Source organism: Chlorocebus sabaeus, chromosome 24, assembly GCF_047675955.1.
Source record: "Chlorocebus sabaeus isolate Y175 chromosome 24, mChlSab1.0.hap1, whole genome shotgun sequence".
Lineage (NCBI taxonomy): Eukaryota > Metazoa > Chordata > Mammalia > Primates > Cercopithecidae > Chlorocebus > Chlorocebus sabaeus.
In genome coordinates, this window is record NC_132927.1 from 56,503,598 (window position 1) to 57,571,163 (window position 1,067,566).

At 37.5% G+C, this 1,067,566-nt stretch overlaps 4 protein-coding genes, 1 long non-coding RNA gene, 1 other non-coding gene and 3 pseudogenes across 21 annotated transcripts; 5 read left to right on the forward strand and 4 right to left on the reverse strand.

The window, feature by feature from the left end:
- Positions 1–30,834: 30,834 nt before the first annotated feature.
- On the reverse strand, positions 30,835–217,197 carry DIO2 (iodothyronine deiodinase 2). Of its 6 annotated transcripts, none has more exons than XM_037984328.2 (5): positions 217,070–217,197; positions 50,059–50,120; positions 44,536–44,810; positions 39,485–39,592; positions 30,835–36,567 (listed from the first exon to the last, which is right to left on the reverse strand). In XM_037984328.2, the coding sequence occupies exons 3-5, from the start codon at positions 44,755–44,757 to the stop codon at positions 35,968–35,970; spliced, it is 930 nt and encodes a 309-aa protein (XP_037840256.2). In that variant the 5' UTR covers positions 44,758–44,810; positions 50,059–50,120; positions 217,070–217,197; the 3' UTR covers positions 30,835–35,967. The 6 variants fall into 6 exon arrangements, with proteins under 6 accessions (XP_037840256.2, XP_007985657.3, XP_072867325.1 ...); XM_007987466.3 differs by lacking the exon at positions 217,070–217,197 and adding an exon at positions 147,693–147,806; XM_073011224.1 differs by lacking the exon at positions 217,070–217,197 and adding an exon at positions 140,225–140,243.
- Positions 217,198–322,416: 105,219 nt separating this feature from the next.
- On the reverse strand, positions 322,417–765,107 carry CEP128 (centrosomal protein 128). 10 transcript variants are annotated; one of them, XM_037984336.2, is made up of 28 exons: positions 764,944–765,088; positions 764,612–764,740; positions 762,640–762,795; positions 743,004–743,147; positions 739,635–739,796; positions 737,529–737,615; positions 729,183–729,309; positions 728,028–728,149; positions 723,466–723,557; positions 718,927–718,999; positions 685,419–685,535; positions 664,413–664,499; positions 661,914–661,988; positions 659,916–660,048; positions 654,552–654,703; positions 620,719–621,069; positions 612,819–613,469; positions 605,754–605,918; positions 588,735–588,911; positions 584,174–584,233; positions 568,549–568,741; positions 409,121–409,170; positions 397,619–397,708; positions 387,829–387,852; positions 358,374–358,448; positions 354,406–354,519; positions 332,497–332,605; positions 322,417–325,163 (listed from the first exon to the last, which is right to left on the reverse strand). In XM_037984336.2, the coding sequence occupies exons 5-28, from the start codon at positions 739,779–739,781 to the stop codon at positions 325,060–325,062; spliced, it is 3,375 nt and encodes a 1,124-aa protein (XP_037840264.2). In that variant the 5' UTR covers positions 739,782–739,796; positions 743,004–743,147; positions 762,640–762,795; positions 764,612–764,740; positions 764,944–765,088; the 3' UTR covers positions 322,417–325,059. The 10 variants fall into 10 exon arrangements, with proteins under 10 accessions (XP_037840264.2, XP_072867326.1, XP_037840266.2 ...); XM_073011225.1 differs by lacking the exon at positions 764,612–764,740 and having other exon boundaries at positions 765,041–765,107; XM_037984338.2 differs by lacking the exon at positions 764,612–764,740 and having other exon boundaries at positions 743,022–743,147.
- Positions 325,079–326,252, forward strand: LOC140710117 (uncharacterized). Its single transcript, XR_012091022.1, has 2 exons — positions 325,079–325,171; positions 326,191–326,252. It is a non-coding gene; the product is annotated as an uncharacterized lncRNA (long non-coding RNA).
- On the forward strand, positions 645,468–646,580 carry LOC103229439 (non-histone chromosomal protein HMG-17 pseudogene; annotated as a pseudogene).
- An 11-nt stretch (positions 765,108–765,118) lies between the features above and the next one.
- Positions 765,119–957,071, forward strand: TSHR (thyroid stimulating hormone receptor). 2 transcript variants are annotated; one of them, XM_037984341.2, is made up of 13 exons: positions 765,119–765,443; positions 770,760–770,950; positions 777,999–778,390; positions 778,707–779,032; positions 881,720–881,791; positions 887,836–887,910; positions 907,338–907,412; positions 910,473–910,547; positions 911,939–912,016; positions 916,363–916,431; positions 925,596–925,673; positions 950,228–950,416; positions 953,539–957,071. In XM_037984341.2, the coding sequence occupies exons 4-13, from the start codon at positions 778,863–778,865 to the stop codon at positions 954,950–954,952; spliced, it is 2,295 nt and encodes a 764-aa protein (XP_037840269.2). In that variant the 5' UTR covers positions 765,119–765,443; positions 770,760–770,950; positions 777,999–778,390; positions 778,707–778,862; the 3' UTR covers positions 954,953–957,071. The 2 variants fall into 2 exon arrangements, with proteins under 2 accessions (XP_037840269.2, XP_072867330.1); XM_073011229.1 differs by lacking the exon at positions 907,338–907,412.
- Positions 805,845–807,765, forward strand: LOC103229436 (G protein-coupled receptor associated sorting protein 3-like; annotated as a pseudogene).
- Positions 859,150–860,645, forward strand: LOC119619101 (nicotinamide/nicotinic acid mononucleotide adenylyltransferase 1 pseudogene; annotated as a pseudogene).
- A 41,227-nt stretch (positions 957,072–998,298) lies between the features above and the next one.
- GTF2A1 (general transcription factor IIA subunit 1) lies at positions 998,299–1,043,007 on the reverse strand. The gene is made up of 9 exons (XM_007987487.3): positions 1,042,536–1,043,007; positions 1,038,294–1,038,395; positions 1,025,869–1,026,073; positions 1,023,586–1,023,650; positions 1,019,421–1,019,496; positions 1,018,129–1,018,262; positions 1,014,515–1,014,835; positions 1,008,431–1,008,520; positions 998,299–1,003,185 (listed from the first exon to the last, which is right to left on the reverse strand). The coding sequence occupies exons 1-9, from the start codon at positions 1,042,563–1,042,565 to the stop codon at positions 1,003,078–1,003,080; spliced, it is 1,131 nt and encodes a 376-aa protein (XP_007985678.1). The 5' UTR covers positions 1,042,566–1,043,007; the 3' UTR covers positions 998,299–1,003,077.
- Positions 1,024,665–1,024,808, reverse strand: LOC119619179 (small nucleolar RNA SNORA79). Its single transcript, XR_005235611.1, has one exon. It is a non-coding gene; the product is annotated as a small nucleolar RNA SNORA79 (small nucleolar RNA).
- Positions 1,043,008–1,067,566: the final 24,559 nt, after the last annotated feature.

The following is a 1,067,566-nucleotide window of genomic DNA, read 5'->3' on the forward strand; positions in this document are numbered from 1 at the left end:
ATCTATTGACAAGATCAGGTTTTTGGAATCTTTCATTAAGGTGCTACCAATTAATAAATTGAGTGACACTGGAGGGTGGCAGAGACGATTAAAACAAAGTTACTTGGTGAACTATTTATCTGTCATATGGGCTGATTTATACGCCTTCTACAAGAAGTAATTTAATGGCTCTTTAATAGAAGGAGGCTTGATAAAATACTAGCAGATGATATTATGGGTAATGACCCAGGCAATAATGATTTTAGTAATGGCTTGTCTTATTTATTTACCTGCACTCAAAGACAACTTGCATAGATGCACGCGCGCACACACACACACACACACACACAAAGAGAGAGAGACATTGTCTTCTGGTGGACTAGGTTGCCTAAAAGCCTTTAAGCATAAAAACATTCTCCTTGATTAAATAATCAAAATATATAAAACTCAAGAAACAAACAAAAAGTGGCGATTATAATGATAATAGTGATGATGATGATAGTGATAATGATGATGATGATGGTGATGACAATAAAATCAAAACAGAAATTATTTGGCACATCCATTCTGACTTGCCTTGGCTTTCCATCAAAAAGTACATGCCATCTTCCTGGAGAGTGTATCTGTGTTTTAATCATTTCCAGTAAGTTTCACAGAGATCTCGAGTTATGCACTGCCAAAAACGATGAAGATAAATGGCTTACTCCTTCAAATAACCCTTTGGTACCCATGCACAACACAGGCAATGTTCAAAAGCAGTAAGGGCTAGCACAGGACTCAGACCGAATAGCATTTCCTTTACTGAGTGATTTCTCTTGATCTCTATTGTCTCAGTCACCTATCCAGCAGCTACAGCCAAGTGTTGGGTAGATCTTACTTTGTGGGAGTAAAACTGTGAAAGGGAGTTTTCCTTAAAAGAAAATGACCAGGTCAAGTGCAGTGACATTCTACCTACTGCTTTATTTTAAGTATTGGTGGAGCATGAGGCCCAGAAGTCTGGGTAGAACCCAGGGAGTCAGTGAGGAGCAGGAGGCCGAGACACAGGAGGGGAAGTCCACAATGACTGACTTCCTTGGACATTCTGGACCATGAGATTAAGGAATTTCAAAAACCCCATTCTCTCTTATGCCCCGGGCAGAGCTGAGTCAGTTTTAGGCACCATCTATGACAGATCTTTCACAGTGGAAATATCAGCGCATTATTTCAGGAAAGTTGAGCTCGCCTCTGACCTCTGCTCCTGGTGTCCCAGACAGTACTGCTTGCCTCTGGCCATGATGAGAAGGTCTATGAGCTCATTTCTGGGCAACGTTTCTATGGAATAGAGACAGGGTCCACTGGGGCTAATATGTGAGGGAAACTTCAGGGCCTTGTTTCCTAAGAGAGCTGGGAAAGACATTATTAGGTGTTGAGAAGAGTAGCCTGTGGGCTTTTTAAATAAAATAATTTTTAAAAAGCAAAATAAGAATTTTCCCAGGAAAACTTGACTTGGACATACTTTCTGTGGGTGGAACAGCAGACACCAGCACTGACCTTGCTGGCCAGCTTTGGTTAAGCAAAACTCATCATCTAGGCCCTTAGTAAGCACAGTCAGTCCCTGTCCTGCCCCTGGCCTGCCTCTGGCCTCCCCTGCATACCAATTCTAGGTTTTCCCTCCCACAGGGTATCCTAGCCTGTCCCCATTCCCACTACCCTAAAATAACAAGCTGGTTTTCGAAGCTTTCCAATCCGGTAGCCACTAGCCACATGTGCCTATTGAGCACCTGGAATGTTGCTAGCCTGAAGTGGAATGTGCTGTAAATGTAAAATAGGTAAGATTTCAAAGATTCGGTACAAGAATGTAAAATATCACACCAAAATGTTTTTATACTGATTACATGTTGAAATGAAAATATTTTTGATATATTAGGTTAAATAAAATATATTATTAAAATTAATTTCAACTGTTTTTCTGTCCTTTTTTTAAAAATGTGGTTCCTATAAATTTTAAAATTGTATTTGTGGCTTGCATTTGGGGCTCACATTATATTTCTATTGGACTACACTGTTCTCTGTTCTCAGGACTCTTATTTCCAATGTATCAATTTACCCTTGACAATGACAAGGGTGAACGTTCTCAAATGACATATTTGTTTTTAACAGGAGTTAGTGGAAAAAGGTATGCGAGAGAACAGGTAATTCCCTTACTATCAGAATATGCTTCCTTCTTGTTCATTCTGGCAAACTCTTATTCATCCATCAAGACCCAGATCATATGTCTCCTCTACCAGGAAGCGTTCCCTAACTCCCTCAGGTGGAGATAGTTACTGCCTCTTATATTGTTTTGCCACTACAAATTTCTACCAGAGCACTCTAAATTAAACCATCAGGTTCCTTTAATTTACATGTCTCCCCTTCTAAACTGTGAACTCCTCCAAAGTAAGAACTGAGTCTTATGAATTTTAATAATAATAATGCTGTAATTATCATATGAAAATGTCTTCTCATGCCTTTATTTATTCCTTTATAAGTTTCTACATTCATCCTTACATAAAGCTTTCTAAGCCACCTAATCAGCACAGGAATCTCTCCACACCCCTCATTCTTATTCTTCAGATAGTCCATGATGATGAAGCTTGGAGTGTGATTTCACCTGATGAACTGCCAACCCATCTATTGCCAATGTATTCATCTAGAAATAACTATATCAATGACAATTGAAGACAACGTTTTAACTATGTCCTTCATTCTCCTGCCTAAGTGCTCTGGGTTTACCTCTCCTTGTGCGTGTTACCTGTCCTTCTATCTGGGTCAGCTTTGTCTCCCATTCTGGCAGTGTTCCCCAAATTTCTTTCTTTCCAGTGATGTTCCCAGGATTCTGTTGTAAAGTATCTCCTCATCCCACCCCTGAGAATACTTTCCTGCTTTGAAATGCAATGTTTATTACAATGTTTGGGTGTTGACTCTCCTCAAAGCCAATAGAATATGGGATTCATTAGGAAGTTGATGAAACTGTGCTCCTAAGACTTAATTATTTCACGAGGATTATATGCCCTTTCCTGTTTCCTGATAACTGCCAACCTAAAAACTAACAAGTCAAGTGAACCTTCTAACACATCCAAACAAGGGTGTCCTTTGGATCCTGCCTGCAGTTTTGTTGTTCTCTGTCATGTCTAGAGATGTACTGTGTGTAGAAAAAGTCAGGACTTGCTTAGATAGCTGGAGGCTTTTGCCTTCTGCGTTAACACCCCGTGAGATATCAGGAACAGCCCTTGCTCCAGCATTCAGCATCCCCCTTTCTAAGGGGTGCTGTGTGAACAACCTGTACCATTTGGCTTTTTATAAAGTAGGTTCCAGCTTTTGTAAGCAGTGACCTCAAAAGAGGTGACAGCCTCAGGGTTCTTGTGAAAGGGACATAGTTAAGACTCCATCTTCAATTATCATTGAGATTATAAAAACAAACCAGGTTGCCAAACAATCATCACTAAGTTAGTGAAAACAAACAAAAATCCATTTTGAAAAGTATCAGACTTTCTTTGGTCTTGAGAAGGTAATGACAAGACATTCAATATAATTTCTAAAGAAAAAATGGAAGTCTAATTATTGCAATCCTCATCTTTTAAATATGAGATTGCACAATTGTGGAACTTTAATCCTTAGCTTCCTTGTCTCATTCCTATTTTTCAGATCCATTGGAATAGTTTAAAGATAAAAATTTAGTCTGCATGGAATACTCCCAGACCTCCCACTTTGCTTGAATAACATCTATCACTTCTTCGCTTCTCAGCTTGGACACCACTCCTATTGGGAAGCATTCTCTGATCTCCCAAGATGGATAAAGAAGTTCACTTCTGTGTCCCTGGTTTTCAGCATAATATCCGATCCACATAGGTAGTCAAGAAATGTTTGCTGAGTGAATGAATGAAGGAATGAATGGTAGCAAAAATACTAGACTTGGAGATCAGGTTCTAGCTCTGCCATTTGTCAAAGCCATTGACCTGAGTCTTCTGTGCTCAACTATAAAATGAAGATCACTGTGTCTACTTCATAGAGCTTTCTGAGGGCAAGTAAAGTTATGGGTGGGAAAGTATTTTGCCAACTGAACTGCGGCATAAAACTTGAAGCAACAGATTGAGTTCCTTTCTTTCACCTACATAGATGCTATGAGGGCTTAAATATTTAATATAATGCAACATCTGGGCACATGAGCCAAAATGATATGGGAAGCAGATTGGAGTCAGCCTGCCAACCATGTACTGTGCTAAGTACAATTCCACAGTGAACTACATGGAATCCACGGCTGATATGCAGAGAATTTCTCCTGGGCAATTCAGGTAGCCCGGCTTAGAGGTCCCTAGATATCAGAGCCACAGAGGTGCAAGCACTGGATAAAAGAGAGAGCTTCATGCCTCTCATCTCCTGTGACTATTTCCACAGAGAAGAACAACTTGAATTTTGAGACCGTAGGTCAGTGGGACAGCTGTGATGCACTGTTTAAATGTTTCAATAGTTTTTTTCAAATTACTGGGTTGAATATAATGTAAATGTTATTATCTTACCTTCCCATGAAGCTGTTCGAGTGATGTGTAATCAGAAGAGTTGAAAGGATGCATACAGAATCTTGTTCACTGTCCTCTGAATTCAGCATAGGATCTACAATGAGCTAGAAGGACTGACTGTAAAACAAAGGAGAGAAAAAATTAGTTAACTGGGAAAATTTGAATTTGAACCTTGTACCGAGGGATTTATGGATATGTTTGATAAGTTATTGTTGATCTTATTTATCAGTATTTAGGAGGTAGGCACTGACTTGTTGAACAGAGCTTAGTATGAGGATAGCTGCTAAAAGAAAACCAAGCCAACGTTCCTCACCCAAATCTGCCATATGTTGTCTGAGTGGCCTTGGCAATCTGTATAAACTCTCATGAGAGAGGAAAGGTCAACATGATGCAAATCTAGTAGTCAATCATTGAATCTTAAAGATAAAAGATTAAGTTCTCCCACGTGTAACCTGACCCGAGTGTCTTTGTGATTGTTACAAGGAATAGAGACCTAAAAAGCTTATGCAAAATATTTATACTATAAGAAAGCAAAGAAAATTTCACTGGCAGTTGAGAGAAGACAAAGAAGAGACGAGCCACACAAGGACGAGAATGGGAACTGGGAAGTCCAGGAGTAGGGCAATCTTTTTGTTTCTCTTGGGCACCATGGCCGTGTGCATCTTTGCCTCTCCCACCACCTTTGTATCTTGATTGACCTCCTTTGACCACATATGGTCCCATATGGCATTTTAGACAATGCACCGTCACTACTCTCTAGTGAAAGCTGGTCTAATCCATGGCCTGTGAGCCACATGCAGCCCAGGATGACTTTGAATGAAGCCAGACACAAATTTATAAACTTTCTTAAAAGTTTTTTTTTTTTTTTTGGCAATTTTTTTTGGCTCATTGCTATTGTTAGTGTTAATATATTTTATGTGTGGCCCAAGACAATTCTTCTTATTCCAACATAGCCCACAGAAGCCAAAAGATTGGACACCCCTGCTTTAGTGCCTGGAAACATTGTTGCATGTACCTCCCCTTTGATCCAATCAGCTATAGCCATTATATATAGGGTCACATGATAAAAGAAGGAAGAGGGCTCTGTGCAGAGGCAGAGGTACAAAAGTCACCTAACTGGTTAAATCTACCCTTTGAGAGCCATTCTGGGCCTATGAGTGGTGCCAAGGGTGTAGAAAAAGCATGGTTTAAGAGGAGCTGGAGGACAGTGGTCTTCTTCATTTAAGAACCACACCAATAAAGCAGAAAACCAGGGAATGCCAAAGTGTGATGCATCTCCTCCCTTTTCTTGGTGTTTCCCATCACAGGCTACTAAAGGAAATGGTGATTAGAGTCTACTGTGAGTCACAAAGGGATAGGAAGATTCCTCAAATGGGCCTCTAATTGTGGTTTGGGAGAAAGCCTTGTTAAAAATCTGTGCCTAATTTTTCCCTTACCCACCAGTATGTTCAGCATACTAGGACCAGTAACCAAAATATTAAGATATTCCTCGATTTTAATTCACCTTTAATTGCTCTGCTTGTTGCCTCAGCTTGCTCTCTACACAGGGTTGAATGGCCCCTGTGGACTGCATGATTCATGGCCAGAGTATAAAGAAAACTTCAAATTGTGGTCCACCCATCTTCTTTTCCCACACTGTCATCTTTCACCACAAAGAGCCTTAGGCCAATGAAGTGGACACTGAAACCTATCTAAACCCATATTTCTCCTCCCAAACAGTCACCTCTTAACCATCACTTGGGTCAAGAAAAACACAGCAACAGCACAGCCCACTCCTGGGAGGACCAATTGGGGAAGAGGGCTGAGCAAGCCTTGAGAACTGGCTTCAGCATCTCAGGTTCCTAGAGCCCTGTAGAAGTGGGGCAGTTCTAGGAGAGGGGAGCTCTGCAAACTCCTTACACCCTATGGGAAAGGCCAACCCTCTAAAGTTCCAAGTCCAGAGAAGGGAACTTAGTTGCTAAGGTCTAAAAGCAGTTCTGGCTGGAAATGTCAGAAATCACCTAGGGACTCTTGGACCTGGGTGGGATCTTTGGCACTGGAATTAGAGCTATGCTTCCAATCTCTTGGCAGGGAAGGAAGCAAGCATGGTGTGGGTCACTGGCCATAGAGAACTGGGCACTCTCTGTTTTGTTTGCCCATGTGCTGTCAAGGAAGGGAAGGATGATTCAATGAGACCATTACAGGTCCTCAAGCAGACTTTCTAGATGCAGTTTATTAAAACATAAGATATGATTTGCACCCATTATCTCGTAAAAATCCCAAAAATGTGATATCTCTTCAGCATCAGAAATATATTTAAAATCAAATGCATCATCCTTATTTCTAAACTTTCCCCTCTTCTTGCTTCCGTTCACTATCCACCCCTGCTATGAGTACCAATTTACCTCGATAACTTTGATTGCATATACTTTGGCTTCTCTCTTTCCTGTACTCTTTGTCATTGAATACTGCCACCAAGTCCCTTTGATTGTTCCGTTCTCTGATCAAATGTCTCTTCTCTTTCCTATCCCTTCTGCAAAATGTAGTTCTGGCCCTTATTACTTCCTGTCTAGACAATTACAATAAATTCCAGTCAATTTTCCACTTGAGCCCAACCTAAACAATAACAATACTTCTGTCTTAATCTTAAAAGCTTCAGTGGCTCCCCATTGACTAAAGAATGTACCCAAAACCCTTACCCTGGTATTCAAGTCCTTCACCACTGCAGCCCCAGCCAAACCCTCTCTATGACATTTTTTGTTTGACTGGTTTTTTTTATTGTTATTGTTATTTTTTAAACAACCCCAGGTAATTATAGGAAATTTCTGCAGAAAATTATGACAAATGATAAAAATCTCATCCCTATTTTCTCCATTCAGAGATATTTTGTTCTATGTACATGTGTCCTTATTTGCAAAAGTGGAAATATCATGGTTTCTTTCATTTGATAGTATATCATAGTAGCATTTTTCTGTATTTAAAAATAAGTTTTGCTTGTTCTGTATCATTTGCCACGCTGACTCAAAAATAAATTATCTGTTTTTATTATCTAATGATCTGTATTTATTGTACAAACAAGACTACATAGGTAAAAAAGTCAACGTATTTCACACTTAGATAACATAGAATTCACCATTGTTGACATTTTAATATATAAAATTACTTCTAATTTTAATACTATATCATAGGATTTATCTGAGGTTATCATTTCTCTCTTTTTTTCTCTAGTGATTTGGAAGACTTACATAATGTTTTCTTTCTAGCAATGATGAACTAATTAACTTCTATCTTAAAAAAGATACTAGAAACTAGTTTCTCTAGTTATTAGAATCGAGAATGAAAAGTATCCACTTATGCCCCCACTGTATTACATGACATGATTTTATTTTATCACTCTTTCATTTCTTCATCAATTTCCCAGTTTTTATGATATAATCTCAGTTCAGTTTTTAAAGCCAATTACTATCACTTTTAGAATGTAACTTCTATTTTAAAGATTATTTTTATATGCAAAATGTTTTATCACCCTCAAATTGTTGCTAGTTTTATAGCTCAACACTTTTTTTTTTTTTTTTTTTTTTTTTTTTTTTTTTTTTTTTTTTTGAGACAAGGTCTCAATCAGATACCCAGGCTGGAGTGTAGAGGTGTGATCACAGCTCACTGCAACCATGACTTCCTGGGGTCAGGTGATTCTCCCACCTCAGTCTCCCAAGTAGGTGGGCCTATAGGTGCACAACACCATACGTGGTTAATTTTTGTATTTTTGTAGAGAGAGGGTCTCATTATGTTGCCCAGGCTGGTCTCAAACTCCTGGGCTCAAGTGATCTGCCTGCCTTGGCCTCCCTTCCAGCACTCTTACTTTTGAGTTTATGATTTTGTCTTAATTTTCAGTTGCCTTCTCAGAATGTATATGCAAGTGATTTTTTCAGGAAGTATACACTTATAAGAGATATATATATATATTGTGTTGTGTAACAATTCTTTAAAATTCAAAACACTTTTGCTCATTCTCCCTCCTCTTATATTTAGTATTTTGGAGAAATGCAATGCCAGTCTCATCTTAGGGATTTTTTAAACCTAATTAGCTTCTGTGCTTTTAAGTTTACTTCATCTTTGATTTATAAAAATTCGACAAGGCAGTATTCAATGACAAACAAGCTATAAATAGGTGTTGGTATATTTCCGTTAAAATTATCTGAATAATTGGTGAATCCTCTCAAAGACTTGAGTTGTCAGTTCAGAATTTCTATTCTGTTACTCTGCATTTTATGTGTGCATTATTTGTTCTAAATTTGCACTCACAAGTGGATTTTTTTCTAAATTTGTATTTAATTTTTACTTTTTTGTCTCTCAAGAATTCCAATTTTTTAATTTCCTTGGTTCTTGCAGAAATGTTCAGTTTCAAACATCTGAAACAGTTTTTAGAGTATTCAATCAACTTTCCATGGCCTCCTTTTAAATATTCATTCTTGAAAATTCTTATAAAATCTTTCTTGATTTCAGAATATTCATTTTTCACAACTGATGCTCAATTTTTATACCTTTGACAACTTCCTGAAGCATGTCAATAATTGAAACGAGAATACTTCTAATTTTCTTCCATCCAAGAAAAGATAGCACCACCCTTTTGAATTGCAGCATTATTTTTTGTGTGTGTGATGATATGTTCCTATTTAAATGTCCTCATAGCTCAAGAAAGAAAGTCAATCATACTAGGCCTCTGCTAGAACAGTAGAAGCCAAAGGAGATAGGACTTCCTCCATATCCCTAAGATAAAAACTTTTGATCTTCTAATTATTTTCCCTTCCTGTAACTTCTCACCTAAGTTGGCCCTTCCTCTAAATTACAGTCCCATCAATATGTTCTACCAAGACCTCCTTCAGTCTCTACCTCTTCAAGGACAGAGTACCTGTTCTTCATAGGAGGCGAAATTTTAGGTCATTCTTCTATCCTTTATTTCATTTGCCTTTTGTTGAACTTTATCTGAAATTTCGTGATGTTTTTAGAAGGTAGATCTCACAATTTATACTTTTACCACATTCTTACATGACCTTGACCTATTGAAATCCATTGATGGGGAAGTTGTATACCTCTGTGAATGCCACCATCATTTTAAAACCTTGCCTTCCAATCTTTTATCTCTTCCATAATTTTCTATCAATATCTTTACTATATGCCCTACGCTTTCTGGGAAATATGCATTTCCTCAGGCTGTGTTTTGCTCCAGGAAAATCATTCCTAATATTTCTTCTCAACCTGGCTCTTCCTATGGAAATAACCAAACCTCAATTTTCAACTAGATGGTTAACAAAAGTGTTCATGAATGAGGTAATACAGAACTCTCTCTATGTGTGCTCTCATGCTGTTGGTTCATGTATATTAAAGTCTGTCATGACTGATAGCCATATATGGTTATATTTTATTTCCCCAATTACAGAATTTGGTCCTTGAGAATAAGAATAATGCTTTGTTCATGTTTATTTCCTCTATAAAGGCACAACAGAAACTTTTACACAGCAAGGGCTCCAAAAAGAAGTGTAAGTTTAGGGTAAGTTTGGCTATCATCTATTATACACTCCATATCAGTATATATGGTATTTCTAGTCCATTCAACAAATCTCAGAGTAAAGTATTATTTCTTTTTGTAAATGAGGTATCTGAGGCACAGACAAGATTAATAACTTTCAAGTCATCCAGTTAGTGACTGAAATGGGACTCACACCCAAGTCTGATTCCAAGGTCCATGTGATTTTCTGCCACACCATTCTGATTCAATTAAATGTTAATTAAGTTGGGATGACCTCACCAGGCAGAAAACTTGTAGAAGAAATAGAATTGGATTAGATATGAAACAACATTCCTCCCTCACTGAGTCTACTTTATAGGTTCTCTCATTGATTCAAAATGGGAAATAGATCCCAAGGTTTCTACTGAATTGCTTGGTGTACTACTTCTGACACCCTTCCTAGATATCTCTTTTTTTCTCCTAAATAATTTGACAATTCTCTGATTATAAGCATATAAAATAACTTAGCCATATTATGCCTTGAGAATCTGAAGTCAAATTTGCTCAAGAATATCATTTTCCTCATGTCACAACTACAATGTCATCCTAGAACACTCAACCTGCACATACCGTGACCCAACTCTGTTAGGCTTGATCTGTCTTTTATAAAGGCAGCAGAAAAATATTGTACAGCAACTGTTGTTCGCTGACCAGAAAAGTAGAAATTGAAGATGATAAGGGCAGAAAAATCATTTTAAAGCATAAACTGACAGCCCATGGGCCAAGCCCAACTTGCTGTTATGTTTTGTTTGGATTGAACAGTATTTTAAAGCTATTTGACTTCATAGCCAATATTTAAAAGTTTAAAATTCACATAAAAATCAGATTTCTGGCTTCTTTTTTAAAAATAATATGAAGATCTGATCTCACTGGACTTGCATTCCTGCATGAAAACTATCTACTGGTTATATTTTATTTCCCCAATTTAAGTTGAGTAGCAGCAGGGATAGTCCCTCCAACTGTGGGCCAGTGAGTTTGGGGCATACAACATATGTGAAGTAAATACCAAATACAGAGAATTAAAGCTGGAAGAGATCTTAGCAAAATTAACTCAGACTTTTTAGAGGATACGATATAACCCAGGGTCACATAGGTGGTAAACAGCAGAACTACAACAAAATCTAGATATTCTAACCACTCAGGCCATCATTCTGTTTATTGACAAACTTTATAACGAAACAAGGTTCTCTCATGAAATTGCATTCTTTAGTAATTTAAAAATGTGAAGTGTGTTATAAAATATCTGCCTGCTGTTCTCATGTTTCTTCGGCCTCTCATTTTTCTCTATTTGCGTTAGTGCATTACCTTATCGAACAAGAAAGAAATCCTTTGCAATAGCGATGCCAATTTACTTGTGTGACTATATATCAATATCATTCTGAAAATGGTATATTGTACAAGATTCAGCTTGTATAAACATAAGTGTTGGTCCTTAATATATATACACATTAATTTGTTCACTTATTCAACAAATATTTATTGAGAACCTATCATGTTCAGGGAACTATATTGGAAACTCACTAAGGATAAAAAGAATGAACAAGACAAATAAGATCTCTGCCTCCATAGTCATACATTAGCAGTACCATTGTCATAGAATTGCCAACAGTGAGTAACCTAAACATGTGTTTCTCCAGATCTAAAGCAGAATTTCTTTATAGTTTATAGAGGACAGTAAATATAACACACATAATTCATGATTTTTTAAAAAGTCAGTATTACTAGTGGCAAATTAGAATCAAGGACTCAAAGTCTGTAAATTAATGAATCCAATGATAGAACAAATTCTCTGGAACTGAGTTAAAATGCTTTTAATAATCTACATTTGTAGCCAGTAATTAGTTTCTCTGTTTGAAGGTTAATTTTAAAGTATACCTCTGATGCAAGAATATTAATATTTGAAAAAAATTCTCGGCCACCCATAAAGTCTCAAATAAATTGTCTTCTAAATATGCATGATGAATCAGACTTCACTGTAGTTGGTGGCAGCTGTAGGAGGAATGAAGTGGTTTTTGTTTTTGTTTTAGTTTTTATTTCCCAGGGAACAGTCCTTTCTCCACAAAATTTACTCTAATAAACATGTATTAAGCATTATTAATCAGTCACTGTGTTTATCACTGGAAGAATAGAAAGACGACTACAAAACATTTACTTTCCTATATTAAATGTTCATTAAGGACAGGAATTAAGACAGATAGAAAATAGTTCATGCTTAGCTACATGTTGTATTTTTGTTCTAAAAAAAAATCCCTAGAAAATAAATGTAATAGATACCTGAAAATGGAAGAAAACAGTGATAGAAGTCAAGGTGGGCTTCAAGGGGGCAATGAGCATTGAGGAACCAATAGTAACTACAGAGGAAGGGGCGAACATCTCAGAGCACTTTAAGATTAAAACCTCACCAGACATAGAGACATAAGTTTTTTTATTATTGAAATTAAATCCCAATTATACCCCCAAAAGGGAAAGAAAGATGGCTAGAATAAAATAGCCAATTTGTTTGAAAAATGTAAAAAATGAAGTTAGCCAGAAGAAACTAAAGAAAAATAAAGAAAAGGAAGAGGGGAATTCAGTGGCTTGGTTAGCTAGATTTAGGTACTGAGATAATATCATCAGAAAACCCTCTCGCTCAGCTCCCAGCTCTGCTTTTTTTGTGTGTTGTCTTTCATTTCATTCCTTAAATTCAGTCAACAATGGAATCTTTCTTTCCCCCATTCATACATTTGTTACCTGACCCATATATTTAGGCAATTGATTATATTTAGTTAATACTTAATTAAATAATAATAATAGATTTAGTAGATATCTTTTATTTTGAGATGGAGTATTGCTCTGTTGCCCAGGCTGGAGTGCAATGACACTATCTCAGCTCACTGCAACCTCTGCCTCTCAGGTTCAAGCAGTTCTTCTGCCTCAGCCTCCCAAGTAGCTGGGGTTATAGGTGTCCACTACCATGCCAGGCCAGTTTTTGTATTTTTAGCAGAGACCGGGTTTTACCATGTTGGGCAGGCTGGTCTCAACTCCTGACCTCAAGTGATCCATACGCTTTGGCCTCCCAAAGTGCTGAGATTACAAGCGTGAGCCACTGTGCCCAGCAATATCATATTTTTGTTATTCCTGTGAAACTAAGAACCTTATGGAAATGACCAAATAATATATGTCTTTTGTATAATCTGTAGCAGCTTGCATATTACCTTTCACAAAGCAGATGATCGATATCTACTAGTTGCATTAAAATTATATGGAATTAATCTCAATTGAGGTAGTTAGGACCTTGTATTCTGGGTGGGAATTAGAAATGATCATTTATAATACAGGCATTGGGACAAAGAAGAGTCAGTGACAGATTGCATGAAATATATTAAAGTTCAGTAATCATTTCTAGTATTTTCAAGGTTTACATTTGAAAAAACTAGGAATAATGTTGACATGTTATAATAACAAAATAGCAATATTTGATGGGAGAATCAATTTGTAGAAGAAGATAAATTTTATTTTGGACACCTTGTGAGCTTTAACAGCTAATAAAATATTGAAGTTGCCAGTTCATATTTCCAAATGTCTTAGGAAGTAGAAAGTAGATGAGAGTTGAAGTCTGAAGGTATGGAGTAAGATTCACTGTCATGAGCATAGAATTGATGATGCTCACCAGTAGGAACTGATGACGCTCATCATTAGGAATTGATGATGCTCATCATTAGGAATGGATACCATTTCCAAAGGAACGAAAACCAGCATTTGACAATATGATTGGCTACATACTCTGGGAAAAACCTACCATAAACCCTAAGAAATTCTGGATAAAATAAAATAAATAGACTTTAAAATGCATTAATGAGCAGCAAAGAAAGTAGAAGAAACTCACAGGTTCAAAAAGGCTAAAAAGAGCCTGAAACTTAATGTGAGCAAATGCTAAACTCACAGACTGTGCAAGAGCATCTCCTGAGAGCAGGAATATAGATGCTTGGGTTTTTTAATGTTTACAACCAGGGAAAGTGAGAAAGCCTTCAGTCTGGCTCAAGGTAATAAGTCAAATCTGAGCCTTCTGGAGAAAGTTGGGTTGCTTGAAGCGACATTCCCTCAATACAAAAAAAGGTAAGCCAGAAAAGATTTCATCTGCTGGGAAAGGGAGGAACAGAGGAATCAGTTTGCCTTAGGTTGTGGTAGAAAGAAAAAATAAGCCTCCCTTAAAAATTCATAATGAGATTGGGCATAGTGGTGCACTCCTGTAATCCCGGCTACTCAGTAGGCTGAGGCAGGAGAATCACTTGAATCCTGGAGGCGGAGGTTGCAGTGAGCCGAGATCATGCCATTACATTCCAGGATGGGCAAAAAGAACAAAACTCCATCTCAGAAAAAGCAATGCAAACAAACAAACAAAAAAACATAATGATAATCCTGCCCTCACATGAGTTGGAGATTTGAACATTTATTATCTTTGCATTCTAGTAGACCACAAGCAAAATTAATGTTTAAGGGTTTCCAGGCTGTTAGTGGCCCAGGACACCTGGCAGAAGGAAACACAGATCCTGTGTGGAGATACATTTGCTTAACCTAGGTTCCACAGGATCTCTACAAATTAATATCAGCCAAAGGAAAGCATACAATAGAAAATTACCAAAAACCCAATTAAATAATGTACTAAAAATAAGAGTCAGTAGAAAAATAATCCATGGTCTTCAGATATTGAAGAATCAGGTACAAATTATTTTAAAGTATGCTTTAAATTTTTTTGGGGGGAAAAGATAATTAAAAATAAGAACAACAGAACAATGTGCTTTCAAGAATTAACCAGGCACATCTGAAAAAGAATTCAAAATAACTTGTATAAATGAACAATGTAAATTTTGAACTTCAAAACTCAGCAGTTTGGTTAAACAATGGATTAGACACAGCTGAAGGGAGAATTGAAGAACTTGTAGGAAAAATCTGAAGAAACTAAAAACAATGCAACATCTTTGAAGTTAAAAAAGGTGTAAGAGACTTTGAGAACAGAATGATCAGGACACACTTACATCTATTTGGAATTTACAAAGAAAAATAAAACAGAGAAATGGAGAAGAGTTGACATTCAAAGAAATAATGGCTTTGATGCTGGGTGTGGTGGCTCATGCCTATAATCCCAGCACTTTGTTAAACTGAGGCATGCAAATCACTTGAGCCTAGGCATACGAGACTAGTCTGGGCAACATGGTGAGACTCTGTCTCTATAAAAAGCAAACAAACAATAATTAGCCAGGCACAATGGCACATACCTGTAGTCCCAGCTACTTGGTAGGCTGAGGCAGGAGGTCACGTGAGCCTGGAAGGCAGAGGTTCCAGTGAGCTGAGATGGCACCACTGCACTCCAGCCTCGGGAAAAGAACCATGGCCAGGCTGTGCTTCACACCTGATTACAGTGGCTCACACCTGTAATCCCAGCACTTTGGGAGGCTGAGACGGACAGATCACCTGAGGTCAGGAGTTCAAGACCAGTCTGTCCAACATGGTGAAATCCCGTCTCTACTAAAAATACAAAATTAGCCAGGCATGGTGGCCTGCGCCTGTAGTCCCAGCTACATAGGAGGCTGAGGCAGGAGAATCGCTGGAAGTCAGGAGGCAGAGGTTGCAGTGAGCCGAGATCACACCACTGCACTCCAGCCTGGGTGACAGAGCAAGACTCTGTCTCAAAAAAAAAAAAAAAAAAAAAAAAAAAAAGAAGAAGAAAAAAAGAAAAAAAGAAAAGAAAGAGCACCCCCATCTTAAAAAAAAGAAATAAATATGTAATAGCTTCGAATTTTTCAGTCTCTGTGACATGTATCTTCAATTCAGAAAGCACAACAAACACTAATAAAAGTAAGTAAAAGGAAATCCATCCTTCATTTATTTATATATTTTTAGTTTTTGAGACAGACTCTTGTCCTGTCACCCAGGCTGGAGTGCAGTGGGGCAATCTCAGCTCACTGCAACCTCCGCCTCCCAGGCTCAAGTGATTCTCCTGCCTCAGCCTCCTGAGTAGCTGAGATTCACAGGCATGTGCCACCACACCCAGCTAATTTGGGGGCACGTTTTGCCCCAAAATTAGTAGAGATGGTGTTTCACCATGTTGACCAGGCTGGTCTGGAACTCCTGACCTCAGGTGATCCATGCCCTTGGGCCTCCCAAAGTGCTGGGAATAAAGGTGTGAGCCACCATGCTCGGCCCTACACTTTAATACATGGTAGGGAGTGAAATTTCAAAATGCCAGTGACAATGTGGAAACCTAAAATGCAGCTGGTGAGAAATATATGTGTGTGTCTATACATATATACATATAGACACATACACAAATGAGTAACAGACTGTCAGCAGATTCTCAACAGCAATATTGGAAACACCAGTAGAGTAACATTTCCAAAGGGTTCAAGGAAGATAATGTGCAATCTAACATAGATTGATATCATATATATAGATATTATACAGTTATAGATAGATACAACCTATATCTTTGCCTAAACTTTTATTCAAGAACAAGAGTAAAATAAAGATATTTGTAGACAAAAAAAATAAAATAGGAAAACTTTAGTAGCAACACTTTCTCACCAAAGGAAGACTTGAAGAATGTTCTTCAAGAAGAAAAAAGGTCAGTTCACGAAGTAGGATTGGTATTTGAGAAGAAATGGTAAGCAAATAAATTGAGTAATATGTAGGTGAATACAAATAATGACAGGATGTAAAATAATTATAGTAATGTGAGTAAGATAGGATTAAAATATTACACCAAGATATGTTAGAAGATGTGGAAGATATTTATTGAGCAAATTATAAAATTTAATTGAAAAATATCAAAGAATACCTAAATAAATGTAAATGTATACCATGTTCACAGATAGGAAGATGGAATACCAAACAGATGTCCATTATCTCACAAAATTATGTATAAATTCAACAAAATTCAAGTTAAAATGCTAAAAGTATTCTTTTTTTGGAACAGGGAAAGCCAATTCTAAAGTATATCTAAAAAGGTATGGTGCCAATAATAATCAATATACTCCTTAGGAAGAAAGTGTCCATGAGAAAAGTTAGGGAAGTAATTGGCTATAACAAAGCTTATTATAAAACTGTAGCATTAATTTTGAATCACATGAAACTGAGTTTTTATGGGTCCAAAACAAATATTGGCCATTTCTCATGATTTAAGCTCACAATAAAGATGTCATATGGTACTGGTATAGGAACGACAATAGATGAGGAAAATCCAGAATAGAGCATATAGGGACAGATCCGTGCATATTTGGGAACACTGTCAGAAAGGCCATTATAGGTCATTGGGAGAAAATTAATAAAGGGCACTCCAATAATTAATTACCTGATAGGAAAGTAAAGTCAAATTAGGTTTATTACCTAATACAATAAACAAAACTAGCTGTACATGTGTAAAACACATACTTATAAAGAGCAAATGTGAAAACTGGTCAAAGAAAATATAGGAGAAAGTCTTTACAAATATCTATTTTCCTCTCCTATAGTAATACAATTTTCATATGGGCATATGGCTATCCAGAATAAAGACTACATTTCCTGACCTTTTTTGCAGGTAAGCAGGATCACCGGATGACAAAGTACTGCCAATGAGATAGAAGTGGACATATCCATAAAGCAGCTCCCAAGGACCTCCTTAAAAGACAGATGGTACACACACACTTCGCCCTTATTTTTCTGTTCCTTTGTCTACCTTTCTGCCTAGACTATGAGTACATAAGGGGCAATAAGGTATCATAAGATGAGAGCAGAGAGCTTGAGAGAGCCTAGATCTCTGAGGACTGTATGGAGCAGAACTCCCATACCACTCCAGATGGCCTGGCTTGAGACTTTCACATGAGAGAAAGTCACTATTTTTTTTTTCTTGTTTAAGTCACTATTATTTTAGGTCTCTATTCCTCACAGTCAACCCGAATGCTAACTGCAATCTGCAATGACATTTCTTCTCTCCTTATTTCATTTTCTTTTTTTAAAACCTGGAGTTCCAATTTCTAATCTCCTTACTTCAAAATAACTGCAAGAGAGAAAAGCAGAATACATAGAAATAATTTCATAGAAACATTCATTTTTAATACACTAGATGAGAAGAGAGAACAATAAAAGAGAAAAAGCTGTAAGAGAAATGCCGAATGCTACTGAAATGTGAAGAGTGAGGACTAGAAAAAGAAATAATAACTCCTGCATTTGTCTGGATTGCAAAGATGTCACGTGGTGATTTAGAGAGCTGTTTCCAAATAGTGACCAGGAAGCCAATGAAGCAACACAGCACTCATGGGATTACTGGCACGTGCACATTATTTGGAGACCATCCAGCTCAACACAAAATGAGGAGACATACATGTGTAGTGTTTCTGAACTACAGGTGTAACTAAGCATACAGGAATCATCAAAACACAGAAATAGCTTTACCCTCGATAAATTTTTGATGTCTTTTCCATCATCATGGTACACACCTAATAGGAGCATGCCTGGTCTACTCTATCTGGTCACTAGAATGGCAACTGCCAATTCAATTGGAATTCTGTCTATCTCTCTCTGCTTAACTATATGAAGGAATCCTTTTTTTCTCTCTCTCTCTCTCTCTCTAGGCTTTAGAAGGCAACCATTGCATACCATGGAATGAACTGTAAAGACTATTATTGGCAATATATTTATGTATGTATATATAAGTGTTTATGTGTAATGGAAAGTGACAAATGTCCTAAAGGTATAACAAGAATATGAGCCATATCTCGTTCACCAATCTCTGTACAGAGGCCCTGAGCACCAGAACAAGGGAAACAGAAGTGAATGCAGGCCACAGTGCTGAACTTTGCAAATTATGAGTACATATTCTTTGACGTACCCAAGGGAGTTGCTTTTGAAAATGTGTGCATGAACTAAAAACACATATACCAGAAGAAAACTTTTCTTAAGAAGTACTGATAAAGAATAAATTTAGGGGATTTCAGTCATTGCAACATACAATAGCCTATATTCATATATCCTTAAAGTATAATTAGAAGGATACTTAGCTGGGCGTGGTGGCTCATGCCCTTAATCCCAGCACTTTGGGAGGCCAAGGCGGGTGGATCACCGGAGGTCGAGAGAGCAAGACTAGCTTGGCCAACATGGTGAAACTCTGTCTCTACTAAAAATATGAAAATTAGTCAGGAGTGGTGGCAGGCACCTGTAATCCCAGCTACTCCAGAGGCTGAGGCGGGAGAATCACTTGAACCCGGGAGGAGGAGGTTGCGGTGAGCCAAGATTGTGCCACTGCACTCCTGCCTGGGTGACAAGAGTGAAACTTCGTCTCAAAAAAAAAAAAAAAAAAAAAGAAAAGAAAAAAGAAATATTAATTTAAAATACCTTTTAAAAAGAAGCATACTTAATTTGGTAGATTTAGTGATTTAGTAGTAGCGTTGACCAAAAAAATTAGTGTTGGGTTTGATGACGAGTGTAGTTATTACAAAAGCGAGGGAGGTTTGTCTCCATAAGACGATCTGACTGGAAATAGAGGACTAGCTTCCCCTATTGTCATCAGATGGCAGGAATTTTTTAAATTCCCCTTAGAATTTACTTCACTTTACAGAAACTCTACTACGTCAAACGTTTACAATGCATTCCTCCTTCCCGTAGAATGAGTACAGCACTTAAACCTCAAACAGTAAAGGTAACAAAGGTAACCTATGAGGTATTAAAACAGAAACAGAAACACAAAAGACACTAACACCTGCCTGGTGGCTGAAGCAGAAATGCCTGATGAGTAACTTTCCTGCCACATGAGGTGAGGAGGCTGCCTCCTACCGCAGTGAAGACCTATGAGGTGGACACCTATGAGGACACGTAGATACAGGGTCTGCACAGGTGTAAACAAATCGCCTAAATTGCCTCACACGTTTCTTTTCTTTTTTCGTTTTTTTTTTTTTTTTTTTTTTTTTTTTTTTTTTTTGAAACGGAGTTTTGCTCTTGTCCCCCAGGCTGGAGTGCAATGGCGCGATCTTGGCTCACCGCAACCTCCGCCTCCTGGGTTCAAGCGATTCTCCTGCCTCAGCCTCCCGAGTAGCTGGGATTACAGACATGCGCCACCACGCCAGGCTAATTTTGCTTTTTTAGTAGAGACAGGGTTTCACCATGTTCGTTAGGCTGCTCTCAAACTCCCACACTCAGGTGATCCGCCCGCCTCGGCCTCCCAAAGTGCTGAGATTACAGGTGTGAGCCACCAGGCCCAGCCACCTCACACATTTCTAAAGTGGATAAATCACGATTTTTACCTGATTACATAAATTATATTAACTATACAGTGCACTCCATGCCATACTATCTCTATGCTCCTTGAAAAAAAAGTTGCCTTTTTTGAAGGGAAAGGAAAAATATGTAGTACGGGAGGTCGAAGCCAGGAGAGAAAACAGAAGTCAAATTCCCTTTTCTGCAGCAGGAATGGAAGAGGATGGGATCATGCTGTCACAGAATCCTCTCGGCCAAATCTCCCTGGTTTGGATCAGTTAATGTAACCATAATTTATCAAGAGGTACCTGGAATCTCTGCCACTACTCTGGAAGACCTAGGCAGCTTCACGACCCAGAATTGTTCCTCCTGAATATTTGAACTACAAAATGCAAATGTCAGCATGCAGGAATCAAATTTGTCTCCTACAGGTAGACCCCTTGACCCAGTGGCTAGATGTGCAGGCTCACCCAGGACATCTCATTAACCTTACAATCCTTGCGTGCATTTTCCCAGTTGAAAGTTTTCAACTTTTTGGACTAGTGTATGGTGGGGATTTATTCTATGCCTCTGACTCTAGCTTATTTTCCTTTTGGATCTTGCACAAATCAAGGCCATTACAGTTGACTAAAATGATTAAGCCACAGTGAATCCTCACCCATGTAAATCCAGAAAAGAATGGTGAATACCTTTAGAGGAAGTCCCGATAGAATGCCTTACTCTAGGCAATTTCATTATACAACTTCCTGAAATATTTATTTCAAGGGCTGAATGCTAGCTAGAAGACTCCCTTATTTTATAAATTCCTTTTTTTTTCTGTTTCTCCTCCAATTCTTTTCTCACAGTCCTTGGAGATAGAGTTAAAGAGTAAACCTTCAAGATTTTAAGGCTCAGTACATTTGAAGGTATGTCAGGAACATTAGATATCTTTATGTTTGGATTTCTTATTTATCAACTACACAAAACTCTTATATTGTAAGAAACCATATTTTATATTATTTGTGTATACACACTATATTGTAGTGCCTTACAATAACTAGTGGCTTATCTGTGAACTAATGGGTGCTCAAAACATTCATCGTTGTTGTATTTTAGTTATTTCGATGTCTGTTCATTCAAGAGGGAGAAATAAAACAAAATAAAACATAGCTCATATCCTCGGTTCTTTTACTGAATTGAATTCTCCCTGGTAAGGATGATTGACATAGTTTAGTGCCTTTGCATTTTGACTGATTTGTCCTCTTTAGTCACAAAAACGGATATTTAGTAAATAATTGACTCTCTAAATGAAAAACCACCCATCTTCTCTATCTAAAGCTTGCCCATCCTTCTAGGTCAATCCAAGTCCCTTTAAACTCCACAACGTCACCTCTGAGAGCTCTATCCATAGGGCCCTTCCTTCCTCTGGGCCTGTCCTTATCAACTCTATATACTAATACTAATCAAGGTATTCTTATATTCTTATTTAATGATTCTTATTAAGGAAGTTAAAAATAAGACTTCTGGATTTTAGTAACTCCTCTTAGATTGATAAGGTTAAGACATAGGACAAAACACTGTTCCTAAGATTAGAGAGATAGGCAAATACAGGAAGTCAAGCTTACCAGGAATCTTACAAGTGGAAATCACTGCAGGAACCATAGCCTGAGTTGAAAAAAAAAAAACTGAACTGTAATTAACAAATTGCTAGAGGCTCTGTGTGAGCAAGTCTGAGAGTTAAAAAATTCCAGAAGGACCTAGACGTGGGAGGTTCTCGTATTTTTGTGAGTTTTGCCTCCAGGAGCTTGACCAGATTCTTCTTAGAGTAAGTACTTGAGAAAAATTCCATCCAGCTTCCTGCAGGGAGAGGAGAAAAAAGAAATTGAAATATACTAGAGCACGCTGTTCTTTTAACAAGGCCTATCCTCAGGAGAAACTAGTTAACCAGAATGCAACCTGCTGGGATATGATCAGAGCCTAAATGACCTGAGAGAAGAGAAATACCCAACCCCAGCCAGCTCTAGCGTTCCACATGGGAGAAGGGAAATATTCAACTCTATCCAATTGTAGCCATCCTGTCCTATCTAAGAAAGAAGAAAAATATTGAGAAATACTTGAGAAATGTATAACCCAGAGGCCTGGGGTCACTGAAAGACCTAATCTTAAGACTATAGAACACTTTTTCTCCCCTTACACATTACCATCACATTACTAAAGGTCTAGTTACAACAATTCCATATATCTGGTAAGTTATGTCCAGCTATCAAAAAAAAAAAATTACCAAGCATACTAAAAGGCAAAAAACACAACTTGAAAAGACAGAACAAGCATCAGAAGCAAATATGCCAGGGATCTTGGAATTATCAGACCAGGATTTAAAACAAGTGTGGTTAATAGTTTAAAGGCCTTAATGGATACAGTAAACAGCATGCAAAAACACATGGACAATGTAAGCACACAGACAGAAATCCTAAGAAAGAACTAAAAATAAATTCCAGAGATCAAAAACACTATAGCACAAATTAAGAATGTTCTTAACAGGCTTATTAGTAGACTGAATACAGCTGAGAAAAGAATCTCTGAGCTTGAGGATATACCAATAGAAACCTCCAAAACAGAAAAGCAAAAAAAAAAAAAAAAAAAAAAAAAAGACTGAAAAAAACCAAATCAGAACCAAATATCCAAGGACTGTGGGACAACTGCAAAAATATCTAACATATGTGTAATAGAAATACCAAAAGGAACAGAAAAAGATAAAGGAAAGAAAAAGTATTTTAGACTAATAACTGAGAATTTCTCCAAACTAATGTCAGAAACCAAGTCAAAAATTCAGGTAGCTCAGAGAATACCAAACAGGATAAATGTCAAAATAAAAAAAAAAAAAGGAAACCCAACTAGCCAACCAACAAACAAAAATCAATTACACCTGGACATATTATTGCCAAATTATAAAAAATCAAAAAGAAAGAAAAAGTCCTGAAAGAAATTAGAGGGAGGAAAAAAAAACAAACTATAGAGTACCAATAGAATAACATCCTTCTTCTCAGAAACCTGGAAAGCAAAAAGGGAATAAAGTGAAATACTTAAAGTGTTGAGAGAAAGGAGCCACTAATCTGAATTCTGTAGCCTGTGAAATTATCCCTCAAAAGTGAAGAATAAATACTTTCTCAGAAACACAAAAATTGAGGAAATTTGTTGTCAGTAGACCTGCCTTGCAAGAAATGTTAAAAGAAGCTATTTAGAAAGAAGTAACATAATATAGGTCAGAAACTGAGATCTGCATAAAGGAAGAACAATGAAGAAAGAATAAGTGGAGATAAAATAAAAACTTTTATTTTTCCTCTACTTAACTGATCTAACAGATAACAATTTGTCCAAAATAATAATAGCAACCATGTATTTAACTATGTATGCCTATGTAGACACCTTATTATATATAGGCTTAGGAGGGATAGGAGGGAGAAATAAGAATTATTTTGTTATTATAAGGTACCCACACTATCTGTGAAGTAGTATAGCGTTGTTTGACAGTAAACTTAGATTAGTTGTGATTATATATTGCAAACACTTCAGCAACCACTTCAAAAAGTACAAAAAAAGTATTACTGTTATGCTAAGAAAGGGGAGAAAGTGGAATAATATAAAATGTACGGTTTAAAACCACAAAAGGGGCCGGGTGTGGTGGCTCACGCCTGTAATCTCAGCACTTTGGGAGGCCGAGGCGAGCGGATCATGCGGTCAGGAGATCAAGACCATCCTGCCTAACACAGCGAAACTCTGTCTCTACTAAAAATATACAAAAAAAATTAGCCGGATGTGGTAGCAGGCGCCTGTAGTCCCAACTACTCGGGAGACTGAGACAGGAGAATGGCGTGAACCCAGGAAGCGGAGCTTGCAGTGAGCAGAGATTGTGCCACTGCACTCCAGCCTGGGTGACAGAGCAAGACTCCAACTCAAAAAAAAAAAAAAAAAGAAAACCACAAAATGAAAAAAGAGAGTAAAAGACAAAAATAGGAACAAACAGCAAGGTCAACAAATATAAAACAGTAACAATTATGGTCGATATTAATCCAACTATATCTTTAATCATTTTGAAAATCAGTGGTCTAAATATACCAGTTGAAAGACACACATTGTTAGAGTAGATCAAAGACAAGACCCAACTGGATGTATTATTTTAATTATAAAAAGAAATTTACTTTAAATATTAAGGCACTGTTAGAAAAAAGTAAACAAATGAAGAACAATATATATGTAATGCTAAGGTTAATCAAAAGAAAGCAGAACTAGCTAAGTTAATTTCAAACAGAGCAGACTTCAAAGGAAGGAAAGTTATCAGAGACAAAGAAGGATATTATGTTAATGATAAAGGGGCCAGTTCTCCAAGAAAACAGTCTTTAATGTATATGTGGCTAACAATAGTGTCAAAATGCGTGAGGCAAAAACTGATAGAACTGCAAGGAGAGGCCAGGCACGGTGGCTCACACCTGTAATCCCAGCACTTTGGGAGGCCGAGTTGGGTGGATCATTTGAGGTCAGGAGTTCCAGACCAGCCTGGCCAACATGGTAAAACCCCGTCTCTACTAAAAATACAGAAATTAGCTGGGTATGGTGACAGGCGCCTGTAATCCCAGATACTTGGGAGGCTGAAGCAGGATAATCGCTTGAACCCGGGAGGCAGAGGTTACAGTGAGCTGAGATAGTGCCATTGCACTCCAGCCTGGGTGACAAGAGTGAAACTCTGTCTCAAACAAACAAAAAACAAAACAAAACAACTGCAAGGAGAAATAGTTGAATCTAGTAACATAGCTGAACACTTCAACCCCCCGTTTATCGTAAGTGGACAGATTCAGCAGACAGAAAACCAGTTGGGCATAAGTGAATTCAGGAACACCATCATTCAACTGGTATAATTGACATCTACAGATTCCTTCATCAAACAACAGCAAAATATAGATTCTTCTCGAGCTCCAAGAAATATTTACCAAATAGACCACATTTGGGGTCAGAAAATACACCTTAACATTAAAAAAAAAAAAAAAATAGAAATCGTATAATGTCTGCTCTCAGACCACAAGGGAATCAAAGTCGAAATAAATAACAGAAAGACGACTAGAAAGTGCCAAAATATGTGGTGATTAAGCTCACTTCTAAACAACGTGAGTCAAATAAAAAACCCCAGTAGAAATTTTAAAATATTTTGAACTAAATGAAAGTGAAAACACATCTTATCAAAATTTGTGGGATGTGAAACCAATGCTTAGAGAGAAATTTATAGCATTGAATACATATTTTAGAAAAGAACAAAGATCTTAAATCAATAAATTTTCACCTCACAAAACTAGAAAAAGAAGAGTAAATTAAATCTAGCGTAAGGAGAGGAAAAGAAGTAAGAAGAAATCAAAAAAACTGAAAACAGGAAATCAAGAGAAAATTAATAAAATGAAAAGCTGGTTTTTTAAAAAGATCAATAAAATCGATAAGCCTCTAGCCAGGCTAACCAAGAAAAAAAGAGAGAGGACACAAATTATAAATAATCAGAAATGAGATGGAGCATCACTACAGATCCCATGAACATTAACAGGATAATAAAGGAATAGTATAAATAACTATATGCCCACAAATTTGACAACCTAGATGGCATGGGCCAATTTCCTGAAAGACACCATCTGCCAAAACTCAAGGAAAAATAGACTGTGTGAATGGTCCTACATCTATCAAAGAAATTGAATCAACAATTAAATAATCTTCAGAAAAAGACAGCACCAGTTACAGATGGGTTTGCTGGTGAACTATACCAAATATTTAAAGAAGAAATTATGCCAATTCTCTATAATCTCTTACAGAAGATAGAAGTACAGGGAATACTTTGTAACTCATTTTCTGATGCCAACATTACCCTACCAAACTAAAGGCATCAGAGGAAAAAGAAACTACACACCCATATCTCTCATAAACTCAGATGCAAAAATCCTCTACAAAATATTAGCAAATTGAATTCCACGTGTATAAGCAGAATTATACACCATTCTGAGTGGAGTTTATCCCATGTATGCAATGCTAAAATCTAGTCCAAAATTCAAAAATTAATTCATGTAATTCATCACATCAAGGAGCTAAAAAAACAAAAATCACATGATCAAATCAATAAATACAGAAAAGGCATTTGACAAAATCCAATACCACATCATGATAAAAACACTTAGTATGCTAGGAGTGAAGGTAACTTTGTCAATCTGTTAAAGAGCATCTACAAAAATACTACAGCTAATGTCATGCTTGATGAGAAACTCAAAGCTTTCCTATTATTATTAGAAACAATGCAAAAATGTCCCCTCTCACCACTTCTTTTTAACAGTGTACTAGAAGTCCTAGCTAATACAATAAGACAAAAAAGAATATAAAAGGTATACAGATTTGGAAGGAAAAAATAAAGCTGTCTTTGGATGTATATTACATGATTTGTCTTTGTAGAAAATACGAAATAATACTTTTTTTTGAAAAAAACCTTCTAGGACTAACTAGCAACTATATTAATAGAAAGGTTGCAGGAAAGAAGGTTATAAAAAGTCAATTGTTTCCCTATATACCATAAACAAATAAGGGGAATTTGAAATTGAAAACAAAATGCATCAAATTAGGTCCCTCAAAAATGAAATACTTACATATAAATGTAACAAAATATATATATATTTTTTATATACATATATAAGTTCTATATGTAGAAAATGATAAAACTTTGACAAAATATATCAAAGAATAACTAAATAAATGGAGTTATTCGGTGTTTATGGATAGGAATACTCAATTTTGTCAAGGTATCAGTTCTTCCCAATGTGCTCTATAGATTCAATGCAATGCAAATAAAAACGCCAGCAAGTTATTTTGTGGATATCAACAAACTCATTCTAAAGTTATAAGAAGGCAAAAGACACACAACAGCCAACACAATACTAAGGGAGAAGTACAGACTGAGAGAATTGACACTACCTAACCTCAAGACTTAACCATAAAGCTACAGTAGTCAAGACAGTCTGATATTGATGAATGAATAGACAAAAAGATAATGGAACAGAATAGAGAGCCTAAAAATAGTTCCACAAAAATGTAGTCTAGTAGCGTTTGACAATGGAGCAAAGGCAATACGATCTTTTCAACAAATCACTCTGTAATACAGACCTTACAGCCTTTATAAAAATTAACTCAAAGTAGATCATAGATCTAAACGTAAAATACAAACCCGTAAAGCTTTTAGAAGATAACATAAGAGAAAACCTAGATGATCTTGGGTATGGTGATAACTTTTCAGATATGTTACCAAAGTCTTCATCCATGAAGGAAATAATTGAAAAGCTAGATTTCATTAAAATGAAAAACTTCTCCTCTGTGAAAGACAATGTCAAAAAAATAAGAAGACAAGCCACAGATTGGGAGAAAATATTTTCAAAAGACACATATAATAAGGGATTGTTATCCAAAATATACAGCAAACTCTTTAAAATTCAACAGAAGATGAGATAACAAACAACCAGGTTCAAAAATGAGCCAAAAACCTTCACAGACACCTCACCAGAGAAGACATACAAGTGGAAAATAACATGAAAAGATGCTCCATATCATATGTTATCAAGGAAATGCAAATTAATTGTAATATGGTATCCTGGAGTGGATTCTGGAACAGAAAAATCACAGTAGAACGTAGAGTATGGACTTTAGTTCATAATAATACCATATCATTATTGGCTCTTTAGCTATAATAAGTGTATAAATTAACACAATAGGTTAATTGTAGGGGAAAGCTGGTATGGAGCTTATAAGAACTCTCTGTACTATCTTCTTAATTTCTCTGTAAGTCTCAAATTGTTCTAAAACAAAAATTTTATCTTTTTTAAAAAAGTAAAAATCATTTCAGACATGAAGACTAAACCTAACAGAATATAAGAACAAACACAGACAAGGAATGGACTGTGAAATAATTTTTAAAAAATAAGATACCACCTCATACCTATTGGAGTGTCCAAAATCCAGAACATTGACAACACCAAGGGTTAGTGAGGATGCGGAGCATCAGGAATTCTGATCTATTGCCGGTGGGAATACAAAATGGTACAGCCACTTTGGAAGACAGTTTGGCAATGTCTAACAAAACTTTAAAATGCTCTTACCATGCAATTAAGTAACCATGCTCTTCAATATTTACCCAAAGGAGTTGAAAACCTATTCTATACAGAAACCTGAACACAGATGTTAATAGCAGTTTTATTCATAATGGCCAAAACTTGGAAGCAACCAAGATGTCTTTCAGTAGGTAAATGGATAAATAAAATCTGGTATAGCCAGATAATGGAATATTATTCAGCACTAAAAGGAAATGAGCTATCAAGCCATGAAAAGGCACGGAGAATCCTTAAATGCATATTACTAAGTGAAAGAAGTCAATCTGAAAGGCTAGGTACTGTACAATTCCTATATGACATTCTGGAAAGATAAAACTGTAGAGACAATAGAAAGATCAGTGGTTGCCAGGGGTTGGGAGTGGCATGAGATGAATAGGCAGAGCACAGAGGGTTTTTAGGGCAATGAAAATAAAAATACCTTGTTCCGTTTTATAATGATGGATAACACGTCATTATACATTTGTCCTAACCCATAGGATGTATAAAACATCCTATGTATAAACATAGCTCCCTAATGTAAGCTATGGACTTTGGGTGATAATGATGTGTCAATGTAGGTTCATCAACTCTAATAAATAGATCACTCTGGTGAGAGATGTTGATAATAGGGGAGGGTTATTCCTCTGCGGAGCAGGAAGTATATGGAAAATCTCCGTACCTTCTTCTGAAAGTTGCTGGGAACATAAAACTGCTCTTAAAAAATAAAAAGTCTCTTTCTAACAACAACAACAAAAAGCCACTGAGTTAACGTCTGACACCTCTATATATTCAGAGCTCCTCTTGCTCTCCTTTTTTCTAGTAACGGATCCTACCCCCATTCAACGGAGTGGGCATGTTACCCAAATTGGTCCAATCCAATTTCTTCCCTGGAAATAAGGTCAAACTCCTTCTGAAACACTTTATAGTGAAATTGTAAGTCAGAGGCTTCCCCTAGCCAGATCACCCAACATCCAGAGAAGCTGGTCTGGGTGAAAAAGCTGGCACCCAAAAAAGAGTGAAGACAAAAGATCTGGCAAGCACTGAAGGCTTCTATGTTCCTGAATCCAGTTGTTACTAAGGCAAGTTTTATCCCAATCCTTTGCAGAGTTTGGTTATTTCAGCCAATAAGTTCCACTTTTTAATTTTTTTTTTTAGATTGACTTGGTCACTTGCAGGGTCTTAATGACTCCACAACAGGCTCCTTAAGGGAGTGTCTTAGTTTATTTTCTGTTGCTATAACAGAATACCACAGACTGGGTAATTTTTAAACAATAGAAATTTGTTTGGCTTACATTTCTGGAAGCTGGGAAGTCTAAGATCTCAGGGCCACATCTGGTGAGAGCCTCTTGCTGTGTCATAACATAGCAGAAGGCATCACATGGTGAGAGAGAGGGCGAGAGTGCACAAAACAGAGAAACAGGGGCTGAACCTCATCCTTTTATTAGAAGCCCACTCTCGCATTAACTAACCCACTCCCTCCATAATGGAATAATCTATTCAAGAAGGGAGAACCCTCATAACCTGATCACCTCTTAAAGGCCCCACTTCCCTGTACTGTTATATCGGCAATTAAATTTCAGCATGAGTTTTAGAGGGGGCATTCAAACCATGGCATGAAGTGATGTTTTCATGAGTTTGGTTATATTGTTTTTACACACTGCATTGTACCTAGCACAGGGCCCTGCAAAGAATAGAAACTCAACAAATAGTTGTCAAAGTAATGATTTTTTAAATTTCCTTTTGAAATTCTGGAATAGTATGTAAGATGTTAATATTAATAAAATTATTATGTGTAGGAAATCATGAGCAAGTTCAGAGTCTCAAGAGATACTCCTACTTAAGTTGCCTGTTTTCCAAAAAATGCACATATTTAAACATGTTACGAACATATTCCTTTTCATTAACAGTCCATTGCCTCCATATAACATATCCTTTATACCTCGTCATAGTGAAAAGTGCTTGATATAAATGTATTCAAATTTATCACATATTAATACACTGCCAATCATATAACAAATAATGTAGATGTGTGTGCTTATAGTACATGTGTGCGTGTGTGTGTGTGTGTCAGTTTAACCAACTTCTTAGAAGATATATTAATTGCACTTAGAAAACCTGAGATGTAAATCTAACAAAGTAAAAGCTGGCTCCACAGTCTCTTAAACAGGCCCCTTTCTATGAATTCTGTGTGTAGCTTGTTCATAAATATGGAAAGTATCTGAAGATTTTCTTTTTACGTGTCTTGATTTCCTTGAAGACTCTGGCACACAGCATGAGATTAAAATAATCTGGCATTGCTGGCTCCTTTGCCCACAAATACCAAGGAATAAATATTAGAATGATGGATTCTCTTTCCCTTGTCAACCAAGAATATGTTCCAGCCTGGGGCAAGTTCTAGGGAGAAATGTTAAAATAAACAAATAGAACCAAAGAGTAGCTTTATTCTTTTATTCAAAGTTTATTAAAATACAAGAACAAATTGTATAAGCACACATACCACTCAGCACCCATATGATAACACTCTTTCTACTGATAATCTCCAAAGCAGTTCATTTTCTGCAACTGAGAAGCACATATGAGTAGCATATGCACGCATGCATTCTCACCACATTTACCCAGGACTCTTAGCATCATGTCCCGAATATTCTCCTTGCCAGGGAGACAAAGATGGGGAGAGGCAAACTAATGTGACTACATCCAACCACTAACTGAGTCGATGACTCTTTCGTCAGTAGTTATCATCCGCACACTGGTCAACTCTGCACATCTCTGTCTCTCTCTTCGGGTGCCCGATTACTTGGGCTAGTGAGTCTGGTGACAATGTGATGCAAAACTAAACAAAACTGGCCAACATTCCCTACCCAATATCATTTCATTGCTTTGGTTATAAAATACTGGATACTTATTTCTTCACATCCCCCAATCCTAACACACATAAAACCCACAATGACCAGTGACATGGGCCTGGAGAAGTCTTGAGAGAATTTTCTTTATTTCCCATCCCCTTCTGTGGGTTTCTTTCATTCATGTGTTTACCTGTTTGCTTTTTCAGGGGAGGGGGAGAAATGGAGGGTTTGAGCCAAAATAGTGACTTCATTAAACATCTGCTGGGTCTTCGAAGTCTCAGTAAATATTGAATAAGCTCCCTGGAGCTCTGCTGTTGCTGCCTAAGACGGGCAGTCAGCCCTGACTTGCATGAGCAGTCTTGTTTGGATATCTGCACATGTTTGCCTTCTATTGGTTCAGACTCACCTTGGAACAGAGCTGGGTCTGTTAAATCTGAGACCTTGCTTCTGGTACTATACACATAGGGCATTAGGAAGTGGCCCGATGTTTTGCTCATCCTAAAGTCACTCAATGACTTGCAGCAGCCTTCAGCCTTCCTTCAGTTGTGAGAAGTTTGCTTTCAAATCTTCCCAGATTTATAGACCAAGCCCTCAGGGCCTTGTTCTTCCCAGTTAGCAACTTTCTAGCTCTCCTACCCTAGATCCCCTCTTTTCTTAGAGAACCTTTTCAAGATTGTGCCAATTGCAAAGCAGACATTGGTACTCAAGCCCCATTCCGGAAGTATATATGAAGAGTGGGTTTGGATTCTATTTTTAGAGTGAAGGAGGAAGTTGGAATCTAACTATATATATTTTAACTCTGATTTTTGGCAATACCATTAAGGGGGGGGGAAAAGGGCTCCTAAAATTAAAAGCCTTACTGTCAGTCTCCACTGCTGAGACACATGACATTGGGGATGTTCTGAAAAGCTCTAAATGCTAGCAAAGGTTTTCATTAATCCTTCAGTGGGACAGAAGTCAGTGTCTACATTTTTCCTTTTTCAATGGTCATATGACTCTAATTAAACTTATTTTCCAAACCATCAGTCAGAGGTCGGGTGGAACAAATGTCCAGATTCATCCATCCTCTTATGATTGACATAAAGGGACATCCTGTAAATCAGTCAATCCCTCTTGCTTTGCACATAGCCCACAGGGCATGCTGAGAACACCTTATAATCCACCTTTGATTTTTCCCAAAGGCGTATATATTGTCTCTAACCTGCCCTCTAGAATTTTATGCAGCAAGGCAGCACCAACATGTGACCTCACCATATTTCATAATTTTTATTTAAGAGCCCAAATAGTAAAATACACTCAGGCAAAATGAAAGACAATAGGCTATTCTTCCCACCTTGATGAAAGAATAAGCACTTCCTGGTTAATGGGAGAAAAAATTAATTAAACAAACCCCTGGGAAGTTGATATTACCAAAAATCAAGGAGACGTTCTATAAATGAGGCAAAGACACAGGACCAGAGACCCAATGTGAAAAAAGAAAGTCATGTAAGTTAAGTGGCTGTCACTTAGCTATACAAAGCAGGAATAGTTACTAATCTGCCTCTAAGGAGGTCAGTTACATTTTAATAGCTGTATGAAACACTTCTACATTACTATGCAGGCATCTCCATTCATGCCCGTTCAAGAAAATCATTGTTGATCCCACTAGTATTTTCACTAAGCAATAAATAAAGTCAGTTTTTGATAGTTCCAAGACATAAGTCTTTCAAACAATAAGTGTTTGAGTAAACCCAGATGCTATGATAATATCTAAAATTTCTTGGAAACTATTTCAATAATAGACAAGCTAATGCAGCTTAAAAGGCCTAACTGATAGCTCCATGTAAACACAGCTTATGGGAGAAACATGATTAGGGAATAAGAAAGAGAACTCAGACTTTTATATATGATATAAATATATCATAGATTTATACTATGATATATAAATAGATATACTTTTCCCTGTGAGACTAAGAACTACAATTCTTCAAAGGAACCTACCTTATAAAACACATGATAGGTAGGTGAGTATTGGCAAACTAATAATTTCTCAGGATATCAGCTAAAGCATTGATTTGCCTCTACCTCAAAATAATGAGTTCTTGTTAATTTCATAAAAGAATACACCACAAGAAATAAAAATTCATGTTGCGATAAATAGGTTACATAATTACAGACTTAACCCTGATAACACCAAGGCATTCTACATAGTGTAGGATTCCTGAGCTTTGTCCATTCATTTTCTCCATTGGCCCTTCCACAGCCTTTCTTCCAGAAAATTCTTACATGTTCTATTGAACATCTTTCTCCCTGGTAGCCTATGTCTTTCTACGTTTCCTTCCTCTGCTTCATTTCTCCATTGGGCTATCCTCAGGGAGAATTGTCTGCACACACATAAACGACCTCCTTCTTTAAAAATATAGCACAACTGGGTGATTTTTCCATCATCCTTTTCCCCAGTTGACTAGCACTGCCTCAGCCAAATCTCATCCCCCCACCGGCTTATCTGACATACTGTTACATTATCGTACATATAGAACAAAGGGGAAGCTTAAGGACAACAGTGTGAATGTGCTGCAACCAGGTTCTTTATGTTACTGCTTTAGCGTCCCACATAAATCTCAACACCATTTTGAGGTTAAAAATCAGTGGGGGCCGAGATAAGCCTTGAATGTAGAGGTTAACAACTGAGGAATCGGAAATGATTATTCTCAGTATGATTTTCCGGCAACTCATTAGATAACATCACATTTTTGAAATTTGTTTTGTTTCTTTGTGGGTGGTTTTTATAGAATTTAAAACATTAGAAAGCTGATGTTGCCATGAAAAATCAGTCACAACAGAGCTTTAATATTTACACAATATACCAGCTAGTGACGTGATTGATATGTTGCTCCCATTTAAAAAATAAAATAAAATACTTTTGATTCTTGCACACCTAGTTCTCATGCTTTTCTCGTTTCAGACAACTAGTTTAAGAATGTATTTTCAACTTTAATTTTTATCTATCCATTTTATTTTTTTATTCAGCTATTAATGGAATGGACAAAAGATCCTTTGACTGTACCATCAAATACAATCATATACTATGATTTCATAATAGTCTCACATTTACAAAAGAAATTATGATACGAAATTGGTTGGTCTATTCTTTTGGGGGCTATAATCTTAAATATTACTTACAGGTAAAACTATAGTGTCTATTTTAAAAAGAAAAATATATATATATTAAAATAGCATTATAATCATATACTATAGGGACTTTAGATACTGAGGGACTAAACCTCAGCTAATGGGACCAAAGGAAGATCCAAGTCCAAATTCAAAGGTCAACAGAAATTCCATGATACCGGGGGTTGCCTCATAACAAAGCCTCCAAAATGGTTGATCGGAATTATCTCTAACTTCCTCTTCTTCTATTTTGCAATGGAAGTAAGCTTGTTTGTTTGCACCTATTCTTCATTATAGCTCACCTACTGTGGGAGGAAATCAAGGCTGTGCTGAATGGCCATGGTACCTACCTGCCACAGCAGCTGAGAATATATATATATATTTGTATGTATGTATGTATGTACGTATAATTTCTTTAGCACAGCATTCAGAGAGAACACTGCTATAGAGACTGAGATTAGGAATGACTTGGGCCATATAGTGATTGTAGGAATGGAGAGGAAAACACCAGCACCACCAGACCCACTGGTTTTCCTTTAATAGGTATCATGGGGTATAATTAACCCACTGAAAATATACATACCACATACATGGTTCAAAAGTAATTATTTCCAAAAGAAACCCCTCACAATTAAAAATATTTAAGTATTTCTTTTCTTTCCATCTCCCCTTTCTCCTCTCTAGGAGCATATGACAAATATATTGTTTTTATATGTGTATTCTCTGTGCCACTTTTAGTTGAGCTCCTTCTTCTTTTTCTGGCCTTGTGTATATTTCTATGTTTCTGTGGTTAACAAATGAGTCCCACTCTCTACAGCTTAAGGTTAGAAACTGTGAATTTTCCAAATCTTTCTGCCTCCTCCTCCCTAGCTTGTCAATTTCATTTCTTTTTTAGCACTCTCTCCACCTGCCTAGAAATTAACCCTCAGATTACAGATGATCATTCTAACCTCCCAGATTGAGGGATCATTCTTGGTATCTAAAATATACCAATAAATTCTGGGATTTGAAGATTGAGAGCACTACATGGCTAGAAACTGGAACATCAGAAATGACTCTAACATAAGGTCTAACCTTAACACCAACGTCTAATCACAACACCAATGTCTAACCACATGGCCTGGGCTCAAGGACTTGTAACATTTGAGAATTTTCCAACTGGGCTCCATCCACGCCAAATAGAGCCAAGGCAATACCCTTTATCCTAACGTAGACAGTAGCTTCCCTAATGTAGTAATTATTCAGGTAAGTCTTTTCTTCTGCTCTCAAAGCATGCATCAGCTGTATCAGTTCCTTCTCAATGCAGAATGAACACACGCTGAATCAGGGTTTCTTCCTCTCCGTCTTGGGATCTTTTCACATAGGGCTTTTTACTAAGAAGAGAGGTGATACTTAGCCCAATGCCATTTGAGTAGTGAAAGAAGTATGGAGCTGTTAGAGATTCATGTTCTTCCGATAAACTTCTGTCTTTCAGTAAGCCAATAGGGCTCTGTTGAAATAGGGATTCAGTTCTTAATGTCCTTGCCTTTATATAACTTTATAAAACAATGAGCTCTCTTATAATCATACCTTTAACCAGCTAATCTAGTTTTCTTTCATCTCTTGCTGAAATTCTTCTCCAGCCAATGCCGGACTTCTTGAAGGTTGTAGGAGAAGGGGCCCTTTCCTCCCAGATAAGCGATTTTCTGTCTCTGCACAATGCACACACGTTCAAAGGCTACCCCGTAAGCTATGTTGGCATTATTGTCCATGCGGTCAGCCACAACTCGGCACTGGGGCGGCAAGGAGAAACGCTCCAGAAGCTGCTGGGCTGCTGCACATCGATCTTCCTGGTTCTGGTGCTTCTTCACCTCAAAAGACAAAGAGGAGTCCCCAGGTATCGCCCAGCCATCTGATGGATGAGCCTCATCAATGTAGACCAGCAGGAAGTCGGCCACTGAGGAGAACTCTTCCACCAGTTTGCGGAAGGCTGGCAGCTGGCTCGTGAAAGGAGGTCAAGTGGCTGAACCAAAGTTGACCACTAGTGGGCGCTCAGGGCTAGCAAAGTCAAGGAGGTGGCATGCGGCGCCCTCAGCTATCTTCTCCTGGGTACCGTGGCCACTGTTGTCACCTCCTTCTGCACTGGAGACATGCACCACACTGGAATTGGGGGCATCCTCACCCAATTTCACCTGAGAGTAAAACAAACAAAAAAAAGAAGGTGAGAACATCACATTAAACACATTGCCACTTCAATTCACATTGAATAGTTACAATTGGCTCTAACACAGTGTGGTATTTCCTTCAGAGCATGTGGTAAACATGTATCAATTTGAGTAAAGAGGCTTCATGGCAGGTAATGTAAAGAATGGCCCAAAAGAGAATAAAAGTCTTTTTTATTCTGTATAGTCACTGAAGGTAATTATTTTCATCACTGAAGGCACTGGAGTTAACTCTTTTTATAATTAAGCCAAGGCTGGTATTCTTTACTATCTTTATTTTGCTGTCAATTCTTAACATGCATTCGATAACAAATGATTAATTGACTTCATTTTAAAAGTTAGAAGCAAATGGTCTACTTTAAGACAAATTATCAGGGTCTTGGGACATGGTACCTCCTTCTGAATTCTGAAACACCAGGCAGGACCTTTATTTTCTTGCACGATACTAAGTCATTTAATCTCAACCAATGGCCAATGATACCAGTGGGCTCTATTCTTGGCCAGACCTAGAAAACCTGAGGTCTACCATTTATAAGAAGGGTTACTTCCACTTAACCTCTTTAGTGATTCAGTTTTCCCACCCGTAAAATGGAAATAATAATGCCTGTCTTCCACATATGGCAACTGGAGGGCAACAAGAGAAAAAGAGCTCTTTGTGCACTGTAATTATATGGGTGTGTGTTGCCCTTATCAGATGCTACCCCACCATGTGAAATAAAACATCATCATTCTTGAGCAATTTTGTGTTTAAAATATATATCTATCCTGAGCAAAGCTTTGAACTCTCCTCAATATGGCATCCTCCCTGGAGGCTTCTACTGCCACTGCTTACAAAGTGGTTCTTACCACTCCAAACTTACAATTTCCATTTTAAAAAAAAAAGACAAAAAGAAACAAAAATGGTTACTCCAGAGTTCTATATTAATTTCTCATTTTCCAAGTGTGCTTGTTTCCCTCTCTTTATCTAGGCAGTCACACCAAAAAGTACTTTTCTACCCCACAATTTGTTAACAAGCTCCTCTGAATTATAAAATATTGGGGCAGAAGAGGTAGAGATAAAAATTGTTTCATGTGCTCCCTTTGCACATGGTTTAAATAGTTGAAAACAGAATGAAGGAAAGTTTGCAGCCTTTGAATCTTTAAATTGATAATAAAAAGCAGGCAACAGTAAAAGAGCCAATTACTTCAGTTTGCATTAATACAATTGGATCTTCCTTGGAATGGTTTAATCAAAGCCAATAACATTAGGGACAACTTACGACAGTACGATTGATTTTTATATACTATCCTTAATATTATAATATACTTCCAACTGGATCGACTTATTTCCCTCATATACATATAGCCACACATAATGCTACTGTTAATTGAAGTCACTTAGAAGTGAATTGTTAAAGATGTAACAATCCAAACTGATATAACACACTCAAGGGCTTTTAGTCAGAAGCTTCTATCTAATGTTAATGCATAACTCATTTTAACTGTAGAGAAAGAATTGAAGTTCTTTCTCTCCCTTCTAAAAAATCCTAGCAGGGCATGTTTGAAATAAGCATTATTAGTGTTCTAAGAGAAATCTTATGGTAATCATCTTCCTTCTTAGAAAGGAAGCTGCTGGTGTGATTTAAGTAAGTACATTTTGTTTTTTAGTCACCGCCACAGAGAAAATTATTTTACTTATACTAACTTTCTTGGTTAATTTGCAAGTGACACTAGATGCAGAAATCTAATAAGCACATTTAGCTGGATTCTTTCATATGAACTACACTAGTCTTTAAGGCATGAAAATATACATCAAATTTAAAGATATACATGTTGAAGGTATCATAAACATTTTAATCCATGGGTTATTTTTGTACTTCCTTTTTTATAGATCTAGGTAGTGGGTAGCAGCCTCTTCTCTTTAGATCTTTCCCATTTGAAATAATAGTAATGATTCTAGAAGGGATGCTTTAACAATATCATGTTTACTGTGTACCTCAACATACCGTGATAAGAAGACCTAAATGCATTCAGATTACTCTGTTATAGTGACTTCCTGTTAAGTAAGCAACCTGTACGCTTGTAGGTTCTTGATAGGTAAAAACATGCATCTGCATTTTGGAATCATTTTTGAAACCTATGAACAATTATGTGGCCTTGATAAATAGGCCTCTAACCCCCGACTCATCCAAGCAGACCTGTTGATCCTTTCATTATGTCTGATTATTCAACTGAATAATCTAATCTGATGCTTTTGTCACAGGAGGCTCTCTTGTTACCTGCAGTAAATTTTCTTGGGAAGTTAATGCACCCTCTCTTTCTTAGAGACAATGTATAGTTCAGCTGCAGAATTCTTTCCAAAACACAGACTCATTTGCCTTGGGAAATTTAGAGTAAGTACAACACTGTCATTCTAAAATAAAAAATTAGGAAAGTTACCAAAGTCATAATGCTCTTTATGTGGGGGATTTAGCACTTTGTTAGGATTAGGGTTAGACTGGGCAGTATTTATTTTATTGAATGAATGCTAGTTGTTATAATCCTAGGTCAGTGAAGAATTTTACACATAATCATCACCCTGATCTGCAATGAACATAATCATATCTGGGTGATGGATAAGCTCACTGAGGCAGATAAATTTAGAAATATGAATCCTGGAGCTGTCTCGTAGAGTACTACCATAATCACCACTCAGTGTCATTGATCCGTCCTTGATTGTCGCATCTGGTCAGTGCACAAAACAAATGTGGCCTATTCTTTTTATTTTTTTTGAGCAGCCAGGGTCCCTTACTGAATCTTATAATGTCATAAATGGATATTCTTATTCATGAAGGTGCCTAGACAAGAGAAAATGCATAGATAAAATTAATATTATTAATAAAACTAAGAAGGAAAAACACACACCCACCATCCATAAATCCAAATGTGAGTAGACCAGTAGTCTGCTTTTATAAGCTTCATATACTAGTCATAAAATGTGTCCATCTTTGCTAAAACCTGATGGAGGACAATTTAGCTAAAATAAAGAAAAAAACACTTTTTTTAGATATGGAAGTTTCCTTTAAACTAAAAGAAAATATTCTAAAAGGATATTACTGTTCATTCTCATATCCCCATTTGGTCACCATAAAAATTAAATTCCTAACAGACCAGAGTTTCAAATGGAGAACTTCTTGGTTTGCTGGGTTATGCGCCCTGCTGAGACAGGCTGGGAGAATCACCATTGTCTTCGATGATGGAAGATTGTTTGCTCTCCCCAGGAGCAAAGCATTCCTTGACACAGAGCCAAAATGATGAAGAAAATAAAGTCGGTCCCATAATAACATTTAGGCTGCAGGAAAGAAGCTCAACAAAAACAAGTTATCCCTTGGTACTCCCAAACTTTGTTTTAATTTCCCACAGTGGCACAGAAAGTCTGGCCACAAGTTACCTATCATCTTAATTTCTCCTTCTTAGAGGGTTTGTGTTTGGTTTTTGTCCTTAATGAGACATATTTGCCAAAGAGGCATTCAAAAGGCATTTTTTACTCTTGCGGAAGAGTAATTAGGTCGGTACCTCTTTCCCTGCCAGCATTAGCTGCTCTAAAGAGAACCCTGCCCAGTATTTAATGCCCAAACACAAGCATCATTTCCACTAATTGGTCTTGAAGTTCCGATGTTCCCAAAGGGTCCCTTTATTCTGCAAGGATCAGAAAGGACATACGTAAAATGTGATATTGTCATCGCTGACTTTTATCTCTCTCATCTGCACTATTACAGTGGTCCTTTCTTACGATTTTGCAAGCAACATCAACACAACACCAACAAAGGAGGTAAATAAAGGATTTGCATTTTTACAACAGAAGACATCTCTGGGCCAAGTTCAGATGTTGCAATGGACATCTTTATAAGTATGAACATGAACATAAACAGATAGCATATATAAAAATTTGATTCCCTTGATGATGTTCAGTGTTCAGTGCATGAGGAAAAAGGAAATGCTGCTTTAGCATGTGGACTGTGAAATGCAGGGCAAGGGAGAGAAAAGAACCATTCATCAAGTAGAAGCAGAAAATACAGCATATACTACTAACCTTGTTTTTTGTTTTGGAGTTTTATTTCTTTTTCTTTTCCACAGCCTGAGAAAGGCTTGTGGACAATATATCACATAATCTCATAATAGAATATAAAGCAAATCATAAAAATGAAGGGTGAGTGTGTGGCAGCAGAATTTTCACACATACTTCTTGCTGTCCAAAGCCCTGAAAATGGCTTTATTAACTATCAGGAAGTTTCAAATTCTTTGACATAATGACCAGGCTACATCAATGTCCTTAGAAACATGGCCAAACTATCATTAAGCAGAGATTTAACCATTTATATTCAGATTGGCCAAATAAATCAGAGTTGAAGAATAGGCTACGTACTCCTTCCTCTGAGCTCAATTCCCTTTTAGCTATTCTCTTTTTAATTTGTACCTTGAAAATGTAGCTCTAAGCTCTATCATTCCCCAATGTTTTATCCAAGTGATGGACAAGCTGTGGCTGTGGCCTGCTTTGTGTTCTTTGGGGACTGTTACTCTCTTAAAAGGGCCATTTTCCATTGTGGAAGCTAGTGTCAAAGGCTTGAGGTGAATGAAGAGGAGGAGGAGAATGTTAAAGAGACCCTTTCAAAACCAAAATTATATGTTCAAATGAATATGTTTTCTGTACCTCTGCAATATTAACCGTGCAGAAGCTAAACTGCCTGTCAGCATCTATACCGTGTGTTTACTTTTACACTTCATTTAGGTAAGAGCCAGGCTCCCAGACAGAGCAGTTTGCTTATTGGTTGCATGTTTTTAGTCTCTGAGCACCAACACAAGGATATACTATTCAGATGCAATGACACTGACTGCAGAAACTTAAATAACAAACACCTTTTATTCACCTCAGGGTCTCTCACCAGTGTCTATAGACTTTTCTTTCAATCAAAATTATACACAGAATCCATCTGTTACTAAACTCACATTATCTTTAAAGGCTTCTCCATAAAGTTAATTCAAATCCTTTTCAACCTTTTAAGAAAGGGTTTATTTAAAAAAAAAAAGAAAAGAAAAATTTATTTTGTTCTTTCTTTATTTCTATGTTGCCCCTTGTGGAGGCAAAGCATAGGGATAATACTTTTACTCCACTTTCTCTATGTATCTTTCCGGGCATCTGACATGCAGCAACAAGGAGAATTAATAACGGCAAATCACATGTCTAGTTTTATCACATGGGCACACACCCCTCTCATCCTGGAAAACTTCACTTCTAGGGATGGGCAGCCTTGAAATAATGCAAATCAGGATTATGAAATAGTGTGATGCCATCTCAAACAGAACCTCCTACAATGTCTCTAGAAATGACTACACCCAAAGACAGTGGCACAGATGACAACAGCATTCAGAGAAGTGATTCAACCTGGTTGGGAGGTTCTGAGTGACCCTCAAATGCCACCAGAGAAACCACTACCCTTGCCATACTTGAAGACAGAAAGAGACCATCATTCAGTTCCAGCTGTGTTCATACTGTTTCCATTTATCACACACCCACTCCAGTCTTGTCTTTGGACATGTGGGTCCTGAGGTTGCTTCTACACATGGTAGCTATTACATAAATCATCAAAAGCAAACGTAATAACATCAGTCATGAACTTGGTCACTAATCAAATCAGTAGGCAGGGACAAAAAAATACAGAAGAGGAATATACAAACCATATGCAAAAAGAAAAAACAAATCACTCATCCTTCCCAATTTCCTGGAATAGGAATAACAACATATTGCAATACAATGGAACACTATACATTAGTGAAAAAAACAATAAACTTTATTAAAGAGGTATTTGTTTGGTTTTCCATTTTATGTTCAATAAGCTGCTTAATAGGAGAAATAACCTACTTAATATTTGTGGGTAACATTACAGCCCCCATTGTTTATGTGAGAGATGACTTTTTTCATGTTTTTCTTAATGAAACATGACATTTATATAAGAAATCTATGTATATAAGTAAAATTCTTCCAATAAGTGCTTTGTTTTTGTTTTCTTTTTTTCTTTTTTTTTTTTTTTACTTTATAGACAAAAGGCAATTGTCCTTCCAAAAAGTAAGAGTTTAATATACTGAGATCAAACCACTGATATTTACATGGTGTCTGCTAACACATATAAAATAGGATGTTGAACAGGGAACTTCCTAATTAATGTCTGATATACTTGTGTACTCCTCCACCTGCCTCCAAATTGCCTTCCCCTAAAACAAACCATAAAAACTTCCCATTCAATGTATACTTTTGTGGAAATGAAATGATGAATTCAATATCTACTTCTCTAGATCTCCCATCCTCTCTGACATGCACAATATAAATGAGTTTTTACTGTTAGAACCTTGAGCACCAATTCATATTCTCATAAAAGAATTTCCATCTACTAAAAAGAGCTCTTGCTATTCACATTTTTAACAACAATAAACACAAACTCTCTTTAGGTTACTATCAGTAATAAAGACATGTATTGTGGTAAAATTTTCCCAGTTCACAACAGATATTTTCTTCTCGAACATCTGATTTTCAGAAGAACAATCCTGTCCTGAATTCTTTGTAATTTTACAAGTTACTTCTTCTCTTTTCCTGGTGCATGGTTTTATTTTTCTAGTGTTTATTTATGGAGGACGCATTCCCTTGTGCCTCTACTATTTCAAGTTCCCTGTCTCTGGTTCTAAGGTGCTGCCTGCCTGAAGCACACCACTTCACTGAACACCTGGCTTCTATATTCCTCTAAAATACAGATGTACAGTTCCTTTTTCTGGCATCTTGGGCAAGGTCCCACTACACTTTTAGGGAAACCAAGATTGTCTATTTTGATAACTACTTTTGCCAAAATAGTTCATTCTTCTCAAGCCTGGTTGAGGGGGTGGAGGGGAACTTTAGAAGTTATATGGGCATAGCAGGTAGCAGAAAACTGACAAAAGACCAGGGCCAAAATCTTCCTCTGTGCCCCTGAAGATCTTAGCTGAAAATGCTCTACCAACATCTCTAACCAGCAAAAAGCCTGGAACACAGTATTTTGCATTTAGAAACTAAGATCACCACCTCTGATTTTGAGAGAGCAGCCCCTGGACGCTACCCGACCAGGTAAGGGAGACCACTGCCCTAATGCTCATAACAGCTCTGAGATTTAATGAAGCATAGACCCATCATCTCTCTCTAGGGCAACGTATTTTATTTTTGAGAAACAAAGTAAAGGAGGCTCCCCCTTGCAAATGCTGGATTTCTGACAGCTAGTTTTCAGATTTTTCTTTTGCAAGTTGATATCTAGTAACTCAGGACTCACTGCCTGAAAATCGCTTCCAAAGGGTTCAAATTTGAATCAATGTAGAGGAGGTGGTACACCGCTGCTTGCTTTCATTAACTCTTACCTCGACCAGAAACCAAGCAGCTATGATGCCCAATCACACTTTCTATGACCATTTTCTTATTTTGTCAGCTGTCTGAGAGTTTTGAGTAGCATTTCCCATTTCTTGCTTTTCAGTACCCACCCCTCGAGCATACTTCCTCAGTGTACCTCACTTGATAGCCTCACATCAAGCAAAAAATCAAAATTCCAGTTTATGGCAAGAGCAGAATAAATGCAGCAGTCTCTTCTTCCCGATCATTTTCTAACTTTTCCCACGTCATTGTACCAGCACAAATGCCTTCTACTCCCAAATCACAGCAAGATATGAACAACCCTTAGTAGAAAGACTCCTTATTAGGTCACACAGAGGTATTATGGCTTAATAGCTGTCACCCTCCCAAACTAACCTGTGCAACAGGTGTAGAAAGTAAACTTAGAGGCTCACTTGGCAGCCCCACAAATAGGGCTTCACAGCTCTCACCCCCGTGCTCCCAATGGCCTCTGGTCCCCAGCACGTGAGCCCCTGCCCCTGTAGACCTAAGAAGAAGCCCTTCTCAGCTCAGCTCACCTGTTTGTAGGCATCGAGGAGGAAGCTCTTCCAGACGCAGCGCAGTCCCTCTGAGGTCAGCATGCGCCGCCACTCTCCGCGAGTGGACTTGGAGCGGCTCAACAGCAGCACCACGTGCTTGAGCAGAATGACCGAGTCATAGAGCGCCAGGAAGAGGCAGTTGGAGAAAAAAACTGGCAGAATTTGCAGTGTGATCAGCAAGTCTACGCTGAGGATGCCCATCTTCTCTGCCTCCTGAGTCAGTTCCCTTGTGCGCTCTGGTTCCCCTTCACCCTCTTATTTAAAAGGGGGGTGGTGATAAAGGGGGTGGGGGAGGTAAGGGGGAAGGTTGGGGGTTGGGGGAGAAGGGGGAAAAAAAACTAAATTAAAAGGAAGCCCAAGTTGTCTCCTCTTTCAAAGAAGCAGAAATGGCAAGACTAAGTCCAGTCTCCAGCCCGGCAGTTGGAGTGTGCCCATCAATTCATTCAATTCGGAGCTGCTGCTTTTTTTTTTTTTTTTTTTTTTTTTCAGGATTTAAGATGTTAAAAAAAAAAAAAAAAAAAAAAAACTGGCGTACTCGTCCCTAATCCAGTTACCCCTGTCAGAGTCCGTTAAAGACAGGCAGTTCTACTTTCATTTCCAAGCACCTATGAGACTGTGGCAGAGATTTTAAAAATTTTTTTAGCCTTTCATTGTCTCTATGATCTTTAAACGTAGCCTGTTTCTTTCTTGAATTGCCAGAGTTTTTTGTTTTTTGTTTTAATGCGCTTTAAGGGTAGTTGTTTTGTTTTGGTTTTTTTCTTTCTTTACTCCGTTTTACACACACTTTCTGTGCTTCTCTTTCTCCCAGTCTCACTCACTTCCCCAGGAGCGACTGACTCCTCTTTTTTCTCACTCTCTGTCTTTCCCTTCTTGCTAGCTGTCTGTGGTGCAAAGTGCCTCTCTCTGCAGCCCTGAGAGTCTCCCTGACGCCTTTTATACATTCCCTGGCTAATTGCTGCAATAGAGAAATGAAAGCCTAATCTTGGTAAAGATCTTGACGTCATTGAGAAAGAGGGCTTTACTTTGGCCAGGACTGCAGTGAATAGAAAAGCAAAACTCGACAACTTTTTTTTTTTTTTTTTTTTTAGAAGGGGTGGGGGAGAGACAGTGGAATTTTGCTTTGTGATTTAAAGAGAGAGAAGAAAACTAATACCCTTGACAGCTTTCAGGAAATGCTTCCAAACTTTGGGAAAAGTAATTTAATATAATGTGCAGATTGATTTGGCCGACACTCTCTCTTCCGATTATCATCATCATTAATTTATGAGGGATTTTGGAAAGAAAGGATCCTGGAAGGCAGGTAGAAAAGAGGAAGAGTTATCACAGGTGGTCTTTGCTCTGTTTCTTGGAAAATATGAATGTTTATACACAATCTTTACATCTTTATACCATGACTCCAATTCTTCGTAAGATCTGTGACCTAGGTCCTTTAAATTTTTTTGAGTCATTATCTTATTTAAGAAAATGCAAAGTGAGTTGTAGGTGGAAAACTTGTAAACTATTTCAGTACCATCACAGCATTTCTTTAAAGCTTCTTGCAGAAACTTGAATACAGGTTTCTTTTTAGTTTTACCCAAGCTTCTAATGAAAAAAAAAAAAAAAAAAAAAAAAAATCCAAATTCCTCCAGACAGGGAAGGAACTAGGTGACATTCTTTTAGCTTCATTTTGCAGATAAAATTAAAACTTTCCATTGACTAGCAATAAGAAGCCAAAAGGCTGAGAAATTAATTATTTATGAAAGCTCTTCAAATTTGGTGTTTCACCTGCTTCTGTTAGCATAACCCCTAAGAGACCTGATACTTTAAGGAATCTTCCTTTTTGTTTGAAAAAAAATTTAATTAAATGTATAGGAGGTTAAGAGCAGACTGAATTGGCTCAAGGTGCCACACTAACCATTGTTCAATGGCTTGCCGCTCCCATGAGTCTTTAGGATAGATATTTAGGCAGACAATGCTTTGGCAGAATGGCATGACCCCCATTTTATTCTACTTTTTCATCCTGTGTTACCTAACAGATCACCTCTAGGAATTATGTTTTCTTGGAAGAAGGTAAGGCAAGTACAGACTTCAGGATGGGGTGTAAAATTGTAATTGAAAATTAATTAGCTGAGTTTTCTCTGTAGCCAGAGCTCTCATTAGGCATAAGCTAAGCAGTAGGTGCAAGCTTGTGGTTAGTGTATTGTGTATTTTTTCCATGTGGCTAAAACCTTCATGATCACAGAAATAATTCAGAAGTCTAGACAAGAGTCATTAATTTGTGGTCCTGTGAGCTGAATTCTGCATATTGATGCATTTTGTTTGGTTGGCAGGTTGCTTTTTGCCTTTAAAAAATAATAATCAAAAGAGAATGCCTTTAGGTTCTGTGAGATCAGGGATTCTTGCCCACTTTGTTCACTGCTACCTCCCCAACACCTAGAACCATGCTTGGCACACAGCTCAATGTGGATGTTCTGAATGAATGAATGAACAGGGCATGTAGAGGGCCTCTGCATTGCTCTACACTAGGGGGCACCATTCACATACAATAGGACGTGAATGGGGGGTGCCCTGGAATTGTAAAACGTGGTGGCCTTGTGCAATGCCCTCTCTTGTGACACAATTCTCAGCATTCCCTACAAATTATTTCATTTTTTTCCTTAGTTTGGCTCCTGATGAGTTTTGAATTTGTATCTCATGGACAAAATTGTTAAATACTTCAAAGCTTAGAAAAATACTATAAACCATATAGAAAAATTATATTTTCCCTATGACTAGCGTACAATGTTAGCAAAAGAATATTACTAATATATACAATGTACATTTACTGCATGTATCTTCTCCAACTACTCAATGTCCTTATGGGAAAAAAGAAAGAACAAAGGCAGGGAGTTGACAACACGGTATTTTAACTGGTGGAGATACGAAAGCTATATTGCCATAGTTCCCACCAACAATGGCAGAATGCGTTGTAGACTCAGGAAATGCTGCTTCCACTCACTGCCCAAGCCTTAAAATCTATCCCCTTCTCAGACCTTCATTCTACTTTGATTGAATTAAACCAGTGCTCCCCTGCAGTGGAGACTTCAGCAGCTTTAAACCAATTGTCTCTCACTCGCTTTAGCTCTGAAGGAGAAAAGTACATTTGTGAATTGCAAGCTAAGGAGAGGGATTGATAGAAAATCAGAAAAACCTTTCTTTTAAATGCAAAGTTCAAAGCATATCCAGACTTTAAATGGTTATAAATTAGAATTAGGACTCTGTTGGGGGCTTTTGTTTCTTTTTATTTATTTATTTATCGAGGTTAGACGTGTTTGAAGGGAATTTTTTAAAAAATACGAGAACAAAAAGATACACAGCCAATCTGATTATGTCATTTCTCAGATTTCTTCTGTCATTTTTCTAAATGAATGAATAAACAAATCACAAAACTGAGGGCCATTCCTCTAGCAGGTAGACAATCTGTCCATCCAAGAAATTACATTTCTCTAAAGCTATTTCTTTTTTTATGCATGGTCCACAATTGCTTGTTCCAGTTCTTAAGAATATTTATCATATTGATTTTCAAGTAGTTTTATACTCATTAAGTAACAAAATAATACTAAGGTGACAGAGTATGATTTTTCCCATCATATGGATGAGAGAAAGCAGATTACCAAAATTAGGGAGTCCCAGCTGGTGTTGGGATATTTTCCCTAACTCTAAATAAGCTTCACTTTTTTTCTTTAATGTCTGTTATAGGTCCTGGTCATTACTCTGAGAACTAAAACCCTTGTCGATAGTGGTTTGCTAGTAATTTAGTCTTCAAAATGGCAAAGGCTGTGAGGACTTCACATCTGTTTAAGACTGTCCCGACTGAGGCTCCTTGTTTAGATTTCATGTGTCCTTTCAAAGGGCTTGGATAGCTTCTTGGTCATGTATGTGTTCTTAGCAGCTTGGATATCTTCTTGGTCATGTATGTGTTCTTAGCAATCAACATGTAATGAGTTAAATGCAAACAAATAAGTGGCATGTCGGTTGCATTTCCCCATATGATGTTGTACACGGGGTTTAAATTCCAAAGAGAAGCAGCCTCGGGCAAAATGCTTTGGGCTTTTTATGAAAAACCCTTTGCAAAATTGTTTTAACTTTTTTATATTCCCATAGTAAAAGAGCATCATGTCCTACTGTTGCCTCTTTCTGGTTGGAAAATAACAAGTATATGAGTCACTAGCCTTCTTTAGTCCTCTTCTTGACTCTAAAATTGAGATTGAGAAAATAAAGTTGGTAATCTGAAAGCAGACTTGGAAATTTTAAGCACAACAGTTGCCACTACTATTTCCTTATTATATTTGAAGGAGCAGAAGAGTATCCAGACAGTTCTGTGATTTTAACAGTTCATACCATGAACTTTCAAGCTGTCTTTGTTTTGTGGAATTTTATTCTTTCTAAATCAAGTGATTTGTCAAATGCATAATTAAAAAATGGCATTTCATTTTTACTTTATTAAAAACTTGTCAAATAAATACATTATAAATCCAAAAATGTCTGGAAACAGCAGGTATGCTGATTTTGGATTTGAGATTAAGGTTGCCATACACAACCCCTAAAACAGCGCTGCTCTTATCAGGGCAGGGAATCACAAACTGTAGAACCTTCTGCCTCTAGTGACTGTGCCTGACAGGGAGTTATGATGAAGGGCTTACACCACAACTACTGAATCACTCAAAATTCCCCGTGGGCCCATCCATTCTATAAACACAGCCGTGTTCTCTGCCTTGTGATGAAAGGAGAAGCTCAATGGATAAAATACACAGTCCCACAGTAAACTCTGACACACCTTGAGCAAAGCAACTTGGGGGCAGGAGGGCAGGCTGATGCCTTGGGAGGTCTGAGCATTGTCTCCCAGCAGCCCTCTCCGTAGGTTCCTCTGCAGTGCTGGCAGACAGCACCCATCTGAGGTGTTAATGCATTCTTCCCTCAGGAACTGTGGCTTCACTTTTATTTTCCAGGCTACCTACTGGTAAGACAGAGGGGGGAAAAGAAGACAAAGGAAATAAAAAGGAGAGGGAAAGCAAAAATGAAGAGAAAAAGGCAGATAAAGACAGTAGGAGAAAGGCAGGGAAAGAAAAGTTTCAATGAATTGCCAGTGGAGGCCACCAACAGAGAGCCAATTAATGCCAATTGTGGCAATGCTTTTTGTGAGGCAACAGCTGCCCAGTATCTGGATGAAAGCCACCACCGCATTTCACAGAGGCCACAGAACAGCTGTTAGGAGACAACAGTAGCCTTCACTGGCGATTGGCCTGTCTAGATCCACGTGGATAGCCAATCCCCTTCCCTTGCTGCCCAAACCTCTCCAGGTGCCTTGACTGTTACTTGGTTTTGAGAACAGTTTATCAACCTCTAGAGACACTCAGAGTTGGGGATGGTGTGGGAAGAGGGGTGGTAGGGGAATCAAGAAGGCTCTGTAAAGTTATACATGATGAATTCATTCATGACCAAAAAAAAGGAAAGAAAAACTCAAAATGAGGAAATTGAACTCACCCTTTCTTTTCTGAAACTATGACTCAATCTCTTCTTTCTTCCTAAATCCTTGACCCAATGCACTAGACCAAAAGAAACAAAGGAAAATGGTCAAAAATAGCCATCATCTCTGGAACAACATTTCCTTTACTTTGTTTCATTCCTCGGCCCATAGGAAACCACCGGATGATATTAAGTTTTAAAATAAAATAGGTCATTCTTTATAAAAGGCTTTACAGCAGCTTTTTTTAAAAGTCACTTATCCATCACCTCCCTCATATGCTGAATATGTGAACACCAAGCATGGCAAAATATATTAAGAAACATGCTGGCTCATGCCATTTCAGAGGTAATGGTATAGTTTGTTCCCACTGAGAGCAAAGGATGCCACACCTCCTCTCTCAAGAATCAGTACACTAAGTAAGGCTCAAAGGAAATAAACTAGATATTCTATTCTAACATTAGTGGAAATGAGGAAGCTAATAGAATTAACTGTAGCATGAAAAATTCCTGTTTGGTAAGAGGATAAAATACCTGCAATAAGGATGATTGTATAAAGAGTGTGTTACCAAGGGAGGTTATGAAAATGTTATCAGTGGATTCACTCTCAAGGCAGGCTAATAAAATTCTCTCTCAAAACCTTTTTAAGCTCGTGGTACTCTTAAAATAATGGTTTAGAATAAGTTACTACATAACATTACATAAACAACACAACTGAGCAACTGGCGGAACACAATAATTTATAAATTATTGTTCTGTTTCCATTTCAATTTTAAAGACTAATTTTTTTTGTCAGATTAAGTGAATCCTTATGCTTTTCTAAGAGGTGGTAGACAGGAAAGCATTAGTGTGTCTTCCAAGGACAAAATATAAGGCATGAAATTCGAATCTATTTTTTCATCCAGTCTCATTTATTAAATGGACACTGGGAGTCTTTTATCAAGATGTGACCACTTAGCTAAATGATTGTTTTCAAAACAGATGTAAAAACAAATTTCCAAATAGTCATACTTTACTATGTCAGGGAAATTTTCTGTTATGTTTTAAAGATTCTATAGCTACCTTCCCAAAATAAAACCAAGACATTTTATGATTTTTATGTCAGTAATGAGCTAAATGATACACCAATCTAAGACCTCAAACTCCTCAAAGCAAATATCTCTATTGCTTTCTGATAAATGTTAAATAATACCAACTCACTCAGCAATTTGGCATTTACCTTTTATCAAGAGATGTCACATTCTGGTGAACTTCATAAGTCACAGAATCTATTTCTGGGGCCATAGAGGCCCATATGACCAGAAACAAATCTCTGATTTTATTTTTCTACCAGCAAAATGGAGGTTAAAATGTTTTCTCATATTTATACCATGTTCATGGGTAATATATTCAAGTTTATAAGAAACTTAGCTTTATTCTAAAAACATGCAATATAAAAAAAAAATCTTGACAAGTTTTTTCGGACCTGCCTAAGTCAATAGATTCCTTCTAATAAAACCTTCTTTGTAAAAACAAACAAATAACAACAACAACAAAAGAAAGAACGAAACAAAGAAAAAGAAACACACACACACACACAAGCACACAAACAACAAAAAAACAGATCCTGACAGGCAGGCCACATATTATTTTTAGTTTGAATTACCAACCTGTTCTACCTAACTTGATGGAGATTTTGGATGTAGTAGAAAATAGAAAAAATTATCTGTAACTAGGAACTCTACGGGTGGGTTCTTTGCCTAAAGAATAATAATAATCAACCTGAATCTTAAACTCAACCCTAAACTGAACCTGATGCAGAGCCCTCGGGAGAGGTATGTTCCTTACCTCTAAATTACCACGTAACATTCCCTTTATTTTCCAAGATTCAAGGGAAAGTATAAATAAAAGCTGGCCAAATATTCTTGACCCTGGAAAGCAAATGCTCTCTAAGTTTCCTGGACCAGAAAGGAGTAGAAAAACTTTTAAAACATAGGAGAAAAATCACTGACATTTTAATGGACAATGTGCTTATCAAAGTAAAGCCTCAAGAAAATGCAATGTTTGGGCCCGGCGCAGTGGCTCATGCCTCTAATCCCAGCACTTTGGGAGGCCAAGATGGGTGGATCACTTGAGGCCAGGAGTTCGAGCCCAGCCTGGCCAACATGATAAAACCCCACCTGTACTTAATATACAAAAATTAGCATGGTGTGGTGGTGCAGGCCTGTAACCTCAGCTACTCGGGAGGCTGAGGCACGAGAATCGCTTGAATCCAGGAGGCAGAGGTTGCAGTGAGCCGAGATTGGGCCACTGCACTCCAACCTGGGCCACTGAGGGAGACTCTGTCTCAGAAAGAAAAAAGAAAAAAATGCAATGTCTGCCAATACTTTGGGTACTACTTTGCATGCTCTTTAAGAGATCACTTAAATCATCCTACTCAGAAATGTTTCCCTACTGTCCTGGGACCTGAAAACTATGGATCTCAAAAGATTGTCTTTTTATACAACAGACTCACTCTTCTAGAAGGAGTTAGAGGGTACCAGTGGTTGGAAAAGGCAAATGGCAAAGCAGAAAGATGGAAGGTAGGGCTGGATTTAGATGAATGGATGTCACAAGGAATTTAAGGGCAGTGTAATAATAAATAGTATTTGATCGCCTTGATCACAATAGATACTAAATATTAGAAAAGTAGAGAAATATAAAGAATGGAGAGGTTAGTTCAATGGCAGGATATGAAATTGAAAGTCAATAGGCAAAATATTTCCCTTTCTATCTGTAGCCCCAGTGTAAAGACATGGGATATGTGAGAAAAGGAATAGGAAAAAGCCAAGAGACATCGACTTACATTAGAAAATCTACTCAAAATCACTCAAAGGATTGACAACTATAAGTCATTTTTATTATTATTATTATTATTTTGGTTGAGTTAGCCATTCACTTACAACAAACACTTGTCGAAAGCTACAAAGTTAGTCATTGTGCTGGGCATTGAAAATAATCCTGGGTCTCAAAAAAATTTAGAGACTAGAAGGAGGAGACAGACATACAAACTAAAGAAGGCAACACGATGCTTCTTTACGTGCTATAATATGTGTTATAATAGAACTGAATCGTACCATAGAGTATAGCGAAAGAATTACCCAAATCTGTGTGAAGCCAGAGTCAAGAAAGGGCTAATGAAGAAAATGCACAGGCCCAGCTAAATGGAATATTGCAAAATGAAATTCATTCATGTGGTATCTGATCATGGAACAAGTTTAAAATGATTGTTTTGTATACATCATGTTTGTAACATTTTATTATAAATCACTATGAGAGGAACTTACGTGGTATTTGACCTTAGAACATAATTAGGAATGGATAACCCTCTCTCAATAAGCATAAAGTTGACAGAGATCGACAAAAGGAAAGAAGTTCGTTACAATCTTTGTGTGTGTGTGTGTGTGTGTGTGTGTTTATTATTGTTGTTTCGTTTTTGTTTTTGTTTTTGTTTTATGAGACAGAGTCTTGCTCTGTTGCCCAGGCTGGAGTGCAGTGGCATGATCTTGGCTCACTGCAAGCTCAGCCTCCCGTGTTCACGCCATTCACCTGCCTCAGTCTCCCGAGTAGCTGGGACTACAGGCGCCCACCACCACGCAATCTTTGTTTTTGACAGACCCTATCAGTATCAGCAAGGAACAGGGACCTGGGTACATCCTTTGTCTCCTTTTCAATTAACAGAAAGTTAGTACATACAAGCTTAATGAGTCTTAGCGTCTAGATGATGTTACAGAGCATGGAAACTAGGAAGCAGTTCTTGGCAATGCTGTTCATTTATAGTTAAAGAATACATTAGTGGTGAAGATAGCAGCAACCAATTAAGTTTTAGTTCTCCATAGCCACACTTGTATAATTTGGAGCCATTCCTTTCATTTTGGGGTTGGCCAGGTACCTCACCAAGACATTTTTATAAAACATGTTGACATTCCAAATTAGTGACTAGATAATATTAGAGCCTTTGGAATTAGTATGAATATTAGTGCTAATATAATAACTAATATTAATGCTGCTTGTGGGGGGAATGGGCTTATAACTAAAAATGATTTTAATCTACATTTCCATTCTTCCAATTCTCCTCAGTCTAAACCTCAGGAAATTTCTCTTGCTTCTTTATTTGTGGTGCTTCTTACCTCTGTCCTCTCATGGCAAGTTACCTGAACAGTGCATAGGAGGCACGGCTAGAGACTTTGAGGATGTTTACTGGTAGTAGAATTGTATAGGCCATCTCAAGAAAGAAGTAGAGATCAAGATTTCATGAAAATAGGAAGTATTTATGAAATACAGAGTCTCTTGTATATGTGTACAATGAACATTCTTATTTCCATATTCAGAGTATAATTTGCTGCTGGGAAACAGTTAAATCCTGAGATTTTTTTAAAAAACTTTTTATCATGGAAAAATTTCAAACATGCAAAAGTAGAATGATGTGTATAAGGAACTACTCAGCATAAGTTCCTAACCAATCTTGTGTCCATCTTTATAATCCCTAGTGACTTCTTGCTTCTTATGTAATTTGAAGGAAGTTCTAGTGAAGTTTTTGGTTTTCCCAGAATATCTACAACAGTATTATTGTCTACAGAAAGCATTATATAAATTAGCTGGCTACTTGATTTTTTTTTAAATTTATTTATTTATTATTATTATACTTTAAGTTGTAGGGTACATGTGCACAACGTGCAGGTTTGTTACATATGTATACTTGTGCCATGTTGGTGTGCTGCACCCATCAACTCGTCATTTACATCAGGTATAACTCCCAATGCAATCCCTCCCCCCTCCCCCCTCCCCATGATAGGCCCCGGTGTGTGATGTTCCCCTTCCCGAGTCCAAGTGATCTCATTGTTCAGTTCCCACCTATGAGTGAGAACATGCGGTGTTTGGTTTTCTGTTCTTGTGATAGTTTGCTGACAATGATGGTTTCCAGCTGCATCCATGTCCCTACAAAGGACACAAACTCATTCTTTTTTATGACTGCATAGTATTCCATGGTGTATATGTGCCACATTTTCTTAATCCAATCTGTCACTGATGGACATTTGGGTTGATTCCAAGTCTTTGCTATTGTGAATAGTGCCGCAATAAACATACGTGTGCATGTGTCTTTATAGCAGCATAATTTATAATCCTTTGGGTATATACCCAGTAATGGGATGGCTGGGTCATATGGTACATCTAGTTCTAGATCCATGAGGAATCGCCATACTGTTTTCCATAATGGTTGAACTAGTTTACAGTCCCACCAACAGTGTCAAAGTGTTCCTATTTCTCCAAATCCTCTCCAGCACCTGTTGTTTCCTGACTTTTTAATGATCGCCATTCTAACTGGTGTGAGATGGTATCTCATTGTGGTTTTGATTTGCATTTCTCTGATGGCCAGTGATGATGAGCATTTTTTCATGTGTCTGTTGGCTGTATGAATGTCTTCTTTTGAGAAATGTCTGTTCATATCCTTTGCCCACTTTTTGATGGGGTTGTTTGTTTTTTTCTTGTAAATTTGTTTGAGTTTTTTGTAGGTTCTGGATATTAGCCCTTTGTCAGATGAGTAGATTGCAAAAATTTTCTCCCATTCTGTAGGTTGCCTGTTCACTCTGATGGTAGTTTCTTTTGCTGTGCAGAAGCTCTTTAGTTTAATGAGATCCCATTTGTCAATTTTGGCTTTTGCTGCCATTGCTTTTGGTGTTTTAGACATGAAGTCTTTGCCCATGCCTATGTCCTGAATGGTACTACCTAGGTTTTCCTCTAGGATTTTTATGGTATTAGGTCTAACATTTAAGTCTCTAATCCATCTTGAATTAATTTTCATATAAGGAGTAAGGCAAAGAAGGCCATTACATAATGGTAAAGGGATCAATTCAACAGGAAGAGCTAACTATCCTAAATATATATGCACCCAATACAGGAGCACCCAGATTCATAAAGTAAGTCCTTAGAGACTTACAAAGAGACTTAGACTCCCATACAATAATAATGGGAGACTTCAACACTCCACTGTCAACATTAGACAGATCAACGAGACAGAAAGTTAACAAGGATATCCAGGAATTGAACTCATCTCTGCAGCAAGCAGACCTAATAGACATCTATAGAACTCTCCACCCCAAATCAACAGAATATACATTCTTCTCAGCACCACATCGTACTTACTCCAAAATTGACCACGTAATTGGAAGTAAAGCACTCCTCAGCAAATGTACAAGAACAGAAATTATAACAAACTGTCTCTCAGACCACAGTGCAATCAAACTAGAACTCAGGACTAAGAAACTCAATCAAAACCGCTCAACTACATGGAAACTGAACAACCTGCTCCTGAATGACTACTGGACACATAACGAAATGAAGGCAGAAATAAAGATGTTCTTTGAAACCAATGAGAACAAAGATACAACATACCAGAATCTCTGGGACACATTTAAAGCAGTGTGTAGAGGGAAATTTATAGCACTAAATGCCCACAAGAGAAAGCAGGAAAGATCTAAAATTGACACTCTAACATCGCAATTAAAAGAACTAGAGAAGCAAGAGCAAACACATTCGAAAGCTAGCAGAAGGCAAGAAATAACTAAGATCAGAGCAGAACTGAAGGAGATAGAGACACAAAAAACCCTCCAAAAAATCAATGAATCCAGGAGTTGGTTTTTTGAAAAGATCAACAAAATTGACAGACCACTAGCAAGACTAATAAAGAAGAAAAGAGAGAAGAATCAAATCGACGCAATTAAAAATGATAAAGGGGATATCACCACCAACCCCACAGAAATACAAACTACCATCAGAGAATACTATAAACACCTCTACACAAATAAACTGGAAAATCTAGAAGAAATGGATAATTTCCTGGACACTTGCACTCTTCCAAGACTAAACCAGGAAGAAGTTGAATCCCTGAATAGACCAATAGTAGGCTCTGAAATTGAGGCAATAATTAATAGCCTACCAACCAAAAAAAGTCCAGGACCAGATGGATTCACAGCTGAATTCTACCAGAGGTACAAGGAGGAGTTGGTACCATTCCTTCTGAAACTATTCCAATCAATAGAAAAAGAGGGAATCCTCCCTAACTCATTTTATGAGGCCAACATCATCCTGATACCAAAGCCTGGCAGAGACACAACAAAAAAAGAGAATTTTAGACCAATATCCCTGATGAACATCGATGCAAAAATCCTCAATAAAATACTGGCAAACCGGATTCAGCAACACATCAAAAAGCTTATCCACCATGATCAAGTGGGCTTCATCCCTGGGATGCAAGGCTGGTTCAACATTCGCAAATCAATAAACATAATCCAGCATATAAACAGAACCGAAGACAAGAACCACATCATTATCTCAATAGATGCAGAAAAGGCTTTTGACAAAATTCAACAGCCCTTCATGCTAAAAACGCTCAATAAATTCGGTATTGATGGAACGTACCTCAAAATAATAAGAGCTATTTATGACAAACCCACAGCCAATATCATACTGAATGGGCAAAAACTGGAAAAATTCCCTTTGAAAACTGGCACAAGACAGGGATGCCCTCTCTCACCACTCCTATTCAACATAGTGTTGGAAGTTCTGGCTAGGGCAATCAGGCAAGAGAAAGAAATCAAGGGGATTCAGTTAGGAAAAGAAGAAGTCAAATTGTCCCTGTTTGCAGATGACATGATTGTATATTTAGAAAACCCCATTGTCTCAGCCCAAAATCTCCTTAAGCTGATAAGCAACTTCAGCAAAGTCTCAGGATACAAAATTAATGTGCAAAAATCACAAGCATTCTTATACACCAGTAACAGACAAACAGAGAGCCAAATCAGGAATGGACTTCCATTCACAATTGCTTCAAAGAGAATAAAATACCTAGGAATCCAACTTACAAGGGATGTAAAGGACCTTTTCAAGGAGAACTACAAACCACTGCTCAGTGAAATAAAAGAGGACACAAACAAATGGAAGAACATACCATGCTCATGGATAGGAAGAATCAACATCGTGAAAATGGCCATACTGCCCAAGGTAATTTATAGATTCAATGCCATCCCCATCAAGCTACCAATGAGCTTCTTCACAGAATTGGAAAAAACTGCTTTAAAGTTCATATGGAACCAAAAAAGAGCCCGCATCTCCAAGACAATCCTAAGTCAAAAGAACAAAGCTGGAGGCATCACGCTACCTGACTTCAAACTATACTACAAGGCTACAGTAACCAAAACAGCATGGTACTGGTACCAAAACAGAGATATAGACCAATGGAACAGAACAGAGTCCTCAGAAATAATACCACACATCTACAGTCATCTGATCTTTGACAAACCTGAGAGAAACAAGAAATGGGGAAAGGATTCCCTATTTAATAAATGGTGCTGGGAAAATTGGCTAGCCATAAGTAGAAAGCTGAAACTGGATTTTTTTTCTTTTATATCTACCTTTTTGCTCACTCTTTGACAATCATCTGTCAAGCTACTAAGAAATATATGGGAAATAGAAATTTTTTTCCATCATTTCTGAGCTAGAAACCAATGTTTTCTCTGAGTACCTATATGCTACAGTGATAGGTGTTTTTAAAAAGGCAGAGACAGATAATAATAAAACCGTAACATTTTCATAAATTATTGAACCACAGTCATTTCCTTTTTTTTTTCCCCCATTCATTTTTAATGGTATGCAGTACACATGCTGACTCAGAGTAAGATTGCTTTTAAAATTATGAGGTGGTCTCAGTTTATTCATTTACATCTATCCCAAAATGCAATGTCCTACAAGGTATGACAAGAAATTGTCATCCAGGTCATAAGAATCTGACAACTGTGATAAAACAGAAGCAGATGATAAGAATTCATGGAAGTAATCAATACCAAACTAATGTGTTTCCTAATGAGAAGCTTCTCATAATGAAACTTCATTGATACAAAAAACAAGCAATTTACCATAAAACAAATACTGTATGACTACAAACTTCTTAGTGCAGCTCATAATAGGTCTGTGCACCTTACTCTCTAAAGCCATTCCCCTTCCTAAGTCACTGACCTTGTCCTACAAGTAATAATCTCTTTCATCAGTGATCTGTCATCTTCTCAACTACTTACCATTCTAGAATAACCCCAAGCCCAGAAAGTGATGAATGGATGTTTGGGAGGTTTTCATGGAAAATGTAATACCCTTCCCCAATTTTTGATAATCTGTTATAGCAGCCACAGGAAACTAATACAGGCTGCAATTTGAAGAATATTTAAACTGTTGAACACAAGCTAAATGTTCCTGTTTTGTAAAACTAAAGAGGAGACTTTAGATTTCTTCCTTCAGCAATGTACTATGTATTACTCAGGGTACCCTCGAGTGACAGAACTAATAGGATAGATATATATAATGGGGAGTTTATTAAGTATTAACTTACATGGTCACAAGATCCCACAACAGGCTGTCTACAAGCTTGAGGAGCAAAAAGAGCCAGTCTGAGTCTCAAAACTGAAGAACTTGGAGTCCGATATTTGAGGGCAGGAAGCATGCAGCATGGGAGAAAGATGTAGTCTGGGAGGCTAGGCCAGTCTCACCTTTTCAAGTTTTTCTGCCTGCTTTATATTTGCTGGCAGCTGATTAGATTGTGCCCACCAGATTAAGGGTGGGTCTGCCTTCCCCAGCCAACTGACTCAAATGTTAATCTCTGTTGGCAACACCCTCACAGATACACCCAGGAACAACACTTTGCATCCTTCAGTCCAATCAGGTTGACACTCAGTATTAACCATCACAAATCCACCCCTTGCCAACTTGTACCCATACACATCACCTGAGATCATACATAGTCTTCAAATAAAGACAATAGTAAGGTCATAATTACGCCTAACATAATGTAACTCTCCTTCCTACAACCAGACATGCACCAATCCCAAACCAAATACTATTACATGAAGTTAACAATACTTAAATGCTGACATGAGGTCAATAAATCTTATGCTACATGATAAAGGAAAAAGAAATAAAATGAAGATATTATCTTAGTACAAGTGTATACATTCACAAACGTTTTTAACAAAAGGAGGAAACACTCATGACATTTACAGTCCTCGTTTCTGCAGCTGGTCATGTGGTCATAGCTGGTATTGATGATTACCTTCTTCTACTGCGCATTCTGTATTTCTTTTGTCTTCAGCAAACATCTCAGCAGGTCATGTTTTTTGTTTTTGTTTTTGTTTTTGTTTTTTCCTGGTGGAATGACTCAAACCTTCATTCCTGAGGGGTCTGGACCATTTGTAGTCCTGCCTGGATTGGGCTGTTATAGTTTCCCATTGACCTTAATCACAGGGCATGGTAATACTAAGAGACACCTTAATGGAGAAGTAGACTGATTTCATCTTGATAGTCGGGGTCAATCACCACAGCCATCACTGTAACTCCCTTCTTAGCCTGTTGACTTAAAGGTAGGAGGAGCCCAAAGTGTCCAGGTGGCAATCTTAACTTCCAGTTTAATGGAATCATTGTTGTGTTTCCTGATGGTAGCATTCCTCCCACTGGAACTAATACCTCTAAATCAGTACAATGTAGTGTCACAGGAACAGGAAGCAAAAATTTTGCTAGTAGATCACTAGGGGTGATGGTGAGTGGTGCCACTTCCACTTCCACCCCTTGATTCCTAGACCCACGAATCTTGGCTATGAGAGAAACAGTACTATATATTGGATGCTGGTTCAGAGCATACACAGCCTTCTGGAGAACCTTGCCCCAGCCCTGCAAAGTATTGTCACCTAGTTGGTGTTGTAATTGTGACTTCAAAAGGCCATTCCACCATTCTATCAATCCAGCTGCTTCAGGATGATAGAGAAACATGGTAAGAACAGTGAATTTCTTGAGTGTGAGCCCACTGCCACACTTATTTAGCTGTAAAGTGAATGCCGGTCAGGGGCAATGCTGTATGGAATATCATGATGGTGGATAAGGCATTCTGTGATGGTAGTCTTGGCAGAAGCATTGCATGCAGGCTAGGCAAACTTGTATCTGAACTAAGTGTCTATTTCAGTGGGGACAAACCTCTGCCCTTCCCATGATGGAACAGGTCTAATACAATACCAGGTAGCTGGCTGATCACCCCAAGGAATGGTGCCATATCAAGAACTCAGTGTTGGTCTCTGCTGCTGGTAAATTGGGCACTCAGCAATGGCTATAGCCAGGTCAGCCTTGGTGAATGGAAGTCCATGTTGCTGAATTTATGCATAACCTCCATCCCTGCCACCATGGCCACTTTGTTCATGGGCCCATTGGGCAATGACAGGGGTGGCTGGGGAAATAGGCTGTGTGGTGTCCACAGAAAAGGTCATCCTATCCACTTGATTATTAAAATCCTCTTCTGCTGAGATCACCCATTGGTCAGCACTCACATGGGATACAAATATCTTCACAGTTTTTAACCACTCAGAGAGGTCCACCACATACCTCTTCCCCAAATTTCTTTGTCACCAATTTTCCAATCATGCTTCTTCCAAGTCCCTGACCATCCAGCCAAATGATTGACTACAGCCCATGAATCAGTATATAATCACACATCTGGCCATTTCTCCTTCCATGAAAAGTGCACAACCAGGTGCACTGCTCAAATTTCTAGCTACTGGGAATATTTCCTTTCACTGTTGTCCTTTGGCAATGTCCTAGAAAGGGGTTGCAGTGCTGTAGCTGCCCACTCTCAGGTCATGCCTGTGAACCAGGCCCTAGTCTTCTCTTCCTCTGTTAACTGATCATAGGGAATTCCCCATGATGCCACCGGTGTAGGCTGGGGGAGAGAAGGCAGGGTGGCAGGAGTGGAGACCATGGGCATTTAAGCCACTTTCTCATGTAACTTACTTATGCCTTCAGGACCTGCTCAAACCCAATCATGCATATACCACTTCCATTTGATGAAGGAATGCTGCTGTGCATGACCTACTTTATGGCTAGATGGGTCAGAAAACATCCAGTTCACGACAGGCAATTCAGGTCACATGGTGACCTGATGACCCATAGTCAGACGTTCAGTTTCCACCAAGGCCCAGTAATAGGCCAAGAGCTGTCTCTCAAAAGGAGAGTAGTTATCTGCAGAAGATGGCAGGGCCATGCTCCAAAATCCTAGAGGCCTCCACTGTGATTCACCCATGGGGGCCTGCTGAAGTCTCCAAACAGCATCTCTATCTGCCACTGACACCTCAAGCACCATTGGATCTGTTGGGTTATCTGGCCCAAGTGGCAGAACAGCTTGCACAGCAGCCTGGACCTGTTGCAGAGCCTTCTCCTGTTCTGGATTCTACTAAAAAATGGCAACCTTTCAAGTCACTAGATAAATGGGCTGGAGTAGCACACCCAAATGAGGAATGTGTTGCCTCCAAAATCCAAATAGACCCACTAGGCATTGTGCCTCTTTCTTGGTTGTAGGAGGGACCAAATGCAGCAGCTTATCCTTCACCTTAGAAGGAATATCTCTACAGGCCCCACACCACTGGAATCCTAGAAATTTTACTAAGGTAGAAGGTCCCTAAATTTTAGTCAGACTTATTTCCCATCCTCTGACACACAAATGTCTCACCAATAAGTCCAGTGTGTTTGCTACTTCTTGCTCACTGGATCCAATCAGCATAATGTCATCAATGCAATGGACCAGTGTGATATCTTGCAGAAGCAAAAAGCAATCAAGTTTGCTCCAAATAAGATTATGACACAAAGCCAGAGAGTTGATATACCCCTGAGGTATGACAGTAAAGGTATATTGCTGGTCTTGCCAGCTGAAAGCAAATTGCTTCTGGTGTGCCTTATGGATAGGAATGGAGAAAAAGGCATTTGCCAAGTCAGTGGCTGCATACCAGGTACCAGGAGATGTGTTAATTTGCTCAAGCAATGAAACCACATCTGGTACCGTAGCTGCATTTGGAGTCACCACTTGGTTAAGCTTATGCTAATCCACTGTCATTCTTCAAGATCCATCTGTCTTCTACACAGACCAAATGGAAGAGTTGAACAGGGATGTGTTGGGAATCACCACCCCTGCGTCTTTCAAGTCCTTGATGGTGGCACTAATCTCTGCAGTCCCTCCAGGGATGTGATATTGGTTTTGATTTACATTTTTCTAGGTAGAGGCAGCTCTAATGGATTCCATTTGGCCTTTCCCACCATAATAGCCCTCACCCTACCAGGCATGGAGCCAATGTGGGGGTTCTGCCAGATGTTAAGTATGTCTATACTAATTATGCATTCTGGTACTGGGGAAATGACCACAAGATGAGTCTGGGGACCCACTGGATGCACTATAAGTTGGACCTGAGATAAAACTCGATTAATTACCTGACCTTGATAAGCCCCTACTTTAACTGAAGGACCATAATGACATTTTGGGTCCCCTGGAATCAACATCAGCTCAGAGCCAGTGTCCAGTAGTCCCTCAAATGTCTGATTATTTCCCTTTCCCCAATGTACAGCTACCCTGGTAAAAGGCTGGAGGTCTCCTTGGGGAAGGATGGGAGAAAGATTCACTGCATAAACTGTCTGTAACGTAATGGGGATACAGCCTCCCCTTCATTCAAGGGGTACTGGGTCTGTAAACTGACTCAAGTCTGGAAATTGATTGAGGGGCCATGATTCTCTGTTTTTATAATTCAAATTAGTCTTTTGTCCATTCGACCTAGAAGTTTTCTGCTTGTATAAATTAAGTAGGAATGCAGTAGGCTTCCTACCAATTTCACTTATAGGAACACCATGATTAATTAGCCAATGCCAGAGCTCTACACAAGTCAGACTATCCTGATTGCTGCTTTGTCTCTACTGTCCATGATAATAGCTACGTCCACCTTGCCTTTGAGGTTGAGTGCTGCAACTTGGCTCCTGCCACCTTGGGATCCAATTATTCCCATTGTACTTAAATTTTGTAGTTTAGTGACTGTGGTTCTCATTGTTAGATCTGACATAAAAGAAGACCAATTATGGGGCTCTTCAAAGATGCAGGTGCTGCCCTCACACATCTATTTTGCAAGACATTGGTCAAGGGTATATCTTCTGGACCTTCCCAGCTGGGATGAGTAGGTCTGAAGAAACTAATCCATTCCACCATCCCATCTCCCTAAGCCTTTGGATCCCTTCCTCTACATTAAACCAGGGAAGATCAGGCATTTCCAGCTTGCTCACAGTAGGACATCTTTTAATCTGTATTTCAGCTAACCAAGCAAATAAACTATTAGAAAATTTTTTTTAACTCCCTAAGCTGCAACATTAAATGCAGAGTTCCTACTTAGTGGGCCCAAATCAATAAATTCAGCCTGATCCAACTCTATGTTCCTTCCACCATTATCTCATACTATTAATATCCATTACCATGCCTGTTCTCCAGATTGCTATTTATATAAATTAGAAAACTCAAACAGTTCTTTTTGAATGTAGTGCACCTCCTCATGGGTCACACTCCCAATCTCACCTCTAGGGGTCCACCAGGACTTTAGTTATAGGTCTAGAAGTAAACAGGGGTGTTGCAGGTGGCGCCTGAGGAGAATCAACATTATTTTTTCTGGCAATTGCCTCAGGGGATGCCTTCGCTGTTGCCTCAGGCAGCACAGGGTTTATCTCCTCAGACAAAGGTGGAAAGACTAATGGCAGCATGGGTCAAGGAGGTGATGTTGCCACTTCTGAGGATGGGGAGACTGTTCCTTCTGGCAAAGAAGTTTCATCAGAGTTTATGAACTCAGTGTCCCCAGCTTCATCAGGGTCCTCCCACATGTCCCCATGCCAAGTTGCAGGGTCCCATTCTTTTCCAGTCAATGCTCTCACTTTAACAGTAGATACCTGGTGAGGCTGTGCATGCACCTTTCATTGCAGGTCAGCAGCTCATATAATAAGAGCTTGTCTGTTTTTCCACAACTTCAGCTCTTTCTCTATAGGAGATAAGACTCTCACTCAGGGAAATCTTAGCAGATTTGAGGCCTAGTATCTGCTTCTAAGGCCAGGAGACAGAATCCCTGAATTCATCATTTTCTTTCATCACTTTGCCCACTGAACTTAGGAGGAACCAATCAGCTTCATTATGTTCCTTGACGCTCCACATATGGTCAAAGGTATGATGTAGATTCACTAAACTCCTTGCCTCTCATGAGCTGTGAATCAGGAGTGGTAAATGCATTAATTTTGCATAACTCTCTAAACAGTTAATGTCAAGGACTATCAGTGTTCTCTATACTATGAGAAGTAGAGTCCTTAGCATTTTTGGTTCTAATCATATTAAGCAGCCGACTCTAGAAATCCCAAAACCAACAAAAGAACTTCATCTTTAATATTCTGTTCCTCTAGAATCACTCCTGATACCAAAATATGTATTAGGCAGGGTTCCCCAGAGGGACAGAACTAATGGGGTGTATATAAAGGGGAGGTTTATTAGGTATTATCTTACATGATCACAAGGTCCTACAATAGGTTGTCTGCAAGCTTGAGGAAAAAGGAGAGCCAGTCTGAGTCTCAAAACTGAAGAACTTGGAATCCTATGTTTGAGGGCAGGAAGCATCCAGCACAGGAGAATGGTGTAGGCTGGGAGGCTAGGCCAGTCTCACCTCTTCACGTTTTTCTGCCCGCCTTATATTTGCTGGCAGCTGATTAGATTGTGCCCAACAGATTAAGGGTCTGCCTTACCCAGACCACTGACTCGAATGTTAATCTCCTTTGGTAACACCTTCACAGACACACCCAGGAACAATATTTTGCATCCTTCAATCCAATCAGGTTGACACTCAGTATTAACCATCACATACTACATTTGACCACCTCACTCTCGAAAAATATTCTTTGTAATTAATACATCATCCATGTCCTTTTGCCTGCCTTCTTTAGAAGTAGATATTAGCTTTGTTTTTGCGCTTTCCAGTAGGCCTCCATATTCTAAGTGACTTCATATCACTGTTACATTCCATAGGCTGAATTATGCTCCTTCATTTGGTCTCTTTCTTACAAGACTAATTTCTGGCATTATAATCATGTTTCTAGTATTCCTCTAATATCCCAGTGTAGTTGTGAAACCGAAGAATGGTCCCAAGATTTGAATTAACTGATTTTTTCAAAACATGAGTATAACAGAGAGACTAAGATACATATTGAATGAGGTAGATGTGTTGTATGATTTAAGATTAATATTGGATCTTTAACTTAAAAAAAATTAGGTTAATTTCATCAAAATCCTTCTATTACAAGTGGATATTGATTCTTTAACTTAAAAAAAAAATTAGGTTAATTTCATCAAATTCCTTCTATTACAAGTGGTTATATATTCCAGATGCATTCCTAGCAAGCCCATGAAGTTGCTTTTAGTCATCCAGACTCTCAAGAAATTATTAAATATCATCTGTGACTTCTATATTTAGAATTTAATCTATAAGGTTATATAACAAATTGAAACAACAAATGTTTCCTAAGTGAGAGTAAATAAGACTTTTGCATAACAACAAATGCAGGAGACATCATGATCTCTAGCCTATTTACAAAAGTTATAAAAATGACAGATACTTTCACATGCCCTAAGGTCTGGCAGATTTTATACCAACTGACTAATTGCTCTAAAACAGCAACTGCATTACTCCATCCTAGGATAGCCAATAGAGGTGAGGCTGTCCATCCAAACCCATTTCTCTTTCTTAAGTAAAAATAAAAATAGGATTCCAAAATCAGAACCTGTTTTACTCAAGCTAATTGATGTAGCCATAACTAACAATGACACAAGAGACCTGGGAGCTCATGGTAGAAAGGATGCATTTTCAATTGCCTATAAAACGTTTTCAACATATCATCATCAAAAGGATTTCACTCTTTCTACTTTATGTATGGTATTTTTGGCCAGGTTTCTCTAACTAAGCACTATGGACATATTGGGCTGGATAATTCGAGGCTATCTTGTATATTGTGGAATGTCTAGCAACATCCCTTGTCTCTCTTCACTAGATGCTAGTAGCACCACCCCATCCCCAACCCAGTTAAGACAATCAAAAATGTCTTCAATATTGTCAGATGTCCCCTGACGAACAAAATTATCCCCATCATTTAGAACACATATTAATACTAATCAGCACAACAAATTGACTGAAAAGGGATAAGTTAAGAAAAAAAAGAAGAGGACTAAACTCTCTTTTTCATTGGTCTTGCTTTAAAAAAATAAGAAAGTTGTAAAGCAGGCCAACAAGGACCCCCATTCACATGAAAGACAGGCTTTTTAAAAAGAATAATTGGGAGTTTATTTTCAATCAGCCAATTTTGTGGCCAAAGGATAGCCTGTTCATGTTTTACATCTCTTCAGCCGTTCTCACTGTGGGTTTCTGGTGATGAGAATTTTAAAGCCAATCTATGATTTACATGGATTACCGTGGTGCCCAGGACAGGGAGGCATCCACAGAAGTGCTATTCATATATGTATCTAGAGCACACAGAGGCAATGTTTCTGTATTAGACATGAGCAATTTCATTAATTTAAGTGGCCAACAAGCAGAGTTTTAATTCCCTGGGTGATCTAGGAGTGGAGGTAAGGAGAAAAGGACTTAGAAAGAGGCCAGCTGAGATCCCTTTCCCCTTCACCCCAAAAGAGAAATCTCTGTTTTTTTCTACAGTGATGAAACTTAGTGATATTGGTCATAGAGCTCCCCATTGCAATAAGATATCATAACCATTAAGAGAAATAGAAACTTGGGAAGCAGATTTTCAGGCCTTTATTTTCAAAATAATTTTTAAAACTATATAAGTACCCCAATTTAAAAAAAAATTATCAGTAGCATAAACTTTTGTGAATCTTCGTAGAAATGATAACCATCCTAGTGGCTGGGACTCTATGAAGTGTCTACTTGCACTGTGATTTCTCTTCAAATCATGTAAATGCTTGATATTTTTAATAATATCAGGGGTTACATGATACTCTCTAGGTGCGTATTCCATTTATTTTAGGGTCAAAAAATTACAACCCTGCCTTCAGATCTAAATAATTCTCATAACTCCCAGAAACAGCCCATTATAGTCTTTCCTCCTGTTACCAAGTGAGGGCAAAGCTTACTGGCTGCCTTTCATTTCTCATACACTCAGCCAGCAATTCATGTCTGCCCATCCCACAAAGATAATGCATGTGCAAAAAAAAAAAAAAAAAAGGAGCATGTGTTCATGATTATTCTTTTTAATCAGACATCATCATACAGGCAATATTGTAACCTTCCTGTTCCTGGCATCACAACCACTCCCTTCCAAGGCAAAGGACGTGAACCCTGCCTCAACTCCTGTACCAGCAAGTCAAGGGCTTCTACTGAGAATCTTTTTCAGAGTCATGCAAAAATGAGTTCAAGAAGTGTAGACTGAAAGTAGACGGGTCCAGTTGTTTTTGCCAGAGATAGGCACTCCTGCCCCTCCTTCCGATTAAGGGTTTTGTTCTGTTGATGGAGGGAGTTTCAGTGGATGAGGAAGGCTACCCTTGAATTATCATCTCTTAAGTGGAAGCTGACAGTGCTAATAGTTCAAGCACAGGTTGATTGATGAGACTGTCCCAGCCTTAGAGGCAGGCAATCTTTGTCGTTGCAAGGTTCAGGCAAGCAGTTTCACTTGCCGCAATGCTAGTATCGCTCCTCCTCTTCCCGTCTTGCTCAAAAGTAAGTTAGGAGCACTGCTCTTACTGAGCATAGAAATCTCAGGTACTCTGAGGTTTGTTGACTTTGCAGATCTGAGGACTTTGGTTGACATGTTAGGATTTCTCTAACAATGATTCTTAGTGAATACGGTAGGATATGGAAGAACATGGGGAAAATCCAGGTTTTCTGAGGCCTGAAGCTTCTATAATTTGGGGGCCCTCTTTAAGGAAAAAGGTATTACACATTTATAAATACAAAAATTAGGTACAAAGTCCATAGTTATTCAGAATGTGAAAAAAAACTTGCAACAAATTAGAAACTTTAAACTCCTGAGAAGTACCACAAACATCACAAAGCCCAGAAAAAATTGCATAGTATTTTAAAATTAATTACCTATACATTTCTTACATTTTGTGACTGCATTTTCTTCAGTCACCTCTTCATAATACAATAATATTGTCATGTAATCTTCTACAGAAAAAGCAAAAGGATAATAGTCTTTTCTGTAAATCTGCAAACAGGAATAATGTTCCTTCTTATTGGCTGTTTAGAATATTTTATTTCAACTTTATAACCCATTAAAGGCAATGTAAAATTTTATTATGGATGTTACATTTTCTTTCATATGAGAGCTGTAAGTCTGGATTTTCAAGTATGAGCTTTGGCTTTAATACATTTTTAACCTTATTTTTCCTCCACAACCACATTTCTTAGTCCTCTTGCTCTGTACCTTGCTGTCACAATACCAGGCAATCTCTCACAGAATACAGTATGCAGAGAAGGATCCCCATGCTCGAACAGATAGCAACATATTAGCTATGACTGCAAATCACACATATACCATTAAATCTAAACTAAATGTATTTCCACTAAAATTGCTGCTCTTCAACTCCACCGAACACAAAAAGTATGAAGGAGCAAAAGTCAGGATGTAAAAAGACAGTTATTTCACTCAATTATGGTTAAAATGCCTCACTTTTCTAAATTTTGCAAAAATATATGACTACGTAAATACATTGAAAGTGAAGGCCGGGCGCGGTGGCTCACGCCTGTAATCCCAGCACTTTGGGAGGCCGAGGCGGGCGGATCACGAGGTCAGGAGATCGAGACCGTGGTGAAACCCTGTCTCTACTAAAAATAGAAAAAATTAGCCGGGCGCGGTGGCGGGCGCCTGTAGTCCCAGCTACTCGGGAGGCTGAGGCAGGAGAATGGCGTGAACCCGGGAGGTGGAGCTTGCAGTGAGCCGAGATTGCGCCACTGCACTCCAGCCTGGGCGACAGAGCGAGACTCCGTCTCAAAAAAAAAAAAAAAAAAAAAAGTGAAGGGCTTGAAGATTAGCTTCATTAGCATCAGCACAAATCTGCTATAGGGAAAACAGAAAAGGCTGTGCACCCTGTTTAACACTCTCATCTCTCTCTAATTGTCCCCAAACTTCCCAACTTGTTTTACCACAAAGTGACTGGCAAGAAAGTTAGTTATGTAGACTCTGCCAGGAAAATTTTTAACATGAGAATGACTATATTAATTGTCAAAGGAAGACACCATGAGGATTTAGGCACACACTCAACAAATACATAGGATCTTGGGAAAATCAATGACACAGATACAGAACATTTGGAGAAATAAATACACGAAGACAGCTTAATTCTGTACACATTCATGTCAATATACGTATTACATATTTGTTAGACCAAGCATTGTGTATTAGTCCTTTTCATGCTGCAGATAAAGACATACCCAAGACTGGGTAATTTATAAAGAAAAAGAGGTTTCATGGACTCACAGTTCCACATGGCTGGGGAGGCCTCATAATCATGGTGGAAGGTGAAAGGCACATCTTACATGGAGGGAGGCAAGAGAGAATGAGAGCCAAGTGAAACAGTAAATGCTTTTGATAGGTTTGGCTATGTCCCCACCCAAATCTCATCTTGAATTCCCATGTGTTGTGGGAGGCAACCAGTGGGGGGTAACTGCATCATGGGACAAGTCTTTCCCATGCTGTTCTCATGACAGTAAATAAGTCTCATGACATCTAATGATTTTAAAAAGAGGAGTTCCCCTGCACAAGTTCTCTCTTTTTGCCTACTGCCATTCATGTAAGATATGACTTGCTCCTCCTTGACTTTCGCCATAATCATGAGGTCTTCCTAGGCATGGTGAACTGTAAGTCCAATAAACTTCTTTTTTTGTAAATTGCCTAGTCGTGGGTATGTCTTTATCAGGAGTGTGAGAACAGATGAATACACTCTTACAAAACCATCAGATCTCATGAGACTTATTCACTACCACAAGAACAAGATGCGGGAAACTGCCCCCATGATTCAATTATCTCCCACCAGGTCCCTCCCATGACACATGGGGATTATGGGAGCTACAATTTAAGATGAGATTTGGGTGGGGACAAAGCCAAACCATATCATTCCACCCCAGCCCCTCACAAATCTCATGTCCTCACATTTCAAAACCAATCATGCCCTCCCAACAGTACCCCAAAGTCTTAACTCATTTCAGCATGACCTAAAATGTCCACATTCTAAAATCTCATCTGAGACAAGGCAAGTCCCTTCTGCCTATCGGTCTGTAAAATCAAAAGCAAGTTAGTTACTTCCTAGATACAATGGGGGTGTAGGCATTGGATAAAAACACCCATTCCAAATGGGAGAAATTGGCCAAAATGAAGGGATTAAAGGCCCCACACAAGTCTGAAATCCAGCAAGGCAGTCAAATATTAAAGCTCCAAAATGTTCTCCTTTGACTCCATGTCTCACATCCGGGTCACACTGATGCCAGAGGTGGGTTCCCACAGAGCAGCTCCGCTCTGTGGCTTTGAAGGGTATAGCCTTTCTCCTGGCTGTTTCCATGGGCTGGCATTGAATGTCTGCAGTTTTTCCAGGTGCACCATGCAAGCTGTCAGTGGATCTACCATTCTGGGGTCTGGAGGATAGTGGCCCTCTTCTCACAGCTCCACTAGTCAGTTCCCCAGTGGGGACACTATGTGGGAGCTTCAACCCCACATTTCCCTCAGGTTCTCCCTGAGGACTCTGCCCCTGCAGTAGACTTCTGCCTGGACATACATCCTCTGAAATATAGGCAGGGGTTCTCAAACCTCAATTCTTTTTATTTCCTTTTTTTTTTTTTTTTTTTTTTTTTTTTTTGAGATGGAGTTTCACTCTTGTTGCCCAGGCTGGAGTGCAATGACGCAATCTTAGCTCACTGCAACCTCCGCCTCCCAGGTTCAAGCAATTCTCCTACCTCAGCCTCCCAAGTAGCTGGGAGTACAGGCATGCACCACCACGCCTGGCTAATTTTTTGTATTTTTAGTGGAGACAGGGTTTCTCCATGTTGGTCAGGCTGGTCTCAAGCTCCTGACATCAGGTGATCCACCCACCTGTCTCCCAAAGTGCTGGGATTACAGGTGTGACCCACTATGCCTGGCCTTCCCAAACCTCAATTCTTGACTTCTGTGTAACTGCAGGTTCAACACCACATGAAAGCTGCCAAGGCTTGGGGCTTGCATCCTCTGAAGCCACAGCATGAGCTATACCTTAGTCCCTTTGAGCCATGACTAGAGTGGCTGGGATGCAGGGCACCAAGTCCATATGCTGCACACAGCATGAGAATCCTGGGCCCAGCACATGAAACCATTTTTCCCTCCTAGGCCTCTGGGCCCGTGATGGGAGGGGCTACCGTGAAGACCTCTGACATGTCCCAGAGACATTTTCCCCATTTTCTTGGCAATTAACACTTGGCTCCTTGTTACTTATGCAACTTTCTGTAGCTGGCTTGAATTTCTCCTCAGAATATGGGTTTTTCTTTTCTATCATATCATCAGGCTGCAAATTTTCCAAACTTTTATGCTCTGTTTCCCTTTTAAAACTGAAAGCTTTTATTAGCACCCAAGTCACCTCTTGAATGCTTTGCTACTTAGAAATCTCTTCTGCCAGATACCCTAAATCATCTTCCTCACATTCAAAATTCCACAAATTTCTAGGGAAGGAGCAAAATGCAGTCAGCCTCTTTGTTCAAACATAGCAAGAGCCACTTTTACTCCAGTTCCCAACAAGTTCCTTATCTCCATCTGAGACCACCTCAGCCTGGATTTCATTGTCCATTTTATTATCAGCATTTTAATCAAAACCCATCATCAACTCTCTAGGAAGTTCCAAAATGTCCCACATTTTCCTGTCTTCTTCTAAGCCCTCTAAACTGTTCCAATCTCTGCCTGTTACCCAGTTCCAATGTCGCTACCACATTTTCAGGTATCTTTACAACAGTGCCCCACTCTATCGGTACCAGTTTATTGTATTAGTTTGTTTTCATGCTGTTGATAAAGGCATGCTCAAGACTGGGTAATTTGTTTTTTTATAAAAAGGTTTAATGGACTCACAGCTCCATGTAGTTCGGGAGGCCTCACAATCATGTCAGAAGGTGAAACGCATGTCTTACATGGTGGCAGCCAAGAGAGAATGAGAGCCAAGTGAAAGGGGAAACCCCTTATAAAACCGTCAGATCTTGTGAGACTTATTTACTACCACTAAAACAGTATGAGGGAAACCACCACCCAATGATTCAATTATCTCCCATTCGGTCCCTACCACAACACATGGGATTATGAGAGCTACAATTCAAGATATGATTTGGGTGGGGACACAGCCAAACCATATCACATTGTACTTGGTGTTAGAGATATACACACTGGACTTTGACCTCTGTGGAGTCCTCATCTTAAGGATAATCTGTGAACTCAAATTCACACATGAGAAAGAAATATGTTCTTACTTAAAAATGCATGAAATCATGAAAAAAAAAAAAGCCTCCAAGAAAAGACAGGGAAATATTTAACTGATCTGTTTTGGAGGAAAGATGATTATAGCATATAACAGAAGAAACCACAAAGGAAAATCTATAGATTTAAGTATATTACAATTAAGCTCAACTCTACACACAAACTATTATCAACTAAATTGGAAACCAAAAAGTGAGCAGGGGCAAATTTCCAACACATTTACTGCAGATGGAGGGTAAATACAATTTCCATATAAAGAGTTACTTGAATTAGCAAAGAAAAGATCTAGTAATCCAATAGAAAAGTAGATAAGAGACAGGAATAGATAATTCACCAAAGAAAGATATTACCAAAACATATGAACACACATTTTTAAATATAAATTCAATCAGTGAGATTATTTTTCGCCTACAAAATTACAAAAATTAATTGTTTTAAAGGCAGAGTTTAGTCCTGGTGAAATCATGTTAAGAGCAATTCCACCATATTGTTAGTGGGAGTTTCAATTGGTATAAATATTGCAGTATGTTAAATAACAACCCCCAAAGATGTCCAGGTCAAAAGTGTTAATATCTATGAACAAATACTTTTACTTTTAAAATTATCCTAAGAAACTATTAGAGATATAAAAAAGTATAGGGGAAATGTTGTTTATATTACCATACTTGTAGTGGCAAAATAGTGGATGCAAACTACATGTCCAACAACAAAAGATAATATAGTAAATTATAGTCTACACATATAAATAAATAAATTGCAGTCATAGATTTTTTAATAATGTTCAACGTCATAAAACCATGCCTAAGGTATAATATAAAGATATTTTAAAGTAGGACATAAGAACATTTACATATGGACAATCTTACATAATCAAGTTCCTCTCAGTGTGCTTATGTTAATGAAAATGTTAGGAAAAAACATGAATGTGCAAAAATAAATAAATTCTATAACATCACATGACTGCATACTAGGAAGCTATACCAGGGATTACCAGTTACTTGTCTGATATCTATTCTACCTTACCCTTAGCAACATAACCCCAATTCTATTTGAAGCTACTTCCCAGAAAACAGTATATTTCCCTGCTTCCTTTAATAGCTAGATGATTATGAGACATTCTGGTTAACAGAAAAAAAGCAAAATTTACTGAGTGGAACTTCAGAGAACACCCCTCTAAAAGACAGAAAACTGGTAAATTTTCTTTTTCTCATTCTTTTACTTGTGCTTCAAAAGTAGATAGAGTTCTAACAGGCATTTCAGACCCTATGACAACTTGAGAATGGAAACCACATGCTAAGCCTGGTAGAACAGAAGCATAAAAATGTCCTGGGTCCATAATGACCATAGAAATGCTAAGCATGCATTGAATGGGTTATTTCTAGACTTCTTTAATGTGAAAGAAATACAAGTCTCTCTTACTTTAGTATCTGATTTGAGTTTTCTGTTACAAGCATCCAAATTTCAATTTAACACAATAGTTATTTTTAAAATCTGCTCAGCAATATTTGCAAAATAGGTAATTCAAGCAAATCCTCCCACTAAAAACAAATAGAAAAGTTAGACAAAATAATTTTTACAAGATAACTTGAAGCTATGAGAAATAAGGAAGCTGTTAAAAAATTATAAACCAAAAATGTAGCAGAAAAAGGCAGAGAGAGACAAACCTAGCATTTGGGGCAACTTCAAATGTAAGAGGGTGCATAGATTCTGGAAGAGTAGCTAAGCGGCTCAGAACCTAAGAAGAGTTTTTAAACAACGTAAGGTAGAAAGACAAAACTTGAAATCCAAGATTCCAGTGCTTTATATTTGGAACCCCAAAAGCTGTACCTTAAGAACAAAGATAACTCAGTATTATACCAACCCTCAAGAAAATGAAGAAAGTTCAATAATCTCAAGCCCTGAAATTAGATTAAGGTTATCCCAATTGTTTGTGTTCCCAGCCACTTACCAGATGCAAAAGTAAAGCTTTGCTGAAGAAAAAGAACATTATCTTAGTTTATTATTTCCAGAATTGTTTATATACAATATCTTGTGCTCAACCAAAAATAAGTAGACACAAAACAGAGACAAAAATTGCGACAAGACAGACAGCAAGAGAGAGAGAGAGAGGAGAGAGAGAGGGAAAGGGAAGAGGAGAGAAAGAGAAAGAGAGAAATTAGTTAATAGAAACAAAGCAATCAAATATCAAGATAATAACGTTATCAAAACTAAATGTTGAATCAGCTAACTAGATAGTGGACTTATTGAAAACTATGCCAAATATGTGCAAGGAAATAAATCAAGATTGGAAATATTTTCCTAAAAAACTCTCAGAAATCACAAAAGAAGTGAATCAGATCAAAATTCCAAAATCAAAAATGCAATAATTAAAATTAAGAATCCAATGGATAAATTTAAGAATAAATTTATATTAATCTAAATACTATATTCAGATTAAGTTACAACGGTGAAATAAAAAAAAAAAAAATACATAATGGTCTCCGTCCGAAGTACTCGGCACAGAGTTCTTAAAACTCTTATAATGTCCTAAGCAATAGGGGTGCTAGAATTATTTCTTCTAATGTGTGGTCTCTGTTCTGGTTCCTGAGACATAACTCCTGATAACCTTGTAGACGAGGGTGCTGGGAGAATCTTCTGTTCTAACATTTGGCCTTTGCCCCCTGGTTCCCAACATAGAGCTCCTTTCCAATCCCTTGGAATATCTTGGGTGATAGGATAATATTTTCTTCTCATGAAGCAATTCTTAGTGGGCTTCTGGGTAGCCTCAGGATAAGGGCTGGTTGCCAGGGGCAACTCACTATGTGATTAAAAGATTGGAACATTCACATCCACCCCCTAACCTCTGGAGAGGAAAAAGGGGCTAAAGGTTGAGTTTATCACTAATGCCCAGTGAAGAAATCAACCATCCATATGTAATGAAGCCTTCATCACAACCTAAAGTAACTTGCTTCAGATGAGCTTTGAAACAGTGGAACACATGGAAGTTCCTGGGGTATGGGTACTCAGAGAGGGTATAGAAACTCCACACCCCTTCTCACATGACTTGCCCTATGCATCTCTTCTATCTGGATGTTCATCTTTGTAATATCCTTTATAATAAACTGGTAAATGTAAATAAAGTGTTTCCCAGAGAAGGAGGTCATGGGAACCCCCAAATTATAGCTGGTCATCAGACGCCCAGGTTACAACCTACTACTTGCAACTAGCACCTGCAGTGGGGGAGGTCTTGTGGGACTGAGTCCTCAGCCTATGGGATCTGATGCTATCTACAGGTAGATAGTGTAACAATTGAGTTGAGTAAGAGGATAGCAGTTATTGTCTGCTGAAGAGTCTACTACAGAACCAATTGGTTGCTGGTAGGGAGAAATCCCCACACATTCTGGTGACCAGAGGCCACACAAGTTTTCTAAATACTTTTTTTCTTTATTTCTCAATGATTTTTTCCCCTATATCTCAGAGCAGCTGAAGAGAGAATTAGTGATTTGGAATACAAGTAGATGGGGAGAGTGTTCAGGATAAGCGTATATTAAAAGCATGAAAAATACAAAAAAGTAAAATAACAAAACACTTAAAAGACGCATTAAGAAGGTCTGACACAGCTGGACTCTTAGAATAAGGGGACAAATAATCATCTAAGAACACTCTAAACCTGATGAAAATGTCATAGCTTATGAGCTTAAGAAGTATATATGAAGAGGAAACAATAACAACTTCTGTTTCTACCCAAGATACAGAAATAGGAACCAGATTTACCATTGTACCATAAACAAATGGAAAGCAAAAATGTATATATGAAAATTGATTTTCAGACCCTGAGTAACAGGAAATGTAGGGCTATAATCCTAGATAAAAAGAAAACAAATATACAAGGTAAACCTTATGCTTTAACCAGTTTGTGTTTAGAGGCAATTTTAAAGCTGTAATACAGAAAGGGGAACCAAAATAAAGCCTAATGGTCTCACTAAGTGAAGGGAACAGAATGTGATTTAAAAATTGTTTCTAATTTTTTCCCTTATGTTTCATTTAGGATTTTCTCAATGTCTGATTTTCGTAATTTTTCTTTATATTTATCTTGCTTGGAGTTTGCTGAACCTCTCACATCTCTTGCCCATTATCTCTTCAATTATTGCTTAAGTCTCATTCTCTTTCTCCTTTCTTTCTGGGACTTTACTGATATATACCGTCAGGCATCACATAACAAATGGAATATATGTTTTGAAAATTTCATTATTAGGTAATTTCATCATTGTGTAAACATCATAGAGTATATTTGTGCAAACCTAAATGGAAAGTGTACAATAGCCTATTGCGCACTTACACTATATGGTATAGCCTATTGCTCCTAGGCTACAAACCTGTATAGCATTGTACTGTGCTGAGTACTGCAGGCCATTGTAATACAATGGTATTTTTGTATCTAAACATAGAAAAGATAGAGTGATAGTGCTATATTATAATCTTCTCAGACTGCCATCATATATCTAGTTTATTGAATTCTTCATTCATTCCTATTTTTCTATGTTTCAGTAATTTATATTGACTTGCCTTTGAGTTCCTCAATGTTATCTCGTATATACACTCTAAAGTTAAACCATTCCAATGAGTTCTTAATTTAGTTATAGCTTTTCTTTTCAGATCCATAATATTCACTTGGAAAATTTTTTATAGGTTGTATTTATCTGTTGAAATTGCCATCTTTTTATCAATATTGTCCTTTTTCTGCTTTCCTTAATAACAAATTTTATAGCCACTTTATAGTCTTTGCTGCTAATTCCAGCATTTGAATCATCTGGGGATTGGCCTATATATTTATCTTTAATTACGGGTCACATTTTTCACCTTTTTCATATGTCTTATCATTGTTTTATTTATGCCAGAAAGAACAATAGAGACTGGAATAAATGTTATGTTCCTTCATAAAGAGCATTCCTTGTCCTTTATTAAGCAGGCAGGGTAAATGGCGGGCTGTTTTTGAACTAATTATTAATTGAGCTGGCTGATAGTTTGGTTGCTACTTTAGTTTGACTCAGTCAAAATTTAATAAAATGTATGAGAAGTAGCAAGGAAGAAATATAGACTGATAGAATTCACACAGAGCAAATCAAAAAGAAGTTACAGATTGGATGCAGGGTAAATACGCAAAAATCAATAGTTTTTTTACACATTGACAAACAAAAAGTGAAATTTTAAATGATATCATCTACAATAATACCCAAATATATTACATTTCTAGAAACTAATCTAAGAAAAGATATAAAGCGTCTCTATTCAGAATAATATAAAACACTATGGAAAGAAATAATCATCCAAATCAGGGTCCAGCCAACTTTTTCTGTAAGGATCAGGTAATAAATATTTTAGCCTTTGCAGCTAGCTGGTCTGTATCATAACTGCCCAATTCTGCATTATAATGCCAACACAGAAATAGACAATGTGTAAACCAATAGGTGCGACTGTTCCCATAAAACATTTTTTTTTCAAAAACAGGCAGGGGATACATATTTATCCTACAGACTGTAGTTTGTTGACCATTGATCTAAATAATCACAGAAATAAAATATATTAACATGTCATAAATATACAATAACTATATCCATTCTCCCCAAATTGATTTTTTAATTCAAATCCTTCACAGTCAAATTCATATGTTTGTGGGGTTCTTTATTTTTGTTCGTTTGTTTTTTGTTTTGGTAAACATTGACAATCTAATTCCAAAATGCAATAAAAATTAAATGGGCAAAAATTTGACAATGCATCGCTGAAGAAAAACAGAATTAAAAAACTTTACAGATGTCAAGACTTATTCTAACACTCCAGTAATTAACAAAGGATGGTATTGCCAACAGAATATATGCCTAGACAAACAGGACCTACGAGGCAATCCAGTAACATCTTTGTATGTACAAACATTTGATTCATAACAAAGATATCACTGCAAGGCAGTGGAGAAGGGATGGTCATTCCAATAACCCATCTAGATGGGTCATCTAGATAGGAATAATATAAAAGAACATATTCCTCATATAATGCACAAAATTAATTATATGCATATGATAGATCTAAATGTGAAAATAAAACAATGAGGCTTCCAAAAGAAACTATAGAGGAATATTTTCAGAACTTTGAGGTAGGCAAAAATTTCTTAACCAATATATATAAAAGACTAGTAGCATAAGAGAAGACATTAAAAAGAAACACATGTAATTATCAAAGACATTTTGAGTGTAAAGGGAAGCCATGGGCTGACAGAAGATGTTTTCAAGGACTTAGATAGATATTACATAAAAGAAGATCTCCAGGCAAAAAGATGCCAAAGATTATAATACATCAGGAAAAATGTAAATCAAAATCACAAAAAGATATCGACAAGAGTTGGAGTGGCTAAAATTGCAAGACTGATAATATTGAATGTTGGTGAAAATGTGGGATGCCTAAAATTCTCATACACTGCTGGTGGGCCATAAGTTGGAAGAACTACATTATATGCTAAAGTTGAATATACACATTTTAAGAACTACATTGTATGCTAAAGTTAAATATACACATTTCCTATTAACAATTCCATTTTTAGGTATAGTTCAAAAATAAATACATGTACATATACACAACAATGTTCACAGCGGCACTATTCATAATAATCCAATGAATTTGTGTTGTTTCCCAGTTTTATGGAAAAACTTTTCCCATAAAAGGGAAACTTTCCAATAAAAGGGAAAAGTTTTATGGGAAAGTTTTCCCATAAAACTGGGAAACAACACAAATTCTTGCCATCAGTAGAATGGATAAATCATTTGTAGAATATTAATTCAATATACTATTACACAATAATGAAAATAAACTACTCTCCCACATATAATATGGTTATACCTCAGAAATATAATGCAGAGTAAAATAATTTGCCAGATATGGAAAACATGTATTATATTATTTCATTTAATTTTTTAAATAAGCAAAACAAAACTCTAATATCCTAAGTCATGATAGAAGTGTCTCGAGAGGCAAGAGAAGATAGTTATAGAGAGAGTATACCAGGGTTACCTGGGTGTTTGCAATAATCAATTTCTTGACAAGGGTGATGATTACATAGATGTTTGGTTTTATGATTATTCTTTTAGCTCTACACATCCACATTAATGTTAAAAACTTTTGCTCATTCAGATAAGCAGACAGTAACTGGGTTTCTTTCTCTAGGGCACAGAAGAGTGACTGGAAGAATAAATAACTTAAAAAATAATCACTTCCAGTTGTTGAGGTTAGGGGTTATTTATTTTTGTTTTAACTTTTATCTTTATACTTTTACTTTTTCTCTGTTAAAAAATAACAGTTGTCTGCATTCCTCTGTACTAAGAAGCAATATGACTTTTTAAATTAAAGAAGAGCTACTTCAAATTTGTAAAGACTGGAAGTCTGAGATGATGTTAAAGCCATGAATCAGTATGGATAACAATAAAGGGCAAAGGGTACATTTTGACAAAAATAAAATCCCTCATATAGCTTAGCTTTGTGGAGATCAAGGTTGCAAAACAGAGGAGTCAATCAGAAATGAAAAGTCAGTCAAGGTTGAAGGTATATACTTAGCTATCGCAAACTTATCAAAGATTAACAGTTTACTCCAAGTGGGGAAAAATTTAAAGGAAAATGTTGAGGAAATATGGAATGTAAATGTATCTGCCAATTTATATCAAACTTCAAATTTCTTTGATTATGAGTACATTGACTATTTGGAAAAAAATCTTAACTTTTAGATCTCTCCATTTTAATATTTTTACTATTGAGGTGAACACACATTACCTAATATACCCCTTTATACATGGTAGTTTTGAAATTTTTGTTTAGTCAAATAAATGCAAATTTGCTGCTGATACAAATCTAGGAAGAAAAGTCAATATATCAGATGTCAGAATCAGGACTGAAAATATCTCAACAGGCTAAAACCTTATAGCCAAATTCCAAGATAAAACATTAGGAGTAAATGTAATGTCCCAAACACAGTTCAGAAAAATTAGCCTCACAAGTCTATGATGAGATATACCTTTGTGTGAAAAAGACTTAAAGGATTGAAATTATGAGGAGCTCAACATAAATTAATGCGGTGTACAAGGCTACAAAAACTTAGGTCAATTTTAGGCTATATCAATAATGCAATGTCTTGAACAGGAAAGTTAATAGTCCCATCAGACATTTCACTGGCCAGAACAAACTGGAATGTTGAGCTTGGTTCTGGCTGCAGGTCCAGGGGAAGGCTGCCAAAATGGTGAGGTGTCTGGAAACCATGATTTAAGGATGGTTGATTCTTGGAAATGAAGAAACCTAAAGGGAGACAAGACAACTGTCTTTGAGTACTTAAAAGGCTCTCATGTGTAAAAGGGATTAGATTTTCTATGAAACTTTATAGTACCAATAAAGAAGTACTGAATATTTCACCATAACATGAAGAAACAGATTATAAGGTAGATACATCCAAAGTTACAATGGGTGATGCATGAGAACTTCCTGTTGCTGAAACTCTTTCACTGTTAGGTTGAAATTTAATAAATTGGTAGATTAAACATAACTCAATAGTTTAAACAACATTAATAAAGTCTCATGCACTTAGCACTAAAGTTAAGAAATAAAGGATTAGTAGTATTTTAGAAGCTCCTATGAGATAGAAATATCTTGAATTCATATTAGTCATATCTTTGTTTTTCTTACAGTTTTACCCCCATGTGGGTTTCCCTAAATAATATATTGTTTAGTATTAAACTGTATGAGTTAATCATGCTGTGTATGTTATTCTGGCTTATGTTTATTTTCTCAATGTGAAGTTTTGTGTTTATCCATGATGATGCATGGTGGAATGGGTCTGATATGGTTTGGCTGTGTCCCCATCCAAATCTCATCCTGAACTGTAGTTCCTGTAATTCCCACTTGTTGTGGGTGGGACTTGGTTGGAGATAACTGAATCATGTGGGTGGTTACCTCCCATGCTGCTTTCATGGTAGTGAGTGAGTTCTCATGAGAGCTGATGTTTTCTTAAGATTTCTCCACTTTGCTCAGCACTTTTCTCTCCTGCCACCATGGGAAACAGGACGTGTTTGCTTCCCCTTCCACCATGATTGTAAGTTTCCTGATGCCTCACCAGCCATGTGGAACTGTGAGTCAATTAAACCTCTTTCCTTTATAAATTACCCAGTCTTGGGTATTTCTTCATAGCAGCCTGAAAATGGACTAATATAGGCTCATTTATTTTCACTACTATACAGTACTCTATTTGTATGGGCATATCACAATGTATCAATCCACTGATGCATATTTGAGTTGTTTGCAGTTGCTGTTAAGCACAACCCCCCAAAAAAACATGCTTGTGTGTGCTTACCAGTGCACAGGGAAGGGTTTCCTGGGGTTGTAGAGCAAGTTCAACTTCACTAGGTAACACCAAACACTTCCAAAGTGGTTGTGCCAATTTACCTTCCCATCAGTTTTGGATGACGGCTTCTGGTACTTGAAGTTATTGACATCCCTTGGTGTTTTCAGACTTTCAAAGTTGCTTATCTGGTATGTGTGAAATGTACCTAACTGTGATTTTAATCTGTTAATCCCTTTATACAATGCCTTCATATGTTTAAAAACCATCTGTCTTTCATTTTCTGTGTAGATCTCTTTTTTTTTTTTTTTGTCAGTTTCTCTAATGAGTTATTATCTTTTTCTTATTGATACCTAACCCTTTTTTGGTTGCTTGTTTTGTTATTATTTTCTTCTAGAATGTGTCTTGTCTTTTTTATTCCTTATGAAATTTTTAAATATTAATTTAACCTCTTTAAATGGTAATTTAGTAGCATTTATCAACTTTTTTCCTTTATGGTTTAACTTTATGTAACTTTTTAAAGAACTCTTTTCCTATTCTGGGTTACTAATATATTCTTCTTTACTGTCTCCTAAAGTTTTCTCTAGTTTTGCATTGACATCTGCCTTTATTTCATCTAGAATTGACATTTATGGTACAAGGTGTAATATAGGGATTCAATTCACTGTATCACTTTCATATAATAATCACTGACGTAAAGGTTCACCATTGAATGAATTGTTTCCATCCACGCATGAGTTTATGTGGGGACCCTCTTTTCTGTATGTCAGTGAATCTATCCCTGCATACAGTTATACCTTGTTTTTTGCGCTTCACTTATTGTGCTCAGGGACACTGTGCATTTTACAAATTGAAGGTTTGTGGCAATCATGCTTCCAGCAAGTCTATCAGCACCATTTTTCCAACATCATGTGCTCACTTCAAGTCTCCATGTTGCATTTTGGCAATTCTCACAATACTTTAAGCTTTTCAAATTATTACAGTTTTTATTATGATCATTTGTGATCAGTGATCTTTGAAGTTTCTATTATAATTGTTTTGTTTTGAGGCACCATAAACTACACCCCCATAAGATGGGAAACTTAATTAATAACAGTTCTGTGTGTTCTGACTGCTCCACACAGCAACCATCTTTCCCACTCTCCTTCTTTCTCCCTCTTCTCTGGCCTCTCTGTTCCCTTAGACACAAGAATATTAAAAGTAGGCCAATTAATAACCCTAAAATGGCCTCTAAGTGTTCAGGTGAAAGGAAGAGTCACATATCTCTCATTTTATATCAAAAGCTGGAAAGGATTAAACTTAGTAAGAAAGGCATGTTGAAAGATGAGATAGGCCAAAAGCTGGGCCTCTTGCACCAAATAGCTGGTTGTGAAGGCAAAGGAAAAGTTCTTAAAGAAAACTACAAGTGCTGCTCCAGTGAACACACAAATGATAAGAAAGTGAAACAGCTTGATTACTGATATGGAGAAAGTTTTAGGGTTTGAATTGATGATCAAACCAGTCACAAACTTCCCTTAAGCCAAAGCCTAATCCAGAGCAAAGCCATAATTCTCTTTAATTCTATGTAGGCCGAGAGATGTAAGGAAGCTCCAGAAGAAAAGTGGGAAGGTAGTAGAGGTTGTTTCATGAGGTTTAAGGAAAAAATCCACTTCCATAATATAAAAGTGCAAAGGTAAAACAAGTGCTGATGCAGAAGCTGCAGCAGATTTCCAGAAGATCTAGCTAAGATCATTGATGAAGGTGTATGCTAAACAACAGATTTGCAATGTAGATGAAAAGCCTTATCGTAGAAGATGTTATCTCAAATTTTCCTAACTAGAGAGAAGTCAATACCTAGCTTTAAAACTTCAAAGGACAGGCTGACTCTCCTTTTAGGGGCTAATGTAGTTGATGACTTAAAATTGAAGTCAATTGCTCATTTACCAATTTACCATTCCAAAATCTTAGGGCCCTTAAGAATGACACTACTGTACTCTGCCTGTATTCTGTAAATGGAACAACGAAACCTGAATGGCAGTGTATCTGTTTCTAGTATGACTTACCAAAATATTGTAAGCCCACTGTGGAGACCTCCTATTCAGAAAAAAAGATTTCTTTCAAAAAAGTGCTGCCCATTCACAATACACCTGGTCACCCAAAAACTCTGATGGAGATGTCCAAAAAGATTAATGTGGTTTTCATGCCTGTTAACACAGCATCCATTCCATAAATCCAGAAATCAAGGAGTAACTTTGACTTTCAAGTCTTGTTATTTAAGAAACACATTTCATAAGACTGTTACTGTCATAGGTATTGATTTCTCAGATGGATCTGGACAAAGTACAAGATTAAGAACATTTGTGATTCATGGGAGAAGGTCAAAATATCAACATTTACAGGAGTTTGGAAGAAGTTGATTCTAATCCTCATGGAAGACTTTGAGGGGTTCAAGACTTCAGTGAAGGAAGTTACTGCGGATGTGATGGAAATAGTAAGAGGACTAGAGTTAGAAGTGGAGCCTGAAGATGTGACCGGATTGCTGCAATCTCATAATAACACTTGAATGGATGAGAAGTTGTTTCCGATGGATAACAAAAGAAAGCAGCTTCGTGAGATGCAATCTACTCCTGATGAAGATGCTACAAACACTGTTGAAATGTCAGCAAAAGATTGGGGATATTACATAAACTTAGTTGCTAAAACAGCAGCAGGGTTTGAGGGGATTGACTTCTATTTTGAAAGAAGTTCTACTGTGGGTGAAATGCTATCAAGCAGCATTGCATGCTATAGAGAAGTCTTTCGTGAAAGAAAGAGTCAGTCAATGTGGCAAACTTCATTAATGTCTTATTTTAAGAAATTGCCACAACTACCTCAATCTTCAGCAATCACCACCCTGATCTGTCAGCAGCCATCAATACTGAGGCAAGGCCCTCCACCAGCAAAAATATTAGGACTTGTTGAAGGCTCAAAAATGATCATTATCATTTTTTTAGCAGCAAAGTATTTTTAATTAAGGTACGTACATTGCTTTTTTAGATGTAATGCAATGCTATTGCACACTTAATAGACTGAAGTACAATGTAAATATAACTTTTGTATGCACTGGGAAACTAAAAAAAATTGAGTGACTTGCATTATTCCAATATTTGCTTTATTGTGGTGGTCTGGAACTGAATCCACAATATTTCTGAGGTATGCTGTATATATTATATTTTCTTGTTACAGTATTTTTTGGTCTTGACATCTGACAGAATAAGATGTACTCTCTCTTTCTCTCTCTCTCTCTCTCTGTCTCTCTCTCACACACACACAGACACACACACACACACACCAGCTTTTTTCTTTAGGAGTGTGGGATTTAGTTCCTAGGGCATATGCTCTGGCATATCCATTTTAGAACCAATTTATCAGGTTCCATAAAAGCAAAAGAATGCAACGCAAGAAACATCTTATGGAGATTTTGTGGAGGATTCCTTGTAATGTATAGATCAGCTCCAGGAAAACTGACAACTTTACACCATGGACCCTTCTTTCTATCCAAGAACATTATTGAGGTGTTTTTGTTTATTTAATATACTGCTTTTCGATAACCTTGACATGTTTTATCATAAACATTTAAAACACCCCTTGATTTCTTCACTCTCATTTATTTTGCTGTTGCTGTTTTAAATAGGACATTTGTATCAAATGTATCATTTGATGTATCATTTCACAAACTCTTGGCTTCAGCCCTTATTACAGCTTTGCTGTTGTGATCCTGTCTAACAAATTTGCCCAGCTTTATTCCATGCAACCTTACAGTACGGTACCTGTGTTCCTATACTATTAATTGTACTGCTTTTAAATGGCAAAAATAAAAAATAAATAAATAAAAATTAAAAAATTGGCTCTAAAATTAAATTGCACCAAACTAATATGTCATTTATTGCCTGCCCCGAGCCTCTCCGGCACCCAGTGAGAGACACCCATGGAAGCTCATCTGCACTTCTCTTTATGCAACCTAGAAGTGCAAGGGAGTTAGCACTGGGGTCCCATTCCTGAGCACCGAGCAACAAGAGCATATGGATAGATGCATCCTCCTTTTCTACCACAGGAGGATATTTCTGAGAGGCCTTCCATAGCTTTTAGGAGGCTTTGTGGCCAGATCAATAATGCAGATTTATCTTGGCTTTCTTTCCTTTCCTGCTTATCCTCCCATTCCTCACAATTATTACCTATAATCACATTCTTGAATTACCTAACTGCACAAAAGCCTTTGTTTCAGGCTCTGCCTCTGAGGGAACCCAAGCTAAGACAGTATTTTTAAATTATATTTTCTGGTTGTTGCTGATGTAGAGAGTGCAATTGACTCTTTCATATCAACAACAACTCCACTATTTGAGTTCCAAGGAATAAGTGCTTTATATATTATCAATTTTAATCCTCATAGACTTTATGATGTAGTTACATGAGTATATATAATAATAAAGTTTAATACACTGACTTCTGCATATGGCAATATTGATAATTCATATTAATTATAATAAAATGTGTATAGAATCTTTAGAATTTTCTATGTAAACAATCCTTGACTTCATCTTACATAAAAGGAAATACATCTGACATTTCACATTTAAATATAATGCTTACTGTAGGATTTTTATAGATTTAGATTAAGGAAAGTGTAGTTTATTCCCCATTAGCTACGAGTTTTTGTTTTAAATAGGTAAGAGTTTCACAAAATGCTTTTAACCTATTTATTAATTAGATATTAATTTGATTTTCTCCGTAATTAATTTCAAATTAGAAATTAATTTGATTTAATTTATTTAATTGGTATTAGATTACCATTGAAATAAACCCACTGTGGTCATGATTATCTCTTTTATGTATCACTTAATAATGTTTACTAATACTAATTTCATCTGTATTCATGTTTACTAATGAAACTTGTCTAGTATTGAGTATCAAGGTAACAGTCTCACGATGAGCTACAGAATGATATTGTTTGTCCTCTTGAAGAGTTAGCGTATGATTAGAATTATCTTTTCACTGAAAATTTAGTAAAACTTTCCATTAGAGCCATCTGAGATTAGTGCTTCCTTTGTGGAAAGATTTTTAATCTCTAATTCAAGTTTCCTAATGACTATTTTTCATCCCTTGCACTCCTCTAGGGTCACTTTTAGAAGTTGTATTTTTCTAAGAATTTATTTACTCCACCTAGATTTTAAAATATTTTGGCATAAGCTATTTATAATATCTTCTTAATTTTCCTAACTTTTGTCTCCTTTTTCATTTATAATATTGTTTACTTGCAATGGGAACCATAGTTTTCTTGATTACTCTTGTCAGAGGTTCATCTAATTGATTATTATTTTCAAAGAACCAATCTCTGGTTTCGGTGATTTTATTATCCTTCATTTTCTATGTCATTCATTTCTGTTATTATTTTCTCCCTTCTACTTTTTAAGAATTATTTTGCTGCTCTAACTTTTCAAGTTGAATGTTCAAGATGTTGGATTAATTTTGAGTGTTTCTTCTTTAAGGTTGATAATTTCCTGTAATATAACTTTAGCTGTATAACAATTTTAACAATACCATTTTCATTATCATTACATTCTAAGTATTTTTGAAATTCTATTATGGTTTACTCTTTAACCCATAAGTATATTTAATAACACATATTTTAATTTTAAGTACTTTTTTCTATTTTTTGGACGTTATTGATCTCTAATTTAATGACATTGTCACCTCAGATAATGCAGTATTTATTCTATCAATCCTTTGAAATTTGTTGTGGCTAATTCTAAGTATAGCACATAGTCAGTTTTCACAAATCTTTTATATGCTTGAAAATAATGTTTGTTATCCAATTATTAGATGTATAATAATTTTCCATATAGGTAAATTAGAACAAGTTTACTGATTTTGCTATTAACATCTTCTATACATGTAGATATAAAAGTATCTTAATTGGCTTGTGCTATCAACGACTAAGAGACACATTGTCAACCTTGACGGTGTTTAATGTATCTTTCTCTTTGCAATTCTGTCAATTTTTTATTTAAAATTTTGAGGCGATGCAAGTATGTACATAGCAATTGAGAATGTTTTAATTTCTTGATGAATCTAGCTTTTCATCCTTTTCAGTGATTCTCAAAATTACAAGCAATTCTTTTTTTGCCTTTGAGTTTCCTCTGCATAGTATTAGTACTGCTATGGCCACTTTGTCTTGGTTAGTTTTTGACTTGAATTCAAGGGAGGTTGAATGACAGGCCCAAGTTCACAAAGATAATTCCCAGAAGTTGAACTAGGAGCCAGAATTTCTGACATCTGGTCCAGTGCTCTTGCTTGCATCCTACAGAACAAGCGTGATGTGATACAGAAGAGAGTCAGAGAGACATGAATGACATATGTTAAGGAGCAATGAAGACAGCAGGACTAGCTACAGAGGAACAGTGCAGGGCAGTTAAACCCAGGCACAGAGTTTGAATTTTATGATCAGCGTGTCATGACCAAGTAAGATTTTAGGAAGCCTATAATTTCAGCCATATTCGAGAGAGAGGAGAAAATGAGACCATTTAAAAGGGTCCTTTCCCTCCAAACCCAGTATAATGTAATGAGAGTTTGACTCAAAGCCATGGGAATGAAAAGAAAAAGGCAAATTCAAGAGTCATTTTATGTAGGAAATGACACACCAAAATGACTTAATGGATTTTGGAGGTGAAGGAAATAGTAGAGTCAAAGATACTACCTCATTTATGTCTGTAGTAACCTAACAGCTTTATTATTTTTTAGGTTAGAAACCACAGAGTGGGGAACCAGTAGATGGCCTAGGGAAGAAGAGAAAATAATGGGTTTCCTCTCCATGCAGTGAGTCTGGTATTTCTAGTATGCAAAGGAAATACACAACTAAGCACAGATTGAAGTATGTAGGGATCTTTTTGTTTGTTGGTTGGCTTTGTGTCATTTTGCCCTATGAGAAAGGGGACCATTTGCACAGAAATCATAGTGGAATATTTGTTTCAGGTTCTGTGTTTCTTAACAAACACAAAGAATCATTGTTTGCCAAACATTTTAAGTTAAAAATTGCTATGATTTATTACTACTATATTTTAAAAATTGATATCAGAGATAATGACTTTATGAACAAACTTCTGGACAACCCAGAGGGCCTTGTTGGACAACCACTGTATTCTAGGTCGCGCTTGAGCATCCTTGTATAAAATAAGTAAGATTTATTGCTTCAGAGGTTTGAAATTCCTTGTGGACCTCCCCTTAAAGTATTGACAAGGCTCAACCCTATTTAATCCACAGCCATTAAGATCAAAGCATTACATGGTACATCTGCTTGTGTAATTACCAGTAATGCCAGAAAACAGCTTTGTGAATTCGGTCACGATGAACTCTGAGGGAATAAGCAGCTGGAAAGGCTCTAGGAACTCTCTTTCCAAAGTTTAAAAAACTACTCAACCCAGTGAATATTTTTTTCAGTGAGTTTGGTTTTGGTTTTTGTTTTTCCAACTGGATATAATATAAATGTCTGAGATTTTGCTACATAATACGATCTCTTTGGAAGGGTCAATCCTAATGTTTTAGGCCAGTTCAGCAGGCTTGAGTTCAACTCTGGAAATGTGTAAGTTCCAACAGGATCCTAAAAAACCACCTAAAAGAGCCAGTGTTTGCCCACAGATTATTTATGTGTGAGCCCTTCCACTGGTAAAACAGCAAAGCCCCAGGGGAATCATTGAGATGTCTGAACATCAACGGTAAGTCTATTTAGATGCTCTAAAATCACAAATACAAATCCCCAGAAGGCCTACTAAGCCCTTGCTTCAAGGTACATTCATGGAGTATAATGCTGTCTGTTATGAGACTTTTATTTTAATACAGAACACACAGAACTTCAGCTTTAAAGATCCCACATCAATTTTGGTAGCAATAGAAGTTGTCTTTGTGTTCTCAGCCAATGTCTCTGGGACTTGGCTGAAATTTTGGAGCCATTGAGAAAGTGGTTATATATATGTCATTTCAGATAAATAATAAAAGACATATTTCTTTATTTAAAATCTCAAAATGTATTGAGTATCTAGATTAAATAAAATGCTTCGAAATGTCTCCTAACAATAGAACAAGATGAACCTACATTGGCCGAGGTTTTGCCTTCAAACTTCATATACAGTCATGAGACATTTCCAAAAGCTTCAGTAAACGTAAAGTTCTCTAAAGCTTTTAGGAAGATGATTTTTACTTCTGTTTATTTTCCCCAAGTAACCTGTTACTTGTCTATGTTCATCTGGAAACATCACCTCTTAGCAATCTTAACTTTTTTCATTAGAGAACAAAAGAGACATAAATGGAACTGATCGCAATTCTCTAAAATCTCTCTCTTAATTTCTATGTGTTTTTATGTGTTGCTCCCTTTGCTTGGGTTATCCTTTCCTACACTCTTCTTAAAATAAATCCTAAAACTTCTTTTTCTTTCTTTTCTTTTTTTTTCTTTTTTTTTGTTGTTGTTTTAGACATAGGGTCTTACTCTGTCACCTAGGCTAGAGTGCAATGATGTGATCATGGCTCACTGCAGCCTCAAACTCCTGGACTCCAGAGATCCTCCTGCCTCAACCTCAGAGTAGCTGGAACTATAGACACACATGCCACCACTCCTGGCTTATTTAATTTAATTTAATTTAACTTAATTTAATTTAATTTTAGTAGAGATGAGGTTTCACTATGTTGCCCAGGCTTGTCATGAACTCCTGGTTCAAGCAATCCTCCTGCCTTGGCCTCCCAAAGTGCTGGAATTAAAAGTGTAAGCTACCATGCCTAGCCAAAATCCTAAAGATTCTTTAGCACTTAGCTGAATTGTCACTTCTAGAAAACTGCAGAAAGCCTAAATGTCTCTCTCCTACTTTAGTCTCTTCTCTTTTGACCAAACTAGGCACCTGCTCCTGACTTCCACAGTCACTTTGACCTTTTTCTGTCATAACACTTACCTGTATTTACTCCTCTCCAGCAAGAGCACCTCAAATATACACTGCCTTACTTGCATCCTAACACCTAGTTTAAGTTTAATAAATGTCTTTTAAGTGCATAATAGAGCTCTGACAAACTGCTTTCTCACTCACTTCTCAGAGGTACCAAACAAATGTGATCCTTTCTTTTAAAGTTTTTGATAAATTGCATTCATTCATTAATCCATTCAAGATATGCAGGCCAGGTGCGGTGGCTCATGCCTGTAATCCCACACTTTGGGAGGCTGAGGAGGGTAGATCACCTGAGTTCTGGAGTTGGAGACCAGCCTGACCAACATAGAGAAACCTCGTCTCTACTAAAAATACAAACTTAGTCGGGCGTGGTGACGCATGCCTGTACTCCTAGCTACTCTGGAGGCTGAGGCAGGATAATTGCTTGAACCTGGGATGTGGAGGTTGCGGTGAGCCGAGATTGCACCACTGCACTCCAGCCTGGGGACAAGCGGGATACTCCGTCTCAAAAAACAAAAATAGAAAAAGAAAAAAGTGAGAACCTGCTGCATGCCTGGCACTGTAGGCACAGAAGATAGAGCAATGAACAAGCCCTTTCCTCTTACAGCTTATATAATAGTGAGGGAGACATAACATAAAGCAAGCAAACAAAAAGTAAGTCTATAATATGATGTCAAACAGTATTAAGTGCTGTGTAAAAAAATCAGCCAGAGCCAGGGACAGAAAAAAAATGTATAAAGTGCAGTTGGGTGGTGGTGAGGGACAGGCTCTTTCTGGCCAGAATGAGGTGAGGGAATGAGACCAAGCCATGCAGGGAAGAGCATTCAGGGACGGGAATAGCAAGTGCAAAGACTACATGTCAGCACATCCAATGTGTGTGGAGAACAGCGAGGAGCCATTGGGACTAGACTGGAGAGAGTAAGGACAGAGAGGCACGGGATGGGTCTAAAGGTGGGCAGAGTTATGACCACCCAGAGGCTTGGAGGCTCCTAGGGACTTTGCATGGAATGCCTGGCTTGCAAGTGTGAAGATGGCCCATTTGAGGCTTTGGTCAGGGACACAATGTGGTCTGAGGAATGGCTTTGATCAGGGACACAGTGTGGCCTGAGGAATGTTTCAGCAGGAAGACTCTGGATGCTAGTTAGAAACTGAATGCAGGGGGACATAGAAAATTGTTAGGGAACTCAAATACTAATCCAGGCAAGGTAGTGACTTTAGCTGAGATGTAATAATTGAGGTGGTGGGAAGAAGTTCAATTTCAGATAAATTTAGAAAGCAGAGTCAATAGGATTTGGCATTTACTTTTGTGAAGTTATGTTTTAAGTTTGCTACAAAGTAAATTAGAATCAGGTGAATCCCATGACTAACCATAATACTGACAACATACACACATATATGCATAAACGCACACATACCACACACACGCATGAACACACACACACACACACACACCCCTACCACATCCAGATATAGCTAACGATACAACATACATGAATCCCTTGGTTTAATCTGATCTGGGGCGGTAGGCACTATTGCAAATGCTGTGGCAATCTGTGACTTAGGATTCACCTCATAACTGCTCTATATGAGCCACCTCTGGCTGCCTCTACCTAGTGCACAAGTCTACAACTACAGTTTGCCAACATTCCCCTCACAAATGCACTGCCCTGTCTTAGCCTGAATATAACTGTGGCCATGGGCAGTTACTTTTACCCCTCTGCCATCACAAAACCCTGGTTTTTTTTCCACTCAGAGAAGTTGGGCTGCCCCAAGCTCCACTCCAGAGATATAATGCAAAGATGAGAGGCTCGGAGTTTGAATCTCGATTTTGCTGCTTCCTGGTTGAGTAATGTCACCGACCTCTCTGAACCTTAGTTTCCTGATTTGTGAAATGCAGAAATGTTAAAAAAAAAAAAAAAAACTTGAAGAGATGCAAGAGATAATCTTTCTCATTCTGCCTCTGTGCTTCAGGATGTCATTCACAGTCTCGTCCAAAAAAATATGGCATCAAAGTAACACCAGTAAAGCCACCAACTGGGATGTCTATGACATATTCAACACTCATAGCCATGCTAAGGTCAGAATCTGCCTCTGCTCTAAAGACTTCTAATTTGGATCAATTCCTACCGGCAGTGGCATCACTGGGACCACTTGCTGTCCCTGAAACAGGGTCCCAAGATGGCTTCCAGTCTTGAGTTTTCATTAAAACCTTTGGCATTCTTGAGGATAATACTACTATCAACAGGGCAATCCACAAACAGATGATAACGATGTCTCAGAAAGAAGGCATCAAACCAAGACATTTTTCAAGATTTCGAAAGTCAGTCTTTTTACAAAGCTCCTTTAACCACTGAGGGGCTAAGGCCACTTAAATTTCATTTACTTTTAAGTCGTGTTTTAGGATAAAGGCTAAAATTGCTCCAATGGGAGGGAGAGAAAGAGAGGGCAGACAAGAGCAAAGGGTTGACAGCTGAGCAATGTGTCAATACACACAATGGAAATCATCAACAGACACTGAGGGCAAATTACTTTCATATACAGGAATTATACCCCAATAAAAGAGACTGATAGATGCTTACACAGCTGTGGTTATCAGGACAACATAATAGTGTTTGTTCAAAGCAAATAATGGAGTAGCATCAGGCTCAATATGACAGGCTTTCAGACCTTACCAACAATAGAGAAAGGACAAGAACCCAATAAGGCAATAAAATAATCAGGGAAAAAGAATAAAGATTGAGCCCCAGATTGATGTCGAGAAGTGGGAGTGAGGTGAGGAGGGTTTTAAGGAGGCTGCTTTTTGAGCCTAGAAGGTTAATTCTAAATATCTAACAGGTTAATGCACAATTTTCAGACAACTTTACAACCCATGCATAATTAGACTGATGTTTGTGAGTTACGTGCTTTGCTTCTAATTGAAATATGGAATTTGAACTATGTAATGATTGGTGTTAGGAGGGAGATGGAATATGCAAAAAGTTGGCCATTTTTCCTCTACAAGGAGACGTCTCTGTGCCCCAGTCAAAGACAAAGTAACCTAAGCTATTCCATCCTAGTAGTTTGTTATAAATTATAATTCAGGTAAAATATATCATTGGAAATGGCAGTAAATAATGGATTAAATTAAGTTTATGTTTCTTCTGTTGACATCATCTTTTAATACAGCACCTCAATCAAAACTTGGTTCTCTCTTCTTAAGAAATGATATGTTTATTTTCCCTTTCTCAGACAAATTTTACCTGAGCAATAGTATTTTGTTTTGATAAATTTAATCTTTGACTTCATAAAATAGAAGATCACCATCTTTATTTACTTCTTGTCTCACCATGAAATAGGTTCTGGAATGCTACTTCCTGAAGGTACCAACAGGAGAAATAATTTCAACCATTATGTAAAATTGAATACAGGCTGAATAATACTTATACCAAATGCCTGGCACCAGAACTGTTTCAAATTTGGGATTTTTAAAAAATTTTCAAATATTTACACATACATAATGAGATATCTTGGGAATGGGACCTAAATCTAAATACAAAATTTATTTATGTTTTATATACACATTATATGCATATCCTGAAGGTAATTTTATGTAATATTTTTAAAAATTTCTTTTCTTAAGCTTATGTGGCAAGAATGCAATATATTTAATAATTTTATGCCTGAAACAAATTTTGAATGAGTTTTGGCAGCAACCCAATTACATAAGGTCAGATGCAGAATTTTCCACCTGTGACATCATGTCGGCACTCAAGTTTCAGATTTTGGAGCATTTCAGGCTTCAGATTTTTGGATCAAGTATGCTCAGCCTGTATTGTCATATAGTGATTATTACATAGTTATTTTATAAAATTGTAGAAAGCTGAATTTATGGCTATTGTTAAAAAAATTATTGGCATTATCACCCAACCGACACTAATTCAAAGAATGCTATCACCCATTAACCATAATCCTCAGGCTATCTTTTCTGCGAACTATACTTCAGGCCTTCTGACACAATTAAAAATGTCTTCTTTCTACTGAGCCTGAAAGCTCACTGGTAATGGAGGAGTTAATTAAGAGTTTGTAAAGCTTAAAGGCTTCACAGTCCCATTTGTTTCTTTGTGTTCAACAAAAAGCAGCCTTGAGAAAGTTTGACTGACATTTATGATAATTACATTTGGAGATTAAAATAATTTAGGGTTTTGAAAGGTTTAAAATTTATACACCATATTGGGCCTCACATGATTATGGCTTCCCTCATATCATTTTCGTCTGGTGTTGAAATTCATTTGATGTGAATGTAATAGTCATTTTAATGGATATTGTTAATTCCTTGTTTTCAGCATAATAGATAAAGGGGAATTTAATTAAATTCATTGTGTGAGCACTTATCAGGGGTAAAAAGGTTCACAGAATTATTATTTTTCTGGCATGACATGTAAAGAACATTGTAAAAGACAGAGAACCTGAGCCGTATCAGAGTGTGGCTGGCATTAAAAGTCACACTAGTTTTACCTCCCCATAGATAATGTGGCAGGCTTCAAACCAACACTAAAAAGTGGTATCTTGAAACTATAATTTCCATAAGGGACCAGCATGATGTAACAACATTGCTTTCTCTCTTCTTCAAACTTGGTGAGACTCTTTAAGGTCAGAGTTCAAGTTTCCCTAAAAGTCTTAACAGAATCAAACCTTAGGTCCCCAAGATTCAGCAAGATATGGCAAGAGCTTTTGTTACAGTAGCAGCTCCACTTCTTGTGTCAGCTCACAAAACCGGAAGAACAACCTCTCCCTGGAGGTTTGGGGACACTCCTGGTTATAATCCCTGCTGACTAAAAGGGCTCCAAAAGTCACTGGCCCAGGTACAAAGAAGCTATGACCTCATTCATAGAAGGTAGCTTTCTGGGAAGGAAAGGTCCAACAAGAACCGCTGAGATGCTGAATTTATTTTGGTGAAAGAGAAAAGCCTGAATTATTTATTCTATAGAATTTTTACAATGTATCGATTGAGATCTCTCTTTGGGTCATTAAGCCCAGAAACTCTGCCCTCAGTTTGCTATTCACAAACCTTTGCCATAAATTCTTCAGAGCTGTAGACTACACTCAAACACCATAATCATTAAACGTAAAACTATACTGGTACTGGAAACTTCCACTGAGAAAAAAATGAGTTACAAAAATTTTCAACCAATTTAACAGCAAACAAACTCTACCACAAATGAAACCACTACATTACTATCCATTTAAAACTTTGAGTTACAATGCTAAAATTAAATAACATAATAGCTATATTTAGAAACACACACACATTGAAGATAGGCTAACAGTTTCTCTGAGTAATTCACATGATTTTATTTTCTTTTTCATATGACTATTGCTATGGTTTGACTGTGTCCCCACCCAAATCTCTTCTTGAATTATAGCTCCCATAATCCCCATGTGTTGTGGGAGGAACCCAGTAGAAGGGAATTAAATCATGGGGTGGATTTTTCCCATGCTGTTCTCATGAGAGTGAATAAAAGAGGTGAGTCTTGCAGGTCCTAATAAAGAGTATAAACTTTTTAAACTTCTTACCATAAACAGTGATAGTAAATAAGTCTCACGAGATCTGATGGTTTTATAAAGCGCAGTTCCCCTGCACACATGCTGTCTTGCCTGACACCATGTAACACATGCCTTTGCTCCCCTCTTCACCTTCTACCATGATTGTGAGGTCTTCCCAGCCATGTGGAACTCTGAGTCCATTAAACCTCTTTTTCTTTATAAATTACTAGTCTCAGGTATTTCTTCGTAGCAGAATGAAAATGGACTAATACAACTGTATTATAATGATAATGACTATGCATTACTTTTTAAGTGTGCAAAATGCCTTGAAACAATTGAAAAAGTACATAACTTAAATACAAAGGTCTCTCTCAGTTTCTGTCTCTCTCTTCCTCCTATGTGTATATGTGTGTATGGTGTGTGTGTTTGTGTATATCACTTTTCTCAAACCAAATCCTTTTTCTCCTACACTCAAAACTTACTCTAATACACTAAGAGTCAAAAGCAGCTGGTGTGAAAAGAAATGTGTAAAATGTAACAATATCACATCCCTTCACTTTACCAAATTCAGTGGTGGGAGTAGTTTTAATATGCATCCTTTGGGGAGAAAAAGGGACACCACTCACCTCTCTTTGACCCTTCCAATCTGAACCCCATAATATTGCTCTTCCTTTCATAATTAAAATTTTCAAGAGTGCTTCTTGCCTCAGCCACCTCACCACACATTTGTCAGTCTTTCTCATGTGGCTTCTACTTCCCACACATTAATTTTTAAAACTCTTCTCCAAAAAGTCACCATGACTTCCTGAATACTCAATTAAAATAATTCTCCCTCACTCTTTCTCTCCTTTGATCCTTCTGCTATATTTGACATTTTGGCTACTTCCTCTTTCTTTAGAAACCAAAGGCAAACTGATTTTATTACTCTGCTCTTTTGTCTTTCTCTAATTCCAATGACTACTTTTTGTTTTTATCGCCTGTTCTCATTCTTTTCCTGGATCTGCTTTCTTTTCCTATTCCCCATGTGAAAGCCATTTTCAAGCCTGTTTCCAATCTTCATGTCACTTGACTTCAGCATGTATTAAGAACTTGCTACATATTTGGCATGATGCTGGGCACTGGGCATACAAAGATGACTATGCTGTGCAGAAGTATGCAGACTAATGAAAAAATTTCAAATATTTTAAATGGGGTAAAATAGAACAATCAAGTGTTATAGATGCCAGGATAACAGTACAAACTGAAAACAGAGCGGTGTACAAAGGAGAGAGTAGCAGATTCTCCTTGAAGAGATGTCTGGAATAGCCACACCTGGGAAGAGGTGAGTCTTGCAGGTCATAATAAAGAGTATAAACATTTTAGACTTCATTCCACGGACAAAGGGAAGCTGAGAAATTTTACATGAAGAAATGAAACAGATTGCATTTTAGAAAACAATTATTGAAAGCAGTGAAAGAAATGGAAGAAAACGATATCATCTAGAGAACAGGAGACTTATTGGGACATGCTTGTTGTTGATGTTGAGGACAGTTGAGTGGCCCTGAAATAATGCAGCATCTGTGAGAATGGAAAAGAGGAGGTGAATGAAGGAGGTAGGCAAGAGTGAGGATTAAAGAGATACAAATCTATAAGATTTAATGCTGATTATGTAGGCGAGGAAAGGAGACAGAGGGGATGGCATTCAAGATGACTCCTAGGATTCAAACTTGGGCTTCTAAATGAATCATGCTGATGACATTTGCTACTGATAAGCAATGTAGAAAGAGGTATTTGTAGAAAGAGAGAGACAGTGGGTTGGATTTTAAACATGTTGAAACTGGGATCTCTCAGGAAATTCTAGGACATGTTGGCTAAGAGGATCAGAAGCTTATGTTCTGAACGGGAAATATAGATTTAACACTCATGAGTATAAAAGAGGCAGTCTAATCATATGATTGTGTAAGGAAAAGAGGTGAGTCACTCCAGGAGAATGAACAGAATAAGAAGTAAATAACATTAAGCCAGAGTCCAGGAACTATCAGCACTTAAATGGTGAGAAGAAGAAAAGTCAGCAAATGAAAAGAAATGATTACCAGTTCTATAAACCCACCTGCAATGGCGGTCAAAGTTCCTGTTTTCCTTCTTGCTACAACTAAAGAAATGTCCCGCTAGAATCTTCTGCCCTCTCAAGCAAATTTACAAATAACTCCAAAATCTGTATCACTCATTCAGCCTTTCTTCTAAACTCTTTAATAAGATCCTCTAAACTCTGGCTCAAATCTCTTTTGTCCAGACTTTTCTACTGGAACTCTCTTACACAGCCTCTGAGCTTTAGCCTGTCAAAATGGTTTTCTTGCAATTTTGCATTTACTATTCCACATCTCTGCCTTTATTCATGCTGTTCCCTCATCCTAGTATTCCCTCATCCCTCACACCCAGCCATCATTTATTATCATGACCCCTGGCTTATGAGAAGCTAAAAATAGCCCAAACTGGAGTCGCTAACATCAAAGGGAAAAGGAGGAGAAATATCACTATTTATCCAGGTTCTACTAATGTTCTAGAATTATGCTTGGCCATGGGTGTGTCTGTGTTTGTGAATACATCTCATTTAATCTTGCAGCAGCCTTAGAAGATCATTTTTATAGAGGAAGATACTAAAGCTTGTTCATTTACATAATAAATGTTTATCAAATGCCTATTATTTACCAGTCACTGTGATAGGTGCTAAACAACGGTAAACCAGAGTCCCCAGTTTGCACCTACAAAGAGCTATTAACAGCGAGAGACAAATATTAAAAATATAATTATGTAAATAAATGTATAATGGCAGGTTGAAGTAGCAGCCATGATGTGAAGTGATGGGAAGCTAATTCAGGGAAGGGAGCCTCTGTTCTTAGGCAGGGATATTCACGGGAGATCTCAAGAAGTGGCCAGGTGAATAATGTGTTAGGCCATGGAAGGAGCCTGTATGAAGTATGAAAACAAAATGAAAGGCCAATGATGCTAGAGAGGAGTGAGCAAACAGAAAAGAGGGGCTCTGTGAAGCTGAAAAAGGAGGCAGACAAGATTTTGCATGTCTTTGTAGGCCATGTTCAAGAGCATACATTTTACTCATTAAATAATTAGAAGACATTGAAGGATATTATGCAGCAGAGTTACATAAAATACTTTTAAAAATTAGAAAAAATAATTAAATAAAATTACCCACTTCATATAATGTAGAACAAAAGACTAAACATTGGGTCTGATCCTTAACTTTGCACAAAGTTTGTCATCTTGTCTCAATCCAGAACTATTAGTATAATCTAAAAGACACAGGCCACCCCTGGCAGGCTTGGGTGGTCTCAACTCAGATTCTGGTGCTCCTTCTTCAAATTCAAAAATTTACTTGAAAATCTCTTGAAGAATATAAACTTCTTTGCAGTATGAAATTCTGGAATACTAGGCTGTCTTTCAAGTATGGGAGGCCTTGTACATCAGCTTTTAGCAAAATTAAACTTGTCTGCCTTTCAACTCAATATCATCCCATAGAATAATTGTGGTTCAACAAGATGTTTGGGATGGAGCTGGTGCTACAATCAGGCCGTTTGCTATTGTAACTTACAAGAAATACATTAGCAAACAAAGACGGTAGAAGGTGGGGACCCTGATTATCTAGATTTCAATTCTGGCTCCACTCCTTATTAGCTGTATAACTCTGGGCTAGGCATTCTAAGCCTATTTCCTCATCTGCAAGATGGGGATGATAGGAAGAATAATATTTAACTGATAGGGTTGTGCAAGGATGAAATGAGCTAACACATTTAAAACTCATAGGGTTGTGTAAGGATGAAATGAGCTAATATACATAAAGCACTTACAACAGTAACTAACACAGAATAAATGCTGTGTAAGTGATATCCGTTATTGTTAATAGTTATGAAGGCATTTATAATTTGGGGAGTTTCTTAGAAAAAAAATGCATATATCCATCTGTAACCATTGTTTATAAATAGTCTGACCTTTTGGGCAAAGAGACCAACAGACATGCTCTTTCACACGCCTACTGAAATAAGTAATGCTCATGCTTGTCAAATGTTTCATTCTCATTTCTGTGCTTCTAACCCCACATGAGAGGTAGGAAAACCCAGGCAAGTGGACTATGTTTCCATCCAAAATCTGGTATTCTGGTGGAAGGTACATCCTCCTCAAAGTGTTACCTCTGAAAACATAGTGGCTGGCAGGATCTGAAAGCCACTTACATCCTAGTCTTCTAGGACTATTTCTAGGGCTTATCCAATCACAGTCATGAATAAGGAAGAGAAACGAGTCCTAGAGAAAAAGTCAGATTGAATACTTCCTTACAGTGACGACTTCACAGAGAATAAGATTCTAGACACTTTAGCTGAATATTATTACAATTAGCTTCCACACCTGAATCCTGCAAGAGTGCATGCTGTATTGATAAAGGGTGTCTCTGATTCTACTTCTATGTTGAAGAAATGAAAGGCTCCGAATCCATGAGTTATTTAAACGGAATGAGATCCTCTGGTTTATTGCTGCCATGTTTTGCCACATGTTGAGGTCCAGCCCAGGGGTCCAAGTTGACCTAAGCAGAAGAGACCTTGAAGATGTTTACAAAACTAGGAGAAAATGTATAGAATAGGAGAAAAGTGGATAAAATCAAGCTAATCTCAGTTGGAGGAGGTATGACCAGGAAGGCAGGGCAAAATATTATGAGGAGTTAAACAGAAACACACAATTGATTACAGTTGAAAAATGACTTAAAGAGCAACAGAGAGGGAAAGATGCTGAGAAGGAAGAGTCAATTCCCTTTCCCATCTGCCCCCCATTGTCTATGGGAGGCAAGGGGAAGATTAGAGACTAACGGATATGAAGTCAAGGTACGACATTCAGCTGGTACCTTGGAAATCTGACCTACAGCTCTCCAACTCCAACTTCCCATTTAGAAGGTGGGCACGGAAGACAGAGTTGCAGCTATCTTGAGATTGTATAGATACATAAATTCTAGTTGGTGTTATGTAAGTAGTCTATTGATAGGTATATATTTTTACATATTTAAAATATTTTCTAATTAAACGAACACTTTTGCTGGGACTGAAACACTATTACATAAAATGCACTCATCAGTTACATTTCACAATTCCAAGAATAGCAACGTAGGGGGAAAAAAGTCTGATATACAAACAAAAAGCTCCGTGTTTGTGGAATGCCTCAAACAGCATAACAATGACCAGAGACATACCTAGGATTTGTATGTTTTCTTAAAATTTGTTTTTATAAATTAGCATTTGGGTTTTGTTAGAGACGCATGTGTTTGGCTCATTTTCCCCTGTTGTCTTTATGTTAGGCAACTTTCTTCAAACATTTCAAAGGGATGAATGTGTTTCCTTCACGGTTTATTTGAAAATCTGATACAAGTTATGGAAAAAAACAACTGAGCTTAAAAAATCATAGGAATATGCACATTGTAATATCTAGTCCAAACTAGAAACAGGTTGGAGAAGATGAGCTGAAAAATGTCCCAAAATTCAATTCCCTTTATGATTCATTTGTTTATTTTAAGACAGAAAGCATGTTTTAAATTCACCTACCAAAATCTTAATATTTGTATTACTTATTTAGACCACACAACAATGTTTGTTTACTATATACTTTGGAAAACAATTAAGGAAAAAATTAAAATCTTCAACAATATTTCTACCTAGATAATCATAGTTAACCTTTTGACATGTGTGCTCATTATATTTTTCATAAATATATTTATGTAAACTTAAATAAAATTGGAATTATACTATGCACATTGTTATGTAAATTAACCTTCCATTTTATTGTCTTAAACACTTGTCCAAATGATTACTCTTCTAAAAGATGAACTTTAATGGCTGCATAGAACCTCGTCATAACTATACTCTAAATAATTCAATCCATAATTAATTGTTGGTCATTTAAATTGTTTGCAATTATAGTGATGTTACAATAAGCATCCTTGACATAATTTTGAGAATGTATCAGATTTTTCTTTAGACTGAGCACATAGCAGAATTATTAGATTGAAGGATATAAACATTTTTAAGATATGTAATATATATTGCTAACCTTTGCTCATTAAGGTTGAGCCAATTTGCCTTCCTGCTAACAGTACACAATAACCCTATGCTGACTAGGAAACAAAATGTAAACCCTTAGGTAATGCTACATAACAATTTCTGCTCTGACTACAACCAAATAAGGAGAGAGCAAAAAGAAAAAAGTAGTAATAAATAAATGAAGAAAGCATAGATTTTCTTAAATTAGTGAGCGTACTTAATTGGTATATTTACAAGTAGGTTCAATAGGTTTCATTCTAATACTTGTTAAACTTTTCTTTTTCTTTTTCTTTTTTTTTTACTGTAACCCTTTTTAAAAGTGGTATAGAATAGCCAGGCTTGGTGGCTCATGCCTGGAATCCCAGCACTTTGGGAGGCTGAGGCAGACGGATCACTTGAAGTCAGGAGTTTGAGATCAGCCCGGCCAACATGGTAAAACCCCATCTCTACTAAAAATACAAAAATCAGCCAGGCATGGTGGTCCCTTCCTGTAATCCCAGCTACTCAGGAGGCTGAGGCAGGAGAATCGCTTGAATCCAGGAGGTGAGGGTTGCAGTGAGCCGAGATCACGACACTGCACTGCCTTGGGGACAGAGTGAGATTCTGTCTAAAAAAAAAAAAAAAAAAAAAAAAAAAAAAAAGGCAGACGAAACCAAAATTTTTTTTTAAAAGTGGTATAGATAACTAGAATGGGCCATGGAGTGAGACAGAAGTGGGTTCAAGTCCTGGTTCTCCAATTTCAAACTGCGGGTGAATTACTTAAACCCTGTGACATTAAACTCATTCATAAAAGCACACTTCTTAAAATTTGGGGAAAACCTACCTGAGCTGATGGATGAATGCTGCATAGCACCGTGCTTGATTCTTTGCAGGTCTGCACTCCTCGCAATCTTCCATCTACCTTAAATGTGTTCTATTTATGTTGAAAAATTGGGAATATGCTAGCAAATTGTTGAAATGAATTCAAAACCCGTCGTGTCTATTCTTCTTTTGTTAGTTTTCTTTCAGCAGGAAAGATTAAGAAATGAGCCATAAATGCTGACAAAAATATTTAGGAAAAAGCTTCATTTGGCCAACGTTTTAAAAATTGACATCACCGGTTCAAACTGGGAAAAGGCAAGATCTGCTCAGCAAATACCAACTGTGTTGGCCAAACCCTTGTTCCTCTTCCTCCATTACATCTCTGTGATTACCAAGATTACATTCTTCTCAAAGGATCCATCCTCTAAAAGAGTAATTTTTAGTTTCTTTGTCCTCATTGTTTTTATATATTTTCTCAGATCTTCTCTGATGATTAATCTTTCCCATAAAGCCCATGCATCCTAATTTCTTGCCTTCTGCTCCATTTTGTGACCTAAATTCAATCAGGCAGTAGGGGTGGGGGGCCAAAAAGCTTATAATGAGATATACTGAAAGATAAAGTGGTAGAGACTTTTCTAATATGCTGATGAATAGCTAACATAATTGACTCAAACATACGAACAAAAGAAAGTCATGAGAACTAAAAATGTGTGGGCAATGAAATATGTCATAAACAGAGGGGATCAACCTAATGAGTCATAGTACCACACTGTCTGAACATTAGAATATGATGGAGAGAAGAAAATAGCTGCATTTCTACTTTTTGCTCCAAAAACTTCATTTTTTTCATTGTGGATAAATTAAGCTTTAACATTTTTAAAATCTTAATACAAAGCATGAATGTATATGTTGACTCATGCCATCTTATCAGCATGTAACGTTCACGCAAAGTTACCCTTGGGAATCAGCATCCCATTCAAGAAAGCCACAAACTGATCAAATGTTCAACTTGGCCACTGAAATGGCACAAACATGAGTGCATTTCAAGGGCTAATATTGAGTTCTTTGTCCTTCAGGTTTACATAAAGTGATTGGTGTAAAAGAAATGTATTAGGCTGTCAATATTGATGAAGCTTACCATAGTAAAACAACAAAGAAAAAAATAGGGTAAGAGATTTGTTCTGCATAATTATTAGAAAATAGGTGCTGCTAACATGTCATTTTTTCCAATAAAGTCCATTTTCAGTCTATAATACAAGTCAGATCATAACTTGCCAAACCTCAAGGGAGTTTTAAAGGTAAAGATAAAAGACACACCATATCCCTGGGCCCAATATTGTGATTTTGTGCTACCAACACACAGAGATAATCTGCAATAAAATCCGTTGGTCTCATATTTGAATGTCTATTGTTTGTTTTTCAAATATCAACCATAATTTAGTGCTAGAAGTTATTCAAAGACAACAATTTATACAAATTATGAAAGTCTAGATAATATTCACTAAGAAGGTCATCATCCCAAACATTTAAACTTGAATAGAACACACAATCTTCTATCTGTGTACAGCAGACACTATTGGTGGCCTAATAGCCATCATCATTTTTTGTGCTAAGCGAACCTTGGTTTTATTCTTATCTAGGAGAAGAAATGTTTTCGGAGAGGGCGAGAACTTCTCTAGACTGATCATTGTTCTCAATTAATCATGATCATTCCAGTTCTTTTAGCCAGTGATTATTTGGGAGTGGTCATCTGAGCTAGTTCCTAGCCAATGAGACATAAGAATTAAGCTCTGAGAGCATGCTTCTGAAAAATGTTTCCTGGCTTCATTTTAAAAAAATAAGAAAAAGGTATAAAAAGAGAAACTCCCGTTCTGCATTTGGATGCTGCCAAGGGAGAACAAATTACAAAAGCCAACTTGTAATCATAAGAAAGACGTGAGGACAAAAGTCATCAAGCCAAGTATGGTAGGATGAAAAAGCAAAACCGTAGGGTGTTAAAGACATTCTCATAATATTGAATGAATCTTGGAATTTCCCACCTTCAGATTTCTTTAGTGATATAATGCTTTGTTTGTTTGTTTGATTCTGTTGTTTAAGCTACTTTTAATTAAATATTATGTTACTTTTAGCTGAGGTAATCATAAATATCACAACTAGTTAGATATCATAGTCATTTCCAGGAAGGGACAGAGACTACACACCTACTTAGGCTTTAACTTAATCCCTTTGTCACTGTCTTTGTTCATTACGATCTTTCCATCTGGAACACCCTTTCTCTCTTTCTCCACTGAAATTATTGGCTGAGTATTTTTTCTTCTGTAATGCTGTTCTATACTTCCCTGGTAGAATGAGTTGCTGTATTATATGTGTTCCTGTATAATTTAGCCACTATCATTATTATTGCTCTTATCACAATTAAGTAAACATTGCACATGCATTGTGTGCCAGACATTGTGCTAAATGCTTTACGTGCTTTACATGAATGATGTCTTCTGGTAGATTGTATTATTTGTTCATAAATATTGATTCTTTTCTCACCAGTGCCAAGCTCCTAGGAAGATGTGTATTCTTCCCTGTCCATTGATTTTTGGGCTTGGCGGTGTGCCTTGATTTGCCCAATGAAATCCGAGTAGAGCAGATGCACCTTCTGTCTGACAGAAACTTTAAACACCCTTATATAGTCTGGCTCCATCTCTCTTAATCCTCTCTTCACCATGGGAATAGGATGCCCCAACATGATCCTTTAACATGGCTTCCAGAATGAGCAGACACATGGAACCCAGCAGAGCCTAATCAAGTTGAAGAAAACTGCAGATAATCTTCAACCTTTGTGTGATAAGAGCAAGAAACACAATCTGGCTTTAGTAAGCCACTGAGATAATGGGCATAAACTAATACAATGTCATATAATATAAATCTCATAACTATATGAAGCATTTATTATTATTATCCCATTTAACAGTGTAGGAAACCAATCATAGTTACAGGACTTAGACTTTCTTCCCAATAAAAAGATGGATATCCGTTTCTCTCCCACTACCCATAACTCCTTAAGGATAAGGACTACATGTTTTTTAGCTTTCTTTTCCCAACACATAGAACATTGTATGCTTGATGAATTATGTTGTTGGAAAGAATAGTTCCCTAGAGCACATTTATATTATTAGCACACCTTCATGACCTATATTTTACATACCCTGATACCAATAGTTTGGATAATTCACTTTTTCCTCCCCAATATCCTTTAATTTTAAATACAAAATGAATCCCTTGTATACTACTTTGTAAGCATAAATTAAATAATATATAGTGTAGTCCTATGTCTTAACTTCATGGAGTACATGCCAGAAAAAAAATCTTAAAAATTCATCTTGACAAAAAGCTAGATATTTTTAATAAAATATCTTTTTAGTCAATTGTTGGCCTACTTGTTACACAGGTTTGTGAGCAATTGAACAAAATAAGACACTTTGTGAATTGCTTTTAAAAATTAATGATATCTTTAATTCAGTAAAATCTGGTTTGAAAAGATGCCTGATAGTTTGGAAGTTGAATTCACAAAGTTTAATGATTAATTAGATATAGATGGGGAAGAGGGAATTAAAAATGTATACAGGATGTATTAGTTATGGTTTTCCAGAGAAACAAAAGAACTAAGAGAGAGAGAGAGAGAGATTATAAGACATTGGCTTATATAATTGTGATGGCTGAAAAGTCACAATGTCTGTAGTTGGCAAGCTAGAGACTCAGGAGAGCTGATGTGTAGTTCTGGTCCAAGTCCAAAGGCCTGAGAACCAGGAGAGTAGACGGTGCAAGTTTCAGTTTGAAAACCAGAAGGCTCAAGACCCAAGAAGAGCCAATGTTTCAATGTACGTCCAAAGACCGGAGAAGAGCAATGTCCCATCTGAAGCAGGTAGACAGAAGACATTTCCTCTTACTTGGTCTTTTTATTACATTCAGGTCTTCAAATGATTGGATGAGGGCCATCTACATTATAGAGGGCAATCTGTTTTATTTAGTATCAATTCAAATGTTAATCTTATGCAGATGCACCATCATAGACACACCCAGAATAATATTTGACAAATGTCTGGGCTCCCATGGCCCAGTCAGGCTGACCCATGAAATTGACCTTCACAGAGGGTTCTTTCATTTAACAAATATGCACTCAATGTGTTGAATCACTACTCTATGCTTTAAATAACTCTTTCTTTCAACATCCCTGAAGAAATTAAATTTTCATCCTTCATCAAAAAAACTTTAAATTAAAGTAATCTTAGAAATTATACTTTCCTACTGCATCATTTATACAAATGAGAAAAATAAGGCTCTAAGCAACATACTTTTATTGGTAAAAGTAGGGGTAAGACTAGAGCCAAGGTCAAGAACAAATGTTCCTTCTATTATACTGCACAGTTCCACATCTCCTTCTAAGTATTTGATTTTAAATCCCAGTCCCAGAAGGAAAAAGAAATTAATAGATACACATACATATATAAGCCTTGTGGGGTGTTTGTCTTGCTACAATTACATACACATAAGTGTTTCTGAACATAGGGAGAGATAAAAGCTTTATTATAGCTTCCAAGCAATAGTAAAACACATTTTAGACATAAAGACAAGATTCCTATAGATAAAAATGCATCCTTTCCAGTTTTCATCCATTAGAGAGAAATATAATGAAACATCCAATTTCTTTTCTTGAATGAACCATTTCAGAAGTTTAATTTTTCTTGCAAAAATCCAAGTAACCCAATGATGTTCATCTAAAAATGAGGGCAAAAGGTATTAAATTCATCAGCATATAAATGACTTTTCTAGGATGTGAAGATGGATTACAGCAAAAGACATTCACAGTTTCAAATGTTATTATCTACCAAGGAAAATAAATAAAGTTAAGTTTTTCCTACTATCATTATGGACTATTTCACTGAACTGTTCTTGATATTATCATATTCTGTTTTATAATATTCCCCCAGAGAAACTAAATATAAAATAATATACATAACTCAATATTCCTCAGAATCACATTTCTTCTCTCATTGTTTCCCTAAACAATCCTGTTAGAAACAAAATATCTTTAGTAATTGATCTACACCAATTGAACACAAGTGGCACCAGCTCAGAGTGAATTTCAAAATGGCTGCCATCTTGTTTCCATTCCACTGGAAATGCAACGCAATCATGAGATAAATCATACTAGAGTAAATGTCAGTAAATGCTTATATAATTTTATATGCTTTAATTTTAATACATAGAGAGTTCCAAACTATCATTTTATTATCTTAGGAGTTGTTAATAAAAATATGTTACCAGGCAAAATTATCTCTTATAAATTGACCATAGGTCAACTGTTTATTTATGCACTCATCTAATTATTTAACAAACATCTATTGGTAGGCTAACAAGGGTCAGATGCTGAATTTGGTACTATTAAAGCAGATATTTTAAAAGCTGAACTCACGAAACATGCTGACTAATTGGATGTGAGTAGAGAAGGAGAAATTATATGAATAAACTATGGCTCCTACCTTAAAATAGAGTACAGTATGTGGGGAGGGCTAAGCAAATAATACAGTTCACATATAATGATCTATGAAAGTAAGGTGAGAAGACAACTATCAGCCTGATGAAGATTCAGATGACTACTCAAAGATGATGACATTTGAAGCTTATCTTTATCCAGTAGTGAAGAAAGATGAGGCTATTACTGAGAGTATGAAAAAAAATTAAGGTATAGAGTTATAAAATAACATATACTTTTTATTTTAAAACTATAGGTTTAAATAGTGATGTTCAAAAAGAAAATAGTGTGTGTGGGCTGGAAAAGTAGGCTGGGACTAATCTATATGCTGTGTTGATACATTTAAATACATTTATTCAGCAATGAATAACACTGAAAGTTTTTACACTGCGGTGTGATAAAACCAATTAAGAGTCCTAAAAATCAGTAGAAGGAGGAATGAAAGAGACTTGAGGCAATGATAACAGGCAACAATTATAATAATCTAGGAGACCATAATGAGCCACTGAAGTAAACAATGGAAATGAAGGGGCAGGACCCAGAAGTACAGCTGATTCTCGTTACTTGCAAGGTCCGTATTTCTAAGTTTGCTTACCCACTAAAATTTATTTGTAACCCCCAAAATGAACACTCATGGCGACTTCTGCAGTCATTTGCAGACATGCACAGAGTAGTGAAAATTTTGAGTTGCCAAATATGTACATTCCAAGCTGAGGAGTTTGTGAGGTTCATCTTCTGTGGTTACCTGGAAGTTTTAGGTAAAATGAATGCATTTCTTTATCAATGCCATCTAGAAAACTGGATTTAACGTACTATTTAAATTCTAAAAAAAGAAATTTAATTGCTACAAATAAAGCTTAAATTGTTGTTTGTTATTCTTTCATTCAACAAATTTTGCTGGGCACATATCATGTGTAAGACATTATTCTAGACACTGGAGATACAGCAATGAAACATACAGACCGTAATTGCTACCCCCATAGTGATTACATTCTAGCATGCCATCTCTCCCAAGAAAGGGAAATGGCATTATCCAAATAAATGTAAGTGAGTATATAATACATGAAAGTTAGACAATTAACAGGATGAAATATAAAATAATGAAGGGGTCTCCCAAAACCATGGTAGGGATAAGAACAGAGTCTCCAAAAATCACAGTAAAGAATGGTGAGAATGAACTTGCTAAAACAAATGAAAGTAACATGTAAGGAACACTTCTGGAAGTTTGTGGTGGATGGAATGGTAGGGAAGGTGGGATTCTACTTGCACATTTGAAAATTATACAAATGTTCAACTGGCATATAAGCCTTTTAAAGTATCAACTATGTATTATATCCCTTTAGCAAGCCCTAATAATCCTAGAATAGAGATGAATCCATCTAATTAATTACCTCAAGGGCGTCCCTATATGCCCCTCAAGGATGGCTAAATAAGAAGATTCATAAAGCTTCTTATTTCAGAATCAGAGAGATTCAGTCATCCTAGAGTGGTATGGCCCTGGGGTTGAATTACAGTGTGAAACATGAAAATGCATCTTCAACCTTTAAACTGAGTGACAGCTGAGGATAGATACAAGACTGACAGAGCTGTTAATGAATTTTGTGACATGGTTGAGCACCTAGAAATACATTATTAATAATATAATGCTATTTGGCAGTTATTGCAATGAATAATGATGGTAACCGATTTGTAGAAATTTATAGACACATGTTATTGTGTGTGTATATATGCACACACACATATATATGTATGTGTGTATATATGTATTATTTGATACACAATTTTGTTTGAATGCATTTCATTTTAATCCTGGGAATCTAAGACGATCAAAGCATCATAAAACACTTTGTTAGTTAATTCACAATCTGTGCATCATGAACTTTCAATAGATCAGAGAAAGGCTAAACAAAAGGAGAAATGATACATTAGGCAAATGCTAATATATGTGGTACTGCAAAGTTTATGTTTAATTGACTAGAAAAAATAAATTTTCTTGATTGCCTTATTTTTATAAATCTTTAAATAATTAATGCATTATGAATTATTCTTATACATTTACTATAGCAAATTCCAAATAACCTTTACTTCACTTTACCTACCAATTTTGTAGTAAATACTTGGAAGATATAAAACTAATTTTAATAGTATTAACACTTAACACTTACATGACTATTCTTAATTAATCTGAATTAGTAAGACTTGATGTCATTTCTATTTAGCTGCTAGTTGGCAGGGTTTAATTTTTCCACACATACTCGATACTATTGGATGAATAATTAACTTTTACTAGTCAGCTTCAATAATTTTACTCATTTGAGATACCAAACTATTTTGATTTTTCTTCTCTATAAAAACAGACTATCCAAATTACTTACATCAGAAAAGTAGTTATCAAAATATTTCAAAAGCATTAAGCTAGATTTTTGACTCTGCAGAGACAGCTGTTAATTTATTCATACTAGGATATTGAAATCTCAATGCTACCATTTACCTTTTGAAGTATTTGCCAGAAAAACAAAAGTCAAACCCAGAATGAAAATCCACTATTTTATTTATGAATAAATAATGTGAAAGAAGAGTTTCTGTGTAAGTTAAAAGAAGAAGACAGGGTTTAAAAAAATATATCTGAACATCAACCTAATCAAAAGCAGAGACAGCGAGGTATTTGTGATAGAGACAAGTGAGAAGTCATTTCAAAAGTGATATCAATTAATCTGCCTAAGGCTATGGTCTGAATGTTTTTGTACCCCTACAATTCACATGTTAAAAAGCCAGTTACCAAGGTGATAGTATCACAAGGTGGGGCCTTTAGGATGTGATTAGGTCGTGAGGGCTCCACCCATGTGAATGGGATTAATGCCCTTATAGAAGAGGCATCAGAGTGGGCCCTTCCCCTTTTGCCTAGCGAGGCTCCAACATGGAGGTACCATCTATGAAGAACCGGCCCTCACCAGACAACAAGTTGGCTGGCACCTTGATCTTGGACTATCCAGATTCCAGAACCTTGAGCAATAAATTCCGTTGATTATAAAGTACCTAGTCTCTGGTATTCTGTTGTAGCAGCCTGAAAAGACTAAGATAGCTACCCACCGACCAAAATAGCTAACATGAAAAGACAGAAAAATACCAAAAGGGTAGACTAGTGAGAATGTGAATAAATATCCATTTGCAGGTTTTTGTGTGGTCATAAGTTTTCATCTCCTTTTGGTAAATACCAAGGAGTGTAGTCGGTGGGTCATATGGTAAGAATATGTCTATTTTTATAGGAAATTAGGAGTATCTTTTCATATGCTTGTTTTCCATCTTCAGATCTTCACTGGTGAAGTATTCATTAAGGTCTTTGGCCCATTTTTTAAATTGGGTTGTTTGTTATTTCATTGTTGAGTTTTAAGAGTTCTTTGTACATTGTGGATAACTGTCTCTTATGGTTATGTCCTCCACAAATATTTTCTCTCCGTCTGTAGCTTGTTTCCTCATTCCCTTGAATCTATGTACTTTTCAGTGTTTGCATTACATTATTTACTTTGTATTTAGCTATTTATCTTTTTTTATTGTGGTAAGTATCCATAATATAACATTTGCCATTTTAAAGATTTTTAAAAATTTTTAAATTATACTTTAAGTTCTGACACATATGCAGAATGTGCAGGTTTGTTACATAGGTATACATGTGCCATGGTGGTTTGCTGCACCCATCAACCAGGCATATTCATTAGGTATTTCTACTAATGCTATCCCTCTCGTAACCCCCCACTCACTGACAGGCCCCGGTATGTGATGTTCCCTGCCCTGTGTCCATGTGCTGTCATTGTTCAGCTCCCACTTATGAGTGAGAACATGCAGTATTTGGTTTTCTGTTCTTGTGTTAGTTTGCTGAGAATGATGGTTTCCAGCTTCTTCCATGTCCCTGCAAAGGACATGAACTCATCCATTTTTATGGTTGCATAGTATTCCACAGTGTATATGTGCCACATTTTCTTAATCCAGTCTGTCATTGATGGGCATTTGGGTTGGTTCCAAGTCTTTGCTATTGTGAACAGTGCTGCAATAAACATACGTGTGCATGTGTCTTTATAGTAGCATGATTTATAATCCCTTGGGTATATACCCAGTAATGGGATCACTGGATCAAATGGTATTTCTAGTTCTAGATCCTTGAGGAATCGCCACACTGTCTTCCACAATGGCTGAACTATTTTACACTCCCACTAACATGTAAAAGCATTCCTATTTCTCCACATCCTCTCCAGCATCTGTTGTTTCCTGACTTTTTAATGATCGCCACTCTAACTGGTGTGATTTTAATGATTTTTAAATGCACTGTTTGGTGACATTAAGTACTTTCCAATTGTTACACAGTCATCACCACTAACCAGCTCCAGAATGTTTTCATCATCCAAAACTGAAACACTATACTCATTTAAACAATAACTCCCCATTAACCCTTCTCCCCCAGGCCCTTGGAACCACTATTCTACTTTGTGTGTCTATGCATTTGACTATTCTACCTACCTCATATAAGTGGAGTCATATCATATTTGTTCTTTGTGTCTGACATTTTTTATTTAGCATAATGTCTTCAAGGTTTATCCATGTCGTAGCATGTGTCAGAATTTCATTCCTCTTTTAGGCTGAATAATGTTTCATTGTATGCCATCAGTTTTAAATGTCATATAAATTGCCATTACATCAAATCCATCAGGTCAGACATGCTTGACTAACTGATAACTTGTAAAATACCATAAGCGACCCAACATTCACCAACAAATGTACAAATGAAGAAAATGTGGTACATACACATCTAGACAATGGAGTACTATTCAGTCATAAAAAGAATGAAATCCATTATTTGCAACAATGTGGATGAAACTAGAGATCATTATGTTAAGTGAAATAAGCCAGGCACAGAAAGACAAACATCACATGTTCTCATTTACTTGTGGGATCTAAAAATCAACATAATTGAATTCATGGACAGAGAGGAGAAGGATGGTTACCTGAGGCTGGGAAGGATAGTGGGGCGTCAGGGGAGAGATCAGGATGGTTAATGGGAACATAAAAAAAAAAAAAAAAAATAGAAAGACTGATAAGACCCACCATTTGATAGAACAACAGAGTGACTACAGTCAATAACTTAATTGTACATTTTAAATAACTTAAAGCACGTAATTGGATTGTTTGTAACTCAAAGGATAAGTGCTTGAAAGGGTGGATACCCCATTCTCCATGATGTGCTTATATCTCATTGCATGCCCGTAATCAAAACATCTCATGTATGCCATAAATATATACACCTATATTATTTACGTAATCAGTAATTATGTACCCACAAATGATTTTAAAAGGCCAGGTGGGGTGGCTCACGCCTGTAATCCCAGCACTTTGGAAGGCTGAGGTGGGCAGATCACAAGATCAGGTGTTCGAGAACACCCTGGCCAACATGGTGAAACCCTGTCTTTACTAAAAATACAAAACTTAGCTGGGTGTGGTGGCGTGTCTGTAATCCCAGCTACTCAGGAGGCTGAGGCAGGAGAATCCCTTGAACCAGGGAGTCAGAGGTTGCAGTGAGCTGAGATGGCACCACTGCACTCCAGCCTTCGCAACAGAGGAAGACACCATCTCAAACAAAACAAAACAAAACAAAAAAATTAGAAAACACAACCAAATTGGCCTGTGTACATAATGTATACCTTCATATTATTATTCCTTGCCCTCAAGGATCTCCCTTCCTTACTTCCAACATGTAATTTATTCTATACAGACTATTTTTAAACTCAAATATTCCTGAAAAAGAGTAACTTATTTTTAAAAAGCATCTTCAGGTGGTTTACATTTACTGCTTTCCTTTATGACAAGAGAGACCTTAAGAGGAAGGGAAATAAAGCATTTCTTCTGTTTCTACTGCTTTGTGTCATGTAATGCTCAAACCAGGTTAATATTTTCCTCTTGAATATGAGGAAACAGAGACAGGTTAAGCAACTGAGACCAGATGAACAACTTGTATGTGGGAAACTGGGTTTTGCTTTCAGGAATAATGCTTTCCTACTGTACCATGCTGCCTACCAGGAAAAGACATAATTCATGAAAGAAGGAAAAGAAAGGGAATACAAAAGAACAACTAACTCTAATTTTTTCCAAAACTAGCCTAGGCTATCAGTGTAACTGATCTCTTTCACTGAAGTTGTCCTGGGGTGTGAAATGGCTGATGTAAAACATATCAAAACTAATGTAGATATTTAATCTATATTGAACTGTCCCTACCAAAAAACATATATACTTACAGAAAAAAAAAAAAAAAAAAAAAAAAGCAACTGAATCCTTTCGTAACTGTATAACTATTATGGGAAAAGTGCCTAATTGATCCATCTGAAGAAATCCTCTGCCTCTAGCCATTATGCCCGCAGCACCTCCTATGGATGGCCTCTTCCCTATGAACAAGAAGCATTTAGGAAATTCTTTCCTAACACAGAGATTTACTTTTATTTTAGTTGTAGGACTTACATTTAAGTCTGCAATCACTACTATGAGTTCACTTTTGTGTATGATATTATGTAGGACCTAACATTCATCTTTTTGCAAATGGATAACGTTTGCTTACGTTTCCTAAGTCATTTCAGTGTTTCAAATTCTTGCTGTTAGTAATGTCTTGTGCAGGTATTAAAAAAATTCATCTTGCTGGTCACTAGGAATGATTTTTAGAGTAGGCAGAGACTGACTGGCCACTATCCTTCAAATACTAGAAGATTCTCGTTGAGCTTTCTTTCCCCAGGTGAAATAATTCTTTCATCCTATCTCCTAAAATAACCAGAATTTTCTCAGTATTTAGTAAGAAATGTAAGAAAGCAACAATTCATCTGAAACTATTTAGTATCAGCTCAGATTCATAATTGTCAAATAGATTTGCCAACATCAAACATAAACATAAAATTGGTTTTATGAGCTTAGTGCAAATTAAGCTAAAATAACCCAAACTGATATTTATTAAAATAGGAGAAGATGTAGCTATGTTACTCAGATTTTAAAACATATCTTATCATAGTATTTTAATTTTCTGGACTCACTTATACAAAGAGAGATACAGATAAAGATAAAGATGGAGAGCTAGAGGAAAAATAGGAAGGTGTAGATCATAAATTCCGGCTCTTTCTGAAGAAAATATGAAACAGCTGCTAAAATTATTATAAGTAGCTATCACATAAAATATTCACATGTCACTTATTTTATTGTGTTTTGGAGGTTACCTCATTTTTAACAGCTTTACTGATACATAATTTGCATACCATATAGTTCACCTGTTTAAAGTATATAATTTAACGCATTTTAGTATATTTATAGAGTTGTGCAATCATCACCATTAGCTAATTTTAGAATGTTTTCATCACTCCATAAAGAAATTGCATGCCCTTTAGCAATCACTCTGTTTCCTCCCTTACTCCTGCATTCATCCCTAGGCGACACTGATCTGCTTTCTGTCTCTGTAGATTAGCTTATCCTGAACACTTCTTATAAACAAAATCATGCAATAGTTGGTCTTTTGTGACTGACATTTTACCTAATGCAGTTTTTGAGGTTCATTTATATTGTGGCAAATAACAGTGTATTATTCTTTTTTTTTTTTTTTTTTTTCTTTTTGAGACGGAGTCTTGCACTGTCGCCCAGGCTGGAGTGCAGCGGCGCCATCTTGGTTCACGGCACGCTGGGCTTCCCGGGTTCAGGCCATCGTCCTGCCTCAGCCTCCCGAGTAGCTGGGACTACAGGCGCCTGCCACCACGCCCAGCTAATTTTTTGTATTTTTAGTAGAGACGGGGTTTCCCCGTGTTGGCCAAGATGGTCTCGATCTTCTGACCTCGTGATTCGCCCACCTCGGCCTCCCAAAGTGCTTGGATTACAGGCGTGAGCCACTGCGCCTGGCTATTATTCTTTTTTATTGTAGAATAATATTATCTTACATGGCTACACCACATTTTATTTTTCTACTCATCAAGTAATAAGCATTTTGGTTGTTACCACTTTCTTGGCTATTACAAATAATGCTGCTATTTATGTTTGTATACAGTCTTGTGTGTGAACATAAGCTCCCATTTTTCTTGGGTAGATATCTAGGAGTGGAATTGCTGGGTCATATGGTAACTCTATGCTTAACCTTTTGAGAAACTGCTAAACCATTTTCTAAAATGGCTTCTACTTTTATAATCCCATCACAATGTATAAGAGTTCCAGTTTCTCACATTTTCACTAATAATTGTGTCTGTTTTTGTTATAGCCATTCAGCTGGTGTGAAGTGGTATCTCATTGGGGTTCTGACTTTCATTTCAGTAATGATTAATGATTTTGAGAACGACTTTGTGTGTTTATCATTTTTATATTTCTTTGGAGAACTGCCTATTCAAATGCTTTGCCCATTTTTAAATTGGTTTGTTTGTTCTATTATTGTAAGAGTTCATATATTCTAAATTCAAGTCCCTTATCGATACATGATGGGTAAATATTTTCTCTTAAAGTGTGGGTTGTCTTTTCACTTTCTTGATGGTGCTCTTTGAAGCCTAAAAGTCTTAGTTTTGATGTTCAGTTTACCAATTTTCTATTTTATCACCCATGCTTTGATTTCATTCCCAAGAAATCCCATCCTAAGACAGAGATTTACTTTTATTTTACTTGTAGGACTTACATTTAGGTCTGCAATCACTACTATGAGTTCATTTTTGTGTATGATATTATGTAGGACCTAACATTCATCTTTTTGCAAATGGATAACCAGTTGTACAAGCACCATTTCTTGAAAAGAGTATTCTTTCCCCCACTGAACTGACTCATCTCTTTGCCAAAAATCAGTTAACCAAAAATATTAATTTCTAGATTATTAATTTTATTCCACTGATCTATATATTTATCCTGTGTCAGTACCACACTGGCTTGATTATTGTGTCTTACTATAGCAGGTTTTGAAACTGAAAGTATAAGTCCTCCAAGTTCATACACCTTTTTCATGATTGTCTTGGTTAGTCTGATCCCCTTGAATTTCCATATGAATTTTAGGATCAGGTTGTCAATTTCTCCAAAAAAAACCTAGATGGGATTTTGATAGGGATTACATTGAATCTGTAAGGGGTTAACTCTTTGATATCTTTTATTAGATATACACTATAATAGTTATGATAAATGACTAATTATTTTGAATTTGATAAAAAGTTAAACAGATATGGTTGTACTTTATAAGTAGTTGGTAGCAATAACACAGCTAATTTCAAAAACATTACAACAAGGTTACATTTAGTGTTTGTGATCATTTTAACTTTAATATATTAAAAATTGCTTGAGATAAGACCTTTGAAAATCAAAAAACCCATTGCCATTAAAGGTCTTAAAATAGGTCTGGAATCAACTGTAAAGGAATCACATAAATTCTCAACTCTATAGAATGAAATAAAGCCTTGTATGTGTTTCACTGAAATGTAAACAAGTCACACGATACCTTTGCTGTGGTCTGTTACTCAACAATATAGAAGTCAAGTAATATTAGATTATACAATAGTCTAAGAAAAACCACTTCTCTCTTTGACCTAGTTTCAGAAGCATTTTCTCTTGGCTTTGAAGATGAATAAATATGCTTGCTAAAGTACTAGGTCAGGCCATCCACTCTTAGTAATGGGTTCTATTAATTATCCTTTAGTCCATGTTAAAGCAATTTTTTAATTTTAGTTGGAAAGAAGATGCTTTATTGTATAAGACTTTTAATTTCTCATTTACTTACTAAATGATTATATATTGATTGCTCAGGGGATCTTTCGTTATCTTTAGCCTTTGATTATCCTTTTTAATGTGAACGGTAACTTTACAGATATTCCCACAGCTAAACAAATATCATGCATTGAGATGCTTGAAAATAATGTTTTGTAGCCCCCCCCCCCCGGTTATTTCATAAAGTTTAAAGATGGGAATGACCATTTTCTTCAATAAAGGCTTTTCAAAAAAAAATCAGCTATTATTATTCATTACATTTTTAAAGCACCATCATATTTATTATGTTAGCCAGATATAAAAGATAAATTTTTAAATTTTTGCCTTGTAACAGCTAAATGCAAAGTGTTAGCCACGATCGTTAGTTCCATTAAGACAGAAAATATTGGCGGAGATATGGTGAATACTTTATTTTCAAATTGGTTGCATTATCCTAGCTCCAGAAGCACTGGAAATTTGAAGCTGAGTGGAGGGAATTCGTAATTTCATGTTCTTTGTCCAGAAAATGGTTCAGTGGTTGCTGAACATCTTACTACTTGAACTATATCTTAAGTTGATGGGCTAATTGAACAACAAAAATTCTAAGATAAGAATACATTTGCAAATATAGCATACCCCTACTGCTGTTTTGTAAAATGTATAACTGGTTTTAGAAATGGTTAACTTATCAGTATCTAAAATATTGTGCCTAAAGAAACTGGCAGGTTGTTTATCCTCTCAATAGCTCAGTAATGATAATTAAAATTGAACTTTATATACAAGGCAGTCGATAATGTTAGTATGAATATCCAAATCATATGTAAACTTATCAGATTATTCACAACTAAAATAAAAATACCAGAAGACTTCATTGACTATTAAAAATGACCTTCTTATGAAAGAGAGTAAATAAACATTTATCAGTATGTGCCATTCTTTTGGTATATCGTAGAACGAATGGTGTTTTACAAAATATTTAGCTTAGAGGAGTATTACTTTATTAAATTCAACAAAATATATCTTTAGCTTAAATAGTCAGTGATGATTTCTACAGTCATCTTTCAACCTGTTGCCCTCCCACTACTGTTACCTGTTTTTATGAGTCTTTCACAACCTAATAAGTAAAGGGATGAGAGAACACCTATGTTTTAGAGAAGTTATGTAAGTTAATTGAGGTCATGCTGCAAACAATGACAAATCCTTGATTCAAATTCAAATAGATCTAACTTAAAAATTACATTTTTTTATTATACCATTATACTACAATTTTCTGTACAGCCAGTAGCAATTATTGCTGCTATCACTGCCAACATCACCACAATCTTGCCTCCTCATTTCTTGAGCTATACATCTAAAGCCTCCCATCAATGTAGAGTGCATGTTCTAGGGTAATTTAAGGTAGAATTGGGGCTCCTAGGGGTCAGAGCCTAACTTGAAAGTGACTTAAGATCTGTATATAAAAAAGCAATGGATGAGAATGTCTGCTCCGTGTAATAAAAGTCTCTGAGAAACAGGAATAAGTCCAAGTAAAATGGACAGGTAAAGACGATGTGACTCAAATGTTCTCAAATGTACCAGCTTTGTGGTCCCTTTGTATCAAAGGTACCTCTGCGTCTCATAACTTTTTTCTCTTAATTTTTTTCTTATGTCTTAGTTCATTCAGGCTGCTGTAACAAAATTTCCTAGTCTTGGTGGTGTATTAAAACAGAAATTTACTTCTCACAGTTCTGAAGCCTGAAAAGTGTAAGATCAAGGCACTGGCAGATTTGGTGTCTGGTGAGGGCCTGCTTCTTGGTTCATAGATGGTGCCTTCTCACTGAGTTCTCACATGGCAAAAGGAACATGGGAACTCTCTAGGGTCTCTTTTATAGGGCCACTAATTCCATTCATGAAGGTTCTGCCCACATAACCTAATCACCTCCCAAAACCCCCACCTCCTAACACTATCACATTGGGAGTTAGCCTTCAACATATGAATTTGGGGGAGACACAAAAATACAATCTATAGCACCGAACACTCAATGCACATTTATGAGCAGTTCAGATTTTACTGAAGGTTTGGTAGAGAAGATGGAGGAAGAGACTTAAATTGTATATTGCACCAAAACCTTTAAATGCTCCCATTGACTATTTATCTTCTTCTTGAAATCACTATCAGGATTTTTCTTCTTATCCTCTTTTACCACATGCTACTCAACCTTGTCAATTCTTTTATTTTCTCTCCCTAATTCTCCCAGAATCTTTATATACCTCTCCCCTTTTAAATTGCTTAAACTTTCAGCTCTGCTTCAAGGGCCACCCCTACATTGTACCTCAAACATCATCATACTCACAACAATAAAAATCGTTTAATTTATGTTATCCAACCTCCATAAGAGGCAATGTGAGGTTATAGTATTTTTTTTTTTTTTTTTTTTTTTTGAGATGTAGTCTCACTCTGTCACCCAGGCTGGAGTGCAGTGGTGCAATCTTGGCTCACTGCAACCTCCACTTCCCAGGTTCAAGTGATTCTCCTACCTCAGCCTCCTAAGTAGCTGGGTCTACAGGCGCGTGCCACCATGCCCGGCTAATGTTTTGTATTTCTAGTAGAGGCGGGGTTTCACCATGTTAGCCAGGATGGTCTCAGTCTCCTGACCTCGTGATCCTCCCACCTCAGCCTCCCAAAGTGCTGGGATTACAGGCGTGAGCCACCGCGAATAACCTTAGCTATTCCTAATTACTGTGCGTGAACATGATGTGAACCGATATTATTCTCCATACATGCTATGCCTGTCTCCATGTTAACTTTAGCTGCTTTCACCTCCGTCTGTCTCTCCCCCTCACTTTTTAAATTCTAAACCTCAAGTCTAATTTGACCAAAACTTAGAATAGACTTTGCTTACAAAAATGTTTTTCAATAACAATCAGTAGAGCGCTATTTATTTAGCATTTCTTATGTACTGAGCAGTACAGTGAATAGTTTAGAAACAATCACATTTAAACCTCCAAACAAGTCTGTGAAATGAATATTATTTTTTACATCTGTCAATTGGCTTTTTCCTTGTCTTGAATTAAAACTCATATTGGCACTCATACCTTTTGGTGGGAAACAGACATTGTGCTCACTAAGCAGCCAGGAACATGTTGCTGAACAACAGAGGAGATGTAGGCAACAATTACTCCAGGCTGACCTTGATCTCATATCTAAATAGTTTAATGAGACAAAGAAAGTATGAGTGTGCCATTTTAAATTTAATTCACTGAGGTTTATGCAGTGCCTAGTAACTTCTGCAATGGTGTTACCTGCATAATTATTCCTAATCTTCATAGCGACTCTGTCTGAGAAGCAAATATTGTTATGACCCCATTTTCACAGACAATGAAGGGAGATGTGAAGAAACTAACCAAAAAACCTGCTAGCAAATGTCAGATGCAAGAGTGAAGTCTTTATTATATTCCTCCATGCATACTTTACACACTTTGAACAATACCATGACAATATATTTGCTGCATATGCAAACAGTACCACATGTGTATACATGTGTAATTGTGTGTGTCCCAAAGAAATGAAGGCAACTGGCGTCTGAAGCTGACTTGCTTGATACAGAGACTAATCGTAGCCTAACAGTTGCCCCTTCAAAAAGTTAAAAAATCTGGTACAGTGAATTGAGTCAGAAATTTATAATCACACAATGAAAAATCTACTTAACTTCATCATTAAAACTCATATTTTTAGATATAAACCAGCAGTATTTATTATTGGATTTTATGTTATTTCAAAAAGTACAATTTGATTTTGATTTGTATATGCGTGAGTATTGAGAGTGTGAGTACCACAGTCTTTTCAGAGGTGAGGAACTAACATTTTTAACAGAGACCTATTGACAACACCTTCAAGGTATATGGCAATGAAAAAAGAAAAATAGGGTGGTAGGTAGTTAGGGAAAAAAATGTAAGTAAAGAACAATCAGAATGGTTTGGAAAATTTATGCCAAGATGACATAGCATATATTATATAGTTACAGATACAGATGTAGAACCAAGTAAATATGAACTACAAAGCACAGATCATGTTTAAGATACAAAAGAACTTTTAATACTTGAGTATAAAACAACAACAGCTAGCTTTTTAGAAACACGTACAATACGCAAAGAACTATATATGCCTCATCTCATTTAATCCTTACATTTCTCCATAAGTTATTATTATCATCTGTGTTTTTAGGGATGAGAAACTAAGACTTAGAGAGGTTATAAGAACAGCCCAAAGTCAACTAGCTTCTAAGTGGTTTTGGCCAGATTTTCCAAAGTATGGCCACCAGTAACAGCATTCTCTCAGACAGAAGGGAAAGTTGAGGGTGCAAGAAAGATAAAACATGAAGCTGCCAATTGAGATGACTTTACAAAGCAACTACATTAGTGTAATTTCAAGCTAAAAAGCTTTAAAGGCCAGGTGCAGTGGCTCACGCCTGTAATCCCACCACTTTCAGAGGCTGAGGCGGGGGATCACCCAAGGTCAGGTGTTCGAGACCAGCCTGACCAACATTGAGAAACCCCGTTTCTACTAAAAATACAAAATTAGCCAGGCATGGTGTTGCATGCCGTAATCCCAGCTACTTGGGAGGCTGAGGCGCGAGAATCTCTTGAACCTGGGAGGTGGATGTTCTGGTGAGCCGAGATTGCACCATTGCACTCCAGCCTGGGCAACAAGAGCAAAACTCCATCTCAAAAAAAAAAAAAAAAAAAAAAAAAAAAACCATCAAGAAGTGGGCAAAGAATACGAACAGACACTTCTCAAAAGAAGACGTTCATACAGCCAACAGACACATGAAAAAATGCTCATCATCACTCGCCATCAGAGAAATGCAAATCAAAACCACAATGAGATACCATCTCACACCAGTTAGAATGGCAATCATTAAAAAATCAGGAAACAACAGGTGCTGGAGAGGATGTGGAGAAATAGGAACACTTTTACACTGTTGGTGGGACTGTAAACTAGTTCAACCATTATGCAAAACAGTGTGGCGATTCCTCAAGGATCTAGAACTAGAAATACCATTTGACCCAGCCATCCCATTACTGGGGATATACCCAAAGGATTATAAGTCATGCTGCTATAAAGACACATGCACACGTATGTTTATTGCAGCACTATTCACAACAGCAAAGACTTGGAATCAACCCAAATGTTCATCAGTGACAGACTGGATTAAGAAAATGTGGCACATATACACCACGGAATACTATGCAGTCATAAAAAAGGTTGAGTTCATGTCCTTTGTAGGGACATGGATGCAGCCGGAAACCATCATTCTCAGCAAACTATCACAAGAACAGAAAGCCAAATACCACATGTTCTCACTCATAGGTGCAAATTGAACAATGAGATCACTTGGACATAGGAAGGGGATCATCACACACCAGGTCCTATTGTGGGAGGAGGAAGGAGGGATAGCATTAGGAGATATACCTAATGTAAATGATGAGTTAATGGGTGCAGCACACCAACACGGCACATGTATACATATGTAACAAACCTCCACATTGTGCACATGTACCCTAGAACTTAAAATATAATAAAAAATAAAAGCTTTAAAAATAGAGTAACTTATGGCACTTCATACATTAAAAATTAAGACAGTTCTGTAGCAACAGAAGCAGCTCAGTACAAAGAATAAAATTATTGACTCTTTGAAGCAGATAAAATGTATAATTTAACAAATTTAACAAGTGGTTCTTGTGGAGCAAACTATGTGATGAGGATGGAAAGAGAAGGAGAGAGGAGGGGAGGTGCGGGCAAGGGAGAAAAAAACTGAAAGAAAAAGAGGCTCATCTTAAGGAAGGGGTATTGAATTGTCACTGCAAGCAATGAGGAAAAAAACAGGAAAAAGTTTAGATATCGTAAAAATCTTGAACATTTGGGACAGTATTTGAGTTAATTTATTGAGGTAAGTTTTGGAAAATAATTCACTAGCTAATCTCGTCTTAGAATGAAGAGAGGAACTTTTTGATGGGGTTGTTTTTTTCTTGTAAATTTGTTTAAGTTCTTTGTAGATTCTGGATATTAGCCCTTTGTCAGATGGGTAGATTGCAAAGATTTTCTCCCATTTTGTAGGTTGCCTGTTCACTCTGATGATAGTTTCTTTTGCTGTGCAGAAGCTCTTTATTATTAGTTTAATTAGATCCCATTTGTCTATTGTGGCTTTTGTTGACATTGCTTTTGGTATTTTAGTCATGAAATCTTTGTCTATGCCTGTGTCCTGAGTGGTATTGCCTAGGTTTTCTTCTAGGGTTTTTATGGTGTTACGTCTTACATTTAAGTCTTTAATACATCTTGAGTTAATTTTTGTATACAGTATAAGGAAGGCATCCAGTTTCAGCTTTCTATGTATGGCTAGCCAGTTTTCCCAGCACCATTTATTAAATAGGGAATCCTTTCCCCATTGCTTATTTTTGTCAGGTTTGTTAAAGATTGGAAGGTTGTAGTTGTGTGGTGTTATTTCCGAGGCCTCTGTTCTGTTCCACTGGTCTATATATCTGTTTTGGTACCAGTACCAGGCTGTTTTGGTTACCATTGCCTTGTAGTATAGTCTGAAGTCAGGTAGCATGATGCCCCCAGTTTTGTTCTTTTTGCTTAGATTGCCTTGGCTATGCAGGCTCTTTTTTGTGAAAAAGTGGGCAAAGGATATGAACAGACACTTCTCTAAAGAAGACATTTATGCAGCCAACAGACATATAAAAAAAATGCTCATCATCACTGGTCATCAGAGAAATGCAAATCAAAACCACAGTGAGATACCATCTCACACCAGTTAGAATGGCGATCGTTAAAAAGTCAGGAAACAACAGATGCTGGAGAGGATGTGGAGAAATAGGAATGCTTTTACACTGTTGGTGGGAGTGTAAATTAGTTCAACCATTGTGGAAGACAGTGTGGAGATTCTTCAAGGATCTAGAACTAGAAATACCATTTGACCCAGCCATCCCATTACTGGGTATATACCCAAAGGATTATAAGTCATGCTGCTATAAAGACACATGCACACGTATGTTTATTGCTGCACTATTCACAATAGCAAAGACTTGGAATCAACCCAAATGTCCATCAGTGACAGACTGGATTAAGAAAATGTGGCACATATACACCATGGAATACTATACAGCCATAAAAAAAAATGAGTTCATGTCCTTTGCAGGGACATGGATGAAGCTGAAAACCATCATTCTAAGCAAATTATCACAAGGACAGAAAACCAAACAGCACATGTTCGCACTCATAGGTGGGAGTTGAACAACGAGAGCATATGGACACAGGGCAGGAAACATCACACACCAGGGCCTGTCGGGGGATGGGGAACTGGGGGAGGGATAACATTAGGAGAAATACCTACTGTAAACGACGAGTTAATGGGTGCAGCAAACCAACATGGCACATATATACCTATGTAACAAACCTGCACGTTTTGCACATGTACCCTAGAACTTAAAGTATAATTAAAAAAAAAAAAGAAAAAGAAAAAGAAGTAATGACAGTCATTAAAAAAAAAAGAAAGAACAGAAGAACATTAAGCAATTTGATCACAATCATTACAAGAGACTTACAGAGACGCTTCTATCCCATTTGCTGTTTCTCAGAGCCTCACCTAAAACTCTTGTTATGGACATCACTGTTTTTGATTCTAGAGTATTGAAGCCAAGAACTATGCAATCATGAATAAATGGCAAACATGCTGTGGTGTGTTTGTTTTCCTTTACTCAGGGTTTTCTGTGGGGTGTACGTGGTAGGAGTTACACATGCCTAGCCAATTGTATTCATTTCATCAGCTGATTACAGGCATCCCTCTCAGGAAAGCTTCCATCCCCCATAGGCTCAACTTTATTACCCAACTCTAAGGCTCAATGAAAAATTCATAAGGACCGTGACAGCACAGAGGTGTGAAATGCAAAATACCAGAGATAAGATAAAATGATTTTAATTCCTTGCTGAATCACAGTGTGTCTTATAGAATACAGTGTGGCAAGCTACACACGATCCCAAACACATCTTTACGGGCTGCGGCACTTCATACTTTAGTTATCACCTCTACAGATATGCAGAGCATAATACCTCACCTAGCAGAAGGCTGCTGACAGGCAGAAGATAATCATGCCTCTGAAGAGCTAGTGCACATTCATTCCCAAAGCTCATGACTAAAACTTTCGTATTTTATTCTGTGAAAAGTTTTTTGGACCCTTACTCAGAACTTTTCTGCTGTTATTTTACATAGAATTCTACAAAATTTGTTATAGCATAAGATTAATTTAAATCAAAATCACAGGTTTTTCCATATGTTAGCTCCCACATATTAATTGGCAAGACATGTAATATTTCAAAGTGTCTATTTTATCAACTGTAAAATGGGTATAAAATAGGTTTATTTTCATAAATAATCAGCACATCTATGTAAAGTATAAACATAAAACAGGTACCCTAGAATTTAAATGTAGATATTTTTTATAGAAACTGATATCACATTGCAAGCCAACTACCTTATCTTCAACCAGAGAAACAGCAATCTTTTTCAATGCCAAAGAAAAACTGGCTGTGCTGGAATTATTAAGAGATTGTACATTGATCTCCACTGTGGAATCTTTCTAGGGAATTTTCAAGGGTAAGTCCAATTTATGAGATTGTCTTTTATTGCTAGCATTAATACCTCCCAAAGAACTAAAATGCATAGCAATATGAACCTAATCAGCAAAGATATGAACAGCCCTTCCTAACCTTATTGCACTGCATTACAGCGGAGTTCAAAACTCAACGTTCTCAAAGATGAACTGAGTCATCAAGAAAGTTTACATATACATTCCCTAATGCTCAAAGTAAATGGGAATGTTTAGAATTTCATCCAAAAAACTAAAAATTTTAAACAATATTTGTAAAGGAAACGTATAGGTATAAACACTTAGCCAGTAAAACAAAACAAAAAACGAAACAAAACAAAAACTCAGTCATCCATAACAGAACTAATTATAATGTCACTGGGTCCATATAGGACCACTCCCTACCCATTCACATATAAAGATGGCTGAATACTCTCTCTTCAGCATCTGGACTCAAGACTACTAAGGTCAGTTTTTTAGGTAGAGGGAGCTACCTAAATGTCTAGACCATTATTTACTCTATGAACTTGTTTTATACCTTCTTACTAATTTGTAAGAGCTCTTAAATAATAAGGATATTAGCCTTTGCTTATAAATTGTAAATAAATTTCCAGAGTTTACCCTTTATTTTATACTTTATTTTAACCACATAGAGGTCTTCAATTTTAGTATAATCAAAAGTAACAAATTTTTATTTTATGACCCTTGGGTTGCTATCATATGAAGAAAACCTGTTTCCAGCCCAACATCGTTAAAATATCTGTCTATACTTTCTTCTATCCCGTCTGTGGGCTTTATTCTCACATTTAAGTCATTATTCCAATTGTCATATATATTTGGACACTATGCAAAGTAAATAAATTTCCAATAAAATATTTTAATATAATTCTTATATTTTATAATCCATGTAGATAAAAGCGTGGATTTTCATACTATACCTGGGTAAAATAAATATTAATAATACATTTTCATGTTATTATAAATTATCAGTTGTTTATATCTGCTAAGACAAGTAACCATTTTGGTATTATGATGAGAAGGAAAAGCAAACTAATACTTACAGAATGCCTACAATGTGCCAAGCACTGTTCTGCGTTCATTGTACATGCCATTTCACTTAATCCTTAGGAAACCAACATTCAGTGAGGATGATAACTTACCCCCAAAGTCACGTAGCTAATAAAGTAGAACAAGGATTCAAAACGAGTTTGTTCTGACTTCAAAACTCATGTTCCTTCTGCACAGAGACACAAAAGTCTTGCCACATGTCTAAGGAAAACGTGATTATATTTAGTGGTTAATGTTATTTTTTCCAAATGCTAAGTAGCCCATTTAATGCCTTGGATAACAGTTATAATTATCATCATCAAGTTGTATCTAAGTATAGACATTTGGGGAAGATGGCAATATGAATGGCCTCCAACTCCTCGGCAAGGTGAGGGCTAGAAAATGTATTATCCTCTGTTTTTTCTAATTTTGTTTCCTGAATTTCTAAACTAGAATTTGATAAAGAGGTGATCATGAACATCCACAATAGTTCTAGGCAGTTGGGGAATTTTTTATTTCTAGTTATAGCTCCCGGTTTACATATACTCAACAGAATAATTAGGACCAAGATACAAAATGCTTTGTAAAATAAAATAATCAAAGGATAAAGCCAATTCTTTTGCTTTCAAATACAGTCCAACAGAAATATTTATCTTATTGTTACATGCACTAATTTTCCTACTATTGCTATATCAGTACGAAAAGCTTATAACACTTTATAGTATAAAAATCTTAACCACACACATTGTCCCAATGAGTTCCACAATCATTACATAAGAGGAAAGCACAGCGAGTATTATTTCCCCTGTTTTTACAGGAGTGACAGAAATTACACTCCTTACTTAGATCCTAAACCAGAGAAATGAATGAGTGAATGAGCAGAGACAACTCAGTTTCATGCATTCCTAATTTGGTTTTTCTCACCATTAGCACTCCTTTAAAAAAAAAAGAAAAGAAAAGAAAGAAAGAAAGAAAAAGAGAGAGAGAGAGAAGACAAAAAAGTCTAAGTTTAATTTTAAAATCCTATGAAAGTCTAATAAAATAAGGTTTTAAAATGATTCAGTTCATTAACATCTGATTGTAGACCTACCCTATTATAAAAAGAGAAATTATAATCTCTGATCCTAGAGCTATGTGAGAAGTTAAGAGGACAAAGATCTTTCTCTGGGGCCTGAAAAAAAAGAACAGATAGATCAGAAAGTCTTCTGGATTCCATTCTAAGCCAAAAATTAAAATTCCTAAAAGACTTATGACTACTTTCGCATCTTCTTGGAAACTGTGTAATTCCACAAAGGTTGAGTACACCTCCTAGGTGTAGGGCACTCTGAGGGGGTACTAAGAAAATACAGTGGTAAGTGGGATGCTTAAAACAAACAATATTCATTATCAATATCTCTGAGAGTGTGGGACTAAGGGAATTTGGGAGGAACATACTTATTTCCAAATTTTTATGTAATTAACATGTACCCATTTTGGAATGAGAAATAAATAAAGCAAAATGTATGAAAAAAGGCTATAGTATAATATTGTATTATTTGCTTTAGAGCAGGCCTCCCATGTTAAATGCTATGCTGCTGTGTTGAAAGAGAGGGGGAGCTCAAACTGATTAGTTATCATGTGCTGGGCATTTTGTAGATGTTTTAAAACATAACCTTATTTACTTCTCAGCATAATTTTGGGAAGAAAATATTATTATCTTCATTTTATAGACTGAGAAACAAACTCTTATTGAAGTTGTATGATTTTGCCTTTGGTCATACGGCAAAGTTTCAGACCCCACGTACAGTATTCTTTTCACATTACCACGATAGTTCCCTTTTTAATCCTGCAGACAATACACTTTCTCCTTGCTGAGAATACCAGTCTGATTGATCACTAAAATAGAAAATCATGTGAAGTCCCTGACAGCTCCACACTTTTATTTGTGGTTCTCTAATATAGCAAGTATCAATTCCTATTATATTATCTCTAGTCCCAGTAAACTATTGCACTAACTTCATCATATCCAATCAATTGGTTTGTTTGTTGACCAAGTTTTTTTATTTTTTTTCCACTGGATGAAGGGGAAAAAAAATTCTCAACCACTTGTTTTAAACTAATGTAGTTCAAATAATTGCCCTGTATTCCCTAATTTGTATTGACTACACATCTAACACAACACAGAAATTAGAGTTTTTATATCTCAGGTTAAAAGAAAACCATGGAAAAAAATGGAAATGAATCAGGTTGAACATAGAGAGTTGCACTCAATGGAAGAAGAATTGTAGAATTACAAATTAGCAAGAGGAAAGGGGTTTTTGTAAGTCAGCATTTAGTCAGGAAAAGTTCATGATGAAGAATATTGAACTTCAAGATGTTGAAGAGTCCCATATCTGCAAAAAAACCCAAAAAATCTATTTACAGAAAATATAGGTCAAGTGATCAGATATTTATTAGAAATAAAAATGACTTTTATTCATCAGGAAAATGGTTTTTCTTAGAAAGGTTTCGTGATTAGAATTAGGAACAAGAGACAGTTCTGGGATGCCAAAGAGATTCTGTTTCTTTGTGTTGGTACTAGTTACGTGGTATGTTGAATGTGTGTATTTTCTATTATTTCTAAGAAATGTTTTCTAAATTTCTAAACATTTCTAAGAAATGACTTATAACAGTGAAGACTAAAAACATCCTGAATGTTTTTTAAATGGAGGTTTTTTGTATATTTGCGCACAGACTAAAAAAAAAACAAGAGACATAATAAGAGCGCAGGTATAATGGATATATATTGTTTGGCAGAATGAAAGCTCGTTAAATCATTTTGCAAAGAAGAAAAGAAGAGAAATTTCTCTTAGTTCTGGTATTCCACAAGGATTTGACCTGGGATAAGGAGTGATCTAAAGTTCTCATACACAACAGCCCCCTAGTTAACTCTCCTTTCTCCTACACATGCACATCCAGACACCCACATTTCGAGCCATATCGACCGCTCCTGAACACAATTATTTGTCCCATAAAGAATCACTTTTGAACAAGACTCATGCACTGGCATTTCTAAAGGTTAACTGTAAGACAATTTTCATTAGCATCACAGCCAACAAGCCAAAAATGGTTTGTAAGGTTATTGCTGACCCATGACATTATTATTTTTAAAGTTGACTATTTTAATGCCTAATTCTATTTAATGCCTATCAGAAAATAATGAAAAATGGTACACTTCACTCTAACAGAAGCTAGTACTTCTCAAACTGTAGAATTCATAAAGATCATCTTGAATGTTTGTTGAAAACATAGACTTTTGAACTTTACATTGGAGAATCTGATCCAATAGACCTAGAGGGATGGCCCCAGGAATCTATGCTTTTTACAAACATGCCGGGTAATTCTGAAACAGATGATCAACAGATCGCATCTTGAGAAACAGCACCACTATTGGAACCTCAAACATAACAAGCTCCAGACAAACCCTGCGTGGATTCAAAAAGATCACAATCCACACAGTGTGCGTGGACCTGAACAACCATATGGTTTTCATCCTGGAACTCTAACAATCAATGATTTAACTCCAAGCTAGAGTACAGCAAGGAAAAAAGGCATAACAGGGACAGGTGATTTCACCATGTTCTTTAGTGAGTTTTTACATGACATACCCTGGCTGAAGTTGTAAACGTTTGTGAAATTTATTGCAAGGCTTTCACAAAGCTTGGTTTGTGAGATACAATGGCTTCTACTAAGACAGAAGGTACAATTCAGCAAACTTTTATAACACTCTGAACCATCGTTGGCTGAGACCCAACAAAGACTGACTAACTAGCAGGCAAATCCTCAATTCTTAGAAAAGCCTCCTCCATGGAGGCTGTGATTCAACCTATCACAACAAGTGCACAAAATTACATCTGGACCATCACAGGTTGTCGGTCACAGGGTGGTTTATTAATTTTTCTGAAACCGAAACATCATGCCAGGAGACGTAGCTACATTGTTTACCCTCTTTCTTAGATAATCTTTCTCTGCATTATCATTTTTATCATTAGTGTGCTTAGGCTGACAGGAGTCAAAGAAAATTCCAATGCAACCCAGAAACAACAAAAATGTGTCATCCGGGAATGGACATGTTGTCTGTCCAGCCTAGGCACTTGCTTCTCATAATGACTAATGCCAGATGTTTTAAGGAAAGATACAAGCTTCTATTACACATCTGCTTTATGCAATTGTGCAATGATATATCACAAGGGAGTTTTCTTTCTCTGACCCTGGGTTAGCCATCAATTGCAGCCTAATATTTCAAGATACCAGCCCTTGAAGTCATTACCCCAGCATCCTTTACTAAACTCTTTCATAGCACACACACACACACACACACACACACACACACACGAGTATTTGTCCAATAGGCTCCCTTATCAAGAACTCTGGACCAAAGCAATTACACTTGTCAACAACCTTTTCCAGTTTCCATTAAGGAGATGGCTGGACATTTGCTATACGGGCAATGTTTGTTGGTGGCAGTAGGAAAATGAGAACTAGCTCATATTCGCAAATACTTGGAAATAAAACTTACTATACTACTGATTATGAAAGTAGGTAGTAGAAAGCCCCCTGAGTTCTGGATAGTTAACTGAAAATATTCGAGGTAAAACTACAAGGAACTGGTAACACTTGCAAGAATTACAAACACGAACAAGTTCTCTTGAATTATACACTCCTGAAAAAGTTCAATAAGCAAGAAGCATATCCATGGTACATTTGCACTTTTGTTCAACAGATATTTATCAAATTCCTTTTCTGTGCCACTCCTTGTGTTAAGTGCTGGGGAAAGAGTCATGAGTCTTCCTCTCACACAGTCTTGGCCAATTGGTAGGGAAATAGAAAATATAATGGCAAACTGAGATAAAAGATATGAAGGAAACCAGCATGGTTATGATAGAGAAAAACTGCATGTACCTACTGCAGAGTGGTCAGGTGAATTTTCTCCAAGAAGTGATTCTTTTTTTTTTTTAATTGAGATGGAGTCTCGCTCTGTCACTCAGGCTGGAGTGCAGTGGCGCAATCTCAGCTCACTGCAAGCTCTGCCTTCCAGGTTCATGCCAGTCTCCTGCCTCAGCCTCCCAAGTAGCTGGGACTACAGGCGCCCACCGACATGCCCAGCTAAATTTTTGTATTTTTAGCAGAGACGGGGTTTCACCGTGTTAGCCAGGATGGTCTCGATCTCCTGACCCTGTGATCCACCCACCGTGGCCTCCCAAAGTGCTGGGATCACAGGTGTGAGCCCCGCCTGGCCAAGAAGTGATTCTTAAACGCAGACTAAAGGATAAGAAAACTAAAATCATCCCAAGAGTCAATGACTGTTCTGGGTAGAGAAAATAATGAGGGTAAGTTTTATGGGTAGCACCAAGTTTGGCATGTTTAAGAACTGAAAGGAAGTCAGTATGCCTGGAAGTAGGCAAAAATCAGACCTTAGAGGACTTTGTAGGTTATCATAAAAACTTGGGTCTTTATACAAGTGAGAAGGGAAGCCCTTAAAGGACTTAAAGTGTAGAAATGATACAATGGCTTATACATTTTAAAATATCATACTGGATGCAAAGAGGGGGAATGTAATGGAGGAGGAAAAGAGTGTGTGGGAGATCTGTTAGAAGAGCAATTCTCAGGGATGAAGCTCACTTGATCATGGTGGATAAGGTTTTTGATGTGCTGCTGGATTTGGTTTGCCAGTATTTTACTGCGGATTTTTGCATCGATGTTCTTCAGGGATATTGGTCTAAAATTATCTTTTTTTGTTGTATCTCTGTCAGGCTTTGGTATCAGGATGATGTTGGCCTTGTAAAATGAGTTAGGGAGGATTCCCTCTTTTTCCATTGATTGGAATAGTTTCAGAAGGAATGGTACCAACTCCTCCTTGTACCTCTGCTAGAATACGGCTGTGAATCCATCTGGTCCTGGACTTTTTTTTAGTTGGTAGGCTATTAATTATTGCCTCTATTTCAGAGTCTGCTATTGGTCTATTCAGGGATTCAACTTCTTCCTGGTTTAGTCTTGGGAGAGTTTAAGTGTCCAGGAAATTATCCATTTCTTCTAGGTTTTCTAGTTTATTTGAGTAGAGGTGTTTATAGTATTCTCTGATGGTAGTTTCTATTTCTGCGGGGTCGATGGTGATATCCCCTTTACCATTTTTTATTGCGTCTATTTGATTCTTCTCTCTTTTCTTCTTTATTAGTCTTGCTAGCGGTCTATCAATTTTGTCCCTGGGATGCAAGGCTGGTTCAACGTACGCAAATCAATAAACGTAATCCAGCATATAAACAGAATGAAAGACAAAAACCACATGATTATCTCAATAGATGCAGAAAAGGCCTTTGACAAAATTCAACAGCCCTTCCTGCTAAAAAACTCTCAATAAATTCGGGATTAATGGCACGTATCTCAAAATAATAAGAGCTATTTATGACAAACCCACAGCCAATATCATACTGAATGGGCAAAAACTGGAAGCATTCCCTTTGAAAACTGGCAAAAGACAGGGATGCCCTCTCTCATCACTCCTATTCAACATAGTGTTAGAAGTTCTGGCTAGGGCAATCAGGCAAGAGAAAGAAATAAAGCCTGTTCAGCTAGGAAAAGAAAAAGTCAAATTGTCCCTGTTTGCAGATGACATGATTGTATACTTAGAAAACCCTATTGTCTCAGCCCCAAATCTGATAAGCAACTTCAGCAAAGTCTCAGGATACAAAATCAATGTGCAAAAATCACAAGCATTCTTATACACCAGTAACAGACAGAGGGTCAAATCATGAATAAACTCCCATTCACAATTGCTTCAAAGAGAATGAAATACCTAGGAATCCAACTTCCAAGGAATGTAAAGGACCTCTTCAAGGAGAACTACAAACCACTGCTCAGTGAAATAAAAGAGGTCACAAACAAATGGAAGAACATATCATGCTCATGGACAGGAAGAATCAATATTGTGAAAATGGCCATACTGCCCAAGGTAATTTACAGATTCAATGCCATCCCCATTAAGCTACCAATGACTTTCTTCACAGAATTGGAAAAAACTGCTTTAAAGTTCACATGGAAACAAAAAAGACCCCGCATTGCCAAGACAATCCTAAGACAAAAGAACAAAGCTGGAGGCATCACGCTACCTGACTTCAAACTATACTACAAGGCTACAGTAACCAAAACAGCATGATACTGATACCAAAACAGAGATATAGACCAATGGAACAGAACAGAGTCCTCAGAAATAATACCAGACATCTACAGCCATCTGATCTTTGACAAACCTGACAAAAACAAGAAATGGGGAAAGGATTCCCTATTTAATAAATGGTGCTGGGAAAATTGGCTAGCCATAAGTAGAAAGTTGAAACTGGATCCTTTCCTTCCTCCTTATACGAAAATTAATTCAAGATGGATTAGGGACTTAAATGTTAGACCTAAAACCATTAAATCGCTAGAAGAAAACCTAGGTAATACCATTCAGGACATAGGCATGGGCAAGGACTTCATGTCTAAAACACCAAAAGCAATGGCAACAAAAGCCAAAATTGACAAATGAGATCTAATTAAACTACTTGCAATCTACTCATCTGACAAAATGCTAATATCCAGAACCTATAAAGAACTAAATCAAATTTACAAGAAAAAAACAAACAACGCCATCAAAAAGTGGGCAAAGGATATGAACAGACACTTCTCAAAAGAAGACATTCATACAGCCAACAGACACATGAAAAAATGCTCATCATCACTCGCCATCAGAGAAATGCAAATCAAAACCACAATGAGATACCATCTCACACCAGTTAGAATGGCAATCATTAAAAAATCAGGAAACAACAGGTGCTGGAGAGGATGTGGAGAAATAGGAACACTTTTACACTGTTGGTGGGACTGTAAACTAGTTCAACCATTGTGGAAAACTGTGTGGCAATTCCTCAAGTATCTAGAACTAGAAATACTACTTGACCCAGCCATCCCATTACTGGGGATATACCCAAAGGATTATAAGTCATGCTGCTATAAAGACACATGCACATGTATGTTTATTGTGGCACTATTCACAATAGCAAAGACTTGGAATCAACCCAAATGTCCATCAGTGACAGACTAGATTAAGAAAATGTGGCACATATACACCATGGAATACTATACAGCCATAAAAAAGGATGAGTTCATGTCCTTTGTAGGGACATGGATGCAGCTGGAAACCATCATTCTCAGCAAACTATCACAAGAACAGAAAACCAAATACCGCATGTTCTCACTCATAGGTGAGAATTGAACAATGAGATCACTTGGACACAGGAAGGAGAACATCACACACCAGGTCCTATTGTGGGGAGGGGGGAGGGAGGAGGGATAGCATTAGGAGATATACCTAATGTAAATGACGAGTTAATGGGTACAGCACACCAACATGGCACATGTATTCATATGTAACAAACCTGCACGTTGTGCACATGTACCCTAGAATTTAAAGTATAATAAAAATAAATAAATAAATGTAACCTTTAAAGACAAAACAAAACAAAAAAAGAAGAGCAATTCTCTAAAGTGCACATGAGCATCTGGGGGAATCTTATTAAAATGCATATGATTCTCTAGGTCCAAGGTGGAGCACGAGATTCCACATTTCTAACAAGCTCTCAGGTGATGCAGATGCTTCTGGTCCATGGACCCTGCTGAATAGCACAGCATGGGGATCCATCTAAAGGAATCCAGACTGTTCTCCTGCAAGATGGTGGCTTGGGCTAGCATGGTAGGAAAGCAATTTGACACATATATTTGAAATATATTTCAGATTAGAAGGGGCAGATTCAATCTAGCTCGCCTCTTCACATTATAATAGTATGTTATAATAGTATAATATACTATTATAATAGTATAGTTATTAATTATAATAGTATATTAAGAAGACCTCTAAAACTGGCCAGGCATGGTGGTTCATGCCTGTAATTCCAGCACTTTGGGAGGCCAAGGCAGGCGGATCACAAGGTCAGGAGCTCAAGACCAGCCTGATCAACATAGTGAAACCCTGTCTCTACTAAAAATACAAAAATTACCCGGGCAAGGTGGCACATGCCTGTAATCCCAGCTACTCAGGAGGCTGAGGCAGGAGAATTGCTTGAACCTGCGGGACAGAGGTGGCAGTGAGCCAAAATCGCGCCACTGCACTCCAGCCTGGGTGACAGAGCAAGACTCCAAAAGACCTCTAAAACCAAAATTTCTGAAAACATAAAGGAATCCTGGAAGTTATTGTCTCAACATTGGGTATAGATGGAGATAACAGTGAAAGAATTAAAGACAGAGGTCTTTAATTCCATGAGTGGGCCAGAACTCACATGGTCTCTAGGTGGGGAGAGGATCAAGGTGCTGGTGAGGGAAGTAGAGATGGTGCCCAGGACTCAGGCTGTTTGTCTGATAGTTGGGGAGTTACCAGCAGTATGTCAGTGAGAGCAGAAGTCCACAGATGGCACAGGAAAGAACCTTCAGCTTCAATGTCCAAAGCTTTAAGCCTTGAAGCCAAGTTCTGTCACATTTCAGCTGTGTGTCTCTGGTGGGGAAAAATATAACTAATCTCTTATGCCTGTTTCCTCATTTAAATGAAATATGATATAATGAGATCATGCATATAAGTACATTTAGCATGGGGCCTATTATAAGAAGGTACTGATAAATATCAATTTAAGCAAGCTTATATGTCAATAGGGGATCATTTTCTGCTTCTTCTGAAGTTGTATAAGAATATTGTCTGTTAGGTAGAGAAGGGAATGATTTTGTATCCTGAATTGCAAGGCATAATAATTTCCTTTCGGTTCACATCCTGAACTGTGTGCCCATGTAGCTTCAGATTACTTTTGCTTCTGTTAGAGATATTTCCTGACACGGAAGTTGAAAACCCTGGAAGCAATCCATAAATATCACCTTTACATTCTACAATGGTCCATACTTTTCCCAATTCTACAAAGGTAATTCCCAATTAAATATAACATGGATAAAATGTATTAATATAGGACTTAAATGACTTATTCAGTTCTTTTGCCACATCTTTTAGGGAAAAGGTACCAGACTTTCTCAGGAAAAGAAAAGTCTGGATTGCTAAGGTAGGCTTTTTCAGGTTCTCACTACAGAGACAATCAAGATTTTTTTCTTGATGATTTGGTATTAGCCTTCTGCTATTTATTCGTTTGTTATGTCACCTGTACTAAGAAAGAGGTTTACTGGCTTTTTCTTTCCTAGTTCAGTTTAAAGTCATTCCTCTTTGCCATACTCACAGAGAGCAGAAGAAAGCAGCTAGTCCTCAGACTGTGTAACTCAGGTCTGGCATGAAGTTAGGCCACCTCAATTTAGCCTCTTTTGAAATTACCATCAAATATTAGGTTGGTGCTAAAGTAATTATGGTTTTTACCATTTAAAAGTGATGGCATTCAAGCAAAGTTCCAGAAGTACCCAAAAGCTGTTTGATCTCCATGTGGATAAAACATGATTCTCCATAAACATGCTCTACATCATTGATTCATAGTGATTGCTGTCTTCCCAGTGATGCAAAAACAAACTTCAGCCTTTCAAAATTATACTTTCAAAGCAATAAGCTATGTTACTGTGTCATCTTAAAAGCCATGGACTTCATTGCTTTCCCAGGCTAGGGAAGGATTTACAGAGTACATCTTGTACAGCTCAATGAGATGGTTTACTTATTCAACGCTGTGCCTGAAATGAACCACCAGGAATCTTCTACCAAAATACACTGTATCTACTCCGGTCAAGGCACACGTTATCTCTTTCTCTCTCTCTCTTCTAGAATAATTCTCAAATTCCAAAAGAAGGTCTCCAAAATTTTCCTTGGCAATTCACTCTGGTAGAAAAGAAGTACTGTGCTGACTGTCTTGGGCAACATCTAGGACCATGTCTAAAATATTACTTGTAACTGTAATATTCCTCTGTAAGAACTTTTCACAAAATATTTCTGAGTAAGTCTACTCTTTAATGGCACAGAGTTCCTCAAACTCAGAGGGGAAGTCCAGGCACTTTCCACCACTGCAAGATACTACTGTTCTCTTTTACTCACAGCCAAGCCATACCATCAAATAACTGAATATTCTGCCACACAAATTATCCAGATCTTACAAATCATTCTTTCCCTCCACTTCATCACATGATAAATAATGTCAAGTACTTGGGTTTCAGGGATAAAAGATTCTTCAAAGGAATTAACAGTTAGGCATACATCTCTCACCTGTACTTCTACAATGGCTGCAGTCTCTCCAGTCCAATTCGCTTAAATCCATCCTACATGCTGATCTCAAAGGGAGACTTCCAAGGTACAAATGTGATTATGATACTCAGGCAATGGGAGAGCTTCAAGAATTTAACACCTCAAACCCATTGATGTTCTTGTCTGACTCCCTCACAACCTGTAAAACGTTTAAGGCAGAGAATAAATCACACTCATTCCATTAATCCTGCAATCTAACAGGAGGCATGATGCTTTGATGCTTGTTGAATGAGTGACTATTAGTTTTTCAGAGTCACAGATTCCCAAAAATGGTAATCAAGGAAGAAATCAGGGTAAACATAAATGACAAAGGTGCCAAGCTATAGACTTCCTGTTATACCCTTTTCTTGTTCCCCAGAGCAGCTGGAGTAATATCTGAAATAGTTTACATCACAGCATCCTGTTGCCTCCAAAGCTTTGGAGGTCACCATCACATCCAAAGTGATATGCAGAGAAATCATGTCTCAGACCAACACATTATTACTGAAACAAAGAGAAATCATGCTCCAGGTTTTAACTAAAATGGAATATTGCTTTCTGAACACAGTTTTACTAAAATGGATTTGAGTACATATCTTCCAGTAATGCTATCTCAACACCCACACTTGCCTCTCTATACCCACCACACACACGCACATGCATGTTTTTGATACTACAAACCTTACTCAGACATATGGGAGGTAAAGCTTACTCACTTTTAGCTGCCATTCTTCCTCAGCTCCCCCTAACTGCATTATAATCATAGTCATTACTGCCATAATGATAGTAATAATGCTTTGTGCTTCTGCAGCACTTCTCAGATGATCTCAAAGCATGACTGCATCATGACTGTAAAAGTTGAGAACATTTGTCTCCTCTACAGATAGTGTTTATAATAAGGGCGGGAGCTCACAGACTCACCTGACACCCGCAAATCAAAATTATGAGGAAACGTGCACCGATTGTTTCTTTTATGTAGCTAGGAAGGGGTGATTTTATCAATACAGGTCAAGACAAGTCTCCGGAGGAGCCTATCAAAGAAGAAGACTTATTTCTTATCCAACACTCACTGACCTTATCAAATATATTTTACACTGACAAGGGGGAAGGAAAATTGTAACGCTTCCATGGTTTAACTCTGCAAAACGCCTTTCAAGTTGTGGCAACAAATTGATGGCTTTCCCATTCAGTCTTGGTCTCCAATCTTAAGCCAAACTTGCCGTATGACTCAAATTTCTCCTCATCTCCATCTCATGTGGTGCTGCCACAGCTCCTCCATTATATCCCACCAAAAAATATATGGCATTATGAGTATTTTCCCATGATCCCAGATAATCATTTAGAGAACTCTGAAAAAACAGAAGGAACCAAATTGACCCTTCATGGGAACAGACTCATCTATAAGAAGAGTCCTAAGTCCTGAGAGGCTGAGCGATTTCTGCCCTAATCTAAAGTAGACATTTCTTTCACCCACCTTTCCAGAATAAATTTAATATCTATCAAGGCAAAGCACTGGGAACATTTGTATGCAGAGGTGTTGAGGAGCTCACTTCTTTGTAGGCCAGAGATCATGAGAGGGGATAATGGGTCTCCTTGCTGCTATACTGTGACTGCCCACAAGAAGTTTCTTCTCTATGTGGTGGCAAAAAGATGGATTTTTAAATACAGATCAGATGATATTGGTCTCCTGCTCAAAATTCTTTGAGAGCTGCTCATCACACTTAGAAGGATATCTAAATTCTGACCACGGCCTGCACAGGGCTCTCTGGTTCACTTGCTGCCTGCCTCTCCAATCTCATCTCTCTCTCTTCCCTGTGATCCTTCCACTTATTGCATACTGATTTCCTTTCTGCTTCATTAAGACCCAACTCAGGTCTTCCTCACCTCCTGTTCCATCTTCTTGCAACAGTCCCCCATACCGTCACATGACACCTCCCTCGTTTCACCCAGCTCTCTCTTCCACTATCATCTGCGCAGAGATGCCTTCCTTGGCACTTCCTCTAAAACAGTCTCCCAATCTCTGACAACTCATCTTTATCTTCTTAGCCTACTTTATATTTCTTCATCATATTTTCCCTATCTGATATTATCATACATGTTAGTCTGGTTAATTGATGGTCATTGGTCTTCACCAGAATGTAAGCTTTGTGCAGGCTGGTATTTTGTTGTGTTCATCACTGTAACACAAGCACCGAGAAAAATACTTGGCACACAGTGTCTGGTCAATAAATATTTGTTGACAAATAGTGGAGAGGCTTTCTATACCCACAGTTTGTCCAATAATACCATAGGAACTCCTATTTGCTCCCAATACCAGGGATTTTTTCAGGTCTTAAAGATCAGAAAAGCTAAGGGGATGGGGCATACCTACCAAACTCAGGCACACTGATGAGAGCTATGGGTCCAAAGATCATCCCAGGAAACTGGGAGGATCTTTTTAACCCTTATGGATGTTAAATACACTGTGCGCTGTGTGCCTGTATTTTGACTGCAACCTATTACATGCGGTTACTTTTATGTGTCCACAGTCATCTTCTGCCCATAATCCCAGTCTTTTACACATTAGGCATTATAATTATGATGTTATCACTGGAGACTGGCTATCCAGTCACCAGGACACACCCTTTGTTGATGTGTGTTGTCCCATGAACATAGGCCCAGGAACTGTATCTCTTTGTCTTGACATCTGCTCCTTCTATTTCTTTTGAGTCATGTCTTCACATAGCCCAAGAAAGTTTCCCCGTGGGAGCAATAACAGGAACTGGATTGTTTTCATAGGGTTTCATGTCTATCTTGTTAGCCTCCAGGGGTCAAATTTTTGTATCCTGCTTCCTTACAGGGGATTTCAAACTATCAAAACAAGTTAGTGCATACTCGGTTCAATATGCGAATAGTTTGTATGCCTATCTACAAACACACATAATTCTGCATGTAAAATGTACATGGATAAAAGCTCAAACCTACCAAAATGAACACAGAAAATTGTGAGATATGCTAAATTGGTGCTTTTGAAATTCTAATGGGTTCAAATAAGTCCTGGAAGGTAAAGTCTCATTCATAATTGCCCCTAATTCTGCTTGAAGCTGTCCCTCCAACAAAGATCCCTCCCTCCTTCTCACCTCATTGCCTGATAAGGACACTGGTTGCCATTGCCAGAAAGCACCACAGTGCCTACTCTATAGCATGTGAGAAGACAGGCTGATGGCATAGTCTTTATACCTCTTTTCTACTTTAACAATCATTTAACAGTTGGTGCCATCTCATCGGCTGACTATAATACTAATTCAGAAAGTGTAGCTTCCAATCACACAAGACAAGCCCTGTTCTCTCTGCAATGTTTCATGCCATCATCTGTCTTTCTGGAAAGTGAGATAAACTGCTGCATGTCTTTCCAAAATGTTTAGCAAAAGTTGTGATTTGAGTTTTCTGTTAAAACTGGCTATGCTAAGTAGGATATCAAAAACTGCTTTTCTGTTTCTGAACCTAAAAATGTCTCCAGACCCATGTAGCCACACACCCATCTGTCTGTTATCTCTCCTCTAAAACATGTTCTGAACATCTACTCCAGGGCAGATCCTGCTGGAACTGGAAATATAAGTACCGGTTGAGTATCCTTTATCCAAAATGCTTGGGACCAGAAGTGTTTCGGATTTTGGATTTTTTCTGATTTTGAAATATTTGCACTTTCAACAATATATTACAGAGCAGAGAATAAGCAAAAGCAAAAAAAAATTAACAGAAAACAAAACCCACAGTAAGTAATGCATATAGGATGTCGTGGAAAACCTGCTGTTGATTGGCGATCCAGCCTGCGCAAGTGCCATTTTATTACGCTTTGTAGGCATGCTTGCCTGGGGAATCTGGACGGGCACAGAAAAGATGTAGTGCAGCTGAAGGAACTGGGAGGTTCTTTTTAAACCTTATGGATGTTAAATACACTGTGTGCTTGCTGTGTGCCTGTGTTTTGACTGCAACCTATTACATGAGGTTAGGTGTGGAATTTTCCATTTGTGGCATCATTTCAGTGCTCAAAAGTTTTTTTTGTTTTTTGTCTTTTTGAGATGAAGACTCCCTCTGTTGCCCAGGCTGGAGTGTAGCAGCGTGATCTTGGCTCACTGCAACCTCTGCCTCCTGGGTTCAAGCAATTCTCCTGCCTCAGCCTCCCAAGTAGCTGGGACTACAGGCGCGTGCCACCACATCCAGCTAATTTCTTTGTATTTTTTAGTAGAGACGGGGTTTCACCATGTTGGCCAGGTTGGTCTCAAACTCCTGACCTCAGGTGATGCGCCCGCCTCGGCCTCCCAAAATGCTGGGATTACAGACATGAGCCACTGCACCTGGCCTGGAGCATTTTGGGTTTCAGATTTCAAGATTAAGTAGGCCCAATCTGTATTAATAAAACATGATCCTTGCCCTAAAGCAAATTATCTACTGTAAACTAGAATTATTTGTCTTCAACATCAGCAATAGCTTTCAGGTCCAAAAATGTGTAGTCTATGTAACTTACCCCTATTAATTTCTCTTTTGTGACTCTCAACCAAACCTTTAAATAATGTTACATATTGGCCATGTGGGGTTCCTGCTGTTCCCTTGATTGTTTATTCATAGTCTGTAATTTACAAAGTACTTTCACTTACAGCATTTCATTGAATCCTCACAACCACCTGTGGGGAAGATGTCCTAAACCTCATCTTATAGCAGCAGAACCTCAAGGATGCTATGTTGCTTGCCCAAAGTTACCCAAGGTCGTAAGGCCAGAAATGGACATTTCTGCCTCCATGTCACAGCACTAAACTTCTAGTAATCAAATCCAGGATCTCCTTGTAGTCCTGTGATCCATCACCCGTTTAACAAATATTTATTGAGCCTCAATTATGTGCAAAATATTTTGCTAGACAAGAATATTCAATCCTTGCCAACGTTCAAGAGAAGTTGTTCGTTTTTGTGTTCCCTGAATCTAGAAATAGTCTTCTCTATAATTTCCCAGCCAAATACTATCAAATACCATGTGGGGTCTTACTTCTCAAGTATATGCTTACCTCACTTCTGCAGAAAGGGTCACATCTTTCTTCCATACTGTATCAACTTTTAAATGCATTTCTTACTTTGCTTAGTAATTATAAGCTATATTCCCTTTCTCCCATGCCCCACCTAGAGAAATGAGTCAGAGGAGGAAGGGGTAAGTAAAGGAGTAATTCTTTGGCAGTATTTGAGAAGCACAGGTGGATAATCAGCTGGATGCCCTTGGGTTCAGTGGCAAGTGTAGATGACAGGCCATGGATATGGATGGCTTTACTAAAGCCCAGGTTACACAGCTCCTCAATATCCCAGGGAAATAATTTTGTAATTTCTGCTACTTCTTAGCCAAAGACACTCTCCTCATGACCTCCATCTCACAGTTGCTCTTTATTGAGCTACTTTAAACCCTAGTTCAGAAGGATGGTCCTTAAGATAAAAAAGATGTGAAATGAAAAGCAGATGCTTCAATGTACTGGGGTCATGTCTGGGTCTGGAAATGGAAACAGAGACAGCAGGTTTTTATATTCTCTTGAGCAAACCCCAGGACATTCTTTAAAATGAAGCAGTCAAAAATATAAATATTTCCATTAGTCAAAGGATACCAAACCAAGGTTTGTCAACTTAGTGACTGTGAGAACTTCTCCAAGTGGAAATATTTACCAGAAGACTCTGAGGCAATCATTGTTACCAAGAGCTTTTGTGAGCCATGTGCCCCCTTTTCTCTCAATTTTCAGACAGGCATATTGTGGCAAGGAAAGGTAAAGAAAACAAAAAAAGAATGAAGTGGAACAGGGGCTGAGAGGGAAAGTTTAGGAAGGGTGAAAAGGAATGAGCAGAGAGGGTGAGTGGTCTAAAAAACAGCAAGTTTCGAAGTCAGATGGGCATACATGTAAATCCTAGCTTTTGCATAATTGATCTAATTGCCCCAGGCCAAATGGTCTCACCTGTATAGTGAATATGGTTATATTTACCTTGAGGGTAAGTGTGAAGAGTAACCAAGCTGCCCGAAAGAAAGGTGCCAGCATGGTATGTGACAGAATGGACCTTCAATAAAGAGACGGTAGTGGTGACGATTTATTTAAGAGTAAAAAGATTGAAGAAAGAGACGGAAAGAAGAGACATTCTCACTGATAACACCTTATATTCAAAACAGATTTTTAAATCTCCATTTAAAGGAAATCTACATTGATATTCCAGAATCTTTTAAATTGACTATGGATTGACTATTAAATTATTAATCCTGATAATTCTATAAAGTGTAAGTAGACAGGTGAAGCTGCAAAAAATAAAAATTAAATTTTTTTTGAGTGCAGTGTGACTCTCAATCCTGGATGCTTATCAAAATCCCTTGTGAACCTTTAAAAAAGTTCAATTTCCAGGCCTCACCTGTACAAATTTGTTTTCAGTACGTCTGAGATAGGAATCAGACATTTGTGTTATATTAAAAGTTCAATATATATTCTGACGCCCCAACGAGAGAGAACTGCTGCTAGACATTACATAAGGTGGAATATAAAACATCGCTAAGGAAAGAAACATGCATTTCTCCACTTGGATGAATATAGCAACTTTCTAAATCATATTGAAACCTGTAGTTATAAGATCTTCCATTTTCTGCATCTATTTCCTCAAACTTCTTCTGTGGTTATATCAACCTATAAGACCAAGATGTGTCTCATAAGAAAGACCATGGAGACACAATAAACCCTTCCTCTAGAATGTGTTCCAGTTTCTAACCAAACCTTTGTGGGTCTATATAATATTTATAATTGAATGACTTCCATTTCAAATGTATGGAGAAGCACACCCCTAAGAATGGGGCAGTGACCACAGCATCTGATATCCTCAGGAGTGACGAGGGTAACATGTAATTTAACATTTTGCTTCAATTTATTTGACTGCCTCCATCTGTGCAAGCATTGATTGGTATAAGAAGAATGAGTTACTTCACTTCAGATGGTTCATTAGGGAATTAAAACTATTGAATGAGAATTTCTTCGTGAATCAAGGCTAAATGATTAATAATGTACCAAACCCCAAAAGAAGACACTTTGTTGTCCATGAATGCTTCTAGAATGCAATTTTCATTAAAGATTACAGCTCTGATTATTTAAAATACCCATCATTTCCACCATTCCAGAAAACAGTTACAAAACACAAATCTTTTGTTCTTATATCACAAAGTTAAACATTTTGAAAAGCTGCACTTGAAAAAAGCAAAAGAGCTTATAATGCATTTGCTTTTAGATATGCAACGGAAAATTGCTCCAAATAAATTTTAAAACGAAATGCCAGAAAGTTGGAGAAATGTACTTAGTGGGCCAAGAAAACAAAAGAGTGGATGGTGATATGAGTCTCCCTTCTCTTTCATCGGGTTTTACTTAGCTAAGGTCAGGCATGCAATTGCAGATAAACAAACAAAGGAACTTACATTTAAACATGGCAGATTCCTAACAGGACGTCTCCGCATAAGGGAGAGAGCTCATCTCAGCGCCTCCCTGTCTTCCTGGAACAACCAGCTGCTCCTCATTGCTTGGGGAGCAAGTTGTGAAGAACACTGGTTAATTATAATTAAAGTGAAGAAATTCCATTCAGATGTAATCATAAAGGGAAATGACAGAGACACAAAAGAAATGAAGAAATTTTTAAAAATTAAACCCACTAAAACCTTGAAGGCCTGAAGTAACCCCAGATTGTAAGAAAACAGATTGGTCTTCAAAAAAAAAAACTCCTTCTGATAGAAAAGTCACATCAACTAGGAAGAATTCTGAGAAAAGAAGGTCACATTGCTAAGAAAACAGCAGATAGTCATTTTAAGAGCTTAACAATGTAGAGAAGCATTTTTAAAAAAAAGAAGAGAAAGAAGAAGAAGTAAGAAGGATGGCTCTGCAATTCTCTAATGTTTTACCTTCTTTAATATACTGGGGGCTTTTATACAGGTTTTCTTTGACAGATAGTGTTAACAAATAAAAGGACAAGGTGAAATCTCTCTTTTGTTCTCTTTGTTTCTCTCTGTGTCTCTGTCTTGCTCTTTTTTTTTTAATAGAGAGGAGAGGTCCAATGTCTTTTTTACTATGTTCTTAAGACATCTAAATAGAAATATGATCTCCTGAAAGAGATTAATTGTTCATTGAAGTAGTCCTTCATAGATATTTGACCCTGAAAGGAAATTACAGAAAACAGTCCAGCCCCCACAGGCATCATGATTCAGGCAAGGATGCCATCTAAAACATTTGTGTGGGCTGTGAGTTGAATTTGAGTTGAATTGGTATAACGTGGGCGTAAGGCAAAAGAGTGGCCTGAAGTGGAAACGGAGAAAAAAAAATGAGGTATCCAAGATATTTGCACTTATATTCTTGCCAAAGTTACCAAAGCATTGGCCTTCTGTAGGCAGAAGCAGAGACATCTGGGGCCCTTCAGCTTCAGCTTTTGTATTCCCAGACCCAAGTCAGTTTCTAAATTAACATGTGTTACTGGAGGGGGTGGGGGTACTTTCTATCTTAAATAGCTAGTTCTATTGTTTGTATACTTCAGAACCTAAAACATCATATTCAACATACATAAGCTAAATAAAGATTATTAAGACTTTTTAAAACGTGATTCCACAAGTTACTTTTTCTTTCTTTCTTTTTCAGTGCCCATATAAGAAAAGATTCCAACTAGGTCTTAATAACAACATGTTCATGAGCCTTACTATTCCGAGATGGCATAAAATACGGGGAAGCGCATGAGTGTTAAAGTTAGGGAGACCCTACTCTACCACAAGCCATGTGACTTTGAAATTTTAAATACTGACATTTACTGAAAATGTACTATTTGTCAGACACTGTTCGAAGCACCTGATGTGTATTAAAATGTGTAACCTACATAATAGCTCTAGGAATTAAATATTATTATTATCACAGATGTTAAAACGAAAATACACAGAGGTCATATGGCTAATTAATGAAAAAGCCAATCTTTGAATCCAGAATAATAGCTTGTTTTTCGACTCATGCACTCAACCACTATGCTACACCATTCCTCACCATTATTTAACTTCTCTACCTAAGACTTATTTTTCCTTTTCTTGTCTTGTCTTTCTTTCTTTTATATTTCAATAGTTTTTTGGAGAACAGGTGGTGTTTGGTTACATGAATAAGCTTTTTAGTGGTGATTTCTGAGATTTTGGTGCACCCACCACCCGAGCAGTGTACACTGTACCCAATGTGTAGTCTTTCATCCCTCACCCCCACCCTTCACCTGACAGTCCCCAAAGTCTATTGTATCACTCATGCCTTTGCATCCTCAGAGCTTAGCTCCCACTTATGAGTGAGAAACATATTTTAGGCCGGGCACGGCATCTCACGCCTGTAATCCCAGCACTTTGGGAAGCTGAGGCGGGTGGATCACAAGGTCAGGAGTTCGAGACCAGCCTGGCTAATATGGGGAAACCCACTCTCTACTAAAAATACAAAAATTAGCTGGGCATGGCAGGTGCCTGTAATCCCAGCTACTCGGGAGGCTGAGGCAGGGGAATCATTTGTACACAGGAGGCAGATGCTGCAGTGAGCTGAGATCACACCATTGTACTCCAGCCTGGGCAAAATGGCGAGACTGTCTCAAAAAAAAAAAAAAAAAATTCTTGAGTTACTTCACTAAGAATAATGGTCTCTAGTTTCATCCAGTTTGCTGTAAATGCCATTATTTCGTTCCTTTTTATGGCTGAGTAGTAGTCCATGGTATAACACAATTTCTTTATCCACTCATTGATTGATGGGCATATGTGCTGGTTCCATATTTTTGCAACTGCAAATTGTTAAGCCTCAATTTTTCTCATATATGGGAATGGAATGATTGTGATAAAGATTAAGTTTTATTTATATATATATATATACAGACACACACACATCTTAATTGTTTCTATAATGCTACTCTTAAGAGGACTTCTAATTCTAGTCATGATGAAACAATGTAGACTAGATTTATCTTCCTACCTTAAGCAAGTAGAAAACGAGGAGGAAACTTGTGAAACTATGCTATCCAAATGTTTGGAACTGTTAGCACAGGCCAGGTGATCTCTGAAAGAAGTGAAACAAATAAAGTAGGCCCTCTTATTGCCCGCAGCTTACTGCCTGGAGAGTTTCCAGGATGTAGTGCAGAAGCAGAGAACCAAAATAGAGCTAGAAGATTTTCTGAATGGAGGAAACAGAGTTTGGAATTCAGGGAGGCTAAAGTAGCTAGAATTAGTGGGAGAAGAATATAGGAGAGGAGAAAGTTGCACAAAGAAAGCCCTCCAGAGATCTGAAGAGGGAGTTTCTGTGAGTTTTGGCTGAGTACTGATCTGCATATATGTAAAAGAAAACTATCTAAGGCCAGGGAATAAAAAGGCAAACAATTTCAGAAGCTCACATGGGGCTGAAGAAAGTTCGGTTCCAATTGAACTGAGTGGAAAGACTTTCTAATACCTGGAGAATTGGGTAGAATACTCAGTATTGTATTGACTTAGAAGTGGGGCTAAATTAGTTTAGACTACAGGTTGCCTTTAGATCTGCTCTAAAAAACTTAAAAGCCACTCTCAAAAGCATCAAACAAATGACAAGCAATTTATTGCAACCTAGAACAAAGCTAAACACGATTTAAAGGATAAAACAAAATTTAGCACCCAAGTATATAAGATTCATAATGTTGGCATCCAGTCAAAAATTACCAGGCATGCCAGTAAGTGAGAAACAATGACCCATATTTAAGGAAAAAAAATCTATCAATAAAAATAGACCTGGAAATGGAAAGATTATAGAATTAGTAGACAGGAATATTGTAACAGCTACTACAAATATCCTCAATACTTTTAAGAAGGTAGAGGGAAAAAATGAGCACAATGAGGAGAAAAAGGTAATATACAAAAATGACTTGAATCAAACAATTTCTGACATAAAACATGAACTGGATGAGATTAACAACAGATTTGACATTGCAGAAGAAAGGATCAGTGAATTTGAAGACATAGTAACAGAAGATATTTAAAATAAAACACACAGAGATAAAAGACAAAAACAATAATAGAGCATAAGTGACTTGTGGGATAAAATTAAGTGGTCTAACATGCAAGAAAGAGGAGGAAAAATATTTTTTAATAATGATAAAAAAATTCCACATTGCACTAATCTGTTCTCACACTGCTAATAAAGACACACCCAAGACTGGTTAATTTATAAAAGAAAGAGGTTTAATTGACTCACAATTCCACATGGCTGGGGAAGCCTCACAAACATGGTGGAAGGAGAATGATGAGCACAAGTCACTTCTTAGATGGCAGCAGGCAAAAGAGTGTGTGTAAGGGAATTCCCCTTTATAAAACCATCAGTCTCTGAGAGTTATTCACTATCACAAGAAGAGCATTGGAAAGACCAACCCTCATGATTCAATTACTTCCTACTGGGTTCCTCCCATGACATGTCAGAATTATGGGAGCTACAATTCAATATGAGATTTCAGTGGGGAGACAGCCAAACTATATCACACATTTAATGAAAACTACAAACCCCCAGATTCATGAAGCACAACACACTCCAAACAAAATAATTATAAAGTCAGTCCAAGTCACATCATATTCAAATTACTGAAAACTGGTAATAAAAATAATCATATAAAATTCCAGTGAGAAAACAAAATTACATACAGAAGACTGAAGGGAAGAATGGCAGCACACTCCCCGTGGGAACTATGGAAGGTGAGAAGACAATGAAATGGTACCCTTAACGTATGAAAACAAAAGCATTGGCCAGGCACGGTGGCTCATGCCTGTAATCCCAGCACTTTGGGAGGCCAAGGCAGGTGGATCACGAGGTCAGGAGATCGAGACCATCCTGGCTAACATGGTGAAACCCCATCTCTACCAAAAACACAAAAAATTCACCAGGCATGGTGGCAGGTGCCTGTAGTCCCAGCTACTTGGGAGGCTGAGGCAGGAGAATGGCATGAACCCGGGGGACAGAGCTTGCAGTGAGCTGAGATTGTGCCACTGCACTCCAGCCTAGGCAATAGAGTGAGACTCTGTCTCAAAAAACAAAACAAAACAAAACAAAAAAAGCATTGTCAACCAATAATTCTATATCCAGCAAAAATATATATCAAAAATGAAGGTGAATTAAAGACTTTTTCAGACAACTAAAAGTTGAAATGATGTATCCTCAGAAGTTCTTTATGCAGAAGGAAAATGATGTATATAAATTTGAATCCCCAAAACCAGAAAGAGCACCAGAAGTGGCAAAGATGTTAGTAAATATAAAAAACATTTTTTGCATTTAAAAATATTTTTGAATGATAATTGATTGTTTAGAATAAAAGTAACAACAATATAGTATAGGTTTTACAATGTATATTGAAATAAAATGCATGACAAGAATAATGTAAAAGGCAGAGGAAAGGGAGTATAGTACAGTAGGGTCTTAGTGGTATTACATTATTTGAAGACAATTATGTAAACTAAAGATGTACATTATAAGCCCTAAGAAACAATTTTTTAAAGCATAGCTAATAAGTCAATAGTAGAGTTATTATGGAATTATAAAACATATTTACTTAATCCCCAAAATGCAGGAAAAGAGAAAAAGAAGAAAGAATAGATAGAAAAGATATAAACTGTTTTCTACAGTTTCCAACAGAAATCAAATTGAAAGGTGGTAGATTTAAATCCAATTGTATCAATAATTGTATTCATCATAAGTGGTCATAGTTCTGCCCTTGGGAAAGAAAGAAGCATATCATTGACCAACAATCAGTGCTTCCATAATAAAGGCTACATGATCACATGATATTAAAATAAAAATGCATTAAGGCATGCTGTTAACACCGATTTCCCTTTGAAGCAAAGATAACCATGAGGCATTATATTTATAGACCTTCTCTCCTGCAGTTAGGACAGTGTGCAAGTAGAAACACAGCCATACAGAGGTGAAGGTTAGAGGATAAGCAAACTCTTAACTATGGTGAAATTCAGGCAGAAAGAGATCGTGGGGAGAGAAGAAAAGGAAAAAAAAAAGTGAGTGCTTGTTAAATGCAGGTTTCCAAACCTCGGCATGAATGATTGAGTCAGTAGATCTGGGATTGTACCTAGAAGTCTGCATCTTTAGCACACACCTACAGGTAATTAGGTTGAATCACATGGGAGACACTGGGGGAGGGGGGGCAGTTTGGAGAATAGGACCACAGGTCAATGATCAGGCTGCCTTGGTTTGACTCTGTTCCACCAATCACTTGCTTGTCACAAGTCACTCAATTTCAGTTTAATGATGAGTAAATAGTAGTATTTGTATTCATTAAGTTACTTTACTTAAAACTCTTAGTGTAGTGTGTAGCATACAGTCATATTCATGTTAACCATTATTGTTATTCTCATATTTCTGAATAATTTGGATTTTTATATGGATGGTGTTATTGCCAAGCCATGTTGGAGGTTGAGACAAAAGGAAAACAACAGTAATGTTGATCCTGTCTTTATTTTTTTCATCATGGACTTTTTTATTAATTTGATTTTTTAGATATTTATTTGGGGGAATTTTTTAGAGGCTTTACTCTAGTGCCTCACTTGCCTCACCCTATTCTGGCCCTGTATCACTTGTGTAATTAAAAAATAGGTGGGGAGCAGGCATATCTCTATGATTACATAATTCACTAATCAAATTGAGAGAAACAGGTGTGGTCCCACCCGCTGAAAGAATGGGAGATATTGATATCCTGACAGTGAGGATACTTTTTCACTATTCAAGTCATTTCTTTTTGTGGGTTTTTTTTTTTTTTCTGGCTTTTTTTTTTTTTTTGAGACAGAGTCATGCTCTGTTACTCAGGTTGGAGTGCAGTGGCATGATCTCGGCTCACTGCAAGCTCTACCTCCTGGGTTTACACCATTCTCCTGCCTAAGCCTCCCGAGTAGCTGGGACTACAGGTGCCCGCCACCACGCTCGGCTAATTGTTTTGTATTTTTTTAGTGGAGATGGGGTTTCACGGTGTTAGCCAGCATGGTCTCGATCTCCTGACCTCGTCATATGCCCACCTCAGCCTCCCAAAGTGCTACGATTACAGGCGTGAGCCACCATGCCCAGCCCATTCAAGTCATTTCTTATGCCTTCTTTCAAATACTTAGCTTTCCTAAGAGCATTTCTGGAAATAGTTTACTAAGAAATTATTTGCGCAACTCTTTAAAAATGTCTCACCTACAAAATGACCGCAAATAATAACAATATGGGAACTCATGGTGTACCCCGTTTGCATCAGGTATTGTTCTAAGCACTCTACATATGTTAAATGATTTAATTCTCTCAACCGTCCTACGAAATAAGTAGCATTTTTATCCCCACTTTACAGATGAAGAAACAAAGGTCCTTAGAGGTTATGTGAGTTTCCACAAATCACACAACTAAAAAGTGACAGAGTCAGGATGTAACACTAGGCTTTTTGATTTGATGCCTTACTGCCGACCACTACACTGCAAGGTCTTTCACCCACAAACTAAGGAAACAGAGACCTAGGACCACATGACTTTAGTCAGAAGCAAAAACTTCTGGGACCCCTCAACTCCTATTGTTTACATTCCTGGCACTGAATTGCTGTTTCTCTCTTGACCAGTAGCATGAGCAGGTAACCACGTTAACAGCTGGTTCCACTGCCAAAATATTTGGGAATATAAAGGGACTTCATTCAGTGATTTATAGTGAAATCGGCTGTTCATTGGCAGAAAGAGACACCCAACACACACACACATATAGCCTTCAAACGTGCATGGAAATTCATTCCACTTGTCAAGAGAGATTTATGTAGAAAGAAAGGACACTTGGATTGTTTAGGTCCACTTGGACACATGGGCCCCTTTAACACATTGTGATCTCTTTGCAGTCCCGAAGGCCTCTGACAGCATGTCAATTTGGAAAGTGGTATCTTGTTGAAAGCTTGATGAGTACATCTTATTTATAATGCTAACTAATTCTTGTTGCAGATAATCCTCTTTGAGTGATGTTTACATAAGATACAGAGAAATAACAGGATAAAAATAGTTACGATGAAATTCTCCACAGGCTATAAACAGTTTTAACTTTTGGCAAAAGGACCTTATTATTTACATACTCAGACAAATACAGGTCACACGCTCTTCAGATTATTAATATTCCTCTGCAACTAACTGACATCCAGAGTGTGTAAATATATCCACTGAACACCGTCCTGTGTCTTAATTAAATTCTAGCAATCTTGCTCTGAGTCCTGTGTATTCGGTTTATCTTATGATCATCATTTATATATATCAATAATACTGCAGTCAGAGATCTTTTTTTACCTTCTTTTTTTCTACAACAAATGCAGTCAGAAGTAATTTGTTTCTTATGAGAGACAATACCTAACTCCAAAATCTCATTTCAATCCCTCACCGTCCAAATGACCATAAACTCCAAATAACATCAACTCAAATACCACAATCCTAGTAGTGAACAAAGTGGCAGATTTTTTAACTGAAGGAGTGCACTCATTTACAAGAAAACAGTTATTTCTCTGTCAAATCCTCAGAGTAAGAACAGAATCTCAGCTCAACTTTTTTAGGTCAAATGAAGCATCGTATTTATAAATAAAGCTTTCATTCCCTTTTCTCTCTAAGTTGTAAATTCTTTGCAACCTCTGGCATTTGCAGTATGAACGTTTGTCTGATTTAGTTATAAGACAGAGACACTCTGTTATGGAACAAGAAGCAATGCTGCAGTCATCCATATCCCAAAACATTCCTAAAACGTAGGTGTCCTATGGGATTTGTGGTAAGTGGAATAATGACTCCCCAAAAATGTGCACATCCTCACTCCTGGAACCTGTGGCCATGTTACATTACACGGCAAAGGGAATTTTGCAGATGTGATTAGGGTTAAGGGCCTTCAGACGGTGAGATTATCGTAGCTTACTCAGGTGGGCCCAATTAATCACATAGGTATTTAAGATAGGAAAATTTCACCCAATGAGATTCGTCAGAGGGATATGCTAACACAGAAGATTGATCTGAAATATGCAATGTTGCTGGCTTTAAAATGGGAGGAAGGGGTAGTTTCTGGGGTCTCTAAGGAATTTGTTTCCTTTGTCTAGTTTCTTTCTAGAAACTAGAAAACTGTGAAATCACTTTCTAGAAACTAGACAAAGGAAACAAATTCCTTAGAGACCTGAAAAGAATTGCAACCTTGCAAACACCTTGATTTTAGCCCAGTGATACCTGTGTCAGACTTCAACCTACAACAGTGTAAGATTATAAATTGGTGGTGTTTTAGGCCATTGAATTTGTGGTAATTTATTCCAGCAGCAATAGGAAACTAATACAGGGTATTTTGCAGTTAATAGGCAACTCATTCAACTCCACAGGGCATATAACTCCACCTTTGCAAAAGGTATTTTTTTTAGCATTTATTTCTACTTAAGGAAATGCACTGTCTTCTCTTTATAAAAAAGCATGTATGCTATTAGAACATAAAGAGTTCATCCATATTCCATTTTCCAGGAAATAAACTCAAGGAGAATTCTAAGGTATGGAAACCAAAACCACTGAACTTCAGTCCTCAAGCTTCAATAATTTCCCATATTGCCTTAAGATAAAAGATTCTCAGAATTTTCTAACAATTAGTCATTTCTGATTTCTCTGAAATCTTGGGTTCCACCAAGTTATAAGGAAAGGAGGTGCAGTGTGGAAAGAGAGGTGAGTGACCCTAAGCCCAGCTCCCAGATTATTTCCTTAGATCCTGGAGTTTCACTCACACCTGGCAGATCACTTTATCATTTATTATTTTCTTATACAAATATTGATTTTGTGTCTATAATGTTCCGAACACTGTGCTGGAAATACAGTGGTGAACAGAACAGACAGTGCTTCCATCGCAAGAGCTGGAATTTACACAGTTCCAACAGAGCAATGAGAGTTTACAGAACCATGAGAACTTTTCAGCTAATGAGCACCTGGTAGGGACTCTTGCTCTGCTGAGAATGAAGAGCAGTGACTTAGCAACTGTTAAAGCTCACTTCAGGGCTGAGTGCAGTGGCTTATGCCTATAATGCCAACACTTTGGGAGGCTGAGGCAGGTGGATCTCTTGAGCCCGAGAGTTTGAGACCAGCCTGGGCAACATGGCAAGATCTCGTCTCTACAAAAAATTTAAAAATTAGCTGGAGCATGGTGGCAGGCGCCCATAGTCCCAGCTACCCAGAAGGCTGAGGTAGCAGGATTGCTTGAGCCCAGGAGACGGAGGCTGCAGTGAGTTGACATGGTGCTACTGCACTCCAGTCTGGGAGACAGAGGGAGACCCTGTCTCAATTAAAAAAACAAAAAAAAAAAACAAAAAAAAAACCTACAAACAAAAAACAACTCACTTCACCCTCCTGGCGACTTATAGCTTTGTCTCTGACCCTATTCCTAATGGGCTAGAATAACAGAGGTCCTACAACTTTTTTCCATTCTCTGCCCTGCAACATGCCTTCTTTGTGTGCAAGCTCAGAAAGGCCTTTTGCCTAGTTATTCTCGAATTCAGTGTGTACTAGAATAACCTGGAGTGTTTGTTTAAAATACAAGTCCCTGGACTGTCATCAAGATAGTCTGATTCCTTGAGTGTTATGTGAGATCCAGGAGTCAGAATTGTTATACAAACACTTTGGGTGAAATCTACTGAAATGGCTGCAGATTGCACCTTGACAAAAACTGATTTATGTGCTGAAGTGTTCATATGCATACAACTAAGAATATTATTACTTTAAAAAAATTTTGTTTTATTCTGAATTTTTGAAATTTTTATTTATGAGGAGAAAAAATCATGCAACCAATAAATCACCTAGCATTCGAGAGATACTTAGAGATAACCTCTGTTAACTTTTGTTCATTTTTTTTCCAGTTTATTTTTCCGGATTTGAAGTCATACTGTAAAGGCCTGGATCTTGCCAATTTCAAGAAAATATAAACAATTTCCCGTAGAACTACATTCTTCTTTAAAAATGATATAGCTTTTAATTAGTCTTCTTTTAGGTTCCTTAGTAAAGTTTATAAATTTTCTTGATGTAGATGATATACATTTCTTGATAACTTTATTCCTACATATTTTCAAAATTTGTTATTATTAATAACAATTGTTTCCTATTATGTTTTCACATTTTAAAAATACAACTATGTATTAAACTCACTAATTTGTATACACAAGTTTTAACAGGCTACTTTGTTTCATTCTCTTGGTAGTTTTAACAGCTTTTAAGTCCATTCTCTTTAGTTTGCTATATGATCTGCAAATAATGACAATTTTTTCTCCTTCATTCTAATATTTATGACTCTCTGATTTTTTCCTATCTTATTGCATCTGCTACAACTTTGAAGCAAACACTAAATAATTAATAATAATTAATGGCCTTACATTATTTCTGACTTTAAGGACATCCAGTCTTTTACCATTAAGTATCATCTTTTCTACTAATATCAGACTGATCGTTTCACTATGTTAAGGAAGTTTTCTACTATGAAGGTTATGAACACTTTTAAAATCAAGATGAAGTGTTACATCTTATCAAATAATTTTTTGCATCCACTAAGAAAAGGATTTTTTTCTTCTTGATTTTAAATATTAACCCATTTCATAATGTTAAGCTACTGCTGTTTTTCCAAAAGAGAAGTATTTACTCATTGATTAATGTTTCAGTATAGTTATAGTTTTTATTTGTTAATATTTTAATTAGAATTGCATTTATATTTATAAATGAGATTAATTCATAGTTTTGCATGTGTATGTGCAAATATCCTCTATGTTTGCAAGGTTTCTTATCAGGTTAATAAAGCAAATTGGAAAGATATTCATCTTATTCTAAGTTTTGTTCCAGAGCATTTATTTATTTATTTATTCGGAGATGTTTTTTTTAATTGCACTTAAAATACTTTGGGCTTGGTATTTCTGAGAATGTGTTTTTGTTGCCATCTATGTGAACAATAGGTTAACTGAGTGTAGAATTCTTAAATCACATCTTATTCTTCAAAATCTGAAGACTGCCTCCTAGCATTTAATATTGTGAAACAGACATAATTCTTAAATAACTTGTCTCGTCTCCCTGAATGATTGCAGGTACTTTTCCTTTTTTCTAAAGATTAAAGTATGTTGTAGGTTAAGTCTGGGATAGTGTCTTATTGTTCACTTTGCCTAATTTTATTTGATAAATATGTGTATAATAAAAATACTAGCGCCCATCTGAAGAAAATTTTCTTCTCTTTATATTTTATAATTATTTATCTGTCCTGTTTCTATGATACTCCTAGTTTGAATTGCTTGGGACTATTCTCCAGTTTTTTAAATATTTTCTCTTATAATGACTATTTAAATTTTTCAATGAGTTTTGTCTGATTTATTAAACATAGCTGAAGATAGTCATAATAGTGAGTTTCGTTTGTGTGTTTTCACATTTGTTTTCCATGTTTGTTATGACAACTGGAAGTGAACTAGGAATGTGATCTTGTTTCTTTAACTGAAGTGACTGTGGCTACAATGTTCCAGTTTCGGACGGGCCCCCACTTTAACCAGTAGGCTTTCAGAAGCAAGCACAAGGTATAAGCGCCATAGCAGTAGCTCAAGGTACACATCTCAGAGATTTTACTGGAACTGAGATCTACGTAGCACTCCTCATACTTCCTGATTACCCCATAGCTCAACTGTCCTGAGACCATAGCAGTCTGAGTGAAGGGTCAACCATCCTGTAAGTCACCATAAGCAATGAAAAGTCTGCTTGAAAAATCTCCTAATACTAACTAGCTTAATCAACTTCTTTTTTAAACCAAAATAAAAGAAAAATAATTATTTGAGGTTCATGGTATATAAGGACCCAATTTTCAGTTGTGACAAGGGTTTTTCCTTCTCATTATGGCCCTTTGTCAAATGGGAATGTGAACAGGGAATAAGTTAAGTAAATGGATTCAGACCATGTCATCGTATGAAAAGAACACCATCATTTTCATTAAAACCTCAACACAAAGACAAAAAAGAGTAGGAGGTAAAAACAGAGCATTGGAAATCTGTAGGACTATATCAGATAGTCTAACATAAGTGTTATTAAAGTCAAAGAAGGAAACAGATGGATAACAAAGTATTAAACATCTTCAAAAGCATGCATATAGCTAACAATATTCCCAAATCAATGAAAGATAGATCTAATAAATCTATCTTTAGATCATGTTTTATATTCATCCTGTGTAGAATTCTCTCAGCTTATCAGGTCTGCTGAAAAAACAACAGCTCAGAGAATTCTACACAGGATATATATGAAACATAATCTAAACATAATCTACAACAATATGAAAAGACACACTTAGACACATCATAGTCAAAGTTATGAAAACCAAAGAAAAAAAAATCCTGATACAGCCACTGACAAAAATATATAGACATATGAAGGAACAAAGGTAATATTACAGTAAATATTTTGTTAGAAATTATGCAAGCTCAAAATTATTACAGTTATAGCTTTAAGGGACTAAAAAATACAAAAGTAATAACAACAATAGCAAAAATTCTTGACCCAGAGTTTTATGCTCAGAGAAAATAGCTTTTAATAATAAAGTCTTTTTTAGACAAACCAAAGCTGAAATAATTGTAAACAGATGTGTGCTAAAAAATATTTAAAGGAAACATTTCTATCAAAAGGAGTACAATACCAGTTTGAAATGTAAATCTACGCCAAACAATTAAAAGCAGTAGAAATTTTTAAAGTGCTAATATTTTTAAATATCCTTAAAAATAATCAACTGTTTTGGGGGAAGGATATGAACAGACACTTCTCAAAAGAAGACATTTATGCAGCCAACAAACATGAACAAAAGCTCATCATCACTGGCCATTAGAGAAATGCAAATCAAAACCACAATGAGATACCATCTCACGCCAGTGAGAATGGCGATCATTAAAAAGTCAGGAAACAACAGATGCTGGAGAGGATATGGAAAAACAAGAACACTTTTACACTGTTGGTGGGAGTGTAAATTAGTTCAACCATTGTGGAAGACAGTATGGTGATTCCTCAGGGATCGAGAACCAGAAACACCATTTCACCCAGCAATCCCATTATTGCGTATATACCCAAAGGATTATAAATCATTCTACTATAAAGACACATGCACACATATGTTTATTTCCAGCACTGTTCACAATAGGAAAGACCTGGAACCAACTGAAATGAGCATCAGTGATAGACTGGATAAAGAAAATGTGGCACATATACACCATGGAATACTATGCAGGCATAATAAAGGATGAGTTCATGTCCTTTGCAGGGACATGGATGAAGCTGGAAACCATCATTCTCAGCAAACTAACACAAGAACAGAAAAGCAAACACTGCATGTTCTCACTCACAGGTGGGAGTCGAATAATGAGAACACATGGACACAGGGAGGGGAACGTCACACACTGGGCCTGTTGGAGGGTGAGGGGCTGGGGGAGGGATAGCATTAGGAGAAATACCTAATGTAGATGATGGGTTGATGGGTATAGCAAACATGTATCCCGGAACTTAAAGTATAATAAAAAATAAAAATAAAAAAGATATCAACTGTTTAAAGCAAGAATAATGCCTTACAGTGTTCATAACATGAAGAAATAAAATGTGTGAAAACAATACCATAAATTATGGAAGAGAAAATGAGGTATATTCTTTAAAGATTTTTTATACTATGTGTGAAATACTGTAATACTGTTTCTATGTGGACTATTACAAATTAAAGTTTATTCTTATCAGGTTTATATTTTAAATTCTAGAGCAATCTTGAAAGAATTTGAAAGAAGTATAAGTAATAAGGCCAAAGGGGAGATAATATTGAATAAAAACGAGGTAGAAAAAGAAGAAAGGGGAAACTAAGACTGGAGGGGCAACTGGAAGATAACTAGAAGTATAGTAGACTTAAATGCAAACATGTCAGTAATTACATTAAATATAAATGATCTAAACCCAAATTAAAAGGCAAAAATTGTTAGATTTTTTAAAAAGCAATATTTAATTATATTTTATCTATAAGACTCCACTTTACCTGGAAAGACAGATAGATAAATAACAAAAGGTTGGGAAAGGTTATACCATAAAGACATTAATCAAAAGAAAGTTGGAGTGGCTATAAATAATATCAGATAAAATATACTTTAGCACAAGGCATATCAAGACCAATATAGGGACATTTTATAATGACATAACAACTATAAATGTGATTGTACCCAACTGCAGAGCTTCAAAATACACAAAACAGAACTGAAAGTACTAAAAGAACAAGGAAAACACACAACTTTACTTGGATATGTTTATGCTCTTCTCATAGTTGCTGATAGAACAAGTAAACAGAAATTAGTAAAAATAAGATTTGAATGATACTATCAACCAACTTGATCAAATTGACATTTGTAAGATCCTCCACTCAACAACAGAATAGACATTACTTTCTAGTTACATGGAACAATTGCCTTGATAAAGTATACTTTGGGTCTTTAAACGAATCTCAAAAAATTTAAAAGAATTGAAATCATACAAAATATAGTTTTTAACCATCTGAAATTGAACTGTATCAATAACAGAAAGATATTTGTAAAATCTCCAAATATTTAAAAATTAAACAAAATTGAGTTCTTATAAGTCTCTCAAATTCTTTCTTTTCCTCCTCAAAGTTAAGTCTGTTTTGAGTTGTTATCTCAGAAGACATCACCATCTTCCCATTTGCAATGCATTAAGCTTTTCTACTCTTTTAGTTTTATAACCTCCCAATCCTATTCACTAAACACTGACTAATTCACATGATTCTACCTCTGAAAGTCTTTATTCCACAATCCTGCTACATTTCCGGTTTAGGCCCTTCGTATCTCCCACAGTGGTTATTCTATCAGCTTTCCAAATAGCCTTCATCTTTCATTCACTCCTTCAATCCAATATACTCTCTCAACAATTATTATCCTCCCAAATCAGGGTTTCCAATGAATTGTGTATAATGAAGATATACTATGCAAAATCCTTTTCTGTGGCCAAAAATATTTGGGAACCATAGCGATTAGAGCCATCTTTTTTAGCCTGACAATATGTATTGACATATTAAAGTCTATTTAGATTAGTGCAGTAAAAATCGTGTTTAACTTGGTTTAACCTAGCATGTCCCAAATTTATTTGAAATTAAGTTGGTTTTTTCCGTAAAATATTTACCAATACCCTCCAAATAAGTGTTTAAAGGAATTTCCTTTGGTGAATATTTTCCTAAATTGTTAACATGACTTCACTTTTCTCCTCCTTTAAAACTTTAATGGTTCAAAAATGGTTATGAAATGACATTCAGTCTCTATGGTCTAGATGCAAAGACTTTTACAGTCTGGCTTCAACTTCCTTCTTAAGCCTTATCTTCCATATACTCCTCCTCTCTATTCCACCAAAGTCTGCACGACTCAGCCATTCTGGATCAGTGTCCATGACACAAAAATACCAAGTACTCTCTACTTCTTTTCTTGCTTTTTCCTCTATATTCACTTAATTCCACCTACCCGTCCAAATCTAGCCCAAATACAGTGTGCCATTAATTTATTCAGCAAATATCAATTAAATATCTACTATGTGATTGGCATTGAGGTCTATTCCAAAAAGGTCCCAGTTGGAAGTAATCTCTTCCTACACAATAATCCAATAGTGAGCTTTACCTATGTTACATTTTTGTTTATATTATGTTTTATGTATTTTAAAGCACTTATCAAAAGCTGATTCTCAAATACAGCAGTCACCCTCTTGCCTAAAGCTTACATTTGCTTTACTCTGTCATGGATTACTCCTTCCACAGATATCTGTATGTTCACTTCCTTATTGCTTTCAGGTCCTGACTCAAATGGGAACTTCTCAATGAGGACTTCCCTGATCATTTTTAAAAATGATAGTTTCCTTACTCCCTTTTTAATCTTATTTTTCTCCACAATATTTACCATATGACATGATGTAAGTTTTATATAGTTTTCATAAACTTCTTCATCACAGGGATTTTAATCTATCTTGTTCATTGCTCTATCTCTAGTATCCAGAGCAAGGCCCACTACTTAGTAGATGTGATGGTTGATTTTATGTGTCACCTAGGCTAGGCCATAGTAACCAGATACTTGGTCAAACATCAGTGTACATGTTGTTATGAAGGTATTAGATGAGATTAACATTTATTACATCAATGTATTTTTAGTAAAGCAGATGACCCTCCATAATGTGAGTGGGCCTCGTTCAATCTGGTGACGGCTGTAAGAGAAAAAGACTGAGGTCCCCTAAAGAAGAGGGAATTCTGCCTTCAGACTGCTTTTAGATCCTAGCTGCATCAGCAAATCTTCCTTGGGTCTTCAGCCTGCCCTGTGGGTTTCAAACTTGCCAGCCCCACAATCTCACCCTCCATATATACATAAAGGGAAGGGCTGGGCACAGTGGCTCAAGCCTGTAATCCCAGCACTTTGGGAGGCTGAGGCGAGCAGATCACGAGGTCAGGAGATCCAGACCATCCTGGCTAATATGGTGAAACCCCGACTCTAATAAATATACAAAAATTAGCTGGGCGTGGTGTCAGGCGCCTGTAGTCCCAGCTATTCAGGAGGCTGAGACAGGAGAATGGCATGAACCCGGGAGGCAGGGTTTGCAGTGAGCCAAGATCGCACCACTGCACTCCAGCCTGGGCAACAGAGCAAGACTCCATCTCAAAAAAAAAAAAAAAAAAAAAAGAGAGGGGGGGGGAGGATCTATACAAATATATATAGAGAGAGACCACAATCTCATTTGTTGTCTTTCTCTGGACAACCATGACTAGTACAGTAGGCACTCAGGAAATACTTGAATATGAGTAAATTTGATTTATCATGAGTTATATACAGCTCCAATTCCCTTTTTAGACTTTAAGTTCCATGAAGGGGCTAAAACTTATCCATTTTTCTTTTTGTTCAGTACTTAACACTATTATTCATTCATTAAGCATGTATTTGTTGATTCTTTTCCCAGTACCAGGCACGGGACCCACGCTACACACATACCTTGTACTTTCCTATCTCTCTGCCTTTGCTCTTTCTCCTCTCCCCTCAAACATTTATTTTATCTCACTCATTCTTTAAAATCCAGCTCAAATATAATAACATCTTCTATAAATAAGAAGCCATTCATCTATTCAGAAAACATTAATTGAATGTCTATTATGGTTTATGTTTGTTGAATAAACATATGAGCTTGTATTAGTCCATTTTCATGCTGCTGATAAAGACATACCCGAGACTGGGAAGAAAAAGAGGTTTAATTGAACTTACAGTTCCACCTGGCTGGTGAGGCCTCAGAATCATGGCGGGATGCAAAAGACACTTCTTACATGGCACAGCAAAAGAAAATGAGAACGAAGCAAAAGCGGAAATCCCTGATAAACCCATCAGATCTTGTGAGACTTATTCACTATCATCAGAATAGCACAGGAAAGACCAGCCCCTATGATTTAATTACCTTCCCCTGGGTCCCTCCCACAACACATGGGAATCCTGGGAGATACAATTCGAGTTGAGATTTGAGTGAGAACACAGCCAAACCATATCATTCTACCCCTTGCCCCTCCAAATCTTAGATACTCACATTTCAAAACCAATCATGCCTTCCCAAATGTCTCCCAAAGTCTTAACTCATCTCAGCATTAACTCAAAAGTCCACAGTCCAAAGTCTTATCTGAGACAAGGCAAATCCTTTCCACCTATGAGCCTATAAAATCAAAATCAAGTTAGTTACTTCCTAGATATAATGAGGGTACGGGCACTGGGTAAATATGGCCATTACACATGGGGGAAAATTGGGCAAAACAAAGGGGCTACCAGCCCCCATGCAAGTCTGAAATCCATCAGGGCAGTCAAACCTTAAACCTCCAAAATGATCTCCCTTGATGCCATGTCTCGCATCTGGCTCATGCTAGATGATGTCTCGCATCTGGCTCATGCTGATGCAAGAGGTGGGTTCCCATGGTCTTGGGTAGCTCCACCCCTGTGGCTTTGCAGGGTACAGCTTCCTTCCTGGCTGCTTTTATGGGCTGGCATTGAGTTTCTGCAACTTCTCCAGGTGCACAGTGCAAGCTGTCAATGGATGTACCATTCTGGGATCTGGAGGACAGTGGTCCTCTTCTTACAGATCCACCAGGCAGTGCCCCGGCAGGGACTCTGTGTGGGGGCTCTGACCCCACATTTCCCTTCTACGCTGCCCTAGCAGAGGTTCTCCATGAGGGCTCTGCCTCTGCAGCAAACTTTTGCCTGGGCATCCAGGCATTTCAATACATCTTCTGAAATCTAGGCAGAGGTCCCCAAACCTCAATTCTTGACTTCTGTGCACCCACAGGCTCAACACCACACGGAAGCTGCCAAGGCTTGGGGCTTCCACCCTCTAAAGCCACAGCCTGAGCTGCATGTTGGCCCCTTTCAGCCATGGCTGGAGTGGCTGGGACACAGGGCACCAAGTTCCTAGGCTGTACACAGCGTGGGGACCTGGACCTGGCCCATGAAACCACTTTTTCCCCCTGGGCTTCTGGGCGTGTGATGATAGGAGCTGTCACGAAGGTCTCTAATATGGCCTGGTGACATTTTCCCCATGGTCTTGGGTATTAACATTAGGCTCCTTGCTACTTATGCAAATTTCTGCATCTGCTTGAATTTCTCCTCAAAAGAATTGGTTTTTCTTTTCTACTGCACCGTTAGGTTGCAAATTTTCTGAACTTTTATGCTGTTTCCGTTTTAAAACAGAATGCTTTTAACAGCACCCAAGTCACCTTTTGAATGCTTTCCTGCTTACAAATTTCTTCTGCCAGATACTCCAAATAATCTCTCTCAAGTTCAAAGTTCCACAAATCTCTAGGGCAAGGGCAAAATGTCAACTGTCTCTTTGCTAAAACATAACAAGAGTCACCTTTGCTCCAGTTCCCTACAAGTTCCTCATCTCCATCTGAGACCACCTCAATCTGGACCTTATTGTTCATAACACTAATCAGCAATTTTGTCAAAGCCATTCAACAAGTCTCTAGGAAGTTCCAAATGTTCCCACGTTTTCCTGTCTTCTTCTGAGCCCTTCAAACTGTTTCAACCTCTGCCTGTTACCCAGTTCCAAAGTCGCTTCCACACTTGCAGGTATCTCTTCAGCAACTCCCCACTCTACTGGTACCAATTTACTGTATTAATCTGTTTTCATGCTGCTGATAAAGATATACCCAAGACTGGGAAAAAAAGATGTTTAATTGAACTTACAGTTCCACATCGCTGGGGAGGACTCAGAATCATGGCGGGAGGAGAAAGGGACTTCTCACATGGCGGTGGCAAAAGAAAATGAGAAAGAAGCAAAAGCAGAAACCCCTGAGATTTCTGACAAACCCATCAGATCTTGTGAAACTTATTCATTATCAGGAGAATAGCACAGGAAAGACCAGCCCCATGATTCAATTACCTCCCCCTGGATCCCTCCCACAACATGTGGGAATTCTAGAATATACAATTCAAGTTGAGATTTGGGTGAGGACACGGCCAAACCATATCAGAGCTCCTCCACAGAAAAGGAGTTACATAAAGTTGGCATGATTCAAAGAAACAGATTCCTGAAAGTTCAACTTGTTAGGGAGTCTGTCTGTTACTAGCAACACAAACACTAAAAATACATTGATCAATTGATTGAAATTACTTTGGTCACTCTAAAGTGTACTCATGTGTCAGCCAAAGACCAGAGCATAGATTCATATGAAATCAAAAGGTCAAGTAAATGTAGGCAGTGGGAAGTGCCTCAAATTCATGTCTTATAAGTCTCTTAAATTCATTATTTTCCTCCTCAAACTTAAATCTATTCTTGGGCTGTTTATGAGTTTAAATTCACTTACGAGTACAGCAAGTTGGGGGTAGTAAAGAAAGAAAATGACAAAGGGTTTTCAGGGGAACATCATTTTCACACCTCAACTATATTTTCATCATCCATTAAAGGTGATTAGTCGGCCGGGTGCGGTGACTCACGCCTCCAATCTGAGCACTTTGGGAGGCCGTGGTGGGCGGATCGCCTGAGGTCAGGAGTTTGAGAGCAGCCTGGCCAAAATAGTAAAACCCCGTCTCCACTAAATATACAAATATTAGCCGAGTGTGGTGGTGGGAACCTATAATTCCAGCTGCTCAGGAGGCTGAGGCAGGAGAATCACTTGAACCCAGGAGGCAGAGGTTGCAGCGAGCCGAGATCACGTCATTGTACGCCAGCCCGAGTGAAAGAGCAAAACTCCATCCCAGGAAAAAAAAAAACAAAAAACAAAAAAGGGGATTAGTCCAGGTCAACTCCATCTCAAAAAGTAAAAACAACAACAACAACAACAACAACAACAACAAAAAGGTGATTAGTCCAGGTCAAGTGTCAGCACTGAAAAGCTAAATCTTCGGGTATGAGGTGAAAAGGAGTCTTCTTGCCTTGCACTGAAATGATTTATGAAGATAACAGATGGACAGACTAAAAAGGTCACTCATCAGTCCACCAAACCTCATCTTTCTTCCATGTTGTAATAAACTTCACTCGCGGATCCTGTCGGATAATACATCCATATGCCTTGGATGCTCCAGGAGCTGAAAGGTCATTCTGGACCAGAATCCCTCTGTCATGTGTGGGTGCTCCTGGTCTCTCCTCACTTGCATATCATTATATTTAAAGCCACAAACTGGTAAGTTTCCATCTCTTGTTCAACCCATCAGACTAAGTCTGAATCATAAATTATATTTTTCCATTTTACAGTCAGAAAAAATCTCCTCTTCTTCAATGATAATAAAATCGGTGGACCAGATTCTGCCCTTCACTACTAATGTACAAATCCTGCTGAAGTCAGCAGAACTTAAGGGCATGCAACTTTGGACAGAGTGTGTTCCAACTTTTTTTCCTTGCTGGATTTTTATTACCTGACATCTTTCTGATTCTTCTGGATTGCACAATAAGGGAAGGGTGGCCCAGTTTGGGTAAAATAAAAAATGACCCAAACCACTGACCTAAATCCTGCCTTTGAAATTTAAAATTACATTTACTAGGAAGGAAAACAGTTTTTTGAGTGTGGGTGGTTTTCTTTTTCAAAAACCATTTTCAAATGTTGACCTCCTGAATGTTTTCATACCAGTTTGGATTGGAAAACAGAAGGGTAGGTAAACATTTTTTTAAAGCTTGGTAGGGGGAGGTCATCCTTTTCTGAATTCATTATCTGCAAAGAAGCAGGAAATACCAAGAACTTTTTTTTTTTTTCAAAAGATTTCCTGGTCACATTACCAGATTTGACTCCAAAAGCAAATTGTCCATTTTTGTGAAATATTGAGGCTTTTTGTCCTCCTTTCCTTCTAAGGTGAACTCAGGTAGCAGAGAAGTAGAGGTAGGAAAGTTTTGCTTGGGGATGTGGGATGGAGTTGAGGACAGTTCATCTTTCGAACAAATAAAGGGGCATTTGCATTGTTGCCACATAAGGAGCAGATCACGTGGTTTGATGTAATGAATGCTCCAAGACTATCCCATCATAAACCTCACAGCTCTTCTGTTGTACCTGAGATAACTACTTAAGTCAGTTTTCAGATAAGTTGCCACCTCTTGAGGCACTCTGAAGATTATCGGGATATAGGACTCTAGGATACTGTAACCTACACCCAATTACTTATCAATTCCCTATCTGAAATCAGAGCCCTGACCAAATGGAACATGAAACAGGCAAATTTTGATAAAGACAGAGGGAAAAGGAGGAAGGAAAGATGTGAATCAAAGCTCTAGGGAATAAGAGCAGTTAGTGACTATGGGTTTGCCATACCTTTACCAATCTGTACATATATGGACACTTACCCCACTGTGTTCTCATTCTGTGTATATAGCTAGTCCCTGACCTAAACTGATCTCCTTAAAATTGGGCTCTTTGCCTCATTTATTTTTCTCTCACCACACCTAGCACAGAGCCTGCTAACATGGAAGGCAATATAACACAGTGCTTTGGCTTAAGTCCTTGGCTTGAGTTCAGATTCTTCACAAGCTATGTGACTTTGGGTGAGATATTGTATCTCATTAAGCCTAATCTGTAAAATGGGTATAATAATTCCTTCCTGCAAATTTCCTTCTGAGGATTAAGATATGCTTTAAAGTGTCTTTCACAGTATTTGGCAGGCAGTACGCACTTTATAAAAACTCATTATTAATATTATTATTATTACACACTCAAAAATTTTGGGAACGAATGAATCAGTCAATCAACTAGAAATCAGCAAGGGTTCATCAGGAGGGTCTGAGTGTTGGTCATATGAAGAATCAGGGAGGGAGTGCTTAAAGAAGACGTTAAACAATTGACCACAACTTTTGTTTTTAGCACAATTTCAAAACTCATCACATTTGGTGGGATATTTGAATACAGTAGAAGTCTCAAAACAGCACTAAAGTAGCAGTAATTTCTAAAGCAAACACTGCTCAAGAAGAGCTGTGTTCCACAATGCCAACATCATGCACTGGTCACCTTTCAGCCCCTTGTTGCTGATGAAGCAAAACTGTGTATATGCGCTCTTAAATTCCTACAGAACAGAGTTGCCCTGCATTCCAGCAAACATTTCCTACATGCTGACATAAAGTTACACTGCGCCTCTGACCTCATTCTGATCATGTCGTACCCTATGCTACATCATAAAAGCTAATATTTGTTGACAGCTTCCTATGTATTCAGCATATTTCTAAGCACTTTTACATGAATTAATTTATTTCATCCTTACAACCCTATGATGTACATACTATACATATCATTACCATCATAATGAGGAAACTGAAGACAAGGAAACAGAGGCACATGGATTCAAACAACTTGGTTAAAATCACAGCTATAGTAAGAGCTGAATCAGATATTTGAACCCAGACAGGGAGACTCCAGAGTTCTTAACCACTATGTCATGTGCACCACAAGATATACCAGCTCCACCCACCTATTATAGATATTATCATAGCAGTATCTGTATATTACATTGTAGCTAAATACACTTTACACATTGGTGAAAATCTGGCTGTATACCTTGGGAGGATCTACACACACAGTGTGAGGACTGCTGGCAGAGACAGTGTCCTACAAGCAAATTCTGCTTAATTCACAAATATGCCAACAAACCAAGCTAAGGATGTGGGACAAAAATTGATCATGTTGTCAAGCTTAAAGTCCCAAATGAAATGTGATCTCTTCAGATCTCAGCGACGATCTCTGTTTCTAGTAAGATGCTGTGGGCAGCCTCTTCAACCCATTTTCTGAATTTTCTGCCAGTGGGGAAGGCCTACAGATAGCTGCTGGGCAATTGTGAGGCGCTGCCAGAGCTCCCTAAAGCCACCAGCTAAACTTGCAAATCTTTGGCAATTCCTTTCTCCTGACAGACTTTCCTTAAAAATGAAATTGAGTTTAACAGTCAATGAAAGAAAAGGCAGTAATTATTGAGGATAGCAAGCAACATGAGGAATATAAGATCTCCCTTTCAGCTTTTGTTCTAGACCCAGGCGTGTGCACCTGTGTACCTGCAGGTCTATTCAGTGCTGTCAAACACCTATTGTCCTCAGGAATTTTACTCAAACACATTTTTATATCTCTGCATGAGCTGGTTTATAGCGCTCCCAAATTTGGTTCATTGCTATTGGATTGATTATTTCTAGATGTTAAGATTCAGCAGCAATATCTATTATCCATTTTCTGACTCTGTACAATAGCAAGATTCGGTAACTCCTATCTAACTGAAATTATAAAAACAGTTGCAATCTTACACTGTATTGCATCGAAATGAAATGTTAGTTCTCTCCTGGAATAGACAGATTCAATTATATATGTATTAACATTTGGCAAACAGGCCAAGGACTCAACTTTGTTATCTCCAGAATCTTTACTGTTGTAAGCCACCTCTCTCCTGAGCTGGAACAGTCATGCCCAGTTATGAAGTTGCACATGCTTTGAGATTCACAGGTGAAAAGATATTTAGTAGTCCTTAGAATATTTGTAATTTTGCATTGCGCCTTTCATCTCTAGGCTGTCCCTGCTGACTCATTCATCCTCTCCTCCATTTCTAAATGAGATGAGACCATGGCCCCTAAAAGTGAGGATCATCTCCACTTGCAGATGAAGAAAGTCGGAATCTTACCGGTTCTTCTTTAGTTACATCATCATATTCCAGAGAAACATGCAGCACCAGTAGGACTCATGCAAATGAAGAAAATCAGCATCTTACTGGTTCTTCTTTAGTTATAGCATCATATTCCAGAGAAACATGCAGCACTGGTAGGACTCATGCAGATGAAGAAAATCAGCATCTTGCTGGTTCTTCTTTAGTTACATCACCATATTCCAGAGAAACATGCAGCACTGGTAGGACTCATCTGATCGTTGAAAATTGCCAGTTCAAAAATATTCCTCACCCTCACTGGGCTACCCATTAAAGTAGATCTCATTAGGGTTATCAAATACACTAGGAACAGAACTTCCAGTAAAATACATACCATAAAACTCTGGAATTGTCATTAAGTTTCAACTATTCTTACTCTCATGCTGTACCCAAGGAATGGTGGCTGATCAAAAGGGATGTCCATAGACTATTGCCCCTCCTACAGCTGTATACCCTTGACAAAAACCAGTTAGAAAACTGGACCAGGTAAATAAAGACAAAGTCACCCCAAGAGAGGATAGCATTCATCCCAGTTACTGTCATCTCTTATCTGGATGTTAGTAGTAGTTTCTCAGCTGCCATTCTTGCCCACACCCAATTCTTTCTCTTCTCATAGACCATTGGTGTTTTTATGAATACTCTATCAGATCATGTCCCTCCCCTGCTTAAAGACTTTCAATGGACTCCCCATTACATAAGGGAAGAAAACGCAAATTCTTTCATATGGCACACAAGATGCTTTAGATGTAGCTTTATCGGAAGGATGTGAACAGACATTTCTCAAAAGAAGATATTTATGCAGCCAACAAACATATGAAAAAAGCTCATCATCACTGATCATTAAAGAAATGCAAATCAAAACCACAATGAGAAACCATCTCATGCCAGTTAGAATGGCAATCATTAAAAAGTCAGGAAACAACAGATGCTGGAGAGGATGTGGAGAAATAGAAACGCTTTTACACGTTGGTGGGAGTGTAAATTAGTTCAACCATTGTGGAAGACAATGTGGCGATTCCTCAAGGATCTAGAATCAGAAATACCATTTGACCCAGCAATCCCATTACTGGGTATATACCCAAAGGATTCTAGATCATTCTACTATAAAGACACATGCACACGTATGTTTATTTCCAGCACTGTTCACAATAGCAAAGACTTGGAACCAACCCAAATGCCCACCAATGATAGACTGGATAAAGAAAATGTGGCACATATACACCATGGAATACTATGCAGCCATAAAAATGGATGAGTTCATGTCCTTTGTAGGGACATGGATGAAGCTGGAAACCCTCATTCTCAGCAAACTGACACAAGAACAGAAAACCAAACACCACATGTTCTCACTCATAAGTGGGAGTTGAACAATGAGAACACATGGACATGGGGAGGGGAACATCACACACTGGGACATGTTGGGGGCTGGGGGCTGGGGGAGGAATAGTATTAGGAGAAATACCTAATGTAGATGATGGGTTGATGTGTGCAGCAAACCACCATGGCACGTGTATACCTATGTAACAAACCTGCATGTTCTGCACATATATCCCAGAACTTGAAGTATAATAAAAAAAAATTTTTTTAAAGAAGTAGCCTCATCTACCTCTCCACCTCGTTTACAGTCTTTTTCCCCTTCCTTCACATGTTCCCATCATACTCACTTCCTTTAACCTTCTGAATTATGCCCAACTCTTTCCCAGATCAGAATATATACTTCTCCCTCTTCCTAGAACACATCCCTCCCGCAACCTACCCCAGCTTTTCTCATGGAAGGTGCCTTGATTTTCAGGATTCTCTTTATTGCCTCTCCTTAGAACAGGTCTTTTTATTATTATTATTATTATTTTATTTTTATTATTATTATTATTATTAGAAAAGTTTTTGGGGTACAGGTGGTTTTTGATTACATGGATGAGTTCTACATGTTGAATTCTGAGGTTTTATTTTAGTGCACCCATGAAACAAGTCTTTTTAAATCTAAATCTTATCCACTTTTCCCTATGACAGCACTCTGTTAAATTTATTTGTTCATTCAACAAATTTATTTTGTGCACTAAGTATGTTCTAAGAGCTATTTTAAGCACCGTGCATACAACAGTAAACAAGAGTGAACATCTTAGTCAGAGAAGTAGACAATAAGCAAAATAAGTAAATTGAGTATCAAAAACATTTAGACAGTTCTAGTTTAGAGTGGCAATGGAAAGTCTCAATGAGAGGGTGGCATATGAGAAAAGACGGCAAGGAGGAAAGGGGCCAGTCATATAACTATCTAGGGAGACAGTATTCCAGGTGGAGGGAGAATCCAGTGCAAAGTCCTGAGGCAAGAGAATGCCTGGAGTGTTTGAGGAAGGCAAGGAACTACAGTGACTAAAGTGGACTGAGTTGGAGGACAATTGTAAGAGATGAGGCGGGAAAAGTGAGATTAGGGTTAGATGGAGTAGGGCTTTGGACACCATAGTAGGTCCTTACAGATTTACTCTAAGTGAAAGGGGAAACCCTTGGAAGCTTTTGTATTAAGGGCCATGTGATCTGCCTTGCATTATAGAAGGATCACTCCAGTTGCTCTTTGGGAAAACAATTTGAAGGAAAGAGTCATAGACTGAATGTTTGTGTAAATTCATATATTGAACCTTTAACCCTCACTGTGATCTCACAGGGCCTGTAAGAAGGTGATAAAGGTTAAATGAGGTCAAAATGAAGGACTGGTGGTCCTATAAGACAAGGAAGCAACATTGGAGCTCTCTCTCTCCCTGAGCAACATGCACAGAGGAAAAGTCATGTGAGGCCAGACACAACCAGAAGGCAGACCTCTGCAAACCAGGAAAAGAGCCCTCACCAGAACAACCATTGCTAACACCCTGATCTAGAACAGAACTGTAAGAAAATTCACTTTTATTGTTTAAACCATCCAGTCTATGGTATTTTGTTATGGCAGCTTGAACTGACTAAGACAGGGAATAAGAATGGAAGACCATGTTATCTTCCTAGCATTCAAGCAAATTTGTATTATACATATCTGTCATGGTGGATTTGTTTCAGATCTTATCCACTCAACTGTAAGCTCCACAAGACTAGGTTCTGGGTCCCTCTCATTCAGCTCTCTGCCTCCAGTTCCTAGTACTGTATCCAGCAGGTCATGGATGTATAATAAATATTTCCTGAATGAGTAACTTGATGAATTTTGGATTTTCTAAGATGGGCCGATCATTTAGGGCATTTACTTTTAAACGAAAAACATTTTGGTTTTTATTTAATTTGTTTGCTTATATAGAGCTTTCTATGGATTGATATTATGATACTCTATATTAATCAACTTTCCTCCTTCATTCTTTCCTTCTAAGCCAATTATTGAGTATCTGCTATAAACCTGGCATTGTGCTAGGGCTGGGATGCAAGAATGAATCCTACTTGCTTACAGGAAGGTGTTAACAGACTTTTATATTTGTATTATTTAACGTCATACCATTTAATGAGAACCCAATATGCAAAAATGGAATATATTTTATCAAATCCAAATGTCATAATTTCTGGAATATGTTTTACTGGGCTACTTAGCAACCATCTATTAGAACTCAGATGCCACCTATTCAGTATGTAACTTTTGTTGGTAATAGGCTACAGCTTTAAAATTTGCATCACTTTGATAGACTCTTACTTTAGTTTTCTAGGGATGCGGTAACAAAGTGTCACAAACTGGGCACAAATTTATTGTCTCAGTTCGGGAGCTAGAGGTTCAAGATCAAGGTGTCAGCAAAGTTGATTTCTTCTAAGCCCAATGAGAAAGAATCTGTTCCTTGCCTCTTCCCAGCTTCTGGTAGTTTGCCTGCAATCTTTGGCCTTCCTCAGCTGATAGAAGCACCACACTGATTCCTGCCTTCATCTTCAAATGGATTTCTCCCTGTGTGTGTGTCTATGTCTTCATTTCCTCTTTTTATAAAGACACCAGTCATGTTGGATTAGGGTTTTATCCTACGCTGGTATGACCTTATCTTAACTAACTACATTCGCAACAACCCTATTTCCAAAGAAGGTCACATTCTGAGGTACTGGGGTTAGGACTTCAACATATGAAGTTTTGAGGAAGGCAAAATTAAACTCATAACAACTCGTAATAAGGGAATACATAAAAAGTTCTTTTCAAACACCTCCCACCTTTCAGCTCTTCAGCTCTTAATTACTACTTATCTTTGATAAGATTTGGGGTTGAAAGTTGGAAAAAAAAGTGGAATTCTAAATTTCACAACTTTCACTATGGTGTAGCTAAGAAAACACTTTAGTAAGACTCGTAGAGCTCTGTCCTAGTCTCATGTATCTAAATGTCTAATTCAGCTATTACTAAGGATATCAGTGAGTTTCTTTATATAAAAGAGACAGGATCAGCTTTCATAATCACTAATGTCCTGACCTGTCCTAGAAGAAAAGAAAAAAGTGTTATTATTTGTGGTAGGCAGAATACTAAAATCAGCCCCATGATCTCCACTGCTGGTGTTAGTCCTATGATTATATTATGTTGCATGGCAAAGAGGAATTTGGCAGTTGCAATTAAGGTTATCAATCTGCTGACTGACTGTATTGTAGACACCTTTTCCCAGTGGGCCTAACGTAACCACATAAACTCCCTAAAGCTGAGAATTTTCTTCAATTGGTAGCTAAAAAGAAAATTAAAGACATTCGAAGTGTGAGAGGGATTATTTTCAGGGAGACGTTACTAGAATGGATTGGGCCACTCAAGCAAGCACTTGAGAATGGCCTCTAAGAACTGAGAAATGTACCCAGCCAACAGCCAGCAAGAAAACAGGGACCTCAGTCCTACAACTGCAAAGCACTCAATTCTACTAATAACCTGAATGAGTTTGGAGGTGGATTCTTCTACAGAGCCTCCAGGTAAGCACCCAGACTTCTGAAACCTAAGCAGAGAATCCAGTCAAATTCAACTACATTTCTGTCCTACAGAACTGTGAGAAAAGAAAGGGTGTTGTTTTAAGCCAGTAAGCTTATGGTAATATGTTATGTAGCGATAGAAAATTAACACACTATTACCCTGTGATGACAAAAAGAATGGTGAAACTAGGAAGAAATAAAAATGAGAACAAAATAGAGAAACAGACTAGGTGAAAACTGAGTCGAACAGAGAAAGATCAAAGGAAACAACAGGTGAGGAAAGAAAGACAGAATGAGATAAAAGTTTTCTTTTAAAGATTTCTACTTGGCCACAGCCCAAATGTGCTTGTATTTTTTGTTTGTTTGTTTTTTGTTTAGTGTCCCTGTGTTTGGGTGAAGTGGTGATACTAGATTTGATAATCAACCTCACGATACATTGTACAATTAAACTAAAATCTACATTTATGTTACCAGTGATGATCTAATAAAAAAGAATGAAACAATGTGTACATTTTGCACATGTGAGGAAAAGAGTAGAGAAAAAAATGAAGGAAAAGAAAGGAAGAGGAAAGAAAGGAAGAAGAAAGACAGGGGGAGTAAGGAAAAGGAGAGGAGAAGAGAAGGAAACTACAAAGGAAAAAAACTTTTTTAGATGAATATAAATTCCATATTGAAGATTGGACTAAGGTTGTGTGTCAGAGATGAGCACAGTGGTATCAAACTTCTCTTGATGTTCTCCAGAAGCAATAGAGAAATTGCCACTTCTGTTCTGCTTTTTCAGCCTTTTTGAGCTTAACTAGTTCCCTGGCTTCCTAAACAGCCTTTAATGCCATCAAAGGAAGCTCCACTGCCATGACATTAAAAAAAGAAAAAAGTCTTTACCTCATGTAGGTATTTCTGAATCCAATAATTATGAAAACACAAAATCACATCTGTTTGAAAGAGCTGAGTAAGCCAATAGCAATGTTAGACATTTCCAATAAAATTCAGTAATTGAAAATAAGTTTTATTAGGAAAACACCATTTCTGGACTTTCACTCAATAAGGCAGAGAAATTACTCTGACAGGGTCAAATCCCAAGAAGATTTTTTTTCCCCCTTGTGTCCTTAATGGGTTTATGGATCCTTTATAGAATGTGGGGACATTTCACCCTATGTTCAGTGTCCAGTGACACAGACCAACATCGGTTTATTGAAACAAAAACACAAAGACGAACTTAGTGTAGAATTTACAGTAAAAAGCATGCATGGCAGAGCCAAAGTGACCAGGCAATTAAATAACAGGCACAAAAATATGAACAACCTCTCTCTCTGCACAAACTTCTGCAGCTAGTTTCATGTAAGAGCTTTTAAAAAAATTGAGCTCTTAAATGCTAAGAAACAAGAGATAAATACACAGGACAAAGATCAACTAACTATACAAGTTGGTATCCAAATAATAAATAAGAAGAAAGCAGTTATTCATCTTGTAACTTCTGTTCTGGGTTCTGAAGAAATACTGATTCTATCTTCTTTGTCTATAACCAGTAATATTTTTTGTAAAGCATTCTCAACAAGTTGGTCAAATGAGATCTCTTCTCAAGCCAGAGCTGAAAGACCTCTAATCAATGTGTGCTTTCAGTAGCTCTTCTTTCTGTGCTTGGGAAATTCTAAATGATTATTGCCATTATTTCCTACATAGATGACTGTTGTATAATTGTCCATTCTCTGTCTTGTGGCTTTGGGAAGACTACTAAAGTGATAGTTGATGACCAGCCAAACCCCAAGACTGTAGAGTGGCCCCAAGAGTTGTTTATGCCAATCTTTGGGAGGAAACATACTACATAATTACAAAATAACATATTTAGATCAGGGGTCAGCAAACGTTTTCTGTAAAGGGCCATAGAGTAAATAGTTTAGGCTTTGTGAACCAGACAGTCTTCATTGCAACTATTCAACTCTGCTTGTAGTGTGAAAGTAGCTACAGACAATACCTACATGAATGAGCATGGCTGTGTTCCAAGAAAACTTATGAACAAAAATTTAAATTTCTTATAATTTTCTTTTGTCAAAAAATATTACTCTGATTTAGGTCTCTTTAAACCACACAAAAATGTAAGAGCCATTCTTAGCTCACATTCATACAAAAACAGACAGTGGGCTGAAATTGCCAGGAGGCCATAGTTGTCCGTCTCTGATTTAAACTATTTTATACATTTCCAGAATATATCACATGATTATATTTCTAGATCTAATCTCTGATATAAACATAATAAAAGTTGGTTAAAGTTATATGCAATAAATATCAACTGCACAGTATTGAATTTTGTCAAATAACAATCGAAGCTCACCTTTTCTAATATACTGTAATTTTATTTACTGATGCTCTTAAAGCTTCCAGTCCATGAAGGAAATACAGTGCAAAAAACATGAAAGACCCATATAATTTGGCTACCCATCCATTGCAATTGTTTGACACTGAAATACTGTGTACCCTCATAAAATCCTGAGGTTTTATTTTCCACCAGACAGAAATTATCTCAGAGTTATTTGGTGTTATTTATTTGGCTGAGAAATTATCTCAGAGTTATTTAGTAATCTAGTCATGTACAATAACACAATTACATGTGACCTATAGTCAATAACTGCTCTGCCCTTGGTCCTCTGATATCAGTGATAGTATTAAATAAATAAATCCAAATAATCCAGTTAAAGTTGATTCTAATTTCAGGCCCTGGGAATAGTTCAGTGGGAATTTTAATGTAGTTTTGCTATTATCCACATGCTATGATTCATGGTTCGAAGCAATACTAGCCATTCTTGATACAGCACTATATCTGTATGTGTGTAAGCTGTTCAATGTGTATGGCTGCGTATTCATCATACTAATGCAAACTAAGGTGATTACTACAGAGCTGTCAAACCCAGTTCAATCCTATACATTCATCAACAAGTATTTGCCAACTCCATAATTTATCCAAGCTTTACAAAATTCCCTTCATGTCTGCTTTCTCTTAACATATCACTACAAGTTCTCTCTTACTTACTGGTCAGTGGATCTGGCAATTACTTTTCCCAAATTATCATTGTTGTCTTACAACATTATTGATGTAAGTTTTCAGGACCTAGTTAGTCTCCAATGCCAAAAGAACATGGTTCAAGTGTTTTGTTTTGTTTTATAAGATAAATCCTAGCTCTTCAAGCCCTTCCATTCTCAACAATATGTACCTTCTTCATGGCTACACAGAACTAATGCTATCATCTTTTGTCTTTTCTCTAATTCATCTCTGATTTATTTATTCTCCCCTCCAACTCATCTTCATTGTCATTTACTGCCTTCCTATGACTTTCTTTCTTTCATATTTCCCAATCTTTCTTCCTACAAACAATGATTAGGTACCAGGCCCTTTCACTGCCACCAGATAGATAAGAATGAATAAGACACAGTTGTATGAGACAGATGGTAACATAAGATACACAAAGATATAATAAGATGTGGCATTGAGCTCAAAGTCTACTCCCTTCCCTATGCCTGGGGTCCCATGATGCTGCGTTTTCCAGAGGTCCATGATATATCCCTGTATGAGTCCGTTTGCACACTGGCAATAAAGACATACCTGAGACTGGGTAATTTATAAACAAAAGAGGTTTAATTGACTCACAGTTCAGCACGACTGGGAAGGCCTCAGGAAATTTACAATCATGATAGAAGGGGAAGCAAACACACCCTTCTTCACATCATGGCAGGAGAGAGAAGTGCAGAGCAAAAGGCAGGGAAAAGTCCCTTATAAAACCATCAGATCTTGTGAGAACTCACTCACTATCATGAGAACAGCATGGAGGTAACTGGCCCCATGATTCAACTACCTCCCACTGGGTGCCTCCTACATCATGTGAGAATTATGGGAATTACAATTCAAGATGAGATTTGGGTGGGGACACAGCCAAACCATATCAATCTCCAATCTCTCAAGAAACTTAAAATTCTCCCTTTTCCTTAGCACCTTCTAACTTCAAGTGTAGTTATGCTTCTCCAAATTAAAAAATGGGTTTTACTTTCATTTTCATGCTTTAATAAAATATATCTAATGTAAATATGGAGTCAAATAACAAGTCACTCATCACCTAAGTGAACAAATGTTATTTTATTTTATTCCGTTCAGACTTTAAAAAATAAAATAAAACATTCCAAGTGCCATTAAAGTATCTTTTGTAGTTCTCCTTGGCCCCATATTTATCTAAAATCTTTGCCAACCCTTACCCCCATCATGGAACCATTATTTTGAATCCTTTGCATTCAGTTTTTTCATACTTTTACTACATATGTATGAATCAATGTGGTTTTACTAAATGTGCATGTCTTTAAAAATACAGTGTTTCAGGAGGCCAAGGTGGGCAGATCACTTGAGGCCAGGAGTTCGAGACCAGCCTGGCCAACATGGAGAAACCCTGTCTCTACTGAAAATACAAAAAATTAGCCAGGAATGATGGTACAGGCCTGTAATCCCAGCTACTTGGGAGGCTGAGGCACAGAATTGTTTGAACCTGGGAGACAGAGGTTGCAGTGAGATCACATTGCTACACTCCAGCCTGGGTGACAGAGTGAGACTCTGTCTCAAAAAAAAAAAAAAAAGAAAACAAAAAATATAGTGTTTGCTTGAGTGATTTTAAAAGTATATAATGATATCACACTACATGTTCCGTTCTGAAACTTGTTTAAATTTGGTTTATGTACTAGTTATATATTTGAGATTTATCTATATCGATGCATATCATTTTCATTCATTCATTTTTACCTGGTGAGTATTATTCATTATATGAACAGAGCACAAATTATTTCTCTGTCTTCTATTCATGGAAATTTACACTGTTTCTAATTTTCCCTACCAAATATAATATTAAATAGACATTTCAGTATATGTTTCTTTGCAGACATGGGTAAAAGTGGAATATCTGAGCCTCAGGCTATGTGTACTTTCAACATCACTAGATGTTGTATATAGTGCCAATCGCCTCTACAGAATAGCTGTCTCAATGTACTCCCACTGTTAGTGTATGAGGCTTTCCCATAGCCTCATAGTAATTGGTACTGTCAGACTTTTCCATTTTTTATTGTCTGATGGGTTTCAAGTGTATCTTATCTCTGCTTTCCAATCTGGTTTCTATCCTCATTGAGCTATAAAAACTGTTCTTTCCATGGACATCTAATAATCACTTTCTTGCCAAATCACAAAGGCTTCACTTGTACCCATCACTCTGCTTGACCTCAATTGCATTTGGCATGCTGGTAACCACCAAGTCCAAACGTTTTTTTCCTTTTTCTACCATTTCACAGTATTCTGGGGCAGAGGTGCCATTGAGCAAAACGTTCCCTTAGAAGTTCAGATGTGAATCTCATAGATAGATCAGAAAAGTTACTCTTCAAAGAAATGTATTTCATAATAAAGCTGCAAACTTGGAATGTTAAAAAAAATAGTTAGCTTTCATAATATGAAACACAGAAAATTAATATCAAAACAATACTCCCCAGTTGTAGGGGTGTGCAAGAAACAGCATGAGAACACATTCACAATAAGCACAACATTTAACCCAACATATAACAAATATTCACAATTCTTTCTTAATTATGTTCAATATAGTTTATGTGTGTGATGCATATTATATTGATACACTTACTGGTCATCAAAATATAATAAATGTGTTATGTTTTAAAAAATAAACAAAATTTGAATCTATTATAATGTCAAAAGGGTGCTATCAGATTTCTGATGCATCTTTCCTTTCCTGTTTCATTAGCTATAGTTCCTTCTGACTGTGCAAGCTAGAACACAAATTTTAAAAATAAAAACATATAGATCTGGTCCAGAAACCTTTAAGTGGGTCTAAATGCATAGCCATATATGAAAAATTATCTAAAATATTGTGTATTAGAGCTTATGCACATCTGAAATAGCCATCTTCACTACTCATTTTCCCCCCTTGACATCACTGATGACAATAAACAAATATTCATTTAAGGAATGCATTCAACATATACTTACTGAGCACTGACTCATTGACTATACGAGGTCAGGAGATTGGGTGATGGCTAGAGAAGTCCCTTCCCTCAACCAGTGTAAATTCTAGATCTCTGGAAAAGTAATGCCAGACTCTGATTAGTACCTCCTGTTTTTATAAGTTTTTTGAGGTATGGAGTATTTTAGTTTTGGGGAAAGAGTGGAATAGCTGTCAATGATGGCAAAAATAAAACTCCAAAATGTGATCAGGCTGATATAAAGGAAAGGATCACCAACATTGTAAAAAGATGAGGTCTAGATCTCTCAGTATGGTCTAAGTTTAAAAATTCAGAGTAGTGACACCAACTAACCCTCATGAATAACATTTTAGTAAAAATGTAAAAACCAGAAAAATCTTTCTTAAAAAGACTATTCTTTGTCCCACACATGTAGTTGACAATTACTAACGTCTATAACCAAGAAACCTCAAGGGCTGTGATAATTTTATGTGAAATATCCCCTTTAACTGTAAAAAGTGAAAACCTTACTTCTTTGGTGACTCTCAGTAAAGCCTGCATTCTGAATGTTTCCAAAACTTTTATTAAATAAACACCATAGTGTTTCTGTTATAAACATTTGTGTAATTGCTGTATCAATCTTTAAACAGACAACTCAGTAGAGGCTATGATAATTCAAGTTTGGCAAAAGATCAATCATTATGTTTTATCTTATTTGGTATGACTGGTGATGATTCTACTAATGGGGGACTCTACTCAACTATTAGTTTATGTTGACTATTTAGCTAAATGCTCTATGAAACAAAAATGCTCTTTTTCACAGGCTTTGACAATTACCACAAAGGTGAAGTACCTTCATAGTTCTGTCAAAGTCACTCTAACCAAAGGAGCCGAATTGGGAATAGGGAGGATTACAACATGCTTTTGCTACTCTAGAAATACTGGGTTGGTAATCTGGATTGCTGGCAAAACAAAACAAAACAAAACAAAACACTGACCCTATGCCATTTGCCCTCCAAAAATTATTTTCCAAATGCTGCCAAGTTCTTGAAGAGTAGATTTCGGTCTCACTACCAAGGTAATCTAGTATAAGAAAAACAGTTCATGAAGAACCAGTTTTTTTCCTTTGTTTTGTGAGGATACATGTATGGATCAAAAAATGCTTGTGTTCCATGTTGAGGTTCTTTGATTCTTAAAAGGAAATATGCTTGGCTAAATTTATGAGCTGAAAGACCAAGTAGCCTATTTTTGGAACACCAGAGAAAAGACCAACTGTGTCAAACCTGAAAAATTATAACTGTCAGTGGATCTTGGCTGTTTGGCAGATATACTTTAAGCATTGAGCATACTGAATCTGAAATTTCAAGAGGAAATTTCCAACTTCATTTCTCATTATAATAGATTTTAAGCATTTCTAGCCAAAACCCAGATATGGATACAGCATCTTAATGCCAAAAACTCTAATTATTGTCTCAATTTGACTTCAAGGATGCCTTGAAAATGATTTTTAAAGAAGAAAGATTGAATGTCATCTACTCCTACTATAAGAAAAATGTAGATGGCATTTTCTTGATGATCTGGGTAAAAATTCCTTTTGGAAACTCACGAAATATTTCCCAACATCGAACTATACACAACTAGCTCTGAATAGCTATTTTAAAAATTATATTCAATTACGTTTCCAAAATTAATTTTTACATAATCATGGTTGAGTAAAATGTCACTCCAGAGAAGTAAAAAGACTTTCTTGTCACTATTCAATGTTCATCAACACGCACATGTGACACACATTTTCTTCACATTTAGCAAACAAGGAAAATATCTGTACAAGAGATTTTATACTTAAGCACACTGTTATGGTCTTCATTTTCCACATAAACTAACATAGAAAAGTTCATAGTCATCAAGTATACTCAATTCTCACATAATCAAATATTTTAAATGATTATTTCTTTATTAAGAAATCTTTTTTCTTCTAAAACTACCACTGAAAATGTTAGTTTTATCTGCCATTTTAAAACTTCAAAAACTTTTAAGTTCTGGGGTCCATGTGCAGGATGTGCAGGTTAGTTACACAGGTAAACGTGTGCCGTGGTGGATTGCCGCACCTATCAGTCCATCACCTAGGTATTAAGCCCAGCATGCGTTAGCTGTTTTTCCTGATGCTCTCCTCCCCCAACCCCCACTGACAGGCCTTAGTGTGTGTGTTCCTCTCCCTGTGTCCATGTGTTCACGTTGTTCAGTTCCCACTTATAAGTGAGAACATGCGGTGTTTGGTTTTCTGTTCCTGCATTTAAAACTTCAGAAACTTTATGAATCAAAGCTACCATCCTTCTGATCTGCATCATTTCTTTTGTGAGTTGTTTGTCTTGTTACACTTCCTTAATTAAAGGTTTTTCTAATACATGGTCATTTTATTCCTTTTTTGTGACACTCTTAGGAAACTTACCATTTCTCACAATCTTAACTATGATCTCCATGCAAAGGACTTCCAAATACATGTTGTTGACCTTTAATTAAATCTTCATCATTACATATTTCTTTCTTCAAGCCATTCACCTAACGTGTTCAGGGCACTTAGTGTACACAAGTCCCACCACAGGCGCCAGAGACACAAGACAGCACAAAGCAGTGTGTGTCCCTTCAGAGCTATGTGCCAGATGATCTCCTTCCATCCCTCTCAACACGTTGCAACATTCGTTGTTTAAAACTTATGCTTTTCCATTCCTACTAGCTCTGTTTATTCATTAGTTTTTGTCAACACTTCAATCATTCTCCTATTCATCCAGATGTACAACTGTGTAGTTAACTCAAGTATTGGGGAAAATGAGAAGAGAGGACATTTTAGTCTCTACTTCACACATATCTATTCTTTATTTCATACCTGTTCTTTCTTATCATTTGCTAATTGACCCTCCAGCATTCATGGTCTTTGCCTCCTAATCTACTCTGTATACGGTTGGCACATTAATTTTAGAATATCATCTGCATAATGTCACATCCCTGTACAAAACTCAACATAGAAAACCTTCAATGGTTCACCATCTATGGCCTAAAATCTAAACTGGCATTTTAGCATTCAAGATACCTTCCAATTGTATATTCCATGAATTCCCATGTACTTTGTGCTATAGCCAGACCACTATTCTCAAAACATTTCAATATTTCCACCTTGATATTCAGCACCTATAGAGAATGCCTCTCACCATCTTTTATAGCTGCCCAAGTTTCACTCAATGTAAGGTATACTTGTAATTCCACCTCTTTCTGGATTTTTTCCTTAACTCTTCTAACTAATACTCAACTCTCTCAGAAAGCATGAACTATTTTGTTTATCTTGGCATTCATCACGTTTTAATGATGTAGCTTTTTAAAAAAGAATATATTATCTCTGAAACTAAATTCAATTTCCTTAAGGTTAGGACCTTTATATATATATACAGTTATAGAAATAGATATATAGGACCTTTATATGTGTGTATATATATATGACCCATATATATATAGGACCTATATCTATATCTATATCTGTATATGTACATATACATATACATATATATTTAACTTATGTTCTCTTACAGTTTCCAATGTTGTGATTTTATTTGTCTAAAGGTTTACATTACAGAATGGCTTGGGCTTTTACAGGTGAAGATGTACCACAGCCTAATCACATCTCCTAAAAGCTGTACACAAGTGAAGTATTATATAAGATGTTCAGTTTTTTATGAAGAGCACACTTTTGTTGCTGATAGCAGTGTTTTAATGGGCTCTCCTGCCTGGCAGTATCCTTTCTGTTTGTATTAGATATCAAATCAAAGAATATAACTCAGTGCCTCCGTGTGTATCATTCATGATGACCTAATCAGTAGGGCTTTTATGTCAGTTGTAGAAAATTAGGCGTTATTTTCCATCTTTCAGGTTACAGGAAAATTGGCAAGAATTGCATTTTGATTTTATGTTCTCTTTGTGAACTACACTTAGACATTTGATTCTATTAACTGAATTAGTATGTGGAAAGCCTTGTGAAAGATCGGCTATTCAGACAAGTTTATAAACACCACTTGCTTCCTGCACAAAGGAGGGATGGCAAGAGTTATAGCTTAAGGAAAAAAATACCAGATGCATTTACTGTGACTAACGGCACTAACATGGCCCATTCTTGCTCCATTACTGTTTATTACTGCTTTTCAACAGTGCTTTGCATTTTCTCTGAAGATTCTGATTTAGGGATGAGCAGAGTGTTGTTCAAACAAGAACACGCTCAATCTGCAGCATGTCGATAGCAAAGTGATGATGGACATTATTCAAGAATTCTGATATGTCAGGAACTGTGCCCCTGTGGCTCATAATGGGAATGAAGCGAGGTTATTAGACTGATTTGCAAGGCCGCACTTCAGTTTTGTGTGACTGACAGTGCCAGGAAAGGCAGAGGTCCTCATCCTGTGCCTCGTAATTAATGTGTTTACAATTCCTGTCATTCTGTTAAGCAGCTTGTGCCTGAAAGTCACCGATAATTTTGTGGTCTGAGTAGCCTCATCTCCCCGCTACCCTCCATCTTTCCAAGGAAAATAGATATTCAGTCGGCCAGGAATGCTTTTGTTTTTGTTTTGCTTTGTTTTCAGATTTGCCCATTATTTTTAATCTTTTTTTTATTATTTTATTGAAAGGAATGAGACCATGTCCTTTGCAGGGACATGGGTGAAGCTGGAAGCCATTACCCTCAGCAAACTAACACAGCAACAGAAAACCAAACACTGCTCGTTCTCACTTATAAGTGGGAGTTGAACAATGAGAACACATGGACACAGGGAGGGGAACAATACTCACAGGGGCCTATCCATGGGAGGGCGTGGTGGGGAGAGCATTAGGGAAAAGAGCTAATGCATGCTGGGCTTAATACCTAGGTGATGGGTTGATAGGTGCAGCAAATTACCATGGTACAGGTTTGTCTATGTAAAGAACCTGCACATCCTGCACATATGTCCCAAAACAGGAATGCTTTTGAATGGACACCAAAGGATTTGTGAAAAGATCACAGTGTTAAGATCAGCATAATTCTTTAAAAGAAGAGAAAACTAGGCTGGATCAGAACAAAGACAGTTTCTTAAGATATGCGTTTTCATCTGTCTTTCATTAAGGAAGAACAAGAAGTTTTATTAGAAGTTCATTTTTATAGCTTTATTGAGGTATAATTTATATAGCATAAATTCACCCATTGCAAGTATACAATTGAATGATTTTTAGAAAATTTATAGAGTTACATACCCATCACTACAATACAGTTTTAGAACATTTCCATTGCCCCCGAAAGTCCCTTTGTGCACCTCATTTGTAGTTAATCCTTGTTCCCACCCTGGCCCCCAGTGTCCACTGATCTGCTTTCTGCCTCTATATCTTTGTCTTTTCTGGATATGTTATATACATGTAATTCTATAATACAGAGTCTTATGCATTAGGATTCTTTCACTGAGAAAACTGTGTTACAGCTTGTCAGTAATTCATTCCTTTATATTGTTGAGCAGTATTTAATTTTATATTTATCCATTTACCAGTTGATAGTCATTTAGATCATTTCCAGTTTTCAGCTCTGATGAAAAAATGCTGCAATGGACATTCATATATATGGCTTGTCTTTATGAAGCTTTATTTTTCACTAAAAATAAGAGTAAAGTTTACCCCAGAATATTAGTTCTTTTCCTAAATGTCACAATTCTAAACTCTACTAGAATGGTAAAAATCTACAGAAAATGGCAACACCAGCAAGATTTTAAAAGAATAGAAAGTCTGACCTGATTTATTTCAATCTCCTGAATTCTTTACTGACTTTTTTCAACTTTATTCTGTGTCCAGGTTAAGTGTATACAGAGACATGACAGAAGTTCAAGTCAAAATGCTAGAAAAGATAGCCTCTATCAAGGGTTATATATTTTTTTCTTTCCAGTTTACAGTAGTCCAAAGAACACAAAAACTTCTCTGGCATTGACTCATTCAATGCTGTGGATTTCTTGAGACAAACACAACAACAAATTCCCTATTCAGACTTGATTCCCAGTTTAAATGTTTGTCCTAAAAAGTGCTTACTCTATACATTTTAATCTCAAAACTGAAGGCTTTTACTATCAATTTATAGATATGGAAATAGTTTCATAGCAGGTAGACTATCCCTGTTATGGCATGAATATTGTGTTCCCTCCAAATTTATATGATGAAGCTCTAACCTCCACTGCAATGGTATTAGGATATGGGGCCTTTAGGAGGAAAACAGGCTTGGATGTGGTCAGGAGGGTGCAGTCCTCATGATGTGATTAGTGCCCTTGTAAGAAAAGACCAGAGAGCTGTTGCTCTCTCTCCAGCAGATGAGAATATAGCAAGAAGACAGCCATCTGCAACCCAGGAAGACAGCCTTTACCTGATAGCACCTGGCAGTACTGGCACCCTGATCCCAGACTTTCAGTCTCCAGAACTGTGAGAAATAAATGTCTGCTCTTTGTAAAGGCACCCAGTCTATGGTATTTTGTTATAGCACTCAAAACTGACTAAAGCAATCTCTTTTAATGATCTTCACCCCACTCTTTCTTTCTCAAAACCAAACAAATGAAATGGTGACAATTCAAATAAATATTATTTTGTCGTTTGTGTATAGTGTAAATTCTTATCTTGGAAGTGTATGAAATTAAGGAAGATCAAGCAGGGTATTTCACTTGATTTTGATAGTTTATAATTTTTCAGAGGCTCTTCTTTTGTAATAAACATACTACTGCAGAGTTTTTCACATTAAAGGATGATTTTAATTTACTTCAGTGCTAATATTTTTAATGAGGGCAAACATCCCAGAAATTACAATGTAAATCACTGGGGAAATGTAGTTATCTTTAAAAGATGAGTTCAGGATGATCCCTGAGAGGCAGAGCACTTGGTAAACTGGGGTGCTTCCACAATGCACGTAAGTATTCCAGTGTATGCAGCCTTAACTGAGGTCTCTGATAAATCTTTCTTATTTAATTGACAGAAGGTCCATGAGGAAGGAATACACCATGACCACATGGTTTCTGGAACACTCAGGAGCACCAACTATGCTAACCATTATAACCACAGCAATGACTTTGTCATAAACACTTGGTGTGATGAAATAGAGAAGTATATCAAAAATTCTGCACAACCAAAAAAAGCACATAGAATATTATCAACAGGATTTGTCTCTGGGACAATCAGTAAACAACCTTAGACTGTGGGAATACCTTTTGTAAAGTCGTATGGTCAGACAGAAAGGATACTAGACAGCATCAGCTATAACCCAGACAGATACATTTCCAAAAAGTGATTCTAATTAATGTCTGTCTACATTTTAAAAACGTTTATCTGAGAAACAGGGCTTTTTAAAGGAATTAAATTTTCCTTCCATTACCACCTTCTTGGTTGTCACAAGAAAATAAATGGTCGCCAGATGCAGTGGCTCATGCCTATAATCCTAGCACTTTGGGAGGCCAAGGTGGAAGGATTGCTTGAGTCCAGGAGTTTAAGACCAGCCTGGACAACACTGTGAAAGCCTGTCTCTACAAAAAATACAAAAAACATTAGCTGGGTGTAGTGGCATGTGCCTGAAGCCTCAGCTACCCAGGAGGCAGAGGAGGAAGGATTACCTGAGACCTGGAGGTTAAGACTTACATTGAGCCATGATCACACCACTGCACTCCAGCCTGGGTGTAAAGTAAGGCCTTATCTCAAAAACATAAACAAATAAAAATAAATGCATGGCATTCTTTTTATACTCTGCTGATATAGGAACAACAGTTGTTTAGGGCATATTGAATATGAGGTGCCCACGGAATGTCAACTATAAGTATGATATGGTTGGAAATACCAGTGTGGAGGCCAGAAGAAAGATTTGGCTATAGATATACAATGGTAATTCATTCCCATACAGATGCCAAATAAAGTCATGACAGTGTATAAACCAGTAAAAGGATAATTTGCAGACGGAGCAGAAAGCTAGGAGAAAACTCTCCTAAATTTGCAATATAAAAAAACTGCAGAGGAAGAGGAGTCTGTGAAGGTCGATGGGCTGTCACAGAAGCCAAAGGAAATGAGTGTATAAAGTGATTAGAGGAGGAGGGAGTGGGGCATGAGCAGTGCCAAATGCTAGAGAGAGGTCAAAAGGTATGGGAAATCCTAAAACATCTGTTTGATTTAACAGTCAAGAGGTTATTATTACTGTTTTATTTTTGGTCTACATTTAAGGGGTACAAGTGCAATTTTGTTATGTGGATATATTGCGTGGTGGTGAAGTCGGGGCTTTTAATGTATCTATCACTTGGATAATCGACATTATATTCATTAAGTAATTTCTCATCGTCTACCTCAATCCCAGCACCCGCTTTCCCAAGTCTCCTGCGTATATCAGTTCACACTCTGTTTGTATGTTACACCAAAAACATACCTGCACTCATATGTTTATTGCAGCATTATTCACAACAGCAAAAATATGGAATCAACCTAAGTGTCCGGCAACCAATTACTGGATAAAGAAAACATGGTGTGTGCATGTGTGTGTGTGTGATTTCATATATATATGATTTTTATATGTGTGTGTGTGAGATTTCATATATATATAAGATTTTTATATATGTGTGTGTGAGATTTCACATATATATGATTTGTGTGTGTGTGTGTGTGTGTCTGTTGGCCAGGCACAGTGGATCATGCCTGTAATCCCAGAACTTTGGGAAGCTGAGGTGGAAGGATTGCTTGAGTCCTGGAGTTCAAGACCAGCCTGGGCAACACAGCGAAACCCCGTCTCTACAAAAAATACAAAAAAATTAGCCAGGCATAGTGCCATGTGCCTGAAGTCTCAGCTACCTGGAAGGCTAAGAAGGAAGGATCACCTGAACCCTGGAGGTTGAGACTTGCATTGAGTCATGATCACACCAATGGAATACTTTTCAGCCATAAAAATGAAATCATGTCTTTTGCAGCAACATGGATGAAACTGGAGGCCATTATCTTAAGTGAAACAACTTAGAAACAGAAAGAAAAATATTACATGTTCTCTCTCATAAATGAGAGCTAAATAGTGTGTACATGTGGACATACAGTGTAGACTGATAGATACTGTTGGTAATCTTAACCAGACCATGGTGGACTGAGAGGTGGAGACAACAAAGAGATACAACCAGTGGGGACTATTCTTCTAAGATGTCTGGCTCTGAGAAGAGGGAAAGAGACAAGTCAATAGTGGGAAGAAGAGAAGATATGAAGTTAAAGACACATAGAGTCAGTTAGTTATTTAGGTAACTCAATATACTAAAAGAGGTTGGGGTTCTAATGAGAAAGAAGTTGAGGAGGAAACATGGAAGACATAGTTAGAAAAGGAAGTCTCATTGACAAATGTTAGATATTCGGGCCATAAGTTTAAGCACTAGTGCTCCAGTTCAACAGCTCTCTGTTTTAGATGTGAGGATCCTAGGGTTTCTAGCCAGGAGATCTAGCAGCTTTCCTTTATTGAGGCAGAGTTCTGATTTTCAAGACCCTCTCACCACAATTGTGTCTACTTCTGCTGTCACCACAATGTGTCTTGGAGCCTTGTCTCTGCCCTGACATCTGTCTTTGTCATACTCTCAGGGCAGGGTTGCCAGATAAAATGTAGGATGACAAGTTAAACTTGAGATTCCAACAAACAATAGGTTTTTATTTAGTATAAATATGTCCCATTCAATACTCAAAACAGCTCATAACCCTCTTTCCATTAACCCAAGTACCTACCAAGTGCATATGCAGAAGAGTGAGAGTTCATAGTGTTTAGTCTTTAAAAAAAATGAAAAACACATTTTGCCCCAAGTATTTTTCCCCTTCATTGAAAAGTTAAGTTGTGTATTTCAAAGATAAATCTAAGCCATGTGTCTCAGCTCTTCCCTCTAATAGCAAAATGCTCTGAAAGAACTCACTGTCATATCAAGGACTTCCAGAATGTCATTTTTTTATTCCAAATAAGAAAACTATATTTTTCCTAAACACACAAAAACAGTTAATCTCAAAAATACACACATATGGCTCTAGCTCACTTCTCATGAAATAGAACAATAATCTACTCTCACTTAACTGATTTATATTCATTCTGAAGATACCCATCATCTGATCAATGTCATCGGCAGCTTTAACATTTATTAAGAACCTATCATGGGCCAGGCACAAGACTATGTATTTTATAAACATTAGTTCTCATCTCAGTCACCCTGATGTGAACACATTATTGACCCATTTAATAGACAAAGTCATCAAAGTCCCAAGAGGTTAAGTAACACATGAAGCACATCAAACGTTAACACAAATTCTGCCTAACACAGAGGTCCACACTCTTTCCATTTTCCTAGATGGTAGCATGTTCCCCTATAGTTAAGAGAAAGCTAAACCATCCCTATTGTCTAGAGGTTGAAAGTCTTAATGAAAGACATAGACAAAAACACAATGACACAGAATTGAGTAACTCATATTTAACTCAGTGGAGAACAATGCGCTACGATGGTACATGCAAGGGTCTAAAAAAAAAAAAGCCATGTTTTACAAGAAAATAGTTTCTGCAATGTATTTTAAAATTACCTAGATTCTCTTTATTAAGATAATACTTAATGCATCCTATCTCTAGTGCTCACAGCTTTTTTGGAGGAGTGGGAGTTCCATGTGTCTTCTAATTTTTGGATTATGAGGATATAAGAAAAGAAAAAGAGCACTTTGAAAGTATGCATTACAAAGAGTCCAAAGAAAAATGAATAAAAACACAGGTTCTGAATACAGACACTTTGGGTTCCAAACCAAGTTCCGCTACTTACTTGCTGATTATTCAGTTATGGTCCCTTTACTTAACTACTGTGTACTTCAATGTCATCTACAAAATTGACATAATAATACCTATCTTATAGAAATGTCACAATAATTAAATGAGATTATATTTTGAAAATAGTTGGCCTCATTCCTGGGACATAATAAGCACCCCGTAAACAATGGTTGTGGTTGTTGCTGAACAATCAAGTAGAATACTTTGGCAGCCATCATACAGTCATGGAGGCCAACGAGGTAACATTTCAAATAATCACAGTCCATGAATAGGAAAAGAAGAAACCTAGCGAAGAACTTGGCCACACTGGGAAGAAGGGGGATGAAAGGTGACTGTTGGAATTGGCACATAAGAAGACACAAAAGCGCTTGGCAACAAACTTGCTATGTATAACAAAGAAAGACAGCTTACTTGTGTGTTGGTGTGTAATTTTCTGTCTGAATATTTCATACAGGAAAAAATAAAGCACCAAAGAAATTATTTTCATTGGATTAGGAAAAATTTTAAATTAAGAGATTCAAAATTTATGTGGCTTAGCTTTAGAAATAACTATTAGTCCATGTGCCTCTAGCCTGAAAGCAGCTATATTATTATTACTAATGGGAATCACACATTACAACTTTTTTAAAAGTGGAAAAGACAACTGATTGTCTTTTTTTGTTATTGTTTAACAATAATGGAATTCTTCCTTTGAGAAAAAAAAAAAAAAACTAGCGTATTTCTACTTTAAGTTATTTTTCTGTTTTCTTAGAATAAGAGCCAGCAAACTACATACCTTGCGACCAAATATGGCCTGCTGTCTGTTTTCATAAACAAAGTTTTTTTGGAACCTGGCCTCATTCATTTTTCTACATTCATTTTCTACATACTACATTCATTTTTATGGCTTCTTTTGTGCCAGAATCTCAGAGCTGAGCAAATGTAATAGAGGCTGTACAACCCACAAATCCTAAAATATTTAATATATGACCCTTCAGAACAAAAGTGTGCCAACCTCTTTCATACAGTTATGAGGTATTTTGTATTACTATGCTCTGGCTACCATAATAAAATACCATAGACTAGTTGTCTTAGACAACAGACACTTATTTTCTCTAGAGGCTCTCAGAAGTCTCACATGAGGGTGGCAGCATGGGCGGTTTCCGGTGAGGCCCCTGTTCCTGGCTTGTAGGCAGGGCTGGGGGAACATCTTGCCATGTTCTCATGATGTGGGAGGAGAGAGAGAGCTCTTCGGTGTGCCTTCCTATAAGGACACTAATCTTATTGTATCAGGGCCGCATCCTTTGACCTCATTTAACCTTAATTACTCCCTTATCAGCCCTATCTCTAAATACAGTTACACTGGGGGTTAGGACTTTAACATAAAGATTTGAGGAGAACGTAATTCAGTCCATAGTGCATGTCACACCTCCAAACTCTGATTTTAATCTGAAATATCCATGGCCTTTTATCCCCAATGTACCTTCTAGTGTGCTTTTCTAAATATATCTAGGAAAAAAGTTGAAAAGAGAGTACAGTGGAAACCTCTATTGACTGTGACTAAAGAGACTATCTAGAAACCTTGCCACAAATGGTATCCTACCAAAGCACTTGAACTTGGAGAAAAATAGAGATAAAATGACTTCTGGAAGGCAGGACAAATTTCTCCACTGCAAAACTGAAACACACCCATTAATCCATCCCGCAAATGGCAGTTTCCATCATATAGATGACCTTTTATTTCACTGGGCAAAAAAAAGCAGTAAAAGGCCTTCAGCACAATCTGGTCATGTGGGGTTTGAAGATTCAAATAAGCATTGATGGGTCAAAGTCAAGTTGTGGGCCTCATCATTCTTGTGCTATTTACAAAAAGGATATAACTCTATTTCTCCAACAACCACGGAGTATTTTAAGAGACACTACCCCATTCATCTTCTGAAGCAAAGTGTCCCACATTTTATTTCTGTTTTACAAATGAGAAAACTAGGGCAGAGAGCAGTTATATGCTTCTCCCCAGAGAGAATCAATCACTAGAACTAAAGATATAATAATTTTAACTCCTTTTGTTCTCTCTGAGTTCAACCACAAATTAGTATATTAAATACCTCTCCATGAGTAAAAAGGGTCTAATGCTCATTGGATAAAATATCATTCACACTATAGTCATTGTGTATATTTCCTGCCATGTCAATATGGTGGATGACACCTTCACTTTGGTGCTTTTAAGGACTCCCTTCTTAATTATAGGTAGAGAAACATGAACAACCATAAGAAATAAATTATAAGCCAAATTAGGTAATGGACAGAGCACCAAAAATGTTGGTTTGAGATCCTAGCACCATACTGTCTTATGACATAGAAACAGGCACTAGCACCATCTAGTGAGAGACCAAAGTAACTCATGGATTATTAAGAGGGTTTGTCACCCAGGGGGTTCCTCTCATGGAGATGTTTCAATTATTTCCAGATCAAAGTTTCTTTGGGCTTTATCTGACTCCTAAATAAGCAAGAATATCCTTATTAAAGTCACTGTAGGAGTGCAAGAGTTGAGCTCGGGTTGCTTATTGTACTTTATTTTCCTGTGACAGAGTAAAAATGGCAAGGGCTAGAAGAGGTTGAGACCCAAGTTTAAATCTATTCACCACCAGCTCTTGGTTTTACACAAATTACCCAATCTCTCCAATTGTCTGTTTTACCCAATCTCTCCAATTGTCTGTTTTTCATCAATATAATGAAGATAATGCCCGTTTCATGGGTACTTGTGAAGATTAACGTTATAAAAGAAATTTATGTTTCTCTATATGTTGACTCTCAACAAATACTAGTTTTCTCTTTCTCGCAAAGGATTCCTGTGATTTTTTCACATAGCACTTGGTATGCCATAACAAAGCACAAGAGACTTGGTGACTTAAAAAAAAACAACAGATATTTATCTTATCACAGTTCTGGAGGCTTGAAGTCTGAAGTCAAGGGGTCAGCAAGACTGCTTCTTTCTGAGGGCTATGAGGGAAAGATCTATTCCAGGCCTGCCTCCTTGGTTTGTAAACGGCTGTCTTCTCCCCATGTCTTTTCACATCATCTTCCCTCTGTATGTACCTGTGTCCCAATGTCTTTTTCTTATAAGCACAACAGTCAGATGGGATTAGGGCCTACTTAATGACCTCATTTAAATTAAATTACCTCTTTAATGATGCTGTCTCAAAATACAGTTACATTCTTAGGTACTGGGGGTTAGGATTTCAACACATACATTTGGGGGGATTCTGGGGGCAAACAATTTAGCTCATAAGAAGCACAGTAAGCAGACATCCATCCAGCAAGTTAATAGTAGAGGCAGGATACATCCTGGCCCTGGGCTAGGGTGACATAGCCATGCTGTCCCTGAGAGAGGTAAGCAGAAAAATAAAATTTAATGGATCACATGGAATATCCCACTTACTTTTGTTTAAGTCAAACTATGCCAACTTTTTCCTCCAGAAAAAAAAGGTTTCTGAGATTCTGTAAGTACAAAAATGTATTGTTAATTATAGCAAGTTCTTAGGTTCCCCAGGTAACTTCGAAGGTGGAATCAAAACATTTGTCCTATCCTCTAAATTGACTGAATCCACCATTCCTGAGTTATTATGCTACTCACCAGTGCTAAACCAACTTTGAGGAACTTCATTTCACTGTTTAGCTGACTCAGGAAGGGCTTTTTGTAATGTCTAGCTAATCTACAGCACAGTTCAAAATCTTCAGCTGCTTAAAAAAAAAAAAAAAAAACCAAACTGCACTCCCAGCTTTTATTCTAAAAAAAAAATGTCTGCCAGCAACTTTCAAAATGTATTTTGTGAGGTACACATATGTTAATATAAGTATAGCAAAGATTGTCCACCTCGTTGCTCTCCTATTAAGCAGACTTCCCTTTTACAATCTCCCGCATAAGCAGCCTCTGCACTTGAGGTTTAGAGAAAACAGAATTGCATTGCTTTCTCTGCCCGCTGTACCGTGACTTTAACACCGTCCTCCCCTTCCAAACTCCCCACCACAGCTATTCCCATGCCTGGCATCCAATTTTTCTCTGCCTGGGACAAAACATTAAACTCGTAATAAACACAAACAGGGGCTTCAGAATCGCTAATAATAGCACTCCCTGGTTATCATTATCATTATTACCTTCATTTATATTTTAAGTGCCTATTTGAGATGTCTTCATCCAAAGAAAAAAAAAAAAACCCCAGTGAAAAGATAGCAGAATCAAACAATACTCAGTTGTGAGAATCCAAATAAAAGCGGGTCTGAAATGTCAGGTTTGACTTTTTCTAGTTAAATTTCATACTGTATTCAATTTCAAAGATGGCTTGTGATATATTCACCCCAGTGTCTCGTCCTCAATTTAAACTGTCCGTGTTGTGCTGCCATGAACATTTAAGTACAGCGTTCCACACGGGCAACCCAGTAGTGCCGTGTTTCAGCTTCAGCTTTGGCGCCTCTTTCAATCCTCAGTTACCACCTAACCCACTCCCTTAGTTCTCTCCTCTTTCTTCCACTACACAGCTGATGCCTTCCTTTCCTTCAAGCTGACATATTCCCATTACACAAACGTTGCTGCTTTTACACCCAGCACCTGGATCTTGGTTTCTAACACCATTCTCCAACAATGGAACTGGGGCCGATTCTGTGTCTGGAATAGCGGGTATACAATATGAGCCTAGGAGCATTCTGTAGTGTCAGAAAGTAAGGAAGTGCTAAAAATATTTTAAAATAAAAATATTTTTTAAAAGGATAGTTTCTATAAAAGGAACCAACCTGAAAGAGCTACAATGGCCAAAGCTGGAACGCTTTGGACAACAAAATATAAAACATAGAATTAGATTACAGCACAAAGTATAACATAAATATACATGAGTCCATACTGATATAAATAAATGAGTGAATAAATACGTGGGTGACAAAAGACAAATCTTACATGAGGAAAAATTCTAAATAATATATGTAGATACTACATACATACCTTTCCAGCAGGGAGAATTAACCACCCCCTGCTTTAAGGGTGAGCTGCATTTGGTGACTAGCTTACCGAGTACAAAAAGGGAAAAAACATACACTTATATTGGAGAAACCCAGAAAACACTAGCTAAAGTGAGTGATCAAGATTAACATCACCAATAAGCATTTATCTTGATGTACATTTACCATGTACACACTAATATGACATGCTGAGAAAGGCACATTACCTCTGTGGTATGTGCCCCTCATACTCATCACCCCAATATAATCATGAGAAAAACATCAGACAAACCCATATTGAAAGACATTCTATAAAATAACTGCACTTCTCTCTTCAGAATTATACAGGTCACAGAAAGCAAGAAAAGAATGAGAAACTCTCACAGACCAGGGGATACTATAAAAATGTGACAACTAAATGCAACATGGTATCCTGCGTTGACTCTGGGTACTGAAAAAGGACACTCATGGAAAAATTGACACATTCTTAATAAATGTTGGAGTTTATTTAATAAGAACATACCAATATTAATTTCTTATTTTTGGTCCCATGGTTATATTAGATGCTGACATTAGAGGAAAATGGGTGAAGGAATATAGGATTTCTTTGTACTACCTTTGCAAACTTTCTGTAAATCTAAGATTACTATAAATGAAAAAGACAGTTTTTCAAGAACTTAAATGTTATTCTTGCTGCTTAAAATTTTGTTCCCCTAAGACTTTAGTTTACCACTATAGAGTCTCCCTTTATGAAAAGCATAGTGAAACGGTAGAAAAAGGAAGAACATTACTAAAATGAAGACACAACCTTGGGGAATAGAAGTATGCTCATCTCTGTATGTCTTATTATAAATTGATGTAGGTCTAGCTGATCATATACCACAACATCGATACATTTAAAGTATAACATTTATTGATAAAAACCAATGTTATACTTTTATTGTGTGTCATAAGATGATATACCATAAAATAGCATAAAATCAACATTTTTAAAGTATACAATTCATTGGTTTTTAGTATATTTACAAAGCTGTGCAACCATCACCACTATAATTCCAGAATACCTTTATCACTCCCACGCCCCACAAAAAAAAAACCCATGCCTATTAGCAGTTAATCCCATTCCCTTTCCCATGGCCTCTGACAATCACTAATCTATTTTCTGTGTCTATGGATTTACCTATTCTAAACATTTCATAAAAATGAAGTAATGTAATATGCTGCCTTTTGTGTCCAGCTTCATTCACTTAGCATGAGGTTTTTAAGAGTCATCCATCTTGTGCATGAGTCAGTATTTCATTCCTTTTAATGGCTTAGTAATATTCTATTGTATGGATATACCACACTTTGTTTATCCATTCATCAGTTGATGGGCATTTGGGTGTTTTCTACCTTTTGGCAGTTATGAATAATGTTGCAATGAACATTCTTTTACAAGTTTTTGTGTGAACATATGCTTCCCTTCTCTAGGGTATATCCCTAGGAGTAGGATTAACTACATCATATGGTAACTTTATGTTTAAGCTTTTGAGGAACCACCAAACTGTTTTTCAAAGTGCGTGTACCATTTATGTTCTCACCAGCAATGCCTTAGGCTTCCAATTTTTCCATACCATTGCTAGCACTGTCTCATCTGTCTTTTTTATTATAACTATCCTAGTGGGTATTAAGTGATATCTCATTGTGGTTTTGATTTGCACCTCCCTGATGGCCAATAATAGTGAACATCTTTTCATATGTTTATTGGCAATTTCTCCATCTTCTTTAAAGAAATATCTGTTCAAATCCTTTGCCCATTTTTTAGTTGGGTTATCTTTTTATTGCTGAGTTATAATACTTCTTTATATATTCTGGATACTAGATCTTTATGAAATATATACTTTGTGAATATCTTCTCATATTCTGTAAGTCCTCTTTTGACTTTCTAGATAGTATCCTTTGAGGCAGTAAGTTTTTAATTTCAATGAAGTTGAATTTATCTATTTGTTCTTTGATTGCTTGTACTTTTGGCATTATATTAAAGAAATTATTGCCTAATCCAAAGTCATGAAGATTTACATCTATGTTTTTTTCTTAATACTTTTATAGTTCTAGCTCTTACATTTAGGGCTCTGATCCATTTTGAATTGAATTTTGTAAATGAGGCTTCTCTACATGGAGGTTCTCTACGTCATATGTTTAGTTTTCTTTATATGATATCATGAACAATGATCAAACTTAGAATAAAAATTTCAGGGATGACATATCTGTGCCACCAGTCCTAGTGGTAAGATGCTTCCCTTTCTTTGGTTTCCATTTTCTCCCCAGTAATGGGAAGGAGCTGAATATTCTCGATGGAGCCCATTTCAGTTCTATTTGAGATTTTACAATCTCTAAAATTTGAGGGTAAATTTAAGCAAATGAATCCCTATTTCCTAAAATTAAATTCTAAAATTTGGTAGATAAGAAGAGACAATGAATTTGCTATAAAAAAAAAAAAATCAGGTGAGAGAGAGTAGTGGTATAATTAGACAAAATAGGATTGGCCATAAACGGTCAACTGCAAAGTACACATGGGTTCATTACCCCACTCTGTTTTTTAAAGTAAGTTCCCTAAACAGTTCCAATAGAAGAAACTGTTGTTCATGATTGCCAGCATTTTGGGTTGCCAAGTAAAAACTTTTTTTTAAAAAAACTACCATCTATTATCATTATTATTTTATAAAAGTTTGATCTATACCAAATAATAGGAACAATATCATCCATATATAAAGAAAATTTCCTTAATTTGGGGAAAAATAGCTTTATGCAAAACCCATTTCCCTGTTTTTATAATTTTCATTTGGTTATGAACCAGTACTGATCCCCAGTCTGATGTTTGGGAAGCACTGAATCAGATCAGATCACAACTCTGAGGCATTAGAACCACAAAGGCTCAGACATATGATTCAGTCTACATACTGATAAACATAAAGAACAATAGCAAGGGTGGGAGGAACTAGGTGTTCTTAAGTGGAATCTTGTTAAGGCCAAGCTTTCTTACAATAAGCCAGGGTGTTGGGCTGTAGGACACCAAGTAAAGCTCCACTTTTATTCACAATTTGTTAATAGCAAATTTTCATGAAGCATCCATGATTATAGACTAAATCAAAGTAACTAAGGGAGAAGGAAAGAATAAGAAGAAAAAACTGTCATATCCTTTTTTGAGCTTTTGTTAATTTTTTAAATTTGAAATTACACATGGGCTTAGATGCATTGTAGTAGGTTTTAATTCTATGTTTTTAATTGAAAATTAATAAAAATTATAGTAATAGACAAAAAATAAAGTCCATTAATGACTTTTTAATGATTCACAGTGATTAATAACTAATTTTTTTCTAATAATAGACAGAAAATAAAGCCCATATATGATCTCAGTAGAGGTCATTTATAAGATCCAATGTGCTGGAAGTGTTCATGTTAGAAACCTCCATGGTACGATAATGTTGGTCTTACAAATGTATTGAGGGAAAGGGAAAAAAATTAAAATTGTCAAATCAAACATTTAAAAAGAAATTAGATTTTTTCTTTTCTTTGACCTCCTAATGATCTCTAGCCAAAAGCAAGTTAGTGTCTCCACTGACTCAATAAATTTGAGCACTTTTTTCTAAGCAAGGTGAAAAGATTAATACATTCTATAAAAGTGAAGTTGAACATCTGCTATATAGCATTTTGTACTCAATAATGAAATGAGCATTAAATCAGAACAACTTTGAGTTAATCCTAAATTTCTTTATATCATTAGCATTTAGTATCAGTTGTTGTACATCTTCTGGGTGGTCCTCTGAACTTTCTTCTTCTTATTATTATTCTCTCCTGCATCACCTTTTTGGAATATCAGGTTCTCATAATCTTAACTCACAAAATTTGAATTTACAAAGTACTTATTTTTGAATCGTCATGCAGCGTAATCCTGCAAAGTAGATCCTTTGTAACACATACATTTTATAGCCTAGAATTCTGAAATACTGATATTTTAATGAGTTTCTTTTTTTTAACTTACTTCCTTTTTTTCTATCCCCACACAACTTTTGCAGTCGGCTCTCCCCTACTAGAGTTTGGAAGACTTTCAACCAATCAGTCATTCAGAAAATAAATATTGGATACCTACTAAGTTCAAGGTATTGTTTGTGCTGTAAGAACACCGCAATGAACAACAATAACAACAATAAATAAACAAAACCTCATCTATACTCATGGAGTTTACAGTCAAGGGGCCAAGAGAGAAAATTAAGACATAAAATGAATGTAAATATATGTTGTGAAATGTGTGAGAAGTGTTACATGCTATATATGGGAAATAAGAAAAGACTGATAATGTGGAGACTAACTGGAAGATAAATACAACTTAAGAATGGGTAGTCAAAGAAAGCCTCTTGGAGAAAAAGGTATTTGAGCCAGTACTTGAATGTCAAGAAGGAGAGAGTGTATCGGAGGTCTAGAAAAGGCAGAGGCATCTGCAAGTGCAAGGCCGTGGGACTGGGAGGAGCTCAGTATGTTTAATGAAAAGAGAAAAAGCCACCTTAGCTGAAGTAAGTGGAAGGGGCTGAGGTCAGATGGTTGTTAGGGCCAGATCACAGAGAAGTTTGCAATGGGAAGTCATGGAAGGTTTTAAGTCAGAAAAGATAACCAATTTATCTTTTTTAAAATGGAGACAGCATCTTACTGTGTTGCCCAGACTGGTCTTGAACTCCTGGGCTTATGCCTGGCTGAACCAACCAATATTTAATGGAATACAAAGAGTTCTAATGCAGTAACATAAAAATCAACAGTAATTTAGTCTTCTGATTAGCCCTACTGTGACATTTATATCCTATATTTGGTTCACAAGCTTTTATCTTGTACCCAATTCACATCTTGTACCCTGACAACTAGTTCATCAGGCATGGTCAGCGAGGAAGGATCCCATGAAGAATATTTTCCAAAATTTCCAAAAATATTGCATGAAGGACAATCTCACTCTCATTTTTTTTCATGCGACATTTTTAAATATGGAATCCTTCCTTAATTTTTTTAACCCTTTCAAAGGCTGGAGTCATACTAACTAAATCCCTATCATTCAGCTCATGTCCAATACCTATTTTCAAGATGCTGCCGTGCTGACTAATTCGACACTGACTGGCAGTGGAATTGTCATGATGTTGCACAACTACCATGTTTCCCTGCGAGGTTGGACATCTTTCTCACCTGTTTAGAGTAGTGTCAAAATACCCACCTCCCCACCCCTCTAACTATCCACCTGAGTGCGCAGGTCAAGGAGCTTGGACTTTTGAGCTGACTCCGTTTTCTTGGTGCCTAACCCTCCTGGTCTGGCTGTCAGGCTGCTCCCTGAGCTCAAAGTTTTCCTCACAAGCATAACCCACACCTACAGGTACAGGCAGATTACCCAGACAGATGACCATTCCAAACTCAGGAATCCCTGATATAAACTGAGTTCCTGATCCACTCGCCTTTTCCAAAGTTTATAACAGTATACATTTAGCATTATCTGAGTAAATGGTTATTAGAACTTTCCACTATTATGACATAGAAGTAATGACTATATTTTAATTATTTTGTTGGATTAAATTTGAACATGCCACAAAATAGTATTTTATTCAATAAATTGTACAGTATTCAAAACAGAAGTGTTCCCTAAATTTAGGAACCTAAGAGCAAATATCAGAGTAGTAATTCAATAACTGTGGCCTCATCAATCAGAGGTGGGGCTCTTTGAGGTCAAGGTTGAGATATTTTGGCAGCAAATGGTATTCAGATGGGTCCACAGATCACAACCTCCTTGACCGTGCTACAGCCAACCTGGATAAAATACTAAAAGTGTGGGGGATGGGACACATGTAATTATGATTCTAGAATGAGCTAAGCAGCCTCATTGCGGTTTGTCTTTTTGGGAGAAAGGAACAACTTACTCATCTTCTGCAACATGGTAAGATGGGAGACTTCTGCAGAATCCAAATGTCTATCAGAAAATATAAGCATCTATTTTTTAATTACCCTCCCACGTCCACCCTCCCTTCCCCATTCATACTTTTGCTGAAGCGACAAGTGTCCTTGACCCATACTAAGGCCACTAATATGGCATTGGTTACAGAAATGCGGACAAAAACTAGCAGGCTAGCAGGACCACTGTTCGTCAAAGTGTGACGAACCCCTTTAGCATCCCATTTTGTGAAGTGGTGCCCAAGTGTCATATGAGACCAACTGAGTCAATCAGAATTTCTGGACATAGATCTAGGAAGGCTATATATGGGGGAGGATAGGGTTCAGGAAATTAACCTTACAGACTCTAACAATCGTAAAGTTTGAGAAGTATTAATAGTGGACACTTTAGCAAAGACAGAGGGAGCCCCAGAGGTGAAGCTGATGTTGGTAGAAGATGGCGAACCTTGGCATAGAAAAAGAATTCAGGTGGCTGGGCATAGTGGCTCAATGCCTGTAATCCCAGCACTTTGGAAGGCCAAGGAGGGCGGATCGCCTGAGGTCAGGAATTTGAGACCAGTCTGACCAACATGGAGAAACCTCATCTCTACTAAAAATACAAAATTAGCCGGGTGTGGTGGCACATGCCTGTAATCCCACCTACTCGGGAAGCTGAGGCCAGAGAAGTGTTTAAACCCAGGAGGCAGAAGTTGTGGTGAGCCAAGGTTGTGCCATTGCACTCTAGCCTGGGCAACAAGAGCAAAACTCCATCTCAAAAAAAAAAAAAAAAAAAAAAAAAAAGAATTCCAGAAGAATTTGGTGTTTGAACTGAGAGGAAAAAATACTAGTACATATCATCTTCTGTTGTGGAAAAGGTCCTTTACTCACACATGCTTCAGAGCCTGAAGGAGTAATGTATAAGTTGCTAGAGACATGGCCCTTGACTTAGGGCCATGACTTAGAGTCACCCTGACCTTGAGGACTGGAGTTAAATTAAATTTGTACCTGCCACAAAAATAGTATTTTATTGAACAAATTATGCAATATTCAAAAGAAAAGTTTTCCCTAAATTTAGGAACCTAAAAGCAAATATCAGAGTCATAAATCAATAGCAGTTGCCTCGTCAATTACAGATGGGTTTCTCTGAGGTCAGGGTTCTCAATAGCAGGGGCCTCATCAATCAAAGATGGGTTTTTTTTTAGTTCAGGGTTCTCTGTTCCCAAGGTTAGAGTGACTGGAGGAGCACAGAAAGAAGGAAGAGAAAGAAGGGTAATCTGATAAAAATGAGATGTGCTCTTCTGTGGCCATAAAATGAATAGCTAAGGGGTGTAGGACGGGCTTACGTGACACCAATGCACAAAACTACACAGAAAGACTCCTGCCATATGATCAGCAAGCACAAAAAAAAAGATACTTTCTCCACTATGGGGAAGGTAAAAACCAGGTAGAATGACTTTGCTCAGCGTAACCATACTGACTAAAATGAAGGATCTATTTGTTTTGAAAGCAGAAACTATAGAGAGGAAATCCATGTATCTACAGCAGTGATAACGCCCATCATATAGATGAGGTGAATGAATGTGAGGATTTTAATTTTTCAGTGTGTATTAATAATTAACCTGCTCATTAGCTTTATTAGACAGAACTAATCCTGCATTGAAGCAGAGCAACTGCAAGGCAAATTATTGAAATAACTGATGAAACTTTCCTTCTTGACTTTAAAAGATGAACTTTGGCAGCTCCAGATATTTATATGTCTAGTATGAGAAAAGAATAGAGTGTTTTTGTGTTGAAGAACTGGAGAGGATGACTGCTTTGATGCATTAAAATAAAGATGGGATTATTTGAGTACGAAAGTAGGGTTTAATTTGGACACTATGAGGAAAACATATTTTAAAAATAGATACTTTATTTTGCATTGATGTAACAAGTCTTCTACCTGGAACATGAGGCCACCACATTGCTGGTCACTACTGTTTTATGCTACATTTGGTATGTGTGTATGAATATATTTATGCAAATTAACATTTTGAAAACTATATTTGACAGGGCTTTAGTCTCTTGAGGTCTTACAGATTTAATAAATTTAATAAATGAATGAATCTATCTTTCAAAAAATCAATACTTGAAATTTTACACAAGGAAATTGAGAAAGAATAAAGTTTGCCAAATATAAAAATAAGTGATATTAAAGATGATTGCATACAATATTTTATCTTACCTTTTCACTCCCACCCCAAACATATTATCAAATACTTTTAAGGCATTATGAACAATGGCCCAGCTCCTTTTCGATTCTGAGATATCTTTGCTGATTTATGCCCTGGAATATTAGAGATAAAAAAAATCAAAATCTCTCTTTGAAAAATGCCTGGCTCCATTGATTTTGTGGAGAGGCTCCTGCTTGTCTGAATTTAATTTAAATGTAGTTCTTTGTTATTGCTTCAAAAGGATGACAGTCATTTCTAACAAGCACAGATTATTCAGAGCATAACCCCAAATGCTGTATTTCAAATAGCAAAATAAAACAAGCTATCCTCTAACCTACTTCACATTTCAGGAAGAGAAGCTGTGTGAAAAGAGAGCTGCAAAAGGACAACTTGACCCAGAGAGAGTCGCCCTCACCAGGGCCCTCCTCCCGGCTTCAGTGGGTCTCTGGATGGGCCAGTTGCACAAATACAAGAAGATCAGGCCAGCATCCTGGAAGTGGGGAGGGGACTTGGTATCACCCTCCTTGGATAGGTGTTTGCCAAGTTCTAGTTAACCCAGTTACAGTAAAGCCATTGTGGACTCTTTAGTGGAGCAAGCCTCAAATCTACATGGCATTCACGATTTTTCGATGGCCCTGGCCACAGCCAGTAACTGCAATTTAGTGGCTTACACATTACCATGAAAGGGGGCGGGCAAAGGCTCAAGAGCAATGGATTTTTACGGCAATAGGAAATAGAACACATTTTGTGCAGTCGCCAACTCCTTTGCATTTCTGAGGATGAAATGCCCCCTAGATCAAAGTGACAAAGTGGTTAGGATATTCACGGGACAGAAGACAAAAGGAGTTCGTTCACTGCCAAAAAAAAAAAAAAGCTTTCTGTTAAGTATTTAGAAGTTTAATAACAGTACTTACATGAGAAGCAGAATGCAAGAGGGCAACTTGCAAGTGTGCACAGTTGCACAGTTAAACAGGAGCTAGTCATTTTCCTTCATACAGGCAGAAAGCTTACCTTCATTCATTCACTCATTCTCCAATATACATTGAGCACCTATTATATGGGACACTGCATTAGGTATTATAAGAAGTACAAATGTCCATAACAAAGCCTCTACTCTTAAGAAGATCGTGGACATTCAGGGAAGCTGATGAAGTATATGCACAAATCAAGGTGTCACACCAGCTATATAGCACTTCCATAGGAGATGGGCAAAAACTGGTTTTGCAATCTTAGCCCAACACAAACCTTAAGAGTGTAAAAGAGGTTACAGAGGCAAGGAAAGACAATTTCTTTGGAGGAATTTGCTAGAATTCTGTGCATTTCACTCTTCACTTACCCCTACTTTGCAATGGAAAAGTTGAGGGCTACTCCCTCCTTACTTCATGCCAAGTGAAAGATGCTTTAAGAGAACCACTTGTGGACCTTAGTCTGTATCTCTTTAGAGTCTGTCGTGGATATGGGTCAGATGCAAGACCTATAATTGAAAAAATCTCCAGGCAAGAAGCTGGATGAAGCTGCTCATAGTGTCCAATTTGAAAGTTGTAGAGACAGCAAACTGTGCTTCCGCTGATAATAAATAAATAAATAAAATTAAAAAAAAAAAAAAAAAAAAAGGACACATACGTGTTTCCTGAATTCTACATGTGGTCCATAGCACATGGGAAATACCTGCCCTAGAGCTGTTGAACAAATAATTTACCCAAGAGGGCTACCTACAGAGACAATAGGTTTAAAAGGAATGGAAAAGGATTAAAGGAATGGAAAATATAGAAGCCTTCTGCCTGTATTTTAAGGAGATCAGCACATTTAATTTGGTAGTTACAGTATATTAAGGTAGAAAGTCTAAATCTCATTCAGCTACATAAATATACAGTGTTATGAGGGAAAGGTTTTTTTGGAGATCACCTAAGACTTCTTAAACACTACTAATGCGTGGCTATATGAAGTCTGGGTCTAAAGAGGTCCCGTCTACAAACCTAAGAAGTCAAATGAAAAGTGCAATTTTAAGTTTTCATCCAAATATTTAGATTTCCAGACTCCAGGATTTTGGAAATTTGGAGATTTTGGAAGTTTGAGAAACTAATTTTTTATCTATATGTCTAAAATATTAAGAGATGACATGAGGAAAAAAATGCAGACTCAGACTTAATCTAAACAGATTTGGTTCTTCACCATGAAAAATCCTTAGAGTGACACCCTTAAAGAGTGATTCCTACAGGGAATTATGTAAGTCTTTTGTCCTCGGCCCGGCATGGTAACTCACACCTGTAATCCCAGCACTTTGGGAGGCAAAGGAGGGCGAATCATTTGAGGTCAGGAGTTTGAGACCAGCCTGGCTAACATGGCGAAACCCCGTCTCTACTAAGAATACAAAAATTAGCTAGGTGTGGCAGTGGCATGCGGTTGTAATCCCAGCTACTTGGGAGGCTGAGGCAGGAGAATTGCTTGAACCCAGGAGGCAGTGGTTGCAGTAAGCCAAGATCGTGACACTGCACTCCAGCCTGGGTGACAGAGCAAGATTTTTTCTCAAAAAAAAAAAAAAAAAAAAAAAAAGAAGTTTTGGTCCTCCTTCTTGGAGTTGCTGAGATGAGATAGAGGAGGGAGCAATTAGGGCACCTTCTCTAGTCTTAGTTCTCCTCCTTAGAATGGAAAGGGGAGGATGTTCAGAGAGCAAAGGCCTAACCCTAGCTCCATATCCCAGCTCTTCTTCTTCTTCACCCTTTAGGAAATTCCCCTCCCCACTGTCTTGCTTCTCTACCCCATTGACTGCTTGGCCAAACAGGCGATGGCCCCAGGAGTCCTCTCCAGGCTGACGCTAAAGTTTGCTGCAGTCCACAGGTAGATAAGGTACAATTCAGAGGTTGTATAGCCTATCCCCCTCTGTCCTGAGACCCAATGAAGTTAAGTGGCCCAAATATCTTAGCATACTGGTCAGAGACAGTGACAGGAGAGTTCTGATCTTCTGCTTCGCCAGCAGAACTCTTTGACTATACTACCTTAAATGGAAGATATATAGGAAGGACCGTGGGGTCACATGTAGCCACAAACACACACACACAGAATAGGTAAACATGGCCCTTCCTCATCCCAGATGGTAGTTTGGGGCCACTGTTTCAAGCAATTTTATTTGGTATTAGACAGTCTCCCCTGTCATCCCCCCACTACACACATAAGTAATTTGGAAGCATCAAAGAAAATTACAGAATCATTTCATATGTTATAAATCTGTACCATGTGTCATGAATCAAACTGATTAAATAAACTGGGAATGTCATGAAAGTCTCATTAACGCTCATGTCATCTCTGCCTAGAAAAAAATCAATCAGTACATTCTAGAAATAAAACATATTTTCTATAATCCCCAATCGTCTGTGATTCTTCGTGTACAAATGTATAAAATTTCTGCAATTACTTGCCCACTCAAGACAAATACATCAGGCAAAGGGCCACGAGATTTTCTGTAGAGGCTTCATCAGAGTTAATTTTGTTCCCTGTGGGGTTCCCATTGCTATGACGGTGCATGAGTCCATGTCTTTCCAGGAACCATTCCGAAATAAGTTTTAAGAGCAGCAAATTCCTTGCTTTGCAATGTTATTATAATCTCACACCAGTGCCTGCAGGCCTTTAGAGAGAGGGTCCTTGCTCTAAAAACAAAACACTGAACAGGACTGACTACTAAAGGAGTCTCCTACACTTGGGGGGTGGAGTGCACTCCTTAACCCATTTATGTCTAGTGTTCCATTATTGCAACGCTAAGCTTGTGGGAGTTACTTATATCCTACTGCTCAAGGTCATCGCCAAGGTCTGATTTTTCACACACAAAAAAATTTGCAACCTCCAGCATAAATGAGTTAATTTGATCACAGAGATTAAACCAAACAGCTCAAACAAAACACCTGGTTCTCTCTCTCTGCCAACTGTTCTTTCAATGGCAAAAAAGCAATTTTTTCCATAACATGAATAATAAAAAAATGTACTAATGAGATTTACGCAATATGGGAAAGAAGGATTATGAATAGGTAATTACACTTTTAGGAGATTTACAGATTTCAACCAGTTAAGCCCTGGGGCATGATTATCTCATTAGTCTTGCACACTGAGAATAAATATAGAATAGAATGGGTGTGACCAGTGAACACTACTTTTTGCCAAAAACTTGTAAAGAACAAGCTGTGGATTCAGAAGGGTATGTACCAAAGGTTACCTAAGTGGATTTCACGCTTATGAAAGGCAAGCGGCTCCTGGCACAGTAAGCTCCCCAGGTCAGAGCCATTTGCATTATCTGCCACGTTGCCAGGCTCCCAAACAAACCACATTGTCTCATCCCTATGCCGGGCTTCCACGTCTCAGAGTACTTCATGTTCTTTCTATTCCACACTGAATCTACTGACCTACCTTTCCCTTGGGCCACCTCTGTGGCTTGTTCCTTTAGCTGACCCTGGAAATAGATTTAATCTCATCTACTTTCACATGAGCAAAGGGATCCTTCATGGCCCCTGGAAGATTAAACCCACTATCTTGGCTTCAATTACATTCCTCCAAAAGAGAGAAAGAGCTAGAAAGAGCACAGGGCACTGCTTGGGAGGAGCACTCATTGAGCAAGAAGAGTGATAAAAGGAGCAGTTGGTCAGGAAGAAGCCTTTCATCAACAATGACTAACATTGAATGGACCCCCACTAAATGCAAGGCTCTGTTCTAAGAGCTTTACCTTTATCAGCTTGTCTAATTCTCTCATCAACCTCATGAGACAGACCCTACTAGAATCCCCATTTGATAGAGTAGGCAATAAAGTACTGAGAAATAAAGTCACTTGTTCCAGATTAGGATGTTGGAGCCAGGATTAGAATGCAGACAGTCCTGCTCAATAATCATAATAAAGCCAATTGAATACTTAATTAGTTCAATTTGTGTTAGTTATGAACCAAGCATTGTGTTATAGAATTATATGTATGATCTCATTTAATCCTTACGACAACGCCATGAAGTTGGTACTATTATGATGTCCATTGATACATTGTTTTTATTTTACCTCCAAAGTTCAAAACTGTTAAGTGATGGAGCCAGGATCCCAACTAGGGTTAGAATAAAGAAATTATTTTTTTCTCCTATTACCAGCTAGTCCCTAGAGATGGAATGAGATGCTTAAAAAGACATGGAATGCCCTACTACGGGAGATGGTCAAGGAGGCACCAGACATTTGTTCAAATGAGATACCCTTTTAAAGTTATTTCTATATTTCCATATAGCTAGGAATACATGCTTTATATTCATTTGCATTGGTTTTCATGTCTTTTCTGTTCCCTTTTCCTACCAGGTTTCTATTTACTCATCCCGAGAGTGCAAACTGCTGGGTTTTCTTTTTCCCTTTTTATTCTCTCTTCATATGTAGATGCCACGTTCAATAATTCCTTCTGCTGCTATTGCTTCTACAGCTGAGAAGTTTGAGATTATGGAAGGCCCTGAAAAACAAGTCTGAATTGTCTTCTTACAAAACAGACATTTCCTGGCTTAGTGTTTTTCTGCCCAGAGCGAGGAACATGTTGTTCAAACTTGTAATGAACTGGGTGCTCCTATAACAGCAGAACTGCCACACCCAAGCATCACATCAGGGGTGTTTTCCTGCTCTTCAGATCTGGATCTATAGGGTAATGTGAGGTTCTGGCATACTTGGAACCTTGTGTTCAGTCATAAATTAAGAAGAAATATATTCCACACTGATGAAAAGTCATTAGATTCTAAATCCATTATTATAATGAAATCAGTTTCTTTATGAGGGATGACATCATAACAAGTAGAGTGATCATTATTACCTAATATTTATTAAGCATTTACTATGTGCCACTCTACTCAGCACTTTACATTTATTTCCTTTAATCCTCACACACAAAAGAAAATCCAAGTATGTACTGAAAGCCATCACCAGGTTACAGATGAGGAAATTGAAACAGGAGGGTTAAATAACTAGTTGAGAGTAACATAGTTGTGTGTGGTGAAACCAGCACTTAGAAACAACCACTGGACTCTAACGAGCCTCTTAACCACTATCCAGCATGGCCTCCCACCATCTCAATATGATCAATTAATACAGCATTGCAAAATACGGTGTCTTAGTCCTTTTGGGCTGCTATTACAAGATACCATAAACTGGGTGCCTTATATACAAAAAATATTTGTTTCTTTTCTTTTTTTTTTTTTTTTTTTGAGACAGAGTTTTGCTCTTGTTGCCCAGGCTGGAGTACAGTGGCATGACCTAAGCTCACAGCAACCTCTGCCTCCCGGGTTCAAGCTATTCTTCTGTCTTAGCCTCCTGAGTAGCTGGGATTACAGGCGACCACCCCCATGCCTGGCTAATTTTTTGTACTTTTAGTAGAGATGGCGGTTTCACCATGTTGGCCAGACTAGTCCTGAACTCCTAACCTGGGTGATCCACCCGCCTCAGCCTCCCAAAATGCTGAGATTACAGGCATGAGCCACTGCGCCCAGCCAACAAATATTTATTTCTTATAGATCTGGAGGCTGGGGAGTCAAAGGTCAAGGCACTGACATATTTGGTGTCTGTTTCCTGGCTCATAGAAGGTGCCTTATTGCTCTGTCCTCACATGGTGGCAGGGTGAACTAGCTCTCTGTGGTGTCTTTTATAAGGGCACTAATTCCATTTAGGAGATCTCGGTCCTTATAATGGAATTACTTCCTACAGGTACTACCTCCCAATGCTATCACCTTAGGGGCCAGGATTTCAACATATGAATCCTGGGAGGACATAAACATTCAGTCCGCTGCCATCTCCAAATGCCATCTGAGGGATCTGAATCCATAGCATGTGTCTTAAAGCCCATCTTTCATAGGAACCTCTTCTCTCCTCATATGCTTGTTTAGTTACAGCTAATTATCCTTGGGAGTACAGTCTGAAGAACTGGAGGCAGGATCTTATTTAAAGTACAAGGGGTCTTGCTTTAGAACACATTGATTTTGTTGTTTTTGTTAGGAGGAGGGAGTTCAATTTTGTTTTATGTCATTGAGGCTAATCTTGTTAAGGTCTTTAGTTTCTGAAACATGGCAAAATTATTATTTTTTAAATTTTAGCCACTTTGTGCATAAAAGTTTTAGGTTTTTTTTATGATACTGACACCCAAAACCATAGAAGTAAAATAACTTTTTAAATATTATATATAAAAAGACAAGAGTATGTTAGATGAAAGTTTATCCATAAAAATTAAGACAGATCCAGCTAAATAAAGATGTATACAATCCAGATACAAGACTGACTTCAAATGAAAATACTATGGAAATACTATCCTAAAATTTCCTTAAAAATGAGTTTTCCCATTACCCTTGTTTCCACACGAAAAAAGATAAGGCCCACATTGTGGAAGTAACTTGTTTAGGATAACATTAGTAATTGGGGCTCGATTTTGTCATCCATTCTCATGCTTGTTACTTCTTCTCCTCTTGCATTTTTTGTTTCCTATTTGGTTTTCTCCCTGACCCTGTTTCCTCGTTCTCTTCACCAAATGGAATTTTTCATTAAAGAGCATGCTGGCTCATTCGGCAAAAGATCTACATTCAAGTTCCACCTCTGTCACAATCTCCCTGTGGAACAAAGCATCTGCCCTGGTGCTCTCTTGCTGTAACTTTGCTCAGCTACCTCTCTGTCTCATTGATCCCCAAACAAGGGCAATGTCTGCACTGCTGATGGATGTACCCTAGAGCACAGGCTGTATCAACAGGGACAACTGACTCTCTCTCTGAATTTCACAATTCGGGAAGCCCTTGTCTCTCAGCCAGTTACTTTTTTAAGCACCTAGAAACCACAGGCAAGTGATGTCACATGTTCTCTCGATAACAAGCCAGAGACAAGATTAAATATTGGTCTTTCTCATGAACATTCAGCCAAAAGTCAAACATTACTTTCCCCCTTTATTATGGCGAAGTAAAATATTTGTGTCATATGTCTCCAGGGCATTTCCTCACTTTAGTCCTTTCTTTACATAGGAACTCCTCAATCTGAACAGATCAATGGTGTTCATCAACCAATGTCACGATTTGAGCAGCCAATACCAGATACTACCCTAGAAACTTCTTTTGCCTTCTTCATATACTGGAGGGGCAGAGGGAACTTCTTTGCAAGTACCAGTGAGGAAGAGTTGGGGGTTTGTGCCTTCTGCAGCCATTGGAAGTCTTCTCATACTCTCTCAGGCAGTGACTGCTTCATCCACATCATGTCCCTAACTGCCACTTGGGATGGTACCTGCCAGCAGTTCTCTGAAACAGGTTCAACTAGTAAAATCAGTTAATTGCCAAGTCCAGATTGTCATGACCTTGATGCTTCCATGTGAAAAAGGTCAAAATCCTGCCACTGAAAAGAGGTGTCAGAAAACACAGGGAGGGGGTTCTGGTGCAATGATTCTGGCAGCAGACAAGTCTTTTGTTCAACAGTTATAGCTTACCTGTCCATGTTATGGATTGGACTGTGTTTGCCCAATATTTATATGTTGAAATCCTAACCCCCAGCACCTCAGAAAGTGACCTAATTTGGATGGGGTTGTTGTAGACGTAATTAGTTCAGATGAGGTCATACGGGAGTAGGATCAGCCCCAATACAATATGACTGGTGTTCTCATAAGAAGACACAGACACAGGCAAAACACCATTGCAAAAGGGAAGGCAGCGGTCAAAGTGACGTTTCTACAGGCCAAGGAATGCCAAAGAGTGCCAGGAACCACCAGAAGGTAGGAGAGAGGCATAGAAGGGATTTCTCCTTTACAGCCCACAAAAGGAACCAGCCCTGCTGACACCTTGATCTTGCACTTCCAGTCTCCAAGACTGTGAGACAATAAATTCATGTCGTTTAACCCACCCAGTCTGTGGTACTTTGTTATGGGAACCCTGGAAAACAAATATAGACCATATTTTCAAAGTTTTGAGATACTTAACATAAAGCTCTAGTGATCTGTATATTCCAGGAACACATTATTAGAATAGAAGAAGGTTTGTATAATTCATAATAGTGACTATTTCTCCTTATTGGGTGACACATTGTTTATCTATACTCAACAAATACCATCAATTGAATCTCTCAAAATAAACTTAAAAAAAAATAATAAAACCTCATTGATAAAATCCTGGGCTTTTCTGCACAATTATTTCCAAAGCAATGTATCATTTCCAAAGTTTACTTAAGACCAGCTCAGGACTTCCATGACTCAACTGGTAAACCTGAGATGCATATTCCTTCCTTCGCCCAACAAGTGTTACTGTGAATACACAGACAGGCACCAGGGATCCAATAGTGGGCAAAGGAGGTAGCCATTGTTTTCACAATGGCTTATGTTTACCAAGGAAGACAGAAAATGATTAATCACTCAAATACATAGAACTATTAACTGTGACAAGTGCAATGAAGAAGTAGCATCATACTTTGCAGACAGTTACTTCCCCTTGGAACTGTGGGCAGGCGTAGCTGGGCATACTCTGTATTCTACAGGTAAAGTTGCAGTACTGTGAGTTTTCTCCCATCAAAAGAAAACACTGAATATTAGATTCAGGCACCAAACTACCCGTCAAAAATAATCATATGAATAAAACATAGGCCCAAAAAGAAGGAGCTGAAAGGGGTAAAGAAGAGAAGCAGAGAGGCAAGTGGGACATGAAGACATAAAGAAATAGGAAACTCAGGAGAAGATGCTGACATCAGGTTTCTGCATTCAGGATTCAAGAACAAGGGAGTGAGGACATGTGCCTAGTGCTGTGGACATGGCAGTGGTGAAGGGCACGTGGTCAGGCATGAGACCCTGTGCAGTTAAAAGGCTCTTGCCCAAAATAAAAGCCTACCTTTGTTTGCAGCTCTGTCCTTTTAAACTGGAACATCACTGTTCAGCATGCTCTTTGCTCTATGCAATTGCAAGCAGTTTAGCCTGCTGCCAAATGACGTAGCTGGTCACCAGAGAAGCTGCCGAATGCCGCTGAGCAGGGAGAAGAAAATCCATTGAATTAGTCCTGAACGTTGCAAAAGAAGCTGCCTCTCTCAGCTACTGTGTTAGGTCACATTATAATTGTCTCTCGGATCACATGCGAGCTTTTTCCACAGGTGGGATAAAGCCAGGGTTCCCAGTGCCAGCATGGCCCCCCAGGCCTCTACAAACTGGTCTGCAGCTGCTGTGTCACTTGCCCTTGGCAGAATTTAACAAGATAAACTGCTTCCTTGGCATTTAGTTTTACACTTAGCATGGGTTATATTTATACTTTTTGCCTATTGGTGATGACCAACTTGGATGACCCACTTTGAGGTCACTCAAACAACCTAGGCATAACTGATTCAAAAATATCTTTAAAACAATAAATACATCACTGTATGAAAACATGAACACTTCTATTTTCTGAAACAACTATTCAGAGAACACCTTTACTGATAGCTAGAGGCTATGTGGATGAGAAAATTATACCAGTGGGGTGGAGAACTCCATCATGAAACAAAAATAAGCTTGCATCCCAAAACAGAATTCTACGACCCTTGATTCAGCCGTGTCTGCTTGAGTTTGCATGATTCAAAACGTAGATGTGGTGGTTGATTTACCTAAGGATGTCAAACCATCCTTAGATAAGTGGATGCATCACTACAATGCCCAGGTGAATAACCTGAGATGAAAGCTAGATATTTTTAATGCTTTTATGTTAAATGGGAAGGCTGAAGCATGTTTAGCACATTTAGCATCATGTGTAAAAGTGAGGAGAAGGAATATGATCTCCAAAGGGTAAAATGTGAACAGAAACAAATTATCTGTAAGAAAAGTGGAATGTCCTGGATGTGGAGGTTGGCGGCTGGTTCTCAGAGCCTGGGCCTGGGACCAGCAGCATCAGCCATACCTGGGAACTATCTAGAAAAACAAATTCTCAGGTCTCACCCCAGACCTGCTGAACCAGAAACTCTCTTGAGGGAGCTCAACAACCCATAGTTTAACAAGCTTTCTAGCGATTCTGATGCACACTCGTGTTTGAAAGCATCTGAATTAGGACACGAAGACCCAAGTACAAGAGAGAGAAAAGCAAGACAGAGCGAACCATCTTCCCCTAAGCAGGATTATGAGGGCAGAACTTCAATGTCTCCAAGGAAAGAAACCGTAATGCTGGAGTCTGTAAATTATTCGAGTCTAACAATCTAAACAATGCTGATAAAGAGATGGAAACTCATTCAAGTAAACTTAAATTGTTTTTCAACTGAATGGGTGACAGACACGTTCCCTGCCCTTGTGACATTTGCAGAATTTCTACAAATTCACTGTCAGCAGCGTTTTCATCCCCAAATTCTTAAGTGACTGAAATCAGCCTTGAGCCCAGGCAGCCTGAAGTTTCTGTGGTCTGGCAAGTGTTTGGTGTGACTCTCTTCACCTGAATCTGAGCATGTTCCCTCTGAATCGTTCACTGAGTGAGAAGAATTTAAAAAGGAGTTATTAAAATACATTCTTTGTGGTTGGAAATTATAATATCCTCTGATTATGGACTGGCTAAGTCAGTACAAGCAAATGAGATGCAGATAAGAAACACACAACGCTTCTACATTGTGTTGTCTTTCTAATTATTGTACATATCTAGAGAAACACCTAGCAGAGATCACCGGTCAAAGAGCACGTTGAAGACATTAAAAATTCAAGAAGAGAAAAACGTAGTAAATAAAATAAGCTTGAGTACAGGGTGAATGGGGTTTTGTCCAACCTAAAGCTAAGTGACAGAGAGATTTCTTCATCCTCCTTACCACCCCAAATATTACAAGCAACTCTGGGATATTAACAAGAAAGAGTTTTACGTGAATGGAAGTTTCCTTTTTCTTTTAAGTTCTTTCATTTAGCGTAGATTAAAATGGCACTGGGTGCTTACAAAAGTGACATCCATTTGCTAGTCCAGTTCCCCCAGGCTAGAAAAGTAAATGGATGTTTTGGCAAAAAGTCGTAACTAACCTTCAAAGTTGGTATACCAGTCATGCTTGAGAAACACTTTATTTAGTCAGTGTTTCCTATTTTGGAAAATGGTACAAGATTACATTTTGAAAAGACTGGGAATATTCTAATAAAATTTCTTTTTTTATATGCCTAACTGGTTTTCAAATATTATTGTGAACCTCACATCTCTCCCACAAATAGACATTTCTAAAGATCCTTCAAAAAAGACAACCAAGGCTGGGCACGGTGGCTCATGCCTGTAATCCTAGCACTTTGGGAGGCGGAGGGGGGTGAATCACGAGGTCAGGAGATCAAGACCATCCTGGCTAACACAGTGAAACCCCATCTCTACTAAAAATACAAAAAATTAGCTGGGCATGGTGGCGGGGGCCTGTAGTCCCAGCTACTCAGGAGGCTGAGGCAGGAGAATGGCGTGAACCTGGGAGGCGGAGCTTGCAGTATGCCAAGATTGCGGCACTGCACTCCAGCCTGGGCGACACAGAGACTCTGTTTTAAAAAAAAAAAAAAAAGACAACCAAAGATGTTAGCTTCAGAGCCATCAGATCAACTTAGATCCAGAATATAGAAATTATTTCACTGAAAAACTAACATTTGCTCAACCAGGCCCAAGAATCTATGAGTCCATATTCAATTTTCTCTGTACATTCTCCTTCCTTCTTCCTTTCTTTCTTCCCTCTTTCCTTCCTTCCTTCCAAGGATGGCAGCCTATGGTCATATATCTGCCAAAATTTTTGAGGGCACTGAAAAGAAATATGCAAAATTAATAATCTAATATTTTCAACCTGTGGCTATAATCCCCTTTTAGTATTGTTCTTATGCTGGCAAAACACAGATAATGCTTTAGATGAGTCTAAATTTTGTAACTTTCCCTACCATCTTATACTCACCACCAAGAACAGACAGAATTGGTTATCACTTGTTTTAAGATAATGCAATTTTACTCTGGGGTGCCATGTCATTTCCACAGATCATCAACCCAAGCTCTAGTGTAGTTCATTCCCCATGCTCTTCAAAGCTATATAATATGGTATGGAAACTAGTTCAGACTTTGCTAGCCTCATAACTGCTACTGATGAGAAGATCTCTAAGAAGCATCAGTCCAGAGGGCTGCTCAAAGGAATTCAAGAATCTGGCTGAAGCTAAATTTCCTTTGGGACTTAAAAAGTTTACCTGTTATGTGAGCTGGCACATAGCCAGCTTTGTTGTGATCTGCAGCAAGTAGCTTTGCATAGGGTTAAGAAAGTCAAATTCCTCAAACAGAGGAGGACCCAGGTACCTAGTGAGTCAAGACTATGTCACACACAAACACAGACATATACAGTCTAGAAACCCCGCATTCCTGTAGCACAGCATGTCTCCACCTCAAAAGCATGGTGCTCTTTTGTTTTGTTCTCTTTCTTTCCCTTTCAGCTAAATGGATTTTGACAGTGATGAGAGCCATGTGGGTGGTTGTCCTTCAGGTTTTGTCAGTTGTATAAAACTGACTTTCCATTGTTCATCTTCTTCTAAATTTGCACTTTTCACTATAGGCATGATGTATGTCAAACCTCATTACAATGAAAACCTTTGAAAGATAGACATTTTCGTAACTCTTAACTATGATTATGGGGTTTTTTTTATTATTTAGGCAATACACAATACAATAGGTTTTCCGTTTAACAAAATTATCTGGACAATCCTTGGGAGTTAATCTAAAAAAAATTGGTAACTATAAGTAAGCACAAATAATTTTAGAAGAAACCAAGTCTTGTCACTGACATTGCACTTATTTTCTCAATATTATCCCAGAAGTTCTGCTTATCAGTTACTGATTTACGTGGAGATACAATATATGGGAATGTTTCCATGTGAACCTCAATTTGCTTTCCTTACCATCTCCTGATTCCATCCCTTATTTAAACAAGTTATTTTACTTGGATAAACTACTTGTTATTCTTGTTTTGTTTTGTATTTACATGAAATGGATAGATTGTCTCTTAATTTCTTTGTCTAATGCGACCCAAATTGATAAAACATTCTTCTGAACTTGAAGATATCTATAGTGTCAAGGGGTTGAGACAAAATTGGCCAACTAACTCCCTGGTGTAAAATGGGGCAGTTGGCCTTTCTGTTCACTAAATTCCTTTCTATACCCTAAAATCTCTGATACTCCTCTGAGAGGATCAAATATTCACATTTTCCAACATATTTCATGAGTTTTTTCTATAAGGTCCAAACTACTCCATTTAATTCTGTTTAAACCAATTGATTTAATTGACTCATTTAACAAATACATATTGAGCATTTGTATGTTCCAGGCATTTTGTTAGATACTGCCCTTAAGAAGTTCATAGTCTATAATTTTACATATTTTATATCTGACATATATTTATGTTTTTAAAAGCTCCATATACTCTTATGTAGCAATTTCTCCATTTCGTTTATGTGTGTTAGTGTAGACATGCTCAACTAGGTCTAACACCCTTGAAACTACAGATATTTTCAAGTTCAAAAGAACGTTTTGTCAATTTTAGACCTATTAGACAAAGAGATTAAGAGACAGTTTCATATAAAAACAAATAAACTGATAATAAAAAATAATTTATCCAAGCACCTTAAGGGAATACTATAGCTATTTTTATTACATTTTTCAGGTAAGGTAGAAATCAGTAATTTAAGTGCCTGACTGTGAGTGAAGATGATTGGAATGAAATCCAAATGAGATTGGAGCAACATATTTTCCTGCAAGTTCTTTCTCACTAATTCTTAACTATATTTGCCTGGAAGTGCTATGTCACAAATCTTTAACCACTACCAATCATTACTTAAATTTGTACAGAAATCTAGTATAAAGTTAGATCAATCAGGCAAATAAATTCAGATTTTATTTCTGATTATATTTTTATCAAATTCTAATAGGCTTCAAAGCCCATTAGCTAGATTTAGAATTCTAATCCAATTCCTGTAAGACCCTATAAAGTGACCTATGAGTTACCAGTATTTCTAAGTATGCTAGACTATTATTTTACCATTGCTTTCCTTACTATATCTTAGAAAACACAAAGCTGTTCATAGGCATAGACATTTTAATTATATCAGATTTAAGAAACACTAGACACATCATCATGCCTCTGAATATCTCCCCAACTGACAGAAAACCATCTTCTGAATTTCTCTATTAAAAAGATACCTTTCTTGGGGTTCGGATGCACAGTTATCAAGAACGGCCTGATTACAATAATGATAGCTATTCTTCGGTGTCTAGGCTGTTTTAGATATTGTGATTCCCTGTATGTATCAAAAACATTCTTATAAAGTATTATCTCTTTTTTTCTAAGATAAAGGAAGTGAAATGAGGGTGGTCACCTAGATGGGATGTGGGGGACCCAGCATTTAAATCCTATGATCTTTCACTGTGGCAGCTTGGGTCACTCTATTCAGCCACCATCAGCTTTCAGTGGTCCATTGTAGAAAATTTTATTAGATTATTCTTCAAGATGTTTGAAAATAATGCCAGAACTATTTTTAATAGTAGAAAAAAAAAACCCAAGTGATACATCTGGGAAATGGGGCATTTCTCAAGATGATAATAACTGAACTTGGTTCTCTAAATAAAGTTATTAGCTAGAAAAAGACACACAAGACTGCAAGATTTGGAGAAAACAAATATAATAATAACAGCTAGCATTCACTGAAAACTTACCATGTGCATCCACTGTTCTAAATGCTACACATATCTTAACTCATTTAAGCCTTTAAAATCAGAGAAATATACCAAATTTGGAGAAATCTCAGGGAAACAAGTAGACAGGAAAATAAGAACATGCCAAACAAACTCTTCCTACTTCAGGGACATTCCTTTGCCTAGACAGATACCTTGAAAAGTGACCCTGTAACTATCTGGACACATCACACTCTTCTAACCAAGAACCAACAATCTTAAATAAAGTATATTACCTATATAAGAAGCAGAGACAAATCCAGGTTTGCTGGGCTTAACAGTTATGCAATTTGGGAATCCCCTCTCTAAGAAAAAGAGTTCAAAATTATGGATGCAAAAGTGGTTGTGAAAATACACAGTGTTTCTAACCGATTGCTAGTATTTCATGTTTTGAATTTTACAAGAACATATGATCACATCAATGCACCTCAAGAGCTCCTTTTGAGACTTGGAAGGGACCCATGCAAGTGAGGAGGCCTAAAGCTTGAGTTTCATTTACTTCACAGTATAGCTGCCTCTATCAACAAACAAGACTGACGTTAATCCATTTAGCATGATGAGGAAAATGAAGTCATCAATGAAGTTGCAAGCTTAGGATATCCTTCACGTTAACCACCAGTAGCCCAACTACTTAACTAAAGAAACTTTGTAATATCTGGACTCAGAAACTGAGATAAATGCCACAACCGATCATCCAACTGGAGACCGAGGTACATGTAATCAGGTTCAAAAGTGACTCTAAAGGTACTTGCCTGGCAGCATGACAAAGTGGCAGAAACACTCCTTATACACTTTCTGAGAAGCCACAGTCACGTCTCCCTCCTAAATGTGTCCAAACACATCAGAGCATTAGACAAACAACTCAGACATTTACCACATTTCCATTCTTGTATATTGACCCAAGGGATAGGGAGGGACAAGACTTGGTGAGACAGAGAGCATCCTGTTACACATAACCCGCCCAAAAGTACAGAATTCATTCCTTGAATTGCTATGACACTCTGGGCCCCTTTGTTTCTCAATAATAAATGGACTCATTTTTCCTTCCACCTTATAAAAATTCCCTTAGAAGGAATTTAAATGCAGTCAGAGAGCATTAAAACATGCTTTAGTGGGTCCACCCATTCATAATGCTACCCTAGAAAAGATAAAGAAAAACGAAATCTAGATATAAGAATCAAAGGGATCCAATGAACAGGATCTTAATAACTTTCATAGAGAATAATCTAATGAAATGAACTAGCATGGTTTTCCTTTCAAAAGCAATCCTGAAATGAAAGAAAAATGTCTTATGTTGGGGTAAACATACATTTTTAGATGGTAGACACAAACTGAATTATTTGCACCCTTAGAATTTTTGAAGGCCAGAGAGATCAAACATTTCCCTGCTGTTTGTTTGATTTGGTCTGAGTTGAAGCCAAGAGATGTGGTGATGGAAGTTTGGAAAAACAATTAAAAAGAAATGTATGCAGTGGTTTTTCTGGGATCCTAATTAACTGGCCCATTTCTAGGTAACATTAGGGAAGTTGTGGGCTGTGATTATTATCTCTTTAAAGTCCTAATTAAAATGTCAAACTGTAAGGTAGAATGTCTTCAAAGCTGCATGTAATTTGATTGTGTTGGCTTATTGGAAAAATGGCCTTGGAAATACAAATAAACCAGCCACTAAAGAGATCCCAGAAGTCCAGGCTTTATTCCAGAAGTATAATCTGTTGAACCAATAGCATTTTATAACTAACCACTCACCAAGTGGTAGACATCCAAATGTCAAAGCCTGTTTCATAACATGGTAACACATAACATGCTGCAGAAGAATGCCTTTCCATTGCATATTTCAGTTTGAAAAGGGTGTTTGGGGTTAGTTCACCTACAAATGCTTATGTGCTTATCACCCAGACTTAAATGTTCTCACTTGGTGAGCTTCAGAAGTTGCCGGCACCCTACCCACTTTCTAAATTAGTCTGCTAGAGTTTTGTAACTCTAAAAGAATCCCTGCATACTGTGGCAGACTTCTGTTACTCTGAAGTATCAAAATCTCAGCAGAATGAATTCCCTATCACATCTGTGCATGGCTATTAGAGAAGCTGCCCCTCACTTATAAAACTCAGGCAGATATGACACTTGGAGATGTTAGTAACAACAAAAAAAAGCCGATCAAAAACTGGCTTAAACAACAAAGACACTGGCTGTCATATAGCAAGTACAGCAGTGAATACAATATCTCAATAACATCAAATGACCTACTTTCTTTCAATTTTTCCACAATGCCATTCTCAGACAGTCAGCTGCTCCTCTCATCATCACACCGTGGTTACATCAGTTCTAGGCATCGTCTCCTCATAACCATTTTGAAAGGGAGGAAAACAGGAATGTTGCCTCCCATGCATGTCCTTTTATCCTTTCCTAGAAACCCTTCAGCACACTTGCCACCACACTTCATTCTCCATACTTGTATCACATGCCCATGCCTAAACCAAACATGTTCTTTCAATGGCAATACTGTGACTAGAGAGCTAATCAAGACTCATCTCCACTCCCACGGCTAAGGAGGGATTCAGTCTCCCCTGACGTACATGCATCCCATACTGATATTTAAAAACAAATTATAAGTGCATTTGTAAGAAAAAAACAGAAGAAACACTGGGTAGGACACCAAGAGTGCCCACTCCAGTAAGTGGTAAATCTACTGCATCACTGTCAGTAGGTTCCAAGCATGGGCAGATTTGTATTGGCACATTGATCACAGTCTCTCTTCTATCTCCACTCATGGCCACATGTTTATAAAATACCTAGTCAAGGCCTTTGGCCATGAATAAGAGAAAAAATTATTTCCACCTTGAAGTTCCTTTATTCATTCACTTGTTTATTCACAAATACAGATTGAGCAGGCCCTGTACTAGACATAACAAGAAGCAAGACATGATCTGTAATAGGAGTCAGCTTATAGTCGAGTGGAGAGAATACATAAAGACAAATGGGCAGTGTCACATTCCCTTTGATGGGGAATGTACAGTACGCTAAAGTACTTTAATAGTAAAGTATCATAAGTGCTTTGATAGCAAAAGTCCTGGGGAACAATATAGATGCACATAGATGTACTTTATCCAGTCTCCTAGATGAAGAGATCACTGAGGTAAGAAACCAAGATATAAGGGTGAGTTTTAAGTAGAAAGACTTAAAAGAAGACTAAAGGAACCCTCCAACCTTGGTGCTTCTCGAATTAACTTTGACTAATTTAGTTAACTTCTCAAGAATACCTATACTGCTAAAACAGGAATTCTTAAATCGGAGTACATGAATATAATTCAGAAGATGAGTAAACTTAAAGAATAAAAAAAAAAATCCTTGTTTTATTAACACTTAACTGAAATTTAAGATTTTTTTCAATAATAAAAATATTGGCAAATAATCAATCTGTATTCTATAGGGTCCCAGACTTAGGATTTTACTTATACCAGACTTGTGATTTTTCAAATTTACAATGGTGCGAAAGCAATTTGCATTCAGTATTAACTATACTTCAAATTTTGAATTTTGATTTTTTCCCCCAGGCTAGCAATCCGTAGTATGATACTCTGTCATGATTTTGAGCAGCAGTAGCAAGCCTCAGATTCCAGTCAGACACATGATCATAAGGGTAACCAACTGATTCTCTACAGTGTACTATGTTCCCAGATGATTTTGCCCAACTGTAGGCTAATGTAAGTATTCACAGCATGTTTAAGGTAGGCTACACTAAGCTATGGTGTTCTGTAGTCTGGCATATAAAATGCATCTTAAACTTAAGATATTCAAATTATTGGGTTTATTGGGACATAACCCCATCGTAAGTCGAGGAGCATTTGTATTATCATCACCCATGACTTTGTCAACAATAAAAATCATAGATATTTCATATTAAATTACAGTTGGTGCAGATATGTCAAAAATATTCAAACGTATTTCCCTTATAAGACTTACCACTAGATATTGTTCTTTAAACCATTAAATAACATTTTTTAAACATTTGGTTACTATATTCCAATATAATTTGTTTCATATTTTGTTTTCTATTTCTATATATTTCATTTTATTTTATGCATCTAAAGTCAGAAAAGAGGTTGATACATCTCAGCAGACTGATAGGGATGAATTTTTTCCTCACATCAGACATGAGGCATTTGGAAAAGGTATAAATTTACTTTTGTTATAATTAACCTGCCCAATTAAATTTTGTGTTTGATTTTTAGCAATGTTAGCTGATATGGTTTGGCGGTGTCCCCACCCAAATCTCATCTTGAATTGTAGCTCCCATAATTCTCCCATGTTGTAGGAGGGGCCTGGTGGGAGGTAATTGAATCCTGGGAGCAGGTCTCCCCCATAGTGTTCTCTTGATAGTGAATAAGTCTCATGAGATCTGATGGATTTATAAAGGGTAGTTCCCCTACACAAGCTCTCTTGCCTGCCACCATGTAAGACATGCCTTTGCTTCTCCTTTGCCTTCTGCCATGATTGTGAGGCCTCCCCATCCATGTGGAACTGTGAGTTCATTAAACCTCTTTCCTTTATAAATTACTCAGTCTTGGGTATGTCTTTATTAGCAGCATGAAACTGAACTAATACATTAGCCCTGTGGAAATAAAATATTCTTTTAGGGGAGGAGTAGAAGCTCTCTGAGTCTATGAGTTTGTCATTTTCTTTTTATAAGAGATTCGGTGCTATCAGAAAATCCATTCCACATCAGAGTTCTTATAATTGTTGTTACTGCCATAATGGTCATGTTCAGCAGCTTCTTAGGCAGTTGCCTTAGTAGGCACTCCATCACAATCACTAATAGTGGTAATTTGATTGAATGAGTTGCTACTACATGCCATATATTACTAGTATATAATTTCAGCATTGTGTTCAAACCCAAGAACATGAAGAAACCAATTTTCAAATCCCATTTTGGAGTGTCTGTTACCTGAGATCACTTGTGGAATCAATTTCTATATCAGTCAGGGGCCAAGCAGGAGACAGAAACTGTATCAGTTATTTGAATGGAAAGAATTTAATATTTAAAAAATTAGCTCAGTATAAACATGTTAACTAACAAGGCAAGACTAGAACACTGAGTTATTGTTCAGTAAACTTTGAAACAAAGTACTGTTAGCAAATATTTTACTGTATTACTGATAGTAACTATATTCAGCTTTGCAGTCATGTGATGTCAAGTACTGAACAAGGTCTGCAAAAATATCTCAAGCACTGATCTTAAGTTTTACAACAGTGACGTTATCCCTAGAAGCAATCTGAGGAGGTTCCGAATCTTGCAGCCTCTGGCTACCTGACTCCTAAACTGTAATTTCCAATCGTGTGGCAAATTTGTTAGTCCTGTAAAGATGATATAGTTCCCAGGCAGGAAAGGGGTTTGTTTTGGGAAAGGAGCTGCTACTGTCTTTGCTTCAAAGGTAAACTATAAACGAAGTTTCTCCCAAAATAAGTTTGACCCACCATCAATGAACAAGGACAGCATGGAGGTTAGAAGTAAGATGGAGTCAGTTAGGTCAGGTATCATTCACTGTAATATTTGACTCAGTTATAATTTTTGCAAAGGCAGTTTCAGGATAACCCAACTCTGCAAGGCTTGAAAAAACAAAAACAACAAATGACTTCAGCTGTTGTTATGGGAAGGTATTGCTGCTGCAAATGTGAAGTATTGCACAGTGGGAAGACTATGCAAAACAAACAGGAAGAAGAAAATTCCTTCTCCCTTTTCCAGTCTTGCCATCTTCCTGTAGTGTCCCCTTTTGGTAGAACCTAGCAGGGGCCAGCTGGCCATGCTGAAATGTAGTTTACAAAGTCCTAGCCTCACCATCACAACATGGAGTTTAGAAAGGTTGGCTTGGAGCTGAGAAACAACACGTTTATAACAGGCACACAAGTGGTTCAGGCGCTTCACTAAGCTACCAAAGGATACTCAGTGAATAAAAACAAGCTAAGAATGAACCTGTGCAACTTTTTCATGGCCTGTGATTACTGAATAACCCCATTAAATAGTCTTCATGAACTGTTCTCTTCAGTATAGCTCATTTTTGACACACCTATGTCCTAAAAGAGTATTGAAAGTATAGTCTCCTTTCTTACCAGTTTGAAAGAAAGCAACTATAACTAATCAGTAAAAGCAATGGTCCCTTTTGAGCCACTTTTGAAAGAGAAAAGGCCACCAAGACTGAGGCAGGTTCTTCTAGTATTATTATTACCACTTCTGGGCATACACAGATGGTTCCGTAATCTCTTCAAAGTCTCCTGGGAAATTAAAAGGAATACTAAATTAATTTAGCATTTTAAATAAAATAGTAATGTTTTTTAATGAAGTGCTTCATTGCTTTGGGTGGCAGAAATGGACTCGAGATGGAAGAGATGATAATTAGTAAGCTCTTTTATTTATGGAACCTGGTCCCTCGTCAGAAGGACCACACATTCTTTGCCCTTGGATGATTTCCACTATTAATAATTACAGGGATTCTGAGAAATAAAAGAAAATACACCACACTCCAGGTTAACATGCCATAGTTGTAGGGCTCATCAAATATTCCAGGTTCCGGTTTCCCTAGGATATTTGCACCAAACAACACAGTGGGCCACATAACATCTGGAATTTTTCTTTCCTGTTGCTGGCATTCTAAGCCTTTGAAAAACAAAGAAACAAAAACCTTTGCAAAACTATATTACCTTGTTTAGAAACTGTCTGACTAGTGCCATTCAATTCCTGATTATTTCCCTATACATTACATGGTTGTGACATTTTATCTTATTTTATCTTATTCAATATGGCTTCCTCTGTCGACAAGCATGTACTATGGGTTACTGCTTGGTGCCCAGTGGCTACCACTGTCAAAATGTTTACAATACAATTAGGAAAGCAGAATGGAAATATATGAAATACTGGATTTAACAGAATGTTAAATGAGATCAATTCTTTCTCAGAATCCTAGTTAATAGACTTATTCCTGGAATGAGAGACTAGAATATATCACTCCAAAAGATGACTATCGATGACCTAAATATGCTATCCCAAAGCAGTGCTCTCAAAATATTTTGTGTTGATTATTTTGAGAAACTTATTTTGAGAAGTTCTGAAAACAGAGTAGAAGTTTCTCTTTTGTAAAGAAAATATATATCTATAAAGGAAATCTCCATGTGTAAGGGTATCTCTCTCTCCGTACCAAGAAAAGAAGGATGACTTTAAATGACTAGAAACTAATGTCAACAGAGAAGGCACCAACAAAAATCTGTGTAACAAACCTTGCCCTTGTTCACCAAGCTTTTCCTGATCATCTCCTCCTTACAGCCTCCCTCAGTATGCTCCTTTCTTTGTTTCAGTTGAAGATGATATTTCAGCCAGAACTCAAAGCCACTTCTTTAAGACTGACTTATTTTCCCTGGGTATCACCCATGTATAAATGAGGTATACACTCTAACAACTTTCTACGGGCTTTTTCCTTGTTAATCTGTCTTTTGTTACAGGAGCTCATTCCAACTAAGAACTCAGAAGGGTAGAGAGAAAATTATTTTTGTCTTCCCCACACTAACAAAGAGAAAAAAAAAAAAATAAGCAGTCACAAGCTGAAGTATGTAGCCCAAGGTTTCCAGTTAAAAATAGAATGTATAATCTGTCCCCAGAATTTTTTAATGGTTTTTAAAATTGATTTTTTAAATATAGAATTTAGACTGGGCCCTGAATAATAAGTAGAATCTAATTCAAGGGAAGTAGGGCTAAGAAAACAGCTGACCAAAAGCACAGAAGCAAAACTAAAAATTCTGACCTAGGTGAGGCAAGGTCTAAAGATTTGATAAAAGAACGGTTAGACTGGTCGCGGTGGCTCACGCCTGTAATCCCAGCGCTTTGGGAGGCCGAGACGGGCAGATCATGAGGTCAGGAGATTGAGACCATTCTGGACAACATGGAGAAACTCCGTCTCTACTAAAAATACAAAAATTAGCTGGGCATGGTGGTGCGTGCTTTTAGTCTCAGATATTTGGGAGGCTGAGACAGGAGAACCACTTGAACAAGGGAGGCGGAGGTTGCAGTGAGCCAAGATGGCGCCACTGCACTCCAGCCTGGGTGACAGAGTGAGACTCTGTCTCGAAAAAAATAAAAATAAAATAAAATAAATAATAAAAATAAAAAAATAAAAAATAAAAGAACTGTGAGCGACAGAATGTATCTGAGACATGGCACTAAAGTATGTTACCAGCAATGAATCTGTGTGGGTCTGTGGCAACCTCAATTCTTGCCTCTTCAGAAGAAAGAATTTAACTGAGGGGCATAAGACAGAAGGAGAGACTGAGGCAAGTTTTTACAGCAGGAGTGAAAATTTATTAAAAAGCTTTCGAGCAGGAATGCAAGGAAGTGAAGTACACTTGGTAGAGGGCTCAAGCAGGTGACTGTGCAGTGCACAAACAAGTGCACTGTTTGACCTTTTAACTTGAGGTTTTATATGTTGGCATACTTCTGGGGTCTGGCATCCCTTCTCCCCTGATTCTTCCCCTGGGGTGGGCTATCTGCATGTGCAGTGGCCTGCCAGCCCTTGGGAGGTGAGCATGTGCAGTGTGTTTACTGGAGTTGTACACAGGCTCACTTGAGGTATTCTTCCCTTACCTGTCGAATGTCCCTGCAAGTTCATCTACCAGTTAAACTCCACCATGTTGCCTCTTAATGTGCATGCTTGGCCCCACTCACCCAACTCCTGAGATCTTATCAGGAAGCTACTGATCACCAGTTTCAGGTGTTTCTATTGGGAGACTGCCCTTCCCTGGCACCAACTGTTACCAGTTGTTATTTTAGCATGACACTGTGACAACCGCCTGACCATCACCTAATGGTTGCCTGAATTCCTGGTGGGGTGTGGGGAGCCCTCTCCTGCCCTGTTCATGCCTCATTAGCTACCTACTATAACAGAACTGTATGAAATAAGATTTGTAACAATTCATGAAAGAGTTTGAAGAATTATTTATCTAGGGGCGAAAAGTATTTTTCCTCCCCCTCTGAAGGTTCCAGACTGCTGAAATGAACCAACAGACAGATTAACAGGAGAAAAGGCATACACATGTATTAATATGCCAAAGCACAGAAGCCACACAAAATGAGACTCAAAAAAGGGATAGATTGTGGAGTCTTAAATACCCTCTTCACGGTGGAGAGGGAAATGTAGACAATTGTGAGGAGTATTTAATGATTTTCAGGGGAAATGAATAGGCCCCAAAAGAAGACAATAGTTTGTAAATGATTCCCTTAGGAACCTTAATGGAACCTATAAATTACAGAATGAGGAGGGACAGAACTGCATTGCAAACAAAGGTTGTCCTACCATACAGACAAAGTCTCTTGGTTAATCTCTTAGAGCTGCCTTCAGAAGAATAGATGAAAAGTCTGTCTGGGTGTGGTGATGACTAGTTAATCTTTCCTGGATTTTTAATGAGATTCTTAAGGAGGGTGTTTAAGACAATTGCATTTCTTTTGGATAAAATTTCCCCCATCAGATAAGGAAATTCCAGGGAGGAAGCCCCTCCCTGCATTAGGCAGGGAGAGGAACAAGAGATTAGAAGTCCAAGGTTCTGAGGCAGCTTCTAAGGTCTTTCAATTTCTTTTAATTCAAAGTGTCCTGCAGGCCAAAGCATCATACTTTTGGGTATCATTTGCTGAACCCCAATGTTAGTAAAGCATGAACTTGAAGTTCCACTTCAAGGAGGCAGAGTCAGCCAAAGCCGAAAGTGAGGTTTGCCAAGATTGATCGTTGATGTAAAAAGATTAATCATCAGTGGTAAGAGGGCAGGCCCTGGAAGGGTTACCACATAGGGGTCTAGTGTGGTGGCCCAAGCATGGGTAGAAAATAATCCTACTAGAATAGCAGCCACGGAAATAAAGAGGGAGACTTTGTGAATTGAACAATTGAGGTCACAATGGAAATGACACACATATAGTTGATTAATAGCATCTTTCTCAGCATCCTGGATCCCCTTGAGAGACAGGACTAGCTGGATTTCCAAGGCCGACTAAGATTTCCTAAGCCTAGCTGGGGAAGATGACTGCACTCACCTTTAAAAAGGGGGCTTATAACTCAGCTCACACCTGATCAATCATACCAATTAGGCTAAAAGCAGGAGGTAAAGAAATAGTCAATCATCTATCCCTGAGAGCACAGAAGGAGGGACAGTGATCAGGATATATAAACCCAGGCATTGGAGCCGGGAGTGGCAACCCCCTTTGGGTCCCCTCCAGCTGTATGGGAGCTCTGTTTTCACTCTATTAAATCTTGCAACTGCATGCTCTTCTGGTCCGTGTTTGTTCTGGCTCAAGCTGAGCTTTTGCTGGCCGTCCACCACTGCCGATTGCTGCCGTCGCAGATCCGCCGCTAACTCTGGATCCAGCAGGGAGTTCGCTGCTCTTCTGATCCAGCCAGGCGCCCACTGACGCTCCCGATTGGGAGACAGTCTCGCCATTGTTCCTGCACCGCTAAGCGCCCAGGTTCTGTGTTAATCGAGCTGAATGCTAGTCGCTGGGTTCCACGGTTCTCTTCTGTGACCCACAGCTTCCAATAGAGCTATAATACTCGCTGCATGGCCCAAGGTTCCATTCCTTGGAATCCGTGAGGCCAAGAACCCCACGTCAGAGAACAAAAGGCTTGCCGCCATCTTGGGAGCTCTAAGAACAAAGACCGGCCAGTAACACCGTTCTAGTTCATGGAGCTTTGGCATGTCCCTTCCCAGCCTTACATGCAGATGGTGTCAGGATCCAAACAAAGATAGCACCATGCCCCTGGAGGAGGAGGATGAACTCTTTTGAGTGTTCCACTGCTCCTGCTGATCCATAGCTTTTAGCATTTTTTTCATTATGTTCCTATACTGTAAGGATTTTTAATTTTCTGTATATTATGATGTTTTGACATCTTAAAAAAATTTTGGGTTGAGAAGAGGCTGCTTTTTTCTGGGCTACCCAACTCGAGCATGTCTTTGATATACAAACTAAGCAGTTCAGAGCCACATCTTCTCTATCTGGCCCATACTCTCTAGGAGGCAACATTCTTCTGTCTTAATCATGCCAGGGCCAGGTGCTAGGTAACTAGGGACCGCTCCTGTAGTTCAGAGCCCACCGAAATTATTCAAAGGAGTCAATCCTAAACTGTTGGCTCTGCCCTGCCCTCCCTTTCCCTTGGAAACCTAAGGCTGTGGTCTAAGGACTCCCATTGCTCCTCTTTTCTGCCTCCTTACCACCCTGGTGTTTTTCCCATGTGGCTTTATGTGGCATATCATACTACTAGTCTCTAGGACCTGTGAGCATAATAAAAAAGAATTTCCCCAGAGCTTGTCCTCTATCTCCCTGTGGCTGCACCTAACTTACCATATCACAAAATAATACAAAACCGTTCCCCTACCCGGTATATATACAGACCAAGCATCTCCTAAAATCGTCCTCTCTTTCTCTTGAACTGAGGAAATTAATATAACTCCTGCTTTATAATTTGATGGGGGAAAAGGAGGCATCTGAAATCATGTCTGACCACTTCATGCTTTCCTCTCAAGCCCGCATCTCATTCAGAATCTTTGGCTCCTTGCACAACATAACATATTCTTACTTTATCTGACTCCTCTAGTCACTGTGCCTGTAGCTCCTCGAAAACATCTCCACAGATTATATAGATATTCAATGTTTTGGTTTTGTCTTGGTCTTAAGCAGTTTGGATATATAAGGCTGCATAATAGATATTTGTACTATATCACTATAACCTTTTTTTATTATATTTTTATCTCACTACTTGAAATCTAAAATATCCAAGAACAAGGACTCCAAGCACTACATCCAACACAGTATTACCATTTTGCTTCTCAATAAAAATTAACAAATGAGCTAATCTTTTGCATGTTTATAGTCCTTGCTAGGGAGCTGGAGATACAGATATAGATGTCATGATAAACTCTGAAATCTCTGAACTTTAAAAGGCATGGACTTTGCTAACAGTTGAGTGAAATTTCATAAAAGAGGTTATCTCTTTAATATATGCTAAGAGATAAATTGTGTATATAATAAAGTCCCTGGCTTTGAAATAGCACATCTAGAAACAGCTCTAACAGATTTCCTTGAAACACAACTTTAAAGTCAGAGTCCAGTATGAGAAAGATTTCACTCTTTTTTTAAACAAAATGTCATTTGTTCTTTAGCACAGTAATACACAAATAGCAATGTATAATACAGTAAACTCTCATAGGACAAAAGCTTAGATTCTTCACATTTAATAGGCATTATCTTTTCCTGTTTGTTCCACCCGGCACAGATCTCCATGAATTTTCTTTTGAGTCCTGTCATACTTCACATGTGTCCTCCCCTGTCATTCTTTAACTGGTCTTGTTCCTGATGTCTCCCGCCTCTGCAAACTGCCTACTAAACATACCCAATTTCTCAATTTGTGTGTATGTAGCTGCAAAATTTTATTGTTACTGCCTGTGATGATTGTTTAGACAAGATGAAGATATTAACTCAGTCAGGCTATTAGTGTAAAAGCAGCTAAAATTTTTACTAACTTTATTTATTCACCAAACCCCCTCATCTTTAAAGAATGTATCCTTAAGGGCCAAGTTCCTGATATATACTTCTCTATCTTGAATAAAAAGCAGAAAGAGAAAGACGAAATATCTTTGATAAACAGACACTTTCAGAAATAATAACTATAAAATAAAATTAGATAAAGTATATCAAAAATGTTTAATTTTATCTAAAGGTGTGTGTGTGTGTGTGTGTGTGTGTGTGTCATTTTATATCATAAAAGCACAAAAAAGAACAGTTGGAATATCTTAGATATAATGAGGGATGTTTAAGAATCAATAATTTGTTGCCAAAAAAAAAAAATTCTGTCCTTTAAATATTTTCCCTAAGCACCTTCAGGTGAATGGCCCTGTGTAGGTCCTGTGGAAGATACCCAAAAGTAAAATTCAGGTTCTACCCTAAAGAAGCTGACAATTCAGTTAGAGAAACAAAATAAGCAGAATAAAAATTAAATTGAAATTGAAAATCTATCACATGGTGCATGCCTTTTGACTCAGATATGCTACTTCTCAGATATGAACCTAAGTAAAAAACCATGGCTATAACTACATGGGTTTATGGAATAATTTTTGGAGTTACCAAACTTAGAAAAACAAAGAAAATTAATTTTAAAGGGTGGTCACATACAATAGACTGGCATGTAGCCAGTGATTAAAGTGATGTAGAAAATACTGTTTAATAGCATGGAAAAATGTTTGTGGTATACTGGGGGAAAATCAGGCTAAAAATTAGTAAGCTTGGTATGATCCCTTTGGTGTCAAAAAATAGATACAAAAGGTCACATATTAAACTCACAGTTAGCATCACATTTAATAGTGAATATCAGAAAAAAAACAGAGATGTCTGCTCTTGTCATTTCTATTCAACATTGTATTAGTAATTCTAGCCAGGGAAAATAGGCAACAAAATTAAATAAAAGGCATCCACATTGAAAAGGAAGGAGTAAAGCTATTCTATTTTCAGATGACGTGATCTTATATATAGAAAATCCTCTAGGAATCTGCTAAAAACTATTAAAACTAGTCAATTAGTTCAGCAAGTTTCCAAGATACCACATAACAATGCAAATATTAATTATATTTCTATATAGTAGTAATGAACAAGCCAAAAATAAAACCAAGAAAATAATTTGACTTAAAATTCCATCAAAAAGAACAAAATACAAATAACCTTATCAAAGGAAGTGTAAAACTCATGTACTGAAAACCACAAAAATTATTGAAAAAAGTTAAAGACATAACTCAATGGAAAAACGTTTCAGGCTCATGGCTCAGAACATTTAATATTGTTACAATGGCAATAATTCCAAAATTGATCTGCAGATTCAATGCAATTCCTATAAAAATACCAGTTGACTTCTTTGCAGAAATTGAAAGCTAATTGTAAAACACATATGGAAAGGCAAGGGTTGCAGAATAGTCAAAACTCTCAAACAAAATTGGAGGACTCACACTTCCCAATTTCAAAACTTACAAAGCTACGGTAATTAAGACAGTGTAGGTCTTACCTAACATTACCAGCATAGGTGGAATAGGATTTAAAATCCTGAAATAAGTCCTTATATTTATGGCCAATTGATTTTCCAAAAATATGCCAAGGGTTGGACCCCTCCCTCACACCATACACAAAAATTAATTAAAAATGGATCCAAGAAAGACTTAAATGTAAGAGCCTAAATGATAAAGCACTTAGAGGAAATCATAGGTGTAAATCTTCATGACCTTGGATCAGACAATAATTCCATAAATATGATACCAAAAGCACATGCAACAATAACAAAATAAATTAGACATCTACTCTGATTTTTTTTGTTGTTGTTTTCTGTTGTTCTCTCTGTTTCGTTTGTCTTATCTTCCTATGGATTTTTTTAAACAGGTTTTAGAATTCCATTTTTTGGTTTTAGTTGTGCTGAGTTGAAAGAATAGGGAAAAATACAGCTCCTGCATCTTCCCAGAAGCAGAAGTTCTATATATAAGTTTTACTGGGACATCTTTAAAAAGTACCTGAGGTTTTAAAATTTTTTCTAAGCCTCTACTGTAAGCCAGAAATTCTTCCTCACCTTTGGTTGCTACTGCACATTTTTGTGCCTACTTTTGGGTAGAAAGTTTCTTCTCACTTAAAATTATCTCATAGGGGTTTGCATATTCCACCGTGTGTCTTAGAGCTGTGGTTTTCTGTCATGCTAGAAAAATGCTGTACTCCTATAGATAATAGAAGCTGTTACCACAGTGATTCTTAAAGTGTGTGTTTCTGGGTGGGGAGTAGAAAGTGTGTCCGCACCACACACTGCAAATAGTGCTTTTTATTTATTTCATTATTTTATTTTATTTTATTATTTTTTGAGACAGCATCTTGCTCGGTTACCTAGGCTGGAGTGCAGTGGCACAATTAAGGCTCACTGTAGCCTCGATCTCCCGGGCTCAAACGATCCTCCCAGCTCAGCCTCTCCAGTAACTGCGACTATAGGCATAAATCACCATGCCCAGCTTATTTTTGTATTTTTTGCAGAGACAGGATTTAGCCATATTGCTCAGGATGGTCTCGAACTCCTGAACTCAAACAATCCACCTGCCTCAGCCTCCCAAAGTGCTGGGATTACAGGTGTGAGCCACTGCACACAGCCAATAGTGATTTCTAAAATGAGCCTCTGTATAGTTGTACAAAACCTTTTGTCTGATCATAATCATCTCCTAGGATGTTGGCATAGCCCCTGATTAAGATGCACTATAAGATCTTGTCTCATGAAAGAACCTGGTGGTCCATGTGTATTATTGTGAGGTCATGCCCATCCACTTCCTTTGGCCATTGCCTTGGGTCAGGTTATATTGAAAAACCTAAAACAAAAGTTTGAATTTGGTGTGGAGAGGAAGGAGGGCTGGTGATGGCTTCATGATGGGCAAGTTGAGTCTAGACTTGGTTCGAAGGCCTTGATTAAGATTCCCAGGCCCTGAGAGTTGTGTGGGAAAGTGCAACAGCACCTGTGGACTTTTAAGGGTCATGGTCTTCTTAGCAGCAATCAGAATGAAGCCCACAACCCAGAAAAACCCACTTTGCTAAAGATTCCTTGCATGACATTTGTAATAGGGAAGGAGTCCCAATAACTACTCAGAGGGAATTTGCCACCATATCAGTGGTATTGGAACTTGGAATCAAATTTAATTTTATTTAATGAAAATAAAGCAAAATGTGTCTTGCCAACTTAGCTTTGTAAAACACAACTGAAACTCCTTATAATAGTTTTAAAAACTTTTTTAACCTAATTCTAGCAAGAGAACAGAAACTCTTGATTCCAGGACAATTATACTTATCCTTTCCCTTTTTTTTGTTCTCATTTGTTCCTTCAGTTCTAGATCACTATAGTCTTCCATGATAATGATACGCTTATCATTTTTAAAAAGACATCTAGCATAAGTCAGCTTTTCTTACAGAGGTAGTGTTATACAGTGGAACTACATTAGCCTGGGCCCCAGTGTTCAAAGAAAATTTATCAAAGGAAACATGAAATTCAAGTGTGATGTTTCCGTCACCTTGCACTGGAATGTCATCGTGACTTTAAAGGTAAAAATTTCTCCTTTTATACACTCAATTCCCTCTGTGGTTTAGGAAATACAGACAAGTTGAATCTACTTTTATAGTTTCACAAAAACAGTGAACATTATTTGCTCTACGTAAGATTTCTGGCATACCATGTATTCTTCCTAAGGCAGCATTTTCTATTGTTTTTTGCAGTGTCCTCCTGAGACCTCCTTCCTCCTCTTCCTCTTAAACTGCTTTTTAAGCTATGCTTGCTTGCATTTTCTCCAATTATTTTCTGTTTTTAATTTACAAAACTGTTGGATGCCCAGTAGGTACCATAGCTATAAATGTACTCTTGACTTTCAGATCTTTATCTCCAGGCTAAGTCTGTCTCTTTAATGTCAAACCTATATAACTTCTACTACACATGGGAATCTTCCCTAGGATGTATATGTCAGAAGTTATTAGCAAGTTCTAAAATGGTAATTCTCCAAGTGAGCCAGCAGCTTAAGCATCACCTGGTGATTTGTTAGAAATTCAAATTCTAGAGCCCCACCCCACACCTAGAGAGTCAGAAGCTCTAGGTGTGGTGGCCATCAATCTGTCTATTAACAAGATCTCCAGGTGACTCTGAGGCACACGAAAGCTTGGGAGAAACTGTTCTAAAGCCATGGTTCTCAAAACTGCTGCACATGAGAATCACCTAGGGGGGTGTGTACATCTGTGCATGTGTGTGTTGTGAATGAAATATCTGTATCTCCAAAGTAAATATGTTGAAGCATTAACCCCCAGTGCAATGGTATTTGGAGGTGGCCTCTGAGAGATTATTAGGTTTAGATGAGGTCTCAAGGGTAGAGACCTCATAACGGGATTAGTGTCCTTATCAGAAGAAAGAGACCAGAGCTCTCTGTCTCTCTCTCTCTCTTTGCATGTCATATGAGGACACAGAAAGAAGGGAGCTGTCTACAAGCCAGGAAAGGGCCCCTCACCAGGAACCGAATCTTCCCCCACCTTGATCTTGGACTTCCTGGTCCCCAGAATTGTGAGAAATTATGTATGTTTTTTAAGCCACCTAGTGTATGGCATTTTGTTATAGCAGTCTGAGCAGACTAACACACTGTGTGTGTACATATATACAGAGACACGTACATTTATCTACATGTAAATACATATATAGCAATCCTTGGTCTATCCTCAGAGATCCCGATTTAATTTGCACTGCACAAACACTGGCTTTTCTTGGCACTTGGAATGCTTGGGGCCACGTCTCAGAACTCCTAGGTTTTCTTATTGTAAGGAACAGGTCTGTGTTCTGAAACCCACAGATTTTACTGTCTCCCAGAGCACTACCTTACTGTTCATCTCTGCCCCTTATCCTTCACTTTTTTATTTTGAAGGAAGGATGCCTGGGATAAAAAGAATATGGACTTTGAAACCAGACTCCCACATCCTCCTTATATCCCTTGTGAGCTCTACCACTTGTTGGCTTTGTGAGCTTGAACAAGTCACCCAGCCTTCCTTAGCCTCAGTGGCTCATCCAATAAAAGAAAAGAAAAAGATAAAAGAAGAGATAATACCTACACTCTGGATAAGGCTATAATTAATTTTAATTAAATTAGAATGAGATATAAAATCCTAGCATGGTACATATAGTTAAGCACATGCCAGTTATCTTTTAAAATAAATAGGCATTTCTCTAAAAGATTATATTGTAGACTGAAAGGTTTCCCCAAACTTTATAATAATAACAAAACAAAACAAGGTAGCTTTTGTCATTTCTGATGTGCATATTGAAGCAACAGAACATAGGGCATTTTTTGTTTTAGAGAGTATACTCTCCTCAGTGACACAACACACAGAATATCTTCATATTCACTAACACATGATGTTAACCTTGACATCCAATGACAAAATATCAAGTGAAACAAAACCTAAGGTGATATTTTTAATAAAGAGTTTTTAATAAAGAGTCTGAGACATGTTTCAAAAACAAAACAAAAAATCATGCTTCAAGATAGTCTTGCTCCCTTGGTGAATGATCCCAAGAAATTATACCTTGTGTTTATATTTCCCCTAAGCTAAGGACAATTTTGAGTCATATTCTTGTTCATTTTGCCTTCTGACTTTGCCTCCTCAGAAAGGGACCAGAGACATGAGGCTGAGCTCTTAGTCAAAGTATAAATTACTCTCACTTTTATGAAAGACAATTGAGTTTTCTTATGTAAATTTTTAACAATCAACTTCTTTGAGGTATAATTTATGTACTATAAGATTCATACTATAGGATTCACCAGTTTTAAATGAGCAATTTGATGAGTTTGGATAAATCTCCACAGTTGTATAAATACCATACAATCTGGTCAGGTACAGTGGCTCATGTCTATAAACCCAGCATTTTGGGAGGCTAAGGCAGGAGGATCACTTGAGGCCAGGAGTTTGAGACCAGCCTGGTCAACATAGCAAGATCCCATCTTTATGAAAAATTTTAAAATTAGCTGGGTGTGGTGGTGCGTGCCTGTAGTCCCAGCTGCCTAGGAGCCTGAGGCAGGAGGATCACGGGAGCCCAGAAGTTCAAGGTTGCAGTGAGCTGAGACCGTGCCACTGTGCTCGCCTGGGCAAGAGTAAGACCCTGTCTCAAAAACAAAACAAAACAAAAAAACCACAGTCATGATAAGAATATTTCCACTACATAAAAAAAGCTTTCTTTCTCCTTCCCAGTTAAACCTCTCCCCCAAACTCCAGACCTCAAAACCCTAGATCTGTTTTCTATCACTGCATCATTGCCTTTTCTAGAATTTCATATAAATAGAATCATACAGTCTTCTTTGTTTGGCTTTTACTAGCATAATGCTTTTGAGGACATTTGGTTTGTCTTCAGGTTTTGGCTATCATGGGTGAAGTTTCTATGAATATTCCTGCACAATTTATTCTGTGGACGTACGTTTCTATTTCTTTCAACACATAGGACTGGGATTGCTGGATCATATGGTGGGTACATGTTTAACTTTATAAGAAACTGCCAAACTGCTAACCAAAGTGGCTGTTCCATTTTGATTCTCACCAGCAATGTATGAGAATTTCAGTATTCCATATCCTCACCAACACTTGGTATTATCAGTATCTTTTATTCCAGTCATTATACTGTACCTGTATAGTATCTAGTTGTAGTTTGATTTTACCTTTCTCTGATGACTAATAATTCATTCATAAGATATGATATCTCTCCCTTTATGTAGATGTTCTTTAATATTTTTCAGTTTAAAGCATATAGGACTGGCATATTTTGTAAATTCATCCCAAAGTATTTATTATTTTTAGACTATTATAAATCATACTATTTATGTGACTCAATTTCCAATTGCTTATTGCTCATAGATTGAAATACAATTTATTTCTGTGTATACACCAGATAGCTATCCTGCAACTTTGCCAAATTCATATTAGTCACTAATATTATGGATTTTTCCTTAAGGTTTTCTACATAAACCACCATATAGTCTGAAAATATAGGCAACTTTACTTCTTTCTTCTCACAGCCACACCTAAAACTCATGTGAACACTTACATAATAACTTTGTTTAGCAACTCTTGAAGTTATATCACATTTTAGACAACCTTTTATCAGATTTTTTCCCCTCAAAATTAACTCAATACACAATAAAAAGTGATATTTTGACATTATACACTCACAAATTTCTTTGACATGATAATTTCTAGTCAAGGAATGGAAATAAATTTAAATTATGTCCCTAATTTGTATGAACTCCAAATGTTTTGCTTGGATACATCCACATACATACAAATGTTTTGCATTTGCATATGCACACAAAGTGAGAGGGATGGAAAGGGAACATCTTCTACTACTCTTGTCCATACAAGTTGGGCACATGCTATTTTCACTTGTTTTTCAGTATTTAATATTTATTTTGCCCTAATAATAGTTTTCTGTGCTATAACTCTTCAAAATGTAGTTTGATTGCAAAATAAGCATGAGCACCAAAGTACTGCAAATTGTTTGCTTCCTACCTGTTCCTGTTCCTATGAGCATTCCCCTAGCAGTGCATTTATCTTGGTAACAGCAGTTACTTCCTGTAACAGAAGTTGCATCCAGATTTCAATTTTTCCAATACTTGTAGAGCTAACCTCATCACCCATCACCATCAGCTAAGCAGAGCCCCCTCATCAGAATTCTTAGTTTCAATACTACGGGTCCCTCCTTCCAGCTTCTAGGCTTTACAATTTCCAGTTTCCATGCTTTGTTCCCCCAGTCATAACAATGGTGGCTGCTTCCTGCAGCTGCTCCCTCCATGCACCTTCATGTTCTCTCTTTTTTTTTTTTTTTTTTGCCTTTTTATTTTATATAAGTAATATATTTAGACATAGTTAATAATTCCATAAGTTAAATCATTTCTCTTTAAAAAACTGATGTGCTTTTTATTTTTGATGGACTCTGATATATATTTTCATATTAGGAGATAGATGACCATCATACACAGTAATTGAGGCTTAATTTGGTCATTTCTTCAGCTTGCCTGAATGTCTAGCTACTTGCCAATGAGAAATGGATTAATCATGCACTGGCTTATGATTAATCAAGTATCACTTGGGATTGATTGTGGTGAAATGCCAACTGACGCAGATCCTGGGGAGACCGAGCAGCTGCTGCTCTTCAGCACTATGGGAACAAAGATGGCAACAAAGACTGCAGTGTGGAGAGGATTCTCTAAGTGCACTGGAACACACAGAGTGAAAATGAGGAACACTGTGAATGGATTCTAAGGGTGTTAGACCAAGCATGCTGCAAAATAATTCAGAAAAGGGTCACATGTATTGATGAAGCACTTATGAGTGTTTTTGTATTTAATATGTTAGCTGGAAATGGCTCCAACAGTTTACTTTGGTTGAACGACACTTGGACTCTTTGACAATCTATGTTTAATGAGACTAAGATGCTGTAACATCCCAAGTAAAATGTGAAAGAGCAGATCTAAAGGCTTAGGAAGGTAAGAATGATGGAGTAGATTTATCATGTGTGGCCTTCATTCCCTCCTCTCAACACTCTTCACCCAGCTACGTTCACTGAAGAGCTCAAAGGACACTCCCTTTATATTGGTAAGGACAAAACCAAAATCTTAAGAAAGCTCTCTGGTTGCTGTCCTGCGTAAGCTAGTTATGAAAGTGGGAGATCTTTGGGAGGCTGAGACGGGCGGATCACGAGGTCAGGAGATCAAGACCATCCTGGCCAACACGGTGAAACCCCGTCTCTACTAAAAAATACAAAAAACTAGCCGGGCGAGGTGGCGGGAGCCTGTAGTCCCAGCTACTCGGGAGGCTGAGGCAGGAGAATGGCATAAACCCGGGAGGCGGAGCTTGCAGTCAGCTGAGATCCGGCCACTGCACTCCAGCCCGGGTGACAGAGCGAGACTCCGTCTCAAAAAAAAAAAAAAAAAAAAAAAAGAAAGTGGGAGATGCTGTCATTAAGATGGACTTCCTGATTTCAGTTGGATCCTGCAGTTGCAGATTTGCAGAGGCCAAGACATATCAGAACTTAACTGACAAAGACCGTGTGGACATATCACCAGCTTATTCCTTCTGTCCATCATGGTAGAAGGAATGAACTGGTAATGTGTTCACATTGTCTTTGTGACCATAACAGGCAGAAAGAATCAACTGGTAACTGGTATATTTTTACTGCCATATTATATCACCTGCAGATATCTTTAGGTGATAAATTGATTACAGTGTATCTAGAAATGAAATACACAGTTTACTAAAAATGTTACTTGATCTATAATAAGAAAAAGTTCAGGTCTGCTAGAAACCAAATGTTAGTTGACACAATGTATTGTCATAGCCTCCCACCTAGTTTTCATATGTAAGCCTGGAACCCCTTGATTGAAGGGGAGGGGTTAGGTTCATTTGAGGATAGAGACTGATACATTGCCCCATATATATGCTATAAACTTTCCTTCAAGCCTTCTTCAAAAGGACTTGTAGCCATTTATTAGTTTGATTGTGCTGTGGGAAAAAAGAAAAGCCCAGATCTTTTAGGAACTATTAGGCACTGGCTTAACTTCTAGGAACCCTAAGTACCAGTTAGTCCACCAGTCAGATTAGAGGTTTAAGGCTGCCGTGTCATTGGTGAGCTACAAGTGGTGTGCTGCAGAAAGATGTAAGTTGGAGATATAAATTTGGATATATATCCTAATGGCTCTAAATACTATCCATATACTGATGGTACTTAGAGCCCTGATACTGGATGACATCACCAAAAATTGGCATAGATACAGAAAAGAAGTTCAAGCATGAAGCAAGGAGACATTTCAAATTATAGGTATGAATGATATGAGAAGGAACTATAAAAAAGAGATTGAGAGTCAGTGGCCAGAAATACAGTAGGGATAACAGGTGAAGGCGATGTCCGGGAAGCCATGGAAAGAAACATGTTTCTAAAGGGAGAATAAGCAACTGTGTGTCACATGCTGCTGATCAGGCAAGCCCAAAAAGGGCCAAGAAATGACAACTGGATTTTAGCAAAGTGGTGACCAGGAGTAAAGGCATTTCAGAACAGTGACTAGTGTAGAAGCCTGACTAGAGTAGGTTCAAAGAAATGAGGGGATACATTCAAAACAGCAAGTACAGACAACTTTTTAAAAGAGTTATGCTATAGAGGAAAAAAGAAATAAGGCAACAGCTAGGAGAAGAAGTAGGGTTGGAGAGAAGGTTGTTTGTTGTTATTGTTGTAATACGGTAGACAGAATAATATTTTTTCTATGCTAAAGGAAATATTCCAAAAACAAGGGGGGAATATGATAATGCAGAGAGAAGTACTGTTTGACAATAGTTTTGAGTAGGAGAAAGGAATAAAATTTAATGCACAAATAAAAGGGTTACACTTAGCTTGGAGCACAGAGTTTATCCACAGAAATAGGAGAGATGATAGAAAATATTAGTACAGATTTAGGATACATAAAATTTTAATAATCTCCAAACAAAATTTTTTGTTCCACTGGACACAGTGGTATGTGATTGTAATCCCAGCTACTGCAGAGGCCAAGGCAGAAAGATCACTTGAGCCCAGGAATTTAAGATCAGCCTGGGCAACAGAGAGAGAACCCATCCCCTCCCATCCTCACCTCCAAAAGTGTTGGTTCCTTGAAAACACTTACTAATAAAACACTGGCAAAGTTTACCAACTGAAGAAAAATAATGATATGATGAGCAAAATTAGGAACAAAACAGGGGACATAATTTCTTTAAAAGGCTACAGAGATTTCCAAGATAATAAAAGAATATCACAACCAACTTTCTGCCAATAAATTTTAAAATAAATTATAGAAAAATGTAACAGCAAAATTTTCTAATAAAGAAACAGAACATTAATAGTTCTATAACTTTTTTTTAAAAAGTGAATCTGCATTTTAAAATATTTCCGGAATACTAAATGCACTCACACTTAATGATGAAGTAATTAAATCAATTTCTTTCAGATAAGGAATGAGAGTAAGACAACAAACTATCACATTTCTATTTATCATTGTACTGGTGAACCTAACCAAAGCAGTAAGGCAAAAGAAAGAACCAAAAGTTATGAGAATCAGAAAGACAGTACACATAAATACTTTCAATACCCTGAGAAGCTATTATTGCCTACATGGGTAATCTAAACAGAATCAACAGAATATAAAATAATTAATAAGAGGTTACTGGATTTATAAATGAATATAGAAAAATCAATTTCAGTTTTTACAAACAATCAGCAGTTAAAATCACTAATTTTTTTAAAAAATTATTCTAATAGTAATAAAATTATAAATACTTAGAAATGTACAAGACCTCTATGGAGAAAACTGTAACATACTTGAAAGACAGTAGAGACCTAAATAAATAAAGATATACTATATTCATGGTTCAGGAGACACAATATCATAAACATATCTTTTGTTTCCAAATTCATGTACAGTTTCAGTGCAACTGATCAAAATCTCAAAGGGTTAGCATGTATATTTGAGTAGAGTGGGGGTGAATGTGCAACTATGTATATATAATTGAAACCTGATAGCTATTTCAAACATCAGTGTAGAAGTGCAAGGTATAATACCCAAAATAGTCTTAAAGAAAAGAATAATAATTGACAATAGATATTAAGGAAAAGATAATAAAAGTTACAACTTTAAAAAATCTTCGAAAGTAGTCTATGAGATTTTTAAAAACACCTTTATTGAGGTATAATTGAAGTACAATAAATAATACATATTTGAAGTGTACAATTGGCTAAATTTTGACATAAGTTTATACTTGTGAAACCACTGCCTTCCAAAAATCTTTTTGTCCCCCTTAGTAATGCTTCCTCATCCCATTTCTAGGTGCTCATTCGATCTACTTTGTGTCACTATAGATTTATTTTCATTTTTCTAGACTTTTAAATGAATGGAATTGTACATAATGTTGTGTTTCTGTCTGGATTTTTTTTTCCACTGGAGATATATAGATATTTTAATGGACTCTTGCTCTGTTGCCCAGGCTGGCGTGCAATGGCATAATCAGAGGTCACTGCAGCCTTGAACTCCCTGGCTTAAGCCATCCTCCTGTCTCAGCTTCCTAAGTAGCAAGGACTACAGATTTGTACCACCACACCCAGCTAATTTTTCAATTTTTTGCAAGACAGGGTCTCACTATGTTGCCCAGGCTGATCTTGAATTCCTGGCTTCAAGTGTGGATATAATTATTTTAAAACTATCCACATCAGAGCAGGTATCAATAGTTCTTTCCTTTTTGTTGTTGAGTAGTATTCTCACTTGAGATTTAAAATGGCAACCTCCTGAAAATACGGGAAAGCAAAGACCAGGAGGATGACCTCCCATCTTGGAAATTCTCATACCAATGGACCTTCATGAATTCTCCTACGTTGGTCCTGATTTTGCTGCCCTACTTCAGAAAGCTGTGGTTTTAATGAACCATATTGTTCTCAAAGAACCTGTTGCTAAAAACCTTTTTTCCTCTTCACAGATTTTGATTATTTAGCTGAAAAGAGTACATTGCTACAAAACTGTAGCTATGAATGTATTTTCCCTATGGGACATTTAGGCTTTGCTTTATTCTATTTTTATACATTGTGCCCCTGTGCACCAGCTAGCTGATACGAGATGTTGAAGACAATTAGGAGGTTGTGGGTAAGTCAGCTCTTGATCAAGCTACTAGAAGAAACGTAGTTCAAGGGCAAGTTGACTGATTTTCAGGAAAACAACAAAAGTAGTAAAAATTTCTAATATATATAATTTAATGTGTTCAGGAGCAGTCATGATAGTAACTAAAATTCACTTGAATGTTGTCTATGTACTCAGCACTGTTATAAGCTTTACAGGTATTGTCTCATTTAAACTTTAAATCCTAAAGAGACTGATGGTATCAATTATTCTTACTTTATACAGAGAAAACTGAGGCATGGTCAGTAAGGTCAGAGAATAAATGTCATAACAGAGCAAAGCCTAGAGACAAAATGACCAAGACATATATATCTTGGTGTGAATTCCAGCCCTGCCACTTAGTAGTGCCTGGTTTCTGTTCCAGCTAAGCAGATATCTGTAAAATAAATTTCATAAACTAACAGTACCAGCTCATATGGTTGTTGTATGGCTTAAGTGGTATAATAATGCTTGAAAAGTACTTAGCACAAAGTCAGTAATAAACAGTAGCTATAGTAATAATTATTGTTATTATTACAATGACCAAGCAATAATGCCTTCAACCATTATTACCTCGAGTCAATTACTCAAAAGTAAATTGTTTTTAAACCTAGTAATAAAAAATGAGCTTACATCACTTCTAAATATGGGACATTGTGAAAGCATGGGAATTAATATTAATTCAAATGCACTCTGATTTTCTACCAGAAGTGTTGATTTATGCTATCGCTAAGTGTGTTTCCTGACGACATATTAAGACAACTCCTAATTTTCTTCAAAACACATCCAAAGAGAAACACACCTAATATTTTAATCCAGTGACAAATGTGTTTGCCACATGGGTATTATCTGAGAGTTAGCAATTAAACTCCTTGATCAACAATCCCTGCTTTACTTTGCTTAGTTCAGCCAACTCCCATTTCTTTTATTTTCCTCAGCACATAATGTGATAAATGTTCCCAATGCAACGTGCTTCACAGGGTAGCTGCGGGGTTGCCAAGGCACACACACACAAAGTCTCACCAGGCAGAGATGAAGAGGAATGTAATATAGCAAGGCTGCCTATGACATTCTGGAATTCTTCATGGCTAGGGAATGCTTGGGGGCTTACTCTTGAATATGCAGTTAACCTCATTGTGATTTTTAGTGTGTGTCCCTCCCCATATATCTCAACACGACCAAAAAATTACAGACTCTTATCTTAGAGCATTTGGGGACCACCGACTTCCCACATGCCCTTGCATGCCACATGACAAAATTCACCTTGCCAATGCATCTCTCTCCATCCCCATGCCAGCTCAGGATTAGTGCAATGACCTTTCCTAATTAGATGGCACAAATTCCTACCGGGAGTCTTATTCTGAATTGTAGTTACCAGTCATATGACTGTAAGAAAATACTCCAGGCTGTTATCACCAGGCAGCTGGGGGAGAAAACCAAGGTAGCAATCCTCACTCTACAAAGCCGTCCTTGGCTCTTGGTAGCAGAACACAACTGGAAATACTGTCTGGCCTTGAGGGAAAATAAAGACAAGAACTTGGCTGTTACAGTTGTAGTCATCGAATCCTTCTGAAATACCTACATGGAAGATCATTTTAATGATTTTGTTCTTTTCTTGGAAACAAGCAAGAGTTGGAAGCGGCCTTAGTCTAGACTTACCACTAGTTTGCATTAGGTTCATCATCCCAGTGATTTGCATTTAGGATCCAATGCATCATTTGCCTATCTCTCCTTCAGTAATACTCTCTCCTGCACACACAAACACCGAGACCCCAATACCATCTAGCAATACTGTGAGGACCCTTTTGTTTTCCATTCATCAAAAAGAAGTGTGCTCAACTCTGTACTCCCCTTAAATCCCTAGTTTCCCCATTCCCCTACCCCTCCTCTTGCACTGAATCCTTTTCAGTTAATGACCTTATCCTTCTACTCCACACAGAAAGTTGAAGCCTTCCCAATGGATATCCTACACAGTTTGTGCATTGATGTTTATTGTATCCTTCCACAATGAGAAATAGATGGTCTCTTTATTTGAACAGATAATCCCTCCACCTGTGCTATGGATCCTCTAAAATTCCAGCTTTTTAAAGAACCTAACCTTATGATTTTCCCCGTCTCTTTATTTTGTCTTTTTGTCTTCAATCTTTTTTTTTCTCCTGTGGCCTCCTTGCCATCAACATTTAAACATGCTCAAGTTTCGCTTCCTCTAAAAAGAAAAAAATCTCCTTCAACTCTTTTTCTCCTATAAGCTACCTCTTTCTACATTTTTAATTCACTGGTACTACTTCTATTGTTGTCTTTCTCTCTGTTTCATTAGCTCCTTGCCTCACCACAAATCCCATGAAACAGCTCTTGTAATGTCACTAATGACTTCTATGTTATCAAATATAATTAGTTTAGCTCTGCTTACCTGTTCTCTATGGTATTCAACATATTCCTTCCTGCTTGCAACATGCTCTAGTCTTGATTCCAGGAAACTGGTCTCCTGATTTCTTCCTACCCCAGACATTTCCACCTCTTCTCAACTTTCCCAATTCTTTCTGCTCTATCTGACCAGTACATGATGGAATTTTCCAAAACTTAGTTCTAGGTTCTCTTTTCATGTCAAACTCTCCCTAGATGATTTCAACTGTTCTACACAACTTCACTTACCAGAAATATGCTAATAATACAAATTAACTTTTCTGCTAGCCTTCTATGAGGCCCACAACTATACTTTCAACTGCACATTCATCTTTATTCGCCTTTATTCCAAAGGCATCTTGACTCTAACTTGCCAAACCAATGAGGAAATCTCACTCTATTTTTCAAAAGTGGCTCTTCTAAGTGTTCTGCATCTGAAAGCACTAGTACCTATCTGTTTGTTTATACAAGAAACTAGGGAATTATTCTTCAGACTTTCTTCTCCCTTAACTGCCACATTCAACCAGCCATTAGGTTCTCCCTAATAGGAAGAATCCCTGTTGCCCTCTGGTTGTGCTGTCCAAAAAGGAACTTCTGGCCCTAGGAGAAAATAATATTGAAATAACACTTCTAGTTTTCATTCCACCAGTCCTCTCCGTATCCTCCTCTTTTATGGGGAAAGGGAAGGTATTATCTTACTGGGGAGTTTAGAAGGAGCCAGGCCATTATTCATTCTCTCTCTTTCTCAGTTCATTCTCCAACAGTCCTGAAAAAGTGGCTCTACAGAATGAAATCTTCCCTTAGAGGTTCATTTTGAATCCTAGGCTTGGACAAAAGGCATTAGGAAACAATTGGCCACACACTTAAGCTTCCCTGGAATGATATTGTTCATAGGTCCACTTTTTTCAATTGATTCCAAACTCAAAGGTTAGAGAAAGAAGATAAATTACTGCCTGTAGAAGCTCACAGCATTGCTTTTGTCTTCTGGACACCTCTCATGAACACCAATAGTAAAAACCATCTTTACTATCACTGTCTTCCTCCAAGCCTGCATCACAGCTCAATAAGATTATTAAAATGGCTACTTTGCATATTTTCTCTTCTCTTCTTCTAATCCATTCTCTTAGATGCAGCCAGAGTGACCTTATCAAAACGCCAAGTGACATCACGTCACTCCCCTGATTAAAACTTCACTTTGTTTCCTGTTACTGTTGGGATGAAAGTTTTAAGTGTCCTGCATACAATGCCACATGTCATGCTCCATTTGAAACATTCCTCCCCTTGTTCACTGCATCCCAGAGTGCTCAAGCACTGCTTTTTTTGCTAGTTGGTCCTCCTTTTCCCTCACTCTTGACCAGGATGATCCCAGCATAGCCCAACAATCTCAAATTAAGCCTCACTTCCCAGAGATCCAATTAAAAGCAAGCAACTTGTTAACATTAGGTACATTTTCTTTAGTGTCTTGTCCTTTTCTTTTGAGGTACTCATCACTATTTTATTTAATGTTAGTATTAATTAATATTATTCATCACTTCCAATCCCAACTGGTGCATTACCACAGCATTACCATTGCATGAGAGAAAGTAACTGAGACTCCACTGTCCCAGGCAGCCTTACTCCTACCAGAACAACTCTATGATAACTAAAAGAGAAATGCACCCTGGGAAAAGTGACACAGTTCATATGACTCCATGTTATAACATAATCTGGTATCCCCTGTCTGGTGGTGGAATTAATGGACAAAATAGGACTATGCACATACATATAAAATCAGATCAAAATAAGCTCATTAAAAATAGCCGTATTATAGAAGTTAACATTTTAATGATATATCTCATGATATAATAATAAACCATCCATTTATTTTTAATGATTAGAATCACCGAGTTGAAAGGGACTTCAAGATATTACTAATTTTTAAAAGTGATTTATATGGAAGTAATTTATATGGAAAAAATTTATAAATAAGCAGCATAGACAATGAAAGAATCTTTAAATTTGACTCCTGGCCTGGTGTGGTGGCTCACGCCTGTAATCCCAGTACTTTGGGAGGCCAGGCAAGTGGATCACCTGAGGTCAGAAGTTGGAGACCAGCATGGCTAACATGGTGAAACCCCATCTCTGCTAATAATACAAAAACTTAGCCGACATACTGCTGCATGCCTGTAATTCCAGCTACTTGGGAGGCTGAGGCAGGAGAATCACTTGAACCTGGGAGGCAGAGATTGCAGTGAACCGAGATCATGCCATTGCCTAGCCTGGGCAACAACAGTGAAACTCTGGCTCAAAAACAAAACAAAACTTTGACTCCTGACTATGCCACCTTCTAGCTGTGTGACCTTAGGTAACTTGTTTAACCTCTTTCCTCCTCTATCTCCTTATTTGTTTTAAAGTGATAATAATAACTCAATGGTTGTGAAGAGTAAGAGTAAATTATATTTGTGATGCAACCAGCACAGATGAATAGTAAACACAGTAATTTCTAGATTTGTGAATTACATGAAATATTTTTATAAGTGATACATAATGCATATTACATTAAACATATAATTTTAATTATATTCAAGCACACATATAATTGATTTTGGTTATATATATATTCAAATATGTATTCAAAGTACACATGTAATTGATTTAGGTATTCAGTGTATATTCAAGTACAATATAATTGATTTAGGTAAGACACAGGGATATGACGCTGCTTATTTTGTCAAATATTATGAGAAAATCCATAGAACACTATTACTTTAGAAAAAGAAAAGACAGGTTAACAGCAAAGAAGTAGATCTTTACATTTAAATTGAATACATTGAGCTTTATGGAGCATTTCTCCACGGAAGGATGAAAACCTGATCTCAGACTATTACGGGTTTGTGAGCTGCACTTGGAGACACACAATTAAAGTAGCTGTGTAATAAATATTACTTGAATCTAAACCTGTGCCCTGATATCAGAACATTGAGTGACTAAATCATCGAGGACCAGTTCTTTCCTGGGCTCTTTTTTTTGGGGGGGAGGGGGGTGGACTGAGTCTCACTCTGTCCCCAGCCTGGAGTGCAGTGGCACGATCTTGGCTCACTGCAACCTCCGCCTGCGAGTTCAAGCGATTCTCCCGCCTCAAGCATCCCAAGTAGCTACAGGCGCATACCACTACGCCCAGCTAATTTTTGTATTTTTAGTAGAGACGGGGTTTCACCGTGTTGGCCAGGATGGTCTCGAACTTTTGACTTCATGATCCACCCGCCTCATCCTCCCAAAGTACTGGGATTACAGGCGTGAGCCACTGCGCCTGGCCTGCCTGGGCTCTTTAAGGTCTCAAGAGAAGACTCTCCTATGCCTCATGGCACATGCAAATCCATAGGTTTAACCTTTCAAGTAAAGTTATGCTCATTTGTGTGTGTGTGTATGTGTGTTTTGTTTATTTGTTTGTTCGTTTCAGAGGGAGTTTTGCTCTTGTTGCCCAGGCTGCAGTGCAAGGGCGCAATCTCGGCTCACTGCAACCTCCGCCTCCCAGGTTCAAGCGATTCTCCTGCTTCAGCTTCCCGAGTAGCTGGCATTACAGCCACGTGCCACCACACCTGACCAATTTTGTATTTTTAGTAGAGACTGGGTTTCTTCATGTTGGTCAGGCTGGTCTTGAACTCCCGACCTCAGGCGATCTGCCCACCTCGGCCTCCCAAAGTGCTGGGATTACAGGTGTGAGCCACTGCGCCCAGGCTATTCATTGATTTTGATGGTAGAAAAGTATGATTTTCTTTTGATTTGATAAATAATAATCACTTTTTCAGTTGTTTGGGAAAATTATAGCTAGGATATTTTATTCTGCCCAACTTTAAAAAATGGTTTGAAGGACTTTTAAAACTATGTATTAAGATTCTACATAATAAAACTGTAAATCTACCTACAGAATAGTTGAATTTCAAGACATTTAAAAAAAAAACAGCCACATGCGGTGGCTCACGCCTGTAAACCCTGCACTTTGAGAGGCTGAGGCGGGCAGATCACGAGGTCAGGAGTTCAAGACCAGCCTGAGCAATATGGTGAAACCCCACCTCTACTAAAAATACAAAAATTAGCCAGGCATGGTGGCACACACCTGTAGTCCCAGTTACTCAGAAGACTGAGGCAGGAGAATCGCTTGAACCTGGGAGAAGGAGGTTGAGATTGCACCACAGCACTCCAGCCTGAGTGACAGGGCAAGACTCCATCTCAAAAGAAAAAAAAAAAAGGTTCCTCAGTGCTCTCATGGAATACAAATTGTATGACTTTTTGGAAACAAGCTGGCAATAACACAGCAAAAATCTTAAATTATTTACACTTTCCAAAGCATCCTGTCTTTTCATATTTCATATTCCATATTTCAAATATGAAATTTAAATTCCAGTGCCCATAAATTAAGTTTTATTAGAACATAGCCAAGCTTATTTATTTATGTATTTTCTACAGTTGCTTTGGTGCTGCAACTGCACAGTTAAATAGCTGTGGCAGAAATTTTGTGGCCCACAGAGCCTAAAATACAGTACTCTCTCCTTGTCCATCTTTATCCATAGTGGATATGTTCCAAGTCCCCCAATGGATACCTGAAACCATGGATAGTACCAGACCCTATATACCCTATTTTTTTCCATACATTCATACTTACAATAAAGTTTAAGTTATAAATCAGGCACAGTAAAAGATTAACAACAATAACTAATACTAAAATAGAACAGTTACAACAATATACTGTAATAAAAGTTAAGTGAATGTGGTCTCCCTCAAAATATTTTATCGTACTATACTTACCCTTCTTGTGATGATGTGAGTTGATAAAATGCCTATATGATGAGACGAACTGAGTGAATGACACATGCATTTGATATAAGTGGAAACTTCCAGAAATAATTCATAAGATTTAATTTGCCTGTTGTTCTAGGTAGGGTGATGTAATCTTGTGCCACCCCACTCTGTCCTGCTGGGATTGCCATTAGTCACGTAGTATCCCTCTAGGTTATCAGATGATTGACCATCACGGCATCCCAGTGTTTGTGTTCAAGTAACCCTTATTTTACTTAATAATGGCCCCAAAGTGCAAGAATTGTGATGTAATATTTTTGGACGTTAGTTGACTGTGGGTCACTGAAACTGCAGAAAGCCTAACTGCAGATAAGTAGCAACTACTGCATTTACTATGTGGCTTTAAAAAAAAAAAAAAAAAATTGCTGACCCCTGTCCTAGAAAATAGGGTTATTTCAGGCTGGTCTGCTCAAAAGTTCCTTGCTCCATGCCACACTGACCCTGATATGTATATGGGAAGAAGGTGAAAGGCAACACATAAAAATGTTAACAGAGGAAAACTATCTTTGAGAGAACAGCAACTAGCCCATTTACTTAATATTTTTTGAGTGAGTGAATGCATATATGACTACTAATGGATATAGAGGGACTCATGTGGAATGTTCTTAAGAAGTCCTGTGTCATCTCTCCCTTGCCATTATCTATGGTGAAGTAGCTACTCAGTGAAGAAGCCAACAATCACTTGAAGTGGCCTTTGGGTTCTTTACTGTGAGAGAATATCCTGGCTTAAGAATTTCTAGAGTCATGGAATAACAGAGAAAGAACCTTCTCCTATTGCTGTCTGGTTTCTGAGAAGGCTGTTCTGATGTTACTGTGTTAGATAAGCCAGTATGGTCATTGGAATGAACCACGCTCAGGCCAAGGGCCATGAAATAGGAACTTCTGGTATATTAACTTGTGTCTAGACTGGTGCCACTAGTCACATGTGGCTATTTAAATTTATTCAAATTAATTAAAATTATGTAAAATTAAAATGTTAATCTTCAGCCAGAACAGATATATTTCAGGTGTTCAGTAGAACAAGCAACTGGTGGCTTCTATTGTAGATGGGATAGAATACAACATTTGCATGATCATAGAAAGTCTGATTGGGCAATGCTGCTCTAGACATTGGTACAACTCTTTCACGCAACTGCTGTTATAGTGCAGGAGTTGAGTATTTTTGTCTTAAGTCATATGCGTGCTTCGTCAAATTTACTTCCTAACCCAGTATTTTACATCACAGCACATCCCTGAATTTAGAAATCATTGATAGGAGATTTGGCTTCCAAACTTTTATTTTCTAAATTTCAAAAATCTGTGTGTACCTCTTTTGCTTAGGTTTGAGATCCAAAGATTAGGTGCACCTCCATGCCTCACATTAAAAAGACAAGGGCTGATTTTTCACAGAGTAGAGTTCTTATTACGTAATTTGACATATGAAGGCCTGTGGATGTACACTGCAATCATTTCTTTCTCTACTTCTCTGTAATGTGTTTAAAGCCTTTTAGGCTATGAATCAAGTAACTGATGAATGTGTACTGGCTTGCAACTTTACTTATAAACCGTTCTCTACTCACAGGGCCTTTTATCCAAAGCTGAGAGTACTTTACATGTCCTTCCTTATTAGAACATCTCATTCTCCTGGATGGGTGACAGGGATTAAATCTGTTCACAGATGGGGAGACCAAGGGGAAAACAATTACAAGGACACTTTGTGACACTGACCATTCTAAGAACTGGATTTACTAAACCAACAATAACTGACCCAGTGCTAATAATGATGCTTTGAACTTTGAAGAACATTCCTCATCTAAACATTTTATAGGATTTTTTTTCCTGAAACTATTTTCTGAATCTGTAGAAAAGAGTAACTTTTCTTTTTCCCTTGCTTTCTTTACTTAGTAATTGTAAAAGTAGTAAATGCTAATTTGAAAACATTTAACAAGTGTAAAGAAGAAAAAATATCCAGGAAACAATTGTTTATTACTTCATTTTTTCATCCAAGTAATATTTGTTGAATGCTTACTACATGCGAAGCATCACTCTACTTGAAGACAACTTTCTCCTCTTGACCCTCTTGGTACTTATGTTTTTCCCAGTATACAAATCAGAGAGGTAGAACACAGCAGTGGAAAAGCCATGCCCATCAGCATCACATCAACCTGGGTTCAAATTCTGGCTCTGATCCTTACTTGCTGTATGACTTTGGGTAAGTTATTTAAACACCCTGAACACAGTGGTTTGGCTCATGCCTGTAATCCCAGCACTTTGGGAGGCCAAGGTGGGCAGATCACCTGAGGTCAGGAGTTCAAGACCAACCTGGCCAACGTGGTGAAACCCTGTCTCTACTACAATTACAAAATTAGCCAGGCTTGGTGGCACATGCCTGTAATCCCAGCTATTTGGGAGGCTGAGGCAGAAGAATCGCTTGAACCTGGGAGGTTGGAGGTTGCAGTGAGCTGAGATCATGCCATTGCACTCCAGCCTGAGCAACAAGAGTGAAACTCTGGCTCAATAAATAAATAAATAAATAAATAAATAAATAAATAAATAAACAAACAAACTAACTCTCTGAGCTCCACTTCCTTATATGTAATCAGTATAGTAATAGCAGATCTACAGGTTTCTTAAAAGAATTCAAATAATCTTTGCTCCATTGGGAAGTATGTAAGCTGTTTGGGACAGGAGCCCAAGAGCATGAGGTCTTTGCACAGTACCAATGTGGAGCAATACAAATCAGTAGGTTTACTTATTATTACTATTTTTTAATCATGAAAGGAAGGAAGGCAGGACCAGTGAATCAGGATATGGGCCACTGAACTTGGGGCCAAGATTTTCCAAGATCAAGAAAGGGAAGGCAGATATTTTCTTTCCCAGGCTAAGCTTGTAAATTCCCAAGTATATTACCAACTATAAAGTTCTCCATGTTAACACCATTCAGAGCAATGATTGTTAGGTTTTCAGGCAAACTTGTAGACTCAACACAGAAGAAGAGGTATGCAGGGCAAGTAGGGCTGTGTAATCTTAAATTATAGTGAGTTAAATGGGAGCCTTTGAGAAATGACTATGTTTATCCATAGTATTTGCAGGTCTCTCTTGCCAGCTTACATACTGCTGTCACAATGGGAACGAAGGAATCATGGAAGCTTCCATACAGCCTTGCCAATTCTCTTTTTTAGTAGGAAGCCGATTATTCAGTTTGGAAGTAAACCCAGATTCCTCGTTTTTCTTTCTGCCTATTTTCCTCCAGTACTTTCTGATCATGTCACTTACAGAAGCTTTGCCAGAGGATAGAAAGGAACACGCTCAGGAAGTATTTAGTCAATGTTTCATTGTTTTCTGGTAACACAGATAAAAGTTATTTGGAAGACTATATTCCAAGACTATCCCTTACTCTTGATAATGCAAATTAGAGATCAATCAAAGCTCTGGTAAGATTATCTTGTTTTCTATACCAATACACCACTCTTTAGAAGTGGACATTCAAGGACTAACCATCTCCTTTTTTCCTCATTACCATGGGCAAATTAAAATTTGGATGTAACAAAATTCTCTCAGAGGTTTTATATTTATTTTTAGCTAGATACATTGATCCCAAACTAGTTTTAAAAAATAAATTTAACTTTTGAACTGATCAGAACAATTTACAACATATTGAGCAACTTAGAGTTTTCATTGTGTAAGTCAATAATTAATATAGTTTAGTTTCCTGCCTTACTAGATTTTATAAAAAGTATAGTTGTTTGAAAATTTTTAAGAACATCATTTTCTAACCACCTTGCCACCATGCAATATTTATTGTTACTGTAGAGATTTTCTTTCCCCCTTAGCCCCAGCTTGAGATCATTTTATGCCCTAAAGCACATCATAGTATGCCCTGGAGCACATCTTGGGAATCAGAAGTGAATCTTTAAATCGCCTAATTTCACATCTCAGCAGCTTTGGTTTGGTCAATATCAGTGAAGAGTACACACTGAGGCCGAGGTTAAAAACACAAAGACAAAACTCCAAACTGAATGCAATAAATAACTTGCCTTCAAGTGGAAAAAGTCTATAATTTTGTTGATTTTGTCTTTCATAAAACCTTTCTCAAAAGAGATGGTCACTTTCCTATCCACAAAACAACACCCTCCTCCCACCAAATTATTTTTTAAATAATTAGGCACTGTCTTTTTTACATGTGATTTGTCAAATAGAAGAGATATGTCTCTGGAATCAGCTTCTAAGTGATTTATCATTTCTGTTCTTTATTTGTTCAATTTGAAGATTATTGCTTTTCATATTGCCTGTGAGCCCTTCAGAATCCTTTAAAAAGGCTCAAATAGTGTAGATGCAGCTGGAAACCATCATTCTTAGCAAACTATCACAAGAACAGAAAACCAAACACCGCATGTTCTCACTCATAGGTGGGAACTGAACAATGAGATCACTTGGACTCGGGAAGGGGAACATCACACACCGGGGCCTATCATGGGGAGGGGGGAGGGGGGAGGGATTGCATTGGGAGTTATACCTTATGTAAATGACGGGTTGATGGGTGCAGCACACCAACATGGCACAAGTATACATATGTAGCAAACCTGCACATTGTGCACATGTACCCTACAACTTGAAGTTTAATAATAATAAATTTAAAAAAAAAAAAAAAAAAAAGGCTCAAATATACAGGTCCAACTGTGGCTAAATATGTTTTCATTTTATTCTTAAAATTATAAAAGAATGTATATGACCTTTGGAGAATGACAAAAATTGCTATGTGATCTTCATTATCAGTTTAATTAGGAACAGCTTTTTCCATAAAATGGATTTACAAATACCCACTCCACAGGATAGTTGTGAAGTCTAAAGCAGTTCTCCTACGTACACTTCCCAGAATATTGCAGTTCATGTAAGAGGCACTCAAATATTCACTCTATAAGCAAAATTGAAGTTAGGTGAAGTTAGGTGCCTCTGAGGGAAAAATCTCAAGTTTTTCTGAGGTGTCCAGAAAACACTGTTTGGTTTTGGTTTTGGTTTGAGGTTCTGCTATATAGCACACATTAGGCTAGGTATTGAGTATTTAATTCTCTCTAGACTACAGCAATAGGGGCTGACTCCCAATTATCTATTCTACCCACAAATAATTGGTCCAAGCACTTAATGATAAATCCATACATCCTGTCTGTAATGGGTTCAGGAATAACTAATTCTGGGTAAAGAGGTATAGAGAAAATTTAGACAAGAGGACAACTGTTAAGAGATTGCCACATGATACAATAATTTTCCTCATAGCTCTTGGTCATTTGGGGGCAAAAAGGTTAGCAATAAAGCAACTATCTTGCTACTAGCATGAAATAAAACTCATGAATGGGAGAGGGCACATCCTGATGACACCATTTAATTGCTGAAACAACCAATCCTGGAGTATACCTGACTACTGACCTTCTTAGGTATGAAATAATAAATGTCCTTGTTTAAGTTAGCTGGTGTTATTTTTATATTACTTGGACTTAACAGCAACAAGGAGACAGAAACAAAAACACCATTCTACCTAAAAATAGTGGCTTCCAAACTATCTCCTTGCTTCTACTCTTGCTTCTCATAGTCTATTTTCAGCACAATAGCCAAAGATCCTTTACACTCTTATCTTCCCCTGACTCAAAACCATCTAGTGGCCACCAATAAACCTTAGAATATAATCCAAAATTATTATCAAAGCTTACAGCATCCAATACGATCTGATGTTTTCACTACCCCAGCATCACCTCTTTCCAGTCTGACCCTCTCTAGCTCAGCTAATGACCACAAAGGCCTTCTTTCTCCTTGAACAGCCATTTCTCATCTCAAAGACTTCATTCTTCTCTCTGCCTGAAATGTGCTTCTCTTAGTTTTACTTCATTCTATTCTCAGTTCAGTTATCTTCTCAGAGAGGCCTTTATCATCCTATCAACCAAATAGCTTGCATGCTCACCTAAACCCAGCTTTCTATTTCATTTGCTATATTATTTACTTCATAGCATATACTACTCTCTACAATTGAATTGAAAGTAATGGCAAAAAAAATCTTCCACCTAACTAATATGTATTTGCTAACTTGATTTTATCTGTTGTCCACACTAAAATGAAAACTCCATGAGGGCAGAGACCCTGCCTACTTTGTTCACCCTTGTGTCTCCAGGGCTTTGTACAGTGCCTGGTGATGTAGTTTGACTCTGTGTCTCTACCCAAATCTCATCTCAAATTGTATTTCCCATGTGTCAGGGAAGGGGCCTGGCGTGAGATAATTAGGTCATGGAGACAGATTTCCCTCTTGCCGTTCTCATAATAGCGAGTGAGTTCTCACAAAATCTGATGGTTTAAAACTGTGTGGCATTTTCATGCTCTCTCTCTTCTGCTCAGCCATGGTAAATATGTGCTTGCCTCCCCTTCACTTTCCACCATGATTGTAAGTTTCCTGAGGCCTCCCAGCCATGCTTCCTGTTAAGCCTGTGGAACTTTGAGTCAACTAAATCTCTTTTCTTTAAAAATTACCCAGTCTCAGGTAGTTCTTTATAGTAGTGTGAAATGGACTAATACACCTGGCATGTAATAAGTACTCAATCAGTATTTGTTTAATGAATGGAAGGTAGAACTACTGTAGGGATAGGAGTACCTCAAAGCCTGAGATAAATAGAAAAAGACTGTAAGAAGAAGCAAAGTAAATAGAAAAACAAGATATTCAGGGAGGCTGAGGGAGGTGGATCATGAGGTCAAGAAATCGAGATCATCGTGGCTAACATGATGAAACCCCATCTCTACTAAAAAATAGAAAAAATTAGCTGGGTGTGGTGGCGGGTGCCTGTAGTCCCAGCTACTTTGGAGGCTGAGGCAGGAGAATGGCATGAACCTGGGAGGCAGAGCTTGCAGTGAGTGCAGATTGTGCCACTGCAATCCAGCCTGGGTGACAGAGCGAGACTCTGTCTCAAAAAAAAAAAAAAAAAAAAAGAAAAGAAAAGAAAAAGAAAAACAAGATATTCAAAAGAAGCCTTGATTAAGTGATTAGAAAAATAAGATATTCAAAAGAAGCCTTGATGAAGTAATTAAAAATGGAAAAAGTACAAATAGAAACATGCAATACAAAACAAATGGCTATTAATATTGGTGACCAGAGGTCTAGGCCTGAGAAAATAAAAACTAATTGATGTTGCTTTGGTACAACAACAAATCTGAATACAAAGAGAAACATGTGACACGTAGTAAGCTCGTCTTCATCTTGGTCCAGTGAAGAAGTAAGCTCCACTGGTCCAGGAAGTCAAGAAGACCTGAAAGATCACAAATGTGAATTTAACTGTAGATAATAAAAAACTAAAATGTTTGAAATTGCATATGCCCTCACTTCTCTCTGGAAGAAAAATATGAAAGTGATATTAGCTTTGCCTCTAGTAAACTGCTGAAATCTTAGAGAAGCTTCAAAACATAGCAGGAGCACAACCTCTAAAAAGTACCTCTTTACATAGTATTAGGATGCCCTGTGTGCTTTGGTATACACATAGAAAAAAATCAACAAATCCAAAAAAATAATAGGATATACAAGGAAAGAGATATGGAGCCACATGAAATGTAAAAAGCTATCTTTTCTGTTCACATGACAATATAGCTGAAACTGAGTCTTAAAAAACTTAGAAATTAGTTGTATGGCAGTGGAAAAAAAAGTGTTAGCTGTGATAGGAAGTAGCTAAAACTTGCTTGAAGGGAGTAACAAGATGCCAGAACTTAGAAACACGTATTAAAAATATGTACAAAAAAGGTGTCAAGGAAGGGGTAAATTCAAAAACTTACAACATGGCAAGATTTCATTCAAATGAATGGCTCGCAAGAAAAAAGACAAAAGCAAAATTCTCATGGACTTCAAGCAATATGAAAACACTGAAGTTGGTTTTTTAAGTTTTCAATAATCTTTCTGAAGAGTTGGTGCTCCCAACCAGAGCCCGTGACCTGTGACTCCACAGTTACACAAAAGTTTACCATTAAATCAAGGACAGCAGTATGATTATAAACAGATCAAGGGGGGACATGTAAGAACAGTAGTCTTCAAAAACAAACAAATAAACCTTAGAAAAATGATATTTACCTGGCAGACTCAAGATGAGAAGAAAATAATAGAGCCATCTATGCTGACTGAGGGTTCCTTAACTCAATCACTTGGTGCAGAGATCCTGGTCATCCTGGTTAGCCACAAGATTGGAGAATGAATTGTGAACAAAAGATAAGGAAGGCATTCCCAAAGGTAGTGCAGTATTGAAAATTCTAATCTTTTTCTTCCAAGTAAGACACTTGAGGCTATTCTGACCAACATAATAATAATGGTTAACATTTGTTGAGGGCATACTGTCTACCAGACACTGTCTTAAGGATATTACGTAAAGCATTTTATCTAACTCTTATAATGACATTATGTTAGTCTCAATAGGATCCTTCAGAAAAACAACAAAATGACAACAGGAATAATTGCATAAAATGCACCAGAAATCTCAAGTGGCTGTAGTAATGTCTAACATGGCAGACAAGATGTAAAACACACAAGGACAGTCATTTGGGAATGTGTTGCATATACCTGAGGCATAGCTTAGAGAGACAAGAGAAATAATTCAGCCTACTAGAAAAGATGGGAATTCTATAACTGGAGATACAAATGATAGTCTTTTCAAGGTAAGTACAACATTTTTTTAAAAAGGAAAATAAAAGAAATACTAACAAACATTGTTGATCCCTGTTGTATTTACATTGAATACTGGATATTCCATGGTATATGATTCTGCTCTGAAGGAAGTATCAAAAATTAAAGTAAAGCTAAGTGTACTAAAGCATGCTTTTTCTCTTCTTTGGAAATTTGTATAAACATTAACAAGAAATGTAATCTATTTTGTGTATGCTTGTTCTGGAATAAAGGATCATTCTAATCAGGACTTTGGTCTAATGAAGCAACTTTTTGCTGCAAGAACTGACAAAACTGAAATGTAGCATTACTTCCCAATGATATACAGGAAAATAATAAACAGGGTGACACAGGCTTTCAAATTGTGCTAAAAAGGGTACAGAAGAGGCCGAGACGGGCAAGTAATAAGGTCAGGAGATCGAGACCAACCTGGCTAACATGGTGAAATCCCGTCTCTACTAAAAATACAAAAAATTAGCCAGGCAAGGCGGCGGCGCCTGTAGTCCCAGCTACTCGGGAGGCTGAGGCAGGAGAATGGCGTGAACCCGGAAGGTGGAGCTTGCAGTGAGTCGAGATCGCGCCACTGCACTCCAGCCTGGGCGACAGAGCAAGACTCCATCTCAAAAAAAAAAAAAAAAAAAAAAGGGTACAGAAGTGTAACCAGGTAGAGATTGGAGGATCGTACCTCTGAACACTTGGTAATAATGTTGACAAGACAGTTGTTAAGACCATGATAAAAAAAAATTATATGTACTAAGAAGAGCACAAAGGAGGAGGAGGTGGAGCAAAATGGCTGACTAGAACCCTCCAGTGATTGTCCCTTACTGCATGAACACCAAATTTAACAACTATCCACACAAGAAAGCACCCTCATATGAATAAAAAATCAGGTGAGTAATTACAGTACCTGGTTTTAACATCACATCAAGAAAAAGGCACTGAAGAGGGTCTTGAATTGCCTCCTCCCATATCCCCTGACATCACAGCATGACATGGAGAGAGAATCCGTGTGCTTGGGGGAGTGAAGTGATTGTGAGACTTTACATTGCAACTCAGTACTGCCCTGTCACAGTGGAAAGCAACATACGGCAGAATTCCACTAGTTCCCGGGGGGAGAGCATTTAGAGAAACCCTAGCTGGAGGGGAATTAACCATCCCAGAGGTCAAACCTGAGTTCCCACTAGCCCTACCACCATGGGCTAAAGTGCTCTGGGGTTCTAAATAAACTGGAAAGCCAATCTAGGCAAAAAGGACTGCAATTCCTGGGCAAGTCCTGGTGCTGTGCTGAGCTTAGAGCCGGTGAACTTGGGGTGCAGGTGACTCAGTGAGACACCAGCTGGGGCAGCCACAGGAGTGTTTGCATAACCCCTGTACCAACTCCAGGTAACTCAGCTTGCAGTTCCAGGAGGAGATGGAAGAGTAAAGAAGACTTTGTCTTGTAACTTGGATACCAGTTCAGCCACAATAAAATAAAATCACCAAGTAGAGTCCTGAAGACTCCATTCTAAATCATAGCTTCAGCATGACATTTCTAGACCAACCCTGGGCCAGAAGAGAACCAACTGCCCTGAAGGGAAGGACTCAGTCCTGGCAGAGTTCATCACCTGCTGACTAAGAATTCACCACCTGCTGACTAAAAAGCCTTTGGGTCTTGAATAAACATCAGTGGTAGCCAGGCAATAGTTACCATGGGCCTTGGGCAAGATCTAAAACCTTGCTGGCTTCGGATGTGACCCAGCATTTTTCCAGCTGTGGTGGCCGTAACCCCTTTTGTTTAGGGAAGGGAGAGGGAAGAATTAAAAAGACTTTATCTTGCAGTTTGAGTACCAGCTCAGCCAAAGTAAAATAAAGCACCAAGCTGATCCCCAAAGATTCCAGTTCTAGGCCTTGGCTCCTGGAGGGCATTTCTAGACCCACCTTGGGCCAGAAGGGAATGTGTTACCCTTGTAGGAAAGACCTAGGTTGGGCAAGACTCACCACCTTCCGACTAAAGACCCCTTGTGCCTTGAATAAACATCAGTGGTAACCAGGCAATACTCACCACAGACCTGGGATGGTGGTGGCCATGGAGAAAGACTTCTGCTTGAGAAAAGGACAGGGAAAAGTAAAGAGGACTCTTGTAACATGGGTACCAGTTTCACACCAGCAAAATAAAGTACTAAGCAGATTCCTAAAGTCCCCAGTCACCGACCATAGCTCCTGAATGGCATTTTTAAACTCACTTTGGGCCAGAAGGAAATCTGCTGCACTGAAAGAAAAGACTAACTTTTGGCTGAATTAATCACCTGTTGATTAAAGAGCCATTGGGCCTTGAATAAACATCAGTGATAGCCAGAAAATAGTCACCACAGGCCTTGGGTGACACTCAGTACTGTGGTGGATTCAGTTGTGACCCAGTACAGTCCTGGTGGTGGTGGCCACAAGGGTACTTGCTTCACAGCTCCCCCAAATGCAGGCAGCTCAGCATGGAGAGAGAGACTCCATTCATTTGTGAAAAAGTAAGGGAAGAGAATAAGAGACTCTGCCGCATAATCCAGGGAATTCTCACGGATCTTACCTAAGACAACCAAGGCAGTACCTCTATGAGTCTCCAAGAGTCACAGTGCTACTGGGCTTGGGGTGTCTCCTAATTCACTTATGGCAATTCCCTTTGAATAGTTGGAAAGTCTTCTCAAGAAGGATGGGTACAAACAACCCCAGACTTTCAAGACTACAATAAACACCTAACTCTTCAGTGCCCAGACACCACTGAACATCCAAAAGCATCAAGACCATCTAGGAAAATACGACATCACCAAACATACTAAATAAGGCAACAGCGACCAGTCCCAAAGTGACAGAGATATGTGATCTTTCAGAGAATTCAGAATGACTGTTTTGAGGACGCTCAATGAAATCCAAAATAACACAGGGAAGGTATTGTCCTATCAGATAAACTTCACAAAGAGATTGCAATAATTAACAAGAATCAAGCAGAAATTTAGAAGCTGAAAAATTCAACTGACAAACTAAAGAATACGTTAGAGTCACTCAACAGCAGAATGAATAAGCAAAAGGAAGAATTAGTGAGTTTGAAGACAAGCTATTTGAAAAATATACAGTCAGAGGAGTCAACAGAAAAAAGAAAAAAATAAATGAAGCTTGCCATCAAGCTTTAGAAAATAGCCTCATAGAGGCAAATATGAGTTATTTGCATTAAAAAGGAGGTAAAGAGAGAGAGATCAGGGTAGAAAGTTTATACAAAGAGATAATAATAGAGAACTTTTCAAACCTAGAGAATATCAATATTGAAGTATAAGAAGGATATGGAACACCAAGAAGATTTAACACAAATAAGACCACCTCAGGACACTTAATAATCAAACTCTTAAAGGTTAAGAATAAAGAAAGGATCCTAAAAGCAGCAGGAGAAATAAAAAAAAATAATATATAAAGGACCTCCAATATGTCTTGCAACAGATTTCACAATGGAAACCTTACAGACCATGAGAGAAGTGCCTGATGTATTTAAAGTGCTGAAGGAAAAAAACTTTTATCATAGAATAACATATCCATTGAAGATATCCTTCAAACATGAAGGAAAAATAAAGGCTTTCCCAGACAAAAGCTGAGGAATTTTGTCAACACCAGATCTGACCTACGAGAAATGCTAAAGTGAACTGTTCAATCTGAAAGCAAATAACATTAATGAGGACTAAGAAATAATCTGTAAGTACAAAATTCAATGGTAATACTAAGTACACAGACAAATACAGAATATCATAACACTTTAATTGTAGTATATAAATTACTCATATCTTGAATAGGAAGTCTAAAAGACAAACCTATCAAAAAATAATAGCTACAACAAATTATAAAGACATATTCAGTATAATAAGATACAAACATAAATAACAAAAAGTTAAAAACTGGGGAGGATGAAGTTAAACTGTAGTGCTTTCATTATTTTTCTTTTTGCTTGCTTGTTTGTTTTTGCAATTAGAGTTGCCATCCATTTAAAATAATGGGTTATAAGATGTCATTTGCAAGCCTCATGGTAACCTCAAATCAAAAAGCCTGCAACAAAAAAATTTAAAAAGCAAGAAATTAAAACATACCACCAAAAGAAACAGCTTTCATTTAAAAAAAAGACAGGAAGAAGGAAGAAAAGACCACAGAACAACAAGGAAACAAATAACAAAATGATGGGAGTCAGTCCTTACTTATCAATAATAACATTGAATATAAATGACCTAAACTCTCCAAGCAAAAACAGAGTGGCTAAATGGATAAAGAAACAAGACCCAATGAACTGTTGCCTACAAGAAACACACTTCATTTATAAAGACACATACAGATTGAAAATAAAAAGGATGAAAAAAGATATTCCATTCAAATGGAAGCCAAAAAGAGCAGGAGTTGCAATACTTATATCAAACAAAATAGACTTCAAGACAGAAACTATAAGAAAAGACAAAGAAGGTCATTATATAATGGTAAAGGGGTGAATTCAGCAAGAGGATGTTAACAATCCCAACACTGGAACACCCAGATGTATAAAGCAAATATTATTAGAGCTAAAGAAAGAGGTAGACCTCAATACAATAATAGACTTCAACACCTTGCTTTCAGCACTGGACAGGTTATCCAGACAGAAAGATCAACAAAGAAACATCGGACCTAATCTGCAGTATGGACCTAATCTGCAGTATAGACCAAATGGATCTAGTAGATATTTACAGAACATTTCATCCAATGGCTGCAGAACACAGATTCTTCTACTTAACACATGAATCATTCTGAAGGATAGAGCATATGTTAGGCCACAAAACAAGTCTTATGACATTTTTTAAAAATTGAAACCATCATATCTAAACATAATTTAGATATTTGTCACTGCCCAAATCTCATGTTGAATTGCAACTCCTAATGTTGAAGGTGGGACCTGATGGGAGGTGTTTGGATCATGGGGGCAGATCCCTCATGAATGGCTTGGGCTACCCCTTTGGTGATAAATGAGCTCTATTCTAAGTTCACATGAGATCTGGTTGTTTTAAAATGTGTGGCACTTTCCCACCTACTCTCTCTCTCTCTCTCTTGCTTCTGTTTTTGCCATATGATGGACCTGCTCCCCCTCTGCCTTCTGCCATGGTTATAAGAATCCTAAGATCCCCATCAGAAACTGAGCAGATGCTGACACCATGCTTCCTGTATACCCTGCAGAATCTTGAGTCAATTAAACCTCTTTTCTTATAAATTACCCAGTCTTGGATATTTCTTTATAGCAATGCAAGAATGGCTTAATATAATCAAGTATATTTTCTGACCACAATAAAACAAAAGTAGAAATCAGTAACAAAAGGAACTTTGGAAACAATATGAACACATGGAAATTAAACAATATACTCCAGAATGACCAGTGAGTCAATGAAAAAATTAAGAGGGAAACTTAAAAATTACTTGAAACAAATAAAAATAGAAAAACAACATACCAAAACTCATGGAATACAGTAAAAGTAGTACTAAGAGGAAAGTTTGTAGCAATAAGTACTTCCATTAAAAAACAATAAAAATTCAAATAAACAACCTAACAATGCATGTTAAATAACTTTAAGTAAAGATTCAGATCCAAGATGGCTGACTAGACATAGCCAGAAAGAATATCTCCCATCGAGAGACCAGCACATTGGGAAGACTGACATTCTAAACAGATCTTTGGAGGGAAGGCATCGAGAGTGGACAGAGGGAGGACACAGACCCTAGACTGAAGCAGGGAGGAAGCTGGAAACCCTGCACCCAGCTGCCAAGCACTGAGACTTATTCCTGGTTCCCAGCAGCTCCTGGGTGAAGGGGTAAATTAAGCAGGTAAGAAGTGGCCCACTTATGTCACAGTCCTCCAGAATTCTAGTTACAGGAAACCCCTCACCCCCAATGGACACTTGAGCTGGCAAGCAGAGCTGCTTGAAGAGGGAATACCTCAATTAGAAAGAAAAGCACATTAATGAGCAATAAGAAATGATCTGAAGGTACAAAACTCACTGGTAATAGCAAGCACACAGAAAAGCACAGAATATTATACCACTGTAATAGTAGTGTGTAAATTACTCTTATATTATAGAAAGACAAAACAATCAACTAATAAAAAATAATAACTGTAACTTTTCAAGATACAGACAACCCAAAAAGACAAGGTGAAACAACAAAAAGCTTTAAAGCAGGGTGAAAAGGTGAGAGTTGTTGTTGGTTTTCTTTTTCCTTGTTTGTTTGTTTAGGCAATCAGTGTTAAGTTATCATCAGTTTAAAATAATAGGTTATAATATGTTATTTGCAAGCCTCATGGTAACTTCAAATCAAAAAGCCTGTAATAGAAAACAATTAAAAACAAGAAATTAAAACATACCACCAGAGAAAATAGCTTTTACAAAAAGGAAGACAGGAAGGAAAGAAAGAAGGAAGAAAAGACCACAGAACAACAAGAAAACAAATAACAAAATGACAGGAGTCAGTCTTTACTTACCAATAATATCACTGAATGTAAATGGAATAAATTCTCCCATCAAAACACATAGAGTGGCTAAATGGATAAAGAAACAAAATCCAGTGATCTGTTGCCTACAAGAAACACACTTCACATACACAAATACATATGGACTAAAAATAAAAGGATGAAAAAATATATTCCATTCCAATGGAAGCCATAAATGAGCAGGGGTAGCTATACTTATAACAAACAAAATAGACTTTGAGACAAAAACTGTAAAAAGAGACAAAGTAGGTCATCATGTAGTAATAAAGGAGTCAATTCAAAAGAGGATTACTAGAGCCAATGATAAATACAGACCATCAATACAATAATAGCTGGAAGCTTCAATACCTTGCTTTCAGCATTGGACAGATTATCCAGACAGGAAATCAACAAAGAAACAATGGACTTAATATGCACTATAGAACAAATAAACCTAATAGATATTTACAGAATATTTCATCCAATGGTTATAGAATACACATTCTTCCCCTCAGCACATGGATCATTCTCAAGGATAGACCATATGTTAGGTCACAAAACAGGTCTTAAAACATTCAGAAGAGCTGAAATAATGTCAAGCATCTTCTCTGACCACAATAAATTTACAAATCAATAACAAGAGGAATTTTGAAAACTATACAATACAAACACATGGAATTTAAGCAATATGCTCCTGAACGACCAGTATGTAAAGGAAGAAATTAAGAGGGAAATACAAAAATTACTTGAAACAAATGAAATATTAAATGCAACATACCGAAACTTATGGGGTACAGCAAAAGCAGTACTAAATAGGAAATTTATAGGCATAAGTGCCTACATCTAAAAATAAGAAAAACTTCAAATAAATAACCTAATGATGGATCTAAAAGAACTATAAAAGCAAGAGGAAACCCAACCCAAACTAGTAGAAGAAAAGAAATATTTAAGATTAGAGCACAAATAAATAAAATTGAAATGAAGAAAACAATAAAAAATCAATGTAAAAGTTTATTTGAAAGGTAAATAAAATTGATAAACCTTTAGCCAGACTAACTAAGAAAAAAAGGGAGATGACCCAGATAAGTAAAATCAGAGATGAAAAAGGAGACATTACAATGGATGCCCCAGGAATTCAAAGAATCATTAGTGGCTACTATGAGAAACTATCTGCCAATAAATCGGAAAATACAGAGGAAATGAATACACTCCTAGGCACACACAAACCTACCAATATTGAACCATGAAGAATTCCATAACCTGATCAAACCAAAAACAAGTAAAGAAATCAAAGCCATAATAAAAATCCAGTAAAGAAAAGCCCCAGATGTGGCTGGGCATGGTGTATTATGCCTATAATCTTAGTACTTTGGGAGGCCAAGGTGGATGGATCATTTGAACCCAGGAATTCTCAATCATGACCAGTGTGGGCAACATGCCAAAACTCTGTCTCTCCTAAAAATACAAAAACAGCCAGGTGTGATGACATGCACCTGTAGTCCCAGCTACTTAGGAGGCTGAGGTGGAAGGATCGTCTGAGCTTGGATAATTGAGGCTGCAGTGAGCTGAGATCATGCCACTGCACTCCAGCCTGGGCAATGGTAATGAGATGATCTAAAAAAAAAAAAAAAAAGAAAAAAGAAAAGAGAAGGAATGGAACAGAAAGGAAAGGAAAGGAAAGGAAAGGAAAGGAAAGGAAAGGAAAGGAAAGGAAAGGAAAGGAAAGGAAAGGAAAGGAAAGCCCATGATGCAATGGCTTCACTTCTGAATTCTACCAAACATTTAAAGAACTAATACCAATCATACTCAAATTACTCCTAAAAATAAAGGAGAAGGGAATACTTCCAAACTCATTCTATGAGGCCAGTGTTACCCTGATACCAAAACCAGATAAACACAAAATAACAAAAGAAAACTATAGGCCAACATCTCTGATCAATATTGATGCAAAAATTTTCCACAGAATACTAGCAAACTGAATTCGGTGACACATTTTTTAAGTCATTCATCATGACCAAGTAAGATTAATCACAGAACAGAAGGATGGTTTAACATACACAGATCAATCAATGTAGTAGACCATATCAACAGAATGAAGAATAAAACCATATGATCATTTCAAGTGATGCTAAAAATCATTTGATAAAATTCACCATCCCTTCATGACAAAAAAAAAAAACCCTAAGATTAGAAGGAACATACCTCAATACCATAAAAGCCATAAACAAAAGACCCACAGGTAGTATCACACTGAATGAGGAAAATCTGAAAACCTTTCCTCTAAGATCTGGAACATGACAAGGATGTCAACTTTCACCACTGTTATTCAACATATAGTAGTGGACGTCCTATCTACAGTCATCTGAAAAAAGAAATAAAAAGCACCCCAATCGGAAAGGAAGAAGGCAAGTTATTCTTGTTTGTAGATAATATGATCTTCTATTTGGAAAAACCTAAAGACTTCACCAAAAAGCTGTTAGACTGATAAACAAATTCAGCAAATTTGCAGGATACAAATTCAACATACAAAAATCAGTAGCATTTCTATATGTCAACAGTGGACAATGTGAAAAAGAAATAAAAAAAGTAATCCCATTTACAATAACTGCAAATAAAATAAGATACATAGGAATAAACTTCATCAAAGAAGTGAAAGAGCTCTACTATGAAAACTACAAAACATTGATTCCAGAAACTGAAGAGGACACCAAAAAAAAAAAAAAAAAAAAAAAAGGAAAGGTATTTTACAGTCATGGATTGTAAGAATCCAATACTGCTAAAATGTCCATACTACCCAAAGCAATCTACGGATTCAAGGCAATCCCTATAAAAATGCCAATAACATTTTTCACATAAATAGAAAAAAATACAAAAATTTATATAGAACCACAAAAGACCCAGTATAGCCAAAGCCATCTAGTGCAAAAATAACTAAACTGGAGAAATCATACTACCTGACTTCAAATTATTCTACAGTGCTACAGTAACCAAAACAGCATGGTACTAACATAAAAACAGACACACAGATCAATGGGACAGAATAGAGAACCCAGAAATGAATCCATACTTATAAGTTTGTTTATATAATAAACAAGTTTGTTTAACTTATTTTCAACAAAGGAACCAAGAACATACACTGGAGTAAAGACAATCTCTTCAATAAACGGTGCTGGGAAAACTGAATATTCATATGCAGAAGAATGAAACTAGACCCCTGTACCACGTACAAAAATCAAATCAAAATGGATTAAAGACTTAAACCTAGGACCTCAAACTATGAAACTATTACATGAAAACTGTGAAGAAACTCTCCAGGACATTGATCTGGGCAAAGACTTCTTGAGAAATACAAGCAACAGGCAAACAAAACAAAAATGGACAAATGGCATCATATCAAATCAAAAAGATTCTGCATAGCAAAAGAGACAATCGACAATGTGAAGAGACAACCCATAGAATTAGAGAAAATTTTTTCAAACTATCCATCTGACAAGGGATTAATAACCAGAATATATAAGGTGCTCACACAAATCTATAGGAAAAAAAATCTAATAATCTGATTTAAAAATGGGCAAAAGAGATGAATAGACACTACTCAAAAGAAGACATAGAATGGCAAACACGTATATGAAAAGGTGCTCTACATCACTGATCATCAGAGAAATCCAAATCAAAACTACAATGAGATATCATCTCACCCCAGTTAAAAAGGCTTTTATCCAAAAGATAGGCAATAACAAATGCTGATAAGGATGTGGAGAAAGGGGAACTCTTGTATACTGCCGGAGGGAATGTAAAGTAGTGCAGTCACTGTGAAGCACAGTATAGATGTTTCTCAAAAAGATAAAAACAGAGCTACTATACGATCCAGCAATCCCACTGCTAGGTCTATACCCCAAAGAAAGGAAATCAGTATATCAAAGTGATACCTGTGCTTCTACATTTATTGCAGCACTATTCACAATAGCTGTGGTTTGGAAGCAACTTAAGTGACCATCAACAGATGAAAGGATAAAGAATATGTGGTACATACATACAATAGAGCACTCAGCCATAAAAACGAATGAGATCTTCTTATTTGCAACAACATGGGTGAACCTGGAGGATGTTATGTTAATTGAAAAAAGTCAGGTACAAAAAGAGAAACTTTGCATGTAAAAATTAAAACAATTGAACTCATGGAGGTAGAGAATAGAAAGATGATTACCAGAGGTTGGGAAGACTAGTAGGAAGTGGTGTGAAATGGGGATGGTTAATGGGTACAAAATTATAATTAGATAGAATGAGAAAGACCTGGAACTTGATAGCACAACAGGGTGACTACAGTCAGCTATAATTTTTTTGTACATTTCAGAATAACTGCAGGAGTACAATTGGATTGTTCATAACCAGAAAGAAATGATGAATGCTGTAGGTGACTGAAACACCATCTACCCTGATGTGATTATTACACATTATATGCCAGTGTTAAAATATCTCATGTACACCAAAAGTATATACACCTATTACGTACCCATAAAAATTTAAAATGTTAAAATTTTTAAAAAGAAAAAAAGAACAGCACAAGGACTATGAGATATATTCAGAAATTTGTCAGAGTGGCCCCTACCTCTCTATGCATAGGCTAGATCCACCTAAAATGAGCACTTAAATTAGCATTGGCTGATGGTCTGTGTGAGCTTGGACTGACTGGATGACTAGCTGTGTAACCTGGGGCAATTTATATAACCTTTCTGGAATTCAGTTTTTAGCTTATATAGATGAGAAAACTATATAAGCCAGGAATTACATTGGTTGATCAGAGATGTTGCTTCACATTCAGAAAACAATTCTGAATTGACTTCCAGCAAGAACTGGAAGAGTAACCATTGCAGGAAAGACCAGGAAATAAGCAATAGGGCAAATCTCAGTGAAAAAGTCCAACTGCTGCAAAGATAGACAATCTCAGGACAAAAATTTCTGTGCCACATGGTAGTCTTTTGCAAAAGTGACTTGTTGAATTTCAGAAATTCAGTTCAAAAACTATTATGAGATTGTATGAGTCAGGGCTCTCTAAAGGGATAGAACTAATAGGATACACATGAAGGGGAGTTTATTAGGAGAACTGACTCACATGATCACAAGGTGAAGTCCCACAATAGGCCGTCTGCAAGCTGAGGAACCAGGAAACCAGTCTGAGTCCCAAAACCTCACAAGTAGGGAAGGCAACAGTGCAGCCTTCAGTCCATGGCCTAAGGCCCAAGATCCCCTGGCAAACCACTGGTATAAGCCCGAGAGTCCAAAAGCTGAAGAACTTGTAGTCTGATGTTTGAGGGCAGGAAGCATCCAGCACGGGAGAAAGATGAAGTCTGGAAGACTCAGCAAGCCTCTCTTTCCAACTTCTCCTGTCTGCTTTATTCTAGCCACATCGGCAGCTGAAGAGATGGTACCCACCCAGATTGAGGTTGGGTCTGCCTTGCCCAGTCCACTGACTCAAATGTTAATCTCCTTTGGCAACACTCTCACAGACACACCCAGGAACAATACTTTGCATCCGTCAATCCAATCAAGTTGACACTCAATATTAACCATCACTGAGATGATGAATATCACAGTCATAGTTTTGAGTACCTGTGAATTTTATGTGCTTACCAGTTTTAAGAATTATCCCCCAAGCCCCAGGATAGTCTTCCTTTTGCCTTAGGTTACCATGATGATATAGCAGCTTGAGACACAGGTTCTTCTCACAGCAATAACAAGATCTATTTAAGCTTTAACTGTTTTCACACACGCCACTGTTTTGGCCGTTATATAGTTTGGATAATTGTCCCTCCAAATCTCATGCTGAAATTTGATCCCCATTGTTGGAGGTGGGGCCTAAAGGGAAGTATTTGGGTCATGGAAGTGAATCTTTCATGAATACTGTGGAGCCATCCTCATTGTAATGAGTGAGCTCTCACTCCATGAGTTCCTGCAAGAGTTTCCCCCTACCTTTCCGGAGAGCTGATTGTTGAAAAGAGCCTGGCACCGCCCCCCTCTCTTGCCATGTGATCTCTGCATAGTGTGGTTCCCCTTCTCCTTCTGCAATGAGTGGATGCAACCTGAAGCCCTCACAACAAGTGGATGCTGGTGCCGTGCTTCTTGTACAGTCCACAGAACCAAATAAACTTTCTTTATAAATCACCTAGCCTCAGGTATTCCATTAAGCAACACAATGGGACTAAGACGACACATGAGATAGGGTCTATCAGCTCCAATCAACTAGATGACTGAAGAGCAGCTCCAAGAAGAAGAATGCTTCCCTGGAAAGGTATTGTTTCTGTCTGCCCAACATCTTTTAATTACAGCATCGTTTATCTCTAATGGCATGAGGTCGTGAAGTGGTTTCAATGGCAGAACCCTGCTCCCTTAACTTCAGAGTCCATTTATTTTTTTTTTTCTTCTGGGAATTTGAATCTTTATTGGAAACATGCAGTTGCACGAGGCAGTTAAAAGAAGTCCTCCAATTGAGTGCCCTGGAAGGAAATACACAAACTTTCTCTTTGGTTTTCCAGCTCTTCCTTGACTCTATGAGCTACTTTGTGCCTAAACTAAACAGGGTCAGTTTCACTTGCTTCCAGACGAAGAATCGTGATGCCAAAATGCAAAAGTGGTGGTCTTTCCAATCAAGTTTCTTGAAAGGAAATGTCAAGATTGTGTTGCATTCCCTAGTCATTTGCTAAGGGGGAGAAAAGAGTGACTCAGAACTAGAACAGAAACCATCTGGCTTAACAAATTTTCCTAATGAGAAAACAATTCCAACAATAAGAGACTGATTGGAGATCACACAATTAGTAATTGATAGACCCAGATTCAAAACACCTGATGATTAAGTCCGGTGCTTTTCTCCAACTATCAACATTTTTAATGGATAATTCACAAAATGAGTAGTTATCTAATAATTGAATGCAGACTCTATTTCTAACATTTTAAAAATGTATCTCTAAATAACAGCAGTTACTTTGTTTTTCAATGTTTTAATACATTCATGCAGTTTAAAAATGTATTTTTTAAATGCAGTATAGATCTTTCTCCCACACCTGCCCCACCTGTCCTGTCCCTTTCTATACTAAGGTAACAACATTTATTTATTTCTTGTGTATGCTTCCAGGGTTTTATTATGCAAGTAAAAATATATATGTTTCCTTCTTTTTTTTTTTTTCTTCTAAGTCAGGGTCTCATTCTGTTGCCCGGGCTAGAATGCAGGGTGCAAACATGGCTCACAGCAGCCTCAACCTCCCAGGCTCAAGCAATCCTCCTGCCTCAGCCTCTTGAGTAGCTGGGACCACAGGTGTGTGCCACTACACCTGGCTACTCTCACTTTGGCCTTCTAAAGTGCTGGGATTACAGGCCTGAACCACCATGCCCGACCTGTTTCCTCCTTGCTTACACAAAAGGAGTATACCATACATACCTTTATGCACATTACTTTTTTAACAAGAACTTTTATAAATTTTCCACATCATTACATGAAGAATAGTCTTACTTTTACTGGTGCATTGCATCCCACTATATGGACATATATTTATTTAAGCCCTCCACAGTTGATGGATATTTAGGTTATTTTCAGACTTTTGCTGTTCAAACAATACCCTTGTAAATAACATCATTTCATAGCTAAGCAGTATTTCTGTGGAACAAATTTCCAGAAGTGTATTTGCTGAGTCAAAGCAGATGTATGAATTTGAAATTTTGCAGGCAAAATTTAATATCTAATTTAATTAGATATTAACTAACTGCCTGCAATTAAATTAGATATTAACTAACTGCCTGCAAAGGGTTCATGTAGGTTTGTATGCTACGCCCATGAATCATCAGACCTGTTTCCCCACAGTTTTGCGAACAGTATATTACAAAAACAGTAATTGTCCAGTTCAGCTATGTAAGGAAAAGTAACTCAGAAGAGTTAATTTTTTTAAGTAGTAAAAAAATATATATATTATTTAAAGCAGCTTACCTGTAGATTTTCTACCTTGGCCGTATAACAAAGAGAGTGTAATAAAAAGCTATCCTCTGCCATCATTCGTTGCAGTTAAGAGATTTGCTCTCAGGAAAGGAAGCAGGATGCATTAGGTTAGCTGCAGAAAGCATTTACCAAACAATAATCTCTTTTATGTTTAAGCTGACCAAGTTGAAACTGCTCAATAAAATGGACTTTTCGAATCTTGGCTCTTCCACTTCCAACTGTTGACCTTAGGCAAGTCATTTAAACTCCTTTTGCCCTATCTTCAAAATGAAGATTCCTGAGATGAAACATATAAATCACATAGAACAATGTCTGAACACATAATAAATGTTCAGTTCATATAGCTATTGTCATCATATAATTTGCATATCTCTCAGTCATCTTTAATGTGCCTGGGGATATGTGGTAATGAGAATGCCAGGGAGCATAATCTCAAATGCATTTGAAGGTATGGAAGGTGAAAAAGGAGAAGTAGATAACGTAAGGAACAGGAGGATGTATGACCTGTCCACTGCATTCAAATTCAAATTAAAAAAAAAAATCTATGTTAGGCAAACAAAACAATTCTGCATGCTAGTTCTGCCTTGGATATTGCAATATCAAAAATAATTTCAAGATCCTATTTAGCTTTACCATTCCATGGTTACTGAAATAGTCATTTTAGCCAGTAGTGCCAGCATTCAACCTGGACTTCACCACTTAGTCAGCTTTGACTCGCTTCTCCCTTGCTGCCTCTTTATGTGATCATTCTTATATTCTGTTCATGCCTCCATTCAATGAGCCCTTAGCCCTCTTTCCAACATAATTTCTGAATGCTCCATATCTCTACCCACTTCCACATCTGTATTAGTCAACTATTGCTGCAAACCTCAAGTTTTACAACAATAAAGCTATAATTTTCTTGCTCCCCAGTTTGAGGGTCAGCCAGGGAAGGATCTGCTTCAGTTTGTAGTTGGCTGGGCTTCGGGCTTTGAATCACAGTGCAATTTACATTATATGTCTCTCATTCTCCCTGTACCAGCAAAAGACAGGAGCACAAGAAGGGGGACAGAAAAATACAATGCCTCTTGGGGTCTGATATGGTTTGGATTTGCATCCTTGCCAAAATATCATGTCGAATTGTAATTCCCATTGTTGGAGAAAGGGACTGGTGGGATGCAATTAAATCCTGGGGGCAGATTGCCCCTTGCTGTTCCCATGATAGTGAGTTCTCATGAGATCTGATAGTTTAACAGTGTGTGGCACTTCCACCTTTACCGTCTCTCCTGCTGCCATTTGAAGAAGGCACTTGCTTCCCCCTCACCTTTTGCCATGATTGTAAGTTTAATGAGGCCTCCTAGTCAAGTTTCCTGTTAAGCCTGCAGAACTGTGAGTCAATTAAACCTCTTTTCCCCATAAACTACCCAGTCTCAGGTAGTTCTTTACAGCACTGTGAGAACGAACCGATACAGAAAACTGGTACCAGAAGAGTGGGGCATTGCTATAAATATACCTGAAAATGTGGACATGACTTTGGAACTGGGTAACAAGCAGAGGGGAATAGTTTTGAGGGCTCAGAAGAAGAAAGGAGAATGTGGGAAAGTTTGAAACTTCCTAGAGACCTATTGCATGATTTTGACCAAAACACTGACAGTGATATGGACAATGAAGTCCAGGCTGTGGTGGTCTCAGATGGCGATAAGAAACTCACTGGGAACTGGAGTAAAGGTGACCCTTTCTATGTTTTAGCAAAGAGACTGGTTGCATTTTGCCCCTGCCCTAGATATCTGTGGAACTTTGAACTTGAGAGAGATGATTTAGTATATCCAGCAAAAGAAATTTCTAAGCAGCAAAGCATTCAAGAAGTAACCTGGCTGTTTCTAAAATTGTACGCCCATAAGTCTGAACAAGGAGATAATCTGAAACTGAAACTTACATTCAAAGGGAAGCAGAGCATAAAATTTTGGAACGTTTGCAGTCCAGCCAAGAGGTAGAAAAGAATAACACATTTCCTTGGAAGAAATTCAAGCCTGCTGCAGAAATTTGCATAAACAAAGAGGAGCCGAATGTTAATACCCAAGATAATGGGGAAAATGTCTCCAGGGCATGTCAGAGATCCTCACAACAGACCTTTCCATCACAGCCCCAGGGCTTAGTAGGAAAAAACGATTTTGAGGGCCAGACCCAGGGCACAGCTCCTCTGTGCAACTTTGGGATATCATGCCCTGTGTCCTAACCTCTCCATCCCCAGCCATGGCTAAAAGGGACCAAGGTACAGGTTCAGAGGATGCAAGCCCCAAGCCTTGGAAGCTCCCACATGGTGCTGGACCTGCAGGTGGACAGAAAACAAGAGTTGAAGTTTAGAAATCTCTACCTAGACTTTGGAGGATGTATGGAAACACCGGGATGTCAAGGTAGAAGTTTGCTGCAGTGGTGGAGTCCTCATGGAGAACCCCTACTAGGGCAGTGTGGAGGGGAAATGTGGGGTTGGAGATCCCACACAAAGTCCCCACTGGGGCACTGCCTAGCGGAGCTGTGAGAAGAGGGCCACAATTTTTCATACCCTAGAATGGTAGATCTGACAGCTTGCACTGTGGACCTGGAAAAGCCACAGGCACTCAATGCTAGCCCATGAAAGCAGCTAAAGGGACTGTAGAGCCACAGGGTTGGAGCTGCCCAAGGCCTTGGGAGCTCACCTCTGGCATCAGCATGCCCTGGATGTGAGACATAGAGTCAAAGGAGAATATTTTGGAGCTTTAAGATTTAATAACTGCCCTGCTGGGTTTTGAACTTGCATGGGGCCTGTGGGTCCTTCGTTTTGGCCAATTTCTCAGATTTAGAATTTAAGCATCTACCCAAATGCCTGTACCCTCATTGTATCTTGGAAGTAACTAACTTGTTTTTGATTTTACAGTCTCATAGGTGGAAGGAACTTACCTTGTTTCAGATGAGACTTTGGACTATGGACTTTTGAACTAATGCTGAAATGAGTTAAGACTGGGGAGCTGTGGATAAGGGATAACTGTATTTTGCAATGTGAGAAGGACACAAGATTTGGAAGGGGCCAGGTGTAGAATGATATGGTTAGGATTTGTGTCGCCACCCAAAATCTCATGTCAAATTGTAATTCCAAATGTTGGAGGAGGGACCTGGTGGAAGGTGATTGCATCATGGGGGAAGATTTTCCCCTTGCTGTTTTCATGATAGTGAGTGAGTTCTCATGAAATCTAATGGTTTAAAAGTGTGTGGTGCTTCCTCCTTCACTCGCTCTCTCTCTCTCTCTGTCCTATTGCCATGGGAAGAAGGTGTTTGCCTCCCCTTCTGCCATTATTTTAAGTTTCCTGAGGCCTCCCTGTCATGCTTCCTGTTAAGCCTGTGGAACTGGGAGTCAATTAAACCTCTTTTCTTCATAAATTACCCAGTCTCAGGAAGTTCTTTACATCAGACTAGTTTGAGAACAAACTAATACAAGGTGTTAGCCTGAAACTGGAACACCATGACTTCTACTTATATTTCACTGGTCAAATCAAATCACATGGCCAATTCCAACATCAGTAGGTCTAGGAAACATATTCTATTTATTTTAGAGAAAGGCATTACAGAACCATATGGCAAAAGTTGCAAATATATAATTTGAATGAAAGGGGGACATAATTGTAAACAATGAATGAATCAATATGCCACAGCATATTCTCTTGATTATAATTGTTCTTGTACTTACCACATCAAAAATACAATTAGCCCTTCCCCAAGACATCAACCACAAGGATGGAGAGACGTGGATTAGACCTAAACCCAAACATAACCCAGAGTCAACCCTAACTCAGGTGACCTGCAGCCCAAAATAGTCACTTGGCTAAGCCAGCCTAAATCAGCAGATCTACAAGTGTGAAATAAGTGTTCGTTGTTATAAGACACTGAGTTTGTTACATTACCTAACTAATAAAATGCATTTTCTCGTATTTGTTTCTATAACCTTGACATGACTTTATCACTTCCTTAATTTTCTCAAATCCTTCCTATGTCTCAGATTGATCCAAATCTTCTTTCAGTGCCTGTTTCTTCTCATCTTCATTAATATATAGAGAGGCAATGCCACTCATTTTGTGCTTTCAACATTGATCCTCTATTTTTTTTTTGAAAACTTACTATTCACTCATCTTTCAACAAAGACTTTTGAACACCTACTGTGTGCCAGAAGCAGTAACAGGAACTTTAAAAACAATAACGAAAAGAGAATCCATCCTCAAGGATTCTAGAGTTTAATAGGTATAAACAAGGAACAATTAAGAAGGGACATAAATGTTCTAATTTCCACATCATTAATCTTAGCTCCTTAATTAAATCTGAAGCTAGGGTAAACAGTTACAGGAAAATTATTTTATTCTTTTTTAAAAATTTATTTTTTAATTTATGCATTATAGATGTACATAATTTCAGAAGATATGTGATAATTTAATACATTCATATAATCTGTAAAAATCAAATTAACATACTTGTGATATCTACCACATTAAATATTTGTCTTTTCTTTATGCTAAAAACATTCAAATTTTTCTCTTCTAGCTATTTGAAAATGTACAGTAGATTATTGAAAACTATGGTCACCCTACTGATCTAACATTTAGGTCCTATTTCTTCCATCAAACTGTATATTTGTACCCATTAATAAACTTCTCTTCATACACTCCTCCCCACTACCCTTCCCAGTCTCCCATCTTTTTTGATCATTTCATAGTACCAAGCACAATGACTTGTCCAGAGTAAGTGTTCAATAAAGAGTTGACTTGTTTTGTTGTTAAATGACATCACAACCCAGTGGCCTTTGTGCTACGTCTAGCAACTGAGTATTTAGTCTATTGTTCCCAATAAACATTTGCATAGTGTGCCAAGCATTGTGCAAGGCCCAGGTGTTCCTGGTTGTCAAGGAGAGCACAGTCTGGGTAAGACAGATGTATAATTATGATAGCACTTACTGCACTATATTAAGATTCACGAGAGTACACTATGGGACCAAAGAAGGGTGGCCAACTCCATTTGGGGAAGCAACTTTATAACTTCATAATTATAATTTCAACTTTAAAACACATAGAAATTTTCCAGGCAGAAAAAAAGTGGGAAAGACTACTCCAGGTCACAGGAACATCATGTACAAAAGTACAGAGTCATGAAAAAGCAGATGGGTTTGAAGATTAGCAAAGTATTAAGTATGGATAGAATTTAGGCTGGTTAGGAGTTGGGTGATGAGAGATGAAGTTGTAGCTGAGGATCCTTGTATGAGGCCTAGAGGAGCCGATGAACTGAGATATTATTCTGAGGAGATCAAAAAACGAGTGGGAGTTTTTAAGCATGGGTGAATTGTAATTGGATATTTTATTTGAGGGTGACCATCTCATGAGTGAGGAGATTAGAATAAGGAAAAATAATTTGATTATAGAAAGACCACTTAGGAAACAGTTGAAATGATTCAAGTCTAAAATGATAAAGGCCTGGCTATGATGGGCCTGGCTATGATGAGGGCTGAACTGGAAAGACGTTTTTGCAATAGAATTCATAGGACCTGCTAAGTCAGTGGATGGAAAATGTAGAGGGGACGAAGATAAAGCAAGTCTGCACTTTGCCTAAGTTGGGAGCCCAATGGGAGCAGTGACCTAGAGTAGGAGAAAAGGCAGGTTCCATCTGCAAAGGACAGGGCTCTGAACTTGAGCCTTGTCTGTTCTACCCATTGCTCTGCAATTCTGAGTGAGATACTTCACTTTTCTGAAACACAGTTACACCATCTATAAAATGGAAAAATAATATCTACCTCATGGGATTGTTTTGAGATTAAATAGAAGTAAAAGATAAAAATGTCTAGCTTACTGCCTGGCCCATAGAAGCTGTTTGATAAATATATTTTGAATAAAGCAAACAGAGAAATAGAATGAACAGCAGAGACTGGGGTTTAAATCTAGTTGGTTATATAATGTTGAGTGTGTTACCTAAACTCCTTGACATTCTGTTTCTTCATTTGTGAAATAGTGAAAATTTGAGCTGCCTCATTGGGTTGTTGGGAAGATTAAACTTGAAACCGTATGCAGAACCTGATAGGCACTCAATCAATTTGTATTGAACAAAAGTATGAACTAATTCAAATGAGCTTTAGTAATCTTGTTTAAAGAAGCAGAAAAATATATACCCCCTTTAGTAAATATTACATACACATGCATACACTCACTCATAAAAGAAGATGTTACATCTCTTTAAATGGTAAGTTTCCATTATTTGTAAAGTCAAGTTACTTTAGAAAAGGGTATTCTTCAATACTGTAAAAAAAAAAAAAAAAAAAAAAATGGCAAGCTTCACTAATCTAATTGTATTGCATGAAAAACAAAGTCAAGTACACAACGAAATCTTCCTGCAGAGTATAGTTGATCTGCATAACTTTTACCCCAAAGAAGTGGTACACAGACTGAAAAACTTGAGAACCATGATTTTTAAAGAACCCAAGTGCTACCAGCATTGATTGTCTAATTGTGTGTCTTTAATTTGTTGCTGATACTATTCCTGCTTGAATAAATGCATTTTATTTTGTATATTGTGGCTACCTTAGATACTGCTAGCTGCATGTACCACACTCCTGTCTATGCTACTCTCTTTTAGTAATCGAGTCAATCTATATCCACTCTCCATCACTCCCCCTACCTCCCCACTTTTAGGAACATGGCCTCCCAGCTACAGACTACATTTACCAGCATCCCTTGAAGCTAAGGATGTTCATGTGATGAGATTCTGGGCAATGGAGGAGGAGTGGAATTTATATGTCACTTCCTTGAAGACACCTGCCCTGAACTCTTTCTCCAGCAGCGCTGAGAAGTGCGACATTCAGCAAATGGCAATGCGGCAGTAAGGAAGGAATCTGTGCCCTTTAATGACCTAGAAGAGTAGATCTACTTCGCCACCTGGACCGGCCAGACTAATGTGAGAAATACACTTCTGTCCATGTAAGCCAATACCTTTGGGGGTTTCTTTGTAATAGCATCTCAACCTCTATTCATGGAATGCAAGGTTTTGTCTTATTTTTCAAGGAAAAAAAAAAGTCATTTCAATGGTAAACTTTGCCTTTAGGACTTCTAGGACAGATGGATTTTTAAATGACGCAGTCTGATGTATCAGGCTGAAGTTCCCAAATACCCATTATCACACCAAGGTTATAACCAAGGGCCTTTCTATCTTTTATTTGATAATGGTATTTTGATTTTGAATGGGGAGTTCTTATGTGCCAACTGGGTTGATTTTCATTATGATTGTTTTTTGTAATGAAGTAGCAGTGTTTCCATTTCTTTTACTAACCTTGCCAGTGAATGCTTGTTGAATAATACAAAGACTGTTCAAGTTGCCTTATCTCTGTTATTGGACTTGACCATAAATTAGATTTTTAAAAATGGAGGGTCTCAGAAGAGAATGTCTAAAAAATAAGAAATGGTTCATCAATTTTTAATTTTGAAATAACAGTATCAATTTTGTGTACCATATTTACCAATTTCCATCTGAAAATTTGTTTTGACTAACAGGCAGAACTGGAAATAGAATTTTATTATATTGTTTTGCCACTCTTGGCAATTGGGAGAAAAATTGGATTCAAGTTTCTAGTTCTACATACCTTTTGTAATAGGGTACTCTGCATCAGTACTTTTATTGCTAGTGTAAGAGGAGCTATGAGATTGTTTAGATGTCAAAAATAAGGTCAATAAAAGGATATGTAACATAAAAGAATGAGAACACCAGATGATGGTGGAGTATAACATAATATAGACAGAACATAGCGAAGTTACCATACATGGCCACTTACACAACTTATCTGAATCACAGATAGGACTGTCCTGGATCAACTGGCCTGGAAAATAACTACACTGGTAATATTTCAGTCACTACAATTCTCAGATTCAGAGAAGCCAAATCAGTTTCTTCCCCTGGCTTTCCCAGTAACCACTGACAGCTGCTGTGGTGGAAAGAACTCCTGGCTATGACTCAGGAAACTTTATTGCTAGTCCTGGCTTTACCACTTACTAAGCATGAATTTGGACAGGTCATGTAACCTCTGTGTAGAGTGATTATGAACTTCAGAATAAGATAATCTATGGGAAGTATTTTGGAAAATAATAAGATAATCTACAGGAAGTATTTAGGAACTAAAAAGTTTTATGCAAATATATGTGTGTGTGTGCACGTGCGCAAAATAACTCACATTGTAAATTCAAAGCCAACTATAAATTTATATTTGCTTATACATGAAAATATAGACATATGATATATATATACATATGAGCACAAATATACATATATACATATATATACATGACCACACGTGTGTGTGTAAAAACACGTTACCTAAATTAAAAACTTTTACTCCTTAGGATTTATGCCCTCGCTGCTTCTAAAATGACTCGAGGCAGCAGTTTATAGATTAACATGCTATGCAAAAGCACAATGAGAAGCTCTAAAACAAAACAGAGTCTATGTAGATGACATTTAAGGAGTAAGTACTTTTTAGTGGAGCCCTCCTGCTCTTTTTTGATGGCTAAAAACCAAGCATAAAGGGACTTCTACAGTGATAAAATAACAGTTAACTAATAACATATTTGTTTTCTGTGAATTTTCACCTTCCCCTTCCCAAATAAAAGCTAGAATCATAACAGTGACCTACGGTTTCACCCATATCCCATTCCTCTGTCTCTTGTTCCCTGGGTAATAAAGTTAATAGTCCAGTTCCACTACAGTATTCAGGAAGTACGATCTGGGTGGTAAGTTCCCGTAGTGGAATAAAAGGCACACATTACGCTTGCACCCTAAAGTCAGTAGGATTGTTACAAGTAACATTTTATTGACTTTTTTCTCAGTGATCATTAATCAAGAGATTAAGGAACAAGATGACAGTAATGAGAATAACCTGTCTTTCCTTTACTGCGGTCCCAATAATTTTCCCTCCTAAAAATAATTTTAAGCTAGTTACATTTTTAAAATACATGTAAGTAAATTAGGAATTAACTTCTTGGTGCGGTGGAGAGTAATACATATAGCTTTGATTCATTAGCTCAGACAATAGCATTCTATTCTGAAAACATCTCTCAGTTTCCTTTGCTCTTCATTTTAAAACAAACAAATGGAAAGCATTGCATTTTATGGCCTTAGTTCTCAACTTGAACACCAAATATATTAGACTATAGTTTTACTGGATAGTTTAGTATTGATAAAGTATATTAATACTAAGATAACTCTCTATTTCAAATTAAAACTTGCAATCACTAGATTTACATTTGCACTAGCAAAGAATGGCATTTAAGAGACTTGCCTCTCACCTATCTCTTTCTAAAATGATAATGTAAAATGTGTTAACAATCTCTGCACAGATAGCTTGGAAATAAAGAACAAGAGCTGATCACGGAATACCATTCGATACATTGTTCTAATGCTGTGGTTGTCCTCATCACTCAACCACAGCATCACTCCAGCAGCCCATGCATCTCCAGGCATTAGAAAATGCTCACAAGTGAGACAGGTCTTTCAGAAGCTGAAATTTATTCTTCTCCAGACCAACATTTCTGTTTTCTAAGCTTTACAAGAAAATGGTTTCTAGAGAAGACTGTATTTAATATTTGCCACCTTAGAACCATAATGTGCCTTTCTTCCAAGGGAAACCTCCAAAAGCAATCTCTCGTTTAGTATTAGATAGTATACTCACTAAATAGGCTGCGAAGAATGCCAGCCCTGTTTTACAAATGGAGGCCTAAGTGTCATGAGTCCCAGCCTCTCCCCATGCAGAAAGAGCAAGAGGAAGCAGTGGACTTGCACTCAAAGCCACACATTCCACTCATTTCTTAAATGTGCATTTGTGAGCTCACACATCAATAGCAGTCTTGTTAAGCATGTGGAAACAAATAGAATACACTGTGAACACTGGTGGTTGTGATAAGAATTTAACCTGTTTCATAAAGCAACTGCAATGGGACAAATTGTATGCAAGTAAAAACCATCTCATTGACGCCAGACTCACCTGACCCCTCTTGTCCTCTTGGAGTTGTAAATACCTTCCCAGATTGATGGAAATGTGCTAGAACAGACTGTAGAGACAGAAGCCCCAAACTCTTAGTCTTTATATGCCCCTGTTCCTCTGTTCACACATCTCTTTTCACTCTGATTGGTTTGTGGCTCTCTCTCACTGCTCCTTGCCTTTGAAATCTTCTCTGGTCAGCAGTTCTCAGGGTTAATCTCTCCAACTTCCCCAGAGCTTCTACGCACATCCTGGGCATGTATGTGTATTTCCAGTGGCCCAAAGTGACAGTCTGTGGTAGATAGCTTCTTCCAACTCCTTTTCCTCGAGACTTGCTTCTCCTTTGCATGGCTTGTCTTGGCTCTTCTAACAGGCTAAGGGAGGTAATCTATTCTCTTTACCCACAAGTTATAAATCATAATGTGGTTCTGTTTTAGAGGGGTGGTCTGCATGATTGGCATATTAACTGCCAGAAAGAAATCTCAGGTTCCACATTTGAACCTCTACCTCATCTTCTAAGTGAAGTACTACCAAAAAAATATGATTTACATTATTGCCTTTTCTCTTTGTCACCTTCCTACCCAGATTAGCAATATTTTCCTTTCTGAATCGGATTTTTTTTTTCCTTTTTTCTTTTGTGTCTTGTATAGTTTCCTTTAACATAGTTCACACTATGGGTTGTTTTCTGGAAAAAAAAAATTATTTTATTCTTCATTTCCCACACCATATCGGTTCATATTACAGAATGACCTTATATGATTTCCAAGGAGTAATAACTAGAATAATTTTGTCACTTCCACTTCACTTCTTGAGTTCACAAATGAATGCTTAGGTCAGATTCTGTCATAAAAGGAAAAGGGAGTTTCCACGTTCCTTTATTTGTGTGAAACTTTATTTATCCATTATTGGGTAACAGCAAGAGAGGAGGTTAGGAAATCTTCAGCTATGCAGAGCTTGCTGTTATGCTGTTATAGGATTGTTGAAGTGGCAGATATCCAATATGCCATTTTTGAATGTCATCATGATCATTTCTGATCACCAGAAAGTGATAGCATTATTACTTAACATGTAATTGAGTTTTATAGCCTTGGTCTATACACAGAGATGGCAAGAACATCTTCTTAAAATCATGTTTAATTGAGCTTAACAGATTTCTGCCTAACAGATAAATATCAGCTTTCCCTGAAGTCCTTCATTTTCGTGAAATTCAATTAGTGATGAGATTTAACATTTTGAACAATAAATTCATAACATCCTAAGTTTAATCTGTTGAAATCTTGAAACAGACTAACTCATGCCTCCTTCCCAATTTCTCTGGATGGAGATGTAGTGAATGTTCTCTCAGAATTCTCAAACACTGAGTTATTTTTGAGTCAGAACATTTCCACTGGTTGCCCTTGGGTAGATATGCAGTATTATCACATTACCTTTGAAATCTCTCTAGACTGTGACCCACATTCTCAGTAAGGCAACTATATATGAACACCTTGTTCTCCATCAACTTGTTTTTTTTTTTTTTTTTTAAATGACATCTCCCTTGAGTATCTGGTCACTTTGTAAGGTCTCCATCCATTGAGTTGAGTACATGTGATACATATGTCTGTAAATTGGATGGATATTTTCTTTGCTCAATTTAGAAGTACCAAGAACTTTATTAATATATCCCCATATATTTCAGTCGTAAAGTTCACAATATTGTCCTAGAGAATTACATTTATCAGTGTTTCTTGTATTTTTTCTTCTTACTCTGCACCCCAGTTATACATACGTATATGTTTTATATTTTATAGTTAAAAATATATTGTCTATCTATCTCTCTAACTCACAATTCAGGCTTTGATAAAAGAAATACTTCACTTAAATACAAGATCTTGATAGTCATCATTACTCTCTGTGGATACAGATCTTGGTGTGCTTGCTATCTTTCTTTCCCCTCCCTCCCTCCCTCCCTTCTTTCTCTTTTTCTTTGTTTCTTTGTTTCTTTCTTTCTTTTCCTTCCTTCCTTCCTTCCTTCCTTCCTTCCTTCCTTCCTTCCTTCCTTCCTTCCTTCCTTCCTTCCTTCCTTCCTTCCTCCCTCCCTCCCTCCCTCCCTCCTTCCCTTCCTTCCTTCCTACTTTCTATCTTTCTTTCTTTTTTATGGCGTTTTACTCTTGTTGCCCAGGCTGGAGTGCAGTGGCGCTATCTTGGCTCACTGCAGCCTCAGCCTCCTGGGTTCAAGTGATTCTCCTGCCTCGGTCTCCCAAGTAGCTGAGATTACAGGCATGTGTCACCACCTCCAGCAAATTTTTTGTATCTGAAGTAGAGTCGGGTTTTCGCCATGTTAGCCAGGATGGTCTCGATCTTCTGACCTCAGGTGATAAGCCCACCTCAGCCTCCCAAAATGCTGGCATTACAGGAGTGAGCCACCGCGCCCAGCTGTATCTTTCATAATAATATTTTTCACATGGGCTGTCTGAAAAAAATCTTAAGAAGTCATTGTCTCATTGTCTTGTCCTACCATCTCCAGATGCCCAAACCAGTATTCAGAAGCGGGTTTAGCTAACAAAGGCTTCAAATGTTTTGTCTACCCCAAGATACCCTCCTTTTAATCAAGAATGAAACTTAATATATTTCTAAATGGCAGGTTTCCAGATACCCTTGATGGGACTGGGGAAATTGGGGTAGAAATATTGCCAGTGCTTTGAAAGGGACACAATGAAAGAGGCAAGATAGCATGCAACTTTAATGACTGAAATTATTCCAATTAATAATAGTACTTTCATATATTTTTTCTAATATTTACCCGATAAGGTGGGTATTGTTCACAAATAAGGAAGCTGAAGCTCCCAGTTATTATGTGACTTGTTCAGGGAGACAGGGCAGAGAAGTGGTCGAGCCAGGTCTGTCAATGCCCATGCCTACCCACCTGTTCCTGTACAAAGACCCTGTCAGAAGGTGTTGAGGAAAGGATAAGTGAGAGCTAAAAATATCCAAGTATCAGCTACAAGTAATTTGGGATTTTTATAGGAAAAGAAGTTTGGACCAGAAAATATATCTGGAGAACCTAAAAACTCCCCTCTCAACATTTTCCTAAAATCTGAAAAAAGTGAAATAGTACAACAGAAAGAGCAGGGAATTAAAGTCAGAAAGCACTGCATCAAAGTCTGCTACTGCCTCTTATTACACTTCCTTGTACCTTGAGTAAAAATACATAGTGTTTTGTATCCATGTTCTCCCATTGAGTAAAAGAATATAATGTCAACTCCATAGGGCTACTATGAGGATTGAATGATGTAATTTATATGAAAGTCTCAAGATAAGTGTCCTGTTTATAGTGTAAACTCAATAAATGGTCTCTACCTCTCATTTAATCCATTGTTATAATTTATTTACAACATTTTATTTTATATTATTTTATTTTTTTGAGACAGGGTCTCACTCTGTCACTTAGGCTGGAGTGCAGTGGCATAATCATGGCACACAGTAGCCTCAAACTCCTGGGTTCAAGCCTTAGCCTTAGCCTCCCAAGTAGCTGGGACTACAGGCATGCACCACCATGCCCTGCTAATTAAAAAAAAAAATTGTAGGCCAGGCACAGTGGCTCATGCCTGTAATCCCAGCACTTTGGGAGGTGGAGATGGGCAGATCACGAGGTCAGGAGATTGAGACCATCTTGGCTAACACGGTGAAACCCCGTCTCTACTAAAAATACAAAAAATTAGCTGGGTGTGGTGGCATGTGCCTGTAGTCCCAGCTACCCAGGAGGCTAAGGCAGGAGAATCGCTTGAACCTGGGAGGTGGAGGTTGCAGTGAGCCGAGATCGCACCACTGCACTCCAGCCTAAGCATCGGAGCGAGACTCTGTCTCAAACAAACAAACAAACAAAAAACAAAGACACATTTGTAGACATGGTGTCTCATTTTGCCACCCAGGCAGGTCTCAAACTCACGGCCTCAAGAGATACTCCTGTTTCAGCCTCCCAAAGCACTCAGATTTGAGGTGTTAGCCACCGCTCCTAGGCTGCAACCTTTAAATAGCTGCAAAGGAAGAGGCTTTTCAAGTCTGTAACTACATATACCTAAATGAGTGCTAGACAACAGCTGTACTACCTTGGTTAAGAGCATCAGTTCTAAGTTGTAACTGCCAGTTCAGATCCTGGCTCTTCCCTTCACGAATTTTGTGACTGTGGCCCACTGGCTCAACACTACTGTGTGTCAATATCCTTAGGGAAAATACTGGCACTTACTTAGTGAGATTTTCTGAGATTCAATCAAATTCATTAATAAAAGTAAAGTGCTTAGTACAGTAGCCAGAATTCAGTAAGTGCTCCATAAATGCTAGCTGTTATTACTAACCAGCACATAATAGATTTAGAAGAATCATTCTCAGTAGGGTTGATTTTGCTCCCAGAGGACATTGAGCAATACCTAGAGACATTTTTGGTTGTTGCAACTCAGTAGGAAGCTGCTCCTGGACTCTAGATTGTAGAGGTCAGGGATGCTGCTAAACATCCTAAAATATACAAGACAGCCTACTCCACAAGGAATAATTCAGTCCAAAATGTCAGTAAAGCTGAGGCAGAGAAATACTGAACTAGAAAAATCACCCTTAGTCAACAAAGATTTTGAGATGTTTTCTCCATAGAGCATTAGATACCACTAATCAAATATTGCTGGCAAACCAAATAACCCTATGAAACTGCACCCTATCCAATACCAAGTAAGCTAATGCTGGAAAAAGTCAAAATGATAATTGGATACATGGAAGTATAACATTCTAGTATGTCTTAGAGTTATTTAAAAATACTCCTTTGAAAGAGTAATCTTTATTTCTAATTAGAATCACTTTTCTAAAATTTATTGAATAGAATTCTGAGAGTGATGAGCAAGGAAGGCTATAAAGAGCTTTAGAGACTACAGGTCCTATCAAAATTAACGCTTGCAAATTCATCTAGATTTCTTCTCCCACAGGACCCAGCAAGAAAAAATGGTGTGCTTATAATGGATACTGGGTAGGAGAGAAAGTGGCCATGACTTTTCATGCTTCTTTATATTTTCATCCTCCTCAACCTAGCCTGGATAATTTTTGAGTGGTGGGATTATTTAAAGAAAGGTAAATGAGAAGGTCTCAAAGTATCTTTTTCCTTGCAGTCCTGATCTCTTAAATTTAGCCAGAGCTCTAGCTGAGAGGATTCCTTATCCATCCTATGAGCTTCTCTGTATCTCCTCCAGCTTGTGTTGAAGAGAATATATTCTCCACTTGCACCAAAACCTACTAAGATCAACAGAAACACTTTCTTCATTAAAAAATAGCCTCTGAGGTCTGAAGAGCCTCTGAAGTCTGAAGTTCCATAAGGAACACATCATTGGCCCTGAACTTCATTACTTGGGAACTGATTGTTGGTGCTCAGGGAACTGCTAAGTAACAGTGAGATCCTTTTCCTTCTTCAATCTTGGTATGGAGGTACTGGTCAAACACACAACAGGGTTTCGGTGATGACATATGAAAAGGTATGACTCCTTTCTTATGCTTGCAGGTGAGATTCACAACAGAGGCATATATATATATGTGCTCACTGTTGTCTACCATAATGTTAAAGGAGGACTCTATAATACTCCAATTATAGTGGGCTTAATAATGGTGCCTAAAGAAATCATTCCTGTATTAGTCCATTCTCACACTTCTATAAAGATATTACCCGAGATGGGATAATTTATAAAGAAAAGAGGTTTAATTGACTTACAGTTCCATACAGCTGGGAAGGCCTCAGAAAACTTACAATCATGGTGGAAGGAGAAGTAGACACTTTGTTCTCAAGGCAGTAGGAAAGAGTGTGCATGTGTGAGCGCAGGAAAAACTACCATTTATAAAACCATCAGATCTCATGAGAATTCACTCACTATTACGAGAACAGCAACAGTGAGTGGGGGATATGGGGGAAACCACCCCCATAATCCAATGACTTCCCTTCCCTGACACTTGAGGATTATATGTACCTCCCTCTACATGTAGGGATTACAATTTGAGTTGAGATTTGGGCGTGGTCACTGCCAAACCATATCATTCTGCCCCTGGCCCCTCCAAATCTCAGGTCCCTTATACATTTCAAAACCAATCACGCCTTCTCAACAGTCCCCCAGTGTCTTAGCTTGTGGGAGTTCAGTCAGGCTGGTGGGAAACATTTTAAAGATAGTTGTAAGAAAAAGACACAAACCTTCTTGGAAGGCAAGGGGGGTTGGCATAAGCTCTAGTAATAGATCAGGCTGAAGGCAGTGTAATACTTACCTTGAGTTAATTACGTAGGGTGTAGAGTAGTTTATCTAAATAGCTTTTTAGGCTGGGCGCAGTGGCTCACGCCTGTAATCCCAGCACTTTGGGAGGCCGAGACGGGCGGATCACGAGGTCAGGAGATCGAGACCATCCTGACTAACACGGTGAAACCCCATCTCTACTAAAAATACAAAAAAAAAAAAAAAATAGCCGGGTGTAGAGACGGGCGCCTGTAGTCCCAGCTACTTGGGAGGCTGAGGCAGGAGAATGGCGTGAACCTGGGAGGCGGAGCTTGCAGTGAGCTGAGATCGTGCCACGGCACTCCAGCCTGGGCGACTGAGCAAGACTCTGTCTCAAAAAAAAAAAGAAGAAAAAAAAAATATAGCTTTTTACTCTGGTGGTCCTAAAACCATCCTTTGATAACTGCGGGTGCATAATTGCTCTCCACTTGGGAGGTGAGCAATGTCAATTACCCTCTAGTGGTGTTTACTCAAGACCTTTGTCATTTATGTTGAATAAAAGGGAGCGTCTTTGCTGGCTGATCAGGCCATAGCTGCAACTCTTTATAGCACTCTCCTTGGTGTCTGTAGGTGGCCCGGACCCTTAGCTGGACTGACAGGCAAAATATCTGTGTCTGTGTATGTTATTCATCTGTCATTGGGTCGGGGTCTGCGGGACAGAACCCCACAGCTGGCGCCCCATGTGAGGAATGCTGCGAAGGATCACGACGGGTGCCCCAAAAATGAAGGTGAAAAGGACCACAGTCAGTGAGTCAGTAAGTCAGTGGTGCCTGCTTGGCATTTCCAAGTTCGGGGAGCGGGGGATTGTTCAGGCTGAGGTTTCTTCACGGGACAACAGTTATCAGCTCAACAGAAACAGTATATAAAAGTATTGAAATTGCTGCTTAAGGCTAGTGGAGTCAGGGTTTCGCAGGCTCAATTAAGGGACCTAATGAAAACTGTTGTAACCCATAATCCATGGTTCCTGAAAGAAGGAATGCTAGATGTAGAGCTCTGGGAACAAGTGGGAAGAAATCTTAACATCAGGCATAAGGTCTATGGGTCCCAGTATCATCTTTAACGTATGGGCCTTAGTAAGGGCAGCTTTGGTCCCATTATGCACAGAAGAGCCTAAAAAGGGGAAGGAGGAGGAACTGTCACATACTTTACCACCCCAGAGTTCCTCAGCCCTGCTACCACTGGGGAGAAATAACAAAGAGGAAACGGAGGTCTCGCCTGAGCCTCCTCCTCCAATAAATAGGAAAAAAGACAAGAGATACGCTCCAGCTGTGGGACCTTGTGTTAAGCAAGCAGCATTAGAAAGGGAGCTTTCAGCCTGCCTGGTAGTGCAAGACCGACAAGGCAATCAGGAACATGAATCCATTTCTTGTAACGCTTATAAAGAGCTAAGAAAAAGCATTAAAGAAAATGGAGCCACTAGCCCATTTACAAAAGGAATGACTGAGGACTTGGTAGACAACTTCCATATGACCCCATGGGACTGGTCAATGCTAGCTAAAACAACCGTGGAGCCTAGCCAATACCTCCTTCGGAAGGCAGAATACAATGAGTTGTGTGACCAACAAGCCAATGAGAATCAGGCGGGTGGGCAAGACATAACAGCTGCTACGCTCCAGGGGAGGGGTCCCCATGCCGATGTACAACAACTAGACTTTGATCCCCAGGCCTATGCTCAAGTGTCTTTGTGCGCTCTCAGGGCTTGGGACCGAATTCCCAAAAGCAGAGTTCAACAGGGATCTCTTATAAAATTCAGCAAGGGCCTCAGGAGCCATGTGTTGAGTTTATCAATCAGTTAACCCAGGCAATTAAGAGACAAATTAGTCATGCCCAGGCCACCGGTATCTTATTGGTGCAATTGGCTTTTGAAAATGCTAATATGGATTGCCAGCAAGCAATGCAGGCAATCAGAGGAAAGGCAGCCACAGTTGGGGAACTTATATGAGCATGTCAGCTGGTGGGAACTGAGACACACAAAGCCAAAATATTGGCTATGGCATTAAGGCCTCCTAAAGTAAAAAGGGAGAGAAGCCAAAGTTGTTTTCTATGCAGAGAGCCAGGTCATATGAAGAAGGAATGCCCCCATAGTAGAGACCAAAGTAACTCAGGGAAAGAACCCCCTTCTATATGCCCCCAGTGTAAAAAGGGGAAACATTAGGCAAATCAATGCAGGACAAAATTTGATAAAAACGGAAACCCTGTAAGCAACCACATGGGAAACTTCATGAGGCCCCGCTACAAACAGGCAATGCCAGCAGCTTTCCTCTGTCAGATGGAAAGCCCACAGTCTGCTCTCTCAGAGCAGGCACCACTGGGAACGCAGGACTGGACTTACTCTGCCCCAGTGAATTAGTGCTTAAAGAAGGAGAAGACCCTAAAAGGGCTGCAACCGGGATCTGGGACCTGCTGCTTCTGGGAACAGTGGGATTAGTCCAAGGATGGTCTAGCCTATCCGGTAAAGGAATTAATGTGCTCATCGGGGTAACTGATAGTGATTACCAAGGTGAGATATTGGTGATGATGGAATGTAAAGGTCTGCATATTCTTCCTCCTGGATCAGAGAGCTCAGGTACTGATTTTACCATACTAGGTCCCCAAAGCCCACAGAAAGGAAAGGGGAAAGGGAAGTTTTGGAAGCACAGGAGCCACAGGAGCATACTGGAATCAATTAATCACTGACCAGAGACCCATGATTACCTTAAAAATTGGAAATAAGAATTTTACTGGCTTACTGGACACAAGGGCAGACATTTCAATTATTAGTGATCAAAACTGGCCAGAAACTTGGCCCTGGGTCAATCAGAAACAAAAAATTGTTGGCATTGGGGAAGTACACACAGCCAAGCAGGGCACGTGCCCCCTAACATGTTGCAATTCAGAAGGAAGAAAGGCAGTTATACAACCTCTAATCATGCCCATCCCTGTTAATCTTTGGGGAGGGGACCTATTAGCTCAACTGGGGGTCATTCTACAGACCCCTTTCTAACAAAGGCCACTGTTATTATTCCTCCCCTACCCTGATGTGGCTCTTTCAAGATCCTATTTGGGTAGAACAGTGGCCTCTGAAAGCAGAGAAATTACAGAGGGCCCGTGAATTAGTTGAAGAGGAATTAAAAGCTGGGCATGTGGAATCATTTAATAGTCCTTGGAATTCACCCATTTTCCTCATTCCCAAAAAGTCTGGGAAATGGAGATTTTTGCATGACTTATGTGCTGTTAATGTCAATTTGCAACCCATGGGACCCTTTCAGCTGGGGCTCCTTTCCCCCATGGTGATTCCTCAAGATTGGCCTATAAACGTTACTGACTTAAAGGAATATATATATATATATATAAAATATATATATATATATATATATAGTACTTTAAGTTCTAGGGTACATGTGTACAACATGCAGGTTTGATACATAGGTATACATGTGCCATGTTGGTTTGCTGCACCCATCAACTCATCATTTACGTTAGGTATTTCTTCTAATGCTATCCCTCCTCCAGTCTCCCATCCCCCAAGAGGCCCTGGTGTGTGATGCTCCTTGCTCTATGTCTAAGTGATCTCATTGTTCAATTCCCACCTATGAGGGAGAACATACAGTGTTTGGTTTTCTGTCCTTAAAGGACTGTTTTTATATGATTTCCTAGCAGAACAAGACAGAGAAAAAATTGCATTTACAATACCAGCTATCAATAATGAAATGCCAGCTTATCAATTTCATTGGGAAAGTGCTTCCTCAAGGAATGCTAAATAGTCCTACCATGTGTCAGTATCATGTAAATCAAGCTTTGCTACCCAGTAGAAAAAAATTTCCTGATTGCAAGGTTATTCATTTTATGGATGATATTCTACTGGCAGCCCCAATGATCCAATGCTTTTAAATTTATTTACCTCTGTCATAAAGAATACACAGCTAAAAGGTTTAATCATTGCACCTGAGAAAGTATAGATGTCTTCTCCTTGGAAATATTGTGGGTACATACTAACTTCCCAGTCAGTAAGACCTGAAAAGGTTAAATTAAATATTAGCAACTTACACACCTTAAATGATGATCAGAAATTACTAGATGATATCAACTAGCTCCGCCCCACTCTGGGTATATCTGTGGATAAGCTGCAAAACCTGTTTTCTACCTTAAAGAGCAATACAGCCCTAGATTTTCCCAGATATTTAACCCCTGCAGCAAAAAAGGAAATAGAACAAACCATCTCTCAGAGGTAGCTAGATCGCATAGATCCAGTCTACTCAATTCAACTGTTTATGTTTCCCATCAAACACTCCCCTAAAGGGTTAACTGCAGACCCCAGGATTATGCTTTCTAGAATTTTTTTTTTTTTTTTTTTTTTTTTTGCTCACATACCAGGACTAAAACACTATTTCCCTATATCCAGTTACTTAGTAAAGTCATCTATTCAGGCTGCAAATAATGCAGTCAGTTGCTAGGTTATGATCCTGATATCATCAGGATTCCTTTAAGTAAAAAGCAGTTAGAAGCAGTATTGCCCTTATCGATGCAAATAGCACTCTCCAATTACACAGGACAAATAGAGCATGTCCTTCCTGCTGATAAACTCCTTCATTTCTTATCTCATACTCCTGTGATCTTGCCTACACAAATAGTTCACTCCCCCATACCTAATGCTTTAACACTGTTTACTGATGGATCTGGTAAGTATGGAAAGGCAGCAGTCTGGTGGAGACGACATAATTCATTCACTTGATCTGGATTTACTAGCACTCAAAGAGCTGAGATTGGAGCCCTGGTATTGGCCTTGGAAACTTTTTCCACTCAGTCCATCAATATTGTTAGCAATTTTGCCTATTATGTTTATTTATTGCAGAACCTTGAAACAGCCCTAATTAATTTCACTCTGGAGCCCACCCTATGTGCTCTTTTTCTTCGACTTCAGCAATTGCTAGATTAATGTATACATCCTATTTTTATCACACATATTTGAGCCCACAGTTCACTGCCTGGCCTATTGGCTTATGGCAATGATCAAGCAGACCTTCAGGTTACGACATCACTGCTTGACCAAGCCACCCAATCGCATCAATTTTTCCACCAAAAGTGGACACACTTATCTAAACAATTTCAACTTTCCCAGAGACTAGCTAAACAAATTATCCTGCAATGCCCAGATTGCCAGCTCACAGGCATGTCCCCACCTTCAACAGGTATTAATCTTAGAGGACTAGAACTCAATCAGTTATGGTAAACAGATGTTACACACATCCCTGAATTTGGAAAACTTAGATACATACATGTATCCATTGATCCCAATTCTCACTTAATTAGTGCCCATGCTTTGCCTGAAGAGTCCACCCAATATGTCATTAAACATCTTCTTTTAACTTTTGCATTTATGGGAGAGCCCACAAAAATTAAAACTGATAATGGTCCAGTTTATGCGAGCTCACAATTTCAACAATGCTGTTACATGTGGAATATCCAATATTTCACAGGCATCCCATATAACCCCCAAGGACAGGACATAGTGACCGTGCCCACTCCACCCTTAAAAATATGCTCAAAAAACAGAAAAGGGGGAGTATGGGTAAAGACCCTGCAACACTACTAGCACAAGCCTTATTTACCCTTAATTTTTAAAATTTAGATGACAAATTTCAATCAGCCATAGAAAAGCACTTTGCTAAAACCTCTCAAGACATAAAACCTGCAGTTTTATGGAAAGATATAAACTGTAACATATGGTGTGGTCCAAATGAATTATTAACTTGGGGAAGAGGGTATGCTTCTGTCCGCACCCCCTCAGGTCCTCTTTGGATTCCAGCACTATGCATCAAACCATACCATGGCATGGCCAGGACCCAACCTGGTACCAGAAATGAAGGAACTGACCTTACAGGACCCACAGCCCCAGATGATGTGGCTTCTGTGGAAGACACAAGCCCCGGACATAACCTGGGGTATGCTGAAGAGGACAACTCAGGAACAAATTCTGCTCCAGACACAGACACCATTCACTTCAGATAATTTGTTCCTTGGTATGCTCTCTGTTGTACATTGCAATTCACATAGAGTACTGATCCTTTTTAGGCCCTCACTTTGACTGTAACCTGTACCTGCTACACTCTATTGGGCTCATATCTTAGATCTGCCTTTCTTAGTCCTGTCACCTAGGCTTTAATAACTCAACTGCTTGGCTAGGAGGGATAGATTTACCCCCCTGTGGGGTCCCTCATTAATGGCACACATTGGACCAAGATGCCAGATAACACTATGTATCACTCTGATATCCTCCCACTATGTGTAAGTTATAAAGGTTCTAACCCTTACTGTGTACCTGCTCAAACACAATTATGGCTACATCATGGCAAAAGAAATGCCTTAACAGTCTCATCTGCAGGTAGCCTTAAACCGGGTAATGTAATCAGTGTTGCTTTCCCAAACATTCCTTCCTGTGCTCAAGGACAAAGTCAGGAAAGTAATGGATTCCACTTTAGCTGGGAGGTCTGTCACGGGGGACAAGTCCGTAGCCTCCAGTTAGGCAATGGTAACATCTTAGACTGGAGCCCTCATGGCCATTTGCAGGGCAGCCTTACTGATATCCACATCCATCATGGCATCAATCACAGTTTCATAGCCTTGTCCCATTCCCCTATGATTTGGGCCAATGGGGGGATGGGATATTCCAGACCCCAAGTAAAGTCCATGCCACCCCAAGACACTTTATGGTGCCTGGGACATCTTAGTACCTCCTTTGACACTTGGCATGGGACATATCATAATTCCAGTAACAACTATACTATTACCTTTATTCATAATCACACTGATCAGTGCCTTATTTGCATTACCCATCCATATGTTTTCCTTATGGGAACTAATATTTCCACTACACCCCAAAACTCCACGTTTGTGACCTAGGTGCAGGGACAGGCTTGGTTTGCCTCATGTATCACTAATTACAATATATCTAATTCAAATATTACTAGTGTCATGGTATTAAGGAGACAATCTGAGGCATTCCTATCAGTCAATTTGACATGTGATTGGCAAGGTTCCTCTCCCCTTGCCACCTTAGAACGTACCCTATCCCAGGTCAGACCCAAAAGATTCATAGGCACACTTATAGCCTTTATAGTGTCGGCCATAGTCATCCTAGGAACTGCTAGTGTGGCTGTAGCATCTATTACTGAATCAGTAAAAATGTTTCTGTAGATAGTTTGGCCAAAAATGTGTCTAATGAACTTCTCTTACAGCAGGGTACAGATCAAAAGATTCTTGGCCGGACGTGGTGGCTCACGCTTGTAATCCCAGCACTTTGGGAGGTCAAGGCGGGCAGATCACAAGGTCAGGAGATCGAGACCATCCTGGCTAACACAGTGAAACCCCATCTCTATTAAAAAAAAAATACAAAAAAATGAGTTGGGCGTGGTGGCAGGCACCTGTAGTCCCAGCTACTCTGGAGGCTGAGGCAGGAGAATGGTGTGAACCCGGGAGCGTGAGCCGAGATTGTGCCACTGCACTCCAGCCTTAGTGATGAGTGAGACTCCATCTCAAAAAAAAAAAAAGAAAAAAAAAGATTTTTGTATGTCTGCAAGCCCTCGAGGCTGTCTTGGAATATGTGGGGGAGTGACAAGATGCACTGGCATTCTGTCAACAATTAAACTGTGACTGGGAGCATAAACATATCTGTGTCACTTCTCTACCATGGAATCAATCAATACATAGTTGGGATGAGGTGAAACAATACCTCTGGGGAACCTTTCATGACAATTTAATAGCAGATGTAAAGCAACTTAAAACTAAAATTTTAGAATTCCTTCACACAATACATCTACACACCCAACAAACAGCCATATGGAAGGGTATGCAAGATCATCTCTCCTGGTTAGATCCCCATTCCTAGGGGTTACTCTTTGACTGGAAAAGAATGTTGCTAATTATACTCATGATTGTCTTATGTTATTTGCTAATACTAGGATGCAAAGCTGGAATAAGAGCAATGACCACCTCGCTAGACAGACTTGTTGCTGCACACATCTGTACCCTTCAGTCAACAGAACCCGATGCAAAGAACAGAAAAGGGAGACATGTGGGATTTCAGACAGACTGGTGGTGTGTCTGGAATTTATTCCTTCTGGCGGTTTCTTGGTCTTGCTGACTTCAAGAATGAAGCTGCAGACCTTGGTGGTGAGTGTTACAGCTCTTAAAGGTGGTGTAGACCCAAAGAGTGAGCAGTAGCAAGATTTATCATGAAGAGCAAAAGAACAAAGTTTCTATGGTGTGGACGGGGACCCAAGTGGGCTGCCACTGCTGGCTGGGGTGGCTGGTTTTAATTCCCTTATTCGTCCCCGCCCACATCCTGCTTATTGGTGCATTTTACAGAGTGCTGATTGGTGTGTTTACAATCCTTTAGCTAGACATAGAGCGCTGATTGGTGCATTTTTACAGAGTGCTGATTGGTGCGTTTACAATCCATTAGCTAGACACTGAGTGCTGATTGGTGCATTTTTACAGAATGCTGATTGGATAGGCAGAAAAGTTCTCCAAGTCCCCACCCGACCCAGGAAGTCCAGCTGGCTTCACCTCTCAGTGGGAAAAATTTTAAAGATAGTTTTACGAAAAAGATGCAAACCTTCTTGGAAGGCTGGTTGGGGACTGGTTTGCATAAACTCCACTAATAGATGAAGCTGAAGGCAGCCTAATCCTTACCTTGAGTTAATAGTTTAGGGCACAGATACAAAGGAATGTAGAGTAGTTTATCTAAATAGCTTGTTTACTCATGTGGTCCTAAAACCAACCTTTGATCAACCATGGGTGCATAATTGCTCTCTACTCAGGAGGTGGGCAGTGTCAATTACTCTCTAGTGGTGTGTACTCAAGACCTTTGTCATTTAATCTATACTGAATAAATGTGAGCTTTGCTGGCTGATTGGGGCCACAGCTGCAACTCTACAGCACCCTCCTTGGTGTCTGTAGGTGGCCCGGTCCCTCAGCTGGACTGACAGGCAAAATATCTGTGTCACTGTATGTTATTCATCCATTGTTGGGTCAGGGTCTCTGAGACAGACCCCCACATTAACTCATTCAGTATTAACTCAAAGGTCCAAGTCCAAAGTCTCATCTGAGACAAGGCAAATCCCTTTCACCTATGAGTCTGTAAAATCAAATATGAGTTAGTGACTTCCAAGATACAGTGGAGGTATAGGCATTGGAAAATGCTCCCATTCCAAATGGGAGAAATTAGCCAAAAACAAAGGAGCTACAGGCCCCACGCAAGTCTGAAATCCAGCGGGGGACAGTCATTACATCTTAAAGCTCCTAAAAAATCTCTTTTGACTCCATGTCTCACATCCAGGGTATGCTGATACAAGTGGTAGGCTCCTACAGTCTTGGGCAGCTCTGCCCCTGTGGAATAATCAGGCCCCCTCCCAGATACTTTGATGGGCTGGCATTGAGTGTCTGTGGCTTATCTAGGCACACAGTGCAAACTGTCAGTGGATCTACCATTCTGGGGCCTGAGGGACTGTGGCCTTCTTCTCACAGCTCCACTAAGCAGTGCCACAGTGGGGACTCTGTGTGGGTGCTCCAACCCCACGTTTCCCTTTCCACACTGCCCTAACAGAGGTTCACCATGAGGGCTCAAACCCAGCAGCAAACTTCTGCCTGGACTTCTGTAGCAGGTGTTTCCATACATCCTCTGAAATATAGGCAGAAGTTCCCAAACTTCAGTTCTTGACTTCTGTGCACCTGCAGGCCCAACACCATGTGGAAGCTGCCAAGGCTGGGGATGGCACTCTCTGAAGCAACAGCCTGAGCTGTACATTGTCCCTTTTTAGCCATGGCTAGATGCAGGGCACCAAGTCCCAAGACTGTACAAAAGTAGCAAGGTCCTGGGCCCAGCCCATGAAACCATTTTTCCCACTAGGACTCCAGGCCTGTGATGGGAGGGGCTGCTGTGAAGGTCTCTGACATGCCCTGGAGACATTTTCCCCATTATCTTGGCAATTAACATTTGGCTCCTAGTTACTTATGCAAATTACTACAGCAGGCTTGAATTTCTCCCCAGAAAATGGGTTTTTCTTTTCTATCTCATTGTCAGGCTGCAAATTTTCCAAACTGTTATGCTCTGCTTCCCTTTTAAACATAAGTTCCAATTTCAGATAATCCCTCTCAAGTTCAAAGTTCCACAGATCTCTAGGGCAGGGGCGAAATGTTGCCAATCTCTTTGCCAAAGCATGGCAAGAGTGACCTTTGCTCCGGTTCCCAATAAGTTCCTCATCTCCATCTGAGACTACCTCAGCCTGGACTTCATTGTCCATATTACTATCAGCATTTTTGTCAAAACTATTCAACAAGTCTCTAGGAGGTTCCAAACTTTCCCACATCTTCCTATCTTCCTCTGAGCCCTCCAAACTCTTCCAACCTCTGCCTGCTACCCAATTCCAAAGCCTCTTCCACATTTTCAAGTACCTTTAGAGCAGTCCCCCATTCCTAGTACTAACTTACTGTATTAGTCCGCTCTTACACTTCTATAGATACTACCCAAGACTGGGTAATTTATAAAGAAAATATTTGATTCACAGTTCTGCATGGCTGGGGAGGCCTCAAGAAACTTACAATCATGGCAGAAGGAGAAGCAAACACCTTCTTCGCAAGGTGGCAGGACAAAGTGTGCGTGAGCACAAAAAAACCTGCCATTTATAAAACCATCAGATCTTGTGAGAATTCACACACCACCATGAGAACAACAAGGGGGATACTGCTTCTATAATCCAATCACTTCCCTTTCCCTTCCTTGAAACATGGAAATTATAGGTCCTCCCCTTGACATGTGTGGATTACAATTTGAGATGAAATTTGGGTGGGGACACAGAGCCATACCATATCAATTCTCTAATCCTTGGAATTTGTAAATGTTACCTTATTTGAAAAAAGGATCTTTGTAGGTATGATTAAGTTAAGGATCTTGAGATTTAGGGCACTGTCTTGGATTATCTGTCTGGACCCTAAACAGCATCATTAATGTCCTTGTAAGAGGGAGATCTGACACACAGAGAAGAGTAGAAGGCCATGTGACCAGAGATGCTGAGATTGGAGTAATGCAGCCACAAACTGAAGCCGGAAGCCATCAGAACTTGGAAGAGGCAAGAGATCGATTCTTCTGTGGAGGTGATACCTTCATTTCTGTTTGGTGAAACTGATTTTGGACTTCTGGCATCCAGAACTGTGACAGAATACGTTTCTGTTGTTTTAACTCATCTAGTTTGTAATTTGCTTCAGAGGCCACAGGATGACTAACACAGCACACTGCTTATGACTGTGGATTCTCTTTTCACAGGCCTACATCACTCTAACCTGAAAAGGGAAAGAAGGATGTGAAGAAAATAATATAGGAGGAGGAAGAATGAAGAAACAGAGGGCAAGAAAAAGAAGAGACTAGGAAGAGTAGATGAAGCAAGATAAAGTGGAGGAGAAATCTCTTTACTGAATGGTAGGTCATATACAAATTATACTGGGGGAAAGTGAAATTTGGCCCCTAAATTCCACATCTACCTACATGGTGAACATTGAGGGTATGCCTAGGTCCTAAGAGGAATTTGTCTTTAAAAATCTTCATGAATCATTTAACAGTTTTAATGGTAACTGTGATGAGAAAAATTTCAGTAAGCTACATTAAAACTGTTAAATGATTTATTTAACTAAGGGGTCAAAACAGTGACCCGTTAGTCATCAAGCACTTAGGGCTGATTTGGCAATGCTACACATCCTTCAAGATTCTGTTCATAATCTACTTCCTCTATAAAGTCTTCTTTGACCTCTGCTTTTTCCATTTTCTGAAGTTGCATTCCACGCACAGGAACTATGTCTGTTATTTCTGCTCTTCCAATAATAACAACAAAAAGCCCACGGATGCTGCTAAATATCTTAAAATGTACAAGCAAATACTTACGATAGTTTTAAATCTCCTCCAGCAGTCCGCATAGGGCAGGACTGTAATAGAGTCCTTGTGGTGACTGACGGACTAACCACTATTCTGAGGCCAATAATACAGATGGTCTCATCTGTTTCATCTTGTATCTTCTACCTACATATCATACTGCACAATGATGTTTGGTATTGAGAATTATATCCCTCAGGCATGTCAGGTCTAAATCATAAAAAAATAGATTGATAAAATTCATTGTCTTGCTACTTGAGAAAAACTACTCATATATTTTAGGAAGATTTCCAACTGGAAGAATTGAAGCCAGGATGTATGTCTCATCATCCTAATTTAATGCAATTAACTGCAACCCTCAAGTCCCAAGTATTCAAAGCATCAGAAGAATTGCTTTATTAACCAAAGATTCAAAGGGTTAGTCTATAAATATACCTGAAGGTACCTACTTTCTGGTATTGATTTCCCACTGCGTGACAAGTCTTAGCATAAACGTGGTATAAAACAAGCTTATTTTTTAGTTGATTATACGTTACCGGCTTCAAATTGCCCAGAGGAAAGTCAGGATTCGTGGGCTTGTTTATATTTTTTACATTGCTCATTTACATCCAGTGTAACTGAAATTGAAGTTCAGTTCTGTAAACTATCCCACAGTGTGTACTCAGATAACTGCCCACATGCAAAACATTAGGTACACACAGGGCTAAAGAATTTAGTCAAGAGGCTGGGCACGGTGGCTCATGCCTGAATCCCAGCAAATGGATTACTTGAGGTCAGGAGTTCAAGACCAGCCCGGCTAACATGGTGAAAACCCATCTCTACTAAAAATACAAAAATTAGCCAGATGTGGTGGCACACGCCTGTAATTCCAGCTACTTGGGAGGCTGAGGTGGGAGAATCGCTTGAACTCAGGAGGTGGAGGTTGCCGTGAGCCCAGATGGTGCTACTGCACTCCAGCCTGGGCGACAGAGTGAGTCTCTGTCTCAAAAAAAAAAAAAAAATTTAGTCAAGGACACACAACTGTTTGTAATCCTTCATGATTTTACATTTAATGTTTATTATTATTATTATTATTTTTAAGCATAAGAAAACCAAACCAAAGGCACATTGTTGGCATTCCTATCACATCAAAACAATGAATATAAATCACATCACACAAGTAAGAATCAGAAATATAGAGAATGGGAATAAGTTAAACAAGGAACTCATTAACATACCTCCAAACAGAAAACTAGGACCTAAATAACGTAAACCTTAGTGAAACAACAGCTGTTCTTATGAAAATCCATATATTCTAATAGTACAGTATTATTGCCTTTCCCACCCTGGAAAAATAACATTATAGTTATGTGGCCCATATTAAGGTTTCTTTGGGCTTTTATTAATAAAAAAGTATTTCAAAAGGATAAGCTTTTGAAACTGGACATTTAGCTATCCACTAAGTCAAGTTGATTGAGAAAAACTTCCATTTTTTTTCCTCTGGTTCTTTTAGAATGTTCCAAAAGAATGATTCAGAGAAACCATAAATAAAAGAAATATGATCAAATTTGTAAAATGTAAAGCACTTCCCCATGTTATCTATATATCTAAACCATGATGCAGTAATGTCAGTCACCTGTCCCATGCATTTCTATTTTGATGACCTGAATTAGGCCTGAATAATGAGTATAACTAAAAGGCCCACACACTATGGAAAGCTTAGCAAGTTCTAAGCAGGGAGGGAAAGGTCCTTGCTTTGGCTGATTTTACCAGGTTCTTCTTTTCTACTTTCCAAAAAGCATCCAATAGGTCATAGTCTGTTTTTCTGTCTGTTAATGATAGTGTGCTTAAAGTTCTACTAGTACTTTCTGGAACTCTTTAACCTCACAGTCATCCTGAGAGAACTCTGCCCCTGAAGGGGAAAATAATTTTTCTTCACCCAGGGCCTTTTTCCTTGTATTAATATTAATATCCCATGAGAATATTAGCTCTGGAGGAAAGAATTTGGTGGCAAAATTCCATATTTACTCATGAAATCCACCCCCAACTTCCACTCACACATTTTAATAGAACACTCAAAAGAAAAGCTCCCCATTCCTCCCTCTCTTCCTGGACACTTCCCTTCAGCTTCATCTGACACCCATGGTTTTCCCCCTTTTTTTCTGCTTGAATCAAAAAACAATTTTTACTAGCAGAGCCTTCTTTCGGTAGAGTGTACCCTGTATGTGATAGGGCAGAAAAGTATTTAAATTTTTTTTTAAAAAATTGCTTGGCATTGGCTGGAGTGTAGAAACAGAAAATTGAGTCAGTTACTGCTTAATCCCCCAGCACCTAACCCCACCTGGCTGCTCTTTGTTCCCTCCCTCGGGTCACAGAGAAGATAGGCATAGCAAAACCTGACGCACCATCAAGGTTCCATGAGATTTAAGCAGTGTAGTGTGGTTGACAGCTGCCTTCCATCCTTCGTTTCCTGGAAATACTATTTAAAACACCCTCTATGAGAGAGAGAAAAAGACTCATTGGTGCCACTGATTCTTTAAAATAATTTTTTAAAATGACACTTTGCATATGTAGCTGAGTGACAAAACATATGGATTCTAAAGCAACACATACTGTCTGCATTCCAATTTGGGCTCCATGCTTACCAAAATGTGATCTTGGGTAAGTTACTCAATCTCACTGTCTCTCAATTTCCTCCTATAAGATACATTCTTAATGAAAATGATAATAATATTAACCGCATAGGGTTGTTGTGAGGATTGAGTTAAAATAGTTAAAGCTCTTCTGAATACTGTTTGCATATAGAACATGATACTTGTTAGGTATAGAGTAAACAATATCCCATTTTTTGATACACAGATAGATTTGAAGACATGCTTATAACAACATATCTATTTCTATGTATCTGAACTGGCATTCAGTAAATATTTGATGAATTAATGCAATCTAACAGAATAAATATGCTAATGCCAGAGTCCAGTGAGCTTTGTCACTCATTGTTCTACAGCTTCTGTGATTTGTTGCTGATTAATAAATAGAGACAGAACCTCAGAGTTTATGGATGAAGGGCATAAGGCCTAGATGGTAAGAAATATTTATGATGAGCCTCTGTGTGCCAGGTTCTTTTTTTTTTTTTTTTTTTTTGAGACGGAGTCTCGCTCTGTCACCCAGGTTGGACTGCAGTGGCCGGATCTCTGTTCACTGCAAGCTCCGCCTCCTGGGTTCACACCATTCTCCTGCCTCAGCCTCCCGTGTAGCTGGAACTACCGGCGCCCGCCACCGCATCCGGCTAATTTTTTGTATTTTTAGTAGAGACGGGGTTTCACTGTGTTAGCCACGATGGTCTTGATCTCCTGACCTCGTGATCCGCCCGTCTCGGCCTCCCAAAGTGCTGGGATTACAGGCGTGAGCCACCGCGCCTGGCCTGTGTGCCAGGTTCTAAGGCTGACACTTTTCATGAGCCATTACATATAAGTCTCCTAACAGCTCTTTTAAGGCAGATACAATTAGTTCCTTTATAGAAATAAGAACAATCAAGCTCAGAAATGTTAAGTAAATTACTCCAAATCACACAGTTATAAGTTGTACAAGAGGAAGGATTCTAATCCTACACTATTTTTAAGCAAAGTATAACATGTAAAAAGGAGGTGGGGCCGGGCGCGGTGGCTCAAGCCTGTAATCCTAGCACTTTGGGAGGCCGAGACGGGCGGATCACGAGGTCAGGAGATCGAGACCATCCTGGCTAACATGGTGAAACCCCGTCTCTACTAAAAAATACAAAAAACTAGCCGGGCGCGGTGGCGGGCGCCTGTAGTCCCAGCTACTCGGGAGGCTGAGGCAGGAGAATGGCATGAACCCGGGAGGCGGAGCTTGCAGTGAGCTGAGATCGGGCCACTGCACTCCAGCCTGGGCGACAGAGCGAGACTCTGTCTCAAAAAAAAAAAAAAAAAAAAAAAAAAAAGGAGGTGGAGGGTAGATTATACAAGTAAAATGATTTTACAGACAGGTCATTATTGAATAAGACATTGAAAAACAAGGTATATTTTCATACTGCTGATAAAAACACACCTGTAACTGGGAACAAAAAGAGGTTTAATTGGACTCACAGTTCCACATGGTTGGGGGGGGCCTCAGAATCATGGCGGGAGGTGAAAGGCACTTTTTACATGGCAGCGGCAAGAGAAAAATGAGGAAGAAGCAAAAGCAGAAGCCCCTGATAAACTCACTCAGATCTCATGAGACTTACTCACCATCACGAGAATATCACAGGAAAGACTGGCCCCCATGATTGAATTACCTCCCCCGGGTCCCTCCCACAACACATGGAAATTCTGGGAGGTACCATACAAGTTGAGATTTTGATGCGGACACAATCAAACCACATCATTCTGCCCCTGGCCCCCCCAAACCTAATGTCCTCACATTTCAAAACCAATCATGCCTTCCCAACAGTCCCCAAAAGTCTTAACTCAGTTCAGCCTTAACCCAAAAGTCCACAGTCCCAAGTCTCATGACACATGGCAAGTCCCTTACAACTATGAGCCTGTAAAATTAAAAACAAGCTAGATACGTCCTAGATACAATGAAGGTTCAGGTATTGGGTAAATACAGCCATTCCAAACGGGAGAAACTGGCCAAAACAAAGGGGTTACAGGGTCCATGCAAGTCATAAATCCAGTGTGGCAGTCAAATGTTAAAGCTTCAAAATGATCTCCTTTGACTCCAGGACTCATATCCAGGCCATGCCAACGTAAGAGGTGGGTTGCCATGGTCTTGGGCAGCTCTGCTCTTGTGGCTTTGCAGGGTACAGCCTCCCTCCCAGCTGCTTTCATGGACTGGTGTTGAGTGTCTGTGGCTTTTCCAGGCACACAGTGCAAGCTGTTGGTGAATCTATTATTCTGGGTTCTGGAGGATGGTGGTCCTCTTCTCACAGCTCCACTGGACAGTGCCCCAGTAAGGACTCTATGTGGGGGTTCTGACCCCACAGTTCCCTTCCGCACTGCCCTAGCAGAGGTTCTCCATGAGAACCTTGCCCCCGCAGCAAACTTTTACCTGGTTATCCAGGCATTTCCATCCATCTTCTGAAATCTAGGCAGAGGTTCTCAAACCTCAGTTCCTGACTTCTATGCACCCGCAGGCTCAACACCACGTGGAAGCAGCCAAGGCTTGGGGCTTCCACCCTCTGAAGCCACAGCCCGACCTGTACACTGGTCCCTTTCAGCCATGGCTGGAGTGGCTGAGACCCAGGGCATCAAGTCCCTAGGCTACACACAACAAGGGGACCCTGGGCCTGGCCCAGGAAACCATATTTTCCTCCTGGGCCTCCAGGCCTGTGATGGGAGGGGCTGCCGAGAAGATCTCTGACATGGCCAGGAGACATTTTCCCCAGAAAATAGGTTTTTCTTTTTTATTGCGTAGTAAGGCTGCAAATTTTCCAAACTTTATGCTCTGCTTCCCTTACAACACTGCATGACTTTAACAGTACCCAAGTCACCTCTTTAATGCTTTGCTGCTTAGTAATTTCTTCTGCCAGATATCCTAAATCAGCTTTCTCAAGTTCAAATTTCCACAAATCTCTAGGACAGGGGCAAAATGTCACCTGTCTCTTTGCTGAAACAAAACAAGCGTCGCTTTTACTCTAGCTCCCAACAAGTTCCTCATCTCCACCTGAGACCACCTCAGCCTGGACCTTTATTGTTCAAATTGCTATCATCATTTTGGGCAAAGCCATTCAACAAGTCTCTAGGAAGTTCCAAACTTTCCCACATTTTCCTGTTTCCTTCTGAGCCTTCCAAACTGTTCAAACCTCTGCCTTTTACCCAGTTCCAAAGTCACTTCCACATTTTCAGGTATGTTTTCAGCAACGCCTCACTCTACTGGTAACAATTTACTGTATTAGTCCATTTTCATGCTGCTGCTAAAGACATACCCAAGACTGAGAAGAAAAAGAGGTTTAATTGGACTTACAGTTCTACATGGCTGGGGAGGCCTCGGAATCATGGCAGGAGGCAAAAGGCACTTCTTACATGGCAGCGGCAAGAGAAAAATGAGAAAGAAGCAAAAGCAGAAACCCCTGATAAACCCATTAGATCTTGTAAGACTTATTCCCTATCAGGAGAACAGCATGGGAAAGACCGGCCCCCATGATTGAATTACCTCCCCCTGGGTCCCACCTACAACATGTGGGAGTTCTCAGAGATACAATTCAAGTTGAGATTTGGGTGGGGACACAGGCAGACCATATCACAAGGCTTATAATTCAAAGATGGTTTGGTCTCTCTTAGCATTAGCTTTGCGAGATTCAGACCATATATTGTCCGCTTTAATCCTGTGCCGAATGTTATTTTATACTTCAACAGTATATTCATAAACTATAGAAATGGAAAGTGACTCAGTTATTCAACTTCCTCAGTTAACAGCAAAGAGCCATGAGAGGTAAAATGGCAGGCTCAGTGTCACATCACAATTAGTGACAGACACAGACAGGATTTCTCTGGACCTAACACTAATCTCCTTACAGTAGTCAGGATAGCCAACCAGAGACTGTGGTTTTAAATCCATCCAACTAGATCCTAGTTCACCGTAAGTAGCCGAATTCCTACTTTAGTATCTAAATCTAAAAAGGGTATTAGAGTAATTCTTAATATTATCTGGGATGACAAAATAAACACAAATATTCTCGAGTAATAAAAGTAGGTAGACTTAATACTTAGGAGCTTTTATTTTTAAAACCTGACCAAAATTCTGGTATAGCTGTTATCTTGTCAAGGGACAACGAGAGTTAAATGTAGTTTGGGTGATAGAATACTTTTTTAAAGAAAAAGTGTCGCTCCTTTTTTTTTTACCAAGAGAGGAGTTAAAAGCATCCTGTTTTTTCCAGATTGCATTCATTCACTAAATATTTATATTTACCCAAACAAGTATAATAGCAGAAATGCTACATCCTTTGCACATTTTTCCGATATCTATTACAGAGCTGGGCTTTTAGTAGTCACCGATTGGTGGTGTCTTTTCCTATGTTTAGTATGTTGGATAACTTCAAAACAAAAGTCATTGATATTATGTCAGCTACTACTGATGTACTGCTATAGAGACAAAGAAGCATATGGTTCTTGACTATTCCAATGCTTGTGTTGTCCAGAAACATGCAGTGTAGTATGCACTTTCTTAGTTATAATGTCATCAGTAACATGAAGTACAATGGCAGTTTCTTTCATTGTGCATGCACCAGAAGCTTAGAATGAATAGCACTCTTACCAGGCTGACAAGCATCAAGTTGCATTATGGTATCTATACTAAAAAACTGGCCCTATCTAACTATAGCATAGGGCCTAGGAAGCTTTGTTAATATGAGTGACAAGACACATGAAAAGCACATTATCCACTGCTTCAACAACAGTGCATCACTCGACATATCAGCTGAAAAAGCCAAACCTTGGGAAGCTCAAACTTTATGACCTAAATTTCAAAATGTGCCAAACATCACTTTAGTAGAAAGGGTTGTGAATTGCAATGGCAATGTAGAGAGAGAGGAAATAGTAAAGGTAAAGAAAGAGGGACAGAAGTACACAATTCTAAGTGATTTTTATAGCAGACACTTAGCCCAAGTAAGCAAATAAATTGCTAAATGACAAGAAATTGGCATGTGAGCTAAGCAAGTTTCTCAAGCCACATATCTTAAAATAAAGGATCACTGGTGGGATGAAGAGGCAACCAAACCACAACCAGCTTGTACATTAGCCAAATATTGGCAGGTCAAGAAGGCTCAGCAAAGATTAACCTGCCACATCCTATAGGGGGTGAAGCTCAACTTACTGAGGATGATATTGAAAAGTCAATGATCAGGGAACAATTGATGTTATTTATCATTATGAGTCTCTCCACTTTCCCTAAAAACCCACCCTGCAAAGCCAACTTAGAATTTAAGGGAGCAACATTACAATCTCAAGGATTTTGTTCCACATTAACCATCCAGTGGATAGTCCTATGGAAGCATGTGATGATGACAGGTATATATATACACACACACAGAAATCCACAAGTATAATGGCCAACACACACTCAGGCCTTCAGCTTCAGACTTGCACAAACACAAAAGAGAAATAATGCATGCAATGACAGCACAGATACTCTACTAATATCTTTTAAGGCAAAATCAGCATATTTCATGCTCAGTAAATTAGTTATTAATAGTAGTGACATAGGGATGTTATCTGATTGGTGTGGTTTTCATGCCATTCATGGCACTGAAGGCATGATTTAAACTATCGGGCAGAAGTTCCAAGAACAACACTGTGATGTGAATTTAAATGAATACAATCAAGCTAGTGGTTCTGTGAAGTGCTGAAAGACTGCAAATTTGGCTACCAAAACCAGTTAATAAACACACTTTGCTCACTGTGGTCAGGAAAGATGGTTGAGAGTATAGATGGAGTTAGTTCAGTTAGTAAATGTATTTTGAACACTTACTGTATGTCAGCCACAGTACCAGGCAAAACACAATGCCTTTCTTCAAAGAGGTTACTGTCTAGTGAAACATTTTATAATTTAGAAACACAGTAACATGTTTGTAGCAGCTATATGTAATTTAACAAATAAGCTGCTTTCTAGGTACCATTAGTTATGTCTGGCAATTTTCTATGCAACTTTTAAAGCTTCTGATTCTGGATAAAATATTGATTGAAAGAGTTAAGATGTTCAACAGGTGATGGTATCAAAACGGTAAAATCCCTCATCTTGGTTCTTTTTTCTTTCTCTGAGACAGGGTCTCGCTTTGTTGCCTTGGCTAGAGTACAGTGGCACAATCACAGCTCACTGCAGCCTTGATCTCCAGGGCTCAAGCGATCCTCTCACCTCAGCTTCTCAAGCAGATGGGACTACAGGTGTGTGCCACGATGCCCAACTAATTTTTGTATTTTTTGTAGAGATGGGGTTTTCACCAAGTTGCCTAGGCTGGTCTCAAACTTCTGAGCTCAAGCAATCTGCCTGCCTTGGCCTCCCAAAATGCTGGAATTATAGGCATGAGCCACTGCACCCAGGCAATCTCAGTTCTCATTTATACAATTTTTTCTATATGCTAGACCTCTGGCTACTAATTGAAAAATGTATGGCAAATACCAAAGTGGTGATGATTTACCTTGATCAGACCTTACCAAGACCTGCTTGGGTTATCAGTGTTACCACATGGGTCCTCACACAAATTATAGGTAACTTGGGAATTAGCTCCCATGATGCTATCAGCAGATGGTAATTATTCTGTTGGTAAAAGGCAGTTTTGCTTTGTTAAATTGATCAAACATTTATGTAAAGTCATGGTATTGATATCAGTATCAGAATGAACATGGATCTCACTCTGTTGATTGCCACTTTGATGGCATCAGTTATCACCTTAGGAAGGCGGGTAATTTCATACACATTTGAAAGGACGAAAGAAGATACCTCTCACATCCATGCTTTCAACATGAGGATTACAGCCCACAGGAAGATTTTAACTTATTCTCCTTTAGATTCCTTCTTTGTTTCCAGTTCACTTGTAATGACTCTCCAAGAAGAGCAATAAAGTATTGAACATTTAGCCTGAACATCTGTTGGAATGAATATTGCATGGGAAAGTTTTTCTATATCTGCTCTGTGGTATCAGTGTCTACAACTGCACATTCCTCTAAGAAATACAGTCCCAAAAGAGAAAGGGTAGAGAAATCTGACCTCAACTGTGGTCATTGGTGTGAGAAATAACACATTGTCTGCAGCTCAAAAGCAGTAGAATCAAGGTAGCCCCAGGCAGAAGTCGGCAGCCATTGTGGACAGCTGTCCCTCAGTGGCTCCAGAACTGCGTTGTTCTCATGTGAGATCTGTCTATGAGAAGTCTATATCCAGTAATGGTTCTGAGAATCTGAATCTCATCTTCAGTTAATACCCAACAAATGATACATTTTCACATACATATACACAAGATCCTTGCTTCTGGAAAGTAAAGGCTGCCCAAAAACAAAACGAGAAGAATCATTATTGGGTTGTATGGCTTCGCCTTTAGTATTTATCTCAAAATGGGTCAAGGATAACACGAGGGTCTTGGCTCTCTTATTTGATATTATCTCAATATACAGAACTTTTAGATCCCTCTTCCTTTCCAAAAGTCCAATTTCATTCCTTTTTCTGAGAAGAGCAATAAACAGTGAAAAATGAAAGAGTAATGAAAGTTTAGCATAATCAAGTCTAGTTGTACCAACTTCAAATTGTGTATAACTATTATAATTGCCATTAGGAATTATGAATTATGCATACTGAAACCTGTAGGTCTAGTTAACCAACTTTATCAGCATACCAAGTAAATAAGTTATACAGAAATTCTTAAAAATCACAAAGTTAAGACTGGTAATACATACTAGAGACTTTTTTAGCCAATTAAATAAGATTTGGCACATGATAGGTCCACAAGAATTTAGTGATGAATGAATAAATGGACAGATGATTGAATTAAGGGAAATAATGCTTTCTTGAGTGGAAGGCCACTAGTGCTGAGGAAATTTAGGAATTGAAGTATGTAATTGTTGGCATATGTGCCTGTTCAATGATGGGAAGTTTTTCCAAAGTAGATAACAGCAGGTGTAATAAAATGCATGTGTATATTCATGTAGGCTGTTTTTAAAAGACATTATCTACATTACCACTTGGTACAAATTCCAAACCATAAAATCACTGAAGACATTGTAAACACAGTTTGAGGAGCTATGCTGTTTGCTCCATTTACTTAGTTTTGTTATTTATGCAAGACCTGTACATTCTAGTACTTTAACTGTTGCAATTGGCTGGAAGGGTGGGGAGTCCTTAGCAAAGCTTCCATTCTTGAAAATATTTAGACATTTTAGAATCGGAAAATTCTGGGTAGGTTTTCTGTAGTCCATTCCTAAACAATAAGGGGAGGGGCATCAACTTGATTATAAACAAATATTTCATATTATTAATTATATTTAAGGGGGGTACACACTGTAAGATAAAAGGCCAAGACAAATCATATACGGCTATCAGCTATCAGTCTTTCAGGGACAACAAGATGGAAAGGTAGAAAAGAATCCCTGATTTTGATGTCGACATTGAAGTAAAGCTGGATGAGATTTACATATCAAGGAATCATCAAATTAAAATCTTCCTTCACATGACAATGTCAAAGTCTGGAAATGTTACCCTGAAACACAGTGGTTGACTGTGAGCCACTGGTATAGAGAAGAAAAAATGAAATTGCATGTGAAATGTTAATGTGGAATCATTGCCCCAAATCAGGTTGCTCTGAAGTTTCTGGGAGTGAGAGAAAACAGAATTACAACTTGACTCTAAAGACATTTGCAACCTTTATAACCAAACATTACTTCCGTCCTTCAAACCAAACAGAAGAACTATACTATAGGCCTTGATTTAATTGGATGTCTTGATGATGATCCTGATGAATGGGTAGAGTCCTGGCAGAGTCTTTTAGAAGGAGGAGGTGGGAAGTAACTTCTAGTAGTTAATCAAGCATTTTTGGAAATGACTTTAAGACCTTCACTTGGGTGAGCCTCAGGACTGAGTCACAGCTCAGACACCTGGAAGAACACATGACACTGGAAATCAAATTAAAAAGAAAATACTCTTGTACTTCACCTGGAAAATAGCCACTTTCATATTTTTGTTTTGGGATAGGCACTAAAACTCAGAGAAGACTATAATAAAATGAATGTCAAGGCAGGGTTCTTGAACTTGACCATTGATCAGAATCACCTGGAGGATTTGTTATAGCATAGATCGTTGGCGCCATCCCCAAAGCTTCTGAATCAATAGGTCTGGGGATCGCTAGAGAATATGTAATTCTAATAAGCACCCAGATGATACTGCTGCTGCAGGTTTTGAGACCACCCTTTGTGAACCATTGCTTTCAGGAATCGTTGAACAAAAGGATATGTATCTTCCTCACAAAACTATGATTTACCCTCAGTGGAATCCAATCCGTGAGTTTACACGCAGTTAAAATTAAGAAATGAGCAATGACCACCACTGTTAATTTGGAACAGTCAAACTAACCTCACAAAAGACTTCTCCAATGGAAAAAAAAATGGGAAACTCTTTCCACGGTACACACTGGCTTTATTGGCTGTGGTCTTGGTCAAAGCACAGAATGAACCTTGGCCAGCAGCATGAGGTCTCTCAAGCTGCAGCTGTTGGGTGGAGGCTGCTCTGCCAGTGACTCTGGGCAGGAAGTGCCTCGTTAGAACTGTTGCATCTATTTTACTAAGGCCAGAGGGGGGAAAAGAAAGAAAGAAAGAAAGAAAGAAATCTGTAGGTTTCTCCAAACCTCTTCTAATGCCCACCTTCCTAAAGCCACCATGTTAGATGACCTTGCTACCCATCACTGTTTTATTTCTGGTAACTAACAGCTTGGGGTTCATTAAGATGGGAAGTTTCAAATATGCTAAGTCATAAATCAAGCCTGTATCTTCACTCACAGTGGAATTAATGACAGCATAAATAAAATGAAAATCCAAAATGACAGACAAGCACAGGGCACCCCGAATGAAAAACATCAGAAAGCTGATCACTTTGCACCCAGATCTAAACTGCTAGCCAGCAGTCTATAAAGAACATGAAGGATTAGCGCAACTTTCATCAGAAATGTGACTTTATAGAGCACATCAAGTTCAACAGGACTTCTCACAATGCTTCTTTCCAGGACCCTGCATCACATAAAGGATGAGGTGCTACCACAGTTTTTTCCTTCCAGTAAACAGTTTAAAATGTGTGTTATTAAAGGCAACCCAGCTTCCTCTGTGTTCATATCATTTTACAGAACTCCTGCCATCCTTCATTCCCTTATCCAGCTAAGTGCTGAGCAACAATGGACAAACAAAATCTAAACTAGCATAACCACTACCCTAGGGATAACACTGAATAAGAGTTATGCAGTATGATCTGATAATAGCTGGCTTCAAGAGCTAAGAAGAAAAGGGAGGAAAAAAGCTTGTAAAGGGGATATATTTGAAATTGTAATTGTAAATCAAATGTGCAGTTGGACACACATTTTGGGAATTGCTCTTTTGGCTATTAGCTGATGAAGGTGATATGAATAGGTTCTCTGATATATGAAGTACCCACAAATACTGTATTAAAAACAGCTGTGTATTATCATACAAGGATGAAGAGTAATGATCTTATTTTACCAAGAGAAGTCTTTCACACCTGGTTAATAGATCAGCTCACATCTTAAGAAAAATAACAAAAGTATTTCATGTAATAATCTCACTAACTCCTTATGCTTGCGATTATCCTGTTATCTTAAAATACATGCACAGGGCAAGTGAGTATGACTCTAGCCCACAGGCGGGCCCTAAAAAAGGACAGAAAGTTGCTTCTAAAGATCATTGAGGAGAGGACTGGATACCGGAGAAGGATATCAAAGAGAGACAGACTGGGAGAGAGGAAATATTTCCAATAGAAATACAGTATCTCAAGGACAAAGAGATGCACTGTTTCGAAGTACAAATTTTCGCATTATTGGCAAAGTGTCTTGCACTTTTGAAAGCCATTTGAATGCTTGGTGGCTTCAAATGACTCACAGGTACACCTGACTCTCAGTTTAAAAATTTGTAAGAAAAAAAAAACAAAAGGAAACTGTATAATTTGATGGAAAACCTAATACTATCAAAATTAAACTTGGCATTTTTTTAAGCAAGCATGATTTTAAGAAAATAATAAATCATTATGTAAAGAAGATTGTGAGCTAGTAATTCAGGAACATATAACATTATCCTACTTTCCTTCAGAATGTTTTTTTACTTTTAAATTGTAACATCCGAACTTTTGGTAGTTCAGTATCTGCTAGTTTTGTTAAAATATATATTGCCTCAAGCCAGTATTCTGATCTTTATTTCCAATGAAGTATACAGCTAAGATGACACAGAGTTCCAATATGTAAGGATAAATCGTAACTTTAATTTTATTTAAATAATACCAGTCAAACTGCTTCACTAAAAGTAACTAAAAATGAGAGGGCGACAAGTTGTGGGGTCATATGGGGCAACAGAAGACAGACTGCGCAGGACAGCCTAGCATCTGTCTGTTTGAGAAAAAGAGAGCATTCGTCCAGAGAATGGCAACTGGCAACTGTGTAACTTCAGTTTCCAGAAACATAGCAAGTTATGTTGTAAGTACAGGTGATAAATATTGCAAGGCTCTGTTTGGACTATAGTATCATTTCCCACCTCCCAACATTCTCATTTATATGCTCAGAGACATTAGGTTCTACATTATAAAAGATGGAGGCCATCAGATGATATATTGTTTCAAACATCTTCCTGAAAGGGAGCTAACATGTAGCTAACATGCAGTTTAGAAATCCAGTATATTCCTGTAGAGAGCAACTTCACATCCACAATTATCACAGGGCTTTGCACCCACGTCAGAATCCAGCTATGTTAGAGAAGAAAAGATGCCCAACCACAGAAGTATCCCTAGGGTTTTAGTCATAAGAATGGCCAAAGACATATGCAATAGAAATCATTTCCTAATTTGCTACTTCTGAAAAGAAATGCAGGGGCTACAAACCCTAGAGTCGGCTCTTATAGTGTGGGTCAAACAGTTACTAGACTTCAGAGGTCCACGGTAGGGGCTATCCTGGTAGAACACTAAGGGTGACTTGTGCTGGGCTTGAATTTAGGTAGGATATGGCCATAGGCATAGATACAGCAGGAGAAGCCAATAGGGGCAGATGAGGGCCAGATGAGGTTAGAACTAGAAGGTGAGGCTGGTTTCGCCAAAGAGCAGATTGGTTTACTTTGTTACTAATCAAAAGCTAGGGTGAATTTTCTGAAATTTATTTGGGGGCTTGGAATCTAAAGTTCTGCTTTTCCATGTAAGCATTTCTTCCAGCCTTAAATTAGATGTGTCGTGTTTTGTAAGGAAATGAAACTAAATGGAATCTTTCGTGGTTTAAATTTCTTTTGTCAAATAGGGATAAGTTGATATGTTTCTATTGCTAAACATTTGAGAACTTAAACGTTGAAAGATGGAACTATTTTCATATCATACTTTGGTGCATGAAATGCCTTTATATACAAACTTTCCCAAATTTCCTTTCCAGCTAAGGTTCATAATTTAGTTTTGATCCAAGAAAACCAGATGCTTTCGTGAGAACAGCTTCCTCATTTGAAGGCCATGAAAAATCACAAATTTTCTGTTTTGTTTTAAATTGAGAGAAAACACTGGAACAGTCTGTCTGGGGAGGGGGTGTAAGACTCTTGGAAAATTACTCAAAGATCATTCACATTCTTGGCTACCATAGGATGTGTAGTTGCATTTATAATAAGAACAAATCCTGAGTAAAACAATTTGAGGCATTTATTCCTTCCTAAAAAAAAAAGAGTTTGCTAAGTAAATGTGCCATCTCCTTATATGTTAGAAATTGGTCCTATTTTAAACATGACGTGTTATCTAACTACAAAATTCAATACAGATTAGAGAAAATGTAACAACTACTAAATGGCTCTAAATGTACTTTGCATATCACTGAACTGAGACTCAAAATGAAAAATGCACTTACCATACTTGAAAGGAGAAAAATGAAGAAAAGTAGGTTCATTTTCTTAAGTAGGTAGGCATTTTTTATACATGTAAACTTTAAATGCTGTATGCGTACTATTTTATTAAGTTATAGATTTTAGCTCTTTATTAGTAAAAATAGGTAGGTAAACTATAACAATAAGAAAAGTTAGTGGTTCTGAGAAACTGGGTGCATAAAATGTTATATAACCAACTGGTTTTCAACCTTCCAGTCAGACACTAGTCAAAGAAATAATATGACCTTAGCCAATGGGAAAAACATCAAGCCAGATTTCTCCCAGCTGTGTTTCTCCCCCTGTAGCCTTCAGCAACTTCAATGGAAGTTTAGTGTGTTTAGGGAGAAAGATGGCCAGAAGAATCAAATTATTAAACCAAAAAGGTCAACCTTCAAATTAAGTATTGGACCAGGCTTACTGCAGAAAAAGGTTTATCCTTCCCAGTGTCCCTGTGTTACAAGCAATATGGTGGACCAGCTACCATTCAAACAGGGTCGATACCACATGTAATGGAGGCTATCCTGCCAAAAGGGTGAGTAAAGGAAAGAAGTTGTTGGCTTTAAGATGCACGAATCAAGCTATTAATGTTTCCTTAGCATTCTTTTTGATTTCCAACTCAAGGGTAGGGTAACTGCAAGAGATAGGAAAAATCCTCAGAGGAGACAGGTCCCTGGATTCAATTCTATATAAACAGGAGGCCAAGGAATTTTGACAAAATTATTGTTCACAAAAAGTTGACTTTGCCTTTGAAGTTCTTGTGTGTTCCACATTTAAGTCAGACACCTTCATTCATCCAACAGTAGCACAGGGCATTCAATAACATGATATAATGGCTTTTTTTTTTTTTAGATTGAAAAAGTTATTTCATAAGATTCCTCTCCATTCTGTTATAAAATCACTGGCTACTATGTTTTCAAGGATTTCTCAAGTAAATAATTTGAGTTACTTCACATTTTCAGGTCTAATTAGTTTGGTGCAATTTTTTTCAAGTGAACACAGATGCACTAATAATGGTTTAAATCAGTTCTTATTGAAGAGAATGGACTGCATGAAGGTCCTACTAATACATAAAAGAAAAAGTTATTTAACTAACATTTATCCATAGGATTTAAATAAAACCTGTTGATTTTCCCTCATATATATTCTTCTCTGCTGGTTATTTAGGACCAGGGAGATAAAATATTTTGATGTTGGTCAAACCATCAATGGAAATAAATTCTCAATACTTTAAATATTACCATACAGTGATACAGTTTATATGGATCACCAGGACTGTGAGTCACACTACATGGGATACTCCTAATAAATCCTCGTAATGCTCATTAGTACATTACATTGCTCTGAGAATTCCTGAAGTTAGATAAAAGAAAATCAAATCTGTTTAATGTTGTCAAACCCCAAATTTCTCCAGCTAGCCTGAACAAATCACTCCTGTTTTCATGTAATTCCTAATGCCAAACAAACTTTGCGATGTGCATACCTGTTTTTGTATCTCATTTTTTCCTCCTAGCACAATGACTGGTATATAGTAAGAACTCAAAAGATTTTTAAAATGCATAAATGATAAAAATGCATAGCTATACTCTCAGGTTACACAGCTTGTGTTATGCAATTTTTGGATGAGATATCTTCATGTTCTATAGGAAGAGTTGCATTCAATTTCATGGAAAGAGGCTGCCATTTTTTTCTTCAGTACCATCAATACAGTAAGTTAGGACAACATATCTTGAGCGGAAGCATCTTTATGAAATGTGAGAACTCTAACGAGCAAGTGTACTTTAACGAACACAAAATGTAATGCATATTACAAAGGTATTGCTTTATTGTCCTTGTCTGTGCAGAATCCATGACCCAGTAGGATTCAGTTCCTGAAAGTTTACTATTACTTAGCATTTACTATAAATCTTTCTCCACTAGGAGATTAGCACGTAAAGGGAATATGTTCTTAAACACTTTGATGAAAAAAGTTGGGGTGGTAGAAGCAGATAGTACCAAATTATACAAGATTATATACATATCTCATGGACAAAAGAGTTTGGTGCTATGATTTTAGTCACAGTAAACCAAAGACGGTCCAGGATATGACTGAAGTGATCACAGTAGGGTATTTGGCCACAAAAAGACAAATAAATAAATTGTGCTATGAATTCTTTACAGTGCTCAACAGTTCAGATATCATTTATGAATTCTTTATTGCTATTAAAAATGGATGATTGGAAATAATTTTCAGCTACTGTATGTAGTTGCGGACTGCTGAGATGATGGATATAAAAGTCCTGAGCATTTATAAAGTGGCCTGTCTAATGTTATATATGCACATCTCCATGACATGTTATAACACATGATAATTTATTAGGGAGAAAGCATTTTTCAAAAAATCAGTTGTATATAAATGCTCCCTGAATCTAAAGTGCTGGCAACTTTTGCCTCAAGGGTAACTCATTTTCCTTCTTTTTAGCCAGTAATTTTTGAAAGGCCTCAATTAGAAATCCAAATTTTAGTTGGGAAAATGTGACTGACCACACTTGAAAAAGGAAAATACAAAGTGAAAAAAAAATCATTCTTTCTGTGCTAGTATAAGTTGCAAATAAATTAGCTGCACATCATTCATGAGCTGATATTATTTGGACTGGTTTACCATTTACAAGGACCAACAGTGTTGTCACTTTTGTCGATGTTTGGTAATACCAAAGAGCCAAAGTTGCAGGTATGTCTGTTAGATAATCTGGGCCAAATTGCTGTAAGAATAGAGATGTTATTATTTGTGAAACACTCATGTAAAATAACAAATTACATTTGCTTTTTTAGCTCTCATATTCCTCTTTTTTGGATTGTGAACTTGTTCCATTCATTGTGGCATCTTCCTTGTTTGAAGCTGAATCTGGAGCAACAGTTCTTTTGGTAAATGCTGGCAAGGTAAGAAGAAAAAGAAAAAGAAATCTAGGTGAATATAAAACTGGCCTAAAAAATTAATTTTGCAGAAGGTAGTTAATGTATCATGGTATTTGATCTAGTTTTCTATAATTAAACTTTACAGGGACTAAGATACCTTCAACCTAAGAATAAATACATCCAATTTATGACATTTAAAAAAAATACATGAGAATTAAAATTTTTCTTTTATTTGAAGAATACCTGAGAGTAAAAAGTGTGTGCTTCGTCAGGATACAATGATATAAACCACACATGGGTGCACGCACACACACATACGCACACTCGCACAGAATTTTAGAGGCAGAAATCTTAAGGGTTCCTTTCTATGGAATCCTCTTTGTTACAACTTCTAGTCTACTGAAAGTAGACCTGGAGTCTGAGTGTACTATTCTTTTACTATCTCCTACCCCTCGTCTGAGCTATAGATGCCTATATCCAACTGTCTGTGTGAAATCTCTCCTGTTCTCTACTCTCTGATGCCTGCTCACTCCTTACTCTTCTCTAACTTGAGAAATGATACGCCCATCTGCCCAGTTTCTCAAACCGTGGTTCCTCTCTTCCTTTGTCCTGTCTGGCCCATCCATTCAGTTTAAGAGTGAGCTCCCTACCAATTTCACCTGAGTCTTCATTCACACCATCCCCATTACTCTCATCACAGCCCCTAAGTCACCATTTTCTCTCTTTCTGTTTACTTCTTGCTCCCTTACGATCCTTTCTCCACACCACAACCACAGTTACTTTTCTGAAAAGTCAATCAAATTATGTCATTCTTCTGCGTGACTCCCTCAGCCTGCCCTTAATGGTCGCCCAGTGAACTCAGAATAAAATCCACACATCTGACTGTGGCTGCACCCTCTCCCTCACTCGCTCAGTAGCCCGTATCTCTAGGAGACCATGTCCCTTTCTTCTCCGGAGCTTTTGTACTTTTTGCCCCCACTATCAGGAAGACGATTCCCATCCAATTTCAACTCAGCTGCTGCTTCTTGCCATTTGGGTTTCAGCTGTAACCTCCTTGGGAAGGCAGATCCTGATCATCAATCTAAAGGAGTGCTCCTGTTCCAGGTACCTTCTGTCATTTCACCTTGATAGCACCAATCACCATTTTAAATTCTTTGTTTACTTGCTCGCTACCTGTTTCTCCATGAGATGACCTTGCCTGTCCTGTTCACTACTGTATCCTCCAGAACTGAACACTGGACATAGCGCACAGCCTTCTAGTAAATACTGGTTGAACATGTGAATATAGTTGAGGGATTTTAAAATGACAGCCAACTGGGGATTTTCTAGCTGGTTTCTGGAGTGCCTCTAGAGAGTACCTTGTCAACTTGCAAAAATCAGAATTCAATTATTTAAAAATATCTGGCATTTAACCAATCAGTAAAAAATACCTGAACCACAGTCACATAAAATAAACCTGTAAAATGAGAGAGACAGAGAAACTGCACTTTCAGAGAATTAAATCCTTTAATGGACAAGAAACAATTTTATTGCCTTTATGTGTCCTAGTGTTTTCATTGCCATTAATCTTTGGCATTTTATTCTACAAGGCTGAGGACAGGCTACATACGAAGTATCTTCACAGTTAACCAGGTGGACCTTGAAGTATAACACAGAAGCGAAAATAGTGTGCTATTCTTGCTGTGGATAAATTATTTTTCACCCCAGGTACTTAAACTACCATTAAGCACCTCAAAACACAAAGTGACAATACTAACTTTTCTTTTTACAATAATGTATACTGAGGTAAGAAAGTGAAATAGTATTTTTAAGCATCTTTCATTAATTTGCTTTTCTAAGAATATCAAATTTAAATAATATGTAAGATTCACTTCCAACTTCTATACTAATCCTTAGATAACATATTTTCCCCATGAAGAATAACAATTCTTTCCTTTTTGGTTTATTTATTTTAACAAACATTATGTTTTGGAATAGTTTTCGATTTACAGAAAATTTATAATATGCATTTATTTTTAAAATCTGGTTTGGAGACACCAACTCCACAAAGATTAAGCATTTCAGTCTTAAAAAATGAGAGATTTCTAGAAGTCGTTAGATTACTCTGGACCTCAGTGAAATCTGGTCTGGTCCCAGTCCTGGGATGTGATGGCTCTGCCCTGGAGTTGTGTTTCTTTAGTCTAAAAGGAGCTATACATAGTGACTAGTGGTCAGTTGCCACTTTTTAAAAGCAAAAATGACAGTTTCAAAAGCTGACATTATGTGTCTCTCTTACTAAGTCCCCACTGTCTACAGGCTGAAGGTAATGGAATCCAAGTCTTCTAAAAGAGTGTCCTGACTCATGGCCATAACTTCCAGCAAGCCAGGATAAATTTGGTAGTGATCATGGCTTTAAAGAATGGATTTCTGTGTTCCTATTTCCAATAGCAATATAAACTTACAATTTATACATTTCTTCCCTTCTTCCTGGCAGAAGGAATCTACCTTTTCTTGAATTGACCTGAACTACACAAAGCTGACATAAATTACTTCTTAAAACAAACTTTCATTAATGCTGGATCGCTTCAGAGACCACAAATTATGCAGTATTTTCCCATTTCCTTTGTTTTTTCCATGGTCAATGATTCTATGCTTTAGTTTTGTCACAGTTTGACAGGGCATCTAAGTCAGCAGAATGAATGTCTTAGCATCTACAGCTTAAACGAAAGGGCCTCACTCAGTACAAATTCCGAGTAGAGTAAGGAGCTGACTGTTCTGTGAGCCTAGAAACTCATGTCTGCCTAAGGACCTATGACTATCCACTCCCTAAGTCTCCATACAGATCTCAACTGCTCCAAACTCCAAACCCCAGCTTTCATGTTCCACCTGAAACTTAACAACAAAATTAGACATTTCCTAGTCAGATATAAAAGCTGAGGTTTTCTTAGTAACACTTTGTAAGAATCATTTTTAGCCAAAGAGTATATACACATATCAAATAATACCAAAGGGTTACACAGAAAAACAGGAGTTTCTTGTTCTACCTCTCTGAATTCCACAATCCCACTCCCGAGAGTCAGCTATGATGATCACCTCTTCTAGTTTTATTTTCTGTATTTATTTCATTTTTGTAAAACATGGAGAAGCCTATATTGCTATTTTCTGATTTATATTTTTAGACATTATCCACACTCACCCCCTTCTCCTCACCCCATACTCCCAATATAGTTACATATGAGCTTTTAGTTATGTGACTGTTTACATTATTATGACTAAATATGGCTCATGAAAACATAGTGAATATACTATGAAAACATTTCTCTTCTTGTTCATTTTTTTTCTCCTGGGTTTATTGACTCTTGTTTCATTCCTTTTTATTTGCTCTTTCTCTGTGACCATCGTGCTTCTAAGTGCTCAGTTAGATCTGCCATATGTCCACTAGTAGTCTTTTTTCTTAAGTGTTCAATTGTATCAGATAATATATCAGTTTTTAGTTTGTTTCCTGCAAATTTTCTGGATAGAATCTTTCCTTTCTTCCTTCACTACGGCAGAACTGAAAAATATGAGTGTCCAGATCAAAAGTAGCTAGAAAAATAAATAAAACAAGACCCACCCTGAGGCACATCGTCACAAACTCACTGGGGCGAAAGAAAAGATCCTAAAAGTTCCTGGAGCGAGGAGAAGAAAGAATGTGGTAGGGTAGGAAGCGGGTGCAGAAGATGACTCCAAAGGAGTGACAGTCTATCTACGAATGAAGGGTTTTTCAACAACATTGGATTTTGGAGGATAATTGTTCAATGACTTCAGAAAGAAAATAATTTTCAACTAGAATTTTATAGCCAGCTAAAATTTCAGTCAAGTGTTAATGGAAGAAATCTATTTTTAGAAATACAAAGACTAGAAATATTTACCTCCTTTTCTTTCTTTCTTTTTTTTTTTTTTTTTCCGATGGAGTCTCGCTCTGTTACGCAGGCGGGAGTGCAGTGGCATGATCTTGGCTCACTGTAACCTCTGCCACCCGGGTTCATGCTATTCTCCTGCCTCAGCCTCCTGGGTAGCTGGGTCTATAGGCGCCCATCACCATGCCTGGCTTATTTTTTGTATTTTCAGGAGAGATAGGGTTTCACCATGTTAGCCAGGATGGTATCGATCTCCTGACCTCATGATCCTCCTGCCTCGGCCTCCCACCTCCTTTTCTTTTATGTGCTCTAGAGGTAGGAGGTGGGACTAGACTCCAAAGGTAGGGCTTGGATACCTGCCCAAATTGAGGATTAGCTAAAACGGGTCTCAAGCAGAAGCACCTCTCCATAAGACACGCCCACAAGTGTGCCTGTCAGTTTATCATTGCCACGGCAACACCCGGAAGTTACTGCCCATTTTCCTGGCGACCACCCAACAACCTGAAAGTTACCACCCTCATCCTAGAAATTTTTGCATAAGCTGCCCTTCAGTTTGCATATATTTAAAAGTGGGTATAACTATGAGTGCAGAACTGCTTCGGGGCTGCTGCTCTGGGCACACTGTCTATGGGGTAGACCTGTTCTGCAAGCGGCAGGACCTCTGCTGCTGCTGTACACTGACGCTTCAATAAAAACTGCTGCTAGCACCACCGGCCCTTGAATTCTTCCCTGGGTGAAGCCAAGAACCCGCCTAGACTAAGCCTCAATTTTGGGGCTTGCTTGTCCTGCATCACTCTTACAAAAGAAAGGAGTGAAACAAGAAAGAGGAAGGTGCAGGATCCGGGCACATGGGCATCTATATAGGAAAAGAGCGAAGGAAAATCTCAGCATGGCCGCTGTCAGTGGGTGTTTGTCGGGTGGGCCTGGCCACTCCTGGCCTCTTGTTCTGTTTTCTCTGTTCTCTCAAGACTCACATTAATCATCTATTGTCCCTCCTGAATTGATTTTCTAAAAACTTTATCTTTTCTCTCTATTGTCCCATTCTTTTTCTTTTTCTTCTCCTTTCTTTGTGGTTATTTCACATTGTTTTCCACCTTTCTGGTTTTCTTTTTTCTTTATGGAAATTATATTTTAAAATTCTGACACTGCTTAGTCTGTGTTCCTTTTTCATAGTATTTTGCCCTTGTTAAATTTAGTGGATATAATATTTTCTCTTATCTCTGAAAGGGTATTAATGATATTCTTTAAAACATCCTCTGTTCCCTGTATTACTTATTTGCTGTAAGTTCTGTTTTCCTCTTTGTTGGTCCTGGCATCTCTTCTTTTTCATTTTTCAATTTAAAGGGAGATTAAAGAAAAATTACAGGACAATTTCTATAACTGAGCTGAAATTTTGCTACAAAAAAGAAGTATTCAGGGTAATCCTAATGTTTCTCACGGCTAATGTGCCCCATTATTAAAAACAGAAAACTTATGGCTTATCAGAAAAGCACATAAGAATAAATATGTTTTCCAGAAATAATTATAATTCAATTACTTGAAAGTAATTAATGACAAGGTAGTTATGATTAAATTTTTAAAAGTATTTTTGAAAATATGGGGATAAGTCTGGGAAGAAACTCATAAAACAAACTTGTACACGAGAAGAATAGTAAAACATAAGGCTATGGATTAATCAATTAATTAATTTTTTACTAATTAAACTAATAAAGAGTTTTACTTTTTAGGCTAATTTTTTCAGTTAGATTTTACAATATAAACTATAATAAATGTTTTCTTTTTCAATTATGCTCTTGATATTTTTTCCTGTTTATTTCCTTTTCAGCCAGTGTATTTCTATAGAAATCTATCGTTGCTTGTGAGAACTATATCTTAATTAAAGAAATGACCACAGTTGGTCATGAAATGCTAGTGTCAAAACCTAAATACAGGTTCTTTCACTGCCTATCATAGTAATAAATACAATTCCAAAAATCTTGATGTTTGCCATTTAATGTCTTCTAACCACTTCCCTCTAGGTGCCTTTCTAGGAAGGCTTATGAAGGTCATAATGGCAAAAGTAACAGCAGTATAACAAAGACCTCTGTGTTCACATCATGGTGGTGTTTATCTCCAGGCTCTTGAATGTCTTACTAATTGGGACACTGTGATGTTTCATGATGCTAAGTCCCTGCTTCCTCCTCCATGCTTGTTTATATTAGAAGGACTTGGAGAAAATTTTCTATTGCTAAATATGAAAGAAAAAGAAAATTGGCCTATGTGTATATCAAATTCTGAGGTGCCATAACCAACTTGAGGTCCATATTGAAGGGTGGTTCTTGGATTATGTAGATACAAAGTCACTTGGGAAAATGATTAGGACAGGAAGAAAAAATGCTCTGCATTTAGAATAAAATAATCATGAAATAATGAAAACCCAAACCATTTATCAGAAACTGATAAATATTTATTCAATGAATCCATGAATATAAACCAGCAAAAATGAGAGTTATCACCCTTGGATGTGACCTACTTCCTAGTGGCTTATTTTGGTATTTTATTTTAGAGCAATATAGCTATTTTAAATGACAGAATTATCAAATTTAATGTACAATCCTACAGGCCCATGGTAAACTGAAGAGTGAAATTATTTCCTAAATAAGAATCCATTAAATAACATTTGGATCCCAAAAGTTTAGATAAATGTGGACTTAACAAAAACAACTTACATGTATATTAATTTAATATTAATTGAATATTAGTTGAGTATTTACTATTTGCCAAGTACTATATAGAGTGCCAAGGCAACAGTGGTGAACAAAACAGGCATTGCTCCTATCCTCAAGATAAAAAGAAAAATTGTAGCACACTGTGGGTGCTCATAACAGAGACTACACTTCAAACTGTGAAGCTTCTTTAAGGAAATTACATATAAGCTGAACCTTGAAGACCACATATAGGAGGGAATGGAGATGGCAGGGATAGATGGTGGCAGGTGGCATTTTGGGCCAATGGACTCATACCTTGTTGACATTGATGACATTTATCAAGATTTACGGAACATTCACAGAGTGAAATCTAGCAGTAATAGTATTCTTACTCTTTGTACAAGATTACATATTTCTCAACATTTATATTGCAAAGACCTTCAATTTTTTGATAATTTGAGTTTTATTATAAAATAACATTTTTTACTCACTCATCCATAGTTACTAGCAATCTCCAAACAAAAAATATGCCTAATTAAGATTTTTACCTTGGGTGGTTATTTAAGTTATTCTGAGAAGTATAAAGTCTAAAAAGGAGGGATTCTACATATTTTTAGTAAACTGTGTACTATTATGAATATCCTTGAACAATTTTTGTATGATTCATGAGGATTTTCTCAGACTTAAGAATATCACTATCATGTACTGGTCTTAAACTAATTTTTCCATGTGTTGCATTTTCTTAAATCTAATTTAAAAACGGGTACAGGACTTAATTACTTACAGTTCATGTATGAAAATCTTGGACTAGACAGGAAGCGACTGTGATCCTGCCAAGATGATGAGTGATCTAACCCATGAGTGTGGGAACCTTCTGGAAAGGTTCTGTCACCCTAAGGAAAAAAAGGCACAGCATTTCAATGATTACACAAGGTAAGGACCAAGACTCATTTAAATGTACTGAAGCTGAAATTAAATCTTAATATATAAGCTATGTTGTACATGCACAATTTAATATAACTATAATCACTGTAAAAATCAAATATGGGCAAGTTAAGGAAAATTTGGAAAAAAGGAGAAATCACCCATTGCTATAGCAGCATGACATATTTCTTTCCAGTCTTTTTTCCCCCATGAATAGAATTTATAAAACTTTGTGTTTAACTTAAACTTATGCTATAAACATTTTTGAAGTCATTATTTATCCTAACATTTAGCTTATGAGATACTCTTATACTATCCAGTGGATATACTATGTTTTACTCAGCCATATTTTATTGGCATTTAGGTGGTTTCCAATGTTTTACTCATATACATGACACTGTGAGAAATATCTTTAGACATATAACCTTTTCCATATCTAGGACTATTCCTTATGACGAATTCTCATGAAAAAATACTGGGTCAATAAAAATAATTTTGACGTTTTAAAATACATTTAGGAAGACTGCTTTCTAGATTATATTCATCCTCTCACTCATTTAATAAATATTTAGTAAATGAAAATGAACCCAGAAAAGGTCCTTCTCCTTATGTATTATATGAATGTGTCCTTCTCCACATATCTCAGCTATAACGTTAAATAATTTTACTAATAAAATAAATAGATTTAAAATAGGTGTTTAATATACTTTCCTTTGATAAACAGTAAAACTGCACTTTCTTCCCATGAATGTTTCCTACTTATTTATCATACTTGTGATTTTTTTCCTTCTTTCACTCATTCATTCATTCACTCACAATAATTTATTGGGCACCTATGTGGTAGGCTAAGAGAAAGCAAGACATTGGGGTCTACAGTCAGAAAGCCTTCAGGCTTGCAGGAGAAAAAGGCATTAAACAAATGACACGATTAAAAACTATGATAAGTGCTATAAAAACAGGTAATAACAGGAAGAACCAAGTTTAGATTTAGGACTCAGATAAGACCTCTCTGGGAGGTGATAGTTAAGGCAATGTTTGAATGTGGAATGTGAATCCATGAAATCAGCCAGGTGAAAATGCATCGGTGGGGCATGAGAAAGCGGAAGGTGAGGAGAAGGATCAGGGAGGGCAGTCAGGGAATGATGTTCCAGACTCAAGTAAGTGCAGAGGTAAGAAGGAGCTTGGTGTGTCTGAAGAACTGGAGGAAGGCCCCACAGCTTAGGTACACTAAGCCTGGAGGAAGAGATTACAGTGAGGTCCAGGGCCATGCTCAGGATTTGAAACTTCTTTTTCTTTTAAAGTACAATCAGAAGGCAATCAGGACTTTAAAGGAGAAGGATGACAAACTTTGATTTATTTTTTTTTCCAAAGATTACTTGGGCCTCTGTTTGGAAAATGAATGGAAGCAGCACAGGATTGAAGTACGAATACCAGTTAAGACCATAACTGAGGATAACAGTGGGGTTCTAGGGAGATGAAGGCATCAAGAAATGTTGGCAAAAATTCCATATCTGTGGCTTAGGAGGCCCAGAAAGATTTCTCAAAATATGGTCCCCACATGGAGTAAGGCCTCATGTAACATGACCATCTGATGAATTAGCTGTCCTTCTCTATACCAAGTACCAACTTTATATTTTATTTCTGTGTCACATACAATGTACGTAAGTGCAAAAGAAAGGGCAAATATTTAAAAAAATACTTTTAAAAGGTCCATATACTTTGAGCCAAAGGCACGAACATAATCCTCAGGTGGTTCAAGATCACTAGCCTTCATGTACCAAAGGGAGATGATATAGTTAGGGTATTTGCCCATGCCCCAATCTCATGTTGAAGCGTACTCCCCAGTGTTGGCGATGGGGCCTGGTGGGAGGTGTTTGGGTCATGGGGGCGGATCCCTCATGGCTTGGTGCCGTCCTTGCAATAGTGAGTACTGGGGAGATCTGTTTTTTTAAGTGTGTGGCACCTCCCCTCACCTCTTGCTGCTGCTTTTGCCATGTGAAGTGCCTGTGCCTGCTTCACCTTCTGCCATGAGTAAAAGTTCCCTGAGTCCTCTCCCAAAGCCAAGCAGATGCCGATACCATGCCTGTAGAGCCTGCAGAACCGTGAGCCAATTCCTTTGTAAACTACCCAGGCTCAGGTATTTCTTTATAGCAACACAAGATCAGACTAATACAGGAGGTTAGCTAGATTTAAGATGAAGACCCTGAAGTTTTTAACCAAGTGATTTTCAATTTTCACTAATTATGGGAATTTCATAAGAAACTCGAAGTCATTCACTGCAGGATCTCTAGAAAGGAAAGGATATACATTAAGCCCCAAATGTATTCCAACAACTACTTTAGAATGAGCTGACATTGGGCAACTAGAGACAGGTAAACTAGCTACTGTAGTTCAGATGTGACATACTACAGGTGTGGCTGGAATTGGAAGATGTATAAATGGAGAAGAGGGTTATGATCTCAACCAATGCTAGAAATCTCCACTGAATCATGGTTTTGATATAAATCATGGTTTTGAAAGAGAAAAGCATAATAAATGGTTTCCCACTAAAAGATGCTTTGATGATTAGAGGTCAATAAGGGAAAGCAAACACACATTTTACTCACTGATGCCACAATTGAGAAAGACAGTGAGAGGAAAAGAGTAGAGACACAGGTTGAGCATCTTGTTGAAACAGATAGTGGCATGGTGGCCTCAAAATGTGCCTACCAGAGGAAGGATGAATTAAACAAAGTTATTTAAATACTATTCATTCTTCCTAAAAGGCATGGTTTTAAATTTCTAAAACAAAGTCAGCTGGCATCAAAGCATTGGTTATATATTTTCTATTTAGAGAAAAATAATAATTTATTATTCTTTTTTGTTGTTTTGTTTTTTTGAGACAGAGTCTTGCTCTGTTGCCCAGGCTAGAGTGCAGTGGCACAATCTTGGCTCACTGCAACCTCTGCCTCCCAGGTTCAAGTGATCTTCCTGCCTCAGCACCCCCAGTAGCTGGGATTACAGGCATGTACCACCATGCCTAGCTAATTTTTGTATTTTGTATTTTTAGTTGGTCAGGAGGGTCTCAAACTCCTGACCTCAGGTGATCCACCTGCCTTGGCCGCCCAAAGTGCTGGGATTACAGGCGTGAGCCACAGTGCCTGGCCTAATTTAAATTTTTAATGATAAAGCCAGCTACTTGGCGTATGACAGTCAAAATATGGCACTGACATATTTCATTCTAGCAAATTTTAAAAATATGGGGAAAATTCTGGAGAAAAATTATTCAACAAATATTTTAAAATAAAAACTTATTAGTATAATTTAAGGATACATTTTCCCAGGTCTTACTTATAAATATCTGTTTATGTGGAGATCACCTTCGTTGACAATTTTGTTTCCTATTTTTTCACAGGAATTTTCTCTATCATGATCATCGTTATCATTATTAGGGTTATTTAGTATTTTATTTTACTAATCTCGTATTGTTCAAAATTTACAATTGATTTCAGTATTCTCTGTTATAAATAATCATTTGATAAACATCTTGGTATAAAAACTTTTGTCCATATTTTTATATATTTAATATAAATTCCTAGAATTGAAATTACTGAATGATACATTTTAAGGCTTTAAAAAATATCAATTTCATTTTAGTTGAAAAATTTATTGGTAGAGTTACTCATAACATTTACTAAACATACATTGTTAAAAATTACTTAAAACCTTTTTATGGGTACAAAATAGGTGCGTATATTTATGGAGTACCTGAGGTATTTTGATACAGGCATACAGAGTACAATAATCCTGTATAAGTCTGATTTCACACTGTGATAAAGAACTACCAGAGACTAGGTAGTTTATGAAGAAAAAAGGTTTAATTGATTCACAGTGCCAGATGGCTGGGGAGGTCTCAGAAAACTTACCATCATGGCGGATGGAGAATGGGAAGTAAGGACCTACTTCACATGGCACCAGGAGAGAGCGAGCATGGGAAACTGCCACTTTGAAAACCATCAGATCTCATGAGAACTCCCTCATTATCACAAGAAAAGCATGGGGAAAACCACCCCCATGATCCAATGACCTCCCATTTGGTCCCTGTATACCTAGAAGTGGGATACCTAGCTGGATCATCTAATAGTTCTACTTTTCGCTTTTCGAAACTCCTCCATACTGTTCTCCACAGTGGCTGTACTAATTTACATTCCAACCAACAATGTATGGGGGTTCCCCTTTCTCCACATCCTTGCCAGCATTTGTTATGGCCTGTCTTTTGGGTAAAAGCCACTTTAACTGAGGTGAGATGATATCTTAGAATTGTGATTTATATTTCTCAATGATCTTGAGCCCATTTCCTACACCTGTTTGCCATTTTATATCTTCTTTTGAGAAATGACAATCCAGATCTTTTGCCTGTTTTTAAATCAAATTATTAGGTTTTATCCTCTATGGAGTTGAGTTCCTTATGTATTACGGTTATTAATCCCTTATTAGATGGATAGTTTGCAAAAATGTTCTCCTATTCTGGGGTTGTCTTTTCATGAGGCTGATTGTTTTGTTTAATGTGCAGCATCTTTTTAACTTTATGTGATCCCAGCTCTCCAGCTTTGGTTGTCTGTACTTCTGGGGTATTCCTCAAAGTCTTTGCACAATCCAATATCCTGGAGAGTTTCTTTTTTCTTATAGTAGCTTCATAATTTGAGGTCATCTATGTCTTTAATTCATTTTGATCTGAATTTTGTATATGATAAGAGATATACATTCTAGTTTCATTTTTCTGCATATGAATATCCAGTTTTTACAGTAATATTTATCAAAGAGACTGTCTTTTCCCCCAATGTATGTTCTTGGAAACTCTGTCAAAAATAAGTTCACTGTAAATGTACGGATTTGTTTCTGGGCTCTCTATTCTGTTCCATTGGTCTACGTGTCTGTTTCTACGCCAGCAACATGCTGTTTTGGTTACTATAGCTCTGTAGTGTAATTTGAAGTCAAGTAATGTGATTCCTCCAGCTTAGTTCTTTTTGCTCAGGATGGCTTTGGCTATTCTGGGTCTTGTGGTTCTATATAAATTTTTGAATTGTTTTTTCTATTTCCATGAAGAATGTCATTGATCTTTTCACAGGAATTGCACTGAATTTGTAGATTGCTTTGGGTAGTATGGACATTTTAACAGTATTTTTACAATCCAAGACTATAAAATATCTTTCCATTTTTTTGGTGTGTGTCCTCTTCAATTTCTTATATCAGTGTTTTATAGTTTTCATTGTGGAGATCCTTCACTTCTTTGGTTATGTCTATTCCTAGGTATCTTATTTGTGGGTATTGTAAATAGTATTACTTTTTTGATTTCTTTTTCACATTGTCCATTGTTGGAATATAAAAACGCTACTAATTTTTGTATGTAGATTTTGTATCCTTCAAATTTACTGAATTAGTTTAACAGTTCTAATAGCTTCTCGGTACAGTCTAGATTTTTTCAAGTAGAAGATCATATCATCGGCAAAACTTCTTCCTTTCTAATTTGGATGCCCCTTATTTCTTTCTCTTCTCTGATTGCTCTTAACTAGGACTTCCAAGGCTATGTTTAACAGCTAGGGAAAGTGGGCATCCTTGTCTTCTTACAGATCTTAGAGGAAGGGTTTTCAGTTGTTTTTTGTTCAGTATAATACTAGCTGTGGGCCTGTCATATATGACTTTTATTGTGTTGAGATACGTTCCTTTTAAAATCCCTGAGTTTTTTGAGGCTTTTTAATATGAAGGATGTTTAATTTTATCAAATGCTTTTTCAGTTTCAGTTGAAATGATCATATGAATTTTGTCCTTCATTCTGTTGGTATGATGTATGACACTGGTGGATTTGTGTATGTTAAACCATCTTTGCATCCCTGGTCTATTATGAATAATCTTTTTAATAGATTATTGAATTTGGTTTGCCGGAATTCTGTTGGAGATTTTTTTCATCAACGTTTATCAGAGATATTGGCCTGTGGGTTTTTTTCTTTCTTTCTTTCTTTTTTTAATGTGTCTTCTTCTGGTTTTGGTGTCAGGGTAATACTGGCCTCATAGAATGAGTTTGGAAGTATTCCCTCCTCCTCTATTCTTTGAAATAGGTTGAGTAAGATTGGTATTAGTTCTTTAAGTGTTTGATAGAATTCAGCAGTGAAGCCATCAGGTCCCAGGTTTTTCTTTGCTGGGAGCCTTTTTACTATGGCTTCAATCTCATTACTTGTTATTGGTCCATTCAGATTTTGGATGTTTTCAGGAAGTTCAATCTTAGTAGGCTGTATGTGTCTAGAATTTATCCATTTTATCTAAGCTTTCCTATTTATGGGCATATAGTTATTCATTGAAGCTTCTAATGATCCTCTCTGCAGTATCAGGTGTAATGTCTCTATTTTCATCTCAGATTTTATTTATTTGGGTCTTTTCTCTCTTTTTCTTATTGTGGCTAAAGGTTTGTCAATTTTATCTTTTCAAAAAAACAACTTTTTGTTTAGTTGATATTTTGTATTTTTTACATTTCACTTTCATTTATATCTACTCTGATCTTCATTATTTCTTTTCTTCTACTAATTTTGAGTTTAGTTTTCTCTTGTTTTCTGGTTCTTTAAGATGCATCACTCAGTGTTTTATTTGAAGTTCTTCTGATTTTTTGATGTAGGCATTTATTGCTCTAAACTTTCCTCTTAGTACTGCTTTTGCTGTCCCCCATAGGTTTTGATATGGTATGCTTCCATTTTTCATTTGTTTCAAGTAATTTTTAAATTTCTCTTAGTTTCTCTATTGACCCATTGGTCATTCAAGAGCATACTGTTTAATTTCCATGTGTTTGTATAGTTTCCAAATTGATTTCTAGTTTTATTCCCTTGTGGTCAGAGAAGATACTTGGTTTTTCAATTTTTTTGAATTTTTAAAGAACTGTTTTGTGACCAAACATATGGTCTATCCCTGTCAATGATCCATGTGCTGAGGAGAAGAATGTCTTATGCAACCACTGGATGAAATATTCTGTACATATCTATTAGGTTCATCTGGTCTATACTACAGATTAAGTCTTACGCTTCTTTGGTGATTTTCTGTCTGGACAATCTGTCCAATGCTGAAAGTGGGGTGTTGAAGTCTTCAGCTATTATTGTATTGGTATCTATCTCTCTCTTTAGTTCCAATAATATTGGCTTTATATATCTGGGAACTCCAATGTTGGGTGCATATATATTTACAATTTTTATATCCTCTTGCTGAATGCAGCTCTTTATCATTATATGATAACCTTGTCTCTTTTTATAGATTTTTGTTTTGAGATCTATTTTTTCTGATATAAGTATAGCTACTCCTGCTGTTTTGGGTTTCTGTTTGCATGAAGTATCATTTTCCATCCCTTTACTTTTAGTCTACATATATCTTTATAGGTAAAGTGTGTTTCTTGTAGGCAACAGACCATTGGGTCTTGTTTCCTTTTTCAATCCATTCAGTCATTCTGTGTCTTCTGATTGGAGAATTTAGTCTATTTACAATCACGGTTACTACTGATAAGCAAGAACTTACTCCTGTCATTTTGTTATTCATTTTATGTGTTTTCTGGTCGTCTTCTTCCTGTCTTCCTTTTTGTGAAAGCAATTTCTTCTGGTAGTATGTTTTAAATTTTTGCTTTTTATTTTTTGTGTATCTGTTGTAGGTTTTTTGATTTAAGGTTGTCATGAGGTTTGAAAATAACATAACATGTTATATTAAACTAATGATAACACTTCAAGAACAAGCAAACTAACAAACAAGCAAAGAGAAAACTAATAAAAACACTTTAACTTCACCCCTCCCACTTTTAAATTTTTTTGTCTCTATTTTTATCTTATGCCATTTATGCCCTGAAAAGTTGTATTTATTATTATTTTTGATTGACTTATCTTTTAGTCTTTCTATTGAAGACATGAGTACCTTATACACTGTAATTACAGTGTTATAATATTCAGATTTTTCTGTGTACTTACCATTACCAGTGAGTTTTGTACCTTCAAATGATATAGTATTGCTTGTCAACATCTTTTATGTCAGATTGAAGGACTCCCATTAACTTTTGTTATAGGACTGGTCTAGTGTTGATAAATATCCTCAGCTTGTTTGTCTGGGAAAGTCTTCACTTCCCCTTCACATTTGAAGGATATTTTTCCTGGATATACTATTCTAGCATAAAAGTTGTATTTCTTCAGCAATTTAAATATGTCATGCCTGTCTCTCCTGGCCTGTAAAATTTCCACTGAAAAGTCTGCTGACAGATGTATGGGAGCTCCTTTGTATGTTGTTTGTTTCTTTAATCTTGTTGCTTTTAATTTTTTTCCTAATACTTGACCCTTGGGAGTTATACGTTTTGAGGTAGTCTTATTTGGGTTAAATTTACTTGTTCTATAAACTTCTTGTACTTAAATATTTATATCTTTCTGTAGTTTTGAAAAGTTCTCTGTTATTATTTCATTGAAAGACTTTCTACTCCAATCTCTCTCTCTAGCTCCTCTTTAAGGTCAATAACTCTTGTATCTGTCCTTTTGAGGTGAAGACTAAGCTCTATTTTTTAATCTTGCCCAAATTCCTGTCTGAGGGGTCTAGGGAGTTGTGCCCTACAAACTATAAATTCTCATCAGATGGGTTTTATTTAATTCTATATATCGTGACTTACTTTCCAATCTGACTCTGGCATAACATTACAATACAAGGAAGAAAATCAAAATATTTTACCCCAAAACATGTTTTTCTGCCATATCTTGAAATGGCCCTGCAAAGCCATCCTTTGTGTGGGAAAATCTGCATTTGTAAAGAATCTCTATTAACATAGCTAGATATTTTTCTCAGGCCCTCCCAATCCTGAGGAGATTAACTAAAAGTCTAGCACCTTTTAACGATCTGAATAGGAAATATTTGTCATCTATTGTCTCTAAGGGCAGCCAGTATAAGACTTCAAAAAGACCTTGGTCTCCACAATCTTTTATCTTAACCTGAATATTTCCTTTCTGTTGATCCCAGGTCTTTAGACAACCTCAACTAATTGTCAACCAGAAAATGTTTAAATTTACCTATAGCCTGGAAGCCCCTGCTTTGAGTTGTCCCGCCTTTCTGAACCAAACCAATGTATTTCTCAAATGTATTTGATTGATGTCTCATGCCTCCCTAAAATATATAAAACCAAGCTGTACCCCAACCACCTTGGGCACATATTCTCAGGACCCTCCTAAGGGCTGTGTCACGGGCTAAGGTCACTCATATTTGGTTCAGAATAAATCTCTTCAAATATTTTACAAACTTTGACTCTTTTCATCAATAGAGGCTATTTTCTAGATCTTAGTGGTATGCTTATTTTTTATTTTTTGTCTCCTCTGACTGTATATTTTCAAATAGCCTGTCTTTAAGCTCACTAATTATTTCTTCTGCTTAAGCAATTCTGCTTTTGAGTGACTCATGCATTCTTCAGTATGTCAATTAAATTTTTTAGCTCCAGAATTTCTGCTTGATTTTTAAATATTATTTCAATCTCTTTGTTAAGTTTATCAAATAGGATTCTAAATTCCGTCTCTGTGTTATCTTGAATTTTGTGGTGCTATTTAAACAGCTATTTTGAATTCTCTTAAAGGTCACATATTTCTGTCACTCCATGATTGGTCTCTGGTGTGTTTAGTTTGTCTGGTGAGGGCATGTTTTCATGGATGGTTCTGATGCTGGGGGATATTTGTCAGTCTCTGAGCCCTGAAGAGTTAGGTATTTATTGTAGTCTTGACAGTCTGGGCTTGTTTGGATCCATCCTTTCTGAGAAGAGTTTCCAAGTATTCAAAGGGAATTGAGTGTTGTGATCTAAGTCTTTGGTCACTGCAGCTTTGTCTGCATTAAACGGCACCTGAAGCCCAGTATCACTGTGACTCTTGCAGACTTATGGAGGTACTGCCTGGTGGTCTTGAATAAGATCTATGAGAATTCCCTGGGTTACCAGGCAGTCTCTTGTTCTCTTCCCCTAATTTCTGCCAAATCAATGAACTCTCTCTCTCTCCATGATAAGCTGCCTGGAGATGGGGAAGAGGTGACAGAAACATCCCTGTGGCCATCACCACTAGGACTCTGCTGGGTCCATGTGACTAACTCCTGGCTACTGGTCATGTTCACTCAAGGCCTGTAGCTTCTCCAGTTAGCAGGTGGTGAATCCAGCCATGCTTGTGGCCTTTCCTTCAGAGCAGTGATCTCTGCCCCAGCCCATGGCAGATCCAGAAATGCCATCCAGGAGCCAGGGTCCAGAGTTGGAAACTTTAGGGATCTACTTGCTGCTCTATTCTACTGAGGCTGAGCTGACACACAAGCCAGAAGACAAAGTCCTTCCTACTTTTCACTCTTCTTTCCTCATGAAGAACGAATCTCTCTCTGTGGCCACCATAGCCCCAGGCCCATGATGAGTACTGCCTAACTACTACTGATGTTCACTCAAACTGTCAACCAGATAATGTTGAGGGCTCTTCATTCAGCTTGTAGTGAATGCTGCCAGGCCTGGGTCTCTCCCTTCAGGGTAACAGGCTCCTAACTGGTCTAGGGCTATTTCAGAAATGTTGTCCAGAAGCCAAGCCCTGGAATCAGCATCCCCACTGTGCCTGAGCTGTTGCCCAAGCTGCAAGACAAAGTCCCCTTTACTCTTCTCTTTCCTTTTCTCAAGCAGGAAGTCTTTCCCTGTGACAACTACAGCTGAGAATGTGCTGGGTCACACCTGAAGCTAGCACAGGCCTGGGTCTTACCTAAGGCCTGTGGTGAGTACTGCCTAGGTACCACTTACGTTTTTTTTTTTTTTTTGAGATGGAGTTTCACTTTTGTTGCCCAAGCTGGAGGGCAATGGTGCGATGGCAGCTCACTGCAACCTCCACCTCCTAGGTTCAAACAATTCTCCTGCCTCAGCCTCCTGAGTAGCTGGGATTACAGGCGCATACCACCACACCCAGTTAATTTTTTTGTATTTTTAGTAGAAACAGGGTTTCACCATGGTAGCCAGGCTGGTCTTGAATTCCTGACCTCAGGTGATTCGCCCACCTCAGCCTCCCAAAGTGCTGGGATTACAGGTGTGCAAGACCTACAGGCTCTTTAGTCAGCAGGTGATAAATCTTGTCATGACTGGGTCCTTTCTTCAACAAAGCAGGTTCCCTTCTGACCCAGGATGTGTCTAGAAATGTTATCTGGGAGCTAGGTCATGGAATGAGGACTTCGGGACTCTGCCTGGTACCCTATTCTACTATGGCTAAGCTGGTATCCAAGTTGCAAAACAAAGTCCTCTTTACTCTCCTCCTTTCCCCAACTAAATCTGAAGGAAGGAGTGTCTCCTGGAGCTTTGAGCTGTATTGCCTTAGTTGGGGGAGAGGTGATGCTAGCACTCCCTTGATAGCCCTGGCTATTGTCTTACTAGGTCACACCAATGGCTCCAAGCCCAGCACGGTACCAGGCTTGTCCTTGTGGCTAAACTGCCTTTCAAGTTTATTTAGGATCCCAGAGAGCTCTAGTCCATAGTGATGGGTCTAGCTAGAACTCAGATTCCAACTATCAGGGTGGATGATTCCCTTCTGGCTAGTGCTCGTCTAAATGCTCCCTCTATGGGCATGACTAAATTCTGACTTGTGTTGCTTTCCACTGTGACAGGGTAGCACTGAGTTCCCATGCAAAGTTCCACAATCACTGTTCTCTCTCTCCCCAAAACACACAGATTCTCTCTCCCACCACATGGCTGCTGCCAGAGGATGGGGGAGGAGTGGGCAAATGTAGGCAATTCAAGATAGTCTTTCCTACCCTCTTCAGTGCCTTTTTCCTTGATATGATGTTAGAACCAGATACTGTGATTGCTCACCTGAATTTTGATTCATATAGGAGTGCTTTTTTTGTCTGGATAGTTAGTTGTTCAATTTGGTTTTCCTGAGAGAGAGATAGGGGGACAATTGCTGGAGGGTTCTATTTGACCATCTTGCTCTGCCTCCTCCCCCTAATTATTCTTTTAATATCATTAGAAGCTGTAGTAATGTTCTTCTTTCATTCCTAATATTGGCCATTTGTATCTTCTCTTTTTTGTCCTAATCAGTCTGGCTAGAGATTTTTAATTCTTATCGATTTTTTCGAAGAACCTGCTTTTAGGTAATTTATTTATTTTTTAAATTTCATTGATCTTAAATGTACTGTATCCTTGCTTTTACTTACTTTGGGTTTAATTTGCTCTTGGTCTTCTAGTTTTTTACAATGGAAGCACAGATTATTGATTTGAAACATTTTTTCTTTTGTAATAGACACATTTCATGTTACAGATTTCCCTCTGAGCACTTTTTAGATGATCTCACAAATTTGGATAAATTGTGTATTAATTTTTATATAGGTAAAATATTTTCTAATTTTTCTTTTGATTTTCTTGACACATCCATGGATTATTTGAAGTATCATGTTTAACTTCTAAATATTTGGGAAATTTTTAGGTATCTTTCTGTTATTAATTTCTAATTTCATTCTGTTGTGGACAGACAACATATATTGTATAATTTCAATCATTTTAAATTTATTGAAATTTGTTTTATTGTTACTGGGGGGGTCTTTGTTCTTAGAGCTCCCAAGATGGCAGCAAGCCTTTTGTTCTCTGGCCTGGGGTTCTTGGCCTCATGGATTCCAAGGAATGGAATCTTGAGCCATGTGGTGAGTGTTACAGCTCTATTAGAAGCTGTGGGTCACAGAAGAGAACCGTGGAACCCAGTGACTAGCGTTAAGCTTGATTAGGATGAACCAGGATACTTAGCCATGCAGGAACAATGGCAAGACTTTAGCTTGATTGGGAGTGGCAATGGGCACCTCGCTGGATCAGGAGCGCAGTGGACACCCTGCCAGATCCAGAGGGGTGGAAGTCAGTGGCGGGTCTGCAACGGCAGCAAACAGCAGTGGTGGACGGCGAGCGAAAGCTCAGCTCCAGCCGTAACAAACACAGACCAGAAGAACATGCAGTTGCAAGATTTAATAGAGTGAAAACAGAACTCCCATACAATGGGAGGGAACCCAAAGGGGGTTGCCATTGCCAGCTCCAGTGCCTGGGTTTATATCCTGAGCATTGTCACTCCCCCATGCTCTCAGGTGATAGATGATTGGCTATTTCTTTACCTCCTGTTTCAGCCTAATTAGCATTTTAGTGAGCTATTTTTACTACCTGATTGGTCAGATGTGAGCTAAGTTGCAAGCCCCGTATTTAAAGGTGGATGCGGTCACCTTCCCAACTAGGCTTAGGAATTCTTAGTCGGCCTAGGAAATCCACGTAGCCCTGTCTCTCATTATGACTCAGAATATAGTCTACCTTGGGAAATATTCAATGTGTACATGAAAAATATGTGTAATTAGCTGTTTTGGGGGAAGTATTCTATAAATGTCAATTAAATTTACTTGGTTAATAGTATTGTTCAAGTCTTCTGTATCTTTACTGACTTTCTGCCTACTGTTTTATGAATTGCTGAAAAAGGAATGTTGAAATCTCCAACCATAATTATGGATTTGACTATTTTTTCTTACAATTCTATCAGTTTTTTCTTCATATATTTTGACACTGTTAATAGGTGAACACACATTTATGACTGTTATTCCTTCCCTTTACAATTGTTGACTTATTCATGATTCAATCACTCACATTTATTTCTTTCACTTTTGGAAAATGAGGAGGTTTAACTCTATTACATCTTTAAGTTCTAATATAAGTCTTCAAAATATTGTCAGAATTTCTTATATTACCTCGAAACAAAACTAGCCAAGTTAACCCTAAAAGACTACCCTAAAATAAAAATATTTCAAAATGCTTTGAACAATCAACATAACAGAATACGAAAACAAAACAAAACAACACTGTCATCTCCTCCAAGTCTATACTGATAATTAATTTGTGGAACTTCTATAAAAGTAAATTTTATAAGGTGACCATAAAATGAATGTTTCCAATTCCTAGCTATCTTTGCACCAAAAGCTTAAGTATTAAAAAGGAAATATTTGCTAAAAAGGAACATTCTTTGCAATTCTAATGATCTCAGCTTTTGCTTCTTACCAATTCTTATATACTTAGCACAAGGACCTATTTTCATTGCTGTCCTAAGTCTCAACAAGCTAGTTAGCCAGAAATCTCTGCAAAAGTTCCACTGGGTGAAGGGACTTGCATTTTCTAATATTTTTCCTGGGCTTCTTCCACTTCTCTTTCATAACCCACATTGTAATTGGTTTTTAAAAAGCTGTTCCAACCTGACTAAATGTCTTTGCTAAACTGATCTCTAATGATGAATATTTAATGATACCCACCAAGTAGTTTTCTCTCTGGAATATTATAAGTTCAAAGTGTATGAGACAAATGATACATTTAATTTTTTAAAATTTTAATTTGTCCAGCCCTTCCCCTGGAGAGAAGGAACAAACACGTATGTATTTCAGATTCCCTGGCAAAAATATTTTCCTGAATTTGTCTCTAGCCTAATAATGCACTGTCCCTCCATTTCTGCCCTATTCTGAATTCCCAGTTCTCTATCAGTGCTCAAGAAAATTTAATCTCTTCTTCAGTAAACTACTTTATTCCTATCTGAAAGTTTAATCTGGGCAGATGTTTTACTTAAAGTCTGCCCTCCATATCTCCATCTGTGTGGCTGCTATTTTACATTTTAACCTCCAAGAGGGTGAGGCTATGATTGTCTCCATCTACCCATCTTTCCATCTACTCATTTTTCCATCTACTCATCCAAATACTCCACAATTTAGCGCTGTGCCATCTACACTAAAGAACTCAATAAATGGTCATATGATGATCATTTCTTGACCAAAGTGCAGAAATTAAAGTTTGCTGTGGTGGAAGCTGGGAAACAGGAGATTACTGCTCTCACATTCTCAGTGTCTTGATGTAAAAAAATTACAGGGCTGCACCAGATCATCTCTGAGTCCTCTCAGCATTAACATTGTATGATTCTAATCTATCCAGACAGAAACAGTGAACAACCAGTACTTCTAACTATGCAAACTATGCAAATTTACCATTGGGAATCCAAATTGATACAACAATATTAAAAACCCAAAGCAAGCCAGACACAGTGGCTCACACCTGTAATCCCAGCACTTTGGGAGGTGGAAGATCACAGATCATCTGTGGTCAGGCATTGCAGACCAGCCTGGCCAACACGGTGAAACCCCATCTCCACTAAAAATACAAAAATTAGCCAGGCATGGTGGCACATGCCTGTGATCCCAGCAACCTGCGAGGCTGAGGCAGGAGACTTGCTTGAACTCAGGAGGCGCAGGTTGCAGTGAGCCAAGACCGTCACTGCACTCCAGCCTGGATGACAGAGTGAGATTCCATCTAAAAAAAAAAACAAAGCAACACTCATCTACCATATTAACAGATTTATGAAAATACTCCTCTAGATAAGTCCATGTGAATCTCTTTGACTAGTTTTCATAATAGAACTAATATCTAATTGATATTTTATTGTATGAAATTATATATTCCTAGTGTGTCAATAATGAAAAGATTTTACTCAATTTTTTTTTCTTTTTACTTACTTCAGACTTGGCTTCACATGACTTTAATCCATTTTCAGAAACCAAATCCACTCATAGTGGATAAAATTTGCCACAAACAAGCATACTCAAAAAGATGTGCCATTGACATAAGAAATAAAGGGAGGCGTGTGAAGATGTTTTTAATGATGGTTCACAGGAATCAGTGCTTAGTCTCTTAAAGTGACTTTATTTTTTTTTTGTTTTTTTTTCTTGAGATGGAGTCTCGCTCTGTCACCCAGGCTGGAGTGCAGTGGCACGATCTCGGCTCACTGCAAGCTTTGCCTCTCGGGTTCACCCCATTCTCCTGCCTCAGCCTCCTGAGTAGCTAGGACTACAGGCGTCCACCACCATACCCAGCTAATTTTTTTTTTTTTTGTAATTTTAGTAGAGACAGGGCTTCACCATGTTAGCCAGGATGGTCTTGATCTCCTGACCTCGTGATCTGCCCACCTCAGCCTCCCAAAGTACTGGGATTATAGGCATGAGCCACCGCACGTGGCCTTAAAGTGACTATTTTAAAGGAAACAATCATTGTTTGGATGAACATATTATGATGTTTGTTAAAAACTAATAAATTTAATTGGTTTTTCTTAGGTATTTAGTACCTAGAATTTTGAATTAGAGATTATTAAAAATGGCTTATATAGTTACATTTGTTCACAATCTTTCTTTTCTTAATATTTTGGTGTAGTAAATTATTTGGAAGGGTAAAAGCATGTGGCTTGCTAAGGGAATTGGGTTTGATAAAGTGTGGCTCTAATAGGTTAAAATATTAACATGCTCATCTAAGTACCCATGTTGATTTCTGAATAAGCACTTTAGATCCATTACAAATTTCAGATTTTGTAACAAAGAAAAAAATACCAATTCAACTGGCAACCTTTTGTTTAATTTTTGAAGATCAGGATGAAATTGACTAGTTAAATATGGCGAGCAGGTTAGTCTTGACCACTTCAAGAGAATAAACATATCTTCATATTTCAGCATGATTTGATTGCCTGTAAGGTTTCAAATGTGTCATGTAATCTTTACTGCAAAAATAGCAATTAAACTTTTGTTAGAATTTTAGAAAGGGTGAAACTAGAAAATGATATTTTAAAAGTTTTTAAAATCACCAATTTAACATGTGTTGTACGCTCACTGTGTGTTCTGGAGTCAAGGCAGTGTTTGCCTTCAAAAGCCCATACAATCTAGTAGAACAGCATTTCCCAAACGTCAATATTCACCTATAGTTTTACTACTGTTTTCTCTTACATTTACTTAAAAGTTAACCTTGCACTCTAAATCTCTGTACAGGGGAAGCTTAAAGGATGGAGAGAAGCACAGAGCTGTATTTGCATATTAGTTTACATATGACTTCTTATCAAAGCATGGAGTAGTTATAAATGAGATAATTGGAGTATTGTAGGGTTAATGCTCTCTCAAATTCTCCCATGTTTGCCACTACTATTCCTAAGCAATATCTGTAAAAATCAATGTAATAATCCATTAGTGATATATTTTTATAGTCATTAAAATAAAAATGTTTATGCATCACCTACAATCTTGAATTGTACTAGGAATTATACATAGCATGCTTTAGAAGCTACTGTTGTAGAAGATTTAAGATATGTACAGAAATAGCTGACTTGAGAGAGAAAGTGCTAACAGCCATTAATTGCTATGATCAAGGTATAAACAAATCACAAAGATTCAATGAGAGAGAAATGAGTTCAAGGAACAAAACATGTACTTATATCACACACGTGCTAATAGTGAACAAATATGGTAGGGCTTTGGCAAACTCTGCTTCCATGGACTCTGCCGAAAGCCATTATTAATGCTTCCTCACCTACCTCATCTTATCCCATAAAACATCTGTTTGTTTAAAAAGAAACTGTATACTAACTCTTCAACTACAAGTTAAAAATCATGACTTTTCTTTCAAGGGGAAGAAGAATGGGGAATAAACATGCCTTCTGCAATTTTACTAAAAAATTCCAATGTTAATTAAAACCATATATTTAGTATGGGTAAAGGTAATAAATGGGGATGTCTTGGACAAAACCATGCTCCTCTGTGAATTCAAATTAGTGATGCTGTGTTACTGGCTGACTTTTGAACATTCTATTCTATTTGAAACAGCTCAGCCAGGAAGGAAGCCTGTATGTCCTACAGAAACCCAATTAGGCTTGATGAAAGAGAGGCCATGAAATGCTTCTCTTGTCTACCAAGACAGAGAAAATGTTGTGTTAGATTCAGCTTTCAAATGAATTCTAAATATAAGCTTTTAGATCAGGCTTTGTCCAGTCAGCTTGGTCAACTTAAGACAATATTACATTTGATGCTCTCACAATTGGGGATGATGGTCCTGCTCAAAATCTTGACAGGCTTCTAGAAAGCTGATCCTTTTTGTTCTGGTGATTGCCACAGGAATAAACAGAGGAGATGGCTCTAGCCTTGGAGTGATTGAAAGAGAACCTGACTTGCCCACTTCCTGCTAACCCTTCCCTACACCAGCAGCGTGGTCGTGTTGGATGTTTCATTGCCTTCTTACAACAGGAACAACGTAAGAGAAGCCAGCTGCCAATACAGTCTGCTATTCCAACAGTTATTTGTCTGTCAACAGGAATATAGTCAGAATCTACAACTGAAATTCATATAGTGATCCTCTCCCAAACTGAGATGTGGATAAATGTTTTCTTGTGCCTTGTCACTACAAACCTCTTTTCAAAAGACTCTTGAGCATCTTTCTTTCCTCTGAACCCCCAATGCCATTTACTAGGGCCACTTTTATGGGGCTACCTTTATAGCATTTAGCCCGTTTCTTTTTTGTGCCACAGTAATTTGTATGAAGGATTTAAATTCCTAAGGGTTGGTAATGTTTTTTGCTATTGTGCCATTCTCTTGAGCTCCTAGCACAGTGCCTTGGTTTGCATTAGAAATCCAATAAATGTTTGATGAATTCTGTGTTTAGAAAAACAACAACAAAAACATGAATACTGTCCAATTACAACAAAAAAGTCAGAGATTTTTGCTTCATTTTGTTCACTGACGTGAGTCCCATGCACCTAGAAAGTTCCTGGCACACAGCTGACACTCAATAAATATTTGCTGAATGAATAAGTATTATGACTTTCCAAAGAGTTTGGAGAGTATCTATTTGATTGGCAAATACAGAAAGGGAAATATAATGTGTAAAGGAAGAAGTAGATTAGTAATTTCTTCTTCCTCTAGACCAGAGGTTGGAAAACATTTTCTATAGAGGGCCAGACAGTAAATACTTTAGTATTTGTGGGCCATATGGTTTCTGTAGCAACTATTCAACTCTACTGTTCAGTGCAAAAGCAGCCAAAGACAGTATGTGAATGAGTGTGGTTGTATTACAATAAAACTTTATTTACAAAAACAGTTGGCAGGCAAGATTGGACCCATGAGCAGTTTGCCAACCTCTGCTCTACAGCACGTGTGTCTGTTAGAATTAAGATAACTAGGTAAATATTCTCTCCTTTAATACCATGCTTTCTGCATCTTTATACATTTGTTCCCCAACCCCACACCTACAGGTACTGTGATTTGCAACATGGTAGCTGTACAGTATATGTGTGTTGCATTAAACTGAGTCTTAGACTGATTTCCTGGAACTGTAGTTTTCAGTAGAACCAGTTAACTCAAGTCCCTGTAATTTGCCTTTTCTTTGAATTCTGTCTTAGCAAATGTGGGGAAAGTTAATAGCTACTGAAATAATGTCTTCTGAAACTGATGGAGTAAGGGGCACATTCTCTCTTGAGTTCCTGTTTCTCTTATTTGAAGCATTTTCTTCAGGATGTCAATGAAGTATCATAGCTGGCTCTTCTGATTATCCATGAAGACAAGAAATGACTAACACAACTTTCTCATTACTCATTTAAGCTCACTGTTCTTTTAAAGCTGCCTTCTCTCTCAGTCTTTTTAAAAAACTTATTTTCATGAAAGGAGTATGAGAAAATGACCACTGGTATCTACAATTGGCAAAAATGTGTTCCTATATTTTCCTCTCCAATGACTACCAAAAATGTTATATTCCTGTGAGTTTTACGTTAAATTACTATATTATTTCAGGCCAGAATCTGTGACATATGGTGATAGTAGATATATCCATTGCTGAAATGTATCTGTTTAAAAAATATTTAAGTAGTATTAATGTGGAACGACGCTATCATAAAATGTGTTCTGCAGCTCTATCCTATATTTGCACTATCTACTTGCAAAATTTTCCGGCTTATTTTTCATTTTGCTAAGTGCTGGCCCCTCTTATGAACTAGGCCTGATTCCCTCTTCAGCTGCAAATGTAATTTTAAAAAGAACTCCAATGAGATTACTTGCTGAACATGTTAAACATTCATAGCTTTGCCATATGCTGTTATGGAAATTGCATTGATTTATAGCAATTTGGGTGCTACTAGATAGCACTGATTCACCTGATACCAACTCTAAGTGTACTGGAAAATAATGTTTTAAATGTTTCATTTGCATCTAGACCTCTGTTGAACTAAGAGGCATGTACTATGTTTATGCATTTTCGGAGAACACTGATTTTTACATATTGAAAATATATTCCTGTATTTGGTGACTTCTAGAAAAAAATTAGGTATATAAGGTCTAAACTGATACTGTCATGGCACAGTGGTCAATGACGTAAATTACTAAAGCCAGGAAGACTTAGGTTTTAACCCTGATTCAACCATTTAATTACTCTACAGCCGTGCTTTCTTCAATGGTATAAGAGGAAAAATAGTCATGCTTATCTGAGAGGATTGATGTGAATATTAAATATGATAATGTATATAAGGCATGTAACACCTACAAAAAGAGAAATGTCTTGTGGTTTGTTCTAAAATATGCTCAATAATCATTAGCTCTCGTAGCCTAAACTTTGTATTTCTGTTATAGATTAGCGGCACTCCTTTAAATGGTGGAGAAATGCTTGAGTTTGCAGGACCTGACTGGGAATGTTGGAAGATGATTTAGAGAACTTAAAAATTGCCATACGAGACAAGGTCACTACTATAGTGAATATACGGATCTATTAAAAACAAAGGTAAAAGGGAACAAAGTCACAGGATGTTCTCTTCACAGTAAGGGTATCAATAACCTGTCCTAATTGTGTTAATTTTTATTTGGAAGGGAGAAAGTATAATGCTCATTTTAAGCATGCTAAGAAGGACTTATGGAAATGAACACTGTCTTTATATCCACTGAGCATTCTATCCAATTACATTCAGAGGAGGAAAGATGCTTCTTAGAAATAATTATATTTCACAGTAATAAGTGAATATATACAGTGTAATGAATATTCATACATATTCAAGTTTGTAAGAACACAAAAAAGCCAGAAAATCCTTAGCTTTTTTTTTGTAATTGACTTGGAGTGCACATTTGAATATAGATGGATTCTCTCTGGGTCAGCATTCTCAACAGAGGGCATCTTTGCCCTCCAGGGAACATTTGACAATGTCAGGAGACATTTTTGGATGTTACAACTTGAGATGGGAGATGTTACTGGCATCTAGTGCATACGTTTTAGGGATGCAACTAAATATACTGCAATGCATAAAACTGCCTCTACCACAATGAATTAACTGGCCCCAAATATCAAGAATGCCAAGGTTGAGAAACCCTGCTCTAAAATGAGAGCTGCCCAAGATCAAATGGATTTAAAATCACCCAGATCCCAGATGGATACTGGGTAGGCTCTAGAGAATGTATACTTTTTGTTAATATAGTTAAGTCTTCCCAGTGTCCTGTGCTGGCTCCGTGGTAATGAAACAAAAGCTGAAGTATTAATATGGAGTTCATATCCCCTCTAGAAGAAAATGACTAGAATTCCAAAGTACAATATATTATCTGACCTACTGCAGACTTCACTGTGGAGAGCAGCTAGACTTATACATAGAAGGTGAACATCACACTAAGACTTTGACCAAACAGTGACCAGGGGTTTCTTGGCTCTTAAGCAGCACCAGTTCCCATGAACAAGTAACATATCAAGCAGTGATGGCATAGACTTAAGGCTTACTTCCCAGACAAAATGTGATAAGCACAAATGCTAGATTTTTATTCTCTATTTCCACAGAATTGAAAATCTATTTAATATATCATGGAAAATATTTTCTTTCACAAGTGCCCTTACACAAACAGAGGCTGCTTAAGAGGTTGTAGCCTTAAACATGGATACTACTTAAAGACTAAAAATGTATATAAAGAACATTACTTTGAAACTTTTGGTTCTGTACTTGATGTCCTCCTGGTGATGCTGAAGAGAATTTCTGCGAATTCTGTATTTAGAATATCTTCCATCAGTTCTCTCAGATGAACTACAGGAATCCTGGGGGAAAAAGCAAAGGGTCTGAACTGGTAGATGAAAGAAAATCAGTGCTTGAAATTAGAGTAAGAAAGAGTCTATATGTAGCTAAAAATGAAAATAAATAATTACAAAAATTTAGAGATATATAGGAGAATCACAGGCCACCATAAAGAAGAAGGTTACATGCAGTGGCTCAAACCTGTAATCCCAGCACTTTAGGAGGCCAAGGTGGGAGGACTGCTCTACTCCAGGAGTTCAAGACCAGCCTGGGCAACATGATGAAACCTCACCTCTATAAAAAAATACAAAAACTAGTCAGATGTGGTGGTGCATGCCTATAGTCCCAGCTACTCAGGAGGCTGAGGTGGGAGAATGAGGATCGCTTGAGCCCAGGAGGCAGAGGTTGCAGTGAGACTGTGCTACTGCACTCCAGCCTGGGTGAAAGAGCAAGGCTCTGTCTTAAAAGAAAAAAAAAAAAAAAGAAAAAGAGAAAGAAGAAAATTGTCACTGTGGATAAAACCATAAAAATACAATGCATCCTACAGTGGTTACCTGAATTCTTTTAACAACGAATCCCTATGCCCATCTACAGTGACTGACACCCTTTAGAACAAGGTTCAAGTAGCAATGTACTGTCCAAAGATGTCATTAATGACACATGCCATGTTTGGATGCTGTGTACTATCCCTTGGATTGGTACTTAGCGTCATATATTCTTGTTTTAAAAAATTGCTACCTATAAAACTAGAGCCCTTTTACTTCACTTATCCATAAACAACATCCTACCTTTTAACTATTATGTCACGTAGATTTTTAAATTTAAGGATAGCTCCTTTGCCTTTATAAACAGAAAAAGATTCAGGTAATAAAAAAAGTTAAGAAAACAAAAATTTCCAGGGCCTGCCTTTTTTCTTTCTTTTCTCTTCATTTCTTGGGGGAAGAAGGAACACAGCAAACAGTTACTCTAGACAATTATTTAGACATTTCTATTATTATTTAGGGAGAAATTAGAAAAACAATGAGGACAACTGATTTTGGTATGTAAAAAAAAATACATATAGGGATTTAGTGTCCCTCAAAGTCACAAGAAACCTTAAACTTACTGAATGTTCAAGCTAGAAGGGTTATTATAATTCCAAAGTTCTCATGCTTAGTACAAAAACAAAACAAAACAAAAACCTTTAAAAACTAGAGCCCAGGGAAGTTAAAATGATTTGCCCAGGGCTGGACAATTTGTGGCAGTTTGGACTTAGAACCCAATGCTACTCCCTTTCCACCTAATCAAAAATGTAATATTTAAATATGGAATTGTAGAGCTGAAACAATTTTTTTTTTTTTTTAGACAGAGTCTCACTCTGTCACCCAGGCTAGAGTGCAATGGCATGATCTCAGCTCACTGCAACCTCTGCCTCCTGGGTTCAAGCAATTTTCCTGCCCCAGCCTCCTGAGTATCTGGGATTACAGGTATGTGCCACCACAACCGGCTAATTTTGTATTTTTAGTAGAGATGGGGTTTCGCCATGCTGGTCAGGCTGGTCTTGAACTCCTGACCTCAGGTGGTCTGCCCACCTCAGCCTCCCAAAGTGCTGAGACTACAGGCATGAGCCACCACGCCCGGCCAACAATTCTTTCAAAATAAATATGGCCACATTTAAACAAGAATAAAGTCAGGCCTATCCAAATAGGATAAGGTCTGTACTCACACTTAAAGTCACAGGCTATGGTCTATGTATCAAGAAATACGTATATAGGAACCCAGAGATAATATTGTTCAAGTGCCTCGTCACATGAATGTGGACATATCTCCTGAGGCATTAAGTGATTTTTGTCTGGTGCATGAGTTTGGACCGGAACTTAGGTCTTTGTATTCTTGCTCACACCACACTGATTTTTAGAAAGTTTAAAGGGTTTGAATAAATATAATCTACATCTAATAATCTCAAGGCTTTAAGTATTTCATTTAAGGCCATGTCTAGTCATTTTTGTTAAGTTGATTAAAATCAGCTCTTTGTAATCACATAGAGGACTTCAGAGTACATGTAGAATGGATTTTAAGCTAAAAGCAGCAGGGCGAAGCAGATGGGCTCTGCTGTTTTACACAGAATTAGATCCCACCTCCAACTAGTTTATGAGCTCCAAGCTTCAGTGTCCTCATCTATAAAATGGGCGAAAATAATACCCATCTATAGGGTATCTCTGAAGATTAGGAAACATGTACCATAAAGTACTTAGCACCTGCTAAGTATCAAGACGTGTGTGCATAACACTTGCTAATTAACTCTTTCCCTTTTCAAGCTAAAGGTTTCAATTTTAATATATTGGAAAGTACAATGCTGAACTCTGAAAAAGACTTTCCCCCAAAATTTCACTATTTAGGCATCTTCATATGTGAGTTTGTATGTATATGAGCTAGACTTGTAGATGATCACCAGTTCATAGGATTAAAAATAATAATAATGAGCCTTTTGGTAATAGTAGAGAATACAACTTTTAAATTGTACTTATGAACATTCAGTTCATTGTAGACAACTGGGGCAAAAGTGATCTGTCACTGGAGGTTAAACTTTATATTTTTATGCTGGTATTAGACAGGTGTCTATTTCTCAGTGACGAGTGCCACCTGTTTCCCATACTTTCTCTTGTCTGCCTTTCATTTACTTGGATAATTTGTTAGCTACAGAGAAAAAATGAAAAGAATATGGATATAATATATTGCCTCCTATCACATCGGGTTGTTTAAGAGTAAACAGAAATTGCGTTGTTTTGGATACTGGTTTCATAATTCTTTAATAGATATTTAAACTGCAAATATATAATCAAATCATGAGAAAGAATCAAAACTCAGTAAAATATATTTGAAACACTTGGTTTTGTTCAATTTGGGATAGTCTAGCTTTGTAGATGTGTCAGCTAAAGTGGATCTCACTCAAAAATGTTAGTTACTGAATTACCAAAAGATGCTTAATGCAAGGTAATTTTAAGACAGTGTAGACCTTGGGAACCACATTATATCAATGCTTCCAATAAATCAATATGGCATGATCTGGCTATTTTCTTATCCACTGTATCTTCAAATAATATGTCAGATCTAAACAGAACCTAAATATAACATAAGTTATATTTTAAGGTCAATGTGAAATATGATTACATGGTTGCCAAAAAGAAATCCTTCCCATTGTTAACTTCAGCTATACACGGTCAATAAATTATAAATCATTAAAATTTTACATTGCATCTGCAGCCCTAAGGCTATATATGACATTCTCGGGACCAGACCTTGTCCGGCAGGACTGGCAACAGAGATATTTGTTTTGAATATCTCCTCTATGAGGAATTTAAAAAATTACAGAAGGTAAATTAACACATGTAACAAATTGGCCTGATAATGAAATGCTTTGTGGTTAGAGGTCTATCAATAAATGGCCATGAAATATGAAATGTGAAATTTATGTGGGTTTGAGTTCATATGTCATAGTATAAAGATAACCTGGGAACTACCATATGTCTAAAACAAACAGTACCCATATAATTCACAAATTAAAATTGCTAATCAAAAAAGTTACCTACTGTCAGTGTAATGTGTAACTCCCTTTAATTCTTAGGCTTTTCTAAATTATTGTTAAAGCTTTAGGGGCCCAACTGAGCATCTAGTAGTACAGTAAAAGTATCTTCCTATCTTGTGCTAATATATAAGTTGCATTGTTTTCAATTCTAACTTCACAAATGTCGATAAACTCTGATAAGGTGGTATGTTAAAAGTCCCCAATGTTTTTTAGTCCTTCTTCCTTCACTATACTTTTCTTTGCACATCAGGAAGATGTCAAGTATTCTCACTCAGATAAAATACTGAAACAGACAAGCCAACTCTTTCTTACTCTGAAGTCTTTGAAATCTAGTAGGCTCAGTTTCTCAGGCACAGACTCCAGATGGTCCAAGGCCACTCGGGTACTCTGAAATAGAAAACATAAGGAAACCAAACGTTATAAAAAATTGATTAATACTCTCAGAATCCACATACTAAAAATCAGATGCACCACTGGAAGAAGCAGTTCAAGCTGTAGATTTAGACAGTCAAATAAGAACATATATAATAGTGTTTCCAAGATAAATGTATCTTTTGAAATCAGAAGAATTATTTCCTTTCAAAAAGTATATGAGATGCATTTGCAAGACTGATTCAGATACAAAAATTCTTCCTGGATAATTGCTTTCAACTGATATGCTATGAAACTTTCTATAGACTATTTCATATTAATATTAATTTACAAACCTGCTTCAGTGAACATCAGAAATAAACCATGAGGTAATACTGAGAAATAGATGAATCTGCAGTTACTTATCTATGGAGCATATTAGAGATTCTCAAATGTTGCCATTATAAAGAAGAAAAGAGTTCTTGGCAATTATTTCAGCTAAAAGGGAAGGAGGAGTTGTTCTCAAGATTTGGAAGAAATATCTGAAATTAAACATTTGCTTCAGGGACCCAAGATCCTGTTGATCATAAGTCAGTAACTTATTACATAGTCTTTAATTAGCTGATCACTTACACCCACCTGTGAACATTAAGAGAGAATGATCTGAAAATTATTTCAAAGTAAACATAAAATAAAAAGTTAAATGGTAAAATAACCTTAAGACTAGAGACTGCATATATATTATAAGCATCTCTGTATTCTCAGTTCTGTCACAAGGCCACACATCTTAGGTGGGTAACAGGTGCTAGCTCTTACATTTAAAATGAATTTTAATTGTTCAATGAAATAAACCATAAACCCTATGGCTGACACATGGGAAGAAAGTGAAGTGTCCTGCAAGAACCTGGACATGAATTTACACAAAGTTGCCGAGAAGTAAGTGTCCCCTCAATATTCCACATACTTCCCTACTTCTCCCCTGTGAAAGCTCTAAACAATGGATTCTGAGAGTGTCACTTCTGGAATGAGACAGTTGAACCTGAGCGTTCCCCCTTCTATCCCAGCCCCTGCCATGAGGACCCTGATGGCCACATGCTCCAAAAGGTATAACTACAAGATTAATACGAGAGCTGCCCACCATATTGGATTTCATGTGAGTCACAGAATAACCTCTATTGTGTTAAGCCATAAGATTTCAGGGTTAGTTATCAATGCATCATATAGCATTAATTATCATAAATAATACCTACCCTGAGAATTAAATAATGAAATTGTAAGTTAAATAAGTAGTCAACTGGCTCATTTTGTGGAATGGGGAGTCTCTCAATTATGAATACGTATTTTTTTTTTCCCGGAGACAGGGTCTCACTCTGTTGTCCAGGCTAGAGTGCAAAGGCACATTCACAGCTCACTGCAGTCTCAACCTCCTGGGCTCAAGCGATCCTCTGACGTCAGCCTCTGAGGACCTGGGACTACCGGCATACACTACCATACCCAGATAATTCTTGTATATTTTTTTCGCGGGAGGAGTTCATTATTTTCTCAGTTAACTTTCCTATTTGAAATCTCCTATTTCCCCAAACAGAGAGATGCTCTCTACCTGGCATATCCAATCCAGAGCCTCAATGATGCAGGCTCCCCCACAACATATACTTTACGTCTTTCACAGGGTTCAGGGGTAGAGGCAGTTATGGAGACAGACGGCTGAGGGTCTAACCCTTCCTTACAGACACTTTCAATGTACCCATCCACCCCCTCCTTCAACAGTAACTGTGCTGACTATTCCCATGCAAAAGCCTTTCCAGAATTTTGCAGGGTGAATGATCTTCGATTGCTTTCCATTGCTATCCTCTTGGCAGGTCCTTGAGTTTCACCTTGTCTGTTCCGAGTCATTTTACTACTTTTCAGTGTTCTGTGACTTGGAGTTACAGATGTCTTCTAGTTTTGACAAGTGTAAATCAGTTTTTCTATTGCTTCATATCCTTATTTTTGTAATGAGATTTTTGAGAAGGGCAGAAACACCTTAACTCTGCTATTCCGAAAAGGAAGTCCGCGTGCTGTTTCTTCAGGTTCATAAAATTCTCTTTCTCAAGTTCCATTTAAAGGATTTAGTATTTTGTTCCTTCTGCTTTAACATTTATATTATTGTTAGTCTTTAGGCCACATGTACTCACACTGCCTTGTGTTTTAAATGACTTCATTTAATTTTTTCATGTGTAGGAAAGATTCACCAAAGTGATGTGTTTCTTACTATAGGCCACGACATGTAGGCTTAGGAGCTTGCAGTTTTAGCCACCGTATATGCTATATTTATTTAAACAATAAAATTATAGGTTTTCTCAGGAATTATACTGACCCTTGAACAATAAAATACAAAGCAATGCCCTGATGATTTTAAAGCAAAATTTTATGCATTGCATAAAATCCTCTTCATAAACACACTCCAATAATATCTGTAGTATTAAAACTTTATTTCCTTTTTTTGTCCCATATTTTTCTCATTTAGAAGTGATCTTCTGAAGCAAGGTTAAGTAAGTATGTAAAACTCATTCTGTGCTCAAAACAAGCAAATGATCTCTTGCCCTGCTGTAAAACGCAGCATGTTATGTAAATAGTTTTGCTTAAAATTTTCAATCAACCAGGTGACTACATGAAACCATTCTTTTCCTTGCATGCGTTTACATACTATTTTTTGACTATTATGTTTTTGGATGTACATTCAAATGGCTATGGTTTTGTGAGTGAATTTTGAAAAACTCCTTAACTCCTTCTGTTCTCGGTGCAGTTATTTTTATTCTCCCCTTCCTTGCCATCCCCCCCACCCCCATATCTCCATCAACCAATCTTTATACTTTCTCACTATTGATTTCACTTGTGGCTTATTTTATATTCCATTTATGCATTGCTTATAAATACCTTCCTCAATATCAGAAACACTCTCTGGTACACATACCTTTCTTTTCATCCTTATATTCTAGTCAATTAACAACAAATGTCTATCTTCGAGATCATAGAAAGAGCCACAAACATAGACGGCATGGTTCCTGTTCCTCAGGAGCATTCAGCTTACCCAGGGGAGCAAAGGATTTAATAATTATACAAAGAAAAAAGTTATTTGTACTTATTTTAAGGGAATTGCATGCACAAATGCTGAACTAACTAGGGCATTTTCAACAACAAGATGTGAAGCAATGAAGATGATGAGTCCAATCCTACAGGCATCTCAGGTCTCATAATTTCATGATTAAGTGATGTTTTTTTCGGAGAAAAATGTATTTTCTGGCTCTTCTCTCTCTTTCTCTGCATCTATGTGAGTGTACTTAAAACTGCCACTTTGGCATACAGACTCAAGAACATGAATAACATTGTAACTTTTTTTTGTTTTTTAATTTAGGATTGGCTGGGATTCTGTGATTAGAATCTTGTCACATTACTTGAGATTTCAAAATTATTTTCACCCCAAAGCTCATAGCCAGAGAGACAAGATCCATTAGCAGATGAATAGTTTAAAATAAGAAACTTACTGTATTTCAGAGATGTCATGAGGACCTATGTCATGTTAATTCCCAGGCAAATACTTTGTGCAGAGTCAGGGAAACATTTTGTTTTTTAAGTTGGTTAATTTTTTTTCTACCTTACATTATCTAATGCCTTAAAGGGCATGGACAAGTCCCCACTGTTAAAAAATTAAGGGAGCAAAGTTTATTTCAATAATGTCACCAGCATATGACACGTGCTTAATTTGTCTTTAATTTTAATTCTTTTCAAGAATAAATAAATCAGATGCTTACAACGGGGTTTAAAATTAGAAAGCAAAGAAAAGTTCACAATTAAGATTCCACTTCATAAAGGGCCAGTACATTGTATATATTTGATTTATCTCAGAGGCTAGAAGAGCTGGATTTCCAGGGGCCTAGAAGTAGGGTCAAAACAGATGATCTGTTAATCTTAATCCTATTTAGTAGCAAAACAAAAGACTGAATAATGAACACATAATTTGAGTTTGAATACACTTCATAATCCCTCACACCACCATATGAGATAGGTACGTATTATTGTTATCATCATTATGCAGATGAGGCAACTGAGGACTGGAGAGTGTAAATAACCTCTTTACAGTCAGATGGTGGCAAAGCTGTGATGCAAATCCAAGCAGCCGAAATGCAGAAACGGCAAGGTTCTTATTAGGAAAATATTTTCATGGCAAATTGTCAGCTAAAACAGACTACATTGCAACTAGAAGCTGAAATAGTGAGTGCTTTATGTAAATTCCTAAGCTCTCTCTAGCTATCAACTCTTAGCAGCTAGATTTCGAAGATGTGTCCTTGATAGGCTTATTTCTGAAAGAAAAGTTTTAAGATGAAACCATAAAGAATGACATCTCACTGGTGTTAAAGAGTCTGTACTCAGGACCACATGTATAAACAGACTCTTGTGTAAGCAAATACGCGCACGTGCATACACACACACACACACACACACACACACACACACACACACACCGGGTCTGGCCAGTCCTTCTGTTGATTAGAGGATGTTAAATGTCAGAGGAGTTTTATGATACTAACACTGCCTTTTCTTTTTTTCATAACATTTAACACTAGTGAAGCATACTATCTGGCCTCTAAGAGGTGTTTCAAATAAATGTTGGCTGAAGGCAGACAAAGGTAGACTTACCATGTTCTAATAAACTCACTGAATCTTGACCTCTTTATTAAAAACCCAGAAGCACAAGTTTGATGTTTTATTTATTTCCTCTAGACTAAGGGCAAGATCAAGTGGTAGAAGCAACAGTGAAATTCAGAAATCTTGTCTAATAGGCCCTGTGGCCTTTGCACCTACAGATGTGTTTGGCTATCTGTTGACAAGGGCGAAGAGTAAGCTCTCAGTTTTGCCATTCCAAAATCTTCAATAAACATTAAACTCCTAGGAAATTGAGCTGTCTGTACTGTTCCACAGTACATTTTTCCTTAGGAGTTCCTTTATTTCTGACTGCAGGGAAACTGAATAATATAGTATGACAACATAAGGAGCAGCAATTAGGAATTAAAAAGGGGAAATGCATTGCAATTCTTAGATTCCTGTCTCCTGTAGAGAAAACTTAAGGAACAGATCTAGCCATAAATATATTTTAGTATTTGTACTGCTCTTTGAAAAAAAAAGGACATTTATTTTCTTATTAATATATAACAACTACCATTTTCTTATAGTGTTATTGAAATCATATGTGTTTTGAGGTTTAGATGATGAATAAATTAAAGGAGATGATATCTACATTTTTATTTCAAAAATAAATGTGTGAGTTTTGGGCACTGCACACATGTTAAATAAATAAGGCTATGAAGCAGTTTATTTGGGTTCAAAAATGCAATTCTATTTCATTTGGAAACAGATCCACTGCAAAACTTTCCTGACAAATGGCTGAAAGGTGGTAAAAGGACCTGAGTAAACACGTTTCTAGGAGAGGAAGGGTGAGATCATAAAAAGGATAGACTGTATGCCTTTTCACTTGGGGTAACTCGATCCAGCACAGCTGTATTGGCTTCATAGGGCCCTGTTTTCCAAATTGTATAAGACACTCACTGGAACCAAACCAAACAGTAGCAGAGAAGAGGCCAGCAAAGTCATGGTGCTGATGCACATCCTTTATGAGCCCCAGTGTTCAAAGTTGTGTGTATTTCTTGGGATATCAGAGGAGTCCTCTATTTCTAGACTGTATTTTATAAGTGGTCTAAAAAATCAGATACCAACTTAGAAGTGTTTACATGTGTATTGAGGTAAGAGGGTACATAAGGCTTGTTAAGTAAAAATGCTTGTGAAGTTAACAAGGCACTATGACATCAGTGTCTACATTTGGGCTAACATCTAGACGAGTTTCTGTCAACAACAAATTCTATTTGTCTTCATATAACACTATTGTAGTCAAAATTGGTAGAAGATCTTTAAAAAGCAATGATAAAATGTGAGAACAGGTAACATATCTTCACTGAAAACTGAGATACAGAACACTTTCTGGCTATTTTCCAACTCTTATTCAGAGTATTTTTTTTAAGAGAGGAACTATATGAAACACAGAATCTGCCATTTCAGATTACTGCTTTCTTATTTCTAGATATAACCAAATTATGTTACAGCCAGTCCATTATCTTACTATTAGCTTAAAAAGATGTAGTGTTTTCTCCCAATGAGTGACTTGGGTTTTTTTTTTTTTTCCTTTCGATAACAAAACACCAAGAATGATTTGATGGAGAAGGGAAGACAGAGGAAATAAAGAATCATCTCTTCCCCCGAGGACTCTTGAGATTGTCTCCTTTAATATCATTCTTGCCACTCCCTGATATAAAGAAAACATAACAGACAAAGACAAATGAGGACTAGTTTAATGTTCTCTGTGTGCTGAACAATAAACTAGGCACTTACAACTGTTTTACGAGGGTCTTGAGATCTACAATCTACTTAATTGTAATCACTTCATTTCTTAAAACTGAACATAAAATGTACTCACAAGCGAAATAAATTTCAGAGAATTTGCAAAAAAAGTTTTTTTAAGTGATTGCATGTTAAAAAATGAGCAAAGAGTATAACCCAAGGTTTCCTGGAAGATACTGTGTTTAGCAATTTTTGCTATGGTGACAGGTAAAGAAACTATGCTTCTAGATACACAGGTCCCAAACACGTGTAACCAGCTGCATGATGAACAGAGGTGGAAGATATGCTTCACTGGAAATCAGCATCCCTAATTTGTGGATATTCACAGTTCCAGTAATGTTACTTACTTGTGTTTTGTGATTTTTGGAATATGACTTTGCCCTGCCCTTCTAAGCTTCAGTATCTTATTTGGAAAATGGGGATCAATAATAATGGTCTTTATTATTCTACACTCACAGAATAATACATTCACATTCACTCTCTTACTTGTGACTATCAAGTACTTACTTGTGATAGTCACAAGTAGGAGAGTGAATGTAAATGTGCACTGAAAAGTGTTAAGTACTTTTCAAAGCAGATTTTTGTTTTTAAAGCTGAATCTCTGAGGTACCATCAACTCTAGTAACTTCTAAAAGGTGAAGAGGTCAGTGACAATCTAAAATTAGAGCTAATAAAAGCTAGTCAACAGAGCACAAAGCAGAAGCAAGCCAAACTTAATTAAAACTATATCTAATATTTAGAAATGCATTTACTATTCTACAGACATCATCTAAGATGTTAAAGTAATAGAAGTATAATAGCACATAAATTACTTTTGTACATACTATGCCTTCCATGGAGAATGTTCCCTCCAATTTCCTTATCTGGTTAACATTTTTCCCCACAATGCTATGAGCATCTTCAAGCATACAGGAAATGTGAAAGAAATTTACAGAGCTCACTCGTATACCCACCACCTAGATTCAACTATTAACATTATGTTTTATATTTGCTTTATCATCTATCAATCCATCTATCCATCCATCACTCTGTCTATCCTTCAATCCAACTTATTTTTGGGGTGCATTTCGAAGTACATTACATACATTAAAACACGTTCCCTTACCTAATTCCGCATGCATATCATCAACTCCACTTCATTATGTTTTTAAATGTAGAATTCGCATCTAATGAAAAGCACAAATCCTAAGTGAACTGGTTAACTTTTATTTTCTTTCATATGTCAGCTTAGTCATCACTTCTTCAGGGAAGGCTCCCCGGCTTTCTCTGATACTGTGAAACAATCTCTCTATTGCATCATGAGCCTCACTTTGGTAACACTTACTGGAGTACTAATATTATATTCATTTGTGTGACCGATTGATGCTTGCAGCAGCAGTGGGCAATAAACATTATGAGGGTAGGGAATGTCTGTCCCCAGCATTCCACCAAAGTGCCTGACCCAGGAGAGGTATTCAGCAAATGCTACATAAACAAATGAATGAATATTATTCGATGAAGGAAAGGTTTTCACATTTATTCAGTCTGCAAATATTTACTGAAGGCCTCACTGTTCTAGCAGTGAAAAGGTAAAAACTCTCTGTCCTCAAGAACAGAAATGGGAGAGAAACAAACATGTTCATAAAATGTGATGTCATAAACACTCTGAAGAAGTGTAAAGCAGGGTAAAGTGGTAGTGAGTGACATGGCTTTTATTTTAGACACGGTGGTCTGTGACAGCCTCTCTGATACAATGGTTTTGGAGCAGACGGAGTCATGAGCATTGCTAGAGGAAAGCAATGGGGACAGGATATGTTGTGGGAAGTCAGGGTTCCCAAATGGAGGGACCGGCTGGAGCCGCAGCAGAGGAACATAAATTGTGAAGATTTCATGGACATTTATCAGTTCCCAAATAATACTTTTATAATTTCTTATGCCTGTCTTTACTTAATAACCTCTGAATCCTGTTATCTTCGTAAGCTGAGGATGTAAGTCACCTCAGGACACTGTGATAACTGTGTTAACTGTACAAATTGATTGTAAAACATGTGTTTGAACAATGTGAAATCAGTGCACCTTGAAAAAGAACAGAATAACAACAATTTTTAGGGAACATGGGAAGACCACAAGGTCTGAGTGTCTGCGGGGTTGGGCAAAAAGAGCCATATTTTTCTCCTTGAAGGGAGCCTGCAAACAGACGTGCAAATAGGAGAGATATTGCTAAGTTCTTTTCCTAGCAACGAATATTAATGCCCCGGGGAAGGAATGCATTCCTGGGGGAAGGAACACCGCTCTGGGAATGCCTGTCTTGTGCAGTTGAGATAAGGGCTGAGATACGCCCTGGTCTCCTGCAGTACCCTCAAGCTTACTAGCGTGGGGAAAAACTCCACCCTGGTAAATTTGTGGTCAGACCGGTTCTCTGCTCTCGAACCCTGTTTTCTGTCGTTTAAGATGTTTATCAAGACAATATGTGCACCGCTGAACATAGACCCTTATCAGTGGTTCTGCTTTTTCCCTTTGTCCTGTTCCCTCAAAAGCATGTGATCTTTTTTAGACCTTTATTAGCAGTTCTGCTTTTTGCCCTTTGAAGCATGTGATCTTCGTACCTACTCCCTGTTCTTACACCCCCCTCCCCTTTTGAAACCCTTAATAAAAACTTGCTGATCTGAGGCTCAGGGGGCATCATGGTCCTACCGATTTGTGATGTCACCCCCGGCAGCCTAGCTGTAAAATTCCTCTCTTTGTATTGTCTCTCTTTATTTCTCAGCTGGCCAACACTTACGGAAAATAGAAAGAACCTACATTGAAATATTGGGGATGGGTTCCCCCAATAAGGATAAACTCAGGGCCAAGGCCCTAAGGAGGGCACCTGTCTGGCGCTTTGCAGGAATGAATAGTGAAGAGTCTGGTGTGGCCAAGTAGGAGTTCGCTGCCAAGTGAGTCCAAAGATGTCTGGGGCAAGAGCTTTTAGAGCCTTTTTGGCCACAGTTAAAATTCTGTATTTAATTCTTATTAAGATGGAAGGTCTTTTGAGGGTTTGAGCAGAGGAGTGACATCCTCTCATTTGCTCTCTAAATAAATATGAGCATGTTGTTTGGAGAGCGGACTGCTAGCCCCTCACCCCTAAACAGGAGAAGGTCTTGTGGAGTTTGGGAGTGCTGTGTGAGGGGAAGATGGGCATCTTACTCTTAGGCTGTGAACTTGCTGAACAGTAGCAGAAACTCTGAGACCCACCTCAGGGTGTCCTTTGCATAGAGCTCTGTGAAAAATTTACAGGGAGAATAGGCAGAATCCCCAGAAGGCCAATGGTGCCATACCAAATGCTCCTGATTTACCAAAAACACTCTCTCACCCCAAGAGCGTGCATTTTGTCTGTAAACTTCTGAAAATGTCATGTATGTCCAAAAAATGTTTTCTCTAATGTTTTTATTTGTGGTATCCTTCTGATTAAGGACAGGCAGCAAAACGTAGTAAAAAAGATCATTGATAAGAAGAAATCAGAAGAAACAAGGTTATAGCTCAGCTTTGACATTGCCAGTTGTATGAACTTGGGCAAACAATTTAACCCATGGTTCTCAGTTTCTAAGTCAGGAAATGGGAAAATAGGATCTGAACATCTCTAATAACCTTTTTGGCAGCAGCCATAGTCCACTGTAGCATTAACTTCTTCCTATAGCAGGTTAGGATCTGCTTTTTAAGCTTAAAAGGCTGGAAAGAGTATGGAGAAACAAAGATTTTATAAAGAGAAAGCAAACTAAGGAAAAAAGTAGATATGGGGTTCTTGGGGTTAATATTTACCCAAGAATACCTATGGGGTGGAAAAAGCTTCACCCTTCTATGGCAGAAAGTGAAGCTAATGACTGTGTTAAAAGAAAAAAAAAAAAAAAAAAAAAACAGGAAAAAAGACATTTTTGTTTCCTCGGGTGTTTACCCCATGAAATTACCAACTCCAAATATTTGTCATGGTGTATTTTTAGAAAAGATGCTTCCAAAAGTAGGCAATGAACTTGCTTTTCATTTTTTTCACCTTATAACTGGCCTAACTTGAAAAAAAAAAAAAAAGATCTCACAATTTTCCCCTTATCTAAATACTGCTGATTAGCTTCTGGTTTTATTGCCACAAATGTTACTCCATACTTTTGCTTCTCTCTTGAAAGCTTCTATGCCATCGTGACTTTATACATGAAGGTCTGTCTGTAATGTTCTCTATACATTGCTTAAATTAGCTCACTGATTCTCCTGCAAGATTGGGCTTGGTCACTGCCTCCTCTAACATGATAGTTAAGAGCTTGGGCTCTTGAGGCAGTCTACCTGAGTTTAAACCCAGGGTTAGTCACCTACTGGCTATGTGTCTATAGAAAAGTTCCTGATCCCTCTACAGTGGGACTCAGTTTCCTAATTTTGCAGAGTTGTTGTAAGGATCAAATACATTAACACATGTAAAGTGCTTAGAGCAGGGCTTGGCATGTGGTAAGCACTCAATAAATGTTAGCTATTACTGCAGTGATAATACTAGTTATTATTCTGTGAGCCTTTCCTCTAAACTCTGGGTTAGGTGCCCATCCTTAGTATTTCCTGTGTGTATATGTACCTCCCATCCTGTGTGTAATTATTTTGTAATGTGTGTTTACTTGTCTCTGCAAATTCCTTAAAGGGAGGATGATATTTTTACCTATATTGCCAGTGCCGAGTACTTGGTATCACACACAAATAAATTTCAGTTTTATTAAATAAAACCTTCTTATAATAAACATACACAAAGATACATTTAGAACTTAGAAATATTGTGGCAAGAAAAATATTGCAAGATTATATTTTAAATGTAGAATGGAAAAATCGACTTTGAGGGACAGAGAATATTTCTCAACAGACTCAAAATTAAAGAAATAATAAAAACAAAAAACAGAACTGAAAGAAGAATGAGGGGACAGTAAAGTTCCCCATGAGTTAAAGAGAGGAAGATGAGAACCAAGTCTTCTGTGGACCTAATTATGTGGCACAGGAGTGAGTGCTCTGAAGAGCAATGTGCTTCCTATGGATGAGTCGACAGGAGCTTAGCCCTGAGGGACAATGATGGGGACACCCAACACAGGGCAGATACTGAGAAATGCTAATCATTTCCCTGAATCCTGCAAAGCCCTGGCCCCAAGTCCTCAAGACACTCTCAAATAGGTAATCACATTTGTCTCTTCCATATTTAACCTGGAGCAGAGGGTCCTGATAAAGAGCTCTGATTAGGAATGATCATTGTTCTGGCTGAGGTAGGGTCCAGGTTGATTTATTTAAAAGCACCTTGGTGAGGTACATACTTAATCTTCTATGTTCTCAAAATAAAGGGCTATTTTCATTTTTAGAGATGTCCTGTGTTCTCAAAGAGAATGACAAAATAAATTAATCATTTTCCATTACTTCACACACAGCGCTTGGATGTTGAAAGACCATGTGAACAGCTAATCCCCCTATACGGATGAGTTTCTTGTGACAGGCAGATCAGATCTAAAGAGAAATCCGGCAATGTATTTTATTTTTATCACTGTGGCATTGAGATTTATTTCAAAAAGACGTGAGATCAACTATGCCTATATTTTTAAAGTTTACTTTCATAATTAATCCTTTTTTGAACACTCAGAAACACTCTTCTGGCTCTTGTAGCAAAGTGTTTCCCTGGTGACTGCTGCCAAAGCAGACAGAAGCGGGGACTATCAGGTATATTTTAAAACCTTCAAAAATCCAGCTGCACTATCTCAAAGAATCCTCACTACCAAACCATACTTAGTTAAAAGTACCAATAATCTGAAGTTAGAGCAATATATTTTGACAAACAATTCATCTAAACAGCTAATGTTAAAGGTTAACTGTAAGTATGATTGAGATGCTCTATTAGGCTATGTCCTAAATGGCTGAACAAAGGGTATTAAGAGGGTACAAACGGAGTACATGTGAGCACATGTATGTATTTTTGAAGTTGGCCTGGTGCTGAATTTTCAACCACTGGCTGAGAAAAATGGATCATGAAAACCAGTGGATACAATACAGCTGACAACGTTATTTGGTGAACACATTCATCTAAGATTCGCCACAACCAATTGTTTTCCTGAAACTCCAATAGCTAGAAAGTCCTTCCCTTCCCCGCCCAAATGAAAGCCACGCATTCATGCAATTGGACAACAATGAAGCTTTGTGGCTGGTGGTAAGTAGGAAAAAGAGCTGGTCTTGCCAAAACAATTTCAAGTTTTGAACTCAAGCCCCCTCCCCTACTTCATTTTACATATTCAACTAAAACGAATAAGTCCTGCGGACTTAGTACACATTAGTAACTAAAAGTAGCCAAAACCACACAACTTTGGACATTTCAAGTGTGCTATGAAAACTCTAGAAAACATGCAATACTCTGAAAATCAGGCAGGATTTCACAAAAGCTTATTAACAGAACTGGATACGGCATCCACTCTTTCCTGTACTCAGCAAGCATTTACTAGAACCTACTATGTGCAAATCAAATCTACAACATCTCTATGCCAGACTTCATTCTGCTAACGTTGACCAGATTCAGCTCAACATTCTTTGGGTTTCTGAATGAAAACAGGTCAATAGAGATAAACATGTACATTATATCATAATTTTTCATTAGCCATCTTTTTTTTCCCATTAAATCGAAAACTCTTAAACATAGGGACTATCTTAGTTTGGCTGCTAAGTAATAAAATAAGTAATAAAAATACCACAGAGTGGGTGGCTTAAACAACAAACATTTTGTTCTCATAGTTCTGGAGGCTGGGAAGTCCAAGACAAAGGCTCCGGCAGATCTTATGTCTGGTGAGCACCTGCTTCCTAGCTTATGTAGACAGCCACCTTTTTGAGGTGTCCTCACATAGTCAGGAGAGAGACCACCTCTCTAGTATCTTTTGCCTCTTATATGGGCACTAATTCTGTCATGCAGGCTCCATCCTCATGACCTGATCTAAACCTAATAATCTCCCAAAGGGTCTACCTAACTTGCCAGCTTGCAAGTTGGGCAAAATCTCAGACCCTCACGGATATACTTTGGGCAATACAATAAAAATATGAAGTATTATGTAACAGGGATTATTTAGTTCATTGACTCTAACATCCTTCTATGTGATTCCATAATTCCTCTATTTTCATATTATTTTAGTTCTTTCTAGCACAGTTAGAAACAATTGATGAATAATGAGAAAATAATTTCCAGAATGATAAAATAGCAAAATACTTCAAGAATATGAGATCACCAAGATCTATTATGTATCTGCAAGACAGAATGGGACTTACTCTATTTTAAAAATAAGGAAAATCTCTATTTGTGTCTTCATAGAAGATCTTTTTAAAAAGGATAAAAGTTTTTTTAAAAAAATCAACACTTAAAAAAAATTTAAAAACCAAGATTGGGTTCAATTGACCCTGATGGTAGACTGAGAAGTAAACTACCTTTGAAAAGCTCTCAACCTTTTACCATCATTCTCAGAGTCCTCTTCATCCTCTTAGTCTCAAGTTTCTTCTTCCTGTGAGTCTGCCCAAACCACTTCTGTGGAGTCTGACAGAACTTCAAACAAGAAGTACTTGTCCCATGCCACCCTCCAGTGCAGTGCCTATAAGAAGGAACCACGCTTCCTACTCAGTCCATTGCATGGAGAAGTTGGTTATCACATGTTGAATGGAGAAATGAATGAAAGGCAATGAGTGTGATGCAACAAAGGATTAACACAAGAGTAGTAAGAGGAAAAATTAGAAAAGGAAGATGAGAGGGGCAGTTTACATAATCCTAATATATCAGCAATTACACTGATTTACCATAAAAATAAAAAACAACCACTAATTTGTTTTTAACTGTTTATCTAGTTTACAGATATAATGGTTTTGTAAATCAGTCCATTTGTTGTAATTTGTTAAAATAAGAGAATTTGCCATTTGGCGAGTTCATGACTGAGCAAACTGGTCCTTGAAGTTAATTCTGACAAATTTTAATGTTAACAAAAGGCTAAAATTAAGCTCCCTAGATCCTTGGACAGTTATGGAAAATAATGTGTGAGAAAGAATCTTACAACTGTTGTTTCAATAGATTAAAAAGAAAAAATCCTGGGGAGAGAAGACATGATACTATCAGTAGAAAAGACATGAAATTAAGTCTGTGAAACTGAGTAGGACAAAATCCAATAGACAGGAAAGCAGAGTAACACCAGGTTTTAGGGGACACACTAAAGGTACATTCTTGAAGGACATGTTGAAGATGGCATAAATCAGTGATTCTCAACCATAGCTGTACATTACAATCATCTGGCAAGCTTTAAAAAATACTTGGTCCTACCCAGGGTCAACTGAATCTGGGAGTGAGGGTGTGTCGAACTAAAATTACTGGAGTTATTAAATAAGAACTCTAAATCTAAATTTCTTAGAGCCTACATCTAAAATAACTGAACTGAATTTTGTAGGTAAAATTAATATAACACAGAGTGCCAAGGCACATAACCAGAGTGGCAATACCAGGACAGAATGCAAATGTCCTGATTAATGACCAAAACCTTTCCAGTCCACACACTGCTCTTGTGACTGGTAAAGGTAATGCATACATCAGGGAGGATTGTTTTTAAAATTTAGAAAAGGACTTTCCCATCCATTATCTCATCTGACCTTCTGAGCAAACCTGTGACACATGCAGGATAAAAATTAGGCCTATTTCGTAGATAATAGAAAGCAGGCTTGGAGAGGTTAAGTGAATCGCCCATGTGAAAAAGCCAGAATTCACAACCAGGTCTTCCAACTCCCATCCACCAGAGTTGGAGAGCACCAAGCTTTTGCCTTACCCTGTCACTTAATTCCTACACTTTTGGAAACAACGTACTCTTCTTCAAGCAAAAACTAATAGAGAAGTAGGAGCTTCGAAATATTTCACAGAAAAATGAGGTTTGAGTTAGAAATGAAAGTGTTAAAACGAAAATCAGAAGTTCTTGAAAAAGAAGATGTAAAGGAAGTACTTCACAGAATCCAAACATTTTAACTCAGTGAGTCTATGTTTCAGTGGCTTTCTAAAGCCACTATATGGTTAATGCCCGACAGCAATCAACCAACTATGTCAAGGCCTTTGCTGTGGATAGAAAGCATAGGTAGCAGTGAGATGCGAGGAGAGAAAAACATTGCAAAAGCTCCAGAAAATCACTTACGGAAGACCAGCTAGCAAAATAATTAAGAAGTGAGCCTAAAGAGAACAACGAGGGACAGGCTGTTTGACAGTTTGGCCTTTTACTGTTTGATGTTCAAATATAATATAATTGGGGCATATGATAGGATGAAATCATATACTAGTGTTAAATAATTAACAAGAGAACACTTTGGGTATTTATATTAACAGTGCTAATAGAACAATTTATACTCTCTCCAGCCTTTCATCTGAGATCAAAGTTTAATAAAAGCTCTAAACAAACTTTATAAAATCTTGTGTAAGTGGTATTACAGCTGTTATGCAGATGCATTAAAAAAGGTCAACTGAGGTGTTTAATATCACTGACAAAGCTCAAGACATAACTAGGAATGCAATCTAGGGGCAGGCCAACTCTTCAACATTCAAAAGGAGGAAAACTAGATCAAAGTTATTTCATGAAACTCCATTTACCAATGAGCTTAGGGCATATTATGACAATTTTAAATATGGTCCAAAAATGTCCGTACCCTATTTCTTCTTACCCTGCTCAAGGTAAATATGGGATTTGATTGCAAATTTTTCTTCCTCTTCACTTTGTAGCATTTAGTAGATACTTACAAAGCGTTCCTTACACATATCTTCATTACTCTCACCAGTCACAAGTGGAGGATGTGGAATAGAAAGAAGGCTGTGTTGCTAATCAGGACATCTGAATTTTAGCCCTAGTTTTGTCACATTTAGAAAATCATAAACTCCTTTGGTCTCTAGACTTGTCTTGAATAGGGTGAGGGGTTTTGACAAGGATTTCTAGCATTGAGTTCTAACATTATCTAAAATGTGAGAACTGTGGCAGCAGGAACCTCGTCCGCTGTATGCTTTATGACAGTGTTGAGACATGGTAGGGACTTAGTAACTCATACATAATATAATATGATTAAACTAGGGTAAGTTGTTTGATAGTAACTATTGGCAACATAGAAATTTTGTGAAGACCCAAGATTTTTAATTCCTCCTATATTAGACTAAAGTCTACTAGGGAGAAGAATTTTGTTTTGTTTTGTTTTGTTTTTTTGAGATGGAGCTTCTCTCTTGTTGCTCAAGCTAGAGTGCGATGGCGTGATCTCAGCTCACTGCAACCTCCGCCTCTCAGGTTCAAATGATTCTCCCGCCTCAGTCTCCTGAGTAGCTGGGATTACAGGCGCACGCCACCACACCCAGCTAATTTTTTGTACTTTTAGTAGAAACGTGGTTTCACTATGTTAGCCAGGCTAGTCTCGAACTCCTGACCTCAGGTGATTCACCCTCCTCGGCCTTCCAAAGTGCTGGGATTACACGTGTGAGCCACTGCGCCCTGCTGGGAGAGAAACTTTTAAAGATGATCTAGTCCAGCCCAATCATGAAAAATAATAATAATAATTGAAAATCAGAAAGGTTAAATAATTTGGCCAGGGTCATGTGCCTGGCTATGGTGGAGACATGACCAGTATCTAGATTTTCTGACTAATAATCAGATGCTATTTTTTATCATATTACTTTCCATCATTTAAAACTAGTCATATAATAATTTCCAGCTAAAGACTGAAGGGAATTTGTTAAAATTAGATGCACAAAATGCAAATTCTCCATATCAGATTTTCATTAAAGACTATTTAAAATGTGTATAAAATATACTATTCTTACCTACTATATATTATGAGTGTAATACAAATATCTTGTTTTATAGTTAAGTTAGGATCTTAAAAAAATATCAAACATACTATCATTACTCTGAGATTTCACCCAGATAGGCTTTCTTAAAGAGAGCAGAAAGCATTTCTTTTTTTTTTTTTTTTTTTTTTTTTTTTTAATTTATTTATTATTATTAAACTTCAAGTTGTAGGGTACATGTGCACAACGTGCAGGTTTGCTACATATGTATACTTGTGCCATGTTGGTGTGCTGCACCCATCAACTCGTCATTTACATCAGGTATAACTCCCAATGCAATCCCTCCCCCCTCCCCCCTCCCCATGATAGGCCCCGGTGTGTGATGTTCCCCTTCCCGAGTGCAAGTGATCTCATTGTTCAGTTCCCACCTACGAGTGAGAACATGCGGTGTTTGGTTTTCTGTTCTTGTGATAGTTTGCTAAGAATGATGGTTTCCAGCTGCATCCATGTCCCTACAAAGGACACAAACTCATCCTTTTTTATGGCTGCATAGTATTCTTATATGTGTTGTATTTTACAGAAAGATACTGCCATTGTGCTTTACAATATACACTCATATTATCTTTACAATATAAAGCAAGAGCTTTTACCAAGAGAATGCATTGTTCTTAATATTGTTTAGAAAAGGCCTATAAAACACATCATCAACCAAGGAAGTTAGAAAGGCAGTATGACTACTTATCAGCATCAAATATGACGAGGTCAGACTGACCTCCAAACACTGGGCAATTCAATAATACTAAATTCATCTGCTGGTGAAGTTGCATTCATTATGTAATTTCTCAGTGATACCTTTCCTATGTTATCATGTTTATGAAACATTTGACAGGGCTGTAGAAAACCATGTTTACAGGCTGAAATAAGCCTCACATTTTTTAAGTTGGTCATCACCTTCTGCCACAAGGTTGTAACTCTGCATAAACAGCCCACTTGTTTTAGCAGTATTTTCTACATTTGACCATAAACAATCATGTTTCAGAAGCTTAACCCTTTGAAGATATCCCCATTACTGGAAAACGTACATAGCTTAATACTGACTAACATAGAATATGGGCTGTGTATTTTGGGACAGGGTGGAGAAAGGAGAATGTCTAGATTGTTTCACCCAAGATCCCTCATGAGAGATTCATGAGGATATTTCCGTTTGCCCTCGATGCGAATATACAGAAGGTAGACCAACATTAGAGCAGTGGGAAACTTGGCAGAACGGGCTAGGACAGGGTTTGTGCAAAACCTTTTTCCGGTTTCAGTTTGAATGGGTTCCCAGGAAGTGTCAAGTCTGAACAAATCCAAAATTTTACAATGTAGCTCAGCCAAAACTGCTGGGATTCACCTGATTCTGGGTCAAAACTGTAACAGAGCACACTGCGTTTTATTTGGTGTAAAGCCAATTGGACTGAACCTTTCAGGCAACTTCAATGAGAGGCTCATAGCCTTGGCAAAACCAAAAATGAACCTAGCTTGATCTTTGGTTTTAAAGCAGCAAGTTCTGGCTTTGTAAAGAGATAAAGGCAAGTTTTCCTTAGCTTCAAGATTCTTACAAATACTTAAGAGAGGCATTGCAAATAATTAACAGTTATTTGGCCAGATCTACATTATCAAGTCAGTTGTTTCCTGAGTTTAACAGTGGCACTTTAGTAAGTACTCTAACTCATTTGGGTCTATATATTCTTAAGTGCCCTGGAGCACAATTTAGTGTCCTAACAAAGAGTGATGGCTCTTCAACTGCAGTGCCTGTAGTGTGATTTGCACATGCAGTAGGATGAAGCACAATTGTGTTAGATCCAAGGTAAAAAGGGAAAAAAATTAAAAATAAAAACTCCAACAGCAATTGTCTACTTCAACACAGACAGGTGAAGTAAGTGTCTACGACATGACTTGGTCTGTAATTTCCAGACACACATGGGCATCCTCTTACAATCTTGGACACCTAATCTCGAAGCTCAGCTAATGTGTACGTTCAATGAATCTTTCAGAGATATGCTTCAGACTTTACAGTGTTTTTCAAAGAAAAGTCATATTTCTAAGAGTTTTCCAGTGTTTTGTAATATTTCTCAATATAGGCATATGAGTATATATTTTTCTCTATACAGCTTTAGGTTAGGATTTACTGCATTTTAAGTGGTGTTAGCTCTGTAAGTATATTTTGAAAATAAGGGAGATAAGATTTCTTCAAGTATTTGGGAAGCTGATTAAATGCTGACTAATTGCAACTACTAATTACACATTTGCTCTAAGTCAATGGTTTTCAAAATCAAGTTTTAAAGCTATGTATCTCTCTCTCACACACATTTTTAAGTTATCTAAATGTTTTTAATCATAAGCTGAAGTAGTTGCAAAGGATGACATTTTCTTGCAATATTATAAAGAATGACATTTTCAAATAAAACTCATTTATATAAATAATATAAACGTATCCAGTAAACTTTAAATAACTCAGTAATTTGTTGCCACCATTTATTCACTTATAAAATAAATATGACCATTGTTAAAAGACAGATTTTTTTCTGGTTCCTTTTTTCCCTTCAGTTTATACTAATATAAAATATATTTATGTTCATAAGTGTTTTTATCATTTTGCCATACTTCATCCTTCTCTGTAACAATGTATACATATAGAGAAAAAAATTGGTTTTTAAAATTCTCTGAGACTATAAAGCTCTATGTGATACATTTTTATAGACTGGATTAGCATTATAATTAATATTAGGTATATTATAAATTTTGAGAAAAATTATTAAATGTGAAATGTAAAGGAAAAAATCCAAAGCTTCCAAAAAGTATATCTCTTAATGGAATAAATATAGCTTCCTCTTCTCCCACACTGAGTTAGTTCACATAACCCTAGCTGAATGTTAATTTTTGTTTGAATAAGACAGGGTTTCATTTCATTTCTATTCCTATTATTTCTATAGATTTAATCACAAATCTTGTTCACATAAAAAGTACATGAGAATGAAAGTTTTGTTATAACGATGTTATAACATCTTGAATGTTTTCCTACTCATGGTAAATATGACATAGTGATCTGTCATCAAAATTAATTTTAATAATCTATCAGCCCTACGAAGTTCTCTTTTGACTTTGTTGAAAGCAAAGAATGAGAAACCACCTGACTTACCAAAGGACGATAATGCAGTTATTTAGACCATTTACTTCCTATTTCTCGAAGGTATGCCAAAAAGGCTTTATTTGTCAAGATTTATCATGTAACTGTTTTTCTTTTGTTTAACTCAACATATACAGGAAGGGTTGAGACAAATAAAAATCTTGCTAACTTTAACACTATTCTATTAGTGTAATATTTTTGATATATTTATTTTATCTTAGCATTACATATGGTTCCATATAAACCCCAGACCTACAGATTGGCAAAGCCAGTCCTCGCTGTCAAACCAGTCAGCCAAATCACGCTTGCTTTATGGTATACAAAAAGAGTCTGACTTCATTTCTCAATTAAATGGAATGGTGTTAATGAGTGTCCCTGTGAAAACTGTCTCACTTTTGAATCATAATTCTAAAACAGATAAATAGGTAAGGCATGGAGCTCTGCTAGAGTTTGTCACCTGGATGGAATAAGATACTGCTGCCTTTAATGATTTCTTATCAACACTCTTAGCTTTGATTTCTAGAGCTATACATCCTTTGATTAGAGTAGTGGAAGAGGTGAGGTTATTAAATAAAAATGTCTTCACCTCCCTCCCCAATAAACAGAATATATCTAATTCAGAACACCTCAACCCCAGTATCCCATGTATCAAATACAGCTCTTTGTTCTTAACAAAAATATATGTGCAACTAAGAAGGATAAGAAGTCTTACCTCGGGGCCTTGATTAAAGAAGGCCAGCAGGCACAAAAATCTTAAATTACCCCTTTGCTTGGCACCTTAAAGTGCCTAGGGGATTTGCCTCATGGAACTCAGGATGGGTGAGAAGTAGGCCTGTTTTTGTTGTTGTTGTTGTTGTTGTTTGTTTGTTTTTTAAATAAAGTGGGAGAAAGTCAATTATGAAAGGTACGATGGCCTTTCAAAGCAGAGTCATTTTAGGAGAAAGTGTATCTAGAAACTGAAGCTATAAAAACCAATTCTCAGTTAGCTGGACGTGGCGGTAGGCACCTGTAATCCCAGCTACTTGGGAGGCTGAGGCAGGAGAATTGTTTGAATGTGGGAGATGGAGGTTGCAGTGAGCCGAGTTGGCCCCACTGCACCCCCAGCCTGGGTGACAGAGTGAAACTCCATCTCAAAAACAAAAACAAAAAACTATAAGCCAATTCTCTTACAACTATTTGTGTCTGACTACCTCTTGGAAGATCTCTGTATACTCCCAGGGTCATGCCACCCCAGTTAGAACATGCTAGTATTTACCAGCTCTCTTTGAACATTCCTGTCGGGGTCAGCATTCATCATTTTGCAGTAAAAAGCTTTTAAAAAGTTATACTAACATGTTTCAATTCCCTATAGTTTTTAAAATTTTTTTTTTTTTGGTGAAATACGTCATTGATACAAAATTATAAGTAAAATATATACATACAGTTTAAAAAAATGACAATCTGTGGTTTTAATTAGTGTCTCCCTGATTGCTAATGAAAAATATCTTCTCACATGTTTCTTTTTCAATAGAGATGCTTGCTTATGCCCTTTGACTGTCTTTTGTCCCTTTTAAAAGCTTGGATATCTTTTTCTAATTGTTTTTTAGGCAATAAGATTTGGACACAAATTGGCAGTCAGTTATATCTGCTACAAATATATTCTATGTGTGGCTTTTCACTCTTTTTATGTCGTATTTTTATTTGGTTTACAGAAGTTCTTAATTTTAACATGGTAACTTGAGTCACTTCTTTTATATGATCCGTTATTTCAATGCCTCGTTTGCCTTTTTTTTTTCCTTCAGAAATCTCCTTCAGTGCCAGGGTTATGAAAATATTCAACAATTTTTTTTTGTTCTAAAAATCTTATGGTTTGCCATTCACATTTTGGTTTTCTTTCTTTCTTTCTTTTTTAAATATACTTTAAGTTCTGGAATACATATGCAGAATGTGCAGGTTTGTTACACAGGTATACATGTGCTGTGGTGGTTTGCTGCACCCATCAATCTGTCATTTAGGTTTTAAGCCCCGCATGCATTAGATATTTGTCCTAATGCTCTCCCTCCCTTACCCCCAACCCACCAACATGCCCCGGTGTGTGATGTTTGCTCCCTGTGTAAATGTGTTCTCATGTTCAACTCCCACTTATGAGTGAGAACAATACATTTTTGCATCTGATATGAGATAGAGGTTCAGTTTAATATTTTTAATACCATCTATGGAAAAGTTCATCCTTACTCCACCGATACGTGATGCCATTTGTGTCAGACATCAGGTTTCCATATGTACGTATTTCTGTTTCTCAGTTCTCTATTCAATTACACTGATCAACTTATATATTCCTTTGCCAAGACAACACTATCTTAATTTCCATAGTTTTAATACATTTTGATATGTGTTTAAGAAACCCCCCCTTACCTTGTTCTTCAGAAATTTCTTGGCTAGAGTGTCTTGTCTATAAAACACTTGTGACTCTTTTTAAAGTTTTTTTTCTCTTATGTACTTCAAATTTTTTGTTACTTTTGCATTGGTATAGTGTTAATTACATTTTCTTAGTAATTGTTGCTTGGAGTTAGAAGTAAAATATACTGTTTTTTAATCAAAGAAATTGATAAACTCTATATTTTTTCATAATTTAACTATGAATTCCTTGGGCATTTTATATAAACAAGAACAGTATTTGCAAATATCAATTTTACTGCACTGGCTAGGACCATCTGCACAGTGTCTAACAGAAGCTGTGGAACAGCACATCCTTGGTTCCTGGTCAGAGAGGAGGATGTCAGCATTTCAGTGCTAAGGTGATTTACCCATAGACTTTTTTCCATATGACCTTTATGAGATTAAGAAAGTTTCCCTCTATTCTTAGTTTAATAGAAGGTTTATGATGATGATGATGATGGTGGTGGTGGTGGTGGTGGTGGAATCAATGCTTCTTATTCATTTATGGGGATGGCCTTTTCAAATTTTATTTCTCCCTAATCAGTCACTATGCTATAAATTACATTGATTAATTTTCTAATGCTAAATCAACTTGTTTGACTCAACTGAACTGCTGGAACAAACTCAACTTGTTCATGATGAGTTATTCTTTTTAAACATTTCTAAATCTATTTCGCTAATCTTTTGTATAAATTTTTGCATTTGTGTTAATGACTAAGGGTCTACATTCCCTTATTTATTCTTATGCTTGGTTGTAGCACGAATGCTCTGCTGACTCAGGATATAAATTGGGCATGTTCCCTTTTTTTCTAGTCTCTAGAAGAGTTTTGTAAAACTGAAATTATCTGCCCCTAGAACATTTGGTAGAACTTATGTATAAAATTATTTGGGCTTGGTAGCCCTTTTCTGACTAAATTTTAATTGACTAAAAATAGTTGATTAAATTATTTTTTAAAAATGTAGTCATGCTATTTCTTCTTCATTTTTGAAAATTACATTTTTCTAGGAATTTCTCTAATTTATACTTAGAAAATTATTCAGAATACTTTGCTATGTGGTTAAATTCTCCAAGACCTGTAGTTATATCCTTTTCTTCCAATCATAATGGACAATGGTCTTTTTTACTATGATTCGTTGGTCAAACAACAGACTTCACTTTGTTAGCCCTGTCTATTGCATGTTTTTTTCCTATTTCATTAATTTTCAGTCTTTATTTTTTCCCTTCTTGTGTTTTCTTTAGGTTTTACTCTTTTAATTTCCTTTTAATATCTTAGGTTGGGTGATAAGCTCATTAATTTTTATCCCTTGTTTTTTAACATAAGCACTAAAGCCTTTACATTTCATCATAGATAACACTACTACTATATCCCATATATTTTAACACATTAATATTTTAATCATTCAGTTCTATACAAAATGTACCCTACATTTTTTGACCTGTGAATTGTTTAAAAGTTTGATTTGTAATTTCTAAAAGCCTATGGTCTATATGGTTATTTTTTTGAATCTTAGAGCTAGATATGACTATGTTACTAAGTTCTGGTCCATGGATATGAACAGAAATGGTATGTGCAACTTCCAGTTTCCACTATTTTCAGTTTCCAATACAGGGGAGTTACATGCCCTCCCTTTCCTTCATTTTCTAGTTAGTATGCAAATATAAGGGCAAGAGGTGGCATACGCATTGGATAATGAGGACAGAGCAGCAACATATTGAGGATCGTGGTGGAAAAGACAGAAGGAACAAAAAGACAGAAGGAACGTAGCGTTCTAACACCATGGGGACACTATCTGCCAATGGATAGCTTATGTTTGGATTAGCACATGAGATAAATTAATTTTTATGTTAATTAACCCACTGTTATTTTGGGTGTTTCTCCAACTTTAACTAATACAAAGGTATGAGAATCAACATTATCATGGTATTAATGGAAATGAAAATAAAGACACATTTAAAGGGTGATATGAAAAACTGTATTTATATCACCAAAGTGAATTGCCTTACAATCCCTTTCACTTCCTGAAAGGACCCTTCCTGTAGTATCTATATTTTCTTTCCCCCCATGACCTCCCACTTACTAAGTTTGCTAGTTCCTTTCTCTAAACAAGGGTATGCACTTTGCCTTTGCATGCACTCTGCTCTGGCACCAAACTCCTAATTTTCCAAGCACATTTCTAAGGCTGGATTCCCTCCAATGTGTACTTTCCCTCTTCCTGCTTGCAGTCTCTTCCTATTCCACACCGTCCTGCACACTGTCACTACATTTATAGACCCCATCCACCGCACCACGATCCCTCATTAAAAGCCACCAATGGCAGCCTATTGGTGTAATACCTATGCTCCCACTTTCTACCTCCCAACCTTGTAATGCAGATGGCAGAAAATGTAAGGTGATCGCAGCACTCTTTCTGGAAGAGCAACCAGAAAAAAATCCTTCCCAACAGAATGTTTCAGTAACTAGTACTGACCAGTATGAACTAACGTTTGGGAAGGACCTATTTAGATTCTGTTATAAAAGATCCCTGATGTAAAAGATATAAAACTCTGATATAAAAAAATCAAGTCTAAACTGCTTGGTTTGTATTTTGGAACACCAGAATGACCCCTCTTACTCTCTCAAACTGTTATCTATCTCTCTATACATTATCTCCTATGAACCTACAGGGAAAAAAAGTGAAAAGGCTTTGAAATGGAACAGAAACTTCCTGGGTATCTTCAGTCAAGACCTAGTTTTTGCCTAGCACACCTGTCTGGGTTTTCTGATTCTGTGGGATCTCTGTGCTCTCACCATCTTTGAGTTATTTATAACTTTATGAGTTGCAGATAACTGATAACAATACAAATAATTTTTGTTCACAGACAATACATTTTGTCTGGTAGGGTTCCATTGATTTTCCTTCCTCATTGTAGAAGAAGTCAATTTTGCCTTTATTTAAAATACATTTCAGCACTCTGTAGTGCCTATATATGTGTGGTTGTTTAAATGCTCCTTTAAGTCATTTGTAACTTCTTGTTCATTTCCTCATTAATTAATGAGTTAAATAAACACATTTGTTACAAGTTAATTTTATATGTGTATGGGAGTCATGACTTTACCTTAAAAAATCCTTTTAACAAACCCTTTTGTTTATTACTGCCTTAGACTTTGATTACATCTCCAGTATGAAAGGTCTTCTCTGGCTCTTTCTACCCAACTACTGATTCTTCATATTTCAGAAATAAATTTAAGCTCCTTATCATGTCCTCAAACTGCAAAATCTATCATTTTCACAATGAACCCAGATCACAATGATGCCTCAGTTTTCTTTACAATTATCTTTTCTTCAAAAATAGCTTCTGAAAATGCATTATCTTTTTCATTCATGGACTGTATTTTTTTGTTGTTGTTATCTTTCATCATTAATTCATTTAAATGAATGTGTCTTCTTTACCTAGAGTACAAATTCCTTGAAGGCACTGACCACAATTTACTTTCCTTTTTTCTTCCTTGGCATCAACACACTGCCTCATATTGAGCCCAATACATTTCCACTGCTGAGTCCCATCCTTGGCCCATGAGCTGGGGCTCTCAATCAAGGTTTTTTTTCCCCATATAATCACTTAGCTTTATTTAGGGAATCAACCCATTCTATTTTGGCTGAAGGTGGTTCCATCCCAGTAAAATTTACATTAAAATTTAGTGAAGATGGTTAGAGCTTCTGTGAAACACCAAATAGAATATAGTATTGACCAGGAATTCTAGGAAATAAAGAATATATTGCCATGCTTCTGGGGAATTTCTCACAACTATTGGACCAATGCTGTTTATTCCTAAGTACAGTCTTATGTGAAGTTGAGATACTTGCAGTTTGACAGTCATTCTTTCATTCTACAAATGTTTATTGATTGTCTACTATATATCAAACATTTTTGACAGACCCTGGCAATGCATTTGCAAATAAAATGCAGTTTCTAATCCAAGGAGCTTACCTGCTATTAAAGAAAGAGAGGGAAAAGTTGAGGAAGACAGGGAAAAATGGGCATGGGACTGTGACCTAAGCAGATAGATGCTTAGGTGGCAAGTTAAATCAAGTTTCTTATTATGATGAAAAGGTGATCTTCTTTTCAGGTATTGTAACTACTGGACTGCTAAAATCAATCTACTGTAAATACTCCTAATGGAATGGTGAAATTTCAAACATTTGCAGATTGATAACACCATGATACATGCCCTACATGCAACATCTTCAGTACTGTTAATAACAATTCAATCAAATATGGACCAACAACATTTTTCTAAGTTTTAAGCCTGACTTGGGAGAGAATAAAAAATGATCTTGAGATAGCTTTCAGCATATTTGATTTTATGAACTATAAAGTATTTTATCAGTTGAACAGTCTACCAAGTTCATTAAAATCTGTCCCTTAAAATGTCATATGAAATCAAAGGACTTCATAATATTTGATCATTAACATTATTACTAAGCATTTTAATTTTTATGGTTTTATTTATAATTATTTCAAATTGAAACTATCAAAAAACTACTGCTGTTTAAAACCTAGTCCATTTAATCAATTTTATTTTTCCCATGATGACTTTTTATTTTTAACTTTATTCTTATGGGAACTTTTAGGATAGGACATTTATGATTCTATTCCTATGTACTTTGTTAGTGAAGAGGTTAGATAAAAAATATTAATAAATACAAATAGTCATTGTTGCTGATATAATTTTCAGTTTTGCATGGTATATAGGTAGAATTCAAATGATGAAATAAGAAGTAACAAGCAATCACATAATGGTAACAATAACATTTGTTTGGTCCTAAATATTTTCACATGTATTTTCTCTCTTAATTCTTAAAGCAACCTGATAAAATAATTTTAATCACAACCATTTTACAGATGAAGAAAACAAGAAAGAAGTCATCTGCTAGATGTTGCATAAGCGGCATTTTGTACACCAAATCCAGGTCTTCAAACTCAACAATTATGTTTTTGTTCAGATTTTTTAAAAAAGCATTTAATTCGTAGGCCAAATTCTGTTGGCAAGTCACTTTCTAAGGGTAAGTAAAATATATGTGGAAGAACATTAAACATTTTATTCACCAAGAATGTCATCATACTGAAACTGAGAAAAGTGTACTTTCTAAATGACCCAGTTAAATCTCAGGAAGAAGTTATTTATCCATAGGGTCTGGACACCGTCAATCAAAATCACTTGCTTGCATGTTACTGAAATGTGGTACCTAACCATCTTTCCTCTCTTCATACTGACAAATAAACATTTCATTTTTTGTTAACCTTATTATCTAAATAATTTTTTCCTGCTTGTTAAAAATGTAAAAAGAAAAAAATATCACCACCACTAAGATACTTCTAATATTTTATGTATTTTCTTAGTCTTTTTAAATGTAAAATATGCATATTTAATATTTTTGTCACTCTTTATATACCTTTATATATCACTTTTTCATATATTAGCATGGTAATATTTACTTTTTTTGAAAACCTGACTTTTTATGGCTGCATAGTATTTCATCAAATACTTGAAAAACAAAAAGGAATAAAACTAAAACCTATAATTCTTGTGTAACTTATCACTGTTGTGAGTTTTGCTTACTCTCTTCCATTCTTTTTTATATGCCTATATGTAATCATTAAAATATACACAATTTTATATCTTGAAATTTTTTCCATTTAATATTATAAGCCTTTGCATAACCACTGTGGCATGTTGGGTGAAAATTCCATACACTACAGAACCATAATTTTATTGACAATAAGTTGGTTTTCCTTCACTTTTTTTTTTTTTTTTGAGACAGAGTCTTGCACTGTTGCACTAGAGTGCAGTGGTGTGATCACGGCTCACTGCAATCTCCGCCTCCCAGGTTCAAGCAATTCTCCTGCTTCAGCCTCCGAAGTAGCTGAGATTACAGGTGCTCACCACCATGTCCAGCTAATTTTTGTACTTTTAGTAGAGACGGGGTTTCATCACGTTGGCCAGGCTGGTCTCGAACTCCTGACCTCAAGTGATCCGCCTGCCTCAGTCTCCCAAAGTGCCGGGATTATGGGCGTGAGTCACTGCGCCCGGCCAAAAATAATTTTTCAATGAATATTGTATGCATGTAGTCTTTACATCTATGAGCTTGAAAAGTTATTTCTTAATAGTACATTCCTACAAGTAAGATTATTCAGAAAAAGCTGACATGCTTTCATTATTCTTTTTGTGACATTGGTGGGTGAAAATAATGTTTATAAAAACCAAGAATGTTAAAATCTTAGACATGAAAGAATAAATAGCAACCTGATCTCAGTTTCTTATCAACCAATCCTTTTAGTGATTGTGAAATACAGTAAAAAATACACCAAGTATTGACTATAATTGATATATTTTTCATAAATTAGTACATCTTGACATGAAGAAGTACTGAGAGATGTGACCACTTAAGTATGCTCACATTTTTATTTAATTTTTTTCATTTCAAAGTCTATATCCACATACCTTTTAGATACAGTTTAGTTTGTTATGTAGTTCTAGAAATGATTTCTGAAACTGCTTCCTTTGGTGTGCTCTGAAATCCACAACAGGAGACAGCAGTAATTCTGATACAAGGAGAAAGAAAATGCCCCAACTTACCGTTTCTAATGCAATTACACGGTCCTGCAAAGAAAGCATAATATATAATTATAAAACGAAGGCTGTTAAAAATTGTTTCAAGTTTACTTAATTTATAGGTATTCTATTTACCGTCTATTATTAATAATTTTTAAAAAAATGTAAAAAATGAGAACTACTCAGAATGCTCTCTATAACAGAAAAACAGTCATCAAAGAATGACTGTACCTTTTTTCATCTCATTTAGTGTTAGGACTATAGGGTTTAAGAGTAAATACTACAATTCAATGAAAGGAATAGATCTTACCACTTTTGCAATGGTAAGATTATTTACAAGGATATAAAATGTTAGATTTGATTATATGAATCACAACTAGACAAGAGTAGTGATATAGACAAGGAATTAAGCACATATTTTAGCTCTTAATTAGGTATACAGTGAAAAAGGTGGTCTCCACAACAAGGTGAAATTCAGACATATCTTCATCAATTAAACTAAATGAGTAAATCATTATTGAAAACAAGGCAGGAAAATAAATCAGAAAGATATGGCACATGCAGCCAATCCTGAGCCCAGATAGGCCTTCATTGTCTACAGCATCTTAGAATGTTTATAAAAGGGGTCATTGATAACAGTGCATCAAAAGTTAAATGATTAAGAAAATGTTTGTATTCTCAACTCCATAGTTGTATTCTCAAGTCTTTCCAGAGGTGACATCTATAAACAGGAAGTCTTTACCAAATAAAGACTGAATCTGAGACAAAGCAGAGTGTGAAGATTTCACAAAATGAAAAATCCTTTTTAAGGAGGACCGAGGCCATTTGTCTTTGTTTTCTCTCATTTTAAGAACTGGAGGAGGACGGGTGCAATGACTCACGCCTGTAATTCCAGCACTTTGGGAGGCTCAGGTGGACAGATCACAGGAGGCCAGGAGTTCAAGACCAGCCTGGAAAACCTGGTGAAACACTGTCTCTACTAAAAATTAAAAAAAATAGCCAGGTGTGGTGCTGCATGCCCATAATCCCAGCTACTTGGGAGGCTGCAACAGGAGAATTGCTTGAACCCAGGAGATGGAGGTTGCAGTGAACCGAGATCATGCCACTGCACTCCAGCCTGGGCAACAAAGCAAGACTACAGCTCAAAAAATAAAAATAAAATAAAAGAACTAGAGGAAATATGTGGAATCTGGATTTTTAAAAATAAAATTAACTAATCATTTAAAGAAGCGTAATGGTTAACACTGAGTGTCAACTTGACTGGATACAAGGATGCAGGGTGTTGATCCTGGGTGTGTCTGTGGGGTGTTACCAAAGGAGATTAGCATTTGAGTCAGTGGGCTGAGGAAGGCAGACCCACCGTTAATCTGGTGGGCACAATCTAATCAGCTGCTGGTGAATATAAAGCAGGCAGAGAAATGTGAAAGGGGAGATTGGCCTAGCCTCCCAGCCTACATCTTTCTCCTGTGCTGGATGCTTCCTGCCATCGAACACTGGACTCCAAGTTCTTCAGTTATGGGGCTTGGACTGTCTCTCCTTGCTCCTCAGCTTGCAGACAGCCTATTGTGGGACTTTGTGATCGTGTAACTTAATACTTAATAACTCCCATTTATTTTTATATATATATATATATGTGTATATATATGTATATATGTGTGTGTATATATATGTATATACGTGTGTGTGTGTGTGTGTGTATATATATATCTCCTACTAATTCTGTCCCTCTAAGAGAACGTTGACTAATACAAGAAGTAAAGAGAGAAAAATGGTGCACAGAATGACTCAGCCCAGGTCTCTTGTGGTCCTGCAGGGACCCACAGAGACCTATGACACTTGGAAGCAGAATGAACTTGGCCCCTACTGGCATTCTCTCAGTATCACATGAAATAGAGGGCTCACTTCTAAAGAGTTCTGCGAACTAACTTCCAGCAATCAGACTGGGAAACAGTTGAACATTTCCACCCTGTAAACATTTGGCTATGTGGGCATGAATTAAATGAATACATTATGCAAAATTAGCCCAAAGCAGACTGTTTCTAGCAATATAATCTGTTTAATTGCATTTTGTTGGCATACTTAAGAGGGCCTCACCCTTACCCTCATAATTTTCATAAAATAACTGCTATTTTGTTGGTGACTTGTATATTGTCACATTTGAGCACTTCATAACACACGCGTATGATGCCTCAAGGGGGTTTTGATCTATTGTTGCCAGGAATCTTATTCATTGCGCATCTGGGACAAAAACCATTCAGCAATACTTTAACATCCTTTGCAGATTGAACAGAACCTCATTAGATGCCTTATACAGAGAGAAACAGCCTTTGGGCAGTATCATATTTATATGAACCATCTTGGGAGGCTGAAAATATTTACAGCCCTATTTGGGCCTTAAGTTTTCCTTATACCATGGGTTTGTGGGTTGTTATTAGTTAAGATTAACGTATTTTAAAAGCATACCTAGAGCTGCTTTTAATATTTTAAATTTTCATATAATGTCAAAACAGAACAGAATTAAACTGTCTGTCCTAATTCATATCTTAGTGTTTAGCAAAGACAAACTGATAGCGTTGTAAGTTGTGTATGAGTCCCTTCATTTTACTTAATTTTTTATTTTAAAGGAAATATGTGCCTAGTTTTTGTGACTATGGACTCAAATGGTCAAGACAACTCCATTTTGTTGAAATATGAAGGTCAAATATATATATATACACATATACACACACACACACACATATATACATATATATACATACACTTTTTTTTTCTTTTTTTGAGATGGAGTCTCACTCTGTCACCCAGGCTGGGGTGCAGTGGTGTGATCTTGGCTCACTGCAAGCTCCACCTCCCGGGTTCACTCCATTCTCCTGCCTCAGCCTCCCGAGTAGCTGGCACTATAGGTGCTTGCCACAACGCCTGGCTAATTTTTTTTTATTTTTAGGAGAGACGGGGTTTCACCATGTTAGCCAGGATGGTCTCGATCTCCCGACTTCGTGATCCGCCCACCTTGTCCTCCCAAAGTGCAATAAATAAATATATTTGAATCCACTTTAGTTATGTTTGTTTGCCTATAACCTACTCTATTCCAAAATGGTTGAGATAGCTTTCAATAAAAAAATTGTATGCCAAAAAACATGAGGAAATTAGAGAAATAGAAAATTCAGTTCATTAACCTGACTTTCAATAATTCAATATGCCAATCAACAACAGCTAATAAGATACCAGCCATTGTAGTCAATTACTGATTTTGTCTAAATTACAGTTTTCAGTCTCAATTTTAGGCTGTAAGTAAAGAGAAATTATTGCTAGTCTTTATGAACTTCTTATTTGATTTTAAAATTTAAAAAATGCATTTTGAAAACTTAAGTGGTTATGGTTGACACTGTTTTAAATAAAAAATTATGCTACTGTGTATCATTACTCTCAACGGAAAATAAGCCCACAACAGTGTTTTTCTATTTTTTTTTTTTTTTTTTTGGAGATAGGGTCTCCCTCTGTTATTCAGGCTAGAGTGCAGTGTCACAGTCAGAGCTCACTGCGGCCTCTATCTTCCAAGCTCAAGTGATCCTCCTACCTCAGCCTACCAAGTAGCTGGGAGTATAGGTGTGCACCACCACACCCAGTTAATTTATTTTTTACTTTTTGTAGAGATGGGATCTCACTATGTTGCCCAGGGTGGTCTTGTACTCCCGGGCTCAAGCAATCCTCCTGCCTCAGCCTCCCCAAATGCTGGGATTACAGGCATGAACCACCATACCCAGGCCATTATTGTAGCTTTGATATGTTTCATGATTAAAAAAGAGAGACCCAGTATATGTCCTAGAATGAACATATAATTACAACAAAATAAATTATATCTCCATAACCTCTCCCATTTTATCCAGAGCTGCCTTTGTAATTTTTTCCCCTTTTTCTTTAATCTACAATTTTCATTTAAACAGATTTAAGTTCAACCTGCGGGTTCATTACTCCACCCACACTTCCAAACCACCAATCCCTGAACCCCACTCTCAACATGCTCCCAAGACTTAATCCTGAAAAGAAAAGCATTGCTAGAACAATGAAAGGGCATTAGGAGGTAGGAGAAGTAGAGAAGGAAGACCACCTCCAGGAAATAATGAAGATACTTCCATGCTATTTTAGATGGTTTTAATAAATCAGTGGCTCTTATTTTTGTAGTAATAAACTCTGAGAGTCTAATAAAACTTGACATTCTCCCTAGGAAAATGTACATTATATACAACACACATATATAATTTTATATATACTTTTTGGGGTAATGCAGACTCTTTGAAGCCTACCCATAAGCCTCCAAGTCTTTTTTTTTTTTTTGAGATGGAGTCTCACTCTGTCGCCCAGGCTGGAGTGCAGTGGCACAATCTCGGCTCACTGCAACCTCTGCCTCCTGGATTTAAGTGATTCTCCTGCCTCAGTTCCCAAGTAGCTGGGACTACAGCTGCGTGCCACCACATCCAGCTAATTTTTTTGTATTTTTAGTAGAGACAGGGTTTCACTGTGTTAGCTAAGATAGTCTTAATCTCCTGTCCTCGTGATCCGCCCGCCTCGGCCTCCCAAAGTGCTGGGATTACAGACGTGAGTCACCGCTCCCAGCTCAAGTCTTTTTATTCCAAATAAAAACACCTAAAATAAGACATAAAAATATTATAAAAATAAATTATTATATTACACTAAATGTATTTATTTCTTCTTTATGAAACATGCCTAGATAAATAACCTCAGTAACAAAGAAATAAACAATTATGACTATAACTAAGGGCTCTTATAGGGCAGAAGTAAAAATGTAAAATTCTAAGTAGGAGTGAAGTGTTAAACAGAAAACAAAGGAAAAATTTTCTTCAAATACTTGGAAGAAAAGAGCTTTCTGGGAAAAAGCCTGTTTTGCTGCTACTGTTTACACGTGATTAGATAGTCCCTTTTCTATTATTCTTTAGTTATAAGAAAGGGAAAGTTCACGAAACACCTAAATTGACACAAATATTTTTAAAAATGTTTACTCTTAATGACTGTACATGTAGTCACTGCATAGACATTGAATGACAATGGAGGGGCACTAATAGCTGTTCTTACCAATAAGTGAATATTACACTTTCTAAGTAAAGATAATGTGGCTACACATCATGTTTTAATTTGTTCTGGGTTTGACAGATCAGGTGAAGAGAAGCCATACAATATAGGCTTCCCTCAATATACAAATTATTTTGGGGGAAGCCTATAGCATGTATACTATAAAAAGATGTATTTTACCTTTTGAGGTTAATGAGGTTTTGAAACTGCCTTTGCAAAATTATAACTGAGGAAATTATGACAGTGACAGAAATTCAACCTAACTGACTCTATCTTGCTTCTTTCTAACCCTTAAGCTGTCCGTGTTCATTCCTGGGTGTTGGCTGAACTAACTTTGGGAAGGAATTCAGTTCACGGTTTGACTCTGAAACAAAAGTGATAACCGCCCTTTACCGAAAAGACTTTATTCTTGTCTGGGGTCCAGTCTGCCTTTGCAGGACTCACAAATTAGCTACAAGATTAGAAATTTAGGCCAGGCACGGTGGCTCACATCTGTAATTCCAGCACTTTGGGAGGCTGAGGTAGGTGGATCACCAGAGTTCAGGAGTTTGAGACCAGCCTGGCTAACATGGCTAAACCCTGTCCCTACTAAAAATATGCAAATTAGTCGGGCGTAGTGGCAAGCACCTGCAATACCAGCTACTTGGGAGGCTGAGGCAGGAGAATTGCTTGAACCCAGGAGGTGGATGGAGGTTGTAGTAAGCCGAGATCACACCATTGCACTCCAGCCTGGGCAACAGGAGCAAAATAGTGTGAAAGAAAAGAAAAGAAAGAAAAGAAAGAAAAGAAAGAAAAGAAAGAAAAGAAAGAAAAGAAAGAAAAGAAAGAAAGAAAGAAAGAAAGAGAACAGAAAAGAAAAAAGAAATTACAATTTAGGGGTCATGCAGCCTCTGGCTTCCAGAGTCTGAACCTCCCCAAATTGCTCCTGTGGATAACATCATTATTGCATAAACCTAAGATCAGTGCTTGAGATAGTTTACAGACCCTGCACTGGATGGATCGGCTGACACCACCCACACCAGTAATCTGGCCCAACCAGTTCTGCCCTCCCACCCAAAAACAGAAGACATTAAGATAACCGAACTTTAACCCCCTATGATTCCATCTCCAGTCTGACCAATCAGCACTCCCCACTTCCCAAGTTTTTAAGGGTAATTTGGTGAGCCCCTACTCACCAAATTATCTTTAAAAACTCTGATCCGTGAATGCCTGGGGAGACTGATTTGAGTAATAAAACTCCAGTCTCTTGCACAGCCGGCTCTGCGTGAATTACTCTTTCGCCATTGCAATTCCCCTGTCTTGATAAATAGGCTCTATCTAAGCAGCTGGCAAGGTGAACCCATTGGGTGGATACAGTTTGTAACTAGCCTTAAGCTGTATATATTCATTTACTACCACAGTAAAGTGTACTTTAGAATTAGGAATGGACCAAGGCAAATTCATTAGTATCACTGGAGATGAGCAAATATTTGTAGGCTGTTAGGAAATGAGCATTAAATGGATCATTTGTTATCAGAATATCTAATCATTAAAAGTTTATTGATTCAGCTGAGCTAATCAGCCACATCGATTCATCCATCACATCTCAGAGATGAATTAGAAGCTCATAGGTCTAAATAATAAGAATTCTTCTGCCTCTGGTGAGTACAGTTGAAAGGTGTAGTGACTTTATTTTATCATAATCAGCATTTTCCAAGAATGCTTTAAATATATCATTAGCATATGAAAAAGCATAACACTGGCATAAAAACGTAACAAGAGTCTTCTACCTTTTCCAGGTCTTAGAAGCTTGAAGAGTATAGAATAATTCTGGCAACTTCTCTGGGACTTAGGGACCATGATGGACATACCCACATTGAGGACTCCCTACCATCATTATTGTAAAATACAAAGCCTGTCTTCCGGAAGAAAATGCCACTCAGCTTCACCCAAAGAGACCACTGCATGGTGTTCTTCCTTCCAGTGTCAACTCTGTTTAATCCACACTCACACTTTACCTGCTACTCCCTAAATAAATCCTATAGAATGAAATACAAATATGTATATATTTTCTCAACATTTCCCCATGACAATCCACTACATTTAAAAAATTTGTCAGTCATTCTTAAATAATTAAAAGAGCTAGAAATCATTTTATTTGAAATTATTTGAATACATTTAAAATCATATTCTTTGCCAAACTTTAAGATAATGAAAAGAAAAGGAAAAGGCTTTGATTAATCATCACACACAAAAGGTCAGCATTTCATATAGTGATTTAAAATAAATTAAAACAAAATAGAGATAAAAATCACTATCTCAATGTAGCAACATCAAAAAGGCTTTAAAATATAGCATAAGTTGGCTCTGAATATACCAAATGCATCTGTGATTTATATATAAAATTGTATGCTATCTATTACAAGTCAGTGAAAGAAGTTAGTCTATACATCAAATACTCCAGGATGGGTGGCATTGGAGCAGCTTGCACTGGTTTCCCAATCATCCTGTGTTCACTGTAACCATCATTAGATACCTGTAGTCAATTTCTGTTAATTCATTTCACTGGCTGCTTATGTGCCTTTTCAAACAACTTACTTCAGTGTCTAAAATAACACAACACACATATTGAAGAAAAAACAAAACAAAACAGCAAGGCTTAAAGATTTTGTCTGAAAAGTTGTCAAGAAAAAAAAAACAACAACAACAAAAAACCCAACGTTTTGACTTAGGAAGAAAAGCCAATTAAAGGTGATATGTCATGTTCTAGCCTCCAGGGAGGCCCAGTAATGGTTCTTGTTGCCTGATTTTCAACCTGGGTGTGGCAAATCTCTGATAGAACTAGAAGTAGAAACAATCACAGGATTTAAAAACAGACTCAAAGTGGGTGATCCACATTTCCAATATGTTCTCTCATTTACTACCGTTGCCTTGTCAGAGACCTGAGGGCAGCCAATTGTTCTTCTGTAGCTTTCTTCTGCTGTGTTCTCTGGTTGGTGTTTTAGTTTGTGGTTTTATTATGAGGAGACTACTGACCATTATACTTCAGTTTTGACATTGTTCAGGAAAGGCTGCGGTTGTATTTATATTGAAGTGGGATATGTGTATGGGTTTGTGGGGTGAAGAATGCAAGTGGGGTAAAGAAAGAAGATGAAGAGAATGATACAGAAATGGGGGTCTATTGGTTTGCTTGGACAGATTTCAGACTGGAAAATATAGCCTGAGAGGCAAGGTACAGTTTTATTTAAAATCCCTGTAAGTACTTGTAGGTAGCTGTATGAAACTGACACCAAAAATTCTGATACTACCCTTTAAATTTCAAATCACAAAGCAAAGCAATGAGCTTTCTTTTTCTTATTTTCCTTTAAAATAATCATTTCAAGATTCTTCCTTTAAAGCACAATGTAATGTGCTACATAGGTGTGTGCTACAGAATATCACTACAGACAAAATGAAGGGCAAGGGACAGAATTATCTTTCTCCAGGGACTGTCAAATTCTCCAGTGAAACTGCTCGTAACAGGTAACAAAGGTGAGTGACGTCTGGACTGGCGAACAACTAAAGATTATTTGCAGATAAAATAAAGACTATAATGGTGGCTAGGGGCAATGCAAAGGACAACCAGTGCAATTTCAGATGCTAAGTGTCCCCACAAAAAGATGGAGAAAGAGGAATTGAGGAGTACCAGGAGAAGGCCAACAACTCAGAAACCGGCACACTATATTTTTCAAGGATTTACATTAAAAAAAAAAAAGTACACGATGCCACTTGTGAGGTTAGTCATATATCAATGGAATATGCTCTGAACTACTATGCAAATCATATTGCAAGAGTGATTATGGCCTAATTTACGAGCAGGCTTGTGTCATGCAGAACTTGTGGGAAATAAGAGGGTATGCTTCATTTTCAGGTACACAAAGGGTTCTGCATCTGACTGCCACTGAATATAGCTGGTCTAATGAGACTCCCTGAGGCTGACATCTCCTTTGTTTCCCCGAAGGGCACATATCTCCTGGGCTTCTAGGTGAAAAAGTTTACAGAGAAACTCATATAACCACAGAATCCTTCCTCCCACGCCGTGTTCTCCTGAGTCTTTGAATTACAGCACGGGGTTGTTGACTATGATGCATGTCACACAGCTGAGTCATTAAATGCTACAAGTAAATAGTCCACCTTGGGAATTAAATGACTTACCTTTGGGCAATTCCAGTAATCCACAACATAATTTACATGCAGAGTCATTTACAGGAACTAATGCACAAGGAACATTGTAATGGAGACTCTTTCTTTCCCGTCACTCCCATATTCTTTCTGTGTGCTTCTGTGTTCAGTTACCTCTCAGCATTCGACACTAGAGGGACCGCTGATGAGGATGATCAACGTCGAAGCAGAAAGTCTTAAACTAATACAATGGCTGAGATGGGGTAGCTTTTTCTTGCTTCTTAATTCAGTTTGACTGAGATTAAAACTATTATTAATCTCCATTTCCCAACACACACGCACAGGTAAGAAGGGAAATGTAGCGAAATAATTTAAAGTAACTTCAGATTATCTGCCCTCTGATTATCAATGGTGCACTCTTCTTTCTAAGAACAACGAGGGAAAAAAAACCCAACAACTAAGTTTTTAGCTGCACTTCTGGGAAGCATACATGAAGGCTGACTTATCCTATATGCACTAAAATAAAGCAGATGTGTGTTAACTATTCAGTTCCAAATATCCTAAATATTCCTATGAAATACTTAACTGCTTTTTCTTCCAATTGAGCGTCACTCTGATTTCTCACTGCAGTCTGACTAGCATCTTCCCAAGGTGGAAGTTTAAACAGTAGCTTCGGCTGTTTGAGAGAGATGTGAGTTATGAAAAAGACTTGGAAAGCTCTATCATCTTAAAGTAATTGAAAATGTTATAAATAATAATAGCTACAAAAACAGCACTAATTTGACTATAATAATTTCAAACAAATTTCTAAATTTCTGCCTTTAGAGAAAATGATACGATGTAGTACTTTTAAAACGGTCCCCCAAATAATTCTTACCCAAATTAAAGTCACAAATTTTAGGGAAATTATTACTTTAAATTTAAAACATTTTACTTTTCAGGACTGTAAAGAGTAGTGATTTAGCTCAAAGCATCTTCAACTATATAGGTTTCAAAATCATCCCTGGAAGTAAGTGATCCTAAACTCCAAAGTCCATGAAATGAAGGAGTAAACTGGATGAGAGTTTGTTAACAGCTCCGCCTGGACGGTTTTCACTGGTAATGACAGCTACTCTCAGCACTCACAGCCTTACCTGTGGATAATGGAATGCTGATACAGTGTGGTTGTAGGAGATCAGAAAAGTCTGATTACTCACAATTATAATTCCTTTCCTTTTACCAAATTATTTCAAATTCTACCAACAGAAATTTATTATTTGAGGAAAAACTCAAAAAATTATTCTTATTAGACTCTCCCTATGCCAGTTAACTGTTAAACTAGTTCATTCTAAAGCAGGTAAGCAAAGTCTAGGCAGGCACCTGTTGTTACAGGCCCATTATCTGAAAGTGGTCTTTACATGTTTATTTGGTTGAAAACAATCAAAGCAATAATAATACTGCATAACATAAAATTACCTAGACAGGTACCTAGACAGCTTACATCCCTATGAAGAGGTAACATTTGAGCTGAAACCTAAAAGATGGAAATGAACCAGCCACTGAAAGAACTAAAGGAAAAGTATTACCGAGAGAGGCAGATGCAAAGATCCTGGGACAGGAATGGGTTTCCTTAATTTCAAGAACAAAAGGGACACTGGTATGTGTTATGCCTATTAATGAAAACATCCCTTTATCTGACTTATCTGATTTTTATCAGTACCATAAAAATCAAAACTATTTATTGTAAGTTTAATTGCCAAAATTGCATTGGGTACTTCTAACATATGTTCTTATTTTTTATTTATTTATTTTTTTGAGACGGAGTCTTGCTCTGTCACCCAGGCTGGAGTGCAGTGGCACAACCTTGGCTCACTGCAACCTCCGCTTCCTGGGTTCAAGCGATTCCCCTGCCTCAGCCTCCTGAGTAGCTGGGACTACAGATGCGTGTCACCACGCCTGGCTAATTTTTGGTATTGTAGTGGAGACGAGGTTTTACCATGTTAGCCAGGATGGTCTTGATCTCCTGACCTGGGGATCCACCCGCCTAGCCTCCCAAAGTGCTGGGATTACAGGTGTGAGTCACTGCGCCTGACCCATATGTTCTTACTTCTAATGTTCACAAAAACTTCCAGTAGGAGGACATCATTAATTTCACTCATTTAAAGTCAGGAACATGGACTTCAAACACATTAGGTGTGTTGAAGTTCACGTTGTGATTAAATGTGGGGGGTGGGGAGGGGGTGCTGGTCTGTAATCCAGCTCCATCTGACTCAAAACAGTCTATATTAACCTCAAAAACAAACTAAAAATCATGAGTGTGTGTGTGTATTTTTTTCTACTTAACAGCTCAGCAAAATGGAACTAATGGAAATACCATACGCATACAGTGAGGTTTTAAGAGCAAAGAGACAATAAATTCTTTTTTTTATTAGCATCAGGGCGATTTTGTGGTTTTGCATGGTAGAGGTTAGGGGATGCACTGGGTAACTGCTCTGGAGCCTCTTCCTTAAAGTATGCCAAAACAGACTTCCAGAACCTCATTTTTACCAGACATTAGGTAACAGTGTAATAAAACATACTGTATCAATAAAATTTAATGTCCAAATAAAAAAATTATTTGTATACATTTTTATATTTATTTCACTATATAATAAAGGGGATATTATATTGCTGCCATATGCCTTTTCTAAGTAAGTTGCAACTCCTTACTTACTCTGGGTCTGACATCAGGGCAGCTGAAGCACATGCAGTCAATACCACTGGGGAAACAGCACAAGAAAGGATTGAGGAAAGCAAAGACCTAAACTTAATTAGCTGTAATATTCTGCAGCTAAATGACACCTATATTGTGCTGGTCCCTTTTTTTTGGATCTAGACTGCAGGGGTTGAGATTCACCACTGAGACCATATATGGCCTCTGTGCTTCAATCCCTGTTTCATTCGTGACCAATTTATTAGTTCTTTTCTCACAGTGAAATGAGAACTAGGGATTTCTATTACAACCAGAATGTAGTAAAGGCATGGAATCTCTTGTAGGTACTATTTTCTATTTTACTTTATGGGCAAATACAGAAATATTGCTAACAGGCATTACACGTTATTTATTAACATGCTAATAAGACTTCACACATTTAAAAGTAAACATTAAACTTCTAACAAATTAAATCTAGAAGAGTACGTGTAATGCGGAGGCTCCAGAAAAGGAATGCACTTTAGAATCAATTTTTAAAAAGTAAAATAATCAACTGATTATAATAAAAGTAAAAAGTATAAGAGGAGATGCTTATTAGTCATTTTTCCAGCTCATTTTAGTTTTATCACTTTTTGCACAATTTAAAATTTATGAAAACATTCTAATGTTGCCTTTAATTTTTGCCAGAATATTTTGAACTTGGTTGAAAACTGAAATTGAAGAAGGAGGAAAAAAAAAATGGAAGAAATTGAAAGAAAAAGAGGCCAGGATCTTAAACAATCAGAACAAAAAAAAAAAAAAAAGAAAGGTGAAGAGATTCTGTTTTTCATTGTTCTTGAGTTAAGTATAGTAGAACAGAAGTCAAGCAAGTTCAAAAACAAGTACTAGTTCTCTCACTTACTGGGTGAGGAAGCTATGAGTCTCGGCGACATTATCCATAAAATTAGAATAGTAGTTATGGACCTTGGAAGATTGTTGTGAGTAATAATTTACATAAATTTAGCAGTTTTACCACAGTGTATGACACAAAAAATTGCTTGGTTTCATGTGTGACTTTTTCCCTCTCCTTTGACACACAGACCATCACCCTTTGGGCTGATTTAGCACAATCCTGACGGGAGTTAGCAAATGCTAAATAAGTATTTGTTAGTAGACTGAAGCATAAAATAAGTGAGTTTTCAAGATCCCAGACTGGGGAAATCCTCTGCAGTGTTTCTGTATATTCTGGAAAATCAGCTAGAGATTAGGCAGGGAGATGGCCTTAGAAGTGAGAACTACAGTGTCTTTTATCATGTATTATTAGTACTTAGGATCTCAGAGATTTGTTTCATGAGTCAATGGAAATGTGTTTCAACCAGGAAGGTATTATTGCTGAGCATTTATTTCCAAATCTGTTGCACGCTGTAGTCATTACTTAGAATATTGCTTTTCACAATTGTCATTGTTACCCAGAGATAGACGATAAAATGGATTAACATGGATATTTGCCCAAAGTTTGAGGTCTATTTAGGGATGTGCTGTGAGAGGTATAAGCAATGCACTGTAAAATATTACGGGGAATGATCTTGAAGTGATCACTTATGTTCTGCAACACAAATGAGATTGCTGCAAATTACAGGGTGCCCACTGACTCGAGACTGGCAAAAACTCCCAGATAAACTTAAGACTGAAATGTCATACTGTGTTGAGATTTGAAAACAAAAAACAAAAAACAAGAAAACATACGCTGCTATCTACATAAGCCCCAATGCCCATGAAGCCCAGAGCTCAGACTCTTGACAGTTGAACCAAGATATGTTTTCTGGAAGCATTGCTTTTCCCAAAGTCAACTGTAAAGGGGATAGTGTATGAAGGTGCGTCAAATCATCTTCCCCCTGGTGGGAGGAATTTACCAATTCTGTAAAACACACCCAAGTCACTTTGTTTGTTTGTTTCTTTGCTTGTTTTGCTCTGTTGGCCAGGCTGGAATGCAATGGCACGATCTCAGCTCACTGCAACCTCCGCCTCTCAGGTTCAAGTGATTCTCCTGGCTCAGCCTCTCGAGTAGCTCGGATTACAGGTATGGGCTACCACGCCTGACTAATTTTTTGTATTTTTTTTTTTTTTTAGTAGAGATGGGGTTTCACCATGTTGGTCAGGCTGGTCTCGAACTCCTGACCTCAGGTGATCTACCCACCTAGGCCTCTCAAAGTGCTGGGATTACAGGCATGAGCCACCTTGCCCAGCCTTTTTTACTGCGAACTTTTAAAATAAACTTTCTGTCACAGAGAAATATTTGGGCTTTTGAGCTCAAAGACTATGCTTTGATTTTGCATTTTAACAATGTTTCCAAATGATGTGTGTGTTTTTTAGAAGCTTTTTTAGAAGCTTAATTCAAGGAGACTGCTGAGTCCTGGCGACTTGTGCTTTTCATCCCACTGGATAAACAGAGCCAGGCACGTTTTTATATTTCTTTTATTCTCAAAGGAAAATGACCTAGTCAATCAACTTCGATATATTCAGACACAAGAATACTTCTTTCACAGGGTATTCTATTTTTAAGTTTTATACTGTCATAAATTTGGGGTTAATATTAAGTCGCAAATTTCAGGTAAAACAGAGTGACAAAGTTTAATGATCACTAAAATTTCAGTGGAATCCATTTTCCTGAGAGTGGGTCCCTGCTCTCATGAGGCTTCTTGACCCAGTAAATTGAAGGGTGTAAATCTAATTGGCTGAGACCCTGTTTGACTCCAAGGCAGACTGCTAATGTGTTCTGTTCTGGTGGAACTTTGTACCAAATTTAAGGTTTGGTAAGTCTGTTTACCTTTGGAGAAAATAGAGATTTAAATGACCTATTAAGTCGCCTCTGCCTGAAAGTGGCAAAGGGTGGCCCAGCCTTCCATCCTCACAACACTGTATCTTGTTTTGTTTATGCCATTGCTTAGAACAATTATTTTTAAATCACATTTCAGAAGAAGACATAGAGAAATGTAGTTATTTGCCTCGGCTTTGAGGAATGCACCTTCAGAAGAATACCTGGGGATGCATGACATTTTGGTTTCCAGAATGATAAAATTTCTGTCATAACTCTCACGAGTCATCTTAGGAGTGGGTAGGGACTGTATTACTTTCTAGTTTAATGAAACCTTAAACAGTTAATCCCAATTTATCAATTTATTCAAATCAAGACTTCCAAAAATATACTTTAGTATCTCCCAAGAAAATGGGAATTTCTGGGGAAATGAATTACTTCAGTTCTTTCTGAGATCCAGTGGGAGAGCAGAGCGTTCTCCGCCACCCTCATCCTTCTAAAGCAACTCTGAGGGAACTCTAAAAGGGACTCGCAGCTGCCCCATCCTGCATTTCCACCGGCAACCTCTAGAAGTACTGGTTATGGGCATTCTGTAGTCTGGCAGAAAAGACTGACAGCAAAAGCACAGAAATTATCCAGCAGGTCGATCAATAGCCCAGTTTCTCACAGGGTTTCCTTACCAGGGGGATTAGCATCTACTGGGTACTGAGAGGTTCACGCACTATCTTGCCAGCTTCTGGGAGGGTAATTTATTTGCTAATGACAGTAGCATTCTTTGGTGGCTTTTCCTGCCCAGTTTATCTCCAACTGTTGTGCCTGACAACTCTACACTGGCATTCTTTATATTATAATACCCTAATATTAATGTTTATTAAGTTTGTTCCAAAAGAACCAAGAAGGTATATTCTATTTTTTCCCTTGAAACACTGTGTTGCCACAGGCTACTCCATAAGTAGCTGAAATAAATAATGGCTGGGGAAAAGATTCTCTTCTCCTTACTGCTCATTTCAAATGCTTTTGCCTAAGCACTATTGAGGTCACAAAAACAAAATCTAACACCTGTCCCTCCACAGTACTAAAAAGAAACAGTACTAAAAAGAAAATCAAACCCTTCAAGTGGGAGATTCCAGACTATTTTTCAAAGTCAACTGATAGAGAAATTAAATATGATTATGGGTCATCTGAAAAACAGCATGGCACTAATGACATTACATATCCTTCAGGCAGAGCTTCTGGAAAGTCTCAGAAAAATCAGTCACTTAAATATATATATTCAAGATTGTATATATTTTATATATTTTATTATAGATTTACATAATACAATATTATACATAAATCTGTAATTAAAATCTATTATATATTATATGAAATATTCATATACATGTATATATACAAAATCTGTAAACCCATTGTTAAAAATTAAGTAAAGGATTAGTTTATTTCTAATAAAATTTCTAATAATGATACCAAATAATGTGTCCAAAAATACTTGTGACAACATTTAGATTACAGGTTCTACAACTAAAATGTTTCCTTTCTCCTCCTAAAATAATGAGATTGATATTCACATGTAGCCCAATAATCCATTTAATTATTGCCATATCATGACATTTTTTTTTCGATTTCTCATTATATTTAGCAGCTGGCCAAAGACATACTACTACTTCCTTCAGCATAATCTCACAAAAATATGAATTTGAATTTCAGAGTTGACCATGGCAGGGGGAAGGTAAGAGAAAGGGCAAGGGTAGAAGGTGGCGGAAGAGGGAAGGAGGAGCCCTATGGGGGCAGAGACCTTCTCTGACTCGTTTATTGCTTTATCCCTAAGCATGCAGCATCATCTCTGACACACAGTAGGTGTAAACAGTCACTGTGTAGAATTAACATTTATTACGACCTGTCAGGCACCAAAATTTTCACATTTCTTATGGTAGCTAATCCTCTCAAGAGTCCTATGAAATCAGTATTATTATTATCCTTAATTATAATATCTATATGTTGTGCTGACACAAAATAACCTACCAATGGCTTAGTATGAAAGGAAAATGAATAGTAAAAATTATGTTCATAATCATCTAGTTTTAACTCATTTCAAATAAAATGAAGAGAGATGACTGGAAGTTACTGAATGACTGATTTCAAATAAAATGAAAAGAGTGATGACCAGTAAGTTATCATATGAGTAAGGGCACATGAGTTTTGCAGATAGTCTGTTTAGTGACTGTCATAGGACCCACCGTGAAGCTTTCATAACTAAGCATGATACTAACTCTCCATGTGCGTTGCATTTGAGGATTTAGAAAGCAACATGGGGAAAGGTGAACCAGGTAGACTGGTATTTAAAAAAATAAAAACACGAAACAGCAGCAATACCTACTACTATTAGCCATCACCAGCAAGGTGTCAAGTCACTGAATACAATCAACTAAATCAGGAAAAATGGATTACCTTGTGTGTCTATTTTAAAGTTTCGGCTGATCTTGAGAGGAATGAAAAAGGGATTTGCTTGTTTCAATGTAGCTCAAACTCATATGCAAATAAAACTCTGATACTGCACTACACATTTATAGTCAAAGACAATACTTTGTCTTTAAGAGGAGCAGTACACAATGTAACTGCAAATGAATGTCACACACACAAAAAGGAGCCAGACAATGTTAAGCTCCAATGAAGAATTTTGGTAATTACAAGCTGTATTGTAAAAATCACTGTCAAACATGTTTGTCTCCATTGTTTGTGATTCCCCTTAAGATTGAAAATGCTCTCTTCCCTGCGGCTCCGCTCCCTCTGTCGTTTTATCCTTTTCCACTGCTTACTACCACTCATGTGAAATTACTCCTGCGCGTATGTGTGTGTGTGTGTTTGTGTGTGTCTGTGTCTGTACAGGAATGGCAGAGTTTGGACGTCTCTCCCTCAAAAATTTAAACGAAAAATGAACTCTAGGACAGGACAGGGACTGGTGTTGTTTTTTAATGGGTGGATCTTGAGGAGACCCGGGAATAGGAGCTATATAAATAAGAGACCAGTAGGGTGGCATTCATTTATTTATTTAGTAAACAGAAAATTATTGAGTACCTACTAAGATGAGGCACTGTGCTAAGTAGTGGACATCCGGAAAAGTGTAAGATGTGAGAGTTGATTGACAGGTATGATAGGAAATTACAGTTCATTGAAAGGTAAATTTTTGTTTTGAAACCTAAACCCCATAGCTAAATGGATCCAAGAATTTAACAAATATTTATTCAGTTCTGTTGATGATCTTCCCCTTGAAATATTCTTTTGCTAAACTTCATAGCACTATGTGTTCCTGAAATTATTTCCTTTATGTCTTAGATTCCTTTGCAAGATTTTCATCCTTAGCCTGTTGTTTAAATGTTGGTGTTTCCTAGGGTTCTGGCCTAGGATTTCATTTCTCCTCATTCTAAATACTTCCCCTGGGAGTTCACATTCGCTATATGACTTTTAGTATCATTCCTACGATATGGACAACAGATATGATGGCATCAAATTCTGCATGTTCAGATCAAACACCTTCTGAGCTCCAGACTCATATGAACTAACCTTAACATTACCTCCTGGACATTTCAAAATACCAAAAACTGAACGGATCAACTTCCTCCTATATCACTGACGAGCACAACTATCTGTGAAGCTGCTGAATCGAGAAACCCAAGAATCATTCTTAACTCCTTCCCTTTTACTTCCTAACAACCAATCTCAAAGTTCCATGGACTTTATATTCTAAAACATAGTAAGAAGTCACCCACTCCTCTTCATGCTCTCTGATGCCACCCAATCCAGGTCACCGGCATCTCTTGCCGAGAGTCTCACAAACATCTGCTTAATTGGTCTCCCTGGTTTCAATCTTGCCTGCCTCTAATTATTTTTCATGTTACAGCCAGGTATCTCTTTCAAATGCAGACTTACCATATTGTTCTCTTATTTCAAACCCTTTTCCAATTTCTCATATACTGAAGGTAAAGTCCAAACTCCTCCACAAGGTCTTTTAGACCTTCGTTTACTTAAAAAGTTCTCGTTTTGTTGCCCCTCTCTCAGATGCTACATTCCAATATACTGAACTTTCAGTTCCTTAGACATGAAACTGCACTCTTTTACCCTAGGCCTTCCCCTATCCTTTCCACTGCTGAAAACTTTTATCTTCACTGTAGACTTGCCTAGCTAACTCCTAGTTATCATTCCAACATTGGCTTTCTTTGGGAAGCCTACTTGGATTGCCACCCCACTCCAGTTTAACCTACCTCAACTGTACTTAATTCCCGTTCAGTTCTGTCAACCTACACTTACCTATGACAAACAAGGACAGATGTTCTTACGATATGTTCCCACAGTCACTTATACTTTTCCTTTAATATGATTTTTGAGCATTTTATTATAAAAACTGATTTTTATAGTCTTCACTAATTGTAATATAGAGGGCAAGAAGCCATCCAGTATACACAGCTTGCCTTTGTATACCTAGCACCTAGTACAGTGGTGTGCACAGAATTGGTGATGGTAAGTGTTTGTTCAATGAGTAAATAGAGTACCTCATTTATAGGAAATTGGAAAGGGTTTAGAGCTAAATAAAATACCCCCTACCCCTAAGGAGAATAGCATAAAATGCAGAATGTCTGTTATACATAATTATAAGATGATAATGAGTAAATAAAATTGACTCCAATTTGGATACATGAGGATGTGCTAACATTGTAAATTGGAATTAAATATTTAGCTCTCCCTTCTGGGATCATCTAATCCACACTAAACACTTCCGGAAGACAATTTTATGATTTTCTATTACAGATAAGAAAATAGGCACAGCAAAGTTAATTGAGTTATCCAAGGTTACTCAGTGAATCAGAAACAGAGCCAGGTACTATTGTGTCATTGTAGGATTTCAGCCTATATACTTGAATAGTATTCTCCAAACTATCATCTCTGATATTCATATGTGAATATAGAAATCAGGAATATAGGCACTTTTCCAAGGATTTTCCTCTAACCTTTAACATTAAAGGCTTTCTGTGACATGCTTCTGTACTCTTTTACATTCCGAGAGTTCCTTCTTTATTCATAATAGAGTGTTAATATCAGGCACCAGTTACCAATACAAAGTGTCAACATTTAACTCTTCTGCTCTGGGACATCATATTACACATTCTCCAACTATAAATGTCCATAGCTAGTTGGCTGGTGCATTCTACTGCACTGGATGGACATTTCAGTAGAAAATGCTGCCAGTATTTAATAAACATTTGAGAAGCAACATAGGCTATTAAATTTAATGAGATTACTAGTTCCAACATTTGTACCATGAAAGAAAAAATTACTTGTGCTGCCATTTCAAAAGGCCAGATATACACTCAATAAGTATGTTTATATATGCTATTCTGGATAAACACAACACTTAACCACAATGCCCAAAAAGACTTTCTCAATATACACATTTAGTGTACAAAGAGCTACGCTTTTTGTAACAACAAGTATTGCTGATATTAGTTTCACAGAGATAGGCAGGTCAAGTATACACTTGAGATTCTTCCTAGCCCCAGACTGGACTAACCAAGGCTCTTTTTTTTTTTTTTAACATATATATACCTGAATATAGTAAGAGATGTTAAAATAATCTAATCTGTACAAAACCACAGTTAACATGTACCATTTTTATTAGATGTATAAACTATGCTTCCTCTGCATTTTCAGATCAATTATATAATTTTCTCTTAATGGATATACCATCAAGTAGAAGAATCCCCAATCACAGAACATTTCCCTTGCTCTTTGGACTTTATGTGGCCTATCTTTCATTTGCCAAAAGCAAAAATCTTTACCCTTAAAGCACTCAAACCAGCTCATTACATCACTCTCCAGTCTTGCCTTGTAGCTCCAGGCCAATGAAGAACTCTAAATGTCCAAAGTATTTACTGTTCTTAATCCCCAACGCGACATTAAGTGAATTGGTTCTGTCATGGGAATATAACCGATTATGTTCCCCCTAATAAAGACAGACACTTGAGTTAGCCATTTGTAAGTTAGCCCAATGTGAAGGGAAGAGAGAACTTCTGTCAGATGTCAACTTGACATCCATTGCTCACGGAAGTGTCAATTAAAATTCAAGTGGAATCTTTCTAACACAATTTTCCAGCCCAAGCAATGTGAATAAACCTCTACTGAATTGAGAGGCTGTATAAGGCAATCTTAAGCTCTATTTATGTGTTAATTGGTTGGTCACTGGTAGATGACACCCATGGGGTCAGAATACTTTTGACTTTCACTTGAAAATGTAGATTCCATGAATTCATCCTCATTCATCAGTACTGTTTTGAGGGAAATGACTATGAAGGCATACTGCCTTCATTTCCTAATGCTGCAGTTCCTGTTATGCTATACCAAGGAATAAAATTTCCTATCAAAAGCAGCATAGATGCTGATTTGGCTTCCTGCTTTAGATCACTGCTCTCAGAAGCACTGATCTAAAGGAAGCAAATTCCAACTTTATAGTTCTGACGTTGTCCTTGTCACCCCATTTGCTATACCAGAATGAATGTGACAACAATAAAGGATAAAAGAGCAGAAAACAAATGTTTTCATACCAAGGAGTCTTGCCCTATTTAAGAATTTACCTGCAGAGATCCCATTTCTTCATCTTTTCTTTGGGTCTCTTCCAGTAGATCTGTAATAAGAAAGTAAAATACCCATCAAAATACAATGTAAAAATGAGTTGCCTCTTATCATTAAATGCAGTTCAGCCAGTAGCTTGTATAAACTGTTGCCTGAGAAGAGAATTGGATGTTGAAGTGTGAGAAGCAATGTAAAAGAAACACCCTCTAATCCCAACTGATGACATTCAGAGCGCTGGAGCCTGCCAACTCCAAGCTAGCTGAGAAGCCCTGGGACGTCTCTCAGCTTTACCTGACATACCAAAGGATAATAGTAAATCAATTAAAAATCTGTAATCATACCAATATTTTAGGAATTTTGGTCTCATGCTTGTATAACTAAACGCTACATAAAATTTCCTTTAGAAAAAAAAGAAAAGCCTTTTTCTTTTGAAAGAAAAATTAGAAACAAACCATTTGCCCTTAAAATAAGCTCCCAAGCCAAGTTCCGCCCCTAGAGTCAATTTTTATAACCAAATTAAAACACCCTGGAATAATAAGTGTTATTAATGGAAGTGGAACACCACCTCATCCATAAAGTCTTATTAATTGTTGTTTCACATTGAGAGGGTGGGATGCATTGAAGCTACATTTGACTAAGAGTTTGGCACTATCCCAGAGAAATTAGTGGTTGGAAGGGAAGGTCGTCAACTGAAGAGAGCTCTGTCTTAATGCATGTATACAGCCATGGTGTCTCAGTGCCCTACATTAATTTGTGAACTTGCTATTAAGAAAACATATTTTCTGCCTGCAGCAATATCACCTTGTGCTATGATTTTATTATATCTCACAAACCTAAAGAGGACTAGGATGAGTCAGAACTTGGATGAAAACTGGCAAGAAACACCTACAGCAGTGTATATTAATATGAGTATTTACCTTACTCTCTCTTTGATATAGCTTACCACGAGGCTGTTACGTAAAAGGAAAACATAAGTTAGAGAAGCCTAACATGTATCCCAGAAAGGCAAGTTCAAATGTTTTAGCAAGTGCTATACTAGATATAGCAGGAAACAGTCATATAGTAGAGTGACAAAGTCATGCTGGTGTGTTGTAACTGTGTGTACACCAAAATTTCAGGAGACTTGGCAGATGACAGAACTGACGGTAATGACCCTTTGAGGCTGCAGAGCGAAGAGGGTTACAGACGAGAGGTAAGCAATCTCCTGAAGACACAGCATGCTGGGATTAAGGATAAGAGATTGTTTCTATTTTGTATGCTGTAGAGGAACTGACTTTGCTCCCAAAACCTCCCATAATCAGGTACATCAAAAAGTAAAAAGAGCAGGCCAGTGTTTTAGGGTGTATTTTTAAAGGGGTTTTGATTGGCATATCAGGTTCTTCAGCTATAAGATACAGAAACCAACTTGGGGTATGGAAGATTGTTCAAGTGCCCTCAATCATTTCTCTTCCTGCATCCTCACTCATTGGCATTGCGGTTTTGTAGCTACTTCCATCAAGAGGCCATGCACATCTGCTTCACTTCTTGCATCTGGGCTGGCCTCCTGACTTGATTTGGTGAGTACAATATAGCTGAGGTAACTCTGTTTCAGTCTGGACTGAGGCTTTAAGAGACCTCACACATTTCCACTTTTTCACTTGGAACCCTGTCACTGACATCTGAATAGGCCCAGGCCAACCTGCTAGATGACAACAGACACATGGTCTAGGACTCTTCCCACCTCTGTCACCCTGCAGGTTGCCCCAGCTGCCAGCCAGCAAATGCCCAGAAGCAGAGTTGCCCAGTCGATCTCAGGATGACTACAGATGACTGAGATGGAAACCCAACTGAGCAGACAAACTACCCAGCTGAGCCCAGTGTCAACTCCAACTCACAGAACCAAGAACTAAATAAATGGAATTCTGGAGTGGTTTGGTACCTGGGACTTGCTAACTGATAGCAATGAGTTGCTAATTGAATAACATGTACTTAGAAGTTATTAGAAGGATATAGAGGTAACAAATAGATACACTGGAAAAGAGGATCCCAAATCTGAAGGGAGTAACAACTAGAGCAGGTCTGGCTGGGTCGAGATGTGGGTAGGATGAGCTGATGAGCTAATGAGCATTTTATTCTGGGTTCCTCTAAACTTTATGTCATTCTACTCAAGATGAAACTGCATAAAGAGAACAGCTACTGAGCCTAGCTTAGATCTCTTGCCTACTGCTTGACTAGGGGAAAGTATGGAGTACTTTCATTGATAATCCCAAAAGGAGTGGACTAAGAATAGAAAGAATAGTCTCCAAATGCAAAATTATGGTTCTGTAACAGAAGGAACAACGGACATCAGGCAGGCCAACAAAACAGAGTTCTACACCACCTGGTTTCAGTAAACTGTGTCCTTACCCCAACTCTCTTCAATATTTGTGAGATATAAGATCACTGCTGTGTTCCTATGAGGACGTGGCTACTTAGCTCCATTATTTCTGGATATTAGGAGGTTCTCAGAGCTGGGCCCTTTGTAATGAATTACATTGTTTAGTGGTGCAGTCTAACTGGAGTAATACATAGTAGGGTTCATCAATCACAAAAGAAAACTAATCTTGTTCCTCCAGAGTCAACTTAGTATGGCAACTCCAAACACCTTAGATAAAACTTACTAGATCAATAATGAGTATCAGATCTTTTATGCAGCCAAACACAACTCACTCATCTGATAAAATATAGATGGAAAGAAGTCCAGTCTACTCACAGAACTTCATAAAATTATAGGAACTTAAAAATTATGTTCTCAGTTTTCTCCAAATACATACGGGTCATACTACTCTTCCGACAAATCTGATGCCAATGGCAATGCTTGATTTGGGATAGCTGAATAAAAACAACCAAAGAATTCCTAGAATTGGCATTTTAAATATACACATTTTAAATTTTAAATAAATATTCTCCCTGACTGGCCATCTTGTATAAACGGTATAAGCAGACACCTGTTTTGGGTTTTTTGTTTTGTTTTGTTTTGTTTTTCTTTGTGCCACATATCTTTTCTTTGAGAACTCCTGTTCTTCTTTTCCATGTGATTTCCATGAAACTTTTGGTCAGGAGGCCTAACTAACCTTTCCTGCTGCAGTAGGAAAGTAGGTCGTGGCCCAGGCTAGCAAGTCAGAGCATCTTATCCCCCTGAACATATGAGCTAAGCAACACCAGAGGTGTCCTATTAGAGGATTAATATGGATGCCAGGAGAGAAATTTTTTCCTTCTGAAGCCACAGCTTATATTAGCCTGGCGTTTCAAAGTCTGTATTTTCTACTATGTTGAAGAAACTTATTAAGCAATGAGGCCGGCAAAGAAGAAATGGGAGCCAAGAAACAGAATTGCTTGAGGACTACATCCACCCTTGACTGAAGCCCACAAACCTCCTGGACTTCCAATACATAATTCTTCTTCTATTCTTTTTCTTAAATTAGCTTTTGTTGGATTACTGCCATTTTTTAAAGTCTCCAGGGACGTGGTTGTATTGAACCTTCTTATCTCTATTCAGAAACCTAGAGAACTTAAGAGTTGAGAAGAACTTTCTAGTCCACCTTAAAATGTTTCATCCTACAACAAATATGTGAAGACATGAGACTCAAAGAAATGCAGGTGGTTTGGCTGAGATCACCTAGTTAGTACAAAGCCACTTCTAGAGCTTTGCTCTCCTATCATCCTGCTCTGTTTAATCATGCTCGCATTTGTACCTCTCAATACTTAATTGCACCCTTCTTCATACTGACTTAAAAATAAAATACACACTTGTCTGTATTCTTCTGACCTGCTTTAAAAGTTCTCTGACGTCAAGTCAACAATCAGGGCGTCCATGACTTTTTTTTTTTCTTTCTTCAGACAGTGTCTCCTCTGATGCCCAAGCTGGAGTGCAGTGGCATAATCTCGGCTCACTGCAACCTCCACCTCCTGGGTTCAAGCGATTCTCCCGTCTCAGCCTCCTGAGTAGCTGGGATTACAGGCACCACAGCCAGCACGCTTTGCTACTTTTTATATTTTTAGTAGAGACGGAGTTTCACCATGTTGGATGGGCTGGTCTTGAACTCCTGATCTCAAGTGATTCGCCCGCCTCGGCCTCCCAAAGTGCTGAGATTACAGGTGTGAGCCACTGCCTCTGGCCCATCCATATTTTACATCCATGTTCTCCTTAACTACTGCCTTTCTATGTTTGATATTTAACTTATATCCCCAAAATTGCTCACTCCACCTACACCATTGTTGTATGCCACTGCTCACTCGTTAGGTGCATTGTTCAAGCACATGCATTTGGAACGATGAACAGGGTCATTAACCTGTGCTGATGAAATATGGCTACTGGGCATTGCTGAGAAGCACCACTCTACTGCAAACAGACAAAACACGAGAGAATATAGGTGAGACCCCTAGATAGTTGAAGTGACTTAATACTGTGGTAACTGAGTGTGATTAGTATCCCTCATTATAATGAACAATCTTGTTGTTTGTTCTTATCAGCATGGAAAGAGCTGAAGGGCTGCTCTGCTCCCTTGCTCACCACTGACATATTCGTGTTTTCTTTTATTATTCTCTGGTTTGCTGTTCCATACAAATAGCAACTCAACTACTATGCAAGTTGCTGTGGTGAAATTTGCTTCCATCAACACTAGTTAATGAAAGACCTTTGGTAAAAAGGACAGCAGTCCTGTGTATTTTCCTTGGATTGGTTCCTTTTTCCTTTTTTTTTTTTTTTTTTTTTTTTGGAGACAGAGTCTTGCTCTGTCGCCCAGGCTGGAGTGCAGTGGCGCGATCTCGGCTCACTGCAAGCTCCACCTCCCAGGTTCACATCATTCTCTGGCTTCAGCCTCCCGAGTAGCTGGGACTACAGGTGCCCGCCACCATGCCCGGCTAATTTTTTGTATTTTTAGTAGGGAAAGGGTTTCACCGTGTTAGCCAAGATGGTCTCGATCTCCTGACCTTGTGATCTGCCCGCCACGGCCTCCCAAAGTGCTGGGATTACAGGCATGAGCCACCGCACCTGGCCACAATTTTTTAAGTGAGCTGATACTCACTCATTATGACATAAAGTCATTAGAGGGAGAAAAAGCCATATAAAAAAGCAGAACATCATGAATGAGAATTGGATAATCCAGTTGTCCTGTTTTTTCTTGTTTCTGTTTTACATTTCTCTGGCACACGTAGGGTTAATATATCACAACCATGTTTTTGGCTAAGATAGTTTTATATCTCTTCCTCTGCAGTCTTTGCAACCAGTGATCTGGCTGTTAAAGGAGGTTTGACACTTTTTAATGTTGATTTTGGTGTCTGGTAACCAAGAAGCAGATAGATTGTTTGTTTATTTTTAAAAGGTGAGTCATGTCCAGGTGTGTATGAGCAACTCACCCACCTAGTAACTTGAACCTTCCTAGGAAGACTGAAGATCAAACTGGGAAATGACTATTTTTTTCTTTAACCATTCCTATGAAATGCCTCATCCATATTATAACTCAGCTCAGCTGATAATGGAGAGAAAGTTATAGAAACAGGGGCTTCTGACACAGCAACATTTATAACAACAGCACTGGACAGAGTAACATTGGCAGCAGAATATGCTGAGTTACTGATTGCAGTTTAGAGAAAAGCATTTAGCTCTGGCTCTTGTAACTTACTGTAATTCAGTGCACCTGTCCAGTGTTATTCTATGTGTCCCGGAATTTACTAAACACAATAGATAATGCAAATTCTCCAAATAATTCAATATTTTATTAAAAAGTAAATTTATGCTATTTCTATTTGTGAGTGGCAGTCATATAATTTCATATAATGAAATTCATCAAATAAAGCAGCACATACAACCCTTACGAGCCTATAAATGATGGACTTAGCCTTCTACCATTCCATTCCAGATACTCAAGACATTAGCTACATGCCAAAGATAATGGTCAGTTTCTCTTTTTCTTCCTTAGCTACCCAGTTATTGGAATCATTGACATTTTAGAAACAAGAGAACACAGAAATAATCTAATCGTAGGGTTCCTTTTTTCCCCTAAAGAAGTACAATTCTGTCTTATAAGTGAAATCATATATACTTTCTAATGTAAATTATAAATACGTAATTTAAAAAGCCGAGAAGGAGCTGCTTTCAAGGAAACAGAAGTGGAAAGCCTGGGGGCCAGCCCGCCAAGCTCCTTCCTATCCTTAGGTAGACCCCTGTGGTGGCATGGTGAAGCCGCAAAGCTCCAAATAATCCTGACTGAAAGCTACTGATCTAATCTAGTGTCCTGGGGTTACACCGTGGAGGACTGAGTTCCGAGATCAAATATTTGTCAATGTCACATAGCTAGTTAATGGTGCATCAATCTGATCCCAGGGCTTTTGAATTGGACCAGGGTCCAGTACTTTTTTTTTTTCTTTACACAAAAGTGACTGCCGTGCTTTGACTCTCAAGATTTGTATTGAAATGACATAGTATTCCAATGCCTATGCATTTTCTAATGCCTCTCCAAACAGAAACAGAAGAAAACGTCATTAAAGCACTTGTGTAACACCAACAATCTGTGGGAAGACCTACAGTTACCAACTGTCCATGTTAAGATTCCTCAGTTTTCGAAGACAACATCTAAAAACATGGCTATGATGGAAAGCAAACACCTAGACACTTAAGAAGACAGTTGTTTCAGCAAGATATATTCAATATAGGGCATACAGAAGATTTCACAAAATCAAACAGCAACACAAAATCTGTTTCAATGAATGACAGTTAGTTTCTCAGCTTAATATAACATTTGCCAGCAAACGTTTTTCCTATTTTATTGTACTAGTAAAGAAAAATAGAATAAAGGTATAACAATATGACTATATTAGCTCAAATACCTAAACAACAATCAAATGTGTTGGGCTTTCAGTTAATATATGTAAAACACTTAAAATAGTGCTTGGTATATAAGAAGCATTATATATGTATTTGCTCTCATTATTTTTTTTAAATCACCTTTAAATATCTCAGCTAAAATCAGGAAAATGTGCAAAACAAACAGTTGTAACTTAAAACAAACAAGCAACAAAGGCCTATTAGTAAACTTCTTTTAGACATCATCTATTATAAGTAGCTACATTATTTAGAACTCTGCCATATCTACTGCCACCCACTGGTACATATCTGGATATACCACAATGAGTTAAGAGTTTTCTCATCCAGCCTTACCACAGAAAACACACAGGTTAAAATGAAGAACAACATTCAAAAAGTATGGCTATCCCTTGCGGTTTGTCTCAGACACTGAAACAACATGCTGGTCTACAGATGGAGCCCAATTGGTCCAATAAATGAAAAGTTTATAGTCCACTGTCTGTCTTGGGTATGTGGTAAAACATCCAAATACAGGTACTCATGTTTTTCTTTGATGTTAATTCATTTCTGGTGAAACTTTCCACTTCGACAACCTTAGAGATTTAAAACCTCTTGCCACAAAACTGCTACAGTACAGAAAATAGCACAATAATCTACCCCATTCCACCTCATTCTTGAGTCTGGCACTGAGAAACACCCTGATATAGAATGAAAATTCTGACTCAGTCAACTATTAAGTTTTTTGTCATTTCTATTGGTAACATGAGCAGAGAAAGTAAGAACATATTCATTAAGAAACACATCAGTGTTCTAAATCGGCCTATGGGCTGTCTTGGCCAAAATGAGCAAGAGAAGTTTATGATCTTTTATAAACATTATTTCAAGAATAAGTTTCATATGCTGAAATCCAGGCATAAAATCGTTTTTCTTCCCACATGTACTCTGCATTACGTTCACATAATGGGAAGTTTGTTTTCATTTAAATTACTTGGGCTGGGAGAAAGTTTATCCTATGCTCTGGTCTTGTTCTAGATTCATAAGGTCAACCGGGTATACATTTTGGGGTTCACAGAAGTGCTGATTATTTGACTTACTCTTTGATCATCTCTTCTTTACAGAAGCTACAAAAGTTTGTGCTGGTTTCTTGAGGTACCTACTGAACCAGATCTAGGCTTCTCAGGCCTTGTAGATTCCTGGGTCTACTCTAGATCAAAACGAAATTTGAAACTTTTAGTGATTTTTTTTTCTAGTTTCTGCAATTCTTATATTCTAGGAGTAAAACAGACCTCAGAAGTGGAATAATGGCATGATATATATCAGTGATGTGCACTTAGTTACAGAGTACAGCTCAATGTCAAACACCAACTGTTTCCTCTGGCAATTCACACACAGACAGTATGTACCCATGTATTTATATCTGGTACATCACAATGTAAACATATCCTGGGCTTAAATAGAGACAATTTATTTTAACTTATTCCTCATAAATATCAGTATTTCCTACCAAATTTGGCCTAGTATATTGATATATTCCCTCAGGGAAGTAAATGATTAGAGAGTTTTAAGGTGTATATGACATATATACAAAACATTTGACAGTAAAGGAGATACAACTGAAAATTTTGAAAAATTCTGAAATTTAAATCTTCAGTTTTAAACCTGATTGGTAAACAAATCTTAAACTACTAAAAGAAGTCCAAGTTCAGATATATGGTGTTTCATAGTTGTCCCATCCCCTCCCCACTTTGAGGCCATTTAAAAGATCAATTATTATAGTTCAGTTCTATTCAAAGTGTTTGTATCTTACAAAATCCTTTCCTTAAAAACTTAATGTTAATATTTTTACATAAAAACATTATGTTTTCATTCAGTGAGCTTTCAAAAAAAGCATGGGACTTTTACTAAGTTTTAGAAGTATTTTTGCTATACCTCCAGGTGGGGAAATGACTTAAATCCTCTTTGTCTCAGTCTCCTCATCCATAAAGCTTCAAAACACATTGAGTCTTATCTCACTTCATGAAGCAGCCATGAGGAAGAAAACGGGATAAGAAAGCGGGAATTAAGGTAGTTAATCAGATATCTGTAATATAAAGATTATCCTTAATTACACATGTGGGTTCAATGTAATAAAAAGACACTGTGAAAAAGACTCAACTGGTCCTTACTGATTTTGAATATGGAGGAAGGGGGCATGAGCCAAGGGATGAAGGAAACCTCTAGAAGCTGGAAAAGGCAAGAAAACAGATTCTTCAAGAGCCTTCAGAGAATAAGGCAGTCTGCTGACATCTTGATTTTAGCACAGTGAGATCCATTTTGACTTCTGACCTCCAGAGGTATGTTATTTTAAGCCACTAAATTTGTAGTAATTCATTATAGAAAACTAACACACCTCAGAACATTCATTAAGTGATAAATTCAACTCTAAGCAAATTTAAGGGTTCACAACATCAACCCTTAATTCTGGTATCTGGTAATCAAAATGTACTATACATGGTATATGGCATACCACATTCAGTGAAAGCCTTGCGAAGAAACCTGTGATTAGGTAGGTACAGTGAAGAGGAGGTCTTTCGTGGCAAAACTTGAATGTAACATGTTATAAGCTGTGACTCCAAAATTGTTAGTTTCCTCAGTGAAAGAGTCATGCACACCTGCATTTAGCTCCTCAAAAATTTCTTACTGAGTTGCTTACAATTTTCCCCACTTCTGCACCTAGGCTGGAGTGTAATTATGTAGACCAAGCTGTAAAGTTTAGTCATCCCTATAAAAGGCATGTGCTGATATTAACATTCAAGGTACAGTTTGGTATGCAATACCCCAAGGGTAAGAACTGTTTACCACTATATCCTCAGTGCCTAGCAAATACTATTTCTCTAAGTATTTTTAAAATAATGACAATATCTATAAGAAACTAGATAATAACTGTCTGGCATGCAATATGATGTCATCTACCAGATTGTAGATGCCAATAAATTAGTTTAATATTATCCCTTATTAAATTTTTTTTTTCTGGACTGAATTTGAAAATTCAGGTAACAAGCATTTTACAATTCTCCTTCACACAGTGGAAAAGAATGAGAATTCAGGAATCTGCTTCACATATAAAGAGCAAGTCCAGGATAATACCCAGTGAGTAGGCAGTAATGAGACACAAGAATGATCAGCTGCAGCATGACTTAGAGTAAATCTGTGTTGTACTGAAGCAAGGACGTGAATCCTCACAGAACTGGGTATTCATCTTGAAATGGCAAGCATGTGCTTACATACCTGAAAATTTCCAAATTTTGATAAGAGACATAACTCTTGGATTGAAGAACCTATGTGAACCCGAAAGAAGATAAACATAAGGAAATCCACGTGAAGATACTTCATAGAGTTCTAAAAACCAAAGGCAAAGAACAAGTCTTGAAAAGCAGTAAGACAGAAACAACATCTTAGTTATAGGGGGAAACAATTAGAATAATAATGAAATTCTCATTAGAAATCACAGAGGCCATTAAAAAAGTCACATTTTAAAAAAATGCTAAAAAACAAAACTGACAACCCAGAATCCTATATCTAGTGAAAATACCATTTAGGAATAAAGGTGAAGGCAAGATATTCCTAGGAAGAAAAATTAAGATAATTTATGGCCAGCAGACCTATCCTAAAGAATGACTAAAAGAAATTCTCTAAAAAGAAAGGACATGATAAGAGAAGGAATTTTAGAAGAGGAGAAAAAAAAGAAGGAAGACAAACAAAAATATAGATACATACAATAGAAATCTTTTGAAGTTTCTAGATTATGTTTCATGGTTGAAGCAAAAATTGTAACAATACCTTATATGGTCCTAAAAGTATTTAGAGGGAACATTTAAGACTAACAGCAGATCTCTTGGCAGAAACCCTACAAGCCAGAAGAAAGTGGGGCCAATATTCAACATTCTTAAAGAAAAGAATTTTCAGCCCAGAATTTCATATCCAGCCAAACTAAGCTTCATAAGCGAAGGAGAAATAAAATCCTTTACAGGCAAGCAAATGCTGAGAGATTTTGTCACCACCAGTCCAGTCTTGCAAGAGCTCCTGAAGGAAGCACTAAATATGGAAAGGAAAAACCAGTACCAGCCACTGCAAAAACATACCAAATTGTAAAGACACTAGGAAGAAACTGTATCAACTAACAGGCAAAATATAGCTAGCATCATAATGACAGGATCAAATTCACACATAACAATATTAACCTTAAATGTAAATGGGCCAAATGCCCCAATTAAAAGACACAGACTGGAAAACTGGATAAAGAGTCAAGACCCATTGGTGTGCTATATTCAGGAGACCCATCTCACATACAAAGACACACATAGGCTCAAAATAAAGGGATGGAGGAATATTTACCAATCAAATGGAAAGCAAAAAAAAAAAAAAAAAAAAAATTCAGGGATTGCAATCCTAGTCTCTGATAAAACAGACTTTAAACCAACAAAGTTCAAAAAAGACAAAGAAGGGCACTACATAATGGTAAGGAAATCAATGCAACAAGAGCTAACTATCCTAATTATATATGTACCCAATACAGGAGCACCCAGATTCATAAAGTAAATTCTTAGAGACCTACAAAGAGACATAGACTCCCACACAACTATAGTGGGAGATTTTAACACCCCACTGTCAATATTAGACAGATCAATGAGACAGAAAATTAACAAGGATATTCAGGACTTGAACTCAGCTCTGGACCAAGCAGACCTTACAGACATCTACAGAACTCTCCACCCCAAATCAACAGAATGTACATTCTTCTCAGCACCACATCACACTTATTCTAAACCTGACCACATAATTGGAAGTAAAACACTCCTCAGCAAATGCAAAATAATGGCAATCATAACAAACAGTTTCTCAAACCACAGTGCAATCAAATTAGAACTCAGGATTAAGAAACTCACTCAAAACTGTACAACTACATGGAAACTGAACAACTGGCTCCTGAATGACTACTGGGTAAATAACGAAATCAAGCCTGAAATAAATAAGTTATTTAAAACCAATGAGAACAAAGACACAACATACCAGAATCTCTGGGACACAGATAAGCAGTGTTTAAAGGGAAATTTAATTTATAGTGCTGAATGCCCACAGGAGAAGGGGGGAAGATCTAAAATCGACACCCTAACGTCACAATTAAAAGAAATAGAGAAGCCAGAGCAAACAAAATCAAAAGCTAGCAGAAGACAAGAAATAACTGAGATCAGAGCAGAACTGAAGGAGACAGAGACACGAAAAACCCTTCAAAAAAATCAATGAATCCAGGAGCTGCTTTTTGAAAATATTAACAAAATAGACTACTATCCAGACTAATAAAGAAGAAAAGAGAGAAGAATCAAATAGACACAATAAAAAATGGTGAAGGGGATACCATCACTTAGCCCACAGAAATGCAAACTACCATCAGAGAATACTATAAATACCTCTACACAAGTAAACTAGAAAATCTAGAAGCAATGGATAAATTCCTGGACACATACACCCAAGAATAAACTAGGAAGAAGCCGAATCCCTGAAGAGACCAATAACAAGTTCTGAAATTGAGGTAGTAAATAATAGCCTACCAACCAAAAAAAGTCCAGGACCACATGGATTCACAGCCGAATTCTACCAGAGGTACAGGAGGGGCTGGCACCACTCCTTCTGAAACTATTCCAAACAATAGAAAAAGAGGGAATCCTCCCTAAGTCATTTTATGAGGCCAGCACCATCCTGATACCAAAATCAGGTGGAGACACAACAAAAAAAGAAAATTTCAGGCCAATATCCCTGATGAACACTGCAAAAATCCTAAATAAAATACTGGCAAACCGCATCCAGCAGCACATCAATAAGCTTATCCATAATGATCAAGTCAGCTTCACCCCTGGGATGCAAAACTGTTTCAGCATACACCGATCAATAAACGTAATCATGTAAACAGAACAAATGACAAAAGCCACATAATCATCTCAATAGATGCAGAAAAGGACTTCGACAAAATTCAACAGCCCTTCATGCTAAAAACTCTCAATAAACTAGGTATTGAGGTAACACATCTCAAAATGATAAAAACTATTTATGACAAACCCACAGCCAATATCATACTGAATGGGCAAAAACTGGAAGCATTCCCCTTGAAAACCAGCACAAGACAAGGAAGCCCTCCCTCACCACTCCTGTTCAACATAGCACTGGAAGTTCTGGCTATGGAAATCAGGCAAGAGAATTCCAGAAATAAATGGTATTCAAACAGGAAGAGAGGAAGTCAAATTGTCTCTGTTTGCAGATGACATGATTGTTTATTTAGAAAACCCCATCATCAGCCAGGCAAGGTGGCTCACACCTGTAATCCCAGCACTTTGGGAGGCCAAGACGGGCGGATCACGAGGTCAGGAGATCAAGACCATCTTGGCTAACACGGTGAAACCCTGTCTCTGCTAAAGAAAATACAAACAAATTAGCCAGGCATGGTGGTGGGCACCTGCAGTCCCAGCTACTTGGGAGGCTGAGGCAGGAGACTGGCATGAACCCAGGAGGCAGAGCTTGCAGTGAGCCAAGATCGCACCACTGCACTTGCACTCCAGCCTGGGTGACAGAGCAAGACTCCATCTCAAAAAAAAAAAAAAAAAAAAAAGAGAAAAAGGAAAAAAAGAAAACCCCGTTGTCTCAGCCCCAAATCTCCTTAAGCCAATAAGCAGCTTCAGCAAAGTCTCAGGATACAAAATCAATGTGCAAAAATCACAAGCATTCCTATACAACAATAATAGACAAACAGAGAACCAAATCATGAGAGAATTCTCATTCTTAATTGCCACAAAGAGAATAAAATAACCAGGAATACAACTTATAAGGGATGTGAAGGACCTCTTCAAGGAGAGCTACAAGCCACTGCTCAAGGAAATAAGAGAGCACACAAACACATGGAAAAACACAAACAAATGGAAAAACATTCCATGCTCATGAATAGGAAGAATCAATATCGTGAAAACAGCCATACTGCCCAAAGTAACTTATAAATTCAATGCTATACCCATCATGCTACTATTGACTTTCTTCACAGAATTAGGAAAAAACTATTTTAAATTTCATATGGAACCAAAATATAGCCCATATACCCCAGACAATCCTAAACAAAAAGAACAAAGTGGGAGGCATCATGCTACCTGACTTCATACTATACTACAAGGCTACAGTAAACAAAACAGCATAGTATTGGTACCAACACAGATATATAGACCAATGGAACAGAACAGAGGCCTCAGAAATAACTCTACACATCTACAACCATCTGACCTTTGACAAACCAGACAAAAACAAGCAATGGGGAAAGGATTCCCTATTTAACAAATGGTGTTGGGGTAACTGGCTAGCCACATGCAGAAAACTGAAACTGGAACCCTTCCTTACACCTTATACAAAAATTAACTCCAGATGAATTAAATACTTAAACATAAGACCTAAAACCATAAAAACCCTAGAAGAAAACCTAGGCAATACCATTCAGGACATAGGCATGGACAAAGACTTCATGACTGAAACACCGAAAACAATGGCAACAAAAGCCAAAATTCATAAATGGGATCTAATTAAACTAAAGAGCTTCTGCACAGCAAAAGAAACTATCATCAGAGTGAACAGGCAACCTACAGAATGGGAGAACATTTTTGCAATCTCTCCATCTGACAAAGGGCTAGAATCCAGAATCTACAAGGAACTTAAACAAATTTGTAAGAAAAAAACCAAACAACTCCATCAAAAAGTGGGCGAGGGATATGAATAAACACTTCTCAAAGGAAGACATTTACGCAGCCAACAAACATATGAGAAAAAGCTCATCATCACTGGTCATTAGAGAAATGCAAATCAAAGCCACAATGAGATACCATCTCACGCCAGTTAGAATGGCAGTCATTAAAAAGTCAGGAAACAACAGATGCTGGAGAGGATGTGGAGAAATAGGAATACTTTTACACTGTTGGTGGGAGTGTAAAGTAGTTCAACCATTGTGGAAGACAGTGTGGCAATTTCTCAAGGATCTAGTACCAGAAATAGGACAGCATTAGGAGAGATAAGTAAAGTAGATGATGGGTTGATGGGTGCAGCAAACCACGATGGCACCTGCATACCCATGTAACAAACCTGTATGTTCTTCACATGTATCCCAGAATTTAAAGTATAATTTTAAAAATTAATAAACAGGAAGGTAAAAAACATGAACAGAAAGTTTTTACATTTCAATCTGATGATACTGTGATATCACACAGACTGTGATAAGCTAGGTGTATATAATACCCAGAGGAACTACTAAAAGCTTATATAAAGAGTTTTACTCAAAAACAAACGATAAATCAAAATGTAATTCTAAAGACTATTCAGATAACCCAAAGGAAGGAAGGTATATTAGTCTGTTCTCACACTGCTAATAAAGACATACCTGAGACTGGGTAATTTATAAAGAAAGAGGTTTAATGAACTCACAGTTCAAAATGGCTGAGGAGGCCTCACAATCATGACAGAAGGCAAGGAGGAGAAAAGTCACATCTTACATGGCGGCAGGCAAGAGAGCTTGTGTAGGGGAATTCCCCTTATAAAATCATCAGATCTCATGAGACTTACTCACTATCACCAGAACAGCATGGGAAAGACCTGACCTCATGATTTAATCATCTCTCACTGTGTCCCTCCCACGACAAATGGAAATTATGGAAGCCACAATTCAAGGTGAGATTTGGTTGGGGACAGAGCCAAACCATATCAGAAGCGGTTGGGGGGAGAGGCAGGGGAGAGAAAATGCAGAACATAGAGAGAAAAAAGGCAGACTTAAATCCTAACACATCAATAATTATATAAAAACGGTTTAAATATACCAATCAAAAGACGGAGATTGCTAGAGTGAATTAAAGAACATGCCCCAATTTTATGCTATCTACAGAAAACTAACCTAAAGTGTAATGATATGGTTATTATATCATGAAAGTAAAAATAAATCATGTAAATATTAGGTCAAATTCAAAATTAGAGTTGGAAATTTCAATATTACTCTCTCAAAAATTGACAGAAAAACTTGACAGAAAACCATCAAGAATATGCAGAAGCATAAAAAAACCTATAAATAGTTAGAAACTAAATAAACCCTTCTAAATAATCCATGAGTCAAAGAAAAGGTCTCAAGGGAGGTTTAAAAATATCCCACAAATTGGATAAAAATGAAAACAGCTAGGCACAGTGGCTCATGCCTGTGATCTCAGAGCTTTGGGAGGCTGAGGCAAGAGGATCACTTGAGCCCAGAAGGTTGAGACCAGCCTGGGCAATACCGTGAGATCCCTTCTCTATATAAAATTGTAAATATGATTAGCTGGGTGTAGTGGCTTGCACCTAGAGTGTAGTCCTAGCTACTTGGGAGGCTGAAGCAGAAGGATCACTTGAGCCCAGGAGTTGGTGGCTATGATCCTCAGTGAGCTGAGGCAGAAGGATCACTTGAGCCCAGGAGTTGGTGGCTATGATCCTCAGTGAGCTGGTTGAGCCATTGCACTCTAGTCTGAGTGCACATTGTCACAAAAAAAAAAAAAAAAAAAAAAGAAAAGAAAAGAAAAGAAAAAGAAAATATCACAAAAATAGCACATATCAAAATATGTAGGACAAAGCTGATGCAGTTCTGAGAGGAAAATTTATGAAACTAAATGCATGCATTTGAAAAAAGGAAAAGTCTTAAATGAATACTCTATGCTCCTACCTCAAGAACCTTAAAAAACAAATCAAAACAAAACAAAAAAAAGACCAGCAAACAGAAGTAATAAAGATAAGAACAAAAATCAATGAAATTGAGAACAGGAAACAACAGAGAACAAGAGGGAAAAAGTCAATGAAACAATGAGCTGATCCCTTACATAGTTCAATAAAATTGACAAACCTTTACCAAGATTGACGGAGAAAGAGAGAGGGGGCAGGGAGCAATGGAGAGTGAAGAGAGAACACAATTACCAAAGTTAGGAATGAAGACATTCCTATAAGTCCTGCTGTTATGAGAAGGATTTTAAGGGAAGACTGCAAACAACTTTACAAACATAAATTTGATAATTTAGAAGATATGGAACACAAAGTAACATAACTTACCCAATGTAAAATACCTAATTTACATAGCCTTGTAACTATTTAGAACAATAGATGTGTAATTTTAAAACTTGCAGAACAAAAATCTCCAGATCTGATGGTTTCACTAGTAACTTTTGCCAAATATTTAAAAAAGAATTGGTAGCAGTTTATACGATTTCTTTCAGAAAACAGAAGAAAACGAACTATTTCCCATTTATTTTATTTAACCTATTTCACTGATATCAAAAACATACAGACAATTGTCCCACAAAAAAACAAAGAAAGAAAAGAAAAAAACTGCAGCTTTCTCCTGAGCTTAGAAAAAACATCTTTTTTTTTTAATAATTAGCAAATAGAATTTAACAACTTAAAACAAGAATTACGTAACATGACCATGCTGCATTTATTCTAGGGATACAAAGTTTGTTCAGTATTTGAAAATCAATGTAATCCATCATCTTAACAGGCTGAAAATTAAAAAAAAAAAATCACAGGATCATATCAATCAATGAATAACAAGTATTTGACAAAATTCATTGACCATTTATGAGAAAAATAAACTCAGGAAAAGGAACTAGAAAGGAATTCCTCAGCTACAAAGAAAGAGAGAAAGAGAGAAAGAAAGAGAGAAAGAGAGAAAGAGAGAAAGAAAGAAAGAAAGAAAGAAAGAAAGAAAGAAAGAAAGAAAGAAAGAAAGAAAGAAAGAAAACCCTATATACTACCAAAACCCCTATATACTACCATTATACTAAATGGTGAAAGACTGAAATGTTTTCCACTTAAGATGAGAAGTAAGACAAGAATATCTACTCTCAAAATTCTTATTCATCATAGTACAGGAAGTTCTATAATACAATGAAGAAAAGAAAATAAAGGCATAGAGATTGGAAGCAAAGAAAAAAAGTGTCCCTATTTGCAGATAGCATGGTTGTCACCATTAAAAAAAATCCCAAACAATGTACAAAACAAAACGACAATAAAACCCCACCTCTAACAACCAATAAGTGAGTTCAGCAAGGTCACAAAATATGAGCTAAACATACAAAAATCTATGACATTTCTATATATTAGGAGTGAACATGTAGACATCAAAATTTAAAATTATTATACCATTTAAAATCACTCCATTTGAAAGGACTCAAAAATGAAATATATAAGTATAAATTTAACAAAACATGTAAAGAATTTGTTTGCAGAAAACAAAACACTGACATGAAAGAAATTAAAGGAGACATAAACAAATCATAAGACATACTGGATTCACGGATTGGAAGACTCACATAGTAAAGACATCAGTTCTTTCCAAATTAATAAGCAAGTTCCAAACAACTTCTATCAAAATACTGGCAATAATTTTTTGTAGCTAACAACAAGATTACTCTTAAATCTATACGGAAAGGAAAAGGAACTCGAATAAGTAAAACAATTTTTAAAAATTAAGAATAAATTGGAAGAAATAAGTATACCCAATTTCTAGACTTATTATGAAGTTAGAATATCACGACTGTGGTTTTGGTGGAGGGATATGCTCATAGGTCAATAGAACAGAAGAGAAAAGTAATTGAGTGGAATAGAAAATCCAAATTATAGAAATGGAGAACAGATGAGTGACTGCCAAGGTTTAAGAATAGAATGAAGGTAAAAGAGAAGTGGATGTGGCTATAAAAAATATAAAAACATGGTAGATCTTCATGTTGATGGAAATGTTCTATATCTTGACAATATCAATGCCAATACCCCAGTTGTGATAATGTACAAGGATTTTATAAGATATTTCCACTGAAGGAGAATAGATAAAAAGATCTTTAGGTATTATATGATCTTTCCTATTATTTCTTACTTCATGTGAATCTAACAATAACTTCACAAGTTTAATTAAAAAATTCATAAGTATTTTAGGCACAACGACAGATAATGGATCTTAAATTTTAATTGGTTAATTTTAATTAATTACACTTTGAGGTCAACACCTCAATACTTGCCCTTCCTTGTGCAGTTCACTGCAACTACGCTAGTACAGAGTCTTTTTTTTTTTTTTTTTTTTTTTTGAGACAGAGTCTTGCGCTGTCACCCAGGCTGGAGTGCAGTGGCGCGATCTCAGCTCACTGCAAGCTCCGCCTCCCGGGTTCAAGCCATTCTCCTGCCTCAGCCTCCTGAGTAGCTGAGATGACAGGCGCCTGCCACCACGCCCGGCTAATTTTTTTTTATATTTTTAGTAGAGATAGGGTTTCACCGTGTTAGCCAGGATGGTCTCAATCTCCTGACCTCATGATCCGCCCACCTCGGCCTCTCAAAGTGCTGGGATTACAGGCATGAACCACCGCGCTCGGCCGAGTCATATTCTTTTTTCTAGACTACCGCAGTTATCCATATTTCTAAAGCAAAATACATAGTTAGACACTATACTACTTTAAAAAAGAAAGAAAGAAAAAAACTTGGCCACACTAGAAAGCCCTGATGTTAGAATTAATACTCAAACACCTTAAATAGTTTATTTTAAATATCTACCAAAAAACCTAAAGGAAATCATACCTTAAAAACCGAGGAAAAGTATGAGAATGATGTCTTGCAAAATAGAGAATTTTAATAAAGAGATCTAAAAAATAACCAAGTAGAAATACTGGATTGAAAAGTAGAGAAACTGAAATTTAAAAATAATTAAAGGGGCTAGGTAGCAGATTTGAGCAGGCAGAAGAAAAAGCCTGAAGATATTTGTGTTTTCTTTCACACACCATGAAATACAGAGGTAGGAGCTACAGGGGTGGAGCAGAGACTCCATGATGTCATCAGCACCCCAGATTCATTCTTTTAGGTTATCATGTCATCCTCAGAAGACAGGAGCCTGAAGAAAAATGAACGGAGACTTAGAGAGCAGTGGGACACCTTCAAGTATACCAACATATGCATAATGAGACTCCCATAAGGACAGGAAAAAGAAAGTGGGGAAGAAAAATATTTAAAGGAATTATTTGAAAGGTAAAAATCCCCAAATTTGATTAAAAACATTAATTTGCATAACTGATAAGTTCAATGAATTTCAAATAGGATAAATTCAAAGACATTCACACCGAGATACATCGTAATCAAATTCTCAAAAATGAGAGAAAAAGAGAAAATTTTGAAAGCAGTGAGAGAGAAGTGAAAGTGACTTATCACATAGAAGCATTTTGTATCAGAAATCAAGGCGAGAAGGCAGTGGTTTACATATTCGAAGGGATAAACAGAAAAAAGAGAGAGAAAAGAAACTGTCAGTGAAGAACTTTACATGCAGCAAAACTGTCATTCAAAATAACAGAGGTATTAAGACATTCCCAGGGTCCTTCACAGTGAAATGAAAGTACACTAGACAATAAGTCAAGTCCATACAAAGAAATAAATAGTACCAGTGAAGGTAACTATATAGATAAATATTTTAAAAACAGTGTAAATGTATTTTTTCTTTGTTTATTTTAGATATTTACAAATACCTAAACATAGACAAAAATTTATTTTTTTCTTTGTAACTCCTTTTATTTCCCTACCTGATTTACAAGCCAACTATTTAAAGCAATAATTATAAGTCTGAGTTGATAAATATACAGTGTATGATATAATCTGTATCACAATAACAATACAAAGGAAATGTAAGGTAATAGAGTCATGGAAGAGCAAAAAAAACAGTATGCTGTTGAAATTAAGTTGGTATTAATCCAAACTAGAATTTTATACATGAAGAAGAAAACTGAAGAATATACATGAAGAAGATATATGAAGAAAAATCATTAAGGCAATCCTGGGGCAATCATTAAGAACAAACTCAAAAATTAAAAAAAAGACAATCGTATACCGGGAAATCTCTATTAAATATCTACATACTTAATATCTAAATACGTATTTAACAAAAGAGAAGCCAATTATAAAGAAATTGAGGGAAAAAAGACATAAAACAAATACAAACAACTAGCAAATGGCAGATGTGTTTCCTTGTAAGTGTATAAGTCGTGCATTGCTTAATGATAGGGATGTATTCTGAGAAATGTGGTATTCTGAGAAATGTGGTATTCTGAGAAATGCATTTTTAGGCAATTGCATCATTTTGCAAACACTGTAGAGCAGGGGTGTCCAATCTTTTGGCTTCCCTGGGCCCCACTGGAAGGATTTTCGTGGGTTATGCGTAAAATTAACACTAATGACAGCTGAAACAAAACAAAACAAAAATCACACAAAAAAACTCATAATGTTTTAAGAAAGTTTACAAATTTTTGGGGGACCACATTCAAAGACGTCCTGGGCCACAGGTTGGACAAGCTTGCAATGGAGTATATTTACACAAACCTAGATGGTATAGCCTACTGTACTCCTAGACTATATAGTATAGCCTGTTGTTCCTAGGCAACGAACATGTTTGTACAGCATGTTACTGTACAGCATGTTATTATATTGAATACTATAAGCAAATGTAACACGATGGCAAGTATTTGTATATTTCCAAATATCTAAACATAGACAAGATAATGCATTGTGCTATGACATTATGATGGCTATGAGATCACTAGGCAATAGAAATTTTTCAGCTCTATCATTAGCTTATGGAAACACTGCCATAAATGCATTCTGTCATTAACCAAAACATTGTTAAGTGGCACATGACTATAATTACATTAAATATAATTAAACTCTCCAATTAAAAAGAGGAGATTGGAAGATTTATAAATGCATATAATTCAACTTTATGCTATCTATAAGAGAAACTATAGATTCAAATACAAAAGTAGGTTAAAAAAGGATGAAAACAGTAAACAAAGAGAGCTAGAATAGTTACACTAATATCAAACAACAGAGACTTTTAGACAAAACTTGTTCTGAGACAAAGGATATAAAATAAAAAAGGATCAATCAATCAGGACTATATAACAGTTATAAGTATATATGCAAATAACAATAGAGTCTCAAAATACATGACAGAAAAATGGACAGAATTGAGGGTAAAGAACACTACAATAATAGCTTGAGACTGTAACAATACCCCACCTTCAATAATACCCAATTTTCAATATAGGATAGAACAAATAAACATTTGAAGAAAGATCAGCAAGGAATGAGAAGGCCTGAACAACAGTCTAAACCAACTAGACCTAATAGTCATCTATAGAACACTTGATTCAACAACAGCAGAATACACATTCTCCCCAAAGGCATGCATTCTCCAAGACAGACCATATGATAGGCCATAAATAATGTCTAAATAAATAAAAAGGAGGCTGGTTGCGGTGGCTTATGCTTGTAATCCTAGCACTTTGGGAGGCCGAGGCAGGTGGATCACAAGGTCAGGAGATTGAGACCATCCTGTTTAACACAGTGAAACTCCATCTCTACTAAAAATACAAAAAAAAAAAAAAAAATTAGCCAGACATAGTGGCATGCACCTGCAGTCCCAGCTACTTGGGAGGCTGAGGCGGAAGAATTGCTTGAATTGAGAGGCAGAGATTGCAGTGAGCCGAGATCGCGCCACTGCATTCCAGCCTGGGTGATAGAACAAGACTCCGTCTCAAAAATAAATAAATAAATAAATAAAACAAAATAAATTAAAAGGAATGAAAGTATACAAAATATATCCTCAACACAACAAAATGATTTTAGAAAGTAGTAACAGAAGGAAATATGGGGAATTCACAAATGCATAGAAATTAAAAAACACACTCCTAAAAATCCCATGGTCAAAGAAGAAATCAAAAGTGAAATTAGAACAAACTTTGAGAAAAATGAAAACAAAAACACAACATACTAAAATGTATGGGATACAGTGTGCTTATTAAGGAGGACCAGAAACTTCACTTTCCAAAGGTCTTTTAAACTTAATGGGAGGAAGCAATTCTGCCATTTCTGAATGAGGCCTTTCATTTGTCCTGGCTCTGGAGTGTGGCCTCAGCAAATGAGACAATGGCCTTTCTGGCCAGCAGCATTATTCATGATAGCTAAAAGATGGAAACAACCCAACTGTCCATCAAATGATGAATAGATAAATAAAATGTGGTATTTCCATACTATATTATATCATTTTATTATATGAAATAGTCAGAACAGGCAAACCCATAGAGACAAAAGTGGATTTGTGGTTGCCAGAGACTGGAGGGAGGGATATGGAAGTTAACTGTTAATAGTTATGAGGTTTCTTTCAGGGCTGATAAAAATGTTCTGGAATTAGATAGTGATAGCTGCATGACCTTGCGAATGAATACACTAAAACGTACACTTTAAAAGGCTGAGTTTTATTTTATGTAAATCCTATCTCAGTTTATTTAGAAAACATGGGAAGACCACTATTCCTCTTATAAATGGAATACAGAGCATGGACTCTGGGATTAGTCACACGGGTCTACAATCTTGTCCATGTACTCCTCCTTCCTCCACTCTAAAATAGACACAATTAATAGCAATCTCTCAATTAATAGCAATTTTCATCATTATTATTCCATCATCCCTGTAAAAAGATACTGTAATTATTATCAATTATGAATACAAATTATATGTTGATGATTAGAGAGCCCTGCTTGCCAAGAGAGAAAATAATTGAGTAGAATCCCATACTGCTAGAATAAAGACCATCAATATTCTCTCAGGCATTGTCTTCTGTTCCAAAAAGTGAGATTCTATAGTACTATTGCTTCTCCCTCCCTATACCTTATAAAGTGGAAATTAAGTCCTCTCTTGCTAATTTGAATATTTAGGAATCAATTCAGTGAAATGTCATGAAATGATGCTTTTGTTATATCTCAAAATGAATGTTACAGTTAAAAACAGAAAGTTATTACTAAAACTTTCAAAAAAGCAGTATTTTCTAGTTCTATACCTTCTACTTCTAAAACATCTCTTGAAATTCTCCGCCAAATTATTATAGCAGCATCCTGTTGGTGTTTCCTACCAATGTTTCCCTTACAGTGCCCAGAAATAGATCTGCTCGTGTCCCTCTTTGTTCAAAGACATTCTGTGACTTTGAACTGCTTACAGAAATGGATTCCACCTGTGTTGATACAAGTGATTGATTGGTCACGGTTTGCTGAAGTGTATATGGTCAAGTATTCTAGAGATATGCCTGAGCTGAATGAAAAGACGTTCTTGAATTCAGTTTTAATATCCTCGATGGATATGGGAATAGAGGAGAAGACTGAAATGTAGCTAGTGTTTCCCATGCTGAGATAAAGGTCAAACTCCTTAGCACATGCTTTAAAAAGGGTCTGTCAACAAATTTACTTCCAAGAGTGTTATCTTCTGTTATCATTGTAACATCTCCTAGCTTTATCTGCAATGTCCTTCCTGGCCTTCACTACCTAGACAATATCTAACATTATTCAAATCTCAGCTTAAAACGTATCCTCGGTTAGCTTTTACAAACCATCCCACGCCCAAACACCACTCATATTCCTGGAGATATTGCTGCTGCTTCTGTGTTTCCAGATCGCTTTGTTTCTACTTTTATTACAGTATTTATTCTATTATACTTCATTGTTATGCATTTGGATCTACCACTATATTCAAACTATTTGGTAAGTACCATGTTCAGGAGATTCTAGTTCAGAATATTGTATATACTTTTTCTGAAAGGTTAGGACTTCTGTTTCAAAAGTAGTTACCTTCTGGCAAAAGTCAGAAGACTCTAGACAGAACCGAAATTCAGATTAAGTTGATAATTAGGACAAAAAAGACAAAACTCATGGCTACACAAACCAGTCAGTAATACTCAAGTTTCTGGACAAGTTTCTACCATGCCCATCCAAAGTATACAATATGGTGAAAAAAATATCAGAACAGAAGTTGGGAGACCTGGGTTCTCGTTCTTTCTCTGCTATTAGTTAGCTAAGTAGATTTTCAAAGATGGAAACTTAATCTTTCTTGGCCATAATGATCATATCAATAAAAAGTGAGGTTCTATTATCTGCTAAATTATTGCAAAGAATTCCCTAGCTTTGAAATTTTAGGCACTGTATTTTTGTAGGTTGCTGAAAGGTCTCTAAGTGTTAGTTGTTGTCTCTTAGTTGAATGGCTCAACGTGTATGAGTAATAATTATTCAGAATTAATATGTATAACAATTATCTCCCTAAAATTTTTTAGGAATCCAAACAGATTTTTAATTTAAGTAATTATTCTCATTGCTAGGACTGTTTATAGATAATGAAGACGTAACAAATTCATTCTTGTTCACCTCGAAAATCTATCTGTTTTCTTTTACACCCAGGATAAATACACTTTAGATAATTGCAAATCTTCCCTTTTTGGTCTTCAAATCCTTACAATTACAGTAATTCTTCTATATCTTCTTATTTAGACTCTTTTTAAATTCCAAGAACAAATTAAATTACTCTATCATCTGGAAGTAGAAAATAGAACAAAGTGGATTTTTTCACAAATGGATTATATAACATGAATATTTTCATTTGTCAGATCACTTTCTTTTCCTGTCAGTGTCAAGGCAAAAAAAGGCCAAGAATGTCTTCCAAAAGACAGCTTTTCCCCAAACCAGACATCAGACAGAGCTTCCAAAGGGCAGTCAAGCATATTAAATCCAGTTCATGAATATGAAGGTTTGGGATTTTAGTGGTTTTAATCCCTTACTATTAATGAGAATTAAAAATGTGTGTCTCATTTAAACAGAAGGGATTTAAAAAGAAACCAACTGGGAACAGAAAAATAAAAGTTTCCAATAAAAGATTATAGTATAACATTTAAAAAATTATTTTTTATTTTTTTATTATAATTTTATCTTTATAAACTATGAAAATTTTAAATGAGTGTTTTCTTTGGTGCTATGTTCCAATGGCAAATGGTTTTCATGGATAATCTCATAGGTCATTGCTTCTTTTAATTAGTAGCTTTTGCTAAACATAAAAAAATTCTCAAGTAATTTTTAACACTGATTACAACTGCCTAGTCCATTAACAAATTGTCATATTAACACTGGCCACATTGTACAGCCTATCTTTAAAGTCTACCTGTTTCATTTTCATAGATTTTAATTAACTTTTCCTTTCCTATTAGAATTGACCATTAAGCAGCAACAAAGGCATTTTGCCTTTTTTGCTTCTGGATATGCAGCATTTTGACTGAAAAAGAGATCCAGAAAATGCAAAAAATATAGATACCAAAGTAGATGGTGGTGAGACTTGCAGATACAATCAAAGAAACCAGGCTCCGTAAACACTACCAGCACATTGATTGAATCAATTTCATGTTGCCACAATACTTCTGGAAGTCTCTAAAATTTCCATCAGCAGTGTCTCTTATTTGCATTAGCTGGGAACAGTACATATAATCATAACTGACAGGCTAAAGGGAGTTTAGGCTTATGAAACAGAGAAAGGAAAGGAAAATGCTCATTGTTTAGATTCCCTAAAGTAGAAAATGTTATCTTTGTTTGGGAAACAGAATGTACTGTACTTGCAGTCTAATCCCTAAGGTTTAGGAAGGTCTATAAGTTTAGAATAGACCTCGAAGGTTCTCTCAAACAATGACCTCTTTTCCCAGCACTTTCAAATGTGTGCGTGTGTGTAGACAGCAGAAAAGCCTGGATCCTGAACAACATGTTATATCATATATAGGTAATATATACAATATAAGCTCAAATATCACTCTATCCAAAAGGACTTCCCTGATCTAAAATGATCTAAGACACATACTCTTCCCTTTCATTATTACTCTCTAACCTATTACCTTGTTTTGATACACACACATATACATATATATACACATACATGTACATATATCTTCATACATATATTTATATAACACATATATGACACATATATACATATATGTACATATATGTGTGCATCAAATGTATGTGTTATATAAATATATGTATGAAAATGAGCTAAATGTGTTTATCTTTAGAGAAAGACTTTGATATTGTTGATAAATGTGTTAAGTACATATTTACATAAATCAATATCTATATAGACATGTCTAAAGACAAATACATGTAACTCATTTTCAAAATAAGTATGTACTCTAAATAGGTATAAATTAATAAAGACTGAAGCTAAATAATAAATATGACCAATTAGTGGGTAACCAAAATACACAGAAAAGAGAGAGGAAGGAGATAGACTGAGAAACAAAAGCAAATGTAAAATTAATAAGAAGAATTCAAAAGAAAATATAGGCTGAATTCCACGAGAAAGATCCTTTTTGGACACAATTTATAACCTTTCATCTTTCAAGGGAAGAGTTCAAAGTGTTCACATGCACAAAGCTGGTCTGACCAACTACCCTAGGTGTGTTACAATAAATGTAAAGTCTTGCAAGTTCCTTAACCAAATTCTACATGGATCAAGATACTGTTAATCTTTCAGAGCAGCATGCAGCAACTTAACCATGTTGGGCATAATTCCAAAAAGCTTTCAGGAACTTCAGTGTAAGAACATTTAGGTATAGTATGACAGGAGCAGGCAAGTTTGAAAAGAAAGGAAGACTCTTTCACAGGCCTAGCTTCTTCTCAAATTTACTGGTAGAAAAGGCTATGGAGCATCAACTAACTTTTTAACGAATAGACTTTCAACACTATTACTTTTTATAGATTATACAATAGCTTCCCCCACCTTCTCCTAAAGTCGATTTCAGTTTTAAGTTCTACCCTCAGATATCCAACCAACCTTTCCATATCACCAATAGTACTCTCTCTGCTGTCACCTATTGCAACTCTCCTCCATGCAGTCTCAGCTCCAGTCCTGCTGGCTTTCTGCTCTTCCAAGAGCCTGTCATTAACATTGCCTCAGGGCCTTTGCTGTGACTAGTTCTTCTGCCTAGAACACACTATTCATTTAATCCTTCACTTCATTTATGTATCTGCTCAAAGGCCATTTATCAGAAAGGACTTCCTTGATCTAAAATGATCTAAAGTCAGCACCAGCACCCACATGTGTCCCTTCTACCTTTCCCTGCTTTGATTTTCTTCATAGTACTTTTTGACATGAAGAACATTATCTATATATTTGTTTAATTGTTTTGTCTTTTCACCTCCACTAGGATGTAAGCACCATAACGTTGTTGAGATACTTGTTCAGGAACTAAATATCTCAGGCACCTAGAAAAGTGCTAGGTACATAGGAAGTGCTCAGTAATACATGTTGAATAAATGACTCAAATTCTATTATTTCTGCTAATGTAAAATTGAACTTTATACAACACAGACCACATCTCATTTTACATCCTCACTGTCCTCTAACACCAAGCTAGTCTTGCTTAAAATCTCATTTCCCACTGCTTTTAGACTATAATCTACATTCCCAGCAGGACCCAAAAAGCTTTTCATGGATTCAACTCTGTTTAATTTTCCAGTCTCACCTTTCACCATCCCTTTCCCATATTCTAAATTCTGATCATACTAAACTATTTGCAGCTCTTAAACGTATCATGCTCTCTTGAACCTCTAAATCTACATCTGTTTCTTCTGCCTGGAATGCCCTGCCTACTCTATTTACCCTGGCTAACTCTTACTTGTCCTTCAGGATCCAGCAAAGCTTTCCCATGTGGGGTTAAATACTGTTAGTAACTGCTCTCACAGTCAGTACCCTGTGCCTTGCTTTAACGCAGCACTGTCATACTATTTCTAAAAATAATAACGGTTTCCTTATTTACCTAATCTCCCTCCCCTATTAATTGAGAGCTCTTTGGGAACCACCAGGCATCTCTTTGCACATATTCAACACAGTACCAGGAACTAGTAAATACTTAATAAACATTGACTATAGGAATGCATATTAAAAATGTATATTAAAGATTGAAGTATATTACATTTTTTGAGATTTGAGAGATTTCTGAACCATGACTTGGGACTATTAGAAACATACTAATGATATTGCAAAGACTAAGATTATAAATTTCTACAGTAGAGCTTTCATTTTCAATAAACCACATAATCAAATATTTGTTATATGTAATTTCAAATATAAAGCTGAGATATTTTAAACTCAGTAAAAGCATTTGGATAAGTAAATATTATGTAATTGGGAGGGCTAGGCATGACTCATTTTTTTTTTTTCCAAAAAGTAACCTTGGTTAATATTTCAAGATTTGCCTATAAACTGAGCCTTCTTGTCTGTAACTGACTTTGAATCTTTTAAAACCAAAACATTAAATTAGATATCTTGAACTTTCTGCACATATATAAGGAATTCTACATTATTTAGATGTGAATTTAGGGATCTCATTATTATAGTTCCCTCTGGCCCCCACCCCCATCCACTGGGCATTTGGGTGTCCATTTTCCTACATGGTAATGGATTTGCACTTTGCTTCATCAGGTCTCCCTTGGGCCAAGAACACATTTTAGCCATAATTATTGGAGCAGTCTGTGGCAGTGGAAAACCAAAGTTAACTGAACCACATGGAAATAAAACCCATGTCATTGGTGTCATTACCAGTACACCCTAACCAACAGAGTTAACCTCAATGTAAATAGCAGGCAAAAATAGCAAGACACTCCATCTTTTGGAGAAATCAGTCCGTTTGGAAAGAATGCAATAAGAAGGAAACACCTGAACTCATTTATTTTGGACTAAAAGGAGATAGAAGTATTGATTTCTTTTTTTAAAAAAAATATATGTATGTGAGTCAGAAAAATATCAAACAGTTGGAAAAAAATGTTCACAGTGAAAAACATTCTTCACTCTCCAGTACTCAACACTGGCTGCCCATGTTTCAGGTACCCTCAAGAGTCAATCTCTATTACCACTATCTAAATTTTATTTCCATCTCAGTGTACTTGTTTATGATTATGCTATGTGTGTGTGCATGCATGCAGTCATCTCCCTTTCTTTTAACAAATGGTAGCAAGTTATATACCTGTTTTTTAAAATAATGTATAAAACTTTCATCTGAAATTTATTCTGCTGAAGGCAGCACAGTATGAATAATACTTTATCTTTTTTTTTTTCCAAATTAATGTCTATTGGTCAAAACCATGTATAGAATTATCAATCTTTCCCCAACTTATTTGAAATAAAATCTTACTGGGAACTAAGCTCTGTATATGTTTGAGTATATATCCAGGAATGCTACTGTTTTTATAATCTGTTTTTCTGGTCATTTACTACTATCACTAATTTAACACTGTTTTATGTTTTCATAATTTAGAAGAGGTATAAACAGTAACATATCATGTAGTAAGTGACATAGATTGTTAAGTGTGGTACCATTTTATAAATACTAAAAACTATAATTCACGGGGCATTTTCATCACTATTGAACCTTAAATATTAGCACTTAATATGAGGATCAAACCTTTGGCTTAACAATCAAGTAAAAAGCATGAAGACAATATTGGTATTATATGGGAAAACATTATTTTCATTCACTCTTAGTAGGAGCATAAATCAGTATCTCATGGGAGAACAGTACACAAACCCTACCAAAATTAACAATCTGTGTACTCTCTGACTTACCAATTCTACTTCTAGGAATTTATTCCACAGCCATACTTTCACTAGTGCAAAATGACTGACGTATGTTATTATTCACTGCAGTGTTACAGCAAAAACTGAAGGCATCTTAAATTTAAATCAGTAGGGGAACTTGTTAAATAAATTATAGTATATTCATACAATGGAGTTTCTACATAGTTATTAAAAAAGAACGAGGAAGTTCATTATACATTAATATAGAGAAATCTCCAAGAAATGGTAAGTAATATGCCATCATCTAGGTAAAAACGAATAGAAAAAAATGTATTCTTATTTACTCATATACGTACAAGTTATTCCTGGAAGGATACATATAAAAATAGGAACATGCAATGGTACAGCAAAGGAATAGAACTGAGAGTTCTATTTATTTTTCAGTAAATCTTTTAATGTATCATTTTAGTTTTAAATCTTGGGATTAACAGTAAAACATATTTATTGAGAACCTATTATGTTTGAAAAACTATAAGATAAGGAGTTTTCACTTTTGTTTTAAATTATTCAATTAAGCTTTATTAAACATTCAAAGACTAAAGAGAAAATATTAAGAACCTCACATTGCCATGAATTATTGAAGAAAAAAAAAGCAAACTAGATACCAGCATCAAATAACAAAAAAAGGTGATTAAAAAAAATCTAAGGTCATTTTGAGTTTGGAATGAGAAAAAACAATTCATGTACTATAGATGATGGCCAACTTGAAATCAGCAGTAAAATCTAGCAAAAGATACCTCAATGAACTACACAGAAAATTCAATTTAACACAAATGTGTTACAATATCGCAAATACCACAAATCTTAGATTATGGCTCTTTGAAAGTAAAAGAGATGAAAAGGATAGGAGGGAACTCTAGAGAGTATCATCACACAAGCCAAAGAAAAAGTTAAGCCTCCAGTATAGGAATGTGGATAGCAGTGTCACAGGCTACAGAGATCTTCTTAAATTTAAATCAGTAAGGATTAAAAATTATAGCTTCACTCCAAGTACTTCCCAAAGTTAAATGATAAAGAATATTAAACATGTTAAACATAAGATAAACCAGTAAATATTGTTCTTAAAAACTTAGATAGGCCAGGTGTGGTGACTTACACCTGTAATCCCAGCACTTTGGGAGGCTGAGGTGGGCAGACCACGAGGTCAGGAGTTCGAGACCAGCCTGGCCAACATGGTGAAACCCTGTCACTACTAAAAATACAAAAATAAGCCAGCCGTGGTGGCCCGTGCCTGTAATCCCAGCTACTTAGGAGGCTGAGGCAGGAGAATTGTTTGAATGTGGGAGGCTGAAGGTTCAGTGAGCCAAGATCCCGCCACTGCACTCCAGCCTGGGTGGCAGAGCAAGACTCTGTCTCAAAACAAAACCTTAGATATACGAGTACCTGCTAATAGGATAGTAATGCTGTAATAGTAAAGCATGTATGTAGTACGAGAAACAAAAATGTAGTTTGCCTTTTAATTATTCTGAAACATAGTGTTTTTTGTCAACTATTCTTGATAGATTCAGAGTTCTTTCATTGTCTCTGATGAAATTATGTTAAAATCATCTCAGAAATCTCAAAATGATTTGGTAAAAGGGGTGAAAGAGAAAAGAATGTAGATAGATACACAATGAAAGGATGAAAATGAAGGATTCTAGTTCTATTCTAATATTAGGAATAGTATGAACAAATATAATGATTGTGTTAATCTGACCAACATATTCTTATATAGAGATTCTTGTTTATTCCATTAGATCTTACCAGATCCGAACATTATAATTCTTATTCACTTGAAAATGCCATGAATTTTCAATTCAAAGTTAACCAGAATTTCAATTCAAGAATATCAAAGGATAATCACATTATTTATGAGTAAATGAATTAATAATACTACATCTTGGTAACCGAAAGAAAACAGGTGTATCAAAATGCTAGTACTCAAAACTAATCTGAAGAGGGAAAATGGAATTAGCAATAATATTAGTGAAATTTAAAATAACAACACATTCTGAGTTATAGTTGACAATATTCAATTAAACTGAATCCTCCAGGCTAAACCTCCAATAGATCCAATTACATTTTAAAGTAATTTATAAAATCCTTAAAGATCTCAGAAACCAGAAACAGTGTTTTGTTTTGTTTTGTTTTTGTTTTTTTGTTTTTGTTTTTGTTTTCATCTCGCTCTGTCGCTAGGCTAGAGTGCAGTGGTACCATCTTGGCTCACTGTAACCTTCACCTCCCGGGTTGAAGCAATTCTCCTGCCTCAGCGTCCTGAGTAGCTGGGAAGACAGGTGTATGCCGCCATGCCCGGCCAATTTTTTTTTTTTTTTGTATTTTAGTAGAGACAGGGTTTCACCATGTTGCCCAGGCTGCTGTCGAACTCTTGAGCTCAGGCAATCCACCACCTCAGCCTCCCAAAGTGCTAGGATTACAGGCGTGAGCCACTGCGCCTGGCCCCCATTGTTCTTCCAAAAGTTTAGAAATAAAAGTACTTGCTAGGTAATGATGGTTTTGATCTCATAGTTATGAGTAGGACAAATATACAACTGCCATCTGCTCAAAACTCAAACAATGGAGAGCATTTTTAAAATGCAAAATTATATTTCCAAAATTATTACCCAAATGACGCTTTATAAGAGATGGCCTTTTCCCCATCTCCCTATATGTACATATGCTATTTGTATTCCTAAATGTAAATTCTAACTTTGATTCTAATTTTGATGAAGAGTCATTATGAATTAAGATAGCAAGCTACCAAGAGATAAGACTAGAGTGAAACAAGGGGCAGAAGACAGCAAATAGGGCTTTCAGGAAATAGAGTTCTTTATGATGGGCAGGTTATATGGAAATATAAATATGTCTATTTACTCATCATAATAAGGAAATCGTAAAGGAAGACATTTAATGATTTGTGTAAAAAGATAATACCATTTAATAAAGAATAGGTGATTACAAAAATATTTTATGCATAATTTTGCATAATAAAATTATCTTTTTCATATTTGACAAGACTAGATTTTTAAATAACAGAGGGGAGTCAGGGACAAAGAGAATGAGATATAAAAATTAAACAAGCAAGATACACAAAATATACATACAATTGGAAGAAAAAAATTGAGGTGGTTAAAAAAGAATGAAAAAAAGGGCACCGACTTCCAAATGATAAAATGACTTAGAAATATTATAGCTCATTTTGTTTCACAGAATTATATTATCATTATCATTACATCTATATAGTTGAAGCCAGTGGGCACTCTTCTATTTGTGTCTTATTTGGGATCTCAGAAGCATTTGACACTGCTGACTACATTCCTATACTCGAGGCTTACCCCCTTCCTTTGGCTCATGTGACAACACTCTCTAGAAGTCCCCCCTATTCTTTTTATCATTCCTTCTCAGTGTCTTTTGAGAATTCCCCTTCTATGGCTAAATATCAAATACTTCTATGAATATATCTTGGGTTCTGTCCTTTACCTTTTCAGTTTAACATCTAGCATCTCTGTAGATTTGGTTTCAGAATATAAATTGCCTAATTTCTGCTCTCATGTCCTGCCTCCAACCACACAAAACCCTGTTCCACCTAGGTAGCCTGCTTTATGAGACTGTATTTTCATAGTGCTGCTCTTTCTTTTCTGAATGTCTTTCTTTGCCCAGATACCTTCTACTAAACCTTTGAAATTCAAATATAGGGTCATCTCCTCTAAATATTTTTTTCACAAATTCCGAGTGTACGATGACTTTTCTCTGTGCTTCTCCAGAAATCTGCTCATGTAATAGCATTCATCGTCTTGCTTTGAAATCACTAATTTACATGTCTGCTTTCATACTAGACTATAACTCCAGGTCAGACCACATCTTTTCTTTCCCTAAGAATTATAAAACGCATATAGCAAAGGTTATCAAATGTACAGCTCAATGAATTATCACCAAATATATAGTGTAACTAGTCCCAGAAAGACTGTATCTTATTTGACTTTGTATCATCAGTGACTCACATATAATAAGCACTTAATAAATATATGACAAATAGTAACAAATGGTATTAATTGGGTTTGGAGTATGTTAATCATTGCAAGAAATCAGCTCAGTGCTATGATCCAAAAACCAGATTTTAGACACCAAGATCAAATATCACCTATAATGGGAAAACTCTATAGTCACACAAACTAGTGACAGTATATAAATGAAATTTGCAATAAAAAATATGACATTAAATAACAATCTTGCTAGGAAACCAAAAAAATAGAGAGCTTGGCATTAAAACCCAGAGAATGATAAGGGTCCACTACATGGTATTAATTTTGCCAGCAGACGATCCTCTTGGCTACCCAGTTAACATGAGATGGTGGTAGAGTATCTCCAAAAGTAAAACCCAGAGACAGGCAGTCTATCAGCAGCTAAGCAACTCAGCTTCTTAGCAGTGAACATGTGAAAAGGATTGATGCAAACGGAACAGCTACAAATCTGCCTCATGGTGAATGGTTGTGGAAGACTGTAATCCAGGGGCGGGGGCGGGGGCGGGGGGGAGCAGGGAAAAGGCTATAAGGTCACAGACAACACAACTCCAAGAATAAATTGCTAAGAAGTGACGGTATTGGGAGGCTGAGGTAGGTGGATCACCTGAGGTCAGGAGTTCAAGACCAGCCTAGCCAATGTGGTGAAACCCCATCTCTACTAAAAATACAAAAAGTAGCCGGGCATGGTGGCATGCGCCTGTAATCCCGAGCTACTCAGGAGGCTGAGACAGGAGAATCACTGGAACCCGGGAGGCAGAGTTGCACTGAGCCAAGATCATATCATTGAACTCCAGCCTGAGCAACAAGAGTAAAACTCCATCTCAAAAAAAAAAAAAAAAAAAAAAAAAATACAGCAGCACAAAGGTCCACCAGTGTACAAGACTGAGAAATAGATAATCTCGATTTATATCAGCACAGTCTGTGGCCTGGGAGGCTAAACAGCAGAAGGTCAAATACAGAAAGACTATCTAAGCCATAGCAGCAGCTGCTAACCAGTGTAACTAAAACCACATCTGCACTTTACTTAGAGAAGGCTAAAGGTCTCCAATGGCCTGTTCGATTTCACTCTTGCTGACAGGGAGTTGCGTCTCTCATCTAATTATTTAACAAAACTTAAAAGTTTGCATTCCATTTCAATATTACATTTTTACTTGCTTGCTAGTTGATTCAGTGAGAGCTATAATACAGAGGAAAGATCCTTAAGAGGAATCATCATAGTGACAATGACAATAATAACAGCTAAAATGTATGAGTGCTTACCGTACCTCCAGTCACTATGCGAAAGGTGTTCATGCGTTTTCTCATGTAATCTTCATGTAATTATATAGAGATGATTATTTTTCCCATTTTACAGGGGAGGAGGCAAGCTGAGAGAGATTGTTTTTACCACTGGGAAATAGCAAAGTTGGACATCGAATCCAGGTCTGACTTCAGAACCCGCACTTTTCTGGGTTAGGCTAAATTACCCAAATTCAACTATTTTTTTTTTTTTTTTGATATGTGAATTTTTTAAATCAAGTGTTCCCATTTCTAGTCATGATGAAGGATGCTAATAAGATTCTTAAGAAGCAAATAGCAGGAGGGTCATGAAATATGTCCAAAGTTACTTTAATTCTCCCAACATCAGTAGTGATGTTTCAAATTTGCCTTGCCATACTTCAGAAAGTAGTATACAGAGTCTCAATCTGGGAAAAGTAGAAAATTTTAAAACTGTAGTTTTAAAAAATAAACCATTATGACTACTGGTATTGAATTAGAATAGCAGAGCTATACGGACATTTAGAGATCATGTAGTTTAAAAACAAAAAAGAGAAAGCTGAAATGCAGGGAACAGAAATGATACAATAGAAGTCCCCACTGTCTAGTCAATCACGGAACAAAAACTACTGATATTAAGTAGACTATAAGCCAGTGATTCTTTCTCTTATATCACATGGTCCCAGTGGAAATTACTCAGTCCTCTAAAGAAAAAAACTTCTGATAGTTGGGCTGGCAATTCTGCAAGCAATGAACTGTATTATAACCACAGAGGAAAACATTTGGAACTAAGTAAACCAGCCCAGTTGCCATACAAAGGATGATTTGGCAAATTGCAGACTTGAGTTTAAGTTCTACTCTCTGATCCATTGGGGCAAATCACTTAACATATGTGAATATCATTCTTTTTTTTTTTGAGACGGAGTCTTGCTCTGTCACCCAGGCTGGAATGCAGTGGTAGGATCTTGGCTCACTGTAAGCTCCGCCCCCCAGGTTCACACCATTCTCCTGCTTCAGCCTCCCCAGCAGCTGTGACTACAGGCACATGCCACCACGCCTGGTTATTTTTTTTTTTTTTATTTTTTTGTATTTTTAGTAGAGATGGGGTTTCACCATGTTAGCCAGGATGATCTCGATCTCCTGACCTCATGATCCACCTGCCTCGGCCTCCCAAAGTGCTGGGATTACAGACGTGAGCCACGGCGCCCAGCCGTGAATATCATCTTTTAAAGAACATAAGGCTAGGGGTGGACTGGTAATAACTACTCACAAGATTGTTGTAAGCATTAAATAGAAAATAGGTGAAAGTGCCTAATGTGACACAAAATGCTTGTTTTTGGCTGGGAGCATTGGCTCATGCCTGTAACCCAGCACCTGGGGAGACCGAGGCAGATGGATCTCTTGAGCCCAGGAATTCGAGACCAGCCTGGGCAACATGGCAAGACCCTGTCTCCACAAAAATTTTAAAAAAAACAACAAAAAAAGCTTGTTTTCCTTTTCTAAAAGGAAACATGTAGTGTACTTGGTTAAACTATTAGCTCTATTGGGCTGTATGGGTTCAAATCCCACTTCACTTAATAACCTTGTAAGTTAGGGAATTACTTACCTTCTCTGCACTATAGCTTTTTCATCTATAAAATGGGGATGGACTATTTTAAAGGATTTAATTAAATAACGCATGTAAAACACTTAGCTTAGATTCGAAGACATGGTGCACATTCTTGAGGAGAATTATCTTGATTCCATTCTGTAGCATGCAAAAAACATAAGTATGCAACATTCCCATTTATTTTATATCTGTATAAGATACTATGTCAATACCTTTGCTTCAATATTTTTAGTTCAATTACCTTTCCATCAATTTTATTTCATATCATTTTTTGAAGATTTAAAGAACCTGTGATCATCAAGCAATTATGGTAGATGTTACAACAATCTATTATAATACAAAGAAAACAGAGAGCTACACACCGTTCTCAATCTTATTTTCAAATTTAAAACAAATCTCAATGTACACTCACTATTCAAGACAATATCAACACACCCATGAACAATTTAGCTAAGGCCTTCTGGCAACGACATGACTCTAGCCAGAAGGCTTCTTACAGTATATGTCTTGAAATGTGGGATAAAACAAATACATAGTTGAATTCACAAGAACAAGGGAGGTTCCTGGATGCTCAAACAGCCAAATGAAAATGCACAAACAAGTTATTGTTGCAGCAGACTGTGAATGGAAACAGGACTGGGGAAGAGAACTATGAAATGTAAAGATAGGCCATAACTGCTAGAGTTTTAGATTTTAATATGCACTTAGTGACAGCAAATAAGGGCTTGCATTCCTTTTGAATGAGACACGACACTGGAACCGAGATTCCTATATGAAGCTGGGACCCTCTCTAAAGCCACAGTACCCAAACTTTAGCAACCATAAGAATCACTTGGAGGGCATGTTAAAACCCAGGTTCCTCAATCTAGTCCCAGAGATTCTGACCTAGCAGATCTGGGTATTTGTATCTCTAGTACATTCCCAGGTACTGCTGATGCTACTGGTCCATAAACCAAACTGTGAATAGTGTTGCGCTAGGTAAAGGCTGCATCATTAGTGAAAAGGGTCCTAAAAATTATCTTCCCTGATCCAGGGAAATGATAAGAAACATACTTTTGACAAGGACTCCTCCATTGTGTACTGGTTAGGGGTAAAAATGAACACTGCCTGCATAACATATGAGTGCTAGCCTAAGGAATTAAAACTGAAAAATTGGGCCTGGGTTGAAGATTCCTCTGAGGCATATGGAAAATGTAAACAAAAGACTGTTCCGCAGGAAAACTTTCACAACCCAAATTATGTGCAATCCCCATTTAGATAACTCAAAACCAATAATTAAAAAACACTCAAGGAAATGTTTATGAGCAAGAGTCTACAAAAATAATAGAAAGACTGGTACAACCAAAACTTAAGATAATAGAACAATTGAAAGCACTTATAAAATGTTTTAAATTATTTAAAGACACACACACACACACACATGAAAATAGAAAACAGGCCTGGCACGGTGGCTCATGTATGTAATCCCAGCATTTTGGGAGACTGAGGTGCGTGAATCACCCGAAGTCAGGAGTTCGAGACCAGTCTGCCCAGCATGGTGAAACCTCATCTCTACTAAAAATACAAAAAAATTAGCCAGGTGTGGTGGTGGGTGCCTGGAGTCCCAGCTACTCAGGAGGCTGAGGCAGGAGAATCACTTGAATCTAGGAGGCGGAGGTTGCAGTGAGCTGAGATCGCGCCATTGCACTCCAGACTGAGCAACAAGAGCAAAACTGTGTCTCAAAAAAAAAAAAAGAAAAGAATAGAAAAAAAGAAAATGGAAAACATAAAAAATAACTTCTGGAAATAAAAATAATAGTCTTAAAATATAATAGCCTTTGCTATAAAATTTCAATAGACAGGTTTTAGGTGAGGCACAGGTAGGATGAGTAGGCCAGGTGCGGTGGCTCACGCCTGTAATCCCAGCACTTTGGGAGGTCGAGGTGTGTGGATCACCTGAGGTCAGGAGTTCATGACCAGCCTAGCCAACGTGGTAAAACCCCATCTCTAGTAAAAATAAAAAAATTAGCTGGGATGGTGGCAGGTGCCTGTAACCTCAGCTACTCGGGAGGCTGAGGAAGGAGAATCACCTGAACTCGGGAGGCAGAAGTTGCAGTGAGCCAAGATCACGCCATTGCACTCCAGCCTGGGTGACAAGAGCAAAACTCCATCTTAAAAAAAAAAAAAAAAAAAAAGGAAACTGGGAGAGCAGACTAGGGAAATCACAGAGAATGTAGTACAGAGGATGAAAAGATAAGTCACTAAAAAGCTATGAAGTTACATTAAGGACGGGATGAGAAATTCCAACAGGTTAGCCACAGTTTTTGTGGTTGACTAAGGAGAGAATAGAGAGAAGCAATTTGAGATGCTATACAATGACTAAAAAACTTCTAGAACTGGAATCCTAGGAATAAAGAATCACAAAGAGGACCAAGCAGAATAAGTAAATGAGTCTATACCAAATACATAAAATAGTAAGACTGCAGAATACCATGGGCAAAAAGATCTTAGGAGAATTAAAAAAAAAAAAAAAAAGATAAGACAATTTATTTGTAAAGGAATTAGAATTTGGCTGACAGAAGATAGCAGCAACAACAGAGACTCTAATAAAATATCTTTCAAGTGTTAATAAAACACAACTGTAGTCTTAGGATTCTCTACCCAGGTAAACAATTATGTAATAATGAAGAGAAAATAAAGATATTTCCAAGACACAGAGTTTACCACTCATTGAAAGAACCAGGAAATGATGATTTTCAGTCCAAAGGAAACTGATCCTAGGATCCTCTTAATATTTGAGGGTAGAAATATTGAGGCATTGTATACTTTAAGTCAGGTAGACACGCTATAGTTTTAAGAGTGCCTACTAACATCACACAAATAGTATGTACTTTCAAACATGTAGCAATGTACATACAAATAATATGTACTTCCAAACACGTAGAGATGAAAAGTGTGCAGAAAATTCAAACAAGTTATGGGTACATACACAAATAGTAAAAGTATAAACACACACAGCATGATATATACCAAATTCAGCATAACTGTCACATCTAAAGTCTGAGGGAAAGGAAAGGAATGTGCTTAGGATCCTAGCAATACACAACACCAACATTTTCATGCAAATAAGGCAAAATGTTACCATCTGCTAAATCTGAGTGGCACATATATGACCTTCCATCATTTGATTTCTGTATATGTTTAAAATATCTCATTTTTTCATGTTAAGAAGGCAAATAAATTTAGCTAAGCCAAAGTAAGAAAAGTTTAGTTAGTTGGAAAATTACCATGAATTCATTTTCCAAAAGAAGTCAAGAGCAGGCTAAATTAGTCAGGTAGCAGGCCCAATAAAAGCCAGGTTTAAAAAAAGTCTAATATGTATTGTCTTTCCTCTTGAATCTGTTTGGTTTATCTAAGATTTTTTGATTGTGTAAGAACTTAAGATAAAAGCTATATATAACAAAACATTGTGTTCTTATTCTAATGATAGTTTTGTCAACGGTTCAAAAATGGAGGCTAATGAATAAGAGATGATATTAAGTGAGATTTAAGGGAAATTCTACAGATAGGGCAAAACGTTGTAAAATCATTTGAAGGGCTACGGTAATATACTAACGAGCTTAAAATGTACACATTAGAAAATTAGAAAGACTAAAACGGGGGTACAATCTAGTCTTTGAAAATCATTAGCTTTCCTTTTCTCAAATGTCAAGCTCCAAATCAGCTATGATATATTTTTGGCTTTGGCTTCAAAGGATCTCTCTAACTTCACCATTTTTTACCGATAACTCAAGTCCACTCCTGTTTGTAAGGGGTTTCTTGTTTCATTTTCCACTCATCAGATGAAAATCATGCTTGTTTTTAGTGACTCATATCTTACAGTATGTTGTTTATTAATTGCAAAACAATTCCTGTTAGTGACTGTTATGATAGCCCCAAGAGAATGAAGGCTAAAATTAGACCTTTTGGCTTTTGGTTTGTTTATGAGCAGGTATATGCAGGCTGTGACCTATCCCCTTTACATCTGCTCATTTCTTATAAAGCAGCAGCATAAGGGCAGAAGTCAGAGAAATGGAATTGCTTCCCTAACTGTCAGCATTGAAGCAGACAGGTATAACGAAGTGAAAGAAAAACATGAATGCACAGATGTGGGATAGGCTTTGGGGAGCTGTGTTTAGCATTCTTTATGTGGCTTAAAATAGGTATATGTACTGGAGTGTTTTTGTTTTCTACTTTTAGACAAAAATGGCATCTTTGAAAGTTTTATTTTTCATTGAGATGAACCTCTAAGTTGTCCTCTCCCCTGCCAGCCTCATTTATTCAAAATTTAAAGCATGGTTTCAGGTTTCATCAGCTCTGGTCAGAAATATAAAATGTTATAACATATGCATATTTTATATAAAAATATATATTTGCCAATATCATAAAGCAAAAAAAAAAAAAAAAAAAGGAAATAGGTCCAATTACTATTCCTTTGAATCGTCAGTATGTAAAAGCAGTATCATTTAAAAAAGCAAGTAACTTAAAAGCTTGATACTCTAATTAGCACAAAGTGGATTTTTTAATGTAAAAAAAGTAATTTCCTTCCAAAAGTAAATTTTTCCTTTTATTTTCAGTTGACATGTAATAATTGTACATATTTATGGGATACAGAGTGATATTTTGACACATGTATACAACATGTAATGAGCAAATCAGGGTAATCAGCATATCCATCATCTTCAACATTTATCCTTTCTTTTTGTGGTGAGCACTCAAAATCCTCTCTTCTAGTTTTTTTGAAAATATACAGTAAGTTATTGTTAAACATATTCACCTGACACTGCTACAGTACTTTACAATTTACTCTTCCCATCTAGTTGTAGCTTTGTCTGTTAACCAACCTCTCCCCATCATTCCCTCCCTCAATCCTTCTCAGCCCCTAATAACCACTATTCTACACTCTACTTCTACAAACTCAAATTTTTTAGTTCTCACATATGAGTGAGAACGTGCAGTCTTTATCTTTCTGTGCTTGACTTACTTCATTTAACATAACGTCCTCTAGGCTCATCCATGTTGCCAGGACTGGCAGGATTTCATTCTTTTTTACGGCTTCTTTTTTATGCCATTGTGTATACATAACACATTTTCTTTATCCATTCATCTGTTGATGGACATTTAGGTTGATTCCATGTCTTAGCTATTATGAATACAGCTGAAATAAACATTGGGGTGCAGGTATCTTTGATATACTAATTTTTTTCTCCTCTGGATAAATACACAGTAGTGGGATTGCTTGATTGTAAGGTAGTTCAATTTTTAGTTTTTTTGTGGAACTTCCGTACTGTTTTCCATAATGGCGGTATTAACTTACATTCCCACTAGGAGTGTATAATAGTTGCCTTTTCCCCACATCCTTGCCAGCTTATGTTATTTTCTGTCTTTTGATGATAGACATTCTAACTGGGATGAGATATTTCACTATGGTTTTGATTTGCATTTCTCTGATGATTAGTGATGTTGAGCATGTTTTTCATATACTTATTGGCTTCTTGTGTGTCTTCCTTAGAGAAATGTCTACTCAGACCCTTTGCCCATTTTTTAATGACTGTTTTCTGTTGAGTTGTTTGAGTTCCTTACATATTCTGGATGTTAGTCCTTGTCAGATAAATGGTTTGCAAAAATTTTCTGCCATTCCACAGATTATATCTTCACTCTGTTGATTATTTCCTTTGCTATGCAGAAAATTTTCAGTTTGATATAGTCCTTTTGTCTATTTCTGTTTTTGTTGTCTATGGTTTTGAAGTCTCACCCATGAAATCTTTGCCTAGACCAATGTCCTGAAGTATATTCCCTAGGTTTTCTTTCCCTGTAGTAATTTTATGGTTTCAGGTCTTATGTTACAGTCTTTAATCCATTTTGAGTCAATATGTTTTGTATATGGTTAGAGACAGAGGTCTGGTTTTATTCTTTCACATATGGATATCCAGTTTCCCGAACTATTTATTAATGAGACGCTTTTCCCCAATGTATGTTCTTGGCAGCTTTGTTGAAAATCAGTTAGTTGCAAATGTGTGAATTCATTTCTGGTTCTCTATTCTGTTCCATTGGTCTGGGTGTTGGTTTTCATACCACTATCACATTATTTTGGTTAATGTAGTTTTGTGGTATATTTTGAAGACAGGTAGTGTTATGCCTCTAGCTTTGTTCTTCTTGCTCAGTAATGCTTTGGCTATTTGAGGTTTTTGTTCATGCTTCTATATGAATTTCAGGATTTTTTTTTCTATTTTTATGAAGAATATCATTGGTATTTTAATAGGTGTTGCACTGAATCTGTAGATTGCTTTGGGTGGTATGGTCATTTAAAAATATTAATTCTTGCAATCCATGAGCTTGGGATGTCATTCCATTTTTTGTGTCCTCTTCAATTTCTTTCATCAGTGTTTTGTAGTTTTGTTATCGAGATCTTTCATCTCCTTGGTTAAATTTATTCCTATAATCTTTCTTCCTTCCTTCCCTTCCCCTTCCTTCCTCCCTCCCTCCCTTCCTTCCTCTCTTTCCCTCTCCTCTCCTCTCTTTTCCTTCCTTCTTTTCTTCTTTTTTCTCTCTCTTTCCTTTCTTTCTCTTTCTTTCTTATTTTTTGTTGCTCTTGTACAGAAGAAATTTTTACCATATCAGATTAGTTCTCTCATTCATGCCAATATCAAGTGACCCTGTATTACTCTTTAAAAAGACATAAAATACTAAATAGTAACACTGGTATATTGAATAATCAGCCCCAAAGATAGTCAGATTCTAATTTCTGGAACATGTGAATATGTAACTTTACAAGGCAAAAGAGACTTTGCAGATTTTAAGGATCCTGAGATGAAAAAATTATCATGGGTTATTCAGGACATCCCTAAATGTAATCACAACTGTCTTTATTAAGAGTGAGCCGGGGGAGACTTGACCACATACAGGAAAATGCAATGTAGTGACAGAAGCAGAGATTGGAGTGAGAATGGAGGAAGGGGCCACAATCCAAGGAACGCAGATAACCACTAGAAGCTGAAAAGGGCAGGGGAAAGAATTCTCCCCTCAGAACTTTCAGAAGTAACCAGTCCTGCCAACACCTTAATTTTAGGCCTGTGAAGCCGATTTCAGATTCCTGACTTCAAAAAAATAAATCTAGGCCAAGATGGTGAAACCCCATCTCCATTAAAAATACAAAAATTAGCTGAGCATGGTGGCGGGCACCTATAATCCCAGCTACTCAGGAGGCTGAGGCAGGAGAATCACTTGAACCCAGGAGGCAGAGGTTGCAGTGAGCCAAGATGGCATGCCATTGCACTCCAGCCTGGGCAACAGAGCAGGACTTCATCCTCCCATCACCACCCCCAAAATAAAGCATACATTTTATCCACAGTTGAAACCCACAGGATTTTCTCAGAAATTAAAGACTTTTCTTTTATATTCCATACAGTCCCAACAAGATACTTGTTAGACCCGTAGTATATTTAGGAAAATAAGTTACACGTGGGTACATGGAGATTCCAGGAAACTGGTAACAGAAAATACCCTGATTTCTACAAGAAGCAACATCACAGAACAAGGAAGGGAAGAGACACAGAAAATGTTAGAGCATGGTAGCTTAGAATCAATTGTGCAAGAGCAAATAGTGCTGTATTTCTAGTTAATGCTGAGGACAATTATTGCATTACAGTACAATCATCAAGATTGAGCACAATTGTTCCAAGTCATTAAATAAATGCTCATCATATTCTGCTTAAGAATGTAAGTGAAAGTAAAGAAATGTAAGAACCTGTTGAAAGACTCTTAGACGTGATTAAAATAAATACCCATGCTCAAAGACGTAAGCACGCATCATACGAAGTGTCCACCTATGTACAGCACTTCATTACTAATGCTGTTGGCATGACATTGTAAGGCCCATTGTAGATGTTCAATTAACATTTGGTGGCTAACTTCATGAATGAATAATACATTAAATGAATATAATCTGCTGTAGATATACTGCTAATAAGGTCAGTAAGTTATATGTTTATTTAGATTGTACACAAGAGAAATATTTAGAAACTATTCACAGGCAGGTTTGGAAGAAGAATAAAGTGAGATATTAAAATACTCAGTAAAGCAATTTAGAAAGTTCATTTTAAATTAATTAATTAATTATTATTATTTTTTGGCTAAGAAGGCAGAACGTCCATTTTTAAAAAGCCTACTTAATGAAGTAAAAACCAGGTCTGCTCACTGAGGTGTTTGATGTTAGATGTAATGGAGATAGAGCAATAACCTCACTGGGCTATAAAACGAAAGTCCCATACCAGAGATTGTATTCTATTTCCCTTAACGGTTTTTCAAGTGACCTAACACATTTATCTCACTCAGGCTGTGTGTGTATGTTTAAAACAGTTTGAAATATCCTCAGCACAGCTCTCTTGAAGGCAGTCTAGCTTCGGGAGTAAGCGTACTAGTGAAAAAGCTTAAATTGCAAGAACAGAAAATTCAGAGAACTTTATACTATTACAGACCCATATGGTGGTTTGACAGATCAAACTAACCTCCAAAGGGAAATTTCCATTTGAATAATAAGTAGATGACTTCAGACATGTGCTTGAAGTTTTATTTAGAAACACAGACTAATGCATCTGTTATCCTAAAGAGTGAAATGTGACAAAAAGTCTTTCCTTTCCTATACTTAGAAACATCCCATATAGCAATTTGTTTATCAGTTTCCTCACTTTTTAAAACACTACTGTACATTTTATTAGCTTGACTGGCATATCTTTAGAGTGTCAAGTATCAAATGAGAAAATGGACTTTGCAAAATTGGTTACATGCAGTAAAAGCTAAAGAAATGAGAGTGTCTTTTATCATGTTTAAACTAATTTCAAACTATGAACTGACATGACTTTAACAAGCTAAATTACCAACATAATATATAGCTAGAATGGACATCTGCTGGTTTTGCCTGTCCATTTCCCCCTTTCTCCTAAAAAGCATCCACACAACTACCCTTCTCCCTCTCTCTCATTATGAAGTTATTATAGGGCTAAATACACTGTCTATTTTAGCTTTGGACAAATGACTGAAACCTGGTCAACGAGAGTAACACAACCTCTTGGCAACTGGGAATGACTTAAAGGTAACATACGTGATTAGGTAAGTCAAACAGCATCAACCCCGGACTTTCACTGGAGCTACTGGTACGTAAGCTCTTGCTAGCTAAGATAGGATGTGAGCCTATAGCTCACATATATATGTATGGGGCCATGTAGTCACTTCCTACAGGCAGCATGGGAGAAAACGAAGTTTAAGTCAAGGGAAGCTTTAAATACAAAAGGGCTAACCGATGGAGGGAGTAAGCATTTTAGACGCTACAAATGAATTTTCTTGTGCCACAGTTAGACTACATTTGTATTTTTAGTTCCTAAGTGAATAAATACCTCCCTTACTCTCTCTTTTTAAGCTCAAGTCAGTTTTTAAAACAAACAAACAAAACAGGTTTAACTCACTTAAACCAAGATTTCAGGCCAATACAATAGCTTCTACAATTCACTACTTTCTTTCCAAATGACTTTGCCATTTTATCATTTAGCAACAATTGAAAAAATTGAGCTGTGTCTTCTCAGTGAGAGCTTGATTCTGATACTAGAGTTCAGCAATGTGAGTTGCGTGGTCTCTGACAAACTAAGTCTTCTGAGACTGGTTTCTTTGTCTGTAAAATATACATAAGAATTTGTATCTTGTAGGGGTGCAGTGAAGATTAACAGTGTGTTAAACATCTAGCAGGTAAACACTCGATAAATTGCATTTTCTTTTCCTTTGTGGAGAAGAAGAGGGCTTTTATGTATTTATTTATATTTCACGGGTATGAAAATGACAAAAAGTTCCTCTGAGAAAGTTCTCAAATTCAAAAGTCAAAAGTAATCCTTAACACTCCAGTAAGATTTTTTTTTTTTTCTTTTTAAGGTAGGAATACCCTCTGTTGGGAAACTGACAAACAAAATTTTAGAAATAGGTCATTAATAAAGGATCTAAGTAAAATTCTTTCACAAAGTAAAGCCTTTTAAATGTACACTAATATAAGGTGTAGTCTCTATAAGCCTAGGGTTTGCACTGAAATTGTTCTATGTGGTTTTTATTGTTTGTTGATTTTAATGGGCTTGACGTTTTTGGCCCTTGTTTTCATCTTTTCTATTCCACCAGTGACTTACTCAATCTGACTTTCTGTAACTTTTGAGTCACATATTTCTGGGATACTATAGTCCTAGAAATAACATGAGAATTAGGTGCCCTGGTAACAAAACATTTTGAGTTGGTTTTAAGTAGAAAAATCTATTTAAGAGAGAATTGAATGTGTATAAGTCATGTGGTTTGCTATCCACTGACCCAACAAACTCCATGATGAATTCATCTAGCTTGTAAGTTCCTAAAATCATGCCATCTAACATAAAATTTTAGGATATTTTGATTTTTCTTTTTCCCTTGAAACCCAATCTAGATCATATTATAACTGTTATTTACCCTTCTGCTTTGTTCAATTTTGTTCTAGTAGTGGTCAATGCAGACATATCGGTTACATCAGTGGTTTAAAAGTTGATAAAAATCAACTATCAATGAAATATTCACTTACTTTTACAAACTAAGGTGGATACTTTTCTTACATGGCATTAGAAAAATAATGAATGAAAATTAGAATCTATAAACTCAAAGCAATTCACTGTAAATTAACCCACTATTTTGAAGAAATCATAAAATTCTGTAAGTAAATAGAATTGAATACTTGTTGTCAAGATTAAGTAGTATTGTGATGTGGCATAATATTTAATATTTTAATTTTTATAGGCATTAGAGTTTATACTTATATGTGAGGTAAATTCATTAAAATAGTATTTATGGGTAGTCAGTGTAATGGTTTACATTATGAAAGCTCTTTAGCAGAAAAAGAAGCTCTGAAAAAATACCCCAAAGTCTGCCTTGGCAGGAAATTAAGTCATATGGAAAAAACCACAAGTTACAATAAAAGTTCACTTGATACAGTAATATACATATTCCTTCTGAATTGTATAAGCAAAAAAACTCCAGCTCCCTAAGCCAACAACCAAATATTTCTGTTAAGTTCACATGATTTGCTTTCAGGGCAGAACCTCTCCAAGTTTTTGTAGTGTAAGGACTGACCAATATAACGAAAATTAGTTATCCAATGTAGATGCAAAAAGACAAAGCCATATCTAATATAGAATCACAAAAAGTCACTATCAGTGCGCATTGTAATATGTTACTTTGTGTAATATGAACAGAAGGTAAACTTACAAACACTGTCAAAATAATTGTCCATAACATGTTTTATTTGGGCTTCTATTTTTTACTCATGGGCAACTGTCAAAGAAAATATGCAGTGCTTACTTTCTGAAAGGTACTTTTTTATATTTGTATTAAGAAACTAAAAAATACTCATGTTTTTTGAGTCAATAATTCCACCTGGATGAATGTAATCAGAAACGTATAAAATCATATATGTGCAAAGACTGTCATTCTATTGTTATTCATAACACGATTTTTTAAAGAATTTAATGCTCATCAACAACAAATTAGTCACCATCTCTATTGAGAATCTGATGAACACTAAGTAGAGTCTTTAGCCCAGAAATATCCACCTATGCTTTACTTCTATAACACACACATATGCACAATATAAACATGATATAAAAATTACATTGCCATCTAACTTTGAAAACTATTACGAGAGTCAACAATTGCATGATATATAGGAATGACTTTTAGAATGATGGAAGGAAGAAAATGCAGTTATCAGAGAAGTAAAAAAATGCTGTACATTTACTATTGAAATTAAAATGACTGGTCTAAAGAACTTAGCAAGATGGCAGATAAAATTCAAATATTACAGGCTACAAAGAGTCTTACATACCATTAATCATGCTTATTCATTTCCATTCTTTATATTCAAAGATAACACTGCTACTGTTTGTTTCTACATGTGATTCAGTATCTGCAAAGATCAATGAGTGAAGAAGTGCTAGAAGTCTAATCTTTGATTTGATGTTGTAACTGATCGACAAAGCCTGAAGCAATTTGTGTTTTCTCTTGTTCTACCAAAGTACAAAGTACCAGGCATTTATTCATGTAATATAATTCAATTTCATAAACATTCTCATCAATTCAATTCCATAAACATACCTACTTTGTGTCAGACTTAGGTGTCAGATATTAAAAAGATGAATAAAACACAGATGCTGTATTCCAGGGACCTCACCATATTAAGGATAATCCTTAAGAATTTATTTTCAATAGTTAGAATGTATACTACATGAGAACACCTTTTTTTCCCCTCAGTGATATATCCAAAGTACCTAGAACAATTACACAATTACTAATAGAGAGGAAGAATTTGAACTAAGGTTGATCTGACTCTAAAGTCCATATTGTTAGCTGATGTGCTATTCAGTTCTTCTGTACTCTGAATTCTTGCCAGTCTCCTGATTAAAAAGTTGCTGCTTCTCTAATGTATAAAATCATATACCTGAAAATCTATAGCAAGTATATTACATAATAATTAACACAGAAGAGTCACAAAATAACTAAATACTAAGAAAACTATCACTCAGTATTTTTCTTCTTGGTTTTCTATGTATGCACATATCACCAAATAATACATTGTTTCATTTTCCTGTCTTTTAGTATTATATACATAGAATTATACTACTATATGTGTTCTTCATTGTCTTGCTATTTACATTCAAAATACTGAGACTTTACTATGTTAGTGAGTTTATATATACTAAGTATATACATTATATAATAGACTGTATATACGGTATATAGTATATATGTTATATAATATGGTACCTATATATCAGTATATTATTGTATATTATACTGATATATAATTTCAATAGTATATTATTGTAATTATACAATAATTTTCAATAGTATATTATTGTATATTATACTGATATATAGTATGTATATTATACAGATTACATATATAATGAAAATTGCAATGTTCTCCTTTGAGTCCATTATATTATATATGATATATAAAATCTATTATCTATATAACATATGCTATATATATTATAGTGCATTCACTATAACAGTTTTTTAATATTCTGTTCTGTGAATATATCCTAGTTTTTCTATTCTTCTATAAATGGGCATGTGGATCATGTCCAATTACTCTGTAATTACAAATGATGACTACTTATGTGCATATCTCCTAGTTCGGGTGTGTAAGTTTCTCATGGGTGTATACCTGGGAGTGGAATTGCTGAGTCAAGTCGCAAGTGCATACATTCAATTTTTAAAAATGATATGAGTTATTTTCCAATATTCTTGCACTAGTTTATAAATATGCACTAAGAATGAGTGAAAGGGCTATTGTTTTACTGCTCACTACACTTGCATTTAAAAATTAAAAATAGGATGGGGGTTCGGGTTCACACCTGTAATCCCAGTACTTTGGGAGGTTGAGGTGGGAGGATCGCTTGAGCCCAGGAGTGCAAGAGCAGCCTGGGCAACATAGTGGGATTCTGTTTCTACAAAAAAAAAAAAAAAAATTAGCTGGGTATGGTGGTGTGTATCTGTAGTCCCAGCTACTCTAGAGGCAGAGGCAGGAGGATCGCTTGAGCCTAGAAGGTCAAGGTTGCCTTGAGCTGTGATTGCCACTACTGCACTCCAGCCTGGGTGCCAGAGTTAGACCCTGCCTAGAAACAAACAAACAAACAAAAACAAAACAAAACAAACTAGCTTCTTTTGAAACTTTCCTCAAGAAGAATAATATACATTGGCACAGGGGTCTTATATGTCAATAGTAATACTTTTCATTGTAAATATTTCATATCTCTGTCCTGCTTAAAGCATGAAAGGTGTCACTCACAGTGGCCCCATGATCAAGTTAATACCCCTTGTAGGGCTCACAAGTTCTCCTGTTTCTGTTATAGCCTGCCTTCTTCTGCAGTGTCTTCTGCCACCTCTCTCTGTCTCTCTCTATTGCTTTCCTCCGTCTCTCTCATATATGCCAGGGCCAAACTGAAGTTCCTTCATTTCTCCAACAAGATTTCCAATCTTAGCAATCAGTCCATCTGCCTCTTGCATTCCTATTCCCACACCTAGGACAAGCAAGACTTCCCACTATGTATTCCCATCCACAGTTTGGACTATGGATTTTTAAAAGTGAGGATCAGACTTACCTCATTCACTACTGTATCTTCTTTGCATAGCTCATTGTCTGGTTCAAACCAGGTCCTCAATAAATAATTAAACAAATGGCTACCTGTTTCTAGTTAAAATAAATGTGTGCCCATGGGAGGTGTCCCATCCATTCTTGATACTAAAAAAATGTGGATCCCTATGTCTGAGTATCAAACCCTGGACCACAATGAATTAATCAAGGGCTACGTACACAGCCCTCTTGGACCACGGAGTCTTTCCCGGGTATTCATGCCTGAGGCAGGAAGTACCTAAGCCATGCATATCTTCCTTAATATTTGAAATATCAACAATTCCCTATGACTGGAAAGCCATATATGATGTCCTACAGAAAGTGAGAATTACTATAAGATTTAAGATTTAAGTTTAGGCAAATCATGATTAATTGGTGTTTAAGATGTACTTGTTAGACTGCTTTCAGAGGAAAAACTGTTGAGAAACAAAGATTCTTGCTGGAAAGCCATAATGCCAACTTCCACTTTACACTCACTACATTCTAATAGATGAGTGAGTCTTTAATGTTTTCCTCTTGACAACATTTTTTGGATTGACGCCAGATTCTCGAAGGGCATTTCTGGACGGAAAGTTTTAAAGCAATAAAAATATTCTCCAAGGACATAAGACTATTTTTAAAAGTTTTGAAAGTGGTACTAATATCAATATAGATGTTTATTGGAGACACAGGTAGAAAACAAGAAAAGCAAAGTAATATTTTGAATATATTTTTTCAATATTATGTATTTCACAATTGGTGAGTTAAACTTAGTAGGCATTTTTTCCAGGTTGTATAAATAAGAAAACGTAACTAAAATGTTATTCTCCCTTTATCCTGGTAATCATTCTTTCCCAACTTCTAGTTTGGAGAAGCCAACCTCGTAAGTTTAGTTAATTTTATCTCTGTCTTTTGCCCCCAGTTTTCCCTATTCTCCTACAATTGTCACTCACATGTCTTTTTTTCCATTTCCACAGATACCACTTTAGCTTACCTCCCAATGCCTGAATTATAACAAAGCCTTCCAACAGTTTCCTTCTCTACATTTTCTCTCCTCTGTGGTATATTCCCAAGACAGTTGTCATGATAATTTCCCTTACATAATTTTCATCACATTTTTTCTCTCAGATAAGAACCACCAGTTGCTTCCCACTGCCTGGTTTATCAGTGTGCACTCACCATAATGTCTGTGGTAGGCCACTAATATATGACCTTGCCCCCAGACTACCAGGCCTCCAAATTTATAACTTAGTACAGTGTCTTCTAAAATATTTCCTCTTTTCATAGAAGCCAGTTCTCTCTGATCAATCCCTTTATTTGGCTTGCTCGTTCTAGCTACCTATAATGCCTGCTCCTAAAGAGCCTTATAGAAATGATTCTGGCTTTATCTCATACACCTCTGATCACTTCCTCAAACTGTCCATGAAAATTCATTACAATGTTCTCCTTGGAGACCATACTCAATTATAGATGAGACACTTGCTAAGTGAATTTCCCTTTGATGTTGACCCCCTACACAGAATGCAATGCACAGTACATTATAGGATGAATTGACATCGTCACTATCACGCAGCCCCACTGCATCCAAATGCCAACTCCACTGGGGGTAAAGAAAAAAAAAAGAACAAAAAAACCCCAAATAAACAAAAAACTAGGTCCTTCTAGTGTCATCCCAGAACTGAAACATGACTCTGTTATTGCATTTGTTAACTTGTTATATAGTTTTTGAGGCTAAAATTTACGCTACAAGAACAGTTTCTTCTTGTGTGGAGGATACAGTGCCACACAATACAATGACTGACATTAGTAGGTTTTCAATAAATTAATTCATCCAGTTAAGGAGTATACATTATGTGTCAGGTATTGTCTTATGTAAAGCAGATTTATCAGCGAAAAAAGGAACTTAATTCTGGTGACTTACCAGGTTCCTCCTAAAGGTTGAGCTTCCCTACTGTGAACATTTGAAATCCAAAATGCCCTAAAATCTGAACTTTTTGAGCATTGATATGATGCCACAGTGGAAAATTCCACACCTGACTTCAGTGATAGGCTGCAGTCAAAATGCAGGTGCACAACACACAGTTTATTCAGTGTCCTCAGGGGAAAAATACAGCTATCTTCAGGCTATGTGTATAAGGTGTATATGAAACACAAATGAATTTTGTGTTGAGACTTGGGTCCCATCCCTGAGATTTCTCATTATGTATATGCAAATATTCCAAAATCCAATTTAAAAAATCCCAAATCTGAAACGCTTCTGGTTCCAAGCATTTTGGTTCAGGGATACTCAATTGTACTTATTGCTACTTATTTGTTCACTTGTTTTCTGAAATATTCTATGGCTATGGCTGCATCTTACGCTTTTTTGATATTACTCCACAGAATGGGAGCTGTTTGCATATATGGTAGTCAGTGTCTATTCGCTAAACAGTTGCATGGAATGTTAGAAAGCTAATGACTTAGTAAAACTTAAATAAGTGAGACTGCTACCTCCAAGTCTAAAATTCACTTCCTGCACCCACTCAACATCACAGTTCTTTAGGAAGACAAGTTGTTCTACAGCATAAAGATACAACCTATTTAGATAGTCTAAAGATTCTCCTCTGTTTCTCAAATACAGTCAGTTATGCAGCTCTTACTCCAATATGTCTCTCATTTTCCTGCTTTTTTTCTTCTACTATTGTTGCCTCCAGGCTTTTCAGAAACACATGTTATTCTCCCCTTAAAATCTGTTCATCTTCTAGTTTTCTCTCTGCCAGCAATTGCACCAAACAGTCTTTTAGTTTTGCACCAGAGGATTAGAGATGAATCCCTCATCTCTAATCTATCACAAGTTTCCTGTGATTTAAACTCTCAAATCAAGATGTTTCTCACCATTTCCCTTACCATCGTCCCCAGCTAACATTATATTCTTCCTGGGACTAGAATTAGTCTCCTAAATAGCCTCCCCATTTCCACTTTCCCCCCCCAACTCTTCTCCACATTACTGAATTTTCCATAGAAAATACAAATTTGGCCAGGCGTGGTGACTCACGCCTGTAATCCAAGCACTTTGGGAGGCCAAGGTGGGTGGATCACCTGAGGTCGGGAGTTCGAGACCAGCCTGACCAACATGGAGAAACCCTGTCTCTACTAAAAATACAAAATTAGCCAGGCATGGTGGCACATGCCTGTAATCCCAGCTACTAGGAAGGCTAAGGCAGGAGAATCGCTTGAACCCAGGAGGCGGAGGTTGTGGTGAGCCAAGATCAGGCCATTGTACTCCAGTCTGGGCATCAAGAGCGAAACTCCATCTTAAAAAGAAAAGAAAAGAAAAGAAAATACAAATCTGTCCACGTATTCCCAGCCTGCTTAAAATCCTGCAATCAGAGCTCTTAGAATAAAACGAAAATCTTTAACATGGTCCATTCTACCCATGGTAGACAGAATTTTGGCCCCCAAAGATACCCACATCCCTGGAGCCATGATATGTTATATGCAAGGGGATATTAAGGTTGTGAATCAGTTGACCTCCAGATATGGTAACTGTCCTGGATTACCCAGGATGACCTAATGTAATCAGGAAAATCCTTAAAAGTAGAAAAGAGAAGCAGGAGAGCCAGAGAAGAAGATGTAAGGACAGAAAAAAGATGAGTCCTTGAAAGGAGAATTCAATCCATCTCATTTTCTCAACTTTCATCTCATTTATAAATTCTATAAAGTTAAGGGCTGCGTTTGCTTTTTTGCCTACCAATGTATCCACTGCAGACACTCAGTAAACAGTTTCTAAATGCATAAAGAAACTGTTCCTGATAAGAACTCTTACATTTTTATCAGATAAATTTCTGTATTATTTAAATATGCGTGTCTTTCTTATAGTAAACCGAATGGTGGCCCTAAAAAGAGACCAAGTCTTCAACCCTGAAACCTGTGAATGTTATCCTATAGGTAAACATCTTTGCAGATGTGATTAAATTAAGGTCCTTGAAATGAGGTTATCCTGGATTATCCAGTTGGGCGCTAAAAGTCATCCCGATGTCCTTATAAAAGAAAAAGAGATGAGACACAGAAGAGAATACAGTGTAACAAGAGAGGCGGGTATGTGGACATGGCCACAAGTCAAGGAATGCCAGCAGTCACCAGATGCTGGAGAGGCAAGAAAAGGTTTCTCCCTTAAGGTCTTCAGAGGGAGTGAGGTCCTGCTGACACTTTGATTTTGTCTCAGCAAAACTGATTTCAGACTTCTGGCCTCCAAAATCTATGACAGGATACATTTCTGTTCTTTTAAGCCAACATGTTTGTGATCATTTGTTACAACAGCCACAGGAACTAAACGAATACACTGTCCTTTGGATTTCTAATCATCTCTTTCCTTTCTGGAATGCCCTTCTTCCCTTCCTTCTCTTCATATTTCAATAAATGTTTACTAAATAAAGAACAATAAATGGCCAAATCGTATAGTTCCTCCAAGTGCCATTTCTTTTATAAAGCATTCTCTGAATACTTCAGGCCATGTAAAACTCCCCCATCTGTGTGTAAAGATAATTGTTATATAATTTTGCAATCTGGGACTTGTAAACCCACTGGTATATTTTTCTTATTATCCCAAAGAAGCAATGCTGTGTTTAATTTTTCCTGGTGTCCCTCAAACTGTGCATGGGGCCCAATCCATGGGCATAGAGGACCTGGAATGCTCTTCTCCCGCATATCCGTAGGGCTCTGTAGTTCACTTCCTTCAGATGCTTGCTCCATTATCAACTTATCAGAGAGGACTTTGCTGACCCCTCATCCCTCTACTTTCTTACCCTACTGTATTCTACTCTAGTCATACCACCTGATTTATTTTTTATATACGATGTCTTTTACCCTTCTACAATGAGTTGGTGAATTCCAATAGAGTAGGGGCAGTGACTAGCATATAGTAGGAATTCAGTTAATGTTTATTAGGTGAATCACTGAATATAAGGAAATGCCTAATATTTATCTTTCTATTGGCATCAGTTGACTAAGTAGTCTGAACACAGGTCATTAAAATGGTAGCTCCTAAAATTTCAAATACTATCTTTGAGTTTGATCAAGACTCAGAATTTCAACTCCAGTAGCCCCTTTATTAGGTTTTGGAAGTCAATGACTCATTATGAAACCATCAAGGTTAAAAAAAGAAGTCTTTCTTTTTCTTTCATTTCGTTACAAGGAAGTATTGAAAGTTGAGATGAGAAGAATAAATTATGGAATGCAGCTCCCTAACTCTCTAATATATGTATGATTATGTTTCAGACATACATTGCTTCACACAATGTTAAGCAATAACAAATCAACAGTGGAGTGAACTAACTTAAAAAATGGTATTTAACCAAAAATAATCTGTATTAATATTATATTCTTCATTCTATTTCCACAAATGAGATTCAAATTCATTTTACTTTCAAATAACTAAAATGTTTGATTGTGAAGTTATTGTACAAAAATAATTCAGATAATCCTCATTCTGGCAGATACATACAAGATGTGGCTCAGAAGCTGAGTTCAGACAAAACAATTTTATGCAAAGGCTAACAAACATATGGGATAAGTTACCAAAAGAGAATTGCTGAAACAAGAAACACCAATACATTCCACTGAGAACAAGGAGGGTATTTACAAACAATCCAAATGAGGGATGTGGAAGAAGAGTAAAATAAAAATTTAAGACTGCTGGAATTCTCCCCAGCAATGTGTGCCTGCAGTAAACCCACTGTCTTTACTATAATTAAAAGACAATAAAGTGTTCTATGCCCTTCTTAAATATGTTTATTGTTGACACTTGTTAGATCCCTTATATTGAAATCTGTGGACCACCCAAATCCTTTTATTCTAATATAATTTGTCTAAAATGAACACATTATTGAAAACCATATTCTTAGTTTGTACATCTTAGAAACAGCTGATTACCCTCTTTCTATGATGACTAGTCTTTACCTTGTGGGGTACAAAAGAGAAATTGAGGAGATAATTCAAACTTCCCCACTCCTTTGAGCAGAATTATAATCTTAAATGGAGCAACAGTTTGTTCTGATGAAGGAGTAGGTAAGAAGGTTGACTAGCAATTATTTCATGCTGTCAGACTTGAAGAACAAACAACCAAGCTAAGCTCAGTCTCTCCAAAAACAAAGGCAAATAACACATAATCAAATTCTTTCTTATAGAAAGTGACTTTTCCATGAACTGAGACCAAAGAAAGCACTCACTGAATGAAATTTATAGTAACCAGAATAACAAAGCATTGTTTCAAACTTTTATCCTTTGGAATATGGAAAAATTCTTATTATTTTACTTTGAAAGAATATTCGGTAATGGAACTTTATTCTAAATGCGAAAGATCTCTCTGTGATTAGTTAGTTCAGCTAGCTAGATCAAAATGCAAGTAAGTCTGAATCAGGTCTATAGGACACACTCTCATCTTTCCTTTCTAGCACATAAAATACATCATTAGTGACAGGTAGGAACAAACCAGCGATGAAGGGAAAGCTATTTTTTTAATCCATCATCATTATTGCTAAAAAAAAAAAAAAATAAATAAAAAGTTCATGATCTATTAATAGGTGAATACTATTTCATTCAAATATTATTTTGATTATCTCATTTTCTATTAATTCTTCAAGCTACTATAAAAGGGCTCTCATTTATTCTTAACAGCACCATTTCCCTGCCAACTGTTGAGTCCAATGGACATTTTAAATTACTTACCTGACTTGACCTGTCTGCTACACAGAATACTATGAACCATATCCTCAATTTTTCTATGTTTTCCACAGTAACATCTTCTCCTTTTACCTCTCCAATACCTCATTTCTCTATATGCTTTTCTGGTTCTACTTCTTTTACCATCCCCTTAAATGTGAATCTTCTCCAGGGTTCTATCTAAAACTCTCTTCTTATTCCAGACTTAACCTCTAAACGATGACAAATATGAAAATGGCTCTGACAAGTACCCATACAAAAACAACTCCCAAATTGGCTCTCTCAAAAGAAATCACCCTTTTGCTGATTTTACGTCCAAAATTCCAATAGTTTTTTAGAAAACCTGACCCACATATCTTAAGGGTACCTCAAAAACAGCATCTAAATCTAAACTTGTTATTTCCTTCTATTTTCCCAGAGATTGAAGAGCATGAGTTTTGAAGTCAGATAAATATCCAGCTCTGTCACTACCTAGTTACATAGCTTTAATTAATGCATTTACATTCCTTGAGAATTGCTTCCTAGCTACTTTGAAGGGACATTATTATAAGAATCAAATTTGGTTATATAATGGTCCTTCACAAACATGTTCCTGAGTTTACTTTTCTTTTTTTGTAGACCCTCTCCAAGGACCTTAGAGTCATTCCGGAAATTTCTACTCTCTGCATCCATAACCAATAGTAACATAGTCTGAACCATTAACCATCCATCTTCATATCTCCAGCATTTACCCCTTCTGTATAACTACTGCTCTTATTTTAGGTGGACTCCTCCTCATTCTCTAATGCAACTGCCCATGTATATCCCTTCTTCTAACTGAATCTTTAAATTACTCCTCTGAAATAAAAAATACTATGACTTCTTGATGTCCAAGGGCTAATATTTTATGTTCTTAACATAGGGCCAAAGTGCCCTTTCTATTTGGCCCCCACTTGCCTTTTTCAAGTTTTATCAAGTCCCAGTTTCCCTGGTACCATATGCAACAGTCACCAACTCTTGATGTTGTATGGCCTGTGCCCTGTCAAAGGTACAGAACCTGTCTTTGCACCTTTCTCCTAGAGTCTGATACAATGCCTGGTAGAAAGTATGCACAGAACAAATGCTTGCTGAATTAAAAGTCTCTACAGCTTAATACTGATTACTGATTTTTAAAGTATTTATGGCTGCTGAAAGAGTGCTTTCTGAGACCTAAAGTGAATGTAATATTAAAAGGTCAAAAAAGAATTTTTTATCCTTACTCAAGACTAATTATCCCAACAGTGAAAGAAAATTCTATTATAAGTAATTAAAATAGCCATATCAGAACAGCTTAGTAATACAATTCAATTCAATTAAGTAATATGTTAGGGATGAACAAAATATTATACAAAGAGAGAGAGACAGCCCTACCTTAAACCTAAGCTACAAACTGCTGTGATTCCATCAGCCTACAGACATTTGAGCAGTAGTTACAGGGGGGACTGACAAGAAGCAGTTTGCCTGAAAGATGGAGGAGACTTTCAGAGGGGATCAAGTTTTGTTCGGTAATAAAGCTTTAGCATTAAAGAAAATGAATAATCCTTAGTAGAACATGGGATATGTAACTAGGATTCATTGACAGTCCAGAAACAAAGGAGAGATATCAGTGACTTAAGAAAGAGAGAGACAAGGCTGGTGCTGTGGCTCTCACCTGAAACTCCAGACTTTGAGAGGCCAATGCAGGAAGATTGCTTGAGGCCAGGAGTTCAGGACCAGCCTAGGTAAACATAGTGAGACTCTGCTCGTATAAAAAATAAAAAGACTAGCCAGGCATAGTGGTGCATGCTTGTGGTCCCAACTGTTTGGGAGGCTGAGGCAAAAGGACTGTTTGAGCCCAGATAGTCAAGGTTGCAGTAAGCCTGGGCAACAGCTGACACTCCATCTCTAAAACAAACAAACAAACAAACAAAGAAAAACAGAGAGAGATTTGAAATAAACTTGAAATGTTTCATTAAAAGAATTTAAAAGTTGTTTCATTAAAACAATTAAAAAGTTATTAGAAAACTTGACTTTTTTTTTTTTTTGAGACAAGAGTCTCGCTCTGTCACCCAGGCTGGAATGTAGTGGCATGATCTTGGCTCACTACAACCTCAGCCTCCCAGTTCAGGCAATTCTCCTGCCTCGGCCTCCCGAGTAGCTGGGACTACAGGCACGCGCCACCACGCCTGGCTAGTTTTTTGTATTTTTAGTAGAGATGGGGTTTCACCATGTTAGCCAGGATGGTCTGGATCTCCTGACTTCGTGATCCTCCCGCCTTGGCCTCCCAAAGTGCGGGGATCACAGGCGTGAGCCACCGTGCCTAGCCGACCCACATATATTAAGGGTACCTCAAAAACAGCATCTAAATCTAAACTTGTCCATCCCCGATTATTGTCCAAAAGATTGAAGAGCATGAGTTCAAATCAATCCTCAATCTTTTTAAATTATGAGGAAATCGGGTGGCAAAAACAGTGCCTTAAAACCTAATTTCACTGGATAAACACAAACAATGCCACGTGGCTCTTTAAGTTTCCAATGCATCAGCAGTGGCACCAGTGAGGAGTACACAGCCCTGTGGGAGGCGGGCCATGCTCATCAATAATGGAGGCCAGTGGCACCACAGCAGTCATCAGGGACAGCTAGGAGGCCTCTGCAAATGTGGGGTGCAGCACAGCTAAGCAATGAGGCTTAAGAACAGTGGTGGCTGCTCGGGTGCGGTGGTTCACGTCTGTAATCCCAACACTTTGGGAGGCCAAGGTGGGTGGATCACGAGGTCAGGAGATTGAGACTAGTCTGGCCAACATGGTGAAACCCATCTCTACTAAAAATACAAAAATTAGCCAGGTGCGGTGGCAAGCTCCTGTAATCCCAGCTACTTGGGAGGCTCAGGCAGGAGAATCACTTGAACCTGGGAAGCGAAGGTTACAGTGAGCTGACATCGTGCCACTGCACTCTAACCTGGGCAACAGAGCAAGACTCCATCTCAAAAAAAAAAAAAAAAAAATTGTGGTGGGACTTGGAATACACAGCAATATACAGCCAGAATGGCACTGGTCTCCAACAGAGGCAGCAAAGCCTGGTGGCAGAAATCAACATACTCCAAGCAAGGATCAGATAGTTCAGCTCACACTAAGTAAAGAACAGTGACTAGTGAACTCCCAAATTTCATGTCTATCTAGAATCTCAGAATGGGACTTTATTTGGAGATAGCATGAGTCAAGGATTTGAAGATGAAATCCGCCTAGATTTTGAGTGAGTCCTAAACCAGGACTGGTGTCCTCATACGAGAAAAGAGAGAGTTTTAGATGCAAAGACACAGACATACAGAGAAGTCCATGTGAAGACAAAGGGAGAGAACAGAGTGCTGCAGCTGCAAGCCAAGTAATGCTAAAGATTGCCAGCCACCACCAAAAGCTGAGAGAGACAAAGAAGCACTCGTCCCTACAGCCTGCAGAGCAAGCATCGCCCTGCCGACACCTTGGTTTCTGAGTTCTAGGCTCCAAAACTGTGAGAGAATAAATTTCTGTTGTTTTAAACCACTCCGTTTGTGGCGCTTTGTTACGGTAGCCCTTGGAAACTAATATACCATGTTTTTTTGCTAATTAGGCACCTGTCATATGCACATTGGAGATAAACATTTAGTACTCCCCTAAAACACTTGCAGTAGCAGGAGAAAAGACTGCTGAATAAGTGGGGCCTGCAAAAGCAAGGAAGGTCACAAGCCAGTAAGACATGGGTGTTATATTATCAAGAGAAATATATTCCACTGAGATTTGTCTGCATTTTTCTTCTAATACTTGTTTCTGTTATTTTAAAAAGAAGACAGTGTTGATTTTCTCAGAAATCCCACTGATACAGAATAATGAGAAATCAAAACTCAAATATCAAAAAAGTGGTTAGTAATAACCATCATTAACATTAGGCTTTTCTGTTAATATTCAATTCAATGCAACAACAAAACGCATAGTAATATAACACCTTTCTTTTAAGGTAACAATTTAACTACTCTTTATTTCTATAAAATTAAGCTCATTGGAAAGGAAAAGAATTTGAGTCATGACAACTGGCCTTAATGTTTAATGTGGATTAGTTAGACAATAAAGATACAAAAAAGCACAATAGCATGCATTGCTCATGTTATTTTAATGAAAAAGAACATATTCAACAATATGTTCTGAAATTACTAATTTGCATTTTCTAGGAAAAGAATCCACTCTCATGGAACAAATGAATCATATCTCATTCAGTACAAATGAGAGAACAATAGCAGTTTTGAGGAAAGACTACAAATGTTGATAAATGAGACATACTTAATTCTATGTGACCTGGGCCAGATTATCAAAACATTCTGCATCCCAGATTTTTCATCAAAATGTTGAAAGGTCAAGTAGGTTCCTTTTGACTCTGACAAGTCACATGAACTAACTAAATATAATACTATTTCACCCACTATACAGTAAAAGTGAAAAAATGGGAATATACTAAGGGTACATAACCAAATGGTTTTTACTTTTTAAAATGGTTTCCATTTCAAAACATAATCCCATGTTTTCATCCAATAAATGTTACTGTTTATATCTGTGGAAATGTATTAGGGTATTATACCTTGTGTAGAAGAATGGCTCCTATCATCAAAAGGTTAATGTTGTAATAGGAGAAATGAGACTCAAAGTTAGCAGCATACATTAAGTCTAAATGAATGACAAAAATAAAGCTAATCATTGTATGGAATAGGAAGGTATTACTACCTAATGTGTTATGACAATATTATATAAGATGCAGCGTCTGAATAGGATATGTAAAATGGAAAGGAATTAAAATAAGCAATAATCACACCACCAAAAGCTGGTGAGGATGTGGAACAAAAGGAACTCTCATTTATTGCTGGTAAAAATACAAGGTGATACAGCCATTTTGAAAGACAGTTTGGCAGTTTCTTACAAAATTAAACATATTCTTACCATACAATCCAGCAATCACACTCCTTGATATTTACCCAAATGAACTGAACATTTATGCTTACACAGAATCCTGCACAAGAAGGTTTACAGCAGCTTTATTAATAATTGCCCAAACTTGGAAGCAACCAAGGTGTCTTTCAGTAGGTGAGTGGATAAATACAAGTGGTAAATCCAGACAATGGAATATGATTCAGTACTAACAGAATGAGCTATAAAGCCATGAAAAGACACAGAGAAAACTTAACTGCATATTACTAAGTGAAAGAAACTAAATGTGAAAAAGGTACATTGCATGATATTCTGGAAAAGGCAAAAGTATGGAGACAGTAAAAAGGTCAGTGGTTGCTAGGAGTTAGTGAGGAAGGATGGATAAATAGGTAGAGCTCACAGGATTTTTAGGGCAGTGAAACTATTCTGTAGAATATTACAATGGTAAATGCTTCATTACATATCTGTCAAAACCTACAAAACGTAAAATGCCAAGAATGAACTCTAATGTAAACTATGAACTTTGGGTGTTGTGTCAATATAGGTTAATCGATTGTAACTAATGTACCACTTTGGTGGGGGATACTGATAATGGGAGAGGCTGTGCTTGTGTGAAGGAAACTCTCTGTACCTTCCACTTAATTTTATTATGAATGCTTTGACAAATAAAGTCCATTTTTTTTTTTTAAAGCAAAGCTTAGTGGAAGAACTTGGGAGAAAATGTATTCCAGGTAAATACAAAGCTATAAACAAAAGAATGGAGTTAGAAAAGGATAGTAACTATTAAGGATTCAAGAGAAGGTCAGATTGAGCAAAATATGCAGTTCTGAATCAATAATAGAATCTATCTTTAATGAATAGTATGATAAATGATTTACCTAAATCTGTATATACAACATGTATATGTACACAAACATTATACATACTTATAAAATGAGATCATACTATACATTCAATACTACGTACAATACATAACTTTAAAAAAATGTGAATATCTACTGTTAGCATTAACTAATCCTCAATGTTATCACTAAAAATGGATATATAAAAATTTCGATTAAATACATTCATGGATGTAGTCAACAAACTTACTATCTACTGTGTCCAGGGATGGTTTAGATGCACCATAAATTATTCAGCACTCTCATTCTATACTATGGCCAATTATGTTAATTTTACTTGATTGTTATCACAAAACTGAAATGAACATTCACATACATAAATCTTTCACCCTTAAAAAATGTGCTTTTCAAAGAGCAAGTTTTTAGAAGTAGAATCCTAGGCCAAAAGGTGCTTTTATTTATAATATATGTGTGTGTGTGTGTGTGTGTGTGTGTGTGTATACACCCTTATAAATATACAAATACACACACGCGCACACACACACACTGCATTCTAGAAACACTGTGTGGAATGCTTAAGAATGCATATGTCACCACCTCTTACAAACACAATATATTATCACCTTAAAACCTTTCTGTGCCCAAGTTTCTTGCAATCTGCTTTTTTCTACCTTTTCACTCCATTTTGCTGTTTTGTTCCCTCAGCCTGTTTTCTCTATAAGACTTTCTAATACCATTCTCTAATCCCTCTCATCTGAGGCCTTGCATTCTGTTGAGTACTTCAAATAGTCTAATAATTTTTTTTTTCTCAGAACCCTACGTACGTACATAGTTTTGAAAGCTGTGCTTTTCCTCTGAGTTTTCAGGTAACAGCTTCTTTCCGTGAACTACAATATTTTTAAAATAGACTCTATTTTGATTTTGTTTTTCTTCTTTACTGGTGTTTAAATAAGGTAATGGCTGTCAAGACTCAATCATCTAACTTTTGAGAACTACTGTTGCAGTGGTTCCCAACAGGGGAGATTTGACAAGGTATGAAGACATTTCTGATTGTCACAACTGGGGAAGGAAGGTTGTCTGGTGAATAGTGACCAAGCATGTGGTTAAATAGCCTACAATGTGCAGTATAGCCCCACAAAAGCAAGGAATTATACAGTTCAAAATATCAATGGTGCTGAGGCTGAGAAACTGCATTAAAGGATTAGGTGGGTTGATATTCACTGCTTCACAGCTAATTCACAACATTTTGCTTGCATTAACATAATGTAGTTCTACTGGGGAAGATATTATGCCTGATCACACTGCTTGGTTCTTAGACCCTGTAAATAAGCAGAGTATAAGGAAAATTATATTTCACAATTTCCTATTTTCCAAACTTAACTCCAAGGCTCTTCTAGGCTCTACTGTAGAGAATATAGCTTAAAAAAAGCACATTGTCATAACCAGTTCGCCCCTTTGGTCCTGATGAATTATTTTCTAGGAATTATTGCTTATAAATTGACAGAGAAATATGGTTATCTCAAAAATCAGCAGCAACTTTGTGGAATGAAAGCTTACCAGTTTAATGTTTGTTTCAAAACTTGGATCTCTGAGTCAGGAGAGCAGTTGGAGTTTAAGCAAAAGTATCTTTCTATCTCTTTTCTGGGGATCTCTGATTAATGAAGTAAATCCTGATTCGATTTTCCTCAATTCTGTTTCACCTGCCTTATGGAATATCTATCAAGTGGCTTGATAGATATTTTGGTAGAATATTGAGAAAGGCTTCATTAGTGGCTGCAACTAATCTACAATTACAAATCATAGTGTAAACTATGGTTTTCAGTTATCAATAATAATGGATGCACTTAACTAAACTAATATTACTAGCCCTCCTTTGGTATACTTCACTTCTTTATTAAATTAACTTCTACTCCAACCTTTCCCTAAAGTAGAACATAAGATGGGTAGATAAAAATAAAAGTATATTAATAAAAATAGCATAAATTTTAATTAATAAAGGAAGTCTATAGAAGAATATCTACATATTTGTAAACTTTTGAAACTATGAAGGACGTAACAGTAGTAGAAGTTCACCTGTTTATTCATTTTTTTCACTAATTAATTAATTCGTTTATCCAACTTTAATTAAACACTAGTTTAAAAAGCAAAGTGTAGCAAACACTAATAAATCAACATAAAATGAACACCATACTTCTTGCCTCTGTGACCTTATAATTTCTGTGGGGAGAAAAGGTAACACCTAATTTCAGCAACTAGGGAACAATGTTAAAGTAAAATATAAGCAAGTTTACAGTAACGTATAGATAGTATCAAATGGGTTTCCCTCATAGATTAGAACTTCTAAAAAAGAATTAAAAGAATTTGGGATCAAAGGTGCGTAGGTAATCTAACTGATGTAAGAAAGTAAAAAATACTGACCTTAATTATAGTAACCACAACAAATAATGAGTAGGAAAGGTTAAGGTTTATATAAACTTGTAGAAGAAGAGGCCTGGCAAGCAGGCAAGATGCTGCAGTTGTTTCCTGAACATGAACAGCAGTGGGGAGAAGAAAATGGGGTGCACTCAAAAGGCAAGCATAAAGGACAGTGCTTCAAATTGCACCCTTCAATTTTATACCTTTATCCTCCTTCCCACCCCCCCTTAACTTGTGGGTACACAAAGAAGTGCATGTGCTACATTTGTCTTCTGAAGTCACTCACAATCTCACTTGTTAAAGAATGCCATACCTAGAGAGCATGAAAAAATTACAGTCAGCTGAAAAATGAAACCTGAAAAAAAATAGAGATACTACTGCAATGGAGAAAACTGCTTGGTGAAAAGAATGCTGAGCAAATAAAAGAGAAAAAGAGATAAAAACGGACAAGAAGCAGGAGTCCCTGGAACAGCATAAAGAAAGATAATGCCAGAGCATGATCTCCAGGTCACTTACATGGGGATTAATTGCGGTACTTGTTAAACAGCTGATTGATTCTATTGCCCCACCTTGGAATAACAAACTCAGAATCTCTTAGGGATGGGGTAAAAAAAAAGTTTGCATTTTAAGAAGTCCCCTAAATATTTTATTAACATTTGGAAACCACTGGAATTGAGGATGAATCTAGTCCTTATGGAAAAGCAATTTTCTGAGGCGTCCCTTCTGTTCCATTGGTCTATATATCTGTTTTGGTACCAGCACCATGCTGTTTTGGTTACTGTACCCTTGCAGTATAGTTTGAAGTCAGGTAGCTGTGATGCCTCCAGCTTTGTTCTTTTTGCTTAGGATTGTCTTGGCTATGTGGGCTCTTTTTTGATTCCATACGAAATTTGAAGTCGTTTGTTCTAATTCTGTGAGGAAAGTCAATGGTAGCTGGATGGGGATAGCAGTGAATCTATAAATTACTTTGGGCAGTATGGCCATTTTCATGATACTGATTCTTCCTACCCATGAGCATGGAATGTTTTTCCATTTGTTTGTGTCCTCTCTTATTTCCTTGAGCTGTGGTTTGTAGTTCTCCTTGAAGAGGTCCTTCACATCCCTTGTAAGTTGGATTCCTAGGTATTTTATTCTCTTTGTAGCAATTGTGAATGGGAATTCACTCGTGATCTGGCTATCTGTCTACTATTGGTTTATAGGAGCGCTTGTGATTTTTGCACACTGTTTTGTATCCTCAGAATTTGCTGAAGTTGCTTATCAGCTTAAGGAGAGTTTGGACTGAGACGATGGAGTTTTCTAAATATACAATCATGTCATCTGCAACAATTTGACTTGCTTTCTTACTATTTGTATACCCTTTATTTCTTTCTCTTGCCTGACTGCCCTGGCCAGAACTTCCAAAACTATGTTGAATAGGAGTGGTGAGAGAGGGCATCCTTGTCTTGTGCCAGTTTTCAAAGGAAATGCTTCCAGTTTTTGCCCATTCAGTGTGACATTGGCTGTGGGTTTGCCATAAATACTTCTTATCATTTTGAAATATGTTCCATCAATACCTAGTTTATTGAGAGTTTTTAGCATGAAGGGCTGTTGAATTTTGTCAAAGGTCTTTTCTGCATCTATTGAGATAATCACATGGTTTTTGTCATTGGCCCTGTTTATGTGATGGATTACATTTATTGATTTGCTTATGCTGAACCAGCCTTGCATCCCAGGGATGAAGCCGACTTGATCGTGGTGGATAAGCTTTTTGTTGTGCTGCTGGATTCAGTTTGCCAGTATTTTATTGAGGATTTTCACATTGATGTTCATCAGGGATACTGGCCTGAAATTTTCTTTTTTTGTTGTATCTCTGCCAGGTTTTGGTATCAGGATGATGCTGGCCTCATAAAATGAGTTAGGGAGGAGTCTCTCTTTTTCTATTGTTTGGAATAGTTTAACAAGGAATGGTACCAGCTCCCCTTTGTACCTCTGGTAGAATTCGGCTGTGAATCCGTGTGGTCCTAGGCTTTTTTTTATTGGTAGGCTATTAATTACTGCCTCCATTTCTGCCTCAATTTTAGGACTTGTTATTGGTCTCTTCAGGGATTCAATTTTTCCCAGTTTAGAATTGAGAGGGTGTATGTATCCAGGAATTTTTCCATTTCTTCTAGATTTTCTAGTTTATTTGTGTAGGGGTGTTTACAGTATTCTCCAATGGTAGTTTGTATTTCTGTGGGAACTTTGGTGATATCCCCTTTACATTTTTGTATTGCATCTATATGATTCTTCTCTCTTTTCTTCTTTATTAATCTGGCTAGCAGTCTATCTATTTTGTCGATATTCTCAAAAAACCAGCTCCTGGATTCACTGATTTTTTGAAGGGTTTTTCGTGTCTCTATCTCCTTCAGTTCTGCTCTGATCTTAGTAATTTCTTGTCTTCTGCTAGCTTTTGAATTTGCTTGCTCTCGCTTATCTAGTTATTTTAATTGTGATGCTAGGGTGTCGATTTTAGGTTTTTCCCACTTTCTGATATCGGCATTTAGTGCTATAAATTTCCCTATAAACACTGCTTTAGCTGTGTCCCAGAGATTCTGGTACGCTGTGTCTTTGTTCTCATTAGTTTCAAATAACTTAATTATTTCTGCCTTAATTTAGTTATTTACCAGTAGTCATTCAGGAGCAGGTTATTCAGTTTCCATGTAGTTGTGCTGTTTCGAGTGAGTTTCTTAATCCTGAGTTCTAATTTGATTGCACTGTGATCTGAGACACTGTTTGTTATGATTTCAATTCTTTTGCATTGGCTGAGAAGTGTTTTACTTCCAATTATACAGTCAATTTTAGAATAAGTGCGATGTGCTGAGAAGAATGCATATTCTGTTGATTTGGGGTGGAGAGTTCTCTGCATGTCTATTAGGTCTGCTTGGTACAGAGCTGAGTTCAAGTCCTGAATATCTTTGTCAATTTTCTGTCTCATTGATCTAATATCGACAGTAGGGTGTTAAAGTCTTCCACTATTATTCTGTGGGAGCCTGACCATCTGATCTTTGACAAACCTGACAAAAACAAGCAATGGGGAAAGGATTACCTGTTTAATATATGGTGTTGGGAGAACTGGCTAGCCATAAGCGGAAAACTGAAACTAGAATCCTTCCTTACACTTTATACACAAATTAACTCAGGCTGAATTAAAGATTTAAATGTAAGACCTAAAACCATAAAAACCCTAGAAAAGAACTTAGGCAATACCATTCAGGACACAGACATGGGTAAAGATTTCATGACTAAAATACCAAAAGGAATGGCAACAAAAACCAAAATTGACAAATGGGATCTAATTAAACCAAAGAGCTTTTCTGCACAGCAAAATTCATCAGCGTGAACAGGCAACCCACAGAATAAGAAAATTTTTTGCAATCTATGCGTCTGCCAAAGGGCTAATATTCAGAATCTACAAAGAACTTAGACAAATTTACAAGAAAAAAGCAAACAACCCCATCAAAAAGTGGGCAAAGGATATGAACAGACACTTCTCAAAAGAAGACATTTATGCACCAAAAAAACATATGAAAAAAAGTTAACCATCACAGGTCATTAGAGAAATGTAAATCAATACCACAATGAGATACCATCTCACACCAGGTAGAACGGCGATCATTAAAGAGTCAGGAAACAACAGATGCTGGAGAGGATGTGGAGAAATAGAAATGCTTTTACACTGTTGGTGAGAGTGTTCAACCATTGTGGAAGACAGTGCGGCAATTCCTCAAGGATCTAGAACTAGAAATACCATTTGACCCAGCAATCCCATTACTGGGTATAAACCCAAAGGATTATAAATCATTCTGCTATAAAGACACATGCACACGTAGGTTTATTGCAGCACTGTTCATAACAGCAAAAACTAGGAACCAACCCAAATGTCCATAAATGATAGACTGGATTAAGAAAATGTGGCACATATACACCATGGAATACTATGCAGCCATAATAAAAGATGAGTTCATGTCTTTTGCAGAGACATGGATGAAGCTGGAAACCATCATTCTCAGCAAACTATCGCAAGGACAAAAAACCAAACACCGCATGCTCTCACTTATAAGTGGAAGCTGAACAATGAGAACACATGGACACAGGGAGAGCAACATCACACTCTAGGGCCTGTTGGCAGGTAGGGGGATATGAGAGGGATAGCATTAGGAGAAATACCTAATGTAGATGATGGGTTGATGAGAGCAGCAAACCACCATGGCACGTGTATACCTATGTAACAAACCTGCACATTCTGCACATGTACCCCAGAACTTAAAGTATAATAATAAAAAAAGTTGGAAGCTAGCAGAGGTCAGTGATGAGGTTTAAGAAAAGAAGTGGTCTCTATAATACAAAAATGTAAGGTGAAGATCAAGTACCAATTGAGAATCTGCAGCAAGCTATCCAGAAGATCTAGCTAAGATATGTGATGAAGGTAGCTACACTAAATAGATCTTCTATATAGGCATATAACCTTATGTTGAAAGAAGATGCCATCTAGGACTTTCATAGCTAGAAAGGAGAATTTGTGCTTGTCTTCAAAGTTTCAAAGGACAGGCTATCTTGAGAGGGGCTAATGCAGCTGGTGACTTTTAAGTTGAAGCCAGTGCTTATTTTCCATTACAAAAATTCTAGGACCCTTAAGAATTATGCTAAATCTCCTCTGCCCGTGTCTATAAATTAAAAAACAAAAAACAAACAAAAAAAGCAATTTTCCAAATCTCTTCTAGAGAGTGTTTCAAATTGTGGGATATGACCCATTAGGATCATTATATCAATTTAGTGTGTTCAGTAAGTTTCTTCATTTTGTAATGAAACAGAATGGCAGAATACAGTATTAAAAGATTATATCCTAGCATTAAGGAAACTATTGTTTCATGAAACTTTTGTGTCAGTCATAAATACGTGTGCAGTGTGTATGTGTGTGTGTGTGTTCATTGCTACTCACATGTACTAGATTATGATGTACATTTCTTACAGAAGGTCATGGTCAAAAAAATGTGAAAACCCCTGCCTTATAGAACATGAATGAACATTCACGGGCAGTAGGAGTCTTGAGGAATTCAGTTTTGACCTCAGGAGGAAGAGATAGGCATTTGTGACTGGTGAATCCCTGCTGGGTGTTATATAGGCTTGCCATGACAAACCAGAAAGTGTCATATTATATGTGACTTGATAGCTTCTAAAATCCACTGACTGGTATTCATTATTTCTGATTCATGTGGCCATGAAGAATACAGTCAGGAAAAAAACGGAATATATCTATAGTGACTCTGAAGACCAAGATAGGAAGATGAAGGGCTTGGGAGATACAGTTTTTATTTTGTCTTTTAGCTGAAAGTCAGGACATTTAAACAGAGAGAGGGATATGGGAAGTAAAGAACTAGCTACATAGATAATATAGGACAAAATGGATTTAGTTTTCTGAACCAAGGATACGAAGCCAAAATGGATTTCTGGTAGGGAAAAGAAATTTTCTCATCATTCTTGAAAGAGTAAGTAGCGCTTGATGTTCCTACTTCATCCACCTATTTAATTCCTGTAGTTTGGCTTCAAATGGTCTTTCCAATATCATTAGTGACCTAATTGCCAAGTGCAATGTCCTTTCTTTTTTCTTAATCTTCATCTTAATATTCTTGAAGTATTTTACCAAAACATTTTCTCTTTTCTTTTTCAAACACCTTTTGGCCTTTTTTCTTTCTAATCCCCTCCTCCACTTGTTGGCTTGATTTCCCCCTGCTTTCATTCATTCCTACTATGTGAAATTAACTCAAATCTCTAATCATCATCTCAATCTTCATGGGCTTTAACACATCCTTTATAGGCTACAACTGCTCTTCCAGACTTCACTGTCACAGTGTAGCTACTGTTCTAATTGTTCTGAGAATGGAACTGGTGCAAACAATCATATAACTGACACCAAAATCATATATTTTCTCCAAATATCGTAACTCTCAGTCACAGTTTGTATATCCCTTTTTTTCTCTCACCCTTGTTAGTTGGATGGCAATTCCTTTTAATTCTTTGTTCACACTGGCTCACATCTGATCCCTTAGGTAATGTAATGTTTCTACCCCTGTTTAAGCTCTTATTGTTTCATATTTCATATCTAGACTCTGACTGCCAAACCCAGGCAGTGGAATGGAGAATACAAGGATTATACAGTGGAATTCAGGAATAAAATATTAAAACTTCCTTATTTATATCTCCATCCCTATCTATTTATATCTATCCATCCATCCTCTTCATGTTGCTACCAGAGTGACCTTACTAAAATATATATTTAGTATTGTCACACCCTATGTACCTCCATTAATTATGTATTTTATGATAATGTGCAGAATCCTTAGCTGACATGCATTCATAATCTGGTTACTTTTCTCCACTAATAGCCTAGCCACTCACCATGTGCCGTTCTCTATAAGCATATATATTCCTGTATAATTCTCCTACTCACTTCCTCTCTGTCCCCTTTCTTTGTCTGCCTAGCATCCTCTTTAGGGGATCCAGTGGGTGAGTATATGACGCAGGTCTTGCCATTCAGAGAACAACCACCTCGGGCCAGAGTGACTGGTTCCCAGGAAGATAGCTGATTGAAGCTGAGTTAAGAAGTATCCGGGTGACTTCTGTTACAACCTTCAGGAAAGAGGCACCTTCCCTTTGGGGTTGTTTGGCTGGTAGAAAGATAGATGGGTGCTGGTGGTGGTTATCTTTGCCACTACTTTGGAGGAATCTGTCTGAGGAAACACAAAAGAAAATGGAAAAGAGATAAAACGAGATCCCTTGTTCAAAAACCTCTGCTGGCCTTTTGAGTTACATGAGCCAAAGGAAGTCCTTTTTCTGTTGTGTTTTTTGTTTTATTTCACTTAGGCTAGTTTGAGTTTATCTTCTTTTTATTGCAACTAAAAGTGATGTACTAATAAGACCTACTCTAGGAAGGCTTTGCTGACCTTCTAGTCAGCTTTACTAAATCTCCTTCCATTTTGAACATTGTTGCTCCTCCATTCCTAGTATTCTGGATCTGGTCACAGAGATAGACGAAAACTGTCCTATCAAAAGCCTATCAAACAACAGAGGAGAAACTGTACATCTTTGGCAAAGTCTCAAGTTAATTTTCTATAAGGAAGTTCTCCATCAAATTTAATGAGTTACATAGAAGAAAAAAAGGTCAATTGAAAGCGAATGATCCTCAAGTACTTCTCTCTCTCTCTCTCTATATATATATATGTATATATATAGACATACACACACACATACAACTAATTCAAGCCAACAGCCCCCCTGCTTTCAACATTCTTCCTATAGCTTGAGGTACAGGATGCTTTAGGTCAACTTCACTGAAAGCAAGGGCATGCCACCAGGATAGAATATGAGAGCCGTAAGTAAAAGCAAAGAGCACTGAAAAGATTGAACTTCTTTTTGTTTTCACCACCTGAAAAGTTCATATCCCTCTTAACTGTGGTATCACTCAGAAACTAAATGTAGAAAGTTCTAAGTTGCCATTGCAGAATATCAAATTTAGCTCTAGTCTATCTAAATCTTATGAGAAATTTGTAAATAAGCATTCTTAAAACAAAATCAACAGAAGACTAAATATAAATTTACCATTTTATGATCAAGAAACAGACCAGAATATTTTTTATTAGTTACTAAATTTCCCTCCTCTGGTCACCACCTGAAATCCAGGACTGCAGTTTTTGCTGGTCATGGGTCCAACTAAGTTCCCTGTTCAGACCTTTCTTATCTTGGCCTAACCCTAATATGACATATACAGAACTGAACCAGATATACTAACAGAACATCTAGTCAGGTTTGACTAGTTGGAATTCCATTCATTTTCTTAGAATAAATTGCACTTTAAAAAATGGTGGCATGGTGGCCGGGAATGGTGGCTCATGCCTATAATCCCAGCACTTTGGGAGGCCGAGGCAGGTGGATCGCAAGGTCAGGAGTTCAAGACCAGCCTGGCCAAGATGGTGAAACACGGTCTCTACTAAAAATACAAAAATTAGCCAGGTGTAGTGGTGGGTGCCTGTAATCTCAGCTACTTGGGAGGCTGAGGCAGGGAATTGCTTGAACTGGGGAGGCGAAGGTTGCAGTGAGCCAAGATCGCACCACTGAACTCCAGCCTGGGGGACAGAGCAAGACTCCGTCTCAAAAAAAAAAAAAAAAAACAAATTGGCTGGGCATAAGTGGTGCATGCCTATAATCCCAGCTACTTGGGAGGCTGAGTCAAGAAAGTTGCTTGAACCCAGGAGGCAGAGGTTGTGGTAAGCTGAGATCACACCACTGCACCCCAGCCTGGGTGACAGAGTGAGACTGTCTCAAAAACGAAAATAAAAACCACCTCTCAGGGAATAACGTAAAGAAGTAGCTCCATTTAGTGTGTGATTTCTACATGTAATTCCCATTAATACTAGAGAACAAACATGTAAAAGCTTTACAGAAGGAAGAGAGGAGAGAATTTTTGAAACTTTTTACTAAGGCAACCAAAGATCAATTTTGAACAAGAAAAAGAAATCCTTTGTAACCAAAAAGACTAACAAAGTAACATGTACTGATGTTGGCAGGACACTAAAACGTACCTTTAGAAACCTTTCTTGAAGGCAAGAACTTTTATGGAAACCAAGTTTAAACTCCATTGAACATCTACTCTACTCTGGTGATAGTGTTAAAAAAAAGTATAAACAGTAACATGAGGCCTGTATTACTGTTTACAGTTTTTTTTTAAAGCTATCACCAGAGTAAAGTACTTTAGATTGATAATTTAGATCTTACAGAAACATGCAAAAAATTAAGAGTTAATTGGTTTTTAATTCACCTAGTACAAGTTTTAAAAAGGTAATTTGTCATTTCTGATCTGACATCGCTTATGAGCATGGCAACTACAAAAGAATTACGGTACGGGATATAGAAAATGATAGGGAGAGGAAATTGGTTTTGAGTCTTCTTAGATTTTATACCAACATTCTTTTGTTGTTGTTGTTTGCAGGCTTTACTGCCCTATTCATATTTATGCTTGTCAGCAAATTTCCCTTGGCTGCATTCAAAAGGCAGCTGTTCATCCACACTCCTCAGTGAATAAATATATCAAAGTCAATTCTTGGCCTGGGGACATGATCTGATTTCTAGAAGAGTTGCCAGCTTCCTTCTTTTAAGAGACTCAGCATATCACTTGGACCCCAGCAGCTTACATACTTATTTATTTTTAAGTTAACTATTACTATATTCCAACAACAATACTACAAAAGTAGGGTAATCAATGTTGAGATGCCAAGACTCAAAGAAACAAGTAATGCAATTAGTTAACATCTTCAAGTAAGAATGATGCAGATTCCTTCCTAAAAGTTTATGACAGGTACGATTAATGTGGTACCCTTATGAGAAGTCTGGTTGATCAAGAATTTGAAACAGGCACAAGCAACTAGCAGAACCTGTCTCATGAGGTCCATCAGTGCTATTTTGAGAAGGGAACACCATGGGCAAAATCGTATTAGCTACAAAGCTTTTCCACCACCCTAGATGAGCATTTAGCTCTCACAGCAATGCTTAAAGTTACATAATGAGACTGCTGACAGGGCACAGGGAGCAACCAGACTGCACAATGCAACTTTTGTTTCGATGTTAAGTGACCCACATGAGCAGAAAGTATAATAAACATGGCTTGTGAATACTAGAGGAAACAAATTTAGAGACATGTTTAGAAAGACAGTAGAAAGAGTATTGTGACAAGTGGTAAAATGTTTTCAAAGGACAAAGTTATTGAAAAATCTAACTTCCCATCAAGGAAGTGGCAAACCTTTCACCTGAAAACAAAATTTGCTAATTAAGATAAAACTGTAAGGTACAAATAGGTCATAGTTCAGTTGGAAAAGAACATTCTAGAGAGAAAAGTGGCAAGAATTGGTAATAATTTTTTCCTAAGGCAGGAAAGGGGTCGGAAAAAACAGTTTCTAAAGTGGCCCTCTCTGTCTCAAAATAATTTATCTTAACATGCATTAAAATTCATCCTTATTACCTGCTTAAAGGTCTGGGTTTCCAATTGGAGTGTATGTTTCCTGAGTGCATGGAGCTTGGCACATAACAAGGGCACCATATATATTTGTTAAATGAATAAATATGCATGCATTGGTATGCAAGTAGAAAATCACAGCATTAATGCCATCATTTATGGCTTTCCTTCACTTACATGCCTTACTGACATCTATATCTCCGTGGTCTACTCAGTTGAGAGTTTGCCCACTTTAAAAGTTTGAAGTTATTACACCAAGTAAAATGAAAAGCACTTACTAATCCAAACAATTATGGTATTACTATAAAACCATAACAATGACATTTATATTTTAACCAATAGCAGAGGCCAGTACCAACTGGTTACTCTGGAAACAAGTGACTCAGGTGTGTAACATTAGCAGCATTTGCTTTTTAAGAATTTCTGTAAAACTATTCTAAATAATGATGACACCCAATTTCCAAGTCAGATGTGCAATTACATGACATGTCATCCATACTTACAATTTCTCAATTATTGTGATGGATTCTGACTACCCATGCTCCCTTATCAGGGGGTTTGGGAGGCCTTTTACTGAAGTACAACCCTAGATTTTCTTGGAATCCAAGTTCATTTAACTGAAATGTTCTCAGAACTGAACAGTATGTGGTAAAGGCTATGTTGACCAGGGACTGTAGACCTGATGGCATGTGGCAAATGCTTACAAATGGATAGGTAGGTCTTCTGTGTACGCAAAAGTATTAACACTATGAATTAGCTGGGTTATACCATCATAAGTTTATTTTATCCCCTCTTCCTTTCTTTACCCATATACTCTAAATCTCTCAAAGACAGAACAGAATCTGATTTTGAGATACGAAAGGATTTAAATAACAGGACAGAGCTCATCGCACTTCAAACATGTCACTGTATTTTGTCTTTGTAAAATTTAAAGCCTTTGGCTTGTACATATTACTTGAATTAACATGTCAGTGTATATGTTAAATATTCTTTACTTATTGTATTAAATCAATGAGTTCTGAGATATAAATGGCATAGCTTATATCAATATAATAATTGTTAATCTTGAGCGAGTCATGTGCCATTTTCTACATGAGACACTTGCCAATGATAAAAAATATAAAGGTAGATCTCTTATCAGATCTTACAACTGTAGTGATAAACCTGGAAGAGCTTATAACTAATACAAATACAGCCTACGTCATATTTAGGTATAGACATACACATGCTAAACAGCAACTCAAAAGAATTACCAGAGCATTACCATGTTGACTGAAGTGCTTCCATGACAACGTTGATTAAATACTATTTTCAGGTACTACGCTAAGCACAGCGAATTCTCACAATAGTCTTATAAGGTATTGAATATTATTATTTTCCATGTTTTATGCATGAGAGGAAACCGAGGGTTAGAAATGTTACTAATATGTAACATTCTCAAAGTCACATAGCAAGTGCTACACTGATTCGGCTATCTTAGCCATTTGGCTATCCGGCTTCTTCAGCACATTCTTCTTATATGTACACCCTGAGACATTCAGCGATATTTTATCTACACTACCAATTTTACTCTAAAAAAATTCTACTCAATAGCATTAGCTGAGTCACTGCTTTGCTCATAAAAACAAAATTCATATTCTTATCTACTGCCTTACTCAGGTCTTTCCACAGACCCTTCAACACCTGTACCAGAGGAATCCCATAAAAGCCAGTACAGTGCTACACGTAACCCAGCGTTAGTGAAGACATCATTGCTGAATAAAAGTTTATTTGCTTGAAGTTGGGGGTGGCTACTCAATGAAATAGAAATATGGGATTAAGCAATGCAACTCGTCAGTTTTCTGAAAGGAATCGTTTAAAATAAAACTTGCTCCCCTCACAGAAAAAGCAATAGCATCCGTCTTTCCTCTTCTTCTGCTCCATTTTCAACAATGCCATGGCATTATTTGAATGCTTAAAACTAAAAAAAACTCTACTGGTTTGCTGTGCTATTAATGTCATTGCTGGATCACCCCTAGATCTTAAAGTCATCATCAATATACTTCAGGAGTATTTCAAAGATACAGGAGGTCCTGGCAACCACGGTGGAAGCAGGAAGCTGCTCTTAGGTAATGAATCTTTTTCACTGGAGATATAGTTCTGGTTGTGATAGAGACTAAACTGAAGTCTCCTTCTTAAGAAAAAAAAAAAACAACAAAAATAGTCGAAATTGTTTTCTAGGAGAATATGCATATAGTTGCGATGTCAAACTAGTTGTAAGAACTTCAGATGCATATTTTATCTAGATACAATATAAATAAACTGTGAATACAGGTTAGCACTGCCTTTTATAAAAATATTCTGAAATTATAATTCTTAGCTTTTCATTAAAGCAGGTTTTTGCTAGGCAGTTGGACTTCAAATAAATATATGTATTAAGCAATGTAAGTACTTTTTCCTAGAGTGCTTTATGCTTTATAATTCAAAATTGTCATTAATGTTGCCTCTCAACTTCAATTAATGAGATTTTAAAAATGATCAGAATAACCGACAAAATATGAATGCAAAGTAGTGTTGTGGTGGGTGAATAAAATTGCTTAATGGACTAAAAAACATCAATTGCTTAATTATACAGAATACATTGAGCTGAAACAATATCACTCAGTTTCTATTAAATCTTCCATCAGCAGAGATAGAAGCTTCCTGGCTGCTTGGAGAAACATTTTCTCCAGATCTGGGAGGACTACTCGATTTTCAGATACGAGCAACGTGATCTCAGCTGAATGCGTGGGAAACATAGCACTGAGAACATTTCAAATGACCCTGCATCAGAGTACATTTGTTGAAACACTGATGAAAAATGGGTATGTACATCATTTGTGAGCACTAAAATATTTAGGAAAGTTAGTCTAATTAGTTTATGCCATGAAAAGTGGCTGGTTTACATGCTTTATATAGTGGTAAATCTGCTTATTTCTCTTTAGAATAGAAAATATTAAGCACACTTTTAAACCTTTAACTTTAAAGTCTAAAATTGAGTTTATGCCTAAGAAATAACATTGCAGTCTCTGGAGACAGCAATTTACTATCCTTCTTAATTATTGGCTAACTACAATTTTTTTAAATCAACTATGTTTGAAGAATTATTACTCATTGTGACCTTAGTCTTTGCAAGAGTGAAGACAGACTGTAAAAGCCAATCTCTACCCTGTTCACTCAACAATATAAGCCATGTATCCAGCCTTTAATTTGACAGTGCGCAGTTAAATAGAGGATTTGCAACACTGCAAATCAAGAGAAATGGAAAATAGGAAGAGTGGTCTATGTAACTATATTCTGTAGCTTAGAATATAACGATTATTTTTGCACACATAATAATTAGATGGCAGATAATGGGATAACATATATATTTTAAAACTGAGAGAGGAAAAATAACATATTAGACATTCTCCTTGAGGTAAAAGTAATCTCATGTAGGTCTTAGGGACCACACAAATATTAGTACCAGCACTTTACAACAGAACTTTCTGCAATGATAGAAATGTCCTATATCTGAGCTGCCAAATACAAGAACCATTAAACAAATGTGGCTACCAAGTACCTAAAATGTGGCCAGTGCAACTGAGACACTGAAATTTTCATTTTATTTAACAAATAGTCACAAGTGCCAGTTGCTTGTATACTGGAAATGCAGTTCTAAACTTCTTTTTGTACCATCCTTGACAATGACACTCTTGAACGATTCTATCACTATATTATGTTTTGTTACAGTAATAAACAATCCCATTGTGTAATTAGAAATTATTTTTCACCACGCTCCTTGCAGTCTTCACTACAGGCCCCAGGCTGAGAGAGCAGACTCTCTAGGATATTGTCAGCCTCATGACAGAGGCAAAGAAAAGAGAAACTGCAGGCTGCAACTGGCCTTAACAGTTTCTGTTTAAAGGTAATTCATGTCACTTCCACACGTATTTTACTGATTAAAACTAGCATGACCTCTCTTAATTTCAGTAGGATGGAGGCTAAAGTCACCTGGCCAAACTGTTGCCAACGGGACCGGGCAGTATGATCCTCCTCCAGGGAGAAGTGGCAAAAGTTTTCAAAATAGTACAATCTACCATAAGAATAAAATTTTGATTCCAGTCAATGAACACATCTTAGGTTGTAGGATGCTTTGCTTCAAACTGTTTGCCAGATAGGATATAAAATGACCCTAGAGCTGATAATTCGCTATTTTCCAGCCACCTTTCCAATAATAACCACAATGATATCAATCACAATAAAAACAGCAGTAACAGAAATAAGAAGAGGAGCAATAGCACCAGCACTCACTGAGACTCTTCTCTGTGCGAGGCACCACCGAAGATGCTACACATAGATGATTGCACTGAATTCTCACAACAACTCCATGAGGCTGGCATCATTTCCCTTACCCCCGATATGAGGGAGGAAGTTGAGGCTCAGGCCTGCAGCCAGAGAGCTAGGGAACTGCAGAGCCCAATTACAGTCACAGATGGTTCACACAGGATTGGCCTCAAGTCTTGTCCTTGTTCCACAATACAGCACTGGTACCCCAATGCCTGGCATCAGGGTTGCTCTTTATTAATTGTTATACCAGTATTTAGAGGCAGTTCCAGTGTCAAATTTATCTACTAACCCTTACCCTAAACTGCCCACCCCCTACATCTCTACACTTCCAAAATTCTTAGCAGCCCCCAATATAAATATCACTCATATCTGCCCCTGGCAGGAAGATACTAAATCAATTTTCTCACCACCTTTCTTGGAAAACGTGCACTTCTCGGGCTCATTTGACACCTCACATTGCAGTTCAGCCTAGAATATGGGTTGACGTTAATTATGGACAATAATCTAGGTAATACCTAAAAATCAGAAATAGGAGATGCCCTCTGGTCTAGATGTCCTAAAAAAGATGGTGAGGGGATGGCCTCAAGACCTTCTGGCAGCAGGTATCAGAAGCAATAGACAGAGTTCACGTCAAACTCGACCCTTTGCAGGGCTTGAAAACAACCAAACTCACAGATTCTAAGGAAACCAGTGCATCAGAGAGCTCAGCAAATTAGCTATTTTAACAGTGAGCAAGCTGAGAAAGAGCTATCAGAGGGACATAGCCAGCAAGCTGATGTTCTGACTAAATAAGAGGTCACAAAGCAGAGAGAGAATATGAGGGCAAAAAAAAAAAAAAAATACTGTATTAATTATTGACCACGTAGGACCCTGTGCTGAACAACTACTTACAATAGCTCTAAGAGATGGACATTATTTATCTCCATTTTGCAAATGAGGAAACTGTGGCCATGGGAGGATAAATTCATTGTCCTAGTCACAAAGTGGTAGAGAAGGGATTCAGTCAAAGCTAGGTCTATCTGACTTCAGGAATGAATGCTTGACTATACTCCATCACTTGACTATAGTGTGACTGCAGGATATCTCAGTGTATCTTAACCTCATCAGTGACTCATCCAAACCTTAAAGGAGGTTTACTTTAACAACCGGAAACCAATGAGCAAAGGTCTAAAACCTGAGAACACAGTGAAAATCTACAATCCTAAAATGGATTTGCTCTAATAGTGCAAACTTCACAAAAAGTCAACTCAAAGTAGATGTTAGGTCACTTTAGATCATATCCTGCCACAAAAGGATATCCTACTGATCTTTACAAATGCTTGAGTTGACTCCTTTCAACTTTAATTATTAAACATTCTATGTGGAAATAAATAAAATGTAAATTTCTGATCCAGAATGCTGATTCTAAGAATTATTTAGGTGTCAAGTGCTTGAAGAAATTTGCCCCCGTTTTAACGTGTCATATAGGATATACCTACATTGTGCAAGTAGATTGGGAGCAGTGCTGCTTTACATGACTAGGGGCCAGTGGGGTATGTGGTGCAGCACAGAAACCTGGCCATAAATTAGAACAGATACACAAGAATTTCCTGATAGCACCAATAGTCAAAACTACCAATATGAGACTCCCTAGGCTAAAGCAAAACAAAATCTAATTAATTGGTGATGGCTAAGAGACATAGAAGTTAATTAACTTGGGAGAAAAGGCATAAGGCAGAGACTGAAAGGGAAAAGAGGAATGCTGGATTTAATTGACTATCCCGGCTTCAGCTCTAACCTCTTTATTGTCAGGCACTTTGGCTTGTGATAGGGGTATAATCAAACTCACACTACCACACACACATTTTTAGCCTTATGTGGCAAGCAGCAGAAGTAAAAGTTTCAAACTCCATAAAAAGAAAAAGGGGATAATTCAAAGGTTAAGCATAATGAAAACATGGTAGTAAAATCGTCTTCCAAATGACCTGAATCACTGTCTAAACAACTGCTTTTTATTTCTAATCTCTCTTGGGGAGAAATTTATAGACAGGCAGATATAGAAAGATCCTTTTCTGAAAAAAAAATTGGTTTAATTAAGTGGAAGAATTGAATCAAGATGGCTGACTAAGAAAATGCACATTTCTCTGCTTCAGGTATAGACTCAAAAAATGACAGTTGTGAAATGAAATAAGTTAAAAAAACACATGTATACATATGTAACAAACCTGCATGTTGTACAAATGTACCCTAGAACTTAAAATATAAAAAAAAAAAATACAGCTATACCAGCACTAGAAACCAGAAAGGATGCCGCAGAATGACCAAAGTGTGAAAGATTATTACAACTTTCAAAGCAGATGGAATTGGAATTATGGAGAAAGAAGGGAGCAGTAAACATTATCCAAAAGGGAGAAGAGAAAATTACCTTTGAGGTATGAGTAATTCCAGGGCTTTTCCAATGGCAAAGTCAAACAGTTAGTTAAAAATCAGGAGAGGACAACCACCAGGGTAGTTAATTTTACAACTCTATTAAGCTGGTTCAATCAAGTTTAGTTAAAATCAGCAGCAGAGGGATGTTATGTGCCCCCAGAATAAACCCCTAAGGAACCATTTTAAATAAAACAATAGTATGAAAAGAACAAAGCAGGACAAGCATAGATTAGATATATAAATTCTGCTGACACTGGAAGAAGAAACCAAGCGAGGGAAGTGCCTGACTCTAGCCTATGGGCCAGGACAAAGCCTGAAGCTGCCTTGTGCGAATTGGAGTTCTAACACCAGAGAAACACACTTTTCATGAAACAAAATAAAACAGGCCTTCTTAATTTCTGTCCTTTAAGAAGTAGGAAAGAACTTGATTCCCAGGAAATCAGCAACACTCACAGGCTTCTGGTCATGGGCCCCTTCCCCAGTCAGAACCACTATTCCTTGAAGAATTATCATATCATATTCTGAAACACACATCACACAGAAATCCAACAATGATGACTCAACTCGGGAGAAAAACACCATCACTCATTCATTGATTCTACAAATGTCTGTTGAGACCCTACTGCATAAATAATAGAAACTTTCTTTTTAAGATGTGAGGGATATTGCAACAAACAAAGTACTGTACTCATGAAGTGTATATTCAAGTAGGAAAAGAGAGAGACAAAAAGAAACAAACAAACAACAACAACAAATAAACACATAAAATCAATAAACCATGAGTTCCAGGAGAAAACTAAAGCAGGGTAGGAGGGATAGGAAGTCACAAATGATGAAGAACAAAATTAACTTCACAAAAGACAGAAGATGAGAAATAAAATAGAAAAACCTCAGCACTAATAAACTTCCAATCAGAATTGCATAGTAAGTTCAGGCTTTGACTGTCTGTCTTTGCTTCAAAAACACAGCAAGAATAAATACTATATAAAAACAAGAAGCCAGAAAGCCATTTCCAGGACCCCAGACAAAGCAAACATCTTCATGAACACAAACCCTCACGGACCTCCAAAGATGAGCATGGCTGGACCTGCTTGGTTCCAGATTGTGATGCAGTGGACAGGGCTTTCAGCGCTCAAAAGAAAGGGAGACCCAAAATGCTCATTCCAGTAGAGAAAGGGGCCCAGGATCTTTGGTTAAAGCCAGGAGCTTCAGGAAAGTGTACAGACATTAGAAGGCAGGCTGATGAAAAATGCTGCCTGAGACCAAGAGGCTGACTGAAGCTGAAGGGCAGCTACACACCTTAAAAATGGGAACAACAGTATGGCCGAGGGGCTCAATAATTGGATGTGAATCCAGCAAATAAATTCTCCAAAGGAAGCCAGAGTCAACTATAAGAAATGATTTAGAAATGTGGGATAGAAGTAACTATAAAACTGTTAGGGAATGGGGAATCCAGAGTAAGAAGGTGAAAACCCAATAGCAATAACTAAACAATAAAAATGAGTTTTTGAACCCAAATTCTAAAATAAAACCTAAAAAATGCTAAAAAGCCAGCCAACAAAATCAATACTCAGAAACGAATTTCCTTCAAATTAAAATGAATTTTATATGGTGCTATGACGAAGACTTTTAAAAATAATACCCCACCCAAAGTACTGATAATGGTGATGATGACACTGATAATGAAAACAGCAGTGATGGTGATGATGGTGTCATTTCTGATGATAATAGTAAACAGCATTTAAAAACTTACTATGTGCCCAACATTATTCTAAGCATTTTACATAAAGTAACACACTTATTCCTTGCACGATCCCCACAACAGTCTGTGAGGTAAATGTTTAAATTAGTCTGATTCTATCACTGAGGAAACAAAGTCACAGTCAAGTTAAATAATAGCCTAAAGAAACACAGCTGCTATGTGAAGAGCTGGAATTCAAACCTAGGTGGGATTCCACCAGAGCCTGTAAATTTATCTCTCTGAAAGAAGAAAATACGCTAAACATTTTGAAAGAATAAGAATTATAAAACACAGAAGCATATATAAAACAAAAATTTTTTGGATATAAAGAGAAATATTAGAAAATGAAATAGAAAACTAATCAAATAAAAATAAAATATGTGTAACAAATTCTTGGCTGAACAGTAAATTACAGAATTAGAAAATGACAAGGTTGGGGGATTCATTTTGAACACAGTACAGAGATAGAGAGATTGTTAAACATAACATGAAACATCAATTATGTCACGTAAAGAAAAGATTGAGAGGTCCCAATAATTGTACATTAGGAGTCCCTGAGGAAGAGAATAAAGGAAATGCTTGACACAATACAGGATGAAATAATGGGTGAGAATCTTAAAAATTACAGAAAATTTTGAGTTCTCAGATCCCAAGCTGGCCTGAAATAGAAGGTGGGTGATATGGTTTGGCTGTGTCCCCACCCAAATCTCATCTTGAATTTTAGCTCCCATAATTCCCACATGTCATGGGAGGGACCCGGTGGGAGGTAACTGAATCATAGGGGTTAGCCTTTCCTATGCTGTTTTCATGATAATGAATAAGGCTCACAAGATGATGGTTTTATAAAAGGAAGTTCCCCTGCACAAGCTCTCTTGCCTGCCACCATGTAAGACATGCTTTCATCTTTCCTTTTATACCATGATTGTGAGGCCTCCCCAAACATGCAGAACTGTGAGTCAATTAAACCTCTTTTCTTTATAAATTACCCAGTCTAGGGTATGTCTTTATTAGCAGCATGAGAACAGACCAATACCCTGGGAAAATTGGATATCCATATGCAAAAGAGTGAAACTGGACTCGTATGTCTCACCACATACAAAAATTAACTCAAGATGGATCCAAGACTTAAATGTAAGACCTGAAAATAAAAATAGTAGAAGAAAATCTAGGGAAAATTCTTCTGGACATGGGTCCAGGCAAAGAATTCATGACTAAAACCTCGAAAGTATAAACAACAACAACAAAAATAGACAAATGGGACTTAATTTATAAGCTTCTGCACAGCATAAGAAAAATCAAAATAGTAAGTAGACAACCTGCAGAATGGGAGAAAATACCTCTAAACTATGCATCTGACAAGGGACTGATTGTCAGATTTACATAAAAGTCAAACAACTCAACAGAAAAATTAAAAAAACAAAACAGAAATAACCTCATTAAAAAGGGGGCAATGGACATGAATACAATTTTTAAAAGAAAATATACAAATGGCCAACAAGTATATGAGAAAATGTTCAACAGCACTAATAATCAGAAAATGCAAATGAAAACCATAATAACATACCATCTTACAGTAGTCAGTATGGCTATTATTAAAAAGTCAAAAAAGAACAACGTTGGCAAGAATGTGGAGAAAAAAGAGCTTTTGGTAGGCATGTAACGTAGTACAATCTCTATGGAAAAAAAAGGTATGGAGATTTCTCAAAGAACTAAAAACAAGTATACATTTAATCCAGCAATTCCATGAGTAGGTATCAATCTGTACGCCATTCTCGCACTGCTAATACCTGAGACTGGATATTTCATAAGAAAAGAGGTTTAACTGGCTCACAGTTCTGCACGCTGTACAGGAAGCACAGTTCTGCAGGTTGTACAGGCATCTGCTTCTGGGGAGGCCTCAGGAAGCTCACAGTTCTGCAGGCTGTATGGGCATCTGCTTCTGGGGAGGCCTCAGGAAGCTCACAGTTCTACAGGCTGTACGGGCATCTGCTTCTGGGGAGGCCTCAGGAAGCTCACAGTTCTGCAGGCTGTACAGGCATCTGCTTCTGGGGAGGCCTCAGGAAGCTCACAGTTCTACAGGCTGTACAGGCATCTGCTTCTGGAGAGGCCTTGGGAAGCTTCTAATCATGACATAAGCTGAAGGGGGAGCTGGCACATTACATGCCAAAAGCAGGAGCAAGAGAGAGGAGGGGAGATGCCACATATTTTGAAACCATCAGATGTGGTAAGAACTCACTGACCATCATGAGGATGGCATCAACAGGATGGCACTAAACCATTCATGAGAAATCCACCCCCATGATACAATCACCTCCCACCAGGACTCGTCTCAAACATTGGGAATTACATTTCAACATGAGATTTAAGCAAGGCAAATATCCAACTATATCACTATCCAAAAGAATCGTTACGTCAAAAAGATACCTTTACTCATGTGTTTAATTGCTGCACTATTCACAATAGCAAAGATGTGGATTCAACCTGTATCCATCAAAGGATAATTGAATAAAGACACAGTGATCTGTCTGTCTGTCTGTCTACCTACTTGCCTATCTACCTACCTCCCTATCTATACACACACACATAGGAATACTACTCTGCTATAAAGAAGAATGAAATCATGTCTTCTGCAGCAACATGGATGAAATGGGAGGCCATTATCTTAAGTGAAATAACTCAGAAACAAAAAGTCAAATACTACATGTTCTCACTTATAAATGGGAGCTAAATAATGTGTAAACATGGACATAGAGTGTGGAATAAAAGACACTGGAGATTTGAAAGAGTGTGAAGGGGGTGAGAGATGAGAAATTAGTTAATGGATACAATTGTGTATGTATTATTTGGGGGATGGTAACACTAAAGGCCCGGACTTCTCCACTACAGATTATAGCCGTGTAACAAAACTATACTTATAACCCCTTAAAATTACATAAATTTTAAAAAGAAATAAAAATAAATGTTAAAGAATGTATTTTAGTACACAAAAAAGGAAAAATGAAGTAAGTCATGGAATGTAAGAAATGGAGGATTTTTTTTTATCAGTGAGAGAGATTTTATACATACTTTGTATTCTTTATATAAATTTGATTCAACGGTACTAATAGTTACCTCGATCTGAAAGAAAAGTATCACATTCAGTTGTTTTTCTTTCTTACTTTTAACTTCTGCTAAACCAGAGAATCCTTACTTAAACCAAACAGTCATCAGGGGAATGAGTACAATCATTTGGTGATTCTCTAGGATGTTGTAGATACGTAGATCAAACAGAGATCCAGAAAGAATGCAGGGATATGCTATAGATAAGGACTTTCATTTTGTCAGATGGTAAGTTATCAGATATAACACATTAAAAGCTAGAAAGCTAAACATTTCCTGAAATAAATAAAAGCAAATAGATTTATTAAAGGTAGCCTATTAAACTGATTAAGTCTTTTTGAATTAAATATAGGGAATAAGGCTGACAGGTTACCTCTTTATAGTTAAATGGCTTTGGATTGTAGGTAAGATACTAGCAGTGCCAGACAATTTATGTTCTCTGACAGACTTCCTCATCAGTTATACATGTGTCATCGTTAATAAAAATGTCACAAGACAGACATCTAGGGAAGAGTATCAGGCTAAGATCAATTCAGTTATTCTCAAACCTTGTCTCATATCAAACCATAACACAATATAAGCTCATAGACCCTTCTATTCTTCATAAATAATTAAAAGTTAAAATCCCTTTTCTCTGTCAAGGACAAGCCATGGGGAATGAACAGAAATAAACAGGCAATCTACTAATAACAGACACAAAAACTTCAGATATGTATACAATTCAAACTGAAATTCACCACTCTTTTTGCAAGTTGGGTAAATACGATGCTTTCCTTTAATGAGCCATGGAGAAAGACTGATTGATTACAGAGGATGTTGCTTTATGGTTTACTGTTCACAAATCACTGATCTCTTTATTGTATTGTCTATATATAGTAATCTGTTTTATCCTTCTTGGGTGTTTTTTTTTTCTTTTGTCGGTGTGGGGGTGGTGGGTGGTGGGGAACGTAGAGGGGACAGGTTGGGGAGAATTTTATATCTTCAAAATTATCCTCACATATCAAAACTGACAGGCCTCTGAAGTTTAAAAGCACCTTTCCCGATTCCAATTTGGTAAAAGCAAAAACAGATTTACACCAAAGAGATGACACATATAAATTCTGACCTTGAAGCCTGGGGCCTGCCAATTATAAATTACAGATTTCTAGGCCTATTTTTCTTGCAATATCAATAGGACATAAAAGCTAGCTATTGGATATAAAATAAACAAATCTATACAATTCATCACAAATAAACTCAAGCAAGCTGGGAAAAATATTTTTAAAAATAGTCTTCACAAAAAGCATAGAAGTCTTCTCTTGTTTCTCTCTGAAATTCACATTATCATTAAACAATTTTTGAGACACTTATTAAGCCAAAAAAAAAGGTGAACTGAAAGTGAACAGAAAAACATCTTTAAAAAAAAAATCACAGAATTGCTGATGCTATACTCACTATATTAAAATACTAGTTGAAATCTAATTTCTATAAAATGCAGCCAAAAAGTTAACCAATCAGCAAACAAAAGCGACAAGCTAAGTCTGTTTAGGTAGAATATTCAGTTACAATGTGCATGTGTGTGTAGGAATGGAAGCCATAATAATTTTGAACCAAATACATCTTAAAGTTTTGATGTTTTTAACACTTTTCTAGGTCCCTTGTTTTTCATTGTCAACTACAGACATATATTCATGCCTATTAAATAAAGACACATATACATACGATTTATTGTCCCATTTCTTTGAAAATTTCTTTGACTTCTAAATGAGTTGGTTAGGTTTGCTTCATCAGAACCTGTGCTTTCTAAATAACAAATATTTATTTTCTAATTTAAAACTACTATAGGTATCTGGGGATAATAACACATTTACATAAAAAATAAGCAAACATCAAAAGATAATATTTTAAGCATAACCATCCCATTAAAATTTGTGAAACTGAATAAAGTAAAAATTATCAATGACAATTTAATTCCAATCTTTTTATTAAAATAATTTATTCTCAAACTTAAGGTTTAAAACTTTTGTCTCTAAGATTTTCAACATTAAAAAAAAAAGTATGTGATGGTTAGAAATCATCTGAGAAAAGACAAGTAAACATTTATGTATAGTAAGACCTATAGAACAGTACTTTCTCATATTTAGAGAGTTTTCTTCCCTGAAATGTATTTTAGGACCATTAGTAACAATAACAGGAAAACTTATAGTCTTAGCAAAAATGAGAAGATTTACATAATTAGAAAGCATTTTAAAACAACTCCATTCTGAAATCATAAAATACGTCTTTGTGGTATTTGTTTGCTCTATTAAAGCAAGCCAGAGTATTTATTAAAACAAATATATTATCATTTCTTGCTTCAGTAAAACAATTGTTTCATTAGAGTTGATGAGCATTTTTAAAATGCACTAAAGCAAAGGGATATCACACTCAGAAACGTAAAACCGCTTACAACCTATAATCCTGGTCTACCTTTGGTTTTCCTGAAGGAGATATGAACGCCTTTTCTTTTCTCTCTCTCTCTCTCTCTGTGTGTTTAGCATCAGAATGCTACAAAGATAAACTTTCATAAAGTCCCAACAACTAATTAATTCAAGAATATGCTATCTTCACTGCAGAAATAATAAATAATGGATTTTGAATCATTGGTCCTTTATAGGAAATTGTACCTCTGATTGGCAAATTTTGAAGCAGCTCACCAGAGACAATAAAATAAACAAAAAGAAATAGGCTTCTGAGAAAAAGGCCAATTACCTTTCTTTTCTTAGACAAAAGAATTTTTCAGAGTTTCTTGCATACTAATTCATAGTTTTGTTTCTTTTTTCACTTGGGAAAATGCACAAATTTTTGGTACAGAGAACTGGTAATGAGCAAAGTTTTAATCTGAATACCTGGGTTTCAATACTGGTTTTGACAAACATCAGTTGTGTGATCTCTGAACCCAAGGAGATAATATCAAAATAAGGGACAACTTAAGGATTACTAACAGCAACACTATGCTTAGTGTATAATAAGCAGTCCATGAATAATGTTAATATAATAAATATTCCTGCAAGTATTCACTATCATCATCATTCTTATTATAGAGATTTTAGAGATCACATCATCATAATGCTTTTCCATTTCTGCTTACTAACAAGTGATTCTTCAATGCTCAAACTCTGTGATATATCCTATGATTTCTGCAAAACGTATTATGAGGTTCTGAACATATTTAGGGTCAAATGCAAAACATATTTTAAAACAGGTAAGAGAAAATGTGTAAGGACTTAATTTTCTTCTTATAAGAACATTTCTTTATTGAGTTTTAGAAAATCTCTTTACAGTCTTGAAGAAAAACGTGCATCAAAAATGTGTGTATGTATACACATATATATATACGTATATATGTATGTATAACAGTATATGTGTAAATGAAATAGAAAAAAGACAATATTTCGGCCCATCTAACTTATTTTTATTTTATTTACACCATATATATTGCCACTGAACTAACTCTATTACAAAGAAGACATTAAGGTAAAACAGTTACAAATGGCTTAACCACTAGAGCTCTTAATTCATACTTTTCCCTGTAAAGTAACCCAAATATCTTGCTCCAATGCATAAATGCAGCATACAGATATATTCCATTAAAACCACCCGGATAAATTTATAAAGCTCCTACTCTCTATAGCACATTATTTGCATCTTGTTTAAAGTAAGGACCTGTTTCAAGGGTCTAATGGGAATTCTATTCCTCTGTAAATAAACGATTAAGCACAGCCATTTTGCTTTAATTGCACAATCACCTCGTCCTTTTTAACCTCTCCTATTCCCATACGTGAACCTTTTAATTTCAATCATTCATTCTTGATTTCTCATTTACAGAAAATGTCAAACATATACAAAAGCAGACAATATAATATAAGGCCTTGCTTTTCAAAGTGTGTTGATGTACATTTGAGTTTTCTGATTTTTGTTATTATCAATGTTGTTTCTAAGAATATTCTTGTACATACCAATGTTAGATACATGCAATAGATTTTCTTGGGTAAATACCTAAAAGTAGTATTACTGGAACATATAGTATGTAAGTATTCAACTTTATAAGATGATACAATGTTTCTTAAGAGAAGTAGGCCAGGTGCGGTGGCTCACGCCTGTAATCCCAGCACTTTGGGAGGCCGAGGCGCGCGGATCACGAGGTCAGGAGAGCGAGACCAACCTGGTTAACACGGTGAAATCCTGTCTCTACTAAAAATACAAAAAATTAGCCGGGCGTGGTGGCGGGTGCCTGTAGACCCAGCTACTTGGGAGGCTGAGGCAGGAGAATGGCGTGAACCCGGGAGGCGGAGCTTGCAGTGAGCCGAGATCGCGCCACTGCACTCCAGCCTGGGCAACAGGGTGAAACTCCGTTTCAAAAAAAAAAAAAAAAAAAAAAGAGAGAAGTCACAAAAATTTATACTACGCCAATTCATGCAACCTTGGTGATCCATAACCCTTCAAACACGTGATGCTATAAGATTGAAATCTATACTAATTGGTGTAAAAATGGGATTTTATTGAATTACTAACTTGAGATTATGTCACATTTCTTCCTAGGATTATTGGGTCTATGTGTCTTCTATGACATGTCTTTAGCTCATTTTTGATTGAATTTTCATCTTATTGATTTGTGGGAAATCATTTGTTCTTGATACTAATCATAAGTAGGTTACATTTTAGAATTAATATCTGTAATTGGTCTCTTTCCTTTGTTTTTGAAACACGTTTTGATGAACAGAAATATTTAATTTTAAGATAGTCAAATCTTTCCATGAGTGAGGCATACATTTAAATATTTCTCCATATGGATAAAATTTTCCCTACCCACTTACTGAAGAGCCCCTCTACTTCCCCCTCAATGTTCAATGGAAACTGTTATATTTCAAGCTTTTACATATATTCCTGTGTTGTTGCGATTGCTATTGAATTGTTTATCCTTGAACCAATGCCACATACTAGTCTTGATAACTAAAACTTCACAATCAGCCTTGACATTTATTAGCATGAAATGCCATCTTTGTTCACTTCAGAATTTCTCTAGGTTATTTTTTAATCTACACATTCCTAAATATTTTAGAATCAACTTGTTAAGTTCTATAATAAGTGATGAGGGTATTTTTATTAGAAATTTGTATCACTGCATCTATAGGCTCATTTTGAAAGAACTAAGCATCTCTAGGATGCACGGTCCTACTATTCACAAACATAAAGATGGATCACCTTTTATTTACTTTTTATTTAAAGTATTCTAAATATTTCAGTAGTTTTATGTAGCTACACATTATACATCTTTTGGTAAATAGCTTCCATGGTACCTTATCATGTTTTCATTTTTGAAGACGGAATCTTTTAACTTACGTTTCCTAATTGTCTACTGCTAGTAAACAAATGTTACTGATTCCACATATTGGGTTTTACCTTCAGAAACTTGCAAACTTCCCTTATTTCTAACAATTTGTAAATTCTTTTTTAAAAACAAATAATCAGATCATCTCCAAAGCATGGCAGTTTTATTTCCTCCATCCCAATGTTTATACCATAAATATCTTTATCTTAGTTTATTGCACTAGCTAGCAGCTAAGACTAGTATATAGTTGAATAAAAGTGGTGATAATGAGTACAGTTCCTCAGTTCCTTCTACCTGATTTTTTTAATGCTAGTATCTTCCTACTTAAAATCATGTTTCAAAGATTTTTTTTCCCACAGATACAACATGTTAAAAAATTCCCTTAATTTATTAAGATTTTTTGTAATACGAATTTGTGTTGGAATTAATCAGATGTTTTATGCAACTATTAATGTAATCATGTGATGTTTCTCATTTAATTCATTAATTTGGTAAATAACATCAATTTTCTAATATTAAATATATATTTGCAGGTCTGGGACAAAGCCAATCTGACCATTTTATATAATTTTTATACAATATTAGATATTCACATTTATGATTGTGAATGAAATGAGCCTAAAATGCTCACTTCTTGTCCTCCTTTGCTGGCTTTGGTATCAGAATGCTATTGGCCTCACATTTCAGAATATGGGGAGCAAAACTGAAAAAGCATTACATCTAACGGAAGGCTTTTAAATAAATGCAGTAGATCTATCATCCCATGATGTGTAAAAAGTTTACTTCAATATTTCTTCAAACTGCTATGTGTAAGGAGGGGAGTACATACGTGTTTCCGTCTGCTTCTTGTCTTCATAACCTGTGTCTTATCTACAGATATATTAACGGTAAAAAGAACTAGGCCAGGCACGGTGGCTCATGCCTGGAATCCCAGCACTTTGGGAGGCTGAGGCGGGCAGATCACTTGAGGTCAGGAGTTGGATACCAGCCTGGGCACCACGGTGAAATGCCACGTCTACTAAAAATACACAATCAGCCAGGTGTGGTGGCAAGTGCCTGTAGTCCCAGCTACTGGGGAGGCTGTGGCAGGAGACTCGCTTGAACCCGGGAGGCAGAGGTTGCAGTGAGCTGAGATCGCACCATTGCACTCCAGCCTGGGAGACAGAGCCAGACTCCATCTCACGGGGAAAACAAACAAACTAGAAAGCTCTTCTTCCACCCAGGTGGTTTTAATAAAATGCAGTAAAGTTTAATGGAAAATATTCAAAGTAATGCTACTTAGGTAAGAAAAAAAAAAAAAGAAACAACCACTTCAGGATGTTGTGAGTTATAAAGAACTAGAGCCTTTGCATATTTAAAGGAAGAAGTATTCTTCCTCAAGTAATCATCTAGAATTGGTGAAATGCATACCTTACCCAAGTGTGTTTCAGCCTAGTGAAAAGGGACTGATCTAGAAATAAATTAAAAGAAAAACATAGCAATATTATTTATCTTACAATAAAGCCAGAAAACCTCAATTGTAATTGGAGTATTAGATTGGCATTAAAACCAGAAATTCAGGACTGTGTGGATAAAAAAATTTGAATGTTCAAAAACATGTTTAAGAGACATCTTTCATATGTTTTAGAATTATAGAGCTGAGTACAGAAAACTGCAGTAAACTAACTTATATTTTTCAGATTTTCTTGGCTTAAGAAAAGATTATTTCTCAATTGCTATCCACCCTCTACTTTCAACATGGACAGTTACTCTGTAAAATACGTATGTGCTCAAGGAAACATGACACACTAGCTGAAGTTATGAAGAACTGCCCATCTGTCATGCATATGAATTCCTGAAGGTAACCTGAAAGCCTTCATTTCAATTAAAATGAAATGGAACCGCATGTATACAGTAGATTCAGACTTTCTATTAGTTTTTTCTTGCATGTAGCCATTGGGGATAGTCCATAATCTCACTGTAAAATAAAATAAAATCAAAGGCTACCTTAATATTAAAAGATCATCTATCAAAAATATCAAACACACCTTGACATTGCTTAATCCAAAATGTTCTCACTCCATTCCTTGAAGGAAAAAAAAAAAAAAAAGAGCACTCTAAATCTGTATGAGAATAATCAAATACTTGTTTGTTTTTTCCCCCAGAATGGCAGATTGAAGCTTTTAGCATGCCTCGGCCACTTGGAAACAGCAAGAAAGTGCATAAAGATCAACTCTGTGAGCTTTAATTCCAGAAGGAAAATGGGAATCCACTGGAATCCTAAAAGATACCCCAGATCCAGGGAAGAATGCAGACAAACAGCCCTTTTGACTCATCCAGCTGGTAACAGTGAGTGAAGTGCCAACACGTGAAAGAGACAGAGAGCTTCCCTCTGTGACTCATCTTTCCTCTGGGGTCAGTGGAGAGAACTTTGTTTCTCCCAAGCCCTGGAGTTAACATGGTGAGAGGCTTAAAGACACTGACAGGGAAAGACACCTGGAAAAGCTGCAGGCATTTTCCAAGACTCAGGACCAGGAGCAGGATGTGATTTTTAATCTGGGTCTATACAAAGTCAGCCAGTCTGTGTGGCAGCGTAGTTGCACATGCATTTTAGTCTTGAGCCAGAGATTGGAATGCCTGCCCTGGAGCTGGGTAGGGGCCTTCGCAGGCAGAACAGAACTGTGGACAGTGCCCCAGTAGCAAGTGCCGGAACTCTGCTCTCCTCTGCAGCAGGCTTAGGGGTGGGATGAGAGCTGCTACAGCTGTGGCTTCTCCTAGGTGACAAGACTTGCAAGCAGAGCCAGCTTGGGGACCTGGAACCAATCTGCATGTGCCATTTCTAGGTGTCCAAGCATGCTCCCCTCAGATCATGGTAAAGTGGGACCTTCTCTGCTCCACCCTGAAGCAGAAAGCCAGGTATCTGGAGCACCCACTTGCCTCGACCAGCATCCCACCCTTCATGGATATAGATCCTAATGAGCACAGCCCTCTGCGCTTCATGCCCAGGAAGATCTCCAGGTATTCAGAGTGCTCGCTCACCTGGTTCAGCAGCCTGTGCAGCCCCATCCTTCTTGGACATATATCGTAGTATATATGCTCCACACACAGACAAATATCCAGGCATTTGGAGCACCCATTCACCTGGATTAGCAGCTTGAGCTGTCCTACCCACCCTGGGCAGAAATTGTGGTACAGTAGGACCCTCTGCAGTCCATGCGTATACATATCTCCAAGCATCTGGAGGATGTACTCTCCTAGATTAGGAGTGTAGGCCACCCGTCAACACCCCATCACCATACAGAGAAATTGGGGCTGAGGTTTCCCAGCTCTAACACCAGGCACACCTCTAGTTGCTTGGTGACCACACACTGAATTCTCTCCTAGCACTGGTGCTTGTGTTTACCATTGGGGGACCTGTATGCCTACCCAGTCTGGCTCTGCCAGTCATGCCCACTGAGCAGGGAGCTCAGACTACTGTGCACCCCATGGCTCATCCCTTTGCCTGAGACAACAGGGATTCTCTCCCAATAAACAAGAATCAAGTATATATTACATGTATATACCATGCTGGCTATAGTTGACTCTTTCTCTTAAACGCCAAATGCCACCTTGTAGGTCAAACTGCACAGCCAATATAAAATCTGCCAAAAGAAGTACATAGCACTATAAAAGCAAAGCCAAGACACCCTACCCATGATCCTGTACATCCACACTCCCTAGTGAGGCAGGGAAAAGGTAAAAAGAAAGAAAAAAAGTATTATAGGGCAAGGGGAAAAAAAGAAAAAAAAATCCTACCTGCACAAAAATAATTACAAAAAGTAGAAATGTCAGCATCTCCAGATGAGAAAGAACTAGTGAAGGAATACTGGTACCATGAAAAAATCTGAATGTAGTGACACTACCAGTAGATCACATTAGCTCTCCAGCAATGGTACCTAACCAAAATGGAAACTCAAAAATAACAGATAAAAAAAATTCAAAGGCCAGGCGTGGTGAGTGATATGGTTTGGTAGCGTCCCACCCAAATCTCAAATTGAACTGTAGTTCCCATAATCCCCACATGTTGTGGGAGGGAACAGGTGGAAGGTAATTGAATCATGGGGGTGGTTTCCCCCTGTTGTTCTCAAGAGGTGATGGTTTTATAGGCAATGGCATTTCCTCTGCTGGCATTCATTCTCTTCTCTCTGCCGCCTTATGAAGAAGGTTTTCCCTTCGCCTTCCGCCACGATTGTAAGTTTCCTGAGGCCTACCCAGCCATGCTAACTGTGAGTCAATTAAATATCTTTTCTTTATAAAGTACACAGTCTCAGGCAGTTCTTTATAGCAACAAGAGAACAGTCTAATATAGTAAGTCATCTCTATAACCCCAGGACACTGGGAAGCCAACGTGGAAGGATTGCTTGAGGGCAGGATTTTGAGACCAGTCTGGGTAATATAGCAAGGCCCTGTCTCTATGAAAAAAATTAACAAAAATAAGCCAGGCAGGGTGGTGCACACCTACAGTCCTAGATACTCAGGAGGCTGAGACAGAAGGATCACTTGAACCCAGGAGCTCAAACAAGGAGTTAGCTATGATCATGCCACTGCACTCCAGTCTGGTTGACAGAGTAAGACCCTTTCCCCCCACAAAAAGGAAAAAAAGAAAAATAATTGAAAGTATGGATTGCAAGGACGCTCAAGGAGATCCAAAAAAAGTTTGAAAACCAAATCCAGAAACTTCTAAAGCAATCCAGTAAGTGAAGAAAAAGATAAGCTTCTTAAAAAACAATCAGAACTTCTGAAATTGAAAATCTCAAAGAATGTCAAAATGAAAGTTTATCAATAAACTGGCCCAAGCAGAATAAAAAAATTCACAGCTTGAAAATTGGTGTTTTCAACTAACCCAGTCAGACAAATATAAGGAAAAATAAATTTTAAAACATGAACTAATTCTTTGAGAAATATGGAATCATGTAAACAAACACCAAACTTAGGAATTATTGGCGTTCCTGAGAGTGAAGGAGAAAAAGTAAATAACCTGAGAAACGTATTTGAGGGAATAATTCAAGAAACTGTTACTATTCTTGCTAGAGAAATAGCCACATACAGAAAACCTAGAGAATGCTTGCAAGATACTATACAAAATGAACGTCATCAAGTAATATAGTCAGCAGGATGTCCAAGATTAATGCTAAAGAAAAAGTCTTAAAGGAAGCTACAGCAAAAGGGTATATCATGTACAAAGGGAACCCAGTCAGGCTAACAGAGGACATCTCAGCAGAAGCCTTACAAGCCAGGAGAGACTGGGGCCTATGTTCAGCACTCACAGAGAAAATAAATTCCAAAAAAGAATTTAATTTTCTGCCAAACTAAGCTTCATAAGCAAAGGAAAAATAATATCTTTTCCAGACAATCAAGTGCTAAGGAAATTTGTTACCACTAGACCAGCCTTACAAGAGAACCTTAAGGGAGTTCTAAACATGGAAACAAAAGAATGATAGCTAGTTCCCTCACCCCTCCGCCACACACACACACACACACACACACACACACAAACACACTCACTTAAGTACATAGCTCACAGACCCTATAAAAAAACCATACAATAGAAACTACAAAGCATCCAGCTAACAACTTCACAACAGGATCAAAACCTCAAATATCAATATTAACCTTGAATATAAGTGATCTAAATGTCTAACTTTAAAGGCACAGAGTGACAAGCTGGACAGGACCATCCATCAGCTCTTTTCAAGAGACCCATCTCAGAAGTAACAATACCCCTGAGCACAAAATAAAGGACTGGAGAAATAATATTATTTGGCAAATGGAAAACAAAAGAGAGCAGGGATCACAATTCTTATATTAGATGAAAAAGACATTAAACCAACAATGTTGAAATGACAAAGAAGGATGGTACACAAAGATAAAGGGCTCCATCCAACAAGAAGACTTACCTATCCTAAATATATACACACCACCCAACATTGAAGCATCAAGATTAATAAAACAAATATTTCTACACCTAAGAAAAGACTAAGAGAACCACACAATAATAGTGGTAGACTTCTACAACATTCTGACAGCATTAGACAGATTATCAAAGCAAAAAACTAATTCTAGAATTAAATTCAACACTACCAATTAGACTTAACAGACATCTACAGAATAATACACCTATCAAACACAGAATATGCATTCCTCTCTTCTGCAGATGAAACACACTCCAACACTGACCATATGCTCGGCCATAAAGCGAGTCTCAATAAATTCAAGAAAGATTAAAATGATGTCAACCATACTCTCTGACCATAATGGAATAAAAATAGAAATTAATACAAAGAAAATCTCTCAAAACCACACAATTATACGAAAATGAAAAAACTTGCCCCTGAATGACTTTTGGGTAAAAAACAAAATTAAGGTAGAAAAAAATAAATTCTTTGAAATAAATAAAAATAGAGACATAACATACCAAAACCTCTGAGATGTAGCAAAAGTAGCATTAAGAGGAAAGTTTATAGCACTAAACATCTACCTCAAAAAGTTAGAAAGATCTCAAATTAACAATCTCACATCACACCTAGAGTAGCTGGAAAAACAATAACTAAACCCAAAGCCAGCAGAGAAAAAGAAATAACTAAAATCAGAATGGAACTGAATGAAATTGAGACCTAAAAATCCATACAAAGAATCAACAAAACGAAAATTTGGTTTTTTGAAAGGATACACAAGATCGGTAGACCACTAACTACATTAACTAAGGGGGAAAAAATAGAAGATGCAAATAAGCACAATTTGAAAGGACAAAGGTGACATTACAGCCATTCTCACAGAAATACACAAGATCTTCAGAGACTATTATAAACACCTTTATGCACACAAACCAGAAAATCTAGAAGCAAATGAATAAATTCTTAAAAATACAAAATCTTCCAAGATTTAATCAGGAATAAATTGAAACCCTGAAAAGAACTATATCGAGTTCCAAAACTGAATCAGGAATGAAAAGTCTACCAACCAAAATAGCCCTGGACCAGATGGATTCACAGGCAAATTCCACCAGATGTACAAGGAAGACCTGGTACCAATTCTACTAAAACTATTCTGAAAAATCGAGAGGAGTAACTCCTTCCTAATGCATTATACAAAGCCAGCATAGCATCATTCTAATACCAAAACCTGGCACAGACCAACAAAAAAAATAACTACAAGTCAATATCCCTGATAAACACACAGGCAAAAATCCTCAAAAAAATACAAGCAAACTGAATCCAGGAGCACACCAAAAAGTTAACTCACCAAGAAAAAGAAAGCTTCATTCCTAGGATGCAAGGTTCGTTCAACATATGTAAATCAATAAATGTTATTCACCACATAAACAGAATTTAAAAACACATACAATCATCTGAATACATGTGGAAAATACTTTCGATGTAATCCAATATCGCTTCATGATTTAAAAAACCCTCAAGAAACTAGGCATAGAAGGAACACACCTCAAAATACTAAGAACCATTTACGCCAAACCCACAGTCAACATCGTGCTGAATGGGTAAAAACTGGAAGCATTCCCTTTGACAACTGGAATAAGACAAGGATGCCTATTCTCACCACTCCTATTCAACACAGTAACAGAAGTTCTAGCCAAAGCAGTCAGGCAAGAGAAGGAAAGAAAAAGCATCCAATTACCAAAAGAGAAAGTCAAACTATGTCTCTTCACTGAGGATTTGATTCTATACCTAGAAACTATAAAGACTCTGGCAAAAGTCTCCTGGGACTGATAAACCACTTCAGTAAAGTTTTGGGATACAAAACCAATGTGCAAAAATAAGTGGCATTTCTATAATCCAATAACATTCAAGCTGAGAGCCAAATCAAGAACCTAATCCCATTTATAACAGCCATGAAAAAAAAAATACCTAGAAATAAATCTAACCAAAGTAGTAAAATATTTCCAAAAGAAGAACTATAAAACACTGCTGAAAGAAATTACAGATGACACAAACAAATGGAGAAACATTCCATGCTCATGAATTGAAAGAATCAATATCATTAAAATGGCCATACGGCCCAAAGCAATCTACAGATTCAATGTTATTCCTCTGTCAAGCTACCAGTGTCACTTGTTCACATAACTAAAAAAAATAAAAATAAAAAAAGATTCTAAAATGCATATGGAACCAAAGAGAAGCCCAAATAGCAAAAATAATTCTAGGCAAAAAGAACAAAGCTGGAGATATCACATTACCCTACGTCAAACTATACTATAAGGCTGCAGTAACCCAAATAGCATGACACTGGTACAAAACCAGATACAGGGAACAATATAACAGAATAGAAAACCCAGAAGTAAAACTGCACTCCTAGCACTATCTAATCGTCAACAAAGTCAACAAAAATTATTAATGGGGAAGAACTCCCTATTCAATAAATGATGCTGGAACAGCTAGCTAGGCCATATGCAGAATAATTAACTTGGACTCCTACCTAATAACCTATATAAAAATTACCTCAAGATGTATTGAAGATTTAAACATAAGACCTTAAACTATGAGAATCCTAGAAGAAAACCTAGGAAACACCATTCTGAACATCTGCCTTGGGAAGGAATGCATTAGAAGCCCTCAAAAGAAATTGCAACAAAAACAAAAATTGATTGTGGACTAAATGAATTAACTTTTGTGCAGCAAAAAGCTATCAACAGATTAAACAGACAATCTATAGAATGGGAGAAGATATTTGCAAACTATGTGTCCGACAAAAGTCTAATATTCAAACAGCAGACCCCTCAGCAGAAACCCCCTAAGCCAAAAGAGATTGGGGGCCAATATTCAACATTCTTAAAGAAAATAATTTCCAGTCCAGAATTTCATATCCAGCCAAACTAAGCTTCATAAGAGAAGAAATAAAATCATTTTTAGACAAGCAAATGCTGGGGGAATTTGTCACCACTGGCCTGCCTTGCAAGAGCTCCTGAAGGAAACACTAAATATGTAAAGGAAAAACCATTACCAGTCACTACAAAAACATACTGAAGTACACAGACCAATGACACTAAGAAGCAACTACATCAACAAGCCTGTAAAATAACCAGCTAGCATCATGATGATAGAATCAAATTCACACATAACAATATCAACCATAAACATAAATGGGCTAAATGCTCCAATTAAAAGACAGAGAATTGCAAGCTGGATAAAGAGCTAAGACCCATTGGCATGCTCTATTCAAGAGACCCATCTCACGTGCAAAGACACACCTATGCCCAAAATTTAAAAACAAAGAAAAATCTACCAAGCAAATGGAAAACAGAAAAAAGCAAATGTTGCAATCCTATCTGACAAAACAACCAACAAAGATTCTTGTTTAAACCAACAAAGATTTAAAAAGACAAAGAAGGACATTATATAATGGTAAAAGGGTTCAAAACAACAAAAAGAGCTAACTAACCTAAATATATCTGCACCCAATGCAGGAGGACCCAGATTCATAAAACATGTACTTAGAGACCTCCAACGAAACTTAGACTCCAACACAATAATAGTGGGAGATTTTAACACCCCACTGTCAATATTAGACAGATCATCAAGACAGAATTAACAAAGATATTCAGGAGATGAACCCAGCTATGGATCAAAGGGATCTGATTCTCTACCCAAAAACAACAGAACATAAATTTTTCTCAGTACCACATGGTACTTACTCTAAAATCAATCAGATAATTGGAAGTAAAGCACCCCTCAGCAAATGCAAAAGAACTGAAATATAACAAACACTCTCTCCGACCACAGCACAATCAACGAATGGTTCTACCAAGAAGATTTTATATAATCATATGTTCATCACAGGACTATTCACAATAGCAATGACATTGAATCAACCTAGGAGCCCATCAATAGTGGACTGGATAAAGAAAACGAGGTACATACATCCCATGGAATATCATGCAGCCATAAAAAACGAATAATGAAAACATGCCCTTTGAAGCAACATGGAAGCAGCTAAAGGCCATTATCCTAAGCATATTAGTGCAGTAACAGTAAACCAAATACTGCATATTCCCACTGGTAAGTGGGAGCTAAACAATTGTTACTTATGGGCATAAAGATGGTAGCAATAGACGCTGGGGACTACTCGAGGAGAAAGGAAAGGAAGGGGAGAAGGGTTGAAAACCCTACTTTTGGGTAGTATGCTCACTACTTTGGTTACAGGATCTATCATATCCCAAACTTCAGCATCATGCAATATACCCAGGTAATAAAAGGGCATGTGTAACCCTGAATCTAAAATAAAATTTAAAAGAAAGAACAACCTGTCAGAAGTCAAAAAAGTAACACTGAACTCTCCGTCAAAATGAGATTGCACTCATGCATGAAAATAAATAACTGATGACTGAATGCCTAATCTTACCTGATAAAACATCTCACTCTTTAAAAACATAAATACATATTAGACTTTTTCCAGGCGCCAAAAATAAAATATATAGTCTGGGAATTAATAACAATTTGTATCCCTCCATTAAAAGCATTATGTCATTTATTTACTTCTCCTTTTTTCTGATAGTTGCTTCATGTGAATCTGGCTTGACTTTTAATAGAACAAGTTTCTATCTGATTACCTGAGTCTAAATATTCCTTAGCTCTTTTAGAAGACACATCCTTGCTACGGTCCCAATTTCATATCATTATTCAATATTTATCCTCTACCAAACTGCCTAAGTCTCTAAACTCTATGTAGGATAGAAAAAAATTAAATATTTTATTAAATAGCAGCAAAAAATGTTCCCAGATGATAGTAACTCCTCAGTCAGGTCTTAATAATTTCTTCCAACCATTTTTTTTGTAGTCTGGTCCAGAATCCATACCGACCTTAACGCTCTGCTCCCTGCTGCATCATCTTCATTTTGGAAACAGCCTTGCCAACAAGTATAAAGAATGTATAAATTCAGTTATTCACTAGCCTATTCTGTATCCACGTAACAAACAAAAATAAATGAAATGAGCATTCTTTATTCTGACTTATTAAATAGCATCAAGTTTAGCGAGAAGCTCATTGCAATAGTTCCCAAACCTAGATAACTAACGTTATACTAAAGCAAATTTTCACGTTGTTGCATATTTTCCCCAAATTGTTATAACAGATTAAGGCATCACCTAAAAATCTCTTGGAAGCCCACATTCACTTTGCTGTGAGTTGATGCCAGCTATTTCAAACATGGGTCAAAGTTCATTTAGAAATAATAACAATGTTACCATTCTCTATCTATAGAAAAATAAGTGAGAGGAATCCTTGCTTGCCTCATACTCCATTTGAATAAATAAATCACAGAACATTAGTAAATTTATTAGAACTATCTGAAAAGTGTTACTTTGTTATAATTTTACCTATACATTCCCTTACCATCAAGTCTGAATTACACCAAGTCCTTTTGCGGGGCAGACATTAAATTGGGTACAAGAAAAGAAACTAAGACATAAAGATGAGGGAATCAAACGGTTAAGTTTTTCTAAGCAAACCTAATTATCCCAAATTTTCATCAGGAAACTCTTATATTACCTCACAATATAATACACACTAGAGATACAATGATGGATGAGAAATGCATCTTTATGGCTAGGCACGGTGGCACCCAGCACTTTGAGAGGCCGATGTGGGCGGATCACTTGAGATCAGGAATTCAAGACCAGCCTGGCCAACATGGTGAAATGCTGTATCTACTAAAAATACAAAAAAAAAAAAAAAAAAAAAAAAAAAAATTAGCAGGGAGGCAGAGGTTGCAGGGAGCTGAGACTGACTCACTGCACTGCAGCCTGCATGGCAGAGTGAGACTCTGTCTCAAAAAAAAGAGAAATGCATCTTTATCCTCAAAGAGCTTATAGTCTAAGTAGGAGGAGATCAAGCTACATCAAGCTAAAATTGGAAGGAACTGTTAGAAGAAACTGAGAACATGAACCTAAAGGGACCATAAATAGGAAACAAAAGAAGCTGGAGACAAAGAGAGCAAGAACAGTGGCAGGAATTCTAGGTTACCAGAACTACTAGTATTAATGTTTTCAAATTAAATTCCACTCAGCTATACAGAAGTTGTATTATTAATCCAACTGTATTTAAATAATAAAATTGCTTGAAAATATGCTGAATATATGTTAGACTCAAAATATACACGTTATAAAGACATCAGGCTCTGAAGAGTTTAAACAATACTGGTGCACTCTGTGTGTGTGTGTGTGTGTGTGTATACATATATATACACAGACACATATGTATATGTATAAAATTTGTGTAAAACAGGCTTATTATTTTAGAGGCCAGGGAAGTTCTTTTTAATGGCTATTACATTAAAATATTTCAAAATAGATTATCAATTAATTTTAGTGATTCACAAACTAATATCTCTTATGGAAACAATACAATAACTTGAGGAAAGGACAATAGAGGAAAAGGTACCAAAGTAAGCAAGTAGATCTGTGAGTAATTCCCTGCAATAATGGATATAAGGCATGGCAATCTTGAAAATATCAACCACCCATCCTGTTCTAATCCCTTCCACTTGCTATTGCATTAGGAATATGGTCTTGTTACTAAATTGTTCCAAGCTTAGTTACTCAAGAAGACAGTTTGGGCAGTGCGTGGTGGCTCACGCCTGCAATCCTAGCATTTTGGGAGGCTGAGGTGGGCAGATCATCTGACGTCAGGAGTTCAAGACCAGCCTGCCAACATGGAGAAACTCTATCTCTACTAAAAAAGAAAAAAAAAAAAAAAAAAAAAAAAAAATTAGCTGGGTCTGGTGGCACATGCCTGTAATCCCAGCTACTCAGGAGGCAGAGGCAAGAGAATCGCTTGAACCAGGAAAGCAGAGGTTGCAGTGAGCCGTGATCACGCCATTGCACTCCAGCCTGGGCAACAAGAGTGAACCTCCATCTCCAAAAAAAAAAAAACAGAAAAAAACAAAAAAAGAAGACAGTTTGATACTAACTAGCTAAGAATTTGATGTTAAGTATAATAGCTTAGCATTCTCACAATGATAGGTGCTCACATTATCACAAATGTACTTATTCAGGATATTTAAAGAGAAATATAAGAAAAAAAAACTGTATCACACCATACACCTGTGTGACAAGAAAATTTATTTCTTTTCATATGTATGAAATTTCAAAATAGTCTATAAAGACTCACTTCAAATTTGCTATTAAGGAATCCAACTATCTATTGCATATTTAATACCTTGTTAAACAACTACTATTTAGTGGCTTCTCCACTCCCTTTACTGAATGACATCTCTTCAGCAAGAATCAACTTTGGAACACAAAATCATTTCATTATATAGTATCCTGAAATACTGTCTTAATAAATAAAAAATCCTAAATAAGATGAATTAATAGCTCAGAAAGATTTTTTTCTTCATTAAAAATAAATACCCAATGTTAGGAATATAAATTTAGTTTAAATATTTGCCACATAAATTAATAATACACCAAAAAACACAAACATACTTGTAATAATATCTCTGAGAAAATGACAATATTATAACGTTTTTCCTATTTCTCCATCACAACACAAATCTATCCTAAAAGTAATGTGTTAAATAACCTTACAAATTTTTGTATATTCAATAAGAACATGCATTGTAACCTATGAATACTTGAAGTAGAGTCACATTTTGAAACCAGTATGTTAATTTTATGCTAAAATCCACAGACCAATAAATACAGTTATCAATAATTCTTATGTTCCTGGCCTTTCCAATACATTACAAATAACTTTATTTTCTTTTTCTAAATGTAGCAAAATTTACTTTAAAATTACTATAAACTGACCAAAACAAATGATATTAATCAGAAGTCAATTATCCTTTTAGGGAGAATAATGATGTGGTGATGGGGGGGGGTGGTATCTGGAGAGAAGAGAATTGGTAATCCCAAATTTCAGTTATACCACATTCTTCTCCCTGCTATTGGGGTTAGACTTTCAGGGGAGGATTAATCTCTGAAATGACAGAGAGACCTAGGACTATCACCTTACCAGCAGGTCTCAGCAACGAGTCAACAGTTGATTGGGGCTGTTAGGCAAGGACAGAAAGAAAGAAAGAAAAGCAAACTGGCTTCTTCTCTCACAAACAATCCAGACTTTCCTAGATTTATAAAATTTCAACTTTAAAAATATCCAAGTAAAGAAGAATGAAAAGTAACTTATTGACTAAATTTTCATGAATAAAGGGCCAATGGACTAACTGCACACCTCTAGAGTTGAACCAAATGAAATTGCAGATTTTGGAGATCAAACAATTCAACCTAAGTTACAAGAAGCTTAAAAATTAGAAGATGATAATTAAAACTAAAGGAATTTTAAAATATCTTGTATTTATTACTGAGATATATTAAAATTGTAAAGTGTTCCACACCTACATATATTTAATAAAATTTTGTAACCATCTTGAATCAGGAAATATCATCCAAAATTACGACGATATTTTGATAGGATAAAAAGCAAAAAAAAAATGCAACACAAATCAAGTAAGTAGGACACTCCCCTCTGGAACACGGACAGGCTGGATGCAAGGGGCACCCCCCACATTGTTACACATGATTGTTACACATGATTACCCAGGAAGATGGGTTTTGGGACAGAAGGTAGAAATTGAGTTGAGGATTTGACAGTTTGCTGAAACAGAAAAATTGTGACTAGTTGTCAGGAAAGGTCAGCATCCAAACTCCAGCCAGAAAGAAGGATCAGCATATTGTTAAACTGAAAAGAATAATAAAAATATTTATAAGAGTTGGTGGAGTGAGCAAAGCAGTAAATGGAGAAGTTTAGTTGGGTAAAACATTTTGCAAGAGTTAAATAAAGATCATGGCTCTAAATCATATCCAGAAATCAACTTCTATTGGTCATCTCTGTATTAGCTTACCTAAAAATCAAATTAACATGCTGAGTTCAATTATTGAATGCAATGGCTATAATGTTAGATGACAGCAAAGGAAGGATGTATGCTGTGAATGTTAAAAATACAAGCAGATATAATTCACATGAAAACTGGAAGTAACAGCAGATTTAGAAGAAGTGCCAAATGGTGTGGTAAATACGGAATTTGGGGAACAGGTAAAATTAAAAACATAGCATGGGATGTCCCCCATTATATCTCCTTAGTCAGTGGCATTAATTATTCTAGACTATATTAAGCAGATTACAACCTCAGCCAACAACAAATTTTATTCAATAAATATTTAATTTTACTGTTGGGGGCCTTAGGTTTCTGATTATAAAAAGATAGAGTTGGATTAGATAGTCTGTAAGAATCCTTTTATATTTACAACATGATTCTGAGTAAGACTCCACAGTTTTCTCCAGACCAGCTTACTCTACCCGGGTTTTCCTTTAGATGAAGAAAGTTTGTTCACGCGGTGCTGTGGAAGTTCCCTGAATCCATTTTACACAAAGCCTTTGCATCTTTCCCCAGTTAGGGAACATTATATCCCCATGGTCTAAGTCAGTGCTTCTCATACTTTAATGTGCATTTAAATCCACTTAGAAATCTTGTTAAAATATAGATTCTAACTGAGGAAATCTGAGAGGAGACCTGAGATTCTACATTTCTAAAAAGCCCTCAAGGGATGCAAATGCTACTGGCCCACAGACCACACTTTTGAGTAGCAAAGGTCAAAGATACACGGGGAGTATCAGTGGCTTTGAAAAAAGCAGCAGCAGTCTACACAAGCTTTCCGAAAGTCTACAGACCAATACCTTGACTGACATTATAGACAATATCTAGAGGATATTTACTAGTTTCAACCTGTTTTCAAGTCCCCTGTAAAAAGGTATAATTTCCTTTCTACTGCTAGTATTTCAATTGATGGCCATAATTTCATGATATTTCTTGGAAAGAAAAAAACATCTACATGTCATTTGGGCAGTAGTTCTGAGAGAATAAAGGCTGTAAACATGTATGTTCTATTTCAGAAGTGATAGTATTGTATTTGGGATTCACAAAAAATTGACTTTATTCCTTAATGAGACATAGAGTGATCTTTCAAATCTCAATCAAAATCTAATTTTTCCTATATTAAATTTATTTTGAAAATTAAAAATAAATTGCCATAACCATTTGCTTGAAAAAATAAGTTATCAAATATCTTAAAGATATTTTATGAAGCAAGAATTAGAGGCCATACTTCTTTATTTTATAAAAGAGAAGAAGTTTCCAATACTAAGTTATCTAAAAATAAAAAAAAGTGTCATAAAGAGGCAGTTTCCTATATATGAATATGTTTAAGAGTATCTGTAAGTCAGTTGTCTGACCGAGTTAATAATGACACTGTCTCTTAGCTAGATCACCATGAATAATCAAACTTATAATTTGGTTGAAAGTTATGTTTGCCTTGTCGAAATAGATATACATCTGAAAAACTCACTAATAATTTAAAAGAAAAATACTGCAATTCAATAAGAAATCATTTTCAATTTCTTAGATGTTAATCCTTCAAAAAGGATGTTTAACATGAGGATGAGTAGGGACAGAGCAGAAATTTCCATGTTTTCCGTCAAAAGTGTTTTAGGTTCTTCCTGATACATCACATCAGTTTAAAACTTCATTGTTTTCCAAATTTACAAGAAAAAAACAACCCCATCAAAAAATGGGCAAAGGATATGAACAGACACTTCTCAAAAGAAGACATTTATGTAGCCAACAAACATAAGAAAAAAAGCTCATCATCACTGGTCATTAGAGAAATGCAAATCAAAACCACAGAGAGATACCATTTCACATCAGTTAGAATGGCGATTATTAAAAAGTAAGGAAACAACAGATGGTGGAGAGGATGTGGAGAAATTTTTATGCTGTTGGTGGGAGTGTAAATTAGTTCAACCTTTGTGGGAGACAGTGTGGCGATTTCTCAAGGATCTGGAACCAGGAATACGATTTGACCCACCAATCTCATTACTGGGTATATACCCAAAGGATTATAAATCATGCCACTACAAAGACACATGCACACATATGTCTACTGCGGCACTATTTACAATAGCAAAGACCTGGAACCAACCCAAATGCCCATCAATGGTAGACTGGATAAAGAAAATGTGGCACATACACACCATGGAATACTATGCAGCCATAAAAAAGAATGAGTTCATGTCCTTTGCAGGGACATGGATGGAACTGGAAACCATCATTCTCAGCAAACTAACATGGGAACAGAAAACTAAACACTGCATGTTCTCACTCATAAGTGGAAGCTGAACAATAAGAGCATGGACACAGGTAGGGGAACATCACACACCGGGGCCTGTCCGGGGGTAGGGGGCAAGGGGAGGGAGAGTATTAGCATAAATACTTAATGAATGTGGGGCTTAAAACCTAAATGATGGGTTGACAGGTGCAGCAAACCACCAGGGCACACGTATACCTATGTAACAAACCTGCACATTGTGCACATGTATCCCAGAACTCAAAGTAAAATTTAAAAAAAACAAACAAACAACTTAACTGTTTTCCTTAAAACAAGAGATTTAGGTTCCAGGATTTCTGCACATTAACCATAAATAAGAATAATTTGTTGCTTAAATTATTAAGATGATCTTATTAGTAATAGCTTATGAATGAGAAGGAAAGAAAAGGAACTACAGGGGAGATGTTTCCAAGGGAAAACCCTGGAATAGAAAAGAAAGAATAAATTTTTTGCAGGGATTGCATTTGTGCCTATGAAAAAGAAGTTGCCCATCATGGGAAAATGTGGAATGAAAGTGACAGAAAAGGGAAAAAAAAAAAAAACAAAAAACAAAAACAAAAAAAAAAACAAAAAAAACAACTTTGTCCCATAAAGAAGAGGATATGTTTTGGGAAACATCTCAGAAATTTCTCCATTGGTCTAGAGAGAGTAATTGGAAACCAAGCAACGTTTCAGAAAGTAGGTATATGTTGAGCTTTGAGAAATAATTAGTTCACCGTCAGTTGAAGATGGAACGTGAAGCAGAGGAAAAGCACTTCCAAAGAGTCAAGATATGAAATTGCAGGGTGTGGCCAGGCATGGTACCTCACCCCTGTAATCCCAGCACTTTGTGAGGCCAAGGCAGGAGGATCACTTGAGGTCAGGAGTTTGACACTAGCCTGGCCAACATGGTGAAACCCCATCTCTACTAAAGATACAAAAAATGAGTTGGGCGTGGTGGTACACGTCTGTAATCCCAGCTATTTGGGAGGCTGAGACAGGAGACTCGCTTGAACCCGGGTGGCGGAGGTTGCATTGAGCCGAGATCGCACCATTGTACTCCAGTCTGGGCAACAAGAGACTCCGTCTCAAAAAGATAAAAAAAAGAAAAAGAAAAAGAAAAAAAGAAATTGCAGGGTGGGTTCAGGTAATATCAAGCAGTTTGGTATTGCTGGTGGTCAAAGTGCCTAGGAAAGTAGCAGTATTAATAGACTGTCAAATGGTCCATAAAAGACTTAAAGGTACATATAACATTACTTCTTACGCATCAAAAAAATTTTTTTGAAATTATTTTATGGAAATATTTTAAGCAGGGGTAAACATATTCCAATTTATTTATGAATTAAACTCGAACACACACACTGGCATCACAGAGAACAGATTGGGCGATAGCAAAACGAAACAAGAAATGTGCCCCGCATGGAATGTGTAAAGTCTGAACCTCCGTCCATTAGTAACTGGAAAAGAAGCTAAAAAGCGGTACAGGAGGTGCACTTTCAAGATTTTCAAGCTATGAGGAAGTTAAATTAGAACCAATTAGTGACTATTTGGTTATTGGGTTGAGAGGGCTGTTGGAAGGAGACTGGAAAGACCTAGAAGTGTCTAGACTGGTTGAGTGAGTAAACAAGGAATATCGTAAGACAAGTAGGATGTAAAATAAATAATAGGCTAAAACACAATACATTTGAGTGACTTATAGGACATTCAAGCAAACATATTTGAGAGACAGTAAGATCTCCAAATCTGAATTCTGAGGAAGATGTTTCAGAGGTCATGAGCATTTGGATGATACTTAAAACATCAGGGTAGATTAAGTCTCTCAGGTAGAACACGAGATATGAAAAGATAAAGGGGAATGAAATCTCTATTTAGGAAACACCAAAATTTAAGGAATAGAGTAAAAAGAGCTGATAAAGGAGGTTGGAAAATGTTTAAAAATACACTTAGTAAGTAGAAAAGAGTGTTGTCAAGAGAGTTCAATGAGAAGAAAGCAGCCATGGCTATCAAGTGTCACAGAGAAATAAAACAGCAAGTAGATGAAAAGTGACCTTTGTATTTGATAATTAGGATATCATCAACGATCTCAGTGAGAGTAGTTTCATAAAAGCAGTAAAATGACACATCAGATTTCACTAAGTTGAAGAAAGAATGGGAGAGTTTAAACAAACAAACATAAAATGGTGAGTGAGATGGTTCTTCTGTGACCTATAAATAGGAATAAAATAAAGTAGAACCTAGATGGAATATAAAATTCACAGAGCCTTGTTTGTTTGTGTTTGCTTGTCTGTGTTGTGACAGAACCGACCTGAGAGTATTATTCTGCTGAAGAAAAGAGAAGTGTTAAGCACATGAGTATGAAGGAACAAGTTTCCAGAGGAGGAAAGATGTAATGCTTAACAGCAAAGACTAAAGATCAGCCTTCAGGTGAAATCCTGTTAGTAGACAGCGTACATCATCTAGATTCAACCTACAGCCTTACTCCTTGATATTAGCAGTTTCTTTGAACTTAAGTCATATCAAACTATTAAATGTTAGCAACTGAAATGTAAGAAATTTTTAAAAAAGTTTTCTAAACATTAAAAGTAAAAACTTTATAAATCAATTCAGCTTCTCAGAGATATAAAATTTCCTTCTCTTATTTTAGCTTTAATAGAAAACATCTTATCCATGAATTAAAATTATAATGGTTGTTCTCCTTACACAATAAAAAGAATTTACAGGTTCTAAAGGGCAGGTAATAGATTTTCTATTTTCATGCCACGATTATGTATCCCAAAATATATCTAACAGTCATTCAATTGAATACCTCAAACATATCTTTAGAAATATCTGAAATTGGGAATTCTTCATAAAATACTGCTGCCTGCTTTTCATTATTTAAAATTATTATTATTGAAATCACATTTGAGAAACCTCACAATTGATTTTATTCTTAAAATAAGAAGGCACAGCAATTTCTTTATTGTCTGTATATACATTTTGTTTTTAATAACTCAGGCTAATTTAAAAAATGCTGAATAGAAATCAGGCTAACAATTTTAAATAGAAAAATAGAGGATGTTACACTGTAACATCTGTTCCATCTGCTTACCTCAAAATGTGAAGATATGTTAAATCAGATTTTGTATGTCCTTTGTTTTATTTTATTAAATCAGAAGTTTAGGAAAGATTACAAGAAGATTCACTGAACAATGGGTTGATAAGCCAAATGCAGAAAACTAGATACACTTCAACATTTTAGGAGGTATCATTATGGCATTGAGCATAAATATATGTATGTGTGTATATGCACACATATATACAGATATATATATAAACTAGCTTATAAGAAATCTGGGCCCAAAAAATTCTTTCAGAAATTTTTCTTTGACTCTTTTATTCTAGCTTCACAAAATAAACATAAAACATAGACCTTAAAGCTAATGATACCCCATCTTTGGAACTGTGACTTTGTATTATATTACATTTATCATCAAATGTCTATTAAACTCTTAAAAATGTTTATGAATCATTATTTTTGGCTATTTTAAAAATACTTTATTTCAATTATTTTATTTTACATTGTTGGAATGGACATAGTACCTACCTCTGAGGGTTAGTAAGAGTATTTTCTTCTTTCATCTTTTTGTTGTTGTTGTTGTTGTTGAGACAGAGTCTCTCTCTGTCACCCAGGCTGGAGTGCAGTGGCACCATCTTGGCTCACTGCAAGCTCCACCTCCCGGGTTCACGCTTAGCCTCCAGAGTAGCTGGGACTACAGGCGCCCATCACAACACCAGGCTAATTTTTTTTTTTTTTTTGTATTTTTAGTAGAGACGGGGTTTCACCATGTTAGCCAGGATGGTCTCGATCTCCTGACCTCGTGATCCACCCATCTCAGCCTCCCAAAGTGCTGGGATTACAGGCATGAGCCACTGCACCCGGCCTCTTCGTTCATCTTTTAAACATTGAGCACAATGTACTACTCTTACTAGGAATTAGACAGATCCATATTTAAGAAACTATTTACCTAAATATGCAAATATTACAAAATAGGATCCCTAAACAAATAATATCAAAAAGCGCATTGTATATTCCCAAATAGGGAAGATGTCTACCATTTGCCAAGCTCTATGAAGAGCATATGAAATTCTTTAAATTAATACTGATCACAATAACCCTCAGAGGTAGGTACTATGTCCATTTTAGAAATGTTTAAGAAACAGACTTAAAGAGGTTAACTTACCCTATAGTATGCAGCAGAATCAATTATCAGCCTCAACTACTGAACTCAAAAGACTATGAAAAATGCAAATGCATAGATATTAATTACTGACTTCTTCATTCAGCACTTTTCAAAAATGAAGAGAGTCATTTGAATGCAGCCTAGTTTTCCTAATGCATGTCTGTTTTCTGTGGAGCATGTGGGAAATTTATAATAAAGGTGATTTCTAAGATTAATAGAGATAAATTTAGACCTATCTATATTACTCAAACCCCATTCTGAAAAAAGTAAATATTAAAGTATCAATGACATTTAAGTTAAGCATTATATAATTTTTCATTTTCTCTTTTGTAAAAATAAAATTTTTTTCAAACAATAAGATGAAATCCTAATGTCATTTCATTCCCATTCTGGATTACTAGAGTGGCAGTAGACCTGAATAGCCTCAAAACAATGCCTAGACTACTCTCAAAGAAAGGTGATAATTGCCATAAAAGGCTTTTAACATTGGATATGGAATCTTGGGAAGAGAATGAGAGGGAGAGAAATAATGTCAGAGCTCTACTTGTAAACATAAAATCTGACAGACTTGATACTCAAACAGAAATTACTTTCTGTCGGAGCACACGTTCCTGTCAGAGTACACCTTCAGTACAATGCCTTAGGGATACGTCAGCCTCTGCCACAATCTAATGTATAAGTATCTATGAATCTCGCCATTCCTTGTCAGCCATGCTGACAAGATGTGCAGAGCATGAAGTAGTGGGTTCCCTAGGCCCATCTCCAACTCCTCCTATCTCTATTTGAGTAAAAAATAGTGTCTCCCATTACTGCCCATGCACTATAGGCCGTGGCCATGAAAGCATTTTCCAAGATGGTGTGTAAAGCCTTACCTTTATACCATTGTTTAATGTCCTTACTTTAAACCAGGGAGTTTCTTTTTGAATCTCCCAAGGACACAAGTACTGCAAAGGGAGATAGATATATTCATTTCTACTAAAGTATTTCAACTCTTTCCTCTAAATTATGAAAAAAATTATTGACATTGTAACTTCATTTAGTATATGTCATCATTTAACATAGGTTTGTATTAATCAGATTATTAGAACCACACCTAGCACCTTAGGTGAGCATGCTACATCACTGATAATATAAAGAGAGATTAAACCTGAGCAAACATTTATTTCTACCTCCTTGGTTAAGATGTCTAGAAATCTACAACTTCCCAGATTGCTATCTTAGGTGAAGAGAAATTCTGTGATTTATCTGGAAGGTAAGCCTTCTTTTACAAGACTGGACTTTCTAATTTTCTCCCAGGAAATGCTAAAATCTAATTCTACTTGAAGGCCTAAAAGAATGGGGGTAGTTCCAAGCAGGGTGCTAACTTACGCCTGCAGCATGTCTCCATTAGGCAAGGAAGTAGTACATCTTCAAGCAAAGAGCTAACAACCTCTACTACAGGGTCCAGTAGTACTACAGGGACAGGTAGGTGCTTCTAAGAACACAGAGGGCTTTAAGTGGGGAAGGATGGAAGTGATACCCAAACCTAAGTCCTCCCACAGATTCTTCCAATTCTTGGGTATATGTGACTTTAAAGGGAAAGTGTAAGTTGTGAACTTGAATAATGATATACTTCAGCAGGCACAGGATCAGACTTTCTGAGTTTAGTCTTTGGGATCACTGCTAAAATAATGCAGAAGGAAAAGTATATTTCATGAGCCACCCCTACTCTGTAATGAATCCCATCCCTCCATATTTACTCACTCAGGATGCAAGGTGTTTGGACTAAGCTGATGATTAGCTGGGCTGGTCACTTATCTTGCAGGAAAGACTCATGGCTTCTGCAACTGTCATAGTGCAGGGTGACAGGAAAGATGGGTGTCATTAATAGGTAATGATTCAAAAAACAAAACTAAACTGCAAACAGGAAAGGGGGGATGGTAGAAAATAAACTAAAAAGCCATATTTCAGAGACCATCTATGTTATGCTTAAATATTTTTAAATCAGTAATTTTTCCTTTTGCCTTTCTGAGTAAATGGGCTTTGTCCTAGTCATTCCAACTACCTATATGAATGGGAATTATGTGATTAGTAACTAAGAGTTTTGTTTTGGGTTAGCAATATAGGATTTTGTGACATAAGGAATTCAAAGAGAAAGAGCAATGTAATATTCAGCTTCTGGCATTCAAAATAGGATTTATCAAGCATAATAGTCTTGTAAACTAGACTATCAACTTGAGAAAATAATACTGTTTCTTTATATCCCATTTTAGCAAATCAACAGACAAGCTTGTTTAACTGACCGTATAGATTTAATATAAGGGATATCCAAACAGGAATAGGATATGACATACGGGAGAGTCTGCTCCTTTCATGTCTCAAAGGAGGGCAGGGAAGAGAGAGGGAGCAGAACAAGATTGTTTGGCATGTGAATTGATTTTCCCTTCTCTATGCTCAGCGTGGAGAGGAAGAAGCTCATTAGATTACCAGGGTAAAACTGAAGGCAGAGCAGGGGTCTAGCTTCTTGGCTCTTGTTCCAGACTCAGAAAAGAGACTGTCTCTGAGGCTGCTCCTGATGACAAAGCCCTATCACCTTGGCAGGGAGGAAGAAGACTCAAGATGTAATCTGTGGATAAGCCTTAGGTTCCTGTGTAGTCTGCAAGGGAAGTAGAGGCAGCTGGGGCACCTACCAGAGAGGCTGCCATAACTCTGCTGTGAAGGTATGGAACAGACCCTCCTGAGGAATCACACTGGACACACACCCAGGCCTCAGAGGAGTGAAGATCAAGCTGGCCAGTGCTACAGGGAAGCGCTGCCCAAGATGAAAGGCAGCAGATGTCACTTTATAGTGGCTGCAGACTACAACCAGACAAACGCCAACAGAACAACCAACAACCAAATGGATGGACTTCACTCAGTGGCAGAGGAGCCAGGGGACCCAAGACTTTCTCTCCTGCCTCAAAGATGCATAAGCTGTCCTCTTCCTGGGCATCAAGGAAGTTATTTAAGAAACTAAGCTTTCTTGGCCCAAGACGGACTAAAAGTGACTGCCTGAAATTTTAAACTAATTCCAACATTTAGTTCACTTTTTCCTACTAATTTTCTTTCCTACTCCATCAGTCTTCCCATCTTAAACGTGGGATTTCTATGTTTCATTTGTTCAGGCAGAAGTTTTGTCATCATCCTTGACTCTTTTCTTTCTCTCAAACCCCACAACTACACTCCTCTTGGCTCACCCTGCTCCAGCCACACTGGCCTCCTTGTGGTTCTGCAAACATGCAGGATACATTACAGCCCCGATGCCTTTCCATGGGTGGTTCTCTCTGGATGGGATGCTCTTCTCCAAGATGTGCACATGAATACATTCTGGTGCTCACATTCTTTCATTCTTGGCTCCCATGGCACTTCCTCAATGGAAACTATTCTGATCTTATTTAAAATTACACTTTGCTTTCACTGGCAGCTCAGCCCCCAGAAGCACTTTCCCTGTTTTCTCACCATGGCAATTATTACCTTCTAACATACTCTATAATTTATGTATTTGTTTTTGTTTATTGTCTGTCTCCTGCCAAAAGAATGTAAGCAACACGGCTACAGGGATTTTTGTGTATTTTATTCACAGTTACATTTCCAGTTTCGAAAATAGAGCCTGACATTATAGTAGGCACTAAACAAGTATTTCTTGAAGGAAAGATTAATCAAAGGTTCAAGATTTAGAAGGAAAATCACATTTGCTATAGACTAAATTGAGGAAATTACATTTTCCCTATACATCCATTTGCCCTTGACATTACAGCTGCTCAAAGATGATTTATTGATTCCTTGTGTGTGCATTCCTGACCATATTCTTATTGTCACCTTTCCCAGTTTCCCAGTTCACACCCTGGACTGAGTAATGTCTAATGAGAGTAAATCCAAAATGATGACATTTGTATAAAAATAGCAATTAACATTTACTGAATACTTCCCAGATACTATTCAATCCCTTTACATATATCAGTTAATTTGATACAACCGCTTACCGGGTAAACAATATTATCAACCTGCAAGAATAAATGAGGCAACTAAGGTACAAACAGGTTGGGAAACTTACCCAAGTTGATATTATGGTAGAACCAGGACTCAAACCTAAGCAATGTCACTTTAAAGTGCATGTTTTTAACTTCACCCTGAGGTTTGCGTGTTTCCAATAGTTGCTTGGACACCTTGCAGCAACTGCCTGCTTATTTTGTGAACTCTGCTATATTAAGAGCTACTTCAGAATAAAGCAAAACAAAATTTCTTCAAGACATAAGAAACACAAATATATAAAGCAAAACACTAAACAAAATATCTAAGCATGGCATGGTTTTTAAAATCATATAAATGGCACCAACTAAAAATGTATGCTATAAAAAGATTATGTATGTATGTATATATGTAGGTATGTATTTAAACTATTTTTACGGTAAATTTGGAGAGAATGGAACTAGTGAAAAATAAAAAGTTCTAAAGATAGGAAGTAAAAGTACACAGATTGGCAGATGAGGTAGGAAAAAGAAGGCCAGAGATAAAAGGTAGGCAAAATCAATCACTGTTGTGTTAAAAAACAGTAGAACCTTGGAAAAATCACTTAACCTTTCTGGGTCCAATCCTTCATTTGTAATGAGGTTGTTAAGAACAAATAAGTTATAAAAGGACCCTTCTCAGCTCTAAAAACTATGTCTCTAAGCCTAAATTAAGTATTGTCCATAAATTCTATAGCATCTTCCAGCAGACTGCATTCTCTTTAATATTCTATCCAGTTAACAAGCCTTCAGTTATTTAAGAGTTTTAGCAAAATTTATGTTTTCATGGCACATTTAAAGGACTCTCTGCAAAGAAATATGTTTTTAAGAACTCATTCAAGTTCTACTCTAATTTAAAATTTTAAAAATCCAAAAGCTTTTAGCTTTTGGAGAAATTAGAAAAAAATGTGTTTACTATTTTACCTGATTCCTATCTGATTTTCTTATAGTAATTTCCAATTCAAAAATATTAAAACCAATATCACTTTTTAAGCTTATTATTGTGAGATAATAAGAAATAATAGAGATCACTTATATCTTTTGCTCATTTTCTCCCAATTGTACCATTTTATCTAACTGTCATTGGATATCACAATTAGAAAATTGACATTAATATAATCCACTGGCATTATTTGAATTTCACCAGTTTTTACACACACTTGTGTGTGTGTATAGGTGTATGTGTGTGTGTATTTAATTTCATGCAATTCTATCATTTTATCACATGTGTACTGTGAACTATAACACAGTCAAAACAACAGTTTCATCACAAAGATCCCTCATCCCACTAATTTATAGCCACAGTTACCTCCCTTCCTCCCTATTTTTCTTTAAAATAAAGAGAAGCGAAGAAAATTATATGGGCAATAGCACCTTAATTTAGATTCAACCCACAAAATGGTTATTGATAAAACTTTAAACCACTAGAATTAAGAAACTATTGAGATTAACAAGAAAGATACTTATGTAATGAGAAAAACACACTAGAAATAACATCATTATCTGTTCCTTACCACACAATTAAATTTAGAATGAAAGCATCTCTGGGAAATAATTTCAATTATGTAGTCCTAGATCATTAGAAGATTTTACTAAGATTAAATTGGGACTTAAGCAGCCAGTATTCATTTGGAGAGCAACAAAAACAACAGAGTAAACATTCTGGCCAAAGAGTTAATTCTAGCCAAAAGATTATTCAAACTAAATTTTCTAAAAGAAGAAAAGATGCAACATATTCTAAATAAAATGGAGGAGTTCGTTATTTTTTTTAAAAAAGTTTATAAGTGTAAAGTAAATGAAATGTCATAGAAGATGTATATGCATTCTCATATTTTCTATCTATAAACATCATATGTGTGTAGAATATATACACATTGGAATTTTAAGGCTCTAATGCAAATTTATATGGTTTTTCCACCACATCTGTATGTTAACAAATGCAAGAGAATGTATTTTAACGGAGATTTTCAGGACTATTCGTCATAAATGAAAAAACCACAGAACTACTTTAGGCTTACATTTTTACGCTTGAAACATGAAGAGCTGTGCTGACTATAATATTCTATAAAATTAGGATGGTAACGATATTGAAGTATGTCAAACTTTAGCCTAAACTGAATCTGTCTCTCCCTCCTCCAGCCCTTTCCTCCTTCCCTTCTTCTTCATTGCCTTCTTCTATCTACCTTTCTCCCTCTTGCCTCTTTTTTTCCCTTCTTTTTTAAACACTTTTATTATAGAAATTTTCAAGCCTATTCAAAAACAGAGAAGTAGATCAGTATAATGAGCTGATATATACATTACTCCAACCATCATCAATGCATGACCAAACTTTTTCACTTGTATCCAAAGCCACTTAACTGCCACATTCCAATAATTCTGAAGCAATTATCAAACCATATCATGAATCTGTGTTTGAGGATGTATTTCTAAAATAAAATTATTCTTAACTTGTAAACATAACTATAATGCCTTTATCACACCAAAAAAAAATTCCTTAACAGTATATTATGGAAGAAGTAGTCAGTATTCCTATTTCCCAAAATTTTTAAAAGTTTGTCTGTTTGGATTGGAATTATGCAATGCAATTTCATGCACTGAATTGTTTGATAGGCCTCTTAAATCCCTTTTCATCTAGATTCTCTCTCTAGCTCCTTTTATTCCATTTGTGTGTTTTTTTTTTCTTAGTTGAAAACAGACCTTTTTCATGCAAACTTTTCCAGTCCAAATAATGATTAAAATGATTCCTATGTATTCATGAAACCCAGAGCTTTGATCACATACAGGTTCAATTTTGTATGTATAGGTGAGAGAGAAGTAGTCAGACTAATTCATAAAGAATGTGGTGGCTTTATAAACATTTGAAAATCTTCAACACTTCCTCCATCAAGAAGTTGAAGAAAAGTAGGGCTACGAGTGCGGGATTCTGAGGAGACCAGTCCTTTCCCCTTGAACGTGGGTAGGCTTATGACTATTTTGTAACCAATAGAATGCAAGGAAGGGATGTTGTGTGACTTCCTATGCTGGGTTAGAAAAGGCAATGCAGATTTTGCACTGTTGCCAGGGACACTTGTGCTTGGAGCCCTGGTGCAGCTGTCCTGTGAGGAAGTGGTGCCCTATAGAGAGCCATATGTGGATTCTCTGGTGGGCAATCCTAGTCTTCTTGTCATCCCTAGATAGGCTCCAGATGGGTGAGTCAATAAATTCTCAGATGATTCCATTTTTCAGGTGTAGAGTCAGCCCCAGCCTTCAAATCTTCCAAATTCATAGTAATAAAATGGTTAAGTCCTGAAGTTTTATGATAATTTTTGGTAATAGTAATGACAGGTACAGGGATGTTGTATAGCACCACAAGCAGGTATATATCATCTACATGCTTCTATTTTTTCATTAGCAGCTACTGATATCCATTAGTAAATTAATAAATAAGGAGTTGCAAAATAATGATAATCAATTTCTATCATAAATTGTTCACTATTAGTTGGAACTTCTAGAAGAAGAAACTTTCCCTCATCAGCTCTTTGGTTACTATAAGACAAAAAAAAAATCACATAGAAAAAGCAAGACAAATGATTTTTAATCTTAATCTACCAGTTTTCAAAATAATAAGCTGTTTCCATAACATCTTCCAAGAATGAACAATGAAATCTTACAAAGAGATCCCTGTACACTTTCCCCAGTTTTCTACAATGGCAATATTTTTCCGATATATTTACAATATCACAATTAGGATATCGACATTGATATGATTCACTGATCTTATTGAGTATTCCTGAGTTTTACTTGTACTGGTGTGTGTGTGTGTGTGAGAGAGAATATATGTGCGTGTGTATGTGTGTGTGTGTTTTAAGTTCTACACAGTGTATCACCTGTGAAGCCTAGGCCTCCATGATTTCAGATGAGAAATCTCCTATCATTCAAATTGCTGTTGCCCTATTAGTAAGCTGTCATCTCTCTCCGCTGTCAATACTTTTTCTGTATCTCCAGTATTCAAAAGTTTAATTATGACGTGGGGCTTTTAGGGTTTATTCAGCTTGGGGTTCACTCAACTTCTATAATCTCTAGTTTTGTATATTTTGCCAAAGTTGGAGCTTTCAATCATTATTTCTTCAAATATTCTTTCAGCACAACCTTCTCCTTTCCTTCTGTGAATCTGATGGTATAAACATTGAGTCTTTTGTTATTGTCCCTGTGGCTCTGTTCTTTTTTCTTCTTTTTCAATTTATTTTATCCCTACTGTTCAAATGAGGTGACTTCATTCCTCCAGTTTGTTGATGCTATCCTCTGTTATCTCATTCTACTACTCAACCCATCAGTGATATTTTTTCTTTCTGTTGTTGTATTTCTCATTTCCATAACAACCATTTGGTACTTTTGAATAACTCTTCTTTGTCGAGATTATCCATTTGTTACGGAGATTGCTCAGGAATTTTTATGATTCCTTCTTTAAGTCCTTGTTGATATTTCCCGTACCTGATTTATTTTAATGTTGGTGGCAGAGGATTATTTTATTCCTTCTCATGATTCTTGGTATGGAAAGTGATTTTTAAAATCATATTCTAGACACTGTCATGTTATGAGACTGTGGGTTCTATTTAAATGTTTTATTTAAGCAGGCAATCACTCCAGTTAGGTTTATCATGTGGGTCTTGACCTACTTTTGTAGGCTATGGTTCTAACGATAGTTTAATTTTCAGAGCCCTTGTAGTGTTGTTTTGTTCAGGTTGGTTTATCTGCTGGATATCCCACTGGCCCCTGCTACAGCTGCCTGAGGAAGATAAGCCTAGTTTTTGATAGCTTCCTTGGCTTCTGAAATAATAAGGCTTTCCAAGTTTGACACATAAATATTTATACCTGATCAGAATCAACCAATTCTCCAAGGAGTTTTGGGGATTCTTTTTCATGGCAAATGGTATTTAAATATCATAATCTTGGTACTATAGATACACTCATTGACAACTGCACTGGTCTCTGTTTGTGAAGCTGTACACAGTAGTCCCCACCAATCCCAAAATTTATTTCAGATAAAATTTAACATGAGGTCATACTGATACAATTGAAATTTACTACTACATGATTTTTACTTAACCTTAGTAATCTATCCATAAATCTCAGTTTTCAATATCTATATAAATAATCATTTGATTCATTCCTCAAGACAAACATAATTGTCTAAAACACCACCAATACCACAATAAAATACGCTTTTTAAAAATCTAATTTTTTTGCAATCCTTTTTGTCATTAAGGTACAACCCACTAAGGATATATAGCTATCTTGAAATTCCTGCTCAACATTGTTTCAAAATTACATGAAATGTTTACATTGTTCTAAAGTCAAAAATAGGTGTATTCCTCTCATTTCTTAAATAGTAGCATATAAGTCATTTATCTCATATTACAGTATATCCTGTAGATTAATGTGCCATTTGATGTAGAAATATTTGCATTCCTTTTCATTGCTGCATACTACTACATATTCTGGATGTACCATTTTTTCCTTCAAGTCCTCTAGTGATGGACATTTGGGTTATTTCCAATGTTTGCTATTAAAGATAGTGCCACAATAAGAAGCACTATTTAATGGAATTTTGTATTGTTTCCACTGTATCTTTTGATATACATTCCTAAAAGGGGAACTGAAGAGTCAAAAAATGCTTATGAAAATTAACTAGATTCTGAGTCACTTTCAGAGGATTGCACCATTTTTGCATTCCTACAAGCAATGTTTGAAAGGATCTCTTTTCTCACAGTCCCCAGCCTCACAGAAACTATCATGCATTTGGATTTTTAATAAGTTGTTTATATATTAGGGATATGGGAATATCACTTCTTGTCTGTGATAAGACTTGCAAATATTTTTCCCATTTTGTAATTTGTTTTTGATTTTGCTTATGGTAAAAACGTTTTGCCATTTAAAAAAATTGCTATGCAATCAAATTAGTCCATCCTTACTCCCTGATTGCCTCCGAATTTTAGCTAGTAGCCATGTAAATTGTATCTGTAGTCACATTATAAAAGCATTTGCTTCTTATAGTATTTGAATAATTACATTTTTTACATTTAAACTTCTGGCCAATTTAAAATTATACTGATGAATGGTGTCAGAATAGACCTAATTTTTATATTTTCCATATAAATACCCAGTTGTCACAGCACATTTATTTAAAGGTATATCTATCTCCACTGATTTCAAATTCTAGCTTGATTGTAAACTAAATTTCCTTAAGTATTTGGGTCTATTTAGGGAGATTTTCTATTCTGTTCTAGTGTTCCCTCTAGTCAATTTTTTAACAATTATAAGTTTTAGGCTGGGTGTGGTGGCTCCCGCCTGTAATATCAGCACTTTGGAAGGCCAAGGCGGGTGGATCACCTGGGGTCAGGTGATCAAGACCAGTCTGGCTAACATGGTGAAACCCAGTCTCTATTAAAAATACAAAATTTGCCAGGCATGGTGGCACATGCCTGTAATCCTAGTTAATTGGGAGGCTGAGGCAGGAAAATAGCTTGAACCTGGGAGGCAGAGGTTGCAGTGAACTGAGATCACTGCACTCCAGCCTGGGCAACAAGAGTGAAACTCTATCTCAAGAAAATAAAATAAATAAAAACTGTAAATTTGATATTATTATTAGTTTTAATTTTTTTTTTTTTTTTTTTTTTTGGAGACAGTTTCACTCTTGTCACCCAGGCTGAAGTGCAACGGCATGACCAAGGCCTCTGCAACCTCTGCCTCCTGGGTTCAAGTGCTTCTCCTGTCTCAGCCTCCCGAGTAGCTGGGATTATGGGTGCCTGCCACCATGCCCAGCTATTTTTTTTATTTTTAGTAGAGACGGGGTTTCACCATGTTGGCCAGGCTGTTCTCTTTCCTGACCTCAGGTGATCTACCTGCCTCAGGCTCCCAAAGTGCTGGGATTACAGGTGTGAGCCACTGAACCCAGCCAGTTTTATATTATGTTTTAATATCTGGATTAACTTTTTTACTGGCTCTTCTTTTTCAGCATTTTGCTGGATATTCTTGCCTTTTCATTCTTCCAAATGAGTTTTATAATCAGCTTTTCAAGATACATTTAATACAAAAAAATCTGACTGTTTGTGGATTAAGACAGCATTAAATATATAATTTAACTTAGAAATAAATGATATTTTATGATGTTTGAGTCTTCCTATTTAAGGAAATATGCCTCTCAGTTATTCCAGTATACTTCTGTATCTTCACATGTGTATTTCAGTTTTCCTCATATGGGTTTTGACATTTCTTGTTCAGGCTAATTACACCTAGGTAGTTTATTTTCTTTATCAATAAATGAATGGGGTCTTCTTTTGCATTTTATCAGCAGGTTTTTTTCTGATTGGTTCAGTTTTCATTATTAACAATTTTGATAGTTTGCATATGAAATTGCAAATGAGTAAATTGTTGTGTTAATATAAGAAATCTAAAAACTAGGAGAAAAATTAAGAACAACAGAGTAGCCAAAAAAGGAACTGTCTTAAAGAAAAAGCCAGCACAACAATTTGTATTGAACTAATAACTGATTTTGAACCCTGGGCCTTTTGAGGATATGAGGATATGAGGACAGAAACAGATATTCTATACCTACAACTATTTGCAAAATAGTGCTATTTGTTAAGGACATGTATGAACAATCTAATAATCAAATCATGCCATAAATTGGTGCAAACATAATTCCCATTACCAAAGGGTTTACAACAGAGGCCAGTTTATCTGTTGTTCACATATCTTTCACTGGATATATGTTACTAGATAAGAGATATTATTGACTGTTTTCTCATGAGAAATCTCACAATTATAATATGATATATTGAGTATAGGAGAGAAGAAAAGTTAAGAAATTCAGATTAAACGCTTGAAAAAGAAACAAAATATATTTATTTGCATCTACTTGGGTGTCAACGGAATTCACACATGTCTGACCACCTATCAAAATGATAATTAAAATATATTGTGAAAACATAACAATAACTTATCAAATTCATAAAACATAATTTCTTAAATTCTTCCACAAGTTACTCTGGATATTTATAAGTATTAAAGAAATAGATTTACTTTATTTAAATACTTTCATTAAGTACTATACAACTGAATAGAAAATAAAACAAGTGACTTATAATTTAAAGTTCTCCTAAAAAATGACAATCAAATTAACCCCTTGTTGTTTGATCCTACATCAACCTGTCCAAATGGTCTACTAACTGGTCAGGAATTTTAGAGTATGTGCATTCTATTGACTTTAATTGGATATTTTCTAGAATAGAATTTAAAAAATCAAACACGATTTAGAATAACAAGAATTGACAATGTGCAAACTCCAGCAAAACATTTACCCGAAACAATTTCAAGACCGTAATATGATTTTGGAAATAAACCATCTGATATTCAAATTGTCCAATAGTTTCCTCTAAAGTGACACAAAAAATTGTCGTCTGAAATCATTAACTTGCACAATCTGGAGCATTAAAGTACATCTTGATAACTTATCAAATACAATGAACATCCATCCTTTTCAGAGAAACAGTATAGTAGTTAAAAACAAAGCAGCTTTTTGGCTTACATGAGAAGCTATCTAATTTTGTTTGTTTTTCTGTTCTCAAGAAATGGTTTTCATTGTTTCTATAGATTGAGTTAAATGTTGGACTGAGGCAATATAACACAATGAATCCACTTAGAAGACCTTTCCAGTAACTACTCTAAAACAATCCTGTATTACTTGCCCTTTTTCTTCCCAGTGAAGAAAAAAACCACTCCCTCTAGAGTATGGTCTACAGACTGACATATAAGAACATGCTGTATGTGTATGTACATGTGTGTGTGTCTGTGTGTGACTGTGTGTGGGTGTAACCACACTAATATGATACTTACATAGTATGAATTAACATCATAATAACAATCACATCCTCTTCAAACATACATAAGAGGCTAGCTTATAAGAGATAATACATGTAAAATTACAGTAGTAACATCTTCATTATTTGCAGTAGTAAACAGCAGGGAGAACTCATGTAGATAGAGAGCACAAGGATGATTACCAGAGGCTGGGAAGAGCGGTGTGGGGGTTTCAGGGAAAGTGAGAATAGCTAATAGGTACAAATATATATATTTAGAAAGAATAAGACCTAGTATTTAATAGCACAACAGGGTGACTATAATCAATAATTTAAGTATACATTTAAAAATAACTAAAAGATTATAATTGAATTATCTGTAACACAAAGGATAAATGCTTGAGGAAATGGATACCCCATTTACTATAATGTGATTATTGCTACTATATGCTTGTATTGAAGTATCTCATGTACCCCATAAATATATACACCTACTATGTACCTAAAAATTTTTTAAATTAAAAAGAATGTAAAAAATAAAAAATTCGAGTGAAAATTATTTCAATGGTGTTTACTTATTCAACTATTTGCAAGCCAATTCACTCTTATTTTTTTCTGCTACAAATGTAAGTACATGAAATTAATTTGTTCCTTCTAATCTAATTTCAATGACTACATGTGGCTATCCTAGGGAATTAGTACTTAATATCATAATTTAATAATTATCTTTACAAATAAATTTTTAATTTGAAATTTTAAGAAATTCAGAGGGTAAGATTTGAAAATATGAACACTAATGTTAGGATCAGTCTGCAACACAATAGGGAGTTTGAGATGGCAAACTGTAAGAAAAAGGAATACATTCATTATCTAAAGAGTTCTGTATTGGAGCTTCTTAATCATTTCAATTTGCGTACTCTCAAACAACACTATTACTTCCAGGCAGGCTGTCCTTAATATTGTCAGGGTAGAAATGATGTCCCCACAACCAGTGACCTTCTCATCTCACCCCAGGCTCCATCCAACACCATACGTAGCTCAAGCATTGAGTCCAAAAACACTGTACACATCCAACCCCTATTACTCCCTCAGACAACTACACTTCAGCTACCTCTTGGGCCTACGGAGGTGTTCATACTGTCCCTGGAAGGACTGACCTATGGAAGGGCCACAGATATTTCCTGCACATGGGCTCTGGCAGCTAGGTTGGGGTATTCCGGGGTCCTGGGTACCCAGAGCATGATTTAGAAAAGAGAGACTGTGGCTATCAGCTGGTAGCCACATATCTGTAGACGGAGGTATTTATTTCATTTGTAGAAGGGTTCTCTTAAGTGGGAGATCCAAGGCAAGCACTCTGGCAGCCCCATCAAAGGCAGCTGGAGGTGACAGTAATCATCTCGAAGTTCTGTCAATAAGCCTATCTCTTTCAGAAACACATCAGCTATTTTACTGTTGATATAGTGAAATAAGAAATAACCAAGTCAGTAGCTGTGGGTGCACTTTTCCTGAGGCTTGCATCTCCCCATTATATCCAGCTTAGGCTGGACCAGAATTCTCTTCCAAATGCCATAAGCCAACTAACCGTAATCTGTAAAATACAGTGTTGAATCAACCCCATCCTTAGATAATACCCTGACTGATCTGGGGGAAAAAAAAAACAACAAAAGTTGAATCTAATCATACCATAGACAATCAAGGCAGACACAGGCAGGCTACGAAGTTAAATGTTCCTTGTTACCAATAACAATAAAATAGTTATCAAGAAAGGCACTTTACATGGGAGGCATTGCAGGTAAAAAGCAGCCTCCTCATTGCTCCTAGCATTATCCTACAAATAAAATGAAAAACCACACTTACTTACTGGAAAGCATATGGTAGTCAATATAAAAGATTCTTTATAATCTAATACCAGACCACATTTCCATGGTGATCTTTTCTTATCCTTCCTCTCCTACTTCTAATTTGTTGAAATATACTACAACTTCTGTCTTTGGAAACAATGTTTTATTCTTGTCTCCTTGAATTTCTTCCCATCTCCTGGTCAAGCATGACCTTTTCAAAACTCTATGACTTTGTGTAGGCTGTTTCCTTTGTCTGCTTCTTCACCTGGCAAACTCCTATTTAACCTTCAGTGTCCAACTTAAATATTATCTCTTAGTTCCCTGACCCATCCAAGCAGAGATGGTGCCTCCATTATCTGTATAAATAGCACATCATTAATATCTACAGCAACACATACAAAGCTGTATTAAAGTGAGTATCTGCACTAGTGGACTGTAGCACATTCTAAGAGAGGGACAAGGTCTTACTGTTCTTTAATCTCCCGTTTTGCATATAGTAGATTGATTGTTGTGTATCCATTTAAAGCATAAATTTTTTAAGAATAGAATAACTTCGGTTTAGCATTACTTACAAGTACTGAGTAAAAGAGAAGGTTGGAAACAATGATAGTCATTTTATTTTTAATTTTATATAGCTTGTATTTATCATTCTGCAACTAGCCTACTTGCACAAAGAATCAAGAGTCAGCAGCATGAAAAATATTGGTTATTAGAAACTATGTAAAAGTAACTGGAGCCTAGCCATCCAATGCTGCAGTTTCCTATTTTATTTTTCAGTATCTAGTGCTTATCTCGCTCGTTCTGCTGAGTAGTAAAAAGTTAGGATAATCCAATTCTCTAAATATTATTGATGCACAGGGGATCCAATTGAATATTTGGAGAAGATAAATCTACTTGGGGGAATATACTGAGTATTGTATTCTTTTTCACTATAGTAGAGGTGAGCAATTATCAAAATGTAGATTTCAGACATCTAATTGTACGATACACCACTCACTAAACAAGGCCATGTTTTCATTAGGGCTTGGATTAAAATTCCAATTGTGCATACACTTGTAATTTTAAAATTTCCTCATGAGTCCACATAGGTTGCATCACCCATTCAAGGTAAAACACACACACACACACATACACACACACACACACACACACACACACTTGAGGCTACTTTTCTCATTTGGGGTATAAACACCACCACTCTGAGCTGGGAAAGGCAGAAGAAAAGTAACAGAAGGGAGGCTGGGGCTAAAAGGCCATTATGTAAATAGAGCAGAAAGGTGTGTTTCTGTGTATATGTGAATATACACACGAGTGCATGTATGTGTTTGTCCAACTAATGAAAAGAACACATGACTGACACTGCAAAGTTTCTCACTGCCAACCAAAAATCACCTAATATCAGACAAGAATGGATCTAGAAAATAACCCAAGCTCTCTAACAGGCAAACCTCAAACTTCCATATTGTCTCCATGCTAACAGCAGCTATATCATTTCAAAGCCCCCATGAAACCAACAACCAGGAACTACTCTCCTCATCCATCATACTCTCTACCCACATCCCATACCCAACAATAATAAAACCACATCCAAAAAGCAGCAGATCAAGACTTTAAAAAAAAAAGAAAAAAATTAAGAATAACAGAATTGTCCAATCGCTCAAATATCATCTTAACCAAAAGCAATTTCCACCCTAAACCAACTGAAGGGCAGGCACCATAACACTTAGAAAGACATCAATTACATGGAATTATTTTATTTTCATAAAAGTAATTATAGGCCAGGCATGTCTGTAATCCCAGCACTTTGGGAGGCCATGGTGGGCACATCACTCAAGCCTAGGAGTTTGGGACTGGCCTGGGCAACATGGTGAAACTCCACATCTGCAAAAAATACAAAAATTAGCTGGGAGTGGTGGTGTGCACCCATGATCCAAACTACTTAGAAGACTGAGATGGGAGGATCACCATCAGGTCAAGGCTGCAGTGAGCTGTGACCATACCACTTCCCTTGAACCTGGGTGACAGAACAAGATCCTGTCTCAGAAAAAAAAAAAAAAAAAAAAGAATTATAATAAAATCTGAAAACCATGAAATTGTGCTTACAATGAGTCTTTAGTCAAGACATGCAAATAGTCTCCTACTCTGAAAATAGACCTCAACCATAATTTGAAAAATATATAAAATCCTATTCTCCCACAAGTCAGTCAGGCAGTAAACAAGTGTTTTCTTGAAATCCTGCTATTTGCCAGGCATTGTTCTATTAGGCAGTGGGTGAACGCATATGCAATTAAAACTTTTAAGATAATTGCAAATACTAATAAATGTAATGAAGAGGTATGAAAATGTGAGAGCAAGTTCGAGTTATTGAAGAAGGCCTCCCTGTGGAGGTGACATGGAAGCCAAGAACGATGAGAAAGAAAAAAACCATTTCAAACAGAAGAAGCAAATGCAAAAGGCCCATGGCAAAAAAAAAATGAGCCTGATAGAGTGGAAATTAGTAAAAAGGAGGGAAAAGGAGTAAAAGTCATTAGAGATCTTCAAGCAAAAGGATGCCTTGATCTGCTTTATGTAACAGCCACTTACATGTTAAGTGATCTTGGATGAATTACTAAGGTCACTGTACCTGAGTTTCTTCATCTATAAAATAGGGATAGTAATAGCACCTACCTCACAGGGTTGTGGTAAGGACTGAGTAAGTTAACATGTTAGCACTTAGAACAATGCTTGCCACAATAAATTGTAAAATGAGTGTTAACCACTGTTTCATTAGCATTAATATTTTCTGTATCATCACCAGTAAAAAATAATCACTTGCTGGCAGATGAAATAAATAATTGGATGAATGTAAGAGTGGAAACAAGGAGACCACCAGCTAGCAGGCCACTGCATTAATGTCTGGGCAAATGATGATTTTGAACCAAGATTACAGAATGGGACAGATTCAAAATATATTTTATTAAGTTGATAGGACCATTCAATGAATTAAATATGCAGAGTGAACCAAAGAAATTAAATGAGACTCCTGGTTTTTAACAACTTAATTGAGATAAAATTCACACACCATACAATCTATCCATTTAAAGTGTACAATCTAATGGCTTTTGGTATATTCACAGAGGTGTACAACCATCACCACAACCAATTTTAAAACATGTTACCCCAAAAAGAAACCCCATATCACCCATCACGTTGACTCTTGTAGTCACGCAGTTATTTATTTCATCTACCAGCCAGAATCACTATTTTTTAATGATGATATAGATAGTACAACCATCAGTATCTAAAGATTTAACTGTTAAGGACATTTCATATAAACAGAACCATATAATAATGTGTTCCCTTATGATTGACTTCATATGCATAAAGTTTTCAAGGTGCATCCCTGTAGTAAAATTTATTAATACTGCATTTCTTGTTGCTAAATAATAATCCATTGTATGACTATACCATGTTTTATTTATGCATTCATCAGCTGATGGACATTTGGGTTGTTTCTCCTTTAGGCCATTGTAAACATTTGGCTGCTGTATATATGTGGGTACAGGTTTTTGCGTGGCAAATGTTTTCATTTCTCTTAGGCATAATTCTAGGTTATATGTAACTCTATGCTAAACTTTTTAAGTAACTGACAGACTGTTTTCCAAAGTGGCTGCACCATTTCATATTCTCACCAGAAGTGTATACAGGTTTCAATGTCTCTATATCTTCTCCAGCAGTTGTTACTATCTTTTTTATTACAGCTATCCTGGTGAGTATAAAGCAGTGTCTCTTTGAGGCTTTGCTTTCCATTTCGCTGATGGCTAATGTGTTCATTTTCATGTGCTCATTAGCCATTTTACATCTACTATGGAGAACTGTCTATTCAGACCTTTATCCATTTTTTAATTGGGTTGTTTGTCATTTCATTATTGAGTTACAGGGGCAAAGCAAAGCACCTTAAGTAAAGGCAAGGTTAATTTAGAAAGAAATAATGGTCCAATCTAATAGGTATGGTAGTACACACAAGTTGTTAGCTCTTAAAGGCAGAGACTCAGCTATCATTTATTTTAAGTAATATAGTTGTCCCTTTCATGGCACCTAGAAGAACTGAAATCAAATATTGTAAAGAACATATGAAAATACTGGAATACTCTCAGAAAAAGAAATTCTTCAGTTCTAATAGAAGGCTATAACATTTAAAACTAATTTCCTGCAGAGATTAACAAATGAATTTCTCTTCATGGGTCAATTCAAATCAGTTGGCAGTGACTACCTAGAACAGTGTTTTCAGAGTGATAATGAAGTTGTGGCTGACTCAGAAGAAACTAAGTATAATAACATCTTCCACGAGCATCAGAAGGGGTAAATGGGGGCACTTGTGATAGAGCACCATCCCAAAGAAGGTTTATATATTTTGAAAATATAAAAGCAACTAAAGAAGATTGTTAAGGTGCAAAGGTTAAAAAAACAACTTGAGATATTTAGAGTACACACTTAATATCAGAAAATGATCAAATAAAATGCAAAGACTGCGCTTCTACCAAAATACTTACTTGGTGACACTTTCAGAATCAGAATATTAGATCAAATAGATCACTGATCTAACTCAGTATGTCATTTCACACATACCTAGAGTCTCTAATAATCCTCTTTTTCTTTTCTTTTTTTTTCGAGACAATTTTATTGCCCAGGCTGCAGTGCAGTGGCACAATCATGGCTCACTGCAGCCTCGACCTCTCAGGCTCGATGGATTCTCCCACTTCAGCCTCCCTAGCAGCTCTGACTATAGGCATGCACCATCACACTCAGCTAACTTGTGTATGTGTATGTGTGTGTGTGTGTGTGTGTGTGTGTGTGTGTGTAGATATGTTTTGTTTGTTTGTTTTGGGTTTTTTTAAGAGATGAAGTTTTTCCATGTTGCCAAGGCTGGTAATCCTCATTTTCCTATGACTCAACAAAGACAAAATGGTGAGACTTACTTTTTCATGTAGTTGAAGGTGTGAACGACATGAGGTGTGAATAATATCACCAACAAGTCTTACACAATTCAGTAGTAATGAAAGTCTGTATAAATTATCAATGTCAATTCATTAACTCTAATGTAGAGATGATTTCACATTATAGGTATATACATCACATTTCATCTTTTCAGCAAAAGTAAAGTTGCATAACATTTGCTTCTAAATACTACTTTCAAACTGGTGACTCAGAGAAAAATTTAAACAACTAGTTTTAATGACAGACCTCAAATATATATGGCATAAAAAGACAACAATTTTAGCAATTAAATCATATAGTCTACAAGTTTACAACTATTGTGTGTTATACACATATCATATATAGATATTTTACCTCTCTAGGTTTTCAGAAACCAAAAGGATAGTGAGAATTCGGAATATAGAATACATAGTAGTTGCAGAAGTACAGCCACCATTTCCAAACTACACAAACTTAGTTTCACATGATCTTGTAGTGATACTGAGTATTTTTTAATTTATCACAGGAAAAGCAAAACGGATTCTGACAGTCCCTTCTGTGTGAAGTTAGGGATGTGACTGAGACCATTAATCTGTCAGGACTCTGTAGGGGAGACAGCCAAGTCTAACCAGTTTAAACCAAAACAAGAGGCCATGAAAAGCTGAATCTGATCAAGAAGAGCGTTGCCATCATAAAGCAGGCTAAATGGGTACACAGGCTTAACACCAGCAAATCTCTCATTTGCCTCACGTCTTTGTTTTTTCCTGAGTGTTGGTTTAGTTCTCTGCTATCACTGACAGTTTCCTCTTCTTCACATGAAATATGATTTCTGACAGAAAATTTTTATAACCCTTTGATGAAGGAGATGGGCAGGACTTGTCTTCTGGACTTGTTGCTCTGTCAGGATTTGGTAAAGTGAGGCAAACAGCAGGAACTGGCAGATGGCAATGAAAGTGATTCTTAGCTGCCCTCATTGCTCATTGGCATAAGACACTCCCAGCAGTGCAATGACAGTTTACAAATGCCATAGCAATGACCCAGAAGTTACCACCCCTTTCCATGGCAACAATGCGGAAGTTACTGCCTCTTTCCTTAATTTGCATGTAATTGAAAGTGCCTTTAAGTGAGTATAAATACAGTTGCCAAGAGCCCATTCTTTGGACTCTGGGTGCAATGCCTATAACTTAGCCCTGCACCACAAGGAGCAGTACCGTTTAACGAAAGTCTGTTAACACCTCCAGCTCACCTAGTCCTGGAATTACTTCCCAGGGGATGCTAAGAACCCTCTTGGGCTAAGCCTAAATTTTAGGGCTCACCTGTCCTGTATCAGTTTCAGTGCTATGACCAAAGCTTTAAAAAGATTATCTTTCCTATTTTGAGTTTGACATTTTTTTATCAAGGAGGGACTAGGAAAGGCCCAGACTAGATCACATCTCTTGAAACAATCCCTATGGTAAAATGAGTACTGGGCCAGATCAAGCCTGATTATAGCTATCCATGTGGGTGAGGAAACAGAATTCATTAAAAGAAAGAGGGGACATAGGACTAAAAAGTCACCCCAATGAATATTTATTACAATTTGCCAATATTAGCATATGAAACAGAGAAGTGAGAAAATGAAGCTAGGAAGAACAAGTTGGAATGAAATTATGGCATTCCAGGAACTAACAGACAAGTATTTGTTTTCAACACATAGTAACTATGCACGACCACAGCAAGGATAACAGATATGGTTCCTTAGAGAATTTAGAGTCTAATGAGAAACATGGACAATATATAAATAAATACATGAGCATATATATGCAAATAAAATTATAGTGCTGTGAAGTAGATTAACAGGTTGCAAAGATAGAAACACAGAAAAGGACCTACTTAGATTGTGTAATGGAACAAGGTCTCTCTGAGGAAGTGATATTTCAACTGAGACCTAAAGGAGGAGGTCAAAGCCATGTGCATAGTGGGGTGGGGGCTGCAGGGGAAATGAGGTGGGGGCAAAAATCTAGTGTGACACTCGGGAGGCAGAAATTGCCCCAGCATATAAAAGAAACAAAAATAAGGCCAGCGTAAAATGTGTCAGAACATAATACTCAAGTGGAAGGGCGAGAATGGGTGGAGCTGGAGAATGGGCAGAAGGGATATTGCAAATCATGGTAAAAAGTTGGGATGTTTCCCTAAGTGCATGGTCCATTGAAAGGTTGAAGGAGAGTAGTTCAATGTCACAAAATGAATACTGCAAGTCGCTGAGAGGTGAATGACAGGAAAAGGCCATGATTAAATGTGGATAAGGAAATACTGTGTCATTCACTGCATTCCCAGCCAAGTCACATTCTACAAAGAAATCTCTTCATTATCTATGGATTCAAGGCTTGTTACTTTAACTCTATAAGTATTAACTTCACCCTTAATAAAGCAGGAATAAAAATATCTACATCAAATGGAAGATTATCTGAGAAATTATGTAATGCAAGACTTGGTATATGGTAGGTACTCAGAATATATTAAGTCTCTTCTCATTTACTTCCTGTGTAGCTAATAAAAGCTCTTTCAAACTCATCAGCAGGTGCTAAATTTTGCAAAATAAAAAACTAGACCCAGACAACCTGGCCTAGGCAGCAGAAATGAAGTGTCTAAGCAATGTAGACAATCTAGCCTGAATGGAAAATAACCTTGACTTGATCAAAATATTTACTAACCTTCATATTCTAAATCAAAAACCTGAACTATGAATTTAAGAACAAACTCTAAATTCAACAACCATCCAAATTCTCTCCCACAACCTATATAACACAGAGAAAACCTAAGTATGAAGGTAAATAAATGTCCTTGAATTGTTCATCTTTCTGATTTGCTCGTTATCTTTATCTGCTACCCAGGTGCATAATTGTGTTATTCCCTACCTTTTTAAAAAAGGTATACAGAAAATTGAAGAATTCAAAGAATCTATGAAATAATTTCTATACATCTTTAATTTCCCTTCTTACATGTTGGTATTATGGCTATAAATTGTCTATATTATAAGATCCCTTAAATAATTTTTACATATAAAAGATGTTTTCATAAATAGGATTAATATTAGAGTATATGAGCTTCGGGTTACATTTATCATCTTGGACTTCCCAAAGAGATCTCAACAACTCTGGCAATCATACTACAGATGATTCTCTTATAAAAAGAATAAGATCAAAAAATGGCCAGTATAGATGATCCTCTAGGGCTATGCTGTTCAATATGTTAGCCATGAGCCACATATGACTATTAAACCTTTGAAATGTGGCTGGTTGGAATTCAGGTGTGCTCTAAGGGTAAAATACATGCCAGATTTTGGCATCTCAGTTGAAAAATAAACTGTAAGTCAATAATTTTTCATATTGATTATATGTTGAAGTGATATTTAGGATATAATTGGGTTACATAAACACATGATTAAAATTAATTTCACTTTCTTTTTACCTTTTTAATAGTATTTTATTATCAGAAAATTTTTAATTACACATGTAGCTCGTGTTTGTCTTGTTATATTTCTTTTATATGGCACGGCTCCATAATTTTGTACTTTTTAAATAAAATCAACTGCATAAATCTGTTATAGAACAAGTCAGGATATAAATAAATAAACAGGTGAATTCATGAATAGGTGGATAAAGTTCATGATATGATATCTCTGTTTCAGTGATTTCAAAACGTTGTTTAACAATTGTTTGAGAAAAGTGATAAGCATAGATAATTACATAAATGTTTTAGTATTACATTTTGTCTGATGAATAAACATGAATTAAATTAAATGATAATGGATCACATACTGTGCTAGTCATGGAACACCTATATATTTAAGACAAGGCTACTGCTATCATGTGGTTTATAGTTTTATGGAAGGATATAAACAATAAAACAAATAAATGCATTAAAATGTTTTTGGTGCTGTGAGAAAGGCATTTAATAGTTCTCTAAACGAAATGTAAGAGGGTATTTTTCTTGTTTCAGAGCATGGACACTAATATCCATTTTATCCTTTGGAGCCGAGGATAGCCAAATGTCCTTCAGTGTGTAGGGATGGCCTGAACCATCAAGGATGTTCAGTTCAAATTATTCATAGTGTCACTACTGAGAAACACCCAGCGTCATGCCATGCTGTGAACAGGATCACCACTGTAGAACACAACACAAATATCGTAAGTATTTTCTAATGCTGGTTCCTGAACACTGTGGTGACTCCAGAGACTGGTTACATGCTGTGAGACACCATTCTAAGAATGCAATCAACATACGATTATACAAAATCATCTCTGCTCCTTAATGTGTAAAATCTATACACATATACACTAACATATGTATACATGATACATGTATACATATTTATATATTACAGACACACATATATAAATACATATTATATATAAATGTAGTATGTATCAATAATATATTTTGCCATTTTCAACTGAGAAAAGAAAAACTAAGTTTACTGAAGCATTTAACAGTTATAAAACAGAATGTTCATACATAAGCTTCTCCTTAAATTTTTTCTTTACAAATTCTCTTGTCACTGAAACAGGAATACAAATCTTGTCATTCTTATCTGATACCCAATTGACAATCAAACAGAGATGATGAAGAAGTAAAGGAGGAGAAGGAGGAGGACAGCATTCTGTCATCTGGCAGCAGACGTTACTCTTTATCTTTTAAACATTACTAAGAGTCCTGCCAATCTAGAATGGTAGAGTGAGCAAAAGACAGTCCCCACGTAATACAAAAATGCCAGAATCCTTAAAGGTGAAATGAGTCAAACTACTACCAATAGACATTAAGGTAATCACTATTTGATAACAGTAACTTTGAAGTATGTATGAAACCTATAAACATGTCATACTTCACTATCCAACCTGCTCATCGCTTTCACCCAAATCAAAGAAAGATCCTTTAAAGAACTCACATACTAGAATAGTATTCAGGCTGGAGACAACAGAAATGTTTTTAATCATTGCTTAAACCTAGGGTAGTAAAGTTATTTGCCTCAAAAATAACGGTGTAGTACCCTTTTCAAAATGTCTTACTACATAAACTTAATTGGCTCTATAAGAAGTGAAAACTTTGAGCCATAAATTATGGAGGGAAATCTAGCATAATGGTGGAATAGTGTCCAAAAAGTGATACCCTTTTTGCATTAAAATATTCAGGGCTAATTATGATTTTAGCACTTGTTTTTTATCCTTGCTTTGTTCATTGGCCAAACTTAAACACTTCTCATCTCCTTCAATGAAAAGTGGTGCTATTATGTTCCTGGAAGCATGAGCAGGGTTCCTCAAAGCCTAATTTTAAGGTCTTAATTGGCTGAGGCAATGGGAGACCATACAAAGCCCACTTCACAGAGAAGGGCACGATTGCCAGGTCACTTGAGAACAGATGAAGAGCTAACTGGAAGCTATTGCTGAAACCTTACACAGTGTTCTGGGAAGTTTTAGCAAATAGTAACTTACACAGAATGGAACACAATCATCCATCATCATAAAACAGAACCCAGAGGGGCTGAAGTTAGCTTGTAGAAACAGAACAGTTAAAAGATTAAAACCGTTACCCTCATTTAATAATTGAGTACCATAATGAACCAGACAAGCCTTATGGAGACTGGGTACTGTGACTGGTTCTGTGGTATGCTATTGCTTTCAAATATTTGGCCTCCTCATGACCTTTAAGTCTCAGGAACCATGTGCTCACAATTAAACAGGGGTGCTATTTACTAACATTTTTGTTCATTTGGTATTAGTGGACCCAAAGTCTACTTTAAAATTTGGAATGCTGAAGAATAATTCATTCATCCATCTGTTTATCCACCCAACATTTGTGGTGTGTTATGGAATAAAAGACACCTAAGACATTGAATAAAATCATCTCAGTCCTCAATCAGTTCAATACTTAATAATAATAATTAATAATTTATCCAAATATATACATTCTAAGAATAGCCAATCTGGAATTGTGTTAAGTAAATTACTTCCTTTTTCATCACCCCTAACCACTGGTGACAGGTTCCCAAAACAAACAAAACAGAGAAGACCAAATTTTATTTGTGAAATTCAAGACTCTATGGGAAAAAAAAAGGTAAAAATCTGGAATTAACCTCTGAAAAACTTTTAAATTATTCTATGTTTACCTTAACAATAAAGACACATACTAGAAAAAGATATCCAATAATAATTTACACATTTGGGGTTGATAGTAGGACTTACTACTGATTTCCATATACTGTCTAGGGTTCAACTGAAAGCTCAGACACTCTTCTTGAAATTTCAGTAAGATGTTTACAAATGTGTTTTACCTTACTATTACAAAAATATATGAGAGGCATAATGTTTTTTTCTTTTTCAGGATAGTTCCTATGCTACTTCTGACTGTATATTCTAGCCTCCTCTCCTTGTTGTTTGCTCCTTTGTTCATTCACTCATCACTTAACTAAACAACTATCTATTGGGCACCTACTATATATATGTATGTCGGTGTTTGGAAAGAATAAGGAAAACCTCCATCTGCCCCTATCACACATCAAAGTTGTTTTATTTCTCTGTTTTTCTCCTCTATTGGCAACTGGAATTCCATTTTCAAGTTTAGGCTTACTCTTTGTCATTCTTATTTTCCCAATTTTTTTTTTTTTTTTTTGAGACTGAGTCTCGCTTTGTCACCCAGGCCGGAGTACAGTGGTACAATCTCAGCTCACTGCAACCTTCACCTCCCAGGTTCAAGTGATTCTCGTGCCTTAGCCTCCAAAGTAGCTGGGATTACAGGTGCCCACCACCACGCCCAGCTAATATTTGTAGTTTTAGTAGAGACGGGGTTTCACCATGTTGTCCAGGCTGGTCTTGAATTTCTGACCTCAAGTGATCTGCCCGCCTCACCCTCCCACAGTGCTGGGATTACAGAGGTGAGGCACCACGCCTGGCCCCCAATGCTTTTTTCCTACAGATAATTTACTCTGCCTTTACCTCTATTAACTATTCCAGAACACAAGTGCCCTCTATTTCACGTTATCCACAATAAGAATGACCCACAATTGATGAAAATTTAATATCCAAGCAGGAAAAGTTATCTGACTCCAAGAATTATAATATGCTAGAATTTTGGTACAAGAGGAAGTTCATGCTGATTAGAGAAGATTGTAATTCACAAAGTTAAAATCCTGAAAGAAAAATCTCCCTCCAGAGAAAGTAGGCAGTAGAAAAGATCTCAAACTCTTAAATGATATTAATTCTAATTAATTTATATGGAATAATCAGGCTTTGGTATTTTTCAGCTACACTGGTAGATCTTTCAGAAACCACAAATCGAGCAAATGAGATCTGAAAATGCTTTGTTTCCCAAAACCACATCTTCCCCAGTAAATGCTTTAACCATTCAATTATTACATTTCTTTACCTTGAATAAGAAAAAGGAACAAGTAGTATAAGGTACTAGCTATAAAAACAAATAAGTAACCTCTATAAGATCCTTTTGGTAGGCAACCAGAATATGTCTCACCCTTTCCTTCCCAATATCCAAATCCCCCAAAACAGAGGTACTTGTTACCTTCCTTTGTGATGTAGAAACAACAGACATCTCCTATCTCTGATGACCATGACGGCCATGATATGCCTGATTTAGCCAAGGCTTCAGGAGCTTATAACATTGTATTAATAGGGAAAATTCCTACTAACAAAAAGCATGAAGAAAAACTTTTCTTTATGAGTGATCCCATAACCTGCAATTTATATTCCCTCAGAGTATTTATAGCATTTCCTAGTCATAAAAGACACAAGGTAAGATGTCTTAAGTGGTTGCTTCTTTGAAAGGACCAAACCTACATAAGAAAAGAAATGTAGAACCAACAAGAGCTACTCCATCAACAACCCTCCCTTTTGAAAAACATGCACCCACATCTATACACTCCTTTTCATAGCTTTATATGTAAATGTTTGTGTAAATTCTTGTCTTTTATCTGAATTAACATTTGAAATTATCTAAAATCAAAGATTGTCATCTTTCATATATGGAATTCAATGGAACGTCACACACTCCTAAGACACTAACAGGTAGTCTTTGAAAATAAGTTGCTTTTAGCTTGCCTATGGGTTGTCTGTGCAAGACAAGTGCTTGAGTCAGCACAAACTGAACTTAAGGAGAAAAATGTAAGTCATTCAATCAAATGTGCATTATATACTCATGGATCTCATTTAATACTTCTGCCTAGCTAATAATATAAATAAGTGAATATTTCAAGGAAAAAGAATTTTAAAAGAAAGAGAATATAGTTGAATGAGTACATAATTATTAATATTTTACAAAATAAACTTTGGAAGTGAGTTGCTGGAAGGTGAACAAAATATTTGAGAACTGGAAATTTTAAAAGGCAGTGGCAGGGGCAGACATTTCCAGATGCTCCTGGTAGAAAACGGACCTGAAAAAAGATTGCATAAAAATTGCTAATGAAAAATAAACTAGATATTTGGGTGGAATTAGAGCTGTGGAAAAGAAATAAGATGATTAGTCACCTGAGCATGGTTATGGAGGCATGGAAAGTGAAAGGGAAGTATAATACCACTGTGAAAGAGTTCTGATTGCTTTACACAGAGAAATGTACCTGAGGCCAAACAACAGGTACACCTTGTCTAACATCGACCTTATACCAGGACTTAAACAAAAATAAGGTTACAATTCGACCTAGCAGAGAGGGGAATCATAAAGAAGTAGTAGAGTATCTTACTTTAACGTGAAAGAAAGATCAATTTACAATAAAGTAAAAAAAAGTAATAAATTTTAAAATTTTGCATTTAGAAGCCTCAGGGGAAGCACAGATATCCATGTCACCTCACTCCAGAAGTCAGAGGGAGTTACAGAAGTGGAGAGGCCAAATCTTACTGTAACATTTTGCCAGAAAATATGAAACCAAAAAAGAGCCCAAATAACCAAGGCAAAGAGTGCATGAGTAAGTCTCCAAAAGCAATTGCAATGAAAACAAAAATTGACAAGTTGGACCTAATTAAAGAGCTTGTGCACAGCAAAAGAAGCTATCAACAAACAGACAACCTACAGAAAAAGAGAAAATATTTTTAAATTATGCATTCAACAAAGGTCCAATATCCACAATCTGTAAGGAACTTAAACAAATCAACAAGCAAAAATAACCCCATTAAAAATGGGTAAAGGACATGAACAGATACTTCTCAAAAGAAGACATGCAGCCAACAAGCATATGAAAAAATGTTCAACATCACCAATCATTAAAGAAATGCAAATCAAAACCACAATTAGATACCATCTCACACCAGTCAGAATGTCTATTAAAAAATCAAAAAATAACAGATGTTGGCATGGTTGCAGAGAAAAGGGAATGCTTACACACTGCTGGTGGGAATGTCAATTAGTTTAGCCACTGTGGTAAGCAGGCAATTTCTAAAAAACCTTAAAATAAAACTGCCATTCAACACAGCAATCCCCTTACTGGATACATATCCAAAGGAATATAAATTATTCTACCAAAAGACACATGCATATGTATGTTCATTGCAGCACTATTTACAATAGTAGACACGGAATCAACCTAGATACACATCATTGGTGGACTAGATACAAAAAAAAAAAAGTGACATGTAAACACCATGGAATACTATACAGACATAAAAAGGAATGAAATCATGTCCTTTGCAGCAACATGTATGCAGCTAGAGGCTGTAATCCTAAATTATCCTAAGATAATTAATGCAAGAACAGAAAACCAAATATTACAAGTTCCCATTTATTAGTGAGAGTGAGACCTGAACATGAGTACACATGGACACAAAGATGGGCAACAGTAGACACTGGGGCCTACCTGAGGGTGGAGGATGGGAGAGGGGTGAGGATGGAAAAACTAACTATTGGATACCCTGTTCACTACCATGATAATGAAATCATTTGTATATTAAACTCCAGTGACACGCTATTTAGTCATGTAACAAATCTGCACATGTAACCCCTGAACCTAAAAGTTGAAAAAGGAAAAAAAAAAGTACATTTTAAATGTTTGCTCCACAAATTCCAAAAGGAGGAGGAAAAGGGTATATATTGCTATGGGCTCTGTGTAAAAAGCGTTTTTATTGAATTTGAATCTGAGAGGTTGAAAGATATTCCAAACTCTTATTTATTGGTTCTTATTGTTCATGTATTTCAGCCAAAACTTTTTTATTCTCTCTTAATAGATTATGTCTCTGTCTGGATTAAGAGAAGAACCAAAAAAGTGATCATGTGTAGCAGTAATAACTATGTAGGCAGAACATTATAAATATACTAGACCAAAGTTGCATTTTCTAACTAGATGTAACCACATATTAAATAGCTATATTTTTCATCTTTTAACAGCTTTCCATGCTGCCAAAGCAGAATCACAGAATCTGCAGGTTCACGCTGAGTCCTTTTGGTTAAACACATCACTGAGGCAATCAGAATCTCCTTTTGCTGCCCTTTCAGTGGGAACAGCAAGTTCTGCCCTAGTCTCAGGCTGGGCTGGTGTGTGTGTGTGTGTGTGTGTGTGTGTGTGTGTGTGTACCCAGCGTTTAGTCTTTCATCCCTCACCTCCTCCCACGCTTTCCCCCAAGTCCCCAAAGTCCACTGTATCATTCTTATGCCTTTGTGTCCTCATAGTTTGGCTCCCACTTATAAATGAGAACATACGATGTTTGCTTTTCCATTCCTGAGTTACTTCACTTAGAATAATGGTCTCCAACACCATCCAGGGTTGCTGTGAATGCCATTATTTCATTGCTTTTTATGGCTGATTAGTATTCTATGGTGTGTATACATATTATTTACATATATATGTATATACACCATATATACACACCATATATATGGCATATATATACACACACCATATATATATACACACACCATATATATACACACACCATATATACACCATATATATACCATATATATACACACCATATATGTATACCACATACACATACATACCACATTTTCCTTATCCACTTGTTGATTGGTGGGTATTCGATGGTATATATGTATGTGTATATATATACACACACACACACTCACATACTTACCACATTTTCCTTATCCACTTGTTGATTGGTGGGTATTTGGGCTAGTTCTATAGTTTTGCAATTGCAAATTGTGCTGCTATAAACATGCATGTGCAAGAGTCTTTTTCATATAATTTCATAATTTTCATAAATTCCCTCTGGGTAGATGCCCAGTAGTGAGACTGCTAGATCAAATGGCAGATGTACTTCTACTTCTTTAAGGAATATCCATATTGTTTTTTATTGTGGTTGTACTAGTTTACATTCCCACCAGCAGTATAAAAGTGTTCTCTTTTCATCACATCCGTGCCAACATCTATTTTCTTTTTGATTTTTTAGTTATGGACATTCTTGCAGGGGTAGGTATCACCAAATTTTGCATGAAGAATATTTGCTTGAAGATAGGTATTTAATTGAAATTACATTTACTTCTCCTTTCCTCCCTTAACAAACACCATTATGATAAACACATTTGGTGCAATATTTATGAGGACTGGGGTGTTTAGGGAATATCTCAGAAGACACAGTACATACTGCAGCCATTTTCTCTTCCTTGAACTGTCAAGCTAAACTCAGCATGAACAAAGATAGAAATATTAACTAGTACCCAACAGAGGCCTCACTGGCCTCTGTGGAAGAATAAGAGATGGTATTACTTAGATATATACCTCTTTAGAATGTACACGTTGAATAGCCATAGTCACAGCAGGCTTGGAAAATAAGAGCAGTCTCTTATTTCAATATGAGCTTACAATTGCACCTTAAGAAAAAATAAGAAATAATTTCTATATTTGTTCATAATCATTGGCATTTCATTGCAACGAAATTCTACTATATAGAGGTCTCCCATTCTAAATATCTTTTAGGAAAGGAATCTTTCCAACTGCCATAAACATTTTAGTGACTATTAACCTCATAGTTTCAAAGTATGCATTCTTACACCTTAGCTACATCCTCCCAACTGTAATTTATATCTCTTTTCTCAAGATTGAAAGTATGTCTTAGTTAAGTTATATTGGGTCATTCTATACTCAGAATGGAAGAGGGTAAAGAGAAATGTTTAACGTAAGGGCAACTGCTGTACCATTGACAGACCCAGCTGAACTTCTAGCTGGAGACATGACGGTTTTAACAGCGAAAAGGAGGAAGAAACTGTGGATCATATATTATATGTACACCTCTTCTGGCCCCAGTGAACTTTGAAAGCTTTGCAGAGAGACAAATATTTCATAACCACAAAAGTGTAAGTTAGTCAGACACAGTAGTTCTTGGAAAGAGTTGTTTTGTGGAATTTATGTAGACGACTACAAAAAGTAATTTGTGCTCTTGAAAACTACAGTATCCATTAATCACTGTGAATTTCAAAAACAATAGAAAGGTGTAGTCTTGAATGACTGATTAGAATGTAGTTCTCACTTTCATGGTGGAGGCCCAAGAAAGGAAAGGTTTGATCTTAGTTTCCTCTTTATGGTACAGAAAGGTTGTATACAATAATATTAGAATTAAATCCATTAATTGGGCCTTGAGGCTTGATGTTCCTGTGAGCTATTCAAAAAATTATAGGTTATCACATACTAAAATGATGTGAAAGAAAATTTTAGAAATATTATAGCTATCACAACGAAGGAGTTAATATCTAACAGTAAAACTATTGTTTCTGGATAAGAATTTCTAATGGTATAGTCATTAAGACAGCCTAAAGACTTTGAAATTTTGACAATTCCATTTTCTTTCAAACATTCTTAACAAAAAAACTTGATCTCTTTAAAAGTTCAGGGAAGAGATCCCAAGAAAGCGAGGAAAGCCAGGTTGGTTTCAATTTAGAAGGCTCATTAAGGTTGACAGAGTATTGCTGGTTTATTTTGATATGTTATACAGTAGTACAAACACAAAATCGAGTTTCACAAAGTCTGCTCCCATCTGTAACTCCCTGTCAATCCTGGAGAAGTAACCTGCCCCCACTTCCCTCCCAGCCTAAGCTACCTCAACTGTTAAATGGGATTAATAATCTCACAAGGTTATTTTAAGAGTTACATAAGATAATACATTTAAAACCTGCACATTACCAAACCTTCAAGAAATGTTAGGTTCCTTCATTTCCCTAATGGTCATCTCAAGGAATGAAAGTAAGTAGCTGAACATTAAGATCTAATGTCACTTGTATACAACTGTGGGTAGCGACCTTGTCAAAATGTGACGTAACTAAAAAATTACTTTTAAATATTGGAACAATAGGGTCAGTAGTCTCAACAGGGAAAAAAAAAAAGCAAATCTATAATCTCTCATGGTCGATATGATGAAACTGTTTATCTGATCCAAGAAGGAGAGTATGTGCATCAAAACCTCTCCAAATACTATGAGGGAGAACTTCAAGGGCTTTACACTGGACAGATAAAAAGGGAAAAGATTATCTTGTTGCCAAGTATACTAGTTTCAAAAAATACATTGAAAACAGCTAAGCTAATAAAAAACATTATCAGACTGGTTTGGTGATAATTTGGAGTTATTCAATTCTTCATATTTGCTCCTGTGTTTTGAAGAAGCAGAAATAAGAATAAATCAATAAGGATATCTGTTTTCTTTCTGGTTGATACAACAGACCTAAGTGTTGGTTGTTTTCTTTTTAGTTGATAGAATAGACCTGGTTAGAAATTACAGGGGCGTATAGCTTCTGTTGAAGATACCATAAAAATGGAAAAAAAGAAGTAGGAGGGAAATCTGTACCATCCATTTATCCATCCGCCCATCTATCCACCTGCTCCCACACACAACATCCATTAAATACGTTTATCTTCTGTTAAACATAAAACATGGTACCAGATGCAATGAGGAAACAAGAGATTAAAACCTAGTATTAAATAACATATATGCAGATAACCAGAGGAAACAGCAATAGGTGGCAAATGTCACGGAACCCTACGTGAAAGTTTTAATTGCAATGGAGTGGTAAAACAAAACAAAAAAAAACTGCACTAGCAAACATGATAAAAAGGGGCTAGAGTTTATATAGAAAGAGAAGAGGAAAAAAAATGGTAGGGCCTTTGTAACAAAATTGAACTTTATTTGTTTAGCAGTGGGAAAACCACTGAGGTTTCTAAGCTGGAGAGTCATGGGATCAAAGCTGTGTTTAATGAAGATTCATCTGGCAAAACTGATTAGAGCAGTTGAGTGTGTGTGTGTGTGTGTGTGAGAGTGTGTGTGTGTAGTTTCTCCAATAAAACCTGTTAGGTAGAGGTCAATTGTGGGTGTGTTGTCAGTAATTTATTACAAAACCAAAATTGGTGATTTACTTTTTTGTATTAATTTGAGAGTATTCGAGGTTATTTCTGTAAGATGTCACTCTTACCAAATGCTTTATTAAACAGCAGATTAATGAATGCAGAAACAAATAGCTGGAACCCAGGGCACAGTGTGACCTTGAAATACCCACCAGAGTGTTCCTGCTTGGAAAAATTATCTGTGTTGGGCTTTAGCAGGCATATAGGTGAGGACAAGTCCAGTAGAAGACACAGACTGCAGGTTAGGAAGATCATGCAAGTAAGATGTTTCTATAATCCTTGTAGGTATGAAGCAATAAAGAGCTAAATAAGACAAAGTTGATATAAAGGTTAACTTTATATGTTAACTTGACTGGGCCACAAGGTGCCCAGATATTTGGTTAAATATTATTTTGAGTATGTCCGTGAGGGTGTTTCTAAATTATATTAACATTTGAATCAGTAGACTGAAAGAAAAGCATATTGCCTCCACAATATGAGTGGGCCTCATCTAATCCACTGAAGGTCCCAACAGAGCAAAAACACTGAGCAAAAATCACTCTCCCTCTGCATGAACATCTTCAAACTAGGACATCAATTCTCTCTTGCCTCAAGCTTGAACTCAGACTAGAACTTACAGCATTACCTGCCTTGGTTCTTATAGCACTGGACTAAGACTGGAACTATACCATAGGAGCTCTTGGGTCTCTGGCCTGTGGACTACAGATCTTGGGACTTCTCAGTCTTCATAACTACATGGGTCGTGTGTGTATGTGTATTTGTGTGTCTGTGTATAGAACCACACCCTATTGCTACTGTTTCTGGAGAACCCAGACTAACACAGGTGGTCTAAACAGAAAGAGAGGAATGAATATATGACAAACAGTCAAGAAAAACATTGTAAAGTTACCAGTTGTAGTGGACAAGGAAATGGGAGAATGTAACCTTTCAAATCATAAATATAAGAGAGATTTTAAATGTTTTCAGGAAAACTCTCAAATTAATAAATTTTTTTAAAATTCCCTAAAGATTCAAATGGAAATTTCATGGTCATAAGGCATATGTGAGTTTCACATAGAATATGTTGATGTCTTGTATTTTTAAATATTTCCATTTTATATTTCATGACATGCATATGTTTATTTTCAGCAACTACATCTAGTATGTAAACCATTCTGGACCCCAGTATAATCAATAATAAAGACTAATTAAACTTCAAATACTTAAAATTCAATCATAAATTGAAGTTTAGAACCTACTAAAGGTAGACTAGGCATCTGAAAATTCAGTCTGTTAGAGGACACAGATAATTTTATTAAATTTACTAAGTGCAGTCACCACCTTTTCGTTTGCACTTTAGTTTCCTTATTTCATGTTTCAGCCAAGTTCTTTCCCACTTCAACCCTTCATAAATGCTGTTCCCTCTGTTGGAATGGCTATGCTCATCACCCATTACCTGGCTAAGGTCAGGCATCACTTTCTAAGGAAACCCTGACTTCAACATCTCCCTCACCCATACTCTGTGAAGTTAGATCCTCCATATACTCTTCGAGTGTAACCTACACCGTTACAAAGGACAACAACTCTAGTAGACACAGTGTCAATGGCCAATATGAAAATGTTTTAATGTATTTTAAAACAAGAAAAAAGAATATAATAATGGATATAGAATAATAAAACTAGCCTGCATTATTTGTGTCTTCATACTAACGTAATCAAAAGTTTAATTTTTTTAAGGGAGGAAGGGGCCCACAAAAGCAAAAGTCTTTAGGATCCACAGAAGTCATAATATGTCCCTAACTACTTTGTATTATTGCTAAGAAATGACACCCTGACTTTTTTTTAAGCTGGATGATAGTACCTACCTGAAAATTAAATAAAATTATAAATAACTTAAAGCACTTAAACAGTGTCTGGCACATAGCAATAAATGTTAGATGTTATTACTGTTTAAAACAGTAACTGAGAGCCAGGTGCAGTGGCTCACGCCTGTAATCCCAGCACTTTGGGAGGCCGAGGAGGGCAGATCACAAGGTCAAGACATCAAGACTATCCTGGCCAACATGGTGAAACCCCATCTCTACTAAAAACACAAAACTTAGCTGGGTGTGGTGGTGCACACCTGTAATCCCAGCTACTATGGAGGCTGAGGCAGGAGAATCGTTTGATTCCAGGAGGCAGAGTTTGCAGTGAGCCGAGATCGCACCACTGCACTCTAGCCTGGTGACACAGCAAGACCCCATCCCAAAAAAAAAAAAAAAAAAAAAAAAAACCGTGACTGAAAACATTATTCATTACACATTACATTGCTTACAGAAAGATCTATATAATACATTCCTCTTCAATTTAGTTTTCAAAATAACTTTACTTCTCCCACTCAGTTTCTGTGCTCCATTTAAGATAATAAGAACCATGTGACCTAACAGATATTCCTCTCAGATGTCAGAAAATTGAGAGCTAAATAAAGTGATAAATTAAAACAACCCCTTCTTGGTGCCTAGGACACTATTTCTCTGTTTCTTAATTTTTTTTCCTGTGATTTTATTTTTAGATTTCCATCTATGTCCATTTTAACACTATAGTACAAGTCAAAATAAAAAGATAAAATTTGAAAATATGACTACATAAGATCAAGGGCCTTACAACAGCCTAAGCCAATATGGACTGTCTGCATTTCAGGTTCACTCATAATCCATGTAACTTCTTTGAATTTTCATAGCATATTTGAAGAAAGAATATCAATTATGTATACATAGGCATAAGGAAATCATATTCATTTTGAAAATACCATATTTCACACATTTCAAGAACTATCTCAGTATATGTCAAGGTTAATAGAGTGAAAGTAATTTATGAATATTCCTAATTTTCTGACAATGTCCAAAAATGGATGCACATTTCCAAAGAGGGTCAAGCAGGTTGGAAAATTTCTTGATATACAGGGAATCAAGTAGCAGAGAACCTATTACAGATCTCTAATTTCACTACTTTATTGGTATATTAGTTTTCCATAGATGCTGTAACAAATTCCCACAAACGTAGTGCCTTAAAATGATGCAAATGTATTATGTTACAGTTCTGTACATTAAATGTTCAATGCAGGTCTTACTGGGCTAAATCAACTGTTAGCAAGGCTACCTTCCTTTCTGGAGGCTCTGGGGAAGAATGCATTTCCTTGTCTTTTCCAGGATCTAGAGGCTGCTCACATCCCTTGGTTCATGGTCCCCCTCTTCCAACTTCAATAAGCAATCTGCAGTTGAGTCTTTCTCATATTGAATCCTTCTCTGCTTCCCTCTTTCACTTTTAAGGACCATGTGATTACATTGTGCCCCAGATAATACAGGATAATCTTGTCTCTAGAACCTTAATTTTTTCCAGCTATAAAATTCCTTTTGCCACATAAGGTAACATACTCACAGATTCAACCCTGTATCCAACCCTGTTAGGTTGTGGACTTCTTTTGGCAGAGGAGGGAGGGAATAGGCAGGCATTATTACCATTTTGTATGCAACATTATAGAAAAGACAGATAGTACTCATTACAACACACCATCAAAGCAGAAACACCCTCCCAGAAATCCGTATCTGTAACAATAAATAGTTAAAATGTACAGTTTCCATCTGCATTTGTTTTAAGGTAGTTCTAATATAAGGCTTAAAAAAACAAACACAGCAAAGATATGCTTTGAATTTAATGAAAGCTACTTAGTAACCTAAAAGCTCAAATCAAATCTATTTTAGCACAAGGAGCTTTACCTTACTCATCTCCCTAAGTGTGCTCATGATTCAAGTTTAAGGAAGAACAGCTTTGCTATACAAATAATCTATAAGATGAAGAAACAAGAAAATCTAAGAATTCACATAATATATTTAACATTTCTGAATTTTCCAGAATATATTTCAAAATACACACACACACACACACACACACACACACACACAGTCTTTCACCTCAATATTTTGGAAGAGGAAAAATATAAACTTTAAATATTTAAACTCCCCACTCAATCAATACTGGTCTGTTGCCAACTGAATATATCACTGGAAATATTGAAAATCTTTATCTCTAAAATTAGGTTCATCCAATAGAAGTATTATAAATTTTAGGCCCATTACACAAGAGGTGAAAGAGGGAGGGCTCAGAGATATTTACAGTTAACTAAAGAATAATGAATCATAACTTTCCATTGCCCATTTACTGACTAAAGACATGAATGTTGATTTGGCATTCAATCTCAGTTGACATCTGCACAGATCTGTGTATCAGCATCCCTAGGTATATCATTAATTTAATTCTGGTCCTAGGAATATTTAGTCGATGTAGTTTAATTTCAATCCCTGTTGACCTAGGCTGGATTTCAATTCATAACAGAAAACATATGAGAAGCAAAATTACTGTAATGAAATATCTATAAGCAAAAGAAAATAAGAATAAAACATATTTCTTAAAAAATTATGATTTGACTCTAATAGTAGGCATAATTTTTAAAAAACTATTCTTTCTCAATTGGTTGTTAAAAACAATTATAGCCTGGGTGCAGTGGCTCACGCCTGTAATTCCAGCGCTTTGGGAGGCCGAGGCGGGCGGATTGCGAGGTCAGGCGTTCGAAACCAGCCTGGCCAATACGGTGAAACTCCTTCTCTACTAATAATACAAAAATTAGTCAGGCGTGGTCTCGCATGCCTGTAGTCCCATCTACTTGGGAGGCTGAGGCAGGAGAATTGCTTGAACCCAGGCGGCGGAGATTACAGTCAGCCAAGATCACGCCACCACACTCTAGCCTGGGCAACAGAGCAAGACTCTGTCTGAAAAAAAAAAAAATTATAAAGAAATAAGAAAATAAAAGAAAAGGTAACTTCATGTTAAACAACTGATAAATTTCAATAATGTTTTCAATTTATCAATGAAAATAATTGTTATTTTAATTATCTCTAATGATCTACACCACTGAACTTTTGAACAAGCTGGTCACAATGTAAAAATAAGATGCTAAGGCCAGGTGCACTGATTCATGCCTGTAATCCCAATAACTTGGGAAAACAAGGTCTAGGATTATTTAAGGCCAGGAGTTTGAGACTAGCCTGGGTAACATAGCAAGACCTCATCTCTATAAAAAATTAAAAAATAAAAACATTAGCCAAGCATGGTAGCATCCACCTGTCATCCCAGCTACTCAGAAGTCTGAGATGGTAGGATAGATTGAGCTCAAGAGGTCAAGGCCACAGCAAGCCAAGATGGTGCCACTGCACTACAGCCTGGGTGACAGACCGAGACCCCATTTCAAGCAATCAATCAGATGCTAAATCCAATTTTTAAAAATTAACCAGAGCACAAATAAATAAATGATATTACATTTAGAAATCATCGCCTAAGTTACTTCAGCATGTTTCAATATTACACTCCAATATGGAATAGAAAAAATGGCTTCTCCCTATTTTTGGACTAAAGGACACATCTATGAGTATGATGATTGTAAATTATTTCTTCAATAAGACAAACCTGAAAAACTGTGCGAAATGATTTGCAGAATAAGTAACAGACAACTGAGTGACTGGGTGACTAGAAAAATAAACCAATATATAAATAATATATAAGCACAACATAAAGTATACAATCCTAAGTCTAAACTACGTGTTAGAAAAGATGTCTACAGTTCGACAGTCCCTCCATCATTTCTGTCCCACAAATAAATTATAAGAAATTACCCTCTGTTAACAGCAATTGGCCACCAGCTGTAGACGTAGCATAGAAATTCAGAGGATGAGCAGGGAAAAGCAGCTTAAAAGCTGAAAAATCAGCTTAAAAGTTTCTCAGAACACTGAGAATGATGAAACCAAAAGAATAAACCATTAAAAGATTGATAACACCATTGAAAAATCTAAAATCTATCAAATTACATTAAAATTAGATTTTTAGATAGAAAAAATCTAAGTCATACAGTTGTCTCCTCCCTTATCCACAGTTTCAATTTGGTTTCAATCACTGCCTGTCAACTGCAGCCCGAAAAGAGGAAAGTACAGTACAATAAGACATCTAGCGACAGAGAGAGAGAGATCACATTCACATGACTTTTATTATACTATACTGTTATAATTGTCCTATTTTATTAATTACTGTTAATGTTTTATTTCTAATTTATAAATTAAGTTTTATCATGGGTATGTATGTATAGGAAAAAGTAGTGCATATAGGGATTATGTAGGGATTGGTACTATCTGCAGTTTCAGGCATACACTAGGGTGCCTAAGTCCCCACACATAAGGGGAGTCTACTGCATCTCTTTATGGAGTAAAATAACTCATGCTCACAGCCATGTATACGGCCAGAATAATTAGTGTATAGTGTGCTAGATTTGTCACTAAGGTGGCTCCAATGCTTTGGATATCCATCATATAAGTTTTATGCTTCGGAAGCAGGTTGCCAAAAATACAGATTTGGCAATCTGGCTTAAACCACTCCTAAGACATTACCAACACAGGTCATGCCAAAGTTTTACATTGCAAATCCAGTGGCTACTTCTCATCCCTTCTCTCCTTTTCTCCAAATACTCATCCTTCCTTTGAGCACATACAAGGGATAGGGAGATAATATATCTTTCCTCTACTGCCTACTTCTAGGCTACGTATATGTTCATCCTTTCTTTGAGCTTATATAAGGCAAAGATCAATTAGACCCAATTACAGATGCTGAGAAACTAACCATCAAAATAAGAAAACCACTACAAAAATTATTGTGATAAGTGAATCTGCCAAATATACTAGCATATTCAAAACACTAAAAGGATCTTAAAACAAGAAATCCGTAACTCTTTTGCCCTTTTTCTGTCCAAGATTCACTTCTCTACCTTTACTTTTTTTTATTTTATTTATTTCGTGTGTGTGTGTGTGTGTGTGTGTGATGGAGTCTTGCTCTATCCCCCAGGTTGGAGTGCAGTGGTACGATCTCGGCTCACTGCAAGCTCCGCCTCCCGGATTCACGCCATTCTTCTGCCTCAGCCTCCCAAGTAGCTGGGACTACAGGTGCCCACCACCACGCCCAGCTAATTTTTTTTTTTTTTTTTTGTATTTTTAGTAGAGACGGGGTTTCACCATGTTAGCCAGCATGGTCTCCATCTCCTGACCTCGTGATCCACCTGCCTTGGCCTCCCAAAGTGCTGGGATTACAGGCGTGAGCTACCGCGTCCAGCCTCTACCTTTACTTTGGACCTCATCCACTGGTATCTTCTGGGATCCTGCTATACCAGTTAAACTTCCACCTGTTCAACCTCTCCCATTAACAGCCCCCTCCACTGAACATATATAATCAGGCTCAAGCTTTTCTATAATTAGTAGTACATAAAGAATCATACTCTAAAAGTTATAGTCATTCTACTCTTAAAGACTGAGACTTTTTTAGACGCACACACAGTTTTAATATTCTTTTTTTTATATATATATTTAGGTATTTTGAATTTTTTTCACGTGTTATATTAGAGAGTAAACTCATAGTACACAATGGGGCTAGAATTTAATACTAACAATGTTATTGTGTCCCTAAATGAATGAGGAAGCTCTTAGAGAATACTGTCATGAAATGAATAAAATATAAATTATTTAAATATTGCTACCATAAAATGTAATACATAACTGAAATATTAGAAAAGACAAATACTGTTATCTAATTCCAAAGTGTCATAAACAATATGGAAACCACTCTAATTAAATTACTTAATCAACCTCTGCCAAATATTTGCTGATTTTTATTTTGGTTAAGCAGAGTTATTTAATAAGTATCCAATAAATTTCAAAGCAGGGAAAAATAAATAAATTTGGGCCAATGGCAAGATATCATCTCTTTCTAAATCTAAACTTTGGGGAAAAACTATGCTTTCTTTCACAACAGTGATTTTTTTTCACTAAATGTTAATATTATGGCTCCCCTATTAACTTTGCTCCTTTAATGTTTTCATTAATTCTCTTATTCATTCAGTTGTGCAATATTTTACATGTCTACTGTGCACCAGGTTCTTTTTAGGCACTGAGATACAGCATTCAGCAAAACATTAAAAAATCACTGCCTTCATAGAAACTCTATGCTGGGTGATATATATAAGAAAACACATTTCTCAATTGTGTGCCCGTCAGAAATTCATTGAGGCAAGAAATAAAGTATCTTTGGGCCAGGACAGGCCACACCCACAGCCATTAGTAGGGTGAAACTTCAAACTAGTGAAATGTATACACACACACACACCCCGCCGCACACACAGAGAGATTCGTATCTGTATCTGTACACAGATATAGATAGATAGACATACAGACCGATAGAAATGATGTATATTTCTTTCACTGTCTACTTTTGGCTAAGACACAGGTGTTAAGCAAAAATAATCTGGGCATTCATTCTCTGCTGCAAAGGCATTATTTTCTGAAGAGCTGGAAGACCATTTTCTTTCTTCTTCATCCTCTTACCTGTAGTACTTTCCTTTTTATAACTATTCAGAAAAGATAACTCCCTAACAAAGAAACTTTGACAATGGCTTATTTCACCCTTAGATGTGCATTCTAACAAATGACACATGACAGCAAGGGACAGATTCAGGAAGATTTGGTACAGTACATGCTGCTGGGAATGACTATTTTCTATACATTGTACTTACAGCATGAGGGCAGTGAGGAATTGGTGAAGATCCCACCTAATAAAACAAAGCCAAAAGAGTATAGCACCTACCCTAAACCGGAAATAGTAAATCAAATTTCATCTGTAAAGTAAAGGAATTTCAGGCCATGTCAATTTCTGATTATTCCAAGAAAGAAAGCTATGTACACATAATAGCCAAAACCACAACCACCCAGTGCCTGGAAAGCAAAATCAGTCACCTGTTTAAAAAAGAGGCACTATTTCAGTTTCAGGAAAAAATAAGAAAATCGCGTTCTATATTTGTTCATATTCACTAGCATTTTGTACACTAAGAATACTACTATACTGCAGAAATGCCTCTCCTTCTGAAAACTTTTGAAAAATTCCTTTCAATTTCCACATAAATTTTAAGTTTTAGTAAACCTGATAGTTGCAACATATTCTTATATTATACCTAAACCCTCCCAGCTGAAGTTTACAGCTCTTTACTCTTGTCTTTGTTACCTCTTATAATTGAAGAATCTCTCAGTGAATAATTACTAAACTTCTAAGAGGTTCCTGATGTTAATTAACCCCTTAATAAATTTTCTCTCCTACAGGAATCTCCAAATTCCAAATTTCCAGACTTACAGGCCCAGAATACCCCAAAAGTGTATGACAACTCAGATCTATGAATATAGCAGCAATCAGTAGTGGAAACTCCTTGTCCCAGGGCCTCAGCTAACCTGGCAGATGTCACTTACTATGACATTAAATCGAACTAAAAATATTAACTCTGAGATGGCATTAATTCTAGCAAATAGAAAATTTATCTGTCACATTTCACTTATAGATAGGTTAACTTTGTTCTAGTTAATAGATAAGTTTCTAAGACGGTAAAGAGAATCATCTATAAATTTGTATTAACAATTAACTTTGATGTGTCAGAAATATCTAAACTTAATCACTGCTGCCTTTTACCTTCTCTACGTGTGCCACTGTAAAAAAAAAAAAAAATGTTTAAATCACCATGCAGATAAATTCTGCAGAAAATCTCTCTTCCTCTCTTCCTTATGGAAATCCTGCTTTGTTTTTAAGATCCAAATAAAGTGATATGCCCTACAAAAATGTCCCCACAGGGACCTCAGCAGAAGTAATCAAAACTCTTTTTACCAAGAGCATGTTGCTTATAGTTCTAGTAATTAACTTGTTTATAAGTCCTCAACTTTAACAGTATTTGCTTGATAGCAGACTAAAGTGTTCATTACGTCCAAATCCACCAGGCAGTACGATTAAAATATCTCTTGTGACAAAAGTTTGAGCCTTCATAATCCTTTTTTTTTTCTTACAGTTTTGATTTTAAGAATTAGGTAAAAATGCATGCCCTCTTTTCTCCCAGCAAATCAACTACTTCCTGACTTTCCTCTTACAATGGCAAAACCATTGAGACCTTCGAATCTCCCATGAGTCCTCTCTCTTCCTCACCTTGGGCTGGTCCTCCACAGCGTCTTTTGCATCTGTTGTCTGTTTTCCAATTCCACAACCCAGGTCCTTCTTCAGTCCCTCTTTTCCTTTTATAGAGAACATATCAATAGGCCTCTAACTGGACACATTGCCATAACCAATGCTAATAATTCAATAACAGAGTTCCAAAATATGTGAAGCCAAACTCTCCTTCCCTTACTCTACTGTTTCCACCACTGTGATTACAACCTTCTAATATATTATATAATGTACCTATTTGTAATATTTATGTCTCCACCCAATAAAACATAAGCTAAATAAGGGTAGGGGGTTTGTTTTGTCTTTGTTTTTGTTTTTGTTTTCTGCTTTATTCACTGATATATCCTCTGTACCTAGAATAGTGCATACTTGAAAATGGGCACAAAATATGTATTGAATGAACTAAGGGGTATTTTGCTGAAGTAAATGTAAACTTCAGCATTTTACTAAGACAGAAGCAGTATGTCTTATCAATTAATTCCTGCACACAGCCAGTGAATGCAGGTATCATATACACAGGAGGAAAGCTGTGGCTGAAGAGTTTTCTCTTCTAATCCCAGAAGTGAAGAAAGATAAGACGACAAAGACAAGAAAAGGAGATGGGCTTGGAAACAGTTCAAGCTGAATGCAACAGAAGTCGGTTTTTTCCAATCCTAGGATTAGGATTCCATAAATATAAACAAAGAAAAATGAAAGAACAACTAACACACCTCTCTTCTCACGATGTATTTCATCCAGAAGCTGCTCCTGCCTTTCTATCTGTTGGAAGAGACACTGCAGCTCAGATTCCTTGTTTTCAGTCAGATTCCTGAGTTGTTGTCTGCAGAGCATCAGCTGGTGTCGCAGATTTTTCTCTCTGTTTTCTCTCTCTTTCAGTTCCTCACAGAGCCACTGAAGTTTAGTCTAAAAAATGACATTTATATCTAATGGTTAAAGAAACCCAGAAAAGAGTAGCATTTCAAAACATGAGGAAAAAAATAAGTAACATCACGATAATTTGAACAAACACAGATAATTAACTAGCAAATTTTTGCAAAATTTTTAAATACCCATGTTTAATTTGCATAATGGTCTATATCAATTAAAAGCTGGTTCAGAAATTAAGCCATGACATTCGTAGATTTTTATAAAATCCCTTTAGAAAGACAAAGTTTGGCCTATCAAACTTACAATAATATGATAGGTAAACCTCTGATTTGATATATAGGGCAGCCTAGTATTGGAATTTAAAAAACAAATACAGCCCAGAATAAAACTACAGATTTTTTATAAAAGAAGTATTCCTTCAGAGAATTTTTTAAAAGAGAAAATTCCTAGCATGACTTCTAAAAACGCATATCCCCATTGATCTAGCTAATTAGGTATGAGGAGAGATTTTTTTATTGACTAGAAGATATAGAGTTAATGTTTATGCTTCTAAGACACAAGGAAAGTGAATTCTGGCAACTCTTCTTCACAGATTCTAACCTCACCTATCTTTTTTTCTTTCTCTCCTTTTTTTTTTTTTTTTCCACTCTGTCGCCTGGGATAGAGTGCAGTGGCACGATCTTGGCTCACTGAAGCCTTGACCTCCTGGGCTCAAGCAATCCTCCTGCTCAGCCTCCACAGTAGCTGGGACCACGGGTGCACACCACCATGTCTGGCTAACTGTTTTTTGTATTTTTTGTAGAGTTGGGGTTTCACCATGTTGCCCAGGCTGGCCTCAAATTCCTGAGCTCAAGAAATTCACCTGTCTCAGCTTCCCAAAGTGCTGGAATTACTGGCGAGTGACCACACCCAGCTCTCACCTATCTTCAGTATTTAGATATTTAAAACAAGAATAGGAAAAGAAATATTTCTTTCACCTTCAATACAGCAGGATTTCAGTCAAGTCTCAGGGCCTTCCTAAGTCAGGCTACCCTCCAATTCCTAGTTATATGTGAAATGTATTGTCCGTAGGAAATCAAGCTTTTGAAGATAAAACCTGTATCATGATTATTAATATAAACTCTTATCAAAAACAAAAGGGGGCCATCCATCATAACAGTTCCTCTTCTGGAATGATGATATATCGAAATCTGTAGAAATGGTCCCCAGTGAAATACCCGTAAGTGCTAAAAATAATTTTTAAAAAATTAACGTTTCTAAATGTTGTCCTCTGACCATACAGCAAATGAAGAAACATTTATTCAAGAAACTCTAGTTAACCTCATTAAAGTGGCACTTGAGGCATAACTGACTCCTTCCTTCTACCCTCAGTGTGACAAAAGCTCCACTCCTCATTCCAGAAAAACACTGCCAAGAAAACAGGGTTTTCTCCTTCTCCAGTTCACAGTCAACGTACATGATAGCATACTAGATGGGCAGATCACCAGGATTTTTCAGCCTTGCAGCTCTGATTTGCATAGGCTAAATTCCTGGCCAAGTGCAGCAAGATGTTGAGAATCCCTTGCTCCCCCAATGTCCCACTGATAGGATGGTTACTCTCCCCAAGCACAGCAGGCTGAGAATACTGGGGTCCCAATTGCCATTTCCCCGGGCCACTTATAATGAATATGCCTGATGAATACAGATTTTTTTTTGAAATCCTCGAGAAAATACTAGCAAACAGAACCCAGCAAGCCATAAAATGAACATCATGATTAATATGGTTTGGCTCTGTGTCTCCACCCAACTCTCATGTCGAATTATAATTTCCAATGTTGGGGGAGGGACCCAGTGGGAGGTGACTGGATCAAGCAGGCAGTTTCCCCCTTGCTGTCCTTATGATAGTGAGTTCTCGAGAGATCTGGTTGTTTAAAGGTGTGTAGACTTCATCCTTTGCCCTCTCTTTCTTTCCGCCATGTGAAGACAAGACATGCTTGCTTCCCTTTCACCCTTCCACCATGATTGTAAGTTTCCTGAGGCCTCCTCAACCAAGCATCCTGCACAGCCTGTAGAACTGTGCGTCAATTAAACCTCTTTTCTTCATAAATTACTCAGCCTTGGATAGTTCTTTATAGCAGAGTGAGAATAAACTAATACAATGATCAAGTGGAAGTTATCCCATGAATGCAAAGTTTAAGAGATATTAATGTAATACACCATATTAATAGAATTAGGGACAAATGATATCTTATATGATTATATCAAAAGATACAGAAAAAGCATATAATAAAGTTAAACATTTCTTCATTAAAAAGACACTCAAAAAACTACAAATAGAAGAGAACCTCCTTAATATGATTTTTAAAATATCTATGGAAAACCCACAACTATTATCATACTTAATAGTAAAAGTCTGAATGCTTTCACACTAAGACCAGAAACAAGAAAAGGATAACAGCTCTCACCACTTTCATCTAACATTGTATTAGAGGGTTTTGAAAAGGCAATTATACAAAAAATAAAGAGAAATTAAAAATATCCAGATTGAAAAGGAAGAAGTGAACATATCTGTATTTGCAGGTAACAGGCTTATATGCAGGAAAATCCTAGTAATTACATTTAAAAAATCTATTAGAACTAATAAAAGAGTCCAGCATATTGCAATACATAAAATCAGTACAAAAATTAATTATATTTCTATATATTAATATTTGCAATGAGCAATCCAAAAATAACATTAAGATAATCATATTTGCAATAGTATCAAAAATGAAGTATTTAGTGATAAACATAAAACTGCAAAACTTATATCTAAAAACTACAAAATGCTTTTTAAAAAACTGAAGACTAAGTGGGAAGATATCCTAGATACATGGATTGAAAGAGAATATTATTAAGATAGCAATACATCCTGCCCAATGTACAGATTTAACGGGATCCCTTTCAGAATCCCATCTGGCTTCTTTAAAGAAATTGATGAGTTGATCCTATGTTTCATATGGGAATTCAAGGCAAATTTCCAAAATAGCCAAAAACAAAAGATATTGGAAAAGAAGAATATAATTGGAGGATTCATACTTATCCATTCCAAAGCTTACTACAAAGCTACAGTAATCAAGATGGTGTGGTATTGGCATAAGGACAGATATATAGACTGAAGGAACAGAAGTGAAAGTCTAAAAATAAACCCTTACATAAATGTCAATTGATTTTCAACAAAAGAGACAAAACAATTTAATGGAGAAAAGAATAGTCTCACCAACAAATGGTGCTAGGACAACTAAATATACAAACACAAAAGAATTCATTTATATCCCCTACTTCACACCATATACAAAAACTAACCCCAAAAGGATCACAGACCTAAATGTTAAGAGCTGAAACTATAAGATTATTAAAAGAAAACACAGGTATAAATCGTTGTGACCTTGGCTTGGCAATAATTTCCTAGGTATAACACCAAAAGCAGAAACCATCAAAGAAAAAAAGCTGATAAATTGAACTTTGAAATTAAAATTCTGCACTTCAAAGGCCACCACCAACAAAGAGAAGAGACAACCTGCTAAGTGGGAGAAAATATTTGCAACTCAATGTCTAATGAGGGAATTATATGTCAGATTCATAAAGAAGTCAATAATAAAAAGACAAATGATGCCGTTAATGAAACGTACAGAGGATGTAAATAGATATTTCTCCAACGAAGATATACAAACAGCCAATAAGCACATGAAAAGATGCTGAACATCATTAGCCATCAGGAAAATGTAAATCAAAACCACAATGAGACTCTACTTCACACCCAGCAGGGTAGCTAATATCAAAAAGACAGATAATAACAATTGTTTGCGTAGATGTGGAGAAACTGGAACTCTGACATACTGCCGGTGGGAATGCACAGCAGTGCAATCGCTTTAGAAAATAATCTGACAGTTACTCTATGGGTTAAACATAGAGGTACCATACAACCCAGCAGTTCTACTCCCAGGTAAAACTCCAAGAGAAATGAAAAACAAATGTCCATGCAAAAACTCAGACAGAAATTACTCATAGCAGCATTATAACAACAGCCAAAAAATTGAAACAATCCAAATTTCCATCAAATGATAGACAGATTTTAAAAATGGAGTATATCCAAACGATGAAATATTATTTGGCAATAAAAAACTGAGGTCATGATACACACTAAAATGGATATATCATAATATGGATGAAACTCAAAAACATTCTGTTAAATGAAATAAGTCAATCACAAAAGACCACATATTATATGATTATATTTATGGCCGAGGGCAATGGCTCACACCTGTAATCCCAGCACTTTGCGAGGCCGAAGCGGGCAGATTATGAGGTCAGGAGTTCGAGACCAGCCTGACCAACATAGTGAAACCCCGTCTCTACTGAAAACACAAAAACTATCCAGGCGTGGTGACATATGCCTATAATTCCAGCTACTCAGGAGGCTGAGGCAGGAGAATTGCTTGAACCCAGGAGGCGGAGGTTGCAGTGAGCCAAAATTGCGCCACTGCACTCCAGCTTAGGCAACAGAGCAAGATTCTATCTCAAAAAAAAAAAAAAAAAACATATATATATTATATTTATTTAAAATGTCCTGAATAGACAAATCTACAGAGACAGAAAGATTAGTGGCAGACTAGAACTGGTGGTTGGATTTATAGGTGATGGCTAAGGTGTCCTGATTTTCTACTTGAGGTGATAAAAGTGTTCTCAAATTAAATGTGGTGATGACTGCACAATTCTGTAAATACACTAAAAAGCATTAAATGGTGCATTCTAAATGGATGAATGGTATGATATACGAATTATAGCTCAATTAAGGTGTTATTTACACACACACACAAAAGAAGGGTAGAGAGTAAGTCAAGACAGAAAAACAAAGCTAAAATTATACATCTATGGATAAATGAGACCTGGCTTTAGTACATGCTATGGAATCTATAGGCCTCTGTCTTGTCTGGATGTCACTGGCTAAATGTAGGAAGTCTGAAAATTAAATTGGGCTGTGCACTTCCAATTATGATTGCAGAAATTTAACAAAGCCTACTTCACTTCTCAATACTCCCTTTGAAACATCCATGCGAACACAGAACAATAAAAAGCTTCCATAGGACAGAAAACCAGGAAACAGGGTCAACTCTTTGTCAGATAAAATAAGAACTTTCTATTATAATTTTCTGCTGAAGCACTAATGGAGAATACAGGAAAAATATGAGACGGTATACCAACATCCTCCTATGACAATCAAGGCAGCAAATTGGGCTATTCTTTAGAAAGTGTTTTCTACACAGAGTATGAAACACATGCTGAAGGCTGGAAATCAAGAGTTTGTTATAATACTCCAAGCAAGTGAAAATACAAAGGGAAGAACCAAAGTGTACATTTTTGAGATGTGGTAGTTCCTCACATGTTATGGTTAAAGTAGAGAGAGAAATCAGTAATGGTCAAGACATATAACCCATAATACCCATGTTTCTAACTTACAAAACTGTGAGTCAGGCTTTAGGTGTAACCCTGTGTACTCTCAGCTGAGGTGGGCACAAAGAGACACACCTTCTCCTTGATGAAAGGAGAGGGAAGAGTACAAGAAACTTTGTCTTGCAACATGGGTACCAACTCAAGCCACAGTAAAATAAAGCACAAAGTAGACTCCTAAAGTTCCTGACTCCAGGCCCTATCTCCTAGGGAGCATTTCTAAACTCTGCCTAGGCCAGAAAGAAACGTGTCGCCCAGAAGAGAAACACACAAGCCTGGCTGGCTTCACCATCTGCTGACGAGAGAGCCCTTGGATCTTGAATAAACATCAGAAGTAGTCAGACAACAGTCACCATAAGCCTTGGGAGAGACTCAGTACTGTGCTGGCTTCAGATCTGTCCCAGCATAGTCCCAGCGGTTGTGGACACAGAGGCGCTTGTTTCAAACCTCCTCGAGCTCCAGCCAGTTCAGCACTGAGAGAAACACTGCGTTTGTTTTGAGGGAAAGTAGGGAAGAGAAAAAAAGACTCTACCTGGTAACCCAAGCACTTTGGAGAACAGTACGGAGGTTCCTCAAAAAACTAAAACTAGAGCTACCATACAATCCAGCAATCCCATTGCTAGGTATATACCCCAAAGAAAGGAAATCAGGATAGCAATGTCTGCGCTCCCACATTTGTTGTGGCACTAATCACAATGGCCAAGATTTGGATGCAACCTAACTGTCCATCAGCAGACAAATGGATAAAGAAAATGTGGAAATGTGGTGCATATACACAACGGAGTACTATTCAGCCATACAAAAGAGTGAAATCCTGTCATTTGCAACAACATTTATGGAACTTGAGACACTGTGTGAAGTGAGATAAGCCAGGCAAAGAAAGACAAACTTCACATGTCTCAGTCATTTCTGGGAACTAAAGATTAAAACAATTGAACTCATTGAGATACAAAGTAGAATAATGATGGTTACTAGAGACTGGTAAGGGTAGTGGGAAAGGGAGGCAGTGCATATAGTTAAATGGGTATATATAGAATAAGTAATATCTAGTATTTGATAGCACAACAGGGTGATTACAGTGACCAATAATTTATCATGCATTTTTAAATAATTAAAAGAATAGAATTGGAATATTTGAAACGCATAAGAAACAAGTGCTTAAGGTGATAGATATTCCTTTTATAATGATGTGATCATTATACGTTCCATGCCTATAACAAAATATCAACTTTTAGCAGATAACAAATTAAACAACTTTGGCAAACAAAAGAAATATATAAGCACAGGATAAAATTTAAAATAGATAAACCTGAAGGAATATATTTTTAAAAATGGCAACATGAACATGGACTGATAAAAGATACGACGTTTACAGTTGACCACAGACTCCACAGGAGTGAAAAAGAAGACAGTTTTTCAACCTACTATCAATAGAAAGAGCACCTGTTCTAGGAACAAGTCACTATTAGACAATATAGTAGGCTTTAATCTGGTTGGTATGCACCATAGATGGCAAATGTGAGTAGTTACAAGCACAAGGTAGAAAACATCAATAAAAGAAGTGGTTAGAAAATACGGAAATGTGTCTGTTTCTCTTAAATCTACTTTAAGAAAATTAACAGAGCAAGCATAATGATAAAATGCAACACTTTTCCCCCATGCTGGAAATGAATAAAGAATGGAGGGGACTATGTCAAACCATAGTGTAGTTGCCCCTGCTAATGTGGTCAGGTCCATGGTTTTTCTCATTTCCAACTGTTTTCTGCCCATATACGAATGAAACTCTACTTTTTTATCAGATCTTCTGATGTTTCCCATACAAAACTTCCATATTGTATTTATGCAATTGTCTGCTTTTTCAAATGTTTGCTGCCAATTCAATTTTTAATAACCCATGTGGTCCAAACAAAATAGGTCCCAGCACAATCCTCCAGTAATCTCTTCTAACCCAGTGATTTAATCGCAAATTTAAAAAATCACTTCACATTTCCTTTTCTCCAATGCTTTTCCACCTATTCCATCCTAGTCTTTCACCTTTGTGTAATTACTAACTATGGTCATTGCTACTGCAAGAGATGGTAATAGAGAAACAATAAATCTGTTTTGTCCTAACAATAATACTAATGGTTCTGGGGAAAAAACAAAACAATAACAACAACAACAACAAAATCCCTAACAAGGTATTAGTCAGATTTGATATGTGTTATGGATTGAATTCTGTCCCCTCCGACTTCATATGTTGAAGTTCTCACCCCAAGTGTGACTGTATTTGGAGATGGGGCCTTTAGGGAGATAACTAAGGTTAAATGAGGTCTTAAGAGTGGACTCTATCTGATAGGAATCCTGTCCTTACAAGAAGAAGAGATAGCAGAACTCCCTTTCTCTTCCAGCCTCACAGAAGAAAGGTCACATAAGCACACAAAGAGAAGGTGGCCATCTACGAGCCAGGAAGAGAGGTCTCGCCAGAAACCAAACCTGGCACCTTGATCTTGAACTTACAGCCTCCAGAACTGTGAGAAAATAAATTACTGTTTAAGTCACTCATTGTGTGGTATTTCACTATGGCAGCCTGAACAGATTAAAATAATATGACCTACGGCTTCAGTCTATTCTTATGAAGCCTTTATTCCATTGTCAAACAAAATTAAAAATAAACTATAGTTAGGAATTTTTTATGAATTGCATCTGTATGCAGAATATATTATTAATCCTGCAAAATAAAATATCAACCTATGGAAATGTAATCAATCTATAATCAATTATGAGAATCTGCATTTGTTGGATAAATACCCAACATCTTCATTAAGTATCTTGAGGAAGCAGCTTGGAACACTATATAGAAATAACTTTAACAATTCCCAATAATAATTAGCTGACAAGGCTATTAATCACAGAGTAAAAGCCATTCTATTAACCACTCACCGGAGTATTTTACAGATCACATAATGGAATCATTTATTTAACTACATCAACAAGTATTGCTAAATAAACCAACATAGAGAATGAATTTGTAAATACGTCTTTTTTTTTTTTTTTTTTTTTCTTTTTTGAGATGGAGTCTCGCTCTGCCGCCCAGGCTGGAGTGCAATGGCACAATCTAGGCTCACTATAACCTTTGCCTCCCGGGTTCAAGCAATTCTCCTGCCTCAGCATCCCAAGTAGCTGGGTCTACAGGCTCCGGCTACCACACCTAGCTAATTTTTGTATTTTTAGTAGAGATGGTGGTTTCACCATGTTGGTCAGGCTGGTCTCGAACTCCCAACCTCAGATCATCTGCCCACCTCAGCCTCGCAAAGTGCTGGGATTACAGGTATGAGCCACCGCACCCAGGTAATGGCATTTTTTTATCCTTCATAGTTTAGTTGATAGCTTCTGATTAGGTGAGAATACTCATAAGTATCTAGTAAAACTACCAAGATGATCTTTTTAATCTATGAGACTCTTCTACTGAGTCCTAGGGTAATAATATACTAAAGCCACTAAGAAATGACTCAAAGCTAAAAATCAAGGACCACAGAAAATGTAAATTAAAAGATTATAGCTTATAAAGGTAACAAAAATATTCGGAACCAGAATTTTGCTCCTTTAATTACTATGCTTCTTTTCCCAAACCTCTAGAAACAATTTTGAAAGAAAACGTTTGTATAAGAACCAGAGATAAAGAGGATGGCAATTTTTTAGAACGTGGTCAGCCACCTAAACAAGAATTAAATTAGAAATGCAAGAGTCAAAAACAAGTCAACCTAAAAATATGTAATTTTTTTCAGTAATACTTTCTTCACCTTTTAACTAAGTTATAAATATAATCAAGAAAAAAGCAAAATAATCTCCACAGCAGTACATATACTTTTGCTCAATTAACTGAGTATATTCCACGTAAGTAATCTAAAGAGTATTTCCAACAAATCAGTCAAGATACTGAGTGTAACATTTTCCATTCTATATCAGAAGGATAAACTTTTAGATATTTATCCACATCTATCAACAAGAATTAAGTATACTGGGCCTAATACTTCTCAGACAATGTTTTAAAAAATCCACATCAATAAAAAGACAATATCTGTAAATGTAAGGTTTATATTCAAGTGTGGATTACACAACCAAGGGAGAGAAATGATGGAACAGAGTTCTGAGGCTGGAAGTCTAAGCCCTTCTCAGTAACTAATTAGCTTTATGGCCTTAGGTAAAATTAAAAACATCTTGGGCCTCAGTTTCTTCAGTCTACAAAATGAGGCAGTCAAATTACATGATCTTTAAAGCTACATCAGTTAAACAGTGTGGAAAAGCAAATGCTTGTCAATGCCTAGAATACACTATACTATAAAAAGTGTAACTCTTTGGCGTGATATCAAACAAAACAATATAAAAAAATCTTCTCCCTAAATTTGGAAGTGTATTTCTTACCCATCTAATCCCGAGTTTATAGCTATGATCAAATAACACCAGTACTGAGGAATTAATATATTCACTGAAATCTCATGTGCTTGTTATTTATTTTTCTACAATATTTAAGTTGAGGAAGTGCCTCAACTGGGAAAATGTAGCATGCCCAATATAATTACTCTTTTAAAAAATATTTATTGAACATTTAGCCAGGCATTGTGATAAGTGTTAAAGATGTAATAAGGAACAGGATAAGCACAGATCTTCCCTAGTAACATTTACAGACTAAAGAAACAGAAGCAAATGGGGAATTTCAGTACAATGGGGCAAAGGCCAAGAAGAAAAAGTATAGCTTTACACCATCAAAAAAGTATATAAATTCACCTTTTTGTTTCTTAAGGGGATAAATACTGGATCCAGGAATTAAATGTGTTCTTATATGAACACCAATGCACTCAGGATCCTGCCTGATGTGGAAGCACAGCTAATACCAGCTTTTCTTTATTCTCTGTCACAAAACAATAATGTAACACGTGAACACAACAGTGATTCTCTCTAGTAGGTGAGTCCATCCTGAGAGTGTTGGCCTGCGCTAGATATGACACGTTGTCCCTCCCGTCTCCATGTGAATATCTTTAGTACTTCTCACTTCTTGCCATGATGTGAACAAAAACTGTAATCTGTGTCTTTGTCCTTGCTTCTCTTGGGGCCTTCTTGTCCAAATAGAAATTTCTGACTATCAGTCTCTCTGGTGGAAACTCTTTTAATACTGCCACAAATTTGCCTGTCGGAGACTGCATGATCATTTATTCAGATACTAACCCCTGACTGGAGTCTTCTACTTTGGCTAGAAAATCCTGGAGATTTCTTTCTCTATCACCCTAGAATATAACATCTCTCATCACTGTCAACAAAATCACTCCAGTCTGTCCTTTCCTCTGAATGTCTGAACAATTTTCTTAATTCAGACTCTCACTCTAAGCTTCTTAACTGGTCTCACTACCTCAAATCTTACCAACTCTAATCTACCTTTCACCTCACTACCAAAATATAAATATAAGCAATGTTACTCTCCTGTTCAAAACTCCTTTGTGATTCTCCATGCAACGTAGATCTGAATCCAGGATCCTCAGAATGGCAAATAATGCTCTACTGGATGAACCTAATCCTAATCCCTCTGGAGCCCCATCCCCTGCCATTCTCCATGTCATATGTTCATATTTTACTATTGCCAAATCATTTGAGCTTTCTTTGCATTCATCAAATTGCTTCTGTTCTGTGCCTTTCCTAGAACTTTGTTCTTTGCATGGTTGCTCCTTGCTCTTTACCTGGATGGTTTCAATATTCATCTGGGACATCAGCCTCCATGGTAGCTTCTACATACTTCTATTACTGCTCTTACTTATAAGATTGAAATTATCTTTATATATGTCTGTCTTTTCTAAAGACCAGGACAACGTCTTGGTTTTTTTCTGAGATGAAGTCTCGCTCTGTCGCCCAGGCCAGAGTGCAGTGGCGCGATCTTGGCTCACTGCAATCTCTGCCTCCCAGGTTTAAGCAATTCACCTGCCTCAGCCTCCCGAGTAGCTGGGACCGCAGACGCATGCCACCATGGCCAGCTAATTTTTTGTATTTTTAGTAGAGACAGGGGTTTCCCGTGTAAGCTAGGATGGTCTCAATCTCCTGACCTTGTGATCCCCTCACGTTGGCCTCCCAAAGTGCTGGAATTACAGGCACGAGTCACTGTGCCTTGTTCATTTTTTTAAGTCCACAGCATGTAACAGCCTCTGAGACATAGTAGTTTCTCAGTAAATTCCATTAAGCTGAAGAAAACATGGCCTTACCATACCTTGTTAGAACTTATAACAAAAACATACCCCTAATCTATGGAAACTGCTTACCTGGCATTCCTTAATGACCATGTGATGGTTAATACTGAGTGCCAAATTGATTAGACTGAAGGATACAAAGTATTGAGCCTGGGTGTGTCTGTGAGGGTGTTGCCAAAGGAGATTAACATTTGAGTGGATGGGCTGGGAAAGGCAGACCCACCCTAATCTGAGTGGGCACAATCTAATCAGCTACCCGCACGGCTGAAATATAAGCAGGTAGAAAAATATGAAGAGAGAGACTGGTCGAGCCTCCCAGCCTACATTTTTCTCCCGTGCTGGATGCTTCCTGCCCTTGAACACTGGACTCCAAGTTTTTCAGTTTTGTAACTTGGACTGGCTGTCCTTGCTCCTCAGCCTGCAGATGGCCTATTGTGGGACCTTGTGATCGTGTGAGTAAATGCTTAATAAACTCCCCTTTATAAAGAGATCTATTCCATTAGTTCCGTCCCTCTAGAGAACCCTGACTAATACAGACCATCTCAACCCTCTTCCTTCCTGTAATTTCTTATTATTACCATTCATTAGCTATTTTACCTGTAAGTATAGTCCAACTCTCAATTGGACTTCATATTTTTATTATGCCACCAGTGCCAACAAAGCAACTGTGATGCAAACCCCACCCAATCCTTGTTTTCTAGAATTAATACTAACAGAACAAATTCACTTGGCAGATTTATGAAAACAATTACTGAATGCCCTCAGAGGTCCTTCTAATACTGCAAGACGTCAGAATGGACTGTCTGAAGAGCAATTCTGCTTTCCATATAGTATTTTGTCCTCTGACTTAGATCTTATCTTCAATACTTATAGAGCTGTCCAGTCATAGTTCATGGGAATTACAGTATTGTAGCCCATCAATAACCTAAGCCATCTTTCTAGTAAATAGATTCAATTCCCCTTTAGTCAGTTGGTCAGTGTGGTATTTTTTATCACAACCCGTTTACACTGTAGAAGCAACTGTTGTCTCATGCAGTAGTAGAACTGGTCTGATTAGAAGTTCAATCCCATTAAATGATAAGGGAAAACTGCTCACTAGCTCCCAAATTAAAGAGCTATGATTAAGAGTCATCTCTGACTCTCATAATTTAACTGAACTACAGCAGTGAAAGCTTTCTGTTCAGAAATGATAAAGACTTTAACTTGAAAGAAAATTCTAAGTACATTGCTCTTGTTGTCAGAATTGTGAAGTTGAGAAAAAGAAAAATAAGAAATGCAATATTAATGCACAACAGAAGTTTCTGGCCAAAACATTCTGAGGCAGCAAAACAGTCTAAATTCCCTAATGCAAGTGGCATAAATACAAATTTGTATTTGTTTCTATCAAAAATGGCTAGAAATGCACAAGTTCATTGTTAAAGTTCAACGTTCAATCACTATACTTTCATTTTCCTGTTAAGAATGCTTTGTTTTAGGAGGCTTCTCTAAAGCATAGTTGACCTTCAAAGGTAAACCTTATCTTTCCATCACCTCCCACCCATGTCTTACTCACCAATCTCAGGGCATTATCTGTGGTTACTCAAATATTCTCACCTTCATGTCATTGTTCTATCCATAACTAACTAACTTGAGAACTACATATTTTTGTTTTTTTGTTTTTTTTCTTTTGCTGTGGTACATCTTTTTTTTTTTTTTTTTTTTTTAATTTATTTATTATTATTAAACTTCAAGTTGTAGGGTACATGTGCACAACGTGCAGGTTTGCTACATATGTATACTTGTGCCATGTTGGTGTGCTGTACCCATCAACTCGTCATTTACATCAGGTATAACTCCCAATGCAATCCCTCCCCCCTCCCCCCTCCCCATGATAGGCCCCGGTGTGTGATGTTCCCCTTCCCGAGTCCAAGTGATCTCATTGTTCAGTTCCCACCTACGAGTGAGAACATGCGGTGTTTGGTTTTCTGTTCTTGTGATAGTTTGCTAAGAATGATGGTTTCCAGCTGCATCCATGTCCCTACAAAGGACACAAACTCATCCTTTTTTATGGCTGCATAGTATTCCATGGTGTATATGTGCCACATTTTCTTCATCCAATCTGTCACTGATGGACATTTGGGTTGATTCCAAGTCTTTGCTATTGTGAATAGTGCTGCAATAAACATACGTGTGCATGTGTCCTTATAGCAGCATAATTTATAATCCTTTGGGTATATACCCAGTAATGGGATGGCTGGGTCATATGGTACATCTAGTTCTAGATCCTTGAGGAATCGCCATACTGTTTTCCATAATGGTTGAACTAGTTTACACTCCCACCAACAGTGTAAAAGTGTTCCTATTTCTCCACATCCTCTCCAGCACCTGTTGTTTCCTGACTTTTGAATGATCGCCATTCTAACTGGTGTGAGATGGTATCTCATTGTGGTTTTGATTTGCATTTCTCTGATGGCCAGTGATGATGAGCATTTTTTCATGTGTCTGTTGGCTGTATGAATGTCTTCTTTTGAGAAATGTCTGTTCATATCCTTTGCCCACTTTTGGATGGGGTTGTTTGTTTTTTTCTTGTAAATTTGTTTGAGTTCTTTGTAGGTTCTGGATATTAGCCCTTTGTCAGATGAGTAGATTGCAAAAATTTTCTCCCATTCTGTAGGTTGCCTGTTCACTCTGATGGTAGTTTCTTTTGCTGTGCAGAAGCTCTTTAGTTTGATGAGATCCCATTTGTCAATTTTGGCTTTTGCTGCCGTTGCTTTTGGTGTTTTAGACATGAAGTCTTTGCCCATGCCTATGTCCTGAATGGTACTACCTAGGTTTTCCTCTAGGATTTTTATGGTATTAGGTCTAACATTTAAGTCTCTAATCCATCTTGAATTAATTTTCGTATAAGGAGTAAGGAAAGGATCCAGTTTCAGCTTTCTACTTATGGCTAGCCAGTTTTCCCAGCACCATTTATTAAATAGGGAATCCTTTCCCCATTTCTTGTTTCTCTCAGGTTTGTCAAAGATCAGATGGCTGTAGATGTGTGGTATTATTTCTGAGGACTCTGTTCTGTTCCATTGGTCTATATCTCTGTTTTGGTACCAGTACCATGCTGTTTTGGTTACTGTAGCCTTGTAGTATAGTTTGAAGTCAGGTAGCGTGATGCCTCCAGCTTTGTTCTTTTGACTTAGGATTGTCTTGGAGATGCGGGCTCTTTTTTGGTTCCATATGAACTTTAAAGCAGTTTTTTCCAATTCTGTGAAGAAGCTCATTGGTAGCTTGATGGGGATGGCATTGAATCTATAAATTACCTTGGGCAGTATGGCCATTTTCACGATATTGATTCTTCCTATCCATGAGCATGGTATGTTCTTCCATTTGTTTGTGTCCTCTTTGATTTCACTGAGCAGTGGTTTGAGAACTACATATTTTTGTAAGGCCAAGTTTAAATATTGCTTTTTTCCAGAAGCTGTCTATGACACCTTTCTCCCAGGACAAACAACAGAATTAGCTCTTCCTTCTTCTGTGTTCCTTTGTCAAAGTTCACATATGTCTATAATCTGATTCTTAATATTTCAACAGTTTTACTTTCCTTTATTCTCTCATTCTAGGCCTACATATTTAACTTTTAAATGTTAAAATAAGAAACACGGAGATTACCTAAATGGACTGCAGTGGTATCTTCCCCTGCAATTAAGTATTATAGCTTCACGTGTTCAGTTACATGACAAAATAAATGGCTAAACCAAATAGGATGGCTTAAAGATCATAAACATTACAATAACTTTAGGATTCAACGATTAATTACCTTGCTTTCTGCTAACCAGCGATGTGGGTCATAATGTATATCAGGACCAGATGAAAAAACCTACAAAAGAGAAAAGAGTCTATCAGAAATACATTTTTCTCTGACATAAATATACAAACGAAATTCTTCACCACAGCATCCAAAAGTTTAGTCCCCCAATTTAAGGATTTGAAAAGAAAAATGTTTGCCCCAAATACTCAACCAGTTCCAAACCAGCATTCATTTACATGCCTCTTTATGTATGTATTCATTTATTTATGTATTGGCAATAAATATTTTGATGGCAAAGTCAACTATCAAGTGCTATCATTGCTAGGATCTGTGGAGGCTGATTCTACGGAGTTCCATATGGCAAACAGCTTCAATTAAAATCAGGTTACTTCATTTTTATTTCTTTCTTCAGCCTTGTTCTGTATAATGTATTTCAAAGAGGGTTATATGTGATTACATGGAAACAATCCTTTCTCTCATTTATCCTTCTTTAATTTAATACTAAAAAGGCCATTTTATCTTATCAATGATTGTCAATAGACACAAACTCATCGACATGACTTCAAGCAAACATTGCTTTGTATTTCAAAATAATAACAAAATTCTACAATAATAGTTCATCTATACTAGCTGCTTTGACTTCCTTCATGCCAACTCATTTATAAAATCCCTTGCATCTAGTTTTCTCATATTATTAAAGTAAACTGTATTCAAAGTTGGCAATGACTTTATAATTGTAAATACAAAAGTTTTTTCTCAATTTGTACTTTTGTTGAACTCTGTGCTACAAATAATATTTTTGAAGACCTCTTTCTCAAATTTGCCTGTTTAAAAATATCTTATCGCTCTACAAAGAGAAGTCTATTCCTATTCTCAAATACCTCCATACCTCCTGAGCTGTGTGAACACTGCTTCTTTGTCAGGAATATCATTCGTTAACTCATTTAGACAAATGTTGAACGCATACTGAGTGCCTACCGCATACCACATACATGAATACTGTATTCTTATATCCAATTTTCTCTCATCCACCTTTCTATCTAAACCTCACCCAATCTCATATCCTCCCTGCCTTTTCAAGGAAATCATCCCTAATCACTCAAGTTCACAGTATTTTCTTCCTCTTCCAATTCTCTACTACATTGCTGAATATTTGCAAACATCCATTTGTCATTGATTAGAATACACTTTTATTATTTTCTTTTTAATTCATGAATGTCATACATGTCAATTAAATCTTCTGTGGCCTAATAAAAATATTAATGTTTAATATCAAAGTAAAAGATAATTGGATACAGTAAGTACAAATAATGTTCATATTTTATTATTTGCTTTACAGATTTATCTATAGCTTCATGTTTAAGAAGATAGCCTTAACTGCGCGGGGGTGGTGGCTCACACCTGTAATCCCAGCACTTTGGGAGGCCAAGGCTGGTGGATCACCTGAGATCAGGAGCTCGAGATCAGCCTGGCCAACATGGTGAAACCCCGTCTCTACTAAAAATACAAAAATTAGCTGGGCGTGGTGGCACACGCCTGTAATCCCAGCTACTAGGGAGGCTGAGGCAGGAAAATTGCTTGAACCCACGACATGGAGGTTGCAGTGAGCAGAGATCGCGCCATTGCACTCCAGTCTAGGGGGACAAGAGCAAGACTTTGTCTCAAAAAGAAAAAAAAAAAAAGAAAAAAAGAAGAAGAGGAAGATAGCCTTAACCATTTAACAAATGGTGTCAGCACAGTGTCTGGCACACAGAACACAACAAACCACTGTTACTGCATATCAAGATGTCATTATCAATAAATAGGCGTCAAGGTCTATTATGAAAAAAGCACTATAACAGGCATTTGTCATTAAAAACATAAAGAAAGAAAAGCCATATGTGCTTGTGAACATATTACCAAAAAAGGCAATACAAAATAATGATAGGTAACATTAATTGAGTACCTACTAAGTGCAAGATATTTGACCCTATAATATGTACCTTCTATATCTTATCTTATTTTATCTTCTTATAACTGGGGACATGAACTCTTAGAGAGGAAAGCGCTTACACAACTTATCCAAGGTCATATACTAGAAATTTGCAATGACTTCCAATGTGAACCTATTACCTGTCTTGATCCAAAGCCCATCATCATCATGCTCTAAAATTGAATGAACACTCAGACCAAGTGTGATGGAAAGAGAGAGACTAAAATAAGTACAGTGCAGAACTAATCTATTTACTTGAGCTCTTGAATTATCAAAACTGGCCTGTGAGAATGATACATCTTTAATTCAGACACTTTTTAATTGTTTTATAATTGTAGTGTATGTCTGTCCTTCATTGTCAAACACATACATTTAACTAAAGTGGAATAAGTAACAAATAAATAAGTAACAAGTACAGTGACTTGAAAAAGAAAAATGTAACTAAAAATAACATCAACATTCCCAGGACTTTTCTCAAACTCATTTATTACATATCTATGTTCTAATCTATTCCATAGCACTGTTACTCTTTACATACAATGGCTGAAAATCTCATCAGCAATATTTCAGGAATCAATAAATGACTAAATGGAATTATTTCTTTTTTGAAAACATTTTACGTACTTATTCCACACTGTCAGAACCACAAACTATAAAGCAAAGAATAAATTTTATCTTTACCACACCCCTGGGTGGTTTCTTGAGTATGTTTCTTGAGTGCTATGTTCTTGAGCACTCCATTTTTTTCACAAGTTTATAGCAATAAAACAACAGAAGTTACTAATGAAAAGAGGCCCACAATGAAAAAAATGTAGACTCTTAAAAAACTAATAAAATTTCCTTTCTTTTAGATTTATTTTCCACCCAAGACTTGGATTAAATTAGTCTTTCTCTAGGGGAAGAAGTGTAAAACCCATTACCACAGTCACTGCATGTCTGAAAGCCTATAAAAAATTGGATGCTTTTTGGAATATTTTGGAAGGATAATTTGTGACTCATAAAGAAATAAAATATTTAAGCAATCTGCTATCTGCACATCATGTATTTGCCTGCAATTGCCCATAACAAAGTGTGTATATATACACATGTATGTGTGTGCATATATGTGTGTGTGTGTGTATATATACACATATATATATCTTACAACATGATCCAAATGTTTCCATTTTACCTTCCCACATGATTGAAAACAAACCAACTGGTTACAAATATTTAAATACAGAATATATATTGCATTGCTAATATATACTTGAGATAAAAATTAGTATCTTCAAGGCTCCATATTCATTAAATAAACGCAAATATGACAAGTCTTAAATTCAAAAGCAGCATTGGACAGGAAAAAAAATAAATCAGAATTATCAAAAGAGTTAGTTTTCCCCCAAAGCCAATTTTTTCTCATATTAGACTCATAGTCCTTTCAAACTAATACTTGAACTTAAATAAAAACTGTAAATGGGAATACATATTGTAAAATTTCCATCAACTCTACCAAATTCTATTAAATATTTCCATTAAAGACAAATTCTAAAAACGACTTGACTGCAAGAGAATTACAGTTATATTTTCTTTTAAACACAATTTAAGATAGAAGAAAAGGCAGAAAGAGCAAGAAAAAAGAGGAGAACATAGTAGTATGATAAAGGAATGTCATTCTAGAAGAGGAAAAAGACAAATAAATGTCAAAATCAATAGTAGAAACTTCTGAAAAATAAAAATCATTTCAGCATAATATCAAAATGTGAGTGCCATCATATCACCCAATGCAGTAAATAGAGGGGTAAATGATGCTAAACTGTAACGTATTATGGTTACACATATCAAAGCAATGTAATGCTCTCTGTATGTAAAATAGCAGCATAACCTACAGTTGACAGAAGTGCTTACCTGCAAGGAATTCAGAGCATCCATGATCACTTCTGTTTTTAGTTATCATTTTACTACGACTCTAAATTGGGTAGCAGTATTCCATTTGTTAAAATAGAAAAACTACATTAAATACAGTTGGTTTAAATAGGGAAGGCAGATAACATAGTGGTTATTAATTTAGGTTCCAGCGTTAGACTCCATAGGTTTGAAGTCCTAGTTTAGCATTTAACCAGATGTACAGCCAAGGGCAAGTTAATTAAACCATCCAAACCTCCTTTTCTCTTAAGTGGATTTAATCAGAGTAACTAAAAGATAGGGTTGTTTCAGAGGATAACGGAGAGACTAAAGCATCATGCATACTACAGTACCTATACTACAGTACTCAATAAATGTTAGCCGGTAATATACTAACAACAAGAAAAATAGCCTGTGATAGTGAAAACTCAAATTCCAGGCCTCTTGACTCCAAGAGATACCTCTCTTATAAGGCTTTTTTCTTTTTTTTTTTTTACAGAGTGGGACATGGCAATTCAATGAAATAATACCATTCATTCTCTCACCACAACTATGCAATAGATCCAGTGCCTTGTCCTAAAAAATGCAAAGTGTTATTTTGTTTTATAGAATTTTCCATAATAATAATCTGACTACCATACATTAAAATCCTACTATAATTATATAGTAGGAAACTAACTGAAAATATAAGGCACAATGAGAATTCATAATTACTTTTAATTTCTCCATTGAGTCCTTGGAGAATGTTTTACAAGCTGCATCAATTTCCTTTCCTATCACACCAAGAATGGATTCCTGTTCAGTCTCCAAGCAAAGAAGTTGATCCTTGAGCTGCAATCTGGCCTCTTCGGTCCTCCTTAAGTGCTCTTCTTCAATGCTTATATGTTTTTCCTAAGGCATTGACAAGAAATTAAACAAGGTGATTACTATTAAGTGGAGGCAAGAAATACTTGTAATATCTGTTCAACCAACTAGAAGTGGATTAGAGAAGAAATCTGATTCCATCAGTCCCCTTACTTTACCAAAATAAAACACTTTAATCTACTCATTAACTGAGGTAAAATTGTAGAGTTCCATCGTAGGGCAGTTTGGGAACTGGTGAGCAGATATTTGGCAAACAAAATTATAATTCCCTAACCAAAAGAAAAAAAGAAGTAGAAAAGAGAACCTTTTCCCATTTTAATAACATATTCTCACTAATGAATGAGAGTAAAAACTGATGTCAGACACTGACTTCAAGCTTTCACTGAACATTAGTAAAACACCAGAAAATATAAACTGCTAAATATGATGCTAGTTTCTTCATTTGAGGAAAAAAATAAGTGTTACCACGTTTATCTCATCAAAACATAGTTTTAGAAAAATTCTAAGTTTTCAAATGCAATTATACCACATAAATGCTTTTGAGTCATGAAAATTTGATAAGAGAAAGATGAAGGTACTTTTCATCTTGTCATTGTATACTTAATGAAAAGGGGTTTCTAAGGAACCCTTTAAGAGATTACAAGGACTTGGGGACCCGCTCTAGGCAAAAACAATCCTAAATCATTATGATTATACAGTTACATTACTAGAGAAACTGCAAATCATAGGGTTTGTAATAAAATAACAAAATCACTAGAACTGTATGTCTAAATGGTGGACCAAATCCATGATGGCTAACTATAACACCTTCAGTCATCACACTGTAAGCTAATCATCTTCAACTGGCCTGCTAAATACAACAAAACCAGGAAAATTATGTGAGCAACAAACCCAACCTGAACTGAAAAAAAAAAAAAAAACAAGGAGATTGACTCATTAAGAATTAATCATTTAAACTAGAATGATATTTTACTAAAAGAAACATAAATGATATTTCCTTTCAATTCAACTTACTTTAAAAACAAATGAAACATCCTCTGCCAGAAAGGACAGACCCTTTCATAATCTATCTTCTGCACTTCTCTCTTGCCTCACCTTCCTCCTTTCCACTCTCTCGGATTTTGATTACTTACAGCATCTTAAATCCACCTACATTTGTCTCCCCGGACCACATCTGACTTGCACAAACCTGCTTGAAGTTGTGCTACTTCAAAATGGGGCTAGTAGCCAAGAGACATTTATCTCGAGGAGTTCATCTTAGTCCATCATCCTGGTCTGGATCTCAGCTTTGTAAAACTAGGAACTGGAATTTCTTTTTGGTACTCAGAGTGGTACTTTCAGCAGCGGAGTAACATTAAGCTCACAAGAGATTAATGTGTATGAACTAGAAAGCCACTAAACGACATTCATTTACGATGAGAACCATAACTACCATATGAATCAGAATGTCCATGTCAGCATAACCAGTACATGTTCTCCCTACAGACAGATCTAGATGGGAAGACAAACTATAATCAGACTACAGGTTAATGAATAGGAAATTAGAGCAAGGGGAGTTCGTTTTATGAAACAATGTTTAAATGGCATCCTGCTAATGGAAGTCCAGCATGTTCACCACACATCAGGAATTTACAAACCACAACAACAGGATCTCCATTCTTCTAGGTAGTGTTTGCATGAGGGTACTGAGATGTATCTCCCTAACTGTCTTGTTTTTCTACATTGAGTTTCTGTCCAAACTCTCCCTACTGATTGATATTAATACATCATTTCTTCAGATTTATTAATATTTTCCCAAGTCTTGCTCACATCTAGGAGTTTTCTGAAAAATTAACATCCCAGCTCTGAAGAGTATTTGATAATTGTATCATTGACTCATTAGAAAGCAACATTATTACTAAGTCTCTAGGTGATATTTGCCTCCCTACTGTTCCTATGTATCTACCAGCTATACCTTCTTATCCTTCAAAATTTATCCTTTAAGATGCTGCGTCCTTTCTTCCTGAACTCCCAAAGCAAATCATTCCCCTAGTATATTAGGTATATCATAATTTTTCATTTTTTTCAAATTGTAATATAATTATTTGCCTGTGCACCTATCTCCCCAAATAAACGTCTAATTTCAGGGGTCCACAAAGTATGCTTATAATCATCTTTAAACTCCTCCACTTTGCTGAATAAATGATTTAAACATTTTTTGAAGACTCAAATTCAATACATTAAAGATGATTTCATCAATTACCATGCACAGCTTATAACCTTGGAGGCTACTGAGGTGCGCTAGGAGGTTTCTCCCCACACATACATAGGGCCTTCTGATAGTGCAGTATTTTCACAGTCTGAAAGTAATAAAGAAAATAAATACCCTATCAGGGTATTAGAAGACTGCCTATATTTTAAGCAATTCAAAATAATGTCATAACTGATCTTTCCCTTCTCACTTCCCTCAAAGCCAACTCTCTTTCATCCACTACTACTTTTCTGTGGTCTCCATTACTCGTCTCTTATTAATAAGAAGACAAAACTATTTCAATCTTTTGATATTCCTGAGAATGTTGATATTGTCAGAAAAACCTCTATAACTTCAATCTCTTTAAAAAACATAGAAAATTTCACTATCCACTTCACTACCCTCTGTGGGGCAGTTGTATGCTATGTCCAAGCTCTCTTTGAAGTAAAAGCTGTAGGACTATGGGCTCACATGGATCTTAAAGATCAGTAAATTCAACTACTTGCTCCTTCAGGATTCCCTTTTTTGACATTTTTGACAGTTGAGTCATCCAACCACTAAATGAACACAAGTGTCCAGGAACAGAGTATCTGACAAAGCTGTAAACTCTCTCCATCAGTGTCCAAGCTATATGCAACAATTAAACTAAAGAAACAGATCCTCCTCCCCCACTAAGCCTTCTAAACTTCCAGGTTAAGATTTCTGCTCTTTTCCCCTGTTTTTTATTTGATTAGGTTTCAGACGCATAGTGGTCTCCATGTCTGCATGTACTCCAATACCCTAAATCCAAGAGTTTAGTGAGCTCTTCCATACCATACTTCAGCAGTTATAATTTCATTCATTCATTCATTCATTCATTTATTCATTCCCTCATCCAACAAATACGTAAGTCCTACTCCAAACAAGACATTCTCGGCCGGGCGTGGTGGCTCACGCCTGTAATCCCAGCACTTTGGGAGGCCGAGGCGGGCAGATCACGAAGTTAGGAGATTGAGACCATCCTGGCTAACACAGTGAAACCCCGTCTCTACTAAAAATACAAAAAATTAGCCGGGCATGGTGGCTGTAGTCCCAGCTACTCGGGAGGCTGAGGCAGGAGAATGGTGTGACCCCAAAAGCTGTAGTCCTACAACTTTTACTACAAAAAGAGCTTGGACATAGCATACAACTGTCCCACAGAGGACAGTGTAGTGGATAATGAAATTTCCTATGTTTTCTAAAGAGACTGAACTTACAGAGCTTGCAGTGAGCTGAGATCGCGCCACTGCACTCCAGCCTGAGTGAAAGAGCAAGACTCCGTCTCAAAAAAAAAAAAAAAGACATGCTCTTGTCCACTAGAGATGGAGCAAGTGATTGCTTCTCAGCCTTTTGGCTAAGATCAAGTGTGGAGATAGAGTAAATGACACAGACAGGTAGGCTCCTACTCTTATAGAGTCAACAAATACTTGCACGAAATGTCATTACTTTTGTCCCATTCATCTGGTTTGGGCATATTTATTTGAACACCAATTATGGTACCCAATGAATTAGCGCTTTCTCCCAGTTTCATGTTTTAGAAACAGATGTGCTGACTAAGCAAACACAGCTAATTCTGGTGGAGGCTTGGGGCTGGAAATTGGCTGAAGTTAATCCAAGCATCCTGTTAAGATTTAGAGGCATTCAAATAAGAAAGGGAAGATGATAACATTTAGGCACTATGAAGGCTATTCCCTGGTCTTCTAGTCAATTCAGAGGGGTCAATATCCCCTGATACTACAAGATTAATAAAAGGCTACCAAATTTCTAGAAAACCAGAGGCAAAATGTGGTATTTTCAAGAATGATTAGAAATATGGAAGACACAATCTAACTTCAATGATTCAGGGTGAATGGACACAGATGCCTGGAGCTAGGGAATGTAGGTAACTTCTTTTGGAGGGTAGGGAGGATAGCAGATAAAGCTGACTACAGCAGTCTATGAGATCCAAGAAGAAAGATATCCTAGATAAGGGCTGAGTTTGAGAAAGAACCTCAGAGAATAAACCAACCCCTAATTTTACGTTTTAGGTAACCAAAGCTCAGACAGACTACGTAACTTGACTAAAGTGAAAGAACTTATTAAATACAAGCCCATAACCTGATCCCCTGACTAGTATTCTCTCTTAAAATGCCAGAAAGGTCAAGGCCTTAACAAGAGAATTTAGAAAAACAATGTGAAAAATTCAGAAAAGTTTTCAGCAGGTTATGTGAGGACTAATGACCTAAAGTAGAAAGGAGAAATCAAAAATTAAATTCTGAATGAGCATTATAAATGAAAATATATGACATACTGACATATTCAGAATAGACCACAAAATCAAAAGCGCACTGAACGTGCATAATATCCCAAACTTTTAAAAGGGCTACCAATCTGCGCTGAAGAAGTACCTGTGTACACATAAAATCTGCTTTAGTCCAATTTTCAAAAGTGTGCTAATCACAAAATGAACAAGGTATACTTCCATCATCAAGACAGGAAAGGTTTTACGAAGCTTCTATTTTAGGACAAGAAGTCTCATATTGTTGACACTTAAGTATAAAGAAAACATAAAATAAAACTGCTGACAATCTCATGATAAACACACACACACACTCTGTTGACTGGTTTGATGAACTGCCCTATAATTCAAAAGATAAGAAATGCTGTGTAATTATAGATTTATGTTTCAGCATGCTCTTTACAATTCAGTGCATTCACTTTCCTAGAGGCTTTAAAGATTATAAGGAGACAGATCTTATCAGAAATATAAAAGTTTCAATAACACAAGAGCATGTCCAAAATAGTAGCTCTTTGGTAAAAGGTTATGAGATTCCTTCAATGTCTTAAGAGTTCCAGAAATGCCACTTTATTTACAATATGGCTATTACATGAAGTAAAAACGGTTCAAACACCTTAAACAGAATATTACGTTAAATAAAGTACACTGACGTGACTAAATAAATCATTAATTTACAAAGGTAATAGTTTTCCGTCACTGAAAACTAACTTGAGTCAACAAGTGTGACAATATTTCAGTCCCAAGGGCCATCTTTACATACATCAACAAAGGATGGGGGGAGAGATGATAAAAGGTAGAGAAAGAGAGAAATCAAATAATATTAAAGGTTGAAATAAAAACTAATGCAATTTAAGCAAAGTTACTGGAAATACAGCTTGTTGAAACTACCAACACGCACACATCCCTTAAAAAGTTTTGAGGAAGAATATTTTCATAACTCAAGATAACTGTTATGTCTAAGCTTTAAATCCAGGACACTAGCATTACAAGGGAAATTATGAAACTATCCTGAACAAAAATTGGATCTGTCTGGAAGCCATTTATCTGACTCTCTAAAGAAGGTTCACATTCTTACACCATCAGTTGACTCAGCTGCAAAGAAGTTAGGATACAGCATGAAATGTCAACCAGGGCAGAAACTACAAGGGCAACTAAAATAGAAGATATCTGCAATGGATACTATAGAAAACTTGGAAATAATTTAAGCTGGAAAATTACCACACAGCAGTTTCAACTGTCTTACAAAATGGCCAAAATAAGAAAAAATAACACATCAAATACTGGTCACACAATCACTTTTTTCAAGCTTATTTCTTAAAATTAGATTTTTACATATGGAGAGCTCCTTAAACTCAAAATGTGTCTATATATGAAATATCTAGACTGATATCAAAAAATAAACAAGGCAAAGCAAAAATAACTCTAAAATCAAGAGTTCAGATGAGTTTGAAAAATCTCCATGGATTTACCCTACATATATCATTTGCCCTCTGGGAAACCAACTCTTCTTAGGAATATACAGGAAAAGGAAGGTGAATTCCTAACTCATTATAAAAGTCTAACACACCCCTCCTTCCTCACCCGCACTGTTGTTATAACAATGAAAGATTACCTGAGTTCTTGCACAGGAATATTAGGTGCCCCTTCTCTATGCTACTATAAGAAGTCATGATTAATAGTGCATTAAGAGAATGCGAGAGCCTTAGTAAAACAATAGAGCTAATAGAAAAAAGGAATGGCAAGTGGAATCACTGGCTATATGATTGATGCAGGTTAATACTTGGGTATGAAAGGCTTTGCAATCTATAACCTCTTTTAAAAATGTCTGCTCTGCCACTCACTACTCTACGTGTCTTCTATGTCTCTCCTCATCAGACTGTGAGTACCTCTAATGTGAAGATCTTATTCTTCTTTATTTAAATATCCCAGCCCCTACTAGACTGACTCACATAGCAGTCATTTGATAAATCTTGCTGAAACATAAATAAGCTTTTATGTTCTACTCGCTGACAAGCATTTTTTGAGCATATTAAATGTGTCAAGCATATAACCAACAATACAACAATTTTTTAAAATCACAGCGTTCAAAAAATTTAATATCTGAACTCAAATAACTTCTTGTGCTACAACAAGTTAGTTTTCTTTTCTTGCCACAGTTAATTATTTAATTCATTGAGGACAATCATCTTGTCAGTATCAGGCTATTGTAACTATCAAGACAAGAATGATATCACAATAATTAGAACTCTGGAAGTGGTAAGAAGTATTCAGATGCAGAATCAATTTTAAAGTAGAGTCAGTAAGATGAACTAAATATGGGTCCATGTGTGAGAGAATGAGCTGGTTCTTACATGTATTTAACAAGCAAAGGAACACAGTGATTTCTACTCCAAGATTCGTTTCTGAAACAAAAATGCTACCATTTTGTGGGTTAGATACACTCTCTTCCTTCTCCTTTGATAAGCAGAGGATTGTTTTATACCATTTCCTCCAAAAGAGGGGAAGAAGTTACGATTAATAGCGTGTTAAGAGTATGCAAGAGCCTTAGTAAAACAATGGAGCTAATAGAAAAAAGGGATGGCATATTGAAACACTGGCTTTAAGATTTGAAGCAGGTTAAAACTTGGGTGTGAAGGACTTTCCAATCTATAACCTGGTCTTAGGCAGGCTTACAAAGGTTTGTTTCCATTAACCAGAATCAAAAAAATAGAAATTCTAATTGAAACTTTTAACCATATTTAAAGAAATTATTCTGCCTCAGGCTTTTCAGTGTCTTTTTCTAGGAAAGTATTGAGCAATACAAAGATGATTAACAGCATAATCAAAACGTGTTAGGATATGTATTGGATACACTCCTAGAAATTAATATTCAAAGTTGAAATAACAAATACCTTCTAAATGATACTTTATGCATTCATTAAGTTTTATTCTTATTACATATTTCTCTCAAGACAAATGCCTGGAAATAGAAATAACATCCATAATTTTAAAATCAGCCACTTTTGATGCATTTCTATTTCTGAAATGAAATATGGACAAGGGAACAAACAACTAGAGTTTCAAATTATGCACTTGGAATGAACATTGTTTAATTTTCAAAAGAAAAAATTATCATTCATCTTAAGAGAAATGTTTATAAGGTTACAGTATCTTTAATAACCACCAAGATTTCTTCCTCTCCTCTTTTTTTTTTCTTAAAGGATACTGAAGCTTGCATTTATTCTTATGAAAGAATATTTTTTAAACTTAGAAATGAATGTCCAAACAAAATAACCTGTATATAACAAGCACCTCCTAGGTATTTTTTCTAAAATTCATTGAATATTGCTTGTTCAACATTAAACAACAAAATGAATTGAGTCAATAACCAATTTAAATGCTGATTAAAGAAAAACTCAATGAAAACAAACCCAGACATTCGCTTTATGTTCCCTTTTAGGATCAACAAAGGCCAGCTAAGACTGCTGAACTGCAAGCAAAGCACTGAAACAGATGTGATACAGAACTTTCACATTGCCTATTCCGTTGGCTTTTTACACCTCAACCAATGGTATACACCATTATTTAGCCTACAGGGATCACTCACAACTTTGGAAGTAAATGAAATCAAGCTAATAGTAAAGGATTTTAATGGAAAGTGCAGAACATGTTTGCTTTCTCCTCTAGAACCTTGTAGTTATCAATCCCACAGTGAGTTAAGGATTTAATGGCAGGCCTCTCAATCAAGTCCAAGTCAGGGGTGTGTACAATTGGTAAACTTTGACTTTACTCCTGGAATTCACTTAAAATCAACCTCTTTGATTGTAAATAGTTGGTAGTAAAGTCATTGCCCATTGAATAATTTCAAAATGGCTTCATCATAGCTGTGTTTTAATTCAGAAAGTAGAAACTGGAAGTACTTCTATCCACCTTTATTATTTTCCCTTCTTTTTGCCACAGCTACACGTATAAATGCATCCTCTCCCTTCCCATTGTATATTCACTTCATTTCTGCATTCCAAACTGTTTTCTTAACATCTGACATTATGTTTCATAAATGGGAAGCACTCTGTTATTTCAGCCTATTCTCTGGAAAAGTCAAGGACTACTCTGAGCTTAATGGCTACATGTGATTCAATTAAACATACTTTAAATGCAAACTCCTACAAATGTATCATTTGCCTTCAACCATTTTATTATTTTTATTATTGTTTTTATTAAGAAGATGGGAATCTAACAGGAAATTACTCATAACATCCTAGTTAGTGTTTACTTAGAGTATCTGGTTTAAATTTGCTTCTAAATTAATGTGTGGTAACTAGAACTTTATTCTACTCACACAACTTAAAATAGCTGTAGTACCAAAAAAAAAAAAAAAAAAAAAAAAAAAAAGACCACAATCTGCCTAAAAATGGCCTAAAGTGTAAACATTAAAGTAAATGCTAGGAGTCAACAGCTAATTTGCTTCTATTTTTCTGATTTCTCTAGAAAAATCTGAAGTCAGAAAATTCTGTCTGCTACCAACAAATACCTCTTAGCCAAAAATGTGACAATGTGACTTTGCAAAGTAATGAATACTTCATAGAACAGACATCTGACAATTATATATATTTTTCCCCATCATCAAAAAATAGCAATCCTAAACAGATGGTTAAATTAGAACTGAAACACAAAGTTTAAAAACACTGATTCACTTTTTCCTCTCACAGATACCTTTTATGTGGAAAGTTCAGGTTTTAATTAGATTTTTCTAACAAAATCATTGATGACTCACGTTCCAAAATTTGTCAGACTGAAAAATAAAAGAGTATATGGTAATTTGTTGAATGCAATAACCCTAAATTTAAATTCAATGCTAAGAGTTCAATGAAAAGACACAAATGAGAGTCATTTTGCTGGCAATAAATAAAGGAGAAGAATACAAGGACGGTACGCTTATATCTTGTTTCTACCATGTTTCTATGCAGTGTTGAGTAAGTCACTATATTCTCTCAACTTCTCTTTCTACCATCTGTAAAAATGGGCACCATAAGTATGCTTGCAAATGTGAATTATAATTACCATTTTTTAAAAGATTCGTATGTTGTATAAGAAAATGATTTCAAGTGTTTTTATCCAACATAATGATAGCTTTAAAATGTGACTAGGTGTCACTTTATAGATGACTTAAATAAACCTTTTCATGGGAAGGAACAAAAATGCATTTCTATGCATCCTGATCTATTCAACACAAGTTCCTACAAATTGCTATAGCCTTAGATGTCTCATAATTTGTGGTCCTAAAGTATCTCTTAATTGTTTCATTGAAGTTTTTCTCATCTTCTGAAAGAATTAACAGCAGAAAATAAGGTCCTCTAAAGAGAACTAAGCATAGCTATTGAAATAAGTATTAAATGAGATGGCTGAGTGTCTCCAATTAACATTGGCCAGAAACAGTTCTTACTGATTCTGATCAATGGAAAGAATGGGACTGGTAACCCTGAGTCTTATTTCCATTTCTACCCAAGGATAGCTGGGAGCTCTTGGGTAAGTCAGTTAACTCTTTGGGCCAGATCCTCATCTATAAAACAAGGTATTGGGAGCTGACCTTCTGTTTAAGATTATGTTTAAGATGACCTTCTGTTTAAAATTCTTACAAACTTTAACACTGATACCAAATGTTTTTGGGAATTACTGATATGGACAGTACACAAGGAAATACAGGGTAGAAGAGGGCAGCCGCCTAGAAAAGGCCACACCGTCTAGGCTGGAAACCCATGGCCCTAAATGAGAACAAAAATTCCTGTTTTGGTGCCCAAAAGTTGCCTTTTGGCCCACCCATCCCTCTATCTGGTACCCATATAAACCCAAAACTCCTGGCTCCACGAGCGAAAAGAAGATGAACAGAAGGGCAGAAGAATGGTGTGACAGACAAAAGAGAAGGAGCATCTGAACATGGAGAGGAGTTACAACAGGGATGATTGGAGAGGAGATCGGCTGCCGGATGGTCAAATTCCAGGGGAAGATCATCTTCCCACCTCATCCCCCTTCCAGCTCCCCATGCATCCTGCTGACAGTCACCTCCACCACTCAATAAAACCCTGCATTCCTCCTTCAAGTCCATGCGTGAATTGAGTCTTCCTGTATGCCAGACAGAACCTGGGTACCAAGAGAGCACTGAGCTGTTTAACACTTAAGTCATCTGCAGATGGCAGGGCTAAAAGAGTGCACTGTGACACCTGCCTTCTAGGGCCTCGGGAGTCACAGACACCCACCCCTGGATGCAGCTGTGGGGCTGGATCCCAGAGGTACTTGCCCCAATTCCTGCACCTGCTTGTCTGTGGGCTCCGCCTCCTGTTAAGAGGTTTCAGTGCGCATGGCAGCCCAACAGACAAGCCACACCCCTGTGACATGTACTGCAAGGGCGGTCAGGGAACTCTCTCCTCTCATTACCAGCTTTGCCTCAGTAGTTCAATGCTACTGTGTAAACTCTGAGAAAATGCTTGTTAAACAAAAGCTAACGTAAAGATTTTTCAGGGGCGGAAAACCTGAAAAACTCATGAAGAATCTCACAACATTGTCAAGGCTAGCTAACTAAAGGCATAAGACAGTATCTTTTGTAACAGAGGAAGCTCCATGTACGGAGGTGATTATGGGTGGATTAAAAGAGAAAAGTAAAATGAGGGTGGCAGGTATCTCAGACTTCCTCCAGGTTTGGGTACCTAGTAACAAGAAGCATATTCTCATAATTCTGCCAAGAATATCCAAGTAGAAGATATTCTCTATACCTATAATTTCTCAGATTCTTGTATATATAAAATGAAAACCATCAGTTGTTTCGGGAAGTCAGGGACCGCAAATAGAGGTACTGGCTGAAGTCATGGCAGAAGAACATAAATTGTGAAGACTTCATGGACATTTATTAGTTCCCCAAATTAATACTTTTATAATTTATTACGCCTGTCTGTACTGCAATCTCTGAACATAAATTGTGGAGATTTCATGGACACTTATCACTTCCCCAATCAATACCCTTGTGATTTCCTATGTCTGTCTTTACTGTAATCTCTTAATCCCGTCATCTTCTTCGTAAGCTGAGGAGGATGTATGTCGCCTCAGGACCCTGTGATGATTGCGTTAACTGCACAAATTGTTTGTAGAGCATGTGTGCTTGAACAATACGAAATCTGGGCACCTTGAAAAAAGAACAGGATAACAGCAATGTTCAGGGAACAAGGGAGATAACCTTAAACTCTGACTGCCGGTGAGCCAGACAGAACAGAGCCGTATTTCTCATACTTCAAAAGCAAATAGAAGAAATATCGCTGAATTCTTTTTCTCAGCAAGGAACATCCCTGAGAAAGGGAATAAGCCTCTGAGGGTAGGCCTCTAAAATGGCCGCTTTGGGGGTGGCTGTCTTTTATGGTTGAAGACAAAGGGATGAAATAAGCCCCAGTCTCCTGTAGCGCTCCCAGGCTTATTGGGATGAGGAAATTCTCGCCTAATAAATTTTGGTCGACCAGTTGTCTGCTCTTAAACCCTGTCTCCTGATAAGATGTTATCAATGACAATGCATGCCCAAAACTTCATTAGCAATTTTAATTTCACCCCGTCTTGTGGTCCTGTGATCTTGCCCTGCCTCCACTTGCTTTGTGATATTTTATTACCTTGAAGTATGTGATCTCTGTGACCCACACCCTATTCATGCACTCCCTCCCTTTTGAAAATCGCTAATAAAAACTTGCTGGTTTTAAATCACGGAACCTGCCAACATGTGATGTCTCCCCCAGACACCCAGCTTTAAAATTTCTCTCTCTTGTACTCTTTCCCTTTATTTCTCAGATCAACTGACGCTTAGGGAAATAGAAAAGAACCCACATTGAATATTGGGGGTGGGGTTCCCCGGATAATCAGTAAAATTAAATTATTCCTTCACTAATACTGGAAAATAAATGTCTTTATGATGTTTATCTTAGACTTAGGAAAAAAAACAACATCATAATATTGCTATCATTTTCTTTTTTTCTCATTGTATATAAATTTTTCTCATTATATATAAATATATCTGCACAAAATATTGTACATATTCTTTGATAAAACAGCCACATTTATAAAACATAAGGATGAAGAAAACATATGTAGTATAAAAAGAATAATTTATAAAATAATGTCAATTTTCAGTATCAGCTATTTTAAAAATATACAAACATGTTCAAAATTAAAATCAATCTTTCTTTTAATATATCTACTACCAAACTACCTGACTTTACGAAGATAGCTGATGTCATTTATAAACTCATAACTATTTGCATACGAATTTTCTTTTAATTACATCAGGTACAGATCCATATAGATCAGGCATTTAAAAAATTCATTATGTAAACTTAAATGCTGACTGGCTGAACAAAAATGATGCAATTATGCAGTAACACTTGTTGATTTGCAGATTCCAGTGAAACTAATAAAAATATATTTCTGATAGAATAAACAGGTAAATGTCATGAAAATCACAAGATTAGTATCAGTAAGATTGTTCTGAAACAAAAGAAGAATCAAATATTTCACTGTAAAATGTAAACAAAAGGAACAGTAAATTAATGATACTATGGATGGGAGAGTATTCTTTCTATAATATTTCAGGGTAGCTTTTTTGCCCCAGTTAGAAGCTCGTAATAAAGTACCAAATGAATACATAAAAATCTGTGGTTTGCATAACACGTGTTCTCTTTTGTCCTGTAAAACTGAAAAATAACATTTGACAAAGCAAAATCAGATGTTGGAAAAAATGCATTTTAATACCACATATCACCACTGAATACATGAGGAAAATATGCTAAAGTCATTTATTCTGTGGATATTTAGCAACGGCAGTGTTTTACCAGTGATTAATGCTACCATTGGTGCTAATGATTTATATGAATTTTGATGCAGTTTCAATATTTCTTAGCTTACCAGGTAATAACTACATGACAAGAAACACAATGTAAAACTACACAGTCAAAATAATAGCAAGGCTTTAAAAAAAGGTTGTGGGTATTGGTAGCCTCAGTAACATCACACATTGACATTGGGGATAGGCATGTAAAAATACCACTTTGTTAAGCAAATTAGAAAGCCACCCCCCTACCCTCGCCTGCCCCTTTTGATTGTAGCAGAGCTGTCCCTTCAACCCGTAGGGCCTCATTTATCAAATTCATGGCATTGCTTACGTTGTAATCTTCGGGCTACTAGTCATTGGGTTTTCCCTCATTGAAAACATATTTTTATTTTGTTTTCTTGCTTTTATCTGCCCCAGACTGGCCACCTTATACATGTGTGTATGTGTATCCATATTTATTTACATATATACATATATGTGTGTGTGTGTGTATGTGTGTACACACATACCTCTTTGTCCATAATTTACTTATAAATTACCTACTATGTGTCAGGCTCTATGCATGGTCTTGGAGATGGAAATATGACCAAGGTGTAATTTGTCTCTTCAAATATCAAGCATAATTATAAAAGTGCCCACCTGTTTGGTTTGCTTAACACATGTGCCTTCAATATCACTTGCTGATGAACCTGCCAACTCTTTTCACATGTGTGCCTCCTCTGTTTCAAATGATTCAACATAGTCTGGTTCTAAACTTCCAATCAGCAAAGTTCTGCGGCTTTATGATTAGGGAAATCATAGGCACATTATTTTAATTACTAACACATCATTAGGCTGACCGCAGGCAGTCATTCCATATACACCTGCTTGATTGAACCAGTAGTCAGCATATATTTGGAAACATAACAATAACAAAATAATGGCAGCTACTATTAACTGATATCTTATTAGATACCAGACGCCATGCCAAGCACTTTACATACATTCTCACACTTAATCCCAATAAAGATATTATTATGCCCATTTAAATGATGATAAAACTGAGGCTTTGAGTTTTAAATAACTTGCCTAAAGCCACACAGATAGAAAAGAATTCAAAGTTTTGCCCATAATCATTATAGCTACACTACCTCTCAAAGAGAAAGTCCCTATCTGAAGTTGGCTCAATACAACACAATTTTGATTCATAGCTAACTATAAATGGATCAACACAAACAGCTAAATTGACCTAAAGTACATAGCAATCATGTATATGAAAAATAAATATTAAAGATTAGAAAGTATATAAACTACATATATAAGAGAGAGAGTGTGTGTGTGTGTGTGTGTGTATCTTTAAGATTATATGCCATTTTAGGCTTTAGAGACCATGTTTTCTCTGCATTAGCACCCATTGTCAGGACTTGACTATATAGTTTTAACAACTGAAAGAGATTTTATTTTTAAAAATCCACTATGTGTTAGGCAACAACAAACCTGTATCTTATCTCTGTCCTATCCTCAACATCCAGCACAATGCCTGCCACATAGCAGATGCTCAATACATAGCAATATTCAAATAAAATCATTAACTCTTCAAGCTCTGTTCTAAAGTGAATGCTCTACTTATATGAACATGTGATAACACATGCACCTGAAATATAATAAATAGAATCTGTGAAGCAGCATTTATTCATTTTTTAATTTATTTTTTTAATTTTTTGAGATGGAGTCTTGCTCTCTTGCCCAGGCTGGAATGCAGTGGCACAATCTCAGCTCACTGCAACCTCTGCCCCCCGGGTTCAAGTGATTTTCCTGCCTCAGCCACCTGAATAGCTGGGATTAAAGGTGTTCGCCACCACACCCAGCTAATTTTTGTATTTTTAGCAGAGACAGGGCTTCACCACGTTGACCAGGCTGGTCTCGAACTCCTAACCTCAAGTGATCCACCCACCTCAGCCTCCCAAAGTGCTAGGATTAAAGGCATGGGCTACCATGCCCAGCTGACATTTTCAACATATCAAAATTTTCACCACTATTTCTTAAATGAAGCTATGGAAATATAAAATACATTAATGCAATCTTCTGGCTAACTTCATAATTTCATACATTAGAATTTTATTATGAAAAAGGTGAAAAATTTAGCATTATCACCAGAGCAATATTTATATGTAATTTTTAATACTATCTCTATATATTAATACATATTATAGATAATATATATTAATAGTAGCAACATTTTATACACAACAAAAAGCAGAAATGTAAGCAAAGCACTAAGAAAGTTTCTTCCTAGAAGTTTATGAGTAGTTTTATGACAGCCCACCCAGGGCTAATTCCTTTCATCATAGATTTTAGTAACCCTGATCAAGCACATACATGCATTCATTTGGCCCATATATATACTGTCTTATCCTATTAACCATATTTTGATGGTAATTTTTTACATTTGACTTCTATTACCTTCAATTTCAAATCCTTTTAGGAAGTGGGTGAAAGAGAAAAATTTAAATATTCTGTTATCTATTCTTAGTTGACTTTTTGCCACAAGAGAACCTCAAAAGCAGTGACTTCTAAAAATATTTACTATTCTATCCAACACATGATATATGAAGTCACTCAATAATTTCACACATCTACTCAAAGGAAAGCAGTGAGCCTGGTGGAGATGTACCAAAGTTACAACCTTCTTACTATAAGAATTAATAGTTACAGTGTCTAGCACATAAGTGAACATTTAACCATCAGGTAATTTGAACCTCAGTTTTGTCACAGATCAAAAGCGATCAATAAAACCTAATTGCTACAGACTGAATGTGTGTACCCCAAAATTCATAGTTGACCTAATCTCCAATGTGATGATAATTGAGGGTGGGAGGTGATTTGGGAGGTGATTAGTTCATAAGGGTAGAACCCTTATGAATACGATTAATGCCCTTATAAAAGAGACCTCAGAGAGCTCTCTCTCCACTTCCATTATGTGAAGACACAGCAAGAAGCATCTGTGAACCAGAAAGCAGGCCCTCACCAGACACTGATTCTGCCAGCACCTTGATCTTGGACTTCCCAGCCTCCAGAACCATGAGAAATAAATATTTGTCGTTTTTATTCTATCCAGTCTATAGCATTCTGTTACAGCAGCTCAAACAGACTAAGACACTAAGCCAAATAGTTGTAGCAATTAAATGACGGGTAGACATAGGTAAACCAGTTGGCATAAATATCTGACTTATAGTGGATCCTCCGTAAACCATCCTTCCTTTTTTTTCTACTTCATTTCTAAATTTCTATTTTAAGACACAGAAAAAATTTAAAATCAAATTTTTACACTTCAAATGTATTAAAAGCTGAATGGGTGGTTGAAAGAATAAAAATCACAGCATTCTAATAAACTGTTTTTTTGGGGGGGCACCAATATAACTTTCCTGTGAAAGACTACAATTATCATTTATTAATATATAAAATATGTTCTAGAGGAAATTAAAATTGAAATTAGAATTTGAAATTAGAATTCACTCATATTTTTACCCTTTCTTCTAGTTGATCCTTCAAACATTGATATTTTAGCTTCAGTTTTCTGTTCTCATTTTCATTCTGGGTTAATTCCTCTGTCAGTCTGTCACACTGTGATTTCAACTTATCCAGCTGACCACGATGAACTTTAGCCATATTCTTCTCTTCTAAACTTTCAGCCTGAGAAAAAGAGAAGGAAAAAAGAGAAAGTCCACTAGCCATAGCCAAAATACACCAAACACATTACACATTTTATCAGTGGAAAAACACTGCAAGATTTTAGCTCGTTCAAAGCATTCATATATAAAAATTAAAATAAACATAAGGGAAATGTTATTTGCATTTATTCAATCGCTCATCAGTATTTACCAAGCATTTATGAAGTGGTAGATACTGGACTAGATGCTAAAGATAACAGATATGAATAGTAAGAGAGTCAGATGCAATGATCTATTTGACAAGACTGAATGAGAAGTGCTTATCAAAGGTGTAAGCTGGACATTTTGGAAATTCAAAGAAGAAATACTAGCTCTGCTCAGAGGGGAAGGAGTTATTAGAGAAGTATCCCAAAAAGGAAATACTATGAGATGTTACTAACTGGTAAGTTCCCTTGTCTATAGACGGGGCTTAACATTCCTGTTTGACTTCACTCCTGGTTTCTATGAAATAATTGTGTACTTTTTATGTAAGTCATTATCAATACTACTCTTACGGGGCTAAAAAACATTATGAAGTATAACAACCAAGAAACTACAAACTTAATATGAAAAAGTTTACCAGTTATTTTTTCAACATCAGTAGTATAGTGAAATATCTATTTATTGATCTTTATATAGCATATAACCAGAATCAGCTTTTAAAAAATAAACTTTGGGAATTATCTATTTTATACAGGAAATTCAGTAAAGATTTGTCAGGTATGTGAACTTAAAGAATTTTGAAATAACAACAATGTAAACACTATGTGGCGGACACTGCTCTAAGACCTTTTTGTATACAGGTTTTCCTCATTTCATCCTCGTAACAACCTGTGAGAATGAAATAAGATATTATTATTGTCCTGATTGCAATAATAATAAGAAAAAAAGCAAGCTAATCACTTTCCCAAAGATACACAGTGAGTAAATGCAGAGTCAGGATTTGAACCCAGGAATTCTTTCTAATGTCCATGCTTTCAACTATACCACACTGCCTCTCAAAAGGTACAGTATCATTAGGTTTTAAAAACCAACTGGGTGAAACTAGAAATGCACGAAAACACACCTACCAGTTGCTAACAGTCTGTAAGCAATCACATTTAATCTGTTTGAAATATATGTTTTAATGCCTAAAATGTTTCTTTTATTTTTATAAGTTTATTATATGAGTTTAATTAGGTATATAGGAACATAATCAATGGAAACAATCTCCTGAAATAAGTTTTGTGAGTTTTAGACAAAATCTATATTTTATTTACCTCACAAAATTTACCTAAGAGTTGATGCCACATTAAATTAACAAAGAAATTGATTTTTTATGAGCAATCCTATATTCACAGCCCAAAATAAATTTACAAAATAAAACCTCTCATCAGGAAAATTGTTCAATTACGATTTTAAGTTTCAGTAGGATGCTTTTACTTTTTTTTATGTCCTAACAAAAGCATAGGTAAATACAAAGAATTCCCCCTAAGGTCTGTAGTGTGCTGCAGCCAGCTCACAGACACTGTCAAAAGCCAACTGTACTCTTCTCGTCCCAACTTCACCCCTCTCCAATGATATCTCATTTGATATCTTGAAATCAGCCAAGAAAGTGGTATTCAGAACTACCAAACTTGGCAAATGCCAAAAATCAAGGGTTTTCCACCCACCGGAAGCTTGTTTTCAAATATTTATCAGCACATCAATGCTGAAGCCTGACTAACAACTTACTTATTGTTGTGGTTTTTATTACATTTATATTTCATTTCAGAATTTACAAACTCATGTTTGTGCACAACAACCCAGTGATATAGAAGGAAATTACTATTCCTATTTTAACAGTGAAGCATAAAAAAGTGAAGTAACTTGACCAAGATCAAATGGTCAGCAGATGGCAAAAACACACAACTCCAATCCTGCATCTTTTGATTCCAAAAAAAGGCTCTACAAAATGATTTTGTTGAAATTGCAATGAGGTAACAGACCAATATCCTGAAAATATTAATAGCAGAGCATGTCATTAAAACATTTTAAATTTAAATTTAAAAATAGGTATGAGAGGGGTGATTCTAGATGGAGGAAAAAATAGAACTAAAGTGTACAGAGAAAAAAATATGGATGACTAATCAGAGCTTATTAGACTCAAAAATGTAGTAAGTTAAAATGAAGCTGAAAAACACAGAAATAAAACATTTGTAGAGCTACTTGTCTAAAACTCCATTGTGTGCATAATTCAGTATATTACATCTCCTGTGATGGCCTTTGCTATCCACTCATTTTAATTAACATAAATAAGTAAAAAGTATGGATATATTAATAAAATAGCATGAGGTGGTGATTGTTTCTTAAGGGTAAATTGTTTGGTTTCGAAGGAAGCTGCTGAGCTCACACAATCTCTGGCCATTCTTCCAATTCTAGAGCAACTTCAATACCACACATTAGGGAATAGCTTTAACACCCCTCCCAGATCTCAATCTTTCAAATTAAAAAAAAAAAAAAAAAAAAAAAAAAAAAACAAGCCCAAAGGACTCAGAAGATCCACAGAATGCTTATAAATTCTAAATTCTTTACACATAGGGAATTTAGTAAAGCTTTGTTATCATCTCACAACAAATGAACTCAAAGTACTTCCTCAAAAAAAATGAGGAAATCAATTTTTCCACATTACATGGAGAAATTCAAATGAAACAGATCATAGAGCAAGTCAGGAGCAAATGCTCTGATTTCTACCTTTTTCAACATTTCAATTTATATCCACCGAGTATCTTCTGTATGTCTGGAATATTATGCTAGACACCATAAGAGGATACAAAATGGCTTAGATCTAATGCCTATCCCTCTAGAGACTTATGCACACTCAACAAACCAAAATACAAGGCAGCCTAAATGTGCTGTACCTGAGGCACCAATAAAGACCTATGGACACACAGCGGACCAAGAGATTAGCCCCACCTCAGTCGAGATTTATTCCAACTTCAGTGGATCCATAAAAGAAGTAACAAATTGGGCCTTAAAGGATTTGGCAGAATTCTTCTTCCTGCAGCCTAGGAGGCCAATTCAGATAGAGAATGAGCAGTCAGAAGTATGCACAGTGATCTGTATTTGCACGAGGAATGTTGGAGAGCATAAAAGGTAATGAATGGGCCGGACACAGTGGCTCGTGCCTGCAATCCCAGCACTTTGGGAGGCCGAGGCGGGTGGATTATGAGGTCAAGAGATGGAAACCATCCTGGCCAACACTGTGAAACCCCATCTCTACTAAAAATACAAAAAGTAGTTGGGCATGGTGGTGCACACCTATAGTCCCAGCTACTTGGGAGGCTGAGGCAGGAGAATCGCTTGAACTTGTGAGGCAGAGGCTGCAGTGAGCTGAGATCACACCACTGCACTCCCGACTGGTGACAGAGCAAGATTCCATCTCAAAAAAAAAGTAATGAATGTACATGAGTAAGGTAGAATCATTTTAAGGGGGGCGCTGGGCTGGGCTGGAGTGGAGACTTTATTACAGAGACAGTAAATAATTAACAAAGGTTGTTCAGTAGAAAGTAACACACTCAGATATATATTTTGGGAAAGGAAATTAGAGAGTACCTGGGGGAATAAAGGGAGGGGTTGTGGGTAGAGAAAGGAACTAGAGGGAAATAGGGAAATTACTTAGAAGTATGGCTAGGTTGCAAGTTAGCAGTCTGCATTCTGTTTTCTAGTACGACATGATATATTGTCCATATGCCAATGTATCCATGAGCAAAAGCAATTACTATTTCTCATTGAAGAATGCATATCTGAATGTGAGAATTATGGCCTTATAGAGATGACCTTGAACATGCTCTAACTGAAAAAACTATTACTAACTTCTGACCATTGTGTTATTATACAACCTAAATAATGGTGATAAGACATAAGTACTAGTGAGAAGGAAGGCTCTAGTTTCAACAAGTCTCAAGAAAACTGCAACCTTCTTAAAACAAACCATTGCTCTATGCCATGCCAGTTTCTTCCAACAAATCATTACATGCTTGTCCTCATGCAAAAACCCTGCCTTCCTTTCATATCACACTATTTCTCATCAACCCCCTCTACCTTGCTGTTAACAGCTGACTTACCAGTCACCCTCTTCACTGTGGTTTTTGGCATGTGACCAATTAATGCCTTCACAATATCTTAAATATCCAAGTGTCCATCCCATAAGATAGCTTCAAAGTTATTTGACCTGTTCTTTCCCAACTACCTACACCAACATTGCACAATAGCAACCACTGCATGACCACACCTTAGACCTTAACCCTGAAAACTTTTAGATTGCACTGCAATATAAGAATTCCTGACCAAATCAACAACCTCTGACTGCAGATTTTTATCCTTCAGCTTTCTCATTCCTTTGCCCACAATCTTTGTTCTTCAATGTTAGCCACATGGAAGTACTTTACATGCTCCTAGACTAGTCTCGTTCAGTTTGTACCAGTCTTCATACCAGTTTTCATCTTCACTGCTCCTAATTTCTTGCTGCACTGCTGTCCTATTCTACTTCAGAGAGAAGAAAGGCTATCAGTCAAGATTCACATCAATTTCCCCAGATCATCCCTACCAACTTACCTAGTCTTACTAGTTTCCTCTGAATCCTTCAGAGGAAGGAGGCCTTGTCTCCTGTTGAAAGCTATATACTCTTATTTTTTTATCAAATCCTCTCACATCTCCTCATGTACTTCCTCCATCAACCTCTGTTGAATGGAATGAAGGCTTTTTATACTTCTTCTTTCAGCTTGCCTGTCACATTTATCATTCTTGATTATAACTTTCTTAAAATGTCTTAGCTGGATTTCTAAGATATCATTCTCTTTTGGTTCTCCTCCTATCTGTCTGTCATATGGTCTTCTATTTTCATTTGCTAGGCCCTTTTAGTAAATTCTTTCCTTCAAACATTAGTGTTTGAGAGTCTCATCCTCTTTTTATTATCTGCACAATCTCATCCAAATCCCATGACATCAACTACCACCCAAGAGTTAACTGGCTCTCAAATATTTCACTCTAATCTCAATTTCTCCCTCAACTCTTGACCCTACTAATTATTATGTACTAATTATGTGCTAATCTGTTCCACCTAGACTTTCTTGGTTAAGCTTAAAATTCCTCCCCCTAAGACAATATGCTAAAAAACAACAACAACAAAAACAAACTAGATTTGCCACTGTTCTCTTCAAATCTTCTATTCTGTCTGTATTCTCTATATTGGCAATAGCATCATTATCCACCTAATCACCCAAAGTCATTACCTACCCATCCTTGAGTCTAAACTTTTTTCCAGCCTAGCAAAGCAGTTAAGAACACAGTCAGTTAATTACCTGAGTTCAAATCCTTTCCCTACCACTCCCCTGCTCTAAAGCCGTGGGCAAATTACTTAACCTTCTGTATCCCAATTTCCTCATCGGGGAGAAAATAATACCACACAATCTGCAGGGGGAGGTGGGTATTAAATGATTAACACTTGTAAAGTTCTTAGAGCAGTGACTGGCATAAAGTGTTGAAAAACTGTTTGCTGGTAGTATTGTTATTGTCACAGCCAATCAATCAACATGTAATATATATCTTATTTTCTATAAGATCAGCTCTTCTTCTCCACATCCCCCTAATTCTACTTTTGTTTATATATTCATCAACTCTGAAAGATTACTATTCCATAGTTCATCAAAATTAAAATGTGTATCTTCCACATTTTACCATCTCTGACCTGGGAGTTCTTACACTTGATGACATATCATGGTTTCATAGGCAGGAGGCAGCATTTTTATTTCTTAGGATGACATGCATCTAGTAATAACAGCAATGATGCACCTGACAAGGTGTCTTAGGTTTAATGAAATATAGTAAGGGCCTCTTACCTATTTTAGCCTCCATTCTGACCCACCAACCCCAATTGAAGACCCCAAATCTTCATGCCAGAAGGCTATCTAGGACTGGGGAAGAACTCATAGAATAGCCACATCATTTTACAGATGTCAGCTGTTTCAATATCATTTCATCTTGCATCACAAGCATTTTGAAAACAGTAGTTGCATTTCAAAGACTTTTGAAAAACATTATAATAATTAACCTTTGAAGATTTATCCATTCATTCATTCACCTATTCAATAGATATTTACAATGCTCCAAAAAACTGTTGTAGGCACTGGTGATATAGCTAGAAGCAAAACAGACTAAAATCCCTATCCTCAGAGAGTCTTCATTTCAAAAAAGGGAGATTAAAATATAAATAATATGGAATCTATATCATATGATAAGTGTTATGGGGAAAAAAAAATAAAAAAAGACGGGAAGAGGAACAGATTTATCACACTCCTGACAATCATGTTATAAAATGATTGCCCTGCATGGTGATAATGCTAATAACATTAGACCTTAGAAACATTTCTTCAAATGCAAGATCCCAATTAGGCATTTACCCAGGCAACTTTGATTTGGAAAAGAAGGAGTAAATCTCAAAAGCCTTGGGTTTACACAGCCCATAAGCTAATCCACTTTAGTTACCATACTAATAAGGACTGTGGTTATAGCTTCTCTGGCCTTGACGAGTCTTTGCCTTTTATATTTTAGGAGGTCATAAATGTTGAATGAGGGCACGTTTCAGGTCCACGACTTACTGCCACCTCTGCCTTTCCTGAACTCCCCAAACAGCTAAACGTTCTTTATAAAGGGCTTCAGTGCTCTGAAATAGGTGCTCCCAGGTGGCTGTTGTAACTCATTTCAACCTGGCCGAACAGGCATGAATAAGCCTCTTTATTGTTGGTTTTATCTTCCCTTCAGTGCTTGGGAATACAGAATGATCTCTAAAAGTTTACGCTTTATTAACTTCATGAGCCACCAGAAACATTCCTTCAGTATCATCAGGATAATTCAGCAGAGGTACCTTCAGTGTCCTGATATGATTCTCAGCCTCACTCTTTTCTTTCTTAAAGTGCTTCATAAGCTCCTGGATATTCTGTTCATGTTTTGTTTTCACACTCTGCAATGATGATGTGAGATCTTTCAGCTCCCTCTGGTGCACATCTCGTTCCAGCTTTAACTGTGTGATGATTGTAGCTGTTTCTTCATCCCTGGATTTTGCCTGTGCAGTGAGGTCAGAAAGGTCCTTAAGCACTGCTTTCTTGGCTCTCTCTTCCTCGGCCAATTTATTAGCAAGATCTGCTCGGATGGCACTCAGGTCCTTGATGGACTCTTGCATCTCAAGAAGTTTAGCTTTGTCCTGGGCCTGGCTCTTCTTGAGCTCTGCAATTTCTTCCTCCAAGTGAGCTTTCTCAACTTTCATTTGGCTTTGGATCTTACTCTGCTTTTTCAATTCACTTTCCAGTCTATGGATGGTATCCAGGGAATTCTTGACTTCCAATTCAAGGTCAGCTTGATGAGACTTAATATTACGTAGTTTCTCCTCCTTGGAGTGAAGCTCCTCCTCCTGAAGGGCACGCTTTGTTAGGACATCATTCAATTCCTTTCGAAGATTCTCTATTTGTTGTAATGCTGCATACATCTGGGTTTTCAATTCATCCTTTTCTTTTAAAATCTATCAGGTTAAGAACATGAAGCAAAAGAAAAAAAAAAGTTACTGTAAAATTCACCATAGACTGTGCCAGTCAGCAACATAAAGTTTAATCCACAAGGAGAAACAAAATTCATCAAATAATTTTTGCATTTTTTCCATTTTGTAATAAAAATACTTTTAGGCTAGAAAGCGGAGGGGCAAGGGGCAATATATAATTGTCCTGAAATAGCAACACACTGAAATATATATTTCAAATTTTCATCACCAAAACTTATTTCAATCCATGGTTACAAATAATTATTTAAATGTTAGATAGAATTGGGCAAGCAAATGGGGAAAGCAAAGACTCCCATTAAAAAGAAAACTTACTAGAGGTTGAAATAATACAGTATTACCTAAAATAATAATGATGTGCATTCCAATGATATACTTTTAAAAAGGAGAAATCCCAAGACAGAGATGAAAAATAATATAGGGAAGCATGCAGATACAATATAAGAAAGTTTATGGCACATTCAGCCATTATTTTCAAAATATCAATGGTGACAAAAAGTCACCAATATGCAACTGGGAGCCTTGAAGCCCACAAAGATAGAAATGAGATTAAGTCAGGGAAAGTGGGGAAAGGGCTCAAGTGAAAAGTCAAGGGCCTAGAAGTCCTTCATTCTATGCCAGCCTCTCTACGATTTACATTGAGGGACAGAGGTCAAGGGTTAACTCTTCTGGCCTCTAATTCTCACCACCTAATCATTGCAAATAAAATAGTGGGCAGCCTAGGGAGCCAAGATTGTTTTCTATACAACACTGGCACCAAAGATAATCTGTCTACTTACTGATGCCCACACCATGTCTTGAAACAGGTGGGAAAAAAAAGGAACCAATTAAGACTCATTTCAGAATTACAAATAATGAGTTAAAATGCAAATATTTGCAAGACATTTCTACACTTCACATTCTATATTGCAGTGTAAAACAATTTATGATAAAAATTTAATGAGTCAATCACTCCAAAAAAAAGTTTCCCCAATCCCTCTCAATTTTAACTGAAAGAAAGAAAGAGCACAAAGATAACATGAGAACTAATAAAAGGAGGTGAATAAGCAGTTGAGCTCTGACCAGAAAGAAGCGAATTTGATTCTCAGTTCAATCATGGGCAATTCTATGGCCTCAGAGAAATCATTTCTCTTACTAGAGAAAAGAATAATAGCTATTTCATAAGACTGTGATGAAGATCAGTGAGAAAGGGGAAACAAAAAGTTGGAGTAGAATTTAAGTTCAAGGAGGTACTAGGGTCTTGGGGAGGTGTTTATGCAAGGTAGTGATCAAAACTGTAAAAAGAGCCAGGCCCAGTGGCACACATCTATAATCCCAGCTATTTGGAAGGCTGAGGTGGGAAGATAGCTATGGCTCAGGAGTTCAAAACCAGCCTGGGCAACATAGCAAGACGCCGTCTCTACTGTGAAAAGACGGGATAACTGAAGAGGAGGAACTCTGGAACACAGATGAAGGAGTTCAATTTCAAAAGAATGTAAGGTAGGAGAAATATAGATGAGCCTAAGTGTAGATGTATTGTTTTTCTGTTTCATAACAATTTCGAACAGACTTAGTAGCTTAAAACAATGCACATTTTTTATCTCACTGCTTCCAATAGGTCAAATGGCCAAGCAAGGTATTCAGTTTAAGGCCTCCTAAGACTAAAATCAAGGTATCAGCTGGCCAGGGCTTGTCTGGAGACTCTGAGGAGAATCCATGTCCAAGTTTACTCAGGTTTCTGATACAACTTGTTTCCATACAGTTGTAGGACTTTGGGTACCCATTTCCTTGCTAGCTTTTGGCCAGCGATTATTCTGAACTTCTAGAAGCCAACCTTGTTCCTTGGCTTATGGACTCTGCCATCTTCAAAGCTTAAACAGCTTGATGAATCCTTCCCAAGCTTCAACTCTCTCCGACGTCCCTTTCTCCCAACAGCCAGAAAGAAAACTTCTATTGAGGGCCCATGTGATTAGATTAGGCCCATCCAGATAATGTGATCACAGGAGTAATGTCTTATCATATTCATGGATTCCAGAAATTAGGGTGACTTTTTTGGGGAGGGTCATTCTACTTACCAAACTAGAGAGCACAAAAACTGATAGAATCAAGTTTGGGCTGTAAAGATGGCATGGGAGGGACTGAGCAAGGGTAGGGGCCTTCAGTATAGTGATATCTGTTTGAAGCAGACAACTTAGCCCCCTTGGCATGAGTTGAGAGACTTATAGGCAGTGCTGAGGATTAAAATCATATTTTTCATAATGAAGTCATACTATGTAAAGTGTCTTTAATTATGAAATATTATATCTTCCTGAAGTTGGATTAAAAAGCAAAGATATTTCTTTTTCTCACATAACAGGAAGTCCAGAGATAGGGTCGTTCAAGAAGAATCCCTCAAAGGTCAGGCTCTGCTACTCTATAACTCTCCATCTTTTGCTGTCTTTGTAGTGTTCCAAGCATCACATCAATTCCTGACAAAGGTGACAGCCACAGGGCAGACCGTCACTGACCTTGTGGATCAAGTTTAGAATATCTTTGGCAATACAGATACTAAAAACTAAGCTCTGTCGATTTGCTTCTGGTTAATTGCTTGCCTAGTAGCCACAGCTTAAGATTTTGTCTAGACGTTTCTTTGAGTCTGAAAATGTCTTATGTCTTTACTACCATCTCAATACCCTGGACATACCCAGGGCCCTCAATTGAGTAGCCTTTATCTTGAGGAAGATCAGAACAGTGGAACTGGGTCCCCTTTGTCTGGCCAGGAATGCTTAAATACTTGAAAGGATCCTGAGAAAAAGGCTTGATTTTTAACTCTTTTTTTTTCTTGCTGTTTCCTGCTTCCCTCTTATGCTTGCACCAATTTCAGTTTGGATAAATAATTTGGCTTTTCCAAGCCTAAAGGATTCCAAATTATCAGACTCATAGTCAATATGGATTATAGATTGCAGACTTCAGGCTCCTCATCTTAAAAAAGGAAACAAACAAACAAACAAACAGAAACGAACAAAACTCTGCTTTTAGACAGAAAAGTTTCAACCTAAACTTGTCTTTCTCTTGTAATACATTACTGAAGGCTGAAATACGCACACAACATACTCCAACATCCTAAAGTTTTCCTACCAGTCACTTAATACTATCCTCTTATTCACAGCATCAATGCCACTAAATACGATTTCTCTTTAAACCAGTTGCTTCCAACCACATAGCAAAGTTTACCAACTTTCCCTTTAGAACAATATGATCCTCTCTTGCCCCTTACCCTACTTCTCCTCTCAGCCAATCCTACAATTTAGGTTATTTTGCTTATAGCTCCTTATTGCTAGAACTCAAAGTTTACATAAACGTGAATTTCTTCTGCTGAGGGTAAGAGAAAATCCCAATCCGAACTGGTTTAAACCACAAGAAAATCATTCCAGGCAAAACTGCTCCAGAGACAGTATGTCAAAGCTCTGGCTCCACCTCTATGCAATTCTGTACCTAGTGATGGTCTTGCATTAATTATTGAATGGAATGGATAGGGGGAGGGAGGAGGTAACCATGAATACTATAGAAGCCAACTGCTATTTCTATGGAAGTTTTGCTGTCACTGTTTAGGAGAAGGAATGGAAAAAGTGGAAAATCGGGTTGACTCCAGATTAGAAATCGGTAAAATGTATGAGGGAGAAGAAAGAAATTGAAGATGTGATGAGAACAACATCAAAGTAGCTTTCGATGAAGTCCAATGTGACAGGAAGAAAACTGAATCCAGAAACTGGCTAGTAAACCAGAGGAATATAGAAAGATCAAAATTGGGTATTAATAGTTTAAAAAGCTAGGTGGTAGGGAAGAGAAGAATTCTGAAAGATCAGACACTGAGCTTTGGAACAGAAGGCTTGAACATGGAACAATTACAGATGAAGATAAAATTTAAACACAGAAATTCGACACTGAAGTAGAATTATTTCAGTGAAGGTCACTATAAAATAAGACATTAGTGAATTAGAAGGTTGCAGACTTCAGTAGGTTGAGGACTTGAACTCTGAAGTTACTAAGGATGATGGCAAGAATTACATGACATAAAACAGGCTGATGCAAAGCCAAGCTAAAATCCTTGAGAAATATAGGGGCACAAATGAAAAATAGCCAGCAGTCAAGAGCAAAAATGGGAAAAGAATGTTCTAACCAGGCAGTCCAAGCTTCCAAAAAAGGGGCAAAAGAAAAGATTATTGAAAAAAGGTCTTAAAATAGTTGTGTGAAGCCAAAAGAATAATACTATCTAAAACCATGGCGATTATAGAAACAGAAGCCAAGTCCTCAAAGACCTGAACACAAAGTATTATATATATAGTTTGGTTTTTTGTTTTTTTGGTTTTTTTTTTTTTAATTAACTAAAAGGTAGATGAGGGGATTACACAATGTTTTTGTTTTGTTTTGTTTTGTTTACCTGCATGTGAGGGAAAATGCAGGCAGATGGCTGGATTATACTAATACATACTCTAGCATTTCTTGAACTGTATGTGATAGGACTGTATATGCATTCAAAAAATCATACACTTTGGCACTGATCCTTCTTACTTTCAACCATTCAAAAATTCAGATTTTACAAGATAGCATATATTACATATAACTCTTTTTTTGCCAGCAGGAGGGAAATATGCCGAAGGAATATATGGTAATTTAAGCTTCTTGAAGTCAAACACTATCAAGCAAAAAGCTCAATACATAAGCAAGCCAATTATTCTGCCAATTCAGCAGGGGGAAAAAAAACCCCCTGGAAAGTATTCCCATTATCCATATTAAAAAAGAATATGAAAAAAAATTGGAAACATTCAGAAAAGCATATACTATGATCAGAGTCCAATCTTTTCCTTTATCGTTTTCAAAGTACCCGTACAAACCAATGATTTCAAACAGTACCTTAAAAGAAAAAGAGAAGCAAAAATACCACAACTTACGGCTAGATTATTTGTATCTATTAAGTTTTTGGTCTCCTAATATGTGTTACCTACATATCCCTGAAGTACATCACAATTCCCTGATGTAAATATCCATTTCATTGTCTTTGAGGAAAGTATACAATGTGATCTGTCTGGGTTTTTTGTTTTTCTGCAGTGATATGCGATTTGATATTCCACATCATTCAGTAACGAAGTAGTTTTGTAATATGATATCTTATAATCTTACTAAGATTCCAGAAATGTAAAGAGCAGTAAAAAAGAAATAAATCAGAGAAGTTTTTAAGAGAAAATAGCCTTTTGTCATTTAGTATATTTTTTAAGTAACAAATCTTAAAGCAGAAAATAAATTATGCTAGAAAAAGAGAACTGACGGTAGACACAGAACCATACTGCGAATATGAGGAGAGCATCATATAAGCATATAAAATGACTCAGTAAGGGTACTTATTAAGTAATTTATTCTTTAAGCCACCATATGTTATATTTGTAAATCAGTATAATTTTTATTTTAATACACCCTTCCAAAATACCTTGGAGTCAGTTTTTGAAAATAATTAGCCCTAAAAATCAAAAAGAAAGTAGCTGTATTACAAATGTGTTAAGGTGGCTTTGTGATTTTATTAATAATTAAATATCCCTTTGAAATAATATTCAGTAATATATTTTTTAAAAATTTTTCCAAAATTATTTACCATGTATTTCCACATCACAGATTTACTGAGCACATTTCTTACTCTTTTTCCTTGAAAAACCTTTGCTCTAACTGCAACATGCTGCATTAATTTTTAAGGCTTTTAAAGGAGAAATTACAATGCCTGCTGTGATAATTGTGTTACGACCTTAACTGTGGCAATCACTTTAAAACTGCTTCTTTGCTTATCATTAGTAATGCTAAGTGATAAAAATAATTGGAAGTATTCTGGGAAATGATTGTTAAACAATTTTTAATATTCTGAAAACTCAACGTAGAAAAGTCTCAGCACCATGGACTGGAATACTGTATGATGACATGGACCCTTCTAAATCTCTTCTAATTAAGCAAAATCTCCAGATGAGATTTTCAATCAGTCAATTCCCTCAACCACTCCTCTTGCTAGCTACCTACCTACCTTACAGTCAGGCTCACTGAGCCAGTTGCCAGATCAGGCTGACAACAGAATAATCAAAAGAGCAATTTCCTGGGATCAGATCAGTTCAGGCACAAGTCTGAAAGCTTTAGAACTGCTTTACTCCAGGGCAACCAGCCACTCAGTATGTGTCAGATGGGTTAAAATGAAAAGCAATCTGCAGTGAGTGCAAAATGATCATTTTTTTCATCTTCTATATGTCCGAGAAATTCATATGTAAAAGATAAAGTATCTTTTCCATGACAGCTCATCTGAAATAAGCATCTGTCACTCTTAAATGCTGAAAATTGATTTTATAAATATAATGCCCTACATTTTGTTTTCTTTTCAAAGAAAGTCAACTTATCCAAATGATTATTCATTTGGAATGTACAGAGTTCTTGACAAGTGACAAATGACAAAGCACAAATGATAAACCAAGAATAAACATGGATAAAAATCAATCACGACTTTCCTGCTTATTATCTTATAAACATCTGGATTTAATTCAACCCAAAGATATATCAGATGAGAATCAACATAGGAGCATAAAATCCATTTAAAGTAACTGATTATACAAGAGAAAAGTTAATGTGAAATGCATACATAGATGAGTGAAATGCGTTTTGTTGCTATCAAAAGGGCATAAAAGCAAAGTCTTGAAGAGGGTTGTGATCCCATAACACTGCTCAGTCAGTGAGATCCTCAGCGTAAGCATTTAAGTAAGCCCATTACAGTTGCTGCCAGTAAATGGCCCTAGTAACTACTGCATTTTTTAAATGCTTCTTTCTAACCAATACCTAGTTGAAATATATAAATAAATGAGATTTTAAAATACATGCATTGGGAGGAAAGTTGTGTGAAAATAAGGAAGATTTAGTAATTTTCTTCCATTGGAATATTAGGAGATTAAAGAATAATTCAATTTAGGAAACTTACACCTAAACTGGGGCAAGGGGTACATCTATTGATGGGCCAACGCTGAAAAGCCACATAATATTAAACTATGAAAAGGCTTAAGTAAAAAATATTTAAAAATTAACTTTTATACTTTGAAACAGTCAACCATAAGGATTCTTCTATCAAGGGCATATTGATCATATGCACAGTATGGCACTCAAGTGTTTTTTCAAAGGACAGATGAATGAATGGATGGGTCACATTGAAAACCATTCCTTAGGAATGTGGCTTTTATACCTGATTATTCTTGCCTGTCAGTTCATCAACTGTTTCAGATTGTTTCTCCAACGCTCGCTCTAACTTCTTATGTTTAAGCTTCCACTGCCTAATGGATTCTTGAGCTTTCAGTTTCAGGTCTTCCCTCCTCTTCTCCGCCTCCTCTTTCAGGGCCTCTGACTGCTGGAGCTCACTGAGGTACTGCTCAGCCTGCTTGGTTGCATCCTCCGCATGGCGAGTCAGCTCTGAGATCTGAAGGTCAGCATGCTTACGCTCGGCCTCACATGTGTCAAAGTGATTCTGGATCTCCTTAAGTCGATCCAACATCTGGAGTTGCTGTTTTTCCCCATTCTCCAGTTCACGTGTTAAATTCTAGGAATAAAGCATGTGAAACATTAGGAACAAATGCTTGTCAAAATTAGATGTGTAGCATATCATCAAACAAGAATCTCTAATGTCACTGAAATGGAAATCATCTGTATTAAAATTCATTAGCAATCAATTTAGAAAATATGAGTCATTTTCTTTGTATTTTATAACCACATTAGTTGGGAATAATTTTTTATATAAATATTCCCTCTTTTTTGGACTATTTTTTATCCAAAAAATGAAAATATGGGTTTCCAACTGACACTAAAATAGAAGGCACTTTTGAAGAAAACAATGTGCATTATTTTAGTAACAACCTAGTGTTTTGTCCAACTGAAGAAATATTAATGTTTTAAAATTTGTCAGGTTATCAGAGAACTGTTAGTAGCAATCATATATAACATTTTGCTTTCTGGCAGCAAAACAAAATTATAATAGGAAAACAAAAATAAGTAACAATAATGTGACAGAAACATCAGCATAGATAACACTATATTAGGTTCCCAATAAAGTGCTTATACATTGATTATTTCCAGATAAACCAACATAATATTATATGTTGAAGCACTTATCCCAAGCTGATATGAATCACTATAGTACACATTTATAAATACATTTAATTTAACTTTATTTTGAATATTTCTCTAACCAAGAAAAAAAGCCTTAAGTCTAGCTTCCCTAAAGCCAGGATGGTGATTATATATTTGGAAATTACACTAAATCATCATGATTAATACATATTTTAAGAATAAGTAAATATCTATTTTAAGTTTAAAAATGAGAAGATATTGTTCTAAGTAAGTTTATACAAATAAAATAATCATTAACATTAAGCCATTAAAGAATCATTAACATTAAGCCACTTTTGTAAAGCTTTGTAAGAAAGTGATAAATTCAGAAATAAAGCGCTTAAAATGGGTCACATAAGCTGCCCCTCCTGAGCCTTACTTTCCAAATACTTAGTGGCAACAAAGGTAACATAAAAAGGTCATGTGTCCAAATAAGAATGGGTTCAAGGGGCTAGAATGAGGCTGTGAGTTGGATAAACAATAAATAACATCTCCACTGAACTAAAGCCCAGACAAATGAAACTAGAAACATTTACCAAGCTCCTTTGGCCCCAACAGCAGAGTTTCCAGGTCTAGATTCCATGATCTATGGCTCAAATAAGGTTAAATATAATCTCCCACATGATTAAAATCATAGTTTGACATTACAGCAAACATTTTTTTAAATGCCTCAAAAACAAACTTCATTTTCTAGGCAACAGGTTTGCATTTGTCCAGTTTGCTAAATTCAAGGCAGCCTGGAAGACACTGCATCCACCCAAATGGGAAATTGAGAACTGTGTACTTGTGTGTGTAGAAAATTCTACAATAAGATCAGAAAAACCCTTGTAATTGTGGTTTACCTTTTGCTCTTATTCTAAAAGTGTTACCAATATGCTAGAAATCAACTTGATTAACAAGCAGCAATCAAGTGATTCTTCATCAAAAGAGAAATGGAACTGATTTTTCTTTTCAACAAATCCTTGGAAAGAAAGTGGTTACACTTCCTGTTCATCAGGCGTATGGTTTATAGAAAATTAATAGGACACAGTCTTAATACCAGAGAAGCTAACTCTAATTAGGGAGGTATTTTCATCAACCACTATAGTAGATAGTCCTAGGTGCTAAAACATGATGGAGAGTTACTTAAAGGCATCTATAGTCTACAGTGTGGCTGCAGACAGTCTCCCATAGGAGGTGATGTATAAGCTGAAATTTAAAAGAAAAGGAGCAATAATAATCAAATAATTATGACTGTGACTGAAATGCATTGAGTACTCAAGTTATACCAAAGATTTAATGCTTTATATGAATTACCTCATTCAATCCCAACACAAATCTAAAATGAGACACTATTATCCCCATTTCAGTGAAAAGTAACCAACATTTGCTGCAGTTAATAATTTGTTCAAGATCACATACCTAATAAGTCAGGGCATAGGGATTTGGACCTGGATAGTCTGCTTCTAGAACCCATGTTACCAACCTATTGCTAAACTTCCAGATTCTCAGATGACCCCAACTCCATGCCTCTTCAGTCACCCACTGCCATAGTTTTATCTTGGTGTTTTTATCAGAACTGCCACCTTTAAAGCAAGAGGTTCCTCACTCCACCCTCTTCCCATAACTCTTGGATTTAATTACCAATCTAATCAGCTATTACACTCTCTTCCTTCTGTGTTATCTGTGCTTCATTGTCAAGGAGATGACCACTCCCTTGAGATTTCTTTTGCTAGTTTTAAATCCTGGCTTTCTAGCCCAAACACTATTATTTTTTCACTTTAGCCAATCTCTTGCTTACACCTAGCCTCCCTCTTTAAACTGTTCATTCACTGAACATTACCAACAAAACCACCAACTCTAGGTGAACTTAAAAAATTCCTAATTCCTACGTTGGGTTGAGTCCTGTAAGAAACATCACACAGGACTATCAGTTGATGTGACCACACATTGAGAGTCAACTCATTGGCACCCAGAAAGTCTTCCACATGCCTCAACCCAGCTCACACAAGGGCCATTATTACAAAAAGTCTCATCTCTGACCCTCCCATTTTTACCCTTGGTTTTGGTATGTACTATAGTTCCTCCTTCAAAAGTAAAATTGAGGCAGGCAGTTAATGCAGGATACCCCAAATATATCCTACTTGTATTTTAAAATTTACCAATGGTCAATTTCTTCTCTTTTTCAGCCTCCAAGGAAAGGGGATTCTTCCTTAGACAAACAGCCTATCTCTGTGATTTTCCTACTTGACTATTCCACTTTACTTCTCTCATCTCAAAAACTAACAGTAAAGATTTTTAAAAATAAAAAAAAAGAAAAACACCAGCAACAAAAGCACTTTTCTCAATCCTACATTATCTTCTACCCAGTACCATGTACTCATCTAACTCTTAAGCCAAGCTCCTGGAAAGAGTAGTTCATACTTGATGCTCCCACAACCTTATTTCAGTTCACTTGGTTCACTACGTCTGGTTTCCATCATACTATGAAAATAGCTCTCATAAAGATCTCCCAAGATCACCTACAGCCAAATACGAAAACTCTTTAAAAACCTTACTTTGGGAGGCCAAGGTGGGTGGATCACTTGAGCCCAGGAGTTCGAGACCAGCCTGGACAACATAGCAAAACCCCTGTCTCCTACCAAAAACACAAAAATTAGCTGGGTGTGGTGGCACATACCTGTAATCCCAGCTACTCAGGAGGCTGAGGCACAAGAACAGCTTGAACCCAGGAGGTGGAGTTTGCAGTTAGCTGAGCTTCCGCCACTGCACTCCAGCCAAGGCCACAGAGCAAGATTCAGTCAAAACAAAACAAAACAAACAAAAATTTCCTTCACTTGGTTTCCTTGTAGCACGTGACACTGTTAATACCCCTTACTCATTCTCTCTGCTTCCTTAACTTTCACAATACCACTTTTCACTAGCTCTCTATCTTCCTCTTCTTCTTTCATAATCTCCTTTCCTGAGTCTCTTCTACCATTTAGCCTCTTAAATCTAAATAACTCTATAAAGTTCCAATATTATGAATCATCTCACCTACACAATATCCTTGGTAGATGAGTATTTAGGTAGACAGATATTAGTAGGTATTAGTGAGTCCTACATTCAGAAGCCATACTAACTCCTCATCTCCAGACTTTCAAAAATCTAATGGCTTCATATCAGGGGAACCCCAACCCCGATATTCAACATGGGTTCTTTTCTATTTCCCTAAGTGTTGGCTGGTCTGAGAAATAAAGGGAAAGAGTACAAGAGAGAGAAATTTTAAAGCTGGGTGTCCGGAGGAGACATCACATGTTGGCAGGTTCCATGGTGCTCTCTGAGCCGTAAAACCAGCAAGTTTTTATTAGCAATTTTCAAAGGGGAGGGAGTGCATGAATAGGGTGTGAGTCACAGAGATCACATGCTTCACAAGGTAATAAAATATCACAAAGCAAATGGAGGCAGGGCAAGATCACAAGACCACAGGATGGGGTGAAATTAAAATTGCTAATGAAGTTTCAGGCACGCATTGTCATTAATAACATCTTATCAGGAGATAGGGTTTGAAAGCAGACAACCGGTCTGACCAAAATTTCTTAGGCGGGTATTTCTCCATCCTAATAAGCCTGGGAGTGCTATAGGAGACCGGGACTTATTTAATCCCTTTCTCTTCGTCTTCAACCATAAAAGATAGCTGCCCCCAAAGTGGCCACTTCAGAGGCCTACCCTCAGGGGCGCATTCTCTTTCTCAGGGATGTTCCTTGCTGAGAAAAAGAATTCAGCGATATTTCTCCTATTTGCTTTTGAAAGAAGAGAAATATGGCTCTGTTCCACCCATCTCACCGGCAGTCAGAGTTTAAAGTTACCTCCCTTGTTCCCCGAACATTGCTGTTATCCTGTTCTTTTTTCAAGGTGCCCAGATTTCATATTGTTCAAGCACACATGCTCTACAAACAATTTGTGCAGTTAACACAATTATCACAGGGTCCTGAGGCGACATACATCCTCCTCACGAAGATGACGGGATTTAGAGATTAAAGTAAAGACAGGCATAGGAAATCACAGGAGTATCGATTGGGGAAGTGATAAATGTTCATGAAATCTTCACAATTTGTGTTCTTCTGCCATGGTGTCAGTGAGTCCCTCCGTTTGGGGTCCCTGAATTCCTGCAACAGCTTCATAACTTTCTACACTTAGAAATCTCACAGGTGTCTTACATTTAGTAAGTCAAGAAGTAAACTTATCTGAGGACCAACTCCTAACAAAAAGGCAGTCCTTCTAAAATGGCAGGAAAGTAGCTCTCTGATGAGGGAGGATGGAAATGAGTTAAATTGTGTATTTTAATAGTGAGGAGATCTGAAAAAATCACTGTAGGAAAAGAGGAAATGAACAACTGATAGATGTTTAAAAGATGACAAACAGAAATAAGGTTCTAGTTAGATAGTCTCAAATTGATAATGGGCTCAAGAGTATACCCAATTCTTTGGATTTCTCCAGCAACTCACTTGAACCCAGAAGGAAAATAAGTTCAGGGTTATTTATTCTTCTGTAATTACAGAGCAACAACAGGGAGCACAGGATTAACATATTCAAGTCCAAAGCTTATGCAGGCAAACTCTTTTGTTCTTATATTTAAAAATGGCAGACTCTTATATTAACATGTTATGTGCAATAATTCCTTGAATAATATTTGAAAAGATCATGTAAAGATCATGTCATTGATTGGGTGAGTATAAAAGAACAGAAAACGGTATGGATCTTCTTGTAAATAATTGTGATTTTCACTAATCAACAGGTTTGAATTTGTCCTAGATGAACACCTCTTCCAACTGCCCTGAGTCTGGAAACTATCAGTAGCTACAGCTTTGCTATCAGCCTGTGTTATCAATCAGAAAAATCTAACTGTAATAAATATTTATCCCACATCAATCAAAGGACTGTACTACAGAACCCTCATATCAATTCCCAACACACATACACTCTCACTCACATACACATGCACATATACCTAGAGCATGTAAGTGTACAAACACATAATAAATCCATACATAAATGTTTTCAGGATATTTATAGTAAATATTAAGGCACAAGTAGTAAATATTATCTTCCTGATGCACTACATGAAATGCTAAATGAAAAGCATTTTTCTTATTTATTCCATTATAATGATTTTCAGTTCCATTATTACTATTATATATTCCTAGAGGCATCTTCTACACTGAAGAACTTTTTATATTTAGATTGTGTGAAATTATCTCAGCCACTAAAGCAGAACGGTTAAATTTTGTATCACTTAATTAAGTCCATGTTTATTTCTCGCTATATAAGCAGTGTCAAAAAAAGGAACAACTCAAAAACAGAATTATCCATATTACCATACATTTTTGCCCATACAATGCCAAAAGGCTTATAAAAGCTCCATCTAAATCTAAAATGTTATACCTTTCAATTCCCCTTCTTTTCTCTTTCTTTCTTCAAGTGGGAATAAATGTTGATGGAAGTTGTGTTGAAGGTCTCAGGTTTGCTGGTAGTTAGAAGGATTTATAGGACTCAGCATATTACAGTCATAATTATGTTAAGATTTATTAAAGAGGAGAGATACAAAGCAAAATTAGCAAAGAGAAAAAGGCACATGAAGTGAAGTCCAGTGGAAAATGGGTGCACACTCCAAGAAATTACTCCCAGTGAAATTACAAAGGGCATGTTTAATTCCTCCAGCAATGAATTCTGACAACACATATAAAGTGTTATCTATCTGGAAAGCTCATTGTGTACAAAGTTTTAATTAGGGGCTGGTCACTTGGGCACCAGCTACCTGTATGGAGCAAAATTTTAGACTGTCAGAAACCAGGTGGTCAAAATAAACTATATTTTTTGTAGTCTAGACACAGTGAATTCTCCTTATTATTATTTAAGTAAAACTTTATTTCAGTGTAGAAAACTACTTATCATCCAAGTTCTCAAATGCCAGAAAAGAACTTTTAAGCCTGCATTTAAAACATTTTTCATGAGGGTTTAAGAGACATAAAGTAGACTACCATATAGGCGGCAACAATAACTACTTATTTGTTCACTGATGGAACAAAAGTATAATATAATATAATGCAATTTTTCCTCTACTAACACTTGACAGTGAACACACACAAGAGACTGGGCACTTTGGTGAACATTTAAAAACATATATCAAAAATGGAAAATCTACCCCCAAATAAGCCAGGATACTCTAAACAATACATATTTTAAATAATCATTTTCATTTATAGTATTTATGTACTTTGTATAGAAACTTGTAAGGGTAAGTGAGAAAACTGCCAGACTGTAATGACTCAAAAAGTCACATCTCTCGGAAGACACTGGCATATCATGGAAAGAGAATGAGTCACTCGGGCTTGCATTCAAATCCCAGCTCTATCCTGTGACCTTAGAAGGGTGCTCACCCTTTGTGAACCAAAGCAATATTGTCATGGGAAGTAAGGGACCCTGAATGGAGGAACTGGCTGGAGACGTGGCAGAGGAACATAAATTGTGAAGATTTCATGGACATTTATCAGTTCCCAAATAATACTTTTATAATTTCTTATGGCTGTCTTTACTTTAATCTCTTAATCCTGTTATCTTCATAAACTGAGGATGTATGCCACTTCAAGACCACTGTGATAATTGTGTTAACTGTACAAATTGATTGTAAAACATGTGTTTGAACAATATGAAATCAGTGCACCTTGAAAAAGAACAGAGTAACAGCAATTTTTAGGGAACAAGGGAAGACAACCATAAAGTCTGACTGCCTGCGGGATCAGGCAGAAAGAGTCATATTTTTCTTCTTGCAGAGAGCCTATAAACGGACGTGCAAGTAGAAGAGATACTGCTAAATTATTTTCCTAGCAAGGAATATTAATATTAATATACTGAGAAAGGAATGCATTCCTTGGGGGAGGTCTATAAACAGCTGCTCTGGGAATGTCTGTCTTGTGCAGTTGAGATAAGGACTGAGATACGCCCTGGTCTCCTGCAGTACCCTCAGGCTTACTAGGGTGGGGAAAAACTCCGCCCCAGTAAATCTGTGGTTAGACCGGTTCTCTGCTCTTGAACCCTGTTTTCTGTTATTTAAGATGTTTATCAAGAAAATATGCACACTGCTGAACATAGACCCTTATCAGTAGTTCTGCTTTTGCCCTTTGCCTTGGGATCTTCGTTGGACCCTTATCAGTGGTTCTGCTTTCTCCCTTTGTCCTGTTCCCTCAGAAGCATGTGATCTTCATTAGACCCTTATTAGTAGTTCTGCTTTTTCCCTTTTGAAGCATGTGATCTTTGTACCTACTTCCTGTTTTACACCCCTTCCCCTTTTGAAACCCTTAATAAAAAACTTGCTGGTTTGAGGCTCAGGTGGGCATCACGGTCCTACCGAGATGTGATGTCACCCCCAGCGGCCCAGCCGTAAAATTCCTCTCTTTGTATTCTTTCTCTTTATTTCTCAGCTGGCCAACACTTATGGAAAATCGAAAGAACCTACATTGAAATATTGGGGGTGGATTCCCCCGATACAATGTCACTTATAAAATAGACTCAGTAACACCGACTTCCAGAGGAATGATAACCTACATAAAGATAAAGCACCCAAAAGAGTAACTGACACATTTTAGAAACTCAATAAGGAAAACTTTTTATATCTTGCTAGCAACAATGTTAGAATTAGTGACATAATCCAATGTCTTTATTTTACAGATCAGGAAATTGAGGCACGGGAAGAGTGATCAATCCAAGTTAAGGTAGATAGTTTTTGGCAGAGAAAGGACTAAACACAGGTCCCTAATATTCAATCCAATATTGATTCCACTTCACTATGTTAATGGCTTGGATACTATTCAAACGACCCCTTTAATAACTAAGTTGCTGGACGGGCGCGGTGGCTCAAGCCTGTAATCCCAGCACTTTGGGAGGCCGAGACGGGCAGATCACGAGGTCAGGAGATCGAGACCATCCTGGCTAACACGGTGAAACCCCGTCTCTACTAAAAAATACAAAAAACTAGCCGGGCGAGGTGGCGGGTGCCTGTAGTCCCAGCTACTCGGGAGTCTGAGGCAGGAGAATGGCGTAAACCCGAGGCAGAGCTTGCAGTGAGCCGAGATCCGGCCACTGCACTCCAGCCTGGGCGACAGAGCGAGACTCCGTCTCAAAAAAATAAAAAATAAAAAAAAAATAACTAAGTTGCCCTGTTCCTTCCAGACAGAGGAACTCCTGAATAGGAATCATACGTCCTTGATGCAGAGGTTTTTCTGAAATGTTTGTGAACTGAGAAAAACAATCACAGGATAAGGTTGACTTGTGTTAAAACTAAACCAGGCATAGACTACTTACTTATTCCTTTCTATGTTAAAGACAATAGACTAGGCACTAAGGAAGTACTTCAGTACAAGTACTGATTGGGGTGAATATGAATGAGCAGGAGAGAACAGACATTGCTGTTAACTAGTAGAAACCAGACTTAAATTAGTAGGTTTCAAGAGAAACTACTCTGTTCAGCAAGACCTCAGAAAGAAGAGAAATGAAACATGAGAAAGAAGGCAAACTAAAATGTGAAGAGAAGATTGGGTCACTTATGGAAAGAAACAAGCATTCACTACCATAAAAACGCACGAGCAACAGATTTCACTATTGGTAGCTGATTATGACAATAGCTTGAGAGGGCTAAAGAGAGATTAAAAAATAAGGTCAGGTTGCTTATCAGTTCAAGGGCTTTTTTGGCTGAGATGATGGGATTTTCTAAATATAAAATCATTTTGTCTGCAAACAGAGACAAATTGACTTCCTCTCTTCCTATTTGAATACCTTTATTTGTTTCTCTTGCCTGATTGCTCTGGCCAGAACTTCCAAAGCTATATTGAATAGGAGTGGTGAGAGAGGGTCTCCTTGTCTTGTATCAGTTTTCAAAGGGAATGCTTCCAGCTTTTGCCCATTCAATATGATATTGGCTGTGGGTTTGTCATAAATAACCCGTACTATTTTGAGATATGTTCCATCAATACCTAGTTTATTGAGAGTTTTTAACATGAAGGGATGTTGAATTTTATCAAAGGCCTTTTCTGCATTTATTGAGAAGGAACTTAAAACATATTTACAAGAAAAAAAACAACCATATCAAAAAGAGGGCAAAGGATATGAACAGATGCTTCTCAAAAGAAGACATTTACGTGGCCAACAAACATATGAAAAAAACCTCAACATCAGCCAGGTGCAGTGGCTCACACCTGTAATCCCAGCACTTTGGGAGGCCGAGGTGGGCGGATCACGAGGTCAGGAGTTTGCGACCAGACTGGTCAACATAGTGAAACCCCGTCTCTACTAAAAATACAACAATTTCTCTGGGCACAGTGGTGGGTGCTGGTAATCCCAGCTACTTGGGAGGCTGAGGCAGGAGAATCGCTTGAACCCGGAAGGCAGAGATTGCAGCAGTGAACCGAGATCATGCCACTGCATTCCAACCCGGGTGACAGTGTGAGACTTCAGCTCCAAAAAAAAAAACAAGCTCAACATCACTGATCATCAGATAAATGCAAATCAAAATCACAATGAGAAACCATCCCACGCTAGTCAGAATGGCGATTATTAAAAAGTCAGGAAACAATAGATGCTGGTGAGGCTGTGGAGATACACGAACACTTTTATACTGTTGGTGGGAATGTAAATTAGTTTGACCATTGTGGAAGACAGTAAGGTGATTCCTCAAGAATCTAGAACCAGAAATACCATTTGGCCCAGCAATCCCATTACTGGGTATATACTCAAAGGAATATAAACCATTCTGTTGTAAAGATACATGCACACGTATGTTTACTACAGCATTATTTACAATCGCAAAGACATGGAATCAGCCCAAATTCCCATCAATGATAGACTAGATAAAGAAAATATGGTATCTACACACCATGGAATGCTATGCAGCCATAAAAAGGAATGAGATCATGTCCTTTGCAGGGATCTGGATGAAGCTGAAAGCCATTCTCCTCAGCAAACTAACACAGGAACAGAAAATCAAACACCACATGCTCTCATTCATAAGTGGGAGTTGAACATTGAGAACACATGGACACAAAGAGGGGAACAACACACACCAGGCGGGCCTGTTGGGGGATGGGGGGTGAGGAGAGGGAACTTAGAGGATGAATCAATAGGTATAGCAAACCAGCATGGCACACATATAACCTATGTAACAAACCTCCATGTTCTGCACATGTATCCTGTTTTTTTTTTTTTTTTCCCAGAAGAAATAAAGAAAAAAAAAGAAAAGTAAGGTCAGAAATTGACTTAGATACTGAAATCCAGTTTAAGCTTTCAAAGGTTTTCCAGCAAGAGAATAACATGATTAGGTATGTACTTGAGAAAGATTAATCATCAAAAGACTTTATGCTAACACTAGGATATTAAATATTATGGCAACATTAAAAATAATTGAACATAATCCTTTTAAACAGGAATGGACTTTTAGAACCAATTCTTCTCTCATCTGAATTGAATTTCAGCAATCAAATTCAATGGAGCTGGCTTATCATACATAAGAACAAACTGTGGCATTTGAAAGACTGGAAAAGAACACATTCGTCAGTTTTTCTGAAGACAATACACATTTTCATTCAATTCAATAAATATTTACTGCACTCAGCAATATCCTAGTTGCTGAGACATGAAGATGAATAAGATAGCATATTTCTGTGTTCTATTGCTCCAGAGAACTACAGGGCCTAGTAGGTAAGACAGACATCTCTCAGTTATTTTTAATAAATGTGATATATATGAACAATTCTTTGGGCTCTATTTCAAATCTTGCCTCTCTTCCAAATTTATGCTGCCTACTATATGCTAACACTTCATTCCTGAGTGACTTTATCTGATTTTATGGTGAAGAAAGAAATGATACTTTCTTCAAAACAACAGCCATATGTTTAAAAAAAAAAAATAGGTAGTGGCTAAGGAAACAAAAGAAGTTAATTTAACAGTTACTACAGAAAGTATTAAAGAGGAAAAGAGTGGGCAATGGGGAAAAAAGAGACAGAAACAGAGGTGGAGGAAATAAAATGAATTCCCATGCCAGCCAATTCAGGAAGTGACATAGCTCCCAACACCACTCATGCCAAAGTATGCCTAGTACTATCTTCGTTCATGATCAAAGCTCCCTTAACACCAGTGTCAGTAAGGGAAAGGGGCTTGAGAGGAAAATGGTAAAGAGGAAAAAGATCAACATGCGAACCTGATCAACAACACGCGGCTCCCAAATACTCACAAGTAAAGCTTTTTGTAACACTGCAAATTAATTTGACTCTACAACATTTAAAAAGAATGATCCCAAGATAAGGGACAGGACAAATGGAAAATCGATTATTTGTAAAGCCTCTATTTCATCCTGAAAAATTAGTGAAGAAAAAAAGCCACTTGTGTAATTTATTCCATTTTCCCAGTTTTATGATATCCGAGAAACCTCTCCTAAATTTTAGGACAAAAAAATTAACTGTAAATTATTATTTTAATGTTTATACTAACTAAACTGTCAGTTATGGAAATACCATATATATGATACAATAGTTGTAGATTTATAGTTACATTTTTATATATTTATATACTATATATAACACACTTTTTCGTATGCTAGAATAAATATGTGTACTGCAAAATTATGTGGATGTTTACATTATACTCATTTTACAGAACATAAAGAATAATTTTAAAATTTTAATCATTTTTAAATAAAAGTTTTTATAACTTTGAATTAATGACAAGTTCATTTTAATGTGTTTTGGTTACAAAACCTTGGTATGCACACAATTAATTACAATATTTCTTATGTAATACCACACAAACCAAACTGCAATGATGTGTTTCATAATATGATTTCCAGAAGCACAGTACAATGAAAAGTAGAAATTGCCTAAATGTATCAAAATGATATACTGCAATGATAATGATATTTCAACCATAGGCATATAAAGTTCCATTCTTTCCAAGGGAAATGCAGTAACATTAAAGTTAGTAAGTGGTAGACAAGCCAATGATAGAATTCCATTTGAAATATAATTCAATTAATTATCTATAATACTGACCCTATGAACAAAAATTAAACTAATCCCTGTGCATAATATGACTTCTTTAAAATAGGGACTAAATGAAAATAATGAATGAATATAAATGCTGCATCTAAATGGGATACAAATACCACGGTGAGAAAAATAGCTGACTCAAGTGCAAAAACATATATATATGTTTATGTATATATATGTATATATTTATATATATATAAATTGTATTCGTATTTTGTATTTATTGAAATTAGGCTGACTTCTAGCTTGTTGGAACATTTTACAGTTTCCTTGTGACCAGTTAATTGCATTTAGATGCAATTAACTAAACTAAACTAAAATGAACTACATGCTTTAAAAAAATCTTCAAAGAAATTATGTATTGAATATAACATTATTGATGTGTGTATATATATTTATAAATGTGATATTAAGATTAACATGAATTCAACTGACATTTGCTTGGGTGCCAACTAAGGACACAAGGCTGCTCAAGGGCAATGAAAAATACATGGTAAGGTCCTGTCTTTCAACTAAAAGAAAAACTGATTACTGGCACTGTCAGGTATGACCCAACGGCAATCAGCCCCCATTGCCACCTCCCTCTAACATATTCTCCTATCATATGGAAATCCAAAAACTGAATACTCAGCACTCACTTGAGCTAGGTTTTGGGGAAAAAATTAGGATCTCTCAATTAAATGCAATGTTTAGAGATTTGGAATGTGGAAGTGAGGCAGGGACCATATTCTTGCTAATTTGGACATACTAGTCATACAGTATAGTCATACCGTATGCTACTAGTCATACAGACATTATTCGTTTTGTTCTGCAGTGGATCTCACCCTTGGTCCTAGCTAAGAGGCCTTTGCAGCAGCAGCTTCCCAATCCCTGGAAGCCTAAGCAGGACCATGTCTGCCAATGATATTACAAACACTTACTAATAGAACACTACAGCAGTTCTATTTCCAGTACTAACTCCTAACTGATATTATAAAGTTTTGCTTTTATTGAATAAACTAAAGAATTAACAAATTTAATAGAGTTTCACCTGAAATTTTCAGATTCTCAATTAAGCCATCCCCTAGTCACCTCAATTGGGAAATTAGTTTGACATATGCTTGCATGTCTTGATGAACTCATTCATTTCAGCATAATTTGAGTTTTTCATGAACTGATACTGAGAGGACAAGTAATCAATTTTCCACAGTCAGGAGAACTAAGGCAAGTCTCTTTGAATAAAAGAACTCAAATCAATCAAAGGAAGTCTGGGAGCCCTGAACTATACCTACATGAAGCTAAATTAGGCTATCATTCATTGAGACCATACTCTTTCAAATGGTGTTTTTTAAAGTCGTGATTGGTAGAAAGTAGAATACCAAACTTAAAATGTGAGTCAATTCTTTTCAACTCAAGCAAAATTCACTAACAATCTTTAAAACTTGATTCAAATTCTTAATGAGTGAATTAGGAGACGAATAAAAACATCAGGGGCCATGCTAATAACCATATCCCATATATTATTCCTTTAAAATACAACCTACTGTCTTTTCTATCATTCTAATTTTGACCACATATACCATTATCATTTTCTTTTTGCCAAATGGAGCAGAAACACACAAACTATATCAATCCCAAATAATAGGTTCTTCAGTCTTAGTGATTAAAAATACTTATTTCTAAACAAATCCTACGAGAGGCTTCATACAACCTCTTTGTACTTTTTAATAAAACATGATACTAAACTTAAGCAAACTACAGAAAATCATGTTCTATTAATTAAATACATTCATTTCTTTGGGAAGAAATAAAATATTAACTTCTCTTTCATTCACTAGATGTTCACTACATGGAAGATTCTAAATACACATTTCTTTAGAGTGTTTAACTTAAAACACAAGGGACATGTAATTAACATCTAGACCTCAGTAACACACAAGGGAAATTCCGACCCTGGAACACATATCTCAAAGTACATTTCTGTTTTCTTAATTTATCTCACACCCTATTAGACTGATAATTTTAACACTGCAACTCTGATGTTTAAAGTAGGCACTTTGGGAGAATAAGATTTTAATACAAATAGGATAAAATTCTTCAGTTTAAAGCGGATTGGTATTTGAGACTGCTTTTGATTAAGTGAGAACAACTTCATTATAGATTTGCTATGAAATGCAATAGGCCAAGGCAGGTATCAATAAAAGACATACACCTATGTCTCACCAGTATTGATGTGGCAGCAGAGAAGACTGAGAGAAATTACACAGATAAATTTAAAACATATATATTGTTCTGAAATATATAGCAAATATTGAGGGAGAGAAACTTAATGTAACATAACACCTAATATTATCGCCTTACATCATAATAGAACATTATAGTTTATTTGAAAGAGAACAGACACATTATCTTACGTAATACAATAAACTTGTGCACTTGGAAGGAAGAAGCAATTTTCCATTTTAAACACATGGAGGAAACAGAAACTAAGGAAAGCTAAATAGAGGAGAGACTTCGTTTTTCAAAAATAAATATTGTTTCAAATAAATATAATAATCCTTTTTTGATTTGAGAAGACATAGAAAGGGCTTTTTTGGGGGCAATTTTTCTTTAAATAGGCACTCAATAAAATGCATCAACACCTCCCCCATAAAGCCACCCAATATTCAAATAATTAAAGTAAAATCAGTGTACTTTCTATGCCACTAAGAATTCAAGACATGGCTCCTAGCCCAATTTCATACCATCCAATCACATTACCACCTACTAAGTTCTATTTACGTTTAAATTAAGTAAAATTAACTATTAAAGTTAAAAATTTAGGTCAATTTGATTTCAAGATGGCTAACTAGAGACACAGATACCCGCTCTCTACAGAAGCAAGAACCAAAATTGCAAATTGATTCTCATACCTCAAATAGAACATCGAGGAGAGAACACTAGAGTTTAACAGAGAAGTCTCAGGAAACACCAGGGGAACACAAGGTACAGGAAACAAGAGACCAGCTCAATTGGGATCAGCAGAAGACCCAGGGGGGATTGGTATTACAGAAAAAGGGTACGTGAGAGAACTTCAGCTGTTCGCATTCCCAACACAAACTGCTGCAATCTGAAACACTGGAGAGCTCCTTTATCTACATGAACCCTAACACTATCAAGGACAGAGGTCTGAACATCCCAAAAGGGCCCTGCACCAGACAGGAACTTGTGCTGGGTTACTCACCCCAACCCAGACACCTGAGCAGCTACAGCTGGGTGCCACTGTGACAGCACAGCCATCATAGGTCTACATCCTGCCCTGGGAACCACAGTTCCAACATCTACACATCCTGGATGCCCACGAACATCTCCCTGTATCCCCCAGAAGGCTACAGCAGCACAGAACTGACTGAACCCAAAGGTGGTGTGGGGTCCCTAGTACTCTAGCACACAGGAAGTATGTCCCAGGAGAAAGAAGGATAGAACGCATCAAAAAAGCAACCTCTGAAACAAAGGATACCAAGGTAAGTACCTTCCAGAGCCCAAGAACTCATTGTCTGGGACCAGGAGAAGTGACCCCACCACCAGTAGTGGCACAAACTCTATGCTGGGTCTCATAGGCGGAGAGTGAGATCCCCTCCCACTGGCAGTGGTCTCTGTGCTCAGACTCACAAACAGAAAAGTGAGACACCTTTTGCCCTTCTGCAAACTGCTGCAGGCACAGCCAATACAGTAGCCAGATGTCTGCATGTATGGGGCTGTGCATGGCAACTATGCCCCACTGGCAGCATAACATCTGTGCCCAGCCTTGTATAATGCATGACTCTGCAGTGCTGTTGCCACAGAAAGCAGGAGAGACTGAGAGCTGCACGTCTGGACTGTGTGTGGGAACCCTGTACCATACCTACCGACAACACCAGCATTCCTTTTGGAACCGAGAGGATCACCTCACCACCGCTACTGCCATGACTCATACCACAGCACCTGCTTAGGGATCTGAGAACACAATCATCAACCTGGACCACCGCTACCACTACCTGCATGCAAGCAAGCCATATGAAGACCCAAAATCTGCCCTGGAGCCCAAGATCAAGCATGCTTGGCCCACCACTGTCACTGTGAAGACCCAAAGAACTTACCCAGCTGACATCTCCATCCCCAGGAAAAATGCACCACAGCCTCCACTAATAACTGTACCCTAAACCACCAAGAAAACAACAGATACCACTGACGCTGTTTACAGCTGAAGAAATCATACAGAGACTATGCTACCATATGTATTCCGAATAAAAGCCAAAGGGCCCTTCCCAACCAAAACCACTGATGTGTCTTCAGGAAACATTCCTCCCCTATGAAAGCAAATTCAAAAAACTGGAAAAAAAAAAAAAAAAAAAAAAAAAACAACTATTACGGACCTCTAGGGACAGGGCATAGCTAAACAAGAAGCAGCAGAAACCTCTGCAGATGTAAATGTCCCTGTCCGACAGCTTTGAAGACAGCAGTGATTCTCCCAGCACAGAGGCTGGGATCTGCGAACGGACACTGCCTGCTCAAGTGGGTCCCTGACCCCCGAGTAGCCTAACTGGAAAAGCCTAACTGGAAGTACCCTAACTTGAGTGGACCTCAAGCAAACTCCAACAGACCTGCAGCCAAGGGTCCTGACTGTTAGAAGGAAAACTAACAAACAGAAAGGACATCCACACCAAAACCCCATCTGTACGTCACCATCATCAAAGACCAAAGGCAGATAAAACCACAAAGATGGGGAAAAAGCAGTGCAGAAAAGCTCAGAATTCAAAAAATCAGAGCGCCTTTTCATGTCCTTTGCCCATTTTTTAATGGTGTTGTTTGTTTTTGCTCATTAATTTATTTAAGTTTCTTACACAATCTGGGTATTAGATCTTTGTCAGATGCATAATTTGCAAACGTTTTCTCCCATTCTGTAGGTTGTCTGTTTACTCTGTTGATAGTTTCTTTTGCTGTGTAGAAGCTCTTTAGTTAGATGTCACTTGCCAATTTTTGTTTTTGTTGCAATTGCTTGTGTAGTCTTTGTCATGAAGTCTTTGCCAGGGCTTATGTACATAATGGCATTTCCTAGGTTTTCTTCTAGGGTTTTTACAGTTTTGCATTTTACATTTAACTCCTTAATCCATCTTGAGTTGATTTTTGTATACTTGAAATTTGTTAAAGTCTAGTTTATAATTTTCTTTCAATTATGATTCATGTTTTTGGTGTCCTAAGAAATCACTGTTCATCCAAATGTTGTGAAGATTTTCTTTGTTTTCATAAAGAAATAATTAATTTTTAAAATTGTTTTATTTTCTCCCATGTATGAGCTTGGAAATTATATATTCATTATTCTTATTTTAGTGATACACTAAAAATTACTATATACATCCTTGATTTGTTAAAATATAAATTTGCAATTTTACAACTTCCTTCACTTTAGAATGGAGAACTTTAAACCATATTAACACAATACACATTTTCCAAAATTAGCAGTATTACTGATGCATTTCTAGTTTTGTAAATAATCTAAATAAGAGACAGCATTACTGTTTTTTAGGTCAATATTCATCTAGACTTTTTCCAAATTTTTATCCCATATATTGAACTTCATTAACTGCTATATCTTTGTTCTTTGTTTCTCCTTGAGAAAAAAAATTTATATACTTTCCTTAGTGCTGTTCTGCTGAAATTCAATCAATCAGTTTTTGTTGTGCAGAAATTTTCCACTTTTTAAAGAGAACTTTATAAACCTAGGTTGGCAATTATTTTCTTGCAGCACTTTGAAACATCTTTCTGTTCTTCTTGTTTCCAATTTGATCTTCTAAGGTAGCACGTCTCCCTTGCCCCTTGCTGCATTTGAGATTCTGTTCATTCAAGTTAGTTTTACTAATTTCACAAAAACATGTCTAGATGTGATTTTCACTGCATTCATTTTACTTGGGGTTCTTAGAGCTTCTAAAATATGTGAATTGATATATTTTCTCTTCAAATATTGCTTCTGCCCTAGTCTCTTTCTGTCTTTAGGACTCCAATTATCCATATCCATATTAGAATTTCAGACCTATTTACGATGCCCCATATATCTCTTAGGAACTTTTCTGTATTTTCTATTATTTTGTCCCTTTATTATTCAGAGTAAATATTTTCTTCTGTTACACTATTCTCTCAAAGAGAAGGACTTTAAAACATTTATCTGGAAACTGTCCTAAGGGCCCAGGGCAAATAAAAATGTATTTATTCCATTACCTCCCACCATATACAAAAATCAACTCAAGGTAAGTTAAAGATTTAAATATGATATGAGACCTGAAGCTATAAAAATACTAGAAGAAAACCTAGGAAAAATTCTTCTGGACTTTGGTCTAAGCAAAGAAATTATAATTAAGATCTCAAAAGTACAAGCAAAACAGACAAATGGGACTTAATTAAATTCAAAAGCTTCTGGGCTGGGTGCATGGCTCATGCCTATAATCCCAGCACTTTGGGAGGCCGAGGCAGGCAGATCACAAGGGCAGGAGTTCAAGACCAGCCTGACCAACATGGTGAAATCCCGTCTCTACCAAAAATACAAAAATTAGCCGGAAATGGTGACGCACACCTGTAATCCCTGCTACTCAGGAGGCTGAGGCAGGAGAATCACTTGAACCAGGGAGGCAGAGATTGTACTGAGCCGAGATCGCGCCACCACACTCCAGCCTTGGCAACAGAGTGAGACTCTATCTCAAAAAGGCAAAAAGAAAGAAACAAACAAAACAAAATCTTATGCACAGCAAAAGAAAAAAATCAACAGAGTGAACAGACAACCTGCCGAATAGGAGAAAATATTTGTAAACTACACATCTGACTGATTAAACAGAATTTACAAGGAACTCTAACATCTCAACAAAATAATAATAAGTTCATTAAAAAGTGGACAAAGAACAAGAACAATCATTTTTCAAAAGAAGACATACATGGCCGAAAAGCATATGAAAAAATGCCCAACATCACTAATCATCAGAGAAAGACAAATGAAAACCACAATGAGATATCACCTTATACTAGTCAGAATGGTTATTACTAAAACATCAAAAAAATAAATAAATAAATAAAGATGTTGATGAGGTTGTAGAGGAAAAGGCAATGCTTGCACACTGTTGATGGAACTGTAAATTAGTACAAACTTTATGGATTGCAGTATGGAGATTTCAAAAACCGAACTACTGTTCAAGCCAGCAATCACACTACTGAGAATATACATGAAAGAAAAGAAATCATTACATTAAAAAGATCCCTGCACTTGTATGTTTATTGCAGCAGTATTCACAACAGCAAAGATAAGGAATCAGTGTACGTGTCCATCAAGGAACAGATTTTTAAAAATGTGGTGTGTATATATACGCGCGCACACACACACATACAAATAAGCAGCAGAATACTATTCAGCCATAAAAAAGAGGGAAATCATGTCTTTTGCAACAACCTGGATAGGACCGGGGTCCATTAGGATTAAGTGAAACAACTCAGAAACAAAAAGTCAAATACTGTGTGTTCTCATTTATACGTGGAAGGTAAAAAATGAGTACACGTGGACATAGAGTGTGGAATAATAGATACTGGAGACCCAGAGGGTGGGAGGGAAGTTTGAGATGAGAAGTTTCTTAATGGGTACAATGCGCATTATTCCCATGATGGTAACACACACACACACACACACAAAAAAAAACAAACCCAGACTTCACCATTATGTAATATATGCATGTAAGAAAACTACACTTATACTCCTTAAATTTGTATACATTTTTTTAAATAAATACTTATTTAAGACAATCTATTAAATCTTGGTAAGAATAATCAGCATCTATGGCATCTCAGTCACAAGCTATTCCCATCCTGTCCCCTCCCAATTCAGTTGTCTGAATCTCCACTCTAGACAGGCATAGTAAAAAACACACAGTTTCCTCTCACCCTTGCTCAGTATAGGGCTACAGATTCACCTACAGAGGGGCAGGCCCCTAGCTTCATATTGCGGAGGCTCTATTCCAGGAAGACAGAGCTAAAAGACTGGGGCTTCCTTCCCCCAGTCAGCCCCAACTTGTAGAGCACAAGGTGTGGCAGGCCAAGAATAGGAGACCCAATTGCCCATACCCCAATTCACTCAAACAGCAAATGTTCTACAACAGAAGAGGCAAGGTGAGATGATCAGGGGCTACCATGCCCAGTCAGCACCCTACTTGCAAAGTAGGGGTATCATTCTGGCAGAAAGCAGATTATAGTCTCTATCACAAGCTCCACTACAGTTGTGCAAGATCATGCTGAGAGGGAGAGGTCTTATGAATAGAGAGTTCAAAAGTTCTACCCAAGGAGACTGACTTTATCTGGAATAAGGCATGAGGAAATACACGGCTAAGGACATTGTCAAAAACAATGGAAATCTGGAGAGTGATCAGCTAAGAGAATGGTAATTTTATAAGACTGGTAGCAACAAGCAAAATAGTAGATCAGCTAGCAAAAAAAATCAAACAAAGAGACAGCTAAGAGCCCTTTGGGAGTCCGAGAACACCCCAAAGACTGGCAAAATCCTAATCCTGCTAAGAGGTCCAACTTTAATTTAGACTATGTCACAATGTATGTGCTACATTACTGGTAAAAAAAAAAACAAAAACAAAAACAAAAAAGAAAAGGAAAAACTAGGTAGCAATTAGTGAATTAGCAGAGGCTAAAAATTGAGTGAGATATCAACAGAATTAGACCAACCAAAGCTTAATGAGATCAGCGAACTAGACAATCAAAGAGAACCCAGTTAAAGCTCTAGTTAACCCAGATAGCAACAGAGACTGCACACCTGATGGAGAAGTGATATCAGTGGCTACGCACTGCAGGGAAAATAGGTTTCACTGAACTATTACAGCCAGCCAATTCGCTAAACTACTAAAAACACCCAAGACAGAAAAACCCAAAAGGTGGAGAACGAATCAGTATTCAAAGTTATACAAAAATTAGCTAAAATGTCCAATCTCAAAAAAAGTTATAAGACATACAAGGAAATAGGAAAGTGTGACTTATACAAATGAAAAAGAGGATACAATAGAAAACAGCCTTTTCAATGGGCCTACATGTCAAACGTAGGAGACAAAGATTTCAAATCAGCTAGTATAAATATATTCAAAAAACTAAAGAAAAACATTTTTTAAAATGTACGTAAGATAATCTCTCATCTAATAGCGATATCAGTAAAGAGACGGAAATTATTTTTGAAAAACAAAAATTCTGGAATCGAAAAGTATAATAACCACAATAAAAAGCTCACTTGAGGCCGGGCACGGTGGCTCACGCCTGTAATCGCAGCACTTTGGGAGGCCAAGGTGAATGGATCATGAGGTCAGGAGATCAAGGCTATCCTGGCCAACATGGTGAAACCCCATCTCTACTAAATACAAAAAATTAGCAGGGTGTGGTGGCACGCACCTTTAGTCCCAGCTACTCTGGAGGCTGAGGCAGGGGAATCACTTGAACCTGGGAGGCAGAGGTCACAGTGAGCGAAGACCACGCCACTGCACTCCAGTGCACCCCAACCTGGTGACAAAAAAAAAAAAAGAAACTCACTTGAAAGACCCAGTAGTGAAGTTTGAGTTGGCAGAAAAATCCACAAACTCGAAGATAATCAACAGATATGATGCAATCTGATGAAGAGAGAGATAAAATAAAGATAAACACTGACTCAGAGAAATGTAGTTTATTGACAGACATGTAAAGGTAAGAACAGAAGAAAAAGGAGAGAAAGAAGAGAAAAATATTGAAATAATAGCTAAAAACTTCTAAATTTGAAAAAAAAAAAATTAGTGTACATATCCAAAGAAGGTCAATGAACTAGGCCTATGTTACAATGCTACAGTCTTTATGAGTAGAGTAAGTATATTTTGAGTTCATTCAGACTCCTAGGGCTTAGCCCTCTGAGTATTCCAATTGTAAAATATTTACCAGAGCTCTTCCTCTTCAGTGGGCCTATAAGCTCTGCTTATGAATCAGAAAACATCTCAGGAGAAAAGTAGTGCCAAATGTCAGAATTGCCACTCTGTACTTGCCTCCCAAACAAAACAAAATACTTGAACCCTCTTGTCCTTGCTGCCTAGAGATAACGCTCTGAATCCTTCAAACATATATATATATAATTTTTTTTTTTTTTTGAGACGGAGTCTCGCTCTGTCGCCCAGGCTGGAGTGCAGTGGCCGGATCTCAGCTCACTGCCAGCTCCGCCTCCCGGGTCCACGCCATTCTCCTGCCTCAGCCTCCCGAATAGCTGGGACTACAGGTGCCCGCCACCTCGCCCAGCTAGTTTTTTTTTTTGTATTTTTTAGTAGAGACGGGTTTCACCATGTTAGCCAGTATGGTCTCGATCTCCTGACCTCGTGATCCACCCGTCTCAGCCTCCCAAAGTGCTGGGATTACAGGCTTGAGCCACCGCGCCCGGCCAACATATTTTTTAAAATATGTCCTCACCAGCTTTTCTAAACTGTACGAGTATAAGGTTTACTCTACAAAACACTAGTCCATCACTCACAAAAGCAGAAACTGTTTCTCTTTCTTTAATGAGAATTGCAACAAGTTTGCCAAATTTATTTATCTTCTCTAAGGAAGACTAAACTATAGTCTAACATTTTATCATTATGGGTTCCCCCAAAATAAGATATTCTATGATACAAACACATTCTTCACCCAAGTAAAGTACTAGAAATTAAACATATTCAATGTACTTGAAAAAAACTTCCTAATGTTGACCATTGTTTATATTAGTCATATGTTACATATTAGCACTGTTTTCTTGGTGCATATGAATAAGTCAGTTTTACTTTTTAGAAAGATAATTTGTACTATTTGAATGTTCTGAAGAGCATAATAGACCTGTTGAATTTTGTCACTGTTTAAGGCTGAGTACAATCTCATTTCCTTATGCCCTTAGAGAGAACTACCTGAAAACAAATATCTAAAAATTTAATTTGCTACTTAAAATTATATGCTATCAAGTTAAAATCACTCTAAAGATAAGGAAACTATAAAGACTACAGGAATAACATGAACAGTTAAAATGGGCTTATTATAAACAATACTAACCCTCTTTCAATGGTATTTGAGGTAGACAAGCATTGAATAACTCTTAATTACTCAGATACTCAAGGAACATTACCTCATTTGTTTAGTGCCACCCACTTTTCCATAGCAAGTCCTCAAATATTTATCTCCAAAGCTGTATTTTATCTCTCAAATTGCTTTAAATATTCAATACATGCATAGATAATAAAAAGTTATCATACTTCATATTTTCTGAGGAACTCAAGTTATATATCACACACACACACACACACACACACACACACAGACATACACACACAAACCTGCACACAAAGCTAAGAATCACAAGGCCCCATTTAATTTTTTTTTTAAGAGATGAAGTCTTGCTCTTTCACCCAGACTGGAGTGAAGTGATGTGAACATGGCTCACTGCAGCTTTGGCCTCCCAGATTCCAGTGATTCTCCTGTCTCAGCCCTCTGTATTACTCCATTTTCACACTGCAGATAAAGACATACCCGAGACTGGGCAATTTAGAAAAGAAAGAGGTTTAAAGGACTTACAGTTCCACATGGCTGGGGAAGCCTCACCATCATAGCGGAAGATGAGAGGCACGTCTGACATGGTGGCAGACAAGAGAAAGGAGCTTGTCCAGGGAAACTCCGCTTTACAAAACCATCAGATCTCATGAGACTTATTCATGATCATGAGACCAGCACAGGAAAAACCTGCCTCTGTGACTCAAATACCTCCCACTGGGTACGTCCCACAACACATGGGGATCCAAGATGACATCTGGGTGGGGACAGAGCCAAACAATATCATTCTGCCCCTGGCCCCTCCAAATCTCATGTCCTCACATGTCAAAACCAGTCATGCCTTCCCAACAGTCCCCCAAAGTCTCAACTCAAAAGTCCAAAGACCAAAGTCTCATCTGAGACAAGGCAAGTCTCTTCCGCCTATGAGCCTGTAAAAGCAAAAGGAAGTTAGTTACTTCCTAGACACAATGGGGGCCCAGACATTGAGTAAATACAGCCATTCCAAATGGGAGAAATTGGCCAAAACAAAGGGGCTACTGGCCCCATGCAAGTCTGAACTCCAACAGAGAAGTCAAATTTTAAAACTTCAAAATAGGAGCAATGAGAAGAAGAGGCGAGAATGATCCCCTGACCGACCAAAGTCCATGCACCACTGCATCCCGCGTCCAGCGCCTACGTCCCGCCACCGTTGCCACTGTCACTATGCCCAAGAGAAAGGCTGAAGGGGATGCTAAAGGAGATAAAGCCAAGGTGAAGGACGAATCACAGAGGAGATCCACGAGGTTGTCTGCTAAACCTGCTCCTCCAAAGCCAGCACCCAAGCCTAAAAAGGCCCCTGCAAAGAAGGGAGAGAAAGTACCCAAAGGGAAAAAGGGAAAACCTGATGCTGGCAAGGAGGGGAAAAGTCCTGCAGAAAATGGAGATGCCAAAACAGACCAGGCACAGAAAACTGAAGGTGCTGGAGATGCCAAGTGAAGTGTGTGCATTTTTGATAACTGTGTACTTTGGTGACTGCACAGTTTGAAATACTATTTTTTATCAAGTTTTATAAAACTGCAGAATTTTACTTTCTTTTTTAAGCTATGTTGTTAGCACACAGAACACTTCATTATTGGTTTTTGGGGGAAGGGGTATATGTCACTAATAGAATGTCTCCAAAGCTGCACTGATGTGGGGAAAACACCTTTCCCTTCTAGTTTTGAGAGACTTCCTCTTGGCTCCCAGGAGGAGGGATTCCCTGACTTTGACACACATAGCCACCTTGGCACAAAAGCCTTGTGCTACGGAAAAACAAATTCATTTCTATGTCCTCTTCTCCTTTTCCATCTTTCAGCATAGATTTAACTCCCTTAAGCCCAGACAGCTACTGGGACCTGACCCCTACTCATTGGTTACCAGTGTGTCAGGCAATCTGGACTTTCCAGTGATGCCGCTGAGATGGCACCTGTCAAAAGAGCAGTGGTTCCATTTCTAGATTGTGGAATTCAGACAAATTCTGCCACTTTTATTTCACTTCCTGAAAGTCAGGGTCGGCATGTGAAAAGTTGTTAAACAACACGCTAAATGTGAAATGTCAACCCTAACTCTGAACTTTCCCTGTTCATAGCATCAGATAAAGATTTCATTGGGTTTTATAGTGGCTTTCTGATTTTTGGTAGTCCATTGAAGAAGGGAGTTTGAAAGTTGTTGTATACTGTTAACGACTGTCTGCCCATGTCCTGCCTGAAATACCGTGATTGTTTATGAAAAGTATCTTTAATAAAGCTGGATCCAGTTTGGCTTGGAAAAAATAAACAAAAACTCCAAAAGGATCTCCTTTGATTCCATGTCTCACATCCAGGTCGTGCTGATGCAAGAGGTCAGCTCCCACGGCCTTGTGCAGCTCTGCCCCAGTGACTTTGTAGAGTAGAGCTCCCCTCATGGCTGCTCTCATGGACTGGCATAGAGTGTCTGGGGCTTTTCCGGGTACACAGCGCAAGCTGTTCATGGATCTACCATGCTGGGGTCTGGAGGACTGTGGCCCTCTTCTCACAGCTCCACTAGGCAGTGCCCCAGTAGGGACTATGTGCAGGGGTTCCGACCCCACATTTCCCTTCCACATTGCCCTGGCAGAGGTTCTCCACGATAGCCCCGCCTCTGCAGCAAGCACCCAGGCATTTCCATATATCCTCTGAAATCTAGGTGGAGGTTCCCAAACCTCAATTCTTGACTTCTCTGCACCCATACACTCAACACCACGTGGAAGCTGCCAAGGCTTGAGGCTTGCACCCTCTGAAGCCACATCCTGAGCTCTTAAGTGGCCCCTTTCAGCCATGGCTGGAGCAGCTGAGATGCAGAGTCCCAAGTCCCTAGGCTGCACACCGCACGTGGACCCTGGGCCTGGCCCACGAAACCACTTTTTCCTCCTAGGCCACTGGGTCTGTGATGGTAGGGGCTACTGCAAAAGTCTCTGATATGCCCTGGAGACATTTTCCCCATTGTTTTAGAGGTTAATATTCACTCCTCATTACTTATGCAAATTTCTGCAGCCAGCTTGAATTTCTCCTCAGAAAATGGGATTTTCTTTCCTATTGCATTGTCAGCCTACAAATTCTCCAAACTTTTATGCTCTGCTTCCCTTATAAAACTGAATGCCTTTAACAGCACCCAAGTCACCTCTTGAATGCTTTGCTGCTTAAAAATTTTTTCTGACAGATATCCTAAAACATCTCTCTCGAATTCAAAGTTCCACAAATCTCAAGGGGAGGAGCAATATGCCACCTGTCTCTTTGCTAAAACTTAACAAGAGTCACCTTTACTCCTGTTCCCAACAAGTTGCTCGTTTCCATCTGGGACCACTTCAGCCTAGACTTTATAGTCCATAATGCTATCAGCATTTTGGGCAAAGCCATTCAACAAGTCTATAGAAAGTTCCAAACTCTCCCACATTTTCCCATATTCTTTTGAGTCTTCCAAACTGTTCCAACCCCTTCCTGTCACCCAGTTCCAAAGTCACTTCAACATTTTTGTGTATCTACAGCAGCTCTCCACACCTGGTACCAATTTGCTGTATTATTCTGTTTTCATGCTGCTGATAAAGATACACCCGAGACTGGGCAATTTACAAAAGAAAGAGGTTTAATGGACTTACAGGTCCATGTGGCTGGGGGAGCTTCACAGTCATGGCATGTCTTACGTGGTGGCAGACAAGAGAAGAGAGATTGTGCAGGGAAACTCTGCTTTATAAAGCCATCAGATCTCATGAGACTTATTCACTATGATAAGAACAGTACAGGAAAGACCTGCCTCCATGATTCAATTACCTCCCACCTGGTCCCTCCCACAACAGTGGGGATTCAAGATTAGATTTGGGTGGGGACACAGCCAAACCATATCACCCCCCAAGTAACTGGTATTACAGGCACATGCTACCACGCCCAGCTATTTTTGTATTTTTTGTAGATATGGGGTTTCACTATGTTGCCCAGGCTGGTCTTGAATTTCTAAGCTCAGGAAATCCACCAGCCTTAGCCTCCCAAAGTACTGGGATTACAGGCGTGAGCCATCATGCCTGGCCCTATTTAATTTATATGTAAAAAACATAAGGCAGAAATTATTATGGTTTCAGAAAACAAAGAAACTTGAAAATAGATATCTTATTTCTAAACTGTTTTACTGACCACACTCAAATGACAAACTAATGTATTAGTAATAAATACAAACTAATTAGTAATTAGTAATAAATGCAAACTAATTTATTAGTAATACATTCAAGAAAAAATTAAAATATTCAGTCCACTTCTGCATTCTGACTTTGTAGAAGTATCCACACAACTCAAAGAGTTAAAGAAAACAGAAAAACTACTTTTCTTCATAATTCCAAAAATTCATTTTTTCATCCAGATGAAAGATCTGAGAATTAAACCAAGTCTTCTAATAGGTATAAAGGTTTATTTAGTTATAGGGTTTTTACTTGCAGAACATCTCAGCCGGGCATGGTGGCTCACACCTGCAATCCCAGCACTTTGGAAGGCTAAGGCAGGCGGATCACGATGTCAGGAGTTCGAGACCAGCCTGGCCAACATGGTGAAACCCCATCTCTACTAAAATTACAAAAATTAGTCAGGCCTGGTGGTACACGCCTGTAATCCCAGCTACTCAGGAAGCTGAAGTGGGAGACTCGCTTGAACCCAGGAGGCAGAGGCTGCAGTGAGCCTAGATCGCACTACTGCACTCCAGTCTGGGTGACAGAGCAAGATTCTGTCTCAAAATAAATAAATAAATAAATAAATAAATAAATAAATAAATAAATCTCTGCCAATAGTCATCTTTGTGAAAAATATGGAAGTATGGAGCACTTAGTAATCTGCCCACAAATCAAAGTAAATTTGGTTAATAACAGAAACAGACCTCCTTTCCACTAGATGCAATAACTTTATTAATAGCTTCTCTCTACAAAGTTGTGGCCAATGTTTGTTTTCTTTATAAGCTAATCTAGGTATTAAAAATTACTTCCTATTCAGGTAATAGCATATTTTACAATGCGCACTTAGATAAGGAAGAAATTAAGATTTTAAAAATGAAGTAGAATATGAAATTACAACCAGGGTAATTAAGGTCTCTAAGGTCTCTCTTTGGTCTCCAAAGAGGGTTGAATCTCATTATTAAAAGTAATATTGAAGCGGGCATTGTCATCGTACAGTAAAATGGTCAGCTCTGTGGAAGAAATGCATGAATCAAGAGTTTATACTAAAAGAATAGTAACAGAAACAGCCTTCCTTCTATTTGTATTGTACTAATCATAAAAATAAGGTATTATTGACTATCCTCTCTTTTCCACCATCCTCTTTTTTAAACAAATTAAAATCTCCCATTATAGTCTCAAGTTTCTGCTAATGAATTATCATGTCAGTTGTCACTCAATTATCACTTTCAACATTTAATCTAAATTATGTTCAGCACCTTGTTTTTTTCTTTCTTTGAAGTTCTTCCTTGAATTTAAAAGTCAAATATTTTTCAAGAAGAGTAAGTTGATGGAAGATGGAGGCAAAGATTAAATCAGGGGAAATCATTGATCAAGGATGCTTGGAATTCTTATGAATACAAATAGGCTATCAAGGTTAATGAGGTCCAACTTGAGTTTAGAAGAAGGGAAAAGTGTACTTAGTATTTTCTATGCATATACAGATTTAAGGTCTTAGGTACAATTTAAAAGGTAAATTATGCAAACTCAAATGTGGCTTCCTTCCATTATTTTTTTAAGAGCCATTTTTACTGTTTTTCTCTAATGTAAAACAACTGCTTGAAATACATACTCTGGATCAACAAAAACTAATGCAATTAGTAAGATATAGCAAAGGTCCCGTTAAATACTGACAAATCTTCCAGAAATGGATGTGCCTTTAAGAAATGACTAGATAGCAAATACTAGTTTTTAAAAAAACCATAAACTTTTTACAACATATTATTTCATTCAACAAATACTAATTAAGTACCTAGTATAGGTAAGACTGTGTGGGAACACACAAGGACACAGAGATAAAACTTGGTTCTTAACCCATTTATAATCTGAACAGGAATAGAAGCTTTAAATTCATAAGTGGCTCCCAGAATGCCACAACTCTGAATTATAACATCAGTGCATACTAGTAAGTGGCCCAGAGCAAAATCTGTGCACAGCAACATATCAAAAGAAAAATTAAACATAAGACTGAGCATCAGAGTGAAAGCACAGAAGATTACTGGAATGAAAAGAGATGTCAGTTCAACACACTCCAGGAATAAAGACATAGAATCTAGTTGAAGTAAACAGTATCTCTGGTTAGAAAGACTCTGTAAAAAGGGAGGTGGGAAGTTGAGAAGTTCTACTATAACTATGAACAAACAACCCTTAAGACATCATTATTCTCTGATTCTGTGTTCATTAAGCAATTTTTTGGTTACTAATTCTAAAGTCAGAAAATTAGGAGATTGGTGCCCTGCATAAGAGAATAATGTTTTCATATCTGTATAGGACTCCCACAGGGTAAACCAGTGAAGTGGTACTCTTTTGTATATTAGGTCAGTGCAAAAGTAATCTCGGTTTTTGCAATTACTTTTGCACTGACCTATACTTCTCTCTTCTGAGTTTCATTGTTAATATGAGCCAGTCTTCTGGGTCACACACAGAAGACTCAAGTTTCCAGATATGAGGACAAGACCTTGAAACATGATGTCTCCACCAAGGTAAGGGCACCAAAGTTCACTCTGTCTTGGTGACAGTGCAGCTGGCTTTTTTCTGAGTCTTCTTTTCTACTTTATTTTGGCCCACTTTGTATTTTTCTTTTTTTATTATTATTATTTTTAAGATGGCATCTCTGTCACCCATCCTGGAGTGCAGTGATGCAGTCTCGGCTCACTGCAACCTCCGCCCCCAGGTTCAAGCAATTCTCCTGCCTCAGCCTCCCAAGTAGCTAGGATTACAGGCACTTGCCACCACACCTGACTAATTTTTGTATCTTTAGTAGAGATGGGGTTTCACCATGTTGTCCAGGCTTGTCTCGAACTCCTGACCTCAGGTGATCCACCTGCCTTGGCCTCCCAAAGTTCTGGGATTACAGGCGTGAGCCACCATGCCTGGCCCCACTTTGAAATGTCTAACAAAACATACCCAGATTACTTCAAGAGACTGTGAGAAAGGTGCCATAAGTATATTAGTGATATGGACAAAAGGATTATTCAGAAAGAAGAACGATCACTTACAGCTGATATAATCCAAAAAGGCTTCATGGTGGAAAAAGTTTAGGATTTCCACAAAAAGAAAAGACATGCAAAGTTGTTCACAGAAACCATGAACAACTGGAACAAAGGAAAAAAACGGTGGAACTGGGTAGGGAAGTTTAAGAAAAAAGGAATTATTTGACAAGACCACGTATGAGGTTCTGTAGGAGAAGTGTTAGAAAATGAAGGTTAAAAAGAAAGACATTAATGATTGAATAAGTCATAAGAACTGTTACTATATATATATGTTCTTAGGCCTGACCAATGATCTCATTTTGTGCATCCTTTTTATTCATAGTTGGTCTCTGAAAAGCAACTAAAGAGTAATCTCTGTTTTTTAATAGAAGGTATAAGGCAACATCTTCATACTATCCAATATTCTCTAAAAATAAAGCAGAGACTAAATTTCAAGAAAAAATTTCAATTGTTAGAGGTTACAATTAAGTAATCTATGACCTAATATCTCACAAAGTCTGCATGAGACATCACTTTGAGAATAGCTTGGGAACAAAGATATTCAAATGGCCTCCAAAAGGTGCCATAAGAACATTAATGATACAGACAGCACACTTGTTCTACCTTAATAGTTCTTTTACAATGAAAAATAAAGCATAATCAGAAGTGTCACTACATGAGAAACAGTTGCAAATTTAGTTAACTATTTTATTCTTCGAAACAAGAAAATCAGAAAAAATAAGACTAGTTAATGTTAATGTCTTACAGGGATAAACACTGTCTTTGTGACGTCCTTTGCAATGGCAACTGGAAAAAAAAAAAAAAAACTTTCATCCGTATTCTTAGAAGCAAGACAAACTCAAAGAACTTTCTGCATCATTTTTATTTTTATTTACTTATTTTTTAGAGACAGAGTCTTACTATATCGCCTAGGCTGGAATGCAGTGGCACAATCACAGCTCGCTGGAGCCTTGAACTCCTGGCTCAAGCAATCCTCTGACCTCATTCTCCTGAGTAGCCGAGACTACGGGCACAAGCCACTGCTCCCAGCCTGCATCAATTTTAGATCCACTGTGAGAAACAAGGAATCAGCTGCATTTGTGTTCTTTGCTATGTTGCCAGCACCTAGAACACTGGCATGTAACAGGCAGTCAATAATATTTGATGTGTTGTAAAAACCTTTCCTCCAATTGTTTTTCACACCCAAACTCTATACAACCAAACCAAACTAACCCAAGAGGACTCAAATTCTTCCCCTAACCCATATGAAATTGAAAAAGAACTATTCAGTTAGGACAAGGAGAAAGCCAGGAATCTTGAATAAGAGCATTATTAGGCTATTATAAATAATTTTTTTAGTGCTCACATATTTGAGATTTTTTTCCAATTTATACCATGATGGCAAGTGAAAAGAAACAATATGAAGGAAGGAAAGAAGGGAGGGAGGACCAACGTGTGGTTATGAACATAAAGCAAAGGGATTTTTCTACCTTTTAGATCTAACCAGCATAGTTTTTTTTTTTTTTTTTAAATACGTGACTTCAGCAAAATAATCATATTTTAGCATTTTCATCAGCAAGATCAAGGGCTAAAATAATACCCATGAAGAAAACTTTAAAAGTTGTATAATTACCATTGCTCTGAGACAATTTCAAGTAAGTCTTTATTAAACATGCAGAGGGCTTTGTAAAGAGTATGTCAATATTTCATTATCTTTACAATCTGAATCTTGAACTAAATTTAAAAGACATTTTCTACTGATGTGCTGACAAGATGAAAGAGAAATGCAGACAAGTAACATTAAATATTTCCTTTGGGTTACATAAAATTAGGTGCTTTTAACACCAATTTTCTACCTTTCATTTTAATTTTGGAAATACTTCAAATTAGAATACAACTTCACTCATAAAAACAGATACAGGGATGACTGATACATATCTATTTCCAAATGTGTCATCCATGTTTAATCTAATATAATTGTAATTTGAATTAAACCATTTCCTTTTATGAGGTCCTTTCCTTTGATTTTTAATATATACCAATAATTACCTCATCTATGCTAGATAAAAGCAGGAAATGGTAGCTGCCTAGTTATGCTTCATTCATGGTTACCACATCACCCATGATTGCTACACAACTCTACGTTAATGGAGGCATCGCAATTCCACCTCATGCACAACAACTAGAGGTCTGAAAACCTTTATGGTTCCAGAGAAGAATTATCAGTAACACCTTTTCACTATGCATTATGCAAGTTTCACCCACAAAATAAATAATAATTCACTGTTCTCTCAAAGAAAAAAGGTCCCTTCTGTCTGTACAAAGGGTTCAATTGCTATTAGAACAAAAATATTTTCAAATTTAAAAATAGTAAAGGATTTCTCTGTGAAATAATAAAGGAAAATAATCCAGGTTCCTAGCTTTGGGGTCCTGAATGAAAGAGAAATGAATACATAGGAATTTCTACATATAAGTAAATTAGCCATTAATGTAACTTTATATTATCAATGCTCAAACTAGAGTTCATAAAATAACACATCTTTATATTAAAATTTCATTACCCAATTCCATGAGATAAAATTAAAATACTTCAAATATGGCTTAAAAAGAGCAAAGTCACCTCTACTTGTGATGCCAAATGTGCTTTCTCCTTGTCTTTTCTTTCCATGCACCGTTTCACTTCCTCTAACTCAGATGCCATTGCACTGAAGTTCAGCTGCACTCTCAAATCTGACATTTGCTTCTCCAGGTCCTGTTTTTCCCGCTCAACCCCTTAAAAGACAAAACGGAAGGCTCAACAGTTGTTCTTTATTCACAGAAGAATGTACTTTCAAATAGTACTGAGACCTGATGTTTCAATATTCTAGCTATCATAATCCATTTACTGACACTGTTATTCAACAGACTTTGCCAGCCTGTTGTTTCAAGTTTTATAACTTTTAAAAACATATACATTGCTATATCATCAAATATTATTCCAGTTTGATACTAAAACTTAAAATGTTACCTGATTTCTACTGCAATTTATTTCAAGAAAATCATACACATTTTTAAATTTAATTTTCCTCACATCTCTACATTATCTCCAAACAGTAAAACAAAAATACAAAAAGAGTTTTCAACAAAGCCACTTCATCTACAAAATAATTTTCTTGCAACATAAACAACAAATAACACTATTAAATCTCTGATTGTGCATGGCCAACCAATTTACTAATCCTTACTAATCTGGAGATTACTACCTGAAATTAATATACCATTTAACAATATAAGTTGACTTAGTATTTAAATCAACGTGAAATACTTGATGTATGATACACAGGGGACCTTCTTCTAATATAAGGACAAATAACATAAAAATTCATCCTCGATGAGATTGCATCCTGATGTAATTTGGCTCTGTCCTCACCCAAATCTCATCTTGAATTGTAGCTCCCATAATTCTCACATGTTGTGGGAAGGACCAAATGGGAGGCAACTGAATTATGGGGGCAGCTCTTTCCCATGCTGTTCTCATGATAGTGAGTAAGTCCCATGAGATCTGAGGGTTTTATAAAGGAGAGTTCCCCTACACAAACTCTCTTCCCTGCCACCATGTAAGACATGCCTTTGCTTCTCCTTTGCCTTCCATCATGATTGTGAGGCCTCCCCAGTCATGTGGTACGATGAGTCCATTAAACCTCTTTCCTTTATAAATTACCTAGTCTCAAGTATGTCTTTATTAGCAGTCTGAGAACATATCCCAATAATAGAGACAAAATATAAATTACTTTATGGAATCTAAAATGTCAACAATTGAAACATGTACTGTCATTTAAAAACTACTTTCTTTCTAGTGGTTTCCTTTCCAGAAAAAAAAAAAAAAAGAAGGGAATGAAAGAAGAAAACACTAACAAATTAAATTTATACATCATTCGTAAAATACATTCCAACTTCAGAATACTAGTGTTCAAAATTGTATATATTAGAAGGGAAAACATATGGGCATTTCAATAGGATGATAAGAGCATTGATAGATACTTGTGGATTATACAGAAACAGTACAAACAGTAAAAGGGATTAGCTCTGTCTCAGTGACGAACTAAGGTGGGAAGAACTGAGAACTAAGTCAGACTTAAAGAATGAATACAAAATTTCACCAAGCAAAGGAGAAGGAGTTGGGGTGTTTTTAGGGAAAGCACGCACCTAGCATACAGGTACAAAACTGAATTTAACATTCAAGTAACTGCACACACAGTAGTTTTAAGTAGCCAATACATCTCACATGTTATGAGGGTGGGAGGGAGTGTCAACAGAGTTTATGTGTTGCTAGGAAACTTAGAATTTGTCCTACAAACCAAGCATCAGCAAACATTTTCTATAAAGTATCAGATAACAAATATCTCAGCTGTATGATTTCTGTCACAACTACTCAATTCAACCATTGTATTGCAAAAGTAGCCTAGACATTGCATAAATGAATGGGAGTAGCTGTGTTCCAATAAAGTTTATTTACAAAAACAGGTGGCAGTCTGGATTTGGCCCATGAACCCTACTTTCCCTACTTCTGATAGGTATCCAACCTGCAAATGTACATATTTATCTATTTGGAAATGTATTTGTTTATTTTATAAATATATGTATTTTATTTTATATATATGTGTATATTTGTGTGCATATAATGTCTCAACAATATGTATATATTGATACATGTTTCTTGATATATATACGGATATAACATTTGAATATATATTATATAAAATATGAAGGCATGTATGTATATGTATATTTTATGAAACATATATATTTGATATGGAGACATATTTTGGTATGTTTACTTATATATATACTAGTAAAGATAAATATACACACACATCTATACATACATACACATGTAGTATATGTAATGAAACATTTCCCAAAGTTAAAATACTTAAAACAAAAAGTATAAAATATAAAAGCATTACAAACACTCGATTTTAGAGAATGCTTGGTCAATATAGGATAGCAGTTAAGATCTCAAGTTGGGGGAAAAAAAAATTGGAGTCTGCTACTTCCCTCATGTGTGATCTTGGGCAAGTAACTCAACCTCCTTATTCTCAGGTCCTTTTTTAAATCATTAATATAGAAATAAGAAATAACAATAGTGTCCTTTAGTAGTAGAAAAGAAAATAGATTTCAGAGAGGCCAGAATAGGTAAGACAAGAGAGTGCTACATGTCCTATACTGGCCCAAGCATGCTTAAGCTGGGGGAGTGGGAATAAGAAAGAGAATGTTGCAAATTCAAGAGATATCAGGATGTATAAATAGGCGTGAGGTAGAAACTAATTACATAGAGGAGAGAATAAATAATTTCTATTTCTTTGCATTTTAGACTTGGATTTCTGGATGGAGGACGATGCCATACACTGAGAAAGGAAAGGAAAAACATGTTTTGAGGAGACGATGAATTCAGCTGTGTATCAACATGCATTCTGAGGAACAGCATACAGAGATAACCAATGAGCAACTCCATCTGGAGGGCCAAAGGTTAGGAGAGCAAATAGAGCTAGATTTAGGAATTATCAGCTATAGGTGATAATTTTTAATCAATTCCCAGGCAGAAATACTAAGTAACAAAAGCCATGAATAGGATAGTAGGCAAAACCAACATTTAAAAGACACACTGAACACAGCAAAAAGATTCCAATACAAAGAATGTAAATAACTAAGGCAGAAGAATCAGGAAAGGCAAGGAGCATGGAAGTCAGAGGAAGACTTTCAAGAAGGAAGAAGAAATAAGCAGGTAACAGTAAAATAAGTAATGAAATGATATCCTTGGAACTGACAGAGGAGATTGCTAGCAAACCATGCAAAGTCAATTTTACAAATAGAGGTGGAACCCATTTTGCAGTGGGCAGAGGAAGAAGTATCAGCTGAAAATGTGATAAGTATGATTTCTACTGTAGAACTGTCTTTAAATAATATAAGTATTCTGTAAAGAATGAAAAGCTCTACAATTGTTAAAAGGTGAAGAAGTCCATTATCACATATACAAAAAAACTTCCAAATTTTTTTTGTACCTGGTAAGTAGCTAAGAAAAGCTCAATATTTTTAGTCCTCAAAGACTTACAACAAAAATAATTACATTTTATGAGGTATCAAAACATATAACAAATGTGTTGGTCTTTTTTCCAACAATTCTCATGTGCATCTTTATGAAATTTGATGAAGAAGCTAACAGCTTAGGATTGTTTAAAAATAAGTGATATTCTGGGTCAAATGATACATTATATCACACGAAACTTAATGAAACTTAATGGCATATAAATAAAAATATGCTAAGGTTTGGATATAGGTTATTTGTACTCACCAAACCTCGTGGTGAAATATTATTCCAACTATGGCTGTTAGGAGATGGGGCCTAGTGGGAGGTGTTTGGGTCATGGAGACAGGTCCCTCATGAATGGCTTGGTGCCCTTATTACTGTAGTAGTAAGTGAGTTCTTGCTCTCCTGAGGCTGGATTGGTTCTCAAGGGAATTGATTAGTTCAGACAAGAGTGAGTTGTCAGAACTCCACAACATCCCTTGAATTTGGTCACCCTTTACACATCCCCACTCCCCAATTGACCTCCTTTGCATTGTTTTGATGCAGCACAAAACTCCTCCCCAGAATTCAAGCAGATGCTAGAGCCATGCTTCTGGTACAGCCTACAGAACTGTGATCTAAATAAAGCTATTTTCTTTGTAAATTATCCAGCCTCAGGTATTCCTTTAGTGTAACACAAAACAGACTAAGAAAACATATTAATTAGAGGTCAGGCGTGGTGGCTCACGCCTGTAATACCAGTACTTTGGGAGGCTGAGGTGGGCTGATCATGAGGTCAGGAGATCGAGACCATCCTGGCTAACACAGTGAAACCCCATCTCTACTAAAAATACAAAAAAAAAAAAAAAAAATTAGCTGGGTGTGGTGGCGGGCATCTGTAGTCCCAGCTATTCAGGAGGCTGGCAGGAGAATGGCGTGAACCTGTGAGGCAGAGCTTGCAGTGAGCTGAGACTGCACCACTGCACTCCAGTCTGGGTGACAGAGCGAGACTCTGTTTCAAAAAATATATAGATATATATAAAAATATATATATATGTATATGAGAATAGGTTTGTCAAAATTTGTCATCCATTGATGATTTTCTGGCAATGTGGAAGTCCTAGCTTAGGCAACATATGGAGATGTATTTGGAAAGCCTGGGGCAATATTTACCTTCCCTGAATTTAATAGTACATCAAACACTTAAAAAAATTTCACCAATACTTTGAGCATTTGAGTAGGAAGCCTCATTATTGGAATAATATAGAAGCTGAGCAATGTGAACTCACCTAATAGAAACCATTATATAATCTCAATATTATCATTATTAAGCCTGAACATACATCCAGTCACTAAATTCCATAATTTAAATTAACACCTCCACTGAGAAGGTATCCTCATATTTTTCAAACACAAAGTGTTCCTAATCCACATTAAAAGCCAGTGATACAGCTCATGACTACTTCTGAGTTGTGATTAATTTTTGTCACCAACTCCAGATCACAAAAAAGATAGGGTATTAACTTTAATTTATCCTATATTGAAAACTGAGACAAGAGAATGTGAAAGACAGAGCGACATTTACAGTGTAAGTACAAAGACTGGTACATACATACACATATGCACATACATTTGGGCATGGGAATAGGAAGGAGGCTGGAAAAACTACTGCTTTTGCAGGCTCTTTCTAAGAGAAAACCATCCATGGTTAAGCAGGTCTAATAACCCAAATGGGTTTGAACCAAGCAGGGAAGATATTAAAATGGGATGATGCTAAATTATTATTAACTTATCAGAAACTTTTTAATAGATCAAGAAATAGTATGACATGAGCATCACAAAGGAACGCAATTTCTGAGGATGAAAAGTATTTTCTAAGAAAGACCAAAAAGCCCCCATACAAATTATTACATTATTAGGTACAAATCTACATTTTACCTCTCCTAAACCTCCAGTCCTCCCCTTGTTCATCCTGATAGTTTGACTGTTGCTTGGAAATCTGAGACACTTGATGCTGTAAACCCTTTCGATCACCCTCTGCTTTCGTAAGTTGTGCACGCAGTTCTTCTACCTAAACACATCGTCAAAAATCAAACATTAGTTTTCACAATCAAAAAAAGACCTACTTCAAATGGGCTATTGTAAACACAAGTTGAATCCAGGTTAATCTCCTTCCAAGCATAGTGGAACGGTTTCCTGCTCCATTTCCTCATTCCTCTCATTTATTCCACAAAGAATAAATGCATGGTTTTTCCTTCTCTGTGTCCATTGCGGCAAAGAATGTGATCGGATTTTTTTTTAATCACTTATTTTGTCCTCAGTCTACTCCATTACTATTAACCCAAATCAACTTCAATTAAGTGTTATACATTTTTATATTTTTCTATTTTCACCCATTTGCTTTCATGTGAACATGGTCTATTGGTTGTTAAATTCAAGATAAATGATCATGATTTAGTATATTTTGATATTAAAATAATGCTCAAAATAAGTATGTAATAGATGCTGTTGAATAAACTCTAAACTCCTTGAAGTCAGAAACTGATTTATCTTTCTATCCTTAGGCTGCCAAATTACCTAGCACATAGCAGGTACTTCCAAATGACCATTAAACAAGTTAACAGTGACAAAAAGATTCAGCTAAAATCACAATGACAACCTAAACAAAGAAATATCTTGCTTCCATAACTGAAACTGGAGATAATAAGTCAGAGTTCCAAACAAATCAGAATGGAATTAAATACTAATATAAAATTCTAAAAAGGAAAGTTTAAACTCCACCAAAATTAATTCCATGTGACCACTGGCTGCAGAACAAAGTCAGTGAATATTTTCAAAGATTTTGTAAAACAGGTGCTATCTTGTATTTTCAGCACCAATTGTCAAAATGTAATACTCCTTCTGAACATCTATAATGCTTGACATCTTTGCCTACCCCTAGCATATTCTGAAGGTGAGTTATATAACACACACTTCAAAACAGAAGAAAGTATAATTGCAGTTTGTATTAAACACAGAGAGGCAGTTAGAAACCCATATGCCCTTATCCAATGTATGTAAGATGGTTATTTAAAGTTACTGAACTTTAAACATCAGAAGTGCCAAACTCCCATTATGGGCTGATGGAATGCAAAATGTTATACTTAATAATTAAGCCTTATCGGCCAGGTGTGATGGCTCACACCTATAATCCCAGCACTTTGGGAGGCCGAGGCAGGGGATCACAAGGTCAGGAGATGGAGACCATCCTGGCCAACATGGTGAAATCCTGTCACTACTAAAAAAAACAAAACATTAGCCAGGTGTGGTGGCGCATGCCTGTAATCCCAGCTACGGGAAGGCTGAGGCAGGAGAATCACTTGAGCCCAGGAGGCGGAGGTTGTGGTGAACCGAGATTGCGCCACTGCAGTCCAGCCTGGCAACAGAGTGAGACTACATCTCAAAAAAAATAAAACAAAATAAGCCTTATCTTTGGTTTAAAAGGGTCAAGCAGCATCTTGAAAACATGAATTAAAGACAATAATGTTATTCAAAGTAACATAAACATGCAAAGGTCTGTTTTATGTAGTTTACTTCTTCCTTTACTTCCCAATGCCTCTTGGAATAAAATTAAGCTCCTGGGAAAATTTTATCTTATACATTCAGTCTTACTTTTACACAGCTCATGCTAAGAGAGATAAGTAGTAAGTTGTAGCAGCAATCAGCAAGATACACCAACACAGTGGGGACTTTGGCTGATGTTTGTACTAGCTTTCTCTGAATTTCCCTGAAAGAATTTTATCTTTTGCTTAGTGTGCTAATATACATTCCTTAGGAACACATTTTTTTCTAGACCTAGTTTTTTTTTTTTTTTTCCCTTTCACAAAGACATTTAAATAGAGCTACTCAATCCTGATTTAATGTAAAAGTATATTATAATAACTTGCACAGACTTACCTGATGCAAAAGTGTTTCTCGGCTGCCTTCAGATTGATTCAATAACTTTCGAGATAGCTCCAATTCCTGTTCAAGCTAGAGTTTCAACAAAGGATAAATAAAAATGTCCAATGGAACAGAAGATAACTAAATTATTATGGGCACAGTTTAAAAGGAGAAAAGTGGAAAAGTTTTCAGAAGACATTTACAGCTAAAATAAAATAATAAATCTCTCACTATGAACATATATCAATATTTCCATTAAAATAATGTTAATCGTATAACATGAAGTGAACTAGACCAGGCCTCAGGAAGTCAGGATCTAGTACGTTTCATCTCAACTGTGGGTCAGTCCCAGTCTCTTCTCCTTAGGCCTCTGTTCTGTCATCTCTAAAATAAAAATTTTATATTAAACAGTCTCTGAGATCCCTTCCGGTTCTAAATCACTTTAATCTAAATTCTAAGGCAATTTTTTTCTTTAAATTAGAAATGTAGTGTCACATTAACTAAATTAGAATAAAAACGGCAGGGATCCAATAACTCAAAAGTTTCATCTAATTGGTGCTTTCCTACATTCCTAATATTTCTAATATTCATAAGACATTCCTTAAATTTTTAAATGTCTAAATTCAGAATAAGACATTTAAAATTTCCTTAATGATACTGCCACGAGATAAATATCGATAAAAAATGTGACCAGTTCAGGAGATCGAGACCATCCTGGCTAACATGGTGAAAACCCACCTCTACTAAAAATACAAAAAATTAGCCAGGCGCAGTGGCGGGCACCTGTAGTCCCAGCTACTCGGGAGGCTGAAGCAGGAGAATGGCGTGAACCCGGGAGGCAGAGCTTGCAGTGAGTCAAGATCGTGCCACTGCACTCCAGCCTGGGCAACAGAGCGAGACTCTGTCTCAAAAAACAACAAAAAAAAAAGTGACCAGTTAAGTGACTAAATATTCTACAAACTCCTAACATGCCTAGACGATTTCAAGCTGAAATATGTAATAGGATAGAACACAAGTTTCTTAAAAATTTAGACCTTAAAAGTGCTAGACTTATTTGCATTTTGTAACAGTAAGGTAGTTTTATAAAAATCGCACATTTATATTAAGACGCTCGTAAGTGCTTAGATTTGTAGTACTTATTCTAAATTATCATTTCAATTGAACAACTGCTATCTGCATATTAATCCTTTAATAATTGCACATGTGGTAGGTGTGCTTATGAAAGAACATGAGAGAGCCTTGTGGTGATGGAACAGTTCTGTATACTGATGGTGGTAGTGGTAACAAGAATCTATACAAGATAAAAATGGATTGAACTTCACACACACACACACACACAAACACACAAAACACAAATAAGCATATATAAAGCTGGTGAAATCTGTATAAACTAAGTAGATTGCACCAACAATTTCCTGGTTTTGATATTGAATGGCAATTATGCAAAATGTTACCACTGAGGGAAACTGGGTGCATGGGACCTCTCTGTGCATCTTGTTTTACAATATCCTATAAATCTATAATTATTTCAAAATATATCTTTAAATCTCAGTATATAATTTTTTTAAAATTATACATGTGGCTCATAAAACAAATGTCATATTTTTAAAAAAGTAAAGTATATGTGGGGATCACAGAATCCACCATAAAATACTGTCTAACCTATTCTTTAGTCTCTATGGAGAAATAGAGTGAAGAAATCATAATTGAAGCAAAATGACTTTGAAATCAACCAAAGCCCATATTGGTCATAATCCCTGTGTAATTTCAACATCACAACTCCCAAAGGGCAAATTTGATGACCTAACATACTTTGCTTACCCTGAAAGCAGCAGGGAAGCTGCCTTTACATGAGTTGGTGAAATAAAATAAAGGAGGCAATGGTAGGTAGAAAAAAGCAATACAGAGTAAAGAACAGAGCAAATTTTCACTTCATCTTCCATTACTTTGAGCTCATCCTTAAATCTACTTATTCACAAATTAAGGAAGAGTTGTTTGGCCTCTGAATTCCTTTCTAACTCTAAAGTGCTGAGCTCTATGTGCTCATAGATATGAACACACAGTTCATAAACATGAACATAGGTCAAAGGTCGTCAATATTTAATTTAATTGAATAGAAATAGAGAATGCTTTCAGAACTGGGCTTCTTACTCTATCTGTCCACTATAATGAAAATGAATAGAACCAAAATATTCAGTCTCCAAATGACAGGTCTTTTCTAACCCTGCAACAAAGTCAAGTTCTTTAAATGTTTCCAACAAGAAAAGGTAAAGTTTAATTCACCTCTCAGAAGGCAGAGTGGTCATAGATGACAAGGTAGCAAACAACTTGCTTCTCTGTTTCCAATAGTAAGTCCTAGCAAGCAGAAGAGCTGTTGAACCAATTGACTCCACACAGAAAGATAAAGAATTCACAGTGTTCTAAAGCATCCTGGGGACACTTTTCAAGGCACTCAACAAATACCATTGGCCCCAAACCACTCTATTCTTTGAAAGACAACTTTTAAAATCTTACTTGATTCTTCTCGGTTTCAGTTTGTATTAGCTTATTTTTTATTCTCCCCTCATGCTCATCTGCTTTAGCTTCTTGTTTCTTTAGTGCCTAGAATGAAAGAGGTGGGAAAAAAAAATTATTCCAAAATACGTACAAAACTGAAAGTCACTACTAGAATTTATTATGTATTAGGGCTGAGGAAGACACGGATATAAGTTACACAAAATCTATAAATTACAACCTGCTCATTCACTGTAACCCTAAGAACGCTTCAGTGGGGACAAAATACAAACAATAAGCAATTCATGATCATCCTAATTAATATTTACTTCGTTTCCTTTTTTTCCCCATCTTTGGGAATTTTATTACATTATTTAGAGGGCCTAGATAGCTAACAGTTTTCTTGGAAACAAATATTCTTTTCTATAGTTTCCCCTCTTTAATAAAATGAGGAAAAAGAACTTTAAGAAAATACACATTTCAAAAGTTAACTATAAAAGTGTTTGCTTTGGTTTGTTTCTACGTTAAAACAAAATTAAACTTAAAGGGGAAAATTATACTTGGAACTGTCTTTCATCATATCCGAAATGCATTCCATTCGCTTAAAAAATATTTTTAACAATTTTACTGTTTAGACTTAGCAAGGTGTACGTGTAAAGTCCATACGACTAGTGAAAAGCCAAGCCGCCAGAAGCTTTCCCAACAAGATCAACAGAAAACCAATTTTTAGGCAAACAGCAAAATATGTTAAAAAGTGCTTTGATGCAAGTATACTCAATCAATTTCAGCTCCCTCTGCCATAATTCCTACTCTCAAACAGAAATGGAGTAATGAGGCAGAGAAGCATCAACAAAATGAAAAATAATTTTGATTTGAGAATAACAATATTATCACACTTTTACAGTGCTTAGTATGTCCAGGCATTCTTCTTCTCCTTACATATAATAAACAAATATATTACATATATTCAAAATATACATTTACTCCTCATGATGATTCTATGAATTATTATTATTCCAAGCCCATTTTATTAAAGGGGAAACTGGAGCACAAGGAGTTGAATCATTTGCCTAACGTCACTCACCTACTTAGTGACAGAGACAGGACACAGATTATGGCTGCCTGCCTCTTAACAACTGAGTATACTGCTTCTTCATATTGATATAATAATACAAAACTTAAAGGGTAATGATGAAAACTCAATGGTTTGATATCTGTAGAGCACATAAAGCAATGTCTGGCTCCCAGCAAATGTGCAATAAAATGCAACTATTATTATTGGTAACAATAATAGACTGGGTAACAGAGTGAGAGCCTCAAAAAAAATTAAATAAAAAAAATCAAAACTTCTATATTTAAGTTGGTTGAATAAAAGAAACTCTAATTCTCTTGGATACTTAGAAATTTGTGAAAATAATATTGTGCTACTCCTTTCTTCCTTACTTTCCCCTTACAACATCTAATAAGTTATTTATCATATTGATTTTCCAAAATAATGTACTTTTCTATTATAGCTCTACTTGCTGCCTAAAACTGTATTTAATAGTCTCCTTTTTTCAATTTCTCCTTTTACTCTAAGTATATATAAGTCTTGAAAAAATTTTGTGAATGATAACTTAAATTCTATTGTTTTCAATAAGGAGCAAAAGTGAGATACTAAGGAACAATCCAAAGTAAATTACTACATTTCCACTATATCATCTAGAAATGCCATTAAGTTTGAACACTAGCTCTGCTTTCTATATACCATGAGTCAGTAAACAAGTAAACACAAATGCAATACTCTAGCCTAGAATATTGAATCGGTTTTTCTACATTATCTAGTTTAAAATGAAAGACAAGGAAAAGCTAACACTTAAGGCCCATTAAATATATATTGATGCACCTGTAAACACTGAAAACACAAGCAATACTCAAAGAGAGAAATTTTTAAATTAACCAAATCAAAATTACAAGCCATTTTGTTAAACCTTAATAATAAACGTTAACTAATTTACTACCTTTTTTTAAGGGTGTAAGCCTGCATTGGATTTCTTTTCCATTTGACTTAAATCAAGCAACTTAGAATTATATTAAAACTGACCCAGTAAAAGCAGTTATAAAAGAAGAAAAAAAATTCACATGTCAATGAATTTCAGTAATTACATTATTTTGTTCTTTAAAGCTTGTTTGTTTCCTAAGAGTAGTTTAGCTAAAAGCTATCATGTGCCCTGCTCCAGGATTTAGATTGTCTTTTACATGTTTAAGATCACAGCAACAACACTGAGCCTTAATAGAGGGTCCCCGGGGCACATTTAAATCTTTAATAACAACAATTTTTCTTCTTTCCCTTAAGTGTGTCGTATCATGTATTGTACTACTGCATTTCCTTAGAAGTAGGTGATTCTAAACTCTCATAGTTATATATAGTAAAAAAAAAAAAAAAAAAAAGGTAGCTTTTCCTTTTAGAGAGTAGTAAAAAGGGGAAAAGAAAAATGTTTGTAGACCTCTCACTTAACCATAAAAATCTCTACCACATTGACAACAAGCATGTTTATCAAGAGGCTCTAACAGACAACACACTCCAAGATGTAGAACAAATAGGGAATTAAAGGCCCTTTGTCTGCTTTAAATGGACCAGCAAGCTTGGTTAAGAATGATGGCATGGGAATGAAATAAAAATCACATGTTAATTCCCATACAGGCCAATGAAATTTCCGGAGAAAAATTATAAACATAACCTATCCCAACTTATCCTAATCACTCAGCAGTGCTACAATTGCACGCCTTTGGTCACAGGGGCAAGAACTTGTAGATCATTTACTGGTAAACTAACAACACTACAGAAAAACAAGTATGTGCTCATATTAAACAGTCAACATCATTTACTTGAAGGTACAAATTATCAAATCAGATTTTTTTCCAGTAACAATAAAAAATGAAGAAGTTATATCACTAAACACTAGAAAATCATTGTTCTTACTATATTTTGTAATTAAACTCTTCACATGGGTAGAAAATAAAAGCCAGTGGACAAATATTTTAAGCTTAACAGAATATAATGCGATTCCAATCCAAATTAGACCACATGAGCTATAAACTGAAGTTATATGTTGTTTATATTTATGTATATTAAAATTTTGAGGTAGTGTTAAGGACACTTTCAATCAAGCAAAAACTCCACTAACTCTAGTACTGAGTATGTATAAAACACTATCATGGAAACTTTATTTAATTAAAATTCTTTTTAAGATGGAAATCTGATGTCTATCTCAAAAATTCTTTTTGGACTTTGCCTAAACACAGGTCCAAAGGCATCAAACATTAATAAAATAATACATATATTTAAAAGGACTCTATATGCATTATACAGCAGGATTTTATTGCTCAGAACATGTACTACTCATTTATATTAACACATACTTTTTTTGTCCTGTTCTTTGAATTTCTAAATTATGCTTTTTCCCAAATCAAGTTAGAGATTCCTCCCCCATGAGAACTAGCTAAAGTAATGGAAAATTTTAGCCTTTAAGTTCATCCAGTTGGGGATTATCTGTGCCAACAAAAACCAAAACAAAAAAAATTAAGTTTCTTTTCAAGGCAAAAAAAAAAAAAAAAAAAAACAATGCATTCATATTCTAAATCCCTGAACCAATATCTAATTTAAAAATAGCTAAGTGGATATTACTTAAATTGTTCAAAGAAATTTATTTTTCAACCATGACCAAGGAAAGGAAATTCTACAACAACTACAACTAAAAAAATAAAAAATAAAACAAACCACACACACCACACACTTTGGTAGGTGAAAAGTAGAAATGCTTGATAGAAGTCCAAAAGGAATTCAATACTGATACTATTATGATACCACACAAACTTAAGGGATATCAAAGTAAGGGAGAAATTCAAAACACTTGGTACGAACTGAACTGTGTGTATTTTCCAGATGGAAATGGTAAGCACATAAGTCACAAAATACAATTCCTCTTTTTCAAAGGGTAATATCCAATATCATGTAGTTAAGTAGGATAGATCATAAGTTAAATACTATTTCTAATAGTAATAGTAATCCTTAATAACATTCCTTAAAGATACCTGTGGTATTTAAACATAACGCTCAAGGTTTTATTTTAAGAATGGCCTAGATTTTTTTTTTTCTCTTCTAATAAGATGTTAATTATTTCAAGAATCCCAAAAATACACAAAGGGTCTTATAGGAATTATCTTGGTGGAAGAGATGGATGCTTTTTACTGACCTATTTTCCCCAGTGAACAAACAAACTTCTTGGTTCCACTATGCCCATACCTACGGAATCTACCACTGTTTAGGGCACCCAGTGTCAACAAACCCAAACAAGGTCAAGGGTTCAGTCACGAATTCCCTTTGCTCTGTTTCGTGGACACAATCTTTACCCTAAACCTAGCCAAGGGCCCCACAGAAGGCTAACTAGACCAGAGATTATGAATGAATCTGCAAAAATTCAATACCATGACTACAATAATAACTCAAAGATAAAACCCCTGTTGACTAGTGTCAGGATTTCATTCTTCAAATATTGTAAATTTGCCAATCTGCAAAACAAAACCTTAATTACTTCATAAAAAAGCCAGTATGCTAAAAAGACATACAAGTCTTTTAACTTCTTTAATTCAAAAGCAACAATGGTAATGAGTATTATTCCCTAACATGCCATTGCTTTTACTGGAACAGATTATATTTTTATGCAATCTTTAACTTCATAAAAATCTTGCAAGTAAAGTTAAATGTGAGCCCAACAAGTGCACTTTCCAGGATTTCCTTCAAAATCAAAAAACAAATGCTCCTAGTAGAAGGTCTGTTTTTATCTGAGTAGTTTGCTCTCAAAAAGAGATGCATAGTTTTATTAGAAATCCACAGTAACATAATACTTCATTTGACTTTCTAAATGCAGGACCACTGAGTTAGGATTGTTGACAAATAGAAGATCATAGATAATTATGGAAATTTAATTTAGAATTTCTCAAGTTGTATATCTTTGAACAGAAAGCTCTGTAAATATACAACATCTTTCAGTGTCCAGAGTTAGAGGATGTTATTTTATGCCTTTGGATTTAGGAGGATTTTTTTGTTTTTCACTATTTTCTAATAAAAATAAAACAATACTAAGTCAATGAATAAGTCTATCTGTAGCAAAATGGTTTTTGTTTGTACAATATTACTATGCACTCAGTAGTTGCCCAATAAATATTAATTGATAATGATGGAAATGGGCTTTATAAACAGATGGCCTAGCATAAATTCACTGAAAACATAGACAGAAACATTCCACTCTTCAAGAAAAGCATAACATAGAAATTGAACAAGTCCTGCACACAGAAAATCTCAGTCTATTGTCAGGCAGCTGTTCAGTCAACAGGAGCAGCAGACATTTTTCATCATCATCATAGCATTAACAGCATTAAATGTCTATTTGCATATGGTGCTGCAAAAAGTGACTCACACAGATTCATGCTAGTCTTATTTGTTATAATTTACAATGACAATATTGGCAAGAACATATAAGTACACATAGCAAAGTAGAAGTGATTAAACATACTTTGAGATATAGTAATATGTGGTATGAACATAAAATATGTGTCAGGCTTAAACACAACTCACAGTAGCAATAAGAGTATTTATCTATCGTATAAACTTCTACTATTCCCCAATAGAATTACAAGCGCTTTACAAGAACACTTACACATATGCTGAAATACTAAGTAGAATAAAGAAAGAAGTCAGAGGCCATAATAGAATAAGTAATGATTCTTCAAGAACCCAGAAAGTGAATATAATCCCAGTAGTTACCAGTGGGGAAAGAAGAGATAAAAGAAGAACAAAAAAATCATATGGGGACTAGCCCATGGTTAATAGGATGGTAGGATCAAGGAACCTATAAGCAAATTTATCAACCCAGGAAGACATCCTGAAAAACACACATTTTACAAAAATACTTAAATAAGAAAGTGTAAGATAACATACATGGTAGAATTTTGGAGAAAGACCGTTAAAATGAGGAACTGAATGGAGCAAAAAGTACATTGCAAGCATTTAATAATTAATAGCCTTTAGTATTATTTTCTTAATAAAGTAAAAAGCTTCAGAAGACATGACATAAATGTTAATTATATAGAAATCAGATAATAAGAACTTCATGACAACTTACATTTATGCATCATCTCATAAAACTGCACCCTTCAATGAATCCAAAAGCTAACAGCTGGCATGCTACTACTTCTATGATGTAGAATACATTTCTAAACTTTCAACTTTTGTTTTATCATTATTCAACACTAGGCCACTGAAATATATTATCAAACTGGAATATTCTTTAATCCAGCCAACTATTTCCCAATACTAGAAAGATAATATAGCTTGTGGAGACACTCTAAAATATCTAAGAAGCTAGCTTGCTCTGTAAATGGAAATTCAAATATCAAGTACAAGGTTGAAAGAGACATCCTCCAAGGTCTCTTCAGAATTCTCTTCTATAGAAGCTTTGGAGGGAAAAATATCTTTCACTGAAACAAATATTAAAAGTGTTTTAGTGTCATCTATAAGAGGTGGAATAAGGGGGCAAGGATGGAAATCAAGAAAAAGACTAAAAAGGCAACTGAAGAGCATGATGTATCTCAGACCTGCATGTTTCAAGCTGTGTCAAACAGCATTCAAACGCCTTTGAAAACTAAATCCTATAATAGTCAATCGTTCTTCACCATCCATTTCCTTTTTATCAGCATGTTGACATTAATGGCTCTCTCACAGTCTTATAGAGAACAGAGAACAGTGTTTATTTCATCCTTGCAAAGAAAAAAATTGTTATTTGTTACCACAAGTAACAAATATAAAGAAGAAAATAATTAGCATGATGTATGATGATAGGACGAAGAGCAATGGTTTGAATCAAAATGATAGTAAGTCAAAATTTATGTAAGTGTTTCAGCCATTGACTGGTAAAGTGCTTGACATGTAACAAGCAATGGGGCAGAATCACATTCATAAAGAATTTCCTAAAATAATGTAAAAACACAGTCTTAGCAAAAATGCCACCTCTCTCACCCAAACTTTTCCCAAGGGGCCATGTAGAGGTAATTATTTCCCCTCTGAGATATTCTGTAGACTACACAAATGTGGAATAATGCCCTTACTGCATTACAATGACAGTTAATATCTCTATTTCCTGAACTAAACTAGGAGTCCCTAAAAGGTGAGACAGTATTTTAGGTATCTTTAAATCCCTAGTCCCCAGCACAGTACCTGAATTATATTAGGTACATGATAGTATTGGTCAAATGAATATTTTACGAATGAATAGTTACTATATAGTATGCAATATTTATTCATTCATTCCTTCAAGAAACACTTACTGGGCCCCTACTCTATGCCAAGCACTGGTCTTGGTACTGGGGATACAGCAACGAGCAAAACAGGTAAGTCTCTGCCTTCATAAAGCCTGCATTCTGGTCAAGGGGACAGACGGTTGACAGATAATTAAAGTGTTAAGAAAACATACAACAGTGCAAGGGGCTCAGGAGTGAAGGAGTATTTTATCTATGATAGTCAATAAGGGCTTTCTGAAGTAGAGTTCTGAACGTGAGGGCACAAACCGTACAATTGTCTCAGAGCTGAAAATTCTTAGCTGTGGGAACAGAAAGTGCATATGTCCAGGAGGAGGAGGTACCTGGTATATCCATAGAAAAGCAAGACAGCCAGGATGGTTGGCCTACAGTTGGCAAGAAGAACAACGATAGAAAATTAGGCGCTAGGCGTGGTGGCTCACGCCTTTTATCCCAGCACTTTGAGAGGCCAAGGCAGGAGAAACACTTGACGCCAGGAGTTTGAGACCAGCCTGGTCAACATGATGAAACTCCATCTCTACTTAAAATACGAAAAAAATTAGCTGGGTGTTGTGGCGCGTGCCTGTAATTCCAACTACTCAGGAGGCTGAGGCAGAGAATCACTTGAACCCAGGAGGCAGAGGCTGCAGTGAGCCAAGATCGTGCCACTGCACTCCAGCCTGGGAGACAGAATGAGACTACATCTCAAAAAAAAAAAAAAAAAGGAGGAAAGAAAGAAAATTAGGGTGAGAGGAATTCAGAAACCAGATCAGAGGGGCTCTATTTCTATAAATAAACCATTGATTAGCCAGACATCGTGGCACATGCCTGTAATTTCAGATACTCAGGAGGCTGAGGCATAAGAATCACTTGAACCCGGGAGGTGGCGGCTGCAGTGAGCCAAGATCATGCCACTGCACTCTAGCCTGGGCAACAGAGTGAGACTGTCTCAAAAAAAAAGAAAAGAAACCATTGAAGGGTCTTGAAGAAAGATGTGACATTATCTGATTCTGTAAAAGATCACAAGGAGGTAGGAATGGAAGCAAGGAGGCTATGGCATTAGCCCGAGTAAGAGAGGAGATGTAGTGGTAGGAGATGAATAGTTTCCCATTTAAAAAAATATTTTTTAAATAGAGCTGACAAAATATAATGATGGACTTGGTGTAAAGAACAGGAGAAAAGGAGAGGCAAGGACATAAAGGAAACATATAAAGTTTTTAAAATATAAAACAAATTATTTTATCAAGATGGTTATCCATCTGTTTAAGAAGAAATACATGAGCTACTTATTTCAATGAACCACACAAAAAGAGTAAGATTTTGCACCTTCCAAACAAGTTCACAGGTCAGGAGGAGAAAGAACTGGAAACTGGGAGCTCCAGAGATCCAAGTTTGCCCACACTTTGTGGCTTTGAATCACAGCATCACTGTAACTTGATTTCCCATCCAAGACTAACACTGGTGTGGAAAGCTTCAGGATCTCATTCTCGCATAATAAACATAAAACTGTAACTTTTTCTCACAACCATACAAGATCCATTAAATGATGAGATAATAAGGTTATAGTTCTAAATACTATCCTAATACTTGACCACAGTATGGACAAATGTATATTAGAAATAACCTTAACAGTTTCTCGTTTTTTGAGCAATAAATAATTAATACCACAACTTTAATATTTTGTAAAAAGGGATTTGGGGTACTTAATACAAATACAAATTAACTAGAAATGCAATGACTCATGAGAGCTATAAAAAATGCTTTTCTAACAACTAAAGAAAAAAACAGGCGAAGGATATTCTATCTGTTGGATAAACTATCCAACAGAACACCAATAGAAAATAAATACAATTGGGTGGGTGGATAACAGTGTTACCCTTATAACACTGGATAACAGGATAAAAGGAAATCACCACCAAAAACAAGAAAATAATAATTAGGAGAAAGAGGTTTAGGTCTATATAAGATGAATATTTAGAGAAAGCATCTTTGGAAAATTCTGCATGCACAGCTTCGAAATATTAAAAGTGGAAAAGGGAATGGGAATATATGATTCCCGTGAAATAAATGCTCATATCAAATTATAACCTGTTTTACTAGATGTAAATAGTTTTCTTCCATAGAGGGAGGGAGGGAAGGAGGAAGGAAGAAGGGAAGAACTTGTAACCCTGAAGAGGAAGCATGAAACTATAATACAAAGGCACAGAAATGACAGTTTTCACGATAAATACAGCAGGTGTCTTCACATAAAATACACAATGTGTCATAGCTTTTAACAGTGGAGAGTAACACCGTTTCAAATTTAAATTTTTAATAACGAATAATTAAATAATTAGATTTTTTTCATTTGTGAGGCTAGTGCCAAGTACACTTTCAGAAAGCCCTAAGAGTTGAGAATATACACACTGTAAAGAATTGTTTTTCAATAAACTTGGCCAACTTTAATAAACACTGCCTACTACGTCACAATTAATGGTTCAATACTGACGACTAGTGGTCAAAACACGTAGTAATTCCCTATCAAGTATTCTACGACTTGTATCAATTTATTTAAAACATTTAATGCAAATTATGTTAAAACCTAAATTAAAAGAGCTTGCCCTTACAGGAATTCAGAAAAACACACAGAAAAAGGAATTGTATCTGCAAAGTCTCTTTAAAAATTCTTTCTGTCCATTATTTGCAGTGTCTGAAAACAAAAGTCAATCAGCATGTGCTGTCAACTTACAAAGGAAACAGTTTCATGAAGTGTCAGTTTATCCATGCTCACACAGCTATATTAACACTCTTCAGAAATCCATAATGAATATTTCAAAGAGGCCTATATTTACAATGCATGTATCTGGGCATCTCCATTCTAAATTTCTTTTTCAAACTTTGTTAAACACAAAGATATCAAAAATCCAGCTGTCTTTATTAAGTTGTCAGTATAGTTTGAAAACCAGCAACCCACTGTACGAAAACGTTATTTTTATAGAGTTGAATTATGCTTAATTTAACTATGATTGAATTCTTAAAGAATGTTTATGGAATTTTGATTATATATTTGTAACTACTATATAATTAAACTTCAAATAAGTTAAAATTGTTTAACTTTTACTTTCTGTCTTCAGGAATGAGAGCAGTAGAGTAGCACAAGGTATAAAAATCTTGGAGTGAAATTTATCAAGAATGTTGTATGCAGCTGAACAATCATTTACATTTGGAAACATCAATTTCCTTAGCACCTGTTCAGTGAGCTCCGTGTGATAAACACTGTACTACATGTTGCAGAAACAAGGGTAAACGCGACGCACAAAGCCCCCCCGATGGAGTCTACATTCTTTGGCAAAGGCATATAATAGCACAAGTACACAAACAATAATTATAGTTTGTGTTAAATGCTATTTTTAAAAATAGAGTAATATGATACATGATAGTGAGCAAAGGAGCTGAAGGGGCGATTTTAGAAGGGGAGGAGGAACAGGAAAGTTTTCCCTAAAGATGTGACAATTGAGCATGAGGAATGAGAAGGGAGAAGTTATACCGAGTCAGAAGAAAAATGTTCCAGTAAGACACTGAGACAAATACAATGTAGCTGGAACATAGATATCTTAGACTAGTAAGTACTATAAGTTTAAAATTTTAGGCCGGGCGCGGTGGCTCACGCCTGTAATCCCAGCACTTTGGGAGGCCGAGGCGGGCGGATCACAAGGTCAGGAGATCAAGACCATGGTGAAACCCCGTCTCTACTAAAAAATAGAAAAAAATTAGCCGGGCGCAGTGGCGGGCGCCTGTAGTCCCAGCTATTCGGGAGGCTGAGGTAGGAGAATGGCGTGAACCCGGGAGGCAGAGCTTGCAGCGAGCCGAGATTGCGCCACTGCACTCCAGCCTGGGCGACAGAGCAAGACTCCGTCTCAAAAAAAAAAATAAATAAATAAATAAAATTTTAGAACAGCTATCAAAAGAACAGAAATATAATCTACAGCTCCAAAGCAAACAGAAAGTATCAAAATGAATATATAACATGTTCCATTCCAAATAGAAATGCGAAAAAGAAACAAAAAGAGAAGTTAAAAAAAATAAGATGATAAAAACACTTTAAAATATTCCAATAATCACAGAAAGTATAAAATGACTAAAGTAACCATTAATTTACATGATAAAGTTATTTTTAACTTAAGCAATAAGGTATTTTGTAAGAAACAAGGAAAAATGGAAATACTAAGGAAAGATTAAAGAGGGAAAATGATACGCCATGAATAAAGTAATCTTAGGAATGTTAAAATCAAGAGGCACAGCAGGTAATATTTTTAAAATAATTGACCAAGAAGTAATTTAATTATACATGAGATACCACACGCACAAAACAGATAAAAGAAAACTGACACAAATCACAGGGAGAAACTGATAACCTTTATAATAATGAGAAGCTTTAGACTGATATATTTACTAAGAAAACAGAAGAACAGAACAAAATTCACAAATGACCTATTAAATGTATATGTGTGTATGTATGCATGTACGACATGTACAAACACATAAAATTCTGCATCCAAAACACAGAAAAATATTTGTTTCTTACTCTGGAGTACTTACAAAAAATTGATCATAGACTTAGGTCAAAATAGAAGTTTCAACAACTTTCAAAGGAGTTAAATTAAAAACAATAAAGAATTTAAAAATAAGCATATATACATTTCTGAAAATACCAAAAGACATTCTTAAATAAGTCTTGAATTATAGAGAAAATTGTAACAAATTATAAAAGACTTTGAAAAAAAACTACCATAAAAGTATAACAAAGCATATGGTAATTTGGTTAAATTTTCATTACTTAGTTTAAAAAACAGAAAAATCAATCAAGCATTCAATTTTCAAGCCTAAAAAATAAAACAGAATAATCCTTTAGATGAAGAGAAAGAAAGAGTAACGGAGTTAAGAGCAGAAGTTAATGAAGCAATAAACAAAGCCGGTCAAAAAGAAAACTAATAAAATAATACTATTTCTAGCAAGACATTAAACATGAATTACCAAATTGACTTAATAAACAGGCTATACAAGCCAATAAACATTAAAAAAATTAGGAATCTGCTGCATCAAAAAGATAACAGGCACAAAGTTTCAACAAACATTCAAGAAATAATCCCTCTCTTACACAAAACTAAACCACAAAATAGAAGAAGAAGGTTTCCACCTAATTCATTTTATGAGACTAATGTAACCATGCTTCTAAAACCAAAAACGTCAGTGCAAGGAAAACTGATCTCAATCATAAACACAAATATAAAAATCCTAAGAAAAAAACAGCAAATTAATTCAGCAATGCATTAAAAAAATAAAACATTATAATCAAATAAAGTTCTCAGGTATGCAAGGAGGGCTCAATATCTATTGATGGAATCAACCATATTTAAATCAATATATTTAAATATCCAAAGTTAAGTGCACAGCAAGAATATTCGATAAATTTCACAACCCATTCATGATTTTTAAAATAAATAAATAAATAACAACAAACATCTCTTGGCAACCTAGGAATAGAAAGCAATTTTCTTAACGTGACATAGGTTAGCACTAAAAAGTCAGGGCAAACACCACACAACAGCATTTAACACTTAAGAATCACATAAATATGGAAGTAACACAGAATTCTCGCTATCTTTGCTTCCATTCAATATTAGACTTCAGGTTCTAACCAGTGTAATAAGATAAAAAAAAAAAAAAAAAAGAAAAGAAAAGAATTATAAAGAAAGAGACTAAATTGCCTTTAATTTCAAATGATATGATTATCTATACACTAAGATAGTATGTCAGTAAAGCTATTAAGAAATTATAAGAACTAATAAGGGCATTGAGCAAAATTGTTGGATACAAGAACCACATATAAAGCCAGTTGTACCCCTGTATACTATAAATAACCAATTAGAGATGCAATTTTTTAAAAAATCCCATTTCAAATAGAAAGAAAAGCCATAAGTACCTAAGAATAAGTCTTAACAAAAGAGATCTAAGAAATTTATACAGACAGTTATAAAACATTATTGGAAAATATTAGAAAAGACCTTCTCTTTAAGTTAGTCTGTACTTAATACAATCGTAATCAAAATGCCAGCATGATTTTTCATGGACTAGGACAAGAGATTTTTATTATCATTTACCAAAAGATAATAAAACCTATCATCATTAAGAAAGAGTGATATTAGTATAGGGATTGACAAGAAAATCAATGGCAAAGCATGTAGAGACCAGACAGATATTGTAGGAAACTAGATATACAACAGATGTGGCATTTAAATTAGAGTGGAAATAACCAATTTTTATTCAAAAATGCTGCTGAAGCAACTGATGAGTCATATAAAAAGTGAATTAGATTCCTTCCTCTCTCCTATTAAAAAAAAAAAAAAAATCTCCAGAGGAAAGAGAGAAATCCCAAATGATCCAATATTTTTAAATGAGCAAAAGTCATACATAGGCATTCTATGTAAGCACAAATGCAAACTGCCAAGAGATGTGTGAATAGACACTCAAATTCACTAGAGAAATGCAAATAAACATAAAAATGAGTTAACAATTTATATTCATCAGGTGGCAAAAACTTAAAGAATTATAACCACTACTTCTGATAAGAATGTGGGGAAAAGAGCTACACTCAATCATTGCTGGCAGAACAAGATGCAGTTTCAGAACCTCTGGAAAAATAAGATCTACCAATGACAATAAAAGATTACATTGGAACCACATCAGATAGTTGGATGAATTTCCAGAAAGCACTGGTAAAAAAAAAAAAAAAAGGAAAAAGCAAGAAGCAGAAATGTATACAAAATGTGATCTCATTTTCTAAAAACGAATACATGACCAAAAAGTCCCCATATATGCAAACGTATATAAAACAAACAGAAAAATATAAAGGGATACCTTCCAGGCCATCAACACTAGTTTCTTTTTTTAGGGGATGAAAGAAGTGGTTCATGATGAAAGGACAGAGTTGGAAGAGATGTAGGAAAAAATCAGCCATGTAAATAAATAAATAAGCCTGTATTGTAAGAGAATGTTTGAATATTTCATATGATCACATTTAGCTATATTAAAAAATGCTTTTTATACTAAATATTTAATAATGAAATGTTAAAAGAACTACGTGAGAAATAAACCTAGTTAAACATAGGACCAAAACAGTGTATTAATATGGTCACTACTTAATGTATTAAACAAATATTTAGTAAGTATTATCTTCAAATACTAGAAATGCAAAGTGTTCAAAATAGGTAAAATAAAAAGAGACAACATATCAAGAATCAGTAACATAAATAATCGGGGACAAAACTCTCACATAATATGTATTACCAGAAACCGGACGGTGAGAGGAAAAAAAAAAAAAATGCCATCTTTACAAAAGAGGAAAAATAGTCAGTGGCATTAGAGTTGGTTAAAAGAATAAAAAGTGTGGCTCAAAATAAGCCCCGATTTATACTACACACACAACTTTACCCCGTGAAGAATAAACACTGGAGTAGGAGTTTTAGGATTTTCACTTGCTACACGCATTTTGCAACGAAGTAGTACATGTGTGGTTGTCCTGTTGTGATAGTGCTTTCAGCCTCTTTGTGGTTTGAGGGCTCTGAGGCCTTGCCTGTGTTACTCTCTGCCTACCAAACTCCATGAGGCTCACACAGTCCTGCCCAAGGACTCAATTCTAGAGCTTATGTCCTAAGAATAAGAACAATAAAGTACATCCTCTGAGTTTTCCTCCTGCTTCCCACAGGATTGTGTTTGACTTTTAAACTCTCATTTACTTATAAAATCTATTGGTCTTTCTCAAAGATTAGAGAGGCTGCTGGGATGATCAATGTGAGGGTGATTTTAATGGGCATTTAAAACATCTAACAATATCATAGGGAAAGAAAAACTTATGAATATGAATAACTACGCAAAAATGTAGGAGATGACCTCAAAAAAAGGGGGCACTGGTTATGAAAACAAGAGGGAGGCAAAGTGAATGATCAAAGGAAAGTTTGACAGTTGAACCCTGAAAAGGTAAATAAAGGTGAGTCCAAGATCTGCCAGTCTTGGAAAGGCCTCCCCGACTCCAAACAAAGTAGGGGAGTGTGGAAAGGAAGTGTAGGAAAAGGGGTAAATGAAGCCAGGTTAGAATATTTGCCTGACTAGATTCTCCCCTGCTGTGTGATACTCGAAATATCACACAAGCCTCAAGGGAGACGCAAAAGCTATTAAGAACACATTAGAAAAATATCCTAGGTTTCATGGAAGCTTCTCCCTTAATGAGTCCAAACTAAAAACAATAATAAAGGGTACCTGAGGCTTTTCTTAGGTGGTATCTGTATTACTCAGTATCTCTGGGGTCACAATTACATTTCTGGACAAAAATGAATAGCTACTTCATCATTAGGTTTTTCCAAAAAAAAAAAAAGTGAAGAAAAATGTTGGAAAAAAGTATCGATTAATGTTTCTTCATATGGCCTTATTTTATGGATGAGCTTCACATAACCCGGTTGTCCCTCAGAACAGACTAAAAGCCACTAAGCTGAGCTCCTAACTTAAACACTTAATTTATCACTTCATCTTCACCATCGTCTTTTAAGATTCCATGCCCTTGCCTATCCCACAGACTTCCCCATGAGACATCCTTTAATTTTAAGGCATCTAGATCATATGTAGGCATAGAATATTGTTGATGCAGATAAGGAAGAAACTAGTGACTTAATATGCTATAAAATGCTCGGAAGAGGGCCAGGCATAGTGGCTCACACCTGTAATCCCAGCAGGTTGGGAGGCTGAGACAGGCGGATCACTTGAGTCCAGGAGTCTGAGATCAGTCTGGGCAACATGGCGAAACCTGTCTTCACAAAAAATACAAAAATTAGCTGGGTGTAATAGTGTGCCCTGTAGTTCCAGCTGCTTGGGAAGCTGAGGTAGAAGGATGACTTGAGCCTGGGAGGTTGAGACTGAGTGGGCCATGATCACACCACTGCACTCCAGTCTGGGCGAGTGTGACCCTGACTCAAAAAAAATGCTCTGAAGAGTGTGCGTGTGTGTGTGTGTGTGTGTGTGTGTGTCCAGCATTTATCTCATGTTTTTCTTTTTTTTTTTTTTTTTGAGACAGAGTCTCACTCTGTCACCCAGGCTGGAGTGCAGTGGTACAATTCCAGCTCCCTACAACCTCTGCCTCCCAAGTTAAAGTGATTCTCTTGCCTCAGACTCTTGGGTGGCTGGGATTACAGGTGTGCACCACCACACTAATTTTTTTTTTTTTTTTTTTTTTTTTTTTTTTTTTTTTTTTTTTTTTGTATTTTTAGTAGAGACGGGATTTCACCATGTTGGACAGGCTGGTCTCAAACTCCTGGCCTCAAGTGATCTGCCCACCTCGGCCTCCCGAAGTGCTGGAATTATAGGCATGAGCCACCATGCCCAGACACGTTTTTCATTTTAAGTAATTCAACTCAAGATGAAGAAATAATATTCAATGTATATGAAACAGCCAGTAAAAAATGAGTCGGGAATTTTCAGGATGCAAATCAGGAGTTTAAATTTTTATCTAGGATTTTATGTAAATATTGGACCTGCAAAAAAGTGGTTTTAGCTTGTGTTTACAGTCTAAATACCTCTTTCTCAACACTAGCACCCACCAAGCCTACCCCTACTCCACTAAACTAACCAATCAAAGCTAGGATACTATCAAGCACCTCATCAAAAGAGTTTATAGTGAGATAATTTACCTCAATGTTACATACTTGACTGTGTACATAGAAAAGGCTGACGGGTATAGGCTTAACAACACTTGAATTTAGGTCAGGCATGGTGGCTCCCTCCTGTAATCCCAGCACTTTGAGAGGCCAAGGCAGGCAAATCACTTGAGGTCAGGAGTTTGAGACCAGCCTGGGCAATATGGTAAAACTCCGTCTCTACCCAAAATACAACAAAAAAAAAATCAGCTTGTCATGGTGGCACCTGCCTGTAGTCCCAGCTACAAGGGAGGCTGAAGTGGCAGAATCTCTTGAACCCAGGAATTCAAGGCCGTAGTGAGCCAAGATCATGCCGTGGCACTCCTGGGCAATACAGTGGCCCTGCTTCAAAAAAAAAAAAAAAAAAAACTTGAATTGATTTAGTAAAGTTCAAAGTATCATCTACAATTTTAAAAAGATAATATTAAAAGAATATGGGCCGGGCGCGGTGACTCAAGCCTGTAATCCCAGCACTTTGGGAGGCCAAGATGGGTGGATCACAAGGTCAGGAGATCGAGACCATCCTGGCTAACACGGTGAAACCCCGTCTCTACTAAAAGATACAAAAATATAGCCGGGCGAGGTGGCGGGTGCCTGTAGTTCCAGCTACTCGGGAGGCTGAGGCAGGAGAATGGTGAGAACCTGGGAGGCGGAGCTTGCATTGAGCCGAGATCGGGCCAATGCACTCCAGCCTGGGTGACAGAGCGAGACTCCGTCTCAAAAAAAAAAAAATAGAATATTATTGTCACACATCTCACATAAAATACTCATCTCTCTTAAAGAAGAGACTTCTATGAGATACCAAACCAGGTTGTTTAAAATACAAGATATGAAGGTCCTTACTAAAGAAAGAAAACCCGGCATTCATGTGACTTCAATAGCACATGAGTAGTTGAGGCTCAAAAAAGGAAGTGGATCCCTGGGTGTTCGTGGCCCTTTTGTTCAAATCAGGATAAGAAACAGAAATGAGTGAACAATTCTTTAAAAACTCTAAAGAAAAGGAAAATGGCTTTCCCTTGACCAATTTCCAATGATTAACAATGTGCTTTTTCATTAAATGGGAAGAGGTAAATCTCTGAGGACCTAAGGACCCATGAGATAACTAAAAAGCAGCAGGTTTTTGCCAAAACCACAGACCACCTCCCTGTAATATACTATATCTTCAAATCTCTGCATCCTGTAATTTCAAATGAAAACTCTTAATGTCTTAAGTTTTAAATGTCATATTTTTCATTAACATTGGAAGATACATTTTAAGAAGGCAAAAGAGCAGAGTGGCTAAAAGTTCAGGCCCACCTGCTCACCTATGGATTTAATTTCTCACCATAAACAGGAAAAAAAAATGCATCGATTACTATTATCATATGGTATAGGAATTTCCATAAGTATTTTTAATAATCAAAAAGAAGGGAAAGTGTTTCCTCTCCTTAAACATGACCTTTCCAGAACAGTCTAAGCCATTTAACATGGGAGCAGGAAAATACATCAGCTTAATCCTTCCTAGTTTCCACTACTCTGTTTATAATCTAAAACCACTTTGTAAAAATGTATAGGTCACTGCTTATATTAAAATGACAAAATATGACATTAAACAGTTCTCATCAATAGTGATCTCCTATTGTATTGTCAGAGATGGAATTCCAAATCACAGCTGAAGCTTTTAGTCAAATTGACAATTACAATGCAAATACCCAGGCTCTGGTGTCTTAAGAAAAGGGGTGGGAAGCAATCTTTCGCTCCCTCTTTCTTTGTAATTTTGTGCATTCTGCAAAGAGAGAAGAAAATAAGTACAGAAAATTTCTCTAATTTTCTCTTGCAGAAAAGAACAATTGTCTCTTTAGTACTATTCTTATGCTCACCAGATGTAATTTGCTTTGAGAACAAATGTATAAAAATCAAGGTTAAAAAAAAAAAAGCCTACCCACATGCTGTATCTAATTATTCAACAACATATCCTCTTCAAAGTAATTACCAACTTACAAGGGTATGCCTTCTTTTGTGAAATGGAAGGAAATGGAATTTCAGAAAACAAAAGCAGATTTTTCTATCAGCTTACATTAAATTTCAGTGTTGCAATTTTTGTTCCTAATTTTCAATTAACAGTGAAAAAAACCTTTTAAAAAAATCTGTCGATTAATAAAGGTTAACGATCTACAAGCACACACAAGTGTATTTTTAAAACTCTTAGAAAAATCATTTCATAAATGAAAAGAATTTCCATTTATTTTGAATCTTTCGGGTTTCTTGTTGTTTCTACTTTTTATATTTCATGTATAGACCAAAGACACATTTAAAGGGAATTTCAACAAATTAATATTATAAATGATAGTCACAAAATATAACCAATATAATAAAATAAGAATCTATGAGTGCACATAATAAAAAGTTCTTTCTTACAGTAGGATTCTATAAATGTAGAACAAATCATATTAAATCACTATCTGGCACTACTTATAGTAGTAATTGTTTCAGATGAGTCAATAATAGATGCTAAAATTAGTGAGCAAAAGTACAATAGAAACAGGATATGCTGAAGTCCCAAAGAGTTATCCTATAAAATAGATAGTTTCAAGAGAACAATTGTAACTTTACAGTGGATAAACCCACCCGGTAGGCAACACGATAACCAAGTGTTCAGTTTTCACCAGTAATGTAACCAACCAACATTCTATGACTCCTGATATGACACTATGGGAAGGACATAACTCCAATTATCTAAGTTTCAAGCCAAAAGTTCATCACCTGAATCTAGTCATGAACAAACATCAAGAAACCCAAAATGAAAGCCATTCTAGAAAATAAATTGTTCACACCCTGAGAAGTCATCACTCATGATGACTGAAAAACCTTTCCAGATTAAAGGAAACTAAAGAGATATGACAACTAAATGCTATGTGTGAACTTATATTTTATCCTGGATCAGGAAAGGACACTACTGTAGTAGCAAAATTTGAATAAAATGTATAGATTAAGCCATAGTATTTTATTGATTTCAATTTCCTAATTTTGATTGTTACACTGTAACTATAAAAGAAAACATACATATCAAATTATTTACATGAAAAACGATTTATTTTTTAATCAGTTGACTTTAAGATTCACAGATAAGTATGTATATCATGTCTGCAGATTAAAAATGTTTCACAAAAAAATTACATATATGTGGATGTATCTAGAATAAATGATGAAACAAGCCTGGTAAAATATGAATAATAAGGGAATCTAGGTAAAGGTTATATAGAAATTCTTTATTCTAAATTTTCAACTTTATCTATGTCTGAAATTTCACATTAAAAAGAGTACCTAAAGGGTAACTATTCTCCATTTTAAATTGGTTTGATAATAACCTAATTCAGGAGTTGTCAAACTTTTTCTGTAAAGGGCCAACCTGCCAATACTTTAAACCTTGTGGGTCATATATTCTTGTGGGCTATAACTACTCAACTCTGCCACTGTGTCACAAAAGCACCAACAGACAATATATAAATGAATAGGAGTAGTTGTGCTCCAATAAAACTATTTACAGAAATAGACGATGGGCCAGATTGGACCTGTGAGCCATCGTTTGATGACCCCTGGTCTAGTCTATGCCCAGAAAAATTAATCAGAATAATTATACTTTCAGTTAACATTTTCTGAGCATATGACAGACAGTATGTTAAGAGCTTTACTGGCATTAATTCATTTATCCTTGCGCTATTCTAATTAGGTCAATAGTATTATTATTTCCATTTTCCACAGACAAAACTAGCGCCTAGAGAAGTTAAGAAACTTGCCCAACTAACATCACATGGACAGCAAGAATGCAACCAGGGAGGTCTGATTCTATACACTGAACTACAACCAATATGTGACATTAATACTTCTCAGATGGGTTGAATTACACTGTCACATGCAATAACCATTTTAACATGGCTAAATAAATATTCAAATTCAAGATTTACATTCCATGAAAGTGCTTTTCACAAACCTCCTGTAGCTGCAGGGACATGAGTCCCAGTTGATCCTGGCGTCTTTCCACCAGCTCCCTTTCTGTGCGCATCTCTCTCTCTAGTTCCTGAAGCCGCCGCTCCACCCGATCTGAAACCTTAATAAGAATTCAGAGAAACAGCAGCATTATAGAGCTAGCAAGCAAAACAGACTAAATTGAGAAGATAGTTTTATAGCAGATACACTACTGCTGAAAGCATTTAAGACTGTTTTGTTTGCAAAGCCCTGTCTAATGACACTAAAATGAAATAGCTGGCCAAAAAACTTATTGAAAGTTAGAAAAGAAAGTCATCATTGATCTCCAAATGATCTACATCTGGATCCCAATAACTGGCTCAAATTTTTTGAGGTATGAGATAATATTCAGTAGATCAGAGTTAAAAGCAATACACTAGAAAAGAGTGCCCTCTGGTGAGTTAGAATGAAAATACCAATTATGCTAAAAATTGCATTTGTTGGCCAATTAATGATAAACTGTTTGATCTAATTAGTTCTTTTCTACTTTTATTATCCATGAGAATGACCTGCCTATGAAGGTACTGATGTTTATTTGTAGTGAATAATTAAGAGGACTTTACATTAGCTTGTCAATCTTTTCTACTGTGATCTGCTAAAAATAAAACAAGCTATAAAAGATCAAAAACTAAAGTCCAACTGAAAATGTTTAATTGGGACTCTCTAAAATAAACATGAAAGAATTTTTCTCTCTGACACAAAATTTTCCTTACTAAAAGTTGCATAAATTCAAACACATCTCATGGATTTCATTATACAGCCCACTAAATAAAATTTACACTATTGACAATGTCTATATTTCGTACAGAAGGACATGGAAGACATTTGTATTCGTATAAGAGAAGCAATAAACACAGCTCTGTTATAAGAAATCTTTTGTCACCAATTATTTATACGAGAAAGAATCAAGAAAAGTGCTGACAAGGAACCTTACTGGGGTCATGTAAATGTTCTAAACTGAATTAGGGAGGTGGCTGGATAACTCAGTAAACGTATGAAAGAAAAAAGTTATTAAATTGTACACTTAAAGCATTAATTTTATGGTGCATTATAGCTCAATCAAGTTTTTAAAAAATAAATAGATAAACATAAGTTTATTTAGGTGAGCAAAAGTTTAGTTTACTCTTGAACAACAGGGATTTTAACTGCAAAGGTATACTTATAAGTGGATTTTCTTCTGCCACTACCACTGCTGAGAGAGCAAGACCAATTCCTCCTCAGCCTGCTCAACTTGAAGGCAGAATAACTTTACGATGATCAACTTCTACCTAATGAATGACAAATATATTTTATCTTCCTTATAATTTTCTTAATAACCCTTTCCTTTAGTTTACTTTATTGTAAGAATACAATATACAATACATATACAAAATATATGTTAATTGACTATGTTATTGTCAATGCTTCCTGTCAACAGTAGGCTATTAGTAGTTAAGTTCTGGGGAATTCAGATTTATACTGTATCCCCAGCCTCTGCCTTCAAATAGCTTGCTATCTATTGAAGACTGACAACAGATGAGTAGTTAAAATTTCTCTGATTAAATTCAAAGAGTTAAATGACTTCTATATTTCAGAAAAGAAGGCTGTTCTTATAGAATCCTATCAAAATTAAAGCAGTCCAAGTAACCACATACTGAAATCAATATCCAAAAGTATTTAGACATCAGCAACTTTGCTACCATAGCTAATACATGTGATGATACAGAGTTACTATATTTGGAAGATTGTTTCTCAATTATTATTATTATTTTTTTTTTTGAGACAGTCTCACTCTGTCACCCAGGCTGGAGTGCAGTGGCGTGATCTCAGCTCACTGCAATCTCCGCTTCCCGAATTCAAGCAATTCTCCTGCCTCAGTCTCCCTAGTACCTGGGATTACAGGCACCTGCCAACATGCCTGGCTAATATTTGTATTTTTAGGAGACATGTTGTTTCCCCACATTGGCCAGGATGGTCTTGAATTCCTGACCTCAAGTGATCCACCGGCCTTGGCCTCCCAAAGAGCTGGGATTACAGGCGTAGCACCACGCCCGGCCTTTGATTCCTTCCAAGTAAAAGTTTTATTGAAACATAATTTCATGTATTAATATACATATACATTGTGAAATAACTATAGTCAAGCTAATTAACATATCTATCACTTTACTTAGCTAACATTATTTTTGCCAATACCATAGTTACCATTCTGCACATTAGCTCTCTGGAACTTATTCATCCTACATAAGGAAAACTTTGTCCTATATATCCCTATTTTCCTGATCCCTCCCAACTCTGCCCTTTCCCTAGCAACCACCATTCCATTCTCTGCTTCTACGAACTAGACTTTTTAGAGTCCACATTTAAGTGAAATAATGCAGTATTTTATTTTTGTATCTGCCTTACTTCGTTTAGAATAATGTCCTTCAGGTTCATCCATTCATTGTTGCAAATGAAAGAATTTCCTTCTTTTTAAAAATTGAACCATACTCCATTGGATGTATATACGTGTGTATGTGTATTTCTTTATCTGTTCTTTGGTCAACAGATACTTATATTGTTTCCATATCTTGACTATTGTGAATAATGCTGCAATGAATATGGGGTATGCAGATGTCTCTTCAAGACACTGATTTCCTTTGGATATGTGTCCAGAAGTGAGACTGCTGGATCATTTGGTAGTTTTATTCTTAATTTTGATATTAACGTTTCTCTTACACAACTTCTGACATAGGTCCCAGTGATCCATGCTTCTTGGTGCTCATGCACCTGTGTAATCCTCTGCCCTTGAGTGTAGGCTAGCCCTCTAATAAAGAGAACACCGCAGAAGTGATGGGGTGTCACTTCTATTATTAGGCTGCAAAAAACTGACTTCCAATTTGCTAGCATCTTCTCTCTTGCCAGTCATCTTTTTGTCTGTTTGTTCTAATAAAGCAGGCTGCCACGTTATGAGATGTTCTACGGAGAAGCCACATGTCAAAGAAACAAAAGAAGACTTTTAACAGGTCGTGACAAACTGAAGTCTCAAGTCCAGTAACCTACAGGGAACTGAATCCTGACAATGACTTGTCATTCCAGTCAAGCCTTGAGAAGAATGCAGCCTGCAAGTGACCCAGAGCCAAAGGACCCAGCAAAGCCACACCTGTCTCTCAACCCACTGAAACTGCCAAATGAAATGTTGTTTTAAGCCAGTAAGTTAGGGGAAATATGTTACATTAAATGCTAATTGTACATACCCAGACGCCATGACCATCCTCTATGAACCCAGTATACAGGCCAGCCCCACGGATGCAGGCACCAGGCCTACCTCCAGGAACTCAGGTTCCAGGTGCATCTCAGTACTAGACTGGCCCCTGTAAGCACAGGCTCCAGGCCTTCCCCAATGGGCCCAGGTACAGGCCCATCCCAGTACCAGGCAGACCCCAACAGACTTAGGCTCTAGTCTCACCACAGTGCCAGGCCAGCTCCTATGGGCATAAGCTCCAAACCTAGCCCTAAGAACCCAGGCACTAGGGACACACCTGCAGACCCAATCAACTTGGCCCACACCAGTAGACCCTGGTGCCAGGCCAGCCCCAGAGGAGCCAGGATCCAGGTCCCCCCACAGAAGACCCAAAGTCAGTGTCTGCCCCAGTGAATACAGGCTCCAGGCTCAAACTCATAAACCCAGACAACAGGCTAGCCTCTGGGACCCAGATACCAGCTCAGCCCACCTGCTGGCCCAGTCACAAGGCCAGCTCCCAAAAAGACACCAGCAGCAAAGCTCATTAATGAACCCTGCCAGAGAGCCTACCAAAAATCTCCGCATAGACTCATTAAGTAAAGGGAATCCCCTGCCAAAGCCAGTCTGTAAAGTCTGGAAGAAGCATCTGCTTCTTCAAATGCACGGAAACTAAGGCCATAAGGATCATAAATGATCAGGGAAACATGGTATCACTAAGAGAATAAAATAAAGCACCAGCAAGCAATCCCAAAGAAATGGAGATCTTTAAACTGCCTAATAAAGAATACAAAACAATCATCTTAAATAAGTTCACTGAGCTACAAGAGAATACAGTAGTCCCATTTTACTCATGCAGGATACACTGCACAATCCCCAGCAGATGCCTGAAACCGAGGATGGTATCAAACCCTATAGATACCATGCACAATTTTTCCCTTCAGAATTTCACAGAGAGTAAATTTGTTCATATCACAGAAATTAAAAATCTCAGTGTACGTTTTTTTTCTTTCCTTATTAAGTTGAGACTTTCACATTTTCACTTAGAAGAAACACTTTATCCTTCTCTTTGGCATTGCCAAACTGTCAACATCACTACTCTGCACTTTGAAGCCATTATTTAGTAAAATGAGGGTTACTTGAACAAAAGCACTATCAGGTTACTGAGACAGTGAACCTGATAACTGACATGACCGCTAAGCAACTAATGGGTGGGTTGTGTGTATGGCATGGATATACTGAATAAAGGGATGATTCATGTGTCAGGAGGGATGAAGTGAGACCACTGAAGATTTCATTACTCTACTCAGAATGGCATGCAATTTAAATCTTATGAATTGTTTATTAATGAAATTTTTCATTTACTATTTTTATATTGCAGTTGACTACAGGAAGCTGAAACCATACAAAGCAAAACTGGGGGAAAGACAAGCTTCCGTACAGACACCAAAATCAGAAAATTGTTGCATGAACAAAATTGGAAATTCAACAGAGATAGAAACCATCAAAAAGAACAAAACAAAAATTCTTAATCTAAACAACACAATGACTGAATTGAATAATTCCACAGCAATCTTGAAGCAAACTAGATCATGAGCTCAAAGACAAGTCATTTGAAATTGCCCACTCAGAGAAACAAAAAGAAGAAGAAAGAAAAAGAATTAAGAGAAACTATGGAATTTATGAGATACCATCAAGTAAAGAAATTTACTCATTATGAAAGTCCCAGAAGGAGCAAAAAAAGCGAAGGAGATGAGAGGAGTTTACTTAAAGAAATAATAGCAGAAAACTTTCTATATCTGGAAAAAGAACATCCAGATCCTTGAAGATCAAATAACCACAAATATATTAAATATGAAGAGATCTTACTGAAACACACAATAATCAAATTCTCAAAAGGAAAAAACAAAGAGAAAATGCCAAAAGCAGCATGAGAAAAACAACTCATCACATACAAGGGAACCCTTATGAGACTATCAGTGAATTTCTCAGCAGAAACCAGGAGAGAACGAGATGATAAACTCAAAGTCCTGACAGGGGGTCAGGGGAGGGGGGTGCTGCCAGCCAAGAATATCATCATATTAACTTGCCTTACAAGTAATATAAAAAGCAGTTCTTCAAGACAAAATGAAAGAATGCTAATAACACAAAAGCATATGAAAGTATATAATTTCTTATATTCACTGTCAAAGTACTAATATATTCAAATTTAAAATAGTCCAATACTTACAATGGTAGTGTTTCAGTTACTTTTAACTCTAGTTTAAAAGTCAAAAGACAAAAGTATTAAAAATAACTATAGCTACAATAATTTTAATGGATATACAATATTTAAAGAGGTAAACTGTGATATCAATAATGTAAAATGAGAGGGGAAGTTAAAGTGTAGACTCTGTATGCAGTCCAAGTTAAGTTGTTATCAGCTTAAAATAGATTCTTACAAGATATTTTATGTAAATATCATGGTAACCACAAAGAAAAAAACCTGTGCATATTTAAAAGACAGAGAAAGCAGTCAAAGCATAACACTACAGAAAACTATCAAATCACAAAGGAAGACAGAGAGAAAAATGGAATGGAGAAACTATAAAACATTCAGAAAACAATTAAGAAAACAGCAGTAGCAAGTTCTTACCTGTAAATAAATGCTTTACATGTAAACAAATTCTCCAATCAAAAGACATAGAGTAGCTACATAGACTTTTTCTAATGACCCAACTGTATGCTGCCTAAAGAGACTCACAAATAGACTTTAGAGACACAAATAGACTGAAAAATGAAGGGATGGAAAAAGGTATTCTACACAAATGGAAACTAGAAGAAAACAGAGGTAGCTACACTTATATCAGAGAGAATACACTATAAGTCAAAAAATCTAAAAAGAAACAAACAAGGTCATTAAATAATTATAAAGGAGTCAATTCATCAAGAGGATACAATAACTGTCAATGTATATGCACCTAATCAGAGCACCTAAATATACAAAGCAAATCTTGATAGAACTGAAGAAAAGCTTAAACAGAAATACAATAGTAGTATTGTGGACAATGGACACATCATCCAGATGGAAAGGCCACAGAGAAACATTAGACTTGATCTACACTTTAAAACAAATGGACCTAACAAACATACACAGAACATTCCATCAAACAGCAGCAGAATACACATTCTTCTCAAGCATACACAGACCATTCTCCAGGACAGACCATGTTAGGCCACAAAACAAGTCTTAACATATTTAAGAAAATACGTATCTCTTTAGAGCATACAGGTATAAAACTAGATATAAATGAACAGAAAAATTCACTAACAGGTGGGAATTAAACTACACAATTCTGGATGATCAATGGGTCAAATAAAAACTGTAAAAGAAAATGAAAAAATACCATGATACAAATACAAACAGAAATACAACACACCAAAATTTATGGGATGCAAAAAAGCAGCTCTAAGAAGGAGTTTTATGGCAATAAATGCCTACATTTAGAAAAAGATCTCAAATAAATAACCTAACTATACCCCAAAAAACTAAAAAACAAAACAAAACTAAGCCACTGTCAGTAGAAAAAAGGAAGTCACAAAGATGGCAGCAACAATAAATGAAATAGAGGCTAGAAAAACAACAGAAAAGATCCATGAAACTAACAGTTTTTTGAGTTTTTTTAACTTTTCTTTTAGGTTCAGGGGTACATGTGCAGGTTTGTTATATAGGTAAATTTGTGTCACAGAGGTTTGATGTACAGATTATTTCTTCACCCAGGAACTAAGTCTAGTCACCAGGAATTATTTTTATCTGCTCAAAGTTAGTTTTTTGAAAAGATAAACAAAACTGAAAAAATGCTAGCTAGACTAAATAAGGGGAAAAAAAGAGTAATGACTCAAATAAATAAAATCAAAAGTAAAAGAGGAGACATCACAAATGATACCACAAAAATACAAAGTCTTGTAAGAAAATACTATGAACAATTTTATGCCAACAAATTGGATAACCTAGGAGAAATGGGTAAATTCCTAAAAACCTACAACTTACCAAGACTGAGTCACAAAGAAACAGAAAACAGCAACAGAAAATCCAAACAGACCAATAATGAGTAAGGTGATTCAATCAGTAATCAAAGACCTCCCAACAAAGAGAAGTCCAGAATCTGATTACTTCACTGGTAAAATCTATCAAACATGTAAAGAAGAACTAACGTCAATCCTTCTCAAGCTGTTCCAAAACACTGAAGATAAGAGAACATGTCCAACTTCAACCTATGAGGCCAGGAGTACCCTGACACCAAAGACACTACTAAAAAAGAAAACTACAAGCCAACATCCCTGATGAACACAGATACAAAAATCCTCTGCAAAATACTAGCAAGCCAAATTCAGCAGCACATTAAAAGAATCATTACCACCACAGTCACTTAGAATTTATCCCCAGAATACAAAGCTGTAAATCAGTAAGTGTAATATGCCACATTAACAGAATAAAGAATAAAAATCATGTGGTCTTCTCAATAGAAGCAGAAAAAGCATTTAATATAATTCAACATCCTTTCATGATAAAAAGAGAAACTTCCAATAAATGAGACATAGAAAGAATTTATTTTAGCATAATAAAGGCCATATACAACAAGCCAACAGCTAACATAGTACTCAACAGTAAAAATCTAAAAACATTTTCTCTAAGACCGGAAAAAGCCAAGGATGCCCACTATAAACACTTCCATTCAGCATAGTACTGAAGGTCCTGGCCAGAGCGAGTATGCAAGAAAAAGAAATAAAAGGCATCTAGATGAGGAAGGAAGAAGTTAAATTGTCCCTGTTTTCAGATGACATGATCTTATATATAGAAAGCCCTAAAGAGGTCCCTAAAAAAACTGTTAGAAGTAATAAATTAAGTTGCAGAAATCAAAATTCAGCATACAAGAATCAGCAGCATTTCTATACATAACAACTCAAAAAAAAAAAAAAAATCCTGTTCACTATAGCATCCAAAAAATACAAAGAAATAAATTTACCTAAGGAGACGAAAGATTGGTTCTCTGAAAATAATAAAATATTAATGAAATAGGAAGTGAGCAATGTAAAATCTTGGGAAAAGAAAATAGCCAGTGGAAAAAAAAATCAAGATATACAGAGAAAGCCACATAATGTAGGCACTATAGACCATGGTAAGGGATTTGGAACAAAAGAAACTCAGGGAGGATTTTTAAACCTGGAGGAATAATTAAACATATTGACAATTTAAAACAATAATTTGCCTGCAGTGAGAAGCACAGATAAAGGCAGGTATGGGAGCAGAGGGACCAACTTCAATGGATGCCACTGCAGTAAACCCACTGAGAAGAGACGGTAGCTTGAAAAGTAGTATTAGAAGTAGATGGAATTGAGCAAGATTTCAGAAATTAAAGGGGCAGGATCTTGTAATGGATTGGAAGTATGGTGTAAAGAAATGGATCTAGGTGAATCCTTGGTGACCAGCTTAAGATGCTGGATGAAATATGATGCCATTTCCTGAGACAGGGAAGACCAAAGTAAGTAAAAACAGCCCTAAATGAAGGTTGTGGACCTTAACCTAAAGACATATATTTATAGCTTTTTGAGTGATGACATAATTCCTAATAAGAATTATTTTAAAGAAAGCATATTTTAGTACTTATTTTTTCTTTCTCTGAGACCTAACGGAAAAATGTTAAAAATGTAATCCAATACTAAAAAATTCATATTTATCAGGATACCATTTTCAACTACGTTTAATACTAGAATACCAAAAATTCCTAAATCTCCATATTTGGTTATAAAAATAGCAGAATAACAAGAATAAAAATTAGAATGGCTTTTAAGATTAGTAGTTAATGAAAGGTCAAACAAAAGAAAAAGCATTCTGTTTAAAAGATTGTATTATCACTTTTCAATATGTTGATTCCTCAGATCTTTAACAATACCTGGTGCTTCAAAGTCCACTTAAAGAAATATGTTACATATTTATATATGTAACTGCTGCTGTAATCTATGCAATAATCATGTTATTCTAAATGCAGTATTCACAGAATTCTTATATATTCTACTAATGGTCAGCCCTTTCAAAAACAGCTGGATCCATGTTTACATTTTTATTCTTTATAGTGACCCTACTATAGAAAACTAAAATAGAATTGACTTTTTCCTCCATAAATAATCAAACAACATGTGGTCATATCACACTCAACTCAATAAAATCTAGACAACTAATAAACTGAAATTTCCCCTATGGAATAAGGCCTATGCAATATTGATTGCTTATCACCACAATTAAGTGTTAACAGAAAATATTTTCCATGACATCATACTATAAACGATAACTCTTCCCTTCCAATGGGCAATTTGACATAAGCAAAAAATATTTATGATTCACAAAAGATTAACACATCAAATGTTGACATATATGACAGCAACCAAAACTTTTTGTCTCTCAAAGAAAAATGTGTTCCACAAGCTTTCAAGATATATTTTAGTTACTGAGAAAATGCATGATAAACAACTGTAGCCTCAGAATAATACACAATAAATGTGATTAACAGTGCTTACCAGTGGAAAGTTAAATTGGCGAGAGATAGAGGCAGCCATTTATTTTCACTTTACATATGTACAATATTTAAGTTTGCCACAGTGAATGTGCATCACTTTGGTAATTTTATTTTAAATTTAAATCAGAAGCGGGGGAAACAGCTGCAGTCTCTGAAAAGCTTAACACTCAAATAATGAAACCATCTTCTCTGACAGCAGGTTATGAATTCACAAATACAACACAACACGTCAACCAGTTATAAAACATGAAAGTTGACTTCAATTGGAAGAAGTGAGTCACAAAGTCTATATTAAGCCCTGGAAACAAACATCAGGTGGCCTTCGGAAGACCTTCTTAATTCCAACAATTGTTTTTAAGTTTTGCTTTGGACATTTTTTTTCTTAATCAGGACCATACACACATACAAGAAATTTGAGATGCCCTTCATGCAATTATGAGACAATCTTACTTTGACAGCAAATTCCAGAAAGCACAAAACAAGGTGTAACATCACAACTGATGTAAGGAACTGGCAATGAGCAATTCAACTGAGTGCACAATTATGTGGGCACAATTTTCTGGGTTGAGACAATATAAAAGGCTGTGTCCTCATGAGCGGGGCAGAAGGGATAGTTGGGTAAACTAGCAAGTTTTATACAGCAATTACACCAATGAGCTAGGCACCAGGGAGGTGTGACAACCAGTTGCACTTTATGTGATGTAGAGTCATTCTTGATGCAGGGCAATAAAGATATGAAACTTTGAGCTCTCTCTGAACTCAGCTAACTGCTAACTTTTTACTCAGTGGGTATATTTTAAACACAAAGTAAAACTGTAGAATGTATATAGATGATACTTACTAGTTTTATTTGCTACGTGAAAGAAATCCAAATAAAATGATAACTGTTTATTACAGGTTCTCTTGTCACATGGCGAAAGGTGAAACAATAAATGTAATCTGCACTGTGCAAATTAGTACTATTAAACCCCAAATTGAAACCATCCCAACTATCTAACAGTTTCAAAAAACAGCATGACAGTAAAACTGGATATGACCATGGCTCACTCAGGTCTACAGGGACCTCAGTAGAATATTAAGGATATCCAAATTTAGATCAAAGCCCATTTACAAGTAATATAATAATTTGGCAGTGTCCCCACCCAAATCTCATCTTGAATTGTAACTCCCACAATTCCCACATGTCATGGTAGGAACCCAGTGGCAGGTGACTGAATTATGGGGGCGGGTCTTTCCTGCACTATCCTTGTGATATTTTTAATATCACAAATATTTTAAATAAAATAAGAATATTTTAAATAAATTTCTTTTAAAAATGGGAGTTTCCCTGCACAAGCTCTCTCTTTTTGCCTGCCATCATCCACGTAAGATGTGGCTTGCTCCTCCTTGCCTTCTGTCATGATTGTGAGGCCTCCCCAGCCATGTGGAACTGTAAGTCCATTAAACCTCCTTCTTTTGTAAATTGCCCAGTCTTGGGTATGTCTTTATCAGCAGCATAAAACCAAACTAATACAACGAGCATGTTCATAAGATGTATATCTAGGTAGCAAGTGAAAGAAGCCTCATGCAAAAGTTGAAAAACTTAGTCAAATCCTGTGCATTAGAAACCATAGCCTGGGTGCAGTGGGGTAGCTCATGCCTATAATCCCAGCACTTTAGGAGGCTGACCATCTGAGGTCAGGAGTTCGAGACCAGCCTGGCCAACATCGTGAAACCCTGTCTCTGTTAAAAATACAAAAATTAGCCAAATGTCATGTCACACACCTGTAATCCCAGTCACTGAGGAGGCTGAGGCAGGAGAATCACTTGAATCCAGGAGGTGGAGGCTGAGATCACACCACTGCACTCCAGCCTGAGTGACAGAGTGAGAATCTGTCAAAAAAAAAAAAGAAAGAAAGAAAGAAGAAGAGAGAGAGAGAGAGAGAGAGAGAGAGAGAGAGAGAGAGAAAGAAAGAAAGAAAGAAAGAAAGAAAGAAAGAAAGAAAGAAAGAAAGAAAGAAAGAAAGAAAGAAAGAAAGAGAGAGAAAGAAAGAGAGAGAGGGAAAGAGAAAGAGAGAGAGAAGGAAGGAAGGAAATAACAAAGATAGTAATGACATAGGATATGTAAAAAAGATTAAAAGATTAAGGAGTTTCACTTCCAGAAATAACAGACTAGATAATTCAGATGAAGGTAACTAGAAAGTTAGAAAGAATATTTTAAATATAATTGTTTTTTAAAACACTGGGAAGTTAAAAAGTAATAAGGAAATATGAGAATAATATGCAGAAGAAAGAAACCCAGAGAGAACGGTCTATCCTTTGAAATCACTTTTTCCCCTGAAATATCAGCTCATTTCAGAAAAGGCAGCTGAGACACTGAGAAGCTGAACAGAGTTTTTACCAGATTCTTAAGGTTAAATGAGAAAAAGAGTTGAGTTGAGAGACTTGCAAGTAATGGGTCCCTGATTAATCACTCTCTTAGCCTTTGGACTGGAATCCTGAAGGGCTATACACAAGCAGTAAGGGTGAATCAGAAATACTCAAGATCCAGTACCAAAGTTTATTAAGTATCTCAACAACAAATAATAAGATAATCCACGATTGCTACTGACCCTAGTCTATAACAAAAAGTAAATGTCTATATTCTCATACATAACAATGTCCTAAGGCCTCAAATTGTCTATTCAAATTTTGTTGGCAGAAAATAACGTGGGTTTTCTGTCATCAAACAACAGTAACTAGAGAATCAAAAGTAAATAGTAGGACAAAGCAATGTGATCAAAGTCCAAGAAAAGCAAGGGATAATAGACAATCGAAACAGACACATAGAAGATCTAGATAATGAAGTCATGAGACACAGATAAACAGATTGATGATTTTGATAAACAATTACAAAGTTAAAAACAATCAGATGACAATTCTAGTAGTGAAACTTTCAATGATTTAAAATGAAAACAGTGAGTGGGTTTAATAGGCTTGCCTCAGCTGAAGAGAGATTAAGTTACTAAATAAAAAGTCAGAAGAAAATATTCAAAATAAAGAAAGAAGAAAGAATTAAAACTGACAGAAATGAGCATAAGAGAAAAAGGGGATAAAGTCAAAAGTTCAAGATTATATGTAATGTGAAGTCCTAAAAGAAGAGACAAAGAATAAAAGTAATTTTTGAAGAGATAATGGTACTATAAGCATCAAGCAACAAGTCAAAACACACACACACACAAGTTTATCATAGTAAAACTATAAATAAAAACAAAGAAGAAAAACTCAAAAGCAATTACAGAAAAAAAAAAATCTATTACACCTTTAAAAAAAAACACTAGGCCGGGCACAGTGGTTCACGCCTGTAATCCCAGCACTTTGGGAGGCCGAGGAGGGTGGATCACAAGGTCAGGACACCAAGACCATCCTGGCTAACATGGTGAAGCCCCATCTCTACTAAAAATACAAAAAATTAGCCAGACGTGGTGGTACACGCCTGTAGTCCCAGCTACTTGAGAGGCTGAGGCAACAGAATCACTTGAACCTGGGAGGTGAAGGTTGCAGTGAGCCAAGATCGTGCCACTGCACTCCAGCCTGGGCATCAGAGCGAGACTCCTACCTCAAAAAAAAAAAACAAAAAACCATCAATAAGACTAATATCTGATTTCTCAAGAGAAACAATGAAACCCCCAAATGATTAAATTTCTTTAAAATACAGAATGGCGGGGGGGGAATGGCTTATCTAGAATTTTCTATCCAGTGAAAATTTCCTTCAACAAAGTAAGTGAAAGACATTTTCAGACACACACAGAGAAGATTTTTCACCAAAGCACACGCTCTAAAGGAAATTACAGATGGGACACTTTCGTGCATATGTACGCTCACCCTAAAGGAAATTTTTAAATATGTTCTTAAGGTAAATGTACAATCTGAAAAATGTAAAAAAGACTGAAGAACAAAAAACAGTAGATCTAGGGGTAAACCTAAATAAACCACTATTGCATAAAATAATAGTAATGTCTTCTAAGGCTCGATTAAATACAAAATTAAATAACAAAATAGCATAAAAGTGAAAAGCGAGGTTTATGGAGTCGAGGTGCAGTAAGATCTTTGCATTTTCTGAGAAGAGGTAAAAGAATTAATTTATATTAGTTTTGAAACATCAAAGACACATGTTGTAATCCCTAGGGTAACAATGGAATAACAAGATATAATTAGAAGCTAATAGATGTGGAATACAGAAAAATGAAAACTAATAAAACCAAAAAACACACACACACAAAAAGGAAATATAGTAAGTGGGACCAAGAGAAAGCAAATAGTAAGATGGTAAATTTAAATAAATGAAATCAACATTTACATTAAATGTAATACAGCAAATCCTCCAACTCAAAACAGTGTTATACTGACCTTTAAAAAAAATTTAATGATACCCTATAAAATTGCATGAAAGATATCAAATTCAAGAAATAAATTGTATTAAAAATGTATAAGATATAAAACTTCTTAGAGTGACGTCAGCAAGCTGGCCAACTAAATGCTCCTAGCACTTTTCTCCACCACAAGAAAACTCACACACACACACACAAAAACCACATTTTGAACCAAAATAACTACAGGAGAGCAATGAGAACAGCAAAGTAGCAACAGAAATTCTATAGGGAACAAAAAGCCGGAATGGCTGCACAGGGAAGGAAAGGAATCACCTTGCCCCACTACCTCATCCCCCCGTTTGGGGATCAGCCCTACCACCTAGGGACAAGCTACTTCAGAGTCACTGCGTATCCCTATCTCAGTTACCGCTATATCCTCCCCTTAGGACCAAGCTGAAGGGATGCGCCACTCCCAGCGACCCAGAGCCTTCAAGTGCTGGAACAGTCTCACAACAGGTGCCAGGGCCAAGACAATACCCACCCTCCACCCCAGGTACCTCAGGCCTTGGGCACACTGGAGAATTTATGCCTCTGGAGCCACAGCAGATGTGGCACCCTACCACCTGGGTACCTCAGACCTCCTACATACCGGAGAAGTGGCACCCCTCATGGCACACCCAAGGTAGTGCTCTGCCACACAGGGACCTCTGGCCTCCTACACACCAGAGAAGTCTCCTTCAACACCATGCCATTGGTGAGGCAGCAGACCCTCCCCCTGCAGGGACCCTGGTCGTCCAGCATACTGGAGCAGTCGCGCCTCCCAGCACACAGGTGACGTGACACCACATACCCAGGAATCCAGAGGCTCTACTGACTCACGTAGCTGCACTTTAGCAGTGCCTCACATACCAGGGAATAAGAGCCATGGCTGAGCTGTGCCACCGCACCCTGTATGCCCAAGAACCACAACACACCCCATCTATCTGGAAATAGACTAGCCCTCTACTGTCTAAGCTACTCAGGCACCTCATCTCTTCAAGGAATGGAGTCATCTCTGTGCTTCTCTCCACCACTTGAGATCCAAGTCACGTCGGTATATTGCCATTCCTCAGTCCTTGCTGCTGTTGCAGCTGGCCTCTTAAAGCTTGGGTTACTGCCATATCCCACCCACCATCACAGAGTCCAGAGTCACCACTGCATGGTTCCTCATATCCTGGAGTCCAGAGTCACCACTGCATGGTTCCTCATATCCTGGAGTCCAGCCTTCTACTGTGCCCTGTTGGTTTTAGGTCCCAAATTGCAGTTGTGCCCAACTCCAGGGCCTGAACGTCTGGAGCACCCCTTCCTCGTTGGAGCCATACAAGTGTGGTGCCCTGCTCCCATGGGTAAGAATCACAGCTGCTTCCCAACCCCCTGGGCCTGAGCTGCCAGGTTGTCCCTTAGAGCAACAAACCTTAGCTTACTGGAAGAACTGCATCCACTCATGCCTTGGAGAGTGATTCTGTACCTCAAGTCCCAGGTGCTACAATAGTTTCAGAAGACAATGAGTGCAAGAGCCTGACCTCATGACCACTCTGAGCATCTGTGCCATGGATCCCAGTGCCACTGTAGCAGCCTGTGAACCGGGTCAGATCCAACTTCAAGAGAGATCCTCTCAGCTAAGAATCCCCACGCTAAGGAAGACAAAAACAGGAGAATCCCTAAAACCCTTGCTCTAATAACCTACATAGCCGCTGTCACTAACAAATTCCTTCAGCCTAGACCACTGAGGCTCTGCAGGTATCACTAACATTAATCACAAATGAAAAAGCTTCAGAGAGACTATAACGCTGCACTGACACAGAAGTAGAGCCACCACACTCTGCCACAGCAGGACCCTCAGGCCCATCTGCAGCTAAACGTTTTCCCTTACAAAAGCCACTCTGTAAAGTTTGGAAGGAGTGACTGTACCACCAGATAGACAGAAATTAACACAGCGACACAGAAAAAAATGATAAAGCAAGGAAATATGACACCACCAAAGAACCACAATAATTATACAGTAATTAATCCCAAAGAAACAAAAATTTATAAATTGACCCAAAGGAATTTCAAAATAACACCCTAAAAACTCCAATGAGATGCAAGAAAATACAAATAGACAATTCAATAAAAACAGGAAAACAATTAATGATCTGAATGAGGAATTCAACAAAGAGATGTATGTCGTTAAAAAAAAGAACCAAACATAAATCTTGGAGCTGAAGAATTCAATCAATGAGATAAGAATAAAATTGAGAGTTGCAACAGCAGAGTAGATCAAACAGAAGAGTTTGTGAATTTGAGATGAGTATTTTGAAATGACTCAACCAGAGGGGAAAAAAGAATGAAAAAGAGTAAAGACTTATAAAAAACCATCAAGCAAATAAATGTTCACAACTGGGAATTTCATAAAGAGAAAAGACAGAGAAAAGAATGTTTACTTAATGAAATAATTGCTGAAAACCTCCCAAGTCTTGGAAAAGATACAGATATCCAGATCTATGAAGCTCAAATGTTCCCAAATAGATTCAATTCAAAGAGATCCTCTTCAAGTCATATCATGATCAAACTGTCAAAAATCAAAGACAATTTTTAACAGCAGCAAGAATTAATATCAAAATTTCTTACACTCTGCCAAAAAATGGAGCTAGAAGAAATATATCAAAACACATCATCACTTTGAAACCTAAGCCAGATAAAGACATCACAAGAAAAGAAAGCTATGACAATCTTTCTGATGAACACTGATGGAAATCCTCAATAAAATATTTGCAAATCAAAGCCAACAACACACCAAAAAAATTATACACCATGACCAGAGAGGATTTATTCCTGGCATACAAGGCTGATTAAACATATGCAAATTGATGTCATACATCATATTAACAGGACAAAATATAAAAACCACATTCTAATCTCAACTGATGGAAAAAAAAAACATTTAACAAAGTCCAACATACTTTCTTGATAAAAACTGTCAAAAATTTAGGCATATAAAGAAAGTTCCTCAACATAATAAAAACCATTTATGAAAAGCCCACAGTGGACATTATAAAAATGAAGAAAAACCGAAAGCTTTTCCATTGAGATCCAGAACAAGGCAAGGATGCCCCCATCCTTCTATTCAACATAGTACTAAAAGTACCAGCAAGAAAAATCAGACAAGAAAAAAATAAAATGCATCCAATTGGAAAAGAAGTAAAGTTATCTCTATTTGCAGAGGAAATGGTCCTACACATCAAAACCCCCAAAGATTCCACCAAAAAAAAAAAAAAAAAAAAAAAAACTATTACAAAAAATAAGCTCATAAAGGATAGAAAATCAACACATAAAAATTACATTTTTATACACAACAATCTAACTGAAAAAGAAATCAGGAAAATAGTTCCATTTATGATAGCACTAAAAAAAAAACTGAAGAAGCAAGAATAAACCAAACCCAAAATTAGTAGAATAACAAAGATCAGAGTAGAAATAAATTGAAATTAAGAAAATACAAAAGATGAATGAAATGAAAAGTTGTTTTTTTGAAAAGATAAGTAAAATTGACAAACCTTTAGCCAAACTAACTAAGAAAAAAATAGAGAATACCCAAACACAAAAAAATGAGAGGTGAAAATGGAGACATTACAACTGCTACTGCAGAAATTCAAAGGATCATTAGTGGCTACTGTGAGTAACTATATGCCAATATATTGGAAAATCTAGAAGACATCTAGAAAAAAACTCCTAGACAGACACAACCTGCAAAGATTGAACCATGAGAAAATCCACAAGCTGAACAGACCAATAACAAGTAAAGAGATAAAAGACATGTCTTCTAGCAAAGAAAACCCTGAAACCCAATGGCTTCATTTTCGAATTCTACCATTTAAAGAACTAATACTTATCCTATTCAACCTATTCCAAAACATAGAGTAAGAAGAGTAACAGAGTAATATTGGCCATTTTACAAGGCCAATATTATCTTAATACCAAAACCAGATAGACACATCAAAAAAGAAAACTACAGGCCGATATCCCTGAGGAATACTGATGCAAAAACCCTCAACAAAATACTATCAAGATGATTTCAATAACACATTTTTAAAAGGTCATCAAGACCAAGTGGGACTTAGCCCAGAAATGCAAGGATGGCTTAACACATGCAAATTAATCAATGAGATACATCATATAAACAGAATGAAGGACAAAACCATATGATCATTTCAATTGATACTAAAAAGGCATTTGATAAAATTCAACAACCTTTCAATAATGAAAAGCCTTCAAACAACTGAGTATACAGGAACATACCTCAACATAAGAAAAGCCACATACAACAGACCCACAGCAACGATCATTCCAAATGAGGAAACAATGAAAGCCTTTCCTCTAAGATCTGGAACAAGACAAGAATGCCCACTTTCACCACCATTATTCAACATAGCACCAGAAGTCCTAGCTAGAATAATCAGACAAGATAAAGGAAGGGCATCCACACAGGCACAGGCAATCAGAGCAAAAACAAACAAATGGTATCACATCAAGTTAAAAAGCTTCTGTACAGCAAAGGAAACAATCAACAGAATGAAGAGACAACCCACAGAATGACAGAAAATATTCATCTGACAAGAAATTAATAATCAGAAAACATAAGACCAAACAACTCTTATCAGAAAAAAATCTCATAATCCAATTTAAAATGGGCAAAATAGCTGAATAGATATTTCTCAAAAGAAGACACACAAATGGCAAGCAGGCATACAAAAAGGTCATCATTGATCATCAGAGAAATACAAATCAAAACTACAAGGAGATATCATCTCACCCCGGTTAAAATAATTTATATCCAAAAGACAGACAATAACAAATGCTGGTGAGGGTATGGAAAAAAGAGAACCCTCCTACACTGTTGGTGGGAATGTAAATTAGTACAAGCACTACGGAGAATGATATGGGGGGTCCTCACAAAACTAAAAATAGAGCTACCACATGATCCAGCAATTCCACTGCTAGGTATAAACCCAAAACAAAAGAAATCAGTGTATCAGACATCTGCATTCCCATGTTTGTTGCAGCACTATCCACAATAGTCAAAATTTGGAAGCAATCTAAGTGTCCATTAACAGATGAATGGATAAAGAAAATGTACTTATACACAACAGAGTACTATTCAGCCATAAAAAGAATGGGATGCTGTCATTTCCAACAACACAGATGGAACTGGAGGTCATTAGGCTAAACGAAATTAGCCAACACAGAGAGGCAAACATCGCATGTTCTTACTTATTTGTGGGATCTAAAAATAAAAACAATTGATCTCATGGAGCTAGAGAGTACAAGAGTTGTTATCAGAGGCTGAAAAGGGTAGTGGGAGGATGGGTAAGAGGAAGGAAGCTTAATGGGTATTTAAAAAATACAGTGAATAAGACCTGGTATTTCACAGCACAAAAGGGTGACTACAGTCAATAAGAATTTAATTGTACATTTTAAAATAACTAAAAGATTATAACTGTTGTTTGTAACACTGAGGATAAACGCTTGAGGTAATGGATACTCCATTTACTCTGATGTTATTATTATACATTGCATGCTTATCAAAACATCTCATGTACCCGTAATTATATACGTGCCTACTACCTACCCACAAAATTTTAAATAAAAAATTTTTTTAAATAAAATAAAGGCGGAATCTTTGAGAGTGGGGAAAAAAAGAAATAAAGGGCATCCAAATTGAAAAGGAAGAAGTCAAATTAATTATCTTTGTTTGTAGATGACATGATCATCTATTTGAAAAAACCTAAAAACTCCATCAAAAAACTGTTAGAACTGATAAACTCAGTGAAGTTACAGAATACAAAGTCAACATACAAAAATCAGTAGCATTTCTATATGTCAACAGTAAACAAACCGGAAAAGAAATCAAGAAGGTAATCCAATTTACAATAGCTAAAGATAAAAATTAAATACTTAAGAATTTAAACAAAAAAGTGAAAGATCTCTACAGTGAAAACTGTATAAGATTGATGCAAGGAATTAAAGAGAAACTATTAAAAAATGGAAAGATATTCTATGTTAATAGATTAGAAGAATCAATATTGTTAAAATGTCCATACTATCCAAAGTAATCTACAGATTCAGTGCAATACCAATGACATTCTTCACTGAAATAGAAAAAAAATCCTAGAATTTATATAGAATTATAAAAGACCCATAATATTCAAAGCTATCCTGAGCAAAAAGAACAAAACTGGAGGAATCACATCACCTGACTTCAAATTATACTACAGAGCTATAGTAACCAAAACAGCATGGAAGTGGCATAGAAACAGAAACATAGACCAATTAAACAGAATAGAAAACCCAGAAGCACATCCAAACAACCACACCAAACTCATTCTAGACAAAGTTGCAAAGAACATGTATTGGGAAAAGGAACAGACATCTCTTCAATAACTGGTGCTGGGAAAACTGGATATTCATATGCAGAAGTGTGAAACTAGATCCCTATCTCTTAACAAAGACAAAAATCAAATCACACAGATTAAAGACTTAAATCTAATACCTCAAACTATGAAACTATTACAAGAAAACACTGGGGACCAAACTCTCCAGGACATTGGAGTGACCAAAGATTTCTTGAATAATAACCCAAAAAGCACAGGCAGCCAAAGCAGAAATGGACAAATGGGATCACATCAAGTTAAAAAGCTCGCACACAGCAAAGTTAACAGTCAACAAAAGGAAGAGACGACCCAGAAAATGACAGAAAATTTTTGCAAACTATCGACCTGACAAGGGATTAATAACTATTATACAGAGAGTTGTCAAGACGGCTCAGTAGGAAGAGCTCCAGTCTGCAGCTCCCAGAGAGACCAACACAGAAGGTGGGAGATTTCTTCATTTCCAACTGAAGTATCCAGTTCATCTCACTGGGACTGGCTAGACAGTGGGTGCAGCCCACGGTGAGTGAGCAGAAGCAGGGTTGGGCATCGCGTCACCGGGGAAGTGCAAGGGGCCGGCGAACTCCCTTCCCTAGCCAAGGGAAGCCATGAGGGACTGTGCTGTGAGGGACTGCGCTATCTGGCCCAGACATTATGCTTTTCCCATGGGTTTCGAAGCCCACAGACCAGGAGATTTTGTTGTGTGCCTCTACCACCAGGGCCCTGGGTTTCAAGCACAAAACTGGGCGGCTGTTTGGGCAGACACGATCTAGCTGCTGGAGTTTTTCTTTTGTAGCCCCGTGGTGCCTGCAACCCCAGTGAGACAGAACCGTTCACTCCCCTAAAAGGGGGCTGAAGCCAGGGAGCCAAGTGGTCTCACTCAGCAGGTCCCACACTCACAAAGTCCAGCAAGCTAAGAACCACTGGCTTGAAATTCTTGGGCCAGCATAGCAGTCTGAAGTCGAACTTGGTGGTGGGAAGGGCATCCACTGAGACTAGAGTAGGCGGTCTTCCCCTCATAGTGTTAACTCTGACTGTGTGTAACACTCACCACAGCACGGCAAAGCACCGGGGGCCAGACTGACTCTCTAGATTCCTCTCACTGGGCAGGACATCTCTGAAAGAAAGGCAGCAGCCCCAGTCAGGGGCTTATAGATAAAACTCCCATCTCCCTGGGACACAGCACCTGGGGACAGGGGCAACTGCGCACGCAGCTTCAGCAGACTTAAATGTTCCTGCCTGCTGGCTCTGAAGAGAGCAGCGTACCTCCTAGAACAGCACTTGAGCTCTGCTAAGGGAAAGACTGCCTCCTCAAGTGGATGCCTGACCCCCGTGCCTCCTGACTGGGAGACACCGCTCAGCAGGGGTGAACAGACACCTCATACAGAAGAGCTCCGGCTGGCATCAGGCAGGTGTCCTTCTGGAACGAAGCTTCCAGAGGAAGGAGCAGACAGCAAAATATTTGCTGTTCTGCAGCCTCAGCTGGTGATACCCAGGCAAATAGGGTCTAAAGTGGACCTCCAGCAAACTCCAACAGGCCCGCAGAAGAGCAGTCTGACAGTGAGAAGTCAGAAAACTAACAAACAGAAAGCAGTAACACCAACATCAACAAAAAGGATGCCCACAGAAAAGCCCCATCCAAAGGTCATCAGCATCAAAGATCAAAGGTAGATAAATCCATGAAGATGAGGAAAAACCAGTGCAAAAATACTGAAAATTCCAAAAACCAGAATGACTCTTGTCCTCCAAATGATCGCAACTCCTCTCCAACAACAGTACAAAATTGGACAGAGAATGAGTTTGACTTTGACAGAAGTAGGCTTCGGAAGGTGGGTAATAACAAACTCCTCTGAGCTAAAGGAGATTCTAACCCAATGCAGGGAAGCTAAGAACGTTGATAAAAAATTATAGGAACTGCTTACTAGAATAACCACTTTAGAGAAGAATATAAATGACCTGATGGAGCTGAAGAATACAGCACAAGAACTTCGTGAAGCATAGACAAGTATCAAAAGCCAAATTGATCAAGCAGAAGAAAGGATATCAGAGATTAAAGATCAACTAAATAAAATAAAGCATGAAGACAAGATTAGAGAAAAAAGAATGAAAAGGAACAAACAAAGCCTCCAAGGAATATGGGACTATGTGAAAAGACCAAACCTATGATTCACTGGTGTACCTGAAAGTGACAGGGAGAATGGAACCAAGCTGGAAAACACTCTTCGGGATATTATCTAGGAGAACTTCCCCAACCTAACAAGACAGGCCAACATTCACATTCAGAAAATACAAAGAACACCACTAAGATACTCCTCGAGAAGAGCCATCCCAAGACACATAATTGTCAGATTCTCCAGGGATGAAATGAAGAAAAAAAATGTTAAGAGCAGCCAGATAGAAAGGTCAGGTTACCTACAAAGAGAAGCCCATCAGACTAACAGCAGATCTCTCAGCAGAAACACTACAAGCCAGAAGAGAGTGGGGGACAATATTCAACATTCTTAAAGAAAAGAATTTTCAATCCAGAATTGCATATGCAGCCAAACTAAGCTTCATAAGCTAAGGAGAAATAAAATCAAACAAACAAGCAAATGCTGAGGGATTTTGTCACCACCAGGCCTGCCTTACAAGAGCTTCTGAAGGAAGCACTAAACATGGAAAGGAAAAACCAGTACCAGCCACTGTAAAAACATACCAAATTGTAAAGACCATCAATACCAGGAAGAAATCGCATTAACTAGCGGGCAAAATAACCAGCTAGCATCATAATGACAGGATCAAATTCACACAAAACAATATTAACCTTAAATGTAAGTGGGTTGGCCGGGCGCGGTGGCTCAAGCCTGTAATCCCAGCACTTTGGGAGGCCGAGACGGGCGGATCACGAGGTCAGGAGATCGAGACCATCCTGGCTAACACGGTGAAACCCCGTCTCTACTAAAAAATACAAAAAAACTAGCCGGGCGAGATGGCGGGCGCCTGTAGTCCCAGCTACTCGGGAGGCTGAGGCAGGAGAATGGCGTAAACCCGGGAGGCGGAGCTTGCAGTGAGCTGAGATCCGGCCACTGCACTCCAGCCTGGGCGACAGAGCAAGACTCCGTCTCAAAAAAAAAAAAAAAAAAAAAAAATGTAAGTGGGTTAAATGCCCCAATTGAAAGACACAGACTAGCAAATTGAACAGAATCGAGACCCATCTCACATGCAAAGACACACATAGGCTCAAAATAAAGGGATGGAGGAATATTTACCAAGCAAATGAAAAGCAAAAAAAAAAAAAAAAAAAAAAAGAGCAGGGGTTGCAATCCTAGTCTCTGATAAAACAGACTTTAAACCAAAAAGATCCAAAAAGACAAAGAAGGGCATTACATCAAGGTAAAGGAATCAATGTAACAAGAAGAGCTAACTATACTAAATATATATGCACCCAATACAGGACCACCCAGATTCATAAAGCAAGTACTTAGAGATCTACAAAGAGACTTGGACTCCCACATAATGGCAGTGGGAGACTTTAACAGTCCACTGTCAATATCAGACAGATCAATTAGACAGAAAATTAACAAGGATATTCAGGACTTGAACTCAGCTCTAGACCAAGTGAACCTAATAGACATCTACAGAACTCTCCGCCCTAAATCAACAGAATATACATTCTTCTCAGCACTGCATAGCACTTATTCTGAAATTATCCACATGATTGGAAGTGAAACACTCCTCAGCAAATGCAAAAGAATGGAAATCATAACAAACAGTCTCTCAGACCACAGTGCAATCAAATTAGAAATCAGGATTAAAAAATTCACTCAAAACTGCACAACTACATGGAAACTGAACAATCTGATCCTGAATGACTACTGGGTAAATAACAAAATTAAGGCAGAAATCAAGAAGTTCTTTGAAACCAATGAGAACAAAAACACAATATACCAGAACATCTGGGATACAGATAACGCAGTGCTTAGAGGGAAATTTATAGCACTAAATGCCGATATCAGAAAGTGGGAAAGACCTAAAATCGACATCCTAACATCACAATTAAAAGAATTAGAAAAGCAAGAGCAAATGAATTCAAAAGCTAGCAGAAGACAAGAAATAACTAAGATCAGAGTAGAACTGAAGGAGATAGAGACACAACAAGTCCTTCAAAAAATCAATGAATCCAGGAGCTGATGTTTTGAAAAGATTAGCAAAATAGATAGACTGCTAGCCAGACTAATAAGAAAAGAGATCTGAATCAAACAGACACAACAAGAAATTATAAAAGGGCTATGACCACTGATCCCACAGAAATACAAACTACCATCAGAGAATACTATAAACACCTCTATGCAAATAAACTAGAAAATCTAGAAGAAATGGATGAATTCCTGGACACAAACACCCTCCCAACACTAAAACAGGAAGAAGTCAAATCCCTGAATAGACCAATAACAAGTTTTGAAATTGAGCAGGTAATTAATAGCCTACCAACCAAAAAAAGCCCAGGACCAGACCAATTTACAGCCGAATTCTACCAGAGGTACAAAGAGGAGCCGCTACCATTCCTTGTGAAACTATTCCAAACAAGAGAAAAAAGTGGGACTCCTTCCTAATTCATTTTATGAGGCCAGCATCATCCTGATACCAAAACCTGGCAGAGACCCAACAAAAAATGAAAATTTCAGGCCAATATCCCTGAAGAACATTGATGCAAAAATCCTCAATAAAATACTGGCAAACCAAATCCAGCAGCACATCAAAACACTTATTCACCACGATCAAGTTGGCTTCATCCCTGGGATGCAAGGCTGGTTCAACATATGCAAATCAATAAACATAATCCGTCACATAAACAGAACTAATGACAAAAACCACATGATTATCTCAATAGAGGCAGAAAAGGCCTTCAACAAAATTCAACAGCCTTCATGGTAAACACACTCAAGAAACTAGGTATTGAGGGAATATATCTCAAAATAATAAGACCTATTTATGATGAACCCATACCCAATATCATACTGAATCAGCAAAAGCTGGAAGCATTCCCTTTGAAAACCAGCACAAGACAAGGACGGCCTCTCTCTCCACTCCTATTCAACATGGTACTGGAAGTTCTGATCAGGGCAATCAGGCAAGAGAAATAAATTCAAATAAGAAGAGAGGAAGTCAAATTGTCTCTGTTTGCAGAGGACATGATTGTATATTTAGAAAACCCCATTGTCTCAGCCCCAGAATTCCTTAAGCTGGTAAGCAACTTCAGCAAAGTCTCAGGACAAAAATCAATGGGCAAAAATCACAAGCATTCCTATACACCAGTAACAGATAAACAGGGAGCCGAAACATGAGTGAACTCCCATTCACAAGTGCTACAAAGAAAATATAATACCTAGGAATATAACTTACAAGGGACATGAAGAACTTCCTCAAGAACTACACCCACTGCTCAAGGAAATAAAAGAGGATACAAACAAATGGATAAACATTCCATCCTCATGGACAGGAAGAATCAATATCATGAAAATGGCAATACAGCCCAAAGTAATTTATAGATTCAATGCTATGCCGATCAAGCTACCATTGACTTTCTTCACAGAACTAAAAAAAACTACTTTAAATTTCATATAGAACCAAAAAAGAGCCTGCATAGCCAAACAATCCTAAGCCAAAAGAACAAAGCTGGAGGCATCACACTACCTGACTTCAAAATATACTACAAGGCTACAGCAACCAAAACATGGTACCGGTACCAAAACAGATACATAGACCAATGGAACAGAACAGAGGCCGCAGGAATGACACCACACATCTACAACCATCTGATCTTTGACAAATCTAACAAAAACAAGCAATGGGGAAAGGATTCCCTATTTAATAAATGGTGCTGGGAAAACTGGCTACCATATACAGAAAACTGAAACTAACCCCTTCCTTACACATTATACAAAAATTAACTCAAGGTGGATTAAAGACTTAAACATAAATCCTAAAACCAAAAAACCCTAGAAGAAAACAAAGCCAATACCTTTCAGGACACAGGCATGGGCAAAGACTTCATGACTAAAACACCAAAAGCAAAGGCAACAAAAGCCAAAATAGACAAATAGGATCTAATTAAACTAAAGAGCTACTGCACAGTAAAAGAAACTATCATCAGAGTGAACAGGCAATAAATAACAAATGTTGGCGAGGGTGTGGAAAAAAGAGAACCCTCCCACACTGTTGTTGGGAATGTAAATTAGCATATGCACTATTTTGAGAACAGTATGGAGGGTCCTCAAAAAACTAAAAACAGAGCTACCACATGATCCAGCAATCCCACTGCTAGGTATATACCCAAAACAAAGAAAGTCAGCATATTCAAAATATATCTGTACTCCCACAATTATTGCAGCACTATCCACAATAGCCAAGATTTGGAAACAATCTAAGTGTCCATTGACAGAAGAATAAATAAGGAAAACGTGGTGTTTATACACAATGGAGTACTATTCAGCCATAAAAAAAAAAAAATGAGGTCCTGTCATTTACAAAAACATGAACAGAACTTGAGGCTATTATGTTAAGTGAAATAAGCCAGGCACAGAAAGAAAAACATCACATGTAGGAGCTAAAAATTAAGACAATCAAACTCACAGAGAGTACGAGGATTGATTACCAGAGGCTGAGAAGGACAGTTGAAGGGTGAGGAGGAGATGGAATGGTTAATAGGTACAAAAAAAAAAAAAAAAAAAAAAAGATGGAAAGAATGAATAAGACCAAGTATTTGACTGCACAACCATAGTCAATGAAAATTTAATCATACATTTTAAAATACTTAAAAGACTATAATTGAATTGTTTGTAACAAAGAATAAATGCTTGAGGTGATGGATACCCCATTTATCCTGATGTGATTATTATATATTGCATGCCTGAATAGAAATATTTCATGAAATATGTATGTGTTTATACATATGTCATGTCTTAAAAATTAAAAAATTGAAGAATAAATTTAACCAAGAAGGTGAAAAACCTGTACACAGAAAACTGTAAGATGGTGATGAAAGAAACTGAAGACAAAATAATGAAAAAATAAATGAAAAGATATTCCATCCTCATGAATCAGAAGAATTAGTATTGTTAAACTATCCATTCTACCCAAAGCAATATATAGGTTCAGTATAATCCCTTTCAAAATCCTAATGGCATTCCTCACAGGAAAAAAAAAAAAAATCCTAAAATTTGTATGGAAACATAAAGACCCTAAAACAATTCCAAGAAAGAAAAACAAAGTTGGAGGAATTATACTTCCTGATTTAAAAATTATATAACAAAGCTATAGTAATCAAAACAGTGTGGCACTGGCATAAAAACAGACACATACACCAACAGAACAGAACAGAGAACCTAGAAACAAACCCAAACAGATATGATCAACTAATTTTTGACAGGGGCACCAATAGGACACATTGAGGAAAGAAGAGTCTCTTCAATAAATGGTGTTAAGAAAACTGAAATTTCACATGCAAAAGAAAGTGAACCCTTATACCATACATAAAAATAAGCTCAAAATGGATAAAAGACCTAACTGTGAGACCAGGAACTATAAAACTCCTATAATAGAACATAGGGGAAAATCTCCTGGGCACTGAAGTTGGCAATGATTTTTGGGTATCAAACCAAAAGCTCAGGCCACAAAAGCAAAAATAAATAAGTGGGACTACTTCAAACTAAAAAAAAAAAAATTATATCTTTTGCTGCTCTGTACAGCAAAAGATAAAATCAACAAAATGAAATAGCAGCCTACAAATTGAAAAAAATATTGGCAAACAATATATTTGATGAGGTTAATACCCAAAATTTACAAAGAACTCATACAACTCAATAGTAGAAGAACAAAAAATCCAATTTTTTAAACGTACAAAGGATCTAAATAGACATTTCTCCATAGAAGACAAAAATCACCAACAGCTATATCACAAGGTATTTAACATCATTAATCATCAGGGACATGCAAATCAAAACCACTATGAGATACCACATCACAGCTGTAAAGGTGGTTATTATTTTAAAAAGTCAAAAAATAACAAATGTTGACAAGAGTATGCAGAAAGAGTAATTAAAAATAGAACTACCAAATGACACGCGATCCCACTGCTGAGCATATACCCAAAGGAAATAAAATCATCACCATGTAAAGATTCCACATTCCTATGTTCATTGCATCATTATTCACAATAGCCAAGATATGGAAAAAGCTAATTGTCTGTTGATAGAAAAATGAATAAAGAAATTGTGGTACATATATACAATGAAATATTACTCAGACTTACAAAAGAATGAGATCTTTTCATTTACCACAACATGGCTGGGTCTGGAGGACAATTATGCTAAGTAAAATAAGCCAGACACAAAAAGAAAAATATTGCATGATCTCACTAATTAAATATGGGATCTACAAAAAGAAATCAAATATACAGAAAGAGAGAACAAAACAGTGGTTACCAGGGACAGAGGGGTTAGAGGGGATGAAATGGGAAGATGCAAGTCAGAGGATACAAAGTAGCTGATGTGTAGGATGAACAAGTCTAGAGATCTAAAGGACAACATGAGAACTATAGATAATAAAACAGTACTGTATATGGGATTCATGCTAAATAGGAACATTTTAGATGTTCCTACCACAAAACCAAAAAAACAAAAAAAAAATGGGTAAGTGTGAAAGGACAGATATGTTAATTTACTTCAATGTAATAATCTTTATACTATCTACGTATATCCCATAACATCATGTTGCATAGCTTAAATTTACAAATAAAATTTACTAAAAAAAAATAAGTAAAAGGATAGTTACATTTAAACTTGAGTTTTAGGGGTAGGGAAAGGGCCAATCAGGGCAGGGTGGGTAAGAAATTTTGGAGGGTGATGGGTGTGTCCTTATCTTGACTGCGGTGATGGTTTCACAGGTAACGCTTATGTCAAAACTTATCAAACTGTACACTTTAAATATGGGCCATTTATTCTATGTCAATTATACCTCAAAAAAATTATTTAAAAAAAATCTTTTTAACTTCTAGATTAAAAAAACCATAAAATATTATTGGAAAGATACACTATGTTTATAAATTGGAAAACTTGATATTATAAAGATTTCAGTTCTCTTCAAATTGACCTATAGAAACAATGTAATCCAATCAAGATCCCAGATTTTTAATAATTTCATTTGCAGATTTCAAAATATATATGGAAATGCAAAGGCAAAGAACACACAAGACAAGTTTGAAGAACAACATGAAAGGAGTTACTCTATCCCTACCACAACTAAATATAAAGCAACAGTAATCAAGACAGTGGAATACTGGCACTTGGATAGACAAATAAACCAGGGGATCAGAGAGTCCTGAAACAGATGCTCGTGCATATGAACATTTGATTTATAACAAAGATATGACTGTAAAGTAGTGGGGAAAGAGTAGTCCTTTTAATGAATAGAACTTAATCAATTAAACATTCATATAAAATGTATTCCTCCTAATTCATACCACAAATACCAATTTCAAGTAACTATCACATCTAAATGTGAAAGGTAAAACCATAAGTTTCTAAATGATTACACAAGAGAACATCTTTGTGATCTAAATATAGGGAATGACTTCTTAGACAGGTCAAACAAGTACTAACCACAAAAGAGAAGATAGAAAATTAAACTGGATTAAAATTCAATAGAAAGTCCCATTAAGAACAATATAAAAATGAAAAGAAACAAGCTGCAATATGGGAGATGATACGTGCAATACAAAAAACTCACAACGTGCTCATATAGAAAATATATAGGCCAGGCGCAGTGGTTCATGCTGTAATCCCAATACTTTGGGAGGCCGAAGTGGGTGGATCATCTGAGGTCAAGAGTTCAAGACCAGCCTGGTCAACATGGCAAAACCTCATCTCTACTAGAAACACAAAAAAATTAGCCAGGTGTGGTGGTGCACGCCTGTAATCCCAGCTATTGGAGAGACTGAGGCAGGAGACTCACTTGAACTCGGGAGGCGGAGACTGCATTGAGCCGAAATCATGCCATTGCACTGCAGCCTGGATGACAAGAGCAAAACTCCATCTCAAAGAATAAAAAAAAAAGAAAAAAAATATATAAAGAGCTCCTACAGGCCGGGCACGGTGGCTCAAGCCTGTAACCCCAGTACTTTGGGAGGCCGAGACGGGCGGATCACGAGGTCAGGAGATCGAGATCATACTGGCTAACACGGTGAAACCCCGTCTCTACTAAAGAATACAAAAAACTAGCCGGGTGACCTGGCGGGCGCCTGTAGTCCCAGCTACTCGGGAGGCTGAGGCAGGAGAATGGCGTAAACCCAGGAGGCAGAGCTTGCAGTGAGCTGAGATCCGGCCACTGCACTCCAGCCTGGGCGGCAGAGCGAGACTCTGTCTCAAAAAAAAAAAAAAAAAAAAAAAAAACCTCCTACAAAACAATAACAGACAATCCAATTGAAAAGTGGACAAAAGATGCAAACTGGCACTTCAAACAAGAAAATAACCAACTGTCTACAAACATATGAAAATATGTTCATCATCAGTAGTAATCATGAAATGCAAAAGAAAACCAAAATGTGACACCATAAACACCTATCATAATAGCTACTATTGAAAGGACAAGTAATAGCAAGTGTTGGAAAGAAGAAGAGCAACATGCATTCTCATACACTGTTAGTGGGAGTGTAAATTAGTGCAACCACTTTGGAAACCTATTTTTTGGTGTCTACTAAATTTGAAGGCATCTAGGATCTGCACTCCATGTTATGTACCATCAGAAATGCATGCACATGTACACTAAATATTGAATAAGAGTGGTCATAGCAGTATTATCCATAGAAGCCCCAAATTTCAAATAATCCAACTATCTATCTGTAGCTATAGAATGTTAAAATATATTGCCGTATATCCATACAATGGAATACCAAAGAACAATAAAAATGAACAAAATGCAAGAACCTGACACAACACCTATTACAATCCTAATGATTAGCAAAAGAAGTCAAAGATCAAAAAAACTTGTCCTATATGGTTCCATTAATACAAGGAGTTCAAAACAGGGAGAAATTATAGGGTTAAAAGGCAAAATAGTGATTATCTTTAGAAAGCAAGAAGTTAGTGATTGGAAAGAGAAATTAGATGTTTTATAGAATACTGGTAATATTCTATTTCTAGATCTGGGTGGTGAGCGTATGTTCACCTCATGATAATTCATCAAGCTATACACTGATACATGTACTTTTCTGTATGTATACCTCCGAATTTTAAAATTTTAAAACAAGTAAAAAAGAAGAGAGAGCTTCAGCAGCTTTCCTTGTCAAGTAACAGGTTCCACTCTGGAATTTATGAGACAAGACAGAATATTACTTAGTAAGTTAAAGAGGGCCTTAGAGCAACATTCTTAAATGTGTACTTCAGCTCTTGTTTAGTACGTAAATCAGACAATAGCACAGATTTCGTACTGTGTGAACTATTGCAATTACCTAAGAAAAGCACCAAACTGCTAATCTCAGAAAAGTCCTTTATTGGAAGTATGTGATGTTTTAGATATTTTAGACTGGTACAGTTTAAATTGAAGGTACCCTTGGTACATCTGAAAAAATCTAGAACTTTATGCAAAAAAATATATCTTGATATTACACATTAGATGCCACATTGCCACACATTAATTGCAAAAATGTTGTCTACTTCAGCAGAAGACAGGCATTGTATCTTCACCTTTCTTAGGCTCTTCACAAAAAACTTAATTCCAAAAACACAAAAGAAAAGTATTTTCATGTAGCCAAGTGTTTATTCATATTTTTAAAATAAGCAAATTTCACTATAAGAGAAATTTTCAAATACTGTATTTTCAAAAAGATCAACTTCGTTGATCTTTTTATCTCTTAGCACATTCAGCCAATAAATTCAAACTCCAAAATGAACTCAACATATCTATGTAAGGAACTGTAAACAAATTAACAACTGGAGAAAAATTATCTACTTTTACTAGGAAACTTTCAATTTGAATAAAATATATTAAGAAAAAAATCCTGTTCACTTTCCTTATCTTGAAAAAAAGGTATTATGAGAAATGAATAAATGAATAAATACACTCCTGAAGCGGACAAATTCGCTAGTGACCATTAACCGTTTCCTCCTAAAAAGAGAAACTGATAATATGAAGAAATTAACACTATATACACTGTATTTTTTTAACCTTAATTCCACCAAGGATAGTGATTTGATAAAAATAAATCACTGAACAGTGAGTGTCAACAATATGACTTTGAGATAATAAAGCTTGGGAATTAGGAGTATTTTCAACTGGAACCATATCAGACAAAAACACACAGCAAAGAGGTCTTGGTAGCAATTGTAACTACACACATGTGAGACGACCTGAAAACGGGGAGTGCTACAAAACCACTATGAAAAGCATTCTGTGCGGGAGGCTGAGGCAGGAGAATGGCGCGAACCTGGGAGGCGGAGCTTGCAGTGAACTGAGATCCGCCCACTGCACTCCAGCCTGGGCGACAGAGCGAGACTCTGTCTCCAAAAAAAAAAAAAAGAAAGAAAGAAAGAAAAGCATTCCGCACTTCTCAAATATCATTTCACAAAAACTACAGAACAATCAGAGCCAGTAAAACTTAAATTATCTTTCAAATAGTCATCATAAACTCTAACCTAGTTAAAACAAATGTTGACTCTATCTCTAATATGCTAATACTGCTATTTAAATCCCTAAATGTAAATACCAAGTAAATATACCCTAAATATAAATATACCAAATATAAATACCCAAAATTCATGAACATTTTATAAGAGCTACAAGAACACACTTTTAGACAAAATGGGACATACCACCCAAAAGGTTAAACTCTACTAAACTTCACTGTGATTATGGCCAGCCCACCCACCCTCTATAAGTGAAATAAAGCTTTTTATTAAAAAAGAGGTCTCACCACTTCTTGTTTCTGGGCTTCATTAAGTTTTTCAGTCAATTCTTCCAAAGTCCTTTTTGTTTCGGCATCCGACCTAGGCCACAAAAAAAGATTTAAACTTGGATATTTAGAAAATACACAGAACTAGTGAAATGCCTAACATGATAACTATGTTATTACAAAATATTCTACTTTAGTGGTTCTCAAATGTTATAAACATCTGAAACACCTGGAAGGCTTGTTAAAACGCAGACTGCTGGATCCCGTCCCCCAGATTTCAAATCAGCAAATCTTGAGATGAGGCCCAAAAATGTGCCTTTCTAAAATTCGTAGGTGATGCAGGAATAGAGGTCTGCAGGTCTGGAGACCAAACTTTGAGAACTGCTGTTACACTGGAACATCAGTCTCAGTAAACAAACATGTTGCAATATCTCCCATTTTAAATTAAGAAAAAAGGAAGAGAGAGAGGGACAAAAGAGAACAAAAACTCTTGATCTTATACGCTCTTTCTAGCAATTCATAAAGAAATTACCTCAAAGTGTGCTGTGCAAACTCTATCCTCACTAACGGACCTCCCATTACCTTGTTTCTGATCAAATTAATAACATACATGATAGGCCGGGCGTGGTGGCTCACGCCTGTAATCCCAGCACTTTGGGAGGCCGAGACGGACGGATCACGAGGTCAGGAGATCGAGACCATCCTGGCTAACACGGTGAAACCCCGTCTCTACTAAAAAATACAAAAAACTAGCCGGGCGAGGTGGCGGGCGCCTGTAGTCCCAGCTACTCGGGAGGCTGAGGCGGGAGAATGGCGTAAACCCGGGAGGCGGAGCTTGCAGTGAGCTGAGATCTGGCCACTGCACTCCAGCCTGGGCGACAGAGCGAGACTCCATCTCAAAAAAAAAAGAAAAAAAAAAAAACAACGTACATGATAAATGAACAAATCGTACAGAAAGATTTACAAAGAAAAGAAAAAGCCTTTCTGTCTTGCACTGTCTTACTTCTGGCTGCACTTCCCTCTGTGAATCATGCACAACCATTTCCATTATTAATTATTTTGCTAGTTGCCTTCATCATGTTCAACTCAAGACATTTTCGATTGGCTGTTTTGAAATATTTAGCTCATTCTCTAATTTCAGATTATGTTATTACCATTTTTGGTTCTGTTGGACCTGTAGAGTTTTATGTAATGTATTTATACGTCTTATGAATCTTATGAATTATTCCATCCCATGAAATTGATGGAATTGATGCTTTGTGCTCACATTGTCATGCTCACATTTTAGTCAGCTTCACACTTGAATCATAACTTTCTTGTGTTCTTGTCTTTTCCAAGCTTTCTCATTATCTTTTGGCTTTATATGGGCCTTACTTATCACATCATTGATATTTTCCTCCCACTTCTTACTGAATGGTCAACAAACCATCTATTTCACTCTTTTTGACAACCTTCTTCTCAAGGGACACTTACTTTCCTGCTCTAGTGTAGAGTGAATACTTCCTGGGCCTGCTCCATGACTGTCATTCCAGGGTTACTTTCACTGAATCCCCAGGTTAATTTTACTATTTCTTAATATCTTTAACTTTCTATTTCTTGTTTACAATCTTATTTAACTTATGTATCCTTAGGTAATTTCCTCAAAAGGAAATTACCTTAAAAAGATAAATTTTCGAAGACTTTAAACCTCTGAAAATGTCTTTCTGTATGTACGTATAGAATGTTAAAATATATTGCTGTATATTCACACAGTGGAATACCAAAGAATAATAAAAATAAGTAACTGCAAGAACCTGACACAACACCCACAAATATTACAGCCCCTTTCTTGGCTTTTGTGGTTCTATGCAGACTGGAATTTCCCCCACCTCACCAGCTATTCCATCTCAGGTCAGCTCCTCCTTCTATCATAAGATTCCTAAATATTACAACTCCTTGCAACTCAGTCCTGTCCTTGATATCCTCCCTATAGTTTCTCTCGTTATTATCCATTTCCATGGTTCCAAATGACACTTCTCCATGCTGACCACTCTTAAATTTTACCTCAACAGAGACTTTTCTTTGAGCTCCATAGTAAATATCTATCTGAATATTTTACTTTCCATTTGAATGTCTCACAGGCATCTTGAACATAACATATTCAAGGCCAAACTCTCTACACCTCACCTACCCAAACCAGTCTTCCACATCTCAGAAGTGGAATCACCATCTACCTAGTTATTCAAATTGAAAATCTTAGAGTCATCCTTAGTTTATTCTCCCTCACCCACCACTACCAAATCCTGTCTCTTTGATTTCCAAAAACAGTATCTTCAAACACACCCCTGTCCATCTCTCTCCTGCCATAATCCTGGGTCAGGTCATCATCAACTCTCATATACTAGTGCAACAGACTTCTACCTTGCCCTCCTCAAATCAATTTCTTTTTTCCTTTGTGACAGGTTTCACTCTGATACCCGGTAGGAGAGCAGTGACTCATCTCAGCTCACCGCAGCTTCAACCTCCTGGGCTCAAGCAATTCTCCGACCTCAGCCTCCCAAGTAGCTGGGACCATGGGCATGTGCCACCATGCCAGGCTAATTTTTCTGTATTTTTAGTAGACACGGGGTTTCACCATGTTGCCCAGGCTGGTCTCAAACTCCTGAGCTCAAACGATCCACCTGCCTTGGCCTCCCAAAGTGTTGGGATTATCGGCCTGAGCCACTGCACCTGGCCCAAACCAGTTCTTCATATGGCATCGAAAGTAGGTGATTTCTGAATTAAACTTTACTTAATCCTTTCCAAAAGCTTGCTTCCCAGTGTACTTTTATTATTCAATGTATGTTTTGTAATAAATGTCAAAAATGAAAAATCAGTAATTAAATGAGAATACCAACCTTTCAACATCAAATACAAAGTTAAACTTTTTAACTCCCTGTCCATTATTTTTATAAACATGATGTAAGAATTTGTGGTACAAGTAAAGCAGAACAGCAACCAGAAATTTTACACATTCACAAAGGTAAGCCACCTCATTTCCCAAGAAACCTAACTCCTATTTTGGGTTAAACAAAGTTTTCTGCCTCACACATGCCTCTAGGTCACAAAGCTATTACCAGATGGTACCAGCCTATAGATCATAAAAACTATTACCAGATACTAACAGCCCAGTCCAATATTGGTTATTTAAATGACCATTGAAACTAATCAACTAAATCATCCCTGCAACTTCCCCTGTGTCTTCTTACAAGGCAACTATTCCCTTTAACTTATGTTCCCAGTGCTTAATTTATACCCTTCCTTGAAATGGGTAATGGTTATGTAATAAAACCTTTCTTACAATACATTAAAGTGTTAATGTCATTTTGTTAATTTTATCAACTTGTAAAAAAAAAAAAAAACCTAAATATTAAATAAATATTACCAGTTTAAAAGGTTAGCAATATAGCTCAATAATATATCTCACGATCCAGGAATTTAAATGCTTTATTTGTATCAGTCACATGTGAAAATGATTTTGAACCACCATATACTGTAAGTGATAAAGAACAGAAACTTTGGGGTCTTACTGCCTGGATTTTAATTCTGACTCCGCTACAGCCCTCCTGTTGGATTTCCAGAGAGCTGAGTTATTTCATCTCTCTCTGCCCATTTCCTCATCCATAAACTAGAGGAAAAATTAATGATTACCTCAAAGGGTAGTTACTAGAATTAAAGTTAAATCATGAAATAAGGGCTCAATAATATTAGCTAATAGCACTAGTAATAATGGTAGAATCTTTCATTCTCATTACAGCCTATACTTGATATTCATAGCTTTAACATTTATAGTTTTGACTATGTTTGTTGCAGCGACACAGAACTAGTGCGTGGTATGATTTAGATAGCTGGAGTTAGCAAGCAAATATCGTAAACAAATTTCAATTCAGCTTTATTGTTCCCTAATCATTGCTGTATATGGATTGCAATTCTTAGGAAGGCATAAAAATCTTTATTTTTCAGCAAAACATGGCCTCCAAAAGAAAGCCACCTGCCACTGGTGATGACAAAAATAGACAGAGAGTAAAGAAGTTTAAATTAAATAACAGCTCTTCGGGACTATCCAGATTGACAAAATTGCGAAGATGGGGCAGATGTTAATCACTGACCCTCAAAGAATTCAACTAAAAGCTAAAGTATTGCATTCTGCAATGGTTTATGTTCATTGACAAACTTCATGTTACACTTCTTTTTTGTGTGTGCAATGCCAAAAGTCAGTCAGCTAGCGAGTCAGTCTTTGTGTCTCTCTCTCCAATGGTATTTGCAAATCTACCTCTTTGCAAAAGTCTCACAATGTATCCCTCCATAATGTCAGCATTCCATTGTATTAAGTTAAAGTGTTTCTAGAAATAGGAAATTAATTTGTCTAACATTGAGTCATGATATATTCTAAATTCAAAGGGCTGTAAACTGTTCTGTTAATAAATTTTCAGATACTGTATAAAAACAACACTTTTAAAAAATCTAAATATGTCAATTACAGAAGCTAATTTATTCTCCTCATAATTTATCCCTCTCATAAAAACCATAGGCTGCTTTTACCGGCTCCTTCTGGAAAGCTCCCTGTTGAAATCATCTCCAAGGCGAATTTGTTCACTGCTGAGGTCTCGAAGAGACTGATGAAAAGCATGAAGCTAGCAAAGGCAAAACACAGTTATCCATTTAGAATTCTGTAGAATTCTTCCATGAAGACTCGCCAAAGGTAAGAATAAGATCTTGTTCTTTGCAATAATAACCAGATTCTGTAATATTATTATGAAAGAAAACACCTATTTTTAAAGAAAAAATTTCCAAGAAAAACAAATTTTTAAAAGCTTTATATAACATTTACCATCACATTTTCTACAGTACAATTCTACTCCTTCAGAATTCTACCCCTCTAGAAGGGGTCTGTTTCTTCCTTAATCAGAGTAAAAGACAAAGAAAAAAGAGAGAGAGAGAAAGGAGGAGAAAACCGGTCTGCCAACTTTTTCTGTAAAGGGCCCAATAGCGACTATGCCAGGATTACAAGCTGTACGGTCTCTGTCACAGTTAATCTTGCCACTGTAGCGCAAAAGTAACTGTAAACAAATAAGCGTGGCTGAATTACAACAAAATTTTATTCTATCAGCCTACAATGCCTTACTTTGCCAACCCCTGCTGTAGAGAAACTCTTGCTCATGTACACTTGGAACCATGTACAAGAAAGTATGGTGCAGCATTATTCATAATGAGAACATGAGAAACCAAATGTACACCAAGATAAATAAATTGTGGTATACAGCAATGAAAATGAAACAATCAAAGATACCTACGCGTTAGTAAAGTTGAATGTCAAAAACATAACATCAAGTAAAATAAGAAGTTACAAAAGATTATAGTAGTATCCCATTTACATGAAGTTTAAAGGCAAGCAACACTAAATAAGATGTAGGTAGTAAAAATTTAAAATATAAAAAAAAAATTGTTTTTTAAAGCAGAAACAGTGTCATGACATGTATGAAGTCAGGATAGTGGATACCCCTTGGGAAAAGATGGAGTATAAAAGAGGCTTGGGGGTATAATAATGCTTTACTTAGTGGCCTGGGTGGGCGTTATATGGTATTCATTCTCATTATTGTAACTTTAACTGTAAATATATATGCTGAATATAAATCATACTATTTATAAAACTACATTAAACAGACTTAAAGTAACAACAGATTGATTCATTTCAACAAATGCACATTAAGCAATTTATCAGTGCCAGCTACTGAGAAGTGGTTCACAATCTCATACGAGAGCCAGATATGTAAACAAACCACAAATTCTTTACGGGGGCATGAAGAAAGTACACAGTCAAGTGGAGCTAAGGGTAATTTTGAGAATGAACTTAATGAGGAAGAACCATAAAAAGAAAGGAGTGAAGTAGTACAGTGAATGAAAAACTTAAGTTTTGCAACCATGATTTTCCAATTTAGCAAACCAGAAATCCGGGGATGCATCCTTGACACTTCCTTTTCACTCACTGCTACATTCCCCACATGGCTATCTAATTTTCAAGACCTTTCCATTTTCTACACCAAAACGCGTTTAATTCTACCTCCTTCTCTCCGACTCCATCTATCCTAACCCAAGTGACCATCAATCCACACCCAGAGCACAGTAAAATCCTTCTAATTGGTTCACCCACATTGACTCCATGTTCCACACTACAGCCAGAGTGATCTTTTCAAAATAATTTTGTCAGCCCTGTCACACAGCTCTACATAATCTCAGCCCTTCATACTTGTTTAGCCTCGTGGGCCTTCTTTAAATTGCTCATAGGGGCTATCTTCCCTCCTGCCAAGCTATTTGTTCTACCTGGAATGACTCTTACTCAACTTTCAGATCTCAGCTCAGTCAGCCTTTCTTCAGGAAGCCCTCCTTGTCTGGGGCATGTTCTCTACCATACAATTCTGTAGCCTTATGCATCTTTTCACTATAGCATGCATCTCAGTTCATAAATAAGGTTGTATTTATGTATTTATTTAATATCGAGCTCCTCCTCTAGATTATAAACGTATTAAAAGACAAGGTTTCTGCTCATCACTGTTTCCAAGTGTAAGCATTATCCCAATAACAGAGACATTAAATAAACAGAAGGAAACAGTAAATGAATAATGTTAAGATATTGTTCTCTGTTCTGGGCTTCATCATATAGTCCATGCTTGCAAGGTGCAACTATCAAAAAAATAACATTGCCAAGGAAAAGTTTCCACAGGGTGTCTTCTAATACATTTGATTTTGTTGTCTATGCAGTAACAAGTGACAGCTACAGATCAGTATCTTAAGATACACTTTGAGTACCTAATCCTAAAACTACCAAAACAAAAAGGTCAAAGTGCAGAACTCCCCCAGCCCTTTTCGATTTAATTTAGCTACTTAAGACAACAAAAGGAGAAATTACCGCTCTGCAGAGAACTTTAAAGAAGCAGAAAAAGATTTCCACACAACTAGTACTTCAGAAATCTTTAGTGAATACATAAAGTATGGAATTTCTTACTTAATAGCAAATGGCTCTATCAATGATTCAACAATCAGAAAAACACTAACGGTAGGAAAATCAGTAGATCAACCACACAAAGATTAACTTGGTCATACTAAACCAAACTTAGTAAAAGAGAAAGTAGCTGACTTAGCAGGGCTTACGGAAAAATGTGCTGAACAAGAAAGGAAACAGAACATGTCCAATTAAGCTCATTTTTAAATGTTCTGCAAGATATAATCTTCCATAACAAAACTCAAAACAAAGGAAGATGATTTGTACATTGAAAATAAACTAGTTTACTTGAAAAATCCTATATTAACAATCTTATATTCACATAGAATGACAAAAGACCCCATATAGCCAAAACAATCCTAAGCAAAAAAAGAACAAAGTTGGAGGCAGTATACTCCCTAATCTCAAAACATTATAAAGTGCTTGTAATCAAAACAGCACGGTACTGGCAAAAAACAGATGCATCAACCTAAGAACAGAGGCGAAAACCCAGAAATAAATCCACACATTTGTGGTTAGCTGATTTTTTATGAAGGTGCTAAAAACACACAATGGGAAAGGATAGTCTCTTCAATAAATTGTGTCGGCAAAACTGCACATACATGCAAAATAATGAAATTAGGCCCTTATCTTATAACACACAAAAAAAACCTCAAAATGGACAAAACACTTAAATACAAGACCTGAAACTATAAAACCACTAGAAGAAAACGTAGGAGAAAAGCTCCATGACTTTAGACAATGATTTCTTGGATATGATGACCCCAAAAGCACAGGCAGCAAAAGCAAAAACAGGCAAATGGGATCACATCAAACTATAAAGTTTCTGTATAGCAAAGGAAACAATAAAGTGAAGAGACAATCCACAGCATGGGAGAAATATCTGCAAACCGTATGTCTGACAAGGCATTAATATCCAAAATATGTAAGGAACTCAAACAACTCAATAGCCAAAAAAAAAAAAAATTTTAATGGGCAAAGGACCTGAACAGACACTTCTCAAAAGAAGACATAACAATGGTCAATAGGTACATTTTTTAAAATATTCACCATCAGTAAACTTTAGGAAAATCCAAATTGAAACCACAATGAGATATCACCTCACACCTGCTAAAATGGCTTTTATCAAAAAGATGGAAGATAAGTGTTGGACAGGACGTGGAGGAAAGCGACCTCTTGTACCCTGTTGGTGGGAATGTAAATTAGTACAGCCATTATGGAAAACTGTATGGAGGGTCTTCAAAAACTAAGACTACCATATGACCCATTAATCCCATTTCTGGATATATCCCCAAAGCTACTAAAATCAATGTGTCAAAGGGATATCTGCACTCTCATGTTCATTGCAGCATTATTCACAATAGCCAACATCTGCAGACAACCTAAGCATCTATCAGTGAATGAATGGATACAGAAAATGTAGTATATATACACCACGCAATACTATTCAGCCTTTAAAAAGGGAGAAATCCTGTCATTTGCAAAAACATGGATGAATCTGAAGATATTATGTTAAGTAAAAAAGGCCAGGCACAGAAAGACAAATACTATATGATCCCACTTGTGTATGAACTCTAATAAAGTTGAACTCATAGAAATATAGAGAATAATGGTTACCAGAAGGTGGTGGGGAGAGGGGGTGAAGAGAGAGAAAGGGGAGTTGTTGATCAAACAGTCCAAAGTTTCAGACAGACAGGAGGGATAGGTTTTGAGATTCATTGCACATCAGGGTGACCAGTGTCAATAATAACGTACTATATATTTCAAAATCACTGACAGAATAAATTTCAAATGTCTCACCATAAAAAATGATAGATAAGCAAAGTGATAGATGTTAACTTGATTTAATCATGCCACATTGTATACATATATTAAAACATCTTATTATACCCCATTAATGTATACAACTATGATTTTTCAATAAGAAAAAAATAATAAAAAGTAAAATAAAGTCATTTACTTGGTTCAAAATCAAGGGATGAGTATAAAGTTACTAATGATCAAATTGGTTAAAATATAAACTTAAAGTTCAAGTGTTAGTCATCTATATACAATAGAAACATAAGGAAATACTGCACACAAATCACAGAATTGTACAAAGTACCTGAGTCGTATCATCAGTCTCTTGAACAAAGCGGACACCAGTTCTTGATCTGGTATTTCGTTTAATACCCAGTGGATCCCCATAGTCCTTGAGAGGTGAGGTAGGTGGAAAACGATGGCTCTCTTCACAAGTGAAAGAAAAGGGAAGGTATTAAAACACTGCATAGAAGAGACCATCTAAAATTTTACTCAGTACAAACAAGGCAGAGATGGATATACATATACATATGTCCCTAACCCAGACTATTTCCCAACTATCTTGCTATGGCTATAAAGTTCCACCAAATTAGCATTAATTGTGCTCTTAAAGCAGATAAAATGAAAAACAGAAATAACCTGGAAATAGAACACTCCAAAGTTTCAATTTGCTATACTTTCCAAAGAAGCAACATATTTGCTCATATAAAAATAATGAATTGCTAAATAAAAAACTTGTATGACCCCTTAATATAACTTAATACTAAAAAACACAATTTTTAAAACTACGTAATCTACAATCTGAACAGCATATAAAAATAAAAACTACAGAAAAAGTACCCAATTTTTAATCATTTTGATCACAATCAACAGTAATATTAACAATGTAAGGTACCAATGTTCAATGTTCAATTATCTAAATCGTCTTCCCTTACTGCAGGCTTTTCGATTCAAACATGAATCTCAGTGCTATACAAAAGTGTAAGTAAGATTAATTAGGACAAACGGTCATAACCTTTAAGCTAGTCATTCATATCCACCTGCATGCCAAGACTAAAATTCATCTGGTCTTAACAAGTATCACAGGATATTTCATAAGACATGTGAAATGTATTATGCTAGGACAAGATACTTAACCTAAAAAGTGTATCACATAGTGAATCTTATTTATGTATTTGTTTTGATTCTTTGGCAGCAGACAATTAAATCCAGGTTTTTGTCAGGTAAAGCTCTAATGTGGTCTACAGAGTCTAAGGAAAAAAACAATATAACAACAAAGATCCTTTAATATATTTCAACTTATGTACTATAAAATCCTGGACAACTACATGTTCTATCATCCAATCTGCGTGAAGTTATGCGTGGGTCATATTTCTCCAAAAATTAAATGTATTCAATATCTACTTCAAAAATATTATTAAAACAAAAAATTGTTTTCTAGAACATTTGAAGTGTTTACCTGGCCCAGTGCCACCATCAAGGTCACTTGCACTCAAACTTGTAACAGAAATACTTCTCCCTCCTGAGTTTCTCAGTAAACGTTGACTCCGGAGTTGGTCAATTGATTGTTCCAAGCTTTCTTTTAACTAATTTAAAGAATATAATGAATGAAGCGTTATTCTTCCTAAACAACTTCCAAATACAAATAGACCAAAGATTTTCAAAGCTATTTCTGAAATATCTGGGTTCCCCCAAAAAAATATATCAGAAAATGTTAAACTATGTTTAAAATATAAAAGTAGTAAATACAAATATTTCAAGAACCAATACTAAAATCTGGTTTTAAAAGGCATCTGTCACTACCTATTCCATTTTTTATTGCCAGATGTGGAAAAGATATCTACTGTGTAAGGGCTTACAAAACCAAATTGAAATGTCTAATTGGTGCACTACTCATGTGAAGAAACATAACAAGGTCAACACAACTGAAAGAAGACAGAAAACTTTCCTCCCTTCTAAACATTCCTTCAGAAACTCCAGGTCTACAACAAATAGGAAACTAAACAGCTGTCACAGTGACAGCTGCTACTGAAACAATGTACACCGTCCAACTGTATTAGCAGAATACCTCTTTCAGTCATTCAAAGGCTTCAAATCCCAGAAAATGATTGGGTCAGATATCAGACTGCCAGTACACACTAAAAACTACAGTTGTCCAAATGCTTTATTCAGTTTATTAAGGAGTCAGCCAACAGGGGACATACAAAAACATATCTTTAGACTTAAAAAGCTACATTAAATAAAAACATGCTAAATACTGAGAATAATGTTCAGAGCTGTAAACAATTACAGACCTGAGAATAGGATTCGACTAAGACCCGAGGGAAAAAAAGAGTAAAGCTGAAGAAAATCCATACATCTTGAATTGCTGGGAAACTTCGGGTCTAGATATCTTATTCAAGGATGAATAGAAAGTAATCATTTTAAACATAATGCATGGATCCATGGAACAAGTCATCTATAACTATTTAAACAGAATTTGACATTCTATATAAACCAAACGATTCACTGAGAAGACAGGGTTTCCTAAATATAGCCAGTGTTAAAAGGTAGAACACCATTTATGGGAAGAACAAGTTGCTTTAGTTGGGGAAACGAGCGGAAAGAAAGGAACCTCAACTGAAGGAAAAGCACAGATGAAACAGAATATGAGTCACAAACAAAGCAAATCCTTTTTCAGTCTGGCTGTTTGGATTTGGCTGTTCTGGAGAACTAAAATTGAAACAATTCGTATTAAAAGAAGTAGAGTTAGAATTTCAGGAATCTACTTCTTTTGTCCCTCTCATTTCTGTAAGAAAAAAAAAAAAAAAAAAAAAAAGAGGATTTCCACATCCCTCTGTTTCCTCCTTCCCTAAACTGGGATATGTACGATACCATCCTGCCTTGAGTATTCACCAGCCAGCTCTAAGACTCAGCATTGGCTGGGCGCGTTGGCTCACGCCTGTAATCCCAGCACTTTAGGAGGCCGAGATGGCTAGATCACTAGGTCAGGAGTTCAAGACCAGTCTGGCAAACATGGTGAAACCTCGTCTCTCCTAAAATACAAAATATTAGCCGGGCATGGTGGCGGGCGCCTGTAATCCCAACTACTCGGGTGGATGAGGCAAGAGAACTGCTTGAACCTGGGAGGCGGAGGTTGCAGTGAGCTGAGATTGCGCCACTGCACTGCAGCATGGGTGACAAAGTGAGACTCTGTCTCAAAAAATAAAAAAATAAAAATAAAAAAACAACTCAGCATCAATCCACAAAACATACTATGATGCCCAGGAAAATCAAGGTTTACCTTCAGAGTAATTTACACATACGTAAAATAACACATAAGTGGACCAGAGATCTTATGCAGTGACCACAAAGTAGTATATCAGTAATCTATGACAAAATTATCAGAATAAAACTAAACAATGTTAAAGCTTAAAAGCTCAAATTCAAACTGTAACATGAGAAACAGACTAGAAATATAAAGTGACTTTAGATCATACAAATTAGTGTCAGAACAAAAATATAAAATCAGCTCTCTTAACGTTTGCTGTGTTTATTATTTCCATCTTTCAAGCTAAACTCAATTTCAGTATCCTTTTGAAAGCAGAGTCAGCTATCATTTCTTACTACTGCTTCTTTTTGAAGGTAATCTGCCTTTTTAGCTCTGGCTATTTTTCAGATTTTCTCTTTACCTTTGTCAGTGGTTTTATTATGTATCACTATGTACAGTTTTATTTGCATTTATTCCATTTTTGATCCATAGAGATCAGAAAATCCATAGCTTAATAAATTTCATATGTTGTAAATTCTCAGGCATCATCTTTTCAAACATTGTTTTTGCCTCATTCTCTCTCCCCTCTCCTTCTGGAAATACAACTGCGTTTCAGTTATACCTTTTTACCAAATGCTGTATGTCTTCTTTTCTCTTTTCCATATTTTTTCAATCTTTCATTCTTCCAATCTTTTTGGATATCTTATGCTACTTTGTCTTTCAATTCATGAATTCTCTTTCAACTATATACAAGCTATTGTTCACTTCATTCATTAAAGGTCAGTTGGTTATTTACTTATGTTATTTTTCAGTTTCTGAAATTTTCATTTGGTTCCTTTTAGTTTTCAATTATTTTCCAAATCTCTTAATTCTTTTAATTTTTTAAACATGTTATTCATGGTTACCTTATAGTCCCATATATTTTTCTATTGTCTGCTTCTTCCCTTGGTTTTCAGACACCTTTTATATTCTCTTATGTCTGTGTATTCCTTATCATGTGATAGACATTTTACATGAAAAGCTGTAGAGATAATTTAAAGTTCAAGAGGATGACATCTTTCTTCAGAAAAATCTGGTTCTGTTTCTAACAGAAAGTCAGGTTAGGGTCACTAGCAATATCAAATCACCTCAATCCACTTAGGAATTGAGTGGTTCGAGGACAGGCTTCTGTTACTATGAAGGCTGTTCTATTTTCAGTTTATCACTTCTCATTTCCAATTCACCACTTTGCCTATACTGTCACCCTTTGGGGTCTCCATTAAAGCTGAAAGGCTCCTGAACTCCAGTTTTGCTCTTCCAAGCCTCTTAAGTTGATTGATAACTCTGATCCTAGCCTCTCTGCTTTTAATCCGCCTCTTTAGGAATCAGCTATCACCTTGAAGGAGGAAAAAAGTCCCAAATATAAGACTTACCCTTCTGGACTTACGTTTTTTGCCAGATCCTGACTACAAAATTCCTTACTGCCTTAGTAGTTTTTTGATGGATTCATAATATTATTTTTTTACTTTTTTTTTCATGTTTCTAGTTGTTCTCAGTAGAAGAATTGATCGAAAATAATCTTATCTATCAATGCCAAAAGCAGATCTTGCCAGCATCCTTTTTATGTAGGCTTATTTGCTAACAAATCCTAAGCTGTAACTAAAAGCTGAGAAATAAAATGAATTTTCACACACACACACACACACACACACACTCCCTGCCACCAAAAGAAAAAAAGCTACCATGAGACATACAGAAGAACATTAAAGAACAAGAGAAATGAAACATTTCCCCAAAATCTAAGAAGAATAAAAGATGTTCAAAAACTATTTCAAAAATACAAAAATTACAAAAACGATTTGTCAACCCCATTTTAAAACTCTAAAAAGATATATCCAAAGCCATTGAAGATGAACAGGATGATTTATAAGGTCCAAAAAATAAAATTATGTAATATAAAGGGAGATGAATGAAATAAAGGCTATTTTAAATTACTCTTCCAAGCATTATGGCAAAAACAATTCTTGCATCTAAAACATAAAACTAAAAATGTAATAGAATTAAAATCTACACTTGAAGTAGTCACAACACAACACAACAGACACTGCACAAAATTTAATGATGTATGGAGCCGATTTGGTAACTCCTAAAACACAAAAACCAAGAAATAAAGAGATAAAGTATGAAGTCATAAAAATTGTTTTAAACTCTTTCGGATCATAACACCTTACTAGGTGTAAAGCCGAACCAAACAAAATTAAATAAAAACAAAATAATATTAATAAAACTCAATCTAACATTAATTTTCTATGATGGATGATATTATTTTCCTAAAATTAATCAATCTCACCCAAGACTGTGGTACTAACTACAATGTTGTAAATTCTTTCGAGTCTAGTAGGACTACCTCACCAGATACCAAATGATGATCCTATTTTCCCCCACTTTCCCCTGTCTGAAATACTGTAAAATGGACATCACAGAACATAACGTATATCAATACCTCTCTTGATATAAATGCATTATTTAAAGATTAGGTCTATTCTTTCACCCTCTGTTCTTTTGATATTAACCTGAAACAATGGAAACTACTGTGTACCAGTATAAATGCAAATAAAATTTGGGCACTGGAATTGAATGGCTATGGTTTGGATCTGTGTCCTCACCTAAATCTCATGTTCAATTATAATCCCCAGTGTTGGAGGTGGAGCCTGGTGAGAAGTGACTGGATCATGGGAGCAGAGTTCTTCTGAATGGTCTAGCACCATCCCCACTTGGTACTGTACTGTGAGTGAGTTATCATGAGATCTGGTTGTTTAAAAATGTGTAGCACCTCTCCGCTCCTTCCCATGCTCCTACTCTGGCCATGTGACATGTGTGCTTCCCCTTTGCCTTCTGCCATGATTGTACGTTTCCTGAGTCCTCCCTAGAAGCTGCTTCCTGTACAGCCTGTGGAACAGTGAGCCAATGAAACTTTTTTCCTTTATAAATTACCCAGTCTCAGGTAGTTCTTTATAGCAATGCAAGAATGGACTAACACAGGTAGTTTATCCAAATCATCAAGACATGCTTTTTCAGATTTAAGCATGTAGTAGGCTTCCTCTAGCCAAAGATAAAACAATTTGAGCATAAATAAAAACATTAACTCCAATGGATGAAAACACTTTAAATATGCATAAATTATAAGTTAATAATGATACTCAAGGGGTAAAAAAGTCATTGGTCACCATAAGAAGATGTAGGAAATCAATTATTTTGGAAACTGATATATAAATGAATTGAAAAATAACTGTAGATGCTTTTACATTACCATGAAAATAAAATACTAAGTTTTAAAATTGTCACAGAGATCTCCGAAAGCCTTTTGATGTCTCTATTTGGAAAAACTCTGATTAGAAACAAAATGTAACTCAAGGTTAATGAACTGAAAAAGAATGCATATAAAACTCAAAAGGATTGACTACATTGCAACCTAAATCTATGAAAGGAGATCATCTGGGCAACAATGGGTACTCCAAAAAACAGAAGTGATCATTAAAAACATTATAATTCAGGCCGGGTATGGTAGCGCATGCCTGTAATCCCAGCACTTTGGGAGGCCAAGGCAGAAGGATCACTTGGGCCCAGGAGTTCAAGACCAGCCTGGCCAACACGGTAAGATCCCATCCCTACTAAAAAATTAAAAAGTAAAAAGTAGCCAGGTATGGTGGTACACAACTGGAGTCCCAGCTACTCAGGAGGCTGAGGTGGGATGATTACTTAAGCCCAGTAGTTCAAGGTTACAGTGAGCTGTGATTGCACCTCTGCACTCCAGCCTGGATAACACAGTCAGACTCTGTCTCAAAATAAGTAAATAAATAAAAATTTAAAAATAGAAATATTGTGATTCAGAAGGACCAAAGAAAAGCTTCATTTGCTTTCCTCTGCTGTACTACTTTCACTTCTGCCCCCACTCCTGTCTGCATCTTTCACATCCCATCAGATAACTTTCTTACATGTTTTATTTTGTGGATGAAATAAGATAATCTATGTAAAACAATTAGAACAGTGCCTGAGGCAGATTTGGTTATTCAGTAAATGACACCTTTTATTATTATGATTAAAGGCAATGACAATAAAAGTAAAAAATAAACAGAATGATGAAATAGAATGCTTTAATCTGGAGAAGGTATTTAAAAGAGTTTGTCATTTCCTAAAAATGTATTTACAACTCAAATGGAAATATCTGTTGAGTTTATTTACTTCCCATTTATAAAACCACTCCCGGGCAGGACGCGGTGGCTCAAGCCTGTAATCCCAGCACTTTGGGAGGCTGAAGCAGGCGGATCACGAGGTCAGGAGATCGAGACCATCCCAACCAACATGGTGAAACCCCATCTCTACTAAAACTAGAAAAATTAACTGGGCATGGTGGCATGTGCCTGTAGTCCCAGCTACTCAGGAGGCTGAGGCAGGAGAATTGCTTAAACCTGGGAGGCGGAGGTTGCAGTGAGCTGAGATCACGCCACTGCATTCCAACCTGGTGACAGAGCAAGACTCCATCTCAAAAAAAAAAAACAAAAAAAACTATTCCCTCAGAAAGTTCAGCATTATTCAACTCTAGGCCTACCAAAGAGACTTGATGACAATGGGTCCCTCACTGAAAACTGCTTTCTTAACATTACAATATTTACTGCTATGGAATATATCATACCTAAAATTGGGTATACATAATTTAACTTCCCAACTGCCCAATTCAAAGGAAATTTGATACCCTAAGTAAGGATCTAATACTCAACTTTACAAAGGAGGACTATACTCTGCTAATGGTTAACAAGAATGTTTTCAGTTTTTCACTAATAAATTAAAAAGCAAAGACTCAATTCCCATTATTAATAAGGTAATGAATCTGAAACATTTCATGAGCTACTCAAATATAACAAAGTCTATAGAGCTCCATTAGTCAAGTACATCATAAATCATAAAAATGCTGTAAATACAAGGATGTCCGAACTCATTTTCTAAATAAAAATAGTAGAAACCCTTATAAGAGAAGATATGTTTCCCTACACCCAATTAGCTTACAATTACAAGTGATTAATGATGACTATACCTTTACTTTGTAAAAAAAAAAAAAAAAAAAAAAAAAAAAGAAACCAGTCATCAATTACAACTTGGGAGTTACGTGACAATTCAATACAACACAGGTATGTATAAAACAATTATTATTCCTTCATATTTCCAATGATAGCTACACACACAATGTGATTTTAGTGTTTTCATTACATTGTATATATACCCATCATTGGAAACATGAAGGAATAAATTTAATTGCTTTTCCAAGAGTTTACAGGATAGGAGTAAGCAATTCCAAAGGAAAGAAAGGTAGAAGATAGAATTAGCAACACATTAATTAAAAATGCATTATTAACTTTATTCCAGAACTCTGAAGTACATTTCTTTCTTACATCCCCATGTAAAGTAAGTATAAACTGGAACATCCTTGAAAGGGCAATTTTGAAATGTGCAGCAAATTTTTAAATGCACATATCCTTTAACCCTGCAATTCTACTTCTAGCAATCCTACAGGATTACAAAGACATATATATGGGTGTGTATAATAATGGTCATTGCTATATGTTTATAAGAAGAAGAAAAACTAGATACATTCATACTATGGAATACTGTATAACCATTCAAAACAATGAAGTAGTGCTACACAAACTTACATGGAAAGTGATACGCATTATTAAATTTTAAAACGTTGTATAACATTATATTTAATACGATTCCATTTTTAAAGCAAATCGTACATATGCTTGCAAATACATAGAAAATGTTTGGAAACATGAAGATCTCAAAATTGTTACCCTCTTTTTTGAGTGGGGCTCAAAGGGAGGCTGGATAGAATTGGAGGCCATTATCCTAAGTGAAGTAACTAAGGAATGAAAAACAAAATACCACTTGTTCTCACTTATAAATGAGAGCTAAGCTATGCGTACACAAAGGGATACAGCGTGGTATAATGGACATTGAAGACTCAGAAGGGAGAAGGCTGGGAGCAGGGTAAAAGATGAAAAACTATTGGGTACAATGTACACTCTGTGGCTGGCAGGTACACTAAAATCCCAGACTTCATCACTATACAATTCATCCATGAAACCAAAAAACCATTTGTTCCATTAAAGCAACTGAAATTTTAAAAAATTCAAAAGGGGCTTTGAGAGAGGAATTTTTCATTTTTTGTTTTAACAATGAACACTTATTACTTGAAAATAAACCATCCTTGAAATTCTTAACTCTGCATGAGGGGTTTCTCCATGGTCTAAGTTTACCAAGTCTCCATTAAATTTATATCTTGAATTCCTCTCTCTCTCTGACGTAAAGCCTTCAAATTCAATAGAATCTAATTTATATAAGCTAGTTAGCAATCCATCTGACAAGCTAACCTAAATTTAAACTATAAAACAAAAAATTAGTTTAAAATCTAAAGTGCTTCACAATGGTTATTTCCTTTAGCTCACATCCCCATTCCCCAAAACACTTCATTCCCAAAATGTTGGGTAGGAGAAAATGCAAACATATGTAGTTTCTCACATGTTCTATCGCACCCGCCTGTCCATTACTGTATTCTCGGTATCGTCCAAGCATCTGGTCCACTTGTCGCAGGTTCCGACTGGTATCCTGAGAAAGAAAATTGACTGAATTAATTATTCCAAATACTTTTTTTCCTAATCGATCTTAGTAGTATGTCAATCAACTAAGTCAACAGTTTGTAAAATGTATAAATTTTATCATGGCTAAGTTGAATATCAATGTACTTCATACATATTAAGTAAATCTTAACACCACTGAGAGAAACCCAAATCCGACTGCAATTTACTTGTGTAATATCTGCAGCACATAATGTAAATCGTTATTCAAGGTCCCCTAGTAAGTTGGCAACAAACCATTAATTCTTAGAATCACAATTTTCAATTTGTGCCCCTCAACCAATTCACACTCTCTTTATAGAAAAGGAATCCTGAAACAGCAAATCTAGTAGACTGTGCGAGAGAAGAAAATCATTAAGAGCAATGTTATTTCAACTATTCTTTTACCTCAGAACTTGATGAGAAGAAAAATAACAAATTTAATTTTCATCACAATAGAAATGGTTCTCATCTAAATATGCTAGATTTTACCTGGGAGATTAATCAAGATATTTCTCTCAAAAATATATACCTATTAATGTGTCTCAGTGTTGGGAAAGTACAAGAATTCGTACTGCAAAATTGCATTGTTATCTTACTTTACTTACATTTTACTTACTTTACTTACTTACTTATTGATCAGAAAGGGTCTTGCTCTGCCACCCAGGCTGGAGCAAAGTGGCATGATCATGGTTCACTGCAGCCGCAGCTTCCTGGACTCAAGGAATTCTACTGCCTCAACTTCCTGATTAGCTGGGACTACAGGTACACAGCACTATGCCCAGCTAATTTTTTTTTTTTCTTAATTTGTGTTTAGACAGAGTCTAAGTATGTTGCCAAAGCTGGTCTCAAACTCCTGGCTCAAGTGATCTTCCTACCTCAGCCTCCAAAAGTGCTAGGATTACAGGCATGAGCCACCATGCCCAGCCCAGCCCATGATGTTACTTTAAATAAGTTTAAAAAGGATAGGTCTTCTGGTTTTCAAATCAAAGCATGCCTTCGCCATCAAAAATTATCTTCTTCTTATCTAAGCATACTAATCCAAAGCAATTAAAAGCCAAAATCCATGCTTAGCCAGACTAAGGCAAAGGTAAGGGATTAATGAGTAGGAAATACATTCTGAGTTTTCTTTTTTCCCATATAGCTATGTTACCCTTCCCCCACCTCTTTTCTAAAGCCCTTTCTAAGAAAAAGCAGCAAAATGCCTTAACTCAAACCTCCAAATGCTGGCAAAAATTAGTCTCTACATCAAAATGGCATCTTTTTATTTTCATCCACAAATAATCTACCTCACCAAAATGAGCAATTTCTCTAAAGGCACGTGCCCATGAGAAGCTAAACTATCATCATTTCTACTGGTTTCACTCCCACAATATTTTATTTAGAAATACTGCTTTATCCTAAAACACTCTCCATCACCTATCACATATTTCAAATATCTTTACCAACTGTCATAGGCAGAATAATGGCCCTCAAAGATATCCAAGTCCTAATCCCTGCAACCTGTGTATGTATACCTTACATGGCAAAAGGGATTTTGCAAATGTGATTACATTGAAGACTTTTAGATGGAGAGGTTCTCCTGGATTATCGGGTGGACCCAATGAAATCATAAACATCCGTAAAAGAGGAAAAGGGAGGCAGGAGAAGTAAAGTCATAGGATGTGAAAGGGCTTGACCCTTCCAACCCTTCCCTGCTGGCTTTGAAGATGAGGGAAGGCAGCCACAAGACAAGAAATGTGAGCAGCCTTTAGAAACCAGAAAAGGCAAAGCAACAGATTGTTCCCTTAGAGCCTCCAGAGAGGAACACATCCCGACCAACACTCCAAGACCCAATGAGACCAGTGTTGACTTCTGACATACAAAACTTTAAGATAATAATTTGTGTTGTTTTAAGACATTAGCTTTGCAGTAATTTGTTACAGCAGCAAGAAAACTAATCCACTGACTGAAACTATTAAGCAGCTCAAACTATTTAAATACTATTAAATGTAACCATTGTTAAACTAACCTGTAAAGTACTTGTTATAGTGTTGACCTTCTCGGTAACTTCTACTGTAGGAAGACTTCGAGTTCCCCTGTGAGTTGATCTGGCAGCCCATGGACTCAATCGATCACGATAGCGAAAGTGATCTGATTCGCTGGATGATTCTGCCATTGATGTACACAAATCCTTTTAAATAAATACAGGCCAAGGTTAATGAAACAGGAAAAAGCATAGAAATAAAAGACTAATATAACTGTTTACTTTTGATCTCTTGTCTATGTTCAACCCATTAGTTATTTTGTACACTGTAATTTCTACATACATAGCTTAAAAACACAAGAAGTCACTTCCCCATGTAATTCTCCCTCCTTCGTTTTCTCTGCTCTAAGGGAGTAATTCCTCAGATATGATTTTGGTCATGTTTACAAGTCCAGTGATAATAATACCTTGGATTCATGCAATGCTTCCAAATCTTAAAAGTATTTTCACATTTAGTACCTCACTTAATCCTACCAACAACACCGTAAGGTAGATGAGAAAAACACAGATATTCTCTAAAGTGAGGACCGGCAGGTATCTTAATATTTGCCTAATGTCCATTCTACTATAAGAACATAGGTAAAGACACACAGCATGACCTACAATAAGACGGTCTCATTCAGTGTACACTGACAACTCTCATGTACCTTGATTTAAAATACAGTAGAATTAAACAAATGCTGTAATACAGGTCCAAATTCTACAATAACAGATACGTGAGAAGGTGGCATCTTCAACATCTCCACCAAAATAGAAAGCCGGACATTCTGCGTATAGGCATCAGTAGATAATTCTCTAAACATGCTTTTCTTCCACCCTTACCTCAGTTTTAGGCTATTTAATGCATTAAAAAAATTATTTCATGCAAGGGAATCTCAAAAGTTTCAGGAAACCTTTTAATAGAAGTAGAAGAAACTAGTAAGTTCAGAACAAAGAAGCATCAGAGAAACTCAACTGATAAAAAGTGAAAGTGTATTGAGTATCCCAATAATTTCATTTTCTACTTAATGGTGGGTTAATGTTACTTTAACATTAATTGCTAGAATCTTTCTAAAATCTACATGGCCATTTTGCTGGCTGATTAAATACAGTGTGATAAAATATTTCTTTTTTTTTGGTTTTGTTTTTTCAGATGGAGTCTTACTCTGTCACCCAAGCTGGAGTACAGTGGTGCGATCTTGGCTCACTGCAACCTCCGCCTCCCGGGTTCAAGCGATTCTCCTGCCTCAGTCTCCTGAGGAAACATTTCTTGAATAACAGAGTATCTTAGACTTCCAGGATCTTTATTCTGAATGCATCTGGAAGTACACTGATCATACATTTAAGGAGAAAACAAAGAGAATTTGCTAAATGTGTACATGTCCTAAAGCATTTAATGAAAGCAATTGTGTTTTTAAAATATTAGATGAAATATAACTAAACAAATAAATAAACAAGCAAGAAACCTTGCCATAAGCTTAGGTTTTTTAAAATGAAATACAGTCTGTTACTGCTGTATCAAAAAAAAAGAATCAGCGAAATATCCAACTTCTTCACACTAGCTAAGACAGGGTTAGAGAACATCCTGATGGAACACCCATGCTTCTCCTCTGCCCAGAGCTCTTAACTTCCTTCTGCATTTGTCTTCTCTGGTTCTTGCCTGTCTTCTCCTACATGTAAGTACAAAGGTATAGTACCCATGATGTCAGTCCCTCCCACCATAAGGAAACATGAACAAGAAATTAAGACTGAAGCAACTGTTTGGCTTTGCTTTTCTTGGCTCACAATTGCTTAAGTCCAAAGGAAAAAAGTATTTTCTTTAGAAGAAAAGACATCTTACATATAATGTTCACCTTTTAAACTTAGGAAATCACTTGTATGCATCTCATAAATCTATGCCATGTAACCTAACATCTTTTACTCTAAGTTACAGTACTTCCCATCAAGCGTTTTCCATTAGTGAAGGCAGGAAAAGATCAACATTTTGTAAGAATTTGCTATTCTGTCAGTTACTATGCAGATGCTTACATAAGGCAGCCCAATTTAATTCTCATAACAACTTATTAAAGCGAATACTATTAACCCCCAATTTATAGAGGATATACTACTGCTAAAAGATATAAAATAACATGCAACTCCCTACAGTAATTATAAGTAGAATGCAAAACCAAGATTCAGCTGGCTTTCTCTGTCCTCAATACTATGTTCTTCCCACTGTGCTCCGCTGTCCGTTTATCCGAAGAGTTAACAATCTTAACAATTAACAAAAAGTGCTAAAGACTGCAAGTGCAGGCCAGAGCCTACATGTGTCTATAGTCTCCTCAACTCCCTTTCATTTCATGTTAGCATAAAAATATCAAGAAAAAAGGGAACTATCAAGTAATAATATAAAAATCCTAACTAGGCACCAGGAAAAAAACTAAGTGACATATCTATACTAATACATTTAATAAAGCCCTGAAACAAATCAATCCATGGGTCCCAGATAAAGGGATTTTTGCTTCCTTATTCCTTTTATCCTTTACATAAGAGAAAATAATAATTATGCCTGGCATCTGTCTCTCTCATATCAAAATTCTATAGCTTAAAGCATAACAATTTTCATTTTAACAAGTCATAATTGTGGGAACTAGATTGAAGTTAATAAATCACTGAAGATAAGAAATCAGGCAGAATAAAAAGTTAATATTGAAAAAGCCAATGTGCTTACTATAACAGTTGTTAATGAGAACAAGAAACAAAATAACTGTTTTTGAGATAACTGATATTTCTAAGAGTATCAAAATTTTAATAATAATCAGTTATCTGAAGACAACTTCACCAGATATAAATGGCACGTCAGACACTTCTACTATGTAGACAATTTAAGTTTCAAGATGACTAAAAATAATTATAACTGAAATTTGGGGATAATGTTTAAGATATAAAACAGTACAGACTAATAAAGTAAATATGCGTGTATCTACCACCAAGAACTAATAAATATTATCATTCTGACAGATGTACCTTTGAGAGTTTTTAGTAAAATATTTAGAACACTGTAAATAAAGTCTTAGTACCTTCCAGCCACCCCTCCTTCACCCAGTACTACTCCTGCCCCATTTTCCCAGGGATAATCACCAGCATGATTTCATGTATAACTCTCCAGGCTGTTTTTGTACTATTCCCACAGGCATGGGTACCTCAAAGTCTTTTTTTATAAAAAACACACTGCACTGAATTGATAAATATTAACAAGTAAAGATATGGGGGCATCTGAATTTAACTCTAAGGCAGAAAATCTTACTGGTATAAAATAAAATTAAGAACAACATAAACATAAATTATCTCCAATCGTCATATAATACAAGAAAAAAAAAATGATCTCTCACTTACCCCACTAGGATTACATACTTTTACTAAGACAGAATCACACGTTCCGGCATGAGTTTCACTAGCACACACACAAAGTCTTCAGCTATAAAGTTAAGTTACTGTAAGCAATAAAAGATGTTCAAACTCCTGCATCTGATGGAACTCCTGCAAAGACATCAAGATTTAAGATGAGATATATCTGAGAAATTGGCATGACTTTTTTTAAGCATATGAAACATTCAGCAACTATCTAAGGGCTTTAATTACATATGTTTCATAAATGTTAAACTAAGTAAAATTTCAAAATCTCATTATAATAAAAAATAGAATTTAGATTATTTTCATTGTTGATAAAAATCTGGCATTTTCTTCCACTATTACTGACAACACAAGGTCAGACATGATTCCCACAGCTAACTAACAGAACACCTAACTAACCCTTCATGCCACAACACAGAAGGCAGCTATAGTGGCAGAAGTCCATCCTTACCAAGAGTCACCAATCTATCATCAGCCAACACCATTACACCCCAGACACAGGACTGATAGAGGGAGAAGCAGATGAGAATGGAGTGGCCGCTGAAGTTGGCAAGAGGCTCACACCACATAATCAGAACCTACAGTAGAATACATGGGAGGCCAAGAAAATCCTGAGAGACCCTTAATATAACTGACTCAAAAAGAAAAGTACAAAGCAATAAGCATCAATTATACACTCCTTTTGTCATTAACAATGTACTATTTTACACTATAATTAAAAACTAATTTTATAAAAGAATGGTAAATAGTAACATCACTGGCAATAATGAAAACTGACCAGGCCTCTGAAAATATTTTCCTCAATTAAAGTTTACCTATTATTTCATTTCATGTCAATAAAAACATATGGAGAGTGGTCACATAAGGAAACAAATATTCAGGGCCATGAAAAGACATTTAACCTGATAATCTAAGAAATATAATTTAAACAATAAGATGCTTTTCTAGACTATGTAATTGTTTTCTGTTAAATGGTAACGTCTATGGTTAGTGAGGTTGTAGGGGAAGGAGCACTTCTACACTTTCCTAATGGGAACATGCAAATTTGAATAACTTGTCTGGAAGTCAGCAGGTAATAAGTATCAAGAAGAGCTTATACCTTTGCCCTGGTAATTACACTTCCAAAAATTTCTCCTAATAAAATCATTTAGAATACATATAGAAATTTATATACAAAAATATTTACTGTAATAGAGGCAAAATAAAAACAACTCAAATTCTCAAATTTCAAAATACAAGAATGGTTAAAGTAAGATATATCTATACAATGAACAGACATTAAAACATTTGTTTCTGAAGAACATTTAATGACAAAGCATGGGATAAAGGCAAGAATTCCAATTTCATAATAAACGTTATATGTTGTCTATATGTGTATATAAATGACCAGTTCTATGGTTTGAATGTCCCCTCCAAAATTCACATTGAAATCTAATCCCCAATGAGGCAGTATTGAGAGGTAAGACCTTCAAAAGGTGATTGGGTCATGAAGGCTCCTCCCTTATGAATGGATTAATCTATATACGGAGTAATGGATTAGTGGGCACTGTGGTTTTTTAAGAAGAGAGACCAAATAAGTACGCTTGGCCCCCTCACCAGGTGATACCCTATGCTGCCTCAGGCCTCTGCAGACAGTGCTCACCAGTAAGAAGGTTCTCACCAGATGCAGCCCCTCAACCTTGGACTTCTCAGGCTCCGTAACTGAAAGAAATAAAGCCCTTTTCTTCATAAATTACCCAGTTTCAGGTATTCTCTTATAAACAACAAAAAATAAGCTAGGACAACCAATATATAAATTTAGAGGTGTGGGGAAGGGCAGAGATAAAGGGGGAGTGGGGAGAAATGGAACAAAAATAGATTTACTATCCAGAGTTTATAGCTGATTTGTGTTTTCAAAAACATTCCGGCCGGGCACAGTGGCTCATGCCTGTAATCTTAGCACTTTGGGAGGCCAAGGCTGGCGGATTGCCTGAGCTCAGGAGTTCGAGACCAGCCTGGACAACACAGTGAAACCCCATCTCTACTAAAATACAAAAATTAGCCAGGCATGGAGGCATGCACCTGTAATCCCAGCTACTCAGAAGGCTCAGACGGGAGAATCACTTGAACCCGGGAGGCAGAGGTTGCAGTGAGCCGAGATTGCACCGCTGCACTCCAGCATGGGCGACAGAGCGAGATTCCATCTCAAAAAAAAAAAACCTACATTTCATGAATTTTCTAGAGTGATTTGCATTGTATAATCAGAGAGAAAACTATAATGTGTGCTTAAAAGAAACAAAAACAAATTAAACAAATTTAAAGATCTCTACAGAGATAGATTAATAGGCTGACAGCAGATTAACAGGCTGTCAACCCAGAAAATTTAATTAAATAAAAGCTCTATATTCAGAACTTCCATTTTCTTGGTAACTGTGTCCTTTTCCTCCCTGGCAACTTCTTGACCTTATGTCCTAGTCCCCTGGCATCTACCTAGGTAGGGCCATGCCACTAGTTCTCACCAACTGATGAGCTGAAGAAATGAGCCGATCACAGGGCCAATCTCTACTATTTCATACTGAAGAGCATTCACTGACCAAACGAAACATTTATCATGAGTTTATGAATTAAAAGAAAATTTCTTTTAATTTATATTATTTTCTCTTTGTAGTTTTACTGAGGTGCAGTTACTAGATTCAAAGATGACTCACTTAAAGAAACATTCTAAAATACTAGAATGAACGTAAAAATTGGAGGATATAAAAATATACTAATGTGTAGCAACATCACCTATGCAATCAAATTCTACTTTGGAAAACAAATTAAAAATGGTTCACAAGTTATATTTAATCACTATTATAATTTGAAGCCCAAAGAAGAATTATTAAGACTAGTAGAAAAAAACAATTATGTATGCTCAAGGAAAATCTTCATCATTGCCTTTAAAGATTTAAAAGAAAAAAGTTCAATTAGATAAGAAATTTACCCTCATTATCATAAGAAATTTCAGCATCACACACTGATGAAAGAAAAGGAAGAACTGCTAAATTTGAAGAATGACCAAACTCTTGAATAACAATTTAAAGAAACAGAAATACCTAAATTCCGGTTAAAGCTGAGAAAGGTATTTCTTTCAACTGGAGAAAAAACAGTAAACACTCTTCTGCAGCTTACTACCACCTGCTGGTGCAACAAAATTTCTTATTAACAAGCAAGCAACAACATTTGTGCTGTCTACTTTTCAGACATGAGCTTTTTCTAGATCTCTAGAGAAGACTAAGACGGCTGACCTTGGGAGAAAGTCTGGAATCTTAGAGCAAGCTCTGGGTCTGATATTACAATTCTTAGAATAGCTTATTTAGCTGCTCCCAACAAATCAGTATTTAAAGGCATAAATATGGTTGCTTCTGTCTTAATGAACCTTATAAAGAAAAAATACAGCCACCAGAGCAAATAATGAATCCTCATCAATTCACTCCCACTGAGGATCTATCCATCTAAAACAAATGCCCATATGCAAACTTGAATACTGCAACTAAAGAGAGTAAAACTGCATTCAACCCTTGTAATAAGAGGATTGACAATGAGCCTTTACAAACTCAAGTCCACCTCTTTTGTTATTTGACCTAAAGAGCCATCAGATTGTCTTCATTATAATGATGCACATTTGTATGTATGAGAGCTGTAATTTATTGATTCCCAAATCTCTTTGCCTCTGAGCCAGTTTAAAACAATTAGGATTTGCAAGCTGTTCCATAAAAGATAAGCACCCAGCATCGGGGTGATATTTCACAAAGACTGACTAGTGCATGTTAAGTAGGTGATTGCTTCTGTGGCCTCCAAGTGCCTCAGCTGTCCTTGTCCAAGGTAATCGTCCTCAAAGAAGATGTTCAAGGTAATTGTGTTGATATGTAGGGGGTAAGGGAAAATTGAGAGTGTATTTTACGCTTAATCATTAACAAAGTTCAAATTTTAGAATGTATTTGTCACTGTTTCTGATATGGTTAGGCTTTGTGTCCCCACCCAAATCTCATCTTAAATTGTAATCCCCATAATCCCCATGCATTTACTGAGAGACCTGATGGGTCGTGACAGGATCATGGAGGCAGTTTCCTCCATGCTGCTCTCATGATAGTGAGTTCTCACAAGATCTGATGGTTTTATAAGGGGCTCTTCCCTCTTCACTTCTTACTCTTCTCTCTCCTGCCACCATAGGAGAAGGTCCAAGCTTGCTTCCCCTTCACCTTACGCCATGATTGTAAGTTTCCTGAGGTCTCCCCAGTCATGCGGAACTGTAAGTCAATTAAACCTCTTCGTTTATAAATTACCCAGTCTCATGTCGTATCTTTAAAGCAGTGTGAAAATGGACTAATAGAGTTTCAATAGCTGTAGGACTTGAGAGCTTTGCCTCATCCTTCAAGTGAAAAAGTTAACAAGCCAGCAGACATTACCATGTAGAAACGGTTAACAATTGTACCTGTCTTCTTTACATCGGTGCTCTTCTTTAACTTCATCTGCTCAAAGCCTTTTGGCAAATTTATAAAAGATCAAAATCAAAAACTGTCCAGTCCACCAGTCAGTTCTGTTATGTTAGTGAACATAATACATTAGGAAACAGAATCAGATACTTAAATTGATTTTTCATCATTTAATGAGTTGTCACTACATTTAGAAATGAAAGATGAAAGTAAATAAATAAGTCATAGTCTTTGACAGGAGAGAAAGACGTTTAAGTGTATTGTAAATGGTGAGTTAATACAACAAAATCCTTGGGGAGTCAGGTTAGGATTTTTCCACTCATCTTGAAGGATGCACATAAGTTTGACAGGTGGATGAGACAAGGAAATAGAATCCAATTAAAAACTGTCTCAGAGAAAAGTAGACAGGATCCAAATAAGCTCAGCTCTTGCATTCTTCTACCAGGGAAGTTCTGCCCTCATCTGATTTTCATGCTATGGTTTCATGGGTTTTTTTCAATGATTCTACTATTTTCAAAAGAAAATAAAAACATTTGAAAGCCACTACTATAACTAAAGAAAAAAAAACTGAAGAATCCTGAGTGGAGAGTAACATGGTAATAAGCACATCAACAGCAGAACAGCTGGGAGGCTGTTGCAATCTATTAGGTAATGAATGGTGGGTACCTAAGCCAGTGGCAGCGGAAATGAAGTGTAGCAGGGATGAATTAACTCTGAGGGCAAGGTAAAAGAGTAAAAGATGAATCACAAGTTCCAGGTTTTGGTAGCTGGATGGATCCTGAACTATTAAACTGAGCAAAGAAATCAATGAAAAGAAAGAGCTTTTAGGAGAACATATGTTCTAAATTGAACTTGTCTAAGCTTCAATTATGAAGAGAGGATCAATTTGTGTTTCAGGGAGGAAATATCAAACTAAAGATGTCTAATAAGTAACTGGATATGTGAGTCTAAGGAAATATTTGATAGTCATCAGTATAGGGGTGGATAAGATCACCAAGAAAAAAATGCATGGTGAGAAAGGAAGTAGAACCAAAGAAAACCCAGAAGAACTCCAATATACAAAAGGCAGACAGAGGAGGTGGCAAATGAGATTGAGAAGAAACATGAAAGGTAGGTGGAAAACTAGAGGAAACTATATAACAGAAGTTATGAAAAGAAGGGTTTCAAAACAGCAAAAAAAAAAACTTACAATTTCCCAGTAATCAATGAATTGCCTTTCAACTCCAACTCCATCCTTCATTGTCTGCTCTTCACAAATAGAGCTGAGGCCTTTAAATATTTCTCCTTTGTAGCTAGCATAATGTTAAACTTTGTCATAGAAAGTGTTGGAAGGGTTGGTTTTTTTTTTGTTTTCTTTTTTTAACTCCAAGATGGTGGAATGGAGGCATCGTTGGCACGCCTCTCCCACTTGGAAAAACAAAATAGTGTGCAGAAAGTCATGCTACGAATTTTCTTCCAAGAAGCAACATAGGAACTTAAAAACACTGAAAGAAACTACAAACCCTTTGAAAGAAGCAGTGGGCAGTAGTCTACACGATAAACCAGGAGGAAAACTGGTAGCTGCCAGAGCATGAGTGGGGAGAGACTGCCTCCATGATACACTCTCCCACTGGGGAGCCGAGCAATCCAGGCCACAGGATAACACCTTAACCCTGCCCAGCCCTGGTGCTGACTTAGGGAGCAGTGAGGTTTTATGAAAAGGAGCAGCATTGAACCATGTTTACTCCCAGACCCAAGCAGGGACAGAGGGAAGCCATTCCTGATCCTACCTCAAAAGGGACCTCACCTGAAGTCTGCTGGTTAACTGAGGCAGTGGTCACAGGTTGAGAGAAGCTCCCAACTGAGACCTGTGATATAATCTTTAGTGGGGACAAACGCCCTTGGTCAGAACCGAGGAGTAGGCAGAAAGTGTGCTACAGCTGCAGGCACAGGACCTGGGAGCCTCTGCTTCACCGGCTGACCAGGAGGTGCACGACCTAAAAGCTGGTTTCTGTGTCAGTTGGGAACACTTATGTCTTGGGACAGTTTTGAGGGCTGCCTGGAACCCAGCTAGCTACTGCTAGCACAACACCGTGGGTATGAGACCTGCCTTGCCAAGTTCATGGGAGCTGAGTGGGGCTTACTGCCACCTGCTATCCCATCCTTCCCCTTGTGGATTCTTCGGTACAGCAGAGGTAGCTGTGTTCCTCCCTGGAACATTACCCCTGTGACCAGGGAACTGTCCTCTAATCCCCATTGGGGCCACTGTTTGCACTCAAATGTGGCGAGCCAGACTGTGGACTTGCCTGACCCAGCTCCGACTAGCTTTGCCCATCCACCTACTCTAGTAGCCTAACACGACAGAGACTTTTGCATGCTTCATGGCCCCACCCATTGCCTGAGACACCAGAGTACCTCCCCTGGGTAACATAAGGCAAGCACAATTCCCACCACTAATGGTACAACTGGTGCTCTTTTGCAAGCACCACCTACAGGCTGGAAGCAAACCAGCACAGCCCATTACAATATCTGCAGGGACATCATAGTGCTCAGGAAGAGAAAACGTTATGCATGACCTCAGCTACCACCATTGCCTGCATCGCCCTGGTTCACCAGGAGGCCCTGAGTCTGTCCACAGGCCCAGTACATTACTACTACAGCTGGCATTTGAGAAAGCCAACACACTAAGGCTATTTATAACCAAGGAAATCTCACAGAGTGTGTCACTCTCCTCTCACCCCCATCAGAGCCATGCTAGTACTCACTGTTGGGAAACTGGAGGACAGTTCACAGCAGTGGATCCCTTGTAGACATTCTCCAGCACCAGCCTAGAGTGTGGCAGCCCCACGAGGTGGCTAGACCCAGAGCAGCAGCAAGATTCACAGTAGTCTGGCCCTCAGAAACTGCTACTCCTAGGGTAAGGGGCAGCGTACCACATTAAGAGGGCAGACACTCCGTCGGACAAAAGAAACCAGACTCAGGCTCTGAGTCCCTGAACTTTCCACTTGTGGGAAATCTCTTTCAGCAGAGGCACAGGTGCAGTGCTGGGCTCAGTAGGGAAAGTATGCGGCTCTACCCCAATTGTCAGGCAGCCTTGGTGCTCATGAAGGATCTTGGAGAAGGGGACTTTTCTCCCCCTCACTCAGCACTGCAGACACAGCTGGGGCTCCTCCCACAGGAGCATGGCATGGGTGCATCTGCAGACAGCCTTTCCATAACACTTCAGGGTGGCTGCATCCCCACAAGAGGAGTGTCCTCCAGGTTCAGGCTTGCAAGAAAGCCAGAGTCACGATCCCCCTCTACACAGATGAAAAGAGGTGCCTGTCTAATGGGAATAGTCAGAGAACTTCATGCAGAGTGTGACTAGGAGATGGATCACTTTCCTGGTGGCCAGGAAGGGAGGCTGTGGTGGCTCCCTCCCTTGCCCACAAAAAGACCTCAGTGCATTTCACTGAGAGCTTCCCCAGCCATCTCTGTCAAGGCTGTGACCTCTGCCCACCACTGGGATACTGCATTTACCCAACTGCTTTAGTTGTAGCTGTTTTTCACCATGGGTACCTCCTACTGGCCTGTAGCCTGAACTGTTCAACCCAGTAAATAAAACAATAGGAAAAAAAAAAAAATTAAGTGCATACCACTGAGGAATGAGGTAAGCGTCAGAAGATTTCTCACTCCAGCCCCCCACAGGAGAGAGTAAACCTGTTCACACACCCAGCACATTGCTATTATAACCAGCATCAGAGAAAGCCATCACACAAAGATTTTCTGTAACCAAGAAACTCATACAAATGAGTCTTTGGCATTGAAAGTACCCAAAGCCAAAACTAGGTGACAATCAACTATAAACATTAAAGTCATACCCTCAAGGCAGGGCAGAGGGGAGAAAAAGTTCTTAAAAATCCCTGTCCAATCAAAAACAAATTCAAAAATAAGTAGAAGAAACAGTCTACCCAAATAAGAAGGAAACTAGAAAAATCATTCTGGCAATATGAAAAAACAGAGTTCCATAACACTCCCAAAAGATCACACTAACTCTCCAGCAATGCATCCAAACCAAGGTGAAATTTTTGAAATACCAGATAAAAAATTCAAAAGGTTGATTATTAAGTTATTCAAGAAGATAAAAGGGAAAGGTGAAAACCAACATAAAGAAATCAATGAAACAATTCAGGACATGAATGAAAAATGTTCTAAAGAGACAGACATTTCAAAGAAAAAAAAATGAGAACTTTTGAAAGTGAAAGGCACATTTAGGGAACTATAAAATGCAGCAAAAACTCTTAACACTAGACTAGATCGAGAAGAAGAAAGAATTTCAGAGCTCGAAAACAAGGCTTTCTAAGTAAATCAGACAAAAATAAAGAAGAATGAAAAGATATGAAGAAAATATCCAATAAATATGGAATTATGTAAAATGGCCAAACCTAAGAATCATAGGTGTTCCTGAGAAAGAAGGCAGATCCCTGTCTCTCTCCATATACAAAATTAACTCAAGACAGATTCAAGATTTAAATCTAAGAACTAAACCTATAAAAACTTAAGAAGAAAACCTAGGAAAAACTCTTCTAGACATTGGCCTAGGCAACAAATTCATGACTAAGACCACAAATGCAACAAAAGCAAAAATAAATAAATGGGACCTAATTAAACTAAAAAGTTTGTGCACAGCAAAATAAATAATCATCGGAGTAAATAAACAACCTGCAGGATGGGAGAAAATACTTGCAAATTATGTATCCAACAAAGGACTAATATCCAGAATCTACAAGGAACTCAAACATATTGGGGAAAAAAAGTAATCTTATTAAAAAGTGGGCAAATGACATAAATAGACATTTCTCAAAAGAAGATATACAAATGGCCAACAAATATGAAAAAAAAAAGACCAATATCACTAATCAGAGAAATCCAAATGAAAACCACAATAACACAACCTTATTCCAGCAGAATGGCCATTATTAAAAAGTCAAAAAACAACAGATATTGGTATCGATGTAATGAAAAAAGAATGTTTATACACTACTGCTGGAAATGTAAATCAGTACAACCTCTACGGAAAACAGTAGAGATTTCTCAAAGAACTGAAAGTAGGTCTATCATTTGATTCAAGAATCCCACTATAGGGTATCTACCCAAAGGAAAATAAGTCACTATGTCAAAAAGACAGCTGCACATCTATGTTTATCACAGCACAATTCACAATTGCAAAGATATGGAATCAACCTAAATGCCCATCAACTGATGAATGCATAAAGAAAATGTGGTACATACGTATACCATGGGAATACTACTCAGCCATAAAGAAGAACAAAATAATGTATTTTGCAGCAACTTGGTTAGAACCGGAGGCTATTATTCTAAGTAACTCAGAAATCAGAAAACAAATATTTCATGTTCTCACTTATAAGTGGGAGCTAAGCTATGGGTACACAAAGACATACAGAGTGGTAGGGTGGACACTGGAGACTCAGAAGGGGGCAGTGTGAGAGGGGGTTGAGAGATGAAAAGCTACCCATTGGGTACAATGTACACTACTCAGGTGACAGGTGCCTAAAATCCCAGACTTCACCACTATACAATTCATCCATGTAACCAAAAACCACTTGCACCCTAAAGCAGGGGTCTCCAGCCATGAGCCAAGGACCACTACCAGTCCATGGCCTGTTAGGAACCTGGATGCACAGCAGCAGGTGAGCAGTGGGTGGGTGAGCAAAGCTTCATCTGTATTTACAGCCGCCCCCCTTCACTTGTGTTACCACCTGAGCTCCACTTTCTGTCAGATCAGCGGTGGCATTAGATTGTCCTAGGAGCACAAGCTGTACTATGAACTGTGCAGGCGAGGGATCTAGGTTGTGTGTTCCTTATGAGAATCTAATGTCTGATGACCCAAGGTAGAGTTGAGGTGGTGATTCTATTCCTAGGGAGCAGCTGCAAATACAGATTACCACTAGCAGAGAGGTTTGACTGCACAGAGACCATAGTAAATCGATGGCTTGCAGACTCATATCAAAACCCTATCAGTGAGTAGCAAGTGACAAGCTGCATCTGGCAGCAGGCTTTAAGTCAGAATCTGATACTTACTTCAGTCTGCACGTGGCCCGCCCATTCTTTTATTTACCACTTCTGTCCATACCTCTTTCCTGCACTATGCGCTTGTCTCAGTCACTGTTTTGGTAAGCCCACAAGCTAACCCTAGCCAAAATGAGTAAAAAGCAAATGTCCCTGGAGAACCTCTTTGAAAAGGGGGAAAGATCCAATGACAGGACAGCAGAAGATGTTAAAAGTGCCAACAAAAAAGAAAACTACATTTAAAAAAATTACCAAGAGTCCTACTTAAATTAAGAGTTCATTGCAACAGGTGATTCACCTTCTCCAAGCCTGCTTTGTATATGTGGTGACCAGCTATGCAATAAAGCCATGAAACCTTCAAAACTGCTTCACCACATGGAGACCATGCACCCTGCATTAAAAGACAAGCCTTTGGAGTGTCTCAAAGGAAAAAAACATGAATACGAAGAACAGAAGCAATTATTGAAGGTCACCACTTCATCAAATGCATGTGCACTGTGAGCATCATTCTTAGTGGCTAACCACATTGCTAGAGCTAAGAAGTCCTTCACTATTGGTGAAGAGTTGACCTGCTTGCTGCTAAGGACATCTGTCATGAACTTTTAGGAGAGACTGCAGTTCAACAGGTAGCACATGTTCCTCTTTTGGTTAGCACTACAACTAGATGAATGGATGAATAACAGAGGATACTGAGGTACAATTGCTAAAGAGGATTAATGAGTCATCATGGTATGTAATCCAGGTTGATGAGCCTATCAATGTTGACAATAAGGCACCAATGCTTGTTTTTATGCGATATATTTTTCAGGAGGATGTGCATGAGGATACCATATGTGTACTTTTGTTGCCAACCAACACCACAGCTGCAGAACTATTAAAGTCTTTGAATGACTACATATCAGGAAAACCAAATTGGTCATTTTGTGTCGGTATGTGCACAGACAGAGCAGCTGCCATGACTGGATGGCTTGCTGGTTTCACTACTCAAGTCAAAGAGGGTGCTTCTGAATATGAGTCTATGCACTGTGTCATCCATGGAGAAATGCTGGGTAGCTGAAAAATGTCACCCGAACTTAACAACGTTTTGCAGGATGTGATTAAAATTACCAGTCACATTAAAGTACGTGCCCTTAACTCATGTCTGTTCTTGCAGCTCTGTGAGGAGATAGATGCAGAGTACACACGTCATCTCTTATACACAGAAGTGAGATGGCTTTCTAAAGGTAGGTCACTGGCCAGAGATTTTGAGTTACAAGAGCCACTCCAGAGAGCTCTTTTAGAAATAGTCACTACTGGCAGCACATTTCAGTGACAAATGGGTTGCAAAACTTGTTTACTTGTGTGACATATTCAAATTCGACCTGCTCCACAAACTCAATCTGTCCCTTCATGGGAAAATGACAACTGTGTTCAAGTCAGCAGATAAAGTGGATGCATTCAAAACCAAACTAGATTTATGGGGGCAACCAGTGAACATTGGGAGTTTTGACATGTTTCAAATATTAGCAGAGATTTTGAAAGAGACTGAGCCAGGGCCTCCTTTCTCCCAGCTGGTGTATGATCATCTATCTCAGCTTTCAAAGGAGTTTGAGCACTACTTCCTGATATGGTCTGGCTGTGTCCCCACCCAAATCTCATCTTGAATTGTAGTTCTCGTAATACCCATGTGTCGTGGGAGAGACTGGTGGGAGGTAACTGACTCATGGGGGCAGTTACCCACCATGCTGTTCTCGTGATAGTAGTGAGTTCTCACAAGATCTGATGGTTTTATAAGGGGCTTTCCCTCCTCTGCCTGGCACTTCTCTCTCCTGATGCCATGGGAAGAAGGACATGTTTGCTTCCCTTCCACCATGATTGTAGGTTTCCTGAGGCCTCCACAGCCATGCGGCACTGTAGGTCAATTAAACCTCTTTCCTTTATAAATTACCCAGTCTCGGGTATTTCTTCGTAGCAGCATGAGAACAGACCAACATACTTCTCAACCACCAAAGATCCCCAAATTGGGAAGAAATGGTTCCACGATCCACTTGTAAATAAATCAGGTGAATCAACTCTGTTCATGCTAGAAGAGGATCAACTTCTTGAGACTGCAAATGACTCTGGCCTTAAAAGTATGTCTGAGACAACTTCAAACCTCTATATGTTCTGGATTTAAGTCAAGGCAAAATATCCTGAGATCGCCTTGTGCACCAAAAAGCCTGCTTCCATTGCCAACATCCTATCTTTGTGAAGCAGGGTTTTCTGCAGTGACAGCAACCAAAATGAGACTACAAAGTAGAATGGACATAAGCAACACACTTTGGGTGTCACTGTCTCCCATCACCCCGAGATGGTACTGTCTAGTTGCAGGAAAAAAAAGCTCAGGGCTCCCACTGACTCCATGGTGAGTAGCATAATTATTTCATTATATATTACAGTGTAATAACAGAAATAAAGTGCACAATGAATGTAATGCACTTGAATCATCCCAAAACCATCCTTCTCTCTGCCTCCCAATCTGTAAAAAAATTGTCCTCCATGAAAAGTGCCTCTGGTGCCAAAAAGGTTGGGGATCCCTGCCTTAAAACTATTGAAACCAAAAATAATGATAATCATAATAACGATTTTTTAAAAGGACACTGCAGTAGGAAGGGGCTTCTCTTTCTGGTTCCATGTTTTCCGTTTGTTGCATTTTCATTTCAGCATCTTGTGTGAGGGATATCCAGTGGTACTCAACTCCATCAAGTGTCAGCAGTACCTGCATTGGGCAGCTTCCCATCAAGCCTCAGTAACCCAACCCCTACTCAGATTCTTAGTGAATCTGACAGACACCCTCACAGTCAATCCCCCTGCTTCACCCTACCAGCATCCTGAAGAGGTATTTCCTGCCCATCATTTGTGGTGCGGTTCCCTGCTTTCCAGCATCACTCTGCCTTTAATTAGGAACAGTGTCCCCTCCTTGTCCAGCAACTGTGGATCAGCTATGGCCCAGTAACTCAGCAAGTCTCTCCACCATTCGGGGACTACAGCCACACCTTCTCCAACAAGGTCTGAATCCCAGCCTTGAAGAGAGCCCCCTCCCATTTATACCTCCTTTGGGCACTCTCTCTCAGCCCAGGGGATTCTTTAGAGTCATCTCTGTCCTTTTACAGATAATCCCCTTATAGTTCATTATATCAGGAGTCAGCAAACTTTTTTTCTCTGCCACAACTATTAGCCTCTGCCAGCTGTAGCACAAAAGCACAGACAATTACAGATGAATGGGGTCGCTTGATTTGACCTGTGGTAGGCTAAATTTAGCCCATGGGATATGGTTTACCAACTGCTCCTGTATGTTAAACTTTCCCTGTCAAAATTACTGTGGGACATCTGTCTCGCCTGTTTAGGGGCAAATGCTGACTGAACTCTAACTGAGAGATGAATGCAACAAATATGCCAAGTAGGAAAAGGAATAGAAAGTATCCTTTGGAAGTGCTAGTGACTGCATCAAAAGCAGTCTCAGTAAAACAGCTTAGGTGAGGATGATGCCAGGTTGCGGAGAAAATAGGAGGTGAAAAAGCAGAAGCACTGTGTATAAATCATTCTTTTAGGAAATCTGGATATGTGAAGAAAGAAAGAGATTAGTAGCTAGAGAGGAATATTTATGTGTGGGAAATAAGCCTCAGATTGCAAAATAGTTGAGGTTCTGATGCCAGGCAGGTCCAATATGCAAGAAATAAGATGGCAGACTTCAGACAAGCCCTATCTACCATTAGGATCCATGCAAGCAAGGCACTTATTGTTGAGAGTCCTGTGTAACCACCGGCTGAGGGTTTGCTACACTTCTTTCCTGCAAACACTGTGACATACTTTCCCCACCCTCTGCAGTTAATTCCCAGCTTTCAAGCCTCCTGTCCTAATAAGTTACACAAATAATGGCCTTCATCCTAAAACTGCTTTGTAGTACCAGATGGTTCAGCAAACTATGGCACAGCCAATTTTAAGGGTCAGGAAGAAGATCATGATTTCTTGCCTAAGAACTCAAAGACCATCCTTTGGCAAAAGTTTATTGAGCAGACCTTAAAATTAAAGGTATCGATATGAAATGTTTTTTAAAACCTCGATAAAGTAGAAACATACTGGATTTAACGATTGGAGCACATAGCTGGAAATCAGAACATCAGAGGTACAAACCCGAGAATCACCATTTCCTGAGCACCTCGGTATGAAAGGTACTTTGCATACAGTCAAGTATCTCTGCAAAGCTTGGCTTAACCTCAGGCCAACCTTACAAAGAGGATTTCTAACCTCCCCAAGGGCATATACTAGCTCTTGTTTATCTATTCCCAGGCTCCAGAATAGTGTCTTAGTGTTTGGCACATTCAATATTTACTTCTTAAATGAACAAAGTAGTCCCTGTTTTGCAAACGAAGAACTACTAAGGCTCCCAGTAGTTAAGCAGCTAGAAAAGCCTGGATTCAAACCACACCTTAAAGCAACCTTCTAAATAACTAGGAGACCCCACAACTGGAAACATATATAAACCAAGACAGAAAAGAAAATTTGTTTTAGTTTGCTTTTTGGTAAAATTATGAGACTATGATATATTACTTGCTGACATTTATACAAAGGCATAATAATGTTCAACTTTATTTAAACAATAATAGCTACTGATTTATGGTTTTCTATGGACTAAATTCTGTACTAAGTGCTTTACATACACTCTGTCATTTAATCCTCATAACACTATTATTATCATCCCCATTTTATAGAAAAGAGAACTAAGGCTTAAAGAAGCAAAGTAACTTAAGTGGCAGAGCCAGGATTCAAATCCAGGCAAGAAGACTATTTCCAAAACTCAACTTTTAAATCGATACACTTGTTACATGTAAATGGCAGTGGCGAAAAGGCAAAAAAACAAAAACAAAAAAAACAGGTGCACCAGTGAGTAAAGGTACTCTTCCCTAAAAGCAAAATAAGCTGATAAGAACAAAGGGCTGGGGTGGGCACAGTGGCTCATGCCTGTAATCCCAGCACCTTGGGAGGCCGAGGTGGGTGGATCACTTGAGGTTAGGAGTTCGAGACCAGCCTGGCCAGCATGGTGAAACCCCGTCTCTACTAAAACTACAAAAATTAGCTGGGTGTGGTGCTGAGCACCTATAATCCCTGCTATTTGGGAGGCTGAGGCAGGAGAATTGTTTGAACCCAGAAGGTAGAGGTTGCAGTGAGCCGAGATTGCACCACTGTACTCCAGTCTGGGTGACACAGTGAGACTCTGTCTTAAAAAAAAAAAAAAAAGAATAAAGTACTTATTGTTGGAATTAAGGCTGTGAGTCCCCCCAAAAAAACAGAACACACATGAGCTAGCTTAAGTGAAACAGAAATTAATCGTTTTTAAAGAATACAATAATGATGGTAGCGGTGGTGGCGGTCATCATGGTAGAAGCAAAAATAAGCAATAATATTAATAACTCAACAATTAAATGGCCCGTTTCTGTGCCAGGCCCTGTTCTAAGCACTTTACTTGTATTAACTAATTTAACCCCAACAACAGCCCTGTAGAGTAAACATAGCTGTAACCAATATCACAGGTAAGGAAACAGCTTCCAAAAGTTAACTTGCCCAAACTCAAAAAAGTAGAAAGCTTTCTTCCACACAGACATCTCTATTCCACAACCAAAACCTAGCAGGCTCAGTTCCAGGCTGTATTTTTGCTCTGATTTCATCAGGAGTCCACCCTGGTCCAGCACCTCAGAGCAGGAGGCAGAATCAAATGGACCAGTGCCTGGAAGCAGAGAATTAAAGCTCATCCATTCATCCATGAGCACATTCATTCACAAGCACTTATTCATCCATTCACCAGCACCTGTTTCATAGCAAACCCTGTCGGCAGAGTAGATTCTAAATGTTTATCAAGCCAGGCACAGTGGCTCATGCCTGCAATCACAACACTTTGACAGACCAAAGTGGGAGGATCACTCAAACCCAGGAGGTCGAGGTTGCAGTGAGCCAAGATCACACCACTGCACTCCAGCATGAGTGACAGAACAAGACTTCATCTAGGAAGGAAGGAAGGAAGGAAGGAAGGAAGGAAGGAAGGAAGGAAGGAAGGAAGGAAGGAGGGAGGGAGGGAGGGAGGGAGGGAGGGAGGGAGGGAGGGAGGGAGGGAGGGAGGGGAGGGGAGGGGAGGGGAGGGGAGGAAGGAAGGAAGGAAGGAAGGAAGGAAGGAAGGAAAATGTTTATCAGAATGAATTAAATGGATTCATGTAACCACAAATATTCCCATCTCCCAAATACTCCAAGCACCAGCATTACACCTTTCAGAGAGGTGTACATATCTGACAAAAGCCTGATAAGCCTCTTAGGGTCATTCATAATTAGTGATAACAAGATACCAGAAACAAGATTTAAAACCTAAAAGAAAAACTCACAAAAATAGTTGCGTTATATGGGAACCAAAGGGTTAATCAGCTCCTTCAAAAACACAAGGAAAAGAACAGTCCAGTTGTAAAAGACTCAAAAGATATATAAACAGACAATTCACAGAAATCAAATGACCTTAACAAATGCTATTTGTTATTTCACTAAATAATTGCAAATTAAAATAATAAAATGATATTCTTGTCTATCTGTTTTATACAGATGAAAAAAACCTCTCACAGGGTTAGCAAAGTTATACCTTGTTGTAAGAGTATTAACTATAAAAAACTATATTAACATGTATATCTACTATGTACCCACAAAAATTAAAAATTTAAAAAAAAAAAAAAGCTACATTAGCTTTTCTGGAGAAAAACCTGGCAATACAAGTAAAAATAAATAATACAGGCCAGGCGCAGTGGCTCATGCCTGTAATCACAGTATCTTGGGAGGCCAAGAGAGGAGGACTGCTTGAGCCCAAGAGTTCGAGATGAGCCTGGGCAACATAGTGAGACCCTGTCTCTACAAAAAAATAAAACAAAATTAGCCAGGTGTGGTAGTGCACACCTGTAGTCCTAACTACTCAGAAGGCTGATGTGAGAGGATTTCTCAAGCCTGGGAGGTAGAGGCTGCAGTGAGCCAAGATCGCACCACTGCACTTCAGCCTGGGTGACAGAGTGAGACCCTGTCTCAATCAATCAATCTGTAATATACATAGATGTTGACCCAGAAAATCTATTTCTATGACTATTATCCTAGGAAGATAAAAGAAGATATTTATATAGATAGATATATTTTACGTATAGACATATGCATAAGAATTTCACTGTAGAAATTCTTCAGAAATTTTAATTCACTCATCCATTCATCCATGAGCACATTCATTCACTCCACCCTGGGCAACAGAGTGAATGAATTTTTTTATACTTGTAAAATAAGAAAAAAATATAAATCCACTGGATAAGAATACATAAAATGTATCTAATCACTGGGATACTACGTATCTGTTAAAAGAGACAAGGTTGAATCCTAAGTGCTGACCTGTAACACTATGTTGTTACAAAAAAGAAAAACACACTATACGACAGTATGAATGTATTGAAACTACTTCATATCAGATTCAACCCAGAGACATTACATGGATAGTGTATTCTATAATATACATGCTAACATAGTTTTTAATAATCTAGTAAATCTAGATTATTTTTATATTATTTTCAAAATTTCTGGACCAAATTATCCTAATAGGCCCCCCATCCAGCTCTAAAATTCTTTAATCCTTTTTTTTTTTTTTTTTTTTTTGAGACAGCATCTTACTCTGTCACCCAGGCTGGAGTGTAGTAGTGTGATCACAGTTCACTGCAGCCTCGACCTGCTGAGCTTGAGTAATCATTCCACCTCAGCCTCCTGAGTAGCAGGGACCAAAGGTGCATGCCACCATGCCTGGCTAATTTTTTTATTTTTTTTGTAGAGAAGGGGTCTTGCTATGTCGCCCAAGGTATTCTCAAATTCCTAGGCTCAAGCGATCCTCCTGCCTTGGCCTCCCAAAGTGTGGGATTACAGGCATCAGTCAATGCACCTGGCCTAATCCTATAAAGTTGGTACACCATTGATCTTATACACAGTGTTAGTATTTTTTTTTTTTTTTTTTTGAGACGGAGTCTTGCTCTGCTGCCCAGGTTGGAGTGCAGTGGCACACAAAGCTCTGCCTCCCGGGTTCACGCCATTCTCCTGCCTCAGCCTCCCAAGTAGCTGGGACTACAGGCACCTGCCACCATACCCAGCTAATTTTTTCATATTTTTGGTAGATACGGGGTTTCATCATGTTAGCCAGGATGGTCTCGATCTCCTGACCTCATGATCCGCCCGCCTCAGCCTCTCAAAGTGCTGGGATTACAGGTGTGAACCACCATGCCCCACCACACAGTGTTAGTATTGCAAGGCCACAGTGTGTCTCCCCTCTACGTTTCAGAACCTTTTATTGAAGCACAATATGAAATCCAAAAAAAGATTCAGAATTTTTATATCTATGTTGTAAATTTAAACTTTTAACATTACACCTTTAATTATCAATTATAATTCATGTTGAATTTATTTATGGAAATCACAAATTATAATGATCTCTTACCTCAATAATAATATAAGGACCACTATATTTTTAAAAAAAAACTAAGATAACTTTTTGAACATTGAAAGAGATGAATAACTACACATTCTGCCATATATGATACACTTAACCCAAAAATGTTGAATATGAATCAAACTCTATTAGAGGGCACTTATAAACAGCAATGAAGCCCCTTGGCAGTGGGTGGGACTGAAATTTGGAGTCAGAAGACCTGGAAACAACGACCACTCTTTTGGCTCCAGAATCCCAAACAAATCAAATAACCTGCGACTCAACTGCCTCCTTTGTAAAAGCATGATAAAGGAATTATATAATGCCTGTAAAAGGTGCCTGACAGAGTGCCTGAGACAAAATAGGTTCTCATTTTCTTGTTTAATAGAAACAGCTGCATCACTGTTGCTTTTATTAAGGTTAAGGACATCTCAACTTAACTAGTTTCTTCATCTGAATGTTTGTAACATTGTATACACAACCATTCTATACTTTTTTATACTATATATTAGAAAGGGAATTCTTGTTTCCAAAACTCTATTTGTTGGCATAGTCTTTTCCACCATAAATATGCAAAAACATGTGTTATCTCCAAAATTCAGGGAGAAAGCATACTTACAAAGCACACCCCCAAAGCTCCGAGTTGCTCTTCTCTGAGCTCAACGCTCTTTTTAGGCACATATGTCTGCCTCCTATCATTTCTTCATGAGGTTCAGGGCAAAGGGCCTAGTCAAGCAGATGATCTTTGGTTGCCCCTAGACTTTCCCCAAACCACCTACAAATAAACGAAAGGGGTAAGACATACCTACAACTTTAAACATTTTTAAATAACGAAATAAGAAAATTAGGTCCCTATGTACAGACTATGGCATAACACAGAGCAGAGAAAATGCTCCTAGAATCATTCAAAAGCCCAAGTGACCTCACTACAATTCTTCACATCCAAGTGCCCAGCCAACATATTGTCACTGGCGACTTCCATCCATGCCTGGTCATCCCTGGGGCTTGCCAGAGAGTTCATGCTCCAGTGTGAACCGCAGCCCAAGTCTAGCCAAAAGTACTACGCCATGAGCATGTCTAAAAGTTGGTAACTAAGTCAGGTAACACAGTTAACATGTTACTTCTGAGTGTGGTGACCCAATGGTACTTCTAAGCCAGTCTAACACTCCTAAAGGAAATATTTTACAAGCTGTCCAGTTCTTCCCATACTCAGTGCTACAATTAAATAAATAAAAGTAAAATGCCTTTGGTTGTAGGAAAGAGCTATGGATAGAAATGTTTTCAATTATTTGTGACTGCTTTCGAAGCAATCTCTAAGAATCCACAGGAAGTGATCCAGAGAACTGGGAGTTGTCTACATAAAAGGTAGATCTGGGAATACATCTATAAACCATTTCAAGGAAAAAAAAAAAGGTATTCTGAAAAAGCTAATCAAAATAAAACTGTCAAGAAACAGTTCAAAGAGACTCAGGTTATGCAATGGCAGACAAGATATGCTGAGAGAACATACGTACACTGCACACTTCACTCTTCTAACAAAACAGTCACCATAACCCATGAGTCATAGGCACAACCAAATTTATGTATGCCAATGTGAAACTGCCGAAGTTTTAACCTTATCTCTGTGCTGTCCAGTACAGTAGTCACTAGACACATGACTACTGAGCTCTAGCTCTAGCCAGGTCAAACTGACATATGCTATACATGTAAAATACACACCAGATTTTGAAGACTTAAAATATTTTTTTTTTAATGTATAGACAGGCATGGTGGCGAGCTACTGCGCAGGCTGAGACAGGAGACTCACTTGAACCCAGGAGATGGAGGTTGCAGTGAGCCCAGATTGCGCCACTACAGTCTAGCCTGGGCAACAGAGCCAGATTACATCTCAAAAAAAAAAAAAAAAAGTAAAAATCTCAATAAGTATAATAAATATATATATTGTATATATATACTCAAGTATATATATTGAAATAAAATATATATAAGATGTATATATTGTATATATAGATCTCAAAAAGTATATATATTGAAATAAAAATTTCAATATTACTCCATTGAAAACATTTTTCTGTATTGTGCTAATTAACTATTACAATTATTTTCACCAGTTTCTTTTTACTTTTTTAATGTTGGTACTAAACATTTAAATTCACTTGTGTGGCTCACACTGTATTTGTATTTGACAACACTAATCTGCATAATTAATAAAAATAAACAACAAATGCTGAGCACTTGCAGGGCGCCAGGCACTGTGCTAGATACTTTACATAATACTCAAATCAATGCTGCAATTAATGGCAGAGTTTTACCAGACGCCTACATAACAGATTGGCTCCATCAAACCAATAAAAGATGCAGCTGGGATTCAATGTCAGGTATTTTCACGAAATAATTCAATTAAGGCACAGCTAACAGCTAAGGCTGGGGCAATTCCCATGATGGCACGGGAAAAAGAGCTCACTAATACAGCGTTCCCGAGAGTAGCAAGCTTTTTGTGACTACAAAACAGGTATTTAAAAAAAATAATAATAATAAGTTCCATAGCAGGACAGGCAAGCAAATGTCAGACGGTTCTCTAAAGGACCTACCGAATGAGTCCAATCTCCTGTCCCTTAAAGCTTCACAGATGCTAGCGGTACAGCAAGCTGCTCCCAAAGGAAGGACAATGCAGTCCAGATTCGCTGGATAACCTGGCCAGGACCTGACCGCGGACACCCCTGCCGAGGGAGGGAGGCCTTGGGATGACAGGCGCGCCGTCTCCCCTCACCTCTGCACACACTCCACCCATCCACTGCCCCACCCCAGATCCCGCGCCGCTCCGAGGTCCCCACCCCTAGGACGAGGGGAAGCGGGACTAAAACGTCTACAGTAAGACGGGGAAGTGGTCGAAAAAGGGCAAGGGGGAGGTGGGCGCAGGTACCTGAGACGGAGGATGACCCCAGCTCCTTAATGCCGGATCATCGCCTAGGCCCCACCCGGCTCCCGCGGCTACCAGTGACCCAGAAGGTGCAACTGACCAAACGCAGCGACTCAACCGACTCTGCTCTCCCCAGACTCGCAGCTATGGCAACTTGAACTAGCCGCCCAGCCACAGCGAGAGTACAGGACCCCGCTGCCGCCGCTTGGCCCTCTGGGAGTTGTAGTCCATCTCGGCCTCACCATCAAGGAGTTACCAAGGGAGAGGGTCCGGAAAAGGAACTACAAATCCCAGGATGACATACAGCTGGCCTTCGGGTAACTTTCCCGGAAAAGAAGCCTGATCCCTCGGCCGCGCCCTCTTGCCCTGCTCTATTTTTTTTTTTAAAGGACGAGCCTCCTTTGTAGGAGGCAAACTCCAGATAGAAAGTGAATTAAAATGCTTCCTTAACCTTGACTGTAATTTTACTCCCTGGGGAACAAAAGGAGTCCCCGAGGACTACGGTAAGATGGGGAAGTGGTAGAAAAAGGGCAAGGGAGCGGTGGGAGGACAGGGAAGGACAATTTCTAGCACTGAAATGTAAAAATCCCCTTAATACCAGCGTCCAGTATATTGTTCCAAAGACTCACAAATTCTTAGAACCGGACGGGAACAGAGAAGATTATGTAGTCCAACCTGCTTGGCCTGGAAAGAGGAAGGGACTTGCCTAAGAGCCTATGGCTCATTCCCGGCACACCGAAAGTAGATGTGAGGCTGTCAGCTCATACTGCTGCTACTTCAGTCTAGGTGTCATCCCCTCACTCTAGAACATAAAAGAAATGTTTTCCACTCAGGGGAGTTGTTTCAGTCACGAAGAGAATGAAAACCTCAATAAAAAAACTGAACTTTGGAAAAACTAAGAAGTAACAAATTAGTCATGTAAATTGCCCTTCTTCTCCGCCAAAAAGACCACTTCCCCTTCCTTCTTTGAGGCTAAACTCAAGTATTACCTGATCTGTGAAAGCTTTCCTGGCTACGTGAAGAAGAGCTAGATAATGTTTAATAACAAGCGTTCCTTAAAGTAATAATTCTGTGCTCTATACTCCATTTCCCAGTTGGTCTCCTCTATTAGCCCTTCAAAGGGACCTAACCTTTTTTTAAATTTTCATCTTTCTTCTCACCCTTTCCTCACTTGCCCTTCTCCGTTCATATCCCCCTCTCTGTCTCTTTTTCTCTCTCCACCTTTCTCTCCTTACGTCCCTCCTTACCCCTCCCCCGCAACAGGCAGTCATAAATAATTAGCACATAAATTTGATAGAGTCGAATTATTCGAATATTTTTGTCTAGCCAACACTGAGACATAAAACTATCTCATATTGGTTTGAACATAAAATAATTCTTCTAAAGACCTCCTATGCATTTGCAGTTTCAAGCTGCTTAGTTGAAATTGTTCCTCAAGAATACACTCCACCGGACAGAGTTTAAGATAATTCAGAACAGCCATAAAATTGCCCCATACGCATGCAGAGGCATAATAATAACTGTTTATTTGTTAACATTTTAACTTTTAAAACAATTCTATTCATTCAAATAATTCAGCAAATGTATGCTGGATATTTCCAGGATCCAGACGTTGTTTTAGACACTGAAGGTGCAGTGAAAATAAATAAACAACATAGACCTTGCTTTCAAATTGCTCAGAGCCATGTGAGAGAAAAAGACTAATAAATGACTACAAATCTCTGTGTAATAGAATACTGCATAGGTTTCTATGGAAAGACATAAAAGAGAAACTTTCTGAAGGAGTGATAATCAGATCAACCGCAGGAGAAATGTCTGCCAAAAGAGCTAATGTAATCCTGAGCTACATTAATAAAAACTGATAGTCCACAGCTTTTCCTCCCTGGTTCAACGATATTTAGAGAATTGGATTCTATTATAGAGGCTTTATTTTTCAAAGTGATATTAACCAAATAAACATCACAGGACACAACTGGCACCAAAGGGTTAAAAATCAGGTTTTTTTTGTTTGTTTTAGTTCATTTTGATCAAGAAATGCTTAAATATGTTATTAAATTCATAGCAGCTGTTTGTCAGCTATGGTGTGCTCTTGGTCAACAGATATGGCATCCCAAAAAAAATGTAGTGAAGTCAGGGCGGGGGCGCTGACTCAAGCCTGTAATCCCAGCACTTTGGGATGCCAAGGTGAGCAGATCACGTGAGGTCAGGAGTTCGAGACTAGCCTAGCCAGCATGGCGAAACTTCGTCGCTACTAAAAATACAAAAATTAACCGGGTTTGGTGGTGGGCACCTGTAATCCCAGCTACTCGGGAGGCTGACGCAGGAGAATCATTTGAACCCGGGAGGCAGAGGTTGCAGTGAGCTGAGATCGTGCCACTGCACTCCAACCTTGGTGACAGAACGAGACTCCATCTCAAAAAAAAAAAAAAAAAAGTAGTTAAGTCACATCACTGAATCTTCGTTTTTTGTGTCTTAACAAAATAGACAAAATGAGTTAAAGCCAACAAAATAGATTTTACCTGAAATTGTCTCATAACTCTCAAAGATATGTATTACTTTTAATCAATATGGCCAACACACATTATACAAACACAATACCATACTTAAGCAGAATCATCTGAGCTTAGATTTGGAGAAACCTACAAAGTGTATTGATATGGTCTGGCTGTGTGTCCCCACCCAAATCTCATCTTGAATTGTAATCCCCACATGTCGGGGGAGGAATCTTGTGAGGGATGATTAGATCATGGGGCAGATCCCCCATGCTGTTCTCATGATAGTGAGTTCTCAGGAGAGCTGATGGTTTTATAAGAGGCTTTTGCCCACTTCTCTCTCGTGTCATCATGTGAAGAAGGATGTGTTTGCTACCCCTTCTGCCATGATTGTAAGTTTCCTGAGGCTTCGCTAGCCATGCAGAACTGTGAGTCAATTAAACCATTTTCCCTTATAAATTACCCAGTCACAGATAGTTCTTCATAGCAGGGTGAAAATGAACTAATACAAGTATCATTTGCAGTACGCTTCTTTTGCAAACCATGTATTATAAGTAGGGGCACACAGAGGTTACATTATGTATTTGTTTACTAGGGATTTGATTAAATACCACAGAATGGGTGACTTAAACAACAAAAATTTGTTTCTCACGGTTCTGAAGGCTGCAAGTCCGAGATCAAGGTGTCAGCAAGTTCAGGTTCTCCTAAGGTCTCTGTCTTTGGCTTCCATTTTTTCTCTGCATCCTCAAATAGGCTTTTCCCTGTATGAGCACATACATGGTTTCTCTTCTTATAACAACACCTGTTATATTGAATTAGAACTTCATACTATAGACTAATTTAACCTTAACTACCTCCTTAAAGTCCCCATTTTCAAAAACAGTAACGTTGGGGGTTAAGGTTTCAACATGTCTTCCCCAAAATTGTACCTATTCAGGATTAGTGTCATCAATGATCTTCTCATTACATAATACCTGGATTGAGGTAGCTGCGGGAGATATTTTTGATATGCCTCACCCACATCACCCCTTAACTAGAAATGATTCTACCCACAGTGTTGGGCCCCCATGGCCTTGTTTATATTATACAAAGCCCCTACCTGTCTCACCGTGGCTTATTAGACAAACAGTAGACAGACACCTGAGACCATTTGAGCCAATTGGGCTCTTTATCCTTTGAGAATTGAAAATGGGGACTCAAGCTCCCAATTTGTTGCTAGAATAGTCTTGATGTACAGGTAAGAGCTGAGGCCGCCACAGAGAGGTGACCATCTTCACCTGTGTTCAAGAAGCAGCTGATAATGCTAATCTGCAGAGACAGAGAGAAGTGAGTAAAGCAGTGAGAGGAAATAAACTACACAACTACGAGGAAATAAGCCCAAGAGAATACAGCCCCAGTTCCTGACAACTTCCAAGTTCCTGGATTCAAGTCTTGTTATTCCTGCTTGTATTTCCTGTACTTGTTTTTTCACGATACACTAGAGGCAACTGGAGGTGGTTAAATGCACAGATTCTGGACCCAAACCACTTGGATCCAAGTTCATTATAGTACCTATCAGCAATGTTACTTCACACAAGTTACTTAATCACTCTGTGTCTTCATTTCTTCCTCTTCTAAATGTGGACAGTAAAAATAGTACTTCGTGTGTCGTTGTTTGGGGGATAAAATAAATTAATGTGTGTAAAGCACTAAGCCTAGTGTCTAATTCATGGTAAGCATTATTGAATGTAAGCTGCCCTTATATGTAAGCTGACAAATACTATGACATCCTAAAAATGTTAGTTCCATGAATATTGGTACTCTATTATTTTGTTCTAGAACAAAGAATGTATTAATACCTTGTTGCCTTGTGATGATTTCCCTTTTGAAGCCTAAGATTCGTTCTGTTGATTGAAATCTAAAGAGCCTCGACTAAGGTTACATTAATGAGATCACCAGCCTGTAAGATCCAAGATGCTAATTCTAGATATAGTTTCTTGAGCAGTTTCATCAGAAACACTTTTGAACCATACAAAACATTAAATGCCTAGATGAGCTAGTCAATAAAAGGGTTCTGGAATGGGGCTAGTCATTGACCTGAGCATCCTAACCCAACTCATCTAGAATGAATAAATGTAGAGAAGGGAAAACAGCTCTTATGTAAGAAGCTGGGGGTGGCAGACAGAGGTAGTGCTGTTTCAAGGAGAAGGGACAGAAGTTGTATTTCACCAATAACTTCCAAATTTATACAACTATGAAACAACAACAGCTGATATGATTTGGTTCCGTGTCCCCACCCAAATATCACATGGAATTGCAATCCCTAATGTTGGGGGTGGGACCTGGTGGGAGGTGATTGGATCACAGCAGTGGATTTCCCCCTTGCTGTTCTCATAATAATGAGTTATCACAAGAACTGTTGTTTGAAAGTGTGTAGCACTTCCCCCTTCACTCTCCCTTTCTCCCACTCTACCATGTGAAAAAGGTGCTTGCTTCCTCTTCACCCTTCGAAGCACCATGATTGGAAGTTTCCTGAGGCCTCGCTAACCATGCTTTGTGTACAGCCTATGGAACTATGAGTCAATTAAACCTCTTTTCTTCATAAATTACACAGTCTCAGGTGGTTCTTTATAGCAGTGTGAGAATGGACTAATACAACAGCACACTATGTCCATGTGACACAAAACTATATTTGAAATACCGAAAGTTTCCTCAGATGTTTATTTTTTTTTCACCGTGGCTCTCCCCTTATCTCCATTTCTGTCAGCTACGTTGTTCTGCACTTATGGCCTTAGAAATGGGATGTGACCACAGAAAGCAGAAAGGGAGAGGAGTTGAGGAAGAAAAAGAAGAAGAAAATACTTCATTTTCTTCCTGGCTTATGAGTATTAAACACAAACATTCTCAGATAGCACAGGCTGTGTAATTTGTTGTAGGACTCTGTGAAAAATGAATATGTTAAGCCCTTTTGCAAAACTGATTAAAATGTCAAAATGGCAACAACACAGCATTAAACTAAGCACTGGGCCTTGCTGAATACAGGGCGCTGAGTGATTGCACAGGTCACAAACCCATGAAGCCAACCCTGCTGTCACAAAGGAGTCATGCTATAAACGAATGATTTGGAAAGAAATACCATGGACAAAAGAAAAGAGATTCCCCGCAAAAGAAAAGAGATTCCTGACTGGGAATGTGAGAACAGAGAAGAAGGGGGTCCTGGAAAGGGAGGAATAGGAGGTTGGGGAGGCAGACCTCCAGGTGTAGGGAGAAAGCCTATGTTGACAGAGTGCCCAGCCTCCACTCAAGCAAGTGCTATTTACAGCTTGAACCTACCTGTTTTGCCCATAGGCATCAGAGGAGGATGTTACTTCAAAAGTAGCCTGCATTGTTCTTGGTGACTGTCCAGCACAAGTGATGACCACCTACATCATTGGATTTTGCTTTGTTCCCTCGAGCCAACACAGATGGTCAGGCTCCCTTGTAGTATCACTGCACAGTTATAAGTCATAAGACAGAAGACACCAAGTATGATGTCGTAGGTAAGTAAAAGGGAAATGCCCCAAATCTTGATTAGGTGGGACTAAATGGAACTACTCAAAATTCTCTCTCCGTCAAGTCAGTGGTGAAATTCACTCCCTTTACATAGACAGAAAACAATCATAAATTGTTGTTGACTCTTTCTATATCAAGTTTGCAAGTTACCTTCAAGTCTAAGAAGAGTCAAGATAAAAAAGATATTGCAAGGATAATATTGCCTACTACTCAAAGAATCATCTTTAGCCATTCATTGTGCTGAAGGTCTGTTGATCCCATGAAGTTCTTTTCAGCCACACACTTACTAATTATAGATAATTATCACTGCTAAGAGCATCACAGATAGAAAACACAGCAATTTATATGCATTTAGGTCAAAGTGAGCCACTAGTAATGTACTAAACCAAAATTGCAAAACATTTCTGTAGTTAAGCAATATAGCTAATCAATAAAGAGGTTCTGGAATGGAGCTAATAGAATGCTTCACTTTAATGGGTACTTTTTGAAAAAAGATAAAACACACAGAGGTATAAATTGCCTAACACCACTTTCTAATACTTGAACCATGCTAATAATTCCTCTATGAGAAGGAAAAAGTAGTGTTCTATAGCCATTCTCATTCATTACATTTGAAAGGATTTTGTGTGTGTGTTTAAGGGACCTGAGTGCACTTTTCTCTTTAACCTGATCACAAAGATTGATCATCATCTCGTCTCATGTGTTTATTTGCCCCATTTTAAAGGTTATGCTAAAGAAAGAAAATTGTCTTATTAATTGTCATAGCAATTTGCTGAGCAATTTGTTGAGCAGACTGTTAGAACATGGTTAGCCCTAAGGCATGTTCCAATTTGCTGAACTGAAACTGTAGGCACAAGAGTTTTTGCCTACATTATAATTGCCACTAAGCCAATTTCATGCTGCCTAAATCTTGATGTAAAATATTATGGATTTCAGCGTACCACTTTTGTTTCCAGCAAAAGTGGAGTAACAAGAGACCAGATTTACCCTCCCACCAGAATTATACCAAAAAAACAGGCGAGATATATGAAGCAATGCTTTTCAAGGCAGTGGTTATCATACCAAGAAGGACCATGATCCCTGAAAGACAGGAAACAAATAAAGCAAGCCTTATGATTGCCATAACTTACTGCCCTGAGAGAGTTTCCAGGTCATGGTGCAAGGAGAGGGAACCCAGGCAGAGCCCAGTGGGTTCTTTATATTGGGGAGACAAAGCTGAGAGGTTGGGAAGATGCAGGTAGGTAGAGTTTGCAGGACAAACTACAGGATGTAGAGAGAAAACTATAAAGGGTCTCCATGGAAGATTTAGTAGAGCACTAATCCTTACACACACGTGAAAAAAATGAGGCTGGAGAAAAAAGCAACTAGCAAGATTGGAGGTAAAATTGTCTGTTGCTCACAGGGGACCAGGAATAGTGACTCTTCCCACCAGCCAGATCTGAAGTACCTCATAATTCATGGACCACTGGGTAGAGTAATCAGAAGGGTCTTGCCTAGGGAATGAGAATAATTAGCCCTAGATTATATGTTTTGCTAGTCCCACCTAATAAAGCTCAAAACCGAGGTCCACAAATCCCACATTCTTTCAAAGTAATTTACATCTGACAACAAATCTCAAGAATATTTACATGAATGCAAAAATTCCAGTGCCCAAAATGGGTAATATTTACAATATCTGCCATCCAAACAAAAATTATCAGGCATGTAAAGAAACAGAAAAATGCAACCCATTTTCAGGAGAAAAATCAACCAATCTAAGCTGACCCAGAATTGACAAATATATATATATATGTGTGTGTGTGTGTGTGTGTGTGTGTATATTCAAATTATCAAACAAGGACACGGTTGTACATTGAGTTTTGTACCCCAGAAAGATATCTTGAAATTCTAATGCCCAGTATCTGTGAATGTGACCTTATTTGGGAATAACATCTTTAACGATATTTAAATTAAGTTGGGGTTATAATGGATTAGCATGGACCCAAATACAACGACTGATGTCCTTATAGGAAGAGGGAAATTTGGACACAGAGACACACAAAGAGAATGCCTGATGATGACAGAGGAGAGATTGCAGTGATATAATCCAAAGGAAGTCAAGGATTCCCGGCAACCACTAGAAGCTAGGAACAGTCAAGGAAACATCCACCCACAGGACTCTCAGAGGAAATATGCCACACCAATACCTTAACTTTAGACTTCTAGCCTCCAGAACTGTGAACAAATTAATTTATCTTGTTTTAAGCCATCAAGTTTGTGGTACTTTGTTACAGCAGCCCTAGGAAACTAATATAGATATCAAGGCAATTATTGTGTTTTAGATAGTCAAAAAGTATTATACAAAGAGACATGGAAAATATGAAAAAAGCCACAAACTGAACTTCTGGAGATGGAAATCCAATTTATGAAATAAAAAATACATGGGATGGGATTAGTGGCAAAGTAAATATTATGGGAGGACAAAAAAGAATACTGAATTTGAAGATATAGCAAAAGAAACTATCCATAATCAAAGACAAAAAGAAAAATAATTTCTTACTGAGAAAAGCATCAATATTGTCTTTGTGAGACAATTTCAGTTAGCCTAATAAGTGCAATAATTGGAATGCTCAAAGGAGAGGAAAGTGATGAGGGGGAAAAGGCATATATGCAGAAATGGAGAAACAATGGCTAAAATTTTTCCAAGTTTGACGAAAACCATAAACACACAAATCCAAGAATCTCAAAATACACCAAGCACAGGAAACTTGAAGAAAAGTACATCAAGGCACATTACAGTCAAATTGCTCTCAACCAGTGACAAAATCTGAAAAGCAGCCTGAGTAAGAAAAAAAAAGCAGATTATAAAGGAGCAAAGAAAACTTTGACATGAGATTTGTCCTTGTAAACAATGCAAGCAACAAGAAAATGAAGCAACGTTTTTAAAGTAGTGAAAGTTAAAAATAATGTCAATCTATGATTCTATACCCAGAAATGATATCCTTTTTTAAAAAAGAAGACAAAATTAATACTTTTTCAGACACAGAAAAGCTGAAATAATTTATAACCAGCAGATATGTATGAAAAAAAAATTAATGAATATCATTCAAGCAAAAGGAAAGTGACAGCAGTGGAAAATATGAATCAATACTAAGGAATGAGAAAGACCAGAAGGGGTAACGGTCTTATTATTTGAATCCCTTTAAAAGATAATAACACTATTATGGGATTTATAACCTATGTATGAGTACAATGTATGGCAACAGAAGCATAAAAGTTAGGCAGGAGAGGAGAAATGGAGTATAAACAAGCATTCAACAAGTATAGTGCTGAAGGGTTCTTTTAAACCATGTATAAATTGGCATAATATCAACTGAATGTAGACTATGATAACTTAAACATACATGCTATAAACCTTAAAGCAATGAGTATAATAACAAGAGTTATACCTAAGATTCAGCAAAGAAGATAAAATGGAATCGTAAAAATTCCTTAATTAATCCAAACATGTGTTTAAAATAAAAGGAGAATTGGATCAAATAACAATGGAGAAAATGGAAAACTAATAGCAAGATTATCCACTTAAACCTAATGTGAATAATGACATTAAATGTAAATGATCTATACAATCCAAATGAAAGGCAGAGATGGTGAGACTGAAAGCAAGACCCAACTCTATGCTGTTTTATAAGAACTGCACATTAAATATAAAAACTCAAAGAGGTTAAAGTATGAAAAAAACCATACCATGATAACGCTGATCAAAAGAAGGCTGGATTGGCTCTACCAATAACAGAAAAGTAGATTGAAGAGCAAAGGATGTCACAAGGTATAAAGAAGACCATTTAATAAGAATGAAGGGAACAAGAAAATAATAGTCCTAAACACGTATTTACCTAATAATAGAACTTCAAAATACATGAACTTCAAATTGCATGAAGAAAAACCTTACAGAAATGCAATGAGGGGGAAAAAAAGCAAATCCCCAATTGTAGTAAAAAATGTCAGTACCCATATCTCAACAATTGATAAAACAAGTAGACTTTAAAATTAGCAAAAATACAAAAGGCTTAAGCAATACTATGAACAACTTGACCTAATGACATTTGTAGAACACACAACTCCACAAAAGCTGATCACATATTTTTTTTTCAAGTACACACTGAACATTTTACCAAGATTGACCATATTCTGAATCATAAAATGAGTCTCACTAAATTTAAAAGTGTTCAAGTAATACAAATGATTTTCCCTGTGTATAATAGAATTAATTTAGAAATTAATAACAGAATATCTGAGAATTCATCAAATATTTGGAAACTAAATAACATGCTTCTAAGGAATCAAGGAAGAAATCTAAAAGAAAAATTAAAAAGTATTTTAAACTGAGTAAAAATGAAATTACAAGATATCAAAGCCCGTGATATGTCTCTAAAGTGGTATAGGGAAAGTCTACAGCACTACACACATACAATATTATAAAAGAAAAATGGCCTCAAATCAGTGACCTCAGTCTTAAGAAACCTCACCTTAAGAAGTAAAGAAAAGAAGAGCAAATTAAACCCCAAGTAAGCACAGTAATAAAATAATAAAGATCAGAGCATGTATCAATGACATCGAACATGAAAAAATAATAATCTACGAAACAAAAATTTGCTTCTTTAAGAATATGAATCAAATTGATAAACCTCTGCACAAAGTACTTAGGAGAAAAAAGAAGATACAAATTATCATATCAGGTATGACAGAGTTGACATTAGAATAGATTATATAAATATAAGAGGATAAGAGAATATTATGAACAAACTTATGCCAATAAATTCAACAATTTAGATGAAATAGACAAATTCATTATATGACACAAACTGCCCAGGCTACCTCAAGAAGAATTATATGACTTGAATAGCCCTAAATCTATGTTTAGAAATTGGATTTATAGTTAAAAACCTTCCAGTAAGGAAAATGCAAGGTTCCAACAGCTTCACTGGTGAATTCTACCAAACAAGAAAGAAAGGAATAATATGAATAATGTCAGTTCTACACAAACTCCTATAGAAATTTAAAGAGGAAGGAATATTTCCCAACTTATTCTGTGATGGAAGAATTCATTGCACTCATACCAAAATTTGACAAAGAAGTTACAGAAAAGAAAATAACAGACTACTATCCCTCGTGAACCTCTGTGTAAAAACTTTTATACAGAATTTTAGCAAATCCAATGAAAGAGTATATTGAAAAGATGATAGGGCTGGGCATGGTGGCTCACGCCTGTAGTCCCAGCACTTTGGGAGGCTGAGGTGGGCGGATCACGAGGTCAGGAGTTTGAGACCACCCTGGCCAATATGGTGAAACCCTGTCTCTACTAAAGATTCAAAAAATTAGCCGGAAGTGGTGGCGGGCACCTGTAATCTCTGCTACTTGGGAGGCTGAGGCAGGAGAACCACTTGAGTCCGGGAGGCGGAGGCGGCAGTTAAGCCAAGATCCTGCTGTTGCACTCCAGCCTGGGCGACAGGGCGAGGCTCTTCTAAAAAAATAAAAAAAATTTTTAAAAAAAGATAAATAGATCATGATCAAGTGAGATTTATCCCTGTAATACAAGGTGGGTTGAACATTCAAAAATCAATCACTATGATTCACCACACTAACAAACTACCATGGAACCATCACCACAAGCAAGATTTAAAACAGTTTTATTACCCATAAAATTATCTGGTGTTCATTTGTAGTCAGCCGTACCCCAGGTCTTTGCAACCACTGATCTTTTTCCTGTTCCCATAGTTTTGCCTTTTTGAGAATGTTATATAAATGAATCATTAATAGGAATAATTACATATAAATACATAATATTTTGAGTTTGGCTTCTTTCACTTAACGTTATGCATTTAAGATTTATTCCATAACAATACCATGGTGATTAAAAAAAAAAAAAAGGCCGGGTGCGGTGGCTCAAGCCTGTAATCCTAGCACTTTGGGAGGCCGAGGCAGGCGGATCACGAGGTCAGGAGATCGAGACCATCCTGACTAACAAAGTGAAACCCCGTCTCCACTAAAATTACAAAAAAATTAGCCGGGCGTGGTGACGCATACCTGTAATCCCAGCTACTCAGGAGGCTGAGGCAGGAGAATCGCTTGAACCCGGGAAGCAGAGATTGCAGTGAACAGAGATCACGCCACTGCACTCCAGCCTGGGCGACAGAGCAAGACTCCGTCTCAAGAAAGAAAAAGAAAGAGAAAGAAAGAGAGAAAGAGAGAGAGAGAGGAAGGAAGGAAGGAAGGAAGGAAGGAAGGAAGGAAGGAAGGAAGGAAGGAAGGAAGGAAGGAGCAAGAATCCGTCTCAAGAAAGAAAAAGAAAGAAAGAAAGAGAGAGAGAGAGAGGAAGGAAGGAAGGAAGGAAGGAAGGAAGAAAGAAAGAAAGATTTGTGTATGTTGTATCAGCAGTTCATTCATTTTTATTGCAGAATAGTATTCCAATGTGGAGGTATCAGAGTTTCTTTATCCATTATCTAGTCGTGAGACATTTGGTTTGTTTAGTGGTTATGAATAAAGCTTCCGTAAAATTTGGAATACACATATTTTAAGCGTACAGTTTAATGAATTTTGATAAATGTATACATCCACTTAACCTCCACCCTAATTAGGATATGGAAACCATGTGTGTTCCCTCCTGTCTTTTTCTAGTCAATCTTTCTTAACCTTTATTCTGATACAGTTTAATGAATTTTGATAAACGTATACATCCACTTAACCTCTAGCCTAATTAAGATATGGAAACCCTGTGTGTTCCCTTCTGTCTTTTTCTACTCAATCTTTCTTGACTTTTATTCTGATTTCCATAACCACAGCTTTTTCCTTCCTGTCCTAACCAAGTTCATGTAAAAGGAATTATGCAGTATAGAGGGAAGTGACATTCCTTTTATCCCAAGAGGAATAAGTGATTGAAGACATTTAATAAGGAAATAGGCACAATCTGATTTATGTTTGTAATGATCTTTTTGGCTGCTGTGCGAAGAACAGTGAGTATGCCACATAAGTATTATTTTTCTTCCCATCTTCCAGGGGGAATACGGCTCAATAAAATTCCCAGGTCGACCAGAATTTCCATACTGGACCCATTCAGGGAACCTGGACTATTTCTGCCATTCCCGATTCTTCCCAGCAGATGGCCCCAAAGTCCAGTTACTGAATTGCCTCGCGGAGCCGCGGGCTGCAGTGTGAGGCAGCCGCTGCCGGTCGACTCCAGCATGAGAGTGGCAGCTGGAGTTGGGGAGCAGCGAGAATCCTCCAGGGGTGCAGGGCGACGGCTTCGACCGCACCGCGGGCTGGCCACGGCTGCGTGCCCGTCTCTGACTCTCAGCAGAGGTGTCTGTGGCCAGGAGGAGCTGAAGTTCGGCAGGACATTGGTCCGCCCGGGGACAGTCCACTCCGCGAGGACTTTCTCTGGATAAGGAGTGCGTGCGAGTGGGTCCGAGGCAGACAGGGTGTCTAGAAGGCTACTCGCGAGGGAAGGTGGCTCCTTGGATTTAAAGACGAGGAAAGAAGGGGGAATCTAAACTAGGCTTTGGAGAGAACTAATGGGAGGGGCGCGGGGCGGGAGGGTGCGGGCTGGAAAACAGAGGGGACAGCCAGGACTGGTGTTGGGTGTCAGGGAACAGACGGAGCGGACTGCGTGGGTCCAGCCAAGGAAAGTGAAGCAAGCAGGCTTGTTTGGGTCGAGGTTGCCTAGGGAAGCGGAGAACTCAAGTGCCTCTTTTCCCCCTTCTCCAGCCTCCTCTACAGTGGTGAGGTCACAGCCCCTTGGAGCCCTCCCTCTTTCCACCTCCCGCTCCCGGGTCTCCTTTGGCCTGGGGTAACCCGAGGTGCTGAGAGCTGAGAATGAGGCGATTTCGGAGGGTGGAGAAATAGCCCCGGGTCCCGTGGAAAATGAGGCCGACCGACTTGCTGCAGCTGGTGCTGCTGCTCGTCCTGCCCAGGGACCTGGGCGGAAAGGGGTGTTCGTCTCCACCCTGCGAGTGTCAACAGGAGGAGGACTTCAGAGTCACCTGCAAGGATATTCAACGCATCCCCAGCCTACCGCCCAGTACGCAGACTCTGTGAGTACCCGGGAGAGATGAGGGTCGGACCTAGAGACCAAGGGCACCTGCGAAGGTGGCCCGAAGTGCACAAAAGCAGCTCAAGAACAGCCTGAAGTTGTGTGTGTGTGTGTGTGTGTGTGTGTGTGTGTGTCTGTGTGTGTGTGTGTAGATGTGTGTGTGTGCTAAAAACTTAATCGCCCACACTTGGGAAGGTATCATTGTTGACATCCTCATTCCTAACACAGGAAAAGGTTACAAAACTTTGATGTACAATGACAGTGAGAGCTGTTCTTTCCAACATGCTGCTATTGGGTACTTTGCCTAACCCTGGTTGAATCTGTCTCATTTGAATTAATAAGGATAATGGCATTTCAGGAACTGACCTTTTTGATCTTATCTTGGGTAATAAAAATTGCAAAAATATGTATTTCTCCTTTTTGTTTCTCTAGATGGAAGATTATCTTAGCAGTTCTGCTGATTCATTAAATTGTTGACAAAAGTTTAATCAGTGGCCCTTTTTAAAATGAACTGCCTATACAGTATCTATAAGTTACTTACTCAAATGTGAACTGTCAGTGAACTAGTGCGTCCAGAACCCTGCTTTGTGATGGGCATGATAGAGGTATAAAGAAATGAAATTTCATAAAAGTATAGTGCATTTATCTGCATGTTAAATGTTACCAAATTAGAAACCTGATGTTAAATAAGATTATGCACACACAACCTGTTTCTTAACAGCAATTTAAATCAGTAATCATTGAAACTGTAGACAAATCCAAGGGAATAAAGTCTCTCTTGATTGGTTATAAATAGAACAGAAAGCAAGCATAGTAAAACAACCTAGGCTGGTTAAATCCAGTTAAGGTAAGGAAGTGCAGGTTATTAAAGAAAATGTTGATAGATGAAAAGAAATGAGAAAGCTGCACCTCTAGATTTCCTCAAGAATTTAGCTCATGAAGACTATTTAACAGTAGATGAATATTTCAGCACAGAGATGTATTTCTGTGCTCTGAGATATCATAGTTTCTCAGCACACCTGAATTAATTAGTTCAATAACCTCCAAACAGTGTGGTGGTCATTCTCCATGCTGCCACCACAGAATAAAATGTGTAAAAGGTTTAATAGCCTCTTGATTACACCTCTACACGGGTTGCTTGTCACCTCTAGAATAAAATTCTTTTGTGCAGCCTACTAGATCTTTCAAGACCTAGTCAAGTCTTTCCAACCTCATTGCTCCTAATTTCTCTAACTTCCCCCTCCTGCTGAGAAGAACTTCTGGCGCTTCCCCAAAGGTCCCTGCTGTTACAGCTGCCCTTGCCTTTTTTCCCACATTCTGTCCCCTCTGCCTAAAGCACATTTTCCCCATTGCTTCACCTGGCTAATGCCTACTCCCAGATCCAGATTCTGGATCAACCCTGCAGGAAGCTTCTCCTGACCCATGACCTTTAGGCTGGGTGAGCTATACCCACTTCCCAAAAGTGTTCTGTGCATGAACCTAACCCTAGTCCTTAGACATTGTCTGCTTTCTTGTAACTTGTTATTTATTTGCATGCCCACCCAAGCAGGACACAAGCTTCTGCAACATAGAGATACTGTCATTCAACCCTGAATTCCTGAAACCCTGGAACTACTCAGACACACACACACACACAAAGCTTATGTGAATAAATGAACAAATGAATATGCCAGGTCTCTGAATGTCCACTGTGTGTTGGAGAGAAATAAATCCAAAGACATCACTTCTTCAGAGACTTCTTTAACAGTGGCAGAAATTAGTCATTGAAGAGAGTTGTGGCTCTGACAGTGAAAAGGAACTAGTAGACATCCTGTTTAAAATTCCACCAAAAGTTGAGAAAGAACGGGTGATAGAGAATGAGCAATGGAACAGGAGTCAGGAAACCAGCATTCTCTTCAGACCTTCTTTACTAACCGTGAAATTGTGTAAGATGACTGATTTGGAAGCAGCCAAATTTCCTTCTGAGTAACAGAGAAGGTTCAACTAGGTGCTTTCTAGGTGACGACATGTTGCTGATGAAAATAGTCTGAGGGAAGGCACTGAATCACAAGAAGTAATTGGATAAAGACAGTGGCAAGGAGGATCTGACCTTGAGAATAATGGAGAGGGAGGTAGTATGTTCTGAAGAATAAAGTAATTCTGAGATGGAAAAGAGAAACGTGATGAAAAGTATGGGTAAAACAATATGGTAGTCTCCTTTGAACAATGGCTACAACCATCTGCAACAGTAGAAAAATGATTTTTAAATCGTTTGGGTGCGGTAGAACTCTTCTGTTGAAGAAAAGCATATAAGAGAAGTAAAATGTGTAAAGCTAGCAATTATATTGTGTTTACTTATGGGGGGGGCGGGTCCTGTTCTCAGCACTTTGCATGAAGTCACCCAATGAATCCTCACCAAATCCAATTAAGTAGGTGATGCTATTATCCTCATTTTATAAATGAGGACATTGAGACACAAAAATAAAATGAAGTAATTTGCTCAATATTGCACAGCTTGTAAGTGGTAAAGTCAGGATTTGAAATATCATATCATCAACTATGGAGCCTGCACCCTGAAGCCACCACTCTCAGATGAAAAGTGTGTCTCACCATACCAGTTTTCCCCTGATGGTCATAGGCTTCGGAGAAAAAAGTCTGAAAACAAGTCACATTCAATAAACCCACTGATAACCTCAGAGGCTATTCATCAGATAAAAGAACTCAGAAAGCAGGAGGTTAGCAGGGAAAGGAAAGAAGAAGGGAAGGAAGAAAGAGAGAGTGGAAGAGAGGGAAGGAGGACAAGAAAGACTAAATTAGTCTTTCTTGACAAGAAAGATCTAGATCTTTGGTTATAAATAGAACAGAAAGAAAGCATAGTAAAACAACCTAGGCTGGTTAAATCCAGTTAAGGTAAGTTAGATCCAGTTAGATCTGTGTCTAGATCTTTCTAGACAAGAAAGATCTAAGTTATAGAAGGTATTCCTGGCTGAAATAAACTAAGTTTTTGTCATTAAAAAGCCATTCTGGGTGGTGACCTCTTTTTGGAATCCACTTAAATTATACAGAATCTACCACTGAGACATGTTCTGTCTCACAAGTTTTATATTATTCAGAGCGTACCTCTTTTTAAAATTTTTGAAGAGTTTACACTGGTTTAAAATGTCTGGTATTTTGTTCTTAGAGAGTTATTCGCATTACTTCTGCAACCTTCATCAAGATGCTGTATAACCACTTCTTAGACATTTTACAAATTATCATGGTGCTGAGAACAACTCTTTCTAAACCTTATCTTCTACTCATAGATTATTGTTCCGAAGTAAACAGCTCTCTTGCTCTACTATCCATATCCCAGCCCCGTGCTCTTATGGATGGAGGGGAGGCAGTTACGGACTGTGGCTGTCACTGAAGAAGTGATGCTGTATCTTTTCCTCACTCCTCCCCTCCAGAAGGGTATGATGCTTTACCTGAGCGGAAGGTGAGGGAGAGCTGGAATGCCTACTTTCCCCACCACCAGTGGAACATTCTAGAATCTTTGATGTGTAGGTAGTTTGAAAAAAATAACTCTCTTCAATTGAAAATTACTGATTTAAGGAAACTTAAATGAAGCAAGAGAATAAAATTAAAAATATAAGTGTTGGCATATAATTATAGATCATATTATCTCAAAAGCAAGGATAACAAGATTGACCCATCACCTTCTCTTACTCAGAAAGTTGCCATTTGTTGCCCCTGTGCATGAGAAGATCCTTCCTTCTCTGAATAAGGAGGTAGAAAGGATTTGACAACCATTCTGAACGATTCTATGTATTTGTGCGGATTCTTCCTCAAGAAAGTGCTGACATGCCTTACTATGTTCTTTTAACCTACTTGCTTTCAGTTTCATTATGACAGTAATTGCCACATCTGCCTTCTCCAACCCCACTGCCATCTGTGGTCTTGGGTTTATCCATTTGTGTGCCTTCAGATATGTTTCTGAAGGAGCTGTTGTTTTCAGGTTCTGTTTTTACTCATTTGCATTCTGCATCTGTGGCTCTAATTGATGGACTCTCCCAGTGTTTACTAAACTGAAGACAATCATTCATCATCTTTGGCATTTGTACCCTGTGTTCCATCTGTGCTGTTATTTACTCAGTATTTTTAAGTTGACTCACTTCTCTAACTGAAATTTATTTAGAAAGGTTACAAGTGGAAAATTAGCATGACTTGGTACAAATAAAAGGTAACCAGAAAACTAAAGACAACACAAACAAAAATATAATTAAATTCTAGCTACAGACTATTGTCTGTGAATACACTGAGTTTACAGCTGCCTTGTCTTTGTTAAAAAGGAAGGGAAATAAGTGTTAATAAGTATTAAAGAGATAACAATCTGGCATGGTGTCCTTGGTAGTATCAAAAGGATGGAAAGACAATAAAAAAAGGAATTCCTCTCTCACTGTGTGATTCACTGTTATTTGATGCCAGGTGGGCACTCCACCTAAAATAATCTCATGTATCTCCAAGTCATCTTTGTTCCACACTTAAGGAAATGTGGATGTTTTGTATATTTCACAATGGTTTTAGTCACAATCAGTGGTTGTAATCTGAATAACAATTGTTTCCAACCTAAAGAGAAGCCCTCTGCTTCCACACCCACATGCTCCCCAAACACAGCCCCACACATATAAGGTGACTTCAGTTCATATAGCCAGGCTCTGTGAATTATTCTCTTCCATTCTCTCTCTCCTCTCCCATACATATGAAACAGTGTTCTAAGAGAAGTGAAGAATTCTGACCTGAATGTTAAAGGGGTTTGATTTATTCACTTGAGATGAACATAATAATAGACAATAAAATTTGTCCATCATATATATATGAGAGAATATATAGAGAGAAGGAATATATCTATATACCTATATGTGTATATATAGACAGATATATATATTCAGATATATATATATATTTAAATCAGTCAAGGTTTCTGGTAATAAGTAATAGAAAACCCACTCTGTTTAGGTTAAGGAAGAAAAAAATTTTTTTGAAAGAACAACATGTAATTTACAGAATTACTGCAGGACCAGGCTTTGAAAATAGGCCAAGGCCTACGGTGGGCAAGGAACTGGAGCTACAGTGAATCATCTGTTTAGGACAATTCTGTGGGCAATATAGAAACCACAGCCACTGGACATCTCCAGTTTTGTAGCTGCCAGACCGTCTATGTACTGCCATCAATAATTTCCCAACCGTCCCTGTCTCTTTAAATATCCTACCAGAGAGTGGTATCCTGTATGGGAGCATTTGATTGACTGGCTGTAGGTAGGAAGAGGAAGGAGATCACCTGCCCACTTTTGGTGTCTGAAGTAGGAGACACAGGACTGGGTCCTTCTAATATTCCGCACGATGGGGAATTCCCCACTGAAGAGGGGCCATATGCACTCTACATTGCTCATCATTTCCTTCATTCTCCAAATCTTTACTAAGGACTGACTATATCGCAGACACTGTGTCACACTCTGGATTTCATGGAGAACACCACCAACATGTCCCTGTCTGCAGGGATCTTACATCCCTGCATAGTATGGGAGCTCCATATTAATCAAATAATTACATAAACACAGAGTTATAATTGTACACAGAGTTATAATTGTGTAAGTGTGCTTGAGTGTGCTCTTAGTAGGGATGAGGGATACTTACCTAAACTGGGGTTCAGGGAAGGCTTTGAGCTACCTCCTGAAGAACCAGTAGGAGTTGAGTGTAAGAAGTTTCAGGGGAGCAGGTGGAAGGTGGAGACATGGTGTTCCAAAAGCTTTGAAGAATTCTGACCTGAAAGCTGAAGGGGTTTGATTTATTCACTTGGGATAACATATTAATGGACAATAAAATTTGTTACTACTCCCTTCATAACTCAGTACAAGTCGAGGTGAATTCTGATGTCTTTAGGAGCAGTTTCTATGCACACACACACACAAAACAGTTAATGGGGGTAGCTGCCTTTGTAAATTAATAATTGGTTTGTTAAAGAAATAAATGTAAAACCTAGTTCTTTATTGAGTTTTCTATGTATTTATTATTTTATTTGGAAATCTAATCATAACAATTACTTTGAGGACTATTTTATCGTTTAATAATATTTTAATAACTGATTTCTCATATAGTTTAATAAAATAAATAAATGAAAACAAATTTAATGTATTTTGTTTTAAAGTACTTGAATGCTTGATGAAACTTTCCCAATCCTTAGAAAATTTAAAAGCATCTATTATGTTAAACTTTATAAGTACCAAGAATCCTACGTTTTTAGACAGCCAAGCTCTGGAGTGAGATCCTCTGGGTTGAATGCCTTGGTCGCTATTTCCTAAATATGCTTTTGGAAACATTGCTTAATTCCTCTGGGCCTCAGTTTCTCCATCTATTAAAAAAAGGTAATAATAGTCCCTGACTCACCAGATTCCTGGGTGGTATGAATGAGTTAATACTGTCAATGGATAATTTTCAAAGAAAGGTAAAATTGTAACTCTCATACACCTATAAATTGAACACATGTTAAAGATTTTAATTAACTCACTGATGAGTGTATATGAGTTGCCTAAGGTTGCCATAACAAAGTACCACAAACTGGGTGGCTTAAAACAACAGAAATTTACTCTCTCACAGTTCTGGAAGCTAAAAGTTGGAAATCAAGGAATACCTTGATGAGGCAGGGCACATGCTTCCTCTGAAGACTCCTGGGATAAATCCTTTCTAGTTCTTCCTAGGGGCTGGTTACTGCTGGCAATCCATGGCATTCCCTGCATCATTCCAATTATTGGTTTTAGGCCCACCCTCATTCTCTATGGCCTCAACTTAACTCATTACATCTACGAAGATCGTATTTCCAAGTAAAGTCACATTCTGTGGTTCCAGGCAGATATGAATTTTGGGGGGATGCTTTAACCCACCATAATGAAGAACCTTGTAAGATATTACAACTAGTTTAAAGGATAACCCACAAACTAGACATATTTATAGATTAGGAATATCAGAGTGACTATGCAGATGGAGGCCAAACTAGCTTCTTCCCCAGTCAGGGAGGGAAGTTCACAGAAGCTCTTCCATACGGGACAGAATTTACAATCTGTAGACAAAATTGTTTTGTATTGCTACAATTATGTACAATCTAGAAAGTTGTAAAATAATTCCCATAGAATCAGACTGAGAAACTTGGAAAGGTGTGCTCTAGTCAATACAGAGCTTTTTGTTGAAACACATTTTTTCCCAGTAATACATGCAAAATTATAGAAAAGTTACCACCTCCTAGTGAGCACTGTACAGGTAAACTTATTAAAATCTCTAATTTCCTTTTCAACTTAAATCACAAGTCAAAATAAATTACTCAATTATACATTTTAAATTGGAATAGCAAGACCAATCTATTAGATATCCCAACTAGGTCAACAGCTTCTGTTAATACAAATACTCAGAATACCAAATGTATATTGATTATTCTTTTTTTTTTTTTTTTTTTTTTTTTTTTTGAGACGGAGTCTCGCTCTGTCGCCCAGGCTGGAGTGCAGTGGCGCAATCTCAGCTCACTGCAAGCTCCGCCTCCCGGGTTCACGCCATTCTCCTGCCTCAGCCTCCCGAGTAGCTGGGACTACAGGCGCCCGCCACTGCGCCCGGCTAATTTTTTCTATTTTTAGTAGAGACGGGGTTTCACCATGGTCTCGATCTCCTGACCTTGTGATCCGCCCGCCTCGGCCTCCCAAAGTGCTGGGATTACAGGCGTGAGCCACCGCGCCCGGCCATATTGATTATTCTTAAACTCAACACAAACACATTAAAACTATGGGTCTGATTTAGATTCTCATTTCTATTGTTAACTCTAAATTTTCCCATACTAAAACATGTTTATTAATTTAATAAATTGATCTTCATCCCCTAATGAACTCCAGGTTCTTTATGGAACCATCCACTGGTTTCCAGGTTCCATATAGTTAGGGTTGCCCTATCCAAACGGACCCTCCTCTTACACCTGTAGGGCAGAAAATATCTTTTCTTTACTCATCACATGGTGCATGGCTGAGATCCTACAACAACAACAAAAAACAGATTGACAAGAAAAAAACAGTAAACAATTAAGTTTTACATGACATGGGAACCTTCAGTAATAAAGACCCAAAGGAACAGAGAAAACTATGTATTTTTATGGACAGTTGTACAGATTGTAGGACAAAAGGATATGATCGAATGGTAATAAATTGTGGCCGGTGGGGTGGATCTTAGCAAGTCTTATTTGTTCAATTTCATCTTGGTGTCTCTGTGTCTTCATTCCTTTTCTCCTGGTATAGGGAGAGCCCCTCTGAAATGAGGGTCTTCCTACTTTAGAGGAAGACCAGAGAATTGTTTTACCACCTGACTCAGGGGAGAAGGGCAGGAAAAAGAGAGAGACCTTCTGCTTCTGCTGTTTTCTCAAATGCCAAGGTGTCACATTTGGGGATAGAATGTCTTGAACCCCATTACATTTGTCATTCAAGTGTAGTTAATAGCATTCCTTTCACTCTCAAAGGTGTCCCAATTTTGGGGCTAAATTATTAATACTAATAGATCTTCCTATTAGACCATGAAGTCCAGAGGCCCGTGGGACATGCTCAGCCTTGTGTTTCATTGCTGTAGGTGTGATTGTAGATAATTGTAGCAACCCACTTAAAAGAGGGTTGGTCTCAGCCGGGCACAGTGGCTCACGCCTGTAATCTCAGCACTTTGGGTGGCCGAGGCGGGCAGATCATGAGGTCAGGAGATCGAGACCATCTGGGCTAACATGGTGAAACCTTGTCTCTACTAAAAATCCGAAATTTAGCCGGGCATGGCGGCAGGCGCCTGTAGTCCCAGCTACTCAGGAGGCTGAAGGAGGAACATTGCTTGAACCCAGGAGGCTGTGGTTGCAGTGAGCCAAGATTGCGCCACTGCACTCCAGCCTGGGTGGAAGAGCGAGGCTCTGTCTCAAACAAAAAAAAAAAAAGAGGGTTGGTCTCTCAGTACCACCTCAAAATCTGCAAGCCCCGCATAGATAGTAGCAAAGCTCCCTCACTCCTTCAGTTAAGATTTGCAACTCTTTGGCTCTCTGAAGACACCTGAAATGCCTTTCCTTCTGGCTTACAGCAGGAGCCTCTTAGCTGATCTGCTTTCACTTTTGTTCTCAACAATCTATTCTTCACACAGTAACCAGACAGATCTGTAAAAATGTACATCAGGTCACGTCCTGCCGCTACTCGGAACTCTCCTGGTTATCTCAAAGTAAAAAACAAAGTCCTTACCATGACCCCAAAGGCCCTACTTGATCCAGATCTTCTTTATTTTTCTGATGCTATTTCTTATTGCTCTCCCTTGGTAATTCCGCTTTCATTTCACCCTCTTTGCTGGTCTAACACGTATCAGGCTTCTCACATTTGATTCCTCCCTCTGACTGGAACATTGTTTTCCCAGACATCTGTGTGGCTAATTTCCTCACCTCCTTCAAGTTTTTGTTTAATTGTTATTTTCTCAATTAAGCCTTTCCTAATCACTTTATTTAAAATAGAACACTCCTGCTTTCAAACCAAAATTATCCCATAGCACTTGTCACCTTCTAATAGACTACATAATTTACTTTTATTTATTTATGTCTTTCGCCACAAGAGTCTTTATGTATTTCCCCCTAAGAGTAAAAAGGAAGCTTTTTATTTTGTTTTATTGTCATGTGTCTATTTTGTTCAGTTTATGAACTCCAAGTGCCCAGAAAGAGCTTAGTATTTAATAGGTAGTCAATAAATATTTGTCTAATAGAGGAATGAATGAATGAATGAATAAGTGAATGGCCCTCGAGGCACTTTAGTGTCATTCCATTGGATCCCTCACACCCTTTTATGATTCTTTTCCAAAAAGTCCTTGAATTGTTTTTTGTTTGTTTGTTTGTTTTTGTTTTCGAGACGGAGTCTTGCTCTGTCGCCCAGGCTGGAGTGCAGTGGCCGGATCTCAGCTCACTGCAAGCTCCGCCTCCCGGGTTTACGTCATTCTCCTGCCTCAGCCTCTCAAGTAGCTGGGACTACAGGCGCCCACCACCTCGCCTGGCTAGTTTCTTTGTATTTTTTAGTAGAGATGGGGAGTCCTTGAGTTTTATTGCTATGTTAGGATAGATGGAATTCTGCCCTTATGTTTTTCCTTATTATCTGGGATGTTAGTTTTTTAGATACTGAAATGACATCTGATGGAGTTCCCCTTCTTTCACTGCTTGTCTGGCCCTACGCTTACATTACTAAAACCATGTTAAAGGCATTACTCTGAACGGCGACCTTCAAGGAATATTAATTTTACCAATGCTTCCTTCGTTTTTCAAATGTAGTACTCCTAGGGAAAAGGAAAGGAGAAGAGTTTCCTATGATAGCTGGGGCACCTAGAAGCATTCCAGAACAAGCAGGGCTTTCCTTCGAACTCTCCAGTTGTTTTGTTTATTTGTTTGTTTTTGTTTTGTTTTGTAACTACCAAAAAATCACAAATAATTTTTACCGAGAAAATTACAAATTATTTTCTGTTATATAACTGTTTTTCATGCAGCTTCATATATACCTTCCTGAAGTATTTTTCTGCCTTCCTGGTAACATCCTTTTGAATTTGCATATCTTGACCCAAAGGGGTGACTTGAAGATCCAACATGTCAGGCACAATAGGCCAGAGAAGATGTTTTTGGGAGGCAACATTGTGTGTGTTTAAAAGTCCAACCTCAACAATCAGGTCAGCTTTGATGAGGCCAAGCCCATTCAGACATGATATCAGACGCCTACATCCAGAATGTCCAGTTATTTTCATCTGTGTGAACAAACTAGCTCTCTTGGGTCCTAAGTCTATTTTCTTAGACCACCTCTGATGAAGTAGTAAGCATAGAAAATTCATAATGCATAAAACATAAATGAATTAGTTTTGTCTAAATTTATCAGTCAATTTACTAGAGTAGTTGTTGCTTTTTGTCCAGAGCTGAGAAATTTAACTTGAATTGATCTATCTGATTATTTCAGTGTTTCCTGGTTGTACAAAGTGTGTTTGTTACCCTTCAGACTAAGGTTTATTAGACAAAAGTTCATGGGCCTCCTAGGAGTTCGTGGTTGTGCTCTTAGGAATCTGTGGTTATGTGAAAATTTGGCCCCATCAGTGCATTTCTGAGACTCTATAACTTTCCTTAGATCTTCAAAGTGTCCTTGACCCCTCACAAGTTAAGAAATTCTGCTTTGGAATAATTTGGCATTTTGTAAGTGTACTCACTATGACTCAATCTTTTTATTCTATTACAGATAACCCTAACAGATATATTTTAACAACAAACGAAAATCGCCTGACCTTTGTATGGCAAGCTGGCACAGTTAGTTACTATTTAAGACCATCATTACGACAGTTACTACCTTACTACTTGAGACTGTCATTACCACAGTTACTACTGTTACTACTTGAGACTGTCATTACCACAGTTACTACTGTTACTACTTGAGACGGTCATTATGAGACTGAACAAAGGAAAGAACATAGAAATGAAAACGTAAGACAAAAGAAACTGTTTTAAAGGACGGGTCCAGCGGAAGAAGAGAGATCCCTGCTTCTAGTGAGCAAAGGCAGTCCCTAAGTTTCCACAGCCCTTCGTATTTATTGGGTAGCAAGAGCAGGGAGGAGGAGGTAACGATTGGTTGGCTGCTTAATTGATCACAGGTTCATATTGTTACTAACAGGCTTCAGATGTGCCTAATTGCAAGAAACACTGCTCTTGGGGTGTGACTGCCCTCAGCATCCCTTCTGGGTGGCGGATGCAGTTTGTCAGTTTGCCAACATTCTGCATTTATGAGAACAGTTTGCTGTTTATCCATATAGCCTCCAGGGGAATAGTGAGTTGATCACGACCCTCACTCTTTCAGCCTGCAACACCTTTGAATGTGATGGTTTTTCTTCTGAACATATTATTATAGTGATTACTTTCTTTATGGCTCACATTTAGCCTGTCCCGTGATAGGCTCTTCACACAGAAGTCACTGAATGTTGCCACTTTTTCAAGTCAATAGTTGACAGGTTTTTTCAAGTTTCTAATGCCTACTACATGATCTTAAATTCTTCATACTGACTCTGTTTCCATTTTTACTGAAGCTGGTCAACATACTTAATTACTCTCTGCCTTTCATTACATTAATTAAAAAATAGCATTTGAAAATTTTAAGAATGAGCAAAATGGTCCCATTTGTTCAAAATTACAGATTGAGTTTTAAAGTTTTCCATTTAGATGTCAGACCCTACTTACTTGACTTCATTTCTGTATGAACCTTTAAGAACATTTAGGGTATTCCAGAAATTTTCAAAACAATTTTTTAATTACAAAGCTGGCACTTGTGATTTTTAAGACATAAGTATTGTTCTCTTATATGAGGTGACAGGTATATGTACCCTGGATTTTTATGGCACAGCCCCACTGAAAAGACTTCCATGAGAATGTTCCAGAAATTCAAATAGTTCCTCATCATTTTAATCTAAACTTCCCACATTACTTGCGCACCTGGAAAGAGCTTCCTTATGTCCAAATTTTTCTTTCAGAAAACACAATCTCTGTATTTACATGATACATGAAGCTTTTGGCTTATATTTTGTAGGCATTAACTTAATCTTACCCATGCCTGTGTGTTCTCATAATTATGCAACTCCAGAGAGGAGACTGAAATTGTCTCCTTTTATTGCCAGGTACTGTCACTTTATATTTTGTTATTTCAATCTTTTTTCAAGCCAAGAAACTAGAAGGCTACTTTTAGGGAAGGGCTTTGTGCATGAGAATAAAGAGGATCTAAGGACGGGCATAAATGAGATACTCTTCCATGAGAAAGTCTTTAGTTTTTTCACGGAAGAGTATCTCATTTATGCCCGTCCTTAGATTATCTTTTTTTACAATGTTTTACGATGGCAGTATTTCTGTCTCAACACCCTTTGCAGTTATTTCTGGGTTTGTGGACATGGTCCACAGATTTGAGATGACCAGAAATACTACCTCTAGACAGGTGGCATTTTATTGTAAAATGTTCTCCCTTCTTTCCTTTTTTATATTTTAAATAAATATTTATTGATTACTTCTTATCTGGAGTAAGATAAGAAGCTGTTAAGGATTTTGAGCCACACACACACAAAAGCAAGACCTGACTTACTTTTTTTTTTTTTTTTTTTTTTGAGACGGAGTCTCGCTCTGTTGCCCAGGCTGGAGTGCAGTGGTGCTATCTGGACTCTCTGCAACCTGCACCTCCAGGTTCAAGCAATTCTCCTGCCTCAGCCTCCCTAGAAGATGGGATTACAGGCATGTGCCACCATACCTGGATAATTTTTGTATTTTTAGTATAGATGGGTCTTCACCATGTTGGTCAGGCTGGTCTCGAACTCCTTACCTCAGGGGATCTAGCCGCCTCAGCCTCCCAAAATGCTGGGATTACAAGTGTAAGCCACCCCACCTGGCCTTGATCTGACTTGCATTTTAGTAGGATCACCCTGGCTACTATATTTCTTAATCGGGTGAGAGATGATGCTGGCTTGAACCAGTTTAATTGCAGGGAATGTGGTAAGAAACTTCCTGGGCTTATTTTGGAGGTAAATCCAACAGGATTTTCTAACAGACTATGTGGACTTTGAGTAAAAAAGAGGAATCAGTGATATCTTAGACTGAATTCTCCAGAAAGCAGAGCCCGTGTGAGAATTCTTGTTGGGGAGTATGATTCCAGGAACGGAAGGTAGGATGGGGAAGTGAAGCGGGGAGAGAGGGAGAGTTTGCTGCTGCTAGAAACAAATGGTTGCTGAAACCCCTGAGACCACCTGAGAATTCAGATGACTTGCATCTCAGGACCCTTGCTTTAGGAAGGAGGAAAGATAAAACATCTATCCATCAGTTCTTGGCTTCCATGAGTCAGGGAGTTAATTCTACTGACCTTCCAGGTTTCTTGTGCCTGGGTGACGACAGAATTTCCTGATATTAACAAAAAAAGTCCCCGGGTGGGAGATGAGAGGTGTGTGGTGCAGGGCTGAGATGCAGTACTATTGAGTTGTACCTGTCTGAAGCTAGTCAGAGCTCATACAGAACTGGTAGCTGCAGCAGGGCTAGTATAAGACGCATGCTGAGAGAATCTAAAATGATGTATAACAGGCATCCAGGGTCGGTTAGCCTTTGCACGACTCAGATCTGCCCAAACTTTTCATTATGTCTGGGTCCCATAATAAAGTACAGGGCCTCTGATTTTGTAAGAATGAGATGTCCTTACTTATTTGTTTTTTCACAAGAAAGGGGGATACAAGCCCCGTCTTCCACAGAGATTCCTTCAAGATGCAGTCTTTACAAAGACATAAGGCAAGAGGGTTTGTGAAATAAACTAGTCTGCCCTGCTGCAGCTGATCTTAAGGATGCCATTGATAGTCCTCGTCTCTCTTTGACTCCAATCCTAGATTTGTCTCGCCCTTGCCCAGTACTCTGACTGGTTGAGTTGATTGCCTGATGGAAAGACCCAGACTTCAGCTCCAAGAGTTCTGAAAGCTTAGTTGCCTTGTTCTTGTCTTATATAGCTGCTGTATTTTCTCCTTCACCATTGTCTGTGGGCTCAAAAGAACCAAGAGATGCCCCAGTGAATTCCCTGCATTCTAGACACACTCCTCCCTCTTCCTAATGTGTAGCAACTGCCCTCGCTTCTCATGGTAAAGAGGTCTTAATATTCCTCAAAAGAGAAACTCCTTTATTTACCTATTTGTCCGCTAGCACGAGGAGCCCAAATGACCAGGTGGTCATTATAGTATTAAGCTCCCTGTATTTTTTACTTGGAAGAAGTAATCTTTCTACTTAGGAACTAGTACCTTTAATTGGGCAGGAATAGACACAGGAAGATCAAAATTGGAATGTCAGGTTACTGGGGCGATGGTGAGATGAACCAATTCTACCATTGCCCCTGGGTCTTCAAACACATGTATCCTAGCTACATAGAACACAATAGCATATGTTGGCTATTGATTCAGCTCATACCCTTTCTTAGGTCAGATCACCAATCCTGCAGGGCTTTGTCCCCAAGATGGCACCTTAGCTAAGTCTTTAATTCATTCCACCATTCTCATAGGCACAGTCTGGTTCTTCATGACAGGGTACATAGTGAGACTAATGGATATAGTGTTCATATGCCCTTTGCTGCACCTTCTCTGCCATTAAATGCATCCCTTGGTTGAGGCAATGCTGTACACGTTTTCATACTGGTAGATCAGGCATTTTATAAACCCTTGAATGGTGGTGCTGGTGGAGGCATTGAACTCAGAGAAGGCCAAATCAAAAGTAACCATGATGTTTTAAATGAATTACTATTTCTTACAGGGTGGAAAGGGTCCAGTATAATCAAACTGCCACCAAATGTCTGGTTGTTCTCTTTTAATGTGCCTTATCAAAGGTGCAGCATTGGACTATACTGCTGAAAGGTTTGTCATTTACAGGAGAAGTATTTTGATTAGACTTGATGAAAAGGACCCCAAGCCATTGGGTCCATGCTTGGCTTCCATTCCTGTCACCATGGCCACTTCATTCATGTTCATTTCCCCAAAACTGGATGGCATTTATAAAATGAGTCATCTAGTCTACTTGGGTGTTGAGATTTACCGTAAACGAGAGTAATCAGTGCATACTCTCTGATGAGCAGTAACATGAGACACAAAGGTACACAGAATTTGTTCCCACTCCCATAGATACATCCATGTTTGTTTCCTAGACTTTCTCGTTCTCTATTTTCCAGTAGTAGTCTTTCTAGGCCAGTGGTCAACCAGGTAAGTTACTTGCTACTTCTTTGTAGCTAGTAACCTTGCCATGGTTCTTTCTCCCTTCATACAAAGAGAATGATTGCTGTAATGCTCACAGATCGACTGACTGTGAAGATTTCCTTTCACCGCTATCCTTTAGGGCCACCCTTGAGTGGGGCCGTAATGCAGCAGTAGTTCATTTTTTTGGTTGGCATTAGTTTGTGCCAATCTGTAAAGCAGGCACCAACCTATGAACTCCATCAAGTGATCATATGGAGCTCTCCATGAAGCCAATTTCAGTGAGACTGCAGCAGAGATAAGTGAAGTGGGAGTCTAAACCACCTATTCATGAATTTACCTTCCCTTTCCAGATTTTCTTGATCCAGAATGTAAAATTTTTATAATAAAATTAATTGCTGCTGTGCTCACCTTATTTTATGACTCAGTAGAACTGATGATACCCAATTCACAATGGGAAGCTGTAGTCACAGAGTCACTTGTGTCCCACTGAAGAGATCTCAGTCTCTACTAGGACAGAATAGCATGTCAGGAATTATTTTTCACATAAAGGGTATTTCTGTCCTTCAGAAGGGAGATCCTTGCTCCAAAAGCTTAAGAGCCTGAGCTTTGATTCTCTTCTTGGGACCTGCTGGCGAATCTACAGAACATCCTTGTCCAGGATGGATATCTGTAGTGTTGTAAGACCTGCTGGACTGGGCTGGGCTGTGTGGCCCACATGGCAGGGAAGCTGGTATTTCAGCCTGAGTCTGTTATAGACTCTTGTAGGTCCTACCTGAAACCGGCAGCCTTCTGAGTTATCTGATAAATGGGAAAATGGGTTACACTGCTGCCAAAAGCCAAGATGCCCAGCAAGTGCTGTACTTCTTTGTAAAAGATAGAAAGGGCAAGATACACCTATGTGTCCTATTCCTTAGAAGGGATTTTCTTTTTTTTTTTTTTTCTTTTTTTTGAGACAGGGTCTCACTCTGTCACCAAGACTGCAGTGCAGCAGTAGTTCATTTTTTTGGCTGGCATTAGCTTGGCTCATGGCAACCTCTGCCTCCCAGATAGTCAAGCAATTATCCTGCCTCAGCCTCCCAAGTAGCTGGGATTACAGGTGCGTGCCACTACCGCCCGGTTAATTTTTGTATTTTTAGTAGAGACAGGTGGCCAGGCTGGTCTTGAACTCCTGACTTCAAATGATCCACCTGCCTTGGCCTCCTGAAGTGGTGGGATTACAGGCGTGAGTCACCACACCTGGCCAGAAGGGATTTTTTAGAATGCCCCAGAATAAGCATGTTGCTAATGGAAGAGGTCCCTGAATCTTTGTGGGATTTATCTGCTAGCCCCTGACCTTCAGATTTCTTACTAGAATATCCAGGCTTCTTTCTACTTTTTGCCCACCAACTCTAATTAGCATATCATCAGGTAGCAGACCAGTACGATAATGTGTGTGATGTCCAGACTATCCGTCCCCGCAAACTCTTATGAAATGGAGCCCCCGGGGCAAAGCAGTGAATCAGTATTGCTATTGTTCCTAGATAAAGGTTTACTACTTTTGATTCTCCCTATTGACAGGCATCAAGAAGAGAACACATTCACCAGATTGATAATCACATAGAAAGTGCTAGAAAGTGTGCTGATGTGTTCCAGTGAGGACATATCTGGCACAGCAGCTATGATAGAACCTACCTATTGGTTAAATTTGTTAAAGTCCATTGTCATTCACCTCAATCTATTTGTTTAGGGTTTTTGTTGGTTTTGTTTCTTACAGGGGGCAGATAGGTGAATTGAATGAGGATAAAAAGCAGCCACCATTCTGCATCCTTTAAGTCTTTCAAATTGACACTAATATCTGCAATTTATCCTGGGATATAGTCCTATCAATATAAGCTCAAACCTTGTATCCAATAATCTTTAAGAAGTCTTGGATTTCTGTTTACCAGTTGACAGTTACTTTGGCAAATGGCCACAGGTCCCCTTTAGGAAAGATTGGGAATATTAACCAATAATGCTTGTAGTGGTATACTCTTCCACTACACTTCCTTAGGGGGATCCAGCGACACTTTTAATCAATGGATTCCTGGTTCCTGAGACATTAAAGTTTTAAAATATGTGCCTCTTAAGATGATGAGATATAGTAACTTGATGTGGTTACTATACATAGTACTAGAGGGAAGATATTTCCCTAACACAAATTTTTAGATTTAAATTCATACCTTGAAGCCAGATAAATGAAGTATAAACTGTGATTACAAAACACCTAGTTCTTCAGTGTTTGGATTTATGAAAATTGCCATGATTTTTATCTATCGTGAGTTATTAATCCAAGTTATTTTTATTACATTTTAACAGTTTTAGCTATAACATAAATTACATGGGTTTTCGTTTTTTATTTTTGTACTACCTTAAAAAAACCTATCATTGTTCTGTGGGTTTTCTTTGCTTAGTTATGTGTTTGTATCAACTTTGTGCCTAGACCCATACTATGTCTTCACATATAATATCTCAGTGCTCACAGTGGTCTTCCTTGGGAGGTGTTTGACTCTCATTTAGATGCAGAAACTGAGACCTAGAAATGTCATCTTTTTTGACTTTTATGTTACAGCCAGTAAGTGAAAGAGTCAGAATTCAAATTCATGTCTCCTAACTCTAAATGCAAAGCTCCTTCTACTATTCCATAGCTATCTTCCTAAATCTGGTCTATTTTCTCTCTCTCTCTCCCTCTCCCTCCCCTCCTCCTCTCTCAGTTGATGTGAAATTCACACAACATAAAATTAACCATTTTCAAGTATACCTGCCATTCAGTGGCATTTAGCACATTCACGATGGTGTGCAGTCATCACCTATATCTAGTTCCAAGATATTTTCATCATCTCAAAGGGGAGCTCAGACTGATTAAGCAGTCATTCCCCATTCCCCACTCCTCCTAGCCCCTGGAAACCAGGAATCTGCTCTCCGTCCCTATGGGTTTACCTATTCTGGATAGTTTATGTAAACAGAATCCTACCGTATGTGACCTTTGTATCTGACTTCTTTCACTTAGCTTAATGTTTTCAAGTTTCATCCACATTGTAGGGTGACAAAGAGTATGGGCAATCAGACAAGTGACCCAAAGGGAAAACAGATGTAAACAGGCCTGGCTAAAGCTTGCAGCAATTTTTGGACAGGTTCATTTCTAACACACCAATGTAAACAGCAGCCCCATTCCATGCTCCAATCAATATCTTACACCTTAGATACAAAAATCTGAACATCAAAAAATCTGTGTACTTATTCTCAGAGGCTTAGAGCTACAAAACTACTTTCCCATGTCGAAAGGTTTTAAGAGTTCCCGTCTTGTGAAGGAGGCTGTTTCTAGCCAGTTGGCAGAGGAACACTATGCATTTATCCCTTCTGGATCTCATGGCAATCTTAGGCAACATTTCTAGAAAGTGGTGACTTAATAGCAATGCATGAAACCATAATTCATAACTCTTTTATGAGTCAATATTCATTCAAAGGGTTTTTCTCTGTTATAAGGAAGCTGAAGAACAATTCTAACAATATCCTATTTCTATCGATGTTTCTTATAATAATATTGGCTTCTATACCTTATTTTTTAATCTCCATTAACAAATGTAACCAACATGCCAAGGAAGAAAATTTGCTGTGAATTGAAAAATGTTTAAATGAGAGACATAAATTATTCTTCACCTTATGGTTACCAGAGCTTACTTCTCAGTTATTTTTCCCCAACCTGCTTTAGATGTGGAGGCAGAAGAGGTGTGGTCTAATTCTTATCTCCTACCATCGCCCTGTGTGGGACATTCTATTTACACAATTCACAGAATAAACAAACTAGTAAGATCTGTAAAATCTGCTCTCCCCACATTGAGTGATTATACGGAGCTCATAAGCTAATGCTGGTAGCATGATGTAACAGAATACACCTTGATCACAGGTTAGCTACTATTACTACTCTGGTAGTATGTCTGAGAGCCTGTCAGATGCGACCTGATTTAACCCTCGGTGTGAGCATTATATCAATTTGTAGAGGGCAAGCTTCCATGCAGGGACCATCCAGCAGCTGTTTGGCATCAGGGTTGTGCAACTTTATTAGGAAGAGCAACACTTGTCTACTTTTCAAAGGGGACATTTTAAAGACTTCCAAGAGTTCTTATCTTCTTCCAGGTATATTCATTCCCAGTAGGGTAAAGGGACTGAAATTCTAACTAGGGGGTCTCTGTGCCAATAGAGCCCATAAATCTGTAAGGATTTATCTGTTCCGTGTCAGGGTTTGGCCAAAAAGCCTGTTAGTATTGCCAAACCCTCCAGATGCCCGTATTTAATGCTTGGTTGGCCTTATGTAGCATAACCACATTGCCATTTCACAACCACCCTCAATCCCTGGAATCTAAAACAACAAAGCCAGAAACTCTGAAATGTGCTTTACGAAGCATGAAAGAATCTTTTAAGGCTCTGTCTGATTCAGTTCTGTGTGATTATAGAAGGTCTAATGTACTTATGAAGGATTCCTTTTACTCATAAGAAAGTTGGCACTTTACAGAAAGTATGTATTTCATGACCAAAAAAATAGGGTGGCTCGGAGGGATTGTGCTTTCTTTTTGTATTGTATCCAATATCTTCACTATCAACAACAGCAAAATAGAGAGGAAAAATATCTGGTATAAAGCTATGTCAGCTAAAAGTCGTGGTGAAGAGCAGAGGACAGTTTTCCACTGAATTCAGGGAAATTACTGCATGACTATGTGAAAGGACTACTTACACAGTAAGAGTGGTAAATAGACATGGACAGTGGAAGTCAGGAGGCCTTCCATAAGTCCTAAGCATCTTAGCAAGGCACTTAATCATACTGTGTCTTAGCTTTTGTATCTATCAAAGGAAAACCATAAGATGGTCCTGTCCTATTTCAGAGAATTGTTAGGAAGACCAAGGACATCATAGTTCAAATGTTCATGGAGCTCCTCCTTATTCAGAGACAATCTTCCCCGTTCAGCAGAGTAAGACTATGGGAGGTTATTGTTTGTCACGTATTTTGAAGAAAACAAATTTATGATATAGGGATTCTGAAAGAACTTGACTATTAAAACAAAGCAACACAAATGATGTATTTCATTTAAAAGCATCTACACCCATCCTTTTCTTCTCCACTTTTGTAGCAATACAAGATGAGTCCCTCCATCTACATCCATGTTCTTTTCGTTTCCTCACCCTATTTTGACTTTTTTCTCCCTCTCCTACTCTCTCAGATGCTTTTCACAGCTATGTAAACACACTCAAGTATATTTTCTCTAAAAAAATTTCACTCCATAGTTCTCACATTTGTATCCACCTACCACTCCTTCCCTGCCTTTATCCTTCCCTTCACAGCTAAATGTTCAAACTCTTCTGATTTTTTTACTCCCCATTCACCATTTAGCTTGGTGCAATCTGGCTTTTGCCCCCATTACTCAACTGAAAAAGGTCTTGCCAAAATCATGTTAACAACCTTTGTTGCAAAATCCAAAGAACATTTTAGATCCTTTCCTAAGTTGAATGCTCAGTGGCTTTTGTCACTGCTGACTGCTTCCCTTGCTTTTCTCCACATCACGCTCCTTGATTGCCTGGTACCTTAGTTCAGGTCTTCTGAGCAGCACAGGAGGCTGGGCTGCTGTTGCATAATGGGGAGGATACGGAGCTGGTTAGGTGTGCCAACTGCACTCCTTGCAGCTTAACAGCAAGTGCATTCTTAAACGGAGCCCTCACTTCCACAACAGCCACAGCCCACCCCTTGCGCAATATAGATCTGCTTCTCCACATACATTTGGGGAACAGATTATCCGGGATTCCAGTGGGCCTGTCTTTCTGAGGAGAAACTTGAAAGAGGTAACTTAGGGAGCAGTCTGACCCCTATTGCTGCAGTTGGTCTGTCTGGGATCACAATTAGTACTTATCATCCCTCTTCCACTGTTCATTTTAAATTCCCCCTCAGCTCTCACCTCTGCTGATCTTGATGACTTATCTGCTGATATGATCAAAGCTTCCTATTTTTGAGGGCCTGAACCCATAGTAACCACACTTTTCTTAGGCTGGGATTATCGCACTTGTTTGTCTATAGTCACAATTGAGCAAGTATGTCCAACTGGATCATCTGAGTTCCAAATATATTTCTCCCTGTCCTCATTGTGTAATAGCAGCCCTACTTCTTCCTTCTGATCAGGGTCAGTTACTCCTAAGAAGATATTGACTCCTCGTTCAGCCTGCTGGTCTCTGTATACAAGAATTCCTGAATGCCCAAGTGGCAGTCATAGCCTGAGTTCTCCACAGAGCCTACTATTACAGGAAGAGGAAACACAGACTCTTTCAGTGAATCATTGAATGTAATAAGTGGACTCTCTCCTGCTTCTACCCAGTGGTTCCCAGACCCATATATTCTTCCTAATTGGGATAACATCCATATAGAGGTTTGTGATTCAGTGTCTAGCCTGCGTGATGATACCGCATCATGGCAGATACCATGATGTAGGCAATTGCCTACAAATTGGCATTCCAGTTGTGCCTTTGGTAGGCTATTGCATTGCTCTGTAGAGCCACCTGCCTCTGGATTCTGTGGTATGTGATAAAACCAGAGGATCCCATGGTCACAGGCTCACTCGTCTCCTCCTCTGTGAAGTGTGTCTCTCATGGTCGGATGCTGGGTTATATGGAATTCTATGTCTGTGGCTCACTTTCAAATCCTCCAGCTAGTAGTGCTGCCTGTGACTTTGTAGGGAAGAAAGGCAAACAATTATCTAGAAGAAATGTTTACTACCATGACAATAATTCACAGGCCCTTCCAGGAAGAAATGGCTCAATGTGTCATAAAGTGGCCATGTGATCCCTGTTGTACTGCTCAGGTTTGATCTCTGGTGTACCACTTTCCACTAGACAAATTGCTGCTGAGTCTGCATGACATTCTCACTTAATGTGTTCCACAGAGCTCAGCTCACAAGGGGCAGTTTAGAATGCATAGTTACTGGTTTCCATGGTCAAATATTCAGTCTCAAACAGGGCTCAGTAGCACCCCCAAGAGGTGTTTTTCTGCACTGCAGATGGTGTGGCTTCACTCTAGAACGCCAGGGTACTGTATTTTGATTCTTCTATGAAGGCTTGCCATAAACTCCACACCACACTACCTCTTTTTTCACTTTTCACTCTTCCAACACAATAGAGTCTATTAGATCATATGGCCCAAGAGGCAGGGCTGCTTGTACCACAGCCTGGTGCTGCAAAGTCCTGCTCAGGCCCTATTCCAAGTTGCCGGATTTCCATGTCAACTGATGCATGGGCGAAGCAATCTTTCTACAGTATTCAATTCAATGAATAAATCACAACTTATTTGTCCATTTTCTTAGATACAAACAAAAGTATAACTCTGAACTGTAAGTTCCGAGTTTAGTCTTCAGCTCTGTCTAATATTCCCCTGGACCAGATATAGGCCTTCTCATACAGTGTTCAATTGTTTGTCAGTTGCTGGCAACTTTATCTCAGCATTAACTGTCTGTAGTAGCTTCAGACTTAACAAAAATCCAGCTAATTCCTTCATCCTTGTATTCATTGTTTTCCTTCATCTTCCTTGCCGCCTCCTCAACATCCCTCCAACACACACACACACACACACACACGCACGCACTTTTCTAAAGCATGAACATTGCACGGGCCAGGAAAGTTCTCTCATAGAACAGAACTCTCTTCCAAGCCATCATTGATTAAAGATTTAGTAATTGGACTGCCACCTTGTGCCACAGACTATCTGTGCCCCCTGTGCCACCCAGAATGGGATCCTCATTACCAGGTTTCAGGAAGTGATCTGCTCCCAAACCCCATTTTACCTCCTGCTTTCTCAGACCAATGGGGTCTTTCTTGGCCAATGGGGAGCTCCAGAGCAAAGACTGCCTGTTAGAGGAACCCACATTGGGCATAGAGGCCAGGCTCTAGCACCACTGCCTTGCTCAGCCCTGGGCTGTGGGCTTCCCAGGAATAGTAGAGCCTTGGTTAAAACACTGTGATAGTTCCTGCAGGTGCTGCAGATGGAGGCTGGCAGCTAACTGCCTCCTGACAGTTACACAGAAAGCTGTTTCCTGGAGGGAGATCTGAGTGGTGCATCTCTGTGGCTGCCATACCCATTTTCTTTTTCATCTTCTCTGTTTGCACATCTGCCTTTCTGTACCAGCTTCTTTTTCTTCCTGTACCTGTCATTTAAATGATGCTGGATGGTTTTGAGGTTCTTATCTCATGCCACTCTTCTCCAGCCTCACCTACTCCCATTCATACATCTAATGAGATTCTAATGAATTTTAATTTCAGATCTCTAAGCCGGGTCTCTTTTCTGAGCACTAAACTTATTTCATCCATTTGCCCACTTAAATATCATACAGACTCCTTATATTTAACATTTCCAAAGGTGACACTACTATCTTCTTGGCCAAAACTATCTGTATACCCATCTCAGTGAATGGCTCCATCAGTTACCCAGATACTCAAAACAGCACAGCCATCTGCAACAACGTGGATGAACCTGGAGGACATCGTGTTAAGTGAAATTGGCCAGACACAGAAAGACAAATGCTGCATGATCTCATGCATATGAGGAGTCTAACAACATTGATCTCATGGAAGCATCAGGCATATGTGGAATCCAATGACATTGATCTCATAGAAGCAGAGAGTAGAATAGTGGTTACCAAAGGCTGTTCAGAGGGTAGGGGGAGGAAGAAATGAGGAGAGGTTGGTCAACAGGTATAAAGTCACAGTTAGGTAGGGGGAATAAATTCTGATGTTCTATTGCACAGTAGGGTGGCTATGTTAACAATAATGTATTGTATATTTCCAAATAGCTAGAAGAGATGATGTTGAATGTTCTCACCACAAAGAAATGATAAATGTTTGAGGTGATGGGTTTGCATATTACTCTGATTTGATCATTATACAATGTATACATGTATCACAACAGCATACTGTATTCCAAAAATATGCGCTAATTAAAAATAAGAGAAAAACTAAAAACATAAAATCAGTATTTAAGACAAACAGACACATAGACACATAGGTTTATTCTTGATACTTTCTTCTCACTCATCCCTAATATCAAATCCATTGTTAATTATTACTAGTCTAAGTATATCTTGAATCTGTCTCCATTTCATTTGTTTTCATCTGAGTTCTCACCACTAACATTTTTTTTCCACCTGAATGGAAATAGAGTTTCTTTTGTTCTTGCTAAACACAGCAGTCAGGGTGATCAGCCTGTACTACGGATGGGGTCTCGGTCTCTTGAGTAAAATACGTTATTGGCTTCCATTACTCTTCAGAAAATTTCAGACTCTTCACATGGGTTATGAAGGCCCCGTGACCTGGCCCTGCTTGCTTCTTTTTTCAGGCAGATCCTTTACTAGTTTCCCTCCACGTCAGTCACTTCTATTATTTCAGTCACTTTGAACTATTTTTATATTCTAGAATTTTATTTCAGCCACTTTGAACTATTTTTACATCCTAGAATGTGCCATTCACTCTGCTGCTCGTATTGCTTCCACAAGCTATTCCTTTTTATGGGGACGTTCTTTATTTCCACTCTTTTTATTTCTATAATTAACCCTTTCCCATCCTTAATGCATATGAAAGCACAAAAATAGCAATACAGTTAACTATGTGTTACCATCAGAATTAACCAGAAGTTAACAATTGGCTTTAACTTAGCTTTCTCTTTTATTTTTTAAATAAATAAAATGTCACAGAAACAGTTAAAGCTCTGCCACTATCCACTTTTTCCTTCTATCCCCACGCAGGGATTAAGATAGAATTCTATTGTTTTGTACCCTCTCTTGCTGTTAAGAAATCTGCCACCAGCTCAGTTTCTTTCTCTTGATGCTTTCATCTTTGACTTTTACTTGCTTTTAAGGTCTCTTTGTCTTAAAGTTTAACAGTTTTACTGTAATGTGTGTAGATGTTGATGAATTTTTGTTTACCCTGCTTTGAATTCATTGTTCTATTTTGAATGAGTTCTTAGCCATTATCTCTATAATATTGTCTGTCCTCATTTTCTCTATTCTTTTCTCATGTGAGTCCTATTAGATGTAAGTTGGATCATCCAACTTTCATTCTTGCCTTTTAACTTCTCTTTTGTGTTTTCTAATATGATATCTCTCTGTGCTACATTTTATCTAATTTCTTAGCTTTACATACATTTCCAGGCCACTATTCTTCAGTTAACTACTCTTCTGTCTAATCCATTTCTGTTATATTTCAGTTGTCTGTTCTGTTTCATATATCTGTTCCTTTTTGTGGTTTTGATCATATCTTTTACGTCTTGAATTATTTTAAACAAATTTACTTTACAGTCACTTTGAAATCATTCTATTCCCTGTAATTCTTGGGGGTGTCAGTATGATAATTGTGAGATCTTAATGGCTCTTTCATGGTGAATTGTTACGTTTTATTTTATAATTTAGGATTATAAACTCATTTATTATTAAGAAAATGGCTTACAGGGAGTTCCACATTTGTTTCCAACAGCAACATCAGGTATTTCACTGCTCAGGGATATATTTTATGATACGATCTCAGCTTGGGAGGTGTCTCAGCCATCCAGTAGTTTAAATGCCAACCAAAACACGCAAGTTTATGGGCAGGTGCATGGTTCCAGATTCTCAAGAAGGCTTTTTAAAAAATAGAATATTGAGTTTGATGCAGTGGTGTGGGGGGTGGGATGCCTCTTTGCCATTCAGATTGTGGGGAAAGCAGTGGGAATCCAAGTGAGGAGCAGCCAGAGGAGAGCAAAGGAGAGGATGGGGAGGCTGATGACCTGGGCCCTGGGCCTGTGAAGGCTGTGACTCTTCTCTAGCTAGAGGACTCTTCTTTTGTGGGAAGGATAGCATCTCCTGAGGACCCTTGCTATACGAGCAGGCTGACATAGGTGGTGATGAGGGCTGTTCCTTTCTAGGTTCCTGTAGAGATCTGTAGGTAGCTGTTCACTAGGAAGTTAACTAAGAAAGAGAACAAAAACTATTCATTTGGATCCAAGGTCCATCTCCGCTGGGGGCTGTGGTGGCTTTGGATTGTCGGAAGACCATCAGCTTCAGCAGGTCTGCACTAGGGAACAATCACTCTTCCCTAGCCCAAACGTGCCTCTGCCCTCTGTATCATTGACAGAGGCTGCATGTTTGGAAAGAGAACATAGTGACTGCAGAACTGAAAGTTGACTTGAACTCTTGCTACCAAGTTTTTCCCTGACCCAGTGAAAGAGTATTAAGACATCAACCTAGGACACATTGAGAATCAAGGCCAAGATGGGACAGGGCCATATAACTGGGCTTCAAACCATGACTGGGACTAAGAATAAGACAAGAGCTCAGGCCAAAACTGAAAAGAGTCTGCTATACAAGCTAAAGCTGGAGAAGAGAGGGAGGCTACTGGTGTGGTTAGGCCTGTAGCCAAGACCTGGGCCAAAGCAAAAGACAAGCCAGGGTCTCTGACAGATGCAGTGGCAGAGATGAAGGCAGTGTCTAAGAACAAGGTCGTTGCTGAGATGAAGGAAGGAGCTCTGTCAGAGCCTAAGGCTCTGGGCAAAGCCATTGGAGATTTCAGTCCCAAGACTAGGAATGAGTCCACCAGCTCTACCTGTGAAAATGGAGCTGGTGTTGATGCCTGAGTCTGGGCTGAGGAAGAGGCCACTATCGGTTCCTGGTTCTGAAATGCAGAAGAGGCTGGTAATCATTCCGGTGCTAAGAATGATAAACCTGAAAATGGTGCTCAGGTCTGTGCTGAGGAGTTGGAGCCTGTGGCTGGGGCCAGTTGCAAACCTAGGTCTGGGGCTGAGGAAGAGGAGGAAGAGAAAGTCATTGGGAACTGGTTTTGGGAAGGAGATGGTACTAGTTTCTACCCTAATCCTAAACCTGTGAGCAGGATAGTTAGACCTCAGCCTGTGGATGAAATCAATGGGAAAAAAAAAAAAAAAAATTAGCCCGACAACTGTTCTGAGGTAACTATCTGGCCCAAAAGCCCTGCTGTAACTCCAGCAGTGTTCGGGTTAGATCCCAGGCATCTGAGGCAAGCCCTCCTTCATATATTGTTCTGGGCTTAGCTGAAGAAATTTCCTATTCTTGGCCTGTGGCAACAGCCTGCCCTTCTAGGAATACTTGCTCATGCTCACAGCCTGTCCCTGAGTGTCCTTTTTGTTCTGACCCTTGCATCCAGACCATAGATGAGATTAGACACCAAATCAGGATAGGGAGGTAAATGGGATTAAGCCGTTTGCTTGCCCTTGCAAAATGGAATGCTATGTGGACCCTGAGGAATTTGAAAAACTTGTTAGCTTACTTAAGTCAACTACTGATCCTCTTGTTCATAAAAGAGCACAGATTGCAATGGGTATCCACAACGTTCACCCATTTGTCCAAGAGTTTATTAATGAAATGGTATAATGACGCTTATTGAAAGCTTGCTCAGTTTTCCCTCACAGAAATGAGAAAATTACTAATTTTCTTATGAGTAATTACTCTGAATCCTCCTTCTGGGGATGAAGGACAACACAAAATTGAATTACATGTTAAGCATATGTGTAAAGATACCACGTCATTTCCTTTGAACTCACCCAGACAGCAATCCGAATTAAAGATACTGGGGCAACTGACTATGGATTTGGTCCATCACTACATTGTTGCCAGTGACTTTTCAGAGCTTTTTCATTTGCCATCCTCGGGAAAGTACAAAGCCAGAAATCTTGTTTTGAAAGCAATTTTAAATATGTCTGAATATTCAACTGCAGCCAGAGACACGATCAATATGAAGGCATTGGCAGCCTCAAAACTCATCTTTAACCATAAAGAGGCAAAAACCAATCTTGTTAGTGGTGTGACCATATTTATTAACATAAAGGAGCATATCAGAAAGGGCTCAATTGTAGTTGTTGATCACCTGAGTTATAATACACTCATGGGCATTTTCAGGGAAGTTAAAGGGATTCTTGAAACAATGTAAAATGAACCAGAGAGAGAACACTTTGAACCATCTCCAAACTCTAGCAGGCTGTACATTCCCAAAGAGCCTTGTATCATGTTTGGTTATTACGGTGTACAAGTATACATTGCATCTTTAACACAAAGTTACCTGTGAGAAGCTCTAGTTTTAAGCTAAATTATTTTGGGAGTATCAGATGAAATCTTATCTTGGGCTGAAAATGTTTGTTGATTTTTATCTTGTCTAGATTGGCATATTTTTAACATTTTATTTAAGATAGTGAACCAGTTCATTGTAAGTAAGCTAACTTGTTCATTAGTATCTGCTTAGATCCATCTGTAGCTTAAAATGGCAAAAAAGAAAACATCTTTGAATTTGTATTCTAGTTATAGAAGTAAGGCATACACACACACACATAAATAACTAACAATACCTAAAGAGAGAGTGAGTGTGTGTGTGTGTGTGTGTGCACATACACACTCATGGCCAAATGTGTGCTCTCTACATAAAGGAGGCAGGGGTTGCTATAGGCTGTTTAATGGAGGAGAAACTACTGTCTTTCTCCTATTCCAGTTGTATCAGATACTCATTCCGCAACACAGAAATGACCCGGAATTTCAGACAAAATGTATTATTTGTTCAATTTTAATTTTGCTTCTACATTTATAACTCTTAAATTGTCAGGCAGTTTCATTTATGTCAAAGTCATCTCACAAAAGAGAAGGGTGGAAACATTTTGTGAGTGCCTATTCTATGTCAGACACTGCATTGGCACCATATTTTGCAAGTTTATTTTTTTCCTCTACTCACAGTGATCCTGTGAGCTAGGTACTTGTATTTTTATTAGAACTCATTAGTCTGGGTACCCTCCAATGAGAATTAGAGAGGGTAAATACTTTTTCCTAGATTCCCACAGCAGGCAGGTGGCATAGCTGTTTTATCTGACACCAGAACCCATCTCACCATACTACTTTACAGTCCTCCTGAAGGACATTTTGAGATGACGGCCTTCAAAGCTCAGAGACTGGTTTCAATAGTTTAATTTTGCAATGCACGATGTCCATGCCAGGTGTTTCAAGTCTTAACTTCCTCCACATGCATGTGTCCATTAGACATTTGGCTCCATCTGGCTGGAGGTCAGGAGAAAAGTCTGAGATGAATAGATGGATTTTATCTGGCAGTATCAGAAACAGTAGGTGCCCCAAACTTTGTTCAGTGAGTAAGATGGAGATTTGAAGTCATCAGCAAGGGGAACTTGTTCGATGTCCTTTGTATCATTTTCTGTCCATTTGTACTTTATCTTCCCCAAAGAGCTGAAATCATCCTGTACATTGTTTTAGACCCTGAATTTAAAAGGTAATTGCTTTTTTCCTCCTTGCAAAATCACGCCTTAATTTTTTTCTTTTATGATTTATTCTCCTGTGTGTCCCATTAAAGGCTAAAGGGCTTTATCTTTTACTAGGAGAAAGACTGGGCATTTCTACATTTGTACCAGCTAACAGGACAGAATAAACATAATTGGAGAAATTTAGACCCAGAATTGCAGCTTCAACAATACAAAACAGCGAAGCCGAAAGAGGCTGCTATGCCAGTCTACAAGATAGTGATTCTTGGTCGCTGGTATGGACCAGAAAGCATGCCCAGGATGTTTAGGCTATGGCTGAGTTCAGACTCATGGTGGGAATTATAATCCCTGGTCTGAGCTGAAATGAAAGTGTCTATGTGTGAAAATATGGGGTAATATTCTTTGAGGTTTTCTGATGGTTAAGAAGCTAAAACAAGATCATACTGTAAATATGTGTGTAACTTGCTTCCCCCCAGTTGTATATTGTAAACATCTTTGCATGTCAATAAATATGCCTCTACAACAACAACAACACAGAGTATACACAAGGGATATACAAACTTTGGTCAATGGGAAGATCTTTGCTGACTCACATTTTCACTAAGTGTATAGCACTTTGACATTCCTAATTTTGTAGCAATATCTGAATTCCAACTCTGCCTGTCACATGTGCTGCCATCTCTTCTTACCTAGTGTCAGCATTAAAATCCACACTCCCAGGATCCTGAGGCTGATGATTCCTTCCCCATGATCATCTTTCTACTTCTTGAGCACTCACAGAGCTTGTTACTCTGTTTTCAGTTCTTTCATAATATCTGGGGAGTTCTTGGATTTCTAGAGAGTTCAGCTACTCGTTTGAAATAATCGTTATGTTTTATCTAATATTTATCAGTGGTCATAGTGGGAAGGTTTGGGGATTATGTAGACTTCCAGGAAGTCTTCATCTTTCAGTTCCTAGATTATTCATTGTCCAGATATTTATTGTCTTGAGGACTATATTGGGTATTGAAGAGAGGTGGTAAAAAATATAGATAGAGAGAGAGATAGAGATAGAGATAGATCCTACACTATTAACTTTACATTAAAATTAGACATCGGTTTCTCCAGGAGGTTTTCTCTAACTTTTCTCAATCTCAAAATTAGCTATTATACATAGCTAACTCACTGTATATTTCCTCGTTCTATCATTCTTTTTTTTTTTTTTTCAGACAGAATTTCGCTCTTGTTGCCCAGGCTGGAATGTAATGGCGCAGTCTCGGCTCACTGCAACCTCTGACTCCTGGGTTCAAGCGATTCTCCAGCCTCAGCCTTCCAAGTAGCTAAGAGTACAGGTGTCCACCACTACTCCCAGCTACTTTTTGTATTTTTAGTAGAGATGGGGTTTCAACATGTTGGCCAGGCTAGTCTCAAACACTTGACCTCAGGTGATCCACCTGCCTTGGCCTCCCAAAGTGCTGGGATTACAGGCATGAGCCACTGCTCCTGGCCTCATTCTATCAATCACACTATTTTAATTATAAGTTAATTTGTATCATCTTCAAGATTATAAGCTCTGAGAAAATGGTAAACCTTGTCCCTCTGATTAGTTATTCCACGATGTCTTGCACAAAGTCCACCACATTGCAGAAACAAAATTATTATTGCTAAACACAGTTGCTTCAGAAAGTACTTGAGAATGTTCAGTATCTTTTAAGAAAATTCAATTGTCAGTCTATTTTTCCCAATATTCAAGCACTATCCACCTTTCTTTTTTCTCAGGTTTGTTCTCCTCTGTATGTAAATTATCTCAAGCCTCCTGTATCCTTAGAAACAAAGAAAAAAAGGAAACAGTAATACCTCTCTTAGTTTCCTGAATCTAAGGATTGTATTTTATATCTCCTTCTGTGAAATATTGCAGTTTACCATTCCTGCATTTATAAGCCTTTTTAAAAGCCAGCCAAAGCAATCCTGGTGCTTCCCAGATGCCAGTTCCATTGGAAGATTGGTCCCCCATGAGGCAATTTGCTAAAGCACTCTGGATCTTGCCTGATGTCTGCACTTATGACTCATGGCTAATTTGATTACTTCCTGGTGACTCCCTGAATCCTTTGTTTGCTTGTTTCTATACTTCAACCCTAGTTGAATTTTCTTACATTAATTATGTTTTAAGCATTAATTATGTTTTAAGCTTGATTCAAGTCTTATGCTGCATCCTACACTTTTTGAATATTAAAAAACAAAATCTTTTTATTGTATCCCATGCTTTTAACTGACAGCTCGATTCACCTGGGAATTCTCCATCAGGTCACGCAGCTCTAAAAGCTCTCTATTGCCCCCTTCTGGTAGCTGGCAGACTAGTACCTTAATTAGCTTACATAGTCAATGCTAACCTTGTTGCTTGACGTTGCTATGCCTCAAATACTAGTATCTTCCTTTCTTTCTTATATTCTTCACTGCCACTGTTTCTTCATCATCTATTTATTCCTCATTCCTTTCAAAATGACTTCTGCTGCCTCCAGCCCTCTACCAAAACTTGCCATCCCATTGATATAAGGCCCTCTCAAGTCTTCTGGATGATCTCTGTATATGAAAATATTGACCTTCCCTTTCCTACTTAGCCACAACACCTTTATTCTAAGAACTTGAAGTTCCATTAGAAATTATCTACTCTAGGAGTCTTCAAATTTGACAACAGATTAAAATTGCCAGGACAACTTAAAAATACTATTTCCTTGGCCCCCTTCCTGAAAATTCTCACCTTTTCGGTCTGAGGTAGAGGTCTCTTTTGACTTATTGTCAGCATTAAAATCCAAACTCCCATTTGAACTTTAATTTAAATGTATTTATTCAGTTAGGTAAATCATGCATTGGGTAAAAATTTAAACAATACTTAAATCCACCCTTCCTGTATAAGTCTGTTTTTACAAGCTATAGAGAAATACCTGAGACTGGGTAACTGATAAAGAAAAGAGGTTTATTTGGCACAGAGTTATGCAACCTGTACAGGAAGCATGATGCTGGCATCTACTTGGCTTCTGGGGAAGCCTTAGGAAACTTACAATTATGCAGAAGGTGAAAGGGAAGTAGGCGTGGAGGAAGGGAGTGGGGAAGTGCCACGCACTTTTAAATGACCAGATCTCATGAGAGCTCATTCACTATCATGAGAAAAGCACTACAGGGGATATCTGCCCCTCCTGATCTAATCACCTCCCACCAGGCCCCACCTCCAACACTGAAGATTACAATTTGACCTGAGATTTTGGCAGGGACACAGATCCAAACCATGTCACTTCCCCTTAGCTTCCTTACATTTCCTCTCCTAAGGCAATCCTCGTTAACAGTTTCTTGAGGATCCATGTAGACACAAATTCCATATTTTAAATACATGTCTCAACTGATTTGGATGCATTTGGTCCACTAAGCTTGAGGAGCCTCTGATTTAATTCACCGCTCTCATCTTCCTTGAAATTCTTTCATCCCTCGACATCCTTTGTGCTGGCTATCGAACATCTCTGATAGTTTAACTCTGTCTTCTTGCTCCACACTTCCTACTTTTTCTGACTGTTTAATGTGGGCATTCCCCCAAACTACTCCCCTTGATCTTCTTTTCTGTCTGTTTTCTTTCTTGACACATCTCTCCAGACCTATGAATCACTCACAGAATATACTCATATCACTTGCGCCAACATCTCAAGCTAGCCACACGCCAGTAATTTTTCTACCAGTTAGACATTTCTGCCTGGTTGTCTGGGAGCACCTCAAATTCAGCATCCAAAATGAACTCACCTTTCTGTTAACAAAACTGCTTCTGCTTCTTTTTTTCCCATTGTCCTTACTTCTGTTATCATTGACTCCTCCTCTGCCTCTTTTATGTTAATTGCACCTTGAAATGCCCCACACTTCCCTTCCCTCCCCTTCAGTTTCATTTGTTACAGCATTTTTTACACTAGCTTCACTTGTGATTACCACTTCCCTGCCCACTGCTGATAAGCTCCTTGAGGATTCTTGAGGGCAGCAACTATATTTTCTTTATTTCTATGTTCTGGGCACCTCACTCACTCTCTGATAGTAGGTGTTCCATAGATATGTTGGGTCAATGAATATCCGTTAAAGCTCAAATTTTTAACATGGCAGTCGACATCTTCCATTTCTAATTTACCAACCTCTTTAATTTAGACAACTTAATTTATGCCTTGCTTCAACAAAACTGGACTATTCACAGCTCTCCTGAATGCACATTGTAATCTTCCTTTTACACTTCTTTGTTTGTGCTTTTCTTTCTGCTTGAAACGCTCATCTGCTCCCTGCCTATCAAAATCTTACAAATCCTTCAAGTCTCAGATCAAATGCCTTATTCTTCCCAAAGGCTTCCCAAATCCTTAAGTCCTGGGTTCCCACAGCATGTGGATTGCCCTTTAGTCTTACTTCTATTCGACTAAATTTATAAAATCACAGGGTTTTAGTTGTGGAAGACACGTTAGAGGTTACCTAAGACAACCCTGTATTTTACAGCTAAGGGAACTGAGATCCAGAAAGAGTAAATGTCTTGCTCAAGATTAAATATCAGCCAGCGACCAATAGAGCCAGACCTAGAACCCAACTCTCCTGAATTGTTTTCCAGAGCTACGCTGCCTATGCAGTTGTTTTAGCTTCTCTTCTAGACCATTAGTGCCAAAAGTCAAGGATTAAATTTTATTCAACTTTAATTCCCTTATAGTATCCAATATAGCGCCTTTCATATAGTAGGTTCACAAAAACTATACTGGATTGAAATGAACGTTTAATATACTGGTTAATAGCTATTTTTAGCCAGAGTTCCCTGGAAAACAGTGTGAGGCAGAAATTACTTGCTGCTGTGAGAGTAAGGAGAAAGAAAAGGTAGGAGGGCTAAGGGGCAATGCAGTGGCTACTGCTTCCCAGGGAACCTGGAAACCCAGCAGGTAATGTGGCAAGTGGTCTATACATCCAAGCAAGGTATCTGTGGACAGGCTGTATGGACCCACGCCTTGGGGCAGTTCATAAGAAGCAACTTACTGTCCCCATATCCTTTTTCCCACCGATCAAAGTTGCTCCCCTGCACTTCCAGTTCTGTCATCTGGCCCTTTGATGGCTCTTTGGAAAGCCAGATTCCATACACTGTGGAAGGTTCCTCAGTTGAGTCCAGAGTGGAAGAGAATGCAAATAAGATATGCCCAATAAAAAAAGCTCTGAACCTACACCTGTTACTTAACCCTGTTACTTGAGATTGTTACTATGTTGATTTTTGAAATCCATTGATGTTGGAAACACAAAACTGGTGGTGGCTTTCCTTAAGAGACAGGCTGAAACAGATAATCTTTTTTTTTTTTTCAGATGGAGTTCTACTCTTGTTGCCCAGGCTGGAGTGCAATGGCACAGTCTTGGCTCACTGCAACCTCTGCCTCTTGGGTTCAAGTGATTTTCCTGCCTCAGCCTTCCCAGTAGCTGGGATTACAGGTGCCCACCACTCCTGGCTAATGTTTGTATTTTTAGTAGAGATGGGGTTTCACCATGTTGGCCAGGCTGGTCTCAAACTCCAGACCTCAGGTGATCCACCCACCTCAGCCTCCCAAAGTGCTGGGATTACAGGCATGAGTCACTGCACCTGGCCGAAACAGATAATGTTTAAATGTTTTGCGCAAGTCAACAGTGACATTCATGAAGAGAATAATTAAAGTACAGCTTGAATAAGTTCTGATTTTTCTCTCTTGAGAATAATGTGCAAATCCACATACGACTTTTAAAAATCATCAGATTTCAGTGTTTTCTCATATGATGTTATGATTCTACATTAAAAAACCTATAAACTCTTCTAATTAAATTACTGAAGATAGTGCAAAAGAATCCATGACTCTTTGTCCTCAGATATAACTCATACCCTAAATGCAAGTTGTTCACCAGTGCACATGACAAAAAACACTTAAGTGGGGGGAAGAATTCTTTCTTTCAGACGGGTGATTTTACTACTTAAAAAAAAAAAGCCTTGAAAACTTGGACACCCTTCAAGAGCCTCTGAATATTTTTCTTCAGCAGAAATTCCAGCCCAGATGTTCAATAACTCAGGTTTGTTTTGAAAGAGGAAATAAAGAAACAAATTTTTGTAAAGAAAGGGCAAAATTTGAAAGCAATTAATGGTGACATGTCCAAGAATTTTGCTTCATTTTATTATTAGCGCAACCATTCTTACGAGATTTTATTGTCAGATATTGGAGAAGAGAGGGGAAAAAGGTCTGGGAATTGGAGATAGAATTCAACATAAAGGAGACATTTTAAAGCCCACTCAAGAGGAAAGGAAGAGTGATGGCTAAGCTGACTGCCAAAAGACATTGTAAAGTTACCAGAGAACAACAAGGGATAATAGAGGGCCCTAGGTAAGTTCTGTTCATAGACTTCAAACTTGCAAAGGTGTCCTGCAGACCAAGACCTGCTGACCTAGCAGTGGCAAAGTTGCTTTAAATGAATTCACACCAACAAGCCTGGAGGGATTATGTCTCTTGATGCTAAAGTGATTCAGTCATACATATCTGAGGGCACTAGGTGAAATTTCTGGAGAATTTTGGAAAATAAATGTGGGACCAGAAAAATAGGATCACTTTGTTCTGGTTTTCTTAAAAAGGATAAAAGGTACTTTTCATTTGCTGGGTCACTTAAATGCTCTAAGCTTCTGGTTCTCCTATAAATTGGGGACTATTTACTAGCCCTGGTTATCTACCAGAATTGTTTTGATAATTTTTAAAAAATATATATGCAAGCTAATCATAAATTCTAAATCAATATAAAAATGGGCCAGACGCGGTGGCTCACACCTGTAATCCCAGCACTTTGGGAGGCCGAGGCAGGTGGATCACGAGGTCAAGAGATCGAAACCATCCTGGCCAACATGGTGAAACCCCGTCTCTACTAAAAATACAAAAATTAGCTGGGCATGGTGGCACATGACAGTAGTCCCAGCTACTTGGGAGGCTGAGTCAGGAGAATCTCTTGAACTTGGGAGGCAGAAGTTGCAGTGAGCCGAGATCACACCACTGCACTCCAGCCTGGTGACAGAGAGACTCTGTCCCAAAAAAAAAAACAAACATAGTGACTATTTAAATCTCTTTCTTCTTTGCATTTTCATTGCACTTTACACATACTACTGTTATAGATCTTACTGTGTTGCATGATGGAGAGGTTTATGTCCGGTTTCCCAACTGGAATGTATGTGAGATACTGGCTAGCCATATGCAGAAGATTGAAACTGAACACTCTCCTTACACCATATACAAAAATTAATTCAAGATGGATTAAAGACTTAAATGTAAAACCTAAAACTATAAAAACCTTGGAAGACAACCTAGCCAGTATCATTTAGGACATAGGCACATGCAAAGATTTCATGACAAAGATGCCAAAAGCAATTGCAACAAAAGCAAAAATTGACAAATAGAATCTAATTAAACTAAAGTGCTTCTATTTACTTTGTTGAGAGTATAAAATCACTATCAACAGAGTAAGCAGGCAACCTACAGAATGGGAGAAAAATTTTGCAAACTATGCATCTGACAAAGGCCTAATATCCAGCATCTATAATGAACTTAAATTTACATGGAAAAAATAAACAACCCCATTAAAAGTTGAGCAAAGGACATGAAGATATACATGTGGCCAAAATTCATATGAAAAAAAAGCACAGCATCACTGATTATTGGAGAAATGCAAATCAAAACCACAATGAGGTACCATCTCATGCCAGTGAGAATGGCTACTATTAAAAGTCAAAAGAAATGCATTTACCCTGTTGGGAGTGTGAATTAATTCAGCCATTGTGAAAGACAACGTGGTGATTCCTCAAAGACCTAAAGACAGAAATATCATTCGACCCAGCAATCCCATTACAGGATGTATACCCACAGGAATATAAATCATTCTATTATAAATACACATGCATGCATATGTTTATTTCAGTACTATTCAGAATAGCAAAGACATGGAGTCAACCTAAATGTCCATCAATGATAGACTGGATTAGGAAAATATGGTACATATACACTGTGGAATGCTATGCAACCATAAAAAAGAATGAGATCATGTTTTTTGCAGGGACATGGATGAAGATGGAGGCCATTATCCTCAGCAAACCAACACAGGAACAGAAAACCAAATCCCAGACATTCTCATTTATAAGTGGGAGTTAAATGATGAGAACACATGGATACATAGAGGGGAACAGTACACATGGGGGCCTTTTAGAGGCTGGAGGATGGGAGAATGGAGAGGATTAGGAAAAACAACTAATGGGTACTAGGCTTAATACCTGGGTGATGAAATAATCTGTACAACAAACCCCCGTGACACAAGTTTACCTGTGCAACAAACCTACACTTGTATCCCTGAACTTAAAATAAAAGTTTTTTTAAAAAAGAATAAAGGGTAGCAAACACACCTTCTTGCTACAAAAGAAAAAAAAAAACAGTAGGCTATTGGTAGTTAAGTTTTGGGGGAGTCAAAAGTTATATGCAAATTTTTGATTATGCAGTTGTCAACACTCCTAAACCCCTGCATTGTCAAGGGTGAACTGTACATGTTTTTGTGAATCTTTTTATGATACTGTTTTTAAATGTCAGTTTTTTGTTGACCCTGCATGACTGTGATAGAATTTTTCTACCTTGTGTCCCCAAAACAGATGTTGTTCCCTTATAATTATAATACATTTTACAAAATCACCACTGCAGAGTGTTTTGTTGAAGTGATCATCTTACATGAATGCATGAGCAGTAACAGGATCAATCATTCTTACTCCTGTCAAGCTTTCAATTACATTCCAGAGTCCCAACACAAACCTAGCAGCTTGTTGGAATATCTAGATGCCCTTTGCTTCTAGGTCCTCCCTCTCTCCTCCCAGATTTGGATTAACTTTAAATGAGCTATTATCTGCTATGATGCCACAGTTTCCATGATTCGCATTCATTTTTTTAAAACTTTCGTCTATGATCTAGAAAGTGACAATGATTGATTTATTGTAAAATTTTCTGAATCGCTTTGCTCTGTCACATTAAGCTTTCAGCTAACCAGCAGAGGGAGCACAAAGAGATACATTGGTTTCATCTCAGTGTACAGGAAGTCTAGTTACTAAGTGGATGAAGAACTCCCACACATTCAGATCTGGTTCTCAATGGCAAGAAGCACTGTTTGGGTAATCAGGAAAACCTGGGCTTTAAGCAATGGTACCACTACGAATTTATTCTCTTGCCTAAGATTACTTGGAATTCCTATAGTAGTGGGGGAGGGGGGACTCTCTTTTGCACTAGTTCCTCCTTAAATTTTAAAGAAATTGACCCTGTGGACTGAGGTGGGTGCAGATGGTGGGATGGAGAGGAAACAAAAATTTCTTCTCACCTAGCTTCCACTCCAAATCTGTTTCTCCCAGAGCAAATACAAGATTTAGCAGTGGTGTATGAAGTCTCTTGCTGCTTTATTCTCTAGGAAACCTAATACGTCACGGCGTTCACAAAGATCAAATGAAATATGGAGATAATTATGACATAAGTAAATAATATACAGACAAATATAGTTCTATTCTGAGATTATCCTGGATTAGAAACTAGGTTATGTCTGACTTCTGGCAAAATTACAGGACAGGACAGGTTAGTGTCTAATCTGCCTACCTCCCAGTCCCCAGGTAGCTGTTGCCTGGAAAGGCATCAGAAGATACTTAAGAGATAGGAGATTGTTCATATTTACTTAATTTTTTGGATGAGGCTGTTTGTCTGGACTGTCCCATGAGGTGGTATTTACCTACCTGGGAAGCTCATTCTCCCATTTGGAAGTTGGAAGCATTCTCATTGTACAACAGTGAGAGCTGGAATGCCAGATGAGTTGTTATTACATCATTATGAACCATCCCAGTGCCCATTTGATATAGTTAATAACAAGAATTAATGAAATAATGTAAAAAGAAAAAATAGAATCCTTGCCCTGATCCAAGATAAAGGGACAAAAAAATTATTTCTGAAATTTGAGTGAAAAAAATGTTGGTTGCTTCTATTCTTTTAAAACACTGCCTGAGAAAAGTCAGAATGTGTGTGTTATGTGGGAAATAAGAAGAGTATTGGAGGGGCAGGCAATCATTCATCTGATAGATTTCTTCGTTCAAATCAATATTGTTTGAGTGCTAACACTGTGCTAGGTGCTAGCAATGGAACGCTGAATAGAACAGGTAAGTTGCCCACACTTTCATGGAATTTACACTTTAGACAGTCAACAATGATCAAATAATTACATGTTTGGTGGGTGTTACAAAGAAGAAAAACAGACTTCCATTATGACCTCTTATATAATCATACTGCAATATCTTGAAGCTACTACTTATAAAGATCAAGCAGAAGCTACTGCTGCATACTAGAGAACTTTCAATGATTTCCAACATGGAGAAACTTGAATTTCTTAAGTAGTAGTTATTATAAAAAGAAACTGGAATGGCTAATATTGGCTGTCTCTCTAAAGCCAATATAAAGAAAATGAGTGATATACTACATTATCTTGACCTCACTGACAACTAGCTAGCCTAAGAAACAGTGTGTGCAATACAGCAGAAGGAAGAACCAAAGGACATATTTTAGAAGGATAATGAGTTCTGCCTTCTTTTCCCCTTCTGAGCTATGATAATTTTTGTCTCTTTTGTAATCACACCCTCTTGGAAAGTCACTGGCTTGGACTGATTTATGCCTACTACAGGTTTTTGTTTCCAAAAGTACATCTCCATGACTAAGGAAATGGGCTGTCTCAGGTTGGCTGGTTCCATCAAGAACACTTAAAACTTGATTGCCCAATTGTAAAACCAACTGGGGTCTTAGCATCCACTTGCATTTTCTCATTGGCATCTAATTTTGAGGATATCATAATGCTTGGAGAAGAAAGAGGCAGTAGTAATTATTATTTTTCATGGACTTACAGAGTTTTTAGAGACTTGGATATCATGTACTTCAACCTTGCACCCAGTGTAAGAATCTCCTATATCTGATTCATGATATTCATCTTTTGAATACATAGGGTAAAAAGAGCTTACTATCTCATTTTTGAAGAATTCCATTATTCTTTTTTATATTGGACAAAATCTATGACCATTAGTCTTAGATATGTTCACCAGTGCCCTCATGGACCACATCAGAAGGAACCATTTGTACTTAATGACTTTCTTCCTCTTCACCACTAACAAGTCTTTTCTCTTTCAGACTAAACATTCCAGCTTTTTCCTCCATTCTGTATACAACATGATCCTCCAAATTGCTCCCATTTTGGATGATGGACATTGAGGAGGTGGAGGATCAAAATATGAGTGTGTATTTTCTAACATATTTGCTATTTCTCTCAGTTTTGTGACGTTAGCAGGTTTGATCAGTATTTCACCTGTGCTGCAATTCACATTGATAATTAAGCTTTACAGGGCTACTTTAATTCTAAAGCTAAAAGTGGATTTTTTTTTTCCATTAACCTTGCCAGACAGGATGACTTGCCAACTCATTCTCTTCGTGTCTATAAAATGCCCAGTGAAGCCATATTGACTCTAAAATCAAGCTCTGGATTTGAAGATGCTGCCATGCTGTTGAGTCAAAAGAATATATTATTTTTGATTTCTATTAGACCAGTAATTTTAGTAACTTTGGCAAAAGCAATATAAAAACAAGTAATCTCCAACTTCTAGGGTTACATTGCAGAAGTCAATTGTTTGGAATGTATTTCACATGAGTATTAAATTTTCAGGCAAGACTCCCAATTTTTTTTTTTTTTTTTTTTTTTTTAGACAGAGTCTCACTCTGTCACTCAGGGTGGAGTACAGTGGTGTGATCTCTGCTCACTGCAACTTCCACCTCCCAGGCTCAAGTGATTCTCCAGCCTCAGCCTCCCGAGTAGCTGGGACTACAGGCGTATGCTGCCACGCCTGGCTAATTTTTTGTATTTTAGTAGAGATGGGGTTTCATCGTGTTGCCCAGGCTGGTCTTGAACTCCTGAGCTCAGGCAATCCACCTGCCTCGGCCTCTCAATGTGCTAGGATTACAGGTGTGAGCCACCACACCCGGCCAACATTTTTAACTCCTAAGACAACTGACATTGTAATACCACCCCAGAAATCAGTTGCAAACCAGAATGTCATATCAGGTTCTTTAACTTAACATGTACCATAAGCACCACTAGAAATATTTTGACATCTAGCATGATGTTTAGCAACGTTTTTCTGGATTCGGATGACCAGGATCACTGCTGGGAACACCAGGAATATTTTCATGCTTTTATTCTCCTATCCAATTGAGTTAAGGATCCCTGGCCCCACGTCTGCTGAAAAAGGAAACTGGGATCCTTGTGGCCTGAATCTGTGGTGGCTGGGGAGGTAAGACAGTGATAAGATGCTACAGAGCTTCTGGAAGAAAGCCTGCCTACCACTGGGGTTTACTCCTCAGTCTTCATGGGTCCCAGTCAGACTCCCATTCTTTCTTTCCCGCCACGTCGGTCTATTCATGGCCTCTTCATACTCATTCTCTCTCTCTCTCCTCCTATTCTCTCTTCCTCGGGGGTCATGGCAAAATCTTTCAGTTTTGTTTCACTTATCCCTTAAGCACTCTCCAATGCTTTAACAGTTTTCTGAGGTTTGTTTTTCCCCTGCTGAGTAGCTAAGGAATTAACTAAGAAGGGAATATTGCTAGCTGCAAAAGGGAAGTGGGGGTCTATAAAGGATCTCTCCAGTGGCAGCCTCTGTCTCTCAATCTCTCTCCCATTCTCTGTCTCACTTACAGCTGGCAGTAAGTGAGAGGCAGAATCACCTGCAGATGCTACTTGGGGACTGAGTAAAATGCACCAACTTTTCAAGGGAAAGCAAGGACAGGCTATTCTAGGCCTTAAGGGGAAAGATGGTGAGGTAGGTCTGACTTCTGACCTTTCATGAGAACACAGAATAGGGCTTCTTTGTGGGAGTTGGGAGTGAGAAGTTGGGAACTAACTTTTTTTTTTTTTTAACTCTTAATTGCATTTATTTTATGCTGAATTTATTCCCATGCCATAAGTTTTTGTTTCCTCAGTTTCTTCTGAGATCTCTTTTTTCCTTCTGTACAACAGAAATATCATATGTTGCAGAAATATCAGCACAAAAGAAACTTACTGAATCCTTACTGAAAAGGAACAAATTGTTCCAGGTTGCTCCTCTTCAGGTTTAGGAACAATTTGTTCCTTTTCAGTAAGGATCATCTTGATGTGGCAGGGAGAGTGCATGTGTGGGTTAATCCGACCATGAGCTCTATAAGGCCAGTAGCAAATCTTAGGTGCTTTATTCACCTGGATATGTTCAATAACCAGATAATCTACATCTACGCCCTTAATTTCAGCATTTCTCTCAGCATTTATAAACATGTGCAGCAAAAATTCAGCACTCATTTTGGACCACCAACCCTGTGTCCAGCCCCACTGCTTGGCCTGGGCACTACCAACTCCCCCATTGTAATGTCGGAATGGTACATGCTGTTTCTGTGAAGTGACATCTTTCAGATACTTGGTGACTTTTTGTATATGCATACCCTTGTTGGCCTGGGCAGTTTCACGAGTGTTCTTACAGGAAACACAAATATTTGAAACTCTTGATTTGCCTGATTTTGAGAGATTTTCTGGGTCAAGTGAATAGCAAACCATTTTCACAGATCACCTCAGGCCACTTAGGGGAAGGATGGGACTAACTTTCTTGATCTTGCTTTTGCCTGCCTTCTCTTTTCACAAAGGAACAGATGTTCTCAACCCTTCCCAAGCCAGTCTTTCACTGTCATTCATTTTTCTTCCTCCCCTTCTAAGACACACTTGGCTATTGCAGAAACACAGTTCCTTAAACACAGTCCAAAATTCAACCAGCTCTGAACATTGAAAATTTTTGGTAACCTACATTGCAGCAGAATTTGGCCCAAACTGACGTGAGGTGATATCGTCTTTATTTACTCATATATTTACTAAAAAAATATCAATTATCAATGTGATTGGTTCAAAGTACAGCCCCAGATCCTGCTTGAGTATAATCAAACATATGTGTATTACCTTTCTGAAAAATCTGAAAATTTTTGAATTCTGAAATACATCTGGCCCCAAAAGTTTCTGCGTAGGGGATTATAGCCCTTTATTTCCTGTTTTCCTACATCTTTCTCTTTCCAGCTAAGTGTAAAAGGGCATAGACTCTGGTATCCCTAGATGAATTCAAATCCTATCTCTAATATCAGTTGTGTGTGATTTGCTGTTTACTTAACCCATCTGTGCTTCAGTTTCCCCATTTGTAAAATAGGGATAATAATATTACCTATCTCAATGTTGTGAATATTTAATTGAATTAATCTATGTAAAGTGCTTAGAATAATCTCTAGCACATAGTAAGCACTGTAGGTTTGCTATTATCATCAACCTTAATCCTTCGCTGTACCCAAAAATATTATGTCCCAATTATAAAATCCCTGCTCTTTGCCCTATTCTCTCCATAGTTAACCCTCTATCCATTTTCTTCCACTCATGCCATAAACAGAAAACCATTTGTCATTAGTTGCCACTGACTACTCTTCAACTGGCTGAAATCTGGTTTGCTATCCTATTTCTCAACTCTATGGTAATTTCTCTCTTTAAGGTCCCTAATGCCTCTTAACTGCCAGTTTGAAAGACTGCTGTTGAGTTTATTTCGTGCTGGTATTTCTGCAACATATAACATTTCTGTGACAAATAGACTCAGTTCTCCTTCTACTTCATTTTCATTCTACTGCTCCGGTGACTTGCTCATTAAAGGTTGACCTCCCCACGTATTTCATCCTTTTTGTACAGTACACATGCTCCTTAGAAAAAGTCTCATCCAATTTAAAGTGCCAGCTATCACCTGGATAATAATGACTGCCACATTTTATCATTAGCCCTGACCTCTCCCTTGTGCTTCAGACTATATTTCCTATTTGCCTCCTGCGTCCAGCACCACTACTTGGCCAGGGCACTACCAACTCCCCCATTGTTATGTTGGAATGGTGCATGCTGTTTCTGTGAAGTGACATCTTTCAGATACTTGGTGACTTTTCGTACAGGCATACCCTTGATGGCCTGGGCAGTTTCACAAGTGTTCTTAAAGGAAATGCAAATATTTGAAACTTGATTTGCCTGATTTTGAGGGATTTTCTGGGTTGAATGAATAGCAAACCATTTTCACAGATCCATCTCCACTTGGATGACCTGCAGGAATCTCAAATGAAACATATCCCAACAAAATGTACTATCTTTTCCCTGACATCCTGCCCCTAACCCCCATTCCAGCCCCCAAAAGAATCTCACAACATGTATATTTTTTTTATTTTTAATCTCAGTTTTAATGGCATTGCACACTTCACCTACTAACTTAGGCCAGAGATGTTGAATCCTCATTTGTCTTTAATTTCCACATTCAATCAGTCACTAAATCCCACCAATTTGTTTTTAGTAACATCGCCAGAACCTGCCTACTGATTTACTCAGGGCTTGTACTAACTATCGTGTAGACCAGTGGCTTGACCTTTTTGCCCGTATCCCATGGTATAAAATATATTTTATATTGTGCCCTGGGATATAGACATGTTTATATACATCTGTGCTCTCCTTTATTTTATTTCATTTCGTTTTTCTAAAATTATGGTTATGATACCCTAAATTGATTTTACAATCTACCAATGGGTTACAACCTGCAGTTTAAAACACCCTGACCTAGAATAACAGCACTTTACTCATCTCCCCACTCCAACCTCCCTATGTCTGTAATGGTGGGTCAATAGATAACACTTCAAAGGGTGTGTACCAAAACCCTTAAGGGCGGGGGTTATAATCTGCCAAAGAAAATGCTCCCAAGAAAGTGATTGTGATATCTCCTATATGTTCTACTCAGTTATCAAGACAATACTGAATATTTCTTAGACATGTACTATATATAAAGCACACAGCTGTGGCTCAAATAAGCATGGCTCACTGATTTGGCACTCACATTTACATGAGCTTGGAACCCTCAAAAACCCTTAACCCTCCATGTATTTTCACACCTCCATTGACATTGCACATACTATTCCACTTGCTTGGAGTGTCCTCCATACTCCCTTTCATCAGGCAAATGCCCGCTTGTAGCAATGTATATGAAAATCTATTTATTTACCAAAGACAGTTAGGTAGCAGTGGGGTAGTAGTGGTACTGGGCCCAGTTTATGTGCCTCTCCAGTTACTCTGTTTCCTGGTCACGATGGTCCCTGCAACCGCCATGGTCATTGTTGCCAGCTCACCCCACAGAGTCTGTCACAACAGCCTGCCCCTCACTCTTTGATTTGCTCTGACTCAGAAATACTGGAAGTCATGTTCATGGTTTATTTAAACAAGGAAAAAGATATGTCTGAGCAGGATGCCCCACAGGTGTTACAACCACATGGCGTTCTGATTAAGAAAGTTTCCGGCGGGGCGCGGTGGCTCAAGCCTGTAATCCCAGCACTTTGGGAGGCTGAGACGGGCGGATCACGAGGTCAGGAGATCGAGACCATCCTGGCTAACACGGTGAAACCCCGTCTCTACTAAAATATACAAAAAATTAGCCGGGCGAGGTGGCGGGCGCCTGTAGTCCCAGCTACTCGGGAGGCTGAGCCAGGAGAATGGCGCGAACCCGGGAGGTGGAGCTTGCAGTGAACTGAGATCCGGCCACTGCACTCCAGCCTGGGCGACAGAGCGAGACTCCGTCTCAAAAAAAAGAAAGAAAGAAAGAAAGAAAGTTTCCATCCTTGGATACTCACGGTTTTCTCCTCATTTCTCTCCTACCTGGGAAATATGAGGAAGGCACTGTTAGGATCGCCACGTTAAGGGTGAGGGAACCGGGCCAGAGATTGAGTGATTATTGCAAGGCACTTAACCAATATGTAGCAGAGCCTACAGTTTGAAAACATCTCTGGAGATGAAAATATGCTACTTTTCTCTCCTATAATATTTAAGGGAAAATGACTACAGATCCAATTTGTACTTGTCTATGCCCTTGTCCTGTTTCTCCTGCCTTCTCATGGAGGGGCCTCAAACCTTTGTGTGTGTGTGTGTGTGTGTGTGTGTATCTCCGTGTGTGTACTCTCAATCAGCATTCTAAAATATATTGGCACTCTGAAATATATGTGTATGTATGCATGTTTTATAGGCACATATTACTGTTTAATATACCATGCAAATTATAAAACAAACACACAAAAACATAAATTCAAAAAGCATGAATTTTTAAAATTATAAGAAAAACTTCTGATATTTTTGTTGCACCCCCAGTGTATTACCTTGGATACTGTATTTTGGAGACCTGCCATAAAGTATCATACTTAGTAGAAAAGCATATTTTCTTTCATATACAGGAAAAATATTGATTCACAATCAATATTGTTCACAGGGCTGCTTCTCAAGCTGTGGTGCTGTCTGAATGTCATATCCCCCAGGATGCCATTCAAGACAAGCATTTGCAGTTTGAGATGGCTAATTCTAATTAGGAAAGCAGGCTGCCACCACAGGTTATAATCTGACTAATGTGTTCTTGGAACCGCGGAGCTACTGAAGTTTTCGGGTATGATGTCAGTAAGGAGTGATGAAAGGAGGACCAGATTAACAGCAGATAAAGGTTCTAAATAATTTGACCTCTGCCTAAAATAGTGATGGGCCTTGAACAAAACATTTAATAATAACAGGTCCTTTGATTAAATTGCTTTTGCATGTATTTAATATTAATTCCACTGAGATGATACTAACCCTATGAAATAAGCATGGCTGGTACTAGCCCTTAGTTTTATATCATAAATGAGCAAAATCTTAAAGAAAGTAAATGACTTGCCCACACAGTAAGAGGCATAACTGGGCTTCACAATGGTATTTTTGACTCATCTATTATCTCACCTTGCTTAACCTCTTTCGGCTTCATGCCTTTAAAATAAACTTTCTGTTTTAGAACAGTTTTAGGTTTTAAAAAAAAGTTGTGAAGATGGTCCAGGTAGTTCCCATATACTTTACATACATTTTCTCCTATATATTCGCTTGCTAAGGCTACTGTCACAAAGCCCCATAGACTGGGTGGCTTAAACAACAACAGTTTATTTTCTCTCTGTTCTGGAGGCTGCAAGTCCAAGATCAAAGTGTAGACCAAGATCAAGAGGCTTTTCTGGGGCATCTGTCCTTGTCTTGCCCATGGCCTCCTTCTTGCTCTGTTCTCACATGGTTATCTCGTGTCTGTGTTTTGTCTCTGTCCTGATCTCCTCTTCTTATCAAGGACACCCGTCATATTGGATTAGGGCCCACCCTAATGACATCATTTTAACTAAATTATCTCTTTAAGAGCCCTGTTTCCAAATATAGTCCATTTTTTTATCTTTTATTTTTTATTTTTGAATCTTATTTATGTCATTGTTACGTATTTAAATGTTTGCATCTTCCCAAAATTCGTGTTGAAGTTCTAACCCTAATGTGATGCTATCTGGAGATGGGGTCTTTGGAGGGAATTAGATTTACATGAGGTCATGAGGATTAGTGCCCTATAAGAAGAGGAAGAGAAACCAGAGCTTGATTTATACTGACACCTTGATCTTAGACTTTCCAGCCTCCAAAACTGTAAGAAGTAAATGTCTGCTGCTTAAGCCATTCAGGCTGTGGTATTTTGTTGTGCGAGTAGACTAAGATAGTCATCAGGTCTCCCTGAGCAACTCTTGAGTCTGACAGTCTTACAGTTTTCTTGTTTTTGGTGACTCTGAGAGTTTTGAGGAGTACTGGCCAGATGTTTTGTAGAACATCCCTCAATTGGGATTTGTCTCTTTTTTTCTCGTTAATAGACTGGGGTTATGAGTTTTAGGAAGGAAGACCAGCAAGGGTGAAATGTCATTCTCATCACTTCGTATCAAGGGTTCATACTATCAGCATGTCCTATCACTGATGTTGTTGACATTGATCACCTGGCTGAGATACTGTTTATCTGGTTTCTCCACTTTCTCCCATAATATTACTCTTGTCTCCTCCTTTCCATACTGTATTCTCACTTACAGAGTAGGAAGTTATAGGACTTCACATATGTTATTTGTAAAACAGCAGGACTGGATTAGTCCATTTCTAAGTCAACTCTAGTTTGTTCCTTATAATCAATGAGAAGTACTATCCTGATTGAAAAAGAAATCTGTATTCACAGAACAGGGTGAGAGAGCAGGATCACTTAGGTTCAAACCCTTAGTTTTAACCTTCTTAGTACTCTCTCTGAACAGAAGGACTACAAAAAAACATTGTGAATGTAGCAATTTAATGATCTACTTTTTTGCAAGTTGGCACTCATATTATGTATTGATCAGCCTTGGACAGATCACTGTGTCTGACTCAATTCTGAAAACTTGTGGAGGGTTGGAGAGCAGGGGTATGTCTATTCTTCACCTTACAACACTGACGACACTGTTGCTCATAAAGTAATACTCAATAATTTTGTTGATTGCTGATCAGTTACTTCAAGCACAAGAAACTCGTAAAACTTGTAGACCATTTTCTTTCTTTTTTTTTTTTTTGAAATGGAGTATCGCTTTGTCGCCCAGGCTGGAGTGCAGTGGCGAGATCTCGGCTCACTGCAAGCTCTGCCTCCCGGGTTCACGCCATTCTCCTGCTTCAGCCTCCTAAGTAACTGGGACTACAGGCATCCCCCACCACGCCTGGCTAATTTTTTGCATTTTTAGTAGAGATGGGGTTTCACCGTGTTAGCCAGGATGGTCTTCATCTCCTGACTTCATGATCTGCCTGTCTCGGCCTCCCAAAGTGTTGGGATTACAGGCACGAGCCACTGTGCCTGGCTTTGTAGACCACTTTCTAGAACCAACAGGTAAAATTTACTAGAAATTTTATCTTGGACATGAACTCTAGGTAGTTTGCATTTCTTATTCTAGCATATAGTACATGCATTGAGATTCTACCAATATAAAGATGTAAAATAAGGCAAAATAAATGAATGTCAAAAGGAAATTAAGGTATTTAACCTTTATGTGAATTATTCTGAAAATGTGAAGAATTGCTAGCTGTTTTATATCCAACTTCTTATTTCCTACACCAGTTTGAAACAAACAAATGGAAGAACATTCCATGTTCACGGAGAGGAAGAATCGATATTGTGAAAATGGCCATACTGCCCAAGGTAATTTATAGATTCAATGCCATCTCCATTAAGCTACCAGTGATTTTCTTCACAGAATTGGAAAAAACTACTTTAAAGTTCATATGGAACCAAAAAAGAGCCCGTATTGCCAAGACAGTCCTAAGCCAAAAGAACAAAGCTGGAGGCATCACGCTACCTGACTTCAAACTATACGACAAGGCTACAGTAACCAAAACAGCATGGTACTGGTACCAAAACAGTGATATAGACCAATGGAACAGAACAGAGTCCTCAGAAATAATACCACACATCTACAACCATCTGATCTTTGACAAACCTGACAAAAACAAGAAATGGGGAAAGGATTCCCTATTTAATAAATGATGCTGGGAAAACTGGCTAACCATAAGTAGAAAGCTGAAACTGGATCCCTTCCTTACACCTTATACAAAAATTAATTCAAGATGGATTAGAGACTTAAATGTTAGACCTAAAACCACAAAAACCCTAGAAGAAAACCTAGGCAATATCATTCAGGACATAGGCATGGGCAAGGACTTCATGTCTAAAACACCAAAAGCAATGGCAACAAAAGCCAAAATTGACAAATGGGATCTAATTAAACTAAAGAGCTTCTGCACAGCAAAAGAAACTACCATCAGAGTGAACAGGCAACCTACAGAATGGGAGAAAAATTTTGCAATCTACTCATCTGACAAAGGGCTAATATCCAGAACCTACTAAGAACTCAAACAAATTTACAAGAAGAAAATGAAGAACCCCATCAAAAAGTGGGCAAAGGATATGAACAGACACTTCTCAAAAGAAGACATTTATGCAGCCAACAGACACATGAAAAAATGCTCATCATCACTCACCATCAGAGAAATGCAAATCAAAATCACAATGAGATACCATCTCACACCAGTTAGAATGGCGATCATTAAAAAGTCAGGAAACAACAGGTGCTGGAGAGGATGTGGAGAAATAGGAACACTTTTACACTGTTGGTGGGACCGTAAACTAGTTCAACCATTGTGGAAGACAGTGTGGCGATTCCTCAAGGATCTAGAACTAGAAATACCATTTGACCCAGCCATCCCATTACTGGGTATATACCCAAAGGATTATACATCATGCTGCTATAAAGACACATGCACACGTATGTTTATTGCGACACTATTCACAATAGCAAAGACTTGGAACCAATCCAAATGTCCATCAATGACAGACTGGATTAAGAAAATGTGGCACATATACACCAAGGAATACTATGCAGTAACAAAAAAGGATGAGTTTGTGTCCCTTGTAGGGACATGGATGAAGCTGGAAACCATCATTCTCAGCAAACTATTGCAAGGACAAAAAACCAAACACTGCATGTTCTCACTCAGGTGGGAATTGAACAATGAGAACACTTGGGCACAGGAAGGAAAACATCACACACTGGGGCGTGTTGTGGGGTGGGGTGGGGGGAGGGATAGCATTAGGAGATATACCTAATGTAAATGACGAGTTAATGGGTGCAGCACACCAACATGGCACATGTATACATATGTAACAAACCTGCATGTTGTACATGTGTACCCTAGAACTTAAAGTATAATAAAAAAATACACACAAAAAAGAAATTCTTAAAAGTTTCCAATTACTGTATGAATAATGGAAATTTTTTTCTTTAAATAACCAGAACATTAATTTGTTGTTCTTTAACGGGATTTCCTTTTTAAAGATTATGAAAGCTCATCTGTCCATGATATAGAGCAATGTACCCATACAATACGAAATTGTATTTTACCCATAAACAGTCTTCAAACAAGACACATAATTTTCTTGCTTACTGGCTAATTAAAATAAAATTTAAACCCACATTAAACTTGATTACATCGTCAAAACACCCACATTTTTAAGGGGAGAGGCCTACAGTGTTAATTCAGAGAGAGTAATTCTTACTCTTCAGCTAATAATGGCTTCAGTATTAATAATACTTCAGCTAAAAATAGCTTTAGTAGTCTCAGACTTTTAAAATCATGTCAACGTAATCATGCTTTTATGTTGTCTTCGTTTATGGAAAAGGAAACAAATGATTTGTCATATGAATAAGAGTATTTTTTAAAATGAAGTTTCTAGGGTTTCTAAGTTGGCAAAACGTTTGTCAGTATCATCACTTGGTTTGTAGACTACATTGATTCATGGACTGGCTACATGGCATATTAATTGCAGTTTCTTTATTATGGAATATTTAAAATGCACAAAGATACACAGTGTACTATAATAAATACCCCTATGTGCCTACCTCCAAGAAAAGTAATCATTGTTTTTAAAAAATAAAACATCATACTAGAGTTCCTCTTTGTTTCATGTTCATTCTCTTTCTTCCTCAGAAGTTATCAGTGTGCTGCAGTTGATGTGCATTTTACTCTTTGTTTTATCACATCTGCCCATAACCACAAATACCATAGAATTTTGTTTTGTATTTCAATATTTTATTTAAATTGTATTGTATTTTGTGTATCATTCTATAGCTTATTTACTTGACTCCATATGTAAATTCAAGAGAAATTAATGTTGATGCATATAGTCTAGTTTATATTTTTGGCCATCTAGTATTTCATCATATAAATAAATCAGAATTTCTTTATCCATTTCCCCTATGATGAGCTTTAAGTTGTTGCACAAAGTTGAGTCTTGCTAAGGCTGCTAGACTGAACATCCTTGTGTTTTCTTGTATATGTCAACTGGTGCCAGTTTTGGGGGGAGTACATACCTAGAGGAGGACTTGTTGGGTTGGAAGACATAGTTAACTTCAATTTTACCAGATATTTCCAAATTACTCTTTGGGGTGATTGTAGCAGAATTTGCTCCCAAGTAAATGAAAATTTCTATTTCCAAATATCCTCACCATATCCTCAGACATTTTAAATATTCACTAATGTGATAAGTATTCTTCTTGCTCTCATTTTCCTGATGACTACTGAGATTGAGCATTTTTCATGCTTTTTCTTGTTTCACTTCACCTTCTTTTTCTGTAAATTATTTGTTTCCTTATCTTTTTTATTGCTTCATAAGAGTTCTTTATGAATCTTGGGTATTAATGCTTTGGTATGCAACTAGTAAATATCTTTCCAGTTTATCACTTGCCTTTCAATTTTATTTTTTAAATATGTGTTGACTAAGAAGTTATATACTAGTCATTTAACTTTGTTTATGTAATCTTTTATTCTATAGATAATTTAAATTTTGGAACAGCCATATATGTCCAGCTTCTTTTCATTTTGTCTTTCAATAAGCTCTAATAATTTTCTCAACTGAGATCTTGTACGAGTTTCATTTATTTTTAACTATATTATAGTTTTGGTTTTTACTTTTTAATGAGCTTTTTAAATTTACATTTTCTAAATGATTTTTGGCTGGTATATATGAGCACTATGGATGGTTGTACGTTAATCTTTATATGCAGCAACATTGCTTAACTCTCTTGCTTTTCCCTACAGGAAAATACATAAAAATAACAATTTTTTTCTCCCTTTTCAAAATTAATGCCTATTTTTTGTCTTACTACATTCATTAGAAACCCTAGTACAATGTTGAATAGCAACATTCTGTCTTCTTAACCTTAAAGACAATATTTCTAGAGTTCCCCTATTAAATATGTAATTTGCTATATTTTTTGGTATGTGGCCAAAAGATGTACGTGTAAGATGTAACAGTCAAGATTTAGATTTGGAGGTAACAGAAACTCATCCTGACTATCTTAAACTGAAGTTGGGTAAATCTGATTCTTTAGGACGCTGCTGAGAACTCCATTACGGGCATCACTGCTTCTTGGTACTCAGCACTAGTTTCATCAACTTCTCACTTCCATAGCTACCAGAAAAACTTCTCCACTGTTCTTATATCTTGTTGTTGCTCTCTTGAGAGTCAAAGGCCTAGATCACAGCATTCAATTAGCTGGAGCTAGGAACTAACATGATTGAGTTGGGTTTTTCCTTTTTGTACCATCCAGGTCCAGTTTTGGTGTCAAGATTGTACTAGCTTCATAAAATGAATTGAAGCACTTTTCTTTTTCCTTCCCTTCCTTCCTTCCTTTCTTTTCTTCTTTCTTTTTTTCTGAAATTGATTAAGAGAAAAAGTATCCGTTTTTTGAAAGTTTGGTAAATTGTAAAACCATTCTGGCTGGTGCTTCTTTAGGGACAGGGAAAAAAGATAGACAAAAATAAATAATTTATTCAATTATTAGTTGTCTGTTCAGGCTTTGCTATTTCTATTTTGGTCATTTATATTTTCTGGATTCATCAGTTTCTTTTAATTTTTAGAAGCTTTGAAGATAAAGCTATTCACAGTATTCTTTTAAGTTATTTTTTCAAATTTGTACAGTATTTATAGTTGTAGCTTCTTTTTCATTCCCAGTACAATTATGTATTGTGCCTTCTCTTTTCTCTCGCCTGATCAATTTTGCTAGATGTTTATCTATTTTATTAGTGTTTTTCAAACCAGTCTTTATACTAGTTCATCAGGTTTTAAAAATTATGGTACAATATTTATGGCCTAAAAGGAATAGTAATTATAATTTTTAGTCACATGTAGTAACTACTAGGAAAAAGTTTATTTTTCTGTTTTAATTACATTAAAAAGTCCCCTGGAAAATATGAATTAAAAGTTTTCTCCTACGGAGATTGCAGTGAGCTGAGATCACGCCACTGCACTCCAGACTGACGACAGAGTGAGACTCGGTCTCAATAAATAAATAAATAAATAAATAAATAAATAAATAAAATAACAATAATGGGTACTTAATAAATGCATGGTGCAGAAATGAATGAATGAATGAATAAATAAATAAATAAATAAATAAATAAATGTTTTCTCCTGTCTAGTTTTTACAAGGAAAATCTTAACAGATGTACACAATTTTTGAGACATATAAGTAGGTTTTTTTCCCCAATAAACTGATATTTATAAAGGATCTGTACATACCATGATGATCAACTACAAAGATAAATACATATGCTCTGTTCTCTAACAGTTTTCAGCCAATAAAAATTTACAGCTACTCTTTATTGTCCACCATATTTTGTTATGAGCCATGGGCTTTGGTAAGTTATCATGACATTGGGCACTGACTTCCGGGGAGAGTAAGTGACGCACCTGGACCCCACAGCCAGTGAGCATTAGTGCTTATATTCCATCCTCCAAAGCTCTTTCTTCATACCAGACCACACATGTGGCCCAAGGAGGGATATTTACTCTGTACTTTTAGAGTTCTAGAAAACATTGTTTAGTGGTCTGGCATCATCTGTATTTGCTTGGTTTGATTTGGGATAGAGTATAATCCTAGTCCTTGACGAAAGGATTTTGATGAGTTAACCTTATGGGGTGATGGGATTTATGGGATTATTTCCACCCTTAAAATGATTTGTGGGGAAAAAAGTGTACTAATCCCTAATTTAGGATTAAGACAGATATACCCATGAGATATGGGTCTATAAAATTCATCATAATTTGAGAAATGCAACAAATAATCACTGTAAAATGTCTTGTTGATTCAGTTATTTTAGTCCAAGAGCCAGCTGGAGATCTGTTCTGTATCAAGGGCTCCAGCCCTTGAGCTGTTTTTTTCATTTGCTTGTAGTCTTGAAAAGAAGTAAAAACAATGTCAGGGACGGTCTCCTCAGAACCCTAGAGGGTCTGCCCTTAAGGAAGTGTTTGTGCCCTCAGAAACGAGAAACCAGATGAGCTGAGTTTAGGGGTCAGACCAGAGGAAATGGCTGGAAATTAGAGGTCTCCTGGCTAATATGCATGATGCCAAATAACAATCTTCCTGTTGGGTGTCAGAATCCGGAAAGGTGGGAAATTTGTGTCTAGGGGATATAAAAGAAAATGAATGAGATAATATATGCAAACAGCTGAGTAGAGGACCTGAAATACAGTAATAGCCTTCAGTCGATTCCTTCTACAATTTCACCTCCTCTCCATCTCAGGTTTGGCTTTCCCCTGGACCTGTCAGTATAAACCCTGAGAGTTTGATTGAATAATGGCATCGTATGGTCAATGCTACCAGACTCTTTAACATGCCTTGTTTACCACAATTTCATTGAATGGGAGCAGAATGGCAACCAAACCAAGGCTAACAGACTTTGTCCTAGAATTCCCACACCAAGTAGGAAGCATAAAATAACTTAGAGACCTGTTTACAGTTCCTGCAGCTATTAGTCACGGTGTGTTAGTAGAGCCCAGTCTCAGAAAGTTATTTCCTAAATGCCTTCCAAAGCCTTCGTACCTCATGCAGATAGTTTTGGCCAACTGTAATGGCAGTGGGAAACTCAAGAGTGTCCAGAAGAGCAGAATTTATGCTTTAAGTTTAACTTTGTTTTGGATTGAGGGTTCCTTAAAAATAAACCTTCACCTGATTCTTATTTTCATTTCAATTCCATGGGCTGGTGATTTGAGTGTCAGGGTTAGAGTTCTTAGAATCTGTTTATGTGGTGTGAATACAGAAATGGTCTGATTCTGAGTATTAGGATCATGATCAGAGTTAAGATATAAACTCAAAACCTTGCTAAGCCACGTGTTATTTTTTGAAGCATAGAAATTGGACTTTGCAAACAACCTAAATCCTTTTGTTTGAGAAACTCTAAATAAGCATTGAGTTTTCCTGCCATGAAGTTTTACACTGTGTCTAGAAAGTTTCTTTGAAAAATTCCTCTGTAAACCTAAGACTGACAAAGAAGTTGGCTAGTTGAAGGGAAAAATGATAATTATGTTTTGTGGCAAGAAGGAACAAAAGGAGGGGGAAAAGTAATTGCTGTCCATTTAACATTTTATATTAAATTTCTAATGCACAGTTTTCAAGACTGGCAAGAGTTTTTGTTTGTTTTAACCAAATATAGTTACAATATTAGATACATGTTCTAATTCCAGCATGTGAATATCACTTCTTTAAAAATTTTTTAATTTTTTAAATTGACAAATAAATATATGTATTTATAGTGTACATGATGCTTTGAAATATGTATATATTGTGAAATGTCTAAATGATGCTAATTTACATATGCATTACCTTACATACTCATCATTTTTTTGTGGTGAGAGCACTTAAAATCTGCTGTCTTAGAAATTTACAAGTACACAATGTTATTAACTACAGTTACCATGTTGTACAATAGATATCTTAAACTTATTCCTCCTGTCTAACTGAAATTTTGTATCCTTTCACCAACATTTCCCCAACCCCTCATCCTTCCACTCCCCACCAGTAACCATCATTCTACTCTCTGCTTCTGTAGTCAATTTTTTTAGATTCTGCATATAAGTGAGATTATACGGTATTTGTCTTTGTGTACCTGGCCAATTTCACTTAACATAACCTCCTCTGGTTTCATCCATATTGTTGCAAATGACAGGATTTCTTTCTTTTTTAAGGCTGAATAGTATTCCATTGTGTATATATGCCACTTAAAAAAAATCCATTCATCTGTAGGTGGACACTTTGGCTGATTCCAAATCTTGACTATTGTGAATAATGCTGCAATGAACATGGGAATGCAGATATCTCTTCGACACACTGATTTCATTTCTTTGAATATATACCCAGAAGAGGGATTGTTGAATCACATGGTTGTTCTATTTTTAAGTGTTTCAGGAGCTTCCATGCTGTTTTCCATAGTGGCTGTTCCAATTTGCAATCCTACCAACAGTCTACAAGTGTTCCATTTTCTCCACACCTTCACCAACATTTATCTCTTCTCTTTGTGTTGATAACCATCCTAAAAGATGTGAGATGATCTCTCACTATGGTTTTGATTTGTGTTTCCCTGTCGATTAATGACGTTGAGCATTTTTAAATATTTCTGTTGGCTATTTGTATTTCTGTATGTCTTCTTTTGAGGAGTGTTTCCAGGTCCATCGCCCATTTTTAATGGGTTGTTTTCTTGCTATTGAGTTGTTTGAGTTTCTTATATATACTGGATATTAGCCCCTCACTGGATATATAGTTCACAAATTTTTTTTCTTGTCCATAGGCTGCTTTTTCATTTTGTTGTTTCCTTTGCTATGCAGAAGTTTTTTAATTTGATGTAATTGCACCTTTTGATTGCTTCCTTTTATTGCCTGTGCTTTGGGAGTCATATCTAAAAAGATTATTGTCAAGGAGCTTTTCCCCATTGTTTTCTTCAAGATCAATGTCAAAGAGGTTTTCCCCTCTGTTTTCTTCTAGTTTGAGGTCTTATGTTTGGATTTTTAATCCATTTTGAGTTAATTTTTGTGTGTAGTATAGGGGTCTAGTTTCATTGTTTGGTATGTGAATATACAGTTTTCCTAACACCACTTATTGAAAAGACTACAAATTTATTAAAGAAAGGTTTTTATTTGTTTTATCCAAACACAGTTATAATGTCAGATGTGTGTTGGAAACCAGCATGTGAATGTCACCTCAACAGCTTAACAACAGAGGGGATGGGAACAGCAAGGGGATGAGGAAATAAACAGAACATAGCATTTAACAATCAATGGGATATTAACACATTTATGCCTGAGGTTGCAATTTCTTGAATTTTTGCAATCAGAACTTGGCAGTGACCTTGAGCAGTAGGATACAATAACTCCCACATGCTTAGCGTTCCAATAATGGAACACTAGGCATAAATGGGTTTAAGGGCACTTGGTGTCATAGATGTAAGCTTAGAAGGGGATCAAATGTGGGCAATGCCTTGCTTTCGCCCATTTAAAAAATTTCAACTAATTCTGATGTTCTTCTAACATTCTGTGATTACAGAACGGTAAGTTTGCGTGGTGGAAGATGAGATTGGGCACAGGATAATGGCCACAGGAAACTCATTAGAGCTCCCAGTAACTCAAGGGCACCAGGAGTATGTAAGGAGGGGAGAGAGTGCACAAAGAAAAACCTGGCCCACTTCATAATTTAAGCTCAGGTCAATCTGCCTGGCACTTCAGAGTCTTATTTCTCAAAACGTGGCCCCAGAACAGCATGCACCCAAATTCCCTGTGGGTCTATTAAAAATTTAAGTTCCCAGAAGACACTCTAAACCAGTGGAATCAGAACACTGGGAATGGGGTCTGAGAATATGCATTTCAAACAAATAGCCTAGGCAATTCTTAGGTACTCTCATGATTGAACCTCTGCACCAAAGAGTGGAAAGTATAAGTTAGAGAGGAATTTACAAGCACCATGCACAAAAATAGCCACTGCTGAGGCCTCCATATTTCATTTGTGCTGTCACTTCCCCTGGGAAGCTTGATCACCCCAAATGCCATATTGTATAATCTTTGTGTGTGTGTGTGTGTGTGTGTGTGTATGTGTGTGTGTGTGATGAAGTGTCACTCTGTCACCCAGGCTGGAGTGCAGTGGCATGATCTCGGCTCACGGCAACCTCCGTCTCCCAGGTTCAAGTGATTCTCCTGCCTCAGCCTGCCGAGTAGCTGAGATTACAGGTGCCTACCACCATGCCCGGCTAATTTTTTGTACTTTTAGTAGAGATGGGGTTTCACCATGTTGGCCAGGCTGGTCTCAAACTCCTGACCTTAAGTGATTCACCTACCTCAGCCTCCCAAAGTGCAGGAATTTACAATAGTACTTAACACACTCTATTGAACTGCCGGCCTTTCCTTCTCTTTAGCCCATGTAATCCAGTACCATTTATCTCCTCTGCTTAACAACGAGCTTAGTTCATGAAAGCCGCCAATAAATGTTCTTTAAATTAATAAATGACTTCATGTCTTGCTGTTCCAAAATATACTCCTTAACCTGCCTGAATACTTTCACTTCACCTTGTCTATGATTTCATTTGGTATATATGAGAATTTTAGTTTAAATAATGAAATCAGTCAGTTATCCAATAGGTCAATTAATTCCACTTTCACTTTTCCAAAGATTGTAGAGCAACTACACACGGAGAATGAGGAAGCAGTGATGGAGGTAATTTTGAAACACAATTTTTAGAGTTAAATTGGTTCTGGATGCAGACGTACAATAAATGGGTAAGTGCTGTGTAGGGGACACTGAGCACCGAAGAGTTGGAGGCAAGGCCCCAGGGAGCTATGAAAGGCTGTACAGGGGACAGGGAAGTGAAGGAAGATGTAACCTACTTATCTGAAAATTTTACCTAGAAATGAACCTGCACTCGGGGTCATGGTGGGAGAAAACGCTCCTCTTCCTTTGATAGCTGTGACCTCCTCACAGTTTCTGAACACAGCACTCAAGCTGGTCCTAGTCCCACTACATGAAATAGGCTTTGAGGAAATAGTCTGAGAAGTTGATCACCCTATGAAAAAATGCATGCAAAATCCCAGAAAACATTTCAAAACTTTTGGAATCCAACCAACTCAGAAATTGAGCAAAGCCAAGATTACATTTGTCTTGCAAATCAACTTAGTGAAAGCAGATGTTACTCGTGAAGACAAAGGTCAGGACCCTAGAGGCATAACAAGAGATATTTTGTGAGAAGGAAACTAAATGTGGATTGAAAGGCAGAAGAAATGAACAGAAAAAGGCACATGGACGTTTTTAAGCAATTGTAACAGAATGACCAAATTTCCTGAACCCCAGACATATTATAAATCATATAACATGAATAGGCCCCCTCCAAACTGGTGGCATACAACATGGCAAAACCCATCTCTACTAAAAATACAGAAATCAGCTAGATGTGGTGGCGGGCACCTGTAGTTCCAACTCCTCAGGAGGCAGAGACAGGAGAATCGCTTGAGCCCGGGAGGCAGAGGTTGCAGTGAGCCAAGATCATGTTACTGAACTTCAGCCTGGGTGACAGAGCAAGACTTCATCTCAAAAAAAAAAAAAAAAAAATTGTTTGCATGAGCAATATATAGTGATGGTGACTCCGGTTTTGCCAAGATACAAGCAAGATTGAACAGGCACGAAAATGTGGATATGTTAGTGCAAGCTAATCATCAATTCTTTTATATATATATAATATATATATTTTATATATATATACTCTTTATATATATATTATATATATATACTCTTTAAGTTCTAAGGTACACGTGCAGAATGTGGAGGTTTGTTACATAGGTATACATGTGCCATGGCTGTTTGTTGCACCCATCAACCCATCATCTACATTAGGTATTTCTCCTAATACTATCCCTCCCCTAGCCCCCTACCCCCGACAGGCCCTGGTGTGTGAGATATTCCCCTCCCTGTGTCCATGTGTTCTCATTGTTCAACTCCCACTTATGAGTGAGAACATGCAGTGTTTAGTTTTCTGTTCTGGTGTTAGTTTGCTGAGAATGATGGTTTCCAGCTTCATCCATGTCCCTGCAAAGGACATGAACTCATCCTTTTTTATGGCTGTATAGTATTTCATAGTGTATATGTGCCACATTTTCTTTATTCAGTGTATCATTGATGGGCATTTGGGTTGGTTCCAAGTCTTTGCTATTGTGAACAGTGCCACAATAAACATACATGTGCATGTGTCTTTATAGTAGAATGATTTATAATCCTTTGGGTATATACCCCGTAATGGGATGGCTGGGTCAAATGGTATTTCTAGTTCTAGATCCTTGAGGAATCGCCACACTGTCTTCCACAATGGTTGAACTAATTTACACTCCCACCAACAGTGTAAAACAACATAACATATACTTATCAAACATATGTGTCTCTGTGTGTGTCACACTTAGGCACATAAAAGGTATTTAATAAACATTGTTGAATGGATAAGTGACTGAATGAGCAGCTACTATGTGTCAGGTGCTAGAAATAGCCAAAATGCTCTAAAAGACTGTGGGTAATTAGCAATTCGCTTTAGAACAAGGGTCCCCAACCCTGGGGCCATGAACCAGTACCTGTCCGTGGTCTGTTAGAAACTAGGCCACACAGAGGAAGTGAGTGGCAGGTGAACGAGCGAAGCTTCATCTGTATTTACAGCTGCTCCCCATTGCTCACATTACCACCTGAGCTCTGCCTCCTGTCAGATCAGCAGTGGCATTAGATTATCATAGGAAAGTGAACCCTATTGTGAACTGCACATGTGAGGGATCTAGATTGCGTGTTCCTTATGAGAATCTAATGCCTGATGATCTGAGGTGGAACTGAGGCAGTGATGCTAGCACTCAGGAGCAGCTGCAAATACAAGTTAACACTGGCAGAGAGGCTTGACTGCACAGAAACCATAATAAATCAATTGCTTGCAGACTCATATCAAAACCCTAAAAGTGAGTGGCATGTGACAAGTAAGCTGTATCTGGTGGCAAGCTTTATAGTGGCAAGTGAGTTGATGTACTTCAATTGTACAGCTGCATCTGGTATCCTTAAAAGTATGTTTCAGACAATTTCAAATCTCCATATGTTCTGGATTAAAGTCAAGGCAGAATATCCTGAAATTGCCACAAAAGCGCTGAAAAGCCTGCTTCCATTTCCAACATCCTATCTTTGTGAAGCAGGGTTTTCTGCAGTGACAGCAACCAAAATGAGACTACAGAGTAGAGTGGACTTAAGCAACACGCTTCGGATGTCACTATCTCCCATCACCCACAGATGGGACCATCTAGTTGCAGGAAAGCAAGCTCAGGGCTCCCACTGGCTCCACATTATGGTGAGTTGCATAATTATTTCATTATATATTACCATGTAATAATAATAGAAATAACATGCAAAATAAATGTAACATGCTTGAATGATCCCAGAACCATCGCCTCAACCCCGCCAGTCTGTGGAAAAATTATCTTCCATGAAACTGGTCCCTGGTACCACAAAGGTTGGGAACCACTGCTCTAGAATGTTCCCTTTGGCTGATGAGTCCCTGAGTAACCACTGAGGCTCCGCTTAAGTGTTTCCTCCCCTGTAAAGTCTACTATCACCCTAATTAATTACTATTGCACTGAAAAGCTCATTCCACCATCTTACACTGGTTAGATGTTTTACCTGCTTGTCTTCCTCACTAGGATAAGGGGGAAAAAGATTCTGGGTTTGTTCCCTATTTGTTTTCCCCAAATCTACTGCTTGTATCAGGGAAAGGGAGAAAGGAAAGGTGTAAGAAAGAGAAGAGAGGACAGTAAGCAGGGAAAGAAGGAGAGTAAGGTGAGGTAAATCTTGTTCTTTTGCCCCTAAGGAAATTATGTTGCATGGTAGGTTTGTTGTTAGATACTGAGACCCTGATTCTACCTTATATTCAATGGACATTGTTTAATTACATTTATTGTTTTACCACTCTGGAAAGAAATATATAAATTTAAAATGTTTTGGATCAATTCTTTCGTTTTATTACAGTTCTTACAGCTTATTGAAACCACTCAGCACACTTTTAAATATGTAAAATGTATGATCTGAGTCATGATAAAAAATAAATGTTATAGGTAACAGCATCAGTACATATGTGGCTGCACTTTCAGTGCTGACCTACCTTCATTCTTTTCTGAAGTTACAACCCCAGTTATCAACAACTGGCATTACTCAATAGCTGACACATGGCATTGAAAGTAGCATGGACCTGAAAGTAGGCTTAAAAATTACAGTAATTGGCCGGGCGTGGTGGCTCAAGCCTGTAATCCCAGCACTTTGGGAGGCCGAGGCAGGCGGATCACGAGGTCAGGAGATCAAAACCATCCTGGCTAACATGGTGAAACCCCATCTCCACTAAAAATACACACACAAAAAAAAATTAGCCAGGCGTGGTGGCGGGTGCCTGTAGTCCCAGCTACTCAGGAGACTGAGGCAGGAGAATGGCGTGAACCCAGGAGGTGGAGCTTGCAGTGAGCCTAGATCGCACCACACTGCACTCCAGCCTGGGCGACAGAGCGAGACTCCGTCTCAAAAACAAAAACAAAAACAAAACAAAAATTACAGTAATTACTGTGGGCATGATAATTGTATGTGTCAACTTGTGTTGTGTGCCACAGGGTTTCCAGATATTTGGTCAAAGAGTTTTCTGGACGTGGTTGAGGAGGTGTCTTCGATGAAATTAACATTTGCATCAGCAGACTGAGTGCTGTGATTTGAACGTTTGTGTCTTCCTCTCCCCAAAATTCATATATTGAAACTAATCCTTAATATGGGGGTATTAAGATGTGGGGCATTTGGGGCCGGGCACGGTGGCTCAGGCCTGTAATACCAGCACTTGGGAGGCTGAGGCAGGCGGATTACGAGGTCAGGAGATCGAGACCATCCTGGCTAACATGGTGAAACCCCATCTCTACTAAAAATACAAAAATTAGCCAGGCATGGTGGTGCACACCTGTAGTCCCAGCTACTCAGGAGGCTGAGACACAAGAATCACTTGAACCCTGGAGGCAGAGGTTGCAGGGAGCCAAGATCGCACCACTGTACTCCAGCCTGGGCCACAGAGCAAGATTCCATCTCAAAAGAGAAAAAAAAAAGATGTGGGGCGTTTGGGAGGTGATTGGGTCATGAGGGTGGAACCCTCATTAATGAGGTTATTAAGGAGATCACTGCCCTTAGAAAAGAGCCCAAGAAGTCTGTGTGCACCTTCTGCCATCTAAGGACACAGCTAGAAGGCACCACAGAGCAAGTCCCCACCAGACACTCAATTTGCTGTGTGCATGTGGAGATCTCTTGGTGCCTTGATCTTAGGCTTCCCAGTTTCTAGAAAGTAAGAAATACATTTCTGTTGTCCGTCAATTACCCAGTTTAACATTTTCTGTTACAGCAGCCCAATGGACTAAGACACTGAGTAAAGCCGATTGACCTGAATAGGCTACAAATGGAAAGGAAAACTCTTCCTGCCTGACTGCTTGATCTGGGACGTCAGTCTTTATCTGTCTTCTGACAGATAAAACTAAACATCAGCCCTTTGGGGATCTCAAGCCTACTGGCTTGAGATAAGGGGAAAGACCTGCCCCCATGATTCAATTACCTCCCCCTGAGTCCCTCCCACAGCACATGGGAATTCAAGATAAATTTGGGTGGGGACACAGCCAAAGATGAATTTGTTTGGGGGCAAGTAGACCACTTCAGCACCTTCAGTGTTGAACTCATGGAGTTCTGGGTGGCCAAGGGCATTGTTCAATATCAAAAGAACCTTAAATGGCAGTCCCTTACTGGCAAGGTAACTCCTGAGTTGAGGGACAAAGCATAAATGGAATCAATCCAGAAAAAGGGTTCTCATTGCACAGTCCTTCTTGTACAACCAAAAGATTGGCAAGGTGGTGTTTAACTTTTCCCTTCAAGGCTCAGGGGTTAGCTGCTTTATAGATAAGGGCAGTCCTTATCATAAACTGAACTGCATTTGCACAAAACAGTAGCGGTAGCCCATCTCTTCCCGCCTTAAATCCTGGTGCTCACTTCTTTTTCTTACTAATAAATGTCCTTCATGGCAATTTTTTTTTTCAGAATAGGGCACCTTTATTTGCATTAAAAACCTATTTAGTACACCTACTATGTAACCCCCCAAATTTAAAAGAATTAAAATCTATTTAGGCAGATATTCTTCTCAACGATTTTCTTAATGGTGCCTGGGAACTCATCTGCTGCCTCTTGGTTGGCAAAAGCTGATTCTCCTGTTACTGTCAAATTTTTAAAACCAAACATCTTTCTAAAACTATCACACCATCTTTTGCTGGCATTAAATTCTCCAACTTTAGTTCCTTTACCTTCCTTTTGCTTTGTTATATGACTTGATTTTTTTCAAATAATAATAGAGTCTTTAGGCATGCCTTTCTTTGTTTTTTTGTTTTGTTTTGTTTTTTATTTGCTTGTTTTTTGAGATGGAGTCTTGCTCTGTCATCAGACTGGAGTGCAGTAGCGCGATCTTGGCTCACTGCAACCTCCACCTTCCAGGTCAAGCGATTTTTCTGCCTCAGCCTCCAGAGTAGCTGGGACTACAGGTGCATGCCACCATGCCTGGCTAATTTTTTGTATTTTAGTAGGGACAGGGTTTCACCATTTTGGCCAAGATGCTCTCGATCTCCTGACCTTGTGATCCGCCCACCTCGCCCTCCCAAGTGCTGGGATTACAGGCTTGGGCCACCGCACCTAGCCAGGTATGCCTTCTTATAGCAATTCTGCACCCACATAAAAGCTCCATTTTCAATATGAGATGAAAAGCTCCATTTTCAATATGAGATGAAAAGGTATTTTGCAAAAAGTATAAGTTTTTATGCCTGCTGGTGTAGCTGTAGTGACAGCCTCATGAATTTTCTTTCTTTTTTAACAATGCACCTTACACTAGATTCATTCATCTTGAAATGGCAGGCAATCCCAGCTGCAGACCTCAATCTGTGGTAAATATCAAGCAGTTAAACTTTTTCTTGTCATGATTTTTCTCTGCTTCTTGGAGCACTTTCGGCAACACTAATGGCACTTTTTATAGATCCCATGGTGTTATTCAAGGTTTACAGTGTTGCACTAAATACAATGAAAAATATGTGAGAACCATGACAGGTCACTTTTTACTGTCATATGAAATTTACTGGAGACACAAATGGCTTATACAGAGATAATTAGTGACATGAAATTTTAAGCAGATACTTGCAGCGCCTGAGCTTAGCACAATAGCAATAGGAGGTGGCTATGAAATTTTTGCAGTACAGTATGTACTACAGTTAATTGTATGCAGTAATGATTTAATACTTTATGTTTGCTCACATTTCTCTTGACTGTGAATGGCACATGTGCAGTCTGTATTTGTGTTTGAAAGTTTTGATAAATTTTAACTTTTTATAATAGATTTGTATGTATTTCATCATAATAAATGATAGAATAGTAGCTACCTGGTTTTTTCTTAATTTTTACAAATATTTCCAGGCCATATGGCTCAACTGCAAGTTTTTTAAAATTGTTGCAAATCTCCAAATTCAATATGTTTATTTTTTAAAATTATGTATAACTAAGCTTGCAATTCAAAGGTAGACTTGAACCCTAATTATTCCAATGGATAAATCCGTATAAATATGTAGTTATGGTTTTTTTTAACATGAGAAGAGATGGGAAGTTGGCTTTGGACAAATCTGAAGCTGTTTCTATGACTAAATCTATAATATTGAGTTGTTTCCTTGATATTGATGTATCTTTCACATAAAAATAAAATATAATAGACAATACATTAAACTGGGAGCCCAGAAACTTCGGTTCTAGGATGAAATTTTTATTAAAAATTATACGTGAGATGTTCAACAAATCACTGAACCTCCTAGGCTTGAGTTCCCTCACTTTGAAAGTAAAAGGATGAAATATTTAGTTTCAGGATACTAAAGACATCTTGATCCCTAAACTGCTTTCTGGAAAAAAGCCAAAAGCAACAAGGAAATTTAGCAACACACACTCCCATTTGTAATGATTAGAAACTCTTCATTAACTTCAACCATAATATATATGAAGAAAGGCTGGCAAGTGTAGTGAATCTGGACCAGAGAGAGGCAAGAAACTGACAGAAGATGGTTACTGGAGCTCAAAGGATGACAGTGGAGAGGTCTTTGAAGTAGGCGATACACATCAAGGGGTAAGACATGATAGAATGAGATGGATGACCTCAAGGAGCTCCTGAAACCCCACAAGAAACCCCTCCAATGCAGGGGATGTGATGACAAATGAAGACACATGCAGACAAGCTAACTCTGCAAGAAACTATCTGTTTGGAAGACCAGATGAGGAACTGAATGATAAGCAGCTTGAAGCTGTCAATTTTTAGCCCCCATTGAATGTAAACTCCACGGAGGCAGAAACTTTTTTTCTGATTTATCTATTGCTATATTCTTCAAACCTAGAGCGGTACCTGGCACAAAGGAGGTGCACAATAAATATTTGTATGATGGATGGATGAGTAAAGAAAGATTACAACTAAACCACACAATTGACATACTTGTGTGTGTGCATGCACACGCATGCAAACACACAGACATCCTCATATTTGAGACCTTGCTATGAACTAAAAAAAGTCTTCCTACTATCACACAGCACCTCTCTGCCCCTTCCATATTTTCATGCATTATTCTGTCACCTCCAGAGAAAAATCCCCTCATTATCGGAAAGTAATCAGCATAGGATTTATGCAGAAATTACTCTATTTACATAAAGAAGAAAAGCAACAGAACAAATAAAAATCATAAAAAGGACAACCACCAAAAATATTTTTATTGCCCTAGAGCAGATAAAACTTGTGACCGAAGTTATCTGTGAGTTCATAAAACCTAATGAATAAGGTGACCTTTCTGAATTAGGACTCCAAAGCCAAGATATAAAGTCTCAAGTTTAAAAAAAAAAAAAAAAAAAGGTAAGGCAATAAAAATTTTTCAAACAAATTATTTTGTAGATCTTGGGATAGAAGTAAAAGAGCAAAATAAAAGCATCAAAGAAATAAAGGCTTTGGGTCAGGCACGGTGGCTCACACCTGTAATCCCAGCATTTTGGGAGGCCGAGGCAGGCGGATCACCTGAAATCAGGAGTTCGAGACCAGCCTGGCCAACATGGTGAAACCCTGTCTCTACTAAAAAAAAATACAAAAATTAGCCGAGTGCGGTGGCATAATTCCAGCTACCATAATCCCAGCTACTCAGGAGGCTGAGGCAAAAGAATCACTTGAACCCAGGAGGCGGACATTGCAGTGAGCTGAGATCACGCCACTGCACTCCAGCCTGGACAATAAGAGTGAAACTCCATCTCAAAATAGAAAAAAAAAAAAAAAAAGAAAGAAAGAAAGGCTTTGATGGGAACAGCCATGTTGCCCATGTTGAAATTATAAGTCAAGACAATCATGACATCTTGAGAAAACGGAGCAAAATGAAATAGAAAAGAATAAAGACTAGAGTAGGAAAAACATGTAGATCTAGAACACAGAGGAAATTGAACAGGTACAACACATTGGATTTTTATTAGAAATTATATGTGAAACATTCAACATTCTTGTTTTTAAAGACAAGAACAGAACAAATGGAGAACAAAAATATCCAAAATCATATCAAAAAACCTCCTAAAATAAAAGATTTGAATCTGTAGAATTAAAGGACACACAATATTCCAGCAGACATAAACATTCATTAATTTCCATGCATAACCTAGTAAAGTCAAGGAACTTCAGAGAAAAATAAGGAACTGAAGAGTACCTAAAAACGGTGAGGGCATAAATATTTTATCTGAAAAGCAAAAGAATTAAGCTAGCTTCAAATTTCTCTACATTCAGTGCTAGGAATAATGAAATCATCAAGTTCTCAGGGAAATAAAGTGTGACCCCTAAATTATATACCCAGACACACCTGGCTTGTTTATTCTGTCCATCTGTGCAATAACTTTTTCAAATGTGCAAAATGTAGGGGAAAAAATCTACATGGGCTTTAAAAAAACTGTTAGCCAACTAGGTCAACCAAGATATAAATGATGAGCTATGAGCATTAAGTCATTTTACATTTAAAAGTAAGGTTAAAATGACTTCAGGAAAGTAGGGTGTACAGAACAGAATAGAAATGTAATAAGTTATCCGTTTATAAAAATAATATAACTAACAAAAATCAGGAGCAAGAGGGAAATGAAAATGTGAGGAAATTTAAGTGCCGATCTTCTCATTTTTAAAATATATTGTTTAAGGCTGATCTGAGACTAAGGCTGATCTAAGATTAAGCACATAACTAACCAAAAGGACTGTAGCCAAAAAGAAAAGCAAGAAGATGTAACTGGACACATTCTAAAAACATCCTACAGAGTGGGAAATTAATAGATATTGTTTAAAGGAAGAGAGACCTTATGATACTACATAAAGTTATGTCTTACAAAGTAACAAAGAAATTACTAGAGGAACTCAAGTAGATCATAAGCCTTTCATATTCTGAAAAATTGACCTTAGAAATCACAGACCAATGGTAAATATTAAAAACAAAGTGTAGGCCGGGCGAGGTGGCTCAAGCCTGTAATCCCAGCACTTTGGGAGGCCGAGACGGGTGGATCACGAAGTCAGGAGATCGAGACCATCCTGGCTAACCCGGTGAAACCCCGTCTCTACTAAAAAAAAATACAAAAAACCAGCCGGGCGAGGTGGTGGGCGCCTGTAGTCCCAGCTACTTGGGAGGCTGAGGCAGGAGAATGCTGTAAACCCGGGAGGCGGAGCTTTCAGTGAGCTGAGATCCGGCCACTGCACTCCAGCCTGGGCAACAGAGCGAGACTCCGTCTCAAAAAAAAAAAAAAAAAAAAACAAGTGTAATGAACTTATCCTTCCAGGAATGCTGGTTTACATGAGATAAACCACTGCTGGTAAGAAAAATTAGCAAAGTAGGATTAAAAAAACTTTTTAATCACAAAATAGTAAAGAATTATAAAATAAAGGGGAGAAAAAGGGAAGTCAGAGAGGTAAATCCTAGGAATGTGATTCTGGAGGAGGTAATCAAAGGAATAGTTGAGCAGAGGTTTGGCAGAGCTATAGGGCTAGACGGTAAGAAAAAAAAAAATCTGTCAAGAAGGGATCTTTGATAAATCCCCTACATTGAGTTGGGATCCCAAAGGGCTCCATCTAGTAGTACTGGAAAAAAGACTTGGGGCAGAAGTCTAGCATTCAACCATCTTAGCTCCTCTAATTGGACTATTATAAGATTGCTAGTGCCCCTAACTGCCATGAGCAAATGGAAATCCTCCCAAACAGGAAATATAATTTTAAACATAATTTTAGGCTTCAAATGATTTCAACACTTTTTGTATACAACATCTTGCACACAATAAAAAGTAACCAGATAAATGAGAAGAGAAGATGATGTAATAAAAAATTGAGAGAAACACCAGTAACAGAAATGAATGCACAGGAGATTCAGAATATGAATTATCAGATATTTTATAATATTTAATAAATAAAAATGTTTTAAACCCAAAATGGATTGTTTTTTATTATTATTATTATACTTTAAGTTCTAGGGTACATGTGCACAATGTGCAGGTTTGTTACATATGTATACATGTGCCATGTTGGTGTGCTGCACCCATTAACTCATCATCTACATTAGGTATATCTCCTAATGCTATCCCTCCCTGCTACCCGCACCCCACGACAGGCCCCAGTGTGTGATGTTCCCCTTCCTGTGTCCAAGTGTTCTCATCGTTCAATTCCCACCTATGAGTGAGAACATGCGGTGTTTGGTTCTTTGTCATTGCGATAGTTTGCTGAGAATGATAGTTTCCAGCTTCATCCATCTCCCTACAAAGGACATGAACTCATCCTTTTTTATGGCTGTATAGTATTCCATGGTGTATATGTGCCACATTTTCTTAATCCAGTCTATCATTGATGGGCATTTGGGTTGGTTCCAAGTCTTTGCTATTGTGAATAGTGTCGCAATAAACATATGTGTGCATGTGTCTTTATAGCAGCATGATTTATAATCCTTTGGGTATATACCCAGTAATGGGATGACTGGGTCAAATGGTATCTCTAGTTCTAGATCCTTGAGGAATCGCCACACTGTCTTCCACAATGGTTGAACTAGTTTACGGTCCCACCAACAGTGTAAAAGTGTTCCTATTTCTCCACATCCTCTCCAGCACCTGTTGTTTCCTGACTTTTTAATGATTGCCATTCTAACTGGTGTGAGGTGGTATCTCTTTGTGGTTTTGATTTGCATTTCTCTGATGGTGAGTGATGATGAGCATTTTTTCATGTGTCTGTTGGCTGCATAAATGTCTTCTTTTGAGAAGTGTCTGTTCATATCCTTTGCCCACTTTTTGATGGGGTTCTTCATTTTCTTCTTGTAAATTTGTTTGAGTTCTTTGTAGGTTCTGGATATTAGCCCTTTGTCAGATGAGCAGGTTGCATTTTTCTCCCATTCTGTAGGTTGCCTGTTGACTGTGATGGTAGTTTCTTTTGCTGTGCAGAAGCTCTGTGGTTTAATTAGATCCCATTTGTCAATTTTGGCTTTTGTTGTCATTGCTTTTGGTGTTTTAGACGTGAAGTCCTTGTCCATGACTGTACTGAATGGTATTGCCTAGGTTTTCTTCTAGGGTTTTTATGGTTTTAGGTCTAACATTTAAGTCTCTAATCCATCTTGAATTAATTTTTGTATAAGGTGTAAGGAAGGGTTTCAGTTTCAGCTTTCTACATATGGCTAGCCAGTTTTCCCAGCACCATTTATTAAATACGAATCCTTTCCCCATTTCTTGTTTTTGTCAGGTTTGTCAAAGATCAGATGGTTGTAGATGTGTGGTATTATTTCTGAGGGCTCTGTTCTATTCCATTGGTCTATATCTCTGTTTTGGTACCAGTACCATGCTGTTTTGGTTACTGTAGCCTTGTAGTATAGTTTGAAGTCAGGTAGCATGACGCCTCCAGTTTTGTTCTTTTGGCTTAGGATTGTCTTGGCAATGTGGGCTCTTTTCTGGTTCCATATGAACTTTAAAGTAGTTTTTTCCAATTCTGTGAAGAAAGTCATTGGTAGCTTAATGTGGCTTTGAATTTATAAATTACCTTGGGCAGTATGGCGATTTTCATGATATTGATTCTTCCTATCCATGATCATAGAATGTTCTTCCATTTGTTTGTGTCCTCTTTTATTTCACTGAGCCATGGTTTGTAGTTCTCCTTGAAGAGGTCCTTCACATCCCATGTAAGTTGGATTCCTAGGCATTTTACTCTCTTTGAAGCAATTGTGAATGGGAGTTCACTCATGATTTGGCTCTCTGTTTGTCTGTTATTGGTGTATAGGAATGCTTGTGATTTTTGCACATTGATTTTTTATCCTGAGACTTTGCTGAAGTTGCTTACCAGCTTAAGGAGAATTTGGGCTGAGACGATGGGGTTTTCTAAATATACAATCAAGTCATCTGCAAAAAGGGACAATTTGACTTCCTCTTTTCCTCTGAATACCCTTTATTTCTTTCTCCTGCCTGATTGCCCTGGCCAGAACTTCCAACACTATGTTGAATAGGAGTGGTGAAAGAGGGCATCCCTGTCTTGTGCCAGTTTTCAAAGAGAATGTTTCCAGTTTTTGCCCATTCAGTATAATATAGGCTGTGGGTTTGTCATAAATAGCTCTTATTATTTTGAGATATGTTCCATCAATACCAAATTTATTGAGAGTTTTTAGCATGAAGGGCTGCTGAATTTTGTCAAAGGTCTTTTCTGCATCTATTGAGATAATCATGTGGATTTTGTCTTTGGTTCTGTTTATATGATGGATTACATTGATTGATTTGTGTATGATGAACCAGCCTTGCATCCCAGGGATGAAGCCCACTTGATCATGGTGGATAAGCTTTTTGACGTGCTGCTGGATTCGGTTTGCCAGTATTTTTTGAGGATTTTTGCATCGATGTTCATCAGGGATATTGGTCTAAAATTCTCTTTTTTTGTTGTGTCTCTGCCAGGTCTTGGTATCAGCATGATGCTGGCCTCATAAAATGAGTTAGGGAGGATTTCCTCTTTTTCTATTGATTGGAATAGTTTCAGAAGGAATAGTACCAGCACCTCCTTGTACCTCTGGTAGAAATCGACTGTGAATCCATCTCATCCCAGACTTTTTTTGGTTGGTAGACTATTCATTATTGCCTCAATTTCAGAGTCTGTTATTGGTCTGTTCAGGGATTCAACTTCCTCCTGGTTTAGTCTTGGGAGGGTGTATGTGTCCAGGAATTTATCCATTTCTCTAGATTTTCTAGCTTATTTGCATGGAGGTGTTTATAGTATTCTCTGATGGTAGTTTGTATTTCTGTGGGATTGGTGGTGATATCCCCTTTATCATTTTTTATTGAGTCTATTTGATTTTTCTCTCTTTTCTTCTTTATTCATCTTGCCAGCAGTCTATCAATATTGTTGATCTTTTCAAAAAACCAGCTCCTGGATTCATTGATTTTTTGAAGGGTTTTTTGTGTCTCTATCTCCTTCAGTTCTGCTCTGATCTTAGTTATTTCTTGCCTTCTGCTAGCTTTTGAATGTGTTTGCTCTTGCTTCTCTAGTTCTTTTAATTGTGATGTTAGGGTGTCAATTTTAGATCTTTCCTGCTTTCTGTTGTGGGCATTTAGTGCTATAAATTTCCCTCTACACACTGCTTTAAATGTGTCCCAGAGATTCTGGTATGTTGTGTCTTTGTTCTCATTGGCTTAAAAGAACATCTTTATTTCTGCCTTCATTTCGTTATGTACCCAGTAGTCATTCAGGAGCAGTTTGTTCAGTTTCCATGTGGTTGAGTAGTCTTTAGTGAGTTTCTTAGTCCTGAGTTCTAATTAGATTGCACTGTGGTCTGAGAGACAGTTTGTTATAATTTCTGTTCTTGTACATTTGCTGAGGAGTGCTTTACTTCCAACTATGTGATCAATTTTGGAATAAGTGTGATGTGGTACTGAGAAGAATGTATATTCTGTTGATTTGGGGTGGAGAGTTCTGTAGAAGTCTATTAGGTCTGCTTGGTGCAAAGCTACGTTCAATTCCTGGATGTCCTTTTTAACTTTCTGTGTCATTGATCTGTCTAATGTTGACAGTGGGGTGTTAAAGTCTCTCATTATTATTGTGTGGGAGTCTAAGTCTCTTTGTAAGTCTCTAAGGACTTGCTTTATGAATCTGGGTGCTCCTGTATTGGGTGCATATATATTTAGGATAGTTAACTCTTCTTGTTGAATTGATCCCTTTACCATTATGTAATGGCCTTGTTTGTCTCTTTTGATCTTTGTTGGTTTAAAGTCTGTTTTATCAGAGACTAGGATTGCAACTCCTGCCTTCTTTTGTTTTCCATTTGCTTGGTAGATCTTCCTCCATCCCTTTATTTTGAGCCTATGTGTGTCTCTGCACATGAGATGGGTCTCCTGAATACAGCACACTGATGGGTCTTGACTCTTTATCCAATTTGCCAGCCTGTGTCTTTTAATTGGAGCATTCAGCCCATTTACGTTTAAGGTTAATATTGTTATGTGTGAATTTAATCCTGTCATTATGATATTAGCTGGTTATTTTGCTCATTAGTTGATGCAGTTTCTTCCCAGCATCAATGGTCTTTACAATTTGGCATGTTTTTGCAGTGGCTGGTACCAGTTGTTCGTTTCCATGTTTAGTGCTTCCTTCAGCAGCTGTTGTAGGGCAGGGCTGGTGGTGACAAAATCTCTAAGCATTTGCTTGTCTGTAAAGGATTTTATTTCTCCTTCACTTATGAAGTTTAGTTTGGCTGGATATGAAATTCTGGGTTGAAAATTCTTTTCTTTAAGAATGTTGAATATTGGCTACCACTCTTTTCTGGCTTGTAGAGTTTCTGCTGAGAGATCTGCTGTTAGTCTGATGGGCTTCCCTTTGTGGGTAACCCGACCTTTCTCTCTGGCTGCCCTAAACATTTTTTCCTGCATTTCAACTTTGGTGAATCTGATAATTATGTGTCTTGGAGTTGCTCTTCTCGAGGAGTATCTCTGTGGTGTTCTCTGTATTTCCTGAATTTGATTGTTGGCCTGCCTTGCTAGGTTGGGGAATTTCTCCTGGATAATATCCTGCAGGGTGTTTTCCAACTTGGTTCCATTCTCCCTGTCACTTTCAGGTACACCAGTCAGACATAGATTTGGTCTTTTCACATAGTCCCATATTTCTTGGAGGCTTTGTTCATTTCTTTTTACTATTTTTTCTCTAAACTTCTCTTCTCGCTCATTTCATTCATTTGATCTTCAATCACTGATACCCTTTCTTCCAGTTGATCGAATTGGCTACTGAAGCTTGTGCATTCATCACGTACTTCTCGTGCCATGGTTTGCAGCTCCATCAGGTCATTTATGCAACGGGTTCGAACTTCCTCCTTTAGCTCGGAGAAGTTTGATCATCTGAAGTCTTCTTCTCTCAACTCGTCAAAGTCATTCTCTATCCAGCTTTGTTCCATTGCTGGCAAGGAGCTGCATTCCTTTGGAGGAGGAGAGGCCCTCTGATATTTAGAATTTTCAGCTTTTCTGCTGTGTTTTTTCCCCATCTTTGTGTTTTATCTACCTTTGGTCTTTGATGATGGTGACGTACAGATGGGGTTTTGGTGTGGATGTCCTTTCTGTTTGTTAGTTTTCCTTCTAATAGTCAGGACCCTCAGCTGCAGGTCTGTTGGAGTTTGCTGTAGGTCCACTCCAGACCCTGTTTGCCTGGGTATCAGCAGAGGAGGCAGCAGAACAGTGAATATTGCTGAACAGCAAATGTTGCTGTCTGATCGTTTCTCTGCAAGCTTCTTCTCAGAGGGGTACCCGGCCGTGTGAGGTGTCAGTCTGTCCCTACTCGGGATGCCTCCCAGTTAGGCTACTTGGGGATCAGGGACCCACTTAAGGAGGCATCTGTCCATTCTCAGATCTCAAACTCCATGCCGGGAGAACCACTACTCTCTTCAAAGCTGTCAGACAGGGATATTTAAGTCTGCAGAGGTTTCTGCTGCCTTTTGTTTGGTTATGCCCTGCCCCCAGAGGTGGAGTCTACAGAGGCAGGCAGGCCTCCTTGAGCTGTGGTGGGCTCCACCCAGTTCGAGCTTCCCTGCCACTTTGTTTACCTACTCAAGCCTCAGCAATGGCAGGCACTCCTCCCTCAGCCTCGTTGCTGCCTTGCAGTTTGATCTCAGACTGCTGTGCTAGCAATGAGCAAGGCTCTGTGGGCGTGGGACCCTCCAATCCAGGCACAGGATATAATCTCCTAGTGTGCCATTTGCTAAGACGGTTGGAAAAGCACAGTATTAGGGTGGAAGTGACCCAATTTTCCAGGTGCGGTCTGTCACAGCTTCCCTTGGTTAGGAAAGGGAATTCTCTGACCCCTTGCGCTTCCCGGGTGAGGTGATGCCTCATCCTGCTTTGGCTCACGCTCGGTGGGCTACACCCACTGTCCTGCACTCACTGTCTGACAAGCCCCAGTGGGATGAACCCAGTCCCTCAGTCGGAAATGCAGAAATCACCCATCTTCTGTGTCGCTCACACTGCGAGCTGTAGACTGGAGTTGTTTGTATTTGGCCATCTTGGAACCACCAAATGGATTATTTGAAAAGACTAATAAAATTGATAAACCATTGGTAAGGTTGATCAAGGAAATAAAGAATCAGAAATTAAAAAGGAGTCTATTATCACAGAGTCTATAGATATTTTTTAATTGTATTATTTAAAGATATTAACTTTATGTCTCTAAATTTGAAATTTTTAATAAAATGGATAAATTTATATAAAAAACAATTTACCAAAACTGACACATGAAGAAATAGAAAATATGAATCATTCTGTAACTTTTAAAGGAATGAAAAACCGTAACAAAGGCCATTGTGATTTCCCCAGAGTTATTTCACTCCCTTTTCCCATGTAAATCTGACTTCCAAATCTTTGAGAAGGTATTCCTTATTTCAGCAATAGGTATCATCAGGGTTTTTTTTTTTTTAAATTATAAGGACATATTTTCCCTTCTTCATCTTATTTAACTCAGAGTTATAAAACTGTTCTATGATTTACTTTTGAGGATTATATATATTAGTTTCTCATCTATATTTCATACCCTAGGAGTTCAGATCATATAGCATGATAGTAAAGGGAGAAAGGGAGAAAAGAGGGAGATGTGGAAGGGGAGCGAAAAGAGAGCTGTCCTGATTTGGATTGTTACAGTTCTGTATCTGCATCCTGAGCAGTTTATTTATGATGGAGAGAAAATAAGTAAAAATATATGTGGCTTGATTTTCAGTTTTAAAATGTGTTAATGGGAAAAAACCCAAATCAACCTAAATCTTTATGCTTACTTTATAGAAATAAAAATTTTCTGTACTATGTGGTAGAAAGGAGTGTGGGCCATTCTGGGAAACTCTTCTTCAGACTACCTGGTAACCTATCAGTTAATCAAAGCATTTGATATTTTTTCTAAAGAAAAGAGGGTGAAAGAATAACTTGACTTTTCTTAAAAAAAATATACCCATGGATTCTGCATCCTTGCCAGTTGTCTATTACATAGTTTGTTGAGACTGCACAACAACGTCTGGAATTTCTAAACCTCAGCTCTATAAAAATAATTCACTAGAACTGCCTCAAAACAATTTATATTCTGTAATTACTTAACACTGCACTTTGAACTACAGTATGGGATGGATGTGCTAGGAATTATGCTGGGTTCAGTGAGAGTTCTGCAGAAAGCCTCTTTTGCCATAACTACCAGGCTCTTGATGTTTAAGAAATTGTGTTGATAGGCCCTAGAAACTTTGGACCTACAAGTACTGGAGCATATTTATTGTAGCACAGAAGGCAGTTGATGGTGGCTGATACAATGTTGGTATAAACAAGGTCACTAATGTTCCAGTACGAACATTCAAGAGCTCTTAGGGAAAACAAAGAAATCACTTTCACAAAGAACTTTCAATTGCCTGCTCTCTGACACTAAACCAGAATTTAAAAAATGAACCGAGTTCATTTTCTTCCTTGTCACTTGGCTAAAAGACCACAGAAAACTGATCCTTCTCTTAATTTCAAGCAAAAAATTATATTGCTTTTGTGAAATCCATTTTTTACCTCAAGGATTGAGCTCCAGGTTATCACATCAAAATATATTTTCTTTAAAAATCTGAAGTTTGGCCTTGAATTTTAAAGTAAATTCTACTTGAATTATTATATGGGATGAAATATTTGAGTATTAATCCTTTTCTCTCTCTTTCAATGAATTAAGACAAATACAAGCACCTTTTAAAAATCAGGCAGGGAAATAAATGCTAATTAAATTCTCTTACCAATAGTATTTCATTTTGTGAAACAAACTTTTCTAAATCAGATAGACTTCACTGAAGAGTGTTTTTGATAATGCTGAATGGAATTGAGTATGATCTCCCAGATACAGATGCATTTTGGACTTCTCATCCACTTAGTCTTTTTCATTCAAACTGGAAAATCATGTGGCTTCATTGTTATTGTTTTTTTAATTGAGAGGATTGTCAGGAGAAAATGTATATGTGGCTTTATTTTTATTTTAATCAACAAGATTGACAGTAGGAAATTCATTCTGAATATAGCACACATGGAGCAAATATTCCTTTTTGTTCATGACATTTTTTTCATTATGATAGGGGTTTGCCAGGGCATATACCATGTTTTAATACCTTTTACATATAAAATCACAACATGATAAGACTTTAGACCTCTCTGTAAAAGTTGAGGTATAATGGGAACTAGCATGCTCTGACTGGCTGCCTCAATTAATAAAACAATCAGGAAATCTCTAGGGTTTGGGTATCCCTTGATGACCCTGCATAAACCCTAGTTCTTATAAATCTGTTCACCCTTTTGCATCGGGGGAAGGGGAGAAGGAAAGCTGGCCTGTTGTTAACATACACAGCATTATGCTTAGAAGAACATGGGTTTCTTCCATGCTACCGTCCTACTCTTGGCATGAAATCATAATCCAGTTTGTGAACCTACAGTCATACATTTGAAGGAACTACACACATAGGAGACAGAGTGACCCTAGGCTCTGACTGGGTATCTTTGTTTATATTTTGATAAAGAAGTTTATGGAAAAACGTATTTTTAATTGAACAATAATTTGAGGCATGGTAAAAAAAATATTATGTATTGTCTAGGAATTATTATTTAAGATTTAGGAAAAAACATGAGGCTTTAACTTGAAGAACTAAATATATTTTCAGGGCAAATCTATGTTATTTCTTATTTATTTACACTTTGGTACTCTAGAACACCATTAGGATGTCTTGTTTCAGATTTTAAAAGTAGGTATTGTCCCTTTGATCCCTTCATGTGGAAACTAGCTTAGCAACCTGCCCCTAGGAAAGTAACCACAGAGCCAGTGGATCTATACCATGCTCCCTTGCATGAACCAGCCTGGCACTTTGCCCACAGGGAAGCAGCGCCAGAACCAGCAAACTTGCCACACAAACTCTAGCAGCCTAGGTCACAGAGGTACTTATAGGCATCACTGACATTGACTACAGAAACTTCAGAGAGACTACACTACTGTCCTCACCCAGAACCAAAGCCAGTGCACTCTACCCAGCTGACTCCCTAGGATACATCTTCAGGTGAAAGTCTTTCCCTCTGGAAGCTACTGTATAAAATAGGAAGAGGCAACTCTTCCACGAGATGCGCAGATATCAACAGAGGGACACAAGAGACATGATGCTACCAAATGAGCACAGTGATTCTCCAGTTACTTAACACAAAGAAATAGAAATTTGTGAATCTTAAGGAAACTCAGAGAGATACAAAAGAACACAGATAGACATTTCAAATATATTGGGAAAATAATTTATGATCTGTATAAGAAATTGAACAAAGAGATAGATATCATTAAAAAGAACCAAACAAACTTCCACTTGAGCAGCCTGAGATATCCATGGGTGGGGGCATTTTCTCCTTCAACTGCCTTTCTGAGGTTTTTCCCAGCAAGGTCAAGAAAACTGCATCCGGACATGCCTTGAGGGAAGGTGTCAAATGCAGAAGCATGGAAAAGAGTTACAATTTGAATATGAAACCATTTTTCTAGTTCACCTTAGAGAAGACTGTTGACACACTAGTCGAAATGGTTCCAATCACCTACCTTGCAAGACACTTCAGGTTCGAAGAATTTCCTTTGTAAAAACAACAAAGGAGGTGTCACAGTTTTCCATTTAGATAACAAATTCAAGTTCTTACCGTGGAAAATTCAGAGAAGACTGAAGTGGTTCTTCTTGCTTCTGGCTCCTTCAGTCCTGTCACCAAGATGCACCTCAGGTTGTTTGAACTGGCCAAGGACTGCACGAATTGAACAGGAAAATACAGAGTTGTCAAAGGCGTAATCTGTCCTGTTGATGATGCATACAAGAAGAAGGGACTCATTCCTGCCCATCAGCAGGTCATCATGGCAGAACTTGCCACCAAGAATTCCAAATCGGTGGAAGTTGATACATGGAAAAGTCTTCAGGAGTGGATAGAGACTGTCAAGATGCTAAGACACTATCAAGATAAACTGGAGGCTAGTAACTGTGATCACCGGCAAAACTCACCTACACTAGAAAGGCCTGGATGGAAGAAGAATTCCATGAGCTGAACAAAGACAAAATTCTAGTCAAAAGAAATCCCTACAGCCAAAAACAAAAGGTACGCCAAAGGTTAAGCGGCTGTGTGGGGCAGATTTCCTGGAGTCCTTTGGTGTTGCCAATTTCTGGAAGAGTGAAGACATCACCCAAATCATGGCAGACTATGGGCTCATGCATTACTCAAGCTGGAAATGCTGCTCAGAAATTCATCTATGAATCTGATGTGCTACGGAAACACTGGAGCAACATTCATGTGGTGAATGAATGGATCACTAATGATACCTCATCCACAAAAATCCGGAGAGCCCTTAGATAGGGCCAGAGCCTCCATTACTGTACTAGATCTTGTCCAAGAATACATCAAAAAGCATAATTTGTACAACTCCGAGAGTGAAGACAGGGATGTTGGGGTCATCCTGGCCCCTTTACAGAGAAACACTGCAGAAGCAAAGGCATAGAAATTCTACCGCATGATGTTTTGCACTTTCCTTTTAGGGTTTGAAACAATCTGGGTGTTCATAACTGGGAAAAGAAATTGTGGTCCTGTTGCATAAACTAAAGATTAAAAGTTTAGTAAAAATCAGTAGTAAGTTAAAATCAGGGTTTTTTCTTTTTATCAGAAGTTGCTAAGATGAATGTTTTCCATATGGTCTTTTTCTAAAAAAAAAAAAAAGTGTACAATTCTCTTTATCTTTAAAACAAGAGATTAGCAGCACACAAAAACCAGAAGAATTTTCAGTGAAACTAGCTACAAACAAGAAGTCAAAAAGTACAGTCTAGCTCTACCACATAAAAGAAGCAAAGTGTGAAAAGCAAAAGCTCATTTAAAATTCTAACTTAGGTTATAAAGAGAATTGACATTTATGCATACCTGTTGTGAGTAATCTGCAGCTAAGGTAGACAAAGAAAGGAATTCTTACAGCGGTGATCGTGTAAAATGCACCATTGATAAATCATCTCCAGTTTTGCAAAATAAAGGTTGTGCATATGCGTGGCAGAAACATTGTACCAATAGTTAGTTCTCTGTGGCACACATCACAATTGTTGACTAAAGTTTGGCAAGACCTATCTGCCTGGAGCTTCATCTTTGGAAGTAGGGAGTGAAGTCCAGACCCTCATATGTTTAGAAAGGTACGCGAATATTTCTGATGCCCACCAGAGGTAGAGAGCTGCTGCCTTATACTTTATACACATTCACTTTGCTGTGTTATGGGTCATGCTCTAGCCTTGGTCATCTGCCCTCTCTTTATCTTCAGGAACAACTTCAGAGTTGACATCATGCTACCTTGAATTGAGAGAAACACAGAGAATGAGAAGTCTATTCAAGGATTTTATGACTGAGTGCTCTTAGCCTTTATTGATAGCTTAATCAGAAGATCTAAGTGGGTTACAGCGGCACATGCTGTGTAGTCCCATCTACTTGAGAGGCTGGAGCAGAAGGATCACTTGAGCCTAGGAGTTTGACACCAGCCCAGGCAAAATAGTGAGAACTCATTTTTAAAAACTCTGAAGTTTCTGAAGGGCCCTGCTCTTTCTGTTCCAGCCACCTATGATTCTGCCATTTGTGAATTTAAGCAGAAAAAGGGTCTGTTTTCTCATAATTTTTTCTTATTGTCCTATTGTATGAAGTTTAACCAAAAGTAGTATTCTCGAATAATTAGTCATAGCTTCATGTTAAAAACACATGCTTGTTACATGGTTTTCTACTGATTAAAATTTTGTGGAAGTTTTACCAATTGCTAAAGCAGAAAGACCAGAAATAGCTTTTTGTAGAAGAGTTTTGGTGTTTGTGAAAATTGTCTTATGATAGAAACAGGACTAAAGTTAAATTTCTAATGAAAATATAATAATTTGCCTTTTGGCAATTTCTATTTCATTCCTACACCACCCCAGATGAAGGCTTTGTAACTCCAGAAGAAAAAAAATACTCAGATATGTGCAATTGTATAGTCAGATCTGAATCTATGGTTTAAAAAAGAAAAACGTTAAATAAAGTTAAGCAAATATATGTGCTTCAGCTCCCAACTTACTCTTACTAAAGCCTTCGGACCAATTCTCAAAAACAGAGAGGGTGCAAAGCCTGACACCTGGCAGCTTTCAGGATCCATCTGCCAAGTGAATGAAAGGTTGGAATCTCAAATCCTACAGATGAGAGTCATTTTTCTCCTCTGTAGCTTCTTGGAGTTTAAGAGTTGAAGCAGCCCTGAAAAGTAATGGTTGAGCAAGAAGAAGCTATAAGAATTGAACTTTATTTCTTCTGGGTAACTATACCTAGTTTATCTGAAGTGTTGTGTGAACTGCAAAAGGTTGCAATGCTGGAAACTTCTCTCATACTATCATGCCTTCTCGCTTAGAAATGCTCATGCCCTGCTCAGCTATAACTCTACTGACCTCAGGACCTCACTGGACAAGGCATGTGGTGACCCTTGCAGGAGACGTGATAATGGTGAAGTGATTCTATTGTTATATTATTTATGGAGCAACAACTTTATGCAGAGAACGAGCTGCGTGGCTTTTTCTTCCAATGCTGAGGATGCTGCTGATGCTGCCATGTAATAGCATACTTTTGGGTGTCCTCAAGGATAGAACTTCCCCCTTTGAATAATGAAAATTAGAACAATGAACTTCACAGGGGAATAAATATTAATGACTGATGTGAAGAAAATATGCCATTGTTTATTCCCTACCACATCATTTCCATAACTGGCTGTTGTACTGTGAATTTAGAGGAAATGTGTAGTGCCGGTGTTTTGTTTTGCTTGTTTGTTTGATGCTGGGGGTTTTATGTGTTGTACAATTTACCCCTTACATTGTGTAATTTGAATGCAGCAAACAAACCCACAGTAAAAGTCCTTTATTGGCATCTTCATTCAGACGAATGGAGAGCCTTTGTGGTACTGTCAAAAAAACCAAAAATAATAAAAATAAAAAGAACCAAACAGAAATTTTGAAACTGAAAAATTTAACAAAATGAAGAAATACAATTCAGAGCTTCAATAGCAGACTAAATTAAGCAGAAGAGAAAAATTTGTGAACTTAAAGGTCTTTTCAAATAACCTAGTCAGAGATCAAAAAGAAAAAAGAATGAAAAGAACAACCAAAGCCAGTTGGACTAGTGGGACACCAACTAAGCAAACAAATATTTGCATTATGGGATTTCCATAGGACAAAAGATGAAGAGAGACACAGAAAGGTTACTTGAAAAAAAATAGTTAAAAACTTCCCAAGTCTTTGGAAAGATATGTACATCCAACTCCATGAAGCACAAAGGATCCCAAACAGATTCAACCCGAAGAGGTTCTCTCCAAAGCACATTATAATCACATCCTCAAAAGTTAAAGACAGAATTCCAAAAGCAGTTAGAGAAGAGAATCAAGTTACATATAAGGAAATCCCCACTAGATTATCAGCGGATTTCTCAGCAAAAACCATGCAGGCCAAGAGAGAACCAAATAATAAATGCAAAGTGCTTAAAGAGGTGAGGTTGGGGGGGTGGGGGGGGAAACTGTCTACCTAGAATACTATACCCAGCAAATTTATACTTCAGAAATGAAGAAGAAATAGTGTTTCTAGGCAAGAGAGAGCTAAGGGAATCCATCACTGCTAGACCAACCATATAAGAAATGCTAGAGAGAGTGCTTCAACCAGATGCATTAGGAAAATAATTACCAGCATGAAAAAAAATGAAAATATAATCTCATTGGTAGAAGTAAATTTATTATCAAATTTAGAATACTCCATTACTGAAATGGTGGTATATAAACTTACAGTTGTCTAGTTTGAAGATTAAAAGCTAAAATGGTCAATGATTACTATAGCTACAACAAGTTGTTAAAATACGTACACAATATGAAAAGATACAAAGTAAGCAACAAAGTTATAAATTTGGTGGAGGAGGCCAGGTGCAGTGGCTCATGCCTATAATCCCAAAACTTTGGGAGGCTGAGGCTGGGGATCACCTGAGATCAGGAGTTTGAGATCAGCCTGGCCAAAATGGCGAAACCCCATCTCTACTAAAAATACAAAAATTAGCTGGATGTGGTGGTGTGTGCCTGCAGTCCCACGCATTCAGGAGGCTGAGGCAGGAGAATTGCTTGAACCTGGGAGCTGGAGGTTGCAATGAGCCAAGATTGCACCATTGCACTCTAGCCTGGGCAGAAAAGCAAGACTCTGTCTCAAAAAAAATTAAAAATAAAAAATAAACAAATTTGGGGGGTAGAAGGTAAGTCTAGAATATTTGTATGTAGCCAAAGTTAAGTTATTATCACTTAAATTGTCTATTATAACTACACAGTTTTTAAAATGTAAGCCCCATGGTAACCACACACACACACAAAAATTACAGCAGATACACAATGAAAAGGACCAAAAAAATCAAAGATTATCACTACAAAAAAAAAAAAAAAAAATCACCAAACCACACAGGTAAACTATAAGAGAGGGAAAAAGGAACAAAGGAAATACAAAACAACCAGAAAATAATTTAACAAAATGTCAAGAGTAAGTTCTTACCTATCAATAATAACCTCGAATGTAAATGAATTAAATTTTCCAATTAAAAGATATAGAGTGGCTGAATGGGTAGAAAACAAAACCCAACTATATGTTACCTACAAGAGATTTACTTTACCTATAAGGACACACATAGACTGAAAGCAAAGGGATGAAAAATGATATTCAATGCAAATGGAAACCAAAAGACTACAAGAGTAGCTATACTTAGATAACAGATAAGTCGAAAATTGAAAGGGGAGACAAAAAAGGTAAATCTATAATAAAGGGGTCAATTAGCAACCAATTATAACAATTCTAAATAGATATGCACCCAACACTGGAGCATATATAAAACAAAATATTATAACATCTAAAGAGTGATACAGACTGCAATACAATAATAGTAGGAGACTTCAACGTCCTACTTTCAGCAATAGATAGATCATCCAAACGGAAAATCAGCAAAGAAAACCACTGGATTTATACTGCACTCTAGACCAAACGGACCTAACAGACATTTGCAGAACATTTCACCCACCAGCAACCTACAGAATACACATTTTTCTCAAAAGTACATTGAATTTTCTCCAGGATAGATTATATGTTAGGCCACAAAACAAGTCTCAACAAATTTTTAAAAATCAAAAACATATTATTTTTCTGATCACAATGGAATATAATTAGAAATTGATAACAGGACTTGGACTCTGGTAGGGGAACATCACACACCGGGGCCTATTATGAGGAGTGGGGAGGGGGGAGGGATGGCATTGGGAGTTATACCTGATTTAAATGACGAGTTGATGGGTGCTGACGAGATGATGGGTGCAGCACACCAACATGGCACAAGTATACATATGTAACAAACCTGCATGTTGTGCATATGTACCCTAGAACTTAAAGTATAATAAAAAACAAAAAAAAAATTGATAACAGGAAGAATTTTGGAAATCGTACAAATACATGGAAATTAAACAACATGCTCCTGGAACAACCAATGGACCAATCAAAACATTTAAAATGAAAATTTAAAATGTCTTGAAACAAATGAAAATGGAAACACAACACACCTCAATCTATGGGATATAGCAACAGCAGTTCTAAGAGGGAAGTTTATAGCAATAAATGCCTACATCAAAAAAATAGAACGATATCAAATAAACAACCTGACATTGTAACTCAAGGAACTAAAGAAAGAAAAAATAAGAACAAGCTAAATTTAAAATTAAGAATGAAGGGAATAATAAAGATCAGAGCAAAAATAAGTGAAATAGAGATTAAAAAATACAAAACATCAATGAAACAAAGAATTATTTTTAAAAAGATAAAGTAAATTGACAAACTTTTAGCTAGACAAAGAAAAAAGAGATAAGACACAAATAAATAAAATCAGAGATTAACAAGAAGACATTACACCTGATACCACAGAAATACAGAGAATCAGAAGAGACAATTATGAACAACAAATTAGAAAATCTAGAAGAAATGGATAACATATAACCTGGACACATATAGCCTACCAAAACTGATAATCGAAAATGTGAACAGACCAATAATGAATAACAAGATTCAATCAGTTACAAAAATTTCCGATCACGGAAAAGCATGGGACCTGATGGCTTCATTGCTGAATTCTACTGAATATTTAAAGAATAATTAATACCAATTGTTTTGAAAGTATTCCAAAAAGCTGAAAAGGAGATAATTCATCTAAATTCATTCTATGAGGCCAGCATTACCTTGATACAAAAACAAGACAAGGACACAACAAAGAAAGAAAACTACAGGCCATCTCCCTGATGAATATAGGTGCAAAAATCCTCAACAAAATACAAGCAAACCAAATTCAACAGCAAATTAAAAAGAAAGTTCACCATGATCAACTGGGAGATGGAAGGATGATTCATCATATGCAAATCAATAAGCATAATACATCACATTAATAGAATCAATGACAAAATGGATGCAAAAAAAAAAGCATTTGATAAAATTTAAAATTCCTTCAGGATAAATCTCTCAACAAATTAGGTATAGAAGGAACATACCTTAACACGATAAAGGCCAAATATGATAATTCCACAGCTAACATCATACTGAACAAGGAGAAGTTGAAAGCTTCTCCTCTAAGATCTGGAACAAGACAAGCATGCCCACTCTCAACACTTTCATTCAACATAATACTTAAAGTCCTACCCAGAGCAATTAGGCAAGAGAAAGAAATAAAGGCTATCCAAATGGAAAAGCAGGAACTCAAACTGTCCCTGTTTTCATATAACATATTTTTATATATAAAAAACACTAAAGACTCCACCATAAAACTATTAGAACTAATAAACAAAATTAGTAAAGTGGTAGGATACAAAATCAACATACACAAATCAGTAGCACTTTTATGTGCCAATAATAAACTATCTGAAAAATAAACCAAAAAAGCAATCCCATTTACAACAGTTACAAGAAAAAAGATACTTAGGAACAAATTTAACCAAGAAGGTGAAAAATTTCTACAATGGAAATTATAAAACGTTGATGATGAAATTGAAGAGGACACAAGTAAATTGATAAAGATATCTTGAGTTCATTGATTAGAAGAATTAATATTAAAATGTCTGCACTACTCCCAAAGGATCTACAGATTCAATGAAATCCTTATCAAAATTCCAATGACATTTTTTCAAAGAAATAGAAAAAAATCCTAAATTCATATGAAACCACAAAACATCTTGAATAGCCAAAGCAATTTTGAGTAAAAAGAACAAAGCTGAAGGCATCATATTAGCTGACTTCAAGATAAACTACAAAGCTATGGTAACCAAAACAGCATGGTACTGGCATTAAAATAGACACATAGACCAATGGAACAGAAGAGAGAACACAGAAATAAATCCAGGCACTTAAAGTCAATTGATTTTCAAAAAACATACCATGAATACATATTGGGGAAAGAATAGTCTCTTCAAAAAATGGTTCTGGGAAAACTGGATATCCACATGTAGAAGAATGAAACTAGACCCCATCTCTCATCATATACAAAAATCAAATCAATATTGACTAGAAGCTTAAATCAACCCAAACAATAAAATTACTAGAATAAAACATAGGAAAATCCCTTCATGACGTTGACCTAGGCAAAGATTTTTTTTTATAACATCTGAAAAGCATAGGCAACAAAGGCAAAAATTGATAAATGGGATTACATCAAACTAAAAACTTCTGCACAGCAAAGTCAACAGTTAACAAAGTGAAAAGACGACATACAGAATGGGAGAAAATATTTGCAAAGTATACATCTAATAAAGGGTTAATATACAGAATACAAAAGAAACCCGAACAACTCAATAGCAAAAAAACAAATACAGTCATGTTCCACATAACATTTTGGTCAATGATAAATGGGATCTAAGTAAACTAAAGACCTTCAGCACAGCAAAAGTAACTATCAACAGAGTAAATAGACAACCTACAGAATGGGAGAAAATTTTTACAAATTATGTATCTGACAAAGGGCTAATATCCAGCATCTATAAGGAACTTAAACAAATTTACAAGAAAATAAACAACCTCATTAAAAAGTGGGCAGAGGACATGGACGGAAACTTCTCAAAATAAGATACATCCGGCCAATCAATGATCATATGAAAAAAGGCTCAACATCACTGAGCATTAAAGAAATGGAAATTAAAATCACAATGAGATACCATCTCAGACCAGTCAGAATAGCTATTATTAAAAAGTAAAAAAAAAAATAAGAGATGCTGGTGAGGTTGTAGAGAAAAAGGAAAGCTTTCATACTGTTGGTGGGAGTGTAAATAAGTTCAGCCATTGTGGAAGAAGATGTGGCGATTCCTCAAAGACCTAAAGACAGAAATACTATTCAACCCAGCAATCCCATTACTGGGTATATACCCAAAGTAATATAAATTATTCTCTTATAAAGACATGGCACACATATGTTCATCGCAGCACTATTCACAATAGCAAAGATATGGAATCGACCTAAATGTTCAGCAATGATAGAATGGATAAAGAAAATGTGGTAAATATACACCATGAAATACTATACAGCCATAAAAAACAAGATCATGTCCTTTGCAGGGACATGGATGGAGCTACGGACCATTATCCTTAGCAAACTAATGCAGGAACAGAAAACCAAATACAGCATGTCCTCAGTTGTAAGTGGGAACTAAAGGATGAGAACACATGGACACACAGAGGGGAACAAAACACACTGGGGCCTATTGAAGGGTGGAAGGTGGGAGGAGGGAGAGGATCAGGAAAAACAACTAATGGATATTAGGCCTAATAACTGGGTGATGAAATAATCTGTACAACAAACCCCCAAGACACAAATTTACCTATGGGACAAACCTGCCCTTGTACCCCTGAACTTAAAATAAAAGTTAAAGAAAAATTTTGGTCAATGATAGCATATATAAAAGTGATTCAATAAGATCACAATATTGTATTTTTTGTGCCTTTTCTATGGTTAGATATGCTTAGATACACAGATATTTACCATCATGTTACAACTGTCTACAGAATTCAGTACAGTAATGTACTATACAGGTTTCTAGCCTAGGAGCAATAAGCTATACAGTCTAGGTCTGTGTAAGTACATTCTGTGATGTTCACACAATAATAACATGGTGTTACAATGCATTTTTCATAATGTATTCCGACCCTTAAGTGATGCATGACTGTAACCTGATTTAAAAATGGGCAAAAGACCTAAATAAACATTTCTGAAATGGCCGACAGGTATATGAAAATATACTTAACATCACTAATCATCAGAGAAATAGAAGTAAAAGTCACAGTGAGATAGCACCTTGCCCCAGTTAGAATGGGTTTTCTCAAAATACCAAAAAATGACAAATGCTAGTATAGATGTGGAGAAAAGAGAACTCTCATACACTTTTGGTGGTAAATTAGGACAGCCATTATGGAAAACAGTATGAAGTTTCCTCAAAAAATTATAACTAGAATTATCATGTGATCCAGCAAGCTCACTATTGTGTATATATTCAAAGGAAATGAAATCAGTATGTCAAAGAGATATCTGCACTCTCATGTTTATTGCAGCACTATTCACAATAGCCAAGATAGAGAATCAGCCTAAGTGTTCATCAAGAGATAAATAAAGAAAATGTCACAAATATACACAGTGGAATACTATTTGGTCATAAAAAAGAAGGAAATCTTGTCATTTAGGGTAATATGGATTAATCTAGAGGATGTTATGTTAAGTGAAATAAGACAGGAACAGAAAAACAAATACTGTATGATCTTACTTATATGTGAAATCTAAAAAAGTTGATCTCATAGAAGTAGAGTGTAGGGAGGTGGTGACCAGAGGCAGAAGAATGTAGGGGTAAGAGGAGGATGGGGAGACATTAGTCAATGGGTACAAAGTTACAGTTAGATAGAAGAAATAAGTTCTGTGTTCTGTTGTACAGTAGCGTGACTACAGTTAACAATATTGCATTGTATATTTCAAAATAGCTAGCATAGAGCGTTTTCAATGTTCTCACAACAAAGAAATGATAAATGTATAAGGTGATTGATATGCTAAATACCCTGATTTGGTCATTACACAAGTATACATGTACTGAAACTTCACCTTGTACCTGATAAATATGTACAATTATAATGTGTCGGTAAAAAATAAACATAAGAGCCATATATGACAAACCCATAGCCAATATCAAACTGAATAGGCAAAAGCTGGAAGTATTCCCCTTGAAAACTGACACAAGACAAGGACTCACCACTCCTATTCGACATAGTATTGGAAGTTCTGGCAAAGGCAATCAGGCAAGAGAAAGAAAAAAAGAGTATTCAGATACAGAGAGGAAGTCAAATTATCTTCATAGATAACATGATTCTATATCTAGAAAACCCCATAGTTTCAGCCAAGAAACTTCTTAAGTTGATAAGCAATTTCAGCAAATTTTCAGGATAGAAAATCAATGTTCAAAAATCACTAGCATTCCTGAATACAAACAACAGTCAAGTAGAGAGTCAAATCATGGATGAACTCCCATTCACATCTGCTACAAAAGAATAAAATACCTAAGAATACACCTAACCAGGGAGGTGTAAAGTCTCTACAAGGAGAACTACAAACCACTGCTCAAAGAAATCATAGTGGCAAACAAATGGAAATACATTCCATACTCATGGATAGAAAGAATCAATATTGTGAAAATGGTCATACTGCCCAAAGTAATTTATAGATTCAATGCTATTCCCACTAAACTACCATTGACATGCTACACAGAATTAGGGAAAACTATTTTAAAATTAATATGAAATCAAACAGAGCCCAAATAACTGACAATCCTAAGCAAAAAGAACAAAGCTGGAGGCATCACGCTACCTAATTTCAAACTACATTACGAGGCTACAATAATGAAAATAGCATGGTACTGGGACAAGAACAGACATGTAGACCAACGGAACAGGAAAAAGAACTCAGAAATAAGACCACACACTTACAACCATCTGATCTTCAACAAACCTGACAAAAACAAGCAAGGGAGAAATGATTCCCTATTTAATAAATGGTGCTGAGAGACTTGGCCAGCCATATGCAAAAAATTGAAACTGGATCCCTTCCTTACACCATATACAAAAATTAACTCAAGATGGATTAAAGGCTTAAATGTAAAATCCCAAACTATAAAAATCCTAGAAGAAAATCCAGGCAGTACCATTCAGGACATACACACAGGCAAAGATTTCATGACAAAAACACCGAAAGCAATTACAACAAAAGCAAAAATTGACAAATGGGATCTAATTAAAGTAAAGAGCTTCTGCACAGCAAAAGAAACTATCATCAGAGTGAACAAACTACCAACAGAATGGGAGAAAAATTTTGGAATCTATTCATCTGACAAAGGTCTAATATCCAGAATCTACAAGGAACTTAAATTTACAAAAAACAAACAATCTCATTAAAAAGTGGGCAAAGGACAGGAATGGACACTTCACAAAAGAAGACATACATGGGGCCAACAATCATATGAAAAACAACTCAACATCACTGATCATTAGAAAAATCCAAATCAAAACCACAATGAGGCCGGGCACAGTGGTTCAGCCTGTAATCCCAACACTTTGGGAGGCCAAGGTGGGCGCATCATGAGGACAGGAGATTGAGACCATCCTGGCTAACACGGTGAAACCCCTTCTCTACTAAATATACAAAAAATTAGCCGGGCATGGTGGCACATGCCTGTAGTCCCAGCTACTCAGGAGGCTGAGGCAGGAGAATTGCTTGAACACGGGAGGCTGAGGTTGCAGTGAGCCGAGATCGCACCACTGCACTCCAGCCTGAGCGACAGAGTGAGACTCTGTCTCAAAAAAAAAAAAAAAAAAACCCACAATGGGATACCATCTTACACCAGTTTGGAGTGGCTATTACTAAAAAGTCAAAAAGCAACAGATGCTGGCAAGATTGCAGAGCAAAAAAAAAGAAGAATGCTATACACTGTTGGTGGGAGTATAAGTTAGTTCAACTATTGTGGAAGATAGCGTGGTGATTCCTCAAAGATATAGAGGCAGAAACACTATTTGACCCAGCAATCCCATTACTTAGCATATACCCAAAATATTATAAATCATTCTATTATAAAGATATGCACACGTTATGTTCACTACAGCACTATTCACAATAGCAAAGACATGGAATCAACCTAAATGCCCATCAATGACAGACTGAATAAAGAAAATGTGGTACATGTACACCATGGAATACCATGCAGCCATAAAAACGAATGAGATCATGTCCTTTGCAGGGACATGGATGCAGTTGGAAGCTATTATCTTCATCAAATTGATGCAGGAACAGAAAACCAAATACCACACGTTCACACTTATAAGTGGGAGCTAAAAGATGAAAAAAGAGCTGGCCTTATGTCTTGTCTGGTTTTGGTAACAGAGTAATGTTGGCCTTGTACAATGCATTAGGGATAATTGTCGCCTCTTCAATTTTTAAAAATACTACAGGAAGATCAGTATTAGTTTGTTATACATTTGGTAGAATTAAAAAAAAATTTTAATGCAACAATAATCATGTATTTTCCAAATTTGATAAAAACTCTAACCCCATAAATCCAAGAACCTCTTGATGAATCTTGAAAAGAATAAATATAAAGAAAATGATACCAGGACATATCATAATCAAATTGCTGAAAATGAGTGATAAAGAGAGCATCTTAAAAGTAGCCAGATTACAAAAATACACATTACCTACAAAGGAATAAAGGTTAAAAGAGGAACAGGAATTAAATTAGAACTTAAACACTTAGCAATATAAACTATCCAAAATTAAGCCCAGAGAGGAAAAAAATTAACAAGAAAAGACCCATCTGATCCTGGGCTTTTCTTCAGTGAAAGAATTTTTATTTATTTTAAGTTTTGGGATACAGGTGTAGAATGTTCAGGTTTGTTACATAGGTAAATGGGTGCCATGGTGGTTTGCTGCACCTATCAACCTGTCAGCAGCTAGGTATTAAGTCCAGCATCCATTAACTATTCTTCCTGATGCTCTCCCTCCCATGGCCCGCAACAGGCCCCAGTGTACGTCATTCCCCCTCACGTGTCCATGTGTTCTCATCATTCTCCTCCCACTTGGGTTTTTTTTCATCATCACTGCTGTTTCAATGAAAACATAAATTCAAACCAATTTCACATTTACTGAATAATTATGGAAGCTAGAAACCCACAGGGTAATTACACAAATACAAAATTCCTACCTAAATAATATCAGACAAATACTGGGTATTTTGGTTACCTATAGCTACGTATTTACTGTGAAATATAAAAGTTTAAACAACGACCAATTTAACATTTCTAATGATAGTGTATATCAGGAACTGGGGTAAGAGATGGCTGAATCATTCTCATGGCATCATCTGAGTTTACTCACTGGTATTGAGATGACAAATGGGCTTTTCTGGAGAGTCCAAGATGGCATTATTCACTTGCCTGCTGCCTTGATAAGGATGGCTGAACCCTAGTCTCAGGTGGAACTTTGATTAGAGCTCCTACATGTGGCCTCTCGGCATGGCAGTCTCAGAGAAGTTGTACTTAAAACAGCAGTTCAGGGCTCCTAGAGAGAATATTCCAAGAGACTCAGATGAAATCTGCAAGGCTTCCTCTAATGTAATCTCAAAATTTCAGAACATACTTCTACCACATTCTATAATCAAGCAGATGATCACAGCCAGCCCAGATTTTCAAAGAGGGAAATGTGTGACCATGTTTTTACTTCCATAGTCAGGGAATATGATCCAGAACAAAGAGAAAAATGAGTTAGTAGCAGCAGACCCAGAATGACAAAGATGATGTAATTAACAAGAAATGACATTAAAACATCTATTGTAAGTCTTCTAAACAACCTCAAAAAAATAAAAGAATGCATAATCATAATGAGAAAAATGGAAACCATAAAGAAGACCTAAAAGGAGCTTCTAAAATTAAAAATATATAAAATGAAAAATAAACTGGATGAGATTAATGCCATTGAATACTACAGAAGAGGAAAAAATTAGAACTTAAAGACTTAGCAATAGAAACTATCCAAATTAAGCCCAAAGAGGAAAAAAAATAAAAATTTAAAAAAAAAAAACAGAAAAAATTGAGTGCATCAATGATCCATATGACAACATCAAGTGATCTATCTTATACATAACTGGAATTCCAGAAGGAAATGAGAGAGAAAAAAAATAAAGAAAAATGTTAATGCAACAATAATCGTATATTTTCCAAATTTGATAAAAACTCTAACCCCATAAATCCAAGAACCTCTCTATGAATCTCAGGAAGAATAAATATTAAAAAAAATGATACCAGGACATATCATAATCAAATTGCTGCAAATGAGTGATAAAGAGAGTATCTTAAAGGTAGCCAGATTTAAAAGAATACACATTACCTACAAAGGAATGAAGGTTAAAAAGGGAACAGGCTTATTGTCAGAAACTTCACAGGCTGGAATACAACAGAATAACATCATTAAAGTGTTGGAAATAACCTGCCTACATAGAATGGTATATCCAGTAAAAGTATCTTCCCATAGTAAAAGTAAAAATACTTTCTAAGATAAGCAAAAGTTGAGCAAAGTCATTTCCACCAGACCTGTACTAAAAACAAAACACATTAAAGGAAGTTCTTCAAGACAAAAAGAAAATAGAAATTTGGATCTACATAAATGAAGGAAAGAAACAGGCATGGTGGGTAGAAAATATGTGGTTTTAAATCAATGTATAATAATTGAAACACATACTGAAAGGAAAATTAATGCAGGAGTGTTGACACCTGAAATGCAAATTAAGAATGGGAAGAACTCGCTCTTTGGCCATTTTTCAAATAAAATTATTTTTTTCCTCCTAAACAACAGCACAAACAACTGGCACAAATACACACACACACACCCCTCCCCCAAAATGTTTGACTATGGTATTCCATATGTCTGAGAATATGTAGGTGATAAATACATACATACTATTTTTGAATGCCTAGCCCATTGTTCTGACTGGGTTGAAAGTACCTCAAGACAATTAAGTCTTTTCTCCTTGAATAAAATTCACTAACAACACTATGAAATTTTAAGGATAGACGGTAAATTTATGAACTGCCAAAAGGCATGTGAGAACCAAGAAAAAAAGTTACCCTGTGCCAAAGCCCACATTGCCATTTGTAAGGACAGCTGTTTCCAGAACACTGGACAGATGACACGTGTTTGTTCAATGGCTTTTTTTTTTTTTTTTTTTTTTTTGGAACAGAGTCTCGCTCTGTTCGCCCAGGCTGGAGTGCAGTGGCGCCATCTCGGCTCACTGCAACCTCCGCCTCCCGGGTTCATGCCATTCTCCTGCCTCAGCCTCCCGAGTAGCTGGGACTACAGGCGCCGGGCTAATTTTTCGTATTTTTAGTAGAGACGGAGTTTCACCGTGTTAGTCAGGATGGGCTCGATCTCCTGACCTCGTGATCCACCCGCCTCAGCCTTCCAAAGAGCTGGGATTACAGGCATGAGCCACCGCGCCCAGCCTGTTCATTGACTTTTATATAGAATTATTAACTGAATGCCTGCTATGTTTATGGACAACATTGTAGCTAAGACCCCATATATTATAATTCCTGACATTCACTCAGGACTTTGCAATAGATAGTTCGCTTTTATATCTACCTTGCTTTCTTTTCATAACAATAAATGAGGAGGGTAGATATTATTATCCCTTTTTCAGTTGAGGTTAAGAAAGCCCTGACTTTCAACTCATCACCCTACTTCCTTCACTGAAGCTGTAATATCCTTTAGACTCTGTCATAAACAGAAGCCTTCAGGTCTCAGCTGAATTCAGTTTTTTCAAGGGGACTTCTCATATACAGCAGATCTTCCAATAAGGTCATTTTGTTATAATGTTGACGAAAAAAGAAACATTGATTCCTGGCCGGGATCACTGTCCATGGGAAGTTCACACATTCTTCCTATATCTAAATGGGCTTTCTTTTCCTATTGTTAATACGGTTTCCTTCCACATCCCAAAGATGGGCATGCTAGGTTCGTTGGCGTGTCTAAATGGTCCCAATCTGATGAGTGCAGTGGTATATGTGCGAGTGTATCCTGTAATAGAATGATGTCAAAAGCTGGTTCCTACTTTGTTCCAAGTTGCCAGGATGGGCTCTGGCCACCAGTGGCCCTGAGCTGGAATTAAGCAGGTTGGAAAATGAATGAATGAATAAATACAAGTTATTGTAAAATAAAAACTTTTTAAGTACGTGATAATCGTACAATAAACAATGCAGTATGAAAGTGCTTAGTGAGCTCACTCTATTTGTGGTTTGTTTCTGAAATGCGTGGTGGTAGGAGGTGCTTCTGACAATGTTCATTTTGCAAACATTTATTCTTTGATTGAATCTACCACCCCTGTGATTGCCCTCACTCTCTGATTCACTGAAAATTGAGTAAATAATTATCTTGTTTTTATTTTTCTTTCTTAAATGTATATATAGTTCACATTCATTTCAATGTTTAATAGTATAAGTGTTTTGGTCTTTATTTAGAAGTTTGGTGACGTTTTTGTGACCAGAAATATGCCATTGGAATTTAACTCTTGTTTATATCCATTATCCTGTGGTAAAATTGGTTTTGTTATACATCATTTTCTTAAAGTTGTAGTTTCCAAGAACCTAACCAGGACATTAAATGAGGATGTACTGTACTCACACAGGTCTTGTATTATTTCTTCATAGCATATAGTTATTAAAGTGAGACATTTTAAAAAGTTTGGCTCCCACATTGGTCTCAGCTTCAGGCAGGCAGAAGCTTTGACTCTTTACCATAGCAACCCCAGCACTCTGCATAATGCCTGGAACATGGTAGGCACTCAATATATGTGGTCTACTAAATGTGTGTTGGTTCCTGAAATGCTTCTGGATCACAACTGCATAGCGAAGGAAGGAATCTATCTATGGTTATGTAGTTTTAGAATACCATCTCTATGTGTACTTTATAATGAAAAGCTTGCAGGAAAATTGGCTAGTATTACTTTATTAAATGAATTTGAGTCACTCATCCTCTCTTCAGATTATTCATCCATAAAATAATAATGTTTGAAAATCATATAGGTATTAAACAGTGCTCCTCAAAGCCCAAATGGTTTTGTGAGGGGTGAGGAAGAGCAAAGAGACACATTTAAATTTTTTTCTTTTATTTACATACCAAGTAAAAGCACTACACATATTAAATGGCAGTCCAAGGCTAGGTTTGGTTCTGTGTCCCTTCCCAAATCTCACCTTGAATTGTAATCCCCACATTTCAAGGGAGAGATCTGGTGTGAGGTGATTGGATCATGGGGATGGTTTCCCCCTGCTGTTCTTAGGATAGTGAGTTCTCACAGGAGCAGATGGTTTTTAAAGTATTTGGCAGTTCACCCTTTGTTCTCTCTCTCCTGTTGTCATGAAGAAGGTGTTTGCTTGCCCTTCGCCTTCTGCCACCTTCTGCCATGATTGTATTTCCTGACCCCCACCCCCCCAGCCATGCAGAACTGTGAATCAATTACCCAGTCTCAGGTATTTCTTCATAGCAGTATGAAAACAGAGTAACACAGTTTACAATAAAATATTCCCAATAATATTGAAGGTGCACTATAATTCTCCCTAAGAACTTAGAAACAAATGAAATCAAGTAAATTTTTAAAGTAACACACAATGGATCATAATAAAGACATATAAAATCTCTTAAGGGAAATAGAATAACACTCTACAGTATGAAGAAAATATCCATCAGGCAGGAGATTGATCAGCAATAAATGCAAAGGAAAAGTGGAGTCAGAGATGAGAACTCTGGAAATTCCCAACCAGTCCATGTCCAGGAGAAAGGAAACTTAAATCAGTGTTCGGACCTTGAGGCAAGGTCATTTCTTGTGTGAAACAATACTATGCTCTCTTAGCCTGAGAACATTTTTAAAAATGGGTCCATCTCCTGTTTTGATTGATTTCATGATCTTCAGGCAAACTTCTGAATATTTCATGGTTCCCTAAAATAGTCTGCTGAAAAGAAAAATTGGTCATACCATCACGAATATTCAGATCTATGTGACAGTTGTATTTCTCATCATCAAGAAATTGGTAAACTGATTTATATGTTTTTGTTTAAAACATCTAGTTAGTGTTCACTATGTTCCTAACATTGTTATAAGTGCTTCTAATAATAATTTATTACATCTTCATAGCAACTCCATGTGGTAGGTACAATCCTATAAAGATAAAAATAGTAAAGTAATGCACTTTTTCTGTTAAAAATTATTAATTTTTAAATGACAAATAATTATATTTATTTATGGGGTACAGTATGATATTTTGATACATGTATACATTGTGGGATGATCAAATCAGGCTAATTAACATATACACCACCTTACGTATTTCTTTGTGATGAGAACACTTAAAAACCACCCTTTTTTCAATTTTGAAAGATTTGGAAGATATTATGGGTTCCTTTACAAGCCATCACGATAAAGTAAGTCGCACAATTTTGTTTTCCAGTGCATATAAAATTATGTTTACACTACACGGTGTAGTCTACCAGTGCCAAGATCTCTCTGTAGCATGCAATGCTGTTTGATAGCATTTTATATGCAGTGGAACTTCTTTCAAAATTGGGGTCAATCTTCTCAAACCCTGCTTCTCCTTTATCAACTAAGTTTATGTAATATTCTAAATTTCTTTGTTGTCATTTAAGCAATGTTCACAGCATCTTCACATAGACTAGATTCCATATCAAGAAACCACTTTCTTTACTCACTCATAAGAAGCAACTCCTTATTGAATAAAGTTTCATGATGAGATTGCAGCAGTTCAGTCACATTTCAGGCTCTACTTCTAATTCTAGTTCTCTTGCTATTTTCACCACATCCGTAGTTACTTCTTCCGCTGAAGTTTTTAACCCTTCAAAATTATCCATGGAAGTTGGAATAAACTTCCTCCAAACTCCTGTTAATGTTGAAATGTTGACCTTCTCCCATGGATTACAAATGTTCTTGATGGTATCTAGAATCATGACTCTTTTCCAGAAAGCTTTAAATTTACCTTGTCTTGGTGACTGTGAATACTGCTGCAGTGAATGTGGAGTGAGGACGCTTCTTCAGCTTACTGATTTTTATTCCTTTGGGTGACATAGCTGGATCATATGGTATTTCTACTTTTAGTTTTTTAAATAATCTTCATACTTTTTTCCAAAATAGTTGTACTAATTCACATTTCCACAACACAGTGTGTGAAGGTTCCCTTTTCTCTACATCCTTGCCAACACTAGCTAGCATTCACCTTTCTGATGATAGCCATTCTTACAGGTGCAGGGTGATATCTCATCGTGGTTTAATTTGCATTTCCCTGTTGAGTAGTGATGTTGAGCATTTTTATATATATCTGTTGGCCATTTATATGTCTTCTTCTGAGAAGTGTCTATCCACATCATTTGCCCATTTTAATAGGATTATTTGCTTTATTGAGTTGTTCAATTTCTTAGAAACCATTGTAATCTTATTCTAGTTTTATATTTAATTTTATATACATTATTTACTTTTGAACACGGGCTAAACTCAAAAAATTTTAGTCAGTGAAAGTTACAGTTTAGACCCATATTACCTAAAATCTTACCATAAATATGCCCGCAAAATATTTGCCTTATGACAGCTCTATGAGAAAGACTATCTTTGAGCTTAAACTCAGTTGCCTTGGGTGATACTCAACAGGTGTGTATCTTTTGTTTTCCTTTGGCATGGCCCAATTTTATACAGAGAATTTGGTAGAATGACTTGTTCTTCTCATATCTTTTTAGCTTCAGAATCTGGATAACTCAATTAAGGAAATATAAGTAGGAGGCCTTCAAAGGAGAACAAGTAATTTATGGGACCTGAATTTCTGAAATAATATTAAGGCAACATTGGGCTTCATGGTGAAACACCAGAGGTTGGAAAGAGCTGAAGATTTATTCTTTTGTCATTCACATCACCTCCCTCCATCCATTTTAATAGGTCCTTTTACCAATTAATTTGGTCTTACTGATGCTTTGATTAGGCAAGTTACAGATATATTTTAATCGTTGCAAAAATGAATAATTCAAAGAAAGCATAGACCAAGGAAATAGATTGTTGAGAAGTAACCCCTCAACTTAGAGAAGAAAATATACACAATGTTATTCTAATATCTATAAATGAGGTACTAACTGGATGATGTGTGATTACTAGTGTGATTAAATGGCAAAAACAGACACATGGAGAAGCTGAGCAGTGTTTAAGGCATTGTCTTTTTGCCAAGTTATTACACTATGCACACTGTTTTCCATACAAGATTCTCAAGTAGTAGCTATAGTAAAGAGCATAACTCAAGAAATGGAGTGCCTAGGTGGAGAGGCATACTGGAATGCATGAAGGTGTTTCATTATGTATAATAAGAACAGTCTCCACCTTCTGAAGAGTCTCCAAAAAAGCAAACTGGAGGAAAAGTCACACCTTTAAGGTGCAAATCCAACAAAGATGTCTTAAGATTCTGAGGAAGAATTTGCTCCTTGCCAATCAGTTATTTCCAGACTGCAGCATGTAGATGATAAGATCAAGATATGATTGAGGAGACTTTTAGTTGTGGAGAAGGTAGTAACCATGCCACTATTTTTAACCCTTAAGATTTAAAACATGCATTTAATTCTTTTTAATATGTACTTAATATATATTCTGATAGCATTCCAAGACATTTCCATTGACAAGTGCATGTTATAAATTCAGTAGCCTTAATATACTTATGAATATATTATGTTGTTCACACGAATGTTCATTGCAACACTTTTCACAATAGCAAAAACATGGAATCAATCTAAATGTCTATCAGCGACAGATTGGATAAAGATAACATGGTACATATGCACCGTGGAATATTATGCAGCCATAAAAAAGAACAAGACTATGTCCTTTGCAAGGACTTGGATGGAGCTGGAGGTCATTATCCTCAGCAAACTGACAGAGGAACAGAAAACCAAATACCACATGTTCTCACTTATAAGCGACAGCTAAATGATGTGAACTCACAGACAAAAAGAGAACAGACAGACACTGGGGCCTACTTGAAGGCGGAGGGTGGGAGGAGGGAAAGGAGCAGAAAAAAGTAACTGTTGGGTACTAGGCTTAATACCTGGGTGATGAAATAATCATTACCAAAAAAACCCTGTGACACAAGTTTACCTATATAAAAATTTGCACATGTACCCCCAAACCTAACGTAAAAGGTAAAATAATCACATTTTTTCAATTCAATAAAAAGACCCCCAAGAAATGTTGCCCTTCAGTTAACAAATAAAGTGTGATGCGAGGCAAGACGTATTAGTTTACTGCTAATTCATAGATGAGGTTTGATGATTTATTTTCTGCATCTGAATCTCACACTCAATTCTTATTGGGAGAAAAAATGTATACATATGGTTCTTTGGTATGTTTGCTGAGTATTTTTTTGTTGATTATGTGTAAGGAAACATATGTAAAAACAGTCATGCTTTTTAATAATGTGTTTTTATAATTAAGGTGAATTATTAGAAAGGCCCAAAGATTAAAACTCTAATTGTGTAATTGTTATTTTCACAGGAAGCTTATTGAGACTCGCCTGAGAACCATTCCAAGTCACGCATTTTCTAGTCTGCCCAATATTTCCAGAATGTAAGTTTTTTTAATATAAAGAGAAGTTTGCATTTGTGATATGTTATTCTCTAAATGTGTCCTATCAAGAAAAATACTTGCTATTATACTTGCATAAATCAATGGCAGTTACGTTTTCAATGTATATGATAATTTTATGTACATAATTTTTATTTGATTTTGCTATATCTCCACTCCCTAATTCCTATATGATTTTTTAAAACCTAAATCAAATTTAAATTCATTTGGTTTTGAGAATTTCCTAATTCTCAATGTATTTTAATATATCTTGGGATGTGGCAAAACCTTAGCTGTAAATCTCTCCTATAAACATCCCATAGTTTATAAGCTAAACATATACACAGACAAACATCCATCTGTCCTAGTCACCAATTCTTGAATCACCTTTCACTACTAATACAAATATTTACATTTTATTATAAACATAGCCAATGGTTTCAAATTTCTCTCGCGTTAAAAGAGAATTAAAAATAATTCTAAACCTTAAAAATTGAATTGCTATCCCCTTAGAGTGAGGAGAAAAGGGATTTTCCATATTGGGTTGACAAAGAGTGAATGAAATGAAGCAGATCTTTATTTCATTTAATTGATTTTGACAGGCAATCCAGATAATTCAGGCATGCGAAATAATATAACCAGAAGCAATCTGTACAGTTTTTGGCTAAATGCACTCACTTCGTGGCCATTTTGTTAGTGTTTCTATCATTTCAGTAGTTCTCAACCACAGGCAACTCTACCCCTAGAAGCATTTAACATTTTTGGTAGAGACGGGGCTGCTACTGGCACCTAGTGGGTAAAAGTGAAGGTTGCTGCTAAACATTCTACAGTTCATAGGACATTCCCCATAACAGAATTATCTGTTCCAAAATGTCAGCAGTGCTGAGACTGAGAGACCATCCTATTGAACATCTCTGCAGTTTTTTATGTTGCTAACAAGTCCTTCCTCTTACAGATTCTTGCCTCTTTGTTTTCCTTCATATTCCTCTCATTCCTCTTCTTGTCTCACCTGGCTACTCTTCCTCAGTCTCCTTTTCTGACTTCCTGTTTTAATTTTGCCAGCTACTTAATTACCAGCTCTTTCTTTGTATATTTTGTTCTAATTCCTCTATACCCCACTCTCCATGAGTAAACACTCCCATTCCTCTGGCTGCACTATTTCCTAATACAGCTAATTTCCAAACATGACCACTTTGATGTCTCACAGGTTCTTCAAAACCAGCATATCCAAAATAAACACATCATCTTCCTCTCAAGCTGTCCCTTCTCTTTTAACAGCACCACTTTAGCATCCTATAAGCTAAAAACCTCGAATTCTCTAGCTCTTCCTTTTCCCTCATCTACCTTATACAACTGCCTATTTGGTGTCTCTACTTGCATGTACTAGCAGCTTGGCCATTACTTCATTCATTCAACAGATATTTATTGAGCCCTCTTTGTGCCTGGCACTTTGCTAGATGTACCGTGTGTAAGTAGACACAATTCACAGAGGTTCAGTTTTATTCCTAAGAGAGTGATGAGTGTCATGATGGGGTCAGTTATTGGGTGATATGAAAACTCACATAAGAGGTCTATTACCTAAACAGGAGCAGGGAGAGGAGTTGGAGAAGACTTCCTGAAAAAAAAAATAGCACCTGACCTGTGATCTGCCTTACATAGCAAAAAGCAGAAGGGAAAATCCTGGGCTTTCTGAAGAATTAAAAGTTTCTTGAAGGTAGAGCTTAGGCAGGGAGGTGGGCAATAGAAAAACATAAAACTTGGGTCTAAGTTAGTACAGGGTCTTATAAATCATGTGAAGGAGTTTGAAATCTTCCCTAAGGGCTGAGCCATTCAATGGTTTTAAGCAGGCAAGTGAAATGGTCAGATTTTCATTTGAGAAACATTCCCTTGGCTTTGCAGTGGAGTGATGGGTGGAAGTGGAGCAAGGCTGTAGGCAGGAAGCTGGTGAAGAGGCTGATGCAGCGCCCAAAGGACGGGATGGGAAACTGAAGGATGATCATTGAGTGGGAATAATGCAAAAGGATAGAGATTTGAGACATAAATAAGGGAGGGCTGATAAACTTCAAAGTTGTCTGATTTGGAGATGGTGGGAGATGGAAAAGAAATGCATACAAGTTTCTGATTAGGACATCTGTGTGGTTGATGAGCACATTCATTTAGGCAGAGAAGTGTTTTGTATATTTGCTGTGGAGGGTCAGGGGGTGTGTTAGGAATTCAATTTGGGGCATATGGATTTGAGGTGCAGTTATATTGAGTACATATCAGGACATAGACAGAATTTTTTCATTCATTTGACAAAATATTTGTTTAGCCCGTACTATGTGCCAATCACTGCTCTGAGAGCTGGTGATACATCAGGGAACAAACAAAGATCCATGTCCCCATGGAGTTTCCATTTGAATAGAAGGAAATAGACAATGAACGAAAAACACAATAAATAAGCAAATTAGATACTAATTTAGAAGGAAATAAGTGTATGGGACAAAGAAAAAAATAAATTAGAGTAAAGAGGATTGGGAGTTCTGGGTATATGCGAGCACACGGGGAGAGAACCAGGTAGAGATTAAGAGTCACAAACAAGTGGGTGTAACTGGGACCAGGAGGAGGCATCCATAGAGAGGGAGAAGCTAAAGAGAGTGAAGAAAGAACAATTTTAAGAGCATGTGGTCCCTGAAGAGGCAGGAGGGGATGAGATCCAAATAGAGGGATTGGCCTTCTATAGGAAGATGGTCACTTTTTACATCATAACAAGAAAGTTATGTTGTAGGACTTTCTCCTTAGTTCAGCTAAAAGCCAGGTTCTTGTCACATGGCCATAAAAGATTAGGTTCACAGACACTTTGAAAAGTGATAAAAATAGAATTTATTGGGTGAAAGGGGAAAAAAGGGAAACAGGGACTCTCAGCAAAGCGAGAGTCCTCCTAGCCCGTTTCCCGCCTCACAGATTGAATCCCAGGTACCACCTCAGAACAGGAGAGGCCAGGCTCCTCCCCACTATAAATGAACTTCACAAAGCTCCACCCCAGTACACACTTCTCCCAGGGCACAGGCAGTTGAAGGTTCTGCTACGGAGCCCTTTTTTACTTAACTGTCTCAGTTCTAGGAAAAGATGGGACAGATGCAGGTAAACTAACAGGCTTATTGGTTGGGAATTCAAGGCATTCTCATGTTAAAGTTTCAAACATTTCTATAACTTATCAAATTATTAAAAGACATCTAAGAAGATGGAAGATGGAAGTGGCAGAGTTAGAAATTTGATGAGAAGATTTGAAATAAAAGTGATGAGCAATAAGAAGAGGGTTGGTTGACTGAGATATAGGAGACACCCAAACAGATCTGAAGGCTCCACTGAGGCTTCCCCCAGGAAGAGTGCTGGATTCTCCAGTCTGGGTTAAGTGATAGGGTTCCCTGAACTCTATCAAGCACTTAACACCTTGCGTTAATCCCATTTACCTTGTATGTTAATCTGTATCTCTGAGTACTGTGAGTTCCTTGAAGGTAGGGAACAGGCCTGTTTTTTCATTGTCCAGAAGGATGTCTGTCATACAATTAATGTTCAACACATATTTGTGGAATAAAAGCACATATAATGCCTGAATAATAATTAAAGATTTGATATATCTTGGGAAGAAAAAAGAGATCAATAGGATGAAGCTAGGTTTGTCTGAGATGGTTCAAATTCCCACTTGGTATTCTGGCATAATTGTTAACAGCACCTTGCTTTAACTCACAAAAATAGCCCAGTTTGAATGATAAGTCATACGGTGACTGTAATGATTATATGATATTTACATATGAACAAGAAGTAGGATCTGTTTTTTCCTAGTTATAGAATGGAGTAAGTAAGCAGGGAATCGCAATTTTTTTCCCACTGAATAAACGATTCCTACCAGTTGTCTTCACAAGCAAGCTACCACAGCCCTTCAAAGAGGTGTCATTAGGTTGGAGAAACTGGAACTTCCATTTGATAATATGGGCCAAGTGACTATCCTTCTGGAATCTTGAGAAAGACTCATACTTCTTAACTAAGAAATTCAGTAGAAGATTTGGAGCAACGGAAAAGATGCTTAGGAAAACCAGTTGGCAGCTTTGAAAAATGAATCTTGCTCTGCTAGCTGGCTCAGCTTCATCAGTGATAAATCCCCACAGTCTCTACATGGCACATTAATTCTTTTCAATCTGTTCCATTGTTTCCTTTATGTTAGAAATATATTTGTATCAAAAAAATTCATATGTTATTATCCACAAGAGGCAAAGGGTTAAGAGACTGGGTAAATCAAAGGATAATTGTTTAGAGAATGAGTAATTCAAAATAGAAAGCACAGAGCCATTAGAATACTTGTAATAACCAAGATAAAAACTCAGAATGGAACAATCAGCACTCCTCTTGTAAACACTGCATTGATGAAGATATTTTATGGGCAGATTCAATTCAAACGTTAGGCCAGTGGTTCTCAACACTGCCCACACATTAGAATAGGCTAAGACGCTTTTGAAAAGTAAAAGACTCATCCCTCATAAACTCTGATTTAATTATCCTAGAGCAGGTCATGGACATCTGTGTATTTTAAAAGCCCTTCAGGTAGTTTAATTGCATGTCCAGGGTTGAGAATCTCTGCTACGGCTATAGCTGGAAACCAGCTGTCAATTGTTCATTTTCACAAATGTCATAGAAATACCTCTCAACAGAAAGTGGTCATTGAGTTTGGCCACATTAGTCATTCTCATCACAAGATGGAATTTGAGGAAACTATTTGAAACATTCCTTATATGTTCTTGACAAATTGTATTTAGGAATTTCTCTTCCTTTTTCAGTACTTGAGCTTTTATCTGAATTACTTTTTGCTTACAAAGTTTAAGACGGAGCTTGAATTTTCAGTTTCATTTAAAATCACGAAGAGAAGAAGTCTTAAGGGAGTATGTAGTCACCCTGTGGAATGCTCCTCTAGAGAACTGCGGTTTTCTCTTCATCTTTGAAACTACATGTCTAATTCCATGTTATTAGACATTCCATTAAAAAGGCTTCTTATTCACTCTAGTGTTCCTTTCTGATGCTCGTGGGGTTTTTTTGTTGTTGTTGTTTTTGTTGTTGGTTTTTTTTTTTTTTTTTTTTGCTATTTTGAGGAACTCTTCTATTCATTCAGTCGCTTAATAAGAGTCTACAACATGCCAAGCACTCTGAAAGGCACTCAAGAGTCAGTGGCCAAAAACAGACACAGTTCTGCATTTCAGAGAATTTATAGTCTAGTGAGGCACCATAAATATCACCCAAAGAATGGGAAGTTTGCACTGTGATAATTAGTGAAAGGAGTCTGTAGTGATATATAGTGATATCTCACTATATATATCCCTGTATATATACCATATATATACATATGTATGGCAGATTCAATTCAAACTATAGGTCAGTGGTTCTCAAAATTGCCTACACATTAGAATCAGCTAAGAAGCTTTTGAAAAATAAAAGTACTTGACTCATCCTTCATAAACTCTGATTTAATTATCCTAGAGCAGGTTTAGACATCTGTATATTTTAAAGGCAATAGAAGAGTTCCTTTAAAATGGAAGAGTTCCTCAAAATAGAAAAAAAAAAAAAAAACACAAGCATCAGAAAAGAACACTAGAGCGAATAAGAAGCATTTTTAATGGAATGTCTAATAACATGGAATTAGACACGTAGTTTCAAAGAAGATGAAGAGAAAACCGCAATTCTCCAGTGGAACATTCCACAGGGTGACACCATATGTATATATATCCCTATATATACATATAGGAAATTTTAATCAGGGAGTTTGGGGAAAGTTTCTGAAGGAAATGACAGTTAAATGAAAACTTAGGATAAATAGGAGTTAATATACAGGAAGAATTCAGGTATCACAAGATCTGAAAAAAAGTAGTAATTTTAACATAATTAGGCAGAATCTATGAGGGTTATACATGTTGCATGATCTGGGAAACCCATAACAAAAAGTTATGTCAAAAATAGTATGTTTGAAGTTTACAACCTTATTAACTTTCTATTTTGTCTTATATTTTTCCGACATTCAGCTATTTGTCTATAGATGCAACTCTGCAGCAGCTCGAATCACACTCCTTCTACAATTTGAGTAAAGTGACTCACATGTAAGTACAAGGAAAAGTGCAGCATAGACCTAAGCCACAACCACTCTTGACTGATAATCTTGGGGCTCCAGATGGGAGTGGGAGCTGGTATCTAGATTGTGAGTCAAAACTTCCATGTATGATTAAATTATTAACCTGTTCTCATTCTCAATTTATGTTAATTCATCTTCATTACACCTCAATTCCATAGTTGGAAGTTAGACAACATTAAAAGTTCTGTTCTTGAACCACTCACTATCTGTTCTATTACTATTGTATCAGCATATTTTATTGATGTGAATGTCACTGAGACAACAAGTACTTACTGAGTAACTACTTGATTCTATGGTCCGTGCAAGATTCTACAAAGCTGGCATATTTTCCTTAATTCGGAAAGAGAAGAGTTGCTTAGTGAGATTAGAACAGTAGGGAATTCGGAAAGAGAAGAGTTGCTTAGTGAGATTAGAACAACTCCTAGTTCTGGAGTTGGTCAGAGTTGGATCTGAACACCAGCATCTCTGCCTACTCCTTATCTCCCCTTGGACAAGTCATGTAACCTTTCCTAGCCTCATTTGCAAAATAAGTGTAGTAAGAGTTGCAACTTCATGTTTATCATAAATATTGAATTATATCTAGCAAATGAAAACCTGTCAATATACCTCAAAACAATTTTTCTATTTCTCTAGTAGATTACCATCTATAAAAAGTGTTACATAAATAATCACACTGCATTATTTTAAGCAGCTATGTATTAGCATTATTCTAAGCAGCTATGTATTACTAATCATTAACTCGATTTTCTTGAAGAAACAAAAATACTTATCTATAAATACTTAGTATATCCTAACATTAAACATTGAATGAATATCATTTGTCTGGTTATTATTTAACCCTTAAAACAACCCTGTGAAGCAGATACAATTATTTCCATTATTTATATAAGAAAAACATAAATGCAGAGAGGCTAAATATGTTTTCCTTGGTCGAACAGTTACTAAAGGATAGGGCCAGAATCTTTATATCATAAATGTATTACTTAAAAATTATTCCCTATCCACTATATTAAGTTGCTTTCAAGAATATTGAGGCCCAAGATACTGCTTCCAAGTATGGTAGGCTACCTTACATCAGATCAACTATTAGTCTGAGAATAGCTTAAGGAGCTGAATCTTTTTTAAAAGGTTTGAAAATATTAGAGTGTTATGAAAACAGTAAGAACTCAATGGGCAATAAGCAAATCCCAAAAACATCATTTGGTTATTTTTCCCCTTCAGGTATTTCCTGAATTGTAAGCAACAGCTTAAGGGCTAAGAAGCTGACCAGAGGTTTAGCATCTATTAGGGCTAGGAAAATCAAAATTTGAGTTCAGGGCTTGCTAAGAAAGATTGTTCCTAGTAAACAATCCAGGGTTTTAGTTGAGATCACTGAAGAGCTTCATCTTAGAAGTATGGGAAAACTGTGAATAGATCAGCCCTTGCAAAGACTAAAGCCTAGCTTTGAATCAATCAAAAATAACTCAAAAGTTTGCAGGGCAAAAAAATCAAGAGAAGAAGATAGACAACAGAAAATGATCCTTAGGAGGTTCAAATATTGGAGTTATCAGACACAGACTTTAAAATAACTAGCATGTTCAAAAATTTAAATGACAAGAGAGAATTTCAGAATAAAACTGAAAATGATAAAAAAGATCAGTTGTAAACTCTAGAATCTAAAAAGTCAATAACAAAAATCTAAATACATGAGTTTAACAAGAGATTAGACATAGCTCAATGGAGAATTAGTAATCTGGAAGATAGGTCAGAAGACTATAATCAGTCTGAAGCATGGAGAGAAGAGAAAATAAGAAATATGTAGCACAATAAAAAGTCTAGCATACCTATAATTAAATTATTAACCTGTTAGATTCCCAAGAAAAGAGAGAAAGAATGAGAGAAGCAATATTTGAAAGAAACTTTCCAAAACTCTTAAGAGACACAAAGTCACATATGTTAGAAGTACTGCAAACCCCAAAAGGATAAATATGAAGAAAGCCACATCGAGCCACATCATAGTAAAATTGCTAAAAACCAAAGACAAAAAGAAAATTATAAAAACCAGCAAGGCTGGGCGCAGTGACTCATGCCTGTAATCCCAGCATTTTGGGAGGCCGAGGAGGGTGGATCACAAGTTCAAGAGATTGAGACCATCCTGGCCAACATGGTGAAACCTCATCTCTACTAAAAATACAAAAATTTGCTGGGCATGGTGGTGTGTGCCTGTAATCTCAGCTACTCGGGAGGCTGAGGCAGGAGAATCACTTGAACCCGGGAGGTGGAGGTTGCAGTGAGCTGCACTGCACTCCAGCCTGGGCAACAGAGTGAGATTCCGTCTCAAAAAAAAAAAAAAAAAAAAAGCAGTAAGAAAATAATAAATAATACTTTCAAGAATGTAATAAGACTAATAGCTGACTTTTCAACAGAAATCATGGAATTTATAAAACAATAGAAAGATATTTGTGAACAGCAAAACAGCAAATATCTGCCAGCCCAACCAAAAGATTATTTAAAATTAGAAAAAGATAGATACTTCAAGCAAACAAAAATTGAAAGAATTTATTACCATTAGACTCATAGTAAAGGAACTACTAATGGGAATTACTAAGACAAAAGTAAAGCGATTCCACATGCTAACACATTTCTGTGCAGGAAGAAATGAAAAGCAACAGAAAAGGTCAATATATGGGTAAATATAAATGAACCTTGACTGCACAAAATGAAATAATGTCTTAGGGGATTTAAAATATTGTTCTTTGCTCTGCATGATAGTGTGGGATCATAAAATTGTGCAAACTGAAAATGTATTAAGCAATCTTAATAATCAATAAGAAAAATGTGTTGTGACTTCTAAAAGCTTTTATGAAAACATTAAAATTTCTCAGTCAGTTATAAATGGAAAGGAAAAAATAATAAAACTAATATTTCACATACTGTAATTGTCAACATTAGAAACACAAGTAAAATGCTCTGCTTTATAAAAACTTATCAAGAGTAGCTTAGACAGTGCTTGACCTTTTATCTTTATTATATAAGTTACAAGAGAATATCTTTTCAATACCCTGGCAAATTGTCATACTTCTTTCTAAGTCTAGATTAGCTTCCATCATTTTATCCTTTGCTTTTTAAATATTATTAAATATTTTCAAGTGTTTCTTTAATGTGAAACTTTTTTTTTTACCATCATTGTTTCTTTTGGGACATCTTTATGCTTTGCATCCATTTTTCTCCCATCACTAAGTTCCTCTGATTAAATATCTAGAGTTTCTCAGTCAGCCTGGACAACATAGTGAGATCCTGTCTCTACCAAAAACAAACAAACAAACAAAATTAGCTGAGCATGGTAATGCAAACTTGTGGTACCAGTTACACAGGAGGCTGAGGTGAGAGGATTAATTGAGCCCAGGCATTCAAGGCTGCAGTAAGCTATGATCACACCACTGCACTCTAGCTTGGATGACAGAGCAAGACCTGGTCTCTAAAATAAATAAATAGTCTCAGATGGTGGTAGTATCAACATTTTCATGCCAGTGATTTATTCTATGATTCCATTTGGATTTCCTTTTCAGTAACATTACATTTCATTTCTTTGCTTCATTTTCATCTTTATTGGTAAATTCACTCTTTCAATTAGCCATTTTTAGGCAATGTCATATAAGGTGATTACTGGGAAACACATAGGAAATACAATGACATGGTTTATTGTTTGTGAATGAACTGAGCAAGAGATGCCTAGTGAGCAAGCATCAATGACTTTGAAAGGAGAGATGTAGTTGGTCACCTATTATAATGCGCATCTGTTATTTACATAGTGATCTGTGGACTGAAGAGCTGGCAACAAAGTTTGTACTTTATTCACTGATTAATAGTTAATATACTATGGCAACTGAAACTTGAGGGATGTTGTTGAGGACAGTTATCATTTACATTTGATTAAATCATGGTAACTGGGCCGGGCGCGGTGGCTCACGCCTGTAATCCCAGCACTTTGGGAGGCCGAGGCGGGTGGATCACAAGGTCAGGAGATCGAGACCATGGTGAAACCCCGTCTCTACTAAAAAATAGAAAAAAAAAAATTAGCCGGGCGCAGTGGCGGGCGCCTGTAGTCCCAGCTACTGGGGAGGCTGAGGTAGGAGAATGGCGTGAACCTGGGAGGCGGAGCTTGCAGTGAGCCGAGATTGCGCCACTGCACTCCAGCCTGGGTGACAGAGCGAGACTCCGTCTCAAAAAAAAAAAATAAAATAAATCATGGTAACTGAACTTCATGTGTATTGGAGCCATGCAAAGTAGAACTGCTTGTATGCATAGAATTAAAATATGCAATAGCTTTTTTTAAAAGTCTAGGACTTTATAAATAATGTTAAAGTGTTCTAAACGTCTTTGAATTATTTGAGAAGTGGCAAAAGTACTAACTGAAATTAAACTTTTATAAATCATAAATAAATGTTTTAACTCACAGGGCAGCTACTAAAATGCTTGTAGAAGACTGGATAACTAATAGGCTAATAGTAGTAGGGAATGAAATAATGAAATTAGTTAATTAATACAAAAAAAGCAAGAAATTGGAAGAAAAAGAGAGTTTCTGGAATAAATAGTAGATTTAACTCCAAATAATCAGCATTTACATTAACTGCATTAAATGTAGAAAGACTAAATACTCTAAGCAAAATACAAAGATTGATTGGTTAATTTTTAATACTCACTGTATGCTGCTTACAAGAGACATTTTAAACATTATATAGAAAGGTTGAAAGTGAAAAGATAAAAATACATAAAATGCAAACAGTAACTAAAAGAAAACTGATGTAAATATACATATATCTAAAGCATAAAGCCTTACTCTAAGGGAGTAGAGTAATTACTTCATAATGATTAAAGGAATCACTATATAAGATATAGTGATTCTAAATTTAATCTCTATAAGAGCATAGCTTCAAACCGTATAAAGCAGAAACTGGTAGATCTAAAAAGATAAACAATAATTGGCAATCATAGTGAGAGCTTGTTTTAATATAGTTTTATCAATAATTGGTAGAACAAGCACACCAAAATAGTAAATATACTGATAAAAATAAAAAGATTTGAACATAATTTACAAACTTGATTATATTGACTTATAAAAAATACTGTGTCCAACAACTGCACAGTATATATTCTTTTCAAGGACACATGGAACATTTGCTAAAATTGACCGCATGTGGGGCCATAAAAGCTAGTCTCAATAGATTACCAAAAAAATTAAAATCAGCATGTAAATAACCTAACTTCTAAATAACTCTGACTTCTAATTAACCATAGGATTAAGGAAGAAATCATAATAAACATTGGAAAATAATTTTAACTAAATGATAATAAAAATATGACGTATCAACACCTGTGGGATGAGTCAAAGTCATGCTCAGAAGAAAACATATAGCCTTAAGACAACATATATTAGAAAAGAAGGCTAAAAATAAATCATTGATGTATCCTTCATAAGAAGTTTATAATAGAGCAGTACATTAAAACCAAAGAAAGTAAAATAACACTGAGGCCCAGGAAGGCTGAGGATCCCCAGTGCAGTAAAGACAACAACAGTCTACAAAATTGAAAACCAAATCTTCTGACTCCAAATGTGGTATCCATTTATCAAACCATTTTGCTTCTTTGCCCCCTCACCAAAAATAAAAGCAATTAATTTGTAGTGAAGTCCTATATAAACCCTACTGATCTTAAAAGCAGTCATTTTGTTGTTGTTGTTGTTTTGTTTTTGTTTTTGAGACGGAGTCTCGCTCTGTCACCCAGGCTGGAGTGCAGTAGTGCGATCTCGGCTCACTGCAAGCTCTGCCTCCCAGGTTCACGCCATTCTCCTGCCTCAGCCTCCCAAGGAGCTGGGACTACAGGCACCCACCACCACTCCCGGCTAATTTTTTGTATTTTCAGTAGAGACGGGGTTTCACCCTGTTAGCCAGGATGGTCTCGATCTCGTGACCTCGTGATCCACCTGCCTCGGCCTCCCGAAGCACTGGGATTACAGGCATGAGCCACTGCACCCGGCCTCATTTTGTTTTTATTATGACCTTTTTTCTCACAAAGATTCCAGTTGTTATTTATAAGTTTTTTTAAGTAAATATTCAGTTGTCTACTCTGAGCAAAACTGTTAACTTCCTAAACCAAAGGAAACTATTAAATACAGTAATTAAAAAGAGAATGAGTTTAAAAATAAATTATTAAAAGACCATTTGCTTATATACTTGAGATATTGAGAATCTAATATCTTAAAAATTTAAAGAATAATGCACCTTATATTCTTCAAATGTTTCTCATATGTATCTGGCATTATTGTCTGCAAATGGTTTTGGTCAATAGAAAAGATTAGTGAAGATTTTTGCATGCATGTCACCCAAATGTTTAATACATTTGTTTTATAATCATTTATTAAGCAGTGACTATATACAAAGCATTATAACTTTCATGAGAAAAATAGAGCTGAAAGATCACTCATCTTTGCTCAAGGAATTGAGAATGGTTTTGTGGGTATAAGGCATGAAACTGAGTATCAGTATAGAATGATTTGTTTAATTTATACACCACATAAGTACCATTAACCAAACTTTCCTGGGATTCCTCAGTATAGAATTAAAGCCCTCAGATTTGTTTAGGAAAGAGAGCTCTTTATTGTGTTGGATTTGCTGCAAGGATAGATATGTAGGTACTAAACGTATGAATAGACATTTCAAATGCCAATGCATATTGCCAGCATTTATTGAAAAGCTCCAATGAGGACTACATCAGCAGTAAAATAACACAATGTTATTCCATTTCCTAAGTGTGTTTTCTTTCTAAGCTGCCCTTCAAAACTGACTTTTTTTGGTCCTGTGATTTGGTAAATAGAAAGCTGAGCAGTTAGTTTACCATTGCCACTTCTAATTATCCCTGCCAGTACCTGTCCAGTCTTACGGAGCTCTATATACATCCTCTGAGATGGCTTCCCAATTCACGTTTAGATTTTGTTCTGTGATATGAATTAGAGTATTAGAACGTAAGCACTCTTTAGTCTAAAGCTGCCTCCTTGTAAATCTGGCCTAAAGGCCTCTCTGTACACAGTGAACTATAACCTAACTGGGTATGTGAACAGACTACAGACCATAACTTACTTTTTTACCAATCACTGAGTTTCTGCCAATCACAGGTGACCAATTGTTCAAACAATGTTCAAATAAGGCAAACACTGAGCTATAACCAATCCAGCTGCTTCTATACCTCACTTCTGTTTTCTGTATATCACCTTCTTTCCACTCCCACCTCCAGAAATTCTCTATCACACAGCAGCACCAGAGTCTCTCTGAACCTATTCTGGTTAGGGGGCTGCCTGATTCATGAATTATTCTTTGCTCAATTAAACTGTTAAATTTATCTAACATTTTCATCTTAACAGTACTGACATTAGGTCTGTGACCTAGAACTGTCACTCCAAAAACAAAAAGCTATTCATTCAGTAAATACCATATGTTTAACACAGTTAAACCTGTGACCACTGCATCTTAAAAGGCTATATGCAAGATTCAAAATAGTAGATCATTCTGTTCTTATTCATACCCTCTTCCCTTGGCCTCTGTGATATCACAATCCTGGTTGGACTCCTACCATGCTGGTCAGTCTTTCCTATCATTTTTTGCTGGCTGCTTCCCCTTCTCCACTTAAAATTATTGGGTTTTCATATGGCTCAATCCTGTGTCGTCTTCTCTTTTCACTCTACCTTCTCCTGCTATGTGATCTTATCTAACAATTCCCAAATTTATATATCTAGTTCAGGCCCTCCTTCTTAGTGTTGGTATATACCTATTGGTCTATTTGACCTCTCTTCCCAGACGTCTTACACATATCTCACATTTTATATCCAAAACTGAAACCTTAATGGTCCTCCTGAAATCTACTACTCCAGTGTATGTTGCATCAATAAATGGCAACTTCCTTCATCCTGATGCAAATCCCAGATACCTGAGAGGTATCACTATACCTTCTTTCCTCATCACCCACTTCTACTCCTTCTCCATGTCCTGTTGATTCTACTACCCTAATACACAGAAAATGTATTCTCTTCCTCTCCACTGCCACCAACCTTATTTAAGCCACCATCATCTCTTGCTTGAACTATAATAATTTTATATCTTAACTCCAATTGAGTATTTCCAGTTGATCTCCTCTAATTCAGTATCTTCACAGCAGCCAGAATGATTTTTCTTGAATAAAATCCAAATATCTTAACATCCAGGCCCACAAGTTCAGCTGGTTCCTGCCCACCTCTGGGTTCTCATCATGCTCCACTCCTGTACACCTGTGTTCTTTGGTTTTTTAAACAATCCAAGATCTTTCTCATCTCAGGGTATTCACATGCTTTTGCCTCTGCCTAGAAATCTATTTCTCGCCCTCTCTCTGCCTAGTTAACTCTACTGATTATTTTTTCAGCCTAATTATGACCTATACAGAGACACATACCCTTTAGGCCACTCCTGCATTTAAGTTAGATCCCCATTTGAATCTATCCTTGAATGCTTTTTGGTTTAGAACTTACTAAAATTTACTACGACAATGCAGATATTTGATAATAAGAAGTCTCCATAAGGCGGGATGCTTTGTGTGCCATTCACCTACACCAAGCTGTGAGGAAATCAAACTAAAACGAACAAAAAAAGTGAAACAATGTATTCTGAACATGGGTTTTAACAATAATGAATTGGAAGAGTAGGCTAGTCTGAATTAACGAAAAATCTGACAGAATGTTTAGTATATGTGTGTACACACACATATGCACACATATATGTTTAGCCAACCTTAATTGAGCATTTGCCATATCCCAAGCACTATACTAATTGCGCAACACATATGTACTCATTTAATCCTCACAACAATTCTCTAAAGTAGTTACTATCATTTTACAGGCAAAACAACTGAGATTCAATAACTACATCTTTATATTTAAAATGCATTTCATGTAAACATCACAGAATTGGATCTTGCTTTTATATGCAGCCTGAAAATCTCGGCCTTTTAATTGGAGTGTCTAATCCATGACATTTATTGTAATTATTGATATGGTTGGATTTCAGTCTACCATTTTCCTATTTGCTTTGTCTTCTCTGTTCTTTCTTCCTTTATCTCTCCTTTGTCTTCTTTTGGATTAATCTAGTTGTTTTTGGTTTTATTTATTAATATTGTGATCCATTGGCTTTTTAGTCCTTTGCAAATTTTTTTGATTACTCCAGAAATTACGATATGCATCCTTAACTTATCACAGTCTACCTAGAAATAATATTATATTACTCTGTAATCATGTAAGAACCTTTAGAAATTCAAATTCCATTTACCTTCTTCCATCTTTCATGCTATTGTTGTCATATATTTTATTCCTATATATGTTATAAACCTCATAACACATTATGTTAACTTTAATTTGAGTAAAGAAAAAAATAGTCATTTATGTACACTCAACATATTTAATATTTCCAGTGTCCCTACCCTTCCGTAGGTCCAATTATTTCCCTTTAGCCCAAAAACCTTTTAGTATTTCAGTGTGGTTCTACTGGCAGCAAATTTTCTGAAGTTTCATTTACTGAAAATATATTTTATCTTAATATTTGAAAAACACTTTTGCTGAGTATAGAATTCTAGCAAAGCCATTTTTGTTTCAGCCCTTTGAAAATATCTTTCAATGTCTTCTGACCTTCTTTTTTTCTGATGAGTAGTCATATCCATGTTGTTATTCTCCTGTAGGTAAAGTGTTTTTTCCCCTCTGGTTACTTGTAAAACTTTTTCTATATCTTTACTTTTCAACTGTTTAATCATAATATGCCTAGGTGAGTTTTTTTAATATTTATTCTGCTTAAGGTTTGCTGAACTTCATGGATTTATGGGTTGCTGGTTTGTTTAAATTTGAACATTTTTTCTAATATTTCAATAGAGTATGTTAGAAGTGATACAATGCCAGTTCTAGTCCCAGTCTTTAAGAGAACTGGCAGCTTTCACTTTATATCCTTGGAACCCTGAACAACCATGTAAGATGTCCAACTGCATTGATGGAGAGACCATGTGGGAAGATCCTGAGATCCTGGGATGGAGAAGAGCCTAGCTGAGCCTAACCTTCTAGCAATTCCCATCAAAAAGCCAGGCATACAAGCACACCCTTTTGGACCCTCCAAATTGTTCCAGACACCAGCTGAATAACACCCAGTGATCCTGGTGGAGGCTACATAGAGCAGAAGAATCGCCCAGCTTAGCACTGCCTGGCGTCCTGATCCACAAAATTGTGAGCTATAATAAAATGTTATTTTAACCACTTAATCTGGGGTAATTTGTTATGCAACAATAGGTAGTCAGAGGAAGTAGCAATTATATGTCAGTTAACACTGGGTAAAAGCATTGAGGATTTGTAAGAAAAAAAATACAAGAATGGTAGGCTCTCCATGAGTTATTCAGCATCCTAAGTGGATATAAATCATTTCCCCTGGGTTGTAACTTCAGCGAGGATACTGTTTGGACTGAAAGGTATGCATGTAATAAAGATTTATATCTGCAAAATGATGAAACATTGGACAATTTCATTTTCTGTTGTACTTTCTCTATAAGAAAGTCAATAACATACAGACTGCTGCTGTTTTTACTCCTAGTAATAATAGTTACCGAGTTCTGAATGCCTTTTGTGGGCCTACACTTCACTAAAAGTACTTCACATACACTGTCTCACTAGTTTTTACCAAGCCTTAGTTTCTGCTATGTGAAATGAAGATGGTAATACATATCTTGCAGAGCTCTTTCCAAAGTTTTCTTAGCTAAGACATTTCAAACTGAGAATTTGAACCCAAAAATGTCTGCCTCCAAAACCACTACAATGCCATAAAATCTCCTTAATTAAAATAACTGCAATAATTAAAGAAAATGCTGGCCAGGCGTGGTGGCCCACACCTATAATCTCAGCATTTTGGGAGACTGAGGCGGAAGGATGACTTAAGCCCAGGAGTTTGAGACCAGCCTGGGAAACACAGTGAGACATCATCTCTATGAAAAATATTTTTAAAAATTAGCTGGGCACAGTGGCACTTGCCTATAGTCCCAGCTGCTCAGGAAGTTGAGGCAGGAGGATCACTTGAGCCTACGAAGTTGAGGCTGTAGTGAGCCATGATCATGCCACTACACTCCAGCCTGGGCAACAGAATGAGATCCCTATCTCAAAAGAAAAAAAAAAAAAAAAAAGGCAAAGAAAAAGAAATTCCGCCCTCAGAAGAATGTTTTTACTTTTATGTGAGTGTTCTTGGGGTTTTTTGTTTTTTGGTTTTTGGGGTTTTTTTTGAGACGGAGTCTTGCTCTGTCACCCAGGCTGGAGTGCAGTGGTGCAATCTCGGCTCATTGCAACCTCCACCTCCTGGGTTCAAGGGATTCTCCTGCCTCAGCCTCCCAAATAGCTAGGACTACAGGTGTGTGCCATCATGCCCAGCTAATTTTTTGTATTTTTAGTAGAGATGGGATTTCACCATGTTAACCAGAATGGTCTCAATCTCCTGACCTCATGATCCTCCTGCCTCAGCCTCCCAAAGTCCTGGGATTACAGGCGTGAGCCACTGTGCCCAGCCTATGTGAGTTTTTTAAATCAAAAATAAGTTAAAAATTTTACAACTGGGATAGGTAAAGTGTATGACTTATGCCTATAGTATAATAAGACTTTATTTTGCTGATCCACTAAGTTGAATCAAGTGGATTCATCAGAGGTTTCAAAATCACCAGCTTTAGCACCAATCCTTAAATAATCGTGAAAGTGGCTATAGGCACCTGCCAGGCAATTTAGAGAATCACTTCTATAATGTTCTACTTTTAGTGGAAAATCTGCTGATAATTTAAATTTTCTTCAATCTGCTTCAAAAATCTGAATACTTATAAACTCTCCTCAATCTCTATTATTTTTTAATTTCTCAATAAATTAAAAGATACATCAAATCATGAATATTGCCTTTCAGTTATAGATTATTTCTTTCCTCCAGTTACATTTGAAGTGTTAACAATAATTCATTAATAATTATCAAAGAATTAAGACTTCTCTCATTGAAAATCCTTGATAATGTAGGAAATAATTTATTCTGTGAACTTTCATATTATAGATTAATATGAAAAGTAAGTGCCAGTCTAACAAGCAGGGCTTTAGAAGCTAAGGATCTAATGTACACCAAGAGCTTTGACAGACTTTTAACTTTTGACCCAGTAATTCCACTTCTATACATTTTCCCTAAGAAAATAGTGAAAAAAAGTTAATGTAAAAAAGCCATTTGTTTCAGAGTTAATAATTTATAATAGACAGAATTTGGAAAGGACTTAAATGCTTAGCTAAGAGAATGGTCAAATATGACATACTAGCCAGGTGTGGTGGCATGAGCCTTTAGTCCCAGCTACTTGGGAGACTGAGGTGGGAAGTTTGGCTGAGGTCAGGGATTTGAGGCTTTAGTGCACTATGACCCTGCCTGTGAATAGTGATTGCACTCCACCCTGGGCAGCATAGCATGGCCCTAACTTGTAAAGAAAAAATCTGTTGCTATAGACAATTTAATCACATAAGAAAAGCTTTTGTCATTATGTTATTTATATATGTGTGTGTGTGTGTGTATATATATATGTATATACTTAACAGACAGAAAAAAATAGTTTTTCTCTGTATTATCAAATGATGGGATTTTTTTTTTTTACATTTAACAACTTATTATAGAGGATATTACAAAAGATAGAGACGAAGATTTGCCTAGGGTGAAGTATGGGGGAGGGGCACAGAGCTTCCACACCCTCCCTTGGCACACCACCCTCCAGGAGGATGGTCAGCTGTCCGAAAGTTCATTTCCTATTTGTATGAATGTGTTTCAAAGTTTTTACAATAAATATATATTACCTCTATAGTCAGATGAAATAAACTTTTTAAAGATCAATATGCATTACACTGGAAATTAATACGTGATGTTAAGATACATCAGTAATGTATTATGTGATAGAACCCTGTCCTAAAATGTTACCTTAAAATTAATTTACCTATTTATTAGTCTCTGTTTTCACCTGGGGATTGTATAGCACTTAAAGAATTTATAGTAACAAAATGATGGCTTGGGCAATGTATACATATCTTGTTTTTAAAATAAATAGCAACTATTTCCTTATACCACCCAGAGTATGCAGTAAAGTGCACCTAATAGATGGCCAGTAATTATTCACTTATACTCTAATTAATCTCTTCCCACTCTACCCACTTGAGTGAGCAAACCTAGGCAAAATCAAGGTGACTGCCTTCCATTTTTTTGAACTATAGGTGAGGCAGGAAATTAAAGAAAAATAAAATTAAAAAGAAAGAGAAATAAGCTTTCCTGTATTAGGCTGACTTGTCCCAGAGGCAGCAACAGGCACAGCCCAGACCCAGGAAAAGTCTTGATAATACGGTCTAATGTGCTCTAGAGACTCTCCCAGCACTCCCTCAATATAGGGAGAAGAAAACAAACTTTCCTTTGTTTCATGGAATAAGTTTATGGATCCCTGTTCTCTGTAACTATTGACTTCAAGTGTTCTGTTTTATCTGAGAAATACAATGAAAGTCATAAAAAGCCTGAGTAGGCCTGAACTACAGCTGCCTGGGCATCACAGTGAAGGTTATGAGAGAAACCAGTGCAAGGCTCTTTAGAGCAAAACCTAGATAATGAACCAGGTTGCTTGGCAATCATCATGTGCAATCCTGAGTTTGTCCTGCCTCTGTATCCCCACTTTCATGCCACTGTAAGTTTGCTTCAAGCTCGCCCACCCCGTTTTGTGAAATGTGTATAAAAGTCAAGTGCTGTCTTTGTTCTAGGCCCAGTCTTTGGACATCGAGTCTGCTAAGTCTGAGTGCACTCAATAATAAAAATATCCTCCTGTATATACCCCGAGATCTCTCTCTGGTCCTCCTGATCCCACAACATAGGCACTTAAAAGTAAACGGGAAAAAAATTGAAAATCAAATTGAAACAAGAGTTAAAAAGAAGCTGGGGACTGGTCAAGAGTTAGGCTTTTGGCTAATATTCTTGTTCAATTTATTGTTTTAGCTAACAATAAATTGGCTGTGGCAGCTTCTCTTCTGACATCTGAGTCTGAGTCTCCTTTGTTTATGCTGGTCTGAAGTGTTCTCATCTCCTTTGGTCCCATCTAATTTTGCAGATGAAATGTAAAGTCGGCTTTTTGATTGCCCTCAAATTGTTTCCTGGCTTGGCATGCTTCTCACTCATGAACTGGGGCAGTTTAGGGTGTGAGGAAATATCTCCAGGGTGAGGAGCACAGTCAAATGCCACAATCCAATGCCTGTTGAATAATTGAGGTAGGAAGGGGGACACTAGGAAAATGGAAGGAAATTAGTGGTTGGAAAAACGAAGTCTTCCTTAACTGAAGACTTTAAGTCTTCTTTTCCCCTTCTTCTGTTCCTCATTCTCTCACCTGAGAACTCCCTTCTCTCACCCTGCCGATTTCCCATATACTGTATGAGGGGTGGACTCAGGGACTGAGTGCCTGCCGCAATACTAGTTGTAACAGGAAAGCCAATTGTCCTGTGCTAGGCTTTTATTGAGAATTAGGAAATGTTTCTTAGAGGAAGAAAAAAAAACCCAGAATGCAGACATGTGATTAAGTGAACCTAAATGCATGCTGAATTATTGATCTGTTGATTTGTGAAAACTGAACATTGGACAGCAGTGTTACACTTTTCATTTAAATGTTTATTTTCTTTGAAATCTAATGAAGGAGAATTAGACAATGAATATTTACATGTATTTTTAGTTCTGCCAGATGATATCCTTGAAACATCATTAAAAAAAAAAAAAAAAAAAAAAAGGCTGTATTTGAAGTCATAAGTTCTAGATAAAGGCCCAGTGTTGCCTCTAAGCGTATAACAGATTATTCACTTGCCCTTTCAAAACACGTCTCCATAGTTTTGTCCGCAAAATCAGGATGATCCTTACCTGCATCACATGAATCAGTTATGTTATTCCCTCACTAGGAGGAAATTCACACCTTCCCCCAGGTGAAAAAAAAGTACACTGTTTATTTTTACCCTTTAATCTTCTGTATTAGTTTGTATTCATGCTGCTATGAAGAAATACCTGAGACTGGATAATTTATAAAAGAAAGAGGTTTAATTGACTCAGTTCTGCATGGCTAGGGAGGCCTCAGGAAACTTACAATAATGGCAGAAGGGGAAGCAAACAGGTTCTTTCTCACATGGCAGCAGGAAAGAGACGTGCAAAGCTAAGTGGGGTAGAGCCCTTTATGAAACCATCAGATCTCATGAAAACTCACTCACTATCATCAGAACAGCATGGGGGAACCACCCTATGATCTGGTCACCTCCCACGAGGCCTGTCCCCCAACACGTGGGGATTACAATTCGGATTACAATTCAAGATGAGATTTAGGTCCCTCCCACAACACCTGGGGATTACAATTTGGATTACAATTCAAGATGAGATTTAGGTCCCTCCCCTAACACATGGGGATTACAATTTGGATTACAATTCAAGATGAGATTTAAGTCCCTCCCCCAACACGTGGAGATTACAATTTGGATTACAATTCAAGATGAGATTTGGGTGGGGACACAGAGCCAGACCATATCATCTTCCAAAGCTGAATTTTTCTAATAAATATGCTTTAAGAGCCTTGCATATTTCCCCAACAAAGAAAAAGAGCCTTGTTCCATAAAACAGCATACTTAAGCAGTCTATCTGGGCATATATTTTAATGTTATTTTTTATATAGAATATATAAAGCTTTACTTTTTTGTTTTTAAAGTTTGAGATTTTTTACATCCTCTTTATTACATTTTTTTGACTGAGATAAAATAAAAAGTGAAAATTACACATTCCTTCTTTTTAAACCTATCTACCAGACATGACCACTGTGGACTGAGTACTCTATATTTTTGGAATTTTATTTATGCTTATTAGTTTGGGCAGGTGAATTACTGTAAGAAATAGACAAAAATACAGACATGTAATAGCCCTAAGTGAGTGAGGTTTACTTCTTGCTCATGGGACAGTACTGGATGGATGAGTAGGTATGCAGAGCAGCCACCTTCAGGCAATCACCACTCAGGGCCTCAGGTTGCTCGAGGCACAGCCATCTTCAGCTCTGGAGGGCATCTCCATTCCTAGTGTGCTGAATTACAAACCGCTTTTCTTTCTTCCAATGTCTCCAGTTTTCTGGCAGCATAGCTAGCCTCCTGCACACTCAGGCCATAATTGCTTAACTCAGAATGGTGTGATTTAAATTCACCCTCACAGGCATGCTTGAAGACATTCAACTTTGAACACTTCTTTCACCCTTCTCTGATTAGATGTTCTTTTGTACTCACTTCTGCCCTTCCTTTCCTCCTGTCTTTGAAAAGATTTTACTAGCTGCGTTTGCTTCTTATGTTACCTCTCTCTATTGATTGATTGATTGATTGAGATAGAGTCTTGCTCTGTAGCCCAGGATGGAGTGCAGTGGCACAATCTTGGCTCACTGCAACCTCTACCTCCCGCGTTCGAGTGATTCTCATGTCTCAGCCTCCCAAATAGCTGGAATTACAGACATAAGCCACCACGCCTGGCTAATTTTTGCATTTTTAGTAGAAACGGGGTTTCACCATGTTGCCCAGGCTGGTCTTGAACTCCTGACCTCAAGTGATCCACCTGCCTGGACCTCCCAAAGTGCTTACAGGCATGCACCACCGTGCCCAGCTGTTATCTCTCTCCATTTAGCTAAACTACTGGCAGTCTACGACCACTCCACCCCTTCTCTGCTTCAGGAGATAGTTTTCAAAAGTCACTTGTAAGCAAGTGGTGAGCTGTTGCCTTACCTCAGAAAGCAGCTTCTTTTCCCGGCTGTTTTCTTGTGAGGTCTCTGATTCATCTTTCTTTGTAGCTCCTACATTTCCTTCCAGAAATCCTCTCCTCTTTCATGTTTCCTTCTCTCTCCTTGCTGCCTCTCCCACATTTCTCCTCTTCCAGCCTCCAGGTAAGTTGCCAGCCTCATTGAATCAACTGTTTCTAGCAGCTGTATTTCCTTTCCCTTTTATTCTCTACCTTTTCAGCTGACCCAGGTGGGCTGCATTTTCTTTAACTGTGATGTTCTCTCGGACCACTCACTCAAGACTACTTGTTCAACCATAGTCTCTTGTGGAGCAATTTTCCAGACTGCAAACCCAGCTCAATTTCCAAACTCCCACACCTGGTTTACATTTGTTTGTCTCTGACAGAAGTTCAAACCCTCCTTCCCCAGTGGAAAGCTCTGGCAAGGAGTTTATGGCTCACCCTGGAAAGAGTGAACCACCTCAGCAAAGACTGATAGTCTCTAGAGGGGCAAGGTGGGAAAATTATGAGATTTTGGAGTAGGGTGGCCAATTGTCACACTTTGCTCAGGACAGAGGGAATTCCAAGGATATGGGCTTGCATTTTAAAGCCAGGGTAAAAAATGAAAGATTGTCTAAAGGGGGTCTTTCCATGCAGGATCTTGTTTGGGTAAAAATCATGACATAGTAGTTTAGGATTTGGAAGTGAGGAGTTTTAAGATCTTGGGGTATAAACTGTTGCTGCTTTCTGTTGAAGTGTTGATGGTTCTTTGTGTTGATGGTTCTTTGTTTCAAAAACTCTCTGTAATGAACAATAAAGCAATTTGCCTCGGCAACAGTCTACTGGAATAGTAGTTATGTTAATGAGGACAATGGACCAGTAAGGGTATATTATTATAGACAGTAAACTGTGTGTGTAGGGAGGACAGGGGTAGGTGATTTCTGTTCTCAGAGTTAACTCCATCCTGTCTTTTCCAAAGTCTATTTCATATTCAGTGTCCTTAGTTGAAATATCTAGTTGAAAAAACTAGAGGGCTTTTTCTAATTTTGCAAGAATGTCACAACATCTCCAATCCCAAGTCCCTGATGTCTGTTCTAGCTTTCATTGCACTTATGAAAATAGCAATAATAAAAACATTATTTATGGAGCCCTAACTATGTGAAGGCCAAACATAACATCCCTCATGAATATTATTTAATCCTCACAAGAGCCCCACAAAAGAGGTGTTATTAATTGTTCCTGTTTTACAGACAGGAAAACTATGGCTCAAAGAGGCCAAAAAACTTGTCCAAGGTCATGTAATCAGAAGTGGCAGAGCCAAGATTCTATCTCAAGTCCATCTGGCTATTCAGAAATAAAAGGGAATGAACTACTAATTCATGTTACAACATGGATGAACCTCACAGATATTATGCTAAATGAAAGAAGGCAGACACAAAAAACTGCCTGTTATATGATTCCATTTATATGAAATGTCCAGATAAGGCAAATTTATAAAGACAGAAAACTGATCAGTGGTTTCTAAGCATAAAGGAGCAAGTGGAAACTAACTGCAAATGGGCCTATGGTTACTTTTATCATGGATAGAAATGTTCTAACCTGTGATGATGGTTTCACAGTTATGTAATGTTACTAAAAATCCTTGAACTGTATGCCTATATACAATGTTTGAAGGTGACAGAATGTAAATTCTTTTTCAATAAAACTTTAAAAATTACAGAGGTCACATTCTAAGCTTTCTGATTGGCACCGCCAATGACTGGATGCTGGTCCCTCTAGGTGCCATTCCTAAGGAGAAATGCTAAAGGTTTACTGGGTTCTTATATACTTTTCAGGTAAGCATAAGGAATGCCTTAAACTCTTTTAGCCAATCAACCTATGTTGAATATGTTTAATTTAACGAGTGAGAGTTCATTTCTAGCAGTCACTTATTTCTCTAACTCTAACTGTGCATTCTTGCTCAGCATTTATATAAACCTAAGTATGTAAGTTACTGACACATGATATCACACTATACATGCAGAAGAGTCTTAAATTGCTGACATGACAAAATAAACACAAGTGAACTGTGAAGACGTACCACTTCTGTACATCTGGTGTGGCAATGACAGAGCCTCACTGCCCATCTTGCTATGCTGTGATTCAGCACAAAATTCCCTCAACCTCCCACTCCAACACTCATTGTCTTGGCCAGAATACTTATAAATAATAAAGATATTTGTCTTCAACTCCTCACCAAATCATTGGAGGGTTTTTTTCTTTTTTCTCTAAATCTAAAAGAAAAAAAAACCTGATACTACAATTAAGAAAAATGCAGCCCATAAATTAAAATGGGTGGAAACCAAGCCAATGACGCAAGAGAGCTGACCAGCCTTTGGGTCCCCATGAGGAGACAGGAGTAGTTTGTTGTTGATGGGACCCCTGGCAGCTACAGTCCCTGTGGTACCACATAAATGCAAATTTTTCTCATGAACATTTGTTAAAACTGATTTATGTTGTTTTGTCTTTGATAAGAACAGATACGGATGTAATATAGTGACTGTGTTCCTTGTAACTTATGTAGAGAAATTCGGAATACCAGGAGCTTAACTTACATAGACCCTGATGCCCTCAAAGAGCTCCCCCTCCTAAAGTTCCTGTAAGTATTAAATCCTCTCCCATCCTACTTTTTTGAGGGGGAGGGGGTAAGATTTAATGCTGTTGTCTCCCAGAAATCTCCCTAGGATGATGTGGTCCAGGTTCACGTTAATGGTGTATAGCCTGGGTCAGGGCAAGGTATCGGGTGAAACGGTCCACATTTTTAAAACCTATTCAGAAGTCAGCACATAGTGCTGGGACCAGAGACCCGCTCCAAGAAACAGGAGAGAGAAAATGCTATTGTGTATATGTGGTCCTTAAATGTAGTATTTCAGAACAAAACAAAACAAAACTCTGAGAGCCAGTTGGTCAATTTTGTTTGAAAAGGGGTATCACAACAATATTAGAGGGGCTGTTACACAGGAAAGAAAACCACAAAGGGCAAAATGCACTTTTGTGGGGAGTGGAGGGAAAACAGAAGGGACAACAGTTTCAACCTCCCACTTCAACTGCTGGAGTGGGAGTAATAATCACTCTTCTTATCACTGCTTTGCTTTGATAACACCTTAGGAGCTGACCATAAGCTCCATGAATACAGGGACCGCAACATTTTTTTCTCTGTTGAGTCTTTACTGCCTAGTACAGAGTAAAATGTGTTCAGTGGATGTGTCTGTATGACCTCAGGTCCTCTGGATACCAGGTAGAAGAGTCCTTTTTCCTGCTTGCATGCATTATAAAAATTAGAAAACAAAACAGTATGAAGAAGAAAAATTTTTTAAAACTTAATCCCAATACCCCAAAATAAGCACTACTAACATTTCAGTTCATCTTCATCCAGACCTTTAAAACAAACTTATGTAATCATAGATATTTTATGAGATACACCTTTAAGGATGAATAGAGGGTATCCTGAACAAGAATGGGGAGAGATAGAAAAGAAATTTAGTTGGATGGAATAGCATGATAAAGACACAAAGATAGGGATCCACAAAGCTTCTTTGGTGAACTAAAAACAGTTGCTTTTTTTTTTTTTTTTTTTTCTGAGGTGGAGTCTTGCTCTGTTGCCCAGGCTGGAGTGCAGAGGTGCGATCTTGGTTCACTGCAACCTCCGCCTCCCGGGTTCCAGCGATTCTCCTGCCTCAGCTTCCTGAGTAGCTGGGATTACAGGCATGCACCACCACGCCCAGCTAATTTTTGTATTTTTAGTAGAGATGGGGTTTCACCATATTGGCCAGGCTTGTCTCGACCTCCTGACCTCAGGGGATCCACCTGCCTCAGCCTCCGAAAGGGACTACAGGCATGAGCCACGGCGCCCAGCCAATAGTTGCATATTGAAGAGGTGAGTGCGAGAGATGCTAAGGGAATAGAAGACACTGATGGCATATGGAGATGAAAGAATGTCTGGGAAGCCATGAAAACATATGGGACAAGACAATCACTCTTCTTATGGACTCTGAGTTTCAAATAATATAATAACCCTTTGATGTGATGATCCCCCACTCTATGTTCTGTGGGGAACATACAGGTTTCTAAGACATTGTCCTTGCCTGCAATCTCATTGGGAAGATGTGTATGAAATTGAAAAGTGCCTCTCCTGCAGAAGAATAATAGAAAGTGACAAAGGAGAGACATATACAGTGTTTGGGGGTTGAGGTAATTAGAGAAGACATCAGAAAGAAGACCCACAGGATGGTTTTAAGGGATTTGTTTGAGGTTTTTGAAGACTAGAAAGGTCTTGGTGTAAGTATAATGGACCCACTTGACTCTTGGACCTTTTTTCCTCCTACTATTCTTTGTGAGCAGCAATTACAATTGAACTAGTTTGTTTACTGTATTTCAAATAAACCTTACGGAATCTCACCTCTCTCCTTAGTTATCTGGAATGTCCCTCCCATTTGCTTGTTTTGAGACCTCTGGCTCCTGCTGCCTCTTCAAATCCTATGCCTTCTTCTCTAGAAGGAGTCAAGTCTGAATCTGCCTCAGAAGGTGTATCAATGGATATGGGTTTTCTACTAGAAGACTTTCCCTAAGCCTTACTGGGTAGTGTCTAGGTCTCGCTCTATGCCATGCCAAATTCTCAAACAAAAAAATTCTAAATAATTCAAGTAGCTGCAACAAATGTTAAACCAACTAAATCTGGGAGGCATCGGGAGGCATCAGGAGCCTGAGAATTTTTGTGTGCATGGTGTTTTATGCATGTCTTTTAATCTTAACATTTTTCTGCAGATGATATAAACTTCGGAAGGTGGAGACATTGTGTTTAATTGGTTCCCTTCCTTTTCTGGACACTTTCTTTTTTGAGATAGAGTCTCGCTCTGTCACCCAGGCTGGAGTGTAGTGGTGTGATCTCAGCTCACCGCAACCTCTGCCTCCCAGGTTCCAGCGATTCTCATGCCTCAGCCTCCCAAGTAGCTGGAATTACAGGCGTACGTCAACACACGCAGCTAATTTTTGTATTTTTAGTAGAGACAGGGTTTCACCATGTTGACCAGGCTAGTTTTGTATTCCTGGACTCAAGTGATCCACCCGCCTTGGCCTCCCAAAGTGTTGGGATTACAGGCGTGAGCCACCGTGCAAGGCCCTCTGGACATTTTTTTTTTTTTTAATGGGACTGCTATAATGGTACTCTCAGGTCACTGCTGTAGGAAAGATATTCTTGGCAAAATAACAGCACAATATAATGTAGAGCTTGAAAGATGAAGCTGGCTTAAAGTCATATCTTCCTGTCCCATCCTCTTCTCAGCCCTTCACAAACACACACATAATTTTTTCCAATTAAACAAGAAAATCACACACACACACACACACACACACACACACGAAAACTGAATTTATATTTCTAGTAATTACAGTTAAAACAATCTCCAGAGTATTCTAAGCCAAGCAGATGTATTGACATTGGTGGACTGGATTAATGATTGTGCCTTGGGGGAATATCATCTCATCCAACCATCAGAATTTGCCCATAGCAACTCAGATATTTAGTGAAGAGGTTGGGCATTTGACTACAGGCTGACTTCAGAACCCATGCTTTCAGCTATTACATCATTCTCCTTCCTATGTGTTGATATTTTTACCTAAATTCTATGCTTTTTTTTTCCTCTTTTTTTCATTAATTTAGTGGCATTTTCAACACTGGACTTAAAATGTTCCCTGACCTGACCAAAGTTTATTCCACTGATATATTCTTTATACTGTAAGTATGCACACATGCCATGTTTGACAATATTTTGTTTGTCACTGACAAGAACTAAAATACAGTCATGGGGGTTGGTTGAAGCTAAGTAAAGCAATTGTTTCAAGGAGTAAGCAGTGATCAGCTGTGACTACACTGGCATGAAGTAAGGCAAGGACTGAGAAATAACCCCTGGCTTTAGCAATGTGGGTTGTTGGTGACTCTGCCAAGAACAGTTCCAGTGGAGTGCTGGTTGGAGTGGGCTCAAGGGAGATTTGGGTAGAGAGAATTAGAAATAGTTACCATAATTAACTCCTTTGAGAGGTTTTACTATTAAAAGGATGAGAAAATAGCTCAGTAATTGGAGGATATTGAGTCAGGAGAAAAGATTTTGTTTGTGTGTTTTTGTTTTTATATGGAAGAAATTATGCGATGTTTCTTTGCCAATGGGAATGGTTGAATAGAAGGAATATTTGATGATAACTATGATACCTTACTTTTCATATAGTTTTAATAGTTTTTTAAATGCTTTCCCCACACATGACATTTGCTCCTCTCAGTCACCTTATAAGGTATAAAACAAAGTTATTGCTTTTCCATTTATGAATGAGGAAACTGAGGAATAGAAACCTCAAGTGAGTTTGCCTGAGCAGTGTCTCAAAGGACAGTCAGGAGTGGTTACTCAAATTACTGTCTGTGACCTTTGATTGGCAGCCATGTGCCCTTTTTCAAAGCTGGTGACACGGGTCAGTTGTCTTACTAATTGTATAGGAATGAAAGGACATAGGGCAGAGAGAATTACAAGTTGCATTTGCATTAAAAAGTCAGCAAAAGGTAGAATGATAAGCTTCAAACTCTTGGGGTTTTGTTAGAAAAGAAAATTGATCATACTTCTTTGTTGCAAAAGAGCTCAGTTCAAAATGTAAGCAATATTCCAGAAACTAGGATGGCGTAGAAAGGTTCTCCAGGAGCCTGGCGAAGTTTGGCAAGTGAAGGACATTTTAGAAATACTCATTAAATGAAATCGTTTAATCCTTTTATCCTGACCTTCTTAAAGGTCCATGCATGTAGAAAACTCTAGTTGTTGTGGACAAAGTGTTGCAGATTCAGGAGAAGCCTCTGAAATCCATCTGCCTCCCTCAAGATGAGGATTAAGTCAAGGACCTCCACCCACACCTAAAGCTCTCGCTTACCCCACACTTGGGCTCCAGGTACATGTCATCTAGGACAGCTCTCACCACCTCACCAGACCTCTGAGCCACTAGTGGTTGAGAAGGGTCAGTGAAACTTAAAAAGAAATAAGATTAAGCTATATTGTGTCCTGTTATTTATTTAAGGGCATATGTGCAGCAAGACTCCTGCTCCAGGAGGAAAGCATTTTTTCATTAAGTGTTTTTGTCCCTCTCTTGCAGTGAAATTACAGACAACACTTACATGACGTCAATCCCTGTGAATGCTTTTCAGGGACTATGCAATGAAACCTTGACACTGTGAGTATTACCAGTTCTACTCCCTCCATCAACTAAATCCTATTTTGAGCCATTTTCATATGTTTACAGACCATCCAAGAGCCGTACTGCCTTATCATATATACTCTATAGAGTACAAAGTGTTTTACGTAATTAAATAAGAGTATTGTCTTGTGGGGTGGTACTCTGTAGACTACAAAAGAGTTTAGGTAACAAGATAAGAGGATTCCACTACGGCAATGGTTGGTACATTTTTCACGTGAAGGACCAGTTAGGCGTTACAGACCATGCAACCTCTGTAGGAACTGGTCAACTCTGGCACTGTGTGGCAAAAACAGCCGTACTCAATACATACACTAACGAGCATGTCTGTGTTCCAATAAAACTCTATTTATAGAAGCAGGCAGTGGACTAGTTTTGGCCTGCAGGTCTTAGGGAATAATCATCTGTATCCAAGTATCCCCATTCTACAGAAGAAGAACTGGGGTTTAAGCAAATTGAAGTGACTTTCCCAAGATCACTGAGTTAAAAAAAATGTGGTGCCATTAAGGGCTTTATAAATTCTGCACTCGCACTTTCACTCAGTAATCACAAACTGTCATTAAGCTCCTGTAAGGGAATATTACATAGAAAGCACAGTGCTGCTATAGGTCAGCATTTTTCCAGAGCTTGAATGGGGGCAAAGCCCTTTAGATGGTCAAAAATAGATGCTTAATTAGGGATATTCACAAAATGTTCTAAAGGAGAAGATCTAATAGAGGCATAAAGGATAAGTTAATTCTCTAAGCTGGTAGAAAATTCCTCTCTCATTGTATAAGCCACAAAGTAGAGTTGGAGCTACCTCTGTGGGATCTCCTCTCTATTTTCAGGACCACTGCCCCAGTTCAAGCCTGGTGAAGTTTTTGCCTGGATTGTCACCCCAGTTTCATTTCTCTGCTCACACTAAAGTTGGGGTAGAGGTCTTTATCAGATAAAACCTGATGAAATTACTCCCCAGAAAAATGGATCCAAGCTTCACACAGTTCTTCTAAGGGACTATTTTCTGAGCCATTCCTAGTTTATCAATTTGGGCCCACTGAAGTTGCCTCGACTTTGGGAAAAGTGGAGCATTTTGGCTGCTCCTTCTCATCACAACCTGGTGAGAGGTCTCTTGAAAAGACAAACAAAGCTCCTTCTCAGTCATAATTTCTTCTTAATATGCAGAAAAGATCCAGGCTTTTAGCCTGCTCAGCCCCGAACCTCAAAGTCATTTACTTCCTCGGTAAAGCTTTCCATTGTGCCATATGGTGCTCATCATAGGAAACTCCTACATGCTAAACTTTTTCTTTTTTTTTTTTTGTTTGAGACGGAGTCTCGCTCTATTGCCCAGGCTGGAGTGCAGTGGCACGATCTTGGCTTACTGCAAGCTCCGCCTCCTGGGTTCATGCCATTCTCCTGCCTCAGCCTCCTGAGTAGCTGGGACTACAGGCGCCCGCCACCACACCCAGCTAATTTTTTTTATTTTTACTAGAGACCGGGTTTCACCGTATTAGCCAGGATGGTCTCGATCTCCTGACCTCTTGATTCGCCTGCCTCGGCCTCCCAAAGTGCTGGGATTACAGGCGTGAGCCACCGCACCCGGCCTAAACTTCTTTCTAGAATATTACCTCTACCCCTTGACCCTATTTTTCTAAATCCCTCATATCTCAAGCACCCCCCTCAAGTGAAAGCTCATTGTCCCACACCCAGCATGGAGCCCAGCTTGTGTTTCTAGACACATCTGAGTGAGGGAAGCCCATATTTCCTAAAATGTGGAGGAGAGGACAGCATGGATTATTCGTGATCTTTTCAGATGATTATTTCTACATTTTGGCAAAAGTCCTTGCTGCTTTGAAGCTCAGGCTCAAAAAACTATCACCATGAAAGGATAGATGTTTCAACAGCTGACTTTGTACCATATTCCTGGTAGGAGAAAGTTTCAATCAAAGTTTGTAATTCTTTTGTGTTTCTTCACCATGTTCCCTTTTCAAGGCTGATTTGTTCATTAAGAATTCTATTTAGTATCTGAAATGTAACTCAAACAAGTGCTTTTAGTGTCCAGGACTCTCAACAAATTTAGGAAAATAAAAATGCCAAATGCACAATTCTCACATCTTCATAAAAGAGTTCTAGTTTAGAAAAAATTAACTTATCCACAGAGTTTTCTCAACCATTGTGCTTATATTCCTGGGATATTGCAATCCTCACCCAGGACATGTTAGTAGCTGGAATTAAACTCACTATGTAATTATTTAAGATGAAACAAAAACAAACACATCAACAGCGACAACGAAGCCATGAGAATCTTGCTCAGTTTCTCACAACTATATAGGATAAATCCAAGTTTTAGGATACTCCTTTCATTTTTTTTTTAAATTATTATTTTTTTCCAAGACAGAGTCTTGCTCTGTCGCCCAGAGCTGGAGTGCAATGGTGCAATCTCAGCTCACTGCAACCTCCGCCTCCCAGGTTCAAGCAAGACTCCTGCCTCAGCCTCCTGAATAGCTGGGATTACAGGCACCCGCCAACTCCTTTTAACATGGTCACTTAAAAAGTGTTCCTCACTTTGTTAAATATATAGTTATTTGATCCTCTCTGCAATCTTTTGATTGGGTGCTATATTTATGTACTTATTTATCATATTTTTTGAGATAAACTGAGGATAAGACAGGTTGATAAATTCTCAGGATCATCCAGCTATTAAGTGGCAGAGTCAGGTCTAATTCCAAATTTGAACTTTCCTGTGTGCTTCTTAATGTGCTCCCAAAGTTCACATGTGGTAGATTACTGTAGTTTTCAAAGTTTCCTTACAACTGCCACTAGGAGTTCCCACTAGCCGTGCCTGAGTGTGGTTATAGCTGTCTTCTCTTATCTTCATGCCAATAACCACCAATACCCTCTTGCATTTCCATATAGCCCAGAGATCTCAAGGCTGGGGTTCCTTCTCCTGTGGAAAGCGGGGCTGTTTTTGGTAGGTGGAAATAATTATATTTGAGGTCGGCCAGGCGCAGTGGCTCACGCCTGTAATCCCAGCACTTTGGGAGGCCGCAGCAGGCATATCACCTGAGGTCAGGAGTTTGAGACCAGCCTGGCCAACATGGTGAAACCCTGTCTCTACTGAAAAATACAAAAATTAGCCAGGCATGATGGCGGGAGCCTGTAATCCCAGCTACTCAGGAGGCTGAGGCAGGAGAACTGCTTGAACCTGGGAGCAGAGGTTGCAGTGAGCAGAGATCATGCCATTGCACTCCAGCCTGGGCAACAGTGCCAGACTCCATCTCAAAAAAAAATTATATTTGAAGTCAGGGACCCTAAGTCTCAACAGTCTTAGACCAATGTGTTTTTGGCAAGTCACCTTCATGTTTCAGTAACTTCAATAGGAAATAGAAATAATAACATTTCAGACTGGCTCCCTGAATCATTGAATGAATTAATTAGTCACAGAAACATAGCAACAAGTTAAAACATTAACATTTCCAGCCCAGTGGCTCACACCTGTAATCCCCAGCACTTTGGGAATCTGAAGCAGGCAGATCACTTGAGCCTGGGAGCTCGAGACTAGCCTGGGCAACATGGTGAAACCTCATTTCTACAACAAATACAAAAATTAGCCAGGTATGGTGGCACATGCCTGTAGTCCCAGCTATTTGAGAGGCTGAGGTGGGAGAATGGCTTAAGCTGAGAGATTCAAGGCTGCAGGGAGCTGTGATTGAGCCACTGTACTCCAACCTGGGTGATAGAGTGAGAGATCCTGTCTCAAAAAAAAAAAAATCCATAAGAGGACATGGTCTACCTACTTTCTTAAATTCATCTATGAGGTTTAATTTAATTCAGCCCATAACCCTTAAATATTTAATCTATGATAAGCTCTGAGGATAAAAAGATGGATAAAATACAAAGGTGAAATAAAATTTAAATATTAATGGAAAAATAAAAACATGTGCATTTAGATGAATGTCTTTCAAAATGTTTATCTTAAGAGACTGCAGGTGCACCTCCACTATTGATATTGGGTTAACTGTTACCTCATACCCTTTTTCTGAATGTATATGGAATATTCTTTTAAAATCTTTAATGGTAACAAGTTTGTTACTCAAAGCAAATATGATTCTGAGAAAAAAACTTAAATATACTAGGAGCTAAGTTGGGAGAATGAGCATTTAAACTGAGAAATATTATCTTGTTTCCAACAACTCGTACTGGAAAATTTTCTCGTGGGATACATATGTGGAACCTGAAACACCTTTATGCACATTTATGACACCAAAGAAATATAGTCTAACTCTCCAGAAACAGGCCAGCACCACTGCTCACCAGTCACTGATTTCTCTTCTCTCTGTTGGTTGTAGGAAGCTGTACAACAATGGCTTTACTTCAATCCAAGGATACGCTTTCAATGGGACAAAGCTGGATGCTGTGTAAGTCAAGGGTAGCCATGAAAACTGTCACTTCTCCTTACCCTAAGAAGAACCATCCAATGGGGCAGAATTCTGTTGAGAGACAGGTTCTACCAGAGCATCTTCCATCCCAGGGTTAGTGTGACCAATATGAAAATGAGGTCAAGGAACTTGGCAGGGACCCCCTTTAGTGGACACTTACATTAGCTCCAATGGTAAGTTCCAAAGCTTTTCTCCCTGATGTGTGTGTGTGTGTGTATGTGTATGTGTAAATGTTCATCTATTATGTACATGAAGTAAAAGGGTATCTTTAATGAAACTCAAAGCTGTTCAGAAAATAAGGTGATTTCTCTTTTAGTCCTTTCTGACATGTTTTTGGGAAAGATGTCAGTTTATATTTGATTCACTCAGAAATAGCTAAAAAATCATATCCAACTTTTGCCTTTTCAAAAAATAAATAATTCTGGGAACAGCTGAAACAGCAAACAACAGACTTTGTGTTTGATGTGTTTTATAACACTTTTTGAGTATTTCTTTACAAATGATACATTTTTTCTATTTCACCTTTTTCTATTTGTTATTTTTTCAAATTTACTTGCTCATTTTTGGTAGTGTCTTGTTGTGTATTCATCTTTGTAATTCTATTTTTTTTTTCACTTTAAACATTTCATACATAGTCATTTTATATTCCAGAAGTGATCCCTGCAAAATCTGAAGGACTTACGACTTGAAATCTGTTGTGTACGGGGCTTCTCCAACTTTCCTGGGCATCAGACCCTCTGAGGGGTCTTATCAAAATACATAGTCTGATTCCATAGCTCTAGATTTGGCCTCAGCATTCTGTATTTCTAACCAACTCCCAGGTGATGCCGACACTGCTGTTCATAGACCACACTTTAAGTAGCAAGGGTGAGGTCAATAAGCTGTCTAACCCTTTGCAGTGGCTCTGGATGGAGAAGAACATGCATGTAGATTAAGTGATTTTGGTTGATGTTCTGGTTTAGGGGTTAGGTGGTAGGTTCTGGAACAATTTCATTTTTAAATGGTAAATGGTAAAAAAATTTTTGAACTCATTACACGGAGGCAAGGCTCCCTGAGTTCTGTTGAAGTAAAGTCTCACTCTTTGCCAGCTTTTGTGCTTCCTACCAGTCTCTATGAAATGAAGAGTTACAGTACCATTCTCTCGATTGTCTGGTTGTGGAGTCATAATGCTTCATTTCCATTATCTTTTTTAATACATAATTATAGGTGAAGTCTAAAAAGACTCGATAGAGTAAGGTGATACTTACCCCCCCAAATTTATTTACAGAATTGGAGAGACCCTCCTTCCATCTTAACTTTATGATACTAACTTCTTACCATCTTTCATCTACTTTTCAACATATTTATTAGACACTTGCAATGTACCAGGCCCTGTGCCATTCACTGGGAAAACAAAGATGAACAGGAGCCATGTGCTCCCTGCCCACACTGAGCGTACATTCTGGTGGGGTCAGCTCAAGGGCAGCAATATCAAAGGTCAAAGTACATTAGGGAGAAGTGTACCCAGTCCAAAATATACATCTCAGAAAGTAACTGAAGCCTAAATATTGAATAACATTGCCTTCCTTTTTTGGAGATACAAGCTAGATTTTTTCTAGATTTATCCCATTGTTTTTTAAATCATTATCAAAATTAATGTTTTAGAAATGAATTACCCTGTATTCCAGGTTTCAAGTTCTTTTTCTAATCCCGTATTCTGGAAAGGTGGTATTTGATTTTAATATTGTATGAATTTCACCAAATATTTTCCTCTTTGATTCAACTATTCCTAGAAAGCTATGACTCTCAGGGTGATCTTCAAATTCAAATTTTCTATGAATGGAGTATCAAGACTTCTTAAAATAATGAAGATAGTTTGTAGGTACTTAGGGTTTAAAGATTTCAGATGACTGTCACACAGTTCTAGACAAAGAGTACCTCTAAAGTTTAGTTAGCATTAAGGCAACAAAGACTCATATTAGCAAGGGCAGGGATAGGAGAGAGTAGAAAATCTTCAACCAGGGAAACCAGAGCTGTTAATATGGCTCCTGAATTCAGTGTGTTCAGCTGACTCTTGCCTGAACTAAAACTGTCCTTCCAGGATGTTGGATTAGAAAAAGAACCTGAAACCTGGGATATAGGGCAATTCATTTCTAAAACACTCATTTTTCCACAAGCAAAAGATTTTGGAGCTCAAGATAAGAATCTATGCTTCAAATTATCTGCCTGTTTTTCCTGCCATATTTAGTCATTGGAAGATATGACCCTCAAACACTATCATTTATTAAAGATAAAGAATAAAATTCAGACCTTAAGGTCCACAGGACGTCACCCCAACATGGGACATGACCACACACACCGCCACACTCACTCAGACTGGCACCATCTAGACACACCAAGGAACCTGACATGTACATCTTTGGGGTGTGGGAGGAAATTGGAATACCTGGAGAAAACCCACACAGCCATGGGGAAGGTGTGCACACTTCACACAAACAGTAGCCCCAGCCTGGAAATGATTTTTTTTAATTAAAAGTAAGCAGGCTGGGCGCAGTGGCTCACGCCTGTAATCCCAGCACTTTGGGAGGCTGAGGCGGGCAGATCAGGAAGTCAGGAGATCGAGACCATTCTGGCTAACATGGAGAAACCCAGTCTCTACTAAAATACAAAAAAATTAGCCAGGCGTGTTGGTGGGTGTCTGTAGTCCCAGCTACTCAGGAGGCTGAGGCAGGAGAATGGCATGAACCCAGTAGGCGGAGATTGCGGTGGGTGGAGATAGTGCCACTGCACTCCAGCCTGGGCAACAGAGCAAGACTCTGTCTCAAAGAAAAAAAATAAAATAAAATAAACAATAGTGAATGAGACAATATTATTAGAGGATATGCTGTATATATAGAGACTCTCTGTACCTTCACACCAGCTTTCTCCTCAGACCATATCATGGATTCTGTGGGAGGCTTAGCTGACAGCAGAGATATTCTGTCAGTGACAATGGATTTTCAATTCACTGGTGCCATGACTTACTGTCTAACTATCTCTTGAAACACAGGAAAGAAATCAGTGTACTATTTCACAATACTTTCTTGACATTTTTATGTTAAGTATTAAAGTTATTTGGAAGAGATTAACAGATGTGGAAACTATTTCTTTGTTAAGAATCTTTTGTGTCTTGGTTTCTAAAAGTCTAGATCGGGGTCAGCAAACTTTTTCTCAGAAGAAAATATTTGGGGCTTTATGGGACATATGGTCTTAGTTGTACTACTTAAGTCTGCCTTTGTAGTGTGAAAGCAGCCATAGACAATATATAAACAAATGAGCATGGTTATGTTCCAATAAAACTTTATTTACAAAAACAAGGACAAGGCAGTATTTGACTGAAAGGTCATAGTTTGTAGACCTCTGGATAAAAGTATTCCGTGAGGATGACTATTGTGTGGCAAAATATGTAGTCTGTTTCTCTGAATTTCTGGTAAAGGTTAAAGGGCAAGCGTGGGATCAAGATAAAAAGTATCTGGATTAAAATATTTGGCATTAGAAAGTGCAGATCTAATCATAATAGAAAACAAAGATTTTTTTTTAATCAGTATTTTGAATCTAAGCTGGAAACTGCCCCTGTTATAAAACAAGGCTCTATCATTCTACCCTAAGTTTCTGATTCCTAGTCAATAGAAATTTATTCTTTCCTAGATTTAAGCACTTCAGTAAAAGGTATCGTGTAAATCCAATGTAAAATCAAAATGATGGTTGTGATAAGGAGCCCTGAGACTGGAAGAAGACAAGGATTGAGCTATAGGTGAAAGAAAGAGAGGTCAAGGTTCCATAGTAATAATAAAATAGTATTCACATTATGTTTTTAACATAGGGATATTGCTTTTGGTCTCAGTGCTAATTGTGATTTTAAACTAAGGCAAACACATCAATCTCCTGTAATTATCTTAATAGTGTTTAAGGATTGCACATGACATGTTAGCAATTTCATGATTTCTCTAGAAGTTTGTCCAGATATCATTAGGTTCTCATTTAAACAATGTGTCATCCAAAAGAGTAATCATCCCCCATCATTCCACTTCATGACAATTTACTGAAATTAGCAGATTGACTTCATTTACACTCATTTTTTAAAATGTAACTGAATAATACAATTACAGCCAAGTTGGACAAATTCCACATCGAGTGCAAGTGCTGATGCCGCAGCAGCAGTCAAGTAATTAGTTAGGATTTCATGAAAATGACGGCAGATATGTAAAAGCACGTTGTCCTATGACTTCCTACGGTGCCAAGAACGCTGTCATCACTCAGAGGTAAAATTAATAATAATACAAGCATCCCTTGCTCAACAGAAGTTGAACTGTACTTGGTCACAAGTTAAGTCACACATTCATTGTTTGGAATCGCTTTTCCATCCTCTTTCCACACAATCTGCGTGGGGATATGTTGCTTCTCACAGAACGTCTGATTCCCTGTATCACATTTCCTTTCGTCCAACTCTAGAAACTAGCTACTATCTGACAGTAAAAATTTAGGCAGGAATAAAAATGCCATTTTGACATGCTAAGAGCCCACCAATACACTGATTATTATAAACAGAGTCAACACAATTAATGCACTAATTAGCATCATGCATTAGCTGATTCGAAGTAAAATACCACATCTTGGCACACTGGGAAAAGACAATGATAGAAAAGATTATAGGCTTAAGAAGGCTATTATTTATCATGGGGTAAGTATTTGAACAGCTTGCAGGATATACTCTAAGGCTGACTTTTCCCTCTGCCTATTGAAAGCTTGAGTATTTTCTCATGGGTTACATTTACAAACAGGTGTCCTGATTTCTGCTACAAAAGGATTTCCATAGAGCAATCCAGCTTCTCTTTAAACTAACATGAGAGGTAGGCAGGGGGTCCCTTTAATTTTATGAATTACCAACGCTGTAGGAGGAAAACAGAGTTCCCCACAGAAGTGTTCCCATGAGAGTACCACAACATAATCAGGGGCCAGCCCAAGTTCCCCCTAAAGGGGCTGTGGAGGCACAGGCTGAAATCCCATCTTGGAGCTGAAATGCATCCTAAAACTCCCCAGAGAGCCAAGTTCAGCAGCAGTAGCAAATTCTCATGCCACGGCATCACACTCCTCTCTCTGGCATTGATCACGTTTTTCTAAACCTGGTGTAGAGGGTGCCTCTTTCTAGGGGTCACCCAACAATCGGGCTTTCATTCCTTCCTCCAGCAAGTCTTCATTGAATGGCCACTATGTGCCAAGAGTGAGTCCAACAGAAAAGGGCATACATACACACACATACTGTACACATAATACATGTAATACTGACTTTGTCAATTGAATATTTTCCTCAGCTGATTCCTCACCACCTTCATTTTCCTGACTGCATTGGTCTTCCCTAACTGTGAACTATTCACAATCTTAAATCAGGGCAGGGCTTCTTAACTCCCTGTATGGAAAAGCTGACATCTCTTTTCTCAGAAGAATTTCATTTCTTCCAACAGCTTCTCAAAGAGGAATAAGCCCAAGCAGTGAAAAGCTGTTGAACACCATGTCTATCTTATTCTTAAAGGAAATACCAGTTCTTTTCTCATAAGCCCTTTCCAGTATAAATATTTAGAAACCCTGACTTTCAAAAAGTATTTCCTTTCATCTCTTACTACAAGCTTTTTGAGTCTCTTTTAAGCTACTTTATGTTCATCTTCTCCTTGCAAGGGGTAGTTTTTATTATCACTCCCCTCTAAAATAATCACTGTCTAGAGTAGGCTGACCAGAGAGCCTACCAAGATTTGTGAATGATTTATCCAAGCTGGGTACAGATGTCGATTTCAGAAGAATCAAGGTAAGTCATGGTCAAGGAATCAGTTTAACTAGACTGATAATCCCAGGAAATGTCATGTGATAAATAAGGTTGATGGAAGCACTTTCTTCCTGGATATCAAGGCTTCTGTATATGTATTTTCCCTCCCCACTCTCTTGACTTCAGATGGAAGGCAAGAGCAGCAAGCTGAAGCAAGGTTAAAAAGCTAAATGAGGCAGCCCTCAAATCTGCTGAAGGCAGAGTGATGGTTTCACTTTTAAGCATCTAATGATCTCTAAGAGGTAAAGTACCCAAATGGCCATGCTGGTTTTAGAGAGCACAGTCTCCGGAAGTGTCCGTTCATCTCCGTTCAGCTTGGCCGGGGCTCCTCTGCATCCTCCTCCTCCCCTGCTGGACTCTGGCTGGCTTTTCCAGTCCGAAGTCTTCTTCAGAGTTTCTGGTAAACTGCAATGCTTATCAACCAGGCTCCTTATCCTCAGGAGTATATTAAATATCAGATGAAAACACTGCAGAATTGGACAAGCAATAATTTAGTTTTACAATAATTGCTAATGATTAGAAAGAACAAGCTGAATTTCACTTGCAGCAGTTAGAGATGAAGAGGAAAAACTGAGATGAGTTCACCGGCTCTTACTTGATTTTCAACAGCCTGGGAACAGAATGTGATCTGTAAACTGCATTGTCCAGAGAATACAAAAAGAGATGCAAGCCATGCAGCCCTTGTACCGAACTTAGTTGTCTTTTTACAAAATCATGCTGTTCAATATCTTCTCTTCAGTTGTTGTTTTTTTCCAAGGTGGATTTTGCCCACTCCAGGTGTCACTGACCAAAGGAATTCCATGGACATAGTGAGTTAAAGGAGAGTCCAACCATGATCAAGTGAGGACTGTGATTGAAGCCACTGGGCAGGCACAGATTGGCTGCTTAGCCAGGTCTCTGAATGTATTTGAGACTTATTGACTCTCCCTGTGTCACATTTAACAATGCCCTGAATACTGGGTCTTCAGCCCAGAAGAGGCCAAGTTTGGGCTATACCCTTGAGGTGTTTGTAAACCAGATGCCTGAAAAATCACTACCTCAGGAAGAACAGTTGTTCAAATGCCACCACACCATAAGCCAAGTCTTCTATTGTTTCACTTTTCATTATTTTTTCTTTAAAGCAATCATCTGTGTCACCCTAAGAGTTTAACACCGCCCATTTTACTGTCTTGATGAAAAAGTGTATTGATTTATTTTCTACTCATTCACACATTCATCCAACAAGTAGTTGTAGAGATGGTGAACTTGGCACTGGATAGACATAGAACTTTCATTCTGGTTGGGGAGACAACCAATAAAGTAAACAAGTAAATAAACAAGGTAATAGTTATGGATTGTGATAATGCTGTGAAAGAAATAAAGAGTGTATGGAGGCAAAATGGTAACGAGTACCTTAGATTAGGTAGTTCTCGATTTCTATTTAAGAAGAAAATTGGACTGGCACGGTGGCTCATGCCTGTAATCCCAGCACTTTGGGAGGCCGAGTCGGGCAGATCAGTTGAGGTCAGGAGTTCGAGACCAGCCTGGCCAACATGGTGAAATCCTGTATCTACTAAAAGTACAAAAATTAGCTGGATATGGTGGCAAGTGCCTGTAGTCCCAGTTACTCAGGAGGCTGAAGCAGAAGAATCGCTTGAACCCAGAAGATTGCAGTGAGCAGAGATCATGCCACTGTATTCCAGACTGGGCGACAGAGTGAGACTCCATTTCAAAAAGAAGAAGAAGAAGAAGAAGAAGAAAATTGAAAGACCCAAAAATATATACCAATTTATGACATGTCATTTTGTGGAGTCCCAGCACTTACACATCATTTAGTGATTCCCTCATCCCACCCAGAAAGAAGAGACTTTTTCAGCACTGGTGATTGGTAACTCTTCTTCCTCCCATGGCGCCAATGAAGACTCATGCCTGGGTCCAGTTAACCAGGAGGGAAGTTTCTCTGTGAGGGCTCTGAAGAAGAAATCTTTCTGACTGAAGGCTTAATATTATTATTAACCATTACCCTTAAAAATGTTCCACCATGAAGAGCAGACCCCATAAGCAGAATAATGGAAGCATTAGCCATATCTAAGCAGACCTTCTAAAGGTCTCTGCTATATTCTTTTGCATCGACGGTTGGCCACTCGCTGATGTTTAAGTGGGCTAGGTTATGTTGTGAGTTATTCTAAATGTGTAAATTGGGAACGTTTGTAACAAGGATATATATGTGCTATGCTTCTTTTTAGATAATTTTGTTGTGTAATAAAGTTATGGGGAAACGGCCAGTTTCAAAATCCTTGGACGCTTTTATCCATTTGGAGGGAATTTTATTTCAAAATCACTTTGTAACTTAAATTGCTTCAAAACTATTTTACCCTCTAATGCCCGGTGTGTTTTTAAAATGGCAAGGCCAGTGTGCCCATCAAAGCTCTTCCATGGAAGGTCAATGAGATTACACAGTAATCTTAAGCCACTGGGAAGGCACAGATTGGCTGCTTTAGCATCTTAGCCAGGTCTCTGAATGTATTTGAGACTTATTGACTCTCCCTGTATCACACTTAACAATGCCCCAAATACTGGGTGTTCAGCCACTACCAGAAGAGCCCAAGTTTGGGCTATACCTGGCACAAAGAAGATTACAGAGTAATCTCATAAACACTCCTCATATACACTATCGGGTTGTCAGATCAAATACAGGCCACCCAATAAAATTTGAATTTCAGATCAACAACAGATTACTCTTAATATAAATATTTTTTAAATTGCATGGTGAATATTTTTACTAAAAAATTATTCATTGTTTATCTGAAACTCAAATTTAACTGGCATCTTGTATTTTTATTTGCTAAATCGGACACCCTTACCCAAAGAAAAGATCTGAATCTCTGACAATCCTCAGCATCACTCACCACCCTCACCATATTCATTCCATTCCTGATGTAAGCCTAGTCTTCGAAATTAAATGGGAATACTAATTAATACTAAGAAACAAAATTTGGTATTAAAGAGGATTGCCATTAAAAAGGACTAAAAAATACAATTGCCACTGGCCTGGAAAATAGAGAATTAAATCAACTTTTAAGAAATTTAGGTATGCAAATTAGATCATAAATATGCTCATTTTCAAAAACTTCTGCCATAATTAATGTGTATAAACTTTATACAATTGAAACCTAGAATGCTTTAAGTGCTTAAGCCAGAACAAGATAAAGTATCTTCTAAATTCTTGAAATCAGTCAATACTATGGTCACATTTTATTCTGATATTTGTACTAATTTGGTGTGATTTCTTAAAATCACCTAATTCATTCTCTCTCTCTCTCTCTAGTTACCTAAACAAGAACAAATACCTGACAGTTATTGACAAAGATGCATTTGGAGGAGTATACAGTGGACCAAGTTTGCTGTGAGTCAGACATACAAAAGAATATTTTAGGTTTTTTTTTGTTTTTTTTTTGTTTTTTTTTTTTTACTTTTTTGGAATAGATGGAGACATTAGGGGAGAACCTTATGTTCGGGGTAGAGAATGTTGCTGTCTTGGGTAAAGGCTTCTGCAAGTCCCTTTTTTCCTGGCTGTATAGGCTACCTCTTGGAAGAAAGTCCTTGTCCTTTGAGACTCAGAAGGTCCCAAGCTCCAGTATGGCATCCTGATGCCTGATAAGGTAGCCACCTTGGTGTTCATGCTCACAGAGGCTCTGTTCATGGAGCAGCTGCTGTTTGAAAATTTTTGAAATGCAAGGTCCACAACTAGATGGAAGGCACTCTAGTCTTTGTAGAGAAAATATACCTGAATGTGCATTGCACAATGCCTGGCACAAAGAAGGAAGAATATAGATGATAATTCGACTCAGCTCGGGAAGAACTTATAATCATGGGGAAAGATGGAATAAAAACATTTTTTAAACAGCATGAAAACATACTTATTTGTGCATTTCCTTTGATTTACACCCCCACATCCGATCAGTGATCAGGTTCTACTGATTCTGCTTCCCTGAAGCCTCTGTATCATCGCCACCTTCCTCATTCCCTTGGTTTTGCCTCAGTTTAGAATCTCACCATTGAGCATCCACTTTAGTCCCTGCCAAAGTGGAACACAGCATCGTAGAGATGCACAAGATAATCTTTTAGGGGCGAGAGGAAATATTAGAGGTTCTATTTATACTTATTTTTAAATAAGAACAAATTAAGTTTTATTAATCTTTTATTTATAGATAGCCACTGTCCCTCATGTGTCAGGTAGTGGGTGGATGCCTCCTAGAGAAGAGTGAGTGATCCACAGTCCTGAGCACTGGGTACCTTCACTCTTTTACCTTTAACAATTTTATTTCACTTTCAGATTGAATGCACCCAGGTAAGTGCGTTTAAGGTCCTGTTCTCTTAACACATAGGCTCCATCCATATAAGAGGTCAAAGTGATCTTGAAAATCTGCTGTGCTATGTGGGGGTTCACTGTTAATTCATGGCAAAGTACTTAAAAGCATTATGCATTTTTCTTTTTACAAGAAGACAAGTGGGGAAAAATGTATTCACCTTTTCTGTGATAAAGTCCATGTCAATAATTTTTTACCTGGAAGGTATTTTTCAATAACATTTTTATATCAGCTTCTTCAAGATTAAGGTACTATTTCACCATGTAATAAGAAAAGTCATTGCTTTTTGAAAGAAATGTATGCTTTAGAGAAAGACTTTAGAAACAGGTATTTGGAAACATTCACATATTATATGATTTTCCTGATTAAAAAATGGTCAATGCCATAAAATTTCTGTTTGGTTCAAATCAGAAATCAAATTTTAACCTGTTTTAAATCTTTCAAATTAAGTTTGTTATGAACTAAATTGTTTCTGTCTTCCTAAGTTCAAATGCTGTAGCCTTAACCTCTAGCATCTTAGTATGTGACTGTATTTGAAGATAGGGTCTGTAAAGAGGTAATTAAATTAAAATGAGGCTGTTAGGTGAGCCCTAATCCAATCTGACAGGTGGCCTCATAAGACAAGGAGATTGGGATACACAGAGAGACACCAGGGATGGGCACTCACAGAGGAAAGGCCATGTGAGGCCACATCAAGAAGGTGGCCATCTGCAAGTCAGGGAGAGAGGCCTCAGGAGAAGCCAAACTTGCTGACACTTTGATCTTGGACTTGCAACCTCAAGAACTGTAAGAAAATATATTTCTGTTGTTTAAACCAGCCAATCTGTAGTATTTTGATACCATAGCTCTAGCAAAGTAATAAAGAGTTTTAGTAGGTTTAAAATCCATGTGCATAAAATGTGAAAATTAAACACCTCCAGATCACTTTGCAAAAACAACTGATTGACATCAGAAAATATAAAATTTCATTAAAACATGTATTTAATTACTGGATTAGATCGAAAAATGAGAATCTTAGTTTAATAAACGCAGTGAAGCCTGCTCTATTCTTGGTGAAATACCCGTCTTTGGTAATTTCTTCAACTAGGACAGCCATTTAAACCAAAATCAAAATAAACTGAACCAAAAGCAGACTTTGAACAGCCATAGCCAAAAGTGTTAAAGAGAATTTTCAAAACTAATTAAGCATATTTGATAACATTGCTTTTGCTTTTGTGAAACTTTTAAAAATATGTATTACTTATCCTCATTGCATTATTTTAAAATGTATGTTCAGTGTGTTATGGTATATATAATATAGTATTACAAAAATATATGTATAGGGTTCATGACTCTTTGTATGTCAGTAGTATATACTCAGATATTTTTTACTTATTAATATGTGAGATTGAAAGAATTTGAAGACCAATAGTGTAGACCAGAACCACTCGAAGTGAGTTCATTACAAGGTAAGTGGCTGTCCAGGATGTACAGCAAAGCACAGCTTCTTTTTTGGAGAAAGTCTTGTCATGAAAATGAAGTCAACCAAACTCAACAGTGTGTTTAGTTGAAGTAGCTGGGTTACATCCAGCATACGCTTCTTATACTTGGATTGGCGAGAAGCTATTGGCCAATGGGCACCATACTTTGAGTAGCAGTAGTCTAGATGATTAGCGTCTCCAAATCTGACTCCTGCCTTTATTTAGTCTTGGTTCCTCTCAAATCCACCCTCCCCAAACTTCTTTGGATTCACATGCAAATAGAATCTTAAACCCAATACTGGCCTCCCATTCCCCCTAGGACAGAGGTCTTGGTGTGGTATGCAAGGCATTGCCAAAATCTTCAGCTTTGTCTTTTACACTACTTTACGCCTCTGACCAATGGTCCATCCATATCAAACCTCTTAGCTCCCTTAATTCTCCAACCTACTTGTACTGTTATGCTTATGCTTATACAATATACTTATATAATATACTTATGCTTATGCTTATACAATATAGTTATACAATTCTGGTTCATATTATAATGCCTGAAACACAGTATGAGCTTAATAAATATTTGTGACATTAATATGGTACTCAAAAAAATAATTAAAGCACTCTTCTGTAAATACTATAGCATTTAAAGAGCAATCATATTTTGAAGATATTTTAGTCTGTTGTCCTCAAGCAAATGTATCCATTTCTACTTCTTTGGAAGTGGTCAAACTATCTGCTTGTACTGCCTAGAGGTTGTTTTTTATATTTATGGCAAGATATTCTACAAGACTCTCCCACTAAGTTAAGAGCATTTGTGCAACTGCTTGAAAATGCTTTCCCTGCCTCTTGGTGGCATTCCAGGTTGTGGAAAGTGACAAAGATGAGGAGTTATACCTGGAGTTGACTCCTAGCCCCATCACTTACCAACTGTAAGACCCAAGTCTTAGTTTTCTCATCTGTCAAAACAGGATAAAGTAAACTAATAAAGTTTAAATAAGATAATAAAGGAACTAAATATATCCTCAATAATGTTAGACATTATTATGATTATTTTCACTTCTTTCTGAACTTTGACACTTCATTCTTCTGATCTGTTCTAACCTCTCTGATCACTCCTTCCCCATTTCTCTCTTTAGCTCACTGCATCATTCCTCAAAATGGGGTTCCATCCTGGGTCCTGGCTCTTTCTCCTCTGTATCTTCTCCTTTGGCTAAATCATCTGTTCACAAGTATCCTGAGAATGTGAATGATTTCTAAGTTTGGGGTCTCATATCTTAGTTCTTATTTGGCCATTCACCCAGCTGGAATTCTCTCCTTGCTCCCCCTCATTCCTATCCATTCCCATCAATCTGGTTAAACTCTCCCTAGCTAACCTTTGAAAATGTACAATAAGCATTTACTGATGAGGACTTGCTAAGCTTGGGATTCTTCACTGGGTGCTGTCAATAGGGGAGGGTCACTACGTTAAAGAACAGTGAGCAAAAAGCCTCATCAAGAAGGTGACAATTCAGAAATTATCTGAAAGAAACAAAGGAGCAAACCTGGGGACAATCTGAAAAAAGCATTTTAGACAAGTGCAAAGATCCCCAGGTGAGCATATACCTGGCGCATTTGAGGAATAGCAAGGAGTCCATTGCCGCTCAAACAGTGAAGTAAACAGGGATGAAAAAAGTAAAAGTTGTGATCAAAAAGATGATAGGGTTCGGGAGCAACTTGCGGATGGTCTTAGAGGCCGTCATCAGGTGTTTTGATTTGCTCTTTAGATAGAGGGGAAGCCATAGGAGCATTTTGAGCATAGGTGTGTCACAATCTGACTCAAAGTTTCACAGGAATATGCAGGCTGTCGTGTTGAAAATAAACTGTAGGGGACCAAGTATGGAAGCAAGAAGACAACTTAGGAATATGCCAAAATAATATAGGCATGAGATGAAAGTAGCTTGCACTAAGGCAGTAGCAGTGGAGATGATGAGAAACAATCTGATCCTTACTTAGTAAAGCCAACAGGACATGCTGATGGATTGAATATGGTGGATGAGAGAAAGGAAGGAATCAAGGAGAACTGTAACAATTTTTGACTGAGCAGTTAGGAGAATGAAATCACCATTTCCTGAGTTAGGGAAAGTTAGTTTGAGGTCCCATGATGCATGCAAGCAGGCAGTGATATATGGGGGTTCAAAAGTCACAATAGAGGTCAGGGCTAGAGATATATTTGAGATTCTTTGGAATGTAGCTGGTGATGAGGGGATACAGGTATAGAGGAAATCTCAAAAAATGAATAGAATTGAGACTTCTGAACTCTCCCCACCAATGTGATTTTCCCTGATCCGTTTTTAAACAACATTAAAATGACAGTACTTCTGAGAAAATATAAATAAATTAAAAAGCATGTATTTTTAATGACAAAGAGTAGGAAAGGTGATCATGTGAGTAAGTGATGAGTGTCTTCAAAAACCAAGAGAGAGCTGCACGCTAAGTACTTGCATGGGTGAAATCAATAAAATGCAAGCTAATTCAAATCACAAAATCTAGGAAATATTTTATTAATTAAAGCTTAAGTGTTCTGCAAATGAGAATATAGGTGACATTGAAGCTGGTTGGTCTCATTCTGCACACTCAAACACTACTTCTTACTCATCCCAGAAAAAGATTAGAATTTTTTTTTTGTTAAAATGTCATCACCAAGACTCAAGGAGAAAAAGCACAGTTGGGGTTAGAAGGCAGGTACTGTTCTGAAAACAGGATTATATGAAAATTTACATTCCAAAATGTAAGAACAACAAACCTCTTATCCACTCAATTCATAGAATATTGGCATCAGAATGTATACCCTCCAAGTAAGAGATGAGAGTACTGAGGAAGCTGACAGGCCCAAGGAAAAGAAAAAAAAAAAACCTACAAAAAGAATCACTGATAGTCTCCTAAAGTCACCATAGTAATGCCCACCAGCCAATAAGCTTCCACACACAGAGCTTCCCATAGGCCTCCCTTACAAACAAGAACAGACATCCAAGAACCAGCAGACCTTTGAGGAAATCCATTGACATGAAAAATGTCAATGTCTTATAGTTTTCAGTGTACAGATATTTCACCTCTTTGGTTTAAATTTATTCCATTTTTTGTTTTGTTTTGATGCCATTATAAATGGGATTGTTTATTTCTTTTTCTCATAGCTTATTATTTGTTTATAGAAACACAACTGATTTTTGTAGGTTGACTTTGTATCCTGTAACTTTACTGAATTCATTTCTTAGTTCTAACAGTTTTTTGGTGGAGGCTTTAGGGTTTTCTGTATAAGATAATGTCATCTGCACTCAGAGACAGTTTTCCCTCTTTCTTTAGGATTTGGATGCCTTTTATTTGTATTGCCTAATTGTTCTAACTAGGACTTCCAGTACTATGTTGAATAGAAGTGGTGACATGAAAAACAAGGACTAGAATAAACAGAAAAAGGAACTTGGAAGGAACAGAGACAATGCAAGAACCAGAAGAAAACTTTCACAAAAGTTATGACAAATATCCTCAGAGAGACAATGTTCTACATGTACAAAATAATTCCTTATACAGGAATATTCGGAAAATAATAAAAGAGCTTTTGAAAATTAAAAACATGAAAGCCAAAACCAAAAAAGTAAGCAGAAGTTGTTAAAGATAAAGGGAAAAACAGCACTCAGTAGAGATGGCAAAAAAATATATGAAATAGAGGAAAGAAAAAATACGAAAATTAGAAATTCAAGCCAGGAGGTCCACAACCCAGCTAACAAAAGTTTTAGGAAGAAAATACAAAAACTAAAAAAGAAAATAGTGTAGCAGATTTCCCATTAATAAAGAAAATGAATTTTCAGAATAAAAAGACCCACAGATAACCCATATGGCAGAAAAAAAAAAGTGGGAAAGCATGAAGGTACATCATAACACATGAAATCAATGGGATAAAAATAATAAATTAAAGGCGTCTAGACAGAGAAATCATGTGACCTGTGCAGGCTGGAGAATCGGAATGCCATCAACTTTCTCAATGGTAACATTGAAGAAGACCATAGATAGAATACACCTTTTGAATTCTGAAGGGAAAGTCATTTCCAAACTACCAATCAAGTATGGTTGACAAAATAAAGACATTTTCTCACATGCAAACTCTCAAAACCTTGATTTCCTATTCGTCTTTTCTTGGAGCATAAACCAGGAAAGAGAAAAATGAGGATTTTGTTAAAACAGTGATCAACACAGGAAAGAAGCAAATAGAAATCCCAGATGACCACAAAGGGAGGTCCTAGGAGTCTTGAGAACATGACATCTACATCAGAGCTGAAGAATGAAAACTCTAAGAGGAAGGTCTTCTAGAAATAAAAGAGGGTTGGCTGGGCACAGTGGCTCATGCCTGTAATCACAACACTTTGGAAGACGGAGACAGGCGGATCACTTGAGGTTGGGAGTTTGAGACCAGCCTGGCCAACATGGTGAAACTCCGTCTCTACTAAAAATACAAAAATTAGCCAGGCATGTTGGCACATGACTGTAGTCCCAGGTACTCAGGAGGCTGAGATAGGAGAATTGCTTGAACCCAGGAGGCAGAAGCTGCAAGTGAGCCGAGATCGCACCACTGCACTCCAACCTGGGCGACAGAGCAAAACTCCGTCCCCCCAGAAAAAAAAAAAAAAGGTTGATAGATTATTTGATGGAATTCATTGTGTGAAAAACTGATTTGAAACAGGTTTTCTTTTCCTTTTTTTTTTTTTTTTTTTTTTGAGATGAAGTCTCGCTTTGTCACCCAGGGTGGAATGCAATGCTGTGATCTCCGCTCACTGCAACCTCCACCTCCTGGGTTCAAGCAATTCTCCTGCCTCAGCCTCCCAAGTAGCTGGGATTACAGGCGCCCAGCACCATGCCCGGCTAATTTTTATACTTTTAGTAGAGATGGGGTTTCACCATGTTGGCCAGGCTGGTCTCAAACTCCTGACCTCAGGCAATCCGCCTGCCTAGGCCTCCCAAAGTGCTGGGTTTACAGGCGTGAGCCACCGCTCCCAGCCTTCAGAGGTGTTTTAAAGAACACTGGAGCATGTAGAAAACTTAGCAAGAGGTTTGTTCAAACCAAGACACCCTAATAAAAAGAGAGAGACAGATGGACATCTTATGAAAAAATAAAAAATAAAAATAAAACAGTTACATGACAAAGGAAATGAAAGCACAATATGCAAAGTTGCAAAAACCAAAGTACTGAATATGGGTTTAACCAAATATGTCACAAAACTATTTCAGGAGAGTAGAGGAGTGTGTCACGAGAGGAAATGTGTGGGGGTGAGGGATGATAAAAGAAAGCCAAATCCTCACCTTCTATAGTAGAGAGTCAGTGGATAAAATCTAAAACCAATAAATCAAGAAATAATTATACTTATGGAAGGAAATACCAGAAGTTAAAAGGGGTTACTTCTGGGACATCAGACACCAGACTGCAGGGAAGGGCTGCCTCTTGTATTATCAAGATTCCAGTATAATTTGCTTTTTAAAAATAGGTCCATGCATTATTTTAATAAAAATTAGGCCGGGCATGGTGGCTTATGCCTGTAATCCCAACACTTTGGGAGGCTGAGGCGGGTGGATCACCTGTGGTCAGGAGCTCAAGACCAGCCTGGCCAACATGGTGAAACCCTGTCTCTAATGAAAAATACAAAAATTAGCTGGGAGCGGTGGCAGGCACCTGTAATCCCAGCTGCTCAGGAGACTGAGGCACGAGAATCGCTTGAACCCCGGAGGGGGAGGTTGCAGTGAGCTGAGATTGCACCATTGCACTGTAGCCTGGGAGACAGAGCAAGACTCCATCTGAGAAAAAAAAAACCACTTAATTTAATAACAAAGCCACAAAGCATAGGAAGAGAAGATAATGGAGATGTCAGCATGTGAGAGGTCAATAGGAGAAAAGTAAGAAATGAACAAAGAAGAGTCCAGTCTCATTCCTGAACTTCCAAGCATAATTGTTGTCTAAAAATGAATTTGTTAACTAATCATGCAAGGACATGTGACATCTCTTTAATTCTTGTCTTCATCTTTTGTCAAAATCTCCATTATTTTTTCCCATATATCTTCTTTCCATAATTAGACTTTAAGATTCCAGAGGAAATAAGCAGTGTCTTATACTTTTTGTAAACTTCCTGCCTCAAAACAGAAGACAGAAAGTGGTCAATAAATATTGGATGAATTGTAGCTAAATATCATATAGCCATGATTTCATTGTCATTTGTTGTAAAAGCCAAACTTGGAAAATCTTAAACTCCATCTAAAGAAAAGAGAATCAGATGCCATATATATTTCTGCCTCATAAAGGTTTTTGAGGGAGAATACAGTCATGTCTAATGGTCAACAAAAATAAAACCAAACTTATCCACTCAATCAGCGTTTTTCAAGGTCATTTCTCAAAAGATAATCTAATTTAAAACAGGTGCAATATCTAGAGTCAGAAGATCTATTATCCAAAATGTGCTGTTTTTCAAAAAGACTTTTAAATTTAATTTGGAAGTATAATAATGTTTTTTGATTGATTTTTAATCAAGATATGCAATCTCATTTTCCATTTTTATACTTTCCATTTTTGATTACCTTGTTTTCTTTTTATCTTATTTTGAAAGAGAATCTCCTGGTGTTTTTAATCTCAAAGAAAAGAACACACTGAAATGCAATGCCTTTCATAATAATCAGAGTTCTCTAAATTCTAAATTATGTAACCCACTTGAATACCGCATTTAGCATATTGTTGAGTAGGTACCTCCTAAGAAGAGGAAATCTCTGTAATAATATCTTTGAGTTTGCATTACAGGTATCAACATAAATAAACTTTAAAAATAAACTTTTCTTGTTTTTAGCTGATCAAATTAATTCAAGGGTCATGGCACTGTCATATTTCTTGGTTTGTTTTTTTTTTTTTCCTTTTTCTTTCTTTTTTTAAAAACTCTTCATGATCTTCACAAGATAATACTATTAGGTGGCTGAAAATTTGTGGCAGAGTCCTCTCCTGCATGCCTGAAGAACATAGGTGAATACATGATTTTCTAGGATGATCCTGAGCAAACATATTTTAAATATAATATGTATTTGCATACAATAACATATACAGTTTTTTAAGTGTGCAGGTTGATGCGTTTTGACAAAGCTATATTACTCTAGCCTGGTTAAGACTTGGAACATTTTCATCATCCAGAAATTTCCCTCATGCCTCACCCTACCTCCCATAGACATGCTATGTTTCTAATATAAAAATTTAGTAGTAATTAACAGGTAATAGGATAGATGTATATCTCTCTATATATGACTTTACGTATACTTTATAGGAAACGCTGCTATGCTGCTTTCCAAAAGGGTTGTCTCATTTTCTTTTCTCACCAGCAAGGGATGAGCATTTTATACTGGCCAGTGCTTTTAATTGTCATTTTTTTAAATTGTAGCCATTCTAGTGGGTCTCTCATTGTGGTTTTAATTCGTGTTTCCCTTACTATTAATGATGTTGAGCGTCTTTTCAGGCACTTGTCAGCTATTTGTATATTTTCTTTTACCCAGTTTCTGTTCAAATTTTTCGCCCATTTTTATTGGATTTTTGTCTTTATATTGTTCAATTGTGTTCCAGAATAAAATTTTTGACCTAAATAAAATCAGTTTTGGTCCTGACCACCAGCTCTCTGCCAACCCTAGTGCAAATGGTCCATTTACTTACTTATTCCACAGGCATTTCACTAAGTAGCTATTGAGGTCCAGTAGTTATAAGGATAAGACACAGCCTCTGCTTTGAAAAGGTTACAGTCAAATTTAGGGGAAATGTGAATAAGTAACTGTAACATAAGTTTAATGTAAAAAGAGCCATAGGAGATATTTAGAGACTGAACACACCATTTTTGTTAGAGTGATCAGCGAAAGCTTTATTAAAGGAGATAGTATTTGAGATGGGCTTCAGGTGAGGGGCAGAATTGCAACAGTGATAGAGTTATGAGAGAAAACAAAGCCACGTCTATAGGAAAATACGGGATGTGTTCAGAGGGACAAAAATAACATAATTCAGGCGAAAGGATAGTGTTGGAATGGTGTTTTGAAATCATATTATGGACAACCTAATCTGCCTCAGCAGGTAAGGATGGCCCCTGTGAAAGTAGTAGTAATAGTTGCGTAACAGATTAAAGTTTATGGCCCTCAACTCACCTCAGCCCTGACTATGTTATTCCTGGATACCTCTGTCACAGCCACTGAGCTGGGACTGCTAATCTGCACTTCCCGGCGATTTGACAGGGACTGGATCTCCCTCTGAGGGAAGGGAAATTGAGTCCCAAATACCTCATCAGCCTGGAGCTCCTTGACTTTCTTTCTGTGCTCACCAAGTGAAGCTCTTGGTGCAGCTCCCTTGGAGAAGGGAACCTCCTGCAGACGCAAACCCAGAGGAGGCTTGCACGCGAGGCTGCCCTGCTCACTGACTGTGAAATGAGTTGCAAACACAAGACAAACTGACATCTTGCACTGCCTAGCTTGGGCACCAAGCCAGACCCATGTCAAAGGAGCTGAGTTGTTGGGGAAGCAACTGAAGTAGGTCATCCCTCCTAAGTCACATGCCCACATCCCCAGAGGCACAGCAAAGGGGCTGTGAGGAAAATCTTGAAAGAATTTGAAGAGAGAGAGTAGGCAATGATCTTTCCAGAATGGTGTGCATGCTGACTTCTTGACAAGAAGAGGGAATGATCTGCTTCAGCCCTAGGAATTTTCACATTGACAACTCAGGATGCTTGGTTTCCCCAAAATCCTAATTTATTGATCAGTAGCACCTCCTACTACCATAGCCACTATTATGAGAAAAAAGAATTAATATATTAAATCACAGCAATCTATATTGGCAATGTTACTTTCATAACTATTGGAGAAATTATTTGCAGAGCTGTCCCCAACTAGTGGGCTGCCTGCTGGTGGGAGAGGGATAAAGCAGTTAGTGCAAAGATCCTCAAAATCATACAAACCTTTGTACTTCTTCAACTGACTAACAGTGCAACTACTATCATCCCCGAAAGATTTTTACTTTAAGTAAAAGTTCTCCAAAACACCGGCAGCCACTGTCTAGAGCAATGGCCTCAAATGGTCATGCATTTTATATCAGGGGATTCAGTCTGAGTAAATGTTTCCTATCTATGCCAGGCCAAAAAGTAAACTAGAGTAGCTTTTCTTCTCTAAAAATAATTCATAAATTCATAAAATATTTCTTTAGCATGGTTTTGCTAAAGTTACTTATTTAAGTAATGGCTTTTTACCTTGATAAAAACTGGTAGAACATGAAAGAATTTTTGCTGAGAATGAATCCTAGGAAAACAACACTGCCAAAATGTTCTAAACCTTGTAAATTCTGAACCATTTTATTAACTAACTATCCCTCTTTAACCAGGAGCTCTTAACAGTAAAGAATCTGAAGTTTGTTCTTTGTCGAGCAAGTAGGACAATAATTACTTCTTCACTGTTCCTTCTTTGCAATTTTTTGTATAAATAACTCTACCTGTTAGTGCGTACCTGCTAGGCTCTGTGCTATTTTTACATAAATTTGATTTCAGCCTTCCAACCCCAAAAGATTCTGACTTCTCCACACCACTCTTCTCAATTTTGGGTGATTTTGCCCATTTCAAGTCTCAATTATCTGTATAATGAAAGAAGAGAAACAAGATTGCATAGGACCAAATAGTAAAGCAAAATCCATGTGTACTATGTTCTGTAGCAGGTTTTACTTGTGATTTTACAATTAATTAGAGGATGCTGGCAACAGGCTAAATCATGAGAGGTATAAATCAACCTTGGATTAAATTTTTGAATAAATAACCTACAAACAGAAACACAAAAAGCAGTTTTTAGCATGTAGAATTAGGCACACAGTTCTTCCCAAGTAAATGTGGATGGGTAATAAATGTTTTCACTCTTCTGGGAGTTCACTTCTGGAACAGGTGGGAGGAAATAATGAAGCATTGTCATATGACACACTATCTCTGCCAGGACATGGAAATCCATCTTGTTAATTACATTCTTCCTCTGAGTCTAAAAGAAATAAACACTTTAAAAAAAGTGGACCTTTTATCTCACACAAGTAGCACTGAGCCTGACCCTTTTGCCACTATGATGATGATCATTTTGGGTGTGGTTAGGGGTTGTGAGGTTGAGAAGGGAGGGGATTCGACATTGAGGAGGAGGCTATGCTTGTGTTTCAGCATCTGACTATTGGCAGTTGATATGGTTTGGCTGTGTCCCCAACCAAATATCATCTTGAATGGTTGCTCCCACAATTCCCACATGTTGTGGGAGGGACCCAGTGGGAGATAATTGAATCATGGAGGCGGTTCCCCTATACTGTTCTCGTGGTAGTGAATGAGTCTCACAGAATCTGATAGTTGTATAAGGGGTTCCCCCTTTCACTTGGCTCTCATTTCCTCTCTTGCCTGCTGCCAGGTAAGACGTGCCTTTTGCCTTTTGCCTTGTGCCTTCCGCCATGATTGTGAGGCAGGAGGCAACGTGGAACTGTGAGTCCATTAAACCTCTTTTTCTTTATAAATTACCCAGTCTCTGGTATGTCTTTATCAGCAGTGTGAAAATGGACTAAAAATTGCCCTGGTTTCCGTTTGTCACTGTGTGGTAGAATGCTGACTCACCAACTTACAGGATACGCCAGTTTTCCGTTGCAGAATCCATTATGTTGCAATAGTAAATGCTGAAAGAGTTCATAGATCATGGAAAGTATAGGCTTATAAGAAATGATCATAGTAATATCTGAGTTATAAAGCAATTTTATTTGTACACATAGACTTTGAGAAATGATTCATAATTTCTGATCAATTTTCTGAATAGTCAGACAGGAATTTTCTTATCAACAATAAGTCATTTTTGAGCATTAGCATTGTGCGTGGTTCTTTACAGACAGTCTATCACTTTGGGCCTAACTATTCAATAGAAAGTATTCTTATTCCTATTTAACACATAAGGAAACTGGTGCGGAGATATCAGGTAAGTCCCCTGAGGTCACCTGGCCATAAGGGAAATACTAGGATAGAAATTCAGTATTAACTAACTCTAAAACATAAATCTCTTCCTGGTGCATCACGTCAACCCCTTTTATGTAAGATTATTCTTGTACCTGTTGTAATTCTGCAACTTTACTTAATCATTTTCTTAAGTTTCTGCTTAAAAGCCTCCAGTGGTGGTTTATCATCTTCATTTTTAAAGAGACAAAGTCCTCACAAACAGCCTTCAAAGACCTATGGTGTTTGTCGCGCACCCATGCCACGTAGTCTCTCATCCTACCTCCTATTTCTTTCCTCTTCCTGGTTCTACCCCAGCCACACTGAATAGGATACATGGCATGTTCCCACCTTAGGGAACTAGGGTTGGGTACTAGTTGTTTTCTCTGCCAGAGAACCCTCTCCCCAGATATCCATAGCTGGCTCCTTTGCCTGATACATGTCTTTGCTTAAGGGTAAGTTTCTTGTTGAGGTCTTCCCTGAATGCCCTATTTAAGTTTGCAAGCTGCCCACCACTCTTCATCCCACTCCCCCGTTTTATTTTTGCCCATGATGCTTATTATCATCTGACATTCTAGACATTTGCCTACAGTGGTACCCCCTTTACCCATGGAGGATATGCTCCAAGACCCACAGGGATGACTGAAACAGAGGATAGTCCCTAACCCTATATACATCATTTTTTTTCCTCCAACACTGCTCCTGTCCTAACTTTAGTTATTTCAATATCCACATGGATTATCTTTCCTATACCTTGACCTCTGAGCTCCACTCCCGCAACAAGCCTGCCCTCCACTGTACTTTCAGGCTTCGCTAGACCTGTCATGACCAATAACTACAGAGCCTCCATAACCTTAATCTTAAACATCCTGCTCTCTTTCTATCTCTTTCCTTAGAATACATTAATCCTTCAATTTTTTGGTTCTGCCAGGATCTACAGTCTGTTACTAACATTTCACTGTCTCTCACCTCCCTCATCTCCTCACTCTTTCCTTAGGCAGCTTAAATGCCATGTTCCATCATTAAAAACACTGACTTGTATACGCAGCCAACTAACTACCTTGCGTCTCTGTCTCATCAGCCTCTTCTGGCCAAGTCCAACCCTGATTAGGTCTAACCACCCACCTGCTGCAGGCCTGGGCTTTTGCAGCTGAACATGGCAAGTGGTTTCACCTTAAATCACTCACCCCAAGCAAGTTCTACCTGCTGCACAGCAATCACATCCCACTTCCCCATTCCCTCTCCCACTCTGTTGGATGACCGTGTCCTATGGCCTCCCCTCTCTTCAGTTCTCTAGTCCTCTTCCTCATTCTCATGTCCACTTGATCACCTTGATTTCCATTTCACTGAGCATAAAATCAATCCAAAGAGAACTCCTCATGTCCCACTACCATATCTACCTATCTTCTGCATCTACACCCACATCCTTTCTCCTCTTTTCTGTATTTTAAGTCACTTTTTAAGGCTGGCCCCTTCACTGGGGCCTTAGATCCCATCCCCTCTTAAAAACTCAAGGGCATCGCTTCAGCAATCCTCTCCCTTCTTTCCTAATCATCTGTATTTCCCTCCCTAGTAAATTATCTCCCATCAGTGTGTAAACGTGCTGTAGTTTCTTCCATCTTAAAACAATATTTCATGAATATGGATTAAAAGACACCTAAGAGGCATCAATTGAATACTTTTTCTGTATCTATTTGGATCTGACTTAAACAAGGTAAGAACTACCTTGCCTTTCTTGGAAAACTGATTGAATATTATATGGCCTTAAAGAGTTATTGTTTTAGATTTTATTTCTTTTAAAAAGATTATTTAATTTTTAGGAAAATATTGAAGCATTTATAATTTTAAAAACCCATTCCTTCATATCTACTTCCACCTACTGCCCTATTTATCTGTGCCTTTTTGCAGCAACTATCCCAATTTCTGTTATGCTTACTCCAATCAGGTTTTCACTTCCCACCATGCCATTAAAACTCTTTACAAGGTCAACAGTGACTTCCACAGTTGATAAATCAAATGGCCAATTAGTACTTATTTCAGAAGCATTTGACTCAGTTGCTGACTCCATCCTCCTTGGAATGTATTCTTCTTTTGGCTTCCAAGGCACTACTCTCCTGGTTTTTATCCATACCTCTGATTGTTCCTTCCTACTCTGTTTTTCTAGCTCTTCCTCTTCTTCCGGATCTCTTAATGATGGAGTGCCCCAGGGCTTCATCTTTGATATTCTTTTTATCTATATCTTTATTCACTTCCTTGGTGATCTTATCCACTTGTATGGGTTTACCTAAAGCCTATAATACCCAAATAGAAATCTCCAGTCCAGAAAATTCTCCCAAATTCCATGCTCATAAAACACCGCTTGCCTGCCATCACCTTCTGGATGTCCAATAGGCATCTCAAACTTGACGTGCCCAAAAGTGAACTTCTGATCATTCTCTCCAAACCTACCTCACCTGCAGCCTTCCCCATCTCAGGAAATGGTAACTTCATTCTCCCAGCTGCAGACTAGAAATCTTGGTGTCATTCTCAACTCTTCTCTTTCTCACATACCCCATATCCAATCCATCAGAAAGTCCCAATGGCTCTACTTTTCAAATATCTACAAACTCCAACCATTTTCAGTGTCTCCACTGCTACCGCCCTGGTCCAAAGTACCATCCTCTCTATTTTTGGTCTCCCTGTTTCTACCCCTTGCTCACTTTGGTTATTTTCAAAGCAGCAGCATGATCCTTTTTAAATAAGTCAGATTATGCCATTCCTCTGCAGCCTTTTGATCTCACTTCCATGAAAATGCAATGTTCTTTTGACAGCCTACAAGGCCACTGGCCTCCTTGCTTCCTCAAACATACCAGGTGCACTCCTCACAGTCTTTACACTGCTGGTCCCTTGGCCTGCAATGCTTTTGCCCCAGATATCAGCTTGGCTGTCTCCCTCACCTCCTTCAGACATTTCCTCAACTATCTCCTCAATGAGGCCTTCCCTGACACTGTCCCGTCATCTCTCATTGTGACCCACTCCTGGTCTCTGCCTTTTCTCTTCCCTGTTTTCCTTTTCCCCATAGTGCTTATGATTGTCATCTAACATACTATATATCTTCACTTTTTAAGAAAAAGTTACCTTTCTCTCCACTAGAATGTAAGCATGAGGAGAGCAGGAATTTCTGCCTGTTTAGTTTACTGCTATAGCCCTAGCTTCTAGAACTATACTTGAGACCTAGAGACAGCAATCAATACATTCTGTACTTGCTAAATAAATGCATATTGCATTTCTAAATTATTTAAACATATTAATAGATAAGCTCACTGTCTTTAATGTATACCTTTTAAACTTCTTTAACTTATTTTTCAATTCAGTATTCATAAATTAATTACATTGTATTTTGAACAGTAAATTAATCTTTCTGCTCTTAGATGCATTTCATCTACCAATTTACAGATGTAACTGCACATTTATAATGGAGCAGCTTCCACATATTGACCTTTGGGAAAACCTACTTTCATGACAAGCAAACAGAAAAGCCACTTGCAATTGCTGTTGGAACACTGGCAAGCCAATTAGCGCTTCTTTAATTTGCAATTGAGTTCATCATAAGTTAATCTTAAATAATAATCAATGACAAAATATCTCTCAAAAAAATAAAAATAGTTCCAATGTTTGGGGATACTAGAGTACATAATTGCTTTTGAGGTGCAATTTGCCCTTCCTATGACATTAAACATAGTTAGCTCTTTTTTTCCCTGGCATCATTAAAATCTCATGATATTCTTCTCTGTATATAACACTGCAGGACTCACTCTCTCCAAATTCAGGTCTTGTTACTTTCATTAGACACTTAACTCGAGATTATTCCCACGACCTAAGCAATTAGACTTCAAACCATCTGCCAGACTCAGCTCAGCTGCATTCTGATTTACAAGTAAATACTTGCTAGAGACAAATTCTCATGGAGTTCAATGCCCATTGCTTGATGAGCTCTTTGAAGAGAGTGCCAGAGTCAACAAAACAGAGGGAAGCCCTCCAGCTTGTAGGTTTCTATCCATATGGCTACATCCATAAGTGATTTCAGACCCCTTCATCACCCATAACAACTCTTTATATTCTTCTTACTCAGAAAAAAAAATACTACATGTTGACAGGTTTATTTTAGGAAAGAAGGTACACTATTTAAAAATCCTGGGCCGGGCGCGGTGGCTCACGCCTGTAATCCCAGTACTTTGGGAGGCCGAGGCAGGCAGATCACGAGGTCAGGAGATCGAGACCATCCTGGCTAACACGGTGAAACTCCGTCTCTACTAAAAATACAAAAAAATTAGCCAGGCGAGGTGGCGGGCGCCTGTAGTCCCAGCTACTCTGGAGGCTGAGGCAGGAGATAGGCATGAACCCGGAAGGGGAGCTTGCAGTGAGCCGAGATCGCGCCACTGCACTCCAGCCTGGGCGACAGAGCGAGACTCCATCTCAAAATAAACAATAAATAATAATTAATAATAATAATAAATAATAATAAATAAATAAATAAATAATAAATAATAAATATCCTGGATTTGAAGTAATCAAATAAAACTTTGGGTGAGTAGGAAACAATACAGCCTCAAATAACTTAAAATGATTCCTGACTTGTTGAGTTTGAGGATCTCTTCAGACTGAGGTTTATTCTCCAACAACTCCAGAATTGGGAGACTATCAAATGTGGCTCAGTACTCAACAAGTATTTGTCCCAAGCCCTTGCACAGTTTTGTGTGCTAAATACAGTGGTGATTAAAAGTTAAAATGAAGCATTAAACCTAAGATTTTATTTTCTCTCCCTCCTGAGATCCCCTTAAAAAGATGAGAAAGGAATTTTTCCTATTTATACAACCACAAGAATTTTTACTATGCATACATTCACAGAAGACAGGTGAGAGCCCATCCATGGCCTGAAGAGCTACAGAATTCAGAATGAAGAAAAACAGAAGAGAAGGAAGGCAAAACTCACAGTACTCAGAGGGAGCATAGTCAGAGAGTGCTGTCTTGCCCTGTAAAATCTCTGGGAGGAATGGGACTTAGAGGTGATGGGTACGGCATGTGGTAAGAGTAAGACATGGGACTGAAAACAGAAGGGTTAACTGAAAGTTTATATCTGGAAACATTAATCCTCTACTCTATTTATGCAGAATTCTAACAGCTAAGTACCTCCTCAATAAGCTGAAGAAGTTGAGAAATCCTAAAACAAAAAAGACATTCACATTCTGGCACTTTAGGGTCTACCAGCATAATGGCCAACTCCCTACACAATTACCCTAAAGCAAAGTCTGCCAACAGAAAAGCATCCTCTTAAATATGAAGTGTGCAACCAGAGATCACCAGTCAATGAATGCTCCTAACACGGAAGATCAAAACCAAGATACACAAAGTGGGGGAAATAAGCCTGGAGAAATCAAAGACACCACAGAAATGAGAAAGGACCAATAATTAAGGACCCGAGATAAATCTGAGAACACATTTCATACCTATTACTATAATAATCATGATAATAATAATAAATATATAATAATAATAACAGCTAATATTTATTGAGAAGACACTAAGAGCTACTGTTCAACAAACTCAAGGAAACTGCAGCACGCAAAGTTTAAGTGACTAAAAGTAAGCGCAGAAGCCAGGATTTAAGTTCAGATGGTGTGAATTTAAAACCCATGATCCTAAACAAAGGGGTATGCTTCCTCAAATATGCTGTTTTTATTTTATTTTGTTTTTTTTTTTTAATTTTTATTTTTAGGAGTTTCACTCTTGTTGCCCAGGCTGGAGTACAATGGTGCGATCTCAGCTCACCGCGACCTCCACCTCCTGGGTTCAAGCGATTTTCTCCTGCCTCAGCCTCCCAAGTAGCTGGGATTACAGGCATGTGCCACCATGCCTGGCTAATTTTGAATTTTTAGTAGACACCGGGTTTCTCCATGTTGGTCAGGCTGATCTCGAACTCCCGACCTCAGGTGATCTGCCCACCTCGGCCTCCCAAAGTGCTGGGATTACAGACGTGAGCCACCACACCCGACCAAATACGCTGTTTTTAAAAGGAACAGAACACAAGAAAGTTCTCTTAAAAATCTATTCAAGTATTTGACAAGTATGTATTTAGAGTCTTCTGTTAGCTAAACACCAGTCTAGGTACCAAAAATATGGCAATAAACAGAGCAGGCAGTATTCCAGCTCTCATGAAGCTAAAATTAAAAATTTAATAGAAGAGATGGAAGATGTACTCAAGGAATTTTACCAGGCAATTTAATAAAAGTAATAGCAGAAAATTCCAACAAAAGATGGAGATATTTCCAAGGGACCAGGAGGTGACTTTTCCTCTTATTAAGAATTCCAGAGACAAAACAGATAAAATGAGAATAAGTTATTCCAGAAACAATACAAGAAAATTTCCCAGAGGTGAAGAACAAAGGTCTTCAGATTGAAGGGGCCTCTCTTCCCCCAGTGCCCATTATAATACATGGAAAAAGATTCCTATCAAGGTACACTTTCATGAAATGTCACACCAGGGATAAAGAGAAGGTCTGAGAAGCTTCCAGAAGTAATAACAAGTCAAAAGACTCAGAAAATATCTCCTTCACACGGCCTAAGAAATTACTTGAAAATGTGCTCTAGGACAGAAAATCAAGAAAAAAGATGACACAAGATTCAGAAAGAGACTCCCATTGGGGAGAGGGGAAATAGTCTCCTAGGAAACTTGAACTTCAATCTGTAGATATTATAGGAAGCATGGATTTCAAGCTGGAAAGCAATATGATAAGATCTGTGTTTTAGAAAGGACATTCTTTCCTAAGTCTTTCCTAATGTCCTTTAGAAAAAAAATTCTTTCCTGAGTTCCTAAGATCGGAATAGTGGAAGATTTCTGAGACCAGTCACGAAGTTTTTGCAAAACTCAGGTGAAATGTAGTTCAGACCTAAACTAAGGTGGTAGCAATGAGAACCATGAAACTGTAGATGTGCAAACAGCTGGGCTGACATCTGATCAGGGGGTGGGGGAGTTCTAGCACAATTTCATGTTGTTGTAAATATTCACAGCATGAATGGAGGGCAAGGGCAAGAGAGACTCCACAAGGACATAGAAGCTTCAAGCCCTGGAAAATGATAGATGGAAGACAAGAAATAAAGAAATTCCAGTAGGCTTCGAGGCAAGAATCATTATATTTGAGATATTTTGGGTGGACAGGCAGTGCTAGAGCCATAGGAAAGTATAGAGGATCTCCTACCTTTCTGTCTGATAGCAACCAGACTGTCTGATTAAAACTGCACATCACTGCAAGGGTGGTTAAATCAAAAAAGAAAAAAGGCAGTTGTTCCCCCTGCTTGACCCTGTAAGTGTAGAGATAATGCGGGTGGAGTGCACAGGAGCACTTAAGGTGCAGCATGCCTAATGGATACTTAGAACTATGACAAGTGAGGATTAAGATGTCTTCAAGTATAATAGATTCTAATTTTGCCTGTAAGTGGCCTTAGAGCTCTGAGATGAGGTTACAGAGGTAGTCCAGTGCTAGATCTGCAAGAGCTTAAAGGGCGTGGCAGGAAGCACGGATGTTATTCATGGTACATTAAGAAGTCACCGTAGGCCTTTAGGCAGGAAAGTGACATTGCTCACTTCATATGTTATGATTACTCTGGCTACTATGTGAGGAATGGATTGAAAAAGAATAAAACTGGACAGGAAAGATATTGCAGTAAGACATAATGTTAGCTTGGACTAGAAAGCTTACACTGGAGATGCAAATACATGGATTTGAGATTCCTTTGGAGTTCAGAATCATAGGTGTTTTGCAAGATTAAAGGTGGATGGGACAATGGTCTTGAGGAAATCCAACATGTTGTAGTGATTCCAAGGTTACTAATTTGAGCAATCAAGTGGATGAGAGTGTCAATTACCATGTTGGGGGGAAACAGAGGAGGAGCAGGTTGAGCTGAGGGCAAGGGATGAAAAGCTAAGTTAAGTTGGAGAAGCCTGTAAGGCATCCAGGTGGAGATATCAAATAAGCAATTGGATCTACAAGTTGAGGTCTGGACTGGAGCTGTATTTGCCAACTTCATTGCTTTTGGCTTGAGCTCAGATAAACTCCAAATTGGGACAAGGCGGAAATTAACAATTACTGAGGACCTACCATATGCCAAGCACCCATTGTGTGACAAATGTTTTTGTCATAAGGTTTATCCACATTTCCCCACACCTACTTTCTCCTTGCCTGACCAAGCACCCTCCTAGTTCAGCCCGAGTGGGACCTAACTTAGAGGCCACCTGGGATACGTCATTACACATACTCAGACAAACTTTGGAATCAAATCTTCCCTCCCAGTTTCCTAATGAGTCCATGGAGAGTTACTGCACCTGGATCTGTGTTCAAAGACTCCAAAGACCTGAAAGTGAAGACTAGTTCCTGGGACACTGAAGCTAAGTTCTCTAGACCCAAATGATAGTTATGACGCCACCCTTGGTTCACTGTATCTCTTTGGACACAAAGAGATATTTCTTTGTCTGAATTCTAGTATCTGCCTGCTTCACAAAAATGCTTTGAGAATTGAAACCAGCTTCTGAATCACCTGGAGAGCATCTTAAGTAATGCAGATTCCCAGGCTCCACAAACAGAGATTATAATTCATTTGGTCTGGGACATGTCTCAATCTGTATTACAAATGATTCTGATGCTGGTCCAGAGTGACCCTTGGCCTAGAAACGCTGATTTGCAGAGTGATAAACTGCCAGTTTTTCCCCAAATTATCTGCCTAAATGCTGTCTTCATCACTTAGATCATTAGGGCAGTTTTACAAGAAGGCACCGAATTCTTTGACACTCTTCCCATTAAGAGGTGGACTGTATGTCCTCTGCCCTTGAATTTGATAGTTCTCTTAGAATCTGGCTGATGTAATGTGGGAAGGTCAAGCCACCTGGAGTAGCCACAGCAACAGTCTCAGCTGATCTCAGTCTTTGAGTCACCTCAGCCCTGGCACCAGACATGCCAGTGAAGGAAATTGAGGATAATCCCAACCCCCAGGCATTGAGTCATCCCAGACTCCAGATCTTCCCAGCTGACGCCCCAGACATCACAGAACAGAGACAACCTATCCCCACCATTCCCTGTTCAAATTCATGATCCATAAAACCTATGTGCATAATAAAAAGATTGTTGATTTATGCTGTTTAGTTTTGGGGTGTTTTGTCATGCAGTAACTGAAATAATTACTAACATGTTTTCTCAAGAAATATGTATTAAAACGCAAGCACATTACTTGGATCAACTCTTTCAGATGAACACACACAATCAGTGTATCTAGCAGACAACAAAGCAGGGAAATGAGCCATGAGATGCTCTGACATGAAAGCATCACTGGGAAGAGCAACCTAAGATGCTTCCAGAAAGCTGGAATTGAAAGATGGCCACACCTTGAAGACAGCATGGCTAAAAGAGAAAGACATGCCTCAAAAAGGACAGATGAGGCAGGAGAGCAAACCCAGCTTCATTTGCTTCACAACTGTGCTTAAGTCTGGCTCAAAAGTCCCTCCACTCTCTCACTAACTGCAAAGGTGTTTATTTATGCCAGTTTATAAATGTCTAATGTTAAAAATCACCTGGGGATAATACAGAAACAAGCGCCAAGGATATTTTTGGTTGTTGTTGTTGTTTTGAGACAGAGTCTCACTTTGTCACCCAGGCTGGAGTACAATGGCGTGGTCTCAGCTCACTGCAACTTCCGCCTTCCGGGTTGAAGCGATTCTCCTGCCTAAGCTTCCTGAGTAGCTGGGACTACAGGCACGTGCCACCATACCTGGCTAACTTTTGTATTTTTAGTAGAGATGGGGTTTCACTATGTTGGCCACGCTGGTCTCGAACTCCTGACCTCGTGATTCTCCCGCCTTGGCCTCCTAAAGTGCTGGGATTACAGGCGTGAGCTACCGCACCCGGCCGCGCCAGGGGTAATTCTTACCACCAGGCAAATTTGGGAAATACTAGATTATATATACTTTTTAATTAAATACAAAACAAAATAGCAACCACACCAACCCTTTCCTCACAAGAGTGACAGCCCTGTGGTGAGAATGGGGTTAATACATGAGCTTCATGTTCTGACGGCCTTGAACCTTGAGAATGTAAATCCCAGCTAAGTCTAATGACAATGATGTGGGGGAAGAAATTGAAAATAATGGAATTCACTCACTAATTGGATACTATTAATTATATTAAATATTTTAAATGGAATTATCTTCTATGAGGAATATTTTAATTGACAAAATATAAAATAGGAGGGATATTAGGTTAAATATTCATGGATTTATTCAAGCTATTAATGGTGCCAATAAAAATGATGGAGCAAGACAGGGAACCTGGACTCTCTGGGGTTCAGAAAAGAGCAGAGAATGCCACACTAATGCCATGAATTCATTCTACTTTAGTAACTAACACTGATGTCTACACTGTTCCCAGCCTGACCGCCACCCCCCACCCCACTGTTCTCGGACGTGATTTGAATCTGATTTCACATTGTTAATATCAACATTTGAGTTTTCTTTCCAAGAATTGATTTACAGTCTTCTAAAGACACTGCAGGGGTGGGGGCAGAGGAATTGTTGTCAGTCATGAATTCCCAGTGTAACTGGTTATGACTCCGAGGTCTGCATCATTATCAGATTTTCATGGTACTGATGTTGATTCATATCAGTGATCAGTTTATCAGTCCCCAAACTCTAGTCCCCACAGCGGCTGATAGCAAGGTAGGCCCCTTTGTCTCTGTTCTACTTTATTTCTCTCGCCTCTTGAGACCCTTTCATAGTCACATGGTGGCATGTTGCAGAGTAAAATTGACATCTCCCTCTGATTCCAAGAGTTTGTGTGTATTGTGATGGATAGAATAAAATGACCGTAGAAATAGCATTTGTACTGATGGATACTGGAATTCCAAGGAGTTCCTGTAACACAGACTTAGAAGCCTAATATCCATCCCTCCTTAGACCAGGAGCTCAGCTTCTGTACTCAGTAGAAGAAAGGAGCATGTCATCTCCCCATTTACCTCAGGCCTGTTTGACTTTCTGGCCAAGGCTGAGAAGGCCCTGGCTGCTCACTACCTCCCTGCATTTTTCTGTTCTCTACCTCCCAGGGACGTGTCTCACACCAGTGTTACTGCCCTTCCATCCAAAGGCCTGGAGCACCTGAAGGAACTGATAGCAAGAAACACCTGGACTCTTAAGAAACTTCCACTTTCCTTGAGTTTCCTTCACCTCACCCGGGCTGACCTTTCTTACCCAAGCCACTGCTGTGCTTTTAAGAATCAGAAGAAAATCAGAGGGTAAGTGGCAGGGACCCGGCATAAGTGACAAAATACCTTGGTGGAAGTGGAATTCATTTCTTGGTTTTGGGAAAGACGCTTCCTGGTTTGAAAACCAGGTGGAGATGATATTGGAAGCATCCATATAAAACAGGAGATCCATGGGACACAGGGACCCTGCGGACCAAAAGTGGGTGCAGCTGAGAAATAAGGCAAATGTTGCTGGATAGCTGTCGAGCAGAAGAGGTGACAGACAGCACAGGAGAGAGAAACACAACCAGACCTCACAGAATCTTGTAGAGGTTATGCAGACATGATTTCCGGTTTCCAGGTACAATTCATAATTAGATACTGCAACACATATTAGACCCCAGACACCACAACCATGAGAACAGACTTATAAATAACACAAACAGTTGGGTTACCTGATCGGTTTGGGCCTCACAAATGTCATAGCTCACTGGTTACATGCCTGCAGGCTTTGGAGTCAGCTGGGTTTATACCGCAGCTCTGCCATTTTCCAAGTTGTGTTATCCCAGCCTCGTTACTTAACCACTCTGAATCTTTGGGAATGGAGATGGTAATGCTATCATTCATAGGAGTTTTGAGAAGATTAAATGGGAAACTGAATGGAAAACACTGGAATGGAATGGCCTGGAATATTATAAGATCTTCATTAATATTAACTATGATATATAGTATGTGCACATCAGGCTGCTTATGAGCCTGTGAAGGAGGGATGGCCTTCATTTTCTCTCCAGGCTTTCTCTGATTCTTTTACTTTTTCACTTTTACTTTGCATTATTTCCCCTGTTGTGTCTTCTACGATCTGTCCTCCTAATTATCTCTATTCAGTCCTCCTCAGCTTCTATGTATTTACTGATTGACTTACTACACACATAATTGCAGTCAGGAAAATATCAGATCAGGTGTGACGGCAGAAGCTAAAACAGCCGTACAAAGAAGGCCAATCTGGCAGCCGGGCACGATGTCTCATGCCTGAAATCCCAGCACTTTGGGAGGCTGAAGCGGCCAGATCACCTGAGGTCAGGAGTTCGAGACCAGCCTGGCCAACATGGTGAAACCCCCGTCTCTACTAAAAATACAAAAAACAAAATTAGCCGGATGTGGTGGCAGGTGCCTGTAATCCCAGTTACTGGGGAGGCTAAGGCAGAAGAATCGCTTGAATCCGGTAGGTGGAGGTTGCAGTGAGCTGAGATCGTGCCAGTGCACTCCAGACTGGGTGACAAAGCGAGATTCCGAGACTCCATCACACACACACACACACACATACACGCACACACACACACAAAGAAGGCCAACATGGGCATCATAACTGCAAAAAGCCAGGAGTGGGGTAGAGGATGGTGATAGTGGACTCTACACTGATGCCATGCGACACTGAGAAGGACTGGACAAGGGCTGGGTGGGAGGCTTAAGTGGACCTCAGGGACAGGGTCTAGATTTCTCCTTAGCCTCCAAACAGTTGAGAAGATCAAGTCCATTGGACATTCTAACCAGAACCCAAGAGATCAATCAAAATCTGCTCAACAGCTGAGGCAAGTTAAAGAATCCCTTTTGTTGTAAGTCTGGTGAGCAAGGAAAAAACTAAATCTTATTTCCACAAGCATGCCTGTATGGTAGTGTCCATTTGTTCATTTGTTAAACACGTATTTACTGAGCACCTTCTATGTGCCTGGCTGTTGTGAATAGAACAGACAATAATTCCCTCTCATATTTTACTTACTGTCTAGTGGAGGAAGTCAGAAAATAAGCAGGCTGGCCAGGGGCAGTGGCTCACTTCTGTATTCCCAGTACTTTGGGAGGCCGAGGTGGGTGGATCACTTGAGGTCAGGAGTTCGAGCTCAGCCTGGCCAACATGGTGAAACCCTGTATCTACTAAAAATACATAAATGTTTTATTTTTAAAATATTCAGTTTGAAACTAAATAATGATGAGTAGAGGCAGCCATGTGTTTTTCAGGCAATGGGAACATAGGGTTTTGGAGCTTTGAATAGGAATAATAATAATAATAATAACAATAACCACCATATGGCACTCACAAAGCTACAGGTGCTATTGTAAGAGCCTTAAAAAGATAAATTCATTGAATCCTTTAATAACCCTATATGAAATAGTCACTCCCATTGTCCCATGTTACAAATGAGTTAACCAAATTTCATGGGCCTACCCAAGCTAGTCAATAATAGAGCCAGGTTCCCACCACGGCGACTGACTTCAGCATCCACATCTTTTTTTTTTTTTCTTTAGACAGAGTCTTGCTCGCTCTGTCGCTACTCAGGCTAGAATGCAGTGGTGCAATCTTGACTCACTGCAACCTCCACCTCCAAGGTTTAAGTGATTCTCCTGCCTCAGCCTCCCAAGTAGCTGGGGATTACAGGCATGTGCCACCACACCCAGCTAATTTTTGTATTTTCAGTAGAGACAGGGTTTCACCATGTTGGCCAGGCTGGTTTCGAGTTCCCGACCTCAAGTGATCTGCCTGCCTCAGCCTCCCAAAGTGCTGGGATTGAGTCACCGTGCCTGGCTAAGTACAGGCGTGAGCCAGCACACCTGGCCACTTTGTTGGGTTTTTTTGTTTGTTTTTTGTTTCTCAATCACTGTTCTTGAAGTGGTTGCTGAAGAGAAACAAGACCAATGCCACTGGATCACAGTAGGGGAGGGGAGGTCATAGAAATGATGTCACAGAAACAGGCCTGCCCGGATCCTGTAGAACCTTACAGAATTATGTACATCATAGTAAGTAGTTTGCATATTTTTGTAAATATGGGAACCATTCATGGGCTTTAAGCAAGCACTCTTTTCTTTTTTGAGACAGGGTCTCACTCTGTCACCCAGGCTAGAGTGTAGTGGCCTGATCTCGCCTCACTGCAGCTTTGACCTTCCCAGGCTCCGGTGATTTTCCCACCACAGCCTCCCAAGTAGCTGGGACCACAGGCATATACCACTGTGCCCGGCTAATGTTTGCATTTTTTATGGAGATGGGGTTTCGCCATGTTGCCCAGGCTGGTCTCAAACTCCTAGGCTCAAGCAATCTGCCTGCCTTGGCCTCCCAAAGTGCTGGAATTACAGTCATGAGCCACCGTGCCCAGCCTGGCACTGACTTTTTTGTTGCCTTGCAGAATCCTTGAGTCCTTGATGTGTAATGAGAGCAGTATGCAGAGCTTGCGCCAGAGAAAATCTGTGAATGCCTTGAATAGCCCCCTCCACCAGGAATATGAAGAGAATCTGGATGACAGCATTGTTGGGTACAAGGAAAAGTCCAAGTTCCAGGATGCTCATAACAACGCTCATTATTATGTCTTCTTTGAAGAACAAGAGGATGAGATCATTGGTTTTGGCCAGGAGCTCAAAAACCCCCAGGAAGAGACTCTACAAGCTTTTGACAGCCATTATGACTACACCGTGTGTGGGGACAATGAAGACATGGTGTGTACCCCCAAGTCTGATGAGTTCAACCCGTGTGAAGACATAATGGGCTACAAGTTCCTGAGAATTGTGGTGTGGTTCGTTAGTCTGCTGGCTCTCCTGGGCAACGTCTTTGTCCTGCTTATTCTTCTCACCAGCCACTACAAACTGAACGTCCCCCGCTTTCTCATGTGCAACCTGGCCTTTGCAGATTTCTGCATGGGGATGTACCTGCTCCTCATTGCCTCTGTAGACCTCTACACTCACTCTGAGTACTACAACCATGCCATCGACTGGCAGACAGGCCCTGGGTGCAACACGGCTGGTTTCTTCACTGTCTTTGCAAGCGAGTTGTCGGTGTATACACTGACGGTCATCACCCTGGAGCGCTGGTATGCCATCACCTTCGCCATGCGCCTGGACCGGAAGATCCGCCTCAGGCACGCATGTGCCATCATGGTTGGGGGCTGGGTTTGCTGCTTCCTTCTTGCCCTGCTCCCTTTGGTGGGAATAAGTAGCTATGCCAAAGTCAGCATCTGCCTGCCCATGGACACTGAGACCCCTCTTGCTCTGGCATATATTGTTTTTGTTCTGACACTCAACATAGTTGCCTTCGTCATCGTCTGCTGCTGTTATGTGAAGATCTACATCACAGTCCGGAATCCGCAGTACAACCCAGGGGACAAAGATACCAAAATCGCCAAGAGGATGGCTGTGTTGATCTTCACCGACTTCATGTGCATGGCCCCAATCTCGTTCTATGCTCTGTCAGCAATTCTGAACAAGCCTCTCATCACTGTTAGCAATTCCAAAATCTTGCTGGTCCTCTTCTATCCACTTAACTCCTGTGCCAATCCATTCCTCTATGCTATTTTCACCAAGGCCTTCCAGAGGGATGTGTTCATCCTACTCAGCAAGTTTGGCATCTGTAAACGCCAGGCTCAGGCATACCGGGGGCAGAGGGTTCCTCCAAAGAACAGCACTGATATTCAGGTTGAAAAGGTTACCCACAACATGAGGCAGAGTCTCCACAACATGCAAGATGTCTATGAACTGCTTGAAAACTCCCATCTAACCCCAAAGAAGCAGGGCCAAATCTCAGAAGAGTATATGCAAACGGTTTTGTAAGTTAACACTACACTACTCACAATGGCAGGGGAGCTTACACAATAACAGTTTCTTGAATATGCATTCCAATCTCATGACACCCCCAACACATAACTGCCCTCACTCTTGTGCAGGCGATGTTTCAATATTTCACGGTGCAAGAGTTTACCTCTGGAGAGTGATTAGTATTAACCTAATCATTGCCTCCAAGAAGGAAGTTAGGCTACCAGCATATTTGAATCCCAGGTGAAATCAAAATAATCCATACTATCTAGAAGACTTTCTTGATGCCAAGTCCAGCGATGACATTGTGTAGGATGTTCAGTAAATATTAACTGAGCCACGTCAATATAGAGCTTCTCAGTTTTGTATAGCATTTCATACTAAAGATTCAGCAGATGGAAAATTCTATTAATTTGGTTGGTGACCACAAGATAAAATCAGTTACACATTGGCTCAGTTCAACTAAATGTTCCCTGATACAAAGAGAACTTGATTACCTTAAAACTGAAAAGCCAAACAGAGCTAGCTGTCATACAAGAAACAGCTATTATGGGACATGAAGGAGGGAAAGAATTTGCTTTAAGTTTTGTTTTGCTTTGCTTTGTTTTTTAACTCAACCTATTAATCATCTCTTGACAAGAATCCACCTGATGTGAGTAAGCTATGATGCGTTGCCTGGAAAAACTGGCAAGATTTCAGCTTATGTGGCCTAGCAAACTAAGAATTGCTCTTCTTGGCCAGTCTCACAGCATAAAAGATGTGAACCCTAGAAAGTCTTTCTAAGTGGCAATAAGTGGGAATTATGGGCAGAGCACACTCAATCCCCTGTTGATTAATAAAACAGGCTGGACACTAATTAGCTATGGGACTTTGGGCAAATCACTGGACCTCAGAAATCTGTAGAAATGAAGGCATCCAATAGCGTCTTCCAATTTTAAAACCCTAGTACATCCCTTTCCCTCAAAAATGTATTTCTAAGATAAAAAGAAAGAACAGCACTAAGTAAGTAGAATCTGTTTTTCCTATTTTGTAGGGCTGCTATCTCCTAGTCCTTGAAGCCTAGACATATGACCCAGGAAATTTTTCCTTTGTTTCACTTTTGATTATGATGTCTGAACCAAAAATTCAATTGAGTAACCATATTCGCCTGGATCTGAATCATTCATTTAATTACTAGATCTACCCAGCTATAATTATCAGGCCAAAAACAGATTCGTGTTTATATAGAAGAATACACTATGATTGCAAATGCTGGTTATTTAGAGTTGTTACTTCACAATGAAGAGTCACTTCAAAACACTTCGCTTGTCTTTAAGGATGGGTTTTGCCATTTCCAGCCCACAGTATGATACTAAAGCTGTCAAGAGAGGTTTCTTCTTTTCTGAAACTGCCAACTCTTTCCAGCCCTGTTTATCACTGGACATAAAACCTCTTTTCCCCAGTAATTCTTCTTTACTTAAAATAGTCAGGATCTTTATCTACAGATGTACTCTCCAGGTTACATGTGATGATAGCCCTCTAACGTCCTGTTAGAAAAGTCTCCAAGCAGAGATGACATTACTTCTGAATGCTCGTAAACCACACCATGAAATAAAAGCTCTTTGTTGTTTTCAGATTGTGGAGTGTGGTTAATGGGGCCCCACAGATGGTCCCTGCTGGACTCACCTGGAATCTCTCCACAGCCATACCCATTCATCACTATCATTGAGACTTGCACATCTTAATAAAACTATTATAAACATCTAAAATCATGACTTACCTAGAAGTTCACTTGTAACTAATGAAATTAAACAAATGTGTTGCCTTTTGTCATGTGTTTCTCTCCTGTGACATTTCGAAATATCACATCTTGATAGATAATGTGTTTCATCTTGAACAGCTGAACTAATGATTTGGAAACAGAGTCCTAGAAAAGTGACTTCAACAGAATTGTTACTAAAATTTGCACTCACAATGTGAAATTAATTTTCTCCCTATGGAACAATTGTGCCAAGTCCTAGAGTATCGTTCTATTTTTGTTAACCTGTGAGTTTCTTTGGGGGTTACTATTATATGTGTTAAAACTGAAGACAAGAAAAATAATTGGCACATTTGTTAATGAATCCATATTAATAAAGTGTTGACAGCCAATTAATAACTTGAGTATAACATTCTGTTTTGATCATAAGTGGTTTTTATGTGAAAAAACTTACTCCTGGTGAACTGAATTATGATTAATTGATAGGGATCACTAAGAGAAAAAACAATAAAACCAAATATATCAAGTAAATGATTGGTATTGACACTAGCAATTTAAATAGTGTGCTAATGAAGACAATAAACCTCTAAATCCTGTTCAGAGTTCATGTTATCTAGCACCTTTCAATTATCTGAAGATAAACCCAAATCATTGAGGATAAATGGCCACAGACTAGTCACAGTGGAGGTCACACAATTCATTCTCTAAAGCTCATGCATGTTTCTCAAAAGAGTGTCTCTTAAAACACCCCCAAAATTTATTGACTCCTGCTTTAAAGATAATCTACTGCATCAAAGAAGCAGCCAGTGAGGAGAGAATATTACAGGGCAGCACCATGAGAGTGGCAATAAAGTAAAAGGGCAAAAAGAAGAAAACTGCAGCCACAATACTTTTTTAAAAAACAATAAAAGTTTGAGAACAAATGCTCTTACTTTAGGAGAAAACTGTTTCATAACATAATTGAGTGATTCTCATTCATTCCGAGTACCTAAGGGGCACCATAGAAACTTGTTGGCATCAATGCATTCTGTTTTAAAAGCTATAAAAGTTCCAGTTCCAAGTGGTAGACTGACTTTCTTTCAAATCCCACTGACATGACAGGGAAGAAATTTAAAATGAGACCAAGCCAAAACTGCATGGTGAACGTGAGAAATAGAACCACCAGCAAAGCAAACATGTTGATAGCTTTCTGAAAGTTGGAAGGTCTATGGCCTTGAGTTGATGGTAACTCACTGTAGAGGAGGTTACAGCCTAGAACATACTGACAGGGTAAGGCTGCAGCTGCAGAAGGATGTACTTCCCTGCAGAGTCCCAGTGAGCCTTCCAAGTCTGAAGGTTACAGGACTGAGGGTTAATTAGGGCAATTAACTGAAAGTCCGTGTCACTTGGACCCTCCCGTCTACCATCACTCTATTCAGTTTAAATAACTGACATATGCAGTGTTTGCTGCAATTAATATCTCAAAGAAAGTGAATGATTCCTGTAAACAGGGAACTCCTCCCACTGGCCCACTTCCTGCCCTCACACATAAGTGAAGCCTGATCATTGAGGCGTTACCATCAGCAACCCCCGCCACCCCCACATGAAGTCAGGGAGAAACATCATGGGGGAAATGATCTATACACTCTGCTGACATTAACCATTCTCATTCTTCACTCAAAAATGTAAACAAGACACAAGAATTGCCAGATATTTGAGAGAAATAAACTGCACATCAATAACACACAGACACACACAGATACATACACACACACACACACACAGCCAGAATGAACAAAAGAACATTTCTCCAGAGAAAATAGATCATTCATAAACAGAATATTGCTGTTTAATTTCACTAAATAACTTCAGAGAAATTGGAGAGACTATCAGACCCCAAAACAATAAAAATTACTATTAAAACAATAGTAGTAATCAAAAATTAGAAAGAGTTTTGGAAAATTTTAAATGAGATTGCCAAAGTAAGAGATTTACCTGAAGGAGTGGAAGTTAAAGTGAAGAAATTTCTTGGGATGTTGAACAAGTAAACAAAGTTGTGAAATATCAGACAAAAGTTAAAAGATGCAGAGGATCCGTCTCCAAGCCAAACATCTATCCAAGAGGAGTCCTAAAGAAAACGTAGAAGGCATAATCATCAAGGAAACAGAAGGAGAAAGTTTTCCGAAGCTGGTAAAGATTGAGTGTCCACTTAGTGCGAAAGGTGATGAATGAAAAGGCACATGGGCAGAACAGTACTTATAAAATGTCAGAACACCAAAAGCAAACCTTAAATGCTTGAGGGAGAATCAAGAAAGAAAAGTAGACATTGGAAAAGATATTAATAACAGTATAAGCTAGAAGACAATAAAGCAACATCTTCAATGCCTCTAGAATTAAAAAAAAAAAACTGGAGTTGAAGATCTGAATACAACTTTTCATCCCCCCAGAAACTTAGCCACTAATAGCCTACTGATCACTGGAGGCCTTGCCAGTAACGTAAACAGTTGATTAACACATATTTTGTATATGTGTAACATACTATGTTCTTACAATAAAGTGAGTTAGAGAAAAGAAAATGTTATTAAGGAAATCATAAGGAGAGAAAATATATTTTCCCTTCATTAAGTGGAAGTGGATCACCATAAAGGTCTTCATCCTTGCCTTCACACTGAGTAGGCTGAGGAGGAGGAGTAAGAGGAGGGGTTGGTCTTACTGTCTCAGGAGTAGCGGAGATAGAAAAAATCTGCCTGTAAGTAGACTGTATTGTTCAAAGGCCAGTTGTAATTTCCTAATCTTCACTATATGCAGCCAAAAGATATGTCTAAATATTTATCGTTCAGAAAACAAGTACATAAGTATATAATACAATTACAGTGACTAAAATTAGAAAATGGCTTGAAGTGGTTTTCTCTGGAATTTGGACTAGGGATTGAGTGATATCAGGACTGAGTTATGTCTCCTTTAAATTTATATGCTGAAACCCTAACTCCCAATGTGACTGTATTTGGAGATCGGGTCTTTAGGGGAGCAATTAAGGTTAAATGGTGTCACAAGGGTTGGGCTTTAAACCAGTAGAACTATCATCCTTAAGAGGATGGATACCCCAATTACCCTGATGTGATTATTACACATTGCATGCCTGTATCAAAATATCACATGTACCCCATAAATATATATATACCTGTTACGTACCCATAATAATTGAAAATGAAATTTAAAAAAAAAAAAGAAAGAAGAGTTGTCCCTCCTCCCCACTCCCATGCACACAGCAAGAAGGCAGAGGTCAACAAGTCAAGAAGAGAAGTATCCCCAGAAATCAACCCTCACACAGGACATTGACCTTGAACTTCCAGAACTGTAAGAAAATAAACTTCTGTTGTTGAAGTCAGCCAGGCTGTGGTATTTTGTTATGGCAGCCCAAGCAGACAAATACAAGTAGAAACTTTTCAACTGGTACTCTTCTGTACTGCTGATTTTTAAATACGTACATACTTTTAAAAAAAATACTGGATTAGAAATTATCATAATAATATTATGTTTTAAATAACAATAAAAGATGTGGCATTTAAGGAAATTTGCAGAAAGGCTAATTGAGTTATCGTGTATTTAGCGCTATACTAGGGGAGGCAGATATCACAGTGATGTGACTTGAATAATAATCTAGCTATTATGAAATTTAGATTTTTTTAGGATGTGATAAATCTAAGCCAGTGAGTTGGGTTGTTTGTTTCTTTTTTTTCTAATAAGTTATTGGAGTGCAGGTGGTATCTGGTTACATGAGTAAGTTCTTTAGTGGTGATTCGTGAGATTTTAGTGCACCCACCACCCAAGCAGTATACACTGCACCATATTTGTAGTCTTTTATCCCTCACCCTCCTTCCACTCTTCCCCCTAGTCCCCAAAGTCCATTGTATCACTCTTATGCCTCTGAGTCCGCACGGCTCAGCTCCCACTTATTAGTGAGAACATAAGATGTTTGGTTTTCCATTCCTGAGACACATCACTTAGAATAATAGTCTCCAATTTCATCCCGGTCACTGCAAATGCTGTTAATTCATTGGCTGCGTGGTATTCCACCGTATATATGTACCACAGTTTCTTTATCCACTCGTTGATTGATGGGCTTTTGGTTTGCTCCCATGATTTTGCAATTTTGAGTTGTGCTTAAGTCAGTGAGTTTTAAAGTGCTTATCTTGTAGCAACATCTGGTAAGCTGAACATTAAGAAGTTGAAACCCCTATATAATTTACTCCATTGGGCAGCATAGTCATATGCTGTCAGAATACTTGTTTCCCATAAATGCATAGCTATAAGTTGCATAAGGAAAATTAAGCAACTAATTGTTGTTTTTCATATGAATTTAGTAAATAAAAAGCTTTCAACAGAATAGCGAAAAATTTCTTTGTATAAGCAACTCAAATCTGTCACCCTCAATCATTTAGTATAATTTTGAAATTTCTCCTGGGAATTTAGAAATATTTTGGAGTATTCTGTTTCATTTGTTGAAGTATTTTCAATGGAGAGGGCTTAAGAAGGTAATAGCCATCATTATTTAACAGCACACAATTAAAAGTCTATATATATATATATATCAGTCCTATGCCTGTTGGTCTTAAAAAACAATAATATGGTTCTTTGTAACCAATTTTGGGGGGATTCAAGTCATGAAGCACTATAGAAACAGCTCCATGGTATGGAAACCATGTAATGATGTATTAATAATTCACCATAATGGGATTTTTATTCTCTATTTTATTTATTTTTTGAGACAGAGTCTCACCGTGTGGCCCAGGCTGGAGTGCAGTGGTGCCATCTCTGCTCACTGCAGCCTTGACATTCCTGGATCAAGCGATCCTCTTACCTCAGCCTCCCAAGTATCTGGGAATACAGGTGTACACCACCACTCCTGGCTAAATTTTGTAGAGACAGTGTTTCACCATGTTGCCCTGGGTTCAAGTGATCTGCCTGCCTCAGCCTACCAAAACGCTGGATTACAGGTCTAAGCCACCCTGCCCAGCCTGTAATGGGATTTTTTTTAATTTTATATGATTTTAATTGGAAAATCATATTATATTTACACAGTACAATGTGGTGCTTTGATGTATGTATGCATGTGGAGTGGTTAAATCAAGCTAATTAACATATTCATCACTTCACTTACTTGACATTTTTTGTACTGATACATTTGAAATTTACTCTTACCTATTTTGAAATATACAATGCTTTATCATTGACCATAGTTACCCTGCTGTGCAAGAGAGAGCAAAGCATATTTCTCCTGCCTAGCTGAAACTCTGTACCCTTTGACCAGTAACTCCCCATTCCTGCTCCCTCTGCCCTTTCCCCCTAGCCTCTGGTAACCATCATTCTAATCTCTACCTGTATCAGATCAACTTTTTTTAGATTCCACATATAAGTGAGATCATGTGCTATTTCTCTTTCTGTTCCTGGCTTATTTCACTTAGCATAATGTCTTCTAGATTTACCCATGTTGTCTCAAATGACAGGATTTTGCTCTTTTTTAAGCCTGAACAGTATTTCACTGAGTAAAGATTAAAGATAGCAAGTGTTGGCGAGGATACAGAGAAAAAGGAACCCTAGTACACTGTTGGTAGGAATGTAAATCAGTACAGTCATTGTGGAAAATAGTATGGCGGTTCCTCAAAAAACTAGAAACAAGACTACCTTATGATCCAGTAATCCCACTTCTGGAATATATTGGAAGGACTTGAAATCAGTATGTCAAAGGGGTATCTGCACTCCTATGTTCATTGCAGCATTATTTACAATAATGAGTTTAAACACAGAATTCTAGTCTTTAGGAAATTTGCTGTCAAGGCTGGGCGCAGTGGCTCACGCCTGTAATCCCAGCACTTTGGGAGGCTGAGGCGGGCAGATCACTCAAGGTCAAGAGTTAGAGACCAGCCTGGCCAACATGGTGAAACCCCCATCTTTACTAAAAACACAAAAAATTAGCCAAGCATGGTAGCACATGCCTATAATCCCACCTACTCAGGAGGCTGAGACACAAGAATAGCTTGAACCTGGGAGGTGGAGGTTCCAGTGAGCTGAGATCGTGCCACTGCACTCTAGCCTGGGCAACAGAGTGAGACTCCATCTGAAAAAATAATAATAGTAATAATAAATAAAAAGAAATTTGCTGTCAAGAGCAGCACTATCTATCTGCCTATTGGAAGAGAAATATTTTGACAAAAATCTCTTCATAACTTATTCCTTCCTGTGACTCAATTTTCTCTTTCACCATAGACACTGCAATTTAAAGATTGACCCCAAGGGCAGCTGCAAAAAGTCCAAGCCTCAATTCTCCAGGAGAATTTTCAAGTTGCTCAGCAAGAGCTATATTAAAGAAATGAGGTAAAAGTTTGAGAAAAACAAGACTAATACCACCTCTGTTTCTTTTTAGCAAATCCCAGGTTTAAATTTTATTACATTCCATTTCAGTTCCCCTGACATCATGTGAAAAAGACCTCTGGAATGATAGAGGACAAATGGAGACACTTACAAACTAGATACTGACACAAGATTTGTAGATCCGTGGGAATATGGAACTCCCGTGATTTGTTATTAGTAACGAAGAGAACCATTTCACATTATTTGCTCTCAGATATTTTTCTGATTTCTCAAAGTGTTCTTCAAGCGCTCTGACAGGAAAGAAACTCGGGGAAGTATTAATAGCTTCAGCAAATGTTGGAGAAATGAGATTCCCTGAGCAACCAATGCCATGGTCCGGATGAAAGAGGAGATGCCTGATATCACACCTGTTTTCATCATCTGCAGGCCAACTCTGGCGGAAAGGAAAGAGTAAGCACACACCTTTGGCACTCAGAGGTCTTCCCAGACATCCAAGTTGCTACTTGATTTCATTTTAATTAGTACAGTTGAGCCACTCATGGGAGCAATACTTGGAGAAAGTTGAAGTATTTTCTCCTGCTTCTTTAACTACTTGCCCATCCAGCCTCTTTGGTATCCATCAATTCTCCTCAAACCCACTCACCCTGCAGCCACGCCCTGTATTACATCTGGAAGACACTCAACCTACACCAACGCCTCCATCTTATTCTAATCCCAATATACTTTGTCCAACCTATTCCATTCTGTCCCTGTCCAACTCCTAAAAAGTACAGTTTCTGTGCCCCCATTGCCACCATCAAAAGGGAGAAAAGGGCCAGTGGTGGTGGATGCTGCATCTAGGATATATTGAGAAACTTTTCAAGAATCATCATCATAGATAGGATATGAAACAGAGAATAGGTGCAGAGTATAGTGGTAGGAAAGTTTGAGTGATTCAGGATTTAGAGATGGTAATCACACAGAACCAGAAAGAAACCTGTGGCTGGTGCCGCTTTTCATCTGTCCCAGTCAGCTGAAAAGGAAACGTAGGGGCTAAGAATTTCATACGTACATAGCTAACTCTTAGAGCAATTGCTTAGCATTATCCACGAGTTCTAGAGAAAGGTTCTATAACTTTTGCGTAAGTTAACAGCACAACAAAATCAGTGGTTGAAAGAAATGTCCAGAAACATCTAATTCACTTATTTTCTTAAGATTTTATTGAACAAAGCTTCTCAAATATATCTGAGGCAATATTCACCTTTGTCTTACACAAAGTACTTTTATGTACATCTCTTAAGATGTACTAAATTAAATAGCAATTAATTGAAAAATGAAGCTCAATTCATTCATTTATTCAAAATCTGAGCACAGAGAGACACCAGCAGGCTGGAAAATCAGTAGATTGTCTAATGTTGATCTTAATTCCACAGGGATGTTTGGAAACCTCTTTTGAAAAGTCTGCTGAGAACCTGATTCTGCCTTTTCTTCTCTTTTTTTTTTTTTTTTTGAGACCGAGTCTCGCTCTGTTGCCCAGGCTGGAGTGCAGTGGCGCCATCTCGGCTCACTGCAAGCTCCGCCTCCCGGGTTCACGCCATTCTCCTGCCTCAGCCTCCCGAGTATCTGGGACTGCAGGCGCCCGCCACCACGCCAGGCTAATTTTTTGTATTTTTAGTAGAGATGGGTTTTCACCATGTTAGCCAGGATGGTCTCTATCTCCTTACATCGTGATTCGCCCCCCTTGGCCTCCCAAAGTGCTGGGATTACAGGGGTGAGCCATGGAGCCTGGCTGATTCTATCTTTTCAATTACAAAGTCCTCTGAGAGTTGTTTGTAAGTTGAATGACTTAACCACTGATTTGACTGGGTGTGGTGGCTCATACCTGTAATCCCAGCACTTTAGGAGGCTGCGGGCAGGCAGATTGCTTGAGTCCAGGAGTTCGAGACCAGCCTAGGTGACATCGCAAAACCCCGTTTCTACAAAAAATAAAATAATAAAATAGAAATAAAAAGCCAGGTGTGGCACTCACATGTAGTCCCAACTAGGAAGCAGAGATTGCAGTGAGCCAAGATGGCGCCACTGCACTCCAGCCTGGGCAACAAAGCAAGACTCTGTCTCTTAAAAAACAAAAAAAAAACAAAAAAAAAAACAATGATTTGTTTCCTAGTAACCTATATTTCCTCTAATTGTGCTTGCTCTAAACAAACTAAGAAGGAAAAGGAGGATGAAATGGAGAAACTAGTATTAGTGATACATACAGAAATATTTTTTAAGGGAAGAATCATCGTTGACTTTGTTGCTAATAAAATTATGGATAAATAAGACTAATGATGATAGCTCTATGGTCAGTAAAATGATACTGAATGCCTCTGTTAGGGGGAAGTTTAATGAAAAGGAAAATCAAGTTATCAGGTCAGCTTCTTTAACAGAAATGGGTCATACAATCATAGAATCACCAAAAAGGCCTTGTGAATTCTAAGGTCGCAAGCAAAACTGTAAATTAAACATTAAAAACTTTTTACAGCTAGTTAGTCTAGCTGGATTGGAGTATTTTTATGTTATGTGTATATAATACACCTACTGTGATTATTGTAGACATTGATGCCCATTTCCTAGTAAATGGAGTATAGATTTCCCTCTTTGAGGTATTATAAAATAATAAAGTTACTGTAATTGGATTCTTCTTTTTATATGGTGCCCCCAATCAGCATACAAACGTTTTTCTCATGTTCAGAAAAAAAAAAATTTTGGCTTGATTTCACTCTTCCCCCATTATTTCTTTGGCACCTTTGCAACAAAACTAGAAAAAAAAATGGAGTTATCTTTATTCACTTTTGCAAAGTACTTCCCTTCCGTTCTCTGTTAAATCCATTCTGATTAGTTTTTCAATCCCATAGCTCATGGAAAGTGATCTTGTTAAGGGCATCTGTGAATCCATATGGCTAAATCTAATGGTCAGTTTTCAGGCCTTATCTTACTTATCAGCAATACTTGATCCAATTGTTCACTCCCTCCTCATTGACATCCTTTCTTCCCTTGGCTTTGAGGACACAACAGTATCCTGGCTTTCTAGTTACCTCACTGACCACTCCTTCTCAATGGCCTTTGCTGTTGAGAGGTCTTTCTTCTCTTTGCATCAACCTCCTAAAATACTCTGGGATTCAGTCCTTGGTTCTCTTTTGCCTTTTCTATCAACACTTATTCCCTAGGTGATCTCATGCAATCATAAGACTTTGAATGCTGTCTATACTCAATGCTTCCCAAAAGTCTTATCTCCAGACCAGACCTTTCTCCAAACTCTGTGCTTGTATATCCATCTGCCTCCTCACCAGCTTCACTTTATTATCTAATAGGAATCTCATAGTCAACAAGTCCAAAAGCAAACTCCTAGTCTTCTACTCCAAGACTCACTTTGTCTACTGCCTTCTCCATCTTGGTCAATGGCAATACATCCTTCAAAGTGCTCAGACCAAAAATCTTGAAGTCTGCTTTGTTTCTTCTCTTTCTCTCACACTCCACGTCCAAACCATCAACAAATCTTTTTGGCTTAACCTTCAATATATATTTAGAATACGGCCCCTTCTTAACACAAGCACTGCCATTATCCTGGTCTGGATTACCACCATCTCTTTTCTTTGGATTACTAAATAGTCTCCATTGTTCTCCTGTCCCCCTACAATCTATTCACGGGGTTGACAAACTACTCCCCAGTGGCCAGACTGGGTTCACTGCTTGCTTTTGTACATCCTAAAAGCTAAGAATGATTTTATATTTTTAAAACAGTTGGAAAAAAAAATCAAAATAAAAAATCTTTTGAGGGACATGACAATTATATAAAATTTCAGTGCTCATAAATAAAGTTTCAATGGAACACAACCACACTCATTCATTTACATATTATGCATGGCTACTTTTGTGCTACAATAATTGAATAGTTGTGACAGAAACTGTATAGCCCACAAAGCCTAATCACTCTGGCCCTTTATGGAACAGTTTGCCAACCTCCAGTGTATTCTCAACAGGTCAGTTACAGTGGTTCTCTTAAAACTTAAGTCAGATAAGGTCATTCCTCTGCTCTCCAGTTCTCTCATATCAAAAGTCAAAGTCGGCCGGGCATGGTGGCTCGTGCCTGTTATCCCAGCACTTTGGGAGGTCAAGGCAGGCAGATCACTTGAGGCCAGGAGATCGACACCAGCCTGGCCAATATGGCAAAAGCCCATCTCTACTAAAAATACAAAAATTAACTGGGCACGGTGGTGGGCACCTGTAGTCCCAGCTACTCCTGAGGCTGAGGCAAGGGAATCTCTTGAACACAGGAGGCGAAGGTTGTAGTGAGCCGAGATTATGCGACTGCACTCCAGCCTGAGTGACAAAGCAAGACTCTGTCTCAAAAACAAAAAGCCAAAGTCTTTAAACAAGACCCATATGATCTGGTCCCAGTTGCCTCTCTCTCTCTCTTCTTTTTTTTTTTTTTTTATCTCCTACATATCTTCTCCCTGCTGACTTCTTCTTGATGCTCTGCCTTCCTGCCCTTCTTTGGTCATACCTATGAACTCCCCAACCAGACCTGTGACATTGGCTCATCACTGTCTGGAATGCTTTTCTCCTGGATAGCTGTATGGATAAATCCCTCACCCCCATCAAGCCTTTGTTCAAATGGCACCTTTTAGTGAGGCCTGTCCTGACCACCCTAACTTAAATTTGTTACTTGTTCCATGCCGTATTCCTGGTCCTCTCACCCTGCTCTATTTTCCTCTTTTTTTTTTTACTGTACTTATCACTTCTTAATATACTAGTTTATTTATCATGTTATAATAAACATAATGGGACATAAGCTCCACAATGGAAGACATTTTTGGCAGTTTTATTCACTGGTGCATCCCAAGAGCCTAAAGCAATCCCTGGCACATAGTAGGTGCTCAATAAATACGTGCCTGGATTTGAACTGAATTTCTGATATATTATTTTTCATGTCTATGATATGTTTAATTGATGCGGAGCCCTTAAAAATGTATCCTCCCCCCAAACCAAACATCATATGTTCTCACTTATAAGTGGGAGCTAAGCTATGAGGATGAAAGGCATAATTATGATATAAAGAACTTTGGGGACTCAGGGGGAAGGGTTGGGAGGTGGGTGAGGGATTAAAGAGTACACTAGGTACAGTGTACACTGCTTGAGTGACGGGTACACAAAGATCTCATCTCAGAAATCACCACTGAACAACTTTTCCATGCAACCAAACACTACCTGTTCCCCAAAAACTATTGAAATTTTAAAAAATGTATCCTCTCAAATATAATAGCTTATCCCCGGTAGAGCATGAACATTTGACAATTTTCTGCTTTATGATATAGTCATCCTCTGTAGTTAAAAATTAGACGTGGCCTTATATAAATTCTTACAGATCATAAAAAAGAGTCCACCGTCCATCATTTTCTCTGTAAGAAGCCTATTCATTGAGTCATCAATATTACAGTAAGGAAGCACTTGTGGTTATAAGCTAAAAACTCCTGCAATTCAGTAAAACTCAGTCTCAACTTCCCATTTAAAAGCCCAGAGAACTAGCCATCTACATGCAAGAAAGTGTTTGAATTGAGCATTTGTTTGACTTGTTATTCATTTATTGAGTACCTTCTGCAAGCAGAACATATACATCAGAATTTTTTTTTAACTGTGTCCCAGACTTTAAAAAAACTTTGAATCTAGACAGGAAGATAGATGTGTCACCGCAGTATAAAAATCATTGCAGTTTCTGAATGTTACTATAGAGCAGTGTTACTCCATAGAAATCAATCCTAAGCAAAAAGAACAAAGCTGGAGGCATCACACTACCTGACTTCAAATTACACTGCAAGGCTATTATAACCAAAACAGCATGGTACTGGTACATACAAAAACACACATAGATCAATGGAACAAAATAGAGAATCCAGAAATAAAGCCACATACCAACAACCAACTTATCTTCAATAATGCTAACAAGAAGTTACACTGGGCAGAGGACTCTGTTTTCAATAATTGGTGCAGGAAAAATTGGATAACCACATGTGGAAGAATGAAACTTGACCCCTATTTCTCACGCTACAAAAAATATTAACTCAAGAAGGATTAAAGACTTAAACATAAAACCTGAAACCATAAAAATCCTAGAAGAACACCTAAGAAAAACTCTTCTAGAAATTGGCCTACACAAAGAATTCATGACTAAGATGTCAAAAGCAAATGTAACAAAAACAGAAAAATGAAACTTAAACTAAAAAGCTTCAGCACAACAAAAGACATAATCAACAGAGTAAACAGTCTACAGAAAGGGAGAAAATATTTGCAAAGTATGCATCCAACAAAGGACTGATACCCAGAACCTACAAGGAAAAACTTAATAAGAAAAAAAGCACTTGTAAACAAAAACAAACCCAAAACCCCTGCCATTCACTAAAACTCAGTGTCAACTTTCCATTTAAAAGCTCAGAGGTCATTCACATGCAAGAAAAACTGTTGAATTAAGCTTTTTTTTTTTTTTTTTTTTGAGACAAGGACTCATTCTGTCACCCACTGCAACCTCCACCTGCCAAGTTCAAGCAATCCTCCCACCTCAACTTCCTAAGTAGCTGGGACTACAGGAGAGCACCACCATGCCTGGCTAATTTTTTGCACTTTTTTGTAGAACAGGGTTTCGCCATGTTGCCCAGGCTGGTCTCACAACTCCTGACTCAAGCCATCCATCTGCAGCAGCCTCTCAAAGTGCTGGAATTACCGGCATGAGCCACCACGGCCTGCCTGAATTGAGCTTTTGTTTGGCTCAATTCAACAAGAAAAAAACAAATAACTCCATTTAAAAGTGGGCAAAGGATGGCTAGGCACGGTGGCGCATGCCTATAATCCCAGCACTTTGGGAGGCCGAGGCAGGTGGATCACCTGAGGTTAGGGGTTCAAGACTAGCCTGGCCAATATGGTGAAACCCCATCTCCACTAAAAATACAAAATTAGCCAGGCATGGTGGTGCACGCCTGTAATCCCAACTTCTCTGGAGGCTGAGGCAGGAGAATCTCTTACAACCGGGGAGGTGGAGGTTGCAGTGAACCGAATTCATGCCACTGCACTCCAACCTGGGCAACAAAGGAAGACTCTGTCTCAAAAAAATAAAAAAATAAAAAAAGTAAACAAAGGACATAAACAATGAACAGACATTTCTTCAGACATACAAGCAGCCAACGAACATGAAAAATTCTCAACATCACTAATCATCTGAGAAATGCAAATTAAAGCCACAATGAGATACCATCTCATGCCAGTCATAATGACTATTAATTTAATCATAAAACAGCTGATGTTGCCAAGGATGTGGAGAAAAACAAACGCTTATACACTGTTGGTGAGAATACAGAAAAAGTATGGAGACGTCTCAAAGAACTAAAAGTAGAACTACCATTTGACCAACCAATCCCACCTAGTACCTACTCAAAGGAATAGAAATCATTCTATCAAAAAGATGCCTGCACTCTTTGTTTATCACAGCACTATTCACAATAGTGAAGGCATGGAATCACCCTAACTGTCCATCGACAAATGATTGGAGAAAGAAAATATGGTATGCATACATCGTGAAATACTATGCGACCCTAAAAAAGAATAAAAGCAGGTCTTTTGCAGCAATATGGATGGAGCTGGAGGCCACCACCCTAAGTGAAATAACTCAGAAACAGAAAGTCAAACATTACATGTTCTCACTTGTAAGTGGGAGCTAAACAAGGGATACACATGGACATACAGAGGGAAATAATAGATACTGGGGAGAGTCGGAGGGGGCAAAGGTCACAAATTACCTATTGGGTACAATGTTCGGTATACAGGTGATGGGTAGACTAGAAGTGCAAACCTCACCATTATACAATACAGCCATGTAACAAAACTGCACATTACTCCTGAATCTATAAGAATAAAAGAAATTTAAGGCTAAAAGAAAATGTGAAAGTTGTTTTGATAACATACTTTAACTCACTACTATAAAATAATATCATTTTTATGTGAAATCAATATGAAAATTATTAATGAGATATTTTACATTCCCTTTTCTGCTTGCTCAGTCTTGAAAATTCAGTGTATACTTAAAACACATGGCAATTTGGAAACTAAATTTTCTTCAGAAATACTTGAGCCATATTCAAAGTTTGTAAAATGTACACTTGAAAAAAAAGGACTTACAAACCCAAATTGATCTAAACAGACTTAAAAGTTTTTCATAACTGAATTGAGTGTTTTGTTTCGTTTTGTTTTGTTTTTTGAGACAGAGTCTCACTGTGTTGCCCAGGCTGGAGTGCAGTGGCGCGATCTCGGCTCACTGCAAGCTCCGCCTCCTGGGTTCATGCCATTCTCCTGCCTCAGCCTCCCGAGTAGCTGGGCCTACAGGCACCCCCCACCATGCCCGGCTAATTTTTTGTATTTTTAGTAGAGACAGGGTTTCACCGTGTAAGCCAGGAAGGTCTCGATCTCCTGACCTCGTGATCTGCCCACCTCGGCCTCCCAAAGTGCTGGGATTACAGGCCTGTGTGTTTTTTTTTAACTTGAAATTCAATTCATAAAAATGAAGTAAAAGTGAAAATTCAGTTTCTCTGTCTCACTACCCACATTTCAGATGTGCCATAGCCACACATGGCTCACAGATACCATAGTGAATAGCACAAGTTTAGAGCAGGGACTGTCAAATATTTTCTGTAAAGGACTAAAGAGTAAATATTTTGGCCGGGCATGATGGCTCACACCTGTAATCCCAGCACTTTGGGAGGCCTAGGCGGGTGGACTGCTGGAGCCCAGGAGCTCGCCACCAGCCTAGGCAACATGGTGAAACCCCGTCTCTACTAAAAAATACAAAAAAAAATTAGCTGGGCATGGTGGCATGTGCCTGTAGTCCCAGCTACTTGGGAGGCTGAGGCAGGAGAATTGCTTGAACCTGGGAGGCAGAGGTTGCAGTGAGCCCATGCCACTGCACACCAGCCTGGGTGACAGAGAGAGACTCCACCTCAAAAAAAAAAAAAAGTAAATATTTTAGGCTTTGCAAGCCATAGATGTCCCTGCCCTAGAAGATTCTGCTTGAGGGATCAAAGAAATCTTTAAGAAGGTCACCTCTAAGCTGAGATTTTAAAGATAAGTAGGATTTCAAATGTATAAACATAGAAGGGTAAAAAAGGAAAGAGCGTTCCATTGAGGCCTGAGCGTAAACAAAATGACAGAAGTGTGAGGGCTGTGGTACTGCTTGGAAAAGGAATCAGCATACAGGATGAGAGGGCTGGAAGGAGGGAAGGCAATGTACTAGTTACTCTCCCTGTAACTGACCCAATTACAGGTTTTCTCTAACTTTTCTGCCCTGCAGGGACTGACCACTATAGACTGCATCGTGCATGCCCTTTTGTCCTCTGTGTTCCAATGGGTTTGGCCACAGGGGCTCTGGCTTGAGATCAGACTACAAGTGCAGAGACAGGTAGGTGAGCATTTATCCCTGGTTCCCTCCCTGCTTCTTGGCTGCTCCGGCAGTGTTAGCTCCATAGTTATAGGTCCTGTCTTCTGTGACTCCAGGTTCCCTCTGGGCTTCAGTATCATTCCCTGTTTTTTCTGTTCTTTCAGCCTTAGGAGTGGTAACCGCTTTGCTGTGGCTAATTCCTAAGTGTTTCACCATCCCTGATTGGTTCCTGTCACCCCACCCACCTCTTTGTAAATAGTCTGTACGTTTTCCTCAGTTAAACCCTTTGAGGAGACCATTTGTTTTCGGCCAGCCTCTTCACTGACTCAGATAGACTGAAGCCGCATCATCATCAGAGGGTCTCACATGACAGGCTATAAAGTTTGACCTGTATTCAGTAGACAATAGACAGCATCAAGGCTCTTAGCACAGAGTTGTGTGGGTTGTGCACTGCACAACTATATATGGAAACCCTGGCTCTTAATAGAGAGAGAGAGAGATGATTAAAGAAAATAAAAAAGGAGGAGGGCTTGGGAGGCAGTTCAAGGAGAGAATCAGCATAACGATGTCATCAGTAGCTGAGAGTATGTCATAGGCACACAGTGCCAGCACTGGGAGGAGTAAGAGTGGTCTGGTCCATTTTAGAGACTATCACAGCTGCTGATAGCTCTGAGTTAAGCAGCTCATATTCTGTGCTATGTTCCAGAGCTGCTCTTTGCAGCAACCAGTGCTGGTTCACTGCAGGGTCCTCCATGACTTCCAGCTTAGAAGCCAGTTGTAGCTCAGAGTTCTTCAGCAAACATTTTTCCACTTTATCATTGTGTAATATTAGTGTGCAGTGGTTCCAGAAACCAGATAACCAAGTATAAGGAAGACCACACATTTCCTTCAAGATATCAAACCCAAGTCCTTTGTAAAGTAATATCTTATAGCAGTGCTCCCCAAATTTGTTCACATCATGGCATTCTGAGAATATAATCATATTGCACACACACTAGGTAAATGAACAAGGGTACTCCCAGCCACAGGTGACAAGTACAGAGGCTCTGGCTTCCCCAGACCTTGGCCAGCTTCCTCAAGGCACACTTGCAACAAACTTAAGACTTAGAGCTCAAGGTGTGAAGTTCTGCCTTAGAGCTCCAACTCCATCTGCACAAGAGTCTCATCCTGGTGGGACTCTCCCATGAACTATCAGTGACCTCAGGCAAGCCCTGGTCCCCCTTTAACATTTGACCCAATTACAGGCATATAACTCATGCCTGTAATCCCAATGCTTTGGAAGGCTGAGATTGGAGGACCACTTGAGGCCAGGATTTCAAGGACCAGCCTGAACCAAACAGTAACACCCTGTCTCTACAAATAATAATAATAATAATAATTAATTTAAGAATTAGCTAAGTGTGGTGGCATGCCCCTGTAGTCCCAGCTATTCAGGAGGCTAAGGCAGGAGGATCGCTTGAGTCCAAGGGTTTGAGGCTGCAGTAAGCCATGATTGTGCCGCTACACTCCAGCCTGGGCCACAGAGGGAGATCCCTGTATCTTTAAAAAAAAAATTTAAAAACCATTTGAGCCAATTACAGGCATATAACTCCTCTCTGATTCTCTGAAGTCACAGCTAGGGTCACAGCTAGCCCATATCAAATCTTTGCACAAATTAGAAAAAGGTGCCCTTGCCCTGGATGGACATTGCCCAGCACCAGGGTACAACAGCCACCAGCCGTGATTAAGAATATTCAAAAACTCATGGGATTATAGAAAAAAGAGGAAGTGACACCACTCAATACTTGGTCTTACAAAATGCCCTTAGTCACACTTGGGGCATTGGGGCCCACATCAAGGTTGCCTCCTTATCTTGCTAGGAACCTTTCTAGCTCTCCTGTGAGTCACTCTGTCCTCATAACGCTTTAGCTGGGAAAGTGACTGTCCTGTCCTGTTGTGATATGTTTCCAACCTCCAGTGTTATACGGGACTTAACATCTGTCTTGGTGATACCCAATATCTCACGGAAATTTGACCAGTTTTGTGATTTTTCTCTCTTGAAGTTTCTACATGTACTTCTGTATCTGGGCCGCCATCAGCCAGTAGCTAAGTTAAATCCCATTAATCCAACAACACAACCCACTAACCATAATGTATAGTATCAGTGCCCTTATCAATGTCAATCCCTTGCCTTCAAAGACTGGCAACAGAGAAGATTAGAAGGAGAAGATTAGAAGTTCAAGTTTTAAAGTTTAGGCACCCTTCTCTTTATGGAGTGTCCAGTTTCTTGGCCAACCTGAATCTGGACCTGATTGATTTTGTTAGTAAATCAACAGAGAATTTTAGTTTTTATTTTGTGTAAAGTAAGCGTAAGAGGTTGTCCCATGAGTCAAATACACATGCCTTCACACTAGGATTGAAGTTATTAACATGAATATTGGCCAGTTACATGTTTTATCTACATACATCTATGTTCTCCCCTGAGAACAAGTCCAGTTGTCAGGCAGCTGAGCTCTGCAGTAATGGCCCAAAATGGACAGAGCAGACTCATCCTCAAAGTCAAAACATGGCAAGGGACAAACCTTTCTTTTGAATATGAGGCAGGTTAACATGACCTAAAACCAAAGCTCTTCTGTTCTTTGCCAGATAGAAATGACCTTCCTGTGAAGAATTAAAAAAAAAAAAAAAAGAAGAAGCTTAATGAAATACACCTGCGTCATTAGGTGTTTATTATAGACACTTAGTAAATCTATTAGGTCAGTGAGTGAGGCCAAGTATCTGCCAAACTGAAGGGTCATTGTCAACCAATGGAACAAAACAAGTGGAGAAGAAGGAGGGAAAAAGTTAAGTAGTTTTGATCTGAGACATGCAGCACAGCCTCCTTCTTAGACGTGCTTGAAAACCTATCTTTCTCCTTTTTCCTCTTGCCAGAGACTTAGGGCCCACTCGACATACTCATAGTTGACAATGCCGCATTCTAAATCCTTACCTGAGGAGCAGTGTCTCCCTCTACAGGCAGTACAGCTGAAACACAAGGAAGGCCTCTCTCCGCAGCAGTGCCCCTGTAACTGACATGTCCCTGTACCTCTCAGCCAGCACATTGTGATAATGACTCATTGCTCTGCTCCTGTTTCACAGACCAGGGAATACAAAGACACTGCCAGACAATGTGTGGGCCTGGAACTTGGTCATGCTTCTTTACCTTTTTGCATTGGTCTCTAATGTAGGTAACATGTCATACACATCCATGTTGCTTTGGATTTAACAACGCTTGGGCAAAGGAGGTCAGTATACAGATGGGGGACAAGAAGGGTGGTGTCAAAAGGAGGCTAAATCATTGGTTCTGGCTTCATCTAAGGAATTCTTATGAGAAATTGAGGGAGAGACTGTCCTGGGAAGTCTGATGAAACACGTAAGTTAATAGGTTGCAAGAATCATTTCTATCAGCCATGTTTCTTTCCTTACATTTATTTCTGCTCTGTGACTGTTCCCAAGGTGACTTGAAATCAGATGGCCCTATCCTTTTTGAAAAGGATACAACCAGAAAACACCAACTAATGGAATTTTCCACATTCTATGGGTCCCAGCAGCACCTTTTTGTTTTAGTTAAAACTCTCCAAGATTGCTTGTCCCATTTGATGATGGTTAAATTGGAAAGGGGTAGGCCACATGCAGTGGCTCACGCCTGTAATCCCAGCACTTTGGGAGGCCGAGGTGGGTGGATCACCTGAGGTCAGGATTTTGAAACCAGCCTGGCCAACATGGTGAAACTTTGTCTCTACTAAAAATTTAAAAATTAGTTGGGCATGGGGGCGCATGCCTGTAGTCCCAATTACTCGGAAGGCTGAGGCAGGAGGATCACTTGAACCCAGGGGGCAGAGGTTGCAGTGACCCGAGATCGTGCCACTGCACTCTAGCCTGGGTGACAGAGTGAGATTCTGTCTCAAAAACAATTTTTTTTAATTTTAAAAATTAGAAAAGTAAAAAGTTGGTAAGTGGTAGATTACACCACCTCCCTGCCCTCACACCATTACAAACTACTCAGGGGACTGAAAACAAGCTTCCCTTTTCAAAAAGGATAGGGCCATCTGATTTCAAGTCACCTTGGGAACAGTCCCGGAGCAGAAGTAAACGTAAGGAAAGAAACACACCAGACAGAAATGATTCTTGCAACCTATTAACTTACATGTCTCATCAGACTTCCCACGACAGTCTCTCCCTCAATTTCTCATAAGAATTCCTTAGATGAAGCCAGAACCAATGATTTAGCCTCCCTTTGACACCACCCTTCTTGTCCCCTATCTGTATACTGACCTCCTTTGCCCAACCATTGTTAAATCCAAAGCAACATTATTCCAGGAGGTGCTGTCACCACCCGTGAGAGTAGGCAGACGTGAAGAGTTGCTCTACATCTGCTTTGCTGGATAGCCTTCTTCATTTATGAAAGTTCAAAGTCAGAGTTCAAAGTTCATAGGTAGAAGAACTTAGCACTGCCAACATCAAAGTGCACTCCCCAGGCCACATGGCGGAACATAAAGTGTTTGTAAATGGTTCGGTCTCTATTAAAGAATGTTATCTGTTTAAATACAGAGTGGAAGATGATACAAACTTATGGGTGAATTAAATTTAAAAGACAAAATGTTGACAAACTTCTTCAACTAAAATAATGCAACATTTATTCTCTTCTCATCACATAAATAAGAAGCAAGCTGCACATTAAAAATACATATATATGAGGCCAGACACAGTGGCTCACAGAGGCCTGTCATCCCTGTGCTTTGGGAGGCCAAGGTGGAAGGGTCACTTGAGGCCAGGAGTTCGAGACCAGACTGGATAATGTAGGGAGACCCCATCTCTACAAAACATAAAAAAATATGAATTGTTCAAGTATATAAATAAATGAGATAATGTTTAGGCCATAGGGCTCATGCTGATAGCTATCAAGAATTCACAGAAGTAATTAACTTGGAAAAACCATCAATGATCAATTATAAATGTGACCATGGCTTATTTTATCATTCATGTTATCTTTTTCATACTTTTCATACTTACAAAACAAAATCATGATTAGCGCTCTCTCTCTCTCTCTCTCTCTCTTTTTTTTTTTTTTTTTTTTTGAGATGGAGTCTCGCTTTGTCACCCAGGCTGGAGTTCAGTGGTGTAATCTCAGCTCACTACAAGCTCCTTCTCCTGGGTTCATGCTATTCTCCTATCTCAGCCTCCCAAGTAGCTGGGACTACAGGTGCCCACTACCATGTCCAGCTAATTTTTTTGTATTTTTAGTAGAGATGGGGTTTCACCGTGTTAGCCAGGATGGTCTCGATCTCCTGACCTCGTAATCTACCCACCTCAGCCTCCCAAAGTGCTGGGATTACAGGCGTGAGCCAACACACCTGGCCAATTAGCTCTCTGATAGCAAGCACCAGCATGTATACTCACCAAACCCATTTTCCCTACATCCTGGGCACACACCTACATATTCATTCCCCAGCTTCCCTTTCAAGGAGTGTCACATCCAGGCCCTTAAGACTTCTCACACAATCTTCTTGTGCTTTCCGTCTTCCATATCTGCCAGACAGATGCAAAGGATCCCAGAGAGAGGGAAAAAGAGTATCTGAAGACGCAGGGAAAAATAAATCACTAGATGGAAAAAACCTGTGTCTCTGAATTACTGCATGGAGAAGAGCCATCCATACCAACCAGCATTGTCCTGTGACATGCAGAAGCAGCAGACATTTGTTGAGTTAAGCCACTGAAATTTGAAGTTAAATACATATTACCTAAGTTTACCTTCCTGAACTCATTCACAGTCTTACATTGTATTCTTTCCTTTTACTTCAGAAGTTGAGCAACTATGGACAATTCATGTTTATTTTTTCCATAGTTAGAGCATACTTTAGCTCTTTGTCAATGTTACTTGACTTTCTCCTGTGTCAAGCAGATAAATAAGACAACTGTGCAACCATCTTTTACACAGTCCTTTAGGCAATCATGCTATCTCACAGTGCTAAGATGGAATAAAATACATAAAATCCAAATATTAAATCACTGAGAGAAATCTTTAAAATAGTCCTAGATTCCTTCTTTTTAATAATTCCACGATGGCTGGGTGTGGTGGCACACACCTGTAATCCCAGCACTTTGGGAGGCTGAGGCAGGTGGATTACTTGAGACCAGGAGTTAGAGATCAGTGTGGCCAACTTGCCAAAACCCCATCCCTACTAAAGATGCAAAAATTAACCGTGTGTGGTCATGCGAGGCTGTAATCCCAGCTATTCGGGAGGCTGAGGTGGGAGAATTGCTTGAACCCAGGAGGCGGAGGTTGCAGTGAGCCAGGATTGTGCCACTGCACTCCAGGCTGGATGACAGAGCAAGACTTTGTCTCAAAACAACAACAAAACAATAATTATTATAATTCTGTGATGGCCATTTCATGAAAAAATAGAATTTATCTTCCTGTAATATACATTACTGTCAATAAACATGCCCAAATTACACAGGAAATCACTGCTAATGCCTAATGTACAAGAAAAGACAATAAAGAACCTTCAAAACACTTTTTTCTTAAAAGAAATAATTCTAACATTTTTGACACCTGTATTAATGCTATCTCACTAATAAAATTATGAGAATTACCTGGACTAGGTCGGGCACAGTGGCCCTCGCCTATAATCCCAGCACTTTGGAATGCCAAAGCAGGTGGATCACCTGAGGTCAGGAGACCAGCCTGGCCAACAGGGTGAAACCCCATCTCTGCTAAAAATACAAAAATACAAAATTAGCAGGGTGTGGTGGCGCATGCCTGTGGTTCCAGCTACTCAGGAGGCTGAGACAGGAGAATCACTTGAACCTGGGAGGCGGAGGTTGCAGTGAGCCAAGGTTGCAGTGAGCCAAGTTTGCATCACTGCACTCCAGCCTGGGCGAGACAGAGTGAGACTCCATCAAAGAAAAAAAAAAAAAAAGGAATTACCTGGACTAAATCAAGCCCAATTACTGGGACTAAATCAACGAATACAAGTCAAAATGCATAAAGAGAAAGGAACACAGTCTTTGTCAGCTATAGATTTCCACTAGTGCAGGATAAAAAAACACAAATGAAATAAGCAAAGTGTGCATTTTCCAAGTAGAATCAACTTGGGTTAGGAGAGTAATAATAGTGGCATCAACAAAGAACATTTTTGGCATCGTTCTTTGAGTTTTTGTTCTGTCTGTATATGTAGGGAAGTTTTATTGGGTCATTCCTCTGAAGAGAGACAACTAAACTGAAATAAAAGCTTAACGATGTCTTTGTTTATTTAAAGGATACTGTGATGCTGTTATTATTGTGTGTTTGTGGTTTTACATAGGTTTCCATCCATGTTCCTGGCTCATAACTCCAATAGCTCTTGGTATAATGTTGGAGCACTTTAGGGCTCAGAAGTAGGCCTGAGAAAACAGAATCTCTCTCTGCTCCCCTCCTGCCCTCCTTGCACCTGCTCCTTTTTCTCCCCAAGTGAGGAATCTTCCTTGTCTTTCTATCTTGGGCTGGCCATAAAGGAATTCTCTCACCTACCTTGTCTGACTTGGGATGTAAGACCCTCATTTCAGAAGACCCTCATTTCAGACCCAATTTCTTGCCCCATATCCTAAAAGAAGGAGTCCTATACATAGGGGCCAAAAGGAATCTGAACAGACAGGTCTTACTGGGTTTCCCCTCTCAGTCTATGAGTATTAGACCATACTCTTTTTGTCCAGTTACATTTCTACACAGTTGTCAGTCACACCTATTCAATGATGTTTCCACGAAAGGCTCAAGCAAGAGACCAAGGTTCAGAGAGTTTCTGGATAGCTGAACACATGGAGGTTCCTAAAGGGTGGCATATCCAGGGAGGTCATGGAAGCTCCATGCCCCTTCTCCCTTACCTTGCCTTTGCCTCTCTTCATCTGTATCATTTCTAACATCTTTTATAACAAACCAGTAATCATAAGTGTTTCCCTGGGTTATTTGATCCACTCCAGGAAATTAACTGAACCCAAAGACGGAGTTATGAAAACCCCAACTTGAAGCTTATTGGTCAGAAATTCTGGAGGCCTGGAGTTGCAACTGACATGTGAAGTAGGAGCAGTCTTGTGGGAATGAATCCTTAACCTGTGGGATCTGATGCTATCTCCAGGTAAACCGCAACAGAATTGTAGAATTTGTTGCTTGCTTAGTGGCAGGAAGAACACCTCCAGCCCAATTTGGTCACAGACATCTTCTGTGTTTATTGTTGTTGAGAGAGAATAGAAAAAACACTTTGAGTTTGAGTGTGTTTTTTTTCCACAGAGGTCCTTATTGTCTACAATTCATGAAGAAATTTAATGTCGTTATATGTTATATTTGTTTCACTTTCTTTTAAAACTTACCACTCTAATTTTTCTCTTACAATCAATATTTTGACCTGTTCATGCTTACCAATTTCTTTGTTTTCCATTTCTTCTTTCGTCCCCTTTTGAATTTCCATAATCTTTTTTCTAACATTTATTGTTTACTAGGTTTTTCTGCCTGGCTAGGACTTGTAAATAATAAACACTTCTAGTTTGTATTTTAAAATATCTTCATTTCATCCTGACTGAAATAATATTTTTAGCTGAGTCTAGGTTCCTAGATTGAATTATTTCCCCTTAGCACTCTGAATACACTAACAAGGCCTTTATCCTCATTTTTAATGAGGAACCTGCTCTTAGTGGGTAAGTAGTCATCTCTCTGAGGGCCTTTCAGGGAAGGGTGTGGCCTGTCTGCAAGCCTTAGCCTCTGCCGGAGAGAGTCCCACAGTTCCGAACACCCAACAAAGGAAACATAAGTGCAGCTCCAGTAATTGGAGGGGGCTCCTCTAAGAGCCAGGAGAGGACTTGGCAAAAGGATCATCTCTCTCCCCTGAATATGGAGCATGGCTGCGAATACAAAATACCAAAGCGCCAGCGCTGAATGAGAGCCTGCTGGCTATTACACTTAAGCGCCCTCTACTGGTTCGCAGCCGAAATTACAATGCCAAAAATATTACCCAGAGCAAGAATCTAGCCACAAATAAAGATCCCATACAGAGCCTTGGCCCTCTGAAAGTATCCAGAAATGAAGCCAATTGACTCTACTCAGTATATACCACAATTAAACCCTCAAGGTAAATGAATAATATAAAAATAAGGAGACAGAGGTACACCAGCCCTCTCAGAAGAGTCAGCACAAGAACTCTGGCAGTTCAAAATATCAGAATATCCCCTTACCTCCAAATAAGCACACTAGACCCCCAGCAAGAAACGAAATGTCTGGAATGACAGACATAGAATTCAGAATCTGGATGCCAAAGAAGCTTATCAAGATTCAAGAGAAAGTAGAAACCCAATCCAAGGAATCCAGTAAAAATGACCCAAGAATTGAAAGACAAAAAAGCCTTTTTAAAAAAGAACCAAACTGAACTGGAGTTTAAAGATTCACTACAAAATTTTCATAGTAGTGTTGGAAGCATTAACAGCGCAATAGATCAAGCTGTGGAATCTCAGAGCTCAAAAACCGATTCTTTAAATCAACTCAATCAGACAAAAATAAACATTTTTTAAAAATATACAAATCTTCAGAGAAGTATGGCATAATGTACGACTCATTGGCATTCTTGAGAGAGAAGGAGAGTGAGTAAGCAGCTTGGAAAACATATTTGAGGACATAGTCCATGGAAAGTTTCCCAATCTCGCTACAGAGGTTGAGATGCAAATTCAAGAATTACAGAGAACCCCTGTGAGATACAAGATGAGCATCCCTAAGGCATGCTATCATATTCACCAAGGTTAGTATTAAAGAAAAAACCTTAAAGGCAGCTAGAGAAAAGAGTCAGGTCACTTACAAAGGGAATCCCATCAGGCTAGCAGTGGACCTCTCAGCAGAAACATCACAAGCCAGATAAAACTGGGGACCTATTTTTATCATCCACAAACAAAAGAAATTCTAACCATGAATTTCATATCCTGCCAAACTAAGCTTCAGGAGCAAAAGAGAAATAAAATTATTTCCACACAAGCAAATGCTAAAGGAATGCATTAGCACTAGACCAATCTTACAAGAAGTCTTAGGGAGTGGTAAACATGGAAATGAAAGAACAACACCTGCTATCACAAAAACACACTTAAGCATATAACCCAAAGACACTATAAAGCCACTACACAATCAAGTGTACAAAACACTCAGCTAACAACACGATGACAGGTGTTGTTAACATATCAGTTCTAACCTTGAGTGTAAATGGTCTAAATGCCCCATCCAAAAGGCATTGACTGGCAAGTTGGAAAAAAGACAAGACTCAAATACCTGTTGTCTTCAAGAGACTCATCTTCCATGTGATGACATCAAGAAGCTCAAAGTAAAGAGATGGAAAAATATATATCATGCAAATGGGAAACAAAAAAGGGCAGAAGTTGCTATTCTTATATCAGATAAAACAGACTTTAAAACAACAACAATCAAGAAGAAGAATAACAAAGAGCATTACATAATGATGAAGGGTTCAATTCAACAAGAAGATTTAACTATCCTAAACATATATGTACCCAGCATTGGAGCATACAGATTCATAAAACAAGATCTTCTTGATCTACAAAAAGACCTAGATAGCCGCACAATGATAGTGGGAGGCTACAATACCTCTCTGACAGCATTAGACAGATTATTAAGGCAGAAAACTAACAAAGAAATTCTGGACTTAAACTCAACACTTGAACAATTTGACCTAATAGACATCTACAGAATGCTCTACTATACAACTATAGAATATAAATTATTGTCATCTCCACATATAATATATTCTAAGATCAACCATGTGCTCAGCAATTAAGCAAGTCTCAATAAATTTTTTTAAAAATTGAAATCATACCAACCATACTCTCTAACCACAGTGCAAGAAAAATAGAAATCAATACCAAGAAGATCTTTCAAAACTACACAAATTATATGAACAACTTGTTTCTGAATGACTCCTGGGTGAAGAATGAAATTAAGGCAGAAATCAAAAAATATATATTTGAAACTAATTAAAACTTACCAAAATCTTTAGGCTATGACTGAAGCAGTGTTAAGAGGAAAGTTTATAGCCCCAAATGCCTACATCAATAAGTTAGAAAGATCTCAAATTAACAATCTAACATTGTACCTGAAGAAACTAGAGCAAAAAAGAGCAAACCAACCCCAAAGCTAGCAGAGGAAAAAAAAAACTGAATCAGAAAACAAATGAACAAAATTGAGGCACAAAAATGCATACAAAAGATCAATAAAAGCAAAAGTTGGCTTTTCAAAAGAATAAATAAGACCGATAGACTGCTAACTAGACTAACAACCAAAAAAGAATTCAAAGAAACACAATACAAAATGATTAAAATGGCATTACAATGAATCCCACAGAAATATAAAAGATCCTCAGACTATTATGAACACCTCTATGCACACAAATTAGAAAATCCAGAGGAAATGTAGAAATTCCTGGAAACACACAACATCCTAAGATTGAACCAGGAAGAAAGCAAAAAACATGGACAGATCAATAACAAGTTCCAAAATTGAATCAGCAGTTTAAAAAAGTACCTACTAACAGAAACAAACAAACAAAAAGCCCTGGATTAGATGGATTCACAACTGAATTCTACTAGACGTATAAAGAACTAGTACCAATCCTTTTGAAACTATTCTAAAAAATCAAGAAAGGCCTCCTCCTTAACTTATTCTACAAAGCCAGCATCATCCTGATACCAAAATCTGGCACTGACCCAACAACAAAAAAAAGTAACCTCAGGCCAATATTCCTGATGAACACAGAAACAAAAATTCTCAACAAAATACTAGTAAACCATATCCACCAGCACATCAAAAGTTAATTCACCACCACAAGGCAGGCTTTATTTCTGAGATGCAAGGCTATTTCAACATATGCAAATCAATAAATGTGATTCACCACATAAAACCATATAATCACCTAAATAGATGGAAACAAAGCTTCTGATAAAATTCAGTATCCCTTCATGATAAAAAAAAAAAAAAAAAAAAAAAAAAAAAAAAAAAAAAAACCTCCTCAACAAACTTAGCATCAAATGAACATAATCCGCAGCCAACATTATACTGAACAGGCAAAAGCTGAAGTCATTCCCCTTGAGAACCAGCATAAGACAAGGATGCCCACTCTTAAACACCTATTCAACATAGTTTTGGAAGTCCTAAGCAGAGCAATCAGGCAAGAGAAAAAAAAATACAAGACATCAAAATAGGAGAAGAAAAAGCCAAACTATTTCTCTTCACTAACGATATGATTCTATACCTAGAAAACCCTAAAGACTCTGCCGAAAGGTCCCTGGAACTGATAAACAATTTCAGTAAAGTTTCAGAACACAAAATCAATGCACAAAAATTAGTAGTAGCATTTATATACCAATAACATTCTAGCTGAGAACCAAATCAAGAACACAATGTCATTCACAATAGCCACACACAGAAAAGAAATGCCTAGGAATAAATCTACCCAAGGAGCTGAAAGATCTCTACACGAAGAACTACAAAATACTGCTGAAAGAAATCAGAGATGACACAAATAAATGGAAAACCTTCCATGTTCATGGGTTGGAACAATCAATATTATTAAAATGGCCATACTGCCTAAAGCAATTTACAGATTCAGTGTTATTTCTATCAAACTATCTATCATTTTTCACAAAATTAGAAAAAGCTATCCTAAAATTTATGTGGAACCAAAAAAGAGGCTGAATAGCCAAAGCAATCCTAAGCAAAAAGAACAAAACCAGAGACATCACATTACTTGACTTCAAACTATACTACAAGGATACAGTAACCAAAACAGCATGGCATTAGTACAAAAACAGACACATAGACCAGTGGAACAGAATAGAGAACCCAGAAATAAAAGGACACACAACCACTGGATCTTCAACAAACTGAAAAAAATAAGCAATGAGGAAAAGACTCTCTTTCAATAAATAGTGCTGGGATACTGGCTATCCATATGCAGAAGAAGGAAACTGGACTCCTACCTATCACTATACACAAAAATTAAAAAGATTTAAATGGGCCGGGCGCGGTGGCTCAAGCCTGTAATCCCAGCACTTTGGGAGGCCAAGACGGGTGGATCACGAGGTCAGGAGATCGAGACCATCCTGGCTAACACAGTGAAACCCCGTCTCTACTAAAAACACAAAAAACTAGCCGGGCGAGGTGGTGGGCGCCTGTAGTCCCCGCTACTCGGGAGGCTGAGGCAGGAGAATGGCGTAAACCCGGGAGGCGGAGCTTGCAGTGAGCTGAGATCCGGCCACTGCACTCCAGCCCGGGTGACAGAGCAAGACTCCGTCTCAAAAAAAAAAAAAAAAAAAAAAAAAAAAGATTTAAATGTCAGACCTCAAAATCTATTGGGGGTACCTGCCCCCGATAGTTAACATGGGTTCTTTTCTATTTCCCTAAGCATCAGCTGGTCTGAAAAATAAAGGGAAAGAGTACAAAAGAGATAAATTTTAAAGCTGGGTGTCCGGGGAAGACATCACATGTCGGCAGTTTCTGTGATGCTCCCTGAGCCGTAAAATCAGCAAGTTTTTATTAGCGATTTTCAAAAGGGGAAGGAGTGCATGAATAGGGTGTGGGTCACAGAGATCACATGCTTCACAAGGTAATAAAATACCACAAAGCAAATGGAGGCAGGGTGAGATCACAGAACCACAGGACAGGGCGAAATTAAAATTGCTAATGAAGTTTCGGGCATGCATTGTCACTGATAACATCTTATCAGGAGACAGGGTTTGAGAGCAGACAACCTGTCTGACCAAAGTTTATTAGGCGGGAATTTCCTCATCCTAATAAGCCTGGGAACGCAACAGGAGACCGGGGCTTATTTCATCCCTTTGGCTTCGACCATAAAAGACAGCCACCCCTAAAGTGGCCATTTCAGAGGCCTACCCTCAGAGGCCATTCTCTCTCAGGGATGTTCCTTGCTGAGAAAAAGAATTCAGCGATATTTATCTCTCCAATTTGCTTTTGAAAGAAGAGAAATATGGCTCTGTTCCATCCAGCTCACCAGCAGTCAGAGTTTAAGGTTATCTCTCTTGTTCCCTGAACATTGCTGTTATCCTGTTCTTTTCTCAAGGGGCCCAGATTTCATATTGTTCAAACACACGTGCTCTACAAACAATTTGTGCAGTTAATGCAATCATCACAGGATCCTGAGTCAACATACATCCTTCTCAGCTTACGAAGATGACGGTATAAGAGATTAAAGTAAAGACAAGCATAAGAAATCACAAGGGTATTGATTGGGGAAGTGATAAGTGTCCATGAAATCTTCACAATTTATGTTCAGAGATTGCAGTAAAGACAGGCATAAGAAATTATAAAAGTATTAACTTGGGGAACTAATAATTGTCCATGAAATCGTCACAATTTATGTTCTTCTGCCATGGCTTCAGTTGGTCCCTCCATTCGGGGTCCCTGACTTCCCACAACAAAAATCCTATAAAAACATCCTACAAGAAAACCTAGGAAATACCCTTGTTGACATTGGCCTTGGCAAAGAATGTGTGGCTTAGTCCCCAAAAGCAATTGCAACAAAAACAAATGTTGGTGAGACTTAATTAAACTAAAAAACTTCTGCACAACAAGAGGAACTACAAAAAATGTAAACAGATAACCTACAAAATGGGAGAAAATATTTGTAAACTATGCATCTGACCAAGGTCAAATATCCAGAATCTATAAGGAATTTAAACAGTTGAACAAACAAAAAACAAATAACCTCATTAGAATATGGGCAAAGACATGAACAGAAACTTCTCAAAAGGAGACTCACAAGCAGCCAAGAAACATATGAAAAAATGGTCATCATTAATCATCAGAGAAATGCAAATCAAAACCACAATGAGATACTATCTCACAACAGTCAGAATGGCAAAATCAAAACCACAATGAGATACTATCTCACAACAGTCAGAATGGCTTTATTAAAAAGTCAAAAAATAACAGATATGGACCAAGCTGTTGGGGGCATGGGGGAAGGGATATTTATACACCGTTGGAGGGAAAGTAACTTGGCCCAGCCAATCAGAGAGCAGTTTGGAGATTTCTCAAAGAACTAAAAGTTGAGCTACTAATCAACCTAGCAATCCCATTACTTGGTATATACTCAAAGAAAAACAAATTGTTCTACCAAAAAGACACCTGTGTGTTCATTGCAACACAACACACAATAGAAAAAACATGGAATCAACCCAGGTGCCCACCAACAGTGGACTGGATAAAGAAAATGTGGTACATACACACCATGGAATACAACGCAGTGATAAAAAAGAATGAAATCCAGCCAGGTGCGGTAGCTCATGCCTGTAATCCCAGCACTTTGAGAGGCCAAGGCGGGTGGATCACGAGGTCAGGAGATTGAGACCATCCTGGCTAACACAGTGAAACCCTGTCTCTATTAAAAATACAAAAAAAAAATTCGCCGAGCATGGTGGCAGGTGCCTATAATCCAGCTACTCGGGAGGCTGAGGCAGGAGAATGCCATGAACCCGAGAGGTGGAGCTTGCAGTGAGCCAAGATGGTGCCACTGCACTCCAGCCTGGGTGACAGAGCGAGATTCCGTCTCAAAAAAAAAAAAAAGAATGAAATCCTGTGAATTAATGCAGAAGCAGAAAACCAAATACCACGTTTTCTCACTTGTAAGTGGGAGCCAAACATTGGGTATGCATGAACATAAAATGGGAACAACGGATACTGAGGATTACTAGAATGGGGAGAGAAGGACAGGGGCATCGGTTGAAAAACTACCTGTTGGATACTCTGCTCATTACCAGGGTGATGGCTTCAGTCATACCACAAACCTCAGCATCACACAATATAATACCTCTGCAACAACCCTGTACATGAACCTGATGATCCTAAAATAAAAGTTGAAAAAGTAAAAAGAAAAATCATGATTAATATCTCTTCAAATATTATCTTTTTCTATGGGAACTTCTAATTAATGTGTGATTGCCTTCCTTACTGTAATCACCATGCAGCAACCTCTCCTCCTTTTTATATCTTTATTTATTTGTGCTGTATTTTAGGTAATTTCCTTAAGACTAACTCTCAGTTCACTAATTCTCTTTTCAGTTCTGAGTAATCTGTTGCTTAACACAGGACTTTTTTGTTGTTGATTTTAAAGACGTAGATTTTCAGGTCTTTATTAGGGTTCTCAGAGAAACAAAACTAATAGAATATACATATATGGAACTTAATTGAACAAGCAAAAAAACAAATAACCACATTAAAAGGTGGGCAAAGGACATAGACATTTCTCAAAAGACTAACAAGAGACCAATGAACATATGAAAAGTGCTCATCATCACTAATCAGCAGAGAAATGCAAATCAAAACCACAATGAGATACCTCCTCACAACACTCAGAATGGTTTTTGTCAAGAAGTCAAAAAATAACAGATGTTGGTGAAGCGGTGGAGAAAAGGTACACTTATATACTATTGGGAGAAATGTAAATTGGTCCAGCCACTGGATCAATCACATATACAGACAGAAAGAGGGAGAGAAAGATAATCGGTTTATTATGAAAACTGGCTCATGTAATTATGGGGACTGAGAAGTCTCACAATATGTTGTCTGCAAACTGGAGAACCAGGAAAGATAATGGTGGAATTGAGTCTGAGTCCAGAAGCCTGAAAACTGGATAAACCAATGGTATAATTCTCAGAGTCTGAAGGCTCAAGAACCGGGAGCTTTGATGTTCAGGGGCAAAAGATGGATATTTTATTTAGCTCAAGATGAGCGAGAGAATTTGCCTCTCCTCTGTCTCCTTATTCTATATGAGACCTCCTCTTCATCCTGTAAGTTTCAGCTTAAATGTTATCTCTTCGGAAAAGACTTCGTCAGCCACATTTCCTGGAGTCAGTACTCACTCCCCTGTACACTGTATATTTCATTGTCCTTCTCTGGTCTCAATTGCACTTATCATTTACGTATTTATCTACTTATTTAATTTTAAAGTTTTACTTACTAATCATTTGTCTTTCCCAACTAGAATGTAAGCTCTGTGAGAGCAGGGGCTTGGTCTGTTATGCTCTCCACCATATCCCTAGCACCTAGAATAGTGTCTGTCACATTGTAGGCTCTTGGTAATTTGGATACACTGAATTGGCAAATGAATGAATGAGTGAATAAAAGAAACTGCAACTACTTTTGCTTTACATGTTCTTTCCCTGATGTGGTCCTTGTCAAGTTGACAATAATGGCGTGTACCCTGCCTTCTTTGGGTAGAGGTAGTCATGTGACCCAACTTGGGACAATTCTTGGTATGGTTTGGCTCTGTGTCCCCACCCAAATCTCACATGTAATTGTAATCCCCATGTGTCAGGAGAGGGGCCTGGTGGGAGATGATTGGATCATGGGGGCGGATTTCCCCCTTGTTGTTCTCATGATAGTGAGTTCTCACGAGGTCTCATGGTTTAAAAGTACGGCACAATCAACCCAAATGCCCATCAATGATAGCCTGGGTAAAGCAAATGTGAGAGAGAGATATATATATACACACACACATATATATATACACACACACCCCAGAATACTATGCAGCCATAAAAAGGATGAGATCATGTCCTTTGCAGGAAGGACATAAGCTGGAAGCCATTATCCTCAGCAAACTAATGTGGGAACAGAAAACCAAACTCTGCTTAGTCTCGCTTATAAGGGAGAGCTGAACAATGAGAACACATGGAAACATGGGAAGGGAACAACACATACTGGGGCCTGCCAGGGGAAGGCAGGAGGGTGAGCATTAGGAAAAAGAGCTAATGCACGTCAGGCTTAATACCTAGGCAATGGGTTGACAGGTGCAGCAAACCACCATGGCACACGTTTGCCTATGTAACAAACCTATACATCCTGCACATGTACCCTGGAACTTAAAAATAAATAATAAAATAAAATAAGTGTGGCACTGCCCACTTCGCTCTCGCTCTCTCCTTTTCCACCATAGTAAGATGCACCTTGCTCAATTATAAGTTTCCTGAGGCCTCCCCAGCCATGCAGAACTGTGGGTCAATTAAATCTCTTTTCTTTATAAATTACTCGGTCTCAGGTAGTTCTTTATAACAGTGTGATAATGGACTAATACAATTATGAACCTACACTCTTTTGAATACAGTGATTAGTCCAAGGATTGTCCACAGGTCCAAGCCAGGCCAATTGGTGCACTTCAACAAAAGTTTCAAAATAGAAAATTAAAATAAGAAATTCTCTTGGCTCACAAACTTCAAGGATATGTATGTAGGGTCATGGGTAGCCACCATCTTCTTTTGAAGCATTAAGGGTCTGTCAAGGGTAGACCAATGTGAGATTAAAACTTAAAGTGAAGCTGGGCTAAGAGATACAGCTAGAAAGAGCGCCTTGATAACTTCAGTTAAACCTGGTTTCCAGTCTTGCTTGAAACTGGTATTGCAGTTCAGTGAGTCACTACATTTCTATTTTTGCTCAAGCCAGATTGAGTTGGGTTCCTGTACCATGAAACTAAGAGTCCTGACGATGAGTGGGTGCTTCACACAGGTAACTCCCAAGCTTTCTGCTCCTCTCTGCCAAATGAAAGACTAAAGTAGAGCAACACCAAGCAACAGCCATGGCATTTGGCAGTTCTGCCATCCTGGAGTGCAGTTCAAAAACTGAGCTTGAGAGAGGACAGCTACAAGTCTACTCCCTGTTTCAGAGCAGCTGCATGCTGTCTGAGAGGTCCTGCCGCAGTTCCCTTTCTTTCACTCCTCATTAAGCAACAAGGAGCAAGGCTGATGGTCAATGGAGGGTAACTTTTCTTTCTTCCACCCCAGACCCACTCTGAAAAAGATCCCTTGTTCCAGATCAGATCATTAATAGCACTGGCAATGGCTATGACCCTTCCTCCCTTTCCACCAACCCTACTCCTCCTCCCAATGTCCAGGTCCGGATGAGAGGCAAATTGAATTTTTTTTTTTTTTTTTTTTTTTTTTTGAGATGGAGTCTCGCTCTGTCGCCCAGGCTGGAGTGCAGTGGCCGGGTTTCCGCTCACTGCAAGCTCCGCCTCCCGGGTTCGCGCAATTCTCCTGCCTCAGCCTCCCAAGCAGCTGGGACTACAGGCGCCCGCCACCTCGCCGGGCTTATTTTTTTGTACTTTTAGTAGAGACGGGGTTTCACCGCGTTAGCCAGGATGGTCTCGATCTCCTGACCTCGTGATCCGCCCGTCTCGGCCTCCCAAAGTGCTGGGATTACAGGCTTGAGCCACCACGCCCGGCCCGCAAATTGAAATCTTATGCCAAATCACAGAGCTGTGGCTGGCTTCCTTATTCTACTCCTTTATGAAAAGAAATAGCAATGATATCAGTAGGGTTGGTTGTGCCTGGTTGGTTGCAAAACAAAACCTTTTCTGCCCCAGAGTCAGAACAATTCATAATGAGTGCTTTAAAGCTCAAAAGAAAAACTTAGCAAAAGGCGGCAAAATGTTCAGCAAAATTCATACAAGAGAGGTGAAGTCCTTATCTCTCCACTTAGCACTTGACTGGGCCACCTGGCTTCTCACTCTAATTCATCATTTTCTTGAATATGCTTATAACCTGTCAGGGATCTATTCCTTTCCCTTAAACTTCCTCGCTTAGGGACAGCATCTCCCTCCAGAGTTCTCACCTTCTCCCCATGTGTTTCCTTAAGTCCAGGGTTCATCAGAAAAAAAAGACCTCCTCATATGCAGTGAAGCCATTCCCGTTCATAAACTTGATTTCTGTTGCTAAGACCTAGGGGCAAGAAAATACAGAAATTGGGCAGCTTCCGAAGTCTAACCAGTTCTCAGAACCAAGTAGTGAAGAGAAGACAAAGAACCAAAATTTATTCTATTGTTTTAAGCCACCCAGTTTGTGGTCATTTGTTATGGCAACCATAGGAAACTAATGCACTAGGTCATGGCACGCCTGCTCTGTGCTTAAACCTGTGCTATGTGCTCTGCACTCCTTATTCATGGCAAAAACATCCTTACAAGGGAGGTACTGTTATCCTTGTTTAACAGACAAAGTGCTTAGATGCCTTGTCCAAGGTCTGCCGAGGAGAGAGTGGAGCCTGAATTCAAATTCAAGTCTATCCAATTCTAAAGCTCGTGCTTTCTCCACCATGCCACTATTTCTGTAGTTAATAAAATGTTTGTTTTCAAATAATTAAAGAATACGATCTGGCCAGGCACGGTGGCTCACACCTGTAATTCCAGCACTTTGGGAGGCCGAGGTCTGTGGATCACTTGAGGTCAGGAGTTCGAGACCAGCCTCGCCAACTTGGTGAAAACTTGTCTCTACTGAAAATACAAAAATTAGCCGGGCATGGTGGGGGATGCCTGTAATCCCAGCTACTCAGGAGGCTGAACCAGGAGAATCACTTGAACTTGGGAGGTGGAGGTTTCACGCAAAGGTTTCAGTAAGTCTAGATGGCGCCACTGCACTGCAGCCTGGGTGACAGAGTGAGATTCTGTCTCAAAAAAAAAAGAAGAAAAGGCCGGGCGCGGTGGCTCAAGCCTGTAATCCCAGCACTTTGGGAGGCCGAGACGGGTGGATCACGAGGTCAGGAGATCGAGACCATCCTGGCTAGCACAGTGAAACCCCGTCTCTACTAAAAAATACAAAAAACTAGCCGGGCGAGGTGGCGGGCGCCTGTAGTCCCAGCTACACGGGAGGCTGAGGCAGGAGAATGGTGTAAACCTGGGAGGTGGAGCTTGCAGTGAGCTGAGACCCGGCCACTGCACTCCAGCCCTGGCGACAGAGCAAGACTCTGTCTCAAAAAAAAAAAAAAAAAAAAAAAGAAGAAAAAAAGAACAGGATCTGATTCTGATTCTCTGATTTCCAGTTTTTAGCATATTTGATATCCAGAACATTTCTTAATACTTCTTCCTCTCTTATATGACACAATTATTTTCAGTAATAATCATAAAATGAAATGAATGTATTTCATGTATGGACCAAAATTTGCATTTACCAAACAAAATGATTGCACTTCACAGTCCACGCATTTGTTGCATAATTAAGCAGAAATAAAAATTCCCAGTGGTCACATAGAAGGATGTAATTGAAGAACTAAATTTTGTTTCTTTCCTTACAGCTGTTGTGCTCCAACTCTTCCTTTTTATTCTACTGCTTAAACACAAAAATAGACACTACCACAGAAGTTGGAGGCATGAGCTGAGCCATAAGTGAGTAGAAACAATTCTAAACCTCCAAGAATCTACTTTAGAAACAAACTAATGTGGCTGTGCCCTCATGTTGGAGTCTGACTATATAACTGGGAGTTGTCTGAATTAACTTCCACACTGAACACAACATTCACTAAAAAATATGTAGGCCAGGCACAATGGCTCACACCTGTAATCCCAATACTTTTGGAGGCCGAGGTGGAAAGATCGTTTGACCCCAGGAGTTTAAGACTAGCCTGGACAACATAGCAAGACCTAATCTCTACTAAAAAATAAAGAATTAGCCAGGTGTGGTGGTACGTACCTGTAGTCGCAGCTCCTGTGGAGGCTGAGGAAGGAGTATCACTTGAGCCCGAAGGTTGAGGCTACAGTGAGCTATGATCATGCCACTGCACTGCAGCTTGGGTAACAGAGCAAGATGATGTCTCAAAATAATAATAGTATTAATAAGCTTTTCTTCTTTTACTACTGTAGTAAAAACAAAAAACACACACAACATAAAATTTACCATCTTACCCAATTTTAACTGTACAGTTTAGTAGTGTTAAGATCATTCACACAGTTGTACAACAGATCTCCAGAACTTTTTCATCTTGCAAAACTCAATCTCTATATCCATTGAACAATTCATCATTTCCTGCTTTCTCCAGCCTGGGGTAACCATCATTCTACTTTTTGTTTCTAAGAATTTGATCACTATAGATAACCTCATTTAAGTGGAATTACGTAGTATTTATCTTTTTGTGATTGACTTATTTCATGTATGTGAAAGGTAAAAAAAATGAAGTTACCAAATATTTTATTAAAATTAAACATTAATGGGTTTCATGCCACTGAACTGTACACTTAAAAATGGCAAAAATGGTAACTTTTACATATATTTCATCACAGTAAAAAAAAAAATGGAAAAACACTCAACACTAACTGTAACAGTTAGACCAGTTAGAACAAAAAAATCATTTCTTATGGAAAGGTGTTCTATCATTAACATAGTTTAGGATTGCTGGCACGTTGTAGTAATAAAAAGCACACTAAATTTAATCAATTTAATTATGATTGTGTTTATATTTTTGGCCAGCAGTTCACTTCCTTATTGCCCGTCCCCCAGGACTGACTGCCCCCCTCCCTGGGCACAACACTACTGCAAAATATGCCAAGAGCAGGATCTGACAGCTTTACCATGAGGCTGTCCAGCAATGTGGGCTCCCATGCTCACATATTTAAAGTGGGGTTTTTCAGTAACTCAGTCAGTTCAGGTTGCCATAACAAAATACCATGAAATTGGTAGTTTCTAAACAATTGGCATTTATGTCTCACCGTTCTAGAGACTGAGAAGTCCAAGATCAAGGGGCCAGCAGATTTGGTGTCTGGTGTGAGGCTGTTCCTTGTTGCACTCTCACATGGTGGAAGGGGCTAGCTAGCTCTCTGAGTCTCTTCATAAGTGCATTATGCCCTCACTGCTAAAGACACCCTCTTCTAATACCATCACCTTGGGTTAGAATTGCAGCATATGAATTTGGGGGGGTAGAAACATTCAGACTATAACAACCACCACAGGACATTTGTCTCCAAGTTTCTATATTCTTGATGCATCCCGCCATGAAACCGGCAGAAGCCATGCTCACTTTAATTGCATTAGGGAGCTCTCTTAGGAATAAACTTATTTCACCATCAGATTCACCAGAAGAGAAGTGATATGAGGTGAGGCTAAACAGATCTCCTTCAGGCAAACAAACATACTGATTTGTGTGTGTGTGTGAAAACATTCTTTTCCTTTAACTCATTGAACTATTAGGAGAGGGTAAAAACAGAACTGACTACTTTGCCAATCCCCAAGTCTTCACTGAATGACTCTTCAGGACTTTGCTGTCATGGTCCCAGCTAGTGTTTTTATTTGTCTGTCTTTTCAGAGTGGTGAGTATGGACAGAATATCTCCTCTGAATAGAAACAAGAGACCAGGTTGCTGCAAGGCCACAGCCTCTTATTCACAGTATCTAAGATGGAAACCATTCGTTCCTGGAAACTGAGGTGATGAAAAGACCCATCCCATTCTAAGCTAGGGATGGAGTATCTTGACCTCACTCTGCCAATCTGCCCTAGCTTCACACTATGGTCTCACTGTGTGGCCTTAGGCAAATTACTTGGCCTCCACACAAAGCTCCATCAACTCATCTGTAAAATGAAGATAAAAATAACTACCCTCAAGGGTACTGTGTGTATTTGAAAAAACAGACAATGCATTTGGCACTCAAGAAGTATTTATTCCGAGTCCCCATCCCCCTCTTCTTCATACTTGCTGCATACTTCAAAACCAGTATTTCCAAACACTTCTCTCTGTTCCACAAAAGCTGTGTCTAAAAATCTTTCAGAGTCCTTCTTCTACCTGTAATGCCCTCCTTGAGAACAGGAACTCTTGGTTGTGGGAGATGAATTCTATGGAAAGGCTCCAGAACACATGTCAAAAAGGAAGTTTTAAGAACATGAAAATAACACTAAGTTTATATAGCACACACCCTCTTTATAACGTAGAACTTAAAAACTGAGTGCCAGCTCAAGATAGAGCACAGGGTCCTTATATATTTCACACCGAGGAGGAGAGGAAGTCTTGGAAACTAGATCAAAGCAGACTTGTGCTAGAACAAGTTCAGGAAGATGTCAAGGACTTTGGAGTCTCCGTGCTCTTTCAAATCCTACAAATGGACCTCCAGTGGCCTCATCCACTGAGGCCCAGATTGGCCCCCCAGAGAGAGGCTATGCAAGGGATGAAGAATCTTGAAGGGACTCTGCCAATTCTACCAATCAGTCACTTCATGAACACTGTACTGGGTTTGAATATGGGTCTAGTTGTCACGGTACACATAGTAGGTACCCAAGTATTTGCAGAATACATGAACGACAATATATAATGGGCTTAAATGTAACAAACTCCTTTATGTTCCAAGGTAATCAGCCAACCACAATTGTGATGCTGATATTACAAGTATTGCTATTTTGGTAATTCACTGAAGATTTTTGAATAGGATATTGAATGCCTAATTGGAAGCAAGGGCTAATTGTGAAGGCAAAAGACTCCTACAAGGGAAATGTGATTCTTAAGACATACTTTGCATGAATAATGCTTTTTTTTTTCTTGGTTGCAAACAATAGAAAGAGACTCTGATTATTTTAAGCAGAAAAGAGATTGGAAGGGTACACTAGTTTGCAGCAAAAGTCTGCTCAGGAGGTTGCCAATAGCCCTCTTGCCCCAGTCACTATCACACCACCAGACCTGAACATATACAGGACCTCTGATCCTGCAACTTTGTTTCATGCTCTTAAGACTCAAAGTCCTGAGTGTAAGCATCAGTCTGACCACTTCTCAAGATTTTGGTCCCTGTTTCTGGATCCAGTGATGGGTGACTTGTTACTTGCTATTCTACTTCCATAAAGAGGTATATATTACCCTCCATTCTTCTTGGTATGAAGCAAGACAGTAAGGGTATTCTGACACAGAGAAGCCAAAACAACAAATGTCCCTTGTGCATCCCTGCTGAAAGTAAACAGTTCTAAAGAGCTTTACTCTCAGGCGGGCATGGTGGCTCACACCTGTAATCTTAGCACTTTGGAAGACTAAAGCGGGTGGATCACGAGGTCAAGAGATTGAGACCATTCTGGCTAACACGGTGAAACCCTGTCTCTACTAAAAATACAAAAACAAAATTAGGCAAGCATGGTGGCGGGTGCCTGTAGTCCCAGTTACTTGGGAGGCTGAGGCAGGAGAACGGCGTGAACCTGGGAGGTAGAGCTTGCAGTGAGCCGAGACAGTGCCACTGCACTCCAGCCTGGGTGACAGAGTGAGACTCAGTCTCAAAAAACAACAACAAAAAAACCTTTACTCTCTTCATCTCCTGCAACTAACCTGGGTGAACTTTAGTTTTCCTGGTCCTACTTGCCGCACTCAGCAAAGCCACCCTAACCTATGCATCATTAGCATGGAGGTTCTGTCAACACAGAGAAGTCAATATGCCCTTTTTCAAAGTGGAGGAGACATTGTGAGAATCAGAGTAATGTATCCGTATCTTCAGTGTTTGACAACTCTGTTTTTCTCCCTAAATTAACTGGACAGACTCCATTAATATTTGGAAAAGTCAATTTTTAAAATGATAGTTCTATCATAGTTTTAGCTTTCAGAAAATTCGACTTAACTTAGACATATAATCTAGGACTTTTTTGGCAGGGGGAGAGAGGGAGCTTAAAAGCCCTCCCACTGTTTCATTACCCCTCTCCCATACCCAGCACTCAATTTTCTTCCCTCTGACACTTTCCGCTGTAACCAGATGCATTGTTTCACCAACTTACCCTCCCAGGCTTGTTTGTGTTTCACTGACTCTCAATTCATTTTTGCTACTTTTGATCGTTAATTTTTTTTTCCTGGTTCATAAGTAATTTTAAATTATGCAAATAATTATGAAATTAAGCAAATAATTGTGACATCTGAGTGCTGACCGTGTACTAGGCACCAGCCTAAGAGCTTTACATGCATCACACCTCATTTCATCCTCAAAATCTTGTCATTTTACAGATGGAGAAACAAAAGCCAAAAGCTTAAGCTTAATCAAAGTAGGAGCTTGAATTAAACTGCAAAATACAAGATTTGCTGGCAATAAATAAGATATCTTTATTATGATTACGTTAATAGTTAAAATTTGCATGTTTTCTAGATAGTCTGTTAACAGGATAAAAAAATACAAAAAGGTGAGAGGTTCTTAATGATTCAGCTGAATTAACTATAAAATTAAAATACCTGCTAATTATTTAGTATCTTCTAAAATAACACAAAATATATTCAATATGCAATACAAACCTCAGTAACCCAATTCTCCTAATATGCAATTAGTTATAACCTCTGAACTAAGAGGACGTGGTTTGGCTAAACAGAGAAATAACAATGTTTTTATCCTAGGTAATCTATACTTTGGAGTAGAAATACTCATTTAATACAATATGTTAATTATTAATATTTCACAAGGAGTAATCTTTATTTTAAAAAACAATGTTAATTATACCAATTTTTAGTTATAATTTGTTAATGTGAATTTGCCCAACCTAAATTCCTGTGTACCTGGAAAATACAACTTTTTAAAAGCTACTATTAATAATTTGCAACACAGTTTACTAATTCAAATTGACATCTCAACCTACTTATCTTTAAGGTACAGAATTTAGCATCTTTTTGTTGTTAAATGGAATTCTCATTAACAATGTAAAGCATTTTCCTTTCTAAATTGTATTTTATTCAATTATCTATAACAATGCCATATACTAGTAAGCAAAGCAAGCAACATTACTTTTTTTAAATAACATCTTTAATTAAAGTTTTTGCAAAGGTAGAATATTAAACTTAAAATAGGTCTTAGTACATCAAAATACTAAGTTCTCTAATTGTATTCCAAGATGGTCTTTAAAACATAATATCCCATATATCACAGAAGAGCAACCTTGATCTGCAATGAATTTTACAAACATAATAAATATATTTACGCCATTACACATAACAGTATGTACAACAGCAGTTGACAATAGTAGCTCAGAACAGCAAAAAGGATTAGCCCTGCCCCCCAAATCATAGTCCTGATGCAGACTGGACTTATTAAGGAACCTTGACTGAAAGAGGAATTACTAACTCAAAGTGTAGTAACTTCCCTTAAAAGAGAAGAGAAAATTTTTTTTTGTTCCTCAAAATAAACAAAAATGTTAGTTTGGTGTGTTCTTCATTAAACCATAGACAATGACAAAAGACAGAGTAAGGCAGGCTTAAAAAGGGAAGAATATAAACTTCATAATAATTTCCATAGCATAATAGGACTAAAATGCAAAGCTATTTAACAAACTCATGAGGAAACAAATAAAGCAACTATTTTTTAACTAAAGAATTCAAAATCTGCTATAGCTGATTCTGACAGGTAGGTGGAAGAAAGACATGAAATAAAATGAAAATGTACAAAGATGGATCAATAAACTATTACATTGCACAAAAGCTCAAAAAAAAGTTCAATATGAAATAATCAGAAAAACAGGAATTTTCTCAAGTGGAAGAAAATGCTAAGTCATAAAGAGAACTCCCAAGAGGAAATTACGTCTGTTTTCCTATACAAGGGGTATTCACCCTCTGGTAAGAATGGTGACATTATTGCTATGAGAATCAAAAATTACTCTTAGAGGGAGACAACTCTTTTCATTCCTCCATAAAAGCCAGGAAAAAAAAAAAATCTTTGATTTTCACTACAGCAAAAGAAAATATTCATATAAAAGCTATATGTTATTTCCTAAAACCAGAATCTATTATACTCATCAAGCATACATTTTAATTACTACACACTGCTCAAGTCTTGATGTAATCTTAGAACAAGAGTGGCTTTGCTTTTAAAAGAGGCAACAGTGTAAATGTGACATTATGATGGCATTTTAATTAACAGAAAGAAATGTGAACATTTAAAAAATAGAAAAGCCCAATATAAAGATCCCCCTCATATAACAGACATTTTACTCTAGAAATTAATTGCACATTAAAGATTTGTTTTAGCCATATGTGGCACTCCACAGAAATTAAACATGCTCTCAGGCATTCAAATGGTCTGATTACACAAATGACCACCAAGCAAGAGTTTGTATATTGAAAGGCACACATTTCCATGTTTTATCTTGTAATTTTGGGTAAATTTTCTTTAGCACTATTGATTAATGTTTTTTTAAGTAAAAGGTGCCATCACCATCTGTGCAAATCTAAACAAATCCTCTCCAGAAACCATTACTTATTTTCATAATACCAAGTCTGAACTATTTTCTGCCTTTAGATAAACATGCTACTTTCATTTTAAAATTCTCAAAGTGGAAATCCCTTGCCTTTTCAAAGGAATGACATTTCAATGGAACCTAATACGAAATGATTTGTTAAATACAATGTTAAAAGCATGATTAAGAATTCAAGTACAATAAAAGATAAGCAAGTGACATTCTTACAGCAAAAGCTACTATAATAAAACTAAAACATGCTATTTGATTAAAAAGGACACAATGCAAATAATATGTAAGAGCACAATTTGGTATGCAATGTAGCTTGGACCAGCCTTCAGAATTTTCACAGGTAAAAGAAAAGCATTTGCCAAGTATACCATAATTAATAGGCAATACACAGGTGCAAATACAAAGGGTTATTTCCTGCTTCAAAAATAACAAAATAACCACTCTGAAAGCAGTGGTTGTTAATATTTGAAAAATAAAGTTATAAAAACAGGCCAGTAAACAACGCTACTATGAATACGAATGTTTGTCTACATAGAGGGCCCAAGACAAGCTGAGTATCATACAGTAATCCAAGTTTCAGTAGCATAAAAACTACTAGATAGCCAAAGGGTTTCACTTAAGCAACACTGCAGCACTGCTGAATTTTTATAGGTAGTTCAGGTCACTGACTTAAGCTTTATTGAGTAAATACAAACCTACTAGCAACTATATTGAAGAACAGTTGAACAACAGGACTTCTGTGATGTTACTCCCTCCCATTTCCTCTTCTCTCAGTCTCACTAATAATGATATATATTCTAAAACCTCTGTGTGCTTTGAGAGTCGTAGAATAAACAAACTTCCCCTCAAAAAACTAATTAATATTGTCAAAATAAAAACTGTATTACCAGTTATGGCAGCTAAATAAAATCTAACTACTAGCATGCTAGACACCACCATTTACACCAAAGTTTAGAACATAATTTAAAGAGATCAAGGTGGTAAGCTGGGTGGGAAGTTGAAAAAAAAATTTTTGCCTTTTTTTAAAGTTAAAAGATTTGTGTTAAAAAAGGAACACTATGTAATAGCTCACAGTTTTCTTCTTTGTAATGTACTTTAAAAAGTGTTTATGTGTTACTTCTGAAAACACAAAGGCAAAAGGAAGACAAAAACTGAAGATTAAAAAAATATATCAATATACAGGTAACCTAAACACATGTAAATTTTGTCAAGATAAACCATGGAAAGTTGAATTCGTTGTAAGAACACAATGGTGAAGACAAGCATTCCTGCAGTTCTCCCAGGCAGCGAATTCACACTGAACACAGCAATGCCATATTGTTCTTCAGAGCCCCTTACAGAATACAGACCTATGCATTCTTAATATACATATTACATTTCTATTATTTTTAATATACAAGTCAAATTTCTATGCTTTCTTCCCGATGTGCAAACTGGAGCCAACGTCTTTATTTTCAATGGCCTGGAAGGGCCACCAAATGAAAGAGAGGTAACTTAGTGGCCCACCCACCTCTTCCCCCCAAATTTTCCCCTCAAATTACAAAGTTGATTTTAAAAACTTGTTGAATTAGAATAGATTTTTAAAATTCTTTACTAGTAAACACAAGAAACTTTTATAATTACTAAATTGTTTAATAAAAATCCAGGTCCTCACCACCTGCCCTATGCTAATCAATGCACAGACTGTTTACTGGATGTTTAGCTTAAAAACTAAACACATTTATAAGCACACACTTCAGCCCAACAGGAAAAGTCTACATATATTCATGTGTATACAATTTCAGCTAGATGGTATGCTTGCAAAATAAAACTATATTCCTGAGGAGCTAGTTTGGGGTTTCTTTTTAAGGTGTGGCACTAAAAGAAACAAATTAAGTTTTTCTGTAAGGAAATTAAAGTTGTCGTTTCAATTCCACTGAACTCAGACAAGACCCAAGTCTTTAATTACATTTAATAAGTATGAAAACCTAATTAAAATAAATATTCATTCCTGGGTCAAATTTTATCTCCAAACTATGATCAATGATAACTTTAAATCTTAAATAGATGTTTCATAAAGCTGGAAAGGAAGAGGTATATATCACTGAGGGAGAATAGCAAGTAAAAATATTTAAGACCTACTATGAGAGTTTTAAATTGTTTTCTTATACAAGTGAATTAAAATTCAACACAATTCTTACCCTTTTGTAAAAAGCTCACACGCAACTTTTACCAAATATAACCACATACAATAAGCAGTTTCAGTTCAATCTATCAAAACCGAAGTTTCTTCAGTTCATTCCAACAAGTATCTTCTGATTGAACCCAAGTTGGAGGAAGGAATATAGACAAAGCTTTACATGCTAATTACCGGTGGCAGGTACCTGTATTTAAAATCAACAATTATGGTTTTCCTACACAAAACCCCAACCCTCCCACCCAACAACCCCAGGTGCTACAGTTCCATGGCTTGCCAGTAAGTAGTGTCTATGTTGTCAAGGTCTATCTTTGTTCCAGTAGCTTTGCTTCTACTGCACTTTTCTGACATGCAGAAATGAAGTTTTGGTTGGCATATGCCCCAAGTTTCAAACTGTCCACTTTAAACTTTTTTTAAGTTTCTTTTATTTATAAAAGAAAAAAAGCAACTCTTCACCATTCTGCATCTCCAATGGCTTTGGAAAATATATAATCTCTTCCATTAAGATTCATAATGCCATCCTTGAGATGAAATTTCCATTTGTTTTTACTTCTGTGTATCTAAACGAAAGCAAAATTTAAAAAATTGAGAGATACAATCAGAAAACAGAGAAAACAAGTAACAAAAAATCCATACACACACACACACGCACGCACACCCACACCCCCCCCACCTCAACAAAACAGTATTTACAGTATTGTATTTAAAAATTGGTTTATTCTGTTTTTGCAGAGGCAGGGTCTCCCTATGTTGTGCTGGCCGGGCTCGAGCTCCTGGCCTCATGTGATCCTTCTGCCTCAGCCTCCAAAAGTGTTGGGATTACAAGCGTGAGCCACAGCACCTGGCCTAAAAATTGGTTTCTTAATAAAGTTTAATTTCACCAAAAAACAAAAACAAACACACACACACACACCAAAAAAAAAAAAAAAAAGAAAAAGAAAAAAAACAACTCACTAGGTGGGTTTAAAAACACATTTATCTGTAATTAGTACTATTTTATAGCTTTTAGTACTTGTGTTCATTAAAATAGTTAAAAAATATTTCTTTACAAAATGTCTTCTCTATCAGGTTTGCATATTTTCAAGGTCTACCTCCAAAAGACTATCCTCCACAAAGTTTTCCCAAATCTTACCAGCTAAAACTATTCTTTTCCACTGTTAAATTCCCAATGGTATTTTCACTGACATTTCTTACATTATTTGTTAAGTAATACAATTATGGACTCGCTTCTTCTACCAAAATAAAACTCCCTATAGCGCTCTCAAGACCTAACGTGGAACCTTATACATAGCAGTATTTTAAATATACATCTAAAGGATGCTAATCATCCAGTCACTTACAGCAGATTTCAAAAACTATGTACATCCACAGTTAAACAAAAAGAGCTGAAGGGCAGGCTCTGGGCACTCCCATCTTTGCCTTCACTTATAGTCCTTAGTTGTTTGTAATTCCATGGATTTGGTGGGGGAGAGGAGTTGTTAAACTTAATGAACTGAAGTGACCTTTCTTCCTTTTCCCAGTAAGTCACACTAATTATTTAATGTTCAGTTCAAGTTCCACATCTTCTGCAAAGAAGGCCCCATGGTTCTCCCTATTCTATGATCTAAAGGTACCTAAAAAAAAAAAAAAATCAACTAGTTCAGGCTTTCATTTTCAGAAGAAGAAATGACAGCTTGGATAGGGTTCAATGGCTTGACTAAAGGTATACTGCTACTAAGTGACAATCATGATTTTCAAGTCTTGGTCCAGTACTCTTTTTACTAAATCAGTCTGTTTCACATAATGCAGAAATGCTCAACAGGTACAGATATTTTCTTTTTCTTTTTTTTCTTTCAGACAGAGTCTCACTCTGTCGCCCAGGCTGGAGTGCAACGGTGCGATCTCAGCTCACTGCAACCTCCCACTCCCAGGTTCAAGTGATTCTCCTGCCTCAGCCTCCTGAGTAGCTGGGATTACAGGGACTCACCATCACACCTGGCTAATTTTTGTAGAAATGGGTTTCACCAGGTTGGCCAGGCTGGTCTTGAACTCCTGACCTCAGGTGATCCGCCCACCTCGGCCTCCCAAAGTGATAGGATTATTGGTGTGAGCCACTGCGCCCGGCCAGGTACAGATATTTTCCAAGATCTCATTCCTAAAATTCCATGGCCTAACCTCCCAGTGCAAACATTCTTTACGACATATTCCTGGCAAATGGTTGTGCAGTGTCTGCTTAAATACGATTAGAAACAGTAAGCAAAGAATTTCAAATTAAGTTATTCCTTTTTGGAACATCTCTCTTGTAAAATCTTCCAGAGTTTACCCTTACTGAAATCTGCTTCTCCAACTTCCATTTGTTGATCCCAGCTCTGCTTTTTGAGACTTAAAAAAAAAAAAAAAAAATCACTCAATCAAACAACCTTCATCTTATTTGGAAACCACTCTCATGTTCTTCTTCTGGATTCAAACTTTTCTTACTTATTAAAGCAAAACAAAGCACAATAAAGGTAAAACAGTAAGTAGGGCAGAGACTGCTGGACTAAGAGCTAATTATACCTCTGGTCTAAATACACTACGTAAATGCTAAATGTAGCATCTTAAGATTGATGACTTGAACGTCTAACAGACATACCAGACTTGGCATGTCCAACCAGCTCCACATGCAGCTTTTCCTCATCTGAATTGATGGTATCACCATCCTTCTTTCAGAATCCTCATCAAAAAATCTTGAGAGTCATTCTTGATTCCTCTTTCTTTTCTACCACACATCTCAGAGTCAAGAAATCCTGTTAACACTCTTCCTTCAAAACAAATCCAAGATCCAACTAGTTCTCACCAACTTTAATACCATCACCATAGGCTGAGTCACCATTATCTCCCATTTGAATTATCATAATATTCCCCCTAAATAGTCTCCTTGTTTCAGCAACCTCTGCTTCCTCCTCATATTCTGCTCTCTACAAAGAAAGCAAAGTAATCCTTTCGAAATTTAAATCAGTTCATACCATTTGTCTCACTGAAACCTTCCGGTAACATTCTAATTCACTTAAGAGTAACAGCCATGTCCTTACAAAATCCTTACCATCCACCTTCCCTTACCTCTACCTCTCCACCTACTACTGTACTCTCCCCTTCCCTCACTCCAGTCCAGCCACACAGGCCTCCTCGCTGTTCCTCACATACAACAGACTCTGCCACCAGATAATAGGGCTCTTTCCAAGTCTTTGCTAAAATGTCATTTTCTCCAAAGACCTATTATGACTATCCTATTTAAAACTGAAACCAAATCTGTCCTCTTTCCCTGATCTTTATTTTTCCATACCAATTATCAGCTTCTAACATATTAATCTTTTATTAATCTTTAAATAAATAAATAAATCCTAATTTATTATGTTTTAGCATCTATCTCCCCTGACTGGAGTAAGCTTCCCAACGGCAGGGACTGTTCGGTTTTGATCACTAGTGTATCTCAAGCTCCAAGAATAGTGCCCAGGGACATCATAAACAGTAAGCATTTGTTGCATGAAAAGACCTCTGTCTCCTCTTTTTCTTTGATTTCCTATAAAGTAGTATTTATCCTACAAACGTGTATATAAATGTATTTCCAGCATGAACCAAGTAACTGCAACCAGAAAGACAGTGGGCTTAACTAGCCCAAAACAAGAAAGTGATGAGTAGCCAGGAAATAGAGATTCTACAGACAAGTAAAGAAATTGACTGCATTTTGTCACAGGACAGGACAATTTGCAAAAAATAAATGTAGGAAAGTTTCATGGGCCAAATAATCCACACAGTCAATTGAAGTCATATTGGGTAATAAATGAAAAATATTTTTATATTAATAGAAGTACAAAGTCACAACTAAAAAAGCAATCCATTTCCTGGCCCTAAGCCCTTCACGAGGGAATGTTCTTAAAGCCAGGAGAAAGCCCTCTTAAATTTCCTAATTAAAAATGTGTTAAAGCAAGTTTACCTACATCTGATGCTATTTTCGCCAAATGCTCTATCAGCCCTTATCCACCCACATGTAAGCAAGAACTCTGCCATATTATTAGCATTTAACTAAGATTCTCATTTGATTGGCAATACAAGCTTTATTATTTCTTCTATGATCTCTTCTAAAATTGACTCATTGTTGACATGTTAAAGTTTAGGCTTCAAAACTACATTCCTGAAATTCAAGTTGGCTCAAACAATATCCAACCTCATTTTATGCAGTCACAGAACACTGCTATTCTTTACTATTGGCTAAAGACATCAAGTCACCACTCCCCTCCAATCTTCACAGCAACTCGTTTGATTCTCAAAATTAGACCTCTGCAAATTTTAAAATTATTTATCATTCAGCACACTATTTAGAGCTATTTTCCACTTATTAATTTAAAACACTAAAGTAATGTCTCTGGGAGCAAAACAAACCAATTTTAACATTTAAACTACTATAAGTACAGTTTGTGCCAAAGGAGAATACAACCATTGTCTTAAAGTAGGAAGACACTTAGAAGTATATTCTTCAGTCAGGCTAAAACAAAGGTCCTCTCTTGCCTGATAAATCTGACATCTCATCATGAAATTGTGTTCTGGATAATTTGGTTGCAAGGAGATCCTCTGAGACTTCCTAACAATTAAGATTTAATGGTATCTTTTGTTTTAACCTCATAGTCTTGCTCTATGTGTATCTAACAGGAAATTACACTTGTTATAATGCACATGGTATATGGTTTTAAAAATAGTCTCTCAGAAGTCATTATACACAAAAATGAACACTGTAAAACTCTCAATGACCTTACTGTCTTTATTCTATAACTTCACTGGTAAAAAAAACTAGTCTAACTCCACCTTTTTATTAGCAAATAAGATCCATAGTACTGGCATTCTCCCTATAGATCTGTTTCAAGTAAGCATGGCTACTTATCACATTCATTTCCATAAATGCAACAGAATTAAGATTTTCTTCATCTATAAAGGAAACTTCATGCAGGGCACGAATTTTACATGTTCATAACTACATCTCCAGGGCCTAGAACAGTGTCTGGTACATTTCTGCACTCTATAAATGTTAAATAAATAAGCTTCTGTTAGAATTTTCATCATGTGGTAAAGATCTCTACTAAAATTATAAATGCAATATAATATTTGCTGTATTATAAATTTAATGATTGCAGTAAAATAAATGTATTCCAATTTAAATGTCTTAAAAACAAAAATCTCAGAAGTAATACAAATAAATCTAACAAAAATACTTAGAAAGCAGCACCCTGTTTAGGAATTAAGAACATAAGGAATCAATGGCTAGTCTTCACGGTATCTGGTTTAAAAATTCCTTAATGTGAGCAAACTACAGCAAAGTTAAATAATATTTTAAATGATTTTCAGTAAAAACGTATCTGTTTTTAGTACTGTTCATTGCCTTAGTCTTCTCCTTAATAATAACAGTTACAGAGATTCAATTGAACCCTTCTAGTTTTGAGATAGTTGAGGCTAAATAGAAAACAGAATTATCTCATTGAGTGAGCTATTACCATAAAGGACAACCTCAAAGTGGCTGTTTACTCTGCTTACAAGTTGAAAGACTGTCTAAATAGAAAAAGATCGTAGCTCTTTTCATTTCATTCATAACTTATTTTTCAAAGGTAAAGCTAAGAAATTAACCTTTCATTCTATTAAAATAATCCACAAAACTCTTTAACAGTGTTTTCATACTATTCATAATGAATTTAAGAGGTATGAATCAGCTGCGCAAATGTTTCAATAAGACAGAAAGAATAACGTAGGGAAGAAATTACAACACAAATAACGTCAGTAATCTGAAGATGACATCCTTACCTTATCATATTGGCATACAACAACATTTTCTGTGTCAAAGAGTTCCTGTCCTTCCTCATCACTCACATCATCTTCACTATTGAGGGGTTCCTACAAATAAAAGGAGAGTTTAATTATGTATTACTATAAGAAGGCCTAATATTCACTGAAAAAAAATATAGTGACCTTGATATTCTTTGAGAACCAAACGCCAAATGCATAATATGTATGTCAAGAATTTAATACTGTCAAATCAGCTGTTAACAGTTTGCCAATATTACTGAAATCTTGTAAGAAATTAACTATAATTAAATTAGTTAAGCTACGTAATTTGTAAGTCTGAAAAGATGTTTATGTTTATTTTCTTTTTTCTTTTTTTGAGACAGAGTCTTGCTCTGTAGTCAGGCTGGAGTGCAGTGGCGCAATCTCGGCTCACTGCAACCTCTGCCTCCCGGGTTCAAGTGATTCTCCTGCCTCAGCCTCCCAGTAGCTGGGATTACTGGCACGCGCCACCACACCCAGCTAATTTTTGTATTTTTAGTAGAGATGGGTTTCACCATGTTGGCCGAGATGGTCTCGATCTCTTGACCTTGTGATCCACCCGCCTTGGCCTCCCAAAGTGCTGGGATTACAGGAGTGAGCCACCACACCCGGCCTATCTTTATTTTCTTTATTCTTTAAAAACAGTTCAAGAAGATAATTCTCCACAATAACTGTTTAAGATGCCTAGAAGAGGACCTAATATGAAGGTTCAAAGGAGCTAATGGCACTTTGTACTACAAACCATATAGAACAGGTAACAGTGGAGAAATTAGAGGAGAAAAGAAGGGCAATGCAATAGGCTAACAGTCTACCTTGTTGTCTTTACATTAAAGAACCTGGACTCTAAATACAAATCAGCATGTTTAGCATGATGATGGTTATGGTAGAGGTACGAAGCAGAATTAAGACTCAGACTTTTTTTTTTCTTAAAGGCATAAAGTAGGAAATCTCAGCATTAAAGAGAGTTAGGGGCCAAGATAAAACCTAACTAGAGCATAAAATAACCAACCATGTTAAATTTTGCTTCAATTGAGACAGAAGATAAAAGATGTAACTGAGATTTCTAATAAATGCAGAAAGAGAAGACAAAACGAAAGTAGAGAGGACAATAATCAAAACGATATTATGGACAGGCACAGGGGCTCATGCCTGTTAATTCTAGCACTTTGGAAGGCCTAGGCGGGACAATCACTTCAGGCCAGGGGTTTGAGACCAGCCAGGGAAATACAGTGAGATGCCATCTCTACAAAAAAAAAAAAAAAAAATTAGCAAGGTATGGTGGCATATGCCTATAGTCCCACCTACTCAGGAGGATGAGGTGGGAGGATTACTTGAGCCCAGGTGGTTGAAGCTATAATAAGCCTTGATCACATCATTGCACTCCAGCCTGGACAACAATCTGAGACTCTATATTAACAACAAGAACAACAACAACAAAAAAGAATTATGTCTAGATATTCTTTAACTTAAAATAGGTATCATCAATGTAAAATGAAAAAAAATTTCTAGGCCGTGTGCGGTGGCTCACGCCTGTAATTCCAGCACTTTGGGAGGCTGAGGCGGGCGGATCACGAGGTCAGGAGATCGAGACCATCCTGGCTAACACGGTGAAACGCTGTCTCTCCTAAAAATACAAAAAAATTAGCTGGGCGTGGTGGCAGGTGCCTGTAGTCCCAGCTACTCGGGAGGCTGAGGCAGGAGAATGATGGGAACCCAGGAGGCAGAGCTTGAAATAAGCCAAGCTCGTGACACTGTACTCCAGCCTGGGCGGCAGAGTGAGACTCCGTCTCAAAAAAAAATTTTTTTTGAGGTAAAATTCTTGTTAACAAAATTCACCATTTTAGCATTTGTACATGTACAATTCAGGTGCAATGAACATTTATAGTGTATATAACATTCACCACCACCTAGTTCCAGAACATTTCATCACTCTTACCCATTAAGCTGTCACTCCCCATTCTCCCTGTCCCCTGGCAATCTATAATCTGCTGTCTGTATGGATTTGCATTTTTCATATAAATGGAATCATATGATACATGGTGTTGTGTGGCTGACGTCTTTCATTTAGCATGTTTTCAAGGTTCACCCATGTTGCAGCATATACGAATACTTCATTCCTTTTTATGGCTAAATAATATCCCACTGTTATCAGTGCATTTATCAGCTGATGAACATTTGGGTTTATACCATTTAGGTATCATAAATAGGGCTGCTATGAACAGTCATATACAAGTTTTTGTTGAAAAACATATTTTCAGTTCTCTTGTGTATATAGTTAAGAGTGGAACTGCTGGGTCATATGGATAATTCTATACTTAATTTTTGAGGACTATCAAACTGTTTTCCACAGCAGCTGTACCATTTTACATTTCCACCAACAATGCACAAGGGTTACAATTTCTCCAAATCCTCACCAACATTTATTTTCTCTTTCTTTTTTGAGTCTAGCTATTCTAGTAGGTGTGAAGTGGTTATCTCACTGTGGTTTTCATTTGCATTTCTCTAATGACTAATGATGCTGAGCATCTTTTCACATGCTTGCTGCCTATTTGTGTATCTTCTTTGGAGAAACGCCTATTCAAGTCCTTTGCCAGTTTTTAACTGCGTTATCTTTTTGTTGTTACACTGTTTAAGAGTTCTTTATATATTCTGGATAGTAGATCCTTATCAAATACATGATGTGCAAATATTTTCTCCCAGCTACTCAGGAGGCTGAGGCAGGAGGAACACTCTAGTCCCAGAAGTCAAGATGCTGAGGCTGCAGTGAGCCACAATCATGCCACTGCACTCCAGCCCCAACAGTGAGATTCTGTCTCAAAAAACAAAGATTAAAAACACCTTTTTAATCTACAAAGTCCACTTTTTCTTTGCTTGCTTGTACTCTGGCGTCATGTCTAAGAAACTGTTGCCAGCGGCTGGGCGTGGTGGCTCATGCCTGTAATCCCAGTACTTTGGGAGGCTGAGGCGGGTGGATTACAAGGTCAGGAGATCGAGACCACCCTGGCTAACATGGTGAAACCCCATCTCTACTAAAAATACAAAAACTTAGGGGGACGAGGTGGCAGGCGCCTATAGTCCCAGCTGCTCGGGAGGCTGAGGCAGGAGAATTGCGTGAATCTGGGGGGCGGAGCCTGCAGTGAGCCGAGATCATGCCACTGCACTCCAGCCTGGGCGACAGAGCAAGACTCCGTCTCAAAAAAGAAAAAAGAAAAGAAAGCATCAAGCACACAAAAAATATCAAGGATACACAAAGAGCATCTAAGCAAACCTACTGCCAGTGTAAAAATGTAAGTCTAACAGATACATACAAGTACCAAACAGGTGCAGAAAACACATTCTTTTCAAAGCATATACAAAAACCAAAAACCAAAAACTGACCAAATCAAGCAAGTCTCAAGCAATTTCAAAGGATTCACACATCACACAGATCATATTCTTTACAAACAAAACAGTTAAGTCAGAATAGGATAGAAAAGAATAGAATGGGAAAAACACACTAAAGAGAATAAAGCTAAACTGATAAAAAATCTACACACCCCTGACAAGACTGAACAGGAAAAAAAGAGATGGCCCAATAATTATATCAGGAATGAAGATGACAAAGGATTCTGGCATCAAAAAGACAATATCATGATTCACTTTATGTTAATCAACTTGAAAATTTAGATAAATATACAGAGAGTCCTAGAAAAACATAATTTATCAAAAAGGTCTCAAACGGAAACAAAATACTTGAAGGGCATGAGATTACTAGACCCAGGTATCTGTAGTGGCATGTTTTAATAAATATCAACAGAAGAATAAAATACGACCTTTGAAAAAAAAAAGAGCTCAAAATAGAGGAAACACGTCCCCAAATTCATTTTATAAAGCTAATGTAACCTGAAAACCTCATAAGAGAATGAGAACAGAAAATCACAGACAGTATCTATCACTCATAAGTATCTACAAAAAAGTCCCCAACAAAATGAATTCAGTAATTGATAAAGAGAGAAATATAAAATGATCAAGTTATGCTACCCCAGGAATACAAGATTGGTTTACAAATAGAAAATTAATTAATGAAATTCATTATAAATAACATTACAGTGAGAAATTGTACAATCAATCATCGCAGAAAAACTGTTTAATTAAATGCAACATCCATTTACAGTTTAAAAAACAAAACAATGCAAAGAAGGGAATGTACTTAACCTGATGAAGATATCCATTAAAAAAAAAAAAAAACCACAATGAACATTAAACTTAACAGTGACGCATGGCAAAGATTAATTTTCAGTTTCAGAAGAAGAGAACGGTGCCTGCTATCACCATTTCTAATCAATATTGTTCTGGAAGGCTTAGCCAACAAGCCACAAAAAACTGCCATTCTTCATATAAGATGTGAATGTCTACACAGAAGATACAAAAGAATCTACAGATACATTATGAGGACTAACAAAAGACATTAGGAAGGTGGCTGGTTCAAGGATGAATATTAAACGCTCTACATATTTCCATACTACCAATAAACAACTGGAAAAGGTAATAAAACATGTTACTTAGAGTAGCATTCAAACTATAAAGAATTTAGGGGGGAATATGGGCAAGAGACCTCAAAAAGCACTTCCACACAAAACACAAATATCAAATAAATACACAAAAAGAGGCTAAAACTCCTAAGTGAGGAAATGCTAACTAAAACCAAAATGAAATACTATTTTCTACCTATCAGACCAGCAAAAATTAGGAAGCCTGACACTATCAGGTATTGATAAGGCAGTATGGACATCTGCACAATTATGTACTGAATGGCAGAAGTGATTTGGCATTTTATTGTAAAGTTGCAGCAGTGCATGCCTTAGGAGCCAGAAGTTCAATGTTTAGGTATAAAATTTAGAGAACCTCTTGCATTTGTGTCCCCAGAAGACATACACTACAATATTTCATAACTGTTTATAACAGTAAACAATTAGAAACAATCCTGATGTTCACTGGATTAGAAAAATTGATAAATAAAATTATGGTATATTCAGAATGAAAATAATTATAGCTATAAGCAACAACTTGGATAAACCTCAGGAATATTATTTTGAGGGAAAAAAACCAACTTGCAGAAGAATATGTAATTACTTCACTTATGTTATAAACATGCAAAACTAAACAATAAGCTATTTAGGAATATAAATATATATGGTAAAATATAAAGCAATTAATAATCAACACAAATGTATGAGCAAAGGTACTTTGATGGCCTAGGAAAGAATATGGGATTAGGGAGAGGCACCCAAGGTGCTTTAAATAATGGAATTTTATTTTAACCAGATGGTGGGCACCAGGATGATTTTTATCTTGAAACATTTCTATTCATTTGTGTCTAGTCAATATTCAATAATAAACTATGTTTTCTTTAGAAAAAAAAATTACTTAGTTTAGAAGAACTTTGTACTAAGAAACAAGAAGACTGCATTTTAGGCTAAAGAAGGCAATTAAAATGAAAACTGTGGTGGGACAAATAGTTTTTGGAGCCTAGTAACTAAGCTGGAATAGTGAGGAAAACAAAGGCATACTTACATGCTTCTAGAAGAACACAGACATTAAGGGTATATGGGTTTTTAAGGAGATGGTACAGAACATGGACCAAAAGGTTTTAAATATTTAATAAATTTGTGACATTTGGTTCTTGAGTTTGCTCTCTCCCCAAATGTTGCCATGCTTTTTATATTACTGAAGCAAAAGCTTAACCACATCTACTTATCTACCAATGCCTTATGTTTAAGCCACATTATAAATGCGTAAGCCAGAGTTAGAATTACCTGTACTCTTTACTACACATATTAATACAATTTAATTTGTTATAATTTATTACCAGCTATATGAAATAGTTGTATTTTATGAAGATAAATATAGCCAGAATATAAAAACCTTACTAAAGTTAAATCAATCTAACTTTATCTTTAAAATCTTACGTTGTACAGCACCTAACAGTCTCTGAAAAAAATAGGATATAATTTACCAGTTTTGCACCAACTAAAAATGGAAATAATAAAGTAGATCATTGTAAGTATTTTACTAGAAACTTACTTCTTCCACCTGCCCATCTTCAGCTCCATCTTTCTCTTTGTCTTCCTCCTCATCATCATCATAGTCTTCTTCTTCATCTTCATCTTCTTCAGACGATGTATCCCCAGTTCCATCAACTTGTAAGACCAATGGAGCTTGTGTTTGAGCAGGCTGGGCCTGCGGTTGCTGCTGGCCAGTTGCAGTTATCTGTGCTTGGGCTGGTGTAGGTGCTGCCACTGTCGTAGGTATAACTTGAGTCTTATTTCCTGTAAATAAGATTTGCTGAGGCTGGATGATGACACCTGTCTGTGGTGAAATCCCTCCAGGAAGAGGAGCCAGTACCTAAAGCAAAAGAAAACCACATAACAGTAACTAGTTAAGAGGATCAAGTACGGTACACAGAAATAGGAACAAATGCTGAAGAATCACCAGAATGGCCATATTTCACACACAGTTAAAACTACCAAAGTACAAAAGCAATGTTTAACTAGTGTAGTGACCCACTAAATTTCTACTTTATCAAATTTCTGGAAAATAAGGATTTTCTAAAGATAACTGCTTCATTCACTGAGCACATACTATGTATATGCCAGATACCAGGCCAAGAGTTATACACTGCCTTCACATGAAGAACACTGGACTGAGAATCTGAAAACCTGGGTCTACCTTTTTTTTTTTTAGATGGAGTCTCATTCTGTCACCCAAGCTGGACTGCAATGGTGCAATCTCAGCTCACTGCAACCCCTGCCTCCTGGGTTCAAGCGATTCTCCTGTCTCAGCCTCCTGAGTAGCTGGGACTACAGGTATGTGCCACCATGCCCAGCTAATTACGTATTTTTAGTAGAGAAGGGGTTTTACCATGTTGGTCAAGCTGGCCCCAAACTCGTGACCTCGTGATCCGCCCGCCTCCCAAAGTACTGGGATTACAGGCATGAGCCACCGTGCCTGGCCAACCTGGGTCTACTTTTGTCTAAAGTCAGACATAAATACAGCAGAAGCAAGTCATTTAACTCCTCTTGGCCTCTGCCATTTCACTGTCAGACTAGGATTAATGGTTCTCAACCCTGGCTGCAAATAAGAACCATCTGGCAGCTTAAAAAGTACTGATACCTTGGTCATACCACTAATATTCTGATTCAGTGTGAGATAAACGCTAATTATTTTTCTAAAAACCACCAGATCAGATTTCTGAAGTTCCTTTCCAGGTTCTGTATCTAAGATTCTAAAGTAAGCCACAGCTTGAAAAAATGTACACTAACAAATATTAACTATACATACTATACGTATTACAATAAAGGAGGAGGACTGGATGTTTGTTACTTGCCATTAGGTTCAAGGAATGCAAAAATAAGACACAGAATTTCCTTTAAAACGCTTACACATGGTGTAACAGCACTAAAGACAAAAAAAAATGGTAAAATAGACAAAGCACTAACAACTCAAAAAGAGACAAGACGTAGTACAAATATGACATAGTGTTATGGCAACACAAGAGAGTATACCAAATTCAACTTGGGGGACAAAGCACGATCAAATATTACTTATATTATTAGTAAATAATATTTGAGTTTCTGTTTGTGCTTAAAAGCAGTGATCCCCAACCCCTGTTAGAAACCGGGCTGCACAGCAGGAGGTGAGTGGTGGATGAGCCAGCATTACCATCTGAACTCTGCCTCCTGTCAGATCAGCGGCAGCATGAGATTCTCACAGGAGCAGGAACCCTACTGTGAACTGCACATGCAAGGATGGAGGTTGTGCACTCCTTACGCCTGATGGTCTGAATTAAAAGTTTCATCCTGAACCCATCCCCGCTGCCCAGTACGTGGAAAAACTGCCTTCCGCAAAACCAGTCCCTGGTGTAAAAAAGCTGGGGGACCGCTGCTTTAAGGAGATTAGCCAGGTTTTTCTATTTGTTTAGGGGAAGTGCAGGGAGTTGCCAGACGGCATTCTTAAGAGACGTGTAACATCAAGTGAAACCCAGAAGTGAAAGCAGTACATAATTTTGGAAAGATGTAAATAAACTGGATTAATATTACTGATCTGATCTTGTCTCTATCGTCATACTATTTTACTGACATTTAAAAAAGAGACACATAAACAAATAAAGTACGTAAGTTCCTCAAGAAAATAACCATTCCTCTTTCATTTTAGAGCTCACAGCACAAGAATATAACACAAGTAGATCCAAGTGTTTATTTTGATGTAAATGCAGCTAAAGAAAATACCTGGGAGTATGGCAAGAAATAAACCTGGAGACTTCAAAGAAATAAGATCCACAAAAAGATCTTATAAATTATGTTGAGTTGTTTAGGCTTTTCTCAGTAGGCAATGAAAAGCTGTTAAAAGGTTTTAAGATTTTTAGAAAGACAAGCCAGGCGCAGTGGCTCATGCCCATAATCCCAGCACTTTGGGAGGCCAAAGCGGGCAGATCACCTGAAGTCAGGAGTTCAAGGCCAGCCTAGCCAACATGGCGAAACTCCGTCTCTATTAAAAATACAAAATTTAGCTGGGCGCAGTAGTGCATGCCTATAATCCCAGCTACTCAGGAGGCTAAGCAGGAGAATCGCTTGAACCCAGGAGGCGGAAGTTGCAGTGAGCTGAGATTGTGCCATTGCACTCCAGCTTACGCGACAGAGCGAGACTCTGTCTCAAAAAAAAAAAAAAAAAAAAAGAAAGATGACTATGAATCAGCCAGGTTAGGAGGGCACAAGATGAGAGGCAGAGAAACCATTAAGGAGACAATACAGTATTTACTGACAAATTATGGACATTACGAACTAAGGAAATGAAAAAAGAGGCTGAGAAAAAAAAACAATGTCAAACATATTAAGGGACTGCAACCATGGCAAAACTGCAGTTAAAGAAAAAAAAAAGGCCGCGTACAGTGGCTCACGCCCGTAATCCCAGCACTTAGGGAGGCCAAGGCGGGTAGATCACAAGGTCAGGAGATCGAGACCATCCTGGCTAACATGGTGAAACCCCGTCTCTACTAAAAATACAAAAAATTAGCCGGGCGTGGTGGTGGGCACTGTAGTCCCAGCTACTCGGGAGGCTGAGGCAGGAGAATGGCGTGAACCCAGGAGGCAGATGTTGCAGTGGGCCAAGATTGCGCCACTGCGCTCCAGCCTAGGTGAAAGAGCAAGACTCCGTCTCAAAAAAAAAAAAAAAGAAAGAAAAACTATTAACAAGAATTGGTAGGGCTTCATACCTTGGATATTAGAGGTAAGGAAAAGGGAGGATTCTACACACCCAGTTCCAGAAAACAGAGTAAGCATCATAAAACTAGAGTCACGTCTGCCTCATTCACTCCTAAATCTCATGACCCTTATAAATAGCCCGAGACTCAGTAACTGCTTATTGAATAAAGGCCGAATGAACAGCTTAGAAGGCTGGAAGGAGAGTGCTGCCACCTTTGAGGGGATGATGAAAGATGGGCACAGACAACAGTAATTTTTTAATACATGTTTAATACATGTTGAATCTAAGTTAAGCTGTATACAGGAGAAATTAGAAACAACTGGGTCTATAGCACTGAAGAAGAGTCTTTTGTGCATATAAGAAGAGGGAAAGTACCCAGGGAATACATACAGAAGAAAACAGAATCCCATACTGATCATAATAGAAGATTATTTTACCTGCTGTATAACAGGAGCTTGTACTCCACCAGGTTGCATCTGTGGTATAACCTGTTGTTGTAGAACCACTGACTGCTGAGGCTGAAAGATATATTGGGCACCATTGGCTGCTCTGACCACCTGAAGAAGCTGGCCTAAAGCAAAAAGCATGCATTCCAAGTTATCATTTTAGCAGCGACTATCTCAAAAGAAATGAATTCATATTTACTTTCATAACACCAAAGGCACAAGAAATTATCAAGAAAACTGACAATTTTATTAAAGACTATCATTCATACACAGTATGCATAATCCTCCCCTTCTCTGACTTCTCGCCATGTTCAAATACATTCCTTAAAATGTTTTATTTTTTATATTTACATCCTCATTCAGCTATTTCCAACAAGGTTTTAACAACAGATTATGAGACTTGATTAAAGCTTACATTATCTTTGCTAACCTTAGGAGTCAAGAAAGAGCAGTAAGATCAGACACTTTGGGAGCTGTTCATTTTTAAAGCTTTAAAGGAACAAAAGCTTAATAGCTCATTTAATATCTTGAACCAAACAAAGTACCACAGAACTTTGCTTCAAAATTGGTAAAAGCAATAAAAGTTCGCTAACCAGTTATCGTCATACAATTCACACAGAATCAAATTCCCCCAATATGTTCCTTTAGATGACCCAGAATCTTGAATTGATTAAAAAGCAAATTACATTTTATTAAATATGTAGCAAGATAAGCCCCTAATTTCACAAATTTACAATAACAAAAATAACATACATACATAGAATAGAAAATAAATAACTATATAATCAAGATTACAGGGGACACTTAAAATCCATGTAAATAAATTTTTCAAGTACTAATATGCCAAAACACATGAGCTAGACACTGGTCTTTTGTCAATGAAGAGATACTATGTATAATAATAGCATACAATAAATTTGCTCTTAATATGCTCTAGGAATTACTTTGATATCACAAGTTCAAATAAGTTTAATACTCACTTGGCATGGTAAATGTGTTTAATAAAAAACTAGGTAAGCATTTTTATATAATCATACTTCAATAAGAGGGTTATCATGCACAGATCAAAGGTTCAAGTACAACTTTCATCTTCTTTACTGTATCCTCAACAACGATTACAGTTGTATGTGTTACGGCCCTCAAATAAAGTTATTTTAATAACCTAAACCAAATGGTGAAAGAAATATTAGTATTTTCCGTCTTTCAAAGAAGACAAAACCTAAGGGCTAGATAGTACAATTTTCTGAATTACATTTTAAAATGGTTCCATCATTCCTAATTACCTGAATTTGTTAATATCTGCTGAACAGGAGTCACACCTGCAGGGAGTGCTAAGGTAGCAGCCGTAGCAGCAGCACTCTGAAAAAAACAAAGAAAAAATATCAAAACCACATACATATATAATACTATCTGTTTATCTCTAGCATATTTTAATAGTATATTAAACTTTTTGTTTAGAATATATCAAAATTTTAAAAATCTAATATGGCTAAATCCCATTTTATAAAATGGTACAAGATCAACCTAGCCTAAATAACCTACTAAATTATTTTAAGACGTTAAATACAACAATATCATTGGGTTTTTTTCCCCTAGAGAAGGTGTTCTAAGTAAATCTCACAGGCACTGTAGCTCTTTTTTTCCTTCTCGTCCCATCAATCTTCTTTAAGGTACCAAGCCTTCCTATACTTGATCTAACCTATACACTTTTAGACAATACCCACATTAACAATGCTGTACAACATATGAAATAGCTACTTCATTACTGCTTCCTTTCCCACTGTTTCCTTATCCCCATTTCCTTGAGGTAGAAGTATAATTGTCTACTTTTTAGAATTCTTAACTTTTAAAATTTCCACTAAATCAACAGGTATCTATAAAGAACACTATATCAGAAGACTTCACTGGGAGTATAGCTGACAATTCTTCTAAGATGTCACATTAGCAAAGAAAAAAAGGGACATATTGGCATTATATTCTAGGTGAAACATGTATTAAGAACAGATTAATACAAAAATTCTGTAATTCTTAAGAAAAGCCACACCAGGCACAGTGGCTCACACCTGTAATCCCAGGACTTTAGGATGCCCAGGCAGGCAGATCGCTTGAGCTCAGGAGTTTGAGACCAGCTGGGGCAATATGGTGAAACCCCATCTCTACAAAAAATACAAAAATTAACTGAGCATGGTGGTGCACACCTGTAGTCCCAGCTACTTGGGAGGCTAAGGTGGGAGGATGGCTTGAACCTGGAAGGTGAGGTTGCAGTAAGCTGAGATTGCGCCATTGCACTCCAGCCTGGGTGACAGTCACAAACTTTAATTTCAACATTTTGAAATGAAGTTAGTATGTGACACTTAAGTTATAAAGATATACATGGGATTGTATTATGAATTTCTTAAAATTCAGGACAAATTCTTGACTTCCTGGAGAGTTCTGGAGAGTTTTCTCCTCCTGTCCTCCCACAAAGAATTATGCCATTCTCTCGTTTTTTTATTCTGTACTTTAAGTATTTTCCTGTATCCCACTAGAGCTACACATTTGGTAGTTTTTTCCCTCTCTTTTCAATCTTCTTTGGGTACCAACCATTCATACATTTAATCTAACCTATACATTTTTAGAACTACCCATATCTAGAAAAGCTTAAAAAAATAAATATAACTGCTTTGGAAATGCTAGTATCAGAGAAGTCAACAAACTTGGAAAATTATTAAACCAAGTTAATAATTCAACTACTGTCTAGTCTGGGCTCTAGGTATATAGCTTTCCAAGAAAATAAACTTGTTGCCACTTGACAAACCTAAGCAATTTCTACAACTTGGGCCTGAAATGCCCACTGTGTCTCCAGAATTTAACGATAGCCCACCAGGTTGATCCGTGTTTAAGTCGAATACTCAATTATCCAATTTAAGATAAATCTTGTCTATATAAGCAAATTAAAGGTTATCTAAGTTTAAGGAAAATATTAACCACCACATACTACTAAGAAATATTTGAAAACAAAAAAACAACAAAAATATTATTTAGAAATATCAAGGGCCTATAATTCGTATTTTGAAAGATAACAATTCTTCCTCTACCAGCAAACCGACATAATAGTTTCTATACAGAATATATGACCCAGTAACTACCTGCACACCCCCCACAAATTCAAGCTGTATAACAGATATTTGCTGAGTCATGTACCATACACAAACCACCTTGTACTTAGTAACTATTAAAATTTCTTCTTGTATTCCACAAAACAGCCCAAACACAAATAATGCATTAGACCAATCATTTCATAACAATGAACTGAAAACAATGGTTTAATAGAAGTTCCCTGAAATAGCCTTCCACTATTATTATCCCACATTTTTATGATTAGTTCATTTCTAAAGCAAACAGAGCCATTAGAAAGAACAAATGTATTTTTGCTGAATATTTCTGAATCAGAAGTAATAATGCAAACCCACAAAAACCTAAAACACTTTCATTGGTACAAAGCTTATACTGATTATGTTCAGAAATACATGAAGGAAACACTGACTAAAAACAATAGAGTAAAACGTAAAATATACAGAAATGTTAAATCAATTTTTCCTGAATAACTGACCTATAATTTGTTTAAATACATCTGCTCTCTAGAATAAAGGAGACTTAACCAGTAGTAGAGATAGACCACTAATTTTTATCCCAGAAATAATTTATTAATTCAAAATTATCTTCCACAACATTTAAAAATCTTTTAAATGTTAAAGGAGATTCTGCCAAAATTTGTTTTAAAATAATGCGAGTTATTCCCTAGGATATAGTCTTAATAACATCAACTGCAATACAACATATAGTGAGACTTTTTTTTTTTTTTAAAGGTGGAGGTTAAAAAAAATTGGGGCCTGAGACTTAAAATGGAGTTTTTTCCAATAAAAAATCTTGTGAGAAATAACGGGCATGAAATTTATTCTCATGTAAACGAAATGATTCTAGTAACTGCAACTACAAGTACAAATAGAGATCTTTGATATTTGTGAATTTAAAAACTGCAATTTCTGCTATCATGTAGAAACTTTCAATTCTGCCACAGTATGAATTTGTGAGGCTGGTAATGTGTAGGAGGAAGTCATTTGCCTAGTGGGTAAGTCCTTCTCATCTGGCTTTTACCACAAATGAGCTTTGTGATTCACTATCACTCGCAGAGTAGAACTGATCTTTTCATATACTGCTTTTTTTAAAAAAACTTGAGGCTGGGTGTGATGGCTCACACCTGTAATCCTAACACTTTGGGAGGCCGAGGTGGGCAGATCACTTGAGGTCAGGAGTTGGAGACCAGCCTGGCCAAAATGGTGAAACCCCATCTCTACTGAAAGTACAAAAAAATTAGCCAGGTTGGTGGCATACACCTGTACTCTCAGCTACTCAGGAGGCTGAGGTAGGAGGATCACTTGAACCTAGGAGGCGGAGGTTGCAGTTAGCCAAGATCACACCACTGCACTCCAGCCTGGGTGACAGAGCGAGACTCCATCTCAAAAAAAAAACTTGAACAGAAAAAAAAAAAAAATCTCATTCCTAGTACTAACTACTTACGTAGGCTAAAAGATCTTTTTATAAATATTGATTCTTTCTCCTTTAAATAAAATTTTGGCTGAAGAATGAAATGTAAGAACTGAGTCAACACTCAATGAAATTAACAGTCTGTATATTTTAAACAGAATAAAGAAAAACCATTTATAAGAAAGTATTGAACTACTCTGACTGTATTTTAATGTTTTATCCAAAAAAAAAAAAAAAAATTCAAGCATATAGGTAAAGATTTTCTAGGGATCTGAAGAGGTTCTTTCAAGTTCATAGTTAAACTATACTACATTTGTTGAGAAATATTATATATCTGAAATGTAATTTGAAAATGAGTGAGGACTTGTAAAGTTTAGTGGATAGTCCTCAGAAATATAAAACTTCTAATGTAACTCAACTGGTTAAAATGTATTCTATGGTAATTTACACACTATAATGACTTATTAGACTATAGTATGGTTAAGTCAAAGCAATATTTTTAAATGCTTGATTTTAAAAATAGTTATACTGAACTATCCAAACAGTTCATCTCCATTTTTTAAAAGTTCACAATTCTTAGCCTTCCCAACTTCTTGCAATTACCAGGTCTCCTGAAACAGAACCATACTTGGCATTGTAAGTTTGGTAGGTACCCTAAAACTTTTTCGGACATAGTAGGGAATGGAGCAACTCTCACAAAGCACCATTCTTTTGGTATTCTTAAACAATTCCATAATTTTATGAACCTTAATGTCTAGGTACAAGCTAAACTTCAGATCCAATATTCAGGAAACTAAAATGGCTGTTCTGCCTGAGTCTTCAATAAACTTCAAGTTGTTAATATATGACATATATAGGCATAATCACAATTTGAGTTAGAATTAAGTACAGCCAATCAAACTGCTACATTCTGAGTCTTACCATGTTTGATGCATTCATATGCTGTATCAACTTAGAATCTGGAACAATAACTTGTGGTGCTGTGGCTACAAAAAAACAAGTACACATGTAAACAAGGAAACATGAGGCTATTTTCTGATCACAAGAACACTTTACATACAATGATGAAAACTTTTTTCATGTTTTCCATGTTTTCTACACTCAAACGCTTTCAATCATTTGCTGTCAGGACAGTATAAATTTATACGGCAAATAACAGCTGTGATATACCCACCCTATACTAGAAAACACAAATATTTAAGCTTTGGGAGGCCAAAGCGGGCGGATCACTTGAGGTCAGGAGTTCGAGACCAGACTGGCCAATATCATGGTGAAACCCCATCTCTACTAAAAATACAAAAAAAATTAGCTGCGTGTCAGGCCGAGGCATGAGAATCACTTGAACTCGGGAACTGGAGGTTGCAGTGAGCCGAGATCATGCCACTGCACTCCAGCATGGGTGACAAGCTCCATCTCAAAAAAAAAAAAAAAATTTTAAGTGACAATTCCTAAGGATGCAAGGGAATTTAGGAACATGAAGTAGTGAGTTACTTAACACCTAAACATACACACATACACAGTTCTATGCATTCTTAAGTAAACTGGATATTTTCAAACATAATTTTGTCTTAACTCAAGGTTAACTGTTTTACTGATACAATGATACCACTGTTGCAATGAGTTACTAATACAATAAAAGTAAGCTCAAAAAGTTGTGACTAGTTTTTGAAATCTACATAGTACTTTTCTTCCAATATGACAAGCTGACAGACTCATGCTACTTTCATCGGCTGTTTAAAAAATACAAATCAGCCGGACGCGGGGATGCATGCCTGTAGTCCCAGCAACTCAGAAGGCTGAGGTGGGAGGATCGCTTGAGCCCAGGAGTTTTGGGCTATAGTGTGCTATGCTGATTGGGTGTCCAACTAAGTTCAGCATCAATATGGTGGCCTCCTGAAAGCAGGGGACCACCAGGTTGCCTGAAGAGTGGTGAATGGGCCCAAGTTGGAAAAAATACAAATCAGAAATAATGGCAATGTAATTTAAGCATAAAAGTAATTAAATGTTTGATTCCGCAAATTTCAGAGAACAGACGGATAACTCCATTATCCTAATATTCTCTGAGTGAAGAAAATCAAATTTTAATTTATGATGACCTAAAATCCTAATGCCAGGTCTGAAGGCAACAGGAAGAACAGTCATCAAAAAATAATAAAAGGATAAAATTATTTGATACAAAGTATACACTAAAATTAGGTATGAAAACTACCACTAGATATCAACAGTAAAATAACCCAAATAGACTCTTCTACTGTGTATCATTACCAATTTTAAGACACATATATATACTGTCAAATGAGGCAAATAAGTAACTAAATGATTACATTAAAATGAACTTTTCATCTACTTCTAGTGTCCTCTCCCATAAAAGCAGATGCACTGAATTAGAACGCTCAGTAAGTTTTATAACTGAATAGACGTGTGTCATGAGAGAAAATACAGATCAAGTTTCTTAGCGTTTTCTGGGCTCAGATTTTCCTCAGCTGTGAAACTGAGCCAAGGGCTATTTTACAAAGCCTTTATAAGGTGCCAATGAAACAGTATCTATAAAATGACTTGCAGAGTACAAAGCACTATGGACACAGTCTACGAATATTTGCTTTTTCTTAGGTTTAATCCAAGAAATATAAATTAAGGTATGTTATATATCCACGCTTAACTTATAATAAATCTAATTCAGTCGGTTTAGGCTTACATAAATTACTATGGAACTGAATTTTCAGATTGCCAAAGTATACAAAAAACTCTAGAATTTAAGATACATTTTAAGAACTAATCTGAAATATGTCTCTGAAAGAACATGTTTCATAGAGAAAGCAAATAACTATTTTACCACATAAAATAATAAAGCCCTTAGTAAATAAACCTTTTAGGTTTAACTTATTTTAGGAAATCCATCACTACATAGCCTTTTCAAAACTAAATAGTAATACAACTTGGGCTTTCAATCAGTAAATTACTTGTCTACCATTACTCTACAGATACAACCTACATTAAATATAAATTTATATACATTTACATACACCCACACCCCTCAGCCAAGAGAAAGGGGAAAAAAAGCCCAAAATCAACATAGGGGTTTTTGTTTATTTTTAGGTTCTCCATGCGCCCCTTAAAAGACAAGATCCAAGAAATGTAGAATATTTCTCTTCTCTCATGACGACAAATTCCAAGTCATAAGTAGGAAAACAAATCCAGTCTCACCTTGCTGCGATGCAGGAATAAGGACCTGCTGGGTCTGCGCTTGCTGAGGTACCGTCTGCTGAGGCTGAGCTTGCTGATGGTGGTGATGGTGGTGATGCTGCTGCTGCTGGGGTTGATGCTGCTGTTGAACTTGCAGTAGAAGCTGCTGCTCTTCTGAATGAAATCCATCTACTGCCCTGGACTGCATTAGTTTGTTTTCCCATAACTAAGGCAAAGAACATTAAAGATTTCTAAGTGAAAAGTAACTCTGGACAGACGAACACACAGTTTTATTAATCTCTTTATAAAGTTATTCCATTTTAAAAACTGATACAGACACAGCAATACAACAAATCTATAATTCTAACCCAAGTGTAAACAATAACAAAAACAAAATTTTAAAGTATCAAACTTCATTTTTACCACATCAGAGTACTGGATATTTTGTTTCTTTTTCTATCTTCAATAAACTTTCTATAGTAATTCCTTAATCAGCAGCTATTATTTAGCAATGAGTTTCATATAAGCTACTTCTTTAGTAATCAAAGATTATCCTTTATAATATCAAAATCATTACTAAATTATTTTTATATGGAACTTTTTCCTTATAAAAATACAAAATATAAAATTTTCTGCTTCAACATAAAAAACATAAAAACATAAATTCTCAAATAACATACACAATATAAATTCATTTAGAACAGTGAGAAACAGAGAGATAATCCCCCGAAGAAGAAAGCCTAACTTTCCATCTGTCCAATCCTACAGAAAGAAAAAGAACCGGCGATGCCTGAAGGTCTTAGTAGTTATCGCAACACTTCTTGAAATGTCCTTCCTTCTTCCATTATGCCAATTGGCAATCCTTTTCTGTTCAGCCATTTCTATTTTCTCATTTCACCTTAGGTTCTATGATGGGAAAAATCAGAATGGACAAAAAGAAAGAAAAGAAAACATGTGCAACGATTTCATTCTTCTACCTAACACATTTCCTCTCTACCAGGTTTAGTGTTCATTCTGGAGCCTTAACTTTATAAGAAACTGGTCAAAAAGTCACAAACTATTCCCTGAAAATGCAGATAAAACTTCATTCAGTCATTCCGCACACAAGGCTCTATACATACTTTGTCTTCTCTTCTAGGATTTGCTCTTGGGATATTGCCTAATTGACCTTAAGCTTCTAACAGATCCTTCAAGAACGTCCCTTTGCCATACTCACAGAAAGTTTTTTATTTTATTATTATTATTTTTTAATTTAAGAATTAGAGACAAGATCTCATTATGCTGCCCGAGCTGGTCTCAAACTCCTGGGCGCAAGCAATCTGCCCGGCTTGGCCTCCCAAAGAGCTGAATTACAGGCATGAGCCAACATGCCTGGTCATACTCCGTAGAGATTTTTTATAACCTCCTGACCCTTTCAATCATTCCAGACATTCTAGATTTGTTGTCTTGATGCTAGTAACAATTCCACTAAATCTCTAATGGCTTACTGAAAAAGCAAATATTAAGGTCAATTTCCTAGGGAATCCTACTGGCAGGCACAGTATTTAGATTTACCTCAAGTCTATTCTTAGAGAGATGGTAACAAGATCTATCTCACTGGTTGCTGAGAGGATTAAATGGCATATCTATGTAAAACAATTATCAGCGTTACATAAAACTGGTGATCAAAATATATTATTATTGGTGGCAATGGTGGTGGCATTAACTGTTTAATAAAGCCTTATACCACAAGTCAGGAACCCAGTTAGTCCTGGTTTGGCCACTTATGTAACCTAATCATTTATCTTTCTTAGGCTTCTTTTTTTTTTTGAGACAGAGTCTCGCTCTATCGCCCGGGCTGGAGTGCAGTGGCCAGATCTCAGCTCACTGCAAGCTCCGCCTCCCAGGTTTACACCATTCTCCTGCCTCAGCCTCCCGAGTAGCTGGGACTACAGGCACCCGCCACCTCGCCCAGCTAGTTTTTTGTAGTTTTTAGTAGAGACAGGGTTTCACCGTGTTAGCCAGGATGGTCTCGATCTCCTGACCTCGTGATCCGCCCGTCTCGGCCTCCCAAAGTGCTGGGATTACAGGCTTGTCTTAGGCATCTTCTTTACCCAAAAGGGGAACCAATCGGATTAGATTACTTCTAAACTCACTTCCAGTGAATAAATTTAAGTCTCTGCTAATCCCAGGCGAAAGACAGCTAGCTTCTTCCTGTAGTAACAAGCACTACTTTTTGAGAGCCCATGTTGTGTCTGATTCATCTCTGTAAAGTGGGCATCTAGCATAGCGCACCATCAAAATAGATACTCATATGCTAAATAAAACACATTATGACTAATGTATTATATATAGTAAGGCTTCCAAACATTCTGTTATCACCCAAACCTTCTACATCTTCTCCTCTCTTCCAAAACAAAACAAAGCCTGTTTCTTGTGAGCCAAAAATCAAGGTGAAAAAAAGTCTTATTAATGTTTTGTTTAAAAAGTGTTTTAAATCGTAATTTTCTAAATTTTATGCTTCACTTTTATCACCTCCAATTGGTTTACCCATAGCAATCTGGACCCACCACTTCAACGAAGCTCCTATGATAATGGCAAATATTAATGAATATACATTATGTGTGGCTACGTACTGGGCACCATGACTCACCTAGACTCCCGTGTAAATGACCTAGGAGTCACAATCCACCCCAACAGTCTACCATTACCGTCTATTCTGATTCACTGTTCCAATGTATCTCTATGACGCGGCACCGGTCCTTTCTGCCCAGCAGTACTGCAAACAGTAGTAATGTAGTGACTGAGCGCTTGAGTTTCCTGCATCAAGTCATACAGTCCACAAATAATTATGTCCTATATGCCGAACACTGTTACAGGCATTGAGAAGATACTGTGAACAAACCTGAGAAAAATGCTTGACCTTACAGAGCAGACATTCCAGTGTACGCTTGCCCTTCCAATCTATCCTCTATAAATCAGTGATCCTCAAAATGCGGTTCTAGACCCAACATCAGCATCACCTGGATACTTGTTAAAAATACTGAATCAGCAGCTCTGGGGGTAAAACCAGAAATCTAATTTAACAAACTGTTCATTCAGGTTATTCTGATGGATGCTAAAGTGAGAACTGCTTTAAAATCTAAACCGATGTTTTTCAAACTGAGGACTGCAACTCACTAGTGATTCAAAGTCAATTTAGAATTTTCTTTGCAGCCCTCTCTCCTTCTCTCCCTTTCCTCTTTCTCTCCCCTTCCCTCCCCTTCTCCGTCCCTCTCTCCTTTTCCTTTCTCCTTCTCCCTCCCTCTCTCCCCTAAGGATGTTTTTTGTAAACAAAATAGAATTGAAAGGAAAAATCAGACTGTACTGCACTGAGAAAAAACTTTTGCAGATTTGTCACTCATATACATTATTCAAAATGTTAAATACTATTAATTCTTAAGGAGAGTCCTAGTCAAGAAGTTTGAGAAACACTGTTCTACACTGTTATCAAGGTGAATTTTTTAAATTTATAAATATGATATCCTCTGTTAAATACTGGAACCACAGAGCAAAGTAATTTATTTACCTACCTACCTACCTACCTACCTGATATGGTTTGCCTGTGTTCCCACCAAAATCTCAACTTGAATTGTATCTCCCAGAATTCCCATGTGCTTTGGGAGGGACGGGTAACTGAACCATGGGGGCTGGTCTTTCCCATGCTATTCTCAGGAGACCTGATGGGTTTATCAGGTGTTTTTGCTCTTCCTTGTTCCTCATTTTCTTTTGCTGCCAACACATAAGAAGAGCCTTTTACCTACTGCCATGATTCTGAGGCCTCCCCAGCCATGTGGAACTGTAAGTCCAATTAAACCTTTCTCTGTTCCCAGTTTTGGGTATGTCTTTATTAGCAGCATGAAAACAAACTAATATAGTAAACTGGTACTAGTAGAGTGGGGCATTGCTGAAAAGATACCTGAAAATATGGAAGCGACTTTGGAACTGTGTAACAGGCAGAGGTTGGAATAGTTTGGGCAGCTTAGAAGAAGACAGGAAAATGTGGGAAAGTCTGGAACTTCCTAGAGACTTGCTGAATGGCTTTGACAGAAATGCTGATAGTGATATGAACACGGTTCAGGCTGAGGTGATCTCAGATGGAGATGAGGAATTTGTTAGCAACTGGAGCAAAGGTGACCCTTGTTCTGTTTAAGCAAAGAGAGTAGCAGCATTTTGCCCCTGCCCTAGAGATTTGCGGAACTTTGAACTTGAGAGATGATTTAGGTTATGTGACAGAAGAAATTTCCAAGCAGAAAAGCATTCAAAAGGTGACTTCGGTGCTGTTAAAAGCATTCCGTTTTAAAACGGAAACAAAGCATAGAAGTTCAGAAAATTTGCAGCCTGACAATGCAGTGGAAAAGAAAAAGCCACTTTTTGAGGAGAAATTCAAGCTGGCTGGAGAAATTTGCATAAGTAGCAAGGAGCCTAATGTTAATCTCCAAGACCATGGGGAAAATGTCTCTAGCCCACATCAGAGACCTTCACTGCAACCCCTCCCATGATGAGCCCAGAGACCAGAAGGAAAAAGTGGTTTCGCTGGCCAGGCCCAGGGTCCCCATGCTGTGTGCAGCCTAGGGACTTGGTGCCCTGTGTCCCAGTCACTCCAGCTGAAAGGGGCCAACATAAAGCTCAGGCTGTGGCTTCAGAGCGTGGAAGCCCCAAACCTTGGCAGCATCCATGTGGAGCTGAGCCTGCGGGTGCACAGAAGTCAACAATTGAGGTTTGGGAACTTCTACCTAGATTTCAGAAGATGTATGGAAACACCTGGATGGCCAAGCAAAAGACTGCTGCTGCAGAGGCAGAGCCCTCATGGAGAACCTCTGCTAGGGCAGTGCAGAAGACAAATGCGGGGTCGGAGGCCCTACACAGAGACCCTACTAGGGCACTGCTTAGTGGAGCTGTGAGAAGAGGGCCACGGTCCTCTAGATCCCAGAATGGCAGACCCACCAACAGCTTGCACCGTGCTCCTGGAAAAGTCGCACTCAATGTCAGCCCGTGAAAGCAACTGGAAGCAAGACTACCCTGCAAAGCCACAAGGGTGGAGCTGCCCAAGACCATGAGAACCCACCTCTTGCATCAGCATGACCTGGATGTGAGACCTGGAGTCAAGGGAGATCATTTTCGAGTTTTAACATAAGACTGCCCCGCTGGATTTCCGGACTTGCATGGGCCCTGTAACCCCTTTGTTTTGGCCAATTTCTTTCTCCCATTTGGAACAGCTTTATTTACCCAATAACTGTACCCCCATTGTATCTAGGAAGTAACTAGCTAGATTTTGATTTTACAGGCTCATAGGCAGAAGGGACTTGCCTTGTCTCAGATGAGACTCCAAACTGTGCACATTTGTGTTAATGCTGAAATGAGTTAAGACTTTGAGGGACTGCTGGGAAGGTATGATTGGTTCTGAAATATGAGGACATTAGATTTGGAGGGCCAGGGACAGAATATGGTTTGGCTATGTCCCCACCAAAATCTCAACTTGAATTTTATTTCCCAGAATTCCCACATGTTGTGGGAAGGATCCAGCGGGGCGGTAACTGAATCAAAGGGCCCAGTCTTTCCCATACTATTCTTGTGATAGTAAGTAAGTCTCACGAGATCTGATGGGTTTATCAGGAGTTTCCGCTTTTGCTTCTTCCTCATTTTCGCTGCCAAGTAAAAAGAGCCTTTCACTTCCCACTATGATTCTGAGGCCTCCTCAGCCATGTGGAACTGTATGTTCAATTAAACCTTTTTTTGTTCCCAGTTTCTGGTATGTCTTTATCAGCAGTGTGTATATGTCCTTATTAGCAGTGTGAAAACTAACTAATACACCATCTAACAACCTGGAATATTTATTTGCAAAAGATTCCTAGGTCTCATTTTACTACCCCTATCAAGCCAGACTCTCTGGAAAATCCAAAAATCTGCATTTTAACTAGTACCCCAGATAATCCTCACTCTAAAGACCAAGCTCCTTAGTATAGCATGTTACCATACACCAATTGCTACTACAACTTGAATTCTATTTTCCCACAGTACCAAATTACTTGGAGGTCCCTGAAGGTATATCATATGTAACCTTAATGAACTATTCCTTATGATCAGCAGTTTTCTCCCACAATTCCCTATACAAGACAAATGCCAAAGTCTCAACAGCCTCAAAGAAAAGCCATCACTCACTGCCTCCATGCATAAGAGATATTTCTATTTTGTACTTACCACACAAAGTCTACGACTTCTATCAAAGTATGAATATCTTCTAGGCAGCAACTGTCTTATTCAGGATCTAACTTCAAAGAGGGAAAACAAAACTATTGTCTTCTAGAATACTGTTCCTATATAAGGATGCTACTGACATTTTGGGCAGGACAATTCTCTATCATACAGAATGGTCCCACAAGAAATATGCAGGAATTGCAACATTCCTGGCTGCTGTCTAGTAAATGCCAAAAATCCTCATGAAATGTTGAACATGGCCCCACACATTTCCAACACCTTTGGGAGAGGCGGGTAATCTACTGAAAATCATTATTTACCAAGTACTATAATACTGGTTCTAGGTAATGTAAGACATGCAAAAAGAGTATCATACAAGTACTTTGTATTAAGCTTATAATGCCAATTACCATAAAGTTCAAATTAATTTAATGTTTATAGTTTCTCTACAATTCCATTTTCACACAATCTTTATTTATCAAAATATTAGATACCAACTATTTAAAATAAACGATGAGGCTGGGCGTGGAGGCTCATGCCTGTGAACCCAGCACTTTGGGAGGCTGAGGTGAAAGATCACGAGGCCAGGAGTTGATGACCAGCCCGACCAACATAATGAAAATAAAATAAATAAAGAATGAAACACGATTTTGGCAATAGTAATCATACTAACATATTTCTTTCCTTTTTTTTTTTTTTTGATGTGGAGTGTCACTTTGTTGTCCAGGCTAGAGTGCAATGGCGCGATCTCGGCTCACTGCAACCTCTGCCTCCTGGGTTCAAGCAATTCTCCTGCCTCAGCCTCCCCAGTGGCTGGGATTACAAGCACGTGCCACCACGCCCGGCTAATTTTTGTATTTTTAGTAGAGACAGGGTTTCACCATGTTGGCCAGGCTAGTCTCAAACTCCTGACCCCAAGTGATTCGCCCACCTCGGCCTCCCAAAGTGCTGGAATTACAGGCATGAGCCACCGCACGCAGCCACTAATACAGTATTGAAAACAATCAGGAATACTAATCTTTGCAAGGTATCTGAAATTAGATGGAGAAAATTCATCTTCTGTACCCAAAATGATTCAGGTGTACATTTGTATATCGTGTTAACCAGACTAGTAACTAAAACTTACTAAATTCTGTGTACTTTATAAACACATGTACAGACTAGTTTTTTCACAAAAATCCTGTAAGATAGATATTATTATTACGACTTTTTACAGAAAAAGAATCTGATGAGAAAGAAGTTAGGTAGCTTATCCAAGATCACTCTAACTAATGGCAGACAGAATAGGGATATAAACCAGGTGGTCTGACTCCAATGTCCCAGTCAGGGCTAGAGAGTGAATGTCTCTTTGTATTCTGCACCCCAGGACCCTCACTTGCCTCCCTTTAATCCCAGTACTAGTTCAAATTCCTAGTCTCTCAACTGGACTGCTGCTATCAGAGCAGGTCGCCAACCCTCAAAACCATCTCAGGTGCCACCCACCAACAACCCAAGATCTAGTCAAAACTCTCTTACCTTCCTTCCTACAGCTAAGTACTGTATATGTCACATGGATGCAAAAGGGCTAGGTTCGTGACTCTATCATTTATTAGCTAAATGACTTTGTCAAAGCACATTCCAAGTCTACTTGGAATATAAAATCATGAGATTTTATAGATAAGGGGACTTACTGCTCCCCAAGTTAATCCCCTTACTGCTTCCCTACTGTTAATCCCCAAGACCATGGAGAAAATGTCTCCAGGCCATATCAAAGACCTGCATTGCAGCCCCTCACATCACAAGCCCAGAGGTTAGGTGGCTAAACCTGGCAACATGGTGGGCTAGAAATTCTGAAGGATTCTCCTACTTTCACGAAACATCTAGCTCCTGGATAAAATATATTACACTTCTGGGTTCCCAAGAAACAATGCTGAAGAAACAGAGCTTTCCCTAAGAGTAAATGAAATGAAATAGTAGATTATTATTCAACTTATGGTCCAAATATTTATATATAATTAGAGTATATCAAGTACTTTTTATGTATACAGCTAGAGTATATTTAGAATAGTGGTTCTCAGCCAGAGGTGGTTTTGCCCCCCAGCGACATCTGGCAATGTCTAGAGACATTTTTGGATACAACTAAAGGGTGCTACTGGCATCTAGTGGGCAGAGGCCAGTTGTGCTGCTAACATCCTACAATTAATAGGACAGCCCCTGCAACGAAGAATTAACTGGTGCAAAATGTCAATAATGCCAATGTTGAGAAATCTGAACCAGAGGCAGATAAACTGAATTTCAGATATACTTCCAATTGAGGCAACTCTTTTCATTTTATTTGTTTTATTAAAAAGAGAAAAAATGTTTTATATCTCCCACAGAACTTGATGTCTGGACATAGGCAGGTCGGAAAATCTAGAAATCTGGCTGATTTTATCATTCACTTTGAACAGAATTTCTACAGTGTCATTCCCACCCATAGACACTCATCAATCCAAAACACATTTATATTCAAATATAGATTTACTGAAAACCAGGGCTGTATTTTATTGTTTTTTCTACCTCTCATAGTTTACACATTAACGTAGGCCCGCAGTGGTTCAAGAGATAACCTCAACGACTGGGTTGAAATATTCTTATCATCTCCCTTTCTGCATTACCTCATTAACCCTCAAATTACATGCATTCTCATCATTCATCTTTGTCCTCAATCTAATTCACCACTGCCTCCTTTATAGCCTTATATAAGCTTTTGATAAGTTTGTAAAATGGCCCCAAAAAGTGGGGAGAGGGGCTAGAGCTAATAATGCCAGTGTTTCTAAACCATAAAATACGAAATTAAAGTTCGTTTTATTAAGCAAGAATGTCTAAACCTGAGCAGTCCAATATGGCAGCAACTAGCCATATGTAGTGATTTAGGTTTAGATTAATTAAAATTCAGTTGCTCAGTTCCACCAACCACATTTTGAGCGCTTAATAAGCACATGTGGATAGCGGCTACCCTACTGAAGAGTACAGATACAGAACACTTTCATCACTGCAGAAAGTTCTATTGGACAATGCTGGCTGTCCAGCTGTTAAATCTAGGGCATATTCTAGAAATTCTAATGAGATCCTGAAGAAATCCAGTGCAGAGAATTAAAATAAACTCATTTTAGTCTAACAGTTTTATTTTTAACTTCAATACAACCCAGATAGAAGAGTATGGCCCATTTAAAAACAACAAGAATATTACACTATTTTGTTCAGTTAGATTCAGGTGCCATATCTGTTATCAAACAGTTCAATCAAATACTTACTGAATGCCAACCACATATGCCCAGACATTGCGGTAGAAGCTGGGGATTCAAAGTTGAGTAGGTCACATTTTTTCCCATTAAAACCTAAGTATTAAACTAAAAATCAGTGTGTTACCTATAAAATATGTACCAAAAAAGTCATATATAATAAAAATGGAGGTGGAAACATTTGGTCTCAAAGATAGCTCATTCTCTTCAAGAGAACGTCTCGATTCTACTGTTAAAGATAGGAAAAATAAATTCTCCAGATTTTCATTATGAAAAGCAAGAGTAGATAACAACCCAGACTGACCACTAGAATTTGACCTAGAGAAAATTACCTAACATCTTTAGAACTGATTTTCTACACCTAAAAATGCTGCATTTTCTATACAAGGTCACAAAACTACAAGGACAACCATTATAAAAGTATAAATTGCAAAAAACTCATTCCACGTTACACTAAGGAATCAAAATAAGCTTGTTTTCTTATTATTCACATCCCTCAGTTACTTCATGCTACTTGAACAATTTATATTGTTCTTCTTCCAACTCATGTCTCAGAATTAGTACTCTTACACTTATATTTTTAGATACCTACTCTTCACTATTAGTAACCCTTACATTTTTCTCAAGGTAAATACATATTTGTTCATCTGTTTCACACCTATATATTTTTCTTACCTCACATAGGTATATTCTTGTTTCTGTTTTTTTCCAAGACAGAGTCTTGTTCTGTCACCCAGGCTGGAGTGTAGTGGCACGATCTTGGCTCACTGCAACCTCCGCCTCCTGGGTTCAAGCCATACTCCTGCCTCAGCCTCCCCAGTAGCTGGGATTACAGGCACGTACCACCATGCCCAGATACTTTTTGTATTTTTAGTAGAGATAGGGTTTCACCATGTTGGCCAGGCTGGTCTGAAACTCCTCACACAAGAATATTCTTATTGAAAATTCTAGAGAAGTTTCCTGCAGATATCTATTAATAAATACATCAAGACCTGCTTCATCACCACAATCAAGGTGAGATTTGCTTTACGTAAAATAAACTGGTTGCCAAGCTGCAGCCTCCACACCTATGTTGGATAAATAAAACCACAACAAATGTTCCTTAACATTTATTAACTGTGATTATTTATTTGTACATAGACTTAAAGGAGCTTAATACTCAACTTCTGAACCAGCAGTTCTAAAACTCTTTCATCTCAGGGTGCTTTATCACTTTAAAAAGTTACTGAGACCCTCAAAGAGTTTTTCTGTATGTGAATTACACCCCCCTATATTTATAGTAACAGAAATTATAACAAATGTTTAATGTTTACTAATTTGTTTAGAAATAATGGATCCATTATATGTTAACATAAATAACAGTTTTTGAAAATAGTCATATTTTAGTAAATAAAATTGAGTGAGAATGACAAACGACTTAAAGGAAAATAGCTAGATTCTCATATCTGCCTGTGTTTTCGCTTTGTTTTGGGTGAGGTATACAAAGAAAATCTGCCTTCCTACAGTTAAGTAGGTAGGAAAAGAAAAGGTACTTTTAAGTGATAGTTTCTTACAAGTTAGTTACAATGCAGAATATGAAACCATATAACTATGAACTTTTCATACTGTTAAAGTTCATTAATTTATCTTGCATTTTGAATGAATTTTCCAACATTATGCATTGGACATTCAGAAAATACAAGTTCAATGAATTATATGGATCTTTCGAATGTAAACACACTTCATTACAGAAAATCAAACAATCAAATTTCTTAGTATCAACACTGAGTCCATATCTTTTTAATATTCAGAAATGAGAAGTATGCATACAGCATTTCTGCTGCTTATTTACAGTTATCTCAAGGAAAAGCATCTGTGCACTTGAGTTGTGAATTTAACTGGCCACTTTTCTCACAGAATACAACTTTTACTTGAAAGAATGAAGGCAAACTATGATTTTCCAGACTTGAGCATTTAGTCAACCTTGTGGACCCCTGGAAAGAACCCTTGGGGAGAACCCAGGACTCCATGAACTATGTACCTTGAAAACCACTATTCTAATCAACAGGGCAAAAATATTCCACAATCTCATGAGTCATTACACTGCAAGGAAAACACAACTGCCAATAAAAAAAATCTAAATATTTCTGCTTAAATCCAAGATACAGAAAACCAGCTCTTAATGTAAAATATATTTAAAACATTTGGCCTACATAAAGGGTCTACTTCAAGAACCTAAAATTCTTTTATCAAGCACTCACTCCCTACAACTTAAAACACACTTAGAATACAGGTACATTAAGACCATTAAAAAAAGGCAAAATTAAGGCTGGGCACTGTGTCTCACGTCCATAATCCTAGCACTTTGGGAGGCCGAGGCGGGAGGATCACTTGCAGCCAGGAGTTCGAAAGCAGCCTTGACAACATGGTGAAAACCATCCCTACCAAAAATACAAAAATTAGCCAGGCATGCTGGCATGTGCCTGTAGTCGCAGAGGTGGGAGGATGGTTTGAGCCTGGGAGGCGGAAGTTGCAGTAAGTCCAGATTGTGCCACTGCACTCCAGCTGGGCGACAGAGCCCGACCCTGTCTCAAAAACAAAAAAAAAAAAGAAAAAAGAAAGCAAGAAAACTCTTCCAGGCATGTCAAGTAATTAGATCCTAAAATGTAGAATGTTAACTATCCAATAATAACTGCTAATGCTACTATCAGGCATTGTGCTAAGATTTTATATGGTTATTCCATTTAATCCTCAAAACAAACCTATAAGGTAAATACTACCAATTTCCATCTTACATGTAAAGAAACTGAAATATAAATGTAGCTTGCCTAAGGTCAGAGGAAGAATGCATGGTACAGTTGGGATTTAAAATCAGCACACTTCACTAAACTATACGTTCACCCTACAGAAAAATTACAGATTCATCTCTGACTAAAGAAAATTATTTGGGGTGAAAAAGTAGGAATATTTTTAAAAAGACAAACTCACAGTTTTTAGTTCCATCAGTACTTGTTCATCCACTCCATCATCCAGAAAGATGTCTCTCACGTCATTAATGACATCTTCAATCACAGATCTGTATAATTTAGGCTTTAAAGGAAAAATAAAAGACTTGATAAAGACAGTTTTTCACAGGTTACAATGTATAATTCAAAACAAATATAATAGTCATTTTGCCAACTAACTACATATGAATTTAAAGATACGACCACCATCATTTGCCATAAACTGGATCTGATGACTGCATACTTTAATAAAAATTTTAAGATTAATGCAATTCATAAACAGAAGGTCCCTATGCCTACAAGGTCCATACAATTTTCAATTATAATTTCCTACGTTATAGTCAAAATATCTAATGTATGTTCAATAACAGCTTCAGGGGTTGCTTACGTCTGGCTTCTACTATTCCATGCTTGGTTTGAACTCTGTTGTATGTTTTACTACCTCACCACTAAATCTTAAGACTTTGGAGAACCGTATGTCCGGGAGTCATCTGCCTGGTAATAATCTGCAACCTAATGAACATTCAGGTTTAAAAATCACCTAACTTCTGTTGTGTGACCCAGTCTGTACTTTCAAGCTATACCATTAAACTACTCACACACCCACAATGACAGGTCTCAAGGTCCCAAAGAAACAAAGTACACTCATTTCCTTCCCAGAATTTCTCCTCTACTACTGCCCAGATAATGCTATGAAACATTATAATGAACATAAACCCTCTAAATGTTTTTTTTTATTATTATTATTATTATAATTAGCACTGTTGGTATTACTTGAAGGAGGAGCGGGAAGTAAAGGAGCTGGCTTCTAGAAGGTTGAATGGTAAAATGGGCAAAATGAGAATAGATGTGAAAGAACTTCCAAAAAATAAAAATTGTTTAAAAACTACAAGGTGGGAGATAGAACAATTAGCCCAATCTACATCCTATTTTTAACCTGTAAGACAAAAGGAAGTCATGTCAGATGACAAAACTAGAGCTGCCTTGACAAAACTAGAGTTGCCAGGTTATAAATCCTACCCATTATCAGAGAGTTATGGTTAACAAGCTTTTTAGATGTCTTCTCATTACTTGTGTTTCATACCTTGCTTAAGGTTAAAATGGCTACCAAAAAAAACCAAGTGTTTGTTCTCATGAGCAAACTTCAAACGGAAATATGTGTTTCACTACCATCTCTATCAGCAACACTGTGACACAGGGGAACTGCTAAGAAAATATGTCCTTGTCTTGTGAAAACTACATGAGGCCAGTTGCAATGACCTGTAATCCCAGCATTTTGGGAGGATCGCTTGAGCTCAGGAGTTCAAGACCAGTTTGGATTACACAGTGAAACTCAGTCTATACAAAAAATTAGCCAGGAATAGTGGCACGTGCCCGTAGTCCCAGCTACTTGGGAGGCTGAGGTGGGAGGATGGCTTGAGCCCAGAAGGGAAAGGATGCAGTGAGCCAAGATTGTAGCACTGCCCTCCAGCCTGGGTGACAGGCCCAGACCCTGTCTCAGAAAACAAACAAAATACAAATGAGTTTGTCAGTACAATTTACCTCAACCATTAAAAACTATTTAGTCCTTCTCATTACAAGAAAACCAATTCAAATATCCGGGTTCTTGCTTAACTGTTTTTCACTCACTAACCTGCTTTATTTTGCCAAATCCTCCTCTTGAAGTTTGTTCATCTGTAAAATGCACATTTCTATAGTCCCTACTTTAACATTCTAATTCTATATATAAGGAAAGTATATCTGACTATGGACATCATCTTGCCTAAAGTGACTTAACTGAATTACAAAAGTATCTCTGTAAAGTGTGTGTGTGTGTGTGTGTGTGTTTTAACCAACAATGACTCCTCAAGACATTAGGAGGGCAATATATTTTAAATTGGGAGTATCAATCTCAAATTGACAATATGTATGCTTTTCAGTAAACTAGACGGTGTTTTGGTGTTTCTGAAGTCAGTTACCTCTAAAAACCTTTTGCTTGGAGACCCAGACACGTATAGGTATAAATCTGCTTTCTTCTAGTACTCTCTACTTAATGAATCATTCTTTAAGATTTTATTTTTGTGTCTTAATGAACTCACAACTTGACCACTTGACAGCTTCACAAGCTCTATAGTTGAAGGAAGGGAAATGTGTACTCTTCACAAAATACATGCCTAATAAGTAATTTAGCAGAATTGTTCACAATTTGAAAAGCCCTCAAGATAATTTTTGAAAAGTATGTGGGCACATAGGTAGTATTTGAAACAAGCAATTTCTAAATTATTACTTAAAATTCTACGCTATATTTCAGGCAAAGTTTCTATCTTTCACGAAATACAATTTAGGTTTATCCTGATTTTTAAAAAACAGGTTATTTCAAACTTAAGAACTGGTAAATAAGAGGGCCACTAGTGGCATTAAGTGATTTGTTAGAAGGTTTCCTTCAAAAATGTTAATTCCCTGATGCAATGCTGGAAGATAAACTGGAATAATTTTTACACCGGATACCCATGTTAATATCCAAGGCAATAAAGTTCTACTTAGAATTTTTTTTAATCCAGTTTGCAGCATGTCTCTTCCCTCTAATTACTCATGATTCTCCTACACATAAATGGTCCTATACTGAAGCTTTAGGTACTTATCTATTTCTCTGAAAAGTCTCGTATCTTTTATATTTACTATACGAAAACATAATGAAATATTGGGAGCTATATTTCTAACATATTTCCTGAATACTTAAACAAAACACTACCAAAACCGAGTCCTCTGCAGCTAACTTTCAATGTAGAAAACAGTTTTTTAAATTCCCGAAAATAATGCACACAAGAAAAATGGCTAGACCATCTGATCTAAAACTCTTTGTTTTAAATTATAAATTTTGGAAACTGTAAACAAAATAAAAAGGGACAGCGATTCGGATATATTTCCCCTAGCAAACAAAGAAGGCAAATCCTGGCTGCTGCTAGGAACAAAACCAAAACTTGGGGCTCTGAAAGCAGCCCCCGACGGATGAGAAATTTACAGCGTGAAAAAAGGACCTAGAAATAAATTGAGCTCTGCACGCGCCTGGCTCTCGCCTCGGGAGCACGCACCTCCCAGCCCCGCTCTCAGCAGCTCTCACTATTTAAAGCCGGATCTGGTGTTTAAATGGAGAGGCGGTGACGTAGGACTGAAAAGCACCTTCCCATCCTGGCAGAGTCTATATTAGAGAGCGGCAATGGCTCTATATAAACAGGGCAGCCAAAGGGAGGAGGACCACAAGGCTCAGGGACTGAAAAGCAGGGTAAGCGGCCGCAGCCATGATGGATCGACCTGAGTCGCCAACGGTACGGTGTCGGGCGGCCGCGGGCTGGTCTGCGGCATTTGGGACAGGGCAAAAACGTGTTTTATTGTCATCATAAAAATAAGAGTTGGGTGGACTAGTGATCACATTGCGTTGGTGACTGAAAAGGTTATTTATGTGACTGCTTTTTGCAAACCTACGTGATCTCAAGTAACCAAAAAGGGACCAACGGGAAGAAGTAGGTAAATTTCAAGGCGAAAGCGGGGACACTTGGACCACTGCAGGCTTTTTTTGTTTGTTTTGGTGCTTCTGCTAGTCGAAGATACGATGGGGGTCTTCCCCTTCGCCATTTTACCCATTCGGAAGGAACTGAGATAAGTGCTTTTCAACCAACCTTCGTCCTTTTTTTAAACATAAAATGGCCCCAGTGAAGGTTCCCAAAGCACAACAGCCAGAAAAAACCTAAGTAACCCCCAAGTAATCATTATTCTTCCACTGCATTAAAGTGGATCACGGTGGGTCTCGGGGGTTCGCCCGATTCCCCAGACACCGTTTTTGTTCTGCAGCCGCTCGGGGAGCCCTCGTCAAGCCAGCACGGACGGGCCCCTCGGGGGGAAGCGGCGGCTCCCCTCCCGCCCTCCCTCCCGGCGGCCGGGTTCTGGGGCCGGGGCTGCACGCCCGCCCGGGCCCAACCGCCTCCGCGGCCCGGCCCGGCCCGCGGCGGCCCCAGGCCCCGCCGGCGCCCCCGCCCTCCCCGCGCCGCGAGCCCTCGGCGCCCCCCCGCGCCCGCCGCCCGGCGCTCCAGCCCGATCCGCCCGAGGCGGGAAGCGGCGGCGGCGGCGGCGGCCGCGCGGACGGCTGAAGAGTCGAGGCCGGGAGTCGCCGCCGTCCCCGCCCCCGCCCGGTCCGGCCGTTGCTGCCGCCTGAACGAAGCCCCCGCCGGCCACCGAACCACGTCCTTACCACGGTGTTTGTATTTGCCGAGTTCGCCATTTCCACACACAACACAAACAAGAGGGGGCAACCCCAAGAAAACAAGATAAAAACAAAACCAAAAAAAAAAAAAAAAAAAAAAACTAAAACACCCGGAGGGTGACCCAAATCACCGCAAGATTGGGGAAAAAATTTTAAACAAAATCAATCCTGAAGGAGTAAGGGAGAGCGGAGAGAGGAGGAGGGGGGCACTCCTCCCGCAGCTAAAAACCTCGAGAATCGCCTTTAAAAAAAAAAAGCCACGACCCTTTAGGGGTCCGGGGGGCGTTGCCCGCTCCCCACCCCGCGCCAAGGAGGGAAACCACCACCGGTCGCCGCTCCCTGCGCCGCCGCTGCCGCCACCGGCTGCAGCTCCAGCCGTCCGGTCCGCCCGCTTCTCTCCTTTATATAGCGAGCCAACAAGCTGCGCGAGCCGCCACCGCCGCCGCCGCCGCCGAGAAACAGGGTGAAGGGGGAGGGAGGGGCGGAAAGGGCGGGGGCAGATGTGGGCGGGGCTGAGCGCGAGACACCGCGAGAGCCGCGTGCGCAGGCGCGCCGGGGCGGAGGCCGCCGCGAGCCGCGTTGTCACGCGCCGTGGCGAGTGCTGGGCTGGCTGAGCCCGGGGAGTGAACTAGTGTAGTCGGACCTACGCCTCTCCAACGCTCGCGTGATCACGTGGTTGGCACCCAGGCGGAAGTCTGCGGCAGTTCTTTGCGGTGAAGTACTTGCAAAGCATTGCTGGAAAAGACGCGAGTTCTAGTGACACTCCGAAGCTAGGTGGGACCGCCTCCTGTCGCACGTTTCCGCCCGGTCCCGCGCTGTAGGAGCTAGGAAATGTGACAGAGGCGGTGCCTACTGCCTCACTAGGAATGGCCGCGGAGGAGGATTGGTCACGTGGCGTAGCTTCCGGCCTCTGGCGCGTTCCTATTCGGAAAGGTTTTAAATGCGGAGTCATCTCTTGATTTGTCAGCGAGGCTTTGACTATAAGCTTCTCGGCTTTCGCGCCTCACCGAGGGTGGGTCTTTCGCGCGCAGAATTGTATAGGATTTCCCAAAGGGAGTAAAAGCCGATCGGGGCCCACTTTTAACATTCCAGAATTAGTAACCTCTGATTCGTTTGTTTCCACACTGGGTACGCTGCGAGGACTAGGCTTAAGTTGCCCAGAGGTTAGTTCTCTACTAGCCCACGTACTTTAATTTATCACGCTAGTGGAGATGCGGGGGGGAAGAAAACCCCACCAGCCTTTGAATTATAACAGCACAGTAACTTTCCCTGGTTTTTAAAAATATTGCCAAAATACTGCGACTCCGCATGGCCAACGTATAGTGACTGATCACATTGAAATGCATGCCCTTGACCCAGCAACTCTCATGGCCTCTCGCTATAAGAGAGCAAGCAGGCTGTGTTCCGTGTGCAATTCAATAAGCTTTTGACCTATTCTGCCCAAGCCAATCCTGCCTTTATATCGACATTGCAAGCGGAACAGAGAATGCTGTTTGGAAGGCAGAATTCATAGTACCTAATTTTCTTGTCCCTGGGAATTTTGAGGGACTTGAAATGTCGCTTGGATGAGTGAGGGAGTTTGTCTTCCAGAGACAAAGCAAAACGAAATGTCAAAGTTCTGTGCTGGTGAAACCGGATTTGAAAAATATCAAAGGCGTCTTACCAGAGAGGGAAAAAAATGCATCCTGCCAAGACTTGAAGAAAGGGATTAGAGAAACCAGAGGCCTTGAATACCCAGAAAATGGGGGATTGTGAATGGGTGTAGAGAATATCTATGAACCTTGAGATTTCTTTTCACGCCAAGTCCGTTCGCCTCTTAACCCTTAGTTGCTTCCCAGTTTCCTGTACAGCTTCATGGTCTGGGACACTTAAAGAAAAAAAATCACAGGAAATCAGTATTCTTGGTATACTATATAAAATTATGATTCTATCAACATTTGTAATTCATTTAATATTCAAGTGACAAACCGAAAAGTTACACTAAACGATACCATTCCTGGTAAGTTTTACTACGTATTGAGAGGACTACTTGTTGCTTCTCTGTATACATACTCCCAAACGCTTTGCACCTGGAATCATTCACTTTCCACCCAGTTTTCTTCCCTACTACTTGGTATTCTTGACTAAATGGTTGAGTAGTTTTGCCATCAATTAAAGTTAATACCACTGCAAACAGGACATGGAAGAGAAGCTATGAGGTTTGCTCTTCACAGATTTAATCTGTGAAATAATGGAATGTAGTTATTGGATTAAAATGGTGGAAAACCCAGTCTTGGCCTCCTTAAGACCATCAGACTCCCTGGAGGCTCTGAGTTGGCGTCTCTCTTTACACCTAGATTGCAAAAAGACCTAAGCACTTGGTTAATATTTACCCAGGAACTTAGATTGCTTGTGTGTCTGGCATCTAGCCATCATGGATTCCATTCCAATATATTGGTTTCCCAGTCCCTCAACAGCTGTTATATGCCTTCATTGCAACATATGTGTGCCATCCAGTTTAGTTTCAGAAAGAAATATTTTCTGTTCTTTCACGAAAATTGTAGGACTGAATACTTAGAAGCTGCAGCCTTTTAATTCGCAAAGCTGAAAATTTGTGAGAGGAAACTCCCTAGTAAGATTACATTTAGCATCATATGTAAATTGTTTCTATCTGAACTTTTTATTGTTGGTCTCCTACAGCTTGAATGACATTTCTAACTTTAACAGCTCTTTCTACTATATAAAACATTTATACAGGATTTGCTGTTTGATCTCATACTTTGTAGCAGCCATGTACTTAGATAGATACATAACAGTCCTCTCTTTGTGATGAATGTTTGTGTGTGTGTTTTTAACTTCAAAATGATTTATATTGGGAGATAAAAATGTTGCGTCTTTCTTTTAATATGCAGCCTAAACAGTAGATAACTGTAAAACAAGAGAAGGGAAAAAAATCAATGTATAAATTTTGTTATACCATCCACAAAATGACACCAAACCTTCTATGTCCAAACATTTAAGTATTTAACTGTCCAAATGACTATTTTAGCAACAATGCCAAGAAAGAACAGAGTCTAAAAAGATTGTGGAAATTGGCTTAAACTAATATCTCGTGATCAAACTCCATTTTCTTAAATAGTGAAGAAAGAAAAAAACAAAACTAGTTTTGAAGCCTATTTAGGTCCTCATGCTCAGTAGTATTGGGCACTTTGGGAGGATACAAAATTGAAGAAGAAAGATGCCTCGAGCTTACTAATCATTTCTTTTTTTTTGTTTGTTTGTCTTTCTTTCTTTCTTTTTGAGACAGAGTCTCGCTCTGTCATCCAGACTGGAGTGCAGTGGTGTGATCTCGGCTTACTGCAGCCTCTGCCTCATGGGTTCAAGTTATTCTTCTGCCTCAGCTTTCTGAGTAACTGGAATTGCAGACTCACGCCACCACGCCAGCTTATTTTTGTAGTTTTGGTAGAGACGGGGTTTCACCATTGTTGGCCAGGCCGGTTTCGAACTCCTGACCTCGGGTGATCCACCTGCCTTGGCCTCCCAAAGTGCTGGGATTACAGCTGAAAGCCACCACGCCCAGCAAGTTTACTAATCTTAATGAAAGTTCTTGTTTTAAAGGGTAGTGCATAGTCATAGCATTCATTTAAGCTGCTGAAAGCATACATATTTCAGTCCTACCAAAAAAAAAAATTATACTGCATTCAGATTTCACCTATGTTTCTGTCATTTTCAAAGAAACTGCCGATTTTCCCATGCACAAATTTTTGGTGGTGGCTATAAGAAGAAATTGGTGACCACACAAATCAGTTCGATACATGTGATGAAGAGATTTTTTTAAATCTTTTAAAATTGTCTTTGTCTGTTGTAACTTAGTTTGAAATTGCTACTTCATGCCTTAAAACACCAACCAGCTCTAAGTTATTTTCTGTAGAACAAAGTGTAGACCAGCTTGTAGTTTTTAGCAAAAATGAGTTAACTTGGTGTGGAGTTTTGGTGGAATCAGGTTTGACTCTTGCCACTAAATTCCAGTGTGACATTGTGCCATGATTCTCTGTGTGTCAATAAGGTGAAATAATCACCATCACCTATCGTTGTTGGAAGATCAAAGGTACTAGGAAGTGCTCTGACAAGTATTTGGTGGGTGTTTTATTATTAATGGTAACTGTAACAGCTACACCAGTATCATCAAAGCTGGGGAAAGATGTTCTTAACTCACTTTGTAGAACACTACCATTATATTTTAATAATGATGGCTGTGTGTTGTGGTTCATGCCTGTAATCCTAGCACTTTGGGAGGCTGAGGGAGGAAGATCACTTGAGGCCAGGAGTTCAAGACCAGCCTGGCCAACATGGCGAAACCCTATGTCTACTAAAAATGCTCAAAATTCGCGGGGCAGGGTATGGTGGCATGTGCCTGTAATCCCAGCTACTTGGGAGGCAGAGGTTGCAGTGAACCAAGATCGTGCCTGGGCACCAGAGCTGGAAACAGACTGTCTCAAACAAACAACAACAGCCAGGAGTGGTGGCTCACGTCAGTAATCCGAGCACTTTGGGAGGATGAGGTGGGTGGATCACTTGAGGTCAGAAGTTTGAGACCAGCCTGGCCAACATGGTGAAAACCTATCTCTACTAAAAATACAAAAATGAGCTGGGTATGCTGGTGCATACCTGTATTCCCGACTACTCAGGAGGCTGAGGCACAAGAATCACTTGAACCCAGGAAGCGGAGGCTGCAGTGAGCCAAGACTGCACCACTGTATTCCAGCCTGGGAGACAGAGCGAGACCCTGTCTCAAAAAAAATTTTTTTTAATAATGATGTCGGTGGCCAATGCTTACTTTACAAGAAGCTTAGCCAAATTTTGATAACTCAGGTGGTGAATATGTAACAGCATCCCAGCCTCACAATGCATTTTAAAACTTGTTTTTTCTTGCTTGCTTGCTTTCAGCCTTGAAACATACTTTGAAACTTTGTTTGTCCCTTTCCCACCAGCCCCTTCTGAGAACAGGGCGCACTTATCTTACTGATGTGCTTGCTTAAAAATTCCAGGGGCCAATTTTGAAACAAACTAGAGGGAGAGACCCCAACTGCAGAATCCTCCTGCTCAAGGGGGATTAGGAACATTAGTCCAGCACTACCAGCTGAGGTCATATAACGTGAACTGGGCCTCCAGGCAGGCGGTCACTGAAGATGGCCATCAGAAGAAGGCACACAGACCTACACCTTCCTGCGGTACTCCTGCATATTTCCTATACCTTTTTGCTTCTTAAACCCCTTCACTCAGCCCAAAAAGTTGGAGTGATCTATTAAAGGCATGAGCCTGTCCATCCCCCAACTGCTAATATTTGAATAAAGTTGCTATCCTTTCACTACATGTCGCTTCTCATGTTTTCAGCCTCTGAGCAATGAGCAGCCAGACTTGAGCTGGTTATAAGTACACAGCGTTTGTTTTTGTTTTTGTTTTTGTTTTGAGATGGAGTCTTACTCTGTTGCCCAGGCTAGAGTGCAGTGGCTCGACCTTGGCTCACTGAAACCTCTGCCCCCTGGATTCAAGCAATTCTCCTGTGTCAGCCTCCCAAGTAGCTGGGATTATAGGCGCCTGCCACCGTGCCCTGCTAATTTTTGTATTTTTAGTAGAGATGGGGTTTCACCATCTTGGCTAGGCTGGTCTTGAACTCCTGACCTTGTGATCCACCTACCTCGACCTTCCAAAGTGCTGGGATTACAGGCGTGAGCCACCGCGCCTGGCCCACAGCATAATTTTTGTATGTTAATATAATGAGATGATTCCTTAAGCTGAAAGCTGATTTATTGATTAAATATATCAGATTGCTTAGTTACACGTGTGCCCAACTATATGTAGTAAAAGTTATGAATGAATTTGCCCATTGACCTAGCAATGCCAAATCTAGGACTCTGTGCCACAAATACATATATCTTTTCTTATTTTTATAAGAAAAGATATATGCCCCAGACTATTCATTGTAGGACTGCATTAACACCCATCCCACCCCCCAAAAAAGTAAATATTTTATATAAGAAGATTATATAATATGTCCGTGTCCCACATGTCCATATAAGGAGGCTGGTTGAATAAACTATAGTACATGCACACAGGTGAATACTATGCAGCTGGAAGAAGAAATAAGGAATGTATATATATACCCACTGTGGAATGATCTTTGGAATATAATGCTGAATGAAAAAAGTTAGATGTAGAAAAGTATTCTTTGCCTCCATTTAAGAAAAGAGAAAATACAAAAATGTGTGTAATATACTTGCTTACTACTTCTTTTTTTTTTAAAAGGAAATATGGCCAGGCACGGTGGCTCACACGTGTAATCCTAGCACTTTGGGAGGCTAAGGAGGGCAGATCACCTGAGGTCAGAAGTTCAAGACCAGCCTGGTCAACATGGCAAAACATTGTCTCTACTAAAAATACAAAAATTAACTGGGCACGGTGGCAAGCATCTGAAATCCCAGCTACTTGGGAGGCTGAGGCAGGAGAATCACTTGAACCAGGGAGGTGAAAGTTACAGTTATCTGAGGTCATACCACTGCACTCCAGCCTGGGTGACATGACAGAGCCTGACACCCTCTCAAAAAAAAAAAAAAAGGAAATATAAACCATATGTATATATCTTTAAAGGTTACCTATAAGGACTGGGAGAGAAGAGTGTGGAGAAGACAGAAAAAAAAGAGTTATTTAAATGTAGTTTTGTTTTTTAGATTTGACTGAAAACACATACTTTACTTAGTTTTTAAAAACTTAAATTTTGAAAAACAATTCCCCAATCTAAAAATTAAGTAACTTAACCAGATGTTACGTAACGCACAAAGAACTTTTTCAAGTGACTTTCAAACACAATAATTTGACTAGATACCCATAGTGGGATATTTTTAAGGATAAAAAGAAATGTCCAAAAAAATTTAAGTGTTGTTAGTATTTGCACTGTTGGTGATAATGTTTGGAAATATATTTTGGTAATTTTATGTGAAATATGGGTTAAAGAATATGAGTAATTATATTATGTTCTAATTATCTAATCTCAATTGTTCTTGAGAACCAGGCCCTCAATAGATTGGATAAGGCCTACCTCCATTGTTGAGGGCAATCTTATTTACTCAGTCTCCTGGTTCATAATGCTAATCTCTTTATCATATGGGAGAGAGAAGATGCAGATGTAAGGTACAGGAGGATAAGTACAAATTCTGTAGTCCTGAATTTGAATTAGAAGTATCTTGGTGAATTTTGTCAAAATTCCCTGCTGGCTCTGAAGAGGCCTAGAAACAATGACCAGCACGGTAGTAATGAGTACACTAGGTACCTAAATTATAAGATTTCAAGACCAGTGCTTTGTGGAGAAATGTCTGATTCTGATTCCAGGTCAAGAGCAGGAAATGTCTTTTCTGAACAACAACCACCACCACCCAAACTCAGTGTTTCATCTTATAAAATATATTTGTCCCCAGAAAGCTAAAACAAACAATGACCAGTCCAGTGCTCCAGTATTTGGGGGCACCTCTTGCTCCCAGATCATTCTCTCTCTAGGACTGGGATAAAAAAATGTTTAAACCAAGCAAATTACCAATTATTGACTAAAATAAGACAAAGTGACTCTAGAATATCTTTTCATGTGGATAACAAGGAAGGTGTATTTGTTTCCCAGGGTTGTTGTAACAAAGTACCACAAACTAGGTAGTTTAAAACAACAAGAATTTGGCTGGGCGTTGGTGGCTCACGCCTGTAATCTCAGCACTTTGGGAGGCCGAGGCGGGTGGATCACGAGGTCAGGAGATCGAGACCATCCTGGCTAACATGGTGAAACCCCATCTCTATTAAAAAAAAAATGCAAAAAAACTAGCCAGGCGTGGTGGCACACGCCTGTAGTCTCAGCTACTCGGGAGGCTGAGGCAGGAGAATGTCCTGAACCCAGGAGGCAGAGGTTGCAGTGAGCCAAGATCACGCCACTGCACTCCAGCCTGGGCGACACAGTGAGACTCTGTCTCAAAACAAACAAAAAACCAAGGTGTTGGTAGGTCCATGCTTCCCCTAACACTGAGTGAATCCTTATGTGATAGTTAATGTTATGTATTAACTTGACTGCCCTAAGGGATGCCTAGCTAGCTGGTAAAACATTACTTCTGGGTGTGTCTGTGAGGGGGTTACTGGATAATATTAGCAATTAAATCAGTAGACTGAGTAAAGAAGATTGCCCTCACCAGTGTGGGCAGGCATCATCTAGTCCATTGAGGGCATGAATAGAACCAAACATTGAAAGGGTGAATTCATTCTCTCTATTTGAGCAGAAACATCCATCTTTTTCTATTCTTGGACATCAGCTCTTCTTGTTCTCAGGCCTTTACATATGGACTAATTGTCAGTAGTCCCCCCCTTATGCATGGTTTTGCTTTCTGAAGTTTCAGCTATCTGCAGTCAACTGAGGTCCAAAAATATTACATCATCACTCTTGCGCTTTGGAGCCATTATTAAGTAAAATAAGGATTACTTAAATACAAGTATTGTGATACTGGGCCAGTTGATCTAATAACCTGTATGGCTAAGCGACTAATTGCAATTGGGTGGGACAGAGCAGGACAGTATGAGAGTTTATCGTGATATTCAGAACAGCATGTCATTTAAAACTTACGAATTGCTTATTTCTGGTAATTTCATTTATGGCACAATGCCCATGTTATTCATAATATTCAGAACAGTGTGTAATTTACAATTTATGAATTGTTTATTTCTGGAAATTTCATCAGAAATTTTATAATCTCACATCATAACACAAAGAAGATAGTGAGTATATAGTACACTATGATAATTTGAGAACAAGCACCCACAACCATACCCGGCTAATTTTTTGTATTTTTAGTAGAGACAGGGTTTCACCGTTTCAGCCAGGATGGTCTTGATCTCCTGACCTCGTGATCCGCCCGCTTCGGCCTCCCAAAGTGCTGTTGTGGAGTCTTTAGAGTTTTGTTTTGTTTTGTTTTTTGTTTGTTTGTTTGTTTGTTTTAACATATGATATCACCTGTGAACTGTGACAATTTTACTTCTTCCTTTCCAAGTGGGATGCCACATATTTCTTTTTCTTGCCTAATTGTTCTAGCTAGAACTTTCTAGTAGCATGTTGACAGAAGTGGGAAAAGTGGGCATCCTTGCCTTGTTTCTGATTTTACAGGAAAAGTTTTCAGTATTTCACCATTGAGTGTGATGTTCACTTTTTTTTTTTTAAGTATATGGCTTTTATTATATTGAGGTAGTTTTTATTTCTAGTTTGTTGGGTGTTTTTATTATGAAAGAATGTTGAATTTTGGTAAATGCTTTTTCTGCTCTAATTGAGATAATCATGGGCTTTTTCTTTGTTCTGTTAATGTGGTGTATTACATTGATCAGGATTTGTATGTTGAACCATCTTCACACTCCAGGAATAAATACCATGTGGTCATGGTGTATTATCCTTTATATATGCTGCTGAACTTGATTTGTCAGTAGTATTTTCTTGAGAATTCTTACACCAGTGTCCAGAAGGGATAATGGTCCGCAGTTTTCTTGTGCCTTTGTTTAACTTTGGTATCACAGTAATGCCGGCCTCATAGAATGAGTTACAAAGTGTTCCCACCTCTTCTTTTTTTTTTTTTTTTTTTTTTTTTTTTGAAAAGTTTCAGGAAGACCGAGTGCAGTGGCTCACACTGATAATCCCAGCACTTTGGGAGACCAAGGCAGGTGGATCACCTGAGGTCAGGAGTTTGAGACCAGCCAGGTCAACGTGGTGAAACCCTGTCTCTACCAAAAATACAAAAAAAAAAAATTAGCTGGGTGTGGTGGCGAGTGCCTGTAATCCCAGCTACTCAGGAGGCTGAGGCAGGAGAATCGCTTGAGCCCAGGAGGCAGAGGTTGCAGTGAGCCGAGATTGCACCAATGCACTCCTGCCTGGGCTACAAGAGCAACACTCCGTCTCAAAAAAAAAAAGAAAGTTTCAGGAGGATTGGTGTTAGTTCTTCTTTTACTGTTTAGTACAATTCCCCAGTGAAACCAACAGCGATTGTACCATTTTACATTCCCACCAACAGTGCACAAGGCTCCAATTTCTCCATATCCTCATTAACACATTATTTTCTGTTTTTAAATGATACTAATGATAAATGATACTGTGTTTTTACTTTTAAATTTCACTTGTTCTTTGCTGGCATATAGGAAAGTAATTAGCTATTGTGTATTAACCTAGTATCCTGTAACCCTGCTATAATCACTTATTAGTTCTAGGAGATTTTTTTGGTCAATTCTTCCAGATTTTCTGCATAAGTAATCATGACATCTATAAACAAAAGCAGTTTTATTCCTTTCCAATCTGTAGATATTTATTTTCATTTTCCTGTCTTATTGCATTAGCTAGAACTTAATAATTGTTTTTTAATGTATTAACCTCTTAATACATGCAGAAAAAAATGTAGTTACAAACCATAGTTACAATAACACTACCTTTTAAAAACATTTATTTTTCTGAATTGACAAATATTGTGTATATTTATTGTGTACACCATGATGTTTTGAAATATGTATACATCATAGATGGCTAAGTCAAGTTAACATATGCATTACATCATATACTTATTATTTTTTGTGGTAAGAGCACTTAAAATATACTCTTAGCAATTTTCAAGGATATAATACATTATTATTAACTATAGTCCTATAGATCAACAGATCTCTTAGACTTAAACTTATTCCTCTTAGCTAACTTAAACTTTGTATCCTTGGACCAGCATCTTTCCAACCTTCACCATCCCCAGTCCCCTGTTAACCATCATTCTACTCTCTGATTCTATGAGTTGAACATTTTTAGATTCCACACATAAGTGAGATCATATGATTTGTCTTTCTGTGCCTAGCTGATTATTTCACTTAACATAAATGTCTTCAATACTACCTTTTTCTTTTTTTGAGACGGAGTTTGGCTCTTGTTGCCCAGGCTGGAGTGCAATGGCACAATCTCAGCTCACTGCAACCTTCACCTCCCTGGTTCAAGCAATTCTCCTGCCTCAGCCTCCCAATTAGCTGGGATTGCAGGCATGTGCCACCACGCCCAGCTAACTTTGTATTTTTAGTAGAGACGGGGTTTCTCCATATTGGTAAGGCTGGTCTTGAACTCCCAACTGCAGGTGATCCACCCGCCTCAGCCTCCCAAAGTGCTGGGATTACAGGCATGAGCCACTACGCGTGGCTAATACTAGCTTTTATAATTGCCCATGTATTTGCCTTTAATGAGATCTTTATTTCTTCATATCGCTTTATATTACTGTCTTGTTTTCTTTCATTTTAACCTGGAGGACTCTATTTAGCACTTCCCGCAGGCCAGGTTTAGTGATAACAAGTTAGGTAAATAAAAGCTCTGTCAGCCTTTATTTATCTGGGAATGTCTTAATTTTTCCCTCACTTTTGAAGGACAGTTTTGCTGAATATAGGATTCCTCTTTGACAGTTTTTTTTTTCTTTTAGCACCTTATGTATATCAGCCTCAAAAGTTTCTGATGAGAAATCTGTAGATAATCTTACTGAGAAACTCTTGTATGTGATAAGTGGCTTTTCTCTTGCTGCTTTCAAGATTCTCTCTTTGATCTTTGACAGTTTTACTGTAATGTATCCTGGAGTTGCCCTGTATGAGTTCATCCTATTTGGAGTTTGTTGGATGTTTACATTCATGTTTTTCATTTAATTTAGAATGTTTTCAGCTATTATTTCTTCAAATATTCTCTCTATTCCTTTCCTTTTGTTTTCTCCCTCTGGAACTCTTACAGTACATATGTTCATCCACTTGAGTGTGCCCCACAGGTCCCTTAGCTCTGCTCACTTTTCTTCAGTTCTTTTCCTTTCTGCTTCTCACGGTCAGTAATTTCTACTGGCCTATTTTCAAGTTCACTAATTATTTTTCCTGCACAAATCTGCCTTTGAATGCCTCTCCTCAATTTTTTATTTTAGTTTTGTACTTTTCAACCCCATAATCTTTTCTTTTCTTTTCTTTTCTGGTTTCTTTTTAGCTTTTCTGCCTCCTTATTGATGTTTCCCTTTTGTTCATACATCATTCTCTTGACTTTTCTCCACATTTTCCTTTAGTTCTTTTGAGCATCTTTAAGACAGTTTTGTTACAGTCTTTTGTTTTGTTTTGTTTTGAAACAGAGTTTCACTCTGTCACCCAGGCTGGAGTGCGGTGGCGGCGCAATCTCAGCTCACTGCAACCTCCGCCTCCTGGGTTAAAGCGATTCTCCTGCCTCAGCCTCCCAAGCAGCTGAGACTCCAGGTGCGTACCACCATGCCCAGTTAATTTTTGTATTTTTAGTAGAGACGGGGTTTCTAGTAAGCCCTGTTTCTACTAAAAAAAAACCCGTGTTGGCCAGGCTGGTCTCAAACTCTTGACCTCAAGTGATCTGCCTGCCTCAGTTTCCCAAAGTGCTGGGATTACCTGAGTGAGCCACCTTACCTAGCCAGTTTTGTTAAGGTGTTTGTCTAGTTCCACCACCATTAGCTTTTTTCAGGGACAATTTCTGTTGATTTTTTTTTTTCCCTTGAATGGGCCATACTTTCCTATTTCATTGTATATCTTGTAATTTTTCTTTTGGTTCAAAACTGGACCGTGGAATCTAATAATGTAGTAACTCTGGAAATCAGATTCTTTCTCTTGCCCAGGGTTGGCTGCTTTTTAAAATTGTTGTAGACTGCCTCTGTGTCACGTGTCAGTCTGAAGTGTAAACTTAAGGTCTTCTCAGATCTTTTCTAAGCTTGCACCTTTCCCTGAGCATACACGATGACTTTCTAATTTCTCCCACATATGTAGTTGCTTTTGAATGTCTAGTCATTAATATATGGCTCTGAAAAAGGGGGGAAAAGAAAAATAAATGGAGTAGGGGGTGCCAGCCCTTTTAATCCCCTGGAAGTCGCTTCAGCTGGAGGAGGAGGGGCATATAACAGTTGGGAAAGGTCAACAATAGCTACCTGCCTCTTTGCACCTTTGTGAGTCAGAAACAGCAATCAATGATTAGAGTCCAGATCCCTGATATTTGGAGGAAAGGGTCCTTTTTACTCACCCTGGCATCTGCAAGCTATATGAAAGCTGCTCTTGGAATGTGTGCATGGCTGCCTGCCAAAGAGTTGGGTGATGGGGAATGGGTAGCTGCTACTGTGCTAAGAGCTGACCAGAATTAACTGCAATTTACCATCCAAACCTTCCCTGCAAACTGCAAGCCTTCAATAGACACTAGAGTTTCAACATAGGTAAGACAGATTCCCTCAGTGCAATTGTTGTCAAGTTGGAGAGACAGATTTCAGGTGCTCTCTACTCTGCTATCTTCCCAGAGTCCTCTCTTGTAATAATTTTTTGAAGGTGGGATTTATTAGAGACTATTTCCTAACTGTTGGAAATAATCCAACAGAAAATCAAAACATAGTACAAGAGAAACTGCTTATTACAGACATCTGTCCTTGAGAAAGGCTGAAGATAGGCTTTAGAGGTGTTCATCTTTGCTAGGAACAAGGAGCTTCTGTGTACTGTAAAGGGAGAAAAAAATGTGGACAAAGAAAGTCAGAATTGAAATGAGAAAAGAATGTTAGAATGGGCTAGTAGATTTAGTGGGGAAAGAAAAGTAAGTTGCTGGGATTGCTTTCACTTTTTCTATTCAATACAAGAGAAAGTTACCAGTTGAGAGTGAGGTGTAAAAGATACTAAAGGATTGGGAGAAGTTTGAGAGAAGAGGAGAACACACAAAATAGCCATTTCTTGAGAGCAGAAGATCAAATGTATTAAATACGTGTATAAGTTTGTTATGTAGACCTTGATAGCTCACTTGAGATTTGGAGTGAGAATCATCATGGCTGCATACTTTCCTCTGATCTGTTAGTTACTTGTGGGAAAGCACAGACTAGGTGGGCATTTAGTCTTAACTAATGTGCAGACATCACTAACTGTCCCCAAAGAGTCACATCCTCTTTTCTTTTAATAATAGAATGCCCTGAGTTTTAGCAAGTTGTCTTATTTCATCTGTGCTGCTACAACAAGATATCTGAAACTGGGTGATTTATAAAGAACAGAAATTTACTTTTCACAGTTCTGGGGGCTAGGAGTCCAAGATTAAGGAGCTGATAGGTTCAGTGTCTGGTGAGAACCTGGGCTCAGCTTCCAAGATAGCGTCTTCTGGAAGGGAGGAATGCCGTGTCTTCACATGATGGAAGGAATGGAAGGGTTGGAAAAGAATGAACTTTCCCCCTTCAAGTCCTTTTATAAAGGCATTTATCCATTTATAAGAGCAGAGCCCTCATTATCTAAATAACTCCCCAAAGACCTCACTTCCCAACTGATCCAACAGGATGCGAAATGTGATGTGTGCCACTCCTCAGTCATCTTCATAAAGAGGAGACCACTTGCCCTGATCTCAGTGAGTGACTATGATGATAGCCCATTGAATCTAAGGGGTTCAATGGGATGTGTGTCTTTGAAAGGGCAATAGATAATGAAAAAAATAATAGAGTCGGTGAATTGGAAATTGTAATGAAATAAAATTTTGAAGTGAAATATTAGATAAAGAAATCATCTGAAAGATAGGGATAGTGGTCAGAGAGTGAAGTGCTTGGATCAAAGAGTATAATTATTGGGCAAATTTATGCCCATAGAAGTGGGCAGCTGATGTGAGATTTGAAAAAAATTATTGGAGTTGAGGAGGTCAAGGAACTAAGAGGCCTCATTGTTGATTTGATCATACATCAAGATTGGCGATGTGAACCCTGACTGAGACAGGCCTCAGTTAATTTAGAAAGTGTGTTTTGCCAACACTGAGTACGCGTGCCCATGACACAGCCTCAAGAGGTCCTGATGACATGTGGCCAAGGTGGTCAGAGCCGTTTGGTTTTATACATTTTAGGGAGACATGAGACATCAATCAACATGTGTAAAATGAACATTGGTTCATCCGGAAAGGCAGGACAACTCGAAACAGGGAGGGGGTTTCCAGGTCATAGGTAGATAAGAGACAAATGGTTGCATTCTTTTGAGTTTCTGATTAGCCTCTCCAAAGGAGGCAATCAGATAAGCATTTATGTCAGTGAGCAGAGGGGTGACTTTGAACAGAATGGGAGGCAGATTTGCCCTAAGCAGTTCCCAGCTTGGGTTTTCCTTTTAGTGATTTGGGGGCCCAAAGATTTATTTTCCTTTCACAGTGACAGGAGTAGGGATGAATAGGAAGATAGAGAGCCAGGTGCTAAAGTCCTCAGTCAATGAGGAGAGGCTTAAATGTCAACAGTATGTCAATATTTGGGGTTGTAGCATCTGATAGCATAAACTTCAAAGGATCTAAATTTTTGAAGAGGAAAGAGAACAACTTATGAAGCTGCAATAGGAATCAAGAAGGATACTGGTCTTATTTCTTATCTTCAAGCCCAGAAGTGCATGGTATAAGAGAGAAAAAAAAAACCCCACATTCCTTGCAGAGGACTGAGGAGCATGTAGGGCAACCAGTGCCCTTAGGGAACAATTGGGTTTCAGTCAGGGCATGAAATGAAGGGAAAGCTCGGAGAAAATATTATAGATGTTGATAAGAGATCATGAGTCTCAGAGGGCACAGGAAGTGTTCAGGCAATTAGGAACAAGTGGGAGACGGGGCCATATTCATGGATCAATTGAGGTAGAATGGTGAGAAGTGTTTGAACCTCTACTGGTGCAAAAGGCAAATGGAGATGTGAGACATGTTGATATAGTGATCCTGAGGGCCGATTAGAGGAGTGTTGGAAATTGGCTTAAGACAAAAAGACTAGATGCCCCATCACTCTTGTAGTCAGTAGTGGTCTGGCAGATAAAGGGATGAGTAAAGATATCTGAGATGTTGATCTGTCAATGGTAAGGCAGCTGTGGCAAGCTCCAAAAACAGTTTCACCAAAAGCTCTAGGAACTCCATAAACTCATATTTAAAGTCGCAGTTTACTTATCAAGGAATGAATGAAATGGATATAATAATGATAATTCATAATTATGAAGATTAAATATGTGATAAAGTAATGGCTCCAACTCTTTTTTAATTTTAATTTTAATTGACAAATAATTGTATACAGTCATGGGGTACATAGTGAAGTTTTGATACATACAATGTGTAGTGATCAGATTAGGATAATTAGCATATTCATCATCCCAAACACATTATTTCTTTGTGTTGGGAATGTGTTTCAATATCCTCCTTCTAGCTATTTCAACCTATATACAATATTATTGTTAACTATAGTCATCCTAGATGACTATAGAACTTACCCTTCTATCTAGCTATAATTTTGTATCCTTGAGCAAATCTCTCTCTTTCTCTCCCTTCCTCCTTCCCTTCCCAGCCTCTAGTATCCTCTGTTCTACTTTTTACTTCTATGAGATCCACTTTTTGTAGTTTCCACATATGAGTGAGAACATGTGGTGTTTAACTTTCTCTTCCTGGCTTATTTCACTTAACATAATGTCCTCCAGTTCCATCCATGTTGCTGAAAATGACAGGGTTTCATTCTTTTTTTTCTTAATCACTGAATAGTATTTTATTGTGTATATATACCACATTTTCTTTATCCAGTCATTGAAATTTATTCCTAGATATTTCATTTTTTGTAGCTATTTTAAATGGGTTTGCTTTCTTACTCAACTAGTTCATTGTGTATAGAAACACTACTGATTTTTTATATTCATTTTGTATCCTGCAACTTCGCTGAATTCATTGATTAGTTCTAAGAGTGTTTTGGTAGAGTCTTTAGTTTCTTCTCCATATAAGATAATGCCATTTTCAATTTCTCCTTTCCAATTTGGCTGCCCTTTATTTCTGTCTCTTGCCTCATTGCTCTGGCTAAGACTTTCAGTACCATATAGAGTAAGTCTGGTGAGAGTGGGCATCTTATCTTGTTCCATTTCTTAAAGAAAAAGCTGGCTGGGCGCCGTGGCTCACGGCTATAATCCCAGCACTTTGGGAGGCCGAAGTGGGTGGATCACCTGAAGTTGGGGGTTCGAAACCAGCCTGACCAACATGGAGAAACCCCATCTCTACTAAAACTACAAAATTCACTGGGCGTGGTGGCACATGCCTGTAATCCCAGCTACGTGGGAGGCTGAGGCAGGAGAATCGCTTGAACCTGGGAGGTGGGGGTTGCACTCCAGCCTGGGCAAAAAGAGTGAAACTCTGTCTCAAAAAAATAAAAGAAAAAGCTTTTAGCTTTTCCCTGTTCAATAAAGACCTTAGCTGTAGTTTTGTCATATATGTCCTTTATTATGTTGAGGTACTTTCCTTCTATACCTAATTTATTAAGATTTTTCCATCATAAAGGGATATTGAATTTTATCAAAAGCTTTTTCTTCATCTATTCAGATGATCATATGGTTTTGTTCATCATTCTGTTGCTATGATGTATGATATTTATTAATTTGCATATGTTAAACCATCCTTCTATTCCTAGAATAAATCCCACTTGATCGTGGTATATTATCTTTTTGATATGTTATTGGATTTGGTTTTGCTAGTATTTTGTTGAGGATTTCTGTGTATACGTTCATTGGAGTATTGGCCTGAAGATTTCTTTATTTTGTTGTGTTCTTGTCTGGTTTTGGTATCAGGGTAATGCTGGCCTTATAGAATGAGTTAGAAAGAATTCCTTATGGTCAATTTGTTGAGGTAGTTTGAGAAGAAATTATATTACTTCTTCTTTAGATGTTCAGTAGAATTCAGACTACTTTTGTTGGAAGACTTTTTATTACTGATTCAATCTTGTTACTTGTTATTGGTCTGCTCAGGTTTTCTTTTTCTTTCTTTCTTTTTTTTTTTTTTTTTTGACATGCTTCCATTATAGAGGATGTTCAGGTTTTCTGTTTCTTCTTGGTTCAATCTTTTTAGGTTGTTCGTGTCTAGAAATGTATCTGTAATCTCTAGGTTTTTTAATGTATTGGCATGCAGTTGTTCATTGTAGTCTGTATGATCCTTTGTATTTCTGTAGTATCTGTTGTGACATCTCCTTTTTCTTATCTGATTTTATTTATTTAGGTCTTCTCTCTTTTTTCTTATTCTCGCTAATGCTTTGTTGATTTTGTTTATCTTTAAAAAAACAGCTTTTGGTTTTGTTGATATTTTTTAGTCTCTATTTTGTTTGTTTCGGTGATTTTTATTATTATTTCATTCTATGAATTTTGGGTTTGGTTTGTTCTTGCTTTTCTAATTCATTGAGGTGCATTTTTCAGCTGTTTATTTGACATCTTTCTATTTTTTTGATGTAGGCATTTATTGTTATAAATTTGCCTCTTAATACTGCTTTTGCTGTGACCCATAAGTTTTGGTATGTTGTGTTTCTATTTTTGCTTGTTTCAAGGAATCTTAAAATTTCATTCTTAATTCCTTCCTTCACCCCTTGGTTGTTCAGTAGCATGTTATTTAATTTCCATATCTTGTTATAGTTTCAAATGTTCCTCTTGTCATTGATGTCTGGTTTTATTCCATCATGACCAGATAAGATACTTTATATGATTTCAATTTTTAAAAATTAAAAAAAAATTTTTTGAGACTTGTTTTGTGTCCTAACATATGGTCAGTTCTGGAGAATGTTCCATGTGCTTATGAAAAGAGTGCATATATATATATTTATTTTCTATTTTTTAAGATGGAATCTTGCTCTATTGCCCATAGTACAATCTTGGCTCACTGCAGCCTCCATTTCCTGAGTTCACGTGATTCACCTGCTTCAGCCTCACAAGTAGCTGGGACTACAGGTACATGCCACCATGCATGGCTAATTTTTGTACATTTTTAGTAGAGTCAGGGTTTTACCATGTTGGTCAGGCTGGTCTCGAACTCCTGACCTCAAGTGATCCACCCGCCTCAGCCTCCCGAAGTGCTGGGATTACAGGCGTGAGCCACCATGCACCAAAGAATGTATATTCTATAGCTATTGAGTGAAATATTCTGTAAATGTCTGTTAGGTCCATTTGGCCTATGGTGCAGTTTAAATTTGATGTTTCTTTATTAATTTTCTGTCTAGATGATCTGTCTAATGTTGAGAGTGGGGTTTTAAAGTCCCCAGTTATCTATAGTGGAGTCTGTCACTCCCTTTAGATCTAGTATTTGCTTTATATATCTGTTGGGTACATATATATTTACAATTGTTATATTCTGTTACAGAATTGGTTCCTTTATTAAGATATAATTAATATTATTCTTTTTTCTTTTTACGGCTTTTAACCTGGTGTATGTTTTATCTATTGTCAGTATAGCTACTCCTGCTTACTTTTGATTTCCAGTTACATGGGGTGTCTTTTTCTATCCCTTCACTTTCAATCTTTGTGTATCTTCACTGATGAGGTGGGTTTTTTTGTAAGTAGCATATAGTTGGGTCTTGTTGTCAATTGTTTTAATCAATTCTTCCAGTCTATATGTTTTAAATGGGGTAATTTAATCCATTTACATTCAAAGTCATTATTGGTAGGTGAGGACTTACTTCTATCATTTTATTGTTTTCTGGTTATTTTATATGTCCTTTGTTCCTTCCTTTCTTTCTTATTGTTTATTTTTGCAGTTGGGTGGTTTTCTGTAGCAATAAGCTTTGATTCCTTTCTTTCTCCTGCATGTGGGTAAATAATGGTGGTAGTTGTGTTTTCACTTCCAGATAGAAGATACCCTTGAGTATCTCTTGTAAGGCTGGTCTGGTGGTGATAAAATTCCTTAGTTTTTTTCTTGTCTGTGAAAGATTTTACTTCTCCTTTAATTTTGAAGAATAGCTTTGCTATGTATAGTATTTTTGACTGGCAGTTTTCTTTTTCTTTTAGTACTTTGAATATATTGTCCTGTTCTCTCCTGGTCCATAAAATTCCTGCTGAGAAATGCTCTTGTTAGTTTAATTGGGATTCCCTTACATGTGACTTGATGTTTTTCCTTGGCTGTTCTTAAGATTCTTCATCTTTGACTTTTGACAATTTGACTATAATGTGCCTTAGGGAAGATCTGTTTGGGGTTCTTTGATCTTCCTGAACCTAGATCTCTGTCTCTCTCTCCCAAGAATGTTTCTGTTTATTATTTTATTAACTATGTTTTGCTCACCTTTTCCCTTCTCTTTTCCTTCCGGAATGCCCATGATACCCATAAATTAGGTAGACTTTCTTCATTCATTTTCACTCTTTATACTTTATCCCTTTTTTTTTTTTTGTCTGCCTATGTTATTTCAAAATACCTGTCTTCAAGTTTAGAAATTCCTTTTTCTGCCTCATCTAGTCTGTTGTTGAAGCTCTTAAGCATATTTTGTATTTCATTCATTGAATTCTTCAGCTCTTGGATTTCTGTTTGCTTTTTTTTTTTTTTTTTTTTTGAGATGGAGTCTCGCTTTGTCACCCAGGCTGGAGTGCAGTGGCGCGATATCAGCTCCCTGCAAGCTCTGCCTCCTGGGTTCACACCATTCTCCTGCCTCAGCCTCCTGAGTAGCTGGGACTATAGGCGCCCACCACCACGCCTGGCTAATTTTTGTATTTTTAGTAGAGACGGGGTTTCACTGTGTTAGCCAGGATGGTCTCGATCTCCTGGCCACGTGATCCGCTCACCTCGGTTTCCCAAAGTGTTGGGATTACAGGCTTGAGCCACCCGGCTGGTTTGCTTCTTTTTATGGTATTTATCTTTTTGTTGAACTTCTCATTCAAACAATAAACTGATTTTTGTGGTTTCATTAAATAGTCTATCTGTATTATCTTGCATCTTATTGAGTTAAGATTATTATTTTGAATTATTTTTCTGTCATTTCATATTTTTTTTATTAGAGTCTGTTACTAGAGAAGTATTGTTTTCCTTGGAGGTGACATGTTTCTTTGCCCTTTTCATGGTTGATGTGGTCCTACATTGATTTCTACACATCTGGTGGAAAAGTTATGTTTTCCAGTTTTATGAAGAAGGTTTCATAGGGAAACACTTATTTGTACCAATAATCCTTGGGTTGTCAGTTCAGTGGGATGCATTGACCTTGATTCTAGATATGTACAGTAGTGTACTCTCCATTTAGTTTCTTCAGCTGTAATCGATACTAGTGGCATTTGTGAGTTTCTCAGTGGTCTAGGCTGAGAGAGTTTGTGATAATGATGTGGCTTTGCCAGAGTTGGGCTTCCCAGGCTGTTTCTCAGGCCTGGTGTGTGTGTGTGTATGCACCCAGTGGGTCAGCCAACTTGGGGTATGGCTCACTGGGGTTTAGGTCACAGGGTTGTTACCCTGGCTGGGAGCATGGACACATGGTTGCTCAGTTGGCCTTGGGGCGTGCCTGCCAGGAACGGTTTGTGGGACTTTCTTCAGCCCAGGATGTGGGCACATAGCTGCTTGGCTGACCTGGGGATGTGTCTGCCAGGGGTGGCCCACAACATGCTTTCTTTGGTTTAGGATGCAGGCATAAAGCTGCTTGGCTGGCCTAGGATGTGTCTGCTCTGGGTGATTCACAGAGTTTCTTAGGCCCAGGACACAGCTGCCCAGTTTGTCAATTGGCCTGGGGGCATGTTTGTTGGGGGTGGCCCCCGAGGTTTCATAGGCTCAAGATATGATCGCATGGCTTCTTGGCTGGTGTGAGTACATGTCTGCTGAGGATGGTCCACGGGGCTGTTCCTTTGGCTCAGGATGCTGGTACACAATTGCTTGATTGGCCTGTGGACATGTCTGCCATTGTCAGCCCATGGGGCTGCTTTTCACACCCAGGATGTGGGCACAAGTCTGCTTGACTGGCCCAGGGGCACATCTGCTGCGGGTGGCCCACAGGTTCTCAGGTCCAGGGCATGGGTGCATGGCTGCTCTGCTTCCTGGGTTGGGCACAAGGCTGTTTCTCAGACCTATGACATATCTGCATTGCTGGTCAAATGGCCTGGGGGCAATTCTGTGGGTGGTGGCCCATGAGATTGTTTCGTAGGCCTGGGCAAGGAACATAGGACTGCTTAGTCAGCTTGTGGTTGTGTTTACTACAGGCAGCCTGCAGGGCTGTTTCTCAACCTAGGACATGGACACACAGCTGCCCAGTTGTCCTGGGGGATGACTGTCAGGGACAGCCCACAGGGCTGTGTCTTAGGTCTGGGATTCAAGTGTATGGCTGCTTAGCTGGCTCAGGAGCACACCCACAAGGGGGCACCCTGCGGGGCTGCTTTTTAGGTCCGGGATATGGGCTCTTGGCTGCTTGGGTGCCCTGGGGACGTGCCACCAGTGGTGACCTACAGGACTCTTTCTTAAGCTCTTATCGGAGACACAGGCCCACTGGGCAGGTCGGGAGCATGACTGTTGGGGACAGGGGTGCTTCAGGGCTAGTTCTAGTGTAGCCACTCTGCTGGCCTGGGGCATGTCAGCTCCCATGTGTGGGAGGACACACAGTGGTTTGGGTAGCTCACGTAGCTTGCCCTGGGCGGGACTGGCAGACCAGACTGTTTCTCTAGCTGAATATATGGTGGTGGGAATTGGTTTCCCTGCTTTGCAGGACCAGAGTTACAGCTGATCCTGGGCCCAGGTTCTGCGCAGCGAAGGCTGTGGCATCCAAACACCCTGGGCTTGGCGTAATGAAAATGGAGCCCCAGTGCTGGGGTGGCTGCTGACCCTGGGCAGAGGGTGCACTCCACAGGTGGCTCTGCTCTCAAGATGGGGCTGTGCTGCAGCAGCTTTGCTCACAGGGAGTGGGCGGGGGTGGGGAGTGCACACCTTACACTCCTAATCCAGGGCAGTGCAGCTGCATGAATTCCTGGCAGCTCTCCAAACTGGGCTCAGGGCTTGTGAGAACTGTGGGGTTCTCCTGCAGAAAGGACAATAGGTATTTGTCAAGACAATGAAGGCTGGTGGGGATCTGCTTACCTTTTCTCCACAACGGGAAATCCCTCTGCCTTCAGGCTAATCCAATTTGGGAAGAGCAGATGGGGCTGTAGAGGCTGGGTGCCTCCACACTGCTCTTCCGGACTTCTATCATCGCAGATTCATCCCACTCCCCCACTGTACTCCAGTGCTCTCCCTTCAACACTCCAGTCAAAGTGAGCTGTTTATTCATTGCCTTGGGCCTTTCTTGGGAGGGACAAGCAGCTGCTGTCTTTAGTCAGCCATCTTGCTGACATTACTCCTGGCTCCAATTCTTTCTTATTTATTTATTTGTTTGTTTGCTTATTTATTTATTTTGAGATGGAGTCTCGCCTTGTTGCCCAGGCTGGAGTGCAGTGACACAATCTCAGCTCACTGCAACCTCTGCCTCCCGGGTTCAAGTGATTCTCCTACCTCAGCCTCCAGAGTAGTTGGGATTACAGGCGTCTGCCACCATGCCTGGCTAATTGTTTGTATTTTTTTTTAGTAGAGATGAGGTTTCACCATGTGGCCAGGCTGGTCTTGAACTCCTGACCTCAGTTGATCCACCCACCTTGGCCTCCCAAAGTACTGGGATTACAAGCGTGAAGCCACCATGCCTGACCCTGGCTCCAATTCTTTACCCTTCCCTAAGTGCATACTCTTTCCTTGTGACTTCATAGTACATTATATAGGTGGAGTATGTTTTCCTACCTCTTTAATCTGGGTCTGGCCATGTAACTTGATTTGGCCAATAGAATGTCACAGAAGTGATAGTGTGCCTTTTTTTTTTTTTTTTTTTTTTTTTTTTTGAGATGGAGTTTTGCTCTTTTTGCCCAGACTGGAGTGCAATGGTGCAATCTCAACTCACTGCAACCTCCGCCTCCTGGGTTCAAGCAATTCTCCTACCTCAACCTCCCAAGTAGCTAGGATTACAGGCATGTGCCACCATGCCTGGCTAATTTTTTGTATTTTTAGTAGAGATGGGGTTTCACCATGTTGGTCAGCTGGTCTCAAACTCCAGACCTTAGGTGATCCACCCACCTCAGCTTCCCAAAGTGCTGAGATTACAGGTGTGAGCCACCATACCTGGCCAGATAGTGTGCTGTTTTGAAGCCTAGGCCTCAAAAATTTTATGTGTTTCCACTCTCATTCTTCCCCATGAAAGTGATATATTCAGGCAAGCCTGCTGGTTCCTGGAGGAGGATGAGAGACACAAAAGCAGATCTGTCCTAGCTTAGATGCCCCAGCCACGCATGGCCTGGAGCAGAGCTGTCTGCCAACACTTAGACACCAGAGTGAGCCCAGCCTAGGTCAGCCAACCCCTAATAGATTCACAGATATGTGAACTATAGTAGAGAAATACCTGTTTTGTAAGCTACTGAGACTTGGGGTGGTTTGTTACACAGAAATAGCTAACTGCTATAAAATATAAGATATCAAACATAGAACATGGCATATGGTCATTACTCAATTGATATTAGTGTTCCAGTTATTATGGTTATGTCACAAGTTACCCCCAAAATTGTTGGCCTGAAACAACCAGTTATTAAGCTTACAGATTATGTGGATTGGCAATTTGGATAGGGCACAGAGGGAATGGCTTGTCTCGGTCTATCTGGTGCCTCAGCTGGAAGACACTAAGTCTGAGGACTGAACCATCTGCAGCTTCATGTACTTATGTGTTTCGGTCAATTCTAGCTGTCAGCTGAGACTTTCGCTGGGACAGTCAACTGGAACACCTACATGTGGCCTCTCCATGTGGCCCGGGCTCCCTCACAAATGGTGGCTGAGTTCCAAAGGTGAATGTCCTGAGAGAGAGCCAGGCAGAAGCTATATCCTTTGCGACACAGACTTGGAAGTCACATAGCATCACTTCCACTATACTTTCTCAATTGAAACAGACATAAACCAGTCATAACCCAGATTAATGAGATGGGGAAAAGACCCCACCATTTGATGGAGAATAGAAAAAATAACATGTGAAACTGAAAATACTGGTGTTGATTGCATTCATTTTGAGAGAACACAGTCTGCTGTAGTTAAGCACTTTTATTATTTCTACTAGTCTTGTCAAACAGATCTACTGATCTTCTCTAAATTCACCACTTACACTGAAGTCTGCCTCCTTTACTTACTTTTACGTCATGGTGTTCTCTCTACTTGGAATGTACTTCCTTCCTTTACCCTGCCTTGCTCTGCCTTTTGAAGTGGTACCCTT

Excerpts from the sequence above, each read along its gene's own strand:
- TSHR (XM_037984341.2), top strand. The coding sequence starts at position 778,863 with ATGAGGCCGACCGACTTGCTGCAGCTGGTGCTGCTGCTCGTCCTGCCC. Across the intron at positions 910,548-911,938 it reads ACTGATATATTCTTTATACT|TGAAATTACAGACAACACTT; the intron begins GTAAGTATGCAC and ends CCTCTCTTGCAG. Across the intron at positions 925,674-950,227 it reads TACAGTGGACCAAGTTTGCT|GGACGTGTCTCACACCAGTG; the intron begins GTGAGTCAGACA and ends TCTACCTCCCAG.
- CEP128 (XM_073011225.1), bottom strand. The coding sequence starts at position 739,781 with ATGGCAGAATCATCCAGCGAATCAGATCACTTTCGCTATCGTGATCGA. Across the intron at positions 664,500-685,418 it reads TGTCCCTGCAGCTACAGGAG|GCACTAAAGAAACAAGAAGC; the intron begins GTTTGTGAAAAG and ends CTTTCATTCTAG. Across the intron at positions 358,449-387,828 it reads GTGTAATTGCATTAGAAACG|AGTACCCGAGTGGCCTTGGA; the intron begins GTAAGTTGGGGC and ends TTTCTATTTCAG.
- GTF2A1 (XM_007987487.3), bottom strand. The coding sequence starts at position 1,042,565 with ATGGCGAACTCGGCAAATACAAACACCGTG. Across the intron at positions 1,008,521-1,014,514 it reads AAGATGGGCAGGTGGAAGAA|GAACCCCTCAATAGTGAAGA; the intron begins GTAAGTTTCTAG and ends TTTTATTTGTAG. Across the intron at positions 1,003,186-1,008,430 it reads TTGTATGCCAATATGATAAG|ATACACAGAAGTAAAAACAA; the intron begins GTAAGGATGTCA and ends GCTTTCGTTTAG.